Raw genomic sequence first — 1,141,262 nt, 5'->3', positions numbered from 1 at the left:
AACTGCGTTTTTTTAAAATAGGAACCCCCATTTTTTATTACATATTTGTGTAGTACATAAAGAAATATGAATGTTTTAGTTGGACCACTTTCTTCGCTTTGTGATAGATGACGCTGTAGTAGTCACAAACATATGGTTCACAATTTTAAACGAACAGTTGGTAACAGGTAGGTTTTTTAAATTAAAATACAGAATGTAGATACGTTGGACATTTTATTTCGGTTGTTCCAATGTGATGCATGTACCTTTGTGAATTTATCACTTCTGAGAACGCATGCTGTTACAGCGTGATTACCTGTAAATACCACATTAATGCAGTAAATGCTCAAAATGATGTCCATCAACTTCAATGCATTTGGCAATATGTGTAACGACATTCCTCTCAACAGTGAGTAGTTCGCCTTCTGTAATGTTCGCACATGCATTGACAATGCAGTGACGCATGTTATGTTGTCAGGTGTTGTTGGTGGATCACGGTAGCAAATATCCTTCAACTATTCCCACAGAAAGAAATCCGGGGATGTCAGATCCAGTGAACGTGCAGGCGATGGCATGGTGCTTCGACGACCAATCCATCTGTCATCAAATGTGATATTCAGTGCCGCTTCAACCGCACATGAGCTATGTGCCAGACGTTCATCATGTTGGAAGTACATTGCATTCTGTCATGCAGTGAAACAGCTTGTAGTAACATCGGTAGAACATTACGTAGGAAATCACATACATTGCACCATTTAGATTGCCATCAATAAAATGGGGGCTAATTATCCTTCCTCCCACAATGCCGCACCATACATTAACCCGCCAAGGTTGCTGATGTTCCACTTGTCGCAGCCATTGTGGATTTTCCGTTGCCCAATAGTGCATATTATGCTGGTTTACATTACCGCTGTTGGCGAATGACGCTTCGTCATTAAATAGAACGCATGCAAAAAATCTGTCATCGTCCTGTAATTTCTCTTGTGCCCAGTGGCAGAACTGTACACGACGTTCAAAGTCGTTGCCATGCAATTCCTGGTGCATAGAAATATGATATGGGTGAAATCGATGTTGATGTAGCATTTTCAACACCGACGTTTTTGAGATTCCTGATTCTCGCGCAATTTGTCTGATCTTTGAGTGGATTAGCCGCGACAGCAGCTAAAACACCTACTTGGGCATCATCATTTGTTGCAGGTCGTGGTCGATGTTTCACATGTGGCTGAACACTTCCTGTTTCCTTAAATAACACTTCCTGTTTCCTTAAATAACGCAACTATTCGGCGAACGGTCTGGACACTTGGATGATGTTGTCCAGGATACCGAGCAGCATACATAGCACAATAGCCATCCATCAACACAATATCATCCTTTTCCACAATTGGTAAACAGTCCATTTTAACACGGGTAATGTATCACAAAGTAAATACCGTCTGCACTGGCGGAATGTTACATTTGTGACTATTACAGCGCCATCTATCACAAAGCAAAAAAAAACATTCATATTTCTTTACATACTACATGAATATGTAATAAAAAATGAGGGTTCCTATTTTAAAAAATGCAGTTGATATCTGTTTGACCTATGGCAGCACCATCTAGTGGGCCAACCATAGCACCATCTAGTTTCCCCCTTAGAGCTAGATGAGTTTTATTCTTTGTAGTTTTTTCGTTTGATGCTTGTTTCATGAGATATTTGGCCCAGTCACTATCAGTGGACCACTCTGTATAAAGGGCCATGTAACCTACAGAACATTTTTGTTCTGCATAATAATCCCCCCCCCCCCCTCTGCTTGCCATTGTTGGGGTGGCTTGTGTGCCTCAGCAATACAGATAGCTATACTGTAGGTTTAATGACAGTGGAGATCTGTTGAGAAGCCAGTCAAATGTGTGGTTCCTGAAGAGGGGCAGTATCTCTTACAGTAGTTACAAGGACAGCAGTCTGAATGATTGACTGATCTGGTCTTGTAACCTCAACCAAAATGTCCTTGCTGTGCTGGTACTGCAAATGGCTGAAAGCAAGAGGAAACAACAATTTTTTCCTGAGGGCATGCAGCTCTACTGAATGGTTAAATGATGATGGCATCCACTTTGATGAAACATTCCAGAGACAAAATAGTCCCCCACTCAGATCTCCAGGCGGGGACTACTTAGGAGGATGTCATCATCAGGAGAAATAAAACTGGCGTTCTACAGATCGGAGCGTGGAATGTTAGATCCCTTAATCACTCAGGTAGATAAAAAATTAAAAAGGGGAATTGGATGGATTGATGTTACATACAATGGAAATTGGTGAAGTTCAGTGGCAGGAGGAACTGGGGTTCTGATTACGTGAATTACGGGGCCATAAATACAAAATGAAACACAGGGGTAATGCAGGAGTAGGTTAATTATGAAAAATAGGAATGCAGGTAAGCTGCTATGAACAGCAAGAGAAAGCATTATTGTAGTCAAGATAGACATGAAGCCCACATCCACTACAGTAGTGCAAGTTTATATGCCAACTAGCTTCGCAGATGATGAAGAGATTGAAGAAATGTATGATGAAATAGAAGAAATTATTCAGATTATTAAAGGAAATGAAAACTTAAAAGTGATGGAGGCACTGGAATTCGACAGCAAGAAAAGGAAAAGTCATAGGTGAACATGGACTGGGGGAAAGGAGTGAAAGAGGAAGCCGCCTGGTAAAATGCACGGAGCATAATTCATTCGTGGCAAACACTTGGTTTAAGAATCATGAAAGAAGCTTGTATGCATGGAAGACACCTGAGACACTGGAATGTTTCAGATTGATTATATAATGGTAAGACAGAGAATCAGAACCAGATTTTAAATTGTAAGACATTTCCAAGGGCAGATATGGACTCTGATCACAATGTACTGGTTATCAAATGTAGATTAAAGCTAAAGAAATTGCAAAAACGTAGGAAATTAAGGAGAAGGGACCTGGATAAGTTGAACCAAAGGTTGAAAGTTCCGGGGGTAGCTTTAGGCAATGGACTAATAGAACAGGGGAGAGGAACACAAGAGAACATGAATGGGTAGCTTTAAGAGATGAAACAGTGAAGGTAGCAGAGGATCAAATAGGTAAAAGGACCAAGTCTATTATAAATCCTTGGATAACACAGGAGGTACTGAACTCAGCTGATGAAATGAGAAAATTTAAAAGTGCAGCAATTGAAGCAGGTGACACGGAATACATATGTCTAAAAAATGAGATTGGCAGGAAGTGCAAAATGGTTAGAGGACAGATGTAATGATTTAGAAGCATATTTCACTACTGCAAAGAAAAATACCAACTACAGGAGAATTAAACAGGCCTTTCAAAAAAAGAGAAGCAGTTGTATGAATATCAAGAGCTCAGATGGAAAACCTGTCCTAATCAAAAAGGGAAGAGTAAAAGATGGAAGGAGTATACAGACAGTCTATACAATGGAGATGAACTTGAAAGACAAAATTATGGAAAGGAAAGAGACTGCAGATGAGGATGAGCTGGGAGGTACAATATTGCGAGAAGAATTTGGCAGAGTACTGAAAGACCTAAGTCGAAACAAAGCCCCAGGAGTAGGCAACATTCTGTCAGAACTACTGATAACCTTGGGAGAACCACTTATGACAATGTTATTCCATCTGGTGTGCAAGATGTATGAGACAGGTGAAATACCCTCAAACTTCAAGAAGAATGTAATAATAGCAATTCCAAGGAAAGCAGGTGCTGACAGGTGTGAAAATTACCAAACTGTTGTCATGGTTGCAAAGTGCTAACATAAATTCTTTACAGAAGAGTGGGAAAACTGCTAGAAGCTGACTTTGGAGAAAATCAATTTCGATTTCGGAGAAATACAGGAACATGGGAAGTGATACTGACTCTGACTCTATAACTTTGCTTAGAAGCTAGGTTAAGGAAAGGCAAACCTACACTTACGACTTTCGTAGACTTAGAGAAAGCTTTTGACAATGTTGACTGGAATACTCTCCTTGAAATTCTGAAGGTTGAAGGGGTAAAATGCAGGGAGAAAAGGCTATTTACAACCTGTACTGAGACCCGATGGCCATTATAAGAGCTGAGGGGCATGAAACACAGGCAGTGGTCGAAAAGGGAAAGAGAGAGGGTTGTAGACTGTCCCTGATGTTATTCAATATGTACACTGAACAAACTGTAAAGGAAACCAAAGAAAAATTTGGAATAGAAATTAAAGTTCAAGGAGAAGAAATACAAACCTTGAGGTTCACCAATGACATGGTAATTCTGTCGGAGACAGCAAAAGAATTGAAAGAGCAGTTCAGTGGAATGGACAGTGTCATGAAAGAAGGATGTAAGATGAACATCAACAAAAGCAAGACAAGGATAGTAGAATGTAGTTAATTCAGTCCGGTGATGCTGAGGGAATTATGTTAGGAAACAAGACATTAAAGTAGTAGATGAGTTTTGCTATTTGGGCAGCAAAATTACTGATGAGAGTAGAAAGGATATAAAATGTACACTGGCAATGGCAAGAAAAGTGTTTCTGAAGAAGAGATATTTGTTACCATCAAATATAGATTTAAGTGTTACAAAGTCTTTTCTAAATTTATTTGTCTAGAGTGTAGCCACATAGCGAAGTGAAATGTGGACAGTAAACAGTTTTGACAAGGAGAAAACAGAAGCTTTTGAAATGTCATGTTGCAAGATGCCGGGGCAAGCAGTGTATTTAACACTAAATTCTTCTAGTATGGAAAAGATACTTTAAGCCCTTTGCTGTTGCACATGGATTAAGAAGAAATGCGAACTGACTGTAATCGACCCTGCAAGTGAAGTAGAAAAGAGTTTGGCACCTGCAATAATTTAATTTGATAGAAATTAATTTGATAAAGGAAATTTTCATTACATAGTGAGAAATGAAAGGGTTGCTCTACCGATCAACAGAATGAAAGTTCTGTCCAAAATAACAATTTGATTTATTATGACTAAACTCAAAATAATAAACAAAACACATGAAACATTTACAATATGTCAAATTGGATACTCAAATAAATGATGTGAAGGTGAAGTTGTCCATAAACTAGATTGTGACATTTATGACCAAGTGGTATGTGGAACCAATTCCTTGCAACTCAAATCTTAAGAGAAACACCCAGCCAACCCAACATTAATTGCTGCTACTGTAGTGAGAACTCAGACAATGAACACCCAAGACAGAACCACATTAGAAAAGACGAGAACAGGTGCGCTCTGCTGAGCTCTGATTGTAAATAGCTAAATTCCCTAATCTGCCAGTGCTGCGGACATACATTACCGAGCTGTCTTCTTAAATGCAAGGACACAATCTGGTATACTGGAGGCGATGACTGGTTGCTTCGACTGCCCATCGTGGTGATGATAATGTCGCGAGTATAGCCCGAAACAAATTATCCTGGTCTGGTTGTTCCAGACTAAAGACTTCCTAGCAACACAAATGCACCTCTGAGGGAGATGAAGAAGGCTCGCTCACAATCACTGATGTTACAGTGATTGATTTTAACAAGCGAAGTCGCACAGTAACTCCGATACAGTCAACTTTAGCCAAAACTGTTCAAGACGGACAAAATAGGCCGCTTGTATGCAGAACGCTCAATTGCCAGCTGTACTCGGAAAGTTATGTTGAAGTCGAAACTTCAGCAACTTCGTCAAACAGTTACAATTAAATGAAAGTATATTAGACAGCCAACGGAAGGCAGGCTGTCCAGAGCAGTGAGAGCTCAGTCTTGTAACCTACCCCGACCAAAAACGCGAGAGCCGACCCTCTCAAGAGCACCCATACAAGCCGAACACAGAACATTCCTGCCCCCACAACACTGGCCATGGTTAAAACATGCCAATCAGCAACTCGAAAACTGGCGGAAAATTCCACTCTATTGGTGAAGCACTACTATTCCACCAATGGAGATACTTGGTGCCAATTTCTGCACCGATTTTGCTATGTCACGGAGCTATCCCCTGAGCAAGCCAATCACAGTTATGATTGCCAAGACTGCCTGAGAACACAAGTCATTGCCATACCTCCCTGGTAGCCCGTCAGAAAGTGTTTTCACTAAGTTTCTGCAAAGTACTGGAATCTCTAGCCGCAGCCTCTTCTTCTGGCCCCTGTGGGCATGTCGTCTCCATTCTTATGACAATGTTGGCGTCTGGACAGCATCCACTCGGCTCCCTCACACCCGTCGGCATAATCCTTTCAAGATCAGCAGAACCCGCCTGTCACCGGACCACCCGGGTGACGAGAGATGCTGCGTGGGAAGTCCACGTGTGAAGGAATAGCAACTTTTCACCACATGCAATTAGAGAGGAAAATATTCATAATATCTTCTGAGTTCTCAATACTAGCATTGTAATGACCATACTTGGCTATACTTCCCCAAATCGAATTACTCAGAGTAAGATAGAAATATGAGAGGGGCCTCATGCCACCTCTCATTGCCCCTACGCCATTTTAGATTGTAATTGGTGAGTGGTTGGCCATGGTTAAAACATGCCAATCAGCAACTCGAAAACTGGCAGAAAATTCCACTCTATTGGTGAAGCACTATGTGATCTTCTTCGTGTACTCATGACAATGTGGTCTGCCACAGGGAACAATCTTCCAAACTGACTCCACATGCCGCACTCCATAAAAAAATAAAAAAATCAAAAAAAATCACTGCAACAGAAAATGCAGCTGATAGAGGGAGGATTATTTACGATGTACCCAACTTCACCTTCTTCATATGGAAATCTAACACTCACATCACACATCTATACCCAGGGAGCCCCTTCCAAACACCGATTCACATTCACACTCTAAATATGGCCCGGGCATGTGAGCCAAATATGGAGCAGTTTCTTCTTTACAATCAGAGTTGGAGTGCTCCGCAATTAAATGCCAAAGATGTTACAATTTCAATCATTAAACTAACCTGAACACACTCACACATGATACTAATTAATTTAACAATCTCTTTGTGAGCTTTCAGAATCTAATTACAACCCTCGATTCATTCTGTCTCCCTGCAGCAAGAATAACCTTTACAAAATGTTCCCTGAACTGATGGTCCATTCACAATGACAGTGGTGGTATCTGCTTCCATTTATGGGGAATTCAGGCACACTGTTTACATACACACAACAATAAATACAGAATACTAAAAAAAAAAAAAAATGGCGTAGAGAACAATATAGTAATTTGTGTGCCCTACTCTATCACTTACATAAGAATTACAATGCAAAACACAGACACATACAAGGTATAACATACATTACAAAAACAACACTAGAGAAAGAAATTTAAGAAAAAAAAGGTTCATGAGTTGTCAAGTTGTGCTTGCACATTGCACATTGTTCACGACTGTTCTGAGAATAAGGCACTAAATCACATTGTTAGAAATATTCGAAGCACTTCACAATTTCGTTGGTTTCTCTGAGGGGGTTGGTCTATTGAGTCAGATGCATTGATGCACATAGTTCCATATTCTGAGCATTGGATGGGGCTTTTGGGATGGGGCCACTATACTGACATCACATAGTGCTAAATGTCGGGTGTTGTTGCTACGTTGTTGCCACAGCAATAGGGTGTGCTGGAACATCTGCAGTACACTGTTGAGACGGCAGCAAGACCCACGCGTCTGATCACGGCAGTACGGTAGGAAGACATAGTGATAGGCTCTCCTCACATCGATTAATTGTCTCTGAGGTCTACTAGTTGGGATGCATCACTAGTCCAGATCTCTTCTCTCCCTGGACAGTACTTTACGTTTCCCAATATTGCAGTTCAACGAGGGATGATGGCACATGGAGTGACTCCACAAGTGTGTGAGGTCATCCATACAGGATCGAACTAGGAGTGACGATTGCTACAACTGCTCTCTAAGTGAGAGGAGAAGTTAGAAATGAGACAATTCATTTGTTAGAGTTTGTGGCACAATACTGCTTTGTATATGCAGATAGACCAATGCTAGTCAATTGTAAAAACTCAAACAGGTGAATATATAGCGTCCCTTTCTGTCCTGAGGCTCATGAGGTGCAGGTTCCAACACAGTATGTGATCTTCTTCGTGTACTCATGACAACGTGGTCTGCCACAGGGAATCCCTCCAAACAGCTGCCGCATCCAGAGTGCTATCTGGCTGTTGCAGTGTCAACGGCCAGCCTCACTTTCACTTGTGGTCTGGCGAGAGTTGTCCCCTGCCTCAGTGTCAACTTGTAGGACCGGACGTTCCCACGCCCTTCCCGTCAGGTGGCACGCTGACACTCCCCTTCTTGCAGGTAGACGATGACCTCTTGTTTTTGCTCCGGCTGGCTTCTGCATTGCTACAATACCCGCCATCTGCACAATTCTGACAAAAATCTTATGCCTAACTTTTTCCCATGACCTTCTATGTTATAATAAATCTGCATAACGATACATTGATGGTCTGTCATTTCAGACACTCTTATTTTAATTTTATAGTTATTAATCTACGGCTATCATTATAACAAAATCTTGGTGTATCTAATCTAGACATGGAAATAATTTATCTTGATATTTGTGTAGAGACCGATCTCACTACTGTACATGGTGTGTGACGCTATGTTTTGGATGAACAACTAAATATGTGGGCCCACACTAATATTACTATTACTTATATAGATCAACAGTAGACATGCTCAAGAATTAACTACCATTTGACAACGATCTACATTCTATGTCTTTTGAATAAATTGTTATTATGCAGGTTGAAGTTTTACTGAGCTATAAAGCACATGCAATTATTCTACGTTCACTCGCCTGTCGTCCATCTCACGTCTGTAGTTTGGTGACCTGAAAAATAGCATCCCGACAGGCGTGCGCCAAACATTCCTACTTGTGGTAGAAAACCCCCCACAATATTAAGGATCTAGTTATTGCTTAATCCTAAAGTTTAACTTATCCTAGTATATGGTACTTTTTTTTACCTTATACAATACTCTTACATAATTCCTGTTACACTGAGATGTCTCGTTGCTCACCTCTATCGATGACGATAGTGATGTGCGTGCCATACAACACGACCTCCGAGTTCTCACTACGCCTCACTGAAACTCCAGAGACTGGGTTAGCCATGGCTATACAAGAGAATAAATTTATAGTTGCAACTTCCTTTTGTATGTGAAGCAATTTTAGTGATCAAAGCGCACCTTTCTAGAGACAATGTAATATGACCATGCCAGGACTGGTTCCTGTTGAGGATTCAGTCACTCACCACATGCCAGCTACACAGTATATCACGAATCTCCAAATACAATTCCTTGGTTATTCATCTGTGACAGTCACGAACAGCACGCTAAATCCCCAACCAGTACATCGGCATGGTAGGCTTTATGCCCGCATTTCTACTGTCTAGGGCACCATTGGCATCAAACGCTCACAGGTTCAAAAAAATGGCACTGAGCACTATGGGACTTAACATCTATGGTCATCAGTCCCCTATAACTTAGAACTACTTAAACCTAACTAACCTAAGGACATCACACAACACCCAGCCATCACGAGGCAGAGAAAATCCCTGACCCCGCCGGGAATCGAACCCGGGAACCCGGGCGTGGGAAGCGAGAACGCTACCGCACGACCACGAGCTGCGGGCCCTCACAGGTTCACCGTGACTTGCAAGACAACGATGCTGGTGCATCACTGTCAAAACAATACTGCCCATATTCATCCTCGAAATCATGCAATATACCACAATATTGCGGTGCACTGACGCGTGCCTGCAAGCATTGGTATGAACATCTCGCGAACTGGTTGTGGCCACTATGAAGCATATCACAACTTCCCAGAACGATTCTAGGAGCACGTTCTTGTATGCGCCTGTTTGTGCGACATCTTTTCACTCATCATTATCCCTCAACATGGACACCAGACAGGAAAGGACAGAAACATTGCTCATGGAATGGTAGTGCCTCCTACTCCATTGACATTGGAAGTCGCGAACATAAACAAAAAAAAAGGCTAGCAGCAGTAAATTCTCTTACAAGACAACGCAGCATGTTAATGCTTTAACAATCTTAATCTATTAATGCAAGTATCATTGCTACCTGTAGCAAGGTTCATGTATTTGCCCATTCTACTATGTACACCACTTACACTACTACTATAGCAAGATTCATGTATTTGCCCATTCTACTATGTACACCACTTACACTACTACCTGTAGCAAGGTTCATGTATTTGCCCATTCTACTATGTACACCACTTACACTACTACTATTCCACGAACTCCTTTATGTGAGAGATGTGGTGAAGTCCTATGGACTTCTTTCCTTTGAGCGTCTTCAATTCATAAGCATTGTGGTGAGCTGCTCTCCTTATATGGTACAGCCTGTTGTAAACAGAACAGAATTTTTGGCATTTCATTTTTTGTTTGTTCGAGAGTCGGAAAGACTTCACGAGCACCCTTTGTCCAATTTGGAAGTGTCGTACACAAGCTCCCCTGTCGGCACATCTCTTCCTGACCTCTACTGCAGCCCGTATCCTCTTGAGAGCCAAATCCACTACGGGTCGGTGCTGCGTCGGCGCCCTTGGTGGGAAGTTTACGACCTCGATTATCAAGTCCTTTGGAATACGGTTTTTCAATACTGTAATGGGTGCCAATTTTGTTATCCCATGGGGTGACTCATTGTTCACATCCTGGAAGTCTTTAAGGAAAACGTCCCGTGTCATGTGCTGTTTGTTACAGTACAAACGGCACAAGTTTCTGAGTTCCTTAATAACCCATTCTGCAGCATTCGAGCTCAGATGGTGTGATGATATAAAAATGGGATCAATTTTACATCGACGCAATGTCTCCTTCCATGTTTTTTACTTAAACTGTGGCCCGTTATCAGAAATAATTCTACTCACATGACCAACCTGTGGTAGGAAATCCCGGATTAGGGCTCGTGTTACAGTTCATCCTGCCACCCTCTTCAGTGCTGTAAAGGTAACATATTTCGACGTTAATCCAACAGAGACTAATATGTAAGTATATCCTCTTCTTGTTCTTGGCAAATGTCCCATCAAATCTGTTGCCGCTAACTGTCTTAATTTGATCAGTACAATTATGTATAATGGTGCCTGCATGCTGACAGTGGTGTGCTTAGCCTTTTGGCAGTCTTTACACGCCGATAATACCCTCTGAATTCGATGCTCCATGTTTCGAAAGTAACACATGGTCCTTAGCTTGAGATTGCACTTGCGTGGCCCGAAGTGTCCATAGCTGAGGTGAGTATGCCATATAACCTTGTTTCTTAGGTGTTCAGGGATGCATACCCCCCATTCAGTGTCATTGGCATAATTTCGGTGGAAGATTATGCCTTTCTGCAAGAGGTAGAACTGCCTGATGGTGGCGTGTCTTCTGTTTATCCATTTCTGTTTCAATAACACTAGGACAGGGTCCTTGTCTTGCTCCTTCTTGATGTCCTGCATACTACAGGTAATAAAATTTTCAAAGGCTACTTTCTGCATACAGAAAAGGCAGTAGTGATTTTCCTCCAGATCTTCTTCCATGTTGTGCTCAAATCCGATCGGCGACCGTGATAAGGTGTCTGCAATAATATTCTGACTGCTGGGGATATATTCTATCAAAAAATTGTACTGCTGCAGATATGATGCCCACATAATGAGCCGCCTGTGATTAAGCTTTGCAGTCATCAGGAACTCGAGTACCTTGTGGTCTGTGTAGGCCCTTATCTTGCGACCAAATAGAAGGCACCTGAATTTTTCAAACGCCCATACAATAGCCAGCACCTCTATCTCGGTTACCGAGTAATTCCTCTCACTCTTGGCTAGTACTCTGCTACCAAATGCAATTGTCTTCCACACCCTGTTTCCTTCACGTACATAGTCTTGGAACACCATGACACCCAGACGTGAGTATGAACTGTCCATTACTATGCAAAGCTCTTCTGCTAAATTAGGGTGTGAGAGGATTGGTGCTTGTAGTAATGCGAATTTTAATGCTTTCCATTCAGATTCGGCCGCCTCATCCCATTCCCAAGGAATCTTCTTTCCTCTAAGTTGGTGCAACCTAGGACTGCTCTGAGTTTTGACATGTATGAAGCGGTTGTAAAAATTTATGATCCCTAAGAACCCCCTTAACTGCTTCTTTGTCATAAGAATGGGAAACTTTTCAATCGCTTTGATGTTTTCGGGATTTGGCGCAATGCCCTCACCCGTAATTATATGTCCTAGAAACTTAACAGAGGACATCCCAAAATTCGATTTTTCGGTATCGATAGTCACTCCGTATTCCTTGAATGTCGCTTGGAGTTCACCGAGGACCACGTTGTGCTCTCCCCAAGATTTCTCCGTGATCAGAAATCGTCCACGTAGCTGGTGACATGATGTTTCAAATTATCGCTTAGTATTCCGTCCAGTCCCCGAATGAATGCGGCAGACGAAATGTTCAAACCAAATGGTAGACAATGAAACTGGTAACATCTTCCAAATGCTAAAAAGGCTGTGTACTGTCTGCAATTTGGGTGGAGCTCAATTTGCCAAAAACTCAGTTTTAGATCAACTGATGAGAAGATTGATATTCCATGGAAGTTTTGTAAGAGTTCGTCTAATCTTTTCGGTCTGTCTTTTTCGGGTTCTATTATGGTATTAATTTGTCACGAGTCCAAGACTAAATGAGTACTACCATCTGCCTTCTCGACGACTCTTAACGGGTTATTATAGGCTGAAGCCATAGGTTCTATCAATCCTTCACTCAGCATTCGCGTAATTTCAGGTGCTACTTTCTGTCGATATGCCAAGGGGATTGGGTAGGGTGGCACATGAAACTGGTTGTGCAGACGTACACAAAATTCATACTGGAAGTTCTTTATTGATCCTGACTTGGGAATGAAAACCTCCGCCTGTTCTACTAGTAATTTATGAAGTTCTTTGCGCTGGTCAGACCTTATATTCTTTATTGCTTCCACTTTTTCTCCTATTTTCCCCTTTATTTCTCCCTTTATTATGACTTCATTCTCATCCGTGTCCTCTCCCCTACCCGCAATGTTGACCTGTTCTTCCTTTCTGTCTTTCTGACATGCATAGTTTATCCGTACACAGTTAGACGATAGTTGAGCTGGGATCATCTGGTCGTCGAACTTAATGTGGACGGGATTCCCTTTCCTCAAAACCACTTCACCTCGTCTTAGATCAACTATCGCTTCATGCTCATTTAGGAAGTCCATTCCTATTATCATGTCAATCGCCAGATTTGGCACGATCCAGAAGTTAGACTCTATTTTGTGTCCTTGGCAGGAGAATTCCAGTCTTGTTTGTCGGGTGACCTCCATACATTTACCCGCTAATGCTCTTTTTATTTTGGTTTTCTTAACCGATAGGACAGGCCAGTCCACCTCCTGAGAGCACCTCTTGTATGCTGCCTCAGATATTGCCGTTATGTAGCTTCCACTATCTATTATCACATTCATACTCTTTTCAGCTATTGCTACTGTGATAAGAGGCTGCCGATCCTGTCAAGGAGTTGTTTTATGTTCTTCGAGCAGCATTTCTGATAAATCTTCATAATTTATCACCATAGTTGGCCAGGTCCGAGATTACATGTGAAATTCCAGCGGCCTGTGTTCCCACTAGTCTGGCGTCAGTCCCTTGTTAAGCTCCCCCTCCTCTGACATGCATTAGGATTTGCAGTTCCACTGTTGTCCTTGGATTCGCTCTCTCCAATTACGGTCGCTTTGCCGTTCGTTATTCCTCCTTCCCCAGATTCCTTGTCTAGCTTGACCCTGTTCCCTGACGTTTTGGTTTCCGTGTGTCTGGTTTCCATAACCTTGAATAGCGTAACCTTGATTTCCGTAACCCTGGTTTCCTAAGTGACCAGTGCGATTATGCGATCTGTTGTCATCTTCCCTTGCTGGCTCATGGTATTTGTTACTTTGCTCATTCTTCCTGTCCTTTGTGTCTTGTTTATCAAAGACTACTTCGAGTTCGCGCAATTGACTCTTGAATGATTCTATGTCAGATCCACACTTCCCGAAAAGTGTCTGTTGGTACCTAACTGGCAATTTGGAAAAGCAAAATTTAATGATTTTTCCATTGCTATATGGACTATCTAAAAATTGAATCTTCTTGAGTAAATCATCAAAAAATTTGGTTGCGCTCCTTTGCCCAGACACTTCCAGTTCAGGACAAAATATTATTTCCTCTTTAATCCTGCCTTGCGTTTCCTTTGACCAGTAGGTCTGCAGAAATGCACCAACTAATTCCTGATAAGTCCGACACGTTGCTGCCACATCCCACATCTTTTCCGCGGCTTGGCCTTCGATGTGTCCACACATGAATTCTAATTTTGCCTGTGTTGGCCATGATGAGGGTAATGAATTTGTAAACTGCATCACCCAGCTCTTCAGATGCATTGACCCTCCATTATCTTTGCACTTCTGGAATTTTGGTATCAACAGGAAGTGATTGTGATCAAAATCCTGTCCGATCCTTGCACTGGTGTTGTCACTCGTTTCTGATACTTGCACGTCTGCTGAGTGTCCTGATCTATCTTGCTGATAACTGTGATGTGCTACCTCTGTATCACAGTAGAAGTGGCACTCAGAATTCACTCTCCTAAGTGGGCTGCAATTATTGGAGCTATTACTCACTGTTTCTGCGTGTGCATTGTTAGTTCCGCACTCTGTCACTGGGCTAGAGCACGGCGGGCTTTTCCTCAGAGTCACAATTCTGTGTGCTCCATCATTGGTATCCAAACGTGCGGTGCTCATGTGCCCATTTTGCTCTAGTTTTGCTATCCGATTCTCTACTTCTTCCATTCGTTTCATGATATTACCTTGAGTTTTTAAGAACACTATGGATTTTGAGTAGGCTTGTGTTGTACGTCGCAAGCGCCCTGTGAGTTTAGAAGTTGCTTTCGTGACTTTCATTGCCCCTATTGCTGCGGTTTTGGCCAGGCCTGCAACTTTTTGTGCATCCATTAATATTTGTATTACTTCTCCACATTCTGTCTATATTGTTAGTAATTTCCCCTATATGCGAAATTATTGCCTGAGTGTCCTTCTTACGCTGTTCATCAGCTTCTTCCTTCTCCTTCTTACACTGTTTCTCATCTTCTTCCTTCTCCTTCTTATGTTGTTCATCAGCTTCTTCTTTCATTGATCGTAGGAAGCTCAGTATTGGGTTAATGTCATCTTTTTTATCCTCGTCACACACGGGCGATGTAACTCAGGACACCTGGGCGCTAGAGCTCTGACGTGACCGAGCTGGCCTCTGTCTGCTCTTGTTTGTTTGACTACAAACTTCTGCTACCATCTCAACCTGTGTGCCTGTCTCTGTTTCATCCTCTCCCTCACTATCATAATCATGGCCGCGATGTTGCATTAAGATCGCATCCAAATCACCTTCCTCATCAATGACCCTGTTTACCTGTCCTGCTAAAAATGTGCCCATCTCATCTCTGAACCTATCCCTGTCAGTAACCTGCCCATTATCCATTATGCTATCCTCTTTTGTTTCAGCTTTGCTCGCTAATAATTGTGCCTTACTTCTCGTGATCATTCATGAAAAACAAATTTATCTAAAATGCACAATAAAAATAATCTGCTCCCTATATTTTTACACATAGACATAAAATTACAACAATGCCATTCCAACGCTGTAATTACATGCACAATTTGTTGTGGTACAGAAACCGCACACAAACCCGACAAAGTGTGATGTGGTACGGACACCACATCAAAGAAACACAAAAAACAATGTACAACAAAAAATATTTACACTGAAAACAAAAACTGTAATCATGCGCCGCAGCTTAAAAACAAATTGTGGAACTACCAGAAAAAGAACTTGGGTATTAATCATTGAAAAAGTAGAGAAAAAAATTTGAATGTTCCTACTGAGAACACCATTTGCTTATCAGTGATTCACAGGAAAGATCCGAGGCTAAGGGTCACCATTTTATGCGAGGTGCCAGGGCTAGCAGTGTATTTAACACTAAATTCTTCTAGAATCTCCATATGGAAACGATGCTTTAAGCCCCCCCTTTTCTAACTCCGACTTTTGCTGTTGCATATGGATTAAGAAGAAACGCGAACTGACTGTAATCGACCCTGAAAGTGGAGTAGAAAAGAGTTTGGCACCTGCAATAATTTAATTTGATAGAAATTGATTTGATAAAGGAAAGTTTCATTAACGTAGTGAGAAATGAATGGGTTGCTCTAACGATCAACAGAATGAAAGTTCTGTCCAAAATAACAATTTGATTTATTATGACTAAACTCAAAATAATAAACAAAACACATGAAACATTTACAATACGTCAAATTGGATACTCAAACAAATGCTGTGAAGGTGAAGTTGTCCATAAACTAGATTGTGACATTTATGACCAAGTGGTATGTGGAGCCATTTCCTTGCAACTCAAATCTTAAGAGAAACACCCAGCCAACCCAACATTAATTGTTGCTACTGTAGTGAGAACTCAGACAATGAACACCAGAGACAGAACCACGTTAGAAGAGACGGGAACAGGCGTGCTTTGCTTAGCTCTGATTGTCACATAGCGAAATTCCCTAATCTGCCGGTGCTGCGGACATGCATTACCGAGCTGTCTTCTTAAATGCAAGGACACGATCTGGCATACTGGAGGCGATGGCTGGTTGCTCCTACATCCTGTTGTGGTGATGATAACATCGCGAGTATAGCCCGAAACAAATTATCCTGGTCTGGTTGTTCCAGACTAAAGACTTCCTAGCAACACAAATGCACCTCTGAGGGAGATGAAGAAGGCTCGCTCACAATCACTGATGGTACAGTGATTGATTTTAACAAGCAAAGTCACACAGTAACTCCGATACAGTCAACTTTAGCCAAAACTGTTCAAGACGGACAAAATAGGCCGCTTGTATGCAGAACGCTCAATTGCCAACTGTACTCGGAAAGTTATGTTGAAGTCGAAACTTCAGCAACTTCGTCAAACAGTTACAATTAAATGAAAGTATATTAGACAGCCAACGGAAGGCAGGCTGTCCAGAGCACCGAGAGCTCAGTCTTGTAACCTACCCCGACCAAAAAAGCGAGAGCCGACCCTCTCAAGAGCACCCATACAAACTGAACACAGAACATTCCTGCCCCCACGACACTGGCCGTGGTTACAACGTGCCAATCAGCAACTCGAAAACCGGTGGAAGATTCCACTCTATTGGCGAAGCACTACTATTCCACCAATGGAGATACTTGGTGCCAATTTCTGCGCCGACTTTGCTACGTCACGGAGCTATTCCCTGAGCCAGCCAATCACAGTTATGATTTTGCAGAAAACGTGGGAATTTGCCCTCCAAGACTGCCTGGGAACACAAGTCATTCCCTCGCCGCGGTGGTAGCCCATCAGAAAGTGCTTTCACTAAGTTTCTGCAAAGTACTGGAATCTCTAGTCGCAGCCTCTTCTTCTGGCCCCTGTAGGTGTGTCGCCCCCGCTCTTATGACAATGTCGGTGTCTGGACAGCATCCACTCAGCTCCCTCACACCCGTCGGCATAATCCTTTCGAGATCAGCAGAACCCGCTTGTCACACACCACCCGGGTGATGAGAGATGCTGCGTGGGAAGTCTGCGTGTGAAGGAGTAGCAACTTTTCACCACATGCAATTAGAGAGGAAAATATTCATATCTTCTGAGTTCTCAATACTAGCCTTGTAATGACCATACTCAGCTATACTTCCGCAAATCAAATTACTCAGAGTAAGATAGAAATATGAGAGGGGGCCCATGCCACCTCTCAGTGTCACAGAAAAATGCCTAAGATTAGGTGGATAAATCACATAACTAGTGAAGTACTGAATAGAATTTATGAGAAAAGAAATTTGTAGCAGAACCTGCCTAGAAGAAGGGATTGGTTTGTAGGACACATTCTAAGACATCAAGGGATCACAAGTTTAATACTGGAGGAAAGTGGGGGGAATCGAAGAGGGAGACCAAGTGAATACAGTATGCAGATTCAGAAGGATGTAGGTTGCAGTAGTTATTTGGAGATGAAGAGGCTCACACAGCATAGAGTAGCATGGAGAGCTGCATCAAACAAGTCTTTGGACTGAAGACCAAAATGTCAACAAACACCTCTTCCTTTACCTTAAAAAAAAAAAAAAAAAAAAAAGAACTTGTAACAAAATTGAAATTCAGGTTTTATTCGAAAATTGTTGATTTTTTAACATGAAACAGAGGGCTGTTGTAGCAAAAATAAAAAAAAGCAATACAGATGTTTCAGATAGTACTAGAAAACCCAATTTCCTGAAAAAAGGTAAAAAAAAAGGCAAAACAAAAATCTTGTATAACAGATGTTTCTATTACTCATAAACAAACTTGACACTTATTAATAATAACTGGAAAATCTTGCCTTCGATCATGACAATGAACATTCCACTGAGAAGGTACAAAATAATAATTATTATATATACTTGCATCAAACATAATTGCTTTGGTTACATAAAAGTGCAGAAGTTTTATGATGAAGTAGTTTTTATTACTTGTAAATGCAATTTATATTTTGTAAATTTTTACATTTTTACTGTATGCTTAAATGATGATGGCGTCCTCTTGGGTAAAATATTCCGGAGGTAAAATAATCCGCCATTTGGATATCCGGGCCGGGACTACTCAAGAGGACATCATTATCAGGAGAAAGAAAAATGCGTTCTACAGATTGGAGCATGCAATGGCTGATCCCTTAATCAGGCAGGTAGGATAGAAAATTTAAAAAGGGAAATGGATAGGTTAAAGTTAGATATAGTGGGATTTAGTGAAGTTCAGTGGCAGGAGGAACAAGACTTCTGGTCAGGTGAATACAGGGTTATAAATACAAAATCAAATAGGGGTAATGTAGGAGTAGGTTTAATAATGAATAAAAAATAGGAGTGCGGGTAAGCTGCTACAAGCAGCTTAGTGAATGCATTATTGTGGCCAAGATAGGCACGAAGCCCACGCCTACTACAGTAGTACAAGTTTATATGCCAACTAGCTGAGCAGATAACGAAGAAATTGATGAAATGTATGATGAGATAAAAGAACTTATTCAGGCAGTGAAGGGAGATGAAAATTTAATATTCATGGATGACTGGAATTCGATAGTAGGAAAAGGAAGAGAAGGAAATGTAGTAGGTGAATATGGATTGGGGGTAAGAAATGAAAGAGGAAGCCACCTGATAGAATTTTGCACAGAGCATAACTTAATCACAGAATATATTGGTTATGAACTGTAGATTAAAACTGAAGAAACTGACTGCAAAAAGGTGGGAATTTAAGGAGATGGGACCTGGATAAACTGACTAAACCAGAGAATGTACAGAGTTTCATGGAGGGCATAAGGGAACAATTGACTGTAGTGGGGGAAAGAAATACAGTAGAAGAAGAATGGGTAGCTTTGGGGGATGAAGTAGTGAAGGCAGCAGAGGATCAAGTAGGTAAAAAGACAAGGGCTAGTAGAAATCCTTGGGTAACAGAAGAAATATTGAATTTAACTGATGAAAGGAGAAACTATAAAAATGCAGTAAATGAAGCAGGCAAAAAGGAATACAAACGTCTCAAAAATGAGATTGACAGGAAGTGCAAAATGGCTAAGCAGGGATGGCTAGAGGACAAATGTAAGGATGTAGAGGCTTATCTCACTAGGGGTAAGATAGATACTGCCTACAGGAAAATTAAAGAGACCTTTGGAGAAAAAAGAACCACTTGTATGAATATCAAGAGCTCAGATGGAAACACAGTTCTAAGCAAAGAAGGGAAAGCAGAAAGGTGGAAGGGGTATATAGAGAGTCTATACAGGGGCGATGTTCTTGAGGACACTATTAAGGAAATGGAAGAGGAGGTAGATGAAGATGAAATGGAAGATACGATTCTGCGTTAAGAGTTTGACAGAGCACTGAAAGGCCTAAGTCGAAACAAGGCCCCGAGAGTAGACAACATTCCATTAGAACTACTGACAGCCTGACAAAACTCTACCATCTGGTGAGCAAAATGTATGAGACAGGCGAAATACCTTCAGACTTCAAGAAGAATATAATAATTCCAATCCCAAAGAAAGCAGGTGTTAACAGATCTGAAAATTACCGAACTATCAGTTTAATAAGTTACAGCTGCAAAATACTAATGTGAATTCTTAACAGACGAATGGAAAAACTGGTAGAAGCCGACCTCGGGGAAGATCAGTTTGGATTCCGTAGAAATGTTGGAACATGTGAGGCAATACTGACCCTACGACTTATCTTAGGAGAAAGATTAAGGAAAGGCAAACCTACGTTTCTAGCATTTGTAGACTTAGAGAAAGCTTTTGACAGTGTTGACTGGAATACTCTCTTTCAAATTCTAAAGGTGGCAGGGGTAAAATACATGGAGTGAAAGGCTATTTACAGTTTATATAGAAGCCAGATGGCAGTTATAAGAGTCGAGGGACATGAAAGGGAAGCAGTGGTTGGGAAAGGAGTGAGACAGGGTTGTAGCATCTCTCCAATGTCATTCAACTGTATATTGAGCAAGCAGAAAGGAAACAAAAGAAAAATTTTGAGTAGGTATTAAAATCCATGGAGAAGAAATAAAAACTTTGAGGTTCGCCGATGACATTGTAATTCTGTCAGAGACAGCAAAGGACTTGGAAGAGCAGTTGAACGGAATGGACAGTGTCTTGAAAGGAGGACATAAGATGATCATCAACAAAACAAAATGAGGATAATGGCATGTAGTCAAATTAAATCGGGTGATGCTGAGGGTATTAGATTAGCAAATGAGATGCTTAAAGTAGTAAATGAGTTTTGCTATTTGGGGAGAAAAATAACTAATGATGGTCGAAGTAGAGAGGATACGAAATGTAGACTGGCAATGGCAAGGAAAGTGTTTCTGAAGAAGAGAAATTTGTTAACATCAAGTATAGATTTAAGTGTCAGGAAGTCGTTTCTGAAAGTATTTGTATGGAGTGTAGCCATGTATGGAAGTGAAACATGGACGATAAATAGTTTGGACAAGAAGAGAATAGAAGCTTTCAAAATGTGGTGCTACAGAAGAATGCTGAAGATTAGATGGATAGATCACATAACTAATGAGGAGGTATTGAACAGAACTGGGGAGGAGTTTGTGGCACAACTTGACTAGAAGAAGGGATCGGTTGTTGGGACATGTTCTGAGGCATCAAGGGATCACCAATTTAGTATTGGAGGACAGCGTGGGGGATAAAAATCGAAGAGGGAGACCAAGAGATGAATACCCTAAGCAGATTCAGAAGGATGTAGGTAGCAGTAGGTACTGGGAGATGAAGAAGCTTGCACAGGATAGAGTAGCATGGAAAGCTGCATCAGACCAGTCTCAGAACTGAAGACCACAACAACAACAGCAACAACAACAGCAACAACAACAACATTTTGTAAAGATATAAAATACGCAGTGCACTAATACTGAGCAATGTGTGATTCTAATTATGTGAAAAACATATAAAAAACAAAGAAAGTTCATCAGCTCCCAGTTTCCCTTGCGTACTTTCATTTATGTCTCTTCCCTTATCAATGCTACCAATACAGCCAGTAATGCTAGCATTTACTATGCCATTTATTATGTACTGTACCAAAACTACCAAAGCATAGCTTTGGCAGAGTGCAACTGTATGATCTTAAGATTCGTTTGAAGCAGTTCTCCATTCTTGTCACTTGCCAACTACCCTCTTTATTTAAGCATAGCTCATATATCCTACAAAGTCAACATTCTGCTTATACATATGACCACTGACTTGATTCTGTGTAAACATCATCCCAGTTAGGAAAAGGTAACAAAACTGTACAAAATTAAGAGAAGTTATTATAGATACTTTGGTAGAAGTGCAGGTGGTCTGAATGAACACGACAACTGTTGAATGACTTTTCTCATAGTTAAAGGACATATTCAAAGTGTTGTCCTTTTACCTGAATGCGGGTCTGTACCCGTCACTGCTATGAGTTTCGAATCCTTTCAGGCATGCCTGGATCATTCTTGACAAGCACTGTCAAGTGTCTACTCCAATTCTTCAGCCATGTTAACCAGGGTGGCCCCAAACACAGAAAATTATGGTATTCTGATCAGGTGATCTTTGAGGCCCCAGTATGGGTCCTCCTCGCTCAGTCTACCTTTGGCATGTGAGATCTCATCTTAGGAGCAAAATGTGCCAGTGTTCCATCATACAAGACCCACATCCTGTGATCTTGTTCTAAGGGAACATCCTCAAGAAATCCTGCAGGATGATACTGCAGAAACCCTTTGAGTTTCATTTGGTAACATGTAGGGATCACTAAGACAATCACCTATTAACACTAACTACATTGATGCAGAGAATCATGCACAGCATGTGAGTTTGAGGCTACAGTCAGAATTATGATAATTAAACCCATTATGATGAGTGACCCCTGTTTAATCTGTAAAGGAAATGTTACTGTCAAACATAGTGGTTCCGTACAACCTGTTGCACCCCCTGACAGAATGTTAGTCTAGGACCAAGGTCTGCCTCATTAAGACACTGAAATTGGAGGTGGTATGGGTACACTGCATTGTGATGCATTAGTCTCCGAACACTACTGTGGCTAATTCCAGGAATTTGTGTAGCGAGTTTCCTTGTCAAAATTCCTGGTGAGTGTTTGACTTTTTCCAGTACCTCATCTTCACGCACATGTGTAATTCGGGCAGACCTACCCATTCCCGCAGCATGTGCAAAGCTCCCAGTTTCTCAGAGGCATTGATGTATCCTTGAAAATGTTGTTCTCCCAGGGTGCCTTCGAGTAGGGTATGCTTCTAGGTGTAAGCATGCAGCCTACCGCACATTGCTGTTATCCATGTCAAACATGAAATGCACATCCATATACTCCTCGTTATTGTAGTGTTCCATGTTATCATCAACATTTCTACCACACAAATGACACTTCGCAAATAACTGACACGAATGGCACTCTGGCTCTGTACCATACTATCATATTCATTCTGTTTACAATTCCACATATCGAAAATGTAACCAAAGACCGCACAATGGATCAGCATGCGGGGTTTACAGAGAATCTTGTCAGTAGTAGTTGGTAATCACAAAATCCCAACTATCTCACAAATGAATTGTTTGTGGACCTTTGTTTTCTGAGACTTTTTCCACTTCTAGTATAGCATACCTCCAACTGTGTGAATTTATGCCATTAATTATGATACATCCTGTATAAAGAAGACAATAAAAGTAAAGCAGAACAGTATGTCATAAAACATTAACTTTTTTGCAGGTGCATTTTTTGTAGTGACTTGGCGAAGCTAATTTTTTTGTGTCATATCAGAATGGCAATCAATTGTCTATATTTTCTGATAATTCCATTTTTGTGATTTAGGACCAAAAACTATCACGGCAAGCATATCTTCTATGGCCATTTTGTGGGTGTTAAAAGTATAATGATGACTGTATGTATTACCCATGAAAAAATAAGAAAAACAGTGTTTTGTGTTTTTATTGTATTTAACGCAATGTGAAAACAATTCTGAAAACTTCATTTACCACACAATAAAGAAATGTGCGGATACAAATTACAATTATATATACAGTAGAAATAGAACAATGTCTTCTGACTTTTACCAGTGACAACAGTAATGATATCACGACAAACAGAAAATGACTGATGCAGCAGTTTTTAAATACCTGGTATGTGATCAGGCACATCCAGAGGTGGTAAGAAATATTCGCAAAACCTTGTGTAAGAAGTATTCACAAAACCCTTGTCAAACTACTAAGCTGGTGGTAAGTATGCCTCCCAAAGCCCACAGAAGTAATATTAATTTTGTTGTACGTATACTTCGCAAGCCTCTTTGGTCATCTACTTTGGATGGTAAGCACACTTCCCACGGCCTGTAAAACAACATTGTTCGGTAAGATGTATACTTCCCCAAGGCCCTAAAAGCTATATTTCACAGCAAATAGAAACAACAGCTGGTACAGCAGACTACCACTAGTGACAAGAGCATACAGAAACAGTACAACACACTCCCGCAAATGCAAGAAACTGTTATTGGTAAGTATATCTGCCACAGCCTGCAGAAGCACTAAACTGGAGAGCGTAGACAAATATAGTAACACACAAATCAAAGATGGAAGTGGATTCCTGATAAGTCCTCTGTAATTTGAAATTTTTTCAGATAAATATTTCTTTGGAATTTCAGAGAAGTTTCAACAAAATCTTCCTGAAACAAACACATACAACACCTGCAATGAATATTTTTCCCCTAAGGTAAGTCTTTCCGCTCCCAGGATTGGAATGACTCCTTACCCTCTCCCTTAAAAGCCACATCCTTTCGTTCCTTTCGTCTTTCCCTCTCCTTCCCTCTTTCCTGATGAAGCAACCTTGGGTTGCGTGGGTTGAGAAAGCTTGAAATTTGTGTGTGTGTGTGTGTGTGTGTGTGTTTGTGTGTTTTTTATTGTCTCTATCAACATACCAACGCTTTCTCGTTTGGCAAGTTACAGCATCTTTGTTTTTATATGTATTTTTCCCACGTGGAATGTTTCCCTCTATTTTATAAATATAATGGAGTTTTCCATAACAGAACCTGAAATCAGGAAGACAATACAGAAATTAAAAAATAATAAGTCACAATAAATGTGTTGTTCATGTGAGGTATTTTTTCCAGAGTACCTAAAAAATATGTAAGTTCTACCCTTACTAAAGAAATGTAATGCAGAAAGTATAAAAAACTAGAAAACTATAGGTCAGTTTCATTATTGCCAGTATTCCCAAAAACAACTGAATCAATTGTGAGAGATACGAGTAATGAGTTACAGCCAACCCTTACTATACCTATCACCTGCAATCCACAAGGAACACATGGCACATGAGGAACTTTCATTCGTAAGCACCATCTACTGTGGCAATGATGCAGTTCTGGACACATGTGGTTTTTTCTCCATTTCTAGTCAGGAATCCCTCTGTCAGTTAATCCAAACTGAGAAGGCAAATGAAATGCTCAATGATGTTTACAAATGAGAAGTATGTAATAAATTAACTGAACATAAAAAAGCAATCAGCATGCACTTCTGCACAAAGAGGGAGTACAATCTCTCATACTGAACAACATGATGAACCTATACATTGTGTAAGAAACAAGAAGTCTTTTGTGATGAACACACAAAGGTACTTTAAAAAAAAAATGTCTTCAGCATGTTACACTCTTAGGGTTCTAGGAAAAGTTTGTAACAGCCAATGACTTGTGGTGACACACTATTACTTCATAAAATCAATTCTTAGCCATGGAACTCTTTTTCTGAGAAAAAAGGGAGGGGGAGGAGGAGGAGGAAAAAGAAGAAAACACAAGAAACAGTTTGAAACTGTGAAAAGGACCATAAGAATAATAACTTAAAGAATTAGTCAGACTCATCCTAAAGAACTATTTTAAAAACTGGGTAGTCTTATTGCACCAGCTGAGTACATCTATCCATCTGTTCTGTATACAAGAAAAAACACCAATTGTTATATAAATAATCATGGAATAAAATGAAACTATATAGTTCTAGATAACTTATCAAGTCTCAAACATCTATGATGTACATCTGGACTAAGGTAACAAATGGAACTTTGTACCAAGGCTGGGATTCGAACCTGGGTCTTCTTCTCACTATAGTCCATTTAAAATTATTTGTGACTTTTGATGTTTGGCTCAGCGGAGGGAATGTAATGCCATTGTCCAGGTAACACCAATGGCAAACAGGCTTTCCCCACCACACCAACAGCGCTGCTGTGGGTAAAGCACCTCTCTTGTCACATCGTGGATAAACATTACCACACTGTGTCGCGCAATAGAAGCATCTACATTCGCCATCTTTCATTGGAGCATGGTACTTTCTGGCACTGAAGTGTTACACCGTCATCAGGTATTGTGAACAAGTGTTTTGTGTTGGATTTGTATTAATTAAAACAGTGCACCAAGTCTGAAAACAAAAGATTCAGAATGAAATTGGACTTTCAGCAACATTCAATGGCTTTGAAAATAATGTTCTGCTGCAAAATATTCCTCTGAATTCAACAATAATAATGGACGTTGCACAATACCACTCTGTTGTGATGGATAAAGCTTCAACAATCAATCCAGTGGATGAAAGTGGATATTTCGCTCTGGGTACAAAGAAATGTTCCACCGGATAAAGTTGAGCATAGCATGTATAAGGCAAAGTTAATGGAACTTGAAGTGTTCTACAAGCCAAAAACCCTATGGTACCAGGTCGACAAACTGGCTGATGCTAAAGGACATAGTTTAATCAGGCTTCGTCTGTATCACACTTGTGTAAATCCAATTGATAATACACTCAGTGAGGCTAAAATGCTGAAACATGAAGCCATTTGAAATGCTGAACCACAGTACAGGTCTCAAGTTGTCAGCCACACCAAAAAGATAGTTGAGGGATGGATTCACGAAGACTGTGACGAGTTTTGAGTAACACATACCTTCACTTGTTGCCATGTAAAAAGTCTACTTTTTTCCTCAAAATAAAGCATAGTTTACAAATATTCATCTCACTAACATTCTAATGCAGTTTAAATTGCGACAGACTCATGAAATAGTGCGTTATTAAACTAGTAAATGAGGGTAAGCCAGGTCAGTAGTTTATGAAACAGCCCATTCTCAGAATAAAATAAATGCATAACTTCATTTATATTGTTACAAAACTCACAGCAGTTCTCATTTCACCAGCTATCGATGGTCCTTAAAAATTATGTTATTTCACTGAAAAGAATCTGTAGTTGCTCTATTATCACAGTGGATATGAAAGTTTCACATATTGATAATAAGGCAAAATAATCTGCTTTGTGTGTGCTACCATTTGCCAAAATTTTGTTTTGATACCTCGAACAGTTTATTTGATAAGTGGCTTTTTCGCTGGCATGTGCTTTCATGACAGAGTGGTTTATATACATTCAATTTTCTCGAGACTGCAAACAGATCCACCCCAGGTTTAAATAGTAATTCAGTATGTTTCTACACTTCATATGAGGCAACACACACAAAATGCAAATTCATAGCAACCTTTATTTTCCACAGCATACTTCATGAATTTCTTGCAGTAATACTGAAATATCACAATTAACTATGAGCATTAACGAAATGATATGCAATTCATCATGAAGCTGATGAATTAACCAATAATATGTGTGAGAATCAGATTTTTTATCTGATAGTTTCTTTACAGTCCACTGAGAAAGATCGCAGATCGGCCAGCTTGCGTGTCTTGCTGTTCACGCAGTCAGTTGCTGACGCACCCAGCTCATGCTGGCAACTACGCTTCTCTCCACTCGTTGTGTTATAATAAATTTAAATGGTAATACAACAGCATTATTAAAAATGTTCTGCTAGTATAAATTTAGGCTATTCATACTTCCTCTCTTATATTTCAATTGCAGATGAAAGCAGCTGACTTCAAGGACACCAGTGCACATCAAAAAATGAAGAAAATCCTCCTTAGAATAAATGATGACTAACTGACAACCTCAGCTGCAGACAGGTGTTGTTGATATACCTCGATGCGGACAGCTGAAAATGTGTTCCCCGACCGGGACTCGAACCCGGGATCTCCTGCTTACATGGCAGACGCTCTATCCATCTGAGCCACCGAGGACACAGATGAATAGCGCGACTGCAGGGACTATTCATCTGTGTCCTCGGTGGCTCAGATGGATAGAGCGTCTGCCATGTAAGCAGGAGATCCCGGGTTCGAGTCCCGGTCGGGGAACACATTTTCAGCTGTCCGCATCGAGGTATATCAACAACACCTGTCGGCAGCTGAGGTTGTCAGTTAGTCATCATTTATTCCAGGGAAAAGCTGCACGGTCATCAACAGTAACTGTTCTTTCGAGAACAAGTTACTGTCTTCGTATAAATCCTCCTTACTTGACTCCACTTCACTTCAATAAAAATACTTAATACTGCTGGTACGTATCCTCTTATCCATATACACAAATAATACATAACACTCTTAATACTTTAAGCAATACATCTTAACCATTCTTCCACATACAAAAGAGAAAAAGCAAAATCACGTACAAAGAAAAATGAATTTTTTTTTTTTTTGTCTGCACCTTACCGTGCATTCATAATTGATGTCTTTGCTGACACTTATGGTCGATTGCTGTTTCACTTTTTTTTTTAAATAAATTTTAACCTTAGCCAATACAGGGGGTCTTTCACCATGTACCTACACAATTGCCCCCACACTGTACACTGACATGGTATGGAGATGTACAGTGTATTTGCATGTACATATTTACATTTACATTTGCCAATAGGGGTTGATGCCCTTTATTTGTCGGCTTCTCTTTTATTTAGTAAAACTGATATGCCAGCTTATCCTCTGTATGTTAAAGTTCTACAAGAAATTGAAAGATTATTTACATAATATGATAGTTCATTACATATCTGAATTTAGCGCGCTGACAACAATGTTCAGTTTGCTTCGGCCTCACTGCTGGGTTTCGCACTTGCGCCCTATCAGGTTTGGCGGTTAAGCACTAGTCGTTAATGGCCAACATGCTAGTTGCTACCGTCACACGTGCGTGCACTGGTTTTCTTAGTGTCGATTTCACATTTTGTGTCACACTTTCACCTGAGTATTAAAGAATTGCTGTGGCATTTGTCTTCATTCTGGATGCAGTGGGAGTGTGCTTATTGTTCAAAATTGGATGCTGTGGCAGATCTCCATTTTTACGGCCCGGGCATCATTATTACCTATCATACTCGGGCATCATTATTACCCATCACACTCGCATTTTCAGCAGAGAGAACCCTGGCTAACAGCATCCGTCGACGAGGTAAGTATTGGCTCAAACAACTATAGTTCACTTACTAATGTATCACACGTTGTGAGGCACAATACTCAGAAATTATTTCGTTGCACACATATGTTAATGTCACCACTCTTGACCATCTACTTGTTGAAAGACACATATAGCCGACCAAAACATTGTATAAATTGCTTGTCTTTGAAGTTCATTCCTTCACATGGAGTTTGGTTTACAATGAAAATTCATACAAGTATTGAGTTATTCATAACATGACAGCTTATACCTACGGCTAACATTCCATCCATCACTTATGTTATGAACATGGATTTCCTAAGTTTTAAAACATCATTAATTTTACATTAACCGGGTTCTGTTACTACAGTTTGTTTGTTAGTTTTAACTTATCTTTGTTCACATCACATATACAAATTAATTACATAACACATTGTTATAGTACAATACAAGCATATGATATATTTATACTTCATTTTATAGATAGGCTTTTATGACATATGGGAGCTCATTTCTTCCTTAGGTACAGGAGGGAAAAAACATTCAAAATAGGACTAAAACATTATGTATTGCTAGCCTAACTAAGCTTGGCACTGCCTCCTTTGTTTGGGAGGGAAGAAAGAAAACACTCATCTACTGGTTCAAGGATTTATGAGGAAATGTTACTCATTCAATATAACTATTGGCCAAGGAAACTTTTATTTGATGGGAATAATGTGTACTGACTAATCATTCACATAGTATCATGTTGTTTCTTTATGCACTAGTGCTGTTTACTTCAATTCACAAGGAGCTTAGTGTGAAATGTGAAGTTTCAGCCATTGTGGACTTACCTTCCTTGAATGCATGGAAATGTCATTATTTAAGCTTTCATGTGACACGGTAAAAATTAATTGGTTTTTGTAAGATCACATGCTTAAATGTTTGTGTAGTCTGCAGCGAATAGATACTGGTAAATGTCACTGAGATATACTGCGGTGATGCATATTTTCATATTTCATTTGCCTTATGACCTTTGTATAAATATCCTTATAACTAAATTGTTTACTCAAGCTGCAGCCCGTTTCTTTACTTGGTGCTTGCTACTCTTGACATAATTCTCTTTATCTGCACCGTGACAGTGCATTGGTCGCTGAAAGACAAGAACTTAAAACAAACTTTAATTGCATTAGGTAGCTCGGTGGCCACTGATACATTTGGTCATTACATCCATCTGCAAAGATTTCCATACTTTGTTTAAATTCATAGATATTCATTTATTCTGTTACCCATTATGATCATTTACTCTGCAAAGAAATTATTTGACATTTCTAATGGTATTTTGTCATTTCTCCTTAGCTTACACGCCTCTTATATTTTTCCATAATGCTTCCTTTGGCTTGTAAATATGTTGTATATAGCTTGGCATTTAATTAAAGCTCTGTGTTCATATATCAATAAGTTCCTTAGTTCTTAGATAGTAGATGCAGTTCCTTAGTATTCCCGTTTACTTTGTATTTAAGGTTCAAATGGCTCTAAGCACTATGGGACTTAACATCTGAGGTCATCAGTCCCCTAGACTTAGAACTACTGAAACCTAACTAACCTAAGGACATCACACACATCCATGCCCGAGGCAGGATTCGAACCTGTGACCGTAGCAGCAGCACGGTTCCGGACTGAAACACCTAGAACCACTCGGCCACAGCGACCGGCTTATATTTAAGTTAGGTACATGTACATATCACTACAGCGGGGACTTCGTGTGCCCCAGGACCGCTACGGTAGCTGGGAAGGCCCTATGGGAACCCTGAAACATGACGGCTAACAGGGCTCTGGTGAAGCTGCGATAGGCCTAGCAAGCCAGTAGTGGATAAATCAACTGCTTTTAAAAAGGGAACATGCCTCGGATCACGGAACTGATTTAAAGGAAACTGACCAAGCAATGGAAAAGGATTACGAGATGGTTTACGACTGGGCACCTTAAACGTAAGGACTCTAACTGGGAAGTTAGAAGAAATTGTAGAAATGATGGAAAGGAGGAAACTGGACATCTTGGGACTTGCTGAGACTAGGTGGAGAGGAGTTGGTGAAAAATCACTAAGTAAAGGATGTAAACTGTACCGGATAGGGAATGAGAGGGGAAGAAATGGAGTGGCAATAGTGGTCAGAGAGGGTCTGCAGGAGGAGGTGGAAGGTATCAATGATCGAATGATAAAAGCCAGAGTACGAGTGAAAGGAAAAAGCATTGAAATGATCCAAGCATATGCCCCACAGGTGGGGTGTACAAAAAAGGAGAAGGAGGAATTTGAAGATGACATGCAAAAGCAGCTAAATGGAGGTAATCAGATTATAATAGGGGACCTCAATGCACATGTTGGCACAGACAGGAAAGGATTCGAGGAGATAATGGGACCAGAGGGCTGGGGGAACCGAAATAGAGAAGGAAAATTGTTGCTGGAATTCTGCAAGAGGAATGGGCTGGCAATCGCAAATTCCTGGTACAAGAAGAGAAGTAGCCACAAAATAACTTGGTACAGTGGAGACTGGTCCCCAACTTCAGTAGTAGACTATGTACTAGTGGATAGGCAGATGATGAGCAGCCTCACAGATGTTAAGGTCATTCCATCTGAGGCCTTAGACAGTGACCATCGGCTGTTGGTAGCCACCCTGAGAGAGAAAAAAGATAGGAGGGCAACAGATATACAGGAGAAAAGGTTGAAGACATGGATGCTGAAAGAGGATGAACGGAGGACCCAGTACCAGACACTGATCAGGAAGAAGCTGCCAAAGGAAGATCAGAGAACAGTGGAAGAAGAATGGGGAGATTTTAAGAGGGCTCTAGTTGAGGCAGCTGAGACTGTGTGCGGAAGAACTAGCACAAAGAGGAGAAGTAAGGAAACCCCATGGTGGAACAACATATGTAAAGAGGCAGTACTTCGAAAGAACAAAGCCTTCAGAGAATGGTTCCAGACCCGAACAGAGGAAGCTAGGGTAAAATATAAGGAAAGCAAGAAAGCGGCACAGACCATAGTAAGGGCGGAGAAGAAGAAGTGGATGGAAAAATGGACAAGAATGTTAGAAGAGGACAGTGAAGGGAACAAAAAAGTACTTTACACCATGGTAAGAAATAAGAGGAACGACAGAAGCGAGTGCCTGAGGATCATGGATAATAATGGAAGAGTTGTGGAGGAAATGCATGAGCTCAAAAAGATTTGGAAGGAGTACTTTGAAGATCTGTTGAATGCCGCCAAGCGGGTAACTAACAGCGATGGAGAGCCTAAGGCAGCAGACGATTATAATAGTGGGGAAATTGATGATCTAACTTGGAATGAAGTGGAAGAAGCCATAAAGAGGATGAAAGGGGGCAAGGCACCAGGTTGGGATGAAGTAACAGTGGATATGATACGAGCAGCAGGAGAAGTAGGAACCCAGTGGCTATACAGAGTGCTGAGGGTGGTGTGGAAGGAGAACAGAATTCCTGAGGATTGGAAGAAAGGAATTATAGTCCCGATCTTCAAGAAAGGGGATAAAAGATGTGAGAACTACAGAGGAATCACCCTACTATGCCACTGTGGAAAAATCTATGAAAAGATCCTGGAGAAGAGAATAAGAAGCAGTATTGAAAGTAGACTGCAAGAGGAGCAGTACGGTTTCAGACCGGGAAGATCAACAACGGACCTCATATTTGCGGTAAGGCAACTGCAGGAAAGGCACTATGAGTGCGGGAAGGACTTAATCATGGCCTTTTTAGATATTGAGAAGGCGTATGACAGTATCTGTAGGGACAAGCACTGGGATGTGCTGAACGCAAAAGGGATAGATGAAGAGATAACACGAAAAGTCAGAAAAATGTATGAGGGAAGTGAGAGTTGTGTGAAAGTGGGGAGGGAACGTACTGCATGGTTCAAGCTGGAAAATGGGCTGCGACAGGGAAGTGCACTTTCGCCTTTATTGTTTATTATTGTGATGGATGAAATCCTACAGCAAGTATCAGATGCAATTGGAGATCATAAAATGAAAGCAGTGCTTTTTGCCGATGACCTGGTGTTATGGGGAAATTGCGAGAAGGAGGTGCAAGAGCAGTTAGATGCATGGGAGGCAACGGCAGCACAATATGGAATGCATTTCTCTGCAAAGAAAAGTGAAATAATTGTCACAACAAGGAAGAAGAATAGGCCAAATGTGGATATAACTTGTGGAGGGGAAAAACTACAAGTGGTAGAGACCTTCAAGTACCTGGGAAGCATGATTGAAAATAAGGGGGGAAACACAATGGAAATAAATGAAAGGTGCAGAAAAGCAGGGCAGTTCCACAAATGCATTAGGGGGCTTATTTGGAGCAAGGAGGTGCCACATAAATCCAAGGGAATTATATACCGAACCTACTTTGTCCCCATATTGGCATACGGAAGTGAGACATGGGTAATGCACAAAAGCGACAAAAATAGAATACAGGCTAGTGAAATGAAGTTCCAGAGGAGCAGGTTGAGTGTAACAAGACGAGACAGATTGCGAAATGTGTATGTGAGGGAAAGACTAAAGGAGGAACCAGTACAGGACAAGATAGAAAAATCAAGACTGCAGTGGTATGGACACATGAAGAGAATGGATGAGGGAAGAATTCCAAAGAGGATGTTTGATCTGCAACTGGAGGGGAAGAGGCCCAGAGGAAGACCAAGAGATAGATGGGTGAAGGGAGTGAAGGAATGTGTGACGAGAAGAGGAGAGAACTGGACGAAGGTGGAAGAGGGGGAATGGTGGAAAGACAGAACACAATGGAGAGGCTTGTGTTCCCGACAGACCCAGCCAGTGGCTGGAAACTGTCCAAGATGATGATGATGATGACATGTACATATCACATTCCTATTTGGTTGCGCCTTCTGCCAGTCTGTTGCGCATGCGCACAGGTCAATGCCTCCTCTCTTGCTACTGACATTAGCGCATATTGTTGAGCGTGGACAGCTGAGCCATAAGCTAATTTTGTTTATACTTTCATGTTGCATGAAGCGGTGTACTACTTCTCATTGCTGTTGATTATATGCTTATGTGTACAAATCAAAAGAATTACTTATGCCTGTACACATTACTTTATCTTAAAGTACACTCCAGAAGAAGAATTACACTTAAGAGTTATATACACTATGTACAATTATCTTGTGACAGAAAAAAAATACTACCTACTTTCATCGTTCTATAAAAGCTTTTATATCTTTGTGAGGATGGAGATCCTTCTCTCCCCATGTTTTCTCATGGGTTAATCTGTACGTACGAGGGAATGGTATTTTGGAAATTATATATGGTTCTGAATAGAGTAAGTGCCACTTCATATTCAGTTTGTCAAATTTCATCGATTTGGGTGCGTCTGTACAAGGACTCATTGCCCTTCAAAAAACTGTCTAACACATTTTAGTTTCTTATTATAAATTTTCTTTCTATACTCACACCTGTTTTCTAGTGTAACCATGGCTTGTTTGATTGTCTTTTAGTGTCATTTCTGTAGTGGATACTTTTGGTATGGGCGACACCCACTCTTTCGTTTGTTTAGTCTGGAACATCAATTCATTGGGTATGAAACCTGTCGCAGAATGTGGAAGGTTATTTAAAACTTGCATGAAAGAAGTTACATATTCTACCCATCGGGTGTGTTTGTGTGGGGTGTATGTCCTAATAAACCAGTTAAATTCTTTAAAAACTCATTCTACTAGGCTTGCTTCTGGGTGAAAAAACTTACTAATACGTGTTTTATGCCAAGTGAGGTAATAAATTGTTTCCACTTTTGCGCAATGAAATATGAAGCATTATCAGTTAGTAGTACCTATGGTTTACCTACTCTTCTCAAATAGTCTCCCTCAATTCTTTTTCTGATATTTGTGGCTGTTGCATTTTTAATGGCATACATTTTGATATGTTTTAAGAAAATATCGTATGGTGCTACCACATACCCCACTCCTCCTCTATTTCTTGGATACAGACCAGCTACACTGAGTCATCAAAAGTATCCGGACACCTGGCTGAAAATGGCTTACAAGTTCGTGGTGCCCTCCATTGGTAATGCTGGAATTCAATATGGTGTTGGCCCGCCCTTAGCCTTGATGACAGCTTCCACTCTCGCAGGCATACGTTCAATAATGTGCTGGAAGGTTTCTTGATGAATGGTGGCCCATTCTTCACAGAGTGCTGCACTGAGAAGAGGTATCGATATTGGTCGGTCAGGCCTGGCTCGAAGTTGGCATTCCAAAACATCCCAAAGGTGTTCTATAGGATTCAGGTGAGGACTCTGTGCCAGCCAGTTCGTTAAAGGGATGTTACTGTCGTGTAATCACTCCATCACAGACCATGCATTATAAACAGGTGCTCGATTGTGTTGAAATATGCAATCGCCATACCCAAATTGTTCTTCAGCAGTGGGGAGCAAGAAGGTGCTTAAAACACCAATGTAGGCCTGTGCTAGGATAGTGCCACGCAAAACAACAAGGGGTGCAAAGCCCCTCCATGAAAAACACGACCACACCGTAACATCACTGTCTCCGAATTTTACTATTGACATTACACACGCTGGCAGATGATGTTCCCCAGGCATTCGCCATACCCACACCCTGCCATCAGATTGCCACATTGTGTACCGTGATTCGTCACTCCACACAATGTTTTTCCACTGTCCAATAGTCCAATGTTTACACTCCTTACACCAAGCGAGGTGTCGTTTGGCATTTACTGGCATGATATGTGGCTCATGAGCAGTCGCTCAACCATGAAATCTAAGTTTTCTCACCTCCCACCTATCAATCGTAGTACTTGCAGTGGATCCTGATGCAGTTAGGAATTCCTGTGTGATGGTCTGGATAGATGTCTGCCTATTACACATTACGACCCTCTTCAACTGCCGGCGGTCTCTGTCAGTGAATAGACGAGGTCAGTCTGTACGCTTTTGTGCTGTATGTGTCCCTTCACATGTGTCCCTATCACATCGGAAACAGTGGACCTAGGGATGTTTAGAAGTGTGGAAATCTCGCATACAGCTGTATGACACAAGTGACACCCAGTCACCTGACCACATTCGAAGTCCACGAGTTCCGCGGAGCTCTCTCACAATGTCTAAGGGCTACCGAGGTTGCTGATATGGAGTACCCGGCAGTAGGTGGCAGCACAATGCACCTAATATGAAAAATGTATGTTTTTGGTGGTGTCCGGATACTTTTAATCACATAGCGTATGTACAGGGATACTAAATCTAGAGGGTTTATTGTGACTATTGGGTGTATATTTTGATAAATTGGACTGTTTTGATTTTTGGCATATTGCACACTTTCCTAATACCTATAGGACTCACCTTCTCAAATAACAAAGTGTTGCAATTTTTTCAGTACATTTGCCTACTCCATAAAAATATATATATATATATATATATATATATATATATATATATATATATATATATAAAAATATGTCTGCTTGTGTCTGTATGTGTGGATGGATATGTGTGTGCGTGCGAGTGTATACCTGTCCTTTTTTCCCCCTAAGCTAAGTCTTTCCGCTCCCGGGATTGGAATGACTCCTTACCCTCTCGCTTAAAACCCACATCCTTTCGTCTTTCCCTCTCCTTCCCTCTTTCCTGATGAGGCAACAGTTTGTTGCGAAAGCTTGAATTTTGTGTGTATATTTGTGTTTGTTTGTGTGTCTATCGACCTGCCAGCGCTTTTGTTTGGTAAGTCTCATCATCTTTCTTTTTATATATATATATATATATATATATATATATATATATATATATATAATGATTGGTTATAATAGAGGGAAACATCCCACGTAGGAAAAATATTGGTAATGTTGGTAATGAGGTATGTTGGTAATGAGGATCACCCTGTGGCTAAACATGCCTTGGTGCACGGCCAGCACATCTTGGCACAGTGTATGTGCGGATGGATATGTGTGTGTGTGCGCGAGTGTATACCTGTCCTTTTTTCCCCCCAAGGTAAGTCTTTCCGCTCCCGGGATTGGAATGACTCCTTACCCTCTCCCTTAAAACCCATATCCTTTCATATTTCCCTCTCCTTTCCTCTTTCCCGATGAAGCAACAGTTTGTTGCGAAAGCTTGAATTTTGTGTGTGTGTTTGTGTTTGTTTGTGTGTCTATCGACCTGCCAGCGCTTTCGTTCGGTAAGTCACATCATCTTTGTTTTTAGATTATATATATATATATATATATATATATATATATATATATATATATATATATATATATATATTAAAAAAGAAAGATGATGAGACTTACCAAACAAAAGCGCTGGCAGGTCGATAGACACACAAACAAACACAAATATACACACAAAATTCAAGCTTTCGCAACAAACTGTTGCCTCATCAGGAAAGAGGGAAGGAGAGGGAAAGACGAAAGGATGTGGGTTTTAAGGGAGAGGGTAAGGAGTCATTCCAATCCCGGGAGCGGAAAGACTTACCTTAGGGGGAAAAAAGGACAGGTATACACTCGCACACACACACATATCCATCCACACATACAGACACAAGCAGACAAATATGTCTGCTTGTGTCTGTATGTGTGGATGGATATGTGTGTGTGTGCGAGTGTATACCTGTCCTTTTTTCCCCCTAAGGTAAGTCTTTCCGCTCCCGGGATTGGAATGACTCCTTATCCTCTCCCTTAAAACCCACATCCTTTCGTCTTTCCCTCTTTCCTGATGAGGCAACAGTTTGTTGCGAAAGCTTGAATTTTGTGTGTATATTTGTGTTTGTTTGTGTGTCTATCGACCTGCCAGCGCTTTTGTTTGGTAAGTCTCATCATCTTTCTTTTTAGATATATTTTTTCCACGTGGAATGTTTCCCTCTGTTATATATATATATATATATATATAAAAAGAAAGATGATGAGACTTACCAAACAAAAGCGCTGGCAGGTCGATAGACACACAAACAAACACAAATATACACTCTTATATATAAACTCTTTGTCTTTGAATATGTCTGCTTGTGTCTGTATGTGTGGATGGATATGTGTGTGTGTGCGAGTGTATACCTGTCCTTTTTTCCCCCTAAGGTAAGTCTTTCCGCTCCCGGGATTGGAATGACTCCTTACCCTCTCCCTTAAAACCCACATCCTTTCGTCTTTCCCTCTCCTTCCCTCTTTCCTGATGAGGCAACAGTTTGTTGCGAAAGCTTGAATTTTGTGTGTATATTTGTGTTTGTTTGTGTGTCTATCGACCTGCCAGCGCTTTTGTTTGGTAAGTCTCATCATCTTTCTTTTTAGATATATTTTTTCCACGTGGAATGTTTCCCTCTGTTATATTCATATATATATATATATATATATATATATATATATATATATATATATATATATATATATATATATATATATAAACAAAGATGATGTGACTTACCAAATGAAAGCGCTGGCAGGTTGATAGACACACAAACAAACATACACACAACATTCAAGCTTTCGCAACCAACGGTTGCTTCATCAGGAAAGAGGGAAGGAGAGGGAAAGACGAAAGGATGGGGGTTTTAAGGGAGAGGGTACGGAGTCATTCCAATCCCAGGAGCGGAAAGACTTACCTTAGGGGGAAAAAAGGACAGGTATAAACTCGCGCACACACACACACACATATCCATCCGCACATACACAGACACCAAAATCAGATTTTTCACGTTTCCTATGAAACAAAACACCCTTGACTAATGCCTGCTTAATGTTATTAAAGTCCTCCTGACACTTATCATCCCATAACTAAGGCCTATTTTTTTGTAATGCACTACTGTTCATCAATTGTGGTATGAATTTATGAAAAAAGGATGCTAGTACTAAAAAAGCTTTTAGTTGTTTTTTATTTCTTGGAGCTGGACAATTGTGTGTGGCATCCAGTTTTTTCAGATCAGGTAATATACCTTGTTCTGACTCAAAGGTCCCAAAAATTTGACTTAATCCTTACTAATACTCGACTTTTTTTTAAACTGGCTGTTACTTCGTAATCTGCAAATCGTTGAAGTACCTGTTCTATCAACCTGATATGTTCTAATCAAGTGGGTGTGGCTATTAGCATGTTGTCTACATAAACTGTAACTCCGATTGGTAATTACTCAAATGTTTTGAACTCTTAAAACTGTCACTGGTACCTGCTGTGGGACTCATGACAATTTGTGGATAAATACCAACAGGTTGCAGTTTGTTCACTGTAGCCTGTGTATTATTTACATGCATATTTTGAGATCCAGTAACACTTTCTTCTAAACGATTGCGGGGCCTATTTTCCGCAGCTTGTAGGTTAATGTTTACCTTGTTCACTATTTCATTTTCTTTTTTTTTTTTTTTTTTTTAATAGCCTTTTCTACTACATCTGTGTATAACATACAATCTGTTACTAACATCTCTGCAATGGTCTACCGTACCTGCTTCAGCTTGACTAATGATATCACTTAGATTTTCATTGACCTTATCTCTCCTCCTTATCACATGCTGAGTCAACTTCTAATGTTGCTACCCTTAAACTAAGCTCTTCTACAGCTTGGGTTACACCTTCATAGTCTTTATTTAGTTTGTTAACGACAGCGGTTACCTTTCTTACTATCAAACACAACTCGTTTTGTGTGGCTTCAATATTTGTGTTTGCATCTGTGATTTTCTTTACCTGTTGCTCTACTAGATCATGATGGTCATTAAAAGAATCTACCTTCTATTTGAACTCCGTAATATTATTGTTAACTTTGGAAAGTACTTCATGCTTTACTTGTTTCTTCACATCATTTAATTTTTCGTTGATTTCAGTGTGAAATTTTTTGGGTAAGTCATTGAATTTCTGTGAGACTGTGTCTTGCAAATTCTTGAATATTTGTTTTTGATCTTGTTTCATTATATTTAAATCTTGTATGACGGGGTTCAGATTGTGCGTCAAATTATCAATTTTGGTATTCATACATTGTTTCATATCACTGAAACTGGTGTTCATATTGTGTTTCATATCACTGAGAACGGTGTGCATATTATCAAATTTCATGTTTATGTTAGATAATAACTGCCACAGCAGTGCTTCAGTTGTACTACTGTGGTTGCTGCCAGCTGTACTTTCGAAATTAATGATTGTGTTGTGAACAACTGGTGTTTGTAATGTGTTGTCTAGATTCGTATTTGTATCTCTCTCCGATGTTTCATTCATGAGCGTTACGTCACTCTGGAAGATGTGTGACATTTGTCTTCTCAATTGTAAACATTGTGTCGTCAAGGTTATTATGCTGTGGAACGTCACTATCATTTGTTACACCTGCAACACTCATCTTTGACCGACTTAAACCTTCTGCAGCAGGCACTCATGGTGCCTGAACTTCAATTGTTCAACTGCGCAATTCTACGCCATCTTGGCTGATTGTTTTTTCGCTATTGCTATCAACAATGGAAATATATTTTTCTGCCATAATGTATGAATATGCAAAAATAAAAATTTCACAAAAAACGTTAAAATTTCATATGCTAATCATTACACTTAATACTGTAGTTTACGCAATGTCACAGCCTGTTTTACATTTATTATGATGCATGAATTATTGTGTCACAATTCTTTATATTTTACTGACAACGTGTATCATACTGAAAAATTCCTGTAAATTTTCCACCAAAACATTCAAGGAAAAGAATAATGAGGAAAAGGTTTCAATCTACATCAAAAGAGGTGCTACCAAGCGTAACCATGCAAGCAACTTTCGTAGTCGTCCTGCCTTTGCTGCACCAAACACAACAGCTTACTATGGAAAATTTTACGTAACCTGTGTCCAATTCTTATTCCTTTCCAAAATTTTCTCCTCAATTTTTGCTTTTATGTTTTACATGCTCCCCATTGTAATTCACGCAAACAGAAAATACAGACGATTAGTTTTTATGACTAATAACAATGTCATAGAAATTTCTTACTACATCAATAGTTAACAAACCCTACTTACAACCGGTGTCCTGAAGTCGTGGTACTCAGGTCGCCAGTCGTGTTTTAACAATGGGGAAAAAATATGTGTGAATGAAAGGAAACAAATTTAAATGATTGCATTATTAGAAATGTTCTGCTTGTACTAATTTAGGCTATTTGGACTTCCTCTCTTACATTTCAATTGTAGATGAGGGACACGAGTGCACATCGAAAAATGAAGAAAATCCTCCCTACTTCGCTCCACTTCACTTTAATAAAAATACTTAATACTGTTGTTAAGTATTCTCTTATTCATACACACATATAATACATAACACTCATAATATTTCATACTTTAAGCAATACATCTTAACCATGCTTCCACATACGAGAGAGATAAAACAAAATCATGTACAAAAAAAAATGAATGATGGTTTTTTCCTTCATTTGTCTGCACCGTACTGTGTATTCATAATTAATGTCTTTGCCAATGCTCAACACTTATGGTCGATCGCTTTTTCTATTTTTTTGTCTTTTTTGTAACCTTACCATATCTGGGTGTCTTTCACCATGGATCTACACATCATTCTGTGGTGAACTGCCAAAAGTTGAACTAATTTTAAATCCACTATAGGCAGGTGCTCTCACCACTACGCCACAAAAGCATAGTGACTTTGCACAGCTCCATGGACTACCCTAGCATGCTTCCCTCCTCAATCTAAATTCCCATTCACTTGTGTGAGCCCACTTGGCATTCCCACAAAACTAACAGTTTGCAGAAGCTCTCCAACTATTTTGGAAAGGATTTCAGCATCGAATGAATTCAGCTGGAAAGCCTCTGAAACGCTGTTCCAGTTTAAGGGGAATACCAGGTAGGCTGAGGCATGAATGGGAATTTGGATTGAGGAGGGAGGCATGCCAGGGTGGTCTGTGGAATTATAAAAAGCCACAGTGTCTGGGTGGAGTAGTGGTCGGCTAACCTGCCTAGTGAGCAGGAGATCCGTCCTAGAAATCCGGCCTTGGTATAAATTTTCATTCATTGCTTCAGTTTGCATATATACATCATGGAACAAAAGCCAGTTTACCTTGTATTTACCAAGTAAAAACAAGCAAAATCTCAAAACAGCATTTTCTACCACAGAAATAAATTTTCTTATAAATTTCCCCGGGACATGAAAAAGATTATTAAAATACATTTATTTTAAAAGGCAGATGAAACCTATTTCATAAGCAATGCATGCTATACTATTGAAGATCGCTTAAGAGGACTCAAGAGTAAGCGTTAATAATTAAAATGGGCAGCTACAACACCTTGTCACACTACAATAAATGAACAAAATGTAATGATTTTATAAGCAAGCTTTTGGAGCCAGTGGCTCCTTCTTCTGGCAGAAAAGTTCAAAGGCAAGGAAGAGGGGCGAAGGAAAATGACTGGAGAGGTTTACGGAAAGGGGTACAGTTCAGAAAAGCCACCCAGAGCCCCAGGCCACAGGAGACTTACCAGAAGGGACGAGAAGGAAAGACAGAGTCCGAGTAGAAAGTTAGGATAGGTTAAAGTGAACCCTTGGGTCATTCGTATAATATTTTTATAAAAAACACTCAATTTTTTAAATCACAGCACGTCACTGTAAACAGCAAAACATTAGGAAAGTTAAAGTCAGTTTAAATAGCTATTTGAATACGTAATAAACAAGTAAAATGCAGGCATGTGGTGAATTTGACCCCTTCCACCATTCCATAAAACTGCTGAAGAATCTTGACAGTATCCCTGAAAAGGAATTCCACATTTTGCCTAAATCGTCTAAATCTATTGTCACTAAACTCATGATAGATGGTTGGTTGGTTTTTTGGGGGAAGAGACCAAACAGCGAGGTCATCGGTCTCATCGGATTAGGGAAGGAAGTCGGCCGTGCCCTTTCAGAGGAACCATCCCGGCATTTGCCTGGAGCGATTTAGGGAAATCACGGAAAACCTAAATCAGGATGGCCGGACGCGGGATTGAACCGTCGTCCTCCTGAATGCGAGTCCAGTGTGCTAACCACTGCGCCACCTCGCTCGGTCTCTCATGATAGACAGAGCTCAAGTGCAGACAGACGAAAGATCAGTCACAGTCTTCTTGAAGGAACTCAACCAGATTACATATGGAGCCAGTAAGATCAAACTAAAAGAAAAACTAGAAACACAAACCCCAGCATTTTGAAGTGGGTAAAAGTAAAATAAAAGTAGTGTTGTAAGTGATGCATCACACTGGCTTATTGGTAAACATTTTCTTCATTGAAAACTTAGTTTTTATATAGGAAGTGTCATTGAAGAATCATTACAAATAATAATGTGACAGGCTTATTGTGAGAGTTTGATACTTCATTATTAACAACATTCTCACATACTACTATTACTGCAAGTATTTTCAATTATTTTGTACTCTGGTGTAAAGAGCAATTACTATTTGTTAAGTTTTACAAAATGGAGATGGAATAATTCACAAGAGAAAGCTAACAAAACTGATCAACTAAAAATAAAACTTGCCGGTGCAATTGTTTACTTATTCTTTACTACATCACCCAAATTACTAGTCCCTAATTGTATTATATAATATTTGCAAAGCATCAGCAGCCTTAGCTATTTTGTGCTTCATTACTTCAAACAAATTTCCAAATATTTTGATTCATCTTCATTAATGATTCCTTCTTCATCCTCAAAGTGTGGAAATTTCTTACTTTTTAACACTCATTTCACCTGCTCCCCTATCACGACAAGTTTCTTCAAAAGCTTCGGTCCTTCACTGGCATGAAAGCCCTGAAGCATTTGCTGTATGTTGGAAAATACTTAAGATTTAAGTCATAAATTTGTTAAATATTATCTCCAGAATTTTAGAAATAATTTTCTACCCCTTTCATTCTTAAGATTGGTATTTGACATACTAATTACAGTGACTGCTCCATACGGAAGGCCCGTCATTGCCGTTAATGCTTCCCAACATATGAACAGTATGCTTGATGATTAGCCAACTTCTGGAATATTAATGTGTGTGTTGAATCTCTCTTTAAAAAAATGGCTTTCAGTGCCTCAAAATTTAAATTACCAATATTAGTAGATGTCCCCATTAAAAAAGAATCCATCACCCACAACAGAAGATAATCATCACATAAAGTATTAAGAACATTAGAAAATTAGAGGAAACAATGATTCACACTGTCAGTGCAAAAAGGGCAATAGGTGTTGCAAACCTGACATCATAAGTTACGTTAGCAATGTATTTCCATTTTTTTCTTAACAAGGGATAGGTTTCATTATATTATATTTGATGTGGCACAGTCCACAGTTTTCTGCAGTGCTTTTAAAAGTGTGGAAAAGAATACCATTACACTGAAAGGACAATTAGATGTAAAACATGAATATCGATGAACTATAAAATTCAGGATTTCCAAATACACTCCTGGAAATGGAAAAAAGAACACATTGACACCGGTGTGTCAGACCCACCATACTTGCTCCGGACACTGCGAGAGGGCTGTACAAGCAATGATCACACGCACGGCACAGCGGACACACCAGGAACCGCGGTGTTGGCCGTCGAATGGCGCTAGCTGTGCAGCATTTGTGCACCGCCGCCGTCAGTGTCAGCCAGTTTGCCGTGGCATACAGAGCTCCATCGCAGTCTTTAACACTGGTAGCATGCCGCGACAGTGTGGACGTGAACCGTATGTGCAGTTGACGGACTTTGAGCGAGGGCGTATAGTGGGCATGCGGGAGGCCGGGTGGACGTACCGCCGAATTGCTCAACACGTGGGGCGTAAGGTCTCCACAGTACATCGATGTTGTCGCCAGTGGTCGGCGGAAGGTGCACGTGCCCGTCGACCTGGGACCGGACCGCAGCGACGCACGGATGCACGCCAAGACCGTAGGATCCTACGCAGTGCCGTAGGGGACCGCACCGCCACTGTTGCTCCTGGGGTATCGGCGAGGACCATTTGCAACCGTCTCCATGAAGCTGGGCTACGGTCCCGCACACCGTTAGGCCGTCTTCCGCTCACGCCCCAACATCGTGCAGCCCGCCTCCAGTGGTGTCGCGACAGGCATGAATGGAGGGACGAATGGAGACGTGTCGTCTTCAGCGATGAGAGTCGCTTCTGCCTTGGTGTCAATGATGGTCGTATGTGTGTTTGGCACCGTGCAGGTGAGCGCCACAATCCGGACTGCATACGACCGAGGCACACAGGGCCAACACCCGGCATCAAGGTGTGGGGAGCGATCTCCTACACTGGCCGTACACCACTGGTGATCGTCGAGGGGACACTGAATAGTGCACGGTACATCCAAACCGTCATCGAACCCATCGTTCTACCATTCCTAGACCGGCAAGGGCACTTGCTGTTCCAACAGGACAATGCACGTCCGCATGTATACCGTGCCACCCAACGTGCTCTAGAAGGTGTAAGTCAACTACCCTGGCCAGCAAGATCTCCGGATCTGTCCCCCATTGAGCATGTTTGGGACTGGATGAAGCGTCGTCTCACGCGGTCTGCACGTCCAGCACGAACGCTGGTCCAACTGAGGCGCCAGGTGGAAATGGCATGGCAAGCCGTTCCACAGGACTACATCCAGCATCTCTACGATCGTCTCCATGGGAGAATAGCAGCCTGCATTGCTGCGAAAGGTGGATATACACTGTACTAGTGCCGACATTGTGCATGCTCTGTTGCCTGTGTCTATGTGCCTGTGGTTCTGTCAGTGTGATCATGTGATGTATCTGACCCCAGGAATGTGTCAATAAAGTTTCCGCTTCCTGGGACAATGAATTCACGGTGTTCTTATTTCAATTTCCAGGAGTGTAGGTTGAAAAGCTGACTACAGAAATCAGCTTGAGATATGAGTCAATATGATGAACCATTAGTATAGACCTATACTAAAATGCTGAATAACTAGCAGTATAGTTGAGCAGGCTTAACCATGCATTCAAGTACAGAATACACTCTGGAAAGTGACAGGCATGCTTATCTATACTACAGTACATGGTGGGGAAGGTGGGGCAGTGGTAAGGGTGGCTACAGAATAACTGGACAGAAATTTTCTGTTTAGAAAATCATTTGACAAAGCATGTTTTCACAATGTATACTTTAGAAACTAAGAGGGCAAAGATTCTGAATATCATTTACAGAAATATCAGCAGAATGCAAAATTGTATATGGTGGAGAAAAGCAATACCACATAAATCCTACATGATGACACCACCCAAAAATATTTGTGAATAAAATGAGTATGCAGAATGCTGCTGGAATACGAGTAAAGGAGCTTTGTATGCTTTAACAGTAAACACATTTTGCTTCTATTTATTGATAGTAGCAATCACAAATTAAAATTACCAATCAAGCACCGGCAGGAGCAAACATGTACAAAAGTTAAGTAATTGTGCAAGCCTTTGGAATGAGTGGCTCCTTCTTCTGGCAGCAGGTTTGAAAGGGAAAGAAGAAGGATGAAGGAAGAGGACAGGCAAGGTTTAGGAAATGGGGAGAATATGGAAAAGTCACCCAGAACCCCAGGTCAGTGGTAACGTACTGCATGGGATGAGAAGAAAAGACTTCTCATCCCGTCAGGTAAGCCTGCCCAGACCCAGTGTTTGGGTAACTTTTCCATAATTCCCCCATTTCCTAGACCTTGCCAGTTCTCTTCTTTCATCCTTCTTCCTTTGCTTTCAGCCCTTCTGCCAGAAGAAGGGACCACTGGCTCTGAAAGCTTGCATTTCCTTAAGTTTTGTATGTGTTTGCTCCTGCTGCCGCTTGATGACTAAATTTTTGTCTATTCAATTATATTTTCAAATTTATTATTTTTGTTGATAGAAATTAAAATTAATACATTTAAATATTTTTTTTTACAGGTGAAGTACACAAGTTTGATAAATTAATATAAAAAAATTAAGAATAATGAGAATTGTGAAAACTGATTTGGCTTGTTTGTTGTCTTTTTGTTTGAAAATGTAATTTCCATACAAATGCAATGAACATTCCTCTAATGTTTCATAGCAGAAACATTGCTGTAACTCGACCTTTGAACATTTCTGGAAAAATGTTTTGATTTCTAACTAAAGAGAGAGAAAAATATTAGCTAGACACAGACACCATTTTACAGTGAGTTATATGTACTTTGGTATAAATAAATAAAAAATAAATAAGACAATAATTCACTGTTTCGTCACTGCGCACTACACCTTTCTTCAAATAAATGGTTTCTTTGTTGGACAGGAAAAACACAAAAAATGAATAATACAATTTGATTTGGTATATGTATTCTTTCTCTGGACATGAATTAAATATCAGATGAGTCACGCTGAAATTAATTCTGGTTTACAGAATGAAAAGGAACATAAAACCTTCACAAAATTATATTTCTAAAATCACAGTCCTTATGTTTATATCTATTTTAAAAGGCAATATTTACAATTTTGTATAGTCATTTCAAGTGGCAACAGCAGAGGGAATCACTTTACACATCTAAAAAACACCAACACTGTGAGAACAGTCTTTGTCGATAGGAACTAGTCAGGTAGCTGTTGGCCGAGGTTTTAGAATTAGTTTCCCCGTGTCATCACATGACATATTAAAATCTCCCAAAACTGCTCTAGTCCTTGCTGTTATAATGGATGGGGCAATCACTCGTTTATGGATGCCGAGGAAAAACAGAATCACTGAAATAGAAACAAAAACAAATGTAAGTATATCCCATAATTATGTGTGATTTAATAATGTTTAGCACAAAAATAATAAGGATGAACAACATTATTAACTGCACTGCCATAAAATTTATTTTATTTAGATTAAAATATAAAAAATTGCTTCCCTGCTAGATGAGTTAATTTGCACTTTTGTCTCATCCTTCATTTTTTATATTGCACATTTCACGAAACAGGTCATGATTTTCAGTAGGGCATTTAAACATAATTACACAGAGCTGATCACTTTTGAGACACCTACTGTCATTTTTAAAAATGATACTGATTGAGCTTTGATACACAGGCAAAAGAAATGTTTCACAAAGAATTTCAAAGGTATCTTTATCAGGTAAAACTACCCAGGTAAGAAACAAATTTTTGAAAGTGCTTCACATCTCTGTCATGCAAAGGTTAATTTGAGAAAGGAAATGTTAAATAATTACCCAACATATAGTGAGCTGACATGTCTGCTTGCTCAACTGTCAAACTTTTCATTCTTTGAGAAACAGTTTTCATCATATGATGATAATTTTTTCCTCCCAGTATGTTGTTCTACTTAACATTTTTTCACTAAAAGTAAAATTAAATTATAGTTCTGACGACTTACATTTCAAATTTATTTATACGTGATAATGCAAAGTCACTGATGGAATATGAACAATGAAAGTAATAATGGTAACAACTCATCATATACTTGAGGTGTTAGGTGGTCAATATTCACATAAAAGCTAAGCTTTCATATAAATCCTCCCTCAGAGATAACATAATACACATGTTGCTGTGAAACTTGGTTTCTCCTAGCATATCAAATATTCATATAACTTGAAGGAATTCAGATTGGGCACACACACATCAGCCTAACTGTATGCCAAAGACATTACCTGGCTGCATTCCCACAAGTTATTTGAATCCATATACACCCCCATGGCTGCATCATCCTGGTCAACTACATTGCACTGGCATTGTAGTTTGACTAGGGAGAGAGGTTACATTGGAAGGAGTAGGAGAGAGAACAAAAGATGGGTCGGGGAGAAGGGGGGAGGAGGGGGAGTCAGAGGGAGAGTTAGAGGCAAGGATGGCTGGGGTATGGGAATCTGTGATCTCGCATTGGTGGAGGCAAAGGAGTTTTGTGCGATGCACAGTAATGTGGAGGAGCGGATGAGGTGGGAGAGATGGAACAGAGGAATAAGGGGACCACAGAGAGAAGGGTGTATTGAATGATTGGACACAGAATGGAGGAAGAGAGAGATTATAGAGTGCAGGGGGAGGGTATAAAATGAGTGAAATGGGGGGCAAGATGGTAGTGATGAGAATGAGTGTGGGACACAGATTGCCAGAGTTTGAGGTCAGGAGGATTATCAGTTTCAAGGATTTATTATAAGGACACCTGTGTAATTCAGAGAAAATGGTATTTTGGGAGGAGGGAAAGGGAGGGGGATGAGATGAGAGATGGCTTGTGCAGGGTATGTCCTCTGGCAATGGTTTGGGAGTAGCTGTGGCGTACATATTGACCACAACATTTTTTAGTCTGTGTTAGCATGAAATACCACTTTTGGAGAGACGAGAAGGATTGTGGGTAAGACACTTGACATTTACAGACTCAGAGGTAACCCTGGACCAAACTTATCCCATACCCAATGACGATCACTTGCCGACTGTGGAAGATCCAGGTGCAAGAACTCTCCTATTCATCTGGTTACAGGCACATCCTATTCTATTAGAGGCAGGAACAGCTGTGAAGCTAGTCATATCATATATCAACTCTGCACAGCCTTTCCTGTGGGCATGACCACCAACCAACCATCCACATGAATGAATGGCCACCATCAAACGGTGGGTAACTGTTGAGCTGACTACTCAATAGGAGAAAATACTTCTGAGCACAACATCCCCATGGCCTGGATTTCCCACCCCTCTCTCCCAGTGCAAAATTCTCTGGAATGTGTAAATATACTTTTCAATCCTACAATCCTCTTGGCACCTATCTCCACTAGCCACTATCCCATGCCCACCTCCACCTGTCCCCATGCCTCCACACACTTCTTCACTCACTCTAACACATGCTCTTACTGCCCCTTCCTCTAAGCCATCAGTCACACTTGCCTCCAACTATCTCTCCCCCACTCCTTGCTTCGTTTCTCCCCTCACTCACTCCAGTCACTGATACCAACCCTCACTCTAGTGAAACTGCAGTCTCATTACATTGCCGTTGGTCAGTTAATAGTCTTTAGCTAGAAGTATATTTTGTTAGTTCAGAGGAATGATTCATATGAAAGCTTATCAATGATTCAACCAATTTATGTGCCTCTCAACCATTACAACCTTGGTTGCAGCAAGACAAATCCATAGTGTAGCCTGAGGTCTAGCTTAGCTCGAAAGATGAAAATTTGGTTGTAAGATGGCAAGAGCCACAGATTATGAATATGAAATGAAGGTTGTAATAAAAAATTGACCTATAGCATAGATGAGTGTCCATGTTCAAGACATATACAACATGCTTTCCATCATGAATGACTAAAATTACCAGGTAAATTCACAGAAGTTGTTTTACAAAAAATCTCTGTTGAGTATTTTGATGCATATAATGTACATACATACATACATCATAAATCCACTATGAAAAAGGCAAGGGGAAGGGTTAAACATGCAAGTCCAACTGGTAATTCTACCGGTGGCTGTGTGTGTAAAAGTTAGACCAAAAATACAGAAGTCAGATTCATTACTAAATTTTTTTCTTTTGCCTATCTCTTCTTTCACTTCTGGTAATGAATTATGTAAATGAAATACACCAAGTTACACTGTAGTTCGAAATCTACTTTACACTGCTGGTTAACCTGTAACTGGCTTGGTAAGTCATATTGTACATCAGACAAAGTCAAGGGCTTTGTACCTTTGCCTGTGACCCGTAGGTAACAGTAGACCTATTTTTTGTTCCATAGATCAATAATCGGGATGCATGTTCAAAATGTTATGACAAAAAAATTTACAAAAGAAGATATGTGTATGTCCCCTCTACAGATACTACGCAAAATGAGGGTCAATGAAGTACACATGTGGGGGAAAAAAAAATCTTTACAAAATTCATACCAACTTTATCACAGACATTCAAATGTACATACACTACAATCCGTAAGATAATTTTGCAACACTTACTGACCAGACCACATTGCTGCAATGAAGAGAGCAGAAGTCAGATGTATATATAATACATCCATACATATAATAAAAGTGGATTTGTGTGGTGTGTGTGTGTTTTTCACATCTCCTCCTATGTTTCACATCTCCTCCTAAACCACTGGACCAATTGCAAGCAATCTTGAAGAACTATACCTTACCGTCAGGCAACAATCGCTGTGGGGGTAAGAACTCTACTTATCAAAGAAGTGGAGGGCAGAAATGAAAATGAAGCATAGGCTGCATGCACGTATTTCCAGACTTTATTCGCCCAGTATTTGAGAATGAGAGCCCTTAGTGACTCGCAATAAACTTTACATACGATTTCAAACCTTTACAAAAATTTTTCTCACTGACAACTCCCACAAAATGATGAAAGAAAAAAAGTTTATCAATTACTTCTTTTACACTGTTCACGCAATAAATGTACTACACAAGACAAAACATTATAATTTATTACTTCTTCACTAAGTAATGTACTTACGACACATTTTGCACACAGTATGCACATACAGCACTGAATGTTATCTGCAAAATTATATTATTGTACAACATGTAATTCAGGAGGTATGATATCATTAACAATGAGATGCATCAAAAACTGGTGCATCATGAATGACGTTTTAATTTATTACTTCTTTGCAACTAACTCTATTTGCAATAAATTTCGCAGACACTATCCACATATGTTACTGAATATACCTTCAATATTACTTCATTGTAAGACACACAACTGAGGAGATGTGACATTATAAACATTGATATGCATAAAAACACCTGCACTGTGCATGAGATTAAAATCAGTTACTTCATTCTTACTAAATCTATTCGCAACATATTTTGCTAACACTATCCACATACGCTGCTGAACATACCACCAAAATTATACTACTGTACAACTCACAGTTCAGGAGATATGACATCATAAATATTAAGCATGAGGCCACACGCTGTGGGGTACGGGCGTGGACACATAGCTATAAATAAATATTTGGCCACCGCCATGGCTCTCTGCTGGTTATTTGATATTATTAAACAGATGGTTTTATTAATAAATTTGTCAATGTACGTTGTACCAATACTAGTCTCTCCCTTCCTATTCTACATTCAAATGGAACGAGTGAAAAATGACTGTCTGTATGTCCAAATTTCTCGTCTTGTCTTTGTAGTCTTCCCAGTAAATGTAAATTGGCAGCAGTAGAATCACTCTGCAGTCAGCTGCAAATGCCTGTTCTCTAAACTTTCTCTTCCATGTTTCATTAAAAGACCCAACAGGGGTCAACACACACATGTTGACTGAAGCTTCCATCAAATGGCACTTTGTCAGTACTTAAATTTTTATTATTTGCTGGCAACCCATTAACTGTGTTGTTGATATTATAAAATGATGTATTATTTATGACAAATTTGTGTACACAGAGGCATCAGCGGTCTGGAAGTGGACATCCAGGTCAGGATGGTCAAATGAGTGACAAAGATGTGAAATACCACACTATGAACCGCGAAAAAAGGGGTATACACTGGTGGCACATATGGAAGTGAGGAGATGGCCACTAAGGCCAAAACTTAATGGAAGGTTTGGGAGAGCCAGAGAGGAGCTTGTTAGCTGTTCAGGTGCTGCTGAGCAAGTGACATCTCTTCACTCTGCCCCTGCAGGTCTGCAACCAAGGCATCACTTGACCCTCTTACACTACCCCACTGGCCAAGGAGGTTGAATGAAGTTCACTGAAGGTATCCCTCATTCAGCACTCCTTACTGTCAGAACATATACAGGTCATCATCTATTGATGAAGGCATGAGAGACTGGGTGGTCAGTCAAGCATCCATGGTTGTAGCAAAGAATTATGAACTATCATTACAAAATTTTAAAAACTACTACCTCTACCCTCTCCATGCAGGTGGTTCCTGCACAATTCATTAATGAGTAAATTTATTGGGGAGACTATTAGAGTGAGAGAGTGAGTGAGTGAATGTGCGTGAGCTTTTCATGTCTGATGAAGGACTTAGTCTGTTAGCATATCGAGCATTACTGTATTTTTCATTGTGCTTGTGTATGACTGTCTCCTGTACGTGGTGAGTGGCAATATCATTTCCGTATTTTTGAAATGCCACTTCTACACATGCTCCCTGATGCTGCTCTATGCAAAATTTGTTAATGTCTATGTTAATATATGTATGGCAACTCCTGGTGAATGTGGCTACTCCTTCGTTCCCCACTTCTGCTATACATAAGTCATACGCTAAACTAATTCCTGTAACACTTAACACATTTATACTAATGGTCACATGATAAGGGAGACAGATTACACCAAATCAGTTCGATGATTCATCTACTCAGTACTCCAGTATAGTGATGCAGTACAGATAATTGACATTTTATACTGACAAAAATGTAGCAAAAAATAAACATAAGCAAATAGGGAGCATCATGCAGTATACAAGGGTTGGTGACAAGATCATTGTCACAATACCGAACACCATAACATCCAAATTCACCAAAAATAAACTATTTAAGAATGCAGAAAAAAATCTGATCAACGCCTTCCTGAGAGACAGTTCCACTACTCCTAAACTAACTATGTAAATGCAGACCCGATGCGGCTTAAATTCAAAGAAATGATATTGATGGCAGTTGAGAGATTTATATCAAAGAAATTAATGAGAGAGATTGTCTTTCCCATTCAGGTGGAGGACATACCTACTACGATCCCAAGTACTCGAAAGAATCAAAAGGAACTTTAAGAATGTATGATCCTTGTCCAGGTATAAGCAGCCCTTTCAACTCAGAATTAACTCTCCTGACATGAGAATTCAAATGAAGATAATAATGGCAGCTCAGAATAGGTACAAATGCAAAACTGAGAGCTTGATACCCTGTGTTCCAGCTCATACTCTTACAATGTACTCATGGCCTCTGAAAATCCTATTGCACAATTCTCCTACTATAACCACAGAGCCTTCCTTGACGAAATATTTACACAGTCATCTCATGTCTCTGTCACCTGGCCCTGGGTAGCACTAGGTTTAGAAATACTGTTGACCTGATATTCTGATCCTAGTAATGCACTGTGGTCTTCAAATTAAAATTTGACTGAGGACAGCTTTAAATTATACACACAAACCTTAAGTTTTATACTATAAGCCTAATAATTGGTTGGATTGGTTTGTGGGATTGAAGAGACCAGACTACTAGAGCCATTGGTCCCTTTTTCCATGAACTTGAAACCACCACAAGGAATAAAAACAAACAATGGAGATGACAAGAGACACGACAGAACAAGAAAGACAAAGACAGAGACCAGACAAAAGGAATTAAAATCACACCGAGTGTGACAGTGGTTGGCCGATCATAGGAACCAAAAAAAAGGAAAAGCCAACCACCAAGAAACACACTAAAAACCCCAGTCTAAAATCGTAGGCCAACTGCCAGAGTCAACACAAAAAAAGGACAAACACTTAGACCAAGCAATAAGAACCCCCTGCACGAATAAAACTCAAAACTAAATCTGCCATCGCAATGTCATCTGATAAAAGTGCAGGATGCGTATCAGGCAGTGCAAACGTCTGCCTGAGCAGAGTTAAAAGCGGGCAGTCCAACAAGATGTGGAACACAGTCAAAGCTGATTCGAAGCGACATAAAGTTGGGTCCTCGTGGCGCAATAAATAGCTGTGCATTATCCAGGTGTGGCCAATGTGCAGACGGCAAAGGACAACAGAGTCCTTGTGAGAGACCAGCAAGGAAGATCGCCACGCACCGGTAGCCTCCTTGTTGGCCCGAAGTTTGTTGGGTGAAGGAAGGGTGTGCCATTCTTTACCCCAGGTGCGAAGTACCTTCTGCCGCAAAACTGACGTGAGGTCAATCTCCAAGGCTGGGGCACCAATAGCCTGTTTGGCCAGTGTGTCAAAATGTTCATTTCCCGGGATGCTACTTGACCCGGGGTCCACACAAAGACCACGGAGCGGCCGCAACGGGCAAGAGTATGGAGGGACTCCTGGATAGCCATCACCAGACGAGATCGAGGGAAACACTGGTCGATAGCTCGTAAACCACTCAAGGAGTTACTACAGATAACGAAGGACTCACCTGAGCAGGAGCGGATATACTCTAGGGCACAAGAGATGGCGACCAGTTCGGCAGTGAAAACACTGCAGCCAGCTGGCAATGAGTGTTGTTCATAATGATGCCCTAGAGTAAGAGCACAACCGACACGACCAGCAACCATCGAACCGTCAGTATAGACAATGTCAGAGACTTGAAACACGGCAAGGATTGAAAGAAAGTGGCGGTTGAGGGCCTCAGGAGGGACTGAGTCCTTCAGGCCATGTGCCAAATCGAGCTGAAGGCATGGGCGGGGCACACACCATGGGTGGTATATGCAGAGGGGCCCAGAAAAGAGGTGGAAGAGGGAAAACCTCAAGCCCAGAGAGAAGAGCTTTGACACGAACTGTGGTCGTACACCCTGACCCGGGCCGCCGTTCCGGAAGATGGACGACTGCCTGAAGGAACAGGAGACGATAATTGGGATGCCCGGGCAAGCTACAAATGTGTGTCCATAGAAGGGTAGACCGATCAGCACCCCAGCTGGTGTGACTCAAACAACAAAAAGCATTAAGATGCCACCAGCACGTTTGTTTAAGCTGCCGAATATGAGGCAGGCAAGTCAACCGGGTATCGAAAACCAATCCCAAGAACCGATGCGTCTCCGCCACAGCAAGAGGTTCGCCGTGAAGATAAAGCCGTTGCTCAGGGTGAACAGTGCGTCGCCGGCAGAAATGCATAACGCAGGTCTTGGCAGCCGAAAACTGGAAGCCATGCGCTACAGCCCAAGACTGCGTCTTTCAGATAGCGCCCTGCAGCTGCCGTTCAGCAGCTGCAATGCCAGTGGAGCTATAGTATAGGCAGAAGTAGTCAGCATACAAGGAAGATGAGACAGCAGTGAGCCCATTCATTGCAATCAAAAAGAGGCAGACACTTAAGACAGATCCCTGCGGTACCCCATTCTCCTGAACTCAGGAGGAACTATGGGAGGCCGCAACTTGCACACGGAAGGAATGAAGCGATAGAAAATTTTGTATGAAAATCGGGAACGGACCCCGAAGACCCCAACCATGAAAAGTAGAGAGGATGTAATGTTGCCATGTTGTATCGTATGCCTTCCGCATGTCAAAAAAAGACGGCGACCAGACGCTGATGGTGGGCAAAAGGCCGCACAGATGTCTGACTCCAGGCACACCAGATTATCAGCGGCAGAGCAGCCCTTACGGAAACCACCCTGAGACGGAGCCAGAAGGCCCCGAGACTCAAGTAGCCAACTCAACCTCCGGTTCACCATGCGTTCGAGCAACTTGCAAAGAACGTTGGTGAGGCTAATGGGGCGGCAGTTGTCCACCTCCAGTGGGTTCTTGCCAGGTTTCAACACAGGGATTACGACGTTTTCCCGCCATTGTGATGGGAACTCACCCCCAACCCAGATACGATTGAAAAGGTCTAGGAGGCGTAACTGGCAGTCCATCAAAAGGTGTTTGAGCATCTGACAGTGGATGCGATCTGGCCCGGGAGCCGTATCAGGGCAAGCAGCTAGGGCACTTTGGAATTCCCACTCACTGAACGGAGCATTGTACGATTCAGGGTGGCGCGTGTGAAATAAAAAGCTCCGACGTTCTAACCACTCTTTCAGGGAGCGGAAGGCCAGTGGGTAATTCGCAGAAGCAGAACTCTGAGCAAAATGCTCCGTTAAGTGGTTTGCAATTGTGTCGGAGTCAGTACAGACTGCTCCATTCAGTGAAAGCGCAGGTACGCTGACGGGGGTCTGATAGCCATAGTGTCACGTAATCTTGGCCCAAACCTGTGATGGAGAGGTACAGAGGCCAATGGTGGAGACATACCTTTCCCAGCACTCCTGCTTGTGTTGGCGAATGAGGTGGTGGGCTCGTGCACGGAGCCGTTTAAAGGCAATGAGGTGTTCCAATGAGGGTTGCCGCTTATGACACTAGTGTGCCCGCCTGCGATCTTTAATTGCCTCAGCGATCTCGGGCAACCAGCAAGGCACAGTCCTCTGCCGAGGGGACCCAGAAGAACAGGGAATGGCAGATTCTGCGGCAGTAACGATGCTGGTGGTCGCCGAGTGAACCACCGCATCAATGGCGTCATTGGAAAGAAGCTCAATAGTGGCAATGGAGGTGAACAAGTCCCAGTCAGCCTTATTCATAGCCCATCTGCAGGGGCGCCCAGAAGAGTGACGCTGTGGCAGTGACAGAAAGATTGGAAAGTGGTCACTACCGCACAAGTCGTCATGCACACCCCATTGGACAGATGGTAATAGGATAGGACTGCAGATCGAAAGATCGATGGCTGCGTACGTGCCATGTGCCACACTGAAATGTGTGAGGGCACCATTATTTAAAAGAGAAAGGCCGAGCTGTGCCAATACTTGCTCAACGAAGCTGCCTTGGCCTGTAGCCACTGATCCACCCCACAGAAAGCGTTATGGGCGTTGAAGTCGTCCAGTAACAGAAAAGGTGGTGGCAATTGGGCTATCAGCCCAGCCAGGACATGCTGCGGGACATAACCATCCGGTGGAAGATAGAGACTGCAAACAGTAACAGCCTGAGGCATCCACACCCAAACAGCGACAGCCTCTAAAGGTGTTTGTAGAGGGACAGACTCACTGTAAAGGGAGTGAAGGACGTAGATGCAGACGCGACCAGATACCCTCTCATAAGCTGCCCAGTTCTTATAATAACCCCAATAGCCACGGAGGGTGGGGGTTCGCATCTCCGGAAACCACGTTTCCTGAAGAGCAATGCAGAGGAAAGGGTGAAGGCTGAAAAGTTGTCAGAGCTCAGCAAGATGGTGGAAAAAACCAATGCAGTTCCACTGGAGGATGACATTGTCCATGGCCGAGAAAGGCATGAAGGGACCGAGGAGACAGATTACGCCACTAGGTCACCTGCTGCCACTGACTGAGTACCTGTGCAAGTGACATCCATTGTGTCTGAGAGTCCGGTGAGATCTAGGTCCTCAGCGGACACCAGAATCTCTACCTCACCCTCAGACGCAGAGCTTGTAGGTTGCGGTGGGGTGGGTGCCACCACAAGTTCTTCTTGGACTTTTCTTGCTGCTCCTTGGGTTTCTCTGGCTGGGAGGGCTTCACTGATTCAGTCGTCGGGACGGAGGAGGATTGCGAAGCCCTACGACCAGCTGCTTGTGGTCACTTATGACATTGCCAGGCATCATCCTTCCCACTTGTTGATACCTGGGAAGGGAGGGACCCAAGGGACCCCTTACGAGTGAGAGGGGCCGAAGAAGTTGGACGCTTCTCCAGCTTAGAAGCGGGGACGGACGTCCTTGGTCCCTGATGGGTGAGGGGGGGGGTGTTGGTCCTGAGGTAGAGGGCGCAGGAGCAACAGGGTGGGTAGTGCCCCCCATTGGCAAAGGGCATGCGGAGTTGTATGGCTCAGTGAGCCGACTGGAATTCGCTGAACTGATGGGGCTATCATGGTTGTCGTGGTGGCGGCATATGAGGAAGTCATTCGCACAGGATGGAGTCATTCATGTTTCCTCTTAGCCTTAGTATAGGTCAGTCAGTCCAGGGTTTTATATTCCATGATTTTCCGCTCTTTCTGTAAGATCCTGCAGTCTGGCGAGCAAGGTGAATGACGCTCTCTGCAGTTGACACAGAAGGGAGGCGGGGCACATGGAGTATTGGGATGTGATGGGCGTCCGCAATCTTGACATGTGAGGCTGGAAGTACAGCGGGAAGACATATGGCCAAACTTCCAGCACTTAAAGCACCACATCGGGTGAGTGATATAGGGCTTGACATCACAGCAGTAGACCATCATCTTGACCTTCTGCAGTAATGTATCACCCTCGAAGGCCAAGATGAAGGCACCAGTAGCAATCTGATTATCTTTCGGACCCCGAAGAACGCACTGAAAAAAATGAACACCTCGACGCTCTAAATTGGCATGCAGCTCATCATCAGACTGCGAAAGAAGATCCCTATGGAAAATAATACCCTGGACCATATTTAAACTCTTATGGGGTGTGGTGGTAACTGAAACATCCCCTACTTGTCACAAGCAAGTAACCTTCGTGACTGGGCAGAGGATGCCGTTTTTATCAATACTGACCAAGAGCACATTTTGGAAAAGACCTTCACCTCCCCAAACTTGACCTCTAAATGCTCGACAAAGAATTGAGGCTTTGTTGACATGAAAGACTCCCCATCAGCTCTCATACAAACTAGGAACCGAGGCGAATAAGTGTCACACTGCCATCCTGAGACTTACGCTCCTCCCACAGTGTGGCCAGGGAGGGAAACAATTTGGGATCGTATTTTTGAGGGTTGAATTGAGCCCGAGAACACTTAGAGACTGCTGGCAGCTGGCCACCAGCAAGAGATGACGTACTACGCTTCATTGCGGGTCATCCGCCCTGATGCCACCCACTTCAACCAAGGGCCCTCCCCATGGGCACCACCCAGCCTCAGCAAGGGCCACCTGGCAGGGCAGCCATTGCCGGGAGTCCCGATGCCCCAGGGAGATAGGCATCTACTCCTTGGCATACGTGGGGAGTTAACAGCACAGGCATCAGGGGGCTACAACCAACAGGGTACATGGTGGCCCCACCACAATGGACTGGCTACCATGCTGGATATTAGGTGCAAGGAAGTCCATGGTCGTCGTCTCCGCAAAAAGCAACACTGCACAGCGCATGGTGGAAATCTCACCCAGGAATGTATCCTCGCCCAAGAGATGGAGAACAAGTGGGATGACAATGCGGCAACAAGAAAGCTGGCTAAAGGTCTCAATGCACAACAGACACAATGCACCATGTAAGGCGCCCTTCCCCAATTGGCTCACTCTTCAGAAGAATTCGGAAATATGGAGGTCAAACCCGAGAGGGGACCATCACGTACAGGCCGAAACATTTGAGACTCCTATTAGTCACCTCTTATGACTGGCAGGAATACCACGGGACTATTCTAACCCCCAAACCCGCAGGGGGGGAGGGGGGGGGGTAGTAATTCTTCCAAGCTGGCAGAGAAATGATGCAAACAGCAAAAGCGATAAATAAAAATACAGTAACCACAAACTGGATCAAAATTCAGTGAGATAATAGTGATGTTGTATGTTAGTTCAACAGGAATAATAATAAAAAGTCTGCCAGCTTCCAAGCCTTTTCAAAGTGGCTATCATTCCACAGATTAATAACAAAAACTTATTTATGGCACAATTGGTGCACGAATGATGATATTACTCACTTTTCTCAGCCAGTTACTAGTCTGGTATATGACTAATGCAGCTAATCAATATACTAGCATACACTTCCTTCAATTTATTTAATATGCAAAGATAAATATTTTGAAACTTGAAAATCAAAATTTTCATTAATTTGAAGTTTATTAACAAATTTCCCTTCCATAATTAAAACAGTTATAAAAGGAGAAAAAGTTATCAATAAGAAATCTGACTTTTCAGAGTAAAATGAAAACACACAATATAATGGTTTTGAAGTAAATTAAGAATGATTATGAGTGAGTTGAATCTCTTGATGCCTGAGAAAGAGGTTAAAACCCTGAAGAACACCATAAAATGCCAAGAAATGCACAGAAAAGTAAGGTTAGGTTATTTCATCAGAATATTAGAGTACTAAATAATAACCAGAAGAACTTTTTGTCTGTCTGGATAATTTTGAAGTCCTTAAAAGGTAAGACATCCTGTGCCTTTGCGAGCTCAACATAACAACAGTATTAAAGAAGTTAAATATAAAAGATTACACCACAGTAGCTTATTTGTGCAAAACTGATATGGAAAAAAAGAGGATCTGTTACATATATTAGGACAGAATACAAGTACATACCATACACAAGTAGATTTTATAGTGATCAGCACACACAAGTGTGTGGTGTGGTATTTTGTGATGGTGGTGTGGTGTGCGTGTGTGTGTGTGAATACTTAAAAATAATTCACTTTTCATTGTAACTGTAGACAGAGTGCCACTGGAAAATATTGAATTATTTATGTGGCACACAGAGTCCTTACCATACTATCTGTCCGACAGCAGTGAGCAGTAAATAGTCTTTGATGATTTCAGTGGAGATTTTGTAAATGATTATGAAATAAAAGAATGATTTAGAACCCTTATTTGGATTCTACAATTTGGTATAAGTAGTTGAATTTCCAACAAGGGTTGATAAAAGACAGTAGGACGAACTGACAATGTTTCCTTTGATGAAGCTCAAAGCAAACAGTAACTGTATACCCAATAAAAAATGCTCTCTTTGATTATGATGGACAATTAGATGGAGCCTTACGGAATGTAAATAGTTTTGGTTTGAAGGATACCACACACCAGATAGCAGAAGCAGTGAGTTGTCAACAAACAAAACTTTGCCACCTATCTACACATCAGCAACTGCTCCCCCCCCCCCCCACACACACACACACACTGTGTGTCCAGCTGGTGTACAGGGGTGTGCGTGGAGGGAGGCGAGCACTATAGCTGATTAAAGGATTTTTTTCCTGCAAGCCATCAAAGTCTTATCGGTTTCTTGTGTGCCTGTCAACAAATCGATGCCTCTGCTATTCAGTGAGTGGTCTCCTTTATTTATATTCTGCTAGAACTTCTCTTAGTTTATTTATAATGCTTTACTACAGATACTCCTCAGTGGAAATCAGAATAATTAACGACCCATGGAAAAATGTTTTTAAGAATCTTTTACAAGATACAGCCTGTGATGAAATTTATAAGGAACTAAATGCTGACATGAAATTTAATATATTCCATGATAAACTCATAGCATCTCAAATCAGTTTTCCATATAAGCTAATCAAAAGGGACATTAAAAGCAGTCATGAAAAAATCATGGATCATTAGATGCATCAAAGAATATTGTGAAAGGAAAAGGGAAATGCATCTGTTGTCATGATCACTTCAGTAATTGCACACTGGAAAAAAAAACTACTACTTATAATTACTAAGAAAAGTTAGTAAAAATCAAAGAAAAGCACACTATTTTAGAAATAAGTAATTTTGACAGCTATTTAAGTATCCACAGAATGTAGTGAAAGGAGAGATAGGACAACAAGTCACAGAAGATCAGATATTATCAATAATGATTTAAGTGGAAGGGCTATAAATGATCAGTCATAGGTGGCAGGTATGTTTAATAACCATTTCTTAAATATAGTAAAAAAATTCATAAACAATTTAAGAGAAAAATCACAGTAGTATGTTGAAAAACCAACTCTAAAAACTGAATCATATGGATGTCTCACCCATTTCTCCTTGTGCAATTGAGAAAATTATATATTCTGTCAAATATACAAGCTCATTTGGATTTGATAGTGTTCTCAACAGATTACTAAAGACTTGTTCCCTTATAACAACCACTGTGTTTTCTGAAATATGTAATGCAACAGCAACTCTGACCACTTTCCTAGAGAGAGTGCTATATGCCACTGTTGAGCCCCTCTAAAAGAAAAGTAATAGATGTCTGTAACTACCAGCCGGTTTCACTACTGACATCATTCTACAAAATTTCAGAGAAGGTGATGTATTCTAGAATATTACTCCACCTGAGCAACAATAGTATCTCCAAAAAAACAAAGTTTTGAGTTCAGAGGAGCTGCTTAACTGAGAATGCCATTGACACATTCATTCACCAAATTTTGGAAGCATTAAATGACAGAAGAGGACCAGTTGGTATTTTCTGTGCTCTATCTAAGGCATTTGTATGAATCAATTTTCTCTAGATGACGTGGTATTTTATGGAATTTATGGTATAGCTAACAAATGGATGTCATAACTAACCTAAAGAATGCTAAAAGCTGCCCTTAATAATTCAACCAATGTAAGCAGGGAAAACTCTTCTGACTGGAGATAAATCACTCATAGGGTTTCATAAGGCTCAATCAAGGTCCACTGTTGTTTCTCATATATGTAAACAATCTTCCATCTCATGTACGACAAGCAAAGTCATTCTTTTGAAGATGACATAGTCAAGCTGACCTAAGAGGATCCTTGACAGTTCCAGTGGGCTGAGCGCCATGACTTCATGTACCTATCTCAAGCAGTCATGTAACACAATTTTGGAAATGTCTCTATGGCAATGCCAACACCACAGCTACATATATTATCATTTAAACCTGCACCCAACATGGCTATGGAGCTGAAAGGTGGCAACAGAGCTTCTAGCTGTCAAGAATCTTCTTAGGCTGACTCGACTACAGTATTGTAATCAATCTAAACATCCATACAGCAAGAGAAGAAATGGTACATATCAATCTTAAGAGTATTATCGCATGGTTTTCTGCAAATAGCCTCACTCTCAATTTCAAAAAGACACAACATGTTCAGTTTTGTACATCTAGAGGTACTACACAAATGATTAGAGTAATGCATGATGAAGAAATAATAACTAAGATAAAAACGTCAAAATTTATACGTGTCCATACTGATGAGAATTTGAATGAAAAAAAAAAGAAAGAAAAGAAAAGAAAAAAAAAACTAGAAATCCTAAACAAATTAGTTCAGCCACATTTGCACTTCAAATCATTGTAAATTTTGCGAGAGACAAATCAGTACATCGACATATTTTTATTCACTACTGTCATACGGAATCTGGGGTAGCTCGTCTTTAAGAATGAAAGTCTGTGCTGCTCTAAAATGTGCTGTAAGAATAATATGTGGTGTTCACCCACAATCATATTGTAGGCATCTGTTAAGAAGTTAGGAATTTGGCCACTGCTTCACAGTATATTCTTTCAAAAGGTCTATCGTAAATGATCCGCAGCAGTTCAAAAGCAAAAAAGATGCACATGATCACAAAACAAAAAGAAAAAATTACATTCATTACTCCACATTAAGATTGTCTTAAGCATGAAAAGGTATGCACAATGCTGCCACCAACATTACTGACACATACCCAATGATACAAATTGTCTGACTAATGGCAAAGTTAAATTTCAAACAAAATGAATAAGTTTCTCCTTGACAATTCTCTCTCTCTCCTATTCCTCTGTATTTCCTTTTTTTTTTTTTCAAAAAAAGAGAAACAACAGGTTGTCAACAAGTAGCTGTATTTACATAGAAATGTGTACTAATGTGAATATAAAATGACTCAGTCCACATCACTAGAATTAATCGTTCAACTTGCGCATGGAATTAAGACATTACTTTTAGAGGTGACAATGATGTGGTGAGGTGTGATGTCATGCATGGGAACAAAAAGAGACTGAACAGAACTGTGACAATTATTTTCTTCTTTTATTTCCTTACAACAGGAGTCACAAAAACATTTGAAAATGCAATTATGAATTTTGACCAGCCCTTGGTTGTCAGCAGACTGTGACATGCTCCAAGTGGTAACAATACAATGGGAAACTTAACACCACCACTTGCAGAACATGCAAATGCTTTTGCGAGTGTTCTAACATGAAAATATAAGATAATTAATCAACTGTATAAGCTCCGGAGACAGTTTGCATTTTTTTTCAGGTAGTTATTTCACTTCTATATTACTGCTTCTGAGCATTTCAGTGACACACTAATCTGTAAAATAGACAGAGGTGTAGGTTAGATTGATAGCATGCAGTTCCATTGCAAACTGTATGTATATATATATATATATATGGATATCACGAGAACTGATACGGTGCACATTTTACATATATTAGAATTTGATTTTTGTCATGGGTCAAAGCAGATAGGTGGTATCAGTATCTTCAGTGTTTCCACTGAAGGTGCCATTCAATCTGAGCATAATATTCCCCATCAACAAAGCACGGTAAAAGTTAAATAGGACCTGACCCCTTTCATGTCTTATAGTTTATGTCTGTTATATGTAAAAAATAAAAGTTAAAATTCTCCAAGACGTGTCCACTTAGCACTTTTAGTTTCTATTATGGAAAGTGCATTTAAATATGGCATGAAGATAAAAAATAAGCTACACTGCAGGTCAGTCTGTCACCACAGAAAATTTAGCTTTCACGTTCATTGGATTTGCCAAGTCACAAGCACCTTGGGCTACTCTACAGATCTCTCTGTCACCTCAATCAGATTTCTGCAGAGAGGAAGAGGAGGGGTACTCTAGTACAGAGCAGTCAAAACTAAAAATAAATTTATCATTTTTTTCTTTAAAGAGAGAGATTTAATTAACGATATGAGAAATAAGATCCCATTTCATACCTGAAATTGTTATTTTTGATTTTTTGGCAAAAAAGATCTAATGATTTTAACCTCTAACATGTAACAAATTTATAAAAACCATATGCTTACAAGATATACCTTAGGATCACACGGATTAACAATATGCACCTTTTTTAGTATTGCCGGGGGAGAGTAAGTGGGGGAGGGAGACGGGGAGAGAAGGTGACAACATTGTCTGTTGGGAACATAAGAAGCCTCTACTTTTTAAGCTTGATCCACACTTTCTGAGTACGATTGATTTATCTGTAACCACGTCGAACTGAGACACACTGGTCGTAGAAATCACATACCTAATGAAATGCTAGCAAGCGTAAAGAACGGATGATTCCACAAAGACTGCATAAACGACACAGATGCTGTGACGGGGTCCGTTAGCCAGTGCCATGCACCCACTGCTGTGCAAACGGATATCACTGCCAGCAGGACTGAAATAAAAATCAGTTGCATACGCAAAAACGTTATGTGTAGTGCAAATCCATGGAATGCAAAATAGTGATAATTATACATACTTCTCCATCGTATGGTGGACGGCTGAAGGCAAGCAATAACCTCCGTCAATCGCCGCTCAAACGCTTTCAGGTCTATTAATAACACGATATGTTAATAAACACTTACAAAGTATAAACACACTGCAAATGTCACGCAAGCACGCTGAACACATTACTTGATAATAATGAGTATGGTGCTACTCTTTTCGTGGAAGAAAGCTTAGAAGTATTTGTAGCAGATGGAAAAAGTAAACGTAAGCTCTAAAGAAAATATCATATTTTTCTAACCTTCACAAGCTGTCTGTTCTAAGGACATCACTCACAAACTTCAAAAACACCACGGTACAGTAATAATAAACATCAAGACTTCACAGCGCATGATACTATGGTTTTAACATCTTTGGTTACTAGTCGCGAGCAGTGATACCGGCAGTATAGCAATCACTGAGATGCGGCAGTGAGTTCTCTCCTCGACGCGTAAACAAGATAATCAGAATGTGAATTGTAATGCGTAAAACATGAGAACAAGTACAAGCCACAAGTGCTCAAAAAACTTACGGCATGCTCTCACTGAAAGTAAACGGAAGCTATGGAATATACAGATATACTAGTCAACGAAACGAGAGGGACCGTTGTATTTTTCCCTTTCAGTAGAGTTACCGTTTTCTCTTAATAAAAGGTTACTTACCGAAAATTGCTTCATCAATTTAAATTCTTATTTATACATAGTGTAGGCATCAGCTATATTTAGTTATTGTAAATCCTAAACAATATTTCGCTTTCACATATCTGGCACATCTTGGAGAAGAACACTCAATCGAAAAAATATCTAAGCCGTCATGGAAAATTTGTAATTTTTAAAGAGAGTACAAAATCATTATGATATCATAAGCAAGCGTGGCGAAAAAAAGTTGACTTCTCGAAAAACCTTGTCGGCGGCATCCGGTTCCGTGCCGTAGACTGCCTGTGTGAATGCCACCATGTGAAATGCACTGTAGGATGTTTTGATGTTAAATTTTTATCCGTTCTGTCACGTCTGAATCGGCCTTAATTCTGTGCCGCAATTCAGAAGTTCTGATAACATCGTTGCTTTTCGGTCTATTCATACTGCGCTTCGGTGAATGGAATGAAATGACATAACATTTCACAATGCATTTCAAAAGGCAGCGTTGACACTCATCGTTTGGTACTGGGCTCAGCGACTGTGTTGAAATTCCATCCAGTGTAAACAAGCCTCCATTTGACAATGACATTTTCTTCCAATCCATTGATGTCCAGCGTGAAGCGACTTCAAATATCAAAGACTCGCAATGTGAAAGTTCCCTTTTTCATGTGGACAATATTCGTGGAATCTATACATGCATATTTTTATCGCCAAATGCGCATTTTCAGTTTGAATTACTAGATGGTGACAACTATGATAAAATTCACAATACCTTCTCTTTGTGCAAAAGACTGTAATTAATAACAAAAAGAAATCTCTGTTCAAAATCATCACCATTTATCGTATAACCTTGCATCCAGCCTTTTAGGTTTATCTTATATCCTTCCATGTATCTGTTCAAATTCGTTTGTGAACAGAATCCCACGTAAATGATCTCGTACTTCAGGGGCTCTGTTCAGGAAGCCAGTGTTTATTAGTAACTGAGAGCGATACCTAAAACGTAGCAAGAACTTTAAAAACCTACAACGAGTTAGATTCATTGTGAAACACTTCCATTGAAAAGCCTAGTTACGTATATTTTTTTCTTACTGGTGAAAAAGTTGGAAAATGGTACAAAGTGGAAAGAAAACTTACATGATACATACATTATACTCACGTAAGAAAATTATTTGACATATTGAAGTGGTCAATCAGCTTAGGATTTACTAAACTTTAAGCACTGTTAAGTGTTACGAGGGTTGATCAGAAACTAATACACCAATTTTTTCTTCAGCTGTTCTTTACTGATCATAATGAGAATTACAAAAACGAAAGAATGGTGTTTTCCCTACACACCGTATTTTTCCACGTAATCTGCATCCAGTTCTATGGCCTTCCTCCAGCGCGAAACAAGGGCGCATATGCCCTATTGGTACCAATCCTTGTCTGGTGGCAAAGGCAGTGCTTCAATGTGTGAATCACCTCCTCATCGTCCTCAAAATGTATTCCACGAATGGCATCCCTTAATGGTCCAAACAAAAGAAAGTCCGAGGGGGCTAGGTCAGGGCTGTCAGGTGCGACAGCCGTCCATGTCTCCCCAACCGCTGCAAATCCTGGAGCTCGGCCGAACTGCGCTCTGAAGACCTCTTCCTGCTGTACTTCTGTTGACAGCAGGTGCTCCTTAGACTTTGCAAAAGTGTTTGTGAATATTCCTCAGAGTTTCTTTCTCTGCAGTGAGAAATTCAAAGATGGCACTTTGCTTGTAACGTACATGACTTACAGACGCCATTTTGAAACTTCCTGCAGCTACACTATCTGTTGGAAGTGACAGAAACTTGGCGCACTCACTCAGGAGACTTCAAATAATACATAAGCAACGTTTCGCATTTGTAGCATTGTTTTCGGCAGAGAAAAAAATGCGGTGCATTACTTTCTGGTCAATGCTCATATCGTTTATGCCAGATGGGCTCACAAAGGATTGTGGACTTGTAACAAAATTATGTCACTGGCTTGAGTTCTGATCACCAGCTTCGCCCTCCGAAAAATTGGAAAAAATACGGTGATAAATTTGCTCACAGAATTTCAATGAATTTCGGTATCTCTGACATTAATGGTACATCTAATCTTGATTGGCTCATTTAAGCGAAATGGAAAACTCTAGTCAGATACTTGGTTGACTCCAAAGGCTTAGATTGTGCCATGCTCGAGATACACAGCAAGCAAGACAACGTTAAGTTCCTTGCAACTTCGAGAAAAGAGGCAAATGTGTCTACAATGACTGATTGCAGATTCCTCAATAAACCAAATTTTTATAGATGAAACTAATTCCAAAGAGTCTGGAGGAAAATGGCAACAAATGACTACCATATAGCCAGAATGAGATTTTCACTCTGCAGCGGAGTGTGCACTGATATGAAACTTCCTGGCAGATTAAAACTGTGTGCGCGACCGAGACTCGAACTCGAGACCTTTGCCTTTCGTGGGCAAGTGCTCTACCAACTGAGCCACCGAAGCACGACTCACGGCCGGTACTCACAGCTTCACTTCTGCCAGTACCTCGTCTCCTACCTTCCAAACTTTACAGAAGCTCTCCTGTGAACCTTGCAGAACTAGCACTCCTGAAAGAAAGGATATTGTGGAGGCATGGCTTAGCCACAGCCTGGGGAATGTTTCCAGAATGAGATTTTCACTCTGCTGTTTCATATCAGCGCACACTCCGCTGCAGAGTGAAAATCTCACTCTGGAAACATCCCCCAGGCTGTGGCTAAACCATGTCTCCACAATATCCTTTCTTTCAGGAGTGACTTACTATAAAATTCAGTCATTTTCAACTCTATAATGTTGAGAAAATTATAAATTCTTTACAAAATGTTGATATGGATATGATGGTATTCCACGAAATATTAAAGAGATATCATGATATAATAAGCACTATTCTTCATAAGATACCTAATACATCATTAACTCAGAGAAATTAGTCAGTAAGATTATATTATACACTTTTTAAGGGGACTGATGACCTTAGCTGTTTAGTCCCCCTTAAACATCCCAACAACCAACCAACCTACACTTTTTAATCCTTTTTTTCTAAACTCATTTTATAAGTCTTTTGAGAAAACTGTGCACTCCAGAATATAGTCTCATATTGTTTATAGTAACACAGTGAATTAGAATTTGATAAATCACAATTTCAATTTCAAGGAAATAATTCGAAATATGATGTTAATTACACATTCCCTCAAAAAATTTTGCAAGCATTGAGTAAGAAATGAGAGATATTTAAGGCATTTCTAAACACAGATAATAATCCAGGATGAGATTTTCACTCTGCAGCGGAGTGTGCGCTGATATGAAACTTCCTGGCAGATTAAAACTGTGTGCCCGACCGAGATACTGGCAGAATTAAAGCTGTGAGTACCGGGCGTGAGCCGTGCTTCGGTAGCTCAGTTGGTAGAGCACTTGCCCGCGAAAGGCAAAGGTCCCGAGTTCGAGTCTCGGTCGGGCACACAGTTTTAATCTGCCAGGAAGTTTCACAGATAATAATATTTGATAGGTGTTCTAGAAGAAATAATATTGATCAAAGAATGAATGATCACAACCAACAACCGGATTGCATCATATTCAATAAAAAGGAACTAATAGTATACTATTTGACTGATTAATAGTAGAAAGCGGATTTTTTCAAACTTTGTTTGAATTCATTGATAGTGTGCTAATGGGGATAATGTTTCTCACGGATGTAAATCAAAGACCATCCATTCAGTATACATATGCCATTAGGTCATTTAACATACAGTCTGATAATTTTTTCATCCAAATCGTAACAGACATATTGTAACTGATGACAAACTATATCTTTAAAATAATTGTTGGCTGCTTTTCTGCAGACAGTTATTTTAATTGTTAAGAAACGTTACAGAAAATTTACTTCTGCACATCAAAATACTGCCAGTGATTTTCTCGCCTGCACAAGAATTCATAAGTAAGTACGGATCTCGAAAATATTTAGGTCTACATTAAGATAAAAGATGAAAAGCTATTACAAATCTTCTGAAAGAACGTAGGTAAGCCATTTTGCAATTCATGTGATTGCAAGTCATAGATAAGTACAAACCACTGTGTTAACATACACTATTAATTTTCTTTTAATAATATCACACGGGAATCTGAGAGAACTCAAGTTCAACAAAGAAATGCTTTGTTACACAAAAGGTTGTAATAAGAATCTTATGGATAAGAAGTTAAGAGTTTGATATTTAAGCTATTATACATAGATTCCTCCATGAAACGTTTTCAGTAAATAATCCTCAACAGTTGAGAAGAAAAGTGTTCATGAAAGGGCTGGTGATGATATGAAGGTTAATAACACCTCTGCAAGGTATACATTCTTTATTTATTTATTTGTTTTCTCCTCTTACTCAGTAACTCACAGAATATCGAATCATAAGGAATAGTTGGACCAAATTATGCTATATTCTTGAAGAATGGCTGCTTGTAGACAGTTATATATCGTGTTAAATCTGTGTTAAGTAAAAATATAACAATAGATACATGTAATAAGTGACCTGGAGAAAAATACTGGTTACATGATTACACTTGATGCAAAAACATAAATTCGACTTAATCGAAAATCAAGCAGCTCTGAGATGTATCAATATTTCAAGACAAAATATTTCATGATGAACATTTATTGTACACCATAAGAATTTCTTTGCAAGCTACTGTTTCTTGGCTATCAGTACTGTTTGACCACCCCACCCGGTTAGCCATGTGGTCTAATGCACGGGTTTTCTGGATTGGGAAGGAGCGCCTGGTCCCCGGCACGAATCCTCACGGTGGACTATGTGTCGAGGTCCGATGAGCTGGCAAGTCTGTGGATTGTTTTTAGGCAGTTTTCCATCTGCCTCAGTGAATGTGGGCTGGTTACCCTTATTCCACCTCAGCTACACTATGATGCCAATTGCTGTGCAAACAAGTTCTCCATGTACATGTACACCACCATTACTCTACACATGAACATAGGGGTTATACTCGTCTGTTGTGAGAAATTCCCTGGGGGGGGGGTGTCCTCTGGGGGCTGAACCTCACTATAACCCTGAAAGAGTAGTTCGGTGTGGGACGACGGAGGGGTGAAGTGGACTGCGGTAGTCGTTGTGGGGTTGTGGACCACTGTGGCTGCGGCAGGGACGGAGCCTCTCCATCGTTTCTAGGCCTCCGGTTAACATACAATACAATACTGTTTGACCAAATGGTCTCTTATACATCTAAAATTTACTTTGGACACTATATGCTGTTCTTTTCATTTAGAGTATTGTTGATGAAGCAATGATATAGTGGGCATCTGAGTTGGTTGCGCATCATACAGCTGTGTGGGAAAAGCTCTTTAATAATTATCTTGTGTAGGAAAAGTTCCAAAAATGCGAATACATGTTGGCACATTCTATCTGAAAGATTTATTGATTTTGTTGTGTTGTTTTCTTCAGTGTGAAGTGTGATATGAAGTACCCCTTCATACTTAACTACCTTGTGATCTCTGCATAATCCCCTGAAATCTGATCCATTATAACCCTTTTAGGTACTGAAGCCTTGGTCTCACTCTATTATTTTTACTCCTACAATTCTCTCCACTACCAAATTGACTACTACTCTAAGCCTCAGGGTGGCTTCTTCTAGTATGATCATTCTTTTGTAAATAATTTGTGTCAGTATTTTGCATCCACGATTTCTTAAACTGATTTGATACCTATCAGTATATGTCTTCTTTGGGATTGAGATTATTACATTGTTCTTAAAATACTGATCTCATATATCTACCATACCAAGTGGAATAGTCTCCCAAGAATCTCAGCACCTCTGAGGGTGTGTTCTCTACTTTGTCTACTCCAAATCCCTAGTTTTAATTTAGGCCTTTCAGTGCTGTGTGACATTCTTCCCTCATAATTATGCCTCCCATCTTCATCTATTCCCTCTTCCCGTTATGTAATTCATCAAGTTAATTTCCTTTGTATAACCCATAATATGGTCCTTTCACTTTTCAACCATCCTGCCTTTGCTTAGTACCAGCTGCCCACTCCTTTATATTCCTACAGTTGCTTCTCAAATTCTCCAAATGTTCACTGAATTTCCCTGTAAGCAGCATCTATCTTTCATACTGCTTAGCATTTCTCCTCTGTCCATTACCATTGTCATCTAGCACATCCTTTCAGTTTCACTTTTTAGACATATGTATTCATTTTTATCTGCTTTACTTCCTGTATCTAAACAGGGTGTTCTGAAACTACATGTTCAAATTAATACAGGTGGTAGAGTACATCAAAAAGAAAATATTTTGATAAGGAACATAACGGTATCTGAAGTCAATTTGTAATGTTAGGGTCATATTGTCAGTGGTGCTGAAGTAAGCTGGTGTGTCGGTGTACAGATTGGGGTTGTTCACTGACATTCAAAACTACTCTGTTTATGGGCGATTGTCACCTTGTTACAACAACGGTGACTTCCTTGTAAACACAGTGATTTGGTCAAAATAATTACCAACGTGTGACAACAGTGAACATGGAACGGCTTATGTATGCTGTAACGGCTGACAATCTGCTAAACTGGTCTGTAAATGGAAATGGACGAGCTGCCGTGAGAGAGTATTGGCAGCACTTTCCCAACCAACAGGTTACACAACAGCAAACATTCGAATATCTGCATCGCCTGTTACGTGAAACAGGCACTTTCTGTGCAGATATTTACGATACAGGTCGAAATCAAATGGAGCGAACTCCCAAAATGGAAGATGAGATTCTGCAACTTGCTGAAGACACTCCATCTACAAGTATACAATGTATTGCACACATCCTTGATGTCAGACATAGCCTTGTGTGGGGTGTGTTACAGGACTAGCAGCTTCATTCTTTCCATCTTCAGCACATGGCAGCACTGGCACCTGAAGATTTTCTCCAATGCACGCAGTTCACACAATGGTTTTTACAAGAGACTGCCCTGCACCCCTTATTTCTGGCCAAGGTGGTGCACACTGACAAGGCTTTGTTTACTCCTGAAGTCTGTTTCAGTACACACAATTCGCATGTAAGGGGATATGTGAATCCATGAGGCACTCAACCTTATCCTCATCAACAGTGATTCGTTGCTGATGTATGGGCCAGCATTCTCAGTGATAGGTTGACTGGACTATATATTCGTCCATTCCGCCTCAACTGATAGAGATAACTCATCTTCGTGGAACATGTGTTGCCAGAACTGCTGGAATATGTATCTCTGAATGTAACACAAAGGATATACTTCCAGCATGATAGGCACCAGTCCATTTCAGCACTGCTGTGAGTAGTCATATGATAGCGGCCTTCAGGAATCGATGGGTCGGCCAAGGTGGCCCTATGGGTGATCACAAAGATCACCTGACCTCATGTGTCTGGATCTCTTCTTCTGGGAGCATATGAAGCAGCTGCTGTATGAAACTGTTGTGGATACAGGAGAAGACCTTGGCGCTAGAATTGCTGTCACTGCTGATAGAATAAGACTTGTTATGGAAAGAGTTATAGGAGGATAAGAGTAATGAATCAGAGCAATGTGAAAAATTCTTGATTCCTGTTGAAATGTATGGAACATAAACTCAATTTTTGGCAGACAATGGTAGTCAAATCAGTGTTCTATCTCAGACAGTTTACGAACACATGACGAAAGAATCAGATGCAACTGAATTTCCTGTTGTAATTGTGAGATTAATAGGTGCTACTGCTGTCTGTAATAAACTCATTGAGAGTCAAGTTCTCAATCAGGGGTGTTACATATGAACAAAACTTGTTGACAGAACTTCAGTTGAGTAGCGACATAATTTTAGATATGGACTTTTGAAAGAACCTCTAAATAAAAGTAGAGTGACTACCATGCTGGGAAGGCACATTTTATGTCAGTTGAAAAATGTGAAAGATGTAAAACAAAAAAGGGTGAAAAACTCACAAATAAACAATTTCCATGCATAAAGCCGCCACAAGGGCGTGGTGGCATGTATGCACACAAAATCACGAAATTACAACCCATTTACAAAGGAAATTTCCGAATTGAGAGATTTCCTCACCCTAATGCTTTCTGTCTGGTATAACCTTAGTCAGATACAATATCAGGTGTGCCTAACATTATAGACTTACAACAGTATCAGAATATTAATGATTAACTTATGCACTATGTGATATTATGTACATATTGCTGAATTGTCTGACACATGTTCATGATTATTTGCGTATAAATTCGTTTTATGACGTTTCAGACCAAGATACGAGGTGTACGTAAAGTCTGGGAACATTTTCAATTATTTATTGCACAAGAACCAAACATTGAACAGATATCATACATATGTCATTTTGAAGAGAAAACATGAAAGTTTTTTTTATCATGTATACCGCCACAGCTTAGTTTGGTAATTTGCCGATAGTCAGCGCTAGTCGCAAACATGGTGAGTTCACGTGCGGAGCGAGTTTTCTGGTGTCGGAGTTCAACAAAAAACAGTGTACTACATACAGCTGTCCAAATGATGTTTAGAACCAAGAAGCCATCAACAAGGAAGGCCATTTACCACTGGCACATCAAATTCGCTACAACTGGTTGCTTGTGTCTGGCAAAGAGAAATGGATGTCCCAGTTTGAGTGAAGTGAATGTGGAGTACATACGAGAGAAATTCATAAGTGTCCAAAGAAATCTGTGCATCGTGCATCCCATGAACTCGAAATGGCTCCAATGACAGATTATAAAGTCCTGCGACAGAAGCTGTCTATGAAACCATTCAAATTCGAGATAGTGCAGAAGCTCAATGACGATGACAAAGACAAGTGTTTTGAGTTTTGTTCGCAGTTGCAACATTTGAATGAGGATGGGGTTGGCATTGTTGATCACTTAATTTTTAGCGACATAGCCACTTTTCACGCTAATGGGAAAGTGAACAGGCATAGTTGTCGTATCTGGGGTACAAATCATCCAAACGAATACATTGAATTTGAGTGTGATTCCCCAAAGATAAATGTGTTTTGTCCTTGTCACATCGAAAACGGTACAAGCCATCCTTCTTCCCTGAGAGCACTGTCACTGGATATTCCTACTTGGACATGTTGCAGCAATGACTGATGCCTCAAATGCAATCGGATTCTCGGTTCATCTTTCAGCAGGATGGGGCTTCACCCCATTTTCATCATGAAGTTCGTGGTTACCTGAACATGGAGCTGCTGCATCGATGGATCGGCTGTGCAACAGGAGGGGACAGCTGTTTCATGAAATGGCCTCCCCAATCACCAGATCTGACTCCATATGACTTTTTTCTGGGGGGCACCTTAAAGATCTGGTGCATGTACCACTTCTACCATGTGATGTAGCAGAGCTCTACGAGAGAATACAGGAAGTGACTGCCACAATCATGATGCCATGCTGGGACTGGTATGGCAAGAATTCGATTTCCGTATTGATGTCTGCCGGGTCACTCATAGTTCACATATCGAATGTTTGTAAAAAAAAAAAAGAACTTTCAGAGTTTCTCTTCAAAATTCAGTATGCATGACATCTGTACAATGTGTAGTTCTTGTGCAGTAAATAATTGGAAGTTTTCCAGGACTTTATGTACACCCTGTAGTTTATAGCAGAGCAGACAGCTCCTGTCTGTGATGCAAGCCATGGTAGATACGAAACCTATATATTTTCTACATTTCATGTTATTTTATCTTATACAAAGACATTTAATTTGTATAGTAATTAGTAGTAAGAATTGTTTTAAAGGAATTACTAATGGATGTCAATCCCAAATTCAGATGTATTGGAATTTGTTTGTAAGCAGCAAGTTATGCAAAACGTTACCAATTTAAAGGTCACAAGCTAAACAATCTAGTGATGAAAGGACAAAATAAGTGAGGAAGGCAATTACAAGAAATATATGCCTCAAGACATGGCTAACATGCATCAGCAAATGGTGAAACATTAAGAGAAGTGAAAGAGTCTGTGCCAAAGTAATAACTTCCTCTTTCAGGAAATGCTAATTTTATGAAATGATTTGTGCAAATGTTCCAATGTTGTGTAGAAAAATATCTACATCTACATGTATAATCAGCGAACCACCACGAAATGCATGGCAGAGGCTACATCTCATTGTACCAGTTACTATGTAGCATTTCTTCCCATTCTATTCATGTACAGATTGTGGGAAGAATGACTGTCTGAATGCGTCTCTGCATGCTGCAATTATTCTAAACTTATTCTAATGATACCTATGTGACCGATATGTAGGATATTGTAGCATTTTCCTACAGCAATCGTTTAAAACCAGTTCTTGGGACTTTGTTGGTAGACTTTCTCAGGATAGTTTATGCCTGTCTTCAAGAGTCCACCAGTTCAGTTTCTTCAGCATCTCTGTGATACTTTCTTACAGATCAGACAAGCCTGTGACCATTCATGCTGTCCTTCTCTGTATATGTTCAGTATCTGCTGTTAGCCCTATTTGGTACAGATCTCACACACTTAAGCAATATTCTAGAAATGTTCGTATGAGCAATTTGTAAACAATCTCTTTTGTAGACTGAATGTAATTCCCCAGAATTCTACCAAAAAAGTCTATCATCTGCTTTACACACAACTTAGCTTATGTGATCATTCCATTTCATATCCTTACAAAGTGTTAAATCCAGGTATTTGTATGAGCTGGCCAATTCCAAAAGTACTCAGTGATATTATAGTTATACGATACTACGTTTTTCGTTTTGTGAAGTGCACATTTTACATTTATTAGCATTTAAAGCAAGTTGCCAATCTCTGCACCACTTTGCAAACTTATCAAGGCCTGACTGAATATTTATACAGCTTCTGTCTGATAGTATGTCATTATAGATAACTGCATCATCTGGAAAAAGTATGAGGTTACTATAAAATCATCTGCAAGGTCATTAACATACTACATTGACAGCAACATTCCCAACACACTTCCCTGGGAAACACCCACAGTTCCTTCTACATCTGACAATGAGTCACCATCCAAGATAATATGCTGCATCCTTCCTACCGAAAAGTTCCCAATCCAGTCACAAAATTCACTTGATTCCCTGTATGATCGGACTTTTCATAATAAGTGTGGGTATGACAATGAGTCAAATACCTTTTGTAAATCAAGAAATACGGCATCTACCGACTGCTTTGATTCGAAGCTTTCAGTACATCACATAGAAAAGTGTGAGTTGAATTTCACATGATCCAGGTGGTTGGACTCTATGACCAAAAGACTGCTTAACTCTTTGTAGAAGACAGAAACATTTTCTCTGTACAATATATATATATATATATATATATATATATATATATATATATATATATGTGTGTGTGTGTGTGTGTGTGTGTGTGTGTGTGTCACAGTATGTTTGCTTTTGTAGCAGAATGTTACACACTGGCTTTTGTGACATATTACAAAACTATTTCTTTTTTTCATGATACATTTACTTATTATGTTATGTGTACACTTTCCTTTTTGCAATATTATGTAATGATGTGTATGTTCATTGTTGGATTTATTAGAAACAAAGGTGTTACAGGAGACATACAGAGAGCTGTGTTGCATATTTTGAAGTTTCGTTGAGTCTATTCTTATCAGAACAGATCAATGGAATGTGGGGTATGCATAACACTAAACCACAATACTTCATACTTTTCACATTTTTGATAGCAATTTCAGATTATAAATGTATATATTTTGTCATTTTACTGTCAATACTAGTTGTATGCAATGTTGTTAAACAAATTTACGGCAGTTTAAAAATAGTGTTCTAAACAAACACAGTAGACACATAGGCAAAGTCAGGCTTTTTGCTATGTATAATAACAATCTCTAACCACAGATGATCTCGGTGTAGCACTAACATTGTTGTTGTGTGTGATTATAAACAAAAGAACTGCAAGTTGACAGTGAGGGAGACTGGATGTGAACAATGGTGAAAGTATGCAGAGAACTTAGCATGTGAAATTCGTGGTGACAAAACCTTAGGCAAGGCATTGTGAAGCTAATGAGCAATAGTATGAGCCACAGTAGGGCCTACAGCAATTATTTGGAAACAGTTTCAAGAGTATTAATGGACGAAGAGTGTTGAGTGGTCAAATACACTTAATTACACTCATAAATGGAAGGAGGAGCCTGTTACCTAACGACTGTTATAACCAAATCATCATAACACACTTGCAGAAAATCCATATCATAGTAAGACTTTGGAATAGTAAGAATTTGGAAGTGTAAAAGACTTACCAATGTATTAGAATTAGCTACTGAATATTGCAGATATTGTGTGAACTTCAAAATTTGTCAGTGTCAATAATTATCACAAATAATCTTAATAGTAGTGGGATCCTGTTCCTGTCATTAAAGTAACTGAGCATCACTTTAAAAAAATTGCATCTTAAATTTATGAAAGAACCAGTCATTGATATTAAATTTTGTTAGTTTAGTGAAAAGTGAAACATTACAATTTAACTGAGAGAGTTTATCAACTTTTGCAAATTTATGAGCTTTCATTATCTTCCTGAGAGTGAAAATTTTTTATTATGTAAATCAGTTTATCAGGCAAAACTATAATACATATTTTATTTCAACAGTGTTATATAAGTTGAAACGTTTATCTGTATTTTGTGTGATTATTGGCTTTCATACTTCTGGCATTTTTCTGTTGCTGCTGATTGTGATGTATTCAGTGTTCCTGTATCTGTCAGTGGGTTTCATTTATTAAAAAGAAATTGTTAGTAACAGTTGTAAACAGTGAGCACTACAGAGAAGTTACATTTCTCTATCATTAGTGTGTTATGTGTCATGATTAGTAAATGACTTTTGAGTTTGAAATTTTACGAGGTGTTTAGTGTGATATTAATTAATTTCTGGACATTTTATAACTTTTTATATTTTCAACTGATCTCTTACATATAAACTGACAGTTACAGTTACTGTTTACATGATTTCCAGTAATTATTAAGTAAAGTAATATTTTCGCTCAACACAATCCATTTCATAACTTTTCCCAAAAACGAGTTGGCGACCATATTATCTCATTAAATAACTTAAGTGTTGCTAAATCTCAGTTAAATGTTAATAATATTCTCCTTAAATACACGAAAGCCATTAACACATTATAATTTCTCTGGTTTCAATCGTTAGTAACTTTACTTATCGTCACTATCTTTATTTAAACCAGTCTGCCAGGCAAAATTGTAGAATAAACTTTCAGTTAAACACTAATTCACACTCTGCAGATACAAATTTCTCAGAACAGATGCCTTTCCTAAAAAAAATACAGGTCATTAGGTTACACTGTCATGTAGTTCTGGAGAGTGCTGATATAAACTGAACATAACATTAAATTTCTGGTTTTGTATTTTGTCTAGGGAGGGAACTGTTCACCCTGTCAGCAAAGATCGATTTGATCTCCTTACTGTAGCTCTGTTGTAATGTTGTTAAGAAATGGAATGTTATTCTTTCCTAGATATTTGTGACTGAAGCAGACGGATGTAGTATACAGGGTGTCTCAAAAATAATGACCCGATTTTAAATAGAATTATTTATTAGGAAGAAGGGCGTAATACCAACAAATTGCATACTAAATTACTCAGAAAAGACAGAAATTTATAAAAATCCAGCATAAATGTTGAATATGTCCTCCATTGGCTGCACGGACGACATCTAGCCGATAGCCGAATTCATCCCAAACTTAGTGTAAGGTGTTCTTTGTAACTGAAGCGACAGCAGCTGATATTCTGGTTTTTAGTTCATCAGTGTCATGAGGTAAGGGAGGAACATGAACACAATGTTTAACATATCCCCACAGGAGGAAATCACATGGTGTTAAGTCAGGGGGCCTAGGAAGCCAAGAGTGTAAAGCCTGGTCTCGTGGTCCTGTACGCCCTATCCAACATTGAGGCATGTTGACATTGAGAAATTGTGCACGTTGTTGTGCCAGTGTGGTGGTGCTCAATCTTGCTGACAGATGAATTTGTCACAGTCAAGTTGTGGGAATAACCAGTTCCATAGCACTGCAAGATATGATTGTCCTGTTATGGTTTCTTCCTAAAAAAAGTAGGGTCCATAAACCTTGCTTTGCGAAACAGCACAAAAACATTCACTTTTGGTAAACCACGTTCGTGTTCAATTGTTTCATGAGGATTTTCGAGCTCCCATATACGCATATTATGACAGTGAACCTCACCGCTAATATGAAAAGTTGCCTCATCACTGAATATCAACCGTAACATAAAAGTGTCATCTTCTATGTCCTCTAGAATAACATTGCTAAAGTCCACTCGCATCACCTCGTCAGTATCTCGAAGAGCTTGTACCAGTTGTAATAGATATGGTTTGAGGGCTAAACGACGCCCTAACACACGCCATGCTGTCATGCATGGTAACGCAAGTTCTCGGCTAGCACGACACTTAGACTTGCAGGTGCGCCGCTCAAATGCTCATCGGATTTGTTCCATTGTTTGTTCAGGAACACGTGGCTGGCCAGGACTTTCGCCTTTACAGAGGCACCCTGTTTCTTCAAACTGTTTATACCACCGCTGAGTGTTCTTTGGTGATGGTGGTTAGCACAAAATCGAATATGAAACGCCCGCTGAACAGCAGTCACTGATTGAGTACGACTAAGTTCAATAACACAATACGCCTTCTGTTGCGCGGACGCCATATTGCGTGAGACTGGCTGCACGCTCCAGGTCAGCTCTCGTAGCGACATCTAGCGGATTTTTTCTGAAACTCTAGGCCATGCCGATTACATCTAGCTATATTTCAGTTACCTAGTGACATTTGTATCAATATTATAACAAGTTAAAATCGGATCATTCTTTTTGAGACACCCTATATAACTCGCAACACTGAGTGAAAATGAGAGAAAAAGTTCTTTTATCACACATTGTAAAAACTTAAGTCCAAAATAAATGTGTAATATCGTTACTTCAGTTGAATATTATCTAAAATAGTAGAAATTCTGTTATGATTTTGCTGAGCTGGATTCACATTCATTTCAGTCAATATGGTTTGAGAGTCAGAGAATATTTTATAATCTTCTTCCTAATCCACACTGTCAATGTTTGATACAGTATAAACTGTCCTTAATTCCTTAACTGTGAAAATTTTGTTCAACTGTTGTTTTTAGCATTGTAAAACTATTTCTATTTGCTACCTGAGTGCCTGTGATTCGAGACAATGGAACAGTCTTCACACTTCTCATCAAGGTAAATACAGCAACAACAGAATTTTAATTTTTAGAGTTTTCATTATTGATATTAGGATTGTAGCAACAAAACACATGAAGTTGCTAATACCCCAGATCACATAATATGGGGTTATTCACAAGTACCTCCAGGACTTTAGAAAACATGTGCATGGAAACTACAAGACATACAGAAAAATGGCACACATCAGTGGCTAGAGCATAGAGTCAGTTTGAAATCAGCTAGTACACTGATGTGCAAAACACAAGTAAGAAAGTAACTTTCGCTTTTAATATCACTGCCAAGTAACATAGCTCGACAAAAACTGAACCATACATCGAAAGAACAGCTACAGTAGAGTACAGTAGAGCACAGTACAGAAGATAATTGAAAGTAACAAGCAATGAGACGATAATCTTCGACAGCACTGAACATACTCTTATAAGGCCAGGTGTGGGAACATATAATGCACCCAGGAACATTGTCAAACATGATAGTTTTGGTGGTCTGGGTGTTATGATGAGGGAAGGCACAATGTTGCATGGGCATACTGACCTCCAAAAAATTTGAACATGATACACTCACAAGTCAACATTATTGTGACACATTATGCCTTCCCCATGTGCATCTTTTCAGGTATGCATCTGTCCTTGACTTTATTTTTATAGATGGCAATAAATGACCTGATCAAACAATGCAGGTGGAGAAGCTCTCGGAATGAGAGGATATTCTGTGAATGGTCTGGCCTGCCTGTTTCCCCAATTTAAACTCCATTGGTCACATGTGGTGAGAGGTGGCACACCACACTCTCACATTAACAACAATATCAGTCAGATTAACATTCAAATATTAGGTCATAATCTTGGTGCTCCTCAGTACTTTATTTGGTATCCGTGGTAAACGCGTTTTTACATGGGGAAACTGTGGGCAGAATGTACTTATAATTGCAAGTGTAAAATGCAGAGAACTTGTACCTGGGGAGCCATAGTGGCGATGACAGAGAACAGGGAGAGAGATGAATTTGGGGCCATAAATTCTGAGTGCAGTGACCTGGCTGTCTGAGTGATTCTGGGAAGTAGCACTCAGTGGATTGTACCTACAGAGGGACTTCCGGCCGAAGCCTTCTCGTCCTTCATTTAGGACCAGACAGAAGGGCGCCAGTCTGGAAAACATTTTACCTGGGCCAGGAGGCAGTTCATCGCACTGATCGCCAGTTGGCAGAAAGTGGATGGAGGAAGCCCTTTAAGAGAGGCTGCTGTAAACCGAGATTTTATGTAAATGGTGGGAAGGTCATAAAACTCTGTGCATTCTCATATTAGAAGCTGGGACGATATGGACAGAGTGGCTGGTGTACGTATTTAGTGGAGGCAACACTGTAGCCCCCCTGACGCCAGGAAGTTACCATCTTCTTTTAGCGAGTGGAAAAAGTATATATTTCATGGGCACAACTGCCTGGGAAGCTTAACAGCATTCTTTCAGAAACTGGAAATGGTCGACCTGGAAAGATTAGATCTCTCCATAAACGAGGGACTGTGGTCCCATCTAGGTAGATATTTTTTGCCGAAATATAACCATACTTACCATTAAAAGGTATATAGAGAAGGGCAGCATGAATGGTCACAGGTTTGTTTAATCTGTGAGAGAATGTAATAGAGATGCTGAAGGAACTGAAATGGAAGACTTTTGAAGACAGACATAAACTATCCTGAGAAAATCTATCAACAATGTTTCAAGAACTGGGTTTAAATGATTGCTCTAGGAATATACTATAACCCCTACATATTGCTCACATAGGGATGGTGAGGATAAGATTAGATTAATTACTGCCTGGTGTAATGTGCCAAACCGTCTTCAGCCCGAAAAAAGCGCATCACTTGTTTGTATCCCCTCAACTTGTCGATTTTTATGTGCTAGTAGAAGGAAGAGATTAAGTTGTTTATATATAGTTTTCTTATCTATTTGTGTTAAAATGTAGATGTGTGACACCCGATGGTTTAGAAAAGCAGTGTCCTTTCAAGTCAGCGAGTTTGCAACACCCAGTCGACTGCTGAATCCCAGCATGCGGCAAAGGTAACAACTATGATGCAGCTGGCCACTACGAACGTTTGCCAGCGACTGCAAAGAAGAAACATTTATTGTTATAGAGAGAATTAGCATGATATGTTTGTTCACACAAAATGGTTCTTCGCTTGTCCTTTTAGAATTTCAGAAGTAGTCTCTGAGTATTGTTCGAGTAGTGAGATATCTCAAGATTGTGATGAGATTGGTTCACACGTATGATTCGTGAATTCGTCTGCAATGGGGATAGAACAACTATGTTCAAGGCAGTTCTAAGTCATTTAGCAAGATATCCCGATAGATTATCGGCATTGGGAAAGTGTAGGCTCGCCAGGCATAGGAAAAGCTCTGATTTATTGAAGTGTGAGATTAGTTTTTCCTACCTGTGATTAATCATGCTTTGTGCTGCTTAAAAGTCAAGCGTTTGTAGGCAAACAATGTTTCAATATTTTTTGTGAGAGATGTGTTGAAGCGAAGTCTTTTAGTTAGTTTGTAGTCAAGAATTAAAGCACACACTACGGGATAGTAGCGTCGCATTTTATTATTGTGGTTGTATCCTATACTAAGGAGTAGTGACTTAGCGATATTTGGGTTGGGATTTATTGTGTGATTTCAGCGTGAGCGTCGTAATATAGTAAATTCTGGAAATCTCGTTGGATACACTGACTGTGTAGTCTATATTAAAAAGAACGGTCGTTCTGCGTAATAGTTGTTTACTGAGGAATAATCAGAAGTTTATCGAAAATGTGATAGCTTTTCCCTTTGGCTCTAAACGACAAATCCAGAACAATTTAAAAGAGAAAACGCTAATTCTGTCTGAATGAGGTCATCGAGGGTTGTGTTTTGAGTTTTAAATATTAGTGGCCGCGGATGTCAACGCCTGAAGTGGTTGAGATTTGTCTGATTATTTGAAGTTCACATTGTTCAAAATTGCCGGTGACACTCAGGTTTCTTTGTTTTATTATTTTTTTTGTTACGTTTCCGCTTAGTAGGGTTATGAATAGATAACCAGCACCTGTAAATTAAAACGCTGACTTGTACCTAAGAGATTTAATTGTAGAAAATGAAGAAAACGATTTTAAACTGAAAAAGTCAGTATGTGACTTGTCCTTTATTCCCAAACTATTACAAGAAAAAATAATCAAAGGCTCATTTGAAAGCAGACTAATATCTGGAATATCACCTTTCGGAATAAAGTAAATCCAAAGGCCAATAAAGTTAAAGACTGGTATATTGGTAAAAGCAAAGTTCGAAGAAATTGAAGAGAAGGAATGGTATTTTTTTAGTGAATGGCTTGTAACAAAAAGAAAGATAATTAATCTGTAGACATGAAAAAGAAGTTTGCATGTTATGGAATACTTATAGAGGTTATCGTTGATTGACAACATAGACGTACTAAGGATGTAATAGTATAAAATTATATCTTTGCCTTGTGAACATATTCTCCGATTTACGTAAAAATTTATAATGTTTGCAGTGATTGAGTGTCGTTAAAAGAGTAGCAGCTACAGGAGGCAATGGATCTACATTACGTATTCATCAGTTATTACAAAAGATATGGTTTCTGGTACCTACGTTGCTGAGAAAGTGTTTAGTGGTGTTGTCAGAGTACACAGAGTAAGGTTCACTGTGGGTTCCTGTTACAGGAAAAATAAACACATTACTCCTATGCCCTTTAGACTCTCGCATTTAGTATTTTTGTGGTGATTGATACTAACTTCAGTGATACTTCATCTTTCTAACCTAGTGAAGCTTGATAGTCAGATGTGTTATTGTAATTAATATCCAGATATCTGTCACTGACACCATTATACCACGAAAGTATTATTTTGTCCATGCTTTCGTACATAGTGATGCAGAGGGCTGTAGTGTGATTTATAGTCAATATCAAATCTTACGTGATGTCGTCGTGTTAGTATAGACTTACCTCCAGTTACACAGATTAAGTTTCTGAGTGTAGGCAAGGTCTTGTCAGCACAAATTATAATAGTATTACAAGAGTGAGCTACATTTTTACCTACATATTGCAGTGCTGTTAGAGCCTGTTCATACTGTATATCTCCTATGAGTTAGTGGTATCTAAAGGGTGGCACAATACAACACACAGGGGCATTCAAACAATTATTATTCCTGCGCTCTGTATCTAAATGGAACAGGAAGAAACCTAACAACTCGTACAATGGGATGTTCCCTCTGTTATGCACATCATGGTGGTTTGCAGAGTATACATGCAGATGTAAAAGTTGATGAAGATGACGCCTCCCTAGCCTAAGATTTTTTTTTTTTTTTTCAAACAAGAGAGATTTTGAGTTGCTGACTGGCTTCTCTCAGGAGAGCCAGTGGCAGTTTCCAACTGTACCGACATTAGAACTACATATCTTCTTGGATATATCGTGTGCCCTGGGTCTCCTGTCTGACAATTCCAGTGCACACTCTCACACCTGTGAGTCAAATTAGTTCAGCCAGACCAGCGACTGGGTACACCTCTCACTGAAATCTACTGGGATTCCAGGGATCTGATAGGCAAGTTTCCCACGTTCTGACAATCGGAACGCCAGACCACATAGTTAGCAAATTTTCGTGGACACGTCAGAACATTACAGTTGCTGCAGTGCACTGGTCCAGGCCCACAGCGCACCGTTTCTGCTGCTGCCTGAATTAAGGTGAAAGGGTAAGACACCGCTGCACCAGCATAGGGCTGTTAAATGATATTCACAGCGTAGTTTGTAGTATATTTGGTCGTAGTTGATTCCTCTTGAATACGATTGGGCCTCACAATGGATACATGTAAACAAAGGCAGACAGTATTGTAAAAGGGATTAATTCAGTGGAGTATTTGTATAGCTCCCATCTCAATGTATGCTTCGCCAATCAGGCACCATTCCTTTTCTGATTTGTGTTTGTCTTTTTTGTGTAAGATTTATCAGTTAGTTGTAATCCCAAGGGAGTGTTATAGGATCATAACTGTTCACAAAATATAAAAATGACGTTGTGGATAAAGTCATAAGCTCGATTAGGCTTTTCCCGGATGATGCTGTTGCATACAGAGAAGTTGTAACGATTCAAAATTGTAACGAAATGCAGGAAGAGATGCAGAGAACGACACTTGGTGCAGAGTTTGGCGGTTGATCCTCAATATAAGCAACTGTATTGGATTGAACATATACAGGCGAAAAGACCCATTACGTATGATGACACAATTGCAAAACAATCACTGGCAGCAGTCACGTCCAGTAAATATCTGGGAACTTGCGTAGTGAGCGATGAGAAGTGGAACGGCCACACGAAGGTAGATACCAGTTGAGATTCGTTGGAAAAACCCTGAGGAAGCATATTCCATACTCAAAAGAGTTAGCTTACAAAACGCTTGATAGACCAGTACTTGAGTATTGAACGACGCTATGGGACTCCTACAAGATCGGATTGATCGTGGATACAGGATCCGAGGAAGAACAGCGCGTTTCGTTACAGGTTCATTTAGAAATATTTTAAGCATCACGGAGTTATACATCCAACTCCAGTTGATACATATCAAGTTTGTGTGCCTGGTATTGGTCAAAGCTCCCCTCACTAAGGTAGGGCCGCTGTTGAGGCATTGAATCACAGCCATGAACTCCAGATGCTCTCGGCTCAGATCGAAGCCCTGACACCTTATACGAGGGTGAGTCAAATGAAAACCTTAAATTGTAATAACAAATCGAAATTTCGCGCCGTTATCCTGCAAGTTAGTAAATGTGCTAGAAACAGCGTGCAGAATGGCCTGTAGGTGGCAGCATAGTGGAGATGCACACATACCGTCGTAGTATCAGTATAAAGATGACCGCCCCACTTGCGACTTGTCACAGCAGCAAATCTACGAATGGAGTAGGAAGTTCGCAAATGGTGTGACTTCAGTGGAAGATGCTCCTCGTCCAGATCAGGTACAACGAGTTGTGACTCCATAGAACATTGCAGCAGTTGAAGTCATAGTGAAGGAAAACCGCCCAGTGACACTGAATGACATTGCAGCATGTTTACAGATTAGTCATGGGTCAGCACACCACATTGTGCATGATGTGCTCCAGTTTCACAAAGTGTCTGCAAGATGGGTGCCACGGCAGCTGACTCCTGAAATGAGAGAACGACGTGTTGATGCTTGTGAAGAACTTCTTCGGCGCTGTGAATGAGAAGGTGATGGCTTCCTTGCAAGAATCGTTACTGGGGACGAAACCTGGGTTCACTTCCACCAAGCGGAAAGGAAGAGAGCGAGGAAGGAATGACGCCATTTCTCATCACCAAAACCAAAGAAGTTTCGAACAGAACCATCAGCAGGGAAGGTTATGCTGACACTCTTTTGGGACGAAAAAGGCGTCACTTTGGAGCATTACATGCCTGGAGGGACCACTGTCACCAGTGCATCATACACAGATCTCCTAAAAAATCATCTGCGGCCTGCAATCAAATCAAAGCGACGTGGAGTTCTGTCAACAGGTGTCCTTTTGCAACATAACAATTCAAGGCCCCACACTGCCCGTACAACAGTTGCAACAATCAAAGACCCGCATTTTGAGTGTCTTCCTCATCCACCATACTCACGAGACCTTGAACCAAGTGATTTCCATATCTTTGGACCACTCAAAGACGCAATGGGAGGAAAGGAGTTCCGTTCTGATGAGGAGGTATGCCACGTGGTGCATGAGTGGTTGCGCGGACTACTAAAAGAATTTTTTTCTAAAGGAATTTATGCACTTTGTAAGCGCTGGAGGACTTGCATTGAGCGTGGGGGAGATTATGTTGAAAAGTATACAGCTTTGTACCACTTCTGCGCAATAAATAATATTTAAAAAATGGTTTTCATTTGACTCACCCTCGCATGTTTGCACTTCGTGCGCAGCTAGCTGCTGTTCCTACACCACCACATCCTCAGCAGCATACTTGTGAATGTTGTGTCGTCGTGCCGAAGATCAATCCGCTATGTGTTGGTATCACCGCACATTCGGTGGACAAGCTTTCAACTGCCACCCTCCATGCAACCACCCGTACACCAGCGACATCTGCAATCGAGCATGCCTGGCTGCACACAGCCTCAAAGTGCTTGTTCACCTCAGACAGAATATCTGGTCAGCGTTTCCTTATAGGCAACGGTTCCAACCTGTGCATCCATTTACACTCACTGCTCCCTGGGCATCGACCACCATCATTTCGGCTAACAGCTGCCAACAACTCGTCCATCGCCATCTATAGTCTTCATCCAGTCACTCGCTGACCAATCTGGTTTGGCAGTAGAAGAGAGCAAAAGGAAGGCCGAAGTTTTAAATTCCAAGTTTAAGAAATCGTTCACTCAGGAGAATCGTACGTACATACCATCGTTTGACCATCGCACAGAGTCCCGTACGGATGACATACTAAATAAGCATCCCTAGAGTAGAGAAATAACTGAGAGTTGAAAACAAATAAGTCGCCACGTCCGGATGGAATTCCAATTCGGTTTTACGAAGAGCACTCTAGGTCACTTGCCCCTTTCTTAGTTTGCGTTTATCGCGAATCTCTCACCAGCGCAAAGTGCCAAGGGATTGGAAAAAAGTGCAGGTGACTCCTGTATATAAGAAGGGTAAAAGAACGGACCAGAAAAATTACTGACCAATATCCTGCACAATTCTAGAGAATATTCTGAATTCGAATATCATAAATTAATAAATTTCCTAGAGATCGAGAAGCTCATGTCCACAAATCAGCACGGCTTTAGAAAGCATCGCTCGTGCGAAACGCAGCTTTCTCTTTTCTCACATGATATGCTGGGAACTATGTATGAAGGCAAACAGGCAGATTCGATATTCCCAGATTTCCGAAAAGTATTCGACATTGTACCCCACTGCAGACTGTTAACGAAGGTATGTGCATACGGAATAGGCTCCCAGATATTTGACTGACTCGAAGACTTCGTAAGTGGTAGAACCCATTATGTTGCCTTCGAAGGCAAGTGTTCATCGGAGAGGGGTATCAGCAGGAGCACCCTACGGAAGTGTGATATGACCGTTGCTACTTTCTATATATATAAATGATCTGACAGACAGGGTGGGCAGCAGTCTACGATTGTTCGTTGATAATGTTGTGGTGTACAGGAAGGTGTCGAATGTAAGTGACTGTAGGTTGATACAAGATGACCTAGACCTAGACAAAATTTATAGTTGGTATGATGAATGGTAGCTAGTTCTAAATGCGGAAATACGTAAGTTAACGCAGATGAGTAGGAAAACCAAACCCATAACGTTCGGATACAGAATTAGTAGTGTCCTGCTGGACACAGTCATCTCGTTTAAATGCCTGGGCGTACCGTTGCGAAGCGATACAAAATGAAACGAGCGTATGAGGGTTGTGGTAGGGAAGGCGAATGGTCGACTTCAGTTTATTGGAAGAATTTTAGGAAAGTGTGGGTCATCTGTAAAGGAGGCCGCATATAGGACGCAAGTGCGACCTATTCTTGAGTAATGGTCGGGTATTTGGGATCCGCAACAGGTCGGATTGAAAGAAGACATTGTAGCAATTCAGAGGCGAGCTGCCAGATTTGTTACCGGTAGGTACAGATAAGCTTCGGGAGCTCAAGTGGGAATCCCTGGAGGAAAGAAAACTACTGAAAAAGTTATGAGAGCCGGCGTTTGAAGATGACTGCAGAACGATCTTACTCCCTCCATCATTCATTTCGCGTAGGGATCATGAAGAGTAGATATGAGAAATTAGGGCTCATATGGAGGCATATAGATAGTCGTTTTTCCCTCGTGCTATCTGCTAGTGGAAGAGGAAAGGAAACGGCTAGCTGCGGTAAAGGGTAGCCTCTTCCACTCGTAGTACGGTGGCTTGCTGAGTATGTACGTAGAAGTAGGTGTAGATGTACCCAATGCAACTGGACCTGGAATTGCATTGCAGTACAGCTGGTGTGACTCTTGTGTCATCAACAAGGACTCCAGTCACTCAGCCTTTGGATTCTGACATGTTACGCGAAACATCATGCTTAAGCCCGTCCATACTGTTGATGCTGGGCAGTACCAGGATGTCCTCGACCGCTTCCCAGCCATAGCACAACCACCTAGAGCACCAGAAGAGATACATCACAGCACAGTCCATCACTTCCATACCACGCCTGCCTCCAGGTCTCAACAGACCACATTGCCTTGCACTGGAGCGTCTCGCTGCTGTTAAAGCCGAATTGGAGGTCATCTTTCAGGATGGCATCATTTACCGTTTGGACAGCTCCCGGTCCTCTCCTCTCCAGCTTGTACCGAAGAACGACGCGTCCTAGCGACCTTGCGGTGACGAACGTGCTCTTAGTGAACGCAATATGCCAGACAGATATCAGGTCCCAAACCTCCACAACTTCAACCATGCTGTCAGTAGTGCTTCAGTGTTCAGTATCCTCGACTGCCCAAAGGCATTCACACAAACTTCAGTCGCCATAAAAAACATCCTGAAAGCAGTCAGCACCACAACTTTTCGCCTCTTCGAATTATTTTGCGTGACGTTTGGTCTCCGAAATGCTGCACAGCATCGAAAGTGTACTGTGTGACCTATCATTTTGCTTGGGCAATTCAACGACATGATGGTGTTTTTTCTTCACTACAGTAAGACTACTAACATCTGACAGCAGTGTTCCGATGTCTAGACGATTTTGGGATTATCATTAATCCCTCCAGATGGATCTTTGGTTCCTCCCAGGTGACGTTCCTGGGCCACCAGATTTTTTCTGACAGCTGTTCGAGAAACTCAGCTTCCACGAACTTTTCGAGAACTCTGTCTGTTCCTTCGAAATTTGAACTACTACCCGACACAGCCTCCATTCAAGAGTCGCTGACAGATTCTCTTGCTGGTCTAACACCAAGGGCAGCAATTTTGCTGACTGGACAGAGCAGATGGACGCTGCTTTCACTGCTGCCAAGATCAGCCTTGCCACTGCCGAACTTTTGGCTCAGCGAGGACATGATGCCTTGGCACTGGTGGTCGACGCCAGCCAGTACACCTTAGGGGCAGACGTAGAGCAACAAGTCAGTGGATCCTAGCAACCATTGGCCTTCCCTTCAAAGAAGCTCACGCCTATACAACGTCATTGGAGTGCCTGCGACAGGAAGTCGTTTGCCATCTACAAGGCTACGAACTTTATTGATATTTACGGACCACAAGCCCTTCCCGCACGCTTTCCATCAACCAACAATCACTATTCAGCACGCCAGATCCGGTAACTGGAATATATCTTTCATTTCAGAACAGACATTCGGCACATCCAGTTGTCTGTCAGAAGTTACCGAGATCACTTGTTGCCTCGATTCTGTAGCTCTCACTGCACCACAAGATTTCGATATGGAGCTGGACTCCTATTGCCAAGATCCAAACACTGGTCTCAGGATGGAGCATGTCTGTATCCTTGGCGCAGACACAGAAGTGTTCCACGATACCTCAACTGGCAATCCAGATCTTGAGGCATCTGTCCTCTGACTGGTTTAACGCAGCCCACCACAAATTTCTCTTCTGTGCGAATCTTTTCATCTCACAGTAGCACTTGTAACCTACACAATCAGTTATTTGCTGGATGCATGCCAATCTCTGTTTTCCTCTATAGTTTTTACCCTCTACAGCTCCCTCTAGTACAGTGGAAGTTATTCCGTGATGTCTTAACAGATGTCCTACTATACTGTCCCTTCTTTTTGTCAATGTTTCCTCGCCGATTCTCCGGAGAACCTCCTCATTCCTTATCTTATCAGTCCAACTAATTTTCAACATTCTTCTGTAATACCAAATCTCAAATGCACCGATTCTCTTCTTTTCTTGTTTTCCCACAGACCATGTTTCATTACCATGCTGTGCTACGAACGCACGTTCTCAGAACCTTCTTCCTCAAATTAAGGCCTACGTTTCATACCAGTTGACTTCTCTTGGCCAGGAATGAACTTTTTGCCAGTGCTAGTCTACTTTTTATGTCCTCCTTGCTCCGACCGACATGGTTTATTTTTCTGTTTAGGTAGCAGAATTCCGTAACTTCATCTATATCGTGATCACCAATCCTGATGTTTTCTCGCTATTATCATTTCTGTTACTTCTAATTACTTTAATCTTTCTTTGATTTACTCTCAGTCCATATTGTGTACTCATTAGACTTTTAATTCCATTCAGCAGATCCTGTTATTTTTCTTCACTTTCACTGAGGACAGCAATATCATTAGCGAATCTTATCATTGATATTGTTTCACACTGAATTTTAATTCCACTATTGAATCTTCCTTTTATTTCCGTTGTTGCAGCTTCGATGTATAGACTGAATAATAGGGGCGAAAGACTACATTCCTGTCTTGCACCGTTTTTAATCCAAGTCTTCGTACATGATCTTCCACTTTTATTATTTCGTCTTGGTTCTTGTCCATATTGTGAATTACCCATTTTTGCTTATTGCTTGCCACTTTTTCCTCATAATTTCGAACATCACCATTTTACATTGTCGAACACTTTTTCCTGTTCGACAGATTCTATGAACATGTCTTGATTTCTCTTCAGGCTTGCTTCCATTATTAATCGCAACCTCAGAACTGCCTCTCTGTGTGTTTACCTTTCCTAAAGCCAAACTGATCGTCATCTAATACTTCCTCAATTTTCTTTCCCATTATTCTGTATATTATTCTTGTCAGCAACTTGGCTGCATAAGCTGTTAAGCTGATTGTGCGATAATTCTCGCGCTTGTCGACTCTTTCAATCTTCGTAATTGTGTGGACGATGTTTTTCCGAAAGTCAGGTGGTAAATGGCCAGACTTATACATTTTACACACCATCGTGAATAACCGTTTTGTTGGCACTTCCCCTGTTGGTACAGAAATTCTAATGGAATGTTGTGTACTCTTCATTCCTTATTCGATCTTAAGTCTTCCAAACCTCTTTCAAACTCTGATTCTAATATTGGATCCCTTTTGTCTGCTATATCGACTCCTCTTTCTTCTATCACATCAAACAGGTCCTCCCCCTCGTAGAGGCCTTCAATGTGCTCTTTCGACCGATCCGCTCCCTCCTCTGCATTTAACAGTGGAATTGCCGTTGCGCTCTTAATGTTACCACCTTTGCTTTTAATTTTACCAAGAGCTGTTTTCGTTTTTCTGTATGCTGAACCAGTTCTTCCGGCAATCATTTCTTTTTCGATTTCTTCACATTTTTTCTGCAGACATTTCGCCACTTTCTGTTTATTTCATTAGTCGGCGACTTGTATTTCTGTATTCCTGAATTTGCATAAAGATTTTTTTACTTCCTTCTTTCATCGATCAACTGAAGTATTTCTTCTGTTAACCGTGGTTTCTTCGCAGTTACCTTCTTTGTACCTACATTTTTCTTTCCAACTTCCGTGATTGCCCTGTTTAAAGATGTCCAGTCCTCTTCAACTGAAATGACTACAGAGCTATTCCTTATCTCAGCACCTATAGCCTCAGAGTAATTCAAGCGTATCTCTCGATTCCTTAGTACTTCAGTATCCCAGTTCTTTGCTCACTGATTTTCCCTGACTATTCTCTTAAACTTCAACCTGCTCTTCATCAACCACTAAATTGTGATCTGAGTCTATATCTGTTCCTGGGTACACTCTTGCAACCCAGTATCTGATTTCGGAATCTCTGCGTGACTACGATGTAATCTAACTGAAATCTTTCCGTATTTCCCAGCCTTTCATAGGTATACCTCCTTCTCTTGTGCTTCTTGAACAGAGTATTCGCTATTAGTAACAAATTTATTACAGAACTCAATTAGTCTCTCTTTTTTTCATTCCTAGTACCAAGCCAGTATTCTCCCGTAACCCTTTCCTCTGCTCCTTTCCCCACAACTACATTCCATTAGATTTACACCTCCATTTACGTGCTGAATTACCCGTTCTGTCTCTCCATCTTTGGCTTGGGACGTTGGCATGTACATTTGAACTATTGTTGTCGGTATCGTTTTGCTGTCGATTCTGATGAGAATAACCTTACCACTGAACTGTTCTCAGTAACTCACTCTCTACCCTAACTTCCTGTTCATAACGAATCCTACTCCTGTTATTCAATTTGCTGCTGCTATTCATATTACTCTACACTCATCTGACCAGAAACCCTTGTCTTCTTTATGTTCCACTTCACTGACCTCCACTTTATCTAGACTGAGCCTTAGTATTTCCCGTTTCAGATTTTCTGGTTTTATAGCTTCCCTAAGACACTCGAAATTTTGACATTCCAAGCCCCAACTCTTAGAACGTTACCTTTTCGTTGGTTATTCAGTCCTTTACTTATGGCCAGCTCTCCCTTGACAGTCCCCTCATGGAGATCCGAATGGGGGACTAATACGGAATCTTTTGCCAGTGGTGAGATCATCATGACGTTTTTCAGTTACAGGCCACACATCCTGTAGTTACACATTATGTGTCTTTAATGCAGTGGTTTTTATTATCTTCTGGATGTTCATGCCGTTGATCATTACTGATCCTTTCATTTTTAGGGGCAATTTCCCATCACAAGGGCAAGAGAGTGCCCTGAACATCTGTCCACTCCTCTGTCCTCTTTGACAAGGCTGTTGTTAGATCGAGGATGATTTCTTATCCCCAAAGGCTCTGACCGCCATTATTGATCATTTTTATTCAGAATTTAAGCGGTGGTGTGATTCGAAACCGGGACTGAGAACATTTAGATTACTAATTAAAGATGCCACCCCTAGATCAACCATGGTTGCTTTCAACTGGTCTTTGACAGTCTCCACAACCTCTGCCACCCTGGTGATAAGGCCACTACCAGGGTGGTTCACATTGTTAAGTGTAACCTGGAATCCGCTCAGACTGCCTCAGCTGGGCCCATTGCTGTGTTGCTTGTCAGTGTAGTAAGACTGGTCGGCATGACCATGGTCCTGTTGATGATTTCCCCAAGGCTGCAGGAAGGATTACCATGTCCATACTAACATTGTCAGTCCGCTTTCCATCCCTGACATCCAGTGGTATCTTTTAACTATCATTCATCACTTTAAGCACTGACCAGAGGCGACACCAGTTCCTGCCATCTTGGCTGAAACCATGGCATAAGTATTCATAAATATGTGGATTGCTCGTGTCGGTTCCCTGCTCAGCATCACCATGGATTTCAGAAGGCAATCTGGATCCCAGATGTTTAACGAGCCTGCATGACTCTGTGGCATTCATTGTCGCTGCACCACTGCATGCTACCCCGCCAGCAGTGGTATGGTCGAGCAATGGCATCATACTCTGAAGGCTGCCCTACTTTGCCAAGACACTAAATGGTCTATTGCACTCGCCATCGTCCTTCTCGACCTCTACACCAGTCTCAAAATGGATCTCAACGCCTCAGCAGCAGAGTTATCTATGGTGAGCCCCTTCAGATACCTGGAGAATTTGTTAGATCCTCTGAAACGAATTTTTCCTCAGACATTCTTGACTTTCTGGATAGGTTGCACTTCCTTAATGCATGCATCTATCCTCAACCTGGCTCTTAGCTTGGTATTCCAACTTCATTCATTCATACACATTTGGCCACTGCCACAGATGTAATGATCCACATTGATGGCATCAGGCCTGGTCTCCAACCTCCATACTTCTGTCCTCATAAGACTGTTAGGCGAGGTCACTGTACCATGGGGGTTGTCATCAATGGGAACACCCACAGCAACACTGGGCTATATAAAGCTGGCCTAGACCTTTCCATCTGTGGCCAACTCTATTCTCTCCTCTGAGAAAGCCCCAGCATCACCAACACCACTTCCCCAGTCAGCAAGCACATTCACTTTGAGCGACAAGTACTCATGCCAACCTGTTCGCCTCCATGGCCTCCACTCTCTGCTTCTCCTGGGTGATGGAGGGGTGGGAGAGGGGAGTACGATCTGCTGCCTAATCGTGAGCATAAAGCACAGACCAAAAGGTGGCACTGCCAGCACAGTTAGTCAAGCTGAGGGCTTACAGCGTTGGCCACAGTCCAGTGTTGCTATTACGTGAAAGCATTAGCCCACTTAGAAATATAAAACAGGACCTTAACGGCAGAGTTTGTTTGTGTAGCGTCTGAAACCTACCAATTTAATGTCCGCTCACTGTAGGTCTAATTCTGGGAGCTTAACAGGATTATCTAGCAGAAAAATGTAATGTTGTCCCTCTGATGCAAATTTACTGGACCCATATATAACTAAACACATAGAAGCACGCTGGTTCCTTATGTGTGCTGTGATGGTGTCGTGATCTTTAGTGGTCACCTGTACGAAGGGATATGATAGGGTTTCAGTGGTCATTTGAGCAACAGATTGTGCAGTGTCGATAGTGAGTAGTCAGTTGTGCGAAGGAATTTACTGCAGTTTCAGCGGTCACTCGAGCGATGGGTTGTTTAGAGCACCAGTGATCCTCGTGCGACGCCTGAGTGACAGATTGCTTACGGTATTTTTCAGTTGCCTATCCTGCGACAGTCCCTGTATGGCGACTAAATGATCATCCCCGTGACAGACGTTTAAACGGATTGTGATCGTTTCTGTAACTAGTTTCTTGTACCAACGGTGCTATCAATAAATGTTAACTTAACGCGCCACTGTGTTTTTTATGTCCCGGAACACGCCTGTTGCACTCCATATATAAATTATCACAAAAGTTCTGAGTTTTGGTTGATGTTATCAGAATTTTGTTTTTGTTACGTTGGTACATTTTGTGCACTAATTAATCTAATTCAAGTGACAACTTGATTTATGACATATTTATGTTGATGCAGTTTTTTTAAAGTAATTGAGTTGTATAAAATGGTCAAATGGATAAACCGAAACGCTGTTCCATCACAAAATACGAGGGCCGTTCAGAAAGTAACCTCCGGTTGATTTAAAAAAATACACCAAGTTAAATAAAAATATTTTAATATACACATCTTACAACTACATCTTTGCACTATTTTTCTACATAGTCTCCATAGCGATTGAGGCACTTATCGTATCTCTTCACAAGCTTTGAAATTCCTTCTGCACAAAAATCACCCGCTTGTGCCTGGAGCCAGCCTGTGACCGCATCTTTGAGCTCTTCGTCGTCATCAAACCGCTGTGACCCGAGCCATTTCTTCAAATGCATGAAGAGGTGATAATCACTTGGCGCCAGGTCTGGGCTGTAAGGTGGATGGTTGATAACGTCCCACTTGAAGGACTCAAGAAGGGCCGTTGTTCTGCGAGCAGAGTGAGGACGGGCGTTATCGTGCAAAAAAACGATACCGGAAGTCAGCATACCACGGCGTTTGTTCTGTATAGCCCGTCGTAACTTTTTTTATTGTTTCACAGTACACGTATTGATTAATGGTCATACCACGTTCCATGAATTCAACCAACAACACCCCTTTGGCATCCCAAAACACCGTTGCCATCAGTTTTCTGGCAGAAAAATCTTGCGAGGCTTTTCTTGGTTTGGTAGGCGAATTTGAATGTGCCCACATCTTTGATTGTTCTTTTGTCTCATGGTTCACGTACTTAATCCAGGTTTCGTCACCGGTCACGATTCTGTTTAACAATGGTTCTCCTTCGTCCTCATAACGTGACAGAAAGTCTAATGCAGAGGCCATTCTTTGAGTTTTGTGGTGGTCGGTAAGAATTTTGGGCACCCATCGTGCACAGAACTTACGGTAACCCAATCTTGCTGTCACTATCTCGTACAAGAGAGTCTTAGAAATCTGTGGAAAACCAGTAGACAACTCCGACATTGAGAAACGTCGATTTTCACGAACTTTTGCATCAACTGTCTGAACGAGTTCGTCAGTCACCAATGATGGTCTACCACTCCTCTCTTCATCATGAACGTTTTCTCGTCCACTTTTAAATAAACGTACCCATTCACGGACAACTCCTTCACTCATAACTCTTGGTCCGTACACGGCACAAAGCTCACGATGAATAGCTGCTGCAGAATATCCTTTGGCTGTAAAAACCTTATGACAGCACGCACTTCACATTTGGCGGGGTTTTCTATTGCAGCACACATTTCAAACTGCCACAAAAACTAAACTAGCGCAGGTACGACGTTCACTCGACCACGGCTTGATGCCGACTGACCTGTTGAGTGCGTGAACGCACAGATGGCGTCGCTACTCCCCCCACAACCCGCACTGTTACCAATCGGAGGTTACTTTCTGAACCGCCCTCGTAGTACAGGTTCCAGAATGAATTTTCACTCTGGATTTGAAATTTTCTGGCAGATAAGAATTGTGTGCCTGACCAGAAGTTGAATCTGATCGGTGATCAACGATTTTGGACTGCTATCGACAAAATGGAGCTGATCTGTTTTCGCGTGTTGTTACGAGTGAAAACACGTGGTTGTCCTACAGAACCAAAACAAGAATCAGCGTAATGCCGAAATTATATTCGCCATAAACTATAAGAAAATTTATCAGAGCCCTTACTAGAGTCATAAAATTATGGCTATCGTTTCCTCGGACGATAAGGACGTTCTTTTCTTTGATTTCATGGAACAAGGATTTACAGCTAGACCGATCGTGTACTATTAAGCGCTCACCAGCGATTAGCTCGTCCTGAAATTGAAACAGTGCCTTGGTTACAACAGTGTGAATATGACAAGTACCCGTAGCCCACTGTTTCTACTGTTTCTATTCCCAGGGGGAGAACTAGTGTGCAGAGAAGTTGTTGAAGCCAGTGCAACGTTACGAAAAGTGCTTACAAGGAAACTCCCAATAGCACCCCTCTCAGATTTAGTGGTAAGACGGCCCAGTGAATAACCCGTCAAAAACTCAACACATATTAGTGATACAAACAGAAAGAAGGTGTATTGAACTGTGAAAAAAAGCAAAATAGAAACAGTAAACGATCCAAGCTGAAAAGTGCAATATTGAGGAAACAATAGCCACCGCGTCGTGGTAAAGTGATTACGTTATTGGACAGCGAACCAGGCGGATCGTATTCAAACCTCCCACCTGCCACTTACTTTTTTTTTCTCACGACAGTATGAACTGTCCGTCCGGTCATTTAAATGTTTGTTCTCTTTCTGTAGTCTTGGCAATTGTCATACTATACATTGGTTATAGAGTATGAGACATATGGTAAGAAGAAGCTACCGTCGCCAATAAACATGACGAATAGTGAGAGCAGGCGAGTTACCACATAGACGTCTGACAGAAATGAATTATGTTACAATAAAGGAATTCAAGAGTTAAAACTTCCAAAATGGAACACAACTTCAAAAACGTTAAAAACATATGTTTTGACAGAGCACAGACAGAGTGTGTGATTGAGAAAGTGTTGCGTTTATTTCTTGTAGCTTATGTGACAAACTATTACGTTTGGATAATTGCTTTGGGAGTGATCAGATTCACATTCATACTGACATCTAAATAGGGCACAGAGGCATATCTCACTCACTTACCAGGCGTATAAATTAGGTGCGTCTGTAAAAGATTCTTGTCATATCACACACGTATTATCACTAACACCCTGTATGACACACCAGACGTGTTTTCCACTGAAGGATTCGGTTGACTTGTCTCGTCATGAAAAGTTTGAGGTTCCCGTTCGAAAGCCACTTGCTTTCGGCTGGTAATATAGCAGTTATGCAGAATTAAGAATCATTATATGTCTCTTCCTTACACCTCGCTGTTGCAAACGGACGTTATGCCACAACACATACACAAATTTGAATACTGTGAAGGGAGGAGGGGGAAAAATTGGCCCGAGAGAGGTTTAAACCGAGTCCTCCCGCTTGGAAGGTCAATACCGTGACCAGTTAACCACAACTCCGTTGCCCTTTCAGGCAGCTCTATGTTGCAGATCTTGTTCTTGGACCGTTCACTGTTTCAATTTTGCTTTTTTTTCACAGTTCAGTATACCTTCTTCCTGTTTTCATGGTTGATCTGTGTTCAGTTTTTCTAACGGCCTGTCCACTGGGCAATCTTATCACTAAATCTGAGGGAGATGCAATGGCAAGTTTCCGTTGTCTGAAGTGAACTGTGATTACACAGAAAAGTAAAGCAGGTTTGTAGGAAACTGAAACCAGAGATAAAAGCTTTTCCTACCGAATGCGTTCTTTTTTATGAGCCAAAGGCCTTTACTTTTTGAATATGCCCCATACTTCGAGCTAATGTCGAAGTGTAACCCTCACTCGGTGCAAGATGATCGCATCAGCGCGTTGCCTTTGGCAGGCATCGTGGCAGCGCAGCAGCGGCCGGACTGAGCACAAAGTAGTCCACAAGAGAACTTAGCGACATGCTCGGCTTCTGGGAAGTGACGTCACAATGGCGTCTCGGTCGATGAAACATACACCATATTGATTTCGTCGTATTTTGCTGTTTTTGTCTCATATCTTGCAGTGTGTCGTTCAAGGCACCAGCATTTAAGCGATCTATCACAAGCATATTACGCTCGGTACGGTTTATTGTAATTAAATGCCAGTTAATGATGAGTCACCGGTAAAGGCCTGCAGGAGATACTAAGAGGAACAACACTGAAGTTGAAAGCTGCATGTCTTTGGCATAGCGTAATGGTGAAGGACTTTGATTATGGGATCGAAGGTTTGTGTTCTGTTACATGCTATTTTTTTCTGAGCGTTTTAATGCATTCTGGAACATTTTCATGAATATAATAAAACTATATTCTGCAACATTGATTGTTATTTACATATAACAGCATGCTCTCTCCAGAACGAGTTTCTTCAATTTCTTGACTTCCATCTGATTAGAAAACGAAGTACGAAATTGTTGTTCGTTTCGCTGTGAGTGAAATGAGCAATGCCATTTTATTTCTTGCTTGTCGCAAATACACTAAAAGACAAAAAAAAGAAAAAAAAAGATGGCGCACAGCGTAAGATTATCCGAATCGGACGGAAATCGGTAGGTGTGATATACGTGTACAGAAAAATTGGACGGTTTATTCAAGAGAAAGAGCTTCACAGTTTGAGCAAGCCAATAACACTTTGGTCCACCTCTGACACTTACGGAGCTAGTTATTCGACTTGGCATTGATTGATGGAGGCGTTGGACGCCCTCCTGACGGATATCATACCAACGTCTGTCCAATTGGCGCTTTAGATCGTCAAAATCCCGAAATGGTTGGAGAGCCCTGCCCATAATGCTCCAAATGTTCTCAATTGGGGAGAGCCAACGGCCTTTGAGGCCAAGGCAGGATTTGCTAAGCATGAAGACAAGCAGTAGAAACTCTCTCAGAGTGCAGGCAGCCATTATCTTGCTGAAATATAAGCCCAGGATGGCTTGCCATGAAGGGCAACAAAACAGGGCATTGAATATCGTCGGCGTACCACTTGAAACATCCCCTTAGAAAAAATTATAAATGACAATGCTGAAAAACCTCTACGTTATTTGATTTTCAAACAGCTGAGCAGAACTGAACGTACTCAGACATATCACTCTTTACTTATTCTGATCAACACTAAACTGACACACAATATTTTTAGCGCAACGCAATCTGACTTTCAATAATCCCTACAAAAGAATGGCCCTGACTAACAATAACCTATACCTTTCATGAATCACTTACCTCACAAAAATCTTCATTACTCGAATTACTGCAATACAGCGAGTGCCAATACTGCCAGCTAAATAAAAGATTCAAATGGCTCAGCACTATGGGACTCAACTGCTAAGGTCATTAGTCCCCTAGAACTTAGAACTAGTTAAACCTAACTAACCTAAGGACATCACAAACATCCATGCCCGAGGCAGGATTCGAACCTGCGACCGTAGCGGTCTTGCGGTTCCAGACTGCAGCGCCTTTAACCGCACGGCCACTTCGGCCGGCCTAAATAAAAGATTCTAACTACTGAAGGCACTAACTACTGATAGGCATAGTCAGCAAATGAAATATTTTGATAGAGAACAAACAATGTATTTACCATAATAATAATGTATCAAAAGTCATCACACACGGAGAGAGATGGCAGAATTCTGAGAGCGGACGATCTGGACGTGTGTCCATCAGAAAGAGTAAATTTGTAATACTGGATATCATGAACTGATATATATATATATATATATATATATATATATATATATATATATATATATATATATATATATATATATATCCATGATATCCAGTATTACAAATTTACTCTTTCTGATGGACACACGTCCAGATCGTCCGCTCTCAGAATTCTGCCATCTCTCTCCCCACATCCACCACTGCTGGCGGCTCACCTCCAACTGCACAACGCTACGTGCTGTTCACATCCAACTGCCCAACACTACAATAGCGAATATTCCAACAATGACAACCAGCCACAGACTGCACACAGCACAGCCAGTGATTTTCATACAGAGTGCTACGTGACGTTACCAACATAAAAACCTAAACCGCCTACTTACACACAATGCTGCAAGGGTGCCGCGAATGACATTCAAATCGGTCCTGCTATGAAAAGAAATGGCGCCGCAGACCTTCACTGCTAGTTGTCAGGTCATATGGCAGGCGACAGTCATGTTGGTATACCATCATTGTCCAGGGCGTCTCCCAACGCGTCTTCGGCTTGGTATCGCACTGACTAGAGTACAGTTGTCTTCGAAGTGAGCCCTGATGACCAGCGAAAACGTGTCTCGAGAGGCCCCAGACAGCGTGGGATACCACCCTGACTGTCGCCCGCAGTACAACCTGACAAACAGAAGTGATGGTCTCGGGTGCCATCCATTTTCGTAGTAGGACCTGTTTGGTCCTCGTCTGAGGCACCTTTACAGCACAGCGGTACATCGACGATACTCTACACTTCGTTTTTTTACCCTTCATTACAAGCCATCCTCGGCTTGCATTTCAGCAAGATAACGCCCTCTGGCACATGGCGATAATTTCTACGCCTTGTCTTCGTGCTTTCCAAACCCTGCCTTGGCCAGGAAGGTTGCTGGATCTCTCCCGAACTGAAAACATTTGGAGCATTGTGGGCAGGGCCCTCCAACCATCTCGGAATTTTGACGATCCAGTGCGCCAATTGGACAGAATCTGGCACGATGTCCCTCAGGAGGACATCCAAAAACTCTGTCAGTTAATGCTAAGACCAATAACAGCTTGCTTCAGGACCAGAGGTGGATCATCGCGTTATTGACATGCTCGGTTTCTGAAGTTCTTGCTCTCGGTACAGCACACAGTTTTAATCTGCCAGGAAGTTTCATATCAGCGCACACTCCGCTGCAGAGTGAAGATCTCATTCTGGAAACATCCCTCTAGGCTGTGGCTAAGCCATGTCTCCGCAATATCCTTTTCTTTCCATGAGTGCTAGTTCTGCAAGGTTGGCAGAGGAGCTTCTGTGAAGTTTGGAAGGTAGAAGACGAGGTACTGGCAGAACTGAAGCAGCGAGGAGGAGTCGTGAGTCGTGCTTGGGTAACTTAGATGGTCAGCCGGTACGGTACCTCAGCGTGTTCGGTCAGAGAGCTGGTTGGCCTCTGTAATACAAAAAAAACTGAGTGGAAGGATCAACTAACGAACTTGAACGGATGCCATGTGACGTCCGCAACGACCAAACACAACGATCAACAACGAACAAAATGAAAAAAAATGGTAAAGCACTTGCCCGCGGAAGGTAAAGGTCCTGAGTTCGAGTCTCGGTCCGGCACACAGTTTTAATCTGCCAGGAAGTTTCTTTCGCTTGAATAAATCATCCAGTTTTTTTAAATCTGTAATAATTGGTTTATCTGTACATGTATATCACCTTTACCGATTACCATCCGATTCAGATTTTTTTTTTTTTTTTGTCTTACAGTGCATTTGGATGTTTTTCTCAGACTAGTCGCGATTTCCGACGGTGTGGCACGCAGAAACCTTAGAGGACAGCTTAAATTGTTGCGAGTGAAATATTTTTCTGTTGTTTCTGCGATTTCCGAGGGTCCATTCACCCACAGGAGAAGTTGGTGTCAACGTCGCACTCGGCTTACTTGAAGTGTGCTGCAGGGCATGTACACGTCATTTTTATGTCACTTCTGAGTAAGCCAATCGTGCAAATAGGTTCTCCCGTATACGAGCAGAAACACTCTCCTCAGACATCGTCTATTGAAAGCAGCGCGCACTCAATGATAAAGAGCACTGTAGTGATTTAATTATTAATTTTTAAAAAATGTCTCATACGTGAAAAATAGGAGCAATAGCTCATACTGCACATAACTTTAGTACATGCTTTAGAGAATACCTTTGTTACATTTTAATACCACACAATACGAGGTGTTTAGCCACTTCTCCCCTCCCCAGCATCCCTGACTCATGAATATATACGATGCAGAAGGGGCTTAGTAATATATAGTCTTTCATAAGAAATAGTAAATATTGTAGGACGTACTAGTAGAGACTAATTCGAGTAGTTCATTGCGTGTAACATGTGCCCATTTTTTATTATGTACAGAGATACATATGTTAGAATGTAACCCAAACTAAAATTCACAGAAAGTGTTAAGCAACGGCAAATGATTAAATTCGCAGTTGATTTTCATAAATTCGACCTCCAGCTTCAACAATTTTTCGAATTCTCATGATAACGCCATCTTCTGGGAGCAACATTATTGATAGTCCTAACGATCAATTAGTTTCTTATGTTTACTTCTTCTTTCAAGGGCCGCCTTTCAAAGATCGCCATAGCCAAAAATCTAAAGGAGGAAACTATGGAGACTTTGGTGCCAAGGTCGGTTGCTAGCAGCATCTCGCATGATTACCATAACAGATGGATATCCATCCACACTGAAGATCTCCTGAACAGCTGTCGAGGCTTAGATATTAGTATTATATGTGTGGTGTCTGTTCTTAACACTAGAATTGGTCAAAAATTCACAAGTTCAAAAATTCAGTTATGTAAATTCAAGCACAGATTCGTAGCTTGAAGTTCGAAACAAAATCGACAATCGAGAAATAATCCCATAGCAACTGGATTAGACATTGTTTGAGGAGGGACTGTTTACTGAAGGAAGGAATTGAAGGAATGATGGAGGGAAAAAGGGGAAGAGGAAAAAGAAGATATCAAATGCTGGACAATATCAAAGGAGGCACATATTCAGAAATGAAAAGACTGGCTATGGACAGACAAAAGTGGAAGAGGCTTAACCAATGACAAGACCTGTCGTAAGGCAGAATACCATACATTCATACATAACTGGAGTACAAACACGCGAAATGAAAACTTATCTCTGTAACCAGTTGTATCTCTGTAATCAATGAAAATTGTTTTAATCGAATTACTCTACACAACCGTCTCCTAAAATATTTACCGTTCCTCTCGAAACGTCCTGTTTACTGCATACCGTTGAAAACTGATACAAGTGTGGTATAAAGCTATTCGTCTTATTTTACAGCTTATGACTGATTTTAAAAAAAATGCTTTTCACAAGTCCTGCTACATCAGATATTGTTTTAAGCATTTAGAAGTTTAAACATTTTTAGTCAGAGAGATCTGCTCAAAAAGATAATTGCTGTTGTTTAATTTTTAGGGTTCCGTACGTCCGTCTGTCTGTCTGTCCAACTGTTGAGACACCATTTTCTCAGAGTAGAGGTACTAAGCAGAAAGTTATGGCACATACTATGGCCTTCGGTCCCTTGGCGGTGTGAAAACTTAGCTTCTAAGTCAGTGCAGCCAAAATATTCGGCTATTTAAGTCACACATTTTGATACTCGCAAAATCACTCCTCAAAGGGTATCGTATTCTGCCAGTTGACCTAGACTCATAAAATTTGGCAAGATGCAAGGTTTCCCACTTAAAGTACAGGAAAAAATACGGAAATTATTAATTTGTAATCATATTAAATAAAATTGTTTGCCATTTGTTGTCTGCTGTTAAGTCCCCTTTTTCTCAGGAACGTATTGTGGGATTAAGTTGAAATTTATGTCAAATACTAAGTACTACGGTCACTCGGTGATGTGAAAAACTTAAGCTTCTAAGTCAATGCCATCAAAATATGCGTCGATATATGTCACTTATTTTGATACCCGTAGGCTCAATCATCAAAGTATAGATGCACTATCTGTATACATCCCGGGTCTGGTGGTCTGAAGCTAAAGCACATGCCTGGAAACCGAAAGATCATATCGTCGAATCTCGAATAGATAGCGGTGTTTTTAGTCTTCCTTTTAACCTACCATTCACCTTCCAGCGACGTGAGAAGTGGCCAGAAACGACACGTGGTTCTCGTTCCACATTAAACTGTAGCTTTCCCCGGTTGGGTACCAGGGTTAGGTTAGGGACATGCAAGTTGCATCCTATAGAAAGGCTTGCACCGGGCCACAGAGTCATAAGAAATTCTTATTATTATCAATTTATATAATTAAGTTAATACGGAATCCTCCTCGCTCTTGTCCGGTGTTTTCATTTATAGATCTGGTAATGGTCATTAACCGATCGACTACTAATCCTTTGTGGCAGTTTGCTACTGAGATAGTTAAAACAGATTTTTTAAATATACATTTCAGTTTGTTGCAAAATGTAATTCGTCTTTTGCAGTGCCAAAAGCAGTAAAACATCCTAAGATGTAAAATACTAATTAATAACTTTTCGTACTCAACGCCCATGCCTTTTCTAGTTTTTTCGTTCCGATACAAGAAGAGATCACTTGGTAGGTACAAAACGGTAAACAAAATTCTATAACTAACCGATCTGACACAATTTTTCTGTCTCTTCGATTTCTGTTCGTTAGTGCTCTGTGTCGGAATATCTCCGTACATCCGCAAGTAAAACATCTAATACTCTTATCTTATCGAGCGATACGCCCTGCAGGAATGCACCTGATATCATGTGAAGAGAGGAGCGAGTCATCATAACAATATTTTCATTCTAAAGATACAGTCTCATGCATACTCAGCTATTGTTAATAAGATATAAGCTAAGGTCATAGTACATCTGACTATCTTAGCAACGATACGTTTATTAAAGAGAATGTCTTGAATGTTGCTCTTAAAACATAGAGACATTACAATGCAATGGGATCTAACGATAGTTACCATATCACATATGTCTGATGTAATGCTTGCATGCAAGCATTACACTCAACGTGTGTACATCTTTAAAATAAAAGCTGGGTCTGCCTGTGTGTATTGGTTTCGTGGACCTCAGTTCTACCCACGTTACGTGTCTACTTTTACACGAAGTAGTTACGCTTTTGACTGGTGTTGGAAACTGGTGTCGTTCAGGGGAATTGGCACACTTGACTGAATTTACAGTCGACCACAACCTTAATACATTAACGAGGTGGTAAAGGCTCAAAGGTTGTCTACCAGCCGTCGGGTCATTCTTGGTCTTACAGCGTCATGCGGATGGAGTATGCAGGGCATGTGATCATTACACCGTTCTCCCGACTTTCCAGACCGTGGATCCGCTACAATACAGTCAAGTAGCTCCTCTATTAGCATCACGAGGCTGAGCGTATCCTGTACAAGTCCTCCCACCATAGAAAAATCCTTAGTAGCACTGGGAATTGAACCCAGATCCCCCACATGACAGTCATTCACGCTGACCACTCAGCTAAATAGGCATGTAACCAGTATTATCGTACTACACTGCCTGAAAAAAAGACCACTGAACAACAAATTTGAGGTGAATGTGTGCAAATTGCATGATCTTGAGTTATTTATGTGTATTTCTGTGTAATATGATGTAAAATCATCATCTTCATAAATATTTATCTCAAGTTTTTTAAAAAAAGTAATCTACATTTTTGTATATATAACTCACTAACTAAATACGCATTCATGTTCCAAGATTCAGCATAACAAATTTTAGGTGAATAATTATTTGAATTATGTTATATGTTATGCGTTGATAAATTTCAGTGCCATTCTGGAAATACAAAAGTAAAATATTAAGAAAAAATGAAGAAAATATTACATGAATGAAAATACTTTGTAAGTCTACTTTGTACCAGAACAAAAGAAAATATATAAATTAACTGGTCACAAATGTATATAAAGGATTACAAATGTTAAATGTCCATATGTAAAGTATACACAATTACGTATTTTATTCAGAGATAAATTCAGAAGATGACCGTTTTCACATGGCCTGACGTTTATACACATACGCGGGAACATCTCTTATGACAGTCCAGCAGTACTCTGCTAAAATAGTAGGGCTCCACTTTTCGGCATACTTCTTCTCAAATGCCGGCCGCCAAAGCCGTGCGGTTCTAGGCACTTCGGTCCAGAACCGCGTGACTGCTACGGTCACAGGTTCGAATCCTGCCTCGGGCATGGATGTGTGTGATGCCCTTATGTTAGTTAGGTTTAAGTAGTTCTAAGTTCTAGGGGACTGATGACCTCAGATATTGAGTTCCATAGTGCTTAGAGCCATTAGAACCATTTTTCTTCTCAAATGTGGCAATATCTTGATGAAATCGCTCCCCATGTTCATCACTTACTGCACTACAATCTTTGGAGAAGAAGTCAAGATGAGTAGGTAAGAAATGCGTTTTCAATGGCACGTTGAAACCAAGTTCTTCACAAGACGACAAAATGTTATCTACATTCTCCTTGTAATTTATTGCTCGTTTGTTCCCCAAGAACTGTAAACAGACTTCCTTAAAACATTCCCATGCATGCTTCTCATCACCTTGTATGATTCCATCAAAAGTATAGCCTGTAAAAAGCTCTCAAATCTGTGGGCCTACAAAGATGCCCTCCTTAACTTTGGAATCACTTCAGTAAGGGAATTTTGCCTTAAGTACACTCATGCTCATAAATTAAGGATAACTGCAGAATTTGGTGCCACACAACGTGGCACTACACGAAACTCGCGCTAATAGTATAGGCACATAGGGAAGACACATGACACAGATCTGTAAGTCCACGGTATTGGTGATAAGTTAACCGTTCCGAAACACATGTGCTACAAATCGCCACTGATTCCTGTGCATGTACCCCGACATCAATATGGGGCATGATCACCATGCACACGTACACAGGCCGTACAATAGGTTGGCATACTCTGGATCAGGTGGTCGAGTAGCTGCTAGGGCATAGCCTCCCATTCTTGCACCAGTGCCTGTCGGAGCTCCTAAAGTGTCCCAGGGGTTTGAAGACAAGCAGCGATACGTCGACCGAGAGCATCCTAGACGTGCTCGATATGGTTGAAGTCTGGAGAACAGGCAGGCCACTCCATCCGCCTGATATCTTCTGTTTCAAGGTACTCCTCCACGATGGCAGCTCTGTGGGGCCGTGCGTTACCATCTATCAGGAGGAAGGTGGGACCCATTGCACCCCTGAAAAGGCGGACATACTGCTGCAAAATGACGTCCCGATACACCTGACCTGTTACAGTTCGTCTGTCAAAGACGTGCAGAGGTAGATGCGCACCAATCATAATCCCACCCCACACCATTAAACCACGACATCCATTTCAGGTCCCTTTCAAGGTGATTAAGGGGTTGGTATCTGGTTCCTGGTTCACGCTAGATGAAAACCCGGCGAGAATCACCGTTCAGACTATACCTGGGATTGTCCGTGAACATAACCTGGGACCACTGTTCCAATGACCATGTATTGTGTTCTTGACACCAGGCTTTAGGGGCTCTCCCGTGACCAGGGGTCAGTGGAATGCACCTTGCAGGTCTCTGGGTGAATAAACCATGTCTGTTCAGTCGTCTGTAGTCTGAGACAACTGTTCTAGTGGCTGTGGGAAGCTCCCGAGCAAGGCTACCTGCAGTACTCCATTGCCGTCTGCGGGCACTGTTGGTGAGATATCGGTCTTATTGTGGTGTTGTTCGCTGTGGACGTCCCGTACTGTAGCGCCCGGACACGTTTCCTGTCTGCTGGAATCGTTGCCATAATCATGAGATCACACTTTGTGGCACACAGAGGGCCCATGCTACGAACTGCTGTGTTTGAGCAGCCTCCAGTTGCCCTAGTATTCTACCCCTCATAACGTCATCAATATGTGTTCATTGAGCCATTTTCAACACACAGTCACCATTAGCACGTCTGAAAACGTCTGAACACTTACTCGCTGCACCGTACTCTAACATGCACCAACACACCTCTGCGTATGTGGACTGCTGCCAGCGCCACCGTGCGACGACCGCAGGTCAAATGCACCGCATGGTCATACCCCGAGGTGATTTAAGTCCACAAACCGCCCACCAGAGCGTTGTTTCACCATGTATCAACATTATCTTTAATTTATGAGCATGAGTGTACTTAAACTCGTCACCATCTTTCTTCATTCCCTTAACAAAGTTTGTCCTTGTCATGAGACCCAACATGATGTGCAAGAGTGGGAGCAGAATCTTTTTAGGGTCTACTAGAGGCTCACTCTTAATTTTCTTTATACCTGGTTGAACAGATTTTCTGGTGGGCCATTCATGTTTACTGTATACGAGTTCGGTTATCCCATTCACAGAGAAAGCAGCAATATTTAGTATACCCTAACTGCATACCTAATAGCAATGCCACCACTTTCAAGTCAGTACCGATCTGCCATTGAGAGTCATTATATTTGATGGCTTCTCGTAAAATCTTCATGTTTTGGTATGACTCTTTCATATGCACACTATGCCCAACTGGAATAGAAGGAAGCTCATTACCAATATGAAAAAGAATTGCTTTTAAGCTCAACTTTGACGAATCAATAAAGAGTCTCCACTCATCAGGGTTGTAATTAATTCTGAGAGCCTTCATTAGATCATTTACGTCTACACATGCCACAAGACTATCTTGCATGTTAAAAAAAGGAGTGAATTGTTGCTCTCTTCTGCAGTAGAATGAAACATTTACATTGCTTTCTAGAAAATTGCGCTGTTGCAAACTTGATGCTAAAATCTCAGCCTTAGCTTTAGAGAGCTCTAAATCTTTAATGAGATCAGTTTACTCATTTTGAGACAATTTTTGTGGATCATCAGTTGATATATTTGGCAGAAACTCTGGATCTTGTGATGTACATGGTTCAGGAAATTCAGAATCCCCATCAGAAGTAATCTCGTACTCTGTCGGTGGTTCAGGTATAGGCAATTCTTCCCCATGTAGAAATGGACGTATGGCAGATGGAATGTTAGGATAGGTCACTGTCCGTTTCTTCTTCTTAGATATTCCCTTCATGATAGAGAAACCATACAAAAGTAGCTGTCACTGACATGGTGAGTTGGCTCACGCCAGATTATGTGCACTGCAAAGGGCATTGAACGTCCTTTCCCATGCATCCAATTCCTGAGGTTGCTGGCACAAGTGTTGCAGATCACATTTGGAGCCCAGGGTTTATCCTGAACACCTATTTTGCACCCAAAATAACAACTGTAAGCTTTTTTAATCAATGGAGTTATTTGCTGTTTTTGTGAAGCAAATGTCACTTCTCCACACACATAGCAAAATGTGTCAGCACTGTTATCAAAAAGTCGTGGCATTTTTGGTTCACTTCAATAGCAGTCAACTTGAACAACTGGTAGTTAATCTGGAAACAAATGTACAAAAATTATTACATGCATTAATAAAGTCACTGAAGTTGAAGAGGAGGGAGACAAAAAGATCACTAAAATTGGTATCAAAACGTTTATATCCAAAATATTGCACATAAGTAAGACCAGAGACAATAATATAATCCTTTGTTGCTAGTTATTATGACTTTGACAAGCCATTAGAATATTTGATTTTAAACTTAACACAAAATCCCTATATAATTATCTAACCATAATAAAACAGTGTAAAATGAAAACTAGAGCTAATTTTGAATTGTCTTTGTGATATTCGCGATCAGCACTTTAGAATTGATAGGAATTGGCTATTTTCATTCGCTTTACATTTTCATTGTTGTACAGTGAAATTAGGCACCAAGAAAGGGAGGAGGACACGTAATGAAACTGCACAGATTGACAGGGTATGTGATGTTATTTCAGTGATAACAAAATAGAGTCACATTTACAAAGAACGTGGCAATGTGAGCCCACTTATCGTACCGTCTCAGGACTGGAAGCATGTACTGATTCGGTTGGGATGGGTGTCGTGGAGCCGTTGTATCTTCTCCTGAGGCATGGCCCATAAGTGTGTAACTGGATCTTGATATCCTGGATACTGGCACTGGATGGAGTTGGCGTGCGAGCTGGTCCCACAAATGTTCTATTGGGGACAGATCTGGGGACCTTCTTGGCCACGGAAGAATCTGAACGTCATGCAGACAGTTCATAGAGGCACGCGCCACACGTGAACGAGCATTGCCCTGTTGAAAAATGGACCACGATACTGTCGCATGCGAGGTAAAAGATGAGAACGCAGGGTATCAGTGACGTACCATGTGCTGTCATAGTTCCCTCAATCGCTACCAGCCGCGACCGACAATTAGTCACACCATGACACGAGGGGTAGCACTGCTGTGCCTTTCCAAAACGTTATAGTAATGGACCCTCTTCCCAAGTCGACGCCATACTCACCAGTGATGACCATCCAGGGTGGTGGAGAGCCGTGATTCACAGCTGAACACAGCTCGATGACATTCGTCAACTGTCCATACTTTCTCGTCACGGCACCAATTCAAACGCAGCCGTTTGTTTTGTGGTGTTGATGGCTGATGGTTCAGATGGCTCTCAGCACTATGGAACTTAACTGCTGAGGTCATCAGTCCCCTAGAACTTAGAACTACTTAAACCTAACTAACCTAAGGACATCACACACATCCATGCCCGAGGCAGGATTCGAACCTGCGACCGTAGCGGTCACGCGGTTCCAGACTGAAGCGCCTGGAACCGCACGGCCACACCGGCTGGCTTTGTGGTGTTAATGGTAGCCTGTGGATGGGATGACAGTCCCCTACTCCAGCTGCTGCTAGTCTTTTATCAATGGCGCAAGATGACACAGAATGTGTCTACTACTTATTCGCAGATAGCAGGCGCAGATGTGAAGGAGCTATGATGCACTTGGTGCACAACACAGCGGTCCTCCGTTGTGGTATTGAGACGTGGTCAACCAGAAACTTGAAGGCGAGTGTGCTTACCATCACGTTCCCTCGCAGTCCAAAATCGGGCTACTATTGTGTCCGAATGCCTCACAAATCTGAATGTTGTACGACACGATCAGCTGGCCAAATGAAGATCCACAATGAGGTCCCTTTTAAACTCTGTCAGGCAGTGGTAACGCGTTCACGCCATCTCCTCGTCTTTCACAGTGATCACTCAACATCTGATGCTGTTCACGTCCCTTATTTACCCTACCAGGCCTGTTAACAACACTAAGCACAAACAACAATTACGCGCTCCGGTGGCCGCTATACCTGTCATGGACAGTTTCAAGTCTTATCATTTACATACTAGTCGATGATGTGTCCGTGTACGAAGTTACATTGATGTCCGATCATGTCTTCTGGGCGATTCAATTTTTTTGCCAGTTACTGCAATACTGTACTCAAATCTACGCCACTAAATAGGTTCCTGATAACTTTTCGAACAGGTGAAATCAAACTAATCTACACTACTGGCCATTAAAATTGCTACACCAAGAAGAAATGCAGATGATAAACGGGTATTCATTGGACAAATATATTATACTAGAACTGACATGTGATTACATTTTCACGCAATTTGGGTGCATAGATCCTGAGAAATCAGTACCCAGAACAACCACCTCTGGCCATAATAACGGCGTTGATAAGACTGGGCATTGAGTCAAACAGAGCTTGGATGGCGTGTACAGGTACAGCTGCCTATGCAGCTTCAACACGATACCACAGTTCATCAAGAGTAGTGACTGGCATATCGTGACGAGCCAGTTGCTCGGCCACCATTGACCAGACGTTTTCAGTTGGTGAGAGATCTGGAGAATGTGCTGGCCAGGGCAGCAGTCGAACATTTTCTGTATCCAGAAAGGCCCGTACAAGACCTGCAACATGCGTTCGGGCCTTATCCTGCTGAAATGTAGGGTTTCGCAGGGTTCGAATGAAGGGTAGAGCAACGGATCGTAACACATCTGAAATGTAACGTCCACTGCTCAAAGTGCCGTCATTGCGAACAGGAGGTGACCCAGACATGTAACCAATGGTACCCCATACCATCACGCTGGGTGATACGCCAGATGGCGATGACGAATACACGCTTCGAATGGGCGTTCACCGCGATGTTGCCAAACACGGATGCGACCATCATGATGCTGTAAACAGGACCTGGATTCATCCGAAAAAATGACGTTTTGCCATTCGTGCACTCAGGTTCATCGTTGAGTAGACCATTGCAGGCGCTCCTGTCTTTGATGCATCGTCAAGGGTAATCGCAGCCATGGTCTCTGAGCTGATAGTCCATGCTGCTGCAAACGTCGCCGAACTGTTCGTGCAGATGGTTGTTGTCTTGCAAACGTCCCCATCTGATGACTCAGGGATCGAGACGTGGCTGCACGATCCGTTACAGCCATGCGGATAAGATGCCTGTCATCTCGACTGGTAGTGATACGAGGCCGTTGCGATCCAGCACGGGGTTCCGTATTACCCTCCTGAATCCACCGATTCCATATTCTGCTAACAGTCAATGGATCTCGACCAACGCGAGCAGCAAAGTTGCGATACGATAAACCGCAATCGCGGGGTTTGCCCACCATTCGCTTTTATGACTGTCTGAACTCTGTGGGGACGCGTTCATTGAAGTGACAGAATATCTGTAAAGGAATGCCAGCCCCTTCTTCCTCAACAACCGAAACCAAAGAAGGTAGTGATGGTGGACACTGGGGTGTGGAGCGAAGCCGACGTTCTAAGTCATCGCAGAGGTGTTCCACTCTTTCAGGTCGGCACTCTGGACTGGCCATTCCACTATAAGGATGTTATTGTTCACACACCATTGTATCACTCTTTATGACAGTGTACTTTGTGATTCATAATCTCCTTTGTCGCTATATTGTACGGAGTACACAGTGCTGTAAAATGTTTTCATATCCTTCGGCATTTACCGCTTTCTTAACCGTAATAAGGGGAGTGCACACCAACCACGAAAAACACTCTCATGCACTAACATTTTTTCCTCCGTGCTTCACTGTTGGCACTACACATGATGGGAGGTACCTTTCTGCAGCCATAAGCCAAGCCTAAGCCCTTTCATCGGATTGCCACATGGTATCGCCTGGTTCATCTCTCCAAATCACTCGTTTCCAGTCATCCCAGTACCGTAGCTCTTTACACCGCCTCAAGCGTCGCAAAGTAGTCGGCAAAGACTGTTATGTTCCTTCAACCGTGTGTTCACACTCCTCTTTGTAGTTCCAAAGTAGACCCTACCACATGCACACGGAATCTTGTATACACCACTTGCAGACAGAGGGGGACGTTTATCCTTAACGGAACGAAGTGCTTGGCCTATTTTCTTAGTTGGTCTGAAAATCAGTCGAACGTCATGTTTCCTTAAAAACTTGCCGATTTGATCTGTTACTTTTTTCGCTACCCTTCATCAAAAAAGTTCAGTTGAAAGCTAAGCGGCACTGCCCTTCCTACTATGTCAGCAAACACAGTGTTTTAATCACTTGGCCCTCCCTATCAAAGCTGTGTAAATCTGTTGAAGTAGCGGTTCTCAGGGACAATCCTCAAGCTTGCTGCCTCTGCTAAGACCTTCCTTTTTGTGACGATCTCGCACTATGACGCCTTACAACAGCGTCTAGGCGGCGGATGAACTTACTAGTCAATTTCCTGAGAGACAATTGCCCAAAGCATCTGCCGTTCTCAGGGCTCTAGCGTTACCTAAACGCTGACACTTTGCTCTCTGCACTGTGTCTCTGATCTCCTGTCTTGGAGTCCCCTTGATGACTTCCCGCAGCCTTATGCTTAACGGTGTACAAGTCAATATGCCGTGAATATATGACAAGAACCCAAGTTAAACTGTAGATCCCCCCCCCTATATGGATTGGTAAATCAATCCAGAGGACGTAGGAAGACAAATGCATACGATTTCTAATTTATTTATTTATTTATACGTGTCCAGAACAGAACATATTATACATAATATATCATACATATATAAATATGTACAATGATTACAAGGTATATGTGCATATTTATATTCCATGTGCTGCCCAGAATTCCGCTGTGCGGACTGCCTTACCATTGGCAACAACCAGAGCGTCCATAGAAACAGGTTCTGATAGTTTCCTGCAGTTGATAGGGCGCTGGTGATCTTGAGGTTTACTGCACTCACACAGTTCGTCCCCAGAGATGTATCCCCATTTTCCATGTTCACCTTACACCGAGGGACTCCAGTTCAGTCTATTGAGGATCTTCCATGTCTCGTATGGGAGGTGATGACCTGCAGCAAGTTCTTCTTTGGAGTTGTCCCAATATTTCTCTAATGATGAGCTATGCCAGAGTTGTATCCTACGGTTTGCAGGTGTTGTCTGAACTGGTTGCGTTGTCAGGAAGAAACTTTTTCTCGATTTGAGTCTGGGTGTCTTTGGTCCGTCTCCCGCTTCTTTCTTATCATTTCAGCTGCTGTTCTCCTTCGGATGTCTGGAGATGCTACGCCCATGAGGTAGTAGATTTTGTTAACAGGGGTTGCCCGCAAGCAGCTGGTTACAATTCGTCATGTTTCATTTAGGGCAATATTTACCTGTTTGGCATGGTGCTGCATATTCAGCAGTGGAGAAGCACAAAGAAAGGGCAGATGTGTGGAGGACGTGTGGATGTGTTCCCCAATTGTTGCTGGTCAGTTTCCTAATAATGTTATTCCTAACACAGACTTTCATTTTTGTATCTGTGCAGTGGTCTTTGAAGTTGAGGGAACGGTCCAGCACTACTCTGAGGTATTTTGGGGTGTCACAATGGGTTATCTGTTGACCTCTCCATGTTATTCTCAGTTTCCTCCGAGCCTCTCTGTTCCCGAAGTGGAATGCACACACTTGTTTTTGAAGCGTCTGACTTCAGGTAGTTGCTATCATAATAGTCAGATAGTGCCTTAAGACCTGTTGTGAGTTTTCCTTCCACCTCCTCAAAAGTTGTACCTTGCACAGCAAGTGCTGTGTCATCTGCATAAATGAACGATCTTGTGACAGGACTAACTCGCTGGTCATTAGTGTAAATATTGTACAACAGGGCGGCTAGCAAACTTCCTTGGGAGATACCATTTCTCTGTGTCCTCTGTCGGCTCCTCTTGTTTTGTAGAGTAACGAATAAGTCTGTTTCGTAGCAGACATCTCATAAACTGTGTTAGATGGAGGTCTTTCGTTCAAATGGTTCAAATGACTCTGGGCACTATGGGACTTAAACATCTGAGGTCATCAGTCCCCTAGAACTTAGAACTACTTAAACCTAACTAACCTAAGGACATCACACACATCCTTGCACGAGACAAGATTCGAACCTGCGACCATAGCAGTCGCGCGCGCGGTTCCGGACTGAAGCGCCTAGAACCGCTCGGCAGATCTTTCGTGTTGGCATAGATCTTTGTTAACAGTTTCCTGTGATTGATGGTGTCATGTACAGCAGTAAGATCAACAAAAGCGACACCGGTGATGTCCCCCCGTTCGTATCCATCTTCTATACGTTGTGTCAACTTCAAGATCTGTCCACAAAACGACCTCCCGGGGCGGAAACCCGATTGTTCTCTGATCAGTGTTTGGTCAACTTGGTTCCAGATTCGACTGAGGATCATTCTCTCTAAAACTTTATATAGATAGCATAGGAGTGATATCGGTCGAAAATCTTTTGCATCTGTTGGCTGTTTCCCACGTTTCAGTAGGGCCACAACTTTGGTTTTCCTCCAGATCTTTGGTATTTGCAATCTTGAGACGCAGGTGTTCATCATATCTAGGATCCACTTCTTGGTTGCTGGTCCAAACATTTTTATTTGTTCCGTCCTCAAGTCATTTAATCCGGCTGCTTTATTGTTCTTCATTGAGCATATTGCGGTTTCTAATTCTACCAGTGAGAAAGGTGTGCCTGTATAGTTACTCTCCTCAGTAGTTCTCTGGATCTTTGGAGTTACAGGTTTTTTATTAGCTTTGCCATTAAATAGTAACGGCTACGCTATCTGGTTAGGTGTTATATCAGGAAAGGCCGAGGTAGTAGCTGTTGGCTCGTTTCCAAAGCTCTTCAGCAGTTGCTATGCCTTTCTACTGTTACGGTTGATACTCGTATCAAGCTGCAGCTTCTAATAGGTTCATGCCTAGTAAAGCATGGTAGTATTGAAAGCAGCCCCCCATACTGACGACAGTTTTACCTATTTAATCTAGTAAATGACCGTTGCTCACAGCAGTGCATAAAGCTGGAATGGACCAAACAACACCGAAACTAGCCAGTAGATGAAGGGTAGGCATTTATGCCCCACGACGACACACATTTTATTACATTTCAACATTTCAGCTTACAGTGTAGAAAGGCTTACGCTGTTTCATGCCAGCACGCATTTAACATTGGGAGCAAATAGCAATCTCCATCTCACAAAACGATATATGGCCACTCCAAATAGACTGTTGACAATATCGACACTGACAACTTCTTAGTCATGATTTCTGTAACTCTAAACACAAGCTCACAGAAATTTGTTCGACATTATCAATCGCTGTACGGTTAAACCGACCAATCAGATACGCGCCCTGTGAAGGCAGGCATGAAACACAGACGTTATCTTACTAGACAGTCATCGACTAGTATCCACGCTGACAATATGTACTCACTGCGCTGGAATATTTTATGTTGTTCAAATTAAGTTGAAGTATTAGTCAGCCGCGTGAAATGTTTACTGGGCAGTCTCGTACTAGTTTTTGGGGAAGCACCGTGCATGTGCATTGAACCGAACATGTTTTCGAGTAAAAGTGACTTACTGAGTTGAAAGTGCACAGGAAAAAGTTCATAAGCGAATACGCTTGTGTGCGACTTCGAGCTGCCACGTAATTCGTGTGGAGATAAATTTATAATCTTGAAATGGTGCTCGCTATGTGATGACAAGAATCCATCAACTTACATTCGATGTTTACCGTTAGACATACTGTAAATACTGTTATTTCCTTGATTTTTCTATTTAAGAACAAGGTGGCATCCCATTATTTCAAGACTTTCATTTAAGTAGCTTTGACATTCTCCCACTTGCCTTTCTGATATTTAAAACCTGTTGTATGCTTGTGTGGGGTCAGGAGTTTCGGGTTACAAAAATACCAACTGGAACATCGAGACAATTTTACAAGACCTCAGCTAAGCAAACCTCTTAATGCTGAATTAGGGAACTTACAGGTGTGTTGGACCGTCTCTTCACGAGTTGGTCAACGTAGCCCTCCACGTGCATTAGTCCACCAGGAACAACTTGCACTGTTAGCATATCCCACGCAGCAACGTGTCGTGGCAGAAACATTGCTTATCTCACCCTACTGAATTATTTATCTAGAAAGTGGTAGGAACAACTGTAACGGGACGCGTGTAGTGCGGTGCAGCGCGTCGCGATTTTGCATCTTTTCGAATGATGCAATGGCCGGTTAACCAGTACTGTATCGAGGTTCAGGTAATTTTGTGATGTTTCGAGGGCGTTGTTCAACCATTACTTGGACACACTCATTCACGTTGTCGTGCATATTAACCAGAAGTTTGTTCCATGATTCACGGTGACCATAAGGTACCCTTTCTTCTACGACTGCAGGATGGGTACGTTGTTGACACTCACCTTCCAAGATTACAGCCATATTCACAAGTCAGCATGCGTACACTCCTGGATTAAGGAATACTTATGCACCCTACGGCATTCGAACTGGCCCATTTAATCACCCTATCTTAAATCCACAGGGAATTGCTCGAAGAATTCATTGGAGTAAGCTGCATCTGGGCGTTGAAATGTAACGGGTGAAAATTTGTGCTGGACTGGGACTCGAACGCGGGTTTCTCGCTTAACGTGAGAGGTCGCTTTAATTGCCTCAGCCATCCGAGCATGCTTCCCGTCCGACCCAGACTGTTAGACACTACTGACGTAGCGTCAACTACCCATAAACCCCTTACTCGCAGATTCCTAATTCCCGGGCCTGGTGTACATCCACGATGACGACCAATTATCCTTTCTTTCAGTGCGAATAATACACCGAAGCGCCTAAAAAACTGGTAAAGGCATGCGTATTCAAATACAGAGATATGTAAACAGGCAGAATACGGCGTTGCGGTCGGCAATGCCTATGTGAGACAACCAGTGTCTGGCGGCGCTGTTAGATCGTTAGTGCCGCTACAATGGCAGGTTATCAAGCATTAAGTGAGTTTGAACTTTATGTTATGGTCAGCGCACGAGCGATCGGACACAGTATCTCCGAAGTAGCGATAAAGTGGGGATTTTCCCGTACGACCATTTTACGAGTGTACTGTGAATATCAGGAATCCGGTAAAACATCAAATCTCCGACATCGCTGCGGTTGGAAAAAGATCCTGCAAGAACGGGACCAACGACGACTGAAGAGAATCATTCAACTTGACAGAAGTGCAACCCTTCCGCAAATAGCTGCAGATTTCTATGTTGGGCCATCAACAAGTGTCAGCGTGCGAAACATTCAATCAAACATCATCGATATGGGCTTTCGGAGCCGAAAGCCCGCTCGTGTACCCATGATGACTGCACGACACAACGCTTTACGCCTCACCTGAGCCCGTCAACACGGACATTGGGCTGTTGATGACTGGAAACATGTTGCCTGGTCGGAAAAGTCTCGGTTCAAATTGTATAGAGCGGATGTACGTGTTCGGGTATGGAGACAAATTCATGAATCCAAGGAGCCTGTATGTCAGCAGGTGACTGTTCAAGCTGGTGGAGGCTCTGTAATGGTATGGGGCGTGTACAATTGGAGTGATACAGGATCCCTGATATTTCTAGATGCTACTCTGACGGGTGATACGTACACGTAAGCATCCTGTCTGGACACGTGCATCCATTCATGTCTATTGTGCATTCCGACGGACTTGGGCAATTCGAGGAGGACAGTGGGACACCCCACACACACAGAATTGCTGCAGATTGGCTCCAGGAATACTCTTCTGAGATTAAACACTTCCACTGGCCACCAAACACCCCAGACATGAACATTATTGAGCATATTTGGGATGCCTTGCAACGTGCTGCTCAGAAGAGATCTCCATCTCTTTGTATTCTTGCGGATTTATGGACAGCCCTGCAGGATTCATTGCGTCAGTTCCCTCCAGCACTACTTCAGACATTAGTCGAGTTTATGCCACGTGCTGTTGCGGCACTTCTGCGTGCTCGTGGAAGCCCTACACGATATTAGGCAGGTGTACCAGTTTCTTTGGCTCTTCAGTGTATAGAGGGTGTTCCATTGATAGTGACTGGGCCAAATGTCTAACGAAATAAGCATCAAACGAAAAAACTACAAAGGACGAAACTCGTCTAGCTTGAAGGGGGAAACCAGATGGTGCTATGGTTGGCCCGCTACATGGCGCTGCCATAGGTCAAACGGATATCAACTGCGTTTTTTAAAATAGGAACCCCCATTTTTATTACATATTCGTGTAGTACGTAAAGAAATATGAATGTTTTAGTTGGTCCACTTTTTTCGCTTTGTCATAGATGGCGCTGTAATAGTCACAAACGTATAAGTACGTGGTATTAATTAACATTCCGCCAGTGCGGACGGTATTTGCTTCGTGATACATTACCCGTATTAAAATGGACCGTTTACCAATTGCGGAAAAGGTCGCTATCGTGTTTATGTATGGCTATAGAGATCAAAAAGCCCAACGGGCGTGTGCTACGTATGCTGCTCGGTATCCTGGACGAGGTCATCCGAACCGTTCGCCGGATAGTTTCGTTATTTAAGGAAACGGGAAGTGTTCAGCCACATGTGAAACGATAACTACGACCGGCAACAAATGATGATGCGCAAGTAGGTGTTTTAGCTGCTGTCGCGGCTAATCCGCACATCAGTAGCAGACAAATTGCGCGAGAATCGGGAATCTCAAAAACGTCGGTGTTGAGAATGCTCCATCAACATCGATTGCACCCGTACGATATTTCTATGCACCAGGAATTGCATGGCGACGACTTTGAACGGCGTGTACAGTTCTGCCACCGGGCACAAGAGAAATTAATGGACGATGACAGATTTTATGCACGCGTTCTATTTATCGACGAAGCGTCATTCAGCAACAGTGCTAACGTAAACCGGCATAACATACACTATTGGGCAACGGAAAATCCACGATAGCTGCGACATGTGGAACATCAGCGGCCTTGGTGGGTTAATGTATGGTGCGGCATTATGGGAGGAAGGATAATTGTCCCCCATTTTATCGATGGCAATCTAAATGGTTCAATGTATGCTAATTTCCTACGAAATGTTCTACCGATGTTACTGCAAGATGTTTCACTGCATGACAGAATGGCGATGTACTTCCAACATGATGGATGACCGGCACATAGCTCGCCTGCTGTTGAAGCGGTATTGAATAGCATATTTCATGACAGGAAGGATATTTGCTATCGTGGTCCACCGCCAACGCCTGACAACATGCGTTAGCGCATTGTCGATGCTTGTGCGAACATTACGGAAGGCGAACTACTCGCTGTTGAAAGGAATGTCGTTACACGTATTGCCAAATACATTGAGGTTGACGGACATAATTTTGAGCATTTATTGCATTAATGTGGTATTTACAGGTAATCACGCTGTAACAGCATGCGTTCTCAGAAATGATAAGTTCACAAAGGTACATGTATCACATTGGAACAACCTCATTAAAATGTTCAAACGTACCTACGTTCTGTATTTTAATTTAAGAAACTGTTCATATAAAATAGTGAGCCATATGTTTGTGACTATTACAGCGCCATCTATGACAAAGCGAAAAAAGTGGTCCAACTAAAACATTCATATTTCTTTACGTACTACACGAATATGTAATAAAAAGTGGGGGTTCCTATTTTAAAAAACGCAGTTGATATCCGTTTGACCTATGGCAGCGCCATCTAGCGGGCCAACCATAGCGCCATCTGGTTTCCCCCTTCAAGGTAGACAAGTTTCGTCCTTTGTAGTTTTTTCGTTTGACGTTCATTTCGTGAGGTATTTGACCCGGTCACGATCAATGGACCAACACACACACACACACACACACACACATATATAATATATATATGCATGGTTTCATGCTAGAGACCATTTATTCAATCATACTTTGTTACAGAGACTGTGGTCCAATACGCGCTGTACCATACAGTTACAGTATGCATGGTTTTCTCCTAGAGGATGGTATTGTTCCTGATACGTGTTGCCCTAGCGCCCTCTCCTGCCATAGGAATTGGGAATGTTGTGTCCGATTCCCTTCTCTTGCTGACTCACTTTGCGTTGGATGTGATACAGCGGTGTACACAATGGTTCCGTATTTGAATTGAGAGCTTGCCGACAGGGTGTTTACTTACGGAAAGCCAAATGACAACGAGCAGCGGGCAGCAAGTTTGTATCAGGAGACCTATCCGCGCTGACAACAAGCACAGCGTTCAAAATTTGCAACAGTGTTTCGCCGTTTGTCTGAGACTGGGTCGTTTCAGGAGGCAGGAAATCATGAACGACGTACCTGAAACGTTCGGACACCAGACTTGGAGAAAAATGTGATTAACACTGTTCAAGGCGACCGCCGTGTCAAGTACCAGGCAGTTGGCCTGACAGTACTGGATAAGCCAGACGACCTTGTGGAATGTTCTCCACGACAGTTGTTACGACTCTTATCACTTACAGCGTGTTCAGGGCTCTCTAGCGACAGGTTTCCCACATCGGGAGCAGTTTTGCTACCGGTTTCGCCACAAGATAACCTCGATTCCGGGATTTGTGTCATCCATCCTATTCACAGATGAGGCCATCTTTACGCAGAGTGCTATCTTAAACTTTCATAACAGTCATCATCATCGTCATCATCATCATCTTCTTCTTCTTCTTCTTCTTCTTTTGCTACAGCCTTAGTCCCACATCGTGCATAGCGCCGGCAGGGTTAAGTACAGCTTTGGCATGGTTAATTTTAAGGGGTGGCCGGATTCTCTTCCTTCTGCCACCCCATACCCCCCGGGATGGTACTGGTGTACCCCAGCTGTCTGCATCTAGCGTAAATCATGAAATAGTGCGAATGTGTGGCAAATGTCTGTGAGTCGTGTAACTGAGGCTGAACGTGTGGACCAGCCCGGTATTCACCTAGTGGGATGTGGAAAACCGCCTAAAAACCACATCTAGGCTGGCCGGCACACCAGCCCCCGTCGTGAATCCACGGAGCATATTCGATCTGGGGCCAGCGCGCCTACCCGAGTCCAGGAAGCAGCGCGTTAGCACTCTCGGCTACCATAGTGGATCTTTCATAACTCATCTGTGGGATAGTATGCAGAACCCGCATGGTGCGGTGACAGCAGCGGATCATCAGCACCATGCAGCCAGAATATGTGGGCCAGGCTAATTGGCGACTGTATTTTGGGACCAGTCTTCCTTCCACATCGCCTAACAGGCCGGAACTATCGACGTTTCTTACAGGTGACTTTGTCTCCCTGCTGGAAAAAGTGCCATAATGATGCGAAGGGTTATGTATCTGCTACATGATGGTGTTCCAGCCCACTTCGCCATTAACTTCCGGGCGCTTCTCAAACGTGTCTTCCCTCTTCGACGGATCGGACAAGACAGACTAGTTGCATGGCCTGCTCGTTCACTGGATCTCAACCTGTGCTATTTCTAGTTATGGGGCCATCTGAAAAGTATTGTGTTTGCAGAGCCCATACCAGATGTGGAGACACTGGGGCAGCGTATTCATGCCGCCTTTGAAACTGTTCTGATGCAGCCTGTCCGATGTGAACATGTGAGGCAGAACGTGCTATGGCGCGTACACGCACGCATTGAGACACATGGAAACCATTTGCAACTCATACTGTAACTATGGTTGCATGGTGCAGCTCGTATTAGACCGCAGTATTTGTAACACTGTATGATTGAATAAATGGTCTCTAGCATGGAAACGATGTATATCCGGACACAAGTTCATTAGACCTTTTTTGTTCTGTATCCTCTCATCGATAAATCCCTAGAGTCTGTACACGGTGGAAAAAATCAGCCTGTATATATTTGTAAAGGTGATGACGACCAATGATCCTTTCTTTCGGTGAGGGTGCACATCAGGCATGATCTCTTACGGGAATAAGTAATCTGCGAGTAAGGGATTCGTGGGCAGGTGACGTTACGTCAGTAGTGTGTAACAGACAGGAAATTTGGGTCGGACGGGAACGGTGTTCAGACGGTCGAGGCGGTTAAGGCGACCGTCACGTTAAGCGGGAAACCTGTGTTCGAGTTCCAGTCTGGCACATATTTTCGCCTGTTACCACTGGTACATTTCAATTCTCCGGCGCATCTAACGTCAATGAAACCGTTGAACTGTTAGTAACATGGTCGCGGGATCAAACAAGATGTCTGTTCTTTAAAACATGTCTGAATCAATCTGGTAACCCTACGGGATCTAATTGCCAACGAGTGCATTCAAATGCATGTGACACACACATGAAGAAACGTGTGGAAATGTTGCCTCGCCGGACTGAGGCCTTTACCAAAGCTAGAGATGCTGTTACGCGGTATTGGCGTGGTGTCTCTCGAGGTGGCTACTTTTTGCTCAGTATGCTTATGATTTAATTTACTGTTCCGAATTTGCAAACGTTCTTTTCTTCTACAGTTATGTACCGCCCATCGTTCACAACGATACCTTTCAGCTCCGTCATTCACTGTCGCATCAAAAAATGTTACTCATCACTTACATTACCTGCTACTAGATACTTCATTATTTCGTTCAGCTCTGGTAGTATGCATCTAACGTTTCGTCTGAGACCATCCCATTTTTAACAGTAGATATATGTTTGTTTTCTTTTCTTGTGCTCCAAGATAAAGCTATGTCATGTGGTCCGAGCCGTTACCAATTTGGAAGCTCTTGTTAGAGTTTTTGTCTTCTTCCTATAAAGCTGCCAACAGCGACAATAAAGATTCACGTTGGCTCTGTGCCTCGGAATCTAAGCCAGCAACGTGAGAGTCGTCGGATACTTGCCAGGAAAGCAGGCAGATGAGTTCATACACGCCATTACCATGGTCACATTGCGGCAACAAATAACAGGTACATTGTTTCCAGCATATACACTGAAGAGCCAAAGAAACTGGTAAACCTGCGTAACATCGTGTAGGGCCCCCGCGAGGACGCAGAAGTGCCGCAACAAGAAGTAGCATGAAGCCGGCTAATGTCGGAAGTAGTGCTGGAGGGGAATGACCCCATGAATCCTGCAGGGATGTCCATAAATACAACGGGGGGCAGATCTGAACAGCACGTTCAAAGGCATCCCAGATATGCTCAATAATGTTCATGTCTGGGGAGTTTGGTGGACAGCGGAAGTATTTAAACTCAGAAGAGTATTCCTGGAGCCACTCTGTAGCAATACTGGACGTGTGGGGTGTTGCATTGTCCTCCTGGAATTATCCGTCGGAATCCACAATGGACATGTATAGATGCAGGTGATCAGACAGGATGCTTACGTACGTGTCACCTGTCAGGGTCGTGTCTAGGCGTATCAGGGGTCCCATATCACTCCAACTGCACACGCCCCACACCTTTACAGAGCCTCCACCAGCTTGAAGAGTCCCTTGCTGTCATGCAGGGTTCATGAATTCATGAGGATGTCGCCATACCCATGCACGTCCATCCGCTCGATACAATTTGAAACGAGGCTCGTCCGACCAGGCAACATGTTTCCAGTCGTCAACAGTCCAATGTCGGTGTTGACGGGCCCAGGCAAGGCGTAAAGGTTCTGTCGTGCAGTCGTCAAGGGTACACGATTGGGTCTTCTGCACAGAAAGCCCATATCGATGATGTTTCGTTGAATAGTCTGCACGCCCTGCGTTGAAATCTCCAGCTGTATGCGGAAGGGTTGCACTTCTGTCATGTTGAACGTCGTTGGTCCAGTTCTTGTAGGATCATTTTCCGGCTGCAGCGATGTCGGAGATTTGATGTTTTACCGGATTCCTGATATTCACGATACACTCGTGAAATAGCCGTACGGGAAAATCCTCACTTCATCGCTACGTCGCAGATGCTGTGTCCCATCGGTCGTGAGCCGACTATAACACCTTGTTCAAACTCACTTAAATCTGGATAAGTTGCCATTCCAGCAGCAGTAACCGATCTAACAACTGCGCCAGACACTTGTCTTATATAGGCGTTGCCGACCGCCGCGCCGTATTCTGCCTGTTTACATATGACTATAATTGAATACGCAGGCCTATACCAGTTTCTTTTGCGCTTCAGTGTAACATGTGCATTGGTTCCAGGATATACACTCCTGGAAATTGAAATAAGAACACCGTGAATTCATTGTCCCAGGAAGGGGAAACTTTATTGACACATTCCTGGGGTCAGATACATCACATGATCACACTGACAGAACCACAGGCACATAGACACAGGCAACAGAGCATGCACAATGTCAGCACTAGTACAGTGTATATCCACCTTTCGCAGCAATGCAGGCTGCTATTCTCCCATGGAGACGATCGTAGAGATGCTGGATGTAGTCCTGTGGAACGGCTTGCCATGCCATTTCCACCTGGCGCCTCAGTTGGACCAGCGTTCGTGCTGGACGTGCAGACCGCGTGAGACGACGCTTCATCCAGTCCCAAACATGCTCAATGGGGGACAGATCCGGAGATCTTGCTGGCCAGGGTAGTTCACTTACACCTTCTAGAGCACGTTGGGTGGCACGGGATACATGCGGACGTGCATTGTTCTGTTGGAACAGCAGGTTCCCTTGCCGGTCTAGGAATGGTAGAACGATGGGTTCGATGACGGTTTGGATGTACCGTGCACTATTCATTGTCCCCTCGACGATCACCAGTGGTGTACGGCCAGTGTAGGAGATCGCTCCCCGCACCATGATGCCGGGTGTTGGCCCTGTGTGCCTCGGTCGTATGCAGTCCTGATTGTGGCGCTCACCTGCACGGCGCCAAACACGCATACGACCATCATTGGCACCAAGGCAGAAGCGACTCTCATCGCTGAAGACGACACGTCTCCATTCGTCCCTCAATTCACGCCTGTCGCGACACCACTGGAGGCGGGCTGCACGATGTTGGGGCGTGAGCGGAAGACGGCCTAACGGTGTGCGGGACCGTAGCCCAGCTTCATGGAGACGGTTGCGAATGGTCCTCGCCGATACCCCAGGAGCAACAGTGTCCCTAATTTTCTGGGAAGCGGCGGTGCGGTCCCCTACGGCACTGCGTAGGATCCTACGGTCTTGGCGTGCATCCGTGCGTCGCTGCGGTCCGGTCCCAGGTCGACGGGCACGTGCACCTTCCGCCGACCACTGGCGACAACGTCGATGTACTGTGGAGACTTCACGCCCCACGTGTTGAGCAATTCGGCGGTACGTCCACCCGGCCTCCCGCATGCCCACTATACGCCCTCGCTCAAAGTCCGTCAACTGCACATACGGTTCACGTCCACGCTGTCGCGGCATGCTACCAGTGTTAAAGACTGCGATGGAGCTCCGTATGCCACGGCAAACTGGCTGACACTGACGGCGGCGGTGCACAAATGCTGCGCAGCTAGCGCCATTCGACGGCCAACACCGCGGTTCCTGGTGTGTCCGCTGTGCCGTGCGTGTGATCATTGCTTGTACAGCCCTCTCGCAGTGTCCGGAGCAAGTATGGTGGGTCTGACACACCGGTGTCAATGTGTTCTTTTTTCCATTTCCAGGAGTGTAAATTGACAGAGCTACATTAAGAAACGTTTTTCACCAACAGCTTGCCAATAGATAGTTTAAATTTTTTTTTTCCTTTTGGAGGTTTCTATGGACCATTGTGTAGTGGCATCTCTGTAGGAGATGACACGTGTGTGGTGATGACATTGGGGGTGAAGAACGAGTGGAAATGCTGTGGACAATTTAACAGTTGTACCTGAGGCAGGTAGGCCCCTCTTCGTGAGCTCTTGAAAGTACAGCTGGCGTCGGCTGCTAGGACGGCGGCGAAGGCAAGGCCACGGCCAGTTGCTGCAGCGGCGCTTCCCGGCAGGGCGAAACGCAAGGCGGCGGCCCCACTCCCCACTGCTCTTCGCCCCGCGGTGGCTGAGACAGCTGTGCGCGTGTCTCGACCCGCTCCCCTCACGCAGGTGGCGGACAGCGGCTGGCGTTTTGATGCCGACTCCCTTCCTGGGCTTCAGCGTTGCCAGCAGCAGGGACGGACAGTAGGCCGGCGGGGCTGTGGCACCAAGTCCTGTAAAGGACGCAGTGCAGCGGCAGACGCAGCCTAACCTCGAATGGAGGCTCCTGCTGTAGAGATGGGTCGAGCTCGTTCATTCCCGTGAACTACTTCATTCATTTCACTCTTTGCCGTGAAGCGTTCAAATGAAGTAGTTCATTCGTGAAGTACGGAAGGCTGGCGAAGTTGCCCAGTTCGCCGCTCAGCCGCGGCTACGCTCGCTTCGCCTCACTCGTACAATGAAGCTTCGTAATACTTCATAATTTTACCAACAGATGGCCGAACTATGCAGTAACGAGAACGCAACTTTTTACGCTCTTACAGAGTCTGAGAGTTAAATAGAGCATGGTCGAAGGGGACAAAGGAAAGATAAACAGAGAAACCTGTCACATATAAAGAAGGTATTACATTTAATCTTGCTCGACATTTTCTCATGAAGCGCCCAAAAAAGTCTTTATCTGCCAAGTGAAACCTAATTTGTTGTGTTCATGGACTGAAAACTAGGGCTACCAACGAAATGCAGTCCAATTTTGTTCCTTTTAAAGTTTAATCCAAAATAGAATGAGTATGTTTACCACTGTTTCAAAGTCTATATACCTACGTAAAGTAATTATTCAGAAGTTTTCCTGTAGATTTTATTTTTGTTGAGAATAATAACCCTCCAAATTCAAAACGTAAACTGTCACCTGTAGGCATTGGTACGATTTCAGGTAAAATCCCTCTTTATTTTCTTTGGAAAGCAGTTTTTGCGTCTGTTCACTCTTATACAATGGCTAGCAACTCGCGATCGCGTAGAAGTAGTGAGATTTGGGGTTTCTTCGCCGATTTAGGTGATGGTAAAGCAAAGTGCAATTATTGTTCTAAGTGTATTTCATATAAAGGAGGAAATACATTTAATCTAGCGCGTCATGTTCGAGTGCTGCATCCAACAGTGTCATTGTCAGTCAGGCGCTTAGCGCCCGCTGCTCCTGCATCTTCCCATATTTGTTGGATAAAAAACCCGGACAATCCGGAACCAACATCAGCAAATGCCAGAAGCGAACAGCAGTTGGTGCCAGAAAATAACAGTATCACTTCAGTATCAGAAAGCAGACCTCAATATCACGGAACATTACCCATGTATTTTCCGAAACCTCTTTCTAACAAAAGAAATCAGGAGATAGATTTCGCACTTCTGCAGACTGTTGTAAAGGATTATTTGCCCTTCAACATAGTGGAAAGCAAACATTTCCAAAGTTTTGTAGGCAAACTGAATGGTGCTTACAGAATGCCATCTCGGAAGACCATTTCCAATACGCTGCTACAACAGTACGCCATGATAAAAGAAATTGTGAGAGCCAAAATTAATTCTGCGGAAGCGGTTGTGCTGACAATGGATGGGTGGACCTCAACTACAAATGAGAGTTATTTGTCGGTGACAGCACACTACGTTAAAGACCTGGAGCTGGCGTCTTCCCTCCTAGAGTGCTTTAAATACGACGAAAGGCAAACGTCAGAAAAACTCTCGGAAGAACTGCTACGTGTCACAAGGGAATGGGGCATTCAAGAAAAAGTCGTGTGTGTCGTCAGCGACAATGCTGCTAATATTGTGGGAGCATCCCCTGCTTTGCGCACACACTCAATTTAATTGTTCAGAATGGGCTTCCGCACATTCAACCCATTCTGAATAAAGTAAAAAAAAAATTTTGAATTTTTTAAAAGTTCACAGGCCTGCACGAAACTGAAAAAGATGCAGGAACAGTTAAAAGAGCCAGTTCTGACACTAAAACAGGACACTGTTACAAGATGGAATTCAACTTATGATATGCTGCGAAGAATAATCGAGGTTAAGAATTCCCTAATGACAGTTATCACTCTGAATTATCCGGATCTTCCAAATCTGTTGAAAGTTTTCAAAGACTGCACTGAGGAAATGTCAAGTGAAAATGTTGTCACTGCTTCTAAAGTTATACTCCTTAGTCGCTCGTTGAAAAAATGGTGTTGCAGGTTTGTTAATAACACTGAAATTCATGTAGACGTGCAACAGATGGCCGAAAAGTTAGCTGAAGACCTAAAACGACGATTTAGAAATATAGAGGAAAATTCCACTTTCGCGGAAGCAACTGCATTGGATCCCCGGTTCAAATTACATGGTTTTTCTGATAAAAATTCTGCTGAGAAGGTGAAATTAAACCTGATCAGGCACTGTGAGAAATTTGTGACGAACACATCCACTGCTACTGCAACAATCTCAGTTCCAACCACTGAATCTACTTCCAGTCTCTGGCTCGAATTTGATGAAGAGTTTTCCAGGCTGCAGAGTAATCACACCCGAGAGCTGCTGCAATAGTGGAAGTGGACAAATACTTACAAGAGCCCCTGCTACAGAGACAAGGCAATCCACTTCAGTGGTGGTCTGAACGGCTGTCAGTATACCCCTCCCTCTTTGAACTTGCAAAAATACGACTCTGTATTGTCGCAACCTCCACGCCGTGTGAAAGAGTGTTCTCGAAGGCAGGACACCTTATAACTGACAGAAGAAATCGTCTGACAGGGAAAAAAGTGGAACAAATCATGTTTTTAAACGGAAATCTCTGAAGATTCACCAAATCCGTTGATGCTTATTCATAAATATATGTGTGTATTTTTTTAAAATTTAATTAGGACAATCCTCAAATTGACATTTAGTGTAATTATTACAATAATGTGTACGAGATAAACATTCCTACATGAACGATTATCTTTCAAGCGTGGATTCCACGCATGCTTCAGTTCCAGACTCGCAAGGTAAGCATTTTATTTTCATGTTGGCTGTGCGTACTCACACAGCCAGCCTCTTCGTTTGGATTTTAATATTCATTTGTCTGCAAGCACTGCCAACGGCCAACGGTAGCTTACCCGTAGAAGCGAAGTATAACTGCACAAATAGTCGCTGGTAATGATGTCAGCACTGCAGGGAGCAGCTGACGCTACCTTCCCATCGCCCCTCATCGCCTCAACCCCTCCTAACCCTATCGTTCCCCACAAACACCGCGCGATTCGTCGACAGGCAGTGGAGGGAGGACTGAAGTGAAGGGAGAATGAGTGACGTAGCGCCGATGTACTGCATGAGGGAGAGGGGAAGAGAGTGAGTGAACTAGAAAAAAGTGTGGAGTGTGCTATCTGTGAAGAGTTTGAAGTACCAGTTCTTTGAAATTGAGTGGTTAGTTCACACTTCACTGGAGTGAAGCGTTCATTTGAACGACTCATTCACGAGCTCCCCATCACTATCCTGCTGGCGCTGCCCAGTTGTCTCGCGGTCGGTCGGTTCTCCGGCATCATGGTGCACCTACTCAGCGATGACCGAGTTCCCGAAACGAATGAAGTCCTGTCCTCAAATTCAACCTCATTTATACTCCGTTACTGCCGATCTGTTTCTCTAAAACTTGGCGCCTAGTCACGTTGTTCGAGTGTGGGGGCAACAACCCACTTTTTGCATCATTCTTTGCCGCACGGGGAGGAAGGCTTCTCACAGCAATTTGAGAATCTATAATAATTCTCAGTCAAATAATAATGTAAATCCGAATACTTCCTCGATCTCAGAAAAATAAAGCACACCCAATGACACGATGTTGTTGTTGGTGTTGTGGTCTTCAGTCCTGAGACTGGTTTGATGCAGCTCTCCATGCTACTCTATCCTGTGCAAGCTTCTTCATCTCCCAGTACCTACTGCAACCTACATCCTTCTGAATCTGCTTAGTGTATTCCTCTACATCCACTATATCTAAATGCTATGACACGATAATATTTTCAATATCTTTAAAACTACAGAAGTTAGTATTTCGCAGTGGATAAACATTTTCACAATGAACCTCTGAATTAACAACTTTCGAACGCTTAATGCGATTTCAGCAAACGATATCTCATATGATAGCATTGCACAATAGCTATCATTCCAGAAAGGCATTCATCTGCATCTACTTCGTTTATTGACTTATTATGTTTTTTATATCTTTTGATTACGCAGATGTTTGTCAGAACACCGCATCCTTCACAGTTACACAGCAAATGAATACAGCATACATTTGTCATACTTATACATTCAGCCAGCCGGTGTGGCCGAGCCGTTCTAGGCACTTCAGTCTGGAATCGCGTGACCGCTACGGTCGCAGGTTCGAATCCTGCCTCGGGCATGGATGTGTGTGATGTCCTTAGGTTAGTTAGGTTTAAGTAGTTCTAAGTTCTAGGGGACTGATGACGTCAGATGTTAACTTCCATAGTGCTCAGAGCCATTTGAACTTATAAATTTATTTAATGAACAGTTTACTACTTTGCCAGTAACTTTATTTAAACGTTGGTCGCAAGAGCTATTATAGAACTGTGCTAATTTAAAAGTGGTCAGTCGCATGTGTTAGAGGGCACCACGAGTGAAAAGAGAACCAAAAGAAGTTACTATCATGAATGCATAAATATATATTCAAATAATATTTAACAACAATTCGTTGTCATTTAATATGAGTGCACTTGTACAGGAATACTAGCTTATTGATTAAATTTTATTTATATTTATACTGAGTGGTCTGAGTGCTACCCAATGTTTATAACATTCATTTAATTAACAATTGTTGAAATATATTAGTTTAGTCTGGGAACTGATCAAGTTAAATCAAATGATGTCTGTGGAACTTATAAACGATGTGTATTTTGGTGGGGATGGCTTTCAACCAATGCGAAAGCAGAGAGTAGTGGACGGCTATGGGTGTCAAGTGGAGAGTTCAACAGAGCGATTCTGGGCTGTTTTACTTTTGGCTTCAAGGAGACAGACGTGCCTGTGGTAGAGAGTGTTATTCGATCATATAGGTGATTGATTCTGGGCTGTGAACGGCCGCTACGATACATTAACTTCTGAAGGGACTCCATATTTCTAGAAATCTGAATGTGCTCCAGAGTAGGACTCCTATTTTTTACCACTTACACTGACGATAGACTGAGTATGAGTTATTGTTCTGTGTATCGCTAGTGTGTATTTGTGAATCATCATACTGAAGTCTGAACTATTTTGAGCTCGTGGATATCTCATCTATTTTGATCACGAAATGGTCTTAGTTTTCGCGTATCTTTGACTATCTGGTTTGCGGATTTTGCTGCCATTCTTGTAACGCTCTCAACATCATTTTACTGCATTTGATTAGGCTATTTTCTGTCTGTATTTTAACTGAATATCGTAGGACTATTTCCGGCTTGCTTGAGGTGTCCTTTGTTGAACAAACATCATTCAACATAATTCTCTGTCGCCTACATCAATTACACATGTTATTAAATTATTCACTTAACATTTATTTTGTATTTCTGTGTACCTTATTAACTCGCTATTCTAGCCAGTGGGCAGACCATTTCACTGCAGGATTACAGCTACAGGTTATTATTTGCAGCGAATTAGCTGCGGGGCATGAAAGCAGACGTGTGCAGCTCAACCCTACAATTACATCATCTATTCCTTTTAAGCAGAGCCGTGCATAGCCCAAGTACCTAAAATACGAGTAACCTCAGGTAAAGACGCAACTGGTTTGTTCATATGGGATACTGTAAAGAAGAGCAACTCAGCAGTAGGAAACCTTAGGCACCATCTCAACCCTCACTGCTATCTGACCATTGATGTCATTTCATCCTGAATTTGAATCCCCATTTTGAATCTTTCTTTTGTTTTCGTCACTAATTCTTAGACATATAGATTGAACAGTAGGGGTGAAAGGTTGCATCCCTGTCTTGTACCACTTTGATACGAGCACTTCGTTCTTGGTCTCCCAATCGTATTGTCCCCTCTTGGTTCTTGTACATATTGTATATTACCCGCCTTTTGCTGTAGCTTGCTCCTATTTTCCTCAGAACATCTTTCACCATTTTACATTGTCGAACGCTATTTCCAGGTCGACAAATCCCACCAACGTTTCTTGATTTTTGTTTAGTCTTGCTCCCATTATCAAAAGCAACGCCAGGACTACCTCTGTGGTGCCTTTACTTTTCCTAAAACTGAACTGATTGTCATGTAACAGATCCTCAGTTTTCTTTTTCCGTTCTTCTCTTTATTGTTCTTGTTAGCAGGCATCTTTGGTGCACGAGCTGTTACACTGATTGCGTCATAATCCTCACACTTACCTCCTCTTGCTATGTTCAGAATTGTGTGGATGATATTTTTCCGAAAGTCTGATGGTATGTCGCCAGTCTTACAGACTGCGCATCAACTTCAATAGTCGCTTGGTTGCCACTTCTCCCAAAGAAGTTGGAAAATCTCATGAAATGTTGTCTATCCCTTCTGCCTTATCTCATGTCGAGTCCTTCAAAGCTCTTTTAAATAATGACCCTAATACTGGATTCCCTATCTCTCACATATAGACTCCAATTTCTTCTTCTGTAAAATCAAACAAGTCTCCACCCCCCCCCCCCCCCCCATAGCGGCCTTCATTGTCCTCTTTCCACCTATCTGTTTTCCCCTCTGCGTTTAACAAGGGAATTCCCATTGGACTCTTAATGTTATCACCATTACTTTTAATTTCATCTAAGAATGATTTGACTTTTCAATAAGCTGAGACAGTTTTTCCGACGATCATTTCTTTTCGTATTTCTTCACGTCTTTCCTGCAGCCATTTCGCCTTGAATTTCCTGATCTTCCTACTTATTTTATTCCTAAGGGATTTATATTGCTGCGTTCCTTTCTTTCTCTGAACATTTTTTGTACTTCCTTTGCGAGGTGCTGGGAGGCGAAGAGTTTGTACCTCTTTAATTCGGACGAATTTTGCACTCGACCCCCTCCTTACCTACCAACTAATTAATTATACGCACAACGGTAACGCAAGGAAATGATGGTGGACCATGCTGGTTGGTAAAATAAGGAGTACACACTCACAATAATTTAATAAAAATCGTAATCTACTCAGAGAGAAAAAAAAAGAGAACTTTATCTTAAGAAACAACAGGAAATGGGATTCTGCATATACCTACGAAATGATATGCGGATTAAATATTACAATAAGATTTATTAACCGGACGGTGTGACCGAGCGGTTCTAGGCGCTTCAGTCTGGAACCCCGAGACCGCTACGGTCGCAGGTTCGAATCCTGCCACGGGCATGGATGTGTGTGATGTCCTTAGGTTAGTTAGGTTTAAGTAGTTCTAAGTTCTAGGGGACTGATGACCTCAGATGTTAAGTCCCATAGTGCTCCGAGCCATTTGAACCATTTTTGAATTCTCCAGCACATCATTATCCCTTTTCCTTTACTCACTGATTCTTCCATATGATTCTCTTAAACGCCAGTCTACTCTTCTGTCATTACTAAATCGTGACCTGAGTCTATATTTGCTCATGGGCATTCTTTACAATCCAACATCTGACTTCGAAATCTCTGTGTGACCATGATGTAATCCATCTGGAACCTTCCTGTGTCCGGGTCTTATATCTCCTCCTCTTGTGATTCTTGAACAGCGTATTCCTTATTACTAACTGAACTTTATCGCACAACTCAATTAGTCTTTCTCCTCTCTCATTTCCGCTACCAAGTCAATATCCTCCTGTAATTCTTTCTCGTATTTCTTTCTCTATAATCGCATTCCAATCCCCCATGATTATTAGATTTTATCTCCCTTTACATACTGAATTACACATTCAATATCCTCAAATATTTTCCCCATCTCTCCATCTTCCGCTTGCGATGTCGACGTGTATATCTGAACTATTGTTGTCGGCACTGGTTTGCTGTCGGTTCTGATGAGAAAAACACTATCAGTGAACTGTTCACAGTAACTCGCTATCTGCCCTATCTTCCCATTCATAACGAAACCTACTCCCATTATCCCAATCTCAGCTTCTGTTGATGTTACACTATATTCGTCTGACCAGCAAACCTTATCTTCTTTCCATTTCACTTCACTGACCTATACTATATTTGTATTGAACCTTAGCATTTTCTTTTTCAGATTTTACGGCTTCCGTAACACGTCCAAACTTACGACATTCCACGTCCCAACTCATAGGATGGTGCCCTTTCGTCGATTTATATTGTTTTATCCTGGTCACCTTCCCCTTTGTAGTTCCCTCCGAAAGATTCGAATGGGGGACTAAACCGAAATCTTTTGTCTATGGAGAGACAAGTTTTCAATTACAGGCGACAGGTCCTGTGGATACACTTTATGTGTCTTTAATGCAGTGGTTTCAATTGCCTCCTCATGTCGTTGATCATTCTTCCTCCTTTTGGGGCAGTTTCCCACCCTAAGGGCAAGAGAGTGCTCTGCACATCTATCCGCTCCTCCGCCCCCTTTGACAAACCATTGGCGCGGCTGCTACGGTCGCAGGTTCGAATCCTGCCTCGGGCATGGATGTGTGTGATGGCCTTAGGTTAGTTAGGTTTAAGTAGTTCTAAGTTCTAGGGGACTGATGACCACAGATGTTAAGTCCCATAGTGCTTAGAGCCATTTGAACCATTTGAACAAACCATTGGCAGAACAAGGTTGACTGCTTATGCCGGAAGTCTTCGACCGCCATTACTGATGATTTTTAGTCTAAATTTATGTAGTAGAAAGGTTTGAACCAGGGTCCCTGGACTTTTTAATCACTAATGTAAGAGCTACTCCTACACCTTGTTGCATAAGCAAATAAACAAATTTTCGTATCCCGATGAATCAGTTCCAAAATATGGTATAGGCTTTACTAGCAAAGGGAAGTTTCCATAGGACAATCGCTACACAGTCCGATAACCGCATGCAGCTACACAGTGCAGAAAAATGATCGTTCGAATGGAATAAAGTCTACCAATACACAATATTTTCCAAAAATTTGGGGAAGTTACCAGAACGATAAAACGTGGTTAGAACATAAACCAATTAACATGAAATTTTGGGATGTTGCTACCACAGTATTGCTGCTCAAAATATCGCAACACCGCAACGGCTGCGTAACTTGTTGCTTTATTTATCATAGTTGACAGCTGAATATTTGAGAGCATGTCGGCGTCTGGTGTTGTGGCAGAATAACAGCTAGTTGCTTGAATGGCATCGATGCACCATCTGCCGGAGGAACTAAGATGAAGCGCCGTTGACAGGTAAGAAGCAAGTCATACAGGACGGAGTGAGGACATAGTTAACGTACATTCCTCTGTTATTAATAGTTTGTGCCAACAATTTCTGATCACAATTTCAGAACAGGATGCCAAAAGCACTACGGGTAGTAATGATCGATATTTGCTGTTGCTCAAATTAGTATACTGAGTGAAGTTACTGATAACCTCGCCGTTGAGCGCCCGTGAGCACCAACCAAACATCTGAGTGAAGTCATGGCAATAAATTACAACCTTCGTTATTTTTATTTTCTGAGGCCCCATATCATCTATTCTAGCTACACTTTGTCTGCCTAATGTATGTTGATAACATACACTGAGGTGCCACTGATGTTAGTGTAAATAGAAATCCTATTTCCAATTTTATATGAGGCAAGCATATTTGTAAGCGCAGCTAATGACTTGACTACAATTCTGTTTTCAGTTACACACAAATCCTCCACTTGAAGAGATCTTTGCACACTGCACCTAGACTGTGACGGTCCTGGGATCACGTCCAGTCGGCGCACAATGCAGCCCTCCATCAGGCATAGGCACTGTCGAATAGCGGCGGATCCTCTTCGGACAAGTGAGCTGCGACGATGAAACTCTGGAACACACTCTCGCTGTCACACTGTAGGAACTGCCGGTGAAACCAAGAAACGCGACTTATGCAGGGTGTTTCACAATTCGCATTACACACTTCTAGAGGTTGTAGAGGGAACTTAATAAATCAACTTTTACATAAGAACCCATGTCCGGAAATGTCATCCAACGGCGCTACGGAGCGTCAAAGTTACAGGTGAAACGTCCCCTTAGAAAAATTAATGAATTACTGTGCTGATAAACCTCTTACATTATTTGATTTTCAAACAGCTGAGCAGAATTGAACGTACTCAGACATTTAGCTCTTTACCTATTCTGAACAACACTAAACTGACACACAATCCAACGGCGCTACGGAGCGTCAAAGTTACAGGTGAAACGTCCCCTTAGAAAAATTAATGAATTACTGTGCTGATAAACCTCTTACATTATTTGATTTTCAAACAGCTGAGCAGAACTGAACGTACTCAGACATTTAGCTCTTTACCTATTCTGAACAACACTAAACTGACACACAATATTTTTAGGGCAACGCTGTCTGACTTTCAATAATCCCTACAAAAGAATGGCCCTGAATAACATTAACCTATACCTTTCACAAATCACTTACCTCACAATAATCTTCGTTACTCGAACTACTGCAATACAGCGAGCGCCACTACTGCCAGCTAAAAAAAGGATTCAAACTACTGAAGGCACTAATTACTGATAGGCATAGTTAGCAAATGAAAGATTTTGATAGAGAACAAACAATGTATTTACCTTAATAGTGTTCAAAAGCCATAATATATATAGCAGTTCATGACATCCATTCTTACAAATGTACTGTCTCTGATGGACACACGTCCAGATCATTCGCTCTCAAAATTCCGCCGTCTGTCTCCCCACAACCACCACTGCTGGCGGCTCACCTCCAACTGCGCAACGCTACGCGCTGTTAACAGCCAACTGCCCAACACTACAATAGCAAACAACAATGAAAACCAGCCACAGACTGCACACAGCACAGCCAGTGATTTTCGTACGGAGCGCTACGTGGCGTTACCAATAAAAAAACCTATACAGCCTACTTTCACAGGCGCCGGCGCCTGCAAATGTTTGTATATAGAGAGTGATTTCATGACTATGTTACAGACTTTCAGCGATGATGGAGGAGGATAAGTGTATCAATTTGAGGCAAGGGTCCCTGTACAGGAAACGAACGAGTCGAAAGTTGTAAGCGAAAATCGTTCTGATACCTCTGAAGTGGAATACATGTACTGGTACTGCTGTTGCTAAAATTGTATGATAGGCAATTTTCAGAGATGGTGGTATGGGCAAAAATGTCCAGTAAACATGGGCTCTAAAATGCATACCTTAAGATCTATGAGCACCTGCTGAATAGAGGAGATGTGTTTCACAGTAGCGAAGATGAACAGGCACTCATAGCTCCTCAAGTATACACTTTAGATCCCATGTTTACTGCACATTTTTTCCTTGTTGTGGTCTATACTTCCACCTCTGAAAGTAGCGAACGTTGCCTGTACTACAGTCTTAGGAACAACAATACCAGTACATGTATTCCACTGTCAGAGGTATCAGAACGGTTTTCGCTTGTAACTGTCGACTCGTTCGTTTCCGGTACAGAGACACTTAGCTTAAAATGATACATTTATCCCTCTCCATCATCCTAGAGTTTGTAACATCGTCACGGAATCACCCGATATACACAAACATTTACAGGTGCCGATGTCTATAACTTTGACGCTCTGTAGCGTTGTTGGATGACGTTTCTGTTGGTGGTGGTTAGTGTTTAACGTCCCGTCGACAACGAGGTCATTAGAGACGGAGCGCAAGCTCGGTTTATGGAAGAATTGGGAAGGAAATCGGCCGTGCCCTTTCAAAGGAACCATCCCAGCATTTGCCTGAAACGATTTAGGGAAATCACGGAAAACCTAAATCAGGATGGCTGGAGACGGGATTGAACCGTCGTCCTCCCGAATGCGAGTCCAGTGTGCTAACCACTGCACCACCTCGCTCGGTGACGTTTCTGGACATGGGTTTCTATGTAAAACTTGATCTACTAGATCCCCTCTACAACCTCTGCAAGTGTGTAACATGAAATGTGAAACACCCTGTATACTGGTGTGCAGTGATTGTAAGATCCGCACTATTTGTTCCATGTGATGCGTGGCGTGAAACATAATTCCAATCTGCTAACGACCTCTGCAGGTGTCTGTTAGAATTTGCTGGCGGAGTGGCTTCGCCTGCGCTTTAGGCTCTCCCGTTCACCCTCCGTTGTTGGAGGGAAGTCTGTGTTGCTACGAGGTGCATTCAAGTTCAAAGCCCTCCGATTTTTTTTCTAATTAACTACTCACCCGAAATCGATGAAACTGGCGTTACTTCTCGACGTAATCGCCCTGCAGACGTACACATTTTTCACAACGCTGACGCCATGATTCCATGGCAGCGGCGAAGGCTTCTTTAGGAGTCTGTTTTGACCACTGGAAAATCGCTGAGGCAATAGCAGCACGTCTGGTGAATGTGCGGCCACGGAGAGTGTCTTTCATTGTTGGAAAAAGCCAAAAGTCACTAGGAGCCAGGTCAGGTGAGTAGGGAGCATGAGGAATCACTTCAGAGTTGTTATCACGAAGAAACTGTTGCGTAACGTTAGCTCGATGTGCGGGTGCGTTGTCTTGGTGAAACAGCACACGCGCAGCCCTTCCCGGACGTTTTTGTTGCAGTGCAGGAAGGAATTTGTTCTTCAAAACATTTTCGTAGGATGCACCTGTTACCGTAGTGCCCTTTGGAACGCAATGGGTAAGGATTACGCCCTCGCTGTCCCAGAACATGAACACCATCATTTTTTCAGCACTGGCGGTTACCCGAAATTTTTTTGGTGGTGGTGAATCTGTGTGCTTACATTGAGCTGACTGGCACTTTGTTTCTGGATTGAAAAATGGCATCCACGTCTCATCCATTGTCACAACCGACGAAAAGAAAGTCCCATCCGTGCTGTCGTTGCGCGTCAACATTGCTTGGCAACATGCCACACGGGCAGCCATGTGGTCGTCCGTCAGCATTCGTGGCACCCACCTGGATGACACTTTTCGCATTTTCAGGTCGTCATGCAGGATTGTGTGCACAGAACCCACAGAAATGCCAACTCTGGAGGCGATCTGTTCAACAGTCATTCGGCGATTCCCCAAAAGAATTCTCTCCACTTTCTCGATCATGTCATCAGACCGGGTTGTGCGAGCCCGAGGTTGTTTCGGTTTGTTGTCACACAATGTTCTGCCTTCATTAAACTGTCGCACCCACGAACGCACTTTCGACACATCCATAACTCCATCACCACATGTCTCCTTCAACTGTCGATGAATTTCAATTGGTTTCACACCACGCAAATTCAGGAAACGAATGATTGCACGCTGTTCAAGTAAAGAAAACGTCGCCATTTTAAGTATTTAAAACAGTTCTCATTCTCGCCGCTGGCGGTAAAATTCCATCTTCCGTACGGTGCTGCCATCTCTGGGACGTATTGACAATGAACGCGGCCTCATTTTAAAACAATGCGCATGTTTCTATCTCTTTCCTGTCCGGAGAAAAAAAAACCTGAGGCCTTAGAACTTGCATGCACCTCGTAATATTGCATCTTGGGCTCACAGCATAATGTATAAGGAACGGGAATGGTATTCGCAATTGCGAATATGGACAACCATCAAATGGCGGCAATGAAAACTTAAGCTGGACCAGGACTTGAACCCGGGTTTCCCGCTTATCGCGAGCGGTAGCTATTCGTGCACGACTCACGGCCAGTCCTAAACTTCCATATGTCGTCAACCATGCGTCTACAACCTGTACTCATACATCCATTGAGTATATTCCCGTACAGGTGAGACGTTTCACTTGAAAGTCGCTTACCCAGTATCGGCGGATAAATACGATATTGCAGTGCCTGTCTTATTCTGAATTACGAATGCATTGGTCATGCACGCATGTCCAAAGTATCTTTGTATCGTAATTCAGAATAACACAGGCACTGCAAAGGAACTTTGTATCGTAACAACAGTGAATATATACATCAAGGTACGGTTTTCGCGAAGTTATAGCGGACAATATGGCGAATTTCCAGACGTTCGAAAGTAATTTTTATCGAATTACGACACCTACTTTGTTTTTCTTCTGATGGAACTATATACTTTTTTCTGTGGCGTTTCAAAGAAGCTACTAAGAGAAACTCAGCGACATAACGTGTATGGGCCTTGGTCAAATACGAGGGGCGTTTGAAAAGTCGGTGCAAAAATTAAAACTACTTACCTGTTTGGGGTAAACCTTTTTTATTTTTCGACATAGTCTAATTTTAGACTTATACACTTAGTCCAACGCTGTTCTAATTTGTCTATCCATTCCAAATAATAGCAATTGTCCAAGTCTGCAAAATAGCTATTAGATGCTGTAATCAACTCCGCACTTGAATAAAATCTTTGTCCCGCCAGCCATTTCTTCATTTGCGACATTTGCATTCTCTATTAATGCCGGTAAAATGTTAGTTTCATTTCTTGCGATAGTTGCCTTTCTTTTTCCTTGGTGAGTTTTGTTCTCAATACTTCACTTTCTTGAACATTTTTAATAGTATTTGCAAAGATCGTAATGGCTTGGCGCGATGTGGATACTCTTTAGCACAGAACCGTACCGCTGCTGTAATAGGTTAGTGGCATTCGCCAAAAGCTATATACACTTTTTCGACTGCTGTATATACTCTGAATGTCTCAATAGCCTTACGAGCGAGTTATCTGACTGCTACAACCGCACAGATAAACACAAGCACCATGTCTGAGTTACGTTTTTGCTTACATTTTGTAAACAGAGCAGAAGTCTGTTGAACCTCTTCTCCTCCTTTGCGGAGCTGTTACCTTGATATTATTTGATCAAGTACCATACTTGTTATGTCGTTGAAGTTCTCTTTGAATCTTCTTTCAGGTGCCACAGAAAAAAGTGCGTAGTTCCATTAGAAAAAAAGAACAGAATCGCCTCTGTAATTCGGTGATTATAAACGACAACAATTACTTGCGAACTTCATGAAATTCGCCATATTGTCCGCTGTACTTGGTGAAAACTGCACCTCGATGTATTTATTCATTCTGGATGTATTTAGGAGGGGGGGGGGAGAAGAGGGGGAGGAGGGGTGACCTGTCTTAGCTACCTCACACTGTATAGTCAATTAACTACTTTTCGTGTTCTAATGCATACTGATCTTTGACCTCAATGCAGAAGATAAATGTTTCACATATCATTACGTCGTAATGATTTCCAAAACAGATTTTTTTATTAGTTTTCGGTAGGCTTCCCTTGACTCGTCCACTTTACTGCAGTTCCCTACACGCGCTGTGTAGGTATGCCCCTGTAATTATCGGAAGGTTGTTTTCCTAATCGCAAACGGCCTGGCCGTAGTGGTAACACCGGTTCCCGTCAGATCACCGAAGTTAAGCGCTGTCGGGCTGGGCTAGCACTTGGATGGGCGACCATCCGGTCTGATCAGCGCTGTTGGCAAGCGGCGTGCACTTAGCCCTTGTGAGGCAAGCTGAGGAGCTACTTGATTGAGAAGAAGCGGCTTCGGTCACGAAAACTGACAATGGCCGGGAGAACGGTGTGCTGACCACATACCCCTCCATATCCGCATCCAGTGATGCCTGTGGGCTGAGGATGACACGGCGGCTGGTCGGTACCGTTGCGCCTTCATGGCCTGTTCGGACGGAGTTTAGTTTTCCTAATCTTGCATGATTATTTTCCACGTATCCTCTTAGAGCAAACAACGTCTCGCAGCGTACCTCTGTTCTCAACAATAGAGGAGTCTCTGCAGTGCCCCACGCCGTTGCTTGGCATCAGTTCAAGACGAGGCGATTGGTGAGCAACATGAATTCCTCTTCCACCAGACAGCAAAATCGTAAGAAAACCGTGAAATGCAGTAAGAGCACGGTGCAGCGTAAGCAGTCAAAAAGCAATCCGTCAAAATGTATCTGAGTTCCACCATTCCGTTGCACTCAACATGTAGGAGAGTCTACTGCATCTTTCCGGTCTAGAGGAATGTCCGATACTAGCCGTCGGCTTTGACCTGCAGCGTAATGGCTGCTGTGTGTGGTGTGTCCCGTATTTTGAATTAAATTTCTCTGTAGCCTTACATTCTACCGATAGCAATCTCGTTAGCTGATACAGGAAGTAATCAGTTAATCTTTGCGTGGGATTTGAAATTGATTTTCAATTATTAGTAGCATCGCGAAATATGGAGGTAAGTGCGGGTCCAAGTTCTCCTCCTAATTTTGAAGATGTGGAAAAATAGTGGCATTGGGTAAGTACATATTCCTCACGTTCGTTTCACTATTGTGAAATTGACTGATGAAATTGACCATTGAATGTCATTAGATTTGTCAGACAGTACAATTTAACTGCTGGCTATCGTAAATGAAGAGTTTGTGGCAACGACATGACATTGTCCAAAGCTTCGAAGAAACGCACAAGCGATTTGTATATGAGGCGCTGCGCAAAAGATCGTCCGTGGCGGTCTATTCGTAGAGGAACGTGGTTTGAGAAATCTAGGCTTCCTATGAAAAGCATTTTCTTACTTTTTTAAAGATCTATTTGGCTTGCTGCTCATGAGACAGACACGTACCGTAAAACTGTTATAGGCTGGTATTTGTTTTTCCAGGAAGTTTGTTCAGATTATGCTATGAGAATGGGTAAAACTGGTGGACCCGCAGTTGTTTTAGAAATATCTTCTCCAGACATAATTTGGTAATTTCCAAGAATGATTGCCTATCGAAGTCGGTGAGGTCCAAACGATACATATCGAACGTGCGATAGTAAATCGATTATGGAAGCCTCGTGGCGGGCATTATGAGTATGTTTGAAGTTGTCACTATAGCAACGACAAAAGAAAAGCGTTAGAGAAGCACTTGCAAATTCAAAGGAGACGACTTACCTTAGTCGTCGTCGGTGTTATCGTCTTATGACAGTCCGTGTGATGTATAAGATACAGTGGATATTCCTTTTTTTCCCGTAGCCAGGGTAAACTCCGATAATATCGCTCAGGAATATCGGCAGAGTGTCGCATGCGTCGACTTTTCTCTGCAAACGCAAGTTGTGGAAGTACAGGTACTGTAACAAGTACAGTTCGTCTCTTTGTCCTGGACGCCCTTCTCTTTTTATGGTAGACTTGACAGACTTCCACAGCCGCTCAATATTCTGGGTGTGGACACTGGCGTCATCCTAAGAGACGAACTCCACAGAATGGTTCACGAATTCGTAGTCGAACCCTTCAGCTTTTAGAGTCTCGTACGACTGAAAGCCGTCTGTGATGACTATTGTTCCAAGCAGTATGAAGTGTTTTATGAGACCCACTAAAGTCACCTTGTCTCGGGACAGTACCCTCACAACGAAACACTAGCGGGACTCTCTTTCTATCCCACCGAATCCCCAAATATGATCTATTTCACTTTTAGAAGGTAGTCCTCTCTGGTTCTTTCGTCAAGCAATATGGGATTCGTCTACTTCTAAAATTTTATTCGCTCCACCAATTGGCACACTATCATTTGTCACTACCACGTAACAGACTTCTCGGAAAAACCCGAAATAGTCACACACGGTGTTTACGGATAACTCAGTCTCTGATGCTGTGGCTTGCAACGTGTAATCTCGAATCCAGCACGACACAAGAATTACGCTCGTCTGAACGGATAATTTGGAGGACTCGAACCACATTTTTCCTGATGCTAGTTCGCTTTCCGCGAAGTCCGCAATGAAATTCCAACGGTATCTCAATGTCGACACTCATCTTACGAAGTTATACAGATTTCACAGCACCACAGTCAACACAGTCCCTCCTTTCCCCGTCCGGCAGAAGTCCATATTTGCGGCAAAAATTCAAACATTTGTCTATGCTGGATATGCATGGAATTAGAGTTTTCCATGTCAGACAGTTGGCAGAAGAAACGTGAGAAACAGCATACATTACACTCGCTATCGACAGAAACCGTGTCGGTTTCCCAATCAAATCACAATAATTACGGCGGGAATGTAATGTACACGAACTAAAGGAACAACGGAAAACTGATAAAAATGACGATCACAAATAATTGTTCATAGCGCCCGCCACGAGACTTTAATAATCGATTTACTATCGCACGTTCGATATCTATCGTTTGGACTTCGATAGGCAATCATTCTTGGAAATTACCCATAATTGGGAGCGTGCGTTTGGCTGTAATTCATGCCGTTGAATTTAGGGTCAAAAGAAACGAGCCCGTACAAACACAACTGAAGGGTATTGGGGGACAATAAAAAGTATTATTGGGCGAAGGAAAAGGGGAATTTCCATACTACAAAGTCATTTAGATGAGTATGTCTGGAGGAAGAATGTTCCTCAAAATCAGTGCTTGTTTGACTTTTTTTGGAAGGTGTGGAGAGGATTTAAGTGCCAAAAAAATAAGAGTTATCTTTCTGTTATGGAATGGAAGTGCATTTTTCGTTCTTTTTGAATTTTTTCAATTACTTTTGTTTCGTTAATTTTGTTTCATGTTTAGTTTTCAAGTATTAGGATGTTTTTTTTTTTTTTCAATAGTTCATAGATAGCCCTGATTTCTTACACGTAAAATTATTTGGCATACTATTCTGCTATTGTCAAGTACTGGTGCGAACCATTTTACCGTAATTTTCATTTCTGTACTAGTTTTGTCTAAAAGTTACTTGCTGTATGGTGGTTCTTGGATTGTGTGCTGATTTTGGTAATTGTTTGACGTTGGCGTTAGCGAATTTGTAAGTAACAACTGAGCAATTTCGAAGAGGAGGTGGAGTGAAAAGAGAAACGTATTGTTTGGAATTATGGTTCCAAATATGCGAGAGAGTGGTTATCTCTTGAGTCAATAGAACAGCTTCATGTCACGATAATGGAAGGTCTAGGTTAGAATGGAATGTGACAATATGGATGTGAGTTTACTAAGCCAATGAATCTTGTAGTGGAAAAGCTGTCTGTGGTGACACACTGATCTGTAGCATAACCTGGGGTCTATGTTAGGTCGGAATGCAACAGACTGGTTGTGAGTTGACGAAGCTAACGAGTGTGACAGCGGAAAAAACTTTCTGTGGTGACAGATTGATCTGTAGCACAGCCCGAGGTCTAGGTTAGGTTGAAATGCAACAGTTTGATTGTGAGCTGCCAACGAATCTGACAGCGGAAAAGCTTTCTTGGTGACATATTGATAAGTAGCGTAGCGTGGGATTTAGGTTAGGCTATAATTTAACAGTTTTCTGGTTAAAGGAAAAAAAACTACATGTGTTAAGATGCTCACCTGTAGTGTAGCAAGAGATCTGTGTTGGGTGTAATGCACAAATTTCGCTGAGGTGTCGGAAGAAACGGATGCGAGCACGAATGTACGGTACCTGGTAGATGTGTATCGTATGTCGTTATATATGAAGCTCTTCGCAATATCCTACCTGTATTTACGACTCTGCCGAATATTTGGAGTATGTGGTTCAATTACGAGTTATTAGTAGAAAACTGCAGCTGATATTATCTATGAATGAATATTGTCATTGGGTGGCAACATACTAACGATTTAACGTTAACTGTTTGTCTGCTTGTGATGTTTGTTTGGCTTAGTTCGAATATGAGTATATTTACGATATATTGTTTATTAGAAATATTTCGCTGTTTCCGAGTATAATATAAGCTATGGTTATTCGCGAAGCAGATATTATTTCCAAGAATCATGGGAGCCATTATCAATAGTATCAAACTTTGGAAAAGCAACTGAGGCTGTAAGTGTATTTCTAGTTTACTTTTTTGTATGATTTTGATTCTTTTAGTAGCACGTTTCTTTCAGTTACATGCGCTGTATTTTGAGAAAACGAATGTTTATTTCTTACTTTCGTAATTTCTGGCGTTTTCAACAGATCCCGGTTGCTATAGTTCTCGGTTATGATTCCATTTAGTGTCCAACAGGTCATCCACAGTATTTGTAAACTCTTAATGAAATGAGAAGTGTATTTTCCAATAGTTTCCATTTTTACCCGACTCATTTCTTTCCACTTCGTATTTTACGTTCTAACGCCCAGTTTAGCGGTAGTGTCCGTTTTTACGATAGGGCACACTGGATTCCTTTTCCGTTCTAGAAACTATTTCTTTCATTACAATATTCGCAATCCGAAGTGTTTGTTTTGCGACGAATCAATTTTCTTTTACTCATTCTTTCTGTCTATTACTTTGAAGAAATCCACATTGATATGACGTCATGTTGAGCACAATATTTACGACGTTTGTCGCATACTTTATAGGTCACTCGCCAAACTCGTATCGAAGACTCCTCTTTATCCGCACTTTTTTGCGTACGCACAACATAAATTCTCACAGATGTGTATAGTTAATAAACTTGAAGATCTTCGACACTACAGTTATATTCAGAGTAATTTGATTTTGCAAACCATTTACGCATTCTGTTTATCAAGGTTTGTCGGAGGCAATTTAATTTGGAGGAACATAAATTTTATAATACTTGTAATTACAGGAAAATCGGAATGCTATAAATTATACATTCTCCTACGAAGTTTCCGAGCCAAATTATCTCTATATTCACTCCTAAAAATATTGTTCGACAAGTCAAGCGTATTACAATTTTTTCTTAAAATAAATATTTTTTATGTGCATATAAGAAATAATATATTTTTATAAGCATTCCTAACGATTATACACTAATTTTCACAATTATTGTATTTTCATTAGAATACTAATTTACCTAAAATAATAGGTTTCTTATAAACGGAATGAAATGCGATTTGAACTGTTGTTTCTGTTTAGGTACAATTAAATAAGGTGAGCCAGCTGTCTTTGTGCCAGTGCACTTCGTATCCTCAATACCAGTACAGTGGGTCAACATTCCCTTGGCTTCATGTCTCTCTAGTAGTGAGTCGGTAGACGTCGCTGAAATTCGAGTTGCTACTTTGTTGAATCTTCTCGATACCAGCTTTGGTGATAAAATGATACCGTCTGCCGTAGGGCTAACACTACAGACGTCATTGTTTAATGTTGTGTTACATTTCAGTGACAGTAATTTGTTGTAATGAATATCACTTATACATGATGTCTTATGCAGTTGAGAACCCCACGACCTGATACATCTAGTACTAAGTGTTCACTCTAAGAAAACTCTTGGAGCAGTGGCTGACAGGAGAAACTGTTTCGATAGAAGTTGACAGACTGCGTGTGGCCTAGGACTCATGTTAACTTGTCCTCGGTCACGAACAGTCTTACAAGGAGACGGCACGACCATGGGGTCGGGGATTTGTCCGAAATTTTGTGTGGTGAAAGAGGACCTCTAACACCTCACGTTGTTAAAGTATTAGGACGCACTACTCGGAAAATCCTGGGAAAAATCGATCCAAAGTTTCTTAGGTGCCATATGAGTATAAAATGTTAGTGAATTGCCGAGACGCCGTCTGTTCTAGATGTTTAGGGCTCGGACTATTACGCTAGAGGTCTCGGGTTCGATTCCTCCTCTGGCACTTTTTTTTCTTCTGTTTCATTTTCTTTTGTTATTCCACCAATTGCTACGGTCGCAGGTTCGAATCCTGCCTCAGGCATGGATGTGTGTGATGTCCTTAGGTTAGTTAGGTTTAAGTAGTTCTAAGTTCTAGGGGACTGATGACCATAGATGTTAAGTCCCATAGTGCTCAGAGCCATTTGAACCAAGCCATTCCACCAATTATTCAGAAAGTTTGCCAAACCTACATTATCTTTAACAAATTAGTTACATTATTGAATAAAAATTATTTTCTTTATGTCCAACAACACAATTCATGGCGGTGGGTTTTCCATTTTTCATTGTAAAGTATATGAGGAAAAAACATTGGGTTTTTAATCAGAATAACAAATTCGATTGGGAAACATTCAATTTTTATACATATAATAAATGTAAACAAGAACCGCAGTGGTAATTATCGTAAAAACAAACAAAGCAATAATTTTTGCGACATCTTGCGCAACATATAAAAGTGGATTTTTTACAATCACAGGGCGTTTGCAATAAATCTGTACAAAAACATGCCCCATTAATATTTACGAAAATGTTTTGAGTTTCTGATAATTTTGAGGCAAACCAGGAATATTGAATCATGTCTTGGAATATTGGTGACGATAATTGATGGTGAATTATAGAATGAATTTTTATACAATCTTCCCAGGAATTAATTTCACGATTCTCCTGTAACAACGCGCTGCAATTTTGCAAGCAACAGAAGAAAAAAAAGTGTGGGAGGAGGAATCGAACCCGAGACCTCTGGCGCAAGGGTCCGAGCGCTAACCATGTATTTTTTTTTAATTCCACAAAAACAGTAACAAAAATGGCTACAATGAAATGACATAAATAAGGTGACAGATAATTGCAATCATAAATTACAGCATTAAAAAAAATTAGTCTTTAGCAGTAGCACAATTTAGCACCTTCACTGTCACCTTCAACTGGTGGCAGGTCAGCATGCACATTTTCTTCTTCTGCAGCCGGTTCCTCATCATCAGGCCAAACGACGACTCGGGAATGAACTAACATTTTATTCTCATACGGCATCTAAGAAACTTTGGATCGATTTCTCTCGGGATTTTCCGGGTAGTGCGTCCTAATATTTTAACCATGTGAGGTGTTAGGGGTCCTCCTTCGCCACACAAAATTTCGGACAAATCCCCGACCCCACGGTCGTGCCGTCTCCTTGTTAGTTTTGAGTACTGACTGTAAAGAATATATTCACTGAACGTGTCAAGGAATTTACGCAATTTGAAATTCAGTTACATATATCATTTCTGTGATCTTTAACTACATGTGTTACGCCTGCTTTCGTTTATGAGTACTTACGCATACTAAACACAGCGTCTTCTGTTACTTAAAGTTTGCTAAATGATTCCCATTTCTTTCCAGCAGAATGATTTCCAAACCTACTTGGATTCTTTTAACAAAGGGTAAGATTTCACTTATTTCACCGGTTTTACTGGTGTTTCCCTTTTTAGTTATTCATTTTTTTCGTTTCTTTCTTTAGAGTTCCAGGCGCCCATCGGCCTCGGGGTTCCGCGTATTGCCCCGGTTCGTCCGCCCTAGTTGCGCCCCTGCGTAACGGAATCTTTTATTCCCAGAACAGACACCAAAGGAACACGTATTTATATGCTGAATCAGGTCAATAAAACAATAAAGTCATAATTAATGTGTGTAGGTTCAAAAAATGGTTCAAATGGCTCTGAGCACTATGGGACTCAACTGCTGAGGTTATTAGTCCCCTAGAACTTAGAACTAGTTAAACCTAACTAACCTAAGGACATCACACACATCCATGCCCGAGGCAGGATTCGAACCTGCGACCGTAGCGGTCTTGCGGTTCCAGACTGCAGCGCCTTTAACCGCACGGCCACTTCGGCCGGAAATGTGTGTAGGACACCAGCCAACACGATTAATTTATTGGCGCAATGCGCATCATAATATGGCGTATATAGGCGCTAATGGTACAGTACTTCTTCATCGTTTGAGACAAACTGGTGGTTTTTCTCAAATAAATTTACCTTTCATAATGGAGCGAGGAAGGAAAGAAGACTGGCAAAGATCCAAAACTCGCGAGCGAAGCATCTGTGAGCTTTACTGTTGTTTTGGCACAGATTATAAATGTCACAAGCATCAGAGATTCAACTCGAGTGACATTACAATCTGCACATCAGATGGCACCGCAATCACAGCCTGGCGTAGGTTCTTCATAATTGCTTGTATCTCTATGCAATGCGCCTCCCTTTTTGTCAGAAGAGACAAACGAGAGACCTAAAATCTCATTAACACTGTAGGTGCGAGGATTCAGGAACCACTAGCTAGCTATTCCAATCTCTCAAAAAGATAGTAAAGCATAGTACAAGCTCTTCCCAAGGCATCAAAAATATTTCGTAAATACGCAGAAGAAGGGGAAGAGAAATTTAATTTTAGGTAATATTTCTGGACAAGTTGTCAGGGCACTGTCACGTAATTCCCACATGACAGATATTCACAATGTCAGCGTCGTGATGAACAATATTGTCTGATACACTACATTTTCTATGCATTTGTCCACCTCCTTAGCTGAGTGGTCAACGCATCTGACTTCCATCCAGTGGGCTCGGGTTTGAATCCCAGCGGTGTCGGAGATTTTTCTCCTCTCAGGAACTGTGTTGTGTTGTCCTCATCATCGTTTCATAATTATCGACACGCAAGTCTCCCAATCCGACATCAAACTGAAAACACTTGCAACTCGACTGTTGAAGCTCCGCAGGTGGGGAGGTCGTCAATGCCATACGATTATTTCATTTAATTTTGCTCCTTTTTGTTTTTTTGAGATTTCCTTCTGGCAGAGTGTGGTTGATTTTGTTTTGCTTTGGCTGATTGTTTACGGGACTGTTAATTTTTCGGTACTCTAGTGAGAAACTATTGACTTTGAACATGTATATTTCCCGACTTGTTGGTCGTACTGGCATAATTTATTAATGCCGTCATCTGCAGCCTGCTAGCGATACCTGGCGAGTTAGCTGATACCGCACAATAGAATAATAAGTGAGTGGAGGAATAAAATTTCGTCACAAACTGACTGAGGCATGGCTTAGTAGGACGGATCTGCATGTTACGCAATAGTGTTGTGTTTCGCACTGTTGCGACACAAGATGGGGTCGTTTGATATTAGGAGGTCTAGCGAAGAGCGGAGGTGAGTGATGCTGTGGAGTGCTGGGGCACTAATGAAATATCTATCAATTAACAATCATTTATTGACGAGAGATTTACAATGACTCTGTCTCTCCCCGGCGCTGCCCAGCAGCGACCACGCATAGGCCACGCTGGTTGAAAGCGCGAGTTGGCGTGTCAGTGGCCGGCGAGGAACTTGCTGAGAACAAGCCCTGGCGTTGACTGTGGTCAGTGCAGAGCCCGTAGGAGGGTGCGGCGGCCGCACGCCTCCACAGCCTACTAGAGTGACTGTGGACTTCTGCTGGAACCTCAGCGCTCTCGATAAGTGCAGCTGCACTTAGGCTATTTCCCAGAATACTGCACGCCCCTCTAGTCGGTTGTCAAGAAGGTGCGAAGGCAGAATACTCACCAGCAACACGAAGAACAGCCCGAATGGCGGTCCCAGTATACAGCCGGTAAGGCGGTACTTGTACTGCCCCATTAGCGGAACATGGGCACCCTGGGCCCAAGCTGAGCAGCTTGCAGGTGGACAGGTCGGAGCGGCCCCCCGTCCTCACCAAACGCCGTTGTGACCATTTAGAAAGAGATGGGGCCCCTCCACGCCCGGACCAATGTGGTGACCAAACGAAAAGTTCTACTGTCACCTACGTCAACGTGTTAGTTATCTAATAGGTGGATCACAGGATGCTGGGCTGTGATGTTATCCGTGCGTCTGCGCAAGACTACGCATTAACACGGTCCATCAGGTGATAGATAGTGGACGAGACGCGAATGAGGGTAGCAATTTGAAGAGCAGAGGGAAAAAAGTGCCAAGGCTCGTGCCGTGGAAAAAAAATCTCTGCGACAGTGGGATGGGTAGTAAGAGCAGTAGTGGCTTACAAGCTGCGATAGTTCATGCAAGGTTGGGTTTCTTAGTATAGGTATCATGCATCATTACCGTGGTAGGCGATGGCGATGTATCAGAGTTTCCTGTAGCCGCTGCATTCCTGGAACAATCAGGATCGTTATATAGTAGTTGGGGGGGGGGGGGGGGGGTGGAGCTTGTCTGCATGTAGTGTACGGTACGGCTTCCCTGTGTGGTGCCATTTATTCGGCAAATGTGTTCCAACTGGATATCCAGTAATGGTGGGTGACTAACAGGGGCTCACCTGTACCATTCTGTTTGCGTTTACTTGGCCACATATGTTAGCTCCTTGCAAGTATGTCTTTTGGTTTTTTATGTTTCCATCTATGGTTGTGGTCGTAGTTCCCCAGATTCAGAATAAACGGGTTCTGCAAATGGCTCAAATGGTTCAAATGGCTTTGAGCACCATGGGACTTAACTTCTGAGGTCATCAGTCCCCTAGAACTTAGAACTACTTAAACCTAACTAACCTAAGGACATCACACACATCCATGCCCGAGGCAGGATTCGAACCTGCGACCGCAGCGGTCGCGCGGTTCCAGACTGTAGCGCCTAGAACCGCTCGGCCACTCTGGCCGGCTTCTGCGAATGTCTGGAGTTTCTGTATAGTCTTGCGGTGAGTTTGTGGATTACCTCCGTGAGAGTCTCAAGTCGGTATTCCCGGTGAAGGTCCGCGATGCGTGTGTATCGTGGAGCACTGCTTATCATTTTGAGTAATTTGTTTTGTATGATCTCCAGAAGGCGCAGGCGTGTGGTCGCAGCGTGTCCCCAGACAGGGGCTGCGTACATCAGGGGTCGAATAAGTGTCATGTACATGGACCTCTAAACGCTTCTGTTCAGTGTGCTACGCCTGTTGAGCATAGGGTAGAGCTGTTTGAGCCTCGCGCTTGCTCGGTTGGTCATGTGTTGTATGTGGTCCCCCCAGAGTAATTTCCGGTCCAGTCAGGCACCGAGGTATTTGACTTTCTCGCGGAAACGTATTGGGCGTGCATGTAGAGTTATTGGTCTGCAGTATCGGTGTTTGCGCAGTTGCTTCGGTCTTCTAGTGAACAGAACGGTGTGACCCAGCAGAGCTGCAGTTTGCCGATCAGACGCCGCGCCACGGCCGGACGGCTGTAGACCTGTGGCAGTGGACTCCAAGTTGGCGGCAGCTTGAAGACACTTGTTGAATTCACCAGAGCGCCCTGCAACTTAATACAGCTGGTCCTCTATCGGTTCCATGATGCAGATGAAATGGCCTCACTCTGAGAATGAGCTTGAGGACGGTGGAGGTGTTATAATAAGCGATGACCTTATCCCTCCCACACTGAAGACTGGATGTACTCTCGTTTCCTGAGTTTGTCAGCACTCTCGGCTGCTCTAGTGTTTAACTTCAGGGCTTCAAGGCTTGCCTTTCTGCCAAATTTGCATCCTGAAAGGCGTTCTTATGATATGTATATCATTTAGCCTCGTTAAATTAGAGAATTATGTCTGCTCATCACCGTTGTTAAAGTGCTGAATCAATTGTTCTTGGCTTCCCCCTAACATAGTCTGATGAAAAGAGCTCCCAGCTTGTTTTTACTTCGGGCCTCCCGTGTTGACATAGGGTTACAACACTATTGCGTAACATGCAGATCCGTCCTACTAAGCCATGCCTCAGTCAGTTGTAACGAAATTTTATTCCCCCACTCACCTACTATTCTACTGTGCGGTATCACCTAACTCGGAGGACATCTCTAGCAGGCTGCAGACGACGGCATTAATAAATTGTGCCAGTACGACCAACAAGTCGGGATATAAAGATGTTTAAAGTCAATAGTTTCTCACTAGAGTACCGAAAACTAAACAGTCGCATAAACAGCCAGCCAGAGCAAAACAAGATCAACCACACTCTGCCAGATGAAAGTCTCAAAAAACAAAAAGGAGTAAAATTAAATTAAATAATCGTATGGCATTGATGGCCTCCCCACCTGGGGAGCTTCAGCAGTAGAGCTGCATGGGAACTACCTTTCAGTTGACGCCGCATTGAGCGACTTGCGAATCGATGAAGACAAAACGATGATGAAGAGAACACGACACCCAGCTCCTGAGCGGAGAAAAATCTCAGACACCGCCGGGATTCAAACCCGAGCCCACTGGATGGAAGTCAGATGCGTTGACCACTCAGCTAAGGAGGTGGACAAATGCCTAGAGAACGCAGTGTATCAGACAATATTGTTCATTACGACGCTGACATTGTGAATATCTGTCATATGGGAACTACGTGACAGTGCCCTGTCAACTTGCCCAAAAATATTACCTAAAATTAAAATTCTCTTCCCCTTCTTCTGCGTATTTCCGAAATATTTTTGATGCCTTGGGGGAGAGCTTGTAGCTATGCTTTACTAACTTTTTGAGAGATTGGAATAGCTAGTGGTTCCTGAATCCTCGTACCAACAGTTTTAATTAGGCTTTTGCTCTCTCGTTTGCCTCTTCCGACAAAAACGTAGGGGGAACGCATACAAATACAAGCGATTATGAAGAACCCACGCAGTGCTGAGATTGCGGTGTCATCTGATGTAGTAAAGAGATACAAACAAGAACGCTCGAGGTGTGCAGGTTGTAATGTCACTCGAGCTAAATCTCGCGTGCTTGTGACATTTATAATCTGTGCCAAAACAACGGTTAAGCTCACGGATGCTTCGCGGGCGAGTTTTGAATCTTTGCCAGCCTTCTTTTCTTCCTCGCTCCATTATGAAAGATACAAAAGTAAATTTATTTGAGAAAAACCACCAGTTTGTCTCAAACGATGAAGAAGTACTGTAACATTAGCGCCCAAATACGCATTGCGCCAATAATTTAATCATCTTGCCTGGTGACCTACACACATTATGATTTACTGTTTTATTGACCTGATTCAGCATATAAATACGTGCTCCTTTAGAGTTTCTTCTGGGAATAAAAGATTCCGTTATGCAGGGGCGCAACTAGGGTGGACGAAACGGGGCAATACCCGGAACCCCGAGGTCGATGTGCGCCTGGTACCCTAAAGAAAGAAACGAAAAAAGGAAAAACTAAAAAAGGGAAAAATCAATAAAACCCGTGTTGCAATTGAAATCTTACCCTTTATTAAAAGAATCAAAATTGGTTTGGAAATCATTCTGCTGGAAAGAAATGGGAATCATTTATTAAACTTTAAGGAACAGAAGACGCTGTGTTTAGCATGTGTATGTACTCATAAACGAAAGCAGGTGTAACACATATAGTTAAAGATCACAGAAATGATATATGTAACTGAATTTCAGATGGCTGAAATTCCTTGACACCTTCTATGAATATTTTCTTTAGTCAGTATTGAAAACTAAGACTGTTAGTGACCGGAAACAAGCTAATATGAGTCCTAGGTCACATGCAGTCTTTCGGCTTATGTCGGAACAGCTACTCCTGTCAGCTACCACTCAAAGAGTTTTCTTAGAGGGAACAGTTACTACTATGTGTATCAAGTCATGGGGTTCACAACTGCGTAAGACGTCATGTATAAGTGATATTCATTACAAGTAATTACTGTCACTGCAATATCGCTTTTTTAACTGAATAATTTAATCCTATTTTTGCTGCTGCATTTAGAAAGTAATTGTTAAAAGTACTCACAAATTGTGAGTAATTAGTCATGACCTTGTCATTTAGTGTAATTGTTATGGTCTCTTGTACACTGACTGCCTATCCTGCCTACCATTTGACAATATCCCATATAGTTTTAATCTTATCATCAGCATTATTTATTTCTGTCAGGAAGAGGCTACTTCTAGTTATTTTAATAACTTTCTTTGAAATACTACAGTATTTTTTGTAACATGCAAGTAATGTCATGTCTTGATTTACTCTGGTCTTTATATAAATTTCCCTCATCCATTTTCATGGGATTTTAATTCCCTTAGTTACCCATTGCTTACTTGCTTTTTAACATATTCTGGATTATTCTTTAGGGAAGCAACTTTCAAATATTGATACAATTTTATTGTGGAAAAAGTTAACTTTAATATTAGCATCACTTTCTATATATACCATATTCCATACCACCCCTTTTAACTTACTCTTAAAACATTGTATTCTGTTCTTACTGATAAGTCTCACTGCTTTGTATGAATCTGCCTCAGGGTTGTAACGTGCCAGTTGTATATTTCCATAAATTGTGCATTATTCTCAGAGAGTCCATAACCAATTAGGTACACATTAATTGTTTCAGCTTGAACACTGTCTATAACAATGTTAGCAATCGGTGTCCTACTATCTTGCTGCAAACAAGTTGGGAAATTGACTTCTGCAGTTAGATTTAAACACTTAAAAAGTGATTCTAGTCCAGTTTTCCTTTCCATATCTTTTAAGAAGTCTGCATTGAAATCTTCTTAAACTACTGTTTCTTTTTGTCTGACAGATAGCTCAATAATGAATCTAAATTATTCATAAATAGCTGACAGTTCTGTAGACTGTTACAGTTATCAGAGAAATATTCTGCTACTAGATTACAATCAACAGTATAGATTTACATGTGGATTTTCTAAAGCTTCTCCCCAGTATGTAAAGCTGAACAAGGGAGCATTTTCAAAAGCTGTCCTGGCCAATTGCAGGACAGTCCCATACATTGCTGCCCTCAACAGTCATGCAAGTACTTCTACAATGTCTTTGTAAACCACGTCTCCATGAGGTAGAGACCTCACAGTTCTCTGCACGTTTAATGTGATGAAGTGAAAAGAATACATGAAGTCCATTCTAGAGAGAAAAAAAGCAAAGTCTCTTCTCTTTTGGAAGCATTCAAAGGAGGTTGCATACATGACTATGGTGCATGCATGCTATGCTTAGAACTGCTTGATTCTTTTGTGACTTCTCCAGATCCATATAAAAAATGATACTGAAAATGTACCTTATAGCGCTGGAACTTGCTAATTCAAGCAGTGTAGCAGTGCTCATTTGACTTACCAAAAAGTGGAAGAAAAGCTTTCTCCAACCAAACCAGGGTGATGTAACCTCAAAGAAGCAAAATTTGTGGGAGCCTATAAAGCTGTTTCATTTTCTCTGTCATAAGTTAACATAAAGGCTATAAGAACACAAGAGATTGGGACCTCTATTGTATTAACAAGTGGAACAAGAAAGAAAGTAGTTAATGATGGCATAAAATTTTTTTTGCCGGTCTCTGTACAGTGGTTGCGGACTGTATACAAACACTACAATGAAAAGGCAATGGGGTGGAGGATGGGAGACATAAACTTGAATAACTCATCTTCCAAAGAGATTAAATAAAGAATAAGATTACAATACTGAAAAGCTGTAAGCCATCTCGGCATGAAGGTAAGTCTAGCAAAATGCGGAAATCCTTTGCTAATATTAAATCTCCCTTTAGGCTGACTTTGTAATGAGTCCATTTCTCAAGACATATTTTCTGAAATATTATATCAATGATAAAATATATTTCTAAAAGTACAGGTAAGCTCATAACATTCTGTCACAGATATGTTCCACTCTTCTCTTAAGGTAGACCTACTTTTAAAACAAAATACATTGATGTTCACATTATTAGAACTCTACAAAGGCCATTCTATGGAGAATGTCATGTATGTTTGATCTCAGTTTTGACAGAGCTAAATAAGACAATTACCTGTTTTTTTTTCTCACTTGTTAGCACAGTTCTTGATTTTGTATATAGCATCACCTTGTCGATCACTCATGTTGTCCACTTCTGTAATGTATAAATTTTATCAGTTATTTTCAGGCTTATCAATAATTTTGAAGAAAAACATCGATGGAGATTTGTAGAGTATGGCTATGAGTTTAGATATCCACTTCAAAGTGATATATATCTCTCGCAGCAAAAATTGCAGAACTTACCTTCATAAGCAAGTTATTGATATTCAGAATAAATTTTCACTCTGTAGTGGAGTTCATGATGAACTGAAACTTCCTAGCAGATTAAAACTGTCCTCCAGATTAGAGTACCGGCCCAACACATGATTTTAATCTGTCAGAAATTTTTAACCTACTGATACGAAAATGCTATTATAATAACTGTTCATTTGGCTGCCTGATAGCTGTCGTACCTTTCATTGTTATTATAGCTTCTGTGGGCTTGTTGTGAGTCCTTTTTTTCAGTTGTGTGGATGCTTTTCTCAGTTTATTCTTGCCAATTTCTTTGTCAAGGAGTAATAATGTCCCTCATTGTTGTGACTTTTTCTATTTAGTTGTCCTCTTTTATTGTTTTCAAATTTACTTTCACTTCATTGTTTTATGCACGTGATTTTCCTTTTCTGTTTATAGCACATAATTTTTGGCACTCCCAACTTCATTGTTAGCAATTCTTATAAAGAGCATTTTAGTCCCTGCTTTCTGTTAGCCCTCAGCACTGGAACTATAATAATTTTTTTTTTCAAATTTGTTTTTATGTGGCACTGACATGTCTTCAAAAAATCATAGTAGCTTTCAAAGTGTCAGAGAAGCAACTTCATAAGTGATCTGAATGTCTGAGAAACTACGTTCATGATAAATTTTTATTGATGCTCCTGGTGCAAAATATCCTGACAATTTAGATCATAATGTATGTAAGAAACATGCTCAAAGTGAAACGTTTTTAATTCAGAGGGTTTGAAATTTATTGTCGTACAGTTTGCCGTCTTACTCTCATGATTAGCTGTAATTGAGTTTTTGCTCCAGTATGGCATGTAGGCTCCATAGACTGAATGGGATCTTCTTGTAGTAAACGTTATAACCAGCAATCAAATGCATATGTGTGGATTTCCTAAAGCTTCTCCCCAGTATGTGAGGCTGACCAAGGGAGCATTTTCAAAAGCTGTCCTGGCCAATTGCAGGACAGTCCCATACATTGTTGCCCTCAACAGTCATGCAAGTACTTCTACAATGTCTTTGTAAACCACATATCCATGAGGTACATGTATGTATATTAATGACATGTAGCTTTTGTAATTAACTGATAGAAACTAAATGTCCAAATCCTCTTACTTCTTGATTTTGCTGTTGTTCTTTTCCATTCATTCATTCATTCATCATGTTCCATAGAATTCACTGCACAACTCAATGTACATATTATGTGGTTGCATTTCTATTCAACTATTATTGAACTGTTACAAACTGTTTGTGCTAAAAATGTAGGGTTTAGCACAGCAAAACTAATAAGAAAATCACCATTTTCAAATCAAAGAAGATGCTGCTTCCTCAGTAATGTTAAAAGAACTGCTAGTTTTCTCTGTTACCAGCTTAGAAATCTACCTTAGCCATGTGATATTTTTTATAATAGAACAATGATTATCATCATGGTGAAAAACTCAAGACCTGTTTACAGTGAACATCGCTGCTTGTCATGCTGCTAACAAGAATCTTTAATAATAAAATAATAATAATAATAATAATAATAATACAATCAGATAATTTGTGGGCGTTACTAATAAGCTGTATTTTAGTTTTCTTTGAACATATAGGACTTCTCAACTTTTTGCTTTATGTGTGATGAAAGTTACTGCAAAATTTCATACCAGAATAGATTTCCCACTCTGAATGATTGGCAAGAATGAAAAGTCTGGACAGAATTATTTTCTGTCTTGCATTGTGGTGGTGTAAAACATACTTCAACTGAAACTAATTTTTACCACTAGTAACATAACTCATACTCATATACTCAGAAGTCAATGCAACATCTCTAAGATACCTGAAAATCCTTCTGCCATCTGTTTTACAAAGCCTATTTACTGCTTGTTTTTACCGAGTAAACATCTGGTTTAGTCTGTCCACAGCATTTCAGAAGATAATTGTGATGTATCTTAGGAGCCATCTGCCATCTCCTTTCCACAGTATTTTTTCTCCTTGCTTTTACCAGGTAAAGATCTTGTTTGCTTCAGGTGCAACAATTTCGAACACAGACAGTGAGAGACATTTCTATGTCCAAAATGTGCTGAATTGAGCTTCTTGGTTAGTTCTTTTAAAGTGCTGACTATTTTAGTTTTTTGTACAAGTGCACCATAGTGTCAGTTTGTCTACCATCAGGTCACTCATTGTTTGGCATTGCAGGGTTTAAGTTCTTACACGATGAAGAATTAAGCAATATCCTGTGAAATCAAGCAATGGAAAATCCAGGATGGAACGTAACAATATTATGAAAAGGGTAGTTGCTACTCACCATATAGCGGAGATGCTGAGTTCCAGATAAGCACAACAAAAGGGCTATCAGAAAGAGAGCTTTTGGCCAACAAAGCCTTCGTCGGAAATAGACAATACACACACACACAAGACCACAGTCTCTGGTTGCTGAGGGCATAGCCTTAGCAACCAGAGACTGTAGTCAAATGTGTGTGCGAGTTGCATGTGTGTGTGTATTGTCTATTTCTGATGAAGGACTTGTTTGCTGAAAGCTCACTTTCTCACAGTCTTTCTGTTGTGCCTGTCTGTGACTCAGCATCTCCACTATATGGTGAGCAGCAACTATTCTTTTCATAACATTGTTATACAATGTTGTGAGCCATTTGTATGCCAGACAGCAACTATCTTAACTGTTACAATTGAGTTTAGAGCCTTCATTATAATGCCTAGATATTAGATTTTCTCAATTACTTCTTAAAGCTGTTAGACTGTCATGCATGAAAATTTGAATGAAAGTGGACCCAATACTAAACCTTGTTGGGCTTCACATTTTATAATGTACCATTCTGAGTTTATTTTTATTCCTGTGATGCAGTTTATCAATGTGAATCACTGCCTTCTGTAACAAAGATAGTATTCTGGCCCTGGAAGGAGGATGCCATTAATACCATAACACTTTAACCAACAGCCCGACTGGTTTAAGCCGCAAGTGACAAAAGCACCGCATTGGGTGCCGATCTGGGAGAGAAGCCACAGAATGTACCACAATTAGTAGCAGTCACAGGGGATACCAAGTGCAAGATTTTTATGCACGTGTGTGGGAAAAGCATTCTTGAGCCAGCCCTGTTAAGCATGGAGAGGTTCACAGTCAACATGATCAAAGGTATTGCAAGTAATCTATTTGTTAAGGCGATTAATGCACTGTGTACCTAAAAATTATGTTAGAGTATCTTACTACTCATTTTTCCAAAGCATCATATCCTATGGCATTATTTATGGGGAAACTCCATTTGTGTGCATGATATACTATTGCTGCAAAAGAAAGCTATTAGGATAATTACAGGCTCACCATACAAGGCTCATTGTAAACCTTTGCTTACTCAACAAAAAATCATGACAGTAATAAACCTATATATTTATTATGTTTTAATCTACACAAAAAAGAACTTACGTAAAGTAAAACGCAGGGCAAATATACATTGTTACAGCACTAGGACAAACCGCTCTATCTATACGCCCTACCACAGACTGTCAAAATCAGTTAACAGTTATGAACTTATGGGCCACAAATTATTTAACGAACTTCCACAAGGTATACAAAATTTACCAGAGCAACAATACAAACTAACACTTTATGACTGGTTAGTTGTAAACCCATTCTACAATGTAAAGGATTTCATGACCTGTGATATTAAACTGTAAAGTTCTTAACAATTCTGTCCTTCTATAGCATGTACTGTACTGTATTGTATTATATGTATGACTTTGTCTCTTGCTGTAATGGCTTAAAGACAATAAAATTATTATTATTATTATTATTCACTTTCTCAGACGTTAAGTCTGGTTAAAAATGGAAAGTGACGTGGACCTTGATCAGGCGTCACTTCCTTTTAACTGTATGGTATGTGTTATATTGCATTTAGGAACATTCGGGTAATTGAACATGTATCAATAATTACCGATTTCTGTAGTTGTATATATGTGTTTGGATGTAGCTGTATTGCATTGATGTACTGGTGGATATTGTGTGGTATGACTCCTGTAGTTGATACTATAATTGGTATGATGTCAACTTTATCCTGATGCCACATGTCTTTGACTTCCTCAGCCAGTTGGATGTATTTTTCAATTTTTTCTCCTGTTTTCTTTTGTATATTTGTTGTATTGGGTATGGATATTTCGATTAGTTGTGTTAATTTCTTCTTTTTATTGGTGAGTATGATGTCAGGTTTGTTATGTGGCGTTGTTTTATCTGTTGTAATGGTTCTGTTCCAGTATAATTTGTATTCATCATTCTCCAGTACATTTTGTGGTGCATACTTGTATGTAGGAACTTGTTGTTTTAAAAGTTTATGTTGTAAGGCAAGCTGTTGATGTATTATTTTTGCGACATTGTCATGTCTTCTGGGGTATTCTGTATTTGCTAGTATTGTACATTCGCTTGTGATGTGATCTACTGTTTCTATTTGTTGTTTACAAAGTCTGCATTTATCTGTTGTGGTATTGGGATCTTTAATAATATGCTTGCTGTAATACCTGGTGTTTATTGTTTGATCCCGTATTGCAATCATGAATCCTTCCGTCACACTGTGTATATTGCCTTTTCTTAGCCATGTGTTGGATGCGTCTTGATCGATGTGTGGCTGTGTTAGATGATACGGGTGCTTGCCATGAAGTGTTTTCTTTTTCCAATTTACTTTCTTCGTATCTGTTGATGTTATGTGGTCTAAAGGGTTGTAGAGGTGGTTATGAAATTGTAGTGGTGTAGCCGATGTATTTATATGAGTGATTGCTTTGTGTATTTTGCTAGTTTCTGCTCGTTCTATAAAGAATTTTCTTAAATTGTCTACCTGTCCATAATGTAGGTTTTTTGAATCGATAAATCCCCTTCCTCCTTCCTTTCTGCTTAATGTGAATCTTTCTGTTGCTGAATGTATGTGATGTATTCTATATTTATGGCATTGTGATCGTGTAAGTGTATTGAGTGCTTCTAGGTCTGTGTTACTCCATTTCACTACTCCAAATGAGTAGGTCAATATTGGTATGGCATAAGTATTTATAGCTTTGGTCTTGTTTATTGCTGTCAATTCTGTTTTCAGTATTTTTGTTAGTCTTTGTCTATATTTTTCTTTTAGTTCTTCTTTAATATTTGTATTATCTATTCCTATTTTTTGTCTGTATCCTAGATATTTATAGGCATCCGTTTTTTCCATCGCTTCTATGCAGTCGCTGTGGTTATCCAATATGTAATCTTCATGTTTAGTGTGTTTTCCCTTGACTATGCTATTTTTCTTACATTTGTCTGTTCCAAAAGCCATACTTATATCATTGCTGAATACTTCTGTTATCTTTAGTAATTGGTTGAGTTGTTGATTTGTTGCTGCGAGTAGTTTTAGATCATCCATGTATAGCAAATGTGTGATTTTGTGTGGGTATGTTCCAGTAATATTGTATCCATAATTTGTATTATTTAGCATGTTGGATAGTGGGTTCAGAGCAAGGCAGAACCAGAAAGGACTTAATGAGTCTCCTTGGTATATTCCACGCTTAATCTGTATTGGCTGTGATGTGATATTATTTGAATTTGTTTGGATATTAAGTGTGGTTTTCCAATTTTTCATTACTATGTTTAGGAACTGTATCAATTTAGGATCTACTTTGTATATTTCCAATATTTGTAGTAACCATGAGTGGGGTACACTATCAAAAGCTTTTTGGTAATCAATGTATGCGTAGTGTAGAGACCTTTGTTTAGTTTTAGCTTGATATGTCACCTCTGCATCTATTATCAGTTGCTCTTTACATCCTCGTGCTCCTTTGCAACAGCCTTTTTGTTCTTCATTTATAATTTTGTTCTGTGTTGTATGTGTCATTAATTTCTGTTTAATGATTGAAGTTAATATTTTGTATATTATTGGTAGGCATGTTATGGGGCGATATTTAGCTGGGTTCGCTGTGTCTGCTTGATCTTTAGGTTTCAGATAAGTTATTCCATGTGTAAGTGTATCAGGGAATGTGTATGGGTCTGCAATGTAACTGTTAAATAATTTAGTTAGATGTGAATGTGTTGAGGTGAACTTCTTTAACCAGAAATTTGCTATTTTATCATTTCCAGCGGCTTTCCAATTGTGAGTAGAATTAATTGCTTGGGTGACTTCATGTTGCAAAATTATCACTTCAGGCATTTGTGGTATCATCTTGTATGTGTCTGTTTCTGCTTGTATCCACCGTGCATGCCTGTTATGTTGTACCGGGTTAGACCATATGTTGCTCCAGAAGTGTTCCATGTCTGTTATGTTTGGTGGATTGTTTATTTTAATGTGTGTGTTATCTATTGTCTGGTAAAATTTCTTTTGGTTTTTGTTGAATGTTTGGTTTTGTTTCCTTCTATTTTCACTTTTTTTGTATCTTCTGAGTCGTTTGGCTAATGCTTGTAATTTCTGCTTCTTTTCGTCTAATTGCTCTGTCGCTTCTTGTTGTGAGATTTTACCTAACCTTTTTCGTTTTTTTTCCGTGATTTCATTTCTTATAAATTGTGTTAGCTGTCCGATGTCTTTTCTCAGTTTTTCTATTCTGATCTGTAGCCTGTGTTGCCATGCTGGTTTTGTGGGTTTCTTCTGTGTGTTGGTTGGTTCTGATCTCTGTCTAGTGTGTATATTTAGTGTAGTGAGTGCTCCTACATAAACCAGTAGTTGTAACTCTTCCATAGTTGTGTTTTCATTTATTTTGTTGTGTATGATTGTGTTGATAGTTTTTATTGTTGTTTTGACTTGTGGGTTATTTGGTGGTCTATGCAAGAATGGTCTTATGTCTGTATTTGCGTCTTTGTATTCTATATATGTCAGCTGAAATTTTTCTTCTATATCTAACATGTGTGTCACTTCGTGTTCTATTTGTGCTTGTTCTGGTGGCTGTCTTAAGATTTCGTTTTCCTCTGATTGTTTAATTGGTGCGTGTTGTTCGTTCTTTGTTTGTTTGCTCTGGGATGTTTGAGTCCATTACTGTATTTTCTTCTTCTTCTGATTGCACATTATTTTGTTCCAGTATTTGTTGTACTTGTTGTTTGATGTTTTCTAATTCTGACTGGGGTATCCTGTTATTTTTTTATTATTACACGGATCTGATCAGCTAGTCGTTGTTCTGTTAAAAATTTTAATTCTGGGTATCTGGTAATAAATGTTGTGTATACTTGTGATCTGTATCCAGTTGTGTTGGTTCCTAGGTTTGTTGCTTGGTAATAACAGAACATGAGGTGTCGATTAACTTCATCTGACCATCTCATCCTCTGTCTTTGTTTTCCTTCTAGGGTGGTTGCAGGAAGCATATCCTGCAAAACACCTCTATTTGGATTTAAATCATTTTCCAGTTGGCTAGCAGTGTCGTTACCATTGTGGGCGGGCATAGGGTTCAAGCGTCGTCCCCGACCATGACGGCGCTTGTCCGAGGCTTCTTTAGTTCTGTCCTGAACCAACTAATCACACTAAAGGGGGGTTAGCCCTATTAGTGGTTTGTTCTTTTCGTCGCCTTTTACGACTGATAGAACATACCGGAGGCCTATTCTTCTTCTTATTATTATTAGTGCCATAGGTCACATCAAATGGGTAGCTTTTAATGTTTGCCTCTGTCAGATGTAATTTTTGAGCATATATCCTGGAAGCCAAACTAAGGTGCAGATACTGAAAAATGAATCAGTGTTCTACTGTAGTCAAATTTGTTTAACAAAACTGAAAAGACAGAGAGATGGAATGGGCTTGTAATATTATATGGTTTAATTATCTCCAGTTTTATAGACGGCCGTCATTACTGCATGCTTAGGTCACTTAGAGAATATCAATTGACTCAATGACTTGTTACAAACGTTGTTCATAGGGTGTTCTGTGAAATCAGCACAAGACTTAAATGATCCATTACAAACACTCCACTGGGCAGAATTACTACATCTTAGTGACATAATAACTTTTCTTAAATCTCTCTATTGGCTGACTTCCAGACTGGTGCCTTTTCACAGTGTCATCCAGGACAGACGTAACACATCTCTGGTTGTATTGTAATAAGTTCAGTGGTTACAACCACAATGAAGCATTTATTGAAATTAGTGTTCAATAAGTTCAGTTTGTTGTCAATTCTGGCACAGTTATCTGGGAAATCAGTTTCATTTGTCTCGCTGTTATATTCGTTATGCTATTTAATAATGCTCTAGTTTGCTTCGCTGTTTTTTACTGGAACACTGACTTATTGTTCGAAGCATTCAGGATCCCACTGTCGTTTCTTACCGTTCTACCACATTTGTACCAAACATTTACGGAAGCTTTGCTTGGTTTTGTTAGAAGCTCTTACAGACTATACATTTCACATTCCTTTTATTGGGGCATTAGAAATACTTTTCAAGTAGCATATACAGTAGTTACATTTATACACTACTCGAAAGCGCTCTTAAGCTATCATGTTCTGCAAGTATTTTGATTCACAACTCCTATACGGAATTGATGAATGTTTTTTAATAAAAAAAAACCAATTTCGTTTGTTTATTTTTGTGCACATCATTTAAGCGTTTGTGTAAGTAAAATGCCAACTAAAATTACAGCCTTTAAAAAAAAGATGCCGTAAATTCCTGTACAATTCATTACGCTAACAATATGTAACAGTTCTCAGGCACCGAACATCAGAATCGGCTGTTTCTTTCGTCGACCTAGTTCGTGAGTACACCAACAGATGTCGCAGTTACCTCACTTCCTGAATTCTGTAAGTCTCCAAACTAACCTGCAGAGGGCAGGGCAGTGCTACGAGCTGCGACGTAATTGGACGCTGGAAGGAGAGAAAGAACATATGATTCTGTCAGCTGATTGGAAGACGTCAAAGCAGTCAACAAAGCCATGCGCTCAATGTTTTGATGGTTTAGTTCTCCGACTGGTGCTCGTCTGGTGTGCGCGTTGGGTTGGTGTCTTGTCCCTTGACGATGCCGTTCATTTCTAAAGACTGGAGATCTCCTGGGGAGGAGTGGGTTAAAACAGAAGAGGGATGGGAGAAAAAGAAAATACTTGAATGTGGGCGGCAGATTAACGGCAGTGCGCAGGACAACATGGATACCAGGTTTGTTGTCGTATTTTGTTTTGATTCGTATGCTGGCTGTTTGTTTGTTTTGAATCAATTGTTTGATTTACACATAACACATCTTTGACTAGTATTTCCTGATGCCGTCGTTAATATCGGTTCGTTGCATAGTTAACGCAAAGTTTGTTTAACAAAGAAATATGGCATTTTCACATCTGTCACTGCCTTTCTTTTGTTTCTTTATGCTATTGATTCTAAAATAAATCAAATGACCGTTTTCAAGGACGGAAAAATACGTTTCGTCAGCTGGTAGTCCAGAATCTGCGTTTATTATTTTATTTTCCATAAATGGTGGCAAAGGTTTATTTAGAGTATTGCCAGAAACGTAAGTTTTGTGTCGTAACAATTTTCATGCCAGATTTAAATGAAGTAAATTGGAGTATATAATTAAGTCTTTGTTCTCTTCAAGCGCCATTTTCAAATGTCAGCCGAGTTGTTTCTTTGATGCGCGAAGCACTGTCGATACAGACTAAGTTCCACTGATATGCGTCTCGTTTCAAACGCTCTATAACTGTTCTCCACAGTTTCATAATGTGACACATTTTTATGTTAATTGGATTGTTAAGCCAATAATTCACAAAACAATGGGATTTGTGAGGCGTGTGTACCTACGATGATTTTGTGAAGAAATGTCTTGAAACGGTTAATTAACATTAGATTTATTTGCGTACAATCTGCGAACAGGCAGGCAACACAAATAGAAACAAGATTTTTCGGAAAAACAGTGGTTTCATTCTACTTTCTCACAGAAATTTATGTAAATGTGGAATTATCCGCAGAGATTGTTGCCAGTGAATTCACGAAACACAAGCCTACTTATTTCAAAGCGTGAAGTCAAAAATGATGCATTTTCAAAGAAAGATGTTTTATTTTACTTTCTAAGACTGAATGTTCTTGTCTTCCTTTCAGATAAACAAAAGAAAATAAACAATAACAGCAACTCGGCTAACATACTTCTTTGAAACATGTTGACGCAAGGAAACGAGGCACACACTACTAGACAAAGGAGCGCAATTAATTAAAATTCGTTATAGTAGTTTAATACATTTAAATTCGTCAAGTAGTTTTTTCCGTTATTGGGCCTTAATCTAAAGGTTGGTTTCGAGACTGCTACTCGGCTTTTGACAGAGATATTTTTATGCGGTTTAGTTTTAAATGTGTCGTAAACTCTGGTTCCAGTATGTTTAGCCAAGCAAATAAATGTCCTTCCATTGTACCATTCGAATTGTTGGCTGTTTTGTAACAAATGCACCCAGAAACGTTTTATTGTTCTAAAATTTGACATGTTCCTTAAACGCTTCCGTTCTTTTCCAGAAGTTAATACACGAAGAGCTAATCAAAGCAAATAAATTCGCGTTAGTCCCAAATAAAGACACGCAGAAGCTGAAAGGGGGTGATTAATAATCATATCAAAAATGTTGCAAAATTGGTCGACTGAGTTTTCTGCTTCGTGCTGGACACGTTCGGAAGATAAGATTGTCAATGCTGGTAAATTAATGCCAAGCGAAGAGCGAATGAACAGCTCCGCAACTGTTCTTTCTGAACCCCAAGGCCTTGGTAGCTGACCAGGAGAATACCTGCAGTCATCAAATTATCTTCCGTTAAGAAGGTGGAATGAGCTCCACGAATGTGATATAACTTTGAAAATTGTTAAGAGCAGCAATCAGTCGTCGTTTCCGTTCTAGCTGGAACTGCTATAATGGAGTTAGAACAGAAACGAGGACCGATTTGCTGCTCTTTACCATTTTGAAAGACATCTGCATTGTTCAACCATGTAATACCCTAGCTATTGCTTCATGTCCCGGACAGGGACGTATTTATTTCCTTTGAAACTGGCTTTTCATTTTTAGTTTGTATATTTGTATAGGATGTAATTTAGTCAAGTGACTTAATAATTGCATAGTTTTGATTTCATTTTGCCTATTTGCACACGCATTGTTGCGCAGCGCATTAGCTAAGCTTCGTGGCTTAAGTATGATGCCGTAATTCCCTTTCGCGCCAACGTTACTTCCGTTTGTATTCGGATGCGGTCATGTTTGTGGAGACGTATATTGTCCTCACGAGAAATGATTTACCCCCTTTCTAACCCTTGCATCGTTTTGCTTATAGTTCACCAAAGAAGAACGCCTAGTTTTCGGTGATTACTGAGTTTTCCTTTGCAGTGTAATAGTGAGAATCCCTCAGTGTCACACCATACAAAAACACTTGGCATAGCCGGTTTAGTTTCCCCATGGTGTAACTCACTGCAGGAAGAAGTCGAAGTTGTACAGGTATATCATTTTAGGCGAACAGTGGAAGCCTTCTTTAACCAGGTCACGCTGTTTCCTTAGATTACATTTACTTACCAAAGTTTACCCTGTCCAGTAACTTAACCGGCGAATGATCCATCAAACGGGCTGATGGTTCTTACAATGGAATCTTCTCACCGAACATTTGATTGCGAGATTTGTCTTAACATGAACTTGCTTAAAAGTAATAGTAATATCCATCCATTGTAACCAAGACAGATGAACGAGCTTAATCTTTCGAGCATTTCCTTGAACACGTTTATTTTCAGTCAGTTTCCACAGGAGTGGAAAACTTAATGCTACATGGCACGTTTTCAAGTCCAAGTTACATGTGTCACTCTTATATAGCGTAAAAACTATTTGTTCTCATATTACGTGATCTGTAATCAGTTATGTTTATTTTCTGCCTCTTTGCAACCGATTTCGAAACTCCAAGCCGTCGTCTCCGAGCTTATTAGCTTGATAATAGATATCGCATACCTCCGCAAGCAAGTCGGGTTATCGTCAGCCAGTGTATTCTGGTCCGCTTATTTCGCAACTTTTTGTGAAGTAGTTGACATACAGATCAATAAAAAAACTACGGCTAACAGGAGATAAAATAATAATACAATATACAGTTTTTATTCTACTTAATATATTTAGCAGCTAGTAATGCCGCAACTTTTCCAGTACTGTGAAAGCAACAATAAGGTTTTTCCCTTTCATCTAGTTCCTACAGCAAGACTTCATATCTACGTAATAATGTTATGAAAACTGTAAAACATTAAAATGAGTGGTGATGTAGGAAAACACTATTTATGTAAGGGGATACAGACTTGTTTACCTAGTCTAGTCATCCTTATTTGACTGATCTGTGATTTTCCAAATAATTGCAGGTGAACACTGGGTAGATTCCTATTGATGCTTCGCGGCAGGAACATTCTCCACCATTGAGCCTCGTTTAATGAAGCCAACCGTAACACTGAATGTTAATTAATGTTGTAACTGTCAGTACTGATGTTCATCATTGTATTTTTCATCGTTTCGATATTTCTGAGTCAGTCAACTTTAAAGAGAGCTGTTGATACACTCCAAGACAAAAAACCACGCACCACGGACTTATCCGAATGGGATGGAACTCGGTAGATTTGGGGTGTATGTGCAGGCAAACATATGATTGCCATTTCAGAAAAAATGATGAATTATTCAAGAGAAAGAGCTTCACAATTTGAGCACGTCAATACTGTGTTTGACCACCCCTGGTCGTTACGCATTCTGGATGTCGTTCTGAGGAATGTCGTGCCAAACTCTGTCCCATTGGGGCGTTAGAATGTCAGAATCCCGTGATGGTTAGAGGGCACTGCCCATAATGCTCCAGATATTCTCAACTGGGGAGAGATCTGGCGACCTCGCTGGCGAAGGAAGGGTTTGGCAAACACGAAGACAAGCAGTAGAAACTTTAACCACTTTCGGGCGGGCCTTATCTTGCTGAAATGAAAGCCCAAGATGGCTTTCCATGAAGGCCAATAAAACTGGGCGTAGAAAATCGTCGACGTACCGCCGTGCTGTAAGGGTTCCGCGGATGATAACCAAAGAAGTCCCGCTATGAAAAGAAATTACACCCCAGTTCATCATTCCTGGTTGCGGGGCCGCATGGGAGGGGACAGTCAGCTTGGTCCACAATGAGATTTTCACTCTGCAGCGGAGTGTGCGCTGATATGGAACTTCCTGGCAGATTAAAACTGTGTTCTGGTCCGAGACTCTAACTCGGCACCATTGCCTTTCGCGGGCAAGTGCTATAGCATCTGAGCTACCCAAGCACGACTCACGCCCCGTCCTCACAGCTTTACTTCTGCCAGTACCTCGTCTCCTACCTTCCAAACGTAACAGAAGCTCTTCTGCGAACCTTGCAGAACTAGCACTCTTAGTGATCGCAGGAGAGCTTCTGTGAAGTTTGGAAAGTAGGAGACGGAAGTAAAGATGTGAGGACGGGGCATGAGTCGTGCTTGGGTACCTCAGATGGTAGAGCACTTGCCCGCGAAAGGCAAAGGTCCCGAGTTCGAGTCTCGGTCCGGCACACAGTTTTAATCTGCCAGGAAGTTTCATATCAGTGCACACTTCGCTGCAGAGTGAATATCTCATTATGTCTCATGTGATCAGCCACAGACTTGTCCAGTGAAACAACTAATAATACTGTGATGGAGTACCTGATTTACCTTTGCGTGATTTTACAGTCTTCAGTAGTCAAAGTGTATCTTTAAAATCATTCTTCCACTATGGTCATTTCCTGTTTGTTATGAAATGCGGATTTCTGTACTAGGTACCCTCAAAGCCACTAGAGCTAGATATTCACAGTATTTGAAGCGAGAAGCGTGACGCCTGCTAATTAGGCAATGCCGCGGAAGCGGAGCCTTCGTAAGAGTTGGTTGATCCCGAAGCGAAACTGAAGCACTCTTCTGTGTCTTCTCGCTTTCACGAATGCTCCTCTTGATGCGCACCGTCACGCACTGCAGATCTGGAAAACTAGTTTCCTTGATTATCGGCCTTTTTTTAAAAATAGTTTCCTCTCTCCACGCACCTGCCTCTTCTCTACATGTGTACTCTGAAAACCATGCTGCAATTAACCTAATTTTGTTCTCCCGATTCCTATGGGTGCGATGTGTACGGGGTTGTAGCATATTCGTAGACTCATCATTTAAAGCCTATTATTAAATCTTTGTAAGTAGGCTTTCTCCGGATAATTAACGTGTCTTTAAGAGTCTGTCACTTCAGTTCTTTCAGCATCTCTGTGTTCGCCCCCAGTAGCTGAGTGGTCATCGCGACAGAATATCAATCCTAAGGGCCCGGGTTCGATTCCCGGGTGGGTCAGAGATTTTCTCCGCTCAGAGACTGGATGTTGTCCTAATCATTATCATTTCATCCTCATCGACACGCAAGTCACCGAAGAGGCGTCAAATCGAAGGACTTGCACCTGGCGAACGGTCTACCCTACGGGAGGCCCTAGTCACACGACATTTTTAGCATCTCTGTGACGCTCCCTCGGGTTAATCAAACCTGTGAAGTTCGTGCTACCCTTCTCTGTATACGTTCAATATCACCTATTTGGTACGGGTCTCACACACTTTAGCATTATTGCAGGATGGATAGCACGAGTGATTCGTAAGCAGTCTCCTTTATAGACTGACTGCACTTGTCTAGAATTCTACCTACCAATAAACCGAAGTCTCCCTCCTACTTTACCCACAATCGAGCGCAAGTGATCGTTCCATAGCAAATCCCTACAAAATATTAAACCCATACATTAATATCAGTTGACTGATTCCAACTGTGTGTCTCATTTGTTTTGTAGTAATAGGATATTACCTTTTCTTCTGTTTGTTAATCTCTTAAGTTTGGCTTCAGTACGCCAGAGGAGTAGGTGTAGGATTGGAAACTGAAGGGTTTCCGGTTCGGATTTTAAGGTTTGCGTAAGAGTGTTCACCAACAGTCAAATCCGCTTTGTGTACGCGTAGAAAACAGTGTCTTCCAAATTCCACCCTGAGCTGCAGCTCTTCCCAAACAATTTATATACCTTACATAGGAAATATATCACGGGATGTGGCACGAAAAGTTAACGCTTCGTTGTTGAGAAACGAAATCCTAAAATCACGCATTCGGTAGAACGACGGTTCAGTCCCGCGTCCGGCCATCCTGATTTAGGTTTTCCGTGATTTCTCGAAATCGCTTTAGCCAAATGCCGGGATGGTTCCTTTGAAAGGGCGCGGCCGAGCTGCTTCCCCATCCTTATCTAATCCGACGAGACCGATGACCTCGCTGTTTGGTCTCTCCCTCAGATCAACCCAACCCCAACATTCTCGAGTGTTCTCCGAAGAGCGCGCGCCTGAAATCATTTGTTAGAACAGTGTGATGTTGTAGATATTTGTAGGTTTATTGAACGATAAATTTGTGGTTACACAGCCATTATGTTGGTTGTTTCTAATACTATTTTTAGAAAACCGTGCAAGGCGCCTCTTGTGGCAGCGAGTGTTGATTAGAATAGCAACTACATGGGCTTGTTAGCTGGGATACCACGAGGGGTAGGTTCAAATGGCTCTGAGCGCTATGGGTCCCAACATTTGAGGTCAGCAGTCCCCTAGGACTTAGAACTACTTAACCCTAACTAACCTAAGGACATCACACACATCCATGCCCGAGGCAGGATTCGAACCTGCGACCGTAGCGGTCTCGGGGTTCCAGACTGAAGCGCCTAGAACCGCTCGGTCACACCGGCCGGCTGCACAGTAGTTGTTTCGGTAATGACATTTCTGGCTCTCATTAAACCAGAAAAGTAATGAATTGAAAACATATGCATAAATTACAACGTAACAGTTGCCCTGCGTTCTTCATAGGAAAAAGAGGGGAAACTTTCCAAAACGCGTAACAAAGAGCACGCCATGCTTTCAGGACTAACCACTTTGATAAATCCACAACAGCTGACTACGTATATTTACTTGAAGATATATACAAAATTATATCTATTACAGCCTTACTGCTCTCAAATGGCTCTGAGCACTATGGGACTTAACATCTGAGGTCATCAGTCCCCTAGAACTTAGAACTAATTAAACCAAACTAACCTAAGGACATCACACACATCCATGCCCTAGGCAGGATTCGAACCTGCGACCGTAGCGGTCGCGCGGTTCCAGGCCGAAGCGCCTAGAACCGCTCGGCCACAGCGGCCGGCCACGAGAGGTAGGTTCAGCAGTCTAATAGGAAAAGGTATTCGTTCTATGTGCACATTGACAACTTTCATTCCCGAAAGGAGATAGCGAAATTGAACTCTCTGGGCGACGTTGATGAGTGCGTATATCTAATAGTGTTTGTTGATATTGTGAAGGTGGTAGTGATGGCAGGGAGGCGTTGAAACCCAGTACTTTTAACACAGCATCCTCTCTGAGTGATTTCCCTAAATCGCTCCAGGCAAATGCCGGGATGGTTCCTTTGAAAGGGCACGGCCGACTTCCTTCCCCGTCCTTCCCTAATCCGATGAGACCGATGACCTCGATGTCTGGTCTCCTTCCCCAAAGAACCCCCCCCCCCCTCTTTGAATATCGTGAGCTAGCTAACTGTGCTGTGATGATGGATGATATCTGAGATTACTGTCAGAGTGTCCAGGAGAAAACTGCTTTGGATTCATCGAAAAATTGTGTTACAAATGTAAGCAATTCCGACAAAAGCAATGAACCAGAATTTGTCGAAAGTTTACAAGAAACGGTTACCCCTTCAGTTCCAAAGCTAAGATTTGCACAACTGAAATCAAATGAGGCCGTGCTGTTGTTGCAGGTCATGCGTACAATCCTGACGAGATGTGTATAGAGGTTTTTGTTCGTGGTTCTTATGATGGCTGGAGCAGAAACGAGTTAATTTGTATGGTATATGAAAATCAAAAGGATCAAGATGGGATATCATGAAGGATGTTTCAAACAAGTGTCATATCCTACAGGAGGCAGTATTGGTCAAAAACAGAAGAAAAGTTCCAATTATTATCTACGTCTACATCAGTATTCCGCAAGCCACTTCACGGTTTGTGGCGGAAGGTACTTCTGGTGCCACTAACTGATCCCATATTAGCTTCACTTTCTTGAATTTTCTCTTCGTGGTCATTTTGCGAGACGTACTATACGCACTCGAAATTTCAACAGTGACCCCCCCCCCCCCCGATACACAACATCTCTCTTGTAGCGTCTGCTACTGGATTTTATAGGGCATTTCCGTAACACTCTCGTCACGTCTAGACGATCCCGTGACGAAACGCACGCTCTTTGTTGGACTTCTCTCTCTTCTATCAGTCCTCAGTCCTACTGGTAAGGGTCCCAGATTGACAAACAGTACTGAAGAGTAGTAGGTCTGACAAGTGCCTTGTGAGTCACTTCTTTAGTAGATGAGTTACATTCTCTTAAGATTCTTCCTATGAATCTCAGTATGGCATCCTCCTTTCCTGCTCCACCAACGGAAAAAATCGCAACAAAAAAAGAAACAGAGTAATGAAATTTCGGAAATACATTTGTACATAACATTTTAGTGACTAAATTGCAAGATCACATGTTAATTAATGTAGTCAGGGGTAAACCATTACAAATGTGAAATTCTGGTACATCAGTAACCGATGTAACCGCCGGAATGTTGAATGCAGTTGTGCAAACGTGCATGCATTGTGTTATACAGGTGCCGGATGTCTGTTTATGAGATGGAATTCCATGCCTGTTGCACTTGGGCGATCACTATAGGGACGGTTAACGCTGTGTTTGGATAACGCTGGAGTTGTCGTCGATGATGTCCCGTTTGTGTGGATTGGAGACAGATGTGGTGATCCAGCAGACCAAGGCAACATGTCGACACACTGTTGAGCGTGTTGGGTTACAACAGCGGTATGTGGGCGAGCGTTATCCGGTTGGAATGCTGTTCATGAATGACAGCACAGCAGGTCGAACCACCGAATTGACACAAATTTGCAGTCAGAGTGCGTGGGATAAGCACGACAGTGCCCCTGCTGTCATACGAAATCTCACCCAAGACCGTTCATCTAGGTGTAGTCCAGCGTCTCTAGCATACAGACATTTTGGTTGCAGGCCCTCAGTTGGTCTCCTCCTTACCAATTGGCAGGACACTTAGAAAATGTAACAGACCTACTAAGGAGACTACCTACACTAAGCTTGTCCGTCCTGTTTGAGAATACTGCTGCGCGGTGTGGGGTCCTTACCAGATAAGACTGATGGAGTACATCGAAAAAGTTCAAAGAAAGGCAGCACTTGTGTATTATCGCGAAATATGGGAGAGGGTGTCTCAGAAATGATACAGGATTTGGGCTGGAAATCATTAAAAGAAAGGCGTTTTTCGTTGCGACGGAATCTTGTCACGAAACTTCAATAACCAACTTTCTCCTCCGAATGCGCAAATTTTTTGTTGACACCGACCTACATAGGGAGGAACGATCACCAAGATAAAATAAGGGAAATCAGAGCTCGTACCGAAAGATATAGGTGCTCATTCTTTCCGCGCGCTATACGAGATTGGAATAATAGAGAATTGTGAAGGTGGTTCGATGAACCCTCTGCCAGGCACTTAAATGTGATTTGCAGAGTATTCATGTAGATGTAGGTGTAGATTTAGAACACGCGGCCATCACTGGCACCAGGCCGGCAGCTGTAGCCGTGCGGTTCTAGGCGCTTCAGTACGGAACCACGCGACTGCTACGGTCGAAGATTCGAATCCTGCCTTGGATATGGATGTGTGTGGTGTCCTTAGGTTAGTTAGGTTTAAGTGCTTCTAAGTTCTAGGGGACTGATGATCTCAGATGTTAAGTCCCATAGTGCTCAGAGCCATTTGAACCATTTTTGAACTGGCACCGAAGCAGAAGCAACTTTCGTCAGAAAAAACAACAAACCTCTTCCCTGCCCTCCAGGACCTCTCGCTTGACACCACTGAAGTCGCAAATGGCGGTGGTTTGGAGTCAATGGAGTGCAAGCTACAAGGCGTCTGGCTCGGAGCTGTCCTTGAAGTAGCAGATTTGTAGCAGTTCGCTGCGTCACTGTGGCGCCAACTGCAGCTGAAACTGCTGCTACAGATGCAGTACGATTCGCCAGAGCCATACGCCGAAAACAGTGGTCTTCCCTCTCAGGAGTGCCACGTTGGCGGCCCGGAGCCCGGTCTTCTTGCGACCGTACATTCTCCTGACCACCGCTGCCAGCAGTCATGCACAGTGGTTACATTCCTGCCAAGTGTTTCTGCAATATCGCAGAAGGAACAAACAGCTTCTCGTTGCCCTATTCACGACCACGTTCAAACTCGGTGAGGTTTTGATAATGGCGTCTGTGTTGCCTTAAAGGCACTTTTGACTAACGTCAACTCACCACGTCCATTCTCATAGGTAATTAACGCTCACGACCGTTACAGCTTGTATGTAAAGGAGTCCTGATTTGCATCGTCATAGTGGCGCTACTAGAGCCACTCTTATGCGATTGGCGCAGAATCTGAATAGATGCCATCATTCAGATGTAGAAACACGCCTATCAACTTTCGTTTATGTCGCATAATTCCTTGGCGTTGCGATTTTTTTCTGTCGGTGTATTTTTATTATGTGGTCATCCCAGTTACGGCCGCTGTGGATAGTTACTCTTAGATACACTCCTGGAAATGGAAAAAAGAACACATTGACACCGGTGTGTCAGACCCACCATACTTGCTCCGGACACTGCGAGAGGGCTGTACAAGCAATGATCACACGCACGGCACAGCGGACACACCAGGAACCGGGGTGTTGGCCGTCGAATGGCGCTAGCTGCGCAGCATTTGTGCACCGCCGCCGTCAGTGTCAGCCAGTTTGCCGTGGCATACGGAGCTCCATCGCAGTCTTTAACACTGGTAGCATGCTGCGACGGCGTGGACGTGAACCGTATGTGCAGTTGACGGACTTTGAGCGAGGGCGTATAGCGGGCATGCGGGAGGCCGGGTGGACGTACCGCCGAATTGCTCAACACGTGGGGCGTGAGGTCTCCACAGTACATCGATGTTGTCGCCAGTGGTCGGCGGAAGGTGCACGTGCCCGTCGACCTGGGACCGGACCGCAGCGACGCACGGATGCACGCCAAGACCGTAGGAACCTACGCAGTGCCGTAGGGGACCGCACCGCCACTTCCCAGCAAATTAGGGACACTGTTGCTCCTGGGGTATCGGCGAGGACCATTCGCAACCGTCTCCATGAAGCTGGGCTACGGTCCCGCACAGCGTTAGGCCGTCTTCCGCTCACGCCCCAACATCGTGCAGCCCGCCTCCAGTGGTGTCGCGATAGGCGTGAATGGAGGGACGAATGGAGTCGTGTCGTCTTCAGCGATGAGAGTCGCTTCTGCCTTGGTGCCAATGATGGTCGTATGCGTGTTTGGCGCCGTGCAGGTGAGCGCCACAATCAGGACTGCATACGACCGAGGCACGCAGGGCCAACACCCGGCATCATGGTGTGGGGAGCGATCTCCTACACTGGCCGTACACTACTGGTGATCGTCGAGGGGACACTGAATAGTGCACGGTACATCCAAACCGTCATCGAACCCATCGTTCTACCATTCCTAGACCGGCAAGGGAACTTGCTGTTCCAACAGGACAATGCACGTCCGCATGTATCCCGTGCCACCCAACGTGCTCTAGAAGGTGTAAGTCAACTACCCTGGCCAGCAAGATCTCCGGATCTGTCCCCCATTGAGCATGTTTGGGACTGGATGAAGCGTCGTCTCACGTGGTCTGCACGTCCAGCACGAACGCTGGTCCAACTGAGGCGCCAGGTGGAAATGGCATGGCAAGCCGTTCCACAGGACTACATCCAGCATCTCTACGATCGTCTCCATGGGAGAATAGCAGCCTGCATTGCTGCGAAAGGTGGATATACACTGTACTAGTGCCGACATTGTGCATGCTCTGTTGCCTGTGTCTATGTGCCTGTGGTTCTGTCAGTGTGATCATGTGATGTATCTGACCCCAGGAATGTGTCAATAAAGTTTCCCCTTCCTGGGACAATGAATTCACGGTGTTCTTATTTCAATTTCCAGGAGTGTATTTTACGTTAGATACTGTTCCCAACGATTTGTGATCAATAGTGTAGTTCCACAGTTGTGGATTTCTTTTTCTCCGTATGCGCAATACGTTACATTTATTTACGTTCAGGGCAAACCTCTAGTCCCTGTACTTTCATCAGTCCTCTGTAGGTCCTTCTGAAAATCGTTCATGTCTTCTGGCGTTAGTTTTAGTTTAGTTTTTGTTATGTCATGTTTCGTAGATCATTTTCCCGATTATTTATCGATATGATGTGGAACAAGTCAGATTACAAGATACATATACACACACATGAATAGTGCTAATATTAATATTATTGAAATTTTTAGTTCTACACATGCAACTACATTTAGAGGTACAATTTTTTTTTCTACCACTTCTGAAACAGAAATTCGACCATGGAGTAGGAGTTGTCCGAAAGAAATGATTTTAAGCTAGATTTAAAACTTGATCTGCTACCTGCCAGACACTAAGTTGTTGGGCAAATGATCAAGGATTTTTGTTGCTGAATAATGTACTCCTTTTTGAGCAACTGACAGCTTCAATAACGGATAGGAAAGGTCTTTTTTCCCTCTAGTGTTGTACGTGTGAACATCACCGTTCTTCGCGAATTGAGATGGATTATTTGTAACGAATTTCATTAGCGAATAGATGTACTCTGAAGGTGCAGTTAAAATACCTAACTCCTTGATAAGGTGCCTACATGACGTCCTTGGGTGAACACCACTAATTATTCTCACTGCTCTGTTTTGTGCAATCAATACTTTATGTCTAAGTGGTGAGTTACCCCAGAAAACTATTCCATAACACATTATTGAGTGGAAATATGCAAAGTACGTTAGGAGGCTGATCTGTTTTTTTACCAGGACTAGCGATTACACGAAGAGTGAAAGAAGCTGAACTTAGTTGTTCGAGAAGCTCAGTAATATGCTTCTTCCAGTCCAAGTTGTCATCAATGTGAACACCCAAAAATTTGGAGAAATCTACCCTGTTAACTGAGCCCTGTTCATATGCTACATCAATTGTCGGTATGACTATTGGGTGTACAGAACTGGATATAGTGAGTTTTTTCAAAATTAAGGATTAAGGGAGAGTCCATTTTTCTGAGAACCACTTAATAATTCTTTGAAAGACATCCTTAACAGTATCTTCAGCTGCTTTTTCTGGAATGGGATTTGTTATAACACTCGTGTCATCTGCAAAAAGTACTAGTTCCGCCTGCTGAATGTTAAGTGAGACGTCATTCGCATGAATAAGGAACAGCATAGCACCTAAAATTGAACCCTGTGGGACTGTGATAACTCCCCATTCACTAGAATTTACCACCCTCTCAACATTATTTGTGCTATTCAGCACAACTTTTTGCTTTCTGTTCATTAATTATGATTCAAACCAGCGGTGTGTATAGCCATCAATTCCATAAAACCCGAGTTTTTCTAAGAGTATGACATGATCCACACAGTCAAATGCCTTCGAGAGATCGCAAAAAATACCAACTGGCGATAATCACTAGTTTCCTATAGACATACGCATATACCCTCATTATTCTCACAAAATATCCGTTGTTTTTGTGAAATTAGAACGTAAAAATCATTAAATATCGAAATCTGGTCACTTGATCGAAAGCGCTCTCTTATTGGCTGATGCTCTCGTGACGTCACAGACTAATAGTTAAGACGAAGCTATACTAATTACGTGTGTTACAGGAGCGTTAGCCAAAGTTACGAGGCTTTTTACACAATTTCTCTGCTAACGGTTTGGCTTTGAAGTGATGAAAAACGCAATTACAACTTCTAAGGACCAATGGAAAGCAGTTTTGAGAACCCTGATAGTAGCAGCCTTGCGAAAGTTGATGCGTGTATATATAGTCCACCCATTTAGAGCAGAGACATGTGCAATGACGGACAATCTTTTTCCCTGTTCCCGGCAACATAATTTAACTCGTTCAAAACGAAGGAACTGTTGAACTTCTGCAAATAGGTCCATATATTATAACTAGATTGTTCACTGTCAGTCATGAGCTACGACCCAAAGCACAATTAAATTAATTTTAGCAAAATTTAGTGCTGATTTCCTATATAGAGACACTCAGCGAGGCTACTGCGTCCAGCAGGCGTTCGGTGGCGCAACCGATAGCGCATCGACTTCAAGTAAAGAGGTCACATGTTCGAATCGTGAAAGGGGCATGTACTTTTAAAAGTTGTATACGAAATGTGAAAATAGCGTTAGCAAGAACTGATTATAGCAGTTGTTTCGATTGTGGGATGTGTTATATATAGCTTCACGTTAGTCTTAGTCTGAGAAATGGACAACAGAAGATAAATGCATTTACTTTGCGAACAAACAATTCACATTTTTGGAAAGCATTGCAAGTAGTGAAATACCACCAACGCCTGCTGTACAACGAGATGTAAGACAATGAGGTTATACAGAGAGATATACAGCGTGTCTACATTCAGGTGACACAAATGTAAGGGCTGTGATGTTTGTGAGTGCAAAGTAACGTTCGTGTTTGGAAGCAGTTTCCTTCATCTTTATGTAAGGTGATGAAACTGCAAAAGTTTATGGCCGTGGTCCATGGAACTCTTCTATCCCTTACGTTTCGGCCAAAGCTACGTCGGACACCTTCGGAGGTGCTCCTGGTTGTGCTGATTCTTGCCGACTGATTAGTTTGTCGTCGAAGAACGGCCTAAATAGCTTGGAAAGTGGCCGTTGTCTGGATTTCACGTGATAGCAGAGATAAACCTTGTCAAGGATAAAGTTTAACTATGGATCATACTACGTCAAAGATAGAAACTTCCAATCGATTCTCTAGCGCCACTGTCCATATATCGCTGAGTTTCATGGCTTCCTCTTTTCTGTTAAAATTATCTCCATGTTTATATATTTCGATGGCTTCTCTATATATCCGTGGATAATAGTCTGTCATAGTACATAAAACTTCAGTTTCCGAAAATTTCACTACGTGCTCACCCGACTGAAGAGCATGTTCCGCCACGGCTCAGTACAACCAGAAGTACCTCCGAAGATGTCCAACGTAGCTTTGGACGAAACGTCAGGGATAGAAGAGTTCCATGGACCACGTCCATACAACCCGGAAGAATGCCTCGGCAGCTGAAACATCCGGTCGTGAAAGCCTTCATTGTATGCAAAAGTTTAAACAATAATGATCCTAGCTGGACAGTACGAAGATAACAACATTGTTTCTACACTAATGGCCATTAAAATTGCTACACCAAGAAGAAATGCAGATGATAAACGGGCATTCGTTGGACAAATATATTATACTAGAACTGACATGTGATTACATTTTCACGCAGTTTGGGTGCATAGATCCTGTGAAATCAGTATCCATAACAACCACCTATAGCCATAATAACGGCCTTGATACGCCTGGGCATTGAGTCAAAGCAAGCTTGGATGGCGTGTACATGTACAGCGGCCTATGCAGCTTCAACACGATACCACAGTTCATCATGAGTAGTGACTGGCGTGTTATCACGAGCCAGTTGCTCGGCCACCATTGACCAGACGTTTTCAGTTGGTGAGAGATCTGGAGAATGTGCTGGCCAGGGCAGCAGTCGAACATTTTCTGTATCCAGAAAGGCCCGTACAGGACCTGCAACATGCAGTCGTGCATTATCCTGCTGAAATGTAGGGTTTCGCAGGGATCGAATGAAGGGTAGAGCCACGGGTCGTAACATATCTGAAATGTAACGTCCACTGTTCTTTCTGTCGTCAATGCGAACAAGAGGTGACAGAGACGCGTAACCAATGGCACCCCATACCATCACGCCGGGTGATACGCTGGTATGGCGATGACGAATACACGCTTCCAATGTGCGTTCACCGCGATGTCGCCAAACACTAATGCGACCATTATGATGCTGTAAACAGAACCTGGATTCTACCGAAAAAATGACGTTTTGCCATTCGTGCATCCAGGTTCGTCGTTGAGTACACCATCACAGGCGCTCCTGTCTGTGATCCAGCGTCAAGGGTAACCGCAGACATGGTCTCCGAGCTGATAGTCCATGCTGCTGCAAACGTAGTCGAACTGTTCGTGCAGATGGTTGTTGTATTGCAAACGTCCCCATCTGTTCCCCCAGGGATGGAGACCTGGCCGCACGATCCGTTACAGCCATGCGGATAAGATGACTGTCATCTCGACTGCTAGTGATAGGAGGCCGTTGGATCCAGCACGGCGTTCCGTATTGCCCTCCTGAACCCACTGATTCCATATTCTGCTAACAGCCGTTGGATCTCGACCAACGCGAGCAACAATGTCGCGATACGATAAACCGCAATCGCTATAGGCTACAATCCGACCTTTATCAAAGTCGGAAATGTGATGGTACGCATTTCTCCTCCTTACACGAGGCATCACAACAGCGTTTCACCAGGCAACGCCGGTCACCTACTTTTTGTGTATGAGAAATCGGTTGGAAACTTTCCTCGTGTCAGCACGTTGTAGGTGTCACCACCGGCGCTAACCTTGTGAGAGTGGTCTGAAAAGCTAATCATTTGCATATCACAGCATCTTCTTCGTGTCGGTTAAATTTCGCGTCTGTAGCACGTCATCCTCGTGGTGTAGCAATTTTGATGGCCAGTAGCGTAATAAAGTAAAAAGTATGGTCACATAACTAGAAAATATCTTCTTGAATATGACTTGTATGAACAGCGATTTTAAATGTAAGCGCATGTAAACAACAAGGAAAACACAATAATATTCTGTTTCTGATCGGTGTGATGATGTTCTGTAATTGTGATTTGGTGTTCATATGAGAGGTCTGTCGAGACGCTTTACAAATAAGTTAAAATGTTCTTTCGGGTTAGACTCGAACTAGCGAACTGTGGACGTCATCTTATCAAATTCGAGGGTCTACCGCCCTAACAATTGAGATACCGAATAATTGAGGTGCAGGTGGGTGAGACGATAATTTTCACTAGAGTTCAATTTCGTTGAACGATGCTATCCTTCGTTTTAACTGCGGGAGAGCATGTATCGGAGATAAGTTAATGTTAGCGTCACAGTGTAACACATGTTTAATTAATTTCGTGAACTCGTGCGTCGATGTGGTGGCAATTTGCGGTACAGTGCAACCACATTTTACGCATCTTCGTATTCTCTAGAAGACTCAAAAACAGCTTTTCAGGAGTTTTTATAGATGCATTTGTACAACATGGTACTATATAGCATTTGTAACCCATTTTCTGAAATTTCAAGTCGAAAACAAGACATCGATGTGAAGCAAAATTACGACAGTAGGAGCAGCGAGCTAGTCAGTGACGTCACACGCATCACATGACTCGAATGGAGCGTTTTAGCGGGCTTTCAAATTATTTTAATTTCATTTCCGTTTTTATAAGAGAATACAGAAATTCAAGGAAAAAAAGGCATGTCAGGAGCATAAAATGACATAATTAATCCTTTAAGACAATTTCCAGTAAACAGTCAAATACCCTATGGCGAGGTGAAATTACAGAGCCTAGCTCCCACACAGCTATGTATGTAACTGGAAGGGCCAGACAGTATGTGACGCAGTGGAAAGCAGCATCAGGCATGTTCTTGACAGTGACATGTAAGGAGTCGGCAGTGGACAGGTCCCCTGCTATGCGGCAGAGTGCGGTGCGGCGGCTCGGCGCCTGTCTGGCCCGGCGCCAGACCTGCCCCCCCCCTCCCCTGTTTCCCCCCCCTCCCCCCCGGACTAAAACAACCTAAACAACGCAGCCAGCGCAACAGCCGCCGCTCGCTGGGTGAATCACCGCCTCGCAGTAGCGGTAGCCCTCTCTTTCGGCACGCCACGCGTTGCGTGCGCAGCGGAACAGTAGTCGCGGCCAGCAGTTTCGCCGTCTGTCGTGATCTCTTTTACTTAGACTTTCGTTTCACTAGTAGCTAAGTCTCGCTATCAGCTGCCACAAAAACATGAAATTGAAGTTAAAAGTATTGATACAACGTTGTTCATGGTGAATAACTGTATTTATTGCAACTAAAGATGACAACCAGATATGTTTTATTTGGTAAACTAACAGTATGAGAGCCCGCCCGGTCAGCCGTGCGGTCTAACACACGGCTTTCCGAATTGGGAAGGAGCGCCTCGTCCCCGGCACGAACCCGCCCGGCGGACTTGTGTCGAGGTCCGGTGAGCCGGCCAGTCTGTGGATGGTTTTTAGGCGGTTTTCCATCTGCCTCGGCGAATGCGGGCTGGTTTCCTTTATTCCGCCTCAGCTACACTCCTATGTCGGCGATTGCTGCGCAAACACGTTCTCCACGTACGGGAACACCACCATTGCTCTACCACGCAAACGTAGGGGTTACACTCGTCTGATGTGAGACGTTCCCTAGGGGGGTTCACCGGGGGCCGAACCGCACAATAACACTGAAAGAGTGGTTCGGTGTGGGGCGGCGGAAGTGTGTAGTGGACTGCGGTAGTCGTCATGTGGTTGTGGATCACTGCGGCTGCGGCGGGGACGGAGCCTCGTTTCTGGGCCTCCGGTTAACACAAGTACTATACAATACAACAGTATAGGGTTTTCTTTCTAAACTGTAAAAATACACTGAAGAGCCGAAGAAACTGGGCACTCTTTTAATATCGTGTAGGGCCCCGCGAGCACGCAGAACTGCCGCAACACGACGTTGCATGGACTCGACTAATGTCTGAAATAGTGCTAGAGGAAATTGACACCATGAATCCCGTGAGGCTCTCCATAAATCCATAAGAGTACGAGGGGGTGGAGATCTCTTCTGAACAGTACGTTGTGAGGTATCCCAGATATGCTCAGTAATGTTAATGTCTGGGGAGTTTGGTGGCCAGCGGAAGTGTTTAAACTCAAAAGAGTGCTCCTGGAGCCACTCTGTAGCAATCCTGGACGTGTGGGGTGTCCCATTGTCCTCCTGGAATTGCCAAAGTCCGTCGGAATCCACAATGGACATGAATGGACGTAGGTGATCAGACAGGATGCTTATATACGTGTCACCTGTCGTCAGAGTCGTGTCTAGATGTATCAGGGGTTCCATATCACTCCAACTGCACACGCCCCACACCATTACAGAGCCTCCACCATCTTGAACAGTCCCTTGCTGTCATGCAGGGTTCATGGACTCATGAGGTTGTCTCCATAACCGTACGCGTCGATCCGCTCGATACAATTTGAAACGAGACTCGTTCGACCAGGCAGCATGTTTCCAGTCGTCAACAGTCAAATGTGGGTGTTGACGGGTCCAGGCAAGTCGTAAAGCTTTCTGTCGTGCAGTCATCAAGGGTACACGAGTGGGCCTTCTACTCCGCCCATATCAATGATGTTTCGTTGAATGGTCTGCACGCCCAGCGTTGAAATCTCCAGCTATTTGCGGAAGGCTTGCACTTCTGCCTTGTTGAACGACTCTCTTCAGTCGTTGTTGGCCCCGTTCTTGCAGGTTCTTTTTCCGGCCGCAGCGATGTCGGAGATTTGATGTTTTACCGGATTCCTGATATTCACGATACACTCGTGAAATGGCCGTACGGGAAAATCCCCACTTCATCGCTATCTCGCAGATGCTGTGTCCCATCGGTCTTGCGCCGACTATAACACCATGTTCAGACTCACTTAAATCTTGATAGCCTGTCATTATAGCAGCAGTAACTGATCTAACAACTGCACCAGATACTTGTTGTCTTATGTAGGCGTTCAGCCAGTTTACATATCTCTGTATTTGAATACGCATGCCTATACCAATTTCCTTGGCGATTCAGTATATTTATGTACACTTTAAATTTCTTTGTATTTATGAATAATTTTTCCCCGCTGCGTTAAATCATGTGGCGCAGAATTTTTATTTACATTTTCCAGAACGCTAATTTTCATTGTTTTATATAAACGTATTAAGACGGAAACCCCATACTGTTAGTTTACGAAGTTCTTATAAATGAAGCTATTCTACGTGAACAACGATGTACGAATATTTTTTTCCGTGACTATATGCACCTATCCCTGAACACCCACGTTTTCTGAGCACAAACGTGTTGTATCTGTAACCGAGTAATGAGCTACGTGCCAACCAACATGGATTCCGAAAAGTTGGCTGTGCGAAACCCAACTCACGCTCTTGGCACATGACACTCTGGAAGTCATAGATCAACGCAGCCGGGTAGACGTAGTATTTCTAGGCTGCCAGAAAGCATTTGACCAAGTACCAGACCAACGCTTATCTACAAACGTACGATCATATGTGGTAGCAAACGGAATTGGTGGCTCGACTGTGGACTTGTTGGTAGGGAGCACGCAACATGCTAGCTTGGTTTCGAGTCACCGACAGCCATATAAGTAACTTAAGGCGACGTCCAGGGAAGTGTGTTCGGGCCCTTGCTGTTCATACTGTATTTTAATAACCTGGAAAACGATACTAACAGGAACCTCAGCTATTTACAGCTGATGCAGTTATTCGTAATGAAGAACTCTCAGGAAAAAGCTGCAGAAAAATTCGTCAGTGATGGATCAGAGCCGGCCGCAGGTGGCCAAGCGGTTCTAGGCGCTTCAGTCTGGAACCGCGCGACCGCTACGGTCGCAGGTTCGAATCCTGCCTCGGGCATGGATGTGTGTGATGTCCTTAGGTTAGTTAGGTTTAAGTAGTTCTGAGTTCTAGGGCACTGATGACGTGAGATGTTAAGTCCCATAGTGCTCAGAGCCATTTGACCCATTTTTTAAATGTACGGAAATGTAAAATGGTTCAGTATAGACAGTACAGTATAACAGCATTCTAGGAGTGCCATATCAGTGAGTCACAGTTGGAATTTGTCAATTCATGTGCGGGTATATGAATCTGAATGATCCTTTAGACTCAGGTCACAGATAAAGATAGCGGTTTATCATGTGCTTTTTTGTTGTGACACAGTTACATTCTAAATTACACTGCTTTAATTTTTATTTTTATGTTTTCTAATATATTTAAGATAGACGTGTGTACTTCGGGTGTTAAACAGTAGAAGCAAAATATTTTATAGCAGATATTATGGTTTTGTTCGTGGAACTTCATAAAAACCAATTGTTTTTAAGTACACGTAAAGATATGTTACAGTTCTTGCACACTTGTGTTTCGTCTGAGTTTTGAGGGCTTTCCTGATACTCATCTTGTCGGGGTTGTCTTTTCAGTTATTGTGTGTGAATGCAAATTCATGCAAGGGCACTGATGACCTTGCGCTCATCCATAAATAATAATAATAATAATAATGGGGATTTATCAACATAAAAAACCTACATTATGGACAGGTAGACAATTTAAGAAAATTATTTATAGAACGAGCCGAAACTAACAAAATACACAAAGCAATCACTCATAGAAATACATCGGCTACACCACTGCAATTTCATAACCACTTCTACAACCCTTTACATCACATAACATCAACAGATACGAAGAAAGTAAATTGGAAAAAGAAAACACTACATGGCAAGCACCCGTATCATCTAACACAGCCACACATCGATCAAGACGCATCCAACACATGGCTAAGAAAAGGCAATATATACAGTGAGACGGAAGGATTCATGATTGCAATACAGGATCAAACAATAAACACCAGACATTACAGCAAGCATATTATTAAAGAACCCAATACCACAACAGATAAATGCAGACTTTGCAAACAACAAATAGAAACAGTAGATCAAATCACAAGCGGATGTACAATACTAGCAAATACAGAATACCCCAGAAGACATGACAATGTAGTAAAAATAATACATCAACAACTTGCCATACAACATAAACTAATAAAACAACGTTCCCACATACAAGTATGCACCACAAAATGTACTGGAGAATGATGAATACAAATTATACTGGAACAGAACCATTATAACAGATAAAACAACACCACATAACAAACCTGACATCATACTCACCAATAAAAAGAAGAAATTAACACAACTAATCGAAATATCCATACCCAATACAACAAATATACAAAAGAAAACAGGAGAAAAGATTGAAAAATACATCCAACTGGCTGAGGAAGTCAAGGACATGTGGCATCAGGATAAAGTTGACATTATACCAATTATACTATCAACTACAGGAGTCATACCACACAATATCCACCAGTACATCAACGCAATACAGTTACATCCAAATGTATATATACAGCTACAGAAATCTGTAATTATTGATACATGTTAAATTACCCGAAAGTTCCTAAATGCAATGTAACATATACCGTACAGTTAAAAGGAAGTCATGCTTGATCAAGGTCCGCGTCACTTTCCATTTTTAACCAGACCTAAGGTCTGAGAAAGGAAAGATAACAATAATAATCTCTCGGGTTTGTTATCAGATCCAGAACAGAGCTCTCCCATTCGTCCACAGATATTTCTCTGGCGAGCCGTGACGAACTTTTGACAAGAGAAGACAATCTAAAATTTATTAGGAACAACCTGTTACATTCTATTACTCCTTTCTTTGTACAAAATCTTTTGTTCATAATCCAGCAATTAACAATAGCTAGATAGGTAAAATAATTACAATCTACCTGGCCACTTCTTTGTTCATATCATCTCTTAGAAGTACGTTGCGACTCCCTTCTAACAAAGGAAGATAACAGAAAAATAGATTGAAATTAGTCTCCTCCAGCATGCTTAGTATTTCTTCGTTGTTGATAACTGAAAGTAACAACATAGATTAATCATCGATATTATAACAATCTGTTTCTTAACAATCAAGTTACAAAATTCTGAGGTTTCTTACTCAGAATAAAAAAGCTACAATTTACACTGCATAGGAAACACGGAAAAAGCTCAGAGGAAGTAGCATGGAGAACACGTCTACTGTAGTCAACATAAGAAATAATTTTAGTTAAAACATAATATATCAGTGAAATATGATTCTTTTCGTGAAATATAATTCTTTTCACGTATTAAAAGCAACAGACACAGTAAATCTAACCTATAGAATAGCGTGTTATTTCGGAAAGCCTTCAGAGCGCCCGGCGGGCAGCCTTTACACCGAGTCGTATCTTTAAGACATCGTAAGTGGCACTGTAAGACAAATGTAGTGCGATCTAGCAGCACAAACTGAAACCACGCAACTTACAGGAAGGCGTGATACAGGTCTTATATTGCTAAAAACAGTTTATAAATTATACGAAGTGAAAACTCGAACTACACACGTGTAGCCACGGCCTGAAGAAGTTACATGGGTATAATTTCGGAAGTCTGGACTTAGTGATGCTTCGTGATCAACAAGGTTCTTTTCCTATACGGAGATCCTACCAAGCATTCGAAAGTGCGTTCCTCTGTGTGGCCGTCGAATTCTGCTTTGTCACTTCACTGTTTTTCTTGGCGAGTGTTGAGAATTAGTAAGCGTGGACATGTTCTGTAAAAAGAGGTCTCAAAGTCGAGCGTTGGGCCATTAGGCTGCTGGAGAGGATGTTGGGTAAAAGTGATAGACTTAACTATGGCTAACTGATCCAATACATATCATTTTTTGCCATCCATTTCTGGATGTGATGTTTTTGTGTAAGCTTTTGTGTGTGTGAAATCTTATGGGACTTAACTGCTAAGGTCATCAGTCCCTAAGCTTACACACTACTTAACCTAAATTATCCTAAGGACAAACACACACACCCATTCCCGAGGGAGGACTCGAACCTCCGCCGGGACCAACCGCTCTGTCCAGGACTGCAGCGCCCTGGACCGCTCGGTTAATCCCGCGGGGCTGTAAGCTTTTCCCTGTTGACTTTGAACTGTAGTCCCGTTTTCAAAAATGGTTCAAATGGCTCTGAGCACTATGGGACTTGACTTCTGAGGTCATTAGTCCCCTGGAACTTAGAACTACTTAAACCTAACTAACCTAAGGACATCACAAACATCCATGCCCAAGGCAGGATTCGAACCTGCGACCGCAGCGGTCGCGCCGTTCCAGACTGTAGCGCCTTGAACCGCTCGGCCACTCCGGCCGGCTAGTCCCGTTTTGCTGTGGTGGTGGTTAAAGGCGGGAGTTGCTAGTAGTGGTGTCGGTGTACTGAGCTGTTAGCGGCGAACATATTCCAGTCCATGGTGGGATCTCTGAATATTTTCCGAGTATACTTGGATAGATGCAGGCCTCTTAATAATTGGCTTCGGAGTAGTGAGAAGCTCAGTGCTGTTTCGCGGGTCGTAGCGAGGTTGCCATCCCTTACTTACACTTATTTTACGTAAGTAGCAGTGCAGAGAATTAATCCGTATCCGCCAATAAACGTTTCCGATTACATACGTGTAAGCGTACGCCGCGCCGCACATTGCTAAGAGCGCGTGAATCCTGGACGCGGCCTCCAGTGTGTTTTCGTGCGACACGGAAGTTCAGAGGCGAGATGGAAAGGAACGTTTCATGATGTTTTAGTTGTAGGTCTGAACATAGCTATTCTTGCCAAGATGTACAGGGCTATTACAAATGATTGAAGCGATTTCATAAATTCACTGTAGCTCCATTCATTGACATATGGTCACGACACACTACAGATACGTAGACATACTCTCGAAGTTTTTTTCGGCTGAAGCCGCACTTCAGGTTTCTGCCGCTAGAGCGCTCGAGAGCGCAGTGAGACAAAACGGCGACAGGAGCCGAGAAAGCGTATGTCGTGCTTGAAATGCACTCACATCAGTCAGTCATAACAGTGCAACGACACTTCAGGACGAAGTTCAACAAAGATCCACCAACTGCTAACTCCATTCGGCGATGGTATGCGCAGTTTAAAGCTTCTGGATGCCTCTGTAAGGGGAAATCAACGGGTCGGCCTGCAGTGAGCGAAGAAACGGTTGAACGCGTGCAGGCAAGTTTCACGCGTAGCCCGCGGAAGTCGACGAATAAAGCAAGCAGGGAGCTAAACGTACCACAGCCGACGGTTTGGAAAATCTTACGGAAAAGGCTAAAGCAGAAGCCTTACCGTTTACAATTGCTACAAGCCCTGACACCCGATGACAAAGTCAAACGCTTTGAATTTTCGGCGCGGTTGCAACAGCTCATGGAAGAGGATGCGTTCAGTGCGAAACTTGTTTTCAGTGATGAAGCAACATTGTTTCTTAATGGTGAAGTGAACAGACACAATGTGCGAATCTGGGCGGTAGAGAATCCTCACGCATTCGTGCAGCAAATTCGCAATTCACCAAAAGTTAACGTGTTTTGTGCAATCTCACGGTTTAAAGTTTACGGCCCCTTTTTCTTCTGCGAAAAAAACGTTACAGGACACGTGTATCTGGACATGCTGGAAAATTGGCTCATGCCACAACTGGAGACCGACAGCGCCGACTTCATCTTTCGACAGGATGGTGTTCCACCGCACTTCCATCATGATGTTCGGCATTTCTTAAACAGGAGATTGGAAAACCGATGGATCGGTCGTGGTGGAGATCATGATCAGCAATTCATGTCATGACCTCCACGCTCTCCCGACTGAACCCCATGCGATTTCTTTCTGTGGGGTTATGTGAAAGATTCAGTGTTTAAACCTCCTGTACCAAGAAATATGCCAGAACTGCGAGCTCGCATCAACGATGCTTTCGAACTCATTGATGGGGACATGCTGCGCCGAGTGTGGGAGGAACTTGATTATCGGCTTGATGTCTGCCGAATCACTAAAGGGGCACATATCGAACATTTGTGAATGCCTAAAAAAACTTTTTGAGTTTTTGTATGTGCATGCAAAGCATTGTGAAAATATCTCAAATAATATAGTTATTGTAGAGCTGTGAAATCGCTTCAATCATTTGTAATAACCCTGTATATGTATATGGTGTAAATTATAAATTAACAAACCAGATTAACTCGAAAAATAAGCTTCACACGAAAAAATGTGTAGAATCCAAAGTTGGTTATTATCGAGGGCGACATCTGCTGGTTCTAAAAAGAGCCCGCCACCCCAGTCCCCTAGGGTGTTGACCCAAATATTAATGTTGACCCAAATATTAATTTTTTCCGCAGATTAAACATTTGTAAAATTTTAATTCCTCTCTCTCAAACCCCAACCGATGGGGAGAAAGGGAGAGTTTTAGTTTTAGCGAATCAAATTTACGAAGTAAATAAGTATTTTTTATTTATCCGTAACCATTTTCCACGCAAAAATGAGAACATGGATTTTCTTAAATTACAGCGACAACTACCAAGAATGAAAACAAATGTTTAAGACAAAATGTACGTAGTATTTTTATGTAGAATCTGATTCTGCAATTAAAAATGGGGGTTCCCATTTGAAATTTTGAAGTTACCTCCCGCCTTACCCCCAGGGGGCGGGGGTGGCGGGCTAATTTTAGCACCAGCAGATGTCCCCTTCGAAAATAGTCAACTTTGGATTCTACAGATTTTTTCGTGTGAAGCTTATTTTTCGAGTTCTTCTGGTTTGTCAACTTAAAATGTACACCCTGTATATAAGGGGCAATCAAATGAAGAAGAGGCAGATGGGAAAAAGTAAGCCGTTTATTATTTCGCCTGCAAAACCATGACTGTACCCAGGCATGGACTTCTTCGTCCGAAGCAAATCGACAGCCACGAATGCCTTTCTCTACGGCTCCAAAAATATGGAAATCGCATAGGACCAGGTACCAGAAAGTCATGATGCCCTTTTTCTTGTACTACAAGGGCCCGCTGCTCATTCACTTTCTGGAACTTGGCTCCACAATTAACACAGCGATACGTGTTCACTTTGCTAAAATTAAAGCGCGCCATCAGGTCCAAACGACAGAAATTTCAACGGACGGTATCATTCTATTGGAGGATAATGGCTGCCCACATGCTGCCAAGGTTGTTCAGACTACGCTGCAGAAGTTTCGCTAGGATTCCCCTTTCGCATCCTCCATACAGTCCCGATCTTTCCTCATGGGATTTCCGTATTTTTGGTGCCCTGAAAATAATAATATAAAAAAACGTTGTGGACTTCGATTTGCTACGAACTAAGAGGTGCACGCCCGAGCAAATAATTTTTCAGAAGGCATCCACAGATATTTCTCCATGAAGGCATTCACTGTCTTCTCTTCCTGTGTGATAAATGTATTAACAGTTATGACGATGACTTTTGGAATAATAAACAATTAATATACTTCTTCCATCTATCTTGTTTACATTTGACTCCTACTCATACACTGTTCAGTCATATTAATGTGATGCTCTGTCAAAAGCCTGAATAACCACCCTTTGCAGTGCAGACCGTTGCGAGACTGGCAGGAAGAGAGTCTGTGAGGTTCTGGAAGGTACTGACATGAATGTGGAACTACGTAGACTCCAACGCTGTGGCCAGCTCTCTCCGTTGAGGATCCGTGGCGCGAACAGCTCAATCGAGGTGATCCCGCAGATTCTCGGTTGGATGTGAATCCGGGCAGTTTGGTGGCAAGGACAGTACGGTAAACACATACTGGTGCTCTTCAAACCACGCATGTACCCAGCGAGATGTGTGACACGTTACATTGTCCTGCTGACAGATGCCATCATGGCGCGTAAAAACAAACTGGATGTGGTCCCCAAGCCCCCAGGGATATATGCATACTTGTGTTGATCCATTATGCCTTGAGATGACCCAAGGAATGGCACGAAAACAATACCCAAACCATAACGCTCACTACTGCGGCCTGGACCCTTCCTGCGATTGTTGCAGTGTGTTTACTTTAAGACGTGTCACGCCGATGGAGCATAAAACGTGATTCATCTGTAAAGGACATCCGTTGTCACTCAGTCGACGTCCAGTTGCGGCACTGGCGTGCAAATTCCAGCCTTCGTCGCCGATGGATAGTAGTCACCATGGGAGCATGAAGCAGACGCATGTTGCGGATGCTCATACGCACAACGTTCGCTGAACGGTCGTTAGGGAGACACTGTTGGTTGCTCCTTGGTTCATATGAGCTGTCACCTGCTCAATACTTGGACATCCATCGCGATACACATTTCCGCAGCCGTCATTCGCCGCCTATCAACCCTGGCCCGTGGGCACCAAAGATGTCTCGGCGATGGGTTGGCGTAGCGCTATTTTGCCTTGCAAGGTGTACTTTATCCATGACGGCACACCAACTGTTCACAAACTGGGACGTTTGGGTAATGTTTCCACCCTTTCCCCAAAAGCGAATGATCATGCCCTTGTGTACGTCAGACAAATCTCTCCGTTTCCGCATTACGACAACGACTATACTGTTTTCCGCGTCCCCCCGATACGCTTTATATATCCTCCAGTGCTAGTGCTGCCACCTGCCGTCTGAGAGTGGTTATTGCACTTTGACGTCAAACATAGGCGGTGGTGGTCACATCAATGTGACTGGACCGTGTATATTGTGAAGATGCAGTTAAAATGCCTAACTCTTTGATGAAGAAAGACCAGACCAATCGTTGGTTTCTTTCCTGAGTTTGTCTTCGACTCTTTGATAAATTATTACATTAAAAGACAGGGTAGTGAGTGTCACCACGGGAAAGTGTCCGGCTGCAGCTGGTGGTAAGCGCGGCTTTCCAGTGAGGAAAGCAGCAGCAGTAGGAAGTGAAAGGCCAAGCAACGACCTCCGACCGGCCGTGGCAGCAAGGCCAACCCAGCGGCCGGCGTTTCCCACGGCGCAGCCACCTTCCTGGCCGGGCAGTGATACAGAAAGCTGTGACCCCCCCGTGGCCGCCACTGCCGCCTTCTGCGAGACTGCATCAGCACCAGCCAACGACGGTGATTGACAAGATCGCGTCCCAGACTAACTGCCATGAGGGGCTTCCAAGTACGGACATGTGAATGGGAAAAGGCCAAGTGCTAATACTGAATTTCCTCATGCTGAGAAATGAGGAGGAGAGATCCGTTATACACTACTGGCCATTAACATTGCTACACCAAGAAGAAATGCAGATGATAAACGGGTATTCATTGAACAAATATATTATACTAGAACTGACTTGTGATTACATTTTCACGCAATTTGGGTGCATAGATCCTGAGAAATCAGTACCCAGAACAACCATCTCTGGCCGTAATAACGACCTTGATACGCCTGGGCATTGAGTCAAACAGCGCTTGGATGGCATGTACATGCAGCTTCAACACGATACCACAGTTCATCATGTGTAGTGACTGGCGTAATGTGACGAGCCAGTTGCTCGGCCACCATTGACCAGACGTTTTCAGTTGGTGAGAGATTTGGAGAAAGTTCACCTGAAAAAATGACGTTCTGCCATTCGTGCACCCAGGTTCGTCGTTGAGTACACCACCGCAGGCACTCCTGTCTGTGATAAAGCGTCAAGGGTAACCGCAAACATGGTCTCCGAGCTGATAGTCCATGCTGCTCCAAACGACGTCGAACTGTTCGCGCAGATGGTTGTCTTGCAAACGTTCCCATCTGTTGACTCAGGGATCGAGACGTGGCTGCACGATCCGTTGCAGCCATGCGGATAAGACGCCTGTCATCTCGACTGCTAGTGATACGAGGCCGTTGGGATCGAGCACGGCCTTCCGTATTACCCTCCTGAACCCACCGATTCCATATTCTACTCACAGTCATTGGATCTTGACCAACGCGAGCAGCATTGTTGCGATACGATAAACCGCAATCGCGATAGGCTACAATCCGACCTTTATCAAAGTCGGAAACGTGATGGTACGCTTTTCTGTTCCTTACACGAGGCATCACAACAACGTTTCACCAGACAACGCCGGTCAACTGCTGTTAGTGTATGAGAAATCGGTTGGAAACTTCCCTCATGTCAGCACGTTGTAGGTGTCGCCATCGGCGCCAACCTTGTATAAATGCTCTGAAAAGGTAATCATTTGCATGTCACAGCATCATCTTCCTGCCGGTTAAATTTCGCGTGTGTAGCACGTCATCTTCGTGGTGTAGCAATTTTAATGGCCAGTAGTGTACTTGGTAAAAAGCTTTCTATTAGAACTGTTAACATTTTTAAAAATTTCGGGAAGCTGATAATCGATATTTCTTAATATTTCAATATCGACACTCGATACCTCGAGAAAGTATCGGTTAATAGACATATCGATGGAAACAACATCGGAGTGCTGGCCTATAATGCACAGTGTAAGTGTGCTGCCGATTTCAGAGCTGTATATTTAAGTACTGTCGTATTATTAGATGTTTTCTGTACATCAACACGGTAGCAGCCTGCTTATCTCCCTTAGAGCATGAATTGAAAGGAAAACGATGCACATTCATACTTGGCAATAACCACTTTGCTAACAATGGTAACTGTTTGAAAGTGGCACTATAAAACGTGCCAGGTAGGTCCGTCGTTCGATTTCGTCACATATGGAATTTGCGCTGAACACTTCATGTTGTCTTGCCTATTTTTTTTTTTCTTCATTTTTGCAAACGCCAGCGACCTTGCAGCTGTAGGGCAAAATTGCGTGGTGAAGTTAAACATTGCACTTTGTATTGGTAACGCCAAGTGTCGATTACGTCGGATTTCCCCTCTCGCGTTTCCGCCTGCCGGAAAGACCAATCTTGTCATTTAGATTTTTGTTCATTATTTCCAGCAACTGTTTTTGAAGAATGCCGATGTGAAGAAACAGCACATTAGTTGCGTTAAAGATTTTTTTTTTTTTACGCATCTGGTATGTTATTTCTTCACATCTTGTTACTTGAGTCACACCGCCTCCCCTCTGTGTAATCGGACTTCTTTTTGCTTCCCATACTTGCTTCGTATATCAAAGAGAAAGACTGGACGTGATGAAAGCTCAAAAACTACTAAGACTCCTTCACACAGTGAATGTAAAGTTACATTGTACTACAATATCAAAAGACCAGTTTCAAATATTTAACGAAAATTGCGAAAACAATATAATAAGAAATTAAAATATCGGCACTCAATACTGCTATTCAGATATCGATATACCGGGTAGAAAAATATTGTCAAGTATATAGATACTGTTTGGAAAAATATCGATATATATACATTTTATCAAACAGCCCTACTTTCTATAGCTAAGATGGCATAAATACTTCTTTATTATTGACAACCGGTTTCGACACGCTTTGCTATCATTTTCTGGTCTTCAAAAAATTTCATTACAGAAGGTGTTCTTTGTGAGTTGGAGTCTCCTGCCAAGTTGCTACTTTCGTGGACGAAATGTAGTACATTATGCAAAGGCATTTCATAAATAAAACATTTACAATCAAAAAGTACCTTGCGCACATGGCTATGTCTGTATATGTAGCTCTTACAGACGATTGTTAAGTTTCAAAACTCACAACATACAGCAGAAGGCACATTAGCACATCTGTTTACGTTAGCTTGACATGTCCCATTCATTGATGATCCACCTCAGACGGCGTATATGGTACGACAGTTCTATCACGTACGCCGTCTAAGGTGGATCATTGTATAATGTGCCGCATTTCATCCTCTAATACGTGTGACAACTTGACAGGAGATTCAAAGTCACAATGTGAACACATTTAGTAACGAAAACTTTTGAAGACCGGAAGATGACAGCAAAGTAGTCGATACCGGCTGTCTATAATAAAGAAGTATTCGTATTTATGCGATCTTTTCTATAGAAACTTTTTTTTGCCGAGTGCTAATACTCTGTTAAGCGCCCTAAAAAGCCAACTCGCATCCAACCAAAAGGCCATATTTCTGCCATTACGGAACTTAAATCATCGTGATCTTCTTCCTTGCCTAATGTCGCTTTCTTTACGGCGTGGGCATTGTTAGTGTAAGGGTGGTATTGGACCTCCCGAGGCCACCACTCCCCCTAGGCAGGAATCTGTGTATCTCATCTCTCTGCTTTTAGAGCTAAGGCTCATGTTCAAGTGCGAGGACGTTTTCTAAATGTTTGCGTATCGGTATTCGCGCAGTTTGATGTGGGGAAACTGCCTAAAAACCACATTCAGGCTGGCTGGTTCACCAGCCCTTGTCAGTCTGCGAGGTGGATTCGATCCTGGGTAGGCTCGTCTCCCCGAATCCCGGAAGCGGTGTGTTAACGCGCTCGGCTGTCCGCGCGGGTTGTTGTTGTTGTTGTTGTTGTTGTGGGCTTCAGTCCCGAGACTGGTCTGCTGCAGCTCTCCATGCTACTCTATCCTGTGCAAGCTTCTTCATCTCCCAGTACTTACTGCAACCTACATCCTTCTGAATCTGCTTAGTGTATTCATCTCTTGGTCTCCCTCTACGATTTTTACCCTCCACGCTGCCCTCCAATACTAAATTGGTGATCTCTTGTTGCCTCAGAACATATCCTACCAACCGGTCCCTTCTTCTTGTCAAGTTGTGCTACAAACTTCTCTTCTCCCCAATTCTATTCAATACCTCCTCATTAGTTATGTGATCTACCCATCTAATCTTCAGCATTCTTCTATTGCACCACATTTCGAAAGCTTCTATTCTCTTCTTGTCTAAACTATTTATCGTCCACGTTTCACTTCCATACATGGCTACACTCCATACAAATACTTTCAGAAACGGTTTCTTAACGCTTACATCAATACTCGATGTTAACAAATTTCTCTTCTTCAGAAACGCTTTCCTTGCCGTTGACAGTCTACATTTTATATCCTCTCTACTTCGACCATCATCAGTCATTTTGCTCCCCAAATAGCAAAACTCTTTTACTACTTTAAGCGTCTCATTTCCTAACCTAATTCCCTCAGCATCACCCGACTTAATTCGACTAAATTCCATTATCCTCGTTTTGCTTTTGTTGATGTTCATCTTATATCCTCCTTTCATGACACTGTCCATTCCGTTCAGCTGCTCTTCCAAGTCCTTTGCTGTCTGTGACAGAATTACAATGTCATCGGCGAACCTCAAAGTTTTTATATCTTCTCCATGGATTTTAATACCTACACCGAACTTTTCTTTTGTTTCCTTTACTACTTGCTCAATATACAGATTGAATAAAATCGGGGAGAGGTCAAAACCGTTTCTCACTCCCTTCCTAACCACTGCTTCCCTTTCATGTCCCTCGACTCTTATAACTGCCATCTGGTTTCTGTGCTCGGCTGTCCGCGCGGGTAACGGAACATAAATAGACGTTCTTATCACCACACCATAGATGAATGCAAAAAATTTCAATAATGGCGTTTCAGTGCATAAAATCTTGTGAAAACCATGTACTTCCTTGATACCTATGTAAATAAAAATGTAAATGTTCATTTGTTCAAAATTGTTCAAGTCCGAAAGTTCTTGACCGATCGCTTAGAAATTTTGACAAAACGTTGCTTTCTAATACAAGTCTGTTTTTAGGTAATATATAAGAAGTTGATATTCTTGTAACAAAGTTTCCCTGTTATTAATTTATAAAAAATATATGTTACATAATTATATTAAAAATTGGTATACAAAAACACACACGTATTCCAGCTCCACGTAGTGAAAGCATCGTTACAAAAGTATCTGCCTTTCCGATTTACTTCAAATTTATACGTCACTGTAACAAACGTTTACACACACACACACACACACACACACACACACACACACACACACACACAGAGGAGAGAGAGAGAGAGAGAGAGAGATGTGAAACACTGTTTGCAGTAACAATAAACAAGGCTGATGGACAGAGGGACGGGAGAATACAGACATAGGAATTGGGAAGGAGGAACCGGAGAAAGTGGTTGACAGAGGGGGGGGGGGGGGTGAGATGGATAAAGATTGGGAGAGAGGGAGATTAGGATTATCCAATTTCTATACGTATGAGAGACGCGTGCTTTCTCTTTTCTTTCCTTTCCATTGAAGCAGACAGCCACAGCAGAGCGGGGCCTGTTACAAAAGGTTCAAATGGCTCTGAGCACTATGGGAGTTAACATCTGAGGTCATCAGTCCCCTAGGACTTAGAACTACTTAAACCTAACCTACGGAAATCACACACATCCATGCCCGAGGCAGGATTCGAACCTGCGACCGTAGCGGGGCCTGTAACAGCTTAGATTGAGTGTATACCCGCACTCGCAACTGCTCTTAACAGATGTGTTCTTCAATGCAGTCACTTTAGCCATGTGACGACATGGTCAATGCACTTGCATCATTACACAGTAAAATCCACATTCAAGGTTGCCAAATGAAATTTAGACACAATTAGAATTATGGTCAGTTGTCGCACCAACCCAGGGTAAAATATGCCTTTGAGCAGAAAGGTCTGTTCTTTATTTTCAGTTTTTAAAATTTTAACCACATAAATGTTCAGTAAAGCACGTGATAACGTTAAAGGAAAGTAGGAAAATATGCATAAACATAGGATGCTATTTATCATCATTTTTTCCTAAAAAATGTATCGTCAATTTTTGTCCGAGCTTGGAGGTTCTAAGGTTAAAGGAAATAAAGACACTAAACTTGGAGAGGTTGAAAGATTCAGTCAGCCAGTTGCTAACAAAGATTTATTTGAACCCTTGACCTAGGTTTCGACAGTCTTAAAATTATCTTCTTCAAAGGTATAATGAACCTTGTTATGTCACATGCTGGTTAAGTGCATTGAATAAAGCCATAGGGTACTTGTCATATGAGGCAGTCATTTTACGAACACACATAATCAGAAGCCTTGACTTAAAACTGCAGTAACGTAGCATTTCAGACGGGAAGATAAAGGTCGAGCATAGCGGCCATTAATATAAATCTCTTATTGATGTACAAGTAAACTTACGTACATTAAAATACAATGATGGCATCTGGATTATAACAGTATGCATTTGACAAAAAAAATTGTCTTGGCTTTATTCCGTGTACTTTATCAGCTTGTAATGCAACAAAGTTCATTATACCTTCTGAAGAAGAAAATTTTAAAATCGTCGAAACCTAGGTAAGAGTTACAGTCAGTCTTTATTTGCAATTGGTTGGCTGACTATTCTAGCCTCACTAAATTTACTGTCGTACAAGTTGCTAAATTTACGGCAATATTTGAGGTTTTAAAATAAGAGATTTCTGGCCTCGATGTTTAGATCCTTTCAACACAACCGCAAATACATTCGTTTCGCACTTGCACAGATTCGTGTGAAGCTTGGCGCATCTATAGACAGTTGCGTACCCCTGGTTGCGGTATTCGGTAAACAGGCTGCAGTCACGTCCGCATTGAGGCATTCGCGAGACGAGACGTGGCGCGGCGCCCTTGAGCGGACAGTGGGAGCTATTTGGTCGGAATTCGTCGTTTCCTGCGCTACTGACGCCATAGCTGTGCTGGGGGAACGCCCGGCACTGCCACAAAGGTAGGCGTGGGGCATGCGGCAGGGCGCAGCCGCCAGCTCTGGCTTTGCGATGGCTCACTGATGCCCGGCGCGGCGCAGACACATCGCAGCTGGGCAGTCATAGGCAGAACGTCTACATAGCGTCGTCTTCACGGCATTCCGCTTGCGGAAGTTTCACGTTTGTCCGGCTGCTGTTGTTCACGGCACTGAACGTTTGACCGTTGCTCCCGTGTTTCATTAGTTCTAAGAGTTTCAGCATAGTCGCAGCTGAATGGAACGTGAACAAATGCCAGCGTGACTTATTTCATAGTCGTTTAAAAAGCTGAAACTATACACTGTGGATTCGTTCTGTTGATTTTAGAAAGAACGAATGTGGCCATTTCCCGTTCCATTTCGATAGCCTTCAAAATGGCGTCTGTAACGGGGGTGCGTTCCAATCAGAAAGCTACCATTGAGTTTCTTTTGGCGGAAAACCAGAGCATCACAGATATTCATAGGCTCTTGCAGAATGTCTACGGAGACCTGGCATTGAACAACAGCACGATGAGTCGTTGGGCGAGGTGTCTTATCATCGCAATAAGGTCGTCCAAACTTGTCCAATCTCCAGCGTGCCGGCCGACCGCACATGCTGGCCGATCGCACACAGCTGTGATTCCTCCAGTGTTTGAACGTGCGGACACTCTCATTCGAGGTGCTCGACGGATCACAGTCAAACCACACCTCGCTGGCCGTTTCTGTTCGTAGCGCTGACACGCTTTTCCACCAGTTGGCGTACTCAAACATGTGTGTCCACTGGGTTTCTCGTAGCCTAACAGAAGACCATAAAAAGCAACGAAATGATCGTGCGGCATTGAGGGCCAGAAGTCCCCACCTGAGGAAGTTCGGCCGCAGAGTTGACGTAACATTGGGCGACCTGCGTGTTGACGATGATGATGAAATGATGATGAAATGATGATGTGGACAGCACAACACCCAGTCCCGAACCTGGGTCCGCTGCATGGCAGTCAGTTGTAATGACCCCTCAGCTAAGAGGGCGGACTGCGCGGAGTTGCTTGCGTGCTACTAAGCTGGTCGTGACAATTTTTTGTCGATCATCATCGCAGACGATGAAACATTGGTTTACCACTTCGAACCGGAAACAAAACGGCAATCCGTGGAGTGACACCACACCACCTCCCATCCGAAGACAAAGTTCAAAGCTGCATCCTCAGCTGTTGAAGTCATAGCTACGCTCTTCTGAGACTAGCAAGGTGTTATTCTGTTTGATGTCCTCCCTCGTGGTGCAACTATCAACTCTGAAGGGTATTGTGCTACCCTCAGGAAATTAAAGAAACGACTTCAGCGTGCTCGTAGCCACAAAAATGCAAACGAACTTCTCCTTCTGCAAGGCCCCACATAAGTCTGCGCAATCGAGAGGAGCTCACAGAACTTCGTTGGACTGTTCTTCCTCATCCACTCTACAGTCAGGATCTCTCACCTTCAGACTTCCATCTGTTTGGTCGAATGAAGGACGCGCTCTGCGGGAAGCAGTACGTTGATGATGGGTAAGTTACTGATGCAGCAAGTCGTTGGCTTCGATGTCGACCAGTAGAGTTGTACCATGCAGGGATATAGGCCTCCCAGCCTGGGGGCTAAGGCCGTCGCATTGAGCGGGGATTATGAGTATGTTGAAAAATAGGGTTTTGAAGCCAATAGAATGGGGAATAATATGGCTTATTGGAATTCTGAATAAAACCAACCAGCTTTCAGAAAATGAAGTGTTACATTATTTATTGAACCCCCTCGTAGGATATAGGCACACAGTGTCACGTCGGACGCGGTAAGAAATACTTGAGACCAGAACAGGAAAGGACACACAGTTATAACCGCGCGTGGTAGCCGCGTGGTCTGAGGCACCCTGTCACGGTCCGCGCGGCTCCCTCCGTCGGAGGTTCGAGTCCTCCCTCGGGCATGTGTGTGTGTGTGTTTTGTCCTTAGCGAAAGTTAGATTAAGTAGTGTGTAAGCTTAGGGACCGACGACCTCAGCAGTTTGGTCCCATAAGACCTTACCACATATTTCAGCTTCACAATTATAGGAAGTTTCACGTAAATAATTTGTAGCCTCCTCTGTTTAAAGCATAGTCTGCAAGTGTCATGCAGAATTGTAGGAAAAATTATCCACGGATATAGAGTACCTTTATTTATAGTATAAGATCACCGGATAAAATACTAGTTACCCCTTTATGGGAGGACGCAGGTAGCTTTGGAACGCCGTAGATTGCTTCGAAGTGGCACCAGTCGCTCATTTGGCCAAAAGTAAATCGTTGCAGTGACATGGTTTGTACGAGGGTCATTTCAAAAGTTCTCCACACTGTAAGACAGAATTGAAGAAAGTAATGTATTTTACAAAATACCTTTACAGGCATTCAATATAATCTCTATTCTACCTTCTGACAGCTTTCCAATGTTTTGGCAGCTTCCGTATTCCGGGCAGGGCATCTTAATTGTTGAGCTGTCTAATTATTCAGGCCACCTCGCTGGAAACTTCATCAGTTGTATCAGAACGTTTTCCACGGAGTTGTTCCTTCAATTTGAGAAACAAATCAAATCCAAGTGGGCTCATATCAGGGCTGTATGGTGGATGGGAAGTATTTTTAATCCATATTTGCCTAATGTTTCTCTCACTGGTAGGGCAATATGTGGGTTTTGTATTATCATGCAAAACGAGGACACCGGCTGCAAACATGTCAAGCCTTCCTTGACGGATTTCCGGGCGCAAAACTTTCTGCAGAAACAGCTTATACTATTCGCGTCTCCTTGGGCACTATTTGTAGCAATGACACCACTCATGCCATACGCAAAGATCATCATCGGTTTCACCTTTGATTTTTGGCAGCGGAAAGTTTTCGGGCGTAGAGAGTCGGAACCTTTCCATTGCGATGACTGAGGCTACACGTCTGGCTCAGAATCTCGTTTCCTGGTTTCATCAAGTGCGACAATTCCTTTCAGAAACTGTTCTCCTTCTTTTCGGTAACGTTGAAGCTATGCTTCAACGATTCTTTGCTCGACGCTCATATCATGCGGAGCCCATCTGGCACAAACTTTTCTCGTCTTTAACTTTTCAGTTATGATTCTATAAACTGAAGTGACCGACATTCTGGCCTGATATTCAATTTCCTCAAATGTTTTTGGTCGATCCTCTCTCCAAATGTCATTAACCTGTGTGATGTATTTTGTTGCACTTAATGGTCCTACACTTCTTTGCTTATCCTCAGTGCTTACCTGACCTTCACGGGAACGAACAGGCCACAGTGATACTCTGCTACGATCCACTACCCTATTCTCACATACATATCTCAAAGCGTTGTAAATTTCCGTTGGGTTCTTTCCATGTAGGGATTCAGATTTTGGTACAGTAACGCTGCTCACTCCGTGTAGTCTACCTGGATCTGTTACAGCTTCCATTTTAAAACTGGATTACTGAAGACATAGCCACGCAAACCAGCAAACACATCCACAACCGTCACGCCTGAAGTCTCGCTCACAACTGACGTGAATTTCAGCTTGATCGCACCACCGTAACGGTCGCGCATGCTCAGTGTGCAGAACTTTCGAAATTATCCTCGTATGTCTCAGTCTGCCGTATGGAGTCAGCGCAGAAAAACTGGTCGATAGAGCTTGGAAGAATGGCAGAAAAACTGGTCGATAGAGCTTGGAAGAATGGCAGAAAGAAGCTATGCTGTTTGAATGTACAGACGTGCCCATGATCACGCCGTGAATAAAGTTGCCCTGTTCGCTGGTGTGCCAACGCTGACTGTCCAACACGTCTACAAGGATTAGTGTACCACTTGAAGCCATGTAACACGGCGTAAGCACATTGCTCGTAAAAAGACCCCAACGGACAGGGACTGGAGACGAATGTTGGGCCTTGTCAACATAACCGGCTTTGAGTCCGACAGGAATTGCTATTGTCAGTGATCGCAGATCCCTCTCCCACAGTTTCTGAACGAAAATTGCGAAGGGACTGCGTGCAGTGCAATGGACATGTTGAGTCGGGTACCTCACAGAAGCACATAAAGCTTCGCATATTCAAATGGCCAAACATCATTTAGAACGGTGTCACGATTCGCGGCTCTGCCCGCTTCTCTGGTGGTGTAAGATATCGAGTGTAGCAACATCCCAGTGAGGCAGTGTGAGGGGTGTAGTTTAACCCGCAGGTGGTTCTTCAGATTATCGTAAAACTAACCTGGATGTTTGTTTCAGTATCCTCGTGGATCAAGAGTTCTCCTTTCGTCTGCGTCTTCACAATGAAAACGATCAGGACACACATGTCTTCCAAGATGACGACACCCGTATTCACAGGGTTGCACGTAGGCTTTCCTGGTTCGACGTAGCACTCAGGCCCCTTCCGCACTTCGAATGACCCGCTGAATCAGCCGCTCTTAATCCCGTAGGAAGTAAGTGGGACTATTTGGAACATGTGTGAAACGTAACAAAGAACTTCCTCCCAGTTTGGCAGCTCTAAGATATCTAATCATCAATAAGTGGTTTAACTGGAGAGCCAATGGAAGAAGCCTCAGACATTCAAGAAACTTACAAAACTCTCTTTCGACCGCTAATTCAGTATTACAAGGCAATCTGCAACTCGTACCAGATAGGAATGGTAGAGGGAATAGAAAAGATCCAAACAATGGAAACGCATTATGTCTAACTTCAGTTTAGTAGGCGCGAAAGCGTCACGGAGATGTTCATTCAACACCACTGGCAGACTCTGCAAACGATATAAGAAAGGCGTTATGCATCAGGTTGTGGTTTACTTTTAAATTCTGTGAGCTTACGTTCCTAGAAGAATCAACCAATGTATACTTTCCTCCTGCTTGTATTTGTCGGAAAGACCATGGAAGCAAGACCACGACATCAGAACTTCCAAGAGGCTGAACAACAATTTTTCTTCCTGTGCATCATTCGCGACTGGAACGGGGAAAAAAGGGGAGAGAGATGACAATGGTAGATGGCGTGTTGGTAGGTTGGTTGATGTGGCCGACGAAATACCTGTACATGATCTTCCCGTAGAACCCCATATCGTTTACTTGTCAGGATTCCAAAGTCATCCCCAGAGCGTTCCGATAAAAAGACTGACGGATGGTGCACACAGCTCCTGCAAGTGAGTGGTTACTGTGCAGTTTCTATGATCTGAAAACGTTTAGCTGTCTTTTTTTTTTAAATTTTTTATAGCGGTCAAGCTTTCCAAAAGCGTAGGAACGTAAGAAACTACACAGAGAATTTTAATGAGATATTTGGAAGAGAAGAAAAGAGAGCTGTCAGACGAAGCTAACAAGTTCAAACATGCTCTCTAGCTGGCCTTAACGAAGAAAGAAGAAGAATGAAATGCCAGAAATTCTGTGTTCATGTTTACAAAATGGTCAATAAATGATTCACCAAAAGACCAGTCACTGCTGTTAATTCAAAATAGGTGGTTAGAAGAAACATGGAAACATCTAACATCATGAACGTCACAGAGGAAAACATAGTGAGTCCTCTAGCTTTTGGTGCACTAGTAACGAAGCGCTGATTGACGCAGATGCTTAAAAAGAAGTCTCGAGAAGCGATGGTTGAAAGCAATTCATGAAGAGATTTTGGTACTTTTAGAAGCCATAAATTATCAAATCAAATACCAAGTTTCAGCGCACTTCGTAAGTGGGTAAAAATGAAGAAATAATAATAAGGCAAAATACGTAGAGAAAAGACTTGGTCATGGCTGTCCAACGGAACGCTAAAGAAGGAAACAGGAGGACTGATTGTGATGCACAGGAACAAGCCATCAGAACTACTGGCGTCAAAGCCATAATCGAGAACCAGCAGAAGACATAACGAATAGAATCTGCAAAAACGTCGCGGGACAATATCTTGAGTTACTGCGAAAAAGATTTCTAACACTGATTACAAGCAGAGGCACAGTAGTGTAGCACGAATGATCAACTGGAACTTACGCCTAAAATACCATCTGCCGGTGTCAAGGAACTGGGGGGACCACAAGCCAGCAAAATTTGTCGGAAACGAACACACCAAATTACTACGGGACTACCGGCTTCAGACAGATCGAATGCTGGAACACCATACACCAGATGTCAGAATTGTAAGGAAAAGGAAAGCATGGATCATTGACATTGTCATCCCACGTGATAGCAGAAGTGACGAAAAACAAATAAAAAAACATACCAGATACGAGGATCCCTTTTTAGGGATCTGCACGAACTATAGAAGCTTTGGAAGCGTCAAACTAGCAACAAAATAAGAAATCCATCCTAGTGATTTCATTAACACTGTTGTTTACGATAATAATAAATTTAAATCCTGATCTAAAACTCTTTTCTGTTTTCGAATTACTATTACAGAAGCAATGAAATGAAATAGGTTAGGTTAGGTTAGGTTAGGTGAGGTTAGGTTAGGTTAGGTTAGGTTAGGTTGATCGCCGAATGGCATAGGCCAGCAGACCCCGTCTGCGGATAGTTCGGCCGCCAAGTGCAAGTCCATCAGATCAAAAGTATCTAGACATCGCTAAGTAAAGTGAAATTGAACACTAGTTATCGCAGGAGGCGGACGGGCCAGTATAGAAGGCGGTGGAGAGTATTGTGTTATCAGTAGAGACGTAAGAACAGCACAATGGGTCGGACGGGCGAGGTCAGTGACTTCGAACGTGGCCAGTCTTTGTGTGTCACCTCAGTAACAAATCGATCAGGAGTATTTTAACGTTTCTAAATTTGCCCAAGTCAGCTGTTGTTGTTGACTGTGTAGTGGAAACGCGAAGGAACAACCACAGTTGTTAAACGAAGTCCAGGCAGACCTCGTGTACTAAATGTAAATGTCATGTGACTGTTTTTTGTAACGTAATAAACTTTTATTTACAAGATAACAATACATTGATACGTACAAAGGTACCTTTCAGTTTCTTCATTTTCTGTTAGTTTCCGACAGCCTTTTTCTTTTCTTTTGCTGACAATGATTTCTGATACACAAACTTGTTTCTTGAATTGTCTATTTGGTGATGTATTTTCACTTGCAAGCTGATTTACAATGTTGCTGTGATTTTATTTTACTTCTAGTCCTGTAGTTGTGTGCGTCAGAGGGACATTGAGATTTTCATTGTTTTACAGTTTTTGTTTGGGTCTTCTGATGATTTTATGGGTTGATAATTCTATCACTTCATGGTTTCTGACTTTGGGAGAGGTATCGATCTGGTGGCATAGTATGTCATCTCATAAAGGGTAGTTGTAGTATTATCTTATTGGCTATGGCTTACATCTACGAAAACAATGTTCAGTGACAGGTGTATACTATATATACAATATATATACTATATGTATACTATACATATAAAAGGAGGAAGGTACCATACTTGGAGCGGAGAAAATCTCCGACCCCGCCGGGAATCGAACCCGGGCCCTTAGGAGTGACATTCTGTCGCGCTGACCACTTCATTTTGTTCGTTATTGATCGTTGTGTTTTTGGTCGTTGCGGACGTCGCAAGACATCCTGTTCAAGTTCGGTGGTTGATCCTTCCACTCAGTTTTTTTATTACAGAGGCCAGCCGGCTCTCTGACTGAACACGCTGAGCTACCGCGCCGGCGTCCACTCAACTACCGGGGGCGGACACCTCGTGTACTGGAGTGCAGGGACCGTCGAGTTTTGCGGAGGTTGTTGTAACAAATGGCATGAAATCAGCCGAAGGAATCACTCGTGAGTTCCGGAATTCTCCCACCAGTCCAGCTAGCACACTGAACGTGCGAAGCGATTAAAAAAGAAAGGGGTACAATGGTCAGACAGCTTCTCGTAAGTCACACATTTCGGTAATCAGTGCTAAGTGACACTTGATGGCGTAAAGAGCGATTCCACTGGACAGTGGATGACTGGAAACAACTGTTAGGGAGCGATGAAACACGCATCCTGTGGCAATCCGACATAAGGGTTTGGATTTGCCGAATGCTATCATGTCTTGTGCCGACGGTAGGGGAGTGTCTTTCGTGGTTAGGATGTGGTCCCTTTATTGTTTTTAAGAGAATGCTAAATGCAGGAGGATACATATGCATTTGACAGGATTGTGTACTGTGTAGAGCAGGGGAACAGCTGGGAGACTTTGGTTGTTAGTAACAGCATGACAATGCACACTGTCAAAAAGCAGCATGTCCGAGGCAATGGTTTGTGGACAATAACGTTCCCGAAATATACTGGCATGGCTATATTCCCGATCTGAACCCTATGGAGCAATTCTGGGATAAGTTAGTGCTGTGTCGTCCGAAGAAGACATAGCCAGGGCGAAAGCACCACAGGCGCAAAGATGCGAGCTGGTGCCAATGTCATAGAGACTCGACACTTGCGCAAGCTCCACCTGCGCCACGGGCGGCACTGAGAGTGAAGATATCGACTTTGCCTCGGCCAATTTCCGGCCAAATACAATCCGTCAATGACCGGACGACAACGGACAGAAGCCTCTCGGAAGAGAGAAGAGCAGCTCTCCCCCACCTGGTCATAGATCATCGTCCAGGGCTGAGTTAGACAGGGAACGTCTTTTAGTGAACTCTTAGAAGTGAAGAGACAGTTGTTCTAAATTGCATTTACTATTTACTGTGAAGATTATCTCCGATTATTTGCACTTAGCCGTTGAGGGCCTGCTTTTGTTATATTACAAGCAGTGTTGCAGACTTCATGATTCAACAAGTCAGAAACATAAACTTTTTAACTCAGTTGTGTAACTTTGTTACTGATCTGTTGGAGTGTTGTAGAACCTTCGTTCTCCTATCCTGTTACCTGACTATGGGGCATAGCTGTGAAATAAAGGTAGGGAGAAATTGTCTTAGCGGTGAAGTGCACCACAAGCCATTTCACGAACTGATAAATTCGGCCTCCACAGCAGCAGCGACGAGGCCTTTACAAAACTGGCGACGAGGGTTTGCAAAAGTTAGAGCGTCAGATTCGCCCCAGACCCCAGCGTCCACTACCTCCTCTGATTTCGGTACTTGAGGAGGAGGAAGAAGAAGAAGAAGAAGAAGAAGAAGAAGAAGAAGAAGAAGAAGAAGAAGCTGCCATTCCTCCACAGACATATCATGGAAAGTGCCCCCAACAGAGTCCAAGCCCTCATAAAGGTGCAAACATTCAGTATTATTGTACACTAATGACTGTCCGGATACTTTTCATCAGATAGTGTACTGAGGCCAGTTCGGCGATGTGCGCATCGATGATGAGATGAATGACAACACGAATGCCCAATCCCTGAGCAGAGAAAATTTTCGACCAGGCTCGGAATCGAACCTGGGGTCTTAGGATCTAGAGGCAGCAACGCTAACCACGAACCACGAACTGCGGAATGGAGACAGATGAACACTGTTGACACAGTTGCGTGCTAACCGCGTCGTCGGACAGAAGAGAGATTCACATTCTGCAGTGTCGCAGGGAGACTGCATTCTCCGTCCTGTTAACGGCGATCTGACTGACGCACGGGCCTCTTAAAACAAGTGTACGTCAGTGTCTAAACTTGCCTCGCGGTTCGGAGTGACGTCAAAAATGTGACGGCCAGTGTACGGATTATGTTATCGAATGGATGTTTTTGAACTAGCAGTAGAACTTTGGTACCGGCAACTGTGGGCTTACTCAAAAAATGCTTTCTGTAAACGTACTGCGTGCATCAGAAGTTAACTTTTCCATTAGCACCTGCATGCATATCGCCTGACACTAGAGCAAAATTAGAACATTTTAAACTCTTCGTAAGACGCGTGAAAAGCCAAATTACAGCAAACTCTGTGTAGGTAGAACTGTACTCTGTCTGCCTGACACATCATTTTGTAAATCACCTTCATTCACGTCCTGCTAACCACTATGAAGTGTACGGCAGAAGGTACTACCCATAGTACTAGCTACTAGAACTTTTTCCCATTCCATTCACGTATAGAACTGAGGAAGAGTGATTGCTTAAACGCCTCTGTGCCCTCCGTAAATAGTCTGATCATGTCTTTAGAATCCTTACGAGAACGGTATATGGTGGGCTGTAGTGTATCTCTGGCTTCCTCACTTAAAGCTGACTCTTGGAAACTGCTCACAAATAGGCTTACAAGAGGTGAAAGATTTGGTACGTAAGACATCCGCAACTTGAGAGTACTTATTCAAACCACGACCGGTTTCAAGATTTTAAAATCAGATTCAGGTGTATGAAATTGCTGTATGGTTGGCGTTTCTACCGTGTGGCTGCCCGGTGGCGGACAGTATCCGCCAACATGCAATGACTGGAGTTCTTGTACTGACTGACCCGACCGCATGTTACGTGTTACGAGAAACAATAATTTCATACATTTGAAGATGAGATTTTAGAATCTCGAAACCGGTCGTGGTTTGAATAATGTTAGCACAAGTGAAGCGGATCTCTTCAAATTAATTATTGCACGAGGTAGTTTAAGTCCATCTTCAAACCCCCCCCCCCCCCCCCACACACACACACAGTCGATTGCTTAAAGAATCGAACTCTTTTTGTATAAATCAGCTTCAAATGTCTGATAACGTTACTGCACTAACGTTTAATAAACCATAAACTATTGTCTTTCCATAATTTTGTGGGGCTCTAAACGAGAATTATCTTACAGAAGGTTTGAAATTATCTTTAAAATTTGTTGAATATCGCTAAATGGTCACATTGTTAAACACCATATTAGTGTAATCTGGGTAATTTCCGCTCCCTTAAAACCTTGTTTTTCACGCATCTCAGTGTTTATGACGTCATACCTGCTGAACTATTGGAAAGATGTAATAAATTAAAACGTCATACCTGAGGCTGAAGTTTTACTGCACTAACAGCGAAAATTTTGTAAGCGATAATCTTGTTTTCTTTCATTATTTCGTGGGGACATCAGCTAGAAAGATTTCAAAAAGCTTTGAAATTATGTGTAAAGTTAGTTGGGAGCCGCTAAGTGTTGTGATTCTGAAATACTAGTTGATTATAGTCTGGGTAATTTGCACGCCGTGAGTTACATTGCCTCGAGACATATCCACTTTATACACGACTTATCGTATTAAACAGTTATTCTTCTTAATGATTAGATTATGATAACATTTCACACTTTTAGATTCTACGAATCACTGAAAATCAAATATTTGTTGCCTCTGGGAGCTGTTAGAAAACTGGATAAGGGTGATCGTTATAACCACTTAGCAATACAGATTCTACCAATGAACCGAAGTCTGCCGACGCTTTACCATAACGCGAGGCTAATCCCCGTATTGTTCTTCCGAAGGACTGCATTTCTCCCTCCCTGCCCCCTATCTGCTCTACCTCTCCCCTCCCTCCCCTTTCTTTGAGTCCCACTTCTCTCTAAATTGCTAACTGGTTTCCACATTGCACAGTGACGATTTGATTTTCTTTAGGGAAATATCACTACGAAACTTCCAAGATCAGCATAGCACCCAGCTAGGGCAATGAAGAACGAATTTCGATGTAAGTGATGTAGACACTTATTGGTAGTTAGTACAACCATTTTTTTCTTGAAGTCAACAATTTTGTATTATTCTTAAGGCAGTTTTAGGGTTTAACGTGTCGTCGACGAGTGGGTCATTAGAGACGGAGAGCAAGCGCCTGCTGGGGAAGGATGGGAACGATGTTGGGCGTGTCGTTTTAAAGGAACCATATCGGAGTACGCCTTATGATGCAAGGAAACAACTAGAAACCTAAATGTGGACAGGGGGATTGAACCGCATTCGTCCCGAGTGAGAATTCATTGCGTTATCGCTGCGCCACCTCATCTGGTTTTATATTTTTTATGAAGCCTATTGTTTGATCCCTATATCTGTACTCGGCGTGCCATTGTAGAGTGTGTACCAGTACCATTTCCTTCACCTTCCTCTTCCATTCGCGGACGGTGCGGCGTAAAAAAGAGCCATCGGTACGCCTCTTCGTCATCTCGAATTTCTCTTACGCAGTAGTACGAGTAGTAGTAGCAGTAATTTTATTCATTCGCGGATTAGTTTCACAAGGATACTGAACACGTCGTAATATTAAAATTTACGAACGACAAAAATAACATAATTCGTATATACAGGCATAAGTATACTTACAGGCCTTGTATTACAAGGATGGGACAGGTAGTCGGCCATGATCTTACAGTAGGAATCATCTCATCATTTTCCTCAAGTTATTTAGGAAAACCACGGCACCTAAATCAAGATGGCCAGATGAAAACTTGAGCCTCCACTGTCCCGAATACAAGGGTAGTCTGATTTGAACAGTACTGCCTCTTTCAGGTTATTCTTAGTTTACAATACTGTTCTGCACAGAAGTTATTAAATAATGTAAAAAGCCAGTTCTCCCTGTAAATTCATTTCTCACTCCCAATCACTGCACATACTATACACACATTATTTCATAATGTAACATCGCACGCACTATCAGCTGACGTCAGGACCATAGGGACCATGTTTGGCTTCCATTTCGTGTACCACAGCTTCCAACTGGGCGCCCACTGGCTGATGACAGGTGGGCTTTCCAGATGAATCACGTTTTATGCTCCGTAGGACAGCTGCCCGTAGGCGTGTACAGCGTGAAAAATCTGAAAGTGAACACACTGCAACAGTCGTGGGAAGAGTCCAGGCCGGAGGAGGGAGCGTTATGGATTAACGCAAGTATGCACTTTTGGGACCATATTCACCCTTAGATAAAATTTTTTGTTCCGTGGCAGGATGGCATCTACCTATAGGACAGTGCAACGTATCACACAAAAGGTCGCAGTGTACGTGCTTGGCTCGAGGAGTACCAGGCTTAATTTACCGTACTTCCCTGACACCAAACTCCCAGCATTTAAACCCAATCGAGACTCTGTGGGAACACTTCTATCGGGTAGCACGCACCATGGATCCTCAGCCGAGAAACCTAGCGCAGCTGACCACGGCCCAGGAGTCGACATGGCTCTACATCCCTGTCGGTACGTTAGAGAACCACGTGGACCCTCTTCCTACACGTCTCGTAGCGGCCCGTGCTACAAAAGTTGGTTATTCAGGCTTCAGGCTTGTGACAGGTGGTTACACTAATGTGTGACAGGTGGTTACACTAATGTGACAGGACAGTTTGAAATAGCGAATTTTTCCAGTCTTTACGTATGCTGTGTAATAGGAAGGACACTGCATTAAATTTGTAGATGATGTAGGTGCATACAGGCTCCGAAATTTAGTACACGGAGCTGCCACCTCTTGCATCACCGTCCGCAGCTCGTGGTCGTGCGGTAGCGTTCTCGCTTCCCACGCCCGGGTTCCCGGGTTCGATTCCCGGCGGGGTCAGAGATTTTCTCTGCCTCGTGATGACTGGGTGTTGTGTGCAGTCCTTAGGTTAGTTAGGTTTAAGTAATTATAAGTTCTAGGGTACTGATGACCATAGATGTTAAGTCCCATAGTGCTCAGAGCCATTTGAACCATTTCTTGCAGCACCAACGTTTGTAATAAGACTGCATGTCGAGTTGAAATTAAAATGAATGACAGGCAAAAGTACGCCATTCCATGCTGCTTCAACGTCTCTTGGCAGCGCATTAGCGGATTTTTTTTCAGCAGGTGAGAGATGTAGAAAATTTACTGGCCAGGGCAATAGTCGAACACCCGGTTTGTCAAGACACCACAGGCAGCATTCGCTCTTGCGTTATCTTGCCGGAAAACAACGTCCCGCAGACTTGGAAGATACATCGACAGATGTAACGGTAATCCTGGAGTACCCCAACGAAGTGTGGTCGGACCATTGCTGTTTACGATGTATATAACTGATGTATAGAAACCGTCGGAAGCTCTTTAAGACTGTTGGCAGATGACGCGCTAGCAACGCCAGAAGATAGTATCCATTTGCAGAGTGACCTGCATAGGACAGATGACTGGCGTAAGCTCTGGCAGTTGACTCAGAACGTAAATAAATTAACATATTACGCACACATGGGAAAAAATTCACTACTGCACAACTACACTGTTGGTGACAAATTGCTGGGAACAGTATTTACTGTAAAATATGTTGAAGTAACTATCCGGAGGGACTTTAAGTGGAATGATCACATAAAACAAATATTAGGATAAGCAGATGTCAAGCTGAGAGTCATAGGAAGATTCTCAAAGAAATGTAACACGTCCATGAAGGAAGTGGCTTACAAGGCGCTTCTTCGATAGTTTCTTGAGTATTGTTCATCAATCTGGGGCCCTTAACAGGTAGGACTAATAGAAGAGGTACAGAAGATTCAACAAAGACCGGACGTTTCGTCACGGGATCGTTTACTCGGCGCTAGAGCGTTACAGAGATGCTCAACAAACTACAGTGGCATACGTTACAAGAGAGGCGTTATGCATCACGGAGACGATTACTATTGAAACTTCGAGTGAGCAGTTTTCGGGAAGAGTCGGACAACGTGTTGCTTCCTCCCTTATGCATATCACGAAATGACTACAAGTAGAAAATTCGAGAAATTAGAGCTAATACAGAAGCTTTCCGACAATCATTCTTCCAACGCGCCATTCGCGAGTAGAAGAGGGACCTGTTCGTGGTAACAGAAGTACCTTCCGCCACACGGAGTTGATTGATTTTCGGAGTATGATGTAAATGTAGATGTCGATGCAGGGCACAGCACCTGCCTTAACATGCCAGAAATGTAACGGCTGCTTTCCACATTACCAGCTCCGCAAACTAGAGCTGATCATTTTGTGAACTCAGTGGCCACATCACACCATGTGCTCGCCACTTATGAGGATGACGAATGTATTCCAGTAACGTTAATTCTCACCAGAGACACAATAGCATCTCAGAAACCTCTGACCGGATGTTTTCAATGTGCGAGCGACCTGGAGAACCAACTGGCCAGGGCAACAGTCGAACACCCTCTGTATTACGATGATGAATGACATATGGCAACTCTCGTTCTCGTTTGAACCTCCACTCACGGATATGTCCATCGCAGAACCGGGACTCTCTGAAAAGACGACGTTTGCTAATCCTGTGAGCAATGTTGTAGCTGGGTACACCACTCTCGGCACCCCTCTCTCTGCTGCCAAGTCAAAGAAAGGCACAACAATTGTGGCAGTGCTGAGTATCCGTGCTGCTGCAGATGTTGTCATACTGTCCGTGTGGACGCTTGTCTTTCTGCAAACAAGCCCATTTCCTGAATAAAGGTACATGCCGTTACTGTAAGGCCGTACGAACAATGTTTGTCCTTTCGGGCGCTAGTCGCGTGGGTCTGTTGAGAACCTGTATGGCGTTCGGTATGGCCCACTTGAGATTATCGTTTCCATTTTCACACATTGCCGCTATCGGATCCTGACCAATACAAGCAGGAATATCGTGGAACGATAAAATTTGTCTCTATATCCTGCGAGACTGCTGCTGTCGAATTCCAGCACGTGCTGATACACGTTTCTCTTTCTTTCGGAAGACATACCACGATCTTCCCCCAAACAACCAACGTTCAAATACACTTTCTGAATGGGAAACCCTCTCAGTGATCATTCCGTACAAGTAGAATATAGATAGCGTTGCGCTTACCTACTTTGTGCAATTGGCTGAAAGGCTTTACATCTCCATGCTTCGCACATTCTGTACATTTTAGAACCAACTTCCGACTTCAAATCTAATTTCATCAGCCCATATGCCAGCCCATGCGTGAATCGACTGCCCAGTTCGATCTATTGAAGGAAAGAAGAGGGGGTGTCAAACAGATTCATTAGAAAATCTTCAAGAAGTGTAGAACGTTACGAAGGAGGTAACTCGCAAAACACTCATTCGACCGATACTTGTCAGCCTGGGATCCGTACCAGACAGGATTGATAGAGGAGCTAGAGGAGATCCAAAGAATAGCAGCGCTTTTCGTCACAGATTCGTTTAGTAGCGCTGAAGCGTCATGGAAATGCTCGTCAAACTCAAGTGACATACTGTAAGAGATGGTTATGCATCCCGGTGAGGATTACCGTTAAAATTCCTAGAAAAATCAAATTATGATTTGCTTCCTCATACATATCTCGCGAAAAAACCATGAAGGTAAAATCAAACATTAGAGTTCATATGGAACTTACCAATTGTCGTTGTGACGACGCACGGTTGGTGACTGATACGAGAAAATGGGGAAGTGACATTGGTACGTAAAGCACGGTAAAGTACCCTTCGCGACACACCATAAGGTGGCTTAGGGAGCATAGATGTAGATAATACTCAATATGAGCAAGTGCCGTCATTCCGCAGCAAATACTGTCAAGACTTCACTCACTTCAAAGAGTTCCCTGCTCTGGGATACTACACTTTGACTGGGGTATTCTCGGATCCATAGAAGGCTACACGGATGCTAAGTCTGTCCTGGATGTGCACATCAGTTGCGAGAACACTGACTAGTCACAAGGAGAAGGGCCCGTGGAGGAAGGTACAACACTTGCTGAGGCATTCGCCTGTGCTGCCGCACCAGACGACGTTCACCCGTAATCGAACGAGCCCTTAACGGTCGTTACACAAAAACCTACTTGTTAAAATTTTTTACTGGCGCGTATCGAGCTTGGCGCATCATCAGAACATTCGAAACAAACTTGTTTAACTTTATACTTCCTGGCTGTATAGATTGCCCCATGAAATTTCAGGCCAACTGCCGAATGTCAGTAACACGCTGCTACGATATTTCGGCGCAGTCTTCTGACCATCTTCAGGTGTATCCACCAGAAGATGGCCAGAGGACTCTCCACCGAGATATAGTGGCAGCAGGTTACTGACATCAAAGAGTTCGCCCGAAATTTCGTGGAACAGAAATAAACTTAAAGTAACATGTCAAGTGGTAACTATACTAATCATCGGTTGATTGGCTTACCACTTGATACGATACTTTTCATCAGATTTGTTTCTGATACACTGACGAGGGGCGATGCCCGAAACTCGTCAGTAAAGTTTTTGTAACTAGCTGGTTCTCGTTTGTCCGCTTCTGTAGCCGGTGGTCAGCATGGCTGTCATGCAGGGGCCTCTGGTGCGATTCCTGGTACTGCCAGGGTATTTCCTTGGTAGCACTTGAACGGGGTGCAATAAGCCTCATGATGCCGATTGAGGAGCTGCTTGACCGAGTGGTAGCCGTACCAGATCTAGTAAACCTACAACAGTCGGGAGGGGTGTCCTGAACCTTACACCTCCATACCGCATCCAAATGGTGCAACTGGCAGAGGATGACACGGCGATCGGTCGACCCCGACTGCCCGTCTGTGGCCAGAACGGCGGTGGATAGATAATTTAATAGTTGGGACCTCGTTATTTAGCGACCTGAAACAGTGTTGAAGGCGTGGCGAGTTAATCATATTGTGGTCGCTGGCCTCCTGCGTGACCTTACCGCAAGTTGCAAATGTCACAAAAAATTTCAGCAATGTAAGTCCTACAGTAGTTATGACTGTGTCTCTTCGGCTTGTTTCTTCCTCGGTACCTGGCACCGCGGAAGACTGTAACCGCAGTGCGGGCGCAGGCTGTGTGCAGGTCACGTCGTGCGCCGCCGCCGCCAGGGCGTGGTGTTCCCGCAGAATACGCGACCAGCAGCAGCCTGTCGAGGTGGCCGGCTCTCGTCTTGTTTTTTGGCCGCCGCCCGCCGCCCGCCGCCTTACCTTACATGGGGAGCCGCGGACGCTCTCGCAGATACTGACCTGCACGGCCGTACTACGTTCCGATCCGGCGGGCGGCCGCCTTATACGGAACTGCGCCCAGGTGTGCCACGAGGTACTGCACCGGCCAGCCGACGTATTGTCCCCGGCCGACGCCCTCGGAGGCGCGCGACCCTCGCGCCTTGCATTGCAATACGCATTTCGTGGCCAAGTACAAATTTAGCGTGATTGCTGGACAATGAACATATAACTACACTACTGGCCATTAAAATTGCTACACCAACAACAAATGCAGATGATAAACGGGTATTCATTGGAAAAATATATTATACTAGAACTGACATGTGATTACATTTTCACGCAATTTGGGTGCATAGATCCTGAGAAATCAGTACCCAGAACAGCCAACTCTGGCCGTAATAACGGCCTTGATACGCCTGGGCATTGAGTCAAACAGAGCTTGGATGGCGTGTACAGGTACATCTGCCCATGCAGCTTCAACACGATACCACAGTTCATCGAGAGTAGTGACTGGCGTATTGTGACGAGCCAGTTGCTCGGCCACCATTGACCAGACGTTTTCAATTGGTGAGAGATCTGGAGAATGTGCTGGCTAGGGCAGCAGTCGAACATTTTCTGTATCCAGAAAGGCCCGTACAGAACCTGCAACATGCGGTCGTGCATTATCCTGCTGAAATGTAGGGTTTCGCAGGGATCGAATGAAGGGCAGAGCCAAGGGCCGTAACACCTCTGAAATGTAACGTCCACTGTTCTTTGCGTCGTCAATGCGAGCAAGAGGTGACAGAGACGTGTAACCAATGGCACCCCATACCATCACGCCGGGTGATACGCCAGTATGACGATGACGAGTACACGCTTCCAATGTGTGTTCACCGCGATGTCGCCAAACACGGATGCGATCATCATGATGCTGTAAACAGAACCTGGATTCATCCGAAAAAATGACGTTTTGCCACTCGTGCACCCAAGTTCGTCGTTGAGTACACCATCGCGGGCGCTCCTGTCTGTGATGCAGCGTCAAGGGTAATCGCAGCCATGGTCTCAGAGCTGATAGTCCATGGTGCTACAATCGTCGTCGAACTGTTCGTGCAGAGGGTTGTTGTGTTGCAAACGTCCTCATCTGTTGACCCAGGGATCGAGACGTGGCTGCACGATCCGTTACAGCCATGCGGATAAGATGCCTGTCATGTCGACTGCTAGTGATACGAGGCCGTTGGTATCCAGCACTGCGTTCCGTATTACCCTCCTGAACCCACCGATTCCATATTCTGCTAACTGTCATTGGATCTCGACCAACGCGAGCAGCAATGTCGGGATACGATAAATCTAAATTGCGATGGACTACAATCCGACCTTTATCAAAGTCGGAAACGTGATGGTACGCATTTCTCCTCCTTACACGAGGCATCTCAACAACGTTTCACCAGGCAACGCCGGTCAACTGCTGTTTGTATATGAGAAATCGGTTGGAAACTTTCCTCACGTCAGCACGTTGTAGGTGCCGCCACCGACGTCAACCTTGTGTGAATGCTCTGAAAAGCTAATCATTTGCATATCACAGCATCTTCTTCCTGACGGTTAAATTTCGCGTCTGTAGCATGTCATCCTCGTGGTGTAGCAATTTTAATGGCTAGTAGTGTAGAAATAGGATTTACGCCTTTGGACTTTAGTGTGGGACACCATTGCGACGGATGAAGCGGACCAAAAAGTCACCAGTTACACTGTTGGTCGAAAATGCTTGAAGTTAGAATGTGGAGAAATAAAAGCTGCTCAACTCCTGTAGGCGGTCGTCATGAATTTTCCACAAACTCTGTAACACACTCTGAGAGAGAAGGAAAACGTGACGGAACACGGAGGAGTTACGCTAATTGATTACAGACTGATATTCATACAGGTCTCGAGGTAAAACGAAAAACTGTAAGCTTTGGCGGCCGATGGATGAACGTGTGACGCTGCAGCAAATTTCACCGCGCAGCTAGGGAGGATGGCAAACAGGGGACATGCCGGTACCAGAGCATAAAGTCTCTGCGAATTTCATTCCGTGTCCTTAGTTTCACCGTAACGATGCGTCGCAGACAGGCACTTGAACGGTATACGAAGATGTCAGCTTATCAGAGAGGAAGTGTTGTTCGGCTCAAAGAAGCCGGTTGGAGCAGCCGGCGAATCGCATGCTGGCAGGAATGGGTGTCCATGACCGAACACAGCGTCAAGAAGGAGGCGTTTGACAGAGAGACGGCAGTACGAGAGGACTGTGCAATCGTCAGACACTCTGAGCAGAGGCCCGGATGATATGTTATTGTCGATCCGCCTTGTAACTGGCGCTTCAATGACCACAAGGACCAATAATATGCGGTTCACTGAAAGGGGACGGAACTCTTGGCATCCCTTGCGCCGAATACCATTGACCTCTGTACACCACCAAGCCCGTTTGCAGTGGGGGCGGGCACATTTCGTTGCGAAAAATGTGTCTTTCCGTGAAGTTTAACATATACTGCTACAAAAAGACAATATACATTCCCGTCGTCGTTCGCGCCGAGTTAATGTACGAGTAATATAAAGCTCTTCAGTTTTCAGTCAGGTGAGTCCATTAACACACAAAAAAAAATGTTCAAATGTGTATGAAATCTTATGGGACTTAACTCCTAAGGTCATCAGTCCCTAATCTTACTACTTAACCTAAATTACACACACATCATGCTCGAGGGAGGACTCTAACCTCCGCCGGGATCAGCCGCACACTCCATGACTGCAGCGCTTTAGACCGCTTGGATTAACACACACTTCGTTAAAAGGTTACACTCATTCGAGAATGCAGGGTGTATCAAAAATATCATAACTCTTATGTTATGTGAGATATGTGTATGAACAACTTACTGTCGGAAAGAGCAAACTCTCAAGTTTTACAGGGTTTCCGCTAGGTAGCAGCATTGTGCGCCCGCTTCAGTTCTAGTAAAGCACGTGTCGGGACAACAGAAAGCGTTTTGTGTTCTAAGCTTTGCGCAGTGCGTGTCGGTGATAACTGTTCAGCGTGACTTTCATACTACGTGTGGTGTGGATCCTACTGCACCACAGAGCATTAGAACAAATCCGAGAAACAGGTTGTTTGTGTAAAGGCAAATCTCCGGGTCGTCAACGAGTGTCTGACACAGACGTCAAAAGCATCCGCCATAGTTTCACAAGGAGTCCGCAGAAATCCGTTCTCCTTTCAGCTCGACATCTCAACATGCCACCGATGTCCGTGTGGCGTGTGTTGCGTCGAGTTTACGCAAGAAACCATACAAAATTCAGCTGTGGAGTTTTGTAATTTCGTTCTAGGCAAGGTGAAGGATGACAGTTTTTTCCACGTTTAGTGTTTAGTGACGAAGCAACGTTCTATTTAAATGGAAAGGGAACCGTCATAATGTGAGAATATGGAGTCCGGAACAACCAAATGAAGCTGTACAACATGAGAAGGACTCTCCAAAATTTAATGTGTTTTGTACTGTTTCCAGGGAAAAGGTGTATGGTCCATTTTTCTTTGCCGAGAACACTGTTACAGGAAGCACATATCTCAATACGCTTGAGAACTTCCATTTCCCACAGTTGGAGACTGATTCAAACGACTTCGTTTACCAACATGATGGGGCAGCGCCACACTGGCATCTAGAAGTGCGGAAATTTTTAAATCAAAGTTACTACTGAGTGAGGGATAGGTCACACTGGACCAAACGATTCATAGTCCGCAGCTCGTGGTCTCGCATTCGCGTTGTCGCTTCCCGAGCACGGGGGCCCGGGTTCGATTCCCAGCAAGGTTAGGGATTTTCACCTGCCTCGAGATGAGTGGGTGTTTGTGTTGTCGTCATCATTCATGAAAGTGGCAAATTTGGACTGAGCAAAGGTTGGGAATTTGTACGGGCGCTGATAATCTCGCAGTTGAGCGCCCCACAAACCAATCATCATCATCATCATCATATGATTCAGCCTTACATTGCTAGCCTCCAAGGTCACCGGATCTGACTGTAAGTGATTATTTCTTGGGGGGGGGTTATAAAAGACACAAGTGCCTCCGTTACGAACAACAATGAATAAACTGAGACATCAGCAGCTGTGGAAAATGTAACTTAAGACATGCTTGCTGCAGTGTGGGAACAGTTTGAATACCACATAGATATATGCTGTGCATCTTAAGGGGGCCATGTGGAACACCTATGAAGAGGTATGAAAAAAAAAAAACTGAGTTTCCCGTTCATCAGAAATCAAAATTCATTGTATATGTTTATTAGTTTCAGAAATATAGACGTGCCAAACCGCATGATTCGTTTTGATACAGCCTGTGTTACTGTACACCGCGTTTTGCAAGGTAGATTCCTCAGCTACCTTGAAGTAGGTCAGACACATCCTGTAGGAGTGATTTTGCACCATCAGCCACACTGTAACATGTTCATTTCACACAATAACACGTTCTAGACTCAAACCTTTCATTAGGTTGCTGACGTATATCACATTAGTAAGTCACTACTGTGGCCAAATTGTGGCATATTTATTTATTTATACATTTATTGTTGAGCTAATTAAATCTATACAAGATGTAGCCTCTTTAAGTTATTAAATACATTTTTAAGAGGTGTTTCCATGCATCTCTGTCCTCTGCTGTCTTCCTGAGTTCCTTATCCCAGCGATCAGGTGGTCTCCCTGGTGGTCTTCGTTTTTCTCTGGGACTCCACTCTAAAACTCATTTTGTCCATCTTCCATCCTTCGTTCGTGCAATATGTCCTGCCACTGCCATTTTAGACTCTTAACCCGTTCTATAATATCTTTTACTCCTGTTATTGCTCGAATGTCTTCACTTTTCTGTCGATCTTTCTTAGTGAGACCTAACATTGACCTTTCCATAGCTCCCTGAACAGTTCTAAGTTTCCTTCTGAAAAATTCATTTAAAGTCCAAGTTCCACACCCGTACGTTAAAACCGGTAGTACACACTGATCAAAAACTGTCTTCTTTAAGTAGACTGTTGCATTCCTTCCGTAAGCCCTCCAACCCAGTTTAATTCGACGAAACATTTCAGGTTTCAATTCCCCTTTTGTGTCAATTAATTGCCCCAGATAAACGTATTCTTTAACATTGTTTAGGATGTTGCCGTTCAGTGTTACTTGTCCTGGGGCTACCCACTTATTATGCATAACCTTAGTTTTGGAGTGATGTATTTTAATTCCAACTTCCTGACAACGATCTGTTAAGTCTTTTATAGAGGACTGAATTTCCATCTTACTGTTAGCTGGGACCACTACATCGTCAGCAAATCTCAGGTTGGTGAGCCTTTTACTATTTCTCCTTATTTCACTGCTGTTCCAAATAATTTTGGACATATAATAATAATATACAGTATATGATCAAATTACTTTGACAGTACTATGTAATACGGAACTTACTACCAAATGTCAGGAGAGGCGGATCCACCAGTATAAAAGGAAGCGGGGAGTATTGTGTTGTCAGCATGAAAGCTGTAACAGCAGAATGTGTCGGTGAGGAGAGCTCAGTAACGTCGAACGCGGGCTAGTCATTGGTTGTTAGCTGAGTAGCAGATCCATCAGGAATGTTTCAACTCTTCTAAAGTTGCCCAATTCGACTGTTGGTGATGCGATTGCGAAGTGTAAACTCGAAGGAACAGCTATCGCTAAACCAATTCTAGGCAGGCCTCATGCACTGACGTACAGGGACTAGCGAGCATTGCGAAGTAGTTCCAAAGTGCTACCAGCAGTCCGACTAGCACAGTGACTGTGCCTAGGGAGTTGAAAAGAACAAAATCTCATCCCAAGCTGTACATTTCTGTAGTCAATGCTAAACGGCGCGTGAGGTGGAGCAAAGAGCGACATCATTGGACAATGATGGCTGTAAACGAGTGATCTAGAGTGACGAATCACGCTATAACCGGCGAACTCTTCACTGCCGGTCGCATCAGGAAATTCACGTGCTCTTAGCGATCTGCGGCACGCTTGTCAAATAACGTCAAGAGTTTCTCGATAAGGAAACAACTGTCGGCGGACCCGGATTAATTCTGTCCTCTCCTACACGTTTAAAACGGGCTTAACAAGACTCGCAAAACAAGGTTAAAATAGTCACTACCCATATACCATTAATAAAGGCCCTGTGGATCCGGCACAGAGGACGGCTCTATGCAGATCGCCGCTGTGTCGTCCTCTGCCCTATGGCGTCTTTCGGGTGCAGTATGGTGCGGCATGGAGTCAGCACACCACACTCCCCGCAGTTGTTGGCTTTCCAGACCTTGGAACAGCTAGATACTTTTCATGGAAGTAGCTCCTCAATAGCCGATTCTGAATGGACCACATTTCAGCCCTGTAATCAAGGAAAAATCTCTGGCACGACCGGAAATATCTATTACATTTAGTCTTACCGAAATAGTATCATTATAAAAAAGGCATCAGTAGAGATTATGATCTTTTTTATAACTAGTTGTCGCTAATTTTAACGTAAGACCTCTTGTGACTGAACACGAATTATTGTTTATTGAAGAGTATTAATAGGCGCAAGTTAAGACATTTTTAGCCAATCTCCCAAGCCTGTTTAGTCTGTTTCGATGACTGACTCTTCGCAAAACAACTCTGGCACACAGTGCAACAAACGGATATCTCATTCAAGAAAGCCTTCTAAGTTGTAACGCTTTGGAACATGTTGCCATAAATTCTTTCAACAGACTTGCGTTTCCATGAAGACCCTAACACCTGACTAGAATCTTGTAAATCGTGTCTTCTGATCTTCAAGTATGAAATGGATGGTGCCGCTTATCTCAACGAATAACTTGCACACATGTCTTTTACACTGTGACTGTACATCAGTAATAATCAAATACAAAATGTAAAGCTTGCCAAATCGGCTACAGAAGGTCAAATTAGATAATTTAATAAAAACTCCTACAGTATACTGTTTGTGCGATGATGAAGAAACGAGTAGTTATGAGGTTTTTATGATCGCTTGTCGTAACGGCCTGGAGCCCGTGGAATCGTCGCCCTATGCAACGAGAAAACAAAAAAGAGCTTAGTATTCGTAGCACGTACTGTGGCCACTGTGTTGTGAAGGACACAGATTTAAGGGATAACTGTTTAGTCACTGGCAAATGGAAAAGCAAGAATTGACTAGAATAGAAATTAGTTCAGAGGTGCTTCTGGCCAATCAGAACTATGAGGGTAATACCAACGGTTAAACTGTTCTTTTTCAGTTGCTGTACGTTAGTGATATCTAACGCTGGGATGCACTTTCTTTCGGATAGGGGTTCTCTCAGGGGTATTTCAGTTCCTTAGAAATACATGTAGGCACTTGGCATTATCTTAGTTCTTGTGTTGACGTCAAGTGAAGCTATAAGAACACTTAATGCAGTTTTCCAGTTGTGCAGTCTTACTACTTCTGATGTCAAGGTTTTATTTACCTCAGTGGTAGGAACTGTTTTTACGCAGGAAATTTTTTTGTGATCTTACAGTGGGTTTTAGTTGTTGACGAAATCTCCTCGGTTTCCCTTCCGGATAGCTGCGTTAAAATTCTGTGGTGTTTCGATGAGTGTCACTATCATCTTCTGGCACCGGGAAGGTCTATATTCAAACGTATTGTTGATGACGATGTCTTTAGTCCGAAGACTGGTGTGATGAAGCTTTCCACGCTACTCTATCATCTGCAAGCCTCTTTATCTCTGAACAGCTACTGCAACCTACATCTATTTGAACCTGTTTACTGTGTTCATACCCTGCTCTCCCTCCGGAATTTTTACTCCCCACCCCGCACACACACTTTCAACTCATTACCAAATTGGCAATTGTTTCATACGTCAAGGTGTGGTGTAACAACTGACACCTTTGTTTACTCCCGCCCGGAGTGTACAAGCGGTTCTAGGCGCTTCAGTCTGGAACCGCGCTACCGCTACGGTCGCAGGTTCGAATCCTGCCTTGGGCATGGATGTATGTGATGTACTTAGGTTAGTTAGGTTTAAGTAGTTCTAAGTTCTAGGAGACTGATGACCTCAGCTCTTAAGTCCCATAGTGATCAGAGCCATTTGAACCATTGTTTACTCAGGTTTTGCAATAAATTTCTGCGTTGCCCATATTCGATACCGTACTTCCTCATTAGTTATTCGATTTATTCATCTAATCTTTAAGATTCTTCTCTAGCACCACATCGCAAAAGCTTCTATTCTCTTTTCGTCTCAACTGTTTAGGAAGGAAGGAAGGAGGTTAGTGTTTAACGTCCCGTCGACAACGAGGTCATTAGAGACGGAGCGCAAGCTCGGGTTAGGGAAGGATGGGGAAGGAAATCGGCCGTGCCCTTTCAAAGGAACCATCCCGGCATTTGCCTGAAACGATTTAGGGAAATCACGGAAAACCTAAATCGGGATGGCTGGAGACGGAATTGAACCGTCGTCCTTCCGAATGCGAGGCCAGTGTGCTAACCACTGCGCCACCTCGCTCGGTCAACTGTTTATCTTAGCTTTTTCGCTTACGTACAAGGCCATATTCCAGACCTTCAGAAGAGACTTCAAAACATTTAAATTTATATTCATTGTTAAGAGATACGTCTTTCATTCCTTTCCCCAGTCCTCGGTCTCCTTCAAAATTTCTTTCCTTTCATTTTATTACTATCGAAATCCAGTTACCCATCACTATTTAAGTATCGTCTCCCTTAACTATTTGATTAATTTTCTTTTCCTCGTCATATAGTGCTTCAACCTCTTCATCGTCTGTGGTGGTCTCCTTTTTCCAATTTATTGCCTTTCGTGACGTGCCCATTCAGCCATCTCAATAGTGGAATGTCAGTTATGATGGTTCGAACCTAAGGGCAACACAGCACCCAGTCATCAAGAGGAGAAAATCTTCGTCCTGGCCAGGAATCAAAACTGCGCTCCTTGGCTTGTCAATCCGTCACGCTGACGGCGCAGCTACCGAATCGAACATGGTGGATATTGGCTTTCTGTTTGTCTTGGCTACGATAATGCGTTCACTATGCTGTTCACAGTAGCTTACCGGCAATCGTATTTTGTCATTCACTATTATATTTATTCCTGCATTGTGTTAATAAAGATGTACTGATCTGATCGCACTTCAATTTCACTTTCACTTATCGATTTTTGATTTTTATGTATTTTCTTCCTCTGAACGGCCAGAATTCCGACCCTTGCTTTCAGACGTTCGCAGTACTAGCACACCAAGGCCAGATCAACCAGACACCATGGCTGTTGACCTTGTAAGACTGCTGCCCCTCTTCAGGAACCACACGTTTGTCTCGCCTCTCAACAGATACCCCTCTGATGTGGTTGCACCTACGGTATGGCTACCTATGTCGTTGAGGCACGAAAGCCACCCAAATGTGGCTAAGGTCAGTAATTTCTTGCGCGGGGCGGCGGAGGGGAGGGGGGGGGAGGGGATGAAATTTATGACTCAATTTTATTTAAGGAAAGGGTCGCCTCATACGACACACCCTAAGACATCAAACCGTCCTTAATTTGGAAATGAAGGAGATGTGTTGGGTTTAAAATTGTAGGGGGGGGGGGGAGGGACCAAGGTTTGATTACAGGAAGCAGGTTCAAATTAATGTTGGTTGCAATTGGTAGGCAGAGGTGATGAGACCTGCTCGGTAGACTGCCGTAGAGAACTGCATCAGACCAGTCTTTGCACTGAAGACCACACATTAATATTATTTCAGAAGGATGTTTTGAGAACAATACACACCAGCTTTTTTGGGTATGCAAGAGAGATAATTTACAAACATTTCTAAACGGATTGGAAAAAAAATTGTTCGTACCCCGCAGTGCTTGGCTTTGCGATCGAATAATTTTGGAAACATTGTTCAGATTTGGCGTTTTCTATTCTCAGTGTCACCAAAAAAGGTTATGTATCATGAATTTGAATGAAAACACAAAAGGAAACCGATGCGTTTCGAAAGCAAAAGACGATGAACGTAGTTCGGACATACAGAAAGAATTCCGCATAAGCCACAAAGCAAATAAAACGTTTTCTGCCTGGAAATTGTGATGTCGAAAGGTGTACCTCAGTCCTCTTAACAAAGCGTTGGAAAAATCGAAGAAATCACGGACGAAATTGAGCAGCATCGCTGTCATATTGGAAGCCATGATATTTGTAGGGAACTTAACTTCAGTCGCGAAACAGTTTTGAAGCATTTGGATAAGGCTGTATAAGAATAGCCCGATTCCACATTATGTGACGGTAGGTCAAATTTACATCTGCGTAAAATAATGAAAGCGAAATTGATTATAAGAATTTTTGGAACTGCTCATTATCGGTGACGTAATTTGCCAATGCACGAGAATTCTGGTGAAAGAAAAGGTGGTCGTCAAAGTGAGGTACATCGAGGTTTGCAAGGATAATAATGCTGCGGAGTGAGAAGTTGTTTTCAGATGTATTTTCTTGCGCGAGAAAGACACAAAATAAAGTTCCGGGAAACACTACCGAAACAAGAACGTACCGAAAACGCGATGTTGAGTTTTGTGTCCTATTACAAAGGCATGGTACTGTAACACAGTGAACTTCACTAGATGCCGGTGACTGGGACACGTTAGAAGTTTTGCCCGTATCGCGGTTGGGAGCGGAAAGTGGGGCGAGAGTCTGTTCCGGAGCCCTTCTTGATTCTCAATCTGTCGCGGAGCCTCAGGTGTACGTGAGCTGCGGGCTGCGTAGCTGATGCTGGGTGCGAAGTGGAGCGCGAATGCATTGTGCTCTGCCTGCGGCGCCGTGTCCCCAGCTTTTGTTTCGTGTCGCACAGTGCCCTCTTTTACCGAAACGAAAAGATAAGTTTAATGTTGCTCCAGAAAGATTTTGGTACCGGCAAGTCTCCTTGACGTCTTGACAGTTTACCACAGTTGTCTTTCTCATACATTCGCCCAGAAAACTGTTCAACTGATGGGAAGTTTTACTGATCGACAAGGCCCCACAAGATGGTGTGAGAGTTGTAAACTTGGACTCGGAAAATCTAAAAAAAAATAAAATAAAATAAAATAATGTGGTTACATAACGCATGAAATGTATTCTCAAATTCCGAATACGATTATACATCGTCTGTACTATTTACTAGAAACACAAGAAAATTTGTGTCGGACCGGGACTGGAATCTGGATTTCCCGCTTATCGCGGTCATCTGAACAACTTCGGCTATTCGAGCACGTCTCTAGGATTGATTGAAACTTCCATATGTCCTACTGTCTCGTCCCATACTGCTCTCACATTATGTGATTACTGCGCAGGATGAGAGAATGTTTTGTTCGTCAGTTTGCCCTTGTTATTGCAGCGTCTGTATTTTACAGTATCTGTGTAGTTCGATGCAAATATCCTTCAGACTTGCAAGCGTGCTTCTAGTTGCCGGCCGAAGTGGCCGTGCGGTTAAAGGCGCTGCAGTCTGGAACCGCAAGACTGCTACGGTCGCAGGTTCGAATCCTGCCTCGGGCATGGATGTTTGTGATGTCCTTAGGTTAGTTAGGTTTAACTAGTTCTTAGTTCTAGGGGATTAATGACCTCAGAAGTTGAGTCCTATAGTGCTCAGAGCCATTTGAACCATTTTTTTTTTTTTTTCGTGCTTCTAGTTAACAGTACAGCTGACCTATAATGGTATTCACAATTTCCGAATACATTTCATGTATTTAATACTGATATAGACCTTCAGCAGTGTCAGTTCTTCAGACAGGTAGGAGTGTCTGAAGGACATTTGCATCGAACTACACAGATTTGTAAAATATAAACATTGCAATAACTGGATTACATTCTATTTATCTCAATCTATTATTACGACAGCGTCCCAAAATACTAATTTCACGACGCTGAAACGTTATTGACGAAGTATTGGCTGCACTGCTAGGAGGACGAAAGATAAAGGCTCACTTTCTCGTCGATGTCATTACATTCGGATCGCAGGCTCTAAGTACGGAAGACTGGGGAAGAAACTCAACGGCAACTATCTCGGCATTTATTTTAAGCGACCTACTCGTAAAATTTCATGATTAGAAGAGGAATGTGATGGACATGTTTCTCAGACACCTTCCAGTCACAGTCTTTTATTGACTTTATTATATTATTGAACATTGCAACATGTTTCGCGGTATTATCGCATTATCATGCGACAGTGGCAAAACAAAAATATTTAACAAATGTACGTGTAGAACTTATATTACTTTCGTTTTTCCCTGAAATGTGCTGTGGGCTTCCTATGGAAAACGAGAAATTTTCGTTGAGAACGTAATGCACGAAAAAGTCTTGAGCAGGGGCATCCAACCTTCTGGCTAGAAGTGTCTGTACGAAAAAAAAGGGTCAAGAAGGCATTTTCGAATTAATAGCCATTCTAACACATCCTAAAAGGAAAGCATCCTTCCGCGCACAGACATGCATGAGGTCTTCCACTCCATGCTGAAGCACTTGCTGTCTACATCACAAATCAAATCATATTTGGAAACTGAATTAAAATATTGATAGAATTTGCGTACAGCAAAGATTAAGTGCTACCCTAACTGATAACATACTTAGTAGGAAGTAGGGGCAGAAGATAACAGCGCTTTTGTATCCTCTTCAGAAGGCACTAAATCACACTGACAACAAACGGAGGCGATGCTTTTGTAGCCAGGAATTTACAGACACTCGCCAGCAAACTGAAATTCAGAAAATATATACCTTCTGTCTACACTATCAGTATTGTTCCTCAAATTCTGTTCAAAGAGAGAGACAGTGTTCGATCTCTAGAACAGAGTGGAATTTATGATATTTCCTACAATTTGTGTATCAAATTATATCTAAGTCAATCGGGCAGGACTGCATTTATTAGACTGGCTTAGTGAAAGGGTTGTGAGACTAAAAAAAAGATTCCACCAACACCCTGATTGAACACCATTCTTATATTATTAAATGTGATGTTCTCCATAGAGCAAATAAAAGCAGAGAATTAACATTACTTGTAATTCTGGTTACTAATAAACATCAATCACAGAATATGAGTTCAACCTTTAAGATCAAATACAGTTGCACCATTCGCCCATGCTAAAGTAGCAGCAACCTTGTATAATTTTTTTCACCGTTAGATAATACGCTGTTGTAAACAGTACAGCTGTTTTGTTATGAATTACGCCAGGAGGAGTTGGGGAATCACGTGCTTAAGAAAGTTTATCAGTTTGTCTATAGTTGAAAGATTTTAACCAATGTCTGTATTACTTGTACGACGAAAAAACCGGCCAGATTTGCAAATTTCATTTTTTTTGTTCACTGTATAACTAGTTTCGGGCTGTGACCCATTTTCAAATCATCGCAGCATAGTCAAAAACGATATTTCCGAAGATGCAAAAACTTCTGTAGTAAAATATGTTTACGCTAGTCAGTCGGTAAGTTTAGCGGGTTTATATTCTAATCTTTACAGATTAAAACATTCCGTATATCACTACATAAGATTTCTTACTTTATACACATGTGAGACTGAAACATTGCAGTTTGGTTTTTTTTTTTTTTTTTTTGGACTATGTAAAGTCATTGCTGTTCTTGCTGGTTTGATGCGGCCCACAACGAATTCCTCTCCTATCCCAACCTTTTCATCTCAGAGTAGCACTTGCAACATACATTCTCAATTATTTGTTGTATATATTCCAATATCTGCCTTCCTGTACTGTTTTTACCCTCTGCGGTTCGCCCTAGTATCATGGAAATTACTATATGATGTCTTAGTACTTGTCTCATCTTCCTGTCGCTTCTTCATGATAGCGTTTTCCATATATTCCTTTCCTTTCTGATTCTACGGAAAACTTCCTCTTTCCTTACGTTATCCGTCCACCTAATTTTCAACACAAGATCTCAAATGTCTCGATTTTCTTCTGTTCCAGTTTTCGAATAGCCCCTGTTTCACTACCACACAATGCCTTGCTACAAACTCACAGTCTCGGAAATTTCTTCCTCAAATTAAGGCCAATTTTGGGACTGGTAGACTTCTCTTATTTAGGAATGCCCTTTTTGCCAGTGCTAGTCCGCCTTTTTTGTCGTCCTTGCTTAGTCTATCATGCGTTATTTTGCTACCCACTTCTGATGTTTAGTTTCTCATTTATGCTACTTCTTATTGTTTTCGTCTTTCTTCGATTTACTCTCAATCCATATTCTGTACTTATTAGGCTGTTCGTTCGATTAAACACACTGTAATTATTCTTCTCCTGCGCTGTGGATAGCAATATCATCAGCGAATCTTGTTGGCATCCTTTCACCCTCAATTCTAACCCGACTCTTGAACCTTTTTTTAATTTCGGCCATTGCTTCATCGATGTATTGTTTGAACAGTGGGACGAAAGACTACATCCCTGTCTTACTCCCTTGTAATTGGCATTACTAGCCACTAAATATTATTATGGAGAATGAAAACTATATATTCTGTTAATATTTTACCTCCAATCAACTTGCCCTTTCTGTGTATTTGCCATCGATTTCACAACATATGTCTCGGTTGTCCCATAGTCCATATTTCATTACTCTACAATGCTTTTCTTCAAACGTGCATTCTCAGAAATTTCTTACTCACATAAGGCCTTTGTTTGACAGTAGTATACTTGCCTTGTCCAGGAATATCCTTTTTGCAAGTGCTAATCTGCTTTTTGTCCTCCTTGCTCCATCCGTCATGGGTTATTTTGCTGCCTAGGTAACAGAATTCCTTAACTTCATCTACATTGTGAACACCAATTATAAGTTTCTCGTTCTCATTTCCACTACTTCTCATTACTTTCGTCTTTCGTGGTTTTCCTCTCGAGTAATATTCTTTTCTCAATAGACTCTTCATTCCGTTCAACAGATCCTGTAATTCTTCTATTTCACTGAGAACAGTCCCACTCTGGAACCTTTCTTTTATTTCCGTCACTGCTGCTTCGATGTATGGATTGAACAATAGAGGCGAAAGTATATGCCTGTCGTACACTCCATTTAACGCGAGTACTTCGTTCTTGGTCTTCCATTCCACTATAAAGTCGTGAATGGCCTAATACCTTTGTAAATAATAATCTTCGTGCAGTTAGAATCTCTCGCTGATGACGTGTGGACTATAACGTATGGTCTTAAATTGTCTGATATCGATCGGGAACGCCGAAAGCCGCGCGAAAAGGCAAGTGAAAGAAATATTATTGCGTAATATTAACACTACGTTTTTCAGTTTTTAATTGAATCGTATCATTGTCGTTGCTTTGGCTCACTTGGTACTATGCAAGTGGCTCCATCTAACAGCCGGAAAGAAGACATAAGCGTGTCCTTACGGGGAAGATAGGTGTTATGAAACTGTTTCTCAGCACAGTCCAATATGAAAGTTCTCATATTTTCCGTTCATACGTCTCCGTCGCCTTCCCATTTTAGTGTATTCAAATCCATTTCTTCCCCTTCTTTCTCCTCCTCCTCCTCCTCCTCTTTCCTATGCCGGATTACTTCTTTTCTGTTATCGTCACGGAAATGGCTCTCAGGGCACAGATCCCAGCTGCTATAACAGTTACGTTACTGTGTCTTAAGCTGAAATATCTTAGTCTTTGGTCTGAGTGTAAGTTGTAAGATCGCAAAAAGGCCGGCTGATGCTGCTGCTGCATATGATGATGATGATGATGATGATGACAACGGCAAAGTTAAAATTTAGATGCGTAACAAAAATGTTTGTGCCACCGGAAAGCAACTCGGTATACGTGCTTGATTCTGTAGTCTGGCTGATGCATCAGACGGCAGGCGTATGCGACCTTGCAGGGCTGCAAAAGACAATGGCTCGCAGGTGCGGCGGCGGTCGTTGGAGTTGCGGCTTTGAATCTGCGGAGACAGCAACGGCCGCTGCTGGAACCGGTCTCGCGCGAGCGGGCAGCCACGTTCTCAAAGTTCTGGGGCGCGTCCCGCGGGGAACTGTTTCGCCGGAAAATCGTCAGGCGGCAACCAGAGCGTCCAGTCGGAGGTGTGCGCTGATGCGCTACCGAGGAAGGGAGGGACCCGCCAGAAAGCGACGCTTCACTGCCTTTCGGGGCTGGCATAACCTCCAAAGTTGCCAACAGAGGCGGCCTCCAACACCGGTACAAGCATCACATTCTAGTCGTGTCACCTGCGTCAAGGCGCTCTCTCTGGAACGTTTAGTACAAAGCTAAAACTGAAGGAACGGCCGCACACATGCGCTTTCGTGTTATGAAGAAATGTAAAAAGAAAATTTTTGTCCATCCAGTTGCCGCAGAAAAAAATTACAAACTGCATGCTTTTGCTGTGAAGCAATACTTGGAAATCGATGGCCACCTACACAACTGGAAGACATTTTCGCTGGTCCAGCACTGTAAATCAGTAAATGTATAGTTACAAAGTTTTGGTTCATGCAGTTGTAGCACGAAAAATAGAAAAATAGTTGGTATATAAAGGACAGTCAAATGAAAGTGAGACATATAGAAAAAAAAGGGGTTTATTTTTTCAAAAGTAATTGCCGCAACTTAACATTTGTCCCTCTTGAAGGAAAAATGTTTACGATTGCCTACCGATCCATTGTTGTATCCAGGCGTGCACCTCTTAGTCCGCAGCAAGTCGACGGCAGCGAATGCCATTCTTAAAGGCTCCAAAAAACGGAAATCGGATTGAGGGAGATTAGGACACTATTGAGGATGTGTAAGGGATTCCCAGCGAAACTTCTGCAGCGTTGTCAAAACAGCATTGGCAACGTTTGGGCGGTCCGACATCTTGCAAAGTTGTTTCGGCTACGCTGCAGAAGCGATCTCTCAGTTTCCCCAGTATGAGTGATTAATAGTGTGTGACGTCCATCAAATTGGAAAACGCTGAGAGAATTTGCGTTTCACGGAGTATCAGTGTGTGCTTTCTAAAATAAGGTAGCAACAAACGGCGCAGTGAACGTCGGGAATCGAACTCTGCTATGAATAGAGGCGGGAGACCAACAATAGCTCATAGACAGCGACTGCACATAGCAGCAAATCTCTCAGCACCTGAAGAAGGAGGTTCGGTCGGTCGTCAAATTGTTCGGAAAATGAAAACAGCTCGGCTGAATTCCCGGAAGCTCACTGTTAATTACACTGCAGAAGTTTCGAAGTTACCTTTCTGAGAGTAGTCAGGCGCATTTTCTCTGGTGTTTCAGCAGATATTTGCATTTTTGTTTTTGCGATGTGTAGCTGGAGTCAGCCCAAATAAATACTGATCGCCACGTTTAAACGCGACAGTCAGTGTCGGCGGAACGTCTCAGTTTGTTTCCCGTTACAAACGAAACGATTTTTACACTGGAATTTTTCGTGCCCATTCGATAGTCTATTACCAAACGTCTATCGATATGTATTGACAGGGACAGTAAAACTCAAAGAATCACCAGAGCTCCATCAGCCTCAGCACCGCCATGGCCGGCCGCCATGCAGCAGCGCTGCTCAATCGCTGCTGGATTACTGGTTATCCTTAGTGTTTTAATGTCCCCGTTAATGTATATCGATGAAACGAAAATCGCACTAGATTAATTTGTGACCGCTCCATCGAATGGGGACGTCCACTTTCAAAATAATTTTATTTGTAATGGGAAACGAACCGACGCTGGGGGTCGTATGAAAGCCGTGAAGAGTAGATTTTGTTTGGGCTGACTCCAGCTACTACACGAAAAAGTGCAGGTATCTGCTAGAATACCAGAGAAAATGTGCCTGAAGGCTCCTAGCACATCCGGTATGTGTACCACATATTTTTTTCTGCCACAACTGGATGTACCAAAACTTTGTAGCTACATATTTACCGAGTTTCAGTGACGATCCAGCGAAAACGGCTTCGATTTGTGTAGGTGCCCATCGATTTCGAAGTATTACTTCGCAGCAGAAGCATGCAGTCTGTAGGGCCAATCAGATTAGAGGGGCAGAACCAGGAGTGGGCGTTTTCTGAAATTCTTCCAACTCGCTTGGCGATAGAGCCGCGGCAGGTGCCGTAAGATGACGCAAATATTTCGGGTATACACATTTTCTTGAATGTGAAATGAGGACTCCACTTCTGTACAGTTGTCACGTATAACATTTTCTTCGCGCTGTACTTTCCAACATAATGCAATTTGTAATGTCTCCATCGCAGCTTCCCGTAAACATTTCTGTACCTCTAAGAAACGCTGTAGTCCGTAATACACAACATAAACCGGACTTAGGACCAATTTTCATACACAGGAACCAATAAAATAACGTGTCATAAATGTTCCATTTCCGACTTGTACGAAGATGTATTAAAAACACCTAAGTGTTTTACAAGTGAGACGTACAAGGTCGACAACTGCCACGTACACCCTACAGAAAATCAATCTGGGAAATGAGAAAAAACTTTTAAAGTACTCAACAGATTAAATGAAAGTGATAAAACCATTGTTAACATCTGTAAGGGAAAAGTGCACTGGTTGAAGCTATTTTAGTGTACTAAATAATCTAGATATTAAATCCCCAACATCTGAGCAAGTCATCAGAGTATAGGAAATTCAGAACGTAACATTTAGTTAGGCAAGTAGATCTCATATCGCCAGAATTGCTGTCAGCATACCTGGAGAAATTATCCAGATTATTAAACTGGAAGAACAACGAAGGAATACATGTTAGGTGAACAGTGTGTAACCCGTTCTCCAGTGTTGCTTGAGTGTTTGGCATCCACACCAGGTCAGATTAAAGGACGATATCGAAGCAAGGTGAAGATGAAGATGAAATGGGAGATACGATACTGCGTGAAGAGTTTGACAGAGCACTGAAAGACCTGAGTCGAAACAAGGCCCCCGGAGTAGACAACATTCCATTGGAACTACTGACGGCCTTGGGAGAGCCAGTCCTGACAAAACTCTACCATCTGGTGAGCAAGATGTATGAAACAGGCGAAATACCCACAGACTTCAAGAAGAATATAATAATTCCAATCCCAAAGAAAGCAGGTGTTGACAGATGTGAGAATTACCGAACTGTCAGTTTAATAAGCCACAGCTGCAAAATACTAACACGAATTCTTTACAGACGAATGGAAAAACTAGTAGAAGCCGACCTCGGGGAAGATCAGTTTGGATTCCGTAGAAATACTGGAGCACGTGAGGCAATACTGACCTTACGACTTATCTTAGAAGAAAGATTAAGGAAAGGCAAACCTACGTTTCTAGCTTTTGTAGACTTAAAGCTTTTGACAATGTTGACTGGAATACTCTCTTTCAAATTCTAAAGGTGGCAGGGGTAAAATACAGGGAGCGAAAGGCTATTTACAATTTGTACAGAAACCAGATGGCAGTTATAAGAGTCGAGGGACATGAAAGGAAAGCAGTGGTTGGGAAGGGAGTAAGACAGGGTTGTAGCCTCTCCCCGATGTTATTCAATCTGTATATTGAGCAAGCAGTAAAGGAAACAAAAGAAAAATTCGTAGTAGGTATTAAAATCCATGGAGAAGAAATAAAAACTTTGAGGTTCGCCGATGACATTGTAATTCTGTCAGACAGCAAAGGACTTGGAAGAGCAGTTGAACGGAATGGATGGTGTCTTGAAGGGAGGATATAAGATGAACATCAACAAAAGCAAAAGGAGGATAATGGAATGTAGTCGAGTTACGTCGGATGATGCAGAGGGAATTAGATTAGGAAATGAGACGCTTAAAGTAGTAAAGGAGTTTTGCTATTTGGGGAGCAAATAACTGATGGTCGAAGTAGAGAGGATATAAAATGTAGACTGGCAATGGCAAGGAAGGCGTTTCTGAAGAAGAGAAATTTGTTAACAGAGTATAGATTTAAGTGTCAGGAAGTCGTTTCTCAAAGTATTTGTAGGGAGTGGAGCCATGTATGGAAGTGAAACATGGACGACAAATAGTTTGGACAAGAAGAGAATAGAAGCTTTTGAAATGTGGTGTTGCAGAAGAATGCTGAAGATTAGATGGGTAGATCACATAACTAATGAGGAGGTACTGAATAGGATTGGGGAGAAGAGGAGTTTGTGGCACAACTTGACCAGAAGAAGGGATCGGTTGGTAGGACATGTTCTGAGGCATTAAGGGATCACCAATTTAGTATTGGAGGGAAGCGTGGAGGGTAAAAATCGTAGGGGGAGACCAAGAGATGCATACACTAAGCAGATTCAGAAGGATGTAGGTTGCAGTAGGTACTGGGAGATGAAGCTTGCACAGGATAGAGTAGCATGGAGAGCTGCATCAAACCAGTCTCAGGACTGAAGACCACAACAACAACAACAACAACAATCGAAGCAATCCTGAAGTGTCCTACTAGATTTGTTACCTGTAGGCTCGATCAGCACGCAAGTATTACGTAGATGCTTTGTGAACTCAAATGGGGAAACGCTGGAGGGAAAGCGACGTTCTTTTCGAGAAACACTGTTGAGAAAGTTTAGAGAAAAGGAATTTGCAGATGATTGCAGAACGTTTCTACAGCCGCCAACGAGCATTTTTAGTTAGGACCGTAAAGACGAAATAAATTAGGGCTCGTACGGAGGAACATAAATAGTGGTTTCTTCCTCGCTCTATTTTTGAGTGGTGCCCTCGCACTTGCCCGCGAAAGGCGAAGGTCCCGGGTTTGAGTCTCGGTCCGGCACACAGTTTTATCTGCCAGGAAGTTTCAGGAAGGAAAATGACTAGTAATGGTACAACGTACCCTCCACCGTACTCCATACGGTGGCTTGCGGAATATTTAAGTGGATGAAGATTTATCTGAATCATCTTCCTTTTGTTGATAACTTATTATTTGCCTCTAATGTGGATAACATGCAACACTAAATGGCATAACCCAATAAAATTCAAAATTGGACCTGAAAATCAGCTTCCGTAAGACTGATGTAATGTATAAAGAACGTGTGAAAGAGAAAAATAGTATAAATTAATAGTGATGGCGTTGGATCAGCTAACGTGATCTTATTTTTAATTGCCGGCCGAAGTGGCCGTGCGGTTAAAGGCGCTGCAGTCTGGAACCGCAAGACCGCTACGGTCGCAGGTTCGAATCCTGCCTCGGGCATGGATGTTTGTGATGTCCTTAGGTTAGTTAGGTTTAACTAGTTCTAAGTTCTAGGGGACTAATGACCTCAGCAGTTGAGTCCCATAGTGCTCAGAGCCATTTGAACCATTTTTTTATTTTTAATTAGGGCAGTTAGGTTATGGTAAAGAGGAGTAGTTCTTTTTGTAGCTGAACACTTTTTTGAAACTAAGCTCCCGATGTTCCTGAATCAAAAGTTTATGATCGGTATGCGGTGGTACTAACTTTGATTTTGGGCAATGAGACGTGGGCTGTGAATCCGAACACCATCCACAACTTAGAGTTCCTCAGCAAGCGATTAAATTATTGAGAGTGACAGAAAACAAATGGAACATGAAACAGACTGCAGTGGAAGAACCAATCATATCTTTATGTAAAAGAAACCCAGGTGACCAGAATATGGAGACAGACGACGGAGGGAGCTGAGTTGCAGAAGAAAAGATGACATGTTGGAAGGATGGGAAGATGATAAACACCAAGGAACAATATGGAGCTGTATGACAAACTATATTCCATGGAGGAATCTGGGAGAGCCCAGTACCCATCATTAGATACTGGCATTAGAAAAATACGACTACAAAACTGTGCAAAATTGTTATTTAATTTAGGGACGACTAGACACTTCAACAATAACAAACAACAGGATTAGCGTGGCCACAACTTAACAAATAGCCTGTAGTTCCCTAATGTCACATCCATGCCCGTTCCCAACTGGCCATGATTGAATAGCTAATGGAGATGGGTGCCTTCAATAACTGCTTACACAACCTTACCAATTTACGTAATTTATTAGTAATAGTTCACCAAAAACAACAAATCTTGAAACACTTCATAAAAGACTGATTAAATAACTGTTCCTTTGGGTAATAAATTCTCAACCAGTAACAGCAGCAAACAACATCACTTCCAAATAAAAACTTACAGAATCGTAATGGTAGAAAGGTACCATTCAAACTTCAAAATTAACTTTTATTTAACACGCAGATACGAAAACACATACAAAACTCGCAGTTAGCAGATCAGGTAAATTCCAGTATTTATAACACGCTGAAGTACAGCGCGGAACTGAATTCCAAATCTCTCCAATGAGTAATCCTGATAACAAAATTATGTTCACAAATAAGAAATGTAATAACTTTATGACAACGCCCATCCGGCATTGGCCATACTTTTACGTACTCGTCAGTTCCTTTGAAAAGTGACAGTTAGTGCTCAGTCTCCACACAGTTAAGCAAACTAACACCGCAGAAGTCACTGAAGGTTAATACACGTACCGTACTCCACTACTTTCTTCTCCAATATCGTGACAGCACAGCGTGTTCAAGTTGGGCCCACGCTGTCTTGTTTATCTGCCGTGGCAAAACACCCACAAACGACATCGGCCACAGCTCGCCATAATTGCGTCCATACAATTGCAGAGCCCACGGGTTATCGTTCCGCAGCAGCGTTGAATTCCCAAGCGTCTCTGTTTCAACATCAGTCCACAACCACAGAGTGCCAAAATTATTAAATGAACAATTCGGACCATTCGGACCCCAACACGCTGCCGTTCTGTCCTTCTCGCTCGGTACGGTCTAATCCTCCACTCCTCGTCGCCAGAGGGCCACTCGCCGCCAACTCGGCGCCCCAGCATCTCTGGCGAGGCCAATATCGACCTTAACACTCGCGGCCGGAACATAATCGTGCCGACAATCGTCACAAAATAATGAACGGAAACACCATAGAAGTGTTTAGTTATTTTGATAGTGTTTTTAAAAAACCTGATTGGTACAACATCTACAGTGCTGAAAAGCGCACTCTATCTGTAGAGAGTCGATTGTTGTAATAAATAAAACTGCATCTACGCATAGCATGTAACACTGATGTGGTATCTTATAGCATTAATATAAAACATTAATAAAAAATATTTAAATTTTTTATGATGATCTTGACTGGTACAAAGTTTTAGCGCACAAAAGTGGTGCCACCCCCTCCTTCCGCCCCCCCCCCCCGCCCCCCATGGACTGATAGAGTACATAAAAGATGTCCGTAAATGTTACATGTGAGACATAGATGAGATGAATATTATTAAAAACTTAAAAGGAGCTTTAGAACATTCCAAAAATATCTTCTCCTCATTCCAATCGATCTATTCTCTGTCCACAGTGGGCACTTTTGAACGCTAAAAACTTTGCACCAATTAGTGTACTCACAAAAATTTTTGTTTAATTTTTTGTAAATGTTGTGTAAAGTTCATTTAAAATATTTTATGTTATTAAATTGCACATCAGTGTTTGAAGCTATGCGTAGGAGCATTTTTTATGTATGACAGCAGTCGGCTCCCTACAGATAGAGGGCGCTTTTCAGCGCTGTGGGTGCTGTACCAATCTAGTTTTTTAAAACCTCTTTTATCAAGCGCCAGCAGGCTAGTGTATGACTAGCTATGGCAATGAAATTTCAGTTCCATATTCGACAAGTTACTCTGTAACTGTAACAAACGGCATGTTGCTCGACTGTAGTATTGTAACTAATTTCTTAAAAATTTTGAAGTTTTCGATACGTAAATCTTAAACCATTTGTAATTTGAACCAATTGTAATTTACAATTTTTTTTGTAATAGATCTGAAAATAGGCAGCCGTACAGAAACAAAGAAAAGCTGTCTGGAGACAGAATTTGAACAGTTTTGTATAAGTAACGATAGCGGGCAATCGCTAATGTCTGCTTTATTAATACAAAGATTGTCTCTCCCTTGTAGCTTTAATTCCATCATTTAGAAAATATTTTTCCAATGCCGCCCTAGCCTTATTACTTTTGAGGAGTAAGCAAAAAGGCTCATGTACGGCCGATATAGTCGGACGGTCACAGAAGGGACAGAATGATAGAGGTATGTGTTAAGGCATCAGTGAATAACGTCCTTGTGGCTAGGGCGAGCTGTAAAGGGTAAAAACTGTAGGCCAAGACAGATACTTGGATGTATGCAATAAATAATTACGTTGTTTGTAGGTGCTGCACTGAGATGAAGTAGTTGACACGGGGGGTGGTGAGTCGTGGCGGGGCCGCCTCAAACCACTCGGAAGACTGAAGACAAGAAATGGGAGCGACCGCCGTAAGACAGAGGAGTAAACTGCTTGTTTGAGCAGACATTCGCCGCACGTCTGCTGTAAGATGATCCTTGGAGCTCGCCGTGTTTTGCCCTGGAGGGCTGCTCTCCTCGCTGTCAGCTGACTTCTTGTAGCGTAGCCTTAGCCTGCTCCCCGCGTGGGCGCCAGGCTGTCAGAGTTGAGACACTAAAACAGAGGCCGCCCTCTGGAGCGCCCGCCGGCGGTGTCCCGCAAGCCGGCTAGCCGGTTGCTCCTAGTGTATGCCCGTCATTACAGCCAGCTTACGGCGAAAGCGTAGGAAGCCGCAGCTGGATCGTTCGTGTCCGCTCTAATGAATTCGGAATTAATGTGATTTGGCCGCGCGTAATGTATAGTCTCAGATGTGGCGCAAGTGGGAAAAACAAATCGAACACGTTCTCTAGACTCAAGATTCATCTCTCACTTAGCGTAATAATCTAGAATTGCTTGCGTGGGAATTGCGGAAATAGTGAGCATGCTCCGTAGACTGTCATTTTAAAACCTTAGCAAATAAATCTTTAAAACGTACAAGTGACTGAGAAAATGCAAACACAGTTCTTTGCGGCGACATTCTTGAATAAATACATAATGGATTTCTTGCCGCGTCAGGTTTGTCAGTCTGTAGCTTTCGACGATTGCCTCCGTCGTCATCACCAGGAGATATTTCAGGAGGCTGTTAGATACTTACGTTGGCCTAATTATGTCACGGAGATGTGGAACTTCCATATGCTACCAGAGATTACTTCGATGTCAGCGACTGAATGCGGTAGCAGTTACATTGGTCAGACAATGCGAACGATTTTAGAACGCTGCACAGAGGACCGACGCCACATTAAATCTACGAAGTCTCCAGCAGCATATCGAAGGTCTGTGATCCGTGACGTCTCCCTGATATTCGGCCAACTTGCCATGCACCTAACAATCAACTTTCTTGAAGCATTAAAACCACCAATTAATTTTTTAACGTAGTCTCGAAACTTGCGGGATTGACTAGGTAATTCCCGCGCCCGGGTTCCCGGGTTCGATTCCCGGCGGGGTCAGGGATTTTCTCTGCCTCGTGATGACTGGGTGTTGTGTGATGTCCTTAGGTTAGTTAGGTTTAAGTAGTTCTAAGTTCTAGGGGACTGATGACCTTAGATGTTAAGTCCCATAGTGCTCTGAGTCATTTGAACCATTTGACTAGGTAAGTTTGTTTCTAGTTGGAACTTTATAGGCTGGCTGAAGGGTTAGCGACTTCACCTTGCAACAGTTGTTTTCCTGAAAATAAAGATATGAGAAGCCATGACAGGAGCAGCAATTTTCAAAGGAGTGCTGTCAATTGGAACAGCAAATGTCCACTCGGAATGGCTGCATTCTTTTCTTGAGGCTGTTTGCACGAATGTTTAAATAATTTGGTGGAGTTTCATGGAGTTCGAGAAATACATCTACATCTACATTTATACTCCGCAAGCCACCCAACGGTGTGTGGCGGAGGGCACTTTACGTGCCACTGCATTACCTCCATTTCCTGTTCCAGTCGCGTATGGTTCGCGGGAAAAACGACTGCCGGAAGGCCTCCGTGCGCGCTCGAATCTCTCTAATTTTACATTCGTGATCTCCTCGGAAGACATAAGTAGGGGGAAGCAATATACTCGATACCTCATCCAAAAACGCACCCTCTCGAAACCTGGACAACAAGCTACACCGCGATGCAGAGCGCCTCTCTTTCAGAGTCTGCCACTTGAGTTTGCTAAACAATTCCGTAACGCTATCACGCTTACCAAATAACCCTGTGACGAAACGCGCCGCTCTTCTTTGGATCTCTATCTCCTCCGTCAACCCGATCTGGTACGGATCCCACACTGATGAGCAATACTGAAGTATAGGTCGAACGAGTGTTTTGTAAGCCACCTCCTTTTGTTGATAGACTACATTTTCTAAAGACTCTCCCAATGCATCTCAACCCGGTACCCGCCTTACCAACAATTACTTTTATATGATCGTTCCGCACGCATACTCCCAGATATTTTACAGAAGTAACTGCTACCAGTGTTTGTTCCGCTATCATATAATCATACAATAAAGGATCCTTCTTTCTATGTATTCGCAATACATTACATTTGTCTGTGTTAAGGGTCAGTTGCCACTCCCTGCACCAAGTGCCTATCCGCTGCAGATCTTCCTGCATTTCGCTACAATTTTCTAATGCTGCAACTTCTCTGTATACTACAGCATCATCCGCGAAAATCCGCATGGAACTTCCGACACTATCTACTAGGTCATTTATATATATATTGTGAAAAGCAATGGTCCCATAACACTCCCCTGTGGTACGCCAGAGGTTACTTTAGCGTCTGTAGACGTCTCTCCATTGATAACAACATGCTGTGTTCTGTTTGCTAAAAACTCTTCAATCCAGCCACACAGCTGGTCTGATATTCCGTAGGCTCTTACTTTGTTTATCAGGCGACAGTGCGGAACTGTATCGAACGCCTTCCGGAAGTCAAGAAAAATAGCATCTACCTGGGAGCCTGTATCTAATATTTTCTGGGTCTCATGAACAAATAAAGCGAGTTGGGTCTCACACGACCGCTGTTTCCGGAATCCATGTTGATTCCTACAGAGTAGATTCTGGGTTTCCAAAAACATGATACTCGAGCAAAAAACGTGTTCTAAAATTCTACAACAGATCGACGTCAGAGATATAGGTCTATAGTTTTGCGCATCTGCTGGACGACCCTTCTTGAAGACTGGGACTACCTGTGCTCTTTTCCAATCATTTGGAACCTTCCGTTCCTCTAGACACTTGCGGTACACGGCTGTCAGAAGGGGGGCAAGTTCTTTCGCGTACTCTGTGTAGAAACGAATTGGTATCCCGTCAGGTCCAGTGGACTTTCCGCTGTTGAGTGATTCCAGTTGCTTTTCTATTCCTTGGACACTTATTTCGATGTCAGCCATTTTTTCGTTTGTGCGAGGATTTAGAGAAGGAACTGCATTGCTGTCTTCCTCTGTGGAACAGCTTTGGAAAAAGGTGTTTAGTATTTCAGCTTTACGCGCGCCATCCTCTGTTTCAATCCCATCATCATCCCGGAGTGTCTGGATATGCTGTTTCGAGCCACTTACTGATTTAACGTAAGACCATAACGTCCTAGGATTTTCTGTCAAGTCGGTACATAGACTTTTGCTTTCGAATTCACTGAACGCTTCACGCATAGCCCTCCTTACGCTAACTTTGACCTCGTTTAGCTTCTGTTTGTCTGAGAGGTTTTGGCTGCGTTTAAACTTGGAGTGAAGCTCTCTTTGCTTTCGCAGTAGTTTCCTAACTTTGTTGTTGAACCACGGTGGGTTTTCCCCGTCCCTCACAATTTTACTCGGCACGTACCTGTCTAAAACGCATTTTACGATTTCCTTGAACTTTTTCCATAAACACTCAACATTGTCAGTGTCAGAACAGAAATTTTCGTTTTGATCTGTTAGGTAGTCTGAAATCTGCCTTCTATTACTCTTGCTAAACAGATAAACCTTCCTCCCTTTTTTTATATTCCTATTAACTTCCATATTCAGGGATGCTGCAACGGCCTTATGATCACTGATTCCCTGTTCTGCGCTTACAGAGTCGAAAAGTTTGGGTCTGTTTGTTATCGGTAGGTCCAAGATGTTATCTCCACGAGTCGGTTCTCTTTTTAATTGCTCGAGGTAATTTTCGGATAGTGCACTCAGTATAATGTCACTCGATGCTCTGTCCCTACCACCCGTCCTAAACATCTGAGTGTCCCAGTCTGTATCTGGTAAATTGAAATCTCCACCTAAGACTATAACATGCTGAGAAAATTTATGTGAAATGTATTCCAAATTTTCTTTCAGTTGTTCTGCCACTAATGCTGCTGAGTGAGGTCTGCCTGTATGCCACTTGTGGGCAGTACGCAAATATTGCCGGCCGCGGTGGTCTCGCGGTTCTATGCGCGCAGTCCGGAACCGTGCGACTGCTACGGTCGCAGGTTCGAATCCTGCCTCGGGCATGGATGTGTGTGATGTCCTTAGGTTAGTTAGGTTTAAGTAGTTCTAAGTTCTAGGGGACTAATGACCACAGCAGTTGAGTCCCATAGTGCTCAGAGCCATTTGAACCATTTGAACGCAAATATTAGGCTGAGCCTTCATATCTTACTGTGGTGCCATAAGTCAGCAGGAGGTGGTGGTTAGTGAAACACACAGGCCTGGCAAAGTCTAATTAAAACAAATAAACTACAGTTTGTTTCTGTGGAAACTTCAAGTGCGATGCTTTTGTGTGACTGTTGACTCTGAACTGTAATCTTGTTTTGTCCAATTCGAAATTATCGGAGCAAGTTGCTACAAACAAGCTCGAGGGGGGTCTATTGTCTTTTAATGGTGTCCATATTCCGATCCAGAGACCGGCCAGGTTAGCTGGGAGCGCTAATGCGCTGCTTCCTGGACTCAGGTAAGCGCGCCGACCACGGATCGAATCCTGCCGACGGATTACCGACAAGGGCCGTTATGCCGACCAGCCTGGATGTGATATTTAGGCGGTTTTCCACATCCCACTAGGTGACTACCGGGCTGATCCCCACGTCCCGCTCAGTTACACGTCTCGCAGACATCTGAAACACGTTCACACTATTTCATGGTTTACACTACACGCAGACAGCTGGGGTACACTCATTTCGTCCTGGGCGGGTATGGGGTAGTGACAGGAAGGGCATCTGGCCATCCCTTCAATTAACCATACCAAGTCCGGCAGTAACCATGCCGACTCTGCGGGACAAAGGCACAAACAAAAGAAGAAGATATTCCGATCCAGTGGTCGTTTCGATATAGCTGTTTAGATTCGCACTGATAATCATCACTGCATTTGGAAGCTCCTCATTCCGCTGTTCAGTATTAGTGAATCTTCTTTTTTTTACAAAACTCCACCTTCTGCAAAACAAAATGTTTTTCCTTTCTTATTCTTCATCCAAACCTGTTTCGATGGTTGTGTGTCATGCTCAATAGATCTCGTTTTATTTCTGCAAAATATTATACAATACTTTTGGTTGGTTTTCAGCTTAATGTCTTAAGACCATAAACTGTGCCTTTTGTTTTGTTATGATTGCTCATCTCGAACTGCGACTGTGTAATTTTACGTATTACCTTGCATATATTCGTTATATTGCTGTAAAGCACTTCATCTGCGAAAATCTGGGAACTCGGGATAGAGAAGTCAGTATCCTTATTTGTGCTTTTTGGGTCTTATCTAAACGTTTCTGGTGTTGGGGAAGTGGTTAAATCTTGAATTTATAAGACTTAGCGTGTGGTTAGATTAGTGGAATGAGAAAAGCAATTTGGATTGAAAACCGTAAAATAATGAACCTTCGTAGCGCTAATAGGGCTGCTCTATGGCCCCCTGCACATAGCAGTGACTGACACGCCACTAACATAGTGAAAGTAGATGTGCTTACCGTCACTCTCGCGCCCGCTTTCACTGTTCTGAATGCACAGGAAGCAAGCACTGCTTAACAAGGCGTGCACTTCCGACCTCATATTTCCTTCTGGTAGATATTCATACGCTGCGATCACGAAACTGTCTGCACCCACATGTGAACTGTTTCTGCGTGTTCGTGCAACAGCGATTTGAGAGAACATTGTTTTAAAGAATTGCTGACGGCAGAGATTCGAACTCATTTGGTGTGAACATGATCTACGTCGCATAAGCAGTGCCACCAGCCTACACTGCGATCAGGATTGACGATAGATCGCAGTCTCTTGGCTTCATCGCCAAATAAGCAGACGTCACGCCACTGAGTGAGTTAAAAACCTCGACTTGTTGGTCCAGCAGAACACTTTCCATGTCGCTAGCTGACGACTCGACATGCTCGTTGCCCTAGGCGAGAAATTCTCACTGATGAATCCTTGGGACATGCAGGAGACGCCCTTAGCATGTGATGGGCCTCGTACGTGTCGTACATGCAACTGCACGGTGCTTTCTCCTAAAGCATATTGGAGTGACCAGTGCTTGGTCAGTGATTCAACAGTGCAACACCGGTTGATTACTACCAGTTTCTGGAATTCTTTCAGACTTTTCTTCATTATATAATTTAGGCTTTCGGAGACCAGTATTTATATCTGTACAAGAAAAAATGGTTCAAATGGCTCTGAGCACTATGGGACTTAACATCTATGGTCATCAGTCCCCTAGAACTTAGAACTACTTAAACCTAACTAACCTAAGGACATCACACAACACCCAGCCATCACGAGGCAGAGAAAATCCCTGACCCCGCCGGGAATCGAACCCGGGCGTGGGAAGCGAGAACGCTACCGCACGACCACGAGATGCGGGCATCTGTACAAGAGATTGATTTCATGTGCATTAAGCTGTAGGCTGAGCCGTCTGACGTTTCGTCCTCTACCGTGGCAGATGTCCTCAGAGGTTATAAAGACGTAATTAGTTAATTTTCAGATGTAAACTTGTATAACCAGCGAACGCAGTCGTTTTGGCGAGCTACGTTTAAAGTTAACTAAGTCGTTACAACCACTTACGATGTCTACCGCGGTACGGAACAATGCAATACGAACAGCAACGGCCTAATATCCATTAAACTGTGGTCGCAGTGTATTCGCAGTTTTTCACAAACACAACTTTTATTTATGTAAGTTTACACGGTTGATGACTGAACAACAAAAGATAGGTAACAATAAGGATGCCAGTAAAAATCTCCTAATTGAGGCAAACAAAAGTTCACTTCTAATTTTCCACAAAGGTTCTTGGTAACACACACACACACACACACACACACACACACACACACACACACACACACTAGTAAAAGTCCAATTAGGAGACGAAGACATAATCTTCAGCGGTCGAAGTCCAACAGGTCGGCATCCGGAGTGAACTGAACCTCGGGGCTGGTTCTAGCCCCTAAATAGCTGTCCCCAGCGAATCAGGTATTGGCGTAGTGACACTTCCTGCTGGTCCGTAGCTCGAGCTCCCCTGCAGGAAGTAGTGCTCAGAATGTCTGTTTACATTATCTTGTATGTAAATAGCCGGTGTTTACCATGGTGCTTTTCGTACGCCTGTGACATAGACAACCCTGTCCTCTGTAGTGTAATATGGGTTGCCGGCCCTCAGGGGCTACCTTGGCTCCTTCGTAATATAAACCAACGTCAACAACGGTTTTTTTTTCATTCCTTCATACAATAAGTCCATTGCTCTAAACACTAGATAGGCACTCGCTCCTCGCTTAACAATAGCTGCATGGCGATTATAATTAAAGTTTCGCTACTTGAGTCAGTGTAGACGGAAAAATATTTACCGCACAGGTATAGAAATGATGTTCAGAGTGTACGCCGCAGGATTTGCGTTGTTAGTAGTGCTAGTTTCATTATCTGCCATTAGGGGCCGGTACTGGTACGGCGACTTAGGGTTGAACCACAAGCATCAGTGTGCATTAGAGTAGCTGACAGGAGTCTGGACAAGGTGAGCAGGGCTTTACTCGTACAGCTGTTTCATCAAAACAAAAGCAACAGTGCTGCTGCTCTTCGCGAGTGTCGACAACATTAGAGGAATACAGAGAGGCCTTCTTTCCGCACCGCACATTTGGAGAGAAACCGAGTCACTGGCCGATCGTTCCAAACCACATGGCCACCAAGGTTACCAAATTTGAACCCTTGTGATTTCTGGCTGTGGGGTACTTGCAGGGCAGGGTTTATCAACGAGACACTAACACACGTTGGCCGTCAAAGATAAGCATAGCGAGGAAGGTAGCCAACATCCCAGCTGAGAGGTTTCGGGTAGTGATAGAGCCATTCCTAGTGCTGTTCCAGGCTCTCGTGGATACAGATGGTTGTCACATTGAGCGACGTTTGTAGCCTGAGACCGAACGAGTTGGCGCAGTGATTAACACACGGGACTCGCATTCGGTAGGATGATGGTTCGAATCCACGTCCAGATTTCGGTTTTCCGTCATTTCCGAAAATCGCTCCAGGAAAATGCCGGGTGGTTCCTTTGAAAGAGCACGATCGGTTTCCTTCTCTACCCTAGAAACATTCCGAGCTTGTGTTCCGCCTCTAAAGACCTCTATGTTCAAGGGACGTTAAACCCTAGCTGCGGCTGAGCGGTTCTAGGGCTTTAGTCCGGGACCGCGCTGCTGCTACGGTCGCAGGTTCGAATCCTGCCTCGGGCATGGATGTGTGTGATGTTCTTACGTTAGTTAGGTTTAAGTAGTTCTAAGTCTAGGGAACTGATGACCTCAGATGTTAAGTCCCATAATGCTTAGAGCAATTCACACCTTACAACCCGTTTCATGACAGTGTCCTGTTTTGTTAAAATTGATTTCATTATATTCAGCTGCTCCGAAAAGCATCCTTCGTGCATTCTAAGATAATTACGAAGATGATATGGGCCCAGCTTCTTCAGCAAAAGATCATGGATGAGTTTCTTACTTTGCATGTCACTTCTCTGTTCACAATTTTCGCTCTGCTGTCCTTGGCGTTGTAACTTCCAATACAGCCATGGCAGTTCCAAGTTTTTGGTTCTGCATGAGAAAAGAGGGCATCTCGTCGAACATAACCTCAGTGAATGTTCTATAACAAATCAGCAAACAGCGATACGAACAGGCCGGCACTGCAATTGCTGAGTAAAGTTGGTCGGGACGAGTGTGCGCTGCACGTAATTTGGTCGGTCGGATGGTGCGTGTGTAGAGCGCTTTTGGTATAGCTATTGGTACAGGCGTGAAACCCAGCTCGCGCTATTCGTCCACGAGACTCAGAGGCCCATAGACACGGGTTGCCAGGTAGATGCCGTGTTTCTTGACTTCCGCAAGGCGTTCGATACAGTTCCCCACAGTCGTTTAATGAACAAAGTAAGAGCATATGGACTCTCAGACCAATTGTGTGAGTGGATTGAAGAGTTCCTAGATAACAGAACGCAGCATGTCATTCTCAATGGAGAGAAGTCTTCCGGAGTAAGAGTGATTTCAGGTGTGCCGCAGGGGAGTGTCGTAGGACCGTTGCTATTCACAATATACATAAATGACCTTGTGGATGACATCGGAAGTTCACTGAGGCTTTTTGCGGATGATGCTGTGGTATGTCGAGAGGTTGTAACAATGGAAAATTGTACTGAAATGCAGGAGGATCTGCAGCGAATTGACGCTTGGTGCATGGAATGGCAATTGAATCTCAATGTAGACAAGTGTAATGTGCTGCGAATACATACAAAGAAAGATCCCTTATCATTTAGCTACAATATAGCAGGTCAGCAACTGGAAGCAGTTAATTCCATAAATTATCTGGGAGTACGCATCAGGAGTGATTTAAAATGGAATGATCACATAAAGTTGATTGTCGGTACAGCAGATGCCAGACTGAGATTCATTGGAAGAATCCTAAGGCAATGCAATCCGAAAACAAAGGAAGTAGGTTACAGTACACTTGTTCGCCCACTGCTTGAATACTGCTCAGCAGTGTGGGATCCGTACCAGATAGGGTTGATAGGAGAGATAGAGAAGATCCAACGGAGAGCAGCGCGCTTCGTTACAGGATCATTTAGTAATCGCGAAAGCGTTACGGAGATGATAAACTCCAGTGGAAGACTCTGCAGGAGAGACGCTCAGTACCTCGGTACGGGCTTTTGTTGACGTTTCGAGAACATACCTTCACCGAGGAGTCAAGCAATATATTGCTCCCTCCTACGCATATCTCGCGAAGAGACCATGAGGATAAAATCAGAGAGATTAGAGCCCACACAGAGGCATACCGACAATCCTTCTTTCCACGAACAATACGAGAGTGGAATAGAAGGGAGAACCGATAGAGGTACTGAAGGTACCCTCCGCCACACACAGTCGGGTGGCTAGTGGAGTATGGATGTAGGTGTCGATGTAGATGTAGACAGCGGCGCCGACCACAGGTCTCTGGCTGCCGAGTGGCACCGGCGCCGCAGACAGGCCAGCAATTCCGGTGTCGCGACGGCCGCTCCCAGGCGTAATCGCCGGCTGGCGGCGGCAGTGGCAGCGGCGGCACGCGCCGGCCGCCCACGCGCGGCCAGCCTTCGGCTGTGCCTTCCGCCGCTGCGCTGACCGGTTTGCCGGAACCTTGAACCGCCGCGAGGCGCCGCCGCGGACGTTAACGCCAGGCCGTAGTATAAGAACGAGCCTGCTGGCTCCGCGATACGCTTGTCGTCACAACTCGAATCCTCCGCCGGAAGCATCTTCTTAATCAGGAGTAGCGACATTTTTTAAATGATCCGCTACTTTCTTTGAAATACCTTTTCTGGCAGGAAAAAATCAACAAAACAACTTATTATACCACGTCACAACTCGATAAGTACTGTGCTGCCATTTTACTAAATTTTGGTCGTGATCGAGGTATTAATGATTCGTTTAGGGAATCGAACACATTTTTTCGTCTCCGAAACACATCACAATCAGTACAAAAAATGTGGATTCTGAAACGATTCTGGTAAGTGTCATTTTATCGTATGAGGGTTGTTAGTGTATTAAGACCCAACCGGTCTCGGAATGGAAACAGTTAAAATCAGATGAAACTTTGCACAAGTGTGTTCGGCAGTGTCTCTAGTACGCCCGTAGATAGCGTCACGTCGCTCTTTTCATTTCTGAGCGCACAGTGAGCACCTAAACATGCCTAGAAAATAGTCTCTCTCGCCTGATTCTTGACTGAGTCTTTGCTTAGAAAACTAGCCATTATGTTTAACAGAGCGCTGACCTAAGTACACTGTATCTCTGAAATTTGCAGCTTCAGTCAGACAGAAATTAATGATTTCAATATTAACAGACTTCACGATTACTTTCTATAAATCAGAGTAAAATATCTTCCATTCGCATTTCGTCACTAGCTCACACTCTCCTTATGAACACCAAATATTGTTCTGGAAACGTATTATGACGAACTGTTTCAAGGCAAGAAATATTTCTTCCCACTTTCTGCTCACTAATTAATTCTTTCGACACATTCATTGAGTTAATCAAACTTTCATAAAAAACACACCACGACATAAATTTCTACACGTATGGCTCATAAAATAGGCATACGTTATTCACTTCGGCCTTTTGTTTTCTATCTTAAAAATCAGGCCAGTTTGGTGTTTGAAACAGCAAACATTACGTACCACTTATTTAAAACTTTAAATAAATTTAACATGCTTTGTGCTGTATTGCGACCAGAACATACCTGATTACAAACTGATATTCTAAAAGCAATAGCCGGCCGCTGTGGCCGAGCGGTTCTAGGAGCTTCAGCCCGGAACCGCGCTGCTGCTACGGTCGCAGGTTCGAATCCTGCCTCGGACAGATTAGTTAGGTTTGAGTAGTTCTAATTCTAGGGGACTGATGACCTCAGATATTAAGTCCCATAGTGCTTAGAGCCATTTGAACCATCAAAAATCAATACATAGTTCATTTCTGTTACAATGCATAATATGAGGGCGTGCTGAAAAGTAATTACTCCGAATTTTTTTCTGTAAAAACTCTTAAAGCCTTGTAAATAAAAGAAACTTTAATAACATTCCACACCTTATTCTTTATGTGCACGTATTTTCAGCCTTCTGCCGCTAGAGGGCTCCGAATTGTAGCGTGTAAGAGGACGGTATGTAACGTAACTATGTCGTAATCGAGTTTAGAATTCGAAGAGTTCCTCCACATGTGGGGCACATTCCCTTTCAGCATAACGATGCCAGACAGCGCACGATTGCTGCGATACCTGCAAAATCCGAGGCCATGGGTTCACTTTCATCGAGCAGTCCCGACTTGACCCATGTGATTTTCACCTTTTTTTCACAACTTAACGAACGACTTTCAGGACTTCACTTAAGATAGTGTTGAAGTGGTGCAAGTAGAGGTGAGGTCGTAGCTCGGTCATCAAAATCAAACATTCTGTATTGATGATATTGTAAAGTTCTTTTAAAAAAAAATTTAACTTTAGATTACGTTGAATGAATGTCTGATATGTGGAATGGGCATTAAACTCCAATTATCGTGTAGCGTGTTGTAAGTGCAAGTGGTGTGCTTACTCTGTGTCATTGTTAGCAAAAACTTTATACTAGCTGTTTGAGGAATGCAGCTCCCACTACCAATAAAGAAATAGTCACCGCAAAATACATTCAGCCCCTTAGGCACTTAATCCTCTGGCCCTGTTCAAAACTGATAACTTTGGTCCCTGTGCACATAACAAATAAATTAAATTGTCTTACCTCTAAAGCAGCAACGGTGAAATGCAATATATTCTGGTCTCTCATGAAAAAAATAAAATATATACCAGCTACAGGCTCAGAAGTGTGCAATTCTGGCCATAATACTTTGAAATGTACATGAAATCCTTTTGGCTGATACATGAAAACATTTATGAAAAATCCAACCTCTTTGAAAGACAAGTGACCTGGACAGGGAGGCGGTACTGATTATGGTGAATTACTAACACTGAGTTTTTTAGCAAAATTATATTGCAAGTTAAGTCTGTCTTTTTCAAAAAACATCTGCAGTTGAAGTTGCATTGGTTAGAATAATATATCATATTTACTGATTGATCCACAAGCAATGAGATTTATACAGCAAGTGTTATCCAACCTGCCTAAACCAGAATAAATGCAGATCATAAAATTACGTATAGCTCTGTTAACAAATCATAGAAGCATTACAAAAGTGGAATATCTAACTACCTTTTCTATCAAATCATTTTCGGGTTACTCAACAATTACAAATTATCAGCCAACCTATCTGTACTAACACGCTGGTAAAACAAAAATCATAATTATTTAATATGTTTACATTGCTTTTGAGAAAACTTCTGCTTACAAGTTCTCGTAATTCCTTCATTAATCTAACAGTTGGTGGTTTTACACAGCACACCACAAAAACGCTAAAGAATGATTTCCCCATAGTTCACCCTTCAAAGCCATAGCTTAGGAGCAACATAATCGTCAGTATTCTGCTCCGTATCTGTTTACGCACGCATGCATTTCAACCTCGTGAGTCAAAGCCGAAATCCAGTAAGCTCGACCCACCCAGTTCATCTGCGACTGTCATTTGTTCGTTGAATTGAGACTAGTTGTGTGTCCCTAAGGACTGTTTCTGTAATGGCTTTCTGTGGGGTGCGCAGAAGTTCCGAGACTCGACTGGGGAGGCCGCACGTGCCGCTGCGGCGGCTGCGACCTTGTGGCGAGGGACGCGTGTGGCTTCGCCCTGGGCAACTCCTCGGGCCCGGAGCCTCGTGCGGCGGCTGTGACCTGCCCGCGGCCCCTCTCTGACCCGGCGGCAGGCGCAGCAGGTGCCGCGGCTGCGGGAGTGACCCATTTTCCGCGTTCGTCCCTCACCCGGCGTTTCCATGGGAACATCGATCGGCCGCGGTCCAGGTCAGGTCGACCGCCCCCGGCCCGCCAAGGGCACGCTCCGCCCGGGGCCGCCACTTTCGCTGCGCCCTTACCGCTGTAAACACCTCAAACTCAGACATTCGTCTTCTCTGCGATTTTTCTGCGGACTCTCAGAGAACTGGAGCACATGTGCTGCGGAACTCTTTAACGCAGGATAACATAATTGATTTCACTGAGCATAGTGGATCAACCGGTAAACACTCTGGGTTTGCGAAACTTCCTGGCAGATTAAAACTGTGTGCTCGACCGAGACTCGAACTCGGGACCTTTGCCTTTCGCGGGCAAGAGGACTATGGCACTCAACTGCTGTGGTCATTAGTCCCCTAGAACTTAGAACTACTTCAACCTAACTAACCTAAGGACATCACACACATCCATGCCCGAGGCAGGATTCGAACCTGCGACCGTAGCAGTCGCACGGTTCCGGACTGCGCGCCTAGAACCGCGAGACCACCGCGGCCGGCGTTGCGGTCTTCAGTCCTGAGACTGGTTTGATGCAGCTCTCCATGCTACTCTATCGTGTGCAAGCTTCTTCATCTCTCAGTACCTACTGCAACCTACATCCTTTTGAATCTGCTTAGTGTATTCATCTCTTGGTCTCCCTCTACGATTTTTACCCTCCACGCTGCCCTCCAATACTAATTTGGTGATCCCTTGATGCCTCAGGACATGACCTACCAACCGATCAGTTCTTCTAGTCAAGTTGTGCCACTAACTTCTCTTCTCCCCAATTCTATTCAATACCTCCTCATTAGTTATGTGATCTACCCATCTAATCTTCAGCATTCTTCTATTGCACCACATTTCGAAAGCTTCTATTCTCTTTTTGTCCAAACTATTTGTCGTCCATGTTTCACTTCCATACATGGCTCCACTCCCTACAAATACTTTGAGAAACGACTTCCTGACACTTAAATCTATACTCTATGTTAACAAATTTCTCTTCTTCAGAAACGCTTTCCTTGCCATTGCCAGTCTACATTTTATTTCCTCTCTACTTCGACCATCATCAGTCATTTTGCTCCCCAAATAGCAAAACTCCTTTACTACTTTAAGCGTCTCATTTCCTAATCTAATTCCCTCAGCATCATCCGACGTAACTCGACTACATTCCATTATTCTCCTTTTGCTTTTGTTGATGTTCATCTTATACTCTCCTTTCAAGACACTGTTCATTCCGTTCAACTGCTCTTCCAACTCCTTTGCTGTCTCTGATAGAATTACAATGTCATCGGCAAACCTCAAAGTTTTTATTTCTTCTCCGTGGATTTTAATAGCTACTCCGAACTTTTCTTTTTTTTCCTTTGCTGCTTGCTCAATATACAGATTGAATAGCATCGGGGAGAGGCTACAACCCTGTCTCACTCCCTTCCCAACCACTGCTTCCCTTTCATGCCCATCGATTCTTATAACTGCCATCTGCTTTCTGTACAAATTGTAAATAGACTTTCGCTCCCTGTATTTTACCCCTGCCACCTTCAGAATTTGAAAGAGAGTATTCCTGTCAACATTGTCAAAAGCTTTTTCTAAGTCTACAAATGCTAGAAACGTAGGTTTGCCTTTCCTTAATCTTTCTTCTAAGATAAGTCGTAGGGTCAGTATCGCCTCACGTGTTCCAACATTTCTACGGAATCCAAACTGATCTTCCCCGAGGTCGGCTTCTACCAGTTTTTCCATTCGTCTGTGAAAAATTCGCGTTAGTATTTTGCAGCCATGGCTTATTAAACTGATAGTTCGGTAATTTTCACATCTGTCAACAGCTACTTTCTTTGGGATTGGAATTATTATATTCGTCTTGAAGTCAGACGGAATTTCGCCTGTCTCATACATCTTGCTCAATTTTGTACTTAAGGTGTAACAAAAACTAAGCGCAGCTAAATCGGATGTCTGGTGATATTTGCTAAACGTTTAACCATAAAATTCTTGTATCATTGTGATTATCAAAAAACATTGGAACGATCCGTGCTGTAGCATGTGTTAGTTTTTCATTGGCACTAGAGTAACAGTAAAATATCATACACATACCTAATGCCTGGGTTTGATGGTGTTACTACACCATACGCAGCGGATGACCATTGGCAGAGTATACGACGTTTCAAAGCAATTGAAGACATGTGTGAAATTTATTCGTAGGTGCGAACATGGACAATCATCAGCTGTATAATGGAATGACGAAAATGAAAATTTGTGCCAGACCAGGACTCGAATCGTGATTTCCCGCTTATCGCGTGCGGTCGCCTTCATTTTTTTCTATACTGAGTTGAATTTGTTCGTGGCGAACGTCCGATGACACCCGTTCAGGTTGTTCGTTGATCCGTTCACTCAGTTTTTTATTACAGAGGGTAGCTAGACCCTCCGACCGAACACGCTGAGCTACCGTGCCGGCTGCCATTCGGCTATCCGAGTACGACTGACGGCCAGGCGCAAACTTGCACATGTCATCAACCATGTGTCTACAATCTGAGCTCGTACATTCATTCTGTATATTCCCGTACAGGGAGATATTTTTATTGAAAATCGCTTGCCTGGTGTGTCTGAACGAACTTGCATCGTACCTCTGAACAACACAGGCTCTGCAGTATCGCATATAATTGAATAGAGTGTAGCTGTCTATAAGCACAACGCCTGACAGCTGTCATAAGCTACAGCACAAAGAATGTCACCCTCGCTCGCTCGCAAAGATGATTCGTTAAACCTTCACAGATCGTGCAACGATCTAGTCACGTGGACAACCGCTAGCCCTCTACCTTTGCGTGAACATACGGTATTAGACATTTATGACTGAAGCGGATATTGTACGTAAACATGGTAAATGTAAGGACGTCAAAGGTAGGCAAAGTGGGCAATCGTGTTTTGCCGTGCCCGCGGCCATACGGTATGTGAAGTTGTTGGATTTGTTGATGTTTCTCAGCGGACTGTCCAGTATGTTTACAGGTAGTGGTGTAACACACGTGGTCGCTAAACACGACGTCAGAATTGTGGTCGGATAAACATCCCGACCGTGAGGAACCGGAGATGCATTTCACGGCTTGTAAATCAAAATCGCTTGCAAACCCGACAGAAATCACTGTAGGCAGTGAATGTAGGTCCATCACAACGAGTTAGCGAGAGAACATGGCGACGGTAACTCCTTCCAATGATTAGTTGTAGTCGGTCACCTCGTGAGAGGTCATTGATCGCAAAGGGACATAGAGATAGCAACAGCGACGTTTTTCTTAACATTAACCCCTCCCCCCTCCTCTGTTACATCTCGATTGGCCAGCAAAGTCACCTGACTTGAGCCTCATAGAAAATCTATGGGACATGTTGAAACAGCGGGTAAAACGCCGATCGCAGCATCCCCTATTTCACAATTTAAAGAAACAGTACTAACCGAAGAATCACTCCGGCAATGGCCGCGAAGACAAGAATGGACTAATTACTGCGTGCACACAGGCGTTTTAAGCAGTCATTATTCCCACGCTCTGTACCCGAATGCAACGGGAGGAAACCCCAGTACTTGGTACAATGGGAAGTTTCTGCAGATTGGTTGTTAGATTTGCATAACTAGTGCAGAATGATATCACGGGAATGTTTTCACTGCTAATTTAATGATGACAATGAAAAACAAGCCTTTTTCACGTAGTGAAATTTTCGGAAACTGAAGTCTTATGTACTATGACGAACTATTATCCACGGCTATATAGAGAAGGCATCGAAATATATAAACATGGGGATAGTTTTAACAGAAAAGAAGAAGCTGTGAAACTCAGTGATATATGGACTGTGGCGCTACAGAATCGATTAGATGTTTTTATCTTTGACGTACTATGATCGATAGTTATATTTTATCCTTGGCGAGGTTTATCTATGCTATCAAGTGAAATCCAGACCACACCCACTTTCCACGGTATTTAGGCCGTTCTTAGACTTCCGACTCGTCAGTCGGTAAGACTCAGCACAACCAGGAGCACCTCTGAAGATGTCCAACGTAGCCTTGGACGAAACGTCAGGGATTGAAGAGTTCCATGGACCAGGCCATACAACCCGGAAGAATACTCGGCAGCTGAAACATCCGGTCTTGAAAGCCTTCATTGTATAATTAGTTTTCTGTTTGTTTGTGTGGTCTGGCAACCACACAGCTGCTTCGGCTCCTTTGTGAGAATGCTAATCCATATATCTTATATAAATGAAAAATGTTTGTACGTACGCGCCTATGTATGAACGTATGTGTGTTCCACATCTCCTAAACCACTGGACCGATTTCAGTCGAACTTGGTACACTGCCTGGAATGAATGGCTGTAGGGGTAAGAACCACCTCCCTATCAGAGAGGTTTGGGGCGGAAAAGAAGTGTAGCGCACGACGTGCGAATACCCAGACTTTATTTGTCCACTATTCGAGAATGAAAGTACTTAGTGACTTACGACAAACTTTAGTGATTTCAAACCTTTACGGAACTACCACTCACTGACAGCCCCTCAAAATGTTGGAAGCAAAAACGTTTATCGCTTACATTTTCGCTGTTCATACAGTAGAACTGCCGCGTAAGGAATGTCATTTTAATTTGTAACTTCTTTACTACTAAGCATATTCGCGACACATTTTGCATACGGTATTCACATACACCACTGAATGTACCTGCAAAATTATATGACTGTACGACACACAGTTCAGAAGATTCCACGTCATAAGCACTGAGCTGCGTGAAAACAATACTGCAGGTCGAAATTCGCTAGAGATACAGATGAAATATATGTACAATTAGGTACGAAATATGTTAAATATGTGTTAAGCATATGTGAAATGCGCAAACGAGGGCAAAACCTTGGATTGATTGCAACCAAATTTGGTATACACATATTACGTACCATATGGAAAGAACCATTGTGGAGGTAGAAACCAGCAACCTCCCATTAGGATGAGGGTGATAGCGTGCGCAGAGTCTGTATATCCCTTTGCGATCAATGGCCTCTCGCGAGGTGACAGACTACAAACGATCATTGCGTGCAGTTCCCGTCTCAATTTTCTCTCGCTAACAAGTTGGGATGAACCTTCATTCACTGCCTGCAGCAAGCGATTTTGATTTACAAGCGGTGAAACACGCCTCCGGTCTCTCACAGTCGGGATCTTCATCCGATCACAATTCTGAAGTCGTGTTTAGTGGCCATCCGTGTTACACCACTGCCTTCCGCGGGGTGATTGTTGTCTGTTTTCAGGTCCAGGTTTCTTATCATTCCAATGATACTCTCCAGTGGGTCGGACCCGCGCTAGTATGCTCTAACAGTCTCGGTGCTTACCGGGATCATATGGCGGTAAGCATGTCGGTCGAGTTCGCAGTTTTTTCCGTACGTGGTGCCACACACCAACAGTTCCCAGCCATCCCTAGACTGTGGCATTGTTAGTGTCAAAAGCTCATGTGCTTGTGTAGGCTGTGAATAGCGAATAGGCAATATATGATTTGTTGGAGTGGTTGTGTTTGAAGATTATGGTCTAACTGCAGTCATCTTTTAACGAATGTAAGCAATAAAGAAAGTATATAATGTTTAAAATATTATGGTATTTGCATTCGCGCTACAGTTGTGTGAGTTGCCGATAGTATTGAATATTTGCGCTAAAAGGACATTGATACTTCGTTACTACGATCTGTAATACTCTGAAATACGGTCTGTAATAGTCTGAAATACACTCATTATTCCTTACAGATGCCTTACTGCTGCGTGCCGTTCTGTAAGAATGAATAAGGGCCGGCCGCGGTGGTCTCGCGGTTCTAGGCGCGCAGTCCGGAACTGTGCGACTGCTACGGTCGCAGGTTCGAATCCTGCCTCGGGCATGGATGTGTGTGATGTCCTTAGGTTAGTTAGGTTTAAGTAGTTCTAAGTTCTAGGGGACTGATAACCACAGCAGTTGAGTCCCATAGTGCTCAGAGCCATTTGAACCAATGAATAAGGAAGAACTAGTGGCAGAAGTTACCACTAATTTTAGGTTGATAATGACCTACTAAATACGTGATTAAGAGTGATTTCTCGAGAAAACTTCACGCCAAATCCGCTGTCAAGTTCCTCAGTAGTTTTCAATCAATATTTTACTGAGGTAGCTTTGAAATCTAGTTCCAATAAAAAGATTTTGAAAACAGGTAGCACTCTCCTTAAAATCCTAGCAACAGCAGAGTCTAACAAGACAGAATAATCCACTGCATGCCGGCCGCGGTGGCCGTGCGGTTCTGGCGCTGCAGTCCGGAACCGCGGGACTGCTACGGTCGCAGGTTCGAATCCTGCCTCGGGCATGGGTGTGTGTGATGTCCTTAGGTTAGTTAGGTTTAAGTAGTTCTAAGTTCTAGGGGACTTATGACCTAAGATGTTGAGTCCCATAGTGCTCAGAGCCATTTGAACCAATCCACTGCATAGTAAACTCAAAAGAAGCGCAAGCTCTACGCAAGATAACAGCACGAATGTTCAATTAAGTGCATTCACGGAAGCGACAGGTTCGTATTTTTTTCCCTGATACAAAGCTTAATACTGTTAAGCTTTTGTCATTGGCCTATATTGGTGGATACGTCGTATTGGAAGTACTAAAGAAAATATCGTATTTAGCCTCCAGACAACTGATTTCAACCAATTAGCACAAACTTCCGTGAATAGATTTTATATGTTCTTGTAACATCACAGGAAACAGTATGTGTTGTCCGTCAGTACTATTTGTGAATTTGTTAATGTTCAAATGTGTGTGAAATCTTACAGGACTTAACTGCTAAGGTCATCAGTCCCTAAGTTTACACACTACTTAACCTAAATTATCCTAAGGACAAACATACACACACACATGCCCAAGGAAGGACTCGAACCTCCAACGGGACCATCCTCACAGTCCATGACTGCAGCGCCCGAGACCGCTCGGCTAACCCCGCGCGGCCGAATTTGTTAAATGAGTGTTGTATTTTGTGGCAAGCACTCTCTCGTACTTGCAAACCTATGATGTCAGAGAACAGCTGGAAACGGATATAGGGCCACAAGTAGAAAAAGCAGGACATTTTTCATTTTTTGTCGTAACTGTCGGAAAAACCACCCAGTACTTCTTAGTGTTCTTGTGTGTAAATATTTCTTACCAGTTGTGAAATTGCAGGTAGCTTCTTGTGCTACAGAAGCTTACGAAAAAACCGAAGTTTTTGACCTCTACAGCGCTGAATCGAAAGGTGCTGCGTGTTCAGCGAAATATACTCTCCACTCACAAGGGAACCTCCCCACCGCACCCCCCTCAGATTTAATTATAAGTTGGCACAGTGGATAGGCCTTGAAAAACTGAACACAGATCAGTCGAGAAAGCAGGAAGAAGTTGTGTGGAACTATGAAAAAAATAAGCAAAATATACTAACTGAGTAGTACATGCATAAGATAGGCAACATCAAGGATAGTGTGAGCTCAGGAGCGCCGTGGTCCCGTGGTTAGCGTGAGCAGCTGCGGAACGAGAGGTCCTTGGTTCGAGTCTTCCCTCGAGTGAAAAGTTTAATTTTTATTTTCGGACAATAATTATCTGTCCGTCCGACCGTCCGATGCGAGGTAACTGCGCCCTAGTATGGGGACGCTACACCTAAACTAACATCGAAAGGTAGAAGAATCTTTTTACCCATTCGCCAAGTGTACAAGTTAGGTGGGTCGACAACATATTCCTGTCGTGTGACGCACATGCCGTCACCAGTGTCGTATAGAATATATCAGACGTGTTTTTCTGTGAAGGAATCGGTTGACCTATGACCTTGCGATCAAATGTTTTCGGTTACCATTGGAGAGGCACGTCCTTTCGTCTACTAATCGCACGGTTTTGCGGTGCGGTCGCAAAACACAGACACTAAACTTATTACAGTGAACAGAGACGTCAATGAAAGAACGGACAGATCGTAACTTTGCGAAAATAAAGAAAGTAAACTTTTCACTCGAGGGAAGACTCGATCCAAGGACCTCTCGTTCCGCAGCTGCTCACGCTAACCACGGGACCACGGCGCTCCTGAGCTCACACTATCCTTGATGTTGCCTATCTTATGCATGGACTACTCAGTTTGTATATTTTACTTATTTTTTTCATAGTTCCACACAACTTCTTCCTGTTTTCTCGACTGATCTGTGTTCAGTTTTTCAAGGTCTATCCACTGTGCCGACTTATAACTAAATCTGAGGGGGGCACGATGGGGAGGTTCCCTTGTTAGTAGCAGCTGGTAACAGTCGGCGGTCAGCGCTTTTCGACCCCGGTTGAACTTCACCTCATAACAGGCTCAAGCAAGGACTGCGGGCTATGGCCAAACAATCCTGTGACATGCATACTGCCCGTGTTTGTACACGTACAGTATCTCTAGTTGGTCAGTTGTGATGTGGGGCTCACGCACTGTACCAGAATTCTAGGATGTCCTAGTGTTTTACGAATGAACCAAAATCTGCCAGCAGCTTTACGTACAATTGAGCCTATGTCACCATTCCATTCAGTATCCCCACAAAGTGTTAGTCAAGTATTTGCATGAGTTGATGATTCCAGTCGACTCCTTGACACTATAATCATGTACTACTTTCCTGCGTTCTATGAAGTGCACACTTCTGCTTTTCTAAACATTGAAAGTAAGTTGACAGTCTGTGCACCACTTTGAAACCTTATCAAAGTCTGACGCACTGTCGAGCTGATTATTTGACGGTATCAAACCAGCCATACCAGTGTGTTTACAGCTGTAACTCACCATTCCAAAAATAAGGGTGGAAAATAATAATTTATCGGCTAGTTGAGGACTAGCTGTTTAGAGAAGAAGAATGAAGAAGGAACTCTTTTCTTTACAAAGGATCCATCGTGGTAGCCTTCTTAATAAATCTAGGTAAACTGCAGAAGACCTTAACCCTTTCACTACCATTGGAAAATGTGTCCCACGATACGTTACCAGAGAACCAGTGGGAATTTGCTGAGTGTTCTCACTGGTCAAGGGTAACCTGTTAATGGTTTGCAGATTTCTTATAATTACAGCATGCACATGTACGCTGTGCGGTCTTCCAAGTTTCATTTTCAGCCCTCTGTCCCGCTCTGCTCTGATCCGTATTGTCGCATGGAATTAGTTCGCGCGGTAGAGATGGGCAGACCAGTGAACAGAGTTTCAAAGCGGGCTGCTGTCATGCCTTCCCGGACAATTCGTGTCAATAAGCTGCATGTACGTGTTGACATTTGAGGCGTCATAACTAACTCCGTCCGAACAGGCCTCGGAACGCTCAACGGTACCCACCGACCACTGTTTCATTCTCAGCCGATAGGCGTCACTGGATGCGGGCATGGAAGGGCATGTGGTCAGCACATCGCTCTCCCGGACGTTGTTAGTTTATAGCCGCACATCAAGGGCTTCAGAAGATGGTTGCATAAAAACTTAAAGACATACATTTTTAAATCACATTACAGTTGCTCAATATATGCACAGTTTATGAAGCATCAGGGTCTGCCAAATACTGTTGGCAAAGGGGGTCACTCAGTCCTGGAGTTGGAGGTTGGTTGTAGTAGTAGTAGTAGTAGTAGTAGTAGTAGTCACAGTCTAGAAACTGGTTTAGTGTAGGTTTCCATCATAGTCTATGCCATGCAAGCCTTTTCGTCTATGTGATCTCTTGTGTTAGTTTGTGCCATAAATTTCTTTTTTCCCGAATTCGGTTCATTACGTTCTCATTAGTTACTCGATCCACCCATCTAGTCTTCAGGATTCTCCTATAGCACCATTTTTCACAATATTCTATTCTCTTCTTGTCTGAATAGTTTTTCCGTTACATTTCACTTCCGTACAAGGCTACACCCAAGACAAATACCTCCGGAAATTATTTCCTAGTTCTAGCTCAGTACGCGGCGTTGCCCGGGTATACAGTATACTTATTCCAATCTGCTATTAGTCCAAGTCCTCCTTCCCCCTCTCCCTATCCATCTCCTCATCGTCCTCTCTTTATCCTTCTCCTCCTTCCCCTCCCCCCACTCTCCACCTCTCCCTCCCCTCCCTCCCTACGCCTCCCATTCCTTCTGTCCATCTCCTCCTTCCCCCTCTCGTCTCTCCACGTTCTCTCTTCACGTTATCACCTCTATGCCAAAAGGGAGTTGCTAGTTTTTACTCCCACATTATTTCTTTTCAGATAGCAAATAGAATGTGTACAAAGTTTGACTGAAACCGATCCAGAGTTCACCGGTATCTCTAGCAATTTTCGCCATGCAGGGTCGTTTATACGCAGTTCAGTGTTTTAGGACGTCATGTGTCCTGAACGGTGTGTCATACAGTGATATAATGTTGGAAGTACATTCAGCGACATATGTGAATACTGTCCGCGAAATATGTTGCGAAATGAGCTGTTAGTAGTAAGGAAGCAATAAATTATAACGTAATCCCGATGCGGCAGGTTTAGTGCATGAACAGCGAAAATGTAGCAAGCGATAATTTTCAAATACTGGATGGATATAATCTGGCTATTTGCGCGTCATGAGTTACGCTACGTTTTCAACCCCAACACCTCCCATTTCATAGACTGGCGGTTATTACCCGTACAGCTATTCTTCCCAGACAGTACGTGGTGTTTGTACCAACTTTGGCTGAAACCGGTCCAGTGGTTTATGGGGAGATATGGAACACACGAACATATGTACGTACATTCAGTTTTATAATATGTATGGATATCCACAAATCTATCCCTTCTAGGAGTGGTTTTCTTAATGCTGACAGTCTGCAGTTCACATCCTCTATACTTCGGCCATCGTTATTTTACTGACCAAAAATCAAGACTCTACATATAGTACCTCATCTAATTGGCTCAGTATCATCTAATTTAGTCAGAATACAATACATGACACCGGCCGGTGTGGCCGAGCGGTTCTAGGCGCTAGAGTCTGGAACCGCGCGACCGCTACGGTCGCAGGTTCGAATCCTCCCTCGGGCACGTATGTGTGTGATATCCTTAGGTTAGTTAGGTTGAAGTAGTTCTAAGTTCTAGGGGACTGATGACTTCAGAAGTTAATCCCCTAGTGCTCAGGGCCATTTGAACCATTTACAATACATGACACTTTGTTTTTACTTTTATTATGTATCTTACAAACTCTTTTCAAGACACAATCCATTTCGTTCAATTGCTTTCTCAAGTCCATTGCTGTTTCTGGCAGACTTACGAGGGTCGTTCAATAAGTAATGCCCCACATTTTTTTCTCAGAACATGCTTATTGTTAAGAGTCAGAATTTGGTGACAATATACATCAACATGTCTTCTCCATGTCCTATTTTTCTACGTAGTCTCCATCACCTTCTATGGCCGTACGCTAACGTTGTGGAAGGGCATGTATTCACTGCTGGTAAAAGCACAGTGGTGCACCCGGCGTTCGTCCACCGTAACGATCCGTGACAGAAAGGCCTCTCCGTCGGTCTCAAAACGCTCCAACAATTCAGACGAAATGGCCTTTCTTTGAACCTTACGGTCCGCTGTGAGCATTCGTGGAACCCATCGTGAGCACCTCTTTGAATATCCGAGAGTCTCGATCATTGCAGACTCACTTCCAATACTGACCGACAACTGCAGAGCCAAATGTCGAATTGTGATGCGCCGATCGGCACGAATAATGGTTTCCACACGATTCAGCATGTCTGGAGCAATGGCTGTGACAGGACATCCCAAGCGTGGCTGATCATGGAGCTCTGTTTCTGCATTTCCTGAGGCTGTATATTTCTTTACCCATCGCCCAACTGTACTCCTACCAGCTGCAGCATGACCATACACGCTGCTTGTACCGTGAGTCGTATGTAGACGCCATTTTGACACTGTACTACGGCTCTGCCATATGTCAGAACGGTTCGAAACTTCACCGGCACACAGAACAAACATCAAATGTGAAGCACCAACAAGGAAGTTTATGTATATTGATGACTCAAAAAAAAAAAAAAAAAGTGGGGCATTACTTATTGAACAAGCCTCGTACAATATCATAAGCAGACGCAAAATTTGTATTTTTAGTCCCTGAACTTTAAATCCCTTTCTACATTTCTGCTCGTTTTCTTCACAGCTTTCTCAATGCACAGACTGAAAAACACAAGGGGACAGGCGACAACCGTCTGTCACTCCCTTCTCAATTACTACTTCCCTTTCATATCCTCTGAGTATGTTACCGCAGGGGAATAAGGAGCCGTCTTTGCCACTAACAGCAGCGCCGCTTATAGCCGGACGCCACTGCTGTTGTTTTCTCATTCCCTGCGCCCCGACAATCGATGGCAGGCGAATTGGCGGCGGGACGTGGAGAAAGGCTTCTGAAATTTGTTGCCGTGCCACAGAGCACTTTACGAGATGACGCGGTCGCCCCAAATGGGATTGGAGCGATTACGGCGGAACCGTGGCGCCGACTATCGACCAGAGTCTGCTCTCAGGGACGCGCGGCACATTCCCTGCTGCCGTCTGACTCGCCGAATCATTGCTGTCCACTGCTCGCGTGCGGCATCGCCTCAGGGGGCAGCGTCAAGCCGTTCAAGCTTTCGAAGTCCCTCTGGACGGAGTCGCTGTTTCGGCTTCCAGTTTCTCATGAAACAACAGCTCACTAAGTTGGTGTATTTGCCGTCCGAGAAGTCCCCGCAACCCTCTTGAATTTATACAATGGGGAAATACGCAAAAAAAAAGAAAAAACTCTTTTAGGTATGCGCATTCAAATACGGAGATACGTAAACAGGCAGAATACGGCGCTGTGGTCGGCAACGCCTATACAACACAAGTGTCTGGCGCAGTTGGTATATCGTTTACTGCCGGTACAATGGCAGCTTATCAAGATTTGAGTTTTAACTTCGTGTTATAGTCGGTGCACGAGCGATGGGACACAGCATCGTCGAGGTAGCGATGAAGTGGGGATTTTCCCATACGACCATTTCACGAGTGTACCGAGAATATCAGGAATCCGATAAAACATCAAATCTCCGACATCGCTGCGGTCGGAAAAAGATCCTGCAAGAACGGGACCGACGACGACTGAAGAGAATCGTTGAACGTGAGAGAAGTCCAACCCTTCCGCAAATTGCTGCAGATTTCAGTGCTGGGCCATTAACAAGTGTCAGCGTGCGAACCATTCAACGAAACGTCATCGATATGGGCTTTCTGAGCTGAACGCCCACTCATATACCCTTGATGACTGCACGACACATAGCTTTATCACCTGGGCCCGTCAACACCGACATTGGACTGTTGATGACTGGAAACATGTTTCCTGATCGGACGAGTCTCGTTTCAAATTGTATCGAGCAGATGGACATGTACGGATATGGAGATAACCTCATGAGTCCACGGACCCTGCATGTCAGAAGGGGAATGTTCAAGCTGGTGGAGGCTCTGTAATGGTGTGGGGCGTGTGCAGTTGGTGTGATATGGGACCCCTTATACGTCTAGAGACGACTCTGACAGGTGACACGTACGTAAGCGTCCTCACTCATCACCCACATCCATTCATGTGAGTTGTGTATTCCGACGGACTTGGACAATTCCAGAACGACAATGCGACACCCCACACGTCCAGAATTGCTACAAAGGGGCTCCATGAACCTCCTCTGAGTTCAAACACTTCCGCTGGCCACCAAACTCTGCAGACATGAACATTATTGACCGTATCTGGGATGACTTGCAACGGGCTGTTCAGAAGAGATCTCCACCCCCTCGTATTCTTACGGATTTATGGACACCCTTGCAAGATTCATGCTGCCAATTCTTTCCAGCACTACTTCATACATTAGTCGGGTCCATGATACGTCGTGTTACGGCACATCTGTGTGCTCCCAGGGGCCCTACACGAAATTAGGCAGGTGTACCAGTTTCTTTGGCTCTTCAGTGTATTAGAGGTTCTTCCCGTTCATATCGCTTATGAAACGTGGGAAGAATGATAGGTTTAACGCCTCTATGCAGGCTGTAAGTAGTCGATTCTTGTCTTCGTAGTCCCTACGGGAGTGATTGGATGACAGTTGTTCTGTATTCTTACATCCCTCACTTACAGGTAGTTCTTGTAAGCAGCCTTTCACGGGATATCTTACGTCGCCAAGGGTGGAAACTCATTGTATTTTCCTGGTATCCTATTAATGAATCGGAAGTATTGTCCTTGCTTGACCTATGACTGAGCCTATAAGATGATTCCGTTTCATATCCCTGTTTGTAAATCAAGTTGTATCTACATCTACATCCACATCCATAATCCGCGAGCCACCTGACGGTGTGTGGCGGACGATACCTTGAGTACCTCTATCAGTTCTCCCTTCTATTCCAGTCTCGTGTTGTTCGTGGAAAGAAGGATTGTCGGTATGCCTCTGTGTGGGCTATAATCGCTCTGATTTTATCCTCATGGTCTCTTCGCGAGATATACGTAGGAGGAGCAATATACTGCTTGACTCTTCGGTGAACGTATATTCTCGACACTTCAACAAAAGCCCGTACCGAGCTACTGAGCGTCTCTCATGCAGAGTCTTCCACTAGAGTTTATCTATCATCTCCGTAACGCTTTCGCGATTACTAAATGATCCTGTAACGAAGCGCGCTGCTGTCCGTTGGATCCTCTCTATCTCTTCTATCAATCCTATCTGGTACGGATCCCACACTGCTGAGCACTATTCAAGCTGTGGGCGAACAAGCGTACTGTAACCTACTTCCTTTGTTTTCGGATTGCATTTCCTTAGGATTCTTCCAATGAATCTCAGTCTGGCATCTGCTTTACCAACGATCAACTTTATATGATCATTCCATTTTAAATCACTCTTAATGCGTACTCCCAGATAATTTATGGAATTAACTGCTTCCAGTTGCTGACCTGCTATATTGTAGCTAAATACACTCCTGGAAATTGAAATAAGAACACCGTGAATTCATTGTCCCAGGAAGGGGAAACTTTATTGACACATTCCTGGGGTCAGATACATCACATGATCACACTGACAGAACCACAGGCACATAGACACAGGCAACAGAGCATGCACAATGTCGGCACTAGTACAGTGTATATCCACCTTTCGCAGCAATGCAGGCTGCTATTCTCCCATGGAGACGATCGTAGAGATGCTGGATGTAGTCCTGTGGAACGGCTTGCCATGCCATTTCCACCTGGCGCCTCAGTTGGACCAGCGTTCGTGCTGGACGTGCAGACCGCGTGAGACGACGCTTCATCCAGTCCCAAACATGCTCAATGGGGGACAGATCCGGAGATCTTGCTGGCCAGGGTAGTTGACTTACACCTTCTAGAGCACGTTGGGTGGCACGGGATACATGCGGACGTGCATTGTCCTGTTGGAACAGCAAGTTCCCTTGCCGGTCTAGGAATGGTAGAACGATGGGTTCGATGACGGTTTGGATGTACCGTGCACTATTCAGTGTCCCCTCGACGATCACCAGTGGTGTACGGCCAGTGTAGGGGATCGCTCCCCACACCATGATGCCGGGTGTTGGCCCTGTGTGCCTCGGTCGTATGCAGTCCTGATTGTGGCGCTCACCTGCACGGCGCCAAACACGCATACGACCATCATTGGTACCAAGGCAGAAGCGACTCTCATCGCTGAAGACGACACGTCTCCATTCGTCCCTCCATTCACGCCTGTCGCGACACCACTGGAGGCGGGCTGCACGATGTTGGGGCGTGAGCGGAAGACGGCCTAACGGTGTGCGGGACCGTAGCCCATCTTCATGGAGACGGTTGCGAATGGTCCTCGCCGATACCCCAGGAGCAACAGTGTCCCTAATTTGCTGGGAAGTGGCGGTGCGGTCCCCTACGGCACTGCGTAGGATCCTGCGGTCTTGGCGTGCATCCGTGCGTCGTTGCGGTCCGGTCCCAGGTCGACGGGCACGTGCACCTTCCGCCGACCACTGGCGACAACATCGATGTACTGTGGAGACCTCACGCCCCACGTATTGAGCAATTCGGCGGTACGTCCACCCGGCCTCCCGCATGCCCACTATACGCCCTCGCTCAAAGTCCGTCAACTGCACATACGGTTCACGTCCACGCTGTCGCGGCATGCTACCAGTGTTAAAGACTGCGATGGAGCTCCGTATGCCACGGCAAACTGGCTGACACTGACGGCGGCGGTGCACAAATGCTGCGCAGCTAGCGCCATTCGACGGCCAACACCGCGGTTCCTGGTGTGTCCGCTGTGCCGTGCGTGTGATCATTGCTTGTACAGCCCTCTCGCAGTGTCCGGAGCAAGTATGGTGGGTCTGACACACCGGTGTCAATGTGTTCTTTTTTCCATTTCCAGGAGTGTAATAAGGGATCTATCTTTCTATGTATTCGCAGCACATTACACTTGTCTACATTGAGATTCAATTGCCATTCCCTGCACCATGCGTCAATTCGCTGCAGATCCTCCTGCATTTCAGTACAATTCTCCATTGTTACAACCTCTCGATATACCACAGCATCGTCTTCAAAAAGCCTCAGTGAACTTCCGATGTCATCCACAAGGTCATTTATGTATATTGTGAATAGCAACGGTCCTACGACACTCCCCTGCGGCACACCTGAAATCACTCTTACTTCGGAAGACTTCTCTCCATTGAGAATGACATGCTGCGTTCTGTTATCTAGGAACTCTTCAATCCAATCACACAATTGGTCTGATAGTCCATATGCTCTTACTTTGTTCATTAAACGACTGGGGGGAACTGTATCAAACGCCTTACGGAAGTCAAGAAACACTGCATCTACCTGTGAACCCGTGTCTATGGCCATCTGAGTCTCGTGGACGAATAGCGCGAGCTGGGTTTCACACGACCGTCTTTTTCGAAGCCCATGCTGATTCCTACAGAGTAGATTTCTAGTCTCCAGAAAAGCCATTATACTCTAACACAATACGTGTTCCAAAATTCTACAGCTGATCGACGTTAGAGATATAGGTCTATAGTTCTGCACATCTGTTCGACGTCCCTTCTTGAAAACGGGGATTACCTGTGCCCTTTTCCAATCCTTTGGAACGCTACGCTCTTCTAGAGACCTACGGTACACCGCTGCAAGAAGGGGGGCAAGTTCCTTCGCGTACTCTGTGTAAAATGGAACTGGTATCCCATCAGGTCCAGCAGCCTTTCCTCTTTTGAGCGATTTTAATTGTTTCTCTATCCCTCTGTCGTATATTTCGATATCTACCATTTTGTCATCTGTGCGACAATCTAGAGAAGGAACTACAGTGCAGTCTTCCTCTGTGAAACAGCTTTGGAAAAAGACATTTAGTATTTCGGCCTTTAGTCTGTCATCCTCTGTTTCAGTACCATTTTGGTCACAGTGTGTCTGGACATTTTGTTTTGATCCACCTACCGCTTTGACATAAGACCAAAATTTCTTAGGATTTTTTGCCAAGTCAGTACATAGAACCTTACTTTCGAATTCATTGAACGCCTCTCGCATAGCCCTCCTCACACTACATTTCGCTTCGCGTAATTTTTGTTTGTCTTCAAGGCTTTGGCTATGTTTATGTTTGCTGTGAAGTTCCCTTTGCTGCCGCAGCACTTTTCTAACTCGGTTGTTGTACCACGGTGGCTCTTTCCCATCTCTTACGATCTTGCTTGGCACATACTTATCTAACGCATATTGTACGATGATTTTGAACTTTGTCCACTGATCCTCAACACTACCTGTACTTGAGACAAAACTTTTGTGTTGAGACGTCAGGTACTCTGTAATCTGCTTTTTTTAATATTTCTGTTTACGGCTGAAATCATCGATGCAGTAACCGCTTTATGATCGCTGTTTCCCTGTTCTGCGTTAACTGTTTCAAATAGTTCGGGTCTGTTTGTCGCCAGAAGGTCTAATATGTTATCGCCACGAGTCGGTTCTCTGTTTAACTGATCAAGGTAGTTTTCAGATAAAGCACTTAAAAAATTTCACTGAATTTTTTGTCCCTGCTTCCCGTTATGAACGTTTGAACCTCCCAGTCTATATCCGGCAAATTAAAATCTCCACCCAGAACTGTAACATGGTGGGGAAATCTACTCGAAATATTTTTCAAATTATCCTTCAGGTGCTCAGCCACAACAGCTGCTGAGCGAGGGGGCCTATAGAGACATCCAATTACCATGTCTGAGCCTGCTTTAACCGCGACCTTCACCCAAATTATTTCACATTTCGGATCTCCGTCAATTTCCTTCGATAATATTGCACTTCTTATCGCTATAAACACGCCTCCCCCTTCACTGTCCATCCTGTCTCTGCGGTATACATTCCAATCTGAGTTTAGGATTTCATTACTGTTTACGTCTGGTTTCAGCCAACTTTCTGTCTCTAGTACTATATGGGCGTTGTGACCGTTTATTAATGAGAGCAGTTCTGGGACCTTTCTATAGACGCTTCTGCAGTTTACTATTAGCACATTAATACTGTTATTCCCTGTTGCATTTTGCCTACACTTACCTTGCCGCATCTCAGGAGGCGTCTTGTCGGGCCTAGGGAGGGAATTCTCTAACCTAAAAAACCCACATGTGCACTCCACACGTACTCCGCTACCCTTCTAGCCGCTTCCGGCGTGTAGTACACACCTGACCTATTCAGGGGAACCCTACATTTCTCCACCCGACAGTGGAGGTCGAGAAATTTGCACCCCAGACCTCCGCAGAATCGTCTGAGCCTCTGGTTTAAGCCTTCTACTCGGCTCCAAACCAGAGGACCGCGATCAGTTCTGGGAACGATACTACAAATAGTTAGCTCAGATTCCACCCCGCGAGCGAGGCTTTCCGCCTTCACCAACCGCCTGTACGAACTGAGGATGACCTCTGAACCCAGACGGCAGGAGTCATTGGTGCCGACATCAGCAACGATTAGGAGTCGGGTGAACCCAGTGCTCTCTATAGCCGCCTGCAGGGCCTCCTCCACATCTCGGATGAGACCCCCTGGCAAGCAGACAGAGTGAACACTGGCCTTCTTCCCCGACCTTTCCGCTATTTCCCTAAGGGGCTCCATCACCCGCCTAACGTTGGAGCTCCCAATAACTAATAAACCCCTCCCCCCGTGTGCCTGCTCGGACCTTGCTAAAGGAGCGGCCACATGTCCACTCACAGGCAGAGCGGGCGATGCCACACGGCCAGCCTCCACATTGACCCTCCGCCTCGTGCGCCGCGAACGCCGCTGAACCCGCCACTCCTCTTGGGGAGAGGGTGGCCCAACCGCGCCCGGTACCCGCGAAGATGTCTCGACAGCAGGGACAGTGGGTGAAGCGTGTGACACCTGGGGTGTACCATGCGACGCATCAGACTCCCCACTGCCGCTACACTACGAGGCAGCAGCCTGAAGACGGCTGACCGCGGCCATCAACACGTTCAGCTGTTCGCGAACAGTGGCCAGCTCCTCCTGCGTCCGTACACAGCAGTCTCACATCCTATCCATCCTAAGAAATCAATGTACTGTGGAGAGTTAATCAACTTTTAACTAGACTGGTAATTCACTAAAGGCGGCTGATAGTTGACTAAACTGTGGTTGCTAGATACTTCTTGTAGAAAACAATGAAAATAGTACTACCTATATCTGGACTGTATTGAAAACAAACACTAGCACTACTGGCACTAAGGTTGACTAAAGGGACTCTCTCTGACTGTATTCAAAACAAACACGAAAGCTATGGAACACTATTACTAGCACTCGACAATTAAAGCTTCCTAAAAGCAAAAACACACGGAAGAAGAAGTGAAAAGTAAGAAAAATGCAGTTAATACTTAAATTAACGTAGCTCGCTGCACAGCAGAAGTGAAGCAGACGGCGGTTACGACGACACTGACACTACTGGCACTGTACATGTAAACCCAGTCGTTAAACCTAACATTGTATGACTTACGATTCAAATTGTGACTCAGTGATATTGTTATCATAGGGTACTACGTTGTTTCTTTTTGTGAAACACACTATTTTACTTTTATGAATATTTAAACTAATTTGCCGGTATTAGCACCACTTTGAAATCTTATGACTGGATATTTGTGCAGCTTTGTGCAGAAAATACTTCATTGTAGATAACTACCATCTGCTAAATGTCTGAGGTTAATATAACATGGTTTGCAAGTTCGTTAACATACAACATGAACAGCAAGGATCACAACACATTTCCGTGAGGCACACCTCAAATTACTTCTACATCTTTCAATGCCTCTCCATCCAAGACAATATGCTGCGTTCTTTCTACCAAGAAATCGTCAATCCAATCACTAATTTCACTTGATATCGCGTACGGTCATACTTCCGACAATAAGCGTAGATGTGGTACTGAGATTAATGCTTCTCGAAGTCTAGGAGTACTGCGTCCAGCTGACTGCACTGGTCGATGACATTCAGAATGTCACGTCAGAAAAGCGCACGTTGGATTTGCATGACCGATGTTTTCGGCTAATAAGGAGGGGGTCATTTTATGTTAAAGACATCTCATTACGTTTGGCCGGAGAATGCGTTCTAAGTGTCTACGGCAGACTATTGTCAGGTTTATTTAATGGTAGTTTTGTGGATTACTTCTGCTACCCTTCTTTTAGGTGAGGGTGACCTGGGATTTCTTCCCGCTACAGGATACAATGTACTGTACATTGTGGTTCAAAGAGTGGCTAACTCAGTCGCAAAGTCGGTATTGAACATGATAGGGAGTCCATGAGCCCCCGTAGCTTTGTTGAGTTTTACTGATTTCAGCTTGTTTATGAACGCCACTGACACTAATATCTAGACCACCCATCTTTCCGATGGTGCGAGAATTAATTTGGAGAAATACTCGTGGATTTTTGTTTGTAATGGAAGATTTGAAAACGGAATTCAGCATTTTTACTTATGCTTTCCTATTCCCGGCTTCATTTTCTGTGCCATTCATGAGTGTCTGGACACTAACTTTTTTGCCGCCGAATAGTGTCTACATGTGACCAGATTTTCTTCTGGTTTTTAAAAGAGATGTTTCGATGATATTGTGCCATGGTAGTTGTTGAAGGCTTCACACATTGCCCTCTTGACAGACGAATGTGTTTGATCCAGCATCTGTCAATAGCTGTATGCTTTGTTTTGCGCCTTGCAATAGTCTGCTTTAGATATTTCTTTATAGTGACTGTGTACCATGGAGGGTCCATCCCATGATGAAATGTTCTAATAACTATATTTATATTAACAGCATGATCAACTATCTTTTGTACCTGAGCCCACAGGTATTCGACATTCTCCTCTCCACAACTAAATGTTTCGAGTTCCTTATTGATAAACAGCACTACTGCCTTTTTATCTAACTCGGTGAACATATTAATGCTTCCACTTCTTTGCCTTGCTCTTTGTACTTTGATAATGATTGTTGCTACAGCTTCCTCATGATCTGTTACGAGTTTGAGTGGACAACCTCAAAGAGGGCTGGTCTGTTTACTTGCCATTAAATTCAGTATATTTCCATTATGAGTGGGCTTAGAAACTTTCTGTTCTAGGTATTTGTCAGAGAAAGCATTTACCCTTGTTTCGTAGGATATCTTGTCACGCCTATCAGTCAATTGTTGGGTGGTTAAGGCGAAGACATTATGATTGGAGAACATACTTATTAGTGATCTGAGGTTTTGTGTAAAGTTTTTAGTTGTATCAGGGGTGAGTTTGATCCTCGACAGAACGATTCAGTTATAAATATATTCCCATCCTTGATACCGAGTCTTGTTCAAATTTGAATTTCTTGTGTACTGCTACAAATACACTATCTCCATTTCCCATCAGCATGCCCTTTCAATATACACACACTTTTTTCCCAAAAATCTCGCTACTATCTATTTCGGGTTTTAACCAGTTTCCTACACCTAATGTTTTGTGAGTTCCACTGATATTTAGGAGCTCTTGAATCTATTTTAATTTGTTGTGAATGCTTCGACAGTTGCTCACTGATTTTATATGCTCGTCTGTGTTGGAGGGGGATGGGAATATTTGTACGGATCTTACACTGATACTACAGCTAGTGTGATCTGGACTGGCTGGAGAGCCGCTTAATCTGAGAAATGCTAACTGAGGAGAGGTCACTGATGTGTGTTGCACACCTGAACCATTTAGGACGACTGTATGATTAGCAACATTGTACTCAAGACTGTGGGCTACCTTGAAACTCAGTGAGCAAGACTGGTCTTCTCAACAATCTCTCCCAATAGCTGGAATGATCCAAGTATAACCTCGGAGCCCAGACGACAAGCATCGTTTATTTGAACGTGCACCATAGTCCGCAGTCGATTGTACCCTGTCCTCTCAATGGCAGCTGGGCCAGCTTCTTCGAAATGTTGACTGAGGCCTCCAGGCAAACACATCCACTGCTGCCATTTTCCTAAGGGTTACCATAATTTGCTGTACACATGAACTGCCCACTTACCCTTCTGTGTTTGTCTCTCCTTGACACGGGGCACATCAGGTTTCCCAACAGGAGGAATGAGTATCACATCCTCAGTATCAATGGAACACAGCACACCGAGCAGGCATCTTACGGGGATGTGTGTAATAAGCTGTGTTCGCCCTGCTCCTTGTCATATTCTGCAAGGCCCCCTCGACCTGTTAGTGACACGCCACTCCTAGTCAAGTGGGCGAGTGATGACATGCCCCGTACTTTCTGTATAGAAGATAGTAGTCACAGGAAAGAATAGTACTTTGGGTCCCTCTGGTACTACTGGTACATGGCTCTTGTTAGCCCAATCAAAACACGAATAGGAAGCAGCTCCCTATCGCTTAGCAGTAGTCAACACGATCTCCAGCTACTTACAGACAGGAAGTGTCTCATCTCATCGACAATAACATCAGTGGGGCTGCATTGAGGCTGATGCAATATCTATTACGTCAAGAGAGTTCCTCTCTGTCGTAGAGGTCTTAAGTGGAGACTTTCCACGTATCCATACTCTACTCTTTACTTAATTGTCGAATTCCTTTTGCACTTTTAGTGTCTACGCCTGTGCTTTTAATTTCACTGAAGGTTGTTTGGACTTCTCTATATGCTGAAGCAGCCCTTCTAACAACGATTTCTTTTTCGTTTCCGTCACATTTTACCTGCAGCCATTTCATCGTAGCTTCCTTGCACTTTCCGTTGATTTCGTTCTTAAATATCTTACAAGAATGCCATCCTTTTATTTTCTGAATATTTCTGTACGTTCTTCTTAAGTCGACCGTTTGAAGTATTTCTTCCGACACTCGTGATTTCTTCGTAATTACCTTCGTTGTATCAACACCATTTGATCAAAACTTTCCAGACACCCCTATGAAATGCGCAATTGCCCACTAGATGTCAAGAGAGGCAGACACGCCGGTGTGAAAGGAGGCGGAAAGTACCGTGTTGTCCGTGAGAAGGCCGGCCGCTGTGGCCGAGCGGTTCTAGGCGCTTCAGTCCGGAACCGCGCTGCTGCTACGGTCGCTGGTTCGATTCCTGCCTCGGGTATGGATGTCTGTGGTGCTCTTAGGTTAGTTAGGTGTAAGTAGTTCTATGTCTAGGGGACTTATGACCTCAGATGTTAAGTCCCATAGTGCTCAGAGCTATTTGAACCATTTTGTCCGTGAGAAGCAGTAATGACAGAATGGGTCCGTCAGAAGAGCTCAGTGACTTCGAACAAAGACTCGGCTTTGGATGTCACATGAGTAGCAAATCTATTAAGGATATTTCGACTCTTCTATAGCTGTCAGGTGGACTGTTGGTGATGTAACTGTGAAGTGGAAACGCGAAGAAAACACCGCAGCTAAACCAAGACGAGGAATACTTCACTCATTGACGGACAGGGACTGTCTAGCATTGAAGAGGATGGTTGCATAGCTGTGCAAGGAATGCCTCGTGAGTTCCAAAGTGCTACCAGCAGTCCAGCTGCCGTAATGAAGTGCCTAGGGAGATTAATAGAATGGGACACAGTGGTCGAGCAGCTCCTCAAAAACCACACGTTTCTGTAGTCGATACTAAAAGACGCTTGGGGTGGTAGGGTGATGTAGAGAGCAACGCCACTGGACAGTGTATAACTGGAAACGAGTGATTTGGAGTTCGGAACCACGCATACCCCTGTGACAATCCGATGGATGGGTTTGGGTCTGATGAATCCTTGGAGAAAGTTACCCACCATGATCTGAAGTCTCAACGGTGAAAGACGGAGGAGGTGATGTTACGTTATTGGGATGTTTTCAGTGGTTAGTGGGTGGCTCCCTTATTGCGCTTAAGTAAACTCCAAAAGCGGAAACATTTTACAGCATTTTGTACTACATACAGTAGAGGAACAGTTTGGAGACGAAGCTTGTATCAGAATCACAATGCACTCTGTCATAAAGAATGAAATGGAGTGGCCAGCCCAGAGTCCCGACCTGAACCCAACGGAACCCCTTTCGGATGAGTTGAAACGTCGACTTCGCTCCAGATCCCAGGGTCCAATATCGCTAATTTCTCTGATTTTGGCTTTGCTGTTCCTAGACAGATATTCAGACCCCTTCAGTACATACCGTCGCAATGGCGAAGGTTGGACACACCCTCATATTAATATCAACTAATAGGTGTCCGGATGCAATTTTGATCAGGTAGTGTGTATTTGGCTGTCAAGCATACTTGAGTTGCCGTTTTACGAATGCCCATTACTCTTCGACTGAATTGCCAACTGCGGTATTTTCATTATCGCAATATGTACACCATTAGAGAACGTCAGATGCGAATCGTCATTCCTCAGTACTTCAGTACCAAACTTCTGTACACACTGATTTTTCGTGACAATTATCTCTTCATGTCCATTATAATTATCCGGGCTGTTATGCCGTGGTCGGTTGATGAATTCTGTGTCGATTCCCAACGTTTCGTCTCCGACTGCGGGAGACATCTTCAAGGGGGTCCGTAGGTCGATGGAAGGTCCAACACACGCACTGGCTCGCTACTGACTGCCGCTAAATTCCGTGTCCGCGCGCTCCCACGCCGCGGCGTCACGTCACGTGTTTTGAATACGTCAGTGCAATTGGCCGCTGTCCGTCGCCGTCGATCGCGGCAGTCAGTAGCGAGCCAGTGGGTGTGTTGGACCTTCCATCGACCTACGGACCCCCTTGAAGATGTCTCCCGCAGTCGGAGACGAAACGTTGGGAATCGACACAGAATTCATCAACCGACCACGGCATAACAGCCCGGATAATTATAATGGACATGATATTTCCGGCCGTGAAAGTCTACATTTTAGTAACTATCTCTTCGCCGTAATCTTCATCATTATTAAATTGTGGCTGCTCCTGAGTATGCCTTAACAATCCAATATCTGAAATCGGAATCTTTGCCTTATCGTCATATAATGCAACCGGTTTCTTTTTCGTGTCTCCAGGCCTTTCCCAAGTATCGACACAAGGACTCTGTGTTTACGGAACTGTGCACGCGGAGGTGACGCTTGGCTGCATAGTCTGAAATGCTGTGAAACCGCTCTGAGCCGGGGTTACGTAAGCAGGTCCGTGAAGCCATTGCACTACTAAGCATTACCTCTGTAGCTTCCTCGCGCTGAACCACATTTTTTCACGCCTGAGAAACATTCTTAGTGCAAACTGCATAGAGGACGCGTAAATTTGAAAAATGAGAAGCCCCGCACCGACACGTATGACGGAAATACCTATGCGATACCGAACTTGGTAAAACCATCTTAAAACTTCTGTGAGAGAGCCACATCTGTTTCAATATTTTAATTGAAACTGTACCTTGCTTGCAAATGATAGTGTAGAATCTAACTGCTCATAATTCTTATAATAAATTTAGTTAAACCTCAATCCAGCGAAGCTTCTCCGTCATCGTCAATGATTTTATGATTGGTGGTGATCGTCACGAGATGAACTGACCGAAGATATGTCTTGCATCCTCCTCTCCCTCCGTCTTGAGTTAGATTTTGTGTCATTGCCTCCACCACGCAATGATATCGTTTGGTTTCTTACGTATTGCTGCGATTGCTAACTTCTCCTTGGCACGTATGGGTTTGTCCTTCGTTCTGCTCACCAAGTCGCCTTAAAAAGTGTGTTTCTTCCAGATTTCGCTGAAAATCCGAAGAAAGGAATAAAGAAACGTACATATTGTGGCACTGAGCATTAAAAACGAAGATCAGAATGTATGCCTCGAGGCGGACCATAGTAAAATCTAACAGGAATGAAAGTGGTAACGTGCTCTGTTGCATCGCGTGGTAGTCAACTCACAGAAACTGGTGTTGCCTGAAGCAAAAGAAAGCATTGTCACGTAAGGATTTCTCGAAAATATATTTTTTCGACAAGATAAAGTAATTGTGTTTGTTTAAAAACTACATGTTTGCCAATGCAGTGACGTTAATTACTTTTACTACTATTATTAGATATTAGCTGCGCTATTATCCAATGTTTTATTTTACAAATAGTTCTTTAATGATATCCTACGCGTGTATGTGTAAAATAGTTCATGTTGGATTGACTTTTTTTACAAGAAGAAAAGCGTTTTCATTTCACGAATTTGAACAGGTGAAACGACAGATATTCTGGAAGATTACAGAACCAACTATAGGTAGAGCTACAGTTAAAAACTTCCTTTGCCATTCTGGAAACATAAACTCAACTTTACTTCACCGCATTTCCGTTGACAGAACTCACCCCGTGGGGCTACCTTATTCGAGGGTGACGAATCCGACACTTCGGCTCTGTATTTTGTACTCTGACAAATATCTTCCCTTGCTAAATAGAACGCACAAATCGGAGGCCAAATAACAAAAGTCATTTTCCTCACTCGTTCTGACAAGTGCGCGACAACTTCCCTGTTCCCGCCTCAGACACCCAGTTTGGAGACACAGATGTGATAGGAAAACACCGTCAACAGATATCAGACAAATTGCAGGCAAATTTTGTATTGGAGTTCACCATTCCCTTCTGCATCTACATTATTACTTTGCAACTCACACCTAAATACTAGGCGGAGGATTCATCAAATCATTTTCAGACTATTTGTCAGCTTTTCCACGCGAGAAAAACCCGAGAAAAACGAGCACTTAAATCTTTCCGTGTGAGCTCTGGTTTCTCTTATTTTATTACGACAGTTATTTGTCCCCACGTACGTGGGCACAAACAAAATATTTTCACATTCCGAGAAATAAGTTGTCGATTAAAAAAAGTGGCGGCGATTACAGTTGAATACAGGCTCCTACCCCCCTCCCACCTCTCCCCGCCCCTCCCTCCTTTTCAGATACAAACGCACACAAAAAAAGGCAGCCACTCTTTTCCCTATAAAAAGAGACATGGCAGTATGAAGGGGAAAAAAGATGCGGACCTGTGTACAGGCTGCTCATGAGTACCAGGACAAGAAACGGGGCGCCACGTATGCTGTTAGACAAGAGCTACCCTACTGTCAGGCTTATTAAAATAACCCCGTCACACGTCATATGCTGCTCACATCATTTGGAGAGAGCCAACACATTACCATCCAACAAAAAGCATTTCCATCACCTCAAAAACAAAAATATCTATATCCTTATTTTTCAACTGCTATAAAGTACAGCATAATGTAGAATTAACGGTATTAATGTCCGCCTCCGGTAGCTGAGTGGTCAGCGCGACAGAATGTCAATCCTAAGGGCCCGGGTTCGATTCCCGGCTGGGTTGGAGATTTTCTCCTCTCAGGGACTGAGTGTTGTGTTGTCCTAATCATCAACATTTCATCCCTATCGACGCGCAAGTCGCCGAAGTGGCGTCAAATCTAAAGACTTTCACCCGGCGAACGGTCTGCCCCAGAGGAGGCCCTAGTCACACGACATTTATATTTAACGGTATTAATGACTACCGTAGTTGAGCACAGAGAGAAACGCGCAGAAGATACAGGAGATACACTTGCCGACCAAACGCATCAAGTGACCACACTTTCTGGCTGTCACTTTATTATTTGTTACCGCAAGTGTTACGGGGATGCTCCGGGAACTCAAATGAGAATACCTGGAGGGAAATCGACGTTCTTTTCGAGGAACACTGTAGAGAAAAGTTAGAGAACCGGCGTCTGAAGCTGACTGCAGAACGATTCTACTGCCGCCAACATACATTTCGCCTAAGGACAACTAAGATGAAATACCTGAGATCAGGTATCATACGGAGGCATACACAAAGTAGATACACGTTTTTTCCTCGTTCTGTCTGTGAGTGGAACGGAAAAAGAAGTGGCTAGTGGTGGTGCGTGGTACGTTCTGCCACGCAGTATATGGTGGCTTACGGAGTATATGTAGTGTAGAAAAAAAATGCAGCACCAGGAAATGCGACATAAATGGAAGTTGGTAGGCGAGATGTCGATTCAAATTTCGCACTAGTCGCATAAGAGTGGCGCTAGTGGCACCACTAGGGGGATGCAAATCAGGTTTGCTTTAAATACACGCTGTAACATGAGTGTTAGTTACCTTTGAGATGGGATGTGGTGAGTTGATGATGTTTGTCAAAAATGCGTTTAAGGCAACAAAGACGCCTTTAACACCTCACTGAATTTGAACGAGGTCGTGTAATAGAGCTACGAGCAGCTGAATATTCCTTTTGCTATGTTGCAGAAAGATTTGTCAGGAATGTAGCCACTGTACACGATTGCTGGCAGCGGAGGTCACGAGAATGTAAGATCGCAAGAAGACCGGGCTCCGGACGGCCATGTGGCACCTGCGAGAGGAAGCTCATAGAGTTCAGCGTATGGCTATGGCGCATCGTACTGCATCTACAGCACCAATTTTGGTAGCAGTTGGCGCCGCAGTCCGCAACGAACTGTTATGTCTGTTACTTCAAGAACAGCTCAGAGCCAGAAACATGTAGCGTGCATTCCTCTGACCCCAAATCACCGCCATTTTCGACTGCAATGGTATCCAGCGAGGGCGCACTGGAGGGCAGGGTGGAGGTCTATCGTGTTGTCTGATAAAAGCTGGTTCTCCCCCGGTGTCACTGATGGGTGTGTGTTGCTTAGGAGGTGGCCAGTTGAGGGTCTGCAACCAACCTGTATGCTTGCTAGACACACTGCACCTAAATATGGAATTAAGGTCTGGGGTGCGATTTCGTATGACAGCAGGAGCACTCGTGGTTATCCCGCGTACGCTTACTGCAAATTTGTACGCCAGTCTGGTGCTTCGCTCTGTTGTTCTGGCATTCATGCACAGTATTTCAGGGGGTGTTTTACAATTCGATAACGTTCGCCCATATACCGCTGTTGTAACTGATCATACTCTATAGTGTGTGAACATGTTGCTTTGGCCTGCTTGATCACCAGATCTGTCTCCAATCGAGCACATACGAGACATAATCGGACGACAACTCCAGCGTCATCCACAAACAGCATGAATAGTCCCTGTGTGTACACCGACGAAGTGCAAGAGCCATAGAACCACACCCCAGAAACTGACATCCGCTACCTGTGCTACACAATACATGCACATTTGCATACTTGCGTCTCACATTCCGGCGGATACACCGGTTATTAATGTACCAGCATTTCACATTTGCAAACGGCTTATCTCGCGTTTACATGAACTTGTGATCTTGCAACATTAATCACTTGAATGTATTGCCGAAATTTCGTTACTGTAATTATTTTTTTGGTGTTCCGATTTTTTTTCGTCAGTGTATGCAGACGTAAATGCAAAATCTCGGTTATCTTGCTACAGAAACGCATGTTCATGCCTTAGGTTGATTATGGTGAGAGACTGTTTTAAATTCAGTTCATAATGACAAGGAATTATTTTAATTCGATTTAAAATCTCGTAAACCAGGTTTAAAAAAGAGTACGAATTACGGTAAATCGACAGCTCACACAAAAAAGAAAAAAAATTGCAACTGATATTACGATACCATTTCCAAGACTTAATGAAAATGAGTTAGAAATATTAGTTATCGAATCAATTAAAAAAAAATACTGACGACATAGAAGCTACTCAAAATTATCCACGACTATGAAATATCCATAGTACATAGTAGTAGCCTTGCAGTGTCCTGACATCATGTGGAGGTTTTGATACAGGATAGCAGGCCGCGGTGGCCGTGCGGTTCTAGGCGCTGCAGTCCGGAACCGCGGGACTGCTACGGTCGCAGGTTCGAATCCTGCCTCGGGCATGGATGTGTGTGATGTCCTTAGGTTAGTTAGGTTTAAGTAGTTCTAAGTTCTAGGGGACTGATGACCACAGTAGTTAAGTCCCATAGTGCTCAGAGCCATTTGAACCATTTGATACAGGATATTTCAAGAAGGTTTAAGCAGTTCCACAAGACCATATCTTCTAGACAAGTGAAGGTAGGAAAGAAAAATTGCACCTTACGTGTGGAATCTGAAGTTTTCCATGGGGCAGTTGTATGTTGCTGTCCACTCACTTGGCTGTAGGCGTTCCCGCTAGACCCTTCCTTCATTTCCCAGTGTACGTCCAGTCGAAATAGCGATAAAACAACAACAAAAACAGTTTTTCATTCTCCCCAACGGCAGTTCAGATGGAGACTTGGCTTTCCCCAGAATTGCGAGGACAGGACGAAAATACCATTTTTAACAAGACTGAGCGACACTGCACTGCCGGCTTCTGTTACCGAGCGGTTCTAGGCGGTTCAGTCCGGAACCGCGCTGCTGCTACGGTCGCAGGTTCGAATACATCCTCGGGCATGGATGTGTGTGATGTCCTTAGGTTAGTTAGGTGTAAGTAGCTCGAAGCTCTAGGAGACTGATGACCTCGTTCCGTAGTGGTCAGAGCCATTTGACACTGCACTTGCACTTGTATGCAGGATAATATTTCGGCCTTAAGCGGCTTATCTTGCATCTTACCTGGTGTCGAAAGTCGCCTGATCTGACCGTCTATTATCATATTTTGTGGTCGTTTGTGAAAGGCTCTTTCAGTGTGCGTCTCCTTGCAACAACTGTAGGTGAACTGCAATACTGTGCAGCAATAGAAATGAATGCAATAACACGAGTCATGCACGTGATAGTGTGGAACGTGTTTGGGTATCGTCTGGATCTATTAAAATCAGTAGAGAATATCTTGCCAATGCCTGTTCCATTCCACAACACCAGCAACACCCAGTGCTGTTGCGGGATGGAGCAAGAACTGACAAGATACTCTGTATTGATTTTAATGGTTCTTGTGACGGGGTTATCGGGAAACTCGTCGTGAGATAATACATAAAAGTTTTTTGGCGATCAAGATAAGTGTTTTACTGTTTATGCAAACATGTTCTTCTCAAAAGCTTTTTGTGTAAAGTGAAAAAATATCGTCTGGACATTTGTCACGTCACGGGTGGAGGAGACACTGAACAATTGTGAAAGATCAAGGAAAAAAAATCCAAACATGCACTGTGTGATCAAAAGTTTCCGGACACCTGTTAGCGCACATTCTGCTTTATGTCGACTCGACCTCAGTTGCGGACACTTTCAATGAGGCGTCTGAATGTCTCTGGAGGAATGGCAACCCATTCTTCCTCAAGGGCCGAAAACAGAGAAAGCAGTGATGTGGGACACTGGGATCTGGAGCGAAATCGACTTTCCGACTCATCCCAAGTGTGTTCCATTGGGTTTAGTTTGGAACTCTGGGCAGGCCACTCCATTTCAAGACTGGTTTGTTCACAAACCATTGCCTCACAGATGCTGCATTACGACAGTAGCACACTGGACTCGCATTCGGGAGAACGACGGTTCAATCCCGCGTCCAGCCATCCTGATTTAGGTTTTCCGTGATTTCCCTAAATCGCTCCAGGTAAATGCCGGGATGGTTTCTTTGAAAGGACACGGCCGACGACTTTCCCGTCCTTCCCTAATCCGATGAGACCGATGACCTCAGAGTTTGGACTCTTCCCCCCAAACAACCCAACCCCAACGACAGTATGTACTTTCATGCTGATAAATCATCGTCCCCAAACTGTTCTACTGAGCGCAGTACAGAATGCTGTACAGTGTCTTCATATTATTCCGCATTTATTGTTTTCATAAGCGCAACAAGTGGGCCACACAAAGATGAAAAGCACCCCCCATACCGCAACATCGCCTCCTCTGTCTTTCACAGTAGCCACTGCACGTGTTGACAAGTAACGATCTCCAGGCATTCGCCAAACCCCAAACCACCTCCTATCGGATTGTTACAGGGTACAGCGTGATTCATCACTCCAAACCACTTGTTTCCAATCATCCACTGTCAAGTGCCGTAGCTTTTTACATCAGCTCAAACGTCGCTTAGTATTGACTACAGAAATGTATGGCTTATGGGGAGGTGTTCGACTATTGTACCGCATTCTTTCCAAATCCCTACGCACAGTCAGTGTGGTAGCTAGACTGTGGGTAGCACTTCGGAATTAATGACTGATTCCATCTACTCATCAACCAACACATGGCACAGAACGCCAGCCAGGTACTAAACCATTAGACACAGTTTCCATTTTCTCCCTTGTGAAATTAAATTTTCGTTCCAAATACAAGATTCGAACTGAAAATTCATTTTATTTCTCATCATTTGTTATTTGTATCACCACATAAAATCTTTCTTTGTTTACGCCTCCCCTTTTATACTTAATGTAATTATTGTAATATTTTTCTTATGTATCCTATGTAAACGCTTTGTCACTTGTGTATTTTCTGTACAAGTAATACCTGTGTAAGTCGCACATCATTTTTATCTGTGTTTGCTACATTCAGTTGTCACCTGAAGATGGCCTGAGAAGCCGAAACCCGATTTGTGAGAAAATAAATACAATTGTTCAGAACGTTAAGAAGTGTTTTCCTCTTTGATATTATTCTGTTTTGTTTATATTTTGAAGTACGGTGTGATGTATCGTACGGAATAGCCCTCCTGTCATTGTAAAGACGTATGCAGATGCATGCTGCAGCCGTCCCTCCCCTCCGGCAGGTGAGGCGATGTCTCCAGACGGAGGCAACCGGCGGCGGCCGGTAGCTGTCGCGACCGTGGCCGCCTAACGACGGGAAGTAATCGATTCTTTTGTTCGCGCACGGCCACGCCTCCCCATTCGCCTCGCCCTGCGCCGCCTATTCCGCCCACGCGCCGCGCCGCTCCTTCGTTAGTCTCGTAATAACCCAGATTCCCTACCCCGCGCCCAAGTTTTTCCCTAATTCCTTTTTGACGTAGACGCTCCGTAGCGGATGCTGTGTTAAACTTTTTCATCTCAAGTTTCTTCCGGCTAATGGATGTTTCTTTCAAATAAATCACCGTCGAAAGACATTTACCAGCAAACTTACTACAAGACGCTTTAAACTACAGGCAACTACGATTAATAACGGCTTCTTTCCGAACTGACTATACTTCATTGTAAGCCTCGATCCCTTCACCTAACTAGTCCCATTTCACTCTTCTCTACTAGAGATAGTTTATTTTCAGTCAGTGACACGGAACATTTGTCGTATGCTACAACATATTACCTTACAGCAAGATTGCGGGGGTGTCCAACCCGCGGCCTGTGGGCCCATGGGACCCAGAGTGTGCATCATTGTGGCCCAAGAAGTGAGCGTCTATTACGCGATCGGAAAAAAAAATTCCGCTGTTGTAACGTTACGATAAAATGAATATTTTATCTGCCATGCCTCCGACCGTCCCTACAGTCGTCTTCGTCCCCCCCCCCCCGCCCCCCCTCTCTCGCTCTCTCTCTCTGGGTCAAATATATCACGAAATAAGCATCAAACGAAAAAACTACAAAGAACGAAACTTGCCTAGCTTGAAGGGGAAACCAGGTGGCGCTATGGTTAGCCCACTATATGACGCTGCCATAGGTCAAACGGATATCAATTGCGTTTTTTAAAATAGGAACCCCCAATTTTTTTTTACATATTCGTGTAGTGCGTAAAGAAATATGAATGTTTTAGTTGGACCACTTTTTTCGCTTTGTCATAAATGGCGCTGTAATAGTCACAAACGTATAAGTACGTGGCATCACGTAACATTCCGCCAGTGCGGACGGTATTTGCTCCGTGATACATTACCCGTGTTAAAATGGACCGTCTACCAATTGCGGAAAAGGTCGATATCGTGTTGATGTATGGCTATTGTGATCAAAATGCCCAACGGGCGTATGCTATGTATGCTGCTCGGTATCCTGGACGACATCATCCCCGTGTCCAGATCGTTCGCCGGATAGTTACGTTATTTAAGGAAACAGGAAGTGTTCAGTCACATGTGAAACGTCAACCACAACCTGCAACAAATGATGATGCCCAAGTACGTGTTTTAGCTGCTATCGCGGCTAATCCGCACATCAGTAGCAGACAAATTGCGCGAGAATCGGGAATCTCAAAAACGTCGGTGTTGAGAATGCTACATCAACATCGATTGCACCCGCGCCATATTTCTATGCACCAGGAATTGCATGGCGACGACTTTGAACGTCGTGTACAGTTCTGCCACTGGGCACAAGAGAAATTATTGGACGATGACAGATTTTTTGCACGCGTTCTATTTAGCGACGAAGCGTCATTCAGCAACAGCGGTAACGTAAACCGGCATAATATGCACTATTAGGCAACGAAAAATTCCACGATGGCTGCGACAAGTGGAACATCAGCGACCTTGGCGGGTTAATGTATGGTGCGGCATTATGGGAGGAAGAATAATTTGCCCCCATTTTATCGATGGCAATTTAAATGGTGCAATGTATATTGATTCCCTACGTAATGTTCTACCGATGTTACTACAAGATGTTTCACTGCATGGCAATTTGGCGGTGTACTTCCAGCATGATGGATGTCCGGCACATAGCACGCGTGCGGTTGAAATGGTATTGAATAGCATATTTCATGACAGGTGGATTGTTCTGACGTCCCCGGATTTCATTTTGTGGGGAAAGTTGAAGGATATTTGCTATCGTGATCCACCGACAACGCCTGACAACATGCGTCAGCGCATTGTCAATACATGTGCGAACATTACGGAAGGCGAACTACTCGCTGTTGAGAGGAATGTCGTTAAACGTATTGCCAAATGCATTGAGGTTGACGGACATCATTTTGAGCATTTATTGCATTAATGTGGTATTTACAGGTAATCACGCGGTAACAGCATGCGTTCTCAGAAATGATAAATTCACAAAGGTACATGTATGACATTGGAATAACCGAAATAAAATGTTCAAACGTACCTACGTTCTGTATTTTAATTTAGAAAACCTACCTGTTACCAACTGGTCGTCTAAAATTGTGAGTCATATGTTTGTGACTATTACAGCGCCATCTATCACAAAGCGAAAAAAGTGGTCCAACTAAAACATTCATATTTCTTTGCGTACTACATGAACATGTAATAAAAAATGGGGGTTCCTATTTAAAAAAACGCAGTTGATATCCGTTTCACCTACGGCAGCGCCATCTAGCGGGCCAACCATAGCGCCATCTGGTTTCCCCCTTCAAGCTAAAAAAGTTTCGTTCTTTGTAGTTTTTTCGTTTGTCGCTTATTTCGTGAGATATTTGGCCCGGTAACGATCAATGGACCACCCTGAATATATATATTTCCCTCCCTCCCCTCTCCAAGCAGCGTTTTAGTGTTAACTACACTCCTCTTCTTCGAATGTGACTCCAATATGGCCCAGGTAAGCTGAAAGGTCGGACATCTCTTCTTAACAGCATTTTGATGGACCGAATTGTTATTCCAATTTTGAGATGTCTGCTAGCCTGCGGATAAAACAATTCACTTGGAGCACTTTATTGACAGGAGTCGTCAAAAATACTGGTAACTATTGAGAAGACCCTGAGCCGCGACAGTTTCGAAGTTTATCAATTTTCCCTCATCATGCGATTGATTGATACGAAGCTTTATTGTGCTAATCTTACTGTCGCTGCTTACGCAGCATGACTCATGAAAGTCATAACGCAACTAATATTTCATAAGCTATTCAAGACACCGAAAGAAAGTTTCTGGCAACTGAGTTTTGCTTCTGTTCTTGACAACACGGTGATATTAAGTATCGAACAGTGCCTAGCGATATACAAAATTATATTTGGTGACGAACCGACTTTGCTATATTCAGCTGACAACTGAGTGTCACAAACACAGCTAAAATGATGTGCGTCTTACACAGATATGCGCAACGGCCTTGCCGCAGTGGATACACTGTTCCCGTGAGATCACCGAAGTTAAGCGCCGTCTGGCGTGGTCGGCACAGATGGCCGGCCGGTGTGACCGAGCGGTTCTAGGCGCTTCAGTCCGGAACCGTGCTGCTGCTACGGTCGCAGGTTCGAATCCTGCCTCGAACATGGATGTGTGTGAAGTCCTTAGGTTAGTTAGGTTTAAGTAGTTCTAAGTCTAGGGGACTGATGCTGACCTCAGATGTTAAGTCCCTTAGTGCTCAGAGCCATTTGAACCATTTTTTTTTTCGGCACTTGGATGGGTGGCCATCCGGGCCGCCATGCGCTGTTGCCATTTTTCGTGGTGCACGCAGCCTCGTGTTGCCAATTGAGGAGCTACTCGACCGGCTAGTAGCGGCTTCGGTCAAGAATGCCATCTTACGACTGGGAGAGCTGCGTGCTGACCCTCCCCTCCTATCCTCATCCTCCACCGAGGGTGACACGGCGGTCGGATGGTCCCGGTAGGCCACTCGTGGCCTGAAGACGGAGTCTTACAGATATTGTTTACTCTGAATATACCAAAAATGGCTGGTAGAGTGTATTTACAAAGGAAAATATTACTTTTTGGTCAAGCAGAAATGGTTGCATTAACTGAAAAATGAAACAGTCCTTATGGGTGAACCCCATTTAACAGCTTATGAAAAATACATAAAATTGAATTTACTATTTCAGTCTAACATACTAACTAAAACTTAATTTAACGAAGGAGAAGCCGGCCTGTGTGGCCGTGCGGTTCTAGGCGCTACAGTCTGGAACCGAGCGACCGCTACGGTCGCAGGTTCGAATCCTGCCTCGGGCATGGATGTGTGTGATGTCCTTAGGTTAGTTAGGTTTAATTAGTTCTAAGTTCTAGGCGACTGATGACCTCAGAAGTTAAGTCGCATAGTGCTCAGAGCCATTTGAACCATTTGAACGGAGGAGAAAAAGAAATTGAGTACGGTTATTTAACTCTAAAGTGGCATTCATATGTTCGTTGATTTCCTATGTTTCCAGTTGGGTCATCTTAGTGTTTTTCTTAACAGAGAGCAAAACTTCGCATTCGACATCATATGATTGGTGTTCTGGTAAGATGATTGGCAGAGGTTGAATCTTTCTTAAGTCCGGCTTATTTCATGTTCAGATAATTTAAGTGATCTTGTTTAAAATACTTGTCGCGCATTTTCACTGCTGATGGCCCAAGTGTTCAAAGTCACTTCGGCTCCTCTTGATCTATGGTACCGGAAGAATATTTCAGAAGTGCTAGTTTTCGTTAATTAACATGCCATATTCTGTGCAAAATTACGTGGAGCAGTAAAAACTCTTTGTTGGAAAGCCGTACAGTCCAAAATCAGTATGCCCATCAGGCAAAACAGCCTTAAGCATTGAGGTAATCATCCCACCGACGGACCAGGTTGAAGATGTACTACTGCGTGAAGTAGTCCGTAATTGCCTGCTGAACATCCTCGTCCGACAAGAAACGTTGCCCCTCAAAGTTTTTTTTTTTTTCAGAAAACTTGGTAATTGCATGAGGAAATGTCTCCGATTTGTAGGTAATAGATGAGGCTGCTGGCCTCCCAGATCGACCACCGCATTGGAGTTGCGCTATGTTGCATATACGCTGCACCAACGCCCACAGATGGAACCTTGTTCATTGTCCCTCATAATAGCCTATTGCAAATAAAAAAAATGTGTTTGAATGATGGAAGGTAAGTTCGAGTCTTTATGTCCCTTGGACATCGTAGTCATGACACACACACACACACACACACACACACACACACACACACACACACACACACACAAACCGAGCAAGGTGGCGCAGTGGTTAGCACATTTGACTTGTATTTGTGAGGACAATGGTTCAAATTCAGATGCCGGGATGGTTATTTTGAAAAAGTCACGGCGAGTTTCCTTCCCCATCCTTCCAGAACACGAGCTTGTGCTCCGTCTCTAATGACCTCGTCATCGACGGGATTCTGAACTTTAATCTTCCTTCCTTCCAGACTGACTTACACGTCTGATTTCTCATGGATGAAGAAATAAATCGACCGAGATCTTGTCGAGTGAAGAGAAAAAGACTGTAGCATTCGCCTGATGGGAAATCACAGAACATCTAAATCAGGATTTGCGAATGAATTTTTCCAAAAGTTATTCCCCCTCGCTCATGTGTTATCAGAGGTAAGAAACAGAAAATAGCCAAAGTTCATGTTGTCCCTTGGCATGGTGACATTTTTTCTTGATTAATGCACAATGCATTTCCTACTGAAACATCTTTTTCCGGTATTTCGACTTACTGATACGAAAGAGTGTGGTTGTTAAATTATTTACTAATTACTACAGAAATTCAGTGGAAAATGTAAAGAACGAAGCATGTGAATTACATACCAGCCTGAATTTCTAGTTCTCCGTTTCAGCTGATATGGACACTAATGGTAGTTCATATAATGTGTGATAAGGCTAAAGAAGTAATGGAGGTTATATTTACCGTCGCACATCCACAAATTCAGAAGCAATAAGCTGCTCCTAATAGCGCGCTATTTTCCTGGTTTACATATGTCACCTCAGCTTGCATCCAGCGTGCACGTACGAGGCTGAAATACGGATGGGACAAACCGACTGGTTAAAACCGATATCGGTGTTTTAGTTCTGAATAACCGGTATTTTTCGGTAATTGTTTGGTCTCTGTTATAACAGGTGTTTATTATATTTTCCAATAATCGAGTAAAAACAATTGGCCTTGGCAGCAGTGTTAAAATTTTTCATTTTTAAATAAACCTTTTTTAAGAACGGAGTAATTTCTATTCGTAAAATCTGCATTGGTTTGGAATATTGCGTTATCATATAGAACTGTAAAAGCGATCAGAGCTATTGTAATAACAATTCCGAGAGAAACGAGCAACAAACGCGTGGCATAAGAACTGGTGCATCATTGCTGAGACAATAATATCCCTGTTGCCGTGTGTTGTGGCTTAAGGTAAGCGTGAACGCGCAGTGTGCATGACTTGGCCCCCATCGGCTCTCTACGCAAGTTTCCCGTTGACGTCGCTGGACACCCATTGTATTGCACTCTGGAAATAATTTTACGAAGTGACGTAGCAATGAGGTGCAATGCTTCATTTGCTTTAAAAGGTTAAAGATTAATCTGCCAGTTCTGTGAAATATTAAAAGAGAGAAGAAATTATGGTAATGGTAACAACAAAACTTAACAATTCATTCATAGTATACAATAAAAATAGAAAATCTGAAAATGACTTACAAGTTCACGGCGCCCTCCATTGGTAATGCCGGAATTCAATATGGTGTTGGCCCACCCTTAGCCTTGTTGACAGCTGCCACTCTCGCAGGCATACGTTCAATCAGGTGCTGGAAGGTTTCTTGGGGAATGACAGCCCATTCTTCACAGAGCGCTGCACTGAAGACAAGTATCTATGACAGTCGGTGAGGCCTGGCACAAAGTCGGCGTTCCAAAACATCCCGAAGGTGTTCTATACGATTCAGGTCAGGACTCTGTGCAGGCCAGTCCATTACAGTGATATTATTGAGTAACCACTCCTCCACAGGCCGTCCATTATGAACAGGTGCTAGATCGTGGTGAAAGATGCAATCGCCATCCCCGAATTGCTCTTCAACAGCGGGAAGCAAGAATGTGCTTAAGACATCAATGTAAGAATGTGCTGTGATAGCACCACGCAAAACAAGGGATGATGAAAACCCTTTCCATGAAAAACATGACCACGCCATAACACCACCGCATCCGAATTTTACTGTTGGTACTACACGCGCTGGTAGATTACGTTCACCGGGCATTCGCCATACCCACACCCTGCCATCGGATCGCCACATTATGTACCGTGGTTCGTCACTCCACACTACGTTTTTCCACTGTTCAATCATCCAATGTTTACGCTCCTTACACCAAGCGAGGCGTCGTTTGGCATTTACCGGCGTGATGTGTGGCTTATGAGCAGCCGCTCGACCATGAAAAACACGTTTCCTCACCTCCCGCCTAACTGTCATAGTGCTTGCAGTGGATCCTGATGCAGTTTGGAATTCCTGTGTGATGGTCTGGATAGATGTCTGCCTATTAAACATTACGACCCGCTTCAACTGTCGGCGGTCTCTACCAATCAAAAGACGAGGTCGGCCTATACACTTTTGTGCTCTACGTGTCCCTTCACGTTTCCACTTCACTATCACATCGGAAACAGTGGACCTAGGGATGTTTACGAGTATGCAAATCTCGCGTACAGACGTATGACACAAGTGACACCGAATCACCTGACCACGTTCGAAATCCGTGAGTTCCGCAGAGCGCCCCATTCTGCTCTCTCACGATGTCTACTGAGGTCGCTGATGCGGAGTACCTGGCCGTAGGTGGCAGCACGATGCACCTAATATGAAAAACGTTTGTTTTTGTGGGGGTCCGGATACTTTTGATCACATAGTGTAGCTTTATCTGCTTGTAGCCCTTAAAAACGGACATATTAATATGAAAAATAAAGTTCTTCATCCTCAGTTTCGCCCTTTGCACTGACTATTCAGAATGCCCAAATAGTAGTATGATCCCCGATTACGACGTGATTTTGAGCAGTTTTCCAAAAAATTAGAATCAGTAGGAGTGTACAGGTGATTATCTTTTTTTGTACTCTTCAACCAATCACCTTTTGAGAAAACGGTGAACGGACAAGTTTTCTTTTATTTGTCTGTTGAATTTAATATTTAGAGTGAGTCAAGTTTTCTATCTCTGTTACATTTTTACGTTTATTGCGGGAAATAACAGGAATAAGAAACGGAAAATCGGTTATTTAAAAAACCGGGTATTTTCATAGGTTTTAACAGTTAGATTAAATTGGAGTGAAAGAAAACCTGTATAATAGAAAACCAGTTATTTCAGCGATAACTGCCGTCACTAGGCTGATACATGCGAGGCACGTAAAGTGAAATATTAAGTGACGACCGTTGTGCGGTAGACACCAGCTGTTTGCCGCGTCGTAAGCAGAGTGCGTGACAATCTGCAGCCCTGCGTGACGCGTCACGCAAGCTGATGCTTCACGCCAACCTCGTCCGCAAAGTTCTCGCTAATTAGCAATGTAACGTAGCATGTCTCACCGCAGTCGTCAGTGAAATTATGTCTCGCTTAAGTGTGTAGTTGAGATTTGCTATTAGCATACCTAGCGTAATTTTGTAACGAAATGTGTGTAAGGGCCAAGAATGAGAGACATTAATTACATCATTTCGTGATATTGCTTAATCGTTGCGAAGCAAATTTTCGATAATTTTTCACCTCACGGGAACCAAGAATGTCTTCGGTAAATTCACAGAGGCGAGTTCGACAAGGTATCTGTCATCGAATGAATGGGCCGGCCGGACTGGCCGAGCTGTTCTAGGCGCTACAGTTTGGAACCGCGCAACCGCTACGGTCGCAAGTTCGAATCCTGCCTCGGGTATGGATGTGTGTGATGTCTTTAGGTTATGAAACTTCCTGGCAGATTAAAACTGTGTGCCCGACCGAGACTCGAACTCGGGACCTTTGCCTTTCGCGGGCAAGTGCTCTACCATCTGAGCAACCGAAGCACGACTCACGCCCGGTCCTCACAGCTTTACTTCTGCCAGTATCTCGTCTCCTAGGAGAGCTTCTGTAAAATTTGGAAGGTAGGAGACGAGATACTGGCAGAAGTAAAGCTGTGAGGACCGGGCGTGAGTCGTGCTTCGGTAGCTCAGATGGTAGAGCACTTGCCCGCGAAAGGCAAAGGTCCCGAGTTCGAGTCTCGGTCGGGCACACAGTTTTAATCTGACAGGAAGTTTCATATCAGCGCACACTCCGCTGCAGAGTGAAAATCTCATTCTGGAAACGTCTTTAGGTTAGTTAGGTTTAAGCAGTTCTAAGTTCTAGGGGACTGATGACCTCTGAAGTTAAGTCCCATAGTGCTCAGAGCCTCGAATGAATGGTTGAAGTTACCGGTGATCAAACAGGCATTTTGAAGTATTGGTTACACAAGTTCGAAGCTTGACCTCAGTCGGCCCTAAGTTAAAGTGAGTTTTATCCCTGCCAATGTTTTTCACATCAGGAAAGAAACCAAGTTCAACTGTTAGTGGCATTTTTTACTTTAAACTGCATCCACTTCCCCACTGACAGGGTGAGCCGGTTCAGAGGTTGGAGCAGTTTTTCTCGTGAAACACAGTGGAAATATAGCTAAAGCTCTGTTTATTGGCTCTGATATGCCTTCGACATCGACCAGCCGCCGTGTCATCCTTGGCCCGTGGCGTCATTCGGATGCAGTACGGAGGAGCATGGGGTCAGCAAACCACACACCGGGCCTTTGTCAGGGTAGGTAATTTTTTAAAAGTAGCTCCGCAGTCCTCCCACTAAGGAAAAATCCCTTTATATACACCGTGTAGTCATATGATTTTGACCACCGACTTCGATCGACGTCAACGAGCAATAACCAATAACCGCGTACAGATGGCAGGTGGCAGCACTAGCAGTGGAGGGTACATAAAGCTTGTGGGGGGGGGGGGGGGGGACGCGGAAAACAGTGCAGTCGTTGTCGCAATGCGGAAACGGAGTGATTTATCTGACCTCCAACAGGGCATGATCATTGGCTTTCGAGCCAAGGGTGGAAGCATTTCCGAAGTGGCTAAGTTTGTAAACTGTCAGCATACAGTCATGTTTAAAGTATACCGTGCATAGCAAAACGGCGCTGTCCAAAACCGCCGCCGAGGCAACAGTGGCGCCCAACATGGCAGGAATGAATGACGGCTGCGGAGATGCGTACGGTCGAATAGAAGTGCAGCTGTTTATTAAATGACCGCCCAGATGGCGCAAATGGCTCTAAGCACTATGGGACTTAACATATGAGGTCATCAGTCCCCTAGAACTTAGAACTACTTAAACCTAACTAACCTAAGGACATCACACACATCCATGCCTAAGGCAGGATTGGAACCTGCGACCGTAGCAGCAGCGCGGTTCTGGACTGAAGCGTCTAGAACCGCTTGGCCACAGCAGTCGGTCCGCCTAGATGAACCAAGGAGCTACCAACAGTGTCTCCTCAACCACCGAACGTTGCTACGTGTGGGCCTCTGCAGCAGGCGTCTGCTTCATGCACCCTCGCTGACTGCTGTTCATCTATGATGAAGGCTGGAATTTGCACGCCAGTACCGCAACTGGGCGTCGTCTTGAGTTGCGACAGGTGTCCTTTTCAGATGAAACATGTGCTATGCCCCATTAGATAGAAGACTGTTGGCACGTAAGGCGTGAAGCGTCTGAAAACCAACAGCGTACAGGCAGGAGGGGGGAGCGCTACGGTCTGGGGAATATTTTCGTGGCATTCCCTGGGTGGTCTGGTTATTCTAGAAGGCACAGTCATACAAATATGCATCTATCCTTGGGAACCATCTCTACCCGTACATACAGTTTGTTTCTCCTCGAGACAACGGCACCTACCAGCAGGACAGTGCAATGTGTCACACGACTCCCAGTGTATGTGCATGGTTCGAAGAGCACCAATTTGAGTTTACCGTACTCCCTTCTCCACCAAACTCTCCAGATTTAAACTCAATCGAGAATCTGTGGAACCAGTTCGATCGGGCTGTTAGCGCCATGGATCCTCAACCGATAAACCTATCGCAGCTGACCAAGGGACTGGAATCGGCATGGCTCCACATCCCTGTCGGTACCTTCCAGAACCTCACTCACAGTCATCCTGTACATCTTGCAGTCGTCCATCATGCAGAAGGTGGTTATTCAGGCTTTTGACAGGCGCCCACATTAATGTGGCTGGGTAGTGTGTAACTAACCCTATCTGACTGATTCATTTTTTACTACTGTAACCGCCTCTGCTCTTGTATAGAGAGTGTGAGATGCACAAGTTCTTATATCTGATTTAATGCCCGTAGTAATATTTATGTAGGCTGACGTCCATGCACGAAGTCATTTTTCATGTGCAGTAATCAATCCAGAGAAAGTGGTCCAACATTTACTCTTACTGAAAACACTTGTTGCAGATTGCAACATTTTTTGGTAATATACATTTTTGGTAATATAAGCTACTCATTAACAGCAACAGGCATCTTGTGCAAAGCAATGTCATGTACCTTCCTTAATGTAATTTTTCTACACGGCGTGGTCTCCAGAAAATATAGGACATGGGCTCTAGTAACGTAAAACACATTCAGCTCGGTCAGTCTGAACTGTGAGCCACGATGTTGGTAGAAACGATCAAAATAGATTAACTATGCTGCAGACCTTCGGATAACTCGGGATTACATTGGAGGTAGGCGTCAAAATAGTGTCACCATGCCCTGACTCCTAAGTCTTGCATCTCTCTATCTAAAGCACAGCGTCGTTTTTCCAAACACACTTCTGTAGTTGGGAACTGTCTACGTTGTTTTGGTAGTGCAGCAGTGTTCTTTGTTCATCAGTGACAGGGAAAAATCTACAATACTACACATGAAAGGATTGCTGTCCACAAGAAATACTCTCAAGCCCTGAACCTTGGAGCAGGAATATTAGAACAAAGAACTGATTTTTTTGTCTGCTTTCCCTCCTCCCCCCGCCCCCGCCCCCGCCCCCCCCCCTTTGGTTTCAAAGCAATTTGTACCGATTAAAGGAAAGGAGGGGACGTACAATAACGTATCAAGAAATTAACCCAGTGGTCTACGGCTCCATCAGCAGACCAAAGCTCGGAACCGAACCTCATCTGGTAAAGCAACCTGAATGGGAACGAATCGTGATTCAGACTGAACATGAGGTCCTCCCACGTGTGAGCAAGGTGAACTGTTTTGTAGGTGGCAGCAGAAAAAAAAACGATCTTCATTAATTATATCCCTGATAAAGTACTGTGTTGTTAAATTCAACTTCGGTGTGATGTCTGCCTTTTCACATAAACGACTTCGCGTTCAGTTGTGCCAGAGTATCGGTGGGACAATATTGCCTTAATTTCTGCCAAAAGTCGTTCTGCCCATCTTTTGAGTATTTTCCCTTGTCTCTTACGACGCACATAGTAATTTCCATCCACTTTTCCGGTTTGCCGTCAGACTTGGTTTAATAGCAGACGACGCCAGATTTCCCCTTAATGTTGTAATTGATACTGGAGCCATCAAGAACAGCGGACGTAAAAGGGAGTGCTCCGTCTCATTTGGTGGGGCCTGGCTAATGTATGCATGTGATAGTCTAATAACGGCTTCTCAGAACGCCAGAGCACTCTGCTGCTGTCCCTGGCAGAACGGCAGTAGCCACCTGACAGCAGACGGTCGTTGCTGAATTTGTGAACCAGTTTCCGCAGTGCGCAAGTTGTAAAGTAGTCTTCAGATGTGGGCCTGAGCCCATACTGCACCTTTTGTGTTTCCTGTTGTGTGGTTATTAGTTCAGAGGCCTTATGTTAACATTTTGTATTCACAATGTCCTACAGCCTTCATGAAGCCGATGAACGACATTATATTTACTATTATGATCAAGACTATCCTGACATTAATCACTAGACAATGTGGTGTATGTCTGACCTTCGCCTTTATGACGGCTTGAACTGTGTTGGGGACACTTTCACTAAGGTGTCTGAACGCCTTTGAACAAAAGGCAGCCCATTCCTCCTAAAGAGCGAAATCCGAGAAGGAGATGACGTTGGACCCTAGGGTCTGGAGCGAAGTGGACATCGTAACTCGTCTCAAACTGGGTTCAGGTCACGACTTTATAAGGCCAGTCCATTTGTAGAATGATGTTATCCACAAACCAATCTCCCCAAATGCTGTTATGACAGTATACAGGGTGAGTCACTAACTATTGCACCAAGAATAACTCCGAAAGTATGATAGGCGCTGAAAAGTTTGAGACGAAAGTTGCATGGGACAACGGAGGCCATAATATGACGTTTTTTTGTTGCTGAGTGGGGTCGCTTCAGACATATGAAGGCCAACTTTGTGTTTTTTTTTATGTGATGCTATAGTTTGGTAGTTATTTTCTGACAGCGGCTATTGACACGAATCCAATAATGTGTAACAGTAAGGACTTTGAAGGTTAACGAAGATCATAGAGGAGCATGAACTTCCACTTACAGAAGGTGTTCGAAGTGACGACAATTGGTATCAATGCAGTGCTGCAATAGTCTTATCATGGATTGTTATTCCTTATCACATCGGCACTTACCGAAGCACATGTTCTAACAATGTAGAACACAAAAATCATTACAACCAATCTATTAACTTTTCTCTGTTTTCTATGAATCCAACCTTGAAACTTTTTGGGCTCACGGGGTTTATATATAACTGAAGTTCGTCAACATATGCTTACATTCAGCAAGTAATCAGAGTTCTCAGTGTCAGGGTAGCAATACTGAAGAAGAGCCCTTATTTTTCTGCTGATGTAGATTTTAAACAGAAGTAGTTAATAATTTAATTAGCATCTGACGAGACAATATTAGTCACCCGCATAGGAGAGTACGTTAGTGTGTTGTATATTTTGTAAAACTGGTTCTAGGCGGTCATGTGACTGCCCATCGCTGATGCAAGTCATTGCAGCGAAGTGCTCTACAATGATTAGCAAGATCATTATGACCACATACTTAAGAGCCGATGTGCTCACCTTTGGCACGGATAATAGCGGCAACGCGTCGTGGCGTTGAAGCAGTGAAGGCAGGTCGCTGGAGGGAGTGGGAGCGGTGAGATCTGACGCCACTTTCAGCCACGTTCCAGATTTGTTCGATTGGGTTCAGATCCGATGAGTTGGGGGGCCAGCACATCAATTGGAACTCGCTACTGTGTTCCTCTAACCACTCCACCATAGTCCTGGCCTTGTGACATGGCGTATTATCTTGTTGAAAGTGCCGTCGGAAAAATATGATCGTCAGGAAGGGGTGTATGTGGTCTGCAACCAGTGTACGATACTCCTAGGCTGTCACGGTGCAACACTTCGGCACTGCCCCAATTACCAGTGCCGATGTTCACGTGCCCATTTTAGTCGTAGTTTCCGCTGTCGCTGTGACAACATTGGAACATGCATCAGTCGTCGGCTGCGGAGGCCCATCGTTAGTAGTGTTCGGTGCACCGTATGTTCAGACGCACTTGTACTCTGCCCAGCATTAAAGTCTGATGTTAGTTCCACCACAGTTCGCCGCCTGTCCTGTTTTACCAGTCTGCCCAGCCTACAACGACAGACATCTGTAAAGAGGTTGTGACCGCCCAACCGGGCGACGTCTGGACGTTGTTTCACCTTGGCATGTTCTCAACATGCGTAACTGATATGCAGACTAGACTCACGAGCACTTGTGATTGTTCCTAACAATGCTGTTAGCTACTCGAAAGTAACATTGCGGGATTGCTATAAGGGACTATAGGATGATGAGTTATTTAGACTTGATGTATCGCGTGGCAGCTCTAGTTAAATACAGGTTAGATAATTTGTGTGTGTGTGTGTGTGTGTGTGTGTGTGTGTGTGTGTGTGTGTGTGTGTCTAGTAGCGTAAGTTTAGTCACATCCTGTATACATGATTATTTCTAAGTACCCCACATTTTTAAAAGACCGCGCAAAAACTTCAAGATACTGTATACAGAAAATAGACAACATCAGTGGGCAGTGTAGCTCTCAAAGTTTTTAATTCACGTTACAGATGCTAAATATAGGCACCGTTTGTGACTCGGCATACGTCAAACTACGCTTTTGCCGGGAAAGGCACAGGTGACAGCAGCCAGATTTGGAAATCTGCTCATTGGGTTGCCTATATGCAGCAGCGAACTAATTCGATGCGACAATACAGAGCAAATAGATGGTCTACGTGTTCTGACGCCGCTGCCCCTAGTGGTTCGCATTGCAACTACGCCACAGCGTGCATTGCGAATCTAAACTTTGCCAGAGGCTCCATCCTCTGATGTGAGTCGTTCTTCTGTATGTCTTGTAGTTTTTGCGCAGGCGTCTTTGGATCCCTGTGGTTGCTTGTGAATGACCCGGTATTTAGATGTAGAAAATGGTTCAAATGGCTCTGAGCACTATGGGACTTAACATCTATGGTCATCAGTCCCCTAGAACTTAGAACTACTTAAACCTAACTAACCTAAGGACACCACACAACACCCAGCCATCACGAGGCAGAGAAAATCCCTGACCCCGCCGGGAATCGAACCCGGGAACCCGGGCGTGGGAAGCGAGAACGCTACCGCACGACCACGAGATGCGGGCGTTTAGATGTGGATGCAGTTCGGATTTGTATTTGATTTATGGGTAGTCCTCTCGTATTTGCGACTGGTAGCAGATATTTTTCTTATCTCGCATCGTAACGGAGTGCCGCACTTGTTTTACGAGACAGGCTGCGCGAAGGGAGTCAGAAAGCACGGTGTGGCGGCACGGGGCACCGGACAGCGAGCGTTCACCGCTGGCGTCGATTTCCGGGGGGCGCGTCCGAGCAGCTCCCTCCCACGCTAATTGCCGCCATTTGCATAGCTGATTGTCGGCGACCGGAGCAGAGCCTGTCGGCCGGTTAGTCGGACCGCCGGCGGTACTGTGTGGGCGGCGGCGGTGAGCGTGGACCTGGCAGGTGAGGCGGCGTTCAGACGGCTCGCTACACCAGTCCTGTCCCCACACCAGTGGCGAGTGGCGGCTGCGAAACTAGGGTCAACTGCCGCCAAAACTCTTACGCCGTGTTTCCCCAAAACATCGCAATAGTTGTTTGCGTTTGGACGCTCACTATCTAGGTTATCAGCGTCCCAATATATTTTCCTTCGACGAGTGACCATTAAAAAACTTTCATCTATTCGTTTGGGCCCGCATCTCGTGGTCGTGTGGTAGCGTTCTCGCTTCCCACGCCCGGGTTCCCGGGTTCGATTCCCGGCGGGGTCAGGGATTTTCTCTGCCTCGTGATGGCTGGGTGTTGTGTGATGTCCTTAGGTTAGTTAGGTTTAAGTAGTTCTAAGTTCTAGGGGACTGATGACCATAGCTGTTAAGTCCCATCGTGCTCAGAGCCATTTGAACCATTCGTTTGGACAATACTGACACAGCATAAAATAATTTCCAATTGAAGATCCCTTAACTTAAAAGCGTAAAATTAGGCTGGCTGACCACTAATGGAAAAGGGAAGGAACGGCCTATCAGACAACTGTTAAAACCTGTAATACGCCGACCATGCAAGCTTAGGCTGCAGCCCAGATACAATAGCCGATGGCGCCGGAGCTGAAAACATCCACGCAGCTCCGAGCAGTGGTTCCCAATCTCTGTGAGACCACTGCCCTGAGTGCAGTCAGGTATTAGCAATTGTTCCCCTCAATCCCGCCAACATCAACACCATTAGCCGAACAAAATTTAAAAAGAAAGTAATTTCCTTGGAATGCTATTGTTTTTAACGAGACGAAAAATAAATATTAAATTTTTGTAGGTGTTTTGTTAAACTACGAACTAATGAGTCAATGGCACAATTGGCTCTGTTTATTTCTAACAGTCTTTTCATATAATGACCAAGGAATTCCCACTCCATTGCAAGTGCTCACTGCAACTCCGTCTCAGAAAAGCAAGCTAACAATCCACATTTAGGGTAGGCACTTCTTACAAAACTCGTTTCCCTTGCACAGCTCCTCTTCTTAGCGACACTTTCCTCACCCTCACCATTTCGCCCATTTCAAATGAAAATGCGGGTAGGTTACAGCGCGAACGCAATACTTACTGTAAATCACTATTTCTGGACTCTGTATTTCTCAATTGACCGAAATTGGAAAACATCAGGCTGCCAATGCATTGTTGCTGTAATGAAGCAATTTCTGGTCTATTGCGGGAACTACCCACAACTTGGAGAAGGCATTTTCAGGATATGTTTATGAGTATGTGATATATATGACTCAAATGTACTGTCATGTGTGCATGGTATAAAATATGTGCGTGATAGGTAAACCATCCGTGGAAGATACTATTCTTACATTTGTTTAACAGCCTGTAATCTCCACTACATCGTGTCACGCATCAAGGTCAGTATTCGGAAAAAAGTTAGTATCTCTTGTAACCATTACTGTAGTGTTACGAAGTAGTGATAGTAGTGATGATCTTTCAACCAGGAACGTCCACAGTGTTTCCTAGAAGCATATGCAGATAATGAGCAATTGCCATTTTACCGTACACAGCATGTGAAACGAACTGCGTGTGAGCTCATCCAACGCCAACATCTAGTCGGTTTACGGAGATACTCTTACAGCAGGCGCTTTTGGAGAAAACTTTCCGGACTTCCCAGCGTTATAGAAGGCGCAGAGTAATTCTCGGTTGTCAAGGTTGCAAAACTCCCCCCCCCCCCCCCCCAACCAGTGGCGTTCAAGAGTGGGGTGGAAGACAGATTGCAGGACGCACTTGGTTTTCACCGCATTTGCTTATTGTGTAGCAGTCTTCCACATAGCATTTAGGTGCCTTCAGCATTTATACAATATTTTGAAAATAGACAGAAATTTTGTCCCACTAGTGATTAATGTAATTCTGTTTGTAGTTCGATGCTTAGTAAGTTTTATTCTTGACATAGTGAATTGTCACCGTAGTTTACCTTTGTCTGTGAATCATTTTAAGGATCAATAAATTAAAGGTTAATTTTAACGAATATTACAATTTTTCTGTCCTGCGATTCTCTCATGAGGCGCCCCTTTTCTTCTTAACAGATGTCAGTCGTTCTATAACACTGCATTGTGGTCTTGCTGTATCGGCATTTCTGTGTAAAACACGTGCCATTACTAGGAACATTTTTGATAAACCAGGAAATGTAATTATTTTTTATGAATTTTTTGAGGTTTCTTTTTTTTTTGTAATGACGCTTCACCCGCATCTACACTAAGCAGCGTAAGTGGCTATCATTGCAAAAGACATTCTGTGGGGTTGAAAGCTACAAGGTCTAGAACAGCTTTAAAGCTAAGCGTTTTGAGTTCGCTAGTGTGGCAGACTGCTTGCCCTCACTGCCGCATAACCCTTGTCGACTCACGAAGCACAGCGAACAATACGCAGAAGCGTCACATTACAACACTTCACTTGGAGATACAAGACTGGGAACCATAACCCTCGCAATGCCAACCATTTTCAGTAACTTGTACTACCTAGGGGGATGGGGGGTGTTCTTTGTGTCCACCACAAAAAATTCAAAAAATAAATAAAATTCATCACTTGTTCTTCAATTACATTAATAACATACTTCTGAAACATCCGTTGATGCATAATCAGCATCCAGAACCTGAATATTTCTTTTAAAACTGTTTTCAAAAATGCATTTTATAACTTTCACTTACTTCGCCATTTAAGTTTACTAAGTATCATTACCTTAAGAAAAATTAGTAGTAAAAGTCGTTATATAACTCTTTGAGTTACTTTTGCACCGAAGTTCTGGTTGATTTTCCGTCCGAGAATACCTTCCATACTTGAAATTACAGGCTTTGGCAGTCCTGCAGTATTTGTAGCCTGTTCTTCAATGTATGGTTTCGTGAGCTGTAGTCCCAGTTCTTGAAGAAAAAGTCGTCGCTGATTAGGCTTTTTCTTATTCCAGTCCGGGAAGTCTTACAAAAATAGTGTACAACTATTGACCGCTGCTATGTCCACAAGAGTATAGAAAACAGACAGCGGCCACCTTCTTGTAGCCCTCATAGTTGAATGTTACCTTACCATTTGATCTATCATGCCAACGTCACCTTTAGTCTCATTATAATATAAATTTATAACTTTTCTTCTTAGTGTCAGTTGGTGAACCAATTGCAGCGTCATAGTGTTGAGATGATAGGAACAGTAGATTTCTTTTGGGTTTTTCGCGGGGGTATAACAAACAATTGTGATTGGAATACTTCCAGTATTAGTATCACTGAAAGCAAATTTACTAGACTATAATTCTCGTCTTGAGATATCTTTCAGTTCTTGAGGTATATGTTTCTTGTTAGTTCCCACGAAAATTAGTTTGTGACTCCTCCCTAGATCGTCGGCCACATCAATTGAAGTGTAATATCTGTCTGTGGTGACATTTCGCCCTGAATTATGTATAGGAACCACCAGGCGTTTGACCACAGTTGCAGCGGAATTTGATTGTTGTGTACCATCATTTCTTTCCCCAGCATAAGGCTCCATGCTGATACTATATCTGATCTTAGCGTCTGTGAGCATGTGTATACGTATAACGTATTTACCAGGTTTTTCTTTCATGAACACCTTGAAGGGACACCTGCCACAGAACAATGACAACATTTCATCAATAACAGTGCGCATATCAACAAAATAATATTTAGGCAGTAATTAATTCATTTTATCAAAAACTTCTCGTATTGTAGCAAACTTATCACGTTTCGTGCTATCGCTTCGCGACTATCTGGTCATCAAATCTTACTGTTTTACTAAGGTGCTGGAATGTAGTTCGGCTCATGGTAGCTGTATAAACAAACCTTCCTGAAGTGTAGGACCATAAATCTGTAACAGATGACTTACTGTCATTTTCCTTCCCCAGAATAAGAAGAAGCCCTATGTAGCCATTAATTCAAGTCTGTGTGCCTTGGGTATTTTCTGCCTCAATGCCTCTTCATTGGTATGCTTTATTATGACGTTGACTAATGCTGGAGACCGAAACTTTTTCAGATGATGCTCTTATTGTTCCTACTTTACGTTCGTCTCTTATGCCTTCTTTTCTGCCACTATGTTTTGTGCTACTCGTCTTCTAATGTGAGGAGGCTTGGAGTTATAAATTTTTTCCAGTGCTTGTAATGTACTTGTCACTAATCTCGCAAGCTGCGTCGTCATCAGTTTAAGACGCCCGGAGTTCATCTTCAACGTCTGTAGGGACTCTATCACTGTCCACATCCTCGCGCACAACATATTTCTCTTCACGTTCACTCACTACATCGTCAGTTTCATCAAATTCAATTTTAGAATCTGTAAATTCTTCCAAAATCTCTGATATTCCTCTGTCAGTAAATTGCTGTCAGTACATTTTCAATCACAGTTGTATCTAACACTGGACAAGTGCCACTGAACAGGAAACAATAAAGAACCAAAGGGAAAGGAATCATTGTTGAGACCATTGTTGCTGTCAACCCAGAGAAATATAATGTCCATGTGTTCTAAGGTCATGTAATACTATTATTTGTGGCGTAAGACGACAGTTGTGTCAATTCGCATCTACCACCAAGGAGGGGGGGGGGGGAGACTTTATGACCACCACCTCCCTTAAACTTAAAATTTCCGATTAAGCTTAAACGAAAAATGTAAAACAATCATAGAATATGGAAGAAGAGCCGGCCGCGGTGGCCGAGCGGTTCTAGGCGCTTCAGTCTGGAACCGCGCGACCGCTACGATCGCAGGTTCGATTCCTGTCTCGGGCACGGATGTGTGTGACGTCCTTAGGTTAGTTAGGTTTAAGTAGTTCTAAGTTCTAGGGGACTGATGACCTCAGACGTTAAGTCCCATAGTGCTCAGAGCCATCTGTTAACCACTTGTGTATCATTTGCTTCTCGATCGTGGTTGAGCGCCGACAGCAGCTTGGGGGCGGGGTTTCAGAGTTGTTAACAGTAAATGGCTCTAGCGAATCGTGTATGCTAATCCTACCGCATCACTGAACATTGGTAATGGAAATATAAGTTTCGGAAACCTATCTCTAAACAAAGTTCAAAGGAAAAAAAAATAGCTGTTCGGTGGATCTTCTCCTATAAAAAGATTATAAAGCTGCGGAACTGACAAGCATCTCACTGACGCACCAGATTGATGATAACCTTTTGGTAAAACACCGCATCGTGCTGCATGAAGAGGTCAGTAACTACCTGCTGCACATCCTCGTCCGACAGGAATCGTCAACCCGTCAAGGTCTGTGTAAGGGACCAAACGCTTAATAATCGTGTGAGGACTATAGGGCGGGTGCTGAGTTGGCGAAACTTCTCCGTTACGACATTTGCTATATGGGGACATGCGTCATGAAGCAGCAGCACGCCACTTGGCACACCATTCAATAATGGAGGTTTTCGACAGACATGCTGTCCCATACACATTCTTATTTCTCCGTTGGGTGTCAGCTGGTGTTTGTACTTCGGCAGCCAAGAAAGAATAACGACACGTTCGGATTGTTCGGGCGCATTTGGTAGTAACGGCGCTATAGTGCACGTTTCCGCATTTACCGCACGTTCGTCAGAAAGACACGAATGCCACAGTGATCCCTTGTCTACATGTCGGTCTTATGTACCACCATTTGTGTCGCTCTACGTTGCAGCAACACTATCAAACGGAAGCGTATTGATCGCCTCTTATACAGGGTGTTACAAAAAGGTACGGCCAAACTTTCAAGAAACATTCCTCACACACAAATAAAGAAAAGATGTTATGTGGACATGTGTTCGGAAACGCTTAATTTCCATGTTAGAGCTCATTTTAGTTTCGTCAGTATGTAGTGTACTTCCTCGATTCACCGCCATTTGGCCCAATTGAAGGAAGGTAATGTTGCAATTGTGCAATCACGTCATCAACACAGATTTTCTGTGAACGTTTGGGCAGGCATTGTTGGCCATGTCTTGATTGGGCCCCATGTTCTTCCACCTACGCTCAATGGAGCACGTTATCATGATTTCATACGGGATACTCTACCTGTGCTGCTAGAACATGTGCCTTTACAAGTACGACACAACATGTGGTTCATGCACGATGGAGCTCCTGCACATTTCAGTCGAAGTGTTCGTACGCTTCTCAACAACAGATTCGGTGACCGATGGATTGGTAGAGGCGGACCAATTCCATGGCCTCCACGCTCTCGTGACCTCAACCCTCTTGACTTTCATTTATGGGGGCATTTGAAATATCTTGTCTACGCAACCCCGGTACCAAATGTAGGGACTCTTCGTGCTCGTATTGTGGACGGCTGTGATACAATACGCCATTCTCCAGGGCTGCATCAGTGCATCAGGGATTCCATGCGACGGAGGGTGGATGCATGTATCCTCGCTAACGGAGGACATTTTGAACATTTCCTGTAACAAAGTGTTTGAAGTCACGCTGGTACGTTCTGTTGCTGTGTGTTTCCATTCCATGATTAATGTGACTTGAACAGAAGTAATAAAATGAGCTCTAACATGGAAGTAAGCGTTTCCGGACACATGTCCACATAACATATTTTCTTTCTTTGTGTGTGAGGAATGTTTCCTGAAAGTTTGGCCGTACCTTTCTGTAACACCCTGTATAAGAGATGGGAAAAGTTAAGGCTTTTCCCTATAGTATAAGGGGCGTTCGAAAAGAAAGGAGCCGGAGGCATAACTACACAAACCAGTACCTCTATGTTAGAAGTATTGACCCTGGCTGTTGAGACACTTGTCCCACTGTGACACAAGGCGGTGAATGGCTGTCTCATAAAGTTCACGGGGCTGCGATGTTAACCAGTTCCGCACGTACAGCTGGACGTTGTCGTTCGAGGTGAATCGTTTGCCCCTGGGAGTCTCTTTAAGGGACCCCCCCTTCTGATTCACTTCATGCAGCACGGGGCAACAGTGAATGCAGACTCACAGACCTTGACCACCCTTCGCCAAGCTATCAAATCAAAACGACCAGGCAGTCTCACCCGTGGGGTCATTCTGCTGCACGGCATTGCAAGGTCTCACATGTCCAACACAGTCTCGGCACTCCTGCAGAAATTCAAATGGGAGGGTTTCGGCCACCCTCCATACAGTCCGGACCTCTCGCCCTGTGATTACGCCATTTTGGTCCCCTTAAAAAGTCTCTGAGGGACAAACGATTCACCTCGGACGACGACGTGCAGCTGTACGTGCGGAATTGGTTAACATCGCAGCCACGGGAATTTTATGAGACAGCCATTCACCGTCTTTTCTCACAGTGGGACCAGCGTCTCAAAAGCGAGGGGTCAATACGTCTAGCATACAGGTACTGGTTTCTGTAATTATGCCTCCGGCTCGTTTCTTTTTGAACACCCCTTACATGTACCCAATGTGAAACCCATAAGACGTAACAAGCCCAATTCATGGAAAGTTTAAGACATAAAAACGAGACATTCGGCAAAAGACATTACGCAAAAGGAGCTCGTAATTTTGTTGTATGTTTAATCCTCTTACATTCTGAATCAGCAGAGATATTGAATCAAGTACAGTTTTTTAAAAATGGAGCAATGCCTTCAGAAACTCTTGAAGAAAGAGTGCAGAGATAAAATACTTGTTTAAAGGAGCATATTGATTGCTTTATTATTAAATAAACCGCACAAAAAAATAACCAGTTTTCTGTTGGACAACGTAACAGCACATTAGCTCCAAGTCAAAAGCGTACAATATCATACGTTCCTTTCGTTGATGCGCTCGTTATAGGTATTGCAAATGGAAAATCTTAGAATGTTTAGGGAACTGCTGTGCTTTGCCCACAACCCAGCGTTTGAACTTAACTGCGGGTATTGTCAGTAACATCGTTGCAATAAAACTTATGTCTCAGAGCGTGGTTTCATTTGTTCCAGATGCGGCACCACAGCCCTCGGAACGTTCAGCGCAGACCTGAGCTTCTCCAACAGGTGGTAAGTCAGCTTGCGAGCCACACCGTGTACCAGGAACCAGGGGAACGCTCTTGTCTCGGTTTAGATGTCACTTGAAACATTCTCAGGGATCAGATCGTGTTATAAACGTCTGGTGGTATGCACGTGTGGTTTTAAGAAGTTATCCGCCATCGCAACCGAGGTAGCTCACGCACACTTGGCCCTTGGTTTTGGCGTTCGACTCTGGTCCAAATCCTAGTGATGGAAGTAGTTTCCGCTGCCAATATTTGACGGGGAAGGGGAAGAGAAAAAATATTGTGGAGATTTCTGATCATAGACCTTGCACCAATGACCAGGGTTAAATTCCGAAACTCTCCACAGTGTGACGGAATACTGGCTTGTGAACATGTGACACTGCTGACGGGGATATTGAGCTTTGCGCCCCCTTCGCCCTATTAGTAAGGAGCAGCACGAGGTTTTAAACTATTTTCTTTGTATCACTACTACCACGACCATTACCAGCACGATCATCACGTATGTATTGAGTGTAGAGTCATGATGCATGTGGAATTGAATTTTGTTGTTTACGATTATCATGATTATCATAAACGACACTTATTAATAGCATACACTGACAGAAGTCAGTATGAACCAATAGTACCAAATGGCATTTACTTACACAGGGTGGTCTGAAGCAGACTGAAAAGCGTGTAAGGATGCTGAGGGAGGTAGAACTGAGAAATAATTGCTAAGAAAAAAAATTTAGATTCGTTGCGCCGAGTTATTTACCGTCGAAGTTAGCCAATCAGGTCGTCTTGCGCGCAAATTCAAACAGCCTGCCAGAGGAGGAGTCGCCAAATTTGTTCTCCTCAAGCCGATCCAACGTAGCTTTTGCTCATATCGTTTCAATTTATCACTTTCAAAAAAGACACATTGTAACTGTTAGTGAAGCAAGCTGTAATTCATGGACACTCAGGCGTCTGTGCATTATCGCATTTTAGCGCGTGCAAGTGCTTGAATTTGCGCGCGCAACGACCTGATTGGCTAATTTCAATGCTAAATAACTCGAAACGGCGCAACTTATCGGATTTTTTTCTTAATTATTATTTCTTAGCACTTCTTCCTCTGCAACAAACAAGTTTTTCAAACTGTTTCTGACCACTTTGTATACGCTTTAGCAAATTTTTCATTTTATTTTAAAGAGTTATCACACTGAGTTAATTGCAGAACGACGCGTTAATAGTGATGCCTGAACCATTTACTTCGATAACAACATTGCTGTAGCTACATGTGCTGACGTTTAAAAAATTTTTACAGTCCTAATTACATTAGTGAATGAGTACGAGGTGTGACGACATCAAAATGAGATGGTGCGCTATGCGTCAAAGACAACAGCGATACAGCGACGATAATGGATCCCTGCCTCGATTCCGGAAACCTTCGAGGTCACGTTCCAATTCCTTTACTTTCCCCCATTTAGTCTCCTGGTGTTTTAACGTTCAACAGACATTATTCTCAGAACACTTTATCTACACGACCCTTGACGGTCAATGGGCTTCCTTACTGCTGACGAAAACGGACGAGTCGCAGGGCAACAGTTGTTATCGTACTTCAGTCGCTGCCTCCAAATGAAAATCTTCGTTAGTAGCCTAGAACTCGTTATTGGGTAATTATCCGGTCGAGCCCTTGTAATTAGTTCCCCTAATGGGCCCTCTGAATCCTCCCTCAGCAATTAGTGCCACAGCGACCCTCCTCTAAACGCCGCTCGATAAACGTGACTCCCGAATACCAGCGAAAGCCTTCACAATGTGCTTTAGCCGATATTTATACAAGGTGTACGTCTTTGCCTCCGCGACAACGGTAAGTAGCGGTCGAATGAAACAGATCGCAGACGTCAGGCAGTTAGCTTGGGCCTTGGTTAACATAACCTCATTCAAACATTAGTCGATTTTTGTCTGCATCATAAAGTTGTTCTTGATTGAAAATGTCATTTTACGAGCCTAATTCTCGTCATTCGCAGGGGGTGTTACTATTTTGTTTTAATATGAACAAAACAGCGGCTGAGTCTCATAGAATGCTCTCAAGTACGCTTCGTAAGGACGCTGTTAATGAAAGGACGTGTCGTGAGTGGTTTCAACGCTTCAATAACGGTGATTTTAACGTCGTAGACCGACATAGTGGTGGAAGAGATGTTTTCGAATATACAGAATTGGAGACGTTGCTGAGTGAAGACTCGCGTCAAATTCAAGAAGAATTGGCACGGTTAGTGGGAGTGACACAGCAAGCCATTTCAAAACGTCTCAAGGCTATGGCCATGATTCAGAAAGAAGGAACTTGGGGTCCCGTGTGAGCTGAAACCAAGAGACGTTGAACGGCGTTTGTGTTTGTGAACAGTTGCTTCAGAGGCAAAAACAGAAGGTATTTCTGCATCGCATTGTGACCGGGGACGAAAAATGGGTTCATTACAATAACCCTAAACGCAAAAAATCATGGGGATATCCCGGCCATGCTTCCACGTCGACGGCCAAACCGAATATTCACGGCTCCACGATCATGCTCTGCATTTAGTGGGACTAGTTCGGAATCGTGTACTATGAGGTGTTAAAACCAAGCGAAACAATCACAGCCGCGCGGGATTAGCCGAACGGTCTTAGGCGCTGCAGTCGTGGACTGTGCAGCTGGTCCCGGCGGAGGTTCGAGTCCTCCCTCGGGCATGGGTGTTTGTGTTTGTCCTTATGATAATTTAGGTTAAGTTATGTGTAAGCTTAGGGACTGATGACTTTAGCAGTTAAGTCCCATAAGATTTCACATACATATGAACATTTTGAAACAATCACAGGTGCTCGTTATTGAAAGCAGTTAATGCGTTTTAACAGAGCATTAAAAGACAAACGGCCGCAATACAGCGAGAGGCACGATAAAGTGATTTTGCAGCACGACAGCGCTTGACCCCACGTTGCAAAAGAGGTCAAAACGTACTTGGAAACGTTGAAATAGGGAGTCCTACCCCACCCGCCATATTCTCCAGACATTGCTCCCTCTGACTATCACCTGTTTAGATCAATGGCGCACGGCTTGGCTGACCAACACTTCCGATCTCATGAAGAAGTCACAAATTGGATCGATTCGTGGATCGCTTCAAAAGATGAACAATTTTTTCGGCGCGGGATTCGTACACTGCCCGAAAGATGGGAGAAAGTAGTGACCAGCGATGGAAAATACTTTGGATGATAACATGTGTAACCAATTTGCTTCATTAAAGCCTCAAATGTTATAGATCACAGTAGCAACAGAAAAGCTATAGTTTGCACCTGCACTTGAAGGTGGACGCATACTGTCGCTAGGAAGTCTATTTAACAAGTTTCGAGAACGAGCTTTAAATGATGACTCTAGGAATATACTACAACCCCTGACAGATCGCTCTCGTAGAAATCGCGAGGGCAAGATTAGATTATTTACAGCGCGCACAGAAGCGTTTAAGCAGTTATTCTTCCCGCGCTCCATACGTAAATGGAACGGGAGGAAGCCCTAGTAACTGGTACATTGAGGAATGTCCACTGCTGTGCACTTCAGTGGTATGCAGAATATGGAGGTAGATACTCATAACCTGCAGTAGTATTAGGTAAATGACAGAATTTGGAATTCCAAAATTTTTGTTCTCTGAGGCTCAAGTTGTTTTCACAGAGAGCATGTCAGGAAAAAGTTCTTCTTCATCATAAATTTGCCGGCCGAAGTGGCCGTGCGGTTAAAGGCGCTGCAGTCTGGAACCGCAAGACCGCTACGGTCGCAGGTTCGAATCCTGCCTCGGGCATGGATGTTTGTGATGTCCTTAGGTTAGTTAGGTTTAACTAGTTCTAAGTTCTAGGGGACTAATGACCTCAGCAGTTAAGTCCCATAGTGCTCAGAGCCATTTGAACCATCATAAATTTATTTGTCCTCATCACAATACGAAAAAGCAGATGTTTCATTTGTTGAAATGAACAGTACGACTCTATTAACACAAACTTAAGAACTTAAAACTCTCGTAAGTAGATGTCAGGTAGCAAGCATTTGAACATCACACGTATACATTTTTAAAAAAGGGAAATAAAGCAAGATGAGTCGGAAGGACAATTTACATTCACGTTTAGAAGCTAACTGATCCCCGAAGGCCATAAGTTTTACAAACCGACATTTTATTAAATCTTTAAGATTTACAACAAATAATAAAAATATTCTACAATTCAAATCAGTATCAACATTAATCACAAGCGGGTACCATAAGCCCCGCAAACATGACGCCGGCAGAGGTCGCCCTTCGGGCAAATAACGTTGGAGCAACAGCACTCAGTCTAAAGCAGAAACAAGATACCGTTTACACTCATACACATACAAAAATTTTGCAGAAAATCAGTTAATCAAACGGGGTTAACGTTCGAGCGAACTTATGACTTTTATTCGATTTTGCCAAATGACCCAAAAGTTTAAAAAAAAATGGGAACTACCATATTAAACTAATAAAAGTACTTAAATAAAATTAAGTCCAAAAGCGACAACTGCACTACTAAACATGACCATACATTAAAATTTCGCTTGAAACCGTAAATACTGAATAATAGATCGGAAATTCATAGCTGAACATTGCAGTGCTTTAGTGTTAAGGCAGTTTACAACAAAAAAGACAACGCCTCCTGAAGAAATATACTCAAATTTCAAAACTCAGTTCCCTCGCTATTTAACCACCCGGCAGTACTGGCGCCACTAAAAGTTACTAATGCATAGGCATCATCCAATCCTTCCCGTGATATAACAAGAAAGGATGCTCACCATAAAATCCAAGTAACGTAAGAACTCCTTGGTGCTGGTTCCCATATAACTCTCGATCCACCGTGGAAGCAGGTGGAAGGTTCTAACAGAGGGTCAGCACCTCATTCCGTGCCGAGGCGGTCTTGTGGTTCCGACAGCACAGGTCAGCACTGTACCTGGTCACACCCACCTGTCTGGAATCTAGTGTTTAATTCCAGGCTCCTCCCGAGCTCTGATGCACACTTCCAGCCAAGGCACAATCCTGCTTTACTGCGAAGAGCCCAAAGATGAGTCGACTACCGACGCAATTCCCGCAACGTCACACATGCGAGCAGAAAGACAACTGCTACGAAACAGTCTCTTCTACCGTTCTTGAAGGCTTCGCGCAGCCCCTCGCGCCACCTAGCGGAGAGACGGAACACGTGCGACACCGTTAGCCTCTCTGAAATAAATAGAGATCTTCTCAGAACAACCGTCTTCAGATTATATCTCCTAATTCAACTTAGCCCTTTCAGACCCTCTGGTTGCAATTGTGTTCACTGACTTTTCCTGTGTTAGCTGCAACGGAAGTATTTTTTCCCGATGGAAATTCGAGGTACACATTTGTGAATGTTGAACCTTTTCATCATGCGCAAGTGCTGCCTACTGTTGGACATCACTATAAAAATATCAGGAAGTTAGTGTAGCGGTGCGCAGGAGTTCGTGACCACCAGAATACACAGATGTGATGGGTTCGCTATTCCACTGAATATTGTTATTGTTATTTTGCATGGTAATTATTGAATGATAATTTTACTATTTATTACAATAGATAATATTTCTTAATTAGTTACTTCAGTCCATAAAATGAAGCCAAGTGTACAAAGGAAGTTTTGGTCTAGCGGTTCTGGCGCTGCAGTCCGGAACCGCGGGACTGCTACGGTCGCAGGTTCGAATCCTGCCTCGGGCATGGGTGTATGTGATGTCCTTAGGTTAGTTAGGTTTAAGTAGTTCTAAGTTCTAGGGGACTTATGACCTAAGATGTTGAGTCCCATAGTGCTCAGAGCCATTTGAACCATTTTTTTTACAAAGGAAGTTTTGAAAACGAGTACATTTTTTGTATAGATCTTGTATCTAAAATCGTTATAAAATCACCTCAGAGCATTGCCGCATTAAGAAAAATTTCCTTCCTCCAGCAAAAATTCAGGTACTGCCAAACAGTTGTAATGTTGTTACTTTAATTTGTTCTGATTACGGTGCTGATAGACAATAAAAGCGGGTTAAAAGCTGTGAGCTGTCTGGGGAAGTTAACCTTGCATTACTGCGCAACTGTTTCACCAGGTATCCAGTCTAGCTTCCCAAATTCCCAACCAGACTAACATTAATTATAATCTTTTAATAGTCATACGATAACCGGTGATATACATATAAAAAAGAGAATTTAAATAAAAAGAAATAAATCAGTTTATATTTGGAAATTTATTTTACCATTGATCATTGAAATTTCAGCATATTAAACTTGATTCATAACTAAACTGGTGCCTTATTTAGGATTGTAAAAATGTGAGATTGTAATCTTACGGAACACATCAAATATGGAGCCAAGATTGGGAGACTGCATACAAGACTGCATTCATAAAATAACACATGAAGAACGTTGAAACATATGCAAGAGGAAATTAACCACAACCAACCGATTCAATTTTCACCCAAAGAAGTTACGTTCGTAGCACAATCCTGTCCGTGATGTAATTACCACACACTGGTATACTAAATTCATACTAATTGTCTGTGAAATCTTCCCGAAAAGAATAGCTGAGGGCTACTTTGATGATTACACCACATGCTTCACGTGGTCAACTTGGTTTACACAAAGAGTGTAACTCCGCAGGAATTTTGATAATTAAAATAAATTAGATCGAAAAGCAATTTACAAAAGAAAAACCTCGAACTGGTTACTATCGTCTTACTATTAACCTGATGGGTCAAACAGTTGTATAAGCACGTGGTACTGGTCTCACAAAGTACACCCCACGTGGTTTGAATATAAAGAAAAATTGCTATTACTGTCAAGACGAGACGTTATAATCACACGAGCATTCGCATTTAAGATTGATAATCTTAGTTAGAGTTACTGATCAACACGTGGTTCCACTTTACTCACAAAGTTGTGACAAAGCAACTACCGGAAGATATTCTGAACTTCACACGCGAATTACACTGCGTTGCAATTTAAGATAACATTAGATATTTTAGAGCTAAACCTGAAATAAAGGTGATTAAATTTTCAGTTAGGCTGAACTTAAGAAATCCATTGTCCTGCGGACTTAGCAGACACGCGCTTAGCCGGAGATCTTACCACTTCAGACGCTCGCCGCGGTCAGACTGCCGTGGTCCCTTCCTAAGTGTGGCTCACAAATACAAACGGAAGTGGCCAGAGAGGCAGCTTCCTATACCAACTTGACAAGGGACGGACAGGACCATACTAAGAATAGAAACCTCTGCTTTTAGAAAGCGTAGCTACCTGTTCCGACGTTGGTCCTACTGTTCTCTAGCAGACAGTATCTAAAAGAAAGCGGATGTAGGTTCCGTATGAGACTGTGTGACATGAATTACATATAAACTGTGTTTTAAAGTGTAGTAGTGTGACAGATCGTTCTTGTTTATGTGTAAAAGTAACACGTTCCACTACTCAGTCTCCTCCCAGATAGTCAGAAACGCCACAGTAAATTTAGAAGAGGAATTTATGCCGTAAATGACAACAGATTTCAGAAATGAACATGAAAGAAATCCAACAGAGACCTTTCACAATACACCACCAGCCAGAAGCAAGAGGGTTGCCATGCGCCACCGACTCCGCCAGATATTCATGGTCTGATAAAAAGATCGAAGCCGGTCACCATATTAAGTAAGTTATGCGATCAGGACTGTTTACAGTTTATTTATACTAGTGTTTAGCGTCCCGTCGACAACGAGCTCATTAGGGACGGAGCAAACGCTCAGATTAGAGAAGAATGGAGAAGGAAGTCGGTCGTACCCTTTCAGAGGAACCATTCCGGTACTTGCCTTAAACTGTTTAGAGGAATCAGGATGACGGGACACGGGTTTGAAACATCGTCCTCCTGAATGCGAGTTCAGTATGATAACCACTGCACCATCTCGCTCGGTGTTGGACCTCTACTTCAAGTAACTGTTCTTCTGCTTCCTGTTCAATAAACATGACGTGCACCACATCACAATATCCCCCCCCCCCCACCTCTCTCTCTCTCTGTCTCTGTCTCTCTCTCTCTCTCTCTCTCTCTCTCTCTCTCTCTCTCTCTCTCTCATGCATCCGCAGCTTCTCGTCTAGTGACTAGCGTTGCTGCCTCTGGATCTCGGGGTCCCGGTTTCGAGTCCCGCCCGAGTCCGTCTTCTTCTCCGCCCTGGGACTGTGTTGTCCTCATCATTTCATCATCTTTCGGGAAAAGTGGCGAGACTGCACAGAGAAAAGATTGGGACTTTGTACGGGAGCTGAAAACCACGCAGATGAGCGCCCCACAAACCAAACATCATCATCTCCCTCAAGTGATAGCATTAGTCAGCAACAAAGTCCAGCAGTTACATTTAAATACGGGAGCTTTCGATAGTAGAAAACTGGTAAGTAGTGCATTGGACCGCTGACGCGTTTGGTGACATTGCGTTGTCGGCTGCAACATTCTCTAGTTAATACCTGCGTCTACGGCAGTGGCCTCGCTCAGCCGCTTCGTGAACAAAGGCCAACGGTGGAGGAGGAGGAGACGAGTTCTGAACCGACGACCCTCAGCGGCGCGACTCTGCGATCCGGATATAACCGGTTGGGCTGCACGGCCGCAGACAGCGGCCAAGCGGTAGGCTGCGCGGGTGCCAACGGATCAGACATACCGCCTTCCGTAAATAATGCCGGCTGCCTCACCCACACGCCTCGTTTTCCTGCGGTTCTCTACGCGTCCTGTGTGGACAACTCACCTCCTCAAAATGATGATTTGTTGTTCGTGTTCCTAACGAGGGAAGAGGGGGAGCAGTGTGAGGTTCCAGGGGCTCGAACGTAGGCAACAGCGTTAGCTCAGGCGTAGTTCGTAGTTAAAGGCGCTAAGGGGAGCAGATCCAAAACATCAAACCTTTGAATAACGAGAAACAACGTTTTCGGTTTCTGAAAAGCTGATTGATATTCAACCAGGTGACATCCAAATGGTGCACTATTTCGACGACCTGACTTGCCATTTTAAGGTAGTCCTGATGATAATTCTTCTACCGCTGGGTGTCATCTTATGAAGGGTGTTTCAATGTCTTTGGATCAAACCTCTAATGGTGATGATCACGTTCACGTGACGTGTTTCTCATCGCAAAGTTTCCAACTGGCGTCCGTCGTGGTTGCTGCACGCCCTGAAACCACCTGCTACATCTCACAGAACCTAACATGCTCCTCATCGTGATTTGCGTCGTCACCGCTCTGCAGCGGCAGTGTGCGGCATCTGGCGTATAAATCACACTGTTTCTTCACGAAAATGGATGCGCGTAATCGTGTAAAATGGTTCCGTTAACTCTTAGCGACTGCTGAAGAAAGCGGAGGAATGGCGAAGAATATCGTGGAAGCCGAGAAGTCGATCTGTTTAGCGGTGTATAATACACTCGATTTCTTTCGATATTTTGCGAGTTATAAACAATCGTTTTCGAGTTTTGTTAGTTTTATCTCCTCCAGTCCCGTCAATGAAACACCGTCCAGAAACTGTGTAGTGTTGAAAGCAAGAACAAAGGAAAGTGATACACGGCATGAGTGTGAGAAATATCTAGTGAGGTTGCACATGCCTGTATTTCTTAGAGTGTACCACACCAACGAAAATTCCTACAATAGTATTATCTTCATTCCTCATCACGTCAATAAATAATACGGATACATTTATAAAGAATTCCTATCAAAAAATTGTAAAATTTTGAGAGGTGTGTGAAACGATGTATGTTGACTATGGAGAAAAATATTAGTAAGTCAAAATGGGTTAAACTGAATATAATTAAAGCACAGTATCTAATGTCAGTCTGCGTATCCATAATATCCATATTCTCGATGTTGCACTGACTACTATCACTCTGAAGGAACGTACTTTATCACACACATTTCAGTATCGAGATTCGTTTCGTAATTGCTTTTGAACGGAAGAGGAGATTTTTTGGAAGCTGTTCATCAGCACTGAAAAAGATACAAACATGACAAGATACAAACATGAAGCGCCCCGTTTCCTGTTTCTCTCTACGAGTGTGGTGTGGTGACTGAGGACGCACGCCATAAAAAGACGCCTCAGAGCAGACCGTGGAGCTAGTAACTACGTGGAGGTGAGTAAAGGCGACGGACGTAGCCAGGGTTAATTGATAACAAATAGATTTTTTCAGAGCAAATTAGAGAATGATGTTTTTGTGTGGCCGTTTCTTTATTGACTCAACTGTGCTGTTTGTTTGTTGTGTGAAAATTATTGACAGGAGTTGCTAGGAGTCAGTTGGAGACGGTGTATCATCTGTTAGCAGCGAACCTATTCCAGTCTAGTGGTTATAGCTCCCAATCTTTCCGAAAGTAGTCAGATAGCTATAGGGCGTTCAATTATTGACTTCAGAGTTTTGGACTTCTAACTATGTCTGGTGGGTGTACTTTCCATCGTGCTCCTCTCCTCGCCTAGAGTGCGTGGATTCATACCGCGGCATCGAGTGTGACGTATCGTGTGGCGGCGAAAACTCAGAACAACAGACTAAAAGGAACTTTTCGTGTGGACTTTCAACAGTAAGTTACTGCACCAAACATCGATGTTCTGCAGATGTCATTGCCTTTCGTCCATTAGCACCCCGAGACACTGCACCAAACATTGATGTTTTGCAGATGATATTGCCTTTCGTCCATTAGGATCCCTGGATACAGGAGCGAAGCAACCTGTGGAAACATGCGGATTCACTACCACTGAAAAAGCTTAAGACGCAACAATCATAGGTAAATTGATGCTGTTTTCTGGGCTACCGTGGTGTGTGGCTAACACATGTCGTTCATAAGGGAAAAAACCGTCTAACGAGTGTTCTAAGAGATCGCCTGACGAGACTAGTTTGCGGGTGGCTGTAAAGACAAAGCATCGCAAGAAGGTGTCCAAGCGAATGGTTTTGCCCCACGCCTACACTTCAGTTCATTCTGCACAGGGCACAGTGACATAGACTGCTTATTTAGGTTATCAGACTTTGCCTCACTCCTATTTTCTCCTGATGTGACACCCAGGGCACAGTGACATACGCTGCTTATTTAGGTTATCAGACTTTGCCTCACTCCTATATTCTCCTGACATGACACCCAGAAACTTCAAACTTTTACGTAGATGAAGCAACCATCCTGTGGCAACCAGTTCCAGAATGATAAGGGGATTTTGAGGTGGAACGTTAATTGTAGACTTCTGTAACCAACCTCTCATCCAAGTCATACAACGGTGAGAAAATACACTGTGCAACATAGATTGGATTTATTTGGTGGAAGTGACCAAACAGCGAGGTCATCGGTCTCATCGGATGAGGGAAGGATGGGGAAGGAAGTCAGCCGTGCCCTGCAAAGGAACCATCCCGGCATTTTCCTGAAGCGATTTCTAGGGAAATCACGGAAAACCTAAATCAGGATTGCCGGACGCGGGATTGAACCGTCGTCCTCCCGAATGCGAGTACAGTGTGCTAACCACTGCGCCACCTCGCCTGGTCGTGCAACACAGAGGGGTCACTTCTTAGAAACCCCGTAATCACCTCCCATTGCGACGCAGAAGTTTGAAATTTGACTCAAAGGTGCCTACAACGTCCCCCCGTAATGGCGCAAGCTCGGCGGCGCTTGAAACAGCAAAGTGTCGACACATGCGAAGAAAAGGCCAGAGCTTCGTGTGAGGTGTAATGTGGGTTAATGATGTCACATTGGCACCAGATTCCTCCAAAATTCTGCCCAACTCCACCGTGGACGGCTTACGCGGTGGGAAGGTCGTCACACCCTTTCTTCCACGATTCCCCCTTTCGTTTGACGTCTCTGCGACGGAGGTCGGACCTTGTTGAAATCACGAGGTTTTCCTACGAGTGGCAGAGAAAAACATTTCAGACATACCGCCACATTGTATAGACACGAAAAGGGCTCCGGGGGTGGCATAAATGACATAAGTGAAACCACCCATTCCATTGGGACTTTCAATCCCCTACCTTTAGCAGTCGAAAACAACAGCCGCAGTGCAGTGAGCAACAGTGTGACATTCTTCACAACTGTTTACTGTTGACATCCCCTGGACGATTCAATTCTTCTCTAAGGACATTGTGGACCTGCGACGCCATCGAACGTGATCGCACCCCTCTGGAGTGTAGCTGTACTGCAGTTTTTGCTCTGGTATACAGGATAAAGCCAAAAGCCACCAGTGACTACTCAAAACTATTCGACGAAATCTGAACGTGATCCGAAGCAGCAAAGGCTGGACACCTCTCCTCCCCCAGTTCGGCAACGTCTTCAGTGCTACCCGTAGACCGTCGTCTAGACCTTTGAAAACGTATCTGTACAGAGACAGTCAGTCACTGATTATTAGGCGCCGGTGTGACGGGCAACCATTTCGACACGTTTGAAGTGCGTGGCGCTACGTCGTGGAACTAGCGCCGGCTGGCAGCTTGCGAAATCTAAGGGGGTGTCGAAAGGGATGCCTATCCCAGTGCCTTGTAATCAGTCGCTGGCTGTCTCTGTACAGGTATATTTTTAACGTGCTCAGTAAAGATGCGCCGATGGCACCGAGTGTGTTGCTGAAGTTAGAGGGACCCTTTGCCATTTTATTCGCACATGTGTCAACGTCCCACCCTCTTTTGGTCACGTTACACGAGGGTCCGAAACAGGAGACCTCAAGAAGCATAAACTTTCTTTTTTGCTTTCGATCACATTCAGATTTCGTCAAATGTTCCTTAACTGTTCCTAGTGGTTGCACTCTGTATTCCTGAGCAAAAACTGCAGTCGCGCTAGACTCCAAAGGGATGCAATCACGCCCTGCAGTGTCCTTAGAGAAAGGTTGAAACGCTCGAGGGTGTCACCAGTTCGAAGGTTGTGAAGAAAGTCTTCCTGTTACTCATCGCACTGTGAACTGTCGTTTTCTTTCGCAAAACATTTGGGAATCAACGCCCGCGGGGAAAGGGGTGGTTTCATTTATGCCCTTTATGCCACCCCGTCAGGTTTTTTCGTGTCGATAATGAGCGGCGGTGTTTCTGAAATGTTTCCTCGACCACGCAAAGGAAATTAGCGTAATTTCAGCGCCAGGCATCTCGGCTCTAACTTCGCAGAGGCTTCAAAAGAAGTGTGTAAATGTAGGTAAGAGGGTGGGTGACAACCGTCCCATGGGGTTAAAGGTAGTGTTGGCCAGAATTGTGGCGAAATTTTGTGCCAATGTACCATCATTAACCCACTTCACACTTCACATGAACTTCCGAGCTCAGGCCTTCCTGTTCGCAGCATCGCCGAACTCGAGGGTGACGACGCAGGGCGGTACGCTTTTGCACCATTACAGAGGAATGTTGTGGGTGCCGTGGGTTTCACTGCGTACGATGGTGTGCAAAGCTAAAGGACGAATGTAACGTAAACATAATGTGTCACAGCTAAGCAAAATAGCTCCAAGAAACTTTGACCGTACATAGAACTGCTGGAGTTCTCTCGCCTGGGCAAATGGATTAGCTAAGCGTGTCACGTGGCTGGGTTGTCAGACCGCCTCCTGGGTATTGATGCGACAGTGTGTGCAAAGTCCGCGACATCAAGCGATTTGCTAGCGGCCAGGTCACGTGTGACCCACGCATGGTGTTTTTTTCACATGTGTCAACAGTATACAGTGAGCATCTCGTTTCGAGGAAACCACTTTCGGCACCATCAGAGGCAACTCTGGTGTCCTACAGCGTGATGATGACAAAGTATTGACAGGCAGCTGATACTATTTCCAGAGATAGTTCACTGTATTCATCCATTTAGTCAGTATCTCCAATTATTACGGTCCACAGTGAAAGACATGATACGCTTGGCACTACAGCTGTTACGGATGACGCACTGATCTTTACAAGGCCAGTTGTTATTCCATCATATGTTGGGCACTGATGGCCTGCCAGAAATAGTAGGAGGCACCATAAGACTGTATGTTGGTTAGAACAGATTTGATGATGAGGGTATCCCGCTACATGTAATGACATGTTAACAAAAATGTTATTGGTGACCAAAACAAGTATAATTCTATTCGCTACTGAAGATGTTCGCCGATCTCATAAGACTTACTGTGAAAAGTGATAGAATACTTGTATGCGTCACCACATAGATTCAACAGTAGATTCTGTCGCATTCCTCCTCATTTCTTTTATGTAGCTTCACATTATAATCTTAGAACTGCCATCGTATCCCAACAATTAAAAGTTGTACCTGTTATCCCACACCAATATAGTTTTTGCGCTGGTTGATGGGGACATAACCTTTAAATTATATTGTTACTGAGCCCACAAGCCAATTTCAAACTAATTTTCCACTTATCCCTGCACCAAGTGAAGCTGATTTGAAAGCATTTTATGGCTTGATTTTCTGGTAGTCAACCACAGTTGTCGAAATGAAATTCACCTGCAAATGTATCTTGTTGCTATACCACAGCATCGTCTAACCTAGTAGGCCAAATGTTTCCTTTATCAGTTCCGTTAGCTTTCTCCCCCATTCTGTTCTTACAGGTATTTCGTCTTTCGACATTGTTTCAGTCCATTTTAGTTTTAGCATTTTTCTCTGCAACTACATTTCAAAGCCATACAAGCACTTTTGCACTTTCCATTTCCTTGTCCACAATTCGCTAACATACAATAAACACTAGAGTCCAAGCAAAGGACTTAGCGAATTCCACTCTTAATTCCACTGAAATTCCTTTTCCTGTCAACTAATTTCAAATGAGAAATATCAATCAGAAGTCCACGTCTCTACGTGGAGATTAAGTTGTGAACTTTGAAACGTCCCCTTAGAAAAATTAATGAATTACTGTGCTGGTAAATCTCTTACATTATTTGATTTTCAAACAGCTGAGCAAAACTGAACGTACTCAGACATTTCGCTCTTTACCTATTCTGATCAACACTAAAATGACACACAATATTTTTAGCGCAACGCAATCTGACTTTCAATAATCCCTACAAAAGAATGGCCCTGACTAACATTAACCTATACCTTTCACAAATCACTTACCTCACAAAAATCTTCGTTACTCTAACTACTGCAATACAGCGAGCGCCACTACTGCCAGCTAAGTAAAAGATTCAAACTACTGAAGGCACTAACTACTGATAGGCATAGTTAGCAAATGAAAGATTTTGATAGAGAACAAACAATGTATTTACCTTAATAGTGTTCAAAAGTCATAACATATATAGCAGTTCATGGCGTCCATTGTTACAAATGTACTGTTTCTGATGGACACATGTCCAGATCATCCGCTCTCAAAAATCCGCCATCTCACTTCCCCACATCCACCACTGCTGGCAGCTCACATCCAACGGCGCAACGCCATGCGCTTTTAACAGCCAACTGCCCAACACTACAATGGCGAATATTGCAACAATGCCGACCAGCCTCAGACTGCACACAGCACAGTCAGTGATTTTCATACAGAGCGCTACGTACCAATATAAAAACCTAAACAGCCTACTTACATAGCCCCCATGCTTCCCACAAAAGATTTTACAAATCGTTTTGGGCAGTGGCCAATACAGATTTGAAAAAATTTTTCATAATTACAATAAGAAAGAAATCAAATGCACACTCTTATTGATACAATGTTGGTCAAAAGCTAAAATTTTCTCGAAATCCATAAAGACAGTCCTGATCATTCATCACAGTAAAATTGCAGTGTTTTTTTTTCTCAAAGTATGAGCAGTAAAAGATAATGGACACGGAAGTAGTGGATTTCCATGCAGTCTTCAAGAAGTAGTGTTGTCCTTCCAACGGAAAGATGGTGCTGACTCTTGACATGCAGACAGGTAATGGGCCACAACAGAGCAAACCCATAGCAGAGTCAGTCGAAGTTTTGAAGAATATTGGTAGGTAGTAGGTAGGTCATCACAGAGCAGACCCACTGTAGTCCTGGTAGAGATTACGGTATTGGTGGGCCACCAGAGGTGCAGACCCACTGCAGTCCTTGTAGAAATAATGATATTTGTGGGCCATCAAAGACGCAGACCCACTGTAGTCTTTGTAGAAATAATGGTATTGGTGGGCCATCAAAGATGCAGACCCACTGTATTCCTTGTAGAGACGGCCAGCAGCCATCTGTTGCGACTGTGCAGGTGCACAATCACCATCGAAGAGTCTTGCGGACAATATAGCAAGTCCATAAACCACCACTTGTGCAGTCACAAAGTTTTTGGAATTGTCGTTAGAACCAGCAATGCTGTTAACCAGTCCCTTGCTGAATTATCAACACACGTGCAAGCACTAACAGTCCCAACTTCTCACATACTGTGCATATATTCTGACCAAAAGAAACGTGTGCAGTGAAATGATACTTAATTTGAAGAACTGGTGTCTATACAATTATAAATTTACAACATAAGAATACAATTACAAAGGTACAAAATACATCATTAAAGAACATAACAATACAGATAACATTTGTAGTAAAACAGGCTTTACAAAAGAATAGAAATAAACATGTACATCCGTGTTACAAGAATTATGACATAAGTACATACATAAAAGATCAGGATAACTTTTGAAACATCAACTTTACACATGATCATTAAAACAAAACAGAATAAATAATGTCTAAACAGCTTTACATAGTAAATAACATATCAGAAAAATTCTACAACGTAAATCTTGTTAGCTAAACACATAAAGACAGGAAAAACACAAATACACAAGAGTACACGAACACATAGCAGAATAACACAGGAGGAAAGGACAGGGTTTGTTTTCAGTGTAACATTTGGTACTGCAGTCCAACCCAAAACTTCATTTCATAGATCTTTCGTCTTATTTCAACATTTGTTTCCACCAAAAAATTTCTATCCAAGCATGCTTTCTGTGTTTATATGTTCACATATTTCTTACCTCATTATTTATTTTCCATTATCTTACCTCATCATTTATTTCCAAGAAAATGCTACCTAAACCTGTTGTCCCTAAACCCTACTTTTTTGTTCATATCCTCTTTCAAAATACTTTTTTGGCCAAACCATTTTCTTATAGCTTCTCAATGCATTTCTTCAATTCATCACAACTCGTTCTCTTATATAGCCTACCCCATCTTAAGCTAAATAAAATCTACTGAGCTCAGATGCTAAAGTTTACTCAGCTAAACTAAAGGACGAGGCAATGCAGCAGCACAAAACAATTAACACAAACAGGAATGACAAAATTAACGCAAATTGGCAAAGCAAGCAGCAGTACAGGAATTAGCAAAGCAAATGCAACATTACAACTAATATGAAGCAATGAGCAGCAACAAGAAAAATAAATCAGTAGTAAAACTGGCTTAACAGAGTAATACAAAGAGCACTATGCCTGGTAAACAGCAGCAGCAAATGTAATAACTTATATCTGAACATGACAAACCCACAAGCAGAAAAAATAGTACACTAAAGACAACAATGCAGATAAGGGAAATGTATATTCACATCTTAATGTCTATGTCATTAAAGTGGTGCACCACAAGAAGTTATTCTACCAAAAAAATTACCAAGTAGTTGAAAAGAAAATTATGTATAAAGTAACTTATTAGTCCCTTCTTATTGTTCTTTCCTTTTCAAGTGCTCCTTTTTCGAAGAATGTGGATCATAAAATTCTTATTTAATAGATCTGTTGACAGAAAGTTTTCACATTAGCAAATGCATTTAATTTTATTTTATAAAACCACTGCTGTAACACAGCTGGAAACCAGATATCAAATGAAATAAGCAACTATCTAAAGCGAAGCCTAAAAATATCATTCAATGGTCATGTGGCATTTCATAAGTTAGTAGAAATTCTCTCAACTCTCGTAGAAAGACTTGTCATAATCAGGTGTGCAGATGTAAGAACATTTCCCATCAGTTCATAAGCTTTTCAGTAAGTAGCACAAAGTACGCGCTCCACAATATAATCATATGTTTCCAAGTAATGAGCGTGTCGTATTTGCGATGCTTTCTACAAAGGAATGTCAATAGCGAGGTTAATGGTCTCTTTTTTTCTCCACCTAATGGATTTTTCTCCAGACAGGTGGCACAGCTGGGCGTCCACGACGTATTACGTGAAGGTCACTTAACTTTCTTACCGCCATATTTACGACAGCAGTGACAGTCTCATGTAAAAAAAATTTCACAGGTCAACAATTTGCATTACGAATGTGTAGAAACAAAATCCTATAAATATAAGAGCGTCCAAAAAATTTTCGCCGGCGTTGTGATACATTCACGCATATACATACATTTCATAACTCTTAAAGTACGATTCTTGGTTTCCAACATCCTTTTTCACAAACCAGAGTCCCTAACCGCTAATCATTATTCCTTACCTTATTACACATATACATATTCGTCGACACTTCTTCAATATTTCATCATAATAAATACATATCATGTTTATCATAATAAACATTCCTCAACAGCATAATACACATCGTCGTCGTAATAATATCATAACACCTCAGTCAAATCTCAAATACGTCGTAGCTTTCTGCAATAATTTCAAAACCTAAGAAAAATTCTCTGCTCATTTCAATAGTGTCATCTACCTCAAACGTACTTTAAAAATCATGATCCCATACCAAATACATCATTCAAAGCTCTCATAGTATCACAATGGTTCCAAAAAGTATGAACAGTTCACAAAGTACAGACAAAATACATTTACATAAGTGTGAAGTTATCCAACTGTGTAATTGTGTAAACATGTGTCACTGACGTTGTTTGTTGTTGTGGTCTTCAGTCCTGAGACTGGTATGATGCAGCTCTCCATGCTACTCTATCCTGTGCAACCTTCTTCATCTCCCAGTACCTACTGCAGCCTACATCCTTCTGAATCTGCTTAGTGTATTCATCTCTTGGTCTACCTCTACGATTTTTACCCTCCACACCGCCCTCCAATGCTAAATTTGTGATCCCTTGATGCCTCAAAACATGTCCTACCAACCGATCCCTTCTTCTAGTCAAGTTGTGCCACAAACTTCTCTTCTCCCCAATCCTATTCAATACCTCCTCATTAGTTACGTGTGATGTAGTAAGAAAAATGTTTGTCTCTCTCAGTTAAATGATAAGATAGCTGTGTAATTTATGTGTTAGAGAAATACGGTACCGCTGTGTAAAGTTGTATAAGCAAATACCATATTAGCTAGGGCTCCTTGTGCTTGCCAGACACATGGTACACAAAGTAGGCGTGTACACCCTGAGGATTAATGTAATTATACCCTCAGGTGTTACAGATTACAGCAATGGAATGAAATGTATGACAGAAAACTTTCTTTGTAATTCAAAAATCTTTAAAAATAAATGTTTTAAGTACAAAATTAATCGCTCAAATGCGTGTCCTGTAGCGCTAAATGTGCGTCTTGCTGTAAGATAATTCTGTGGAAGTGTCGTAGTTATCGTCCTCTGTAAGCAAAGTTCTGCTGAAGTCAATGTACTTACCTCATGATGAACAAAAGTGAAATTCTATGTGTATAAATATCGTACTTATTACGTACATTAGCGTATCAAGAAAGTACTATACTGTAACATATTGTTGTGGTACGAAAAAGGCTGTCTCATTGTAGCTATACCACAAAAGTTACTACTAAAACATGCTTTACCTTCCAGAAGAATTCAGAAAAAACTGTGCAGATATAAAACAGATACACCGCAAAAGCAACAATGTAAATTGTGTCACACATTAGTAGCGTGGTGATATAATTGTGTAGCCGTCAAAGAAACCAAATGCTAAGTCATCTTTAATCTCACAGAAAGTACTTTAAATCTAGAATGTATTCTCAAGTAAACCAAAATGTTGCATTAAAATCTCGTCAGCAGTACTGGTATATGCTCTATGTATGTGAGCCTTATAGTCGTTACGTAATCATACAACTAACAAGCAAGAATGTACACACACAATAACACTGTGTCATCTGTTCACTATAACAATGCATTCGTAATTACTGTCTAAATATGTTCCCTAGGTTCTAGACTGGATAGTTAACTTTAAAACATAGTTGCATGTTAACAGTTTGTAAGTGTGACAAAGAGTACTAGTAACGTGAAGAGAAAAATTTTATAGCAAAGACTAAGTTAAAAAAGCAGATCATCTCTCAATAAACGGTTTTACATGTGAAATGTGGTACAATCCTTTACCCTTCCTAGTATGCAGAGTTTCAACTTCAAAGCAATTATGTTGTATACGTCGGTAAGGAATGCTAAAATGTTTCTCAAGGTTAGCGTCTATGTTATTTTTCTCCGAGGCAGCCGGCGCACGTGGCTGCTTGCGGTACGAGGTTGTCTGTCTCTTTGTTGGCGCGCGTCGTTATTGGGATTTGGAGACCTAACTTCTACAAATTCACCTTGTCGAGAGGGCCCTGCCCTGTTTGAATCCCGCCAGTTCTGATGAAATTCAAGTCTGTCGTTTTGTCGGTAGTTTCCATAGTTTCTTTCTTGTCGGTCACGTGGTGGAGAATTTCTCCCTGAATTGTAACTGCGCGCTGGACCATTGCGTCTGAAGTTATTCTGTCTCCCTTGATAGTAATTATTTTGGTTCCCATATTGTCTGTTTCTCTGATTGTCTCTCGGATAGTCATTACTGTGGAGAGGTGATATTTCCCTGTAATTATTACTACTCTGCCAACGGTTGTCATACAGGTGGTGTCTGTTTTGGTCACGATTTACGATGTAAGAATAGCCTTGTCGTGTCCATTTATTATTTCTGTCATCGCGGAATTGTGACGGGTGTGACCTGTAATTGTCGTGCTCCTGTTTTCGCGTTCTGCGATTGTCAGTGTCAATTTCCAATTCTTCTAACAGTCCCTGAAAAGCTTCAATGTCGTCTTTGCAACGTCCTGCCAAAATAATATGTCGTAAATGTTCATGCAATTTGATTAAGCAAATGCGGATGAGTTCTGAGGGGCTGTATGGATATGAAAGATATTGATTCTTATGTAACATATCTTCGAAATATTTGACAAGACTGGAAAATTCAGATTGTTCGAAATGTTTCATCATTACGATGCTATGTTTTACTCGGTCTTGTGTAGCTTGAGACCAATATGCTGAGAGGAAGTCATGATAAAATTCTTCTTCACTGTGACAATCGTGAATGACCGATCGCATTCTTACAGCTGGTTCATTCTCTAAGTAGCCACACATAAATTCTAATCTGTGCTCTAATGACCAGTTGGGGGGGGGGGGGAACAATGAGAGAATTGATGAAGCCACACTTGCGGATTCATGTCGTTGCCGGAATTCTTAAATGTTTTGAATTTACGTGTAGTAATAAACAGCTTATAGTCAAAATCATCATGTCGGCGAGTCGCATGTCGGTCATTATTACGTCGTTTCGGCGGTTCCATCTCAAAATTCGGTGTATCTTGCCAATTTCTTTCATAATTTCCGAAGTGCCCTGTGTTGTTGTTTTGTGGCTGTTCCGTATTTCTATGTCCTCTTCCCGTATTGGAGCGCGAGTGTCCTCTGAAATATGTAATTCTTGTATTACCTGTGTCAACTGATCTTGTACTTCCCGGATTTCTCTTTGGTGTTGAGTATTAATTTGATTCTGATTTTGTTTGAATTTCCTAATTTGTTCGTACTCTTCTGTGTCAGTGAAGGCTACAGGTCTTGTGTCATTCGAACAATAGTTTGCAGTTCTTTTATGGCTGCTTCGTGATTCTGTAATGTATTTTCATGCCGCGAAAAAATAGGTTGGAAATGCTCACAAATGTGTGTTTTTACGTCATTACAGACTTTTTGACATTTCGATTCGATTTTATGTAACTCAGAAGTTAAATCTTCACGTGTTTGTTCAAGCGTGGTGTCTAACCTTTGAAGATTTTGTTCCATTGTGTCTAACTTTTGAAGATTTTGCTGTTTGTCTCATTTGTTGTATTAATTGTAATAACAATGCACTGGTGTCTGAAGCATGTTCCTCAGTGCTTTTCGGCAGTGAATTTGCACCGGCAATATTCACATTTTGATAAGCAGAAAATGTGTCTTGACTTATTTGAGAAAACTGTGAGGACCCAAAACCTGAATCTACAGTATTTGCGAGATTGTGTCCTATCATTTCGGATTCCTGAGGCGAGCTGTTGCCGACCGATCCATCGATAATCCTACCCTGTTCACTAATTGTTCCACTGTCTACGCCATTATTTGCCCGCCCGCTCCATTTCCCTATGAACAATTACCAAATTACCACTTTGAATGTCTGTTATTTCATTACACAGTGGTGCTGATAAGCTACGCTCGTCGTCACTATTATTTCTCAGTTTACTTTGGAGCCTAGTGTTACATTTTTCACACGCCATTATTGTCACAGTATTTCACACGATAACACAGAAAAGCACAATTTGAAGAGCAAAATAAGAAAAAAAATTAACGTAGCACTGAAAATAATATCTAGTTAATTGCAAGCGCAGCTGCGAAATACTTGGTGCAAATCTACATGCATGCCACAACTGTTTTACTGTACAACAATGGAAAACTACAACTACAAAGGAAATTCTCTCTATGATTACGCGCTAGCAATAAACAATAGCTGCACTAATTACACAAACTACAAGGAAAAAATCAGAATATTCCAGTGAGGTATCCTCGGCTAAGGGTCGACATATGAAACGTCCCCTTAGAAAAAGTAGTGAATTACTGTGCTGGTAAATCTCTTACATTATTTGATTTTCAAACAGCTGAGCAAAACTGAACATACTCAGACATTTCGCTCTTTACTTATTCTGATGAACACTAAACTGACACACAATATTTTTAGCGCAACGCAATCTGACTTTCAAAAATCCCTACAAAAGAATGGCCCTGACTAACATTAACCTATACTTTTCTTGAATCACTGAACTCACAAAAATCTTTGTTACTCTAACTACTGCAATACAGCGAGCGCCACTATTGCCAGCTAAATAAAAGATTCAAACTACTACTACTGAAGGCACTAACTACTGATAGGCATAGTTAGCAAATGAAAGATTTTGATAGAGAACAAACAATGTATTTACCTTAATAGTGTTCAAAAGTCATAATATATATAGCAGTTCATGACATCCATTCTTACAAATGTACTGTTTGTGATGGACACACGTCCAGATCATCCGCTCTCAAAAATCCGCAATCTCACTTCCCCACATCCACCACTGCTGGCAGCTCACCTCAAACTGCGCAACGCTACGCGCTGTTAACAGCCAACAGCCCAACACTGCAATAGCGAATATTACAACAATGCCACCCAACCACAGACTGCACACAGCACAGCCAGTGATTTTCATACAGAGCGCTACGTGGCGTTACCAATATAAAAACCTAAACAGCCTACTTACAACTTTACAGCCTGAAAAAACGACTATGTCGATCACGAAAGATCACTTGGTACCGCCTTCCGAAATTTTCAACATATTTAATCACCGCCGCCGCTCAGGACACACGACTTTCCTCCTATACCTGCCACAGCCGCCAGCCAACTCCACGATTTTGCGAGCTGGAGGCAGCTCTATGAAATTCTGAAACATCCAAAACTTCCCGCAAATCAGGCACAGAAGCAGAACCCAGATATTTTCGTTAACCTTTTTTATATTCCCACTAATAGCATGCATGATTATTTGCAACAGGTGTTGGCAAACACCATGGCGAAAAAGCCAATAGCCCTTAAACCATCATTTGACCACAGATTACAGACGCATCATCTTGAGGTTAGACATAAGCTGCTTCCACTGGTGGCTATATATCGATCCTGGCGTCCTCAACAACCGAAGACATGTTTTCGAAACCTTATGATAATTTAGGCAAGCCCAAAGAGCTCTGGAAAGATTACTTCGGCTCCCAGTCTAGGTAAGATCATACCTAGCGTTAATGGGTACATCCCGATATGAACGTCCCTGCCAGCGCACTGACGGTTTCATCTAGTGTGGAAAATCTACTGGAACATTTTCCTCCGCATGACAAGAAAACTCACTTTCCTGCTACAGTGGCCTAATGTAATGCATTTATATGTAACTTGAAGGTGGAGAGGGGAAGAAAGGAAAGGAAAGTATAGGGAGAGGATCACTGCTGTTAGCTGCATTAGGACATTACGCGGAATCAGCGGCGGCGAGTGAAAATGTGTATCGGACCGGGATTCGAACGCGTGATCTCCTGCTTGCTAGGAAGGTGCGGTAATCACCGCGTCATTCGGGACACAGCGCTATCGCAACTGCACGGACTATCTCGGTACGCCTCACAGCTGATCCACACTCCCATCGAGTGCCACCTATCCTCAGTCCTTGTTCATTTCCTCCATGTTCGCTCTCTGAGATGCTTTTTTTTACTGTGTAGTTTGGGCTGAAGAGATCATCCTTGATGACTTATTCTTCTAGGATGGGATGTAAGGATAAAAGGAAAACACTTTATTTATTACACATTCAGTTAGGCTTTGGCACTCAATGGGTCCTTTAGCCTGCTGTCTTTGGTGATGTCTATCTGCTGTAGAGGGTGAGATGTGGCTAGGCTGTTATGTGTGACTGCTTCCTCGTGTTATGACAGATTGCCTATATGGAGTGAAACGTTATTGACTTCGGTACTCGATACTTGTGCCATCTTGCAGGGTTTACCGTTCCTACCGATTCTAATTGTCGAACTTTGTCCCTAAGGGCATCGATCTTGTCAAAAACTCGTAGAGCCTTGTCATGGACCTTCTCTTGTATAGTGGTCTCGTGGAGTGCGGTGCAGATGTCGACGTTTCTTGTCCACCATGGAGTTCCTGTGATCCATCGATAGCAAATGTTTTGCAGCGCTTGGAGTTTGTTGTAGTTGGAGACGCACGTAGTTCCCCACGAGGTGGAGCCATACAACATTGCGGGTTCCACCGTTGCCTTATACAATTGGAGTTTAGTCTTAGGATTGAGATCCTTACTCTTCAGGAACGGAATCAATGACCTGGCCATCTTCTGGGCTGCCGTCTTCTTGTCGTCAATATGCTGCGTAAAGAGTAATTTTTTGTCAAGGTAGACACCGAGATACTTCACTCCCAACGACCATGGGATAAATTGGTCAACTATTTGGTGTCTGTCGTTAAGAACTGGTTTCCTCCGTGTGAACAGAACGGCTGCTGTCTTCGTCGGGTTGATCGTTATCTTATTTTGCAGCGCCCAGCGTTCCATTACAGCAAGTTGCCGTTGCATCCTAGCGATTAGCTGGTCCAAGTGTCGTCCAGTTGTCAGAAAGGCCGTATCGTCCGCATAAAAACTCGCCGTAACAAGGGGGACTGTTGGGATGTCATTTATATATAAGTTGAAAAGTAGAGGCGAAATGACAGAGCCCTGCGGAGATCAGTTTCATTTCGGAGTGTTTATCGTCGACTCGGACATACAGTTTCCTGTCCTGCAGAAAGCTGTCTATGAGTCTAATGTAACAATCCGCAATAGGGGTAGTGCGATGCATTTTGACGATAAGGTTGGGCCGCCACACCTTATCGTAAGCTTTTTCGATGTCAAGGAAGACACCAATCGTGAAGTGCTGGTTGTTGTATCCTTCTTCTATCCGTTCGGTGATCCGTAGAAGTTGAAGTTCGGCAGATAACTTGTCCTTGAAACCGAATTGTTCGGGTCGTATAACATCATGCGCTGTAAGCGTGTCATGGAGCCTCTGCAACAGCACTCTCTCGAGCACCTTGCCTAGGGTCGGCAAGAGGCTAATTGGCCGGTAACTGTTGGGTTCTGCTGGGTCTTTACCTGGTTTGGGTATTGGAACTACTCGAGCCGTCTTCCATGCCGTAGGAAAATATCCCTGCAGAAGACAGCTGTTGAGAATTCGGGTAAGGAGCACAGTTGGCTTCCTGGGCAACTGTTTCAAATCGTTGTTGCTTATGGAGTCGTTGCCCGGCGCATTATTCCGAGTCTTCCGGATAATTTTACGGATCTCTGCTGGCGTGGTTAGTTGTGGGCGGCTCTGCACAGGCGCAGCACGAAAAGCAGTCCATTCTGCTGTAACGACGGCTTCCTGTTCTTGCAGGCGGACGTCGTTCACGGGGGTCGCTGGTGTAGACATCTGTTCTTGGTAAGTCGTAGCATACAGCTCCGCCTGGGCGAGTTCGTCATAGAGGAGGCCATCTGGTCCTCTGATGGCTCGTTTAGGTGGCCGCTGGTGTCGTATGTTCTTGAATACCTGCCATTCGTTCTTGGTTCGAAGTAAGAATTCATCCATCTTACCTTCCCAGACCTGCTGTCACCACTCGGCCACTCTCCTGTACAGTTCTCGTGTTAAGACGTGTGTTTCTCGTCGATCGATCGGGTTTCTATAGCGGAGCCAACGTCGCCTGCTCCTTTTTCTCTGTGTCTTCAGTTCTTGGAGTAGAGGCGGGATCTCGTCGAAAGCTACTACAGGGTAGACCGTGTGAGTAGTTGCTCTCCGTTTGGCTACCTTTATCTTCTGCGTCAAAGTTTGTACCGCGATGTCGATGGCTTCCGGTGTTGAAACGTCCTGTGTCGGGCAGATATTGTGGTCAAGATATGTCCGAAATTGACCCCAGTTCAGAGTTTGTGAGGTTGGGGCGGAAGGTTGGCCGTCGCGTTTTCCACTATGCTGATAACAGGTCGGTGGTCAGACGAAAGATCGTCGACGGTGCGGAGCTGGAGGTTCGTCTCAATATTTTTGATGACAGCAAGATCTACGACGTCTGCTTCTTGCCGATCGACGTAAGGAATCCGTGTGGGCTCTCGTGGGCCATGGACTGTGATGCCAAGTTCTTATTCCATGGCAATCAAAGTTCGTCCACGAGGGTTCGTACGCCGGGAATTCCACGCGACGTGCTTGCTGTTAAGGTCACCTCCTAGGAAGATTTTGTCAAAATTGGTGAAGATACTCCGTAGGTCGTCTGACACCAGGTTTTTACCGGGGCTGTTGTACGCCGCAATGAAAGTGATGTTGCCTGCCGCCGATCGAACCGTTACTGCTGTTGCCTCCAGATGTTGGAGGTGTGGTAGTGTTTCATGATGGTGCCGCAGTTCCCTTTTAAGCAGAACTGCTGTCCCTCCACCTCGTTGGCCTTGTCTGTCCGTTCTATAGACGTACATGTTACGAAATATGAGCTCAGTTGTTGGACGAAGGTGCGTCTCCGATACAAGTGCGATGTCGATTTTGTGACGTTGTAAAAATTCAGTGAATTCTGTTTTCTTGTGTTTCATTCCGTTGGCGTTCCATATACAGATTTTCAGGTTTCTCGTGGTCCCAGGGCGATCCATCGTAAGGTGTTCCAAAGGCCTTCAATACACTTTCGATTAAAGAAAGTATCCCCACTAGTTGTTGCTGCACGGCGGTGAGAAGTTTCGCGACATCAGAGAGCGCTGGAGCTATAGATTCCATCAAATGAGCTGGTGAGACGTAGGTTTCCGGTTCCGGTCGTCGTGGTGATGCTGCGTGGGCGTATGAATAATGCTGGCGGTGCTGTCGAGGTGGAAGTGCTTCAGGAGGAGGCTGTGTTACTGGCTGCCGTGTCGCCGCCGGCTGTTCTTGTGGCGTTTGCTGACGTTGGGGCGGAGGGTGTGGCGTCAGGTCGGAGTTCCGTATTACACGAGTCCTCCGTTGAGAGGGCTGCGGGGAAGACCGTTGTCTGTATTTCCTGAGAAGTTCCTGGTACTTCTGGCAGCCACGCCATGTAGCAGGATGGTCCTTTTCACAGTTAGCACATTTCGGCGGAGCCCCTCGGGGATGAGTACATGCTGAAGATCGGTGTTGCCCTCCACATCGAACGCAGCGAGCAGGCAAGCTGCATTAATTAGCCGTATGTTCGAAGCGCTGGCAGTGGCGACATTGAACAGGTCCTTCTTGTCTGTTGTAGGTTTCAATAACGACTGTAGTATATAGAAGATATTTGATGTCGTAAATCTTGTAGTTTTCCTTTTGGGCTGGCAACGTGACACAGTAAGCATCTTGAGGTCGTAATTCCTTCGTGTTGTCGTCTCGATTTTTAAACTGGTGGACGTTGATGACAGGGAAACCCTTCTCTATCAGTGCGTCTTTCAGTTCTTCCTCCGTAACTTCGGCAGGTAGACGTTTGACAACCACTTTGAGGTCCTTGTCCTCCGCGGCCTGATGTGTAAAAAAGCGGATGTCATTCGACACAAAGAAATTGATGGCCCGCCGTTGATCTTCATAGGAGTCAAAGTGATATTTGATCCTGTCTCGTTGGTAAATGGCCTTAAGACTGCCGTCAATATTCGCTTTCAGCGCTTTGTTGAGTTCCATGTAGTTCTTGGTATGGTAAATAGTAACGGGCGAGACTTTGCGTAGTTAGTTCCGGCCAGAGCCATCTGTCCCCTCTTAATCTGCTTCGAGATTGACATCACTCGTCTGGTCCATACGTGGCCGGCCGAAGTGGCCGCGCGGTTCTGGCGCTGCAGTCTGGAACCGCGAGACCGCTACGGTCGCAGGTTCGAATCCTGCCTCGGGCATGGATGTGTGTGATGTCCTTAGGTTAGTTAGGTTCAACTAGTTCTAAGTTCTAGGGGACTAATGACCTCAGTAGTTGAGTCCCATAGTGCTCAGAGCCATTTGAACCATTTGGTCCATACGTTCTGGAGCATCTGTAGTATCTTCCGTCGCAATAGCCGCATAACGGTTGGAAGTTTTCAGTTCTTCTGGCCGTTGTCGCTTCCGAGAGTTGTTCTGCTTAGGAGAAGCGTTGAGTCGTTTTCTTTGGCGAACTAGTGCAAAGGCACCCTCTCCGTCATGGGCTGCATGGTCCAAACTTCTTCAGAGGAGACTCCCTCCATTTCGTCGTCGTCTTCTGGTGGAGAAAATTGTTCCATGTCGTCTACTTGTTCTTCAGGCTGTGAAGGAGGAACTGTACTAGTGCGGTTGTCGTATACTTCCTGACTTTGCAGAATCATGTGTTGTATTTCACGTCTTAGTTCCCGTTGTTGCCGATCGTTCTGTGTTAGCTGATGCCTCTCGTCATAGGGGTTCGACGTACGTTGTCCTCCGCTCTGCATTCGCGTATTGCTCGTCGTGGTCCTGTCCTCATTATGTTGCCTGTCAGAATCCGTTGTCGTTGCAGTGGTCGTCGCCGTTGTATCCGTCCTGTGGGGAGCGGCGCAGGCGCCACCGACCGGCCAGCGGCCGGCCCCGGCCCGACCCAGCCGGCTGGCTCGGACGCGCGCGCTCCGTTGTCCGCACTCATCGGCATCGCGCGCTCAACTGTGCAGCGTTTGGAGTTTGTTGTAGTTGGAGACGCACGTAGTTCCCCACGAGGTGGAGCCATATAACATTGTGGGTTCCACCGTTGCCTTATACAATTGGAGTTTAGTCTTTGGATTGAGATCCTTACTCTTCAGGCACGGAATCAATGACCTGGCCATCTTCTGGGCTGCCGTCTTCTTGTCGTCAATATGCTGCGTAAAGAGTAATTTTTTGTCAAGGTAGAGACACCGAGGTACTTCACTCCCGGCGACCATGGGATAAATTGATCAGGTATTGGGAGTCTGTCGCTCAGAACCGGTTTCCTCCGTGTGAACAGAACGGCTGACGTCTTCTCTCTGAGATGCCCACAGGAGGTCGGACGTATTTGTGCATCCGAAATGAGGATGGTGGATGCATTGTCCATCTAGGCCTATCGTCCGCAGCTCGTGGTCTCGCGGTCGCGTACTCGCTTCCCGAGCACGGGGTCCCGGTTTCGATTCCCGGCGGGGTCAGGGATTTTCACCTGCCTCGAGATGACTGGGTATTTGTGTTGTCATCATTTGACCATCATTCATGCACGTGGCGAGATTGGAAAGGTTGGGAATTTGTACGAGCGCTGATAACCGCGCCGTTGAGCGCCCCACAAACCAAACAACAACAACTACAACAACAACAACATCATCATCTAGGCCTATCAAATTAGATGAATGCGTGGTGTCTGTTAATGCATTTAATATGTGCAGAACCATTACCCGTTTTAAATACCCAATAGGATAATTAAGTGGTATGACAGGCCACACCTAGTCTCGGAAATGGATCATTAAATTTCCATATCTATCGACAGGAAGTGGTTATTAAAGAGTCTGAATAACATCATGGATCGCTAATAGTATCTGTACCAAGCAAGAAATACACAGCAAATACCGTGAGAGACCGCACCACTCAGGAACAGTCACTCCCTTGTGTGTGTCAGTTCCGGGCAGCAGCCTCCTGATGGCACTCAGAAACCCAGACCTCTCTTCCTGCTTCCACGGGCCGTGTACATCTGCTGACAGTGTGGACAACAGCCCATAGGGAGCGCTTTCAACTGAAGACTATATCGCTTCCGGTTTGTACAGGAGAACAGGGGAATATTTCCACCAACAGGCACTGGAACATCTTGCACCGTGTACATTCAGTTACAAACCACAGGTAGACAGTTCAGTGCCTGCACCCTGCTCAGCATAGCACTCTGGAGACTACTTTCCGACTTAGCAGTCGCTATTTACGGAGAACTAGAATCAGTAACAGAGTGAGTGCGCAAATACATTGTCACAAGAAACACTATCAGACTGCCAAGAGACAACAAGGTTATTTAGATTTCATTGTATTAGTTTTAGGACATCAGGTTCTAACAACCCTACCACAACAAAGATCAAAATTTAATAACGATTGTGGTGTTGCTCACGCTGATAAATACTGCATTTTCGGGCAACAACTAAGTTATTATGTGGCCGGTGTCATTAGAGCACAGTTAATAAAGTCATTTCATGTAATAATGAATAAACTGGGCACTCATCTTTTCGTGTTTCCCACGCTGGCCTCGTTGTAAAATCATGGCTCAATCGTCGAAAATCTAGGTGGTGATGATTCCAAGCTCGGATGCAAAAAGGTCTAGGTTTTATTCTGCTATATTCAAAAGTTTTGTAGATGCGCTTCACAAACCATTCTTGAAGATTAAACCTTTCAAAGTTAGCACAATAGTGATGTAAAAAATAACCAGCACTCCGAATTTAAGTTACACTTCCTTTTTATTGCTTTTGTTGCAATGGCACGTAATACACAAACATCACTTCACCATACAAAACATACTTGAAAGCATCTTCCTCACAGTCACTGTTAAAGTTCACATTTTATAAGCTGACTACAATATACGTCTTTCCAACGTGACGTCCAAGACTTGACTTTCTCAAGGTCCGACTTCCTAACAGCTAACTATAATAATCGCTTACGCGCCCAAAAATCAGAGTTACAAGTACGTCAAAGATCATAGTGACAAAAGAAAGAATACACACAAGAATAATATCATTGCAATATAAACATATCGATGAATTCCACATTAATGAAATCAAATATGAATGTTGTCTCAAATATGTCAACTACTTTACAGAAACACAGTAGAATATTACTGGTATCGAGAGGTTCAGGTGAGCTGCCGTAATGGCTACGTAATTCAAGTACCATTACAAGGTACCACGCACGAAATTAAACGGTAGTCCAGTACCATTTTGTAACATATTCTTAACAAATGCTAATTGTTATTTCTTGTTTTGATTATAGTGCCAGCCTATTAAGCAGCTAAAGAGCGAGCGTGCAATGGATACCTTGAATGAACTACAGCAGTTTCCTGTTACTGTCGATGTTCGGGCTGATTTAATAAAATGGCTCTGAGCACTATGCGACCCAACTTCTGAGGTCATCAGTCGCCTAGAACTTATAACTAATTAAACCTAACTAACCTAAGGACATCACACACATCCATGCCCGGGGCAGGATTCGAACCTGCGACCGTAGCGGTCGCTCGGCTCCAGACTGTAGCGCCTAGAACCACACGGCCACTCCGGCCGGCGCTGATTTAATAGTAGCATTCAATTACTTAATTCACAACAGGGTCATTTCTCAAAGTAAAGTTGAAACTTGCTAAGTACTCATTTTCTGCTCTGGTTTTTTTTCCCCCACAGCAGACAGGATAGCTGTAATTTTGTTCTGGAGCATCCTCGTTTTCTTTGTGTAATGCGCGTTCTCATCTCGTCTGACGACACCCTGCAGCACTTTGCAGTACTGTCTGTGCGGGAAAAGTGGCGGTTGCCAGCACTCTGTACGGCCGCTAATTAGCTGACGTCATCGGCTAACGACTGCGCCGGGGTGAACGGTCGCAGGCCGGCCGCCACGCGCCTACGCGCCTGCCTCATTGTTCTGCAGTGGCGCGGCTTGTGCGCGCGTATTTATAAATCGGCACCGCCAGGCCAGCTGTTCCGCCGCTGCAGGCATGACTGCGCAAGCACAGGTGCGCTGGACTGCGAGCCGGCGCCTGCAGCGGCTAGCTGCGCCCTTGGCCCGCTGCCACCTGTGGCGGACTCCCAAGACAAAGGCCACCTGCCCGCTTTCCTGTCTCCGGGTCGCCTTGTGCGGGAACCGCCGACGTTTCCGACAATCTCATTACGTCACTTTGATCATTCTCTCTACAGATTCACAAATAGCTTTTTGCTATTTGTATCTATCGTAAAAAAGAAAAGACATCAAAGACATTCTCAGTACCTGCTTAACAGCGTCTCAAGACCTGAACCTTTGTAACGCAAAACACGTAATTCTGCGTGGTAGGTCCTTGGCAGACTTCTGGACGCTTGTGGCGCCAAATTGTATACGTATTTCACGTAAATTACGGGCCGGTGATTTGTGGACATGGAGGTGGCTCCTAACAGTGTACTACATGAGTTCCATTGTGTCCAGATCAGGCGAATTTGGTCGCCGAGGAATCAATATGAGTTTACTATAAGACCCTTCAAACCACTGTACCGTAACTGGCCTTGTGGAATTAACAGCTATCGTGCTGGAAGATATAGTCGCTGTCTAGGAGGAAATCAAGCATGAAGGGATGCACGTGGACAACAGTATTATTCATATAGTCCACAGCGCTCATTATGCCTTCGATTACTACTACAGGTTCGACTGGATGTCAGGTTAATGCCCTCATATAGGGTTGTCAAGTCCAAGACTAGAAAAAGCGGACTACTTATGGGGAATAGAAATAGTCAGTTGGATATTTTTAGTCATTAATTAATAACCAATTAGTCAGCTTTTAAGAGATTAGATTCAAAGGTGCTTAAACTAAAAAAACTGTCGACGAAAGTTCTTATAATTTGGCAGCTGTGACAGCAAATAAGTGCTCTTGTCTTCTTAATCCCTCAGTTTTCTTCCTTCAAAAATATGTCAGAATAAACTAAATAATTACCTATTCTTCTGGGACGTAAAACAAGATATTCAATAACTTTAATGAAATGAACAGACGTATAAAGAAATAATAATCTGTAGTTGTTTACTGAAAATGAAATGAAATGTTCGTATGGCATTGATGACCGCGACTCCCCACCTGCGGAATTTCGGCTGACGAGTTGCAAGTCTTTTCGGTTGACGCCACATTAGGCGACTTACGTCAGTGATGAAATGATGATGCGGACAAAAACATAAAGTCCCCCAGTTGAGAAAATCTTCGACCCAGTCGGGAAACGAACTCGTGCCTGTTTCATGGCAGTCTGTCGCGTTGGCCACTCAGCTAAGGGGGTGGACCGCTGCTTCTTTCAACCCACTTTATGAAGAACATTACAGTTCTTCGAAATCATTTCGGGGAATTCCTGACAATTTTAAATCGGACAACATCATCATGTTTTTGGTTGTGCCGGTTTGCAATTTATTGCATTCGTTGGTCCACTGGGCGTTTGTGAAAGAGAATACCCTTTCGACATTGGCATTGTGGTCTGGAACCACGAAATAAGATTCTGCCAATTTCAATCATTTCAAACAAAAGTCTTCATTATGCACTTGCGTGTCTCAAGACTGGTAGTAGCCATCTGTGAGCGCAGTGGTGCTGGGCGCGTTGTCGCGGTGCAGGACCTGTTTCTCGCCTGCATGACGGCGCATGCGGACACAGCCATCGAACACGTGCAACAAGAAACTTTGTTCATGCAACCAAGTGACACGTTCCCAATGCCCCATCGTCCAATTTGTGGCTACTGCGAAGTCCCGTGTTCCACACTGTGCGCTGAACGGTGTACTCCCAAGCACTTTAGCCGCACCAGCATTGTAGTCTGTCGTAAGCTCTGCCACAGATCACCGCCTGTACTGCCTTACAGTGCAGGGAGGCCTCTGAGATCAGCGTTCTGTGGTGTGTGGGCGCCCAACACCTCGTCGCCTATTCGCATTCCTTAAAACAACTTTCCATAGATGCTCATGAAAGTAGCACTCGTACAGGTGACCAGCTTTGCCGTTTCAAAGCTACTCGTCCCCGACCGTAGGGTCATAACAATGTGCCCTTTGTCAAAGTCGTTTATGTCAGTAGATTTCACTGTATACGCTGGTGCGGGAAACTTAAGAAGGGATATAACTTTCACATGACGTGTCACAGCGAAGTGAAATAGCTGTAAGAAATCTTGACCATACACAGATCTGCTGCAGTGTAGTACAAAAGGTAATGAAACGAAATGTGCAATAAGACGAACAGAAATGACACTTTCATTCAAAGACAGTAATTACTCTAAACTCATCGCGATTTCTGATGGTTCCGTGGACATAAAGAAGGCAGGAATTGGTTCATAATAGGGTGTGTGGTCACCTCGGACGACAATGATTGCTCTGCAAGGTACTCCCACACTGACCAAAAAGTTCGTAAGGTGTTCTTGTGGTAGGACACTTCATTCCTCCACCAGTACATGTGACAAAAGCTGGATGGTCGTTGGCAGTTGGGTATGTACTGCAATACGTCTCCCCATCGTGTACCACATGTGCTCGATGGGATTTATGTCGGAAAGAGCAGGTGAGTCCATCCGCTGGATATCCTCTTGTTCCAAGAGGTCCTCCGCCAGCGCTGTTCTACGAGGCCGCGTATTGCTATCCATAAAGATGAAGTCTGGGCTGAATGCACCTCGGAAAGGACCCCATGGGGAAGATGTACACTGTCCATAAACGTCAACCGGTGGGTGTAGCTTGTTAAAGGATTTGAAGGTCAGTACGGCCATATAACATTACGCCTACCCACACCATAACACCTGGACAATCAAACGGTCGTGATCGAGAATTCTGGACATACCCTCATATGGCGAGAGGTGGGAACATGTGAAGCACCCAGGAACTTTGTCAAACATTATCGTTTTGGTGGTCTATATGTTATTGTGTGAAGGGGCCTGATGTTGCATGGGCGTAATGACCTTTGAACACGGTACACGTACTGGTCAACATTTTTGTGACATGATCCTTCGCGATGTGGGTTTTTAGGGGCACATTCGACCCTGAATTTTTTTTATGGATGACAGTGAGTGGCCGCATCGAACAGCGCAGGTAAGTAGCTCTCGGAACGAGAGAATATTCGGCGAATGGACTGGCCTGCAATTACTCTTATAAACACCATCGAGCGCATTTGGAACGTTTTGAGGGATGTATTGCAGCCCGTTCACATGCACCAGCGACCATCCAGCAGTTATCAGCGGCGCTGGTGGAGGATGGAACGCCCAATCACAAGAACTTCTTACCAACCTTGTCGCCAGCATGGAGGCACGTTACAGGGCATGCACTGCGTCAGTGGTGATCGCACATCCTATTAAGAACCATGTCTAGGGGGCCGCCTTAATTCGCGGTAACTTCAGTGTTCAAATGGCTCTGAGCACTATGGTACTTAACATCTGAAGTCATCAGTCCCCTAGAACTTAGAACTACTTAAACCTAACTAACCGAAGGACATCACACACATCCATGCCCGATGCAGGATTCGAACCTGCGACCGTAGCGGTCTTGCGGTTCCAGACTGAAGCGCCTAGAACCGCTCGGCCACACCGGCCGGCGACTTCAGTGTAATTATTGTCTTTGAATAAAAGTGCCATTTCTGTTCGCCTCATTGCATATTTCTTACAGTTATCTTGTGCAGTATGCTGTAGCATGGTGCAAGTTTCATCTAGCTATGTTACCTGGCAATAACACATCTCGCGGAAGTTAATTTCGTCCTTTAGTTTTCAAATCAAATGTGTGTGAATTCCTAAGGGACTAAACTGCTGAGGTCGTCAGTCCCTAGACTTACACACTACTTAAACTAACCTATGCTAAGAACAACACACACACCCATGCCAGAGGGAGGATTCGAACCTCTGGCGGGAGGGGCCGCGCAGTCCGTGACATGGCGCCTCTAACCGCGCGAACACTCCGCGAAACCTATAGTTTCGCACACCAGTGTATACACACTGCGTAGCACTGTTAAAGTGTAACTTTTTCGAATTATTGTCTCCTATTTTGTCGCCGAAGTTTGAAATTTGGTTCAAAGGTACGTACAACCTTCCTCTATCTAGATCACCAGCTGTCTGTAAATGACTTTTTCGTGAGAGTAGGTACATCAGCCGTGCTTGACAACCGATGCGGACAACAGAAGACTTACTAGCCCCTTCTTTTCCGGACAGAGATCGCGTTTGGGTCTAGGGCACGTCTAGGCCTTTGGCCGCCCCTGTGGAGCCAGGCGAGTCTGAAGACTGTAGATCTATACAGTGGGGAGACGAACGCGCGGCCTGGAATACAGTGCCTCAAAAGGAACGATTAGACTCTAGGAAGTCGAAAAATGTGTTTTGAAATACGCTCCTGTTCTCTGGATATTTGGGCCGGCCGGTGTGGCCGAGCGGTTCTAGGCGCTTCAGTCTGGAACCGCGCGACCGCTACGGTCGCAGGTTCGAATGCTGCCTCGGGCATGGATGTGTGTGATGTTAGATTAGTTAGGTTTAAGTAGTTCTAAGTTCTAGGGGACTGATGACCTCAGATGTTAAGTCCCATAGTGCGCAAGAGTCATTTGAACCATTTTCTGGATATTTGGTCCAGAAGGTTTGAGTAACATTCGCCTGCTATTTTATGCTTTGCATCCCAGGAAACACAAGTCGTCTCTTGTGGCAGATGTGGTACGGTGGGGTTGGGCTTCTCGATTTAGATTTTCAGTGGTTTCCTCTGATCGCTTAAGGCGAATGCTGGAGTGATTCCCCTGAAAGGACCAAACCTATTTCCTTTGTCAGTCCAAGCTTGCGCTCTTGTCATTAATGATTGCATCGTCGGCGGAACATCAACCGCTAGTCATGTTTTTCTTTTACTACTTCGTCTTCTCGAAGGGAAATTGGCCTCGGCTCTTTTTATGCACGGCCAAATTTCTCACTTATCTCCTTTCCTACGGTTGCTGGTATGGAAGAGCCCAGCCTCATCGACAGTGACAAATCCCTGCAGAAAACAATTTTGTTTCTTTTCAGAAAAGCCACGGTTACTGGACACTCATCTCGGACGAATCTTTCTCAGTTGTTAATTCAACGTAAAATATACTTTGCTCTTTTCTCCTACATTCGTATGGTATTAGTTATTTGCCCAACTTTAATCACTAATTGCCCAATAACATCTTGTGCTCTTTTTTTAGTCGTCGTATTTGTGAATGAAGTTTCGGGACGTTCCTCACATGGATCAAGTTAAGACATTTTTGAATTCAGCAGCTCATATCTTTACAGTTTAGAACGGAAAAGAAGACTCATTATAAATACATTGTTTGCTCAGAAATATTAGGACACCGCTATGTAACGAAGAATTGACTAAGTGTCACGAGAGGCGGACGCGTCAGCATAAAATTAACAGCAGAATGGGTCGGTGGAGAGAGTCAGTGACTTCGAATGTGGACTAGTCGTTGGATGTAAGCTAAATAACAAATCCATCAGAGACATTTCAACCCCTCTAAATCTGCCCAGGTCGACTGTTGGCGATGTGATTGTGGAAACGCGAAGGAATAACCACAGCTTATCCAGGCGGACCTCATGTACTGACGAAAAAGGTTCAAAATGGTTCAAATGGCTCTGAGTACTATGCGACTTAACCTCTGAGGTCATTAATCGCCTAGAACTTAGAACTAATTAAACCTAACTAACCTAAGGACATCACACACATCCATGCCCGAGGCAGGATTCGAACCTGCGACCGTAGCGGTCGCTCGGTTCCAGACTGTAGCGCCTAGAACCGCACGACCACTCCGGCCGGCGACGAACAACGACCGTAGAGGATGGCGGAGGGTGGTTCTTAAAAGAAAAAAAAAATCACGTGAAATCAGCGGAGAGAATGACTCGTGATTTCCAGAGTGCACATTGAGTGTGCATAGGTAGCTAAAAAGAATGAGCGTACAATGTCTGTGCAGCTCCTCATAAGCCACATATTTCTATAGCCAATGCTAAGTGACGCTCGAGATGGCGTAAAGAGCGACGCCCCTGGACGAGTGTTTTGAAGTGATTAGTCACGCTGTACCCTGGGGCAAGCCGATAGAAATGCTTGCTTTTGGCAAATGCCTGGAGAACGTTGCCTGCTATCATGTGTAAAGGCAGCAGTGAATAAGGAAGGAGATGGCGTTAAGATAGGGGGTGTTTCTCGTGGTTAGGGTGTGGTCTCCTCAGTAGGCTTAAGGAAACGCTAAATACGGAAGGATATGAAGACATCTTACAGCACTGCGTACTGCGTACAGTAGATGCACAGTTCGGAGACAATGACTGATTGTATCAACATCTCAATCCACATCGTCATAAAGCAGTATCTATGAGGCAATAGTTTTAAGGATAGTAACTTTTGTATCCCGCCTGGATAGGCGGTGCGTGGGTCTGCTCCTGTAAACTGCTTTTCTAATATAGACCGAGAATGAAGGAAGCGAGTAGGAGCAGGAGAGGTGAAGCACTTCGGTACTGCATGTAACTTTAACACTTTTAATAGAGTCAAAAACACAAGTAAATATCAAATGCTTACATAACTTTGGCTAGGATGAGCACTTAGGAGTGAAGCCGTAGTCCATGTCTAATCCTGTGATGGTAGGATGACTGTTCTGTATAATCTCAGAACTAACAAATACTCGTTGCTGTCCAAACTTTAACAGAACGTAACTAATACAAAGTCTCAATAGCAAGCTAGCCCACTCTGTAGTAGAAGCGATATTTCCAGGCCGTCTGTTCTTGATGAAATGGACAGAAATCCAGACGACACTCCCTGAGCTCTACAGCGTCGGCCAGAGGGCGCTGTGGTCGGCGTAGTAAGTCTTCTTTCGTAGTACCAACTTACGAGAGTGTGCACCTACGTTGTGACATCGTAACTATCGACGCCACAATAACATTCCTAAAATGGACATGGTTCCTCAAAGCCCCGACGTAACCCAATGTAACAACTTTGGGATGAGTCAGAACGTAGACTTCGTTCCAGACACTAGCACGCAACAGCACTAGTTTCTATACTTCCCTCTCTAGAGGAAAAATGGGCTGCTATTCCTCAACAGACGTCACACTTATCATCGAAAGTTTCCCCAGAAGATTTCAAGCCGCCTTAAAGGCGTAGGGTGGACACACCCAATAATAATAATGTCCATTAATGTGTGTCCGAATACTTTGGATCAGATAAGGTAGATCATCTTTTTATCTATGCCCGTTCGTGATAAACGGTCCACGACTAAGGTTTTGGTGATGCCTCGGTATTACACTTTATTCTCTTACGCGAAACACACTACAGCTGTACACGTACTTTTAAAAACTTATGCAAACAAAACTCAAACAGATCCATTCCAAGTGACAAAGATACAGCTCAACATACGCGAACCTAACACAGAATTTCATTATCATCAATAGAATCTTTTGGCAAGCCGAGATATTTTATCATTTGCCTTTCTGAGAGTTTTTATGCGCCGATCAATGTGTCAGGACTCTTGGGCTGCACTCTTGACTAACATATATTGTGAGTGCTGTGGAAGGATGAAGTCATTATTTGACTGTCCTCTGAGACCAATGCATACTTTTCTCGGAGCAGAGTTCTTTTTAACAGCAGACTTTCGCCCGAGGACAAATGTGTTATGTAATGGTGAACAGCAAGGAGTTAATATGTTAAATCTCCTTGACACTGTAATGCAAGCCAGTCTAGTCATTGGATTTGTTTCATTGGAATGATTAACCGGAACACATTGCGACAGGCGAGACTTACGTGGCCTGCTTGCCTTACGCGTATGGGTGGTACGTGCTCAGCTTGTAGATTTGACTTTCTTAATACACCCTTCTGTTTTTTCTAGCCCAGCACCGCAACACTGGTCACGACTGCAACAACCACTACCATATCCCTCCGTATAAGTCACAGTATTTCTGTCGAAAGGAAGGGTATTCCCTGAAAAGTAAATACCAACAGAGATTCCGTTTTTCCACGGACTTCGTAGACTAGCTGGGAAGTACTGTGAGAACAGCGAGGCGCAGAGGGCAACGGTTGTATGTCGCCCCTCATTATCGTTCAGGAATCAATAGATTCATGTTTCATTGCGCATGTCGGTTGCTCACGTCTGCCGAAGATTGCTGAAGCGCGGGGCTACTGCATGTTTATACGGATCGCTCTCTGAATAATTGTTAGTAGATGGCAACTGCTTAGACGATTGACCTGTTTACAGTCACTGCTCGTGAGTGCTTAGACTAATGACACGCTCTAGAGTCACTTCCAGAGCTGCTACATGGAAATCACACTTTCACAGTTTTTTTTTATTCCATGATGATAAAATCAGTTGTGATTTTCAACACTTGTCAGTGTCAGGCTTCGGTGACAACCTTTAAATGAGTGAGAAACCGGGTACATCAGTCCGCTTGTGGCGTATCTATTTTAGTTTTTTTTAGTGCTTTGTTTCAATAATTCTAATTTCTCTCTAGTGTTGTGTGAGAAGTAGATGTTTCTCAGGAAAAGGTTGCTGCAGCTAGATGCCTTAGTTACATCCGAAGATTCCTTCTCCTAGAAACAAACTTTGTCACCAGTAAGTCTTTCAATGCGGTATTTTACCAAGTCTCCTTTGCAGTGTGGGCGTAAGTAATCACGGGTCAACACATGCGCTTTTTTTTTTTTTTTTTTTTTTTTTTAGCAAAAGAAAACCCTAGCGGGACACAAGAATCGGTAAACCTGCCTGTGAGCGCGCTTGGATGGCTTAGTAGGCAGAACTATATAACTCTGCACATTTTCTATAAATGAATGTTTAGGTGTGTGTGTGGGGGGGGGGGGGGGAGGGAGGAGGAGAGGAGGGGGGAGTCAGTTATATCGGTAGCATAGTGCGTGAATCTTTCTTCATGTGTATTATGACTTCATAGATAAGTAAAAATGAAACACGGTCAAGGAACCATGAACAGTGAATCATACCATTCGCTGGAATGCAGCCATACCATGCTCTCAGATTGAATAACGTATTATTTCATTAATAATACGCTTTTACATCAGTTTTTGTTACTGTAATGGTTACGAAACAGTTTTCCTTTACTTTGCTGCTTATTTTAGTTTTTCTCAGTTGGCTAAAGTAGAAAGCAGTTTAGTTTTCGTCACAACTGTTCTACTACTACCGTTGCTACTACAATTTCAGTTTTTTTTGCTTTATATTATTCACAGCATTTTAAAGCTCAGGGAAGAAGAAATATGGTAGTATTTCGCTTGTAGTCAGCAGTGAAAGGTTTCGCAAAAAAGAGTTGGAGAATGTGCTGCCTCAGCGTGGTTTCACCTGTTTGGCCTCCAACCTTTTGGTAGAAACAGAATTGACCCACGGGGTGCGATAGTTGAGGTTTGTTTACAGCAAATTAGCTATTTTCACAAGCTACAAGCGTTTTGATACTTTTCTGCTCAACAGTTCTTGGGTATCACGAAGGAAGTAGGTACTTCTATTACAAAAAGAGCATAACTCCGCCCATACCTTTATAGAAAAAGTCACATAGGGGGAAATCGTAGCGTTTGTGTACAATAAATTTTGAGGTGTATTCCAGTGTCTTTATTCGTCCCGCAAGTATTTGAGTTTGACTATGAGGACCACCTTGTATATAGGATGAGTCAAACTTGTACAAGGTTTAAGAGTCGGTTACTGTCCTCAAGACAAGTAAGAAATGTTAATAAAATCATCTCGTTTTTTCAAAGGCATCTACCCAAAGCCATCTGTATTATTCCGTGTTTTGATGAATAAGTTAGATATATTCGTGAATGCAGTGTCTCCCAGCTACAGTTAAATGTATTCACGTAACAAAATGCGTCAGTCAGCCTTATAATGACAACTAACTCGTTGGTCTACTCCATCCACTGTATGCCTATCGTTTTTAATTCAGCACTTCGTGTCCAAGCACAACAGTTCAGGATTAGTGAGTGTTACAGAGCCATAAGGTTTTGCCATGACGGTGTACCTCTACATACAGGAGCAGTCATCGGTTTTCCGATGATCGTGCTGTACTTCTGGCGCCCACCATTCCGGGTAGACTGCTGGCGGCGGGTCAATATATTGTTATATCTGGGGATATTGGTTGCCGTCTGTTAAATTGTTGCTTGGTTGATTTGAGGGAGGAGACTGAACGGCGAGGTCATCGATCCCATCGGATGAAGGAAGGATGGGGAAGGAAATCGGCCGTCTCCTCTCAAAGGAACCATCCCGGCATTTGCCTGAATCGATTTATGGAAATCACGGAAAACCTGACTCAGGATGTCCGGACGCGGGTTTGAACCACCGTCCTCCCGAATGTAAAATTGTATGGATCTATTTATATAATTCCCTTCAAAAATGAATAAGGTCCAAATTAACAAATTAGTCTGTTCAGACTTAACTGTTCTATAGGCATCCATAAGTACACAGCGCAACGAAATATTTTGTTTCATTTACTATCTCTTAGATTAGCAAGACAGACTCAAATTTATGCTTTCAAGTATAAAGTTGTTATATATTTCATCGAAGTAACCTCCAAACGCCACAAAACAAGTGAATAAAATGCCGAGTAGCTGCCGTCTCGAAGCTCTATAAGCGATTTACCTTACATAACCTGCCTTGTGGGCACTTACTACGAGGAGAAATTGGTTTTTGTTTGAAAAAACTGACTTGGGTTAGGTACGGAAATATTTAATTTAACTGCTTCCATGCACGCATTGGGCTACGTCTCACGCTTACTCTATTACTAACTGATGCTTCAATTAATTTAATTCAAATGAATATACGAGATGTATAAATATTGTATATCAAAATTTACAAAAACCTTACACAGTTAAACTGAATAATGTACAAACAGCTGCCGCTCTCAGCACAGTCATACAAAGATCAAGCCCTTAATACACGTTTGAAAACGGGATGAAAAGTGCAAGATCTGCTCAGTGAATGGAATACCGATTTACTATCCTCTATTACTAGTTAAATTCAGTTCATCAACAGGGCAACATTGTTCGCAGCCATTAGTGCCCGTCTGCTACGCATCCGATAAGAAGAGCTAAGGAACCACACTGCTCTAATGTATCACTTCAACTCTTAAAAAGTAGATATTACCTTGTCGCTGAGCAGACAAATATAGAGGAGCGGTATGTGCTGCTTATTCTCACGTCCTCTATCCAAATTTATTACTCCATTCATGCATAGCTCTTTTTCTCGCTCACATGACATCTTATTGTGGCGAGGCTCATTCCCACTTCAAACCAATGTCACGCCTGTTATCTACAACAGAGCCAAAGCAGAATGCATCTCACAACTGCCTTACCATCACATGCAACTTCCAGCGACCACTTCCTTGCCAGCACTGTCTGCCCGAGCGCAACCGCAACAACATGGACACTCCAACAGACTGCTTCACTCCGACTGGGACTTCCTCGTTTCAACAACTAGCCTCTTCCAGTAAGGCGGCCACGCCGTCGCTACTCATTGGCTGACAAGGGGACCTTACGAACTTCTCCCTCACTGATTTAACTCTTATGTATAGGGCGTGTAGGACACGACGAGCACTTCAAAATGCGTAAACACGAAGACGCAACTCTCCAATGTTTTCGAGAAAATAGAGTTTGAAAATTGTAGGCGTGCTTATATACCTTGTAGGGCGGCTCGTATTCAAGAGGCCACAGCCGAGCGACTAAACGCTTAGCTTCATAAGTGCAAGGTTTATGGATCGAATCTCGATGCCAATGTGTTTTTCTCATTCCCACGCAGTTCTAACAACAGATTCATGACTAAATTATCAATATTTAGTCAGTCATTTTTTTCTAGCTGATTTCCTGAAAAAGGAGAAAAAAGTATTTTTCTTAAAGATATTGGAAATTAAAAAAGATACACGATCGAAATGTGTATTCTTATAGGACAGCTATCCAAGAAGTTCCACCCAATAATATCCAAACAGCAGACTCTGTACACAATTTATTAAATTGCCAATACTAAACTCTTTTTTAAATAACAAATTCATATAACTTACAAAACATAACAAATGGTTAAAGAGTGAGCTTTAAAAACAATAACGGTGGCTTGCCACCATAAAATCAAGAACCTTTTACAATAGTGCTTTTAGAGTTTACCCAAAAGACAAAATCCAATAATAAGTTAACTTGGCATTACAATTTAAAATGATTTATATATAAAACTTTGAGGAAGATAATGGCGCTTGGCACCATAAAATGAAAGCAGCGCAACACACAACCAATAAATATAACAAAATAATAATTTTATACAACCAAAGGGCGAGGGCAACTCCCAACACAATCACAGACGAGCGAGCTCTTAACACTTCGGAGCCTTCCCACTAGAAACTGTTGAGAGCTCCCCGACATGCCTCCCACAACTGCCCATCACTTACGCACCTTGGTTATGTTCTGTAACACACGACAGATAATATCAACACAAGATAAAATTCTAAAATACAGTATAACATCCCGACAGCACATGATAACCACGGCGCCGTTAACTCGGGCGCTCTTAATAAGTGCCGGAAGCTAACACACAAATCTCAAATAATTCTCGCTTCTTAAAACTAAACAACAAAAGCCAAGCGCACATGAATAGTCAAACCACAGTCTTAGAAGTGCCTTAACGACACCAAGTTAATAATAACACAGTAAAAAAAAAAAAAAGTACAGAACATACCACTAAATCCTGTTACACAACCAAATTGACGAGATCGTGTTGTTCAGGTCCCAGAAGACCACATATACCAAGCAGCAGTAATTCACTATGTATATACTGTACAAAACCGCCCTTCTTAGGCAGACTTTACCTAACACATCGACAGCCAAATGTACCATACATGAATGCATCTCCGGGCAGGACTCAAGTTGAGCAAATAAATTAGTACCAACAAATATCGTAACGAACCACCCACCCACACACACACACACACACACACACACACACACACACACACACACACACAGCAAAAAGTTCCAACAACACCGTCCCACATCAAAAAAGTTCAAAAACCGCTGCTGAAGCTTCTAGGGGAAAATCTGAAGAGCCAACCGAGCCCACACCCTAACCTGGAAGACGACTCCAAAATTCAGCAACTAGTTGTCTCCGGGCCAGAGTATCACCCGACCTCCACATCAGACAGGCAGGAAGAACAAGTACGCCGACTCCAATCAATCACCACCGCATGGCCAGCACAGCGGCGAGTTATCTCCGCCCCAGACCACTCTGCTCATATTGCGAGGCACAACCACCTCAGCGCTAGTCACTAGAGCGAACTTCACGTTCCGGCCAATACCCGGAAAACCAAGTACCCTCTCGCTTTCCGCCGGCCACCGCAAACACACGCCAGCCACGTCATAGCAAATCGCCACCGGAGCGCCACCCGCACCAGGACAGCGAACTATAATCTATTACAGTGCGCCCTCCGAACAAGATCACAGGATAGCGGCGCGCACCATATCAACAATAACTTTGAATGAATCAGTATAGTCATTTGATTTATGTTATTGTATCTACAAGTACAATGTGTAACCTAGAGATCACTGCACGTATCCGGATGATAACTGATCTTAGAAACATGGAAAACAATAATTACTGCGGCTTACAGCAAATGTAACTAACGCAGGATTTTTGCATGTGCATGCTTTTTTTTCTCAATGTGTCTATTGCAAAACAAACTTCATTTACATTCATAAACGGTTCCCTGTCGTCAACCAAATTCGCGTCCTACCATACATATCGAAGCATACCACCGGATATTGATGCAAATAGCTCGTAAGAAAAGTAGTACCGACAGCAAGATTCGATCCCGAGATCTCGTCCTTATGAAACTAAAGACTTACTCGCTCAACTGCCGACTCCTTGCAGACGAGAGCGAGCATAGAAAGTACACTCCTGGAAATGGAAAAAAGAACACATTGACACCGGTGTGTCAGACCCACCATACTTGCTCCGGACACTGCGAGAGGGCTGTACAAGCAATGATCACACGCACGGCACAGCGGACACACCAGGAACCGCGGTGTTGGCCGTCGAATGGCGCTAGCTGCGCAGCATTTGTGCACCGCCGCCGTCAGTGTCAGCCAGTTTGCCGTGGCATACGGAGCTCCATCGCAGTCTTCAACACTGGTAGCATGCCGCGACAGCGTGGACGTGAACCGTATGTGCAGTTGACGGACTTTGAGCGAGGGCGTATAGTGGGCATGCGGGAGGCCGGGTGGACGTACCGCCGAATTGCTCAACACGTGGGGCGTGAGGTCTCCACAGTACATCGATGTTGTCGCCAGTGGTCGGCGGAAGGTGCACGTGCCCGTCGACCTGGGACCGGACCGCAGCGACGCACGGATGCACGCCAAGACCGTAGGATCCTACGCAGTGCCGTAGGGGACCGCACCGCCACTTCCCAGCAAATTAGGGACACTGTTGCTCCTGGGGTATCGGCGAGGACCATTCGCAACCGTCTCCGTGAAACTGGGCTACGGTCCCGCACACGGTTAGGCCGTCTTCCGCTCACGCCCCAACATCGTGCAGCCCGCCTCCAGTGGTGTCGCGACAGGCGTGAATGGAGGGACGAATGGAGACGTGTCGTCTTCAGCGATGAGAGTCGCTTCTGCCTTGGTGCCAATGATGGTCGTATGCGTGTTTGGCGCCGTGCAGGTGAGCGCCACAATCAGGACTGCATACGACCGAGGCACACAGGGCCAACACCCGGCATCATGGTGTGGGGAGCGATCTCCTACACTGGCCGTACACCACTGGTGATCGTCGAGGGGACACTGAATAGGGCACGGTACATCCAAACCGTCATCGAACCCATCGTTCTACCATTCCTAGACCGGCAAGGGAACTTGCTGTTCCAACAGGACAATGCACGTCCGCATGTATCCCGTGCCACCCAACGTGCTCTAGAAGGTGTAAGTCAACTACCCTGGCCAGCAAGATCTCCGGATCTGTCCCCCATTGAGCATGTTTGGGACTGGATGAAGCGTCGTCTCACGCGGTCTGCACGTCCAGCACGAACGCTGGTCCAACTGAGGCGCCAGGTGGAAATGGCATGGCAAGCCGTTCCACAGGACTACATCCAGCATCTCTACGATCGTCTCCATGGGAGAATAGCAGCGTGCATTGCTGCGAAAGGTGGATATACACTGTACTAGTGCCGACATTTTGCATGCTCTGTTGCCTGTGTCTATGTGCCTGTGGTTCTGTCAGTGTGATCATGTGATGTATCTGACCCCAGGAATGTGTCAATAAAGTTTCCCCTTCCTGGGACAATGAATTCACGGTGTTCTTATTTCAATTACCAGGAGTGTATATAAGGGCGCCTACAACTTTCAAGGTCGATTTTCTCGAAAACGGCTGAGAGTTGCGTCTTCCTTTTTGCATATGTTGAAGTCCCAGTCGTGCCCTACACACCCAGTCTGCTTGAATCAAGTCGGCCGCCCGGGGTGGCCGAGTGGTTCTAGGCGCTACAGTCTCGAGCCGAGCGACCGCTACGGTCGCAGGTTCGAATCCTGCCTCGGGCGTGGATGTGTATGATGTCCGTAGTAGTTCTACGTTCTAGGGGACTGATGACCTCAGAAGTTAAGTCCCATAGTGCTCAGAGCCAGTTCAAACATTTCAAATGGTTCAAATGGCTCTGAACACTATGGGACTTAACATCTATGGTCATCAGTCCCCTAGAACTTAGAACTACTTAAACCTAACTAACCTAAGGACATCGCACAACACCCTGTCATCACGAGGCAGAGAAAACCCCTGACCCCGCCGGGAATCGAACCCGGGAACCCGGGCGCCGGAAGCGAGATCGCTTCCGCACGACCACGAGCTGCGGACTTGAACCATTTCAATCTAGTCAGTGAGGGAAAGTTCGTACCCTCCCCCTAGTGATCCAAACTCGCTCGAAAGACGTAAGTGTAGCCGACGTAGCAGAGAAAACGCGGCAATAGATCTATGAACTATCGATACAAAAGATCAAGTCCATGCCAGTAATCGACAATGACGTAAATGGAACGTATGAAAGACGGTTGATTAAAGCAGATGCCTTGCAAAATTTACAGTTGATGGCGAATAGGAGTGACACTGAGGAGTTACTTGAGGAACACATCCTGAATACCTCTAGAATTAGTCGTAACTCGCTTGAGATTTGTGAAAGAATGTGGTAAACGCCAAAACGATTCATTAAAATAGGTGCAGGAAATGCAGATCAATTGTTGTGATTCATTGCTAGAACTTAACAGGAAGAGCAGTCCTCCCCGTTAGCCACCGCTTTTATCGTGTTTCCGGAAAGATACAATACCACTTTGCGAATTTTCGATGACGATGTACGAAAAGGACTTCGTCCGTATGAACCACACGACAGCAAACTAGTAGTTTTCTAACACAATTTGTGTCAAATATTTTGTGACATATTTTTCGTTGTCTCTTTTTTTTTTCTTTCATGCTCGCTTGCGTTGTTAGATACAGAAGACATCTCCGACAGAGTAATTGTTTCCGTAAAAAATATTTTTAGAACAACTGCAGCTCATTGCTGTAATAAATGGCTTCTATTACACACATTCTCTGGTCATTAAAATTCGTGCCTTTTTTTAAATCTCAGGCGTTTTACAAGAAACTTTTCAGATTCTACAAAATAAATTTCTCCACAAATAAGAAAAAGCTTAAAAATATTTTTATTTTAGATAATTTGCCTGTTACGACTGTTTATTCATCTTGTTATTACAGATAACTGTTGTCACCGACTAATCAACTTCAGTGCACTATATACGTGAAATATATCTTCCAGACAGAAAGACGAATATCATCATTTTTGATAATTAAATGGCCACCCTAGCTGCAAAGAAGCGTTGATGTACTTCATTGAGGACATGTTGAAAATATGTGCCCCGACCGGGACTCGCACCCGGGATCTCCTGCTTACATGGCAGACGCTCTATACATCTGAGCCACCGAGGGCACAAAGGATAGTGCGTCTGCAGGGACTTATCCCTTGCACTCTCCCTGTGAGACCCACATTCCCAACATGTCCACACCACTACATTCGTAGTGCGCCTAATAGATGTTTGCCCATAATACTCATTACTCGTGGCAGATTAATCTACCAAGTCCCGTACGAGTTGGGGCATAGCGTGTGCGTTCGCACAAGAAGGTCAATGGCCGGGAAGCCATATTTTAAATATATATGGCGGTAGTATCTGTTCCCGAAACGCACACGCTATGCCCGAACTCGTACGGGACTCGGTAGATTAATCTGCCACGAGTAATGAGTCTGATGGGCAAACATCTATTAGGCGCACTACGAATGTAGTGGTGTGGACATGTTGGGAATGTGGGTCTCACAGGGAGCGTGCAAGGGATAAGTCCCCGCAGACGCACTATCCTCTGTGCCCTCGGTGGCTCAGATGGATAGAGCGTCGTCTGCCATGTAAGCAGGAGATCCCGGGTTCGAGGCCCAGTCGAGGCACACACTTTCAACATGTCCCCAATGAAGTATATCAACGCCTCTTTGCAGCTAGGGTGTCCATTTAATTATCATTTCATTCTAGCAAAGCTGCATGGCCATTAACGGTAACTGTTCTTTCAGGAACAGATACTACCGTCATATATAATTATAATTTTTCTTTACACCCTATGAAGGAGTTAATTTACAAAGAACAGCTTTTTTTCTTTTAATTCGGATATACAATAAAGGATCAAGGGGATTTCTTGATAACGCGGCTGCCATGTTCTCGTATTTGCCGGCCGTTCGCAAATAGGTAGTGGTTGGAACTTGCGAAGATCGGTCTCAAGTGAAAAACATTCTAACACGTTGCCACAAGTGCCTTTAACACACTATAAATAAGTAAGAGACGTTTTGCAGGAAAATATTGACACAACTACTCTGGAGCATAATGGAAGAAAGAGGATGCTACCGGCATTTCGTCGTCGTGTTGAAAGACACACCAGTAATAAAAAGAAAACAACAATAAAAACTGGCTCGGAAATGTGTGAAAAAAGTGAGTCTATCTTTCACACTTACATTCAGGGTGAGTCACAGATCCACTCAAATTACATATGACGACAAAGTAAACTGCGTACCACTGTTCACAAGCAGAACTTTTGTACCAAGAATATATCAAGTTCTGTACTGAAAAGTCAAATGTAATAGCAAGATATCTGGCAACTCGTTTACAATCCTGTTTTGTGAGAACTGACTCATATATAAAAGATTGGCGTCGTTTTATTGCAAAACTTGAAGGGCTAGTTCTGGCTCCTGGAGATATTCTCGTAAGTTTTGACAAAGTGTCCTTATTCACTATGATTCCAGTTAACGAAGTTATGTTTTTTCTAGCGGATATTTTTCCATGAGATTTGACTGCTCTTTTCAGACATTGCCTTACTTCGAGTCAGTTCCAGTGGGACGATGAATTTATGAGCAACTTAACGGTGTAGCAGTGGGTAACCTATTAGGTCCTGCGATTGCTAGTTTCCACACGGAGAAATTTGAACAATCGGCTTTGGACAAAGCAAATAAGAAACTATCTCGCTGGTACCGTTTTGTAGATGACACATTTGTGGTTTGATCTCGTGGTAGGAAGCCTTTGGACGAATTCTTTGATCATCTAAATAAAATTAATCCAAAAATCCAGTTCACCATGGAAATGGAAAAAGGTAACATAATATCTTTCTTGGATGTTTTAGTTATGAGACAGTCCGATAGAAGTTTGGAATAAAGTTTTTCGGGAAGTGGCACATACGGGCAGATATTTGCATAAAAACTCCAATCACCATCCACAACGAAAGAGTGGCGTTATTAAAAGTCTTGTCGATGGAGCTGAAGGGACATGCACATCGGAACACCTGGACCCTGAAAAAAAGCATCTGAAGCAGGTCTTTGAGAAAAATGGCTACTCAGGGAAAGAGGTAAAGAGAATTTTGCGACCAAAAAACAGAAGATCGAAGGACAAGGATGAATCACAACAATGGAAAAATATAGTCTCTCTTCCTTTTACTATAAAAGTAACGGATCAGATCGGTAAGATTTTACAGAAACATGACATCAGACCGATCTTTAGACCAACAAAGAAAATAAGACAAGTACTCCGATCTATGAAGGATAAATATCCTCCTCTGTCGACATATGCTGTATACAGAATTCCGTGTACGTGTGCTAAATTTTACAGTGGAACTACCAAGAGGAGCGTCAATACACGGCTAAAGTACCACAAAAGTCTAGGAAAAATAGAGAAATCAGTTGTAGCCGAGCGTGATCTTCAGTCAGAGAACCACGAAATGAAGTTTTTTGAAACAGAAATTTTATTTACAACGTCAAATTATTTTCCACGACTATGTAGAGAAGCGACTGAAAGTTATAAGCATCCGGATAATTTTAATAGGAAAAAGTGGGCTATGAAACTTAGAGACATATGGACAGTAGCTCTGCAAATCGATAGACAGTTTTATCTTTGACAAGACAACAATCGATAGTTAAGTTTTATCTCTGACAAGGATTATCTCTGCTCATCACGTGTTACTTTGATCACGCCTCTTTTCCTACAGTACTTATGCAGTTCTCGGAAGTCCGACCGGTCAATCGGCAACACTCAACGGAGGAGCGCCTCTGAGGATGTCCGTGAGAGTCCTGGACGAAACGTCAGGAACACGACCTCACATCCCGAAAGGTTTACCAGCGGCTATGTTATCTGGTCGTGAAAGCCTTCATTCTATGAAATGTAATAGAAGAATCCAACATATTAGATCAAAATTTGTCATGTTTTGACGAGATAATTGAGCAAGTAAGAAGGTCTAACAATCGTTTAAATCGAATCAGTTGCCTAGAAGATGCAGATGTAGAGAACAAACTTGCATAATTCAGGTATGTTATTATTAAAAATGAGTAAGGAAACTAAAATTAAATTTTCTAGTATTTACTGCAGTTCCTCTTCTGCTTAATGGCAGAGAGATACGAACCAAGTGAATGAGAAATAAGATTCAGGCATATGAAATGAAATCTCTAAGAAATGTGAAAGATTGCACAAAATTTGATTTAATAAAAACAATTATATAGTAGAAAAGTAGGAAAAGTTAAACTAATAAATAGTGTAAGAGATGAATATAGAGTTAAATAGAAAAGGCGCCGAGCGGCAATTACCATCAAAGGCCATGCAATACACCGATGAGCCAAAACATAACTGCCCAGCGCTATAGGGAAAGTATATAAGCGAAGCACACACACATTGGGAATCATGCTGTCGACGATATGTGTTGCAAATGGGAAACTCGCGGACATACTAGATTTTGCAAGCGCACCTCCAGCGCAGATTGTCGCACACAGGGTTTCGCAGCGGATGACCCCTACGTCTTCCAATGTTGATAACGCTATATTCTTATTAACGATTGCAGTGGCACAGGATCATGGAGTTTGGACCATGGATCAATGCAGGTCGTCACCTGGTGGAATGGATCACATTTCGTGTAACATCAGGTCGATGGTTGTAACTGGATACTCTGTCATCCAGGTGTCTACTCGAAACGTACTGCGCTGATAACCTCACCGTTTTGCGCCCATAAGCACTGTTGTGACTGACAATTCGCAATTTTTCACAAACAACTTTTATTCTTGTAAGTTCACAAGGTTGATGACTGAACTTACAAACGAAAGGTAACAATAACGAAAAAAGTCTCCTAATTGAGGCAAACAAAAGTTCACTTCTTATTTTCCACAAAGGTTCGTGGTAACACACTCACACACTAGTAACAGTCCAATTCCGAGATGTAGACGTAATCTTAGACAGTCGCAATACACGAGGTCGGCATCCGGCGTGAACTGACTTTCGGGCCTGGTTCTAGCCCCTAAATAGCTGTCTCTAGCCAATCAGATTTCGGCGTAGTGATACTTCCTGCAGGCCGTGGCTCGAACTCCCCCTGCAGGAAGGGCCGGTGTTTACCATGGTGCTTTTGGGTACGCCTTGGGCATAGACAACCTCGTCCTCTGTCTGCATCTACATCTACATACATACTCCGCAATCCACCATACGGTGCGTGGCGGAGAGTACCTCATACCACAACTAGCATCTTCTCTCCCTGTTCCACTCCCAAACAGAACGAGGGAAAATTGACTGCTTATATGCCTCTGTACGAGCCCTAATCTCTCTTACCTTATCTTTGTGGTCTTTCCGCGAAATATAAGTAGACGGCAGTAAAATTGTACTGCAGTCAGCCTCAAATGCTGGTTCTCTAAATTTCCTCAGTAGCGATTCACGAAAAGAACGCCTCCTTTCCTCCAGAGACTCCCACCCTAGTTCCTAAAGCATTTCTGTAACACTCGCGTGATGATCAAACCTACCAGTAACAAATCTAGCAGCCCGCCACTGAATTGCTTGTATGTCCTCCCTCAATTCGACCTGATAGGGATCCCAAACGCTCGAGCAGTACTCAAGAATAGGTCGTATTAGTGTTTTATAAGCGGTCTCCTTTACAGATGAACCACATCTTCCCAAAATTCTACCAATGAACCGAAGACGACTATCCGCCTTCCCCACAACTGCCATTACATGCTTGTCCTACTTCATATCGCTCTGCAATGTTACACCCAAATATTTAATCGACGTGACTGTGTCAAGCGCTACAATACTAATGGAGTATTCAAACATTACGAGATTCTTTTTCCTATTCATCTGCATTAATTTACATTTATCTATATTTAGAGTTAGCTGCCATTCTTTACACCAATCACAAATCCTGTCGAAGTCAGATCTTGTATCCTCCTACAGTCACTGGTGTTATACGGGTTGCCGGCACTCAGGGGCTACCTTGGCTCTGGTATAACAAGCACCAAACACACTTTGAAACGAACACCGCACTACAGACGCATGTAAGTGGGGCCAGTGTTATGCTGTAGGAGACATAATCTTGTCTTCAGTGGCATCTGTGGCAGTAACCGAAGGTGCCATTACAGCTGCTCACACCGTAAAAATTATTGTGTAATACATGCAGCCCTTCATGCTTGAAATTTTCCCCGGCGGCGCTGGCAGAAGCGGCTCTCGCAAAATTTTCCAGTGTGCCAGAATGCGGTGCTTTTAGCCTTTTGACTTAGAGGGACAGTAATAATAAATAAATTGAATATATTAATTTTGAGTATGTAAATGGAATTGCTTAAATATATTTAAATTTTGTAACTAATCGTTTAACATTTCGAGGAATAACATAAAATCAAAAAATGATGGTAGTACTGGGAATCGAACCAGATTGGACGAAATGCCAGTCAGGGCACTTGACCACTTTTTGCATTTTGTTCGTTATTGTTCGTTGTGTTGGGTTGTAGCGGACGTCACACGACATCCGTTGAACTTCGTTGCTGATCCCTTATCACAAAGACCAGCCAGTTCTCTGACCGAACACGCTGAGCTACAGTGCCGGCATCACTCGGCGACAGAGCTGTTAGGTCAACTGCTGCTCAAAAATCCCTCATACTCTATGCTTTCACAATACGTTACACACACACACACACATTCGAAGAAAAATAATGACCTGGTGCTGTAAGCAATGTAGCACTCATGGTGTCGAGGGGGATGACATCACATGTGGGCATGCGCAGTCGAAAACAGACAGCTATGTCCCTTTTCTGAGTTGATCGTTGCGTGGCTCACCATCTTTACAGCACTCGACACTGGTTTTTAGTTATCGCGGAGAGAGCACTATAAAACATTTTTTCGTCAGTTTCATTTGCTTACCAGCATGCGGCCGAAAAGAAATGGCGTAATTTTAGTGCTACTTCCGGCTCGCGTTCGAATGTCATAATTTTAGTACGATATTTACAGTGTGCTGTAGCACATGATAAATGGACTCCACTGTGTGCTAGTATCTTCCAGCAGGATAACTGTCCGTGTCACAAGGCAAGACTCGTGCTACAGTGGTTTGAGAAGCATGATAGAAACTCACATTCATATCTTCACCACCAAATTCGTCTGATCTGAACCACATCGAACACATCTGATTCGCTATCGAGCGTCAGCTTCGCGCCCACAAACCGGCGGCCCATAACTTAGGGGATTTGTGTGACGTGTGCACAGACATAAGGAGCCACATACGTCCAGAAACTAAACAAGGACTTGTAGAATCTGTGCCTTGCAAAATCCATGTAGTATTGCGTCCCAAAAGTGGATCAATACGCTGTTAATCAGGTGGTCATGAAGTCTTGGGTCGTGGGAAAAGTACTGAGGCATCTACTCATTAGAAAAACTAAGGCCAACGAACGACAGCCAATTGCTTCGGTGGCAGAGATTTGCTTAGTGTGTAAAGGCGACAAATCTGAGCCAACGAAACGATTGGCCTTGCTTGCTGTTCGGTCTGTCGGCGATAAATCAGTGTTGTCTGTTGCTTGGCCTTCGGACGGCTGTCGTAATGAGGAAACCGAGTAAGACGTTCGGTGATTCCGTAGCGATTTGCTATGCTTGTCGAATGGGTATGTATGTATTGTATTTAAAAATACTGAAGTATGGAGTGGAATAAGGATACGGCATTAAAGCTGATAGAGCTTCATCATGAACGATAATGTTTGTGGGACTCCAAGGCCTGCAATAATAAAAAGAAGTAGAGAAGATTAAACGCTTGGAAGGAAATGACGGAGCCGTTAGAAAGGAATGTGCACGGTCAAAAAAGAAACTGAGTCTTTATAGACATCTTTTTGGCGTAAACAAAAAAAGAGGAAAAGAAACTGGGCGTTGTGCTGAGTGGTGCCTAAAAGAAGTGACATCTTTGGAAGTTTTAGGACCGACACAATTCAGTAACGATTCGAAATTTGTAACGTTCACTCGGGAAAAAATTATTAAACAGCCCATTTCCAATTTTGCTTTAAGGTCAGACATTAATTTTGTTCCACCATACTGCTCCCTGCTAACCTGCCTCCGCGAGCGAGGTCGGTAACGCACGCGTGTGCGGTGGCGCTCGACCCAGGCGTAAGCCGGTTCGAATCCTGGTGGTGAAAAAATTTTCACAGCCAATATTTGGTTGGCGAGGGGAGGAGCGATAGTGGCGTAAGGTTCCTGATCGCCAGACTAAGCGCCGATCTGCTGGTTTAAATACCAAACCTCCCCACAGGCTATGTGTGACACTGGGTTTCACCACCTACACTCCTCTCGTCGTCGTCGTCGTCGTCGTCGTCGTCGTCGTCATCATTATTATAAATATCATACAACACAAACATTACACTACACACACACATGTAGTATTACAAACATTGTAATGTAGTATGATACACATTAATAAACAAGAATTTCTCCCTACTTTTTAAAAGAGAGGTCGTGCACCATCGTTTTCTGATAATCATCATCTTACATTACGCTAAAGTATATGTTGGACTTGCGACAACTGCTGAATTCTCTTCTTCTGGTGAAACTGTAATTAAAACGCTACTTGATAACAATAACAAATCGGAATCAATATCGGCAAGTTATCAGAGCCAAAGCGATTCCACATCGCCAAAACCCTTATCCCCAGCCGCTCTGTTCGGTGAGAATGAGAGGCCAAACCAACGTTTGGCCGAATCCAGTGGCCGTTGTTCGTTGGCCTTGAGTGTATTCGTCTTTAGAAGAACCGAGAGGAGACGGCATCAATAAGGCTGACCCACGAAGATGATTAGTAGGCAATCGACAGCGAGGTGTCGGTGACATGAAACAGCTGTGGGGTAAGAACCTTTAACAACGCCAGCAGGATGCCAATGGCTTTCCTGAAGCGCGACGGAGGATGAGCGGGGAGGTGTGAAGCTCGCACGTGCAGGCGGCTTAATCAGTCCCGCGCGTGGGGGGCGCTAATGAGGAAGGAAAGGTGGCCGAGGTGGAGAGGGGAGGTAGCTGGGAGGGGAGGAGAGGAAAGAGAGGCGAGGCGCAGACCGCAGGAGCGGCTCATTAACGACGTCTCCGAGCGAGCGCCAAACGCCACGACTCGTTACAGGCGAGGACGCCAAACACACTATTCCTATCTGTGTAATGAGAGCTACAGCAACACGTAATGACAATACTGCAGTGCCAACTTTCTTACGTCACACGACTCGGACAGACGATGCTGAGTGAGTCATCTAGAGATGCACAAACCTAGTATCCGGGTTGCGTGAACTGACAAACAAGTAATGTTACGTGGACATACACCAAACGTGTAATCGACAGGTAAGCTTCACTTTCAGGTAACAGGTGTGAAGTCTGTTCCGTCTTCGTGGGTCAGTCTTATTCGTGCCGTCTGTTCGTGGATCTTATAATACACTACTGGCCATTAAAATTGCTACACCAGAAAAAATACAGATGATGAACGGGTATTCATTGGACAAATATAATATACTAGAACTGACATGTGATTACATTTTCACGCAATTTGGGTGCATAGATCCTGAGAAATCAGTACCCAGAACAACCACCTCTGGTCGTAATAACGGCCTCGATACGCTTGGGCATTGAGTCGAACAGAGCTTGGATGGCGTGTACGGGTACAGCTGCCCATGCAGCTTCAACACGATACCACAGTTCATCAAGAGTAGTGACTGGCGTATTGTGACGAGCCAGTTGCTTGTCAATTGGTGAGAGATCTGGAGAATGTGCTGGCCAGGGCAGTAGTCGAACATTTTCTGTATCCAGAAAGGCCCGTACAGGACCTGCAACAAGCGGTCGTGCATTATCCTTCTGAACTGTAGGGTTTCGCAGGGATCGAATGAAGGGTAGAGCCACGGGTCGTAACACATCTGAGATGTGACGTCCACTATTCAAAGTGCCGTCAGTGCGAAGAAGAGGTGACCGAGACGTGTAACCAATGGCACCTCATACCATCACGCCGGGTGATACGCCAGTATGGCGATGACGAACACACGCTTCCAATGTGCGTTCACCGCGATGTCGCCAAACACGGATGCGACCATCATGATGCTGTAAAGAGAACCTGGATTCATCCGAAAAAGTGACGTTTTGCCATTCGTGGATCCAGATTCGTCGTTGATTACACCATCGCAGGCGCTCCTGTCTGTGATGCAGCGTCAAGGGTAACCGCAGCCATGGTCTCAGAGTTGATAGTCCATGCTGCTGCAACTTGTTAAAATATCTTTTATAATAGACGTTTTATAAAATATTTGAAGGCGTACTGGAATAAATTTATCATTTTTTTATAAACGTTAAAGCTTCGACCTAGCTTTTATGAAATACTACCTGAGTAATCGGTGTTGTCCGGGTATGTATTTATTCCACTGTTCTATTGGTCCATCTCCTCCTTCCGCCTCTCTGCCCACCTCCTCCTGCCACCTTTCCCTGTATATCTCCTACGTTTCCTTTCTCTGTCAGTGGGGAAGATGTGGAAGGATTGGACAGAAATATGCAAGCATAGCGAGAACTGCAGGCTTATACAAAATGTAGATGCCAGTCAAGCCTGTAGGTTGCGATGTTGTATATGACCACGAACAGCACTTGTGCAGTGTCCTCAATACCTTGGTGCCAGTCGTTGTAGTGGTCTGAGTAGTTATGAGTGCATTATGTCGGAGCTAAGTGCATTCGAACGTGGGCAAGTTGTTGGTAGTAATACAGTGGGTCTTCCGTGACCACAGTAGCGGGAGTGTTTTATGTTTCAAGGGGCACCGTGCCGAAGATTTATACCGCATACGGGGAAAGCGGAAAAACCTCATCCGCTAAGTCATGACGCGCATGAAAGTGCGTGTTGGATGATAGTGATGGACGGTCACTGAAGAGGATTGTGGCAAGTCACTGTGGAACTGAGTGTGGCGCTCGTGAAGCATGTCAGCACAAAAACAACGCGAAGGAAGCTCCGTAAGCCGGTCGAGTTGGAATTCCAAACCCACTCGGCAGTGATGCAAATGCCCGTAACAGGAGATCGTGGTGCCGAAGACATAAAACCCGGATAACGGAGCTATGGAAGAGCGTCATTTGCTTGGATGAGTCTTGTTTCAAAATGTGTCCAACTTCTGGCCCAGTTTATGTTCCAAGAATGAAACATGGAGGCGGTTCGGTGACCATTTAGGCAGCCATAACGTGTGATATTCCATGCGCCCCATCGTTACTCTGAAAGGTTGCACTACTGCCAAGGATTGTGTGCCCATCCCATGGTACAGCGTTTGTCCTGCATCGGTGATCCTATGTTCCAAGACGACAGGGCCCCTTTTGAACACAGCTCTAATCGTCCAAGACTGGTTTTGTGAGCACGTGGATGAACTGTCGCATGTTCCCTGGCCGCCACAGTTACCAGATCACAACCTTATTGACCCTTTGTGGTCTACTCTGGAGAGAATAACTTAAATTGATCGATCACATAGTTAACGTTGTGGGGAAAGGAAACCGAAGAGTGCGATTTATTGGACGGACACTTAGAAAATATAACAGGTCTACTATGCTTGTCCGCCCTCTTCTGGAGTATTGCTGCGCAGTGTAGGATCCGCAACAGACAGGACCGACAGAGGGCATCAAGAAAGATCAAAGAAGGGCAGCTCGTTTTGTACTATCGCGAAATATTATACACGAAACGGGGTGGCAGTAATTAAAACACGGGCATTTTTCGCTGCGGCAGAACCATCTCATGAAATATAAATCACCAACATTTCCTCAGAGTCTAAAAAAATTTTTTTGGCGCCTACCTACATAGGGAGAAATTATAACAAAAGAAGAGAAATCAGAGCTAGTACGGTAAGATTTAAGCGTTTGTCCTTCACGCGCACTGTTCGAAAGTGGACGGTAGTGGAGTATCCTAAAGGCGGTTCGGTGAATCATCTGCCCGACATTCAATCGTGAATCATGTATACATAGGTGGTTTCGTGATCGCCATCCACCTTAGTCATCATTACCTAAAGCTGCAAGTATTTTGTAGGAAGAATGGCATAAGATTCCCTTCAAAACCACACAGGACCATTATTTATCCATTCCGACACGCCTGGAAGCTGTTTTGTACGTCAGCGGATTTCTTGCCATTTATTAGCACTGTAATGTGTCGTGCTTTTGGTGTTCCCATATTTCTGTCCACCCCTGTAGTTAGACAGCTGAAGCCTATGTACAAACTTATTCGTATATATTGTACAACAGAGAGGTGACTACTAACGATCGTGTTAACAGTTAATGTCACTATGATCAATAATTCGACATATATAGATGTTCAAAGCTAACTAGAGTACCGAAAAAGAAATAATCGCATAAACAAAGGCTCAGCCAAAGCAAAACAAGATCGACTACATGTTGACAAAAGAACAAGAAAGCGATAAAAATGTTGCGTAGTAGACAACGTCGCTTGCTAAGATGCTGACACTCTAAATAATACGTGTCAAGTGGAAATTTTTTGTCTGTCGCCTGACAACACGTTCGGTAATATTAGCTAACTATAAAAATTTCTTCTTCTTCCTCATATTTCCGAAGGATGAAGCCTTCTTTGTGCTCTTTATTGGGCCAGCAACCCTTTAAGCACAGCTTTTAATCAGGTTTTTGCCTCTTCGTTTGCCTCTTCCCCCAAAAATTTAATGGCATTGTACGGAATCGTACGCGCCTTGTTATGTAGAACTTTGCCTGCACCTATGGTGCTACGCACGAGGACGTGCTGAAACGTAACGCCTCCGAATGTTTATTCTGTTCTCAGTATCGGTTGAGGTATTAAATGTCACGCATATCAGGCGGTCGACTTTCCTGCTTCACTGACGCTCATTAACTCAAGTTGCACCCCTCTGCCGCTAGAAGGCTCCGAATTGTATCGTATAACGTGGCGGTGTGTAACGTAACTATGTCGGTGCGTGAGGAACAGCGTGCTACAACTGCGTTTCTAACTGTAGAAAACGTGCCTCCAATTGAATTCCATAGAAGAATTAATGCTGTGTGCGGGGATGATTGAATCGACATGCGACGTCGGGTTGTTCGTCCTCGTAATGAACCTCAACGTGTGTGACAGAGTTCGAAGTGGACGGATGCGAGACTCGTCGGAATCGAACTGATGAACTCGTCAGAGAAAATCTTCGGGTTACGTAGGCAGAACTCTCACGTAAGTGCGGTATATCACGGGAGAGCGAACAGGCCATTACTGCAGAACTGCGGTACAGAAAACTGTGTGCACGGTGGGTGCCTCGAATGCTCACTCCTGATATGAAACTGATGAGATTGAACATCTGTCAACAGCTTTTTTTACGTTTTGAGCGTAGGGTGATGAGTTGCTTATCAACATTGTGACAGGAGATGAAAGTTGCGTTCACCGTTTTGATTCCGAAAAGAAGAGATCATCAATGGAGTTTCGACACAAAGGATCACTGACGCAAAAAAAAGTTTCACCACACCATCAGCAGGTGTGGTGCATCTGGAATTCACGCCTAAAGGCACCATCATAAGCTCTGCAAGGTACTGCGAGCTCCTCACAAAACTGAAAGCACGAATTTCAGGTGTTCGTCCACACATGGAGCACCCTCTCCATCGACAATGCTACGCCACACACGAGCGCTGCAACGTCTGCAACAATCCGACGCCTTCGCTTCACCGTCACTGATCATCCTCGCTCGTCTCGACTTGTCCCCATCCAATTTTCATCTGTTTTCAAAACCTAAAGAGCACCTTCGGAATGAAGCGGTGCAAGCATAGATGACGTTGTGGCTCCGTCAGCGAAGTCAGACATTCTACAGTGACGATGTCAACAAACTGGTCTCCCGATGGGAAAAAATGTGTTCGTCGGCAGGGCAATTATGATGAGAAATAAATATGCAGACTTGAAAAATGGTTCAAATGGCTCTGAGCACTATGGGACTTAACAGCTATGGTCATCAGTCCCCTAGAACTTAGAACTAGTTAAACCTAACTAACCTAAGGACAGCACACAACACCCAGCCATCACGAGGCAGAGAAAATACCTGACCCCGCCGGGAATCGAACCCGGGAACCCGGGCGTGGGAAGCGAGAACGCTACCGCACGACCACGAGATGCGGGCAGACTTGAAGAATACAGATTTAGAATGTTAATAATGTTTGTTTTATTTAAAAACTAGTAACAGTTTTCACGTAAGAAATTCGGAGCAATTACAGTTTAGCACGCCCTAGTACACTACTGGGCATTAAAATTGCTACACCACGAAGATGACGTGCTACAGATGCGAAATTTAACCGGCGGGAATAAGATGATGTGATATGCAATGATTAGCTTTTCAGAGCATTCGCACAACGTTGGCGCCGGTGGCGACGCCTACAACGTGCTGACATGAGGAAAGTTTCCAACCGATTTCTCATACACAAAAAGCAGTTGACCGGCGTGCCTCAGAACGGATGATGAGTTAGCGCTCAGTTCATATCGCGCGATCCCTCCGCGTCTCGGGCATTGTTACTGCCCAGCTCTACATTTTGCCTTTTGTTTTTATTGTTTTAAAGGGTTTGAGAAATCTTAATCTCAAATAGTGTTTCGAAACTTGTCTTTTACTTTTTTATCTGGAGAAGAGGCTCGTTAGTTAATTTGAGATGCCGGTGGCCGAGAGATAGGATGGACTGCGTGCACTCCTCCCTTTGGCGCTTTTGCTCAGCGCACAACTTCGGGCGGCACCAAAGTGTCTCATACCCTGGCGACGATGAGGCAAGTTCCCAGTGTGCGTTGACGAGCGGCAAGGGAGAGGAACTTTATTTCGAACCGCGCCGTGTTGCTCCCGGGCGGCCTTAATATCGGCCTGGAGCCTTATTGGTCCGCCGGGCAAACATTTGCGGTGCTGATGGCGCGAGGGCGCGACGTGACCGGCCGGCAGAAGACGCGCGTACGGGGCGGCGGGCTGTGCTGTTCTGCGTGGGCGGTGGGCCGCACGTGCTCGCCGTGCGCCGTTAACTCGCAACGGCCCGGGCCTGCGCTCCTCCCTCGGGCTGCGGCCGCGCGCGCTACGGTAACTCACTCCCACGCCTTGCTCAATGGCTGTTTGATCCAGGCCTGTCTACTCCTCCAGAATAAGCGTGGAAGCGGGCCTTAACTCTGTAGGTGACAAAATGTTTTCTCCAACGTAACAATGAGACACATGTCGGTGTGGACGGTTGGGGAATAGTAATCAATAAAACTGCTCAGCTTAATATGTACAGGGTGTTCATAAATTAGTTGTACGGAAGCAACCTTTAATTGTGAGAAACGTAGATAGCTTAGAGAAATGTTTGATACAGAACTGAACGCAATATATCTTCAAGTTTTATTTACAAATGTTCATTGTGGCTACCTTTCGTAGTAGCACAACTGCCCAGTCTGTAATCAGTTTCAGCCGGCCGCAGTGGCCGTGCGGTTCTAGGCGCTACAGTGTGGAGCCGCGAGACCGCTACGGTCGCAGGTTCGAATCCTGCCTCGGGCATGGATGTGTGTGATGTCCTTAGGTTAGTTAGGTTTAAGTAGTTCTAAGTTCTAGGGGACTGATGACCTCAGATGTTAAGTCCCATAGTGCTCAGAGCCATTTGAACCATTTTTTGTCTCTGAACTGCAGTAACGGATTTGCATTCATGAAACTGTAAACAACACTGCGCACGCATTGCACCGTTATACGACAGTCCATTATAACTGTTGGAATAACTCATACGCACATGCCACGTTGCGGGAACAAGGGGAACTCAAAGTGTTAGGCGGGAATAAAACTTGAAGGTATACTGCATCAGTGCTGTATCAGACATTTCTGTAAGTTATTTAACATTATCTCAATTAAAGGTTACTTTTGTATAACTAATTTATAAACACTCTGTATTTCCAAGTCCACCACCAGTTATCCGGTGTTAAATATTGATACCGATCGATGAGAAGCACAAAATGTGTGCCGAATAGGTTTAAAAAATATATATATGCAGGAAACTGGCCATCTCAGCTTCTGTTAGTAAACGGAAGCCCTCAGGAGGAAGACTAGCGCTCAACAACCATCTTCAGACCATGCAAATAAATCCACATTCGCACTATGAGTGAGCTTCACGACTTGGTTCAAATGGTTCAAAGGGCTCTGAGCACTATGGGACTCAACTGCTGTGGTTATCAGTCCCCTAGAACTTAGAACTACTTAAACCTAACTAACCTAAGGACATCACACACATCCATGCCCGAGGCAGGATTCGAACCTGCGACCGTAGTTCACGACTTGAATTAAATGCTGCTTGTAGCACAGGTGAACAGTCTACCCTACCTGCTGCATCTGTGCCCAGCTACTGGTTCGCCCGACACAGCATTACCCACACTGCCAACAGTTACTGTTGCACTGTTTGAAACTTAGAGATAGAAGCTAAATCATGTGCATCGGAGTCTCCTCCAGATTCGTAATCTTCGCCAGCCTCTTCTGTAACCGCTTCCGAGCAGTTCATTTCTCGATCAGCCAGAACTTACATATGCCATGGAATGACGCTGCCTCTATGAAGTAAGCATTACAGATCTAAAAGAAATATTCACGAGTGTTATGATTCCGCTACCAGTAAAAACCAACAAAAACTGGGTAAATAATATGCCTATTACAACCATACGTGCACAAACTGTTTTCGTCACGTCGCGTATTTTCAGCAACCATTCTACACGCGCACTGTGAGCGCAAAAAATGTATATTATCTCAACGGCTAACGTTTTGTAAATCATTTACGAAACAACAGTACCTGCAATGTTCAGTGTTCATTAGAAGTATTTCACACCAATTAATGAGTCAAAGCCGGCCGTGGTGGGCGAGCGGTTCTAGGCGCTTCAGTCTGGAACCGCGCGACCGCTACTGTCGCAGGTTCGAATCCTGCCTCGGGCGTGGATGTGTGTGATGTCCTTAGGTTGGTTAGGTTTAAGTAGTTCTAAATTCTAGGGGACTGATGACCTCAGAAGTTAAGTGCCATAGTGCTCAGAGCCATTTGAACCATTTGAATGAGTCAAATTTCTTGTAACTAGGAGCCGAATTGACAACAATCTATTTGCTTACATGCACAGCACGGAAGAAAACTGGCTCTAAATTTGTTTACTCCTGTTTTGATTTTATACTTTATAATGTACGATATGTTACTGTAACCAGAACTTACCGTCGTTTATATCAGAAAAGGCGAATCCACAGTTGACGAGTAAGCACAAAACCAGCTCTGAAGACAAGCGTCTCAAAGGCCATCGGTAAATATTTATACCACTACTCACTTGTTCTCTGATATCTCAGCCTTACCATTAGAAAGATAAAAATACTTACCGGGGAAACACCTTGAGTCTCAGAATGTGTCCTATCAACCGATCCATTCTTCTAGTCACGTTGTACTACATTTTTTTACCTTCTCGGTTCTATTCAGCACCCAATCATTAGTTACGTGATCTACCCATCTAATGTTCAGCATTATTCTGTAGCACTACAGTTCAGAATCTTCTACGATCTTCTTCTCTAATAACAAATAAGTATCACATTCTGTACATGTACAGTTTCGTATTGTGAAAGTACGACCTGTCTTAGTAACAAGGTGGCAGTTCATTTGTAAATAACAGTAAATAAATAAATAATAGATAAATCTCTAGACTGTTTATCGTCCATGTATGACTTCCACACATAGCTACACTGGAGACAAACACCTTCAGGAAAGACTTTCTGACACCTTAATTAATGTGCGATGTAAGCAAATTTCTCTTCTTCAGACACGCTTTTTTTTACCATTGCCAGTTTACATGTTGTATAATCTCTACTTTGACTGTCATAAATTATTTTGCTGCTCAAATAGCAAAGCTCATCTACTACTTTAAGTGTCCCGTTTCCTGATCTTAATTCCCTCAGCATCTCCTGAATTAATTCGACTACATTCTATTACCATTGTTTTGCTTTTGTTGTTGTTCGTCTGATACCTTGCACGATACTGTCCATTCTGTTCAACTGCTCTTCCATGACCTTTGCTGTCTCTGACAGAATTACAAGTCCTCAGAAAACCTTGAAGTTTTTATGTCTTCTCCCTGAATTTTAACTTCTCCAAATTTTTCTTTGGTTTCCTTCACTATTTACTCAATGTACAGATTAAATACCATCAGCGAAAGGCTATATCCTCAACCACAGCTCCCCTTTCATGCTCCGCTACTTTTACAACTGCTGTCTGATTTCTGTACAAGGTGTACATAACCTTTCGCTCCCTGTATTTTACCTTTACTAAATTCAGAATTTCAAACAGTGGTTCCCTGTCAACGTTATCAAAAGCTTTCTCCAAGTCTCCAAGAACTATAAACGTAGCTTTTCCTTTCCTTAACTTAGCTTCTAAGAGAAGGCGTAAGGTCAGTATTGCCTCACGTGTTCCTACATTTCTCTGAAATCCAAAGTGATGTTTCCTGACATCGGTTTCTACCACTTTTTCCATTCTTCTTCTGTAAAAAATTCGTGTTAGAATTTTGCAACCACGACTTTTTCAACTGGTGGTTCGGTGGCATTCACACCTGTCAGCATCTGCTTTCTTTGGAGTTGAAATTTTACTTTCTTCTTTAAGTCTGAAGCCTGGTCCATCTAAGTACTGGTTTGGAAGTGATGCCCCGAGAGGGCGGCTTCCAATGTTGGAAAAGATGAAAGTCCGAGGGGCAAGATCGGGGGTGTATGCTGGGTTATCCATTCTCCCCAATCCGAAGCGACGAAGCTGATCCTGTGTGGTCCTTGCTATGTATGGTTTTGCGTTGTCGTCAGAGAGCACACGACCTTCACTCAGAACCCCCGGTCTCTTTCATCGAATGGCTGATCTGAGCTTGTGGGGATGCCGCAGTAGCGTGTTCCATTGATGGTCCCTTTCTGGAGGAAATAAAGCAGAATCACACCTTGCGCATCCCAGAACATTGTGACGATAACGTTTCCTGTGGAGGGCGGCACTTCTTTCTAATATTTTCCTTACTGGTGAACTGTGATAATTGCACGTCATTGAGGCGGCCTTGGATTCTGGGAGGAAGTGGTGCACCCATGTCTCATCGGCTGTGATGATTCTGAAGAGGAACTCATTTCCTTCTCACGCATACCGCATCGAGAGATCGAGGCTGATTCCCATTTCTGCACTCTTGTGAGCCGGGTCATGTTACTCGGCACCCATCTTGTACACCATGGAGCGATGAGTCTGAACAAAGCCAAACGCAATGTGGACGCCACGTCTGACACCGTTATGCGCCGGCCCGCTAACATTTTTCCTGGACTCTACAGTGTTGTTTTTCATTCGTGGATGTGGAGAGACGCCTATTTCGACCATCATCCTCCACACACTGCCTTCCTTCTCTGAACATGCAACACCAGCGGCCAACCGTTTGAAGAGACGTTAGCTTGTACAATACTTGGTCTGCACGCCTTCGTTGATGACAGACACACGAGTCCCACTTACCTATTCCTACCGGACTAAAGCACACACTTCCATTGGCACCTACGTCCGTCCGCCATCGTGATGTGTACTCGAATAGTCTCGGGCACGTCGGTCTGCTGCTACTGCCTCCTCTTCGGCGCTCTGCACATGCGTGATTCCTCTTCCGCTGACGCCCCTTCCGTCGTTGAACCAGCAACGGGTGTTGGAAGCCTATGGCATTCTTTTGTGCCAACTTGTGTACCATGTTCTTTTTTAAAAAAATGGCGAAACTTAATTTCAGAGCGTTCCTGGCATCAGACCAACGATTTAATCCGTGTCCGGCAGTAAACGTTTCCGATTAAATCAGCGGAGCATACGTCGCCTGATGTGTCTTGCGCGCCGCACAACACCAAGAGTTTGTCGATTCTGGCCGCGACCACTAATGGGATTTTGCGCGATGCCATGGAAGCGCCGAGACGCAGACGAAAGGAACGTTACAAAAGTAAATATCCATTCCCGACCATTAGTTCCTTATCTGAAAATACTCAGTTTAGGATATAGTCTACTGTACATATCATGTTGTCCCTAAATATTTTGAAAACCCTAATAAGCTTACTTTCTAGCACCGACAAGAGCCTCGCCTTTGTCTGTTCGTTCTGCGTTGCATCAGAATTCCAATTTTTCATGAGATCGTAAGACGTTAATATACTACCTAAAAATTCCCTTATTTGGCAAAATTAATTAATCGAGACAACGATTGAGGGCTACTAATTTAGTGGTTGTCACCGCTTCGCTCTTGCTGCACAAGAAGACCTCTATCATCACAGACTCCTGCGTCGCATCGTGACTTGGGAAATGTCTCATGATAAAAGAAGTTAGGAAATTTCGTGACGGTCGTATTTCAGTTTGCAGAATGCGGGCGGCGAGAAGTGAAACCTAACTTAACGAGTGCGACATTAGCCAGTCCGAATTTCGCAACGTGCGACCGCGAGATGTTGCGCGAGGCGCGCAGCATTTGGAAAGATGTGCGCTGGCTGCACCCTGCAGGAACGTGGCGGATGACCCGTGTCACCGATTGCGGGAGACGCGTTCGTATCTTCCCAGGTGCCCTGAAATCTGCTGCTACTGCAATCACGCCCGTCTCCTCGGCCGTGACCGCTCCACTCTGACGAAGCCAACTCTAATCCTGATGGTGGAAGAAATTTTCATCGCAAGTATTAGACCGGCATGGGGTGGAGAGGTTGTGGCTTACAGTTGATGATCACCAGGTTTAGTACCAATGTCCTGGTTGAATAGATCCTCGTAAATTTGCCTATCCTCCAGATAGGGTTGATAGAAGAGATAGAGAAGATCCAACGGAGAGCAGCGCGCTTCGTTACAGGATCATTTAGTAATCACGAAAGCGTTACGGAGATGATAGATAAACTCCAGTGGAAGACTCTGCAGGAGAGACGCTCAGTAGCTCGGTACGGGCTTTTGTTAAAGTTTCGAGAACATACCTTCACCGAAGAGTCCAGCAGTATATTGCTCCCTCCTACGTATATCTCGCGAAGAGACCATGAGGATAAAATCAGAGAGATTAGAGCCCACACAGAAGCATACCGACAATCCTTCTTTCCACGAAGAATACGAGACTGGAATGGAAGGGAGAACCGATAGAGGTACTCAGGGTACCCTCCGCCACACACCGTCAGGTGGCTTGCGGAGTATGGATGTAGATGTAGAAATGTCGCGTGCATTCCAGCCTTTCTATTTGAGGCCACTGCAGCAGGTTGTGAGTCAGTTTTGCTACATGTTTTATCAAAAATCTTCTCATTTGACATCAAGAGACCTTACTACGACAGAAAATTCTGAGGTGGTCACCAGAGATCGAATCCAAAATCTTCGTGTTGGTAGCCAGTGATGCCAATCACCAGATGACGGACGCTTGTGTCGTGGGTTAAATTTTAAACCTTTACACAATGTCCCCTGGAATGATGGCGTATGACACTATTGTTGATCTGTCCATCGTAGAGGGGACGTTGAACTCGGTGGTCGCCTTGATGCTGTTCGACAGGAGTGGGTTGTGTGCCGGACTTGGTTTCCCCTTCTCCCTTTCCTTCATCGGTAGCACAAACATAACACTGCACAGATCAAAGTAGCCACAAGTGCATTATATAGATACGTACCTGACACAACAGATCAGAGGAATTTCACAGGAAGCCCCTTCCACTAAGATCTTGACAGGACAGCAGTGACAGTCTGTAGCATTTGGCCATCAACGCCAGTTTGTGAGTAAGATATATGTCTCTGACAGCTGGTTGAACTACTGGCAGAGGGAGTAGTTACTATAAAGAATCAATTGTCTTCTGCATCCTTAGCCAGTCGTTACTGCAAATAGTTTCTTACCGCCAACCAGTCGGCGTCAAATCAACATCTTTGTTGTAATCTCTTTACATATGAAACAAAAAAGGGTAGCTATTAGTAGAAATACGATCAAACCTCGCGTGGATAACGTAGGCTGATGTTAAAATATTGCACTGAATACTGCTGGTCAGTCGGGGATCCATTCCAGATAGGACTGATAGAGGAATTACAGAAGATACAAAGAATAGCAGCGCACTTTCTTACAGGTTAATCTAGTAAGCGCGAAAGCGTAACAGAAGTGCTCAGCTATCGCCAGTGGCAGATGCTGCAAGAGATGCGTACTGCACCACAGTGTGGTTTACTATTGAAGTTCCAGGAGTACAGGTTTCTAGAAGAGTGAACCAATATAGTGTTTCCTCCTACATATATCTTGCAGGAAGACCATGAAGGAAAAATTAGAGAGGTACAGGCTCTCATAGACCCTTACTAACAATCATTCTTGGACCATTTGTGACAGGAATAATAAAGGGGGGAAGAGACAATGGTACACAAAGTACCCTCCGTCACACACCATAACGTGGCTTGTAGATTATAGATGTATTCGGGACCACATCATGTGCAAGCATTCATTCACGATTCAATCACTAGCGTCAACAGAGCATATATAAAATCATAATTTCCCATACTACAGTAAATTCTTAAACTAATAAAAGATCTGACACTGACACGTAGAGCTCTACACATGGTCTTACAAATTACAATGAGTGTGGTATCATGCATCGGTACCACCCCATGGGCGCCATAGCAATGCAATTGCAAGTTTCCGTCTGACGCCAATAGTGGTCACGCGGGATCTAACAGACCCAGTCGTGCACATCTGCTGTGCCACACCTCCAGCGCCCTCTGCCGCCGGAACATAGGAGGGACGGCGGCTGTGGCTCACCCCATTCACACTCGGAGCGACTTCATTACATGAAGCTATGCAGGCACCTCCTAGTCACGGCTCCATAACTGTTCTTGTTACTATTGTAATACTGGGTTCTGTTTCTTGCCACATCATCTGTAATGGGTCTTCACACACTTGGAGAAGTAAAAGTTACGTAAATCTTCTGTTTGCTGTATTACTTGTTCACTAATCATTTCTGCTCCTGTCCCACTTGCCTACGTTGCCAGTTATTGCACCATTCTGGAGCCTATCTCTGCTTACCATTGTGTACAAAATCGGAGGAAGCTCAACGCAACACAGACTTGTTGGTAAGGTCATATCTGAGCAACACCCATAAAGTTGTATTTATACTGCCCTTAGAAATTGCTTATTACCGACAAGATAACATGACCTGCCAATCTTGTCTAACAAGAATGTTTGTCACATGAATGACAGCTGCAGGTTCTGCAACTTTGCCAGCCATTATTGATCAGCAGCGACTGCGCCAATACATTTCCGGGCATCCAGGTACAGCAAGCGTGAGGGCTCGCACTTCATACCAAAACTGTTTGACTTTCAAAATGGTTCAAATGGCTCTGAGCACTACGGGACTTAACTGCTGAGGTCATTAGTCCCCTAGAACTTAGAACTAGTTAAACCTAACTAACCTAAGGACATCACAAACATCCATGCCCGAGGCAGGATTCGAACCTGCGACCGTAGCGGTCTTGCGGTTCCAGACTGCAGCGCCTTTAACCGCACGGCCACTTCGGCCGGCTTTGACTTTCAATCTTGGTTTTGCCTCCGCAATGTCAACATCGAGTCTGAGGATAAAAATATAAGAAACTGAAACACTATGAATGCATGTCATCCCTCCTGTGATGTAATCCAAGATGGTGGTCTGGGGTGGGGAAAAATGACTCAGCCTGCACTGTCCTGCTGGAGAGAGTAAGGAAGGAGCGTACTTTATTTATTTTGGAACAATTTTCTTAGGGATGGAGTATATTTATCACACTGATACAAAACACATGCTTGGGATCACACCACACAGCCCACAGACCTGTAAACTACACCTAAATAACGCTCTGCAGACACGCAAACTCCTCCTAAATTACCGAAATAATTTCAGTACAGACATGCAAACTGCTCCTAAATAATGCAGTACACAGATGTGCAGACACGAAATCAACTCGTAAACTGTCCAAATAGCGCATAGCACAGCCTACAGGCCCACTCACAAAATTATGCAACATACACGCAATCAACGTGTGCAAGCACCATCTGCCACCCCCTGTCCACTTGACCGCACGGGAGGTTACTTGCAGTCCCTGCGAAGTGACGTGGCCGTCAGCTGTCAAACCATGCACAGATGCCCACATGCATGAGGTGGCAACATCCCTTTCATACTTGACACCGGAGAACTTCCTCTCGAAATACGTGTTCACGTAGACACCGCTGCTGACGCGACCGCAGTTGCTCCAAGGCGCGCTCACACAGCTCCCATATGCAAGACGTCTCCAGGCAGCACGTGTGTTTACCATTGATGACAGAGTAGCACAGGGTACATTGTTCCTAATGCATCACGAGAGACGCATCTAATTGTACTTCACTGCCCAGCGTGACTGACGCAACACTGCGCGTAGCTACATACTGTCGCAAGTGCATCTAGCAACTTTCTCAATGTTATACTGAAGCCAAATGGCTATCTACAATAAGAACCGAGTCGACCTTGTGGAAATTGTATAGTGTCCCGGAAATAGTTAACGCTCCCTTTTGTAGGAGTTTTCGTGATGTCTCAGCTTGTATGCACGGAAATTCTTCCCCTAACAGAACCTGTTTACGAAAATAGCGCAGAGTAACGTCAAACCGCTTGTATGAATATCAAGAGCTCAGATGGCAACCCAGTTCTAAGCATAGAAGGGAAGGCAGAAAGGTGGAAGGAGTATATAGAGGGTTTATACAAGGGCGATGTACTTGAGGACAATATTATGGAAATGGAAGAGGATGTAGATGAAGATGAAATGGGAGATAAGATACTGCGTGAAGAGTTTGACAGATCACTGAAAGACCTGAGTCGAAACAAGGCCCCGGGAGTAGACAACATTCCATTAGAACTACTGATGGCCTTGGGCGAGCCGGTCATGACAAAACTCTACCATCTGGTGAGCAAGATGTATGAGACAGGCGAAATACCCACAGACTTCAAGAAGAATATAATAATTCCAATCCCAAAGAAAGCAGGTGTTGACAGATGTGAAAATTACCGAACTATCAGTTTAGTAAGTCACAGCTGCAAAATACTAACGCAAATTCTTTACAGACGAATGGAAAAACTGGTAGAAGCGGACCTCGGGGAAGATCAGTTTGGATTCCGTAGAAATGTTGGAACACGTGAGGCAATACTAACCTTACGACTTATCTTAGAAGAAAGATTAAGAAAAGGCAAACCTACGTTACTAGCATTTGTAGACTTAGAGAAAGCTTTTGACAATGTTAACTGGAATACTCTCTTTCAAATTCTGAAGGTGGCAGGGGTAAAATACAAGGAGCGAAAGGCTATTTACAATTTGTACAGAAACCAGATGGCAGTTATAAGAGTCGAGGGGCATGAAAGGGAAGCAGTGGTTGGGAAAGGAGTGAGACAGGGTTGTAGCCTCTCCCCGATGTTATTCAATCTGTATATTGAGCAAGCAGTAAAGGAAACAAAAGAAAAATTCGGAGTTGGTATTAAAATTCATGGAGAAGAAGTAAAAACTTTGAGGTTCGCCGATGACATTGTAATTCTGTCAGAGACAGCAAAGGACTTGGAAGAGCAGTTGAACGGAATGGACAGTGTCTTGAAAGGAGGATATAAGATTAACATCAACAAAAGCAAAACGAGGATAATGGAATGTAGTCAAATTAAATCGGATGATGCTGAGGGGATTAGATTAGGAAATGAAGACACTTAAAGTAGTAAAGGAGTTTTGCTATTTAGGGAGTAAAATAACTGATGATGGTCGAAGTAGAGAGGATATAAAATGTAGACTGACAATGGCAAGGAAATCGTTTCTGAAGAAGAGAAATTTGTTAACATCGAGTATAGATTTAAGTGTCAGGAAGTCGTTTCTGAAAGTCTTTGTATGGAGTGTAGCCATGTATGGAAGTGAAACATGGACGATAACTAGTTTGGACAAGAAGAGAATAGAAGCTTTCGAAATGTGGTGCTACAGAAGAATGCTGAAGATAAGGTGGGTAGATCACGTAACTAATGAGGAGGTATTGAATAGGATTGGGGAGAAGAGAAGTTTGTGGCACAACTTGACTAGAAGAAGGGGTCAGTTGGTAGGACATGTTTTGAGGCATCAAGGGATCACAAATTTAGCATTGGAGGGCAGCGTGGAGGGTAAAAATCGTAGAGGGAGACCAAGAGATGAATACACGAAGCAGATTCAGAAGGATGTAGGTTGCAGTAGGTACTGGGAGATGAAGAAGCTTGCACAGGATAGAGTAGCATGGAGAGCTGCATCAAACCAGTCTCAGGACTGGAGACCACAACAACAACAACAACGTCAAATGCAGTCTTCCTCGCACACCTTACATGCTACTCCGTCCATCACGTGTTACAGTTCCTGCTTTCAACACACACAAACGTTCCCCCGCTATGTAGAGCCTCCTGTATCCCAGGACAAAGGATGTGAATGAATCGAGCATTATGATTGGCTCTTACCGAATTTACTAGCCAAATTATTGATGCCGCCGGTATCGAAACACCATCCACCTTCTTTCCTTCTGCAGACAAGACTTTCAGCGGTTATTTTACACAGATCGCCATATTGCACTGGCAATTAAATCTTACAAACTAGACACTGCTCTCCCACCGAGTACATGAGCTTGATTATTAGAACGTGAAACTGACCTGTGACCCATCAATATATCACTGCGTACGCTACAATTTGTCAAATATGGAAAGACTCCTACTCAATTACACTGCTCTCCCACTGAAGACAGGAGCTTGAATATTAGTGCGCGAAACTGATCTCCAACCCAACAATATACCACTATGTACTGTGTTGATGTAGTACACCTACAGTTCGTATCCTGTGCCAAAGAAAATCATCCCTTTTACATCATTGGTACATATACCGCAAAGACCGACAGTACTGTATATACCACTCACAGCACTAGATATTTTCCTGCAATCGAAAATCACAAGTCCACCTCCAACACGTGACCAGAGCACCCTCAGTGGACCGAAGTCGCTCTCAGAACTGTTCTACAAATTCGGGCTCGTTTCCCCTCATCACAAACACGTTATTGTTTCTGGTCCAAACCTGAATCCTTGCTTGCTCGCTTTCCTACACACGTCTCCAGACTCGGGGGTTACAAGAACACAGGTATTTTCGCATGGTTCACCATAATATTATACCATTTTGGCGGTACTTCTCGATATCAAGCACTAGGCAGCACCCTATCGATCGCTAGTGCAACATAATTCCCAAGATATAGAGTGAAAATATTTCTCTACAAACACAAAACTTTAGTTAGGTGGGGTGTGCTGTTAACCACTGACTACCTAGAAACTTGTCACGTATGTGAAGACATTTACTCGGCAACTCGAAACAAATAGAGGAAACTGATATTTCCACTATCGAATACCGATGTTGGTGATGTAGTAGATTCCAAATCATCTCTATAATTTACAAGATCATCTGTTTCTCATGTCTAGAGAACGGGCAAATGTGTCTTCCATATGCTAGATGCACACACCACAACCGATCTTCTCTCAACTAAATAAAGGCGCAAAATGTGCAGAAGCAGTCAACCGAACAAATTACATGGGAGGGAATAATGATACAGCGCAAATGCACCTCCGTATTCAATGTTCTCAAACTTCCACGCTTTCACGAAAGCTATCAAACACATACAAAGTATTAGTTCGCTATTCGGTCGTATAGAGGCCAACACGGTTAATTCATCTACATTCCTACACTCCAACAGGCATCTCCAGTCTGACAGCTCCTACCGTTAACGGGAAACGTGAATTACCCCAGCACAGGTCACCGGTGCTTGAGGTCGAGCACACACAGGTAGAATATTTATCCTAAGAAATCGGTCACATATTTATTTTACTCCTGTACTTACAACTAAATGTTACGATCACAGTCTCAGTTGAACGACATTCGACAGTGAATGAAGTATGGGAAATACACTCTGTTGACGGCTGTGGTCCTGGAAATAGAAATATTGGTACCACTCCTATGACTTGACATACTCTTCCCATGCTATCACAATACTCCACGTCATATCCATACCTTCCTTACGACTGGACATAGTCATTTCCTTTGCACAAACACATACTTTATGCCTCTCTTGTAAGGATTTCTACTCGAGGTCAAAAATGTGTCGAACTTTCATGATTACTAAATGGTCCCGAGACAAAATGTGTTTCTCTTCGTAGGATCTCGTCTATCTCCTTTCTTAATCCTACATGATAAAGGTCCCAGAGTGATGAACAGTATTCCAGAATCGGGCGACCGAGTGTATTGTAAGTCACTTCTTTCATGGATCAGTTACATTGCCCTAAGATTCTTGCAATGAATCTCAGCTGGCATCTGCTTTTCCTTCAATCTATTTTGTCATTTCGCTTTGAGTCACAAATAGTGTTGTCGAACAATAATGGATCTCTTCGTTTCTTTATGCACGATACTAAAGTCCAGAGTCAGGCGCCAGTCCTTTCACCAGTCATCGACCATCAATGTGTATTTTGTACAGTCTTTTGGCATTGCATCCTTCCTATACACAACAGCTCCGCCTGCAAACAGCCTCGTAGAGCATATGAAATCTATTGTATGTATACGCAGAGTTAATGTGTGTGCGTGTATCTGCGATCTTCTCCCAAACCCCTAATCGATTTCAACTAAATTTGGCACAGAAAGAGCATTTCTCACAATCATGAGCACTGTGGAGCTTATAACTTCCTAGTTCATATAGGAATGGAGGTACAGGCAAAAACTTTTTTTTTTCCCAGCCCCAGATGTACAGGGTGCCCTGCATTACAGGCATGTTTTGTAGGAACAATATCGGCCAGCCAACTCAACCTGCTTTGCAGAGCTGCCTATACATTAGAGGTAAGAAACAGTTTTCCAGGCCCCAACATGTAGGTTGCAGCCCATGACACGCATCTTGTATTGTAGTAGTATCAGCCTGCCTTGTCGACCTGCTTCAGCTGGTGGCGTGTGTCAGAGGTAAGTAAATGATTTTCAAGCCTTTGTTGAAGTGCATTCTATGGGCTATGTTTGCTGCTGAGCATGGCTTGGGTCAGGTTGGAATGAATAGAGGAGAGACGGACAGAGTCCGGGGAAGCAGGAAATGGACAGAGAGAGGGGTGGAGGGAGAAGTGTATGAGGCAGGTGGGAGGTGTAGAGGGTTAGTGCAGAGGAGGAAAAGGAATTGGGGGAGGTCGAGACGGAAAGATAAAGTGGAAGGAGGATGTGGTCAGAGGAAGGGAGAAGGAAGATAGGGTAAGAGAGAGGGTGTTGAGGTAATGGACAAAAAGAGGGGGAGGAGGAGATGAAGAAGCAGAGTGTGGAGGAGGAGACAGTGAGATAGAAGTGGGAGGATAATGACAGACAGGGGGAGGAAGAGTGAACCGTGAATTTACTTTCAAAAACTTTTTTTAAGAATTTAATTTATTTACTAGCGATTCATCAAGAGCATTAACACATTTAATCACACTATGTGAGCGTGGAAGTAGTTGCCAGTGGGTAACTGATGAAAACAAATTTTTTTCAATAAATGGAAATTTTGTTCCTAAAAGCCCCCTTTTTTTTAAAACAGATTTAAAATTATAATCAGAAAGCACCCTCTAAATATCAAGTTACAATTTGTTCCGAGGCAGAAATAAGATTTTTTACAGTATGAGCTTTCGGGCTGAGAAGCTTGCTGCTCCCGTAGACCACGGTCGTAGTGACGACCGTTCACAACAACCTCTGAAAGATTACACTGGTGCAAATCTGTAACACACTAGATTACTTTAAACTAAAAATTTTAACAACCCACACAAACTATGCACCCCGTAAGAGGGATGGAAATGGTACAAAACCAACACATTTAAAAAAAATTACTTGCCACCGAAAGTGCAACTTGTTTTTAAAGGAACACACTTACGGTGGAAGGGTGGCAACTTTATATACTAAAATGACCATTTAAATAAAAACCCATGAAATGCAGTCTTACATAAAATGTACAAACATGCTTTACATTACACATATACCGCCTCTCATGATGATAGGCAAGATAAAAAATATTTCAGGAATTCGGCCTTTAAACCTTAAGCAATAAATTCGTTAACACCGAATCCGACAAGCATGACAGAGGCAGCTATTAACGTACGGCAGACCGACAGACAGACACTAACTGGCTAACAAATGCGGACGACAGACAGACGATCAAGCTGGGGACGAGAGACTGACCAAGAAAACAAGTATAATTTAACAAGTAAATGAACAGCATATCTCCAGTCACTTAAGTTCTAATAAACTGCGATTTCTGGCGAAGACCTGGCGCAGCACCCCCAAAACGCTCTCCCGAACCGTCCGCTGCCAGCCGCTTCCACGGACGCAGGAAGGCGCGCCGATCTCCGTCTCGCGGCGTCACAGTTCGCCCCGGCCAGCCCGATGTCGTGGGTTAACTCCTGTTGCTCTCGTGTCGGCCGCGAAGCCACAACCCCTCGCTATACGGCGCGGCCCGCTGGACTGACGTGGCGATCTCACATGCGCCGACGCTCAAGACGGACAAGTCATCTTGTGTCCCAGTGCGCGACCGACCAACCGATCGATCCCACCGCCAGTGACCATTGCCTGAAAAAACTCGAGCAAACTGGCGGCCTAACACATACTAGCACTCCGGACGACAGACAGACACTGACTGGCCCACACTGACCCGGCTGACCAACTGACCAGACTCGCCGAGACTGACAGACTGACCCTAGGCGAGCTCATAGCGCCCCTTAAATGCACGTGAACAGGCAATCTTTCCCCTTTCCCATCAGAGGGAGACACCAAAGCTGCGACTGCCACAGCGGCGCCACCGCCAGAAACGGAGGGCGACTGCTTTACACTACGCGCTGCGGCGCGCTTTTCAAAACAGCAGTTTTTTCCACGGCTCAAAGAGGTGGACGCGTAGAATGGAGGGAGGAGATGTGTTGAACGCATGGGTGGGTGAAGCCGCCTGGAAAAGGCTAGTGCATACGTATAATGTCATTTCAACTTCAACTCAGTTTCCACAAAAATGTTGGTTGCAACGGCGAACGATTCAGTTGTAGATGCAGGTCTAGTGTGAGGATCGCATCGCCCTTTGCAGCCACGGTTCACGATAATGACTGCCATTACGTCGCGAGGGAGGGGGGGGGGGAGTGGAGGGCGGAACGGCGCAAAGGTCAAGTGGCGGCACGTGCACGCAGCAGCCAGCAGCCAGCAGCCCAAATCCCGATACACGCCATGCGCCAGACCGCTCAGACAAGGCCGGCCTCGCGGAAGCGGCCTCCACGGCCGGCGGACAAAGAAACCGCTCTCCTGCCTCTCGACCCGCCTCACGTTTCGGCAGATCGCAGCGGACTGAAGCGACGCAGTCAGTTAGAAGGACTCGCGTTAATGCGTTATCACGTTTGACCTCTATATAGTACGAACACAAATCGTGGCCGTCGGCCGCCAGCGTTAACGGACGAGGAGGGAAGAGGCGACGTCACGCCCTACCTTCTTCTTGTTGTGCTGACATTTGATTCCCTAGATTTGTTCTTCCACGGCAGCAGAATTGAAATACCCCCATAAACATCGCCGATATTTTCCAGTGTCGCGGGAGTGACTGATCAGGATTGTTCTCTTCACTTGTGTATAGACGGGGTGTTCAAAAAGTCTCTCCGCAGTGCCGTATGATTGTTCGCCTGCTTATGTTACTTCCCTTCAACTGGACTCTCCCAACACTGTTTCGTTTATCTCAGCCAGCGTCAGTAGTATCGTTGGTGTGTGTCGTTACGTGTTGACGTGAGCGTTAAGTTTAGTTCCTTCGTTTGTTTCGTTTTTGTCACTGTTAAAATGCTTACCATTGAAGAACGTGTCTTTTTAGTCGAACAAGTGTTCAAAGCTGGCGGTAAATACACAGTTTCAGTTCGTCAAACATTTAATTCAGTTTTCCCCGGAGACAACACTCCCACATCGCGATACTGTGCGAGATTTGATTAACAAATTTCGAAGTACGGGTTCAATGACAGATGCACCGAGAAGTGGTTGTCCTAGCGTTTTGTCTGAGGATAAACTACTCGATATTTCCGATAAAATGTCCATGTGTCCTACCAAGTCAGCAGGAAAACTCGCCCAGGAAATCTATGTTAGTGTCGGAACGGCCCACACAGCTGTAAGGAAAAAATTAGAACTTTTCCCATACAAAGTGACAGTCGTGGAAGAATTGAAAAACACTGAAAATGGCAAGAGACTGCATTATTGTCAATGGTTCAGAAATTTCGTTCAACCAAATGGAAGGGATACGTATTCTTAATGAAACCTTTTCACTGATGAGGCGTAGTTTCATTTACCCGGGTACATGAACTTGCAAAATTCTCGTATGTGGAGTATTGCAAATCCATTGTGTATTCATGAGGAACCACTTCATTCTGTGAAAATAGGAGTTCGGATTGCAATTTCTAGACATCGGATTGTGGATCCCATATTTTTCAACGAAACAATAAATGTACAACGATACTGCAGTGATATTCTGTACCCATTCACAGGAGAACTTGTGTTAAGTGAAATACTGAACGGTTATTTTCAACGAGATGGTGCAACCGCGCATACAGCTCGCGTTTCAATGTCACTGCTTGCTGATGTTTTCGGTGATCGCCTAATTTCACAGGGACTTTGGCCTCCACGATCGCCTGACCTAACACCAACTGACTTTTTCTTCTGAGGTGAAGCGAAAGCAACTGTCTATAAAAACCGTCCAAAATCCATCGATGAATTGGAAACTGCAATATCCACTTTCACTGCTTCTGTTACAGGTGTTTGGAAACATGATTATACTAATTGACACTTTCAACATGTAATGTGAAAATTTGTAAGTAAAAATGAATATTCAATAAATTAGTAACTTGTATTTCACTGAGTTTCATTTCGGTATATTCACTGCGGCATACGGCACGCGCGGCTAACAATCATACGACACTGCGGAGAGACTTTTTGAACACTCCGTATCTACCAGGGGAAAAATGCTGCTATCAGAGCACAAAAAGTGCGAAAAAGTTCCTGATTATTTAAAACACTGAGAAGTGGTGTGCCAGCTGCCTCATTCTATCTTCCTCAGCACCTTTAAAAGTTTCCCAAAACTTTTGGCGTGCGAACATATTCCCGCTTTTTTTAACATACAACTCACTTCAAACTCCCACACGCCCTCCTCACTGTAACTCACTCACACACACTAGTCCATCGTTGTAAGTCGCTCATAACCATCCACTCCCAATTGTCCTCCCCCGCTCACTCGTTCAGTCCAGCTCACTGTCGTTGTCTCTTTGTGTCTCTCTCATCGTCTCCTGTCTTACAGCTATAGTCTCCTTCGTTCTGCCCTGCTAGTATAGTCTCCTCTCATTGTCACTTTCTCCCTATTTCTCTCTCTTACTGCTAATGTCTCATTCCTTCCTTCCTACTGCTGCTCTCTCTCTTCTCACTTTCACTATCTCTGTCTTCTGCATTGATTGTCATTGTCATATACTCTGTCTCTCTTTATCACTGGCTCTCACCCACTTCTACTTCCTCTTTATCCCCCCCCCCCCTTCCCAGCACTGTCCGCTTCACTCTTTTCCTAGCACTGTCCTGTCACTGTGTCAGCGGCCATGCCGCAGTGGTAACACCGGTTCCCGTCAGATCACCGAAGTTGAGCGCTGTCGGGCTGGGCTAGCACTTGGATGGATGACCATCCGGTCTGCCGAGCGCTGTGGGCAAGCGGGCTCCACTCAGCCCTTGTGACGCAAACTGAGAAGCTACTTGATTGAGGAGTAGCGGCTCCGGTCTCGGAATTGACATACGGCCTGGAGAGCGGTGTGCTGACCACATGCCCCTCCATATCCGCATACAGTGACGCCTGTGGGCAGAGGATGACACGGCGGCCTGTCGGTACCGTTGGGCCTTCATGGCCTGTTCGGGAGGAGTTTTAGTTCTGTCACTATCAACTGTGATCGACTGCCGTTGTGTTCCCCTCTTTCTCTCACACTGCCATTGTCTCCTTCGCTCTTTCTGTACCACCGCCATTTCTACTATCTTCCAGTATTTATTACTTTTACGTCTCTTTGCCTTTGCCTGTTTTCTTCTCTCCAAGCACAAAAAAGCCCGAGTACAGTATGTCCGAAAATCAACATTTCTGGCCCGTAACTTTAAAGGTGCTGAGAAAGGTAGAGGGAGGCAGCTGGTACGCACTATTCAGTCAGTCTTTTAAACAGGAGTGCATTCGCCGATAGGAGCATTTTTCCGCTGCAGCAGGACACGTAACTCATACGAAAGAAATGTGTTGATCAGTAAAATTTAGATAGTTAACTTGCGTCAAACTGAAACAATGCAAAACTAATTTTACACCTCAGACCGAAATTTTGCATGTGTTTCAGCACTAGAACATGGCGTTCCCGGATAACAGAGACAATTTAAAGAATACTTCTGCGTCCTACGTCACTTTATAAACCACGTTTCCTCTTTATACCGGACTTAAAGTGCATATTTTAAATGTACAAGTAAAGTAACTTTGAACCTGTGTATCTCGGAAACGAATAAAGATATGAAGAAAATTTTCAAGGTTGTTCGAGAACGGGATCTTGGAAATATATGTTAAAAATTACAGCCATTTGCTGTGCATTTCCGTCTTGGAATCCTCGGCTGGGTTTTTGTCCGCCGGTGAAGGCGAAAATACAGTAAAAAGTGCTTTTTGGGGTTTTCTCAGAAATCGCCCGGGAACTAAATGTTGCCTCCGTAAGCTGCTTAATGCGCACCGTGGATGACATCAAGTGCAAAATGAACCAACCGGTTTGTTCTATTTCCCTAAGCAGGAGGAAACGTGTAATATTCATACTTTGGTCCTCTACTGAATGTCTTTTTCCAAAGTTGTTTCACAGAGGAAGACTGCACTGTAGTTCCTTCTCTAGATTGTCGCACAGATGACAAAATGGTAGATATCGAAATAGACGACAGAGGGATAGAGAAACAATTAAAATCGCTCAAAAGAGGAAAGGCCTCTGGACCTGATGGGATATCAGTTCGATTTTACACAGAGTACGCAAAGGAACTTGCCCCCCTTCTTGCAGCAGTGTACCGTAGGTCTCTAGAAGAGCGTAGCGTTCCAAAGGATTGGAAAAGGGCACAGGTCATCCCCGTTTTCAAGAAGGGACGTCGAACAGATGTGCAGAACTATAGACCTATATCTCTAACGTCGATCAGTTGTAGGATTTTGGAACACGTATTGTGTTCGAGTATAATGACTTTTCTGGAGACTAGAAATCTACTCTGTAGGAATCAGCATGGGTTTCGAAAAAGACGGTCATGTGAAACCCAGCTCGCGCTATTCGTCCACGAGACTCAGAGGGCCATAGACACGGGTTCACAGGTAGATGCCGTGTTTCTTGACTTCCGCAAGGCGTTCGATACAGTTCCCCACAGTCGTTTAATGAACAAAGTAAGAGCATATGGACTATCAGACCAATTGTGTGACTGGATTGAGGAGTTCCTAGATAACAGGACGCAGCATGTCATTCTCAATGGAGAGAACTCTTCCGAAGTAAGAGTGATTTCAGGTGTGCCGCAGGGGAGTGTCATAGGACCGTTGCTATTCACAATATACATAAATGACCTGGTGGATGACATCGGAAGTTCACTGAGGCTTTTTGCAGATGATGCTGTGGTGTATCGAGAGGTTGTAACAATGGAAAATTGTACTGAAATTCAGGAGGATCTGCAGCGAATTGACGCATGGTGCAGGGAATGGCAATTGAATCTCAATGTAGACAAGTGTAATGTGCTGCGAATACACAGAAAGATAGATCCTTTATCATTTAGCTACAAAATAGCAGGTCAGCAACTGGAAGCAGTTAATACCATAAATTATCTGGGAGTACGCATTAGGAGTGATTTAAAATGGAATGATCATATAATGTTGATCGTCGGTAAAGCAGATGCCAGACTGAGATTCATTGGAAGAATCCTAAGGAAATGCAATTCGAAAACAAAGGAAGTAGGTTACAGTACGCTTGTTCGCCCACTGCTTGAATACTGCTCAGCAGTGTGGGATCCGTACCAGATAGGGTTGATAGAAGATATAGAAAAGATCCAACGGAGAGCAGCGCGCTTCGTTACAGGATCATTTAGTAATCGCGAAAGCGTTACGGAGATGATAGATAAACTCCAGTGGAAGACTCTGCAGGAGAGACGCTCAGTAGCTCGGTACGGGCTTTTGTCAAAGTTTCGAGAACATACCTTCACCGAAGAGTCAAGCAGTATATTGCTCCCTCCTACGTATATCTCGCGAAGAGACCATGAGGATAAAATCAGAGAGATTAGAGCCCACACAGAGGCATACCGACTATCCTTCTTTCCACGAACAATACGAGACTGGAATAGGAGAACCGATAGAGGTACTCAAGGTACCCTCCGTCACACACCGTCAGGTGGCTTGCGGAGTATGGATGTAGATGTAGATGTAGATAGTGACACTAACACGATCTTTCTGTTGGGTACACAAATGGTCCCTAGCCGGAGGGCTATCCAGAACACTTGACCATACCTTTGTAGAACCCGAGGTACGAGCAGCGAAAAATGCGTTTTTATGCGCTGCGTTTTGAAACATACTACGCAAGCCTGCTGTCGCATGCATACCGATAAAAATCATTGGATGTTTGTTTGTACATTCCACAACCCCGCCTAAATTTCAACCAAACTTAGTGCGTGTATCACTTAATGTCTGGAAAGAATCACAGTGGGGTAAGGCGTGGTGGTGGGGTTGCAAAGATGGTGACGTGGAAGCATAAGTCAGGAACGTATGGAGCCATTTAAACAAAATTTTGTATGCACATCATTCTTCATTTGTATTATTTGTACAAAAATACCTTGAGGAGGGGGTAATAGTCCTCCACGACTTCAAAAAATGTAAATCGATGTGAGAAGCCGGGCCAGGAAAAAATAATCAATAACGACTGATACTAGCATCGAATCCATAATTTTCGAGGTCTCTAGCCTCGTTCGTGACAGTCCCAGTGAAGTATAAACTTTAACGCTGGGATGGGGTTTCCAAAGAGTGTGGCGTATTAGCATTATGTGTAATGTCTGGAATAATTTATACCAGAGCTGGCACACCTCTCATTTGCTGTCTGGAAGAAAGAAAAAAAATACTGTGAGACAGCCCTAGCACCCCTGCTGCTGAGAGTGGAGGTGAAAATGTGTAAGATGCTCTGGAACCCCTGGAGCAATCTCAACTAAATTTGGTGTATATGTGACTTGTTATTTGTATAAAAATACTAGGGAGTAAGACATCATTACTACCGCTATTAGTGGGTTTGGAAATAAGAGGGGTTGACATCTAAAAATGTTCGAAAGCAGCCTGTTGCTACTTCGGTCCTGTATTTATTTGACCTGCAATACTTTGAAATTATGAAGCGCTGTGTGTGTCTTACGTTGTTCAGTACGTCAAACAGGTAGCTATAATGAGCACCCCAGCGGGCCAATTTTGTCAACACATTTCGGCGCCAAATATCATGCCAAGCGCCTGAATATCACAGATATATTTAACATCCTCTCTGGAGTCTCGTGAGGGGCAGCCAAATGAAAACGTGACAGATGGAAAAAAAATAAGTAAACTGATTATTGTTTAAGAAGGAATCGCCGTAACAATATATTTCTGCCACTGTGTCTTGCTGGAAAACTGTTTGCGGGCGCCTACGAAAACTTGATTGGACCCAGGCGTGCACCTCTTCGTGCGAAGCAAATCGACGGACACGAATGCCGTTCTTCAGAGCTACAAAAGTATGTAAATCGCATGGCGAGAGAGAGGGAGTGTATGGGGAATGTGTAAGGACTGCCCACGGAATTTCCACAGCGTAATCCAAACAAACGTGGCACCGTGTGGGCCCGCCCATTTGCTTCGAGCCAAGAGGTGCACGCCTGGATACAACCAACGTTTCGTAGGCCGAACACACTTGACAGTCTCGTCTCACAGTGGATAAGTGTATTAACAATTATGGCGATTACTTTTGAAATAACAGTTTACTTACGTTTTTCCACCTGTTGCGTTTTAATTTCGTTTACACACATCAAAAAACGTTTTTCAATCACCCCAGTCCTCAGAACTCCTGAAGATAGACGTTGGCTGTGGATGTTGTATCACAGACACAGTCCCCTTGACTGTTCAGAGATGTCACCAAACCCGCTCAGAGATGTAAACAACCATGCATGAGCAGCGCCTATTAGACGGAGGGGGCCCGACAGTCGATCAGTTCCAGTCATTCCACCAGGAAGGAGGTACACGGCTAGTGTTGTCTGTAGTTCAACCATGCCTAGACGGTCAATACCGCGGTTCTATCGCGTCTGAATTGTTACTTTGTGCCAGGAAGGGCTCTCAACAAGGGAAGTGTCCAGGCGTCTCGGAGCGAACCAAAGCGATGTTGTTCCGACATGGAGGAGATACAGAGAGACAGGAACTGTCGATGACATGCCTCGCTCAGGCCGCTCAAGGGCTACTACTGCAGTGGATGACCGCTACCTATGGATTATGGCTCTGAGGGATCTACGCCGAATCGCCGTTGAGGAGGGGGCCAATCTGAACCAACAGTGCCTTGATGAACTTGTGGATAGTATGCCACGAAGAATACAGGCATGCATCAGCGCTAGAGGACGTTCTACTGGCTATTAGAGGTACCGGTGTGTAGAGCAATCTGGACCACCACCTCTGAAGGTCTCGCTGTATGGTGGTACAACATGCAATGTGTGGTTTTCATGAGCAGCAAAAAGGGCGGAAATGATGTTTATGTTGATCTCTATTCCAGTTTCCTGTACAGGTTCGGGAACTCTCAGAACCAAGGCGATGCAATTTATTTTTTGTTTTAATGTGTGTATATACAGTGAGGTGACAAAAGTCATGGGATACCTCATTAACACTGTGTCGAACCTCCATTTGCCCCGGCGTAGCGCAGCAGTTTGACGTGGCGTGGACTCCACAAGTCTTTGGAAGTCCCCATGCTGCTTCTATAGCCGTACATAACTGCGAACAGGTGCAGGATTTTGTACACGAATTGACCTCTCGATTGTGTCCCATACATGTAAGATGGGATTCATGTTGGACAATCCGGGTGACCAAACCATTCGCTCGAATTATCCAGAATGTTCTTCAAACCAGTGACAAGCAACTGTGGCATGGTATCGTTGCTTGGAAATATGAAGTCCATGAATGGCTGCAGATGGTCTACAAGCAGACGAACATAACCAGAGGACCCAGTCCATTTCATTTAAACACAGCCCACACCATTATGAAGGCACTACCAGCTTGCGCAGTGGCTTGCTGACAACTTGAGTCCGTGGCTTCGTGGGGTCTGCGCCACACTCGAACCCTAGCCGGTCGTCTGCTGTCATAGCCCATTAACGCCCAATTTCAATGCAATGCCCAACGGATACGTTCTTTGTACGTCCCGCATTGATTGCTGCGGTTATTTCACTCAATGTTGTTTGTCTGTTAGCACTGACAATACGCAAACGCCGCTGCTCTCTGTCGTTAAATGAAGACCATCGACCACTGCGTTGTCCAGTTCAGAGACGAAGACGTAATCTTCAATGGTCGCAGTTGACGAGGTCGGCATTCGGCGTGAACTGAACTTCGGTGCTGGTTCTAGCCCCTAAATAGCTGTCTTCAGCCAGTCAGGTTTTGGCGTAGTGATACTTCCTGCAGGCCATGGCTCGAGCTCCCCCTGCAGGAAGTAGTGCTCGGAATGTCTGTTTCCATTAACTTGTATGTAAATAGCCGGTGTTTACCATGGTGCTTTTGGTACGCCTTGGGCATAGACAACCTTGTCCTCTGTGGTGTAATATGGGTTGCCGGCCCCCAGGAGCTACCTTGGCTCCGTTATAACAACCGCCATCTTGTATATGTGCATATCACTACGCCAAGGCTTTTGTCATTTCAGTGTATATGGATGAAATAACATATACTTCCCTATCATGACATTGAACTCCAGTAACTGCAGTTCGGTTTCTGCACAAGTTGTAAATAAACTTTCGCTCCTTGTATCTTATATCTGCTACCTTCAACATTTCAAAGTGTGTATCCTAGTTAGCCAGGTGACAATGATCGAAATAAATAATGTGCTTTTGAAAGGGCTTCTCTATACCCAAACAATGGTTCTTATTCAGCCGGTCATATTTGAGATCTGTTGTAACAGTTGGACCAGCATCCGGGCGGCAAGCCTCTATCTTGTTAATGGGAGTTCATCCCTCTTCCGATGAAGGCTTAGCACTGCCGGCTGCTGCTTCAGTAGTTCGATTTCGTGATTACGTTCTATCTGGCGTCGATCTGAAACACACGGGTCAACTAGCGCGGACGGCGCGCCGGCGACAGCGGAAGCGCCGTCGCCGTGTGGGGCGGAGAAGTGTGTGTGAAGGCTAACGGTGCCTGCCGAGTGTGAGTCAGCTGGCACACTTGGCGCGCCCCCTCCGCCCACGCGCGGTGACACTGACCGACTACTGTGCAGTCTGCTCGTGTTGTGGGTGCCCACCCGCCCGCCACACCTCTGCCAGCCGCTCCGTGCTTCCGGCACTCGAGGCAAAATCCGGAATCTTCTAGTCTTCTGACTGAGTGCGGAAAAGTTTTCCATGTCCGACGCAAAACGTACCGATGTGATCGTGCGCCTCCGGCAAAACTCCTAAAACTGCACCACTCCCCGCCTTCCCTCACACTGACGCCCGCCTCCTCCCCCCACCCCACATCCTCCGTAAATGTCTCTGCAATTTCTTCTACGCCGGATTAGCAAATTTCATAATTTTATGAGTAGGTACAATAAAAAAAAATGCTGTGTGCGAGTAGGACTCGCGCACTAGGGTTCCGTGCAAACTAGATTATGTATATATGTATAGTTCATCCGCACTGGGAATCGAGAATCTGGACGATTTTTGCTGTTTTCGATACAAATATTGGAACTGGCAATATATCGGTCCCGGAAATTCCAAGACCATATCAAAATCTCTACATTACTTCCTCAGATTAGCCCGGACATACAAAAAGAAGCGAGCATGGGACTGCAGTTTATATATGTAGATATAGAAGATTTAATAAAATACTTTTTTTACTTACTAAAACATGACTACAATTTATATTTTCTGTCTGCATGCAGCAATGCTCGTCTATTATGCTTTTGACGGACGATGAATGGTGTATATTTTGTAATGACGAAAATATATATTTTGCGTGGTTTAATTACAGTTTATCAATTTTGACTTTTTTTACTTTACTTGTACTGTGAAACCTTACTTCTTGCCAAATTTCATGATTCGCGTTCAACTCGAAGTACACTGTGGGTTTTGCCGAGTGAGTTTTCGAGCATCAAAATATGTGACAAACTGGCCAATTGTTTTGATTAAATTGACTTAGAAGCTTAAAATTTTTACACTGCTGAGGGACCATAGACCTTAATATGTAACATAAATTTGAACTTGATACGTGTAGCTGTTGATAAGAAAACAGGGTTCTTAACATTTTGATAGAGAAACACGCAAACGGAAGGACAATAAAGCGATCATATAACGACGCAGTTTTTATAGACTGAAGCACAGAACCCTAAGGAAGCACAGAGAAACCGACTGTCCAGGGAGATTTCGAACAAGACGTACATAGGATAAATGTGTTTATCAAAGTGATTAGTCCGCAGCTCGTGTTCGTGCGGTAGCGTTCTCGCTTCCCACGCCCGGGTTCCCGGGTTCGATTCCCGGCGGGGTCAGGGATTTTCTCTGCCTCGTGATGACTGGGTGTTGTGTGATGTCCTTAGGTTAGTTAGGTTTAAGTAGTTCTAGGTTGTAGAGGCTTGTCTCACTGGGGGTAAGATAGATACTGCCTACAGGAAAATTAAAGAGACCTTTGGAGAGAAGAGAACCACTTGTATGAATATCAAGAGCTCAGATGGCAACCCAGTTCTAAGCAAAGAAGGGAAGGCAGAAAGGTGGAAGGTGTATTTAGAGGGTTTATACAAGGGCGATGTGCTTGAGGACAATATTATGGAAATGGAAGAGGATGTAGATGAAGATGAAATGGGAGATACGATACTGCGTGAAGAGTTTGACAGAGCACTGAAAGACCTGAGTCGAAACAAGGCCCCGGGAGTAGACAACATTCCATTAGAACTACTGACGGCCTTGGGAGAGCCAGTCCTGACAAAACTCTACCATCTGGTGAGCAACATGTATGAAACAGGCGAAATACCCCCAGACTTCAAGAAGAATATAATAATTCCAATCCCAAAGAAAGCAGCTGTTGACAGATGTGAAAATTACCGAACAATCAGTTTAATAAGTCACAGCTGCAAAATACTAACGCGAATTCTTTACAGACGAATGGAAAAACTAGTAGAAGCGGACCTCGTGGAAGATCAGTTTGGATTCCGTAGAAATGTTGGAACACGTGAGGCAATACTAACCTTACGGCTTATCTTAGAAGAAAGATTAAGAAAAGGCAAACCTACGTTTCTAGCATTTGTAGACTTAGACAAAGCTTTTGACAATGTTGACTGGAATACTCTCTTTCACATTCTAAAGGTGGCAGGGGTAAAATACAGGGAGCGAAAGGCTATTTACAATTTGTACAGAAACCAGATGGCAGTTATAAGAATCGATGGGCATGAAAGGGAAGCAGTGGTTGGGAAGGGAGTGAGACAGGGTTGTAGCCTCTCCCCGATGTTATTCAATCTGTATATTGAGCAAGCAGTAAAGGAAACAAAAGAAAAATTCGGAGTAGGTATTAAAATTTATGGAGAAGAAGTAAAAACTTTGAGGTTCGCCGATGACATTGTAATTCTGCCAGAGACAGCAAAGGACTTGGAAGAGCAGTTGAACGGAATGGACAGTGCCTTGAAAGGAGGATATAAGATGAACATCAACAAAAGCAAAACGAGGATAATGGAATGTAGTCAAATTAAATCGGGTGATGCTGAGGGGATTAGATTAGGAAATGAGACACAGTAGTAAAGGAGTTTTGCTATTTAGGGAGTAAAATAACTGATGATGGTCGAAGTAGAGAGGATATAAAATGTAGACTGGCAATGGCAAGGAAATCGTTTCTGAAGAAGAGAAATTTGTTAACATCGAGTATAGATTTAAGTGTCAGGAAGTCGTTTCTGAAAGTCTTTGTATGGAGTGTAGCCATGTATGGAACTGAAACGTGGACGATAAATAGTTTGGACAAGAAGAGAACAGAAGCTTTCGAAATGTGGTGCTACAGAAGAATGCTGAAGATAAGGTGGGTAGATCACGTAACTAATGAGGAGGTATTGAATAGGATTGGGGAGAAGAGAAGTTTGTGGCACAACTTGACTAGAAGAAGGGATCGGTTGGTAGGACATGTTTTGAGGCATCAAGAGATCACAAATTTAGCATTGGAGGGCAGCGTGGAGGGTAAAAATGTAGAGGGAGACCAAGAGATGAATACACTAAGCAGATTCAGAAGGATGTAGGTTGCAGTAGGTACTGGGAGATGAAGAAGCTTGCACAGGATAGAGTAGCATGGAGAGCTGCATCAAACCAGTCTCAGGACTGGAGACCACAACAACAACAACAGGTTCTAGGGGACTGATGACCATAGCTGTCAAGTCCCATAGTGCTCAGAGCCATTTGAACCATTCAAAGTGATTAATAATGGAACGTATGATGTGCTTTAGATTGTTTCACGGATTCATTCGCACTAGAGTACCAACAAAATACCTAATACAGAAGTAAGACCTACTTCCAGTGGTCTTACCCTACCAGATGCTTGAACGACGCAGCTGATGTCACGTGGCAGACCATACATTTGTTTCCACGGGAGTTCAGCTTACATGAACAGGGTGTATCTGTCTGTAGAAGGCGTCCCCAAATTTTTCTTGTGACGAAGCACTTTGAGCATCCTGGTACTTTGATGGAACGCCTTGTTTATGTTGAAGGTAATAAGCTTTTTAATGAGAAAAACTTGTTTTATTGAATGATTGCTTGTATTTTAATCATTACTAATCATGCAGAAAACATAACAAAATGAAAAATTAATTAACATCTTCAAAATGTCGCGAAAATAACGCCATTTTATTAACGTTTTTCGCAGACCGCATAATTACTTCCGGCATAACACCACGTTCCACGGAACACAACTTAGGAAATTTGGAAATTTGTGATAAGATTTTATGGGACCAAACCACAGCTTGGGAAACCGTGTTTAGGCAAAGAACTGACATCTCCCGTAATTTTATTAACCATTCGCAGAACGCTTATTCTTAAATACTATTTTATTTATGCAGCACACTGTCCCAACTGACCGAGCGAAGCAGCGCAGTGGATGCGCATTTGGGAGTACAATAATTCAAATCCCCGCTTGGCCATCCAGATTTTGGTTTTCTGTGATTTCCGTAAATCGCTTATTGCAAATTCCGGGACGGTTCCTTTGAAATAGACAAGGCCCAGTTCCTTCCCCATCCTTTCGTAATCTGAGCTTGTAGTCTGTCACTAATGACAGCGCTGTCAACGGGACGTTAAAGCTCTGTTCAGCTGAAATTTCAGAACTGTGAAGTACTGGCTGGGGGGGGGGGGGGGGGGGGGGCAGTAAATTTTTCATCGTTTCCACGTTTTGTACTTTCTTCCTCCACTGTCGCGTCTCACTGCGGTCTTCTCTCGACAGAAATCAGCAAAAGTCGGAAACCTTCCGTCAAATAGCATGTTTTCTCCAGCATCCGCTCTCCGACCTTAGATCGTATAATACCGTGGCGAGGTAGCAGCAAGAGCTCCGTTGTTGGAAACGCTCGAGCTGAAAGGCCAGTTTAAAGCCCAAGCGACACAAGCCGCTGTTTGGGGCGCCATAGGCACCGTGAATAAGATTTCTCTACAGGACGTATGACTATGACAATCAGAGCGACCGCTTGGCGCGCCTCCAAGAAATAACACCGTGACCACTCGTGCGTTTACAGTCGCGGCCCAAGAGGAACACTTCGTTCTCGAAGCTTCCGTGACATCGCGTGATGTCCCACTCGCGGCCACGACTGGTATCCTCGCGTTCATGACGCGCGAGACAAACCAACTACAGGACAAGAAAAAAATAAGAATTATCTGAATGCGTCGGGAATCGGTGATGCACGTTTGCAGACAAACAAATGATTACAATTTCAGAAAAATTGGATGATTTTTTGAAGAGAAGAGCTTCATAGATTGATAAGGTCAGCAACGCGTTGGCCAACCTGTGGCCCTTACACAAGCAGTTACTCGGCTAGCATTGATTGATAGAGCTGCTGGATATTCTCCTGAAGTATACCATGCCAGATTCTCTCCAATTGGCGCGCTAGATCGTCAAAATCCCGAGCTGGTTGGAGGGTCCTTCCCATAACGATCCAAAAGTTCTCATTTGGAAAGAGATCCGTGCTAGGTAGGGTTTGGCAAGCACGAAGACGATCAATATGAATCTCGCCGTGAGCGGACTAGCGTTATTTTGCTGAAATGTAAGCCCACGATGATTTGCTATGAAGGGCAACAAAACGGAGCGTAGAATACCGTCGACGTACCGCTGTGCTGTAAGGTTGCCGTGGATGGAAGCAAAAATGGCCCTGCTATGAAAAGAAACGGCATCCTAGACCATCACTCCTAGTATGAATGAAATGATAATTAAATCAAGGCCCTATATAATATATCACTTCTAGTTGTCGGGAGGTATGGCAGGCGACAGTAAAGTTGGTATCCCACAGCTGTCCGGGCTGTCTCCAGACACGTCTTCGGCCTGGAATCTCATTGATTGGAGTATAATTATCTTCAGTGATGAGTCCTGCTTCGAAATGAGTCCCGATGTCCAGAAGACGTGTCTGGAGACGCCATAGGCAACATGACAGCCGCTCGCCATAAGACCCGACAACCAGAATGTGCCATTTCTTTTCTTTTCTTCTCTTTGGTTGTCAACCGCGGCACCCTTACATATTGTACACCCCGTTTAGTCGTCCTTATGGCAAACCATCATGGGCTTAAATTTCAGCAAGATAATGGCAGCCCGCGCACGGCGGGAGTTTCTAGTGTTTGTGTTCGGGCTTGCCAAACCCTACCTTGGCCAGCAAGGTCGCCAGTTCTCTCCCCAACTGAGACGTTTGGAGCATTATGGGCAGAGCCTCCCAACCAGCTCAGAATTCTGACAATCTAACGCGCCAATTGGACAGGCTTCGGCATGATATCCCTCAGGAGGACATCAAACAACTGTATCAATCAGTGACAAGCCGAATAATGCTCACATAAAGGGCAAGGGACGGACCAACGCGTTATTGACTTGCTCAATTTGTGATTCTCTTCCTCTAGACTAAATCATCCATTTTTTCTGAAATTTTAACCATTGATCGTCTGCACAGGTACGTCACATCTATCAACGTCCGTCCCATTCGAATAATTTCTTCGTGAAGCGCCTTTTTGCAGATTCATCACATGACGCACTCCTCCGGAAGTTCAGAAGGGAATGCTTATTGGCGGCCGGAATCAAGTCTCTGGAGTGCCTCATATACAAAATAGTCTTACAAGGGACCTTCAGGATTCGACCTCTTCGATTTTTCTCTCATCTATAAGATTTGAAGTTTAGTGCATGGACATTAATTTTCTAAAGCAGTATGACGCAATTCTCCCAAAAATCACCTTTGTATATCAGATGATTTCCGAGCACTGTTAAGCATAAAACGTTTCTAGGTTTATAACAATTTCGACTGCAGTGCATACACTAAAATTAGAACGATCCAGAGAAGCTTAGCGTGGCCCCTGCGCAAGGATGGCATGCAAAATCGTGAAGCGTTAGTACGTAAGGTAGGAACTTTGTAATCGTGAAGTCGCTGGCTTGAATGTCGCTAGTGGCACACTTTTTTTTTTTTTGCTTTTATATCAATTACATAGCAACAAATGGACCTGCAAATTAACTAATATTGAATTAACTTCCGACTGTAACAAAATTGTTATTTGGACGATCCGCGTATAGCTTTAACTTGAAGCAACTTCCGTGGTCACTGTAACATCGTGATTTTCCTTACAGATCTATTTTACAATATCGCAAGCAGTTCTCACGTTTAAATTACTGCTCCTAAAAATGTAGTAGACTCTTCCAAAACTACAAAAACCAAATACGATCGCATCTCGCAACATAAAAATAATATACAAAATGCAAGTGGATCTATGCAGCTTGAGAAAGGAAACATATTCTGAATCAGTGAAGTGCAGTTTCCTAAAGTCGAACGTCTGTGTTAGAAGAACTTTAGGAATGAAGTACTAAACAAAAAATAGTGAGTAGTAGTAGTAATTTAATACTATTTAATAGTAGTAATTTAAAACATGAGAATTGTTTGCCATATTGGGAACAAATTCGTAAGAAAAATCACGCTGTTGCAGTGACTACTGGAGATCCTTTAAAATAAAGCGACACGCGTGTCGTCTAAACAATACTTTCCATACATTTGCAAGTATGGTGTGTAACGTATATTACTTGTTTATCTGCAGGAAAGAGGCCTAAAACGATGAAGAAAATGCCTTTTTATTTTTAACTAATGGTTGTATGGAACAAATTGATGTAACATGAGAATGGCTTTTTGTCGAAGGAAAAGATTATGTACATCAATAATACTGTCCAGCCTGCAGAAATTAAATGAGTATTTTATTTTTTGTTTGATGTTCCATGTTCTTTACCAGTTTTTTTTTATAACTGTGAATGCATTTCCATGGGAAGTCATTAAAAATAAATAGTTATTTTTAATAAAAGAATTATGATTCAGATTTGCTAAGTAAAAGTGCCATTTGTTAATGAATATGGAATTGAAATAAAAGTCCAAAAAGTGTCTTAGTAGTGATTTCGACCATCACGAATTAATAATTACAATCCTATTACGCTACACATTCACCTAATGACGAATAAGCTAATTAACCAAATATGTTGTGTACTTAAAAGCGCTCGGAAAGCTCCTAAACTTCAAAGGCTATTTTCCTACTTTTTGGAGAATTGCATCGTATTGCGTTACGAAACAGACGACAGGGCCCTGTCCTCCAGACCTCCTAAGTATGAGGTATATCGAAGACGGCCAGTCCGTGTTTTTAGCGGTCGCCAGCCTTGCTTTGAGCTACGAGACATAATGTGTGATATGGTCAAATATTTGAGCAGACCGAAAACAAGGCTTCCTACAAATTACGCAATGAGTTTTTTCCGAATTTTCGTTGCCAAACGAAGAGTGGGGAACTGACAAATGGTATATCGAATTGACCAGCGGAGGTCTACGTTTTCACAAATACTTCAAAATAGTAAAAATTAAATAAAAAACTTGAAATGATTTCTTCAAAGCTAATAAATCAGATATGGGAAGTACACCTTTGAATGATGATCGAAATCATGTACAGCAAATGAGGTGCCAGTGGAGAATTTAAAAGACCATAGGACTAATATCCTCTAGTACGTTTTAAAATTCTAAGTTTAATGTTTAAATTCTAAATCGGCACTTCATTTTGTGTACGTGATTTCGAGCAGCATTCAAAGGAGTGTCAAATATATCTCTATTCTATTCTATTTCTTGCTTTTACACAAATCATTTCACAAAAGAATTGACCACTGAAGGTGTAAAGCGCACTCTGAATATGCGACTGTCATGAAGACTATTGTGAAATATTCGTGTACCAAAGTTGAATATGTGCGTGCTGCTTACATTTGATCACCTTGTGTTTCCTCGCAGAAATGCGTAAGGACAAAAGAAAAAAGGCAAAAGTTCGTTCACTAATACAAGTTACTGGCAGACTGCTGCTGACGAATCTGATACTGTTCGAAAACAATTGTAGCCATCTGAGGATGGATGTAATCTCCCGGAAATGGTCAAAGCAATAATATGCAGCTTCTTAAATGTCGCTGATTCTGACTACGGCCTCCATTAATAGTACCTAATCAATAATACCTATGGAATTCTACAACATTCAGCGCGGATAAAGTAGTATTAATTTCGGATGGATGACATCGTTAGACTTCCAGCTTCACACAGTTCCCTGCCACGTTTGAGAAGTTACCGCGCTCGATTATTATTGCTAGACACATATTTCTGTTGTTTCTTTCATAGCTGGCAGCAACTACTAGCAACGACGACTGAAGTCTTCGTTAAGAAAGTTCATTTGTGTCCCCGAGAGTAGTACAAACAAAAGAAAGTTCGAGTCAAACATGAGTCTCTTGTCACATTCCGATGTTCGTCGCTTTTGTATCTCATACCCTTTTTTTCTCTCTTTTATTTTTAAACGCCCTAAGAGGAGATGTAATTCTGCTGGTCGGGCCACTCAGAACATCTCGCGTGTTCGGGACGAGGCAAACAGCTGCAATCGCACGGTGCTCGCGTGCGCAACGCTTTGTGGATGATTCGCCGGTGGCTAGAAAGTCGGAGTAAACAGCAAGTCTCTCGTAGAAAGTGGGGCGACTGAGATTTTATAAGGGCTGTAAAGCCCCGTAGGCATGGATGACGTTACCACTTAGCCCGCGGGCTTCCCTGACTGGTCGGTCTGACCCCGTTTTCCCGTTAGGCACTGCGTCATACCAGCTGCATCTCACCAACTGCAGCCTCGTTACTATACGAAGGTTACTCCCGTGTGACGTTGATCAGGAGCTACTGACTAGGAGGATATGGGGCTTGATAAGTTATTGGCTGCTGCCATAACTCAATTGGTTCAAGTGTTAACGTACATAGTTAGGAAGCGATAGATGCAGCCAGACTGTGTTAAGTGAACTTGACTGGGTAACCTACAGAAGGACTATGAGGTAATCCTTAGCTGATAGCAGTCTTAGGACCACGATAAGCTTACAGCCATTATGAGAGTTGCTCACAGTTATTCGTTACGCCAGATATTTTTCGTCAGTGGACTGTGCCTAGCACGCCGTTCCTCTGAACATTTGGCGCCAGCATTTCATTTCTCATCTCAAAAACTCCCAAACGTCGTTACAGCTGTACTGAAGCTGTCTCAGATTTTCACACTTTCCAGCTGTACACCGATTTCCTCTAGATTTTTGTTGTGGTTGTCGAGTCATATACGTTGAAGATGTATTTTCCTTAAAATCCTTCATTCCTACGTAGCAATAAAACTGGGCTCTGTCTGCGCATTGTGATTTTTTTCTATTTGCGAATATATTGCTGTTTTCGAGCTTTTTATGTAGATCCCATTTTTATTGTATAGTTTTTGCGAAAATAAAAATTACAGCTGTGTGTAAAATAGATTGATAAGATATTTATATAAATTGTTTAGTTTATAGCTTAAATTAAAATGGTACAATCCGACATGTCGAAACCTACCCTGAAATTTTTCACGCAGGAAGAACACAACGAAAGAAATGCACTGTCAGAATTTTAGCTGATACGGCGCACTGCAAGTATTTTAAGAAAATGTTACAATTACTCATTTTTGCCGCACGAAGAATGGCTTACAACGGCGGTTTCTATAGCCTAGCGCGCGATGGGCGATAAGCAGAGGCATCCGTGACGTGAGAATGTAGCACCGCGTAGCACGGAGTCCAAAGTGCATACACGCGAATTTTAGACAATTAAACCGTACAAAAAATGTCTCAAATTAAAATTTTTTTAAATAACTTGCAGTTCATATCGAAAGCTAAGCTATCGCAGATGTATTTTCCACACAACTGACTAGCAGAAGAAAGAAAATCGGGGAAGTGTATGACGTTAAATTACAGATGACTTCCATCAATTGGGACTTGAATTTGTTGCCATTAAGTATTTTATAACAATTCCTGTAGCACAGTTCGTATAACAATTTTTGAAATATGCATATTTTACTAATAATCGAGGAGTTCTTTTCCCTGTAATCGTCACAAAAATGTAGAAAACAAACATTTCCCTCACTCCAGGCACACCCGACAAAACATTAATGCATTCAGGCACTTCACAGTAATTAGTAGTTTTATTTATGCAGTACTCGAATGGAGTAAAAAATGATCGTGGCCACTGTTCTGCATATTGTGCTGCGTAACAGGCATACTTCATCGAATACTTAAAATGTGGTGATGCAAATTAACAGTGCATAAATGACTGAAGTTAAACTATACGTATCGCTCATAAACCTGAAATGACAGAGGGCTAACGGAAATTATATTGTCCGATAATTTTGTGTAAAATATTTTACACTCTCTAAAATTTTGTTTTTCGAGAGGACAAATCACACTATTAGTTCCGGGTGGAACCCGAATTGTATTAAAGGCATTTCGTCATACTGCTAAAGACAGAGGTGTATTTATGTCCAGACCAACAGTCCAACAAAAGTAATGCATTATTTTCTGCAATTAGTAAGAAGACGTTTCTGATGTGACATTGGAAAATTATTCTCTCCCATTTTTCCAGATTTTGCTAGGTAGATTACAAAATATTTGCACGGAAGCGATTTTCTTTTCTTTTTGTCCTGATTTGCCTTGATGTTCCCGTAGACAGATATAAAGCAGCGGAAACAGTAATCCACTGATACTTACAACTGGCTTTGTTGTATACGAGTGTCTCATTGCATTCATCGGCTGTACAAACGACTCTTTTTTCTTTTTTCACGAAACCTGTCAGTTTTGCTTTATATGCAGTTTTTATGGGATAACAGGGAGTTTCATCTTTACCTTAGCTTCGAATTTCTCTATAGTATTTCCTATTAATGATATCTCCTCTGCACCTTTTCTTGGGGTAAACATCGTAATTTTGCTACTTCATTTTCGTATAACCTAGTGAAACTGTTTAATCACGTCGAGAACGTCTGGAAATCAATAACATTCAGTCTCACTTGTAATTCAGAGTGCCCTGTCTCATAGATATCAAAAAATCAAATCAGTGGCACTGTCGGACCTATCATCTGAGGTCATCAGTTCCCTAGATTAGAACTACTTATCCTAACTAATCTAAGGACAGCACACACATCCATGCCCGAGGCAGCATTCGAACCTGCGACCGTAGCAGCAGCGCGGTTCCGGACTGAAGCGCCTAGAACCACTCGGCCACAGCGGCCGGCTCATAGATATCCTTCGGTAACAGTGCGCTGACTCTCACGAGCAATTCTAAATTCTTCGAATAGTTTCTCTTTCATTCTTTTGTGAGTTTCATTTTGGGGAATATTTCCTACCTTGTGCAAATCTTTCTTCCATTTATACAATTCATGTTCAGATTTTAGGAAACGAAACCGGCTTTACACACTGTTTAAGCATTTTCTCCCCTCTTCGTTTAACCAAAAAATTTACAGCCTTTTCTTTGTAATTGAAAGCTATTAAAGCATTATTTTCTTTGGTCTATTTTTGTACTAGTCTTTAATTAGCACAACAATCGTCGTTCGAATTAAAATTCGCGATATCGTCCGAGTTGTCTGCTGTTTCTTGTAATACGCGTACTTCCATAATTTCTAACAAACGTTGACATGATTTGAATAAATGTCCAAGAAATTAATAGTTAAGTAACACCTACGTAGGGAGAAGTGGGTGATATAGATTTCACACCGCATTCTTCTTATTTCATCTTTGCAAGATTGAAACAAACAATAATTGTATTCCACATTACTGTGAAACTCTGGAACGTGCATAAAGACATGCTATTAGCAACCACTGCAAATTATTACAGGTATAAAATGAGTTGCAAGTTCGAGCGAATAGTAATTGTGAGCATTTTTATCAGTCAACTGTTATTGGATACTGAAATTCAGTTTACAATTTACGATCGTGTTTGCCATGTTACCTATTTACCCGTGTGCCGTCAAGCAAGGATATGAGCCCACCATGTTGCGCATGCGCTGTCTGCTACAGCTAAGACGGGGTTATACATTTCTCCAACTGCCTGGCAAGCTACGATTTTGGCGGTTTTCAGCATTTATATAAAATACTTGCAGTGTGTTCTAGCAACTAAAATTTGGACACTGTCTTTCTTTCGGTGTATTCTTCGTGTATAAATATGGTTCAAATGGCTCTGAGCACTATGGGACTTAATATCTGAGGTCCTCAGTCCCCTAGAACTTAGAACTACTTAAAGTAACTAACCTAAGGACATCACACACATCCATGCCCGAGGCAGGATTAGAACCTGCGACCGTAGTGGTCTCACGGTTCCAGACTGAAGCGCCTAGAACTGCTCGGCCGGTCATGTATCAAAATCTTAGGACACATGTCGACATGTCTGATTGGACCATTCCTTTATTAGTTTGAATTTACGAGTACAAGTTCTTCAGTTATGGGATCTATTGAGCGCCGGGGAATTGCCGCAACCACTGAGAATCTACCTGTTAAATCACTTGTCGTTCGCTCGTGTATGTTGGAAGTATTTTTAAAAAATTAATTTTTAAACTGTCAGTCAGTATTTTCTTTATTATCCTTCGTTGCTAATAATAACTACACTACTGGCCATTTAAATTGCTACACCACGAAGATGACGTGCTACAGACGCGAAATGTAACCGACAGGAAGAAGATGCTGTGATGTGCACATGATTAGCTTTTCAGAGCATTCACACAAGGTTGGCGCCGGTGGTGACACCTACAACGTGCTGACATGAGGAAAGTTTCCAACCGATTTCTCATACACAAACAGCAGTTGACCTGCATTGCCTGGTGAAACGTTGTTGTGATGCCTCTTGTAAGGAGGAGAACTGCGTACAATCACGTTTCCGACTTTGAGAAAGGTCGGATTGTAGCCTATCGCGATTGCGGTTTATAGTATCGCGACATTGCTGCTCGCGTTGGTCGAGATCCAATGACTTAGCAGAATATGGAATCTGTGGGTTCAGGAGGGTAATACGGAACGCCGTGCTGGATCCCAACGGCCTCGTATCACTAGCAGTCGAGATGACAGGCATCTTATCCGCATGGCTGTACGGATCGTGCAGCCACGTCTCGATCCCCGAGTCAACAGATGGGGATGTTTGCAAGGCAACAACCATCTGCACGAACAGTTCGACGACGTTTACAGGAGCATGGACTATCAGCTCGGAGACCATGACTGCGCTTACCCTTGACGCTGCATCACAGACAGGAGCGCCTGCGATGGTGTACTCAACGACGAACCTGGGTCCACGAATGGCAAAACGTCATTTTTTCGGATGAATCCAGGTTCTGTTTTCAGCATCATGATGGTCGCATCCGCGTTTGGCGACATCACGGTGAACCCACATTGGAAGCGTGTATTCGTCATCGCCATACTGGCGTATCACCCGGCGTGATGGTATGGGGTGCCATTGGTTACACGTCACGGTCACCTCTTGTTTGCATTGACGGCACTTTGAACAGTGGATGTTACATTTCAGATGTGTTACGATGCGTGGCTTTACCCTTCATTCGATCCCTGCGAAACCCTACATTTCAGCAGGATAATGCACGACCGTATGTTGCAGGTCTTGTACGGGCCTTTCTGGATACAGAAAATGTTCGACTGCTGCCCTGGCCAGCACATTCTCCAGACCTCTCACCAATTGAAAACGTCTGGTCAATGGTGGCCGAGCAACTGGCTCGTCACAATACGCCAGTCACTACTCTTGGTGACCTGTGGTATCCTGTTGAAGCTGCATGGGCAGCTGTACCTGTACACGCCATCCAAGCTCTGTTTGACTCAATGCCCAGGCGTATCATGGCCGTTATTACGGCCAGAGGTGGTTGTTCTGGGTACTGATTTGTCAGGATCTATGCACCCAAAGCGCGTGAAAATGTAATCACATGTCAGTTCTAGTATAATATATTTGTCCAATGAATACCCATTCATCATCTGCATTTCTTCTTGGTGTAACAATTTTAATGGTCAGTAGTGTACTACCAAAATTTCGATGAACGTCATGTAAAAACAGTCGAGGCATAAGAACAGAAATATAGTCGGAAATAAAAGTCAATATCCAAATGCCGGCCGAAGTGGCCGTGCGGTTAAAGGCGCTGCAGTCTGGAACAGCAAGACCGCTACGGTCGCAGGTTCGAATCCTGCCTCGGGCATGGATGTTTGTGATGTCCTTAGGTTAGTTAGGTTTAACTAGTTCTAAGTTCTAGGGGACTAATGACCTTAGCAGTTGAGTCCCATAGTGCTCAGAGCCATTTGAACCATTCAGTATCCAAATGATTTAAGTTCCCAATAAATATATTTTCCTTCATTGTTATTATAAGATTTTTTTGTCGTCAGATGTACGATTTACTCGTTCACTATTTTCGGGGGAAACTTTTGGGCATGTTTATGCATAGTGATTATTATGAAATGATTGAAAGAACAGAAAATGGACTGTGGAGTCATCCACAGCAATAAGTTTACCGTTAGCACTCTCCTTAAAGAAGATGAAATTCAATTACATGACAGCGCACTTCACTGAAATTAAGAATAATTAAAGTATAAAGTTTAAAATTACGTATCATTTTATTCCACTGTAGTTGGAATAGGATGGAACCACCCTACATACTGCTTTACTAGACATTATTACGATCATTTGAAAAACAGAAAAATGTATGTGAAGGGTTGGAGAATAGGTTACCAAAACGATATTCAATTATTCCAGCGGTTAAACTGTATCATCAACTGGCTGTATAATATAATACTACTTACTAATGATGTACGTCTAATGGTTTGTATTTTTCAGCATCGTTCGTTTACTCCAGTTTCCGAAGAAATTTGTCTTTGTGACCCAAACAAATTTTTTCTGTAAACCTACACACTTGCAGGGGTCATGCTACCTGAGCAATCTGATCAAAACGTGCGGGAGACACGCTCTAATCCTCTCTCTATTAGTCGTACTGCAGTATTTATTCCAGTCTCAAAGAGAGTCACATGTCATGTGTTCGGCCACAGTATTTAATTAACGGCTTTTGAGGTCTAAGTTAGGGTGAAGTGAGCATTTTTATGCTTGCTTATAACAGTATCATTTTTGTCTACCGAGACATGAACGCGAAACCAGTTTCTTCTTCTTCTTCTTCTTTATTTTTATTACGCTGTAATTTTTTGACGGCGTTTGAAACATTTGAAATTTAAGTACAGCTGTATGGCGCTGATGTTTACAATTGAAGATTTCTCCAAAAGAGGGGGGAAGTGCTTAAAGACAGTCATTTTGAGTAGTTGTACTTAGCTTTTTCATATTTTAGTGCAAACTTCAGCGTTCTTCGTTATTACACATAACCCTTTTTATGAAAAAAATGCTTTTTTTTCTTCTTGCACACGAAGACTGTGGTAATTTTTGTTACAAAAGTGCGTATAACAGTTTTTTGAAGGACGTTGATAGTACTGTGATGCGAGATACGTGTTGGAAGCATGCACACGTGAACTGCCTATCGAGATCATGGCATCATGCCATATAAAGAATGAAGCTTGCCAATCATTAGAGTTATAACCGTACAAAATGTGGGACAGAATACTCCCAGGCGATAACGCCCTCGTTTGTAATGTATTGCGTTAACGTTCTTTAGTGACACAACTATTATAAAGCGCCTTAGTTCATTGTCAAGTTGCCTGTGCCGAGAGAAGTTCATGCATAAAACAAACACAAGGTAGATGTTACCACTCAAAAAAATGCGACCATGACGCCTGTAAGAAATGTCCCATTGTCAAATGGTACGTAACCTCCGCTCAAGTACCCAGGAGTCAGCCAATAATTCGACAAATACTCGTAAAAAAAGTAGGAAGCGCACATACACGAAGCATATGGCCTGCGAGAGATTCGCTTTACAGTGCATGGCAACAATAGCTTTTGACGATACTCATGTGTCAAAAGGCGATTATCTTAGTAACAAATTTGTGACTGGTCACGCTTGAATGAAACTTTAAACTAGTTGTCTGCTTACAGAATGTTATAAACAATACCTGTATGTTGCCGTCGAGGAAGTCATCGTGTCCGCAGCTCGGGGTCGTGCGGTAGCGTTCTCGCTTCCCACGCCCGGGTTCCCGGGTTCGATTCCCGGCGGGGTCAGGGATTTTCTCTGCCTCGTGATGACTGGGTGTTGTGTGATGTCCTTAGGTTAGTTAGGTTTAAGTAGTTCTAAGTTCTAGGAGACTGATGACCATAGATGTTAAGTCCCGTAGTGCTCAGAGCCATTTGAACCATTGAAGTCATCGCTCCATAATTTTCTCTTTTAAAGAGGCTGTATGTAAGAACAATTACAGAAGAGCAGATGTACAAAGTAATACATTAGCATCAGTATTAACAGAAATTTTCAGTTCAACTGAAATGAACAACCTGACGATCGCACGCTGTGTTACCGCGACAGCAATTTTTTTAGCTGCCGCCGTTTCTACGTCTTCTCCCTTTTCCTGTTTAGATACGTACCGAGTGTTACGCCAGTCCAGTTGTTACGGGATTCTTTGAACACTCAATGGTTATCAGTCTTCGTTTTTCTTTGCGCAGTCTCACAACAACTGAGTGTCTTACCTGTAATTTCTGTATCAGCGGAAACGCAAGGTACATAATACTACGTACTATGACCAAAACATTTGTGAATTGAATTAATTATAAAGAAATCATGGTCTGTAATTACGCCGCACCTAAGCCCGTCAACCGCCTGAGCGGGAAGAAAAAGTAAGATCTCATTCCTTGCGACCAGTCAGATGCGAACTTGCAACTTTATAATGAGCTCTCCATAACGGAACTGGTATGATTACATGGTTACTTTTATGGATAGCGCAGTCGCCACTTTCTCAAAGCGTGATTCACCTTCATCCAGTACACGAAAGTAAGAAAGTAGAAAACCAGTACTGCGTATTGGATACATGTAATGAAACATTGTTGCACAGCCCTCATTTTTTGTCGCCCAGTTTGTGGCATTCAGTAAGAGACAAAATATTTTTTTCTGACGATCTCTCTCTCTCTCTCTCTCTCTCTCTCTCTCTCTCTCTCTCTCTCTCACACACACACACTTACTTTCATTGAGGTAGACAAATATACGATGTTTGATAAACAGACTACCAGGTATGTATTGGTGGCCAAAATAGTTGCGCGGCGGACGTTGGACATTGATGTCCGCTGACTGGAAAAAAGGGCATCATAGTATTCTCGCCTCACTAACAGGAGCATTACGGAAGGAGAGTTCCTTACATGGATTTCAACACGACGATCAAGAAAGTTGCTTATCACGACTGGAACTGTGAATGACACGTATCCCAGCGCTATAAGGGTGGCCACCTAGCGACCAAACAACTGAACAGATCTTCCCGGTTATGGTTCACCCGGTGAAGCTTAGTAGGCGCGAGGTGATCTCTCTCATCCGCATGAGGCTGGGACGAGGGTGTTACGCCGCCCATCTACACCGGTTGAAAATCGTCGCTTCTGGACACAGTGATCAGGACACAACGGCAGTGACGGATCTGGACCACGTCATAGTGGCGTGTGCCAAATACTGCCACGAAAGCAAGAGATACTTGTTACTTGGCAGAACGGCAATGCCCAACCTTTGCAATGTTTTAAGGAGTAGAGAAATAACTTTGACAACAAAGATTCGTATGGCGAGGACTATGGTCTTTCCAGCTGTGACATACGGACTTGAGGCCTGAACCATAAGAAAGGCTGTACGGCATAGAATAGATACCTTTGAGTTGAGATGTTTGTGGAAACTCCTTACATTTCCATGGACCGCAAAGAGAACGAATAGGCCAGTATTGCAGCAAGCATAATGAGATTTCTCCTTGAAAGGTTTGATATTGAAACAAAACCTGAGCCACTTTGCGCACATTATGAGAAAACATGATTCATTGGAAAAGACGTGTGAATGCTGGGGGATATCGAAGGCATAAGGGGAAGAGGGCGGCAAAGGATGAGATGGATAGATGGCATTGCAGAAATCATGGATTCCAACCTGTAAAGTCTGCAAGAGAAAGTGCAGGATAGAAGAAATTCGCTTACCTTAGTTCGTGGGGACACAGAGAGTTGGAGTCGACTAAACGGAGAGAGAGAGAGAGAGAGAGAGAGAGAGAGAGAGAGAGAGAGAGAGAGAGAGAGAGATTGTAAGAGAATTTGTAGGTAATTGAATGGGGAGAAAGTTTCTAGATTGATATTTAATATAATTTGTTCATTAGTTGCACTCAAAAACATAAATGCATAAAATCTTCAAAGTATTCAAATGTGCATGGAGTAATGGTTGGGGCATCTAATATACAATTTGACCTTAAATTAGAATTAATGACTCCTGATATGCAATCTAACATTGAAATTTAAAGATTCACCAAGTTCGATCTGACTTTTAAAAAATTCTAACTACCTAACTATAAAGTTAATTCGGGGCCTGTGATTGACTGTCAGAACAGTGACGCACAACTAATTCTATTGAATGCGCACCTCAGAGATGAAATTGTTGAAAATGCACCGAACAAACTGTAGTTGAAATCAGGTCATTGGGAAATGCAAATCTGAATCTTGATTCTAAACTGGAATAAGTGAAGCTTATTGTGCAATGCTCCTCCAGTAAAAGTCCCTACGCCCTAACTGCTGCTGATACAGTCTCACCATGGTATCTGTTGAGATGCCAAAGCGTGAGATGTCTTGCAAGTTGTGAAGTATTACGCCACCTGGTGTGAACTTGCAATCTTACGAGGGCTGCACTGGAATAGACAGCTCGGCAGAAACAGTAACGCTTCTCGGACGAGGTCAGCAAGAACAGTCTCACTCGACGACAGCAACAGGAGACTTTTCTGAAGTTACGAGATTTACCTTTTCGGTTCGGTTTATGAGCGTGAGATGCCTCTCAGGTTAAGTGAGGTGGACTTAAGCGTAACATTGTTGTCACTACTTTGATAAACTTCTCCGTCCTTTACCTTGGTTTATTATGATTAACCACTAGTCTTTCAGGGGAGGGAAATGTCCTCTAGAATCCCACTTCGCTGTCTCCAGCCAATGGTGGGGTTAGTTTCAATCTCTAGCATTTACTTTACTCCCTACCACCAATCATCTCGGTTACAACTATGTTTTGTCTTCCTCTGACTATCTCCATCGCTCTCTACTCGATAATGTGTTGCTGTTAACGAATGAGAAGCTTGCATTTCAAGCCAAAAAAATGCCACTGATTCTGGTTTCCATTTCACGTAGCTAAAAGTGAAAAAAATCCTGTGTTTTGGGGGCAGCCTGCTCTCTCAAGAGACGTTAGGTGTATACGTCTGACAGTTTTCCGCCTGGGCATTTCCGTCCAGTAACCTGGGAAAGCGAGCTTTACTTCGGACACAAGGTGATTCCTCTAATCTTTCCGGTCGCGCATTGCGTCTGAAGGCGCTGGGACGGCCCGGGCGGCCTCGTGCTTCCGACTTGAGTCCAGGGAATGTAACCGACCCCGGCCGCAGAACTTTCGCGACTTTCAAGATGGCGACAAGTGAAATGATTGGCATGGGAGTTGCGCAGCTTTTGGGCGAAGAGCTGATATTGACGTTGACGAAGAAAAAACGAACCCACAGATGTTGGATAATGAAAACGGACATCTCGTAGGAATCGTTTAAGTACAATAAATACGCTAATAAGAGAGTTCTCCAACGAGGACGACGTTTCGTTCGAAAATCATTTTCGGATGGGTAAATTCAATTTTGAAATCTTTATGAGTCATATCTCTGGCTCTGTAAAAAAATCAAGTGCAAGTATGAGAGATGGCGTGCCGGTTCTAATTAAATTACAAGTAAAATTGAAACGTCTGGCAAATGGAGTCACTGCAGTTACGCATTGCATTCCAAAGAGCACTATTTTTAAATGTTTATGTAATCTACAATACACTAAATTGTACAACGGAAAATAAGATTCTTGTCTCAACAGTCTAGCTTTATTTTTAGTTTTAGATTTAGTCAAGGCTCTGATAGGTCACCGTGGCTGTAAATTTTCGTTTGTCTTACCATTGTGGTATTTAATTTTGTAACCAAACATTGTACTGCCGTGCAGACCAGTCACTGTTCAATGATACCGCAAACAGGAAACTGTTAGATTTAAATAGTATTTTAACGAGAATCAAGACTGGTTTTAAATCTCTAATGCCACAAATAAATTTCCACTTCACGGTAATATTTACACTCAATGACTAAAGCAAAAAATTATCGTCATTATACTGATATAAAAAATACCTTTCCATTATCGATTGTTTCGCAGTAACACAAACCTCAGCTAAGTTCACACTCTCGGGTTTGACAGTCTTTAATCTGTTTCGTTCCTTCAAATGATGGTGTGTTACTCTGTTGCAAATAAGTGATTATAAAGAGTTGCTGTATGCTAGGATGATTTCTATCACACTGTTTAGGAATATTTTGCCACTTTAGAAAGCATTCATTTACTTGGTTGAAGACTAACTCCATTTTTTTGGCGTGACGCTAACTCCCCACGTACATGTTGTTGTTGTTGTCTTCAGTCCTGAGACTGGTTTGATGCAGCTCTCCATACTACTCTGACCTGTGCAAGCTTCTTCATCTCCCAGTACCTACTGCAACCTTCTGAATCTGCTTAGTGTATTCATCTCTTCGTCTCCCTCTACGATTTTTACCCTCCACGCTTCCCTCCAATGCTAAATTTGTGATCCCTTGAAGCCTCAGAACATGTCCTACCAACCGGTCCTTTCTTCTAGTCAAGTTGTGCCACAAACTCCTCTTCTCCCCAATTCTATTAAGTACCTCCTCATTAGTTACGTAATCTACCCATCTAATCTTCAGCATTCTTCTGTAGCACCACATTTTAAAAGCTTCTATTCTCTTCTTGTCCAAACTATTTATCGTCCACGTTTCAGTTCCATACATGGCTACGCTCCATACAAATACTTTCAGAAACGACTTCCTGACACTTAAATCTATACTCGATGTTAACAAATTTCTCTTCTTCAGAAACGCTTTCCTTGCCATTGCCAGTCTACATTTTATATCCTCTCTACTTCGACCATCATAAGTTACTTTGCCCCCCAAACAGCAAAACTCCTTTACTACTTTAAGTGTCTCATTTCCTAATCTAATTCCCTCTGCATCACCCGACTTAATTCGGCTACATTCCATTATCCTTGTTTTGCTTTTGTTGATGTTCATCTTATATCCTCCTTTCAAGACACTGTCCATTCCGTTCAACTGCTCTTCCAAGTCCTTTGCTGTCTCTGACAGAATTACGATGTCAACGGCGAACCTCAAAGTTTTTATTTCTTCTCCGTGGATTTTAATACCTACTCCGAATCTTTCTTTTGTTTCCCTTACTGCTTGCTCAATATACAGGTTGAATAACATCGGGGATAGGCTACAACCCTGTCTCACTCCCTTCCCAACCGCTGCTTCCCTTTCATGCCGCCGGCCGAAGTGGCCGCGCGGTTCTGGCGCTGCAGTCTGGAACCGCGAGACCGCTACGGTCGCAGGTTCGAATCCTGCCTCGGGCATGGATGTGTGTGATGTCCTTAGGTTAGTTAGGTTTAACTAGTTCTAAGTTCTAGGGGACTAATGACCTCAGCAGTTGAGTCCCATAGTGCTCAGAGCCAGCCTTTCATGCCCCTCGACTCTTATAACTGCCATCTGGTTTCTGTACAAATTGTAAATAGCCCTTCGCTCCCTGTATTTTACCCCTGCCATCTTTAGAATTTGAAATAGAGTATTCCAGTCAACATTGTCGAAAGCTTTCTCTAAGTCTACAAATGCTAGAAACGGAGTTTTGCCTTTCCTTAATCTATTTTCTAAGATAAGTCGTAGGGTCAGTATTGCCTCACGTGTTCCAACATTTCTGCGGAATCCAAACTGATCTTCCCCGAGGTCGGCTTCTACCAGTTTTTCCATTCGTCTGTAAAGAATTCGCGTTAGTATTTTGCAGCTGTGACTTATTAAACTGATTGTTCGGTAATTTTCACATCTGTCAACAGCTGCTTTCTTTGGGATTGGAATTATTATATTTTTCTTGAAGTCTGAGGGTATTTCGTCTTTCTCATACATCTTGCTTACCAGATGATAGATTTTTGTCAGGACTGGCTTTCCCAAGGCCGTCAGTAGTTCCAATGGAATGTTGTCTACTCCCGGGGCCTTGTTTCGACTCAGGTCTTTCAGTGCTCTGTCAAACTCTTCACGCAGTATCGATCTCCCATTTCATCTTCATCTCAATCCTCTTAAATTTCCATAATATTGTCCTCAAGTACATCGCCCTTGTATAGACCCTCTGTATACTCCTTCCACCTTTCTGCTTTCCCTTCTTTGCTTAGAACTGGGTTTCCATCTGAGCTCTTGATATTCATACAAGTGGCTCTCTTTTCTCCAGAGGTCTCTTTAATTTTCCTGTAGGCAGTATCTATCTTACCCCTCGTGAGACAAGCCTCTACATCCTTACATTTGTCCTCTAGCCATCCCTGCTTAGCCATTTTGCTCTTCCTGTCAATCTCATTTTTGAGACGTTTGTATTCCTTTTTGCCTTTCATCAATTAAATTCAATATTTCTTCCGTTAGCCAAGGATTTCTACTAGCCCTTGGCTTTTTACCTATTTGATCCTCTGCCGCCTTCACTACTTCATCCCTCAGAGCTAACCATTCTTCTTCTACTGTATTTCTTTCCCCCATTCCTGTCAATTGTTCCGTTATGCTCTCCCTGAAACTCTGTACAACCTCTGGTTCATTCAGTTTATCCAGGTCCCATCTCCTTAAATTCCCACCTTTTTGCAGTTTCTTCAGTTTTAATCTACAGTTCATAACCAATAGTTTGTGGTCAGAGTCCACATCTGCCCCACATACGTAAACAAACGATTGTAGATCTGTGCTGTCGAAGGAATCGCAGCAGAATGAGAGGAGATTCACCTATTGGCGGTTGCTGAAGCTCTTAGTCAATTGTAGGAGAAGCGACATTGTGCAAGAAAGTAGAATGTCTTTCAACTTTCGTCACTTACGCGTTACATTTTGTATTGTTGCTGTAGCTGGGATATTTTCTGGGAAGTCTCGCCTAAACACACTGTCTGCACATGGTGATGGTCCACCTTAAGAATCCTGAAGCCCCTCCACACCACCATGAGTCGCCAGCTGCTTACATATGGCTGGTATGAAGCGCACCAGAGATGTCTTTTTGGTTGGTTGTTTTTATGCAACCCAAATATTTACTACCGCTAAAAGAAATGAGGGAAAGAAAACCGTTTCCACCACTTCAATGTCTTCCGACTGAAAGGATAATAGTTAAATATACATACAGACCCCTATAAAAGTATCAAAGTAATTTGAGTCAATATTTGCTTTTTTTAGTAACATGTACAGGGTGTTTAAAAAAGAACTCCCTAGTTTTAAGTATAAATTAATGAAAAAATACATCAATGAGTGCATATCGTAAAAGAGAATTTCTTCAAATTTTGTTTAATCTTAGTAGTCGTCAACGTGGGATCCATTTATTGCCCTGCACACGTCGAGACGATATTCCACTTCTCGCCACATATTCAGCAACATTTCAGGTGTAACTGTCCCAACTGCCGCGATGATTCGTTCCCGTAAATGATCGATGTCTCTGATCTTTTCACTCGACACAACATTTTTGATGTGGGCCCAAAAGAAAAAGTCCAGTGGGGTTAAGTCTGGGCTTCGTGGTGGCCAAGTTATTGGGCCAATCTTGCCTGTCCACCTTCCTGGAAAGTGAGTGTCAAGAGCTGCACGCACATGGTTACTGTAATGAGGTGGGGCGCCATTTCGTTGGAAAAACACAAGCCCCTTTTCCGCCTCAACATCGTCCATTTTGGGAAAGATGTACTCTGTCAACATGTCACAGTAAACGTCCCCGTTTATTGATTTTTCTACAAAAATGAAAGGACCAATCACACGATTCTCCATCAAACCACACCAGACATTAACTTTGGGAGAGTCACGTTGATGCTGAATAACTTCATGTGGATGCGCTGCCCCCAAAATCTGCAGTTATGACGATTAACTGTTCACAAGCCAAATAACACACTGTGCTTTCTGTTGCGGAGTATACATCGTTTCTGAGTTACTCTGCACTGCACGCACTCCTGGAGTTAACTGAGGGAACAGAGGAAAACTCAGCAATGGCTCTCGCTCAAGGTTTAGCAGACCTGCCAACTGCAGCGTAGCCAAACTCGGAGATTTGATGAATCAAACACCACAAACTAGAGTAGTGTATGTCATTTTATACAGAATCTAGGACACGTTAAAACTGGGGAGTTCTTTTTCAAACACACTATATATTATTTCGTAACGATATTTTTCAATGTTATAAATCTGTACCTGAACTGCTGGAAGTTTCAGAAAATACGTCTGAAGGTTCGTAATCAATATCCACATCGGAGTTTTCCCCTGTGATCCGTAAGAACCATCAAAAACATCCATGATCCACACAACACAAACACGCCAAGTACAAAGGCCCTAAATAAGAAGTTAGGCGACTGTGCCCTTGAAACGGCCGGCCGCGGTGGTCTCGCGGTTCTAGGCGCGCAGTCCGGACTGCTACGGTCGCAGGTTCGAATCCTGCCTCGGGCATGGATGTGTGTGATGTCCTTAGGTTAGTTAGGTTTAAGTAGTTCTAAGTTCTAGGGGACTAATTACCACAGCAGTTGAGTCCCATAGTGCTCAGAGCCATTTTTTTGCCCTTGAAAACCAATCGTGTGTTACCTACGCTCAAGCTGCAGACTCACAGTGACCTCAGTCGGAAAGTAAATGAACTACTCTTGCCGCCAGTTCAATTGACGAACGGACAGCGTCCATTTATGCATTACAAACGCGCGGGAAACAAAGCAATGTACGGCATAAGGGCTCTGTCCAAAGAGGTGTATTTGCTTAGTGTGGAAAGTGTTAATGAAAGAGGACGATGAGTTGTGCGGGACTTTGAAGAACTGGCACAGCTACGTTACCGCAGTGAGCTTAATACTAAACTTGAGAGGCTACTCGAACAGTGACGGAGTGGTGTTCAGGCTTGTTAGTACTGTGTGTGCCCTCGACTTTCGAGCGATTCTTTCATTGCACTGCAAACTAAATCTAGACAGCGTGAGGTAGTATCAGTATACAGTAATTTAATTTCTGCTGTTTAGTAGGACGATTTGACAGATCGCCCCGACATATCGTGGTGGCTGTGGCACATTACGTCACAGCTTGGTTCCGTGGAATAGTCTCTACAGTTCAGTATTGAGCTCATTATGTTACAGTAACTTCCCGCCAGAAGATGCGCTTATTGCGGTATATCGCAAAGTCAGTCTGCGGGAGCTCTCTGCGGACTGGCAGTAAATTGTGGCCGGAAAGCAGCGTCCGAAAATAGCGTGGTGTGCGGACGGAGAGACACGGAAGTCAGACAGAGGAATTGGAGCGAGCGACGTGCCTGTGACGACGTTCTGAGAACACAGGTCCGTCTGAAGAGCGACCACAGACTACTAGGCCCCAAATAGCCCGACCGCGTTCCTTATCGTCTCGTTCTGTGCTTCCCCTGCCGCTTGGCTCGGCCATAGCGCTCAGCTGTTTCTCCAGTAAAGGTCGCCGCCCTTCGATGGCAGTGAGTATAGGCTGCCATCCTGCACCGTAACGTTCATTTTATTTCCCAAGAGCAGAGAATAATGTTGCGATATATTAACATAACATGACCGAATTGGTGACACTATTATTTAATTATTTGCGTTTCAACTTGTATCGTACATATCCCATCAGCCCAAAACGTTTTGAGACTAAGATGAAAAGTCAAGATGGAAGTTGTAATGCTTCCGTTGTTCTACCAGGTTGCTGTAATTAAAGTACAGCTAGTCACAGCGGTTCAGTGTGAGCTTTAATTATCGTACGGCAGCGAAACTTGGTAGATATGCTAGCTAATTAATGCGTTAACGCGGAACCGATTTACGCTACCCAAAAAAAAAAAAAAAAAAAAAAAAAAAGGTTCCAATTCTGGCGACCAGGTGCAAATCTGGCGCTGTTAATGCAAGATATATGCGTGGAAATATTTCGTTACGTAATGGATTAGGAACGGGACAAAGAAAGGTTAAACGAGCGAGAAAGCCATAATGTTGGTTTTATTATTAACTGCCGCTTATAGACTTGGTCCAATATGACCGCCGGAGAAAAAATGGTTCAAATGGCTCTGAGCACTATGGGACTTAACTGCTGAGGTCATCAGTTCCCTAGAACTTAGAACTACTTAAACCTAACTAACCTAAGGACATCACATACATCCATGCCCGAGGCAGGATTCGAACCTGCGACCGTAGCGGTCGCGCGGTTCCAGACTGTAGCGCCTAGAACCGCTCGGCCACCCCGGCCGGCACCACCGGAGACGTCGATGCGATTATGCATCCGTAAAAGTACACGATGAACAATTGCACGCAGCAGTTTCCGTGGAATCTGGGTAGCGTATCCCTGTATACTAGCCTCCACATCAGGTTTAGACCGAAGATGTCCCTGGTAATCACGTTCTTTTACATATCCCCAGAGCCAAAAGTCACATGAATTCAGACCAGGTGTACTTGCAGGCCATGTATTTGGATAACCTCTAGAAGTAACACGTTCGTAGAAGGTTGCATTAAGCAGATCTTTCACTGGGCGATCGAGATGAGGTGTTGTCCCATCTTGCATAAAAACCGGTTTTCGAACAGTCTCGCTCTTCCGAAGCAAGAATCACGTGCTGCACAAGATGGTCTCGATAACGTGCAGATGTCGTGATACACCTGACAGGCCCTCCGGGTGTATTCTCTTCAAAGAAGGAGGGACCGAGAATAGAGGTGCTTGTGAATCCATACCACACAGCCACAGACGGCGAGTACTATGGCTCTTGGTCCACAACATGCGGTTTGACAGTACTCCAAATGCTGCAATTCGTGTATTCGCTGCACCCTGTAGTGTAAAATGCATCTCGTCGCTCCTCAGACATGTCATTCACTTCGATCTGTGCCCGAAACCGAAGAGCAAATTCAGAACGTATGCGGATCATGAGCCTTCATTTGGTGAGCCGTCTGGATCTTGCACGTGTACCAGAGTAAAACAGACCGCAAAGCTAGCCGTACTATTGACCATGGGATGGAAAATTCCCATGGTACTGCACGAGCACTAGTACTACCTGGGGCACGTGGTAGTGGACGAGCGATGTGAGATCTTGCCCCCATCTTGCATGAAAACAGTGGTTTTCACAAAGTTGGGCTCTTTCAATGCAGGAATCACGTGCTGTTCAAGGAGGTATCGGTAACGTGCAGACATTACAGTACACCTGACAGGCCTTCTGTGGGTATTATCTTCAAAGAAGAACGAATCAAGAATAAAGGTGCTTTTGAATCCGCACTATAGAGTTACATACGACGAATGCAATTGCTGTTCGTGGGCAACACATTCAGCACATTCGACAGTTCTGCGTATTCACTACACCCTGTAGTGTAAAATGTGCCTCATCGCACCGTAGACTATTGCGCGGCCACAAATCATCAACTTAAACTGTGCCAGAAACCGATGAGCAAATTCTGAACCTTGATGTGGATCTTAAAGTTTCAGTTGTTAGACGGTCTGGATCTTGTGCGAGTATCAGTGTAAAGTAGATCCCAGAACTTTCCGTAGTCTTGGCCGTGGGATGGACAATTCTTGTGGCCACTGCACGAACACTAACACTACCCAGGCGCATGCTGCACGGTCAGTTGCAGCACCAGCAGCAACCTCGTCAATAACTTCCTCCGGGATAGGACGTCTTCCTCTTCCAGGTGCCACACTGAGCTCACCCGTGTGTTTGAATTTCATTATCATTTTGTTTGAACCATTTAATGACATCGTGCCTTCCCTCAGACCTTTCAGTCGGCGATACTATCAGCGTGCCGCGCGGAGTGGCCGCGCGGTTAGAGGCACCATGTCACGAATCGGGCGGCCACTCCCGTCGGATGTTCGAGTCCTCCCCGGGCATGGCTGTCTGTGTTGTCTTTAGCGTAAGTTAAGTTATTTTAAGTAGTGCATAAGTCTAGGGACCGATGACCTCAGCAGTTTGGTCCCATAGAAATTCACACACACATACTATCAGTGCAGCACTGTAATTGCTGGCGTGTACATAAAACAGTCACTCGCATTGTGGCATGTCAAATGACAACGTGAATGTCATGCTGTCACATAAACAGTGTACAGCAACAGACATGCACCTGACGGCCAGAATTTGAACTAATTTTTCCCGGCGTAAATATGTCCCGCATTAACGCGTTAGCGTATCTACCAAGTTATGCTGCCATAGGATAATTGCATCCCACACTGGACCTGCTTGAGTAGTTGCACCTTCATTATAACCACCTGATACATTGTCCCCCCACTTGAATATAACGCACTGAGCGTTTGCACAGTCATGTGAAACTCTCTGGAAAATCCCTCTTCGTAATGTTGTTCAACTTGCGCGTCACATTGGCATGAATGTCGGTTACGTCGTTTTGTGGTAGGTTTGTATTGATAACAAGCCTCGTCACCTGTGATGATTTTTTCTAGAAAAGAACTGTCCGCATTTCGCCGTTCAGTCAGGTCGCGGCAGGCGTCCATGGTCGATGTTGTTTTTGTTGTTGTTGTTGTTGCTGCTGCTGCTGTTGTTGTTGTTGTTGTTGTTCGGGAGTCAAGGTGTGCGGGACAAAATTTGCACACACTTTTCTTCAAAACATTTCGGAGAATATATTCAGCACGTGAGCTAGGGATGTTCAGTTCAGTGCTCCATTGTGGTTTGTGACACAAAGCACACTACGGGCACACTTCCACTACTTAAAACTGCCTGCTCACGTCGATTGCACATCTGTTGTTTGCAATTGTTAACTCAGTCTGCCACCGTAGTTACTGCGCTGATGTCACTTATTCGCCGGCCGTCCTGTGTGGCCGAGCGGTTCTAGGCGCTTCAGTCTGGAACCGCACGACCGCTACGGCGGCAGGTTGGAATCCTGCCTCGGGCATGGATGTGTGTGATGTCCTTAGGTTGGTTAGGTTTCAGTAGTTCTAAGTTCTAGGGGACTGGTGACCTCAGCTGTTAAGTCCCATAGTGCTCAGAGCCACTTATTCGCCAGGAATAAAATGAGTCTCGGAACTTTTTAGGACGGACGGTATATACAAGTTTCTTGGCATATTATTCCCTAGTAAGATAATCATCTTAAGTTTTTGTTTCTTTTTTATTCCTACTAGAGATAAATGCGACGCGGTCGCGCATTGTCATTCATAAATCCTGGGTTTATCCTGATATGGTGAGAGGTGGGAGCACGTAATAAACACAAGAACATTGTAGGACGTGATCGTTTTGGAGATATAAGCGTTACTGTGTGGTGAGACAAAATGTTGCATGGGTTACCGACCTCTAAATCTTTGAACACTGTACACTCACCCGTCAACTTTATTGTGACACTGTATTCCTTTCTCATATTTGGCCAGCCGCTGTGGACGAGCGGTTTCAGGCGCTTCAGTCCGGAACTGCACGACCGCTACGGTCGCAGGTTCAAATCTTGCCTCGGGCATGGTTGTGTGTGATGTCCTTAGTTTACTTAGGTTTAAGTAGTTCTAAATTCTAGGGGAGTGATGACCTCAGATCTTAAGTCCCATAGTGCTCAGAGCCATTTGAACCCCATGTTTTTCTTTTCAGGGGAGAATTGGGCCCTGACTTCATTTTTATGGATGACAGTGCGTGACCGCATCGAAAAGTGCAAGTGGAGGAACTTTTGGAAAGAGAGGATATTTGGTGAATAGACAATTCTGCCCGTTCCCCTAACATGTCCCATCGAGCATGTTTGGGTTGCGTTGAGGAGATGCAGTGCAGAGCGTCCACATGCACCAGCGACCATCCAGCATTCGTCAGCCGCGTTGATGGAGGAATGGAAGAGCCTACCATAGAACCCCTTACCAGCATTGTGGCCACCATGCCAGCACGTTGCAGAGCGTGCATTACCGTTTGTAGTGATCACATACCCTACTAAGACCCATGTCTCGCGCTTTGTTAAGTCCAGGGGACCAGCATGAATCGCGGTTACTTCAGTATAATTATTGTCCTTGAATAAAAGTGTCATTTCTATTCGTCTCATTCCTTATACAGGGTGATTCACCTAACGTTACCGCTGGATATATTTCGTAGACCACATCAAATACTGACGAACCGATTCCACAGACCGAACGTGAGTAGAGGGACTAGTGTAATTGTTTAATAAAAACCATACAAAAATGCACGGAAGTATGTTTTTTAACACAAACCTACGTTTTTTAAAATGGAACCACGTTAGTTTTCTTAGCACACCTGAACATATAACCAAATACGTAAACAGTGCCGTTTGTTGCATTGTAAAATGTTAATTACATCCGGAGATATTGTAACCTAAAGTTGACGCTTGAAACCTCCGACGTTCAGTTGCGTGTTGTAACAAACACGGGCCACGGTCGGCGAGCAGCATCTGCAGGGACATGTTTACGATGACGACCGCGTTTACGAGTGTGGCTGTAGTGCACTGTTGTTGTTTGGTCTAGCTGTCGCAGTGTCCGCATGTAGCGCTTGCTGCTATTGTTATTCTGCATTCGTCTCCGCACGCAGACCAACTGTAGTACACCGTGTTACCAGACGTCTGTGATAGTGTAGTGTTGTAGGAACTGTGACCATGGTGTATTCGAACTCTGAAAAGGCGGAGATGATACTCATCTATGGCGAGTGTCGACGAAATGCAGCTGAAGCCTGCAGGGTATATGCAGAACGGTACCCGGACAGAGAGCGTCCAACGTGCCGCACATTGCAAAACATCTACCGCCAACTGTATGCAACAGGTATGGTCGTAGCACGCAAACGGGTCCGTAACAGGCCCGTCACAGGAGAAGCGGGTGCAGTTGGTGTGTTAGCTGCTGTTGCCATGAACCCACACATAAGTACACGGGACATAGCGAGAGCCGGTGGACTGAGTCAAAGTAGTGTCATGCGCATACTGCATCGTCACCACTTTCACCCGTTTCATGTGTCGCTACATCAGCAATTACATGGTGATAACTTTAATCATCGACTGCAATTCTGTCAATGGGCATTAACAGAGAATGCGTTGCAGTTCTACCTGTTTACCGATGAAGCGGGTTTCACAAACCACGGGGCAGTGAATCTACGGAACATGCGTTACTGGTCCGTGGACAATCCTCGCTGGCTCAGACAGGTAGAGCGACAGCGACCGTGGACTGTAAATGTATGGTGCGGAATCATTGGCGACCACCTCATTGGTCCTCACTTCATTGCAGGGGCCCAAACAGCTGCAACATACATCGCGTTTCTACAGAATGATCTGCCAACGTTGCTCGAAAATGTCCCACTGGAAACTCGTCGACGTATGTTGTATCAGCATGATGGTGCACCTGCACATTCCGCAATTAACACTAGGCTGACCCTTGACAGGATGTTCGACGGGCGTTTCATAGGACGTGGAGGACGCATAAATTGGCCAGCCCGTTCTCCTGATCTTACACCTCTGGACTTCTTTCTGTGGGGTACGTTAAATGAGAATGTGTACCGTGATGTGCCTACAACCCCAGAGGATATGAAACAACGTATTGTGGCAGCCTGCGGCGACATTACACCGGATGTACTGCGGCGTGTACGACATTCATTACGCCAGACATTGCAATTGTGTGCAGCGAATTATGGCCACCACATTGAACATCTATTGGCCTGACATGTCGGGACACACTCTATTCCACTCCGTAATTGAAAACGGAAACCACGTGTGTACGTGTACCTCACCCCTCATGGTAATGTACATGTGCGTCAGTGAAAAAGACCAATAAAAAGGTGTTAGCATGTGGACGTAATGTGCTGTTCCAGTCTCTTCCGTACCTAAGGTCCATCACCGTTCCTTTTGGATCCCTACGTAATTCGGTGCTCTCCGATACACACGATCGAACAGCGGAGGAGTGGTACTCAAGCGTCAACTTTAGGTTACAATATCTCCGGATGTAATTAACATTTTACAATGGAACAAACGGCACTGATTACGTATTTGTTTATATGTTCAGATGTGTTAACGAAACTAACGGGGTTCCATTTAAAAAAACGTAGGTTTGTGTTAAAAAACATACTTACGTGCATTTTTTTACGGTTTGTATTAACCAATTACATTAGCCTCTCCTCACGTTCGGTCTGTGGAATCGATTCGTCAGTATTTGATGTGGTTTACGAAATATATCCAGCGGTAATGTTAGGTGACTCACCCTGTATTTTTAGTTACCTTCTGCATTGTGCTGTAGCAGTTCTTTCTATGTTTGGTCCAAGATTCATCGAGTTGTGTTACTTGGTAGTGGCACTTCATGGAAAGAGTTAAACAAATATTATTTGGTTTGATATTCCAGTGAAAATACCTTCACAACAGTGGATAACCAACGTAATATTCAATCAGTAAAACGTTAAAATACACAACACTGGTTAACGGCGCAACCCTCAGATGCGAAGGTGCCGTGTTGTGGTTGCCGTTGCTGTAGGAACAGCTGAGCGCAGTGTCGTGCCGTCCTTCCATTGCATTCACTGAACCTGTACACGAAGTGCATGTCGGCAAACTCTCCGACAGTAAATCTGTCCATACTACTGTGTATCACTGTTTGCGTATAAACACTCCCAGGAAAACAAATGCGAGCCATTCCCAAGCTGTGTTGAATGCCGCTTTGAGCAGGAAGCGTAAAGTGGACGTTATTGTCAGCATCAAGCGCCACGAATGAAACGAACAAGTGTGTTTCCAAACAAGACACACAGCCCATTGTGTCTAAATTTTTGCTCTTATGCGGATATTTCCAGTGAAATACAGATACAAAGATAAAAGGGGATAAGAAATCAATAAAAAATGCAACGAGCGACCAGAGACCATGGGTCACTTATACTAAAATATTCAGAAAAACTCCATAAAACTCGCCAAAATTTTGTCAGTGGAGTTTGGTTCACTGTGTATATGTAAACTGTAATCTTTTTGATTTCACGATAGATTTGTCATACCATCTTGTAATTTATTTGTTACACTCTAAGAAAAAGAAAAGACGCCCCACCAAAGAATTACCCGAGTGGGACACTAATCAAATGGTTCAAATGGCTCTGAGTACTATGGGACTCAACTGCTGTGGTCATAAGTCCCCTAGAACTTAGAACTACTTAAACCTAACTAACCTAAGGACAGCACACAACACCCAGCCATCACGAGGCAGAGAAAATCCCTGACCCCGCCGGGAATCGAACCCGGGAACCCGGGCGTGGGAAGCGAGAACGCTACCGCACGACCACGAGATGCGGGCGGACACTAATCGGTAGATGCGACATACACGTACAGGCAACAAACGATCACAGTTTCAGAAAAATTGGATGATTTGTTCAAGAGATAGAGCTTCAAAAATTGAGCAACTCATGTACTCGTTGGTCCTCCTCTGGCCCTTATGCAAACAGTTATTCGACAGGGCATTAATTAACAAAGTTGTTGGATGTCTCACCGGCTGCTGTGGCCGAGCGGTTCTAGGCGCTTCAGTCTGGAACCGCGCGACTGCTACGGTCGCAGGTTCGAATCCTGCCTCTGGCATGGATGTGTGTGATGTCCTTAGCTTAGTTAGGTTTAAGTAGTTCTAAGTTCTAGGGGACTGATGACCTCAGATAAGTCCCATAGTGCTCAGAGCCATTTGAACCATTTGTTGGATGTCTCATGAGGAATATCGTGACAAATTTTATCTAATTGGCTTGTTAGATCGTCAAAATCCCGAGCTGCTTGGAGGGCCCCGCCTGTAATTCTCTAAACGTCTCACCTGCGAGATGCGGCGACCTTGTTGACCAAGGTAGGGTTTGGTGAGCACGAAGATAAGCAGTAGAAACTCTTGTCATCGGGCGGGCCTTACCTTACTGACTTGTAAGCCCAGGATGGGTCGCCATGAAGGGCAATAAAACGGAGCGTACAATATCGTCGACGTACTGCTGTGCTGTAAGGGTGTGGCGGATGACAACCAAATGAGTCCTGTTATGAAAAAAAAAATGGCACAGCAGATCATCACTAGTGCTTGTTGGGCATTATGGGGGGCGACAGTTTGGTTGGTACCCTACCCCTGTCCAGAATGTCTCGCGACACGTTTCCAGATATGTCTTCGCTGCTCACAGGGGCTCAATTTGAAGCGGGGCTCATCACTGAAGACATTTTTACTCCATTCAATAAGATACCAGACCAAAGACGTGTCTTGAGGCTCTCCGGACCACTTGGAACCAGAAATTTAGGCACTGCAAAAAAAAAAGGAAGGTATGAACCACACGTAAAAGGGCTTTTTATGTAAATTCATGTTTTCACGTATTGTACAGGAAACTTTAATATTCAGTTTTGTATATCGTATCCGCTGCAGTACTGAGCTGCTCTGGGAGGGAGTTCCACCCAAATTTGTGGCTCAGAAAGCCGAGAGTTGCATAGATATAAAGAACCTTGAACCTAAAACTTAATTGTTTAGCTTGTATTGGTTTGTGCAGTATGTGATCACAGTTTCTTTGGGGGCTCAATTCTGAGGAGACATGTTAATATTTTTCCCTCTAAGTTCATACTACTCGATTAGAGTCTCTTTAAATGTCGCCATTAACAAAACAGGTTTCCGTTTCTATCCACTGTATCCAGAACTTTCGTCAGACTTGCACGAAAAGTTTGGCCTTTTGTTGCAGACGTGGTGTCAGCAGCAAACGGTGCTTCCCGTGGTTTCCACTGACGCCACCACTGCCAGAAATTACAAACTCACTGTTGCGCCAACAGTCTGCACTGCGCCACTGTCAACACTGCCTTGCTTAATAATTTCACAGCAGCGTGATGTCGGAACACTGCGGAAAAAGTCATTGGGCCGCAACCCTCAGATTACTAAACCCACCATCTTCAATGTACCGTTCTTGCGATTCACCAGACTGATCCTTCTTACACTGAGTAGCTCGGCATTCGTGATCTTTCGTTGCCACTGGCGACAGAAATTTTGTCGTACTGTGTAATTTAACGATAAATTACACGACACCACCTACGTTTCGAGTTAAGTTTTAAGCTCTTGTGGAAGAGTTTGTATGACAACATCACACTTTTAAAACGGATTCTAAATTGCTCGCCATTCTCAGGTTGCTCTAACAGAAGAAAGAGAGAGAGAGAGAGAGAGAGAGAGAGAGAAGGTCCTACGAAGATCGACATATTTCTTCACATGATTGTTTACTAAGCGGGGCAGCGTTGCAGAGATACCCAGAAAGAAAGATCCTTTGTCATTTCGCTACAATATAGCAGGTTAGCAACTGGAAGCAGTTAATTCCATAAATTATCTGGGAGTAGGCATTAGGAGTGATTTAAAATGGAATGACCATATAAAATTAATCGTCGGTAAAGCGGGTGCCAGACTGAGACTCATCGGAAGAATCCTAAGGAAATGCAGTCCGAAAATATAGGAAGTAGGTTACAGTACACTTGTTTGCTCACTGCTTGAATACTGCTCACCGGTGTGTGATCCGTACCAGATAGGGTTGATAGAAGAGATAGAGAAGATCCAACGGAGAGCAGCGCGCTTCGTTACGGGATCATTCAGTAATCGCGAAAGCGTTACGGGGATGATAGATTAGTGGAAGACTCTGCAAGAGAGACGGTCAGTAGCTAGGTACCGGCTTTTGTTGAAGCTTCGAGAACATACCTTCACCGAGGAGTCAAGCAGCATATTGCTCCCCCCTACGTATATCTCGCGAAGAGACCATGAGGATAAAATCAGAGAGAGATTAGAGTCCACACAGAGGCATACCGACAATCTTTCTTTCCACGAACAATACGAGAGTGGAATAGAAGGGAGAATCGATAGAGGTACTCAAGGTACCCTCCGCCACACACCGTCACGTGGCTTGCGGAGTGTGAATGTTGATGTGGATGCAGATTTACTAGAAAAGAGTATTGGCTGTCCCGGAGGGTTTACTGTTGAATTTCCCAGGGCATACATTCCTTGAAGAGTCGACCAACGTACTAGTTTCTTGCACGCAGCTCTAGCGAAAGTACCACGATGAAATGATATTTTTGCCTGTGGTTTACAAAGTATAGACATAGACGCAGACATGGGCACAATGGTGTCTTAAGTTCTTGACAGTGTGGTAAGGCACTAGATGTAGATTGGTTCAAATGGCTCTGAGCACTATGGGACTTAACATCTGTGGTCATCAGTCCCCTAGAACCTAGAACTACTTAAACCTAACCAACCTAAGGACATCACACATATCCATGCCCGAGGCAGGATTCGAACCTGCGACCGTAGCGGTCGCGCGGCTCCGCACTAGATGTAGACTCAACAGCACTACCTACAAGGTGGTTATAATTAAACTCACAGTTTGTTGTTGAATTTCATTTACATTCAGTTACATCACATGTGTCTTACCGTGTGACACTGTTGAAGTAAATCTGTGAAATATCAAGTAAGTGAGATATGTTGAGGAGGGTTTGCTTTGGTGCAGTCATTGAATGGCATACAAGAGGCAGGAAGCTTATCGCATTACTAAGGAACTACAGTAATGGAAGTGGAAATAGTTACACCACGAACACATTGTCCAAATGGTGCCAAACTGATACTCCAATATTCGATGCCTTTCGGATACTACCTTATTTTTATTTTTTCAGCACAGAAAGTAAGTCTTTCCTGCAGATGAAGAATAGCTTGAGCACATGATGACGCTCTATCAAGATTACTGCAACTTTTCACGTGGAGATCGCAACAAAGGATGTGTGCTAGCAGCTAACCGCCAACTTTCAGACAAATTCAAATCATTGTCACGAGGGACATGAGAGCATCATACTGATAGGTCACACATCAGTTGTCTGTAATGTAGTTACCGTACAACAAGCGGTGATGAGAGAAAATTAGGAAAATAGAGAGTTAAGAAGAGTAGGCACAGTTCCCTCCACAACTGCACAACGAGAAAATCATAGGGTAGTTTGACTGGCACTCACGAATAGGATGATGACAGCTGAAATCTGGGCTGAGGGTCACCACGAACCGTCGGGAACAGAGTAGTGGAAGCTGCGATCAGATATCGAATTGTCATTCGTCGTTCACCTCCGACACCGTAACACAGACAACAGACATTTGCATAGTGTAGAGGTAGAGTCGACTGTCACATGCAGTGTTATTTTGTAGTGTTTAGGTTGACTCTTACACCTGCCACTTTTTACAGTAATATTTATTTATTTAATCAGCACCGTTACCGATTTCAAACCGACAGGCTCCTCTTCAGACGGCTAGTTCACGTTTTACATTAGATTTCGCATTTTGTTTCCCCACCTAACGAAATTTCCTTGGGGTGGTGGTGGTGGTGCCGATGAAGAATCTGCGCCATTATGTTACAGTGCAGATTGCTCATCATCTTGCAGCAGCGAAAACTATATAATGTACGTTTTTATGTATATACAGGGTGTTTCAAAAATGACCGGTATATTTGAAACGGCAATAAAAACTAAACGAGCAGCGATAGAAATACACCGTTTGTTGCAATATGCTTGGGACAACAGTACATTTTCAGGCAGACAAACTTTCGAAATTACAGTAGTTACAATTTTCAACAACAGATGGCGCTGCAAGTGATGTGAAAGATATAGAAGACAACGCAGTCTGTGGGTGCGCCATTCTGTACGTCGTCTTTCTGCTGTAAGCGTGTGCTGTTCACAACGTGCAAGTGTGCTGTGGACAACATGGTTTATTCCTTAGAACAGAGGATTTTTCTGGTGTTGGAATTCCACCGCCTAGAACACAGTGTTGTTGCAACAAGACGAAGTTTTCAACGGAGGTTTAATGTAACCAAAGGACCGAAAAGCGATACAATAAAGGATCTGTTTGAAAAATTTCAACGAACTGGGAACGTGACGGATGTACGTGCTGGAAAGGTAGGGGGACCGCGTACGGCAAACACAGAGGGCAACGCGCAGCTAGTGCAGCAGGTGATCCAACAGCGGCCTCGGGTTTCCGTTCGCCGTGTTGCAGCTGCGGTCCAAATGACGCCAACGTCCACGTATCGTCTCATGCGCCAGAGTTTACACCTCTATCCATACAAAATTCAAACGCGGCAACCCCTCAGCGCCGCTACCATTGCTGCACGAGAGACATTCGCTAACGATATAGTGCACAGGATTGATGACGGCGATATGCATGTGGGCAGCATTTGGTTTACTGACGAAGCTTATTTTTACCTGGACGGCTTCGTCAATAAGCAGAACTGGCGCATATGGGGAACCGAAAAGCCCCATGTTGCAGTCCCATCGTCCCTGCATCCTCAAAAAGTACTGGTCTGGGCCGCCATTTCTTCCAAAGGAATCATTGGCCCATTTGTCAGATCCGAAACGATTACTGCATCACGCTATCTGGACATTCTTCGTGAATTTGTGGCGGTACAAACTGCCTTAGACGACACTGCGAACACCTCGTGGTTTATGCAAGATGGTGCCCGGCCACATCGCACGGCCGACGTCTTTAATTTCCTGAATGAATATTTCGATGATCGTGTGATTGCTTTGGGCTATCCGAAACATATAGGAGGCGGTGTAGATTGGCCTCCCTATTCGCCAGACATGAACCCCTGTGACTTCTTTCTGTGGGGACACGTGAAAGACCAGGTGTACCGCCAGAATCCAGAAACAATTGAACAGCTGAAGCAGTACATCTCATCTGCATGTGAAGCCATTCCGCCAGACACGTTGTCAAAGGTTTCGGGTAATTTCATTCAGAGACTACGCCATATTATTGCTACGCATGGTGGATATGTGGAAAATATCGTACTATAGAGTTTCCCAGACCGCAGCGCCATCTGTTGTTGAAAATTGTAACTACTGTAATTTCGAAAGTTTGTCTGCCTGAAAATGTACTGTTGTCCCAAGCATATTGCAACAAACGGTGTATTTCTATCGCTGCTCGTTTAGTTTGTATTGCCGTTTCAAATATACCGGTCATTTTTGAAACACCCTGTATATACACACAACGTAAAGTACCACTCACACAATAAAAAGTTTCATCACATGTGGTTACGAACAGTAACGTATAAAAATGTGTGGAAAGAGTAAGATAGCGGAAGATCGAAGAAGCACAGAAGATACAGAACAAATAATTAGGGGGGCAAGTAATGTTAATCGATAAAAGGAAAACGCTTTGCTCAGAAATATAAATACGTAAGTGAGGAAAGAACTGCTTATGAGCGGAACTGCTGCGGATGGAACATGAACCAACCGCAAAAGGAAATACAAGTAGATTAAAGCGTTTGAAGTGTTGTCGGAGAGGCGTCACAAATGAAATAGATGGGCATAACCGCCAACCAGGAAGTTTTCAAAGACCTGACGAGGAAAGAACGTTAAGGAAAACAATCGAACGCAGACGACATGCGTGAATATATCACATAAACCGCAAACGCTTCCTTGTAAACGTTGTAGCAAGTCAACATCAAGAAAGAAAGTGCGAGGTAGAACCTTTGGCACATTTTTCAAACGAACCACAATGCGAAAGTCAGTAAGTACGCCGAAATGAAGGAGTTAGCTTACAGTGGATCTAAAAGGAGAACTGCTACCCACTCAAAAAGACTGATGGTGGTTGTGATAGTGAACACGGAATCTGTACAGTTCGCGAGCAAGTGCTGTACCACTCACAACCCGCCCTCACAGCATCACATTCGCCAATACCTCTCTCCTACTTTCTAAATTTCGCAGGATGTTCTCCTTCATATTCTGTCAAACACTCCTGGAGGAACGAATATCTACAATGAAGAGCCAAAGAAATTGGTACTCCTGCCTAATATCGTGTAGGGTCCCTCCGACCACGCGGAAGTGCCGCAACACGACGTGGCATGGACTCAACTAATGTCTGAAGTAGTGCTCGAGGGAATTGACACCGTGAATCCTGCAGTGCTGTCCATAAATCCGTAAGATTACGAGGGGATGGAGATATCTCCTTAATAGCATGTTGCAAGGCATCCACATATGCTCAATCAAGTTCCTTTCTGGGGGGCTTGGTGACCTGCGGAAGTGTTTAAATTCAGAAGAGTGTTCCTGTAGCCACTCTCGATGTGTAGGATGTCGCATTGTCCAGCTGGAACTGCCCAAGTCCGTCGGAATGCACAATGGACATGAATGGATGCAGGTGATCAGACATGTTGCTTACGTACGTGTCACCTGTCAGAGTCCTACCTAACCATATCAGGGGTCTCATATCACTCCAGCTACACACGTCCCACACCATTACAGAGCCTCCACCAGCTTGAACACTCCCCCGCTGACATGCAGGGTCCATGGGTTCATGAGGTTGTCTCCATATCTGTATACATCCATCCGCTCCATACAATTTTAAACAAGACTCGTCCGACTAGGCAACATGTTTCCAGTCATCAACAGTCCAATGTCGGTGTTGACGGGTCCAGGCGAGGCGTAAAGCTGCTTATCGTGCACTCACCAAGGGTACACGAGTGAGCCTTGGGCTCCGAAAGCCCATAGCGATGATGTTTTGTTGAATGATTCGCACACTGGCGCTTTCTGATGGCTCTGCACTGAATTATGCACCAATTTGCGAAAGGTGCACTTCTGTCAGTTAAACGATTCTCTTCAGTCGTCGTTGGTCCCGTACTTGCAGGATTTTTTTCCGTCCGCAGCGATGTCGGAAATTTGATGTTTTACTGGATTCCTAATGTTCACGGTACTCTCGTGTAATAGTCGTACGGGAAAATCCCCACTTCATTGATACCTCGGAGATCCTGTATCCCATCGCTCGTACGCCGACTATAACATCACTTCAAACTCACTTAAATCGTGGTAACTTGCCTTTGTAGCAGCAGTAACCGATCTAATAACCGCGTCAGACACTTGTTGTCTTACGTAGGCGTTGCCGACCGCAGCACCGTATTCTGCCTGTTTACATATCTCTGCATTTGAATACGAATGCCTATACCAGTTTCTTTGGCGCTCTAGTGTATATTACTGAACGATAAACCCAGTGCACAGTCACACATTCCCAGTTGAAGGTTGCCTATCTAACATCTTCCAGGCGAAACAAAAATTTGATTTTCAGTATTTAATACAATTATTGACCGATGCTGTCATCTACACATTCACAGGCAATGTAAAGGGTTAACACAGTTACGGTAAGTATTACAGTTGGAAGCTGTGTATGTCTCTTGAGGCAGTGTAACTCACAGCGCGCAAACTACATTGACTATAATGTTCCACTATTTGCGAATGAGAGCACTTAACGACTTCCAGAAAACTTAACACATGATTTCAAACCGTTGCGAAACTTTTTCTCGCTGACATCCGTCACAAAATGATAAAAGAAAAAAAGATGACCGCTTACGGTACTGCATTTTCGCTGTTCATGCAGTAAAACTTCAGCATGGGATGTGAAGTTTTAATTTACTACATCTTTACTACTAATTCTGTTCGCAACACGTTTTCCATACAGTATCCATATACACCACTTATTGTACAAGCAAAATTATGTCGTTGTTCAGGAGATATGACGTTATAAACACTAAGACCTGTGAAAAACTAGCTTTTGTTTAAAACGGAGCACAAATTACCGAGTCTATACTCATCCAGTATTCGATAACGAGAGCGCTTAGTGACTACCAACAAACTTTAAACATGATTTCAAACCTTTCCTAAACGTTCTCTTGAGTACTCGCTTAACTTCGAATATCTAAGACATTAGTTCATTTGTATAGTAAACAGGCGTTTGAAGCTATTGTATATGGGGAGTTCGATTCTTTAACCCTAGTAGTACCGACGCACTTCCCATAACGTGCACTTTATGCCAACAACAAAATATTTTTAAAACGCAAATTTGGTTAATTTTAATTGACTTTTACTCACTACATGCTTTTTAAAAACCTATTAATGTGTAAGTAAGGTCCTGAATGTGAGAATATAGAACGAGACATTAACTGGGAAAAGTGACATCGGCTGCTGAGACTTAAATTTTTGGGTTAAGTTTAACTGAAACTTTTATGGAATCAGGTGGAAGAATTCCTTAAAAGCAATAACTACTTTTCAAAATTTTAAAATATGAAGTGACTGACTACATTACAATATTTTCAGATTGTGGGCATAGAGTCCACCTCTCCCTCCCCCACCCACCCCATTGGTGTCGCAAGGGTTAAGGATTCGGGGGTGCCGGCCGGAGTGGCCGTGCGGTTCTAGGCGATACAGTCTGGAGCCGAGCGACCGCTACGGTCGCAAGTTCGAATCCTGCCTCGGGCATGGATGTGTGTGATGTCCTTAGGTTAGTTAGGTTTAATTAGTTCTAAGTTCTAGGCGACTGATGACCTGAGAAGTTAAGTCGCATAGTGCCCAGATCCATTTTTGATTCGGGGGTTTACTGGTTGTGGAGAAATGGCTTAGCCACAGATTAGGGGATTGTTTTCAGTCACGTTCACGCTGCAGCGGAGTGTGCGCTAATTTGAAATTTTGTTGGAGACTAAAAGTGGGTGCTGGACCAGCACTCGAACCCGGAGCCTTTGCATTTCGTCTTGGTCAGTCGGTAGAGCACTCGCCCGTCAAAGACAAAGGTTCTGGGTTCAAGTTCCGATCCAGCACTCGGTTTTAATCTACCAAAAAGTATCAAATCAGCACACGCTAAACTAAAGAATGAAAACACGTTGCGCAGTTTCACAGTATTGAGAAACTCGTTTTTACTGCAAACGAAAACCCTAACAACGAAAATAAGTATTTTGATGAGGATTGGGTCCACAGCCTTAAAGTATTTGTTCACTGTAGTCATTGCACTTAGGGCTGTTACGCATAACTATGGGGATTGTAGTTCCGACGTTGTCTTTTTGAAGTATGGCGGGATGTTTAAGCCCACTCTTCAACGCTCAGTCATGACACGCTGGAACTTAGCTCCAAGCAGTCTGAATAATTTTTTACTTTATTGTTATTTCATCCCCCTCGCCCCATTTGGGCGCGGGTGGGCTGTCAGCGGCACGATTCTCCGCTTTTCACCGAAGCGAATTAAAAAAAAAAAATGATGAGAAATAGAAGCAAAATTTCGGACTGTTTCTATTTTTAGTTAAAAGTCAAAGATGGACAGTTAAAAACGCGAAAACGTAAACATTTTAAAAAGACATACGAGCAAGAGCCATGTCGCAAGCACAATACAGTGAGTCTGCATAAAGGTAAGAAACTACATACACAATATACACCGAAATGAATCGCTCTTGTATTGAAGATGGTGGTTACTTTACGGTTACATTATAATCAGTAGGTGATTCACGTCACTGAGCCACTCGCGACACTGTTGGCGGCTGATTTACACGCTGGAACGTGAGAAACAGGTTTTATCACACCGAGAAGGTCTAACTGTAATGGCAGTTTTAATTACCCAAGCACAATTTGCGCCTTATTTTAGTGCGTAAAAACGCTGTGTAACGGAAGTGTTGGTGGGCAGCTGTTGGAACCGCTCAGAGGCAGCAACTATACGACGCGGAGATACCGAGAAAGCGGAGCCTCTTTCTGGACCGTGACGGCGCAGGCGACATTGCAGGGACAGCGGCGCAGTGACGCAGCCGGAAAGCGGCGACACGTCCGTTGCGCAACGCGTCCCACGGCGCCTCGCTGCCTGCTAGGAGCGGACTCGTGCTTCCGAGCCAAAAGTGTCAGCTCTATCTAGGCGACAGTATTCCGCCACGCGCAGGATTCATCGGAGGAGCCGCTCCTATGTCTGCGAGAGAAAAGTTAACGTAGGAAAGTCATAACGAAATAGATTCGCATACAACGACTATTTACACTGACGTCAGCTGTTTGCCCCATGTGAAATTTTGTGCTAGCCGCTTGTAGCGAGCGGCCGCCTTAACCACTTCGGCTATCCGAGCACCTCTCTAGGATCGAGCCAAACTTCCGTATGTCACGGAGTCCAGAAGCCTTATGCTCGCACAATTCGTTAATCACATACAGGGAGACAAATATTATGCCGTAATTTTAACCCGCGAGGCATGGATACGTCATCAATGGCTGCGATGTTTGTGTTTATACAGTGTCTGCAATTTCACAATACAGTTTCGATCAGGCATGCGTGGAGACATCATTGCTTGTTAGTGTCTGTGGTTTTACAGTGTCCACAGCTTTTAAGTCCTTCGGGCATGCATACATGTTGTGAAGATATAGACACTGTAAATAAAAAAAAAGAACACAGACATTGTAACCATTAATCATATACACTGAAACGCCAAAGAAACTGGTTCAAAATGGCTCTGAGCACTATGGGACTTAACTTCTGAGGTCACCAGTCCCCTAGAACTTAGAACTACTTAAACCTAACTAACCAAAGGACACCACACACATCCATGCCCGAGGCAGGATTCGAACCTGCGACCGTAGCGGTCGCGCGGTTCCAGACTGTAGCGCCTAGAACCGCTCGGCCACTCCGGCCGGCCAAAGAAACTGGTCTAGGCATGCGTATGCAAATACAGAGATATGTAAACAGAATACGACTCTGGGGTCGGCAACGCTTATATAAAACAAGTGTTTGGTGCAGTTGTTAGATTGGTTACTGCTGGTACAATGGCAGATTATCAAGATTTACGTGAGTTTGAACGTTATGTTATAGTCGACCTACGAGCGATGGGACACAGCATCTCCGATGCAGCGATGAGCTCGTGGCACGAGCGCAATTTTGATATCAAATTGATATGCAAATTAATTAAACTGATCAATTAATCACCCTCGCCCCCGCCCCGGCCACCACTGCCCCGACCAAGCCTACGCCCACCCCCAGATGACGTCACGTGTTTTTCTCAGCCTGCACGTAGGCGCCAGCCGCCCTCTTCCTCACCCACCTCCCTCCAACAGCCTACCCTACTGGCGGCAATTTCTAATTTTCGCTGTACAAATCAGTTGTCAGTTCAGACTACGTGATATTAACCGAAATTGTTGATGGAAATTGTTTATGAAACGGGAATAGGGGGTAGAAACCGAAAAAAAAAGAAAATCAGAGGTCGGGAAATCAGAGAATTATGCTCTGAGAAGGACATAATTTGCATTTCATAGGACATGGATACTATTGTTTAACTTCTGATCGCTTCATATAGGTACGAAAAGGGGGTCACTGTACTTTCAACTACTTACTTTCAAGTTATTTTCAAGGTCATTCATCTTCCCACTTCCACATGCGAAATACATGCCCATAGCCCGTTGTATATAGGAAATGTTTTAGGATTTTCGGTAGATTAGCCAATAAGAGAAGCAAATATTCTATTACTGAATCTTTTATTAACTTTCGCATATACATTTACGCACAGAAAACAACTCTCTCCTTATTTTTTTAGGTGTAGTTTTAATAATGTCCAATTTAATTTTAACTTATAACTTAAATCAACATCTGAATCATCTATTTCTTTCTCCAGCCAGTAATATGACAAATACAGAGAGGGTATGTTTTCGAACTCCAGTATATATCTAATTTTTTTCCTGTAAACTAACGCTTTTATGGCTTTAACAATTAGTTCTGTTCCTTCCGGCAGTTCTTCTAGGCGAGAGCATTCGGGGATTTTAATTTTTTCTCTTACTTCCTGCTTGACACTGTTACTACAACACTCCACATCCTCCTTGGTCTAAGCTGCAAGTTCTTCTGCTGCACATTCTTGCGGAATTTTGGTATTGCGAGCTAACATCCCAAAGATGTTCGGGCTCACATGCGGTTCCTCTTCGTCGAAATGTCTTGGCTCAAACTCGTCTAGGGGTTGAACCGCACTTGTCGCATTACACGCCCTAAATTAGACACCTCTGACCCTTTGGTTAAATTGTCTGGCTAATGGAAAGTTTGCGAAATACAAAGTTAATATAACATATAATAACAGTAATAACAATATCGGGAACTAAGTTACCGGCCCACAAATGATGTAGGCTACACAGTTGCGATTAGGTTAGAATAATATTTATTCAGAAAGAAATCTAATAGCGAAAGTGTCGTATTTAGAGTTACTGTTACACTCGAGCGCATATCCATTTGACACAGTTCGATCATTCACAATCTCATCGCGAAATACAAGTTATCTATGGGAAAAGTTAGACTTCACACCAGGTTCACGGCTGCTCACCGCCCAGAGACACCACACAACGCGAAATTTTCAAAGTCGTTTCACTTCCTAGCTACCTAAGGACCGACCGTTCGCTTTCGCGTCTCCTCCGAACTGTACCCTTTGGTGTCTCCAGCCGAACTGTCCCCGTTCGTGTCTCGACCAGAACTGCCATCTGCCCGTCTCCGACCGCGTTTCCCGCGCGCCGAATATCGCTCAACTGACTAGGGCAGTTCCCTTTCCTGAAGCCGTCCATCTAATTGGCCACGGCTTATTCTACATTTTTCTACATTGTAACATATTTAAATAATCAAAGCTTGGCCACTTGCACGTTCTAAATAAAGTAACAATAATATCCATTACATAATAAACGTTAAATTCTTTTACATAAAACCAATAAAATTTCCTTCTTAACTTTGAATGTCACGGCCAGTAGCTTTGCATCAAAGTACTTTCTGATAAATAAATAAGGAACGAAAGTAAGTATTATGCACTAAACTTTACAACAAGTATTCTATTACCTGTTGTTGTTGTTGTTGTTGTGGTCGTCAGTCATGAGACTGGTTTGATGCAGCTCTCCATGCTACTCTGACCTGTGCAAGCTTCTTCATCTCACAGTACCTGCTGCAACGTACATCCTTTTGAATCTGCTTAGTGTATTCATCTCTTGGTCTCCCTCTACGATTTTTACCCTCCACGCTGCCTTCCAATACTAATTTGGTGATTCCTTGATGCCTCAGGACATGTCCTACCAACCGATCCCTTCTTCTAGTCAAGTTGTGCCACAAACTTCTCTTCTCCCCAGTCCTATTCAATACCTCCTCATTAGTTATGTGATGTACCCATCTAATCTTCAGCATTCTTCTGTATAACCACATTTCGAAAGCTTCTATTCTCTTCTTGTCTAAACTATTTATCGTTCATGTTTCACTTCCATACATGGCCACACTCCATGCAAATACTTTCAGAAATGACTTCCTGACACTTAAATCTATATTCGATTTTAACAAATTTCTCTTCTTCAGAAACGCTTTCCTTGCCATTGCCTGTCTACATTTTATATCCTCTCTACTTCGACCATCATCAGTTATTTTGCTCCCCAAATAGCAAAACTCCTTTACTACTTTAAGTGTCTCATTTCCTAATCTAATTCCCTCAGCATCGGCCGACTTAATTCGACTACATTCCATTATCCTCGTTTTGCTTCTGTTGATGTTCATCTTATGTCCTCCTTTCAAGACACTATCCGTTCCGTTCAACTGCTCTTCCAAGTCCTCTGCTGTCTCTGACGGAATTACAATGTCATCGGCAAACCTCAAAGTTTTTATTTCTTCTCCATGGATTTTAATACCAACTCCGAATTTTTCTTTTGTTTCCTTTACTGCTTGCTCAATATACAGATTGAATAACATCGGGGAGAGGCTACAACGCTGTCTCACTCCCTTCCCAACCACTGCTTCCTTTTCATGTTCCTCGACCCTTATAACTGAAATCTGGTTTCTGTAGAAATTGTAAATAGCCTTCCGGTCCCTGTATTTTACACCTGCCACCTTCAGAATTTGAAAGACAGTATTCCACTCAACATTGTCAAACGCTTTCTCTAAGTCTCCAAATGCTAGAAACGAAGGTTTGCCTTTCCTTAATCTAGCTTTTAAGATAAGTCGTAGGGTCAGTATTGCCTCACGTGTTCCAATATTTCTGCGGAATCCGAACTGATCTTCCCCGACGTCGGCTTCTACTAGTTTTTCCATTCGTCTGTAAAGAATTCGCTTTAGTATTTTGCAGCTATGGCTTATTAAACTGATTGTTCGGTAATTTTCACATCTGTCAACACCTGTTTTCTTTGGAACTGGAATTATTATATTCTTCTTGAAGTCTGAGGGTATTTCGCCTGTCTCATACATCTTGCTCACCAGATGGTAGAGTTTCGTCAGGACTGGCTCTCCCAAGGCCGTCATTAGTTCTAATGGAATGTTGTCTACTCCTGGGGCTTGTTTCGACTCAGATCTTTCAGCGCTCTGTCAAACTCTTCACGCAGTATCATATCTCCCATTTCATCTTCATGTACATCCTCTTCCATTTCCATAATATTGTCCTCAAGTACATCGCCCTTGTATAGACCCTCTATATACTCCTTCCACCTTTCTGCTTTCCCTTCTTTGCTTAGACCAGGGTTTCCATCTGAGCTCTTGATATTCATACAAGTGGTTCCCTTTTTTCCAAAGGTCTCTTTAATTTTCCTGTAGGCAGTATTTATCTTACTCCTAGTGAGATAAGCCTCTACATCCTTACATTTGTCCTCTAGCCATCCCTGCTTAGCCATTTTGCACTTCCTGTCAATCTCATTTTTGAGACGTTTGTATTCCTTTTTGCCTACTTCATTTACTGCAGTTTTATACTTTCTCCTTTCATTAATTAAATTCAATATTTCTTCTGTTTCCCAAGGAGTTCTACTAGCCCTCGTCGTTTTACCTGCTTGATCCTCTGCTGCCTTCACTACTTCATCCCTCAGAGCTACCCATTCTTCTTCTACTGTATTTCTTTCCCCCATTCCTGTCAATTGTTCCGTTATGCTCTCCCTGAAACACTGTACAACCTCTGGTTCTTTCAGTTTATCCAGGTCCCATCTCCTTAAATTCCCGCCTTTTTGCAGTTTCTTCAGTTTTAATCTACAGTTCATAACCAATAGATTGTGTTCAGAGTCCACATCTGCCCCTGGAAATGTCCTACAATTTAAAACCTGGTTCCTAAATCTCTGTCTTACCATTATATAATCTATCTGAAACCTGCCAGTATCTCCAGGGTTCTTCCATGTGTACAACCTTCTTTCATGATTCTTGAACCAAGTGTTAGCTATGAGTAAGTTGTGCTCTGTGCAAAATTCTACCAAGTGGCTTCCTCTTTCATTTCTTAGCCCCAATCCATATTCACCTACTACGTTTCCTTCTCTCCCTTTTCCTACTACCGAATTCCAGTCGCCCATCACTATTAAATTTTCGTCTCCCTTCACTATCTGAATAATTTCTTTTATTTCATCATACATTTCTTCAATTTCTTCGTCATCTGCAGAGCTAGTTGGCATATAAACTTGTGGTACTGTAGTAGGCGTGGGCTTCGTGTCTATCTTGGCCACAATAATGCGTTCACTATGCTGTTTGTAGTAGCTTACCCGTACTCCTATTTTCCTATTCATTATTAAAGCTACTCCTGCATTACCCCTATTTGATTTTGTATTTATGATCCTGTATTCGCCTGATCAAAAGTCTTGTTCCTCCTGCCACCGAACTTCACTAATTCCCACTATATCTAACTTTAACCTTTCCCCGTTGACGTATGTCAACGCCAGTAAGCAGCTAAAGGTTGTCATTTCATTGTAAGCTCTATTGAATTTACATTGTCCCAAGACAGAACCTGCTATGAATCAACGACAGTCCCAGTCATTACTCAGTGTGCTGTTCAGAGACGTACAGTACAATACGATGGAGCAGTACCGGCACAGTCTCGCAGAACTTACTAACATGCATCTTGTGTATGGGGAACTACGTTGCATTGTTCTCGCTGCTGAAAGGCTTTACAGGGAACGATTTCCCAACAGGCATCATCCGTCACGACGTGTGTTTTTCTCTCGATCGACGAATGCAGAAGACTGGCTCATTGGACAGAAGAGACGAGGGAGGAGCTTGGCAACACAAGGATCACTCGCACACCCGATTTTTAAGAGGAGGTGGTGGAACGTGTTGCAGTGGACCCCACTAAAAGTAATCGTCGTACTTCACTTGAAATGAACGCTGCACATAGTAGCGTGTGGTGAGTACTCGACGAGTAACAGTTACACCCTTATCACCCACAAAGAGTCCATGCAATGTTTGTGACAAACTTTGCATCAAGGTTCGCATTCTGTCAGAGGTTGCTCCAACAGTGAATTGATCGACCAGACTTCCTCCAAATCGTACTGCTTGCAGATGAGGCCTCATTTGATCGTGATCGTATTCCGAACAGCAGGCATAGCCATGTGTGGGATGAGGAAAACCCTCACGTTGTAGGCGACAGTCTGATCGGGCTACGCCTTCTACCTGGCAGTCTGAATGGCTACCTGTAATTGGGGTTCGTGCAAATGGTTGTATCCTTGGCTGTTCGTGAGAGAATGTGGATACAACATGACGGTGCACCGCCTCAATTCAGTGTGCATATCCGCAACTAACTCAATTGGAAACTTCCCCTTTGTATGTAAAGAATGACTGTGCTGATAAACTTCTACGTTATTTGATACAGAAACAGCTGACCTAAACTGAACGTACTCAGACAGTTTTCTCTTTACTTATTCTGATCATCACAAAAACTGACACACAATATTTTAGCGCAACGCATTCTGACTGCCAATAATCCTTACAAAAGAATAGGCCTGACTAACAATAACTCATACCTTTCATGAATCACTTACCTCACAAAAATCTTCGTTACTCAAACTACTGCAATACAGCGAGCGCCATCACTGCCAGGTAAATAAAAGATTCTAACTACTGATAGGCTAAGTCAGCAAATGAAAGATTTTGATAGAGAACAAATAATGTATTTACCTTAATAGTGCTCAAAAGTCATTATATATATGTATACAGGTGTTACAAAAAGGTACGGCCAAACTTTCAGGAAACATTCCTCACACACAAATAAAGAAAAGATGTTATGTGGACACGTGTCCGGAAACGCTTAATTTCCATGTTAGAGCTCATTTTAGTTTCGTCAGTATGTACTGTACTTCCTCGATTCACCGTGTGGACTGACGAGAATCCGCACGCAATTGTGCCATCACGTCATCAACACATATTTTCTGTGAACGTTTGGGCAGGTATTGTTGGTGATGTCTTGATTGGGACCCATGTTCTTCCGCCTACGCTCAGTGGAGCACGTTATCATAATTTCATACGGGATACTCTACCTGTGCTGCTAGAACATGTGCCTTTACAAGTACGACACAACATGTGGTTCATGCCCGATGGAGCTCCTGCACATTTCAGTCGAAGTGTTCATACGCTTCTCAACAACAGATTCGGTGACCGATGGATTGGTAGAGGCGGACCAATTCCATGGCCTCCACGCTCTCCTGACCTCAACCCTCTTGACTTTCATTTATGGGGAAGCATTTGAAAGCTCTTGTCTACCAACCCCGGTACCAAATGCAGAGACTCTTCGTGCTCGTATTGTGGACGGCTGTGATACAATACGTCATTCTGCAGGGCTGCATCAGCGCATCAGGGATTCCATGCGACGGAGGGTGGATGCATGTATCCTCGCTAACGGAGGACATTTTGAACATTTCCTGTAACAAAGTGTTTGAAGTCAGGCTGGTACGTTCTGTTGCTGTGTGTTTCAGTTCCATGATTAATGTGATTTGAAGAGAAGTAATAAAATGAGCTCTAACATGGAAAGTAAGCGTTTCCGGGCACATGTCCACATAACATATTTTCTTTCTTTGTGTGTCAGGAATGTTTCCCGAATGTTTGGCCGTATCTTTTTGTAACACCCTGTATATATACCAGTTCATGACATCCAATTTTACAAATTTCCTTTTTCTGACGGACAGACGTCCAGATCGTCCGCTTATAGTAACCTCTCAAAACTCTGGCATCTCTCACCCCACATCCACCACTGCTGGATGTTCACATCCAACTGCCCAACACTACACAAGTGAATATTCCAACATTGAGTCCAACCAGCCACAGACTGCGCGCAGCGCAGTCAGTGATTTTCATACAGAGCACTACGGGGCGTTACCAACATAAAAACCTAAACAGCCTACTTACAAATGCTGTATTTCCTGGTAGCTGGATTGGAAGGGGAGGTCCTATTCAATAGCCTTCTTGGTGACCTGACCTGTATCCCCTTTATTGTTTCCTGTTAGCTGGATTGGAAGGGGAGGTCCTATTCAATAGCCTTCTTGGTAACCTGACCTGTATCCCCTTTATTGTTTCTTATGGGGATATCTTAAGTCACTTACTTATGAGGCCCCAGGTGATACTGAGATGGAATTAGTTGGAAGAATTTTAGCTGCCTGTGATGTGATTCGAAACACACCAGCGATATTTATCAGCGTGCGTCAAAATCTTGTTCGCCGATGTCATGCTTTCATTGAGGCGGCTGGCCGTCAGTTTCTGAACATTTTGTAAGATGTAGTACAAGTCGTACGTTCATTGTGTCAGTGATGGTATTTGCAGTTAACTGTAACTAATGTAAGAAAAAAAAGTACACAGTAATGTGAGCTTAGTTCGCTTCTCCAACTCCAGGTTCCCTACCTCAAATTGTTCAGTGGAGCATCCTCTATGTCGTGTTAAATTTTTGCACGCTCTTAAAGAAACACAGGCCGGTCGTTTAACGTTGTTACCAAAAATCTCGAAAACTCCTTAACCGATGTACTCCAAATTTTTACACGATACTCCAACGAGCTGAAGGACAGACATAGGTTACATTTTTTTAATTGTTGTAATATATAAATATATGTAATACATAGGATGCTCTAAAATTCCACTTACAGACTTCTAAGACTTCTTGAGGGGACTGAGCAGATAATATTTTGAATAGAAACCCATGCCCGGAAACCTACCGTTCCCGTACTACAGCCGTTTGAAAACATGTTTGCTGGGTAGGTATGCAGCAGGGTAGTCTTGGTGAGCTGCTTGTAGCCTTTATCAAGATCGTTATGCACAACGTCCGACTCCATCGCAGACCCTTTTCGCCACAATTACGCAACGGCTTCGAGAAAAGAGTATCTTCGCAGTCAGCAGGCGTGAAGGTGGTGCTCCAAGGAGATGCCCCACACCTGAATTGGAAGAAGCAATACTGACGTGTTTCTGAATACTGACTAAGTTTCCTTTTTGTTTCTTTGGTTGTTAATGAGTGGAATTCTGAAACAGCTGATGTACTGGGTCACAGCTAATAAATTACTTGTAAAAGTGGTCGCGTTACCAACATGTTTTCAAATGGTTGTAGCACGGAGACGGTACGTTTCCGGACATGGGTTCCACTTCCAAATATTATCAACTCAGTCCCCTCTGCAACTCCTAGAAGTTCGTGAAGGGAATTTTAGAGCACCCTGTGTAAAGGGAAAACACTATCATCAAAACTCTCGAAAAGTTATCGACCGATTTACTTAAAGCTTTTGTATGTCCATCTTTTTAGCAGCACGTCTCTGGGACGACGGCCGTTTACTATCGTGAAAAAAATAAGAACACCTACAACCGTCGTTATGAAGCGTTGAAACTGGTAGCGACAAAAAATCATAAGGACGGCTGTAGGTATTTCTATTTTTTGTCACGATTTACTTAAAATTTTTACAAGACTGTGTAATAAACATTCGGACGGCCATGGGGTATATATATTTTAATATATAAATATACATGTAATACATAATTGGGAAAGGTTGTTACCAAAAATTTCGAAAAGTTCTTGATCGATTTACTTCAAATTTTTACACGATTCTCTAATGAACGTTCGAATGGACGTAGGCTACATATTTCTTAATTTATATAACATACAAATATATATTTAATATAGAAAGGAGAATCGTCGTTGGCGAAAATCTCGAAAAGTGCTTCACCGATTTACTTTCAATTTTTACACGATGCACTGATAAACATTCATACGGATGCAGGCTACATATCTTTTAAAAAAAGACAGTGTACAGGTTTTCTGTTGGAACCCCCAGCGAGACACAGAATAGTGTGTTGTGCTTTGGAAATGAGCTGTTTCGTTTTCTTTCTTGCAATCAGTTTCAACTACGACTGGAAGGCGTGTTAACCATTACACAAACTGTTTCTCACATACACTGACCAGACTGAACGATATGCTCACCGACCTACTATCGATATAAACCCGTCCAGGCTATAGCAGCGTCACCTGGCGAGGAATGACTGCTAGTCAGTCGCACGCACGGTGCATGTAGTATCAGCGAGCGTGCCGTCCGTCTGTAGAATTGGGAAGGCGCGCGATCTATCTGAATTTGACCGAAGGCAGATACTGAAGGCCCGCAGGCTCGGCACGACCATTACGCAAACTGCACCACTTGTCGACTGTTCGAGGAATGCTGTGGTTAGTGTCCACAACACTTGGCGAAACCAGGGTGAAAACGCGTCCAGATGTTTGGGAAATTGGCGGCCGCCCCTCATTACAGTCGTCGGACGTCGTAAGTTGGGCAGACTGGTTATTCAGTACAGGTGGCGAACTGAGGCGGAACTAGCATCAGATTTTAATGCTGGGCAGAGTGCAAATGTGTCTGAACAATGAGTGCACGGAAAACTCCTAACGATGGGCCTCCGCAGCCGACGACGTATGCATGTGCCAACACCACGACATCGACAGTCACTACTGAAATGGGCACGTGGCCATCGGCACTGGACGTTGGCGCAATGGCAGAGCGTTTCTTGGCCTGATGAATTCTCATACATTCTTCGTCATCCCGGTAGGAAGGCGCGCGAATCCGTCGTCTTCCAGGGGAACAGCTCATTGGCACGTGTAATACGGGGCACAGAGAAACTGGCGGCGGCTCCGTTAAGCTCTGGGGAAAAGTCAAGTAGGCATCTATGGCTCCGGAGGAACTCAAGCAAGGCACTATGTGGGCCAAGGAATATCGTACACTGGTTGAAGAACACGTACACCCCTACATTGACGATCATGTTTACCGACGGCGGTGGCATTTTTAACAAGACAATGCACCATGTCACAAGGCCAAGAGTGTGATGGAGTGGTTCGAGGAATACAGTGGCAAGGGCGCCAGATCTGAAACCGACAGAACAAATCTGGGCTCTGATTGAACGTGGCGTCTGAGCTCTTGGCACCCTTCCACGGACTATACGAGAATTAGCCTACCAAGGCCTCACTGTTTCCACGTCGCGACACGTCGCCGCTGATTTCCGTGCCAAAGGCGGACATACCGGATTTTAGGTTGGTGGTCATAATGTTTTAGCTGATCGGTGTATATATTGCTTCTCCTTATACACTGAAGAGCCAAATAAACTGGTACATCTGCCTAATACCGTGTAGGGCCTCTGCGAGCACGTAGAAGTGCCGAAACATGACCTGACATGGACTCAATTAATGTCTGAAGTAGTGTTGGAGGGAACTGACACCATGAATCCTCCACGCCTGTCCATAAATCCGTAAGAGTATGACGGGGTGGATATCACTTCTGAACAGTACGTTGCAAGACATCCTAGATATGCTCAATTATGTTCATGTCTGGAGAGTTTTGGGACCAGCTGGAGTGCTTAAACTCAGACAAGTGTTCCTGAAGCCACTCTGTGGCTATTCTGGACGTTTTTGATGTCGCATTGTCCTGCTGGAATTGTCTAAGTCCGTCGGATTGCACAATGGACATGAAAGGATGCAGCTGATCAGACAGGATGCTTACGTACGTGTCACCTGTCAAGAGTCGTACCTGACCGTATCAGGGGTCCCATATCACTTCAGCTGCATACGCTCCACACCATTACAGAGCCTCCACCAGCTTGAACACTCCCCTGCTAACATGCAGGGTCCATGCATTCATGAGGTTGTTTCCATACCCGTACACGTCCATCCGCTTGATGCAATTTGAAACGAGATTCGTCCGACCAGGCAACATGTTTCTAGTCATCAACAGTCCAATGTCGGTATTGACGGGCCCAGGCGACGCGTAAAGCTTTGTGACGTCCTGTTGTCAAGGGTACACCAGTGGGTCTGCGGCTCCGAAAGCCCATATCGATGATGTTATTGAGTGGTCCGCACGCTGACACTTGTTGATGGCCCAGAATTGAAATCTGCAACAATTTGCGGAAGGGTTGCATTTCTGTGACGCTGAACGACTCTCTTCAGTCGTCGTTGGTCCGGTTCTTCCAAGGTCTTTTTCTGGCCGCAGCGGTGTCGGAGATTTTATTTTCACCGGAATCCTGGAATTCACGGTACACTCGTGAAATGATGGTACGAAAAAATTCCCACTTCATCGCTGCCTCGGAGATGCTGTGTGCCATCGCTCGTGCGCGGAGTATAACACAAATTCAAACTCACTTAAATCTTGATACCTGCCATTGTAGCAGCAGCAACTGCGCCAGACACTTGTATTGTGTAGGCGTTGCCGACCGCAGCGTCGTATTGTGCCTGTTTGCATATCTCTGTATTTAAATAGGCATGCCTGTACCAGTTTCTTTGCCGCTTCCGTTGTATAGTTTCAAACAAAAACTGTATACACAACAGAGTACTGTTTTGTTTTCTTCCTTGCCGTCGGTTTTACAGAAAACAGGAAAAGTCTGTTTATGGCTTATCAGGTTATGATTAGAATGTTACTACAGTACATGACTCGTCCGAAATTTTGTAATCCTACCTATTAACATATTAAAATTACGCGAAATACTACCATTCAAGTTACGTTCCTCACTGATCCAGCAGCTGGAGAAGCATCTCTCATAAGCCGTATACCAATAATTCCAATAACCGCAGAAAAAGTAAAGGTCAGGAAGAGAGTTAAGAGGACTCAGGGGGGGGGAGGGAGGGGAGGAAATGGGTAGAGAAGAGGCGGGGAAACTTGGCGGGGGAGGAGATGGACAAAGGGATGGGTGGGGGGCGGAGACGGGCAGAGAGAGAGAGAGAGAGAGAGAGAGAGAGAGAGAGAGAGAGAGAGAGAGATTGTTCTGTAGATTTTTATGAATGAGTTTGCGATTGTCAAAATATATGATTTAAATGGCAGTACCTTTTGATTGCATTGACTTATAAGTTTACATTTTCATACCGCTAAGGTACCTTAGACCGTAGTATCTGACATAAATTTCAACTTGATAGCTCTATCCGTTCCTGAGAAAAAGGGATTTTAACAGTGGGACGGACGGACAGCAGAGCGACCCTATAAGGGTCCCGTTTTTTCCGATTGAGGTCGGAACCCTAACAAGGCACCTCATAGTGCTTGTGAACCTAAAAAATGCGTTCGACAATGAAAATGGTGCAAGATTTTAGAAATTATCTGAAAAATATAAAGGACGATTAAAAAGTTTCCGTTCGAAGGCCGCACAGTCTAGAAGTGGTACCCCAATCAGACAAAAGCCCGTAATGCATTGAAGCATCCGTCCCACCGACACACACGTGAGTTTCGTGTAGTATATCACAGTGCGATTAAGAATCGCGCGCGATAAAGCACGCTTAACCGCACTCGACTGTTCGCAACAGTGTGAAAGCAGCCTGTGTTTCGCAAGCTAGCGTTAGTCGGTCCTGGGCAGCTGGGAGGGCGGCGTGCTATATCCGCGCGGAATGTGGGGGCTCCCGGCTCTGAGTCGCGAGATCTGCGCAGAAAGCGGCGAGCGGCCGGTTGCACGCAGTGCGGCGAGTTCCAGGGCACGCTGCCAGCTCGTGTCCGGCCGAGACCATCTCTCGGCTGCGACAGCAGCAGCGCTCACAAGGGGAGGGGCCGGAAACCAGCTGATCGGTGGAGTAGGTCAAAGTGCTAAGGCCGTTCATCCACAGGGACCTTCCTCACGAAGCTGGTTGCGCGCCGGGCCTAGTCAAAGTGAAATTTCTCCGTTATCTTTGAAGTCCTAATAGGCTTACAGCTGTGGGCCCCACGCTGATGACAAGCCAGTATCAATAACTTGAGAAATTTTGTCAAGTTGCAAGTGCACTGGTAACATTTACTGCTAGCTTTACCTTCCTCACAAGTCCAAACATACCGGGAAAGCCGCGCGGTCTGTGACGTCTTGTCGCGGTTTGCACGCCCCCCCCCCCCCCCCCCCCGTCGGGGGTTCGAGACCTCCCTCAGGCATCGTTAGCGTAAGTTACTTTAAGTTAGTGTGTAGGCCTAGGGACGATGACCTCAGCAGTTTGGTCCCATAGAACCTTACCACAAATTTCCAAATACCGGGAAACTTACACTTGATAAAGTTTTCTCGGGGGTACCTATAACCGCTACCTTAGCCCGCCTGGCTAGCCGCGCCGTCTAATGTGCTGCTACCCGAGAAGGAAGGCGTGCCGGTCCCCGGTACGAATCCGCCTGGCGGATTAGTGTCGAGGTCCCGTGTGCCGCCCAGCGTGTGGATGGTTTTTAAGGCGGTTTTCCATCTACCTAGGCGAATGCGGGCTGGTTCCCCTTATTCCGTCTCAGTTACACTGTGTCGGCGATTGATGGGCAAACGCCGTTTGCACGTACGCGTACACCATAATTACCCTACTACGCAAACATTTGAGGTTACACTCGTCTGGTATGAGACGTTCCCGGAGGCCGAATCGCACAATAACCCTGGGTTCGGCGTGGGGCGGAGGTGGGGTAGGTGGACTGCTGTGACCTGTTGTGGGTTTGTGAACCACTGAGGGCTCCGGCGGGACGAAGCCTCTCCATCGTTCCTAGGTCCCCGGTTCAGTACATACGTACATACATACCACCACCTTCATTATTTTAAGCGGATGTGTTTTCAGTTCTTTTGTAGGTTGCAAATAATTTTTATTGGGATAGTTTCGAACAAATCTTCTAGAGAGAGTGTTGGATGGCATAGACAGGTGCGTGCTGCATGTACCGTGTAGTCATTTTGCACGTCTGAAGACTAAAAATCTCTAAATATTGAGCGTATTAAAAAAAAATATCCACTTTGTGTAGGGATTTTTGTGTAAAAGATGTGATACTGAGTTCTCTGGAAACTCCTGATGAACAGTTTTCTCTTACGAATTAACCAGGTTTATTAGGAAAGTAAGGTACGATTTCTTATAAAACATAAACCATCAAAGGTTTCCAGAATGAAATTTTCACTCTACAGCGGAGTGTGCGCTGATATGAAACTTCCTGGCAGATTAAAACTATGTGCCACGCCGAGACTCGAACTCGAGACCTTTGCCTTTCGCAGTAAAGTGCTCTACTGCGAAAGGCAAACGTCCCGAATTCGCGCGGTCCGGCACACAATTTTAATCTGCCAGAAAGTTTCGTCACAGATTTTTTTCAAAAAACTGTTGTTATATAATTTCTTACAATTTTCTGTGTTTTTTCTACATAGTTTTCATATTTGTTTAAACATTTGTAAGCTTTTGTATCCTCAACTCATAGACGTCTGTACGCTTTGAGGATAACCTCTCTGCCTTTAGGTAGCGGAATAAGTGAAAATTGAGCCAAGTCTTGACTTTTAAAATGGCGTATAACTTCTATAAAACTTGAAAATAACTGATTTATTTCGCCAGAATTGATAATATGTAACTTCTCTGAGGATCTAATAATAAGTATGAGTATACGTTGTAAATTAAAAAATTGTCAGGCATAAAATGGTTGAAAAATTGTCGTCATTGATTTTTATCCCCAAATTTTGATCACATGCATCAGAAAAAGGGTGACTGATTCAGAACTGAAATTTTAACAGAGTAAAGAGCAGAAAAGTTCTAGATCGTGTCCAGATATTTCTCTTCTTTACCATTAGTTTCAATATTAAGCTGTCTCAAATTTGTCCAAACATGTAATACAGGTCAAACGAAATTATCCAGCTCTCCAATTAAGGTCTGTGAAAAGCTTGAACTTTATTGCAGTGTGAGTTTAAATTTTGCAGAGCTCAGTTTGACTCTGTAGGAAACATCTGTGCAAAACATATTTGCTTTCTTATTACTATTGATTTCTTATTTTTCAGTTCTATATGGAACACACACACACACACACACACACAATACTACTGGGTGTTTCGAAATGAATATACGAGTTTTAAGGCTTGGTAGCATTTATTACATTCAACGTACAGTTATAAATAATACATCAAATGAAATACCAACTCAAACAGATTGGTTTGTATACCTGTGCACAAAGGGAAGAGTATGAAACGACCAAGAATGAATGAAAAACATCATGAACGAGTGAGAGTTTGTCACGCGTAGTCCAAGGAATCAGTTCGTCCTTGTCGTTCGCAGTTGTTACAAAATGGTTCAAATGGCTCTGAGCACTATGGGACTAAACTTCTGAGGTCATCAGTCCACTAGAACTTAGAACTAACTAACCTAAGGACATCACACACATCCATGCCCGAGGCAGGATTCGAACCTGCGACCGTAGCGGTCGCTCGGCTCCAGACTGTAGCGCCTAGAACCGCACGGCCACTCCGGCCGGCGGGGTCAGCAAATCCTCACGAGATGGTACAGTTGCAACGAGACTCCTCTCGACTATTTCAGTGAAACAACTGTAAGTGGTGTTTCTCATCTTGATGCTCTAGAACTATGACTCTTTCCTCAACTAGAACAATGACGCTTTCCTCAACTGCAAGAAGCTGAACCGCAGAATTTTATATGGCAGCAAAATGGTGCGCCATCTCACTGGCATAATTCAGCACGCGACTGGTTAAACGACGTTGTACCCGACCGCTGGATTGGCCGGATTGGCCGGAAGGCACTGGATGACAGAGCTAGTTTTATATGACTTTCATGTTCACGCACGTTCTGACCCAATGCCTTTGGGGGTTCATAAAGGATGATGTGTTTACAGGGTGGTCCATTGATCGTGACCGGGCCAAATATCTCACCAAATATCGTCAAACGATAAAATTACAAAGAACGAAACTTGTCTAGCTTGAAGGGGGAAACCAGATGGCGCTATTGTTGGCCCGCTAGATGGCGCTGCTATAGGTCAAACGGATATCAACTGCGTTCTTTTTAAATAGGAACCCCCTTTTTTTATTACATGTACGTGTAGTACGTAAAGAAATATGAATGTTTTAGTTGGACCACTTTTTTCGCTTTGTGATAGATGGCACTGTAATAGTCACAAACATATGGCTCACAATTTTAGACGAACAGTTGGTGACAGGTAGGTTTTTTAAATTAAAATATAGAACGTAGGTACGTTTGAACATTTAATTTCGATAGTTACAATGTGATACATGTACCTTTGTGAACTTATCGTTTCTGAGAACGCATGCTATTACAGTGTGATTACCTGTAAATACCACATTAATGCAATAAATGCTTAAAATGATGTCCGTCAACCTCAGTGCATTTAGCAATACGTGTAACGACATTCCTCTCAACAGCGAGTAGTTCGCCTTCCGTAATGTTCGCACATGCATTGACAATGCGCAGACGCATGTTGTCAGGCGTTGTCGGTGGATCACTATAGCAAATATCCTTCAACTTTCCCCACAGAAAGAAATCCGGGGACGTCAGATCCGGTGAACGTGCGGGTCATGGTATGGTGCTTCGACGACCAATCCACCTGTCATGAAATGTGCTATTCAATACCGCTTCAACCGCACGCGAGCTATGTGCCGCACATCAATGATGTTGGAAGTACATCGCCATTCTGTCATGCAGTGAAACATCTTGTAGTAACATCGGTAGAACATTACGTAGGAAATCAGCATACATTGCACCATTTAGATTGCCATCGATAACATGGGGCCCAATTATCCTTCCTCCCATAATGCCGCACCATACATTAACCCGCCAAGGTCGCTGATGTTCCACTTGTCGCAGCCATCGTGATTTTCCGTTCCCCAGTTGTGCATATTATGCCGGTTTACGTTACCGCTGTTGGTGAATGACGCTTCGTCGCTAAATAGAACGCGTGCAAAAAATCTGCCATCGTCCCGTAATTTCTCTTGTGCCCAGTGGCACTGTACACGACGTTCAAAGTCGTCGCCATGTAATTCCTGGTGCATCGAAATATGGTACGGGTGCAATCAATGTTGATGTAGCATTCTCAACACCGACGTTTTTGTGATTCCCGATTCTTGCGCAATTTGTCTGCTACTGATGTGCGGATTACCCGCGGCATCATCATTTGTTGCAGGTCGTGGTTGACCTTTCACATGTGGCTGAACACTTCCTGTTTCCTTAAATAACGTAACTATCCGGCGAACGGTCCGGACACTTGGATGATGTCCAGGATACCGAGCAGCATACAAAGCACACGCCCTTTGGGCATTTTGATCACAATAGCCATACATCAACACGATATCGACCTTTTCCTCAATTGGTAAACGATCCATTTTAATACGGGTAATGTACCACGAAACAAATACCGTCCGCACGGGGGGAATATTACGTGATACCACGTACTTATACGTTAGTGACTATTACAACGCCATCTATCACAAAGCGAAAAAAGTGGTCCAACTAAAACACTCATATTTCTTTACGTAATTTCTTTACGTACTACACGAATATGTAATAAAAGGTGGGGGTTCCTATTTTAAAAAACGCAACTGATATCCGTTTGACCTATGGCAGCGCCATCTAGAGGGCCAACCATAGCGCCATCTGGTTTCCCGCTTCAAGCTAGACGAGTTTCTTTCTTTGTAGTTTTTTCGTTTGATGCTTATTTCGTGAGCTATTTGGCCCTGTCACTATCAATGGACCACCCTGTATATCTCCGCTACCAGCTAATCTATCCGACTTCTGAAACAGCATGGTTGCAACAATTGCTATAGGCACAGAGCTCAAAGGTTTTGTAAGAACTCGCCTATCGACTCGATGTGTGACACTTTTAAGAAAAACTGTCATAGTCGCTCTTTCACGTGATGTGTTATTTGTAATTGTAAGTTAAATATAATAAATGTTACAAAGCCTTAAAATCCGTATGTTCATTTTGAAACACCCTGTACTACTCATTCAGAAATTCTTCTATGGAGCGGAAGGAGTTATTACGCAGATATTATTTCAGTTTGGTTGAGTTATGAATGATATAAATAATTTCTTTTTCTAGAATTATATTGCTCAACTAACTGCAGTGCTCGGCTTTGCCTGGGATGTTTAATATCTGTCACAAAAACTGATTGGCCCTGTGCCTTGTTGATAGAGTGAATGCAAGCCGCATGGGAAACTGCAGTCGCTTTTATTCGAACGACATATTTGAATCACTGGGTGTCAACGGTATGCGACGAGTAAGTACATCTTTTCCTGTATGAAAAGATAGTTGGTTGCGCCATATGTTGTTACATTTTGCGATGAGTACCTCATTACGTTTTTGGAGAATTCGTCTTCTGCTATTTGAGCTCAGTTTTCACTGTTTGAAGCAGGGCTGTGTTTGAGCACGACTCGAAAGTGTTCGAATAGTTTACGTCATTGTTCTGATGGATTTGTTGATCGGCCCACGGTCTAGTGACTTTTGTTGGTACTATATCCAAGACTTGCCTTAGTGTTTGTATGGCATGGGGGATTTTAATTATGAAAAAACTGGAAAATATGGACTAAAATATTTTCTTGGGTATATTTCATATGTAACGGCGGAAACTAATGAATAAATAAGAGTTTGCAATCATGTTTCCGGAAAATTCTCTAACTGTCGTGCGGTCTAATGACGTCTGATGGTATCATCTCCAAAACGGGCATTGCTGCTGTAATTTAGTCTCTCGACATGAATTAGTTTGCCTCGATATATTTCGTTCGTTAGGCATTTAATTTCTCATTAATTTTCTTCATTGTTTCATCTGCACGTACGAACTTGTAGTAAATCGGTCAATTATTTATCGAGATGTTTGGTAACAACCTTTCCCCTTTATACATGACAGTCAGATTACGAAATCTTATTTAGACAGTGATCCTCCTGTTGTCTTGAAGGCAAAGTGTGTGTCCTGCTGCGGCTGATAGCTATCATCCCCCTTCAATTTACATATAGTATTCCACAGCTGCGGGATCTGCGAGTTGTCTGTTCTTTCGAAGGAACAGGCACCACGCATTCATATAATTGAAACTATTTTGTTGGTGCCCACCTGCATAAGAAGAAAAGATCCTAATAATAATATAAGAGAAATCAGAACTCGCACGGAAAGATGTAAATGTTCGTTTTCCCCGCGCGCAGTGCGAGAGTGGAATGGTACAGAAATAGCTTGAAGGTGGTTCGATGAATGAATGCCCAGCCAGGAACTTAGTTGAGAATTGCAGAGTAATCATGTAGATATATTCTGTTCTGTGTAAGTCCAGTAACAACCCATTTGTAGAGAATCAGTTGTTAATATTCAAGTAAATTATATTTACTTTTGCAAGTGTTGATGTTTCTCTATTAGGTTTCATTATGATATTAACATCATCAGCAAAGAAAAGAAAACTATTTCTGCACATTTGATAAATTATGGCAGATCATGTATGTAATACAAGAACAAAGAGCGGACCTCCACAGTGATTATTCACAATTCTGAGGATGTTTCATTGTATGCACTCGCAGAATTTCTTAATACAACTCCCCGCATTGTTTCAGTTAGATGTGACGAGAACCAACTACCAGCGAACTGAGGCGAGACGCGAACGAAGTTTCAGGTTATTTTATTTTATTTTATTCTTAAAATAACGGCGGAAGAACGCACAGGTTCCGTATTCCGCGCTCAGTGCAGAGTGGAGCGCCCCTAAAGACGTGCTGTCAGACTACGGCGACGTACTGCTGACTGTGGAGCTCTTTATGTTCCTCTTGACGCCACCAGAGGCAGCACTTACTTCACACTAAGGGTGGCGGTTATAGCTGACATAACCTGTTTTCGGTTATATCTTTTTTTTTTTTTTCAATGCCAGTTTAACCAGTGTTTCGGGTTTATCCTATTATTTCCTGTAATAAAAGTAGAAATCGAACAAAGGTTCAAAAATTTTGACTCCTTTACTTTCAAGATACATAGATTCAAAACACTTAACTAAACAGGCAATAAAAAAAAAATTAGTCCGTCCACTGTACGCTGTTTTTCTCGAAAAATGGTAACTGGCTGAATGCTACAAAAAATCACCAGTATTCTCCTGTTATTTCAATTTTTTTTAAACTCTGCTCAAATATCATGTGATCGAGGATCATACCACTATTTAGGCATTACGAATAGTCAGCCCTAAAGGATGAAATTTGCTTTTATTTGTACTTTTTCAAGGACTACAAGGAGATAAAGGCAGATTCTGCAGACACAGGCACCAGATCAGGTACTTTCTATTCGTATTGTAGACTAAAATGAATTGTTGAGTTCTAAAATTTCTCCTTATATGATGTCTCAAGTTTGCTATGGCTTCCCCTGTTCTTAATATTTCAAAGGGAATGGAACATTGAACTTCATTGGTACCGCACTTCGTAAAATTCTTCCAGACTAGGGATGGTGCCATTCCGTACTAGAAGTAACATCCGACAACGACAGCATGAAACTACAATTTAGACGAGATGGGGCAAGTCCCGCACAAAGCATGTACTCGAGTACCATACACTAGGCCACGCTACATGGTAAAAGGTACATTATTGTCTCCGCAATGCTGTACCAGGTCTTATGCCGTGTGTTTGTTGCTAGTTTCTATCGGCATTGTTACTAAAATATCGCTGATCGCTTTTTCCCATTTCTATAATAACGCAATATTTCAAAACAATGAAAAATTGACGAATAAAAATTACTCGTTTTTTAAAGGTTTATTTAAGAGTAAAAAAATTAGCACTGCTGCTACGGCTAAATGATATTTCGGATTTTTACCCGGTCATTAGTAAAAATAAAAATAAAAACACTTGTTATAAACGAGACCAAACAAATACCGAAAAATTCCGGTTACTCAGAACCAAAATAATAGTATCGGTTTTAAGCGGTCGGTTTTTCCCATACCTATTTCAGAGCGATATTCTTCTAGGCCTCTGGAACTACGCAGCTGTCCTTCGCAGGTTGACCGCAAGTTGCAAGGTTAGATTAGGCGTATGCGCGATAAGCGGAACGATGTATAGGAGGACAATCGCATTGTGAATGGCAGCGGATGCTCAGCGAACTTGAATATTTTAAGACAATGGTACAAGCATGCGGTGAGTGTGAAGGCTAAGAGGGACAGGCTAACAACAGCTGTAAGGCAATGAGACTTCGGAGGCCCTCTCAGCTCTAGCGCGCCGACCGGTTGTTTTCGTCGCGCTTTAGAGCGCGTCATAGTGACATCGCTTTCCTCTTGCGTACTGGCTCACGCGCGCAGGCGTTCTCCGCCGAGAGCGAATCATTGCAGCCTAGCGGAAGAAGCCCTGTGTCATCGTCTCGGGCCACTTGACTCAATCTCTTAAACTCTGGCTGGTGTTGCCTAAATTGCTTGCGTTTTTATTGCACGAAAATATACAACATATTTTTTATACGTCTTTACTTATGACGGGTTTTAAACAATCTTGAATTGGCGTAATACATTTATATAATCATTATTAGTTTGACGTCGACTACACTGTGAACGCTGCGACTATCCTGAGCAAAATAACAATTTCCTCAGCTTCTACGTTTTACGAGTCGAATATTTGTCTAATTTTCGGTTTCGGTGAACCTAGTTTTATTCTGTCTCTTATAACTACTTCTTTTCGCATTTACACACACACACACACACACACACACACACACACACACACACACACACAGAGCAAATCGACTTTTACCTTACATGTTGTTAACGGTGGACATCAAGTGACGAGATCAAACAAATACCGAAAAATACCGGTTACTCAGAACCAAAATAGTAGTGCAGCCTGCTAATCTCGATGTGTCCAACATAGCAAGAAGTTTATCTACACGAAGGAATCTAAATTTACTCCAACAAGTGCACTTGCCGGCCGAAGTGGCCGTGCGGTTTAAAGGCGCTGCAGTCTGGAACCGCAAGACCGCTACGGTCGCAGGTTCGAATCCTGCCTCGGGCATGGATGTTTGTGATGTCCTTAGGTTAGTTAGGTTTAACTAGTTCTAAGTTCTAGGGGACTAATGACCTCAGCAGTTGAGTCCCATAGTGCTCAGAGCCAACAAGTGCACTTCCCCAAAAGACATCAAAAATGGTGAAACATAGCCAACAAAATATTGCTGAGAATTTTTATGAATTACTCATACAACCTATTAACTGAGTACAGTCTTGGCAGTAACATACGACAATAAAAACCATTTTTGTCTCCCTTCTCGATGTGATATTTCAGGAATTGTCTATAAAGTAGGTCTTTCACTTCTCGTTTAATCCATTCCAAAATAATATTCCAATATGTAAGTCTATTAATCGCACATGAAGTATGTGATATCACTTCTGAAATGTACTTGCCAATAGATTTGTGACCTTTCTGTGCTACTCAGATGTCTTTACTTGTGGCGCATATCAACGTAGAAAACAGGTGAAGTACACTAACTATATTGGTAAGGTGACACATACTCATGTTTTTGCTCTTGCTAGAGAAGTGTTTTAGTTTTATTTAACCCATCAGTGTCGGTATAGGCGTAGTTGGGAAAATAAAAATAAAATTCTGAATGTTCATTCGACTTCCTTTTATTATTGGAGAAACAAGCCGTTACACAAGATACACAGTTGGCAATGCAGATAACACAAACACTAAGCAGTTACTTATTACATGTGCTCGTAGTTCACTTTCCTTATAACGTGAATCAGAATCTAACCGTTATTATCATACATTGTTGCAACTCGTGCGCACACTGAAATAAGTTTTGTTTATCTTTATGATTAATGTTCTTCTTCCACCTATCAAGAATTTAATATCTCCTGTTGGTATAGGTATCGACGACGTATGGTACGTTTCAAATTCTAGAAGACACACAGTCGACATTAACAGATCTATGTAAAGCATTTTAATACATATGTCTCGTTCATCTGACATAGGCGACGATCACAACAGAATAAATATTAAGACTCGTTTTATCAAATACAGACTCGTTAACCGATAGAATACAGAATGAATGAACACGAGCAGTGTGTTGAGTCAGTTTTAAACAGCAGTTACGTACACTAGGCAGCTAACAACACAAGGTTTTGCAATTACATTTCAGATATTTGGTTAAGAAGTTTTAATGTTGTGCCCCGCTGCAAGGGCATGTAAATGTATAAAATACCTTTAACTAGATACAGGGAAACGTCGCATCGTCGCGTGCATACGAGTTACGAATCCAGTTCGCCGGAATCCTTTATGTCGGCGTTAGTTTCGGCCAGACGAGCGATACAGCCTCCCAGCACGTCGACCTGTGAATCCGCGACGGTTATGGTGTACCGCAGGCTCCGGCACACGTACTGCCCACCTCGCGCCGCGAAAGTCAGTCCCTCGACGCCATCGGCGCACCAGACTTCCAGCACCCGGAGTTCAGAGTTATAGGCGACCTGCGCTGGGCAGATCGTCTTGTCGCGAACGCTGCTCCAGTCCACGGAGTCGTCGAGGGAGGGCCTGGAGTTTGACTTCGCGGAGACGGATGATCCCGCGACAGAAGGAGCGGAGAGTACTGCCGGTATTGCTACGATAGCCACCAACAGCGAAGAGCAGACGCACCTGCACACCGAGCGTGCCATGACGGACACAGTTTCGAAGAGTGTCGGAGGGAACAGCGTGAGTCGGCGGGAGAGACGACGTGCGCCTGTGTTGTAACGGAGGGGCACTGGACGCCACTGAACCGAGCGACGGCGCTTCCTCGTCTTTAAAGCTCCGCCTCCCGCCACTGATGAGTCACACTCACAGGGTTTCGTCAGCTATCACGCAGGAAGATCCAGCGGCCGGCGGGAGAGGGGAAGAACGGCCACGTCGACAGGATGCGATCAGGAGCTCCGCAGACTTCTGTTACATGTTGTTGGACCTGATACCGCTTGCAATAGTAATGCAGTCCGCAGAATTCTCTCTCTCTCTCTCTCTCTCTCTCTCTCTCTCTCTCTACCTACCTACATCAAAAATGGCTCTGAGCACTATGGGTTTTAACTGCTGTGGTCATCAGTCCCCTAGAACTTAGAACTACTTAAACCTTACTAACCTAAGGACATTACACACATCCATGCCCGAGGCAGGATTCGAACCTGCGACCGTAGCGGTAGCGCGGTTCCAGACTGTAGCGCCTTTAACCGCTCAGCCACCTCGGCCGGCTACCTACATCATTACTGTGCATCGCACAATCAAGTGCCTGGCTGAGGGTTCATCGAACCACCATCAACCTATTTCTCTACCTACGATAATGCTGGAAGCTGCAGAATTGAATTAAAATTTGTGCCACGGCAGCTTCCAGCATTATCGTTGGTAGAGAAATAGGTTAATGGTGGTTCGATGAACCCTCTGCCAGGCGCCTGATTGTGCGATGCACAGTAATGATGTAGATGGAGCGGGAGAGGGAGAGACACAGACACAATTCTGCGGACTGCATTACTATTGAAAGCGGTATCAGGTCCAGTCTAGTTAGAAATGCTGACCATTACACCACCGCAGCACTATAGCCAACTTTGCTGCACGACCTGCCCAAGTCGAATGCCCTCCCCAACGCAAACTTCAGTTCATATATTCAGCTTATTTTCCCTCTAAATTGTCATTATTGCCAGGGTTCTTCGGCATTGGAATAGCACTTCAGCGTTGGACGTAATAGGGAAATCTTGTAATTTTGATTCATTTCTGCTGTTTCCAGTATTATCGTAGGTTAAATTTTAGACAACAGCGATTAATTTACTTATAATCAATTATTCAAAATTATAGTCACAATCGCATTATTTATTTTGCTGCCAACCGGTTTCAAGCCGCGATGGGGTCATCTTCATGGCAATTTACACCATTTGGTCGCTCGCTGGAGTCGTAACCCTGCCTATCACAATCGTGCACAGGCAGGGTGACGACTCCAGCGAGCGACCAAATGGTGTAAATTGCCCTGAAGATGACCCCATCGCGGCTTTAAACCGGTTGGCGGCAAAATAAATAATGCGATTGTGACTGTCAATTTGAATAATTGATCGTAGTGAAGATGAGACTTAAATGTCTCGGGAAGACTTTAATTATACTATTTCTCTACCTTTCCATTCTCGAATAGCGGCGGGAAAAAGAACACTTAATTCTTTCAGTGCGACATCTGATTTCTATTATTTTCTTATGTAGACTGTTCGGTCGTTACATTTGACTGAGTCTCTGGACAGTGCTGCCCTCTCCGGAGCTATTTGTATATGAGGGACAGTGGTCTTTGGGCCACCCCTCCAAGGGCACCTAACGGTACACTCGCCGCGGCGAGGGAGAGATTTGGTAGTGCAGTGATAAATGGGCTGTCGCTCGGGCGGCTGTCCTTAGCTCGTGGCCGCGCGCCTTGTAAACGGCCAAGATGTATATTTTGGTTGTTAACGTACCTATTTTATTTAATCGTATGGCGAGAGCCCCCCGTCGGGCAGACCGTTCGCCGAGTACCGGTCTTTCAATTCGACGCCACTTCGGCGACTTGCAGTCGATGAGGATGATAGTCTGATGATGAGGACAGCCCAACACCCAGTCCCTGGGCGGAGAAAGTTCCCCGGCCCAGCCGGGAATCGAACCCGGGCCCAGAGAATTGACAATCCGTCACGCTGATCATTCAGCTACCGGGGGCGCACATCGTATCTAGGAATAATAAGTGATTATCTCACCTCTCGTGTTTCGTTACAATCTGAACGGATTCGAACCATTATAACTCTTCAGTCCATGGTCCGCCGGTACATTTTACGTTTTCGTCTGCGGACGCTAACATTGACCATTTCCTCCTATGCAGGTGGGCAACGGTAAAATATTCTCTCATTCGGGAAGAAAGTTTTGAAACCTCTCCACTATATTTGTTTCTGTATGAAATTTAGTCCAAGTTTACCTCCGAGTCTGTAATATTCTACATATTACCAAAACTGGACTAAATAGAATCTAATTTGAAGTAGACTATAACTGGTCTGAATACAGCTTGTCTTTATTTTAAATGCTCAACTGAAGTAAAACAATTACCTGCCGCCGGCCGAAGTGGCCGTGCGGTTAAAGGCGCTGCAGTCTGGAACCGCAGGACCGCTACGGTCGCAGGTTCGAATCCTGCCTCGGGCATGGATGTTTGTGATGTCCTTAGGTTAGTTAGGTTTAACTAGTTCTAAGTTCTAGGGGACTAATGACCTCAGCAGTTGAGTCCCATAGTGCTCAGAGCCATTTGAACCATTTTTGAATTACCTGCCCCTACTCAAAATTTCCACTTACCTCGCGTCTTGACAACATTGTTGGACATTTCTCGAAAGCACAACAGCAAGCAGGCAGCGGCTAAGCTTGATTTCTGTTTCTAAATAAAATTTCCAAACTATATTAAAACTGTGAAATGTGATAATGCTCACTGACAAGCAGTGGGATGGGGAGAGTAATTATTCCTATGAAATAGTATTCCAAGACAACGATTTTTAGAATGAAGCATATATTAAAAAAGACAGAGTTTAAAATTCGTGTGATCTTCGCACGTAACATACGTTTGAACAATACTATGCTTAACAAAGTGAACAATGATTTAAAGAGTGTACAGTGTTACCAGAGAAATCTATAAAAATCAAAGAGCTTAATCTGTTAATTTTTTAATGCACGACTCAGGGAAGTGGTGTGGTCTTTCTCTCAGCTCTGAGCAAATGAACGAAGTTAACTAGCTGACAATCATCAGTCTGACAAACTAGCTGCGCAGTGCTCCAGTCTTACCTCAAGCTTCTTCTCTTAAAAAAATAAGAACGTTATTCAAAATTTGTATTCTCTTCGCTTTCTAATATAAAAATCTTATTCATCCTTGCTGTCCTTTATAATCCATCTTTCCTCATCTAACAACTACAATCACAAGTCAACACATCACTACAGAATACGTCCATCACGTACCACACTTCAACTAAGAATGTAACATACTGGGCAGAGGCAAAGACAAAGACCAAAGATTGTTTAACAGTAACGTAACTTGGTAACTTGCTCTCTCTCTTTCTCTCTCTCTCTCTCTCTCTCTCTCTCTCTCTCTCTGACGTGCACATCGATAACATACAAAAACCAAAATGACAGGACCAACTTACAGTTGGTGAATTTTATGAGAAGATCCTGCTGCAACGAAAAACGACCTTGTTTTAATAATTGCCATCCTAATTCATGTACTATATCAATGGCACTCTCTTCGCTATTTCACGATAATACTAAAAGAGCTGCCCTTATTTGAACTTCTCCCATGTCCTCCAGTCATCTGGTCAATTGTATCTAATGCGGATTCCATACCGCGGAGCAGTACTCCAGAAGAGGACGGAAAAGCGTAGTGTAGGCAGTCCCTTTAGTAGATCTGTTGCATTTTTGAAGTGTCCTGCCAATACAACGAACTATTTGATTTGCTTCCCGTACAACATTATTATCTATGTGATTGTTCCAATGTAAGTTCGTAATTATAATAGCCAAGTATTTAATTGAATTTGCAGCCTTTAGATTTGTTTGGTTTATTGTGTAACCGAAATTTAGCGATTTCCTTTCAGCACTCATGTGGACGACTTCACATTTTTTTATTATTTAAAATGGCTCTGAGCACTATGGGACTCAACTGCTGTGGTTATCAGTCCCCTAGAACTTAGAACTACTTAAACCTAACTAACCTAAGGACATCACACACATCCATGCCCGAGGCAGGATTCGAACATGCGACCGTAGCAGTCGCACGGCTCCGGACTGCGCGCCTAGAACCGCGAGACCACCGCGGCCGGCCTTTATTATTTAGAACCAATTGCCATTTTTCGCATCATACAGATATCTTGTTTACATCATTTCGTAATTGGCTTTGATCATCTGGTGATTTTCCAAGACGGTAAATAACAGCATCATCTCCAAACAATCCAAGAGGGCTTCTCAGATTGGGTCCAAAATCTTTTATTTAGATAAGGAACAATAGAGGGCCCATAAACACTACCTTGGGGAACGCCAGAAATCACTTCTGTTTTTCTTGATGAATTTCCGTCAATTACTACCAACTGTGACCTTTCTGACAACTCAGGAATCAAATCGCACAACTGAGACGATACTGTATAGGCATGCAGTTTGATTAGAAATCGCTTGTGAGGAACGACAGGAAAAGCCTTCTGGAAATTTAAAACTTTGGAGTCATTTCGATATTCCCTTTCATAGCACTCATTACTTCGTGAGAATAAAGAGCTAGTTGAGCTTCTCAAGAACAATATTTGCTGAATCCGTGTTGGCAGTTTGTCAATCAATCGTTTACTTTGAGATAATTCAGAATGTTCGAACACAGCACACGTTCCAAACTCCTACTGCAAACCGGCGTTAGTGATATGGGTCTGTAATTCAGCGGATTACTTCTATTTCCTTTCTTGAGTATTGGAGTCGCTTATAGAACGTTCCAGCCTTTAAGTACGGATGTTTCGACGAGCGAGCGTTTATATGTGATTGCTGATACAATACCTCCATACTATGCAAACTCTGAACTGGTATATAATTTGTACCGGGGGCCTTACCTTTATTAAGTTATTTAAGCTGGTTCACTACTCCGAGGATATCCACCTTACGTCACTCATGTTGGCAGTTGTTCCAGATTCGAATTCTAGACTGTTTACTTCGTCCTCTTTCGTGACGGAATTTCGGAAAACCGTGTTTAGTAATTCATCCTTCAGTGACGTGTCATCACTAATGTTAACATTGCTATCGAGCAGTGAAGGTATCGTTTGTGTCTTACCGCTAATGTACTCTTCACACGACCAGAATCTGTTTGGGTTTTGTGCCAAATTTCGAGCCGGAATTCCGTTGTGGAAATTGTTAAAAGCATCTCGCATTGACGATCGCACTAAATTTCGAACTTCTGTAAAACTTCGCCAATCTTGTGCATTCTGTATTCTTTTAAATTTGCCGATTTGTTATGACCTGTTTTGTGTACCATTGGGGATTAGTAACACCTGTTATTAATTTATTTGGTATATGTCTCTGAACTGCTGTCTGGTCTACGCTTACATAATCAGTCTGGAAGGAACTGAGACTTTCTCTTAAGAAGGTGACAAACGAATTTTTATCTGCCTTTTTAAATAGATACAATTTGCGTTTAGTGTTGGCGGGTTTGAATGTTACGGCGTTCAGTCTTGCTGCAGACCATGTAGTCACCAATTCCTGTATCCTTCATGACGCTTCCTATTTACTTAGTATTTGATAGTTAGAGGTCTCTTTCATGCGCTTTGCATCTACATACTCCTAAATGCATCACCACGCCGGGCATGGCTTGTCCACTGTTAGTCATTTCCTTTCCTGTTCCACTCGCAGATAGAGTGAAAGCTCAATTTATGGACAAAAATAATTAATATTGTAATATTCACTGCTGTAATAATTAGACAGATCATTCAATAATTACCGTGCAAAACAAAAATAACAACATTCAGTTATACTTGACTAACCACTTCATACAGTCTGGTAATTCGCATACTACATACATCGAAAAAAGAAAACTGATATAGTGAGTGATGGCCAAGTTTATAGAAAATAATACTATTAATTTTCACAGGCGGATAATATTTATTTTTGTCTACATCATAAATGTTGCTGCATTTACATTCTGATATTTTTACAGCGATGCGCGACAGAGGGAAACACTTCTGCATGATGAAATTTACAAATGTGTAAATGAGGTTTCCTTTGAGGAAGAATATTTCTGTTGCCACTACGACACATTAACAGTGTACACACCTGTAGCCAACGGGTCTGAAAGGGTTAACTAACGCATAACCTATACATTATGACTTCCTTTGAGTAAAATGTGGAGAAGTAAACTTTAGTGTTCTAGAGTTAATCGACGTGACTTTGCCCAACAGCACACCACTAATATTGTATTCGGACATTACAGGTTTCTTTTTCCTACTCACCTGCATTAAATTACATTTTTCTACGTTCAACGTCAACACTGTTACTCACCGTATAGCATCATCAGCAAACAATAGCAGATGGTTGCTCACCCTATCCATCAGACCGTTTGTATGTAGAGCGATCAAAGAGTGGTCCTATTACACATCCCTGGAGAACTCCTGACGATACCCTCTCGTCTTTCCTCCCTCCATCCTGTAATGATGAAATTTATTGAGACTGTTTTCACAAAGTCAAATCAAAATCCATATTTCCGCTTTGCGTTGCCCAATAATCGCCGAGTCCGCTGACGTACCTAACTGTCAAAACTGGAATTATATTAGAAATGAAACAGAGTGGAGGGTGAGAAAAGAAAATATTACAGATTTTGGGATAAGATTTAGCGAGAATACAAAGAACGGGAAACATGACTTCGTTATTGCTTCGTATTTTGCAACGCTACGCAACTGAGAAAAACACCAGAGTGCGTAGCCACAAAAATGCTATTAATTTCTGGATGAATTTTAGCAAGAATACTTGGGATAAAACAAACCAATGCGTTATTCGTTCACATACCCTAAAGATTATGCAACGCTGTGCAGCTAAAGAATAAATGAAAGGGTGTGAGGGGATAGTGAGTGGGGGAGGGGAGGGGCAACGCATGCGTTGCGCAACAGTTGAATGCTACACACCAGAATATTAAAAGATAATTCTTATTATAGCAGAGTAGTGGTGGCACCCATCGCATACTACATACATCGAAAAAATGAAACTGATGTAGCGAGTGATGGGCAAGTTGATAGAAAATAATACTATTAATTTTTACTGGCGGATAATATTTATTATTGTCTACATCATAACTATGATTATTCATATGGAGTCAAATGAAAAAGAGACAAATGAAAAAAAAAGTGAGTCATGGTTCCTTTGGCAATCGCAAACATTTTTCCATGAAGGCACTGACCGTCTTGTCTCATATTGGATAAATGCATTAACGGTTCTGGCGATTATTTTTGAAATAATAAAGTTTCCTTTCTTTCTTTCATCTACCGCGTATTTGTTTGAGCGCCCATTATGTTAAACAAAACAATGAAACAAATCACTAGTTAAGTCATGGGAAGTAAAATAAAAAACTTGCTATTTTGGAAACATTTAGTACGAAGTGCACCGCGCGGGGTGGCGGTGTGGTCGTAGGCGTTTTGTCACGGTCAGCGCGGCTCCCCCCGTCGGAGGTTCGAGTCCTCCCTCAGGCATGGGTGTGTGAGTCGTCCTTAGCATAAGTTAAAGTTAGATTAAGTAGTGTGCAAGCTTAAGAACCGATGACCTCAGCAGTTTGGTCCCATAAGACCTTAACACAAATTTCCAGTACGAAGGGAAAGTGGCGCAATACTCACAATTCTCCGGCACAGTCATTGAGTCACACGGTGGACGTAATATCTGCCTCAAAAAAGAAAGAAAAAAAAGGATCATTTGTGGTATTTTAGCTTTTCCGTACAGGTTACAAGAAAGTCCCACCTCTTTTCTTTTTCGTTAGTTGTCCAGCCCAATCATATTTCTGCATACCTCTGCCTTCACTGGTGGGTGCTTACTTCATTCAAGTGGTATTTACTGGATGGTTTGTATTTTTGAATGTTCATTAATAGGTTTGATAACTTATTTCGAGGACTTTATATATTTTTTCCTCCTGTGACGAAGGCATAACGACACGCTACGTGTCATTTTTAATGATACCACTCAAAGTTCGCTGAGTACTTCTTCAGATCAGATGGTACAGATGCGCTAAATGTGTTGGACAAGAAAACTAACGTAACAGGACATCGTGTTTCACAAAAACTGGTAGAACCCAGTTCTATAATTTAATCTGCAAACATCTATGATTGTCTCGGAATAAGTAATGGTCCAATCAAAATAGGATCTACTCTTTAAAAATGGCGGAGAAAAACCACGAGACTAGAGAAATCGAACTAAATCCATTTTCCACGGCGTGGAAATTTTGCAACGTCGTAGGCGTTTGAAATGACTTTAAAGGAGGGTGTGCTAAGTTGCCAGTGAAAGGCTGCGGATTGCAGTTAGAGCTCCTGTGCGGCAAACGGATTTGTCACATCCAGCATATCAAAGGATCATTTTTTTAAAATAAGAGATCGTTTGTCAGCTTCAAATTCCTTTGAAGAGACTGAAGTTCGCCATAGCCAAAAACTGACGGAAATGCAAGATGACCTGCAGAGGAAGGGCGATTGGTGCAAGAAGCGGCAGTTGATCCTGAATGTAAATGCACGTATCATGTTCTGTATAAATAAACGAAGAGATCCGTTGCTGTTCGATTACGCTATTGGCGTAAATCACTGAAAACAGCGTGTAGCATTAATCGTTCGGAGCTCACTAAAGCGGAGTGGCCACGTAAAAGTAACTGAAGAAAAAACAGATGCAAGAATCTTAACACCTTAGACACGGAACCCGAGAAGGAGTCGTGCAACGGCAGCTCGTGAGTGACGGTTGACACCGAAAAAGTACAAAGAAGGGCAGCTCGTTTTGTGTTATCGCGAAGTAGGGGAGATAGTGCCACAGACATGATACGTGCATTGGAGTGGCAATGATTAAAACAAAGGCATTTTTCGTTGCGACTGGCTCTTCTCATGAAATTTCAATCACCAGCTTTCTCCTCATATTGCGAAAACAATCTGTTTGCACCCACCTACATAGCAAGAAATGATCATCACGATAAAATAAGAGAAATCAGGGCTCGCAGAGAAAAATTTTTGTGCTCGTTTTTCCCGCGCGCCGTTCGAGAGTGGAACGGTAGAGAGACAGCTTGAAGGTGGTTCATTGGACCCTCTGCCAGGCACTTTATTATGAATAGCAGAGTAATCACGTATATGTACATGTAGTGAAGCAGTCGGCGTCCGAGTGTAGATCGTGAAGTGCGTAAAAATTAGTAGCTGCCATTGCACTTCCTTCCCTCTGTGGGAAACCACGTGGACTGCACGAGGAAGGGGCTCTGCATTGGGCTAGCACGTAGTGTTCGAATTCTGACCGATCTGAACGCGAAAACAGCGCTTCGTACGTTGCTGCTCTGAGCTGTGTGAATAAATCAGGTCAAATGATTGCTTATCATCGTTTCAACAGAAAGTAGTTCAAATGGTGGACGTGTTAGTCAAAAGTCTTTGAATAAAGTTGCCTGATTTGTTGACGTGTGAGCGTGCGTTCTTCAACGTGTTTACAACGCATGGTGTATCTCCCGCAGCCGTGCAAAACGGTGTAAGAACAGTGCACGTAAGAAAAATCTACCAATCCGCAAGAACCGGTGTGTAGTATCACATTTTGTCAATGACAGTCTGTTAAAAACGCGTCAGGAATTGCTGCTGTCAGTGAATGCCAACCTGTTTCGGAAGAGAACTGTGCATAATAGGCGTGTCGAGTCTGGCATCTCTCGAAAGGCCATTCCTCACAGCGAATGCAAGCGCGTATTGTTTTCCGATGAGTCACGATCGTGCAAGTGATGCAACGTGTCTAGTGCATCAACGGGCTGATGTGTCGTTTAGCACGCAGTGTGGTGGGGGCGTAACTCAGGCTGGAGGTCGTTTTTGATGTTTTGGGGGTGTCTTTCATATCATTATTTGGGGCCACTCGTTCAGACTATCGAGCACACGAACCATAATATTTTTTCGACGCTCTCTGTGACCAAGTGCAGCCCTTTCTCCTATGTCTACAAGACGAGTTTATGTTGGGAACACTCCAGTTTTCCAAGATGACAACAGCTGTGGTTACAAGGTCGAGCGCTTAACGCCCCAGGTTTGACGAACAATTAGGAGCTCTATCGCACCTCGAATGGTCTGCTGAATCGCCCGATCGGAATTGTCTGGGTACATTTGGACGGCGGTGAAACGTAGCAGCTAATATTCCCACAATTTGATATCTCCGTAGGACCTGATCATCACTGAGTAGCGTCAGCTGGATATGGCATAACTGAAGAACTTAGTGTACTCCCTTCCTCGCCGAACTGAGGCTATGGTTGAGGCTAAAGACGGCGTTATACAATAATATTAGCATTGTGTTTCTTGGGGCAGGCTAATATTTTTGTTTGATGCGCATTCTGTATGCACGTTTACTTCCTTTCATGACACATTTTTGCTATCACGTTCAAAATTCAGTTCGTGAGGTAGAGTTTGGTCTTCTTTCTGCATGTATTTCGTCTTATGGGGCTTACTGGGACACGTTCGTATCACAACATTCCTGGTAATCCATTACATTTTAAAGGTTTCATTCATTGTGCTTTTTATTTGTAGCACTTGATTACTGCTAGCAATACAAACTTAATAGCTGAGTACCCAGCAGTACCCGGGAATATATTTATTCCAGTTTTCTATCGGTCCGTCTCCTCCTTCCCTCCCTCTCTTTCCATCTTCTCCATCACCCCCTCTCCGTCGATCTCCTCCACGCTCTCTCTCTCCCTCCCTCCCACCGTCCCTGTCTCTCTCCCCCTCCCTCTCTCCCTCCCTCCCTCCGTCCCTCTCTTTCCGCCTCCCTCCCTCCCTCCCTCTCTCTCCCCCTCCCTCCCTCTCTCTCCCCCTCCCTCCCTCTCTCCCCCTCCCTCCCTCTCTCCCCCTCCCTCCCTCTCTCCCCCTCCCTCCCTCCCTCCCTCCGTCCCTCTCTCTCCCCCTCCCTCCCTCCCTCCCTCCCTCTCTCTCTCCCCTTCCCTCCCTCCCTCCCTCCCTCCTTCCCTCTCTCTCTCTCTCGAGGGAGGATATATATATATATATATATCCTCCCTCTTTGTTCATCTTCTTCATCTACTCCCCTCTTTGCCTATCTCTTCATCCCCATTTCTCTGTCGTCCTCGTCTTCTCCCCTCTCTCTGTCCATTTCCACAGCCCTTACCTCTGTCCATTTCTTCCTCGTCCTCCTCCTCCCTCGCTCTGTCATCTCATCGTCTTCCATTCTCTCTCTTCATGTAATCACACTCACCCCAATAGTAGGCTGGTGGTTATTACCCCTATAGTATTTATTTCCAGATTGTAGCTAATATGCGTACCAAATTTGGTTGAAATCGTTCCAGCGGTTTAAGATGAGCTATTTACCTGTGGCTTTGCTCGCATACGCACATGTCAAATATATTTCATGCGTACTTGTTCGCACATTTCACCTCTATATCTATCAAATTCCGCCCTGCAGTTTCATTTTCACGCAACTCTATGACTTCGTACCTCCTGAACTATATGGTGCACAGACATGATTTCTGCAGGTACATCCAGTGGTATATGTGGCTACTTTCTGCTGAATGTCCTGTAAATAAAGTTAGTAGTAAACAAGTAATAAATTAAAACGTTATGAATGATTTGGCAGTTTCTCACACAGCTCAGTGTTTATGACGTCATGTCTCCCGAACTGAGTGTCGTACAAGGCTATTGTTTTCTTTGTTCATTCAACGACATACGTTGTTACTGTCTGAGAAAAGTATTGCGAATAGAGTTATAGCAACCAAGTAATAAATTTAAACGGCTTGTATGATGCGACAGTTTTTCACGCATCTCAGTATTTACGGCGTTATATCTCCTAGACTATGCGTCTTACAAAGTTATAATTTTGCGTGTACATTCAGTGGTGTATGTGAATACTGTCTGGAAAATGTGTCGTGAATACAGTTAATAATAAAGAAATAATAATTCAAAACGTCATGCTTCATGAGGTAGTTTGACGGCATGAACAACGAAAAAGTAGAAAACGGTAAACTTTTTTCCTTTCATCATTTTGTGGATGTCGTCAGCGACAAAAAGTTTCGTAAGGGTTTGAAATTGTGTGCAAAGTTTGTGTAAGTCACTAAGTGCTCTCATACCCAGATCCTGAATGACTGAAGTATGGAAATTCCCTCCTTGTCGTCCACATTGCTTTTTCACCCCTCAAGCTTTTGAAAGGTGGGTGCTTCTTACCCCATAGCGATTCTCTTCGGACAGTAAGTGACATGTTTACCAAGGCTAGTTGGAATTGGTCCAGTGGTTTAGGAGTATATGTGGAACATATATATACATACATACATACAATTTTATAAAATCTATAGATTTTTGTTTTTATTCTCTTTATTCTTGTCTCAGTTCTTTCTGTTCACCCAACTGTACATCTTACATTCCAGATGGCAATACATGTAATTTGTTGCTCCGTTTTGTTGTTCATGCAACACAAAAAAAACGTGCTAGTCTCTGTTCGACTCTGCTCACTTTGTGTTGATTTCGTTATGATTTATTTGAAGTTGCCTACGTAGTGTCTATAGGCCACATTTGCAATCCACTTGTCAAACGTGTAATACGGACATTAAAATATAAACACGTTATTGTTGCCGTGTATCTCTGTTTATTTCGTGGCCTGGCCACCGTTCGTATTCTCTTCTAGTTTCGAACGGCAGCTATATTTATCCCTGCGCGCACTGTTTCTGATGTTTCTGTGTAAAATTAGTTTACTTCTTGATGATGAAATATTTTAACTGAGTTTTTCCTGTTGGCGTTGTTTAATGATCTGATTTATGTAAAAGACAGTAAATCCAAGACACAAATGAAACTAGTGCTCTGTGCGTATTTCTGTAACTTCATTTGGAAGTTGAACGTGGTTCATCGCAACATACTTACCTGCCTCCAGCGTTTCCGCAACCGCCTCCGTAGCGTACATAATGTTTGCAGTAACATCGGTACAACAGAGTAGTTCATTGTATTTCAGCACAATAAAAGAACTTTTAGGGGAAAAAAAGGTCGCTAACGGACGATTCTGCAGCGCCGCTCGACTCAGAAGTATCAGTTTAGAATTCTGGTCGTGGAAAAAAATTTTCGCCGCCAGTATTTGGCCAGTAGTGGGAGGAGAGACGGTGGTATAAAGTCTGTAGTCACTGGAATGTACGTCATTGTCATGGATTAAGTTCTGAACGTCCTCACATTGTTGTGCCTTGAAGACAGGACGTGTGACGTTGTTCATCTGTTCAGCATACGGGGCTGCGTTAGATCTGCGGTCCCCTTGGTAGCATTCGAAAACATTAGCATATATTCCCTCTCCTAGCCGTCATCATCATCAAGATCATGGCACTCCCCTGTTCACATTGCCATTACAGTGACGTACGGGAGACAGTTACATAAATCTCTCAAAGTAAAGGTGCCATTGAGCAGGAAAAAAGAAAATACTTTCTAGTTAAAATGTTGCACCTACCCCTTGTAATCGCTCAGCTAACCACGCCATATGATCTTTTCACTAGTGAACTTCAGCAGACAGTTACGTATATATTGGCTTATTCATTTAAGTTTACCTTTTACATTTCGTAGTCCCGTTTCTTATTGGTACTCCTCTTGATTGTTTGATGTAACCGTATCGGCGAATTTTTGTTTAATTATTTTAGTTTTTTGCAACTTAGTGTCTTGTTTTATTATATCTTCCACTAAGATTAATTAAGTGTTCTGTATGGGCTGCAACATTATATAATGACGAAATATGGACACTGTGGCCGAGAGAGAAGAATTGCTTAGAAGCTTTTGCGATGTGGATCTGGAGAAGATTGGAAGCTGTGGAGTGGACAGATAAAATAGTGAATTGGATTGTCTTGCAAAGAGCGAACGAGAAAAGACAAATACTGGAGACAACTGAGAGTAGGAAAGGAAACTGATTAGGACACTGGAAGAGAAAAGGCATAATAAAGGATGCACTAGCAGGAATGGTGACTGAGAAGAGGACCAGAGGTAGTAGAAGATACCAGCTAACAGACGACGTCAAGATTGAAAGTGCAGTCATGGACCCATCAAATTGGCCAGAACACATTACTAACCTTGTGGTTACGGGTGGTTCTGAATTTGTTCAGGGCTGCCACATACAGCATAATTTGTTTGTTTTTTGCTGGATTAAAGTATGGCTCTTTATTCCTTTCCACGCCCATTTTCACTTTAACTTTGTCTTTACAGGTATTTATGGTCTACGTTTTGTTCATAGTATAAAATTGTGTTGCTTGCTCCCTCCGATCAGAAATTTCATAGAGAATCGCTATTTACTTTTGTTCAGTAGATTCGTGTAACTTATCATCGATGACAGAGTATTAGGGCATAAACTCACATAATTGTCTTGAAACTGATCTTGCTATTCCTCCTGGCACTCCTGTGATGCTAATAATTCTGCGTTTAATATTCTTGTTTATAATAAAACCTGCTCGTGAATAATCAACTCTAGAAGTCCATTGTCGTTTCATTTGGTTTTATACTAGCAAACTTCCATGTGTAAAACAAGTAGAACCGTCTGATTACTTTAATAATGTGTTTCAAATATTTTATTTTAAGCAAGTGAAGCGAGAGGAAGTTTAGTAAAGGTTTGAAATTGTGTGTAACGTTTATTAGAAGTCGCTAAGTCCTTCCATTCTCAGTAACTGGGTGCGTATAAACCGCGTAATTTGCGCGCTGAGCGTTGCACTACCTCAGTACATACACACAGTTTCTAACTGCAATACTTGGCTTATTTTATTAAACCTTTAACATAAGATTATACATCTTTATGAGTAGATCGTGACAGTGATTTTAAATTATTGAATTGGGTCATTCATTATATGAACTGCTGAAAATTAAAATTTGTTGCTCTTCGAAGCAGTTAGATGGTGAACATGAAACAGGGACTGTATGTACCCTTGGAATCATAAACCGGGTTAGTTGTTTAGTAATTTAGATCGTACAGTTTCTAGATCTAGCAGTACGTCCCAGGTCTTAAATTATCAAACTTTATGGCCCCCACGTAAATATGGAAATTGAGCAGTCATGCTGTCTAATTCTTCATGTTTATTAAAATACAGCATAGCGCGTGTTATTTTTCGTTTTGTTACGTACTTGTTTCTGTTCAATATATGTTACCTCTCAGATTCGCATTTGGAATTCATAATGAAACACTGCACTAAGCAATGAAAAATCAGGCGGTGTAGATCCACGGGGATTGAAGCAATATATTACTCATTTTTAACCTTTCATTTCTTCTTATCAGAATAGGACTTGGTATACAGCTGAGACAAATGACAACATTTCAATAAAATGACATTTTATTATAAATAAAACATAACGTAAAATACATTTCGCACGCATAGGAACGCACAGAAAAAGAGAAATCATTACGCATGAACTATGCACATACAAATAACATTAAGCACATAATTATTCTCAGGTTGAATTTTTTTATTGTGAATAAGACATTGAAAGTTATTTGTGTCTAACTACCTTCTTAAATTAGGCAGTCGACTTTTCTGTCGCTCTTTTGGCTGCTAATACTGCTTATGGCATTATTTTAAAGCTGACAATACGATCGCAGTCAGCTCGCAAGAGCTGTGTCTCTTACAACTAATTACATCACTCATACAAGTACAGCGACACACGAATTTAAAAAGAAAACTGTACATGGGAATGACTTTTTCTGAATTGTAAACGAATAATGAAAATATACATGTATATTGACGAGAAAACGGGCAACTACGATTCTTCGCTGATAAAACAATAGCGAGTCTTGTTGCAATAGCATTTACAAAAATAAGGTACTAGAGAAGTAATATGATTATATAATTTACAGTTCACGTGAATAAATAAAGCACACATAAATCAATAAATTAATTACTTTCCAACGATAGGAAACTAGTCTTTTTATTCCAGTCTTTAACAACTGAAGTCGTAAATCTACGAAATCAATTGCAGTGTAATTAGGTAACACGGCACTTCGATAACTCGATGCTACCTCTGGACGATAAAGATCCATATTCTGGAATGTTATTCACAAATAAATACTTCTGGTAGGCGTAGCTCGATGCCTCTGGCAGCGAAACCATGAGATTATATCTCGCGTAAGATGTCAAGGGAAAACTACCTTCGTCTATAATAACATGCAGATGCAAAATCTTAATTGCAGTTAAACAGAATGTGCGAGATGTTGTTCTGTATGTGGTTCTCAAAAGTTACTTTTCATTCTGTTGTTTGGACGTGGCTGGAAGACTACAGTGACGAAGCGTTTTTTTCTGAAGTGAAACTATACGAGTTGAAGGTGGAATATCAACACTGAGAGGAAAATGAAATTGTCGATAAATCAAGAAGGGCCTGATATTTCGCCCTCATTAAGCTGTAAAGACGTCATCACGCGTCATTGTGAGAGTTCTTAGGCTTGTAATAGCTAGTGATAGGAACTGGTGGCATTACTGATAAATAGGAAGGAGAAGTAAGAGATGCGAAGCGGTGGTTTTCTTACGGGTTCGTGTCGATCGGCATCCACGTGTCTGGCTGTCTTCCCTCGCGAACGGCAACGCAGCCAGCAGCTACATCGAGGTCGGAGTCGTGGAAGGGCACGGAGAGCCGCACAGTCTTGCAGACGAAAAGCTCTCCGCTGGCGTCGAACACCCGGCCCTCGACGCCGTCGGCGCACCACACTTCGTGGAGTTGCAGGAGCTCGTTGAAGGCGACGTAGGCCCGGCAGATGCTCTTGTCGTGGATTTTGGACCACGGCTCGAGCTGTGACGCGCTGGGAACAGTCGACGGACGAGCGTCCAGCCGGGCGGTCATTAGCAGGATAAGTGCGGAGGGCACTAGCAGGCGAGTAAACGGCGACATACTGATCACGCTACGAACTGCAGGCAACCTAACGCGCGGGTAAGGCAGAGCAGGTACGGCGCGAGTCACGACGTTGACTGTTTGCGGGGCAGGACGCGACTCCGCCGGCTGCGGCGTTGAGCTGGATCCAGCTGGGAACGGCGTCACTTCCCGGTAGCCGCGCTTATATCTACGTCAGAGGCGCTAGCGCGTGGAAGATGCGGGAAAACCAGGCGCTCATGCAGGGAGTTCACAGCGCTCCGAAATGGGACTCGTTACTCCCGTGACGCACTTTTGGTCACGAGACGCTGTCACTGGCGGGGCATGCGGTCCTTCCTACAGAAAGAAGGCTGTCCCACTGTCGCCGTACCGCCGCAAAGATCTGCAGATACGTACCGGATGGAGCAAAACCACCTCATGGGGTGAGGACAGGGGATAGCGATTCGTGACAAATTTTAGAGATCACCGTAGGTCGCATATACATCTACATTTATACTCCGCAAGCCACCCAACGGTGTGTAGCGGAGGGCACTTTACGTGCCACTGCATTACCTCCATTTCCTGTTCCAGTCGCGTATGGTTCGCGGGAAACACGACTGCCGGAAAGCCTCCGTGCGCGCTCGAATCTCTCTAATTTTACATTCGTGATCTCCTCGGAAGACATGAGTAGGGGGAAGCAATATACTCGATGTTGTCGTTGTTGTTGTGGTCTTCAGTCCTGAGACTGCTTTGATGCAGCTCTCCATGCTACTCTATCCTGTGCAATCTTCTTCATCTCCCAGTACCTACTGCAGCCTACATCCTTCTGAATCTGCTTAGTGTATTCATCTCTTGGTCTACCTCTACGATTTTTACCCTCCACACTGCCCTCCAGTGCTAAATTTGTGATCCCTTGATGCCTCAAAACATGTCCTACCAACCGATCCCTTCTTCTAGTCAAGTTGTGCCACAAACTTCTCTTCTCCCCAATCCTATTCAATACCTCCTCATTAGTTACGTGATCTACCCACCTTATCTTCAGCATTCTTCTGTAGCACCACATATCGAAAGCTTCTATTCTCTTCTTGTCCAAACTAGTTATCGTCCATGTTTCACTTCCATACATGGCTACACTCCATACAAATACTTCCAGAAACGACTTCCTAACACTTAAATCTATACCCGATGTTAACAAATTTCTCTTCTTCAGAAACGATTTCCTTGCCATTGCCAGTCTACATTTTATATCCTCTCTACTTCGACCATCATCAGTTATTTTACTCCCTAAATAGCAAAACTCCTTTACTACTTTAAGTGTCTCATTTCCTAATCTAATTCCCTCAGCATCACCCGATTTAATTTGACTACATTCCATTATCCTCGTTTTGCTTTTGTTGATGTTCATCTTATATCCTTCTTTCAAGACACTGTCCATTCCGTTCAACTGCTCTTCCAAGTCCTTTGCTGTCTCTGACAGAATTACAATGTGATCGGCAAACCTCAAAGTTTTTACTTCTCCTCCATGAATTTTAATACCTACTCCGAATTTTTCTTTTGTTTCCTTTACTGCTTGTTCAATATACAGATTGAATAACATCGGGGAGAGGCTACAACCCTGTCTCACTCCTTTCCCAACCACTGCTTCCCTTTCATGCCCCTCGACTCTTATAACTGCCATCTGGTTTCTGTACAAACTGTAAATAGCCTTTCGCTCCCTGTATTTTACCCCTGCCACCTTCAGAATTTGAAAGAGAGTATTCCAGTTAACATTGTCAAAAGCTTTCTCTATAAGTCTACTAATGCTAGAAACATAGGTTTGCCTTTTCTTAATCTTTCTTCTAAGATAAGTCGTAAGGTTAGTATTGCCTCACGTGTTCCAACATTTCTACGGAATCCAAACTGATCATCCCCGAGGTCCGCTTCTACCAATTTTTCCATTCGTCTGTAAAGAATTCGCGTTAGTATTTTGCAGCTGTGACTTATTAAACTGATAGTTCGGTAATTTTCACATCTGTCAACAGCTGCTTTCTTTGGGATTGGAATTATTATTTTCTTCTTGAAGTCTGAGGGTATTTCGCCTGTCTCATACATCTTGCTCACCAGATGGTAGAGTTTTGTCATGACTGGCTCTCCCAAGGCCATCAGTAGTTCTAATGGAATGTTGTCTACTCCCGGGGCCTTGTTTCGACTCAGGTCTTTCAGTGCTCTGTCAAACTCTTCACGCAGTATCTTATCTCCCATTTCGTCTTCGTCTACATCCTCTTCCATTTCCATAATATTGTCCTCAAGTACATCGCCCGTGTATAAACCCTCTATATACTCCTTCCACCTTTCTGCCTTCCCTTCTTTGCTTAGAACTGGGTTGCCATCTGAGCTCTTGATATTCATACAAGTGGTTCTCTTCTCTCCAAAGGTCTCTTTAATTTTCCTGTAGGCAGTATCTATCTTACCCCTAGTGAGACAAGCCTCTATATCCTTACATTTGTCCTCTAGCCATCCCTACTTAGCCATTTTGCACTTCCTGTCGATCTCATTTTTGAGACGTTTGTATTCTTTTTTGCCTGTTTCATTCACTGCATTTTTATATTTTCTCCTTTCATCAATTAAATTCAGTATTTCTTCTGTTACCCAAGGATTTCTATTAGCCCTCGCCTTTTTACCTACTTGATCGTCTGCTGCCTTCACTATTTCATCCCTCAGAGCTACCCATTCTTGTTCTACTGTATTTCTTTCCCCCATTCCTGTCAATTGTTCCCTTATGCTCTCCCTGAAACACTCTACAACCTCTGGTTCTTTCAGTTTGTCCAGGTCCCATCTCCTTAAATTCCCACCTTTTTGCAGTTTCTTCAGTTTCAATCTGCAGTTCATAACCAATAGATTGTGGTCAGAATCCACATCTGCCCCTGGAAATGTCTTGCAATTTAAAACCTGGTTCCTAAATCTCTGTCTTACCATTATATAATGTATCTGATACCTTTTAGTATCTCCAGGATTCTTCCAGGTATACAACCTTACTCGATACCTCATCCAAAAACGCTCCCTCTCGAAACCTGGACAACAAGCTACACCGCGATGCAGAGCGCCTCTCTTTCAGAGTCTGCCACTTGAGTTTGCTAAACAATTCCGTAACGCTATCACGCTTACCAAATAACCCTGTGACGAAACGCGCCACTCTTCTTTGGATCTTCTCTATCTCCTCCGTCAGCCCGACCTGGTACGGATCCCACACCGATGAGTAATACTCAAGTATAGGTCGAACGAGTGGTTTGTAAGCCACCTCCTTTGTTGATGGACTACATTTTCTAAGGACTCTCCCAATGAATCTCAACCTGGCACCCGCCTTACCAACAATTAATTTTGTATGATCATTCCACTTCGAATCGTTCCGCACGCATACTCCCAGATATTTTACAGAAGTAACTGCTACCAGTATTTGTTCCGCTATCATATAATCATACAATAAACGATCCTTCTTTCTATGTATTCGCAATACATTACATTTGTCTATGTTAAGGGTCGTTGCCACTCCCTGCACCAAGTGCCTATCTGCTGCAAATCTTCCTGCATTTCGCTACAATTTTCTAATGCTGCAACTTCTCTGTATACTACAGCATCATCCGCTAAAAGCCGCGTGGAACTTCCGACACTATCTTCTAGGTCATTTATACAGTATATATTGTGGAAAGCAATGGTCCCATAACACTCCCCTGTGGCACGCCAGAGGTTACTTTAACGTCTGTAGACGTCTCTCCATTGAGAACAACATGCTGTGTTCTGTTTGCTAAAAACTCTTCAATGCAGCCACACAGATGGTCTGATATTCCGTAGGCTCTTACTTTATCAGGCGACAGTGCGGAACTCTATCGAACGCCTTCCGGAAGTCAAGGAAAATAGCATCTACCTAGGAGCCTGTATCTAATATTTTCTGGGTCTCATGAACAAATAAAGCGAGTTGGGTCTCAAACGATCGCTGTTTCCAGAATCCATGTTGATTCCTACAGAGTAGATTCTGGGTTTCCAAAAACTACATGATACTCGAGCAAAAAACATGTTCTAGAATTCTACAAAGCAAAAAACATGTTCTAGAATTCTACCATGAAACGACAAACTAATCATCTGCGAATGCTCAGTAGTTTGTTTACTAAACGAACTGTGTGTTCCGAGCGGTCTAAAGGCGCTCCAGTCATGGACTGTGCGGCTGATCTCGGCGGTGGTTCGAGTCCTCCCTCGGGCATGGGTGTGTGTGTTTGTCCTTAGGATAATTTAGGTTAAATAGTGTGTAAGCTTAGGGACTGATGACCTTAGCAGTTCAAATGGCTCTGAGCACTATGGGACTTAACAGCTATGGTCATCAGTCCCCTAGAACTTAGAACTACTTAAACCTAACTAACCTAAGGACATCACACAACACCCAGCCATCACGAGGCAGAGAAAATCCCTGACCCCGCCGGTTATCGAACCCGGGAACCCGGGCGTGGGAAGCGAGAACGCTACCGCACGACCACGAGATGCGGGCTGACCTTAGCAGTTAAGTCCCATAAGATTTCACACACATTAGAACATTTTTTGAACTGTGTGTTAAGGCAGGATAGGGAAACAGCAGTTATTCTTGCATATCTAGACGTCGGCTACACATAGCCATCTTCAGTGCTAAAATATAGAGAAATTACGGAAGCCGAACAGCTTTACATAAAACATCAACTAAAACACCGCGTTATCCAGTAACAGTGATCCATTCTACTCAACATAACATTTGAGTGAGTTCCCATCCAACAAACACGCAACGGTACGTGTCACCATGTGACTTTACTGGAGTATAGGCGGAGGGAAACTGAGGTGGTTGTTTAAAAGAAGTACAGCAGCCTCAGTTTGCGTCATGTAGTAAAGTAACAAATGGTTCAGATGGCTCAGAGTACTATGGGACTTAACATCGGAGGTCATCTGTACCCTAGAACTTAGAACTACTTCAACCTAACTAACCTAAGGACATCGCGCACATTCATGCCCGAGGCAGGATTCGAACCCGCGACCGTAGCAGTCGCGCCGTTCCGGACTGAAGCTCCTAGAACCGCTCGCCAACGCGTCCGGCACTAAATTAACGCCTTCTGTAATTCAAAATAACTAACCCAGTTTCATTCGAATGTAGTAGTTTAAAATCCTGTTTTCAATAAATAAAATCATCAAGTATATTCTCATATCAGCTTCAAAATACTGAAATACCGACTTACGGTATGCTCGCTAATATATTAGTGGTGAAGCGATCCACCAGATCTTATGTAAAAATCATTAATAGGTTCGTTCAGCTGTCCTATACAGAATTGCTACATCACATTAGAAGTAAAGAAAAAAATTTCTTTTGAGGATCCTCTTGATAAAATATAGCTCCATACCAATTTGAAATTAGTCAAAAGCGAAAATCTAACGCAGTCGCTCATATCATAGTGGTTAAAAATGGTTCAAATGGCTCTGAGCACTATGCGACTTATCTTCTGAGGTCATCAGTCGCCTAGAACTTAGAACTAATTAAACCTAACTAACCTAAGGACATCACACACATCCATGCCCGAGGCAGGATTCGAACCTGCGACCGTAGCGGTCACTCGGTTCCAGACTGTAGCGCCTAGAACCGCACGGCCACTCCGGCCGGCCATAGTGGTTACGTGATCCACTAAATAATTAATATAAAAGAATCAAAAAATTTCATCCAAATCCTGTTTATGAAGATCTGTTAACATCATAATAAAATACTGTAGACCAACATAACAACGCTAGTTAAAAGATCAACATGACAAGGCTAATTTAACCAGGTACTTCAAATAAAAACATACAAACGGCCCGTAGCGTAGAGTGTAGCTCCAATTGCGGTACGCCGTTTGCAAAGAACAATATAGCAATTGCCTTACATGGACCCACCAAAGTTAATAGTTGAATATTTTTCTTGTTTGATGGTAAAAACGATATAACATTTGCTAGTACCAACAAAACGGAAGACGAAACGATCCACTGATAATAAGTTACGTTCTCACGTGCTATCAAGCCCACTGTTGTCATATTAAAAGCAGGACAAAATTTCCATATTAGTTCCCTCCGTGCCTCGAAGCAGGAGACGTCGAGGAGCTGCCAAAACCGGCTGTTCTTCATGAACAGCTGCTCATTGAGCATGTGAACACCAGATGACCTCGGGTAACAGTATACCTACATCTTCTCCAGGAGGTTCATGAATCTGCGTGCGAACTGTGTATGGCTCGGAGTGCGGCTTTGACCGATTAAACTGCTGTAGCATTATGCTTTGGAGGCTATACACTCCTGCTTTTGTAGCTTTTCTGGTCTCTGTTCTTCTTCTTCTTTCACTGGTGCCATGTCTCGCGCCGACGCAGGGTCGGCATTGTTAGGAACAGATTTGGCAAGGTTAGTGGAAAGGGGTGGCTGGATGCCCTTCCTGCCGCCACCCCGTAACCCACGGGACGGAATTAGTGCACCCCAGCTGTCTGCGTCTAGTGTAATTCATGGAATAGTGCGAACGTGTTCAGATGTCTGCGAGCCGTGTAACTGAGGCGGAAGGTGGGGACCAGCCCGGTATTCACCTAGCGGGATGTGGAAAACCGCCTAAAAACCACATCCAGGCTGGCCGGCACACCGGCCCTCGTCGTTAATCCGCCGGGCGGATTCGATCCGGGGCCGGCGCGCCTACCCCTGTCGAGGAAGCAGCGCATTAGCGCTCTCGGCTACACTGGCGGGTCTTTCTGGTCTCTGTTCATTAGTAAAAATTAACCCCTTGCCGTAATTTGACGTTTCCCGCTCGTGGAATCAAGTGCAGACCAAACGTAAACATCACGAGTCACCCTCGTGGGGACGGAAGTCGGGCCAAACCTTGTGTGTGTGTGTGTGTGTGTGTGTGTGTGTGTGTGTGTGTGTGAGCAGAAAACTTGACTGTCAAGTTCGCTTTTGTGTAGCCACGATGTGTCGAACAAGCTCGTACACGCACTGTGGAAGCTTGGAAATTTAACGTTACTTTTGAAGCAGACTCTTTTCGTGCCTGCTGTATTTTGGCACTAGTGGGAATGGCACAAATGCAGATAAAGCATTTCTATCGTTGCCACTGGCAATGTTTTAGAGAAGAAGGAACAAGACGCTGGTCTGGGGAATGGTTTAAAATGAGATATTTGCAACTGGAAATCTGTTAATGTTATTTGACTCAGGACTTTATGATTACTACTTTCTGTGGATGGACAGTGAAACGTTTAATAACTTGTTTAGCGTTACACCACTCTCACATTGAAAAAGAATACACAAATCTGCGAAAGTTTATTCTGTTGTACTTCGTCCTCTAATGATACGTCATTAAAATACCGCATCTTGGAAACATATAGCCCACATCGTCCGTGGGAGAACCAGAGAACTTCGATTGCTTTTATTTCATTCCACCCCGTTTGTATGTCATTGCATGCGTAAAATATTCATTTTGTTCATACTTTCTTCAAGCGTAATATATCGCTGGGTAAGATGTGGTACCTCTACCATTTTGGTAATTGTCAGTGCTATTTTGTTTTTATACTTCCTGAAGAAGCTTGCACAGGATAGATTAGCATGGAGAGCTGCATCAAACCAGTCTCAAGACTGAAGACCACAACAACAACAACAACAACAACAACAACAACTTGATCGTAGTTTTCATAGTAGTGGAAACACGAAACAATGAGATAAATCATAATAAAACAGTTTTTCACTGATCGTATGTGGCGAAACGTCAACACACACAACGTCCGCCATCTTGGCAGACTCCCTGCCAATCAAAATTTCTCTCAAACACTTCAAACACGATCTATGCTTGACAAATATGTCACTCTGCACCGTACACGGTCAAATATTTGGCAAGCACAATTACGTTTGACAAAATGTTTCATGGTTTACGGGGACCGTATGGGTTGTCTGATCTCTGCAGAATTCTGCTGCACACCGCTGAAACCGGCCGGTGTGGCCGAGCTGTTCTAGGCGCTTCAGTCCGGAACCGCGCGACCGCTACGGTCGCAGGTTCGAATCCTGCCTCATGCATGGATGTGTGTGATGTTCTTAGGTTAGTTAGGTTTAAGTGATTCTAAGTTCTAGGGGACTGATGACCTCAGATTTTAAGTCCCATAGTGCTCAGAGCATTTGAACACCGCTGAACAACAGCGTCGCCTCGCGTTCTGCCCGCTGTCCGCCACGCAGCAGTCAGGCCGAAGCCTAAGAAACAGTGTGCTGTAACCGAGTTTCACGAATTTAGAGTGTTCGTCCACACGCGGATCACCCTCTGCTTCAGCATGACAATGCCAGACACACACGAGCGCTGCGACATTTGCAACAATCCGACGCATTGGGTTCCTTGTTATCGATCACGACTTTTTCCCATCCGATTTTCATCTGTTTCTAAAGCTTGAAGAACACCTTCGACGACTTGACTTTGATGAGGTGGTGCAAGCATAGGTGAGGCTGTGGCTCTAAAAGTCAAACATCCCATAGTGACGGTAACACGAAACTGGTTCGTTGGCAGAAATGTGTTCGTCGCCAGGGTGACTATGTTGAGAAATAGATATGTAGACACGAAGAATGAAGATTTAGAATTTAATAACGTTTGTTTTATTTAAACATTCATTTCGTAGATAAATTATTGTACTAATTAAACTTTCATAGAAATAAAAAAAAATTCTTATACTGCTTTACTTAATGTTATTCAGTGTTGGCATAATACCGCAGCATGCTATAAAAAAATGGCTCTGAGCACTATGGGACTTAACTTCTGAGGTCATCAGTCCCCTAGAACCTAGAACTACTTAAACCTAACTAACCTAAGGACATCACACACATCCATGCCCGAGGCAGGATTCGAACCTGCGACTGTAGCGGTCGCGCGTTTCTAGACTGTAGCGCCTAGAGCCCCTCGGCCACTCGGCCGGCAGCATGCTATATGCTATAGGTCAAGCGTAATGCACTCTAAAAGGAAAGAATGAAAATGCTTCCTGTTCATGTCAAGGTTCCTTTAACAAATCAATGGCATTACGGTACTTTAACGTAGTTGATCTCGTATTCAAGCTTTACCAGTAAACGTCACAGAAAATTCGCGTCTAACGAAACCAGTCTAGATAGGAATTTTAACTTTGCCTAGTTTTGAGTGTTGAACTGAAAACATTATCTTCAGCTAATTCAATTAGTTATGGCGCTCATTAACATGACCGGTTTTAGCTGGGACAAATTGGTTTAAGTGCCCACCCTTCTGCGATCGTCGCTGACTGCCTGTCGTTTTATGGCTTCATCTCCATAACGGTGCACTCCCGAACTATGGTTGTCCGGAAAATTTTGCTCTGTGCGACGCCACCTACCAAATTCTTACGTTACCCGGTTGTTTTCCTCCACTTTGTATAAACCCCGCAAGCCATTGTACATCGTACCAATATTGTTGCTTTTCTGTACTACAATAGAACCGCGCTCATCCGTTTCCTATGGAGCATGATAGGAACGCGAAAAATGTCGGATTAGCAGAGGAATACTTTTATTGACCCATAGCATCACAATATACTACAGCACAACTGTAATTTTCAACTGGAAATATCGTTTCATGTCAAAATAGTAATAAAACGAGGAGAAAACGTTGAAACACTAAAATATCTTACGCGAAACTGTAACGTACAGTAGTGCCCTGTATTGTAAAATACATCTGTGTCGTACAGTAAGATACTGTTACTGTGTGTGAAAGTTTAACAACTGCTCGTACCTTATTACACAACTGATTTGCACTTTACTGTTTAAAAAATGAGAAATAACAGGGTGAAAGGCGTTCTGCTCTTAACCATAACAGAAAAAGTCTGTAATGTTATTTTTCTTAGCAGACGACAACCTTGAGTATTCTGCGATCTTCCGCCATTTCCTAATGCCCAAAATGTCTATTAGGTTAGACGTAGAGCTTAGTTCTAATTATTGAAGGGGTATTTCAAATACATTTTTAGCATCTGCGTGAGATACTTGAGGCGTGGGTTCATTGTCTTCGTTGTCATCACCATCTTCCTCGTTTTCATTGATTGTTATAGTTACAGCGTCAATGTTTTCGTCGTCAGTCCAAATGCCGGTGCTGACGGGTCCAGGCGAGGCGTAAAGCTTTGTGTCGTGAAGTCATCAAGGGTACATGAATGGCCTTCGGCTCCGAAAGCCCATATCAGTGATCTTTTGTTGAATGGTTCGCACCCTCACACATGTCGATGGTTCACCACTGAAATCTGCGGAAGGGTTGCACTTCTGTCACGTTAAACGATTCTCCTCAGTCGTCGTTGTTCCCGTTCTCGTAGGATCTTTTTCCGGCCGCAGCGATGTTGGAGATTTGATGTTTTACCGGATTCCTGGTATTCATGGTACACTCGTGAAATGATCGTACAAGAAAAATCCCCACTTCATCGCTACCTCGGATGCTGTGTCCCATTGTTCGTACGCCGACTATAATGCCACATTCAAACCCACTTAACTCTTGATAACCTGCCATTGTAGCAGCAGTAACCGATCTTAAAACTGCGGCTGACACTTGTCTTCGCCGTATTCTGCCTGTTTACATATCTCTGTATTTGAATACGCGTGCCTATTCCAGTTTCTTTGGCGCTTCAGTGTATACAATCAACAATAAAATGTTCTTTTATATGTACTGCAAGTTTTATAGCTTCTGTGCTGCGAAAGTATACTGTTTCAGTACTACGGCACATTGACGATTTATCAAACGCGCGTCGTTTTGATACAATCTGTATGCATTGCATAGCATACACGGAGGCCTGTATGTCTTGTTGGAGCCGTAGTCTAGTTGATAGCGTCGGGAACTATTAAGAGAAAGTCTGAGTCTTTCTCATAAACTTAATAGAAGTATTACCTGCGGTAGTCGTTGCTATTAATTATAAATAATAATTTTGCTGAAATCGTTGTTGCAGAGGCCAACTACTAGAGCGTCTGCCCACTAACCATAAATCTTAACATAACTGTCAGTCTGCGTCAAAAAGTGAGCAAAAGTTACACACTCGAAGTTTTTACTGTTATGGAACTTTGTACACAAGATATATACCTTGGTTTTATGTGCTGTCTCTTGCTTGTATCTCGTAGGTAAATATCGTTTTTAATGACAATGAGCAGTTTCGAAGAAATCTTCTCTACCATTCTAATGAAATCACGAAACGAATCCGTGGGATGAACTACGTTACTTTAGATTGATGGTAGCCAATGCAGCTTCGAGAATATGGATATTATGCATGTGCGGTCTGACATTAGACATTATACTTTAACAACATTCAATTTAAAACCGAAAATGGTATGAAGATTCACCTGAGTTAATGAATATTTTCTACTAGTACTTATGTCAGAAGCGTGTACAGCATTATTTGCCGTACAAGCCATCCACGAGCCCAGATTCTTCTTCGCAATTTTCTTCTTTCTTCGACAATCCCCAATACATTGCTTCTTAGTATTGGCTCTAAATAGTTAAACTATGTGACGTGTTCAAGTTGTTCACAGCTCTTCTCTTAATGGAGCACTGTGAGAATCTTTCTTAGTCAGAGGCCTTACCTGACATTTCTCTGCATTCAAAGACAGCTGGCCGGCCGCTGTGGCCGAGCGAATCTAGGCGCTTCAGTCCGGAACCGCGCTGCTGCCACGGTCGCAGGTTCGAATCCTGCCTCGAGCGTCGATGTGTGTGATTTCCTTAGGTTAGTTAGGTTTACGTAGTTGTAAGTCTACGGGGTCCGCTGCTCGTGGTCTCGCGGGAGCGTTCTCGCTTCCCGAGCAAGGGGTCCCGGGTCTATACAGGGTGAGTCACCTAACGTTACCGTTGGATATATTTCGTAAACCACATCAAATACTGACGAACCGATTCCACAGACCGATCGTGAGGAAAGGGGCTAGTGTAATTGTTTAATACAAACCATACAAAAATGCACGGACGTATGTTTTTTAACACATACCTACGTTTTTTTAAATGGAACCACGTTAGTTTTGTTAGCACATCTGAACATATAAACAAATACGTAATCAGTGCCGTTTGTTGCATTGTAAAATGTTAATTACATCCGGAGATATTGAAACCTAATTTGACGCTTGAAACCTCCGACGTTCAGTTTCGTGTTGTACCAAACACGGGCCACGGTCGGCGAGCAGCATCTGCAGGGACACGTTTACGATGAAGACCGTGTTTACGAGTGTGGCTGTAGTGCACTGTTGTGGTTTGGTCTAGCTGTCGCAGTGTCCGCATGTAGCGCTTGCTGCCATTGTTATTCTGCATTCGTCTCCGCACGCAGACCAACTGTAGTACACCGTGTTACCAGACGTCTGTGATAGTGTAGTGTTGTAGGAACTGTGACCATGGTGTATTCGAACTCTGAAAAGGCGGAGATGATACTCATCTATGGCGAGTGTCGACGAAATGCAGCTGAAGCCTGCAGGATGTATGCAGAACGGTACCCGGACAGAGAGCATCCAACGTGCCGCACATTGCAAAACATCTACCGCCAACTGTATGCAACAGGTATGGTCGTAGCACGCAAACGGGTCCGTAACAGGCCCGACACAGGAGAAGCGGGTGCTGCTGTTGCCATGAACCCACACATGAGTACACGGGACATTGCGAGAGCCGGTGGACTGAGTCAAAGTAGTGTCATGCGCATACTGCATCGTCACCGCTTTCATCCGTTTCATGTGTCGCTACATCAGCAATTACATGGTGATAACTTTAATCATCGACTGCAATTCTGTCAATGGGCATTAACAGAGAATGCGTTGCAGTTCTACCTGTTTACCGATGAAGCGGGTTTCACAAACCACGGGGCAGTGAATCTACGGAACATGCGTTACTGGTCCGTGGACAATCCTCGCTGGCTCAGACAGGTAGAGCGACAGCGACCGTGGACTGTAAATGTATGGTGCGGAATCATTGGCGACCACCTCATTGGTCCTCACTTCATTGCGGGGGCCCAAACAGCTGCAACATACATCGCGTTTCTACAGAATGATCTGCCAACGTTGCTCGAAAATGTCCCACTGGAAACGCGTCGACGTATGTGGTATCAGCATGAAGGTGCACCTGCACATTCCGCAATTAACACTAGGCTGACCCTTGACAGGATGTTCGACGGGCGTTTCATAGGACGTGGAGGACGCATAAATTGGCCAGCCCGTTCTCCTGATCGTACACCTCTGGACTTCTTTCTGTGAGGTACGTTAAAGGAGAATGTGTACCGTGATGTGCCTACAACCCCAGAGGATATGAAACAACGTATTGTGGAATCCTGCGGCGACATTACACCAGATGTACTGCGGCGTGTACGACATTCATTACTCCAGAGATTGCAATTGTGTGCAGCAAATGATGGCCACCACATTGAACATCTATTGGCCTGACATGTCGGGACACACTCTATTCCACTCCGTAATTGAAAACGGAAACCACGTGTGTACGTGTACCTCACCCCTCATGGTAATGTACATGTGCGTCAGTGAAAAAGACCAATGCCGGCCGCGGTGGTCTAGCGGTTCTAGGCGCTCAGTCCGGAACCGCGCGACTGCTACGGTCGCAGGTTCGAATCCTGCCTCGGGCATGGATGTGTGTGATGTCCTTAGTTTAGTTAGGTTTAAGTGGTTCTAAGTTCTAGGGGACTAATGACCAGAGATGTTAAGTCCCATAGTGCTCAGAGCCATTTGAAGCATTTGAAAAAGACCAATAAAAAGGTGTTAGCATGTGGACGTAATGTGCTGTTCCAGTCTCTTCTGTACCTAAGGTCCATCACCGCTCCCTTTGGATCCCTACGTAATTCGGTGCTCTTTGATACACACGATCGAACAGCGGAGGAGTGGTACTCAAGCGTCAACTTTAGGTTACAATATCTCCGGATGTAATTAACATTTTACAATGCAACAAACGGCACTGATTACGTATTTGTTTATATATTCAGATGTGCTAACAAAACTAACGTGGTTCCATTTAGAAAAACGTAGGTTTGTGTTAAAAAACATACTTCCGTGCATTTTTGTATGGTTTGTATTAACCAATTACACTAGCCCCTCTCCTCATTTTCGGTCTGTGGAATCGATTCGTCAGTATTTGATGTGGTTTATGAAATATATCCAGCGGTAGTGTTAGGTGACTCACCCTGTATAAGTCAACAACTGTATGACGCAGTTGTTAGATCGGTTATTGCTGCTACAATGGCATCTCCGAGGTAGCAATGAAGTGGGGATTTTCCCGTACGACCTCTTTACGAGTGTACTGTGAATATGAAGAATCCAGTAAAACATCAAATCTCCGACATCTCTGCGGCCGGAAAAAGATCCCGCAAGAACGGGACCAACAACTGCTGAAGAGAATCGTTCAACGCGACAGAAGTGCAACACTTATGAAAACTGCTACCTATTTCAGTGCTGGGCCATCAACAAGAGTCAGCGTGCGAAGCATTCAACGAGACATTATTGATATAGGCTTTCGGAGCCGAAGGTCCACTCGTGTACCCTTGATGACTGCACGACTCAAAGTTTTACATCGTACCTGGTCGCATCAACACTTACATTGCACTGTTGATGACTGGAAATATGGTCCCTTGTGTAACGAGTCTCGTTTCGTATTGTATTGAGCGGATGGACGTGCCCTTCCAGAATTGCTACAGAGTAGCTCCGGAAACACTCTTCTGAATTTAAACACTTCCACCGGCCACCAGACAACCCAAATATGAAAATCGTTGAGCATATCTGGGATGCCTTGCAGCGTGTTGTTCAAAAGAGATCTACACCCCTTCCCACTCTTACGGATTTATGGACAGCCCTGCAGAATCCTGGTGTCAGTTCCCTCCAGCTCCAATTCAGACATTAGTCGAGTCCATGCCACGTCGTGTTGCTGCACTTCGGTGTGCTTGCAGGAGTCCTACAGGATAATAGGCAGGTGTACCAGTTTCTTTGGCTCTTCAGTGTATTAGTAAAATATTTCTTGAGACAGTAACAACTTCTTCTTTTTCTTTTGCCTGTGTCCCTTTCCTGCACGGGGTTGTCATGATTATAATCGGATTTGATATTGTTAATGTTAGAGTCAGAGCGAATGCCTTTCCTGTGCCCCCCCCCCCCTCCGTACACGTCCTGGCTCTTCACATCGCCCCCCCCCCCCCCTCAAATCGGTAACTTGAGGCAGTGAGGCAGGACGTGCGTACCAGCCTGGTATCACCTCGCGGGATGTGGGAAACCGAATAAAACCCACATCCAGGCTGGCCGGCGTACTGACCCTCGTCGCTTATCCGCCGTCTCGGAAGCGGCCCCTGTCCGAATCTCCGAATCCTGACACGCACAACTAGCCGGCAGGGAGGGGGGTGTGAGAGGGGGGGGGGTATCGAGCCATTCGCACATTTGCGGAGATACTCTATATGGGCTTATCGTGGCTAAAAGGCGACGATGTATGTAGTACGGTGTCGGAGGCATTCATCTCATCCAGGAAGCCGGATAGTTCTGCAGTCGCACCACGTGTCAGTAAAAGCGACGAGGAACCTTCTGTTACAGTACTATGCGTGCAATTGCATTAGTTTATTTTGAAATTGTGCTACATGACAACGACCTTCTGAATAGTCTACAATGTCTAATGTTCTGGAAATAATGCTTCGAGCCGGCCGGAGTGGCCGAGCGGTTCAAGGCGCGTCAGTCTGGAACCGCGCGACCGCTACGGTGTCCTCAGAAGATAAGTCCCATAGTGCTCAGAGCCAGCCCATAATGCTTCGATATTATGGCATCCATTTTCCGACGCGCCTTGCCGATAAATTTGCCCCAATAAACGGGCTTTTCAATGTACATTAATTTTATGTTCACCCGATCTTCAGATGTTTACATTTATGTATGCGTCATGAACGTTGATTCCTTACTTAGAATATCTCTCTTAAAAACTTCCGTTGTAAAATTCTGCATCGCCGTTAGTAAACAAACAACGTTCACTACATGTAAATAAATTTAAACAGCTGAAAATGGGATGACAGGCATCTTGAAATGTCATGAACGAAAAATAATCACCTAAAGAAACCAAGTGGTTGCAGCTAATTCATTATAGATCGGTCTGGAAACATGTTTCTCTTTATTGTATAAATCCAGCGGCTGCGAAATGGAACTGCACATACGCAGAGTAAGCAAAGCTCTCAATGGTCTATGACATGAGTTGCAAACCAGAGGCGAGTTGAGTGTCGGCGGAAATATCCGAAAAGTGCGTCCCAGGCGGAGTACAATACGGGCGCCTCACTCTCACCACGAATTGTTTCCGCGGGTCAGGCTGAACCCAATCCTGGGCCGGTACCGACCCGCGAGCCTTTCGTTGCCCACCAGTGGTCTACAAAGAGTCATATAAAACTCCACTGGCGTACATATAAAAGCATAAAATATAAGGTGTAAACAGAGTGAACTTTTCATTCCGCAGCAGACTGTGGGCTGTTTTCGGCTGGGTGCCGTATTGGGACTCGAACCCAGAACATGTCCTTTCGCGAGCATTGCCCTTACCAGCTATACTATCCAGGCACGACTAACGACCCGCCCTCTCAGCTTCGCTTCTATCAGTACCTCTCTCCTACCTCCCAAACTTCACATAAGCTCTTCGCGTCCCGATCAGGAACACAATTTTAAACTACCAGCATGTTTCAAGGTGTAAATAGACTTCGGTCTGCGCAAATGAAAGACGATCCATATTGGATGTCAGTGGAACGTCATGTCAATCCACGGACGTGTGGGGGCCACACTGGCGGCGACGTCAACGTTACATGACAATACCATCCACCCACACGATTTCCAAACAGTATTTAGAAACGTGTAAAAATAAGTCTGACAATTTTTTTATGTTTCGTTTAATATTAATCATAGTGCAGAACTACTGCTGCTCGGCCGTGAGTACTATTTTAAAACAAGATCAGTTATTTTTTGGCTTAGCAATGGAACTGCTTTACATTCAAGACTACATTTGCTAACCTTGTGCAACTTGCCGGCACTGCTTACAACATAAAATTTTCAGGGCGTAAAATCCCACACTGTTATTTTAAAGGAACCGTGACTTCACCTGAACATTTCACTTTATCTCGTTATTCGAAAAAGAAACTACAGCATGCTTGCGGATAATCGTGGTACAATAAGACTGGCTCTGAGCACTATGGGACTTAACTTCTGAGGTCATCAGTCGCCTAGAACTTACAACTAATTAAACCTAACTAACCTAAGGACATCACACCCATCCATGCCCAAAGCAGGTTTCGAACCTGCGACCGTAGCGGTCGCTCGGTTCCAGACCGCAGCGCCTAGAACCGCACGGCCACTCCGGCCGGCACAATAAGACTCTCGCTACTTACAGTGAGGTAACAAAAGTCGTGGCATACCTCCTAATATCGTGGCGGACCTCCTTTTGCCTGGCGCGGCAACTCTACGTGGCATAGACCCAACATTCTTTGGAAGTCCCATTCATGAAGATTGAGCCATACTACCTCCATAACCGTCCATAAGTGCGAAAGTGTTGGTGCTGCAGAATTTCGTGCACGAACTGACCTCCCGATTATGTCCCATGAATGATCATTGGGACTCGTGTCAGGTAGTCTGTATGGCAAAATCAGTATTTTCAACTGACCAAAATGTTCCGACACAGCGCATTGACGGTCTCCAAGTAACCGCACATAGCCAGTCAATGTCCGGCTCAGTTGGACCAGAGGGAATCCTGCCTCGGGCATGGATGTGTGTGATGTCCTTAGGGTAGTCAGGTTTAATTAGTTCTAAGTTCTAGGCGACTGATGACCTCGGAAGTTAAGTCGCATAGTGCTCAGAGCCATTTGAACCAATACGGAGCCACCGCCAGCTTGCACAGTGTCTTGTTGACAACTTGGGTGCATGGCTTCGTGGGATCTGCGCCACACTAACGCTACCATCAGCTCTTACCAGCTGAAATTGTGGTGTCACCGCCAGACACCACACTTGCTAGGTGGTAGCTTTAAATCGGCCGCGGTCCATTAGTACATGTCGGACCCGCGTGTCGCCACTGTCAGTGATCGCAGACCGAGCGCCACCACACGGCAGGTCTCGAGAGGCTTACGAGCACTCGCCCCAGTTGTACGGACGACGTAGCTAGCGATGCACACTGTCGAAGCCTCGCTCATCTGCAGAGCAGATAGTTAGAATAGCCTTCAGCTAAGTCCATGGCTACGACCTAGCAAGGCGCAATTAGCATGTATTTACAGAGTCTCACTTGTATTGTCAAGAGCGATGTACAACAAGGATGGATTAAAGTTAAGTATTCCAGAAGCTACGTACTTTTCTTTATAGCATTCATTACGTATCCTGTTTCAGACCTCTCTAGCCTGCGTGAGTTTAAGCGCGTGCCTTTCGGTTACGCGTCACTGTGGACTGGCTGTCTTGTCAGTTCACAACAGAAATCATGTAACGAGGCCACAGTTTTCCAGTCGTCTTAAGGTCCAACCGATATGGTCACGAGCCCAAGAGAGGCAATGCAGGGGATGTCCTGCTGATAACAAAGGCGCTGGCGTCCGTAGTCTACTGCTGTATAGAGAGGGTCGAACTCGTTCATTCCCGTGAACTACTTCATTCATTTCACTCTTTGCCGTGAAGCGTTCAAATGAAGTAGTTCATTGATGAAGTACGGGAGGCTGGCGAAGTTGCCCAGTTCGCCGCTCAGCCGCGGCTACGCTCGCTTCGCCTCGCTCGTACAATAAAGCTTCGTAATACTTCATAATTTTACCAACAGATGGCCGAACTATGCAGTAGCGTGCACGCAACGTTTTACGCTCTTACAGCGTCTGAGCTAACTTAAATAGAGCATGGTCGAAGGGGACAGAGGAAAGATAAACAGAGAAGCCTGTCACATATAAAGAAGGTAGGCCTGTTACATTTAATCTTGCTCGACATTTTCTCATGAAGCGCCCAAAAAAGTCTTATCTGCCAAGTGAAACCTTATTTGTTGTATTCGTGGACTGAGAAACTAGGGCTACCAACGAAATGCAGTTCAATTTTACGTTCCTTTTAAAATTTAATCCAAAATAGAATGTGTATGTTTACCACTGTCACAAAGTCTGTATATCTACGTTAAGTAATTATTCAGAAGTTTTCCTGTAGATTTTATTTTTGTTGAGAATAATAACCCTCCAGATTCAAAACGTTAACCGTCACCTGTAGTCATTGGTACGATTTCAGGTAAAATCCCTCTTTCAGTGTTATTAACAAACCTTTTATTTTCATGTTGGCTGTGCGTGCTCACACAGCCAGCCTCTTCGTTTGTATCTTTAATATTCATTTGTCCGCAAGCGCTGCCAACGGTAGGCTACCGGTAGACGCGAAGTATAACTGGACTGCACAAATAGTCACGGGTAATGATGTCAGCACTGCAGGAAGCAGCTGACGCTGCCTTCCCCTCGTCCCTCACCCCCACAACCCCACGCAAACCAATCGTTTCCCAGAAACGCCGCGCGATTTGTCAACAGGCAGTGGAGGGGGAACTGAAGTGAAGGGAGAATGAGTGACGTAGTGCCGATGTAATGTGATGAGGGAGAGGGGAAGAGAGTGAGTGAACTAGAAATAAAGTGTGGAGTGTGCTATGTGTGAATAGTTTGAAGCACCAGTTCATTGAAATTGAGTGGTTAGTTCACACTTCACTGGAGTGAAGCGTTCGTTTGAACGACTCATTCACGAGCTCCCCATCACTACTGCCGTAGCCCATTAACGCCATATTTCCCCGCATTGTCCTACCAGATACGTTCGTCGTACATCCCACAGTGATTTCTGGGATTATTTCACTCAGTGTTGCTTGTCTGTTAGCACTGACAACTCCACCGCTGCTCTCGGTGGTTAAGTAAAGGGTGTCGGCCACTGCGTTGTCCGTGGTGAAAGATAACCTCTGAAATTTTGTGTTCTCGGCACACTCTTGACACTGTGGATCTCAGAATATTGAATTCTCTAACGATTTTCGAAATGGAATTTCCCATGCGTCGAGCCCCAACTACCATCCCGCCTTTAGAGGCTGTTAATTCCCATCGTGCGGCCATAATGAGGTCGGAAAGCCTTTCACATGAATCACCTGAGCACAAATAACTACTATGCCACTGTGTTGCCGTTTTGTACCTTGTGTACACGATACTACAGCCATCTGCGTATGCGCACATCGCTATCCCATGACCTCTTTTCACCTCACTGTATACTCAACAGTAGTTACAGTGGCAGCTGCCGTATACAAGTACTGCATCAAGATTCGGAGTAATTCGAGGTGTAATGACAATTGAACAAATTATTTCTTACGAGAACGTACGTACTGTCTGATAAACTGTTCAATAGGCCGCACATATTCTTGAAAAAAAAAATGGTTCAAATGGCTCTGAGCACTATGGGACTCAACTGCTGAGGTCATTAGTCCCCTAGAACTTAGAACTAGTTAAACCTAACCAACCTAGGGACATCACAAACATCCATGCCCGAGGCAGGATTCGAACCTGCGACCGTAGCGGTCTCGCGGTTCCAGACTGCAGCGCCTTTAACCGTTCGGCCACTTCGGCCGGCCTTGAAAAAATAGTCTAATAGGAAAAGATGATTACTTTCAGTTATTTATGGTCAACATTTTGGTTAAAGAAAGAAAAACGAAATTAATAATTCTTCATATTAGAACTATTGATTAGAAACTTCGGTCTTGCTTATCACATGAACCTTCTACACAGACTTTAATGGTGGATGATAGCTCTGTTACTTATTTTACATAAAATGTCAGTTAAAAAGGTAACAAAATAAGGGATTAGTTGTTGTCATGTTTAACTAACTATGAATTCAACTTATTACAATGATAATAGTTTTATTGTCTGACAAAAAAATATTATCTTTCGAAGTTACGCGTCAAAACACTAATCAACGTAATTAATTCACATAAATATCCTGGGTAGAATAATAATGTCCTTTGCAAGAGAATGAATATAATTAAAGAGTATGAAACTAGTTACATGCAGATCAGTTCAGTTTTGGAGATACATGTTACCTTTTAGTTCCACTTATAAGACAAGAGAAAGGAATTGCTAGATAAAACTAATGTTCTTCAAAATTACATTCCTCAGCATTGTTACCGACAGTGTAGGATTTCGCCTAGTCGAGCGATGTCGTTATCCTGAAGGAAGTCATTCACACGACGAATTGTCATCCATGATGACGAATGCTTCACCAGTATGCGCCGATATGATTGCACTGTCGGTCGGAGGATGGCATTCACGTATCGTACAGCCATTACGGCGCCTTCCATGGTTCAAATGGCTCTGAGCACTATGGGACTTAACATCTGACGTCATCAGTCCCCTAGAACTTAGAACTACTTATACCTAACTAACCTAAGGACATCACACACATCCATGCCCGAGGCAGGATTCGAACCTGCGACCGTAGCGGTCGCGCGGTTCCAGATTGAAGCGCCTAGAACCGCTCGGCCACTCTAGCCGGCGGCGCCTTTCATACCCACCAGCGGCGTACGTCGGCCCCACATAATGCCACCCCAATACAGCAGGGAACCACCACCTTGCTGCAGTCGCTGGACAGTGTGTCTGAGGCAGTCAGCCTGACCGGGTTGCCTCCAAACACGTCTCCGACGATTGTCTGATTGAAGGCATATGCGACACTCATCGGTGAAGAGAACATGATGCCAATCCTGAGCGGTCCATTCAGCATGTTGTTGGGCCCATCTGTACCGCGCTGCATGGTGTCGTGGTTGCAAAGATGGTCCTCGCCACGGACCTCGGGAGTGAAGTTGTCCATCATGCAGCCTATTGCGCACAGTTTGAGTCGAAATACGACGTCGTGTGGTTGGACGAAAAGCATTATTCGACATAGTGGCGTTGCTGTCAGGGTTCATCCGAGCCATAATCCGTAAGTAGCGATCATTCACTGAAATAGTAGCCCATGGGCGGCCTGAGTGAGACATGCCATCGACAGTTCTTGTCTCTCTGTATCTCCTCCATGTCCGAACAACATCGCTTTGGTTCACTCCGAGACGGCTGGACATTTCGTATGTTGAGAGCCCTTCCTGTCACAAAGTAACAATGCGGACGTTATTATCGAACCGCGGTATTGACCGTCTAGGCATGGTTGAACTACAGGCAACACTAGCCGTGTACCTCTTTCTGGTGGAATGACTGGAACTGATCGGCTGTCGGACCCCCTCCGTCTAATAGGCGCTGCTCATGGATGGTTGTTTACATCTTTGGGTGGGTTTAATGACATCTGCGAAGAGGCAAAGGGACTGCGTCTGTGATTTAATATCCACAGTTGGAGTCTACCTTGAAGAGTTCTGGGAACTGGGGTGATGCAAACCTTTTTTTGATGAGTGTGTTAAGAGTACCTTCAAGGTCTCCAATGTAGAACATGAACAGTAACGATCCCAACCTTCCCCAGGGGCACACTGGGAGTTACCCCTACATCTGCTGATGAGTCTCCATCCAAAATAACAGGGTTGTGTCTCTTTGTTACCAAGAAATCCTTAAGCCGACCTTTTTGTATTATATTTTCGTACAAAGTGCTGAAAAGATTGCTATCATACGTAGAATTTTAAAACTGCAATGCCAAGGAAAATGCCATGAATTTCATTTTCGGAGAAGGAATGTAACTGTTATTAATACATGTGCTATAGTGGATATCACACAATGGTAGAATACTATTATACGCTGTGAGATAACCTCAAATTAAAGAAAGGACAATTTGGTAACAAGTTTATAGTAACATGAGTAAAGCAGGAAATAGGCGTATCTAAGAATAGCAAGGAGTTAACAGTGAGGTATCTCAAGAGACGAGAAGTGACCCTATTGCATCCATCAGCGACTGAATGGCTGCTCCTCGAAGCTTTCTGCGCGGCTGACCTGTCGTGCGTCTAGGGCTGCGTTGTTGCTGTCTTGGTAACGGCTGTTTGTGTCGTTAACGATAGGCCTAATCGAACCCTGGGTTAAACTACGTTTCCCTAGCCGCGGGAACTTCCCGCAACGTTCTGCGTAAAACGCGCGCGAGACCGCTCTCCCCGTTCGCACAGTACAAACAGACCAGACCGTTTTTCTAGGATGCGGGCAACTTAATGCCGCTGCGGGAAACGCTGGCGTCCCGCACGTCACAGCGATTGGCTTGGCTGGAGAAGTGGGGGAAGTCTGACCCAGCAGCGGCTACTAAGACAAATGCAGTATTCGTTTCGCGCGCACGGGCATTCTCAGAGAGGCTAATTCTTCCGATCCAGTTATTGAAACATTCACCAGAAATGTCGGCTGGCCGCTTCTCTGCCTCAGAGGATGAGCAGCTTATCGAGTTGGTATCCGAACAAATTTTGTGGAACGTGGGTGATGCCATGGTGAAAAACTAAATGCAAAGGGAGTTGCTTTGAACAGAAATCAGAAAAAAATTAATGAAACGTCTGAGAAGAGATGTCTTTGATTATATCTAATGTAAACATTTGTAAAGAAATTTTTACTGAGCCTTTAACCACAGTTCTAATGACTTGGATGTTGTTGTTGGTGGTGTGATCAGTACTGTGTACGACGATTAAAATTCTGCCCATTGAAGTGATTCGTGAATCCGCTCCTCACAATGAATCCCTCTGCTTTGGCGTAACGGCCGACACCTACCAAGGGTATCATGTTGTCCTTGGGCAGTTCATTAATTTCTGGCTACGTTTGCGTTATAATGCTGTCAGTGGGAACTGGCATTCCTCCGCATCGTCGATCAACTGTTTTGTTACTAAAATGTTATACGCTCGCTCTTCTCCACGATATAAAAACATTCACGTGGCTGCTTCGCGCTTCCTGAGTACTCTACAAAATAACATATTCTTCCTCCTCTTCCCTGACTTCCATTTACTTTCGGAGTGCCAAAAGTAACAGGTTTTTAGATCAATCACTACACTGCATGTTTCGCCTCTCCTGCCTCCGCTAGTACAGTCGCGACGCACTAGACGGCGCCTATAGTGAAATGTTCTTCGCAGCGCGCTAAAACTCGCGTCGCGCCAATGAACCACACACTAATGCTGTCATCTAGGGGACTCTGTAGCACCCAAACTGTAATAATAAATTCAAACATCTCCTAAACTTTTTGTAGCTTTGTCACCCCCCTCCCCCCCCCCTCCCGCACACACACACACACACACACACACACACACACACACACACACACACACACAAAGGTGCGAACGGAAAAAGTTTGTCGCTAACTACATTTCGGATATTGGTTTGCTAAAAATTCCGCGTCATACTGTTACTCACTCTATTGGTCAGAAAGTTTGCACACATTATCGTTTCCGTGATTTCCCTAAATCGTTTCAGGCAAATGCCGGGATGGTTCCTTTGAAAGGGCACGGCCGATTTCCTTCCCTAACCCGAACTTGCGCCCCGTCTCTAATGACCTCGTTGTCGACGGGACGTTAAACACTAACCACCACCACCACCACTAACCACCAACACACATTATCGACATGTACTACTGAAGCCAACTGTAAAATTATTTTGTTGTACGACACAGTTTAGGAGTATGGCGTAATGAATAATGACTAGTGCGAAAAACTGACTTTCCTTAGAAGCTTAAATATTCCTCTATTTTAATAGTACAAATTTGTCATTCAATAAAAAAAGTGTGTCAGGAGGAGTTGTCATATCACTCCATCATTACAGTTGTCAGATTATAAAAAACACCACTTTTATTTTTACGTTCTGATGCGCAACGGCCCCGCGCGTATGAAAACGTTTGACGCAGCTTCCTGCTGCCCGCATCGGACAGCGAAAGACGCGACCGCATTCCTCAGCACGCCTCGATAAATTTCCGCATCTAGGGAAACGTAGCTTTAGCGTTTGCTGGCGCCGTTCAGTGGGCATTGCGGTCGAGGAAAGTGCGCTTCAGCAAACGCTAACACCGAAAGGAACAGCAAGCAGAGCCAGAAGGCGAGCGAGACGTTGCGCTAGCCGGCGCTTATCAACGTTCGATGTTGAAATCACCGCAGAGGCAAGAAAGGAAGCGAGCTGCCTGGATCTCTGGGTCGCACTGATGACTAATGCTGTTGCCTCAAATTATTTAAAGCGCCAGTGCTTGCCAGTAATCTGCTGAGTGTGTGTGTCAAGGGGTCAGTGCCGAGGGGCATCGTTCGGGCGCATCGCAAGGTCGCGTCTATTTTTGCGGCTTTCACGAAAACGCTGTGTCGGGATATTCACATGCTGTGATAAGTGTATCGAAACAGCGATGATCAAAGTCAGGGTCGACGAGCACTAAGCCATGAATAATTTTTTCTGGTACCCTTTCGTGTGTATCACTGACTTGAATGCGAATATCGAATGAGTGTGTGTACTCCTTTCGTTGATTCCTTCGTTAAACTTCTTAAACTGTAAATGTCACGAAAGTGCAGGTGTCTACAGTTTTAAGTCAAGGTACTGTAAACCAGATCATTTATGGGATGTTAATTTACATAACATACTTCGCTTGTGACAACGTGCGAGAGTGTTTATTAACTGTCTACATAGGTTGTGTGTGTGTGTGTGTGTGTGTGTGTGTGTGTGTGTGTGAGAGAGAGAGAGAGAGAGAGAGGAAAAGGGGGGGGGGCTAGTGATCCTGGCTTTGCCTCCACACGCCTGCTGTGAAATTAGGAAGTAGGTGTGGCATAGTAGCAGTAGCCAAGCTGTGCGGACGCGTTGGGAGTCGTGCGTGGATAGCTCAGGTGGTAAGAGCACTGCTAGCGAAGATGTGTTCCGGGATCGAGTCTCGATAGGCACCCAGTACTATTCTGCCAAGTAGCTCCAAAAGTGACGCAGACTCCGCTGCAGAGCGAAAAGTTCATTCTGTTTAACCTCATATTTTATGGTTTTATACGTATGTCAGTAACGTGTTACATGGCTCGTTATAGCACGATTTCAAAATAGAATAATGCAGCTGCACGCACATGATGGTAACAAGCGTATTCGTCGCTTTTACTGACATCTGGTTCAATGGCAGAACTATCCGGCTGACTAGTTCAGAGAAATGCGCTCGACACTTTACCACTTTGTCACCTCTCAAACAAGATACGATCATACAGAGTGTCTTCGCAAATATACGATCTTCATTTTCACCAAGCCACATTGTACATTGTGGTGATACGTTACAACAAGCGCGATGTCGATGGTGCTGTCGATAATGTTTCCTTTCTTGCGATAGTTTCGCTATTTTTCCCTTTCTGTTGAATCAGACAGGTAAATTTCTTTTTTTATGCATATTGACAACATTAACAGATTGCCGTTTAGAGAAAAACACTGCCGCTGGCAACTGTCTGATTCACCGCTGTTTTACTTCGGTTTAACATCAGGCCATTCCAGACAGGATGTTAAATGTAACGTTCAAATATTATGTGAGCAGATTTGTCTGAAAGTAAGAAATAAAATAGATCAGAGAACATTTGATGCAGGTTTTAAAGATTTCGGCCGAGGTATTACATGTCACGCATATTGCTGGGTCGAGTTTCACGAATTCGAAGAGTTCGTCCACACATGGAACATTCGGTGTCCTTCAGCACGACAAATGCCAGACCATACACGAGCGCTGCGACATCTGCAACAGTCTAACGCCTTGTGTTCACGTTCATCGATGGACCTACATACAGTACCGTCTGGGCCTCATCCGATTGTTGTCTGTTTCAAAAACTTCGAGGACTTCGCTTTGACAGTGATGAAGCGGCGCAAGCAGAGGTGAGATCAAACATTCTACAGTGGCGGTACGAGCAAACTCGTCTCTTGTGTTCGTTACGAGGATGACTATGTTGAGAAATAAATAGGTAGATATGAAGAATAAAGATATACGAATGGCGCTCAGTAAGTAGTGGAACACTTTTTATCGGCCAGTTTCGGTTGAGAAAATGTGGAATTTGTTGTGGGACATAGTGGAATATTGCCGCTTCTGCCCCTAGAGTTTCATGAATTTCCTATATGTGTCGCTCCTATACGTAGCCTTCAAAATGGCGTCTGTGACGGAGATGCTTTCCAAGCAGAGAGCTGTCACTGAGATTATTTTGGCAGAAAACCAGAGCATCGCAGGCACTCATAGGCCTTTGCAGAATGCCTACGGAGACCTGGTAGTGGACAAAAACACGATGAGTTATTGGGCGAGGCTTCTGTTAACATCACAATAAGGTCGCACAAACATGTCCGATCTCCCGTGTACCGTCCAGTCGCACGCATCAGTGACACCAGCACTGTCGGAACGTGCGGACACTCTCATCCGAGGTGATCGACGGGTCACAGTCAAACACCTCGCTCCTCAGCTGGACGGCTCTCTTGGTAGTGCTGACACACTCGTGTGCCAGTTGGGATACTCAAAGGTGTGTGCTTGCTGAGTTCGTCGCCGCCTAACATAAGATCGTAAAGAGCAACAAAGGACCATCTGTGCGGAACTGCGTGGGCGCTACGAAGCTGACCGTGGCAATGTTTTATCGAACATCGGTTATTCATGCAACAAGACATTGGCTCCACCGTCGACCAGCACGGTGGTACCATGCGGGTATACAGGCCCTCCCAGTAAGATGGCATAATGCCGCCGCACTGAAAGGAGTTTATGTTGAAAAATAGGGTTTTATAGCAAGAAGAGTAGAAAAAATATGGTGTATTGGAATACTGAATAAAATCAACCTGCTTTCAGAAAAAAGTGTTGCATCATTTATTGAACACCGCCCCCCCCACCCCCCACCCCCCGTAAAATTTTAACGTTTGGGTCCGCCAGGCTCTCTATGTGTGGACCTGTACAAGTCGATCACTGGCAGGCCATGTTCTCCAGCTGAGTGCGCAGCGCACTTCACGATTCTGCTAGCTGGCTGGCTAGCGCACCGTGCCATCCTGTTGTTTGAACTGCGGTACGTCACGCGTCGTTTGCAACGTCCGCCTGCGTTGTAGCCAAGAACGTCAGTTCGGGAAATAGTGTAGAGAACGCCGCGCGAAATGTGGACACCTCTAGTATTCACTACAGCTAAATCCTCGCAACTTGGCTGTAAAGGGCGCAATAAAAGCCCTGCATTAGCCTGTCCTCCTTCATAGAGAAGAGAGATTTTTAGAGAGCTCTACAACACAGGATATTAATCCTACAGCCGTTGTTATTCTTTGGAGTATAAAGTTTTCGCAGAGGTAGTAGAAAGAATAGCAGTGAGGGCCAAGGCCAAGGATCTCGACAATTCTGGGCTCGTAATGTAGTTTAACGATGCTGGAATTACGCTGGATGGACGTAGCTTTACTTTTTACCACCTGTTCTAGCTAATTTTGCGAGAAATTTCTATGCAGGCATTAACAAGAGCCCTGTAAGCAATTTCTTCTTAAGAGCTTTCGAGATCTTAAATATAAAAATTCATCGTTGAGTTTTAAAAATCTGCCGTTAATTCCGTATATCGAATGAATAATGGAGTCAACAAGTTCTTCGTGTTCCGTTATCTTGAGCTGACTGTAAAATATTAAAAGTTGGGCACCACAAATACGATGCGAGTCTTTATTCTTGCGCTGTGTAATGTAGAATTATATTTCGACCAAAGCAAGGCTTTAGCTATAGTCAGTCGTGCGTTCGTTACGCAGTCTGACAAACGAAAGATTTTTGTGTGGTATATTGTGGGCAAACAGGAACACGAAACGTTTTTTCTCGTTCCTTCGATGCAATGATTTCCACCAGCTAGATAGTAGGCAATAAATTCAAGAAACCACATGAACTGGCCAACTCTTTGGTGATTACGGAGCGACGAGTAAACCATTGTGCAATAGGTCGGATGGTGTGGTGACCCACCAAAGAGAGAGGATACGTAGATGAGCTGTGGCACGTTGCTCAGCGCTCCATTATTAGACTATTAGACGGCATATTTTGTGTTGTCATTACGCAGCGGTTCTGAAAGCGAGAAGGTTGGTGTAAGGTTTTTTGAGCTACACAACTGTTGATTTATTTATTTTTCGGAACCTCCGAGTCTGCCGTGTGCTCAGGGTACCAACGTACGCACATATCTCTAAAAAAGATTGAAGATTGTTGTACATATTTTTACATACGTTCTGCAACTGCGCTATTTTTCTGTACAATGACTAACTTGTTTACTTGTTCATTAGAGCTTGTTTCATAAAAGTACTCCTTGCCATGTAGTTTAAATCATACGATATACAGAAAACAATATGACGATGGAGAATCTTGACGAAGCTTTGCATCATACTTAAGCATTTCCAAAACGTCACGAGCAATAGACCGTAAGGTTTTATTATTCTTCATGAACAGTAAATTACTTGTTTTAAATTATAGCTTGAAATTACACTCCTGGAAATGGAAAAAAGAACACATTGACACCGGTGTGTCAGGCCCACCATACTTGCTCCGGACACTGCGACAGGGCTGTACAAGCAATGATCACACGCACGGCACAGCGGACACACCAGGAACCGCGGTGTTGGCCGTCGAATGGCGCTAGCTGCGCAGCATTTGTGCACCGCCGCCGTCAGTGTCAGCCAGTTTGCCGTGGCGTACGGAGCTCCATCGCAGTCTTTAACACTGGTAGCATGCCGCGACAGCATGGACGTGAACCGTATGTGCAGTTGACGGACTTTGAGCGAGGGCGTATAGTGGGCATGCGGGAGGCCGGGTGGACGTACCGCCGAATTGCTCAACACGTGGGGCGTGAGGTCTCCACAGTACATCGATGTTGTCGCCAGTGGTCGGCGGAAGGTGCACGTGCCCGTCGACCTGGGACCGGACCGCAGCGACGCACGGATGCACGCCAAGACCGTAGGATCCTACGCAGTGCCGTAGGGGACCGCACCGCCACTTCCCAGCAAATTAGGGACACTGTTGCTCCTGGGGTATCGGCGAGGACCATTCGCAACCGTCTCCATGAAGCTGGGCTACGGTCCCGCACACCGTTAGGCCGTCTTCCGCTCACGCCCCAACATCGTGCAGCCCGCCTCCAGTGGTGTCGCGACAGGCGTGAATGGAGGGACGAATGGAGACGTGTCGTCTTCAGCGATGAGAGTCGCTTCTGCCTTGGTGCCAATGATGGTCGTATGCGTGTTTGGCGCCGTGCAGGTGAGCGCCACAATCAGGACTGCATACGACCGAGGCACACAGGGCCAACACCCGGCATCATGGTGTGGGGAGCGATCTCCTACACTGGCCGTACACCACTGGTGATCGTCGAGGGGACACTGAATAGTGCACGGTACATCCAAACCGTCATCGAACCCATCGTTCTACCATTCCTAGACCGGCAAGGGAACTTGCTGTTCCAACAGGACAATGCACGTCCGCATGTATCCCGTGCCACCCAACGTGCTCTAGAAGGTGTAAGTCAACTACCCTGGCCAGCAAGATCTCCGGATCTGTCCCCCATTGAGCATGTTTGGGACTGGATGAAGCGTCGTCTCACGCGGTCTGCACGTCCAGCACGAACGCTGGTCCAACTGAGGCGCCAGGTGGAAATGGCATGGCAAGCCGTTCCACAGGACTACATCCAGCATCTCTACGATCGTCTCCATGGGAGAATAGCAGCCTGCATTGCTGCGAAAGGTGGATATACACTGTACTAGTGCCGACATTGTGCATGCTCTGTTGCCTGTGTCTATGTGCCTGTGGTTCTGTCAGTGTGATCATGTGATGTATCTGACCCCAGGAATGTGTCAATAAAGTTTCCCCTTCCTGGGACAATGAATTCACGGTGTTCTTATTTCAATTTCCAGGAGTGTATAAATACGAGCTCTTTGTATGCAAAGTAAGAAGTGCAAATTACGCTGTCAAACCATCTTGGTATCCTTTTGTACATGGGAGTAGATGACAAACTAATACAGAAGAAAGCTAGTGTACATACTTAGTTTTCAAACTATTAATTTCATAAACTTACTCTCATCCAACAATTAATTTACATATTCAACTGGCTGGGTGGGTTAGGTCGTAATGTACCTGATCCCTGAGTCGGAGATTTCCTTTCGGTTCATGTCACACACAATTTATTTCAAATTCAGATGCATGCACGTCTGAAGGATATTACATAGTACACCGTAAAACACAGACACTGCAAAATAGTAATAGCACAATACACCGTATTAACATACTCAAGAATCCTTTGAGTTCGTCCGCAGCTCGTGGTCGTGCGGTAGCGTTCTCGCTTCCCACGTCCGGGTTCCCGGGTTCGATTCCCGGCGGGGTCAGGGATTTTCTCTGCCTCGTGATGACTGGGTGTTGTGTGCTGTCCTTAGGTTAGTTAGGTTTATGTAGTTCTAAGTTTTAGGGGACTGATGACCATAGATGTTAAGTCACATAGTGCCTGAGAGCCATTTGAACCAATCCTTTGAGTTCGATGTGCTACTTCCGCGGTTGCGATTGTCCTAGCAACCAGCTCCATGTCAGTATCGACTGGAGTCTAGTAAACTGGGCTCTTCAAATGCTTCCAGAAAAAGCATACTGCCGAAATTTGATCTGCTGTGGAGCTATATCTACATGACTACTCTGCAGTTCACAGTAAAGTATTTGTCAGACGGTTTACAGAACCACTTTTGGGCTGTTAAACCGTTCCACTCTCTAATAGCACGTGGGGGAAAAATGATCACGTAAATCTTTCTGTGCGAGTTCTGCACAGTTGCAGATATAAAAAAAGAGGAAAAGCATCAAATGTTTTGTGATAGATTCGTCTAAAAGTAAGAAATAAAACAGAAATATTTGACTCACCTTTGATGCTCGTAATCATGCACAGGAAATCAGATACCCATACGTTAGTGACATAAGGAAACCAACGAGTGAAATTCTGCCAAACAAATAATCTCTAGTAGCCTTTAAAAAGCTAAGATTCTAAGTTAAACAGTGAACTTTAAATCGGCAATCACCACCTCATTTGCTGTACATGATTTCAAGCATCATTAAAACGCGAGTCAGATGTTTCTCTAATCTATTTTATTTCTTAATTTTAGACAGATCATTTCATTCAACGTTTGACTGTTTCTTTTTTTTTAATTTTTTTTCAAGGTTTGTTCAGACAGCTTGAAATATGTTTAACTATCGATCGGTATTCGTAAGTTTGTAGATCTAGAGAAAGCAGAAAAGATCCAAATTATGCTGAGTTTGATGCTTTTCGGGACTTGATTTACATAGCGAGCAGCAACTATTCGTGAACTATTTTAATTTCCTCTCAAATCACAAATCAAGTTTTTCTTGACTACCCTGTCAACTTTCAAGCACTTAAGAGGTCTGTTTTTTTTTTTTTTTTTTTTTTTTTTTTTTTTTTTTTTTTGGCATTTCCCACTCTTCATTTGGCTATGAAAATTCCGGCAAAATCCATTGTGTAATTTGTAAGAAGTCTTGTTCAAAAATTTGACCAAAGATAAATGGAAGTACGAAATGTAATTACTCTTTAACGAGCTACAGGGGACTACGGATCCCTTATACCAAAATATTGCGTTCAGGAAATATGCCCCTACAATCTCAGAAATTTTATCGTTGGAGTTCGAGTTTCTCCTTTATATGTAGCTGACGGAATGAATTCTTTGTGTCTCCGAAACTATTACGGACACTGGGTGTGACGATTTGCTTGTTCCTACGGCGGATAGGTGACCGTGATCTTGTGACTAACCGTTATATATTAGCCCATGTGTAGCTCGAATACACACACACACACACACACACACACACACACACACACACGCCTGTTTGCTGGACGCTTCGTAAATAACTGATTTAATTCACGTGCTTTCGTCTTGCTGTTGTGATTGTCTTATTTTTGCAGCTCATTGCTTTGACTTGATGCCCGCCCTGTAACTTAACCCGAGCTCCCGGATGCGAGCTGCTTGACGCAGCACACGAGATCACTCTATCTTTGCCCCACGTCGTGCCGCTGTATCGGGCTCAATACTCCGTGACCTCTCCAACGAGGGTGGGGCCCCTGCCGTTACTGTTAACGCCTGTGCTGAACTTTAACCTTACCACGGGAGTCTCATTTGTTCGGCATGTTTAGCAGCCCAGTGGCGACAGCAGCAAATTAGATTAACCTAAAATTCCACGTTGTCGTAGTGGCAAGAAGTAGAGGTATTATTACATTACAGACCTGATTCCATTGATACACGAGCTATTTCAGTTTCAGATATCAAATGCAATACTGCTCCCAAATGAGTTCGATTTCGCCCATTTCGGCAACGTAAATGTATTTGCGATGACGTCATATATTTTTCTATTTTTCGTTAGCCTTTGCCTCTCGTTAGGTGCTTACGTATTCGCTGTTTGTTCTCCAATAGGTTTAGTGTGTCATCTCCATGTATTAAGAGCTTTAGAATTCATACTTCCACATTAAGTGCCGTAAATGTGCTGCCCCATTCGTTTAACATTGTTTGCATTCATCGTCTTATTATTATTATTATTATTATTATTATTATTATTATTACGCGTTTTATAATGCATTTGCATTTACATTTACCGGTAACCCAAGATTATAATCAAATTAAATTTTCGCTTTCCATTTTTGCCGATCTGTCCATAAATTTTCTTCAGTATTTATTCTTCTAATTAATGTCTGAATTCCGTGTGATCGGTCGTCTCCCACTTGCCTCCTCCTTTATGGTCCCCATGTCATAGTCCATCGTCGCAATCTCTCTCTCTTCTTTGCGTATGTCCGTACCATGTGAGTTGTCTTTCTAACACAAAACCAATAATCGAACTTGTGATATCCATTTCGTTCCTGATGACTCCGTTTTTAAACCTTCCCCGCCTGCATGTCGCTGCAGACTGTCTCATTGCCATCAATCTCTTGATTAATTGAGGTTTAACTGACCATATTTCTATCTTTTTGTCATAATACTTCAAATATCTGTTTGGGAGAGTTTTCGTTTCCTTTCTAATCTGTTGATCCCATAAAACACAGTTTGACCTTCCAATAGAGAACCTTCCAGCATTTATTCGTGAATTACTTCCTTTATTTTGTTTACCATCCTGCGTTTACTCTAAAATATTTGTACTCTTCGGTATGTGTAATCGTTCCATCCCTTCTTCCAGTGTCAAATTTTGATTTGTTACTCCTATTACCGTCTACGAGACGTGTTTTTTAAGTAAGTACCGTTTTGAAATAAAAAAAGACGTGCTAAGATATCTCAATTTTATTTTTACATGAAAGCCTGTACCTTGACTTTCCGTCAATATTGAGGCACTTGTCATAACGTTGTACCAGTTTTTGAAGAGGCTGACCGCCCAGGTGTTTCTTCAAGTGCAGGAAAATGTGGTAGTCACTGGGCGCAAGATCGGGGCTGTACGGAGGATGATCTAGAGTTTCCCATCGAAAAGATGTGATGAGATCTTTGGTCTGATTCGCCACATGCGGACGGGCATTGTCTTGCAGCAAAATGATGCCCTTGCTCAACTTCCATGGACTGTTGCTTTGATTCTGGTATGACGTAGGCCACCCATGTTTCATCGCCCGTAACAATTTGGCTTAAGAAATCTTCACCGTCGTTGTGGTACCGCTCAAGAAAAGTCAATGCACTGTGTAAACGTTTGGTTTTGTGCACATCTGTCGACATTTTCGGTACCCAACGTGCTCACAATTTTCGGTAATTCAAGTGCGCGGTCACAATGCCATACAAAACACTACGAGAAACATTTGGAAAGTCATCCCGCAAGTAGGAAATCGTAAAGCGTCTGTTTTCTCTCACGTTATTGTCCACTTCGTGCACCAAACTTTCATTAACGACCGAACGTCTAAGGTCCAACCGATACGTTCACGAACCCAGGAGAGGCAATTCAGGGAATGTCGTGCTGTGAGCAAAGACACTCGCGTCGGTCTTCCATTTTCACCAAATTTCGCCGCACTGTCCTAACGGATACGTTCGTCATAAGTCCCGCATTGATTTCTGGCGTTATTTCGCACAGTGTTGCCCGTCTGTTAGCACTGACAACTGTATGCAAACGTCGCTGCTCTTGGTCGGTAAGATAAAGTCGTCATGAACTGCGTTGTCCGTGGCGAGAGGTAATGCCGGAAGTTTTGTACTCCCGGCACTTTCTTGACATTGTGGGTCTCGGATCATTGAATTCCCTATTGCTTCCGAAATGGAATGTTCCTTGCATCTAGCTCCAACCACCATTCCGCGTTCGAGGTCTGTTAATTGTCTACACACGTGAACGACCAAGTCAGAATGAAAGTTGTACTATGAGATGAAATAAATCATAGGATACCGATACGCACATACACAAATGGCGGTAGTATCCCTTCCACGAGGTATAAAAGAGCAGAGCCTTGGCGGAGCCATCATTTATACTCCGGTGATTCATATGGGCATTTGTCCGACGTGATTATGGCGGCACGACAGGAATCAACTGACTTAGAAAGCGGAATGGGTGTTGGAGATAGACGCATGCGACATTCCATTTTAGAAATCGTTAGGGTTCAAATGGTTCAAATGGCTCTGAGCACTATGGTACTTAACATCTATGGTCATCAGTCCCCTAGAACTTAGAACTACTTAAACCTAACTAACCCAAGGACATCACACAACACCCAGCCATCACGAGGCAGAGAAAATCCCTGACCCCGCCGGGAATCGAACCCGGGAACCCGGGCGTGGGAAGCGAGAACGCTACCGCACGACCACGAGATGCGGGCAATCGTTAGGGAATTCAATATTCCGAGATCCATAGTGTCAAGACTGTGCCGAGAATATCAAATTTCAGGCAGTAATGCACGCGACGGATAACCCAGCGACCAACGGCCTTCACTTAATGGCCGAGAGCATCGGAGTTTGTGTAGAGTTGGCAGTGCCAACAGGCAAGCAACTCAGCGTGAAATGACCCCAGAAATTAATGTGGGACGTACTACGGTCGTATCCCTGGGGCGAAATTTGGCATTAATAGGTTGTGGCAACAGACGACCGACGCGAGTGCCTTTCGTAACAGCACATCACCCGAGGTCGTGAGCATTTTGGTTAGACCCTACACGACTGGAAAATCGTGGCCTGGTCCGACGAGTCTCGATTTCAGCTGGTAAGAGCTGATGGCAGGGTTCCAGTGTGGTGCAGACTCCACGAAGCCATGGGCACAAGTTGTCTGCAAGGTACTGGTGCAAGCTGGTGGTGGCTCCATAATTGTGTTTACATGCAATAGACTGGGTTCTCTGGTCCAGCTGAACCCCTCATTGACGGGAAATGGTTGTTGGGCTTCTTGCAACTATTCATGGACTTCATGTTCCCAGACAACGACGTATGGTTTACGAATGACAGTGCGCCATGTTGGTCAAGCCACGATTGTTTGCGACTCGTTTGAAGAACATTCGGGACAATTCGAGCGAATTATTCGGCCAGCCAGATCGCCCGACATGAATTCCATCGAACATTTATGGGAAGTAATCGAGATATCAGTTCGTGCACGAAATGCTGCAGCGGCAGCACTTTCGCAGTTACAGATGGCTATAGAGGCAGCGTGGCTCAGTATTTCTGCAGGGCTCCAACGAATTTTTTGAGTCCACGTGACGCTGAGTTGCTGCATTACGCCGTGCAAAATGAGGTGCGACATTATATTAGGCGATATCCCATTTCTTTTGTCACCTCCGTGTCCTTTTGATACATGTATCGAGTAGGTGCAAAACTATGTTTCCTCCTCATCCGATGTTACGTATTATTTGGGTTTCAAATAACGAACTTCCGCATAAGACAGCAGCCGGTTTCATATTAAAAACAGATAAATTGTAAGTATTAAATTGTGTAATTACTCCATAACTAGTAATCGGATTTTGAAGACTGAAGTTTCGTTGCACTATTGTCTTCTACAATCACAATACTGGCAGTAGAAATTACATTAGTTGCTCCTGAAAAAGCGAAGTTGACACCGATGTCTCTGTAATAAATGTAACTATGAAAAGAGGCTGTAAGTACTTTAGTGAAGACTTTCTCACGTTTCATTTCCCTGTAGCAGAATTACCATATCTTACAGTTTGGAAATATTTGAGGTGAACTGAACAGCTTATGTGAATCACCTTGTTTAGCGTAATATGACGTCACGTTAACAATAGGTAAATACGATGGCCACGTTTGAAAAAAGAAAAATGGCAAATTGGCATTGGTTTGATTTAAATCTCGCTAGTGATGTACCCCAAATTTATGACTACAGTTGAGTTGCGCAAGTTGGGGAAAGTTTTCCTGCAACATTTGTTAGCGATTGCTGAGTAAATTAACGTAGAAGGCCGTGTAATACTACTGGAGCACTGTATTTCAACATTGAGACAATAATACTGCGGCTCCTGGTTAAAGGGCTATGTAAGAGGAAACATCCAAAATGGAGTTAAGTGCAAGACTGAAATCGTGTCTTCAATCCTAGTGTGGTAGTTCATTTTCGCAAAATGATGTGCATTTGACTGTGGGGGAAAATCTGGGAAAATATTTTATGTAATTTGTACTCATTCGTCCAAAACTGACACACATCCATTTACCTTTGCACCACAGAATTTCCTGCTGATGATGTGGCCGCCTGCTTTGTATTTACCTACATGGACGCTAAATATTGAGAGAGAAACCGCTTTTAAAGTAACCCATAAGACCAATAACGAAATTTGTGTGTCTCAATGTAGCCCTTTAGTAAGGCAAATGTATCTAACCGATTTATATATCGGAGAGGTGATTTTTCTCCTGAATTATTTGGAGAACGGCATAGTTACTATAACAAAACCAACGCTTCGCCCCTTGACGAAATGGAAATCAACTTGTGTGCAATGGAAACTAAAACATTAGACTGTCTCAATGAAGTACTGCACAGCGGAAAGACCAAGACATTGGCTTTTTTACTTTCCGAAATGCCCTAACAAGATGTCAGTTACTAACTTCTCCGTAATTTGCGCCACTAAAAGGAACAGTCCAAATTATAGTTTTATTCTTAAAACCTGATGAACATTTCAGACTTATTTGCTCTTCTTGGGACACCTGATAATATTTTCGATATATTCGATGTATTGTGGTGCCTGCCTTATTCCGAATTATGACGCAATGTTCCTTTGGGCATGCATAATAACGCACACACTGCAATATCGTATTTATCCGTGGACACCGGACAAGTGACTTTCAATTAAAATATCTCAGCTGTACGAGAATATACATAATGGATGGGCGAGTACAAGTTGTAGACACTTGGTTGACGACATACGGAAGATTGGGAGCCGGCCGAAGTGGCCGTGCGGTTAAAGGCGCTGCAGTCTGGAACCGCAAGACCGCTACGGTCGCAGGTTCGAATCCTGCCTCGGGCATGGATGTTTGTGATGTCCTTAGGTTAGTTAGGTTTAACTAGTTCTAAGTTCTAGGGGACTAATGACCTCAGCAGTTGAGTCCCATAGTGCTCAGAGCCATTTGAACCATTTTTTGAAGATTGGGTTTGGACGTGTGTCGTGCTCGGGTGGCCAAATGGTAAGCGGGAAATCCGGGTTCGAGTGCCGGTCCGACACAAATTTTCATTGTCTTCGTTCCATTACACAGCTGACGGTTGTCCATATCCTGAAGCGAGAAACTCCACGATGTCCCACAAAAAATTCTGCAAAAAAGTAATGCATTACGCCCCTCGTGATTGAGTAGTAGTAAGTGCTACTCTGAGCTGAAGAGATTGGAACGGAAGAGTCGTGCCGTGTCGCATCAAATCAGTCAGGAGGCTGATGACTCTAGAACTCACAGAATGAATCAGACACTACTGACGCACTAAAGGGGAGTTACTGGCCAGGTTAAGGGCACGGTACACTATGGCTGTTAAACCGCTGTGGGTGTGTCCTCTTTCCTCCAGCTTCCGTCTGCGCTGCAACAGCTCCTTAACAGTGACCCTTGCTCGTGATGACTAGTTCAGCGTCCTTGGCCTTTCTACTATGTGCCCGGGAGAACCACCGCCTGTCTCTCTTGTTCTGTGTCGCGCGATATTTCCTGTTGGGTAAACCGAGCCCTCAATCTGTCCTCTTAAACAGCCATTCTAGGAAGTGGTTGCCAGTGACAGGCCTGAGACTGGCTTCAGGAACGGTGCGGCAGCTGCAGTTGATATGTGGACCGCCGTTGCTGCGTTGTTACTCTGTCGAAATATCCACCCCGGAAGGTCCGACTTCTTGGTGTGACACCCTTGCTTAATGCTGCTCGTAAGTTGGTTGCTTCAAACACGATGTTCTCATACTCTTTCTCGTGTGGTTAAAATCATGTGGTTTACTTGCAGTGCGAAATACCTAGCCTGTTCGCGTCACGCTTAGACACCTCGGACAGTAAGCTTTAAAGCAACGTCTTCATTGGATGCGCGTGTGGGACATTGTCACTAACAGGGGGAGGCCGCCAATTGTGAAATTCAGATTCGATTCATACTGCGCATAATAAAAGATCATGGCCAGAGGTGTAATGTGGCAAAGCACCAAGATGCACTTCTCAGCCGTTGTCGAGAAAATCTACAGTTAAAAGAAACCGTTGCGGTGAAATACTCTCTGCGATTATTAGTGTTCTACAGCGTCGTGGCGCAGGGGTAAGCGCTGGGGTTCGTAATCCGAAGGTCGCCGGATCGAATATCGCGCCATGCAATTTTTTTATTATTAGTTTTTTGTAATTCAAATATATATATATATGCATAATTGTTGCAACTGATTGCCGGGAATTATATATATAATATTAATGAATTGCTTATGCATGTTGGTGAAGGCGGATCGCTCTCCAATTGTACCGCCTCCATTTTTCCGTTTTTTTAACAGGGTGCACCAAAGCTCTCCCGTCCGCACTGATTTTCGCCGATGTTATAAGTTGCGCTAGGGACCGCATCTACCTTCTTTCGAAGTTAGCAGGCAACTACGCTGTTATGCGGCGGCTCGTTTCGGCCCATTCAACATCTGTCCTTCAAATGTAACGAACGAGTAACGGAGTTTATATTTCATACCTGCCACAGCGAATTTGTGTTCGTGGGGTCTCTGTTCTAATTCGAACGTTTGACTTACGCTATACGTATTCGTTTCAGAATACCGTTTCTAAGTCTTCCGTTAACTATACGTGGTTAACATTATGAAGACAATTAATAACATTTGTGAAATACAACTTTCTTTGCGGAAAACATAATAATGTTCGAAGTCGCCAGTTTTTCCATGACAAACGACTTTCAACAACTTATTATATGCATAATTGTTGCAACTGATTGCCGGGAATTATATATATATATATATATATATATATATATATATATATATATATGTGTGTGTGTGTATGTGTGTGTGTGTGTGTGTGTGTGTGTGTGTGTGTGTGTGTACACATTTGAATTACATAAAACAAATACTAAAAAAAAAAAAAGTTGCGTGGTGCGAGATTCGATCCGGCGACCTTCGGATTACAAACCCGAGCGCTTGCGCCACGACGCTGTGGAAAATTATTAATCGTAGAGAGTATTTCACGGCAACGGTTTCTTTTAACTGTCGATTTTCTCGACAACGGCTGAGAAGTGCATCTTGGTGCTTTGCCACATTACACCTCTGGCCATGAGCTTTTATTATGCGCAGCATGAATCGAATCTGAATTTCACAATTGCCGGCCTCCCCTTGTAAGATTAACTGGGAATAGGTTGAACATAAGCCACACGGAAAAATCGTAGTAAGACTTTCAAAAAAAAAAAAGGGATGGCACCGAGTGAGGCGTTGCTATCGTAATACACTGGATTCTTACTTGGCCGAACGAAGGTTTTCCATGTTTCCTCTAATTCGCCTAAAACGAATTTCGGGGTGCTTCCTTTGAAAGGGCACTGCCAATTTCTTTCCACAATCTGAACTTCTGCTCCATCTTTGATGACGTTAAAGATGGGACATTAAACCCTAACCTTGCTTTACGAACGTACTCCGGACGGCACTTACGCGTAGCAGAACTATATCAAAGTAGGACAGGACTTACCCAATTGAAACTTATGTTCTCTAAACTTCCACTCTGTAAACCAGTGCACCAGTCATTTACAGTGTGTACTGTGTGCTGCAAAGGCAAGGGGAAGTTGGAAGGGGAGAGGGCATTGACAGGTATTTAAGTTAGCAAGGAATCTAAATAAAATTCCAACTTGGCATTTTTAACTCTTAACGTAGTCGCAGAGTCCATTAAAAGACCTGTAAGAAATGACAGAACAGCATTCACACCTTAGTTACTCTGGCGAATTTATTTCATGATTAGATAAATGGTTGAATTGCAAAGAAGTTACAGAGAAGCTCAGTATTGTGATAGATTGACTACGCTACAATTCCGCAGGTTGTCAGACGAACAGGGAAGTGAGAAGCAGCTGGGGTTCTTAGTGAACCCAAATGGGTTAAAAGAAAAAAGGCAGCTCAATGAAACCAGCTGCGTATGGTTCGCAGACGCCAACTGTTCGTCACCAGGCGCATCGCAATGATTATTTCAGTTGCATGTAATTTTCTTAGTGGGTTTTTGATGATTAACAAATTATACTTTGTCTGGTTAACGTCCTTTTCTGTTCGTCTAGTACTTACGTGTGCTTAACAGTGTGGAAAGCCTCTCTTGCATAGTGGTTGCTACTCGCACTGCCCTCACTATGTACCGGGTAGAAAAAAAATTAAAGTGCTGCTCGAAACAGAGGTGCAGTGTAGGCTGTAATTATCGTATTTGAACGAAACATTCTTATGCGTTAATGCGGAACCGATTTACACTGGAAAAAATTAGTTTCAATTTTGGCCACTGGCATTGTGAATGCAACAAAGACGCATAGAAATGTTTCCATTTGCAATATATTAAGAACGGGTCTTGGTTAGAAAAGGTCAAACAAGTGAGAAAGGCATAATGTTGATTTTATTGGTTCAAATGGCTCTGAGCACTATGGGACTCAACTGCTGTGGTCATCAGGCCCCTAGAACTTAGAACTACTTAAACCTAACTAACCTAAGGACATCACACACATCCATGCTCGAGGCAGGATTCGAACATGCGACCGCTGCGGTCGCGCGGTTCCAGACTGAAGCGCCTAGAACGGCCGGCTGTTCCATATGTGCACCAGAGACTTGACGAGATGCTGCATCCGTAAAACGACGTGATCAACAGTTGCTCGCAGCAGTTCCAAGGCAATCTGAGCAGCGTGTTCCTGTGTAACGGCCTTCAGATCAGATACAGACAGAACGTGTCCCTGGTAAACACATTTTTTAGATGTCTCCAGAGCCAAAAGTCACGTGGATTCAGATCAGGTGATCTTGCAGGCCGTGCATCTGGAAAGCCTCTGGAGATAACACGTTCGTGGAAGATTGCATTAAGCAGATCGTTCACTGGGTGTTGGTCCCATCTTGCATGAAAACAATAGTTTCCACACAGTTGCGCTCTTCCAGAAGCAGGAATCACATGCTGTACAAGGTGGTCTTGATAGCGTATAGACGTCATTGTAAATATGACGTGTTCTCCGGGTATATTCTCTTCAAAGAAGGACGGACCGAGAACAGAGGTGCTTGAGAATCCAAACCACACAGCCACAGACGGCGATTGATATGGCTCTTCATTCGTAACATTCGATTTGACAGTAACCCAAAAGCCGCAGTTCTGTGTATTCGCTGCACCCTGTAGTGTAAAATGTGCCTCGCCGCTCCAGAGAATGTTTCCCGGCCACATGTCGTTCACTTCGATCCGTAGCAGAAACAGAAGAGCAAATTCAGACCGTTGCTGCGGATCAAGAGCCTTCAGTTGCTGAGCCGTCTGGGTCTTGTACGTGTACCAGAGTAGAATGGACCACAAAACTTACCGTCGACCACGGAATGGCCAAGTCTACTGGCAGTGCACGACCGCTACCCGGAACACACGCTACGTGGTCAGTCACAGCAATACAAAACTCATCAATAACTTCCTGCGGGATAACTTTCCAGGTGCGACACAAAGGTCACCCGTATGTTCAAATTTCATTATCGTCTACTGTAAATCATTTAATGGCATCGGGCCTCCCCTCAAACCTTTCAGTTGGCAATACTCTCTCAGTCCAACAGTAATTCATGCCGTCCGCATAAAACAGTTTCATTAACAACGAACAGTCTCCCTTCTCGATGGTCATAGTGTTCATTCACGTAATGGCGTGTCAAATGGCAGCATGGATGTCATACCGCCATACAAAAAGTGTACGGCGCCAGATACGCACCTGGTGGCCATTATTGGAACTAATTTGTTTACTAGCTCAAATCAGTTCCGCATTAACGCATTGACATTTCTACCAAGCTCAGCTGCCGTATGATAACTACAGGCCACGCTTGACCTCTGCCAGTAGCTGCACTTTAATTGTAGCCACCAGGTACAAGTTGGGATCGCGACTGTCGTCAGCTGGTACCTCACCTCATAACGCTTCATGGTCCTCCACTTCGCCACTCAACGATGTAAGTTGCTCGATTTCGTCCAATGCGGTAGCGTTTAGTACGTTTACGGTGGTCGCTGTGTGACAAGTGAAAACATGGTGAGCCCCAAAACACACTTCGCCCTCTCGGCACGCCAGGACCTCTTGACCTCAGTCTAGGTCTGTGTACTTCATGTCCGAACAGGGGATGCCTGGGGTCGGTTGCATGGGGGCTTAATTAATATAAAATGCAAATAATTTTAATTTTTCGATTTAGTAGCTGTCTGTCCGATTACGAAGTCTCGTAAACGGTAGGCCCTGGCTAGTATTATTACGCTATCTGACTGCATAGAACAACAACAAAGAATGAAATGGAAATTTTCATTAACACAATTAATTAAGTCCCCAGCAACTATAAAACCTACGAAACCAAAGCACAAGTGTAACTGTTCTGTGTGTGGAAGTATGACTCAACGTACGCATCTGGCACGGTTCTTCTTCAATAACACAGAAATTTTAAATATCATTTATACTGAATCAATTAAAGAAAATAGAAATACCATAATTACTCAAGAAAACCAGAATTACACTCTAATACAAGAACACAAGCCAGATGCTTTGTTGACTGAACCTGTAATGACGCATTATTTAAGACACTGAAATAATGAAAAACAACACGGAATATTTTACCTTCATATATATTGACGAAAAGCACTCTGATCATTACAGTATTTCCATTCGAACCATCTGCTGTCTATCCCATCAAACAACTGCATAAAACATGGAACAAGCACTCCTTACTACAACATCTCGACAAGCCTTGCCCACTAGCACATCTCAACACACACTGACTACTACGAGTCCTCGACAGGCACTGCCCACTACGACATCTCAATAATCACTGCCAGTGGAGGCGGCGGAACAATACTCTCTAGCGCGATCTGTGGCGCTGTGGCTCAGTGTAGCCACCTTTCATATGCCCTTCCTCCACGGGCTAGAATTTGATGGTATTTTTGCCAGCATTGGTGGTGAAAATACCACCAAATTCGTCAAAAAAATACAGACAAAAATAAAAGATAATATTAATGCGTAAATATCATATAACTAGATAAAATTTTGGCTTTGCACTGACCTTTCAATAACCTAATATATAAAATACAGTAAACAATACAAATTCTTTCATACATGTGACTTTACATAATAGTTTACACAAGTATTATGTGGTTAAACAATTCAATCAATAGCGTCAGCAATGACGAATATGTGCAGGTAAGAGTCTCATAACTTTTCACAAACAGTAATACACAAAAAATCAGTTTATACAAATATTCACATAAACGCTTTCCATAGCCCAAGAAACAAGTAGTTGACAGTTCCAGCAGTAGCACCCAGCAATGGTCAACAGGTGCAAAAACCAACAAGTGACATTTTTCAGTAGAAACAGTCGATCAGTGGCACCCAGTAATGTTGAATAGGTGCAGACACCAACAAGTAACACCATTTCAGTATAAGCAGTTCCATTAGTGGCACCAGCAATGTTGAGCAGGTGCACACAGCAACAGGTGACATCTTTTCAGTAGAAGCAGTCCATCAGTGGCACCCAGCAATGTTGAGCAGGTGCAGACACCAACAAGTGACATCATTTCAGTAGAAGCAGTCCATCAGTGGCACCCAGTAATGTTGAATAGGTGCAGACACCAACAAGTAACACCATTTCAGTATAAGCAGTTCCATTAGTGGCACCAGCAATGTTGAGCAGGTGCACGCAGCAACAGGTGACATCTTTTCAGTAGAAGCAGTCCATCAGTGGCACCCAGCAATGTTGAGCAGGTGCCGACACCAACAAGTGACATTTCAGTAGAAGCAGTCCATCAGTGGCACCCAGCAATGTTGAGCAGGTGCAGACATCAACAGGTGACATCTTTTCAGTAGAAGCAGTCCATTAGTGGCACCCAGCAATGTTGAGCAGGTGCAGACATCAACAAGTAACACCATTTCAGTATAAGCAGTTCCATTAGTGGCACCCAGCAATGTTGAGCAGGTGCAGACATCAACAGGTGACATCTTTTCAGTAGAAGCAGTCCATCAGTGGCACCCAGCAATGTTGAGCAGGTGCAGACACCAACAAGTGACATCATTTCAGTAGAAGCAGTCCATCAGTGGCACCCAGTAATGTTGAATAGGTGCAGACACCAACAAGTAACACCATTTCAGTATAAGCAGTTCCATTAGTGGCACCAGCAATGTTGAGCAGGTGCACACAGCAACAGGTGACATCTTTTCAGTAGAATCAGTCCATCAGTGGCACCCAGCAATGTTAAGCAGGTGCCGACACCAACAAGTGACATCATTTCGGTAGAAGCAGTCCATCAGTGGCACCCAGCAATGTTAAACATGTGCAGACACCAACAAGTGACATCATTTCAGTAGAAGCAGTCCATCAGTGGCACCCAGTAATGTTGACCAGGTGCTGACCGCAGTCCAGTCTATCACTAATCACACTGTTCATCAGCAGAAATTAAACATGTCCTAGTGGCACCAATCATGTAGAAAAAGTGCAAGTAACAAGCCATAATATTCACTATCACTAATTAGACAGTTCATCAGAGTTCATTAGCAGAAATTAAACATTTTCAAGTGGCACCAATCATGTAGAAAAAGTGCAAGTAACAGTCCATAATATTCACTATCACTAATTAGACAGTTCATCATACAAATAATAATAAACACACAAATGATATCAGATAATTGTCATATTAACTATTACAATACACAAATAGCAGTAAACCTATAATATTTATGGGTGTCAGTGCAAGCCACAACAAACAAGTAAATAATATTTAGGAGATAGGTTGGGATCACTTCTCTGGGATTATAAAAGGAAAACACACAAAACACACTCACTCATCTTTCATCCACATTTAGTGCTCCTGTGTAGTTGAATAGTGTTAACTGTGTAAATGCAATTCTGTCAAAATTTTATGTTCATCATGTGTATCAAGTAGTAGTGGCAGCAATGTATAACAGTCATTAATAGTTAGTCAACGTCATAGTCATCATGTCAAGACCAATGTTTGCCAAGCCAAATCAAATGTACGGTTGCTGAACAACTGTCAGTGAGCCAAGATATGCAATTACTTCCTCTCTCCAAAAAAAAAGTATATACTGCTTACTGATTTAACAAAGTGTGTGTAGACAATCTTCCTTCCACTTTAGTGTTCTAGTCTGCTATCTTCATCCTCCTTGTTCCATATAGACCAACAAAAAAAAAATATGCTCCTCACTTACTTTACCTCTTATCCACCAAAACTCCAATAATCATCATCATCACATCATCTCAATAATACCTCAATAATACCTCTTCAATACGTCGATACATATAAACCTCAGCACCAATATAATTTCACTTCCATAATAACTCTTTCCTCTAGTCAGTCTCCTCGAACAAGTACAGACAAAATCCTAGTGCAAACTTCAATTCATCATCTCATGCAATCCGAAGACACAATATCCACACACAACCTCTGTGTAATCCATCTGACCCATATATTCTACTCATTATGAATCATAAGATACATTTTGGTTCCTTGTCCATCATTAAATAAAAGAAATGCATACATGACCTCTAACAGACTTTAGTTTAAATAACTTTCAGTAAGTAAGTACGATTACGAAGTGTTAATGATCGTGATATTTCAGTGTGTACACCACTTCAAAAATTATGGCAAACAGAAGCAAACATGTGGAGTATTTCTTGTGTCAAGTGTCACTTCCTATTTCAATTACTCACGAAAAATGCAGAGTAATAACTGTCAATGGTCTAACCTAGTGTTGGTATGTCATGTCGTTAGCTTCCTTCCTATTAGCATAAATGTATACAGCTTCCATAAAAGCTCCAGCTCATGTGACTTCTATGAAGTTTCTTGTACTAATGTCGTACGTAGAATTATAGCAGTTCATTTTCTTATCTTAAAAATATAAGGCACTGAGCGTAAGCAAAACATGCAATAGCGAGTAAATATACCAGTAGAGAACAGAATGTCAACAAGTGGATGCAGCACAATCCCTACAACGAGGCTCTGCCAAGCAAACAATCTATAATTAATACCATAGTGTGACCTAAACTCCATGTTTGTAGACAGTATATCAGCATTTATATATACCAAATTAAAGAGTAGTTATGACAACAAAACAGAAATGTGTAAATATGCAATCCATACGCAAAGCAGCAAATATATATCTTACATAATAAACAGGCCATTATCATCATATCAGCATAAGCAAATAAATGTTCATACGTAATCTCAATAAGTAAACATGAAGGCGCAAGCAGATAAATCACAAAGTATAACTTACATACATAACCACAGTCAGCACAATTAATCAGTTGACAATTACAATTTAAATAAATAAGCACAGCAGGCACATAATAAAAAAATATGACATCAGTGAAAAGGCAGTGCAGCCAAGCGATGCATAATATACATAAGTAACAACCCTGTTCATTAATCAATAATTGTCAAAATCAGCAAATGTACGCAAACACGTCGCTTCACAAGTAAATTCATAGAACATAAAATTTAGCACAAAGTATAAATCACGTAATCGCGAGCAGCAAATTACGTCTAAAGTACGTACCTAGGTGGAATTATGTTACCCGAAAAATAAACTCAATTAACAGTTACCTTTTTCAGTTTATTACTTTTTTCTTCGAAATTACATTCTTCCTGAAATTTTCTCCATAGTAAGTCGTCTTAACGTCGGACATGCACAGAATTTACCTGAAGGTCTTAAATATTTTATACAACCGTATCCTGAAAAATACTGAACGTTAATAACATAATTTATAAAGTCACTATAGCTTTATACCGAATTTAATCCGAGAAATTAGACTGTGTATTTGTTTACGTCTGTCAGTGCATTCGCACGGAGCGCTCGATCAGCTGTAGACGCGTGACGTAGAAGGTGATTGTTTGCGGTCGACTGCCTTGTGCGGCGCGTAGACTGACTGTTGCTTTGAGTATGTGCCGCCGCCAAAACACAGCGCGGTATCCTTGTATTCTCTGCATGTTTACATGTAGCTGTTAGTTTCTCTAAAGTATGTCATTCCACAAAAATTTTAACGTTAGATATATGATGTATTCCTTTAGAGCGTCGTGATTTAAGAGTTTCTACTTCAACAGTGTTATCATGAATAATTTTGCGAATTCTATATGGACCGTTATAAAGCAGAAAAAATTTGCCACATAAGCCTTTTCCTTTATGAGACAAACGGTGAGACTTAATTAACACCTTTTGACCAACTGACAAGATTTTTAAACGACCAGCACGTTTAGCTGATTTCTCTCTTCTTGCAGCCGCAGACGCAATATTTCGTAGAGCCAGGTTGACAACTTCAGAATGCCGCAGTTTCCGTGAAGGCGGAAAAGGAACGATTTCAGAAATGCGATTTGTTGGTACTTTATTTTTTAATATCAATAGAGGCGGTAAAGAAGTTGAGTCATTAGGAAGTTCATTCAGAATGTTTTGAAAAATATGAAGATACTGATCCCAAGTTCTGTGATTCTGATGACAATAAAGACGGCACAATTTATTGATTTCCTTCATCCATCTCTCTGAAGCATTAGATTGAGGGTGAAAAAGTGAAATGAATATAGGTTTAATCTTCCGACGCCGTAGAGTACGAAGCCAAATTTTAGAGCGAAACTGTGATCCATTATCTGATATAACCTTATCAACATGACCAACTTCTTTAAGAAAATGTTTGATGAAAGCGTTAGATACTGAACGAGCTGTTGCCTTGCGTAAAGGTGTAAAACACACATATTTTGATGTCAATTCCACTGCTACTAAATGTACGCAAAACCATTAGTAGAACGAACCACTGGACCGAACAAATCGACTGCAGCCATGTCCTTTAATTTCGCTGGAATGATAGGAAACAACGGTGCTCTGTGAGAAATTGTTGGCGGCTTAGCCTTTTGACATAATTTGCATTTGGCAAGAACAGATCGAATACGTTTTTCCATATTACTGAAGTAGCAATTTTCTCGTAATTTATGAAAGCATTTTCTGGGACCAAAGTGCGCATAACTGAAATGTGTAAACGAGGTGTGGCCAAATCATCCAATCTAACAAAGCGTCTAAGAAAATTACAGACACTAAGGAAACTACGAACATCACGTTTTGTAGTAGGAACAGCATAATTACGAATAGCGTCTAGTTTCTCTGGATCAGGAAGAATACCTTCCGTAGAAATAATGTGACCGAGAAATTTCACCTGGGAACGACCAAATTCAGATTTTTCCAAGTTCACTGTAATGCCAACTCTTGCAAAAATACGTAATAATGAATCCAAAATTTTGTTATGCTCACTCCAAGAACGTTTAGCAATAAGAATATCGTCAACATATGAAGTAATTGTCACGAAGATAAACAGGTAAAATTTCATTTAAACTACGAATGAATGTCACTTTTGGGTAAAACAGTCAAATCCGGTTATTCTTTACCTACTGTCTAGATAGATGGATAGTAGAAGAATTGTTTTTTATAGATGCAAAGAATAGTGAAAGAGTAGGCAGCGGTGCAGAAAACTAAAAGGGAAATAGCACCACTACAGCTCGGGGCCCTGTGAACGCTACGGCACATATTCACTTAGTATAGTGAATCCCCTGAGGACATTAATAGGTGCACATAAATTTCAGTTTGTGACTTAGTGGCAAACTTGGCGGAAGTACGTACGTAAATTGATCTAGCCATGAACATGGATGTATGTCATTCTTAGAATTGCGGAAGATCTTAAATTTCCGAACAGTCAAAAAGTGTTTATAGTCAAAGTTTTCGCCTCGTGGCGACAAAGACCTACCGCGTCTGTCCCAGTTTGAATGTCGATTATTGTCAAGTTCGCGCGCCTGGCGCTCTCTTGTTGCATCCCGTAAATGAAACAAATTACTTTCTTCAAACCCTTCTGCTATCTGTGATTCTAAATTTCTTCTACTATCTTTTCCTATAATTTCGCCTTCGATTTGTTTGACTTGCTTTCGTAATGCCTCAACTTCCCTTTTAACGCGTTCATTAAATTTTCCTTCATTTTCAACATGCTTATTTATGTTCTGGTACTCTTCGGTTTCTGCAAATGGTAATGGAGCTGTATCATCCGAATCTCTGTCCCCATGTAAACTAAGACTTGTCAATTTATCTGAAATCTCCTCAACTCTTTCCGATAAGTCACCTATTTTTTCTTTCTGTTTGCTTACGTCTTCCATAAGTGTCGCGACTCGGGTTTTAGTATTGACACATTTGGTAGTTAACTGTTCATATTGTTGTGTTAGGTTATTTAATCTTTCATTTGGTACGGATTCCTCGATTTTCTCAAATATTTCTTCCTTATCATGTGCACGTTGTAAATTTAACTCTGAAAATTTTTGTACTATCACGCGATCTCTTTCTTCCTGTTCTCTATCCTGTTCCCTTTGTCTAATCTCTACTGCAATTAATCTATTATTGTGAGAATTCAAAATCGGTTGTACTTCTTCTCTGATTTCTTACTTTAACTCATCTTTCATATTTTTGAAACATGTCCCTATTCGTGAGTCTAACCGTGTTTCCAGTGTTCCCATATCAGTTTTTAATTCAGATCTCAAAGTTCCCATCTCTGTTTTAAATTTAGATCCCAACTGTGATTCCATTGTTCCCATATCAATTTTAATTTCGGATCGTAACTGTGATCCCAGTGAGCTTAACCGTGTTTCCATTTGTGAGTCTAACCGAGATCCCAAATTTAATATTGCACTCATCAACTGCTCCGTGTTAACTTGTTCGCAATTCTTTTCGCCCCTAACATTTCCCGCAAAATTAACTTCCTTCTGCATAGCCATAAACCTATCTGTGTTCGATACTATTTCAGAATCTTCTAACGTTACTCTCGTGTTCTGTGAATTTTCTGATTGAGAAAAATTTTGAAATGGTTCCGGACTATCTTCCCGACTTATTAAATTGTTTTCCACTTCATTATTCATGATACTGTTTTTCTCTGTTGGCGAGTTCGCCATGTTAACAATTTCGTCATTCTCACTACCCATCATTTTTGCCTTTTTCATCGATCGCGTAATCATTTACAAAATATACAAAACTCGTCACTACACGAAAGTTACACAGAATGACACTATATCTCCAACAATATCATTCACACGAAATGTTTCCCTCAAACACGATTAATCGAACAATTGAAATAATTGCACTAAATTGTCAAACGCGTATACAAGACAACAAAATTAAATTCTGAAAAAAAATACCATTAGAAGAATGACAATTACCAAATCTACACATGCAAAATAGACTACAATTACTAAACTACAAATTACTACAACAATCCTACTGTCTACTATTTCTACAATCAGAAGAATTCCAAGGGACGATCCGAAGCAGCGGTCGTCACGTGCATGGGGGCTTAGTTAATATAAAATGCAAATAATTTTAATTTTTCGATTTAGTAGCTGTCTGTCCGATTACGAAGTCTCGTAAACGGTAGGCCCTGACTAGTATTATTACGCTATCTGACTGCATAGAACAACAACAAAGAATGAAATGGAAATTTTCATTAACACAATTAATTAAGTCCCCAGCAACTATAAAACCTACGAAACCAAAGCACAAGTGTAACTGTTCTGTGTGTGGAAGTATGACTCAACGTACGCATCTGGCACGGTTCTTCTTCAATAACACAAGAAATTTTAAATATCATTTATACTGAATCAATTAAAGAAAATAGAAATACCATAATTACTCAAGAAAACCAGAATTACACTCTAATACAAGAACACAAGCCAGATGCTTTGTTGACTGAACCTGTAATGACGCATTATTTAAGACACTGAAATAATGAAAAACAACACGGAATATTTCACCTTCATATATATTGACGAAACGCACTCTGATCATTACAGTATTTCCATTCGAACCATCTGCTGTCTATCCCATCAAACAACTGCATAAAACATGGAACAAGCACTCCTTACTACAACATCTCGACAAGCCTTGCCCACTAGCACATCTCAACACACACTGACTACTACGAGTCCTCGACAGGCACTGCCCACTACGACATCTCAATAATCACTGCCAGTGGAGGCGGCGGAACAATACTCTCTAGCGCGATCTGTGGCGCTGTGGCTCAGTGTAGCCACCTTTCACGGTTTCCTGCTTCTTTTTCTCAATTTCTGCGGGTGGGAGAGACTCACAGAGGTCTTGTGAAATCAGAAATGGCAGACGCTTGGAGACTCAAAATATCCCCCAAATGTCCCTTGCAAAGTTTCAAAATCAGCTACAACTAACGACTCTAGGAAAATGCTACAGCTCCTAAGTACTATTCCCGTTGATCGTCGAAGACAATATACAGACTGTCCCGGCAGGAGTGGTCAATATTTAGGGATAGGATATTGGGAAGCGAAAAGTCTAGCAAACATGGGCTCTAAAATGCGTTCCTTAAGAGCTATGAGCACTTACTCAATAGCAGAGATGTCTCGCAGTAGCGATAATGAATAAGTGCTCGCATCTCTTAAAGTGTGCACTTCAGAGCCGGTGCTTATTGGACTTTTTTTTCTATTTTGGGCCCATACTGACACCACTCAAAATATGGAAAGCAGAGAGCACGCAAGTAGAAGAGATTTGTTTCTCAGTGTCGGAGATAAAGTAAGTGCTCGTAGCTGTTAAGGTATGCATTTTAGCGCCCACGTTTTCTAGACTCTTTCCTTTCGAATGGCCGCTCCTGTCATATCCCGGAATATTTACCATTCCTCCAGCGACAGAGCCAGCGTAGAGGCGTTTATGCTACAGTTCTTTCGGCACTTAATACGCGAATGGAATTGGATGAAGCCCCAATAACTGGTACAATGGGACATACTCTGTACCATGCACTTTACAGTATTTTCTTGAGTATAGATCTAGAAGATTTGCTGTATTCTGTGTGTAAACTAAGGAGAGAGTGATCATTTTGGTGGGGGAGGAGTGTCGCCCCGCGAGAACGCTACAACTGCCGATCAGAATTACTTTCTTTCCTGTCTTGGGAATTTCAGTGTATCTATCTCGTATTATTTTACGTTAGTTACTAGGGAAACATGGTGATAACATATTAATGTTTGGCCAATATTCACATAAAATCAGTCAAAATTTAAAAGCGTTTTAACCAAAGTCATTTTTTCGCTAAAGTGGTATGTTTTAATAGTGTTAGGCTTTTCTTGCGTATTAAATGCAGGACCGTTATTTTAAGTTGGAGAAAAAACAACAGGGTGGAACGATCGTCCTGAACCAATGCTGTAAGCAGATGTGTATCTCGGCTACCATCATCCATTTTGTAAAAATGCGATAGGAAACACTGTCACAAAATTGGTGCAATACAGAAATATGTAAGCTCAGGATGCTAGCGAAAAAATTATCGAACCGTTGTATCGCTTTTGGGAGCTTTCAGTTGGCGAAAAATCCTGCATCCCCGTATCTCATCATCAGTTTCCTTTAAGCATAAGCCTTAAATATTCTGGAATAAACGAATTTATATGGTATTGAAAACTATATTGAAATTCCTCCAGCGATTAAAGAGGAAACAGTTGTCATAACACGTGGCCTCAGAAGGACAGGCTTTCCGTTACTTGTTGTGGTTGTTGATAGAAATGCTCTAAAGTCTTATGATTTCCGTTCCTATTTAACTGACAGAATTTTTGTGTCTAATTTTAGAGTAGTGGCTTAGTGGATATATACCGGACTACAAATCCACATGTCCAGGGTATGATAACCAGTTGCTCCTGGGATTTTTTTCTGTAAGTTAACCCAATTTTCACTTCTGGCAGTTACTTGTTAATGTAAAATGATCGTTTAAATAAAAATGTTTTTCATATAATACATTTTTAAAACGGACTAAGAAATATAAAATGATTTCTCCTATCCTCATATAGACCTAAACCTCATACAGATAGTCCTGAAAAGTTTTGCTTATAAATTTTTAACAGCTACGAAAATACTTGTACAATTTAAAACGAGAGACGCGGAGCGCATGTGGTAGACCGTATTGCACGCACACCGCGTTTTGCGTTTTAAATTCAACAAGTATTTCCATAGCTGTTAAAACCTCACAAGCACAAATTTTCAGAATTATCTGTATGGGGGTTAGGAATCTGTATGGGGCTAGGAGAAATTATTTTATACTTTTCAGTCCGTTTTAAAAATGTATTGTATTAAAAAGTTGTTTATTCAAATAATTATTTTACGCTTTTTAGCTTCATGTATATCAAATTTTGCAATCGATTTCAAACATTACGATGAGATTACAACAGAGACATTTGGTAAATTTCAGGATTATTCCACTATCTCTTCACCTGAGGCAACTAATACTTTGTTCCCTCCAACGATTGTCTCACTAGAAGACCTGGAAGGTGAAAATTAGAGAGAATCGATCTACCAGCAACCGTTCTTACCACGAAACATTCGCAAGTGGAACAGGCAAAGGGGAAGTAGCAGTGGTGCACGAACTACTCCCCGCCACACACTAGACACGAAGGTGGGTTTCATATTGCACTGTCATCGACTTCTGAGCTGTGTTCAAAGTTTTAAGTCTCTAGCTCATCGGGAAATGATTGTGGTAAACAAAGTACCCTGCGCCACCACCAGACAAGAAAGCGAGCTAGTAAAAACGTGTTAAAATGCTGTTTTAAGAGCGTAATGGTCACTTTGTAGCGCTGTAGCTGGGATAGGACTGCTAGCAAGCGCTCATGTGGGGTTCTCCATTTCTAGCTGAAGTGGTTCAGCGTGGAGACCTGCAAAATCATGTTTGTATGTGGCCATGGCCACACTGAATGAAGTTGCCTGTTTTGTTGCTACATCAACGCGGCCTGCACAACACGTTTACAATGAAAGTGCAACCACTGAGAGCAGTTTAACAAGAACATGAACAACTTAGATGCAGATATCCTCGGTGTAGCGGGACAGCTTAAATCACTTAAAACTAAACTCCGTTCGAACGTGTCTCGGAAGGCCCAACGGTGTCGACTGACCGCCGTGTCTTCCCCAGCCTATTGGCTTCAGTGGATGCGGATAAGGAGGGGCATGTGGTCAGCACACTGCTATTCCCGCCTTATCAGTTTTCGTGACAGGTTAAATCACTTAATAAAGGCAGTGCTATCGGTTCAGATTTTATAGCAGTTACGTTCCTTTCAGAGTAAGCTGATACAATATCTCCAGGTTTAGCAGTCATGTACAACCGATTACTCGTTGAAATATCAGTGCTTAAAGACTGGAAAGTTGTACATGTCACACAAATTCCCGAGAGAGGAAATAGGAGTAATCTGATAAATTAGAGGCCCATATCGCTAACGTCGTTTTACAGTAGGATGTTGAAACGTCAGCTGCGTGTGAACATTATGAATTACCTCGGAGATATGGTTTGTCGTCAAATAGCCTACACTGATTCAGAAAGCATCGTTCTTGTCAAACGCAACTGGCTCTTTGTTCTTACGAAGTAATGAGTGCATTCGACAGGGAATGTCAAGCCGATTCCATATATTTAGGTTTCCAGAAGCCTTTGGACACCATTTCTCAAGAGCGACTTCTAATCAAACTGCGAGTCTATCGAGTATCGTCTCAGTTTTGCGACTATATTTGTAATTTCTTGTCAGAGAGGTCACAGTTTGTAGTAACTGACGGGAAGTCATCGAGTAGAACAGAAATAACATACGGCGTTTCCCAGGCAAGTGCTATAGGCCCTCTACTGTTCCTGTAGTGTCAACAGATGATCAAAACCAATGGCACAATGATTTAGGCAAGATATATGTTCAGTGTGAGAAGCAGCATGTGACTCTAAATAATGAAAAGTGTGAAGTCATCCACATGAGTACTAAAGGGAATCCGCTAAATTTCGGTTAGATGATAAATCATACAAATCTGAAGAATGTGAATTCAGCTAAATAGTTAGGGATTACAATTATGAACAACTTAAATTGGAACGAGCACATAGATAATGCTGTGGGGAAGGAAATCCAAAGACTGCGTTTTATTGGGAGAACACTTGTTAGAAGATGCTAAAGATCTACTAAAAAGAATGTGTACACTACGCTTGTCCGTCTTCTGCTAGAGTACTGCTGTGCAGTGTCGGGTCCTTAGCGCACAGTACTGACGGAGGACATAGAAAAAGTTCAAAGGAGGGCAGCTCGTTTTGTGTTATCAGGAAATAGGAGAGTGAGTGTGACGGATATGATACGCGAGTAGGGGTGGCAATCGTTAGAACAAAGGCGTTTTTCGATGCAGCTAAATCTTTTCGCAAAATTGCAATCAACTTCGTCCACTGAATGCCAAAATATTTTGCTGGAACCCGCTTACAAAGGGGGAAATGAACATCACAATAAAATAAGTCAGAGGTCTCACTGAAAGAATTAAGTATCGTTTTACCCGTTAGAGAGTGGAATGATAGAAAAGTAGTCTGAAGATATTCGATGAACCCTCTGCCAAGCACTTAATTGCGAATTGCAGAGTACTCATGCAGACGTAAATGTGGATGGTCGAAAAAAAGATCCTAACCGGCGGGGACCAGAGACGCGTGTTAGGCTTCTCGGTGACTGTGTATTCGAAACCCGACAGAAATTGCTGCTGACAGTAAAGACTAGGTCCGCCTCAACCAGTTTCCGTGCGAACGCAGGAAGGGAACTGTATGGAATGGACATATGGAGCAGGCCGTTGCTCACAGCAGCCCATGAAGCTGCACGTATATATTGGGACAAAAACTACAGGACCTGGACAGTAGCTCACTGAAAGCGTGTGGTGTCGTCCGTCTAGTCCCGATTTTTTCCTATTTTGAGCTGATGTTTCGAATGCACCGTAACCGCAGTGACACTTTTAACCCGTATTGTCGAGGTCGTAGTGCGTTCTGAAGGTGGTTCTGTGACGTGTTGAGAGTGTTTTTCGTTCTGTGACTAGGGCCCAAACGTTCAGGCTACCGTGAAACTTGAAGAACGTTCATTTCCATATTTTTAGTGACACAAATATTGCGGTTTCTATGTATTTTCATGATGAGAATACTATGAATACCCCTTCATCCAAGGTGATAACAGCTTTGTTCAAAGGGCTGCACGCACACGTTCTTGGTTTGACGAACGCTCAGGCACCTTACCACACCTGGACTGTATCACTAAATGATCCGATCTTGCTCGCATAGAAGATACAGGGATTGTACTAAAATACGGAAACACCGCTTGAACATAAATGCAGATGGGAGCCAAGTCTGCAGGTTGCATTTGACCACGAACTGCACCTCTGGGATATCCTCAATACGTGTCAAGTGTCAGTGGTCAGAAGAGTGTTCTGCGTAGTTGTGAACGCATTATGTCTGAGCTAAGTGAATTCGAAAGTAGGCAAATTGTAATCAAGATAACCTAAGAGTTTGATGTTACAAGAGGCACCATATTGAAGATGTATACCGCATACAGGAAAAGAGGCAAAACATCATCCACTAAGTCATGACGCGAACGAACTGTGTGTTGAGTGATCGTGACAGACGATTATTGAATAGGACTGTGGCGGAAAATAAGGGAACGACGGCTGCTAGCTCACTGTAGAACAAAGTAGCACTCGCGAACTCCGTCACCTCCAAAATAACACTAAGGGAACTGCATATGCAGGGAATTGCTCGGCGAGCGGGGATTCCAAAACCACACACGAGTGATTCAAATACCTGCAACAGGAAAACTTGGTGCCGAAGCTATAAAACCTGCACTGTGGAGCAACGGAAGAAAGTCATTTGAAAAAATGGTTCAAATGGCTCTGAGCACTATGGGACTCAACTGCTGAGGTCATTAGTCCCCTAGAACTTAGAACTAATTAAACCTAACTAACCTAAGGACATCACAAACATCCATGCCCGAGGCAGGATTCGAACCTGCGACCGTAGCGGTCTTGCGGTTCCAGACTGCAGCGCCTTTAACCGCACTGCCAAAGTCATTTAATCGGATGAGTCTTGTTTCATATTGTTTCCAACTTCTGGCAGAGTTTACGTCCCAGGAGTGAAACACTGGGGGTTCGGTAATGATTTAAGCATCTATATCGTGACAGTCCATGGGCCCAAAATCGTTCAAATGGCTCTAAGCACTATGGGACTTAACATCTGAGGTCATCAGACCCCTAGACTTAGAACTACTTAAACCTAGCAAACCTAAGTACATCACACATATCCATGCCCGAGGCAGGATTCGAACCTGCGACCGTAGCGACTGGAGCGCCTAGAACCGCTCGGCCACAACCCATGGGCCCAATGGGTGCTCTGCAAGTTCGCATTACTGTCAAGGACTATGTGACCGTTCTGGCTGATCAAGTCAATCTCATGGTACAGTGTTTGTTCCAATGGTGATACTGTGTTCCAAGACAACAGGGCCCTTTTTGACACAGCTCCCGTCGTCCAGGACCGGTTTTTTGAGCACGGCGATGAGTAGTCGCATAGCCCCTGGCCGCCACAGTCACCAGAGCTCAATATTATTCAGCCTATGTGGTCTACTTCGGAGAGAAGAGTGCGGGATCGGTGTCCATTTCCATAATCTTTACCTGAACTTGCCACTATTTTGCAGGAAAATGATGTAAGATTCCCTGGGAAACCATACAGGACTTTCCCATACAGGACCTGTATTTATCCGTTTTAAGACGACTGGAAGCCGTTTTGAATGCCCCGGTTTTCCTCCACTGTATTAGGCACGGTAATGTGATGCGTTTCTGGCGGTTCCACATTTTTGTCGTCGACGTCCTACTCCTTGGTGGTTGTTTGGGGGAGGAGACCAGACAGCGAGGTTATCGGTCTCATCGGATTAGGGAAGGAAGTCAGCCGTGCCCTTTCAAAGGAACCATCCCGTCATTTGCCTGGAGCGATTTAGGGAAATCACGGAAAACCTAAATCAGGATGGCCGGAAGTAGGATTGAACCATCATCCTCCCGAATGAGAGTCCAGTGTGCTAGCCACTGCGCCACCTCGCTCGGTTTCTTGAGTATTGCTCGAGTGTTTGGGATCCGTCCAGGTCCTATTGAAGGAAGACATCGAAGCAATTCAGAGGTGGGTTGCTATATTTGTTACCGGTAGGTTCTAAAAACACGTGTTACGGAGATGCTTCGGGAATTCAACTGGGAATCCCTGGAGGGTAGGCGACGTTCTTTTCGAGAAACACTGTTGAGAAAATTTAGAGCATTGGCATTTGAAGCTTACTGCCGAAAGGTTGTACTGCCGCCAACACACGTTATGCGTAAGGACCACGAGAAATTAGGGCTCATACGGAGGTATATAGATAGTCGTTTTTCCCTCGCTGTATTAGGCAAAATAGTATTTAGGTATTTAAGGAGATTTTCACTTACCGCCTATTTCCGGAGAGCTATTAACATCCATCCGTTCGTAAAAAAAAGATGCGGTTTGGGACGTTATCTGTTCTACACATCCTCGGAATAAGGACACTTTCGAACCGTTCTTTCTTAGTGTACCAAGTTTTCCATACTCTTTACTGCATTTAAAAAAGTGCTTTCGTAAGCTCTATTCACATTGAACGTCACGGACCGGAAAGTCAGAAAATTCCACAATGCATTTCAAATTGCGGGATTCACACAGGCCGTCACAGGAACGCAACGTCACCGTCAAGGTTTCCGGGGAAGGAAGTTATGACGTTGAAGTGTTCCTCTAAGATCGCGTGTGAACCAGTTCTCGCTAGGCGCTCTCATGCTATGGTACTGGATTTTGTGCTTTAAATGACTTTTCAATCTGTGTTTCATTATTTGATTTGTTTTCATGATATTTCGCGAAGGATGCATCAGGACTTCATATTTTTCCCGGGAGTGTGTTCTCGCAAAAACAACCCAAATATCTGAACACGATAAAAGTCAAAGCAACAGTTATGTTGTCCGTAAAAAAGAAGAGCAGTGGATAGTAAGTCTTTTAATGTTAAGTGTTAAAACTGTGAAAAATGTCAGTTTAATTTATGAATGATTATAAAGAAGTAGCAAAGAATAAAGTAAAAAGGCTCTTTGTGCTACCTTCTAAGTATTGCTTAATATGTTCGCAAATACTCGTACGTCAGGGGTAAATATATAGTGAGTGTAACGTAAATGTGTTCGCGAATGTGGACTACGGTCGGGCTGTAGAATGGAATGACGATAATGACAATTCGTGCCGTACCGGGACTCGAACCCGGATTTCTCGCTAATTGCGAGTAGTTACCTTACGGTATGGCTATCTGTGCACGACTCAGGGCGACACCCATTCTTACATATCTCGTCAGACACGCGTCTACAACCTATTCTCGTACATCCATTACGTAGTTTCTGTTCCCGTACAGGTGGTACAAAAAAATGGTTCAAATGGCTCTGAGCACTATGGGACTTAACATCTGAGGTCATCAGTCCCCTAGAACTTAGAACTACTGAAACCTAAGTAACCTAAGGACATCACACACATCCATGCCCGAGGCAGGATTCGAACCTGCGACCGTAGCGGTCGCGCGGTTCCAGACTGAAGTGCCTAGAACCGCTCGGGCACAACGGCCGGCACAGGTGGAACATTTTACATGAACGTCGCTTGCCGGTGCATACATGTTCAAAGGAACTTTGCATCGTATTTCAGAATAACACAGGACTGCAATATCGTATTATATAGTTCGTTTTGAAATGTCTGGACAACACTTCACCTATTCTTTCAGTTCCAAGTAGTTGTGTAAAATCTGCTGTATCAACCTTGTCAAAAACGCCCCTTACCTATCTTCTTTCTTGCTTTGGCCGTTACTACCGGTCCTAGTTCCTTAATGCTGATACTATTTTGCTGCCCCTCTGTCATCGTTGAATGCAGGAGTGAGTGACGCGACTTTACGCCGACGTTCCCTCTGGTGTGAACAGAACCACTGATTTATGTCGCTGTTCCATTGACCCTCAGTGCGATGTACATCTACACTCCACCAGTCACTTTACGGTGTGTGGTGGAGAGTAATTTCTGTATCGCTGTCACTTGCGATCTTTCCTTTTCCAATCACGAATGCCGGCCGTTGTGGCCGAGCGGTTCTAGACGCGTCAGTCCGGAACCGCGCTGCTGCTACGGTCCAGGTTCGAATCCTGCCTCGGGCATGGATGTGTGTGATGTTCTTAGGTTAGTCAGGTTGTAATGTTGATGCATTATGTTGTTCTGAAAGCGGTGCTGATATTCAAGACAATAAAAGCGGTTTAAAAGCTGTGAGCTATCTGCATTACTGAGCAACTGTTTCACCAGGTATCCAGTCTAGCTTACCAAATTCCCAACCAGTCTAACATTAATTATAATCTTTTAATAGTCATATTACGACAACCGGTGATATATATATAAAGAGAATTTAAATAAAAAGAAATAAATCAGTTTATATTTGGACACTTATTTTAACATTGATCATTGTTCCGTTAAAATTTCAGCATATTAAACTTGATTCATAACTAAACTGGTGCCTTATTTAGGATTGTGAAAATGTGGGTTTGTAATCTTACGGAACACATCAAATATGGAGTCAAGATTGGGAGACTGCATACAACACTGCATTCATAAAATAACACACGAAGAACGTTGAAACATATGCAAGAGGAAATTAGCCAACCGATTCAATTTTCAGCCAATGAAGTTACGGTCGCAGCGCAATCCTGTCCGTCATGAAATTACCACACATTGGCATACTAAATTCATACTAACTCTCTGTGAAATCTTCTCGAAAAGAATAGCTGAGGGCTACTTTGATGATTACACCACATGCTTCACGTGGTTCACTTGGTTTACACAAAGACTGTAACTCCACAATAATTTTGATAATTAAATTACATCGAAACGCAATTTACAAAAGAAAAACCTCGAACTGGTTACTATCGTCATACTATTAACCTGATGGGTCAAACAATTGTATAAGCATGTGGTACTGGTCTCACAAAGTACACCCCACGTGGGTGAAACATAAACAATAGTTGCTATATTGAAAAATATTGTCAAGACGAGTCGTTATAATCTCACGCACATTCGCATTTAAGATTGATGATCTTAGTTAGGGTTACGGATCATCAACATGTGGTTCCACTTTGTTCACAAAGTAGTGACAAAGCAGCTACTGGAAGATACTCTGAACTTCACACTCGAATTACACTGTGTTGCAATTTAAGATAACATGAGATATTTTAGATCTAAACCTGAAACAAAGGTGATTAAATTTTCAGCTAGGCTGAACTTAAGAAATCCATTGTCCTACAGACTTAGCAGAGACGCACTTAGCCGGAGATCTTACCACTTCAGACACTCGCTACGGACAGACTGACGTGGGCCCCTACCGAGGGTGCTTCACAGATACAAACCGTAGTGACCACAGAGGCAGCTTCCTATACCAACATGACAAGGGATGGACAGGACCATACTAAGAATAGAAACCTCTTTTCTTTTAAAAAGCGTAGCTACCTGTTCCGACGTTGGTCCTACTGTTCTCTAGCAGACAGGCTTGTCTGCTACCATCAAGCATCCAACTAGAAATACATTTGCTCATTCATCCTTTCACACAGAAGGGAAGGGGGAGACAGTATCTTATCATATACACTATATAAATAAAGCGCATGTAGGTTCCATATGAGACTGTGTGACATGAATTACATATAAACTGTGTTTTAAAGTGTAGCAGCGTGACAGATCGTTCTTGTTTATATGTAAAAGTAACACGTTCCGCTGCTCAGTCTCCTCCCAGATGGAGTCAGAAACACCACAGTAAACTCAGAAGTGGAATGTACGCCGTAAATGACAACAGATTTAAGAAATTAACATGAAAGGAATCCAACAGAGACCTTTCAAGGTTTAAGAAGTTCTAAGTCTAGTGGACTGATGACCTCAGATGTTAAGTCCCTTTGAACCAATCACGAATGATTCGCAGGGAGAACGTTTCTTAGGAAGTTTCGAGTGGGTTCCAATCCCTCTAATTTTACCTTTATGGTCTTTTCGCGAGATAAACGTTGGAGGAAGAAATATACTGGTTGATTCTTCTAGGAATGAACGCTGTCGGAACTTTAATAGTAAACGACACTGTTATGCAGGAATGAAAAGACGAAATGCGGTGCTCGTCTTTGGATCTTGTCTTAATTCCCCTACGAATGCTACCTGGTACTCGTCCCAGACTGACGAACAGTATTCAAGTATTGGTCGAACGACGAGGGTTTTGTAAGCTATCACCTGTATGGGTGGACTAGGCTTATTGGAGACTCTTCCAATGAATATCTCTCTGGCAGCTGTCATACCTGCGATTGGTTTCACTTGGTCGTTCGACTTTAAACGGTTGCCTATGCATCTACGCATACTCCTTGACATTGAATGGATGTGACTGCTTCCAGTGATGGTTCTGCAATCCTGTAATCATACACTAGCTGAATTTTGTGCCTATTTATGCTCAGGACGTTACATCTGTTTATGTTGATAGTCAACTGCCAGTCCCTGCACCAAGCGTCGAGCCTTCGCAAGTCGCTACAATTTACTAGCTTTGTTACTTCTATTTATATGACAGCATCATCCACTAAAAGCCTCGTGATATTTCCGACGTTACCCATTAGCTGAGCATATATTATTTCCCAAGTCAACATCCATTTTTCTCACACCCAGCGCATACTAACCATACAGGAACGAATGGGTTACCGTTAGAAACATTTTTTAAGCGGCGGCTGACATTCCATACCGATTTTGCACCAAAACTTACTATCTGCGGAACATTTTAACATAAAAGAGAGTTTTAACAGTCAGTAGGCAAAAGTGCATCATGACACCCAGCTTCATATCTATATGAAAGCTGACTACTAATCACGAGTGTAGTATTTCATTTAATCTTATTACAAATACCATTTTATTTGTTTTAAAGTACTTATTCACAGAATAATTTCATACAGCACTATCATAGATAATAAGCGTGACCACGGTGGTAGTCCATTATTTCTGCCACTGGCCCCTCCCGCCGGAGGTTCGAGTCCTCCCTCGGGCATGTGTGTGTGTGTGTGTGTGTGTGTGTGTGTGTGTGTGTGTGTGTGTGTGTGTGTGTGTGTTGTTCTTAGCATAGGTTAGTGTGTAAGTCTAGGGATGGATGACCTCAGCGGTTTGGTCCCTTAGGAATTCACACACATTTGAACATTTCTGCCTCTATTCCTTAAAGAAAATGAAAAACAAAAAGTACTCGAAGATTATATTCTTACGACAAACACCGTTTATACTGGGGTATTATAATGCCCTGTAAAAAATATTTGTTCGCAGTTTCGTCCATGGAAATATGTATACAAGGATGTTTTCGTGATTATTATTTCACGTCGTTTGGTTTATTTTTGAAGATATTTTACCTTCATTCCCACAACTACCTCATCGCAACAGTTGCACTCATTTCAAATACTGTCATTATCTAAAACTATAAAAGTGCGAAAATTCCTCACGAGTCACCCGATTTACATGCATTGTGAAAAGTAGTGGTCCTACAACACTCCATTTGGGTGCCCCGAAAATACGTTAACGTCTGAAGATTTCTCTCTGTAGAGAACGACTCGCCGCGTTCTCTTTGTTAAAACATCTGTTCTGTTTGCTACGAACACTTCAATCCAATTACACAGCTGCTCTGTCATTCCGTACTCTCGTATCTAACGCCTTCTAACAGTCAAAGCACGCGGCATCGATCTGACCTGGGCACCGGTGTCTGTTGCTTTCTGAGCGTCGTGGACGAACAGAGCGAGATGGGTTTCACACGATCGTTGATTCGACTTGCAGCCTACTAGTCTTTCCAGTTTGAACGCTTCGAAGTGGACACGTAAGTTGCATATTTCCTGTCTCCAAGCCCCCCACCACTTCCAGTACGTGTATTTAGTTTTTGTAGATCCGTCATATAGACGTGTATGCGGGACTGTGGCTGATCAGTAACTCATAGTAAAGGGATGCCAACAGCCGTAATTCTTCCTAAAAATTCCATTATTTAAGCAACGATTTTCGGAGCTACGTTAGCGTCATTTTTTCGTACAGGGGCCTTAAGATGATTAATGAAGCGTCGAAACTAGTTGATTAAATACACTACTGGCCATCAAAATTGCTGCACCACGAAGATGACGTGCTACAGACGCGAAATTTAACCGACAGGAAGAAGATGTTGTGATATGCAAATGATTAGTTTTTCAGAGCTTTCACACAAAGTTGGCGCCGTTGGCGACACCTACAACGTGCTGACATGAGGAAAGTTTCCAACCGATTTCTCGTACACAAACAGCAGTTGACCGGCGTTGCCTGGTGAAACGTTGTTGTGTTGCCTCGAGTAAGGAGGAGAAATGCGTACCATCACGTTTCCGACTTTGATAAAGGTCGGATTGTAGCCTATCGTGATTGCGGTTTATCGTATAGCGACATTGCTGCTCGCGTTGGTCGAGCTCCATTGACTGTCAGCAGAATATGGAATCGGTGGGTTCAGGAGGGTAATACGGAACGCCGTACTGGATCCCAACGGCCTCGTATCATTAGCAGTCGAGATGACAGGCATCTTATCCGCATGGCCGTAACGGATCGTGCAGCCACGTCTCGATCCCTGAGTCAACAGATGGGGACGTTTGCAAGACAACAACCATCTGCACGAACAGTTCGACGACGTTTGCAGCAACATGGACTATCAGCTCGGAGACCATGGCTGCGGTTACCCTTGACGCTGCATCACAGACAGGAGCGCCTGCGATGGTGTACTCAACGACGAACCTGGGTGCACGAATGGCAAAACGTCATTTTTTCGGATGAATCCAGGTTCTGTTTACAGCATCATGATGGTCGCATCCCTGTTTGGCAACATCGCGGTGAACGCACTTTGGAAGCGTGTATTCCTCATCGCTATACTGGCGTATCATCCGGCGTGATGATATGGGGTGCCATTGGTTACACGTGTCGGCCACCTCTTGTTCGTATTGACGGCACTTTGAACAGTGGACGTTACATTTCAGATATGTTACGACCCGTGGCTCTACCCTTCATTCGATCCCTGCGAAACCCTACACTTCAGCAGGATAATGCACGACCGCATTTGCAGGTCCTGTACGGGCCTTTCTGGATACAGAAAATGTTCGACTGTTGCCCTGGCCAGCACATTATCCAGATCTCTCACCAATTGAAAACGTCTGGTCAATGGTGGCCGAGCAACTGGCTCGTCACAATACGCCAGTCACTACTCTTGATGAACTGTGGTATCGTGTTGAAGCTGCATGGGCAGCTGTACCTGTACACGCCATCCAAGCTCTGTTTGACTTAATGCCCAGGCGTATCAAGGCCGTTTTTAAGGCCAGAGGTGGTTGTTGTGGGTACTGATTTCTCAGGGTCTATGCACCCAAATTGTGTGAAAATGTAATCACATGTCAGTTCTAGTATCATGAATTTGTCCAATGAATACCTGTTTATCATCTGCATTTCTTCTTGGTGTAGCAATTTTAATGGCCAGTAGCGTAATACAATTTTAAGAAGAATTATGTCTGTTAGTATCCTTTTTCTATAGACTTGCAATACGCTCCTAACAGGCAATAAACGCATTGCACACAGAAATTTCCAAATAACTTGCTTTCATCTGCAAGTATATTACTGCGTTAGTATGAAACTAGGTGTTGTATATGTTTGCTATACTGTACTCTAGTTTGCGGGCGTAATAAGTAGACATCAGAGTTTAACCTCTACTTTGAACGACGTTACCTACGCATTTCGTCTCTCGTTGTTTCCCACACAACCTACAAATGCAAACCTTTCTCCCAGTCATTGAACAGCGACAAATTTATTTATTGCGTCGCACGTAGCGCAGGCGAATGAACGGGGAAAGCAAGCCTAGAGTTTTGTCACTAATGAGCTATTGCGGCGCTCACAGAAGAGAGTGCTACGTTATAACGCAATGTAGAACACAGCAGAGCGGACAGTGGCGCCTGGGTGCCGGGCAGCGGTAGCAGAACCAGACGGGGACCCCCGTGCGTCACGCCTAATGAGCAATGCCGGCTAATAACGCCCCAGGGCCCGGCCGCGCCTGCCCCTTCACCTGCCGGAAGGCTTGCAGGCTTGCTTGTCGCTGCATCTGAGTCGCCAGGCTGCACAGGCGCGCGCGTATTTTTAACCACGTTTCCGTCTCCTCTGGCGGGGCAGTCCGCGTTTGCGGTCAGCGACTCTCCTCGCAACACTTCCGCGCTACACTGCGCACAGGCATCTCCACCAATGGCGAACGTCGCTTCCATAAATCTTCACATAATTCGGTATTCCACGGTTCGACGTTCGATAATTCCAAGGGATCTAACAATAACTGAGCGTTCGATTGAACGAAAGTTTTGATCTTCAAGGTGGAATCAGCAAAAAGTCGAAAAACAAGTAAAATAGTAATGTACTTTCAGTAACATAATGTATATATTTCTTTTTGTATTCACTATGTCCCGCAGTTGACGAACACGTTGTGTTGGGTCGATCTAGGGGTGGATGCCAAGGAATAGGTGGGTGCGGAAACAGAGGGCAAAACAATTAGCTCACGTAATATGTATGTAACTTTGTTTACTTAACATTGTTCTGCAAGTTCAAATAGTATTCCGCACTTGTCCATACACGTTCTTTATAAACAATTCCAGTAACAGAGAGATAAGATGGTAACACTGCGAAGGCTCCAAGTGAACACGATTAGCTGGCTGGCGTCGGTGCGGCGACTCCTTAAAGGGGCCCTCACACGTTCAATAATCTAAGACCGTCAGTGTACTGTAAGTCTCAGGGCGCGTACTGACTTATTGTCAATAGAAGAAACACTGACGAACGGTATTGATGGCACTCAAAATATTCTCAATATTGTCAATACATACTGAACGTGTAAGGCAAAGTGTTGACTCTTTGACAATATTCTGCATTTATATGTTGGCACAGCTTCATGAACCAGCCACGCGGAGTTATGTTCTCAATTCTCCTTGGCACATAACACATGCACTCCGTCTTCAGGCCACGAGTGTACCATCCGACCACCGTGTCATCCTCAGATGAGGATGCGGATAGGAGGGGCGTGGGAGCAGCACACTGCTCTCCCGGTCGTTATGATGGTATCCTTGACCGAAACCGCTACTATTCGGTCGAGTAGCTCCTCAATTGGCATCACGAGGCTGAGTGCACCCCGAAAAATGGCAACAGCGCATGGCAGCTGGATGGTCACCCATCCAAGTGCCGGACACGCACAACAGCACTTAACTTCGGTGATCTCGCGGGAACCGGTGTGTCAAAATCAATTTTGAACGTAGTCTTTTTAACACAAATTTTAATAAGCCTATGCAAGGGTAAACATAGTATTCAGCATTTTAGGATCGTCAACGTAGGACGTTTACTTTATTAATTTGAAAATATATTATAGGTTGGTGATTTACAAAGCAGTTAGGAAAAACGCTTCCACCTCGAAAAATTCATCATATATCTGCAAACATTAGTAAGAGGTCTGTGAAATGCATCTGAATTTTACCAAATTAACACAAAACGTAAAAACAGGTATTACGTCAATTTCCTTACTATATCCTTGCCATGCAGATACAATTGCTCCGTAGAATTGTTTCCATAGAATTTTACTAACTGTGGTTTCCGATGTCACAGAGCTAAACTTGGAGAATTCGGATGACCTGCCTATCGCCACAAATCTCGGTACCCTTAATATCTCTTCGACTGCGGTTGACTCTCTCTTTTATGTATTTTGCTATTCTATTTTATTTCATAACAGCATTAATAACTTCTATGATGCAGGGAGATAACTTATGAGATCTTTCGAGTACGTAATTCTGACTACAGTCAGTAAATTGTCAGGTGATCAGTCGCTTCTTTTTTTTTTTACCTCTCCCGGACTCATTTACTTCCGTTGTTTACTGTTGCTTGCAAAAAATGGCTCTGAGCACTATGGGACTCAACTGCTGTGGTCATAAGTCCCCTAGAACTTAGAACTACTTAAACCTAACTAACCTAAGGACAGCACACAACACCCAGCCATCACGAGGCAGAGAAAATCCCTGACCCCGCCGGGAATCGAACACTGTTGCTTGCAAGCAGTGGCTTATACTACTGCAGCACACGCTTTCTTCAGTTTATTCTCACACATTAATCTTGTAAAATCGCGTCTTCAGCTGACAGTTTTTGCCAATGTGATGGTCGCTTCCATATATTGAAGATTCGACAAATTAATATCGTCAATAAGTACTGAACGTGCGCTGACCCCATAAGCCGGTTGGGTGGTGGTGCTATTCGCGCTTGCATCAGAGGGTGTGCCTACGAGCCGGCTGCAGATTGATAGGATGTTACTACCAACCTGTGGACGTAGAATGCCTGGCGTGGTGTCGATAGTGTTCGTTAACACGTTTTATTTGTGTAGAAAAGGCTACTTGTTTGTTTTATTTCAGCCTGACCGGTATCGGGATACATGCCTATCTTCAGTGGTCCTATAGAAGACACATAGTAGTACAATACATAGTTCTAAATTATGAACGAAAACTCACGAAGTACCGCTGTAATATTCTACATAAATGTTTTCGTTCAAAAGCTATAAAATATTCTACGAAGAACCAACGTAACTGTCAGTCAGTGCATAGTACTGTCTGTTGTGGGATTTGTGAGTCTTACAATCTTGCGTTATTTTGTCCAGTGCTTACACGTAATTGATAATTTTTTGCCTCCATAGAATTTTTGCACATGTTTTCAAAGCATTTTTTAAAAATTTTTAGCTAGTTTTCAGCATGTCTTCATTGTATTTTGTATGAGGTATCGTGCTTTATAATACCAGCGACGTACTCTGTTTCAAAAATGGCTCTGAGCACTATGGGACTTAACATCTGTGGTCATAAGTCCCCCAGAACTTAGAACTACTTAAACCTAACGACATCACACACATCCATGCCCGAGGCAGGATTCGAACCTGCGACCGTGGCGGTCACGCGGTTCCAGACTGAAGCGCCTAGAACCGCTCGGCCACAGCGGCCGGCGTACTCTGTTTCATCGTCAAATATTCCGGTCATGTGCTTTATTCCTCCGAGCTATAGGTGGTGATCATAATCGTTTTATCTAATTACTTTGTTTCGTTTCTTAATAATAAATATATAAAATACAATTCATTTAAAATTAAACTTTATAAAATGCAATTAGAATAAAATACTGTTGTGTGTAGATTCAGAGGTAATTTTATCCTTGAACGAGGATATCTGCCAACTGATAGATAAAGTTCTTGTTTCTTAGGTATGTTTCCTCATTTGCAGTATTATGTGTACTTTTTTACAAGTGGGTAACGGTTTCTACTTCTTCGAATATGTTGAGATAATTGCGTTCATCTGTTGTGTGTAAAAATTGACAGGCACTGTGACATGTCTCTTACTTCATGATTTTATCCTCTAGATATTTTAGTTTATCAATTAACTTTTCTGTACATAGGGAAGCAAAAAGTAACAACTACAATTTGAATTAAAAGAAAGTTGATTTTTTGCCTACTTTTTAATTTTTGTTTATTATAATATTTAAAAGGAAGGCCCACAAATTTCCGGTAATTCATACGGAAACTCTTAATTTCATTCATTTTTTCTAAGCTGTGTGATCAGCGATCACATTTTCTCCGCTGATCTTCTTAAAAACGAAGTTATATCATTCTTATGAAGCTGATGCGCCACTGGCGGCAAACCTTTCAATGCCTAGATGGACAGCGAATGAATTAGACTTTTCGTTAAGCATATAACCAGTGGCAGCTCGATATAACCAACGACGGATATGTTTTGTTCTTTACATTAACTACGCTATTTCAGTAAGCATTCTTCAGGAAGTGGGAACTCACCTACCTGGATCCACTTCCTGTCTCGTTATGATAAGTTTCCAACAATCCTATCTTTCTGCTTCATTATTGCCGACATAGTGGATGACGAAATGCCGAAACTTTCCGCAATATCCTACTCTTTTTTCAGTACGCCTGTCATGGTCTCAACAACCCGTTTCTTTCCTTCTTTGAAGCTATTTTTACAACTAATTTATGCGTGTAGTTGTGCATTGTCGAGAAAACAAAGGGGTGTCGTGAAGAGCAGAGTGTTGAAACAATTCTCTGAACAACCGGCGAAACAATTCGAATTATTGAATGTTAGGTAGTTGCTGACTTCCAATTATAATGTTTGCGGGGTGATTTGTCATGACAATCGTGTCGATTTATCAAGTGCACCAAACCACACAACATTACTTCGTATTTTCGTGGTTTTTCAAGGGACTTACAAACAAGTTCGATTTATCGAGGTTCGTAGTAGCAAGAGTCGACAGTATTAATTTCTGTGTTTCATTTTACTGCAGGGATAGCCTTTCATCGAATTAAAACGTAACAATGAAGTCCTTTATTGTCTTAGCATTTTTATTTCGTCGATGTGCATTTCGAATCACAAAATGAAAGGGGCGTCGCTTGTCGATCATTGTTTGGTACTATATCTCACATTCTCTTTTTTCCTCCCTCCCTCCCCACCCTCCGTTATCCTCTGTCATATCCACTTTTAACATGCCTCAGATATCTAGGATTTACGTCATAACAAACATATAAAATGTTTTTAATATAATAATAATAATAATAATAATAATCCGTGTAATAATAAAAATAACAGGATACCCCAATCAGAATTAGAAAACATCAAACAACAAGTACAACAAATACTGGAACAAAATAATGTGCAATCAGAAGAAGAAGAAAATACAGTAATGGACTCAAACATCCCAGAGCAAACAAACAAAGAACAACACGCATCAATTAAACAATCAGAGGAAAACGAAATCTTAAGACAGCCACCAGAACAAGCACAAATAGAACACGAAGTGACACACATGTTGGCTATAGAAGAAAAATTTCAGCTGACATGTATAGAATACAAAGACACAAATACAGACATAAGACCATTCTTGCATAGAGCGCCAAATAACCCACAAGTCGAAACAACAATAAAAACAATTAACACAATCATACACAACAAAATAAATGAAAACACAACTATGGAACAGTTAAAACTACTGGTTTATATAGGAGCACTCACTACACTAAATATACACACTAGGCAGAGATCAGAACCAACAAAAACACAGAAGAAATCCACAAAACCAGCATGGCAACACAGGCTACAGATCAGAATAGAAAAACTGAGAAAAGACATCGGACAGCTAACACAATTTATAAGAAATGAAATGTCAGAAAAAAACGAAAAAGGTTAGGTAAAATCTCACAACAAGAAGCGATAGAGCAATTAGATGAAAAGAAGCAGAAATTACAAGCATTGGCCAAACAACTTAGAAGATAAAAAAAAGTGAAAATAGAAGGAAACAAATCCAAACATTCAACACAAACCAAAAGAAATTTTACCAGACAATAGATAACACACACATTAAAATAGACAATCCACCAAACATAACAGACATGGAACACTTCTCGAGCGACATATGGTCAAATCCGGTACAACATAACAGGCATGCACGGTGGATACAAGCAGAAACAGACACATACAAGATGATACCACAAATGCCTGAAGTGATAATTTTGCAACATGAAGTCACCCAAGCAATTAATTCTACTCACAATTGGAAAGCCCCTGGAAAAGATAAAATAGCAAATTTCTGGCTAAAGAAGTTTACCTCAACACATTCACATCTAACTAAATTATTTAACAGTTACATTGCAGACCCATACACATTCCCTGATACACTCACACAAGGAATAACTTATCTGAAACCTAAAGATAAAGCAGACACAGCAAACCCAGCTAAATATCGCCCCATAACATGCCTACCAACAATATACAAAATATTAACTTCAGTCGTTACACAGAAATTAATGACACATACAACACAGAACAAAATTATAAATGAAGAACAAAAAGGCTGTTGCAAAGGAGCACGATGATGTAAAGAGCAACTGATAATAGATGCAGAGGTGACATATCAAACTAAAACCAAACAAAGGTCGCTACACTACGCATACATTGATTACCAAAAAGCTTTTGATAGCGTACCCCACTCATGGTTACTACAAATATTGGAAATATACAAAGTAGATCCTAAATTGATACAGTTCCTAAACATAGTAATGAAAAATTGGAAAACCACACTTAATATCCAAACAAATTCAAATAATATCACATCATAGCCAATACAGATTAAGTGTGGAATATACCAAGGAGACTCATTAAGTCCTTTCTGGTTCTGCCTTGCTCTGAACCCACTATCCAACATGCTAAATAATACAAATTATGGATACAATATTACTGGAACATACCCACACAAAATCACACATTTGCTATACATGGATGATCTAAAACTACTGGCAGCAACAAATCAACAACTCAACCAATTACTAAAGATAACAGAAGTATTCAGCAATGATATAAATATGGCTTTTGGAACAGACAAATGCAAGAAAAATAGCATAGTTAAGGGAAAACACACTAAACAAGAAGATTACATATTGGATAACCACAGTGACTGCATAGAAGCGATGGAAAAAACAGATGCCTATAAATATCTAGGATACAAACAAAAAACAGGAATAGATAATTCAAATATTAAAGAAGAACTAAAAGAAAAATATAGACAAAGACTAACAAAAATACTGAAAACAGAATTGACAGCAAGAAACAAGACAAAAGCTATAAATACGTATGGTATACCAATATTGACCTACTCATTTGGAGTAGTGAAATGGAGTAACACAGACCTAGAAGCACTCAATACACTTACACGTTCACAATGCCACAAATATAGAATACATCACATACATTCAGCAACAGAAAGATTCACATTAAGCAGAAAGGAAGGAGGAAGGGGATTTATCGATATAAAAAACCTACGTTATGGGCAGGTAGACAATTTAAGAAAATTCTTTCTAGAACGAGCAGAAACTAGCAAAATACACAAAGCAATCACTTATATAAATACATCGGCTACACCACTGCAATTTCATAACCACTTCTACAACCCTTTCGATCACATAACATCAACAGATACGAAGAAAGTAAATTGGAAGGGGAAGGCACTACATGGCAAGCACCCGTATCACCTAACACAGCCACACATTGATCAAGACGCATCCAACACATGGCTAAGAAAAGGCAATATATACAGTGAGACGGAAGGATTCATGATTGCAATACAGGATCAAACAATAAACACCAGATATTACAGCAAGCATATTATTAAAGATCCCAATACCACAACAGATAAATGCAGACTTTGCAAACAACAAATAGAAACAGTAGATCACATCACACACGGATGTACAATACTAGCAAATACAGAATACCCCAGAAGACATGACAATGTAGCAAAAATAATACATCAATAGCTTGCCTTACAACATAAACTTATAAAACAACTCGTTCCCACATACAAGTATGCACTACAAAATGTACTGGAGAATGATGAATACAAATTATAGTGGAACAGAACCATTATAACAGATAAAACAACACCACATAACAAACCTGACATCATACTCACCAATAAAAAGAAGAAATTAACACAACTAATCGAAATATCCATACCCAATACAACAAATATACAAAAGAAAACAGGAGAAAAGATTGAAAAATACATCCAACTGGCTGAGGAAGTCAAGGACATGTGGCATCAGGATAAAGTTGACATTATACCAATTATACTATCACCTACAGGATTCATACCACACAATATCCACCAGTACATCAATGCAATACAGCTACATCCAAACTTATATATACAACTACAGAAATCTGTAATTATTGATACATGTTTCAATTACCCGAAAGTTCCTAAATGCAATATAACATATACCGTACGGTTAAAAGGAAGTCACGCTTGATCAAGGTCCGCGTCACTTTCCATTTTTGACCAGACATAACGTCTGAGAAAAGAAAGAAATAATAATAATAATTTATTCACACTTGTGTTAAGTAGTACTTCTTTTTCTTTCTCGTGTACCTTAGTCCCGCATCTACACGGTGTCTGCATGGTTTCTATTGGATTTGGCGTGGTTAATTTAAGAGGTGGTTGTATGCCCTTTCTGTCGCCACAACATTAAGCCGGGATGGAAAATCTGTCTCCATTTACTGTAATTCATGCGACAGAGTGAGGTACAAGCCTGGTATTTGCTCCTTCGAAAGTGGAAAATTGCCTACAAACCACAATCAGGCTGGCCGACACACAAGCCAGACGGATTCTATTCGGGGCCTTCGCACCTGCTGAAAGTGGCTTGCTAACGTGGGCAGCTGTCTAGGCGGGTTCAGTGTGTAGCACTTTAGCATAACTACGAATTGCAATTCAGAGAGATACGCCATTTGAGAACATTCGTCCCAAAATTTGAGAAGTACTTACGCCATGCAACTGATTTATCAGCACTGTCACCTTCGACAAAATTAAAATTTACACAGAACATTATAGATGTGTGCACTCACCATCCTCAGTCTGTCACTTAACACTCAGGTCAGAACTCTGATCAGCAGACTGTGGATACGTGAGTATGTAAATGGGGGCAGTGTTGTTTCTTTCAGTCACTTCTGCCTATTTTCGGGAAAAAATATTATTATTTTCTCCCCCCCCCCTCTCTCTCTCTCTCTCTCTCTCTCATTGGAGTGTGTTTCCTCGTCCGTCTTGCCTTACTAACATCGTGTGGTTTGCAAGTTTTACATGTGGACTAACGAACCCTGCAAGATTTATAGTCGACAGCCTGTGAATCTGTGCCTTTTCCGGGCTGGAATGTTTTCTGTAAACCCATTCTTGCAAGAAACTGAAAAGTATCGTTGTAATTTTCTAGAATTCCTTCTATTTCTGATTCTTAGTTTCCAAAAGTGACTGAGAAATTTGAAAATTTTTATATATATGAAATATAAACGCCCACCCCGCCAGACTTGGAGTTGTTAACAAAGTGACCATTTTTGTGTGTGCACGCGCGCCTGTCCTGAACGCCTGCCTGTTGTTTCAGGATGGACGAAGAGGACAAGGAGAACATGGTGACGGAGGAGTCGCAGCCTACAGACACGCTGGCCATCGCGCAGAGCATCAGCAGGGGCGCCTCTGGTACGTGCCCATTCTGACTCTTTTGCATTACTACCCACCTGCACCTAACCTAGCCCTAGTCCAAACGTTCATGTGTTTACTTATTTGTATGTCCTGTATGTGTGGTGCTCTGAATCTTTCATATATTGACAGTGTTGACATTTTGTCGGTGTTTCATTTTTATCACATATTTGTAAAAATGAAGTACTGACAAAATGTCAGTTTTGTTTCCAGAAAGGCTTTTCAACAGGAAATGCTGTGTACGCTTTCACTGATCAAATATTAATGCTCTGAGTAACCGAACATCACCCATTGCGTGATTTTGTGATCTCTAAAGGCTTTGACTGTATGGAACTCTTTTAGATAAGTTTAAGTATCGTGGTATGAGTGGGACAGTGCACAAACGGTTTAATTCATGTTTATCTGGGAGAATGCAGAAGGTTGAAATTAACAGTACAGATATTCTACAAAAATCAGCAGCGTTACCTAGCTGGGGAGGTATCAAGAATGGTGTCCCACAGGGTTCAGTCTTGGGTCCCTTATTGTTCTTAATATATATTAACGACTTACCACTCTCTATTCATGAAGATGCAAAACTAGTTCTTTTTGCTGATGATACAGGCATGGTAATCACTCCCAACAAGCAAGAGTCAGCTGAGAAAATTGTAAATAATGTCTTCCAGAAAATTATTAAGTGGTTCTCTGCAAATGGACTCTCACTCTATTTTGAGGAAGCACAGTATATACAATTCTGTACAGGATATGACATAACGCCATTGATAAAAATAGACTTTGGACAGAAGTCTTTTGCTAAGGCAGAATATTAAAAATTTCTGGGTGTGTGCACTGATGAGAAATTGAATTGGAAGAAATACATCGATGATCTGTTGGAACGGTTAGGTTCAGCTACTTTTGATATTAGGGCTTTTGCAAATTTTGGTGACAAACGTATCAGTAAATTAGCCTACTATGCCTATTTTCATTCACTGCTATCATATGGGATCATATTTTGGGGCAATTCGTCATTATGAGAAAACATATTCATTGCACAAAAGAGTGTAATGAGAATAATAGCTGGAGCCCACTTAAGATAACCTTGCAGACATTTATTTAAGGAACTCGGGATATTCACAGTACCATCGCAATACATATATTAACTTATGAAATTTGTTATTAATAATCCATCCCAATTCAAAAATAATAGCGAAGTGCATAGCTACAACACAATAAGAAAGGATAATATTCACTATTCTGGGTTAAATCTGACTTTGGCACACAAAAGGGTGAATTATGCTGCCACAAAAATCTTTGCCATTTGCTAAATAGCGTTAAAAGTCTGACAGACAGCCAACTGTCATTTAAAAAGAAATTAAAAGAGTTTTTGAATGACAACTCATTCTATTCAATAGATGAATTTTTAGATGTGAAGTAGTAACTGTAAAAAATTAATTATTTTGTGTAAAGAAAACTTATGTTATACTGACACGTTCCACATCATTAAGAAATGTTGTATTCATGATCTATGGTACAAGTATTAATGTAATCTAATGTAACTCAAAATGTATCATATTGTTATGTACAGGGTGTTTCAAAAATGACCGGTATATTTGAAACGGCAATAAAAACTAAACGAGCAGCGATAGAAATACACTGTTTGTTGCAATATGCTTAGGACAACAGTACATTTTCAGGCAGACAAACTTTCGAAATTACAGTAGTTACAATTTTCAACAACAGATGGCGCTGCGGTCTGGGAAACTCTATAGTACGATATTTTCCACATATCCACCATGCGTAGCAATAATATGGCGTAGTCTCTGAATGAAATTACCCGAAACCTTTGACAACGTGTCTGGCGGAATGGCTTCACATGCAGATGAGATGTACTGCTTCAGCTGTTCAATTGTTCCTGGATTCTGGCGGTACACCTGGTCTTTCAAGTGTCCCCACAGAAAGAAGTCACAGGGGTTCATGTCTGGCGAATAGGGAGGCCAATCCACGCCGCCTCCTGTATGTTTCGGATAGCCCAAAGCAATCACACGATCATCGAAATATTCATTCAGGAAATTAAAGACGTTGGCCGTGCGATGTGGCCGGGCACCATCTTGCATAAACCACGAGGTGTTCGCAGTGTCGTCTAAGGCAGTTTGTACCGCCACAAATTCACGAAGAATGTCCAGATAGCGTGATGCAGTAATCGTTTCGGATCTGAAAAATGGGCCAATGATTCCTTTGGAAGAAATGGCGGCCCAGACCAGTACTTTTTGAGGATGCAGGGACGATGGGACTGCAACATGGGGCTTTTCGGTTCCCCATATGCGCCAGTTCTGTTTATTGACGAAGCCGTCCAGGTAAAAATAAGCTGCGTCAGTAAACCAAATGCTGCCCACATGCATATCGTCGTCATCAATCCTGTGCACTATACCGTTAGCGAATGTCTCTCGTGCAGCAATGGTAGCGGCGCTGAGGGGTTGCCGCGTTTGAATTTTGTATGGATAGAGGTGTAAATTCTGGCGCATGAGACGATACGTGGACGTTGGCGTCATTTGGACCGCAGCTGCAACACGGCGAACGGAAACCCGAGGCCGCTGTTGGATCACCTGCTGCACTAGCTGCGCGTTGCCCTCTGTGGTTGCCGTACGCGGTCGCCCTACCTTTCCAGCACGTTCATCCGTCACGTTCCCAGTCCATTGAAATTTTTCAAACAGATCCTTTATTTTATCGCTTTTCGGTCCTTTGGTTACATTAAACCTCCGTTGAAAACTTCGTCGTGTTGCAACAACACTGTGTTCTAGGCGGTGGAATCCCAACACCAGAAAAATCCTCTGTTCTAAGGAATAAACCATGTTGTCTACAGCACACTTGCACGTTGTGAACAGCACACGCTTACAGCAGAAAGACGACGTACAGAATGGCGCACCCACAGACTGCGTTGTCTTCTATACCTTTCACATCACTTGCAGCGCCATCTGTTGTTGAAAATTGTAACTACTGTAATTTCGAAAGTTTGTCCGCCTGAAAATGTACTGTTGTCCCAAGCATATTGCAACAAACGGTGTATTTCTATCGCTGCTCGTTTAGTTTTTATTGCCGTTTCAAATATACCGGTCATTTTTGAAACACCCTGTATATACTGACGCAAGTTGCCCAATATGCTGCAGATTTTACTTACTTTTTGTCGGAATACTTCAGGCCAACATATCCCTTCAACAGCAGAATTTTATATATTCTGGTTTCTTAGTACACGTCTCAATTTGTTTGCTTGTAACATTCATACAATTATCACACTGTGTGCCAATAGTAAAATGAATGAAACTTCCTGGCAGATTAAAACTGATTGCTGGACCGAGACTCGTACTCTGGACCTTTGCCTTCCACGGACAAGTACTCTTCGGTCCGGCACAAAGGTTTAATCTGCCGGGAAGTTTCATATGAGCTCACACTTCGCTGCAGAGTGAAATTGATTCTGGAAATACGATGTTATTAGCCAACATTTGTGGTATGTGCTAAGAAAACTATATGTGGTGTTGCACAATTACTGTTACAGGCTCCTTGGGGCTGTAGAGGTGACTTGGGAAGATAAAATTTCCCATGTCCGAAGATTTGAAAGTGATCCGAACCTCAAACTTATTTTATATCCAAACTGTACATTTCCGTACATGGTTTCCATATCAAAACTTTATTTACTAAGTCCCCTCTACAGCCGCTAGAATCCTGTAATAAGAATTGTGTAGCTATGTTGGTCTATTTGTATGGCTCTATAATCATCTTGTTAGGTCTGAGACCCTGTATACAAACTCTGCTAAAGCATTTCTAAATCCACCTAAAACGTGCTGCTGCTATATTAGTACAATGTTTACAGGTCTCAGCCATTCACTTGTATACAGAATAATCTAAATCAGATACATTTATTAATCCTTATTATTGCGCGTTTCCATATAACACTTTTTTTTTGTCTAACTGGCCTTATGCAATCCGCCAGTCATTACTCTCATATGCTAATCTCTTCTTCTCAGAATGGGACTTGCATCCTAAGTTCTCAATTTTTTGTTGGATACATTCCAATCGCTCTCTCCCTACAGTTTTTACTCTCAACAGCTCCCTGCAGTAGCATGGAAGTTATTCCGTGTGTCCAGTCCCTTCTTCTTGTCAGTGTTCCCCGTATGTGCCTTTCTTCGCCGATAACGCGAAAGCCCTTCCTGTTTATCTTATCAGTCCACCCAATTTTCAGTGTCCTTCCAGGGTACCAAATTTCAAACGCTTCAATTCATTTCTTTTTCAGATTTCTCACAGTTGGTGATTCAGTTCCATACAATGCTACGCTCACTTTCTCGAAAATTCTTCCTCAAATTGAGTTCGATGTTTGATGCTAATAGAAAATTTTCGGCCAGGAATGCGCTCTTTGCCTGTGCTAGTCTGCTGTTTATGCTAGAGATGGGAGATCCGCTCTTGAACTAATTCATAGAGTTGAATCTTTCAAAGGAGTGAACAATCAGTGATTCAGAAAAAAAGAACGGTAGCTCCAAACGTTTCCCACGGCAGTGAGAGAGAGAGAGAGAGAGAGAGAGAGAGAGAGAGAGAGAGAGACGGAGCATATCAGCAGCGCCTCTGCTGGTCAGAGCACAGTGCACGCCACACAACACAGCCAGCGCCGGCCTCTGCCCTGCTTCTACCTTGGCTGCCTGCATTGTGCAGTGCCCCATTGGATTTTGTGTTTCACATATGCCGTGCCGTCTCTGTGCGTCGTCTGCCGTGTGCAGTGTCTGGCGCAGCTTAACTTCGCATCGCACTCTGTCGGCGATCGTTTCAGTCGCACGTCCTGCCCTCTGGGCAGTTGATGCGAGCAACAGGACAGAGAGCCACCTAGCGGATAACATAGGAACTACTTGCAAAAACCTGCTCGCAAGGGAACCGACGATTTGGCTCGGAGCGGGTGAGCTCCCCCCGCCCTCGGAACTCGCCCGCTCAACGCTCACCCCACCGTCTCGACTCTAGCCAGAGCGTTGAGCAAAGCGACTCAGGTGTCACTCTGGTCTCTGCGGTCTCAACTCATGCAGTAATTCAGCTCGCGGCTCGACCTGCTCGACTCAGCGCCTCTGCATCGGAGTTCCTCTCTACTGGATATTGTTCTTCGTAGTAATACCGCTATGTATATTACATTATTATGTTATGGATACATCAATCGTTTTTATTTTATTTTTATTTGTTTAAACTGATTAGATTAGGTTCCTGATGACTCCTCTTACCATAGGATTTTTATTATGGATACTCGAATTTACGCCTTAATTACGAGCGAACCGATAAACGTATCGCAAAATGTGATACACCAATATTTTCCTTGTTTTATTCTGCGTAAGGCTATATGCAGCACTTTCGTTTTACAGTCAAATTTATATTTTTTTTTCTTATTCTGGTACGGATTTTGCGATTTTAGGCGTCTTCAGAAGGAAACGTTCACTTTAAAAATATATGGCTTGCGATGTATTTGTATGAGGTTAATGAAATTTTAATACATTATAGCCAAATATATTGTTAATGTAAATCTCAAGTTACAACATTTTCCGATCACCCAAAAAACCACGATAGTGCAAAATAAATCAATAATCAAAAACTTTGTTATATCGTGGAAATTTCAATAAACAATACAAAATTCTTACTCATTATCTGTGTTACTTCAAAATAGGATCAAATAAGATCAAAATACAGGTATAGTACTGGAATAAACCAAGTTTAAAGGGCAATGTGCCTTCCATTTCTTTTCTATTGTAAGTGAGTGGTGAGTCATGAAAAAGAGCTAATTCATTTCAGGGAGCGAACAGTTCTGATCCAATCTCTGAAAAGAACAGTTTTGCCCATCTCTAGTTTATGCCCTCCGTGCTGAGTCCGTCGCGTATATTTTGCTTCCAAGGGAGTGAAACTCCTTCACTTCATCTACTTCCTGATCACCAATTTTGATGTTAAGTTTATCACTAACCATATTTCTTTATTACTTTGCCTAGCATAGTTTACTCTCAATCCATATTCTGTCCTCATTAGTCTGTTTATTCCATCCAATAATTATTGCAAATCATCGTCACTTTCGTTGAGAATAGCAATGTCGTCATTGATATCCTTTCACCCTGAATTTTAATGCCGCTCTTGAGCCTTCCTTTTATTTCCGTCATTGCTTCTTCGACATAAGGATTGAAGAGTAGGGACGAGAGACTGCATCCCTATTTTACATCCTTTACAATCCGAGCACTTCGTTCTTGGTCTTTCATTCTTACTGTTCTCTCTTTGTTCCGTACTTACTGTATATTACCCATCGTTCCTTATAGCTTATACCTATTTTTTCCGAGAACTTTAAACATCTTGCCCTAATTTCCATTATGGAACGCTTTGTCTAGGTTTGCAAACCATGTGAATGTGTTTTGATAGTTCTTTAGTATTGCGTCCATCGTCGAGGACAATGCCAGAAAGGCCTCTGTAGAGCATTTACATTTCCTAAAGAAAAACTGATATTATTCAATTGGTCCTCAGTTTTTTGTTCCATTTTTCTGTTTTCGTGGGTCACTTGAATGCATGAGTTGTTAAGCTGATTATGCTACGGTTTTCGCATTTATAGTGGGGATTGTGGAGATGATATTTTTCCGAACGTCTAATGGAATGTTTCCAGTATCATAGATCTACGTACCACCATAAACAGTCGTTTGGTTGCCACTTTACCCAATGATTTTAGAAATTCTAAAGCAATGTTATCTATGCCTTCTGCCGTACTTCATCGCTAGACTTCCACAGCTCTTTTCCACTCTTATTCTAATATTGCAGTTCCTATATCTTCGATATAGACTCCCATTTCTTCTTCCATCACCTCATGCACCAAGTTCTCGCCCTCATATAGAGACTTTCATTGTATTCTTCCCACCTATCCGCCCTCTCTTCTTCGTTTAACATCGGAATTCCCATTGCATTTTAATTTTGACGCTCTTGCTTTTAATTTTTCCGATATGTAAGGAGCAATATATAAGCTGATGTGCAAGCAGGTTATCAGTAAACTTCTTACAACGTATCAAATACAACACTCAATGTACAGTAGTTTATTGCTCAAGCTGAACTGTAAGACAGGCGATTGAGGCACTGTTCCATTTAGGTCACATCCCATAACCTGAATATTACAGACACCTGGCTTTGAAAATGGCCTCTGTCTAATTCCAATGTAAAGTCGTACATTTGACGGTCAATTGAAAGCTGTTTTACAGTGTGATTTCAGGTGAAGATGCTTTAATGCCATCAGACGTTCTCCACACATGAGCTGTGAAGAAACAGTACAAGCATAATTAAAAGTAGTTGGTTAGTACCAAAGTGACAGTGAGACTGCAAAACCAGAGGTTCAAGTTTTGGTCACTTGTCACTCCTTTCATCTTTAGCGACTATTGTTAACGTGAAACATGCCAGCTTGTAACGTGGTTCTGAATCCACTTTAAATTGTAAGTCAGTTTGAAGTCGGAGGAAGGCAAGGACTATGCCTAGTCGAGCATGACAACCTTCGGACTGAGGACAGCTTCATCTCCTTATTTACGTGATTGCTATTTTATATAAGTAACTTCCTACAGCTCTTAAGTATTTGACGAAAAGCGTTCTTTTAGCCATCAGATGTACACATTCAGCTTTATTATGTTTCAATCTTAATTAAATTATATTTTCAATTCTAAATCACAACTACACATTGATCTTGCCAAAAGCCGAGAAGCGATTATTCTTAGTGTTGTAGGTCGGTGTGTTACTCTGGGATGCTCTCTGGGGTTCTCTGGGTACTCTGTGATCTCTTCTGTGAATCTATGTCTGTATTCTGTTCGCTGTCAGTAGTTTCTCTCAATTTATTTTAGATCAATTTTTCATTAAATTCTGATCAGTTCGTTCTATCTCGTGAGATTTTTTTTTTTAAACTAAAACACTAATTCAGCTACTGAAGCATCTTTATCTTCTATGGGTTGCAGGGGTTACGACCCCTGGGGAGGTGGGTGGGTGTTCACGCATGGCTGTCTTCACTTAGCCGCCTGCAGCTACAAAAGGCGGGTGACCTTGAACGAGCTTCGCCTGGCTGCCGCTAACTATCATCACTGTAAGAAAAGCAGTACATCAAATGGATCAAAGATACATACTGCCCGTAAATGACTAAAATACCAAATACGACCATGTTCAGCAGTGGTATGTACCATACACATCAGCTGGCTACAGTCATAAAACACACGAGTGACCAATAAAAAAAAAAAAAACAGATACGATAAATGTGAAGAGAATCAAGGGAAAGATAACGTGAACGATAGCAGAAACAGTGAAATATGTGTGCTCTGCAATCATTACAATAAATCATATAAAGTGTTAGCGCAATTCATACGTGCTCTGTATAGACGACATTAGATGTTAACACTGCCAGTGTAAGCGACATGTACGTTATTTGAACGAAAAAGTCCAGTTTTGTTCAGTAAGAGAAGAGTTAAATTCTCTACAGCCATGTTCCTGCAAGGACAGTTAACTCTCGATAATTCGATGTTCAAGAGACTTAACAAATAGTTCCAATAATTGAAAGTTCGATTTAATGAAAGACTGACTGATCTCGGTAGGAAAAAGTCGAAATAAGAGTATAGGTTAAAAACTGACACTGTAGTTCCAATGTCATGCGTATTTCTTTACCAAAGGAATCAGAAAGTAATAAGTCGAACTCAAATGAAAAGAAATTTGATTTTGTGCCTACTTAATTATTGTGCATTCATTGTTAACATTTCAAACGAAATGCACATACTTATTTCCCTAGCGCCAAACCTGTCAATGTCTAACAGTGAATGACGTAGCCTGTTTTTAAACATATAATCTCTGAACCGTATGCTTCGTTCTCTGCATTGATGAAGCCATTTCAGTAAGCATTCTTCAAGACGCGGGAACTCATATCCTGTGTCCTTATTATATGTTCAAATGTGTGTGATATCTTATGGGACTTAACTGCTAAGGTCATCGGTCCCTAAGCTTACACACTAGAGTTGTGGCGATTCGTGAATGAGTCGTTCATTTGAACGACTCTAAATAAAGAATCGTAAGAATCGAATCGTGATACGGACGAATCGTCGTTCAAAGGAATCGTAAGAACGATTGCGTGTTTCCGAGTCGTGACGATTCCAAGTTCCAACGATTCATCGATTCTTAGTACGCTATTTTTCGAAGGCAACTTCTGAATCATGCCGAGTCGTGCCGAATGATTATGACCGCCAGATGGCAGTCAAGTGGAGCATGCGTGTGAACAAAGGAAGCTCGGAACGAACAAAGGCAGTTCGTGAGCCGTAATATTACTCGTGAAAACCAAGCGGACACTTGGGCCGTAATATTACTCGTGAAAACCAAGCTGACAGTTGGCGGTGGCTGACGGGAACGAGCGTAAAGGCATTTCCCATTTACTATCGCTACCATCAGCCACCTCGCCGGCGTCAGCTTAGTTTGCGCGAGTAATACACGAACTAGTGATGACAGAAACGATATACAGCGAGTACACAGCTCCCAAGACAGACGATTAAAATCAAGAAATCCAAGTATGATGAATAAATACGTACCTCTTATTTGTTGCAGATGCAATGCAAAACACACACACCTTCTATACACACGATTATGTATTATATTTCGCGTATCTCGAAAACGGCCCTAACGATTTGCATGAAATTTTGTATTTAGACTGGTTTTTGCTTTTTAAGTTCACCTACATAGTTGCATTCGTAAAAACGCAATTTTATATTATAAAAACGCTATTTCACATGTTTTTATAACGCCATTTCGTAAAACTTTGTTAGTACGTATTGAATGTAGTTAAGGTTTTGGTTTTTATGATTATCTGTCTTTATGTGTCTTTCCTTACAGCACGCGATTTTACACAAAAGAATTTTTTAAATAAAAACGCGAATTTCGTGTTTCTTGGGAACGGCTTTAAAAGTTCGGATAAAATTTTATATTTAGATACGGATTTTGATTTTTAAGTTTATCTTTAAACAAAAGCTTTTTAATTAGCAATTTCAAGTTCGAGTTTTCGAATGTTATCGTGTTCAGATTCATATTAAATTTTAGTAAAGTAATGTCGCTGTATACGATTGAATCCTACTGTTTAGAAGTATGTCGTCTTCTCACGTAAACAGTAGTGACAGTGGCAAGTTCTCAGACACATTAAAAGCAAAATACCTATGCTTTGTATTTAGAAGAAATGAAAGTTAAGCTAAATTTGCTGTGTGGGGGGGCTATCAGCTGCGTTATGAATTACAAGGATGATGTGGACTTGGAAAGACATCTTAGCACAGAAAAACAGGATGATATGAGCCAAACCACGTCTGCCTCACTGCTAGATTTTGTTACTACAAAACAGACATCTGTAGTTAGATACGTTCAAGCCACACAACCAAACTGGCATACCACGTAATTTTGCACCACCTTTCGCACAAATCGACTCCTCTTTCCTGTCATACTGAAATAAAACAATAGATGCAATCAAATGAAACGTGACCTTTCATCAATTAAGGCATTACACGTATAAATCGAGAATCACACTTGTAACGTCATGTGCATGTTTACTCATAAATAAACCACTTCTGGCTTATCTTATGACACAGTTCGATTCTAACCCCATCGACAATTTCAGACATGTCCTGTCATCTATGAGTAAGATGTAGAACTTTTTGCATTCCGTAAGAATCGTGCCATCGCAGACTAGATGAATCGTGAACGAATCGTAGGAATCGATTCGCAATGTGAGATTGAATCGTAGGAATCGAATTGGGAAAAAGAATCATGTTGCCCAACTCTATTACACACTACTTAACTTAAATTATCTTAAGGACAAACACACACACCCATGCCCGAGGCAGGACTCGAACCTCCGCCCGGTCCAGCCGCACAGTCCATGACTGCAGCGCCAGAGACCGCTCGGCTAATACCGCGCGGCTCCTTATTATAAGTTTTCAACAATCCCATCTTTCTGCTTCATTATTGTCGGTTGCGTGGATGACGGACTGTCGAAGGTTTTCGTTTCATGCTCTTTTTTTTCACTCAACAGTCCACAGCGTTTAAAGCTACTTGTTTCCTGCAACAACCAAACACTTGTACTTCTTTGAAGTCAATTCTACAACTGAGGTGTGTACTGTAGAAAGCTATGCATCGCTGAGAAAACGCAGGAGTATGGCGAATAGTAGAGTGACGAAATAAATATCTCAACAGTTCACGAAAGAAATCGAATCGAGTGTTACATATCTGCTGACTTACAGTACGTTTGCGCGGCGGTCTGTCGCGACATTCGCTTCGATCCATCGAGTGTACCAAAACACGTAGTGTTTCTTCGATTTATCGAGATACGAAATAACGAGATTCGACTGTTTTGCTTTTCTGATGGTTGCGTTATACACTCCTGGAAATTGAAATAAGAACACCGTGAATTCATTGTCCCAGGAAGGGGAAACTTTATTGACACATTCCTGGGGTCAGATACATCACATGATCACACTGACAGAACCACAGGCACATAGACACAGGCAACAGAGCATGCACAATGTCTGCACTAGTACAGTGTATATCCACCTTTCGCAGCAATGCAGGCTGCTATTCTCCCATGGAGACGATCGTAGAGATGCTGGATGTAGTCCTGTCGAACGGCTTGCCATGCCATTTCCACCTGGCGCCTCAGTTGGACCAGCGTTCGTGCTGGACGTGCAGACCGCGTGAGACGACGCTTCATCCAGTCCCAAACATGCTCAATGGGGACAGATCCGGAGATCTTGCTGGCCAGGGTAGTTGACTTACACCTTCTAGAGCACGTTGGGTGGCACGGGATACATGCGGACGTGCATTGTCCTGTTGGAACAGCAAGTTCCCTTGCCGGTCTAGGAATGGTAGAACGATGGGTTCGATGACGGTTTGGATGTACCGTGCACTATTCAGTGTCCCCTCGACGATCACCAGTGGTGTACGGCCAGTGTAGGAGATCGCTCCCCACACCATGATGCCAGGTGTTGGCCCTGTGTGCCTCGGTCGTATGCAGTCCTGATTGTGGCGCTCACCTGCACGGCGCCAAACACGCATACGACCATCATTGGCACCAAGGCAGAAGCGACTCTCATCGCTGAAGACGACACGTCTCCATTCGTCCCTCCATTCACGCCTGTCGCGACACCACTGGAGGCGGGCTGCACGATGTTGGGGCGTGAGCGGAAGACGGCCTAAGGGTGTGCGGGACCGTAGCCCAGCTTCATGGAGACGGTTGCGAATGGTCCTCGCCGATACCCCAGGAGCAACAGTGTCCCTAATTTGCTGGGAAGTGGCGGTGCGGTCCCCTACGGCACTGCGTAGGATCCTACGGTCTTGGCGTGCATCCGTGCGTCGCTGCGGTCCGGTCCCAGGTCGACGGGCACGTGCACCTTCCGCCGACCACTGGCGACAACATCGATGTACTGTGGAGACCTCACGCCCCACGTGTTGAGCAATTCGGCGGTACGTCCACCCGGCCTCCCGCATGCCCACTATACGCCCTCGCTCAAAGTCCGTCAACTGCACATACGGTTCACGTCCACGCTGTCGCGGCATGCTACCAGTGTTAAAGACTGCGATGGAGCTCCGTATGCCACGGCAAACTGGCTGACACTGACGGCGGCGGTGCACAAATGCTGCGCAGCTAGCGCTATTCGACGGCCAACACCGCGGTTCCTGGTGTGTCCGCTGTGCCGTGCGTGTGATCATTGCTTGTACAGCCCTTTCGCAGTGTCCGGAGCAAGTATGGTGGGTCTGACACACCGATGTCAATGTGTTCTTTTTTCCATTTCCAGGAGTGTATTTTCATTTGGAGGTAAAAGTAAATCTGCATTCTCACAGCAGTTGACTAGAGAGCTCTGTGTGTTCGTAAATGAGAATATACGGTTTTTCCGCTGTCTAGTCTATCAGCATTTCTCGAAATGTGAGACATTGCGCGTATTATCACGTCACGACTAGAAGGGTTGTCAGATACAGAAAATGTCCGTCGAAATGGCGTACACCACGTTCAAGTGCTATTGTGAGGCCAAAACGTTGAGGAACTACGTCGTAGAGGTCGGCCACAATTAACAACACTAGCTTATCACCAAAACGTGGAACTTGTGGCGAATAGGTGCACAGTGTTAGTTACTTGAGGGGCCGCTCTGAGACGGCGTAAGTAACTACAGCAGTATCGCTCGAGGCTGGCAACGTTAAATTTGGGCTGCGAACATCCTGTTGAAAATAAGGATTTGCGTTTATTCAAACTGCGAACGTGCAGCTCTGCGCCCGTTGTTGCGCAAGGTAAAGCTGTCGGCGCACCAGCTGTTTGGCCGATAAGGAACCTGACGCGTGCGGAGATAAGCGGAACAGTTCTTTGTCAGGCGCTACAGCCTTGGCAGCACCGTTACGCCGGGGCAGAGACCGCCGGTCGTGCATATCCGCGACCCTGGGCTCTAGTCGTGACACCGTCCTTAACAGCTCCCCGTTTCACTACGGCACCTGCTGTTTGCTTCTCAAACTCTGCCTCGTCCACGACTGCACTTCCTCTGCAACCATGTCGCTAAGTTTCGTTGCTCCGAGTGATCATGGTTTTATTGCTCAGATGGGTCATTTGCATGAAAAAGAGCTCGACTGCGAATCATTTTCAGTTACATTGTCAGTTCGAAACCACGGTCAAGTCGAAATCCGAAATCAGAGTCAGTGGCAACACTTAGCAATGCAAGCAGTTTAGTACGAACATCATTGTACAAACCGAACAGCACTGAAATGATCGATAGAGAGTGCTGCTACACGCCAGGTGGCCCACGCAAGCCGTCCTTTGTGGTTGTATGTTTCCCGCATACTTTAGTGCAACAAGGGTTGCCTCGTCACTGCTGTCCAAAGGGGAAATGCACGTGCAAGCTAACCTCCAGCGAGCTTTGCCGCCATCTGCTTGCGTTTTCCTCCTGATTTCGCTCTGATAAGGTCGCATAGCCGTCTGTTTATAGTTAGGTCTTACAGTCAAAAAGGTAATAACTGCAATGTACTCCCGCGAAGACTACGCCGATATGGTCCTGATCTATGAGGAGACGCACCGCATGCAGCTGAGTCCCGAAGGCTGTATTCACATTTTCCAACGCGACGTCTACCTACTGAAGATGTTTTTAGACGTACAGAGATGCGTTTAAGAATCGAGGGAGCTTTCCAGGTACAACTTGTCGTGGAAACACCACTTCGCGACGAACCCCATGTTGCCTGGAACGTTATCGAGTGTTTTGGAGCACATCTCACGCACTGCAAGGATGGCTTAAATGAAAATAACGCGTACGTACACTGTACTATAAACGAAAGTGTTATCTTGTTATTGCATTTACTTTGCAGTATTATTTGTACCTATAAGAACAACAATAATAATAATAATGTCGTTAATATTATGAAAGTCGTTAGTCGTAGATATCGCCCATTAATTTATCATCTTATTTCGGACAAAGAAGAGCTGCAGCGGATCTGGGGATATCGAAGTCTACGGTACAAAGGGGCAACGGCCTTGCCGCAGTGGATACACCGGTTCCCGTGAGATCACCGGAGTTAAGCGCTGTTGGGCGTGGCCGGTGCTTGGATGGGTGACCAGCCAGCCATCATGCGCTGTTGCCATTTTTCGGGGTGCACTCAGCCTCGTAATGCCAATTGAGGAGCTACTCGACCGAATAGTAGCGGCTTCGGTCAAGAATACCATCATAACGACCGGGAGAGCGGTGTGCTGACCCCACATCCCTCCTATCCCCATCCTCCTCGGAGGATGACACGGCGGTCGGATGGTTCCGGTAGGCCACTCGTGGCCTGAAGACGTAGTGCTTTCACGGTACAAATGATTCTGGAGGAACGAAAATGGCATCCATTTAAGTTGCACCTGCACCTACATCAACTGCTATATGGAAACGATTTCCAAAGTCGTCTCGAAAATAAAGTAGCCGTAAATACGGATTTCATCAGGCAGATGTTATGGGTAGATGAATGCTGTTTCACCAATGACGCCACACACAATCTACTTTACTGGCACACGCAAAGCCTCACTGGTTACAACCACATCCCGTTCAAGCGCACTGGACTGTTGACGAATGGTGCGGCATTCTTGGAGACCACATCATTTGACGAGTTTGGTTGGCTACCGAATTAACTGGTCGGCTGTATTCACAATTCCTACAGAATGAGTGAATCTCGAGTGTGTCGTAGAAGACATCCCACTTCAGTTAGTTGTAAGACACTGTTTTCGACACGATAGTGCACCACCCCATTATTGTAGAAGAGTTAGGGAATATTTCAACAGTGTGCACCCCGAACGGTGGATAGGTCGTGCTGGTTGCATCCTGTGTCCCTCAAAGTCGTCTTATTAAATGCCCTTGGATTTTTTCTAATGGGGTTGTATCAAAGCCAGTGTTTACGAAACGGACCCGTAAAATCCGGATGTGTTAAAAGAACGAATACGTCTTTCTTGAGATTCAATATCTACAGAAATATTAAGAGGTGTCCATGGTAATACCGATAGGTACATCAATCTATCCAACAAGGCTGTCATGTCTTTGAGCATTTTTATTACGAATAATGCAATTATTAAGATCTGTAAGTCTGTAACATAGATTTAAAGGAACATCGTTAATGATATTCATTATATTCATTGTTCTTTATTTTAATCAAAGATATGAGCATTTATGTAATACTGCCAATTGTGAAGCACGAACTGGTGCATCATGTGTTGTTAATAAAATAGTTGTTACATGTTGATACGTTTTGAAACAGATAATTAATATGTTCTGGCCCTTGTGCGTGTTGTTTTGCTGAGGCACAATCATTCTTCTACACAGATGCCTTCCTCGAGCCCAGGAATCTAACCCGGCAGCCCTCCTACAAGCACGGAATTTTCCTAGCGACGAGCTATAGGACTAATTATAGATGTAAAGTCATTGTTTTCTTGCGCTGGTCTTACGTTTAGCAGGGTCTCCTCTCTGTGTTGTGGAGTACACTTTCTGTTCTACAAACCCTTCAATGTATGTGGTGTCCGGGATTAACTAACGCCAGTGGAGAACGGCGTGCGTGGGCCACCTGGTATACAAACATCGAATTTTCCAGAGTGCTGCTATTTATATAGACATCCAATATTCCAGAATATACAAGCATTACAGTTATCAGGTACTAGCTTATGGCCCACTCCTTTGCTCATGTAGACTTTTTGGTCTGCACAGAGTTTTTGTTTTCCGTAAATCGAATTTGTGCGTTGTTAACCTATGTTCATGTGTATATCTACACTCTATAAAATTGTTAGCGACCATTTAGATGGATGCTTGTCTTTGCGTAATTAAAGTGTTACAGTGGGTTCAATTTAATTTCATACAGCGAATTAAAAAAAGAGAGAAACAGGATAAGTGGTTCTGTAGTTATTAGCGCGAGTCTTACATTCAGTGCTGAATTCAGGTGAGTAGTTCTGTAGTTATGAGCGCCAGTCTTATGCTTGGTACTGAATTCTCTAATCTCAAATGGCTATTCCTCCGATTCCGCATTCTAACAAGCAGACACAAGAGCAGCGGTGTAGCCTGCCAGCAGGCGCTTAGGCTCTAAGCACTATGGGACTTAACATCTCAGGTCATCAGTCCCCTAGAACTTAGAACTACTGAAACCTAAATAACCTAAGGACATCACACACATCCATGCCCGAGGCAGGATTCGAACCTGCGACCATAGCGGTCGCGCGGTTCCAGACTGAAGGGCCTAGAACCGCTCGGCTACTCCGGCCGGCTAGGCGCTTAGGACTCAGTTTGTTGGGTGGCCGAGCGGTTCTAGACGCTACAGTCTGGAACCGCGCGACCGCTGCGGTCGCAGGTTCGAATTCTGCCTCGGGCATGGATGTGTGTCATGTTCTTAGGTTAGTTAGGTTTAAGTAGTTCTACGTTCTAGGGGACTGATGACCTCAGAAGTTAAGTCCCATAGTGCTCAGAGCCATTTGAACCAACCAGAGCAAAACCTGCCACCACACTGAACTCCAAAGGGGCGCTTTCACTTTCGATGGTGTCGCACAATGTTCTTAGAGAAGGGTTGAATTATCTGGAGCGCGAGGGGGGGGGGGGGGGGGGTGCACGCCGTAAGGTCTCCTCGTATCGATTCTGAACGGTGACGTATCTGAAACGTTTTCCTAGGCCACCCATAAGAAAAGTGCTATATTTCAAGGCTGGGTGTCGCAGTTCCGACCTCCATTGCAGAGGCGTCAGGAGGAGGAATGAAATGTGGGTAAGAGGGAGTGTGGCGACCTTCCCATGGCGTGACACGTCCACGGTGGAGTTCGACAGCATTGTGGTGAACTTTTGTGCCGCTGTGACATCATTAACCCACGTTACGTCTCACATGAACTACTGAGATCTGGGCTTTCTTTCGCATGTGTCGACGCCTTGCTGTTTGAAGTGTCGCCGAGCCCGAGGGTGACGTCGCAGGGTACCATGCTGTTGTATCATTACAGACGAAGGTCGTAGGCACCTTTGAACTAAATTTCAAAGTTACCAGTCGCATTTGGATACAGTTACGGCATTTCGAAGAAGTGATCCTGTAATTGTGTTGCGCGATGTACCTTATTAAAACTTGTGATTCTGTTTCAGTCAGTTTTGCGAAAATTTTAACCCAAAATGTTTTGCACTATCGCCATAAATAAAGCATCTAAGCGTAAGCGTTTGAATCTTCATAAAGATTCAGAGTCAAAAGCTACAGTATTGTGTCTACGCTGTCTGTTTGGTAACCCGTGAGCTTCTCGAACGTCCCACGTACTGAGAAGCAAAATCGAATATGAACTTCTTGCCGTGTGATCGGAACAAAATTGAAAACTTTGGCCAGGATAAAGAGATACTTTTCTGTAACAGTTATCTCGATGAAGATATCAACATTCTGTGCCAGTGAGAAATCTGTACTGATTTAATCATGTCAATCGTTCGCTATTTCCCTAACAGTCGTATCATCCACTCCGTGGTATCGTCCGTATATATCTAGTTTGTTTTAATCCCTCCATTCCTCTCTATACCTGCTTTCCCATTCTAAGAATAAAAAACATTATTATATTTAAATCAGGTTTGACTGGTGTTGATCTGAAATTTTCGTCAGATCTGTTTGCTCGAGTGTTTATCTCATAGCGAAACTAAATAGCTTATTGAACTAACTTGACTATCGTTTGCTCGTCGGTAAAAATATATCTCATTGGTTTGTAGCAGCTTTCCGCCGTCGTGACTGAAACTGACCAATATTTCTGTATTGCTACAAGCGCCTTCTTTCGGGAGTACCTGAAGAGCTATTATGTGTAAATGGTATTATAAATGATCGGTCCGTGAAGGTGATCACAGACGATGCTGTTATGCAGAGGATTCATTACTGGTGCAGGGACTGGCAATTGACCCTGAACGTTATTAAACGTAACTTATCAACTACTGTTAGAATAGCATATTTCCATGTTGCGTTAGCAGGGGAAGGAGGGCGAGACGAAGACCGTCACGTTTCTTCACGGGATCGTTTAGTAAGCACGAGAGCATTATTTATTTGCGTATTTATTTAATCTACCAAGATTAGGGCCATCACGCCCTCTCTTACACCTAACCAGGCGTTCTACATATTTTACATAGCGCATATTACAGTAAGCCAGTTGTACTGGGTGTCCCACATAAAACCGGTACGCCTCACGCCCGAGATTCAAGTAACAGTGAACTAACTAAAAAAATGTAGATAATAGTAACGTTAAAAACATGTAGGTACCTGTTTATATGAGATGTCGTGTAGCCAACTTTTGTGACAGTGTTGCCACTTCACAAGCAATTCGACTAGAGATGATTAATCACTACGTGAAACGTACCGCTTTTATGTGGGACAATTTTGTACTAAATTAAGAAAAGTTACAGTAATACACATAAAAAGAAACAGTTTATGTTCGTACATGGTAAATACGTCAATAATTAGACAACACAGTACGGTAAGTTTTTAATTATGAGTGCCACCAACAGTAAGGCGCTTTGCTGCTTGACAGAGGGAATGTTATTTATAATCCTTCTTGATTGCAAAAATATTGCTTCACATGACAGGTTTCGGTTCCTCTAGAACCATCTTCAGATCTGAAATGACAAGGATACAGATTTACTATTTCACAACTGCAAACGTATTTCGTCCTATCCGATCAACATCTAATGTACCAGAACGTACCTGCAATTTCAGTTACAGGAGTAACTCGTCCACACAAAGCAACCTTCACATGCTGCGTCACATTAAATTCGTTGGCAGAATGCACGTCATTTATATTAATTATAAAACTCTTACCGACAGGTGGCGTCTGGTACATTTGTTACATTACGTATACACATATCTATTAAATAGATTTTTCTAGTTTGCCTTAATTTCTAAAAATACTTAGTTGAGATCTGTAGTGCAGATTTTAACCTTCACAACTACAGATCTTCACTAAGAATTTTTAGAGTTTAAAGCAAATTAGAAAAATCTACTTAATACAGTATGTGCATATGTAATGTAATAAACGTACCAGATGCCACCTGTCGGTAAGAGTTTTATAATTAATATAAATGGCATGCATTCTGCCAACCAATTTAATGCGACGCAGCATGTGAAGGTTGCTGTGTGTGGACGGGTTACTCCTGTAACTGAAATTGCATGTACGTTCTGGTACATTTGATGTTTATCGGATAGGACGAAATAGGTTTGCAATTGTGAAATAGTAAATTAGTATCTTCGTCATTTCAGATCTGAAGATGGTTCTAGAGGAACCGAAACCGGTCACGTGAATAAACATTTTTGCAATCAAGACGGATTATAAGTAACATTGTGTAACCAGTGATTGCGGTATCCCTCTAAACATTATGCCTGTTTTTGCAAAATGACAGAGGGAAGTTAGCCATATACGTTAATACTGGGTTGGCGCTATGACGACGAAAGGAGGAATTTCTTCGACTTTTTCTTAAAAGTAGTAGACGCTCAAAAAACTCCAGAGGCAGATCTACAGGGTGTTAAAAAAAGGTACGGCCAATCTTTCTGGAAACATTCCTCACACACAAAGAAAGAAAATATGTTATGTGAATATGTGGCCGGAAACGCTTACTTTCCATGTTAGAGCTCATTTTATTTCTTCTCTTCAAATCACATTAATCATGGAATGGAAACACACAGCAACAAAACGTACCAGCTTGACTTCAAACACTTTGTTACAGGAAATGTTCAAAATGTCCTCCGTTAGCGAATATACATGCATCCACCCTCCGACGCATGGAATCCCTGATGCGCTGATGCAGCCCTGCAGAATGGCGTATTGTATCACAGCCGTCCACAATACGAGCACAAAGAGTCTCTACATTTGGTACCGGGGTTGCGTAGACAAGAGCTTTCAAATGCCCCAATAAATGAAATTCAAGAGGGTTGACGTCAGGAGAGCGTGGAGGCCATGGAAATGGTCCGCCTCTACCAATCCATCGGTCACCGAATCTGTTGTTGAGAAGCGTACGAACACTTCGACTGAAATGTGCAGGAGCTCCATCGCGCATGAACCACATGCTGTGTCGTACTTGTAAAGGCACATGTTCTAGCAGGACAGGTAGAGTATCCCGTATGAAATCATGATGACGTGCTCCATTGAGCGTAAGTGGAAGAACATGGGGCCCAATCAAGACATCACCAACAATGCCTGCCCAAACGTTAACAGAAAATCTGTGTTGATGACGTAATTGCACAATTGTCATCGGATTCTCATCAGCCCACACATGTTGATTGTGAAAATTTACAATTTGATCACGTTGGAATGAAGCCTCATCCGTAAAGAGAACATTTGCACTGAAATGAGGATTGACACATTGTTGGATGAACCAATCGCAGAAGTGTACCCATGGAGGCCAATGACCTGCTGATAGTGCCTGCACACGCTGTACATGGTACGGAAACAACAGGTTCTACCGTAGCACTCTCCATACAGTGACGTGGTCAACGTTACGTTGTACAGCAGGAAATTCTCTGACGCTGACATTAGGGTTATCGTCAACTGCACGAAGAATTGCCTCGTCCATTGCAGGTGTCCTCGTCGTTCTAGGTTTTCCCCAGTCACGAGTCATAGGCTGGAATGTTCCGTGCTCCCTAAGACGCCGATCAATTGCTTCGAACATCTTCCTGTCGGTACACCTTCGTTCTGGAAATCTGTCTCGATACAAACGTACCGTGCCACGGCTATTGCCCCGTGCTGATCCATACATCAAATGGGCATCTGCCAAGTCCGCATTTGTAAACATTGCACTGACTGCAAAACCACGTTCGTGATTAAGACTAACCTGTTGATGCTACGTACTGATGTGCTTGACGCTAGTACTGTAGAGCAATGAGTCGCATGTCAACACAAGTACCGAAGTCAACATTACCTTCCTTCAATTGGGCCAACTAGCGGTGAATCGTGGAAGTACAGTACATACTGACGAAACTAAAATGAGCTCTAACATGGAAATTAAGCGTTTCCGGACACATGTCCACATAACATCTTTTCTTTGTGTGTGAGGAATGTTTCCTGAAAGTTTGGCCGTACCTTTTTGTAACACCCTGTATAAGAGAGGTGCTATCACACAGGTGCTCACTGAGTGCTTACATTCCGAGAATAGTCGGGCAATATACTACTTCCTCGCGAAATGACGACAATGAAAACATCATAGTGGAGTTCATACTGAAGTTTCAGACAGTCTTTTTTTTTTTCACACACCATTCGCGAACAGGACCGAGTAGAAGGTAAATATTACTGGTACCAGAAGTACCCTCCATCATACACAGTAAGGTTGCATACGGAGGATCACAGAGGTACTGGGTGGCTATAATTAACTCTCTGTCCACAAGATGGGGTGAAAAACCACCCGCCCGCCCTTTTTGCCTTAGTGCGCATGCGGAATGTAGCACAGGTCTTACTCCAGCTCGTGTATCCTCCTAGCCTGTCACTCTTACAGTACTCCAGGGGTCGCCTGTACCGTGGTACGTACTACCCGGGTGGGATTAACCCGACGTTGTCCTTCCAAGCCACCTTCTGGGCAGAAGGTTAAAGTGCAGCTGCTCACGGAGGTCCAGTGTGGGCTGTGAGCCTATCATATGACAGCGAAACTCAGTAGCTATACTAATGCTTTACTGCGGAACCGATTTACACCATAAAAAAATTAGTCCCAATTTTGGCCACGAGTTGCAAATCTGGCGCTGTACAGCATCTCATCGACGTCTTCGGTCTTCATATTGAACAAATCCTGTAAGCGGTAGTTGATTTTAATATTAACACTATGCCTTTATCATTTGTTTGACCTTCTCTCCTCACGTCCAGTTCCTGATCCATTACACATGGAAGCTTTTCTGTACGCTTTTTCTTGCATTCACAGCACCACATTTGCACCTGGCAGCCAAAATTGGAACTAATTTTTTCCATCGGAAATTGGTTCCCCTTTAACACATTAGAATCCTACCAGGTTACGGTGCCACTCGACGGTTACATTCCACACTGGACCTCTGTGAGTAGCGGAATTATACCCACCCGATAGATGTAGATAAATGGTTCAAATGGCTCTGAGCACTATGGGACTTAACTTCTGAGGTCTTCAGTCCCCTAGAACTTAGAACTACTTAAACCTAACTAACCTAAGGACATCACACACATCCACGCCCGAGGCAGGATTCGAACCTGCGACCGTAGCGGTCTCGCGGTTCCAGACTGTAGCGCCTAGAACCGCTCGGCCACTCTGGCCGGCCATGTAGATAAATAATTGTCTTCTTCGCACTATACAGGAGACTATTACTGAAGAATGCACCACCAACGACGCCGTATGTTCGTGATGGTTTCGACGCAGGTGACACACTGCCGAACGTTTAGGGTCGGTGGCGACTGCTCTGCAGCTGAGCGGAGCCTTTGGACGCGGCCGCCAGCCTGTGGCTGCTTCCTGGAGGCCGACAGCAGACCGCTGACCGTCACGGCGCCGCCAAGGCCGGCGGGTCCGGTCCCGGCTCTTCCCTATTTGGCATCTGGTCGGCTATTTTCCCGATATGGCCCTGCCGGCTGCCGGTTGGACCCAATGCTGCTCCGCAGATAGCGCCTCCGCTTACGCACGCGCAGATAACGACGGACGACCTGCGACCCTACGCTGCCGGGGCCACGACACCTCACCAGTGGCCGCCCGGACTGGGTGGCATGCACCTCTGGAATCACCGAAATGACACGCGTGACTCTCGTAAAATGTTGCTGGAGCCTTCAGGATCACTGCAGCCTGAAGTATTCTCGCCACTCTATGGACTCTATGGGTGCTGTGCCGTCGGAATATTCAGTCGTGTAGTGCATGGGTCCCCAACATTTCTGAGACCTAGACCCCTAAAAGACATGCCATGCAATATCCTAAACCAGTGGTCGTCAAACTGCGGTCCGAATTAAGGATTCTTGCGGCCCGCTGTTCTTAGCCGTATTTTATAGTAATAGACACTGAAGCGCCAAAGAAACTGGTATGGGCATGCGTATTCAAATACAGAGATACGTCAACAGGCAGAATATGGCGCTGCGTTCGGCAACACGTATATAAGACAACAATTGTCTGGCGCAGTTGTTGATCGGTTACTGCTGCTGCAACGGCAGGTTATCCAGATTCAAGTGAGTTTGAACGTGGTGCTATAGGCGGTGCACGAGCGATGGGACACAGCATCTCCGAGGTAGCGAAGAAGTGGGGATTTTTCTGTACGAGCGTTTTATGACTTACTGTCAATATCAGGAATCCGGTAAAACATCAAATCTCCGACATCGCTGCGGCTGGAAAAAGGATCCTGCAAGAACGGGAATAATGGCAACTGAAGAGAATGGTTCAATGTGACAGAAATGCAACCTTTCCGCGAATTTCTGAAGATTTCAGTGCTGGGCCATCGACAAGTGTCAGCGTGCGAACCGTTCAACGAAACATCATCGATATGGGCTTTCGGAGCCGAAGGTCCACTCATGTACGCCAGACACGACTCTGACAGGTGACACCACGTAAGCATCCTGTCTGATCACGGTGTCCACACTGGTGCTTTCCGTATAGTAATATGCATGTGTCGACTAATCATGTTAGCAGTGACAATTCTTTATCGCCAATCTGGCCTCTTTTTAAAAATAATTTAGCGTTCGCTCACTAGAAAATATTCTCTTTTTTTTCTTCTTTTTAAATGCAGGCAAATTCTAAAGAATGGAGCACGTCTTCTTTACCTTTCGCTCGCCACAGTATTGATGATATTCTCTGAATAGTAAATTTTGACTAGAAGCGATGGGTATGCTACAATCTTTTAACGTTGTGAGTATGCTTTAGAAATTCCTCTGTTAATTTTAATATCCACAAAATGTGGTGACACAGTACTTTGGTTTTTATCGTGTAGGTTCACTTGATGATGCGGCTTAACAATTGTACCACAAGTAAGCGGAGTTCTTCCTAGCATCATGCCTTTCAACAGCTGCGTTTTCCCGGAATATAAAATTGTGTGTGCTAACCATAAAATTTCCATTCATAAAATTTCGAAGTGAATAACTTCTCTACATTAAGTTCTATACCGTCGCAGATGACAAACAGTGAAACAATAGAAAGTATAACGCAAGACATAAAAAACCACACAGCATGTGGTAACAAAGTACATACGCACAAAACTTCGTCCGTTTTTCAAATTTGTAAATACTTTCTTAAAAACTCAAATTTATATCTGCATAAATAGTACAGAGCACTTATTGTGTCAGCGAAACATGCATGGGTAAGAAAGGAAAAGGAAAAAAACTGCGTTTTGTTCAAGGCAGTACTCCTGAAAAAAACAAATTTATTTATAAGCAAATACGGCCAGAAGAACTTCAGCCTCAAGATGAAAATTTAATGTGCTCATCTTTCATATCCAGAACTTCCAATTACGGCTCTCGTAATAGGTATCGGTTGGTTTGAAGTTTGTAATTTTTATTTTTTAATAAATGTTGTCGTGAGTGTAGTTCGAGGAACACTTTCCTATATTAGAGTTCACTAACATATCATAGAAAAGAAACAACTAATGAAGTTATGATTTTCAGAAGATACTTTTAAGAAGTCTTCTTACGTTTATTCGTTTGCGTCCCGCCACCAAGAGACGCCTGTGTACCGTTCCACTGTGTAAAAGCACGTGGGAAAAAAATGAACACTTATCTCGTTCTGTACAAGCTCCGATTTCTCTTATTTTGCTACGATATCATTCTGCCCCACGTAGCTTGGCAACAATAAAATATTTTCACATTGAGATGAGAATGTTGGTGATTGAAATTCCGTGCAAAAATCTCGCCGTAACGCACAACGTCTTTCGTGCTAAATTTACTACACTCACTGTAACATAAATCAGCAAAACAATATACTGGTCAACTGTAAATGATTATCGCTTTTAAATGGATAGCGATACACTGAGAAGAATTACAGAGCATGTAAAATAAAGTCCAAAATTTTGATCGTTGCGCAAGCACAGGCATGCTACGGTAATGCTGGAAACCTTTGAGGAAGAAATATTTCTTCATTTTTAGCGATGAGGCAAGCCTCCGCGTAATTGGCAAGGTTATTCAGCACAACATTCGAATTTGGGAATCAGAAAAGCCTTCACGTGCAATTGAACACAACCGTTAATACGTTCTGTGCGATGTCAGCATAAAAATTGTAGGGTCCATTTCTTTTCATTGAACTGAGTGTTTCAACAAATTTTTGCCTGAACATGCTTGAGCAATGGTTGATGCCACACCTTAATATGAATTCCACGGATTACATCTTTCAGCAATACTGAGCACCCGCGCCTAAGGTTATGGAAGTTCGTACACTCTTAAATCAGCATCTTCCTAGTTGTTGGATCGGTCGCTTCACATGAAGACGCTGTGTTCTTCTCTTGACTAGTTAAATATCCAAACTGACACCCACGAATTTTTTTGTGTGTTTATATGAAAGCCATTATGAATGTGCCAATTCTGCCGGAAACAATTTCTGAATTCAGAATGCACGTTTCTACTGCTCCCCACGTATGCTTCAAATGTATGGTGTAGAATTGTCGTTTAGATATTGTCTGTGAGACCGGGGGGAATCATGTAGAACACCTATGAAGCATGTAAAAATTGAACTTTCTATTATATTCTCTGCAATTACGAGTGCACGCTGAAGAGTAATGCCTCCGAAATTTTAATGTGAAAACTTTTAAAGCTCTTTAAATAAAACAAACATTATTAACATTATACATGTTTATTCTTCATGTCTACATATGCAGCGCTCTGGCGCTAGAGTCTCCGAAATGTAGCGTGTAACGGGCGCTGTGTGTCGTAACTACACTGAAGCGCCAAAGAAACTGGTATAGGCATGCTTATTCAAATACAGAGACATGTGAAGAGGCAGAATACGGCGCTGCGGACGGCAACGCATAGACAAGTGTCTGGCGCAAATGTTAGATTGGTTACTGCTGCTACAATGGCAGGTAATCAAGATTTAAATGAGTTTGAATGTGGTATTATAGTCGGCGCACGAGCGATGGGACACAGCATCCCCGAGGTAGCGATGAAGTAAAACATCAAATCTCCGACATTCCTGCGGCTGGAAAAAGATCGTCCAATAACAGGACCAAAGACGACTGAAGAGAATCGTTCAACGTGACAGAAGTGCAACCCCTCCGCAAAGTGCTGCAGATTTCAAGCCGGGCCATCAGGAAGTATCAGCGTGAGAACCATTCAGTGAAACGTCATCGATATGGGCTTTCGGATCCGAAGGCCCACTCGTTTGCCCTTGATGACTGCACGAAAAAAAGCTTTACGCCTCGTCTGGGCCCGTCAATACAGTCATTGGACTGTTGATGACTGGAAACATGTTGCCTGGTCGGGCGAGTCTCGTTTCAGATTGTATCGATCGGATGGATGTGTACGGGTATAGAGACAACCTCATGATTCCATGGACCTTGCATGTCAGCAGGGGACTTTCCACGCTGGTGGACGCTCTGTAATGGTGTGGGGCGTGTGCCGTTGGAGTGATGTGGGACCCCTTATACGTCTAGACACAACTCTGACAAGTGACATGTACGTAAGCATCCGGTCTGATCACCTGCATCCATTCGTATCTTTTGTGCACTGCGACGGACCTGGGGCAATTCTAGCACTTCTGAGTTTAAACACTTCCGCTGGCCACCCAACTCCCCAGACATGAACATTATTGAGCGCCATCTGGGTTACCTCCCAACGTGCTGTTCAGAAGAGATCTCCACTCCCTCGTATTTTTACTGATTTATGGACAGCCCTGCGGGATTCATGGTATACGTTCCCTCCAGCATTACTTCAGACATCGGTCGAGTCCGTGCCACGTCGTGTTGCGGCACTTATGCGTGCTCACGGTAGTCCCACACGATATTAGGCATGTGTACCAGTTTCTTTGGCTCTTCAGCGTATACTGCGTGAGGAACAACATGCCGTAATCGAGTTTCGAATTCGAAGTATTCGTCCACACATGGAGCACCCTCTCCTTCAGCATGATAATGCCAGACCACACACGAGCGCTGCGACATCTGCAACAATCCGACGCCTTGCGTTCACTGTCATTGATCATCCTCCATACATTTCCGACTTGGCCCCATCCGATTTTCATCTGTTTAAAAAAATTAAAGAACACCTCGGAGGATTTGAATCTGATAGTGATGAAGCGATGCAAGTAAAGGTGAAGATGTGGCTTCGACGTCGTCGTCGTCGTCGAAGGGAAACATTCTACAGTGATGAAATCAAAAAACTGGTCTCTGGGACATTGTGTAATAGCTCCCTGTACTAAACGACATAACGTTGTAAGTAATCATCTTCTTGTATGAAACTTAGAAGTCTTATTTATTTTGAGACTAGGTCTGTTCTTCACGGACCGTAAATGATCTACACCTACACTACTGGCCATTAAAATTGCTACACCATGAACATGACGTGCTACAGACGCGAAATTTAACCGACAGGAAGAAGATGCTGTGATATGCAAATGATTATCTTTTCAGAGCATTCACACATGGTTGGCGCCGGTGGCGACACCTACAACTTGCTGACACGAGGAAAGTTTCCAACCGATTTCTCATACACAAACAGCAGTTGACCGGCGTTGCGTGGTGAAACGTTGTTATGATGCCTCGTGTAAGGAGGAGAAATGCGTACCATCACGTTTCCGACTTTGATAAAGGTCGGATTGTAGCCTATCGCGATTGCGAGATGGCAGGCATCTTATCCACATGGCTGTAACGGATCGTGCAGCCACGTCTCGATCCCGGAGTCAACAGATGGGGAAGTTTGCAAGACAACAACCATCTGCACGAACAGTTCGACGATGTTTGCAGCAGAATGGACTATCAGCTCGGAGACCGTGGCTGCGGTTACCCTTGACGCTGCATCACAGACAGGAGCGCCTGCGATGGTGTACTCAACGACGAACCTGGGTGCACGAATGGCAAAACGTCATTTTTTCGGATGAATCCAGGTTCTGGTTACAGCATCATGATGGTCGCATCCGTGTTTGGCGACATCGCGGTGAACGCACATTGGAAGCCTGTATTCGTCATCGCCATACTGGCTTATCACCCCGCGTGATGGTATGGGGTGCCATTGGTTACACGTCTCGGTCACCTCTTGTTCGCATTGACGGCACTTTGAACAGTGGACGTTACATTTCAGATGTGTTACGACCCGTGGCTCTACCCTTCATTTGGTCCCTGCGAAACCCTACATTTCAGCAGGATAATGCACGACCGTATGTTGCAGATCCTGTACGGGCCTTTCAGGATACAGAAAATGTTCGACTGCTTCCCTGACCAGCACATTCTCCAGATCTCTCACCAATTGAAAACGTCTGGTCAATGGTGGTCGAGCAACTGGCTCGTCACAATTCGCCAGTCACTATTCTTGATGAACTGTTGTATCGTGTTGAATCTGCATGGACAGCTGTACCTGTACACGTCATCCACGCTCTGTTTGACTCAATGCCCAGGCGTATCAAGGCCGTTATTACGGCCAGAGGTGGTTGTTCTGGGTACTGATTTCTCAGGATCTATGCACCCAAACTGCATGAAAATGTAACCACATGTCAGTTCTAGTATAATATATTTGTCCAATGAATAATCGTTTGTCATCTGCATTTCTTCTTAGTGTAGCAATTTTAATGGCCAGTAGTGTAGTTTCCTAACTAGATAAACAATAGTTTCTTCCATCTATATAGCCGGCCGGAGTGGCCGTGCGGTTCTAGGCGCTACAGTCTGGAACCGAGCGACTGCTACGGTCTCAGGTTCGAATCCTGCCTCGGGCATGGATGTGTGTGATAGGTTAGTTATGTGTAATTACTTCTAAGTTCTAGGCGACTGATGACCTCAGAAGTTAAGTCGCATAGTGCTCAGAGCCATTTGAACCATTTGAACTTCCATCTATATATCTGTTGACTATTACTCTAAAATATCTCATAAATTCATTTCCCAGTCATCAAAATATTAATTTATAAAAAGAAATTCCTGTACAGGTGTACACTAGAAGGTGCAACTTAAACATTGCGTAACCAATTGTGTGAGTCACTGATCGACTTCAATAAATACAGCTACTGCAGACTATTTGACTTTTCACTTAGTTTTATATTAGTTGCAGCACCTCTATGTGGCCACCTGCGTTATATTGTATGAATGGCCAATCAGTTAGTCATAATCTATGTTTTAACAGGTATAATCTTATGTTAAATGGTTCTGAGCACTATTGGACTTAACATCTGTGGTCATCAGTCCCCTAGAACTTAGAACTACTTAAACCTAACTAACCTAAGGACATCACACACATCCATGCCCGAGGCAGGATTCGAACCTGCGACCGTAGCAGTCGCGCGGTTCCGGACTGCGTGCCTAGAACCGATAGACTACCGCGGCCGGCCTCTTATGTTAAAATTTAAATCGATAAGACAAATATTACAGTTATAAACTGTGCCCACATCTTGAGATAGCGTAAATCCAGGCGCGCAAATGCCACGACTTTTATTCATCCAGTATTTGAGAATGAAAGCACATAGCAACTTCCAACATACAAAACATAAGTTTAAATCCTTACGAAACTTTTTCTCACTGACACTGCCCCACGTAATGATGAAAGGGAAAAAATTTTATCACTTACAACATCTTCGCCGTTCGTGCGCTCAAACTTCATCATTCGGCATAATGTTTTAATTTATTATTTCCTTACTACCAACTCTATTTGCAACACATTTTTTCCGCCAGTTTCCACGTATGCCACTTCATGTTCCTGCAGTGACGTCATAAACAATGAAGCGCGTAAACTCGGGTTTTGTTTAAAACGAAGCGCAAGTTATCCACACTATACTCACCCAGTGTTTGATATTGAGAGCACTTAGCGACTTCCAACGAATTTTCAATTTAATTTCAGACCTTTTATAAACATTTTATCGCTCTGGCTACAATTGTTTTCATTAATGTTTGCTGTGTATCAGCTGCAAGTAAAATATTTTACCTCAGTGGAACCTCATTTGTGAACGTTCAATCTTTACACCATGCGCAAGTGCTACCACCTGTTGGGCTTCACTGTAAAAATATCAAGTACGCAGCAGATTGTCGCCGCCAGAATACTCAGAAGAAGTTGGTTAGTTATATTCCACTGAGTAACTGAATATTATTGTTATTTTTCATGGTAGTTATGTAATGATTAGCTTATTTATTACACCAGAGAATATTTCAGAATTAATTATTTTAATCCGTAAAAAGAACCGAAGTGTACAAAGCATCTTTTTAAAACTTCTACATAAATGTGTATTGCATCCAAATTTTTAAAAAATACCTAAGAGCATTAGAGGATAAAGAAAAAGTTTCCTGCCTCCATAAAAAAAAATCAAGTCTGAAAGGTTGACGTCAAAATTTAACACATTAACTCTTTGTAATCAGAAATTTGTAGTGCGTAAATGTACTAGTTCCACGGCCCTGAACAATGTACTTTACGGTGGGATGTATGGAACACGCTATGTAAATACACGCCATTGCTAACTGTTCTTGCCAGACACACATTAAGAGAGGTAGAAAATTTCAAACCCTAGCAGAGGGATGTACATGCCACACAATAAATGGTCGTCTTGGTTACATGAAGAGCGTTTGTTCGAGCAATCGGGTTGCGTGCTTTTAGTTACGATGGATTAATATTGGAATAACATTCCATCAAAAAGGTTTATTTTATTTATTTATTCTTTTATTTATTTATTTTCATTTAGAAAATGAAACAGGTCTGCTAAAGAGGTCTGGAACCGCGCGACCGCTACGGTCGCAGGTTCGAATCCTGCCTCGGGCATGGATGTGTGTGATGTCCTTAGGTTAGTTAGGTTTAAGTAGTTCTGAGTTCTAGGGGACTGATGACCTCAGAAGTTAAGTGCCATAGTGCTCAGAGCCATTTGAACCATTTTTGAATGAGAATAATCTTCCTAAGGATTTAGAGTTACTTGCTTTTGTTCAGAAAGTGGTCCCTTACTCAGAAAAACACATTTTTCAACAACTTCCCCACAGCCATAAAAAACTTAACTGGTTATAAAATTCAGTTGGAGAGGAGACGGGAGTGGCTACAGTAGCTTTAAACACTTTCTTACGCATTTCAATGTATTGTACATTTGCAAGTATTGTGACAAGTTTGTTAATATCCCGTAAATGAAATATATGTAAGTTTTTTTAGGATTTATTCCGCGTCCTTGATGACTATTTCACTGAGGACCTGTGGCAGGGCATTAGCGTCTCTCTTGTCTCTTTTATAAATATCTATTATGTAGTTTTGTTTTGTGACGTGTTCTGCATCCTCGAGGACATCTTCGTTATAGATCTGTGGAAGGAAAAGCGTATGTAAATACTCTGATATTATTCTGTCACTTGGTTGAAACTCCATAATAATGAAATCAGTTTTCATTGTTTGTAAGAATATTATTAAAGTAACATAAGGTGAGCTAAATCCCTTACGATATTTACCGGAATAGTCCTTTTGAAAAGAACTCAATTGATCTCCATCCTACTCCACGCTTGTACCCCGACTCGAATTATTTAGTTGTCGACAGTAAGTTGAACTTTCACTTTGTTTTCTTCTTCCTTTCGAAAGTCTTAAACATGTCGTTGTATCTTGATGAACGATGTGCCAAACGTTATAAAACAGAGTAGTTGATCTTCGTTCTGTATGCCGTGTGCATTTGTTGGTGGCTACGTACGATGAGAACACTAGGGCGTTGACTGATGATGCAAGCTGCGCGAGCAGATTGTGATGAGGAAATAATCCTTGGAATGAAGCCTCGGCTGGATTACGTCCCTAACGCTTCTAATTGATGACATCCCTGCGTACGCCTGAAACAATGAATACTAATGCTGATCGATTGAAATAAATGATTTATGAATTGGATTATCACCAGCAGCGGCCCTCCAATGTTGACTCACTTTTATGCGTCTCATTTATCGTTGCACCGTCTATACAGTGCGATGAATTAATGTGAAAGCAACTGTATTTCACTACTAGCATCATTTTTGTTTGCTCCTACATCTCACTTACGTTACAGATCATACAGGTTTCCTAACGGTATAACACAACACGGTCGTACGAATGCCACCCTGTTTCATAAGAAGAAATTCGTATAACGTCACTTCTGTTGCCATCCGGAAACGCGGAATGTAAACAAATCAATCAAGTGGTTTGGTCGAGACACGTCTACAAGCAGCTTTCATATATAATTGCTACCATCTCCCACGGAAAAACTCTTTGGTGAAGTGAAAGTGTGGGACGTCTTTCATAGTCCTATTACTAAGGAGTTAGGACTTCCAAATTATACAATTAATAATGTTAAAAAAATTGAGGATTACAAATAGTATAAGCAGACTGGTGTGAAGGGCTTAAACATCCGTTCCTTTTGGTTTGAAACTATCGGTCAGAGCCAAATGTGAGAGACAACTGCATTTTTGAGTATTCCACTCAGTAATATCCGGAGGAAAGTAAGAATGGATTCGCTGAAGAACACAGATCCTAGACCAACAAATGGACTCGATCAGTGGCGAGAAGATTAAGTGGATATCAGTATTATCGACACGACCTCCACCGACAGGACCGAGATCGGATGTGTAGACATTATGTCGGTGTAGGTATCAAGCTCTGGACATGATTCTGCAGGCTAGAGAAACTAAATTTGGCCTTAGTGCGCATAAGGATAGTCTTTCATACATGCCTAGAGATGTCTGAGTTGATTCGAATGTATGATGAGATGGTTGATAGCCTAATTAAAAAAAGAAACAAAAAAACGCTGCCATTCGCACGGAAATCAAATCAAATGCATTAAATCACTTGCACAGAAACGAACCCTGATTCCGAGTCCCGACTTCGTATTTGGACTTAAATGTCACAAATCGAGGGTAGGAACCCGTGTCCGGTAACGTCATCGAACGACGCTACAGAGCGTAGAAGTTACGGGCACCGACGCCTGTCACAAGGCAACCCCTTCGGCAGCAAACGTGACCTGGTACGCTGACGGATCGTAGGCGGAACGCCTCGCAGTATTGTTTGCTATTCAGTTATCACAGCTGATTGCCATGAGCGCCAATGGAGAAGGTGGAGCTAGCTGCTGCCTAGGAGCTGTTTATTTTTCTCCTGTGTACAGAAAAACAGATTTTAGAGGATTCCAGGAGAAAAATAAAATGTGGATGGAAACCCGTGTCCGAAACAGTCATCCACCGAGGCGACAGAGCACTACAGTCATAGCAGACAACGCCTTTCTACGCTCCATCATCTCCACTGGCGATCGTGGCAGTCAGTTGTGATCACTGAAGAACAGACAGCATTGTGAGACGTTCCGTCTAAAGCCCGTCAGCGTGCTAAGTCACATTTGCTGATGAAGGGGTGGCCTACAGGCAGGCGCCAGCACCTACAACTTCGACGCCGTGTAGTGTCGTTGGGTGATGTTTCTGGACCGGGTTCCCATCCTCGGTTCCTATCTCAAGACACCCTCTCGGCGTTTGTCACAATATATATGTATATAATCTCCTTGTTAAATTCACCGGCCGTCGGACAAAGAGATTTCACCAAACTAGCAGAGTCGACAAACCAGGTGTGCTGCATCTGCATGCTAAATGTCCCAGTAAACTGGTAGTGATTTTCAACAAGAAAACCAAGTGTGTCTATGTGGAGAAAGATATTCTAGAAGCGAATCAGAAATTTTAGTTTTGCTCGGCCTAACCCCTTTCATGCAGAGCAGATAACTGGATTAGGGACAACACACACTGCGTACATACACTGCAGAGTGCCTGCGCCCTGCCACGTCTCAGGGGCATAACTAATAATAAAACACCAAGCATCGCTGGGAAGCGTCTGTGAATATTTTGTCCCTAACAAAAGCTGTTCCGTTAAACGTTTGTTAGAAAGACTCTGAAACTCCCTGTATCTATAAAATTGAGATTTTAGTTTAAGACCACACAGCCAACTCGTACATCTTAAGGCAACCATAGATTTTTTAAAAATATGTCAGATTGATTGGCAAACACTGCACACATGTTCATTTCATGTATTTATATAGCATAATATGGTAACATTATTAAAACCTGCACCCAAGGCTGAATTTCAAGCTTCACCTTTACTTCCCTATGCAAAGATGGTACCCAGAGGCCACAGATGATTTGGTTTTCGTCGCTAAACCAGACTTCATCTGGACCATTGTGAGTGTTGTTTGGTACGATGTTACATATTTTCTTCTAGGAAAAAATGTTGAGTTGGAGCATCCCATTACAAAGAGAACGTCCCAAGTTTTGCCAAAAGCATTCCCTCAGTTCTTCAGAATATTAGTCCGAACATATGATGTCATTAGCAACAGAAAAGCACCTAGCCACTATGAGAATACTACGGAAATGTGATTGATGTACTATTACTGTTCTCATATTGCGTTCCTGAACATACACTAATGCACTTACAATGAATTTCAAGTTAATGCTTAAATCTGATAACCAGTCCAAAGCTTTCGATGTCACTTCATCAAAGTCTTTCAGGCCACCTTCAAAAGCAGGGAGTGAGCAGGTCTGCACAATATGCCCTACTCCCTATTCCTACACACCACAGTTACACGCAACACTTTCTCAATAACTCCACTTCTCAAGATCTTTTTTTCCGTTTGGATGGACTGAGTCTCAATCATTTGCGATGGAGTAGATGAGACCAACCGACCTCCATCGTTGGGTTTTGAATAAGATGGGCTTTCTAGTATGGATATTCATTCCAGCGTTCTTTCCACTTCTCGTCGATATCGAAAACGTGTGTGACCCGAAGATCCAACCGAGGTGGCTAGTGTGACTTCAGGGTTATAGCTGGTGGATTTAGTACTGAGTTCTTGTGGACTCTATCTCCTCCAGAATGTGCACCTTAGCAGCTTTTCTTCTTAGATCAGTAGGAGCAATATTAGATTGAAAAGCCAAGCACTGAATGGTAAGGCGTAGAGGAAGCATCCACAAAGATTGTGGAAACTGCAATTGAACTTCCCTCGGGCAGCGATGTAATGACGGGTAGGTCTTCCAAAAAGGCACTGCAACGCAGCAACCAAGGTTGTCTACAGGGGATGGACAGAAATGTGGAAACATCACAAACACAACACATTAGCATGCCTAATACAGTGTAGGAAAAGCACTGGCATTCGAAACACCTTCCAGTCATCTCGGAATGGATAAATACAGATCCTGTGTAGTTTTCAAGGAAATTATGTACCATTCTTCCTGCAAAATAGTGGCAAGTCTATTTGGACCTGGATGGTAATCACGCATTCTCCTCTCCAAAATAGATCCCAAATATTATTGAGATCTGGTGACTGTGACGTACAGAGGAGATACGACTGTTCATCTTCGTGGTGACAAAACCAGTGCTGGAACATGCCAGCTGTGTCGATAAGGACCATGTCGTCTTGGAACACAGCATCAGCATGATACTTACTTACAATCTGTCCCAGTGCACAGAACCCTGCGGTTCGTCGTAAATATACATTTCTGACTAATTTTTCTCACAGAACACCAACCAATAAAAAAAACCAAAGATTTTAACCATGTAAAAATATAGTGGGGCAAGGCGATATATCTTTACAATGTTAAGATTTATGGTTTGTTTACGTTATTGGTCCGTGTTCTTTGAGAAAAATTAAGTTAAAAACGTATATTTACGACGAACCGCAGGGTTCTGTGCACTGGGACAGATTGTAAGTAAATATTATCGTTTAAAATTTATAAGCTTAATGCCATATTACTCTAACAAGTACCTGTTATACGTTTTTGTAGCAAAATGAAATCGCAGTAAACAACTGGCTGCATCCAGCTAGCAAATATGTACCATAATATCATAGTTCCCATGAAAATAAGAGTGTGAACGCTCGAAACGCGTCGTGACCTGCAATAAAAAGAGCGAATGAAGCAGATAATTTTTATTTGAAGTTTTATAGTCATGAACGACGCAGTTCCTTACAACAGTCCAACATGGACGACGAAGTACAGTCCTCATAACTGTGAAGGTAAACCACTTAATGAAAATAGAGGGCATAAACTACAGATAACAACGATGATAATAGCAATACTTGCGGATTTAGTAATTGAACGAAAAAATAATGCGTAGTTGATAGCATTAGAGCTACTTTAGCGCGAATATGTACAGTATACTGCTATACGCAGAAACATTTTGCGTCTCTGAAGATGAAGCGTGATACGGCTGATAAGATGCGTGACGTTCTAGGCCTTTCCTTTGTACAGCCATAGTCTTATCTACGGCCGTGCTGTTGGTTTCTTTTGTGAACTTTGCGTATCTGCGAGCTATCTGTAGGGCATCGTTCTAAATTCAACAGCAATGTACTTGTTTAACAACAGCAGAGCCATATCCGTATCCACGATGTACACTGGAGAGCCAAAGAAACTGGTACACCAGTCTAATATCGTGTAGGGCCCCCGCGAGCACGTAGAATTGCCGCAACACGACGTGGCATGGACCCGACTAGTGTCTGAAGTAGTACTGGAGGGAACTGACACCATGAATACTGTAGGGTTGTCCACAAATCGTAAGAGTACGAGGGGATGGAGATCTCTTCTCAACAGCACTTTGCAAGGCATCCCAATTATGCTCAATAATGTTCATGTCTGGGGAGTTTGGCGGCCAGCGAAAGTGTTCAAACTCAGAAGAGTGTTACTGGAGCCACTCTGTAGCAATTATGGACGTGAGCGCTGTTGCATTGTCTTGCTGGAATTGCCCACGTCCGTCGGAATGTACAATGGACATGAATGGATGCAGGTGATCAGAAAGGATGCTTGCGTACGTGTCACCTGTCAGAGTCGTATCTAGACGTACCAGGGGTCCCTTATCACTCCAACTGCACACGCCCCACACCATTGCAGGGCCTCCACCAGCTGGAACAGTCCCCTGCTGACGTGCACGGTCCATGGATTCATGCGGTTGTCTCCATACCTCTACGTCCCCTGCTGACATGCCGGGTCTATTGATTCATGCGGTTATCTCCATACCTGTACACGTCCATCCGCACGATACAATTTCTAACGAGACTCGTCCGACCAGGCAACATGTTTCCAGTCATCAACAGTCGAATGTCGATGTTGACGGCCCGGGCGAGGCGTAAAGCTTTGTGTCTTGCAGTCATCAAGGTTACACGAGTGGGCTTTCGGCTCCGAAAGCCTATGTCGATGATGTTTCGTTGAATGGTTCGCACGCTGACACATGTCGATGGCCCAGCACTGAATTCCGCAGCAATTTGCGGAAGGGTTGCACTTCTGTCACGTTGAATGATTCTCTTCAGTCATCGTTGGTACCGTTCTTGCAGGATCTTTTTCCGGCCGCAGCGATGTCAGAGATTTGACGTTTTACCAGATTACTGATATTCACGGTAGACTCGTAAAATAGTCGTAAGAGAAAATCCCCACTTCATCGTTACCTCGGAGATCTGTGTCCCATCGCCTATGCGCAAACTATACCACCACATTCAAACTCACTTATATCTTAATAACTGCCATTGTAGCAACAGTAACCGATCTAACAACTGCGCCAGACACTTCTTGTCTTATATAGGCGTAGCCGACCGCAGCGCCGTATTCTGCCTGCTCACATATCTCTGTATTTGAATACTCATGCCTGTACCAGTTTCTTTGGCTCTTCAGTGTATCACCAATTTCATCTAATGTTAAGGCATTAATATGACGTCATTGATAATATAATACCTGGACGAGGACATGGGAATCACGTTAACAAACACAATGTCAGTATACAAGCATCGAACAACTGAATGCCTCGCATAATTACGATCGAAATCCTAGAGATTTTTGACAGATACAAGATGAGCTAATTGCAACGAGCGGACTTGTGGAAGGTCATCATAAACGAACAATAAATATATAGTAGTTATACGAAACTCCTGGACAATAAGGAAATAACATGCCGGTAAAACATATATCGACAAAAGGAATTTAGATTGTGAGTATTGTGAAGGAACTTTCGGTCGTAGCGCCGTAGTGTAAGACTCTTAATCGACGATGAACATTGTCCTTGCACTGTGACAAGTTTCTCCAAAATCGATCATGCAAGTAGTAGTGGAGCAAGATTTGTTGCAGACGTGCTCTTGTGCTCCGCAGGAGGGCCTGTCTCGCGAAAAAGATACGTGGACTCAAATGGATACCATCTCGAAGGTAACCACCAACTATTACACACATTTGGCAAGTCCACAAATTTTCAACTTACGAATGTAGAACTCATACATAATGTCTGAAAAAGCGACATCAGCTCGCCAAAATAATTCACTAGAACAGCTAAGACATCTGTGCGAGGAAAAGGAACATTTTAAATTGCAGCTTGAAATACTTAATTGCTTCACTAAAGAGGATCGTAACAGAGTTCCTATCTTGGACCATCACATGAACAGAGAAACGACAGATACAAAAAAGAAGTTTGCGCTCAATTTAAAAATAAATATAGGCACTAAAAATGCAGAAATGCACGTGATCCTGAGTAGAGAGTCTGTTGTTGATCTGAACCTGTCAGATTCGTTGTAGATATGATGTTTAAAACAAAGGTAAGCTATTGCAGCGTGCCATACGAGTTTTTCCGTCGAACGTATTTCCGAAATATTGGTCAACGTTCATCGGAATACAGATATAACCCAACTGTAGAGAGAGAACGTGGTTAATTACTTATTGTTCTGTACATCCTGCACAGTAGTTGTTTCGGTAATGACATTCCTGACGCCCATTAAACCAGAAAAGTAATGAATTGAAAACATATGCATAAATTGCAAGGTAACAGTTGCCCTGCGTTCTTCTTAGGAAAGAGAAGAGAAACTTTCCAAAACGCATAACAAAGAGCACGCCATGCTTTCAGGACCAACCACTTTGATAAATATACAATAGCTTGAAGATATATACGAAATGATATCTATTACAGCCTTACTGCTCTCCACACAGAAGCTAATGAAAGGAAACTTGATCCTTTACTGTATAACAACTAGAAATACTCGATAACGAAGTCTCACTCTGCAGTGTAGTGTGCGCTGGTATGTTAAATGAACGATCTAGCCTCAACAGCCACCGCTTTTTAAACAATTACACAAGTTTATCTGACCCCTAAAGAAACCAGAATTCATAAGGTGTAATAGCTTTACAACATACAGTCACATCTGATATATGCGGAGAAAAAATCCATTTTGCAAGTAACATCTGTGTGTAGATAAAAATGTAACACATTTATATCACCTTAACAACTCCTATTTATGTATCTAAATGTACTATCTTTACATTCAGGTCTTCTTTGCCTTGTTAAAGTTTTGTGCAGATATATCTGTGCAAGTAAAAGTGTTTGTGTGCATGGAAATACATGTGATTAAAAGTATCCGGACACCCTCAAAAACATACTTTCTCATATTAGGTGCATTGTGCTGCCACCTACTGCCAGGTACTCCATATCAGCGACTTCAGTAGTCATTAGAAATCGTGAGATAGCAGAATGGGGCGCTCCGCGGAACTCACGGACTTCGAACGTGATCAGGTGATTGGGTGTCACTTGTGCACGAGATTTCCACACTCCTAAACATCCCTAGGTCCACTGTTTCCGATGTGATAGTGAAGTGGAAACGTGAAGGGACACGTACAGCACAAAAATGTACAGGCCAACCTCGTCAGCCGGCCACGGTGGCCGAGCGGTTCTAGGCGCTTCACTCCGAAACCGCGCGACTGATACGGTTGCAGGTTCGAATCCTGCCTGGGGCATGGATGTGTGTGATGTCCTTAGGTTAGTTAGGTTTAAGTAGTTCTAAGTCTAGGGGATTGATGAGCTCAGATGTTAAGTCTCATAGTGCTCGTAGCCATTTGACCCAACCTCGTCTGTTGACTGACAGAACCCGCTGACAGTTGGTCGTAATGTGTAATAGGCAGACATCTAACCAGACCAACACACAAGAATTCCAAACCTCAGCGGGTTCCACTGCAACTACTTTGACAGTTACGCGAGAGGTGAGAAAACTTGGATTTCATGGTCGAGCGGCTGCTCATAATCCACACATCACGCCGGTAAATGCTAAACGACGCCTCGCTTGGTGTAAGGAGCGTAAACATTTGGACGATTGAACAGCGGAAAAACGTTGTATGGAGTAGCGAATCACGGTACACAATGTGGCGATCCGGTGGCAGGATGTGGGTATGGCGAATGCCCGGTGAACGTCATCTGCCAGTTTGTGTAGTGCCAACAGTAATATTCGGAGGTGGTGGTGTTATGGTGTGGTCGCGTTATTCATGGGTGGGGCTTGCACCCGTTTTTGTTTCGAGTAGCTTTATTACAGCACAGGCCTACATTGACGTTTTAAGCACCTTTTTGCTTTCCACTGTTGAAGAGCAATACGGGGATGGCGATTGCACCTTTAACACGATCGAGCACCTGTTCATAACGCACGGCCTGTGGCGGAGTGGTTACTCGACGATAACATCCCTGTAATGGACTGGCCTGCACAGAGTCCTGACCTGAATCCTATAGAACACCTTTGGAATGTTTTGGAACGCCGACTTCGTGCAAGCCCCACCGACCGGCATCGATGTCTCTCCCCAGTGCAGCATTCCATGAAGAATGGGCTGCCATTCCCCAATAAACCTTCCAGCAACTGATTGAACGTATGCCTGTTAGAGTGGAAGCTGTCATCAAGGCTATGGGTGGGCCAACACCACCATATTGAATTCCAGCATTACCGATGGAGGTCGCCATGAACTTTTAAGTCATTTTCAGTCAGGTCTCCGGATACTTTTGAGCATATAGTGTATGTTTGCACATGCTAAGCATAAAGACTATGTAACTACTAAAGGCAACAATAAATAATTCACTTTTTTTATTTAGTTCAGTAAAAAATTGTAGACGCATTACAGCATGGTGAGTTACCTCTTAATATGATTTTATACACTGAACGGGAACAGTAGCGACCAGTGAAACTGATGTCAAGCGGCTGAAAATGAGCTCCCAGGGTTCAAAATGAATCGTGCGTTGTAATAAAATAACGAGTCGTGACCGAATGTGGTTTAGTTTCTTACCATTTAGGCGAAAGTAACACAGTCACAATGAATACACTATCAACAATTGACAAAAAAAATCACCTGCAGTAAGTTTAAGGCCCTGTGTTATTTAGAAATAGGTCTGTAGTCACTGTAGAACCAAACAGGAACGAATTATGTATATGTAGCCTTTAAAGTGACTTTTTGTAATTCATTCTGGTAGAAGTCATGCTCATTTGGTATCTCCTCATCAGTGTACAGCTAGTGCTCTAGCGTCACGTAAGCAACGCTTGGGGAAAGCTTCTGGCAAGAGAAGCGCAAGGAGGATGCGGCGATAGTGAATGAAACTTTATCATGCTAAAGCTGCTTAAAATGTTAAAATTAGTATTAATATTATGACGTTAAAAACTAGGTCATATTTAGCTGTGTACGTATAAAAAAAATCTGAAAAAAGGACATTATGGTAAAAACAAATTACGTAAAACTGTGAATAATTGAAAAGAAACAACAGCAAAAACAACTAAGGCGGAGAAGAGTTGGAAGAGGGGAAAAGTGGAGAGGAATGGGCGTAGAGGAAGGGAAAAAAGGGGGGATGCAGAGACTTGTTGTTGTTGGTGGTGGTGGTGGTCGTCGTCGTCGTCGTCGTGGGGGGGGGGGGGGGAGGAATGTTAAAAAGGGTTTAACTGTCAGATATAGCTTACCTGAAAAACTGTGTACATCAAATCTCCAGAAATATATTTACATCGTAACTAAGGTACCACTAGCATTAATGGGAAAATGATATAGCCTACAGTCATACGAGCGATTTCTCTGTTACTTTAAGGAAAGTAGGGATTTGAAACTATCTAAGAAATTTCTGTTTTTGAGTTCCACCTCTTCATTTAAAATGGATCTATCTTTGTGAGTAGAACGTTTAAAAATCTCTAATTCTCGTAGGAGGCCAAACCTCCGGTGGAGGTTAGAGTCCTCCATGGATGTATGTGTTGTCCTCAGCGTACGTTAGTGAGATTAAGTAGGGTGTAAGCCTAGGGATCGATAACCTCAGCACTTTGGTCCTACAGGAACTTACTTGGAATTTCCATATGTTCTTATTTTCCTTATGCAAAAGTTCTAATTCTTCTTGTCACCGTGATGTGTGGATTTGGTACAAAAACTTCAAAGAAGCCACTTTCTGAGAAGAGTGGAGGGACATCATAATACTTTGCCACCAAATTAGAATAATTTGGACTGTCACACTGTTGTGCAGGCAGTCAGTTTTTCTGAACGTCATTCGGCAGTGGAAGAAGCGCGGTAAAACGGTGCGTTTACACCTGTGCGCTGTGCGGCTGTAGCTTGTCCCATACGGAAATATATGCGCCCAGTAAACACATTTCGCGCGTCGGCTTACGGATGCCAAATGTGGTTGTAGGGAACCGAATAGCATATAAAGACATGAATTAAAAAACTTCTGCTGGGATTTTCATTGGTAAATCCAACGTTTACTGTACAGCACCCTGTAAGTTGTTTGGTAGCAGGTAGCGTCAGCTGGTCGACAGGCGAGAGCTGCGGTGGGGACGCGTGGCGTGCAGTCAGCAATGAGGAAGAGTGGGGCGATGGCGGCGGGGGGGGGGGAGCAGCTGTGTCTGTTTCTCCTCGGCGGCCCTGCTGGCTGCCGCTGACTCAGCCGAGGTCATTGCCGCCAGACGGCGCTGAGCCGCAAGCATGCGGAACGCTTTCCTCCGCGCTCACCTTCCTCATTACCCGGCGCTGGCTTGCGTTATCGCTCTCTCTCGCTAGCTGGACAACGTGTTCACCATGTGCTACATCCGCCCTTACTGTGACATTCGAGCAATCGTTTGATGCGACGTGATTAAGTACAACATCAAGTGTAATCCGCTAGCATGTCAGATGTAAGGCGGAAGGTAATTATTCCGCTAGTACCACTTCCCCTGAGTGAATTCTCCCTCCCTTCCCTCCGCTCCCCTCCTTCAGCTGTTGCGGAAGGCACGCTGGAAGAAAGGCTGTCTACGCTAAGGCCCCGTACAATCATAGGCTGAGCGTCCACTGGAACCGTATTTATCCGACTAGTTGGACGGCCGCACTCGGCAGTATGCGGCTACCTGACGGGCGAATTCCAATCTACATCTACATCCATACTCCGCAAGCCACCTGACGGTGTGTGGCGGAGGTTACCCTGAGTGCCTCTATCGGTTCTCCCTTCTATTCCAGTCTCGTATTGTTCGTGGAAAGAAGGATTGTCGGTATGCTTCTGTGTGGGCTCTAATCTCTCTGATTTTATCCTCATGGTCTCTTCGCGAGATATACGTAGGAGGGAGCAATATACTGCTTGACTCCTCGGTGAAGGTATGTTCTCTAAACTTTAACAAAAGCCCGTACCGAGCTACTGAGCGTCTCTCCTGCAGAGTCTTCCACTGGAGTTTATTTATCATCTCCGAAACGCTTTCGCGATTACTAAATGATCCTGTAACGAAGCGCGCTGCTCTCCGTTGGATCTTCTCTGTCTCTTCTATCAACCCTATCTGGTACGGATCCCACACTGGTGAGCAGTATTCAAGCAGTGGGCGAACAAGTGTACTGTAACCTACTTCCTTTGTTTTCGGATTGCATTTCCTTGGGATTCTTCCAATGAGTCCCAGTCTGGCATCCGCTTTACCGACGATCAACTTTATATGATCATTCCATTTTAAATCACTCCTAATGCCTACTCCCAGATAATTTATGGAATTAACTGCTTCCAGTTGCTGATTTGCTATATTGTAACTAAATGATAAAGGATCTTTCTTTCTATGTATTCGTAGCGCATTACACTTGTCTACATTGAGATTCAATTTGCCATTACCTGCACCATGCGTCAATTCGTTTCAGATCCTCCTGCATTTCAGTACAATTTTCCATTGTTACAACCTCTTTATATACCACAGCATCATCTGCAAAAAGCCTCAGTGAACTTCTGATGTTATCCACAAGGTCATTTATGTATATTGTGAATAGCAACGTTCCTTCGACACTTCCCTGCGGCACACCTGAAATCACTTACTTCGGAAGACTTCTCTCCATTAAGAATGACATGCTGCGTTCTGTTATCTAGGAACTCTTCAATCCAATCACACAATTGGTCTGATAGTCCATATGCTCTTACTTTGTTCATTGAACGACTGTGGGGAACTGTATCGAACGCCTTGCGGAAGTCAAGAAACACGGCATCTACCTGGGAACCCGTGTCTATGGCCCGCTGAGCCTCGATGAATTTCAAAGAAGCCACACGATCGTCTTTTTCGAAACCCATGCTGATCAGAGTAGATTTCTAGTCTCCAGTAAAGTTATTATACTCGAACATAATTCGTGTTCCAAAATTCTACAACCAACGGGATTTATCCGACGTACTAGCTGCAAGCGAGCACCTGTCGTTGCTTGTGTCTGAGTGCTTGTCGTACTTAATTTCCAACTATGGACGTCGAGGTTACAAGTCACGCGAATGAGAACAGGACACTGCGCTTATATGCAAGACAAGAGTTTTCACCACCGCAACTTGCTGAGGAAACTATGGTTGAAAATTGCAAAGGATGTGAGTGTGGAAGTGGAAACGCTAATCACAATGAAGAATAAAAAGCATAACAGTGTGCAATCAGATGTAGTCAATATGTGATATGTGACGTACAGTGTACACTCAGTAGCACTGTTTAAAAAGTTCTAGAAACTGTATTTAAAAACGAAATTTAGAAGACCACCTTCAGCGGTACGTTCACCCTTTGTACTAGAATTCTGCGTTCATTTGTGCTCTTCCCCTGAGTAAATGAGGTCGTACTTATATCTCGGATGGAATATGTTGCACTGAGAACACGGCTCTCACCGACAGAAGCGTATATTTTTGTCGATTGTGTTCGTTGGCAAGCGATTACAGCTGCTGGTTCTTCCCCTCCTTGCCAATTACATATACATTTGACTATAATGCCAGCATTAGCAGGTTTATCAATTTCAATACTACTTTGCACGAATCTTCATCATTTACTAGTCATTATTCCAAACGCACATTCCATCACTTGTAAAGCCTCAGAAAGAGATTTGTTGAAAGTAGTTTGCACTGGCCCAAGTTTTGACACCGGCAATGGCCTCATCAGGTAAGTCTTCAGTTGCCGTAAGTTATTCGGCTGCAGTAGGCGAGTTTCGTCGGTCGGCCGTAGTCGTACGACCTGTTAGTCGGATGTCCAGGCTAATACCTTTTATTGAGGCTCAAGGTTATTACGCTAAACACGTGTGCGGAGTAATAAGTTTCTTGATCGCGTAACTAATGAGCAGTACTGGATCGGATTGGGGACAAATGAAGTTTATGGCTCGGGGCTCGGCTTGACTAATAGAAGGGATCGGTTGATAGGTTTCTGAGACGTCAAGACATTATCCACTTGGTACTGGAGGGGAGTTCCTGCGTGTGGGAGTGGGGGGGGGGGGAGGTGGTAAACACTGTAGGGGGAGACCAAGGCTTCAATACTGTAAGCAGGTTGAGCGGATGTAAGTTGCGGTAGTTATCCAGAGCTGAAAAGTCTTATACAGGATAGACTAGCATGGAGAGCTGCATCAAACCAGTCTTTGGGCTTAAGACTAAAACAACTACGACGTCATCATCATATTGGAAAACCCGACTGATGAATTTTATGAGTAAACCTTTCCAAGATGTACAGAGTTTTTCTTACAGCGTCATCAGCTGTGACGCACTCTTGCTCAGAACTCAAACCCTGATGAATCAGTTCTCTTCTCTGAAAGTTTATTTCTCTCTCTCTCTCTCTCTCTCTCTCTCTCTCTCTCTCTCTAGGTCGATAGTCAATTTGAATTTGAATTTGACTTTGTAAATACTCCAGACTAGCAAGTGAGACTGGTCGCCGGTACGTTCTAGTACCAGTCCAACAAGTAATCGAGTTACCTGATCACTCTCGCATGTTTTTGACTAGGACACACAAGTCCCATTTTGTTCCAATCGATTGCTGTCCAGAGTTTCCCCCGGTTGTAAGATAAATGCCTGACTGAAATATCTTCGTGACGCTTCTAGCTTACTGGGATCGATCTAGTTCAAAAGATGCGAGCTCTTCAGTAGAACATGCACAGCAGCCTGCCCTACCCATCCGAGTGTGGAACATGAGAAAGAAAAAAACAACGAAGGGTACTCGAGAGTCACTACTACTTCATTCTACAGGCGGAAGACGAAAAAATTCTGTGTCTCTCGCCTGTTACGGTAGTACCGTCCTGTTCAGAAATGAAAATTTCATCCTGTTTTCGCAATTGCGTAATGTACGGGCGAGCGAACCTCACCATATGAACCACCAACTTGCAAATGGTGCCAAGTAAACTTTCACTTTCGATACGAAAGTTAGAATGAATTTAAGTTTCTGTGTTCATATATAAGGTGGCCAGAAACAGCCTGAAAAGCTTGTAAGGGTGCTGGAGTGTAGGTTGCGCTAAGGAATAAAAAAAGAATTCGTTAAGTTGTGACGTTTACGATTTCATTATCATTAAACCTACCACTCTGTATGCTGTATAGCCTTGACAAATTAGATGAGTGTATTTGAAGCACCCTGTACGACTTCCTACGATTACTTAGCACTGACGGGATTCCCTTGTCTTGAAGTCACCTGTCTCATGACTCCTCAATGTATTTTATTTTTAACATCGCGGTCGTGTGTCCTTTCCGACGATTGCATCATTTAACGGAGAAAAGTGATATGTACCATTTGTCTGCGAATTGTGTAAGCCTTGCTCAGTGTACTGTCTTTCGATAATGTGGCGCACCGAGCGAAGTGGCGCAGTGGTAAGACACAGGGAGGTATTCGGGAGGGCGGCGGTTCGAGTCCCTGTTCTACCATCCAGAATTACTTTTTCTGTGATCTCCCTAAACAACTTAAGATATATATCTGGTTGGTTCATATTAAAGGGTCAGACCAACATCCTTCATCAATATGAGTTTGCGTCGACGGGACGTTAAACAATAATCTTCTATCTTTATCCAATTCCAGTGTTGGCAAAGATAAACAAGAGAGAATTTACATCTTATACAAGAGGCAATTATTTAGATTTCTTTTACCCATACTTGTTCTGTATTTCATGTGTCAACTTCAAACATGTGTAGGTGAAAGAAATAAAAGTAATTTGGAAGTATCGAATGAAAAATATTTAATGATGGCGGAAAGTGTATTATTTAATTTGGAAATTTCTAACGAAAGTAACTTCGAACATTGACAGTATTAAATGAAACTTTACGTGTAGAGAATGTGTCTATGTTTAATTTATTTCACTGGACGCAACAAGGAAATTTCCCTCCAAATGAGTTCTGTAATTAGCCCGTGATAATCTCTTACCTGCAACGAACGCTTGGTTCTGTTTTGTATCGGCGTGGCTGTCACTGACAATGCTGTTGCGGCATAATAAGCTGAAAGAGAAAAGCGCTGTGCTGTGTGCTATAATTCACCGCTTTTCAGGAAAGACAACACCCTATCCTCACGTCGTTCTGTTCATTTGCTAACAAAATTCTTAGTACTCATTGCATTCAAAATGTGGGAGACGATTATAAATGAAAAATAATATGATATCAGAACTTATTTAATTTTCTCAGAATAGTATATCTAACATTTAAACTCCTTTTGGTGAAATTACTCATTCTTCTAACCCTCTCACAGACACCAAGCATTACTGTTGTACAAAACTGGTACCAGTTTTACTTTTAAATTATTAAATCAATTGCTAGCACCTTGGATATAAATCGTCACCTTTACATAACACTCGAAATCACAGAACAGTGAAAATTAACTAACTACAGTAATCGATAAAAGCACGCAAAAGCAATGCGACAAATACCTTTCGGTTGCTGAGTCATTTTAATGTCAAAATCAAATTCCAAAAATCATTCCTCCAATAATATTCAACTCTTAGCTATTTCCCCTTCTCAAATTTTCTCATCTCCAAACGCGAACCACTTGCTCTGACCCCGTGCTCCTCAGCTAGAACTGGCCGGGGTGGCCGAGCGGCTCTAGGCGCTACAGTATGTAACCGCGCGACCGCTACGGTCGCAGGTTCGAATCCTGCCTCGGGCATGGATGTGTGTGATATCCTTAGGTTAGTTAGGTTTAAGTAGTTCTAAGTTGTAGGGGACTGATGACCTCAGAAGTTAAGTCCCATAGTCCTGAGACCCATTTTTTCCTCAGCTAGACCAACCGATCACGGTCGCATCTCGCCCAACGACCAAGACTCGACTACGACACTCTCTCCCCGGCTGCTGCTGTTCTGGCTACCGCGCGCTATTTTACCCAACAATGCTCGTCTTAATACACAAAGACAATGTATCCTCTGATGAATCCATGGACTTTAAAGTATTGCAGTCTATCTGTTACGCAAATGACTGATAGATTCGTACTGTAGCAAATTATGTGTCAGTAAATAGATACATTACAAATACAGTCGACAAACTGTTTTTCATAAATTAAATTTCTTCTTGGTGTAAGTGGTAGACAGTCTGTTTCTCTAAAATTCTTCTATAATACAAGTCAAATTGATCTGTAAAACGTTTCTATATCATGCAAGTAGGTTACTTTCTCCCTTCACCAATCTTTCAAATTGCTCTTACTTAAGGCGAAAGTTCTCTCAAATCTTGCTTTGCAAACAGATGACTAAGTCTACACCAAACCAAGTATATACCTCGTAGCTCGTAAACAAATTCCAGATTACAACCAACGAACTTCGAAAGGTGTCACCATGTAACGAAAACTCTTCATGTTCTGCAATAAAACATCAGTGAAAACCACAAAGTGCTCCAACTTGTTTGAATGAAAGAAATCCACTCGTGAGCTAAACACTAAAACCACTGACCACCGCGAAATCCACTGACATAAGTGATTTTGACAAAGGACAGAGTGTTACAGCCTGGTGCCTTCGAACGAGCATCTCGGAAACGGCGAAGCTGGTCGACAGTTTGTGTCTTGAAGGACCTTGAAACCACGATTAGGTGACAAGGAGTTGGATGATCACATCTCATCACAGAACGTATTAGAAGCTCGCTCGCTCTGTAAGACGGAATAGGCAGCGATCTATGTCAGATCTGACGACAGAGCACCATCCAGGCACGTTTTAGAGTACACTGTTAAGTCCACATTTCTAAGCAGGGGGTTTCGCAGCGGACGACCCGTACTAGTCCCATGTTGATCAAAAGACACAATCAAATACGATTGGTCAGTGGATCAATGGAACCGTGTCGCCTCGTAGGGTGTATTGTACATTAAACCGGGGACCTAGAAACGACAGAGAGGCTTCGTCCCGCCGTAGCCCTCAATAATGTTTTGCGCCAACAGTGTATAAATAAATAGTATCTTGTATATGGCGGAAACTCTCAGTGTGTGTGTGTGTGTGTGTGTGTGTGTGTGTGTGTGTGTGTGTGTGTGTGTGTGTGTGTGTGTGTGTTTTGTGGTATGAATTCGGAATAAATGCAGCATTTGCCTAAGCGAGCGAGGTTAACCAAATAAAAAACACACTGAGGCTCGTAAATATAACAGACCAGCGGTCGTTAGCCGGGGGCACTAATTCGATTCTTGTCTGTCTTACGTACTTGTCTCGTAGGCTAGTTTGAGGTCTGTGCGTAAAGTTGGGCGAGTTTGTCTGTGGGCCTCTAAAGTGCCGGCGTATAAACGAGCTAACAGCCACGCATAATGTTGTTTGAATGTTGACATCTATTTGTCAGTTTATAGTCCAGTTATACTACATAGCTGCGAACTAGATGATAATTCACTCCTTCGTGCGTCGTGAAACATTAGTACAAAGTCTAACCAACTTAGACTATGTTTTTTCATCAATAACAAAATCCGCTACAAATTGCAAAAATTATTATTTGTGAAAAGGAAAGCACGACCCGGTTTCAGGACATATGTTTCCTCTTCAGTTGCATATGCAAAATTGTAAATGAATAATAATACCTATTCACATGCTTAAGACAATGAAAGCTGTACAAAATCAACAGAATTTCTTAGCCCGCCCCCCCTCCAACACCCCTATACGTGCATAAAATGCGAGTCCTCAAAGGATGCATAAATGAGGTTAAAATAATTAAAATGTGTTAAAATAGTGCATCCTTGAAGGTGGGACATATGTCCTGAAACCAAGTTGTGCTTTCCTTGTTAGAAATAAATAATTTTTACGGCTGTAGCGGATTTTATCATTAATAATGAATGACAGTTATGGATGTCCCATCGAGAGGAAAACTTTTTCAATGAATGTTATCTTTTGTCAGGAAGTTACCAAAATCCGAAAAAGTAGGATTATTCTGTTCCCGAAAGGCATTTGGTAGGTTAACTGATTCGGCATAAAGCAACTGGTGCAAAAGTTAATGACTATCCCGATTTGTCGAAGTTACTGTGGAAAGTACTAAAAGTAGTTTGGTTGGAACATTCATCACAGGATGTGCCAAATAGCCTGATGCTCGTGTCTGACTAATTCCCACAGTTCGCAGGCAATTGGTGCAAAATAGTAGTACCGCTGTGAAGCAAATGCCTTTCGGACGTTGTGTAAGTAAAAGCGTCAGCCATTTACGATAAATTTGGCTACTTGTTTTGTTTGTGCTATTAAGTTGATTAAAATTGCTTTTGTATGGAAACTATAAGCCATTTCTGCACTGGATTGAAACTGTGGCGAAGGCAGCATTCTCTACCAACTTCAACACGTGCGTCTATTTTCCGTAGTACCTTTGCCACTACAGCGATATATTGTGATGGAAAAACGGTGTAAAATTTGCTTAGCGTTTTCTCTTCTGCTCGATTAATTGAACAATGACACGTTTGAAAGCAAAGTGAAAGGAGCACAAGCATCGTTATCGTTGCTGAAACGAAAAGTATATATATATATATATATATATATATATATATATATATATATATATATATAGAGAGAGAGAGAGAGAGAGAGAGAGAGAGAGAGAGAGAGAGAGAGAGTCGGGTATTAACATGCGCGAAGTTTTCATCAATTGTGTTAAGAAACAAAGGCGCTGATCTGCATTAGACGATAAGGCCCAGCTGCTATTGTTCGTTCGCTATCACACTACGTATCAGCAAGTAAGAACGCGTCGCCCACTCAGTTTTTGACTTGTTGCGCCTTCCTTTGTTCCGTCTTACCTTTACGATGCTGATGAAGAGTAGGCTAGAGAAAGAGAGAATCGCCAGGCGGAGTCAACGTACAAGAAAGTGGGCTACAGAAGTAGCAGAAGTTCGACAGACGAATATACATATAGAAAGAAAACTGCGAAGAAATTATGGTTAAAAGAAGAAATGCTTGAGTTGGTCGGCTGAAGAAGAAACAAGCTCACGGGATAGATGGACTACAGCAGTATAAAACATTTACAGATTAAATCAGTTGGAAATTCAAGGAAGCTAAAGCGAAATGGCTGCAGGAAAAAAATTATTGAGGGCATCAAACAGAGAACTGTGCATAGCTGTCGGAGAAGTTTAAAACAAAGACGTAAGCATTGAGAGTGCGTAAAGAATTCCGCTGTTGAACGCAGAGAAGAGATCGCATGGATGGAAAGAGGACAGTGAGGACCTCTACGAGGAAGAGGATCGGCTCATAGCGTGCTAGAAGAAGAAATGGCTTACGATTTGTAGAATATACGGGAGTTACTTAGACTGAGCTCTGGGCACATTACGCGTGCCTTATGGGAAAGAAGGTATAGATATCATACACACGGAATTTCTAAAATCATCGGAGGAAATGTCAACCAAATGATTATTCAAAACTTGTCTAAAATCTCTGAGACTGGAGACATATCACCAGACTTTGACAAGGGTCAGACAGAAGGTCTCTAAACGTAATGAAAATCATCTTATTAAAATTATCTTTTTGTAAAATTCTTTTCGTAACACAACAAGCAGAATTGCGTAATGGGAGTGTAGTCCGTTTTTCTACGTGGATAAAGGGGATAGTGTGTCAACAAATGCCTCCATATATCAGTTTGTTGAATAGTTTTTGAGACAGGTAAATTTACAAGTGTTGGGTTTACTCAACATATAGTATATAGTGATGTGCCTTCTGAGCATCGTGACCGTTTACGGTCCACCATGTGGGAAAGGCGTTATAGGATTTTACTTTGACATGTATAGGCGCCACCACACCCAATATTCATACGTATCGTGAATTAGTATGAAGTGAAAAGTCTTAAATCACAAATTATGAAATTTCTTTGTTGTTATGGCACAGTATGTTTCTAAAACGGCATCAGAGACGTGGCTGTGTTGCTGCTGCCACTGAGTATACGGAAGCCGGCCGCGGTGGTCATGCGGTTATAGGCGCTTCAGTTCGGAATCGCGCGACTGCTACGGTCGCAGGTTCGAATCCTGCCTCGGGCATGGATGTGAGTGATGTCTTTAGGTTAGTTAGGTTTAAGTAGTTCTAAGTTCTAGGGGACTGATGACCACAGATGTTAAGTCCCATAGTGCTCAGAGCCATTTGAGTATACGGAAGAACAAACTGGTGTTGGGGAGACGTCGAGTCTCAGAGTTATTTTAAGGCCTGGAAATAAAGCCTCTTATCACTTAAGAGCTCTGGAGAGCCACGTTATACTCAGTCACTGGCGCGGAAGATCTTATTTACGTGTTACCCGCTCTTCGTGCTCTGTGGATCTCCTGTGGCCTAATAATTTAATGCTTACTATAAATCTCCCTCAAATATGCAAAGACTACTACCAGTCTATAGCTCTAGAAGAAGCCGCTAAACAAATAATTTTCTAGCATATTTTAGAGCCCTTCATGTAATACCTGCAATATCTTCTTTTTCTTTTCTCTCAGGTTCGAGTTCCTTTTATGTCGCCTAACAGACTCAAATTCCGCTCCTTGTAAATGCAACCCAGTTTCCTACCTCACGAAAGCATCATAGTTTAGTCATCAGACAGGGCACTTATCTTTTATCGGTTCGTAATGCGCTTAAAGCTTCTCCCGCCTTAAATAAAACAAACAATTTATTCTGCGAAAATTAAGTTAAAATAACTTTAATTCCATGGAATACGCCCGGAAACATTTCGTGCTCGAACCTGTCTAGTACAGTGTTAAAAGCTTGAACAGACACATCTAAAAAGAATGTTTTTGGCCTGTTAATTTTTTCTGAAAAATGTTCAGTTTTGCTACAGTAGACCTGTGTGCACTTGTAAATGAAAACACGAATTGTTAATATCCTCCAGTGATTTATTTATCCCGCGAGCCAGCTTCAAATTACAATGCTTTGATCAGACGTAACCAGATACAGTCCACGACGACGATAACATATTAGTGAACAGTTTCGGCGAAAATATTTTCACCGAAATGTGGGCTGCATTAACACTTAGAGTAAAGCATCACTTTCGTCATAATTTTCGGATAATATTCTTTACCATTTCTACACTCTACACTAAGCGAAGTGGTGCAATGGTAACAAGTTAATACAGAACATTCACAGTTTTTATCCATTTCATGTGATGGCTGTCCGTTGACAGAGCATGCAGAAAAAAAGCAATGGGTGCATGTTCTATTACATTACTCAGCTGACACCCGGTATGAGGCACCGATGTGCGGTACTTGTAGTCAGCCGGTCTCTGTGGCCGAGCGGTTCTAGGTGCTTCAGTCCGGAACTGCGCTGCTGCTGCGGTCGCAGGTTCGAATCCTGCCTCGGGCATGGATGTGTGTGATGTCCTTAGGTTAGTTAGGTTTAAGTAGTTCTAAGTCTAGGGGACTGATGACCTCAGATGTTAAGTCCCGCCCGCATCTCGTGGTCATGCGGTAGCGTTCTCGCTTCCCACGCCCGGGTTCCCGGGTTCGATTCCCGGCGGGGTCAGGGATTTTCTCTGCCTCGTGATGGCTGGGTGTTGTGTGCTGTCCTTAGGTTAGTTAGGTTTAAGTAGTTCTAAGTTCTAGGGGACTTATGACCACAGCAGTTGAGTCCCATAGTGCTCAGAGCCATTTGAACCATTTTGTAAGTCCCATAGTACTTAGAGCCATTTGAACTTGTAGTCAACTCGAATGAGCACGCCAACGCCTTTAGAGCCCAAATTTTTGGCAGACGCTATCAACCCTTGGGTTAATTAGCGACTTGTTCTGTATTTTTAATGGCTACATCATAATTATCACATGTCTTCTACACTTTTGTGCGACGTGACAACTAACACTTAATACGTCAAAGAGCAACATATAGCTTCTTCATCAGGCTGTAAGTAGTCACCCAATAACCATGTACTTCCAATTTCGAGCCGCTTCATATGTTTTCATACTGCTCTTTAGCGCAGTATGCCATTTCTATACCTATTTTTTTGTTTTTGAAGTTGTTCTGCTAATTTTATTAATATTATTGCTTGATGTATACGTTGTACCTCCACATACACACTGCCCCCGCGAGACTAAATGCTACCTTAAATGTAATCGCAATTGTGAATGTGGGCAACCATCAGATGTAGAATGTAACGACGACAATGAAAATTTGTGCCGGACTGGGACTCGAACCCGAACTTTTTTTTGCGTTTTGTTCGTTGTATTTGGTCGAAGCGGACGTCACAGGACATCCATTGAAGTTCGTTGTTGATCTTTTCACTCAGTTTTTTCATTACAGAGACTCGCCAAGTCTCTGACCGAACACGCTGAGCTGCTGTGCCGGCGTGTTCGGCTATCCGTGCACGATTCACGGTCAGACCCAAGCTTCCGTATGTCGTCAACCATACGTCTACAACCTGTACCGGAATATCCATTATGTATATTCCCGTACATGTGAGACGTTTTACTTGAATGTCGCTTGCCCGGTATCGGCGGATAAATACGATATTGCAGTGGCTGAGTTATTCTGAGTTACGATGCAAAGTTCCTTTGGGCATGCATGCATCCGGGTTCGAGTCTCAGTCTGGCACCAATTTTCATGGAACTTTGCACCGTAATTCAGAATAACACACGCAATGCAATATCGTAGTTGTTCGCCGACACCGGGCAAGCGACTTTCAAATCAAACGTCTCACCTGTACGGGAATATACATAACGTATAAACGAGTACAGGTTGTAGACACATGGTTGACGTATGGAAGATATGGGTCTGCCCGTGAGTCGTGCACGGATAGCCAAATGGTAAAGTGACCGCTCGCTGTAAACGGAAAATCCGGGCTCGAGTCCCGGCCCGGCAAAAATTTTCACTGTCGTCATCCCATTCTGCAGCTGGTTGTTGTCCATATTTGCAAATGCGATTACATTTGATGTATTTCATAACGGCTGTAGTCGACACAGTACCTGGTCCTATGGACATTCATGCAAGTTCAAAGGAACTTTGCATCGTAGTTTCAGAATAACACAGGCAGGGCAATATCATATGAATGCTGTGTTGCGGTTGCGAAAGAACATCATCTGACCAGAAGTATCCTGACACTTATTAGTGGACATTAATATGGAGTATGTCCACACTTCTCCTTTATGACGGCTGGAATTCTGTTGGCGACGCTTTCACTGTGGCATCTGAATTGGGCTCCTGAGGATGTATGGGCTGCCAGTCCTTCAGAGAAGACAGTAACGCAGGATGCTGGACTCTGGAGCAAAGCTGACGTTCTAACTCATCGCAAAGGTGTTCCACTGAATTCAGGTCTGGAGTGTGGGCAGGCCAGTCCTTTTGGGGAATGTTATTGCCCACAAATATTGCCTCACAGGCGCTGCTTTATGAAAAGGTGTATTGTCACGCTGATGCAACCAATAATCGTCTCCGAGCTGTTCCTCTGCTGTACGGAATATACAGTGCTGCAAAATGTGTTCACATTCTTCGCATTTAGCGTTTTCTCAAGCGCAGTTAGGCGTCCACGCTACAAAAAAATGGTTCAAATGGCTGTGAGCACTATGGGACTTAACATCGGAGGTCATCAGTCCCCTAGAACTTAGAACTACTTAAACCTAACTAACCTAAGGATATCACACACATCCATGCCCGAGGCAGGATTCGAACCTGCGACCGTAGCGGTAGCGCGGTTCCAGACTGAAGCGCCTAGAACGGCTCGGCCACTCCGGCCGGTCCACGCTACAACCACGAAAGACACCCCCATACCGTAACACCAATTCCTCCACACTTCACTGTTCCCACTATGGAGGACTGCAGCTAACACACTCTGGGCGTTAGCGAAATCTTAACCCACTCATCGAATTATCACAGGAAATATCGCGACTTATCACTCCAAATTACACGTTTCCAGTCGTCCACTGTCCAGTGACGGCACTACCTCAAGTGTGGTCACTACTGACTGCAGAAATGTGTAGCTTACAGTATGAAGAGGTACTCTATTCTTTTTTAACTCCGTATACAGTCTGTAGCACTACGAAACTCAAGAGTGATTCCTTCTGCTGATTTCAGTTTTTCTTTTTATATGTATATTTATACAGAAAAGTGGAAAAGCTTGTGCAGGCGCAAGTGTTTCGGAGCACACCGTTCGCTGCACACTGTTCAACCGCACCGCAGCAGACGAACTGTAACTATTTACATATTGACCCAACGACTTCGTCAGTTACGATTGTAATGGGCACGGTATCGTAGAGATTAGATCATGGATCAATGGAAATTGTCGCTCGATCACACGAATTAGGTAACTTGTTATACCAAGACGATGGTCGTGACCAATACGCCATTATGCGGTGGAACGGCTGGTCGAAACATGCGCCGCGCTACAGACGCCGTCCTGTAGTGGCGCTATTGTGGAGGGACGTTCATCTGTGTGTACATTGGACCTTTAATACTAATCGAAGGCACCATGACAGCGGTGGATTATGTGAATATTATTGCAGACCACCTGTATCTTTTCGTGCTTGATATTGTCCTCGTGGATGGCATCTTCCAGCAGGATAACTATCCGTGTTACAGGATCAGAATCGCGCTAATTGTTTGAGGAAAATTACTGTGAACTCATGTAGGTATATAGACCACTAAATTCGCCTGATCTGAACCATCTGTAACACATCTGGGAAGCTATCGGGCACCTTATTCGCACACGTGAACCACCTGTCCATCCTTCTCGGAATTGCGTGAGTTGTGCGAACGATATCTGGTGCTACATACCTCCAGAATCCTACCAGACTTGTTGAGTCCATGCCACGCAGAATACCTGCTGTTTTGCTCCAGAAAGATGGACCAACAACCTGTTAAGTAGGTGCTCATAGTGTTTTGGCTCTTTAGTTTACACTGAGGCGACAGAAGTCATGGAATACCTACTAATATCGCGTCGGACCTCCTTTTGCCCGGCTTAGTATAGCAACTCGACGAGGCATGTACTCAACAAATTCTTGTTAAGTCCCCTGCAGAAATATTGAGCCATGCTGCCTCTGTAGCCGTTCATAATCGCGAAAGTGTTGGCGGTGCAGGATGGTGCACGAACTGACGTCTCGATTATATCCCAGAAACGATCGATGGGATTTATGTCGGACGATCTGGGTGGCCAAATCATTCGTTTGAATTGTCCAGAATGTTCTTCAAACCAATCGCGAACAATTGTGGCCCAGTGCATTACATTGTTGTTTGGGAATATCAAGTCCATGAATGGGGCTGTGCATTGTCTCCAGGTAGTCGAACAGACCCATTTCCAGTCAATGATCAGTTCTGTTGGACCAGAGGACCCAGTCCATTCTATGTCAACACTATTATGGAGCCACCATTCCAGTGCCTTGTTGACTACCTGGGGTTCTTGGCTTCGTGGGGTGTGCGCAACACTCGAGCCATACCACTAGCACTTACCATCTGAAATCGAGGCTCATCTGACCAGGTCACAGTTTTCCAGTCGTCTAGGGTTCAACCGATACGGCCACGAGCCCAGGAGAGGTGCTGCAGGCGATGACATACTGTCAGCAAAGGCACTGGCGTCGGTCGTCTTCTGCCACAGTCCATTAACACGAGATTTCGCCGCACTGTCTTAAAGGTTAGGTTCGCCGTACGTCCCGTATTGATTTCTGCGATTCTTTCACGCAGTTTCGCTTGTCTGTTAGCTGTGACAACTCTACGCAAGCGCCGCTGCTTTCGGTCGTTAAGAGAAGGGCGTCGGCCACTGCGTTGTCCGTGGTGAGGGGTAATGCCTGAAATTTAGTATTCTCGGCACACCCTTGACACTGTGGCTCTCAGAATATTGAATTACCGAACGATTTCCGAAACAGAATGACCTAAGCGTCTGGATCCAACTACAGTTCCGCGTTCAGTCTGTTGATTCCCGCCGTGCTGCCATAATCACGCCGGACACATTTTAACTCGAATCACCTCAGTACAAACGACTACTTCGCCACTGCACTGCCCTTTCATACATTATGTACGTGGCATCTATGCATGTTCATATCGCTATTCCGTGACTTTTTGTCACCCCAGTGTACATTCCCGTTAGGAACTAACGACTATGTTCTGGTGTGCTCTGTTTCAGAAATAACTTAGCAGAACAACGAATTTCCAGATTATTACATTACGGGAAAGTTGGAACATTTTGCTTATAGCCGGCCGTTGTGACCGAGCGGTTCTAGGCGCTTCAGTCCCGAACCGCACTGCTGCTACGGTCGCAGGTTCGAATCCTGCCTCGGGCATGGATGTGTGTGATGTCCTAAGGTTAGTTGGGTTTAAGTAGTTCAAAGTCTAGGGGACTGATGATCTCAGATATTAACTCCCATAGTGCTTAGACCCATTTTTTTTTTTTTTTTTTGCTTATAATCGTAAAGTTTTTGTAATAAACTATTTACTGTAAGAAGGAAAGGAGAGGGAGGGTGGTTTAACATTTCGATGACGTAATCGTTAGAGCACGTGCTCATAGTGGGAAAGCGTGGGGTAGTAGATGGGCTGTATTCTTTTCAAAAGAAAGATATCGTCATTTCCCTTAAGCGAATTATGCTCGTCTCGGAAATTCTATAGTCTGTTTAAAATTACTTGGTAGTTGATGCCTGTCACTTGGCGCTCCAAGGTTGCCCCATCGGCTACCGCTCGGTTAAAGGCGACACTCAAACACGCTGGATCACTTCACAAGTGCTGAAATGCTGTTCACATGACGGGACGCGATGTTGGAAGTTGGTGTCATCAGGTATGGCGGGAATGCGAGATGCTCTGTCCACAGCTGATTTTAAGTGACCAACGACTGAACTGCGGCGGACAACGCATTTTGTAGCCGTGAATTTCAACTCGTGTGCTAATCACAGTAACTACTTGAAGTGCAATGTACCCGAGGAAACGGCGACCAGCAGTCTTCGGCAAAACAATTAATCACGCTCGCTTTGCTCATGGCGATTAAAGCTGGCAGAAGAAAAAAAAATCAATTTCAGGTTTTACTGGTCGAGCTGACGCGATACCGACCGACGAGCAGTCATGGAACTCATTTACAGGCTATAGGCAACACAGGCATTTTCGAAACGAAAAAAGAATGACAGGAAGAAAATAAGAGCAAATAAGAAAAATCAATACGATGATGAAAATAATGTGACAAGAGATTAAAAATAAAACATTACACCGAAATCAGTTAACTGAAAATAATAGGCCCATCTTTGGTCGAATTTGCAGGTGGCGTACTGAGTTCATTCAAACAGACGGTGTACGCTTTGAGTATGGTAAAATGGCTACTATTGAGAAGCATGATGAGAAAGTCAAGAATTTTGGAACATTGCAGCATTATGATATTACAGATGAATTTAAGTTTTTTTTGTAACAAATATGGCTCTATTATTATTAATAAAATTGTAACATATGTGTATAGTGTTAATCTTAGGACTGAAAGGCTAACTCTTGATAATAAAGCTAACAAGAAGATTTTTGAAGATCAGGGTGCATTGGAGAAAGTACGTATAGCATGTAGCAATAAAATGGGAGCTTTTGATTTGAATCCCCAGAAGGTATCCGGTGTACCTTGGCGTAAATATACTAGAAGGAATGGGTTTAAGTTTGTAACGTATTCTAAGCCAGAACAAAGTGCAGATATAACGAAAGTTAAGTCTTGGACTGATCTTGAGAAGGAGTGTAAAGTTAAAAATAGGTTGTTTCAAGGGACAAATCCTTTTTATATTGGTCTACAGATTGCTGGTGATCAACCCGAAAAGAATGATAATGTTCAGGGTAAAGTTAAATATGTCACATTTATTGTAAGAAATAGAGTGTAAGAGGAAAGGTAATGTAACGTTCTGAATAAAAGTATTTGTTTACAGCTAATGTCTACGTTTGTTAAGCGCTGTTGGGCGTGGCCGGCACTTGGATGGGGGACCATCCAGCCGCCATGCGCTGTTGCCATTTTTCGGGGTGCACTCAGCCTCGTGATGCCAATTGAGGAGCTACTCGACCGAATAGTAGCGGCTTCGGTCAAGAATACCATCATAACGACCGGGAGAGCGGTGTGCTGACCCCACGCCCCTCCTATCTGCATCCTCCCCTGAGGACAACGCGGCAGTCGGATGGTACCGGTAGGCCACCCGTGGCCTGGAGACGAAGTTCTTTTTTTTTTTTTAATATCTGCGTTGGAGTTTTTTTATGCCAACTGGGACCATATTCGTAATTATGCGGACGACCCACGTCTCGCCTTCCTTGTTCCTAATAGTCAATAGAGGATTGATGAGCTTGCTATTACCTTTTATGGCAACAAGATTAATTACTCTGCAGCTGTTTTAGTGTTGGAAGAACTGTGGTATTATAAGCCTAATTTGGAACAATTGGTGCGCCAGTTTAGGGAAGCTTATAGAGAATATGTACTTATGCCAAACGGTATAAGGTGTGCAAATAGGTACTTTGATTTTAGGCAAGGCCGTTATAGCCTGTGTGGTACAATTATTAGAACCTCAATAAAAACAACCTCAAAACTCATATCTCAGACGCACAGCCGAAGGCCATCCTAGAAAATGGCCTCACGGGTAGTTAGCTCTCCTTGTCAGGGTAGAAAAAAATATAGACTTGTACATAAGTTATCAGAAGAGAAGCGACATTGGCATTGTAAATGTTCTAATGAATTTTGTTTGCATTTGAGGTGTCTATTATTACCACGCTTGTATTATTTGTTGGACATTTCAGGACGGCGTACAACCTTCGTTCCGCTCTGGGATTCAGAAGAGCAGACTATGAAACCCTTACCAATTGTGACCAATCAACCCAACATTCTCAACATAACATTACTAATTCTGCAACGGATTTGCAGATTAAAGAAAATACTGCCACTCGACTGGATTGGAACCGATGATCTTCTACATCCCATACTGTAACTTTACCACTGCACTATGGAAGACCTACGAATTACAGAGTTTAATTTACGAGGGTTGCACTGAAAGTATTGTACCGCATTTTTTTCTCAGCCGAAAACAATTCTGCGAATGCGAAACGTTATGTATGTATTATTTGAAGTCTCCCGAGTGAGTGCACGAACTTTCCGTCACTTCCGACGGATGGTGTACATGCAGAGCAGTTTCAAAATGGCGTCAGTAGGTGATGTACGTTACAAGCAACGTGCCGTCATTGAATTTCTCACTGCAGAGAAAGAAACTATGGGGAATATTCACAAACGTTTGTGCAAAGTCTATGGAGCATCTGCTGTCGACAGAAGTACAGTTAGTCTCTGGGCACGAAGGATGAGGTAACCAGAGGGCGGTCCGACGGAGCTCCGCGATTTGCAGCGATCGGGGAGACCATCCATGGCTGTCACACCTGACGTGTTGCAGCGAGCTGATGTCATTCGCGAGGACAGACGCATTACGACTCGGCAGTTGGCGCAGCATCTGTCAAAGCAAGTGTGGATGCAGTTATCCGCACTCTTGGATATTCAAAAGTGTGTGCAACATGAGTCCCGCGGTGTCTAACGGTGGATCACAAATCACGTTGCAACGTTTTGAAGCTGAGGGGGAGGCCTTCTTGTCCCGGATTGTGACAGGTGATGAAACCTGTCTTCACCATTTTGCGCCCGAAACAAAACGACAGTCGATGGAATGGCGCCATTCCCGACCCCCACAGAAGAAAACATTCAAAGCAACTGTTTCCGCCGGTAAGGTCACGATCACCGTGTTCTGGGACTGTGAAGGTGTGATTCTCATTGATGTGATGCCAAGAGGCGGTACCATCGATTCAGAAGCACATGTCAACGCATTAACAAATCTCGAGACGCGCTTCCGGCAATTTCGGAGCCACAGCAACCCAGAAGATGTTTTGTTGCAATACGATAACACTCGGTCCCACACAAGTCCGTGGACTGCTTAACACATTGCAAAACAGGGTTGAACAGCGTTACCCCATCCACCCTACAGCCCTGACCTAGCCCCCGCGGACTTCCACTTGTTTGGGCCATTAAAGGATGCCATTCGTGGAAGACATTTTGAGGACAATGAGGTAGTGATTCACACAGTGAAGCACTGGCTCCGCCACCAGACAAGGATTGCTCCGACAGGGCATACACGCCCTTGTTTCGCGCTGGAGGAAGGTCATAGAACGGGATAGAGACTACGAGGAAAGGCCGGCCGAAGTGGCCGTGCGGTTAAAGGCGCTGCAGTCTGGAACCGCAAGACCGCTACAGTCACAGGTTCGAATCCTGCCTCGGGCATGGATGTTTGTGATGTCCGTAGATTTGTTAGGTTTAACTAGTTCTAAGTTCTAGGGGACTAATGACCTCAGCAGTTGAGTCCCATAGTGCTCAGAGCCATTTAAACCAACTACGAGGAAAAATAGCGTGTGTAAATAAAACACCATTCTTTCGAGTGTGTAATTCTCATATGTTCATATAAAGAATTGTCGAAGAAAAAAATGTGGAGCATTACTTTCTGGGAAACCTTTCGTATTTATCTATAGTACCAATTGCAACGATCATTTGTGCCTTTAAAAAGTTCGGTTTCACGCCATGTCGTATGAATTTAACCCACTGCGAGCCGATCTCTGTGATGATAATAATTGAATATGTGAAGCCGAATCGCGTCTTTTGCGAAAGAATCCGGTAGTCTTTGGCAAGTGAAGTGTACGAAATGTGCGTTATTTACTTGCTAGCGTCTCGTGTGTTTTGTTTAGGGTGTGCTTATGTTATGTCATGAAATGCACAAAAAAAAGGACGAACACAGGATTCAGGACCAAGTACAAGAGAAAAAGCCAAATCTACATCTACATGATTACTCTGCAATTCACATTTAACTGCTTTGCAGAGGGTTCATCGAACCACAATCATACTATCTCTCTACCATTCCACTCCCGAACAGCGCGCGGGAAAAACGAACACCTAAACCTTTCTGTTCGAGCTCTGATTTCTCTTATTTTATTTAGATGATCATTCCTGCCTATGTAGGTTGGGCTCAACAAAATATTTTCGCATTCGGAAGAGAAAGTTGGTGACTGAAATTTCGTAAATAGATCTCGCCGCGACGAAAAAGTCTTTGCTTTAATGACTTCCATCCCAACTCGCGTATCATATCTGCCACACTCTCTCCCCTATTACGTGATAATACAAACTGAGCTGCCCTTTTCTGCACCCTTTCGATGTCCTCCGTCAATCCCACCTGGTAAGGCTCCCATACCGCGCAGCAATATTCTAACAGAGGACGAACGAGTGTAGTGTAAGCTGTCTCTTTAGTGGACTTGTTGCATCTTCTAAGTGTCCTGCCAATTAAACGCAACCTTTGCCTCGCCTTCCCCAGAATATTGTCTATGTGGTCTTTCCAACTGAAGTTGTTCGTAATTTTAATACCCAGGTACTTAGTTGAATTGACAGCCTTGAGAATTGTACTATTTATCGAGTAATCGAATTCCAACGGATTTCTTTTGGAACTCATGTGGATCACCTCACACTTTTCGTTATTTAGCGTCAACTGCCACCTGCCACACCATACAGCAATCTTTTCTAAATCGCTTTGCAACTGATACTGGTCTTCGGATGACCTTACTAGACGGTAAATTACAGCATCATCTGCGGACAACCTAAGAGAACTGCTCAGATTGTCACCCAGGTCATTTATATAGATCAGGAACAGCAGAGGTCCCAGGACGCTTCCCTGGGGAACACCTGATATCACTTCAATTTTACTCGATGATTTTCCACCTATTACTACGAACTGCGACCTTCCTGACAGGAAATCACGAATCCTGTCGCACAACTGAGACGAGACCCCGTAGGCCCGCAGCTTGATTAGAAGTCGCTTTTGAGGAACGGTGTCAAAAGCTTTCCGGAAATCTATAAATACGGAATCAACTTGAGCTTCCCTGTCGATAGCGGCCATTACTTCGTGCGAATAAAGAGCTAGCTGCGTTGCACAAGAACGATGTTTTCTGAAACCATGCTGATTACGTATCAATAGATCGTTCCGTTCGAGGTGATTCATAATGTTTGAATACAGTATATACTCCAAAACCCTACTGCAAACCGACGACAATGATATAGGTCTGTAGTTCGATGGATTACTCCTACTACCCTTCTTAAACACTGGTACGACCTGCGCAATTTTCCAATCTGTAGGTACAGATCTATCGGTGAGCGAGCGGTTGTATATGATTGCTAAGTAGGGAGCTATTGTATCAGCGCAATCTGAAAGGAACCTCATCGGTATACAGTCTGGACCTGAAGACTTGTCCGTATCAAGCGATTTGAGTTGCTTCGCAACCCCTAAGGTATCCACTTCTAAGAAACTCATACTAGCAGCTGTTCGTGTTTCAAATTCTGGAATATTCCATTCGTCTTCCCTGGTGAAGGAATTTCGGAAAACTGCGTTCAATAACTCCGCTTTAGCGGCACAGTCGTCGGTAACAGTACCATCGGCACTGCGCAACGAAGGTATTGACTGCGTCTTGCCGCTTGTGTACTTTACATACGACCAGAATTTCTTCGGATTTCTACCAAATTTCGAGACAATGTTTCGTTGTGGAACCTATTAAAGGCGCCTCGCATTGTAGTCCGTGCCAAATTTCACGCGTCTGTAAATTTTAGCCAATCTTCAGGATTTCGCGTTCTTCTGAACTTTGCATGCTTTTTCCGTTGCCTCTGCAACAGCGTTCGGACCTGTTTTATGTACCATGGGGGATCAGTTCCATCTCTTACCAGTTTGAGGTATGAATCTCTCAATTGAATTAGAAGTGAACTGACCGTTTGTTGCGGCAGTTTGGCGACGGCTACTTAATTGGCCAATTTTTACGGTTTGTACTTAATGGACTCCATAAACTTGGATGCCACCGTTCAGTAAGTAATACCTTAACACTCGTCGCAAGCTGGGTATCCCGTAGGTTTACAGGTAAACGCCTGTGGGTTTGTGCGTTGGTAAAGCCAGCGCCCACGCGCAAATCTGATATTGAGCAGACGCGGTTAATGACGTTACATGGTTCCAGTACACCATTTCGTCCTGCCCCACTGCTTCCCCAGCGTCGCTGTGATGTGGATTGGCGTGGGCGGGCCGGAAGGCTGGAAATAGCCAATACCAGCCGCCGCTGCCGCCCACACAGTTTCGCCCTGCCCTCGACTCTCCTAGTCCACCTTCGTCTTCCTCTTCCTGATTTCTGTACAGTTCTTACCTTCAATTCTATATCGGGGAAAATTTTGCGTAACGCTTTCTGCTTGGCAGTGAGTCGGCGTAGTTTCCACAAAACACACCTGCTGAGGAGTAAAACTACACACATACACCGCCTGATAAAAAAGTAGAAGCACCCAGAATAGTTGGTCGGATGTCAATTAAACTACATACACGTACACACCATCGATCGGTGTGTAAATGCTGCAATTGTCTGCGACAGGTAGAATGGCCGACAAAGTGCATTAATCTGTTCCTGTTTAGTTTTACCAGAACTGGCGGAGTGTCTTTAAGGGGAGTGAACAGTATCAGACGTCGAGTGATCACTGTGAAGAACACGGAAATACCGCGTTCTCATATGAGACACAGTTATCAGCGCGTGGCGGAATTTGAAAGGAACGTCATTGTGCATGTCCATTTGACCTGCTGGTCAAGTCGTGCAGTATCCAGATTTGCGGGACATTCGGCTGTGACAGCAGCCCGTTGTTGGACTGCCTGGGAACTTGAGGGCAGACTTTGAAAGTTACGGTTGACCGTATCTGACCTCCAAAATGGCGAATCGCTCTGTTGTGCACCAAGCGCATCGTAACCGCTTTTCACCAGCGCCTGCCATCCCAGAACAAGTCATGGGCACTCTGCAACATTCTGTAGCATTCCGCACCACTGGTTACATTTTCCTACTTTTAAAGCAAGCTGTCATTCACCACACCAATTAGAAATACTAGTCAGTACCCTCCCCTCTCCCTCCCCCACACACCTTTATGAACATCAGTGTCTAACTAACCTGTAAAATTAGAAAGAATTCTCTTTAAATATTTTAATTTTCAAACTGATGAAAGCTAAATGACATTTTGTTTTTTAGGCGTTTTAAACTATGAAGTAATGAGTCTGAGACAACTGATACTGTCTATTTCTAATAACCTTTATTTATAAATGATGAAGCAATTATCCGTGCATCATGAGTGCTATCTACAGCTCCTTCTTAGAAAATAATGCTAACTATCCACACTGAGGGTAGACACTTGTTACACATCACTCTGCCTAGCAACACTTGCTTCACCCATACCCTGCACACCTATTTAAAATTCGCCAAACTAAAATGTGTGCACTATACTTTAGGCCTACGCCTGATTAGGCAGTAACTGGAAGGCTTCTGGGTGCCATGCTTTGTCTAAAGCCACAGCCGCTATTAATAATAATAATAATAATGCAGATGAAAATAACTCAAGCAGCAGAGAAAACTTTAGGATTAGCCAAGAATAAAAAGAAGACATGGTGGAATGAGGAGTGTGAATAAGCACTAATACAAAGAGCTCAAAAGTGGAGAAAATGAAGATGTTCGGAAAAAGAGGAAGACCTTGAACAATTCAGACAACAAAGAAAAGAAACATCAAAAACAATCCGGAAAATCAAAAAGAACTTTGAAAATTGTCAGCTTATTGAAATAGAGGAAATATCACCAAAAATAATTCTAGAAATTATTACCAAACCTTTAAACATATACTTAAAGGATATCAGGCACCAAGTATTTGTTTCAAAGATGAAAATGGCAACATAGGATTAAATAATAAAGAAAATTGTGAAATTTTAACAAATTTTTTTAAAAAGTTGTTAAACTGTCCCGTTCCAACAGATAAATTAGAATTTCCAGTGACACCTCAAAATCTAGAGGAAGATTTCCCGCCAACAGAGCTAGAAATTCATGAAGCCATCAAAACACTCAAAAACAATAAAGCAAGTGGTAAAGACTCCATTACAGCAGAATTATTGAAGTGGTCAGAACCAAAAAATCATAAAGGATCTACAGCTGCTTTTTGAGAACATTTGGAAAACTGAAATGATTCCAGTTGAATGGAAAACAGCATTAATCCACCCGCTACATAAAAAGGGAGACAAACAAAATGTCAGTAATTACAGAGGAGTGTCACTTCTGCCAGTGGCATACAAAATATTATCAAAAATTCTCCTCAACAGAGTGGTAGATACTTTAGACAAACAACTAGGAGAATATGAGGGTGGTTTTCGAAAGGGAAGATACTGTGCCGAACAAATTTTTAACTTAAAGTCAATAATTCGCCATAGAATGTTAACCAGCAAACCAATACTAGTGTCATTTATAGATTTCAAGAAAGCATTTGACTATATAGACAGAGAAACGATAGATAAGGTCATTAGAGAATTTGGTGTTAAATCAAAACTAGCAAACATAATTTGTGAAACACTAACAGGTACAGTATCTAAAGTCAAATTTATGGGAGAAGTATCTCAGCCTTTTGAAATAAAAACTGGTGTTAGACAAGGTGACGGTTTATCACCTTTACTGTTTAACTGTGTTCTAGAAAAAATTGTAAGGATCTGGAATTCGGAGCTAAAAAATCACAAAATTGAACCAATAACTCTGGGAAGGAAAACAAATGGAATTAAGGTAAACTGCTTGGCTTTTGCGGATGATTTCGCAATACTTTCAGAAAATCTGACAGAAGCAGTTACTCAAATAAACATTCTGGAAAAATTAGCAAACAGAACTGGTCTCAAAATTTCAAAAAAATGGTTCAAATGGCTCTGAGCACTATGGGACTTAACATCTGAGGTCATCAGTCCCCTAGAACTTAGAACTACTTAAAAATAACTAACCTAACGACATCACACACTTTCATTCCCGAGGCAGGATTCGAACCTGCGACCGTAGCGGTCGCGCGTTTCCAGACTGTAGCGCCTAGAACCGCTCGGTCACTCCGACCGGCTCTCAAAATTTCAGCTGAAAAAACAAAATTCATGACAAATATAAAAAATGCACCAAAATACATAGAAACACAAATAGGTAAAATAGAGCGAGTAAATAAATTCAAATATCTTGGAGAAACTATACAACAGAATGGACTAGAAAAATCTGCAATAGATGTAAGAATTAACAAAATGGAAAGAGCATATGGTTTGACTAAAAATATTTACAACAGGAAATGTATATCTAGAAAAACAAAACTAAAACACTACACCACAGTGGTACGACCAGAATGTTTAATTGGATCTGAATGCCTAACGATGAACAATAAGATGAACAAACTAGAGGTACTGGAAAGAAGGATTATTAGAAAAATAATGGGTGCAATGAAAACTGCAGATGGTTGGAAAATAAGAAGTAATGAGGAGATCTACAAAAATATAGAGAAAATATCTGAAGTAATGGCCAAACGAAGATTAACCTTTTTTGGACATATCTACCGAATGGATGGAAATAGACTAACAAAACAAATACTCCTATATTTCTGGAAGAAGAAATCGACAATAGCATGGATTACAGAAGTAAGAAAAGATCTTGAAAGAAACAACATCAAAGAATCAGAAGTAGCAGAAAGAAACCGTTTTAAAAACAAAATACTAAATTTGGAAGGCTTTCAAAGCAGAAGAAATAAAAAATCGGGAACAACATGGACAGAAGAAAGGAAGAGACTTCATGGGGAGAAAATGAGGGAATACTGGAAAAATAGGAAACAACAACAAAGGCAGAAGAGGAACTGAAGTTGTTAACGTGATCCTAGTTGGTCAATACGATGGTAAAAAAAAATTTTAAAAAAAATACAGTGTGGGCCCTGCTGCAGCGTTGTAGCCATTACACAGTTCCAATTATGTTCTGCTGTCAATTAGTTCATTTAGTGTCACGAAACGAATAATTAAGCAATTTCTAGTCTATTTAGAGAACTACCTACAGCTCAGAGAAGGCATTTCCATGATATATTTAATCATATGCGATGTAAATGGCAAAGCCTTACTCTCATAAATGCATGGTACAATGCATGTGGGTGGCGGGTAGACTATGTGAGGAAGATAAAAAAAGGTGAAAGATTTATTCATCTTGAAGGGAAACATAATGATCATACACTCATTTCACTAGATGTAACCTCCACCTCATTGCGTCAGCCTTAATTCTCGTATTTGAAAATATGTCATTAATGGCAACATATGTAATCATTATTACAGTCTTACGAAATGGTAATAATATCAAAGACCTTTTAAAAATAGTTTAGGTTCGTGACCGAAGCACAATTTAATCGTTTTATTTTTAGACCCCAGAAAATTACATTTATCCTTCAGGATGTAATTACCCCCAGGTCGGGAACCACTGCCCCACAGTAACTCAAGGACGACACCCTCCCACACACGTCAGCGTTGTCAGCAAACAACCTTAAATAGCTGGTCACGCTGTCCAGCAGATTATATATATTTTGGGAAATACGTACACATTTCGGTTGTTGTTACGGATTTATAATCCTTTCCATGTTCCAGTGTAGTAAATGATCTACGCACTTCCTTCACTCCTAGATTTCATTCTGTAGGCGCAGCTAGTTCGTTCACTGAATATAATGTGGAGGCGCACGATGGGTTCACTCAGCTAATATAAGTTGAGACACAAGGGAATTTTCACTTCATTGGGGGCGTCAGGTAGACTGTAGTAGGTTTTCATGTACAAATTCAGAACACTATACAAGATGTAAACAGTTACTGTTTACAACATACCACAATGGTGTACGTGAAATCGAGACGAACAAATTGATGCAGGACACTTGTATATCAAGCCGGGAAACAACCTCAAATTGACCTACAAAAACCATCACTACAGCTCATACGTAATGAACACATCGAAAAGAAAATATTTCAAATTGCAATGAAGTCATAAAATCAGTTGCCCATCTCTTTTATGTAAGGCAGTTAACGACCACTGGATCGTTTTGACCGTTTAATAATACAGACTCATCCAGTTGCCTATCTAATAGCATCTAAGGGCAACAGATATTTGTCGTCCACTTTTGGGTATTTCCCGGCATTTTATATTAAATTACTTGTCTCAGCTTCATCATCGTCTCTTCGGGGTTTTTTAAAGTTTAAAGGAACCGCAGCTTTCAGTGTCACTAAAACGGTTTCGTACTCTCAAGCAGTATTTGGAAGGCTATCCACCCGTCCACAGCTCGTGGTCTCGCGGTAGCGTTCTCGCTTCCCGAGCACGGGGTCCCGGGTTCGATTCCCGGCTGGGTCAGGGATTTTCACCTGACCCGAGATGTTGTCATCATCATCATCATTATTCATCCCCATTACGGTCGGAGCAAGGCAATGGCAAACCACCCACCTCCGCAAGGATCTTCCACCCGTCGCCGTTGACCGAGACTAGAAAGAGGGCTTCGCCTGCAATCTCGCCGAGCTACCAACGGAGTTTTATATATGAAGTTAAGGGAGAATCTTTCGACAATCGGCTTAGTATCTTCGCGCTACAGATACATTTGTGCAACGACTGCACACATGCGTCTAACTTATCTTTACTACCAAGCGAACGAGTGGCGCAGTGGTAAACACGGACTGAAGACGTTTGAAAAATCCTCCTCCAGCCATCATTATTTAGGTGTTCTATTTTGCCCCCATATCGCTCAAGGCAAATGCAAATGCCGTGATGCTTCCTTTGAAAAGAACACGGCTTCCTTTCCAATCGGAAGAGTGCCCCAGGAAAATTGTTGGTAAAACTGAGCCATTCAATTCGGAACATGTTTCCAAATCCTGTACATTCTTCAGAAGATCTAGCTCAATTTTTTGTATACTGGTTGCTGCAGACTGCTTAGGGAGCAACACGTCCCACGTGGTTGCAAAAAGATTCTGTAGCGTAAATGAATGTGAAAGAAATGAAGTTTCCATGCCAATTTGTACGAACGTACCTTTCCTCGCCTGGCCTGAAGATAGCGGCAATTGAGGATCTGGAACGTGCCTACTTTTGACTAGCTGGGGAACATGCAAGCATTTTTAAAATTCAAGTATTGCTTGGAATGGTCGAACAGAATAATTAATAACTATTTATTTCAATGAATTTCATGTTTAATTATTATATTTATTCGTGATTTTATTCTTATCCACTTTCTTTTTATTATTATTTGAAACTACACAAGTAATTCGCTTCATAAGTAGAAATAATGTTTAGTTTTGTAGTAATAGTAAAATTTTATACTAACTTTTAGCAGCAATAAGTACCTGTCTTAAGGGTGGAAGGACTTGAAGCAGGAGAGGCACCTCAGGACATTTTAATTTCCACTGTCTATACTTTTACAAGTAAATTCATAAAACTTTGTTAGCATGACCAGGAAGGATTCAGGATTCACACTCGTAGCAGCGAAAGTTCAAAAACATAACAAAATAAATTTTTTTACATGTGAAATTTCATCATTTTTTCACTTACTATTGGTTGCATTTGTTGCTATAGGTACACTTTTCGTCATAAGTAAGAGAGACTGTTCGATGAATTTCACACAGCATACAAACCATACTTACAGGTGTCTGAAACTCTAGAATCTATTTCATTTATGAAAAAATGAATGAGCTGTTACGTTGTAAACTTTATGTTTCGAAAAAAAATTTGTAGTTAATTACTCAATTTTTACCACAATTTTTAATAGATTTGGAAAATTCTAGAGTTTCATACACCTGTAAGTATGGTTTGTATGCTGTGCAAAATTCATCAAATAATCTCTCTTACTTGTGAAGAAAAATGTACCTATAGCAACAAATGCAGCCAATAGTAAGCGAGAAAATGATGAAATTTCACATGTAAAAAAATTTATTTTGTTATGTTTTTGAACTTCCGCTGCTATGAGTGTGAATCCCAAATCCTTCCTGGTCATGCTGACAAAGTTTTATGAATTTATTTGTAAAAGTATAGACAGCGGAAATTAAAATGTCCTGTGGTGCCTCTTCTGCTCCAAGTCGGCCCGTTTGACGTCCTACCCCTCCTTAATGACAGGTTTCTTTTTTTTTTTAAAAAAAAAAGGTCAGAGTGAAAGTCTACAGACAACAGTGTTAGCAGTGATTGGCCACGAAGATGCATCTAGACAGTCAGTGCTGAATGAAGCACCACACACGTGCACCTAAGAGCGGACGAAAGAGAGCACAGTGGCGAAGAAGGAAACAACATCAGGAAAGGAGGCACTAACAAGCTGTCGGACGAAGGAAGTTCAGCTTGAATTAGCTATTTCCAAGAGAGGATTATGAAAACTTTTTGCTAGCAAAACATTGTGTAACATGGTGAATGCAGCTGTGTTGCCTGGAGTTTACGACGCGTTGGTTGCAGTGTTCTTAGTAACGGACCGTGGGATGTGTAAGCAGTCACTGAATTTCAACACCACGCTTCAGACGCGCATGCAACTCTACTCCAACTGATAGTGAAAAACCGGCGACGCACGGCTTTTTTAATAGTAAAACAGAAAAGGAGGACAAGCAACGGGGAAAAACTTCAGAACTAGCCAGACAGTAACTCAGAATACAATACGGTCGCTAGCCGAATTCGGCAACCAGCAGAGTAACACAGCGAAAGGCTACTGTTCAACTTACTCGTAATAACAGCGAAGCCAGATTGATTTACTCCAAAACTGAAAAATTTTAACTGAGATCTACGTTCTGATTAAAACGCGACTAAATGAATCTAAGTCACAGATTTTATGCCTGCTGCTTCATTTGACGTATTTGCGATCCAGGACAGATGCTACAGTTAATTGGTAAACATTACAGAGCGTAAATGCAAAATAACTTTCAGTTGTGCTCTTCTACCAAAATCTGACTCAATCTAGCCGTCAACCTATTACTTTTTCGTGATATTAGGTAACACTTAATGCACAGGTCAGAAACATCCAACACAGCAAGATAGTAAAGCTGATTATTTTTATAGCGCTACAGACAAACCAAAACGCAGATTATACGCAACCAGACAACCTACGCAATAATCTATTAGGATCAGTGCATTTCATCTGTCGAGATTCTTATTTTTTTCCAACTAAACGTAATTTTCATTTACGATATATGTTAGCCAAAGTCAATTGTGGTGAACAGTATGGGTGCGGTATGATTTTGGACCCTAGTTCGAGCAATATGTCATCGTAACGGCCGTTAATTCAGGTAGTGCATTGACATTGCTGAAGGGCACTTTTTTGCGTGTTAATCTGGGTCGCTTCTGCTCCAACTCACTATGCTAACAGCTAGATAACGTAGAAAGATAAGAACCGGTAACCGGTTAGCTTTCTTTCAAAATACCCAATGAGCCACAGAATACAGGTGCAGTGGGCAAAGGAGTTTTTTCTTCAATCCTGTCACCAACGTAAGACCACTGTTCGACTGCACTTTTGTCTTTCTCGTTATAATTAACCGTCGATACACATTTAACTTACAGTCACATAACAAGGTCAGTTGCCTCTGAATTAAGTTTCAACTTATCTTAATACGAATTTGAAACGTCCTTCCTCAAACGTTTTTGGCGTGGAGGTGGATATTCATCGCACATTCATCTTTCCCACAGTGGGAACTCCGTTCACATGTAGTGCCTACCACCAACGTTAGTGCCGCGATTATTGACAGAACGATCTACTGCATGAAAGCACGAATTTTATACGTCTGTCTAGACTGTTGGTTCGCACGAATTTCCCACATCTAAGTTTGTAAATGGCCTGGAGACCCCTTTCTAAATAGCTTTATCATGGCACTCCTGTACTCTGTATGCGTTTATCTATATAGCGAGACATTGATACTCGAGGAAGCTGTCGACAAACAACTGCGTATTACATTTGTTTGAAAATAAAACCATACAGCCAAGTTGGACGTCTACATTTGATCCACAACACATTCAAATGCATAAGGAGGATGGGAAAACGCCAACTGCAAGTATCGTAGGAGGCACGAAAAATACACTGGTATGTTAAACTTAAGGGTGATAGTAACTTTTGTATTATGTATCACTGCCAAGATAGCGCGATGAAACTTGGACCACTCATTAAACGGAAATGGTATAGTATAATACAGAAGATAACTGAAAGAAATAAGAGTTAGGACGAACAAAAATGACACATTTATTCAGAGACAATAATTATACTGAAGTCACCTCCATTCATGATAGTCCAGTGGACATCGTAAAAGATGGGACATAGTTCATAGTAGGGTGTGACCACCACCGACGGCAATGCATCCTCTGCAACGTGCTCCTATACTGGACATCACAGCTGACTATTGATGGATGGTCGTTGGTGCATCTGGACGTGCTGGAATGCGACTCCCTAGAGCATCCCACACGTGATGGATGGGATTCAAGTGCGGTGAACGGACAGGCCAGTCTATTCGCTGAATATCCTGTCGTTCCACGACAAGGGTGTCGATAGGAGTGCCCCAGGAGAGTGTGATAGGACCGCTCTTTTCCCTGAAGGGTGATATTTACAAACGTTTAAAAAAACAACGAAACAACGTAGATGGCACTGAAACAATTAATTTAACGTGGGAAGGGAGTGAGACAGGGTTGTAGCCTCTCCCCGATGTTATTTAATCTGTATACTGAGCAAGCAGTAAAGGAAACTAAAGAAAAATTCGGAGTAGGTATTAAAATCCATGGAGAAGAAATAAAAACTTTAAGCTTCGCCGATGACATTGTAATTCTGTCAGAGACAGCAAAGGACTTGGAAGAGCAGTTGAACGGAATGGACAGTGTCTTGAAAGGAGGATATAAGATGAACATCAACAAAAGCAAAACGAGGATAACGGAATGTGGTCGGGTTAACTGGGGTGATGCTGAGGGAATTAGATTAGTAAATGAGACACTTAAAGTAGTAAAGGAGTTTTGCTATTTGGGGAGCAAAATAACTGATGATAGTCGAAGTAGAGAGGATATAAAATGTAGACTGGCAATGGCGAGTAAAGCGTTTCAGAAGAAGAGAAATTTGTTAACATCGAGTATAGATTTAAGTGTCACGAAGTAAGTTCTGTAAGTGTCCGCAGCTCGTGGTCGTGCGGTAGCGTTCTCGCTTCCCGCGCCCGGGTTCCCGGGTTCGATTCCCGGCGGGGTCAGGGATTTTCTCTCCCTCGTGATGACTGGGTGTTGTGTGATGTCCTTAGGTTAGTTAGGTTTAAGTAGTTCTAAGTTCTAGGGGACTGATGACCATAGATGTTAAGTCCCATAGTGCTCAGAGCCATTTGAACCATTTTTTAAGTTCTGTGAGTATTTGTATGGAGTGTAGCCATGTATGGAAGTGGAATATGGACGATAAATAGTTTGGACAAGAAGAGAATAGAAGCTTTCGAAATCTGGTGTTATAGAAGAATGCTGAAGATTAGATGGGTAGATCACATAACTAATGAGGAGGTATTGAACAGATATGGGAAGGAGTTTGTGGCACAACTTGACTAGAAGAAGGGATCGGTTGGTAGGACATGTTCTGAGGCATCAATGGATCACCAATTTAGTATTGAAGGGCAGCGTGGAGGGTAAAAATCGTAGAGGGAGAGCAAGAGATGAATACACTAAGCAGATTCAGAAGGATGTAGGCTGCAGTACGTACTGGGGGATGAAGCAGCTTGCACAGTATAGAGCAGCATGGAGAGCTGCATCAAACCAGTCTCGGGACTGAAGACCACAACAACGACAAGGCACATGGGGCCGCAAATGTCGGGAAATACCCTCAAAGTGGAAGACAAATGTTGAACATGTGACGTCACCAGACGACGTACCTTGCCGCACGTGCAGCGGTGTAGCCTATCGGTCTGTCGCACCTGATCATCCCAAACCAAGTCGAGGAAGTATTTACGTCGGTGTGGCTCCGGCCTACGTGCCCGATTTCAGCGCGTGGGGCTCAGGGCTCGAGTCTTTAGTCTGGCCTGCAGTTGTTTTTTGCATGGCAGGCAGTTATTTTTTGCACTGCGTTATAATATTGTATGTTGACATTGAGGTAAAATTTATAATTTTATTTACCGGTTTCGTGGTCTCCGCTGATTAACTGCAAAGTACAACAAAAACCTAGCGTAATTTGTAAACAAAAAAAAAAGAAGAGACAAAAGGAAAGAAATACAAAATTAGAACAAATTTTGCTCGGTTACATGGAGAACAATGATTTTGTAACTTACGTGTTTCCAACAGATGACATTTACAAAAGTTGCTCGAAAACAGAGTCGACCCAGAAGCTATTAAGTAGGTGGTCAAACTGCTTGTGATCGTCAGGGTAACACTGACACCGAGCCAAATTTTGCGTAGTAAACACAAGAATACAGTTGCAACAAATTCAAACCCGTACAGAGGGGTTCAGACTAACTCTTCCTCGCGCATCATCCATTTGGAACAGAAAGATAGCTAAATGTTTGGTTGCATATGTAACCACTACCGCACATGGAGCCGTATCTGCTTACGTAAAAAACATAGATTGGTAAATATTTGTAATTTCGGATAATTATTAGGTTAATGCAGGTCATAGCAGATTTTTTTCGTGTTGGTTAGCCGGTTGCTATGGATTTATTTATCCATTTTCATTTTTTATTTGTAGTTTACTGTTGCTATTTGATTTTACATATTGTTATTTTGTCATCTGGACATAGCGAGTGGAGTTGTGAACGCTAGAAAATGGAGAGCCAAGTGGAGACATCGGAACATTTCCGGCATATTCTTCTGTTTGAGTTCAGTAGAGGGGTGACAGCTGTGGGGGGCAGCTAGAAACATTTGCGCCGTGCATGAGGATAATACCATTGGACATAGCACGGCAAGAAAATGGTTTTCCCATTTTCAGGAGGAATTTCTTGCCATTAGTGACTGTGTTCAGGAACACCGTCGAGATTTGATGGAGATCATTTAAACGTATTAATTCACAATTATTCACGTCAGTTTGCTCGAGACCTGGAAAATGTGATGACCTGCGATCATTCCATCATCGAGCGACATTTGCGTGCAACTGAGAAGCCAAAATCACAAAAATCGGCGGGTGGCCATATGTGCATCTCTCTTGGTCGTCATCAATTGGCTCATGAACAAAACCGACTATTCCTATCGTGTATCGTTACTGCTGACGAGAAATGGTGTCTTTATGCTAACATAGCGAAAATAAACGAATGGTTGAGCCCAAATAAAGCAACAGCTCTCCGTACAAAGACCTGCGCGCATCCGCAGAAGATAACATTATGGATCTAGTGGAGCAGCGATAGTGTGATCCACTAAGAATTACTTCCCCGAGGTGTACCCATAGCTGCTTACATTTTTTTGCCAACAACTGAGAACAACAACCAGGAAGTCTGAGTGATGCGATGCTACTCCACGATAACGCCTGCCCGCATTCTGCTAGACTGACAAAAACACTACATGAGAGTTGGGTTGGGAAGTCATTCCGCACCCACTTTATTACCTGATCTTGCGGCCTCAGACCTTCACCTTTTCCGCTCTGTATCGAACAACCTTCAAGGAAATTCCTCTAAATGGTTCAAATGGCTCTGAGCACTATGGGACTTAACATCTGTGGTCATCAGTCCGCTAGAACTTAGAACCACTTAAACCTAACTAATCTAAGGACATCACACACATCCATGCCCGAGGTAGGATTCGAACCTGCGACCGTAGCGGTCACGCGGTTCCAGACTGAAGCGCCTAGAACCGCACGGCCACACCGGCCGGCGGAAATTCCTCTCCGGATGAAAATTCGCACCGAACATGGCTCGGGGAATTCTTCGCCTCAAAACCACTTGATTTCTACAGTCGCGCACTTGATTTCTACAGTCGCGGAGTCGTTGACAGACTGTTGTAAATAGTGAAGGAGAATGAATTATTGGTGCATCTGCTGTGTTTATAAAACGTGTGGATAAAAGCTACGAACTTATGCACTAACGCAATTATGCGCTGACAGAAATGGAATGTGTTACACCAGAAAACGACAGTGCGATGTAACTACAACTCTGCGAAGATGTTCATCATATAACTGGTATTACGCGATAATATTTTTATTTCATTCCGAACTAACGTTCGTCATACGCACGAGTAAGAAGTGTGCCCCCAACGGTATTGAATACACTCTCGTATTCGTTGTGTCATTGTAATAAACAGCCTCGTAATATCATGTTGAGGACAATCTCGCCATGTTTGAAACACAAGATGTGTCAGTTCATTAAGATCACTGGCTGGATACTGATAGTAAAGATACGGTTCGTATACTCAAAACTGAATTCGGTCGTCCGAAACAGTTTCACCGCGGAAGATCGTAACACGATCCCTACCTTCAGTCATCGAACGAACTTGGAAGTGGCAGATATTGAGGTAACTGATAGTTATGCGAAAGAACTTGCTCCTCTTCTAGCAGCAGTTTATCGTAGGCGGCTGGAAAAATAACGGTCCCAAGTGACTGGAAAAAGCGCAGGTAATTCCCGTTTTCAAGAGGGGTCGGAGGACAGATGCACATAATTATAGACCTATATCGTTGACGTCAGTCTGTTGTAGAACTATGGAACATATTTCGTGCTCTTGTATTATGACGTTTTTGGCGAACGAAAACCACGCTGTAAACATCAATAAGTATTCCGCAAACTGAGAGCTCGCGTAACACGGCTCGCTTTGTTCCTCCGTGAGATCCACAGCGCCGTAGACATCGGCGCTCAGGTTGACGTTGTGTTTCCCGATCTGACATCGTCTCGTACTGGCTTTTAGTGAAAAAAGTTCTAGCTTACTGAGTATCGTACCAGATTTGTGACTGCATTCAATGCTTCCTTTTAGATAGAACTCAACACGTCGCTCTTAACGGAACAAAATCGACAGATGTAAATGTAATTTCTGGAGTACCCCAAGGAAATATGATAGGACCGTTACTGTTTACAATGCACATAAATCATCTAGTAGAATACGTTGGTACCTCTCTAACACTGTTCGCAGATGATGCAGTTGCCTATAAGAAATTAGTAACACCAGAAGAAAGTAACTATTTGCAGAATGACCTCCAGAGAATTGATGAATGGTGCAGGCTCTGGTACTTGTCCCTGAACGTGAATAAATTTAACATACTGCGCATCCATAGGCAAAGAAATCCTCTACTGTACAGTTATATTATTGATGACAAACTGCTGGAAACAGTAACCAGCATACAATATCTAATCTATCCGGAGTCACCTTAAGTGGAATGACCATACAAAACAAGTAGAGAGAAAAGCAGATGCCAGACTGAGATTCATAGGAAGAATCATGAGGAAATGTAACTCATCCACTAAAGAAGTGGCTTACAAGGCGATTCTTGAGTATTGTTCATCAGTCTGAGACCCTTACCAGGTATGACTGAGAGAAAGAGAGAGAGAGAGAGAGAGAGAGAGAGAGAGAGAGAGAGAGAGAGGAGATCCAACGAAGAGTGGCACGTTTCGTAACGGGATCGTTTAGTCTAAGCGAGAGCCTTCCGGACACGTTCAATAAACTCCAGCGTCAGACATTGCAAGAGAGTCTTCACTTTGTGCATTATGCAGAGGTTTGCTATTGAAACTTTGAGAGAGCACTTTCGGGAAGTGTCAGACAGCATATCAACAATCATTCTCCCCCCTCCCACGCGCCATTCGCGAATGAAACAGGGAAGAGTTATCAGTTTGTGGTACCAGAAGTACCCTCCGCTACACATTGTCACGTGGCTTGTGGGTGTCGTGCCTTGTGGGCGACAAATCAGCCCAGTCAATGATGTGTACATTGCTTACGGCATTTTTGGTACGAAATGCAGTTTACGATTTTACATTATCCTGGTAGATTATGCCATTTGGTATCTTCGACTTAAAAGTTGAGACAGCAGCGTTTATCACTGTTAACACACACTGGCGTTCTCGTAAAAAATTGCCAAATGAGTCCTGCTGACATATCCAGTGGTTTCCCTCACCATCATTCCAGGAGTTCTAGACGTATAGGTTTTGAAATCACTTCTTTTTGTGACCCTCGACAGGGTCATCTAAAGACAGAATATGCTGAAAAAATAAGTTCCACTTTCTGCCACCAGATGACAATATGGCGCTGTAAGCAGTTAGAATGTGAAATGTTTTGTCGGTTGGCGATGTGTGTTTGTTGGTGTAAAGGGTTAAAACGGTTAAGTTTTCCATACAAAACGCAATGGCTATTGAAAAGAAAGACCCTGCATTGCTGGTAAAGTTATCAGAACGGCAGTAATAGCAACGCTGCATTGCGGGAATATCGTCGACAGAAACAGCTGTGAAGAGGCCCCATGTCAATAAATAGGCTATATATATGATCGAGAAATTTGAAAAAATAGGTGAATTACGTGGCGCAGCAGGTAGAAGCAAGCGCCCCATTCCCATGGCAGTAGTTAATGAACTTGTAGCTATAGCCGACCATGCAACGCATGCCTCAAATTCTACAGCCAGTGCTCGAACTATGTCACGGGAGCTGGCTCTCCCAAGGTCAACAGTTCAAAAGATTTTGCGGCGCATTTTACTTGGTGTCCCTACAAGATTCAGAATGTGCACAAAATGAAGCCCCAAGATAGGCTACAACTCCTTGACTTTGGACTTGGTTTTTTTGTCACGTATAGAAATAGGTGACGTGTGGCTGGGAAATATTTTGAGGTTCTGTTCCGCTCCACGTTGTGCATGAATATACACTGCTCTGAGCGTGTATGACTGTATGGTGTGGTTTCACAAGCTCCTTCATTCTCGGTCCGTTGCTCTTGAGGAAACGACACCTCGCGGGCTGTTAGGGGTACAGTGACATCTGTACGTTATAAGGGTCTCCTTGTGCCACACGTGTTTCCAACTTTGCTAGAACGCAATTATACCATGAAAGATGGGGCGGCACCACATGTCACTTGCCAGTTGAAAGATTTGCTTCGAGAAATTTTCAGTAACGACTGCATCATCTCTAGGCAGTTTCAAGATGTTTAGCTCACCAGATCCCCCGACCTAAATCCATGTGACTTCTGCTTGTTGGAATGTCTTGTCTGTTATAGCAATGTATCCGGACTCTTCCTGATCTGAAGGATTGCATATGACGACATATCGTTCTGATTCCATCGGATATCCTGCGAGCAACTGTCGAACGTGGTGTGTTACTGATCAGCAAGTTGCTATGTCGGGAGAAAATGGGGAACGTATTTTATAATTTGTTGCCAGATCCTAGTAGACGTGCCAGAACCACTGTTATCATTTGTTTGGTCGTTCCACCCCTTTTCCTGCATCCACACCTCACGCTTACTGCTTACAGCGCCATATTTTTAACTGGTGGCAGAAAGTGGAAGCAAAACTTTTATTTTTTCCTCTTACTCCGCGAGTTCATGGATTAATGAACATAGTTACAGTGTTTCAGCGTCGTGAGATGGGTACAGCCCACACTTCAGCACTCGGAACACTGTCAGTTTAATGTAACCATCTGGTATCTCATATTATTGTTTTTTTTTTCATCTTAAACCTACTTCACGACTTCTGATTTTTCCTTCGTTGTTAGCCGAGGTTGAAGCCAGAAAAAAAGTGGTTGCACATTCACTATTTGCGATTTTTCGGGTTTGTTTGCTGCAAATGCGTCTTTTTCCGCTGACTTTTCTAAAACTTTGTAAACAGGGCGGAAACACTGTGCTGTTTGCGGAAGAGATCAAACTACACCGACATCTCTATGAAGACAACTTATATGAAGTTTCACAAAAGTGAAGTTAACTGCGAAAAACTGAAATGCAGCAAAATGAAAAAGGATTCGTGAAAGCGGAACTACTGCGAAAGGTGAAAGTGCAACCAAGTTTTTTTTCGACTTTGCCTCCGTTAACGAGAAGATAAAATTGTGTCGACTTCAGAACACGTAAAAAAAAGAGGAATAACAGCAGTTACCAATCAAGTCGCGTTGTCAATAAAAAATAAACGCGTCTCGTGCAAACAGTACTAAACTGTACTGCCGAGGGGAACACGGCGAGTGCCTTAACCCGCTTTTCCAATTGGAAAAGGAGTCAACATAAGTGAACACCTGCCTCGGCTTATCCATAGATACTCGACCGTTTCTGAGAAAACGATTGTCAGCGTTGGCGACGTAGTTTAGATGCCTTTAGCGCACAATAAGCTTAGGCCAACGGGTGGCATGGTGGCTAGCGTCACAGATTCACGCTTTCTGTGTTCGAAACACACTTATTCTTTTTATTTATTTTATTTTTTTCATGTATCTACTCATCTCCTGAGAAGATTACAGCACGAAAGTTTGTTATCAAGTTACGGGTGCAGGAGCGTTATGTTAATTGTAAAATTACAACTGGCTCTCAGAACTTGACAGACAGTTATTATATATTACTTGTGTCAGTGGTAATTTCAGGGGTTACAACCTTCTTAATTTCTCACATTCTTATATTTCATTGGGTGTAGAAAAATTTCCGCTACCAGTTACAATAAAAGGTTATTTATTTGTCACACGACGGGTATATTTTCGACTGATGCTGCCTTGCCACTTACAATTGTCCCACTTGTATCTGTTTAGTCACCAGCAAATAATTTTTTTGTATTTATACAGCGATCTCCAGCATATAAACATGTACATGAAAGTATAAACACGTGAAGATGGGCGCATGCACGAAACCGGTCGTGTGACAAATAAATAACCTTTTATTGTGACTGGTAGCGGAAATTTTTCTACACCCTATAAAGGAACAATCACGGAGTTCAACAGCATGCACTATGGATAAAATTCATATGTTTCATTGTTGTATCAGTTGTTATATTTTATTCATATTTTTATTCTTCGGGAAGAGTTGGTGCATTCATTTGAACGATACCGATCGTAGAAACATTGGAAACATACAAATTCCGAGCAACGGGAGCATCGTGACATTTATTTCTATGAATACCCCTCGGGAAAGAAACGTCGTAAAACATTGTTGAAGATTTCACGATTTGTCAATAGTTTCGCGTGAAACGACGCGTAATGGGTAACTTTTCCGAAAACTGGCACTTGCAATTGATTATGAATCATCGAAAACAATTTCAAATAATTTTTCCGTTGATTTATTGTTTTTCCTTTTTTTCTTCTTTTTCTTATTTTGATTCGTTTACCAGACATGCTATTAGTAGACGAAAAAGGACAACGTTATTTCATTTTGCAGTGGAAAACACTCGTGTAGTTATCTTCCACGGAACGTAGGCATATAACTGAAATAGAAAAGTAACAATCGGATTTCGATCACGGGACGCAAAAGTGTGAAACCGCGCCACCACATCGGTTGCACGGTTGCCTCCTTTATAGACACACAAATTACCTCGAAAAAGTTGAGCGTCGTTTTCTCAGAAACGGATATGCTGAGACACGCGTTCGCTTATTTTGAGCCCTCTTCCACTGAGCAAAGTTTCTGGAAAATTGGGTTATTGCACTTGCCGTGCTCTCCTCGTAATATTAAGATGGGAAAAAACAACAGTAATTTGATACATTTCCAGTATCGTCCGTCACACCCATTAGCTATCACGTTCTCACACCATTCATCATTTGTATGAATGGCTTCTACATGTCCCGAAAATGAGCCCGTATAAGGGTGAAATTGTAATCAACGTGTCCCACAGGTGTGGAAACAATGGTGTATCAATGTGGTACGTTCGTAATTGTGTAACACTTTCCATTTCCGCCAGCGTGTAGTAATTGCAAGGGCTGGTCTGCTGGGCTGCTGGGACGATGGTAATAGGGAGCGCGTTGCGCACCGCGGCAGACTTTCCCTCATCTCTTTGCCGGAAAAGTGCCTGCCGCAGCTGCCAGCCGTGGACAAAGACCTGCAGGGCGCGCCGGAGCCAGCCGAGGCGAGGCTGAGGAGCTGCGGTGAAAGCCACGGTTCCCTCTCCCTGTCCGGCCAGCTTAGCCACTGCCTGCGCGGCTGGCGCTCGGCCGGAGCAGGCAGGCTCCCATTTCAAACGCAGCGAAACAGTTTGGAAGCTTTTGAGTCCCGTGGACGGTGCACTGGTACAGCCAACGACAAATATTACTGTAGAACACGATACCCAAAACTAGTGCACAACCCGATACATACGTATTTCTCTTACGTTTCTACTTTATCCGTAGTCTTTGCACTACTTTTTCTTTTAATTTTACTTAAAGATTTCTCAATTTTGATTATTCAAGAGAATTTGTCGTCTTTCAAGACTTGAAAGTAGTAAATGGCTAAAATAATAATGCCCAATAAAAATACTAATGTATGAGGGCAATCAGTTGTTTATGTCAAGCAATTTTCAAATTTAACTGTAACAATGATGTAAAACACAAAATCAATTTCGTATTCCAGTCACTGAAAAATAACTGTAATCATGTGACCGACTGTTGAAGCCCAGTACTAGCAAAATAAAACACTGACGGAAAAAAATCGCAGCACCAAAATATGATAGATGTAGAGTAATGAAATTTCGGGAATGCATTAGTGTAGGTAACATAAGTAAGTGATTAACATTACAAGATCACAGATTAATGTAAGCATGAGATAAGCCATCTTCAACTTTTGTACTCGTATCTTCCTCAATTGCGTGTAATGTTATGGTATATTGATAATTTTTACTTTTTGGACAGTCTGACTACATATGAATGAAACACCATTTTCGTTCCATATGCGTTTCGCCTTTATTCTCTGCAAGGCATCTTCAGTGGTCTGGAATATGTACATATTTTTGCTATTTAGTTTACATTTTGGGGCAATGAATTCTGTTCTTATAATTGCCAAAAGCCCCATGTGCCAATGATAAGAGGAGGAACAGCACCAAAAATGGAACAGAACCGTGGTATGTAGAAAATTGTCTACGCAACCTGTAAGTAGAATTTAAAATATTACTACGTCCTAGCAAAAAAACAACCACCAGAACTGTTTATAACCTGTAGGTACATTGCTCCAAAATGTAAACTAAATCGTAAAATATGTACATATTCCAGGCCACTGAAGATGCCTTGCAGTGAATAAAGGCGAAACGCGTATGGCACGAAAATTGTTTCATTCAGTTGTAGTCAGATGGTCCAACAATTAAAAATTAACAATGTACCGTTATGAGATAAGCCATTTCAAATGTGAAATTCCTCATACATTAATAACCGATGTAACTGCCAGAATGTTGAATGCAAGCATGCAAATCTGCATTCATTGTGTTGTACAGGTGCCGGATGTCAGTTTGTGCGATGGAGTTTCATGCCTGTTGGACTTCGTTCGTCAATACAGGGACGATTAATATTCTTTGTGGATGACGCTGGAGTTGTCCGATGATGTTCCATATGTGCTCGATTGGCGACAGATCTGGTGATCGAGCAGCCTAAGACAACATGTCGGCACTCAGAAGAGCGTGTTGGGTTACAATAGCGGTATGTGGGCGAGTGTTATCCTGTTAGAAAACACCCCCTGAAATATTGTTCATGAACAGATCGAATCAGCAGATTGACGTACAAATTTGCAGCCAGGGTGCGTGTTATAACCACGAGAGTCCTTCTGCTGTCGTACGAAATCGCACCCCAGACCATAACTCCAGGTGTAGGTCCAGTGTGTCTAGCATGACGACAGGTTGCTTGCAGGACCTCAACTGGCCGCCTCCTAACCAGTTCGTGACCAGTGTCCTCCTAAACTCACGGCCATCACTGGCACCGAGGCAGAACCAGCTCTCATCAGAAAATATAGGAGGGTTCCACCCTGCCCTCCAGTGACCTCTCACTTAACACCACTGAAGCCGCAAATTGCGGTGATTTGGGACCAGTGGAATACATACTAAAGGGCGTCTGTCTCGGAGCTGTCCTTGAAGTAACCGATTCGTAACAGATCGTTGTTTCAATGTGGTGCGAACTGCTGCTCAGACTGCTGCTGCAGATGCAGTACGATGTGCCAGAGCCATACGCCGAACACGATGGTCGTTCCTCTCCGTAGTGCCACGTGCCAGGCCGAAGCCAGTCTTCTTGCAACTGTAAATTCTAGTGACCACCGCTGCCAGCAGTCATGCGCGGTGGTTACATTCCTGCAAGTCTTTCTGCTTCTCGTAGCCCTATTACAGGACCTCATTCAAAGTCAGTGAGGTGTTCATAATCACGTGTTGGTCTTTTTAATGCATTCTTGACTAACATCAACTCACCGCGTTCGACCTCAAACGTAACTAACGTTCACGCCAATTACACCTTGCATTTAAAGCAAACCTGATTTGCATACTCGTAGTGGCACTATTGACACTCCTAGGCGACTGGCGCGAAATTTGAAGGAACATCACCTTTCAGATGCAGAAACACGCCTACCAACTTTCATTTCTGTCGCACAACTCCTTGGTGTTAGGGGGTTTTCCCGTCAGTGTACATCACAGTAGAGGAAATAAAAATTGATGTAATAAATTTAAAATTCAGTAATATGTATACGTTATTGATATTAGAAAACATTAACTGTTAAGAAAAATCATAAAACTGAACATCTTACGATATAATAAATAATATTAAGTTGGTACAAAATAGCTGCAGCAATTGTAAGTAATCGATGTACCAATAAGCCATGATAAACTGATTTATAGGTTTATGTATAGGTGAACAGCGAAGGCCATTGGACACTTGTTCTAGCCCGTACATGACTCAAAGTACGTGTCTTGGTTACCACTGTATCATTAGCTGTGACGATACATGTAATTCTGTCTTGCAACTGCAAAAACTTAACAGATAATGGCAAGAAAAGTGTGTGCGTTATCCACACATTTTATAAAAGTGTATGTATGTATATTCCACATCTCCTCCCATTTTCTCTATTACCTTCTCCTTCTCTCTCTGTCCACCTTCTCCGTCCTAGACTCTCTGTCCATGTCTTCTACCCCCTCTCTACGTCCATCTGTGGATCGATTTTTTAAGTTTATTACTTCTTAGTTACTACTAACTAGTCGCAACACATTTCGCAGACAGTCTCCACGTATACCATTGGATATACCTACAAAATTATATCATTGTATGACACATAGTTGAGGAGATATGACGTCATAAACATTGAGTTGCGTGAAAAAGAAACGGCAGGGCAAAGTTCACTATACATGCAGGTGAAATATCTGTATAGATACACATGAAATACGTGAAACAAATTTGCATACATGGACAAAGCTGCAGGTAAAAAGCTGCTCCTAAATCCCTGGATTGGTATCAACCAAATGTGGCACACATGTTACTTACTATCTGGAAAGAAATACTGTAGGGTAAGAACTAGCAACCTCCTGGTTGTGTGGGGGTGATAACGTAGAGAGAGGAGGGGAGAAGAGGTGGTGGACAGAGAAGGGGATGTTGTAAGAGGAGATTGGAGAGAGAGAGAGAGAGAGAGAGAGAGAGAGAGAGAGAGAGAGAGAGAGACGGGGGTGGGAGGGAGAGAGAGGGGGGGAGGAGGAGATGGACAGAGAGAGGGGGAGGTGGACAAACAGGGGGAGCGGAGGAGGTGGACATAGGAATATAGGAAGAGTGGAGGAGGAGAGGGGCTTAAAAAGAGGGGATAAAGCGATGGACAGAGAGAGGGGAAATAGTTTGAGAAAAGGTTGAGCAGGAGGTGGACAGATAGAGGGGGGAAGAGGAGGATATGAACTAAGAGAAGATTTGAATAAATACACTACTAGTCATGAAAATTGCTACACCAAAAATAAATGCAGATGATAAACGGGTATTCATTGGACAAATATATTATACTAGAACTGGCATGTGATTACATTTTCACGCCATTTGGGGGCGTAGAGCCTGAGAAATCAGTACCCAGAACAATAACGGCCTTGATACGCCTGGGCATTGAGTCAAACAGAGTTAAGATGTCGTGTACAGGTACAGCTGCCCATGCAGCTTCAAAACGATACCACAATTCATAAAGAGTAGTGACTGGCGTATTGTGACGAGACAGTTGCTCGGTCACCATTGACCAGACGTTTTCAATTGGTGAGAGATCTGGAGAATGTGCTGGCCAGGGCAGCAGTCGAACGTTTTCTGTGTCCAGAAAGGCCCGTACAGGATCTGTAACATACGGTCGTGCATTATCCTGCTGAAATGTAGGGTTTCGCAGGGATCGAATGAAGGGTAGAGCCACGGGTCGTAACACATTTGAAATGTAACGTCCACTGTTCAAAGTGCCGTCAATGCGAACAAGAGGTGACCGAGACGTGTAACCAATGGCACCCCATACCATCACGCCGGTTGATACGCCAGTATGGCGATGACGAATACATGCTTCCAATGTGCGTTCACCGCGGTGTCACCAAACACAGATGCCACCATCATGATGCTGTAAACAGAACCTGGATTCATACGAAAAATTGACTTTTTGCCATTCGTGCACCCAGGTTCGTCGTTGAGTACACCATAGCAGACGCTCCTGTCTGTGATGCAGCGTCAAGGGTAACCGCAGCCATTGTCTCCGAGCTGATAGTCCATGGTGCTGCAAACATTGTCGAACTGTTCGTGCAGATGGTTGTTGTCTTGCAAACGTCCCCATCTGTTAACTCCGGGATCGAGACGTGGCTGCACGATCCGTTACAGCCACGCGGATAAGATGCCTGTCATCTCGACTGCTAGTGATAAGAGGCCGTTGGGATCCAGCACGGCGTTCCGTATTACCGTCCTGAACCCACCGATTCCATATTATGCTAACAGTCACTGGATCTCGACAACGCGAGCAGCAATTTCGCGATACGACAAACCGCAATCACGATAGGCTACAATCGGACCTTTAGCAAAGTCGGAAACGTGATGGTACGCATTTCACCTCCTTACACGAGGCATCACAACAACATTTCACCAGGCAACTCCGGTCAATTGCTGTTTGTGTGAAATCTGTTGGAAACTTTCCTCATGTCAGCACGTTGTAGGTGTCCACCGGCGCCAACTTTGTGTGAATGCTCAGAAAAGCTTATCATTTGCATATCACAGCATCTTGTTCCTGTCGGTTAAATTTCGCGTCTGTAGCAAAAAGGTGGGGATTTGAGGAGATGGGACCTGGATAAACTGTAAGAACCAGAGGTTGTAGAGAGTTTCAGGAAGAGCATAAAGGAACAATTGACAAGAATGAGGGAAAAAATACAGTAGAAGAAGAATCGATAGCTTTGAGGAATGAAGTGGTGAAGGCAGCAGAGTATAAAGTAGGTAAAAAGACGAGGGCTAGTAGAAATCCTTCGATGACAGAAGAAATACTGAATTTAATTGATGAAAGGAGAAAATATAAAAATGCAGTAAATGAAGCAGGCAAAAAGGAATACAAACGTCTCAAAAATGAGATCGACAGGAAGTGCAAAATGGCTAAGCAGGCATGGCTAGAGGACAAATGTAAGGATGTAGAGGCTTACCTCACTAGGAGTAAGATAGATACTGCCTACAGGAAAATTAAAGAGACCTTTGGAGAAAAGAGAACCACTTGTATGAATACCAAGGGCTCAGATGGAAACCCAGTTCTAAGCAAAGAAGGGAAAGCAGGAAGTTGGAAGGAGTATATAGAGGGTCTGTACAGGGGCGATGTTCGTGAGGACAATATTATGGAAATGGAAGAGGATGTAGATGAAGATGAAATGGAAGATTGATACTGCATGAAGAGTTTGACAGAGCACTTAAAAATCTAAGTCGAAACAAGGCCCCGGGAGTAGACAACATTCCATTAGAACTACTGACAGCCTTGGGAGAGCCAGTCCTGACAAAACTCTACCATCTGGTGAGCAGAATGTATGAGACAGGCGAAATACCCTCAGACTTCAAGAAGAATATAATAATTCCAATCCCAAAGAAAGCAGGCGTTGACAGATGTGAAAATTACCGAACTGTCAGTTTAATATGCCACGGCTGCAAAATACTAACGCGAATTCTGTACAGACGAATGGAAAAACTGGTAGAAGCCGACCTCGGGGAAGATCAGTTTGGATTCCGTAGAAATATGGGAACACGTGAGGCAATACTGACCCTACGACTTATCTTAGAAGCTAGTTTAAGAAAAGGCAAACCTACGTTTCTAGCATTTGTAGACTTGGAGAAAGCTTTTGACAATGTTGACTGGAATAATCTCTTTCAAATTCTGATTAGGCAGGGGTAAAATACAGGGAGCGAAAGGCTATTTACAATTTGTACAGAAACCAGATGGCAGTTATAAGAGTCGAGGGACATGAAAGGGAAGCAGTGGTTGGGAAGGGAGTGAGACAGGGTTGTAGCCTCTCCCCGATATTATTCAATCTGTATATTGAGCAAGCACTAAAGGAAACTAAAGAAAAATTCGGAGTAGGTATTAAAATCCATGGAGAAGAAATAAAAACTTTGAGGTTCGCCGATGACATTGTAATTCTGTCACAGACAGCAAAGGACTTGGAAGAGCAGTTGAACAGAATGGACAATGTCTTGAAGGGAGGATCTAAGATGAACATCAACAAAAGCAAAACGAGGATAATGGAATGTAGTCGAATTAAGTCGGCCGATGCTGAGAGAATTAGATTAGAAAATGAGACACTTAAAGTAGTAAAGGAGTTTTGCTATTTGGGGAGCAAAGTAACTGATGATGGTCGAAATAGAGAGGATATAAAATGTAGACTGGCAATGGCAATAAAAACGTTTTTGAAGAAGAGAAAATTGTTAACATCGAGTATAGATTTAAATGTCAGGAAGTCGTTTCTGAAAGTATTTGTATGGAGTGTAGCCATGTATGGAAGTGAAACATGGACGATAAATAGTTTGGACAAGAAGAGAATAGAAGCCTTTGAAATGTGGTGCTACAGAAGAATGCTGAAGATTAGATGGGTAGATCACGTAACTAATGAGGAAGTATTGAATAGGATTGGGGAGAAGAGGAGTTTGTGGCACAACTTGACAAGAAGAAGGGACCGGTTAGTAGGACATGTTCTGAGGCATCAAGGGATCACCAATTTAGTATTGGAGGGCAGCGTGGAGGGTAAAAATCGTAGAGGGAGACCAAGAGATGAATACACTAAACAGATTCAGAAGGATGTAGGCTGCAGTACATATTGGGAGATGAAGAAGCTTGCACAGGATAGAGTAGCATCAAACCAGTCTCAGGACTGAAGACCACAACAACAACAACAGCACGGCATCTCCGTGGTGTAGCAATTTTAATGGCCAGTAGTGTACATACCCGGACAATGCTGGGTACTTAGCTAGCTACGAAATACGAGTAAGAACCGAAGATCTATTAAAAATGAAACCAAGTGAAGTATAAATTATCATTACAAGAAATTTTTTGTTATCAGTGCATAAAGGTCCACTCATCGCTAGCCTGTGGTGATGTGTTTTGGGTTATCTGACGATGTCAATCAAACGCTGAATTCATTATTTATGAAAATATCAAATTTTTATAATCTTTTTGTGAAGTTGGATACGCGAGAATGGCGAAGACCTACAGTGCTGTGTCTTTAGTTTAGCGGCGTATTTCTCTGTTCATTACCTTCCGGCAATGCCGCCCTACCCAATTCTTCTCCTCTGATGTACTGGGAGCGAAACGTCCAACCATCGTATGAGCGAGTCCCAAGACTTTATTAACTGTAAACACCTGCATGTAAGGAGGGAGGGGTGATATTACAACAGGGGTGTAGTTCGTAGTACTCTCTTCTTTGTTTACATTTTGACAACTCCATTAGAAATTAGAAACTAAACTGGAAGATATTGTTAATAGAGGAAGTGCTGACATAACTTCATTTTCATTATTATGTCTGCAGGTGCTACATTTAGGACGAGCAAACGGTCTTACAACGAGAACTTAAGCATTACGAATGATTGTGTAAATATACGAGCCGCCCGGCGGTTTAGTGTCGAGGTCCGGTGAGCCGGCCAGTCTCTGGATGGTTTTTAGGCGGTTTTCCATCTGCCTCGGCGAATGCGGGCTGGTTCCCCATATTCCGCCTCAGCTACACTATGTCGGCGATTGCTGCGCAAACAAGTTCTCCACGTACGCGTACACCACCATTACTCTACCACGCAAACATAGGGGTTACACTCGTCTGGTGTGAGACGTTCCCTGGGGGTCCACCGGGGGACGAACCGCACAATAACCATGGGTTCGGTGTGGGGTGGCGGAGGGGTGAAGTGGACTGCGATAGTCGTCGTGGGGTTGCGGACCACTGCGGCTGCGACGGGGACGGAGCCTCTCCGTCGTTTCTAGGTCCCCGGTTAACATAACATAACATAACATAACATAATATAATATAATATAATATAATGGTCTCCCTAGCATCCTTATCATTACTTTTGAATACATTATGGGCACAACAGTGATCAATGTCTTATAAATAATTACTATTAAAAACAGTCTTGATCACAATTTATTTAACAAGGTGACCGGTTTCAACCACTACTGTGGTCATCTTCAGACCATTGAGTAGGAACCTCTTTCCTTGAAGAATCACTAGTGATTCTTCAAGGAAAGAGGTTCCTACTCAATGGTCTGAAGATGACCACAGTAGTGGTTGAAACCGGTCACCTTGTTAAATAAATTGTGATCAAGACTGTTTTTAATAGTAATTATCCTTATCATTATCTCTAGGCTGATCGTCGGAACCAGTACCATTTAAAATATAGACCCTGAAAACCACCTTATCTGTGGTACGATTACAATTTCCCTCTTCCCTCGTTCATTCGCGAGTGATAAGTGGAAGAATGACTTTTGGTAAGGCTCCACGTGAACACTAATTTCTCTGATTTTTCGACGTGATCATTTCGCGAGACATATGTGGAGGAAGTAATACGTCGTCCGATTCGTCGTTGAGCTTACTTTATGAAAATTTCAACAGTAAACTTCTCTGTGCTATAGACGCATCTCTTGTAGCGTCTGCCACTGCAGTTTGGTGAGCATCTTCGTACCTCTCTCTCACTTTCTAAACGAACTCGTGAAGCTACTTGACGCACTTCTTTGGATCTTCGTTATCTCCTGCATTAGTCCTACTTGGTGATCGTCCCAGACTGACACGCAGTAATCGAGAAACGGTCGGACGTGCGATTTTGTTTTTTGTTTAGTTTTTTTTTCCCTTCACGGATGATTCACATTTCCTTAGCATGCTTTCAATGCATCTCTAGCTGCTTTTCCTATAATTTTCATTAGGTGGTTACTCCATTGTGGGGCGTTTTGGACAGTTACTCCCAGATATTGTATGGCTGTTACAGTTTCCATCAGTTTATCGCCAATACTATAATCGAGCATTAAATGATCTCTTCGCCTATTTATTGGTTCAGATGGTTCAAATGGCTCTGAGCACTATGGGACTTAACATCTATGGACATCAGTCCCCTAGAACTTAGAACTACTTAAACCTAACTAACCTAAGGACGGCACACAACACCCAGCCATCACGAGGCAGAGAAAATCCCTGACCCCGCCGGGAATCGAACCCGGGAACCCGGGCGTGGGAAGCGAGAACGCTACCGCACGACCACGAGATGCGGGCGCCTATTTATTCACAGTACGTTACGTTTACTTACGTTGAGGGTCAACTGCTAGTCCTGCAGCAACTGTCGATCCTCTGTCGGTCTTCCTGCATTTCGCTGCAGCCTTCTGGCGTCAAAAACATCCTATAGACAACAGCACTGTATGCAAAGAAGTTAACCAATTCAAGTTCCCAGAGAAGGTATGCTGATTGTTAGGTGGAAATTTAAATGTATCTTAGAAGAACAAAAGGAAAAAAGAATTAGCAAGTATAAATACTGGGTCGTTATAATTAAAGCGCAGTACTCACAGAGGTCCAGTCGGGGCTGTAATAATCATATGCGAGCGAAGTTTGGTAGATATTCTCATGCGTTAATGAGGAATCGATTTACGCTGGAAAACAAATTAGTTCCAATTGTGGCCATCGGTGCATATCTGGCGGTGTGAATACAAAAAAGACAAATAGAAATGTTTCCATAGGTAATGGATTACGAACGGGACGTGGACATAAAAGGACAAGTAAGTGAGAGAGGCATTTCTTATTAACCGCCGCTTACACAATTTGTTAAATATGAGTACTGGAAACGTCGACGAGATGCTGCATCCGTAAAACGACGTGACGAACAGTTGCTCGCGGCAATTCCGGTGGAATCTCAGCAACGTGTTCTCGTGTACTGGGGGAACAGGTAGAGATCGAACGTGTTCCTTTAGATATTCCCAGAGCCAAAAGGCATATGGAATCAGATCAGGTGATCTTGTTAGTCACCTATCTGGAAAACCACGGGCGATGACACGTTCGTGGACGGTTGCAGTTAGCAGATCTTTCACTGGGCGAGCGACATTAGTATCTCATCTTGTATGAAAACATAAAACATTGGTTTCCACTGAGTTGCGCTCTTCCAAAGCAGGAATCACTTGTACAGATCTCCATAACGTGCATCTGACAGGCCTGCACCCCCCCCCCCCTCTCCCCTCCCACCACAACCTGTCTGTCCGGACCTGGAACTGCTTTATTTTCAAAATGATGTGGAATTGCTTTATTTTCAAAACAAGTGCTACACTATGGACTACGTCGGCTTCACTCGATACATTCACAAAGTTTTGCAAAGTATTTCCCTGTGATGCGAAACTTAAAGTTGTGCAAGCACTCTTTCTACCGAATCTCCACTATTGCGATGTAAATCAGCAGAGCGCAAGTAGCGAGGACTCTAGACGTTATAAATTATCGCGAATGCTTGCGTGTGTTATGTCTGTAACACGCGTGTAATCGACCATGGCGGTGCTTCAAACGCCCAGTTAGGTTAGCTGCGGCCAGACAAGTTGTATGACTATCACACGTTATTTCTGCTTCATCGGCTACTCAGTGCGCATCCACTACAGTACCTCACATCAGAGACTGTCATCTCTTCATCATCAAAATACTACATCTCAGTTACTTAATATCTTAGCTCTTCACGCAATAACACTATGTCAGCAACATGTGCGAATCCATGTCACGTCTAAGTAACCACACCTCACTTTAATTCTGTAGTTTTCTTTGTGAAAAAAGTAACGTATTGTGCCCTATTTTAATTTTTTTAGGTATTATTATTTGTCTAATTTGATAGCACAGATTTCTCTGGTGGCTCCTTCGCTAATCCCGACGTATAGTACTGCACAACATAGACAATAAAGTTTAATCAGTGGAATACTTCTTGTGAACACTTCCTTCTTTGGAGTTGATGATCGAATTCGTCTCCCCTTGACACTCTCTCTCTTTCCGTAATGTACACTGCATGGATGTAGTGAGCTTTAACATTCTGCAAGCACGAACTGCCATCTCCCCCATTGACACAGCCGCCCTTTTTCCCTGCTTATTGTCAGTAAAACTAGATGACGTTAACAGCGAGCAGTCGCGCCCATCTGCGAAGAACCTTTCTGCTTTCACTTTCCTTCTAGCACTGAGCGATGGCAGTGGTCGCTACTTGGGTGTCGCTGATTGGAAGATGACTGAGGCTAGCCACATCACCATATCTGATCCCACTGCTGCTGGACCTATCGTTTGCTCTTTTCGAATGATATTTTCCTACAAAATAATAATAATAATAATAATAATATATCGGAAATCACTGGTGACAGAAGCACATTCGTCAAATGCCATAGTGTTATTCATTCTTTCCCGTTATACGTCGTCTTATTCTCAAAAGTTGCAACACCAAAAAATACTTAACTTAGAGTAATGAAATTTCGGGAATAGCCGGCCGCTGTGGCCGAGCGGTTCTAGGCGCTTCAGTCCGGAACCTGGCTGCTGCTACAGTCGCAGGTTCGAATCCTGCCTCGGGCATGGATGTCTGTGATGTTCTTAGGTTAGTTAAGTTTAAGTACTTCTAAGTATAGGGTACTGATGACCTCAGGTGTCCCAAAGTGCTTAGAGCCACTTGAACCATTTTTTCGAGAATACATTTGTCTAGGTAACATATTTCGGAGATTAACACTGCAAGATCACAGGTTAATGTAGCGCGACATAAGCCATTGCAAGTGTGAAATGCGGGTACAGTAATAAGTGGTGTAACCGCCGGAATGTTGAGTAAAAGCATGCCAACTTGCATGTAGTGTATTGTACAGATTCCAGATGTCAGATTGTGGGACGGAATACCATGCCTTGGTTGGTCAATAAAGGGATTGTTAATGCTGTTTCCAGATGACGCTGGGGTTGTTGTCCGATGATGTCCCATATGTGCTCGACTGGAGACGAATCTGATGATCCGGCAGGCCATGGCAACAGTAGACACTCTGTAGACCACGTTGGGTTACAACAGCAGTAAGTGAGCGAGCGTTATCCAGTTGGAAAACAATCCCTTACAATACTGTTCTTGAATGGCAGCACAACAAGTCGAAACACCAGATCGACGTACAAATTTTCAGTCAGGGTGCGTGTGATAACCGCGAGAGTGCACGTGCTGTGATACAAAATCACACACCAGACCATAATTCCAGGTGTAGGTCTAGCTTGGGTAGCACGTAGACAGGTTAGTTGCAGGCCCTCCACTGACGCCGAAGCAGAACCAGCTTTCATAAGAAAACACAATAGATCTCCACCCAGCCCTCCAATGAGCTCTCCTTTGACACCACTGAAGTCGCAAATGGCGGTGGTTTGGGGTCGGTGGAATGCAGTGCGTTGTCTTACTGTGGTGCCAACTTCTGCTCAAATTGCTGCTGCAGGTGGAGTACTACGCGCCACAGCCATACGCCGAACACGATGGTCTTCCCTCTCGGTAGTGCCACGTAGCCGTCCGGAGGCTGGTTTTCTTGCGACCGTACATTCTCTTGATCGCCGCTGCCAGTAATCATGTACAGTGGTTGCATTCCTGCCAAGTCTTTCTGCAGTATCGCAGAAGAAACATCCAGCTTCTGTAGACCTATTACATGCCATCGTTCAAAGACTGTGAGGTGTTGATATTCTCGTCTTTGTCACCTTAAAGGCATTCTTAATTAAGATCGACTCATCATGTCTAATTTCAAAGGTAACTAACGTTCACGACCGTTATAGCGTGTATTTAAAGCAAACCTGATTTGCATCCTCATAGTGGCGCTACTGTTGCCACCCTTATGCGCCTGGCGCGAAATTTGAATAGAAATATCTTTTCAGATGTAGAAACACGCCTACAAACTTTATTTTCTGTCACACACATCTTTGGTCTTGCGATTTTTCTGTGTCATCGTACATATCCCCTAGAATCTACCTGGTCGTATGGCGTCTGCAGTTTTCATAATTTAGCATCTTTTTTTTTTTTTTTTTAATTTAAACTTTGTGGCCTGATCCCCATCCTCTGTCACAGTCGCCAGTCCATCTGTCTGTAAATAGTGTAAACTTTCGTTCTGTGTTTTATCCTATTCCAGAGTCTGGCGTATCGTATTTTGAGAGGCAGAGATTTAGGTGTGTCCAGAATTTGCCTAAAAGAGCACAGAAGACCGTCTGGCAGGCACACTCAGGCTGGCCTGTGTATTACAACTTTTTAAAATGAAGTAGCTTACGTTGTTATCTTACGTATTTTACCTAGTCAATTCAACTTTTTTTCAATTTGTGCAATGCTAATATTAATACACAGTAACGGCTCGTAAGGAATATTGAGAGAGATTACAAAAAACAAATATATAGATCAGTATTTCACGAAACGTAGTAGTCATAATTCTGACCCATTGGTGATATTTGCAGTTGGAGGTTCGTTTTATGACTGGATGTTCCTAAGAAGGCGGATCCGTGTAGAGAGGTGCCTCGGTCGTCTGGCGGGTACAGTTTTCTTCCCGAACTTGTCGCACTGGGTTGCTGCGTCGTCAGAGTTGTTGGTGACAGCGATTACGGATTTTTGAAGCCCGTATCTAACGCCACGATTAGAAAGTTCGTGGAGTATCCTTTATATCTGTTTTATCCTTTTTTTCATGTCGGCGTCGGTCCCATAAATAGCTGATAAATTTTAATTTCTCGGTGTATTGCAGGTTGACGATACCGTGCACGGCGTGGGCTAGTGGCCGTGTGATGGCTGATGCCTTGCACACAGGGAATGGTTCAAATGGCTCTGAGCACTATGGGACCTAACTTCTGTGGTCATCAGTCCCCTAGAACTACTTAAACCTAACCAAGCTAAGGACATCACACACATCCATGCCCGAGGCAGGATTCGAACCTGCGACCGTAGTGGTAGCAGGTTCCAGACTGTAGCGCCTAGAACCGCTCGGCCACTCCGGCCGGCGCATACAGGGAATGACGTAAGGTCTGGTGCCGTGATTGTTGGTACGTCAGAATGATTCGACGCGGTTCTTTTGATCAGGCTGCGACCGCTCGACGCAATATTATGTCCTCCAGTGTGTCTAGTTCACTGCACGTTGCGCGGGCGTATCAGGTGTATGCCTTCTAGTTCTACATGTTCTGAAGATAATCTTCGGCAACAGTGTCACGTTCAAAATGGTTCAAATGGCTCTGAGCACTATGGGACTTAACTTCTCAGGTCATCAGTCCCCTAGAACTTAGAACTACTTAAACCTAACTAACCTAAAGACATAACACACATCCATGCCCGAGGCAGGATTCGAACCTGCGACCGTAGCAGTCGCGCTGTTCCAGACTGAAGCGCCTAGAACCGCTCGACCACTCTGGCCGGCAGTGTCACGTGCAAATGCGGCTGTTTCACGTATCGGTCGGCCCCAACTCGACGCTTGTTGCGGCACAAAGGGTTTGAAAGGTTATGCAGAGCGCTCTGCGCACCGCTGCTGCATGGTGCGCGGTTTATTCTTAGTTGAGAGCCGGCAAAAATACGTCCCTCTACAGCGGTGAGATAGGTCGGTTAGAGTATCGACATTTTCGCGAGGATCGCGGACAAACGAAGGCCAGATGATACACGGCCGATATAATCCGTGAACGCGTTCACATATAGCTGCGGCGCGCTCCGGCGCTCCACTTCAAACGCAGCCAATTAGCCGCGCGGACAGCCAATGGCTGAGTTGAGCAGAGCGCGGGGCCCTGGTGATTAGGGCGTGTGCACGCTCCGCTCTCTGTCAGCTTACTCGCTAGGTGAGACTCAGTCGCACATCATTTTGTGGTTCGAATCATCTGTGTTACCAAGTCAGCCGAAGATCCGACCATGATGACAGCACTGTCATGTTGACGGTAGAGAGATATAGTCAACAGCCTCAACAAGTGGACTGCCATCATAAGCTGTACCTCATTGAATAAAATGCCTATCTGGAACTAGAAAAGGATTAGGACGTACGTCTATCTAACTTCTAAGTGCTCATGATGCTCAGCAAGCAGTGACCGTGGGACTACTTTCACTGGCGTTGTCACAGCTGTTTTTGCTTCCGTCGTCCAATGTGGTCTATAATGATGGCTCCTCACTTGAATTCACGTCCGTATGTTTTCAGTTTTCTATTACATTAAACCACCGCTGGTCTAAGTAGCCGTTTTTTTAAAAGCGAGACGTCGCATTTTTTTTTCCTAATACCCCCACAGCAACAGCATCATTCTTTATTAGTTGATGGTTCGACATCGAGGCCCTTGACAGGCTACGAATACGGATCTTATTCTGTGCAAATTTCAAGATCCCTTCCGTGCGCTTTGGAGCTGCGACCGGAAGAAGACACATCCATCTTGCTCCGAAACTTTATCAGCTTAATCAACGTGAGAAAGTTGTGATTACATCATTTAAGTGAAGGATTTAGCATTCCATATATCTGGCTGATAACATAGAATAACTGGCCAGGCAGATCAGTATTTTATCTTTTCACAAACCACAGGAAGGTTAGTTTGCTACCTGCTTGTTATAGTTTAGAGAATTACCAGAACCGCTTATTTCTTGTGGATTATAATGTAATAAGATCTTTCTTTCCTGCTGATTTCTACATGATAGTCCTGTAATTTGCTTAATGGATCATATCACTTTGTTACCCGACTTCAGTAATCCATACATTTTTTTTCTTTTTTCAAATGTTTTAGTTTCAAAAGGCAGAACATTTGTAAGGAATCATTAGATTTCCAATTTATTTTTGAAACTTGGTACTTACCAGTACCATGAGCCCCAGCGCGACGTACGCTTCAGCTTATTAGTATATTGTATATATTAAAAAAGTGGTCTTTGAGCGTTTCCTTGTTCAGATCGAGTGAAATATACTATATGAAAATAATAAACTAACATTTAATGCCATTTCACACAAAAATGGTCTCAGTTAAGACAAACATCTATCATGTGTAATATAAAATTCGATGTGGCTGTCCATTTCTACTCTTCAGTCAATAGAAATACCATGATACTCGGCCTATTCGTTTTTCATTTCATTCCATTCCAATAAAGAAGTATACGAGGCGCGTTCAATAAGTAATGCAACACCTTTTCTCGGCCGGTGTCGGTTGAAAATGTGCAGAATTTGTTGTAGAACATCGTGGACTATTCCCGCTTCAGCCACTGTAGTTTCACGAAGTTCCGATAGGTGGCGGTGCTGTAGGCTATGAAACCTTCAAAATGGCGTCTGTAACGGAGTTGCGTTCCAAGGAGAGAGTTGTCATTGAGTTCCTTTTGGCGGAAAACCAGAGCATCGCAGATTTTCATAGGCGCTTGCAATACTCATAGGCGCTTGCAGAATGTCTGCAGAGATCTGGCATTGAACAGAAGCACGGTGAGTCGTTGCGTGAGGCGTCTGTCATCGTCGCAGCAAGGTCGCGCAAACCTGTCAGATCTCTCACCTAACGGCCGGCCGCGCACAGCTGTGAGTCCTGCAATGTTGGAACGTGCAGACACTCTCGTTCGAGGTGATCGACGGGACACAAACACCTCGCTGCACAACTGAAAGTCTCTGTTGGTGGTGCTGATGCATTTGTCCACTATTTGGGGAATTCAAAGGTGTGCCTTCTGGTTCCGCGCCGCCTAGAAAGAAGGCCATAAATGCAACGAAGGTCGATCTGTGCGGAATAGCTTGTGTGTTACTAGGCCGCTCCTGACAATTTTTTGTCGAACATCGTGACAGGCAATGAAACATGGGTTTGTCACTTCGAACAGGAAACAAAACGGCACACCACTTCTCCGAAGAAGTAGTTCAAAGCCGCATCCTCGGCCGGTAAAGTCATGGCGACGGTCTTCTGGAACTCCGAAGGAGTTATTCTGTTTGATGTCCTCCCTCATGGTGCAACTTCGAAGTGTTTGTGCTGCTGTTATAAACTGAAGAAACGTCTTCAGCTGTTCGTCGCCACAAAAATGCAAACGAACTTCTCTTTCTCCACGACAACACTAGGTCTCACGCTAGTCTGCCCACACGAGAGGAGCTCATAAAACTTCAGTGGACTATTCTTCTTTATCCACCCTAAAGCCCGGACCTCGCACCTTCCGATTTCAAAATGGTTCAAATGGCTCTGAGCACTATGCGACTTAACATCTGAGGTCATCAGTCCGCTAGAACTTAGAACTACTTAAACCTAACTAACCTAAGGACATCACACACATCCATGCTCGAGGCAGGATTCGAACCTGCGACCGGAGCGGTCGCGTGGTTCCAGACTGTAGCGCCTAGAACCGCACGGTCACTCCGGCCGGCCTTCCGATTTCCATCTGTCTGGGCGAACGAAGGATGCACTCCGCGGGAAGCAGGGCGCGGAGGTTACTGATGCAACAAGACATCGGCTCCGACGCCGACCAGTATAATGGCATACTGGCCCTCACGATAAGGTGGCGCAATGTCGTTGTGTTGAACGGAGATGATGTTGAAAAATAGGGTTTCGTAGACAAAGGATGGAGAATAGTATGGTGTATTGGAATCCTAAATAAAATCAACCAGCTTTCGAAAAAAATGTTGCGTTACTTACCGAACGCCCCTCGTATCGCATGCACTCCATTTTGAGTAGGACCTCGGCTGCAAATTTATATGCCACATCGCAGCTACACTATGTGATCAAAAGTATCCGGACATCCCCAAAAACATACGTTCTTCATATTAGGTGCATTGTGCTGCCACGTAATCCATATCAGCGACCTTAGTAGTCATTAGACATCATGTGAGAGCAGAATGGGGCGCTCCGCGGAAATCACGGACTTCGAACGTCGTCAGGTGATAGGGTGCCACTTACGTCATACGTGTGTGCGCGAGATTTCCACACTCGTACATCCTTAAATCCACTGTTTCCGATGTGATAGTGAAGTGGAATCGTGAAGGGACGCGTACAGCAAAAAAGCATACAGGCCGACCTCGTCTGTTGACTGATAGAGGCCGTCGACATTTGAAAAGGGTCGTAATGTGTAATAGGCAGACATCTATCCAGACAATCACACAGGAATTCCAGACTGCATCAGGATCCACTGCAAGTACTATGACAGTTTAGGCGGGAGGTGAGAAAACTTGGATTTCATGGTCGAGCGGTTGTTCACAAACCACGCATCACGCCGGTAAATGCCAAACGACGCCTCGCTTGGTGTAAGGAGCGTAAACATTGGACGATTGCACAGTGGAAAAACGTTGTATGGAGTGACGAATCACCTTACACAATGTGGCGAATGTGCGGGTATGGCGAATGCCCAGTGAATACCATATGCCAGCGTGTGTAGTGCCAACAGTAAAATGAGGAGGCGGTGGTGTTACGGTGTGGTCGGGTTTTTTATGGAGGGGCCTTGCACTCCTCGTTCTTTTGGGTAGCACTATCACAGCACAGGCCTACATTGATGTTTTAAGCACCTTCTTGCTTCCCATTGTTGAAGAGCAGTTCGGGGATGGCGATTGCATCTTTCAACACGATCAGAATACCTTTGGGATGTTTTGGAAGGCCGACTTCGTGCCAGGCCTCACCGACCGACATCGATACCCCTCCTCAGCGCAGCACTCCGTGAAGGTAGGGCTGCCATACCCCAAGAAACCTTCTAGCACCTGATTGAACGTATGCCTGCGAGAGTGGAAGCTATCATCAAGGCCAAGGGTGGGCCACGACCATACTGAATTCCGGCATTACCGATGGGGGGCGCCATGAACTTGTGAGTCATTTTCAGCCAGGTGTCCGGATACTATTGATCACATAGTGTACCTTGGTTTCCTACGAATTTGACAGTGTGGCTACAAAATGATTTCAATACTAAAACATTTTGACGTGGAATAATATGATGTGCATCTCTTGACAACATTTCTTTGTACGAGACTGTTCCTGTTTTTGATGGTTATGTTGCTGGTTTCCACAACCTCGTCCATGTATTCACCACACCAAGTGACATTTCGCCTGAAATCCGGCGTTAAGACTTTTTTTAATAACTCACAGTATATGACATGGGTTAACGGAAGTTACTTCCAACATTCCCCTAAAAATTCGTTGTTACCAATCTGCACTCAGGTCCGTGTATGGGAAGCAGGCGATCATCATGCATCATCCCATGCATGTACTGTAATCTTGAGTAACGATTGGGGCAAGTAAAAGCCAATTTGGCCATTCTCCTATATTTTGACACTGTTGTTTCCTCAGCAGCATGAAAATTAGAGGCAAGTAATACAACTTTGCTGTCCTTCCATTGAAAAACTAACTCAGTAGAAGATATTCTGTGATCATAGCCACTCCTTGCCACAGATCTGGGTTTTAAAAAGTTTCGTATCATTATTTTGCGATCTAACATTCTGCGTGGTGTCTGTCGTTCTATGTCGTGTCTCCCTACCACTTTCGCGCAACGACGCTCTCAGCGTGTTTTTTAGGGAATTGACTAGTTTGAACCTGGGACCTGTTGCTGGTAAGGAGATGCCAGACCACACATGACATGTAGAGTTCAGAAGAGTTCAGTGAGACTAGCGATGATATAACCAAATACTTAATGATTTCAGGGTCAGCTCCACTGCACTCCCTGTAAAAGAATCTTAATACTAACTAAATTTAGTGGAAGGGGTTCAAGGCTTTCCTATTTTTAGTTAGCTGGTAAAATAACGTCGAAAAAACAGTTAAGTTTACCATTGGAAATTTTATTCTACTCACAAAACATTGTTTATAAATTGCACTATTGATAAAAGGAAATGTTTTAATACAGGATGATAAAAACCAACTGTGTTCAACAAAAATGTGAACGAATATTCCCTGAATGGGTTTCCAAGTTCTACAATGGATCGAAGAATGACCTATGCCATATCACATCTATAATCTAGGTTTAAATTAAGTTTCACAAAAGAGAAAACTATCAAAATGGTCTACAGTGACTCTCAATTATCTTTAATTACTTATCTAACTTGTCGTAAATTACAGTGGCTGAAGTGGCTTCTCAATAATTATATAACAGAAAAATCATTGCGTTTCAGATTTTAACTTACGTAGCAAATGTGAATACCATGAATTGAATTGACGATCGACACTAGTATTATGTAAAAAGGGGCTGTAACAGATGAGACTTCTGCAGTTCCGAGTGAAGCCTTATGCGCTCAAAAATGCGGCATCGTGTGCGTTCATTACCTTGTCGGTGTTCGTCAGGGGGCGGCGGCCGGCGCAGCTCCATGCATCTCGCCGTCTCAGAAGCAACTCTCCCCTAACTTCTCATTACTACAATTTACCGATGTTGGTTTAAAAAAAAAACTATCTGGCTGTGTTTTCATCTGACCAATCAGGGTCTCAACGTTAACCTTAAGCTCCGCCTACAAAAATTCTGTCTATCCAATGAGAAACGTCATACTTTTCGTGGTGGGGCAATGTTTTTAACGTTTGCAACGTAACAGAGACGCGAAAAAGTCTCACGCTAAAACTTGCAGCTGGTGTGGCCCTTTTAGTGTTATCGTAAGATCTATACTGTTCTTCTGGAGGGCTCTGTCTTTTATCATGGGCTGGGGGGTGGTCCTGTCGGTTACTTTTCGTGGTGGGGCAATGTTTTTAACGTTTGCAATGTAACAGAGACGCGAAAAAGTCTCACGCTAAAACTTGCGGCTGGTGTGGCCCTTTTAGTGTTATCGTAAGATCTATACTGTTCTTCTGGAGGGCTCTAGCTTTTAACATGGGCTGGGGGGGGGGTGGTCCTGTCGGTTAGCTGGCGACGTGGATGTCCGTCCCTTATCGTAGGGCCTTCTAGCTTAACACGGTTCTGCTCTCGGCTTCTGTTCTCGTTTCTCCCTCGGAACTGCGTCTGTCTCACGGTGGGAAGGTATGACATGCATTTAGGCATTCTTGTGTTAGTCTGTAGTATTCCATTTGCTCACTCGTTACTCGTATTACTTTGGTTAATTTAATGTCACGGTTTATTCGGAGCTATGTGACATACTACTGGATTTGCTTATCATGTCAGGGTTTTCATGGAAGGTGTTGGATTTGCCTGACACCTTACAGCGATTACCACTACTTACTCCTCTAACCAAAACGTTTTACCGTTACATTCTATTTGAAAATGGCCGGGATATAAATAAAGTGTCAAAAAATATTTCTATGGATGTACTAGAAGTCTCCGATCATTTGGGGACAACTATCTCTCTGGTCCATACATGGCAAATACTTCTTCAATCTTTTCGTTCCTTCTTGATAAACATCATATTCCATTGTGTGTATCCTTTCATATCTGTTGTACACCACAATTTGTATATACATTTGATAAGCTTCATTTAGTTACACAGTTACAAGCTGCTTTTACCTTGAGAAGTATCATATAAATTTTTGGAAATCAAAATTTTGAAGTCTCTGAGCGCTTTTTCAAACTCAAGATATTTACACAGCTCTGCCAACTGGAGTTCCTTGAACTTTACTGTGTCTCCAGTTGTGACACCCTGAAGGTGACTTATAGTAGCCCACGGCAAAATTGATACCAATAAGTGGAATCAGCTCTGGTGCCTTGATATGCGCTGTTTTATTTTTTGTACAGCATAAAGATTGATCTGAAGAAAACATTACGATTTCTACAACAGAAGACAATATTTCTGATAAAACATCTGTTGCTGTGTTACAGTGTCCAAACTACTCTTCAGTGACACTACAATGGTAAGTGTATTTCGAAACTGAGGTCTCCATACCTCTTTTCTTCAATTTTATTTAGTTCAAAAATGTCCCCTGTATTATATTCCGTTTATCATTGAAATGGTCGGCCAGTTATCGATTCAACATATCACTTGCGCACTTTCAAAAATATCGTCAAAATTATTTACAACTGTACACAAGTCTGTATCTTCTATCTGATCATTTTTAGTGTTAGTAGCCGTACCATTGTCGAAAGGGACGTCTTCAGTCAGTATTTTAAATATTTCTGTTTCCGTTAGGCCTTTGGCATACTTTAAAAAGGTATGTGACATTTTGAAAACCTAACGCAAGTCCACTAATATGAGTTTCATGGATAAAAAAGGAACAACTGTTCATACATTATTTTATGCTACACACAGCAATTTCAACTCACATGTCCTGCTGGTACATAAAGAGTTTCAGCGTATTCAGGACACAAAAATATAGATACTATAACAGTGTTGATGTAAATAACATTAGACAACATAAATACATTGAAACAACAGTTACCTGTTTGATGACTAGAGTCCTCCAGTTTGAATGAAAAAGTAAAGACAAATCACGATCACTTCTCTAAACACAGTATACGCTACATGTGACAAAATATACATAAGTCAGTAGTGCCAACATAAAAATTATAACTGATCTGTGAACATAATACTATGCTTTGCAGTGTTGTCTCATAGATAGATAGTAAAGTATAATGTGTATTACTACGGCTCTAAAACGAGAGGTACCTACGAGTACCGTCAGGGCAATAGATGAATATGCGAGCAGAGAACACGGAATGTGGACAATCTTACACCCTGCATGCACAAACGTTAAATGCTGACTGAAGCAATTGTGTGTCTTCAAGATAGTTCGCATACTGTGACCTCGCCAGCATTTATTCACTGAAGAATGAGCATGAATCCGCATTTCATGTAAATCGGTCACTGGCCGTTGAATTTTGATGGTTCATTTCTTTTTCATTAGCGCTAAACGCTTATGTGCCGTCTGAAGGTATGTGACTTATCGTCATAGCTGGGCAACGTTAATCAAAAAGTTAACTTCGCTAATCGTTAATCCGTAACTAAACAAGTTACTTCTTTAAACGTTCAAGCGTTGCTTTACAGACGTTTTATAAGAAATTAACTATTAACTCTTAATAATAAACTTCATGTTGTGGTTGTAGTGAAATTAACAAGTGAATCAAAAGTATAAGTGGAATAAATCAGACATTATACTTTATAAACAGCACAACTATCGCAAAAAAATCCAAAATTATTTAATTTTACGCCTTCAATGTAATTACGCAATAATCGTAATATCTATACTGTCAAAATTATGTCTGTTCGTACATTAGGTTTTAAAAACCCTGTTCAAGGAGGACTACATCAACATTCACAAAAAGTAGAAATGATATTATCTTTGTTACAAAAATGAATTTTTTAAAAGTAATAACGCCTGCTAGTCAAATAGTAGGTTAGTTCGAATTTCAAAGAAAAAGTATCTACTTACTTTACAAGGTGTTGCTTTATTGAATGTATTCATCGACCACTTTTAACAAGGTGTTGCTTTATTGAATGTATTCATCAACCACGCAACTGCCCAATGTTCCCCTCGAAATTGAACTTTTGCTGGGGATTAGAGTTTTTATCAGCTTCTCAAACGACATCCATACAAGTCAAGGAACATTAGTCGTAATAGAAAAGTTTGCTATGCATTGATCCACACTAGCCTGAGATACACCGCTGGCAATTACTGCAACGTCAAAAGACGTATTCTCTTAACCTCCGCTGTCGATGTCTGAATGCCCAAAATTTTTCTGTGTCTCTCCTCGACCAGACCCTGCCTTTACTGTTTTTTTCAAACTGTACATACCGCGATTCACGTGCTCTCTTTATTTGTTGTTTCAAACTGGGAAGGCTCGAAGTGTGAGCACTATTGTTGGTTTTATAGGCGGTGCAGTTTAAAATCGAAAAATATTTGTTCTCCAGATATGGATACAAAATTAACGTGGTCACTTACATGCAACCACGGATTATCATCAGTTGTAGAGCCAGCCCCGGATATACGATATTTCCGGACCGGTGCAAAAACTTGATAGTGGCGCCCCCTCCCCACTCCCTCGAGCGTCAAAAATTAAAAAAAAAAAATCTTCAAAAATATGTTCATTTTGTAGCGAACGTCTTTCTGAAAAGCCTGATGTATAAAACATATATGTTCGAAGAAATGTAACGCATGTTATTTGGTCTTAAGTTCAAATGGTTCAAATGGCTCTGAGCAGTATGCGTCTTAACATCTGAGGTCATCGGTCCCCTAGAACTTAGAACTACTTAAACCTAACTAACCTAAGGACATCACACACATCCATGCCCGAGGCAGGATATGAACATGCGACCGTAGCGGTCGCGCGGTCCCAGACTGAAGCGCCTAGAACGGCTCGGCCACAACGACCGGCTGGTCTTACGTGTGCCAAAGCGCAGTATAACGCCTCTTCGCACAGCATTTTTCTATCGCACGTCACTGTCTTTCGCTCTGTGGAATTCAAACGTGTATATTTTATAATGGAAGCCATCAAACCTATTTTCAGGACATTGTAAATTAAAATGTTCTTTGTAGCCTCCCCTGTCGCAGTCGGCCCTTTTGACAGCTTACCCCCCTTCAGAAAACTCAAAATCAATACTTTATTGCCTATTAGCTAATAAATTTCTCTGTTGTACGACATAAAATTAAATATAGGAAACATAAAACCGATAAAGAAAAGAGACAAGCAAGACAGTATACATTTCTTCAATTCTTGGGTCCCGGCATTATTGTCTCTCTAATCTTGCACAGCTTTACACGGCGTGGTATCCTTTCTATGAAAGGATCTATTACCTCATCAGAGTTTGTCAAACGTTTTGCTACATGAAAAATCAAAATGTCGTTGTCTAATACTGTAAAAGCTATTAATACGAATAGTAACCAAGACTGGTGTGGTTTTTTTTATGTGATTAAGGCTATTTTGTCACTGTCTGCTAGATAAAACGAAATAGGCCTTTCTAATATTGCAGCAGTAGCACACGCCAAATAAGCGAGACTGTTTTGGCACAAATGGTCATTTTTATCTATCTCATTTGCAGAAATAACACTACAGAATTTAATTTACGAAGTACCAATATCAAACGCCTATTAAGTCTACTACAAGAAAAAAGTCTTATGCTAGGAAATATTTTTACATTTGATTTATACGCTCCAGTTTCTCAAGCATGAGATCGAAAAGTAGTAGTACGAAATTTTTGTACAAATTTAGAATCGTCATATTCTTCCTTGTAACTTGTATGATGGCCCGGTTTCTTCTCCTTCCTCGTTGTAACAACCAATCTTGTCATCACTAAAAACTTATTCTCCAGTTAACTTCACTAAACTTGCCAGAATCACCAGTTTAGTTAGCCCACGTTTAATCTCCGGTTAGGCGTAATTACGTGTTCATACAACGCGTTCTCCACGTTATTCCGAGAACAGAACTTCAGCGGCTGCTAACCGGGGATTGTACAGCTGGCCCTTTGTTCTACCGATGTGGCAAAAATTTTCTTTCAAAATTTCATTTTCTTGGATACGTAATATTTCTTACTTGTTATTCCTGTTAGTCGTTTATTTCCACTCTGGTACCGGTAGTCTGAATCTAAATCAACCACATAATCAGTGACTGATATTCACCCGTTCGGGATAATTCAACTCAGCTCGTATAACCCCATTCCCTTTTATCTGCGGGAAAGTCTTTTGTGTCTAGATGCGATGGGAATTCCGCTGGCAGAGACGTCACGTACACTATGCACGCATTCAAAAGTCAACTTACGACTCGTTCAGAAATCAGGTTAGAATATGTTCAAAAATGATCCTAAACCAACAGGGATGTGTTTCAAAATCATATGAATAATCGATAGACCAACGTGCGCTGGATACTAGGCGCTTTGTGAAACAATGTTTTCTTTCTTCAAGAATATGAATTTGGCGCTCCCCTGAAATTTCCGCCCAGCGATCTGAGGTCATCAGTCCCCTAGAACTTAGAACTACTTAAACCTAACTAACCTAAGGACATTACACACATCCATGCCCTAGGCAGGATTCGAACCTGCGACCGTAGTGGTCGCGCGGTTCCAGATTGAAGCGCCTAGAACCGCTCGGCCACAACGGCAGGCTGATTGTTTGCACCCCGGCGTAGTGAAACACCTACATGACCCAAACTTTGTCAGAACATGATCCCCGCGGGCCGTGCGGCATCATTTTTGTCATAAATAATAGGTACTTAATTAGCGATTAGCGGGCTAAATGACGTTTCTCAAAGCAAACTGAAAAATTACCACGTTTCTTGGAAAGTTAACTTCGTTAACTAACCATTAACGGAGTAACAGTCTTGTACCAAGCTGTGTGCTCATAGTTCACACATGATCACGCACTCATTTGTGTTCTTTTTAAAACCGTATCTCCAAAAAATAACAATTTCTCTCAGAGTTTCTTTGCTGTCCCGTAATTCCACTTTCGCGTGACGCAGAATATGAAGTTTGCGGAAAAATGGTATGTTATATCCGTGAATGGTTCATGACGCGCATGAAAATTTCACTGGCAGCGCTTTCTTAAAATGTTTTTGTTTTGGCGACAGCATATCAAAAACTCTGCATCCCGCTGTGTTTCTCCAGTCGCCCTCTGGGGTACGTGTATTCGCCGGTTTTCTGTTTCACCTTCGATTGTCACTGATCACGTTGCGTGCAGCATTTCCCGGGATTACGGCCACCACCACTTGGGTGATCCCGCCGCGCGGGGGCGAGCAGCTACAGTGTGTGGGAGTCGCAGTCGGGTCAACGCCCTCCTCGCCGTTGTTCAGCCTCTACAGATCGAGCGAGATATCTCTAGCGTGGCGGTGCGCTGGATTGCTGTCTAGTGCATTGCACAATTGCCAATACCATCCGCCAGGCGCGATGTTATGTGGCAGGACACTAGTTACACATGGCTATCATACGTGATAAATTTGTAGATTTTATAAAGGCATATTACTCAGTTGACAGGAATATACTAATCGACATTTTACAGGAATCTGGACTCGACAATAAAACAACAAAAATAATTAAAGTGACTTTAACACAACATGAAAAGAAATAAAATCAGGAGTAAGATAGGAAGACAGCTTATCGCCCCTTCTTTTTAACTTTACTATAGAGAATGTAGTGAGAGAATGGAGAAAAATCCACAGTATTTAGGCTGTTGAACTAGGAAGAAACCCAAATAAAATCATCTAGACCACAGATGACATGGCATTCATTACTGACTCACTGGATAGCGCCAAAGAAAAAATCACAGACCTCCAGAAACAAGCAGATAAAATAATATTAAAATTATCGTTTGAGAAAACAAGTTTCATGACAAATATCAATAAGCCCCCCCCCCCCACCCACAAGTCTTAAAAATTCATAACAACACAATATCTAAAACAAACTGTTGGAGGCCGGCCGGAGTGGCCATGCGGTTCTAGTCGCTACAGTCTGGAGCCGAGCGACCGCTACGGTCGCAGGTTCGAATCCTGCCTCGGGCATGGATGTGTGTGATGTCCTTAGGTTGGTTAGGTTTAATTAGTTCTAAGTTCTAGGCGACTGATGACCTCAGAAGTTAAGTCGCATAGTGCTCAGAGCCATTTGAACCAAACTGTTGGAAGTAGCAGAAGAATGGATAACAAGCAACACAAAGGAAAAGACGGTCACAGAAAACGCAGTACATAAAATGGAGAGGGCATTCCAAATGACAAAAAACATGTAAACAAAAAACTTCGTCCTGGAGCACAAAGCTAAAACAGGAAAAAGTTGAAAGAAGAATTCTAAGGAAAATACTGAGACCTAGAAGTAATAGTAATGTTGAACACAAATTAAGATCAAACAAAGAGCTCTGTTTGATAATGGAAAAGCTAACTGATGTGATGAGGAAACGAAGACTACAGTTCTATGGCCACATACCGTATGAATAACAACAGACTAACCGAGCATCTTACTAAACAGCTGCAAATCCACATTGAGCATCGAAATTGACAAACACATGAAAAACGCAGGAATTATAATGGACATAATAGATTACAGAATACATTTTCGAGAAGCAACACAAAAGACAGGATTTCGGCAAAGAAAGAGGTCTGCTAAAGGAAAAAAGTGGACCCAGGAAGAAGAGGGATGACGCTCTCGAAGGATGAAGTAAGTCTGGGAGGAACGAAAATTAAACACAAAGGAGCAAAACCAAAGTTGCTTTTATGGTACCCTCCAAAAGGAATAAATGAATAAACAAATAAATAAGGGCCTCAGCGATATCGCCTGCCGTTGGTCGCTCTCTTCGACCTCGTCACACTCGAGCGATTTACCAAGCAATTTCATTTAGTCTATTGAACGGCACAGTTTGTTCACTAAAGGCTATGTTGTACAATACATTAAAATTTTTCATCGATGCCAAGTGTGTTACGTACATCTTTCCTGCCCGTATTTCTCGAATTGTTCTGAAAGTCATCAATTCTTGTTTTATTTATTGGTACTTTAGTTCAACTGTGCGACAGATTCTAAGGTTATAAAATCAAATGGCTCTGAGCACTATGGGACTCAACTGCTGAGGTCATTAGTCCCCTAGAACTTAGAACTAGTTAAACCTAACTAACCTAAGGACATCACAAACATCCATGCCCGAGGCAGGATTCGAACCTGCGACCGTAGCGGTCTTGCGGTTCCAGACTGCAGCGCCTTTAACCGCACGGCCACTTCGGCCGGCTCTAAGGTTATAGCTTGATAATTGTTTCCTCTTAAGGAATGATTATTTGACTCCAGTTATTGTCAATTTAAATAAAAATAACAGTAATAAAGTTGTCACTCATGTACCAATCAAATTTAAAATAACGTTACGTTGATACTAAGTGCAGCAAAACTAAATAATATACCGCGACTACAGACTGATAAGTTTATCAAATAAAGGTTATTGTTCTTAATATCAAACAAAATTTCGTATGCTGTTGGTAAAATTCTACGTAATGAAGCGAATTGAAATGTAGCTCGAGCCCTCAATATAGTGATTGGCTAACATTATACAACGTGAACGTTAATAAAACCGACAAACTGCAGGGACGGATTCTGGACTTGAAATGAAGGAAAAAAGGTCCTGTGAACGAGTGTCCGGAAATGCATCGTTGCCACGGTAAATGACGCTGAGAAATGGCAGTTCCTCTGACCACGTGTCGTGTGTTCCTTTTGTGTTGCAGGCTGTGTGATTGTACTGTAAGCAGCAGAATGGTCTGGTATTCATGTCGGGGACAAGCCGAGATGGTGTCTGTTTACGGCTAAGCAAATGGAAACGTCGAGAGGCAACACGGTTATACCAAAACTAGTACCCTCAAAGACACCAACCACATCACACAACATTTAAAGCACTTGTTTGATCACATTCCTTTCAGGCGAACGTACAGGGAGGCAGTGGACTGTGCATACATCATATCTGGAGGACCAGGTTGTACAGGATATTGAGACGAACCCTAGTACAAGCTCCAGGGAGGTGACCCGCCAACTTGGTGTAAGCCAAGGTACGATTATGTGGGCCGGCCGAAGTGGCCGTGCGGTTCTAGGCGCTGCAGTCTGGAACCGCGAGACCGCTACGGTCGCAGGTTCGAATCCTGCCTCGGGCATGGATGTGTGTGATGTCCTTAGGTTATTTAGGTTTAACTAGTTCTAAGTTCTAGGGGACTAATGACCTCAGCAGTTGAGTCCCATAGGGCTCAGAGCCATTTGAACCATTTTTGAACGATTATGTGCATCCTGCATGATATTGCATCCTTTGGAGTCCACTTTGAATGTCTATTGTGAGGTGGATGCGATGCAGCTCCGTACCGAATCCCGGGACAATTTGTTGTCATTGCACTCACACGGTCCATTTCCGGAAGCATGTTCATAGGACTTTTTTTCCGTCATTTCTAGTCAGGAATTCATCTCTGCAGTTTGTCGGTTTTATTAATGTTCATCCTGTGTAAATAAAATAGCTGCAAAACACGGGCAGTGATCGTAGTGAAAACAATCGAAATCAAGCTCCACACGAACACAAATAAATAGTAGTCTAATCGACACGCGAAACAATAATCTTAAGTACCGATTAGCGATGAAAATAATCACAGACCCCACTGGCAACCTGAGTTAAAAATCAGACTCACTGCAAATAACTCAGTCCACATGGGCTTCACTTGAAAAAATTCAAGTTCTGCGGGGCAACAGGCAGAAAGGAAACAAACAGTCCTAACCACTGCAGAATATCTCTTAAGTACTCACCGAAGTGACATGAAACACACTCCGAGAAGGAAAAAAAAATACCATTTCAGAAAAATTGGATGATTTGTTCAAGGGAAAGAGCTTCACAAATTGACCAGTCAATACCGCGTTGGTCCAACTCCGACCCTTATGCATGCAGTTATTCCGCTTGGCATGGATTGATAGAGTTGAATGTCCTTCTGGGAAATACCGTTCCAAATTCTGTCCGATTAGGGCATTAGATCGCTATATCCCGAGATGGTTGGAAGGTCCTGCCCATAATGCTCCATACATTCTCAATTGGGGAGAGCCAGCGACGGTGGGGTTTGGCAAGCACGAAGACAAGCGGCAGAAACTATCGCCGCTTACGGACGGTAATTATCTTGCTGCACTGTAAGCCCAGAATGGCTTGCCATGAAGAAAAAAAAATCGGGGGCGTGGGGGGGTAAAATATTGTCGACGTATGCCGCGGATGGCAACAAAAGGGGCCCTGATACGAAACTAAGTGGCACCCCCAGACCATCACTCTTGGCTGCCAGGCCGTATGGCGGACGACAGTCAGGTTGGTATCCCACCGCTGTCCAGGCTGCATCTACAGACATGTCTTTGGCAAGCAGTTTCATTGACTGGTGTAGAATTGTCTTCAACGATAGCCTTGCTTCGAACTGAGTCTCGATGACCAGCGAAGACTTGGGGGAGGCGGCCAATGATCGTTTCCTTGCAGGGGAATCAGCGATCTCCGAGTAGTGAGGATAATGGCAGGACGACTACGTCAGTTGTGTGTGTATCAGTTGGAAATTTGGGTCGGTCAGGGACCATGCCCGGACAGAATTTACAACTTTCCCCATTGATTCATTTCAGTGCTCACTAGCAGCTAATTTCGTTATTCCTATGATTGTCATATAAGGCCGCAGGCTCAACGATTGTGACTGAAAATTAGCCCGTTCCTACCATGAGGGTGTTCATTTTAACTGAGGACATTGAAATATCTCGAAAACTATACACCCGAACAAAAAAAGTTAGAATTCTAGTTTGTTTGTCTCCGAAGGGGACATTCAATGCTACCACACTCGACCCCTGATCCAACCCCGTGTGTGGCTTAAGGGGAGCAACTTTGAAATCTTCAATGGCAACCACCATTTTTCATTGTAGATTACGGTTCTACGGTAAAATCTACATACGTCTTGTCTGAAGCATTTTCTTCTTTTCGCCATAGATGGCGTTGTAATCGGAGGAATAAAAATGGGTACGCAATTTTAATTTACGACATGCTACTCAATGGCCCTTCAATATCCAATGGCACGTGGGACCCCCACCTCCATGCTGCGAGGGTAGGACAAACCAGTATTTCGTAACTTTTCTAATTGGAAACACGATTCGCAAAGTTCTATTTCTCCGACATATCGAACAGAGGCGACTACTCGACGCGCCACGTGTTGCGAACTACAAGTATCATAACAGGCGGTACACTGTGATCGAAGCCCACGAATCGTGCAGACGTAGAACTGATAACAGCTCTAAACGTTACAATTGTTGCGCAGTATTTATTGCCTGCACACCTACCTATCATTTGGAGATCAGACACTTTGCAAGTGGACAGTGAATATTGCAACCATAGGAGAAAAAAAATTGAAATTATTCTGATTTACAGAGAATGTAGGAGAAATGTTGAGGCTGCTGCTGCTGCTGCTGCCTTGTATGCCGAGCGCTTCCAGAGACAGCTCGTTCGTTCTTTTACAAAGTTGTGAACGCCTTTATGTCTGACGGCAGCGTACAGATCGGCAAAAAGAAACGAAACAAACGTTGACTGTAATGGCGTCAGTGCACTACAATCCAAGGATATAAGCGCCCGCCAATCACACCGCGATTCCGATATGTCTGTCTGTAGTATTGTCACAATACTTCATCGTCATAAGTATCATCTATACCACGCATCAGGAACTTCATGGCGCCGATTTCCACAACCGGCTAGCGTTTTGTGAATGGTCACTTCAACAAATGCAAATGATCCACACGTTCTTTGCCGAGGTACCACTTTCCGATGAGTCTACATTTACTGGAGTGTCCTCCCCCCCCCCCCCCGTTCGATATGTCGGAGGAATACAACGTTGCGAATGGGGTTTCTAATTAAAAGTTATGAAATACTGACTTTTGCTACTCTCGCTGCATGGAAGTGGGGTCCCACGTGCCACTGGATATTCAAGGGTATTGAGTAGCATGTCGTAAATTACGATTGTCTACACGTTTCTATTCCTCCGATACGTTTTCTTATGTTCCTTGCTGCTAGCACAACAGCTTGACATACACACGAATGTGATTAAGTTACTGTAAATCTGTGTGTACAATAATCACAGAGAACATGAACATATACGTCTTATAAATTTATAGCCAAGGTCTAAAAATTTATAATATCCCTAATTCTGTAGGCTTCTCACGATGACACATTAATTTGTAGAACCTTGTAAAGAGCAATAAAAATATATTTGCAGCTGATGACTGAATTTTATACCGAAAAATAGATACTGCAGTTGCTGAAAAATTACAGCCATCAATAAATTAATATCGTGAAAAAATTGAAGTGAGACGATGAAGAACTTTTCAATATTTCTGCTAAGGGTCTTTCCCACTTGTTTAGTATACTCGTATATATACTTATACAACATATATATTTAAAAATGTGTAGCTTACGTCGTCCGAACGTTTATTAGAGCGTCTGTACAAATTTGAAGTAAATCGGTCTAGAACTTTTCGAGATTTTTGGTAACGACCTTAAACTACAACTTCTCTTCATTTATAAGTAATATCTAATTATATAACGTACATTTTAAAGAAATTGTAGACACTATCCGTCTGAAGGTTTATTAAAATATCGTGCTTTTGGTAGCAACGCTAAACTACCCCTTATCTTTATATAGTGGTATAGATAATTTGAGTCTCAAGAACTGTTAAGACAGTTTTTTTTATTGGAACTCAGACTGTCTGTGAATCCCAGAAATGTGATAATTCATACTCCCTACCCCATTCAACAATTTTTTTTCACTGTTTCACCTGTCAGGACCCATTTATTACGTCGCAAATTCAGAAGTTCTGAATGAATTTCACTTATGTAATTTCTTGTCTTTACATTTCATCGAATTCAGTTGCCCATAAAACTTGCCTTTCATAACTGTGTTACTGCCTAGACCCTAACCAAAAAATGAGTGCACAAGGCCATAATCTTTTATAAAGTGAGTCCGCAGCTCGTGGTCTCGTGGTCTTGCGGTAGCGTTCTCGCTTCCCGCGCCCGGGTTCGATTCCCGGCGGGGTCAGGGATTTTCTCTGCCTCGTGATGACTGGGTGTTGTGTGATGTCCTTAGGTTAGTTAGGTTTAAATAGTTGTAAGTTCTAGGGGACTGATGACCATAGATGTTAAGTCGCATAGTGCTCAGAGCCATTTTTATAAAGTGATATGTTGTGGCTCAGTGGTGAAGTGCCAAACCCTGAACCCAAAGGACGTGGGTTTGATCTCCACTCCGTCACTTATCACTTCTTTCACTTCTAGCAGTGTTTGTTGATGTGACAAATGCTGGGTTGAACCGCCGTTCTGAGCCCACGTTAGACTGTAGGCCTCACTGTAACTGGCTGGGTAAGTCCGTTCAAAGAAGGATTTTTGAAGGGCGCCGGTGTTCAGACCAGACTTCAGATTGATGACAGCTTTACCTTCTTTTGTGTTGTGTTTCTCAGATGGGCTTCTGTGGGCCTGATGGGTGAAGTGCAGATGGTATTAATCCTCGTGCAGAGTATTAACAATGAAGTTCAGTGTAGCGGAAGCATTTGGCGTGGAATTATTTTTTCTGGTTTGGTCTAAGGCAAAATGAGCGCAGGTTATCGTATTTCTTCCTCTGCTGCTGCTGCCGTCCCGTTCCACAATTTCGCCTGAAGCAGTTACTAATTATTATGACGTCCTGGATATTGCATTGGTAACATAATAAGTGTTCATTTGCCAGTATGGGCAGTTTGATAGATTCATTCTCAACGCTGGCTTAAGTTGACAGTGCGTTTTAGAAACAGCTACATTGTTAGCTTCCTTGTTCATCAGTAGCAGTGGTTTGTATTGTTGTCGAGCGTCCAGCCGGGTGCAGACCTTTACGTAACGCGATACTTCGACAGCGTACCTTGCCATTATCTTAAGATAATACCTGTAAAATTCGCGTCTTCGCTCTTGGACTCGGCATACAATATCGGGTGTTGTTTTCCTTGCCTTCGTGACTTTGCATTCGTGACAGGGAGGTATGTTAAGATACATAAGTAAGTAACCCTGAACAAAAATTCCCTAAACACTTAACGCAAACCCGAAATAAACAACCCAAGAACAAGAGCCCATATCGACCAAAACATTACATACTAGGATCGCCATACAGCAACAGCGTGTGTTGTCTGTCTTGCACCTGTGGCTTCACAGTCGTGACACGGAGATGTGAAAAAGCTGCATATATAGAAGACACAGGATTTAAAACACACACTTGGCAAATACAAGGCAGGACAATTTAAAACAACGTAGTAACAAGAACCCACACTCACCAAAATATTACAGACAAGAATCGCCAAAAATAGCGGCGTGAGTTTTCTCCCCTGCCCTTGTAGCTTTATAGTCGTAACATGAGGGTAGGACCCCAAAAATATTTATAAATAAAGTGTGCACAGATCAGGCCATCTCGTCGTATGCAGCCAGTGTGGTCGTACGCCTAGCCGTCTGATATTTCATTCCTTGATGGCGTGTCCTCCGACAGAACTTGGCTGCATGCTCGAAGAGCTCTCGTAGATAGGGAACACCAGCGAGCTTGTGCAGCGCCATTTTGCTGTACAGTGCTCGAGGTCATCACACGCTGCTTGTAGGTGTCGCTGCAGCGTCATGGCATTTATACTGCAGGTATACAGCACTGTATTGCCTGCATATAGTGCCATGATCTCCGGTTATCCTGGGAAGGTCAGACGTGTACAGCACGTATAACTTTGGTCCGAGGAGTGAACCCTGTGGCACTTCCACTGTGATGTCCCTCTTGGCGTAACTGCCATCCTGGGCGCAGATGCGAAAGGTTTTTCTCTGAAGGTGCGACTCGAAGAGATGCACTTGTGACACAGGGAACCCAAGTACTAGTATACATTAGAGGAATCCCTCGAACCACACAAAGCCAAAGGCGCAGGAGATGTCCAGAAAGATGGCTCCAAAATACTCTCTATGTTCAAATGGCTCTAGGCACTATGGGACTAAACATCTGAGGTCATCAGTCCCGAGGCCGGATTCGAACCCGCGGCCGTAGCAGTCGCGCGGTTCCGGACTAAAGTGCCTAGAACCGCTCGGCCACAGCGGCCGGCTAGCTATTTTACGATCTGATTCATTACAAGATAGGGCTTTTTCGCTTTACTGCTGTGTACGTTGCGTAGTAGTTGTGCTACCTCTTCCCCAGATGCCGGATCGACGGCACCTTCGTTATCCCATATTTGAATATACCGTGGCAGGCGAGTGGCTACCTCTTGGATGTGTGCCAAGTCTGCCACTGGTCGAATATTCTCGGCGAAGACATCACGAGAGCTTCTTCTGCCTTGGTGTTTGTCCATGAGATGATGTTTGGCCCTATTGCTAGAGGTAGTATTGTGATTTCCACAACATAGATTTCACCAGGCGCTGTGCTGATCCGTCGTCCAGCCCTTGAATGACACAAGACCTGCAGCATTCCGTTTTTCTGTGGTTTTCCACTGCAGGCTGCTCTTAGCACATCTTGTTGAGGATGCATTTTGTGGCTGGTGAGGTGCCACTCACGTGGCTCTTCATGGTGGTGATGGCAGCCAAGATATCTGGGGAGGGGGAGCGGCCCAAGTCGACGCTTTGCTTGACTGTCGACATCAGGTGGTGTGGATGCTACGACAGCCTTCAAGGCACTGTTGATGAAGTGACACAATGTCTCGTGTGACTATGCCTCATGTCATATATTATGTTCTTTATATTATTATTTGAAAAAGTATTAACAACTATATACCACAATAAGATTGAAATAATAATAATAAGTATAAGTCTTTGCTGTTAGATCTAGAAGCATCCAACTCACATTTCAAGGTGGTGGGTTACTCTGTACTGTTACTGAAATGAAATAAAATAAAGTGCCTCGTATCTGCTGCCACTGTTGGCGTGAATTCCTGCTGGAAGTCATCTCAATTTGTTTTACTCATTTTGAGATATCTCTCTGAGTTCAGTGTGCAGCATCCCCGACAGACTTGAAGATCAGTGGGATGTGGTCTGATGGTTGGACAATTCCAGTTGAAGCTGTCATGAGCTGCAGGATACCGCTCTCAATTGCGATGTTGAGGACATCAGTGTGGTATTCTCATGTGAGGATGGTGTAGTCGTTTGACACCACAATTATTGTTCCATGGTCTTCTGTAGCTCACAATAGGCGACACTCACTAGTGTTCATGAATTTCGAGTTTCAGGTGGCATGTTTGGCTTTTAAGTCCCCCGTGGCAAAGATTTTTCTGTGGAGAGACAATAGCTCCCCATTGTCTGCTGGCTCGAGAATGCCACGTGATGATCGGTATGCTGACAGCTATTGTGACAGCAGCTGCCTCTGATGCCTTGAGCATTGGTACCACGAGCATGTGGCGTCACAAGATGTTGCTACATCATGCCTCCTTTATACTTCTACCACTCCCCATTCCTTCCCTTACTACCTGGTCACATGCACCATCGGGTTGTGTGTGTGTGTGTGGGGGGGGGGGGGGGGGGGGGCGAGGGCGAATCGCCAACTGCTGGGTACGAACTCTGGTGTCTCAGTGCTTCAACCATCCCCATAAGTCACACTCAGTTGACATTGTGACTTAAGATGGCTGAGTGCTGGGTCCCACACTTTGCTGGGAGTGAAGCTCATTAGCTCTGTTGATCAGCTTCCTTTAGAACACAGACCCGAAATAATGTTCATATATCATTGAGTTCCCTGTAGCCAAGCAATGTTCTGCAACTGCAGATTTTGTTGATTGCCTAAGATCAGTGTGTCTCCTAAGCCGGTTCCACCTTTCTTCAACTGTCTGCACAGTCTGCTTTACCACATTTGCTTTAAACACAGTTGACACCCAGTTTACAGAGCCCCAAGTCATCCTTCAGCGTAATTTATTGGGCTTGTTTTCGGAGGTGGACATAAAGTGCTTTTAATGCTATGCTGAGGTAAGAGTCTTCCGAGTTTGTTCGATACATTGCCATTGTCTTATCCTCTTCATCTTGCTCTAGTTTCTTGGGCTCTTTATTCTGCTTGAAAGCATGTACAGTTGTTTCCCACAAATCCATTCATCTTCAATACGTCCTTTAGATGGTAAAGCTCCCTTGGTTGCCTGTCTTTGTCTGATACTGCAGTGGCCCTGTGGCATGGCACACCGCCACAGTGTAAAGAATAATAGCAGCTGGAGGTGTGGAGACACAAATGGCTTTCCTATAAACACTGTGTCCAACAATGCTGTCCAGTTTGCACTTCAATAGGACGTTCAAAAAGAGTTTGCCATTGTCTTCCACCTCCATAGTGAATCTAGGGGTGCAGGGAGTTCAGTTGGAGAAATTAGTGATCAACATATCTTGTAAAGCATGTTCGGATTCCAACACCTCCAGATGCCATTCTCCTTCAAAATGAGGTGTGCCACATGCACTGGTCCACATGGCCCATGCAGTATTGTACAAAGGAAGCCTGCCAAGGGAGTTCAACCACATTAAGGACATATTCAAGTAGAGTGGATGCTGTGGGAGAAAAATTCCGTATGCTTTTAAGCAGAATCTACAATCAAATGAGTAGAACAAGATGATGAGGATAAGAAATGGGATATCTGCTGTTTACCGCCAAAATATTGAACAAAATCGTCAGAATCTTGGCTCGACGTAACATTAAATGCATTTTCTGTCCATCTACAAAAATGTTTGCGCTATGAAGTTTGGTGTGCACTAAGACACCTTCATACACTACAGCCTCTGTCTTATCATATGATTTCCATCCTCACTCTCAACACTCAAATGAATATCCTCCCAAAAAAGCTACTGTTTTGAGTGTAAAATCGACTAATTTCCTTACCACAAGACATGCTGACAACACTGTCAGGTGGCACTCAGTCTCACGGTGGCATGGTCATGATGTCTTTGCTCATCAGCTTATGTCAGTAATGGTCTTGTAAAAAAATTCACTACCATTGACATTAGAAATTACTATGTTGAAAATATAACTCTCAGATTTCAAATTGATTGCATTACCCATATAGTGTTACCTTAAGGCAGCATTAATGTGCTTTTAGAGCTCTTAGAAAATGCAACTTCCTTCTTGGAAAAATATAACAGCCATAAGAGTTTAATATTTTGAAATACTGACATTAATTTTAGCATAAAGTAGGTGCACCTGCCAAATTTCCTCAGATCACAAAATATGTTTTTTAACTAGCGTACAGATAAATTTGCATAAAACAGAGTTCATCAATGCTTTATGTCTATCAGATAATGAAGAAAAACAGCTAAAATTACAGACAAAATAAAAAATGGCAACCTAGATATGTAGGGATTGTTAATCAGATGGGTATTAATGGTTGTAGATCACAGTGGAGTACAATGAAGTGGCCTAACTTACGATTTTACTGATTATGCTTCTGAGAGAATTGCCTTTTTTCTTTGCGATATATTTAACAAGAGTTGCCCAACACAGTAGAAAGAAACATAGAAACACCAAAGAAAAGTAGTTGTAGAAGTATTCACCAGTGATTTGCACCTGCCCTGAAAAGATAATGAGTTATGTAAACGAACTTTGGCAGATCAAAAACAGTTAAAGAGGGAGATTTAATTATCTTAAACTAAAAAATAGATACAAATCAGAATTAATAAAATAAAAACAAATGGAAAATGATACTTTATGCAATTGCACAACATTCTGGCAACATAGGTTATTCACCGTAAAAAATGAAGATTTCAAATCTATTGTTCAAAAAAATCTAGATTCTTGAAGGTACTAAGTTTTTCACCCAACACATTGAAAATGAGACAGAAGTTGCTTTCACTGAGTTACGCAGCTTTGCATTGACTACTTCAATGTCAGAAACAGAAGTCTTGTATAGCCCTTCGCATTCTGTTATTAAAAATTAACTGACATACCACAGCTACTTTGTATAGCAGTACATTTGATTTTTATGAACTGTTGTTTTCCACCCTGCTTCAAGATTACAATAGATGTTTTCCAATATGACAAACTATAACTACCATCCAATTCCTCTTGTGCCAATTTTATAAAAAATGGTAGGGCATTCTATGTATCAATAATCACTTTGGATAAACTTCCAGTATGGTTTGGGGACAATCTCATAAGTGCTAAAAGATGTTAAAAAGTTGTCTCAACAATACTTGGAGCCTCTGAAACAGAATCATCTGTTGAGTGGCCTGAACAAAGGATAATGCTGTCTTTGTCATTAATATTTTACTGTAATTAGAAATTGTTTATACAGTCTTTTCACCATTTTAATCTTCATTTGTGGTTTTGTACAATAGTATTCATTATGTCTTACATCAATGATTGTGTAATATGGCACTTTTATTGTTCTTGTTTCAGATGGGACAGTGAAGCCACATTGCCACATCACAATCAAGTGTACACGAGAGGTAAATTTCACCAAATGTTATATATTAGTCATGACTTCAGAAGTCATTGGGTGGAAAGGAGCTCAAGCAGAGGACAAAGTTGGCTATTCCCTACCCCCTTGAGCTAGTTAATTCTACTATTGCGTTGTTACTTTTTTTCAGTTGTATCACTCCACAGAAAAGGTTCCATGCGGTGTTAGAGAATGCCTTAATTTCACAAAAATATTTTCATGGATGGAAGTTTCTTGATGTTCACATGCTATTTGTATGCATTTTAAAACAGATGGTACATCTTCCACATGTTTAGTGCCACACTATTAGTGATGGATTTTTTACTGCCAGGCCAGGCCAGGCCAAGCACATGGAGGTATGCTGAAAGATCTTATCCTGTGGCCACTGCTGGCTACATGATGTCAGACTTGCAGTTCTGCTGTGCCTATTGGCAGCCACACGACAGTCAACACATTAAATTACACCTATATTAGCATAAACTGCAGATCCATGAACAAATGATCAGAACTGCAAACTTGGTAGATCAGCTAAGTTGCTGTGAATACCCATGTCTGGACTTATTGCGAACATTTAAGACATGTTAAAATGGTGTGTCATTCCACTTGAGCACAAATCCTTGCCTTTTGTAAGCAGTGTGCTACCATTTGCTTGGAATGGGTGATGTGTTGGAACTTTGAGGCAGTTTCTGATGCATACACATTAAAGTAAAGAATTACAGTGGTGGTCACAAACATTCGTTGTATCTTCTACTCTAATAAAGAATAGCGAGAATTAACTGATAGCCAAAAAGCCATCCATAAATATCAAAATCAGATGAGCTCATATGTTGAAAGATATTCTCTGAGTGATGTTGCAGTCTTATGATTCTTCTTAGTATTTCTGGAAGTATGACATCACTTCCACAATCTAATGAGTGTGTAAGAATGTCTACTCCCATAAATATGTGCATGGCTTTATTTGTGGCATGCTCCTTGTAGCTCAGGCTTTGAGCCATCAGACTGGACACATTTTTATTTTATTTATTTTTTATACATACACCTGTGTGTGAGAAACTAGGACGTGGAATGAGTTGAAGAACAAACAATTGTATTTTTATAGAACATAGTAGTCACTTTACAAAAACAGATATAGGACATAACAGTTATTTTAATGGAACAGTTGCAGGAAAAGTACATAATGTAAAACTATAACAGAAAAAATAAAAAAAATTATAAAGACAAGGAGTAACACATGTTGTTTAAAACCTGAGAAACATGCAGTGCATATATATATATATATATATATATATATCCAAATTTTATGCTTCTCTTTCAAAAACTTCATTTAATGAAAAAAATGCTTTTTCAAGTAAATGTATCTTTAATTTATTTTCAAATAATACTTTGTTACTTCTGGGGCATTTGATGGAGTTTGGCAATGAATAAAAAATTTTAACACTGGAGTGTTGTACACCTTTCTGCACCCAAGTTAGCTCTTTTATTTCACGATGGATGTCAGCCTTCCTCCTTGTGTTGTGATCATGGAACATTTCGTAAGTTTAATAGTGGTCAGGATTGTCTACCATCAAATTCATAATTGAGTAAATATATTGGGACATTGCAGTAAGTATCTCGAGCTTCTTGAACAGATTATGGCAGGAAATTCTCGGGTGTAATCTGCACATTATTTGGACCACCTTTTTCTGCTGCAGGAAGAGTTTCTTTGATGAAGGTGAATTGCCCCAGAAGATAATTCCATAGCACATTATGGAGTGGAAGTACCAAAAATAAGTAGATTTTGTGACACTGATGCCTCCAATTTGTGAGGTTGTTCTAATGGCAAAAGTAGCGCGAAGGGCAAACGTTTTATGGTTTGGAGGATATGCTGATTCCAGCTAAGAATTTGCTGCAACATACTCTTTGTATTTGTTGACTGTCAGGTAAAATAGGAATCTCTTGTGGGACTTGGTTATCTAAGCTGAAATGGATGTAATTGGTTTTGCTTAGGTTTACTGTTACTGAGTTTACTCTGAACTAGCTTAGAGAGTCCTGAAAGCGATTTGTTGGCTTCAGCTTCTATGTCTGTGGACTGTTTGTTATTGATTACAATGTTAGTATCATCAGCAAACATAGCAAACGTGGATGTTTTGTATGACAAAGGTAGGTCGTTTATTTAAATCAGAAACAGCAGTGGGTTGAGGACCGATCCCTGAGGGGCCCTATGAAGTTCAGTACCCCAGTCGGACTCCACATCCTCCCTTGCTATGCTGCTCTAATCAAGAACTACGTTCTGCTTCCTATCAATTAGGTAAGATTGTAGCCAGTTTTCCACTGCCCCTGTGAAGCCATATTGGCTTGCTTTGTTGACAAGGATTTTGTGATCCACACAGTTGTAAGTCTTACAGAGATCACAGAAGATACAGAGTGGCTTCATTTTATTATTTTTTTTTAAGGGCTCTTCAGTAGTGAACACATCTTTTTGGAAACAGAACTGTCTGACACTGAGAGTATAAAATTTTTTTCTAGGTGCATCACAATTCTGGAATGAATAATTTTTCTGGGACTTTTGCAAAAATGGTCAAAAGTTATATGGGATGATAGATAGTGACGTGTTGTGTCTCCCTTTTTGTGGAGTGGCTTCATTCCATCTGGGAAGACACCCTGATAGATAGAGGTGTTAAATAATGTGAGCTAAAACTTTGGATAGTTGATCAGAGCAGGCTTTTACCAGTTTATTGGACGTATTATCTACACCAGATGATCCTTTGTTCTTTAAGGATGCAATGGTTTTCTTTACCTCATTTCTGGTTATGGGAGATACACTTAATTACTTACTGGATTGGGAAAATGATGTCGCAGTATGTCCATGGAACTTTCTAAAGAGACATCACAGCTTATTTGCGCAGCAGCACTTATGAAGTGGTCATTGAAAGTTTTTGCAACTATCTCTTGATTCCAGAATGAGATTTTCACTCTGCAGTGGAGTGTGCACTGATATGAAACTTCCTGGCAGATTAAAACTGTGTGCCCGACCGGGACTCGAACTCAGGACCTTTGCCTTTCGCTGGCAAGTGCTCTACCAACTGAGCTACCGAAGCACGACTCACGCCCGGTACTCACAGCTTTACTTCTGCCAGCACCTCGTCTCCTACCTTCCAAACTTTACAGAAGCTCTCCTGCGAATCATGCAGAACTAGCACTACTGAAAGAAAGGATATTGCGGAGACATGGCTTAGCCACAGCCTGGGGGATGTTTCCAGAATGAGATTTTCGCTCTGCAGCGGAGTGTGCGCTGATATGAAACTTCCTGGCAGATCAAAACTGTGTGCCCGACCGGGACTCGAACTCGGGACCTTTGCCTTTCCCGAGTTCGATTCCCGGTCGGGCACACAGTTTTAATCTGGCAGGAAGTTTCATATCAGCGCACACTCCGCTGCAGAGTGAAAATCTCATTCTGGAAACATCCCCCAGGCTGTGGCTAAGCCATGTCTCCGCAATATCCTTTCTTTCAGGAGTGCTAGTTCTGCATGGTTCGCAGGAGAGCTTCTGTAAAGTTTGGAAGGTAGGAGACGAGGTGCTGGCAGAAGTAAAGCTGTGAGTACCGGGCGTGAGTCGTGCTTCGGTAGCTCAGTTGGTAGAGCACTTGCCAGCGAAAGGCAAAGGTCCCGAGTTCGAGTCCCGGTCGGGCACACAGTTTTAATCTGCCAGGAAGTATCTCTTGATTGCTTATGTGTTTATCATCAATATTTAAAACAAAGTATATACGTTTATTAGCACTACTGACACCTTTCTCACTCCTGATTATATTTCATATTGTTTTGATTTCATTACAAGATTGGTTGAGTTTGGTATTTAATTACTTTGCTTGGTATTTTGCAGTATTTTTATGATCTGTTTGGGCAGGATTTCCTAAAGTTTTGGTGTGAAATACAGTTCACACTTGTGTTTGTAGGATCCATGATTTTCTTGTGATTTCTTTGGATTAATTCATATAAACCTTTTTTGGGAAGGAAACTTCAAATAACTAATGTTGATACAGTTCAGATTCCATTGGTTTATAAATGTTGTCAATTAGGGTGCTTGAATTAGAAATTATTCTGGTGGAAAAATTGAACACTGGGACAAGATTGCAAAAGTGCATAAAATTTTCCAGATATGACTTCCAACTACTGTGTGTTAGGAAGTTGCTACTGAAATCTGCAAGTACAGTGACACTTCTTTTAGAATTAAATAGATGAAGTAAGAGCAAGTCGAGCTGCTTCAAAAGGAGGTCAAGATTGTCTGAGGCACTAGTGTGTTGAATAAAAGCACATAGTAGTTGAAATATAGTAGTAGCTGCTCAGGCAACACTGCAACAATCACCAGATCATAATTTGCACTGTGTAACATCATATTACATGAAAGAATGGTCTGGAAGTTTTCAATTAGTGATATTGTTATCACTACATGATTAATGTTGCAGAATCTTGGTGTTATATTCTGACAAGGCAATATTCATGCTACTGCTTCTGCCCATTTGTGGGTGTCCTATGCCCATTTGTGGGTGTCCAAGGGATATTGTCTTACAGCACTTGGGCTATCAGTCTCCATAGTAATTAGGCCTTTACATATGTCTGCTTGTGTCTGTATATGTGCGGATGGATATATATGTGTGTGTGTGTGTGTGTGTGTGTGTGTGTGTGTGTGTGTGTGTTTTTTTTCCTCTTTCCTGATGAAGCAACTGTGGGTTGCGAAAGCTTGAAATTTGTGTGTGTTTGTGTGTTTTTTATTGTATCTGTCTACCAGCGCTTTATCGTTTGGTAAGTCACAGCATTTTTTAAAATATATTTTTCCATAGTAATTAGTATAGAGATATGAAAGTGGATGGGCTGCTATCCATTATGTGATTTTACTGATCTAGTGCTTTTATCATTTACTGGTTACCAGAACGTTTAGCCAGATAAGGCATAAAGTTCATTCTTTTGAGCATTATCTCACGATCCATAATGAGATTTTCACTCTGCAGCGGAGTGTGCGCTGATATGAAACTTCCTGGCAGGTTAAAACCGTGTGCCCGACCGAGACTCGAACTCGGGACCTTTGCCTTTCGCGGGCAAGTGCTCTACCATCTGAACTACCGAAGCACGACTCACGCCCGGTGCTGGTTCTGCAAGGTTCGCAGGAGAGCTTCTGTAAAGTTTGGAAGGTAGGAGACGAGATACTGGCAGAAGTAAAGCTGTGAGTACCGGGCGTGAGTCATGCTTCGGTAGCTCAGATGGTAGAGCACTTGCCCGCGAAAGGCAAAGGTCCCGAGTTCGAGTCTCGGTCGGGCACACGGTTTTAATCTGCCAGGAAGTTTCATTATCTCACAATGTTTCAAAATTGCTAAATGTGAATTTATCCTTTGAATTTTTACATTAAGAGGGGCAATTGACAAAGAAAAACATTTCACAGAAACCACCAGAAAAGATTTTGGTAATGTACTCTAACCAGACTCACATCTGTTTTTCAGATAGCTGGATTCAATGGACTGAGTGATGCTTTTAAGCGTCTTGACTTTAGGAATGCAGTTCATGATGTTAGACGTTTCAACTATATCTGTAAACTTCTTGATCTCTTGATCTCACAAAAGCTTACCATGCTCTCTGGTTGTGCACAGAAGGTACTGTTCAACATGCTGGAAGAAGTTGCTTATCAAGGTAAGCAAAATTACTTTAAAAAAATGTTTTCTTAAGGATGCCAATCTCATTTATTCAAACCATCTTTCTCAAAACCTAAATTATTTGTGTGGCCACATAAAATAGCAATTAATTAATTACAGTGTCTCCAAAAATCACTAAGACTGTGATCTTGTGTTGCAAAGTACTTGCACTGTAACTGTACAATTAGTAAAGATGAAACAGACATAGGACTGAAAAACAAAAAATCTTAAACCAGTGCTATTCTGAGTCCTGGGTTGTTTGAACTCTGCACCTAAACTTTCTTTTTATATTTAGGCAACATAATTTCAGACATAGGTCTGTTAGACAATTTAATTTATAAATCATTTTAATTTTTTTGTAGTAAGCACATACGCTGAAGAGCCAAAGAAACTGGTACACCTGCCTAATATCATGTAGGATCCCCGCAAGCGTGCAGAAGTGCCACAACATAATGTAGCATGTACTCAACTTATGTCTGAAATTGTGCTGGAGGGAACTGACACCATGGATGCTGTGGGGCTTCCATAAATCTGTGAAAGTACAAGGGGGTGGAGATCTCTTCTGAACAGCACATTGCAAGGCATCCCAGATATGCTCAATGATGTTCATGTCTGGGGAGTTTGGTGGCCAGTGGAAAAGTTTAAACTCGGAAGGGTGTTCTTGATGCCACTCTGCAGCAATTGTGGATGAGTGGGGTGTCAGTTGTTTGCTGGAATTGCCCAAGTCCGCCAGAATGCAGAATGGACATGAAAGGATGCATGTGGTCAGACAGAATGCTTACATTCATGTCACCTGTCAGAGTAATATCTAGACGTATCAGGTGTCCCATATCACTCCAACTGCACACACCCCACACCATTACAGAGTCTCTATCAGCTTGAATGATTCCGTATTGGCATGCAGGGTCCATGGATTCATTAGGTTTTCTCTATACCCGTACACGTCCATCCACTTGATACAATTTGAAACGAGACTCAAACGACCAGGCAACATGTTTCCAGTCATCAACAGTCCAATGTCTGTGTTTACGGGCCCAGGCGAGGCGTAAAGCTTTGTGTTGTGCAGTCATCAAGGGTACACGAATGGGTATTCGGCTCTGAAAGCTCATATCGATGCTGTTTCATTGAATGGTTTGCACGCTGACACTTGTTGACATCCCAGCATTGAAATCTGCAGCAATTTGTGGAATGGTTGCACATCTATCATGTTGAACAATATTCTTCAGGTGTCATTGGTCCCATTCTTGCAGGATCTTTTTCTGGCCGCAGCGATGTCGGAGTTTTGATGCTTTCCAGATTCCTGATATTCATGGTACAATTGTGAAATGTTCGTATGGGAAAATCCCCATTTCATCACTACCTTGGGAGATGCTGTGTCCCATCGATTGTGCGCCGACTATAACACCACGTTCAAACTCACTTAAATCTTGATAACCTGTCATTGTAGCACCAGTAACCTATCTAGCAACTGTGCCAGACACTGCTTGTCTTACATAGGTGTTGCCGACTGCAACACTGTAGTCTGCCTATTTACATATCTCTGTATTTACATGCCTGTACCATTTCTTTGGCGCTTCAGTGTATTAGATAAGATATTTTGCTGTGCTGGGCTCTAAGTACTATGAGACTTATATTGCTGTGCTTGTACTGACAGAATTTTAAACATTGTAGGAAACAAGGCAGGGTATTCGCAGATTAAGGTTGAAAGGTGTCTGTAATGCAATGTGTAAGCTGATAAATTTTGAGGAGGAGGAGGAAATTAGTGTTTAACGTCCCGTCGACAACGAGGTCATTAGAGACGGAGCGCAAGCTCGGGTGAGGGAAGGATGGGGAAGGAAATCGGCCGTGCCCTTTCAAAGGAACCATCCCGGCATTTGCCTGAAGCGATTTAGGGAAATCACGGAAAACCTAAATCAGGATGGCCGGAGACGGGATTGAACCGTCGTCCTCCCGAATGCGAGTACAGTGTGCTAACCACTGCGCCACCTCGCTCGGTGATAAATTTTGAAGGAAACCAATTTGAATTGTGTGGGAAGGTGACACTGAAACTTGAATATCCCAGCTAAGCAATTTTACAGAATAGAGCTTTACTCCACGACCTAGTTTGCTCATGTTATTGGCAAGGTCACTCATTTTATGATTTCCTTGTAAAATTAGATGATGTCTAGTAACTGGAGAAATAAATAAACATATTCTTTGCCAGTTTAAGATACCACACATTTCTTACTCAGAATGTCCGGCAGATAACGAGTCCGTTTCTGTTCTTTGTGTTATCTGTGTCTGATGCTGATATTTGTCCCAAATGGCAGTTCTCATCTGCCAACAATATGTTGCGTGGCTCTCATCATTTGAATGCTATACTTATTCTTAAATTTACATGACGTGTTTTGTTCTCTGATGAGATAATTATCATGAATTATCACACCAAGATATCACTCACATTTAACTTAATACACTGACACACATCTCGAAGTACACGGCAAAATTTCATTAAATATTTCATAAGATACTGAAGCTTGCGCAAAAACCAGAAAGTACAGAAGCACAACATACTTATAAGAGCTTTTCTAATTGATAATTAGCTCTTGCAGTAAAAAAATTCTTAGAAAAGTAACTAATTAAGAGGAATTGTATGGTTATTAGAAGTTACGTTAAACTTCTCCTACAATAAATAACTATATTCTGACTAAACCAGTTCTTAGTTCAGTACAAATTTAAATGACAACTGCAGTGAAAATAATCAAATCAATTAAAAATCATCATGCAAGAGAGATAAAGATGTTATCAGATTATTTAGCTGTGGTCTAGAGGCTCTGTGACTGGCTGCTGGTCCATATATGCAGTTTTCGCCGAGCAGTGAAGTCTTGAGTAGAGCTAACATAGAAGCAGCTTGAACAACATAGCTGCATCAGAATTAATACACTGGTTTTTATGACTCATTCTGACAGGAAAAGTAATGAAAGATTGGAAAACACTTCTGCATGCAATCTATTGTAATTTATTGTCAAGTACATCCTAAAAGGTGATTTTCCAACCTTCACAATTCACTTTCTCAATAAATGCTTACATTTCTTCTAAACTAGAACTAAATAGATTGTAAACATATTTGACTGACTCTCTCTCTCTCTCTCTCTCTCTCTCTCTCTCTCTCTCTCTCTCTCTCTCTCTCACTCACTTTTAAAAACAAATACTTGAGATATGGGTCATTTTGTTTGTCACAAATGGTGAAGGCTGCCTTCCTGTTAGTATCTGTACTTAGTCATCTGCCTGGACCCGATATGGAGAAGCCATTATTGCGATGAGAACATTGAAGATAATAAAATTAGCGTGTTTGGAATTGGAGCTACTCAATGCCTAACCTGCACTCAGTGTTACCAGTTCTGCATGACAGTTTAGATTATTCATGTTGCTTACAGCATGTACCAGGTTCAAGCCAGAAGACCACCATGCAAGATTCTAAGATAAGCACTAAAGGTCCAAAGATCACTGCTTGCATTTTTATTTATGTATGAGCTGGGATTCGTAAAGTGGAATGGTAAATTACCACACTAATTACATATAAGAGACAATCAGATCCTTACACAACTGTGGAAGGAAAGCATCAGTTTTTTTTAGTATCAACAAGTAAATGCCTGATTATTTAATGAAACTACCTCTCGGGTATAAAATGGCTTCAAACATTTCATTAATTTACAAATGAGTTGATGTGTTAAATATCTGATCTTAAGCATGCAAGCAGGAAAAATTTTAGGAAGGATTTGAAATTATGCTTGAGGTTTGTTGGAAGACACAAAGAGCTCTCAGTCTGAAATTCTGGATGAATGAAGTCCAGGTATTTGCACACCATCAGTTATGCTGCCTCAAGCCACACAATTTCTATCTGTACTCCTTGTCTTTTTGTGTTCAACTTTTAACATAGGATTCTACCTTTTTTTTTAATATTAGATTATGACAGCATTTAAAATTTGGTCAGTAATTATGTGAAATGTTGAAATAAATAAATGTTTTTTTGCTTGTGGAAGCTGTTAAATAGAAAACCTGCAACTGGTACTAGGTTCCGGGGTAATCGCTTAGTAATATTGACGTGTGGGCAGGAATTGTGGGTGACAGGTTCCTAAGGCAACACACTTTACTGAACACATTAACAGGTACTGTTTGTCAGCATTTTATCATGACAAGTTACCTGTGCTATTGGTGGTTTGTGCACGATGGGAATCCGTGCAATTTTCTATGTCGTATGACTATCAATAATACAAAAGTTTAATGATTATGGATTCGTCAATGACATTCAGTAGCATGTCATCCTCATTCAAAAGACCTTAATCTCTTAGTTCTGCCTAAGGACACATTTAAGAGCTTTGGTACATTTCAAACTTGTTGATATTTGCACACATTACAGGAATGTGTGTCCATGTGTGCGACAAAAGTCGGGTGTATTCACATGAGTTCATGATTATCTGAAAAGGAATGCTGAAGAATGAGTGATAATGACATTGAGCACCTCTCATTATTGACACACAAACGACAGAATAATGCATATCTAGAAAAGTATTTGTTTCTGGTCCTATGTTTTACCCACTACTGTCTGCTGTAACAACACCCTCGTCACCCTGACAGTGAAATGAGTCTTTATCTTTTTATTTATAGTGTCTGCAAGCCAACAGAACATCCATATGCTTAACAAACTGCTGCAACAGCTGAGGATGATGATTGACTGCGCATGTTGGGGTCGACCTCTGGGCAGCACACTTTTGTGGGAGCAGCACTTACGAACAATAAATCGTATACTCTCTATAGCCAACTGTATAGAAATCCGTGAGGTTTGTGATCTATTTGCAGTTCTTCCTATTTTTTTTTTAATGTTAGCTTGAATATCTGATCTTTTTGTATCTGATTTATTGTGTTCTTGTGATAAATTGAAGTCACTTTTTATGCTTTTAATACATCTATTTTATATGACAATTTGTTTAATTGAAGGCTTGCTTTAAAGAAATTCAATCTACTGTACTTAAAAAAATATATATTTTGTTTCTCCAGCAGATTTGTTCACATTTGTTCAAAACCATTTCTTTCATGTCTAGTTAGCATTAAGTTTGGAAAGCTGTACTTATTATGATTCTTGGTGACACCCAGATCATTACTGTTGTTGTGTGTGCAGTCCCATAATGCTTACTGCATATGCTACTAAACCACATCAACTCAGACGACATTTGAAAGTGGGATGTGGCCAACATCCAGTCACAATATAGGGGAAGTACTGAGCATAGCACAAGTGGTGGTGGTGTGCAATAACTAAACTCACATTATATACATGGTAGTCAGACACTCTGGAAAGCTTGTAAGGGTGTTGCAGGTAAGATTGTGCTGAGAAATAATTGTTGAGAGAAACATTCTGTAAGTTGCACTGTTTCTGATTTAATTCTCATCAAAGTTTGCCAGTCAGGTCATTGTATGTGCAAATTCAAGCAGCCTGCCAAAGTTAGTGTTGCTATATGTGTTTTTCATTAGGTTTCCTAAAACCAGACAAGAGAGTGATACAAAAACTGGACATTGGACAGTAGTAAGGACTGAATCAAAGCCCAAGTCTTGTGTGCTATCATCTACGCTGTGAGCACAAATGACAGTAATTGTATCTTGCAGGCTGCTTGAATTTTTGCTCGCAATGACCTGATTGGATGGTTTTAATGACAATTACATTGGAAACAGTGCAACATATCGAATTTTTTCTTAACAACTATCTCTCATCCCACCTTACTTGCACCCTTTCATGCTGTTTTCTCAAGTTTCTGATCACCCTGTATATTGCAAGCTTTCCACTCCAGTGATGCAATCTGGCTGGAGCCAGCAAGAACAGAAAGTTCTCAATATAAAGCCAAATTGGAGTGGGAGGTTTTGTAACGTATATAAAAATTAATTTTACAGTAGCATTTGACAGTAAATTAAAATAATTCCTTTGCAGCCACTATATATGGAACTATGCTCTGAGAGCCTTATACACTGAGAGCTCATGTCTTGTTAAATTCTATCACTTGCACTCCCACTCATAAGCATGAAGTATTTATGCACATAAAAAGAACTACTAGGAAGCTGATAATATTTGTATTAGGTTAAAGAGTATGTGTAAACATGTTCTGTGGAAGTATTGTTACTTCAATAACAGAAATTTCATTGGTACTCGAGTTCAGTCATCCTCTGCATAATACAGTATGAACAAAATATCTTTGCAGCCAGGTGATGATGTCTTCCCAAAGCTACAGAACTTGCCTGAAGAATGTGTCCGTGAAGTTTTACTCCGTCTTGCTGACCATAAGGATTTAGAGAGCAGTGGACGTGCCTACAGTGTCATGCGACGGCTTGTTGATGAGCAGCGCATCTGGCGAGAATTATGTCAGTTCCATTTTACACAACAACAGATTTCTCATGTCCAAGGAGGACAGTCTCCTCCTCATGACTGGCAGAGCACATACCACAAACTTCGAAAGTATGTATTTTTGTTCACATATTTAATAAACACATTTGCACTTACTGTCCTTTTTAATCCTTTGTCTCTTATGAACATACTTGGAACACGTAATCACCAATCAAAACTACAAAGCTAAACAATTTATGCAGAAGACTTTGTAGTCAGGGCAGCCACAGCCTGGATACATAATTTCAGAGTTACAGCAACTTTATCCTGACTAGACACAGCAATCTCCAGGGTCATGGAAAGTGTCAGTACATGAACATAAAAGTAATAACAGATAAAAATAAAATGTTTATGAACCCAAAAATGTCAAGCCATACGTTTAAGTAAACACAATCAACAATATAACATAAGAATCATCTTAATTTTTTAAGGAACTCATCAATGGAGTATGAGTGACTCATGAGGAAACTTCTGTTTTGATTTGAAAGCTTGTGGATTACTGCAAAGATTTTTGAATTCTTGTGGTAGCTTATTGAAAATGGACGCAGCAAGTCCGATACAAATGCAGGTTGGATTTCTGCATAGTGAAAGTTGCTTATTCTTGGGAATAAGCTGATACTATTAACAAGAAACTACCATAAAGAAAATTATATTGTGACTTACCGAACAAAAGTGCTGGCAGGTCGATAGACACACAAACATACACACGAGATTCAAGCTTTCGCAATAAACAGTTGCCTCATCAGGAAGGAGAGGGAAAGACGAAAGGATGTGGGTTTTAAGGGAGAGGGTAAGGAGTCATTCCAATCCCGGGAGGAGAAAGACTTACCTTAGGGGGAAAAAAGGACAGGTATACACTCGCACACACACCCATATCCAACCACACATACACAGACACAAGCAGATATTTGTAAAGGCAAAGAGATTCGGCAGAGATGTCAGTCGAGGGAGAAGTACAGAGTCAAAGATGTTGTTGAAAGACAGGTGAGGTATGAGCAGCGGCAACTTGAAATTAGCGGAGGTTGAGGCCTGGCGGATAACGAGAAGAGAGGATATACTGAAGGGCAAGTTCCCGTCTCCGGAGTTCTGACAGGTTGGTGTTAGTGGGAAGTATCCAGATAACCCGGACGGTGTAACACTGCGCCATGTGCTGGCCGTGCACCAAGGCATGTTTCGCCACAGGGTGATCCTCATTACCAACAAACACTGTCCGCCTGTGTCCATTCATGCGAATGGACAGTTTGTTGCTGGTCATTCCCACATAGAAAACTTCACAGTGTAGGCAGGTCAGTTGGCAAATCACGTGGGTGCTTTCACACGTGGCTCTGCCTTTGATCTTGTACACCTTCCGGGTTACAGGATTGGAGTAGGTGGTGGTGGGAGGGTGCACGGGACAGGTTTTACACCGGGGGCGGTTACAAGGGTAGGAGCAAGAGGGTACGGAAGGTGGTTTGGGGATTTCATAGGGATGAACTAAGAGGTTACGAAGGTTAGGTGGACGGCGGAAAGACACTCTTGGTGGAGTGGGGAGGATTTCATGAAGGATGGATCTCATTTCAGGGTAGAATTTGAGGAAGTCGTATCCCTGCTGGAGAGCCACATTCAGAGTCTGATCCAGTCCCGGAAAGTATCCTGTTATAAGTGGGGCACTTTTGTGGTTCTTCTGTGGGAGGTTCTGGGTTTGAGGGGATGAGGAAGTGGCTCTGGTTATTTGCTTCTGTACCAGGTCGGGAGGGTAGTTGCGGTCATGCGAAAGCTGTTTTCAGGTTGTTGGTGTAATGGTTCAGGGATTCCGGACTGGAGCAGATTCGTTTGCCACGAAGACCTAGGCTGTAGGGAAGGGATCGTTTGATGTGGAATGGGTGGCAGCTGTCATAATGGAGGTACTGTTGCTTGTTGGTGGGTTTGATGTGGACGGACGTGTGAAGCTGGCCATTGGACAGATGGAGGTCAACGTCAAGGAAAGTGGCATGGGATTTGGAGTAGGACCAGGTGAATCTGATGGAACCAAAGGAGTTGAGGTTGGAGAGGAAATTCTGGAGTTCTTCTTCACTGTGAGTTCAGATCATGAAGATGTCATCAATAAATCTGTACCAAACTTTGGGTTGGCAGACCTGGGTAACCAAGAAGGCTTCCTCTAAGCGACCCATGAATAGGTTGGCGTACGAGGGGGCCATCCTGGTACCCATGGCTGTTCCCTTTAATTGTTGGTATGTCTCGCCTTCAAAAGTGAAGAAGTTGTGGGTCAGGATGAAGCTGGCTAAGGTAATGAGGAAAGAGGTTTTAGGTAGGGTGGCAGGTGATCGGCATGAAAGGAAGTGCTCCATCGCAGCGAGGCCCTGGATGCGCGGAATATTTGTGCATAAGGAAGTGGCATCAACGGTTACAAGGATGGTTTCCGGGGGTAACAGATTGGGGAAGGATTCCAGGTGTTCGAGAACGTGGTTGGTGTCTTTGATGAAGGATGGGAGACTGCATGTAATGGGTTGAAGGTGTTGATCTATGTATGCAGAGATACGTTCTGTGGGGGCTTGGTAACCAGCTACAATGGGACGGCCGGGATGATTGGGTTTGTGAATTTTAGGAAGAAGGTAGAAGGTAGGGGTGCGGGGTGTTGGTGGGGTCAGGAGGTTGATGGAGTCAGGTGAAAGGTTTTGTAGGGGGCCTAAGGTTCTGAGGATTCCTTGAAGCTCTGCCTGGACATCAGGAATGGTATTACCTTGGGAAACTTTGTATGTGGAGTTGTCTGAAAGCTGTCACAGTCCCTCAGCCACATACTCCCGACGATCAAGTACCACGGTCGCGGAACCCTTGTCCGCCGGAAGAATGACGATGGATCGGTCAGCCTTCAGATCACGGATAGCTTGGGCTTCAGCAGTGGTGATGTTGGGAGTAGGATTAAGGTTTTTAAATAAGGATTCAGAAGCAAGGCTGGAAGTCAGAAATTCCTGGAAGGTTTGGAGAGGGTGATTTTGAGGAAGAGGAGGTGGGTCCCGCTGTGACGGAGGACGGAACTGTTCCAGGCAGGGTTCAATTTGGATAGTGTCTTGGGGAGTTGGATCATTAGGAGTAGGATTAGGATCATTTTTCTCCGTGGCAAAGTGATATTTCCAGCAGAGAGTACGAGTGTAGGACAGTAAATATTTGAAGAGGGCTGTTTGGTTGAATCGGGGAGTGGGGCTGAAGGTGAGGCCACCACCACCACCTACTCCAGTCCTGTAACCCGGAAGGTGTACACGATCAAAGGCAGAGCCACGTGTGAAAGCACCCACGTGATTTACCAACTGACCTGCCTACACTGTGAAGCTTTCTATATGGGAATGACCAGCAACAAACTGTCCATTCGCATGAATGGACACAGGCAGACAGTGTTTGTTGGTAATGAGGATCACCCTGTGGCTCAACATGCCTTGGTGCATGGCCAGCACATCTTGGCACAGTGTTACACCGTCCGGGTTATCTGGATACTTCCCACTAACACCAACCTGTCAGAACTCCGGAGATGGGAACTTGCCCTTCAGTATATCCTCTCTTCTCGTTATGTGCCAGGCCTCAACCTCTGCTAATTTCAAGTTGCCGCCGCTCATACCTCACCTGTCTTTCAACAACATCTTTGCCTCTGTACTTCTGCCTCTATTGACATCTCTGCCGAATCTCTTTGCCTTTACAAATATCTGCTTGTGTCTGTGTATGTGTGGTTGGATATGGGTGTGTGTGCGAGTGTATACCTGTCCTTTTTCCCCCTAAGGTAAGTCTTCCTCCTCCCGGGATTGGAATGACTCCTTACCCTCTCCCTTAAAACCCACATCATTTCATCTTTCCCTCTCCTTCCCTCTTTCCTGATGAGGCAACCATTGGTTGCAAAAGCTAGAATTTTGTGTGTATGTTTGTGTGTCTATCGACCTGCCAGCGCTTTCGTTTGTAAGTCACATCATCTTTATATATATATATATAATGTGACTTACCGAACGAAAGTGCTGGCAGGTCGACAGTTTTTGAAGGATTACAGCCAGAGATGGGAACTTTAAGTGTGAGGCCTTTGGGGGTAATGCCAAATGTCAGATAAGCCTGAGAAAATAGAATATGGGAGTGTAATCTGGCTAGGGCGAAGGCATGTTTGCGGAGGGAATGTAAATAAAACTTAATGGGGTCGTTGTGGGGATGTTGTGAGGGTGACATGGTACTAGAAGGTGGAAAGTGTAACATCAGGCTGAAATGAAAATGAAAATAAAAATATATGGCGAGAGATAAGGTGAACTAGAAAGCAACTGGAGATCTGGTGTGAAAAAAGGCGAAAAAGTGTTGGTTATAGCTGGTCTATGTTGATCCTGTGTTGAACTTGGGTTGGTAGACAACGATGTGCACAAAGGGTATGTGGTTGTGTTGCCGCCAAAACGCGTTAAAGGTTGGAACAATTCGGGAAAAATTTCGAAAAAACTGTGTGTAAATGTATTAAAAGGAGTGGTTTAGTGGTGGCAGATTGTGAAAATGAGGCTAACAATTGTCTGACGAAGAAATAATGACGTTAAAACCTGTGGGAAGCGGCTAAAAAAGATCAGTGATGTGGGAAAAACGGAAATGGAAAAAAAAGCGAAAAAACGAAAGTTATTAGAACTAGCCGAAAAGGCTGTTTAATAGCTGAAAGGAACTGTTTGTGAACTGGAAACGGTGGATTTTGTAGCAGCGGTATTGTTGAAAGCGGAAAAAAAAATTTTTTTTAGTTATGGTATGGAAGTGGATTACGTATTATTGAGTATATATAGGCAGGATAAAATTGTATGGTAGATTTGGTAAAGAGGAGAAGGTGAATATAAAGTTTAACTACTTGCAAAAACAGAAAGAGAATATAAGATGACAGGAAAGATTTCGAAATGCAAAAGTGACAATAACAAACGTAATTGTTGGGTTCAAATTAATGATACGAATATAATAGAGGGAAACATTCCACGTGGGAAAAATATATCTAAAAACAAAGATGATGTGACTTACCAAACGAAAGCGCTGGCACGTCGATAGACACACAAACAACCACACAAAATTAAAGCTTTCGCAACAAACCTCTTAGTTCATCCCTATGAAATCCCCAAACCACCTTCCGTACCCTCTGGCTCCTACCCTTGTAACCGCCCCCGGTGTAAAACCTGTCCCATGCACCCTCCCACCACCACCTACTCCAGTCCTGTAACCCGGAAGGTGTACACGATCAAAGGCAGAGCCACGTGTGAAAGCACCCACGTGATCTACCAACTGACCTGCCTACACTGTGAAGCTTTCTATGTGGGAATGACCAGCAACAAACTGTCCATTCGCATGAATGGACACAGGCAGACAGTGTTTGTTGGTAATGAGGATCACCCTGTGGCTAAACATGCCTTGGTGCACAGCCAGCACATCTTGGCGCGGTGTTGCACCGTCCGGGTTATCTGGATACTTCCCACTAACACCAACCTATCCGAACTCCGGAGATGGGAACTTGCTCTTCAATATATCCTCTCTTCCCGTTATCCACCAGGCCTCAATCTCCGCTAATTTCAAGTTGCCGCCACTCATACCTCACCTGTCATTCAACAACATCTTTGCCTCTGCACTTCTGCCTCGACTGACATCTCTGCCCAAACTCTTTGTCTTTAAATATGTCTGCTTGTGTCTGTATATGTGTGGATGGATATGTGTGTGTGTGCGCGAGTGTATACCCGTCCTTTTTTCCCCCTAAGGTAAGTCTTTCCGCTCCCGGGATTGGAATGACTCCTTACCCTCTCCCTTAAAACCCACATCCTTTCGTCTTTCCCTCTCCTTCCCTCTTTCCTGATGAGGCAACAGTTTGTTGCGAAAGCTTGAATTTTGTGTGTATGTTTGTGTGTCTATCGACGTGCCAGCGCTTTCGTTTGGTAAGTCACATCATCTTTGTTTTTTTATATATATAGCATTTTAGATATATTTTTCCCACGTGGAATGAGGGAAACATTCCACGTGGGAAAAATATATCTAAAAACAAAGATGATGTAACTTACCAAACGAAAGTGTTGGCATATTGATTGACACACAAAATTCAAGCTTTCGTCAGGAAAGAGGGAAAGAGAAAGGATGTGGGTTTTAAGGGAGAGGGTAAGGAGTCATTCCAATCTCGAGTGCGGAAAGACTTACCTTAGGGGGGAAAAAAAGGAACACACACACACACACACACACACACACACACACACACACACACACACACACACACACACACACTATATTGAGAGGCCAACGTCGGAATACCCAAAGTAATGAACAGAGGTCGACAAGAGGTTCGTGAACTTAACACAACTTATTGCCCATACTGCCTGTTTCTGAGCCAAAAATATTCTTTGAGAATGGGAAGAGTTACCCCAAAATATAATACCATATGACATAAGTGACTGAAAATAAGCAAAGTAGACTAATTTTTGTGTTGAACGATCACTTACTTCAGATACCATTTGAGTAGCAAAAATGGCAGCATTAAGTCTTTGAAAAAGATCCTGAACATGGGCTTTGCTTTCTATCTAAACACCTAGAAATCTGAACTGTTCAGTTTCACTAATCAAATGCCCATTATGTGAAATTAAAAGGTAGGGTTTTGTTGAATTGTGTGTCAGAAACTGTAAAAACTGAGTCTTACTGTGATTTAGCATTAGTTTATTTTCTACAAGCCATGAACTTATGTCATGAACTGCACTATTTGAAACTGAGCTAATGTTGCACACAACATCCTTTACTAACAAGTTAGTGTCATCAGCAAACAGAAATATTTTAGAGTTACCTGTAATACTAGAGGGCATATCATTTATATAAATAAGGAACAGAAGTGCCTCCAACACTGATCCCTGGGGCACTCCACATTTGACTGTAACCCACTCAGACCCAACAACACAGCCATTCTCAACACTGTGAATAATGACCTTTTGCTGTCAGTTGTTAAAGTAAGAGGTGAACCAATTGTGAGCTACTCCCTGTATTCCATAATTGTCCAACGTCTGGAGCAATATTTTTGATCAACACACTCAAACGCCTTAGTTAAATCAAAAAAATATGCCTAGCGTTTGACACCGTTTGTTTAATCCATCCAGTACCTAACAGGGAAAAGAGAATATAGCATTTTCAGTTGTTAAACGACTTCTAAAGCCGAACTGTATGTGTGATAGCAAATTATGTGATATAAAATGATCACTTATCCTTACATACACAGCTTTTTCAATAACTTTGGCAAGCACTGATGGCATGGAAATAGGTCTAAAGTTGTATACATTAGCACTTTCTACCTTTTTTATAAAGCAACTTTATTACTGAGTACTTTAACTGTTCAGAAAACTGACCATTCTTAAAGGAAAAGTTATAAATGTGGTTATGTACAGGGCTAACATGTGCAGCACAGTACTTTAATATCCTGCTAGGCACTCCTTCATATCTATGAGAGTCCTTAGTCTTCAGTGATTTAATTATTTACTCAATCTCCCCCTTGTCTGTATCACAGAGGAGTATTTCAGACCTCAATCTCGGAAAGGCATTTTCCAAGAGAGTTATATGATTCCATGTCAAAACTAAATTTTTATTTAATGCATTAGCAGTGCTCGGAAAATGATTGTTAAATACTGTACATAAATTTGACTTATCAGTAACAGAAATATTTTTACTATGAACTGACTTTATATTGTCGACCTTGTGCTGCTGACCAGACCTTCAGAACTTACCATATGGTTTTAATTTTATCTTGTGAATTAGCTATTCTATTTGAGCATCACATACTCTTTGTCTTCCTAATAATATTTTTAAGCACCTTACAGTACTGTTTGTAATGGGCTACTGTAGCTTGAGTGTGGCTACTTCCAACATTTTGATATAATTCCTGCATATTACCCTTACCCCACTAATCAGCCACCCAGGCTGCCTTTTACTGCTAGTACCACATTTAGAACATTCTAATGGAAAGCATCTCTCAAAAGCATGATAAGTGTGTTAAGGACAGCATTATATTTGTCATCTATGTTATTGGCACTATAAACGTCCTGCCACTCTTGTTCCTTGACGAGGTTTAAAAAACTCTCTATTGCTGCTGGATTAACATTCCTACATAGTGACATTTTGTTTGAGTACAAAAGCCTTTTAGTGTTAAAATTTGTGCATCATGATCTGAAAAACCATTCACCCTTTTACTAACAGAATGCCCATCCAGTAATGAAGAATGAATAAAAATGTTGTCTATGGCTGCACTACTGCTCCCCTGCATCCTAGTTGGAAAAAACACAGTCTGCATCAGATGCTATGAATTTAGAAGATCTACTTTTTCTTGTACAATCATACACAAAATTAATACTGAAGCCACCACATATAACTAATTTCTGGTACTTCCTATAAAGTGAATCAAGAACCCTCTCTAGCTTGAGCAGAAATGCTCTGAAGTGAGAGTGGGTGGACATGTAAACAACAAAAATTAGATGTTTAGTTTCACTAAATTCAACTGCTCCTGCACAACATTCAAATATCCGTTCTGTTCAGTGCAGTGATATGTCTATTGACTCAAATGGAATACTGTTGTTGTTGTTTTTTGCATATGTGGCCACTTCCCCACGCCACAAGGAACTCCTTGAAAAACAGTCAGGTAATCTGTATCCTGGTAAAGGAAGCCTCTGAATTGTCAAATTATTTAAGTGGTGCTCATGTATACCAATAATTTCAGCTCAACATCTATAATACCTCTTATATTTTGATGAAATATATTAATTCCTTCTCTACTTGGAAACATGACATACCCTGAAGGTGATTCCTTTGCTAGAGGGACTTCCTTTAAAGAGGTATACCTTCCTTTAATCTCAAAAAGGCGCAGCTCTAACACCTATTACTACAGAAATTTTTCCATGAGTGATCCTGCCACCACCAACTACACTGTTACCTATAAGCTTTGCTAGTCTCCCCTTCCCACACCTATTGAGGTGCAGGTCATGCCTAGTGAAACCTGATCTACTGATACACTCAACCAGTACCACTGTAATGTGACCCATGCCCTCTGCCATCAGTGCCTTCTCCAGCATCATGTTATCGCACCTAACAGCCGCATTAAGATGAGGCTGATCACGATGCTCAAACAGTTTCAGGAAATGCACATTCGTGCCACAAGTTTGAGTAGCTGTCTTCACTAGATCACCACCTGCATCATATTCCCCGTCCCTATCAAGACTAGTCCCTGCTCCACCTACTATCGCTACCTGATCCTCCTTCGTACAATTCCTACATAACTCCCCTATGCTGTCAGTCAACTGAGCCAACCCTGCACTAGGCTTCACAGTGCTGGTGACCTGGTACTCACTCCCCATGACACTGGAAATAATGTCAATATAATATTTTAAGTATGTCATCTTTTTCTGTAATATTACTATTTATTACATATCCAGTGAGCAACTGAATTAGACACCAACCTAGTAGCATGTAGCAGCCCCTTTCAGGTTAATGATAATGAGAAAATTTCAGAAGACACTGAAAGCATTACAGAACCATCCTGATCCACAACCATGGAACAACCAGCCCCAACTCACTGTGATTGGTCAGAGCTGGGCCCATGATGTGCCTATGTTGTTTGTGGTGTCCAAGATAGACAGTACAGGACAAGTAACAATGTATGCCATACAACCACTATCATGACTGTGGAGTGTTTCTCATACTATTCTGTCACAATTCAGGAGGGATGGAATGGAGCACTATCTTGCTGAAGGTAGGGTGTTGTTGACGAACAGCTGGATGCACATACTGACAGAGGGTTCCTACGTAGCTCGCGGGTGAGTTAGCTTTGGTTCATGTATCTGGATCCCCAATTTGTTCTGCGTACATATCCTGACACATAAAAATCTCTTTTCAACTGCCTTAGCTGTGCCCAGTTGGCAAGTGAGATGCGCTTATTTGTTTCATGTGTCCACCATGGCATTTCTGCAATTTTTTTTGATCTCTGTGCACTGTGGCAAGTCTGATCAGACAGTCTCCCATGGCCTTTGCACCCGTAGGGAGGAAATTGAGTTCTGTATCTTGTCACTACTTGCTGATGTTTTCTGGCAATGAATTGGTGGGTGGTACACTGCAGTATGCTCCCTGAATAAAGTTACCTACAATCATTCTTGATATGATGGCATGGAAAAGTCCATACTGCTTATATAACAACAGCTGCAGTTCCTCACAGATCAAGCATTCGTGACCTAATGCACTGACACTGTACATTTTGACCAATCCTGAGCTTAGGCTACTACACTGTCACCCAAGTCAAGGCTTGAGGATTCAAAGTTACACAATGTGTGAACTATTCCAATTGACGTGACAATGGCAGTAGGCTCTCTCCAACAGAACAGAAATCTCAATTTCAGTTGTGTTCATGAAGTTATAGCACTTATTACATATATATGAGGCATGTCCAGAAAGTATTGTTCTGGAAAAAACCTCCAAAACATTTTTTTCAAACCAAAATGTATTTTTACAGATAAGAGCTTTTCCTAAACTATTCTTCTACATAGTTGCCACTATTGCTCAGACATTTGTCACAACAGGAAACCAAGTTTTCTATTCCCTCTTCATAGAAAAATGCTGCCAGTGGAAACATCCACTGCTTAACACTTATTTTTTGCGTCATTTTCTGCTTGCTCAATTCCTTTCCAAAGGTGAAACTGTCAGTGGGGTACAATACTGTGAAACAATGAGGAAACTTTGGTGCACAATTCAAAATAAAAGACATGGACTGCTCAGTCAAGGCACTGTCTTGCTTCATGACAACAAATGTCTCCATTTTGCTGGTGTCACTCAAAATCTTATTCAACAATGTGGTTGAGAGTAGTTCAACCACCTGTCGTACAGCCCCAGTCCCCACCTGCCAACTACCACTTGTTCTTGAACTTGGGTCATGATCATGGAGGAAGGTACTTTGACAACAATGATGACTCAAAATGCAGTGTTAAGAAGAGGCTGTCTCCACTGGTGGCATCTTTCTATGAAGAGGGCAAAAAAAAAGTTTGTTTCCCCACTATGACAAATACCTGAACAATAGTGGCAACTACGTAACAAAATAATTTAAGAAATGCTCTTTCTTATAAAAATAAATTTTAATTTGAAAAATTGTTTTTATGAGTTTTTTTCCCCAAACAGTACTTACTTTCTGGGCATGCCCCATATTTTCAATGAGTAACCCTAGCTGCATAGTGAAAGAACAATGTTGCGACTGTTCTAGAACACTGCTCAAGTGTGTGGGACCTGTACCAAATAGGACTAACGCGGTATATTTAATGTATACAGAGAAGGGCAGCACGAATGGCCACTGGTTTGTTCACGCAAGAAATTTAATATCTTTAAAACTCATTTTACATCCATCTTCCAGGCTGTATCTGGACTAAAGATCAAAATATCTGCCTTGTACAGTGAGAACAAACAGTTTTAAAGTATCAGTAGTAAGGTTCCATTTCTTGTGCAAACACACAAAATCAGGATGGTAACAAATATCTTACCAAGGGCAAAATAATATGATGACTCTATGCTTGTCACAAGAAAATGAAGACATAGTTGTTTTATATCCCTTTGGAGAAACAGCACTATCTTCATTAAATTTGTAACATCCCCCTGTCATCCATTGTCTCCAGGGAAGACTTCCTCCAGCTTATTGGTCAACTTACTCACCCATTTTTACTGCTCGGTGGCTTTAATGCCACCATCCCCATGGGGCTCTTACATAGGTGCCCTTCCAAGACGTGTCCTCTTGGCTGACCTCAATCAAATCAATTTCATCTGTCTGAACACGAGTACCCACATTCCCTTCAGACTCCACGCTCACGTATTCCCATTTGGGCCTCTCGTTCTGCATTGCTCAGCTTGCCTGTCATCTCGAGTCACCTGTTCTCTCTGACATGTACTCGAGTGACCACTTCGCCATGTGTTATCTGTTTGCAGCCTCTTACCCCACCTAAGTGTAAATCCAACTGGCAGCTTTCTAAGGCTGACTGGAGGCTTTACTTCTCCCTAGCGACAAACATCATTGCCCCAGAATGAAATTTTCACTCTGCAGCAGTGTGTGCGCTGCTGATATGAAACTTCTTGGCAGATTAAAACTGTGTGCCAGACTGAGACTCGAACTCAGGATCTTTGCCTTTCGCAGCCAAGTTTCATCATCTCTCCATTTGTGATAATCAGGTAGAATACCTTACCAATGTTGCCCTTACCACTGCAGAATGTTCCATTCCTCGCACTTCACCTTTACTGCACTGTGTCCTAGTCCCTTGGTGACAGAGATGTGTCACAGCGCAATTCACTCACAGAGACTTGCTTTCTGTGTTTTCAACTGTCATCCTACGATGGCGAACTGTATTTGTTACAAACAGGTGCATGCACAGTGTCATCACATTCTTTGCAATAACAAAAAAGCTAACTGGATTTCATTTACTACCTAGTCCTTTTTAACAGTTCCATACCTGTTCTGTTGTGTGGGCCAACCTCCGACAACTCTCTGGGGCCAAGGTCCATTCCCAATTTCCAGCCTGACTGTAGAAGATGATGTCATTGCAGACCACTTTGCTATCTCCAACACCTTAGGCCGCTATTTTGTGGAGAGTTCGAGCTCTACCTACTATCACCCCGCCTTCCTCCACTGGAGGAGGCTCAGGTGATACCTTTCTCCCCTCAGGACGTGAATGCTACAATGCCACCTTCACCATGAGGGAGTTAAATCATGCTCTCACAACATCCCAATCCTCCAGCCCAGGCCCGGACGATGCTCACATTCAGATGTTGCAGCACCTTTCACTTGCATGCAGGCAAGTACTTTCTCCTTCATATGTACAATTGCATCTGGGCAGAAGGCATGTTTCGCAGATGCCTACCTAAGCCCGTTAAGGACAAACACCTTGCTTCTAGCTACCACACCATTTCTCTCACTAGTTGTGTTTGCAAGGTGATGGAAAATGCGATTCATGCCTGGCTGGTATGGTGACTAGTGCCTCGCAATTTACTAACCACTGCACAGCACAATGTGGATTTTGAGTGCATCATTCTGTAGTTCACTATCTCACTTTGTCACAATTGATTTTTTGCAGAAATACCAGACTGTGGCTACGTTTTTTGATTTGTAAAGAAGCCTATGACATCTGCTGGAGGACTGGTATCGTCCCTACTCTATAAACATGGAGCTTCCGAAGCCACCTGCCCCATTTCCTTCATGAATTTTTAAAAGACAAAGTTTTCAAGATTCGTGTGGGATCTACCTTGTTGGACACCTTTATCCAGGAAAACGGGAAGCCTCATGGTTCCATCCTGAGTGTCGTCCTCTTTGCTATAGCCATTAACCCTTTTATGGCTGTCTCCCATCAGACATATCTGGCTCCCTTTTTGTCGATGATTTTGCAATTCTCCGTGGACTTGTCCCCTTGATCAGTGCCTTCAGTGATGTCTTAATCATCTTTACTCTTGGAGCATCGACAATTACTTGCCCTTTTCCACTGACAAAACCGTTTGTAGGAATTTCTGGTGGCACAATGAGTTTCTTCCACTGTCTTTACATCTTGCTCTTCCGTTTGCTGAAACTACTAAGTTCCTCGGGCTCATGCTTGAGAGGAAACATTCTTGATCCTCCCATGTTTTCCCTGGCTGCCTGTGGTCCCTCAGTGTCCTAAGTGGTACTTTTTGGAGAGCAGTCGGACCACCCTTCTCTGTTTATACTGATCCCTTCTCTGTTCGAAACTAAACTATGGGTGTTTCATTTATGCATACGCACATCCAGCAATCATACACTATCTAAATACTATCCACTGTCATGGAATCCGTTTGAGAGCATGTGTGCAGAAGCTGTCAAACTACCGTTGTCATACCAGCGTGATGATCTACTCAGTAGATAGGCATGCCATTTGTCTGCTATACCTGGGCACCCACCCTATGCCTCCTCCTCCAATGTCACCTTTGACCGCCAGTATGGGGCATGTCCCTCTTCTATGTTACCTCCTAGAGTTTTCGTTCAGCTATTGCTACAGCAGCTTACTTCACGCTACCTGCCACTTTCCTGATGGGTCTAAACCCTTCACCACCTTGTCTTTGTGCGCCACCCATGTTACCTTTGACTTCACTCACTTCCTAAGGAAACTACCCCAGATTCGATCTCTTGCTGCAAGTTTCTTGACCTTCACACACTGAACTTAGTGATAGCACTTTTGTGAACACTGGTGGCTCTCAGACTGATCATGGTGTCGGCTGTGCCTTCATCATTTGCACCAACGATTTTTAGTATTGGCTTTCAGAACACTGCTTAGTATGTACAGCAGAGCTCTTTGTCCTCTATTAGGACACACAGTACATCCAGCGACACAGGCTTTTCAATTTTGTCATCTGGTCTGATTCTCCCGGTGCCCTTCAGAGCCTCTGTGTGCTGTACATAGTCCATCCGTTAGTGCAACAGGTCCAAGAAAGCTTCCACCTGCTCGCTCTTGAGGGAGTCACTGTGATGTTTATGTGGGTTTCTGGTCACATCTGTCTGATGGGAAACGAGGCTGCGGACACTGCTGCCGAGGCTGTAGTCCTCAGCTCACTAGTTCTTCCATTCCTGTCGATGATCTCTGTGTTGCCATCTGTCAGCAGGTGGTGTCACTTTTGGATCACTACTGGTCTCCCAACGGCTTGGCCAACCATCTCTCAGCCCGCTCACCAAAAGATCATTTTAGCAAGGTTAGGTATTGGGCACTGTTGTTTTAGCCATCGCCATTTGTTAAATGGTGAACCCTCACCACTTTCTGCTTATTGTCATCAATCATTGATGGTACACCATGTCCTGAAGGGATGCCCATTTTTTTAAGCCACTTACATTCTAATGTATGTTTGCCGTCTGAGTTAGAGGCCTTTTTAGCAAATGACACGTGAGCTGTCGCCTGCATTTTACTTTTTATCTGCCTTAGCAATACAGCAAAGGACATTTAATCTTTAGTTCAGAACCTGCATTGTCTCTGTGGCGTATTTTGGGAATCTGTCTCCAAGACGAAGTCCTTTTTTAGCTTTCTTTCCAACCCATCAATTGGGCTTAACGTGTAGTAGCTTTTAACACCTTTTTTTTTTTTTAAATAAAATGTGACGATAGTGTCCATCCACCTACAGACAAAGCACACAAGAAAATCGTTGGTACAATGCCTAATTTGTAGAGACCATTAAGAATGACAGTACACTTGAATGCTGTCATGGTAAGCTTCATTGCAGTTTCTCCATGCATGGAGATCCCATTAGATAAAGCTTTGATGCTTTCCAGTAGAAACATGCCATAACTTCGTGGAAAGTTTGCTGGAGCAAGTTGAGACGACTCCCTGTGGAAGATAAGCTCATGAGGGTTTATATAGTAACAAAATGCCAACAACAAGGCATGATAGTTGATGAAAATATATCCCTTACCACTGCAATAGCCAAAGAGTGAGGAATATTGTCATGAAGAATCACACGTCCAATTGACACAACTGACATCACAGATTGTATTTTGACAAACAAGCCATGCAATAAAAGTCTCCACAATGATGTACCAGGGATGTAACCTGTGGGTAAAAGTAAATGAAGTCTGGGGTGCAAGCCTATCTGGGATTGAACCTGGGGCCTTCAGGAGTGCAGTACAGTGCTCCAGCTGCTAGACCACCAGGGCCAAGCTGTAGATAATGTGTTAAGAAACAAATTTTCAAATTGGAGATGGACAAGTGCTTTTTGTTAGAGACTCCTACCAAAAAAATAAACAAGTAAAGCAAAAATGCACAGTGTTACAATGGTAGCAGTAAAGAAGCATGCAATAAGATTGTCTTTCTGATTCTATAATGAAATAGTTTGGGTGGGCTGATAAAGAAAGAAAAATCTAAGACTTTTCAGTAACTAAAGTGTAGAAATTACACACACAGATGATAGACTGACAAGTATTTACTGTCAAGTGGCGAAGTTTAATGTAAAGTCAACAGAAACATTTAAAAGTAGAGAAAACTAGCCCAGCTTTTGGTACTATTGGTTCCCCTCCCCCCCTCAGTAAGGAGGAGGAGGACGAGATGGTCAATACTCTTGGCTGCTAAGGACCCACCAATTGTCAGGATGAGGGGAGACAAAGATGAAGAGGGAATATATCTTTGACCTGCTTCATTTTTGTCTTCCTACAATTGGGTTCCTCTCAGACTGGTGTTGGACTTCTCTGCCTCTTCCTTTTAATCTCAGTCGCATTCTGCACTGACAAAGGAACTAACAGTCCCAAAAGATAGAAACACACTTAAGTAGAAAAAGTAATCCTATTAGTAGTTCTTTTAATTTTACTGACAAAAGCCAGGTTCTGGCCCGACATTGTGTCTGCAATTTTCCTTCCCATATTAGCAGTAAATATCCTAAAATAAATATCTTTAAGCTTTAGATAATAAGTACTATGTAGAGAAATGTTATTAGTCACTTTATCTATATGCATTAAAATGTAAGAGCCACTTCCAGAGAGAAGTCAACAGAGGCTGTTTTGTATGGAGAGAAAAAAATTTATACAGAAAATGCTGGTATCTAAAATTGTCTTTTGGAAAGTAAAAGGATATTCACACATTGGCCCTGCAAAACTTGTGTGTAGAAGCTATGATAAATGCATAACTGCATGTCATACAGTGCATGCATTGCTATATTATGGTTTGCTTCTACATCTGTGGCACCCAGTGCAACAGTACTATGAACTCAAAATTGAAGTGGAACAAAGACCTCATTGTTTAAGGATACTATGTGGATAATTAGACAACAGAATCTGACAAACTGCATGTATTCTGTCTTGTAGTATTGCTGACAAATACTTTTGCAATGTGAAATGGTTTTTTAAGTTCCAGATTATGTATACTTTTAGAATAATATTCTACAACTGAAAGTATTCCTGATATTTTGCTCATTTATCATTGACATATTCCTAAATGTGTAAAACTGATAGCAGGTTTTAAATGATATAATGCCATGTGAACGAGGAAATTTGAGAGACTGCTTTTATTTTACAGAGCCTTTGGTTTGCGAGAAGAATATGCAGAAATGATACAATTGTGTAGAAGTTGCCGCTGTTTGTTTTGGAAATCTATTGGACATCCTTGCATTGTGGACCAAGATCCAGAATTCCAGGAGAAGTTGGAAAATGTTGACAAGAACACACTTTATGTACCCATACCACCTCAAGCCTTCCTGAAATTCTTCTCTCTGTGATATGGGAAATTCTACAGAAGAATTTATTCTGCAAGAAGGTCAGCCTGTTTTCATTGCGTGTATTGTATAACTGTTTAACAGCCACAACAAACATCTTTGTTTAAACCATTTGGTCAAAATGTCCATTATTTTTAATAGTATGGAGACTGGTCTAGTGATTGAATGATATGCATTTTGCAGTGAATGAGTCTACAACTGCACAAAATAAATCTTAAGTGATTCGCATAGAGAATATCAAAATGTTCTCTAGCTTAGACTGATCAGTGTAGTACTGGTAATCACATGGAACGTAGCTCTGTCCTTTCCGTTTTATCCTCATCAATCACTTATGTGTGTCTATTTATTATTGCCTTAATTCATAAAACTACTTTCACTATTAAATCTTCTTTCTTATATCTCATAACTGCATATACTGCATTTATGATTATTTTCACTTCAAAGTATCCAAGAGCGCTATTGAACTGCTGTACTACTGCCTTACCAAATTTTCCATGTTTTAATGAGACTCCTCTCTTCTCATTGTGTCTCACTATTATTATATTTTAAGAGGCACTTTTTTTAGCATCCTGCCCCAGTGACGTGATTAACCCTTTAACATCGGTGACATGATATCGAAACTTCCACATAAGTAAGCTCTGCTATACACAGAAATATTATGTCAGCAAAAAGATGCATAGCACTGGACTAAATACGATAATATGATGTACATTTTCTTCATTCTTCTTTTGCATCTGCACTGTGTAAGTTGGAAGAAATTACTTGTAGTGGCTGTTACGTTTGAACTTTCAAATTATTGGATATTATTACTTCTCGTATGAAATATACAGTTATCAATGGAAAATCCAGGATGGAAGTAACAGTATTATGAAATGAATAGTTGCTGGGTCACAGGTACAACATAAAGACTGACATTTCAGTGACTGCTTCACAGCCTGTACCATATGGATCCTCCTCACCAACATCAGCTGTCCAGAATTGCATAGGTGGGATCTCTCCCTGTAGTACACCCTATGTTCCCGTAACCCTCCTGGCCTCAACCTTCGTTAGTCATTGTCCAACACCTATCTATCACCTTCCCTGTTCACGCTCTGGCACTACACAACCCTCGGTTCCACATATGCGCCCACACTCTCTTTACTTCTTTGCTTTCCTGCTCTTCTCCTGCCCTCTGTCAAACCTCCTGACTGCATCTAGCTGCCCTATTCTCTCCCCACCTTGTCCCTCCCCACCAACTGGTTGCCTCTCCCATCATGCGCTGCTGCTCACAGTCTGACCTAAGCAGCCAGAAACTTTGGTTGTGTGTGTGTGTGTGTGTGTGTGTGTAAAGAAACATTCCACATGGGAAAAATATATTAAAAACAAAGATTCTGTGACTTACCAAACGGGAAAGTGCTGGCGGTTGCGAAAGCTTGAAATTTTGTGTGTGTTCTTTTTATTGGGTCTATCTGCCAGCGCTTTCCCGTTATATATATATAATTTCCGATGAATTCCTTGTGACTCAAAGCTCACTTTCTGACAGTCTTTTTGTTGTGGCTCTGCAATTCAGCATCTCTGCTATATGGTGAGTAGCAACTAACCTTTTCATAACATTGAAATGTACAATTAATTGTAGATAACGCTTGTCCCTACACCTTAATTTTTAAAAGGGACATCATCTATGCTTAACAATATAAGAAATTCTTTACCATATTACATGATATGTGGACAGGTCATTTTCCTTTCTGTTATCATCAGTGTTCAGTTTTACTCTACATAATATATTTCATATAAGCAGGGCTAATTTAAGGCTGAAGTGGGGTCCAATTTAACGCCAAAGTGCTATAAGCAACCGCTTGGTTTGCCCGAGACCAAAATTTGCTTACAGGGTGTACTATCATTAGTACTGAAAACAACAGATTTCCACAACCACTAAATGTGAGATTTATTTTTAAAGGTGTTATCAAGAAAATCCAACAGTCTGAGGTGGGATAGGGGTGTAAAATAATATATTGTGTGTTTGGAAAAATGTTTCAAACTAGACCTGCACTGAATTACCAGTTGACAAGTCTAGAAACAAAATAAAAATTAACAGAAATGTGAGCACAACTGATAATTTGAATAAAAGCATTGTTATATATTACTACAATTAATGAGAATATATTTTGAGCTGAGAAACAAAAGGAAGATGTTAAAGCTCTGCTTATCTGCTTTACATTTTATAATTGTAATATATACTAAATAGGTCACAAAATGTTTTGTCTCGATCAAGGACAATGTTTCTTCTACTTTGAAGGGTAAAAGTAGCGTAAGGGATGATGATCTTTGAGGAGTGATTTATTAAGTACTCTTATTTGTAAATGAAATTTTATTAATGGTCATTGTGACGAGTATACTTCCCTACATATATAACTGATATGGATATTACTATGCTTTTGACACAAGTAACACTTAGATCTTTAACTGAAACAAAGTCTGAAGTGCAAAACAATGCTTTATCCATTTCGTTGGCTAGGGCACACCATGAAAAGATATTTACTTCATAGACATAAACCTCAGTTGGCCAAGGCTTGGAAAAGAAATAGGCTGTGGACTTCAAGAAACAATGTTATCATTGCCAGACGGTGATTTTAACATTGTTATTCCTCTTTGTCGATCCAGAATGATAACTATTGCAGAACCTCATTCCGAAGCAAACACTGAACCATGAGGTATTTATTTGTATCACTCCCTCCTTGCCCCACAATCATGAACACAGAAATAAATACATCTGATTATTTGTCAAGCTTTCATTTTCATGTTTCTTTAGCTGGCAAAAAAATCATTTTTTCCCCAATTCTCAACCAACCAACAAAATTTCAGGGTACAGAAAAAGTAACCATCCACCTGTAGCTTATTAATATGTAGCATGTTGGCATGTGTAACAGCATACACACTTCTGACTTGAAGGAGTGCTAAGTAGTGAAGTACAGAGACTCCCAAATACACTGATCTACAGCCACAGCTACAATTATTGAAGAAAATAAATAATGGTCAACCAAATCACAGCACTAATTGCTTAAAGCAACAGTTGCTCCATTTGCCCCTCTTCCTCCCCTCCATAGATAGATTCTCAAGAACTTTTTGCGTATTTCCCATTTAATGTATGATTTCCTTAAGAGGTAGACAGTGTTTTATAAACAGTAAAGGTACATCAATGGAGTTCTAATGAATTTTTAGTAATTTTTAAAATAGTTGATTGTAATACATTTTTAAATTTGTACTGGTTCTTTGTATTGTTTCTCCTAATGTTCACAAGTTGGGACACATAACATTGTTCTTATATGTAGCTATTTTATGAATGTACTTCATTTTGTGCACTGAAGACGATACTACAAATTGTGATTCTTACACATAAAATTCATATTGTACTTACAGTTTTCTGTGCTTCTGTTACAGAGAAAAAAATTGGAAGGCTAATGTTGCAGTCAAGATCTGAAGCAGCCTTTGTTCATAGACTCTACATAAACTTGGTGCAACATTGTTAAAAATAGTCCAGCTCTGACGTTAAAACTGCATTAAAATAAACATATAAAAAGTGAATCATATGAACCTTTAAAAAGTGACTTATTTTTGTGTGGTTTTTGGAAATGTTGGGGTTAAGCTTAAAATGTATTTCTATTGAGAATGAAATAAGTTTTGATTAAATTCGTAACAGTTTTAGAGAGATCAGTGTTCTTGTGATTACATAAGAAACAGTCATTGTTTGTAAATACAAATGTACCATTTACTTAATTTCTGGAGATGTGTATGATAATTACCTTGTAATCAGTAGTTGTGCTATTCACTAGTCAAGACACAATATGTGCCGTAGCTGGCAGCTAAACTGATTAGATTGAAAGTAAGCCAATGTATGTGTCTCAATCTTGACAAGTTCAGTATTTTCTTACGTACACTGGAATTATATTGCAACTCACAGCACTTAAATATGGGAAGCTCATGAACAATTCCACTCATTTCAGTAGTATCATTACAGTGTTTATATGAGTGTAAAAAAACTTTGAGAAAGCTCTATGAATTCTGATGGTTAAAGAAGTGTCATTTTATTTTGTGCTGTTGTCATTTGCAGTGTTCCTTTGTTTCATTTTGTGATATTAGAATGTGGTGAAAGTTCAGCTCATTTCAAAAAATTTGTTTAGTTGGGTTATACACATGACATCTTTCAAAATGTATTAATTTGATGAAAGGACAATATAAACTGTACAATAATCTTTTGTCTTCCAATGTATGGTAATTTAGATCTCAATTATAATTTTACACTATGATCTAATATTGGTTGAGCTGTTTGAATAATTATTATTAGAGTTCATGAGTGGCTCTTGCTTATTTGAGCTGTGTTGTGATGTTCACACAATTCTTATTGTATAAGTACATTCAACTCTTAGCTTTGAACCAAACTATTATGACAAAGAATTTTTCTGCTATGTACTGGATAGCATTTTATATTTTGAAAATTCTGTTGTTTCTACAGTGACTTATCAGTTCAGAAAGCAAGGTTCAGAAGTACATTAAATGTGTTCTGTGAACATTTTTATATCATTTATTTGACATTGACTTAGATGAATAAAGTTTTGAAATGAAGTGGTTTACCACCTTAAATGATGCTGTAATGCATTCCAACTTTCATTGCTGCAACCACTAAATATCCTCCTCCTTTCCCACCTTGTGATATAAGAAAGAGGTTAATTATTAATCCATTAGTTCTTGACCTCCTTCAGTTCAGTCATTTCTTTCTAATTCAAGCAAAAGTAAAAAAGGTAAGTGTGAAGAAGAAACAATAAAGAGAATAAAAAGTTTTTTCATAATAGTCTCACGACAACCACAAATGCCTTAATGATTTGAATAATTTGACTTTCCTTAGTTTACCTGGCCAGGTAGCTATGCCCTGGGATGGGATAAGGAGGTGAACTGACCCCGGATCAAACCTGCCTGGTAGTTTCATGACAAGATCCAGTGTGTAGGCCAGCCTAGACGTGGTGTTAAGGCAGTTTCCCACATGTCCCTACGTGATACTGAGCTGGTAGCCAAGTCCAGTCTTAGTTACACGAGACATAAACATATAGAAAACTTTGCTCATTTTTACATAAACAACACCACAAGCAGACGGTGTACGCACATTCCGTCCTGGGGTGACGGAGTGGTGAAAAAGGCATCTAACCACCCCTCAACTTAACCATGTCAAATCTGTGGATAACCATGCTGATCCTGTGCTGATCTGGCACAAAGGCACATGAAGACAATCTTTCCCTGGTGTACATATCTCTTCCTCTACTCCTACAAGTGTAGAATTTGCAAAAACTAATTTGGTTGCTGCTTTACTGCTGCATAATAGTTTAGAGAATACTGCAAATTCATTTTTAAATGATGACAGCTAAATGATATATACTTTAGTTACACATACAACTAACTTGTTCATGACAAACAGCTCTTATGAACTTAATGCATTGCCACAATGGAAAAGTTGACCTCAATATGACTCGCTTATTATTTGGACACTAACCTATAAATGAGCAGAGGCACCTGTTTAGGATGGAGGGGGCAGAAAAGGCTGCTGAATCAATTAAGCGGCAGTACTGTCAATATCAAAGTTTTCAGGTTACCCTTAAAACACTTGGAGGAATAACTGGATGATAGTGATTGGGGAGGGAAAGGGAGAAGGGCTACAAACTAACCGGCAAACACACCAGTATCAGCTCCTTGACTGTGCATGTGAATGCTTTTTCTGACAGGCTATTAATTTTTTTGCAAATGCTTTATGCCTATAGGTTACAGTCTTATTTGCTCCGAACAACAATGGTCTGTTGTGATTCCCCACCCACTCCCCCCTACCACCATCCCCTCCTGGATTATTTTCTTTTTCCAATCCCCATCTACCACTTTTTAGTCACTGAAGAGGTAATTACTGCTGCTTGTGCCTGTGAAAACTTTTTGTGACCTATGTTTGGACATTGGTTTTTGTGATGAAATAACAACAACTGAAAATACCAAGTATTTTGGTAGCAATATTATGAGAAGTAAAGTTGCTACTCACCATATAGCGGAGATGCTGAGTCGCAGATAGGCACAACAGAAAGACTCACATTTAAAGCTTTCGGTCAATGGACTTCGTCAACAACAGACACACACATACGCTCACACAAACTACTGCACTCTCTGGCAACTGGAACCACACTGCCAGTGTGACTGCAGGTGTGTGTGTGTGTGTGTGTGTGTGTGTGTGTGTGTGTGTGTGTTGGCGCACGCGCGCATGTGTGTCTATTGTTGACGAAAGCTTCCAGTGTCAAAATCTTTTTGCTGTGCCTATCTGCGACTCAACATCTCCACTATATCTTAACAACTTTCCTTCTCATAATATTGTTACATTCCATCCTGGATTTTCCATTGTTTGAGTATTTTTAAATCAATGGCTCTGTAATAGCTTTATGTTCTATAAATAATCTGAAACATTGATTAGTTAAAAAACCTGCAACCTTAAATTACAATATATTTTGAGTAGTCGAGGAAATTTACCATTTAATTTTCAGACATTCTGCACTCTGCATCTATGTCCACAAACATTCCACGTGATGACAAGGCAGTTACACAAAGCACTTTATGGTCTATTTTGAGGTGGGAGTGAATGTCAATGATATTATTAAATAATATATTTATTTAAAAAAATAGAAATCCCTAGTCTGCAAAAAAGGAAATGTGGCTGTATCAAATACAAGCTAAAACAAACAAGAAGTATCATCACATTAGCAACTAAAATAGCTGATGTAGTCAAAATAATTAAACTGGAATGACAACATCAGTTTCAAAACAGTTTTATCACTTAAAATAGGATTCTTACAATTATTTGTGTTACATTTTCATGCAATTAAAGTATGCTTCTGAATATAGCAAGTAAACATTACTTGTAAAAATAATAATGCAACTTTGGTCTTGGATGACTACTCACTTTGGCAACAATAATAGAAGGTTCCCCTGAATAGCTCCAAACCAAAAATAAGAATACAGAGTAGAAAAGATCATTGCTCTAAATACATACTGAGCTTTGGTTGTGATCACGAGACACTACATTTATGACTTACGGGGAACAAGTGATGATGATAATATTTGCACCTAAAAGGTGTTTTGTCCTCCAAGTTACAAATAAAATACAAGAAACCATCAGATAAGATAAATTTAAAAGACAGTACTATTGTGAAGCTAGTCAGAGATGTCATAGGCATAAACACATTTTAAGGAATGAATTATGCCATCTGCCTTACAATACACCAACAAGCAGTCACAAATTCACTAACAACAAAGGAACTAACATGCCTCCAATTTCTTAATACTTTTTTTAAAAGTAGCTCTGAAAATTATGTACAGCTGAAATTGGAATTTCATGCCACTTACAAAGATGGTTTATAACCTTTCTCATTTTTTCAAAGCTTCGGAGAGTTCTCATGATTTGTCGTATAGTTGAGTACTCAACATGAGTAGAAGATGCTTGCACTGCACCACACTGCGCTTGCCCAAATTGACTTCTTACAAGTGGCACATGATATGTGGCCATGTGACTGCAGACAAGAGGTAAAAGCAGAGGATGCAGGTGAGTCCATATTTCGACTGATAATGATACTCCCAAATGTCTTTCTATGATATTTTCATATTTCAGTTTTGCTGTCTTTAGCAGTGATTGTATTTCTTCAGGTATGTGCTCCTTTAGTTGTGGTTTTATATCATTACCTTCCAGAACATCTTCAAGTAGCACAATGCCTGCAACAACATGCCCAACACAAATTAGCAATATATTCATCAGCATGAAGAATGATTCAAAAAGATAGTGTGATGTCTGCATTGACACACTGTACTCCACAGACTGCATCATGTGGAATTAGGTACTAAATTATTACATACAGATCTTATAAATAAACAGCAATAGTATGGTTGACAAACAACAATCAATCAGTGTCAGACTTTATATAATACATTTGCTGCACTACAGTTAGTCAATTAGTTATTCATATGTTGCACAGATCGTAAGTGTAATCTCTTTGCTATTAAGTGAAATGAGAATGAGGTGCAGTGGTGGATTGCAATAGTCACTGCCTCTTCCAGTATAGTGTTTATGAATGAATGTTACAGTTACTTTCCAACTGCTGTATGGTTATTATGAACAAAATTCATAAAAGAGTAAACATTTTCTTCCAGGCTGATCATGTGCCACCAAAATAATGCAATGAGGCACTGGTGAAATGAAAATAAGAGAAGTAAATCATCTTTTTGACATTTTCGTTTCCAAAATTTGCTGTTATCCATGGTGACATAGTTGCAGAATTCACATGTGTAAGAAAGTGTGTAACATTTGGCTTCCAGACCACATTATTATCAATATAAACACGTCAGAATTTAAAATATTTTGTTCCATTTATTGATTTATCCTGAGGCATTATTTAAGATGATTTGATCAGGCACAGCGCAGCATACACTGAGGTGACAACAGTCATGGAATACGTGATATGCACATATACAAATGGTGGTAGTATCGCATACACAAAGTGTAAAATGGCAGTGCTTCAGCTGAGCAGTTATTTGTACTCAGGCGATCCACGTGAAAAGGTTTCTGACATTATTATGGTCCCACGACGAGAATTAACACACTCTGAACGCACAACAGTAGTTGGAGGTAGGCGCTTGGGACATTACATTTCAGAAATCATTACGGAATTCAATATACTGAGACCCACAGTGACAAGAGTGTGCCGAGAATACAAAATTTCAGGCACTACCTTTCACCATGGACAACACAGTGGCCAATGGTCTTCAATTAATGACCGAGAGCAGCGACATTTGTGTAGAATTGTCAGTGTCAACAGAAAAGCAAAACTACATGAAATAACAGCAAAATTCAAAGTGGGGCATACAATGAATGTATCTATTACAACAGTGCAGTGAAATATGGCATTAATGGGCTATGGCAGCACATGACCGACTAGAGCGTCTTTGCTAACAGCACAAAATCACCTGCAGTGCCTCTGCTGGGCTTGTGGCCATATCAGTTGGACCCTAAATGACTAGAAAACTGTGCCTGGTCAGTAATTACCAATTTTAATTAAGAGCTGATGGTAGGGTTTGAGTGTGGTGACACCCCAAGAAGCCATGGATTCAAGTTGTCAACAAGGCACTGTGCAAGCTTGTGATGGCTCCATAATGGTGTGGGCTGTATTTACTTGGAATAAACTGGGTTCTCTGGTCCATCTGGACAGATCATTATCTGGGAACGGTTATGTTCAGCTACTTGGCGACCATTTGCAGCCATTCATGGACTTGACGTTCCCAAACAACAATGTCATGTCACTTGGCCACAACTGTCCGTAATTGGTTTGAAGAACATTCTGGACAACTCAAGCAAATGATTTGACCACCCAGATCACCTGATATGAATCCCATCAAACATTTATGGGACATAATCAAGAGATCAGTTCATGCACAACATCCTGCACTGGCAACACCTTCGCAATTATACATGGCTATAGAGGCAGCTTGGCTCAATATTTCTGCAGGGGGCTTCCAATGACTTGTTGAGTCCTTGCCGCATTGAGCTGCTGCACTAGGCCAGGCAAAAGATGGTCTGACACAATACTGGGAGATATCACATGACTTTTGTCACCTCAGTGTATAACTAACTACATGCAGTGTCTTTCATCCAACTTCAGTGACAGTCCATCTGCAGAAAACTAGTTGTTAATTTTCAAGAAAACTTTACTTTTACAAGTGTTGAAGTTTCTCAATTAGGTTTGATTATAATACTTTCACTGTCAGCAGAGGTAACTGTTTCAGCAGTTTTCAGGAGTTCAACTGAGATATTGTTTCCATTTTATGCACAATATTTTGATGACCAACCTAGTCGGCTTCTTCAAGTGGTGCAAGTTGTGCTGCTATGTGTATTCACTGTCTGGTCAGAGTATAAGTAACAGCACACAACAACAACAACAATAATAATAGCACTCAGTGAATCATGCTGAGAAAACCTGAGAGATAATAACAATTTCAGCACCTTGAATATACAGAGGGGTTAACAAATGATTTATTGGGTTTTGACATCTTATAGCCTCAAATACTTAATGCCTCCCATTTGTACTAATATCCATTCGAAAGAGTACACTTTGAAGTTTTGTTTATATCATTCCTTTTTGATTCATCAGGTGGCAGAGTGGTAACAGTTCGCAAAATGGCGACTAATAAACAGAAAGCATTTTGCATGTTGCAATATGAGAAGACAGAATCCGTCACTAGTGTGTAGCATGGATTCCGAACACAGTACAACATACAGCCACCAACTCACCAATACATTCTGTGATATTATCAATAGTTCAAAGATACTGGCTGCCTCTGTAAGGAAAAGCTCTGAGTGACCACCTGTCACGGAGGAAACAGTTGAGAGCATCCAATATGCATTTCTTCCTAGCCCAAAGAAATCCACGTAATGCAAGGCAGCCAACTGTGTGCAAGATTCTGCAGAAACTGTATCACATACAGCTGTTGCAACACTTATAGCCAAATGACTGCACCGTCAAATGTGAATTTTGTGAAAGTTTCCAGGAGTTCGGGGTGATATTGCTTAATGGAGGAGGTGTGTTGTAGCTGGTTCGTGATGGTGATTGGAGGACTAATATGTGTAGATATGACATGGGCAATTTGTTTGTGGACTGTGTCTGCCTGTGAAGAACTTAGTATGACCTTCAGCATACTGGGCTAAGAATATGTGCTGTGCATGGGTGACCAGACTGCTGCAAAAGCCGTTTTACTGTAGAGGATATGGTAGCTTTCAAACCAGTGGTGCTGCCAATGGTTGGTGGACTTGATGTGGACAGAGGTTTTTGATGGACATATCAGAGTGACATAGGTCAGTATACAAGATGGCCGCGAATTGGATTGAGGAGGACTAAGTTAAGTTGACAGGAGTTGGTGGAAAAATGAGGGGTGTGGGTGTCTTCCTGTGAGTCCATATCATGAAAGTATCTCTGAGTACTCTGACCCAGACAAGGGGTTTCGGACCTTGGCTGGCTAGGAAGGTTTCCTCATTACGACTCATCATGAACAACGTGGCATAGGAGAGTGCCAAGTGGATATCCAATGTTTAAGGATAGAAGTGGTTGATAGGCAATGAAATAAATAGTTTGTGTGTTTTATATGGGAAGCTAGGACGGAGCCAATGGATAGAAGCTGTTAGTCATCATCAACTGAGATTCTTTATCATGTGAGCTTAGTAACCAGCAACAATATGGCACCCAGGATGCTTAGGTTTATGGGTTTAAGAAGCATGTGCATGTGCAAGATGTAACTGGGGTAAGATGCGAGATGGATTTGGGGGAGACAGTCTGAGATGGAACAAAGGGTTTGAGTAATGACTGGAGGTTATGCTGGACTTTGTCTGTCCCCCACAGTCTTGGCACCAGTGGACAGAACATCTGTAATAATGAGCACGTCCTTACCCATGATGCTGAGGTATTGTAGCTGAAAGAGGCAAGCAACTGATGGATACCTTCTGTCAGATAATCACAGTGGTTCATCATGACAGTGTGTAATGGATCTGGGAAATGTTATTTTTTTTTACCATATTTTTCGATACCGAAGTGTAAATGTTTTCTTATATTTTTGTCAGAATTTATTATAATTTGTCTTATTATATGTTAATTTACCTCTGTTTTTGAGAGTGAAAGCATATTGTTTACTATTAGGAAATGTATCGAAGAACAGCAAAGAGACTGATTACAAATGGAAACTTGTGGATTGTGTAAAGTATCTTTGACGTTGGAGTCGTCTTTAACTATAGTCAGTCGGCAGCTAACTTTTTGTGTGTGTGTGTTGATGGAAGAACAATGTGAAGGTCGAAGTCATGAATAATTTTGAATTATGTTACTATTATTTTTGTATTGACTAAAAAGAAGAAACTACATTTGAAGAAACTGTATTTGAAACACCAAAATGAGAGAAACACTTTGAACCACGTCTTTTCAGCAGCCGACAACGATGCATTGTGGAATCATACTTAGACAACTGAAGCCAAGACTTATATCGCCTTGCAAACATCTAATGGTAAAGGTACTGTCACGAAATATGGCAAATTTAAGTTTATAAAAAAACAGTGACCATATTTCAAGTGCTGGAGCTTTTGCAGGAAGGATGATCAAATCACAGGCTATCTTAGAGATGTGGGTGAATGTTCTTTCCTCCATTGTGAGGTTTGTCTTATTGGTAAAGGACACACAAAAAGAGGACAAGGCGGGATTGGATATAAGAAATTGCAGAAAGGTGGCCAGGAGTTAACAGGGTAGGAGATAGGGAGGGTTACAGTTGGACAGAGGTACGATATGGGTGAGGAACATTGAATTTTGGTCAGAGAAGTTGGTGGCAAGAAGGGCTTTCACTGTAGGGTTCAGGAAAAGAAGAGTAGGTCCCTAACAAATTTAGCAAGACTAGAAGCTCTGTCCCATACAGTCTAGCCACCAGTGGACAGCACATTTATAATAATGAGCAAATCCTTGCCCAGTAAGCTGAACTCAGGCCTTCACAGATAAGCATTACTCTCCAGATCTACATTCTGTATGCTGCTGTTACCAGCTTTCAAGTGTGAGGGCAAAAGGCTGCCAGCTATACTGCCTGAACGTCACATTTGCCTACAACTGCAAGAACAGTAAGGCACTGCCACAGAAAAAAATAAAAGTACACATGTGATTGGTTGTGTTACACACGTGAAATGTTAAGAAAACCATGAAAATATCATAGCAATGTACAGGCTTCTGTGAAATTCAAGGTTTTATTAATGCCCATTAAAGATGTCACTGATGGCATAGGAAAGATCTTGCCAAATGGAACATTGCTGTAATCTACAAAACAGTCTAAAAAATACAGGAATACAATGTTGGCCACAGGCATATGTAAACCACTGGAAAACACTAGAATTTGTAAGATTCTGTGTAGCTGTGGGGATGTGTACATAGGTGCTACCAAGAATGGCCATAAAACAAGAAGAAGAACACAAGGAAAACTGTACAAGGAGAGAACCAGATGGATTAGCTGCTGCAGAACATGCACTGCAGCATGGGGTTCAGTTTTCATAAAACTGAGGTACTGGCAAGCAGAAGTGAATACGCTGGGCAACTATACAGGTAGCCCGCAGAAATTGCTAAACAACCCAATAATTTTAATTGGAAGGGAGAGGGTGTAGACCTGAATAATACCTAGATTCCAGTGCTGAAGATGATGTATACCAATCTTCCACTATGGGTTACAGCAACTGACAATGGCCAATTGTGTTGAGTATTCAAAATATGTGACACACGCCTTATGCAGGAGCATGCAGAACTGGAATTTCACTTCAGTTGGTAGCAAGTCAGGATGTGCATTGGATCTTCAAAGATATACGAACTTCATTCGACCATGGCACAATGGCCCAGAATATTTTAGTAAGCATCACTGTGACATAACTTTTTACATCGTCGACATCAGTAAAATTCTTTGCTTTCCAGTCCCTTTTCATCCTATGTAAAAGGAAGAAGTCCAAGGGAGCTAAATCTGGTGAACACACAGCTGTGTGCGTAGGAGCATTGTCACAGTGCAGCAACCACTTGTCGAAAGTCCACAATGTCAGACATTTCTGCGACAAACTTCTGTGCAGTCTCTTTTCTTAATCTCCAAATAGAATGGCTTGTTTAGTGTCTGCTGCTGAGAACTATTCTAAGTCTTTACATTAGATTTTACCTGAAAAGGTCTCATGGAAGCCTAGGTGGATGTTCCTCATGGCATTGTACTGCTTCCAATGGCATGCATCCATGGCATGGTACAAGTTTAGTATAGCTCTTTGCCTCAATGGCAGTGTATCCAGAAATGACCATCAATTTGGTGTAACAAAGAATGTGATTCATCCAACCAGGCAACATGTTTTCATTGACCCATAGTCTAATACTGATTATCCTGTGCCTACTGCAATCGAAATTGATGATGATGTTCAGCCAACATGGGACTGGGAACATTTGGGGTTGCCTACTGTAGAGCCCCATATTCAATAATGTGCACTAAATAGTGTGTTGCTCAACATTTCTGCCTGCACCAGCATTGTACTCTGTCATCAGAGCTGCCATTTATCACCACCTACGCTGCTTTAGAGAGTGAGCAAGCATCTGACCACCTCATTCTGTGATGAGGTGTGGATCTTCAACACCTTGTTGCATACTCATGGTTCCACAGTACTTTAACTGCCTTCTATAGATGCTTACGACAGTAGCAGCAGAACAGTTTTGCCATTTCCGAGACGGTTTTCATGGGCCATAATAATCTATCCTTACTCAAGCCACTGATATCGGTGTATTCCCCCCCCCCCCCCCCCCAATTTGTGACCTGTAATTATTGCTAGAAAGAGTCCCCATTCATCTCTGTACAACTTACATCTTTGTGCAATGCACCCAGAATGCCACCAGGCGGCATTCAATTTCACTGTGGACATAAAATAAATACTAATTGATTACTTATACTTTAATTTGAAAAATGTCTAACACAAGCCTAAATTTAATAATCCAGATTTATCAAGGACGGAATATTAATCTTTTGTAATGCTCGTAATAGGCTGAAGAAAACTGACATTCTACTTCCCTGACACAACAACTACACTTCATTTAAACAGTCCTGTTCTCTTTGTTAGTAAACAGCCAAAGCACATTTTTTTGTAAAGTAGGAAGTAGAAGTAGAAGTAGCAGAAGCTATAGCACTGATATTAGATTATATATGTACCTTACACAGACTGAACAATAAGTTGTAGCAAATAAAACTTGCCTCAAGCAAACACTTTCTACAAGTGGATTGATTGGGGAATCTTCAAGAAGACCTTTAATTTCTTTCAAATGGCCTCCTAGGAGTCATACCCAGAAAAATTGGTTATTCAGACCAATTTGCTCCACTGAAATACTGGGTGGTTCAAAAGCATAAGAGAAATCTAGAATCAATGAGTCAAAATGTTACCAGCATCAAAGTATTGTTCACAGGAATGCACAAAATGCTATGGTTATTTTTTTTAAATATATAAAAGAAAAGGGACTGCCTCTATATGGTCAGACTTTCAGTGATAATGAATAAGTTATAGTGATACACCACACCTTTACAAGATGATAAAGTTTTTCCAGAAGATATTTATCAGCCCTTAAATATACAACTGCGGATGTGTTCTCTTGTCATACAGAATCAGATATTATATAAAAGGAGGGAAAGGCAAACACTTACCTGTAGAGGAGTGGTGCTTGCCACACAGAAACATGTAATGGAAACAGTTAGCGCTAGCTTCTGAGCTATTGTTCTTTCTTTAGTAAGAGTACACACCTGTGGGATTACTCTCATCAGAAAGAGCTCAAAAGGTAGTGCTAACTATTTTCTAGTAAGTGTTTCTGTGTGCCACACGCCATTCCTGTTTAGGTAGGTGGTTGGTTGCCTCTTGCTTCTTTATGTAATTTTCCATCCAGGAGTTTCCATTTGTATCAGACGATATATGCGGAAAGAAGCTACTACTTATTCTTACTGAAAACAATGATGAAAATATTTAAGATGGCACACTGTTTGAAAGCACTTGAAAGAACTGGAAGACCAAAGCAACCCACTGAAGATGTGCAAAAATATAATATGACGCTGACGCAAGATTAGCAGCATCTGCACACACTGAACACAACGTGTACAAAAATCTGAAGATTAATTCACATTACAAATAACACTGTTTTACGATCACTTAAGATGATCCTCAAAAATTACCCTTACAAGATTCAACATGTACAGGAACTGAAACTTATGCAAGACCTCAAAGAATTTCCATATTTGGTTTTCAACAGATAGAAAAATAACAGGGACTGCCTACTAAACATCATGTGGTCAGGCAAGACATAGTTTTCACTTAGTGGCAGATACAAAAGACTCACTTTTAAATATGATGATCCAGTTCCAACAAGCAATAGGCAAACCTTTGAATCAACCTGCCCCAACAGTATAGTACATATTTCCCACAACACTGTTTATGGTCCATTTTCTTTTAACTGTACTACTGTGAATTTCTGCAAACTTATGTGCTCTGATATTATGCAATGTCTTTAAGAAAGATGGCAAAACTTCATCTCCGCAGGACAGGCAAGTGCCTGTACACAACACATCATCTCCAACAACTATCATAATGGCTGTGGCAGTAACTGTGTCAGTAATACTCTCTCCCATAGTAATGGCCTTAACAATATCCAATCTCGCAGCTTTTGATTATGGGGGCATTTAAAATCAAGTGTACAGATATAAGTTAATGTTATTGGTGCTGTATAACAGAGCTATTTGCAGTCATCTACATTGTAATGAAGAAAATGGCCAGATTAAAACAGTGGGCTGGACTAGGAATCACATATGGATCTTAGCAAAGAAGGATTCAATTCAGGACATAGTATAATCCAAAAAACTTTCACTCCCACAAGGGTATTTTTTCTTTCTTTCTTGTAAAAAAAATCCCATATTATGCACTATAGTGAAAACTGGATCATATTATTTGCAATGCCTTCCAAATTACTGCTTTTTTCTCTCTTCTCACTTCTGGATTGACATCAGCTAATACATACAAAACTGTTGGCAAGCTCTTGACAAACAAAGGGTACTTCTTGATGAGGGGGTGATTTTAAAAGAGGAGAACTAGGTGGTTACAGTCAAGCTGTAAATGTCTACTTAAGAATCTCCTGTTATACAAAACTTTACCATTATGGAGCAGAACTAGAGCAATGGTTTAGTGCCATTTATTTATTAGTGATGCATGAAGAATAAGGCTCTACAACATGTTACTGCATATTCTTTGCACTGTGTTCGCGCCATTTCAGGCATGTAACATTCTGGATTATTGGTATCCAAATCATAACATTTGTACACTACTGGCCTCTGAATCAATATACTGCCTGATATCTCCTCACCCTTTCCCATGCACACCTATGCAGCTACACTGCACTGTCTGAACACACAATGTCAGACTGGAGTGGGGTGAGGTGTTGTGTGAGGTGGGGTAGGTAGAGGGCAAAAGAGGCGGGGTTGGGGAGGGATAGCTTACAGTCCAGAAGGTGGCAGCACTTGGATGGGCAATGAATGTGACAGGGTACTAGCGCCAGTTAATTCATGTGACCACCCTTGAACTCATCAGCTCTGGTGCCCTTGTGCCACTTTCCTAGTGCAAGCACCTGCTGCCCCCCCCCCCCCCCACCCCTCCCCGAGCTACCAACTAACCCTCTATTCCTTAAACTACCCCTCCCTAAACCCTCCTCCTCCTTCCCACCTCTTTTCCTTCTATCCCTCCCACTTGACAACCCCTACCCCCATCCACCTGCCAAACTGATTCCAGTGTGTGTTGTGAGGATTAAGGGTGAGTGATAATATGGTGTGGGAAATCTATTCACAGACTGGGTTTTGGGGATGATGCCCATCTGTGAATTCTGTTGTGCAATCATCAGCATATTGGGGAATGGAATTCTTGTCACTGCAGGTATGTCATCCATAGGTGGCCAGTCTAAATGGGAGCATTTTCTTTCTTTTTTAATATTTTTTGATGGGGTGCAGCTTCATATGGACACACATGTATAGAGCCATTAGAGAGATGGTGGTCAACGTCCAGGAAAATGGCACATTTGGCTACAGAGGACCAGGTGAAAGGGATTGGAGAGAAGGTCTCAAGATTGTGGAGGAATGAGGATAGGGTGTCTTGGCCTAGCATCCAGATCATGAAGATCATATGAATGAACCTGAACCACAGTCAGAGATCGTCACATGACATGTATAGAGCCATTAAAGAGATGGTGGTCAACGTCCAGGAAAATGGCACATTTGGCTACAGAGGACCAGGTGAAAGGGATTGGAGAGAAGGTCTCAAGATTGTGGAGGAATGAGGATAGGGTGTCTTGGCCTAGCATCCAGATCATGAAGATCATATGAATGAACCTGAACCACAATCAGAGATCATCACATGGTGTACTCCATGTTTCAAAATGGAGTCTTCTACAAAGAACAATTTCCGGATCTTTAGCAGTTGGCACAGGTTTGGCGACAGCATAATGGGTGAGGTAGTCAGTGTAGACTGTTATCCATCACTTGTCGACTTTGGGAACCTCCCAAGGGTAGATTCAAAATCAGTTGCATGGTGGTGCTGCATGTACCAGACACCCAGAAGGTAATTGTGGCAGTGTCAGTTCTGTCACTGGCATTCCTTACAGTGGCTCACATAGTGTCTAATGGATTGGTAGAAACCTGGCCAGTGATACCTGTCTCACACTATGCCTAGTCTCTTCAGAAATCCCAGGTGACAAGATGTAGGAGTGTCGTAGAAATACTTCATGATAGCTAGCCATAGATGAGCTGGGATGACAAGCAACCACTTCCAGCCCAATGGATAATAGTTCCTTTTATACAATGTTCAGTTTACTGGTTGGAATTCTCCTTTAATCAGATCCTCCTCCTTCAGGTCTTCTATGTTTTTCACCAATGCAATGTCATTTAACGCAGTGACAACTATGTTTCATTCAAAGGATTGTGGCCAAAGGATTCGCTGAAAGTCAATCAGCACCCTCACATTTGTATACCACTGTGACTTCATACTTCTCAAAACATTAGTGCACAACTCGCCAGTCAACCCAACAAATCCTTCATTCTAGTCAGCCAGCATAAACAATGTGGTCTGGCACAATGATGAAAGGTTTGCCAAATAAATACATCTGGAACTTTTTTATGACCCATACAACAGCAAGATACCCTTTGGACTTAAAGAGTACTCTGGAAGCATGAGCCCATCATCTTCCTCAATGCGCACTAGAACTGCACCTATGCTGTAACTGCTAACATAGGTGCGAAGTTATGTCTCTGTGTACTTGTCATACTACACTAGGACCATAGATGCTGTTAACACCTCCCCAAGGACCTCATTCCAGGAAAAACTGGCCTCTTCCTATAGAAGTCATTGCAAGGGGCATGTCTTGGTCTGAAAGTCCATTATTAATCACTGATAATACAATCGCGTTCTGATAAAATTTCCAAATAACGAATATGCCAGGAAGGCATACAATGTGTGACTGCTCTTATTGTCTCTGGATCGAGATGGACTCCATTTTCATTCAGCAGGTGCCCAAAGATTTTTATTTCTTGGATGGCAAACAGGCATTTTTTTGGGTTCAGGTGGAGGCCTGCAGTCAGAACATACTTTAACACGGTTGTCAGGCAGCTCGGATGTCCTTCAAATGTCTTTTAAAAAATGACAGTGTCACCCAGATAGCAAAGACATGTCTTTCATTTGAGGTATTGAAGCAGTGTGTCCATCATACATTCAAAGGTAGCTGGAGTGCTCTGAACCCATAGAGAAATTACAAAGGCAGTCTTTTGTTTTTGAGCATAGTCAACCTTGATTTGCCAGAAGCCAGTTTGGATGTCCGTAGTTGAGAAATTCTTTATTCCTTTCAAGCAGTCTATGTTAGCATCAATGGGTAGCTCTGGTAGACACCTGTTTTCATGCCTTTGTTCAGTCATTGGTAGTCAACAAAGATACGTTATGCCATGTTCCATATTTCTTCTTCACTAGGACCACAGGTAAGGTTCAATGTCGTCATCCTGCACTTCCATCCAGATTATCTGTCATTCAGCCGGTGACACCCTATATGAACACTGGCTAATTGGTGGATGATTCCTAGTGTAGATACAGTGTTTTACCATGGTCCTCATGGTCTGTCTTTCTCAGCTCTGGATTTGTAAGCATCCGAAAACAGGGCAGAACAGCTAAATCTTGCTGACAGTGTTTCTCAGTCACGTGCACATCCAATTGGCAGTTCAATACTAGCTTCCTCCCTGCATTGTCTGTAGCGGACGATATTTTGATGGCATGACTCACTGTATTCTTCAGGTGCTCCCTGAGACTGATCCTTGAGTGGGTCGAATGCAGTATTTATGCCTGGAGCAGAAATGCCATGTTCTTTGTCCGTCCACACTGTGTCAGGGGCAGTTCTGGTTGTCCTCTCTTGCCGCTGGTGCTCCTGACAGCTTCCCACAGCCAGCTTGGCTGTCCTCTGGTATTGTGCCCATCGTCTGATGCTCTGTTTCATGTCTCTGCACCATGCCAGGCGTTCTAAATGCTGACTGCTGCCATGTTGTGACAGGTACAATTTTGGTGCCATCAAATGACCAAGTTCTATACAGTGCTCCGCTATTGTTGATTTGGTTGCATTAAGTCTGGTATGCCTCTGGAGTTCTTTACAGCTGATGTTCACCATCCTGGTGGTCTGGCCAATGTATGACGTACTACACTGGCATGTTTTGTTGTAAATATACGCCATCCACAGCCCCAGATTATCCAGTACACTCCCAATCAGTGCCCAAATTTTAGTGAGTTGGCAGAATATGCTTTTGATATGTTTCAAGAAGATTCTGCTGATTCTGGCAGAGATCGGTCCAGCATATGGCAGAAATGCCATGTTCTTTGTCTCTTCTTGTTCATCTTCTGAACCCTCTGGCAGACTGGCCAGACAAAACGCCTTCTGAATAGCTCTGGACGAGTATCCATTTTTTGCAGAACACTGATTGTACATGTTCTATTTTTGCCGCCAGACTGTTGGGATCTGAAAGGGTCTATGCAACATGAACTAAAGTTCTGAGCACTCTGTTCTTCTTGCCGGATGGTCACAACTATTGCCTTGTCAGAATGTCAGCATGAGTTGGTTTGCGGTACACAATATGCCCAATGGTGCTATCTGCCTCCCTCTCGACTAGTACATCCATGAATGGTATTAGAGCATCTTTCTCCAGTTCTATGGTCTGCCAAAGAGGCAAATTTGATCACCTCAACAAGAAGTTGCATTAGAATGGGGATACTCGCATGGTGGTCAACCTGAGTTGCAATCAGTTCAACAAGACCAACTTAAAAGTACTCAACAGGAGTCTAAACTTTGCAGTGACCCCCAGAAACATGCTTTCCTTCATTAGTGCAGTCAAGCAAGTAGCCAACATATTTCCTTCTAGAGTGGCCGAAGAAGTCCGATGAGAGACCTAGAGAGCACTCACTAGGACCAATATCCCAAATGCAACATCTTGGGCAATGAAAGGCTGGTACTCACGCAACTCCAGCAGGATGACAGCACTGTAGAAGGGGAACTCTACAGTCATCCTACAGGAGGCAGACTATGACAGACCGGTGTGACAACTTCTGGAAGATCCAGCATTTAGACCAGTAGGGAGCGACCCCACGGGCAAAGTGGACAAAAAAGATCAGAGATCTTCTGATGGAGATGGGCCTTCCTGAAAAGATTGTAAAGGAGCTGCAGTCAAAAGCACCAGTGTCACCCAGACTTTATAGGCTGCTCAAAGTTCAGAAGGACAGGATACCTCTGGGACCGATTGTTAGCAACAATGGTACAGCTACCTATCCCACAGTTACCTACCTGATGAAGACGCTTTCATCCCAAGTGCGTAAATGAGTACACCACATTCAGAACTCTGAAGACTTCTTATAATGTTTTAGGCAGCTACACATCACATACTCTGACATTATGGTCAGTTTGGCATCTTTGGGCATAGTACGTACCACAAACCTACTCACACTGACGTATTTACAAGCCAACAGTTGCCACCATCCGGCACAGAAGAACTGAGCACTTGGAACTCTATTCCATTCAGCACATACCCTTTCAGGTCCTGACAGTTTGGCAGCAGAAGCAGAAAACTTACAATTGGTGTTCTGCAAAAATGGATACTCTTCCCAAGATATTTAGAAGGCATTTGCCCTGCCACTCCACTGAACGGTTCAGAAGATTAAAACCGGAAGAGATGAAGGAAGTTGCATATCTGCCATATGCTGGGCCGATCTGTGCCAAAATCAGATGAGTTCTCTTTAAACACAACATCAAAAGCACATTTTTGTGCAGTCACAAGAATTTGGGCACTGCTGTGGAATGTAAAGGATGACCTGGAGCTGCAGAAGCCATGCCAGTGTGGGACGTCATCCACCAGCTGGAGAACCAGATGGTGAACATCAGTGTAAAGAAAACTGCTCAGAACTCCGTCACTCGATGACCTATGATGACACCAAGATTGTGACACAGACTCGTGACATAATGGGAGAGTGCCATAAAAGGATATATTGATCTCAAAGTCAGTCACAGAGAATCTCATCAACCATGACACTGGATACCAGGTGAGCACCACCTGAAATCCAACACTTGATTTTCTGTAAACACAACTTAGGTAACATCGAGATTCCATGAGAAATAGAAATGTGAGTGGAGACTGTGGAAACATCACTTGGACAAAACATCAGCATTACAGACTGGAAATGCACAGTTCGCCTTACAGGCCCAACAGGAGCAGATATCGGACTAAACACCTGACTGTTCCCACAGAGAAGACAGAACACCTGGAGTGCCTGATGAGAAGTACAACACCAAATGCCTGCCCCAATAGGCATATACTTCACACACAACACCCAAGACAACCGAACAACAGCCGAGGCGGCAGCATTCAGCAGGCAGAACATCTGGCATGGACCTGAAGCAGGGCATCGGACAATGGGCATGATATCTAAGCGTGGTCAAGCGGGTGCAGAAGGCGTACTGAACACCAGTGGCAAGGGAGGACAAATAGACCCGTCCTGATAGGTACAAACCACGAACGGAATGCCTCGTGTGGTGCGGCTCGAAAAGGGAACATCAGATGATGGGCGTGACACCAGAGGATGGACAAGCTGCGTGCAGATGGCAGTCAGAACACCAGCAACAAGAGACAACAACCAGATCCACCTCTGGACGGCAGATGGAGTGCCCAGCACTATCCTGAACCCAATACACCCAAGGACCTGTCTCAGGGAGCACCTAACAAGACAGCAAGTCATATCATCGAAATACCATGCAAGAACGATGCTAACAACCAGCAAAAGACCTGATTACTCAACTAGTCAGGAATATAATAGTTTGCTGCCCAGGGTCAGTTCATGAGAGTTTTACTTTTCACAACTCAGAAATTAGAATGTTATTTGAAACAGAAGGAGTTCAAGCAGGATATTTATTGATGAAAATGGATAAAGGCTTCCACCACTCCTTCTAACGTTATTCTTAAATCCAAGAAATCAAGGAGAAGAAAATTACAACAGAGCTCACATTAATACCAGAAATGCTAAGAAATAATGGTATGGAGTTTGAAAAAGGAGAGTCTTGGCTCTATAATTGGGATTAAATACATCAGTAACAACACTGTTGATTATTAGAGTGGCTACTATTATGGCCTTGGAATACAGAAATTCACTTTTTATATGTATAATTCAAAAGCTTTGGTTGCAGCATGGATGTCTTCAGTTTTTGATTTTCTTGCTTCATTCTTTTTGTTTCCTTTTGCATCTGTAGCAGTTCACATTCTTCTTTCTGCTTTACAAAAAGTAAATATAGTTCTTGACTAAACAGATTTCTTCTCACTTCTGACAGTTCCTGTATTTACTCACGGGCTCTTGGAGCTTCTGCTTTATTTTTTTCAAGGAAGGTCTATTTCTTGCTGTCGATAGCCTCTTGTTGACAATGGATGTTCGGAAGTGGTGGTCAGTAGTTGTTTTTGTTCTGGATGTACTGGTATATCTATTTCTGTCTGCATATCTAGGACAGATTCCTCTAAAATTAAGATTGAGCCATCCCGAGTGCGGAAAAACTCACTGAGTGATTTCTGATGATTATCAGTTGCACTTGTTGCATAGGAAGCATCACAATCAACACTGCTGGGAAGTGGATCCAACTGAGCTCTGATTATCTGCAGCAGTTCCAAAGATGTCTTGTTCTGTTTTGGAGATGTAGCAATGCCACCTCCTGTCTTAAACATGTTCGCCTCATCTTGGCTCCTTTTTTGTTTTGTCATTCGTTTGAAATTCTCATAAAGCATTTTTAGTTGCTTCACCATTCTTTTCTTTACAAATTAATTTTAATTGAAACAGTTTGCAAGCACTTCCTATGCTTTGTCTTTTACACACAATGTTGTGCTGTCCGTTTTCTTGTTTTCAGTTACTTCTCTCATTTTGGAAATGGGCCCTATAAATGAACTTTTCTCACCACCAGAAAATTGGGATCCCCTCTTCTTTGTTGCAATAGTATTTTCCATTTTATTTGTGTTATTATGATGAATTTTTAAAAGTAAATACAAAATAGTACTAGAAGAGACTGAACATCTTTACCAAACTTCCACTATGTACATAGTGATCATCATTTGTTCACTGGGGGGGAGGGGGTGGGGGGCTCAATAGTACCAGTTAGTACATGATACAGGACTTTCACGACCTACTGTGCGACTATTTCGAACAGAGTTTGTCAAAATAAATGCATTGTCAATTAATTCTGACTAGTGATGATGAAATGCTATAGATTTTGATGATATGTCAGAAATAAACAAGCCACCGAGTTTGACATTTGTCTAGCTCATTTAGATGAAGCTTGGTGATGCCTGCAAGATGTCCCATCCAAGAATAACATGATATTATTATTATTATTATTATTATTATTATTATTTTTTTTTTTTTTTTTAAATCAGTCTACTGCCGGTTTGATGCGGCCCACCACGAATTCCTTTCCTGTGCTAACCTCTTCATCTCAGAGCAGCACTTGCAACCCACGTCCTCAATTATTTGCTTGACGTATTCCAATCTCTGTTTTCCTCTACAGTTTTTGCCCTCTACAGCTCCCTCTAGTACCATGGAAGTCATTCCCTCATGTCTTAACAGATGTCCTATCATCCTGACCCTTCTCCTTATCAGTGTTTTCCACATATTGCTTTCCTCTCCGATTCTGCGTAGAACCTCCTCATTCCTTACCTTATCAGTCCACCTAATTTTCAACATTCGTCTATAGCACCACATCTCAAATGCTTCGATTCTCTTCTGTTCTGGTTTTCCCACAGTCCATGTTTCACTACCATACAATGCTGTACTCCAGACGTACATCCTCAGAAATTTCTTCCTCAAATTAAGGCCGGTATTTGATATTAGTAGACTTCTCTTGGCCAGAAATGCCTTTTTTGCCATAGCGAGTCTGCTTTTGATGTCTTCCTTGCTCCGGCCGTCATTGGTTATTTTACTGCCTAGGTAGCAGAATTCCTTAACTTCATTAACTTCGTGACCATCAATCCAGATGTTAAGTTTCTCGCTGTTCTCATTGCTACTACTTCTCATTACCTTCGTCTTTCTCCGATTTACTCTCAAACCATACTGTGTACTCATTAGACTGTTCATTCCATTCAGCAGATCATTTAATTCTTCTTCACTTTCACTCAGGACAGCAATGTCATCAGCGAATCGTGTCATTGATATCCTTTCACCTTGTATTTTAATTCCACTCCTGAACCTTTCTTTTATTTCCATCATTGCTTCCTCGATGTACAGACTGAAGAGTAGGGGCGAAAGGCTACAGCCTTGTCTTACACCCTTCTTAATACGAGCACTTCGTTCTTGATCGTCCACTCTTATTATTCCCTCTTGGTTGTTGTACATATTGTATATGACCCGTCTCTCCCTATAGCTTACCCCTACTTTTTTCAGAATCTCGAACAGCTTGCACCATTTTATATTGTCGAACGCTTTTTCCAGCTCGACAAATCCTATGAAAGTGTCTTGATTTTTCTTTAGCCTTGCTTCCATTATTAGCCGTAACGTCAGAATTGCCTCTCTCGTCCCTTTACTTTTCCTAAAGCCAAACTGATCGTCACTTAGCGCAGTCTCAATTTTCTTTTCCATTCTTCTGTATATTATTCTTGTAAGCAGCTTCGATGTATGAGCTGTTAAGCTGATTGTGCGATAATTCTCGCACTTGTCAGCTCTTGCCGTCTTCGGAATTGTGTGGATGATGCTTTTCCGAAAGTCAGATGGTATGTCGCCAGACTCATATATTCTACACACCAACGTGAATAGTCGTTTTGTTGCCACTTCCCCCAATGATTTTAGAAATTCTGATGGAATGTTATCTATCCCTTCTGCCTTATTTGACCGTAAGTCCTCCAAAGCTCTTTTAAATTCCGATTCTAATACTGGATCCCCTATCTCTTCTAAATCGACTCCTGTTTCTTCTTCTATCACATCAGACAAATCTTCACCCTCATAGAGGCTTTCAATGTATTCTTTCCACTTATCTGCTCTCTCCTCTGCATTTAACAGTGGAATTCCGGTTGCACTCTTAATGTTACCACTGTTGCTTTTAATGTCACCAAAGGTTGTTTTGACTTTCCTGTATGCTGAGTCTGTCCTTCCGACAATCATATCTTTTTCGATGTCTTCACATTTTTCCTGCAGCCATTTCGTCTTAGCTTCTCTGCATTTCCTATTTATTTCATTCCTCAGCGACTTGTATTTCTGTATTCCTGATTTTCCCGGAACATGTTTGTACTTCCTCCTTTCATCAATCAACTGAAGTATTTCTTCTGTTACCCATGGTTTCTTCGCAGCTACCTTCTTTGTACCTATGTTTTCCTTCCCAACTTCTGTGATGGCCCTTTTTAGAGATGTTCATTCCCCTTCAACTGTACTGCCTACTGCGCTATTCCTTATTGCTGTATGTATAGCGTTAGAGAACTTCAAACGTATCTCATCACTCCTTAGTACTTCCGTATCCCATTTCTTTGCGTATTGATTCTTTCTGACTAATGTCTTGAACTTCAGCCTACTCTTCATCACTACTATATTGTGATCTGAGTCTATATCTGCTCCAGGGTATGCCTTACAATCCAGTATCTGATTTCGGAATCTCTGTCTGACCATGATGTAATCTAATTGAAATCTTCCCGTATCTCCTGGCCTTTTCCAAGTATACCTCCTCCTCTTGTGATTCTTGAACAGGGTATTCGCTATTACTAGCTGAAACTTGTTACAGAACTCAATTAGTCTTTCTCCTCTTTCATTCCTCGTCCCAAGCCCATATTCTCCTGTAACCTTTTCTTCTACTCCTTCCCCTACAACTGCATTCCAGTCGCCCATGACTATTAGATTTTCGTCCCCCTTTACATACTGCATTACCCTTTCAATATCCTCATACACTTTCTCTATCTGTTCATCTTCAGCTTGCGACGTCGGCATGTATACCTGAACTATCGTTGTTGGTGTTGGTCTGCTGTCTATTCTGATTAGAACAACCCGGTCACTGAACTGTTCACAGTAACACACCCTCTGCCCTACCTTCCTATTCATAATGAATCCTACACCTGTTATACCATTTTCTGCTGCTGTTGATATTACCCGATACTCATCTGACCAGAAATCCTTGTCTTCCTTCCACTTCACTTCACTGGCCCCTACTATATCTAGATTGAGCCTTTGCATTTCCCTTTTCAGATTTTCTAGTTTCCCTACCACGTTCAAGCTTCTGACATTCCACGCCCCGACTCTTAGAACATTATCCGTTTGTTGATTGTTCAATCTTTTTCTTCAATCTTTTTCTCATGGTAAGTTCCCCCTTGGCTGTCCCCTCCCAGAGATCCGAATGGGGGACTATTCTGGAATCTTTTGCCAATGGAGAGATCATCATGATACTTCTTCAATTACAGGCCACATGTCCTGTGGATACACGTTACGTGTCTTTAATGCAGTGGTTTCCATTGCCTTCTGCATCCTCATGTCGTTGATCACTGCTGATTCTTCCGCCTTTAGGGGCAATTTCCCATCCCTAGGACAAGAGAGTGCCCTGAACTTCTATCCGCTCCTCCGCCCTCTTTGACAAGGCCGTTGGCAGAATGAGGTTGACTTCTTATGCCGGAAGTCTTCGGCCGCCAATGCTGATTATTTATCAAAATTTAGGAAGTGGTGAGGATCGAACCCGGGACCGAAAACGTTTTGATTATGAATCAAAGACGCTACCCCTAGACCACGGGTGCGATCATAACATGATTACAGTCTGATAAAATGATCAATTTGAACAGCTGCATTCTGCTGTAGATAGTTATTCTTGCAATACATGTTGCTGTTGGCTGGAAGTATTTCCCATTTGGGAATTTCAGCACATTCACTTTCATATCAAGAAACATTGTCATTTCTTAGCTGAAGATGCTAAGCATTCAACATTATTGCAAAGAAGACCGTAGTCAACTATTGTCTGAACTGATTGGCCATCAATAATGACATCAAGAGGATTTCTTTACATCCTGGTAACTGTTGTCCATACAGGATTTCCTTCTATGGCAGCTTCACCTCCACAGAAGGTCATCTCACTTAGTTTTCTTAACTCAGTGGCTAGGCAAGCAGCTGGTACCTCTTTGACAAGGAATGGTTACAGCACGTTGGGGAGCAACCTCGTCCAGGGCACGGAGATGGGCTTCGTCCCATAAATCAACTATAATCACCTCTACTTGACTGCCGTGAGCAGAGCCATTATAATGTTGACACCGGGCAGTGTAGTAGTAGTCGTCGTCGTCGTCGTCAGAAACTCATCATCTTTCTCATCATTAGCATACAATGTGCCCCAGTGCGTCCACAGCGGAAACACACCGGTGTGTTGTCCTCTGTCTTCGAAATTTATAAATGTCTGTTATTCTGTCATGCATTGCTCTTGGCAGAGGATATGGTTGTACCTGCATTGGTTGCATTCTGGGTTCTCGTTTGGCATTTACCAAACACATCATGTCATCCGACCTATTTCATTTGGAGACACTGTTGAATACTTTCAGCTATTTTGTCAAATTCTGACCAGTATCTCTGGAAAACACTGATGTGCAGCTGACTTCTTCTTGTTATGGAATCAATTGGTATACTCAATACACGGACCTTGAAATGATGAACTACTTATGTTCTAGTTCCCGTCAGTGTAGACGACGGCTCTTACATTGCCTAACTGGGGTCAAGGTGATGTATACGTTTTAAAGTATATCTAAGCTAAAACAGATTGAAAATCCTTAAAGGGGAATGCAATTATCATCACAGTAATTATGAAATTGACTTTGAAAATGCTGTAAGGCCCCTCAAAAATATTCACAGGTTTTCTTTTGTAAATTTCTTTACTGTTTATTGTCAATGAAGAAACAATAAAGAAATTCATAATATACATTGAATATTTTTTTAGCAACTTAACAGTATTTTAAAGTCTATTTCATAGTCACAGTCTTTAATTACCCAACATCTCCACCATGTTACGAGCACCAACATACAGCCAGAACAGAACTGCACTCCTGTACGGAGGGTGCTGCTATTTATACAAACATTACAAACAAAAGAAATTTTGAGAACTTTCCAGAAATGATAAATACTAAAAACAAGTAATTTCTGATGATCATGTTTGAACTAGCAATGCCAGTCAGTGACACTAACCACTATGTCACAATTCATGAGCGACAGCTTAAGGCAATACTCACTATACTGCCAGTTCAGCATTTTTGAATAGTTTTCACTGATATGTCATTTTATTGCATCTTCATCTATTTCATTCCCATTGACTCTTTTCATTTCATTTCTCTGAATTTCATATAGCTCTATCATAGAGAAGCCACAGTACTCAATCAGATCTATTGTTATAGTGGTGCTGTTCCGCATACCCTGAGGGAGACCATGTGATTGACAAACTTTTGTATCAGATATGGAGACATGCTCTGATGATGGTGATTAAGGTGACTGCTCACCATATGCAGGAAATCTAGATTCAATTCAAGGCCTGGAAAAACTTCATTTACCCTGACTTATTCATAGGATGAAAAGTACACTCTTATTAGTCTTGCAATATACAACATTTCTACCAAAAATTAACAATATGTTTCAAAACTTAGGAGATAATGTTTTTCACCAACCTGTGTGCTGTAACAGCAGATGACACATGTCCGCATCTCCAGCAATTGCTGCACTAATCAACGGTGTTGTTCCACAAGCTGCTCGTGCTGCTGTATAAACGTATGGGCTCCCAGGAGATGGCATAAAATTTAATAGTGCTTGCACACAAGCTGTGTGGCTGTAGTGAACTGCTTCATGTAGTGGTGTCCAACCCGCATTATCACAAATATTGACATCTACACCTGGCACTTCTAAAATTCTGTGCACAGCATTTACGTTTCCACGTCTACATGATCTATGCAGCTGCACTTCACCTGTAAAAGTTTATTACCTTGTAATATTTTATGTTTCTTATTAACTAAATAACATGACCTGTCTATGGAAACAAACAAGTGAACAAAAATTTTGCCTTTAATCTTTTTTACAACACTGGGTTAGGCTCAGAAAGATCCACGTTTTTATTTTGACCTGCAACATGAATAACTTGAGTAAATTTATATGCAAATGCAGATACAGCACAACTCCACTTTTGTGTTCCCAGAATTAACGTTTTTTCGACATTATTTTTTATGGCTCCTGCCAAATTGTTTGTTTTGTTAACATATCTATAACATACTGTTACTTATGCTTTATGAAACATCATTTGTGCAGAAAAACTGAAGTAATGGGTATAAAATGATGCTGACAGTGTGTTTGTCTGCAACCAGTGTTTACAAATGTTACATGATTTACTTTCTTAAGTCCCGGGTGCTCTACTCAGCAGATCTGAATCTGCACATGTTTGAACAATTTGTGATGCTAGTGCTTCGTCTCCTGCTCCTGCTCAGCTCTACTCAGCTTGGTGGCTGAGAGGAGTAACTGTTTTGATAGAAGTCAGAAGAAAGTGTGACTTCTGGTGAAGATTCACTTGTTTCTTGTCACTATCAACCTTCACTTTCAATATCGTGTGCAATACAAAAAGTATTATGATGACTTTAGTGTAGCCATATTGTTTCAGTGTTAACTCTGCCTTGTGATTATGATTGTATGGAGAGGACATCAGTGGCGGATACAGAGAAACCTCAAGGAGGGGGCACTAAAGATATCTTAAGCTACCTTTACTTTTACCATAATAAAAAATAAGCAAGTCACATGCAAAGTTTAAGAAAATTTTATTTAAACTGATTATACACATATACAAGACAATGCCATCTTATCATATAAAAAAGTTACAACTGTGGTTCTCTTTTTAAATGATGAATTCTATGTAAGCCATTAAGTTGATCCTCCTTCACTGTCAACCTCAGCCATATCTTTGTACATTGCAATGTTGAAAATCATCTGTTGAAAATCATCTGTTGAAAATCATCTTTCTACTGTAGCAAAATATGCAGGTAGACAAGCAAATATTTTGTAAAGCATGTGCAAAGTAGGATAGTCAGCTCTAGGACAAACAGACAACGCTTGCATAACAGAATCATGATCATTAAGGGCATGCATAGTCGTTTGCTTGTATTGAATAATCTCTCCCATCAGTCTCTTTTTAATCACAAAGAGTGATTCTTCAAAGAATGGTAGTTCAGTTAAGCATGGATTCAATTTATGTGCCAGATCATTACAGTCATGTTTCAGTAGTTGTGAGGGCAAAAGTATATTGAATTTTAAATGATAAATATTTTCTTCAGCAAAACATTCACTCATGTCAGTCATAACATGGTCCAGTGTTGGGATAAATAGTGCTTTTCCAATATGTCATAGCAGCATCGTTACGATCGCAGTTTTCCCTGTGCCTTTGTCTGCCTATTAGACAAGGAACACTCATCTCCACATCTTCTTCAACAATACGAGCAAAGTGGCTATCAGCATTAGCTCTCATGTCATTGTACACCTTGAGCGTCGAATCTAATTTTGATTTTGCCATCGTGATGTCCAACTAGGGTGTTGTAAGATTTTTCTGACTGGTTATGTTATGCTCATAATGTCAGTCAGTGTGAACAGAGTGATGATAAACCCACAATTAGAGAGAGCTCGAAGGAGAATATTGGCTTTGGCAGCTGTTGTTCTATCCGTACAACACTGTATTTCTTTAAGAACTTTGCAAACTGTTCTGAGATCAGCTGCAAATTGAATAACAGCATCATGTCACTCAAACCATCTCGTTTGACAATGTGACTGCAGCAAGTGTTTTGGGTGACTCTTCACTGTTGCGAACTGCTTACTACACTCCTGGAAATGGAAAAAAGAACACATTGACACCGGTGTGTCAGACCCACCATACTTGCTCCAGACACTGCGAGAGGGCTGTACAAGCAATGATCACACGCACGGCACAGCGGACACACCAGGAACCGCGGTGTTGGCCGTCGAATGGCGCTAGCTGCGCAGCATTTGTGCACCGCCGCCATCAGTGTCAGCCAGTTTGCCGTGGCATACGGAGCTCCATCGCAGTCTTTAACACTGGTAGCATGCCGCGACAGCGTGGACGTGAACCGTATGTGCAGTTGACGGACTTTGAGCGAGGGCGTATAGTGGGCATGCGGGAGGCCGGGTGGACGTACCGCCGAATTGCTCAACACGTGGGGCGTGAGGTCTCCACAGTACATCGATGTTGTCGCCAGTGGTCGGCGGAAGGTGCACGTGCCCGTCGACCTGGGACCGGACCGCAGCGACGCACGGATGCACGCCAAGACCGTAGGATCCTACGCAGTGCCGTAGGGGACCGCACCGCCACTTCCCAGCAAATTAGGGACACTGTTGCTCCTGGGGTATCGGCGAGGACCATTCGCAACCGTCTCCATGAAGCTGGGCTACGGTCCCGCACACCGTTAGGCCGTCTTCCGCTCACGCCCCAACATCGTGCAGCCCGCCTCCAGTGGTGTCGTGACAGGCGTGAATGGAGGGACGAATGGAGACGTGTCGTCTTCAGCGATGAGAGTCGCTTCTGCCTTGGTGCCAATGATGGTCGTATGCGTGTTTGGCGCCGTGCAGGTGAGCGCTACAATCAGGACTGCATACGACCGAGGCACACAGGGCCAACACCCGGCATCATGGTGTGGGGAGCGATCTCCCACACTGGCCATACACCACTGGTGATCGTCGAGGGGACACTGAATAGTGCACGGTACATCCAAACCGTCATCGAACCCATCGTTCTACCATTCCTAGACCGGCAAGGGAACTTGCTGTTCCAACAGGACAATGCACGTCCGCATGTATCCCGTGCCACCCAACGTGCTCTAGAAGGTGTAAGTCAACTACCCTGGCCAGCAAGATCTCCGGATCTGTCCCCCATTGAGCATGTTTGGGACTGGATGAAGCGTCGTCTCACGCGGTATGCACGTCCAGCACGAACGCTGGTCCAACTGAGGCGCCAGGTGGAAATGGCATGGCAAGCCGTTCCACAGGACTACATCCAGCATCTCTACGATCGTCTCCATGGGAGAATAGCAGCCTGCATTGCTGCGAAAGGTGGATATACACTGTACTAGTGCCGACATTGTGCATGCTCTGTTGCCTGTGTATGTGCCTGTGGTTCTGTCAGTGTGATCATGTGATGTATCTGACCCCAGGAATGTGTCAATAAAGTTTCCCCTTCCTGGGACAATGAATTCACGGTGTTCTTATTTCAATTTCCAGGAGTGTAGATGCTGTAAAGAACAATACTACTACTTCAATAGTACCAAGTAAGTTTCTCACACTTAACTTCGCAACTGTGCGATACAACGAGGTTGAGCTGATAACTTTGACACGGTGCTACTTGCGCGTTGATAGCTTTATTTTTTATTGTAGCCACACCTCCTTTCGATTATGACATATTAATTGCGCAACCATCACAGCGAATACCCACCCAGTTCTCCAGTGACAGAGAAAATCGTAGTACCTAATACTTCAACAGTAACACTACGCTCTTCATCTTGACTCACGAGGTTCATCGTCAATGTTTCCACTACAATCATTGTCTTTATTAATGTCAATGAAACCCAAAAATCTTGAGTACAATTTGCCATCACCATCAACATATCTTGCAGCTAAACTCAGTTGCGCGAAGTGCACCATGTCCATAGTCTCATTGAAGATTATGCTGTAATAACAAGAATCTCTGATTTCCTCCAGAATTCTCGATAACATCACTGTTCCACAGCATGAAATAAGTTTGTTAGATGTTATTTTACTTATGTAAGTGACATTCACTTTAGTGGTCTCAAGGTGATGTTTTAGTTGCAAGTCTCCAGCATCAATTCTAGATCTTAGAAGAGCTCTAAAGTTTTCCTCGTTACTCGCTATACTTTCACGATCATTTTCATTTTTTAATAGATTCCCATCATCTCCACGCCCCCACAGAGGAATATTTTGCTTTTCATGAAATATGATTACAGGTACAATATGGTCTCTGTTTTCCCTAATGCTTAACATTCTCTGTCTTGACAATTGATTTATGACCTCAAGTTTGCGGTTGTCTCATGTCGCCAAAAATAATTTTGCATCTCTTGACGCTTCAAAGTGGTACTTAAGCTGAGAGTGGGTCTCAAGGTCACCATCTTCACCAGTAAGTTTGGCAATATATGGTTCAGTCACAAGCTTCTTGGCGATAATGGATTTCTTTCCTCCAACCGTTATTTCACAAAATTGGAACAGTTAATGCAAAGAACTCCCTTTTTAACTTGTGAGCACAGCAGACATGGATACTGTTCAAAGCGATTATCGTGCACTTGTCTGCGTTCTACCCGTCCCCTCTTTTTGTGCTCGAAAGTAGGAAAGATATAACCTTTTCCAGGTTTCCTTGGAGAAGCTTGTGTTTCATATCATCACAAATATTTCCTGACGTTGATATATCCAAATAATTGCAAATGTCTGTGAGATTAAAGGAATCAGTCGAAGAACTCTGTTGTGGAAGTTTCGACAAAGTGCTGGGCTCTGCCTGTAAATCTGGTGGTGTTTTTGTGGCTGAATGGTGACCGGAATCTTCAGATGTTTCTACTTTTCTTCTCCTTATTACACAACCAACCATTTTATTATATTGTTACAACATAGGTAAATTAGATGCCAATTATTCTTGAGTAAATACTTTATTTGCAGTGAAAAATGCAACATTAGCACACTTAGCACTAAGACACACACGGTCACACTTTGCGTATTTCTAATCTCACTAAGCACAACACTGACTGAAGTCTGTGGTAATAGCCAATAATCGCAGTAGTTCGCTTTTTATCACTTCCAAGTTATTGTGGCTTTCAAACTGACTATCTGGCAGCGACTTTGCTTCCCTTATATATGTGGCTCGGTTGTTTTGAGGACATTCGCTGCCAGAATGTTCGCTTCCAGACTTTTATGGAGTGTCAACAAATACTTACTATGAAAGCGACAAACCAATATGTACCTTACAACGTATAATATATAATATAAGGGCAAGTTTCCAATGATGACGTCATCCAGCAATTTATGTGTATGGAACTTTTTACTTATGCATTCTTCAGTCTTAATATTTCTGCTTCTGAATGTAAACTAGCTTACTATTCGGTGAACACTATGTACTGAAGGTTCTCTGTATAAGAAAACAGTAGAATATTTGCGACTTTTCTCGAACAAATGCCAGACAGAATAACGTATCGAGATCACTAGAATGACCACAACATTTCTCATAGGTATGTGTTAGCTATCTGTGTGCCAGACAAACGTATAAAATACGATGATGTGGACATGCGTGCTACTTAGATAAGTAGATAAGTAAAACTCCTCAATAACTCGACTCACTCGAGTTGACTGAAAAAAGAAATGAATGAATAGCGTGCGGGCTGACTGGAGGGGGTGGCGCGGGTGGCAATGTGGGCCAACCTGCAAGGTGGTGGTGGTGGTGGTGGTGGTGGTGGTGGTGGTGGTGGGTGGGTGGGTGGGGATGAGGGGGTAAGGGGGGGGGGCGACAACATGCGCCCCCCATATGTATCCGCCAATGGAGGACATCCATTTCCCAGTATTTGTAACTAATGGTATGGAGTCAAAAGGCAATGGATGTAGTTGTAACATGATGAGTAATAAAAAACAGAGATAACCCTAGCAAAATCTTGCACAAGAGGGTCTAAAGGCAAAACAAGGCGAAGGGGGAAGAAAGTAACCTGCACTCCCATTGGGGATATATGCCCTGGAAACCTCACTCATGCAGCAGTTGATCATTTGTTTGAATAGCTTACACAGCCCATTCATCAGAGAGATTGGCTGGTAGTTAGTTAAAATATGCGAGTTCTTTCCCAGTTTCAGGACAGGAATAATAATACCTTCCCGCTAAATGCAATAAAAGAGCCTGAGGATATGTTTCATGCTGTCGCCACAAAGATGCTTGAGCACTTGGTTGTGGATTTTGTCGGGTCCAGGGGCCGTATCTCGACCCTCTGCCAAAGTGCTGCGAAGCTCCCATTCACTAAAGGGGACATTATATGATAGAGAGCAGTGTGCGTGGAAAAACAGTGGGCGGCACTCAGTGGGGTGTTTCAGGGTCAGGAAATGAGGATGGTAATTACTTCAAGTGGAAACTTCAGTGAAGTGTGCTGCAAAACATTCGGCAAGTACCACAGAATCAGTGCAGATGTTACCACCAACAAGGATGCCAGGAACCACCTTGGGTGGTGGATGGCCACAAATGTGCTGGAGTTTAGTAACTACTTGGGACGATGGGGTGTGGGATTGCATAGTTGAGACATATTACTTCCAACACTCCTGCTTTACTTTCTTTATTAAAAACCGTGCTTTTGCCTAGAGTTTCTTGAATGTTACTAAATTATCCAAAGAGGTGTGGCCCTTGTGCCATTGAAGTACCCTGCAGCGTTCCTTAATAGCTGTGGCTATGTCTTTAGACCACCATGAAATTGGTGGTCATCAGGATGAGCCAGAGGAGGAGGGTATCATTGCTGCTGCAGCATGAGTAATAGTATCAATAATAACCTGTGCCAATTTGTCGATACCCATCACATGACTGGTTGCAAAAGTGACTGTAGAGCAGAAAACCACCCAACCGGCTTTCCGAATCTAACAACATGGAGCATGTTCCAGAAGTCAGAGAGAGGAGAGGGGGAGAATGAGAGGAAAATGGTGGCTGTCACAAAGATCGCCATGGTTGTGCCACTGTATAAGATACTCGGGCTCCAAATTGAGAGATCAATAGCTGAAAACGTTCCGTGAGCCACACTGAAATGGGTTGCAGATCCAGTGTTGAGTAGGCAGATGTCTACTTCTGGAAAGGTGTTCTAGTACTCAGACACTGTGAGATATAGTGCCGCCACCCCACCGAGGATTATTGGCAATGGAGGCCCCCAATAAAAGGAAGGGGGGCAGGGAGCTGTGCCACTAACTCCAACAGCTCATGATAATGGAAAGGTTCATTTGATGGTAGGTAAACATTACATATTGTCATCTGAACTGACAGGTAGACACTAATGGCCATGGCCTCTAGTGTGGTGGTAAGGGGCACCTGCTCACTGAAAATGTCTGAGCATATTAGGGTACAGACCCCACTGGATGCTCTCTCAACATTAATGTGATTGGTACAGTAGGGTTTATAGTTTTTCAGAGCAGGGAGGTGTGTTGCTGTAAACTGTGTTTCCTGAAGTGCTATGCCAATTATGAAGCAAGTAGCCATTAAATGACAGATTTCAGTCAAATGGCGATAGCAGTCATTACAGTTCCATTGAAGGAACATTGGAGTCAGGTCTGAGAAAGTGCCGAATGGGAAAGATAGGTGTGATTACTTCACTGCCAGGTTGTGGCCATCTGATTGTGTGGTCTGTCATCTGTATGCATAGGCTCACCCACTGCAGGGGCTGGGGAGTGGAACATCTGAAGCCTCGGAAAGTAGTTACCTTTCTGCTTATGCTTTTTATCCTACTGAGACTTTGATTTTGGTGAAGATTTCCCCATTTTATCTTCCGGAACCAAAGAGGACCATACTTTTCTACAGCTTGCAGCTTGTGGTTGCTAGTCTTTGCCCTGAGAGGGGGTACGTTGACAGGTGTCCACATCCCTGACACAAGAGGATGACTAGGCATCTCTAGCCGCACTGTTGGTGTGGGAAACACCAGTGCTACCAGTGTAGAGGATGAAAGAGTTGTGTTCCCCCCTCCAACTGTAGGGCAGGCCCCGGAATACGACCAGGGCTAGGAGGTGGTGTGTGAGACCTTGTCGTTGCTTGAAGTGTGGACTGTGACAAGACAGTTGCAGAGTTGGAGACCATATTTGTCAAATGAAGTCTTTCAAACTTTTTTACTTGCATCTTGGTAAGGCAGGCGGTCAAGCATTTTGTACTCTTGAATTTTATTCTCCCTCTTGAACAATGGGCAATGTGGTGAATGAGGAGGATGTTGTTCTGGACAGTTGACACATTGAGGGGGTTGGTCACAAGGGCTTCCCCATGGGACAGCCATCCACATGTCCTATAGATAGCCTCATTAGTACAGTGGGAGGACACGTGTCTGAACCTTTGGCACTTAAAACATCTCATCAGACCAAGAAAGCCTGACATCACTCCTATAAACCATGACCTTAACCTTCTCAAGTAAAACTTTACCAGGTAAAATGTTGCCGTCGAAGGCTAGGATAAAAGCTCCAGTGTCCACTCTATTATCCTTGGGTCCCTTCTGGATGCGGCAAACAAAATGGACTCCACACCGTGCCAAATTAGTGCTCTTCATCAGTTTGTAGTGTAAAGTTCCAATGGAAGGTAAAACCTTGAATTCTGTTGAGCTTGGAATGAGGAGAAATGGTAACTGGTCTATCTCGTAACTTGACACAGGCCTGAAGTGCCCAAGATTGGTTGGTGTACGATGGTTTGGTCAGCTAAGATTCATTTCTCATCATCTCTATCACCGCAACCTCCCCAAACTGATCTTCAATATTTTCAATGGAAAACAATGGCTTTGTTGTAGCAAAAGAACTGCCAATAGTCCAGGAACAAACCAAGAACTCAGCAAACTGTCCACTTCCATTTCTCCTCATCTGGCTCTAGTCTTGAGGCATGGTCAATGACAGAAATACAATAGGATGTAAACTTCTGCATTAAAATCACTGTTCCTGACTGATGAGACGGCCATGTTGGCAGGCAACTATCAAGTTTGATCAATTTCACTGTGGATCATCCACCCATATGCCACTCACTCCAATTGGAAGCTCTCTCCGTTGGTGCCACCCTGCCAAGGCAACGGCCACTTGGCACAGTAGCCGTTGCCTGGAGTAAAGGTACTGCGAAGTGGACATGCACCTACTCCTTGGCTGACATGGGGAGGTTACAGCTCAGGCATTGGCAGTGCTATCTCTATGTTGTCAGGGGGCTACCACCGAAAGGGTGCATGACAACCCCCCCCCCCCCCCCTCCCCCTCAACGGACTGGCTACCGCACTGGATTTCGGGTGCAGATGTAGGTCCACCTGACTGGTAGCTGCAAAAGATAACAGTGCACAGTTAATGCACCACAGTAAGGCATCCTTCCTCAAATGGCCCACACTTTGGCAAAATTTGGAAAATGGGGGTCAAACCCAAAAAGGAGATCAGAATTTAAAAAGCCAAAAGAAGGCAAAGCAAAAAGTGTTAAAAAAGTGAACAGAGTGAAAACCTCCAGAAGTCTGAAGAACAGTCACAAAATCAAGTTAATAAACTTGACCCAATAAAAAAAGACTGCTTTTAGTCGCCTCTTATGATAGGCGAGGAAGAGCTGCGGGTCTATTCTAGGCCCCTTTGCTGCCCAAAGAAATTTTTGACGTGAATTTCCAAGGGAGCCACCAGACATTATGACAATTACAGCTTGGTATGACAAGTTTGTAGCTCCTAGGATGTAAACAGAGAGACAAGTTCTGTCAGAAAAAGCACACCTGACAAAATGATACAGGAGATCAGACCTTTCAAATAAGCCCATCAAAGTCAGTTCACTGAGCATCTCTTACTCAACAGTTCACAAGATGCTACATAGAAATGTTGTTTTCCCTGACTAAGCAAACTTCCACACACACGTGGGAAGATTGAATAAAACAACATTCACATGTGGTTTGTGCTCATGAAAGACAGCACAGTTAGAATATTTTTCTGCATTGTGCATACAGTAACAGGAACCATTGATCTGGCCTTGCTTGAGCAATTTTTGTCCCTCAGCTTCTTTCCCGTCACCAAAATGTGATCTTCCTGCAGGACGGTGCTCCACCGCAATGGAGCTTATACATTCTTGTCTTCCTGGACAGAACATTTCTACAGTGCAGATGCAATGTGATGCGGCAGCCAAGTGGTCATGGAGATCACTGGACATAACTCTCTGGATTTCTTCCTAAGGCTTTATGTAAAACACATTGTCTATGCCTTGTCTTTATCTGACTTTGGCAATCACCACAGAAAAACTGTGGATGCAAGAGGTTGCATCACCAAAGAGATGTTCGTGTGTGCATGGGTTGCGACAGAGTTTAAGCTCAACATTTTACGAATTACAAAAAGAGTCTGCATAGAACCGCATCAATTTTTTTGTACAAAAATCTGTAAGTTACTTTACATGATAATGCAAATCAGAAGTATCTATGTCCCACAGTATTTTTTAAATTGCATTTGGAAATTAGAAATGCTTCATGTGGGCAATATTTACAGTTTTGTTTATGGTTTGTATATACACTTAATACCGTCTGGCACGGCGGCAGCTGTTGCTGGGACTTCTGATGCTCCAGGATGACAAGTAACCACTCCTTGTCATACCAGGGGAGAGAAGAGCTCTGCCAAGTGGGTACGTAACAGGCCCGCTACACATGCTGGTGACCTAGCAGGGCAGAGGGGGGCTACAGCAGGGAAGGAAGAAGGTAAGGTTGGTTGGTTGGTTTGGGGAAGGAGATCAGACAGCGTGGTCATCGGTCTCATCTGATTAGGGAAGAATGGGGAAGGAAGTCGGCCGTGTCCTTTCAGAGGAACCATCCCGGCATTTGCCTGGAGTGATTTAGGGAAATCACGGAAAACCTAAATCAGGATGGCCGGACGCGGGATTGAACCGTCGTCCTCCCGAATGAGAGTCCAGTGTCTAACCACTGCGCCACCTCGCTCGGTGGTGAAGAAGGTAAGGAAGGGGGGGGGGGGGGGGGGGGGAGAGGAATCCACGCCATAGGTGCTTGGTTCTTCCCCAAATGACTCACACTAAAGACAGAACATTTAAAAGTGGAGGTCAAAGTCTGGAGGGGGGGGGGGGCAAAAATGCCAGAAAAGATGAAAGAGAACACACAAGATGAACAAAAATTACAAGTAATACAGGGAACCGGGTGGATAGCAAAGTTAACATAAATAATAACACCAAGAGATGGGAAGGAGGGAGCAGCAGGGAAAGAGCCAGAATGGAGAGGGAGCACTACAGTGGAGGAAATGCTGCCCAGGAAGGAAGACTGGGCTGTAATAGCTCAGGACCATGGGTGTGCCACACATGAACTCACAAAAGAACCAGGAGCCCCCTGGGAGTTGACTGAGACCTGATAATGTCATACTGAAGAAGAGTGAAAAGGGAGGCAGTGATGGCACTTCATCCTCAATTTACACTACTATTTTATGAAACATTTCATAATTTTGATCAAAGATGTGTACCAAAAAGATCTATTAATAATGCAGCGGTACTTAAATTTACCTTTGCAGTCTCTCTTGTTTACTTTCTTTGCATTTGTATCCTTGGTGCTGACCTGAGAAAGAAAGAAAATCTTTGAACTCTTATGTCTGACAATGAAAGCCATATCCTAAAATTCTCCTTTTAAAATTTATTCACTAACCTTATGTTTTCCATGCTGTTCATCACATGTGACTTCTCTTTTCAGAAAATCTTTGTACTCCAATATGTAACTGGTCTGTATAAACAAAAGTTTTAGTGTTAATAAAAATAATTTGAAAATTATTATAAAATACTACTAAAACAAAGAAGAGATACTTTGCAAAATCATGAGAAAAATGGGAAAATTTTCCTAAAGGAAATCCCTGCAATATTTAGATTTTGTTTCAGGGATAAGAGCAGGGAAAAAGTATTGCCATGTTTGGAATTTTAACTCTTCAGTAGCTGACGGATGAATGTGACTGAAGTGTAATGATGATGATGATTGTTATAGAATCATCATCAACATTATATGTAAGAGAAACGAGTGTACTTAAAAACAAAACAACAACAAACTCTAAAACCACACAGGGACACCACAAAATTACAATACGGTAAAAATATAATATTGAAATCACAAAAAACTAACATGAAACACAAATAAAAACAATGCAGGCCAACATTAAATAAAATCCATTATAAAATAGCATTACAATCCTTTTGAAAAGAGACCTTATTATTTTGATCATGCGACCACTTAATAAAAGTGGACGACTCAGCTACTCTGCACACACTAAAAATTTCCCACCAAATATTTTAGGAAGGTGGTCAGATAGCACACAAAACATTAAAACCCATACCACAATCATCTCATTATCACTGACAGTAGTGGGTTTATCCCGTACAACAAACAGATCTGCTCAGAGGCCAGCAAATAGAACACAATCAAAGTATGGTGTATTGACACCTATGTTCCACACATTTCACACACTGGTCACTTTTCCAGTCTCAGGACAAACCGTGTTGGAGGACAACATCCCACTCTTAGGTGTATAAGAGCAACTTCTTCTTCTTGTTATTGTTCTTCTTTTTCTTCTTCTTCTACTACCCCTGAATACCACATACTATGTTCTGCTGGAAATATCAGTCCAGTGGCAAGAAAGGCACTTTGGGAATCTACAAAGATAAGGAAAACTTGCCACGATGTTGTTTAAACTATTTAAATTCTCTCATGATAACAAGTAATTCTTTGTAGTACATTGAAAACCGCTCTGGGAGCCATAGCCTGAGGACACACCTAGGAAACATGAGTGAGCAGCCGATGTCCCCTTGTGTAGATCTCTCTCTATAAACACCAACAAATTCCTGTTACTGATTTAAAACCTCATGAAATTTATGTAAGAACAATGTAATCTGGGGTTTACAGACCCTCCTGTAACCCATCAAACCTAAAGTTAACCTTGGTCTCATTAGTAGCCAAGGAGATCTTCCAGGGGTGTAAGAACAGCCGTGGGGACCTCCGAGCAGTTACACAAAATGAGCCTCCTCTGCTTCCTGTACATCTACCTCCCATCCACCCCATTCCCAACTGAATAAAATGTTGCCCTCACATCATCTCTCATAGCCAGCACCCCTCACACCCGCACTACGCACACCACCCTCTCCATTGCCCAACTGCTCTCCTCCCACTTGAGACAAAAAATGAAATAACATCATCATCCTCACCAACCTTCTCATCATCACCATCATCATCCTCACCATCCTCCTCTTGTCTTGTCATTTTTCCTGCCTTATGCAGGGTCAATGTTTCTATCAAGTTTCTTCCACCTTTCCTAGTCCTGCATGTCATCCTCTGTCAGTTGCTTTTCCCTCTGGCCCTCTCAAATGCAGTCCAACCATCTCTTTTTAAGCCTCCTCCTTTTCGTAATCCCTTCCACTGCCATCTCCACTAGTTTCCCTGCAACATGACTCTGGCCTCTTCTTGTATGTCCATATCACTGGAGTATTCTCTCCTGCACTTTTCTGGATACCTCAACTTTTACGATTCCTCAGATTTTCTCATCTGGCAACTGGACCATTCTGATGACTTCACACATCCACCTCGGCATCTTCATGTTACATACCTCTAGTCTGTTGCACTGGTTCTTAGTTGTTGCCCATGTGTCTGCTCCATAGAATAATTCTTGCCTTACAACTGCCTTAAATGTCTTCGCCCTGACTTGGTCATTTATATTCTTGTCAGAGGATTCTAACATCCTTTCCCAAATTCTCCATCCAGCTTGCATTCTGTGCTCTATCTCAGAATCCAGATTTCCATAACTTGCCACTGTTGTTCTGAAGCACTCTACCCTCTTTAGGCTTTCGCCGTTCATTGTGACTGTCTCCTGTGAGAGATAAACTTTTAAAAAAACTCTATTTTATTTTAAATACTTTGGTGAAGTGAAATATAATCTTAACTAATTTTCCCTAATCTATGCACACATGAAACAGCTTTTCATCCTTGCATCATTGCACTTTTTTATTAAATACAAAATCAAACTGCACTTCATGAGAATCTGCATTTATCAGCAAGACAATATTTTTATGTTCATAATAAAAGAATATTAAAATTAATTAATTAATTAATTAATTACAACACTGAACAATTCACAAAAAGTGAAATAATATCTAACACTGTGCTGAACAACAAAATAAGAATGAACAGATGATTTGAATAGATGGTTTCAAAGCAAGTAAGTTTGATTATCAGTGTAAAAATGAAAATTGCTAATGAAATGCACTTACTGATTTAAATTCTAGCCTTACTTAAATGATCATACAATGTGGGCTTTCACAGCCAGCATTTGTGTTCTTGGCAACTTCTGTTTTATGGGCTTTAGGCCATCGTCCAAGGCATGTTTTTGGACCCAACATTTCATTTCCTAATGCTGGAGGTAACATAAGAGGCTACAGAGATTCAGGTAGCAGTTTCAGATTAAAACAAGCTAAGCACAAATTCTAAAGTCAGTCATGTCGCAGCATCATCAGACCACTGTACTAAGATTGGGAGTCATGTCGATGTGTATTATGGAGCTTGTAGTGAGTGAGAGCTGGCACTGTTTGCTTTATTTATCACTAAGGCCCATAGCTTGTCTCATTTCAATCCTTCATTTTCTGTTAAACTTGTTCTGTACTTCTAAAGGATTCTTGTGTGTTCAAAATATTTTTATGCTTTTAAAGATTGATATGAAACAAGTTGTGAGCCTTAGTGCCTTAAAGAAAACGGTGCCAACTATTCGCCACTACAGCTCCATAACACTTCAGCTTGCTGAGCTTGTTAAAGTTTGTACCTGTACTTGACTCTTTATAACCTCTGATGTCTCCAACATGGTCTATCACTCATAAAACAAAAATTACTTAAATGAATTTTTCCTCGTTCTTGTGTTTTCAAAATGGTTCAATTATTGTAGGAAAAAAAAAAGATCAGTATTTCTTGTCTCTCATTTTCTATACAAATTTACACACCTCCATCTTTACTCTGTGAATCACTACAAAACTGAGTAGCAGTGTATACCTGTGTGTGTGTGTGTGTGTGTGTGTGTGTGTGTGTGTGTGTGTGTGGCAGTGGATACCTGTGTGTGTGTGTGTGTGTGTGTGTGTGTGTGTGTGTGTGTGTGTGTGTGTGTGCACGCGCGTGTAACGAACATCAGTCCTTAAAACCACATATGAAGTTGTGAATAAATGTTGTCACTGGACAAAAACAGAGTTGCTTTAAGAAGTTATATGCAGCTGCAATGTCCACACTCTCAGACTGCAAGGCCTTAGGTGCTATATTAATTTTCTCTTGTCTGTACTGAATCTAGAAAGGGTAAGATTATGTTTTTAAGACCTACTCCTACACTTTTCTCATTTCATTTCTTACTCCTATGAGTTATGTTTATAAGAGCCTTAAAACATTTATGAATTTCTAAGCATATAGGTAGTTTCTTATCTATCAGCCCAACATGTTGAATCTGATGCCCTCAGTGTTACCTTGGAAGTACCTGTGGAACAAGTTTTTAAATCCTACCACTGTAGCATGTAGTGACCATAATATCTGTAGACATTGTCAGCTGTTTCGAAATACAGAGATATTCATGGCTTAGCCTTTTAGACTCTACAGCAGCTTTAAGTATTACATTTAAAAGGTGATATGGTCACTTTTTGCAAACCATTGCATACACCACTCACTCCAGATTCTCCATCATAGTCTTGACTGAAATGCTTGTTCACATCTGGTACCTCTCATTCTATATATTCAATTAACTGGTGTTCATATCCTAAAACAGAATGATCTCTGACCTGGGTAAAACTGGTAAACAATTTGCATATTTGGCACATCAGGGGCACTGACCCAGTCGTCCTGGCTTAGTTGCAAGGTTACTATTATCGCAATAGCTTCCTTAATCGGGTGATTACTATTTTTCACACATACTCTTACAATAAATGATATACTGCAATTTGACATAGTTCCCAACAATACAGGGGTCTCTGTAGCAGCTCACGCCACTGCTTAGCATTAGTCTGAGAAGTGGCGAAAGGCAAGAAATGTGTGTGCAAGAACAGAGCAACAATAGTGATCAGAAGGTGAGCCATCGAAGTTCTCCTAATTCATGGAACCCAAAACACAGGCGTCATCTTTCTGCAATTAGGACTGTAACACTGGGTTATTTGTGAGACTGACCTATGTTCCACTGAAGATATTCATGCTGGCAAAAGATGATAGTGTCTTTTATAAACATTTTATGTAGTATCTGCGTCGATTTGCGACCTGTACAGATGGTACATATGCAGTGATGTAACACAGCTGGAGCAAGGCACAGAGTGGTGAGCACGACAGCACCTGCTGGACATAGACATAGACATCTACATCTACATCCATACTCTCCAATCCACCATACGGCGCGTGGCGGAGGGTACCTCATACCACAACTAGCATCTTCTCTCCCTGTTCCACTCCCAAACAGAACGAGGGAAAAATGACTGCCTATATGCCTCCGTACGAGCCCTAATCTCTCTGATCTTATCTTTGTGGTCTTTCCGCGAAATGTAACTTGGCAGCAGTAAGATTGTACTGCAGTCAGCCTCAAATGCTGGTTCTCTAAATTTCCTCAGTAGCGATTCACGAAAAGAATGCCTCCTTTCCTCTACAGACTCCCACCTGAGTTCCTGAAGCATTTCCATAACACTCGCGTGATGATCAAACCTACCAGTAACAAATCTAGCAGCCCACCTCTGAATTGTTTCTATGTCCTCCCTCAATCCGACCTGATAGGGATCCCAAACGCTCAAGCAGTGTTGTAATTAATTAATTAATTTTAATATTCTTTTATTCTGAACATAAAAATATTGTCTTGCAGATAAATGCAGATTCTCATAAAGTGCAGTTTGATTTTGTATTTAATAAAAAAGTGCAATGATGCAAGCATGAAAAGCTATTTCATGTGTGCATAGATTAGGGAAAATCAAGAATAGGTCGTATTAGTGTTTTATAAGCGGTCTCCTTAACAGATGAACCACATCTTCCCAAAATTCTACCAATGAATCGAAGACTACTACCTGCCTTGCCCATAACTGCCATTACATGCTTGTCCCACTTCATATCGCTCTGCAATGTTACACCTAAATATTTAATCGATGTGACTGTGTCAAGCGCTACACTACTAATCGAGTATTCAAACATTACAGGATTCTTTTTCCTATTCATCTGCATTAATTTACATTTATCTATATTTAGAGTTAGCTGCCATTCTTTACACCAATTACAAATCCTGTCCAAGTCATCTTGTATCCTCCTACAGTCACTCAACAACGACACCTTCCCATACACCACAGCATCATCAGCAAACAGCCGCTCTTGCTATCCACCCTATCCAAAAGATCATTTATGTAGATAGAAAACAACAGCAGACCTACCACACTTCCCTGGGGCACTCCAGATGATACCCTCACCTCCGATGAACACTCACCATCAAGGACAACGTACTGGGTTCTATTATTTAAGAAGTCTTCGAGCCACTCACATACTTGGAAACCAATCCCATATGCTCGTACCTTAGTTAGGAGTCTGCAGTGGGGCACCGAGTCAAACACTTTCCTGAAGTCAAGGAATATGGCATCTGTCTGATACCCTTCATCCATGGTTCACAAGATATCATGTGAAGAAAGGGCGAGTTGCGTTTCGCAGGAGCGATGCTTTATAAAGCCGTGCTGATGCATGGACAGCAACTTCTCTGTCTCAAGGAAATTCATTATATTTGAACTGAGAATACATTCGAGAATCCTGCAACAAACCAACATTAAGGATATTGGTCTGTAATTTTGAGGATCCGTCCTTCTACCCTTCTTATATATAGGCATCAATTGTGCTTTTTTCCAGTTGCTCGGGACTTTACGTTGGGCAAGAGATACGCGATAAATGCAAGCTAAGTAAGGAGCAAATGCAGTAGAGTACTCTCTGTAAAACCGAATTGGAATCCCATCAGGACCTGGCGATTTATTTATTTTCAACCCATTCAGCTGCTTCACAACCCCAGGGATGTCTATCACTATGTCCTCCATACGGGAATCTGTGCGAGACTCAAACGGCGGTATGTTTGTACGATCCTCCTGCATGGAAGATTTCTCAAATGCTAAATTTAAAATATCAGCTTTCGTTTTGCTGTCTTCCGTTGCCAGATCAGACTGATCAGTGAGTGACTGGACGGAAGCCTTCGACCCGCTTACCGATTTTACGTAAGACCAGAATTTCCTTAGGTTTTCAGCAAGATCTTTTGCTAAGGTATGATGGTGGTAGTGGTTGAATGCTTCGCGCATCGCTCTTTTTGCAGCGGCATGAATCTCTACTAACTTTTGCCTGTCCTCATTCTCCCGATCTTTCTTTTACTGCTTCCTGGGCATTCTCCGAATTGCGCTGTTAAACCACGGTGGGTCTTTTCCGTCCGTAACCCACTTTTTTGGCACATACTTGTCCAATGCATGATTTACAATGTGTTTAAAATTTGCCCGTAATTCTTCCACGTCCATCGTACCGGAAGTAAATGAAGTCGATTCATTTAATAAGTGGGATGCTAACAACTGCTCATCTGCTCTTTCTAGTAAGAATACTCTCCTAGCCTTCTTGACCGACTTTTTAACTTTCGTAACCATAGTCGTAATGACAAAATCATGATCACTAATCCCTGTCTCAACACCAACACCGTCGATGAAGTTTGCCCTGTTCGTCGCTACCAGATCTAAAATATTTCCATTACGCGTTGGCTGTCGATTTAGCTGCTCAAGACAGTTTTCGGATAATGTATTCAAAAGTAATTCACACGACGGCTTGTCTGTACCACCTATAATGAATCCATAGACATCCCAGTCTATACTAGGTAGGTTGGAGTCGCCTCCGACTAATATAGCATGATCCGGGTACTTCTGCGATACAGAATGTAGACTCCCTCTGAATGATGCTAGAACTGTCACGGTGGAACCTGGTGGCCATAAATAACACCCCACAATTAACTTTATTTCCCCTAGCCCTGTTAAACGTGTCCAGATAACTTCACAATCACACTCTACTTCTACCTCAGTAGACACAATATTTTTGTCAACTGCAATAAAGACACCACCTCCTACGGTGTCTAATCTGTCTTTCCGATACACGTTCCAACCCTCACTAAATATTTCAGAACTTCCTATCTCACGGTTCAGCCAGGTCTCAGTCCCGAGAATAATTTGCGCGCCACGTGCTTCCCGGAACTTTATTCCGAACACTCTGAAAATTTACTGCTAATATCTTGATAGCTGAAGTGTCTTTACACTGAGCGCGTCCTGATTTCCCTGCCTGCACGTCGACTGGTGAGTGTTCATCAGGACACCTCGCACTCCTGCCTAGCCTAAAAAACCCCCATGTGCACGCCGCAAGTACTCTGCTACCCGAGTAGCCGCTTCCTTTGTGTAGTGCACCCCTGACCTATCTAGGGGCGTCCTACAATTCCCCACCCAATAGCGCAAGTCTAGAAATCTGCAGCCAAGACCGTCACTGAGTCGACGAAGCCTCTGGTTGAGACCCTCCACTCGGCTCTAAACCAAAGGACCACGATCCACTCTGGGAACGATGCCGCAAATAGAGAGCTGTGCTTGCACCCCGCGTGCGAGGCCAGTGGTCTTCACCAAATCCGCCAGCTGCCTGTACGAACTGAGGATCGCCTCAGAATCCAAGCGACAGGCATCACTGGTGCCGTGAGCAACTACTTGCAGACGACTGCACCCCGTACGCTCGATAGCCGCAGGCAAGGCCACCTCCACATCTTGGATGAGGCCCCCCGGCAGACAAACTGAGTGCACGTTGGATTTCTTTCCAGCCCTGTACACTATTTCCCTAAGGGGCTCCATCATCCGCCTAATGTTGGAGCTACCAATAACCAGCAAGCCTTTGCCCCCGTGTGCCTGCTCGGGCCCTGCTGAAGGAGCGGCCACCTGCCACTGACAGGATGAACAGGCGAGGCCAGCCAGCCAGCCTCCACATTGGCCCTCCGCCTCAAGCAACGCAAACGCGTTGCATTCCGCCACTCACCTTGAGGTGAGGGCGGCCCCAATGCGCCGGGTACAATAGAAGGTGCCTTGGCGGCCGAGTCTGCGGACGCAGGAAGCGACACCTGGGGTGTCTCAAGCGACGCACCAGACCCTCCGCCGTCGCTGCACCTCGAGGCAGCAGCCTGAAGGCGGCTGACCGTGGCCAACAGCACGCTCAGCTGCTTGCGAACCGCGGCCAGTTCTTCCTGCGCTCGCACACAGCACACACACACCCTATCCATCCTACTGCTAATATCTAACGACTCCGTGAATTTATACTCTACAGCTATCAATAAGAAATATTACACCTCTCAAATACGAGAATACGCAAGGATTTTATGTAATTAAATATGCAAGCGCACAAACACTAGGAAAGAAATTAAGAATCAAACATCTACGTCTTGGTGATGCTCCTTGAAGGTCAAGACATACTACAAGCTAAACACTCAAGAAAAATGAAGACTGTAAATTGTAGATCTTAAGTCGAGTTTGGTGTGGCCAGTCACGTTGAATAATGTGTCTGAAGTTATGAGTTATTGATAATTGGATCTGGCTTCACAACTGATGTAAATAGTTGAAAGAATACAGCAGATTATCACTGAAGACATGTTTGTCATTCAGAAGATGGAAATAGTGAGACACACACTTATAGCACACGGTCGTGTACGGAGTAACTGGACCACAAGAACAAAACAAAATGGTGAACATATTTAGACAAGGTAACTGTCTGGTGTGAAAAGTGTAAATTGACTCAAAATAATGAAAAGTGTGAAGTAATTGATATGAGTGTTAAAAGGAATCTGTTAAACTTCATTTACATGATAAATCAGTCAAATCTAAAGGCCATAAATCCAACTAATACCTGGGAATTACAATTACGAACAACTTAAATCGGAAAGAACATACAGAAAATGTTGTGGGTAGGTGAACCAAAACTGCGTTTTATGGCACAACCCTTAGAAGATGCAACAGATCTACTAAAGAGATTGCCTACACCATGCTTTTCCCTCCTCTTTTGGAGTAGTGCTGCACAGTGTTGGATCCTCACCAGAGAGAGTTAACAGAGTACATCAAGAAACTTCAAAGAAGGGCAGCATGTTTTGTATTAGCGAGAAACAGAGGAGAGAGAAAAGCATGGGCACGATACAGGATTTGGGGTGGACATAATTAAAACAAAGGCGTTTCTCGTTGCAGCGGAATCTTCTAATGAAATTGAAATCACCAACTTTCTCCTCTGAATGCGAAAACATTTTGCTGATGCCAACCTACATAGGGAGAAATGATCATTGTAATAAAATAAGGCAAATCAGAGCTTGCATGGAAAGATATAGGTGTTTGTTTTTTCCTCCACTGTTTGAGAGTGGAATAATAAAGTACTGTGAAGATGGTTCGATGAACCCTCTGCCAGGCACTTGAGCGTGATTTGCAGAGTATCCACGCAGATACAGATGTAGATCTAGAATTGGCCTCTTATTGCCAGCCTCCTTTTGGGATCTGCTCTATCTGTCAGACGGATCCTGACTGGGAAGTGGTTGCTTCTGTGGCAGTTGTGATCCACTCCCAATGAGCATTGTCTGCAAGGGCAGGTGATCAGAATGAGATGTTTGTGGCTGCAGACTGTGCTGTAGCACTGCTTTCATGAGTAGCCTGACTCACGTTCTTCAATATGATAACTATAGTCTGTGAGATCCCTTCAATACTTGAACCCTGGGCAGGTGGAGATACAGTCTCACAGTGCAACAAGTTCAGCAGTAAGTAGCCTAAGGGATCTTCACCTTCCAAGGGCTTATGTTGTGGAAGGTAAATAGAGCACACAGTGACATTGACAGGGCCATGAACTATGTCTGCCATGGCTTCCAGTGTTTTGGTCCGTCACAGAAAGGAGTGGTATGTGGTCTTGACAAAGACTGGTATCCCAGCATCACCCTGTCACCAGAAAGGCCTTTTTCATGGGGCTATAGTCTCCAAGTAAAAAAAGTATCAGTATCTTTAAAATATGTCTCTTGTAGACATAGGAAGAGAAGTTTTTCCTGTATGAGAAGCCTCAATTTCTTCAAGTGCGTTCTGAACTCAATGATGATGCACTGAAATATAGTGGGAAGGTCCTTCTCTGCCTTTCCCATTTCTCTTTACAGGGCTGGGGAATTTCTGATATTAAGTGGTGTGGGTGAGAGACTTTTTGGTTTCAATGCCCATATCTTCTGAATTTATGTAATCTGGTTCATCGCATACAACTAACTAAGGTGGTTTGATTGTTTTAGCTCTTTCCTCTTTTGTTGTTGCTTTTGAACTGAATGTTTTTATTTCTATGGTAGACTGTCCACTAATGGTAACTCCAGGTAGGCTTGACTGTCTGGAGGACATTACCTGCTTTGATATTGGTGTGCTTTTAGAATTACACTTGCATGTACATGCACTCTAGTTTGCATCAATTATCTGTACTCACATTACTACATTTATTATTGCTGGATGATTCTTTACCATTATGATAAACAATGTTGCAAAGACAGGTGGCTGTTGTGCCTTGATTATCATCTTAGCATCACTGTGAGGTACTTATTTGGTGTTCTTTATATTTTTGAGTTTTCTTTCATCCCCATTCCAATTCCAGATGACATGACAGCTAAGACAGGGCAGCAGAGTGGGCATAGGGTTCTTTGAATATCAGCTGCTTCACAATTTCTGCAGTTTGCCTGTCCCTTACATGTAACGTCCACATTCCTGATGCTTAAAGCACTTTTAACAGCCTGGGTATGCAGGGTCGCACTTTAGGCATAAGAACCTTGCTTTCATGTAAGCTGGGAGCTCGGGCGTCAAAGTTCAGGTAAAAGTTGCTGTTTTCAAGAGCACACCATTAATTCTCTTGATAATATTTCCCTACATCTATGACACTTTCACTTACCCATTCTTCTTTCAGTTCATATATTTACATCGTAATGATACCCTTGCGTAACAAACTCCTTTACTGTAATTAAAAGAGTATTGTGCAGCCTGTCACAATTTTCCACTCCCCAAGACATCTGGCATTTAATGTTGTCAGTTACAAGGTAGAGGACTCTGCTAGCAAAGTTTGATTTTTGAACTTTTTCACTGATTTCAGGTTTCCAGCCATTCCAGACATTGTTTTCTGGATAGAAAAGGATGACAGATTTCAAAACTTTCATCGTATCACATCAGAATTAAAATCAATTTCTGGAATTTGAACTGTGTTGCATTACTGTATTCCTGTCTCTCTTTTTCTGGGACTGTTGTGCTCACCAAGTCATCCACCCTATTTACTAGGAGCGGTTTTTTCTATCAATCTTAACCTCTGTAGAAGTCTCTTGAGCAGCTATGAAAGTAAGAGTCCACCCAAACAGACTCCTACTTGTCTTGGTAACCCTTACACATTTGAAGTGCCTTACGATCAGGACAGTTAAGCAAAGATCTTCACTCCCTTCGACACGCAAGGTTCCACTGCTGCACAGTGGTTGCCCATTCATGAGCAAAACACAGTTACGGTTCACACTTGCTGCCACCAGCTTAGTGAAGCCATGTTTGCTGAACCCAAACACAGCCAATGAGGACTGATCTTCGTGAGGTGCTCACCAAATCTGCGCCATATCAGAAACCTCTACCATTAATATCCCTCCTTCCTGCCCCCATTTGAAATTCGGCATGATGATCTTAGATGTTCCAACTATCAAATTAATTTAACTTAAAAATAGCTCAAACAGATGGGTATCTGTTGAGAAGCCAAAGAAATGTGTGGTTCACTTTCAGTAGTTGCAGACTGTAATAGCTGCAATTCCAAGGAAAGCAGGTGCTTATAGGTGTGAACATCACAGAACTATCAGTTTAATAAGTCATGGCTGCAAAATACTAACACAAATTGTTTACCAAAGGGGGGGGGGGGGAGTAAGTTGTAGAGGAAGACCAAGAGATGAATAAAGAAGCAGATTCAAGAGGATGTAGGTGGCAGTAGTTATTCAGAGATGAAGAGGCCTGCATAGGATAGAGTAGCATGGAGAGCTGCATCAAATCAGTCTTTGGACTGAAGACACCACCACCACCACGAAATAAACAACGAGGAAGAGGGGATATGGTGGTTTTTTTTTGTTTTTTTTTTTTTTACTTCACGTATTTCTTTTCTTTTCCACCTTCTTGTTGGAAAGAAGAGTCCACTTGTCACCGTTGTTGCTCGGTTGGCCAACATTTTTTTTTTTATCTGCATTAGCCTCAAAGGTTTTCATTAATATGTCTGACACTCATATAATGCACAAGAGATTGTTGTGATACAAAAAACAATTCTACTGCAGTGTGGTCCATGTACTGTTCATTAATGGCAGAGAACGTCTGTTGTCTTTAGTAGTGTTCATGTGTGTTTTGACCTGAGCTCGCACACATTCTGAAAAAGTGTTACCCATTATGTCTGACAGACTGTTTCAGCATGTTTTTGGTGATAGGAATTTCAAATGTTTTTACATATATAAAATCTTTTCAAAATGTTCTTGGGTATTCAAAGATTTGGTGTCATCCACATCTGTCTTGTTTTATGTACACAATGTTATATATCTATCTGCCTACACATTCCACACACTGTGTGCAGAAATTAGGTTGTCATCTGAAAGTTTTCTGTTATTCAGCATACATCCAGTTTGCCATGTACATTATCCCACTCTGAACACATACAAACTTGGTGTCCTCTGTCTTGGTATTCATACTAAACTTCTACTAAAAAAAATCTATCAAACAGTCTCTGTTGCAGAACTCACCACTGTGTCTATCACTGATCCACGCAGTGGTCCTTGAAGTTTCTCCAATAACTTCTGACCAACAAGCATCGACAACCAATTAGGCTTCAAAACACAAAGAAACTGGCCTATGCTTTCACTTTTCATACCTGTAACACAATTACAAAATAATCACAGAAACATTCATTTCAAAAATCTTGGTACCAAATTACTAAGTGTGGTAATCCTGTCAGAACAGCCTATATCAATGAAAATAATCAATATTCAAAAATACAATTGGATAGTTTAGAAAATTCATTCACCATGTGGGAGCAGGAGAAAACGCACATAAAAGACAGGCTTTCAGAGGCAGTGGCTACTTCTCCTAGCAGAAAGGGGGGGATGAAGAGTGATGAAGGAAAAGCACTGGTGAGGTCTAGGAAATGGGGTCTGTTACAGAGAAGTTGCCCAGAACCCCATATCAGGGAAGACTTACTGGATGGGATCACAAGTAAAGACTCACTGTTGGTGCTGGTACCAAATTAACGGCAGAAGCTACAGTAATAAGCAAGAACGGGGTTATTGAAAAAACATCGTATAAGCATCAATAAAAACAGACAACTAAGGCAGACAGGAGGGAGGGGGGGTGTAAATAGCTAGGTTCTAAATAAAAAGAAATAGAAAAACAAAAGGGCAGAAATAAAAGTAATAGTTACTGAAAAGAAATGCTGTCACCACAAAAAAATTAATGTAAATTTGGGCCAGATTGCTGTCAGGAATCAAGCATATGTAACGCCCATTCCCACCTGCAGAATTCTGAGAAACCCTTGTCAGAGGGGGAATCCAGATGGCACCTGTGGTGGAACAAGCACCAAGCTCATGACTATCATGTTGTAGAGCACGCTCTGCAACTGAATATTGGGTGTTGCCAGTATACATCCTCTGTCTACGTGGGCAACAAGTGAGGCAGACTGGATCTTATTTAAGGGCATGACTGTAGGAAATCATAGCCTTGTTGATTAATACATTGATTACCAGAATACTATCGAGTAACAAGAGGTGTACTCCTAAATTTTCTTTGGGGGGGGGGGGGGGGCAGCAGTATCAGGATTGGGTGTGATGACACACCTGTACAGTGAAGAACAAGGTGAAAATCATGGTGTACTGTTGTAAAGAGTCTGCTTCTAAACAAATATGTTTGCTTTGAATGCCAAGACTGTACAGTAGGGAATGTTTGACACGAAATGGATGGCAGCTGTCAAAATGTAAGTACTGTTGCTTGTTAATAGTTTTAACATAAACAGAAGTGTGTCGCTGACCCTCAGAAAAGATGAGGTCAACATCAAGGAAAGCGGCACGATATTTGGAATCAGACAACATGAAACATAATTGGGAGCACGTATGTAGAGATCCCAAAAATTTCAATAGGTCAGCCTCACGAGTTTGTATGACAATGATGTTGTCAACATACCTAAAACGAACCATGGGCTGATGACTTATGGATCCCAGGGAAGCCCGTCCAAGTGATCCATGAAAATGTTGGCATAGATAGGAGCCATCCTGGTTCCAACAGCCATACGCTTGATTTGTTTGTATGCCTGCCTCTCATAAGTAAAGTAGGTGTTCGAAAGTATAAAGGTGATCAAAGTGAGCAGAAAAGAAGTCATAGGTTTGTAATCACATTGGCACTGTTAGCAGCAGACAGACCATGTACACAGGGAATGTTCGTGTATAGGGAGGTGGCATCAATGTTGACAAGTAGGGTGTGTGGTGGGAGTGGGCCATTCTCACCTCAGCCTTCACTGGATGTAATTACCCCACCAGCCTGGTTCAAAAGCAGATTTCCTGGGCCATCAATCCAGTCCTGGTACTGCTGGTCCCTCCAATAAACAACTCTGGACCATGCCACTTGTCATTCAGTGTCATCCTGGTCTGGAGTGTATTAGTCAGCTACTTTGACAAGGCCATGACTTCCTAAAATCATGCCCTCAAATGAGATCCATTCTGTCCGAGATTTTGCCCACCACAACTAGCATAGCTTTTCTTTGCTTTCCCACCCTCTGCAATACTCTTGTCAGGCCCTATGTTCCTTCTGCACCCATCTCTCTACACTATGGCTCCTACTGCTGAGACCGTCCTCGATGCAAGTCTTGCCCTATGCTTACTCTCATTTCTGACCGCAAGCCACTGGTAGCACTCTTCAGGCCACACTTTTGGCTTCCAATGTGGAAGGCTCAAAGGCTCCACCATCGAGCTCTTTTCCTCAGTTCCTACAATTACACCATTAAGCACAAGCCTACTGAGCAAACACAGATGCGCTATTGTCTACTCTCAAACCCCCACCCATTATTTGACCAGTAGATCTCTTGTTTCCACAATGATACAGAATGACAAAACACCTTGGGTGGGTTGCACATTACTGTTAGTCACATCGCTGCAGACATGGGCCCTGACCCTATCTTACAACGTGTCACACACTCTGTACTACAAGGGCGGCCTATTTATTTTTCAAAATCTGCTGGAACCAGGCCTGAGCTCATCTCACTCGTCTTTTGTCTGTTGTCTCTGATTTTGTCTGTTGTCTCTGATCTGCCTCCGCATCCTGCTGGATGCAGAAGCAATACCCACCCTGTTATCATCCCGACTACCTTATGCCCCCACGTCTTGAAACTCCTACATCATGGACATTGGGGTACGTCACAGATGACAGCCCTTGCCAGGCAACATGCCTACTGGCCAGGACTGAACAAAACATGGAGGTCATGGTGCACAGCTGTCCTGCATATGTTCAATATCATGCTGCTCCATCTCAGACTTCCATTCCCAGGCCTGCTCCCTGTTGCTCTGGAACTGCATTCATCTGGACTTTGCTGGTCTCTTTGCGGGCTCTACGTGGCTCATTGTGGACATTTCTTCCAACTACCCAAAGGTGGTTAGCATGGTGTCCACCCATACAGCTGCCACCCTCAAAGTACTTATCCAGATTCTCTCCATCGAAGGGAGACACACTTGTGTCAGACAACAGGTTTTAATTCATGGCGGCAGTCTTTGAACAGTTCTGCAATGGCAATGGATCAAACACCTGTTTAGCCCAACTTTTTACCCACCATCCAATGGCAAAGTGGAATGGATGGTACAATGGTTTAAACAACAAATAACGAAAGCAGTGGGCGCATCTACCACTACATTGGCACTCACCATGTTCCAAAGCACCTACAGGGCCACCGCTGTCCTGCAGCTCCTCTGTGGACACATACCCTCTTCCATCTCTTGATGCCACAGCCCTCGGAACCCTGAATCTGACATGCTGGATGATACCTCCCAGTTTCAGTGGTCTGAGCACGTTCATAAGAAGCAAACTCTTCGTGGATGCCAGCTATGGTGGTGGCCACCCATGGGCAGCATCTTACGACAGTCAATACTCCAAGAGTCAACACACCAACCAGCTCTGTCATACTGAGTGCACATCAATCAGTGGGTTACTCAGTGTTGGAGTTACCATGCTTGCAAATCCATCAATCACACTAGTACACTCTGCACTCTAGAGCACCATCTGTGATTCCTGTGGATGCAGGTAAGGAGACAGAAACCTCACCACAGCATCCATCCACTCAACAGTCTTCTCCCAGACCATCGTTTCCTATTGCACTGCCCCATGACTCATGTTCCTTCTCTCAGCTGGTGACTCATCTGCTGGAACACCAACTACATGGAACTAGACAACAGCCACTGGCCGTTGCCCCTAAAATTTGCAAATGCTATGCAGGGGCCACACAATTATGCCAAACTATTGGTGCTCATGGCCACACTATATAGCTAGCTTTGCAGAGGCCCGGATCTCAGTTGTGTTCCAACTGTGACCTCATATTGTTTGTTGCACTCATCATTGTTTGGTTCCTGATATTGCTACGTACAGGGTCTCAATTTGATTCACTCTCTAGACTTGACATTCTGCCTTGTTTTCTTTGCTGTCTGTCCAGCACTGTTTTGTCTTTCCATAGTTTTCAGCAAATCACTGTTGACGTCTTCGGCTGGTTGGCCAGTGTCTTCTGGTCGTGTCCGAATCTGGTTACCATAGCAACATTGAGAATATGGATATTGTGCATGAGTAAACTGACATTATACACTGTACTTTAACTATATTCAATTTAAAACCAAAAATGGGATGTAGATTCAACTGAGTTAATGAATAATTTCTACTAGTATGTGTGTCAGCTGGTTGTCAGCATTATTCGCAGTTCAAGTCATTGACACAGCCATCTTCATTGCAATTTCCTCCACTTTTCTTCGGCAATTGCATACAGAGTTAATGCAGCATTTTATGCATGTCTATTTTTGTAAGGCAACTATGTGATTTATGTGCCAGGTGCTGCCACAGACTGCCACTGGAGAGCACTGAGGGCACAAATCATGATGAGGAGTACATTCCTTGAGATGTAGCAGGTTATTTCAGAATGTGCAGCAAGTATAACAGACACCACGTCTTCTGTGCTTCTCAATGAGAAACATGGCCCATTCACCCATGTGAGGAAGGCTTTAAGGGAATCAGCCTCCCCAACAATGCTATACTACTGTGTATTGTATTACTGTTGAGACCAATGTGAGACAATATCAAGTCTCATGTCAACAGTTACCAAATGTACTGTGCTCCTGAACTCTGGCACATTAATTTAGAACCATTTCTGGATAGAACACAAAGCAGTTATGAATTGTTGGCGGCTGTACAGTTCGTGCACACCACCAGTTGAAATTTGCTAGGACATATTTGTGGCAAATTCCTTGGAATCGTGCACGAATTGGTGCTTGCAGGTGTGAATCAAGGCAGCACCACAAAAATCAACACACTGATTACAATTACAGTCCCAGTTTCAAAACACTGTAAAAAAATAGCTACTGCTCAAAATGACGTCACATTTGAATAGAATATTATTGAAGAATGGAGAAACGTGTTGGGGGGGGGGGGGGGGGTTAAGCAAAATTTCGCCATTAGATGGCACTGTAAGCAGCAGAATATAGAATATCGAAATAAAAGACTTGGTGTACACAGCCATTCCTCAGTTGTGTCCGAGATGCTCAGCACAACTGTCTCAACGCTCTGCATAAATTCTGAATACTCAAGGGTATGAAAAAAAGACATTAGTCTGATGTCTGCTAAGGGTCTGGAGAAAATGATGTGGGAGAAAGACAGGTTCTTTTGAAGTGCAATACGACAGAGGGAGGAAAACAACTGATCCAACATCAGTAGAAGTAGTGTCTACAGCACTGCATGAGGAGTTGAATAATGGTGTGAAAGCATACAGTGCACAGGAAAGTGCCTCAATTTTAGACATGCCTGTGAGGACAGTCTACGGAACATCCTGTGTTGGTAGCCATACAAAATTACCCTTGTTCAGGAATTTCCTCATGCTGACCTGCCAATAAGACAAACATTTGCTATAGACTTTCTTCCTCACATGGAATTGGACAATGAACGGCCATGGAGCATTCTATGGACAGACATAGCCCACTTCCATCTCAAAAGAAATGCCAATACACAGAATTGCAGAATACGAGCAACGGAAAATCAGCTACATCAACTGATACTGCTTCATTCTGCAAAGGTAACTGTGTGGTGCGGTTATCAGTTATTGCAAGACCATATTTTTTGTTTTTCAAGGAGATGGGCCCTGCAGGTCCCGTTACCTGTACCATCACTGGTAAGCAAGTGTTTTGTGTATTAACATCAGTCTGACCCATCAACAGAAAGGATGTGGGGGCAGCATCATTTTTATGCAAGACTGTGCTCCTCTGCACATTGCAGAGCCAGTGAAGTAACTGCTGCATAAACGTTTTGGAAATACTAGAAGTATCAGCTGTCATTTTCCTACAGCCTGACCAGCCAGATCGCCTGATGTTAATCTGCATGACTTCTGGCTGTGGGATTATCTGAAAGACACTGTGATCAGTGTTCTGATACAAACATAACTGAATCAAAGGTATGCATTGTGACATTCTGAATATGATTCCTGGGGCACTCCTGTTGGTCATGTAACATGGTGTTTCTAGATTTCAACTCATGGCAGAAAATGATGGACAGCACACTGAATGTGTCTCAAGCCAGACACAAAAAAATTAAAAACCAACTTCATTGCTGCTTTTTATGCGGTTTCAAGCTCAGGACAGTTGAACCCAATGTCACTGCTGCTTTTTATGCAGTTTTTGGCCTCAAGACAATTAAAACCCAATGTTGGTTATGATGGTACTGGGCACTATACATTGAAGTACTTGTTACACTCAGCTTAATTGAGTGGCCCAGACATGTGGCTGATCTCAATGTTTGGCTACATTTTTCGTCATAGGATGGTGCCAGCTCTCACCTGTCATAAACTCAATTTTTAAGCTGGCAAAAAATATAACAAAACGCAGGCAGGTATTGCAGTGAAATTTAAAATATTGAGTCACTCACACTGACTTATAATTTGAATAAGTAGTTTATTTTTCTTCAATATATTCACTACACACTAAAAATGTAGTCTGAGGGGCTCTTAAGTAAGGGCAGCCATTAATAATTGATGCTATAAGACTTCACTATAAGATTCACATGTTGCGATCACGGCACTCGACAGTCTGTTCACAATTCACAAAATACACTCTTGTTTGCTGTCCTAAACCACTATATTGCGATCCACTTTATTGCTTTCGAACGTCGCTATATACATACTTGTCCTTGGATGTGTCTACCCCAGATGGGCGGCACATCCGGCTCTTAGTGCCGCTCAGAACAAACTCCCCCCCATCAGAGATGGCCACCCTATGCACCCTCGAAACGACTGCCTAACTCAAAACAATGTTTGACAAAAAAATTATGAATATTCTAAAACTAGACACAAAAAGACATATGATACACTGAAAAATATGGATATTTTCTGGGCAATAACAATTTAAAGTCCAATTTTTCATACCTGCCACTGGTTTTCACAAATAATGTTCTTATGGCATGATTTTGCTTTTCCCAGATTTTTTGGATACTAAACAAAATAAACAATTGAAAATACTTACTTATATCTTATGCTCCTTATACTTACTTAACTACTTATACTTACTTAACTACTCATCTACCTCTTTCAACTTTAAAACCCTGCCACTAGTTTTGTCTCTTTAAATTTATTTATTACCCAAAACAGATTCTCTCAGGCGAATCCTATATTCCAACCTCTCGTTCAAAAATGGTACTTATTCAGCTAAATCGGCTATGAATGCACAATGCAGCTCTACTAGCTGCATCCGTAAACACTTTGTTCATATTAATCGGCCAAAGTATTGCCAAGATATTAGCTTTTGAACTTTCACAAATTTACAATTTTTATGACGACTATAACTTTTAAACTATTATATATATTTGTTGTGCATCTAGATAATTTAGTTTCACATATTTTTCCGTCCATGAGTGCCAACTCGCATCTCTGTGTCACTCTTAGTTTTGTTTATATCAATTTTTATCTGGCATACAAATTTCACCTAGCACGCAAACTCAGCCATAGGTGCCCCTGCCAACTCCCACTCGGGTTTTTTCAAGGCTGCGTAAATACTAGCCGCTCGCCATGGCCCCGTAGGAACCGCCAGCCATGTGCTCTGCAGTGGGAAACTGCCGCTCTAAACTCCCACCACAGCTTGTATGCTCACAAATTTTGCTTTTTATGTGGTTTTTGGCCTTAGGACAGTGAAAACTGATTTTTTCCATTCAAAGTGGTATGACTTGGCCGTGGTGGATGGGCTTATCGAACTAGCAGGACTACAATAGTTGAACGTCAAACTTGATCCGTCATGCATATTGCACAGTACGGTTGGTTTAACGTGCAACTCACACCATAGCTGTCACACTGGAATGCAGCTGTCATTTGTAGCCGAATCCATTTATGTTATGACGCTTGCAGCACCATCTACTGCAGGGATTAACATCTCACTTATTCTGAGTGTGAGAACTCATGTCCGCTCACATTCTAAGTCACATGCAGAGCAGTTGCAGTGAGGTGGGGAGCACAGGAAATGTGCACACATTATGTGGTTGCAACAACATGAGAGAAGTGCCAACTGTGGAACTGGTGTGAGGAATCTTAGCATTTTACACGAAAGTTAGCTTTGCAGAATGTTCAAGTGTTCCATAAGAAGATTATTACTTTCAGGAAGGCACTACACAACTTATCATGTGAAACAAGGAAGCGGAAAACAAAGTACGCTCTCTGAGGAGGAGGAAACATTAAGTGAGTGTGCTGGTCTGATGAGCTTCAAAACAGCATTAATTTTAACGAAGTCTTTGTGCTCTTTCACAAATGTTGATTTCATGAATAAATACTTGGTAGTTGCTGCTGAATATTTATGTCCACTTGAAGTAGAAAATTCTCGCATTGCGCTGTTATCAAAGGTGAGAATCGCTGGTCCCGCGCAGGTTATGGCAGACAACATTCACAGCCCTGCTTGCAAAATATTTTGTGTGTGTTGCATGTTCTTTAGCACTCTATAAAAGTGTAGATATCACAGGCACAGAGCTGTGATATTCCTAGCAGCCTTGAAGAAAGTGTGGAAATACACATTTGTCACTGAATTTATTAGTTCGTGTGTCTACACATGGAGTGAGAGTCATGCTGGTGGGAAACAAGATCGGGATTCATAGCACAATTTAATGGGAAAATGAAAAAGCTTTGAGTACTCAATTTGCACTGAACTGCAGTTTTACATATCTGATCTGTAAATCAATAAGGAATATAAATACAGTCTAAATTTCTTCTAGTGTTTCCCTGAGGACCAATTTCTCCAATTTCCTCATTAACACAAGTCTCTACACTCTCCCCACCCACCCACCAATTTTTTGTGACGATGGAAGGGGGTACAGTACGCCCTGCTTGCAGGCCTGCTTTCACCATCTGCTCATGCAGCACAAAGCTCTAATGTGTTGGTAAAATTTTCATTGAATTTTTTTTTTTTTTTGGTAACTTTTCGCCCTTCTTTGATAATATTCCATTCAAATTTTACTTCATTCTGTGAATTTTTTTTAATACAGTGTTTTGAAACAGGAGCTATTTATAATCACCCTGTACTTAAAGGAAGATTTATTAGGGATCCATAGTTTAATATAAATCAGGTTATAATCTGAAGGCATACCTTCAACAGGTATTTAGATGTGCACCTAGATGAACAATGAACATTCAACCCCCACACGTGGAAAGGGAGTTGTATGGTGGAGAAAATTACTAACATGGCACAAAGGTTTCATTTGCCCAAACTTTACTATACCATGAGTCTATATAAATTGTAATTGTGGGCTATGGTGCCAGTACTTAGCCACACAGGTAGTAACTGGTGAGATCTGTCACTGTGGTCAGGAAAGTTCAGCGAGGAACACTGGCACAATTATGTGGGGTCTTTGGCTTCACTTCTATGGATAAATTGGTAAAAAATAGTCTCGATTGCACAGTTGTTCGAGTGTCATCGAGACTAATTTTACTTAACTGACAGATTGCTGTTTGCCAATAATGTTATCTAGAACTTCTATGGGTGTCCTAACAATATTAATGAGCATTTGTCCCCTGAACCTACACATAAGAAAAAAGGCTGCCATCTATTGGCTGGAAAAAAAGGTGCAAAAAGAGACGTGAAATTCTTGGGGAAATGGCAACAAATTCATTAGCAATAAATAATGTAAAATTTCAGAATGCCAGCAGAAAAAGTCACCAGACACAGGAAGAAGAACATTTCAATTCCTTCCTGATGTAAATGAAAGGCATCAGGTAACATTCTGACCCAAGTAGGGGAGTGGTCAATTATCTTTCTGGACATAGGCCATTTCCTACATATCTGTACAGAATCAGTGAGAGGGGAATAAGCAGTTGTGACTGTGGCAAACTTGGCATTCCAGATCAGGGCCTATGAAAATCTTCCTTAGTTGAAGATCCAGCAAATGACTTCTAGCACGTGTTAAGAAGTAAAACTGTGTATGACATAAATAGGGCAAAAGAGGAACTCCACCATTGCAGTCCTAAGTCTGGGGCCTCATCTCACAAGTGATGGGGAAGGAGGAAGGGGGGGGGGGGGGGGAGTAACACCTTGTAAATAAAGCTGGGTCCATTTGGCTCCGGATGGTAGCACCTGGTGAGGGCCCTTGTCTAGGTTTACTGGGTGAAACCTGGTCAACAGTCTCTCAAAGGTGGAAGGGAAACTCAGATTGCCAACATCAGAGAGAGTGGAAGAACCACATTCAGGTCTCACAACCTTGGTTGTATTTTCTTGTGGGCCGTGGGCTACTCCCAAAATAACTTTCATCACTCATGGAAGTGTGTGATGTAAACTATTTTATGCTAGGTGGATAGTCCACCGTACGCCAGTACATCAACAGACATTTTTATTCTGAGGAGCCTGCAACATCACACAGACAAGTCATAGCGTCTTGGAACCTCACCCAAATTTCAATAACAACAATCAACATACTTAGCAACTTTTAATGTAAACTCATTGTTGAAGATGGAAAAAGTATTACAACATACTCGTAGCAGCCACTCAAAGAAATGCTATACATGGATACATATACCTTCAACACCAAAGGTTTTAGGATGTGCAAAGGCAAAGTAGGACCGTGTGTGATGAAAAAAGTGCCACATCTTGGGACAGCCTCTATAATAGAGAAAAATATCTTAAACCCAATAGTTGACTTTGATTCCCCATTGGAAAGATACTCATTTCTTACATTCACAATCACAAACAAAATCTACACACTCATCAGTGCCCATGTCCCTATAAATGAAGATAACAAGAAAAACAAAGAAAATGTGGAAACCTTTTGGAACCCACTAGATGACATTATTCAGAAAATTACTGATAAAAACTTCATCATTCTTCTTGGAGACTGTAATACACAGATTGGTAAAGAAAAAATGTAAGAAAATTGTTGGAGATTATCCTGCCCATAAAAGTCCAAACAGAACTTTGCCAAGCACACCACCTAATTCTTAAATTTATAGTTTTCAAAACACTATCATGAAAACAAATGATATGGACATCTCCAATTCTAAACCCAGGATAATTTCAATTTGATCATGTGACAATCAAGGCAATTTATCGCAAAGAAATCATGATGATAGGGTACTCGGGGAAGCAAACTTGGATGTGGACCACCACCTCTCTAAAATTAAGTTCAAAGTCATCCCGAACAGGAAATGCAGCATGAAACAAAACAAGGGTCAAAAATACAGCACCAAAAAAATATTAAAATCAGATGAATTCATAAAAGCAACAGAAACAGTTCAGACTCAAAGTTAGGAGGATATCAAGGAAAATCTCTTTACTATGGCCGAATGAATAGCACCCAATATAAAAAGCAAAAAGCATGCCTGGTGGTTGCTAGAATATGATGCCCTCCGTGAAACAAGAAAACAGGCATTGTAAAATTGGTAATCACAGAAAACAGAAGAAAGCAATTAACTATCATTAGATCATTAGGGTTAGAAAAGTGGTAGATAGAAGTATAAAGTGGATTAATGAAAGTCATGAAAACAGATCTCTTTCCCAAATTGATGAAGAATTTACTAAAAAAACACACAAAAAGCTTTCACAGAATGTTCAAACAAAGGTTATCAAGATAGGAAGCTCCCACCCTCCAAATTCGAGCTGTAAATGGGACCATTGCTCACAAAGACACACAAAATTGCAAGATACTAGCATGTACTTTGAGAAGCTCCTGAATTGTGAACCCATCCTTGAAAAATTTGAATCTATCCCAAATAACAGTCAGAAGCTGGATTCAGAACCACCAGCGTCTGAAGAACGACAAAAGATAATTTCAGAACTGAAAAATAACAAAGCATACAGAGGAAACCAAACAGTAACCGAAATATGGAAAAAATCTGACAAAAATGCAATTACATCCCTTTAATGTGTTTTAGATAAAATCTGGAAAGAAGAAGAGATCCCTGCAGAATGGATAACAGCTCTCATTCACTTGATCCACAAGGAAAGCTTAAAGACAAGCCCCAACAATTATAGAGGAATATCACTACTGGATGTAACATAACAAGATTCTTTCTGAAGTCCTTTTGAACTGGGCAGAGCCAGAATTGGAACCACAAGTCGGAGAATGCCATGATGATTATAGAAAGGGCAGATCATGCTCAGAACAAATACTAGAACTCAAAAACGTTATGATATACCACAAATCACGAGCACAGACATATGTACTCTCCTCTGTTGATTTCAAAAAAGCGTATAATTCAACTCACAGAGAATCTCTTTTAGCAGTCCTGAAAGAAATGAATTTGGATAAGAAAACAACTAATACCATAAAAACAATGCTTAAAAATACATTTTTGAAAGTTAAATTAATAGGTGAACTATCAGAACCCTTCGAAATAAAAATGGGTGTGCAACAGGGGGATGGGCTCTCACCATTGCTGTTCAATTGTGTGCTTGAGACAGTAATCGGAGAATGGAACATATATATATATGAGTGGTACAACATTGGGTTGCAAAAAGAAGAACCTTAAAGTAAATTGCATTGTCTTTGTAGATGATATGGCCCTGTTTGCTGAAACAGTGAAAGAAGCACAGGGATAAATCCTTGAACTCAAGAAACAAGCAGTTAAAATAGATCTTCACACCGCCTTTGGAAAAAACTAAAATTATGACAAACATTAAGAACTAACAAACACCTCAAAGTCCAAGAATAAAAGACTGAAATAGTAAAGGAATTTAAATATCTCTGAGAATAGATTAGATGGAATGCTGGAGAAAGCAAAGCAATGGAATCCACAGAAAAACTTGAACTGGCCTTCCAACTAACAAAAGATACCTTAAAAAAGGGGACCCAAAACCATATATCACAAGACAGTGATTAAGCCAGTAGTTCTGTGTGCAGCAAAAAACACTAAACATTAACTTCAGAGGCCAAATGGAGAAACTTGAGATAAAGGGGAGAAAAATTTTAAGGAAAATCATACAACCGAAAGTCCAAGGTAATAAGACAGTACACATAAAAAATGAAACTCCCTACAAGCAAATCTAAAAACTTTCAGATACAATGCCAAAAAGAAGGATAAATTTTTATGGGCATTTTCTCAGAATGAACTCTTAACAGATTAACCAAACAAATCTTCGAGTTGTTCCATAAAATTTCGGGCATGCAGCTCCATAAATTTCACTTCTAACATTTTGGCTGCATCTTCGGAGTGTGCCAAGGTGACTGATGCTCCAGCACTTGCTCCTTCCTTTTAAACTTGTGGATTGCACCACTGTGCATGCGGCCACAGTACACAAGGTCCAGAGACGCTGATTGGTATAATAGAGCACACATGAAATTAGATCTATGACAGTTGCCACAAGGTGATATACTCGTAGATGAATCACTGCGAGCTGCACCATCATGACGTCTTTGTGAGTTTATCACAGAAAGTGCCGGATTCCATGATTTGCCTAAGCTGAAGCTGCTACCTCTATTAATCAAATTCATCGCCAACCGAATTTCGATTGCTTATTTCTCTAGTAACTCCCAGAAAGATGAATTTCGACGTTATCGTGTGTCATAGAGTGCCCAGTGTCAATATAGTGCTCTGCCACTAGTGATTTATTAGGTTGTAAGACTTGAGTGTACCTGCGGTGCTCTGTGCGTCTCCCATGGATTGTACGTATTGTCTGTCTGATGTATGAAAAACCACACTCACAGGAGATCTTGTGAACCCTAGGTTTCCAAAGCACTAAATCATCTTCAACCAAACCCAGGAGTGCTGCTGTCTTTGGTGAAGGGCGGAAAATCACTTCCACTTTGTGTTTACTGAGGATCCATCCTATTTTTGCCAATAGGCTTCCCACATATGGAAGAAAAGCCATGGATTTAAAACTTTCTGTGTCTTCTTCTGCATCCCTTATACCCGCTGCTGGTTTCGTTTGTAGTGCCTTATGTGGGACGCCTATCATCAAAAATAGGACGGATCCTCAGCAAACACAAAGTGAAAGTTATTTCCTGCCCTCCACCAGAGACAGCAGCACTCCTGGGTTCCATTAAAGATGATTTGGTGCTTCGGAAGCCTGGGGTTTACAAGATCTCCTGTAAGTGTGGCCATTCACAAATCATTTAGGCAACATGTACAGTCCTTGAGAGATGCAAGAGATACACAAAACACTGCAAGTACACTCAGCTCTTACAATGTAATAAACTGGCAGTGGCAAAGCACTGCGTTGATAATGGGCACTCTACGGCATACAATAACATAAAAATTTTAGCATCGACTTCATCTTTCTGGGACTCAACAGTGAAAGAAGCAATCGAAAATCAGTTGGCAGTGAATTTAATAGAGATGGTGGCTTCAGCTTCGGACAAATCATGGAATCTGACACTTTCTATGATAAACTCACAAAGACGTCGCTACAGCGCAGCTCACAGTGATAAATCGATATCACCATGTTGATCAACCGCTCAGCCATAAATTTAATTTCATGCTTGTGTTATATGTCTTTGCCACCAATCAACATCTCTGGCACCTTGTGTATCTGTGGCCACATGCGCAGTGGCGCGGTCCGCAGTTTTAAAACGACACAGCAAGTGCCGGAGTGTCAGTCACCTCAGCTCACTCTGAAGATGGCTGGATGGTATACATCCGAAATTTTATGGAACATCAGCTCACTCTGAAGATGGCTGGATAGTATACATCCGAAATTTTATGGAACAATCATTACGCCATGGAAATATGAAGATGCAAATCTTTGAGTTTTTCCATAACCGCAAAACAAAACTCAACTGGTTTAAAGAAACTCAAAAAGACCTACTAGAACTAAAGATTTCAGCAAAAATCACTAATCAATCAAACAGCTAAATTAATTACTAAAGGTGAAAATATAAGGTTCCAAGACAAATCTACACAAAAATCCAAACACATCATCTCAGAAGAAGGGAAGAAGAGAAGATCAGAAAGAATGAAGAAATACTGGGCATAGACAAAAGAACAATACACACAAAAAAAATGATTGATCCAATGCACCCCGAAGATGGTGAAGCGAAAGAAGAGGAAGGAGAAGAAGAACAACAAAATAGAACTTTGATACATTACATGCTTTAGCTGATACTTCCCAGAAAAAGCAAGATGTTATAACTGGACACAGACACCACAGCAGAGACAAGTAAGACCAGTGTATGGCCCTAAGGATTGCAAATTAATTCCGATAGCTCCATGATCGCTTTGCACAGCAACAGAAGAGTGAAGGGACGGAACCTCAAGTATACCTAAGAAGACTGAGAAGACTCAGTGAAATATGTCTTGAGGCAGCAAAATATTGCTGGACCTGATAAGAGTGGCATATCTGGTACGGAATGTCGAGAGAAGCTACATATATTCTGATAGTAGTAAATTGTGTGTGTGTGTGTGTGTGTGTGTGAGTGTGCGCGCATGTGTGTGTGAGTGTGCGTGCGCGCGCGCGCGCGCACGCGCGCATGTGCCTCTCCATCTCAGACTACAGTAAAGAGAAATATAGTGTAGTTGCATAAGACAATGTAATATTTAACTGTTCTCCAAGGGTCAGTGACCCTGACATTATAATATATTACTGTAGTAGAAGTATTAGTATAGAAGATCAATTTGAATTCTGGAGAATGTACAAACATGGAAGGCAATCTGACCCTATAACTTTTCTTAGAACAAAGGTTAAGGAATGGCAAACCTAAGTTTACAGCTTTTATAGATCTGGCGAAAGCTTTTGACAATGTCAATTGGAATACACTCTTTGAAATTCTGAATGTAAAATGGGTAAAATACAGGGATCAAATGTTATATTCAACTTGTACAGAAACCATTCTGCATTTGTAAGAATTTAAAAATGTGAAAGGGAAGCAGTGTAGTTGACAAGGGTTTGTGACAGGCTTGTAGCCTATCCCTAATGTTATTCAATCTGCACACTGAGCAAGCAATAATGGTGAAGGAATCAAAGTTAAGGGAGAAGAAATAAAAACATTATTATCGGCCAATGACACTGTAATTGTATCAGAGAGCAAATGACTTAGAAGAGCTGTTGAACAGCATGGGCAGTGCCTTGAAAGGAGGACATAAGATGAATACTAACAAAAGCAAAACACGGGTAATGGAATGTACTTTCATTAAATCAGTTGGTGATGAGGAAATTAGATTACAAAACAAGATACCAAGAGTAGCAGATGAGCTTCGCTGGGCAGTAAAATAAAACACGACAGGCGAAGCAGAGAGGACATAAAATGTAGACTGTCAATGGCAAGAAAAGCATTTCTGAAGAAGCGAAATTTGTTAAAACCAAATATGGATTTAAGTGTAAGGAAGTTTTTACTGAAGGCATTTGCAGAAGTGTCCATGGAAATGAAACATGGATGATAAACAGTTTAGACAAAAAGGGAGCAGAAGCGTTTGAAATGTGGGCTACAGAAGAATGCTGAAGATTAGATGGGTAGGTAATGTAATCAATGAGGTGGTACAGAACAGAACTGAAGAGTAAAGAAATCTGAAATTGGTTGCCATCAGAAAGACATTATGGGATCACCAGTTTAGTATTGGAGAGTGGGGCCACAGGAAAACTACATGCAGAGAGCGTACCATCTGAATATTAGAGCAATAATAGTAGAAAGAAATAAAGATAAGAAAAACATAAACAGCATAAATTTAATTCAATGTTTAGAATAATTTTTAAAAAATTCATGGAAAGGAAAATGGATTATCATGAAAATTAATTTACAAGCAATTCTTTACATAATGGTGCACTGTTGTCATCAAGAAAGTGGACTATGATAAACAAGTCAAAGTAACATAAAATGTAGGAAGACTTATTTCCAAAGATGTGACAATTTGAAGCTTATGCACCTACACAAAAAGACAAAAGTGTAATGCTTCAATTTTAAATGAGTACAAAACAAATGCCCAAATTCACATATTTGGAGTCTACAACATTCAGTGTATCATTACATAACATTTCTTAATTTGTGCCCATGTCAGACTGAAGCAATGCAATTTTAAGCTTTTCATATAGAGGCGCACTCTTTAAATCGTCACAAACCACAGGAGATATCAATCTTTGTACAGCTACAAGCTCTTGCTGATATTGTGTGGACTGTTGGTTCAGTCTTAAGTTGTCTGATGGTGCACTGGAAAATAAAGCCAGTTTGCAACAAAATATAAAATAAGTATTATAGTGGAACATTGGTACTTCATGTTTCATTTTTAACATGTCTATGTTCTGATGGAATATTCTGCAAATAACAACTTCATTGCTATATTATTAAGTCTAGAATAACATAGCTCTTAACGCTGTCTTCATTGGGAACAAGATCATACGTATAGCATTTTTTATGTGAAAATGAATAAAGAGAGATTGTTTAATGCAGAGGGATACTCACCACAGTGTTCCATTTGAGAAACTATCTCACTGGCAAGCAAATGACAGTTTGTTCCTAAGCCTGGATATTCTTTAAGTGGAACTGCGTAGCGTATTCTATACACTTCTGCAATGAGGTGTAGAAGATCCTGTGCAAAACAAATAAATGAATAAAAAAGTGGCACTTACGACTCATTACACAAAAAGTACATGTTTTACAAGAGTGATATTAAATATGACAACACTTCTGGCATCCTTAATAGTTTTGGTGCCCAAATAGCAATATTCATCTAATGTTTTTAGTCTCTCATTTCTTTTATTGATATTTATGTTACAGATACTTTATTTCTGAGATACCATCCATTCTGTTAAACTTATTTAACAAGCTTTTTGTTGCTTCTGACAGAATTACAAATCACTGACAAACTAAAAATTTTCATTTCCTCTCCCTGAACTTTAGTTTCCTTTCTGAATTTCTACTTGGTTTAAGATGTAAAATAAGGCGAAGGCAACCACTACATTATAGTGGATCAATGCGTGGAGCACAGAAACACACGAAACAAAACAGCATTCACAATAGCCTTCAAGCAATATCTCTTTTTCTATAGCTTGAAAGCTAGTGCAAATGCTATCTCCTGTTGCATGTTTCTGTGCTCCATACATCGATCCACTGTAAGTCAGGGGTTGGGTTTCCCTTATTTTACGTATGGGTCCACCCAGCAAATTTCCATTATTGTTTCTCACTGGTTTTTTGAATTCTATAAATTTCCTACACTATCTGGTATATGTGGGATTAAACAAACTTTAAGTGTTATTATACTGTTAACTATTACATGGTTTCGCCTATGTGGCCATTCTGAAGTGTAAAATAGAATGCATTAAATGCATATACCTGACTTACAGTCAATGTATCTGTCTACGTCAAACAAAATATATTCTTAACAAAAACACATGGAAGGGGCTACAACCCTATCTCACTCCCTTCTCAATGACCGGTTCCTTTTCTTGTCCTTAAACTCATAGATATTTGCAGTCTGATTTCTGTAAAGTTTCAGACAGCCTTCAGCTGCCTGTACTTTATCCATCTTCCCTTCACACTTCCAAAGAGTGTATTCCCCCCATTATAAAAAGCTTTCTCTAGAATCGTAATATGCTACAAATATGGATTTGCCTCTCACCACTCTATCATTTAAGATACACTTAGTGCTTAATGTTCCCACACACAGTAGTTCCATTGCGGAGCTTGTCATTCACAGATGCAGTACACAAGGTAATTCCTGAAACTCGTGACTGATCTAATTGATTTGGGTGGTTAGCGACGTAATGTGGGCACTGCACGATTTCTTTGTGCTAGTTCCTGTTTCCGAGTTGTTCTGTAATCTACAGGAACTGATATTTGCCATGATCATACAATGTAAGCTTTCACGGCCAGTATTGTCTTCACTTAAAACTTCCAGACTGATAGGCCATGGTCGAAGTATAAAACTCGACCCTGACATTTCGTCTCCAACTGCGGGAGACATCCTCGGAGGCCGCTGTACCTCCGAGGATGTCTCCTGCAGTCTGAGACGAAACGTCAGGGGAGAGTTTTATACTTCGACCACAGCCTATCAGCCTGGGAGTTTAAAGTGATGGTATTTGCCATGGTATCTTATTACTGCGTATAAAGGTCATTGTCTTCCTGAGACAACAGGCAGACTTAGGCAGCACTATCTATTGCTTCCCCCCCTGAACCATAGACCTTGCCCTTGGTGGGGAGGCTTGCATGCCTCAGCGATACAGATAGCCGTACCGTAGGTGCAACCACAACGGAGGCGTATCTGTTGAGAGGCCAGACAAACGTATGGTTCCTGAAGAGGGGCAGCAGCCTTTTCAGTAGTTGCAGGGGGCAACAGTCTGGATGATTGACTGATCTGGCCTTGTAACAATAACCAAAACGGCCTTGCTGTGCTGGTACTGCGAACGGCTGAAAGTAAAGGGGAAACTACGGCCGTAATTTTTCCCGAGTGCATGCAGCTCTACTGTATGGATAAATGATGATGGCGTACTCTTGGGTAAAATATTCCGGAGGTAAAATAGTCCCCCATTCAGATCTCCGGGTGGGGACTACTCAGGAGGACGTCGTTATCAGGAGAAAGAAAACTGGCATTCTACGGATCAGAGCGTGAAATGTCAGATCCCTTAATCGGGCAGGTAGGTTAGAAAATTTAAAAAGGTAAATGGATAGGCTAAAGTTGGATATAGTAGGAATTAGTGAAGTTTGGTGGCAGGAGGAACAAGACTTTTGGTAAGGTGAATACAGGGTTATAAATACAAAATCAAATAGGGGTACTGCAGGAGTAGGTTTAATAATGAATAAAACAATAGGAATGCGGGTAAGCTACTACAAACAGCATAGTGAATGCATTGTTGTGGCCAAGATAGACACGAAGCCCACGCCTACGACAGTAGTACAAGTCTATATGCCAACTAGCTCTGCAGATGACGAAGAAATTGAAGAAATGTATGACGAAATAAAAGAAATTATTTAGATAGTGAAGGGAGACGAAAATTTAATAGTCATGGGTGACTGGAATTCGGTAGTAGGAAAAGAGAGAGAAGGAAACGTAGTAGGTGAATATGGATTGGGGGGAAGAAATGAAAGAGGAAGCCGCCTGGTGGAATTTTGCACAGAGCACAACTTAATCACAGATAACACTTGATTCAAGAATCATAAAAGAAGGTTGTATACATGGAAGAACCCTGGAGATACTAAAAGGTATCAGATAGATTATATAATGGTAAGACAGAGATTTAGGAACCAGGTTTTAAATTGTAAGACATTTCCAGGGGCAGATGTGGACTCTGACCACAATCTATTGGTTATGACCTGTAGATTAAAATTGAAGAAACTGCAAAAAGGTGGGAATTTAAGGAAATGAGACCTGGATAAACTGAAACAACCAGAGGTTGTACAGAGTCTCAGGGAGAGCATAAGAGAACAATTGACAGAAATGGGGGAAAGAAATACAGTAGAAGAAGAATGGGTAGCTTTGAGGGATGAAGTAGTGAAGGCAGCAGAGGATCAAGTAGGTAAAAAGACGAGGGCTAGTAGAAATCCTTGGGTAACAGAAGAAATATTGAATTTAATTGATGAAAGGAGAAAATATAAAAATACAGTAAATGAAGCAGGCAAAAAGGAATACAAACGTCTCAAAAATGAGATCAACAGGAAGTGCAAAATGGCTAAGCAGGGATGGCTAGAGGACAAATGTAAGGATGTAGAGGCTTATCTCACTAGGGGTAAGATAGATACTGCCTATAGGAAAATTAAAGAGACCTTTGGAGATAAGAGAAACACTTGTATGGACATCAAGAGCTCAGATGGAAACCCAGTTCTAAGCAAAGAAGGGAAAGCAGAAAGGTGGAAGGAGTATATAGAGGGTCTATACAAGGGCGATGTACTTGACGACAATATTATGGAAATGGAAGAGGATGTAGATGAAGATGAAATGGGAGATATGATACTGCATGAAGATTTTCATAGAGCACTGAAAGACCTAAGTCGAAACAAGGCCCCGGGAGTAGACAACATTCCATCAGAACTACTGACAGCCTCGGGAGAGCCAGTCCTGACAAAACTCTACCATCTGGTGAGCAAAATGTATGAGACAGGCGAAATACCCACAGACTTCAAGAAGAATATAATAATTCCAATACCAAAGAAAGCAGGCGTTGACAGACGTGAAAATTACCGAACTATCAGTTTAATAAGTCACGGCTGCAAAATACTAAAGCCAATTCTTTACAGACGAATGGAAAAACTGGTAGAAGCCAACCTTGGGGAAGATCAGTTTGGATTCCGTAGATATATGGGAACACGTGAGGCAATACTGACCCTACGACTTATCTTAGAAGCTAGATTAAGAAAAGGCAAACCTACGTTTCTAGCATATGTAGACTTAGAGAAAGCTTTTGACAATGTTGACTGGAATACTCTCTTTCAAATTCTGAAGGTGGCAGGGGTAAAATACAAGGAGCGAAAGCCTATTTACAATTTGTACAGAAACCAGATGGCAGTTATAAGAGTCAAGGGACATGAAAGGGAAGCAGTGGTTGGGAAGGGAGTGAGACAGGGTTGTAGCCCCTCCCCGATGTTGTTCAATCTGTATATTGAGCAAGCAGTAAAGGAAACAAAAGAAAAATTCAGAGTAGGTATTAAAACCCATGGAGAAGAAATAAAAACTTTGAGGTTCGCCGATGACATTGTAATTCTGTCAGAGACAGCAAAGGACTTGGAAGAGCAGCTTAACGGAATGGACAGTGTCTTGAAAGGAGGATATAAGATGAACATCAACAAACCAAAATGAGGATAATGGAATGTACTCGAATTAAGTCGGGTGATGCTGAGGGAATTAGATTATAAAATGAGACACTTAGAGTAGTAAAGGAGTTTTGCTATTTGGGGAGCAAAATAACTGATGATGGTCGAAGTAGAGAGGATATAAAATGTAGACTGGCAATGGCAAGGAAAGCGTTTCTGAAGAAGAGAAATTGGTAACATCGAGTATAGATTTACCTGTCAGGAAGTCGTTTCTGAAAGTATATGTATGGAGTGTAGCCATGTATGGAAGTGAAACATGGACGATAACTAGTTTGGACAAGAAGAGAATAGAAGCTTTCGAAATGTGGTGCTACAGAAGAATGTTGAAGATTAGATGGGTAGATTACATAACTAATGAGGAGGTACTGAATAGGATTGGGGAGAAGAGGAGTTTGTGGCACAACTTGACTGGAAGAAAAGATCGGTTGGTAGGACATGTTCTGAGGCATCAAGGGGTCACCAATTTAGTATTGGAGGGCAGCGTGGAGGGTAAAAATCACAGAGGGAGACCAAGAGATGGATACACTAAGCAGATTCAGAGGGATGTAGGCTGCAGTACGTACTGGGAGATGAAGAAGCTTGCACAGGATAGAGTAGCGTGGAGAGCTGCATCAAACCAGTCCCAGGACTGAAGACCACAACAACAACAACATCTATTGCTTTTTTCAGATGTAATTTATGTTGTTTCTATTTTACTGGTTTTATTAATTGAGTTATCTTTGTCTTTCCAAGTGTGTCAGTAGTTACTGATTGTGTATACGAACATATGGATGAACGTTTACTTCTTTATGTTGTTCTGTAATTATTACCACCTAATATATAGTGCATGAAAATCACTGTGTTGCTAATATGTGCAATTAACCCTAGAAATAATGCGTGCACACGCCAGACACGGTAACACAGTTACCAACAGATCAGCGAACACCTAAACAGAACATGGCCATGCAGAATGTCTTGTGGAATGGAGCACTCACTCCACAACAACTAGCACGGACAGACAGCAAGGCGAAATATATCCTCTCTAGAAGAATGATACTTATGTTCTCATGAATTAAACTATGGCACACTACTCAAAAATGTAATGCACATGCTGAATGGCTGTGTGTGATTACTTACCATAAAAACATTATGATGCAGTGTTGTTCTCCGATCACAGATGCACAGTTTCACAATGATCTTTACGTCAGAGAATTGTATTTGTGCATCTCCTGTTTGCCCTAGGGCTATCTGAGCGAGAGGTACCTCATATTCTGTTTTTGTGCTTTTCTATATAAAGAAGATGAAAAGAAAAATTAATGGTATGAAAATTAATTTGTTAAATAGAACAATTAACCAAGAAAAAGTTTTTGTGAGAATCAATACGTAATTAAAATATAAACCACAAATTATAAGGCATGTATTTGTTAGAAAATGTTGAGTGCTACAGTTAAAAATTCCAGGCTGCAAGGCTGTATTCGAAGTATAAAACTATTCACTGATGTTTCATCCCCGTCTGTGGGAGACACATACAGAGAAAAGACGATGCCCTTTTTGCAAGACACTATTGAGGAAATTTAGAGAACTGGTACAAGAGTCCACCTGCAGATCAGTTCCACTGTCACCAATGTACGTTTCACATAAGGATCACAAAGATAAGATGAGAGAAACTAGGGCTTGTGGAATACATATGTAGATGAACCTACAGGAACAAACATTATCTCTTGATGGCTTCCAGTTCTCCTTGTTCTGGCTCTAATGGAACAAAATCTCATCAGTGCTAGTATGTCAGTGCTTAGTATCCCCATTATTTAATGTCAACTGTGTAGTCACTTACCTGGCTGAGTGCTCAGCTAGCTTATATCCCAGAAATTCCACGTGACTTGGGATCCAAGGAAAACAACCGAGTAAGCAGTACAGTCAATATCATAAAGGTTGCAAATAGTGGACAATACAAGTGGTGAGCTTTCTTCCTGATGACAAGAGAGGTTTCTCTAATAAAGAGTGTTGATCCTGGCCTTCAGCATGTACAAAGCATATACCGGGTTTTCTGCATCTATTAGAGGCACCATGTTAAATGATTTCAGCATCTTGAAATTCTCTAATGGTTAAGAGGAAGCTATGTTGGGAAACAATACAGGTAACATAAGTTTTTGGCCTTGGACCTTGTACATACCTGTGGAGGATCACATGAGGTCAATTCTTGAGAAGAATCCAGTAATTGAGATGGCTAGAGAAATGGTGGATGGTAGTTGCATAACTGAGTAGTAGTTGGCAGCATCACAAGAACATACCCAGGATCTTAGCAAAGAAAGGAGGGAGGGTAGGACACAGTCATATTAGATTAACGATGAATGGCAAAACAGTTCTGAGATTTTATGACAAACTGTTCTAAGTACACTTACTGGAAGGTAACAAGATAAACAGAAAAGAGAAAAATCACTCACACATAATCAGCATTTAACAGGATCTCTTAATGTGCACAATGCACAACAAATAGCAGTTGCACTTCTTTGAAAGATACTATCATCATCTTCTTGAAATGTGTACCAACACACAATGAACTCCAAACTTAAAGAAAAATAATACAGAGAATGAGGACCATACAAAGTCATGCCCACAAGCCACAACAATAAAAATTTACAGTGATGATTGTCTCCATAAAGAATCATGAGCTATTTCAAGACAAACAATTTCCATTATTTCATGTCTGCATGGTAAAAGTTTGTTGTGTAGCTAATTGAAGCCATACTGGTAGTATTCAAAAACTGTGCCACTGTGTAATTATTTTGAAAAATGCTATTTCATACATCAGTTACGGATCACACTTACTGTTTTACCTATTTATTTATGACTATAAATTCAATTTTCAAAGAGCTTATCATAAAGACCCTGCATTCCTTAAATTTCAAAGATTTTCCATTAACCCTGTTGTTATAATCACATTTTTGCCTGAATAATGTTAAGCAGCATGTGATACTGTCACTGTTACACACGCACAAAACAACATACCTTACAGCCGTCTCCAACTGGTGCAAGTTGTTAATGGAGTACTTCTCTGAAATTCAAGCAAAGCTGCAAATGCGCATTCTCTTTTAAGCCTCCCCCCCCCCCCCTGCAGATAAAAACAATACTAAAATAATTCCAAGCATTTTACGAGTGGGGATTAAAATTCTCTTTCAACAAGATAAAAAATTGCCCTGTAAGCCAAATGTGTCTAAAATTTGGCTTACAGCCTGATAAATTTTACAAGGGGAGGCCGCCAATTGTGAAATTCAGATTCGATTCATACTGCGCATAATAAAAGCTCATGGCCAGAGGTGTAGAATGACTCCTTACCCTCTCCCTTAAAACCCACATCCTTTCGTCTTTCCCTCTCCTTCCCTCTTTCCTGATGAGGCAACAGTTTGTTGCGAAAGCTTGAATTTTGTGTGTATGTTTGTGTGTCTGTCGACCTGCCAGCACTTTCATTTGATAAGTCACATCATCTTTGTTTTTAGATACATTTTTCCTACGTGGAAAGAGTCTTTGTCTTTAAATATGTCTGCTTGTGTCTTTATATGTGTGGATGGATATGTGTGTGTGTACGAGCGTATACCCGTCCTTTTTTCCCCCCTAAGGTAAGTCTTTCCGCTCCCGGGATTGGAATGACTCCTTACCCTCTCCCTTAAAACCCACATCCTTTCGTCTTTCCCTCTCCTTCCCTCTTTCCTGATGAGGCAACAGTTTGTTGCGAAAGCTTGAATTTTGTGTGTATGTTTGTGTGTGTATCGACGTGCCAGCGCTTTCGTTTGGTAAGTCACATCATCTTTGATTTTTATATATATATATATATATATATATATATATATATATATATATATATATATATATATATATATGTGTGTGTGTGTGTGTGTGTGTGTGTACACATTTGAATTACAAAAAGAGGATGCATGGCGCGAGATTCGATCCGGTGACCTTCGGATTACGATCCCGAGCGCTTACCGCTGCGCCACGACGCTGTAGAAAATTATTAATCGTAGAGAGTATTTCACCGCAGCGGTTTCTTTTAACTGTCGATTTTCTCGACAATGGCTGAGAAGTGCGTCTTGGTGCTTTGCCACATTACACCTCTGGCCATGAGCATTTATTATGCGCAGTATGAATCGAATCTGAATTTCACAATTGGCGGCCTCCCCTTGTTAGCCTAATCTCATGCTGTGCTGCGAGCCACAGATACATCAGAATACAGCTCGCCACTTACAAAATGGCACTTTTAAGATGCAGAGTACTGGTAAGCCAGGATTGGCCATGCAGTAAGTCTCGACAGGACCTTTGACTCTGCCTCGAAAATTACTCCATCTCTTAGTTCTTTAAAACCTGGGAATGGACTTATGAAATAACATTTCAGACAAAAAGGCTCTGTTTCATTACATAATTTGGTATGACATTTAAGTATAACAACAGACACACAGCAAAACAATTCAACAAAATAATGTGAAAGAAACATCAATTCAAACACAATAAAAACCCATGCACCATAATCAAAGCCCTGAGTTACTCTTTGTCACTAGTTTAGAACACACAAGATGGTCTTCTTACCCTAAACTGAACTCTCTTAATTACACTCACTTCTTTTGACATTCGTATTTCTAAAAAAATGTTTAATAGGAGTAAAATAAAGGAAAGGAAATCACTTGCCTACAGTGGATTGATGCATGGAGCACAGAAACACTAGCTTTCAAGCACTAGCTTTTTTCTAACCTAAGTGCACACATTCACACTACAAATTATGATTTGTAGGTACCCAGGAGATAGTGAGACAGAAGTATGCACTGCCTTTTTGGAGGTAACTGGGAAGACTGTGCCGACTTTGGCAGTAGACAATATACAACTATTTCCACACAATTATTTTTCCCATAGGTGCCCATTATGAGCAGCACAAAACCTCAACAATGTGATGGCCTCACGTTAGCGAGAGAACATCTGAAATGGAACCTGGCTCACTGGCATGGGATACTCTTTGCAAACAAGTGAACGCTTTGTCTGATGTCTAATGACTGTCATAGAAGAGGACAGGATGGAAATAGAGAAGATTCAAAGAGCAGCAGCAAATTCCATTATAGATTAATTTAGTAAGTGCAAAAGTGTCATGGAAACACTGTCAACTCCAGTTTCGGCTGCTGCAAGACAGGTGTTCTGCTTCACAGTACGGTCTACTGACAAAATTCTGAGAGTATACACTCCTTGAAGAGTCAACCATTATACTGCTCCTTCCTATGTATATCTCGCAAAAAGGCTGTGAAGATAAAATTATAGAGATTACAGCCCACACAGAGGCTTACCAGCAATCTTTCTTCCCACAAATGACATGCGACTGGAAGAGGAAAGAGGGGGAGTGACTGTTACACAAAGTACACTCCGTCTGGCCGCTAGGCTTGCAGAGTACAGTTATAGAAGAGAGTGGAATGAGCCAATACCAATGAATGCGTCTGGCTTGATGTCCCAGCAGTTCCAAATGTATGTGAGTCAGTTATGTTTTCTGCCAATATCTTTCATTAATGGAAAATGCCTCTCGTCACTACCACGAACTGCAGTGTCAGGATAGAATCCTCCAGTCTAAAGTGTAGCCTTATGATCAATATTCGGTGATGAGATCATTACACACAGCCACATCACTACCACCTCCAGAACATCTCCCTATACGAGGGAGGAGTCAACCAAATGAGATTGCTGTATCTGCTAACATGTACCCAAGTGACTATGCTTCAAATCACTTGCAATTTAAATTATGCCATCACAGGAAACCACCTTCCACGCTGGAAACCCTGGGGCTGTAGGTTACAGGCCCTTTTGGTAAGTAATATCTCTACCATCTTGTGAACACTCCACGCTAACGAAGTGTGGGCTGGAGCAACACAGTACTGAATGTTATCTCGGAGCAGGTTTTGATATCACAGATTTGAAACAATACCTATACATTGGTTATTGTTTTGTTGCTATTTTACAGTAAAGTAATAGTTTCTATAGAGCTTATTCTTTCACCACCTGCTCCCTGGGAACCTACACCCACATTGTTCACAGATATGCAAGTGGCGCAAAACTTATTTGGGACAATGTTTGTGTGCTACGGGACGCAGAGTAATGCTACAATCAGGAAAACTGAGTGATGATTTGGAAGGTACAGGATTTATTGAAAGTCCAGCATTAGAAATCAACCTGCAGAAATGGAAGGTTGTAGATTCTTCAACTGTTGTAATGTGTGTTGTAGAATCAGCCATATGAACCTATTTTTCATTACAGTAATGAAAGATAAAGGAAACACTGATATTTCCAGGGCTGACAGATATTTCTGTTTCTTTTGAAATTATATTTTGACTGTATTAGACATTAACTACTTTGAAACCAGTGCTTCTGACTACTTACAATAAATGACATTTTTGCGTTATGTACAGCTCTACATTACTTTTGACAAGATTTATAATACGGTGGTATTTCCACAGTTCTAAAACTTGAAAAAAATCATCAAGACGGGGACTGAATGCAGCTTCTACAAGTTAGGGGCAACAATATTGAACATGACGACAATATAATGAAGTTCACAATTTTATTATTTAGCAACCAGCCCAGTTCCTAAACTTGTTTCATTTAAGGTTTTATTCATATTTATTGAGCTTAAGAATTGGGGAAAACGCAATGTGATTCTTTGTGATTTTATAAAAAAGAAAATCAAAATCCAAAAATGGTTACAGCACAAAGAGACAGAATGGCAGGCAAAACAGAAAGCAGTGCTCCAAGCTTTCCCCTTCCCTCCATAACAAATGGGTCCCTCTTAGCTTAGTGTCTGAATGACCTGCCCCTCCCCTCCCTCCCAACCAATTCATTTTTCCTCCCTAAAGAAGCCACCTTTGCACCAGAAGCTAGGAGTATTTTTTTATGATTTGGAAGTTGAGAAACATGTTTCAGATGACGTACAGCACTTGTAAGCAAAGTTCCACACAATAACAACATGTCACTTTTGGCTGCTTATTCTTATTGCATGATACAAATATTTTCTTAATAACTATGTGTATCAGCACATCATCATCTTGCAGTAGCAGGATGTTGGCATGTACTGCCATACAGAGTTACTGAAAGCTGAATCAAATGTCATGGTGTTTCCTACTAAAGTCCTTGTCCAATCCCATGTTTTACACCTTCTTAAATGACTTCTACAATGACAGGACATTCAAGTTAATACTGTTCCATTTTTTCAACATTTCACTCTACCTTACACTGCCAAAATGCCACAATTGATTTCCTGCCTGAATTGCTTCTCTGGTATTTTCTGAAGACAGTAATTTTTTTTATTACAGTAAGATCTTGGTAACTGAGTCCTAGAAATTTGAGAGGGAGTGATCAGTGGCTGAGATGGGTGTGCATACACTGTTTACAATCATGCCCACTTTAGCAGATATTGTTGTTTCAATTGTCGACAGTCAGCCAGTGTCTGCTCAGGGTCACTGCGGTGTGCATGTGTACTCAGGTCATGTTATCTATTTATTATTGTTCCTGACATTGTTTCCCCAGTGAGTGCTAACTCTTCAATACAAAACAGGAAACTTCTCTCTTTGGAGACAAAAGTTTTAGCACTGAAAAGATTGGAAGAGGGGAGACTACAAAAAAGATAGCAGCAGAGTTGGACATAGATGAAATAGCAGTTGGTGACTGGCTACAAAACATTTGTGCCAGGGGGAGAGAGGAAAAAAAACTTGAGAAGCAAAAACTTTTCATTCGAGGCAATTCTTACTCTTAGACAATGCAGGATGTCACCCCGATACCGAAGAACTTCATAGTCTAGACATTTAGGCAATTTTTTTACCTCCAATATTATTAGCCTTGTCCAAGCAATGTCTCGAGGAATGCTGGCATTTTTTAAAAAATATATTGGCTTAAGTTGTTGCAATCACTTCTGCACTCTACAGAAAATGAGCCCCAATCAATAGAATCTGCCCAGAAAATATAATTTTTAGGATATTGAATATTGGTTTGCAGAAGCTTGGGATCGTTTACAACCAGAAACACTAAAGAGATATTGGGAAATTCCCTCAGATCAACACAATGAAAACTAAAAAAAAATAATGAAAGCAATAGTGACACAGCATCAGAATAAAATGAAAAGAAATATTTATCATATCTTGTGGGACATTTTTCTAGGTTTGAAAATGCAGACAGCAATTAAGTACAAATGTGGTTGAACAAAGGTGATCAGTATGAAATGACTGACAGTGCTATTGCAAAAATGGCAAATGAAGGGAACAGACATTCTCGTGATGAAGAGGATGATGTTGATGCCAACAAAGTGAGTCACAGCAATGGAATGGCACAATTAGAATTACACTGCACTACATGGAGCAACAGAATGTGGCGACACCAGCTGATGTTAGGCTTCTACAACAGTAGTAATAGTTGTACAGTAGTTCATGTAATATGTATGGGTTCAAAGTGAATGTCTGAGTTTCTACAATTGAACATTATTTCTAAAACAAACTTTAAGTAATATGCTAACTGATGAAATAACTGTTTACTGTAAAAATGCTGCAAACATCAAGTTCCGAATCTGTTATTAAATAAAATTTTTATGTAATTCAAGTTTTCTCAACTACAAGCTCTATTTGGTCCCAATTACCTTTGATTACCAAAATTGTACTGTAACTTCTCAAAGTCTTTTCTGGGTATTATTCAAGTGATTCATTTACAAATTTGTGATATCTGTGTGCTACTCAATTTTCTCCAAATCATCACTTCAGTAGCATGATATTGGTTCTCCTGATGTAGGTCAAGTGGTTTCTTTTCACATCCGAAATCCTTCACTCATTTCAAGAATATCTCTTAAAACTGGGTCTTTAAACTCTGCCTTCTGCAAAACGCAACATTTTTCTAATTACCTGGACATGTTTCAACACCTACATGTCATCCCCTGCACGTCTATTTATTTCAAACCCAAATTTAACTTGCGAACACAGGGAAAAAAAAAAAAAAAAAAAAAAAAAAAAAGTGAATGTGAGCTTTCAATCTCAAACAAGATGATTAAATTGAAATCATATCTCCTTGACAACTCCTTCTATACCATAGAATTCTTGAATAGGAATAAATAAATCTATAAATATAGTGTATATATTATGTGCCATTTAAGGGAATGGGGTAAATAATAGAAATATTAATCTTTAACTCTATATATATATATATATATATATATATATATATATATATATATATATATATATATATATATATATATATATATATATATATATATGAAAGTGCTGGCAGGTCGACAGACACACAAACAAACACAAACATACACACAAAATTCAAGCTTTCGCAACAAACTGTTGCCTCATCGGAAAGAGGGAAGGAGAGGGAAAGACGAAAGGATGTGGGTTTTAAGGGAGAGGGTAAGGAGTCATTCCAATCCCGGGAGCGGAAAGACTTACCTTAGGGGGAAAAAAGGACGGGTATACACTCGCGCACACACACACATATCCATCCACACATATACAGACACCTTTTTTTAGCCTGAGAAAATAAAATATGCAAGCGTAATCTGGCTAGGGTGAAGGTATGTTTGCAGAGGGAATGTAAATAAAACTTAATGGGGTCGTTGTGGGGGTGTTGTGAGGGTGACATGGTATTAGAAGGTGGAAAGTGTAACATGAGGTTGAAATGAAAATGAAAGATAAAAATATATGGGGAGAGATAAGGGTGAACTAGAAAGTAACTGGAGATCTGGTATGAAAAAAGGCGAAAAAGTGTATATGTGTGGATGGATATGTGTGTGTGTGCGCGAGTGTATACTGTAACGACAACTGTACATATAATAATTTTTTTCTTTATGAATTTCTCTAAATTAGTGTGAAAATGGTTGATTTAATTTCTTGTTCTTTTTGTGATGTTAAAGAAACTGTGAGTAACTTTTGAAATGAATATTATTAATTATGTTAGATTTCAAATGATGTGATAATCAAAAGAAAGTGTACTTAATGTTAAAACTATTGTAAAATGTGGAAATTGTAATTTAAACACTTGGTCCATACGTAGGTAATGCATTAGGATATGTGTAGTAGAAAACCTGTGGTGAATACCCTACCTGTAGGGGAGCGGGAAAAGGTGGAGGCAGGCGAGCGCGGGAAAACGCACACTGGCGCGGTTCGGCACAACGGGCTCAGTAACAGAGTCGGAGGCGAGCATCAGTAAGAGTCGGAGTGGTGAATTGGTTAGAGGAACACGTACTGTACCGAGGCGGCTACCTAGGAAAAGTGGATTCCATTGAGCCTCGGGTACACCGATTCCGACGACTACTTGGCATGGCTATTTTCTGAGGCACAAAATTGGAAAGATTACGACGCTAAGGAGATGGAAAGTGCCTGTGTAGCGTGAGCCTTAGCCATGCTTGTATGTGTGCCGTGCTGCCCGCTATCTCGCTGCCCGCCAACCGCCGCACCGACTTGCACAGGTCAAATATTTATTTCATCTTTAGAAGTGTATTTGTGTGGACCAGTGTCGAAAATGTTTCTAACCGTTCAATAATAACGTGACTTTTACCAGAATTGCATTAGCCATGACTTATCCTGATCACTGACCTAGACAGGATCCTTACCTCGTATTGTGCAACCCGAGTATCCTGAACTGAAAGTTTATAATTAGTGTAAATGAGAATTATCAGCAGTCAAACTTTTGCTATAAAGAAATTTAAAAGTTCTGTGAATTATTGCAAATGTTGGTAAAGGACAAAAGTATGACTAAACGGAAAGAGAGTTTTTTGAATTGAGTTAGCGATGCTATTTAATTAACTTGAGACAGAACTAATGACAGTTAAATTATTCAGAAGTAAGACAAAAGAGTAGTTATCCATTGATTGATAAATTTGAGTGTTAATTTGCCTTTTAGTACTTAACAGTTTCAGTATAACGACCATAACAGTTTCAGGCCACCCCCCCCCCCCCCCTCCTCTTGTTCATTCTTTCAAACCTTGAAATGTGCTGATCATATTTGACCAGTAAATTTAAGTCCTTTATTGAACCTAAGTGTATTAGTGTTGTTTTCCTAATTTCAATAGTGACATTGTATGTGTGTTTTCAAAACTGTGCACTCTAGGAAAATCTATGCCCGATTTCAGTCTAATCAATATACGAAATACAGTTCGTAATAATCATTGCTGTGTGGTGTTGTGTGAATTTAGCTCGTCCAAATTAGTACAAAAAGAGAAAGCTTTAGTTCAGTGGATTTTTCCGGGTCCAAACTTTGCCATATAACGCATCATTACTACGTGTTACTATGCTTGTACATGCACCCACTTGTACAAGGAAAAGCTCACTCATTGCCTAAGTAGGCTGGCGACCGAATCATTAATTATAGGTAGCATCTACTGTGTATACTTCTTGTCCATGCGAACGAGCAATTATGCTTTACATTTGCTTGATGCATCACTGTAGTTATTGACTGATTACAAGTCCGATCTTGCTTCTATTAGGTACACGCGGTCAATTTATGTACTAAAATCCTTGGTTATAAGGTGAAGCCCGTGAACTTATTACAGTACAGGCTTTATACAGTTAACGCACGTCCGTTTAAGGGCGGTAGCGTTACACGTGGCTTCCCGGTGACAGGACTTCCAGTTGTTGTCGGTTACAAATTAACGTAAAGATCGATCAGTGGATGTCCAGTGGCACGAATAGCAATAAAAGTCAGTAAAGTAAACTGCAGTGAACGTCAAGTACGACAGTGTGTTGTAGTTGGCATTCGATATGGACGGGAATGTAGGCAGGGTAGATGCGCCGAGCGAAATGGAGAATGCGGCTGGCAGTAGCCGGAGTTTACGCGGCCAGATAACAGATGGCATTAGCAGAAGACAATTGGCGTACATACAATACCACGAACACGTTAACAAACAGACTGAAATGGCGAGATCGCCTCGAACGCAGCAAGGAATGAAACAGGAAGTAGAGGGTGACTTTGTAGATGATAGTGGGTATGTGAATGAATCCACTGACATGTTTGAGTCACCACAGATAAAGAAAGAACCGATAGAAACTTTTGAAGTAGGATCGGAACACACCGATTCCGTAGAACAAAACAGTGTGAACATTTTAAGCATGAACGATTTATTTGAACAATTAACTAAACAAATTGCAGGACAGAGCGAGCAGATCAAAACACAGAATGATCAGCTTCAAAAACAAGTCGTCAATCAGGTTAATCAGCTTAAAACACACGTTGAGGAGCAGCTCAAAACACAGAACAAACAGCTTAAAACACAGAATGATCAGCTTCAAAAACAAGTCGGCAATCAGGTTAATCAGCTTATAACACACGTTGACGAGCAGCTCAAAACACAGAACGAAGAGATTAAAATACACGTTGACGAGCAACTCAAAAAACAGGTGGATCGGATTAAAGTACAGGTTGAAGGACAGGGAATTAAAATTAGTAAACAAATAGAACAGGTAGAACAAAAGGTGGGTAATTTAAGTTCTGTGGTAAATACTATGAAATTTGAAATTGACACCATTAACAAAAATATGGACACTATGCAGGGGGAAATTGTTAACATTAACAGTAGATTTGATGTTGAAATTCTCAACATTCAAGAGAAAGTAGAACCTCTGGTTGAAACTAAGGTAGACGAAAAAGTTTTCGGTCTTAAAACTGAGATCGTAAACGAATGTCAACACGGAATATCACGGATGGAAAAGGTAGTTTTAGAAACTGAAAAGGATTTAGATAAAAAAGTAACCGGATGTGTTCAAAACTGTGAACAAAATACTACGAAAATTCAAGGCAGAATTTTCGATCTGGAGAGCAAAATTAAAGATAGGCCTGGTGTTGTCTGTAATGGCACACCAATTACGAAGCTGTTAGAAGGCGAGGAACGCTTCGATCCAGCCAAGAAACATAACGGGTGGCATCCGTTAGATTTTATCAAAAATTGCGAGAGAGTATTTCCTGAGCACTTGCCTGATCAGGAAAAGATAAACGTAGTAATTAGCGCCTTAGCAGGTGATGCTAAGCGCTGGGGAATAAATTTAAATTCCGAACGAATGACGTTCGAAGAATTTAGGCAAAGATTTATGGAAGAATATTGGTCTGAACAAAAGCAGGATCATTTATGGCGGGAGTTCATCATGGCCAAACAGCATGATAACAGGGGCAGGAATTCTTTGAAAGATTTCTGCGAGCATTGGTACCGGAAATTGACGCATTTAAGAGGCCGAAGATCAGATTCAGAAATTATCTGGGAGTTATATAAAAAGCTCCCAGAAGATTCAAAGAGGTATGTAGGAAGCAATCATCGTAGCTTCCAAGCATTTCTAGAAAGGGTCGAAGACGAAGACCATTGGCGCGCAAGTCGTGCCAATTATCGAAATTTTGGTAACCGTAATAACCAAAACAATGACGAAAGAAATGACGGCGATGGATTTCGCGTCAATATAATACAGAGAGGAAGAGGCAGAGGAAGAGGCAGAGGCAGAGGAAATAATTCAGGTCGTGGTAGAGGGTATACCGCGCAAAATAATAACGACGCGGGAAACTAATTTCCGCGAACGTTGCGGGCCAAACGGAAGCGGACAATACATACCGGCCCCGATTTAAGAAAAGATACTGGACCGACCGTAATGTAATGAGACAGGCTAGGGACAGGAATGGAACGCCGCGGCGTGTGGTGGCGAAACAAGCGTCAGCTGCGAGCCAGAATGAGTCATTTCTGCCGCACAGAACGGTACAGGTTAACAGGCGAGTGGAGCATCAGAGGGCAACGGCCCAGCCTAGCAGAACATCTGTTAAGAAAGAAGCCGCTAGAAATACGGCAGCAGTAGATACGAATATAGCCGTCAGAGCTAATGAAAACTTTACGAGTAATAATTCCGTGGCAAAGGAAACGATAAAGGAAACTGAATACACAGAGAGATGCGGTTAGCAGTGTTTGCAATGAAATTAAAGGCGAGGATGAATTAGCAGAAGTAACTGATTGGCGTGTGCAGATCGATAATCTGTACAAGGGCCTAAAGCAATGTGAGTGGGAGGATTTTAAGGAGTATGAGGCGAAGAAGGTAGCTAATAGGAAAGGAAATGATAGGGACGTCGATGTGACGTGGCCCGAACTGGAAGAGGAGAGAATAAATAGCGCCGCGCAAAGTACGCGTGCCGCCAATAGGATGCAGATTAAGGATAGGAAGGATTTGGAGGATGAAATCCTCAGCATTGACGAAGAAATAACTTCTGCTAACAGTCCGCCAATGGTACAAGCTGCTACCGAGAGGCACCGTGGAGAAGGGGCAGATGATTACCTGAAAGTAATCAAAGTCCACGAGGATTACACCGAATATGAAGTCACAGTGGAAGTGAATAAAGCTGAGGATGAGGCCGTATTGCCAAAAGAGGAGATTGAATTGAAATCCAAGCCTGACGACAATACAGAGGAGGAACTTAGTGCCTGTCTCAGAAAAGCTTTTATGTTAGAACCTGAAAGCGATCCGGAATGGTCGGATTCCGACGATAGTTCGGATGATGAAAGGTACGCAAATACGGACGAAAATGAATGTACTAACTCTCCCTATTGTGCAAAAGTAGCGTACTTAAGTGAATCTGATGTTGAGGGAGAAAGTAGTGGTGATTCTAGTGAAGATGAACTTTTAGGTGTAGACGAAAGTAAATATACTTTTACTGAAAGAGGGTATGAGAAAATCAGTGAAAGTAAAGGGGATGCAATTAATGTCGATATTGTACCTAACGATGACAACGTATCAAAACAAAATCCGGACGTTGAAACAGAACAGAGAAAGAAAGAACCACCAGACGACTCAGGGTTTATTTCGCAGAGAGTTCAGGTTATTAATAACTTTGAACTTCCGGAACCCAAGAAACCGCCAGATATATGCAAGGTGAATGTGAAAAGCATATCTTGGGACGATGTTATCGTCGACCCGGATTTGCTCAAGGAAGGCCACGATAATGAAAAACATGCGACGGTTAGACAAACTATAATACCAGTTGAAATTTATAACGTGAAATTGCAAGTACTTCTTGATACTGGGTCTCAGATAAGTGCAATTTCTCAGTCATTTTTCGAACACATTTGTGATAAGCCTGGGCTAGTAATTATGTCAGTGACAGGTGTAAAAATTGTTGGTGCAACTGGTAAGGCTAGTAAGCCGGTAAAGAACCAGATTTTGGTTGAATTTAGTATAAAAGGACAGAACTTTGAACACGATTTTTTGGTTGTGCCAGAATTGAGTACTGAAATGATTTTGGGGATAGATTGGTTGGATAAAGAAAAGGTTATTATTGATTGTAGCCAGGGAGTGATCAAAATTAATAGTACATTTAGGAATGTGGAATTAAATTTTGAGGAAAGTGGGAAAGTGTTTGATTCAGAAATCGATTCTTTGTTGTTGGAGATCGATCAAGGGAATGATGGGTTGACAAACAAGTATGAGGTGTACCATGTCCAGAGAATATTAAATGAGAGTGACGAGCAGGGGCATGAATTTAAGGGAATGGTGGAAAATTTAGAGGGAATATCTCCCGAACAGAAAGCAGAATTGCTTGAAATTTTAGATAGTAACAGCCCCGTATTTTCGGACAAACCTGGCCTAGTTAAGAATTTTGAATACCAGATTGAGACCGTAGAGCATAAACCTTTCTTCGTAAGACCGTTTTCGATACCCATATCAAAGAGGCAGGCTGTTCAAGTGGAAATAGATAAAATGATAGAGTGGGGGGTAATCGAACGAAGTAGCAGCGAGTATAATAGTCCCCTTATCATAGTGAACAAAAGGGATGGGGGAGTGAGAGTAGTTATCGACGCCAGGACTTTGAACAAAATTGTAAAGAAGGAAATTGACAGACCTGAAAATCTGGACGAAATGCTCCAAACATTTTATAACGTGAAATATTTAACCAGTCTGGACATGACCGCCGGATACTGGCAAATCCCATTGAGTAAAGAATCCCGTAAATATACCGCTTTTCTATTCGCCGGGAAATGCTATCAGTATAAAGTAGTGCCATTTGGGCTTAGCACATCTGTGGCAGTATTTATTAGGGCCCTGGACTTTGTGTTGGGGAGAAAACTAAGTTCCCGGCTAACCATTTATGTAGACGATTTACTAATTGCTACAGAAACATGGCAAGAGCATTGCGAGTTATTGCGGAAAGTTTTTGTTGCTCTACAAGCAGGGGGCATGACACTTAAGTGGAAGAAATGTGAATTTGTGAAATCGGAAATAAAGTTTCTGGGGCACATTATTACTACAAACGGCATTGGCAAGGATCCGGAAAAGTTAAGTGCAATATCAGGATGTCCAGCTCCTAGAAATAGAAAACAGTTGAAAGCCTTTTTAGGTTTATGTGGATTCTATAGAAAATTCGTCAAGGGACAAGTTTTTAATAGTCCTCATTTGAATAATCTACTTAAGAAAAATAGTGCTTTTGTGTGGACTGAAGGGTGTTTGAGGGATTTCGAAAAATTAAAAAACGAACTTTTGAATGACAGTATTTTGCATCACCCCATACTCTCAGAACCTTTCCATATGAGTACTGACAGCAGTGCTTATGGAATTGGTATAGAAATTTTCCAAGAAATCTGTAATGACGAAGAAATCGAACACAGGACTATCGCATTTGCAAGTAGAACTCTAACGAAATATGAGAGAAACTACACTATTTCGGAAAAGGAAGCTTTAGCCATTATATGGGGGCTAAAGAAATTTAGAAATTATCTGTGGGGCCATAAGCTCATCATACATACTGACCACAAAGCTTTAACTTTTCTTAAAGATTGCCGTTTACTAAATGGTAGGCTAACTCGTTGGGCTTTATACCTACAACAATTTGATTACGAAATTTATTATGTCAAAGGTACTGAGAATTATGTGGCAGATGCTTTATCTCGATTGCCTAATGGTATGAGTGAAGTGCCAAATGAAAATGGGGAAGAGGGTACTTTTCAGATAAGGTATATGAATGAGGTTTCAGGAAAGAGGAAAATTGAGCAGATATGTAAAAATATGAGATACCATCAGAATGAGGATTCAACCTGGAAATCAGTGAAGGTAAAATTTGACAGTGTGCAGTATCCTCAAATTAAGAAGTATTACAAAATTTATAAGGGCATTTTATATAGGAAGAAAGATTTAGTTACTGAGGAATGGAGGGTATGTTGGCCAACCCAGTTTGACACCGATGTCATAGATTATTTTCATTTAGCATTGGGGCATAGTGGGCCAAAGAAGTGTTCAGATAAATTGAATAATGTAATAGTGATTACTGGTAATATGAGTAAGAAGGTAAAGGAACGAATTAAGTCATGTGATGTCTGCCAAAAGGCCAAAGTGCCGAACAAAACTAGTAGGGGACAAATGCAATGTACGTTGCCTGAAGACACCCTAGACTTATTATCGGTGGATTTATATGGTCCCCTCCCAAAGACTTCGGGAAATTGTGCATATATTTTGGTGAATTTGGAAGTATTTTCAAAATTTGTGAAATTATACCCCTTGAAAAAAGCGACAGCAAAAGCTGTATTTAGTAGGATGGTCGAATACTTCAGGACCATCGGGAAACCCAAAGCAGTACTATCTGACAATGGACCCCAGTTCATATCCAAAATTTGGAAGGAGGGAATGGAGAAAGTTGGTGTGGAGGTTAAATATATTGCCGCCTACCATCCTGCAAGCAACCCGGTTGAAAGGTACATGCGAGAAATCGGGAGATTGTGTAGAACATACTGCAGTCACAATCATAGAGCCTGGGGCAGATTTATATCGGATTTTGAGAATGTCATGAACACATTACATCATGAAACTACAGGATTTCCACCGGAAGAAATTTTGTTAGACAGAAGTAGTAAAAGTTTAATTGAAGGAAAACTAGAGTTTCCACTTTGTACAAGTTTGGGATTGGATCAAAAGAAAGAATTGGTGATAAAAAGGGCAAAGCAAAAAGCTGAATCTAGATCTAAAAGACACAATAAAAATTTAAAAGTTTCGAAATTTAAAATTGGAGATTATGTTCTTTTAAAAACCCACGAAAAGTCTAGTGAACTAAACCATGAAATTTCAAAATTTAAATATATTTATAATGGACCATATATAATACAGAATATTCCACACGACAATGCTTACTACCTGATCTACCCAAAATCCAAAAGACCTTTACGTGTAAGAAATATTGTGGACCTGAAACTGTATGTTCCTAGAAATGAGTGAGATAAGAATAATCAGAAAGCGACTGGCAATAAATGTGCAGTATCTTATGCTGAACCCAAGTTATTCTAAATGTAACTAATCTTTGTAAATGTCTGTATACCCTTGAAAGTGTGCTAATGTAGTTATGTAAGTTTCAGATTACCAATTGTACTGTAACTGAAAAAATATATGGAGAAAGGGATTGAAATGAAAGGATAAATGCTATCAGCCAGATAAAAGATGGGACTGTCAAAAATGAAAATGGGCAGTGTATGAACCATGATATGAAGGACTGCCAAATACCAATGAGCGCAGATAAATAGTCGATGGAAAATTGTAAATATGATCCAGGAGATGTGATAATATGAAGTGAAAAGGACTGCCCAAATCCGCACAATATGCAGCAAATATGTGTAGTTAATTTTTTTGAATATATGTGTGTGTATTTTGTTTAGTAAGTAAGGAAATGGACTGCTATTCAAACCAAGCAGCGACAAATTATCTTATAGTGTGTACAAAATATGCAATTGTTTTTGTAGTTAAATGTTTGTATTCCAAAATTTAAATTATTTCTTTGAGAAAATTAGAAGCATTAATTAAATTACTATTTTAGTAATGTTATGATGAGAAATTGGACTGTGCAAAAGGCACTAGAGTAAATGATAAATAATCATTCTTGAAGTGTTAAAAGAATGTAAACTTATATACAGGGAGTAGAAGGACATATGTAGTGTAAACCTTTTGGACATTTAAGTAAAGATTCAGAACCACTGTATAATTGTAGGATTAAGTGTTCCCATAAAATTTGGACTTAAGCAAAATTTTCTGGAAACAGGGGCATGTGTAACGACAACTGTACATATAATAATTTTTTTCTTTATGAATTTCTCTAAATTAGTGTGAAAAATGGTTGATTTAATTTCTTGTTCTTTTTGTGATGTTAAAGAAACTGTGAGTAACTTTTGAAATGAATATTATTAATTATGTTAGATTTCAAATGATGTGATAATCAAAAGAAAGTGTACTTAATGTTAAAACTATTGTAAAATGTGGAAATTGTAATTTAAACACTTGGTCCATACGTAGGTAATGCATTAGGATATGTGTAGTAGAAAACCTGTGGTGAATACCCTACCTGTAGGGGAGCGGGAAAAGGTGGAGGCAGGCGAGCGCGGGAAAACGCACACTGGCGCGGTTCGGCACAACGGGCTCAGTAACAGAGTCGGAGGCGAGCATCAGTAAGAGTCGGAGTGGTGAATTGGTTAGAGGAACACGTACTGTACCGAGGCGGCTACCTAGGAAAAGTGGATTCCATTGAGCCTCGGGTACACCGATTCCGACGACTACTTGGCATGGCTATTTTCTGAGGCACAAAATTGGAAAGATTACGACGCTAAGGAGATGGAAAGTGCCTGTGTAGCGTGAGCCTTAGCCATGCTTGTATGTGTGCCGTGCTGCCCGCTATCTCGCTGCCCGCCAACCGCCGCACCGACTTGCACAGGTCAAATATTTATTTCATCTTTAGAAGTGTATTTGTGTGGACCAGTGTCGAAAATGTTTCTAACCGTTCAATAATAACGTGACTTTTACCAGAATTGCATTAGCCATGACTTATCCTGATCACTGACCTAGACAGGATCCTTACCTCGTATTGTGCAACCCGAGTATCCTGAACTGAAAGTTTATAATTAGTGTAAATGAGAATTATCAGCAGTCAAACTTTTGCTATAAAGAAATTTAAAAGTTCTGTGAATTATTGCAAATGTTGGTAAAGGACAAAAGTATGACTAAACGGAAAGAGAGTTTTTTGAATTGAGTTAGCGATGCTATTTAATTAACTTGAGACAGAACTAATGACAGTTAAATTATTCAGAAGTAAGACAATTGAGTAGTTATCCATTGATTGATAAATTTGAGTGTTAATTTGCCTTTTAGTACTTAACAGTTTCAGTATAACGACCATAACAGTTTCAGGCCCCCCCCCCCTTCTCTTGTTCATTTTTTCAAACCTTGAAATGTGCTGATCATATTTGACCAGTAAATTTAAGTCCTTTATTGAACCTAAGTGTATTAGTGTTGTTTTCCTAATTTCAATAGTGACATTGTATGTGTGTTTTCAAAACTGTGCACTCTAGGAAAATCTATGCCCGATTTCAGTCTAATCAATATACGAAATACAGTTCGTAATAATCATTGCTGTGTGGTGTTGTGTGAATTTAGCTCGTCCAAATTAGTACAAAAAGAGAAAGCTTTAGTTCAGTGGATTTTTCCGGGTCCAAACTTTGCCATATAACGCATCATTACTACGTGTTACTATGCTTGTACATGCACCCACTTGTACAAGGAAAAGCTCACTCATTGCCTAAGTAGGCTGGCGACCGAATCATTAATTATAGGTAGCATCTACTGTGTATACTTCTTGTCCATGCGAACGAGCAATTATGCTTTACATTTGCTTGATGCATCACTGTAGTTATTGACTGATTACAAGTCCGATCTTGCTTCTATTAGGTACATGCGGTCAATTTATGTACTAAAATCCTTGGTTATAAGGTGAAGCCCGTGAACTTATTACAGTACAGGCTTTATACAGTTAACGCACGTCCGTTTAAGGGCGGTAGCGTTACAATACCCGTCCTTTTTTTCCCCCTAAGGTAAGTCTTTCCGCTCCCGGAATTGGAATGACTCCTTCACATGTGCATTTCTTGTGCACTTGACATGTTCCACATCATAGCGGCTACTGTACCGTCCGACTGATCAATGGAACACACAACCAACAAACTAACTAACTAACTTTGTGGATTTCTAGAAGCCTTCTTTCTCAACTGTTCCCAGTAGTTTGTATTCTCTAATAGCTCTGCCTTCCTTCCTTCCTTAAATCCCCAACTAGAGCATTCCGGTCATCTAACGTAATAAGATTCTCATCCTCTTTCCCGTATGTTGTTGTTATCTCAATTTCTGACCACATTATCTCTATTTTATCAGCAGTAACTTGTTATGACATTATGTAAACCAATAAAACTAAAGTTGGTATTGGCTTGATTAAGTTCTTAGTAGAATAATTGGATCACTACTCTGCTCACATCATCTCACTCTGCTACCCATCTCCTCTTCAAAACAGCGGTAATATCAGTTCCATCTTTCACTGGTGCTATTCTTACTATCATAAACTCAACTGCTCAGAAGTTTGACTTTTCACCTACTGCAGCATGGAGTAGTTAGGACATTACTTGCAGTTTGGAGGGCAGGGGTTCAAATTTGCACCCAATCATCCAGATTTATGGTTTTCCAGGCTGCATGAATCATTTCATTTCTTTGAATTCCTTTGAAAAGCCACAATTGATTTCCTGCCTGAATCACGTGTGATAAAAACTTTGTGTCAAGCTCTAGTGAACTCCCTGTTGGCAGGACATTCAGATAATGACTACCATTCCTCTGGCTTCTTTCCACACAATTAATAAGGCATTGTGAGCCAAACTGTCAGTTTGTCTGATATGAGTTGCAAAGCTTTAAAGCCCTAAAAGCACTCGTGTTACAACTGGCTTAATTTACAGTTTAATATGAACCTGCAAACCTCTTTTCCATATGGACATTGATACCTGAACACTTCACTTCATACATGAAGAGATGTGGGCACTAAAAAATATATGAAGACTGTGTTCTCCTCTGATATCTAGCCTATTAAACTTTTAACAAACTTTAATGATGTAACATAACAAATTAAAATTTTTATTTGATTTTACAAGTGCCAATAGTTACACCTTTTTCAAGGAGTTTCAATTTCACCAAGTGTCACAAATGTACTATGTAGATGACAACACCTGTTGCTAAACTCTGTAATACAGATATATCTACGTAATATTGTATTAAATATTTCATGAAGGATTGTTTAGTTTGCCCAAGTAGACTGTGAGCAGTGTGGAGAGGTCGATACCTCGTATCCAGTGAACTTGACCACCATCTATGGGTCTCTGGGAGCCAGTGCTCTCTGGTGAAGGAATGGTGAAGTGGGCAGTTGGGCAAAGGCTCGTATGGAGTCTTGGAGAAGATGGCACACGAAGTAGGGCTTACTGGTTTTTGGGTCAGTGTGATCAGCTTTCCTGCCATGTACATGTTCTAACAGCAGGCCCTATGTGTTGGCACTGTTGGTATAGAGCTCTGTGGAAGTTATTGCAGTATGCCAGCCATTTGATGAGTGGTTTGAGCACATGTTTGCTTAGCTCGCTTGTCTTGCTTGGTCGCAGATAGAGCTTGGGCTCTGCCACTACCTTTTTAATAACGAGCGTTCGTTGACATTTCTGTGACACTCATTCTGGCGATGGCTCTGGTATGTGCTGCACCATTTTAGTGATTATTGCCTGCTTGATGCCCAACTCTCTGCTGTCTATTTTGCAGCCCTGCTTTGGTAGTGTCTATTTCTGAATGTTTGTCATGTGTGCTCAAGACTCTCCCTCACAGGCAAACTCCTGGATCTATTGTGGCTAATTCCTCAAACTAAGAAGGCAAACCCTGCAGGGAAATCTGTTTAAGTCAAGTCCTTTAGTGTTATTCATGATTAATTCTTTTAAAGGGTCTTGTGACCTGTATGTGTTACTTTATTTTAAATGTTCAGCTTTTGTTTATCAAGAAAGGTGTCCCATTGGCAGTAGTAACAACCATTGTGCAAAGCGTTCATGATTTATAATTCTTGTCAAGTTTCAGTTAATAACTGCCAGAGTAATCCTTCACACATACTGAAGTGCTGGCATGTTTAAATCAAATTCCCTAGGCGAGCATTTGTTCACAATTGAGGTAACTGGTAGTTGCACCCTGAAAAGAGACCTTGCATTATTCGGTTGTTTGGCATACATGATTAACTTTAATACAAATTTTTTTGGAGATTAATGTTTGCATTTTAACACTGTTACATTTCTCTTGCCAGCTTATGCTCTAGCCTTGAGTACAGTCTTTTGACATGGGCCAATGAACAATTGTTTTATCCCTATTTTATTTAAGAGAGGTTTTATATATGTGGTAGTTGAGCCAATGTTAACTTCACGTCATGTTGCTGTGGATCAGGAGCCAGAGGTCTATTTCTGAGTTTAATGTGCAGTCTGCAGACTTGCACCCTGATCTCACACCAGGGCACCGGGTCGGTTTCTCCTAAAATATTGTGGTCTAAGGAAACTCTTTGAGTAAATTGTTTTGTTTGAAATTTTGGAAGCATAGACAGAGAGAGAGAGAGAGAGAGAGAGAGAGAGAGAGAGAGAGAGAGAGAGAGAGAGTGAGCGCGCGCGCAATTTTGCTTATTGTAACGCTTTTGGAACATAATGTTGCACTGTTTTAACAGGAAAAGAAAAAAATTAATTTTTGCAGGGGCATCAAAGTTACTGTTTATTTAAGACCAAGATTTACTTGATTGGTGCCAATGTTGCATGACTTATATTGGACAAAAGATGTGCACCATCAAATATGGTCGCCAGTGATGTCCAAAGCTCATATGATGGGATACAAATGGACCATGGTTTTAGCATAAATGTCCAAATACTGGGACATCGTCGTTACAGAGGCTAGTGAAATATATGCACCAGGGGCAATTTTATCAACCAGGACTGTGGCTATAATCTTGGCAAGGATTAGGAAACAGCACTGGGTATAATTAAGAAGACACTCAGCAAATACAATTAGCTGGTGGCCAGGATGAACGTAGTGCTTAAATCCATGCTACCGAAGCCAGGATGCCATGGTGGGCATACCCGCCACTGATGTATCCCCTCTTCTCCCACCAATGCATGCCCTTTGACTGCAACAGAAGCAGCCTGCAACAGGAGAGGATATAAATCTGCCATATACTCCAGGAGCCAATTCATCAGTGCACTTGACGATGATGACGTGTATGATCACCGAAATACTGTGCCCGTTGAACACTATGACCAGGTAGTACATCCATAGACTGTTTGATCAAGTAATAGGCTGAAGGAAATGAAAAAATCTGTTAATAGTTACACACATACCATTTTTTACACTCCCAAAAGGTAGATACAAATTTGGCACAGTGGGGTCCTACAGCAATTGTCAAGTATAGTACAACAGAACTGGACTGGAGGAATGAAGCTTCAATGGGTGTAAAAACTATACTCACTGGCCTGCTCTGCATGATGTGACTTGCCCAAATTGTATCTGTATCAAGTGAATGAGTGAGTGTGTTCAGTTGACAATGATGATAGCCTCACCAACTCAGTCATGTTTTGATTAACAAAATATGATCCAACTTGATTAAGGTTTGCGTTTCAAGCTTTACTGATCCAGATTAGTGTTCTGCTCCTATGTGCTGAATCAATGCAAACACTAATGATTATGCTCTCATTTCCTCATTAACGTACACAGCAGTAGTCTTCATAGAAGGTATTTCTGAATTTCAGCTGCATTTGCTGCAGTCCTCTCAGCTACATTGTCCCAGTCAATGACACTGTATCTGTACTGAAGTTCTATTGGCTAAATAGAATGAAGTTGGCCAGGACAATGCAGCCACACAGATTTGTATGCAAGTGGTTCATATGTCTATCAATTACTCAATCTCTGTAATATTGCTGGAGTAGAGAAATTATTTTTGACAAGGTTAAAACTTGGGGAGATTTAATGGGATTATTGCAGTGTTCTACTGCAGAGTATAACTGGCTAATTATGCTAATATTCATCTCAATCACCTCAGACCGAGTGCCATTTCATTTCTTAGGCCTGCACTCCCAGCACCACCAATAGCTGAACTGCAGTTTCTGTCTAGTGATAACAGTAGTTCACTGTAGGCCCAACATATTATGAGGTGCACGGAGAAGAAAATATTTCAACACTCTGTATCTAAGTTGAAAGATGCTATGTTACAAACTTAACTTTCTCTAATGTACAGCGAGAAAAGAATGATTCATGAGAAAGAAAGGAAAATGATGAAGCTGCATCCAAAATTCACCAAAATCTACACTGTGCATGAACTAATAATGACTGCTTCTTCTTGAAAATCATGTTTGAGTACAAGTTTTTGGGCAATATAAACAAATTGTTTTGTGGCCATTCATTCAGTAAAACTACAAGCCAATGCATGTAATCCTTTCACCTTGAATTTTTTTTCGAACTCTGATGATAATGGATTTTTCTTTTACTTTACAGTACTGTTACAAAGGGTTCAGTTGATAACACTGTTTCACATAGTTTTTAACTGCCGCTGCTGCTCAAACCATCTCTAGCCCCTTGTATGAATAAAAGATACCATCAGTTAATAACATCCACATAAAATGTTCTCAGTCTTCTTACTTCACCACCTTTGTCAAAAGCAACTGACTGCCTTAACACCTATTGTGGCAACTTTTTTGAGGAATACCGAATCTACAACTAGATGATTGACAATATAATGATGCCATGCTGCCACAGACCATACTGATATCAACAAATTAGAAACATTAATGGTGATCCAATTCCCACTGATATATAAGCATTTCTGTATTCTCTTAATGTCAAAGGTCATTTCAATGCACTGCAAGGATTAGCCACTGTCTCAGTTAAAAATTATTGCTGCACAATCCATCTCTATAACTTCTCTGCTCTAGGATGACTTAGTCCCAGTAGGTAGACCAAACAAAATTTTATATTTATTTATGAGGCTGTGCTCAAGTGCCTGATCATTTTTCTGCATCTTCATTTTTTATGTTCTGTCTTTATCTGCACAACATTAAGAAATTACATGGACTGAATGAGTGATACAGTTGCTTAATCACTGACGAGAGATGTGAATTCTATGGATCTTGAGGCCAGGACTGACCTTAACCAAGTGCAATATCTATTTGATTTCGTTACACAGTCAAAGAAATACCTCATATGTCTTGTTTCTCAAGATACTAGCTATTTTAAGAGATGATTTTTACAAGCAAGGAGTGTAGCAGGTATATTATTGCTTGACCGTTAAGCATTTTTGTAGTTTTGTTTCTTGGAGAGTGCTACCTGTCATCATGAGGCCTATAGTCATTATTTTTAATATGTTCCCTGATGTTTAATATCAGTATAAAAATGATCCTAGTCAGAAACTGTCATAACTGTTCTGCACTGGATCGTGGAAGCTCTTTCCACTAACGAGAAAAGATCCCCTGTGGTGTGACTGACTTTTTGAATCCATCTATACGGTGATTTAGGTCAGTCACAGTCACAGGTATCACATACTGCAGCCATTTATTCAGGGGCGCTCTCGCTTACAAGTAATTGATGACAAAAAATTTCGGAAATTTGCTCGATGTTTTACAGCTTTAAACAAGTAATGTTTCACAGACTGGACGGGTAGTGTGATGATAAAGATCCAGTCCTCACATGCAAGAAGTTGTGGGTTCAAACATCACCCGGTGCTTTGAAATTTTTATAGTTTTAAATCTTAGTCAAAAAGACTATTATTTTTATTCAGTTGATTTGTTTAGATTTAACTTTCTTATTTCTATTCCTTAGTCACATTTTAATCACTTTATTAACTCTTTCAATTCCTCTCAATTTTTCTTCCTATCATTCTTTTCCAATTGGAGACTTTGTGCATATGAATTTCATGATTAATATTATGAAAAGAAAGTTGTTACACACCATATAGAGAAGATGCTGAGTCACAGATAGGCACAACAAAAAGACTGTCACAAATAAAGCTTTCGGCCATTAAGGCAACAGAAAAAACACACACACACACACACACACACACACACACACAGAGAGAGAGAGAGAGAGAGAGAGAGAGAGAGAGAGAGAGAGAGAGACTCAGGCAACAAACTACACTGTAAGCAGCAGTGCTAGTGTGTGATGGGAGTGGCGAATGCGTGGGCGTAAGGAGGAAGCTGGGGCAGGGAGGGGGAGAGATACTGTGGTGTGGTGGAGCTGCTGGACAGTGGATTGCTGCATCTTAGATGGAGGGCAGGAGAGAGGTGGGGAGGGGGAAGTAGCGGAAAAGGAGAGAACTAAAAAGACTGGGCATGATGGTGGAATGATGGCTGTGTAGTGCTGGAATGGGAACAGGGAAGGGGCTGGATGGTTGAGGACAGTGACTAATGAAGGTTGAGGCCAGGAGGGTTACGGGAACGTACATTGTATTGCAGGGAAAGTTCCCACCTGCGCAATGCAGAAAAGCTGGTGTTGGTGGGAAGAATCCATATAGACAGGGTGTGAAGCAGTCATTGAAATGAAGGATGTCATGTTTGGCAGTGTGTTCAGTAACAAAGTGGTCCACTTGTTTCTCGGCCACAGTTTGTCAGTGGCCATTCATGTGGACAGACAGTCCACAGTGGTTGCAGCTCAGCTTGTAGATAACATGATTGGTTTCACAGATATCCCTACCTTTGATGGCAGAGGTGATGTTAGTGACTGGACTGGTGTAGGTCGTGGTGGGAGGATGTATGGGATAGACCTTGCATCTATGTCTATTAAGGGATATAAGCCATGAGGTAAGGAGTTGGGAGAAGGGGTTCTGTAAGAATGGATGACCGTATTGTGTAGATTTAGTGGACGGCGGAATGTCACTGTGGATGGGGTGAGGAGGATAGTGGGCAGGACATTTCTCATTTCAGGGCACAACGAGAGGTAGTCAAAACCCTAGTGTAGAATGTAATTCAGTTGCTTCAGATCTGGGAGGTACTGAGTTACGAGGGGAATGCTCCTCTGTAGCTGGATGGTGCCGCTTTGGGAGGTGGTGGGAGACTGGAAAGACATAGAACGGGAGATTTCTTTTTGTACAAGGTTGGGAGGATAATTACAGTCTGTGAAGGCTTCAGTGAGACTCTCGGTATATTTCGAGAGGGACTGCTCGTCACTGCAGATGCAACAACCATAGACGGCTAGGCTGTATGGAAGGGACTTCTTGGTATGAAATGGGTGGCAGCTGTCGAAGTGGAGGTATTGCTGGTGGTTAGTAGGTATAGTATGCACAGAGGTACTGATGTAGCTATCTTTGAGGTGGAGGTCAACATATAGGAAGGTGACTTCTTGGGCTGCGTAGGACCAGGTGAAGCAAATGATCCCAGTCCCACACACTGTTCCTGCATCGTTGCTCGGATCATGGAATCCCCCAATTCCCTTACCATCAAATTACCCATCTCTGGCTGCCACCCCTCCTACAATGACCTCCACCTGTTCAGATTCCGCCAATCCTTAGCCCTCACAAATATTGTCCTGCAAAACCTTATCAATCAAGTCCAAACTTCCTTGCAGTGCCTACTCTCCATCCGCAAAATTCTCCTGCTGTGCAATCTCAAATTCCTGGAACCCGTAACACACACTGAAATTCTTGTCCTGCAGGAACTTGAGCAACATGCAAAATGCCACCTCAAAAAGCTCTCCATCCTGCTCACTTCCTACTCCCACCTTGGAGTACCACCGTCCACCACCTCTACAACAACCTCCAAACCTCTCCCACGTCCCCTTATAGCTGACAAACCCTGTCTCGCAGACCACCTACACTTACCCCACCCTCCAAAACTTCCACCACCACACAGAATCCAGAACCTAAACAGACCCACAATACAGTCATGAACCTTTCCTCTAGAAGCCTTGGCCCCACAGAAATGTCAGTCCACAGAAATGTCAGTCCTTTACAAGGGCTTCACCTTTTGCCCCACTCCAAAATTCAGTCATGCAGGACTTGTTAGAGACCACCTCTCCTTCTCCTGGTCCCTACAGTGGAAACACTTTTTCACTACCAGCCCTACCAATCAGACTCAACCAAAGACCAATATTGAACCCTCACTAACTCAGTTCACTCCTCCATCCAACTGTGATTCACTACCACTGCCCCCAAATCATCCGCTGTTAAATTTCCAGACTTTCTTAACCCCAAACCTTGCCTCACCATCATTCCCCAAATCCCTCAACATGCAAACTAACCTTACACCTGCAGAAAGAACTGCAGTTCACCACCTAAAAACTGATCCCAACCTTATAATCCTACCTGCAGACAAAGGTTCCACCACTGTTGTTTTGAACTGTAAGAGTTACCTGGAAGAAGGACTCTGCCAGCTGTCAGACACTTCCAACTACAAACCTTGCCACAGTGATCCCAGCCACAGTGACCCAATTCCAAAAATCCAGCAGGATCTCCAGTCACTACTCAAATCCTTAGGCCCATCCCAGAACCTCTCCCCAGAGTCCATCTCTCTACTCACCCCAACCACTCCTACCTTCTACATGCTTCCTGAAGTCCATGAACCTAACCACCCAGGACACCCCTTTGAGGCCAGTTACTGTGCCCCCACTGAGAGAATCTGTGGTCTCGTAGACCAACGCCTTCAAACTATTACCCGGAACCTACCCTCCTATATAAAAGATACCAACCATTTTCTCTAAAGACCCTTCACAGTTCCTATCCCTTTACCATACAGTGCCCTGCTCATTACTATTAATGCCACCTCCATTTACACTAACATTCCTAATACCCATGGCCTTACCGCTATTGAACACTACCTTTCCCAACACCTAATAGATTCCAAACCAACCACCTCCTTCCTAGTCACCGTGACCACCTACATCCTCACCAACACTTACTTCTCCTTCGAAGGCATTAGCTAAAAAAAAAAAAAAAAAAAAAAAAAAAAAAAAAAAAAAAAAAAAATATTCCAGGGTATGGCTGTGGGCACCCGCATGGCACCATCCTATGCAAACCTATTCATGGGTCATCTAGAGGAATCCTTCCTAATAACCCAGAATCCTAAACCCCTCACCTGGTTCAGATTCATTGATGAAATCTTTGCGATCTGGATTGAGAATGCGGACACCTTATCCACATTCCTCCAGAACCTCAACAACTTCTCCCCCATATGCTTCACCTGGTCCTAACGCAGCCCGAGAAGTCACCTTCCTAGGTGTTGACCTCCACCTCAAAGATAGCTACATCAGTACCTCCATGCATATCACACCTACTAACCACCAGCAATACCTCCACTTCGACAGCTGCCACCCATTCCATACCAAGAAGTCCCTTCCACACAGGCTAGCCGCCCATGGTCGTTGCATCTGCAGTGACGAGCAGTCCCTCTTGAAATATACAGAGAGTCTCACTGAAGCCTTCCTAGACCATAATTATCCTCCCAACCTTGTACAAAAAGAAATCTCCTGTTCTGTATCTTTCCAGTCTCCCACCACCACCCAAAGTCGAACCATCCGGCCATAGATGAGCACTCCCCTTGTAACTCAGTACCATCCAGGACTGAAGCAACTGAATTACATTCTTTACCAGGGTTTTGACTACCTCTCATTGTGCCCTGAAATGAGAAATGTCCTGCTCACTATCCTTCCCACCCTTCCATAGTGGTATTCCGCCGTCCACTGAACGTACACAATATACTCGTCCATCCTTACACAACCCCTGCTCCCATGGGTCATATTCCTGTAATAGACCTAGATGCAAGACCTGTCTTATACATCCTCCCACAACCAGCTACTCCAGTCCAGTCACTAACATCACCTATCCCATCAAAGGCAGGGCTACCTGTGAAACCAGTCATGTTATCTATAAGCCGAGCTGCAACCACTGTGCTGCATTCTATGTGGACATGACAACCAACAAGCTGCTGTCCGCATGAATGACCACCGAGGGACTGTGGCCAAGAAACAAATGAACCACCCTGCTGCTGAACATCCATCATTTCAATGACTGCTTCACAGCCTGTACCATATGGATCCTTCCCACCAACACCAGCTTTTCTGAATTGCTCAGGTGGGAACTTTTACTGCAATACACCCTACGTTCCTGTAACCCTCCTCGCCTCAACCTTCGTTAGTCACTGTCCTCAACCATCCAGCCTCTTCCCTGTTCCCACTCCAGTACTACACAGCCATCATCCCACCATCACATCCAGTGTTTTTTACATCCTTCCTTTTCCACTAATACCCCCGCCCCACCTCCCCTCCCCACCTCTACCCTGCCCTCCATCTAAATTGAAGCACTTCACTGTCCACCTCCCCCATCATACTATCCCTCCCCCTCCCTGCCTCAGCCTCCTCCATACCCCCATACGGTCGCCACTCCCATCATGCACTGGTGCTACTGCTTGCAGTGCGATTTCAGTTGCCCTAGACTGCAGTTGTGTGTGTGTGTGTGTGTGTGTGTGTGTGTGTGTGTGTGTGTGTGTGTGTGTGTGTGAGCGTGCGCGCGCGCGTGTGTGTGTGTGTGTGTTGTTGACAAAGGACTTAATGGCCGAAAGTTTTATTTGTGACAGTTTTTTTGTTGTGTCTATCTGTGACTCAGCATCTCCACTATATGGTGAGTAGTAACTTTCCTTTTTCTAATATTGTTACATTCCCTCATGGATTTTCCATTGTTTGACTTTAATTATTTTTATTTATCAATCATCACATTTAAACATCTGAAAATGCTGATCTATTGGTTAAAAACAAAAGACAAATTAATCTATTTAAACTGATTGTACAATAGGTCAAATAATACGCTTTTTGTTACAAGATATACCATTTTTTGGATGATAATCGTCAAACGGACATTTCAAACAACATTTCTTATTGCACTATGGACAAATAATGCAGATGAAGATTAAACAAAACAAAAGATTGTCAGTAAAACGAAATCCAAGCAAATGAGGAAAAGAAATAATGAATGTGATAACATGGACAAAAATATACGTTGATAAAATGGAAAAAATGATATTGAAGTCAATACAAAAAAAATGGTTCAAATGGCTCTGAGCACTATGGGACTCAACTGCTGAGGTTATTAGTCCCCTAGAACTTAGAACTAGTTAAACCGAACCAACCTAAGGACATCACAAACATCCATGCCCGAGGCAGGATTCGAACCTGCGACCGTAGCGGTCTTGCGGTTCCAGACTGCAGCGCCTTTAACCGCACGGCCACTTCGGCCGGCTGAAGTCAATACATACAATTAATTTAAATTACGTGGATAAACATTCCTAGTGGAAAAAGAGTGAGAGAAAGAAAAATGAGAGCAACTGAAAAAGTTAATATTATGATTAAAATGATGTGACACAGGAATATAAACAAAAAATTACATTTCAACACACAAACTGAATAAACGTAATAATCAGTCTCACTCTGATATAAAAAAAATTTCCTCAACATCAGATGAGATTTGAACCTAAAACCTTTCGCATGTGAGGAGTGGACATCAACCATTATGCTACACAATCCACCTATGTACAGTTCCTTGTTTAAAGCTGTAGTGCATCATGTGAAATTCCGAAATTCTTTTTTCTCAACTACTTGCAAGTGAAGGCCCAACAGAGTGAATGACCGCGGGGTGTGATACTTGGGACCTTAACCTAAATCACCATACAAATAGCTTCATACAGTTGATCCCACCACTAGGCAACCTCTCCTTATAAGATATTAATCAGTTTGTCTTGACTTGCAGAACACAGAATATTCAAGCAACAAATGTTATTTATGTTCTACTAAAACTGCAATACTTTATGAATCAGGGGTAGATGAAAACACCAGAAGACTTGTTGAACAAACGCTCACAGATACAACATCAAGAATTAAGTTTCAAGGCGAAATTTCTGAACCATTAAAAATCAAAACAGGAGTTCGACAAGGTGACGGACTGTCCCCAATTCTCTTTAACTTGGTTTTAGATAAAGTAGTAAAAACATGGGAAAACACATTAAAAAACAGAGGCACAAAGGGTATAAGCATGGGCCAAGGAAAGAACAAATTTGAAGTAAAATGTTTAGCCTTTGCGGATGATATGGCATTGATAACTGAAAACCGAACAGACGCAACAGTTATGCTTGATATGTTACGCGAGATTGCTGAAAAGACTGGGCTAAAAATATCCTACGAAAAAACCGAGTATATAGAACACAAACATAACACAGAAAAGTTTATGAAAACAAAGTATGGAAAAATGAAAAGAGTTGATAGATTCAAATACCTGGGGGAGTGGATCCAAGCCAATGGACTGGATAACACAACAAATAAAGAAAGAATAAAAAAGTTGGAATTTGCATGTAAATTAACACAAAACTACTACAATAAGAAATCAATATCCATACAAGCAAAGATTAAACATTATAATTCAGTTATTAGGACACAAGCAACATATGGATCAGAGTACCTAACACTGAATAAGAAAGGCGAATTAAGAGAACTAGAAAAAAAAGAGAGAGAAAAATATTAAGAAAAATTCTAGGTCCTGAGAAAAACAAGGAAAATAGGTGGATTAAAAGGAGAAATGAAGACCTATACAAAAATACAGAAAAGATCACAGATACAATGAGAAAGAGACGGCTAAAATTTTATGGACATTTAAAAAGAATGGAAGAAACACGTATTACATGAAAATTTTTAATTACGTTAGTAAGCTGAAAAACACTGTAGGATGGATAGAAGCAGTAAAGAAAGATGCCAACAAAATAGGTGTTACAGAAGAAATAATACGTGACAGGAATAACTTTAGGCTACTTATAGAAAACGCAAACTATGAAGAAGATGCGCCAAAACCTCGACCCAAGAGAGTGTGGACAGATGAGCAGAGACTAGCAGTTGGCGAGAAAATGAAGAAGTACTGGGAAGAACGGAAGAAAACGAAACACCATAAGTCTTAAGTTGTATGCGGTCCATAGCTGGCCAAATTCATAATAAAAAAAAACTGCAACTTTCTTGTTTTTGTTATCTTTCCTCTCTTCTTCACCTTTCCCCTCCTCCCCTCTCTCCACCTCCACAGTGAACTGCATGTTGATGTGTATGCTATTCATATGACAGAGAAACTTCAGCATAGCAACTGAGTTATGGTTGGTTGATTTGGAGAGAAAAGAGACTAAACTGCAGGGTCATCAGTCCCTTTTTTTTCATTCAAACAGGTCTTGGATTAAAATCACTCCCCAAGAGTGGGAAAGTAAAAATTGCATAAAACTAACTGGGAACCACAATGAAAGAGAAAACGAAAGAAGCAAGCCAAAAAGGGAAAATGTGCACTAATAAGGGGGAAAAAGCAGGAGAAGGCACTAAAAAAATATAGCAGATTGCCCAGACTGGCTGATCGCAAGGATAAAAACGGATGATCCAGCACTCTGCAACATACTAAAGTCTCCAGTCTAAAAACACAATGCTAGAGAAAAACAGGAAGGGAAAAGATGAACATCAAGGTGAACAAATAGCAGAGGCAGAGAGAGAGAGAGAGAGAGAGAGAGAGAGAGAGAGAGAGAGAGTTAAAATGGAGGCAGCGTGAAGGCCTGAGAGAGAAAGCCACACACCCACCCTTATTTGAGTGATAACTCCCCCCTCACCCCCCCTTACCCTTCTCAAAAGAAACGTGAAAAGAGATCAGCCGTATGGGCGTTGTCATCTAACACCATAGGCAGTGAGTTGGGAATGTTATAAAACAGCTCCAGGATGGCTAGATTGGGGCAGTCCAACAAAATGTGAACTACCATCAATCGAGAGGTGCAGTGACACTGGGATGGGTCCTCACAATGGAGGTCGTAACTGTGAGTCAGCCAATTATGGCCCATATGAAGCCAGCGAAGGACAACAGAGTCCCTGTGGGTGGCATGCATGGATGACCTCCACACATTTGTCGTCTCTTTTACAGCATGTGATTTATTTAGCGTACTTAGGGTGTGCCATTCATTATCCCAAGTCCAATGAACTTTACAGCATAAAATCGATCGGAGATCGGTCTCCAGTGTTCTGATCTCCAGACTCGATTTACCGATAGCCTGTTTGGCCCACCTGTCGGCTAGTTCATTTCCTGGGATTCCAACATGACCTGGGGTCCAGATGAAGGCCACTGAATGCCCACGGTTTTCGAGGGCATAAACAGACTCCTGGATAGTCGGCACCAGAGGATGGCAGAGGAAGCAGAGGTTGAGAGGTAGTAGGCTACGTAAGGAGTCACTACAGATAACAAAGGATTCACCTGTTCAGGAGCGGTTATGCTTAAGAGATGGCTACCAACTATGCAGTGAAAACAATGCTGCCAACCAGCAAGAAGCACTGTTTAGTATGTCTAGCGTAAGCATAAGCGAAGCCAACACGACCATTGAGCCATCAGTCTAGACCATTTCTGTGCCCTGAAACTTGCCAAAAATAAAGAAAAAGTGGCGGTGGAGGGCCTCAGGACGAACTGAATCTTTTGGGTCTTGCAATAGGTCCAGATGAAGCTTTGGACCATGGACGTGTACATGAGTGGACCTGCAAGAAAGGTGATAGAGGGGGAAAGACTCGAGATCAGTGAGAAGGGACCCGACACGGACTGTAATTGTAGTCCTTGATCTGGGCCGCCACTGTGGGAGATAGGCTGACGTCTTAGTGAAAAACAGATGGTAATTGGGATATTTAGGCAAGCTGTGAATGTGTGTAGTATAATCTGCAAGCACTTGGTGTCATCTGATCCAGAATGGTGGAAACCCCAGCTTCCATGAGTAGGCTGTTCACTCGGCTTGGTTGGAAAGCTCTCGTCACGAGTTGAACCCCACAATGGTGTACAGAGTCCAGCATCTACAACGCTCAGGGCGATTCTGTGCCATACACCGGGTTCCCATAGCCAAGACAGGGTCGTATCAGGATTTTGTACAGCTGTAACAGCATAGGGCGATCTGCACCCCACTCAGTGTGACTCGGGCATTGAAGTGTGTATGTTTGGATCTGATGGGCACTCAATGGCGAGGTCATCAGTGCCCTTACACTTATGAAAACACAAATTTGGAGACGAACTTAAAGTGTTGTACACACAGGCACTCGAAATGACCACACAGTCAATCTGTATCACATGCACTAAAACCAATTAGGAGGGAAGAGAGCTAATCAAGAAATAACACACACAGAAAACAACACACAGAAGAACTACAAGAAAAGCACAGGGAAATGTGACTGGCTGACCACTTACAAAAAACTAGGGTGAGCCAGCCACCCTCTGACACATTAAGAACATCTCCCTAAATTCTTGTTAAAAGCACTGGACAATTCACAAAACTTTAAAACCCTAACCACATTTGTTTGATCATTACATAAAATAGACAGCAGATCCGCCGGAAAATCTGCCGCAGTCCGCTGGTCAGCAAATAAAATGCAGTCCAATAAAATATGGCACACATTGGAAGGTCCTCTCGCCGTAGTAAGAATCCATGCGTCAGGGCTGTGGCCTATGCAAAGACGAGTAAGAAGGACCTCGTCCTGCTGATGTTGCTGAAAGGAAGTACTCCACAGCTGAGTTGTGGGCTTGATGACAAGGAGCTTGTTATCCGTCACTGCCAGCCACTCGTCTCCCAATCGACACATGACTTTGTAACTCAACAGTGAGATGATAGCATGCAGGGGCATAACACACCGAAATACCAGAGGATCATGACATGCCTCATTGGCTGCTCGATCTGCCCTTTCATTACCCGCAATTCCAATGTGCCCAGGTACACAGCAGAAAGACACCTCCTTCCCCAGTTGTCATAGTTGTAGGAGAGCATTCTGGATTACTGTATCTGCTGGGTACAAACATTGGAGAGAGTCAAGGACACCCAGATGGCACCATGGCTCATGGCTCATGGAGGGTTGGCAAAAAGGGGTTCCAGAGGTGGACTAGCAACAGTATGGTGTGCAGGTGAAGTTGGAGCTGCAAGCAACTTACATGCCTGACGCACCATGAGAAGCTGGTGCTGGATGGTAAGTGGCAGCTCCCCCACCTCATCACAGATGCTAGGTATAGGGCTGGTCCGATAAGCGCCCTTGGCTAGCCGAATCCCCTCATGATGGACAACTTCAATGATCCGCAAGTAAGAGGACCTTGCTGATCCATACGTTGTGCAACCATAGTCCAGCCACGAACACACAAAAGCCCCATAAAACTGAAGGAAACGCACCCTGTCCGCTCCCCACGACCTGTGGCCAAGGCACTTGATGATGTTAGTGCCTTCAGCGTTCCGGCTTTCAGGTCTCGCAGGTGTGATAACCATGACAATCAGGAATCAAAAATGAGGCCCAGAAACCGCACTGTGTCTCTAAAATGTAGGATGGTGTCCCCCATATTCAAGGCAGGCAAATTAAAAAGACGATGAGAACAATTAAAATGAAGACACACACATTAATCTGCAGAAAACTGGAAACCCATCTCTGCAGCCCACTCCTCTCACCTCTGCAATGTGTAAGTTGCAACTGACAGCTCGCTATTGTAACATTGGAGGAGGAACAGATCACAGAACGGCAAGGTACTGGTCACCTCCTAAGACAACCTGAGGACTGTGGGATGGAGAGGTCAGCAGCACGATGGATCACTCTTACGATGTGGTCCACCCATCCTCGGATGCTGCTGCTGTGTTCGAACACAGCCAGCTGGCTGAAATGTGTCCAGTTAGCCCTGCTGACCATCCATTTTGGGTGCTCAACTTCAGGTGGTGTGTCATTTAGTAGGTGACGGCAGATTGGGAAGTGGTCACTGGAACAAAGGTCATCAATGACCTCCCACTGAACAGAGTCAGCAAGGCCGGTAGATCCAAAAGAGAGGTTGATGGCTGAGAATGACCAGTAGCAGTAGAGAAATGTGTGTGAGTAACCCGTGTTAAGGATGCACAGCTCGTGAGACATCATGAGGCCCTCCAAGACCCGACCCCAAGGGCAATTATTGGTCGAGCCCCACAGGACATGATGGGCATTGAAGTCTCCCAGGAGGAGAAATGGTCATGGGAGTTGTGCGATATGATCCATGGGAGCCTCAGAGTCTAGTGCATCTTGCGGAGATAAATACAGTGAGCAAACAGTGATCCTTTGACACACACAAATTTGAACTGCAACTGCTTGCAGGTCAGTAGCCAAGGGGAGAGCAGAGAAGTGGTGCACATTAGTGACAAACACTGCGACACAGCCCTTGTCCCTTTCCACCGATAGGTGATCCTTGTGGTATAGTGTATATCCCTGTAGCACAGGGACATCTGTATCTTTAACATGCATTTCTTATAAACAAAAGCACATGTGTGATAGAACTTCTAGTTCCTTCACATGAGTCCTGAACCCATTCATGTTCCACTACAGCATGGAAGCCATGTCATAGGTGCAGTTTTCATTTACCCCTATCTTTGCACCAGGATGGTGAAACACTTGAAGAGTGAGGGGGAGTGGAGTGGCTGCTTGGATCCAAGGCATCTAATTCCACGATATCCTCTTCATCAGTCACGTGGGAAAGAATGACATCTGACAGTGCTCAGGACAGCTTGAGACCCGAACGTCATGAGCCTTTCCCTGCACCCTGTCCCTTCCAGGATGGGGGGGAAAGTAGGTGCTAATTCCACGATATCCTCTTCATCAGTCACGTGGGAAAGAATGACATCTGACAGTGCTCAGGACAGCTTGAGACCCGAACGTCATGAGCCTTTCCCTGCACCCTGTCCCTTCCAGGATGGGGGGGAAAGTAGGTGCTGAGGGGCACTCACTTTTCTTGTGCCTTCTGGATGCTCGCAGCGGAACTGTTGTTGGTCTTTCCTGGTGCAACTGCCCAGACTGTTTTGTCCTTACTCTTTTTCCCCTGACATGTACACGTACAGGTGCTTGGTGCTTGTGGTGGGTATATGCACACAAGGCACCATGTGTATCGAAGCGTCCGCCTTGGGAATAGGTTTCGTCGCCTCATATTCTTTTTTGGTTTTGGCATAAGGGATCCGCTTGGTCACTTTTATCTCCTGTCTTTTGTGTTCTTCAGCAAAACCAGGGCAGTCTCGGCTCCAGACTGGATGGTTCCCAGAACAGTTGATGCAGATCGCCGGAGACGGGCAGACAGTCCCAATGTCATTAGCGGCTTTCTGCAGTTCCCACTGATTGCTTCGTCTCCATAGCTCATGGTTGTATGACTGAAATGCTGGCATTTATAGCACTGCATAGGGTTTGGAATATAAGGCCAAACATTCAGGCAGTGTCGGAGAATTGAATGTGACGATGAAAGTGGCAGTCTTTTCAGTTGCTCCATGATTCCTGTGCATTCGTTGCTCCACGACTATTCCCTGGGATGACCATTCTTGCTTCAGTTCTGCTATGTCCATATCCATGATATCTTGGTATGTGACAACGCCCTTACCAGAGTTGAGAGAGGTGTGCATCTCAACAATGATATCATAGTCACCCAGTTTCTGCGATTTCTCAAGAACGTCTGCCTGCTTTGACCTGTTAGTTTTGACCAACAATGAGCCATTACGCAATCATTTTACAGATTTTAATGTTCCAAGCAAGGCCTTACAAACCTTTATGGGAATAAAATGCGGACACTTTTTCAAATGTCCCCTCCTTCCTCTTTATCACCAGAAACATATTTTCATTCAGAACTCCATAAGACATGTTACTGCAGTCCAAAGTATTATTACTATCAGGAGGACTAGCCTCTCTCATTGTTTTGGATGAATGAGGGTGAATACTCCCAGGCAGTACACCCTTCCCGCTGGGAGGAAAAGAAGATGATTTCAAGGGTTCTATCTCGGCGCCACGAGCACAATAAGGATCCACTCAGACAGAGCCCTGGGTGCCTGAGTAAGCCTTATACAACTGTTGTGTGGCAGGTTTCCCAGAGGTTGCCCATAAACAACTGTTCCACCTCAACAGTGATGCATCCCATCAGCGCGCAGCACACCTTGAGACTGAGGGTTTTTTATAGAGGTTTATCCCGTCCTCGCAATTCGGGCAATCAAGCCGAGATCTCCATTCCCTGGGACACACAACGTTCCACCGCCACACTGCGTGATGGTCACTGAAGCACACCCAGAGCTTATGGTGATGGGGGATTGGCGGCGTTTACCAATCCCCAGCTCAGGAACACCAGGGTCGCCTAGCCCGTACACAGCAAATCAATGCTCAGCCCCTGACGGCTCAGGCATTGAAGAATGTTAAGATGCCGCCACCATTTTTGTTCAAGCTGACAAAGATGGTGAACCCAAGTTAAGCGGGCATCGAAAACCAGTCCTAAAAAGCGATAAGCCTCCACTACGTTGAGTAGTTGGTCATCGAGGTACAGATCTGGATGTGGGCGGACAGTGTGATGACAACAAAAGTTCATGACGAAAATCCTGGTGTCTGAAAACAAAGTCATGACCGAGGGCCCCTGCAGTCGACATTCAGACACAACAGTAGATGAGCAAAAGGAAATACAAAAGTCGTTGGTTTATGGGAAGGGTTATACTGAGGACCCAACTGCTGCTGCAGGACCATTAATGGCCACCAAATAGAGTGGTACAGTACAGAGCCTTAAACCTGCTTTGTTATTTGATGGAAGCACCACTCTACCAAAAGTGAGAAAAGTAGTGTGTGTGGGCACGAAGGATGCATCTACCTTTTTCACCACCCGATGGACTGCAATGACACCCTGATCAGAGGGGTACATTTGGATTTCTGCCTCGGTCACACCATTGAGCAGCCTAGTGCAAATAACACCATGTGAAGAATTCAGCATTCAATGGGCCTCGACACGAACACAATAAGCATGGAGGAGCGAAGCTGCAAGCAGTTGTTATGCTTGAGAATCAGAAGTAGTCTCCAAAAGCAAAGTGCCAATGCATAAACAAGAGCAGGATTTTACAGGGGGTGCAACGGCATTAACACCTTTCTCAATAATAAACAGATTTACTGTAGCAGAGGACTGATCATCTTCAGTATGTGAAACCAACCACAAGAATAGTGGTGCAGCTGGAAGGGTTTTTGAATCATTACCCTCATTCAGTTTACGTTTGGAAGATGGTGACTGTGAAGAAGATTACTGGCTCATTGTGAGAAAATCCCCCATGACTGCCAGAATCTCCGATGGCACACTCCTTCCAACTAGAGAGGCCCCTCAGAGAAGAGAGAGCACCAGCCTTAAGTGACTGTTCACACTTAAGGTCACACCTCCCGAACACCTTTTAGAGGGACCAACTGGCAATTTGGGAAGGTGGCAGAGCTCAGGCAATCACCCTACCCTGGGTCTGGACTGTACCAGTGGGTAAGTGCAAACCCTACCTGTCAACCTGGGGCTGGGAATTAAGTGTTACCCGCTCACCTGTTACGTGTCAGGCACTTGGGTTGGCCTTCAGAAGCATACAGGGAGCAAGAAGTAGAAGAAGAAGAAGAAGAAAAAGAGGAACCTCAAACACTGAAGTGAAGGAAGAAAGGAGAAGGGGAATGAAGAAAGAAAAAATGAATGGAAAACAGTGGACAGATTGTTCTGATATCGCTACTGAAAATGCACAAAACTTTTCCAAAAACATTCCAGATTGTGACAAAATAAATCTCGGGTGAACAGCCTGGTATGAGAATGCATAGGACACAATATTTCAGCAATCGAACATGTTGCCATCGCCAGGTGCGCTGATGTACTGACCGGCAGTGGGCCAGCGCCATGTATATATAGGACAATCCTCCTCTCACTCCTTCCTCAAGTGTGTCCTATGAACCGGTGTGGTCGGTGCCCCGCGCATGGTCCAGGTACAGTGTCCGTTTCCCCGCTGTCTGGGCGCTGCGTCCTATGTCTTCTCGTTCAGCAGGGTCTGCCGGCAACGCTCTCGTTATTCTTCCCTCCTCCCCCGAAGTCGGTACACTCTGGGAAATATCCTTTTTCTTCTTAAACCTGGTGATCGCGGGTTCCCGTGCCTTGCTAAGGATGTAACTGCTGTCGGGATTTAGTTTTGGCTCCCTTACTCAGATCTCTATGGCTTCTTTGATGACACAGTCCCAGTATTTGAAAGTCTGTGTCTGGACTTCGGTTTGGTCATAATCCATGCTGTGGAGTTCCAACAGGCAATGCTCAGCAATTGCCGACTTGCTGGGCTGTTGGAGTCTAGTGTGCCGTTGATGTTCTTGGCATTGGTCCTCAATGGTACAAATGGTCTGCCTATGTATACACTAGCGCATTGGCAATGTATTTGTTAAACCCCTGGTTTACGTAGACCAAGGTTGTCCTTGACACTACCAAGGCGGCTCTTGGTTTTGCTTGGAGGACGGAAGAAGGTTTTCACTTGGTGTTTACGTAAAATGCGTCCAATTTTTCCGGATAAGGCCCCACAAAATGGAATAATAGCCAAGGCTGCCTCCTCCTGAGGTTCATCCTCAATTTCCGCCAGTGCTGCAAGTGTGGGATGTAGAGCCTTGTGAATTTGTCCTTCCTTGTAACCGTTCCTCCGAAACACGGTCTTCAGGTGGTCCAATTCTTGTTGGAGACTGTCCCTGTCGGAGATGGTGTGAGCTCTGTGTACAAGAGTTTTGAGCATGCCATTCTTTTGTGGCGGGTGGTGGCAGCTATTCGCATGTAGGTACAAATTGGTGTGCGTCTTCTTCCTATACAGGCTGTGGCCCAAAGTGCAGTCAGCTCGTCTTATAATCAAAACATCTAGGAAAGGGAGCATCCCATCCGTTTCGATCTCCATGGTAAACTTAATAACGAAGGTATCATCCATATATCTAAAGAAACTGGTGGGTTTTACATGTGCTGATTCAAGAGATTCCTCCTCCATGTACATATTTGTGACAATGGGTTGAGTGTGGACTCCCCATGGCTACTCCTTCTGTCTGCTCGTAGTATTCACCGTCAAATAAGAAGTAAGTTGATGTCAGAACATGTCTGAAAAGATTGGTGGTCTCTTCCTCAAATTTCTGGCCGATGAGTTCCAAGGATTCTTGTAGCGGAACTTTAGTGAATAGAGATACCACGTCGAAGCTCACCAGCATGTCAGATTCCTTAAGCACAAGGTTGTTGATACATCCCAGGAAATCCACAGACTTACGGATATGGTGTGTACATCTCCCAACGTAAGGGCTAAGCAGTTGTTTGAGGTTCTTGGCGAGAAGGTACGTTGGGGCACCAATATTGCCGACAATGGGACGTAATGGAATCTATTCCTTGTGCACCTTCGGCAGTCCATAAAGTCGGAGTAACAGCAGCCCTTTGGCATAGCTTCTTGGTAATCTCATCAGGGAAACCGGAATCCTTGAGAAGCACCAGAGTCTTCCTCTCGACCCTCTTGGTAGGATCGGTGTCAATCTTGCAGTATGCGCTGTCACCAAGTAGGCCCCGCATCTGGTCAGTATAATCCTGTCGGGATAGGATCACTGTTGTGTTGCCCTTGCCTGCAGGTAATATTGCTATGTCTGGATCTTCTTGTAGCTCCCGTATGGCGGCCTTCTCCCTGTAGGAGATGTTCGGTTTCATCAGCTTTGTTATGGTTAGAGCTCTGCAGGTTTCGCGACAAACAACTTCATCAGCTTCAGGCAGAAGTCGAGCAGCTGTTTGTTCCACTGTGCTAATGATGTTAGCAATGGGTACATCTATAGGAGTTGGAGTGAAATTCAATCTTTTCTGAAAAATCGAAATAGCATCATCATCCAGTTCCTTGTTAGTGAGATTGATGATGGTTTTTCCGCTGCCATCAGAAGGTTGTTTCTCCGATATATGTTCAAACTTTGATGCTTGTCGTTCGGATGACTTCCTCTGGGTTGAGTCCGCTGTGGCACATGTGACACCATCAATCCAATCCCATGTCCAGGGGTTGAACCGGTTGGCCAGTTGTAGATGTAACTGTAGAAGTTCTTTGTTGGTTGTGTCTAAGCGCCACCGTGTGAAGCGAACTCTCTCTAATACCAAATCTAGGCTGGCACGTTTCTTAATACATCTGGCCACCACAGCGTCAATGTGACGCATGCCCTTAGCAAAATTCGGTACCACACATTCTTCTTGGCACACCATAAGAAAAACAAAAGGACTCAGTAGACGACTTCTACAATGACGCAGCTTGTCGATCCTTTTCATGCTGCGATACATCTCCTCTCCGTAGAGCTATGTGATGTGATTCTTCAATTTCTCCAGCCGTATTTTATGACGAATCTCACTAACAAGGAAGTGGATGATGACGCTATTTCGGTCCTTAAGAAAGGATTGAATTTCGCTCTGACTCCTAAAGATGTACCCATCGCTGACATCATTAGCACAGTGGAACAAACAGCTGCTCGACTTCCACCTGAAGCTGCTGAAGAAGTTCGTCGTGAAACCTGCAGAACTCAAACCATAACAAAGCTGATGAAACCGAACATCTCCTACAGGGAGAGGGCCGCCATATGGGAGCTAAGAGAAAATCCAGACATAATAATATTACCTGCAGGCAAGGGCAATGCAACAGTCTACATCTACATCTACATCCATACTCCACAAGCCACCTGACGGTGTGTGGCGGAGGGTACCTTGAGTATCTCTATCGGTTCTCCCTTCTATTCCAGTCTCGTATTGTTCGTAGAAAAAAGGATTGTCGGTATGCTTCTGTGAGGGCTCTAATCTCTCTGATTTTATCCTCATGGTCTATTCGCGAGATATACGTAGGAGGGAGCAATATACTGCTTGACTCTTCGGTGAAGGTATGTTCTCGAAACTTTAACAAAAGTCCGTACCGAGCTACTGAGCGTCTCTCCTGCAGAGTCTTCCACTGGAGTTTATCTATCATCTCCGTAACGCTTTCGCAATTACTAAATGATCCTGTAACGAAGCGCGCTGCTCTCCGTTGGATCTTTTCTATCTCTTCTATCAACCCTATCTGGTACGGATCCCACACTGCCGAGCAGTATTCAAGCAGTGGGTGAGCAAGCGTACTGTAACCTACTTCCTTTGCTTTCGGATTGCATTTCCTTAGGATTCTTCCAATGAATCTCAGTCTGGCATCTGCTTTACCAACGATCAACTTTATACGATCTTTCCATTTTAAATCACTCCTAATGCGTACTCCCAGATAATTTATGGAATTAACTGCTTCCAGTTGCTGACCTGCTATTTTGTAGCTAAATGATAAGGGATCTATCTTTCTATGTATCCGCAGCACATTACACTTGTCCACATTGAGATTCAATTGCCATTCCCTGCACCATTCGTCAATTCGCTGCAGATCCTCCTGCATTTCAGTACAATTTTCCATTGTTACAACCTCTCGATATACCACAGCATCATCCGCAAAAAGCCTCAGTGAACTTCCGATGTCATCCACAAGGTCATTTATATACACTGTGAATAGCAACGGTCCTACGACACTCCCCTGCGGCACACCTGAAATCACTCTTACTTCGGAAGACTTCTCTCCATTGAGAATGACATGCTGCATTCTGTTATCTAGGAACTCTTCAATACAATCACACAATTGGTCTGATCGTCCATATGCTCTTACTTTGTTCATTAAACGACTGTGGGGAACTGTATCGAACGCCTTGCGGAAGTGAAGAAACACGGCATCTACCTGTGAACCCGTGTCTATGGCTCTCTGAGTCTCGAGGACGAATAGCGCGAGCTGGGTTTCACATGACCGTCTTTTTCGAAACCCATGCTGATTCCTACAGAGTAGATTTCTAGTCTCCAGAAAAGTCATTATACTCAAACATAATACGTGTTCCAAAATTCTACAACTGATCGACGTTAGAGATATTGGTCTATAGTTCTGCACATCTGTTCGACGTCCCTTCTAGAAAACGGGGATGACCTGTGCCCTTGTCCAATCCTTTGGAACGCTACGCTCTTCTAGAGACCTATGGTACACCGCTGCAGGAAGGGGGGCAAGTTCCTTTGTGTACTCTGTGTAAAATCGAACTGGTATCCCATCAGGTCCAGCGGCCTTTCCACTCTTGAGCGATTTTAATTGTTTCTCTATCCCTCTGTCGTCTATTTCGATATCTACCATTTTGTCATCTGTGCGACAATCTAGAGAAGGAACTACAGTGCAGTCTTCCTCTGTGAAACAGCTTTGGAAAACGACATTTAGTATTTCGGCCTTTAGTCTGTCATCCTCTGTTTCAGCACCATTTTGGTCACAGAGTGTCTGGACATTTTGTTTTGATCCACCTACCGCTTTGACATAGGACCAAAATTTCTTAGGATTTTCTGCCAAGTCAGTACACAGAACTTTACTTTCGAATTCATTGAACGCCTCTCGCATAGCCCTCCTCACACTACATTTCGCTTTGCGTAATTTTTGTTTGTCTGCAAGATTTTGGCTACGATTATGTTTGCTGTGAAGTTCCCTTTGCTTCCGCAGCAGTTTTCTAACTCGGTTGTTGTACCACGGTGACTCTTTTCCATCTCTTATGATCTTGCTTGGCACATACACATCTAACGCATATTGTACGATGGTTTTGAACTTTGTCCACTGATCCTCAACACTATCTGTACTTGAGACAAAACTTTTGTGTTGAGCCGTCAGGTACTCTGTAATATGCTTTTTGTCACTTTTGCTAATCAGAAAAATCTTCCTACTTTTTTTAATATTTCTATTTACGGATGAAATCATCAATGCAGTAACCGCTTTATGATCACTGATTCCCTGTCCTGTGTTAACTGTTTCAAATAGTTCGAGTTTGTTTGTCGCCAGAAGGTCTAATATGTTATCGCCACGAGTCGGTTCTCTGTTTAACTGCTCAAGGTAGTTTTCAGATAAAGCACTTAAAAAAATTTCACTGGATTCTTTGTCCCTGCCACCCATTATGAACGTTTGAGTCTCCCAGTCTATATCCGGCAAATTAAAATCTCCACCCAGAAATATAACATGGTGGGGAAATCTACTCAAAATATTTTCCAAATTATCCTTCAGGTGGTCAGCCACAACAGCTGCTGAGCCAGGGGGCCCATAGAGACATCCAATTACCATGTCTGAGCCTGCTTTAACCGTGACCTTCACCCAAATTATTTCACATTTAGGATCTCCGTCAATTTCCTTCGATACTATTGCACTTCTTAACGCTGTAAACACGCCTCCCCCTTCACTGTCCAGCCTGTCTCTGCGGTATACATTCCAATCTGAGTTTAGGATTTCATTGCTGTTTATGTCTGGTTTCAGCCAACTTTCTGTCCCTAGTACTATATTGGCATTGTGACCGTTTATTAATGAGTGCAGTTCTGGGACCTTTCTATAGACGCTCCTGCAGTTTACTATTAGCACATTAATATTGTTATTCCCTGTTGCATTTTGCATACTCCTACCTTGCCATGTCTCAGGAGGCACCTTGTTGGGCCTAGGGATGGAATTTTCTAACCTAAAAAATCCACATGTGCACTCCACACATAAAAATCAAATGGTTCAAATGGCTCTGAGCACTATGGGACTTAACATCTATGGTCATCAGTACCCTAGAACTTAGAACTACTTAAACCTAACTAACCTAAGGACATCACACAACACCCAGTCATCACAAGGCAGAGAAAATCCCTGACCCCGCCGGGAATCGAACCCAGGAACCCGGGTGTGGGAAGCGAGAACGCTACCGTATGACCACGAGCTGCGGACATTCCACACATACTCCGCTACCCTTGTAGCTGCTTCCGGCGTGTAGTGCACGCCTGACCTATTCAGGGGGACCCTACATTTCTCCACCCGATAGCGGAGGTCGAGAAATTTGCAGCCCAGATCTCCGCAGAATCGTCTGAGCCTCTGATTTAAGCCTTCTACTCGGCTCCAAACCAGAGGACCGCGATCGGTTCTGGGAACGATACTACAAATAGTTAGCTCAGATGCCACCCCGCGAGCGAGGCTTTCTGCCTTCACCGATTCCGCCAACCGCCTGTACGAACCGAGGATGACCTCTGAACGCAGACGGCAGGAGTCATTGGTGCCGACATGAGCAACAATTTGCAGCCGGGTGCACCCAGTGCTCTCTATCACCGGCAACAGGGCCTCCTCCACATCTCGGATGAGACCCCCGGCAAGCAGACAGAGTGAACACTGGCCTTCTTCCCCGACCTTTCCGCTATTTCCCTAAGGAGCTCCATCACCCGCCTAACGTTGGAGCTCCCAATAACTAATAAACCCCTCCCCCCGTGTGCCTGCTTGGACCTTGCTGAAGGAGCGGCCACATGTCCACTCACAGGCAGAGCGGGCAATGCCACACGGCCAGCTTCCACACTGACCCTCCGCCTCGTGTGCCGCTGAACCCGCCACTCCCCTTGGGGAGAGGGTGGCCCAACCGCGTCCGGTACCCGCGAAGATGTCTCGACAGCAGGGACAGTGGGTGAAGCATGTAACACCTGGGGTGTACCATGCGACGCACTAGACTCCCCACTGCCGCTACACTCCGAGGCAGCAGCCTGAAGACGGCTGACCGCAGCCATCAACAAGTTCAGCTGTTCGCGAACAGTGGCCAGCTCCTGCTGCGCCTGTACACAGCAGTCACACATCCTATCCATCCTAAGAAATCAATTTACTGTAGAGAGTTAATCAACTTTTAACTAGACTGCTAATTCACTAAAGGCGGCTGATAGTTGACTAAACTGTGGTTGCTAGACACTTCTTGTAGAAAACAATGAAAATAGCACTTCCTGTCTCTGGACTGTATTGAAAACAAACACTAGCACTACTGGCACTATGGTTGACTAAAGGGACTCACTCTGACTGTATTGAAAACAAACATGAAATCTATGGAACACTATTACTAGCACTCGACAATTAAAGCTTCCTAAAAGCAAAAACACACAGAAGAACAAGTGACAAGTAAGAAAAATACAGTTAATACTTAAATTAACGTAGCTCGCTGCACAGCAGACGTGAGGCAGACGACAGTTACGACGACACTGATCCTATGATCCTATCCCAACAGGATTATAATGAGAATATGCGGGGCCTACTTGGTGACAGCACATACTGCAAGATTGACACCGATCCTACCAAGAGGGTCGAGAGGAAGACTCTGGCGCTTCTCAAGGATTCCAGTTTCCCTGATGAGATTACCAAGAAGCTATGCCCGAGGGCTGCTGTTACTCCTAGACTTTATGGACTGCCGAAGGTGCACAAGGAATAGATTCCATTACGTCCCATTGTCGGCAATATTGGTGCCCCAACGTACCTTCTCGCCAAGCACCTCAAACAACTGCTTAGCCCTTATGTTGGGAGATGTACACACCATATCCGTAACTCTGTGGATTTCCTGGGATGCATCAACAACCTTGTGCTTAAGGAATCTGACATACTGGTGAGCTTCGACGTGGTATCTCTATTCACTAAAGTTCCGCTACAAGAATCCTTGGAACTCATCGGCCAGAAATTTGAGGAAGAGACCACCAATCTTTTCAGACATGTTCTGACATCAACTTACTTCTTATTTGACGGTGAATACTACGAGCAGACAGAAGGAGTAGCCATGGGGAGTCCACGCTCACCCATTGTCACAAATATGTACATGGAACATTTCGAGGAGGAAGCTCTTGAATCAGCACATCTAAAACCCACCAGTTTCTTTACATATGTGGGTAATACCTTCGATATCTGGCCACATGAAAGAGATAAACTGGCAGACTTCCTCACACATCTCAACTCCAGACACGAGAATATTAAGTTTACCACGGAGATCGAAATGGGTGGGATGCTCCCTTTCCTAGATGTTTTGATTATAAGACAAGCTGACTGCACTTTGGGCCACAGCCTGTATAGGAAGAAGACGCACACCAATTTGTACCTACATGCGGATAGCTGCCACCACCCGCCACAAAAGAATGGCATGCTCAAAACTCTTGTACACAGAGCTCACACCATCTCCGACAGGGACAGTCTCCAACAAGAATTGGACCACCTGAAGACCGTGTTTCGGAGGAACGGTTACAAGGAAGGACACATTCACAAGGCTCTACATCCCACACTTGCAGCACTGGCGGAAATTGAGGATGAACCTCAGGAGGAGGCAGCCTTGGCTATTATTCCATTTTGTGGGGCCTTATCCGGAAAAATTGGACGCATTTTACGTAAACACCAAGTGAAAACCTTCTTCCGTCCTCCAAGCAAAACCAAGAGCCGCCTTGGTAGTGTCAAGGACAACCTTGGTCTACGTAAATCAGGGGTTTATCAGATACCTTGCCAATGCAGTAGTGTATACATAGGGCAGACCATTTGTACCATTGAGGACCAATGCCAAGAACATCAACGGCACACTAGACTGCAACAGTCCAGTAAGTTGGCAATCGCTGATCATTGCCTGTTGGAACTCCACAGCATGGAGTATGACCAAACCGAAGTCCTGACACAGACTTCCTAATACTGGGACTGTGTCATCAAAGAAGCCATAGAGATCAGAGTAAGGGATCCAAAACTAAATCCTGGCAGTGGTTACATCCTTAGCAATGCACGGGAACCCGCGATCACCAGGATTAAGAAGAAAAAGGATATTTCCCAGAGTGGACCAACTTCGGGGGAGGAGGGAAGAATAACGAGAGCGGTGCCGGCAGACCCTCCTGCACGAGAAGACCTAGGACGCAGCGCCCAGATGGTGGGAGAACGGACACTGTACCTGGACCGCGTGCGGGGTACGGACCGCACCCGACTCATAGGACGTGCCTGAGGGAGGAGCGGGAGGGGGATTGTCCTATATATATACATGGGGTGCCAATTTGGCTGGAAACAAGGTTTCCTGAAGGGCAATGCAAAAAGCAGGTGAAACGCATAAGAGTCGTCATAACGCAGCCAGGCGGTGGAAAAACCACCACAATTCCACTGGTGGATGACGCTTTCTGTAGTCTGGGAAAGCATCAATCACACCAAGGAAGCAGTTTATGCCTCAGGATCACCTGCTGCCTCACGTTGAGTACTTGTATCCATATCCATTGCGGATGAGGCGTTGGTGAGGTCCTTGGGGGATTCTAAAATCTCCACCTCATCCTCAGATGCAGAACTGGTAGGGAGTGCTGGTGTTGGTTCACCAGAGTTTGTTTCTTAGCAGTCTTATTCTTCATCTACTTGCCCTCTTGCTTCTCTTAAGAGGCCTGCTGGGAGGGTTTCTCTGAAGTAGCTTTACTCACTGATGAAGCCCGCGAAATCCTTTGACCAGAAGCTTGTGGCTCCGTGGCTCCTTCAGCCACTCGCTGATGTCTATTTTTGTACGGGAGGGGGGACCTAGGAAGACAGAGTCCCAAGAGACCCCTTCCAAGTAAAAGGAGCTGGAGGAGACACAAAGTAGGTGCTTCGGCAGCAACAGAAGAAGAGGTGCTCCCAACCACCAAGGGGAAGGGGATGGTGAGGTGCAGGTAGGCAGCCCTCAGGGCCCACCATAGGAGGCTTAATCGAGGAGACTACCATTGTCAGTGAGGGAGACATCGTTGTAGTTGCAGCATATGAACATGTTAAGCAAACAGGGTGCAAGCAGTCATACTTCTTTGTAACCTCCTGATAAAGTCAACCTGTCCAGGGTCTTATATCAATAATTGTTCTCCTTTTTTTGGAGAACCGCGCAGTCTGGTGAGCAGGGAAAGTGGTGCCACCCACAGTTGACACAGTTGGGAGGAGGGGCACATGGAGTACTTGGATGCAGTGGACATTTACAATCTCAACATGTGGCACTAGAATTGCACCGGGAGGACATGTGTCTGAATTTCCAGCACTTAAAGCACCACATTGGTGGGTGGGAGCAAGGGGGACATACGGTTTTATGTCACATCTGTATACCAGCACCTTGACCATTCCAGTTAACAAATCACCCTCAAAGACCAAGATGAAGGCACCAGTAGCAACCCTATTATCTTTACGTACCCTATACACGTGCCAGACGAAGTGAATGCCCCGTTGTTCTAAATTGATATTGATGCGTAGCTCATCATCGGACTACAATAGGGGGTTGTGATGAAAAATAATCCCCTGAAACATGTTGAGGTTTTTATGGGGAGTGAGCGAAATGAGAATATCAAGCAATGCCTGTGACTGGGCTGAGGATGCTGTCTGAATCAGGACAATGCCTGTGACTGGGCTGAGGATGCTGTCTGAATCAGGACTGACCCATTCCGTATTTTGGATTATGCTGCTACTTCCTCAAACTTATCTGCAAGGTGTTCGACAAAAAGTAGAGACGCCATAGCCAGAAAAGAGTCCCCATCGGTTTTGCCACCCAGTTTCAGCAAAGGCCACCTGGCAGGATGGCCATTGCTGGGAGCCCTGATGCTCCAAGACGACAGGTGTCTACCTCTTGGCACATGTGGCAAGGCGAATATGGCTCTTTTTTCAGTAGTCCTACATTCCTCAGTCATTATAGTGAGGGAGGGCTACAATTGTGGGTCACACTTCTTGGCACAGAAGTCCACCTTGCCTTTGTTAGAGACTGCTGGGGCCAGACAGCCTCAGTAAACACCACCTGGCAGGATGGCCATTGCCAGGAGCTCTGATGCCCCAAAACGATGGGCATCTATTCCTTGGCATACGTGGGGATATTGTAGCTCAGGTATCAGCAGTGCAATTCCTGTGTAGTGCCAGGGAGATATGACCAAGAGGATCCTTCCACAATGGACTAGCTACCGCACTGGGTACTAGGTGCGAAGATATCCATCATGATCATGGATGCAGGAGACGACATCGGACAATGGATGTAGATAATGCACCCCGGAAGGTGTCCTCACCCAAATAGCTGGATTATGGGTAGATTTGCAGAGCCATGACAGTAATAGATGAAGAATATCTTAACACACGATGGATATATGATGCACCAAGTAAGGCACCATTCACCAATTTCGGAAAAATTTGGAAAGTGTGGAAGTCAAACCCTAAAGGGAACCATAAAACTGAAGGCTGAAAAGTAAGGAAATTCCTTTTACTCACATCTTACGACAGGCAGGAATACCTCAGACCTATTCTAACCCCCAAACTCACAGGGGGACATAACAACTGAACGAAGCTATTTTCATACAATTAATACATGGCTTTGGGGAACCGAGTACTGAACTAACTGCAAAGTCATCAGTCCCTTCATCTGTAAGTGGCAAACCAGAAGTAGTTGTAAAAGGAAGCGGGATGAAAGGCAAATCCTGGAAAGTCTAAGTGTAATTAACACAATAAAAAACAGAGATAAAAGCCTAGAAAAAAAGACAGCACAGACAAGACATGAAAAGATCAGTCAAGGCAAGGCATAAAAATCAAGAAATTACAAAATAAAATAAAATAAAGAGAATAAAAAGGTAGGAAGGGTAGAGGACAAGCTGGCCAACAGAGCAAGGAGTCAAGGGACCCCTGCGAAGGGAGGGGGGGGGGGGGGGGGGGGGGGGAAGTGGCGTGCCCCGACAACTCCTCAGGCAGTCAATGAGGCAAAAACCACCTTGGTGGGCAAAACGTAAAACGTTGACACCTGCTCAGACACTTTGGCATCATCTGCTAGCACCAGAGGTATCATGTCAGGAAGATTAAGATGCTGCCTCAAAGCAGCCAAATTAGGGCAGTCTACGTCAGCAGTGAGGGGATCATCATGTTGAAGACTGTGGCCATGGGTCAGTCAAGTATGGCCAATGCGGAGTCGACAGAGGACGGTGGATTCCGTGCAACAAGCACATAGGGAAGACTGCCATGTGGTCTTGGTCTCCTTAGTTGTCCTCAATTTGTTTGGGGAGATCAGAGCAGACCATTCTGAGTTCTAGACTTCCAGCAATCGATGGCGTACAAGCAACCAAAGGTCCAGTTCTGGGAACCCCATTTCCAGAATCAGCACCCTGGTGGCCGGCTTGGACAACTGGTCAATGCTTTCATTTCCCAAAATCCCAACACGATTGGGGTCCAAACAAAAATGAGTGGTCATCCAGCTTGATGGAGGTCAGAGACAAGATCCTGGATAGCAGTAACCAGTGGGTGAGGAAAGCGACACTAGTCTGTAGCCTGAAGGCTGCCGAGTGAGTCACCACATATTAGGATATGCTTGCCAGAGCAAGAGCGAACATGGCTAAGGGCTATTTTGACGGCCATCAACTCCGCAGTGAAGAAACTGTAGCTTTTTGGCAGAGAGGGCACTGTGCATGTGTGTATGCAAAGCCTGTTCATCCATCGACTTCTGAGCCATCGGTGAATACCACTTCCAAATCTAGATATGCCTCAAGGTCAGCCAAGAGCAGATGGAGTCAATGGAATCCTTCTGAGCAAAACTGACTTCAAGAGAAATCCCAGGTTGGTGCATAAACCATTTGGGCAGATGCAATGACTCCCTCACCAGAAGCGACAGTGGAGGAAATTTCAGTTCCAAATGGAGACACTTGAGGCATGCAGCAATTTTAAACCCAGCTCTGGGCTGCTGTTGTGTAAGGTGGAGCTCCCTTCATGAGAAAAGGACACGGCAGTTGAGATGTTCGGAGAAGCTACGAACATGTATAGTGTAATTCAACACCTGTTGCTGGTGCCCAATAGGTAAATGAGGGATCCAGCCTTGACTAGTAGGCTGTTCACAGGGCTAATTGGGAAGGCTCCTGTCGCAAGTCGAACCCCACAATGATGAATAGGGGTCCAATATCTGCGATGCTGAGGGTGATGCTGAACCATATGAAGACTCCAATAATCAAGGAGGGACAGAATCAGGGCTTTGTAGAGCCTCAAAAGGGTAAAGTCATCTGCACCCCATCTACTATTACTGAGGCAGCAAAGTGTATTAAGATATAATCAGCACTTTCACTTAAGTTGGCGAAGGTGGGGAAGCCATGTCAGCCAGAAATTGAAGATCAGCCCCAAAAAGCAGGGCATGTAAACTACAAGAAGTAAGTGATCAGCTAAGTAAAGCTCTGAGCGTTGGTGGGCAGTACGACGGCAACAGAAGTGCATGACACGAGTCTTGGCAGAAAACCAAAAGCCATGGGTGAGAGCCCGCGACTTCAGCTTTCTTATGCTGCCCTGTAGGTGACGCTCAGAAACACCGATATTAGAAGAGCAATAACAAAAGCAAAAATCATCGGCATATAAGGAGGACGATACCATAGACCCCATAGGCTGCCACTAGACCATTGATGGCAACCAGAAAAAGGGAGACGTCCAGTGCAGAGTCCTGCTGGACCCCGTTCTCTTGGATATGGGGACTACTGAGTTAAGTGCCCATTTGAATCCAGAATGTACAGTGCAACAAGAAGTTCTTGACAAAAATCAGGAGTGGACCCTGGAGACCCCACGCATGTAACATAGTAAGGATGTGATGACATCATGTCATGTCATAAGCCTTCTCTTGGCCAAAAAAGACAGCGATGAGGTGCTGACAACATGCAAAGGCCATCTGGATCATGGACTTCAGGTGAATCAAATAATCATCAGTGGAGCGGTCTTTGCTAAAACCGCCCTAAGATGCAGCCAAAATGCCCCAAGACTCAAGGAGTCAACACAGCTACTTGCTCACCATGCCTTCGATCAACTTAAGGAGAACACTGACAAGGCTAACTGGGTGATAACAGTCCATCTCTAAGGGATTACTACCCGGTTTCAGTATGGGGACTATTGTGCCTTCTCACCACTGAGATGGGAACTCAGATTCCACTAAAGAGGGCAAAGATGTTATGATGACAATTCACTGAGAGATGTTTCAGAATTTGGCTGTCGATATGGTCAGATCCCTTAATCGGGCAGGTAGGTTAGAAAATTTAAAAAGGCAAATGGATAGGTTAAAGTTAGATATAGCGGGAATTAGTGAAGTCCAGTGGCAGGAGGAACAAGACTTCTGGTCAGGTGACTACAGGGTTATAAACACAAAGTCAAATAGGGGTAATGCAGGAGTAGGTTTAATAATGAATAGGAAAATAGGAATGCGGGTAAGCTACTACAAACAGCATAGTGAACGCATTATTGTGGCCAAGATAGATACGAAGCCCACACCTACTACAGTAGTACAAGTTTATATGCCAACTAGCTCTGCAGATGACGAAGAAATTGAAGAAATGTATGATGAAATAAAAAATTATTCAGATAGTGAAGGGAGACGAAAATTTAATAGTCATGGGTGACTGGAATTCGAGAGTAGGAAAAGGGAGAGAAGGAAACGTAGTAGGTGAATATGGATTGGGGCTAAGAAATGAAAGAGGAAGCCGCCTGGCAGAATTTTGCACAGAGCATAACTCAATCAAAGCTAACACTTGGTTTAAGAATCATGATAGAAGGTTGTATACATGGAAGAACCCTGGAGATACTAAAAGGTATCAGATAGATTATGTAATGGTAAGACAGAGATTTAGGAACCAGGTTTTAAATTGTAAGACATTTCCAGGGGCAGATGTGGACTCTGACCACAATCTATTGGTTATGACCTGTAGATTAAAACTGAAGAAACTGCAAAAAGGTGGGAATTTAAGGAAATGAGACCTGGATAAACTGAAACAACCAGAGGTTGTACAGAGTCTCAGGGAGAGCATAAGAGAACAATTGACAGAAATGGGGGAAAGAAATACAGTAGAAGAAGAATGGGTAGCTTTGAGGGATGAAGTAGTGAAGGCAGCAGAGGATCAAGTAGGTAAAAAGACGAGGGCTAGTAGAAATCCTTGGGTAACAGAAGAAATATTGAATTTAATTGATGAAAGGAGAAAATATAAAAATACAGTAAATGAAGCAGGCAAAAAGGAATACAAATGTCTCAAAAATGAGATCAACAGGAAGTGCAAAATGACTAAGCAGGGATGATTAGAGGACAAATGTAAGGATGTAGAGGCTTATCTCACTAGGGGTAAGATAGATACTGCCTACAGGAAAATTAAAGAGACCTTTGGAGATAAGAGAAACACTTGTATGGACATCAAGAGCTCAGATGGAAACCCAGTTCTAAGCAAAGAAGGGAAAGCAGAAAGGTGGAAGGAGTATATAGAGGGTCTATACAAGGGCGATGTACTTGACGACAATATTATGGAAATGGAAGAGGATGTAGATGAAGATGAAATGGGAGATACGATACTGCATGAAGAGTTTGACAGAGCACTGAAAGACCTGAGTCGAAACAAGTCCCCCGGAGTAGACAACATTCCATTGGAACTACTGACGGCCTTGGGAGAGCCAGTCCTGACAAAACTCTACCATCTGGTGAGCAAGATGTATGAAACAGGCGAAATACCCTCAGACTTCAAGAAGAATATAATAATTCAAATCCCAAAGAAAGCAGGTGTTGACAGATGTGAAAATTACCGAACAATCAGTTTAATAAGTCACAGCTGCAAAATACTAACACGAATTCTTTACAGACGAATTGAAAAACTAGTAGAAGCCGACCTCGGGGACGATCAGTTTGGATTCCATAGAAATACTGAAACACGCGAGGCAATACTGACCTTACGACTTATCTTAGAAGAAAGATTAAGGAAAGGCAAACCTACGTTTCTAGCATTTGTAGACTAAGAGAAAGCTTTTGACAACGTTGACTGGAATACTCTCTTTCAAATTCTGAAGGTGGCAGGGGTAAAATACAGGGAGCGAAAGGCTATTTACAATTTGTACAGAAACCAAATGGCAGTTATAAGAGTCGAGGGACATGAAAGGGAAGCAGTGGTTGCGAAGGGAGTAAGACAGGGTTGTAGCCTCTCCCCGATGTTATTCAATCTGTATATTGAGCAAGCAGTAAAGGAAACAAAAGAAAAATTCGGAGTAGGTATTAAAATCCATGGAGAAGAAATAAAAACTTTGAGGATCGCCGATGACATTGTGATTCTGTCAGCGACAGCAAAGGACTTGGAAGAGCAGTTGAATGGAGTGGATGGGGTCTTGAAGGGAGGATATAAGATGAACATCAACAAAAGCAAAATGAGGATAATGGAATGTAGTCGAATTAAGTCAGGTGATGTTGAGGGTATTAGATTAGGAAATGAGACACTTAAAGTAGTAAAGGAGTTTTGCTATTTGGGGAGCAAAATAACTGATGATGGTCGAAGTAGAGAGGATATAAAATGTAGACTGGCAATGGCAAGGAAAGCGTTTCTCAAGAAGAGAAATTTGTTAACATCGAGTATAGATTTAAGTGTCAGGAAGTCTTTTCTGAAATTATTTGTATGGAGTGTAGCCATGTATGGAAGTGAAACATGGACGGTTAATAGTTTGGACAAGAAGAGAATAGAAGCTTTCGAAATGTGGTGCTACAGAAGAATGCTGAAGATTAGATGGGTAGATCACATAACTAATGAGGAAGTATTGAATAGGATTGGGGAGAAGAGAAGTTTGTGGCACAACTTGACCAGAAGAAGGGATCGGTTGGTAGGACATGTTCTGAGGCATCAAGGGATCACCAATTTAGTATTGGAGGGCAGCGTGGAGTGTAAAAATCGTAGGGGGAGACCAAGAGATGAATACACTAAGCAGATTCAAAAGGATGTAGGTTGCAGTAGGTATTGGGAGATGAAGAAGCTTGCACAGGATAGAGTAGCATGGAGAGCTGCATCAAACTAGTCTCGGGACTGAAGACCACAACAACAACATGGTCTGGTCCTGGAGCAGTATTGTGGCAGTGGGCTAGGGCACTGGAAAGTTCCCATTCACTGAATTGAGCATTATATGTCTCCAGGTAGTGAGCAGTAAAAGGTAACTGCATTTGCTCCACCTACTGTTTTATGAGCCAAAAGATGAGGTGGCAGTTCTCAGATACAGGTGCACAAGCATAATGCTCAGCAAAATGTTTGGCAACAGCATCTGAAAAAATGACACAATTCAAGGAAATGGTATACCTAAAGGAGACTGGAAGCTGTACGGGTGCCTGATCTTTGCTTATACCTGTGATGGAGAGAGATGTGAACAATGGCGGAAATGTACTGTTCGAAGGATTCCTGCTTTCATTTTTTAAGAGGTAGAGGACGTGGGCACAAAGCCATTTATAAAGGCAATGAGATGCTCTAGTGAAGGGTGTTGCTTATGGCATTGGAGAGCTCACCTACAATCTCTAATGGCCACAGCAATCTCTGGGGTCCATCAGGGTACCATCTTCAACGGGGGGATCTCGAGGAAGAGGGGATGGTTTGGTTGGGTGCCAAAAGAATGGCTGCTGTTGTATGTAGCTAAGGACGACCAGTCAGCATTACAGAGAACCCATATGGGCAGGCGTCAAGGCTAGCAATGCTGAGGGAGGGACAGGTAGGCTAGAAAGTAGTGACTGCCACACAGATCATTGTAGACTCAAGTGGATAGATGGTAGAAGACCAGGGCTGCAAAAGGAGAGATCAATGGCCAAAATAAGTTCCTTGTACCATACTGAAGTGTGTGTGGGGGCACCAGAGGTCAAGAGGTAAGGATCGAGCTGTGCCAGTAAAGTTTTGACGTCTTTACAATGGCTGTGATCATTGCCCCATTCCACAAAGGGATATAGGCATTTAAGTCACCCAAGACTAGGAAAGGTGGGGAGAGCTGAGAGAGTAATGCAGACACTACATCATGGGACACGACATCTTCAGGAGTCAGATAAACATCACAGCTGTTAAAATCCTAATGTGCCCTTAACCGAACAGTCACAGGCTACAAAGGTGTATCAAGGGGCAAGAGATCACTATACGTAGACTCCAGCCTAAACATACAAACTTCACCTGATACTCTCTCACAGTCAGTTGTTTTTGTTGTTGTCGTCATCTTCTTCAGTCCAGAGACTGGTTTGATGCAGCTCTCCGTGCTACTCTATCCTGTGCAAGCTTCTTCACCTCCGAGTAACTGCTGAAACATACAGCCTTCTGCATCTGCTTGTGTATTCATCTCTTGGTCTCCCTATACGATTTTTACTCTCCACGCTTCCCTCCAATACTAAATTCGTGATCCCTTGAAGCCTTAGAACATGTCCTACCAACTGATTCCTTCTTCTAGTGAAGTGATGCCACAAATTCCTTTTCTCCCCAATTCTATTCAGTACCTCCTCATTAGTTACATAAGCTACCCATCTAATCTTCAGCATACATTCCATACAAATACTTTCAGGAAAGACTTCCTGACACTTAAATCTACACTCTATGTTAACAGATTTCTCTTCTTCAGAAACACTTTCCTTGCCATTGACAGTCTACATTTTATATCCTCTCTGCTTCGACCATCATCAGCTATTTTGCTCCCCAAATAGCAACACTCATCTACTACTTTAAGTGTCTCATTCCCTAATCTAATTCCTCAGCATAACCTGATTTAATTCGACTACATTCCATCATCCTCGTTTTGCTTTTCTTGATGTTCATCTTATATCCTCCTTTCAAGACACTGTCCGTTCCGTTCAACTGCTCTTCCAGGTCTTTGCAGTCTCTGCCAGAAATATGATATCATTGGCAAACCTCAAAGATTTTATTCCTTCTCCGTGGGTTTTAATTCCTACTGCAAATTTTTCTTTTGTTTCCTTTACTGCTTGCTCAATATACAGATTGAATAACACCGAGGATAGGTACAGGCCTGTTTCACCCCCTTCCCAACCACTGCTTCCCTTTCATACCCCTGGATTCTAATAGCTGCCATCTGATATCTGTACAAATTGTAAATAGCCTTCTGCTCCCTGTATTTGATCCCTGCCACCTTCAGAATCTGAAAGAAAGTATTCCAGCCAATACTGTCAAAAGCTTTCTCTAAGTCTACAAATGCTAGAAATTTAGGTTTGCCTTTCCTTAATGTATGTTCTAAAATAAGTTGTAGGGTCAGTATCGACACGCGTGTTCCAACATTTCTACAGAACCCACACTGATCTTCCCCAAGCTCGGCTGCAATAAGTTTTTCCACTCATCTGTAAAGAATTCGTGTTAGTATTTTGCAGCCGTGACTTATTAAACAGATAGTGCGATAATTTTCACACCTGTGAATGCCTGCTTTCTTTGGGATTGGAATTATTACATTCTTCTTGAAGTGTGAAGGTATTTCACCTGTCTCATGTATCTTGCTCACCAGATGGAAGAGTTCTGTCATGGCTGGCTCTCCCAAGGCTATCAGTAGTTCTGATGAAATGTTGTCTACTCCCAGGGCCTTCTTTCGACTTGGGTCTTTCAGTGCCCTATCAAATTCCTCACGCAGTGTCATTTCTCCCATTTCATCTTCATCTACGTCCTCTTCCATTTCCATAATATTGTCCTCAAGTACATCGCCCTTGTGTAGACCGTCTATGTACTCCTTCCACCTTTCTACTTTCCCTTTTTTGCTTAGAACTGGTTTTCCATCTAAGGTCTTGATATTCATACAAGTCGTTCTCTTTTCTCCAAAGGTCTCTCTAATTTTCCGTTAGGCAGTATCTGTCTTACCCCTAGTGATGAATGCCTCTACATACTTACGTTCATCATCTAGCAATCCCTGATTAGCTGTTTTGCATTTCCTGTCAATCTCATTTTTGAGACATTTATATTCCTTTTTGCCTGCTTCATTTACTGCATTTTTATATTTTCTCTTTTCATCAATTAAATTCAGTATCTCTTCTGTTATCCAAGGATTTCTACTAGCCCTTGTCTTTTTACCTACTTGATCCTCTGCTGCGATCCTCTGCTGCCTTCACTATTTCATCTCTCAAAGCTACCCATTCTTCTTCTACTGTATTTCTTTCCCCCCATTCTTGTCAATCGTTCTCTAATGCTCTCACTGAAACTCTCTACAACCTCTGTTTCTTTCAGTTTATCCAGGTCCCATTTCCTTAAATTCCTGACTTTTTCAGTTTCTTCAGTTTTAATCTACAGTTCATAACCAATAAATTGTGGTCAGAGTCTGCATTTGTCCCTGGAAATTTCTTACAATTTAAAACCTGGGTCCTACATCTCTGTCTCACCATTATATAATCTATCTGAAACCTTCCAGTGTCTCCGAGCCTCCTCCATGTGTACAATCTTCTTTCAAGATTCTTAAACCAAGTGTTGGCTGTGATTAATTTATGCTCTGTGCAAAATTCTACCTGGCAACTTCCTCTTTCTTTCCTTACCCCCATTCCATATTCTCCTACTACTATTCCTTCTCTTCCTTTTTCTGCTATCGAATTCCAGTCCCCCATGACTATTAAATTTTCGTCTCCCTTCACTATCTGAATAATTTCTTTTATCTCATCATACATTTCTTCAGTCTTTTCATCATCTGCAGAGGTAGTTGGCATATGAACTTGTACTACTGTGGTAGGCTTGGACTATGCGTGTATCTTGGCTACAATAATGCGTTCACTATGCTGCTCATAGTAGCTTTCTTGCACTCCTATTTTTTAATTCATTATTACACCTAATCCTGCATTACCCCTATTTGATTTTGTATGTTAGTATGACTCTTAAAATGACAGCAGTAGCCACCAAGGGCAGAGGCCCGAGTTGCTGGGAACCACGTTTCCTGGATGGCAATACAGATGCAGGGTAAGTGCTGAAAAGCTGTCGTAGCTCAGCCAGGTGGTGGAAAAATCCATTGCAAAAGCATTGGAGGATCAGACTGACTGAATACAGTGAATGCATGAAGTGACCGGAGAAATGGGGTGGGGCAGGTCATGACCCTGGGTCATGTGCTGCTACTGGTTGAGACATCAGGGGATCCACTGACACTGGTTCTGCAGCACACTGCTTGGGGAGATCTGGTGCCCCAGGGGCATCGGGAACCCTACCATGGGCACAGAGGAAGTACATGCAGAGTTCGGTGATGTGCGGGCCACCAGAGCTTCGTTCATCTTAGAAGACTTCCTTGAATTGGTTTCAGGGACAGAGGAAGAACAAGAAGTCTGATGGTCCCCTATGGTTGCTTCAGAAGCCAGAGGAGGCTGAGGCACCTCTGGCTGGGGGACAGGGACCGGTGTACTCGGCAGGTGGGGTGCCAATGCTTCTGAAGTGGAAGCACCAGAAGTGCCGCCACCTCCCCCGGGGAGGGGAGGCAGGTATTAGTGGGCAGTTTTGAGGGCCCACTGTACGAGGCGCAACAGAGGAAAGCACCACTGACAGAAAAGGCAATGTTATAGTGCAAGACTGTGTCATTTGTATGAGATTAAAATGTTCATACTTTATTCTGGCTTCCTGATACGTGAGCTTGTCCAGGGTCTTATATTCCTGGCTTTTCTTCTCACACTTAAAAATGCAGCAATCCAGTGAGTAGGGAGGGTGGAACTCGCTGCAGTTTACACAGGTGCGGGGAGAGGAACATTGTTGAGTAACGGACGTCCACAGTCCCTGCAGACAGTGGTGGTGCAATGGGAAGACATATGTCTGAACTTCAGACGCATGAAGCATCTCACAGGAGGAGAAACATTGGGTTTCACGTCACAACAATAGACCATCATCTGTACCTTCTCAGGTAATATATCACCCTCAAATGCCAAGATGGAGGCCCTGATAGCAACTGTTCCCCCAGTCCCATAAGGAAACGACAGATAAAGCGCAAACCCCATCGCACTAAGTTGGCCAGCAGCTTATTGTCAGATTACAAAAGAAGATCACAGTGATGCCCTGGAACATATCGAGACACTTGTGGGGAATGACGGTCACAGGAGAGTCACCGAACTTTTCACATGAGAGCAGCACTTGTGACTGCGCAGAAGATGATATTTCAATCAGGAGGGAATTGCTCTTCATCTTACAATGGCTGCAAGTTCCTAATATTTGTCCTCAATGTGTTTGACAAAAAATAAAGGCTTTTTGGTTGAAAAGGTGTCTTCGTTGGTCCTAGCACAGACCACATATTGGGGTGCAGGACTTTTCTACTTGTCATCTAGTCCTGTGTTCCTCCCAGGGCACGGCCAGGGAAAGGAATGCATTGGGACTGTACATCATTGCATCGTGTTAGGCCTTTCCATTTGAAGGGACTGCTGGGGCTGTGTGACCACAGTGGGAGAAAGTTTAACTCGTTTCATGTGTGAACTATCCGCCATGGTGCCACCCATTCTAAAAGGGGATTCTTTCCATAGGTGTCACCCAGCCACAGCAATAGCTACCTTCCCAGTAATTCGTTGGTGGGGGACTTTAACACCTCATCCAATAAATCTGCTGAGGTACATTTTTATCAGGATGCCACTACACAGAAATGTGAAAGTTAGCTGGAGCACCATCATGTAATAGCTGTCAGGGTGCTACCACTGTGCATGTACTTGATGACCCCCCCCCCCACCTCCCCCTCTCAAATTCCCAATGGGATGGCTACCGTGCTGGCGTTTGGGCATATTACAACAAGAAGGAAGGATGCCAGGGTAGAAGGACACAGAGGCAAAACACACACCACAGTTCCCTGCACAACACTTCTGTAAACTTTGGAAAAAATGACAGGTCAAACCCAATAATGGGGACCACATAATTGTTAATGGAAACTGAAGACATTGCTGAGAGTAATACTGGAAATCAAGACCAAAATTGTGAACCAAGTCCAGGCAGCGTCTGCACCAAAAGGTACCATCTGACAGGATGTCAGAGAGGTAAGAGATAGTCGAAGTGTAGGTTTGCACCACAGAAAGAGGAAGTAGTGTGGCAAAGATTGGGGTGCTGTGGTAGCCAAGCAAGTACTCAGAGAATGGTGAGCGCCCTGAATTGCAGGGGATCTTGCCTTCAGATATCTTAGATGTGGTAAACCTGAGTGCTCAGAGACAAATTTGAGACCTGGAAATATTGGTTAATCTTGAAAATTTCCCTAAGGTTGGGCATAGCTTGAAACAACACTGTGCCACATGATTTACATTTGTCACTCCACTAAGAGCCAAGCAGCCACATATTGAGACTTGAAGACTTTAGAATGGACGAGTCAGTGGTATACTGGATAACATCCATAATGTGAAACTCACAGTCCTGGACACTTTCTTGTTCTTGAAAAACAGCCAATCATCTGAAAAATGTTTTGCTGTTGTAACACTCAGAATACTTCTTTTAAGGAACTGCTCTATCTGGAAAAGAGATCTGAAGTGGGGGATAGTTAATGGAATGTACATCATCAGTAACATCAATAACTGCTAAATGAACAACGACTGTGAAAGATGCAAATCTCTACAGATGATAATGACTGGAGGATTTTGTAGCAGTTCTGAAGTGTTTATCTGTCAATGTTGAGGATAAACAGCTCCTAAACATCACAATTCCTTAGAAACATACCCGTGCGGCAAATTAAACAATGGGCCCCGTAACACCCCTATGTTAAAGTCTTCCAGAACAGGCAGAAGATTTGTGGTGTGAGATCAACACTTATCTTAATTGAGACTCAATAACTCAAATGGCAAGCCTTTACAAAGCAAAAAAAGGGGAAGGTGAAAGGAATATAAAGGCTGATTTTTCCTAAATGGGGACAGACTGAAGGAAATTATTCCTGAGAGGACAAGGAGCAAAAACAGTCATACAGACATGGGTTGCATGGAATGTATATCTACTTGGAGGTGGAGACAAAGAAACTTTGAGAATGTAGTGCTCAGTGATTGAAAGTGCCCATTAGAATGCACCAGGAAAGTGGAAATGTTCTGTCTGTACTCATGTATCAGCTCTACACTCAAGAGGGCAGTAATGTTGTTCCCTACAGTGATGTACTTACACGCTGGTATTAGGGGGCAACCACTTCGTTGCTGTTGCTGACAGATTATGATGTGGACACAGGTTGGGTAGTGGCTGACATCGAAATAATTTTCCAAGGAATAGAAAAGCAACTGGAATCACTCAACAGAGGAAAGTCCACTGGACCTGATGGGATGCCAATTCGATTCTACACAGAGTACACGAAAGAACTTGGCCCCCCTTCTAACAGCCGTGTACCGCAAGTCTCTAGAGGAATGGAAGGTTCCAAATGATTGGAAAAGAGCACAGGTAGTCCCAGTCTTCAAGAAGGGCCGTCGAGCAGATGCGCAAAACTATAGACCTATATCTCTGACGTCGATCTGTTGTAGAATTTTAGAACATATTTTTTGCTCGCGTATCATGTCGTTTCTGGAAACTCAGAATCTACTCTGTAGGAATCAACATGGGTTCCGGAAACAGCGATCGTGCGAGAACCAACTCGCTTTATTTGTTCATGAGACCCTGAAAATATTAGATAAAGGCTCCCAGGTAGATGCTATTCTCCTTCACTTCCAGAAGGCGTTCGATACAGTTCTGCACTGTCACCTGATAAACAAGGTAAGAGCCTACAGAATATCAGACCAGCTGTGTGGCTGGATTGAAGAGTTTTTAGCAAACAGAACACAGCATGTTGTTCTCAATGGAGAGACGTCTACAGATGTTAAAGTAACCTCTGGCGTGCCACTGGGGAGTGTTATGGGACCATTGCTTTTCACAATGTATATAAATGACATAGTAGATAGTGTCGGAAGTTCCACGCGGCTTTTCGCGGATGATGCTATAGTATACAGAGAAGTTGCAGCATTAGAAAACTGCAGCGAAATGCAGGAAGATCTGCAGCGGATAGGCACTTGGTGCAGGGAGTGGCAACTGACCCTTGACAAAGACAAATGTAACGTATTGCGAATACATAGAAAGAAGGATCCTTTATTGTATGATTATATGATAGCAGAACAAACACTGGTAGCAGTTACTTCTGTAAAATATCTGGGAGTATGCGTGCGGAACGATTTGAAGTGGAATGATCATATAAAATTAATTGTTGGCAAGGCAGGTACCAGGTTGCGATTCATTGGGAGAGTTCTTAGAAAATGTAGTCCATCAACAAAGGTGGTGGCTTACAAAACACTCGTTCGACCTATACTTGAGTATTGCTCATCAGTGTGGGATCCATACCAGATCAGGTTGACAGAGGAGATAGAGAAGATCCAAAGAAGAGCGGCACGTGTCGTCACAGGGTTATTTGGTAAGCGTGATAGCGTTACGGAGATGTTTAGCAAACTCCAGTGGCAGACTCTGCAAGAGAGGCGCTCTGCATCACAGTGTAGCTTGCTATCCAGGTTTCGAGAGGGTGCGTTTCTGGATGATGTATCAAATATATTGCTTCCCTCTACTTATACCTCCCGAGGAGATCACAAATGTAAAATTAGAGAGATTCGAACGCGCAAGTAGGCTTTCCGGCAGTCGTTCTTCCCGCGAACCATATGCAACTGGAACAGGAAAGGGAGGTAATGACAGTGGCACGTAAAGTGCCCTCCACCACACACCGTTGGGTGGCTTGCGGAGTATAAACGTAGATGTAGGTGTAGTTTGTCGTGCGAACTGTTATGATATTCCATCTCCCAAAGGCAGAAAACCCTGTGGCGTAAGCCAGAACGCAAGTCAGCTTCGGAGAGGCCCATCTCCAGAAGCTGTTTCCGCGTCACCTGTTTGGCCAGACTATCGTCAAGTTCGTTGCCTGGGATTCCGACATGTTCTGGGGTCCACACAAACACCACTGAACGACGGGACCATTCCAGGGCATAGATGGACTCCTGGATGATCGCTTCCAGAGGATTGAGAGAGTAGCACTGGTCAATAGCTTGTAGGCTGCTCAATGAGTCAGTACACAGGAGAAATGATGCACCAGGGCATGAGCAGATGTGCTCAAGATCACGAAATATGGCCGCCAGCTCTGCAGTGAAAACACTGCAGCCATCTGGCAAAGAGTGCTGTTCAATATGTCCTCCATGAACATACGCAAAGCCTACGTGACCATCAGTCATCAAGCCATCAGTGTAAACCACATCAGAGCCCCGCAACATGTCAAGAATTGAAAGGAAGTGACAACGGAGAGCAGCAGGGTTAACGGAGTCATTAGGCCCATGCAAAAGGTCCACACAAAGCTGCAGCCGATGTGTACGCCTTGGAGGCATACGTGAATGGACCTCAAGTAGAGGTGGTAAAGGGAAGGATTCCAGTTCGGAGAGAAGGGACCGCAAGTGGGAGATGGAGTGCCGCGGACAGGAAAAGGAGACGGTAATTCGGATGCTCAGGAGAACTACGAATTTGTGCAGTGTAACTGGCGATAAGTTGTGAAAGTCTGATCTGCAATGGAGGGACCCCAGCCACCACCAGTACGCTGGTCACCAGACTCATCCTGTAAGCTCCTGTCGCTAGTCTAACCCCGCAGTGGTGCACAGGGTTGAGTAAATGCAACACTGAGGGCCCTGCCGAACCATAAACCACACCCCCTTAGTCAATTCAGGATTGGACAAAGGCTCTGTAGAGCTGCAGCAGCGTAGAGAGATCTGCACCCCAATTGGTGTTGCTCAGGCAACGTAGGGCATTTAGGTGCTGTCAGCACTTCCGCTTAAGCTGATGAAGATGATGAAGCCAAGTCAATGGAGCACTGAAAACTAGTCCTAAGAATTGATATGTCTCCTCTACAATAAGTGGATCATCATGAAGGTAAAGTTCTGGGTCCGGATGAATGGTACGACACTGACAGAAGTGCATGACACACGACTTTGCGGCTGAAACCTGGAAGCCGTGGACTACAGCCCACGACTGCGTCTTGTGGATGGCTCCCTGTAGGCGCCGCTCAGCAACACCAGTACTGGAGCAGCAGTACGAAATGCAGAAATCGTCTGCATACGGAGATGGTGAGACTGAAGGCCCTACAGCTGCTGCTAGACCGTTAATGGCCACTAGGAAGAGATAGACACTCAATACAGAGCCCTGCGGGATGCCATTCTCCTGGATATGGGGGGAGGGGGTGGGGAGGGACTATGGGAGGCACCAACTTGGACACGGAAAGTACAAAGCGACAGGAAGTTTTGGAGACCCTACTCATACAATGTGGCAAGGATATGATGTTGCCAAGTCGAGTCAAATACTTTATCTAAGTCAAAAAAGACGGCAACCAGGTGTTGGTGCCTGGAAAAGGCTGTTCAGATGGCAGACTCAAGGGATACCAGATTATCAGTGGTAGAGCAAACCTGGTGGAAGCCACCCTGACATGGGGCCAGGAGGCTACATGACTCCAGGACCCAACTCAACAGCCGACACATGATACGTTCCAGCAGCTTACAAAGAACGTTTGTGAGGCTAATGAGCCAATAGCTATCCACATCAAACGGGTTCTTACCGGGTTTAAGTACCGGAATGACTGTGCTCTCACGCCATTGCGATGGAAAAACACCATCGCACCAGATCCGGTTGAAGATGACGAGGAGATGCCACTTGTAGTCAGTCGAGAGATGTGTAATCATCTGGCTGTGGATCTTATCTAGCCCAGGAGCTGAGTCGGGGCAACAAGCAAGGGCGCTGAGGAGCTCACACTCTGTAAATGGGGCATTATAGGGTTCACTGTGGCATGTAGTGAACAAGAGAACCCACTCTTCCATCCACTGTTTGAGGACGTGAAAGGCTGGGGGATAATTCTCCAACGCAGAGGCGTGAGCTTATTGATCAGCAAAGTGCTCGGTAATTGCATTTGTGTCGGTAGACAACACGCCATTGATGTGAACACCAGGTACACCCATTGGGGTCTGGTATCAGAGAAAACGTTTGATCTTTGTCCAGACTTGGGAAGGTGACATATGGCACCCAATGGTCAAGACATACCTCTCCCAACACTCCTGTTTCCGTCTCTGCATAAGCTGGCGAATGACGGCTCAGAGCCATTTAAAGACTATGAGGTGCTCTAGGGAAGGATGCGCTTATGTCTCTGTAGAGCTCGCCGACACTCTTTAATAGCCTCAGCGACTTCCAGTGACCAGCACAGGACTGTCTTTCGCCGGGGGCACCCTAGAGAAAGAAGGATTGCATTTTCCGCCGCAGAAATAATCGTTGTGGTGACCTGGTCAACCGCAACATCGATGGCACCATGTGGGTGAGATTCAACGATGACAGCAGAGGTGAAGGCTTCCCAGTGTGCCTTGTCTAAAGCCCATCCATCTGGGTAGGCATCCTTGGCCATGATGCCAGGGGAGTGACAGGAAGATGGGGAATCGGCCACTACCACACAGGTCGTCATGTGCTCTCCAGTGGATAGATGGGAGGAGCCCTGGGCTTAAAATTGATAAATCAATGGCTGAGTAACTACCATGAGCCTCACTGAAATGTGTGGCGGCCCCAGTATTTAAGAGGCAGAGGTCAAGTTGGGACAGTAAACTTTCGACTCCTCTGCCTCTGCCAGTAAGCATGGTACTACCCGACAAGGGGTTATGGGCGTTAAAATCTCCCAGATATAGTAAAGGTTTAGGGAGTTGATCAATCAGGGCAGCCAGGACATTCAGGGGTACTGCACCATCTGCAGAAATATATACACTGCAGACAGTTATTTCCTAAGCCGTCCTTATCCTGCAAGGTGTATACACGGACAAGGAAAAAAAATTCCCAGATTTTCCGGTTAAAAATACACTTTCTCCAGGGTGAAAACGTACTTTTTCCCTGTTAACTGACAGTACATTTTCTCTCGGAACTGTATAACTTATCAGTCCTATGAATGATTATGGTTTTATACACAGGCGTAAAATTTCCCGGCGCTATCGAAATCTAAACACAGGGAAAAAACACGTTTTGGAAAGATCTTTGATGTGCAGCAACATGTACGCTGCATATTTTTGTATTACAAAAGTATAAATTCCAATTCCACCAAACACAACATGTTACCTTCCGAAGAATTGAAATTGAGATTGCATGCGCTTTTGTAAGCCAGTCATAGCTCATGTCACGTGATCTCGCCAGCCGATGACAGCGGTTATTCAGAGCCTAGGACACGTGATGTAGTAAGCCAATAGCAACATCACTGTTAAGTAGCACAAACAGAAAAAGTTAATGGTTTAAATTAATATACATAGTGTTGCCACACAAAACGCAAAGCTTTCACATATAATGTTGGTCTTTTGTGCGCGTATTACAATTTAAGATATATTACACAAATGTGCCAGTAAAATTTTTAATAACGACATAAATTTCTGATCTTCCGGGCTCAAAATTCATCTAAATGGCTCGTCATTGAAGAGTTGATTTTTAAATGAGAGGGAAACGCTCTGTGATTTAAGAAATCCATTGTACATTCTCGCACATAGTTCCGGTGTAACTGCCAGAATAGTACTTTGATGGTAACACTTTTCAAACCATCATTCATAATATTTTCTTGCGACCTGTTAGAAATAGGTTCGTTTCTGCAGTTGCCAGAGAGCACCAGATGACAGGCGTCACCACGCTTGCGCAGCTACGATGACTCAGGGAGCCCATATGCTCGTACGTGTAAAACATTAAAAGATCTTACATTACGTCACAAAAGAAACAAGACATCAGAGGATACTCCAAGAGCATCGGAATTTCATGGCCCATACTAAAATGTGCACATTTAAAGTGGTCACGAAGTAGGTGGTGCAAGAGCAACAGGAAGGGAAGTGTCCCCTGCCATCAAGGGGGCAGGTGGAGTCTGGCGATGGCTCTGAGAGCCAATCGTACCCAGCAAAATGGGAGATGGTAGAACCCTTGTCATAGCAGCGGCATAGGTTGATGTCATATGCACAGGATGGAGCTTCTCGTATTTTCGCTTAGTCTCAGTGTAAGTCAGGCAGTCCAGGGTCTTGTATCCATTATCTTCTGTTCTTTCTGTAGAATCCTACAGTCCAGCGAGCAAGGGGAATGGTGCTCTCCGCAGTTGACACAGATGGGAGGCGGAGCACATGGAGTGTTGGGATGGAAAGGACATCCATAATCTCGACAGGTGGCACTGGAAGTACAGCGGGAAGAGACATGACAGAAATTCCAGCACTTAAAGCACCACATCGGGGGAGGGATATATGGCTTGACATCACAGAGGTAGACCATCATCTTGACCTTCTCAGGTAATATGTCACCCTCGAAGGCCAAGATGAAGGCACTGGTGGCAACCTGATTATCCCTTGGACTCCGATGGACGCAATGGACAAAGTGAACACCTTGCTGGTCTAAATTGGCACACAACTCATCGTCAGACTGTAAAAGAAGGCCACTATGGAATATAATACCGTGGATCATATTTAAGCACAGAAGCACCCCCAGCTTGTCACAGGCGAGTAATGCCCGTGACTGGGCACAGGATGCTTTTTTTTTTATTAAGACTGACCCAGAGCACATTTTGGACAAGAGCCCCATCTCCCCAAACTTGTCCTCTAAATGCTGCACAAAAAACTGATGATTCGTTGACATGAATGATTCCCCAACAACTTTCTGTTGTGTACATAGTTCCGCGTAGTCAGCGCGTACACAACTTTCCCAATAGAGCGCACCCCGCTAAGCACAACAGCGCAGGCGTAGCGCTCGTCCGTCTCCGCACTACGAGATGGCCCTGTCTTAGAGACGGACCAAATTCTGCTTCCGCCGATCCGCGTATTAATATGTAACACAGCCAATGAGATTGCTGCTAACGTAGAACCTTTTCTCCTCGCGGATCACACTCGCACAGTGATACCTGAATGCGCGAGGTATTATAACGAGTGTACAGACCTCCGATTAGTCAGTCTGCATTAGTCTATAGTCAAGTTTCAGTCTGCACCTAATAAGATTACCATATTCCTGTACACAGCCATGAAGATAAATGTATAGACACTTTGTCAAATATCAGAGATATGTGAGAATAAGATTAACGTACCAAGACCAAAGGAACTTCAGATTGTCAATTGTAAACAGCATCCAGAATCAAGTTACGCAATATCTATGTTTTTTATTATTTTAATAAATATGTGCAAAAATTAATCAAGTTCTGTTTAAAGTTGGTCACCGTCAATCTGCTACTCTAAGCGTGCATGTGGCATTTCTATCGTCTGACCTAACGGCAGAAGATAAACACGCCACGATAAGACCAAGAGACATATTGCTGACACTCGCCTACTTCGTTGGAGCGACATGTCAAATAATCTGATAGTGTGTGTACCGAAGGTCTTACAGTACGCACACCATACTTTCGTACAGATGAGGTACCGGGATGAATAAGCTTCGCTGCCATCCTTAGCCATGCGTTCCTCCCATGGTGTGGCCAAGGAGGGAAACGATTTGGGGCCATACTTCTAGGCATTGAATTGAGCCCTGGAACACTTAGGGACTGCTGGTGGGTTGCCACCAGCAAGAGATGGCGTACCATGCTTCATTGCGTGTCATCTGCTCTGAGGACACCCACTCCGACCAAGGACCCTCCACACGGGCACCATCCAGCCTCAGCAAGAGCCACCTGGCAGGATGGCCATTGCCAGTAGTCCCAATGCCAAAGGGAGATAGGCATCTACACCTTGGCATATGTGGGGAGTTAATGGTGCAGGCATCAGAAGAGCGATCTCTGTGTTGCCAGGGGGCTACAACCAACAGGGTACATGGCGGCCCCAGCACAACAGACTGGCTACCATGCTGGATATCAGGTGCAAAGAAGTCCATGGCCATCATCGGCGCAGGAAGCGGCACTGCATAGTGCATGGTGGGAAAAAACACCGAGGAAAGTGTCCTCACCCAAAAGACAGAGAATGAGCGGGACTGCAATACAATGATGAGAAAGTGGGCGAAAGATCTCAATGCACGATGGACATGATGCACCATGTAAGGCATCCTTCCCCAATTGGCTCGCTCTTCAGAAAAATTTTGAAGAATGGAGGTCAAACCCTAAAGGTGATCATCACATAAAGTCCGAAACATGTGAGACTCCTTTTAGTCGCCTCTTAAAACAGGCAGGAATACCTCGAGCCTATTCTTACCCCTGGGCCCACACTGTCCCATCTTCCCTATGCATTCCTAGAGTCCTTACCCAATTCCTTTTCCCAACCCACGGTGTGATGTGATCGGTGCCAAGGGGTTCATGGCACATGCGAAGATGTGTCGCAAATGGAGCCTCAGATACATCGGGCGACCTCCCTGAGTAAGTAGCCTTACACCACGCAGGGTATTCATGGTGCGGACCGTGTAGATCCCCAGATCTTGTGGGACCAATATGGACACGACTAAAGAAAATAAATTAAAATTAACTGAGAGACAAACTGAGACCTCAGACACCCAAACATCAGGGTCAGGACATATGGAAGGCATTCTCACTACTGAATCAGGATCTAGACCTGAGCCAGAAGTGGGGACTGTAACCGAGAAGTTGGACCCGATCAAGTTTAAAGCCTTGTCTGGGGCCCAGAACAGGAAACTACTCAGGGAACAGAGAAACAAGGAAGGGAAGGAATGGCTTCCTAAAGGCAAGTGGAGGGAATTAAAGAGACTTGAACCTAAGACCCTCAAGAAAAAACTGTCCCAGGTTGAAGGGAATACGTAGACCACCACAATGTCAAAGACAGGCAGCAAGAGGATAAGGGAGGAATCTAAGACTCTCTTCTCCCTGGATAAGCGAGCCCAGAAAAGAAATGAGGCAAGAAATAGGGAAACAGACCTATAGTACTGTAGTCTCAGTTCCTAAGATGGCAGTTATCCAGGAAGGCTATCCACTGGTGGCCATCACCTCGCAGCAGGAGGAACTTGTAAAGATGGCCATCTTTGAAAAGATTGGGGGGGGGGGGGGGGGGGGGTGCTGGTCCAGGACCCAACTTCAGGAAGGTCTATCTAGATCGTGGTGCCCTCATTTTTGTCTGTGAGGGGGTGCACACGGTGGAATGGCTTAAGGACAAGGTGCCCATAATATCCCCGTGGGAAGATGTGAAGCTGCAGGTCAAGACGGCAGTGGAGCTTCGTAAGACCACAAAGGTATCAATACAGGTACCAAAGATCCTTATGGATGTCTCTCCTAGAACTCTGTTCAAGAAAATAGAGGCCCAGAACCCAAAAGTTTCGACAGAAGACTGGAGAGTGATCAACCATAAGGCTGTACTGAAAGGACGAACCCTGGTGGTGGTGGTCGGAGAGAAGAACCTGAAGACGAAGTGAGAGCAAGACCTGAAATTGTTTATAGGGTTCTCACAAGTCACCATCAGGGTTATCAAAGACCTCAAATGCAATGATGGCAGCAGGATGGAGACTGGAGGTGCTGCAGATTAATCTGCAGCAAAGTAAAGGGGCCTCTGCTGCCCTGAGCTGCTGCCTGGGAAGGCAGGAAGTGGACATGGCCCTTATACAAAAAACACTATTTATATAAACGGGGAGTACTGGGCCTCGGAGGCAATTGAGCTAAGCTGATTTATGCTAGAAATCTAAGAAACTCCAGAACATGCATCTCTATACGAAATAGAATTTCTTTCATGCCAGTGATGGATTTCTGCTCCGGGGACCTAGTGACCATTAGACTGCAGCAACATGAGGAAGGTATCACGAGAGAAACTGTATTGGCCTCAGCATACCTTCCTTATGAAGACAGCTCTCCTCCTCCTCCTCCTTTGGAAGTGAGGAGACTGTAGTGGTTTGCCATCGGCAAGGTGTCCAGTTGTTGGTGGGATGTGATGCCAATGCCCACAACTTAGTGTGGGGCAGCAAGGACACTATCAGTAGAGGTGAGTACCTTCTTGAATTTCTTTTAGCTAATAATTTGGAGGTCTTGAATAGGGGCAATGAACCTACATTCAGGAATAGCAGAAGGGAAGAAATAATTGGCATAACCTTTGGTTCCATGATGAAGGGCAGCTATGTCAAACAAAGGCATGTGGTATTAGAGTCATCCTCATCAGACCACACGTACATTAAATTCAAGGTTGAAATGGGAATCAGACAGACCATGACCTATAGGAATCCCAGGAAAACAGACTGGTAGACATATAGGAGGGACCTTTACTTAGGCTTATTTGAAGTTAAAACCTCAATAAGGAGTAAAGTAGAGTTTGACGAAGTAGCAGCGGCTGTTACCTCTGTCATAGTGACCTCGTATCAGGACAACTGCACAATCACCAAGAAGTGCACAAATAGGAGTGTGCCTTAGTGGAATAATAACGTGGAAATGCAAAGAAAACAGGTACAAAGAAACAGGTACTAAGACTGTTTAACCTTGCAAGACTTAAAGGACAATGGGTAAAATATTGTGAGACCCTTGTCAACTACAACCTTGCAATCAGACAAACAAACAAGGCATCCTGGAAGGCATTCTGTGAGGAATTTGAGAGCATGGCTGCTCAAGCCAGACCTCATAGAATCCTCACTAGAGTACCAACCAAGCCAATAGGTATGTTGAGGAAGGAGGATGGGGAATATACAAAGACAGCACATGAAATGCTGGAACTGCACCTCAAAATTCACTTTCCTCAATATGCTCTGCCAGACAACACAGAACAGAACGTGATCCTGGACAGACAATGGTTCTCAGGCACTCAGAGAGAGGACTGGGAATCGGCCAAGGAGGGCATGGACTTCAATAAAATAAAATGGGCAATGGGAACATTCCAACCATTGAAGTCTCCTGGCCCAGATTGAATCTTTCCAGCTCTCCTGCAACAGGCAGGAGAGAATCTCATAAGAGTCCTATGCAGTTTATTCAGGGTTAGCTTAGCAGTAGGAATCATTCCCAATGCTTAGTGGGCAGTGAAGGTTGTCTTCATTCCAAAGCCAGGGAGAGTTTATCATACCAAGGCCAAGGATATGAGACCGATCAGTCTATCCTCCTCCATTCTCTAAACATTAGAAAAACTGGTTAATGTATACATTGGGGAGAGGAGGCTAATTACAGCCCCTCTACATTCACACCAACATGCATATCAACCAGGTAAATCATGCAAGACAGCTCTCCATCAACTCATTGGGAGGGTGGAGAAAGCACTTCACTTCCAAGAAATAGGCCTCTGCATCTTCATAGATATCGAGGGGGCCTTCAGTAACATGACCTTCGATTCCATGGTAAAGGCAGCAGAGGTGCATGACCTAGGAACCACTATATGTAGGTGGACCAGGGCTATGCTTAAAAGAAGGAAGGTAGAAGCTACTATGATGAACGAAAATATGGTAATTAACACCACTAGAGGTTGCCCACAAGGAGGAGCTCTGTCCCTTTATTGTGGAACTAAATTCCAGACAATGCCTCTGCCCAGGATACACAGATGACCTTGTCATAGTAATAATTGGCAAATTTACTGACACAGTTAGAAACACGGCACGAGGAGGATCGGACATTGTGCAAGACTGGTGCATTAAACAGGATCTGAGGGTTAATGCTAAGAAGACTATTGTGGTGCCATTTATGAAGAGGCATATCCAACACTCAAGTTGGAATCTAAAGCTCTTCGATGAAAATCTACCTGTGAAGGGGATAGTGAAATATCTAGGGGTAACCTTTGATGAGAAACTAACATGGACCCCTCACATTAAGAGCATCTGCTCCAAGGCGAAAAGTACTGTAGTGAGTACCAGAAGGGCTTGTGGTAAAAACTGGGGCCTAATCCCCAGAGGTATGCACTGGATATACACCACGGTGGTTAGACCTAAGGAGCTTGCTAAGGTGCAGAGACTGGCCTGCCTAGCCATAACAGGCATAATTAGTAGCATGCCAACCGCTGGAATGGAAGCCATGCTGAACATGCCTCCACTACACCTTTCGGTAAAGATGAAGGTAGCAGCTGGTGCTCAAAGACTTAAAACTGGCAAAAACTGGATCTCACTGGGATATCCAGAATCACACACTAACATAGTGAGTGAGGTAAATATAGGAATGGCTGGGGAAATGCCTGCTGACTATATAATAACTCCCAACTGCTCCAACAAGCCTTGCAACATAATAATTGGAAGCAGGGAGCAGTGGAAAAAAACAGTTCGACACCGTACAGGGGACATGGTTTGGTTCACTGATGGATCGAAATCAGACCAAGGCGTTGCGGCAGGGGAGTATGGGGTTCAGCCAAGACTGGCGGGCATCATCTCTCTAAGAAAACTGGTCACTGTATTCCAAGCTGAAATTAAAGCAATCAGGGCATGTGTGGAGGAGAATATGCGTAAGTGCTACAAGGACTGTAGCGTCTACATCTATTCAGACAGCCAGGCAGCCCTAAAATTACTGGCAGCTCTTGCAACAAGATCTAAGATTGCTGAAGAACATCACAGGGTGAACCTAGTGTGGGTCCCTGGCCACTTAGGGATCTGTGGCAATGAACAAGCCAACAGATTGGCTAGGATGGGGACGACGACTCCATTTATTGGACCGGAACCTGTCCTGACAATCATCAAGGTTATGATCAAACTAGAACTATGGAACTGGCTTAGGAAACATCACGTATAATATTGGATCAAGCTCCATAAACAAAAACATGGTAAGGTAATGATGCCCAATCCATGTTTTAAAAGAAGCTCTGTAATCATGGGACTGAACAGGAAAGAGATCAAACTCATGACTAGACTGATGACCGGCCATGGGAATTTCATAAAACACCAACACACAATGGGTATAATGGAAGAAGACCCTAATGTAGGATCTGCGATGAGGGGATGAGAGTGAAGAAACTGCATGACACCTTATCTTTGAATGCATGGCGTTGGACAGCGTAAGATACAGAATATTTGGGGACAACTGGCACTGAAGAAATTGTGTCAAACAAAAAACTGGTAAAGGGACTCCGTGTGTGTGTGTGTGTGTGTGTGTGTGTAAGGGGTGGGAGGGGGGCAGGGCAATGGAGGAGTTTTTTTTTTCTTTTTTTTTTTGGGGGGGGGGGGGGGGGGGGTTAGAGGAAGACTTTAGAGTAAGCAGATTCAAATGCATGTAAGCTGCAGCACTGGTTAAGAGATGATTAGGATTGCACAGGAGATGACAGCATGAAGGGCTACATCAAACCGGTCTTTGAACTGAAGACCACAACAGCTTAATCGGATGTATAGTATCTCATGTGGTCCATAACTGTTTTGAGTCATGTGTAACTGGATAGAAAACATTTTGACATGAAGAGTGCTAAGTTTCACATGGATTCTCTGAACAGAATTGAGAATTATTAATTATTTGCTCTGAAGTTCACTGTGACATGGAAATACATTGATATAGAGGTAAATCTGTAACTATTGATATGAACTAGTGGTGTGTGTCCAGTGTAATTTACAGTGAAAAGACCAAAAAAATCTAGCTGAAGAAAATGCAGTGCATCTAACAAGGAGGTTGCTTATATAACCCTTCTACCACCGCCAAGAGATTATTGTTTATCAGTATAGGAGCCTTACTAAGGTTTGATCAAAGGCAAAGGAAGAAAATGATACTTTACTCCCAAAATTCCCAAATGACACATTCAAACAAACATATTACATCCTACTATTACATGGATCTCACATAATGATCATGACAGCAAAATTAGAGAGATTTATCTTACATAATAGATATCTACAATCTACTGTTAGCAAATGATCTTAGGAAGGGGGACAGATTCTGCTTCATATATGCCTTACAGCACACACCAAATGATAGTTTGGAGGGTACACATTCACAGGTAGTTAATACATCTTAGCATATGTAGCATGTAATCTCTTCTTTAGTCACTGAAAAACTAACAAAAGCTATGGCTTTCAATGTTTTTAATTAAAGTGTTTCACAACAACCCCACTTATTTTATTTTATTTATTACCTTCGTCTGATGACGGGAAAGCCAACTTGCCACATCAGCTGCCAATGCACTGACAACAACTTTAATGACTAAAGCTGAATAAGTGACCGAGTCAGATGCCATCTCAACCTTACAACTCAACTGGGAATGGAGGACTGCAACCATTGATAAGAGCAATCCATTAGATTCCTGGCACCCAACCTACAAACAAATTTTACAGAATATCATTTTAATTGCGTTAAAACACAAAACAGTGAACTGGCACATAAAAAAGTCAACTACTTATTTACAACACACCCAAGACAGAAACCTGAGCCAGCTCCAAAACAAGTTGGTAATCTATCTAAAGACACATTTGCATTCATGCATATTTACTGTCAGTTATCACCTTAGAGTGTAGATGTGGTGTGTATGAGCAGAAAATGTTCATCCTTTCAGCTATAGCGGCTACACTGTGGGTGGCAAAAAGAATTGTTCAAAAAATAGTGCTGACTTCTTTAAAAGATAACAGAAATTTTTGCAGAAGTGCTTCATATGGTAAATATGGTAGATGTGTACAGGATAACCTGCAAACTTCTTCAATATCACTCATCAGTAGCATTAGTGGAGAGAAAAAAAAAAAAACTGCAAGTAAAATTTTTTCTTGGTACTGCAACAGATTTTCTTCTCTGTAAGATCAGTTTGAATAGGAACTTTTCATCTATTATCCATGACTGTAACGCTGGTTTGATGTACTGGCAATGTGTGTTTTATTGTCTTTAAATAGAAATCCTAAGATGAAGCTTAGAATTAAAGGAATATTATGTTATCGCCAAATATACATTCTGTTGTGTTTTATGCAACATCATTGTAAATTTTGTAATTTATGTAAGAAGATGAAAGAAAGAAAAATGAGATGAAATGTCAATACAAAAGATTATCAGCTAAGGAATGAAGACACTGGAAGAACCAGAATTGCTGGGACTCTTTTGAAAGAAGTATGGGTCGACAGAGTAATATGAGAGACTGCCAGAAAAGTTAATAGTTATTTATTCATCAGTGAGAAGAAAGGAGGAAGGTGGACTGTAGCAGATGAGAGAACAGTTTCTACAGAAAAGCAACTGTTACATGGACATTCATGCTCAGCAGATGAATTCAGAACTGTGAAAACACATTTGAACTACAATTTGTAGATGACATAGCAAAAATTAATGTCATGAAACTGAAAGCTTTGAATCAATTGTTCCCTGCCAGCTACAATAAATAATTATGTGGGTGTACATTGTTGGTAATGACAATTGTGTGTTTTACGAAACATCTCACTGGATCCCATCCATATATTCCACAAAGTATTTGAGCCATTTCTTGTTGCCAGGCAGTATGATGTTGCTGTGTTCTGAGTTAATTAATTTTCAGTACAGTTATTGCTCCAGAGACCTTCTGATTAGTGGCTGGAGACTGCAGAACTGCAACAATGCAAAGTATGGAACATCATCGGTTTGATATCAAAAACAAGACAGCTGATCATTGTAAATGATCCTATATGTTTGTAAATAGCTATTTTCAACTCTCTTAATTAAAATATTGTGAGACGTTACATTCCAAAAGTAGTTAACAATTTGTCAGTTGTGATGTTTGGATGCCACAGTAAAAACCAGGTTATCACTCACAATTAGTTATGTTATATTTGTGCACAAAAGCAAGCAGCTAAATTCAAATTACCTGAGAGAGAAGCACTAAAATGATTCATACATCAACTCAGTTTCTTTCATAATGTATATTTGTTTATGGGTTACTTTACAGTTATACTAATCAGTGACAGTGCCAGAAATACACAAGGTAAGCCACAATTTATTCACAATAGAAGATGTATCTGGAAATTCACCACAGTCTCGTATAACATATATACAGCCAAATGGGCACTCGGTTATTATTCTTATTACAACTGTAATTCTTAACTGCTTATTTTATGTTTTGTTTGTATTGTAAAGCAGTGCAATTTCATGGAAGATCATTCATTACTTTATACTATGGTCAACTACTTTACAAAAGTAGTATCGGTTGACAGCAGTTCTAGTACACAACAGTCACCGAATTAGCATAGGTGGGGAAGCACAGAGGAAGATAACAGTCAACAGTTACGAAGTGTGACAGTACTATGGTATAGAAACAAGATTAGTACAGAGAGAGAGTACCTGAGTGACTGATGTGAGTGGCAAGATAATTACATCCTACAGAGAAAACACATTTTCGGTAGAACAAATAAGTCAATGTTTTAGTATGATGGGCTTTACACTTTAAGGTTGTTTTTTTCTTCCAGGGAGTGTAATCTCAATAAAATTGTTGCAAAAGAAACCAGATGGTGAGCTACATCAACCCTCAGTATTTTCATCTTGGATGGAAAAAGTAAGGAGATGGGAGGAAGGATAACACCAGTTACATAAGGAGAAGAAAGTGCCATAGGATGGATAGGAAATAGTGTCCGAAAACAGTTGAAGGCCTCCCATCATTAATCATGGGATGAGAGCAGTATCTACTACACACTGAATTGGAAGCATTCGCTTCATCATAAAAGTTAGCAGGGTCAACAAAATGATAAGAGGAAGTCAGGTGACACCCTGGGATTAGATTTGTGAGGAATGTAAAGCATAAATGAATCAAAAGTTTATCCTGTTAGCCATGGATAGCTGGAAGTCCTCCGGGGCTGAAACAGAAGTGGGATACGACCAGCCACACCCACCTCTGTCTGGAGATGGGCAAGATTATATTATCCACCTTAAGATAAGATAATATAAGCTGCACTGTTGGACAAAATGTAAAACTAGGATTTTTGCGTGGACTTCATCAGCTAAAACTGAAGGTAATGAGCTGGCTGCCTTTGAAGTTCACCTTACCATGGTAAAAGTGAGGCAATCTATTAAAATTTAGTCCACTATAGTGGTGCACACATAAGGAGAAGGCTGGTCACACAATGTACAATGGCAAGGAGCTGTGTACTATGTGACACACCAACCAATAATATCATCTGTGCACCAGCCTTTAGCATACGCTTTGGGCTGCGTGTATAATATTTACTGTTGATAGTTTAGGTGTGGTGAGGTTACTTAGGCACTGTAGTGTTCATTATGGGTGGGATACGGCAAACAAGAATTACATTAAGGGCACTACCAACACAAGAAGATGGGAGTGGAATGTTTAAGAATGCATTCGTGTGTCATTCAGATGTGGTACAAAAGAGGGTGAGAGTAAAGTTCTACCTTCTAGTCATAGATAGGCCAATACCTATGTCATCCTCTGTCAATTTCATCACTGAACACAGTATGGAGGGGCAGGGGGTCAGAAAACAGCTCTCCCGGTCACTGTCATGTTTCTTGACCTGCAAACCACTGCTAATCAGTCAAGTAGCTCCTCAGTAGTTAGCCTCACATGGCTGAGTACAGCCCATACCAGTCCCCCCCCCCCCCACCCCACCCCAAAAAAAAAAAAAAAAAGACAAACACCTGCAGTATTGAGAGTCGAACCTAGGTCCCTTGCACAGCAGCCAGCCATGCTAATGATTCAGCAACAGAGGTGGACATTCAAGTGTTGAGTTGGCACTGAATTACAGATCCTCAGCAGGACGCAAATTCTGCAAGACAACTCACATGCCGTTCTAGACTCATATGGTACACAGCTTGTTCATGGCAGTAATGGCATACTACTCTATTCCAAGATATGAAGAGTAATTGAACAGGGTCATCCACAAATCAGGACAAGGGTGTCCTTTTCAGTAACTAATTTTGCAGTAAAGATACTACATTCCCATGGCAAAGACTGTTTTTCATGGTCACGTGTGTGTGTGGGGGGGGGGGGGGGGGGATGCATAGCCTGCACAGTAATCAAGATCCTTCAGTGTAGCTTATTTCTGAACTCAGCATCACATGAAACAATCATTGTAGAATAGGTATGGCTGTCATGTCTTTAGGATTGAAGGATAGATATATAAAAAGTTATGGGCAAGAGACTTTATCAGGGGTGTTTGTGAAGACAATTGTGAAAAGATTCAAAAAATGTCACATGTAGTTTGGAGAGTTTGGATTGTACACTGGCTGGTATCAGGACATTGCACAGAAGTGTATTTGTGGGCGTCATACCCTTTGGCAAGGAAGAAAATATCGTGGTTCGGTTTTTTTTTTTTTTTTTTTTTAAAGATGAAGTACATGGGCAGGATAGTTAAGTAATAGTTCAAGCCATCGAATTCGAAAGGGGGTATGCCCGTCTCTCAGGATGATACCTACATGGCTCATCTGATACGCGCTAATTTCAAGTCCGAAACTACAGTGATGAACTGCATCTTAAAAGTATAGCAATGAGGGGATAGGACAAGAAATTTATATAGTCACCAAACAGTGGCACAATCACAGCACAGAAGATTAAGTTTTGTTTGGCACTTGTTTAAGATAGTGTATATGAAGTCGCTATGCTTTCTTAGCATCAAAAACTAGACCTAGCAAGCAGTATACCTCCACTACATTCCGTAACTCGTTTTATAGAGGACCGATTCTGGGAGAACTCTTCACTGACCGCATTACATGCATTTCTCAAATAGTGAACTGAATGCCATGGGTGAGTGGTCACAACTGGACGTTTCTTACAGCACCCTGTAGGAACATGTACAATACTCCCATTTGAAAACATGTGATAGGTGCGAAAAACATCAACATATAGGGAAGGTGAGACTGCAAGTCACACAGCCTCTAAAAGTCTTAAGTGCAATTAGATCGCACCTGGTGGCCTAGTGGTAAAGAACATGCTTGGAAACTGAGAGATTGTGGGAGTGCATTCCAATTGAACCACAGGTACTTTTTCAGGACTCCTTTAACCTAGCCCTCAACCTCCAATAATGTAAAAAAATGACACATAGTTAGGATTTCACATTAAAGAATGAAGTCCACTTTCCCCATGGGATTATTGGATAAGTCCTCAAAGTGGTGTCCAATTGAAAGGCTTGCACCACGCCATTGAGCCATTCAAAATAATAATAATAATAATAATAATAATAATAATGGGTGATGTCATTCTAATGGCAGATTCAGAGTTAATTATGTGGTTGTTTCTTGACTGTCCTTTCCAAACCCCACACAGAAATATGATAGAGGTCTTTCAGTCACAAGAGTTCCAGTCACCAGTTCATCATTTAGTCTAACAGTAGCATAAAGCATTTATAAAAAAAAGAAAGTTGGTGTGATGCTGTTCACCTCATGAGGGTTCTTTCTTGGTTCAAAAATCAGAAACTATATTTTGTTTATTCCAGTGGGATAAGAACTAATCCTAATGCCAAACATGATTAAAAATGCAAGAATATGTTTGTAATTTAGGGATAAATTGTGTCTCATCTTCTCATGTATGTGATCAGTGCCTGGTGCCTCTTTTCACTGTACTAAGATGCTGAACAGTTCACATTTATGTTATTGGTCATTGTATGCTTGCAGAAGCTGAGAACTGAAGGCTGGATAAATACTATACACTCAGATTCGCAGGCGTCAGGGGCAGGAGGGTAACTTTGTGATGCCAATGCTCAGGCAAACTGCACTGCTAGTTGCTCATCAAAAATGATAGGGAGTCAGAATGAGTGGTGCCACAGAATGCTGCAGGATGAGTGGTACTCGCAGCGTTGTTTTTTCCACTAATGAGCGAGTACTAATCTTTCCCAATACTCTTCCTGGAGTTTTCTTTAATTAGATAGCAGGTCTGGACTGCGTCTTCTGAAAGTGTTAAGTACATTCCTTGACAAACATTATGTCACTATATTGCCTTTCGGTAATTTTCATTCATTGTCCCGTCATGTTATCTGAGTTTTATGGCAGTGGGAAACTGACAAGGGAAACTCCCCATTGCATTCGCCTCAGATTTAGTCATAAGATTGCCTGGTGTATACGCCGTCAAAAACTGGAAACAGATCAAGAATGGAAAGAGGAAGAAGGTGTACTGAAAAGCATAGTTGTGTACCTACATCATTGTGGTTATGTTATCACGTTATTGGACTGCGAAGGAGGAGATTGGTGTTCAAATATCGCTCATGCCCCAATTTTTTTTTTTTTTTTTCACGAAATTATTAACTTTCCATCTAGTCACTTATCTTTTCTCCTTCTGAAGTCTTGGCAACTGTCATATTATACAATGGTTACAGAACATATCGTATGGTAAGAGTATATTACCGTTGGAAGTAAATGTGATGAATAGTGAGAGCAGGCTAGATGCTGCATTGATCTCTCTCTCTCTCTCTCTCTCTCTCTCTCTCTCTCTCTCTCACACACACACACACACACACACACACAAAGAGGAAAAGAAGGAAAAAACCACACACACACACACACACACACAAGCGGGTAAGAACTATGTTACAAAAAAACAATTCAAGCATCAAAACTTCCAAAACAGAATGCAAGAGTCATAACATGTGGCGCTTGGGTAGAACAAATAGGAGGTATGTGTGCCTGGCTCTTCCTTTCTCACACCACCTTGCAAACGGACGTTACACCACTACACAAACAAAAATGTGAATACCGTGAACAGACACATCAATAACTGGATGGACAGTTCATAATTTTGTGGAAAATAATAATAATAATAATAATAATAATTGGGGCATGAGCGAGATTTGAACATGGATATCCCCCTTCCCAGTCCAACATCGTACCCACATAATCATGATGCCATGGCTATGCAAGTATGCTCGATGCTACACATCTTGAGATTGGACCATTCACTGTTTCTGTTTTGCTTTTTTTTCCACAGTTCAGTACACCTTCTTCCTGTTTTCATGCTTAATACACATTCAGTTCTTGATGGGTTTTCCACTGGGCCTTCTTAAGACTAAATCTGAGGGGAGTGCAATGGGGAGTTTCCCTTGTGAGGCAAGAGGAATCACTGCATCTGATGCATGTAATATCACAGTTGTCATATGTCTGAGGATAAATTCACTTCTATCTTGAGAGGGGATAGCAGGGTTTAAAGAAATCAATCAGCATTTCTAAACCTCCAGTGTGAAGAGTATCCTGATGGGTATCACTGCGGCAGAGAATGGGCAGTCAAAGTGGTCACTATCACATAAAACATCGTGCATGTTAAAATGAGTCCACAAGAGAAAGCTGAGACTACAGACTAATAGTCTGACAACTGACAAAGCATCATATGCTGCGCTAAAATTAGTGGGAGACAGAATGTAAAACACAAAAACTGAAATTAGAAAATGGGGGTTATAGTAGATTGCTTGGTCAGACATTTCGATAATCCTTTGGATCTAGAAAGTATTGCAATGCTTAAAATCTATGTGTATATGTAGGGCTACCGCTTCCAATGAAGTATTAAATTGTATCTCTTCACTAGTCTCATGGACTAACTAGTTGTTTGACCACATGGAGCATTCTCATGTAATGCTCTGCCACAATCTACATAGAATGGGTTGTTCCCACAATGTAATAATATGTAACCAAAGTGCATGCATTTGAAACATCGATCAGCCAACAGTTCATGTGATCTGATATCACAATGATACGATCACTGTTTTCACCTTTTGCAGAAGCGAGTCAACTTTGAAAGCTCAAATGAATGCCCCAGCATCTATCCTGCTATCCTCCAAGTTTCACTGTATGAAGTGAATTTGAAAATGGCCCTAAATCTCCATCAAGAAGGAAAATCATCCTTACAGAATCTTGGAGGCTCTCAGGAGTAACTGATCAGTAAATCACCAAGTTTGTAAGAAAAGCCCAAATTTGTTGCTTGGGGGTTAAGAAACTAGACAGCGATGTCATCAGTCCTTCGGTCAAGACATACTTCACCTACAGTTAGTGACATTTGAAAGAAATTGACTGGATTATGAAAGTACTTGAATTAAATGCAATATTGATGCCAGAGCTGAGAAATAATTTAAGGAGAAGTAAAAGCATATGGGTAGGGCCAGTCCACACATTAGAGAAGATGTGGGATCTCTCAGTCTCATTTGTGGTGAGAGAGACTCTGCCCACAACGGATCCCCTGCCATCCTGACATGAAGGGCAAAGACAGTTACAGAGTAAAGAATGCCTTCTAGCTGGGTGAGTTGTAATAGTAAAAATCAGAAGACTAAAAATGTAATGGTCATCAGTTGGACCATCAATAATAAAACAAGGCGACAAAAATAATCAGGTTAGCAAGTGGGTGGGGCCAGGGGATATAGGCTGTACCTCCCACGGGAGTCCCATCCCTGATCCATTGTAGTCCAAGTATTAAAGAGGGACAGCAGCCACTATTCATTAGAGTGTTACCCATAAAATGGAAAATAGGTTGCTGCAGAAAAGGGGTTATCTGAACCCAAAAGCAATTAGAATAGAGTAAAAAGGAATGAATGAGGCACCTGGCAAAGAAGGTAAGCAAGAGAGTTGTTCTTTGCACCTGCAAATTTGCACGTAAGATTTTCAAAGTGAATATTGGGTGAGTAATTGTTTCTCAAGCCAATAATAGGCCAGTTCAATCCTTGGGATACGCATGATGATTGCATAAAAGAGCAAGAGTAAGTACTGTGGGGCCGACTTCAGCAAGGAGACTGTCTATTGGACTAGAATGGAAAGTGCCAGAGGCAACTCTCAACACAATGACGGACTGGGCACAAGAATTTCAAAGCAGACGGTTCTGCCAAGTCATAAACCTGGGAACCATAGTCATATTGGTACGGGGCTAGGACAAAGTAAATATGAAGGAGAGTACTGTGATCTGCACCCCAAGAGGCATGGGCAAGGAAGCAGAGTCAAGTTTCACATGCTGCTAGTATGAAGCTGATGAATGTGGGGCAGCAATGTCAGCTTTTTATTAAAGAAGAGTCCCAAAAATCAGGACTGTGCAACAAAGTCCATGACTTGGTACCCAAGTAGACCTCTGGATAAGGACGGACTGTGGTGTGATGACAGAAATGCAAGACCTGTGTCTTCGCAAGAGAGAATTGGAAGTTATGGGACAGGGTCCAAGCAGAGGCCCTTCGGATGGCACCTGGGTGCTGGCATTCAGCAAAGGCTACAGACTGAGAGCTATACCAAAAACAAGTAGTCAACATGCAGTGAAGGGGTGACAGGTTTTCCAGTAGTGGTCCTAGTCCATAGGTCGTGATGAATGTAATACTTAGTATGGAGCCCTGCATAATCCCATTCTCTTGTACCCATGGGGGGAGATGAGCGATGTACCAACTAACAAAAAACAACCAAAGGGATAAAAACTGATGAGTAAAAATTGATAGGGGGATTTTGAATCCCAGTCATGGAGGTATAGCAATAGATGCTCAAGCCAGAAACCAATGCTGAAATCCAGGCACTTGCCGATACCCACTGGCTCAGAATTTTTGCCGAGCCAGCATCTCAGCAACTATGACGTAAGTGCCGAGGCAATAACCAGTGTTTTCAGATGTTTCTGTGCCATTGTGTTGCTGTCCTCCAGTCTTTCTGAAATCCCACCACCTGCTGCGTACAGTGCTGCTGTCAAAGAGATGATCTTTGGCAGCTGTTTTCGCAACCTGAGGTCCCCAGCAGCCTTCTCTCAAGTGACATGGAGTAGGGCAAAACTAGCTAGAAGTATTGGCTGCCTCTTGCAGTTGTGGTGATAGCTTGTTCTCTTAGTGTCACCGAGATGTGGAGTCATGTATTTAGAGGTGGTTGTGATATGCTTTTCATTGTGCCATCATGGGCAATACAGTGAAGATGCATACTCTTTAGTATTCTTCTGTATAGCTGAAGTGCTTCAAGTATTTTGTTCTGTTATTTGACCATAATTACTCATTCATTAAATGTTGGAAGGATCGGATAGTATTCTTACTTTCTGCCATCTTCAGTAAAAGTTGTTTCTCATAAGGACCAGCAAGTTGATGTCCCTATGGTTTGTGGTGAATGTAGTGTGTGTGTGTGTGTGTGTGTGTGTGTGTGTGTGTGTGTGTGTGTGTGTTTTGTGTGTTGCTAAACGACTTCCAGAGGAACCAACATATTTCAGAACACCTAATTCATGATGATAGATTAGGAACACGCACACACACACACACACACACACAATCACAATCACTGCAAAGCACGGGGACGGCAGCTTGCTGGTCCCTACAAAAAACAACTTTTACTGCAGATGGCATAAAGTAAGAATACTATCCAATCCTTCCAAAATTCGATGAATGAGTAATCATGATCAAATACCAGAACAAAATACTTGAAGCATTTCAGCTATACAGAAGAAAACTACACAGTATGCATCTATTGCCCATGTTGGCACGACGAAAAGCATATCACAAACACCTCTGATAAATGACTCCACTTCTCGGTGACACGAAGAAAACAAGCTATCACCACAACTGCAAGAGGCAGCCAATATTTCTGGCTAGTTCTGCCCTACTCCATGTCACCTGAGAGAAGGCTAAGTCTCTGGATGCTGGGGTTAGGAACACATGTTGTGTGTGTTTGTTGTATGCAGTACTACTCCTACTCATTAAATGAATTTTTGGATATAGTAAGTGGGGAATCCCCCCCTCCAAAAAAAAAGAATTAAGTGTCATGTAATATTTTATGTAATGTAATATCTTGTATAGACACCTTTTATTAACCTGACACGTTCCACATCATTACGAAGTGTCACATTCATGATCTATGGAACAAGTACTAATCTAATCTGATGTGTAAGAACAGTTTTAATTTTGTATTGGTCTCATGTTTTGCACCAGTGAGCATGTGTTTTCAGCACAATTCAACACCACGTTATCGACATTGTTTTGCTCACTTGGTGAGATTTCCAGCATTTTTAATGGAATCTGAGTTGGAAAAATTAAATAATTAATGGAAAAATGTGTGTGTGTCAGCCCAACCCCCCCCCCCCCCTCAGTCACGAAAATCCAGTGCTCCCACTCCCCAGCAACAGCTCGAGGCGCAGGCGTCGGCTCGTAGTGGCGTTGGGGCAACTGTGGTGAGACCTATGACTACTTCGGTGGCCTTGGAATCACATGGAACCCCTGATGTCGCTGCGTCTTCCGGCAGTGAGCATCTTACCGGTCAGCCATCACTCCAGGGTGAATGGCGGACAGTGGTGGGCTCGCGCGTGCCTGGCCGAAAGGCGAAGGTGGGATCTGGCCGCGTGGCGGCTGCCTTAGCCCTTTCCAACAGGTACGGGGTGCTTCCTAGTGGTGATGACATCGTTTCCGAGCCACCACAGGATGCCTCGCCTGTTGGGCCAGTGGCCGATTCTCCGGCAAGTTCCCGACAGTCACAGAGGGCGGGCCTATTAGTTATAGGGAGCTCCAACGTTAGGCGGGTTATGGAGCCCCTCAGGAAAATAGCGGGTAGGTCGGGGAAGAATGCCAGTGTGCACTCGGTGTGCTTGCCGGGGGGTCTCGTCCGTAATGTGGAGGAGGCCCTTCCGGCAGCTATTGAACGCACTGGGTGTGACCGGCTGCAGATAGTAGCACATGTCGGAACGAATGACGCCTGCCGCTTGGGTTCTGAGGCCATCCTTGGTTCCTTCCGGCGGCTGGCTGATTTGGTGAAGACAACCAGCATCGCACGCGGAGTGCAAGCTGAGCTTAATATCTGCAGCATAGTGCCCAGAGTCGATCGCGGTCCTCTGGTTTGGAGCCGTGTGGAGGGTCTAAACCAGAGGCTCAGACGACTCTGCGACTATAATGGTTGCAAATTCATCGACCTCCGTTATTGGGTGGAGAACTGTAGGGCCCCCCTAGACAGGTCAGGCGTGCACTACACACCGGAAGCAGCTACTAGGGTAGCAGAGTACGTGTGGCGTGCACACGGGGGTTTTTTAGGTTAGAGGGACCCCCCCTTGGGCGAAACGATAAAATACCTGACGGCTTACCAGAGAGAACATTATCATCGTTGATAAAGAACGTCCGTCCTCAGAGACCAAAAACAGGAAAAGTTAACGTAATATTGGTAAACTGCAGGAGTATCCAGGGCAAGGTTCCTGAATTAGTATCTCTTATTGAAGGAAATAGTGCGCATATAGTATTAGGAACGGAAAGTTGGTTAAAACCGGAAGTGAACAGTAACGAAATCCTAGACACAGAATGGAATATATACCGCAAGGATAGGATAAACGCCAATGGTGGAGGAGTATTTATAGCAGTAAAGAATTCAATAATATCCAGTGAAGTTATTAGCGAATGCGAATGTGAAATAATCTGGGTTAAGTTAAGTATCAAAGGTGGGTCAGATATGATAGTCGGATGCTTCTATAGGCCACCTGCATCAGCAACCGTAGTAGTTGAGCGCCTCAGAGAGAACCTGCAGAACGTCGTGAAGAAGTTTCGTGATCATACTATTGTAATAGGGGGAGACTTCAATCTACCAGGTATAGAATGGGATAGTCACACAATCAGAACTGGAGCCAGGGACAGAGACTCTTGTGACATTATCCTGACTGCCTTGTCCGAGAATTACTTCGAGCAGATAGTTAGAGAACCAACTCGTGAAGCTAACGTTTTAGACCTCATAGCAACAAATAGACCGGAACTTTTCGACTCCGTGAATGTAGAAGAGGGTATCAGTGATCATAAGTCAGTGGTTGCATCAATGACTACAAGTGTAATAAGAAATGCCAAGAAAGGAAGGAAAATCTATTTGCTTAACAAGAGTGATAGGGCACAAATCGCAGAATATCTGAGTGACCACCATCAAACGTTCATTTCTGAGGAAGAGGATGTGGAACAAAAATGGAAAAAATTCAGAAACATCGTCCAGTACGCCTTAGATAAGTTCGTACCGACTAAGGTCCAAAGCGAGGGGAAAGATCCACCGTGGTATAACAATCATGTACGAAAGGTACTACGGAAACAAAGAAAGCTTCACCATAGGTTTAAGAGTAGTCGAATCATAGCTGATAAGGAAAAGCTGAACGAAGCGAAAAAGAGCGTAAAGAGAGCAATGAGAGAAGCATTCAACGAATTCGAACATAAAACATTGGCAAACAATCTAAACAAGAACCCTAAAAAGTTTTGGTCATATGTAAAATCGGTAAGCGGATCTAAATCCCCTATTCAGTCACTCGTTGACCACGATGGCACCGAAACAAAGGACGACCGAAGAAAGGCGGAAATACTGAATTCAGTGTTCCGAAACTGTTTCACTGCGGAAAATCGTAACACGGTCCCTGACTTCAGCCGTCGCACGGACGCCAAAATGGAAAATATTGAAATAAACGATATCGGAATTGAAAAACAACTGCTATCACTTAGTAGCGGAAAAGCATCCGGACCAGACGAGATACCCTTAAGATTCTACAGTGATTATGCTAAAGAACTTGCCCCCTTTCTATCAGCAATTTATCGTAGATCTCTGGAAGAACGTAAAGTACCTAGCGACTGGAAGAAAGCACAGGTCGTTCCCATTTTCAAGAAGGGTCATAAATCAGATGCGAATAATTATAGGCCTATTTCACTTACGTCAATCTGTTGTAGAATAATGGAACATGTTTTGTGTTCTCGTATTATGACGTTCTTAGATAATACAAATCTCCTTCATCATAACCAACATGGATTCCGCAAACAGAGATCATGTGAAACCCAGCTCGCCCTATTTGCCCAAGAAATTCACAGTGCCGTAGACACTGGCGAGCAGATTGATGCCGTATTCCTGGACTTCAGGAAGGCATTTGATACGGTTCCGCACTTACGTTTAGTGAAAAAAATATGTGCTTACGGAATATCGGACCAGGTTTGTGATTGGATTCAGGATTTCCTAGAAGAAAGAACACAACATGTCATTCTTAACGGTTCAAAATCTGCAGATGTAGAGGTAATTTCGGGAGTACCGCAAGGAAGCGTGATAGGACCCTTATTGTTTACAATATACATAAATGACTTAGTTGACAACATCGGTAGCTCCGTGAGGCTATTTGCAGATGACACGGTTGTCTACAAGAAAGTAGCAACATCAGAAGACTCGTACGTACTCCAGGAAGACCTGCAGAGGATTAATGAATGGTGCGACAGCTGGCAGCTTTCCCTAAACGTAGATAAATGTAATATAATGCGCATACATAGGGGCAGAAATCCATTCCAGTACGATTATGCCATAGGTGGTAAATCATTGGAAGCGGTAACGACCGTAAAATACTTAGGAGTTACTATCCGGAGCGATCTGAAGTGGAATGATCACATAAAACAAATAGTGGGAAAAGCAGGCGCCAGGTTGAGATTCATAGGAAGAATTCTAAGAAAATGTGACTCATCGACGAAAGAAGTAGCTTACAAAACGCTTGTTCGTCCGATTCTTGAGTATTGCTCATCAGTATGGGACCCTTACCAGGTTGGATTAATAGAAGAGATAGACATGATCCAGCGAAAAGCAGCGCGATTCGTCATGGGGACATTTAGTCAGCGCGAGAGCGTTACGGAGATGCTGAACAAGCTCCAGTGGCGGACACTTCAAGAAAGGCGTTACGCAATACGGAGAGGTTTATTATCGAAGTTACGAGAGAGCACATTCCGGGAAGAGATGGGCAACATATTACTACCGCCCACATATATCTCGCGTAATGATCACAACGAAAAGATCCGAGAAATTAGAGCAAATACGGAGACTTACAAGCAGTCGTTCTTCCCACGCACAATTCGTGAATGGAACAGGGAAGGGGGGATCAGATAGTGGTACAATAAGTACCCTCCGCCACACACCGTAAGGTGGCTCGCGGAGTATAGATGTAGATGTAGATGTACTGCTGTTTCAGTTTCAGCAGCGTTTGGCAGGCCATGTATCTGACCTCAGTCACAACAAGACCTGACCCATTGTATATAAAGACTGGCAATCTGGACAGGCTGGGCAGGTTTCGACAGCTGGGCTTCAAATCAGCGTCTGCCATGTGTCAGCTGCCTCTGCAAGCCTGCCAACATTTTTCCACTATACCAATGGAACCGCCAGCCAGGGGGTCCGGCCACAACCTACATGGGCTGAGGGTTGAGGTAATGTCCTGTTGGCTCCGAATCACCTTGGCCTGACAGCACCAACCACTGCTGTCCAAGCACCAGCCCTGGGTTTGGCACAGGGCCGCCACTGACTACCGCTGGGACCATATGTTGGCTCATTCCCATCGCAGTTACGAGAGGAAGGGCGCTTTTGTGTGATGCAGCAGTGAAGCAGTCCAATGCACTGCTAGCCAAAGCTGCTGCCAAGCCATATTGATGAAAAGAGCTGACTCCAGTGCACCATCGCCAACAAATTCCAATAGTGTTTCACTCCCTGTTGCCGCCGCCACCGCCCGCCTCCAGTGGGCACTGTACCGATGCCTGTCCAACTTAAGACATCAATAAATAATTTGTCACCACTGGGTATCTTCACCTTCTGCACCGACTCCCACCTCCACCATAGAACTGATCACCCACATTGATCCCACAGCCTTCAAAAGTGGTGTCAGAAAAGCTGTTTGAGATTGAAATTATTATTATTTCTTTACTTTCTCAGACGTTAAGTCTGGTTAAAAATGGAAAGTGACGCGGACCTTGATCAAGCGTCACTTCCTTTTAACTGTACGGTATATGTTATATTGCATTTAGGAACTTTCGGGTAATTGAACATGTATCAATAATTACAGATTTCTGTAGTTGTATATATAAGTTTGGATGTAGCTGTATTGCATTGATGTACTGGTGGATATTGTGTGGTATGACTCCTGTCATTGATAGTACAATTGGTATAATGTCAACTTTATCCTGATGCCACATGTCCTTGACTTCCTCAGCCAGTTGGATATATTTTTCAATTTTTTCTCCTGTTTTCTTTTGTATATTTGTTGTATTGGGTATGGATATTTCGATTAGTTGTGTTAATTTCTTCTATTTATTGGTGAGTATGATGTCAGGTTTGTTATGTGGTGTAGTTTTATCTGTTATAATGGTTCTGTTCCAGTATAATTTGTATTCATCATTCTCCAGTACATTTTGTGGTGCATACTTGTATGTGGGAACGTGTTGTTTTATAAGTTTATGTTGTAAGGCAAGCTGTTGATGTATTATTTTTGTACATTGTCATGTCTTCTGGGGTATTCTGTATTTGCTAGTATTGTACATCCGCTTGTGATGTGATCTACTGTTTCTATTTGTTGTTTGCAAAGTCTGCATTTATCTGTTGTGGTATTGGGATCTTTAATAATATGCTTGCTGTAGTATCTGGTGTTTATTGTTTGATCCTGTATTGCAATCATGAATCCTTCTGTCTCACTGTATATATTGCCTTTTCTTAGCCATGTGTTGGATGCGTCTTGATCGATGTGTGGCTGTGTTAGGTGATACGGGTGCTTGCCATGTAGTGCCTTCCCCTTCCAATTTACTTTCTTCGTATCTGTTGATGTTATGTGATCTAAAGGGTTGTAGAAGTGGTTATGAAATTGCAGTGGTGTAGCCGATGTATTTATATGAGTGATTGCTTTGTGTATTTTGCTAGTTTCTGCTCGTTCTATAAAGAATTTTCTTAAGTTGTCTACCTGTCCATAATGTAAGTTTTTTATGTCGATGAATCCCCTTCCTCCTTCCTTTCTGCTTAATGTGAATCTTTCTGTTGCTGAATGTATGTGATGTATTCTATATTTGTGGCATTGTGATCGTGTAAGTGTATTGAGTGCTTCTAGGTCTGTGTTACTCCATTTCACTACTCCAAATGAGTAGGTCAATATTGGTATAGCATAAGTATTTATAGCTTTTGTCTTGTTTCTTGCTGTCAATTCTGTTTTCAGTATTTTTGTTAGTCTTTGTCTATATTTTTCTTTTAGTTCTTCTTTAATATTTGTATTATCTATTCCTATTTTTTGTCGGTATCCTAGGTATTTACAGGCATCTGTTTTTTCCATCGCTTCTATGGAGTCACTGTGGTTATTCAATATGTAATCATCTTGTTTAGTGTGTTTTTCCTTGACTATGCTATTTTTCTTACATTTGTCTGTTCCAAAAGCCATATTTATATCATTGCTGAATACTTCTGTTATCTTTAATAATTGGTTGAGTTGTTGATTGGTTGCTGCCAGTAGTTTTAGATCATCCATGTATAGCAAATGTGTGATTTTGTGTGGGTATGTTCCAGTAATATTATATCCATAATTTGTATTATTTAGCATGTTGGATAGTGGGTTCAGAGCAAGACAGAACCAGAAAGGACTTAATGAGTCTCCTTGGTATATTCCACGCTTAATCTGTATTGGCTGTGATGTGATATTATCTGAATTTGTTTGGATATTAAGTGTGGTTTTCCAGTTTTTCATTACTATGTTTAGAAACTGTATCAATTTAGGATCTACTTTGTATATTTCCAATATCTGTAGTAACCATGAGTGGGGTACACTATCAAAAGCTTTTTGGTAATCTATGTATGCGTAGTGTAGCGACCTTTGTTTAGTTTTAGCTTGATATGTCACCTCTGCATCTATTATCAGTTGCTCTTTACATCCTCGTGCTCCTTTGCAGCAGCCTTTTTGTTCTTCATTTATAATTTTGTTCTGTGTTGTATGTGTCATTAATTTCTGTGTAATGACTGAAGTTAATATTTTGTAGATTGTTGGTAGGCATGTTATGGGGCGATATTTAGCTGGGTTTGCTGTGTCTGCTTGATCTTTAGGTTTCAGATAAGTTATTCCATGTGTAAGTGTATCAGGGAATATGTATGGGTCTGCAATGTAACTGTTAAATAATTTAGTTAGATGTGAATGTGTTGAGGTGAACTTCTTTAGCCAGAAATTTGCTATTTTATCATTTCCAGGGGCTTTCCAATTGTGCGTAGACTTAATTGCTCGGGTGACTTCATGTTGCAAAATTATCACTTCAGGCATTTGTGGTATCATCTTGTATGAGTCTGTTTCTGCTTGTATCCACCGTGCATGCCTGTTATGTTGTACCGGGTTTGACCATATGTTGCTCCAGAAGTGTTCCATGTCTGTTATGTTTGGTGGATTGTCTATTTTTATGTGTGTGTTATCTATTGTTTGGTAAAATTTCTTTAGGTTTGTGTTGAATGTTTGGTTTTGTTTCCTTCTATTTTCACTTTTTTTGTATCTTCTAAGTCGTTTGGCCAATGCTTGTAATTTCTGCTTCTTTTCATCTAATTGCTCTATCGCTTCTTGTTGTGAGATTTTACCTAACCTTTTTCGTTTTTTGTCTGATATTTCATTTCTTATAAATTGTGTTAGCTGTCCGATGTCTTTTCTCAGTTTTTCTATTCTGATCTGTAGCCTGTGTTGCCATGCTGGTTTTGTGGGTTTCTTCTGTGTGTTGGTTGGTTCTGATCTCTGCCTAGTGTGTATATTTAGTGTAGTGAGTGCTCCTAAATAAACCAGTAGTTGTAGCTCTTCCATAGTTGTGTATTCATTTATTTTGTTGTGTATGATTGTGCTGATAGTTTTTATTGTTGTTTCAACTTGTGGGTTATTTGGTGGTCTATGCAAGAATGGTCTAATGTCTGAATTTGTGTCTTTGTATTCTATATATGTCAACTGAAATTTTTCTTCTATATCTAACATGTGTGTCACTTCATGTTCTATTTGTGCTTGTGCTGGTGGCTGTCTTAAGATTTCGTTTTCCTCTGATTGTTTAATTGATGCGTGTTGTTCTTTGTTTGTTTGCTCTGGGATGTTTGAGTCCATTACTCTATTTTCTTCTTCTTCTGTTTGCACATTATTTTGTTCCAGTATTTGTTGTACTTGTTGTTTGATGTTTTCTAATTCTGACTGGGGTATCCTGTTATTTTTTATTATTACACGGATCTGATCAGCTAGTCGTCGTTCTGTTAAAAATTTTAATTCCGGGTATCTGGTAATAAATGTTGTGTATACTTGTGATCTGTATCCAGTTGTGTTGGTTCCTAGGTTTGTTGCTTGGTAATAACAGAACAAGAGGTGTCGATTAACTTCATCTGACCATCTCATCCTCTGTCTTTGTTTTCCTTCTAGGGTGGTTGCAGGAAGCATATCCTGCAAAACACCTCTATTTGAATTTAAATCATTTTCCAGTTGGCTAGCAGTGTCATTACCATTGTGGGCGGGCATAGGGTTCAAGCGTCGTCCCCGACCATGATGGCGCTTGTCCGAGGCTTCTTTAGTTCTGTCCTGAACCAAGTAATCACACTAAAAGGGGGGTTAGCCCTATTAGTGGTTTGTTCTTTTCGTCGCCTTTTACGACTGGCAGAACATACTGGAGGCCTATTCTTTTCCTGGGCCTCCACAGTTATTATTATTATTATCTTTACTTTCTCAGACGTTAAGTCTGGTTAAGAATGGAGTGACACGGACCTTTATCAAGCGTCACTTCCTTTTTGCTGTACGGTACATGTTATATTGCATTTAGGAACTTTCGGGTAATTGAACATGTATCAATAATTACAGATTTCTGTAGTTGTATATATATGTTTGGATGCAGCTGTATTGCATTGATGTATTGGTGGATATTGTGTGGTATGACTCCTGTAGTTGATAGTATAATTGGTATGATGTCAACTTTATCCTGATGCCACATGTCTTTGACTTCCTCAGCCAGTTGGATGTATTTTTCAATTTTTTCTCCTGTTTTCTTTTGTATATTTGTTGTATTGGGTATGGATATTTCGATTAGTTGTGTTAATTTCTTCTTTTTATTGGTGAGTATGATGTCAGGTTTGTTATGTGGCGTTGTTTTATCTGTTATAATGGTTCTGTTCCAGTATAATTTGTATTCATCATTCTCCAGTACATTTTGTGGTGCATACTTGTATGTGGGAACGTGTTGTTTTATAAGTTTATGTTGTAAGGCAAGTTGTTGATGTATTATTTTTGCTACATTGTCATGTCTTCTGGGGTATTCTGTATTTGCTAGTATTGTACATCCGCTTGTGATGTGATCTACTGTTTCTATTTGTTGTTTACAAAGTCTGCATTTATCTGTTGTGGTATTGGGATCTTTAATAATATGCTTGCTGTAATACCTGGTGTTTATTGTTTGATCCTGTATTGCAATCATGAATCCTTCTGTCTCACTGTATATATTGCCTTTTCTTAGCCATGTGTTGGATGCGTCTTTATCGATGTGTGGCTGTGTTAGATGATACGGGTGCTTGCCATGAAGTGTTTTCTTTTTCCAATTTACTTTCTTCGTATCTGTTGATGTTATGTGATCTAAAGGGTTGTAGAAGTGGTTATGAAATTGCAGTGGTGTAGCCGATGTATTTATATGAGTGATTGCCTTGTGTATTTTGCTAGTTTCTGCTCGTTCTAGAAAGAATTTTCTTAAATTGTCTACCTGTCCATAATGTAGGTTTTTTATGTCGATAAATCCCCTCCCTCCTTCCTTTCTGCTTAATGTGAATCTTTCTGTTGCTGAATGTATGTGATGTATTCTATATTTGTGGCACTGTGATCGTGTAAGTGTATTGAGTGCTTCTAGGTCTGTGTTACTCCATTTCACTACTCCAAATGAGTAGGTCAATATTGGTATGGCATAAGTATTTATAGCTTTTGTCTTGTTTCTTGCTGTCAATTCTGTTTTCAGTATTTTTGTTAATCTTTGTCTATATTTTTCTTTTAGTTCTTCTTTAATATTTGTATTATCTATTCCTATTTTTTGTCTGTATCCTAGATATTTATAGACATCTGTTTTTTCCATTGCTTCTATGCAGTCGCTGTGGTTATCCAATATGAAATCTTCTTGTTTAGTGTGTTTTCCCTTGACTATGCTATTTTTCTTACATTTGTCTGTTCCAAAAGCCATACTTATATCATTGCTGAATACTTCTGTTATCTTTAGTAATTGGTTGAGTTGTTGATTTGTTGCTGCCAGTAGTTTTAGATCATCCATGTATAGCAAATGTGTGATTTTGTGTGGGTATGTTCCAGTAATATTGTATCCATAATTTGTATTATTTAGCATGTTGGATAGTGGGTTCAGAGCAAGGCAGAACCAGAAAGGACTTAATGAGTCTCCTTGGTATATTCCACGCTTAATCTGTATTGGCTGTGATGCGACACTATTAGAGTTTGTTTGGATATTAAGTGTGGTTTTCCAGTTTTTCATAACTATGTTTAGGAACTGTATCAATTTAGTATCTACTTTGTATATTTCCAATATCTGTAGTAACCATGAGTGGGGTACACTATCAAAAGCTTTTTGGTAATCAATGTATGCGTAGTGTAGTGACCTTTGTTTAGTTTTAGCTTGATATGTCACCTCTGCATCTATTATCAGTTGCTCTTTACATCCTCGTGCTCCTTTGCAACAGCCTTTTTGTTCTTCATTTATGATTTTGTTCTGTGTTGTATGTGTCATTAATTTCTGTGTAATGACTGAAGTTAATATTTTATATATTGTTGGTAGGCATGTTATGGGACGATATTTAGCTGGGTTTGCTGTATCTGCTTGATCTTTAGGTTTCAGATAGGTTATTCCATGTGTAAGTGTATCAGGGAATGTGTATGGGTCTGCAATGTAACTGTTAAATAATTTAGTTAGATGTGAATGTGTTGAGGTGAACTTCTTTAGCCAGAAATTTGCTATTTTATCATTTCCAGGGGCTTTCCAATTGTGCGTAGAATTAATTGCTCGGGTGACTTCATGTTGCAAAATTATCACTTCAGGCATTTGTGGTATCATCTTGTATGAGTCTGTTTCTGCTTGTATCCACCGTGCATGCCTGTTATGTTGTACCGGGTTTGACCATATGTTGCTCCAGAAGTGTTCCATGTCTGTTATGTTTGGTGGATTGCCTATTTTAATGTGTGTGTTATCTATTGTCTGGTAAAATTTCTTTTGGTTTGTGTTGAATGTTTGGTTTTGTTTCCTTCTATTTTCACTTTTTTTGTATCTTCTAAGTCGTTTGGCCAATGCTTGTAACTTCTGCTTCTTTTCATCTAATTGCTCTATTGCTTCTTGTTGTGAGATTTTACCTAACCTTTTTCGTTTTTTGTCTGATATTTCATTTCTTATAAATTGTGTTAGCTGTCCAATGTCTTTTCTCAGTTTTTCTATTCTGATCTGTAGCCTGTGTTGCCATGCTGGTTTTGTGGGTTTCTTCTGTGTGTTGGTTGGTTCTGATCTCTGCCTAGTGTGTATATTTAGTGTAGTGAGTGCTCCTACATAAACCAGTAGTTGTAACTCTTCCATTGTTGTATTTTCATTTATTTTGTTGCGTATGATTGTGTTGATAGTTGTTATTGTTGTTTCGACTTGTGGGTTATTTGGTGGTCTATGCAAGAATGGTCTAATGTCTGTATTTGTGTCTTTGTATTCTATATATGCCAGCTGAAATTTCTCTTCTATATCTAACATGTGTGTCACTTCGTGTTCTATTTGTGCTTGTTCTGGTGGCTGTCTTAAGATGTCGTTTTCCTCTGATTGTTTAATTGATGTGTGTTGTTCTTTGTTTGTTTGCTCTGGGATGTTTGAGTCCATTACTGTATTTTCTTCTTCTTCTGATTGCACATTATTTTGTTCTAGTATTTGTTGTACTTGTTTTCTAATTCTGACTGGGGTATCCTGTTATTTTTGATTATTACACGGATCTGATCAGCTAGTCGTTGTTCTGTTAAAAATTTTAATTCTGGGTATCTGGTAATAAATGTTGTGTATACTTGTGATCTGTATCCAGTTGTGTTGGTTCCTAGGTTTGTTGCTTGGTAATAACAGAACATGAGGTGTCGATTAACTTCATCTGACCATCTCATCCTCTGTCTTTGTTTTCCTTCTAGGGTGGTTGCAGGAAGCATATCCTGCAAAACACCTCTATTTGGATTTAAATCATTTTCCAGTTGGCTAGCAGTGTCGTTACCATTGTGGGCGGGCATAGGGTTCAAGCGTCGTCCCCGACCATGATGGCGCTTGTCCGAGGCTTCTTTAGTTCTGTCCTGAACCAAGTAATCACACTAAAAGGGGGGTTAGCCCTATTAGTGGTTTGTTCTTTTCGTCGCCTTTTACGACTGGCAGAACATACCGGAGGCCTATTCTTTTCCCGGGCCTCCACGGGGGTTATTATTACTATTATTATTATTATTATTATTATTATTATTACTGTGGCAGTGCAGCAGCAGAGTTCAATGAAAACATACAAGTAAGTGTCAACTAAGTTTCTTTTCTATATGGGTCTGTCTGGCTGTTTCCTGCATTTCCTTTTCTCTTTTCTGGGATATATTGTTCACTTCTGGCACTAACAGATGAACAAAGTGGCAGTAAGTGAAAAAGCATCAACTTGGGAAACAATTCAGCACCTGCTGGATCAGTTAGCTCAAGTGCAGGTTGCTAATGTGGATTTACATAGGGAGGGAGACAAGCTAATGGAGTAAAAAGGGAACAGTCCATTCTTAACATTTGTATAGGTGTACGTACCACCTCATCATTGACTGATCAGTAGCAAGACAGAGCATGCTATTCATCAAAGGTAAGGTCAAGAAAAATGCAGAGGAAATACAGATGGATCTCACAGAGCTAACTGACCTGAAAAAAGACCAAAATCGAGGGAATGAAGACAGGAAATGATGTACCAATAACTGAAACAGAAACATAAGGGGAAAGCAACATGCTAACACAAAATTCAGAGCTAAATAAAGAAACGTTACGCATTATGAAACGATGTCACCAGTCACTACGCCAAAGTGAATCGAGTCAATAAATAAACAGAACTTGGAGGGAACTACAGAGAGGAAGCAAGGCTTTAAAAAAATTTAAGAGAAGTTCATGAGGGAGACTGACAGTAAATTATATGCTGGAGGTATATTCAAAAGTCAGAGCACAGTTAGTCACACATAAGTGATTTTACACTGGATTTCATCAACCAGTGTTGTTTGTTTGTTTTGTTATGCTTTAGGACACAAAAACACTGGGGCCATACGCGCTCAAGCCAAAACTATAGAACGCAAAGACAGAGAGTAGTTAAAAATGATTCTATGTCAGTCCCAATTGACATAATAGAAGACAGATAGAAACAGGCACGTGGAAAAAGGGCTAAAAGAGACACCATAAAGGAACAGAGGTCCAAAACTAAAAATTAAATGGCTGTCACCAGATTGTTTTGGCGGATAAAAAGTAAAACGTAGTCAACATCCCGCGCATCATTTGCTACAACAGCCGATAACTCAGACGGCAAACCCAAACGGGAACATAAAAGGTTAAAAAATGGACATTCCGTCAGGAAATGGCGGACAGTTAAAACTTGGGTGCAATGTATATAAAGTGGTGGAGTAGCACCACTTAGCAAATGATGATGGCTAAAAAGGCAGTGCCCAACATGCAGCTGAGTTGAACTAACCTCCTCCCAGCAGGAGGGCCGAGAGGAGGTCATCCAAACTGCTGGGAGAGGCTTAATAATCCAGAGATTATTCCCGTGGAGTGAGAACCATTGGCGATGCCAAAGGGACAACACATCCTGACAGACGGCAACAAAGAGATCATCGGAGGGAACACAGGTACTCACGGGCTGAGGTACTAGGATTGCAGCTTTGGCAGCAGCGTCAGCAGCCTCGTTTCCCGGCAGACCGACAGGACCAGGAACCCACAGAAACATCACACTGGCTCCACCAAGACTGAGCAGCTGACAGTTTTCCTGGACCCACTGCACTAAGGGAGGGGCTGTGTACAGCGCACATAGACTTTGAAGACTGCTGAGTGAGTCTGAGCAGAGGACACAATTTAAACAGCTATGTCACCGGATGTACTCTGTGGCCTGATACAAGGTGAAGATCTCAGCTATAAATACTGATGAGTGTGCCAGAAGCTGATATCTAAAGACATGGGTGCAGACAGCCATCAGTGTACACAAAGGTAATATCGCAAAGTTCCATGTGAATGTCGTGAAACTGAAGGTGATAGACTGAGGCTGGAGTAGTGTCCTTAGGAAGCAAATAAAGACCAAAGTTACTATGTGCCGCTTCACAAAGCCAAGGTGGTGAAGGGTTCACACCCACAGGGAAAGGTGCAGGTCATGCGAAGTTAAGCCGCTGTAGTAAGTGCCGAAAGTGAACTCCAGGAGGCAACAGAGAAGAAGGACGAGCCCCATACTGCCGATCAAAGGAATCAGCATCAAGGAGGCAGCATAGGATGGGTGACCACACATGGCAGACCAACGGCACGCATACCTGCTGAGGAGAAAGTTACGGCAGTTGGACAGGGGTAGTTCAGCAGCTTCAGCATACAGACTCTCAACCCGGCTGGTGTAAAAGGCGCCCGTAGCCAAACGGATGCCACAATGGTGGCTAGTCTTCGTTGATCCATTTTGGATCGTGAGACGACGGCTGGCATGAACTTCTTGATTCAATAATTTACCAACAGTCATATGTATTGTAGAAATTTATTTTCTTTTATGAACTTCTATGTGCTACCAGTTTCAGCATTACATTGATGCCATCTTCAGGTCCCACCCATCATAGTCGTAAAATCGCTATACACAGAAGGAGCCATATAACTGGATCCGTGAATCAAATCGTCTTGCCACAGCTCTTGGTGGCCAGGCAACACAGTCTATGAAAATTTTCACACATCTTAGTTTCTCATACCACATTATGAGCACCCACGCAACCTGTTAGTTTTAGCTATGCCATACTCTGCATTTACCCACCATTACTGCAGTCCTCAAATTGTTCAAAAAATCTTTCTACTTGTCCATTGCTGGGGAAAAGGCCTGGTTTGTGAAGTGGTTTCCACCATTATATATATTCTTGAATCATTCAGTTTCTCCGTCAAACTGCTTATCCACAAGCAGCTCAGCAACATGTTAAGGTAAGTTGAACTGCCCTACATGAGTCAACTTTCTCACCCAGTGACAGCTCATAAATACTGGATACTAAGGATAGAGAGAGACCAAGCATAAACACGTTGCAAATGCCGGTAACATTCCCTATTTATCTGTGTTGACCTGCACCACTAACACTGATTGGGCAGATACCTGCACCTGCTGAAATTTACACAACAATCACACCTCTAACATCAGATGTTCTGTGTTGTATGGTAAGCAATGTGAGAGCATGGCTAACCTAGTGTATATCCAGTGAGCCATGTGTGTTTCGCACATCTGCAGGTTCTGGGCCATTGCAGGTAGTGGTGGTGGTGGTGGTGGTGGTGGTGGTGGTGGTGACTGCTTCAACTTGGTTGCCCAGTTTTGCTAAGCTGGCTGGGATCTCAGGTTCAATAGACTGAGTCCAACAAATACTGAAGACCACAACAATTTCAGTACATTTATTCAGTACTGCATACAAGACCAGACTGGCAGGACTTTGCCATATACAGAATGATATTTGAGGGTTCAGTTCTACAGACCACTGCCATCCAAGAATGATCAGCAACTTATGGTGTAGTTATGAGGGTCCTGCCATTAGTATCAGCTATTTTTATATGGTTGACTGACAGCACAGCTGCAAGAGCGATGGGTGATGATGTAATACTGAAATGACAAGTGCCATCATCCCTTCCTGGTTTGGTGTGCTTGGAAGAAGCAAGTTACAGGTTGATAAAGGTTTCTCGAGTCTCCAGCCGGGTGGTAGCATTGATATCTCGCGACGTTTCGGGAAGTGTCATACTACCCATCTTCTGGCGAAGTGTCGAGACTCTGTCTGCCAGACAGAAGCCGAAGCACTTCTTCCGCTATGTTGACTACACTTTTGTCATGTGGGGACATGGCAAACAGGCACTAGATGAGTTTCTTGAACACCTCAACAGCATCCATCCAAACATAAAATTTACAATGGAAATGGTAGAAAATGGATGCCTCCCCTTCCTTGATATTTTAATTAAGGGGAAGGCAGATGGATCACTAGGCCATGCAGTACATAGAAAGAAGAAACATACGGATCTATACCTTCATGCAACAAGCTGCCACCATCCAGCACAAAGACAAACAGTACTGACCACCCTGGTATATAGAGCGCGCGCCATCTGCGACAAAGAGAGCCTACCATCCGAGCTGCAACACCTGAGAGAAGTCTTCCAACAAAATGGCTACAGTAGAACGCACATTAACAGGGCGCTTAAAAGGAAGAAAGAAGCAGTGAAAACCCCAGAAGAAAATAATGAAGGAGAAGAAGAAGATAAACGACTCGCTTTCCTTCCGTACGTGGGTCCGCTCTTGGCCAAAATTGCACGACTTCTGGGAAAATACAAGATCAAAACCGTTCTCCGACCACCACCAAAGACGAGGAAGCTCCTAGGTTCTGCCAAAGACGCGCTGAACCTTACCACATCAGGAGTATACAGTATACCATGCGAATGCGGAAAGCAGTACATTGAGCAAACACCGCGCTGCATATCTAAATGCTGCAAAGAACATATCAGATGTGTGTGACTAGGCCACACAGAAAAATCAGCCATAGCAGAACACAGCATCAATGAAGAACACACCCTCAACTTCGAAAACACGGAGGTGCTGTGCCGAGCATCTGGCTTTTGGGAAAGCGTGATCAAAGAATCCATAGAAATAAGGATTCACGACAATCTGGTCAACAGAGACGAGGGATACCAACTCAGCGCAGCATGGAACCCGGCGATAGCGGCAATCTGTCGGGAGCGCGCCCGTCAATGTCCTCCGCCGCTGACGCAAACAGAATGCTTACACCGAGAACCGAACGCGGCAGCCGGGGGCAACCGCCATCCCCACCACCGCGCGCATGCCGCTGGTCCACCGCAGCCACCTGAGGTCTAGTGGAGGGGGGTGACCGCGCATATAAATAGCCCGCTCTCCGCGAATCTCGACACTTCGCCAGAAGATGGGTAGTATGACACTTCCCGAAACGTCGCGAGATATCAACGGTACCACCCAGCTGGAGACCCGAGAAACCTTCATCAATGGTTTAAACCGGGAAAGCCTACAGTCACATATAAGTTACAGGTTGTTACACAGTCATACTGATTTTTTTCATTCCTCTTTTTCCAAGCTGTTAGCTGTAATGGCTTTGCAACTATCTCTCATATGCCTACATTCCTTATCATCTATCAATAAGACCACATGGCAATCCGTTTTTTGTAATTTTTTGTATTATGGAACTGAAATTCACAGCTCTAATATCAATCTGCAAAGTAGTCCAGTGCAAGTCTAAAAAATTCTCAATAAAATCGACTTTGAAGTTTTCTGTGCAGCTATAATTCACTAAAGTAACGAAAATGGTCTGCATTGCTCAGTTGTTGAATCCTTGCCTCTCATGCGGGCAGCCTGGGTTCGATTCTCACATGTGCAAGCTTTGACACAAAGGCACACATTTTACAAGCATTTCTGTGAAACAAAAAATTCCTAAAGGTGAATAAAGAAAACAAACAGTAGCTTCCGAGACTGGTAATCACTGGTTTGAACGTGTCTCAGTTTTTTTTTTTTTTTTTTTTTTCATTCCATTAGAATACCTACATCATCAAAGTGCAAAATTCATCAAATATATGCCAATAACCCCCCCCCCCCCCCATGAACCATGGACCTTGCCGTTGGTGGGGAGGCTCGTGTGCTTCAGCGATACAGATAGCCGTACCATAGGTGCAACCACAACGGAAGGGTATCTGTTGAGAGGCCAGACAAACGTGTGGTTCCTGCAGAGGGGCAGCAGCCTTTTCAGTAGTTGCAGGGGGCAACAGTCTGGATGATTGACTGATCTGGCCTTGTAACACTAACCAAAATGGCCTTGCTGTGCTGGTACTGCGAACGGCTGAAAGCAAGGGGAAACTACAGCCGTAATTTTTCCCGAGGGCATGCAGCTTTACAGTATGGTTAAATGATGATGGCTTCCTCTTGGGTAAAATATTCCGGAGGTAAAATAGTACCCCATTTGGATCTCCGGGCGGGGACTACTAAAGAAGACGTTATCAGGAGAAAGAAAACTGGCATTCTACAGATACGAGAGTGGAATGTCAGATCCATTAATAGGGCAGGTAGGTTGGAAAATTTAAAAAGGGAAATGGATAGGTTAAAGTTAGATATAGTGGGAATTAGTGAAGTTTGGTGGCATGAGGAACAAGACTTTTGGTCAGGTGAATACAGGGTTATAAATACAATATCAAATAGGGGTAATGCAGGAGTAAGTTTAATAATGAATAAAAAAAATAGGAGTGCAGGTAAGCTACTTCAAACAGCATAGTGAACGCATTATTGTGGCCGAGATAGACACGAAGCCCATGCCTACTACAGTAGTACAAGTTTATATGCCAACTAGCTCTGCAGATGAAGAAGAAATTGATGAAATGCATGATGAGATAAAAGAAATTATTCAGGTAGTAAAGGGAGACAAAAATTTAATAGTCATGGGTGACTAGAATTCGACAGTAGGAAAAGGAAGAGAAGGAAACATAGTAGGTGAATATGAATTGAGGATAAGAAATGCAAGAAGAAGCCGCCTGGTAGAATTTTGCACAGAATAACTTAATCATAGCTAACACATGGTTCAAGAATCATAAAAGAAGGTTGTATACATGGAAGAATCCTGGAGACACTAGAAGGTATCAGATAGATTATGTAATGGTAAGGCAGATATTTAGGAACCAGGTTTTAAATTGTAAGACATTTCCAGGGGCAGATGTGGACTCTGGCCACAATCTATTGGTTATGAACTGTAGATTAAAACTGAAGAAACTGCAAAAAGATGGGAATTTAAGGAGATGGGACCTGGATAAACTGAAAGAACCAGAGGTTGTAGAGAGTTTCAGGGAGAGCATAAGGGAACAATTGACAGGAATGGGGGAAAGAAATACAGTAGAAGAAGAATGGGTAGCTCTGAGCGATGAAGTAGTGAAGGCAGCAGAGGATCAAGTAGGTAAAAAGACAAGGGCTAGTAGAAATCCTTGGATAGCAGAAGAGATAATGAATGTCATTTATGAAAGGAGAAAATACAAAAATGCAGTAAATGAAGCAGGCAAAAAGGAATACAAACGTCTCAAAATTGAGATCGACAGGAAGTGCAAAATGGCTAAGCAGGGATGGCTAGAGGACAAATGTAAGGATGTAGAGGCTTATCTCACTAGGGGCACGAAAGATACTGCCAACAGGAAAATTAAAGAGACCTTTCGAGAAAAGAGAGCCACCTGTATGAATATCAAGAGCTCCGATGGAAACCCAGTTCTAAGCAAAGAAAGGAAAGCTGAAAGGTGGAAGGAGTATATAGAGGGGCTATACAAGGGCGATGTACTTGACGACAATATTATGGAAACGGAAAAGGATGTAGATACGATACTGCGTGAAGAGTTTGACAGAGCACTGAAAGACCTGAGTCGAAATAAGGCCTCGGGAGTAAACCACATTCCATTAGAACTACTGACGGCCTTGGGAGAGCCAGTCCTGACAAAACTCCACCATTTGGTGAGCAAGATGTATGAGACAGGTGAAATACCCTCAGACTTCAAGAAGAATATAATAATTCCAATCCCAAAGAAAGCAGGTGTTGACAGATGTGAAAATTACTGAACTATCAGTTTAATAAGCCATGGCTGCAAAATACTAACACAAATTCTTTACAGACGAATGGAAAAACTGGTAGAAGCTGACCTCGGGGAAGATCAGTTTGGATTCTGTAGAAATGTTGGAACACGTGAGGCAATACTGACCTTACCGCTTATCTTAGAATAGAGATTAAGGAAAGGCAAACCTACGTTTCTAGCATTTGTAGACTTAGAGAAAGCTTTTGACAATGTTGACTGGAATACTCTCTTTCAAATTCTAAAGGTGGCAGGGGTAAAATACAGCGAGCAAAAGGCTATTTACAATTTGTACAGTAACCAGATGGCAGTTATAAGAGTCGGTGGGCACAAAAGGGAAGCAGTGGTTGGGAAGGGAGTGAGACAGAGTTGTAGCCTCTCCCCGATGTTATTCAATGTGTATATTGAGCAAGCAGTAAAGGAAACAAAAGAAAAATTTGGAGTAGGTATTAAAATCCATGGAGAAGAAATAAAAACTTTGAGGTTCGCCGATGACATTGTAATTCTGTCAGAGACAGCAAAGGACTTGGAAGAGCAGTTGAACCGAATGGACAGTGTCTTGAAAGGAGGATATAAGATGAACATCAAGAAAAGCAAAACGAGGATAATGGAATGTAGTCGAATTAAGTCGAGTGATGCAGAGGGAATTAGGTTAGGAAATGAGACACTTAAAGTAGTAAAGGAGTTTTGCTATTTGGGGAGCAAAGTAACTGATGACGGTCGAAGTAGAGAGGATATAAAATGGAGACTGGTAATGGCAATAAAAACGTTTTTGAAGAAGAGAAATTTGTTAACATCGAGTATAGATTTAAGTGTCAGGAAGTCGTTTCTGAAATTATTTGTATGGAGTGTAGCCTTGTACGGAAGTGAAACATGGACGATAAATAGTTTAGACAAGAAGAGAATAGAAGCTTTCGAAATGTGGTGCTACAGAAGAATGCTGAAGATTAGATGGGTAGATCACGTAACTAATGCGGAGTTATTGAATAGAACTGGGGAGAAGAGGAGTTTGTGGCACAACTTGACAAGAAGAAGGGACCGGTTGGTAGGACATGTTCTGAGGCATCAGGGGATCACAAATTTAGCACTGGAGGGCAGCGTGGAGAGTAAAAATTGTAGAGGGAGAGCAAGAGATGAATACACTAAGCAGATTCAGAAGGATGTAGGCTGCAGTAAGTACTGGGAGATGATGAAATGAAATGAAATGAAATGAAATGAAATGAAATGTCGTGTGGCTAGGGCTTCCCGTCGGGTAGACCGTTCGCCTGGTGCAGGTCTTTCAAGTTGACGCCACTTCGGCGGCCTGCGCGTCAATGGGGATGAAATGATGATGATGATTAGGACAACACAACACGCAGTCCCTGGGCGGAGAAAATCTCTGACCCAGCCGGGAATCGAACCCGGGTCCTTAGGATTGACAGTCTGTCACGCTGACCACTCAGCTACCGGGGCGGACCTGGGAGATGATGAAGCTTGCACACGATAGAGTAGCATGGAGAGCTGCATCAAACCAGTCTCAGGACTGAAGATGACAACAACAACAACAACAACAACAACAACATGTAATTAGAAATAAGATGTGCATTTTTCATATAAATGATTAGATGTGTTAATTAGCAAATTTTTACAAATTATATAATTAAATGACATAAGCATTCTAACTGAAAGGGGGAGAAATTCATAATAATAATGACCATAATAAGAGTCAAACCACCGATTATCAGTCTCCAACACTAATGATTTTTTCCTTGTTAATGCATTTTATTCTTTACGGAAATGATTATAGAACATGTAACTTTGCTAAAAAAATTTACATCAGCTGGGAATCTAAACCAGGCCCCACATACAACTGGTACACATTCCACCACAGAACTATGCAGCCCATCAAAAAAGCCATTTAATTTTAGAGAGTTAAAGATGCTTGGAGAACTTCAAAATTGCTTTTCTTGAGAATTTTTGAGAGAGTTACCAAACTGTTTTGGGAAGAAGGAAGGAGGGAAGACTGGGTTTAGCGTACCACCACCATCAAGTCATTAGAGACACAGCACAAGTTTCGATCGTGTCAAGGATCAGGAAGAAAATCAGCTGTGCTCTTTCAAAGGAACCATTCCAGCATTTGCCTAAGTGGTTTAGGGAAATAAGAGGAAACCTAAATCTGGATGACAGGATGTGGGTTCAAACAGTCATCCTCCCAAATGAGAGTCCAGTGTGCTAACACTGCGCCACTTTGTTCAGTACACTGATTTGGGAAATTTGTATCCGACTTCTGTACTTCATGTACCATAAATATAAAAAAATAACATAAATTCAACTGCCATGTGGCCCCCTTGTAAACTTGTAAACATTTCCTAGTTTGCTCAACTTACTTTCATCTAATCCAACTCATTTACAAACTGGAATGAGAGATATTTCTTTCTGTTCTGTATTTATTAGAAATTACATTCTCTTATCATTTAGAATATCACAACTGTTATGGTTCCTCAACAGTTATAATTCTTAAAATCCCATTATCAGCTTAATGAATTTAAAGAGCATTACTAAATGATGCCAAATCAACTGGCTCACAAAACCTGTTGTATTCCTAAATACTTTAGATATGTTTCAGTATTGTTTATGTGCCTATTTATTCCACAATGCCTTCATTATATTGTGAGTTGCCATACTTTATTTGCTCACCTTGTGCGACTTTCTGAAGACAGAACGGTAATAAGAGCCCGTATGGAGACAGCATGGAGGCCATACATCAAATAACATCTGTATTATTGTTAATGCATTTTCTTTTACTGTCTGGTCTTCTGATGTCTGAAAAACAAAGGTCAAACAACAGAATTTAACAGTGTGACTCAGATGGAAGGCATAATCACAACCATCTACTTATTTCACAATGAAGAAGATTCAGTCTGTCAGTCAGTCACTCACTCACAATGAAATGGAACAAAAACATTACAGTACTAAAAAGAAGACATACAGGTCAATTGGAGTACAGTGAACATATTCAATAAAAATATTTGAAAATAGCATTAATAATTGTCCAAAAAACAAACAATACATAGATGCTGATCAGTTGCACATACTAACTATATGAAAACCTTCCACAATGTAACTTAACAAATGTGGAACCAAATTAAGAATGTACTACAGGGCATTATTTCAGTACAAGAAAGAAATGCAACAGATACGAATAATAAATGTGGATAGTGTCTCTTTGTAGCTTTAATGTTACTAAATGGGGAAAAATTATATCTGAATCACAAAAGATACTGTCCAATAGGGAAGTTGGCTAGCATAATATTAATATGGACCACTAGGGCCAAATAACTTCACCCACTTCCCCTACGGCAAACATGAACACACACACCATTAAATAAAGATATTGACTAACAACAAAAATATGTTGACTGTGGACTTCAACTGTACTGTGAGGCAACAACAGTTGCTCCATTTTTGACAGGCATATTCTATACCCAGTTATATGAATGGAGATCTGTACTGTGTGTGTTTTGTCTGTGCTGAGCAATCTAACTTTAATTGCTTCACAAACTGAGTGACAGATTCCACATTTTACACAAAGTCTCTGCGTCTATTTTTAAGTTGTTTTTCCAAATTCCAGCAGCCTTTTAAGATTACTGAGCCAGATATTTGGCTTCTCCACCACAATGCAGGTCTTCTTACATCACCATTAGGACCACTGCCCATTGCGGACACTGGATGTTGCCTGATGGCATTGAGGCCGTGTGACATGGTAACAAATGGATGTAAGCATAGCAGACACGGATGGCGGATCACCCTAGTAAAGATAAGGGCTGCAAATCAGGAAATCCATTGAGATAAGCGACTTAGACAAAGGGCAGAGTATTACTACACAGAGAATGCGAACAAGTATCTTGAAAATGGTGAAGCTGGTCGAACATTTACATGCTACTGTCTTACAGAAAGAGATAGGACAGCGATACTACTATTAGACACTAAATGGTTGGATGTCCCTCACTCTACACAGAACATGGGGTTCAGAGGCTTGTCTGCTCTGTAAAGTAAGATAGATGGTGATCTGTGGCATCTCTGTCGAAAGAGCACAATGCTGGTGCCTGCACAGTTGTTTCAGACCACACCATTCATCGTACATTGTTGAACGTGGAGCTCCATGGCAGACCACCCCTACGTGTTCACATATTGACCTAATGGCATAGTCAATAACAACCACAGTGGGCATAGGACTATTAAGATTCGACCATCAATCAATGTAAACGTTTCGGCTCTTCAGGTGAATCACATTTTTGCTACACTAGGTGGATGGTCATCTCCACAAAAGCTATTATCGAGGTGAATGGTGGCTCAAAATGTGCAGCGGCCATGGATGCAGACTGGAGGAAGCGGTATTACGATATGGGAGACATTTTTCTGCACTTGCATGGGACCTATTGTAATAATCAACAACACACCAACAGCTGCGATCCACCTGCATCCCTTCATGCTTGAAGCCTTTCCCAACGTTGATATCATCTTCCAGCAGTGTAACTGTCTGTGTCTCTGAGCCAGAACTGTACAACAGTGGTATGAGGAGTATTATAGTTATCGGCAACCAAATTCGCCTATGGAACCCATCTGCATCACTATCGGGTGTCATCACTACATACGCAAATTAGCAGTCTGTTATTCCCATAAATTACATGAACTGTGCATAGACACATCTCCACAACCTTACCAACAAACTGTTGCATCCCTGATACGAATAATCTGTGATGTATTTCACTCCAAAGATGGACAAACACGCTATTAAGCAGGTAGTAGTAATATTTTGGGCCATCAGCGTATTGTTACAGCAGGACAGAAATAAGATTGCATATCATGTGAGATTAACAAATTTCAGATTCACCTTGGTCTGTGAATCTTCCTAAAACCTTTTGGAAGGGCGGCCTGTGATAGAATACAGATACTTTTGTCAGATAATAACTTTTTAACAATGTAACTGTTCACCTCTCTAAAAGTTACAATAGGAAGCTAAACTTTAGTCTACTACAAGTCTTGGCAGAGTCGAAGAACAAGATAACTGGGCACCTTCTGTTATCTTGCAAAACTCTATGATTGTGTAAATTATCAATTTTCATGTGGCAACTGAACTACTATGGTCTCTCTTTTTTTTTTTTTTTTTTTTTTTTTTTTTTTTTTTTTTTTGTAAGGCATTAAAACAAGTAGGGTCATACGCACCCATGTCAAAACTGTATAACATGAAGACCAAGACGAGTTAAAAACGACTTCACATCAATCCCAATCAACGAAAGAGAAGACAACTTAAAACAGGGATGTGGAGAAAGGTCGATAAAATACACCATAGCGAAACGTAGGTCCTGAACTGAAAATTAAATGGCGTTCGCCATATTGCTACAACAGATAAAAAGTAAACTGTGGGTGACAGTCTGTATATTGTTCGCTAAAATGACCAGACAGCAAACACAAACAACAACGTAAGGGGTTAAAAAAAAGGCATTCCGTCAGGAAGTAGCTGACCATCAAAAGTTGAGCACAATGTGCACACAGTGGTGGGGAGCACCCCAAAAAGATAGTGCCCAATATGCAACCTAGCTAAAAAGGTCACCACATGGCAAGAGGGCCGAGAGGTGGTCATCCAAGCCGCTGGGAGATGCTTAATAACCCAGAGCTTGTTCCCATGAAGGGAGGACCAGTGGTGATGCCAAAATGACACCACTTGCTGACAGACAGCAACACAGAGATCATCAGAGGGAATGTAAGAACTATGCGGGCTGAGGTACGAGGACTGCAGCCTTGGCAGCTGCATCAGCAGCCTCGTTTCCTGTCAGACCGATGTGACCCAGAAACCACACGAACATCACAGTGGCTCCATCAAGAATGAGCAACTGACAGCTTTCCTGGACACGATGCACTAAGGGATGGACGGTGTGAAGCACACACAAGCTTTGTAAATACTGAGCAGTGTTCCGAAGCTGATACCGAAAAATGACGGTGCCAATGACAAAGGCACACCCAACTCCATGCTCAATCTGAAGCCATCGGTGTACACAAAGGTACTTTCACGAAGTTTCATGCGAAGGTCATGAAACTGAAGGCAACAGAGATAGGCTGGAGTAGTGTCCTTGGGAAGCAAATGAAGGCTGAGCTGAACATGGGCCACCACACAAAGCCAAGGTGGTGAAGGGTTTACACCAACCGGGAAAGTTGCAGGTAGCGTGAAGTTTAAGCTGGCAGAGCAAGAGCTAAATGTGAACTCCAGAAGGTAGCAGATAAGAGGGGCGCGCCCCATACTGGCAATCAAAGGAGGAGTCACCGATGAAGGTGGCATAAGATGGGTGGCCACGCATGGCACACAAACAGCACGCATCTCTACTGAGGAGAAAGTCACGGCAGTAGGACAGTGGTAGTGGCAGCTTCTGCATGCCGACTCTCAACCGGGCTAGTGTAAAAGGCACCAGTGGCCAAACAGATGCCATGATGGTGGATAGTATTGAGACAGCATAAGAGAGGCAGACATGCATATGCATATACGAAACATCCATAATCTAGTTTCGAACGGACAGGGGACTGGTACAACTAGAGGATGGTCGTTCGATCTGCTCCCCACAAAGTACCACTGAGGACATGTAGGACTTTGAGGGAACGCGTACAGCGGGCTGTCAGGTCGAACACTTGGGAGGACCAAGAAAGTCTCCTATCGAGCATGAGTCTCCTATCGTAGTTTCAAAAACAAAAGAGCAACATGACCAATATATAAATACGGTGGAAGAAACCAACTGGGCTGCCAGAAATTCATACAAACAGTTTTGTCAGTGGAAAAACAAAATCCATTGTCAATGTTCCCTGAGTTAGGATGATCAAGACAACACTGAAGACTACGCTCAATGAGGCAGGTCTGTGGAGAATTGCAATAGATGGGAAAATTGTCAACGAAAAAGAAGCCGGAGATGTCCAGTGGGAGACAGGCCATTATAGGGTTAATGGCGGATACAGGTGTCAGACAAGGTAGAAACCACACATAGATTGAAAACACAGTCTTTTAAAAATTCCTGAAGGAAATGGGGCATTTGGCCACATAATCCCCATGTGGAGAGAGTACAGAGGATACCAGTCCTCCAGCATGTGTCATAGGCTTACTCCAAACCAAAGAACACGGCCACAGTCTGCGATTTCTGCAGAAATCCATTCATGACATGGATGGACAAAGTGACGGGATGGCCAACTGCAGAATGGTGTGCTTCAAATCCACACTGTGCAGTGGTGAGTAAATTGTGAGACACAAGCCGCCATACCAGCTGAGCATGAATCATATGTTCCATCACCTTGTAAAAACCGCTGGTGAGAGAAATGGGGTGGTAGCTAGAAGGAAGGTCTTTATCAGGCATAGGTATGGGTATGACAGTGGTTACATGCCAGTGTCTGGGAAACATGCCCTCTGCCCAGATGCAGTTGTACCTACGAAGCAGAAAGTTCTTGCCCCCAAGAGAAATGTGCTCCAATATCTGAATGAACAGCATCTGGCCCTGAGGCAGAGAATCATGATGAAGTGAGAGCATGATCTAGCTCCCTAGTAAGAGTGGCATTGTAACACTCACAATTCCAATACATGAAGGGTATCATCCAAGCCACCTCTACTCATTTCTGATGGAGGAAGGCAGGATGATAGTGGGAGGAGCTCAAAATCTCTAAAATTGCAGACCAAGGTGTTGGAGATAGCAATTGGGTCCACGATGACATTGTCTGCTACTGGCAGACCGTAAATCGGGGAATGGATCTTGATCCCAGATTGGCCCACACTTCGGAAGAGGGAGTGCAACTGTTAACAGAACTAGTAAATTAAATCTACCTAGGTTTTTTGCTATCCTGACGAACGCAACGACGCTGTGCATGCAACTGTTTATAATGAATAGTTTGCCATTGTAGGAAGACGGTTAAAAATGCGGAGATCATGTCTCCGCATGCAAATTGTGTCGCGGCACACCTCAGTCCATCAATGGACTGGGACACAGGGCAGTAAAGAGGAAGTGCAAGGAATGGGACATTCTGTGGTGGTAAGGATAATGTTTGTAAGATATTCCATCTGGTCATGAAAAATAGGGAAATGTTGTTCGTAGAAGGTAGCAAGGGAGAAGTAAAGCCTCCAGTTGGCCTTAGTAAGCTGCCATTTGTATAGGAGTCAGCAAACAGATAGCATATGGGAAATGGTCACTTGAGTAAGTGTCAGAGAGAACAGATCATTCAAGACATTGGGCAAGCTGGGCAGTGCAGAAGGAGAGGTCCAAATGGGAATGTGTGTGTGTGTGTGTGTGTGTGTGTGTGTGTGTGTGTGTGTGTGTGTGTGTGTGTGTGTGTGAGTGTGTGTGAAGTCCGAAAGGAATGTGGTTGCTCCCATGTTAAGGCAGATGAGGTGAAGTTGATTGAGAAGGTCAGCCAAGAGGACACACCTTGGACAGGTTCTGGGAGGACCCCAAAGGGGATGGTGTGCACTAAAGCAACCCAGCAGCAGAAAGGGGTGAGGTATCTGCCCAATAAGCTGGAGGAAGTCTTCCCTGGTGACATCGAATGATGGAGGGACGTAAATACTACACAGTTAAAAGGTCAAGTGAGGAAGGAAAAAGTGAACTGCAACAGTTTGAAGGCGGGTAGTTAGCACATTGGGTTGACTATGAATGTCATCCCATACGAGCAGCATGACTCCCGCCCGAGATGGGCTCAAAGCAGTCGTGAGGATGCAATTTTGCTTCTTGAAGGCAGAGAACAAATGGATGGTGCAATTCTAAGAGCAGCCATAAATCCTCTTTGTTGGATCGAAGACCACAAACACTCCATTCGAGGAGAGCCATGATAACAAAAAAATGAAGAGGTGTCACCTCGGTGGCTGCCAAGTGCCAGCCTTCAAATACTCACTGCTACAGGACACACAGGCAGGAGGATCCTGCTCCAAGAGGTCTGCAGAAGCATCGGCATTCCTGACATTCTTGCCCTGCGGAGTCCAGGGCAGAAAAACAGTTGGTGGTGTGCATCAGCAATAAGGAAATCAGTCGGGCGAGGGTACCACATGACATCATCGAAGAGGATCTTCAAGGCAGTGAAGGAGGTGACCTTTTGCATTTGTTTGAATTATTTGAGACTTTATGGTTGGCAGAAGAAGACTCAGATGTTGGTTGGCGGGAGGGACATAGGAAGTCTTCAAAGGAGTATTCCTTCTGTCCTTTCCAACCTGCTGGTTGTGTAGCTTGTGTCTTCACCCAGTGAAGCGAAAGTTTGGTGACATGCTGCACAGCTGGAGGAAGAACGGGGACACTACCATGAAACTGGCAGATTTCACAACCGCGGTGCTGAAAGTGAGGTCCCATGTCAGCATGGCCATGTCCTTCGTGGAGCGAGATGTAGCAAGAACAGTACTGTAGAGGTCAGATGGTAGAACGCAGGGTTTCCAACTACCCAACAACTTGCGAGCAACCGGATAAGGCACTTTTTCCTTCACTCAGATCTCCTGGACATCTCACTCATCAAGATACACGAGACAATCATGAGAGGCAGTGGCACAGTCGCCACTGCATTTGATGCAATGGAGAGAAGGAGGCAGGCAATTGTCCTTGTGAGCATCCCTGCCACAGGTTACAGATTTGGCTGGGTGTCAACAGGACTCTCGAGTGTGGTTGTAACGATAAAACTGGTAGCAGCCCATCAGATTCAGAATATATAGTCTGACTGTGATAACTTCATAACCTGCTATGATCTTTCACTCTACCAAAAGTGAGAAAGAGAGTGCATATGGGCACTAAGGAGGCATCTCCTCCTTTCATCACTTGATGCACAGCAATGAAACCCTGATCTCAGAAGTACACTTGGATTTCTGCATCAGTCAGACCATTGAGCAGCCTAGTGTAAATAATTATAATTCTAAAAGCATCCACAACATCATTTTCAGAAGAAATATCAGCAGTCCAATTAAAAAGCTCCACTGTAGGTGTAAACCACATACAATATACAGGGTGAACATTAATAACACCAACAAACTGCAGGAATGGAGATAAAGAAGTCCTATGAACATAGGTCCAGAAATGCATCATTGCGCTGGTAGATGGTGTTGTCAAATGGCAGCTCCTCTGACCACATGCCATGTGTTCCTTGTATGTTGCAGGCTGTGTGATTGATGCAGCAGTGAACCGTAAGCAGTGGAATGGCCTGGTATTCATGTCAGGGACAAGCTGAGATGATGTTTGTGTGTAGTCAAGGGGCAGCACGGCTATACCAAAACAAGTACCATCACAAACTGGAGGACGGGGTTCTACAAGACGTCGAGACGAACCCTAGTACACAAGCTCCAGGCTGGATCACCAACATGCTTTAAGCCAAAGTACGTTCTCACATATACACATAAGTGAATCCCACATGACACTGCGTCCCATGGAGGCCAGTTTGAACATCTGTTGTGACATGGATGTGATGCAGTTCTGTACTGTGTTCCGAGAAGATTTGTTGGCACTGCATACAAATCATCCATTTCTGGACACATGTTCAAAGGACCTTTTTTTCCTTCATTTCCAGTCAGGAGTCTGGTCCATCAGTTTATTAGTTTTATTAATATTCACCCTGTATATTCTGCAAACCACTGTGAAGTGTGTGGTAGAAGGTACAGCCCACTGTACCAGTTGTTAGGATTTTCACCTGTTCCATTCAGGTAAGGAGCGCAGCATGAACGATTTTAAACAATGGCTGCATGTGATCTGTAATTAATATAACCTTTGCCTCAATTCCTACGAGTGAAATACATAGAACATTGCAGTACATTCCTACAGCCATCATTGAAAGCCAATTCCTAAAAATTTTTAAATAGGATTTCTTGGGATACTTGATGCCATTAGCAAATTGATTGCATTTCCTCGTATTATACCAATAAATTGGAATACCACCTGCCTTATCCACAAGTGAGCCAATATGATGGTTCCATTTCATTTCTCTGCAAATTGTTACATCCAGATATTTGTACGAGTTTACAGATTCCAACCCTGACTCTCAGATAGTATAGTCATAGGATACTACTATTTTTTTTCTTTTCTAAGTTTTGTGACAAGACACAATTTTACATTTCCGAACATTTAAATCAAGTTTCCAATCTTTGCATCACTTTGAAATCTTTGAGATCCAACTGAATATTTATGCAACTTCTTTCAGACAATACTTCATTTAGATAACTGCATCATCTGCAAAGAGTCTGAGGTTACTATTGACATTGTCCACAATATCATTAATACACAGCATGAACAGCAAGGGTTCCAACACACTTCCCTGGTGCACGTGCACGGTTACTTCACTGTCAATGATTCCCCATCCAAGTTAACTTGTTATGGTCTCTCTACCAACAAATCCTCAATCCAGTCACAAATTTCTTTGATACCTCATACAATTGAACCTTTAATAATAAGCGTAGACATGGTCCTGAGTCAAATGCTTTTCAGAAATCAAGAAATATTGCTTCTACCTGACCATGGATCCAAAGCTTTTAAGAAGACACTTCAGGAAATTGTGAGGTGGGTTTGACATGTTTTTGGAATCAATGCTGGTTGGCATGGAGACGGTCGTTCTGTTTGAGATGTTGTTGTTGTTGTCTACATTAATTTTGAGCTCAGAATATATTCTAAGGCTCTACAACATTTCAATGTGGAAGATATTGGGTTACGTCTACTACCCTTCTTGTAAACAGGTGTTTTATTCCAACTACGTTAGATTATAGTTAAAAGAGGGGACTAACTCAGCCACAAATTCACTATAGAATCTGATAAGGATTCCATCATGTCCTGGAGCTATGTTCAATTTTATTACTTTCAGTTGTTCCTCAGTACAAGTGACAAATTTACTTCTCTTTTCTTCGCAGTAGTGCAAGAATTAAATTGAGGCAAATCTCCTGGGTTTCCCTTTGTAAAGGAATATTTGAAAATGAAGTTAAGCATTTCTGCTTTTGTTCTGCTATCTTCAATTTCAGTTCCTGTCAGACTTTATGTTCAAGAAATGTGGTGACTTTTCCACTTGGCATCTGCATTCCAGCTGTTCCTGACAAAAATGTTCATTGATTTTTCTTTTCTCCCAAAACTTAATGGTTGCCAGTTGCACTAACATATTGAACGAGGACATAGACTAATAGTTCTAACTTTCTGAGCGCATGTGCAACGGAACAACAGAGAATTCATACTGTAAGGAAGATGAAAATCATGACACAGACGGCAACGAAATGTAAAACTCAAACACACAATAAAATTTTTCTGGGTTTGTGACCACATTGTCAATATGTAAAACTACCGACGTTTCAGTCACTGTTGCAAATGACTGTCAGTGTGTTTTTGTTTACTGCCGAATGAGAAAACTTTATTCCTTATATACCTGCAGATGTGGCTGTTATCTAATTCTGATAGGCTGTTGAGGATGAAGGACAGGGATGTTAGAAGTTCTTTGTTGGTATTCTTATTATTTCTTTTGATTGATGGAAACCCAACGTTCTGACTGGCATTTGCGTTACTGCATGTGATTGCTGGAAATTGGCAAATGGAAAACCAGGCAGCAGTTGTGACATGGCGTCATTTTCCTGCTTTCTAGCACCGGCAGAGACGCGACAGTACTCTATGTGCCTGCAGCCGTTGTGGTCTCCCACGTGCCTGTGCATATTGCTTCACGTGAGCTGTCATAGCTTAATGGTGTTATTACTAGCAGCTAGTTATTGCTGCTCCGCCGAGCAGGCATCAAGCCAATTTTCCAAAGCAGCAACAGAATAAAAGATGTTCTTCGCACAACGAAAGAGGCAATGGAGAAACTACATGCTGCTGAAGTTTATGAAATCAGTTGCGAATGTTGATTAGTGTATGTAGGCAAGACGGGACGACCCATCAGCACGTGTGTATCTGAACACAAAAGATATATCCGACTAAGACAACACACCAAGTCAGCGGTAGCAGAACACCAGGATGTGTGTGGAAAGCAGATTGATTTTGGTGAAGCTCGTTTACTGGTAAAACAGCCTCTTACTTTCAGGAGGAAGATTAGAGAGGCAATAGAAATAGACAAGCGACCTGCCAAGATGAAGAGAGAAGAATGGTATCGACTTCCAACATCTTGGCTGCCAGCAATAACACCAGTACGCTATGACAGCTCATGTGAAACAATACGCACAGGCATGCTGGAGACCACAATGGCCGCAGGCACAGAGAGTACTGTCGCGTCTCTGCCACTGCTAGAAAGCAGGAAAATGACGCCATGTCACAACTGCCACCTGGTTTTCCATTCGTCAATTTCCAGCAATAACATGCAGTAACGCAAACACCAATCAGAACCTTGAGTTTCCATCACTCAAAAGAAATAAGAATACCAACAAAGAACTTCTACCATCCCTCTCCTTCATCCTTAACAGCCTATCAGAATTAGGCAACAGCCACATCTGCAGGTATATAAGGAATAAAATTTTCTCATTCAGCAGTAAACGAAAACACCCTGAAGGTCATATGCAACAGTGACCAAAACGTCGGTAGTTTTACATATTGACAATGTTGTCACAAACCAGAAAAATTTTATTGATTGTGACAATGGCCTATCTTTATAAGTGTAAAATTGGATAAAATAATGCAAGACACAAGTCTGAAAAATGTAGTATTTATGTATGCTTATTTTTGCTAGTGGATAACTGATTTCCACTACCAGTCACCTTCAAATTACATGGTATTGACTATCTTATGTTAATGGACAGTAGTAAAACTCATGATGAGAGTTAAGCAACAATAATGTATTTTACAGTGAAGGCCAAAATTGCCCCAATATTTAAGTTTCTCTAACTATGAAATTCTAATACTCACCTACTTAAAATGAACACATTGTGTCAAATGGTTTATTAGAAACCCAAGCTTTTAAGAAACTGACTGGACACCTGCTACTATTACATTTTACCTATACAGAAAGTATTTCATATGGAAATTCATTAGTGAAATATAAATATTTTAAACAGTGAAGGTAACAACTCTAGACACACACACACACACACACACACACACACACACACACACACACACACACACACACACACACACACACAAAGAAACAAAATGTTTACTGAAATACATACCATGACAAACAGCAGAATGTTTTGCACATCCTCAGGCTGAGGAATTGCCCCAGCAGAAATAATCATGTGAAGTAAAGATGGGAGCCATACACCTTGTGACAGAGCATTTCTGAATAAATCAGACATACTTATATCTGGCTTCATCCAATGCAATACCATCCTATGATGTTGAGATTCACAGCATTCTGGAGGACCAGACACATCCAGCTGTAACCATGGCTCAGTCAGTGCCAAATGCATTGCATACTTTACAGCGTTTATAAGTTCCACGGGCGACACCCTGCGCAATCTCGATAATTCTTTATTATGGATATTTTGCTTACCATGAACAGTATGCTTTCTTTCTTTAGCAGGAATGTAAGACGTATCTGAGGAATCCATTTCGTTTTCACTGAATTCTCTCTCTGTTAACACAAAAGGGGAAAATGTTTTCACTGATTCAAGTCCTCTACATTTTTTGGATAAATGGTTCTGTTGAGCTGTCTCATTATCATCTGAACAAAATATGCAATTGAAATGCCACTTTCTCTGTCTTTTTCTCTTAACTACCACATTCAAATTTTCATAAGAACTTTCATTCTCATGTAAAATGCTCAGTTTCTTACTTGATTCTAACCGAGTTGAACTCTTATTGACTGCCGCTCGGTTGGGTGAATTTTCTTGATTAATGCTGTTGTGAACAGTAATGATGTGGCAATCTTTGCATCTCTGATAAATGTTTTCTATCTGAGACCAATTATATGAATGTAAATTACTTGACAATTTGTGTAAAGATACATGCAGTTTCTTGACTAAAAATTCTGGATGCTCTGTTTTAAACTTAGACAAAAACAAAATCAGCTCAGCATCCTGTACTGCTGAGGAATCAGTGATTCCTTTGTGAAGCACTGCATCTAGAGTTGATGATGAATCGGAACTATCTGTAACTTGTGCTTTGGTGCAATTGCTTTTGTTGACATCAGAACAAGAATTTGGTTTAACTGCTATGTTTCTGGAAGTATATTTATTTTGATTTGATAGTTTATTGATTCTGCCAACAGTGAACTGATTTTTTCTTAACCACAGTTCAGGCAATCTTTTCAGAACAACACGTAGTTCCTTAAGTTTATGAATGGTTTGTACTCTGCTCTTCCCCAAAGATAAACTTTTGCTTTTATTGGCCCTATTGGTAACATTTCCTTCCTCATTGCGAAAAACATGCAAAGATTCAATTTGTTTTTGAGAGGGTGATATTCTGCCCGTTGTGGCATCTGAACTGCTATACTGCAACACTTCATCACAATTTATTTTGTTGTATGCTAATTCTGAACACGTTACATTATCCCTCTCTTGTAGTACAGATTTAATCTTCTTACTGTTTGTGGCATATGAAAATTTGTTAGCAAAAATTTTCATATCAAAACTCACACTTTTAATTTAATGACGACTTTAATATTAAAGTTCACCGATGTTCATACAAAACAGAAGTTCTTTTTATTTTATTTTATAAATAATAATCATTTCCTTCTAAATGTAAATCAGCTAAAACTTCAATACACAATTTCTTGGTCTCATACACTATCTGAATTTTTAGAACGTGGTATATATTCACAATAGACTGCACACAGTTTTGGTACAGCAAAAGAAAATGATGTTTGGAACATTGTTTTTATACACAAGTTCTTTTTGGAACTGTCATTTTTCACTTTACTGTTGTTGAGACTTGCTTCAGAAAAAGCTAGGTTTGTGGTCTACAGGACATACTCATTACTCATAATTCAGTGCTAACACAAGAAAAACACACAACTACAGCATAAAATGTTTTCTTTAAAAGCTATGATAAAACCATTACAGTACTTTCTCTGAACTTCAAATTATCAGGACAAAGTCTCACAAAATTAAAATTGTTATAGTTCGTTCACAGCATACAAACAGCTGCAAAAATGATGTAGCTCTGTTCTTCAACTGTCATTAGTTCCATTAACGCATATCTACAATGACATGATTATCTCGAACTGTACATGTTGCAGCATGCTTCTCGGACTCAGAGTAGTTCTCTATTAGTTCAAGAGAAATTGCTGTACTGCAATCACTTAGTCACAGTGGAGAATTTGGAAGCACATCTGGCAATGTGCTGATCGGCTTGTGGTTTAAACTGCGGGGAGAAAAGAGAAACCATCATCACTACCACAAGAGACAAATACATCTCACAAAGTTCAGTAACTGAAAGCTTAGAATTAACCCTTCTATTTACCTGAAAATCACACAAAAAATGGAAATAAAAATAGGTATGCATGGTGACACACTCTTCACTGGTTATCTGTGTTTTCTTTATTGATAATTGTTTTCCTGCATGTAATGAAACGAAGTTAGTGAAGAGAGTAAATCACTGTCACAAATATAAGGTAAATGAAATGAGAAAATAAATCTTTCTTTCCTTAAAATACGTGCTGTGACAAAAAAAAGATAAACAGTTGTTTGATGTGGCATGTTAGTGTGTGACCCTCCCCTCTCCACCATTCCTTTTAACTGCATCCTTAAACTGTCACAAATTCAAACAACTCAATGGCAGTGGATTAGCAGTTTACTACAGGTATGTTGTTTTACACTGCCATTAAATGCTGTATATAAGGTCAGACAAAAAAGAAACCATGGCAGCTAATTTGCATACTTATCAGTTTGTTCGGTTAGTGGTGGTGGGTCTCGTCTGACTCTGCACATTTGTAATTGTGCCAGCCACTGCTCAAAATACTTTTGCAGTTTTGTTTTCTGTGGAGCTAAGCATGAAACCATTTTTGCCTTCCAGAAGAGTGCTAGAACATTAGAACATGCCTGTAATAAACTGCTTATTCACTGTAACTGAGCTGACTGCTTTTGATGAAACTGCTTGCCGCGTGAAAACACAGTTCAGTATAGTATAATAGTTGTGTAACATCCAGTTTGTTGATAACAGAAAGTTTAATTCTTTTTTGACAGATCTTGTACTTTATGTTTTTGGCATTTTTTGCAACAAACATTACTACACACAGGAGAAGAGGAGAGAAAAGAGGGAGTAGCTGAGGAAATGGGATTATTCAGGGACTAAATATGCTTATTTCTTCAATTTTCTAGATGTAAAATACCAGAACTCTTGTCAGTGAATGAGGCTGTTTTGATTTGTATTCCCTTTTTCACAATAGTTCACAGTTTAGAAAAAAATGGCCACACTTAACAGCACAAACTGAACTATTTGAAATTATTGCAGATCACAAGTTCATTTTACATTGTGATCGATTATAAAAGTTAATATGACTTTAAGTAACTTTTCTACAACTGAAACACGTCATCACTATTTAACTATGCGCTGCAGAGTAATGGAATAAGTGAAAGGAAGGATTTGAAGAGAGTTAGGGTCATTTGTTTTGGATGAATTCATTGAAGCAACATACCATTCCCAACACTCCCATTTCTGCTGTTTGATTAAATAACATGTTTTTCATTTATATAACTAAGATTATTCACAGAAGGGTGTCCCCTTACTCCTTGCAAATACCTGTGCGTTAAAGGTGACTACTCGCCGAAAAGCAGAGTTCAGTCATCAATAGACACAGACAACAGGAAAGAAGACTTGCTATCTTCCTGAGTAAATCTTTTATTAGCTAGAGCAAATTCTCTCTCTCTCTCTCTCTCTCTCTCTCTCTCTCTCTCTCTCTCTCTCTCTCTCTCCCCCCCCCCCCCCCCCCACACACACACACACACACACACACACACACACACACACACACACACACACACACCACGCCAGTGCTTCATTTTGGCCTCATTGTGGTAAGGCCATGAGAGATGCTGCTATGTAGGGAGGTGACATCAATAGTGACGAGTAGGGATCCAGGAGGTAAAGGCGTGGGAATGTTTGAGAGTCAGTGAATGAAGTACACCATCCAACTGTGAACATCCACTTCCCCCTCCTGTCTAACCAACTAAGAACACCAATCTCTCAGCAGAGGAAATGACAGCCATCCACTACCTCAAAATATAATCTAAAATGATCATCCTCCCTCCATTCAAAGGCTGCACCACTGGCATGATGAATCGCAGCAACTACCTGAAGAAAGTCTCCGTCAACTATCTTAACTCGACAGCTACAAACTCTGCCATAGTGATCCCATCCCAGGTGGCCGACATGACTACAATCTCTACTAAAATCCATAGACCCTTCCCAGAACTTCTCGCCTGAATTAATCTACCTCCTCCCAGCCACAACACCCTGCAACTTACCGTCCATGTGATCCCAAACATCCACAAAAACAACAAACATTTATGCTCCATAGTAGCTGGCTACTGAGCTTCCACTGAAAGAATTTCTGCTCTTCTTGATCAACGCCTCTAATCAATTGCCCGAGACCTAGTCTCTCACATCAAAGACATTAACTTCATCCTTCACTGCCTCTCCACCATTCCAATCTCTTTACCGCCTGGATACCCACTCATCACTGTTGATGCCACCTCCCTACACACCAACATTCCTCATGCCCATGACCATGACCATGACCTTGCCACTATCAAATAGTACCTTTCCCAACATCCTTCAGACTCCAAACCACCATCGCATTTTTTATACACCTTACCACATATATCCTAATCCACATCCACTTTTCCTTTGAAGGAAAGGTATACAAACAAATTCATGGCACAGCCATGGGCAGCCAAAGGGCACCCTTCTATACCTACCTGTTTATCGTCCAACAGGAAACATTCTTAGCCTCCAAAACCTCCCAAAACCTAGCCTGGTTCAGGTTCATTAATGATACCTTCATGACTGGATTCCAAGCCAAGACTTTCTATCCTTATTCCTTCACAACCACAACGCCACCTCTCCCATCCACTCCACATGAACCTTCTCTACCTAACAACTTCAAAAATTGCCTCAAAAATTCAGGGGCATCTTATACTCAAAAGTAATATTAAAATGTCCCGTGTTTGACTTTAAATTCCCACCAGTTTTGAAAATGACAATATATTCAATGCTGTGGGAAACCTAATACTGTCTCCCTCCAGTCCCACCAACACAAATGTAGGACACTGTCTAGCAAGCATAGTCCATATCAATTCAGGCAGGCTAGGAAAAACTCTTACTTTCATTGTCTCTGATGTTATTGAATTTAACACATGTTAAAATGAAGGACTAAGTAAGGAACACATATTGTTTTTGTTTTATCAAAAAAAAAAAAAAACTGCTCCGAGATACAGCCCACCAAAGATGACACTGCACATACCATTTTGAAGATGTGAATTTTGGAAAAAAATATTAAAATGCTGTATCTCTGAAGCAGTTTTAGATATTTTGTTTTTGTTTTTTTATTTGAAGGATAATTGCTTTATGATTACAAAGAAATCCTCCATTTGGACTCATTTGTCAAAGTTCTTTTACTGTATAATTCTGAATTTTTTTATAATTTATGGAAAAAAGTTAAAAAATGCCAATCCATAAAATTTTGATTTTTTTTCTGTTGATTAGTACCATATAGTTCGACATTCCCTGAAAAGGAAAGCTTCCACTTTTAGGTTGAACAGGTTTTATAAACAATTGAAATTTTTGCCATACATAAAAACTGCTTTATTGCCACATTATCACATAACGGGATCAAAAAATTCAAAACTTAGCCTTATTTAACATAATTTTAGTTTTGAAAGATGAGTAAGAGATTCATTTTTCAAGCATTTTAAATGGTTCCAAAATGTATGTGAAAGGTCGAAAGACTTAAAGGTTTCAATTTATACAGCTTCTGTGCACTGTTTTGTACTGAAATTAGCCAGTCAATGAACTAAAAATGTGTTCCAATGGTCCAGTATCTTCCTTTGATATAGAGTGATGCCTTCCTGTTGAACCAATAGGAACTGGAGCACTTACAACCTTCAAAACATTGTGAACAGGAAGTGAACACTGATGGCATTGTTGCTGTCCTTCAGCTGGAATTTCGTTTAACTCATAACTGGTGTCTATAATCTCTGCAATCTACCAATCTCTCTCTCTCTCTCTCTCTCTCTCTCTCTCTCTCTCTCTACCCCTCCCCCCCCCCCTACACACACACACACACACACACACACACACACACACACACACACACACACACACACACACACCTTCTCTGGTTGTGAATCTGTTTCTGAGATGCTGGCCGAACGAACAATATTTCTTCTTTCTTGTTCTTTACAGTGCTTGCAAGATGAGTTCGTCCATCACTTTGAGTCCAAAAATCTGTCTTCTGAATTCCTTACACTATAATAGTTTGTTTGGACCATTCTTTTTTTTCTGCTCAAGGAATTCTTCGATTTCCTCTTTGGACAAAAGAATGAGAGCTGTGGATGTATGAGATTTAATGACTCTCATAAAATTCTCAGCATTCTGAATCGCAGCTGTATTTGGTCTTTAAAGATTATGTTTTGAAACATGGTGCTTCAGCAGGCCTCCTACTCCATGACAAGGCCCCTTCCCGTGACCAGTAGCACTGTATGCCCAGTCAACTGGCACGATTGACTTACACAATTCAAACAGCTGGTAACAATTTTTAAAATGACTAGGAGCACCATCAGTAATAATGACGATCTTCTCTGCCCCCGTTTGCAGCTGAAGAATTTTGCGCACTGCTAGCAAAGCATGTGCAGAGTCATGTTCTGTGTCATCACTTATAACTGCAACACTTGTGGTCTTGTTTTGAAAATATGTCACTCCTGTAAAAACTGAAACCTGGTCATTATGCCAATGATACCCTTGTAATTCTTGTGGAAGTATTACAGACCAATTCTCAGCAAAATCACAGTGAAGCACTAAACATAGTTCTTCAGTCTGTACACACCCTTTCACTTCTGCAATGTGTTGTTATTGCAACTTATTTAGATGCTGGTGTGTTACTGCTTTCACTGAACATTTACTAAGGTCATCAATGAAACTGTCAAAGGCAATGGTTTCCTTAATTCATTTATTTTCCTCCCATGTCACACATGTAATTTCTGCTTCATGGTCCAGGCTAAATGTCTGTAAAGAAAGTCTTCCCTTTACAGGACAGTCACTACATTCTTGAAACAAACAAGTCTCTCGCTTTACTTCACAGACTAATGACTTCACATGCCCAACCAAGGTGTCATATGACACATACTCCAGCAAGTTCTTCAAAGTTACCACACAAAGATCAAAATTCTCACAGTATACACATAAACAGACATATCTAGGTGGGTGTGGAACCACCCACTTAGTCGTAGTGCATAAAATTTTGATCTTCCAATATGTGAAGTTGTATAGTTGCTCTTATAAATAGCAAAAGTTTCTTTGATACCGCGAGTCATGTATGTCTTCACTTTCACAACTTTTTCCACCTTCAACTATTAGAGTCATACTGACTTTTTTGTTTGCACTCTGGTGTGAACAGTCCCATTTATCTTCCAGATAAAATGGCTGCACTATTTGAACTTTAGCTAATTCTGCAGGATGACCATAATAGGGATCTGGTCTTCCAAAGACTCCTTTCACAGACCTCACATTTCTTTATTTGTCTACCATCTACTTTGATACTGATGGAATTTGGTTCAAAACTGTTTTCTTCGAAAATGTCTCTGGAATAATAGTTAAAACTTGCACGTTTTCACTGTACGATGCACAATATTCAACAGTTGAATTGATATTTGTGAAAAATTCCTGGTGCAAGAGTGCTTTGGTTCATTTTTTTCTGAAGACGGAATTTCTACCTTGGAGAGTGTGGTCAGTTTTGCTGTAATGTATTCATCCATAGCTTTAGTAATTTCTCTACACTTTCTCGATGAATAGAGCTTATGACTCTACTTCACTGACCATGATTTCTCAACAGGACTAACACCTACCTCTGTAGTTGATTGATTCAGGATATTTAATTCTCCCTCTATTGATGCAAAATCTGCATCATCTGCACCATGGTAGACTTCACCTTGTTCAGACACTGTCATTGTTGTTATTCTGTCAAAACACTTAGAACACAAAAAGTCGTCACTGGAAACATCTTCACTTTGAAACAGTCTTCAAATGAGAATGCTGATTCTCAACCTGAAAGAAGTCTGTTTTTTTTTGTTTGTCTTTTATATCACTATTTTATGGATACGCAAATAGTCAGCACACTTCACTCTCCTGTGGCCCTAGTAGCAAGACATTTCAAACAGTCCTTTTCACAAAAGAACTGCAACTGTGTCAACTGGCAAATCCTTCACAAAAACACAGAACTCGCTGGATGGTCTCAGATTTCTTAGACGCCTCTTCAGTAAACAAATTAGCACTGATCAATTACAATACAGAAACATGCAATGAACGACCACAACAAAGAAACTAACAAGAAACTACAACAAAGTTTAAAAAGTAACCGCAACAAAGAAAGTTTAAGAAGTAACCGCAACAAAGAAAGTGAAAAGAAGTAACTGTAACAAAGACAATAGAAATAAACAATGTAACAAAGAAATTAGTACAAAACAACTTCAGTAAATACATACAATACTCTTGAAAGTTACAAAAAAAATGTTTTTTAAAAAATGAAATCTGTCCAACTTAAAAGTGGAAGCTCTCCTTTACAGAGAATATAGCACTACATGGTATTAATCGACAGAAAACAAAAAATCTAAATTTTCTGGATTGGCATTGTTAAAAAAAAAATCTGTAAATTATTAAAAATTTCAAAATAAAAGAACTTTGACAGATAAGTTCAAACTAAGGATACCAATGTAATCATAAAGCAATTATCTTTTAAATAAAAAAAAACTAACAAAATATCTAGAACTATTACAGAGATACAGCATTTTAATAATTTTTCCAAGTTCACATCTTCAAAATGGTGTTCGCAGTGTCATCTTTGGAGGCTTGTATTCAGGGCAGGAATTTTTTTGGAGAAAACAAAATACCTGTTTCTGACTTACTCCTGAATTTTAACATATGCTAAATTCAATAACATCCGAGACTAAGAAGTGATACAGATTACCCGAGTATGTGATGCATCATTGCAGTCTACGAGGCTGGTGAACTCTAATTGAAAGTGATTTGTATTGTCAGTAACAGTAGAATATTTTTATTAGTAGCTAGTTTTGTAATGGAAAAAATTAAAGGTATTCATATGATGCGGGCTATACACTGAAAGTAATAGCATATGCAGAAGAATATGTAAACAGACCAGCTGAGAAGCATTTCATCCCTCCACCACTAGAAAAACCGCTCGCAACTGGTGGGCTAGTAAAGAAAAACTGAAAAAAAAATGAGTAAGACTTAATGTGCAAATAAAGAACTGAATGCATAATGGCCAAAACTAGATTATGTACTGAAATGGATTGAATGACATTGTCAAGACGGCATTTAAATTAATACAAAAATGATTCAAATACATGCTCTCAAGCTAGCTCTACAGTGGAGCTTAACAGACTAAGGGTGGAGTTGGTTGTGCTACAAGTTTGTGAAGCCTCATAGACTTGGCGTGTGAATCAAAATCAAAATACCTCACAAAATGCTACAAGAGTATGAAGAGAAAATATCTTTCCATCACTTTATTATTCAACATCAAAATAAAATCAATGTGGAACTAAGCCAAGTGGCGAATATGGACAAAACTCCTCAGACATTTGATGTGCTGAGTAACAGAGCTCTTGCCATCAAAGGAGCTAAAACTGTAAATACAAAAACAAGTGGACATAAAAAAGTACTACCCTGTTGTTCTTTCATGCTGTGCTGATGGCACTAAACTTAAGCCAATGATCATATTCAAGTGCAAAACAATGTCAAAACCTTCTGAAATACCGCCAAGCGATTGTGTTCACATACATGACAAGAGCTGGATGGACGAGACTGGTATGAAATTAAGGATTAACAGAGTATGGGAGAGAAAGAAAGGTGCTTTATTGAAGAAGAGATGTCTTCTTGTGCTAGATTAGTTTAGTAGGCAGTCATTTGAAAAATTCTGTGAATGATGAATTGAGGCAGGGAAATACAGAGCTTGCTGTTATTCCAGGAGGACTTTCTTCACAACTGTAATCTCTTGATGTATCAATAAATAAACCATTTGAAGTGTGTATGAGAGAGGTTTTGCACAAATGGATTCATACTAAAGGGAGCTTTCAAACAACCTACAGTCAAACGTGTGTCAGTGAATAAAAGAGTCGTGGTCTAAGAGTGACAGAAGAAATTGTCATTAAATCTTTCATGTCATAAGCAGCACTCTCAATGGCAGTAAAGAAGAAGAAGAAGAAGAAGAAGAAGGAGTAGTAGTAGTAGTAGTAGTAGTAGTAGTAGTACAATTTTCAGGGATTTTAAAGGTCAGTTCAAAAATATTTTTTAATCTCACTTTGCAGTCTAAAAAGTAGTTTTTTTTTTCCTGCTTAAATATTACGGTGTGTCTCTACGGTGTATGCATTGACGAGGACTCCTTTGCTGAGGTCTTAAAAAGGCCTTCACAGGCAGGCAACCCCCCTCCACCCCCAACCTCCTCTGAAACCTAGTATGCAAACAGGTATCCCATGTCATATCTCCCCCCCCCCCCCCAATCCTCCCACCACCCCCAGGAAGTAACTACAAAGAAGCATCCCCCCACCCCTTATTTCTCATTATCACTCTGAACTGGAGGAACTGAACAATATCCTAGGTCAAAACTTTGATTCTCTCTCAGCATGCCCAGAAATGAGGCACATTCTACCAAAGATCATTCCCACCCCTCCTAAAGTGGTGGGCCATCACCCACCCAACACCCTAGCCCATCCCTATGCCACTTCCAATACCAACCCCTTGCCACAGGAATCTACCCACCCTGTAGTTCTTACTCCAGCTCTGTCACAAGCTTATCCTACCCTATCAGTGGCTGGGCCACCTGTGAAAGCAGCCATGTCATATAACAACTCTGTTGCAAACACTGCACTGCTTTTTATGCATGAATGCTGACCAGTTGTCCATCAGGATGACTAGTGACTGCCAAACTCTCACCAAGAACAACGTTGAACACCTGGTGACATAACATGCCAAGTTTCACTGGCTGCTTCACAACCTGGTCCATCTGGATTCTTCCCTCCAACATCTTCTCTGAACTACGCAGATAAGAGTTCTTCTCACAACACATCCTTCACTCCCGTAATTGTTCTGGCCTCAGTCTCTGGTAATCCGTTGTCTCCAAACTGTCTCCTGAAAGTTTAGCCTCCCTCCATCCTGTCACTGCCTCACAATTCATGTCCTCACATCATCTTCAGTGTGTGCCTCTTCCCACCAGCTCTGACAATCAGCACATCATTATACATACTGATGCACTTGCTCCTTTCCTTCAATGATAATTATTTGTGTGTGGGATCAGTTAAAATCCAGGACGACATTGTTCTGCAGAGCATCCATCTCTCCAGCAACTCCAGAGATGGAGGGCCACCACCTAAATCAGCTAAGGGGTACCCAATCATGCAGTATGGGTAGTGTTTAAGGGAGTTGGTAACTTCTTCCTCTAACGGTTTCATGATTTATAAAATAGTCATGACTTAACAGAGAACTGATACCATATCCACTGCATAAGCCGTTCATATGGCCTTCGTAGTTTGACAAGCTGTTAAAGCAGAGGTCTTTTATTCCCATATTTCCTTCTCCTAAATATAAAATAAAAATTTGGGCAAACCTGTGTTCTGGAAGGTGATGGCTCTGGACAGCTTGGTACAAAAGAGATTGTTTACAAGGGCAATGACTGTGAGGAGTTTTGCTACAATTTACACACACAGTTTATGAAGTATAGTGGGATGATGTGTAATAAGTGCTGCGAAATCTGCCACAATCTGACAACTTGAGATTACTGTCATCAATCACCGTCCACACAGTCCTGACTCGGTACTATCCTATTTTCAACTGTCTCCAACACAAATAATTTCGAGGTCTTCTCTTTGATAAGGATGAAGCAGTGCAAGCAAAGTTGAGGTTGCGGCTCCATCAATAAAGGCAGTCATTCTGCAGTGACAGTGTCAAGAAACTGGACTCTCATTAAGGGAAATGTATTTTTCACCATACTAACTTAAGTTGAGAAATAAATATGCAGACATGAAGAATAAAGATGTAGAACATTAACAACACTTACTTTATTTAAAAAGCGTTAAGAGTTTTCACATAAAAAACTTGAAGGCCTTACTTTTCAGTATGCCCTAATTTTTAACTAGGCATGGAATGTATACAAAATAGACAGGTTAGATGTCATAAGGAGGGAAGTGTTGATTACACTTAAAAAAAAAAAAGTATTCCTATCGAGGTCAAACACCCCCCCCCCACACCCACACACACACACACACACACACACACACACACACACACACACACACACACACACACAGTGAAATTGTGGACTTTGTAGCTACAAACAGGCTTGACCCTACTGTCTGTGTCAATATAGTGACAAGGACTAGTGGTCATGATGATTTTGTAGCAGTGATTACTCAAGTTAATAAATGCACCGCGAAAGCTACGAGAGTCTTTATGCTGGAAATTGTGGATAAGCAATTGTTAGCATTCTCCTTAGGCAGTAAAGAGATTAGTTGCCAAGGGCTTAAATCACAAAAGGTCTGAGTTCCGGCCTGGGAAATGGTATTAAACGAACAACATACAATACCCTGGTGAGTAAAATATTCATTCATTAATTAGATGTGTTCAAAAAGGGTCACACTGTAGATTGAGGAGAAGAAACTGAAAAGTTATTTCACCATATTGTCTAATAAATTGAGTGTCTATTAAATTGGTAGCTGAAGGTGACATGGATAAGGGAAGGGGAAATAAGGAAGTGTCCGGTTCAACCCCTCTGCTTTGACCTATGACGTCACCAATATGACGGAAATGGCTATTTTAAGCATCTCCAATATGGCGTCTATGATACACATACACATGCCAACAAACACGGAAATATGTATAAATAAAACTGTTGTTATTGAACTTGAAATAAACACGTGGTTACCATTTGAAAGTGAACATAAATGCTTTTATTAACACCTACAGAATGAATGTAACACAAGGATAGGCAAAACACAACCATGTAATAGGAATGTCTATAAAAGCAATCTGTAGCAACTGCGGCAGAGATAAATATGTAGCAGAGGCATCGATTCTAAATTCCAACAGCCCCACAAGAAGTGATGTCTCTCAGTACTTCATTCTCTGAGTCCAGATTCTTGTGTTAGTTACTGATGTCTGGTTCTTGGCAGTGGCTTTGTCATCATATCTGCAAGCATTGCATTTGTGGAAATTTGCTCCACTGCGATTTCTCCTGTATCTATCTTTACCCTGATGAAATGATGCCTGGTGTCAATGTGTTTAGTGCAACCTTTGTATCCACTTGTCTTTGACAGATCAGCTGCACCTTTGTTGTCGCAAAACAATCTTATCGGGCCCTCTTTTTGGAAAAGGGATATCTCTCTTTGCAGACGTTGCAGCCAAAGTGCTTCCTGACATGCAGAAGTTAAAGCCATATATTCTGCTTCTGTCGTCGAGAGAGCTACTGTTGGTTGTTTCTTACTATGCCATGATATTGCTGCACCTTGTGACAAATAAAAAACCAGTGGTTGATTTTCTGTCTCCTATGTCCCAGCACCCAGTCAGCATCATTGTAACCTGTGATGTCATGACCTTCCTTGGAAAATTGTAGCTTGAAGTCTTTATTTCCCTTTATATACCTTAGGATTCGCTTTACAGCTTGCCAGTTGGATATTCCAGGGTTATTATTAAACCGACTCGCAACTCCAATTGTGTACGCTAGATCTGGTCTAGTACCTAGTTGTGCATGCATTAAGCTACCTATGGCTTCTTTATATGGGACTTTATTGCATCTTTTTCTCTCTCTGTTTTTGGGCTCATTTCATGAGTTAATACTTGGTTATTGTCAAGCGGAGTGGATACTGGATTACTGTATTCCATTTATACTTCCATAAAATCTGCTTTATATAATGAGTCTGATCCCACCATAAAAGTCCAAGCTTATGATCTCGTCACTCGGATCCTTACACAATTGGATACTTCTCCAAGGTCCTTTAAGTTGTTCCTTTAGTTGTTCTTTAAATGCAATTTTCTGTTGCATATTGTTACAAAATATCAGCATGCCATCTACATAAATAACTACAATTAATATATCGATTCCTTGGTTTCTGTGATAAACAGATGGATCAGCGTTGGACCTGCTGAAATTTAGACTTAGTAGAAATTTGTCCAGTTTGATATTACAACATCGACTTCCCTGTTTAAGTCCGTACACTGCTTTCTCGAGTCTTAGTACCTTCATGTTTGACAGTTTTTGTCACATAGTCAACTGTGGGAATTCTTTTAAATCACCTTGCAAAAAAGCTGTCACCACATCACAATGATCAATGTCCAAGTCATATTTATCAGCTAGACTAAAATATCTGAGTGAATTGTATCATATCACTGGTGAGTATGTTTCTCCATAGTCTAAACCTTTAACTTGTGAACATCCCTTAACTGAAAGTCAAGCTTTATGGCTAATTATCTGTCCTTGTAAGTCTCATTTTATCTTAAAGACCCACCTAGCATCAATCACTTTTTTGCCTTGAGGCAGGATAGCTGATTCCCAAATTTTATTTTCCGCATGCGACTTCAATTCTTCTATTGCTTGAAACCATTTCTCTGAATCCTTGGATTGCAAAGCTTCTTCCAAAGTTAATGGCTCTGATTCTTGTGAATCTTTAGTACAATAGGTCACATAATCATCCACCTGCTTTGGTATGGGTATTCTGGAAGATCTTCTGACAAACCCCTCAGATTTAGTTATAAGTTAGCACAGTGGATAGGCCTTGAGAAACTGAACACAGATCAATCGAGAAAACAGGAAGAAGTTGTGTGGAACAATGAAAAAAATAAGCAAAATATACAAACTGAGTAGTCCATGCGCAAGATAGGCAACATCAAGGATAGTCTGAGCTCAGGAGCTCCATGGTCCCGTGGTTAGCGTGAGCAGCTGCCGAACGAGAGGTCCTTGGTTCAAGTCTTCCCTCGAGTGAAAAGTTTACTTCCTTTATTTTCGCAAAGTTATGGTCTGTTCGTTCGTTCATTGGCATCTCTGTTCACTGTAATAAGTTTAGTGTATGTGTTCTGCGACTGCACCGCAAAACCGTGCGATTAGTAGACGAAAGGACATGCCTCTCCAATGGGAACCAAAAACATTTGATCGCAAGGTCATAGGTCAACCGATTCCTCCCCAGGAAAATACGTCTGATATATTCTATACGACACTGGTGACAGCATGTGCGTAACATGACAGGAATATGTTGTCGACCCACCAAACTTTTACACTTGGCGAATGGGTAAAAAGATTCTTCTACCTTGCCCAGTTTAGGTTTTCTTGTGGATGTGATAATCACTCCAAAAAAGTGATCGCATCGGACAGACGGACAGATAATAATTGTCTGAAAATTAAAAAAAACTTTTCACTTGAGGGAAGACTAACCAAGGACCTCTCGTTCCGCAGCTGCTCACGCTAACCACGGGACCACGGTGATCCTGAGCTCACGCTCTCCTTGATGTTGCCTATCTTGTGCATGGACTACTCAGTTTGTATATTTTGCTTATTTTTTCCATAGTTCCACACAAATTCTTCCGTTTTTCTCAATTGATCCGTGTTCAGTTTTTCAAGCCCTATCCACTGTGCCTACTTATAACTAAATCTGAGGGGGCGGGGGGAGGGGGGGGTTCCCTAGTGAGCACTTGTTGAGGTAGTTCAGATTCTTCTATTTCGACAGCCTGTTTATTCTGAAATGCTGTTATCTGATCTGTTGTCCCTTGAGCCATCTTGAATCACAATGTTCTCCTTATTTGTGAACAGAATAGATATCCGACGATCACCTGTTCCTGGCTTGTTATTATTCTTTTTAATTATTTCTTCTTTAAATATCATATCTCTGGATTTAATGATTCTTTGTTGAACCGGATGGAACAATCGATATGCCTTGTTTTCTTCACAGTATCCGACGAGTATGCACTGAACACATTTCTTGTCCCACTGGCGCCTAATGGTTTTTGGTATGTGTACAAATGCCTTACTGCCGAATAATCTTAGATGTCTGAGGTCATGTTTCTTTCCTGAGAAAGTTTCCTCTTGCATTATCTTGTTCAAAGCTTTTGTCGGTTATCTGTTAATGAGATACACTGCGGTGGAGGCTGCTTCCTCCAAAAACTCATAGGTAATTTCGCTTCAAATAACATATCTTGCCTTTTCTACGATTGTTCTATTGTACCTTTCTGCAACACCCTTTCGTTCTGGAGTGTAGGGAACAGTAGTTAAATGTTCAACTACTTCTTCCCTTAAAAACTTCGTCAGTCTTTCATTTACATATTCTTTTCTATTATCAGTTCGCATGATACAAAGCCTTTCACCTGTGATTCTCTATGAACTTTTTAAGATTGTGTATAATGTCAGGTACTTTGTATTTATTGCTGACAGATATAAAAAAATCTTTCTGCACAAATCATCAATCAGAGTTAGAAAATATTTAGCTCCACCAATCGATGTGGTTTGCATGGGTCCCCACAAATTTGAATGCACTAACTCCAAAATTCTTTTAGGTCTACAAGTGGAGTGTGGAAAGGAAAATCTAGTTTGCATACCTTCTACACATGTAACGCATGGAGTGTCGACGGCTCCTTTATATTTGATGCCATTAGCCAAACCGATTCGTAATTTTTCCATCGCATCTGAGTGCAGGTGGCCTAATCTTCTGTGCCATAGATTCGCATCAACAATAGACATGGATGCATATTTTGTTTCTGCACTGCGATCACTGGGTTGGTCCAGCCTATACATTCTGTTGATTAACAATGCTGTAGCTATCAATTTCTTCTCTGTATCTCGAATGCGACAGCCTCTACCGTCAAAAATGACTGAGTGACCCTGTTGCACTATTTTGCTTGCGGAAAGTGAATTTGTACTCAGCTGAGAAACAAAGTACATCCGTCACATTAATATTTATTTTCTCTCGGCCTGCCACAGCTTTAATATGCATGCAACCTGTCCCTTTAAGAGTTAAATTTTCATTGATGGCTACAACCACTTGTGAACTGGGAACTGACGCTACAAAATTTAAATCATATGGATGGTTTGACATGTGAGCTGATGCACCAGAAGCCACAAACCACTCTCTGTGTACAGCTTTAGTTGACAGTGGCATCATGAAGAATTTCTTGTAACTGGTTTCTTTAATTACTGATTTTTCGCTTGCCTTGTTTCTACTGCGACAATTTTTCGCTGTGTGTCCATACTTGTTGCAGATGTACCATCTCTGACCTTTGGGATTGTGGTGTGAGCTGATTCGCTTGTATTTATTTTTTTATTCGCCTGGAGAGTAGCCACACGCTTCATCTTTTACTTCCTGTAGCAATTTGTTTTTAATGGAATCACCCATTAGTGGCATGTTTGAGTTCTCTAAACCCATTATCATTAGTTTGTACTCATTAGGCAGCCCAGCTAACAAGATACATCCTACCCACTCGTCTTTCACTTCAAAGTTAAGATCATTAAATTTATTTGATGTTGAAATTATTCTTGACACATTCTTCCACAGACACACAGTTCTCGAATCGTGTCATTAAAAGCGTTCTCAACAGGCATATTCTTCAATGAAGTCCTGAATCCTCGTAAGTTTGTTTTAATTTATCCTACAATTCTTTTGCAGATAACTTGCTCTGCAGATGCACATAAATAACGGGATCAATTGATAAGATTATTTTGGCCATTGCGGTACATATATTAACTTCATCTTTGATCTCTCCCATTATATACTGCCACAATTGTTGGTTCTGTAAATAAGTGTTCATTGCAAATTGCCATGTATTGTAATTTTCTCTTCCTTTCAGTTTTTCAGTTAACGGCAACGAATTAACACTGACTAAACTCATGATATCGGCATTCTGTATCTGCGACGAAAAAAATGTTTTTATTCACTTCAAATAAACTGCTGGGTGACTGTGCCTGGGCCCATAACCTGTTGTTATTGAACTTTAAATAAACACACAGTTAAGGTTTGAAAGTGAACATAAATGCCTTTATTAACACGCACAGAATGAATGTAACACAAGGATAGGCAAAACACAACCATGTTAATGGGAACGTCTATAAAAGGATCCGTAGCAACTGCGGCAAAGATAAATATGTAGCAGAGGCATCGATTCTAAATCCCAAGAAAGACAATAACATCTCCCCCCAAAAATACAATCAAACTAACGAGAGAACTGCGGAAAATTTGGGGTTTTAGGGAGAGAACAAGCTAAATATAACAGTACAAAAAAAAAACACACCCTATGATACCAAAACACAGACGACGACGGAAAAAAAAAATTACAAAAATCTACAAGAATCTGACTTCCGTTGACCTATATAGGTCAATGGCAGCTGACGATACCAAAACACCAATGCCTACAGCAAAAAACTAACAAAATTGGAATCAGACATTTCCCTTGACCACAACTTAGGGTACCAACAGATATATACCCACAAATAAAAATACGAAAATTGGAATCGGTCACATACCTTAACCTACATACGTCAGCTATAATTACTGATACGAAAAAACCAACACCTACAACTATGAAAAACAAAAACCCCAACACCTCAAAAATTAAAAACTCAAACATCCCTACATAAATAAAAACACATTCAATACACAAAGTATTACAACTCAAGAAAAATAGACCTCTCCCAAAAAATTACTTACCACCAAAAAATTTCGGCCGGCCATCTCTCTCTCTCTCTCTCTCTCTCGTTGCACTATCAAACACAAGACGACATCTTCAATCACAATCAACTCAAACTCCACACCGTAATGACGCCACACACCACAACACCCTTACGTCATGGGTCAAAGCAGACAGGTGGAATTAGAAGCTTCCATTGACTGGTGGGGGCGCGCGCGTGTGTGTGTGTGTGTGTGTGTGTGTGTGTGTGTGTGTGTGTGTGTGTGTGTGTGTGTGTGTGTGTGTGTGTGTGTTTTTCCTAATTGCAAACATTTTTTTAAAACATCAAACATCAAAACTGTACTCTGAACAGCTTGAATAGCTTATAGTTCTATTGCAACTAAAGATACAAATTAGTTTGAAATGTTATAACAGCATAAAGAGAATATAAACCTGAAAACAATAGCAACAGTAGTAATCTTCGTGCATCACAGTGCACATAACTGAATATGAATGAAAATTTGTGAATGAAATCTTAAAACATATTTATACAAACTACATAAGAAATGATAAGCTTCAGATGTTTCTGTAATAATCATAAAAAGAAAAAAGCTATTAACAAGGTGGTCTCTGAGTTTAGACCACTATGTTCACACCATAAACTCAGTTAACAATCCAACATATGCATTCCACCATTGATGCAATAAGGAAGCCAATAACAAATCTATACTACATTGGAGTAAACTGAATTTGGAAAATAGCATCCATTCACATTATTCTGTCATCATCTCCTGACAAAATAAATTGTGGATACAGGTGCACAATTCCTGCTGACCACCACCCATCAGGTCCAACAGATACTTTGTATATTTATGTTAATCACTACAGCTTCTTCAGAAATTTGTATATGAGGGTCAAGTCATACCAAATGTAAACAGAATACTTTTAAGAGTCAACACGACATAAAACAATTAGGAATCACATTCAATTGCAACAAAATTCCTACAGAATTTAATTATTATGCTTTCACAACACACACACACACACACACACACACACACACACACACACACACACACACACACACACGATTTTTGTGTGACTCTGGTGGCGGGTGGGAGCTCACGATGGGTAAAAAGTTATATTGTGGACCCCATTGCATTTTTTGTACTTTATATGCAATATATGTGCATAATGTGTGAACCAATACTTCATTATATAACGTGTTCTCTGGGTGACACAGCATACACAGCCTATCTGTCACTCAGGTTATTTGACAATGGTTCTCTAGCCAGCTGAGCAATGCTCTCCAGTGTGATTCACCTGCCCTACTGCCTCAAGACTTTTGGGCACACAGCTGAATCACGCAACAAGGTCTTGTTGAGCAATTAGTTCTACATCTATTTTCTGCCAATCATCTTGATGGCGTGTGGAAATAATCACGAAACTAGTAACCTTCCTCGTCTGAATTAACATGAAGCCTTCATAGATTCTTAAATACAAAGAGATCCTCAAAAGTTTTAGGAGACATTATACGAACTCATGCAAAAGAACAGCTTCCAGTAACTACAGGAATATGTCACACTGATTACACCTTTTAAACGCAAACACATATGAACTCATAGCAATTAGGAATATTATAATAAGTTACGCCAGGACAAAGATGTCAATAACAAGTCGAAGTTGGTCTAGATTCAGAAATGCACTACGGCGCCGGCCACGTTAAAGCCTACACTGTATTACTGGGTCGTATTCAACTAGATTCGTCAGAATCCCAATTGCGTGGTAATACGTTAAGTACTTTGACAGGTGCAAGTCAACACATGTGTTTTCGAATTACCTTCACATTTTCTCACGATACACTATTGCGATGACCCGTAAATACAAGGACATAAAAAATGGACACGGCGCTCAGACACTTTGAAATGGCACAAAATGTGTAAAAAATACTTACTTTCATACAACAAATCAGAGAGTGTCAACACTAAACGCGGAACATTAAATAAGAGGCAATTCATAATCCACCGCCATCGCCATGTCAACTTGGAGTTTGTTGGTCGATATGTAGCAAATTCAATGGATGACACTTCGCAAATGTAAGAATATTTCTTTTTGAAACACTTTCTTGTGAATTTGATAATATAATAACAATAATTTTGTAATAGATCTCTGAATAACCGTGTGTGAATTTAAAATTTATACATACACGTCATGCAATTCGATTGTTGGAAGTACGTTGTTTTCCTACAAATGACATTCAGAGTATTTGCTAGTTTCAGTATACTGATTTTAAGAGGCTCATCTAATATAATATGAATTTTTGATTTGATTTTTTGAGACTTTCTCTTCTACCTAAACGATGATAGAGACCTGAAACTAAACGATACTTGCGACATATTTGGAATTAATATCTTTGGTTTAGTCAAGTGAATAACGTCTGTCTGTAATCTGTTCACTGTTGAAGACAGTGTATGACTGTATGTTTTGGAGAAAAGTGGAACGAAAACGGTGAAAACTATTAATGCGTGTTACATTATTTACAACACAATAAAAATTATGTATCGTGGATGGAGCGAATAGTAGTATTTACTCACACCTAATTACTACTTAAGTTGGTAAGATGCAGGATTGTAAGTTCTATATAAGAAGCACAAATACTGACTTTGTAGAAAAGCAGCGAAACATATTAGACTTAATAAACGCATTTGACAAGGAGAAACATGAAAAGGAAAAGGAAGATCCTGACAGAAGTTGTACGGAGTCTATGGAAGTCGACAGCACATGTGAAAGAGTGTCACTGAAGAGGAAAAGATCAGAAACGAAACATTTCAGAGGTAAAGAGAGTATTTTTAAGAAACCAATCGACTTCCCTCCTCGTTTTCGTGTTAGAGATATACCAGATCATCAAAGAAATCCGCACAAATGGGTGAAGTATACTCTAGGGGATGTGTCGCCAGACGATATGACAAATCAGGCTAATACAGCTGCTGCTCTGTCATTTCTTCGAGAGTTGGAAGAAAGGAAACAGAAACAAACTCCAGAAGGTAACAAGGAAGAAGTCAGACGAATCATTTTCAAACCTTCACATCAGGTCGCAAAGAAAGCAAGTGACCAACTGGTAGAAGAAACTTCGAATGCAAGTAGAACAGAGAGTTTAAAGACTTCAGTTTTCAGGAGCTCCAAACTCGTGATGCCAGAATACGTTGTTGGGATGGAAAAGAAAACTAGGCCAAAAAAGATCAAAAAAGACAATTCTCAATCCACTCTAAGAAAAGTGTCACTTAATCACTTGTATGAAAATGAAGATGAATGAAAAGAACGTGTAATTCCTTGTGCGTGAATTACGCATTCAGATTGTGTGTGTGTGTGTGACATGGATATAGTCAATATATGAGTGGTCCTGAAGTAGTAGTGATTAACAGATAAATACAGTGAAATATGTTAAAGAAATGCTTGTTAATGCAGAAGTAAACCAGTATGTAGCATGTTCAGTCACATATTTTATTTTACCCGACAAGTTGACAGTTTTGATGCTTGTCTGTATTTTACTTTCCTGTTTGCCTTTGTGTAAAACTTCCTAAAATACTGGTATAGTAGTTTATCCTACAGAGTCGCACTACATGTATTGTTTTATAAAAGGCAGTTAATCACTTTAAGTGGCACAGGTAGCTTGTAAGTGTTTGCGAGTCAAAATAGTACCGAAATAATGTTGACTGGTTTCTGTTCTTTACCATCAAAACAAGGAATTTTTGCAAAAATGGAGTTAAATATTGCTATAACACCGCCATTTTTTTCAGTTTATACGTCAATTCAAATGAAAGGTAGCCTAATAACTGATAGTTTGTACCTGGATTTTAAGCAGACATATAGGATAACGTTGTTTCTCTTGTGTAATGTTACACAACATATCACTTAAAAGATAAAATTTGCAACTGCAAACTCGTGTGATAAGAGTCTGCAGAAATGTGTTAATATGGTTATAAGGCTGTAACTGATTCAGTAGACTCTTTCATCAGTTGACAGCCTATCACATTATAATTCAATGTGTGACAAATTAGTTTAAGTTTGTGCTACGTAAATCTTACAATATAAACTTTGCGTTGGTAGCATTTGGTACATGACCTTTTATCTCAATGGTGCTAAATGGTTTGACGTAAGGGAATGAAGACCTCCTTTAAAATTGTTTCAGCAATAACGAATGAGATAAGTGGGAGAATAAGGTGAAAATTTGTTTTTCAATGAAACGCATAATCCTTTTTAACTGGGGGACAGTAGAGCAATTTCAAGAATTTTTACATGGCCTTCATAATATCTTATTCATGGTTTGGAGCAACATTAGTTTTTCCTTAGCCACCTGCACTTTTTCTTTTTTGATGTCCCTCTTATGGTGAAGAAATGTGTATATGTGGGAAAGCTAGGGATTAAAACTTGTTTTAATTATAGGTACGTAAACTCGGGTCCAGTTTTATGAACTGGTTATTGATATCAGTAAGCTACTTTTTTTTTGGGAGGTATTACTGTTAGTATCATTTTACTACACCTGTTTTTATAGTATTGTGTGAGTATTTAATTACACTTTTATGGTCTTTACTTGAAACTTCACACAAAATCTCAAGCTTACAATTACAAGCATTCCATTTAAATTAAATGTAAGGTGGAAAAGGCTTTGCCATTACTAATACATACCTTGTTGTCATTGTGATGGACACTTCCTAGTGGGATGCCTCGGAGCATATTATAAATACTTCAGTGCCTAGTGTAAAACCTAAATTTGGAGAGATTTTTGGGCCAATCCTTTTGGCAGTCCTGTCATTTACACTGTGACAATTGAAACTTTCAGAGATTGAGCAGTCATTTGACATGTTTCATATTATGATTCACTTCATAACACTACTGTTAATTTTGCTGTAAAGTACCAGAAATGTTAGCAAAACTTTACATCTATATTGAGTTTGCATCGTTTCGTACACATCGTGTTAGGTAGTCCCGACATATTTTTGGTCAGTGGTTAAGACAGCTGATAGGTGGCGTACGCCATTACATTATCTTTAGAAGTAGTGTGTGTGTGTGTGTGTGTGTGTGTGTGTGTGTGTGTGTGTGTGTGTGTGTGTGTGTGTGTGTGCGCGCGCACATGAAGAAACTTCCTCACTTTTGAAAGCAATTTCTCATGATTTGTTAGTGTGTGATGCAACATGTTTACATACTAATTAATTCTGTAACTCAGTTGCTGAACTTGTCAGTAAGAGCATACAGAAAGAATGAAAACTGTACTGAACTGCATACTTGTAACTTTGATATTTTTTGATTGGTTCGATAACACTTTCATCAAGAGTATAATATTTGTATGTGTATGACGAATTGAATGGTGTTTTATTCGAATAATTAATTAATCTGTTAGCTGTAAACTAGGTCCTGATACCTCGACTCCCCCCCCCCCCCACACCAGCCCCCTCCCCGTGCATTGAACTACTGAGAAGTATAATTGTAATATTGACAGAGACAGCTTCACTTGATTTATCATTTATGTGTATGATGAGATACATTGTTAAGAACCTCATAATAATCAGTTGAGTACTTTGTTTTATGTTGCATTTTTATTGAGACGACTTGCTATGTTTATTTTTATGCAAAAGAAATTAATTTCTAGACACTGATGTATGAAATGAAATGTATCAGATGTGTATAAATGTTTGTAATAAACTCATATGTGCTGTAGTATATTCAGAAATAATCAGACTTGAAACACTGAGAGGTTTGTGTATCTGCTTGTTGTAACAGCTCCTTTATCCATCAGAAACTAACGATGGTCACTCTCTGTATCTTTTCATATACAGTTGTTTTCAGGATACTTTATATATCTCTTATATTTTCCCATTAATGTGCTGTGCAGCCTGATTAGGGGACCAATTTCATCATCTTTATCTTTATTCAGCCTCGGATCGTCTCACAACGATATAGGTATTGTCAAGTATAATACGGAACAAATCAGTGACTCAAAATGTACAACACGCAGCATACATAATATGCTTTGTGAGGATAGGACAGGTTATTAGCCGTGGCGTTGATTGAGGAAGCAGCTAGGCACTTGCCTTAGTGGTTTAGAAAAACACAAATGAGGCTAGCCAGGCAGAGCAACTTCATCCTCCCGAATATAAGCTCAGTTTATTGATGGCTTAACTGTCCTGTTTGGTTGGTCCTTATTGTGCAGTATTACTTGATTTACACACAGATGGTTTCAGGTAACTCATTGTGTAAAAAAACAGTCCCATTCTTCATTGCTGCATGCACTAAAGATATCTGCTATAAACTCATGGTGCTGCCTGTCCCTTGCACCAATTCCAATCTGTTCAGAAAGCAGATTTGATGCCTCATATATTAAACTCCTTAGTCCACCTGAAAAAACTGAGTTGGCATCCCACCATGTTGAGCGAGAGGTTGAACTCCAGGAAAACGACAAGACATTACTATTTTGCACCTTAACGCATGATTTCCTTGTGAAAGAAGTGAATCATGACCACATATTGAAATGTGACAGGGATTGTAGTTACCTCCTTTCATTACTTCCCTCTACTCCGAGACCACCTCTTATTCCTTGTGTCATATGCCTTACTTAAGAATAATGTGTTAACACTGCTTTTAAGTGGATGTCATGTAGTAATCTTTTTCATTTTATTTTGCAGTTTATTATACAATTTTATTCCCTAGTATAAAATGCTGTTTTGGGTGTTTGTTTTTCCTAACTAAATGTAAGTCCTAACTGGTTCTTGTTCCATATTATGTATAGAAATATGAGTGAAATAAATGGTAATGTTTTCCCAGATATGCTCCACAGATTGTAAATGAACACACGTGGATGCACTTGTGTATGACTATGGGGCTTGAAGAATAGTACAATTTTGTAAGCTGTGTCACTACGTTACTCTTCTTGTGTGTGTGTGTGTGACCATACAGCACTCTTCATCTCCATTATATGACTTTTCCATTACTTAAAAATGTTTTGTTTAGGCTACTTTGCATACGCAGGGTTGCCACAGGTTCTGGAAATAAGAGAATTCCAAACATATCAGGGACATTTGGAAAAAAACACTGGAAAAATCTCGTTTTTGTCTCAGTAGATGAAATGGTTTGTTTACTGAGATGTCGTGCATCGTCACTGGTTGGGTGCAGCTGAGCACGTGCGCCACTTCTCTACTCCATCATTACTACTGCTGCTCCCCTTCCTATCACTCGCCCCAGCTTGCACTCAGTGCTGCCACCACTTTTCACTGCTAGCCTTGCAGCTGCAAGAGATAAGTGCGGACGTGAAGTGTGGTTTGTTTGGATCTGATTCCCAGAGACTGTAGATGCAGCAGCCAGAGGTGGCGGATGTGTGTGCATGAGTTATGTCTGGATGAGTGTGTGAATGTTATGTGTGCCCTCACTTTCTGACAAAGGCTATGGCCAAAAATTTAGTTGTGAGAGTGGAGTGTCTTTGCTATGCGTCTGTCTGTATCTCAGTGATCATCTTTATGGTGAGTTGCTACCTATCATCATTATTATTAATTCCCAGAGTATTTGCACAAGTTATCATTTGCATGGATTGATCACTGCGGTACCATTTCATCAACATACTGTCTGTGACTCCTGAATAGCTGGCCACACCAGTGAATTTTCATGGCCGGGTCTGTGTGTGTGTGTGGCATAATGCCATGGATTTATGTGGTTTATCCATGGTCAGGTGAATACAGGGTGATAAGTGCAAAATCAAATAGGGGTAATGCAGGAGTAGGTTTACTAATGAATAAAAAAAAGAAAATAGGAGTACAGATAAGCCACTAAGAATAGCATAGTGATTGCATTATTATAACCAAGATAGACATGAAGCTCACACCTTCTCTTTTGGTGTGGTTCCCCATTCTTTTACCCCATTTTACCTCCACAAATTAAATTTGGGTGTTGTTTTACCTTGAGCCTCGTTTGCATCAGGAAGAAGGGACAGATGACCCTGTAGTTTGGTCCCTTTATATCCCAAACCAGCATACCACAGTGGTATGAGTTTATATGCCAACTAGCTCAGCAGATGAGGAAGAGGTTGAAGAAATGTTTGATAAGATAAAAGAAATTATTCAGATAGTGAAGGGAGACAAAAATTTAATAGTCATTGGGGGACTGGAATTCAGTAGTAGGAAAAGTAGTTGGAGAATATGGAATGGGGGTAAGGAATGATAGAGGAAGCCGCCTGGTAGAATTTTGTGCACAGCATAAATTAATCATAACTAACACGTGGTTTAAGAATCATGAAAGAAGGTTGTATACGAGGAAGAGGCCTGGAGACACTGGAAGATTTCAGATAGATTATATAATGGTAATACAGAGATTTAGGAACCAGATTTTAAATTGTAAGAAATTTCCAGGGACAAATGCAGACTCTGGCTACAATTTATTATGAACTGCAGATTAAAACTGAAGAAACTGCAAAAAGTCAGGAATTTAAGGAGACAGGACCTGTATAAAATAACTCAGGCTGTAGAGTGTTTCAGAGAGAGCATTAGGGAACAATTGATAAATACAGGAGAAAGAAATATAGTAGAAGAATAGGTAACTTTGAGAGATGAAATAGTGAAGGCAGCAGAGGATCAAGTAGGTAAAAAGACAAGGGCTAGTAGAAATCTATGGCCACCAATTGTGGCACGTAACACAAGAGCCAATGGACAACAGAGGTCACGTTCTCCCTCCACCGCAATAACCTATCAAAATAAAGTTTCCTCTCCTTCTTCCTTAAGTGACCAATAAACTAACTACCTTTTTAAAATTATGACGTAATGGCATGCGCAGTGAACACTAACAACAAAATATAAAGGACACTGCATAGCTAGAACGCACCATTAGACCCAGAAGAAGGCCGTTGCAATTGTGGCCGAAACGTTGGCTTTTCTATAGCAGCAGTAGTTTTTACATTATGACGCGGTACCAAACTTTTATGTCAACTGACTCTGGCCGCGGAAGCCTACGCAATTATAAGAGATATTGAATTTAATTGATGAAAGGAGAAAATATAAAAATGCAGTAAATGAAGCAGGCAAAAGGGAATACAAACATCCAAAAAATGAGATTGACAGGAAGTGTAAAAAGGCTGAGCAGGAATGGCTAGAGGACAAATATAAGGATGTGGAGGCATATGTCACTAGGGGTAAGATAGGTACTGCCTATAGGGAAATTAAAGAGACCTTTGGAGAAGAGAGAACCACATGTATGAATATGAAGAGCTCGGAGGAAAAACCAGTCGTAAGCAAAGAAGGGAAAGCAGAAAAGTGGAAGGTGTGTATGGAGGGTCTTTACAAGGGTGACATACTTGAGGGCAATATTATGGAAATGGAAGAGGACAAAGATGAAGATGAAATGGGAGAAATGACACCGTGTGAAGAATTTGACAGAGCACAGAAAGACTCAAGTCGGAACAAGGCCCTGGGAGTAGACAACATTCCATTAGAATTACTGATAGTGTTGGGAGAGATAGCCATGACAAAACTCTTCCAACTGGTGAGCAAGATGTATGAGACAGGCGAAATACCCTCAGACTTCAAGAAGAATGTAATAATTCCAATCCCAAAGAAAGCAGGCATTGACAGTTGTGAAAATTATTGCATTATCAGTTTAATAAGTCATGGCTGCAAAATACTGACACAAATTCTTCACAGATGAATGGAAAAAAGTGCTAGAAGCTGACCCCAGAGAAGATCAGTATGGGTTCTTTAGAAATGTTGGAACAGCCATGGCAATACTCAACTTACGATTTATCTTAGAAGATAGATTAAGGAAAGGCAAACCTACGTTTGTAGCATTTCTAGACAGAGAAAGCTTTTGACAATGTTGACTGGAATACTCTGTCAAATTCTGAAGGTGGCAGGGATAAAATACTGTGAGCGAAAGGCTATTTACAATTTGTACAGAAACCGGATGGCAGTTTTAAGAGTTGAGGGGCATGAAAGGAAAGCAGTGGTTGAGAAGGGAGTAAGACAGGATTGTAACCTATCCCTGATGTATACTGAGCAAGCAGTAAAGGAAACAAAAGAAAAATTTGGGCTAGGAATTAAAATCCATGGAGAAGAAATAAAAACTTTTCAGTTCGCCGATGACATTGTAATTGTGTCAGACACAGCAAAGGATCTGGAAGAGCAATTGAATGGAATGGACAGTGTCTTGAAAGGAGGCTATAAGATAAAAATCAACAAATGCAAAACGAGTATAATGGAATATAGTCAAAATAGACGTGGTAATGCTGAGGGAATTAGATCAGGAAACAAGACATTTTAGTAGATGGGTTTTGCTATTTGGGGATCAAAATAACTGATGATGGTCAAAGTAGAAAGAATATAAAATGTAGACTGGCTATGGCAAAGAAAGCGTTTGTGAAGAAGAGAAATTTGTTAACATAGAGTATAGATTTAAGTGTCAGGAAGTCGTTTCTGAAAGTATTTGTATGGAGTGTAACCATGTTTGGAAGTGAAACATGGACAATAAATAGTTTAGACAAGAAGAAAATAGCTCTCAAAATGTGGTGCCACAGAAGAGTGCTGAAGATTAGATGGATAGATCACTTAACTAATGAGGAGGTACTGAATAGAATTGGGTAGAAGAGGAATTTGTAGCACAATTTGATTAGAACAACGGTTCGGTTGGTAGGACACTTTCTGAGACATCAAGGGATACCAAGTTAGTATTAGAGGGAAGCATGGAGGGCAAAAATCGTAGAGGGAGACCAAGAAATGAATGCACTAAGCAGATTCAGGATAAAGGTTGCAGTAGTTACTTGGAGGAAGAAGCTTGCACAGGATAAAGTAGCATGGAGAGCTGCATCAAACCATCGTCTAGACTGAAGACCACAACAACAGGACTGCAGTATTCCTCAGCAGGTCAGAGGCCACAGGTGATGGATTTCAGAAATTGCGACTGTCTCACTGCCAGTATATTGCAATGTGTGGGGTTTTATAGACATTTTATTTGTTTTTGTACATTCCAGCACTTCGAAAATAGTTTATATATTAGAAAGTATGGTCGATAAGAAGAAAATTTTGGCAGTCGCTGACGGTTTGTACCCATTGTGTGCAAATATTTCTTGAAAGAAAAATCAAGTAATACCTGTAAAATAATACATGTAACCCAGTGGGTAATATCCAACAGTAATGAACATAGTATAACCATTTTATTGGCGGGCACTTTTACATAACTCTTTTCCCCACCTTATACAAGTCTTTCAAGAGACCTATTTTTTCCAAGATTATTTCCGAAATCAGTGAAGTTATTTTAAATCTGTCTTGCAACTCCAAGGAAATGCATATTTTTGTCACCAAATGAGTTTTGTTTTATTGAAATAAAATAACATCAGTGGTCTAAATGAAATACACATGTCATTTTGCTTGCTTTCTCCATCTAAAAACAGTTCATTACAAAGATGTTGATGTTAGCTCTTAAGATTTTTGCTCACATTAGGAAATGCTGCCTGCTTGCAAGTTTTATTTAGATATTTCCTTCTTTGGCACAATTATTTCTTGTTCTGTGGCTGCAAAGTCAGATTGTCAACTTACATCTTTACTCATCTTTGTAATCTCAAAATTTGTCAGGATAAATGCTAAAACTTGTCTGGAAATCAGGGAATTTCACTTGAGGACACTTGTGGCAACCATGATACAACTTACAACCCTAGATGGGACTCTTTTACTTTATGATGTGCAGGTTTGGAGTGTATCTTGTTTTGCTTAATGTTCCTTAAAAAAGGAAATTAGAAAACATTGTCAAGATCTGACTGGATATTTGTGCAGCATTTTTTTCAGATAGTACATCGTTATAAGTAACTGCAGTCTTTGCAAAAGTCTGAGGTTCTTGTAAATATTGTCTGCCAGTTCATTAATGTGCAAAATAACTAGGAAGGACCCCAGCACACTTTCCTGGGGGGTACTTACTTCTCCTTCCATCAACGATTCTGCATCCAAGATAACAATCTGTGTCCTCCCTATCAAGAAACCCTCAGTTCAGCCATCTATTTCATTTGGTACTCCATATGGCCATACTGTCATAGGGTGCTTAGTCAAATCCTTTCTAGAGGTCACAAAACACTGCATCCACGAGATTTTCTTGATCTATTGCTTTCAGAAAGTCATATAAGAAATATGCGAGATGAATTTTGCACGACCTGTGTTTTCAAAATCTATTCTGGTTGTCATGGAAGAGATCATTTTGTCTGAGATATGTCATTATGTTTAAGCTCAGAATATATTCTAGGATTCCTAAACAGCTGGTTGTCAACAAGGTTGTGCATCAGTTTTGTGAATCTCTTCTGCTGCCCTTCTTGTAGCCGCGTATGACCTGCGCTGTCTTCCAGTCACTGATCCCCAGTTACTGATCCCCCCCCCCCCCAAAAGTATCTGCAGTATATTACAATTAAAACAGAAGCTAACTCAACTACACATTCTTTATACAGGGTGTTCCCGGAGGAATGGTCAGTATTCAGGAATATCATTTGAAGTGAAAAACATTACATGGACAAATGCCGTGTTCTGAATGGTTATCTTGGTAGAATATATTTAATATAACATTGTTGTTTATTTTCTGTATTCAGTGTATTGTTAGACATACACATGCACAATAGTTTTACAGAGTATCAAATGAAAAATACATTGCACTCCAGCAAGAATAGTGACACAACTAAAAAATTCAATGCTTGTGAAAAATTAACTACATGTCCATATTACTGTTGTATAAAAAAATGGAATTTACTGCCAAAAATACTTACCTGAAATTAAAAGGAAGTTTATATTACTCCATTACAAGTCGTGTAGAATTCTTTAAATCAATTTTTCTCAGGTATTGTGTTTTTTTTAGCTGTGTCAGTATTCTTACCGAGTTTTGAATTTTTTTTTAACACATTCATCTCTGAGCATTATCGTACACATCGCATTACAGCTATTGTAAAGTTCACAATAAACGTTTGAAAAACCCAGTGTCAACTAGAATGTATTTGTGCACGCATGGGAGAAAATGTTTGTTGCTCATCTGAGTGCATCTGCATGTTTCCTAATGAGGGCATAGCATCTGCAATATTCCCAAGGAGTTAATCTCGTGTAGTCACCTTTCCTTTGTACTACTCAGACTCATCCAATCCCGTCAACAAAAATATAATGGCATAATGTCTGACAATTTTGGTGGGCAGCTAATTGTACTGCCATGACCATCCAGAATTAGGGTAAGTTTGGTTGAGATGGTCCCTCACCTATCTGGTAGAATGTGAAGAGCTCCATCGTACTGGAAGCACGTACACTGAAGCGCCAAAGAAACTGGTATAGGCATGTGTATTCAAATACATAGATACGTAAACAGGCAGAATACAGTGCTGTGGTCAGCAACGCCCATATACGACAACAAGTGTGGTGCAGTTGTTAGATCAGTTACTACTGCTACAATGGCAGGTTATCAAGATTTAAGTGGGTTTGAACGTGGCATTATAGTCGGCGCATGAGCAATGGGACACAGCATCTGCGAGGTAGCGTGCCAGTACGACCATTTCGCGAGTGTACCGTGAATATCATGAATCCAGTAAAACATCAAATCTCTGGCAGAAGTGCAACCCTTCTGCAAATTGCTGCAGATTTCGATGCTGGGCCATCAACAAGTGTCAGCGTGTGAGCCATTCAACGAAACATCATCGATATGGTCTTTCAGAGCTGAAGGCCAACTCGTGTACCCTTGATGACTGCATGATACAAAGCTTTACGCCTTGCCTGGGCTGTGAACACTGACATTAGACTGTTGATGACTGGAGACATGTTGCCTGATCGGACAAGTCTCATTTCAAATTGTATCAAGTGGATGGACATGTACGGGTATGGAGACAAACTCATAAATCCATGGACCCTGCATGTCAGCAGGAGACTGTTCTATCTGGTGGAGGCTCTGTAATGGCGTGGGGCGTGTGCAGTTGCGGTGATATGAGATCCCTGATACATCTAGATATCACTCTTGACAGGTGACATGTATGTAAGCATCCAATCTGATCATCTGCATCCATTCATGTCCATTTTGCAGTCCAACAGACTTGGGCAATTCCAGCAGGGCAGTGCGACACCCTACATGTCCAGAATTGCTACAGAGTGGCTCCAAGAACACTCTTCTGATTTAAACATTTCTGCTGGCCACCAAACTCTCCAGATATGAACATTGTTGAGCATATCTGGGATGTCTTGCAGTGTGCTGTTCAGAAGAAATCTCCAGCCACTTGTACTCTTACAGATTTATAGACATCCCTGCAGGACTCATGGTGTCAGTTCCCTCCAGCACAACTTCAGACATTAGTCAAGTCCATGCCACATTGTGTTGTAGCACTTCTGCGTCCTCGCAGGGTCCCTTCACGATATTAGGCAGGTGTACCAGTGTCTTTGGCTCTTCAGTGTTGCTATCTACATGGCAAAGGAACATCCTCAGGGTGTTCAACAAATGAATTTCCCAGAAAATGCAAGTAATTCTGTCCAGTGATTTGCTCTTCTAAAATTTTACAGGAAACCTCAGATCACATGTACATAAGTCCCCCAATCATAATCTAATCATTGGTGGAGACTTTAAACATCCAACTGTTAATTTGGAAAATTATAGTTTTGTTAGTGGTGGATGTGACAAGACTTCACGTGAAACTTTACTAAAGCTACCTATAAGAACCCAACTCATGATGGAAATATATTGGATCTAATGGCAATAAGTAGACCTGACCTCTTTGAGGATGTCCACATCGAAACTGGTATCAGAGAACATGATGCGGTTGTGGCAACAATGATTACCAAAGGACAACTAAACCAATCAAAAAGATATATACGTTTGGTAAACTAGATAAGAAATCAGTAGTATCATATATCAATGAGGAATGTGAAACTTTCAGCACAGGGCAGGAGCATGTAGAGGAACACTGGCTCAAGTTTAAGAAAATGGTTGACCATGCACTGGATAGATATGTACCCAGTAGAACAGTGCATAATGGGAGGGAACATCCATGGTTTACGGTCACAGTAAAGAAACAGAGATTACTGCGTAATAGGCGTAAAACAAAGAGTGATGCTGAATGATTGTCAAGTGATTTTTCACAGAGCCTAAAGAAATTCTGGCTATATCTGAAGGCCGTAAGTGGCACTAAAGTTAGTGTCCAGTCCCTAGTGAATGAGACAGGAAATGAAATTGCGGATAGCAAAGCAACAGCTGAAATGCTAAACTACATTTTCAAATGTAGCTTTACGGCGGAAAACCCATGAGAATTGCTCTAGTTTAATCCTTGTACCACCGAAAAGATGAATGAAATAAGTATTAGCGTCAGTGGTGTTGAGAAACAGCTGGTCATTAACATTGAACAAAGCTCCAGGATTCGATGGAATCTCTGTCGGATTGTATACTGAATTTGCGGGTGAGTTATCCCCTCTTCTAACTATGACCTATCATAGATCCCTCAAACAGAAAACCGTGCCCAGTTCTTGGAAAAAGGCAAAAGGTCACACCCATCTACAAGCAGACTAATAGAAGTGATCCACAAAACTACTGTCCAATACCCTTGACAGCACTTTGTTGTAGAATCTTAGAACATATTCTGAGCTCAAACATAATGAGGTATCTTGAACAGGATGATCTCAATGCTGACCAGCATAGATTTCAAAAACATTGATCATGTGAAACCCAAGTCACACTTTCATCACTCGATGTTCTGAAACCTTTAGATCGAGGCGTTCAGATAGGTGCATATTCTTGATTTCCAAAACGCAATTGACTCAGTACCATACCTACGCTTATTGTCAGAAGTATGATCATATGGGGTATCAAGTGCAATTTGTGATTGGATTGGGGAATTTTTGGTAGGGAGAACACAGTATGTTATCTTGGATGAAGAGTCGTCTTCAGATGTTGAAGTAACTTCAGGTGTGCTCCAGGGAAGTGTATTGGCACTCTTGCTGTTGATATTGTGTTTTAATGTCATTGCAGACAATATTAATAGTAAAATCGGGATTTTGCAGATGATGCAGTTATCTGCAGTGAAAGACTATCTGAAAGAAGCTGCATAAATATTCAATCAGATCTTGATAAGATTTCAAAGTGGTGCAGAGATTTGCAACTCGCTTTAAATGTTCAGAAATGTAAAATTTTGCACTTCACAAGATGAAAAACTGTAGTATCCTATGACTATAATTTAATTAGTTGCCGTTGGAATTGGCCAACTCCTGCAAATACCTGGTGTGTATCACTTTGTAGGGGATTTCAATATTGATTTTTCCAAAGACAGCAGCATCAGAGATGCTTTGATAAATATGACCAACACATTCAATATGATACCCACAATACACTGCCCAACAAGAATAACAGAATGCACAAATTCCATTATTGACCAAATATTCATCTCAGAAACAAATTACAGATTCACAAGCAGAGTACTGAGCATGGGTTATAGTGATCATGAGGCACAGCTACTGTGTATAGAAATGCCAACAAGTAGTAGCAGTTCTGAAAAAGTAGTTGAAAAATTTTTGATCTCTTACTGGCGATGGAAAACTGGGAATGCATCGCCACTCAGAACAATGTTGATAGCATGTACCTGAGTTTTCAGAGCACCTTACTTCACTATTTTAATGTTCCAAAAGTAGTAAAAACAGTAAAATGTAACAATAATAAGCAATGGGTAACTAAAGGCATAAAAATTTCCAGTGAGAGAAACAGATTTGTGCAGTACTGTTATAAGAAATATAGAGTAACCCAAGAATTCGCAGATTATTCAAAAGCCTACAAAAGAAACTATGGTAGAGTAGTCAAAGAGGCAAAAATTATGTGAAATAACAATTTCATAAGAAACTCACCTAACAAAATAAGATCCACCTGGAGAGTTATAAGGAAAGAAACATGTAGTTCAGTGCCAAAGAAAATGAATGTATCATTAACACTAGAAGGCTCAAAAGTCACAGACCCAAATTCAATTGTGGAAAAATTCAATGAATACTTTACTTCACTAGCTGAAGACCTCATTCAAGTACACTGTCAAGGACCAGTGCCAAGTTACTCCAGCAAGTCAGTGATCTCGACTGCTTCTATGTATGTTTATGAAAAAAACCACAATGAAATTATAAGTAAAATTAAATCATTACGCAATAAAATGTCAAGTGGTCTTGATGAAGTACATGATTTCATATTAAAATCATTTGCTCACCACATAGCAAACCACTTGGCAAAAATTTTCAACCTCTCTTTAAAAACTGGTGTATTTCCAGATATTTTTAAAATAGCAAAAGTTTCACCACTGCTAAAAAAAGGTTCTTCTGAAAAAATATCAAACTACCAACCCTTGTCACAGTTAAGTTTCTTCTCAAAAATTCTAGAAAAACTCTTCTACGACAGGCTTTTAAGTATCATAAATAAATATGCACCTCTTACAGTACAACAACATGGTTTTAGAAAGTAAATCTACACAGACAGCTATTTTCGAATTCTTAGACTGCATTTTAAAATCCCTTGATCAACATAAATTAGCTGCAGGTATTTTTCTATATCTATCAAAAGCCTTTGATGTCCTGGGCCATAACATTCTGCTCGAAAAATTAGAAAGACGAGGAGTAAGAGGTGTAGCACATAGCTGGTTGTGTTCATACCTAAAAAAACTGCAGGCAGAAAGTATCACTTCAGTATGAATTCAACAAAATGAATAAAACAAGAAACAACTCCTTTCTTTCTAGCGAATTACCAATAAAATATGACGTACCACAGGGCTCAATCTTAGGTCCAATACTCTTCTTAACTTACGTGGACGACTTAGTTGAATATGAGTCCCACAAAAACTATCATGTTTGCCCATGACACCAGCATATTGCTCACTGTATCCAGTCCAGAAACTCTGGAGTCCAGAGCAAAAAGTTCTATGAAAAGACTTTCTGAGTGGTTCACAAAAAAAAAACAATCTCATTATAAAAACTGAAAAAACTGCGTGTGTCGATTTTCATTTAATTCCCCCAACTAATCAAATGTCTATTCACGCACAATGAAAAAGTGATCCCCTAGAAAATGTGTCACAAAATTTTTGGGTCTATGGGTTCAGCAAGACTTAAAAGTGGGACATACATATAAATAACTTGTCTATAAAACTATCATCTGTGTGCTATGGCCTAAGAATTTTAAAGGCTACAACAAGCAAAACAACAGTACTAAAGGCATACTCTGCACAGTTCCACTCACTAGTCCAATATGGGATCATTTTCTGGGGATACTCAACTCACAGTGTAAAGGTTTTTAGAATGCAAAAAAGAGCTCTAAGAATAATTTGTGACCTTAAAAAGATGGAGTCCTGTAAATCCCATTTTACTGGGCTTGGTGTTCTAAATAATCCAAGTTTATTCATTTATGAAACTATCTTGTTCACTAGGGACTACCTCCTGAAAACAAGCAAACTGCTACAGAACAAAAATGTACACAACTATAGTACCAGAGGGAAATCAAATGTACATCAAAAATATCACAGAAGCACCACCTATCAGAGGAGCATAATTAACATTGGTGTGACACTACACAATAAGATACCAGAGGAAATAAAAAATGCTGCTCGTCCAATATTTAAAGTTAAACTAAAAGCATTTCTAATGAAGCACTGTTTCTATTCTGTCAGAGAATTTCTGAATACGTAACAAAATTAATTGTAATAGGTACCTATTTTTAATTTGCCTACTATTTTGCTAATACTATGTATTATTGTAACTTATCTTTGACCTGTCCAATATCAATTGTACAATTTGTGCTGTATGATAAAACTGGACCAATAAAAAATCAAATCAAATATGAAATGGAATGATCACATAGGTTCAGTCATGGGTAAAGCAGGTGGTAAACTTTGGTTTATTGGTAGAATACTGGGGAAGTGCAACCAGTCTATAAAGGAGATTGGTTACAAATCACTTGTGCAGCCTATTCTAGAATATTCTCAAGTGAGTGGGATATGTACCAGATAGGATTAATAGGATATTGAATGTATACAAAGAAGGGTAGCACGAATGATCACAGGTTTGTTTAATCCATGGAAAAGTGTTACTGAAGGAACTGAACTGGACGACTCTTGAAAACAGTCATAAATTATCCCAAGAAAGTCTCTTAACAAAGTTTCAAGAACTGCCTAATATACTCCAACCCCCTATGTATCATTCACATAGGGATCGTGGAGATAAGATTATAATAATTACTGCACACATGGAGGCATTCAGACAGTCATTCTTGTCGTGCTCCATATGTTAATGGAACAGGATAAACCCTAATAAGTGGTACAGTGGGATGTACCCTCTGCCAGGCACCTCTTGGTGGTTTGCAGAGTATGGATGTACCTGTAGATGTAGGTCATTGATACATGCATAAAGTTGCTCTACACGGAAAGCTGCTACTTCAACAGTGTGTTGCTATTCCTGCACAGGTTGTTGAATTACATGTTCAGAAGAAAGTAGGAACTTTGAAGAATATATGTCTCATTCAGTGTTCTGAAAACTTAAGTAAATACTCGTATCTGAAGTGTCAGAACGCACTGACAGGATTCTTCGACAGCAGCAGGAACACTACCTATGAAGAAGCTGTAAACATTGACTACTGAATGGTATGTGAAGGTTTTGGAAGATGATATCATTCCCATTACCCAAAGTGACCCTGATTTTGACACGATGTGGTTCATGCAAGATGGACCTCGACCCCATAGAAGTAGGAGTGTATTTGATGACCTGGAGGAGAACTTTAGGGACTGTATTCTGGCCCTGGGGTACTCTGAGGCCACTGACATGGACCTCAATTGGCTGCCATATTCTCTGGATCTGAACACATGTGACTCCTTTTTGTGGGGCTGTATTAAAGACAAAGTGTAAAGCAATAACCCCAAAAACCATTGCTGAGCTGAAAACAGCCATTCAGAAGGTCATCAATAGCATCGATGTTCTGGCACTTGAGTGGGTCATGCAGAATTTTGTTTTCGTCTGCACCACACCATTGCCAAGGATGGCAGGCATATGTAACATGTCATAACCTGGATCCAAATATCTATAGTGATGTTTACATGTTGAATAAAGTGTGTGCATTTCATATATGCAGCAGCAACACCCTCAAATGGAAACTTTTTGTTCTTCCTTTATACATATGACCAGAATTTATTTGGATATTGTGAGAGACCTTTTGATAAGTTTCAGCTACAAAAGGCATTGAATTCTTCTTGCATTGCTCTTTTGACAGGAAAATGTGTTTAATTCAGAATATGTCTATCTACAGGCCTATGCTTTGTTTTATATCTATTATAGAGTAGTTGCTGTCTTTACAGTGGTTGAATACCATGGAAGGTCACTCCCATCGTGAACTTTTCTACTAAGTAGATGTGTGCTTAGTCAAGTATTCTTTTAAGCTTGAGCCACAGTTCCTCTACAGGCTCCTGTCAGTGATAAATGTTTAAGTTTCCTTGTTGAGATATGACACAACTGTAGCTTTATTAGTTTATCTACATCTACATCTACATCCATACTCCGCAAGCCACCTGATGGTGTGTGGCGGAGGGTACCGTGAGTACCTCTATCGGTTCTCCCTTCTATTCCAGTCTCGTATTGTTTGTGGAAAGAAGGATTGTCGGTATGCTTCTGTGAGGGCTCTAATCTCTCTGATTTTATCCTCATGGTCTCTTCGCGAGATATACGTAGGAGGGAGCAATTTACTGCTTGACTCTTCGGTGAAGGTATGTTCTTGAAACTGTAACAAAAGCCCGTACTGAGCTACTAAGCGTCTCTCCTGCAGAGTCTTCCACTGGAGTTTATCTATCATCTCTGTAACGTTTTCGCGATTACTAAACGATCCTGTAACGAAGCGCGCTGCTCTCCGTTGGATCTTCTCTATCTCCTCTATCAACCCTATCTGGTATGGATCCCACTCTGCTGAGAGTATTCAAGCAGTGGGCGAACAAACGTACTGTAACCTACTTCCTTTGTTTTCGGATTGCATTTCCTTAGGATTCTTCCAATGAATCTCAGTCTGGCATCTGCTTTACCGACAATCAACTTTATATGATCATTCCATTTTAAATCACTCCTAATGCGTACTCCCAGATAATTTATGGAATTAACTGCTTCCAGTTGCTGACCTGCTACTTTGTAGCTAAATGATAAGGGAACTATCTTTCTATGTATTCACAGCACATTACACTTGTCTACATAGAGATTCAATTGCCATTCCCTGCACCATGCGTCAATTCGCTGCAGATCCTCTTGCATTTCAGTACAATTTTCCATTGTTACAACCTCTCGATACACCACATCATCATCTGCAAAAAGCCTCAGTGAACTTCCGATGTCATCCACAAGGTCATTTATGTATATTGTGAATAGCAACAGTCCTATGACACTCCCCTGCGGCACATCTGAAATCACTCTTATTTCGGAAGACTTCTTTCCATTGAGAATGACATGCTGCGTTCTGTTATGTAGGAACTCTTCAATCCAATCACTCAATTGGTCTGATAGTCCATATGCTCTTACTTTGTTCATTAAACGACTGTGGGGAACTGAATCAAACACCTTGCGGAAGTCAAGAAACATGGCATCTACCTGTGAACCCGTGTCTATGGCTCTCTGAGTCTCGTGGACGAATAGTGCGAGCTGGGTTTCACACGACCGTCTTTTTTGAAACCCATGCTGATTCCTACAGAGTAGATTTCTAGTCTCCAGAAAAGTGATTATACTCAAACATAATACGTGTTCCAAAATTCTACAACTGATCGACGTTAGAGATATAGGTCTATAGTTCTGCACATCTGTTCGACGTCCCTTCTTGAAAACTGGGATGACCTGTGCCCTTTTCCAATCCTTTGGAACGCTACGCTCTTCTAGAGACCTACGGTACACTGCTGCAAGAAGGGGGGCAAGTTCCTTCGCGTACTCTGTGTAAAATCGAACTGGTATCTCATCAGGTCCAGCGGCTTTTCCTCTTTTGAGCGATTTTAATTGTTTCTCTATCCCTCTGTTGTCTATTTCAATATCTACCATTTTGTCATCTGTGCGACAATCTAGAGAAGGAACTACAGTGCAGTCTTCCAGTCTTCCTCTGTGAAACAGCTTTGGAAAACGACATTTAGTATTTCGGCCTTTAGTCTGTCATCCTCTGTTTCAGTACCATTTTGGTCACAGAGTGTCTGGACATTTATTTATCGTACACACAAACCCTTCCCCTTACTGTAGTTGTTCTTTATGCTTTAGTAATCATTGTTGCTGTAACTGCCTGATGGTCACTAATCACCAGTGTCAACATGAATTTCCTCAAACAGGCCAGGTCAGGTCTATTTGCTTGCATTAGAACCAATATATTTCAGTCATAATGACCTCATTGTTGAAGAGACATTAAACACTAATCTCCTCTCTTATTTCTATCATGAGTGAGTTTCCGAACTACATGTTCTAGTTAATTTCCAGAGAAGGCATTTAGCATTGTTTCGCAGGATGTCCTGTCACCTCCACCACTTACAAAGGTGTAACTATTATGTTTGTTGGATGATTTAAAGCACCCTCCAATGATGACACTACGATCAGGGAACATACATAGTAGTGAACTGAAGTTCCCCCTAATGTTTCTGGTTATATATGAGAGTGAATTTTTTGGTTCAAAATGGTTCAAATGGCTCTGAGCACTATGGGACTTAACATCTGTGGTCATCAGTCCCCTAGAACTTAGAACTACTTAAACCTAACTAACCTAAGGACATCATCACACACATCCATGCCCGAGGCAGGATTCGAACCTGCGACCGTAGCAGTCGCGCGGGAATTTTTTGGTCAATAGAAAGTTTCAGTTATACGTTTCTGCCCACCCACATGTGACTGTCTCATTTTGGCAATTTCTCCAGCTCTACAGCTACAGGTTCCACAAATAGTTGATTCAAAGTTTATCATAACACTGAATGAGAGACACAATCTTCAGCCTAATGTGAGCAACATTCTCAGCAATATTCCTGATATCATCCATAATTGTATAATTAAGGCAATGGTCCATATTGTTGCTGGATGCCTTACAATTATTACACAATCATCTTTTTGAAGACCCTTCCCAAAGAGCCTGAGTAACAGGTGACAAGGATGTAGGCAAAGGGGGTAGAGGGTGGGGTGTGGGGAGGCATCCAGACCCCCCCTCCCCCCTCCCCCCCAAAAAAACACCTATATGAAATTACACATTACCTATGTAATGGGACCGGACCGCAGCGACGCACGGATGCACGCCAAGACCGTAGGATCCTACGCAGTGCCGTAGGGGACCGCAACGCCACTTCCCAGCAAATTAGGGACACTGTTGCTCCTGGGGTATCGGCGAGGACCATTCGCAACCGTCTCCATGAAGCTGGGCTACAGTCCCGCACACCGTTAGGCCGTCTTCCGCTCACGCCCCAACATCGTGCAGCCCGCCTCCAGTGGTGTCGCGACAGGCGTGAATGGAGGGACGAATGGAGACGTGTCATCTTCAGCGATGAGAGTCGCTTCTGCCTTGGTGCCAATGATGGTCGTATGCGTGTTTGGCGCCGTGCAGGTGAGCGCCACAATCAGGACTGCATACGACCGAGGCACACAGGGCCAACACCCGGCATCATGGTGTGGGGAGCGATCTCCTACACTGGCCGTACACCACTGGTGATCGTCGAGGGGACACTGAATAGTGCACGGTACATCCAAACCGTCATCGAACCCATCGTTCTACCATTCCTAGACTGGCAAGGGAACTTGCTGTTCCAACAGGACAATGCACGTCCGCATGTATCCCGTGCCACCCAACGTGCTCTAGAAGGTGTAAGTCAACTACCCTGGCCAGCAAGATCTCCGGATCTGTCCCCCATTGAGCATGTTTGGGACTGGATGAAGCGTCGTCTCACGCGGTCTGCACGGCCAGCACGAACGCTGGTCCAACTGAGGCGCCAGGTGGAAATGGCATGGCAAGCCGTTCCACAGGACTACATCCAGCATCTCTACGATCGTCTCCATGGGAGAATAGCAGCCTGCATTGCTGCGAAAGGTGGATATACACTGTACTAGTGCCGACATTGTGCATGCTCTGTTGCCTGTGTCTATGTGCCTGTGGTTCTGTCAGTGTGATCATGTGATGTATCTGACCCCAGGAATGTGTCAATAAAGTTTCCCCTTCCTGGGACAATGAATTCACGGTGTTCTTATTTCAATTTCCAGGAGTGTAAATTAGAGACATCTGTGCAAAACTTTTTGAATGCCCTTTGTATACATCCATAGCACTATCAGTTATCACCCATTCCTGTTTTAGCCAACACCAGTTTGTTAGCCTTGCTTGAGCTCAGTTGTTGTTTTGTTAATCAGTTCAATTCTTACTTGCAGTTGAATTTAATGCAAGTGCTACCATTTATTTATTTATTTATTTATTTGCTGTGTGCTTTGTATTATTTCTAATTATGGGTAAGATTGTATCAAGAATGAAGAGGAAAACTAATTTTTATTCATTTAATAGCATTATAGTACGCTAAAAATATACATGCACTACTATAGTAGCCTAGTTACCTATCCATAGCAGTTTAATATTAGCACTGGAGACGTTATTTGGAGGCTGGTGAAACTTTGGGGTTGCAATATTTCAGTATTTCGTAAGGCAGCAGAGTGATAAATAACATTAAATTATAACTGGTGCATAAAAGTACACATTCCTTTGTCTTTGTTACCCAGAAATTACGTTGGTCAACAAAATTATCTCCCAAATGGTAATTGTTGTATTTATTTTAAAAAATTGCTGAATATTCTATCATTAGTAGCCCAAATGACAAAATACTGCTGAATCTGGTCAGCTGGGTGGTACTCAGTTATGAAAACCAGTTCTGATACGAAACAATGGTGAGGGGTTTCTGGAGAGCAGAAGGGGTATCTGATGACAGCACATTCTACAGTTCTTTCATTTCTAAAAGATTTTTTCAGTGGGCTGCTTGAATTCATCTGAACTGACAGTGCCCTGTATCCTTCCCTCTCCCTTTCCTCCAAAATCTATTTACGCTCTTGTAATACTACAATAACTGAAGCCAGCAATTCCATGCACAATTAAATCTTAAAATATGCATTCATTCATGCACTATCAAATTACTAAACACACACAATTGAAGGAAAAACATGCACTGTCAGACTTCAGTCTTTTGATCTGATGTATTTTATTTTCTTTTAAAACAATGTACAACTAGTTTTTCCAAGTTCTCTACTGACTTGCAGTGGCTGTGCATGTTTAGCTGTTGAACTAGCAGTCCCTGGATTCGGGAGGCGAGGTGATTTGAATCTACCTGTCAGCAACATTGAAAATGGTTTTCTGTGGTTTCCCATTTTCAGTCTGGGCAAATTCTAGGGCTGGTCTCTTACCTATAGGCCACAGCTAATTCTTTCCGAATACCTTTCTTTCATAACAGATTCCAATTTCCTTAAAGATGCAGCACCTTTGCTTCAATGAAAAGAGCTGCTTATAAGGTCTCTTTGGAGACTCCTGGCACGAAAAACCATGTGATAAATAAATAATAATCCAAATTCTCATTGTTTAGACTCATGCATTTGTCTTTAATGCAGAAAATGACGTTTCTTACTCTGCAAGAAGTGATAGATGCATACTTAAATAAGGAAATTTGGGGAAGTGTATCATCATCATCATCATCATCATCATTTAAGACTGATTGTGCCTTTCAGTGTTCAGTCTGGAGCATAGCCCCCCTTATAAAATTCCTCCATGATCCCCTATTCAGTGCTAACATTGGTGCCTCTTCTGATGTTAAACCTATTACTTCAAAATCATTCTTAACCGAATCCAGGTACCTTCTCCTTGGTCTGCCCCGACTCCTCCTACCCTCTACTGCTGAACCCATGAGTCTCTTGGGTAACCTTGCTTCTCCCATGCGTGTAACATGACCCCACCATCTAAGCCTGTTCGCCTTGACTGCTACATCCATAGAGTTCATTCCCAGTTTTTCTTTGATTTCCTCATTGTGGACACCCTCCTGCCATTGTTCCCATCTACTAGTACCTGCAATCATCCTAGCTACTTTCATATCCGTAACCTCAACCTCATTGATAAGGTAACCTGAATCCACCCAGCTTTCGCTCCCATACAACAAAGTTGGTCGAAAGATTGAACGGTGCACAGATAACTTAGTCTTGGTACTGACTTCCTTCTTGCAGAAGAGAGTAGATCGTAGCTGAGCGCTCACTGCATTAGCCTTGCTACACCTCGCTTCCAGTTCTTTCACTATGTTGCCATCCTGTGAGAATATGCATCCTAAGTACTTGAAACCGTCCACCTGTTCTAACTTTGTTCCTCCTATTTGGCACTCAATCCGTTTATATTTCTTTCCCACTGACATTACTTTCGTTTTGGAGATGCTAATCTTCATACCATAGTCCTTACATTTCTGATCTAGCTCTGAAATATTACTCTGCAAACTTTCAATCGAATCTGCCATCACAACTAAGTCATCCGCATATGCAAGACTGCTTATTTTGTGTTCACATATCTTAATCTCACCCAGCCAGTCTATTGTTTTCAAAATATGATCCATAAATAATATGAACAACAGTGGTGACAGGTTGCAGCCTTGTCTTACCCCTGAAACTACTCTGAACCATGAACTCAGTTTACCGTCAACTCTAACTGCTGCCTGACTATCCATGTGAAGACCTTTAATTGCTTGCAAAAGTTTGCCTCCTATTCCATAATCTCGTAGAACAGACAATAACTTCCTCCTAGGAACCCGGTCATATGCCTTTTCTAGATCTATAAAGCATAGATACAATTCCCTGTTCCACTCATAACACTTCTCTATTATTTGTCTTAAGCTAAAGATCTGGTCCTGACAACCTCTAAGAGGCCTAAACCCACACTGATTTTCATCCAATTGCTCCTCAACCAATACTCGCACTTTCCTTTCAACAATACCTGAGAAGATTTTACCCACAACGCTGATTAAAGAGATACCTCTGTAGTTGTTACAATCTTATCTGTTTCCATGTTTAAAGATTGGTGTGATTACTGCTTTTGTCCAGTCTGATGGAACCTGTCCCGACTCCCAGGCCATTTCAATTATCCTGTGTAGCCATTTAAGACTTGACATTCCACTGTATTTGATGAGTTCCAACTTAATTTCATCCACCCCAGCTGCTTTATTGCACTGCAATCTATTGACCATTTTCTCCACTTCCTCAAATGTGATCCTATTTCCATCATCATTCCTATCCCATTCTACCTCAAAATCTGAAACATTACTGATCGTATTTTCACCTACATTGAGCAACTCTTCAAAATATTCCCTCCATCTGCCCAAGGCATCCACAGGGTTCACCAGCAGTTTTCCTGACCTGTCCAAAATACTTGTCATTTCCTTCTTACCTCCCTTTCGAAGACTGCTAATTACACTCCAGAATGGTTTTCCAGCAGCTTGACCCAATGTCTCCAACCTGTTTCCAAAGTCTTCCCAAGATTTCTTCTTGGATGCTGCAATTATCTGTTTGGCTTTGTTTCTTTCTTCAACATAACTTTCTCTGTCTACCTGAGTTCTAGTATGTAGCCATTTTTTATACGCCTTCTTTTTCCTTTTACAGGCTGCCTTGACTGTGTCATTCCACCAAGCTGTTTGCTTCCTCCTACTTTTACACACTACTGTTCCAAGACATTCTTTAGCCACTTCTAGTACTGTGTCCCTGTACCTTGTCCATTCCTTTTCCAATGACTGTAATTGACTACATTCAACTAACTGGTACGTTTCTGAGATCGCTGTTATGTACTTGTGCCTGATTTCCTTATCCTGAAGTTTCTCCACTCTTATCCTCCTACATATGGACCTGACCTCCTGCACTTTCGGCCTCACAATCCCAATTTCACTACAGATTAAATAATGATCAGTGTCATCAAAGAATCCCCTGAATACACGTGTGTCCCTCACAGCCTTCCTGAGTTCCTGATCTGTTATTATATAGTCAATGACAGATCTGGTTCCCCTGCTTTCCCAAGTATACCGGTGAATGTTCTTATGTTTAAAAAAGGAGTTTGTGATTACTAAGCCCATACTGGCACAGAAATCCAAAAGTTGCTTCCCGTTCCTGTTGGCCTCCATATCCTCTCCAAATTTACCCATAACCTTTTCATACCCTTCTGTTCGATTTCCAATCCTGGCGTTAAAATCACCCATGAGCAGAACACTGTCCTTGTCCTTTACTCTAACAACTACATCACTGAGTGCCTCATAAAAACTATCCATCTTAACTTGATCAGTCCCTTCACAATGCGAATATACTGACACAATCCTAATTTTCTTGCTAGACACTGTCAAATCTATCCACATCAGTCGTTCGTTTACATACCTTATTGCAACTACGCTGGGTTCCATTTCTTTCCTGATGTAAAGCCCTACACCCCATTGTGCTATTCCTGCTTTGACTCCTGACAAGTAGACCTTGTATTCTCCCACTTCCTCTTCTTTCTCACCCCTTATCCGAATGTCACTAACAGCTAAAACGTCCAGCCCCATCTTACTTGCAGCCTCTGCCAGCTCTGCCTTCTTCCCAGAGTAGCTCCCATTGATATTAATAGCTCCCCATCTCATTACCATTTGTTTGCCAAGTCGTATCTTAGGAGTCCCTGGTTTGTCAGTTAGAGGTGGGACTCCGTCACCTCCAAAGGTCCGAGGCATTTTGCTCTGATTGTTGCCAGCATCATATTTAAAGTACCAGGGAAGCAGGTTGCTAGCCTTACTTGCCCCGAGTCCCATTGGGTTTTACCCCTAACGGCTGAGGGACTAACCGGTGGATTTGGTAGTCTTTGCCGTATGAGCACAAAGGTGACCACGACTCAGAATATGTCCGAGATGCCCAGCCTTATTCCAAAGTAACTGGTATCCCGACTGTCGGGACCACTTACTTGGCCACTCATACGTTGCCCGTGGTTCATGAACTAGGACATGACTACAGGAACCCACACCATGAACCACTGGGGAAGTGTAAGGTTGACTAATTTCAGATCCTTTGCATTTTCACCACCAAAAATTGTTCTAGCTTTCCCGTTGTACAGAGATCTCTCCATTCCAAAAACCCTGTTGGTAATAATTATGGTGTCCCAAAACATTGTGCTCATCCATTTCTGAGCACTTCCTCAGCTCAAATCCAGACTGAAAGAAGAAGAGTGTAAAATGATCTTGGAGCATGAAGAGGGATTGGAGCCTGACTGCTTCTTAGTGGATAGCCAATATACAGCACTCCTAAGTACAAGATTATATCTCTGCTTAGTGAAAATTTCGAGATCATTGTCAAGTAAAATGGTTTAGCATTCTTTATAGAAATTTTCAGAATAAATAAAAAACATGAGTCCTCTTTAACAAATTGGAACCCCCCACCCATTTGAGAAAATCTTGGCTACATCCTTGAAGGTGACATGCTGAACTATACACTTGGTTGTAAAATACTAGGTACCTGGTAATCACTTCTCAGACAGTTCTGACATTCTGCTCCTGTGACTAATTATGCAGGGATAAGACCTCTTTGGTCTTCTTAAAGCTCTTCTTCCTTACATTTGTCTTGAATGCAGTCTTATATGAAAATACACACAAGAAGCTTCTGAAATATGGAATTTAGAAAAATGCTGAACATTTGAGTCAGCAAGTTCAAATGGATGCAAGTTAATGCTATGAGCAGATACAGACACATACACAGTAAAAAAAAGGAGAGAGAGAGAGAGTCCCAAGCCCAGGGCCTCATCTCGCAAGCAGTGAGGAAGGAGGAGGGGGAGGAGGAACACCTTGTAAAAAAAAAAAAAACTGGGTCCATCTGGCTCCAGATGGTGGCACCTTGTGAGGGCCCCTGCCTAGGGCTACAGGTGAAGCCTGGTCAATGGTCTCAAAGGTGGAAGAGGAATCCTAACTGCCAATGGCAGAGAGAGCGGAAGAACCTAATGGAGAAAACCCTGAAAAATAATCATTTTGGACTAACAATCCGATCTTACCTTGGAATTTATTTCCTACCATGTACAATGTACAATTTCAATTGCAGAATGGAAAGTCCACTAGAAGAAAGCACTACCCCAGGTGGTAACTCGAAAGAAGAATCCACCATTGCTTTGCAATGCATCGGGACCTATGGTTCTGGGGAGTCCCAACATCTGCATTAAGGATGAGTCGGAGCATCCTTGGTATCCTTCCAAAGTCTTCAAAAGGAAATTCTTTGCAGGTGCCTTGAATGTAAACTCATTACTAAAAATTGGTAAACAAAAAGAACTTGAAATTCTCTTAGATAAGCATGAAATACAAATTTTAGCAGTTCAAGAAACAAGATTTTTGAATGAAAATGTTACAGAAATCAAAATCCTTACAATTTTTAAGGGTAAACCAGCAATGAAAATCATGAAAGGCATGCCAATACTTGGTTCCGCTTTCTATGTTCATAAAAATTTAATAGATAACATTACAGAATTCAAATCCAGTTCAGAAAGACTATCTCGTCTCACAGTTAGATGCAAAAATAAACAGTGTACCTTTGTTAATTGTCATGCTCCAATCAATGATGACAATAAGAAAAATCCAAGTAAAGCAGAAGCATTCTGGGAACTTCTAGAAGAAGAAATATCAAAAAGTCCAAAATCAAATGTTATACAAAGGGGGGATTTTAATGCACAAATAGGGAGGGAAAAATCGTTTCGAAAAATAGTAGGATATTATCCAGCTCATAAAAACAACAAAAATGGCACAAGACTAATCAGTCTTTGTAGAACATTTCAATTGAGGGTAATGTCAGCTTTCTTCAAAAAATTATCAAAAACAGGCAAAAACATGGATCTCTCTGAATCCAATGCTAGGGGAGTTCCAGTTAGATCACATGACTATTTCTACGTGCAATTTTGAAGAAATCATGAATGTAAAATTAGCAAGAAACAGGGAATTTGATTCTGATCATAACCTGACTAAAATTAAACTGAAACTTCTCCCCAATAAAAATGGAGAGAGACAGCAAAAATTAATTAAATATAGTACAGACAGGTTCAACATCACCAAAGAGGTAATAAAAAAAATTCTGGAAGAAACTAAAGGAACTAAATCAGGGAAATGGGAAGAAATATCGAAAGAAATCAACAGGGCAGCGAAAAATGTATTTGGAACAACAAAAAATGAAGAAGAAAGTCTGGTGGAATGAAATCTGTGAGGAAGCAGTGGAAGAACAAAGCAGTGGAAGAAATGGAAATGTTCTGGGAAGCCTGAACACCTTGATGCATTTAGAATGTAAAAGAAAAAAACAGCAAGAATAATACAGAGTGCCAAAAGATCTTTTGAAAAATCACAACTTGTTGACATACAAAACAACTTTGTAAAAAATAACTCCCAGAATTTCTCTCAGATGTTTAAAAGTCATGTAAAGGGCTACCAAGCTCCAAGTATTTGCTTCACAGAAAAAAATGGTAAAATAGGCCTAAGCAACAGCCAGAATTGTGAAATACTAAGAAAGTACTTTGAAAAGTAATTGAACTGTGAAGAACCAAACTGTAAGCTAGAATTCCCAGATCTTCATGAAAATACAGAAGCAGATCCACCACCTACAGCTCAATAAATTAAAAAAGCAATAAGTACCCTGAAAAACAACAAAGCCAGTGGAGAAGACTCAATTACAGCCGAACTTATTAAATGGTCTCAACCAAAAATTATAACAACCTTCAGCTCATGTTTGAAGAAATATTGGAAACTGAAAAGATACCACAAGACTGGAAAGTGGCTATCATCCATCCCTTGTGCAAGAAAGGTGATAAGCAAAATGCAAATAACTACAGAGGTATATCTTTGTTGCCAGTGGGTTATAAAATATTTTCAACAATACTACTAAAGAAGGTAGAAGCAACACTTGATAGCCAATTGGGAGAGTAACAGAGTGGATTTAGAAAGGGCAGATCTTGTTCAGTACAGATTTTCAATCTAAAGTCCATAATTTGTCATAGACTTACAAACTCCAAAGATGTACTTGTAACATTTTTATAGATTTTAAAAAGGCATTTGACTCAGTTGATAGGGAAACACTAGATAAAGTGATCAGAGAATTTGGCATCAAATCTAAATTAGCAAACCTTATTTGTGAAACGCTCACAGACACCATATCAAAAGTAAAGTTCTAGTGTGAAATATCAAAGGCATTCAACATAAAAACAGGTGTAAGGCAAGGTGATGGCATGTCTCCTCCTCTTTAAGTATGTACTAGAGAAAATAGTAAGGGAATGGAAACAAAAACTAAAAGAAGAGAAGCTACCACCAATCAAACTGGGAACTAAAATCAAAGGCACTGAAATTCACTGTTTAGCATTTGCAGATGATTTTGCCATTCTTTCTGAAAACCTAACAAATGCTGGAATACAAATCAATCTCTTAGAAGAAATAGCCAACAAAGCAGGTTTAAGAATATCTGTAGAAAAAAGAAAATTTATGACAGATATAAAAAATGCTCCAGAATCCCTAGCAACAGATATTGGTCAGATAACGAGGGTAAATAAAGTTAAATATTTGGGAGAAATTATCCAAGAAAATGGCTTAGAAAAATTCGCTATAGAAGAAAGAGTACATAAAATGGAGAGAGCTTATGGAATAACTAGGAATGTTTACAACAAAAGGTGCCTGTCTAAAAATTTGAAGATACAGAACACAGTAGTAAAACCAGAATGTCTTTATGCTAGTGAATGTTTAGTACTGAACTACAAATAACACAAACTTGAAGGCCTAGAAAGAAAAATTTGCTATAGAAGAAAGAGTACATAAAATGGAGAGAGCTTATTGGAATAACTAGGAATGTTTACAACAAAAAGTGCCTGTCTAAAAATGTGAAGATACAGAACACAGTAATAAAACCAGAATGTCTTTATGCAAGTGAATGTTTAGTACTGAACTACAAATTACACAAACTTGAAGGCTTAGAAACAAAAATCATTAAAAAAATACTTGGACAATCAAAAAATACAGAATTATGGAAATTAAGAAGCAATGAAGAAGTTTATCGCAACATAGAAAACATAAATGAAACACTACGAAAGAGGCGACTGCTATTTTTTTGGACACTTATACATAAAGAACAGCAACAGGTTAACCAAACAGATTTTTAAATAACTTTGGGACAAGGAGTCAACAATAGCCTGGATACAAGAAGTTAGGAAAGATTTGGAAAGAAAAACATAAGTGAAAAAAGCAACAGAAAGAGAGAGTTTCAAGAGGAAACTGTTAAAAATGGAAGGATTCCAAGGCAAGAGGGAGAAGAAGACAGGGTCAAAATGGTCCGAGGAGACAAAAAGGATACATAATGAAAAGATGAAAGAATACTGAAGGAAGCATTGAAATTGGTGTGTGGTCCTTAGATGACCCAAACGAAGAAAGAGGACATCATCAGCATGTTTAAGAGGAATTGTTTGTTAGACCATTGATTCAGTTCATTTGTGCCGTAATTGGTTTTGTCATATTTTCAGTATTCTTCATATAAAGTAGTTGGATGGATAAAAAAATCTACTCACCAAGCGGTGACAGGAGAACACATACATAAAGGTATAGAAATTTGAAAGCTTTCGGTACCAGTGGCTCCTTCTTTTGGCAGAAGGGTTAAGAGGAAGAAAGAGGGGCGAAGTCCTTTTCCTTCACCTCTCTGCCTTCCGCTTCAACCCTTCTGCCAGAAGGAGGAGTCACTGGCTCCAAAGTTTGTAAATTTCTATACCCTGATACATGCGTTCATCTGCCACCACTTGGCGAGTAAATTTTTTTTATATATCCAATTACATTATATTTTCAAAAATTGATTATTTCTGTTGATATATCAACCCATGTTGCCAGCATTCTTTCTTGTGTAACTCCCTTGTCAGTCTTTGTTGTTATGTATTTCGTTCAAACTGTTGTCTGTTTTTGACCTTATGTGCTAGGTCGCTAATTTGTTAACCTATACCACCTGTATTAACCAGCATCTTGTCTCTACATATTTGCTAGCACTGTTTTCCATGTTATTAGATGGGTCCACTGTTATTTACTAATTTGTGTGTAACACTTTGTTTATGATTTACTACACTGTAGAGCCTTCTCCTGATCATTTTTTACTGATTTACTTGGGAATTTGGTAGAAATTTCCTTTCCCACTCTCCACTTACCTTGCTTCTATGCAGTTCTTTCACATTTTTGTGCATTTGTTTTTCACCAGACCACAATGATTGACTTTTACAGCCATCTTCTGCATTATTTTATTTCTCAAACACAGAAGATTATGTCTCTATAATGACTCCCTCTTTCTGTTTGCCTTGTTTCTAAAATTTTGCTTGTTTTGATGGCTTTCCCAATAGCATTTCTTCTCTCTCTCTTTGTTTCCAATCATAGTTTTTTCGTATCATATATTCCAAAAAGTAGAACACAAAACTGGCAAGTACCAAGCGGGTTTAAAATAAATATATTGTGCCCAGAGCAAATTTGTAACTTGAAAACCATCCTTAGAATCAGAACAGTTGTTACATGATATTCCTAACATGGAAGAAGAAGAAGAAGAAAAGAAGAAGAAGAAGGTATTAACAAAACCACTAGACAGTTAGTTGAATCACACTCACAGAGACAATTTCAAAAATTAAATTTCTAGGGGAAGTTTCTGAACCCATCAGAATTAACACAGGTGTTTGGCAGGGTGACTGGCTCTCACCGATTCTCTGCAAGCTGGTCTTAGACATGGTCATGAGAGAGTGGGATAAAGAATTACTAGAAAAAAAATTGAAGGAATCCATATAGGACAAGTTAGAGGAAGATCTGAGGGGAATGCCTTGCTTTCGACAAAACAAATGCAAAATTAATGATAGAAACACTTGACAAAATTGCACCTAAAACTGGTTTGCAAATATCATATGAGAAAATAGAATACATTGAACATAAACACAATTGAGAAAAATATGTACAAACACAACACAGGAACATCAAGTGCAATGATAATGTTAAGTATTTGGGAGAATGGGTACACGATATAATAAGAGAACAGTATCATTCCAGGCAAAAATTTGCAGAACAGTAATTAAACTGGAAGCACTTTACAGATCTGAATGCCTAACACTGAATAAAAGAGGTGAACAAGAAGAACTGGGGAAGAAAAAAGGAAAACACCCAGAAAAAATTTAGTACCACAAAAGAACAAAGATAACAGATGGACCAAGAGGAGAAATAAAGATCAGTACAGAAACATAGAAACAATCACAGATACAATAAGACAGAAGAGATTAAAATTTTATGGTCAATTTACAAAATAAATAACAAAAGGCTAACAAAGAAAATTTGTAATTTCATTTCAGAATTAAAAAATATCATGGGATGGCTGGAAGAGATGGGAAGGGACTTTTTAACATCGTGGAAGACAGCATAGAAAATGGGGAAAGTTTCAGGCTACTGATCAATACAGCAAAATTTGAAATTCACAATCTAGGAGTTTGTGTCAAATGAAAACAAGAAACACACAAAGTACGATAGTTCTGGGAAGATAAGAAGGAAAATATTGTAATTCTGTCTTAGGTGCTAAGTGATCTATAACTGACCAAATTCTGCATTTTATTTAAGGAAAAGGTCCAACTTTACTTTCCAAAGAGAAATTCTCACCCACTCACCCCATGTCTTTCCCCACGATTTTTTTATATTTTTCCTTTCTTTTGCTTGGTTTTTGCCACTCTCACAAGCTCTATCACTCAAACCCTCTTCTAAAGTCATTTTCTATTAACTCTCTTCCTTCCCCTTCAACCCTTCTGCCAGGAAGAGTCACTGGCTCAGAAAGATTCCAGTTTCCTATACCTTAACATGTGTGTTCTCCTGCTGCCACTAGGTGAGCAGATTTTTTTATCTATCCAATTACATTATATTTTTTTAAAAAATTGACAGTTTCAGTGCTCTTCTTCTTTGGTTCTCAAAACACTCCAATTTTGTATTGTGTGTCCAAGGTGCTTCACCTCAAATATACTTCTTGGGATTACAAGAGTATTGATCCTGTTCCTATTTTGGCTTGGATGGTGATTCAGGAGCTTACTAGGTCTGTCCAGAAAATTCCGTAACTTTGTCCCAAAATTTTTGTGCACTTACCTTTTATTTACTGTTCATGGTCTCCTTCCAAATACACTCCTCCCATATCAATACATCACTCCCAACGCCGTTTCCACTTCCGGAAGCAGTCTTGGTAAGACTCTTGCTGGATCGCATGAATTTTCTTTTATCTCATCTGTTGTTACAAATCTTCATCCTTTCAATGGAGTTTTCAAGTTCGGAAATAAAAAAAATCTGCAGAGGTCAGGTCTGGAGAGTACAGAGGATGAGGCAGCACAGCGATTTCATTTTTTGTGCAACAGTGACACACCAACAGGGATTAATGTGTGTGCGTTATCGTGATCCAATAGCCGTGAATTGTCTCGCCATGTTTCAGGTAATTTCCTTCTCGCACTTTCTCGCAGGCGTCGTAACCCGTCCGATAGTACCATTGGTTAACAGTTTGTCCCTGTGGCACGAATTCATGATGAACTAATCCTTCAAAGTAAAAAAAAAAAAAAAAACTATCAGCACAACTTTGACCTGACCTGACGAGCTTTTTTTGGTCGTACAGAGCCTTTCCCAACCCACTTTGAAGATTGACTCTTAATCTCTACATCATAACCGTAGACCCATGTCTCATTTCTAGTTGTGATTGTCTTAAGGAACATCTCATTCTCATTTGTACGATCCAAAAGCTTTTCCCAGAGGACGAGGCCAAGGTCTCTCTGGTCTAGACTCATGAGCAATGGGACGAACCTGGCGGCAATGCATTCCAAGGTGCTTTTTCAGGATTTCATGACATGATCCAACTGAAATGTTACATTCTTCTGCATTCTCTCAGGCAGTCTGTCTTACATTGGCATGCACAATTTCGTTGACGTTCCTGACATGAGTGCAGTCAGTAGATGCCATAGTGTGTCCTGAATGAGGGTCATCTTTAACTTATGTCCAGCCATTTTTAAAACATGGAACTATTGGTAACACCAATTACTGCTGAAGTACTCTTCACCTTAGGCTTCCTGCATCATTTGGTATATCTTTGTAAAGGTTTTCTCAAGTTTCATGCAAAATGTAATGCAGATGTGTTGCACCTCTAACTCTGCCATCTTGAAATTCACAAACTGTGATGCAATGTTCTACCCAATACAGCACTGAACAAAAACAGATACACAACAATGAAATTTCCAGCAGTTACCCTAAACACAGGTGTGTGCAGGGATGCTAACTGCATTTTGCTCAAACACACTATTGGGGCAGAACTACGAATGTTCTGGAATTTTTTGAACAGGCCTTGTATGTAAATACTGAATCCTTTGAAGTGGTTTGACTATTCACTGTAGCTCAGACTGCATTTGTCTTTGTGACTAGCATGTCAAGGATGGATAGACTTCCATAGCAAATTGAAAGCTGTCATAGAGACTGTTTAGGGAAGTCACAAAGCTATTCCTCATGATGACTCCATGTAACAGTGCTGCACAGTTTGCTTCCAAGCTGCCGAATCCAGTGCATGGATTTTATTCCCTGAAGAAACTGGTATCAACCAGATTTTATACTCTTCTCATTGCAACTACTTCCTACTGTTCATTGAAACTGACATTCCACTTGACATTGAATAGCTTGGATATGGCCTCTGAAAAAGGAACCAGTGGTCTCTAGTGCATCCTTTAGTGGTACCTATTTAAACAATGAAACATTATCAAAACTGAAGAGACTGTTGTTTGGTCCAAGTTTTAATTTCTTGACTATTACAGTGTAGTGTATCAAGTCCATGATGAATGCATCAGCCTTTCTCACATGTGGCTGTAGCAGCAGCCAAGCTACTTATTTTGCCAATTTGTGTGTAAGCAATGCTTATAATCAGTTGCAGTGGTACATGTTTATAATGTACTTTTGCTAACCCTAGTGTCAAGGTTTCCAATATGCACAAATTATTCAGGTAGAGAAGACAAGTTAACAAATAAATTATCACCCATATAATTTGCTATATTGCTTTTCTGTTTTAAGGCTCTGGACAACTTGTATCTTCTATCCTTTCAGACTGTAGGCCAGCGGCTTTGCCCAGTCCTGCCAATTTCATCGTGTATTCAGTGGAGGGTCTAAGTGGCAACCTGTGTTGGTAATATCTTTCATACTCACAGTTCTGAGGATGGTGTTGAAATTTTCTCCTTCCTGAAATATGGAAATTCTTGCAAGGTCATCTTTCTTTCACCTGTTTACCAATTTATTTGGTGATCTAACTGCGTATCTCTAACTACTACAGTTACTCTCACAATCTTCATTTTTCATGGCAAGTTGCATTCTATTTGCCAGTGGACAGCTGCAGAGTCAAGCAGACATGCCAGTAGCAGCAGCAATTTCTGTTTTATACACAGGAAATAGTTTAGTTTTTGTTTTCACTTGCTTCTGCAAAGAAGTGAATTGTATCTGTGTATTTTACTTTGTTGGCTAGTGATTACTAACTCATTCTAAGCTGTTGCATAAATGTTATTGCATTTTCATTGCGCGAGTTGATTTTGGGAGCATATCAGCAGAATTTGTGATATAGATGAATCGATTAAAGATGTAAAGGGACTGCGTCTGTTGTTTACGGAAAGTAGGAATTGACCACTGTTCTTAAACAGCTGGAAGCTGTGTTATGTATGATCAACAAGTTTCAGGCTACTACCTTGGGCTGTGGTGGCACTGCGACACACGAAAAGAGAGATTTGGAACCTCTGGAACCTATAATGTTGCCTGGAATTTCTGGTCCTGCAGCAAATTCTGACTTTCATGTCCCAACTGGTCAACAAATAACTGGCAGTGACTGGCAAACAGTGGCGGGTTCACCAGTCTCTGGACAGAAGGCGAAAATGGGTATAGGCTTCATAGCTGTTCAACTACACTTTAAAAACAGGTTTACGGTACTGCCCACAACTGAAAACATATCTGACTCAGGAGACTTCACCTGTTGGGACAGTCTTCCTGAAAGGTCCGAATAAGTCTAGAGACTAGGATTGTCTGTCACGGGGGGCTCCAATGTTGGCAGATAATGGAATGCCTTAGGGAATTAGTGGGTGGATTGGAAAAGAAGGTTAGTGTCCAAGCTGTTTGCTTGCCAGGGATCAAGTCCGAGTTGTGAAAGAGGCTTTGAGCACAATGGGTGCACCTGGCTGCAAATTGTGGCTCATCTCAGCAAAAATGACACCTGCCACCTGGTTTCACATGCCATCCTCAGTTCTTACCTACAGGTGGCTTGCTGCTCTGGTGAAGACAGCTAGCCTTACTTGCAGGGTAGAAGCAGAGCTAATGTTTTGGAGCATTGTTCCTAGCATCAATAGTGGTCCTCTGGCTTTGAGCTGAATGGAAGGTTTCAATCAGAGGCTCAGACAATTGTGTGACAATCTTGGATGCGGATTTCTCGATCTCCACTAATGGATGGAGAATTGTAGGAACCCCCTTAATAGGTCTAGTGTGCACTATATGCAGAAAGAAAGCATTACTAGCACAGCAGAGTATGTGTGGTTTGCTATCGGATTTTTAGGACTGAGAATACCCTCAATGAGTCCGATAAGATGTGTCTCGATTTCAGAAAGGGAAGAATATTGCCACAATTAAAGAAATTAGCATTTTTCATGGCAAATCGGAGGAAGAAAATGTTAATACAGTAGTAGTTAACTGCAGGAGCATCTATTCACAGGTCCTGTAACCAGCCTTGCTTATTAATAGTAGAAATACTCACATAGTACAAGTGACAGGAAGATGGCTGAAACAGATGTTAATAACCATGAAATTCCAAACACCGACTGGACAGGTTGAACACTGGTGGTGGAGTCATGTTTGTAGCCATAAAAAATGCGATATCTCATGAGGTTAGTACAGATTCTGAACGCGAAATGTAGCTTTTATACACTCCCTACTACAGTAGCAGTAGTGGTGGAACATTTGTGGGGAAAGTCTGAGAATATTTCACGTAAATTTCCTGGTCATGTTACAGTATAAGGTGGAGATTGTGAGACTCAAGAAATTATGTTGGGTAGTAGGGACAGGAAATAGTTTTAAATACCATACCAAAAATTACACTGAGCAGTTCATCAGAGAACTGACTTGTGAAGGTAACATTGTAGATCTGTTAGTGACAGACTGACTGAACTTTTCAACTCATTAACGATAAAGCAGGGAATTGGTGATCATACAGCTGTCACAGCATCACTGAATAGTAAGTACATAGGAATGCAAAGAAAGGTAGTATGATATTTCTACTTAACAAGTGAGACAAGAAACAGATTTCGGATTACCTAGGTAGTCAATACGAAAATTTCAGCTCCAGCACTAATAACGTCGAGTTTCAGTGGATGAAGATAAAATATTCAACAATATTCTTTAGATGAAGTATCTGCTGAGCAATGTTGTGAGGAATGGGAAAGATCTACCGTGCAACAGCCAAGTTAGAAAGCTGCTATGAAGGCAAAGAGAGGCTCGCCGCAAATTTAAATTTTTCCAAAACCTCACAGATAATCAACGACTGCATGGAGCCAAACGTAGCCTAAAGAGAGCCATGTATGAAGTGTTCACCAAATTCAGAAGTAATATTCTATCTACAGACGTGACGGAAGACACTAACTATGAGATGAATGCTTCCAGCCCGAAATGCTATAATTTGCAGTCATGTGTACACAAGGTGTGCTTGATTGTGTGTATGAATGACGTGTGTGTGGTTTACTGATGAAAGCTGTCACCAAAAGCTTTTTCTAATTGCGCATGTCTGCAATTTTATGTAACTTAACACTGTCAGCTCTGTATACACTGGCAAACCCAATTGTGTTTAGCACAAAAATTGGGATTTACATCCCAGGGCCCCACTCCACTCTGATGTAAAGTACACGCTGTCTGCACGACAGCACACTTCATTATAAGCTTAACCCCCAACCAGTTGGCTGCAAGACTGTCACGACTCAGCCATCTAGCTGGGCTGAAGCATATACTCACAACATAAACACTTTGACACGTGTATGTCTTCCTGTAAAAACACATTAATTTAGAAACAGACCTGCATCTGAAAAAAGTAGAAACAAATTCAACCATTTCCATGGGAATTTTCAAAAGGAAGTTCCTCAGATCTCAATTTTTCTGGAAGACTCACTGGTGAATGTACATTAAATCAGTCATTTTCATTGTGGTACAGATAAACAACAGAATGGTATAATTGGTCCTGTCTCTCACCCTTGTACTCAGATAGCTGCTTTCATCTAACTGCTGGTATTCATTCTGTGATATTACTTTTGGTTTCCTTTTTTCTTCAAAAATGGCCAAGCAAAGCAGGGAAAAAGAGGTGGAAGATGGTTGTTGCAAGAACCACATTGCTTTAAAAAAATGAAATGCCAATCGGATTTGAACACTGCCTCCTCACAGATGTGATTTGAGGACTTTAGCCGGCATACCATGTCTTCGTCATTATCTTTACAGAGGATGACAATGCGAAGCGGCAAGTAACAATTCAGTTATACATGAATAAATGTAGAAAGCCTTTTGACCATTATAAAATTTAATAACAATGAAATGCGAATTTATGTGTATGGGTATGTGAAATGAGGTGGATATAAGATGGAACAACACGAATATTTATTCTGAAATGTTCAAGATTTTCACAAGTCTCAAATTTTACAGAATCCAACAGAAAATAAACTTGTTCCTGGGATACAATACTTTTTCACTGATTTCATTATATTTGTTTTCCAATTTGCCAAGTGCCTGCCTTTAAGTGCCTTTTTAAAGATACAATTTTAATAATACAAAATAACAATGTATTTTGTGTGTCAAATATATGAAAAGTCAGACCTTTTTTCCAGAAAGGTAAAATTATACAAGCTTATTAAGTTAACAAAACAAATCAATAAATATAAGATGAACTCAAATAAGATTTTATAAAAAGTATGTACATATGTGCATACAAAACTAACAACATACTATCAGGTATCATATTGTAATTGTACTTCACATTATCAACAGGAACTGCTCTAGTTATTGTTCTGAGAGTTTTAAAACAAAACGATTCTTAACAGAAGTATTAAGTACCAAAATCAGAGCAGGACATCCATATTGACAGATACCAAAATGACCTAAAGGAAGGCTTACACAGCCCAAGATTGTCCTCAATGGCCTTTAGGCATCGAAAATACTAACCAAAACAAAATTATAGTTCATTTACTGGCACTTATGATTTGTACACTGTTTGGTATTTTCTTTTTTTAAATTATTACCTGTTTACTTCTCTGACAGGATGGGAGGTGACAACTGTATACACATTATGAGCTGTGTACACAAGAAAATGTCCTCATGTTTCTTAAGTAAACAGTAACATGACAGCAATGTTATTTTACATTCAACTGAAATGATAAACTATTGCAAATGTTAAGCTAAAACTTACTCCAGAACTAGTCTAATTACAGGTAATCAATTGTACTGTATGAAAGAATTATTACAGGTAGTTGTCTCGATATTCTCTTCCACACTCTTCTCAATTCCTATCGTAACATACATACAGGCAACAGCATATACATTAAGACGACACAGAAAAAGTGAATGTTGCTGTGATTGATAGTTTCACACCACAAGTGCACTGCACAATATAAAAGCACAAATTCCACTTAAAGAAGTTTTCTTCTGTATAAAAATCTTTTTATTTTATTTTAGTTACACAGCACTGCATTCCCTAACAACATATGAATTTACACAAGCCTAGTAGTTACGAAGAGTGTGTCTGCGTCTCAATGAGGTACTTTCGCGTTGATTCCGAATCACGTGCTAGCCAAGCAGCATTCAGCCGTATTGTCTCGCAGCTCTGTTGGACAGTGCGTTCTGTACCCGGAGAATGATGTTCACGAAAGAAATTTTCCACTTCTGTAGCCTGTTCTTCACTGGCAAAGTTCTCCGTTGTATATTTTACTAGACGAGCTAGCAGAAAACCTCCCTATATGCAACAGAGACAAGACTTTGTATCAATAAGCGAAAATTTTTATACATTAAAAAAAAAAAAAAAATCCCTACAGCAGAACAAAACTGAAATATAATGTGAGTGACAAGGGGTTTCGCAAAATTGTACCTAAAAAATATCTGAGATGCAGAACACTACGAGATTCTGTTTAATAAATAATCACTAAATCCAGCTCCTGGAGCTAAAGGGACTATGAGTTTTGGTGTGCTAGTATAAACAAACAAAAAATTGTTAACATAAAATACAACTGAACATCACTTCCGCAAGTCCTATGCCATCTTTCCCTTTGTTTGCACTACTTTACATCAACTAAAACTGCTACCAGTTATAACAATTAATATAAGGGAAAGGCATTCACTCACCTATAGCAGATCGATTCATGGAGCACAGCAACACACAACAGGATATAGCACACACTAAGTTTTGAGCACCAGTTCTTTCTCTAGCAGTAGCACACATATTCACACACAAACCATGCTGATACCCAAACACACACACTCCTGTGGTCACAGCAAGACCAATTATTGATACTCTGTTATGGAAAGCAGTTGCCTGAGCAGATGCAGGTGAATTTGGGATAGGGAAGGACCCAAGGAGGGGGTAGTGGGAAAGAGGTAAGTCTTTGATCAGATGGCTTCGTAGCTGCGCAACAAGATGAAAAGCATACAGAGGATACAACAAAAACAGATGCAGGCAGAGGGAGAGGGGAAAAATGGAGGGTTGGAGAGAAATGTTTTTGAGCTTTTGATGACCAGGGCGAAACTTTGTGATCACGGGAGGGCTGTTCAGTGGCTGGTTAACAGGTTTATTGGTGTCTGAGGAGCAGATGGCACGGGAGCCTTGTTTGTGGATGAGCTGGATAGGATACTGTCTGCCAGTAAAGGCTCTGGTAAGGCAACTCCTGCTTTCCACCACAGATGTGGCTCCATGAATGGCAAAGCCATAAGACCTTTTTATGTAAAATGGGTGACATCTATCTGGTGCTGAATAGATAGGTGGGATACCTCCAGATGGCCCATTAACAAGCTGAAACTGGATGGTGCTGTGACAGTACCACAGATCGAGGGGGGAGGGGAGCGAGGGGGGAGGGGAGTGAGGGGAGAGGGCAGCGTGGGGGAGGCGAGCGGGGGGGAGGGGAGCGGGGGGGAGGGGAGCGGGGGGGAGGGGAGCGGGGGGGAGGGGAGCGGGGGGGAGGGGAGCGGGGGGGAGGGGAGCGGGGGGGAGAGGAGCGAGAGGGGAGAGAGAGAAGGAGGGACAGAAGGAGGGAGGGAGGTGGGATACCTCCAGATGGCCCATTAACAAGTTGAAATTGGATGGTGCTGTGACAGTACCACAGATTTGTTCTTAGATTTGACCTTTGAAAGAAGGAGGAGGAGGAGGAGGAGGAGGAGGAGGAGGAGGGAGGGAGGGAGGGAGGGAGGGAGGGAGGGACGGGAGGGAGGGAGGGAGGGACGGGAGGGAGGGAGGGAGGGAGGGACGGGAGGGAGGGAGGGACGGGAGGGAGGGAGGGACGGGAGGGAGGGAGGGACGGGAGGGAGGGAGGGACAGGAGGGAGGGAGGGACAGGAGGGAGGGAGGGAGGGAGGGAGGGAGGGAGGGACAGGAGGGAGGGAGGGAGGGAGGGACAGGAGGGAGGGAGGGAGGGAGGGACAGGAGGGAGGGAGGGAGGGAGGGAGGGACAGGAGGGAGGGAGGGAGGGAGGGAGGGAGGGAGGGACAGGAGGGAGGGAGGGAGGGAGGGAGGGACAGGAGGGAGGGAGGGAGGGAGGGAGGGAGGGAGGGAGGGAGGGAGGGAGGGAGGGACAGGAGGGAGGGAGGGAGGGACAGGAGGGAGGGAGGGAGGGAGGGAGGGAGGGAGGGAGGGAGGGAGGGACAGGAGGGAGGGAGGGACAGGAGGGAGGGAGGGACAGGAGGGAGGGAGGGAGGGAGGGACAGGAGGGAGGGAGGGAGGGACAGGAGGGAGGGAGGGAGGGACAGGAGGGAGGGAGGGAGGGAGGGAGGGACAGGAGGGAGGGAGGGACAGGAGGGAGGGAGGGAGGGACAGGAGGGAGGGAGGGAGGGAGGGAGGGACAGGAGGGAGGGAGGGAGGGACAGGAGGGAGGGAGGGAGGGAGGGACAGGAGGGAGGGAGGGAGGGAGGGAGAGAAGGAGGGACAGGAGGGAGGGAGAGGAGGGAGGGAGGGAGAGGAGGGAGGGAGGGAGAGGAGGGAGGGAGGGAGAGGAGGGAGGGAGGGAGAGGAGGGAGAGGAGGGACAGGAGGGAGGGAGGGAGGGAGGGAGGGTGAGAGAGAATGAGGGTGGGAGGGAGAGAAGTAAGGAAGGAGGGGGAAAGAGAGAGGGGGGGGGGGGTTGGGAGGGAGAAAGAGCAGATAAAAGAGATACAATGTAAATGCACACGATTTAAAAACACAACATTCATTGATTAAGTTGCGCAGGAAGAGGATTGTACACAATACTCAATCTCAATCGATTAGGGAGGTACTCTGTAATTTCCACTATTCTAGAAATACTGAACAATATTTTGAATGTGCACTGTAGTGTTACTTAGCTCATACCTATCAAGAATAAAAATTAAGAGTTACTCAGAAAATGAATCACAAAATGCCATGTCAATGAAGCAATGTACCTGCAGAACAAGAGTCATGTTTTTGTGGGACACACTCACCACCTGTGCTACACTATATAATGACAGTGTATGCAATTCATACATATTTCACACAGACCTAAACTAGCAAGAGAGTAATTTATTATTTTTGCTTTTTAGCATACAATGCTTAGGTACTTCTGAGTAATTTATCACACAACTGAACAATGGAAAATTTCACTATATGATGAGCAGCAGTCTATTCTTTTCATAACATTGTCATTATTGCAGGAGTGGCTCCATATGTATAAGTTATTAAAGAACACCATGAATCAGTAAAAACGGTCGTTATTTCCAAACAACAAAACATAACCTATCATCATCTTATTGCAGAGCATATAATAAAGTTGGTGGCATTGCCATTTACTTGACAAAGTATACTTATAATATCACAGAAAAGGTGTTGTGTGTGAAAAAGTTTTTTATTGATGTAAGAGTTCAATATTGCAATCTCAAATTTGTATTTTATGCTATTTCTCTTTGTTGTATAATTATAATGAGCCCTCTATGGAAATTTTGATCCCCATCTGTATAACTTGAAGGTGCTTTGAGTAAATTGATGTCAGGCCATAGAAGAGCAAATCTTATGATGCTCTGAGAAAAATAAATTTGGAATCAATAGAATAGTCTGCAAAATGGATCTTGCGATTTGGAACCTTCATCTAGAGCTGCCTGTAATATTTCTGGTGATACGGAATCTCCTTGCCCGACTACTTTCCTAAGGTTATAGAAGATGGAAAACTACACAAATTTTTTGGAAGAGTGACCGACCATGTTAGTGGTGAATGGCAAATTGCAAAAAATGTACAATTATCTGAGCTGTCAAAAAAACTGATATTGTTTGCAAAGATAAAAGTTACTACGTTGCAAGTTAAAAGATACAAGAGCACAAGATGACTGACTGACTGAGATTGTGGTAGAACAATCCCATTAAGAAGCAGACCACCAGAACAACCAGGAAAGAGATAATCGAACATAAAATTATTTTTGGTTGAACAAAACTTGTCCCAAGCATAAATCTGCTGGGACTCTTGTCATCAAAGAGACTGTAGATTAGAATGTGCAACAATAATTTTGACACTAGGAGGACCAGAATTAGCAAACTGCTCGGAAGGACTGCTACCTGTCTTTTCACCGATGATGTTGACCTCTCTTTTCTTTTTCCTTTTTTTTTTTCTTTACTAGTAATATCAATTCAGTACAGTGACTTTAAATGTCACTAGTGTATTACGCATACACTACCAGTGTGAAATAATTAAACTTTCCACAGAAACTATATTCACTGAAACTGAACTTGGATACTAAAGTTACAAATGCAAATAAGCATGTAATTATAAGGTAACATTGTTTATCTCTGTGACTTGTTCTCAGTTAATGCCCAAACAGACCATAAACATATATTTATTAGGAAATACAAATGGAAATTGACATAAACTGCTGTCGCAATTATAGAATATGACACTTTTTCGATCAAAGCCACCATCTTTATCAAAAAAGTTTGCACGCATGTACTGAACATTTAATGCACATGGACCACATATGAATTTCTTGTACTGCAAACACAGATTTTTAGTTTTGTTTGAACTTTTGCATGCTCCTACCTGGCAGGTCTTCTGTAATAGTACCTTACATATGAGGATTGGAACTTTAATAGTGGTAACTATTTATTTACAGCTTGTACAAACTGGATAAGTGTTTCAAAGTTTCACTTACCTTCAAAGTAGTTACCAGCATTGTGTAGACAGTTAGAGCGGCGTCGTTTATTGCCCAAGGAATTTGTAGCAGTTCTGAAGCAAATGCTGTGAAGTGTTTCCTTCAGTTTAGAAATCAAGTTGAACTTATGAGGGCTTAAGTCAGGGGTGTGCAGTAAGTGGTATAGCACTTAGCAGCCCCATCAGTCAAATAAATCAGTAACAGCTTGCACTGCACGTGCTTGAGCATTGTTCTGCAAAATGATGGTCAGATCCTGCAGAAAGTGTCATCACTTCTGTCTCTATGCTGTTCATTTTTGGAACACAACCTATGACCAGCTTAGAGACAGAAGTGATGACATTTTCTGCAGGACCTGGCTGTTACTGATTTGTTTGACTGATGGGGCTGCTAAGTGCTATACCATCTACTGCACTCCCCTGAGTTAAGCCCACACGAGTTCAACTCAATTTCTAAACTGAAGGAAACACTTCACTTCATAGCATTCACTTCAGAACTGCTACAAATCAGTCAGGCAATAGACCACGCCGCTCGAACTGTCAACACAACTGGCACTGCTAAGAATATCCTACGACTTCCACATCGCTGGCAATGGGTTATACACAATGCTGGTGACTACTCTGAAGGTCAGTAAAACTTTGAAACACACATCTATTTTGTAAGAGCTGTAAATAAATAGTTGCCACTATTAAAGTTCCAACCCTCGTACTTCAGTGGTTGCAATGTATGTATGAACAAGTCCTTTCCTTGATTGTAAATACACAGAGGGGAGTTGTTCTGCTAATATGAAAAGAAACTTTCGCCGATAAATTTTGCTCCTGTTGTCTCTCTGTAGATGATCCAGGTGTTTGATTCGGCAATGTCTATCTCTGGTAGCCAAGCTTGACAGTGTACCGACAAGGCATCTGGCCCAAAATATTGCATACAAATTTTGTGGACTTGCAGAAGCTCGTCTCAATGAAAACAATGGCGCATCATCATAATGAGGACCGCTAAATTTCTGCAGAGTACAACAATGCATGGACAGAGAACGCATCTCCAGTATGGCCACTGTTCCACTAAATAAAGTAAAATGGAAAGAAGAGGGAATGAGATCACAACAATGAAATAAAATGAGGTAAGCGGATGCAAAAATCCGCTGTTGCATCTTTAAAGACATCAAAAGTAAGAAATATTAGACTGGTCAAAATAACTGGCTGTGGTCCTCCAAGGTAAAACTGTTTATAATTTGTTCAGTTCTGTCATAGATATTTGTCTTTTGCAGAAATTAGACCACCAAAATACATTAAAAGTATTGAAATATAAGCCCCTTAAAAGTATGCTACTTAATTAATGTAAAAATAATGCTCACAAGTCAGATTGGACTTTTGAGAGACTACTGTGAAATAAGAATAATTTCCTTTCAAACTGGCCCTACCAACATCGAACACAATGATGCCATCTGTATTAGCATGACAACTGTCAGCTGTTCCCCATGAAGGTGAAGGAGGTTAGCAAAGAAAGCTCAAGTTTTTAGTCTAATGTGATACAGCTAGAAAACTAATGTTTTACATAATAATGCTGTCATGAGGAACTTAATCTCTACATGTGCAATTTCATTTGACTGGACTTCTTGTGGTTAAGCAAATTCCCAGTGTAAAGGGTTGGCTCTGTCTTTGCAAACAAGGAGAAATTCACTCAGAACAAACCTGCTGGCACAAATGTGATAACCCAAAATTTTATTACATACTGGCATTTTGCAAGGAAATGGGAGGAACACTTAACATACCTCATAACGATTCATCAGTTCCTGCCAATTTTCCTTGAAAAAGTTCCAGGCAAGCTCTCTCCCAACTTTTGTCATTGCCACAGAAATAATGACAAATACTGTATCTTGAGAACGTACTTCTTCCTGGAAATAAATTGCAGATTTTAATTAGACAGTCTTGCTTATAGAAAAAAATATATAATTTATAACTAGGGCTCAAATCCAGATGCAGCATTACAACAAGCAGAGTGAAGAGGCTATAAACCACCTCACACTTACAGCAATGAGCAATGCAAGACCTAGGATATCACAGTTAATTTATCTGAGCTTTATAATTGGCAGATTCAATAGTTAAGGTTGCACAGATTCTCCTTCAACTATACTAAATTTAAACTTGCTTTGTACGTCCGTCTGCTACTAAATATCTTGATGCACAATGTGGAACAGCCAATGATGGAGTTTTACTATCTAATAATAAATATTTGGATCATCTACAGTGTTTCATAACAAACCTTTTGATTTTGTAATAATATATGTTATTGTGGTGACTTCATTCCAAATACTTCAAAAATACCTGTTGCGGCATTGCACTAAATGAATATGATATTACTCAAATGTACTATTATTTTCTAATATTTGCAGTGGGTACTACACACATCCATTATATCGCTTCAGTGCTGGAAGTACAACAAAATCAAGTACATTTTCAACTCTCTCATTTCTGTAACCAAATACGACATGCCTTACAGGCAGGAGCAACAGTACTTGGATCATGTAACACTGATTGCCAAATGTAGTGATTCTTGCAGTTTTCTTTGGACGGTAATTAAATTTTTTTAACTGCCTAAAGCAGTAACTCCCTTGGCATTGATATTCAGGTGACTGAATTGTAAAAAATTCGAAACCGATAGGTAAAACAGCATTTTCATATGAACATCTATAAGAAAGTGCTGTTTTAGCAAAATTGAAAAAGCAGTGAGATAACAGCAGAGATATTGCAAAATTTTCAGTGTCATTTAACCAACAATAATGTTTAATGATTAATCTTAGTAAAATAATGATCAATCTCTTTTCTTACATACATACATACATACATACACCAAATCTAACCTGATCTTTTATCTAAATGAATCTGGTAGTTTTAGTATATTAAAAATAAACAACTACTAAAAGAAAATACAATGGATAGTTTCTTATCAGTACTAGTGTTACCCTTTGGTTTATAGTCTCTTTGGAAAAGAAGCACAGTGTAATTTCTATCAGAAAAGAACTGCAATATTTTAATACACATACACTCATCCCTGTTGATGCCAGACCAAATTGAACAATAAGTTTTCAATAAATTCAGTGGAGATACATTGTGGATTATATGCATAAAGCAACTTCATAACAACATTTAATATTATAATCTCTGAATAACAATACAACAAATGTACTGCACTTTATTTATTATACAACTACAAGTATCATGACACTTGAAAAGGGCCAATACTTCAATGGGACACTGAAATTAACACATTACAACCAAAATAAGATCCCGAAAAGAAGTACGTAATACTGCAAAAAGCTTTTTCAAGTATTTGGTAGGAAATCATCTATCCCCTTTTCAGTGAAATCATACTGACACTTTTAGCAGCTTAACAAAACCACAGAACTCTGCAGTTTGGAAAGTTCTGTGTTGAAATCAATAAAAATGTAAATGATAACTAAACTTCATTCAGAAATGAAAATCATTTAACTGTATCATATGATTATTTCTTTTGTCAATACTTGGTCATGGCAACTATCTTTTTTCATTTCTGTGCAGGATTTTCTATTCTCAATTTAGATGAATCAATAAGCACAGAAAAGAACAGAGTGAAAGGAGTAATGTAAAATTAAGACTTTTACTCTGATATGATTTCTTTAAAACAGACAGTTGTAATTAACTGCAAGTGCAAGCTAGTGGTACGAAGGCTTTATGTAACCGCTTTCATGGTGTAAATCTTAAAAGAAACTGTTCATTAATTTATAAAATTTGTTGAACTACATTTTTTTAGAGTTCATTATAAAAAATATTTTATTCTACTATAGTGTAATCAACGTATTTTAAAGAAGCTTCAGTCTCAGTTCACAATGAAAAACACAGCTCAAATGCAACATGCTATGACTGCATCACAGGTTGTTTGCTACTAGGCGGGAAGGAGCATGGTAAGAGGAATTATAGACTGGTAGACAATTTAAGAAAATTCTTTCTAGAACGTGCAGAAACTAGCAAAATACACAAAGCAATCACTCATATAAATACATCGGCTACACCACTGCAATTTCATAACCACTTCTACAACCCTTTAGATCACATAACATCAACAGATACGAAGAAAGTAAATTGGAAAAAGAAAACACTACATGGCAAGCACCTGTATCATCTAACACAGCCACACATCGATCAAGACGCATCCAACACATGGCTAAGAAAAGGCAATATACACAGTGTGACGGAAGGATTCATGATTGCAATACAGGATCAAACAATAAACACCAGATATTACAGTAAGCATATTATCAAAGATCCCAATACCACAACAGATAAATGCAGACTTTGCAAACAACAAATAGAAACAGTAGATCACATCACAAGCAGATGTACAATACTAGCAAATACAGAATACCCCAGAAGACATGACAATGTAGCAAAAACAATACATCAACAGCTTGCCTTACAACATAAACTTACAAAACAACATGTTCCCACATACAAGTATGCACCACAAAAAGTACTGGAGAATGATGAATACAAATTATACTGGAACAGAACCATTATAACAGATAAAACAACACCACATAACAAACCTGGCATCATACTCACCAATAACAAGAAGAAATTAACACAACTAATCGAAATATCCATACCCAATACAACAAATATACAAAAGAAAACAGGAGAAAAGATTGAAAAATACATCCAACTGGCTGAGGAAGTCAAGGACATGTGGCATCAGGATAAAGTTGACATTATACCAATTATACTATCAACTACAGGAGTCATACCACACAATATCCACCAGTACATCAATGCAATACAGCTACATCCAAATTTATATATACAACTACAGAAATCCGTAATTATTGATACATGTTCAATTACCCGGAAGTTCCTAAATGCAATATAACACATACCGTACAGTTAAAAGGAAGTGACGCTTCATCAAGGTCCGCGTCACTTTCCATTTTTAACCAGACTTAACGTCTGAGAAAGTAAAGAAATAATGATGACTATGATGGTGATGCAGAGTAAGTTTGGGGTATCACAACTACCCTCCACCATGCACAGCATGGGTACACTGTTAGATGATTGCCAAACTGGGATCTAACAATTATGGAAAAAGGAGGGCTGTACTTCCATGAGGTATTTAAGCATATGTGATGTATATGGGTCAGTTTTACTGTTGTATAAGGGTTGCCCAGAAAGTAGTGCACTTCATTTTTTCTTCAACAATTCTTTATTGAACATAATGAGAAATACACACAAAAAATATGGTGTTTTATCTACACACCCTATTTTTTCATATAATCACTATCCCATTCTATATCCTTCCTACAGTGCAAAACAAGGGTTTGTATGCCCTGTCGGTACCAATCCTTGTCCTGATGGTGGAGCCAATGATTCACTGTGTGAATCTTCTCCTCATTTTCCTCAAAATGTCTTCCACAAATGGCATCCTTTAATGGCCCAAACAAATGGAAGTCTGAGGGGGATAGGTCAGATGTGTCAGTTGTGGATGGCCTCCCCAACTGCTGCAAATCGTGGAGCTCTACCGAACCGCCTTCTGATGACCAGTGACTAACTACACTTCTGTAAACAGCAGATGCTCCGTAGACTTCGCAGAAATGGTTATGAATATTCCCCACAGCTTCTTCTCTGCAGTGAGAAATTCAATGATGACACACGGGTTGTATCGTGCATCACATACAGGTGCCATTTTGAAACTGTCCTGCAGCTATGCTATCTGTCAGAAGTGACGGAAAATTGGTGTACTCACTCAGGAGACTTCAAATAATACATATCTAACGTTTCACATTTGTAGCATTGTTTTTGGCTGACAAAAAAATGTATGGTGCATTACTTTCTGGGCAACCCTCGTAGATACATGGTAAAAACTGTGTGTACAAGGGGGTTGGGGGTGGACTATGCGAGCAAGGTGGTGTTCGTACATTTGTTTCACTAAGTGTACCCTTCATCACATTGTGAACACATTAATGACAGTATTTCAAAAAACAAAATGTAATGATTGGTGAATTTCGTAGTTATTACAGTTTTACAAAACGGTGATAATAGAATTGATCTTTTAAAAATAATTTGGTTTCATGACTGAAATACCATGTTTGCAAGAATATAGGCTTCATGCAAATACAGGCCACACCTAAACTTCTCACACGAATTACAGTAAAAAGTCTATCTCTAATATTGATCACACTACTAAAGTTGTAAAAATTCAATTCAACATTACTTTGTGTTGCATCTCTCTCCTCCTCCGTTTTCAACTCCCTCATAACTACAGTTCTACTATTAAGTTGGCAGAATAGAATGGATATGCTAAAATCTTAGTTTCACCCACTCTGCCCCTAGATGGCAGACTATCTACAACTGACTTGTACATGTCTGTTGTCGCTGCTATGAAAATACTATATTGGGAGGTCTGGTGATGTGACTAATTCAAAGGACAGTGTAAGGAAGCTGAGAGTGAGAGAAAATATGAGCTTTTGGTTTGTGAGTGACAATGGGAAAGGGCTGTACTAGCTACATACATTTAAACTCAAATGAACAGCAATACAAAGGACACGAAAAGCGGGAATCTGGACACAGATTTGAAGTTGTTGAAAAAGACGTTCGTCAATTGTGTGCAAAAAAGAAAAAAACTCCTAAATAGTACAGAAAGTCCATGCGCATTTCAAGGGCAAAAGTGCAAATATTCATATGTGGAAAGACTTTCTTGACTTTGTAATTTAAAATAGGAAATGTGGAAGTGCCATTATGATAGAAATGATTCGAACTGAAAGCTGCAAAATAGCACGTAAAAGAAACAGTTTGCTGGTAGAATTTAAAGTTTCATAATCGTAGGTTTGGCAATTTATGCAACAAAACAATCAATCTGTTCGGTGCAGAACTACAACTGCACAAAAACTGCCACAAACTTATGAAAAGTTTGATATCTTTTCAGCTTTACATAATCCAACTTCAACACAAAAATTGTTGTTCACTTTGCCACATAGGGAATGCAGACCAAACACTGATCTATTTTGATACACTCGGCAGCACTACGGTAAATAATGTAGGCAAACTTAGTGTGCAAATATGTACCTGTGGTGCTGAAAAGTAGTGGTGCACAATGATGTTATTATGGCTGATGGACAAAAAGTGCCTGTGTGGTTTTTAACTTTAACTCCCCCCCACCAAAAAGGGTGGAAGTCCCACCTGGTATCATTCTGAGAGGTTGAGATGGTGGGTGGATGACGGAGGAACTGGTCCTAGATAATTTTGTGGGGACGCTGGTGATTGATTGAAACTGTCAAGTAGTTATTATTCCCGGCAGCATGACAAGTGTGATGGAACCTTTGGATGTGTATCAATCATCCATTCAAAACTAGTATGTCAATTCTAGCGAGTGAGATTACATAAAGAGCAAGCCAACTTTGATGCCAGGAGGCTGTTTGCAGCATGCTTCTTTGCCAGAAGTGTTCCATCTGATTTTTGGCTGCTTGGTGGTCAATATTGGAAGAACTTCACGAAATGTGTGTGTGTGTGTGGGGGGGGGGGGGGGGGGGGAGAATGGAATTTCCAATCATCTTGATAAGACTGAAGATGACCTCCTTTGTGGTAGTGACTGAGCAACATTCTCGATCATCTAGCAAGGGTGAAGAACCAGACATTGGTGATGCTGAGAAGTGTTGTGCTCGAAAGACAACATGTTTACGCCAGTGACTGTTAAACTTTTATTTCCACTATTGCAATTTCGGCCTTAGGCCATTATCAAGTGCAGCTGCAGAAAAATTGTATATTTTGACTTTCTGCCGATTACACAATTTGAAAAATGCAGATATATAACCATGTTTACTTACATGTTTTGGCTTTAAGCCATGTCAACTTTACACACATTGACACATTTAAATGTCGTCATTTGTTTGTTATATACATTCGTAACACTGCTAAGTAGTGTGTGCACACATGTTCATATATCTTAAAACAGCACAGTCTGTACATACACTTGTTTGTTCCACCATCACTAGTGATTTTTGCACTAAACCACAGCATCGAACAACTGTTTACAGGCTACTTGTAGCCATTTTGGCGCATAAACGGATTACAGATATAATTCTTGTTCTGAATACAGCGCCATTGCAGTCCAGTAACTGTATATAACAGCTAATGACATATAAATGTGTCAGCGTATGTAAAGTTGACATGGCTTAAAGCCAAAACATGTAAGTAAACATGGTGATATAACTCCATTTTTCAAATTGTGTAATAGGCCAAATGTCAAAATACACAATGAGTTTTGTAAAATATTTTATAAATATTTTGTATTTCAGCTGCACTTGATAATGGCCTAAAGCTGAAATTGCAATAGAGGAAATAAAAAATTTGACAGTAACTGTCTTAAACATGATGTCTTTCAAAAAATTTTACGCGACTGTGAATCCCAGTTATGAAAAGTTAAATGATTGTGCTTGATTTGGATAAAACCGATAGTCTGGAGTACATCAGTCACACTGTGTAATGTTGCTGTGCGTTCATATTCTTAGTAATGTATTTGCAGCAAAAACAGTAAAAATGTATTGTTGTCAATCTATTTTATGTTGTGTCTGTCTAATCTAGATTTGATAACAATTCATTTTTGTGTGGCCCAGTGTTTGTAAATGCTTTACGCTTGTTGAAGGTATCTAATATCCGTATTTGCAACTACTAGACATGTAGAAGCGGATGATATTTCCAGATGTATGAAGAAATCAGACAAAAATGCTCCAACTGATAATGTTTCCAAAAGATAAAATAAAATGCGTAAAGTAAAATATATGCATTAGAAGTGGCAACATTGATTTCAAATTCCTTTAATAGTAAGTTTGATTTATCCAGTAGCTGCTACATATTTTGTAGCAACGAGTAGCTTCATCGAACATATCATGAAATTAAAACCCTATCAAATTCAAACACACACAACAATTCTGCAATTTGGAATTCCACGTGTTACGTACGTCTGCTTCTGTTTACAAGCAAGTAGATGCGCTTAACACACTGTTGTCTATTAACTATGGATGGCTATGTTGGCTGTGTTGAAACAGCCATCAGTCGCCCCACCATGCCGCCTTAGAAAGTGAACCATCTGTTGCAGTTCCACGAAACAAAGTTGCTTTAATTTTTTTTAAGAACAGAACAGCAACTGTATTAAGTTACTTCAATCACTGGCCGTGTCACGATTTTTGAAGTCAAAATTTAGGGAAAAAGTGTGGCCAATATTTGCACAAATATGGTACAATGAACCCTTTTATTTTCACCAATCAGATAATTACATTTTACCCTTTGGGTTAATTACCTCCAGGTTGGGAACCCCTGCCTTAAGAACTATGAGCTCTTGTTCATCTTTCCTACCATGGAACACATCTCTCCTACTGAAGAATTGCTCAATATATCTTAAGAGTAATAAGCACTTGTTCATATTCACTACCATGAAATTCGTCTCTCCTACAGAATAACTGCTCACAGCTCTTAAGGTGTGATTGTAAAGTCCATGTTTACTGGACCTTTTTTGTTTGTAAAGACTGTTCCTGTCATATCCCTGAATACTGACTAGTCCTCCGGGGACATCTTGCATGTGTTCTTAGCACAACTGAGGTAGTTTGGCAGCAACTTGCTGTGACTAATAAAGATCACTGAGGGGTTACACAGTTTTAACTAACACAACACCTCCATTATAACAATAAAACAATCAATTATTGACAATATAATGTAGGATACACACACACACACACACACACACACACACACACACACACACACAGGTTTCTTACAAGCTGAGCCAGTGGCTCCTCCCCCTGGCAGAAGAGTGGAAGGAAGAGGGGTAAAGGAAAAGTACTGGAGAGGTTTAGAGGGAAAGAGGTAAAGTTCAGAAAAGTCACTCAGAACCCTAGATCAGGGGAGACATACTGGATGGGATGAGGACAGACAGACTGTTGGGGATTGGACCGGATGAGATTTGAAAACCTGAGAGCTTAAAGGTGGAAGGCAGAGTAAGATGCAAGACAGAGATTACTACTAAAACATCATGCACTGGTTAATAAGAGTGAAAAGCTAAGTACATTGTATGTAACAGAGGTGGGGGGACGGCGAAAAATAGACAGGTCAGAAAATGAAAGATGTACAAAACTAAATGGAGTGAAGAAAGGAGTAGTTACTGTGAAGAAATGCCGAGACGGAAGGAATTAACATAAATTAAGGCCAGATGGGTAGCAATAGTTCCCACCTGCAGAGTTCTGAGAAACTGATGTCTGGGGGAAGAATCCAGATGGCACATTTGGTGAAACAGGCACTGAGCTCATGACTTTCATGTTGTGGAGCGTGCTCTGTCACATGATATTGTGTGTTGCTGGTATACACACTCTGCCTACAGCCATATATCCTAACTGATAACTGGGTGGTAGTCATGCCAATGTAAAAGTCCAAACAGTGTTTACGTAACAGCTGGTATATGATGTGTCATTTCACATGTGGCTCTCCCTTTGATAGTAAATGTTTTGTCAGTTACAGGGCTGGAATAGGTGGTGGTAGGAGGGTGCACAGGGCAAGTTTTGCAGTGGGGACAGTGACAGTGGTAGGAGCCATAGGGTATGGAGATGGGTGCAGAAGGAGTGTAGTGACTGACAAGGATATAGCAGAGATTGGGAGGGTGATGAAAAGCTATGCTAGGTGTGGTGGGCAAAATCTCAAGACACAATGGATCTCAGGGCACGGTTTTAGGAAGACATGGCCTTGTCAAGGAAGCTGATTAATACATAAAAGACCAGGATAATACTGGGTGACAAGTGGTTTGCTCCAATGTGGTTTTTTGGAGGGATCAGCAGTACCAGGATTGAATAAGACAGCCTGGGAAATCTGCTTTTGAACTAGGCTGTTGGAAGGATCACGTCCAGTGAAGGCTGAGGTCAGAGTGGTTATTCTGAAATGTTATTAAGATCCTTATGCAAAGACTGAGAAACAATACAGTGAAATGTGATTACCACATTTGTCATTAAAATATCATCTCTGTAGTTTGATTTTTATGAAATTCTAAGTTTCCCTGTTTCAGTATTGTCGTAAAAATTCTGATTAATGTATGGCAAGTAAGCAGAAATACAAGAAATCAGAACCAACAAAAAAATTAATACATGAATATGCAGCCATAATACTATTATTAACGAAACTACTTACAGACATTGCAAAATCCAGCACCTTCTTCAGAATGGCCTCATTACCAATAGCTCCAAGGGCTCTTGATATCCTGTCTTTTTCTTCATGTAGATCAGCTTCTCTGTATAACTATACAAGTAATTTCAGTTAGCAGCAATAATATTAATTAAATGTTACATAACATAATACAAAACACATTAGATACGTTAAGAAGAACTTTTACGAAGGTAATGATCAAACGGTATTTGAAACACAGATGTAAAAACTTACTTACAACAAATATGTTACGAAAATATAAGTTGTTGTTGTAATAAAGCAAAATTTAAAGATGTACTCATTTTATAAACCTAATATAAAGAAATAATACTGAATAGAACAGTCAAGAAATGTTTACTATGTAGACCATAGACAATGGTATTATTCAGTGCACTCACAAATAAAAAACCACAAAAATACCGAGCTGTGTTTTCTTTTATTCTTCTCACACTGTCTGTCCCATTGCCTTCATCTATTTTGTCTTGTATTTAAGTTATTGTGATTCTTATCAATGTATTTCAAATTCTCATATATTCTGCTGTTTTGTCACATGAACATCTCTGCTGCAGTAAAATGTAATTCTTCATACTTACTGATGTGTAGCTGAACTTGTGTATTTGTATGTTAAAATTTCCAAAGATACCTCTTACTCGGTTTCTGCATCATCTCCTATAATTAATACCTTTTCAAGTTTTTCTCCAATACTGTACAGCACATGCCTTGTATTTTTTCTTTTAGGACTGTCTGTATAATTTAAATGGTTATATATTTAGTTGTTCTACCATTCATACATAAACTCTTCTATTGAGCATAATTCTTCACACTTACATATATAAACCTATCATTCGTTTAATATTTATAACAGTAACAAATTTATGTTCAGATGTAGCAATCTTTTTTTGTATCCTTGTGTACACCAGCTTTTTCTCCATGTTTAGTCTTAATGATTTCTGGCTTGTTCTACTCACATCTATTTACCACTGATGATACTTATGCTGCTTCTGTACCTCAATCTCCATATACGAGGGTCGTCTGAAGAGTTTTCAGAATCACCATGAAATATCAACGCTAGCTGTAAACACGTACCACGTACTCTTGGAAGAGAGCAGTGGCGGTGACATGGCTCTGTTCTTGTTCCCGCGTAATGATTTGCAAAGATGAAGGAAGAGGGGACGGGGGAATGAATCAAGATTTGAGCAGTGATTAAGTACTTCGTAAAGAAGGGTATGAAAGCAAAGGACATTTATGCCGATTTCCAGAATATACTGGGGGACAATGCTCCTTCACATTCATCTGTTGCCAAGTGGACAAATGGATTTAAATTTGGTCAGGAGAGCTCAGATGATGATCCGCACAGTGGTCGGCCAAAATATGTCAAAACTCCAGAAATCATTGCAAAAGTGGTCATGGAGCATCACCGACTGAAAGTACATTAAATTGCTCATGCTTGCCAGATGTCATCTGAAAGGATGTATCACATTTTAACTGAAGAATTAGAAATGAAAAAAATATCTGCAAGACGGGTGCCATGACACTTGATGCTGGATCAAAAACATGTGCCATCGCTATGGCAAAATTACACGAACTAAGGTATGAATTGTTGCCACACCTGCCTCATTCACCTGATAAGGCTCCGTCAGACTTCCATCTCTTCCCAAAATGAAAATTTTTCTTGGTGGACCAAGATTCATTTCAAACGGAGAACTGATAGCCGGAGTTGACAACTATTTTGCAGGCCTGGAGGAAACTCCTTTTCGAGATGGGATCAAGGAACTGGAACATCTTTGGACCAAGTGCATTGATATAGAAGGAGACTACACTGAAAAATATAGTTTCGGTGATGTAAGTACCTTTTTTCTATTCCATTCCGAGAACTTTTCAAACCACCCTCCTTCAATATCTTTTATCAAAGTTGTTGGTCAGTAAAGCATCCTCTTTGATGACGGTAGTTACTGTCTGATAATGGTATTGTAAACTTAAAACCATTTCACTGTGTAGATTAATACTGAAGGACATTCAGAATTTTGTGTTTTCCATTCTCAAATATGTAGTAGTTCTGGCAAATAGTGTCGGAAGAATCAATTAATGGGAAATGGGAATGGAGATTAACCAACCTCCACCGTGGTATCACTCGTCACTACAGGTGTTTTGGGCTACTGCCTTTGTAATATCACTGTCACAAAAGTTCTACACAATATTGCACTTAGAAAGGAAAGTGACACAAGTAAACAAAACAGCAATTTATATCACTGGAAAATACGTGTGAAGTGCCCCAACGTATACGAAAAACATCACACTGCTATCTCGCAATCAGTCCACTTCAGAACAGTTGTGTCAGTTTTGTTGTAGGCTATTTCATGTTTTGCCATGGCACCGGAGCATTGCTACTGGCAGGTATGCATAGTCAGGTAGTGCCACAAATTTCTTTTCTCACCAGTACCACCTCATTAGTTATGTGATCTCCCCACAGCAATCTTCTGTAGCACCACACTTAAAAACTTCAATTCTCTTCTTGGCTTAACTATTTATTGTGCACATTTCACTTCCAAACATATCCAGACAGATACCTTCAGAAAATACTTTTAACACTTAAATCAATACTCAATGTTAAATTTCCGATCTTCAGAAAGGCTTTTCTTGCCATTGCTGGTCTGTATTTTACATCCTCTCTAGTTTGGTCATCATGAGTTATTTTGCTGCCCAGATAGCAGAACTAATTTGAACAGCTCAATTCCTAACCTACTTCCCACAGCATCACCTGATTTACTTCAACTACATTCCTTTATACTTGTCTTGCTTTTGTTTACGTTCATCTTATATCATCCTTTCAAGACACTATCCATTCTTTTTAACTGCTCTTCCAAGCCCTTTGCTGTCTCATGCAGAATTAAAATGTTATCAGCAAACTTCAAAAATTTTTATTTCTTTTCCTTCAACTTTAATTCCTACTCCAAATTTTTCTTTTGTTTCCATTATTGCTTGCTCAATGTGCAAATCATCAGGAATAGGCTACACATGCATCATTCCCTTCTCAACCACTGCTTTCCTTTCATGCCCTTGATTCTTATAACTGCCATCTGGTTTCTGTACAAGTTGTAAATAGCCTTTCACTCCCTGTATTTTATCCCTGCTACCTTCAGAATTTCAAAGAGAGTACTCCAGCCAATATTGTCAAAAGCTTTCTCTAAGTCTATAAATGCTATAAATGTAGGTTTGCCTTTCCTTATCTATACTCTAAAGTACAGGTTCAATACCACTTCATGGGTTTCTACCCTTCCCCAAAATTCCCTTCTAACAGCTTTTCCATTCTTCTGTAAAGAATTCGCATTAGAATTTTGCAGCCATGACCTCTTAAACTGATAGTTCAATAATTTTCATACCTGTCAGCAACTGCTTCCTTTTGAATTCCAATAAACATTTGAAAGTATCCATCAACTTGGAGCAACCAGTATATGTAACAGTAAAATTACATTATCCAAGCAACAGCTTATTTGCATAATATAAACATTAAACTTGGTATAAACAGATTGGAAACTACCACAGAAGTTAAGATGGAGGGAAAAGGAAAAACCAAACACACACACACACAAAATATTTTACATGTAGAACAATTATATACTTTTTCTGGAGAAATGACTGTATTAATTAACAACCTTACCTTAAGCATTGTGTTGTATGTATCTTCATCACCGACTGACAAAACTGCTTTGTAGACGGGGCTGCGGAGATCAGCAGGCAAATGACATTTCCCATTACAGTGGTGATCAAATCTCTTTTTTGCCTCTTCAATAACAGATTTTTCACCAAACCAGCCCAGTCTCCCAATAACTAGTGACCGCAACAAGGTATCAAGATGACCTAGATCCAAAAAATGTATCAATTGCTATTGGAAATAAATTCTTTAAACAAATGTATGCCATTAATAAGTAATGCCACACATTCTTTTCTGAAAGCAGGTTGGTTTTATTTTGGATTCCTATACACCATATTATTTCCCACTCTTTTGGCTACAAGACCTTATTTTTTAACAAAGTTGGTACACAATGAAAAACTCTTAACTCCATTTGCTTTTACAGAAGTGGCAAAAGTGCGTGCGTGTGTGTGTGTGTGTGTGTGTGTGTGTGTGTGTGTGTGTGTGTGTAAGGCTCTAATTCCTATGAGAATCTGCAAAATGCCATGAGTAAGGACGATAATTGACATGGGGTACTGCTAGGGTAGCACATCCAGTTGCAATGATCACAGCATCCAGATGGCTCAGTGGTCAGAGCATCTGCCTAGTAAGCAGGAGACCCAGGTTCGAATCCTGGTCGAGCACAAATTTTCAATGTTGCCCACCAATTTCAATCAATGCCCGCTCGCAGCCAATGTCTGAATTCTTTTATATAGTGGAAGCCTAGTTATTGACAAATTAGAGAACTCTTTCTTAGACATTGGAGTTACTGGTTACTTGAATTACAAGGTTTTCACAGACAGATGGAGTTACAAGGTTTTCACTGCCTACCATCAACACTCTCCACTCAATGCGACGGCCGTACGCCACCTTACTGGGAGGGCCTGTATGCTTGTTGGAACCGTTACCGGTTGACACCAGAACCAACGTCTTGCTGTATTAATAACCTTATCATCATCTACATACTGCTTCCCACAGAGTACATCCTTCTTTGAGCCAAACAGATGGATGTCAGCAGGTGTGAGATCTGGGTTGTAGGTGTCTTTTTTTTTTTTTTTTTTTTTGGGGGGGGGGGGTGGGTTTAAGGGCGCTCAACTACTGAGGTCATTAGCGCCCAGTCACTGTTGTTAGAGCACAGGGAATCTAGTAAAACTCAAGGGGAGGGGGGGACACCAGAAAGACCTAACAAAGATGTAGATAAAATAAGTAAAAAGGTTAGATGTCTTTGGACAAGCCAGTCAAAGTTATAAAACGCAGAACACGAGCAGCTGCTCGAGCGTCATCAGCTAAAATATCCGGTAAAGTAGATGGCAGGGACAGGACAACACGAGATTGACTAAAGCGGGGACACGACAATAAAACATGGCGCACTGTTAATGCCTGACCACAAGGGCACTGCGGGGCTGGGTCACCGGAGAGCAGGTAGCGGTGGCTAAACCGGCAATGCCCAATCCGCAACCTGGTCAGAAGGACCTCCTCTCGCCGAGATGGTCGGGAGGAGGTTGTCCAAGCAGTTGGGAGCGGTTTTACTGCCCGGAGCTTGTTTCCTTGGAGGGATGACCAAGCATCCCACCACGACGACACAAGCCTCTTACAAACATCCCCACGAACGTCAGATGACGGGACACAATGGGAGGCTGGCCGAGGCAGGAGGACTGCAACCTTGGCTGCAGCATCCGCAGCCTCATTCCCAGGCACTCCTACATGTCCGGGAACCCACAGAAAGCTGACAGGAGAACCAATATCAACGAAAGAAAGGAGGGACTGCTGTATCCGTTGAGCCAAGGGATGGACCGGATAGGGAGCTCCAAGGCTCTGAAGAGCACTGAGTGAGTCAGAGCAGAGTACATACGATGAATGGCGGTGGCGTCGGGCATACTGAACGGCCTGATGGAGAGCAAAAAGCTCGGCCGTAAAGCTGGAACATTGGTCGAGGAGCCGGTATTTAAAGGTGGCGGCCCCGACGACAAAGGCACAGCCGACACCATCGTCAGTTTTGGAGCCATCGGTGTAAATAAAGGTGTGACCGGCAAGTCAAGCATGAAGTTCGACAAACCGTGAGCAATACACTGCAGCCGGAGTACCCTCCTTCGGGAGTGAGCTGAGGTTGAGATAAATATGAACCGCCGGCCGAAGTGGCCGTGCGGTTAAAGGCGCTGCAGTCTGGAACCGCAAGACCGCTACGGTCGCAGGTTCGAATCCTGCCTCGGGCATGGATGTTTGTGATGTCCTTAGGTTAGTTAGGTTTAACTAGTTCTAAGTTCTAGGGGACTAATGACCTCAGCAGTTGAGTCCCATAGTGCTCAGAGCCATTTGAACCATTAAATATGAACCGGAGCCTGGAGCCAAGGTGGTGTCGGGCTCTCACCCTCTCTGAAGGTGGTAGGGAGGGTAAAATCCAATTCTCGAAGCAAGCGACGGAAGCGGACTCCGGGGGGCAGCAGGGCAGACACTACAACCCGCACTGACAGTCGAGAGAATCGGCGAAGAAGGACTCGTAAGAAGGGTGGTCGGGCATAGACAACAGCCGGCAGGCATACCGACACAGCAGTACGTCGCGCCGGTAGGTCAATGGTAATTCGGCAGCTTCAGCATAAAGACTCTCGACAGGGCTAGTGTAGAAGGCTCCGGTCGCAAGACGTAACCCTGATGGTGGATGGAGTTGAGACGGCGTAAGAGGGATGGCCGAGCAGACGAGTAGACGAAGCTCCCATAATCCAGCTTCGATCGGACTATGGACCGATACAAGCGAAGCAGGACAGTGCGATCCCCTCCCCAAGATGAACCACTAAGAACTTTGAGGACATTAAGGGAACGTGTACAACGGGCTGCCAAATAAGACACATGCTGAGACCAACACAGTTTCCTGTCCAACGTGAGCCCTAGAAACTTAGTTGTTTTCACGAATGGGAGAACAACGGGACCGAGATGTAAGGATGGCGGAAGGAACGCTTTATATCGCCAAAAGTTGATACAAACCGTCTTCTCTTCAGAGAACCGGAAGCCATTTGCCACGCTCCATGAGTATAGGCTGTCTAGACAACGCTGAAGGCAGCGCTCCAGGAGGCATGTTCTCTGGGCACTGCAGTAGATCGCGAAGTCATCGACAAAGAGAGAGCCGGAGACATTAGGTGGAATGCAATCCATAATTGGATTGATCGCGATGGCAAAAAGGGCTACGCTCAAGATGGAGCCCTGAGGCACTCCGTTCTCCTGGAGGAAGACGTCGGACAATACGGAACCCACACGTACCCTAAACTTTCGATCCGTTAAAAAGGAATCAATAAAAAGGGGCAGGCGACCGCGTAGGCCCCACCTGTGCATAGTGCGGAGGATACCTCCTCTCCAACAGGTATCATAAGCCTTCTCCAAATCGAAGAACACGGCTACCGTTTGGCGCCTTCACAAAAAGTTGTTCATGATGAATGTCGACAAGGTCACAAGGTGGTCAACAGCGGAGCGGCGGCGACGAAAACCACATTGGACATTGGTAAGTAGCCGTCGAGATTCAAGAATCCAAACTAACCGAGCATTAACCATGCGCTCCATCACCTTACAGACACAGCTTGTAAGAGAAATGGGGCGGTAACTAGAAGGAAGGTGTCTATCCTTCCCGGGTTTGGGTATAGGAACAACGACAGCGTCACGCCAACGCATGGGGACCTGACCTTCGGTCCAGACGCAATTGTAGGTACGAAGAAGGAAGCTTTTGCCCGCCGGAGAAAGGTGTGCCAGCATCTGAACGTGAATGGCATCTGGCCCCGGAGCAGAGGACCGGGACAGTGCAAGCGCACGTTCAAGTTCCCGCTTAGTAAAGGGGGCATTATAAGTTTCCAGATTCAGCGAGTGGAAGGAAGGTCGCCGAGCCTCTTCTGCCTCTTTTCTGGGAAGGAAGGCAGGGTGGTAATGAGCGGAGCTGGAAACCTCCGCGAAAAACCGGCCGAAGGCGTTGGAGACAGCCACAGGATCAACGAGGACCTCATTACCTGAGGTCAGGCCAGGTACCGAGGAGTGGGCCTTAATGCCCGACAGCCGGCGCAGGCCACCCCATACGACAGAAGAGGGAGTAAAACTGTTAAAGGAGCTGGTGAAAGAGGCCCAACAAGCTTTTTTGCTGTCTTTGATGACTATGGCATTGCGCTCGGAGTCGTTTGTGGCTCTGAGCACTATGGGACTCAACTGCTGTGGTCATAAGTCCCCTAGAACTTAGAACTACTTAAACCTAACTAACCTAAGGACAGCACACAACACCCAGCCATCACGAGGCAGAGAAAATCCCTGACCCCGCCGGGAATCGAACCCGGGAACCCGGGCGTGGGAAGCGAGAACGCTACCGCACGACCACGAGATGCGGGCCCGGAGTCGTTTGTATCCAATACAATTCGCCAACTTAGGATGGCGGCGAAAGGTGCGTAAGGCACGTCGTCGAGCATGGATAGCGTCTCTACAAGCCTCATTCCACCAGGGGACGGAAATGCGACGTGAAGAAGAGGTAGTATGAGGAATGGAACTGAGAAATCGTGGTCCGGAAAGGTCGCCAGGGAGGAGTAAAGCCCCCAGTCAGCTTTCAGTATGTTCCAGCTCGAAGGCCGTGGGGATGGTGTGTGGTGCAGGAGACGAACGACACAGGGGAAGTGGTCGCTCGAATAGGTGTCAGAAAGGACATACCACTCGAACCGACGGGCAAGAGTGGTAGAACAGATCGAAAGGTCCAAGTGAGAGTAGGTATGAGTAGAGTCCGAGAGGAAAGTCGGGGCGCCAGTATTGAGGCAGACAAGATTGAGATGGTTGAAGACATCCGCCAAGAGTGAGCCTCTTTGACAGGATGCAGGAGAGCCCCAAAGGGGATGATGGGCATTGAAGTCGCCAAACAATAAAAACGGCGGGGGAAGCTGAACGATCACGTGCATCATGTCAGCCCGACTAACAGCAGATGAAGATGGAGTGGTGATGGTACTAACTGAAAAAGTAAAAGCAGAAAGAGTAATACGGACAGCTATTGCTTGGAGTGGGGTGGTCAATGGGATGGGATGGTAATAGACATCGTCCCGAACGAGCAACATGACCCCACCATGAGCTGGGATACCGTCCACAGGGGTGAGGTCATACCGCTCCGAGGTATAGTGGGTAAAGGCAATACGGTCAGTCGGGTGCAACTTGGTTTCCTGGAGACCAAGGACGAGCGGACAATGCAGGCAGAGGAGCAGTTGTAATTCCTCCCGATTAGATCGAATACCTCTTATGTTCCAATGTAACAAGGCCATCGCTAGTCAAAAAAGAGGGGGAACGAGACGGGGGAAGAGCTGGTCACCTCGACGGCCGCGGAGGGCCAGGTTTCGAGGGAACAACGCTACAACCGGCGGGAGGCGGATCCTGGTCCATCGAGTCGTCGCCAGCTGAGGCCTCTGTCCCTGGTTGTGTAGGAGGGGCAGCATCATTTGCCGACGAGAGGCCAGCTGAGCGCCTGGCAGCAGAGCGTCCCGGCGAAACTGAGGACGGCCAGGAGCAGCGACTCACGGATGGAGCGTCAGACGAAACGCGCCGGGGTGGAGAGGGAGATAGAGACTTCTTCTTGGAGGCCTTCTTGGAAGTCCAAGAAGGCGCAGGGATGGTGGGCTGAACTCTAAGAAGGTCCTCACGCGCGGGGTCCGTTTTGGAACGCCGGACCTCGGAAGCTGGGGTCCGGAACGTTTCCCCGATGGACGCCTGAGAAGAGGATCGCTTCTCAGGTGGCGGGGGGGAGGGGGGGGGGGGAAGGTGGCCCCTGGGGCAGAGGGGGCGGGGGCCATGGGGGAGGATGATTTGGAAGGGAGGGATTTGGGAGGCGGAGGCAGAGACCCCGGATGGGGGGAGGAGGCGGAGGGGGGACAGGATAGGGGTGAGGATACCGCGGAAGGAGTGGACACAACTGAGGCAAACGAAGTGGTCAATGGCACGGGATGGAGGCGGTCATACTTCTTCCTGGCCTCAGAATAAGAGAGCCGATCCAAAGTTTTGAGTTCTTGTATCTTCTTCTCCTTCTGATATGCGGGGCAGTCTGAGGATCTAGGCGAGTGGATGCCAGGACAATTAACACACCGAGGTGGTGGGGTGCATGTATGTTCCTCACGAAGAGGACGCCCACAATCGCCACAAAGGGGCTCAGCCTCACACCGTGACGACATGTGCCCAAAGCGCAAACACCGAAAACAGCGCGGGACGTAAGGTCGCACGTCGCACCGGTAGCACATCACCTTTACCTTCTCCGGGAGAACGTCCCCTCGAAGGCGAGGATAAAGGCCCCGGTGTCGATGCGACGGTCTTTGGGGCCGCACTGGAATCGCCGGACGAAATGCACGCCTCGGCGCTCCAGGTTGGCCCTGAGCTCCTCATCATATTGCAGCAGGAGGTCCCGATGAAAAATAACCCCCTGCGTCCTATTTAGTGCCAGATGCGGGACAATGGACACTGGGATGTCCCCTAGGCGGTCGCACGCCTGGAGTGCCGCCGACTGCGTGGCGGAGGTGGTCTTTATAAGAACGGACCCCGAACGCATCTTACTGAGAGCCTCGATATCCCCGAAGATGTCCTCAATGTGCTGAACAAAGAACATGGGCTTGGAGGTGGCGAACGTCCCCCCATCGGTTTGAGAACAGACCAAATAGCGGGGGAAGTACTTCGCCCCAAGCCGGCGGGCCTGTCCCTCCTCCCAGGGAGTGGCCAAGGGGGAAAGGGCAGGAGAACCAGAACTAGAAACAGTACCTTTCCTTTTGAAAGACTCGGCCGCAGAGCGACCTGATACGTGTTGACGTTTCATCTGCGAAACATCCGCCCCGATACCACCCACTCCGACCAGGGGCTCTCCCCACAGGTGCCACCCAGCCTCAGCAAGGGCCACCTGGCAGGATGACAGTTGCCGGGAGTCCTGATGCCCCAAGGAGACGGACATCTACTCCTTGGCCGACGTGGGGAGGGTGCAGCTCAGGTATCGGCAGTACGATCCCTGTGTGGTCAGGGGGCTACAACCTAGAGGGTACATGACGACCCCACCACAACAGGCTGGCTACCGTGCTGGATTCCTGGTGCCATGGAAAGTCCATCATGATCGTAGGTGCAGATGGGGACGCACTATGGGCGTAACGTGTACAACCCATCAGGCGATGAGGCCTAATTTGAGGAATAATGGGTACGGTTACAACGCCGGTACAATGCTGAGTGCCAAGGTCTTAGTGCACTGAGGACCAGTGGTACACCACGTAAGGCATCCTTCCCCAAAAGGCTCGTACTTCTGTAGAATTTTGAAAAATGGAGGTCAAACCCCAAGGGGGACCATCACATGGAAGGCCGAAACGGTGGAAACCCCTTGTAGTCGCCTCTTACGACAGGCAGGAATACCGCGGGCCTATTCTAACCCCCGAACCCACAGGGGAGGGGGGGTGGGGGGTGGGGTGGGGGGTTGTAGGGTGATCAAGAAGAATAGTCCAATTAAGTTTTGTGAGCTTCTCTTGGGAATGAAGATTTGTGTGAGGCCTTGCACTGTCATGGAGCAGAAGCTTGTTAGCATTTTTGGGGCAACAAACAGAAGATGTCGTTTCTTCAGTTTTCTGGAGGTAGCACAACACACTTCCAAGTAGACCATTGCACCATGTGGGAGGGCATCAAACACAATAACCCCTGCAGAATCCCAGAAGACCATCGCCATGATTTTGTAGCTGAGGGTGTGGATTGGAGCATTTCCTTAAGAAGAGAGGCACTGTGACACCACTCCATGGGTTGGTGTTTTGTTTACAGTTCGAAGTGTGAATCCATGTTTCATCATCTATGACAGTGTTCAAAAAATTTTTTCGCATTTATCTCTTAATGCGCAAGAAATTCCACACAGATGGTACTTAGTTGCTCTTTATCGTTTTCTGTTAGGTGGTGAGAGAACGCAGCAAGTACATATCTTTGATTACCCAAACTGGTGGGTGAATATGTCGGCACTACCAACAGAGACGTCAAATGGCTCTGAGCACAATGGGACTTAACAGCTGTGGTCATCAGTCCCCTAGAACTTAGAACTACTTAAACCTAACTAACCTAACGACATCACACACATCCATGCCCGAGGCAGGATTCGAACCTGCGACCGTAGCAGTCCCGCAGTTCTGAACTGCGCGCCTAGAACCGCGAGACCACCGCGGCCGGCAACAGAGATGTCCAGTGGTGCAGCAAGGTGTTTGTTTTTGATCCGATTATCACCTCGAATGGGTGTGTCCGCACATTCCAATAGTGCAGGATTCACAGTTGTGTGGAACTGTCCGGCATGTGCGCGATCAGACATGTTTGCCAGACCTTGATGCATTATGACTGATGCCTTGCTCAACAACTCACTATTCTTCTTCAGGTCTCTATAGAAGTTCTGCAAGCACCTATGAATATTTGCGATGCTCTGGTGTTCCAACAAAAGAAACTCAATGACAGCTCTATGCTTGGAACGCACCTCTGTTACAGATGCCTTTTTGAATGCTACATATAGTGCCACCACCAATCTGAATTCATGGAACTAACGGGCTGAAACAGAAATATTCCCAAGATGTCCCACAACAAATTCCATATTTTTTTCAACTCAAATTGTCCAAGGAAAAAAGTGTGTTGCATTACTTAATGAATGCTCCTTGTATTTTCCTTCATGTGACATTCTCCCTCACTATTATCATAATTTTGTCTCCAAATGCTTTTATAATGCTTTCTGCCCCTCTTTTCATTTACATTCAGTGTGTGTTGTTTTTTCTACAATGGCTAATTTTATTCAGTAACGGTTCTTTCTTGCTCCAAATGTAGTAGTACTCTTGTTCTGTCACTTCATTTTTTCAGTCATGATACTATTATTGATATTATGAATTGATGTACCATCACAAAAGGAGCATTTGTATTTCTTCTACGCATCTGTATTATATTTACAAACTATTAAGTACTTGTTACTTTGTTAGCAGTTTTTCCATTTATCTTGAGATAGGAAGACAGAGCTTTCATCTGATGCAGAGTACCAGGAAAATAAGACTTAAAGGTGAACTGTGAGCAATACTACAAATTCTTCCCAGTCATAAAAAACAGTAAAAATCACACATTGCATACTAAAAATACAAAATTCCAATAATGGGGCAAAGAAAATTTTGGGCATTACTATGCATGAGAAAATTCAGCAATAGTTTTTCTGCTCCCCTATGACAGGAACTGAGAGAGCCGAAGTTAGATTATATTTGTCTGAAGCAGATAATGTCATCAAAAAATCTGTCAACTGAGACCAAACTTAAAGTCTATAGCACAGAGGTAGTACCATTATTATTATATGGGACAGCAACACAAGAACAACATGTTGAACTTTCAACAGAAAATCATAATAAAGATCTTTTGGAGCAATCTGCAAAAGAGAACACCTGGAGATGTAGAAACAGGAACTGTACACCTGATGAAACAACTGAACATTATGCAGAAAATGAAAATGTGGAGAATAAGTCTGGCACAGCACGTTACCAGGAGGCCAGAGGCTTGCCAGTCCAGAACTGCACTTAATGGGAAAACATGATGGAAATCGTCCAATTGGGGGGGGGGGGGGGGGGGCAAGGAATGTATGGGGTAGGGGGGACTGCAGAAGGACCTCCGGCAGTTGGGTGTCAATGAGAACTGGATCCAAAGTGCACAAGATCACCACCTATGGAGGAACATTATAAGGCCTGTGCATGATCTTTAGGGTCCGTGATCGCCAATGTGTGTGTGTGTGTGTGTGTGTGTGTGTGTGTGTGTGTGTGTGTGTGCGTGTGTGCGTGTGTGCGTGTGCGTGTGCGCGCGCATGCATGTACTGCATGCTCCACCATTAGGAATCAGTTTTCCCAAATCATCTGTTAAAGAGAATAATAGTTTCAAGTCAACTGTGTTTCTACCTTCCATTGGTGATCTCGCTTCAAAGATAGTCTGGATCCTCAAGGAACACTGTCAAAGTGGTCTCCCACCCTCCTATGAAGGCTACAACCCCACTTATTTCTCTTGAAGATGACCTGTTGCTTCAAAATTGACAGCATAGGCCACCTGGGGGATAGTAGATGTACTGATAATGGTTCCAACATCATCCACCAATAGATAGCATAATGGCATAGCTACCATAACATCATCTGTGTCTACACTTTAACAGGCAATGCTTACATTGCAGAAGACTTACTAAGTTGCAAATGTGTGGAGCAAACAGGAAACCATGCCACAGAGATGCATTTGTGCTTCCTGCAGTAACCTGAGTGAGTTTGAAAGGGGTCAAATTGCAGCTTTCCAAGTGGCGATACTTAACAGACACACTAATTTGTGATGGGATAGTATCCTAGCATGTAATGATAACATTACAAGTAACTGGTAATGTTGGTAGCACCATTTAAATCCTTAAGTGAGAGAATGGCTATAAATTTAATATTGGGGTTTATGCCCATCAACAGCACAACCATTATAGATGAAGCATACTAAGTTTTGGGGAAGGATGGAGAAGGAAATCAGTTTGACCTTTCAGAGGAAACATTTTCTGTACACAGTTTGGGGAAATCATGAAAAATCTGAATCTAGATGGCCAGATGGTGATGTGAACTGCTGTCTTCCCCAAGTCCAGTGTCTTATCATTTGGCTCAGTAGAGAAAATTCCTACGATTTAATACATTGGACAACTAACATGTAAGATATTGCAAATGGATTTACAGTAATCCCACTATTCCTGCAGTCTAAACATTATTTGTGGGTTATGTGCTATCGATAGCTACGATGCCACGGCGTAGGTGCAAGTTCATAGGTTGGCACTATGACACCGACAACAGGGCCCTCTAGCAGGTGCTTTCAGCTCTATGAGTGCCGCTGCAGATTCTACCCATTTTGATCAAGAGGAGACGGCCAGGGCACTACGCTTCATATAGAGACTTTGCACTACTTACGACGGGTCTAAGACTTCGCACCTACATGCTCATCATTGCAAAGTTATGTAACCATTTATTAACTTGGTTTTTGCCTATAATAAACATCTATAATTTTACATGCAGTACCAAAGTGTTTTACCCCTCCTGCTCCTACTCGCTTTAGTCATTTGGCCAACCTTTCAGTTTTCAGGAGCAGACCCAAGCGCCGCCTTCCAGGTGCGATACAAAAGGTTGTACTCTTACTGCAGCCTTTTTCACGTACAGAATGGAAGTCAGAGTTCTTTTATAACTGCTCAAAGAGAAAACAATCAGCTTCAGTCATAGTTTACTAATTGAATGCAAATTAGATTGACTTGTTCTGTTGTGAAGTCATCAAATGACTGCATTTAACACTATATTATGTTGTTATGTTCAATCAGTCTTCAACTGATGCACTTCACAATTTTCTTAAGAACATTATCTGCACTACTTATGTTTCCAAATACAATGACCAGACAGATTCAACCCTGCACTACACATATGTGGGTTGGTGCAAAACTCATAAAACAAACTGTTTAATTTATGGTAGCAATTAGACAGTGACAGTTCTTTGCTAAATTCAGCTGTATTAGTGTATAATTTGTTCTGTTTCTGGCACCTACAGCTAGAGAGCTCTCTCTTCTTGTATAAACACACAGTCAAGTCTCCAGAGGTAAAGCCAAATTAGTACTACTGGTGTATAATCTATAAGCCAAACAAACTGAGAGCGACTCAAACAATCTTCCTATGAATGGGACAGGAAATGTCAAAATAAAAAAGACATCTTTGCCTGATGTGGCAGTTAGGATTATTGTAACTGCAATAATTGTCATAAAGGTGTCCAAAATGGCATTTCTTGTAGCACATATTATTTTTATGCTGCGTTTCTTCTAACGGTTGTCAAATAATTATATTCAGCTTTCTTCACACCATTTCCCCTCTTTTGTTTACTATCTAGTTTCAGAAATATAATGTGTATTTGAGCACAATGCATCTCACAATTGACACTTCAGAAGTCCTATTAATAAAATTTTGCTAATATCCAGGAGTACCATTCAAAACACTCATTTTTGTATCAAAGCTCAATTTCATTAATGTTTCCCTACTTCTTATGTAATACATACTAGTTGTAAGCGTTTGTTATATACATACTGCATCCTTCAAAAATTACTACAGAAAAAATAAAGCTATCTGCATTGTTAAGTATGAATGTATGATTACACACATGTGAAAAGCCTGGCGTAATAAAACAGGAGAAACTTACAGGTTTGCATTTTAAAAAAGTCTTTAATAGATGACTCTTTCCTCCATTAGCCATCTTTCATGCCGCAATATCACTCCACTTACTCAAACAGATGATATCAGCTGGCATTCATTCCTCCTGATCACTACTGTACTGTAGTGCTGCCTCGATCATCTTGAACCCTTCTAAATGTAGGTTGAGATATCTCCTGTCATTTAAATTTGCCTCCAACTCTTGTGTTACTTCCCTCTTCTTCACCATTTCCACAACACCACTGTCAGTTAGTTCATCAACTTCATTATTTGCCATTCATTCTGTGCATCCTCTTCATCAACATCCTCACAACCCAGTGCATTTGTCAGCAATTAAATAATATCATCATTTCTGTCTTTGACTCCAGTTTCACATGTGGGTTCAAAGATAAAACGTCACCTTCATGGTCCAAGAATTTTCCACAACCTTACATTATTACAAGTGATATGTTCAGGGTCTGTTCCAGACTTCAGCTAACCACCTTCTGACATCCACCAAATCAGTTCTCTTCAGAATGGTTACACAGTCTTCATTATTATCGACTGCTAATACCAACAAACTGAGGAAATGGCAGCAATACTACTACTTTCACATTTCGAGGATGCTCTGGTCCACTGGCTGACAAAGAGCAGTCTCATTTGCTGGTGAAAACAATGCCTTGATATCAACATTTGTGAGTTAGTTATTGGTAGGACGCTAAGGCACATTATCAATAAGCAGCAGAGCATTCCTCAGTAAACTGTCATCTTTCAAATATTTATCTACAGCTGGTACAAATTCATTTTGGAACCAAGTTTCTAAAGATTTCTGAGTCCATCCACGTTTTCTTTTGATGAGTGTAAGGTAGAGACAATGATTCCAAATTTTTCAGATTTTTGAAAGCTCTAGGTTTCTGTTATCTCCCTATTAATGAAAGCCTAAGCTTGTGGTTGCCAGCTGCATTACTGCAAACCAATATAAGAACTCATTCCTAACTTTTCTTGTATCCACATGCCACAAGCTCCCATTTTTGAAGCAAACATTTTCGTAAGGAGCATTTTGTAATTCAAACCACTCTCATCAAAACTGTACAACTCTCCATGAGAAATTCCCTCCTCATCAATTAACTTCTAAAGATAGTCTTTAAACAATGGCAGAATTTTTTAGCAGATAAAGATTTGTCTACTAATGGTAATCTGGTGAATACTAATTTTTTTCCCCATCGATCTAACCATTGGTCACTGGCAGTAAATTCCGAATCTTCCCTTCTTATATGCTGCTGAAATTGCAATGGTATTTCCCACATATTGGCTCAGTAATGGGCACACATTTCCCTCTCGCACATTCATGCCACAGAAATAAATCTTCCTCAGTTTTTTCATGCTTACCTTTCAATATAGTATTCCTTACTATTATTCCACTTCTGCTAGCTGGGGAAGCACACCACTTTTCAACTTCATCTACATCTACTTTTACATGATTAATACGTAAGTCGCAATTTAGTGCCTTGCAGGTGGTTTATCGAGTCACCTACAAGCTATTTCTCTACTGTTCCATGCTCTAACAGCGTGCATGAGAAATGAACACTTAAATCTTCTGTGCCAGCTCAGATTTCTCTTATTTCATTATGATTCTTTTTCCATATGTAGGTGAGTGCCAATAAAACAGTTTTGCATTCAGAAAAGAAATTTGGTGACTGAAATTTCATGAAAATGACCCTGTCACAGTGAAAAACACCTTTGTTTTAATGATGGTCACCCCCAATTCATCGATCATATCTATGGCACTCTCCCCTCTTTTCCAGTGATAAAACAAAATGAGCTACTCTTCTTTGAACTTTTTTTTATGTCCTCTGTCAATCATATCTGATGCACATCCCACACCCCACAGCAATGCTCTAGAAGAGAATGGGCAAGTGCAGTGTAGGCTGTCTATTAGTAGTTGCATGCCAATAAATCACAATCTCATCTCTGGTTTGCTTTCCTCACAACATTATCTATGCGACTATTCCAATTTAAGTTATTCATAATTATAATCCGTAAGTATTTAGCTGAATTCAAAACCTTTAGATTTGTGCGATTTATCAAGTAACCGAAATTGAGCAGATTTCTTTTGGTACTCATGTGTATGACTTGCACTTTCTATTATTCAGAGCCAATTGCCACTTTTCAGACCACACAGATACCTTGTCTAAATCATTTTGCATTTGGTTTTAACCATCTGATGACAAGGTGGTAAATCACAGCACCCCCTACAAGAGGGCTGCTCAAATTTTAACACTTCACTGGGGAATGCCAGATAATACTTCTGTTTTACTCGATGACTTTCTGTCAATTACTACAAAACATGATCTTTCTGATAGGAAATTACGAATCCAGTCACGGAACTGTGACTATGGTCCACAGACATGCAACGTGATTAGAAGTCACTTGTGAGAAACAATGTCAAAAGCCTTCTGGAAACCTAAAAATATGGAATCAATTTGATATTCCTGGTCGACAGCACTTATTACTTTGTGTTTCTAAATCACTGTTGGCTATCTGTCAATAACTTTTTTTCTTCAAGTTGATTCATAATGTTCCAACACAGTATTTGTTCCAAAATCTCACTGCAAATCGACATTTGTGATATAGGTCTGTAAGTCAGCAGATTACTCCTATTTTTCTTCTTCTGGAGTATTGGTGCAACCTGTGCAACTCTCCAGTCTTTAAAGTACATACCTTTTGAGGGAGGGAGCAATCATATGTGATTGCTCAGTATGCAGCAATTGTTTCAACATATTCTGAAAGGAATGTAACTGGTATACAATCTGAACTGGAGGCCTTGCCTTTATTAAGTGATTTAAGCTACTGCATGGCACCGACAGTACCTACATCTAAGCTATTCATTTCTCGATTGTAACTTTGGAATACTTATTTCGTGTTTTCTGGTGGAGGAATTTTGAAAAACTGTGTTTTGAACCTCTGCTTTAATGGCACTGGCATCAGTAACATTACCGTTACTATCACACAGACAACATATTGATTGCATCTTGCTGATGGTGTATTTTACATACGATCAGAATCTCTCTGGATTTTGAGACAGAGCATAGTTGTAGAAACTATTAAAAGCACCTCATATTTAAGATAGCACTAAGTTTTGAGCCTCCATATAACTTCACCAATCTAGGGGATTTTGCACTCCTTTATATTTGGCACACTTTCTTCATTGCTTCTGCAACAATGTTTTGACCTTTTTTTTGTGTACCATGAGGAATCAGAACCATCTCTAATTAATTTATTTATTTGAAATATCTCTCTCAATTGCATCGATACTATTCTTTGAATTTAAAAACCACATCTGGTCTATGCTTACATAGTCAAAGTGGAAGAATCACAGCACCGCCTACAAGAGGGCTGCTCAAATTTTAACACTTCACTGGGGAATGACAGATAATACTTCTGTTTTACTCGATGACTAGGATGGCGTCAAGACAATTTTTATCCGTGGTCGCTTATCCCTGTATCCATCATGATGTTCCATATTTGGTCAAGATCATTTGTTGCCAACAGGTCAAGTATGTTTTCACAACTATTTACACTTCAAGTGCACTCTAAACTAACTGGGCAAAATAATTTTCTGAGAATGCCTTCAGTACGATTTCAAATAGTGGAAAATCCAGGATGGTATGTAACAATATTTTGGGAAGGAAAGTCACTACTCACCATATAGCGGAGTTGCTGAGTTGCAGATAAGCACAACAAAAAGACTCTCACAATTAAAGCTTTCGGCCATTGGCCTTATTTGAAATGGGACTGATTTCTTCTTTGAACGGTTCAGCAACTGTACCATCTGAGTCCAGGGTCAATAAAAGGAACCAATTCTTAATTTAATTTATTCCAGTTCTGCTGGATTCGTCTTCCACTCTCCAACAGTGCATTTTCCCACCCCAACTACGAAGCAATAGCTTTGGCTGCAGCCCCAAAATCCAGTCACATTACAGCATGTAATCTGATGAGCCACAACATTATGACCACCTAGTTAATAGCTTATTTGCCCATTTTTGCAATGATGTACATCACTGATTATTTATATCTGGGACCCGACAGTTTGCTGATAGGTTTGTGGAGGCATGTGGCATCAGATTTCAATGCACGGGTCTTTTAATTTGCGTAAATAATGGGTCGTTGATTTGTGTACATGATGATAGCGCCTGATAGTGACCCAGATGGGTTTCATAGGATTTACATCACGTGAATTTTGTCGCTGATACGTCAATATGTGTTCACTATAATACCCCTCAAACCACTGAAGCATGCTTCTGGCTCAAAGACACAGATAACTATACTGCTGAAAGATGACATCACCAATGGGGAAGACATCCAACATGAAGGGAGGCAGATGGTTCGTAGATGTCACTGTGTCATTGGTTACATCTACATCGATACTCTGCAAATTACATTTAAGCGCCTGGCAGAGGGTTCATCAAACCACTTTCACAATTCTCTATTATTCCAATCTCGTATAGCACGTGGAAAAAACGAACACTTATATCTTTTCGTATGAGCCCTGATTTCCCTTATTTTATTATGATGATCATTTCCCCCTATGTAGGTCAGTGTCAATAAAATATTTTCACATTTGGAGCAGAAAGTTGGTGATTGAAATTTCATGAGAAGATTCCACCGCAGCAAAAAATGCCTTTGTTTTAATGATGGGTGTTTGGTTTAAAGGGGGGGGGGGGGGGGAGATACGGACTAAACTGCGAAGTCATTGGTCCCTTGTTCCCAATAGAACAATTACCAAAGAGAAAGAAGAAAAAAAGAAGATGTACGATACAATAACAGGAGAAAGGAAGAACCAGAAGAATGACAGAAGGACAACAAATATTACAATGGACAAAACAGGACAAGAAAACCACAGAGACGCAAGAAACAGCGAGAAGAGATCAAAAACAAGAAATCAGATTCCCATGGCTGGCTAACCAAGTGAATAAAAAAGGAAAGCCAGCCACTCTACAACACATTAAAACCTCCACCCTAAAAGTCCTAGGGTGGAGGACACAGAGGGGGCAAAGGACATGCGCTAAAACTCAAATCAAATGATAAAACTCACCCTCACAACTAAAATGTAAAAATAAAGCTGCTGTTAGCCATTGTCGCCCAACACTGAGGGTAGGGTGCTGGGAAAGTTAAAAGTCCACCGCCATGGCCAGTCCAGCAAGAGGTGGACAACTATTATTTGGGAGCCACAGCGACACTGAGGTGGGTCTTCCCGATGGAGGAGGTAATCATGTGTGAGCCACATATGGCCAATGCGGAGCCGACAAAGGACAACTGATTTCCCTGCAAGAAGCCTGCAGGGAAGACTTCCACACATTCGCAGTCTCCTTAATAACACGCAGTTTGTTGTGCACACTCTTATGCCACTACGTCTCAAAAACCTTGCGGTGCAAGACAGAACGCAGGTCAGTTTCAGATGCCCATCTCCAGGAGTGGTTTCTGCGTAGCCTGTTTGGCCAATCTGTCAGCAAGTTCGTTGCCTGGGATTCTGACGTGTCCTGGGGTCCACACAAACACCACTGAGTGACTGGACCGTTCCAGGGCAGATATGGACTCCTGGATGTTCGCAACCGAAGGATGGCAAGGGTAGCACTGATCAACAGCTCGTAAGCTGCTCAGGGAGTCAGAACGGAGAAGAAACGACTCACCAGAACAGAAATGGATGTACTGAAATGCACGAGATATGGCCACAGCTCTGCAGTGAGTACACTGCAGCCAGCAGGGAAGGAATGCTGTTCAATATGGTCTATGTGGACATAGGCAAAGCCAACATTACCACCAGCCATTGGGCTGTCGGTGTAAACAACTTCAGAGCCCTGGAAAACTTCAAGAATCGAGAGGAAGTGACAGCGGAGAGTGGCAGGGTTAATGGAGTTCTTAGGACCATGCAAAATGTCCAGACAAAGCTTCGGATGAGGTGTACACCATCGAGGTGTACTTGAATGGACCTCAAGTAGAGGTGGTAAAGAGAATGACTCCAGTTCGAAGAGAAGGGATTGCACACGAACTGCAATTGTGAGCCCTGACCTGGGCCACTGATGTGGGAGATGAACTGCTGCGGGTGGGAAAAGGAGACTGTAATTCGGATCTCAGGAGAACTACGAATGTATGCATACATGGCGAGCAGTTGTGCATGCTTAACCTTCAATGGAGGGACTCTGGCCTCCACCAGGACACTGGTCACTGAACTCATTCTAAAAGCTCCCGTCACTAGGCAAATGCCACAGTGTTGCACTGGGTCGAGTAAACGCGATGCTGAGGGCACCACTTAACCGTAAACTAGACTCCCTTGGTTTGGGGGGGGTCTTCTTTCTGGATTTCTCTCGCTGCTCCTTGGGTTGCTGTGGCTGGGAGGGCATCACTGATTCCATCTTGGGGATGGAGGATGATCGTGAAGCTCTACGATCATCTTGGGGATGGAGGATGATCGTGAAGCTCTACGATCAACTGCTTTTGGGCACTTCAGCCACTGGCGGGTGTCATCTTTACCACTAGCAGAAACCTGGGAAGGGAGCGACCTGTTCTCTTCCTAGTGAGAGGAGCCGAAGAAGACTTGTGTGTCTCCAGCTGAGAAGTGGAGACTGGCATCCCTGATGGTTGGGAGGACAGTGCTCCCGAGGTAAGTGGTGCAGGAGCAGCAGGGAGGGAAGTGCTCCCCCAACATTAAGGGGGCAGGTGTAATATTGGCGTGACCTGTGCAACTTTCCAGGCTTTTGGTATGTATCTTTTGTTGAGCAAATGGTTGTATATGATCATTAAGTATGGAGCTATTGCATCAGCATACTCTCAAAGTAACCTAGATGGTATACAGTCTGGACCAGAAGACTTGCTTTTATTAAGTGATTTAAGTTGCTTCACTACTCTGAGGATATTTACTTCGACATTACTCACGTTGGAATATTTATTTCATCTCTTTTTTTGAAGGCATTTCGGAACCCTGTGTTTAGTAACTCTGCTCTGGCAGCACTGTGATATGTACTATGTGGTCTTCGATAGTATCTCCATTGCTATTGCACAGAGAAGGCCGCTAGCATACTTCACATATGATCAGAATCTCTCTAAATTTTCTGCCAGGTTTTGAGACAAAGTTTCACTGTGGAAACTACTGTAAGCATCTCACACTGAAGTCTACGTTAAATTTCGAGCTTCTGTAAAAGATCGCCAATCTTGGGGATTTTAAATTTGGCATATTTGTTTCGTTGTTTTTGCAAACAGTGTTCTTACCAGTTTTGTGTACCAAGGAGGATAAGTTCTGTCGTTTGTTAATTTATTTGGTATAAATCTCTCAATTACTGTCGATATTATTTCTTTTAATTCAAGCTACATTTGGTCTACGCTTATATCGTTAATTTTGAAAGAGTGGAAATTGTCTCTCAGGAAGGCTTCATGTGAATTTTTATCTGCTTTTTTGAATAATTATATTTTTCATATATTTTTGGAAGATTTGGGGGGTTACAATATTCAATCTCGCTACGACAACCCTGTGTTCACTAATCCCTGTATCTGTTTTGATGCTCATTAACTCAGGATTACTTGTTGTTAAGAGATCAAGTGTGTTTTCAAAACCATTTACTATTAAAGTGGAGTAATGAACAAACAGCTCAAAATAATTTTCAGAGAATGTGTTTAACACAATTTCGGATGATGTTTTATGCGTACCTCTGGAATTAAACATCTATTTTGCGAAGATATTGAGGATAAATTAAAGTGGCCACCAACTATAACCGTATGAGTTGGCTATGTGTTTGAAATCAAACTCTAGTTTTCTTTGATCCTTTCAGCAATTCTATTGTCTGAATTGGGAGGTCGGTAAAAGGATCCAATTATTACTTTATTCCAGATGCCAAGAATGATCTTTGCCCATACTCATACTAACTCACAGGAACTATCTACTTCAATTTTACGACAAGATAAACTACTTGTAACAATAACAAACATGCCATTGCCAACCACGTTCAGCCTATCCTTTTGGAACACCGTTAGGTTCTTTGCAAAAATTTTGGCTGAGCTTATCTCCGGTTTTAGCCAGCTTTCAGTGCCTGTAATGATTTGAGCACCAGTGCTTCCTACTAGCGCCTGGAGCTCTGGAAGTTTCCCAACACAGCTATAACAATTTACAACAGTTATACCGATGGTTCCTGATCTACATTCTTCCTGTGTTTGGCCTTCACCCTTTGTGACTGAAGCCCTTTGTGTGTTCTCCCATGAACCTCTAACCTAAAAAACTGCCCAGTGCACAGCACACAGCCCCTGTTACCCGTGTAGCTGCTTCCTGTGTATAGTGGTCTCCTGACCTGGTCAGCGGCAACCACAGTTTGGCGCAAGTCAAGGAATCTGCAGCCTACATGGTCGCAGAACTGCCCGAGCCTCTGTTTCAGACCGTCCACTTGCCTCTGTACCAGAGGTCTGCATTCAGTCCTGTCGACTATGCTGTAAATGGTCAGCACTACTTTCATCTTGCAAGCAAGACTGACAGCCTTTACCACTTCTGTTAGCTGCTTGAAACCAGATATAATCTCTTCTGATTCAAAGTGACACACAGCATTGGTACTGACGTGAGCCACCACCTGCAGCTGGCTGCCCCTGTGCTCTTCATGGCATCTGGGAGGACCCGTTCCATGTCTGGAATGACTCCACCCAGTATGCACACGGAGTGCACATTGGCTTTGTAACTACCACACATCCCACGCAAATGCAGGAGAATGTCTCCCATACCGTAACACTGCTTCCACCAGCCAGCATCCATGGCCCACTCCACATTTCGTGCCACCGTTCACCTCAATGACAGTGTCTGTGGAGATGACCATTGACCTAGTGTATCAAAAATGTGATGCACCTTAAGAGCCAACATGTTTCCATTTATTGAAGATCGAATCCCAATGGTCCCATGCCTAATGTTATTTTAACTGATGATGTCATTGGGTCAACAAAAGAACACATAAGAGTGGTATGCTGCAGAGCTCCATGTTCAACAATGTACAATAATCGGTGTGCTCTGAAACACTGGTGCATGCACCAACACTGTGATCTTTTGGCAGAGGTGCTACAGACCATCATCTATCCTACTTTACAGAACAGACAAATCTCCGAACGACATGTTCTTTGTGCCTAGTGGTAATTTCACTGTCCTCCTCCCTCTATCCGTAGATGCTCAGGACAGTAGCACATTAACATTTGACCACTTTCACCATTTTCAAGATACTCGTTCACAAGCTCTGCGTAATAAAAATCTGCCCTTTGTCAAAGCCACTTTGGATTTTCCCCATTTGCAGCCCATATCTTCACTAAGATGAACCCCATCCACGTCTACTCCACTTTAATACTTTGTTACCATGTCACATGGTTGCAAAGCCACCAGGCGGCATCCGTTGCGGTGAGCAGTGGCCCTAATGTTTTGGATTATCAGTGTGGTTATAACGCAAAGGACTGCACAAAATAACACTTATACTTTAAATGTCTGATGTGGAACTGAAGTAACAAAGACACAGAGCTGCTCTCTACATATGTCGATTATAGTTTCTGGTTTGTGGTCCTGTTAATTTACTCAATATTAACAATGCAGTACGTATTGTAGAATTGTGCCTCCAGATATGCTACAAGCACAAAATATGCATAAAACATATTGAAAGGCCGTACAGCATTGTAGCCTGCAGCTGCCTGCTAAAGCTTTGGAAAGGGCTGCTATGTTCAATAAATTAATCCTTATTTTATCATGGAGAAGTATTATTATGGTCTTAATGAAGTAGGCTGGATTAAGTAGGCCAAATGATATGGAAGTCGGATAGTCACAAGCTGGATAGTTGAGTGTGTGCTGTGCAATGAAGAAATGTAATCCCATACAATGATTTTTCTGATGCCCTTTCCACAGCTCTCTTATGATTACTTCATTTGCAAAGAATTAGGTGAACTACCTACAACATACTCATCATGTAATTACTTTGCAACTGTCTGGTTCGACCCATAACCATTTGGCTAATCGTGATGCACACAACTGCTTTGAGTTGGGGAAATGAATAACTATATTTTAGTTTGACAGCCCCTATAATTAGACTGGTCACACCATATGAGGCAGTAATGTTTCAATATGCAGTGGATGTCATGCAAAACATTCATTGTGCAACCATGGAAACCTAACTTGGGAAACAAAACCACTTAAAGTGATCAGGAAGCCAAAGGTTAGTTTGACCACCATAGTGGGTTTACTGGACATGGTCCTATTGGATGTTTTACACTGACTTTTGAACTAGCTGAAACAACCACTTATAGACGGAGCAACAGTTTAATATCGACTCCAAACCACAGTGCAATTTAACATTTCACATATTAACAAGTCACTATCAGAGGTTGAGAAAGTGTTAAAGTGGCAAAAAATCCTTTAACTGACTGGAATCAAACCCAGAAGCTTTGGATTTGTAGCCTGGCACTTGCCCCCTAAGCCATTTGTTTCACATAAGAACATGATTTTAAGTAGAATGAGATCAGAATCTTATCTCTATGATGATAACATTGTTTAGAAAAGCAACTATAACGTATCCTAAGTCTCTTATGTTTTGATTGTCGATACGGTCATACTGTGAACGAACAAACAATATAAAAATAACAACACTTAGCAATATTTCTCAGAATTTCTGTACTGAATATAAATGAGGCATAGCATCTAGTTAAGCACCCTCACAAAGTGAATAACAGCAATATAAGCCAATAATAAAATTATTATTTTTTTACTTACTTTCATTTTCTTTAGGATCCCAACCAAGCCTCTGACCAACCCTGGCCATTAACTTGCGTCCATATGCCTTGAAAAGATCTTCATAATCTGTGTGAGAAAGTAGGATTGACAATTTGCTTAAGCAATTGCTGATGCTAGACCATACAGTGTAATTGTCTTCATCACTGAATGCTTCCATTAGCTTCAAAACTTCTATTGTTGGAGTCTGTCCAGCTTGAACCTGTTGAGAAGCAAAGTATTGAACTCAATAAAAGTAGCTGATGGTCCATTTGTTTTAATGTATGCACTTCTGGACTAAAGAATGTAATGAAAAACATATATTCACTGTCACAACTGTAAGAACAAATATAAATTAATGATGTCAAACCCAATTACTCTGTTCACAAAACAAATTTCAAAATTACTGATTATTAAGACTACTTAATTATAGCCTGATTACAATTGTTAACTGAAAGTTCACAACTTGGAACAAATTTCTCTCAATCACAGCAAACTGTCCACATTCCACCAAAACATATCACTTTGTGGGGATGTAAAACCACTGGCTCTAACCCTCCACCCTACCACAGCAAGAACAGCTCTATCTTTGCCAGATCAGTTCTCTGTAGTACATGCTCTATGTTACATGTTTTGTATATACGGTGCGAGAATAAAAGTATTCACAGTAAGTGACGGGAGTGCAAGTGATTATTTATCATTGTAATTACCATGTCCACTCCCCACTACCTATAACTTCATTTGCTGTGTTAGAATAGTGTTTAACAGCTATAATGCTGAACTGTACCCACTGCTATTTGACTGTGAGCAATAATGTATGCTGTACATGTAGGCAGTCTGCTGCCTGTCGGAGTCTTAACCAATGGGGAAGTGACAGCCACTGTGGGAATGCTGTATTAGCATGTGCCAGATGCCATCCAACAGATTGTTGTCAGACTACAGTTCATTACTCGCTTGTTCAAGTGTACACAATCAAATGTTTTATAAAGATGGTATGTAATATTAACCAATGGGGAATCCAAAATGGGAAACAATACGCAATTGTCTCTAAGGAAAAACTGTAAAATCTACATTAAAAAAGAGTGCAAGTGGTAGCAATAATCCAAGTTAGTGAACTTATTGTAAACCTTGTGCTGCATGTTCACTAGGTGCAACATACAAATGCACAAAAACCAGCACAGCAACGAAGTAAAGATAGCTGCCCACTAGCAACTTGCACCTGGCACAAATAACTTTCTCTTATTACGTTTTTGCATAATGAATGTACAGGGTGTTTCAAAAATGACCGGTATATTTGAAACGGCAATAAAAACTAAACGAGCAGCGATAGAAATACACTGTTTGTTGCAATATGCTTGGGACAACAGTACATTCTCAGGCCGACAAACTTTCGAAATTACAGTAGTTACAATTTTCAACAACAGATGGCGCTGCAAGTGATGCGAAAGATATAGAAGACAACGCAGTCTGTGGGTGCGCCATTCTGTACGTCGTCTTTCTGCTGTAAGCGTGTGCTGTTCACAACGTGCAAGTGTGCTGTAGACAACATGGTTTATTCCTTAGAACAGAGGATTTTTCTGGTGTTGGAATTCCACCGCCTAGAACACAGTGTTGTTGCAACAAGACGAAGTTTTCAACGGAGGTTTAATGTAACCAAAGGACCGAAAAGCGATACAATAAAGGATCTGTTTAAAAAATTTCAACGGACTGGGAACGTGACGGATGAACGTGCTGGAAAGGTAGGGCGACCGCGTACGGCAACCACAGAGGGCAACGCGCAGCTAGTGCAGCAGGTGATCCAACAGCGGCCTCGGGTTTCCGTTAGCCGTGTTGCAGCTGCGGTCCAAATGACGCCAATGTCCACGTATCGTCTCATGCGCCAGAGTTTACACCTCTATCCATACAAAATTCAAACGCGGCAATCCCTCAGCGCCGCTACCATTGCTGCACGAGAGACATTCGCTAACGATATAGTGCACAGGATTGATGACGGCGATATGCATGTTGGCAGCATTTGGTTTACTGACGAAGCTTATTTTTACCTGGACGGCGTCGTCAATAAACAGAACTGGCGCATATGGGGAACCGAAAAGCCCCATGTTGCAGTCCCATTGTCCCTGCATCCTCAAAAAGTACTGGTCTGGGCCGCCATTTCTTCCAAAGGAATCATTGGCCCATTTTTCAGATCCGAAACGATTACTGCATCACGCTATCTGGACATTCTTCGTGAATTTGTGGCGGTACAAACTGCCTTAGACGACACTGCGAACACCTCGTGGTTTATGCAAGATGGTGCCTGGCCACATCGCACGGCCGACGTCTTTAATTTCCTGAATGAATATTTCGATGATCGTGTGATTGCTTTGGGCTATCCGAAACATACAGCAGGCGGCGTGGATTGGCCTCCCTATTCGCCAGACATGAACCCCTGTGACTTCTTTCTGTGGGGACACTTGAAAGACCAGGTGTACCGCCAGAATCCAGAAACAATTGAACAGCTGAAGCAGTACATCTCATCTGCATGTGAAGCCATTCCGCCAGACACGTTGTCAAAGGTTTCGGGTAATTTCATTCAGAGACTACGCCATATTATTGCTACGCATGGTGGATATGTGGAAAATATCGTACTATAGAGTTTCCCAGACCGCAGCACCATCTGTTGTTGAAAATTGTAACTACTGTAATTTCGACAGTTTGTCTGCCTGAAAATGTACTGTTGTCCCAAGCATATTGCAACAAACAGTGTATTTCTATCGCTGCTCGTTTAGTTTTTATTGCCGTTTCAAATATACCGGTCATTTTTGAAACACCCTGTATTAAATCTACAGAATTTCATCACAGAAGGTGAGTCCAATATGGTAGTGCACTTCTGTCACAGTAACGAGTCTTTGAATAGAGTTGGAAGTTTACTAGTTGTTTGGCACACAGCTAATGTCCGGTTTCACACCAGGCAAATCTTGTGACTCCAGGCAGCACTACAGCCATTCTGATGGAAAAACTTGCAAATGACACTGGATGACAGTGGGTAACTATAACCACTGGCTACAGTTTGGGGAAAGAGGAGGGAGAGAGGAGGAGGGTGAAAGGGGGAGGAAGAGGGTGAACGAGGGGGTGAAAGGGGGAGGAAGAGGGTGAACGAGGGGGTGAAAGGGGGAGGAAGAGGGTGAACGAGGGGGTGAAAGGGGGAGGAAGAGGGTGAACGAGGGGGTGAAAGGGGGAGGAAGAGGGTGAACGAGGGGGTGAAAGGGGGAGGAAGAGGGTGAACGAGGGGGTGAAAGGGGGAGGAAGAGGGTGAACGAGGGGGTGAAGAGGGGATGAGGAGGAGGAGGAGGAAGAGGAGGAGGAGGAGGAAGGGGCAGTAAAATAAGTAGTAACCTACCACTCATATGAAGTGGCCCTCAGCACATCTCACAGCTTGTGCAGTAACCAGTAATGGCCTGCTGAGATTTCCTTAATGTGAAACACGCAAAAAAATGTTTCCCCGAGCAAACTAATATATTTCACTTCTTCTTGAAATAAGATACATTATTTTTCTCTCATAAAAGTTGGCAACCCCAGTCACGGTTCATGTACAATGAAAAGGCTGAAAAAGACTGTAGGTGAAACTACTCTAACCTGGAGAGTGAGTGAATAGCACTAACATAGTTGACGTGGCTGCAGACGGTAATTTCATCTGGTTAGTGTTGGTGGGAAGAATCCAGATGGCATAGGCAGAGAAACAGCAACCAGTATGACACATGTTGGGCAACATACGCCGCAAGTAGATAGTCCAAGTGTCTCACGGCTACAGTTTGTTAGATGTTATGCCCATGTAGAAAGCAGCACATTTGTTGTAGCTTAGTTTGTAGAATCACATGTTTGCTTTCACAGGTAGCCCTGCCTTTGACAGGGTAGGAGGTGCTTGTTGCAGGACTGGTGTAGCTGGTAGTATGTATGTGACAGGTCTGGCATCTACATCTATTGCAGGAATATGAGTGAGGAGCAAAGGGGTAGAGCATGGATAGACAACGATACTGCATACACTGGATGGAGAGCAGAATACCATTGTGGGACATGTGGGGAGCATAATGAGGAGGATATTTCTCATTTCAGGGCACAGCAAGAGGTAGTTGAAACTCTGGCAGAGAATGTGATTCAGTTTCTCCAGTCCTGGGTGGCACTGAGACAAGACAAAGGTGCTCCCCTTTGTGGCTGGATAGTGGGTATGTGAGTGGATGATGTGAGACTGGAGTGACAAGGCACAGGGTATCTGGTTCCAGAAAAGGTTGCAAGGGTAATTTGGGTCTGTAAAGGTATCAGTGAGACCTCTCTGCATATTTGAAGATGGACAGCTTGTCACTAAAGATGCAATGACCATGGATGGCTAGGCTGTGTGAAAAGGACTTCTCAGTGTGGAATGAGTGGCAGCTGTCTAAGTGGAGGTATTGATGGTGGTTGGTAGATTTGATGCAGATGGAGGCACTGATGTATCCATTGCCGAGGTGGAAACTTGTTGGGCTGTGGAGGACCAGATGAAGTGAATGAGGAGAAGGTCCTGAGGTTCTGGAAGAATGCGGATTAGGGTGCCCCCACCCTTGGTACAAAGCATAGAGGTGTCATCAATGAATCTGAAGCAGAAGAGGGGTTTGGGGTTCCAGGTTGTTACAAAGGATTCCTCTAGATTGCCCACAGCCATGAACCTGTCCTCTAAAACTTTATTTATTGTGCAGCAATGAACCCAACAAGTTAGTTGATTTTTAGTGCAGTTTTATTCCAATCTGCAAGAGTTTGACATTTGTACTTTTGAATTTATTAAAGTGAAGTGCTATAATCCACAAAAAATATTGTGTTCGTCATTTGGTGGAGAGCATGGAGGAGTTCTTATAAGCAAAAAGTTTCAGGCACTGTAACTACAGCAAACAAATTATTGTCACCCCATTGCCAGCTTAGCAATCAAAACTCAAGTAACAGCTACAGAAGTTTCTTCACAATTCCACTGAAGTTTGTAACATCTTCCTTAATTTGTCTCATCAAGTAAAATGCTAAATAGCTGATTTTAGTTGCATTCGTAGGACCATTTGTATGTGACCATTACAACACGCACAATAAAACAGGATTTTTGGTGCCTAGGAAAGATTCCTCAAGACTTTTTATCAACAGATTGTTGTAGAACAGTGCCCTTGAAGTACCCCTGGCTGTGCTGCAGACTGTTTTTGCAGGTGATACCAGTGCCACATAACATGAATCATTGAGCTGCCAATTCAAGCAGGGCAAATTGACGCTGATGATGTGGAAACAAGACAGTTAGGTTTTTAACACCCATACTAGAATTTCTGATGAAACAAGTGTGATTAAAAATGTACCATAGTTGTTAATCTCTCTCTCTCTCTCTCTCTCTCTCTCTCTCTCTCTCTCTCTCTCTCACACTCACTCACTCACTCACTCACTCACACACAACTGAAATCATTTTTAATGTCAGTCCTAAAACTTACAATATTCCATGACATGATATAATACAGTTTGACAGAAAAATGTGGCCAATTTGACACAAAAATGTGGCTGAGTGATCACTGGAGTAAAGGTCAGCCATTCTGCAACACATTAACACCTTCATAAAAGCATAGGGTGGATTCTTGACACTAAGCAAAATTTTACCACACTAGCCAGAACCTAAAATAAAGAGAATGCCCTCACTTAAATTGAACAGGTCACAGCAGAAACGGGATAATTCAAGAAAATTGGCAAAATTAATCAAGAGCATCATAGCTTTCTTTCACAATATGTGCACATTTCTAAGCAGGAATGGAACAAATCTGTTTATCTGAAATGTAGAGCAGACTACTGCAGGAAACCCGGTGATTTCACAAATGGTATAAGTCAGCGACTGGCCTCTTTTCTGCATTAAAGTAACCAAAGGGCGTGCACACAATGGTCAATAAAGTGAGTTCCAGGAAAATGGAGGATAAATTGGATGTAATACAAAATTTACAGGAAAAGATTGTTTCATTAGCAGTAAATTATAAGCGTAATGAAAGTGATTATTGCAGAAACATTATCAAGAACAATAAATTAAAGATATACACCATGTCAACTAGGTTGGAAAGACTGTACCAAGCCATAAGATAGGATAATCATTCGGGCTAGTACTAAACTCGCTGTTAAGAAAGGATTGCACCCTACACTGGCATACAATTCATCAGTGGTTACGACCATCATTTTTTTTTATATACTAAAATGGTGTAAGGGAATACTAACACACATTTGAGACACTAAATTATTCACTTACAAAGACTAACAGATCTCGAACAAATAAAATTAAGATGATCAAGGTCAGAGAGTGAAATCTTAAGGAAATGTCATTAACAGTGACAATACAAAGGCAGAAATTAGTAAGACAGCATTTGTTTGTCTGTATGGTCTAGGTAAGAACCAAGTTAAGCAGTTGTATAATTTGCTCTATCACGGAGAATCCCTGAAAGACTAAGGGGATTGAATGCAAACTGGAATGCCGTACCATGAGAAAAAATACATCTGATGCAGGAGGTTCACTTTGTAATATTTACTTTAAGACTTAAAATAGCTCTCTATTAACCAATAATACTGGGTACGCAAAGCAAATATGTCTTGTTTCTTCAATGTTAAGCTATTTCATCTTACCCTAACTTTGGTTAAACTTGATTCTGCTGTTAATTGGTTTACATAGATACTTTATATCATGTTCCATTTTATTGTAATGTATGATTTTATTATACTGGAAATTAGCAACACAGATTCTATTACGCAGTGCCTTACATTTCTTTCTATGGGAAAAACAAGATTTACGGGCTACAAAGTAGTGCGAAATTTAGGGTATGTCATTTGCAGACTTTATATCATTCTAATTCAGACTTTTTCCAACAATACCTGCTGAAAATACATGTGTTTCGATACATTCTTATAGCAGGACAGATACTCCATTGCAGATAGGAGATAGGTCGAGATTCGATTAAAGAATATTCTGGAAACATGTTTGATACATAAGGCTTGAAACATGCGCAATTGAACTTTTTGTCTGGCATGGTCAAATTTGGAGATAAGTGATCTGTTGTGTTAAAGCTGTGGATTTAGAAAAACCCCAGTAGTCAAGATTGCAAATTTGATTTTATTGATTACTAGTTTTGGCTTACCTACAAGCCATCTTCAGATCTGTAACATAGAAAATTATATCTAAGAAGTACAAAACTTGAATTGTTAATATGCAAGTTCTATCACAAAATACATACCTTAACAAAATACACTGGTTAGTGTACAACTGCCAAATAGTAGGAAAGTTGATCACAATTTGTGAGAACATGTACAATCTAATGTGACAATGATGTAAATTACCCTAAAAACATATTTAAATCATGAAAATAATAATATAGCACAGTGTAATGTCTCTTGCAGCGGTCTCTCCGCGATATTTTCAGAAATTTTATAAATTATATAACTCAGTACATATCTCGAAATATCTGTTCTTATCTTACCGATTACCAATGCAAAGTAGTTTCAAGCCCAATTATTCCTTGGAGCGTCCATTTACTCCATGGAATAGCTTCTCTGCTATCTATGTTTTCTCTTATGAAAAGAAAGGGGACTTCTTGCCGATTAGTCGTGAAAGAAGGATGTATATGTATGTATTGTTGAGCTAGTCGCCATCTTGATGAGATTCTGTATGAGAAGGAATTTGATACATGAACTAAAACTAAAGTAAGTGTGTTCGCCTATTATTTAACGGATTATTATTTTTGACAGTGTCTGCTTACTACGCTGTGTTGCACGGGATCAGGGGGGAACGTCTGATTTACACTGGACGAACCTGCCGTTTTGTATGCTCAAGATATCCAGTTACTTCAAATTACAAATGTTTCCAGGAGATCGACTGACAATTTTCGTTGCACCGAGACTTCGAAATTGCTTCACTGCCTTATGGAATTTAAGTTAAGCTTAATTTAATCAGGATAGAACAGTATTGAACTGTGTGAATGTGATAAGCCTGCTTTGTCAATGAAAATTCCCTTAATATACGCATGTTTTTACTATCCTGATCAGTGAAGCTAAATCAGGCCGGTGTGAGAGAGGTTTTTAAATTTTAGATCCCACACAAAAAGATATTAAAACTCCTTACCCTCTCCCTTAAAACCCACATCCTTTCGTCTTTCCCTCTCCTTCCCTCTTTCCTGATGAGGCAACAGTTTGTTGCGAAAGCTTGAATTTTGTGTGTATGTTTGTGTTTGTTTGTTTGTTTGTCTATCGACCTGCCAGCACTTTCGTTCGGTAAGTCACATCATCTGTGTTTTTAGATATATTTTTCCCACGTGGAATGTTTCCCTCTATTATGTCTATAATGTAGGTTTTTTATATCGATAAATCCCCTTCCTCCTTCCTTTCTGCTTAATGTGAATCTTTCTGTTGCTGAATGTATGTGATGTATTCTATATTTGTGGCATTGTGAACGTGTAAGTGTATTGAGTGCTTCTAGGTCTGTGTTACTCCATTTCACTACTCCAAATGAGTGGGTCAATATTGGTATAGCATAAGTATTTATAGCTTTTGTCTTGTTTCTTGCTGTCAATTCTGTTTTCAGTATTTTTGTTAGTCTTTGTCTATATTTTTCTTTTAGTTCTTTAATATTTGTATTATCTATTCCTATTTTTTGTCGGTATCCTAGGTATTTATAGGCATCTGTTTTTTCCATCGCTTCTATGGAGTCACTGTGGTTATCCAATATGTAATCTTCTTGTTTAGTGTGTTTTCCCTTGACTATGCTATTTTTCTTACATTTGTCTGTTCCAAAAGCCATATTTATATCATTGCTGAATACTTCTGTTATCTTTTGTAATTGGTTGAGTTGTTGATTTGTTGCTGCCAGTAGTTTTAGATCATCCATGTATAGCAAATGTGTGATTTTGTGTGGGTATGTTCCAGTAATATTGTATCCATAATTTGTATTATTTAGCATGTTGGATAGTGGGTTCAGAGCAAGGCAGAACCAGAAAGGACTTAATGAGTCTCCTTGGTATATTCCACGCTTAATCTGTATTGGTTGGGATGTGATATTATTTGAATTTGTTTGGATATTAAGTGTGGTTTTCCAATTTTTCATTACTATATTTAGGAACTGTATCAATTTAGGATCTACTTTGTATATTTCCAATATCTATAGTAACCATGAGTGGGGTACGCTATCAAAAGCTTTTTGGTAATCAATGTATGCGTAGTGTAGCGATCTTTGTTTAGTTTTAGCTTGATATGTCACCTCTGCATCTATTATCAGTTGCTCTTTACATCCTCGTGCTCCTTTGCAACAGCATTTTTGTTCTTCATTTATAATTTTGTTCTGTGTTGTATGTGTCATTAATTTCTGTGTAATGACTGAAGTTAATATTTTGTATATTGTTGGTAGGCATGTTATGGGGCGATATTTAGCTGGGTTTGCTGTGTCTGCTTGATCTTTAGGTTTCAGATAAGTTATTCCATGTGTAAGTGTATCAGGGAATATGTATGGGTCTGCAATGTAACTGTTAAATAATTTAATGATATGAATATAATAGAGGGAAACATTCCACGTGGGAAAAATATATCTAAAAACGAAGATGATGTGACTTACCGAATGAAAGTGCTGGCAGGTCGATAGACACACAAACAAACACAAACATACACACAAAATTCAAGCTTTCGCAACAAACTGTTGCCTCATCAGGAAAGAGGGAAGGAGAGGGAAAGACGAAAGGATGTGGGTTTTAAGGGAGAGGGTAAGGAGTCATTCCAATCCCGGGAGCGGAAAGACTTACCTTAGGGGGAAAAAAGGACGGGTATACACTCGCGCACACACACACACACACACACACACACACACACACACACGTATCCATCCACACATACGGATGGATATGTGTGTGTGTGCGCGAGTGTATACCTGTCCTTTTTTCCCCCTAAGGTAAGTCTTTCCGCTCCCGGGATTGGAATGACTCCTTACCCTCTCCCTTAAAACCCACATCCTTTCGTCTTTCCCTCTCCTTCCCTCTTTCCTGATGAGGCAACAGTTTGTTGCGAAAGCTTGAATTTTGTGTGTATGTTTGTGTTTGTTTGTGTGTCTATCGACCTGCCAGCACTTTCGTTCGGTAAGTCACATCATCTTTGTTTTTAGATATGTTAATTAAATAATTTAGTTAGATGTGAATGTGTTGAGGTGAACTACTTTAGCCATAAATTTGCTATTTTATCTTTTCCAGGGGCATTCCAATTATGAGTAGAATTAATTGCTTGGGTGACTTCATGTTGCAAAATTATCACTTCAGGCATTTGTGGTATCATCTTGTATGTGTCTGTTTCTGCTTGTATCCACCGTGCATGCCTGTTATGTTGTACCGGGTTTGACCATATGTTGCTCCAGAAGTGTTCCATGTCTGTTATGTCTGGTGGATTGTCTATTTTAATGTGTGTGTTATCTATTGTCTGGTAAAATTTATTTTGGTTTGTGTTGAATGTTTGGTTTTGTTTCCTTCTATTTTCACTTTTTTTGTATCTTGTAAGTCGTTTGGCCAATGCTTGTAATTTCTGCTTCTTTTCATCTAATCGCTCCATCGCTTCTTGTTGTGAGATTTTACCTAACCTTTTTCGTTTTTTTTCTGACATTTCATTTCTTATAAATTGTGTTAGCTGTCCGATGTCCTTCCTCAGTTTTTCTATTCTGATCTGTAGCCTGTGTTGCCATGCTGGTTTTGTGGGTTTCTTCTGTGTGTTGGTTGGTTCTGATCTCTGCCTAGTGTGTATATTTAGTGTAGTGAGTGCTCCTATATAAACCAGTAGTTGTAACTCTTCCATAGTTGTGTTTTCATTAATTTTGTTGTGTATGAATGTGTTGACAGTTTTTATTGTTGTTTCAACTTGTGGGTTATTTGGTGGTCTATGCAAGAATGGTCTAATGTCTGCATTTGTGTCTTTGTATTCTATATATGTCAGCTGAAATTTTTCTTCTATATCTAACATGTGTGTCACTTCGTGTTCTATTTGTGCTTGTTCTGGTGGCTGTCTTAAGATTTCGTTTTCCTCTGATTGTTTAATTGATGCGTGTTGTTCTTTGTTTGTTTGCTCTGGGATGTTTGAGTCCATTACTGTATTTTCTTCTTCTTCTGATTGCACATTATTTTGTTCCAGTATTTGTTGTACTTGTTGTTTGATGTTTTCTAATTCTGATTGGGGTATCCTGTTATTTTTGATTATTACACGGATCTGATCAGCTAGTCATCGTTGTGTTAAAAATTTTAATTCTGGGTATCTGGTAATAAATGTTGTGTATACTTGTGATCTGTATCCAGTTGTGTTGGTTCCTAGGTTTGTTGCTTGGTAATAACAGAACATGAGGTGTCGATTAACTTCATCTGACCATCTCATCCTCTGTCTTTGTTTTCCTTCTAGGGTGGTTGCAGGAAGCATATCCTGCAAAACACCTCTATTTGAATTTAAATCATTTTCCAGTTGGCTAGCAGTGTCTTTACCATTGTGGGGGGGCATAGGGTTCAAGTGTCGTCCCCGACCATGACAGCACTTGTCCGAGGCTTCTTTAGTTCTGTCCTGAACCAACTAATCATACTAAAAGGGGGGTTAGCCCTATTAGTGGTTTGTTCTTTTCGTCGCCTTTTACGACTGGCATAACATACCGGAGGCCTATTCTTTTCCTGGGTCTCCACGGGGTTATTGTTGTTGTTGTTGTTGTTATTATTATTATAAATACTTATCAAGCAGCGGCAGGAGAACACACATATAAAAAAAGGTTTTACTTATGTAAGCTTTCGAAGCCAGTAGCTCCTCCTCCTGGCAGAAGGGTTGAAGGGGAAGAAAGAGGGATGAAGGAAAAGGACTGGGGATGTTTAGGAAAAGGGGTAGAGTTTGGAAAAGTCACCCAGAACCCTGATTCAGGGCAGACTTACCAGCTGAGATGAAAATGAAGACTGAATGTTGGGGACAGTACCGGATGAGATTTGAAAACCTAAGAGCTTAAAGGTGGAATACAGGGTAATATGCAAGACAGAGATTACTGCTAAAACATAGTGCACAAGTTAATAAGAGTGAAAAGGAAACTGCACTGTATGTAATAGAGGCGGGAGGGGGACAGCGAAAAACAGACAGGTCAGAAAATGAAAGATGTAGAAAACAAACGTAGTTAAGGAAGGAGTAGTTACTGTGAAGATATGCTGAGACAGAAGAAATTAACATAAATTAAGGCCAGGGGGGTGGCAACAACCAAGGACATGCTGTTGTGCTAGTTCCCACCTGTGGAGTTCTGAGAAACTGGTGTGAGGGGGAAGAATCCAGATGGTGCATGTGGTGAAACAGGCACCAAGGTTATGACTGTCATGTTGCAGAGCATGCTGTGCAACAGGATATTGTCTGTTGCCAGTGTACACTCTCTGCCTATGCCCATTCATCCTAACAGATAACTTGGCGTTAATCATGCCGATGTAACTGGCTGGACACATTTTACGAAACAGCTGGTATATGACATGTCATTTCACAGGTGGCTCTCCCTTTGATAGTATATGTTTTGTCAGTTACAGGGCTGCTATAGGTTGTGGTAGGAGGGTGCATGGGCAGGGGCAGTGACACAAGGGTAGGAGCCATAGAGTAGGGAGACAGGTGCAGAAGAAGCACAGTGTCTGACAAGGATACTGCAGGGATTGGGAGACTGAAGTAAGGCTGTTCCAAGTGTGGTAAGCAAAATGTCTGACAAAACAGCTCTCATTTCAGGGCACGATTTTAGGAAGACATGGCCTTGTCGAAGTAGCTGATCAATACATTAAAGACCGTGGTAACACTAATTGACAAGTGGTGTACTCTGAGGTTGTTTTTTGGAGGGTCAGCAGTACCAGGATCAGATATGACGGCCCAGTAAATCTGCTTTTGAACTAGGCTGGTGGGGTAATTATGTTCAGTGAAGGTTAAAGTGAGAATGGTAACGTATTGCTCGTAAGTGTCTGCATCCGAACAAATATGTTTTCCTGAATGCCAAAGATTAGATTAGATTAATACTTGTTCTATAGATCATGAATACGACACTTCATAATGATGTGGAACATGTCAGGTTAATAAAATATGTCTGTACAAGATATTACATTACACAAAATATTGCATGACACTAATGTTTAAGTTGTTTTTTTCCCCCTCCCTTAATTTATATCTAAAAATTCAGCCAATGAGTAGAAGGAGTTGTCATCTAGAAATTCTTTTAATTTATTTTTAAATGTTGGTTGGCTATCTGTCAGGCTTTTTATGCTGTTTGGTAGGTGACCAAAGACTTTTGTGGCAGCATAATTTACCCCTTTCTGTGCCAAAGTCAGATTTAACCCTGCATAGTGAAGATCATCCTTTCTCCTGGTGTTATAGCTATGCATACTGCTATTACTTTTGAACTGGGTTGGATTATTAACAACAAATTTCATAAGTGAATATATATACTGGGAGGATCCCCAGATCCTTAAATAGATGTCTGCAGGATGACCGTGGGTGGGCACCAGCAATTGTTCTGATTACATGTTTTTGAGCAATGAATACTTTTCTACTCAACGATGAATTACCCCAGAATATGATGCCATACGAAAGCAGTGAATGAAAGTAGGCATAGTAAGCTAATTTACTGAGACACTTATCACTAAAATTTGCAATAACCCTAATAGCATACGTAGCTGAACTCAGACGTTTCAGCAGACCATCAATGTGTTGCTTCCAGTTTAACCTCTCATCAATGGACACATCTAAAAATTTTGAAAATTCTACCTTAGCTACAGACTTCTGTTGAAAGTCTATATTTATTACTCGAGTTGTGCCATTTACTGTACGGAACTATATATACTGTGTTTTATCAAAATTTAAAGAGAGTCCGTTTGCTGAAAACCACTTAATAATTTTGTGAAAAACATCATTTACAATTACATCACTTAGTTCTTGGTTTTTGGATGTTATTACTATACTTGTATCATCAGCAAAAAGAACTAACTTTGCATCTTCATCAATGTGGAATGGTAAGTCATTAATGTATATCAAGAACAGTAAAGGACCTAAGACCGAACCCTGTGGGACCCCGTACCTGATAGCCCCCCAGTTTGAGGAATCTGGCTGTTGTTTTAACATTACATGAACCACTTATTTCAACTTTCTGCATTCTTCCAGTTAAGTAAGAATTAAACCATTTGTGCACTGCCCCCCTCAAATCATAATGATTTAGCTTATCTAAAAGAATTCCATGATTTACCCAATCAAAGGCCTTTGAGAGATCACAAAAAATACCAATGGGTGATGTCCGGTTATTCAGAGCATTTAATATTTGATCAGTGAAAGCGTATATAGCATTTTCTGTTGAAAAGCCTTTCTGAAAACCAAACTGACATTTTGTTAGTACTTTATTTTTACAAATATGGGAGGCTACTCTTGAATACATTACTTTCTCAAAAATGTTTGATAGAGCTGTCAGAAGAGAGATTGAGCGGTACTTGTTGACATCCGAAGTATCCCCATTTTTATGCAATGGTTTTACAATGGCATATTTCAGTCTATCGGGGAAAACACCCTGCTCCAAAGAGCTATTACATACGTGGCTGAGAATCCTACTTATCTGTGGGGAACAAGCTTTAAGTACCTTGCTGGAAATGCCATCAATTCCGTAAGAGCTTTTACTTTTCAGTGAGTTTATTATTTTACTGATTTCAGAGGGAGAGGTTGGTGGAAATACAGTTTTTTCAAACTGCACAGGTATGGCCTCTTCTATTAGTAGCCTTGCCTCTTCTAGTGAAGATCTAGATCCTATTTTCTCCACAACATTTAAAAAATGATTATTGAAAATATTTTCAATTTCTGATTGTTTGTTAGTACACTTGTCATTCAGTTTTATGGCACTAAAGTCTTCCTGTGCTCATGGTTGCCCTTTCAATAATATTCCAAATTGCTTTAATTTTATTATCGGAGTTACTGATCTCAGACATGATACACATGCTTCTGGACTTTTTAATAACTTTTCTTAGTACCGCACAATAGTTTTTATAATATTGAACAATTTCGGGTCAGTACTCCCTCTCGCTGTTAAATACAGTTCTCTTTTACGGTTGCAAGATATTCTTATTCCTTTAGTTAGCCAATGTTTTTTATATGTTTTCTTGGAATTATGTTTAACTATTTTCTTGGGAAAACAATTTTCAAATACCCTTAAAAATGTATCGTGAAATAAGTTATATTTCAAGTTTGCATCGGGTTCCTTATACACTTCATCCCAGTCTAGCTGCTGTAGGCTTTCCCTAAAGTTTGCAATATTTATATTGTTAATTGAACGCACTGCTTTGAAATTCTGATTTGATACATTGCATGGAGCTATGTCATGTACTGTAACTAGCTGTGCACCATGATCTGAAAGACCATTCTCAACAGGATAAGCATTTATGTCATTAAACTTATCTTGGTCTATAAAAAAGTTATCTATCAATGTCCTGCTGTTCTTTGTTAACCGAGTAGGAAAATCAATGACGGAGCTCAAATTGAAAGAACTGAGTAATACTACAAGGTCATTCTTCCTATTACACTGTTTCAGGGAATCACCTTTGAAATCCCCACAAATGATAATTTGCTTCCCCTTGTCTGACAGATAGCACAACAAAGCATCCAAGTTTTCTAGAAATAGGTGGAAATTCCCTGAGGGGGACCTATACACTGTTACAATTATGAAAGTGCCATCATTTAGTTTTAGTTCAGTGGCACATGCTTCCATATGTTGCTCTACACAAATTTTTTTAGTTTCTAAATTTTTTACACTGTGGAAGGCTGTATGGGAGGGAATGTTTGACATGAAATGGGTGGCAACTGTCAACATGTGAATACTGTTGTTGATTAGTAGGTTTAATGTGGATAGAAGTGTGTAACTGGCCTTTGGTGAGGATGAGCTCAACATCAAGGAAAGTGGCATGGGATTCGAAATAGGATAATGTGAAATTTAAATGGGAAAATGAATTCAGAGATTCCAGGAGTTTTAAAAGGTCAGTATCACCATGAATACATATGGCAAAGACATCATCACATCTAAAGCAAACCAGGGGTTGAAAGCTTATGGATCCCAGGAAAGCCCCCTCCAAGTGACCCATGAAAAGGTTGGCATAGGAAGGAGTCATCCTGGTTCCCATGGCCATATCCCTCACCTGTTTGTATGTTTGCCCCTCAAAGGTGAAGCAGTTGTTGATAAGTATAAAGTTGATTAAGGTGAGCAGCAAGGATGCCTTAGGCTTTGGATCAGGTGGGCACTGACTGAGGATATGTTCAGCAGACAGACAACATACATGGGGAATAGTGATGTAGAGGTGGCATCAATGGTGACAAGGAAGATGTGGGGTGGGAGTGGAATGGGCATGGATTTCAGATGATCTAGGGAAATGGTAATTGAGAGACCTTATGTGACCTGACAAGAGCAACACAAGCAGAATGGGAGGCAATTTCACTGCAAGAACTACAAACCACAACAAAATCAATGCCGAAGAGAATTTTGAGGTAATTAGGAAGAACAGAGGTTAGACGGAGTACTAACAATGCAGTAACTCAACAGGACAGTTCGTGCCTTTACAACAATTTCCATCGAGGAAATTCACATGCCTTGTTATGTTACTCTTGTTATGAAAGAAACTATGTAATTCCGTCATGATTATGTCTTTTATGTATCTACTACTTTCACAGTAAATATGATACATGCATGCTTCAGACATTGTATTATTATTTTCGTGAAACCCTGCCTTTATATTTATTTCCAATTCTATATGTGTTATACCAAAGGAAGAATTAAACAACTTTTCTTGGACTTTTCAAAACCTGGGGAAGAGTTCTACAAAGATATGTATTGATAATAGGTGTTTTAAGATTTTCTGAAGGAAGGTTACTTTTATGCTAAGCAGTATTTTAACTCCTATCAAACTGTGTTTTTAATTCAAGTTTATTTACATGGCATTAAAATATGTTCTTCCTCTGATTCCGGAAAATTGCTTCAGCACTCTTAAGCAAAGAACTCCTTTAAGGAACATAAAATGTATCAAATTCAGATTTGCATTAAACATGTCACTGTAGATTAAACTCTACCAGCTGATTTGTCAAAGCTGTGTGAATAATCAAAACAGACATCTAACGGAAATGGTCAGCAAACATTAACTGAATAACATTTAGGGCCACCACACATGTAGACGCTAGCTCATGAATTATAGGAGATGTTTCATCACACATACGGTGTACATAATCTTCTATTAAAAACTAAAATCCTAGCTACACCAAACAAGTTTTAGTTCACTGATGCAAAACTGCACAAGCACATAGAAAGTTTTTATTGGCAACACAGGTATAAAAAGTCAATTTTCATTCAAATTGATACAAAAATATAAAGATATAATAACACAAATAAGAGGGACCTGAAAAATTTACATCATTCGTGATAAATGCAAATTCTGCCACAAAATGCAAATTTATGTAATGAATGCTATTTCAAAGCACATTGTATCCAGATTAATTGCATCAACAGAGATAGTTTGAAATATCTTTATTTTCTGCACATAAATATGAAAAAAGTAAACTATTTCTGGTTATGGCACATCATTTGTGTGGCAGCCGTTACCAAATGCTCAGTGTACATCATTTTGCTTTGCAGTGTGCATAGATTGTTATTTCAAAATGAGCAAAGATAGTAATCCTGACCCATCATGAGGCTCAAGTACAACTTTCGTGACACCACAAACAATCTGAGATCCCTATGTCAATTCTGTTTTCACAAGAACACAGATATGGGCGGCTGATCTGTAAGTGAAAAGTGGGGCTTGTTCCCCCCACACACTGTTCCTTACCTGTTGGGATTTTTGAGGTTTTCTTTTGTTTACTCACAGCAGCCACTTGCTATGTTGTTGTGCCTGACCTATAACACCATGCTAAGAGTCTTCACCAAGAGTCTTCTTGTAAAGCATTAATAGTGTCATTTTTATTTCTACTTCCACTCTTAAGAACCTTGTCGATTCTATTTGTACTGTTGTCAAGTATGGAAAGTGCTGGACAAAATAACAAGAATATTATGAAAAGGGCAGATCACTACTCACCATATAGAGGAGACGTTCTAGTCGCAGACAGGCATAACAAAAATAATTTTCTGAATTGCGTACATAGGAACTCTCCCTGCAACATATCCTATGTTCCCGTAACACTTCTCGCATCATCTTTTGTCAGTCCCCATCCTTCATCTATCTGTCCCCTTCTCTGCTCCAACTCCAGCACCTTCTCTGCTCCAACTCCAGCACTATACAACCTCATATTTCACCAACACACCCACTTGTCCTTCCCCTCCTCTCCCATACTCAACCCTTCCCACGGCATCTAGCAAGCCTACTGTATCCCATCCACACTCCCACTAATAGAACTATACCTTTCCCACCTCTACTGGCTATGCCTCCCCCTCTCCATCTCAGCCTCTTGCTTACCCCACTACCTGGACCTGATTGCTTCTCCCATCAGGCACTGTTGCTGTCCACATTCTGGCCTTATCGGCCAGAGACAGTGGTCAGAATGAAATGAAATGCGTGTGTGTGTGTGTGTGTGTGTGTGTGTGTGTGGTTTTTCTACTTCAGAAGGCCTTCTGGCTGAAAGCTTAATGTGCAGCAGTCTTTCATTGTGCCTGTCTGCACTCAGTGTCTTCCCCATAAAGTGAGTGACAATCTATTCTTTTCATAATACTGTTGTCAAGTATGGATTGCACGCCTCACAAAAAGGCTCTGCAATACGCTATTCAGGGAAACTCTACAGATTCAAAACTAGTGTGCTACAGATTTTGCAATTATCAAACTGAGTGGGGAAAGATAGTTTCAAGAAACACCTTAAATCAGAACATTTTCTTCACTGATGAGAAAATGCTGCTGCTTCTGAACAGAACCGATCATTTGATGAAAGCTTACACAGAGGGGGGGGGGGGGGGGGGGGAGAACCAGTTGAATTATTTGCAGAAGCAAATATTCCACTCACTCAGAAAGCTGTTATTGTAGGAATGAAAACTTTTATTTTCTTTAATTATTACTCTATCTCTAATAATTATTTTTCTATAAATTTTGTGTTAAGGCACATAGAGCAGAAAACTTTAAAATAAATAAATACATAAATAAACGGAACTTGTTTTGCCAGAAACAGATACTTATTATGCCCAAAAAATATATGCCAATTCCACTCAAAACAGATGCTAATTTCACCAAGTAATAGATGGCACATTTTCAAGTCGCTATTAATTACTTATTGTCATTATCAGTTAAATTTGCACACTTGGCTGTTGAACACTCGAACTATTATATCTGGATGTTTATTTTTTAGCAGACTTTGTAAACTAAAGACTATGCCAAGAAACATAACCAATTTTTTGGATAAAAAGAGACCTATAAATGTAAATAGTTCTGTGACACAGCCACACCCACCGAATTCCATATGTTTTTATTAGCAGCTGCCTAAGTCAACAGTATAAAACTACAAAAGTTGAAGACTGACGAAACTTACTAACTTACGTCCCTAAAAACAATGCTATTACAATAAAATAAACATAATACTATTGTTAAGCAATTCATTTAAATACCATTTCCTTCGGCAACACATAAACAAACTAGTTACGCAAATCTGCAAAACAAGAACAACAAATTTTTTCCCATTTTTTTTTTTTTCAGGTAACTGTCAACAGCATCAATATACTTGGAGAAATTCATGACACACACACACACACACACACACACACACACACACACACACACACACACACACACACACAGTGCTGTCTTACAAAACATTTATGCACTATTATTTTCTTATGTTTTCAAGTCAGCAATCGTGTATACTTTTCTGGTTAAATAGCATGTATGCCATATAAAGTTGTCACAATACATTTTTCCACTGTGAAGAAGTACATGACTGAAACCGGTACTGAATAAATGTATTGTAAGACAGCACAGTGTGTATCATGCATTTCTCAAAGTAATTTTTTCCTAATTATTACCAGTGAATACCATTTATAACAAAGTCTATGCCTTAACACCATGCTATATTATGTAGTATTAACAAAAAGAAAATTGCACAAACCATTGCAAAGAGGTCATCTAGTAATCCAAGTCTATCCAGAGGTGGCAGAGATTTGTTCTGGATAGCAGGTACAAACAGTTCCAGCATATCTGGTGGGTATTGTGTACGGTAGTACCCAACAGTACCAGGGTTAACTTTAACCCAGTCTGAAGCAGACACATTTTGAAGAGTGATGTTAGCTGAGCGTGTGTCTAATACAGTGCTGAAAGCAACGTCATGTGGATTCCGAGACGTACTCAGCATTATGGGAACCATCCATAGACAACCATTACCTGCCACATACAATTAAATTCTAAGCTTCTAGTAAAATAGTATATTGTGATACTATTACATGCATGAACAGACCAAAATGTAAGGACTTAATTGGTTACTTTAGTACATTTCCCTTTTCTAAAAATAAATCACTGGGCAACAGCATAAAATGGAAGGCATATGTAAGAATCTCATTGGATATCAATGACACAAACAAGATTATGTGGAAGAAAAATCAGTGAAGCTGATTTACGAGATTTTTATCATCACATTCATCAACACTCCTACCTAGCCTACAATTATTTTCTTACACAAGAAGTAGAACTTTATAAAAATTGTAGCTTTACTTAATTTGTGTAACCATAGCTTTAACAGGAGCACCATACTGTGATACAAAAATGACACTTCTGCTTGCCTGTTGGGTAACTATAGAATACTAGCCTGTCTGTCTGCACCCAGCCAACATCCAGCTTTTAACTCACATGGAACTGTGTGCCCCTCCATTCAAAACCTACCTGCCTGACATGGCTGTACACATACCCACAATAAAGATGACACAGTAACTGTTATTTTAATCTAAGTACAGTTTCAATATTATCTTTGATGTGTTTACTGCCGCAGCTAGTAACTAGAACATTGCAATATCTTTTGTGAAAGTCAAACCTAGAGTCTAGAAAACGGGCACCCTCCTTAAAGCTTTCCTTTCCCTATTTTTTCTTTCTTGTACACAGATTATTTGTATCTGATATCATTCAAAAACTAATTCTGACGTTTCTATTTATATTTCTTACTATTTGCACTTGAAACTGCAATTCTCCACACTTTAATTAGCCTTTAAAAATCTTCTAACACAGGGCTCACAAACTGTTATTTATGTAAGCAACACAGATGCAATACATTCAAATTACCAAGTTAAACCACAACTTCCCTGAAGCAAAATCTACTGAATCATGTATTTTTTTTTTATCAGCAGGAGTTCTAGTATCTGTATTACACTCTGTAAAAGTTGCATCTATATCACACGATATGACTTACTACCCCCCATGAACCATGGACCTTGCCGTCGGTGGGGAGGCTTGCGTGCCTCAGCGATACAGATGGCCGTACCGTAGGTGCAACCACAACGGAGGGGTATCTGTTGAGAGGACAGACAAACATGTGGTTCCTGAAGAGGGGCAGCAGCCTTTTCAGTAGTTGCAGGGGCAACAGTCTGGATGATTGACTGATCTGGCCTTGTAACATTAACCAAAACGGCCTTGCTGTGCTGGTACTGCGAATGGCTGAAAGCGAGGGGAAACTACAGCCATAATTTTTCCCGAGGACATGCAGCTTTACTGTATGATTAAATGATGATGGTGTCCTCTTGGGTAAAATATTCCGGAGGTAAAATAGTCCCCCATTCGGATCTCCGGGCGGGGACTACTCAAGGGGACGTCATTATCAGGAGAAAGAAAACTGGCGTTCTACGGATCGGAGCGTGGAATGTCAGATCCCTTAATCGGGCAGGTAGGTTAGAAAATTTAAAAAGGGAAATGGATAGGTTAAAGTTAGATATAGTGGGAATTAGTGAAGTTCGGTGGCAGGAGGAACAAGACTTTTGGTCAAGTGAATACAGGGTTATAAATACAAAATCAAATAGGGGTAATGCAGGAGTAGCTTTCACAATGAATAAAAAAATAGGAGTGCGGGTTACCTACTACAAGCAGCATAGTGAACGCATTATTGTGGCCAAGATAGACACAAAGCCCATGCCTACTACAGTAGTACAAGTTTATATGCCAACTAGCTCTGCAGATGATGAAGAAATTGAAGAAATGTATGACGAGATAAAAGAAATTATTCAGGTGGTGAAGGGAGACGAAAATTTAATAGTCATGGATGACTGGAATTCGTCAGTAGGAAAAGGGAGAGAAGGAAACATAGTAGGTGAATATGGATTGGGGGGAAGAAATGAAAGAGGAAGCCGCCTTGTAGAATTTTGCACAGAGCATAACTTAATCATAGCTAACACTTGGTTCAAGAATCATAAAAGAAGGTTGTATACCTGGAAGAATCCTGGAGATACTAAAAGGTATCAGATAGATTATATAATGGTAAGACAGAGATTTAGGAACCAGGTTTTAAATTGTAAGACATTTACAGGGGCAGATGTGGATTCTGACCAGAATCCATTGGTTATGAACTGCAGATTGAAACTGAAGAAACTGCAAAAAGGTGGGAATTTAAGGAGATGGGACCTGGATAAACTGAAAGAACCAGAGGTTGTAGAGAGTTTCAGGGAGAGCATAAGGGAACAATTGACAGGAATGGGGGAAAGAAATACAGTAGAAGAAGAATGGGTAGCTCTGAGGGATGAAGTAGTGAAGGCAGCAGACGATCAAGTAGGTAAAAAGGCGAGGGCTAATAGAAATCCTTGGGTAACAGAAGAAATATTGAATTTAATTGATGAAATGAGAAAATATAAAAATGCAGTGAATGAAGCAGGCAAAAAGGAATACAAAAGTCTCAAAAATGAGATCGACAGGAAGTGCAAAATGGCTAAGCAGGGATGGCTAGAGGACAAATGTAAGGATATAGAGGCTTGTCTCACTAGGGGTAAGATAGATACTGCCTACAGGAAAATTAAAGAGACCTTTGGAGAGAAGAGAACCACTTGTATGAATATCAAGAGCTCAGATGGCAACCCAGTTCTAAGCAAAGAAGGGAAGGCAGAAAGGTGGAAAGAGTATAGAGGGTTTATACAAGGGCGATGTACTTGAGGACAATATTATGGAAATGGAAGAGGATGTAGACGAAGACGAAATGGGAGATAAGATACTGCGTGAAGAGTTTGACAGAGCACTGAAAGACCTGAGTCGAAACAAGGCCCCGGGAGTAGACAACATTCCATTAGAACTACTGATGGCCTTGGGAGAGCCAGTCATGACAAAACTCTACCATCTGGTGAGCAAGATGTATGAGACAGGCGAAATACCCTCAGACTTCAAGAAGAATATAATAATTCCAATCCCAAAGAAAGCAGGTGTTGACAGATGTGAAAATTACCAAACTATCAGTTTAATAAGTCACAGCTGCAAAATACTAACGCGAATTCTTTACAGACGAATGGAAAAATTGGTAGAAGCGGACCTCGGGGAAGATCAGTTTGGATTCTGTAGAAATGTTGGAACACGTGAGGCAATACTAACCTTACGACTTATCTTAGAAGAAAGATTAAGAAAAGGCAAACCTACGTTTCTAGCATTTGTAGACTTAGAGAAAGCTTTTGACAATGTTAACTGGAATACTCTCTTTCAAATTCTGAAGGTGGCAGGGGTAAAATACAGGGAGCGAAAGGCTATTTACAATTTGTACAGAAACCAGATGGCAGTTATAAGAGTCGAGGGGCATGAAAGGGAAGCAGTGGTTGGGAAAGGAGTGAGACAGGGTTGTAGCCCCTCCCCGATGTTATTCAATCTGTATATTGAACAAGCAGTAAAGGAAACAAAAGAAAAACTCGGAGTAGGTATTAAAATTCATGGAGAAGAAGTAAAAACTTTGAGGTTTGCCGATGACATTGTAATTCTGTCAGAGACAGCAAAGGACTTGGAAGAGCAGTTTAACGGAATGGACAGTGTCTTGAAAGAAGGATATAAGATGAACATCAACAAAAGCAAAACGAGGATAATGGAATGTAGTCAAATTAAATCGGGTGATGCTGATGGAATTAGATTAGGAAATGAGACACTTAAAGTAGTAAAGGAGTTTTGCTATTTAGGGAGTAAAATAACTGATGATGGTCGAAGTAGAGAGGATATAAAATGTAGACTGGCAATGGCAAGGAAATCGTTTCTGAAGAAGAGAAATTTGTTAACATCGGGTATAGATTTAAGTGCCAGGAAGTCGTTTCTGGAAGTATTTTTATGGAGTGTAGCCATGTATGGAAGTGAAATGTGGATGATAAATAATTTAGACAAGAAGAGAATAGAAGCTTCCGAAATGTGGTGCTACAGAAGAATGCTGAAGATTAGATGGGTAGATCACATAACTAATGAGGAGGTATTGAACAGAATTGGGGAGAAGAGGAGCTTGTGGCACAACTTGACTAGAAGAAGGGATCGGTTGGTAGGCCATGTTCTGAGACATCGAGGGATCACCAATTTAGTATTGTATGGCAGCGTGGAGGGTAAAAATTGTAGAGGGAGACCAAGAGATGAATACACTAAGATTCAGAAGGATGTAGACTGCAGTAGGTACTGGGAGATGATGAAGCTTGCACAGGATAGAGTAGCATGGAGAGCTGCATCAAACCAGTCTCAGGACTGAAGACCACCACCACCACCACCACCACCACCACCACCACCACCACCAACAACAACAACAACCATTTGGGGCCAATATATGGACACACAAAACAATGCAGGCAGATCCAGTGAAGCTTCTGAGAAAAATGTGAAGGGAAAGCCTTACAACTGACACATGCAGGTCTAGTCCCTACATGTAATCTGGGGGTCATACATTACAGATCTGCAGATGGAACGAGTCAAACCCTGGACTAGCCCTGAAGACAAAATACAGAGAAAGTGCAGGCAGTAACTAGAGTGTTATAGGATAGTGCAGACACAGTACAGTGTTCAGTGGAGAAGAAATGGCAACAAATATGATCAAATACTTATGGCTGGTATCAAGGAGTTTATGAGGAATGGTCTATTTCTCTCTTATCATTGCTCCTATCCTTCACATTTATACAAAATTCATGCAAAAATAGCTAAGAGGTGTGTGGGTTCAGAATGGAACCTGGAACATATACTTTTTCATTGTAAGAATACAGATCTTGATTCTGAACTCTGCAGGAGTGCTGCCAGAAAACTATTCTGCTAAGAAATGTTGCATGTGAAGCACTGTGGGTCTTTGAAGTATATATGGAAAACATTGCAAGTATATAAGGTGCAATCATAAATATTTATCATCATTATCTCAAAACATTAAAGTTACATAATTAGTCTTTCGTTTGTTTACATGGTACATGTCTGCTGTCCTGGTACACACTGAAACCCCTGCACCACACCACGCCACCAGAGGGGAGACAACAGAATAGTACAGCGTACTGATGAAGTGGAGTATTGTGTTGTAATTCACTTTCTGCACAGTAGGGGAAAAACATCCATGTTTTGAAGTATATGGCAATAAAAAATCATATGACATAGTAGTTAGCTGGTACGGACATTACCATTTTGGTCACACAACTCGGAATGACAAAGAACAAAGCGGGAGAACTTCTCTTTGTGAAGAAACAGGAATCACATGAAAATGAGGGCTATGGAGCTCAAAGGTCAATGTAGTACAAAAATATAAATCAGCCATTGTTTAGTTTTCCACATCTTGTATGGTATTCTAAACATAACAACAGCGGCCACACTTACGTTCAACAATGCACACAACTATTCATAAAGCCTGCCAACCGAGGCTGCAGCAGATATGTTGGGTGCGACTATGAACTACAAAGGAGAAAAGTAAGTAACATGGATTCACCACTGCTGACAAAGGCGAAAAACCAACAATCATCAGGCAATGTAATACTGAGTGCCTTCTGGGGTGCTAACATATTATGCATGTGAGAGACAAAATGTCACAGGAGCATACTATTGAAATCTTTTCAATGCGTATACAGGAGGTTGTCACATTGAAGCACTGCAGGAAGCTACCTGAGGGTTTGTTTCTGCTATACACTGTCACCCCAGCTCATTCTGCACAGGTAACACACACTGCTTCTTTGGGCGATTAAACTTCGACTCACCTCTGACATGGCATCCAGTAACTCCTTCATCTTTCCTCAGATGAAGAAACTAGTGTATGGCAGGCATTTTCAAGAAAGAAGACAAGTTAAATTTCAATTTGGAACTGTCTGAACAGTCACAATGCAAACTTCTACAACGAAGACCTCCACCAAGTCAGTCATTGGGAAAAATATGTCGTACTGAACGTGCAGCGAGGGAAAAGTGCAAAGAGTTATGGTCACAGCTATTTTTTTGAGGTAATACTTTAAACACTATGACTATTACTTGTGCATCACCACAAAGACGTGCCATACAATACTCAGAGAAAAAAAATAAACCACGATAGCAGGTAAATGTAAATCACGGCCACTGCAAGGATGCCGCGAGGTCAACAAGAACATTCTGTGAGACCTAGACTATATAGCGCTTGAGTCAATCCATACCAAGTGGTCCAAGAAAAAATAATTGGTTGCTTGAATATCTGAGAAAAATTTTATATTTGGTCAGTGAATTCCCAATGTTTAGTAGTCGCAAAAATATTTTTTAAGAAATTATTGTTTATTATTTTGAAATGTTGGCCATATTTGTTACACGCTGCATGTGTTTTTTGGTATTTGCAAGCATCTACATTTTTTACAATTATTCAGTAGTGGATTGTCCTAAGTCTTTCAGATAAAATGCATTTATTTCAACACACACTGGGCTACAATTTAACATCATTATCACTTAGCTGGATGTATTCTTTAATATATTTTTAATAGTTCAGAGTTTTCAGCCACAAATTAAAAAACTCAATTTTTGAACAGTAGTTTTCCAAAGAAAGATTAATTTCTCAGCTTTAATATTTTTTCTGCTATTACACTGTATAGTATAGTTACTTTTTATAGCGTATCACTGATGAGCAACTTACACTTAAAAATAAACGCTATTTTAAAAAATGGATTTGTTTTTAATTTTTCCTTTTTTTGGCCTGTAATATCTTTGTTGGGGGACCAGATAAAAATCTGAAAATTTCACAGTTAATACACCTTTACAACATCAAACTTCAGTATAATTTTCAGCTTTGAGATTCAATTGGAAGGTATGGGAAGTAATTACAAACACGAGTCAAAAATACATCAGTTACAGTATATAATTTAAACATCTCTATGATTACTTACTTTTTTTAAATTGAAAATAAGCCTACTAATTAAATCATATTGTTTTCTTGTTATTTGTTTTTAGTACATCGCTCATTGAACGTTTGAGAAATTTGTTCACTCCATTTGGGTGTTAGATTATAAGTTCGCCCAGTCACAGATGTAAATTCCATGGGAGACAGCTTCCCTAGTACATTTTTAAGTGGCATCCAAACTTGATCCTTCTCAATTTTTTTAAAAGATGTCCTTAGTCCTGGGGCGTGATAAAATACAACATGTACATCTTGGTTTTGACGGTCAATATTATCAACTTCGGCAATCCACCACTGTTCATCGTAAACACAAGCCACTATGTCTTTATTTTGAAGAACCAGTTGTACAAGTTTTCCACACTGATGAAGTTCACTATCAGGCGAAGTTGATGTGATCTTACACTTCAGTAAGTTGTGTGAATGGGGTACATAACAATGAAAAGATCGAGTGCCTTTAATCTTCTGACAAGTGTTGTACCTTTCCTTCAAGACATTGTCATACACTTCTTGTATTTCCTCACATTGTACAAAAACATAGGTAATTCCTTTGATATGTTTTTTTACAGAATTCAAACATTTCTTGAGGTGTTATGATATGATTGTCATCGGTCCGCTGCATACTTGCTTTTGTGACAGCTCGCTTTGTTGTACCCTCGACACCACCACAAGCTTTCTTCCCAAGCACGAAGCGAAACAGTGCCATTCTACATCAAACCCAAAATCTTCTTTATGAAAGGAGTTGTTAATAAAGATGTTTTTTGTTTTTATATTGACTTGCTGTCCCATTCGAAAAGTAAATCAGTTTTTTTTATGGAAGGCTGGTGCTGTTTAATGTAGTTTGTTAATTTTAGTTGAAAAATGTACACTCCTGTAGTGTTGTGTTCAAGGTAGTCACTTATGACACAAAAGCTTTGGCTCATTAGTTTATCTTCATCTTTATAATAGAATGCAAATGGATGAACTGTGGCCTATTTAATTACCCAGTGGTGCCCTTGTACTTCATCTTTAACAACAAAGGAATAATTTTCCGAAAAGTCAGCAAGAACTTAAGCATTCATCAGCTGCCAAGGTTTGCTTTTTGTCTTTCAAAAATTTACTTTCAACTTTTGCAATAAAATGATGCATTTTCAGATTTTCAAGGTTAGCCACCAACACTTCAAAAAACCCTTCTCGTGATTTTATTATGACTGTCACCATTTCACTTTGTCTTGTGTCACCCATTGTTTGTATTTTATATTGTCTGGCATCAAATCGTCATCTTTGGATTCTTCAAACGTCTCAAGTAAAGCTTGTTTGTCTGGACAATCTTCACATTTTCCCTTGATCATACAATTGTAACTGTCAATATTGCATACCATAACTTCCAAAAGGTCTTTATAGTCAACTCTAAGATTGGCCCCATCTATCACCAACTTTAGATTCTGATGAAATAAACATTATGCGTGCCAGATGCTCCTGAGACAATACACCATCTTGGTCTCAACTCGCAAAACTTTGATCTTCCATTTTTAATTTCAGGATTTTCTTTTTTCAATTCAGTGAATAGTTCATTTAAATTACACAATATTAACCTTTTTGGTCTTTGAATACTAGAACTATTTTCTTTCACAGAAACAGTCTTTTTTGCCAGACAGCAAATGGGTGTTGTCATCATCATCATAATACTTAATAACTTTATTGATTGTGTTTTCATCTACCAAATTAGATGCACTTTTCTTTTGTAATGCTGGTCAAATTCCCTGTTCTTTTATTAATTGCCTTGTTAACATAAGAAGATGTTCTGAACATTAAATTCATCACTAACTTTTGCTTGACTGCAAGAATTCAGCAGTAAACTGATAAACTTAATTTTATCCTCTTTGTTTGAAGTACTGCAGTTAGTTTTTAGTTTTTCTATCAAATCATCGTATTCGGTTGGTGAAGTTTTAGAACTTCCATCTGTTTTAGTACAAATTGTATTTTGAAATGAAACTTCCAAATTTTGACTGTAGCTGCCACGTTCTCAATTTTTGTATTCAAGGCACTTGGTCTTTTATCTTGACTTAGTTTTCTAATTTTACTGACAAGCGACATACCCAGGATTTCACAAGCTGTATCTACTTTTTTAATGGTTGCTGATAAGTCACAAATTTCTGTATCTGAGGTTTCACTATCCTTTCCCTAGTGAGTTACAAATATCTTACAATAACATGTTGGACACAATGATTTTCTTGGTATGAGATTGCCAAAAGGGCTTTAATTTTTAGAATAATGATCAAATGATATTTCTCTCAGACCTTTTGGTATAGGTTTCTTATGTTTCTCAAAAAGGTACATGCAAGACTGACCAAAAAGGTGATGAAATTTTTTTAAGTACTTCATTTCATGGTGTTTGCATGTTGATTTGATCTATGGGCCGCCTCGTAAGTAAAACAACACTTTTTCTTCTTCACTGAAATCTTCGATTAAAGTAATGTCTTTAGGATACACTCCATACACACTTTTATGACATGCTTCATTAATAATAACACCGACAGAACACTGAGACACCATTTTTCAACTGCACACTTCAAGAACAGCTAGCTAAATAAGTGTGAGTAGACAATTGCTGGTGTAAGGGGGAAGACAACAATCAGACTTGTACAGGCTTGCAGATGCAATTGTTAGTCTGCTGAAACAATTACCACAGCATTGTTTCGACAAATAATCATTAGCTAGTGTAATGTGGTGTGTTACATTATGCAATTGGTATATTTTTTCTGACTAGCCTACCAGATATCGCAGATGTTAAAAAGCATATTTTTGACTCACCTTTGTAATCTTTTTTCCATAACTTCCAATTGAATCTCAAAGTTGAAATTTATACTGAAGTTTGATATCATAAAGGTCTATTAACTGTAAAATTTTCAGATTTTTATCTGGTCCCCTGACAAAGATATTGCAGGCCACAAAATGAAAAAATTAAAAACAATCAATTTTTTAAAAATAGTGTAATACGATACAGTGTAATAACAGAAAAAACATTAAAGCTGAGAAATTAATCTTTCTTTGGAAAACTACTGTTCAAAACTTGAGTTTTTTAATTTGTGGCTGATAACTTTGAACTATTAAAAATATATTAAAGAATACATTCAGCTAAGTGATAATGATGTTAAATTGTAGCCCGGAGTGAAATGTATTTTATCTGAAAGGCTTAGGACAATCCACTACTGAATAATTGCAAAAAATGTAGATGCTTACAAATACGAAAAAACGCATGCGACCTGGAACAAATATGGCCACCACTTCAAAATAATACACAAAAAATTTTTAAAAAAATATTTTTGTGACTACTAAACATTGAGGAATTCACCCACCAAATATAAAATGTTTCTCAGACGCTCAAGCAACCAGTGCTAGACCACTTGGTATGGATTGACCCACTTACGAAAACAGCACCACAGGACCATGAGCAAAATATTCCCTTCTGAATCAACACACGGGTGTCAGCAAGATCAGCAAAAGCCTAATAACACAAGGTTGTTCCTGAGGTCCAACAAGACCATAACAATGACCATACGGGATGGCGGCCTGGAACAAATTGGAATGGACTGAGGTGCTATGAGGACAAGAAATGTGATTGGAGATGCCTAACTTTGTTACTCTGGTTGCCTGCAACTCACCGCCTCGTGGTTTAGCACAGGCAAACAACAATAAATTCGGACAGAAACAGTCACACTTGGATTGTGTGTATTTACTCCAAGGAAGAACATTGTCTGAAATCTTTGTACGATTTCAATATTCTTTAGCTCCGTTTCAACAACTTACCTTCACTCCTACCATTTTTGTGGTTTACCCAGGACTTTCCAGTATTGTACTATTAAATACATAGAAACCAACAGAATAGAGCATTAGGAATATACTAAAATGGGTTACAGCTTACAACATAATTCTAACTTATGTCACATTCAAACTTACAAGGCATATTCTGAACACATGTGTACTAGATTTTTATATTTTTTAAGAAAAAGTGTCCTTGCAACACAAAGTTACAGGATATTGTCGATACACTTGTTGACTATTTCTCCAAATATCACCATCCCACTCAGTGCATGTGGTGGTTTGTTGGTTTTGGGGTTTGATGGGGGCTAAACATCGAGGTCATCACTCCCCTGTTCCAGACAGACATACTTGTAAAAGGCCTGTACAGTAAAAGCGTAACCTCTGCACCCAGAGGGAGGGAACACCAAAGGGTACAGAGCTAAAACGAACACCGCAATAACACAAAATAGAGGACACTTAAAAGGAGCAGAGCAAATAGCTGACTAGAGTAAAACAGACTATAGTGGTTGATGGATCAGGTAAAAGGTCAACCACTCGACTACAAACAAAGAACCTCCAGATGGAAAGCGTTGATAGAGGTACCAACACAACTTGTAACCATAAAAAGACACTATTTTGGTATCCACGTCACAATTAAAAGTCGCTGGAGTGGGTGTAGACTGAGAAATCATGCGAGAGTGCCCACACTAGAGTGAGTGATAAAACCCAGCTGCACGGATAAAACGTAAAACTGAGTCAGCTATAGAGGCATCGTCACCTAGAATTGAAGGAAGTGCAGCTGGTAAATTAAAGGACTGCCGCAAGGTGGCTAATAGGGGGCAGTCCATCAGAAGATGGACCACTGTCAGCCCTGCAACACAGCAACACTTGGGAGGGTTCTCACGGCGAAGGACGTAGCTGTGGGTCAACCGCATATGTCTAATTCGGAGACGGCAGAAAACAGCGGAGTCCCTACGCGTGCTCCTCAAGGATGAGTTCCATACGGCCGTGGACGACTTTACCATGCAGAGCTTATTTGGCGTGTTCAAGGCAGATCATTCAGAGCTCCAGACATCACGGACCTTGCAATGTAAGGCTGACCGGAGGTCTCTTTCCATGAGACCAAGCTCCAGGGGTGGCGAAGTGGTGGCCTGCTTGGCCAACCGATCGACACATTCGTTTCCTGGAATGCCGATGTGGCCCGTGGTCCACACAAACGTCACTGAACGACCAAACTCGAAGAGAGCAAAAACGGCATCTCTAATACCGCGCACCGAAGGGTCCCAAGAAAAACACTGGTCGAGTGCTTGCAATCCACTCAGGGAGTCACTGCATATGACAAATGACTCCCCAGGGCAGGAACGAGTGCACGATAAAGAGCAACCAGCTCCGCAGTGAAAACACTGCTCCCACAAGGCAGGGAATGCTGCTCAACGTAGTTGTCGTGGATGAAAGCAAACCCAGTGTGTCCATCGACCACAGAACCATCGCTGTAGATTACATCTGCATCGCGAAATGAGGCAAGAAGAGCCATGAATTGTTGACTAAGACTGGCAGGTGGAAAGGAGAACTTGGAGTCGCAGGACAAAATCCAAGCAAAGCCGCAAGCGAGGGAGGGACCAAGGAGGGGTAGGGGAAGAGGGCCGGAAGGATGGCGGAAGGGGAAAGGACTCGAGTGACAAGAGAAGGGAACGAACGCGGACCGCGATCGGGAGACCCGACCTAGGCCGCCGTCGTGGGGAGGGGAGTGCAGAAGATGGAAAAAGGAGCCTGCAGTTTGGGTGGTCGGTCGTGGCATGGACGCGAGCGATGTATGACGCAAGCAACAGTTGTTGGCGGAATTGTAGGGGAGGGATTCCAGCTTCTACCAGAAGGCTAGTCACTGGACTAGTGCGGAAGGCACCTGTCGCCAGTCTCACGCCACAATGTTGAATTGGGTCGAGGATCTGCAACATTGAAGGTGCTGCTGAGTCGTACACCACGCTCCCGTAGTCGAGATGGGACTGGACTAAGGCCTTATAGAGCTGTAGGAGGGTTGTTCGTGCAGCCCCCCAAACGGTGTGGCTGAGGCAGCGAAGGATGTTGAGGTGCAGCCAGCACTGTTGTTTAAGCTCGCGAAGATGAGGTGTCCAAGTGAGCTGAGCATCAAACAGCATGCCAACAAAGCGATGCGTCTCCTCAATGAGAAGGAGTTCATTTGCAAGGTAGAGCTCTGGATGGAGGTGGACCGTTTGACGACGACAGAAATGCATCACTCGGGTCTTAGAGGCTGAGAACTGAAAACCACGGTTGGATGCCCAAAAATGTGCCTTACGGATAGCTCCCTGCAGCCGCCGTTCAGCGACACTGATGCTTGGGGAACTGTAATAAAGACAAAAGACATCGGCATATAGAGAGGAACAGACCGATGAGCCCACTGCAGCCGCAAGACCATTTATCGCCACCAAAAAGAGGGGAACACAGAGACGAGCTCTGCAGGACACCGTTCTCCTGAATGTGAGCAGAGCTAAAATAAAAGTGCCAACTCTAACCCGAAAGGAGCGATTAGAGAGAAAATTCTGTAGAAAAATCGGAAGTGGACCCCGTAAGCCCCATTCATGCAGCGTAGCAAGGATATGATGGTGCCAGGTGGTATCGTACGCCTTCTGAAGATCAACGAAAACAGCAACTAGATGTTCTCGCCAAGTAAAATCTGTATGAATAGCCGACTCTAGCGAGACTAAATTGTCGATCGCTGAGTGGCCCTGACGGAAGCCCCCCTGTTGTTGCGCCTGGAGGCCCCGAGCTTCGAGAATCCACATAACATTGGTAAGGCTGATAGGGCGATAGCTATAAACCACCAGTGGATCTGCACCAGGTTTCAGCACCGGGATGGTAACGCTATCCTGCCAACAAGTTGGGAAAACGCCCTCCGACCAGATGCTGTTAAACAGGGCGAGTAATTCAGCCTGACAGTGCACCGAGAGATGGCAAAGAAACTGGTTGTGAATTCGGTCTGGACCTGGAGAGGTGTCGGAGCAAGCTGTAAGGGCACTTTGGAACTCCCAAAGGACTGACTTATGCCTTAGGGTACTTGAAGAACAGGGGACAGTTGCCTCGGTAGCAGAAACAATGGCCATAGTGACCTCGTCCACTGCCAAAGCAATGTCACCAGGAAGTGGAGCAATGGCCATAGTAGCTGAGGTGTAGGCTGCCCAATCAGCTCCACGAAGAGACCATCGTGGCAGCTGGTCAGGGGGTTGGGATTGAAGAAGAGTAACCAGGATAGGAAAGTGGTCGCTACCACAGAGGTCGTTGTAGACCCTCCAACTGAGGTATGGAAGAAGACCTGGGCTACTAAGAGAGATGTCAATGGCCAAGTATGTGCCATGAGTCAAGCTAAAATATGTGGGAGCACCTGTGTTAAGGAGGCAAACGTCCTGATGTGCCAAGAGAGCCTCAATGTTCCTACCCTGGCCCGAGATCTGGGCCCCACTCCATAAAGGGTGGTGGGCATTAAAGTCCCCCAAAAGGAGGAACGACAGGGGGAGCTGGGCGAACAAGGCAGCTAGGTCAGCAAGAGGGACAACCTCATCCGGGAGAAGGTAGAGGGAACAGATGGTGAGCTCCATTCCTGCCCGCATTCTAACAGCCACAGCCTTGAGAGCCATGTGAAGTGGCACTGGGGCACTAGGAACAGTGGCAAGAACACAAATACAGACACCCTGTCGTATTCTACGCGGTTCTTATAGTAACCCCGGTAGCCACGGAGGAGGGAGGGGGTCCGCCGAACATGAAACCAGGTTTCCTGTAGGGCCAGGCAAGTGGCAGGGAAGCGGCACAAAAGCTGTTTCAACTCAGCAAGGTGGTGGAAAAAACCACGGCAATTCCATAGAAGGATAATGGTATCCGACTGTGAAGACATGAAAGAACCTGGGGGGGGGGATAGGTCATGCCTTAGAAGTGCTCTCCGCCACCAATTGCGAAGTAGCCTGATCAACTTCCATAGGAGCTGCGGGTCAAGCAACATCTAGCTCCTGAGTGGACGCTAGATGCTCCACATCATCTTCAGGTGCAGTGGTGAACTCCTTTTCTGTCTCTATATCCTTCTCCTTTTGCTTTTTCTTCTTTTTGGTAGGGTCCAGTTTGTCAGGCTTGGTGGGCTTTTCCGACCCAGTCTCATGGACCGAGGAAGACCTGGAAGCCCTACGGCCCTCAGGTTGTGGCTTTTTCAGCCACTGGCTGACATCGGGAGGGGCAGTAACCGTGGGAGGGAGGGAGGGAGGGAGGGAGGGAGGGAGGGAGGGAGGGAGGGAGGGAGGGAGGGAGGGCACCAAGCGATCCCTTCCGCGCGAGGGGATCCGGAGGAGGCGGGCACTTCTCCGGCTCCGAGGTGGGGACTGAAGTCTCCAAAGAATGAGGGGTTGTTACTCCCGATGTTGAAAACAGGGGAGCAACAGAAGAGAGTTTCCCCCTACTACCAGGGGGGCAGGAATAGACGGCCGGGCTGGAGGGGCCACAAAAAGCGGCTGAGCTTGGGGGCTCATCGCCAGGGATGGCGACATCAAAGCTGCTACATCAAACGTCGATGAAATGCACACAGGGTGAAGTCAGTCGTACTTGCGTTTAGCCTCTGTGTAAGTGAGCCTGTCCAAGGTCTTGTACTCCATAATCTTCCGTTCTTTTTGATAAACCGCGCAGTCTGACGAGCAAGGTGAATGTTTCTGTCCACAGTTGACACAAACGGGGCGGTGAACATAGGACGGTAGTGTGGGAGGCACGTCCACAATCCCAACAGGTAGGGTTGGCGTCACATCTCTATGACATATGCCCTAACCTCCAGCACTTAAAGCAGCCCACGGGAGGAGGGGCGTAAGGCTTAACATCACATCGATATATCATCACCTTGACCTTCTCGGGCAGGGTGTCACCCTCTAAAGCCAAGATGAAGGCGCCAGTGGCGACCCTACTACCTTTAGGTCGCCTGAAGACACGTTGTACAAAGTGGACACCACAGCGTTCCAGATTTGCACGGATCTCGTCGTCAGACTGCAACAACAGGTCACAATGAAAAATAAGTCTCTGAACCATTTTGAGGCTCTTATGAGGCGTAATGGAGACTGCAACATCACCGAGCTTGTCACAAGCAAGCAATGCCCGTGACTGTGCTGGAGATGCTGTCTGTATGAAGACTGCTCCAGACCTCATTTTAGACAGGCCCTCAACTTCTCCAAACTTGTCCTCTAAATTTTCCACAAAAAACTGAGGCTTTGTGGTCAGAAACGAGTCCCCCATCTGTTCGGCTGCAAACCAGAAATCGAGGAGAATACATCTCACCAGGTAATTTAGACCGCCATTCCTCCCCTGGTGTGGGCAGGGAAGGGAACGATTGGGGGTCTAACTGTAAAGCATTGAACTTTCCTTTCTTAGAGACTCGTGCTTGCGCACTATTCGTATTTCTTTTCATGGTGGTCCCACTAGCAGCTAGGGAAAGGAATGTCCACTGAGACAGAGCCCCACTTGCCTGGGTAAGCCTAATACTACCGGGGGGGCGGCAGGTTCCCCAGAGGTCGCCCGCTAGCAACTGTTCTACCTCAACAGCCATGCAGCTCCTCAGCACACAGCACACCTTGAGATTGAGGTTTTTTTTTATAGAGGTTTATACCATCCTCGCGACCCAGGCAGTTAAGCCAAGATCCCTTGGCTCTGTACCGTACAACGTTCCACCGTCGCGCCCTACGGTGGTCGTTGAAGCACGCTCAGGGCTTACGGTATTGAGGACTGGTGGCACTTTCAAGTCCCCAGCTCAGGGACCCCGGGGTCGCCAAGCCCATACCCAGCAACTAAATGCTGAGGCCCCTGAAGGGGCATGTGGTGAGCCTTTGCACGAGCCTCTTCATGCCTTCCACAAGAAACTCTCCCACCAGCTCCTTCCCCCACTTCAGAACTTTGTTCTGCACCTGCTCATCTGTTGAAAATTTAATTTCACTCTTGTGTGCCTACAGGGAGGTGAAAAAATTACAATCAGAAAGTGCCAAGTCAGGGGACTATGGGGGTTGGTTCAAAACATTCCATCCAAGTACGTCCAAGAGTGTCTTGGGAGCTAAGGCTGAGAGAGAATGGGTGGTGTTGTGCAACAAGCACACTCCTCTTGCAAGCATTCTCCTCCTCTTGTTTTGAATGCTCCTTTTAATTTTCTTCTGGGTCTCACAATATTGCTGAGCATTGATGGTCTCCCCTTGAGGCAAAAATTTGACCAAACTGATGGCTTTTCGGCCCCAAAAACACTGAGGTCTTGTTTTTTTTTTTAAACCCGAAATTGGGGTTTTGAATTTTTTGGCAGATGAGGAATTGATGTGATGCAACTGTGATGCCTGCCTTTTTGTCTCAGACTTGTAATTAGCCACACGTTTCATCTCCAGTGACAATAGAACTCAGAAAATCCTCGCCTTCTAATACAAGTCATTCAAGAAACTCTCACGCACTTTTGACTCAATTTTTCTTGTGCTGCTATGTCAACTGTTTTGGGACCCATCTTGCAAACAGTTTCCCATACCCCAGCATTTCTGCAAGTGTCTTGTATAAGAAAGATTAGAAGAGTTGTGGAAACATCGTAGAAATTTCATCCACTGCAAATCGACAGTCTTCACGAAGGTTCCTAAATTTATTGCCCCAACTGATCAATCAAATTGAAGGTCTTCCACTCCTCTGTTCATCAGGAACATTTGTTCTGGGTCTACTAAACTCCCTACACCACTTACACTATTTCCGTTCATAACATCTCTGTCATCAACTGTTTTGGTGCGTGAAAAAGTTTCGGTAGGTGTTATTCCTTCTGTGAGTAGGAAGTGGATCACAGTAGGTAGCTTTCACCTGGCTGGATTTCTTATTGACATCTTTCACATAATTGGACACTGCAACATGACTTTATGTACTACCATGTTCCTGCAATGATCGCTCTGGTCAGGGGATACTCCTCTACAACTCTGTGTTGCCAACCCTCAAAAAACAAAAAACTACAGCCCATTATGGTCACGGTGCACTTACTTTCTGAAAAAGCCTCATATTATTATAAGGTATACTTGTAGCACTCTAATAAATTAACAGAACACCATTTGAGCCTAGTATTTAACTGCCATTTTTTGTAAAGGTATCAGTAGCATTCTGAAGAACACACGTTTTACAGTATAATATATAAAAATAAGTGCATAATGTTGAAATTTATTTTTTAACAACCAAAAGGAGCCCCAAGCAAGACTAATCTAATCAGACATTACTCACACTCACTTGTGCTACCATCAGCACAGAATTTTTCTTGAGTCAGTGTAAGGGTCCGTGTCGTGGGTCCTGACTGTTTACTTAAAACCTTCACCACTGGGAACCCCATTTGTTTTGTCCACGTTGACATAACAGCAGCCACTGGTTTATTGCTTGCTTCTTCCAGTGCTGCCCATAGATCTTCAGTGAAAGTATTTTTATACTGATGTCGAGTAAGATATATATTCATACCTTTGCGGAAGTCCTGCAAATTTAAAACACACAAAAAATTATATTACTTATCATGCATGTCCAGTGGGCCTAAACTAAATAAAGAGGTAGCAGTGTCATATCTCAAGGAGGAATACAAGACAATTCCATTTGGGCAGGAGCTTGTAGAATAACTATGGCTCAAATTTAGAAGAATAGTTGACCAAGTGCTGGATATACATACGAGGGTAGCAGATATGCTGTACTCCATTTTGAAATGTTTATCTATAAAGGAAGGCAAAGGAGAACAGCAAAAGTTTAATTCTCAATCACTGCAAAGATGAGTGATATTGTCACATTGTAATTACAATCAAATCCAGGGTTGTGAATGAAGTACAACACTTAGCACTGAAAGTACGTTTATTACAGACACCAATGTACCAAACAGGACAGAACTTCTATTTATACAGACATCACATTACAGAATATGCACGCATTACAAAACATAAGAAGTTACGAGCACCTTCCAGAAATGATAAATAGTAAATAACAAATAACTGCGGGTGACACAATTTGAGCCTGTGACCTGCAGCACACGAGCCAGCGACAATAACTGCCACTGCACATTGCATGCAATACAGTTCGCAGCACTGCTCACTCTCCTGAAGAAACAGCAACCTGCTGTTTCAGAGGTTCTCATTGGTGCATCTCTGAACTAGATCTTGTAGGGTTCTCTTTTTGGCAGAACTGGAGGATCCTTGCATTGTGGTTGCATTGCCACATCTTTCTCACAAAGGTAACCTCTCCCATCGAAGCTTTGAGATCATCAAGCAGGCCTTCAGTTCCCCTGACCAAGAAGCCCCATCGTCAATCTACACCTCAGGATGGTAGTAGAGCTCATATGGAGGACATGTATGCCCCTGTGCTTTTGTCTTCTTGGTGCAGGATCATAACCCTCAACTTTGTATGTGATGTCCAGTATCTGGTGAAGAATATGATACAGCTCAGAGTAGTGCTTTAGTAACTTTTCCCATGGTCCTCCTTTCCACATAGCCCAAAATAACCATACCAAGTCTCCCAGGCTTTATCTCATTGGCCAGTTCTGGTTTAAATGAGAAGAGTGTATCCATTGTTGTTTTAGCCTTGTGACCATGCAAGAGAAAGAATGTGAAGTCTTTGTGTCTTCCTTTGCTGTGTTATTTGGTAATGTCATCAACAGCAGTACGGTATCCTAATCTCTCTGTTCGACATCAACGTATATCAAGAGCTTATGTGCCAGAGTCTTACTGAAGGATTCTGAGAGATCGTTCATCTGCGGGGGATAGGCAGTTGTCATATTGATGGGTGATGTCACACCCTGAAAGTACAAGGGTCATTTGGAAAGTAAAGAGTGTTTTGTTTTGACATGTGACCGCATCCCCCCTCCATCACTGCCAACTGACCACTGACCTTGGTACTCATCTGCTACAGTTTGGTAGCAGCTGCAATCCCATACGGTTACTTACTGCTTCGCTGTGTGTTAAAATGTGTAACAAAACTGACAATCCCACCAAGTGTGTGGTGAGTTCTGTCATCCGTTTTTTAAATGCGCAAAAAGTCCAACCCATCGAAATAGCTGAAGTTTACATTGTATGGTAATGTGATGAACAAAGCGAAAGTTCAGAAGTGGTGTATTGTGTTTAACAGTGGACGGAAGAATGTTCACGACGAAGATCACTTGGATCAGCCCTTCATTGGTGACTGGTGAACTCAAACCAAAAGCTGAAACAAAACATCAAAGAACATGGGCATTTCACTGTTAGTGGACTGTACTCATTCTTTCCAGATATTTCAAGAACTGTGTTGTGTGAGATTGGTAGTGGAGATGTGGACTATAAAAAAAGTGTGTGCCAGGCGGGTTCCTCTAATTTTGTCAGACAAACACAAAACCAAACGAATGGCAGTTGCACGGACATCTTTCAGTCACTATGAAAAGTGATGGTGAGGAATTTTTGAATCATGTTATCAAAGGTTATGAGACTTGGATATCACATCTCACATCAGAAGCAAAGTGCCAAATAATGGAATGCCATCATTCGCATTCCTCAATGAAAAAAGTAAAACAAATTTTGAGAACCAGAAAGATATGGCTACATTGTTTTGGGATCGTAAGGGTGTCCTACTGATTGACTACATGCCTAGAAATGAGACCATAAATGCTGTGGCCTACTGTCAGACACTTCAATGATTTCATCATGCCATTAAAAGCAAGTGCCATGAAATGCTAACCAGTGGAGTCATCCTCCTCAACAATAAACCACGTCCACATGCAGCAGGAGTGACACAGGGCTTGCTTCAGTGGTTTCGGTGGGAAACGTTTCAACATTTGCCATACAGTTCAGACTTAGCCCAAAGTGATTATCACTTATTCCCCAAATTGAAAGTTTTTTTTTTGAGTTGACAATGCTACAGAAGTGGTGATGAACTTAAAGAAGCCATTAATCAGTGGTTCAACAATTTGGCGGCAACTGATTATGCACAAGGCACAGAAAAGTTGGTAAAACAGTATGCAAAGTCCATAAATTTGAACAGTGACTACATAGAAAAGTAGCTGGGTAGCAAATTGTAAGTAAAATAGTTTATTTTCATTGTATCAAGTAAAAATTTCTGCAGAAACAAAAGTTCTTGACTTTCAGAATGACCCTCATACCTATGAAACTGATTTCCACTGGAAAACTTTTCCAAGATCAAAGATAATAAGACAGGCTGCTCTGTTCTTCAAAATAATGTCTTCTACAAGGAAATTTTGCAGTTTTCAGAGCTTCGGCAGCTGGCACAGCTTTGGTGATGTAGCAGTGGGTGAGGTAGTCAGTGCAGACTATTATCCATCAATTCCCATTGGTTGGCTTAGGGAACCTGTCAAAGAGATGAAATGGTGCTGCTGTGAGCTGAACTGGTATCAGATGCCTTGGAAGTGATTGTGGAATGTGCTGCATTCGCTGGCATTCCTTACAGTGATTCATGTAGCATTCAAAGGATCGGCAGAGACATGGCCAGTGATACTTGTGTACAATTCTGTTTAGTCTTCATGAATCGCAGGTGACCAGATGATGTAGCATTATGGAAAGCTGGGGTGACGAGTAACCACTTACATAATGTTCCGTTTATTCATTGAAATTCTTCTTTGGACACCACCTCCTTCAAGGCTTCTATAGTTTTCAGCAATGCTGTGTCTTTCCTCTTTTCAGCACCAATGTCATTTGATGCAGTGATGACAGTTTTCATCTATGTTGCTGTGTTTAGCCAACAAAAGGCAGTCACTGTGCTTGTGTCTGTGTGTATCATATGACATCGTACACCTGAAGCTTCAGTGCCCTTATCGCCAGTCATCCTGATTGCTCCTTCAGGCTAGTCAGCCACAGAAAAGAACAGTGATTGGTTTTCCAAAAAAAAAAAAAAAAAAAAAAAAAAAAAAAAAAAAAAAAAAAAAAAAAAAAAAATTATGGCCAGAACCTGCTGATGGCCCAAAGAATTACAAGGCAGTTTTTCTCAACTGTGGAGCGAATCACCTCAGACTGGGTAGAACACTTCACTAAACTGAATTTGCACAACTGCACCTATCCCATAACTGTTTGCAATGGTGTGATGTTCTGCCTCGGCATTCTCATCATACATTGCTAGGACTGAAGAAGACTAGTGCCTCCTTAATGCAAAATAAAAAAAAACTTCTTCACAGCTAGTTAATGCACTCTGATGTAGCTGGACATTACATAGGGCAAATGATATAAATTTAATCTCCTACAGGCTGTCAAGTATTATAAAGACAGTCTTTTCCCAGTCATCTTTGACAACCTAAATTTGCCAGTAGCCTGGCTCCTTGTCCACAGCTGAGAAATACTTTGCGCCTTGCAAGCAGTCTAGGACCAAGGACACACTGACAGTTCAATGTCATCATTACCACTTCCTACCAAATTAACATTCTTCAGCTGGCTACACCCTGCATGAGTGCTGGCTAATTGGTGGATTATCCCCAGTGTTGATATGGTGCGTTGCAGTGGGCCACTTGGTCTGTCTTCCTTCTAATTCAGATACAAAAGTAACCAAGGCACAGAACAGATAATACTCGTTAATGTTGATTGATTGATTAATTGAGACGGATTATGGGACCAAACAGCGAGGTCATCAGACCTGCGATTCCGAAGTGAGTTACTGAAAAAAGAGGGTCTGCTAAAAGTGGATGGATCCTGTCAGGGGAGTCAAATTATAAAATAATGAACATTAAACACACACAGTAAAGGCATAAAAGGTGAGACCAAACCTAAAAACTGGAAAAAGGGAGGGCGGTTATGGGGTCACTGACTGAGAAGACTATAATAAGTCCCAACCACAACCAACCTGCCCCTGCTCCAAGACTAAAGGAGAACCTCATATTTCGAAATAAAAACCACTTTCACAGAGGAAACCAAGGACCAGTTCAACCACCCGGGGATCGTCTGCTAATATTAAATTTAAGGAATCGGGAAGACTATACTTAACACGAAGGGCCTAAAGAAGGAGACATTCCACCAATATGTGAGAGAGAGTCAGTCTGGCTCCACAACTACATTGTGGGGGTGGGTCATTACTTACGGGAAAACAATGGTGAGCCGGGTATGACCAATGTGTAAACAGGATAAACAGTGGACTCCTTCTGAGAAGAGTGGAAGGAAGAGTGCCAAACTGCAGTAGACTCCTTGATTGTGCGGAGTTTATTACTATGAGCAGTAGCACTCCAGGTGGCATTCCGCTGTTGGGCAAAGAGACATTTCATGTAGATCCGTATATCCGCAGCTGGAATCCTGAAAGGAAATGGGTGGTAAGTATCTGCTTCTCCAGTGAAACGGTGAGCCAATTCATTCCCTGGGATGCCCACATGACCTGGGACCCAGAGAAAGAGGACTGAATAGGCGGCACACTCAAGGGCAGAGAGAAGGTCATGGATAGCAGAGACCAAAGGGTGACGAGAGTAGCATCGGTCAGTAGCCTGCAGGCTGCTCAAGGAGTCTGAACAAATTAAAACACTGTAGAGAGAGGCCTGAGAAACAAAGGTGCTTGAAGCCAGTAGGAGACCACCTTATCAATCGTCTTAGAACCATCAGTGTATAAGATGGTGGCACCCTGGAACTCTGCAAGGATGGCACAGACAAGGCGCCGAAAAACCATAGGAGCGACAAAGACCTTAGGACCCTGGAATAGATCAGTCCTAATCCACGGTCTAGGCACCATCAAGGGGGGGGGGGGGGGTGGTTATGGGAGGAAAGACACGGGGTGCAGTCCAATGAGTGGAGATGGAGATCCCGAACAGGGGGAAACGAGATGCATGCCAACCAGCAATCCCAACCATTGGCAGGTGTTAGCGAGACATCCCTCACTGGCGAAGAGCACAGGGTACACAGGATATTCAGGGAATTGCCGAATGGCGATTGCGTAAGAAACAAGGAGTTGGTTCTGTTGGATGTGTAGAGGGGGAATCCCTGCTTCTGTGAGGAGATTATCAACAGGACTAGTGCGAAAGGCACCAACAGCGAGATGCACCCCACAATGATGGACAGGGTCAAGGAGTTTCAAAGTGGAAGGAGCTGCTGAGACATAAAACTGACTACTATAATCTAGTCTGGACAAGACCAGAGCACGGTAAAGATGGAGAAGAGTTGAGTGTTCTGCATCCCAAGATGTGTTGGCGAGAAGGCAGAGAGCATTAAGCTTCCACAGACATGTAGTCTTTAGGTGGCAAATGTAGTGCAGCCATGTCAGCTTGTTATCAAAAATAAGGCCCAAGAAACAGGACTGTACTACAACATCGAGAAGCTGGTTGCCTAAATAAAGTTCTCGATCAGGGTGTACTGTTGGTTGACAACAAAAATGCATAACCCACATTTTGGAGGGAGAAAACTGGAAGCCATGGGTGGTGGGCCACACAGAGGCACGTCGGATGGTGCCTTGGAGCTGGCACTCAGCACATGCTACCGAGTGGGAGCTGCACCAGATGCAAAAACCGTCGACGTGTAATGCCTACGTAACCAGAGGCCCAACATAGGTTCCAAGCCCACTGATGGCAATGAGGAAGAGTGTGAACACACAGAACCCTGTGGGATACCATTCTCCTGAATCTGAGGGGAACTGAGAAGTGCCAACTCTAATCTGGAAGAGCCAGTAAGGTAAGATAAAAACTCACAGATAAAAATCTGAAGGGGACCCAAAATCCCCAGTTATGGAGGGTAACTAAAATGTGATGCACTAAGCCATCTCATATGCCTTATGTAGGTCAGAGAAGACCGTGACAAGGTGCCACCAATGAGTAAAAGACTGTCGGATGGCTGATACCAATCAGAGTAAGTGGTCAGTTGGAGATCGCCCTGCCCAGAAGCCACAATGATACAGGGACAAAAGGCCCCGAGACTCGAGAACCCAACATAATCTGAAGTTTACCATCCTTTTGAGCAGTTTACAAAGTGCATTTGTAAAGCGAAATGGGAGCTAGCTGTCGAGGACGGGGTTTTCCTGGGCTTAAGGATGATGATAACTATACTGCCTAACCACTGTGATGGAAAAGCACCCGTAAGAGGGAGGAGGCGGGGCGGGGGAGAGGGAGGGACGGACGGTGGGGAGAGGGAGGGAGGGACAGACGGGGGGGAGAGGGAGGGAGGGACCGACGGGGGGGGGAGAGGCGAGAGGAACGGACGGGGGGGGGAGAGAGGAGAGGAACGGACGGGGGGGGGGAGAGAGGAGAGGGACGGGCGGGGGGGAGAGAGGAGAGGGACGGGCGGGGGGGAGAGGGACGGGCGGGGGGGAGAGGGACGGGCGGGGGGGAGAGGGACGGGCGGGGGGGAGAGGGACGGGTAGAGGGGAGGGGGGCGGGGGGGAGAGGGACGGGCGGGGGGGGGAGAGGGACGGGCGGGGGGGGAGAGGGACGGGCGGGGGGGGGAGAGGGACGGACGGGGGGAGAGGGGAGAGGGACGGACGGGGGGGAGAGGGGAGAGGGACGGACGGGGGGGAGAGGGGAGAGGGACGGACGGGGGGGAGAGGGGAGAGGGACGGACGGGGGGGAGAGGGGAGAGGGACGGACGGGGGGGAGAGGGGAGAGGGACGGACGGGGGGGAGAGGGGAGAGGGACGGACGGGGGGGAGAGGAGAGAGGGACGGACGGGGGGGAGAGGAGAGAGGGACGGGCGGGGGGGTGGAGAGAGGGACGGGCGGGGGGGGTGGAGAGAGGGGGGGGTGGAGAGAGGGACGGGCGGGGGGGTGGAGAGAGGGACGGGCGGGGGGTGGAGAGAGGGACGGGCGGGGGGGTGGAGAGAGGGACGGGCGGGGGGGTGGAGAGGGACGTGGGGGTGGAGAGGGACGGGGGGTGGAGAGGGACGGGGGGTGGAGAGGGACGGGGGGGGTGGAGAGGGACGTGGAGAGGGACGTGGGGGGGAGGGATGTGGGGGGGGGTGGAGGGACGAAGGGGTGGGACGAAGGGGGGAGAGGGACGTGGGGGGGGAGAGGGACGTAGGGGGGGAGAGGGACGTAGGGGGGGAGAGGGACGTGGGGGGGGGGGGAGAGGGACGTAGGGGGGAGAGGGACGTAAGGGGGGGGAGAGGGACGTAGGGGGGAGAGGGACGTAAGGGGGGGGAGAGGGACGTAGGGGGGAGAGGGACGGGCGGGGGGGAGAGGGACGGACGGGGGGGAGAGGGGAGAGGGACGGACGGAGGGGGGGAGAGGGGAGGGACGGACGGGGGGGAGAGGGACGTAGGGGGGAGAGGGACGAAGGGGGGGGGGGAGAGGGACGAAGGGGGGAGGGGAGAGGGACGAAGGGGGGGAGAGGGACGAAGGGGGGGGAGAGGGACGAAGGGGGGGGAGAGGGACGAAGGGGGGGAGAGGGACGTAGGGGGGAGAGGGACGAAGGGGGGGGAGAGGGACGAAGGGGGGAGGGGAGAGGGACGAAGGGGGGAGGGGAGAGGGACGAAGGGGGGGAGAGGGACGAAGGGGGGGGAGAGGGACGAAGGGGGGGAGAGGGACGAAGGGGGGGAGAGGGACGAAGGGGGGAGAGGGACGAAGGGGGGGAGAGGGACGAAGGGGGGGAGAGGGACGAAGGGGGGGAGAGGGACGAAGGGGGGGAGAGGGACGAAGGGGGGGAGAGGGACGAAGGGGGGAGAGGGACGAGGGGGGGTGAGGGACGAGGGGGGGGAGAGGGACGAAGGGGGTGGGGAGAAGGACGAAGGGGGGGGAGAGGGACGAAGGGGGGGGAGAGGGACGAAGGGGGGGGAGAGGGACGAAGGGGGGGGAGAGGGACGAAGGGGGGGGAGAGGGACGAAGGGGGGGGAGAGGGACGAAGGGGGGGAGAGGGACGAAGGGGGGGAGGGGGACGAAGGGGGGGAGGGGGACGAAGGGGGGGAGGGGGACGAAGGGGGGGAGGGGGACGAAGGGGTGAGGGGGAGGGGGAGGGGGAGAGGGAGGGGGAGAGGGAGGGGGAGAGGGAGGGGGAGAGGGAGTGGGAGAGGGAGGGGGAGAGGTAGGGGGAGAGGTAGGGGGAGAGGTAGGGGGAGAGGGAGGGGATGGGGAGGGGATGGGGGACAGGGAGGGGATGGGGGACAGGGAGGGGGAGAGGGAGGGGGAGAGGGAGGGGAAGAGGCAGGGGGAGAGGGAGGGGGAGAGGGAGGGGATGGGGGACAGGGAGGGGATGGGGGACAGGGAGGGGATGGGGGACAGGGAGGGGATGGGGGACAGGGAGGGGATGGGGGGCAGGGAGGGGATGGGGGAGAGGGGAGGGAGGGGGAGGGAGGGGGGAGGGGACAGGGAGGGGGTGGGGGAGAGGGAGGGGGAGAGGGAGGGGGAGAGGGAGGGGGAGAGGGAGGGGGAGAGGGAGGGGGAGAGGGAGGGGGAGAGGGAGGGGGAGAGGGAGGGGGAGAGGGAGGGGGAGAGGGAGGGGGAGAGGGAGGGGGAGAGGGAGGGGGAGAGGGAGGGGGAGGGGGAGGGGGAGGGGGAGAGGGAGGGGGAGAGGGAGGGGGAGAGGGAGGGGGAGAGGGAGGGGGAGAGGGAGGGGGAATGAGCGTAATTGAAGCAAAAGTAGAGGTCATAGACACAGGATGAAGCCGGTAATGTTTTTGACGAGCCTCAGTGCAGCTGAGCCGATCTTGAATCCTTCTTTCTTTCACAAATACCGAGCATGTAGGCGAGCGTGGAGAATGCTGTCCATTACAATTTACACGCATCGGCGGGGGAGCACAGGCAGTTCCCTCATGGAGGGGGTGCCCACAGTCACCACAGATGAGATCAGTGGTGCAGCGGCAAGACGTGTGTCCAAATCTTAAGCATTTAAAACATCTCATCGGTGGTGGAATATAAGGTTTTACATCACACTGATACACCATTACCTTGACGTTCTCTGGGAGGACACCTCCCTCTAAGGCTAGGATAAAGGTGCCAATAGCGATGCGATTGTTTGGAGGGCCTCGCTGCATACGGCGGATAAAATGAGTCACTCGCCGCTCAAGGTTAGCACGGAGCTCCTCGTCAGTTTGCAGAAGATCTCTCTGGAAAATAATGCCCTGTACTGAGTTCAAAGATTGGTGGGACGTGCCGGAGACTGGGACTTCATCGAGACAGTCACAAGAATGCAGGGCGTCAGATTGGGCAGCAGAAGATGTCTTGATGAGCAAAACACTGGGCAGCATTTTACTCATCGATTCAACTTTGCCATACTTATCTTCAATCGTCTCCATGAAAAACAAAGGTTTGGTCGTGGCAAAACTTCCGCCATCCATCCTGGTACAAACCAGGACTGAGGGAAAGGTTTCAACCCAAGCCGACGAGCTTGACCCTCCCCCATGGGTGGCCAGGGAAGGGAAGGCCGAAGGATCAGGAGGAGGAGGAGTGTCCCGTCTGCTACTACTCGACGTCCACAGAATGGCCAGGATGGTGAAGCTTTTGTCGCTTCATGCGCAAGGCACAAAAACGGGCAAAAATTTTCAAAACTTATATATAAACACTGAAGTACCGCACAAATCTGGCATTCATAAACTAAACTGTTCTGTGTGCCCCAAATTTTATATTGACCTAACTGGCAGGAGTTTCAATGCACAATACAATGAAAAATGTAGGCTTTCAGGCTCAGCAACCTAAATAAGTCAACTTTTGTTACTCATGTGGTTCAACATGGAAAAACAGATAAGCATTGAAGAAAATTTCGAGAGATTACATTTTGGTGGGATGGTGGGAGGGAGGGAGGGGGGGGAGAGAGGGGGGACGGGGGGAGAGAGGGGGGGAGGGGGGAGAGAGGGGGAGGGGGGACGGGGGGAGAGAGAGGGGGAGGGGGGACGGGGGGAGAGAGGGGGGGAGGGGGGACGGGGGGAGAGAGGGGGGGAGGGGGGACGGGGGGAGAGAGAGGGGGAGGGGGGACGGGGGGAGAGAGAGGGGGAGGGGGGACGGGGGGAGAGAGAGGGGGAGGGGGGAGAGAGGGGGGGAGGGGGGAGAGAGAGGGGGAGGGGGAGAGGGGGGAGGGAGAGGGAGAGGGGAGAGAGAGAGAGAGAGAGAGAGAGAGAGTGTACAGACGCATTTGTTAGAGCAATTGGAAATATACAACCACATTCACAAACATGACTGCCTACTGAATGTCCGACTAGAAGTAAAAACCAAATGTACCTCCAAAATTTCGTATAATTCCTACAATTTGAAATGACAGAAACAATAATTAATTAATTAATTAATTGAGAGGGAGAGAAAATTCTTCATGGGTCTTAACAAGCATCTTTCATAACTAAATAATGGAATGAGAAACTGTATAAAATTATTTGAGGTATGACGCATTATCTTCGACATAAGTCCAGAAGTGTGCCATATCTGTACACATATCACATTCTTTGGCACATCAGATCAGCGGCCGATGTAAAAACATGTATCCGCCATCTTGTTTTTAGTTTAGTTTATTGATCAGTAGGGATTGTAAAAGAAAATCAAATCTCTTCCTTATAATATGTAAAGGACGGCTTTTCAGGAAGTAAATACAAAGCATAGAGCATATATAAGTAAAACTATGCATCACAAAAACTTTGTTATATTTTAGGACACAAAACTGGTTGCAGTATTTTCTACAGTGTAATTTATGAAAACAGCTGTGGTGTTCTCTAGCCAAAACATATAAAATAATTCCAGAGGGTGTCTTCCAACAGGATACCACAACCTACATAGCACTGTTTTAATTCAACCTGCTCTACAGAATGTCGACAAGTTGCCTTGGCCTGCTTGATCACCAGATCTACATCTACATTTATACTTCGCAAGCCACCCAACGGTGTGAAGCGGATCATTGTCCAATCGAACACACATGGGACATCATCACACGACAGACTCCAGCATCATCCACAACAAACGTTAACCGCCCCTGTGTTGACCAACCAAGTGCAACAGGCATGGAACTCCATCACACAAACTGACAGCTGGCACCTGTACAACACAATGCATGCACGTTTGCATGCAACACTCTGGCAGCTATACCGGTTATTAATGAACCAACATCTCACATTTTCAATGGCTTATCTCAAGTTTACATTAATCTGGTATCCTGCAATGTTAATGACTTAAATATATTACCTAGACGAATGTATTCCTAAAATTTCATTATTGTACATTAATTATTTTTGATGTTGCCTTTTTTCCAACAGTATATTTAGATTACCATTGTTGCATAGGGCTAGAACATTCTGTATGAACAGATGTGTTGTTTACTCCATGATGTTGGGCCCTATTTTTCAACTGTTCCTCCGCAGACTTTCTGCAGACTGTCAACAATTTTTTTTTTTTTTTTTCCTCTCAGCTTAGCCTGGAATTTGTCCCAACTATTGAGCTTCTCTTCGTTGTTTGCAAATCATTGTTGGGTGTGTAGTCCAAGTAAAAATAACATTTGCCGAACACTTCCTAACATCCAACCTGTTCTATCTGGTGACTCAATCGAATCTTTTCAGCCATTGGGTCATGCCTCGATCAGTGACTCCAGAGAAGACTGAGGAACACCCGATCAATGTATACAGCACAGTTCGCAGCCGTATCAATGTCAGTGGCATTGAAAAATGGCTGAAATCGTTAAATTTTAACAAGACTTCAGGGCCAAGTGGTATCCCTGTCAGATTCTACAGTGAATTTGCAGCAGATTTTGCCACCAGATTAATGAGGGCTGGATAAAAGAGGTTCTTATGTAAAAAATTTCCTTGAGACAAAAAGCTTCTGTCCACAACACAGCATGGCTTCAGAAAGCATCGCTCGTGCAAAACTCAGTTTGCCGTTTATTCACTTGATATCCTGCAAACCGTGGATGAAGGACAACAGGTATATTCCTTATTCCCAGATTTCTGGAAAGCATTTGTCACAGAGCCCCATTGCAGACTGTTAATGAAGGTAAGAGCATATGGAATAGGTTTTCAGATACCGAAGTGTCTCGAACACTTCTTAAGTAATAGAAGCCAGTGTGTTGTCCCTGATGGTCAATTTTCAGAGATAAGGGTATCATAGAAGTACCTCAGGGAAGCATGATAGGACCACTATCATTCTCTGAACACATAAATTATCTGGCAGACAGGCTAAGCAGAAATCTGCGGCTGTTTGCAGATGATGATGTGAGTAGGAGAATATGATCATTGAGTGACTGGAGGAGGATACAAGATGACTTTGACAATATTTCAAGTTGATGTGGTGAATGGCACCTTGCTTTAAATATAGAAAAATGTACATTTAGGAAGATGAGTAGGAAAAAATAATCCTGCAATGTTTGAACACATCATTAGTGGTGTGCAGCTTGACAGTCAAGTTGATTAAATATCTAAGCATAATGTTGCAAAGCATTATGAAATGGAGCTAGCACGGAGGACAGTAGTTACGAAGGTGAATGGCAGACTTCAGTTTATTGGGACACTTTAGGAAAGTGTTGTTCCTCTGTAAAGGACACCACACATAGAACACTTATGTGACCCATTATAGAGTACTGATCGAATGTCTGAGATCCCCACCAGGTTGGGATAATGAAAGACATCAAAGCAATTGAGAGGCAAGCTGCCAGATTTGTTATTGGTAAGTTAAATCAACACACAAGTATTATGGAGATGCTTTGTGAACTCAAATGGAGATTCCTGGAGGGAAGACAATGTTCTTTTTGAGAAATGTTATTGAGAAGATTTAGGGAACTAGCATTTGAAGTTGACTGGACAACTATTCTGCTGGTACTAAAGTACATTCTACGAAAGTGCCACGAAGGTAACAGAAATTTGATCTTGTACAAAGGCATATAGACAGTCATTATTCCCCCCAACTGGAATAGGAATGGAAATAATTATTAGTGGTACAAGGTACCCCCACCATGGCTTGCAGAGTACATACGTAGATGCAGAAGAGCCACTTACCACAAATGGTTCAAAGTTAAGCACATAGGAATTACCACAATTAATGCTACATCATTTCAGAGTCTGCCAAACTAGCAGGTGCTAAAATTCACAACTTCTGGCATTATGTGATTTTCTAAATATAAAATCTGATATCTAAAGTGCTGGTGATGCTTGGCTCAATTTCTGATCTTTATTATTTCAGATATACACAGTTCAGATAAGTGAACGAGTTCTGAATAACTGAAGTGGGAGACGGCGAAACAAATCTTACGTCGCTCAGCAATTCTGACATGAAGTAACACATTAAATGAAATTTTATTCGCAATCAGAGCCAAAACAATGTTTTCCATTGACAAGTCATTCTGCAAAACAATCCATATGCCATCTCTGACTGGGAATTCCAGGATATAAATTATGGCCATGGCTGAGTTCCACATATAAATTTAAGATCCTTTCTGGAGTCATATTATGTAAACCAGCAGAAAATAAGACATATTTTTTGTAAACATATGCATACGCTTAACATCTCCTATCCCCTTGATTGATTTCAACTGAACATATTACTTACGACCTGGAAAGAAAAACTGTGGGGTTAAAAAACACCCACCTCCCATTGCGGTAGGGATGACAGGCGGGCAGAGAGGTGGGAGGGGGGGACGACGAGACGGGCAGAGAGAGGGGGAGGGGGGATGACAAGACGGGCAGAGAGAGGGGGAGGGGGATGACGAGACGGGCAGAGAGAGGGGGAGGGGGAGGGGGAGGGGGAGGGGGGATGACGAGACGGGCAGAGAGAGGGGGAGGGGGAGGGGGAGGGGGGATGACGAGACGGGCAGAGAGAGGGGGAGGGGGAGGGGGGATGACGAGACGGGCAGAGAGAGGGGGAGGGGGAGGGGGGATGACGAGACGGGCAGAGAGAGGGGGAGGGGGAGGGGGGATGACGAGACGGGCAGAGAGAGGGGGAGGGGGATGACGAGACGGGCAGAGAGAGGGGGAGGGGGATGACGAGATGGGCAGAGAGAGGGGGAGGGGGATGACGAGATGGGCAGAGAGAGGGGGTGGGGCAACGAGACGGGCAGAGAGAGGGGGAAAGTGAAGTGAGGTGAGGTGAGTTGAGGTGGGGTGAGGTGGGGTGAGGTGAGGTGAGGTGAGGTGAGGTGAGTGTGAAGAGACTGGCAGAGAGAGGGGGAGGTGAGGTGAGGTGAGGTGAGGTGAGTGTGAAGGGACTGGCAGTGAGAGGGTCAGGGTGAGGGTGAAGAAACAGGCAGGTGGAGGAGACAGGCAGAAAGATGTGGACGGGAGGAGACAGGCCTATCACTGTTTCCCGTACATCAATACCATAAAATGACATCTGAGTATCCAATTTAGATTTCAAAACACAGTGTAACCAGTGTGCACTATTCTTGAAAAATATCATAAACTTAGAAAGGTGCTGAATCTTTGCAGACAAATAGTTTCAGTAAAATAAAATTAATAAAAAAAAATCAACGGGGCAAACTACACGAAAAATAAAAGTGCGTAAAAAGCATTTTGTATATCAATTGGTAAATGCTGATAATTATGTCAGCATACCGTAAGCTGTTACTGTGATGTGTATCCCTCCGAAAAGTTGGGTTATCTGCAGCAGATGGCTGGTGCAACCCAGGCCCATTCAGGAAATGTTACACTTGCATATTTGTCAAATTCATTAAACAAAACTATGTAACAAATGTAATTACCTCATCTCCTATATACTTGTGCAGCATTCTAATCACAGAGGCACCTTTGTTATATGAAATGTCATCAAATATTTCATCAATTTCTGAAGGATGACCAACAGGAACCTGGAATCAAATTATTTTGTGTAGTTATACTTAAATAAAATTCACAAGAAGAGTTACACTGCAACTACCAACACAATAAACTAATCAGGGGGTATAATTTTCAAATTTAAGAATGTGTTTGAGTTTGTGTATAATCATTATTAGTTGCTCTATTCAGATTTCATTCATCATACATCTGAGTATCAACAGACTACCCCTGAAAAAACACAACAGACTTTTACACTGTAGTCTGAAAAAGCAAAATACTTGGTTCCTTTAAAATCAGAAAAATAAGCAAATCATTACACATACAGGAGGTCAATCAACACATTCAAATTCATAAGATTTAACACCAGACTATACCATGACAGGATATCTTTCATCCATACCGACATAATAAAGAAAACTATATCAAAATCAAACTTTGTGACAAATTTATTTGCAGTCTTAATCTCAACAATATAGTTTTATATTTAAAGGTCAGTTCATGCTATTTAATCATTTCCAGTTACGTCTACATAAACCTGCCTCTGCTAAGGTATGCCTTCATACACTCAGAAAAATTTTACAAGTTATTCATTAACAGCCCTGTTTCAAGTATGCATAAATTTTACACTTTATTTCAAGGAAGGAGATTGACTAAAGAACTCTAATTTCAATTTTTAAAATGTATATTGCCTGTCAAATGAGAGAATTTTACTGTTACCAGTAAGTGTTTATTTACTTGCACAGTATGTTTCAAAGTTTTAAGTCTCCATCATCAGAAGGATTTGTGCGCATTAATATGGCATCTATGTGTTGTGTTATAACTTTGGAATAATCTGCAACACTGTCCAGTGACTTTTTTTTTTTTTTTTTCACCAGACAGTGTCACAGGTTACTACGACATCATAATGTAATACACACATGCCATATTAATCCACATAAATCCACTGGACGATGGAGGTTTGAAGCTTCACAAAGCATTGTGGAATTAAAGAAGACTTTTAACAGTAAACCTCTTATTTCACACGATACCAGTAATATTCACAGTAAAGCCTAACCAAATACAATCAAATTTAAAGTATACTGATTGCATTTTAAAAATTATTGTAACAATAGGTCTTTCTTCCATTCCAAAATACAATTTGTTCCAAGAGAAACAGTCAATATTCAGGTATATGACAGGAATGCTCATCTGGAGCAAAAGAACATACACACCTAATCCCAATTCTGAGTGGTTTCCAAGATACAACACATTTAATGTACATTATTATTTATATTCTTTGTCATTCAATTCCAGAAATACTGATAATTGAAACTCAATCTTTTCTCGTATGTCATACTGAAAGCTTTGGATCAAGGCATTCATTCAAGTAGACCCACTGTTTCTTAATTTCTGAAAAGCTTTTGACTCTGTACCACATCTACACTTATTACGGAAAGTAAGATAATATGGGTTATCAAGCGAAATTTGTGATTAGATTGAGGATGTCTTGGTAGAGAGGGCACAATAAGTTAACTTGGACCAAGAGTCGTCAACAGATGTAGAAGTAACTCCCAGTGTGGCCCATGGAAGTATGTTGGGACCCTTGCTGTTCACATTTTACATTAATGACCTTGCGAACAATATTAATAGTAACCCCACAGTTTTTGCAGATGATGCAGTCATCTATAATGAAATACTGTTGAAAGATGCTGCATAAATATTCAGTCAGGTCTTGATAAGATTTCAAAGTGGTCCAAAGGCTGGCAACTTGCTTTAAATGCTCAGAAATGTAAAATTGTGCTCATTAAAAAACAAAAATACCTATTCTATGACTACAGGAAGACTGAGTCGCAGTTGAAATCTGTCAACTCATATACGTACCTTGATGGAACACTTTGCAGGGATTTGAAATGGCATGATCACATAGGTTCAGTTGTGGGTAAAGCTGGTGGTAGACTTCAGTTTATTGGTAAAACATTGGGTAAATCAGTCTACAAAGAAGGTTACTTACAAATCACTTTTGCAACCCATCTTAGAATATCGCTCAAGCGTGTGGGACCCGTACCGAATAGGATTAAGAGGGGATGCTGAATGTGTACTAAGAGGGGCAGCACAAATGGCCACAGGTTTGTTTGATCCATGGGATAATGTCAGGGATGCTGAAGAAAGTGATCTGCTGACTCTCCTTAGAAAGTCTACTAATGAAATTTCAAGAACCGGCTTTAAATTATGGCTCTAGGAATATACTTCAATCCCCTATGTATCACTACTGGAGGAATCTTGAGGACAAGACTAGATTAACTACAGTACACACAGAGGCATCAGACAATCCTTCTTCCCGTGTTCCATACATGAATAGAACGAGCAGTAGGTCATTCTTCTATTGCGCCTTATATGAATCGAATGAAGAAAAGCCCTAGTAACTGGTAAAATGGGGCGTACCCTCTGCCATGCACTTCACAGTGGTTTGAGGAGAGTATGTGTAGATGCATATACATTTTGTCAGGTTAACACGTGTACACCAATTCGCAAACATTACAAAATGTGATTTACTAAGTACAAATTGAAAAATATGTATTTTTAACAAACTGATCTCTAAGCATTGATCTACACACAATAATGTTCTATTAGTTTTCTGTAAAATACCTTCCACTGACTGAAAACTTGTCTATAAAATGGTTGAATTACATTTGTCATGCCATGTGGAATCTGAAGCAGCTCTACTTCCTTGTCAGGATGAACTTGAAATATAGCTTTTAAAACTTTTATGATCTGACCATGAACCTAGAAGGAGAAGAGATTTTTTTTTCTCGCAGAATGGAAGAAAAGCGTGATGCACGAAAGATTTAACATTTTCATTTCCCATTATTCCCCTGACTTCGATGCGTCTACCACAAGATTACCTGAGTAGAACACTGTTCTTTTGACACATTGTCCACAGTGTCTGCTTGATTCTTGAAGAAATACATACAGTTTAGACAGAAATGAATCATCCAGACTAATTACAGGCATTATACTGTATGAATGTGTGAGTGTAGTCATGGACTGTGCAGTTGCCTCTGTACGTTTTTCCCCTTTAAATGACAATGTGTTTTCAGCATGCATTTTTTTAAGACCGGACTGATCTGAATTGTAAACTTAAAGAGTCACTAAAAATTGCGATCTTATGTTTTGCATATGCAATAAGAATTTCAATCATTTTGGTTCAAATCACTTCACCCGAATCAAAATTTGTTATTTTTCTTGCCACAAGTTTATGTGATCTTTTGAAGTGATTAATCCAACTTTCAAAAGCTGTAAAATTCTTTAACGCCCATCGCATTGGCAATACCTAATGCCCAGTCGTGTAAAGTTGTAATGCTGGCTTCGGTAAATAGCTCAAAAAGTTGCGCATTTAACTCCATTGCAATTTCCAGCTGACTCTTATGTCATCCAGTGACTTCATTTTTCCATCCATACAATTCACGTTCAGAACATACAAAGTGATGATTATTTTGAACAGTAATGACACACAGGCATTTCTTAACACTTTCGTTCAACCAATTATCACCGCATTTATTTTGTTGCCCGATACGGTAATTTTAGTTTCTGGTGTTGCTTTTGGAGATAACTTTATACAAGGCACTATCGCTCATACAATCTTCATGACTACAACTTTCTTCAGTTTCTTCGCTGTCTGTGGATTTACAATCTACAATAACAAATGTTTCTGTTGTTTCTAGCCATATGTCTGCACTATTTACATGCACGGCCAGAAATTCAACTACCATTTCGCTCGTCACAGTCTTCATAGCAAGCAGCAAAACATTTACATGATTCACCATCACCTGCGAGGGGAGATTGAATGTTCAGCATAAAGTGGCTTGTGCAGTATAGATGTAGATCTACATAATATCTTTCCCAACTAACTAGTATCAGGATGATACTTTTTCAAAATACGTACCAGAAATTAAAATAAAGTACATCCCAAAGAATCAAACATTAATTTTCCTTTTTCCCCAAAACCTTGCAGCAATATTCCTCTTTAGTGAATGCTGTGGTACGATGGCCGCATTTTCCAACCATGTGTGCAACATTCACCATACCAACAGCTAGCGACTCACGTTTTCCAGAGGTGGCCAGTCTTCACTGCAAGCACTAAGCAAGAGAAACAGCTGATTTTGTTGTTATGTTTGGGTTACTTCCAGCTCATGTAAGCAGCTACAATTTTGTGTGTGGGCCTTATTCAGAGTTAACTAACAACAGTAAGAAAAACAATGGTAAAAAATTAATACATGTTTTGGTGTGACAAATCTGACCATTTCCTGGTGACTGCCCCTGCACATACCCTAACAAGGGCAGCAGCATCCACGATGTGACCGACCAAGGCATCTCGCATATTCACTTTTTTGTGCACTTCAGTCTTCATACAACCCAATATGCAAAAATCTAATGGTGTAAGGTCTGCCAATATGGGTGGCCAATTAACTGTACAACCACAACCAATCCAGCGATTAGGGTGCTTTTGAGATGCTTCCTGGCATGTCTGGTAAACGTGGAGGGGCTCCATCATGCTAGAAGTACATGGCAGCTCAGCTCATGTGGTAAGAAGATTGTCCTCTAGTTGTTCAACAATGAATTTTCCATAGAATGTAAGTAATTCTGTCCCATCATTCGCTCTTCAGAAATGATTGCCTATTTGTATGTTACCGATCATGTCGCACCAAATATTAATTAAAAAATGAACTTCATAGTTGGTTTATACTGAAGCGTGCGGATTTTCCTGCAAGCATTGGTGATTACTATCTGTGTCATTAATTCCATTCTGTATAAACATGGCTTTGTCAGTGAATAGTATTAATGAAAGCAACTGATGATTGTCATTTAAACAGTGACAAAATTCCAGCACTGTGGATTGTCGCCAATGTTAAGATTGTGACATGCTGCACATTAAATAGGTACAAGTTTTTCACATGTAATGTTCAGAAAGTGTTAAGATTGTGACATGCTGCACATGAATTAGGTACAAGTTTTTCACATGTAATGTTCAGAAAGTCACCATGTACTGTATAATGTAAATGCACTTAACTGCACTAAAATGCCACTGGTAACTGGCCTCCATTGCATCTGGCTGAAAACTGGTTGTCAAAAGTCGGCTATTGTCAATGATGCAGTCTACATTGACATTACAGTTCAAACACTTTGCACTCAGATGTTTAATAACCTATGGTTTATGGCCGTATCGTGTCTCATTATCTTACATTATGCACAGACTATCTCTTAGCCAAATACTACACTCATTTGATGTTCTATAATATATTAACGATTGTTCAAGTGCAATAGGCTGTTCTGACTAGGCCAACACAGCAAATCAGCAATAGCCAAACATCACCAGGTCTGTGGCCGATATATAAATTTTCAGGAAACTCTTGTGCTTGCCTGACAGCCACAGATCCATCGATGATAAATAAGAGAAGCCACTTAAATAATTAAATGCTCCCACAGCATCAATGGGGAAGATTGTAACAGGTTACCAGAGCCTGGCTGCCAGTGTATCATATACGTTCGACAGCCAAGAGCCCCCAAAACTCGGGCTTAATGGTAAATACAAGTGACCACAAGAGAACTAGCATGCAGTATCAATTCTTGCTGCAAAGGCTGCTCCAGTTACAAACTAAAGAGTCACTGCTGCCTACCATTCACTACCTGAAATAGCACAAGGAATATCCTACTGATCAACTGCTCCTTAAGAAATCAAACACTGAATTAAAGTTTACCCTAAATTATATACCTAAGAGAACTTAATTACTGTTGTCCTTTATGGTTATGCAGACTTTGTGAAGTTTCTAAAGTAGTCAATGTAATATTTAAAAGTGTTTTTATCTTTTGATTGCTACCAAGCTAATCTGGAAAAGAAAGCTGGATGGATTCAAAGAAAGAAAATATTAACTGACACACTTAGAAAGGAGGTTACAAATGATTTCTCAAAGACATGACCCGACTTTTCTCATATATATATGGAAAGGATAGAGTGCTACTCACCATACAGAGGATGCATTAAGTCCCAGACAGGCACAATGAAAACAGACTGCTAAAATTTTGAGCTTTCGGCCAAGGACTTTCTTACCACACTTATTCACACACACACACACACACACACACACACACACACACACACACACAGAGGCCATTGTCTACATGTGTATATATGGTATATACTCTCACATGAACAGGAAATAGAATTACACCTTTTGCAACACACATTTCTCATACCAACTACTCACAGCCTGCCACTTAATTCTGCTTTACGAAATACAGCTTTACATACAGACCTACACTTCCTGAGCATTTTTCACAAAGTCTGTTGACTGTATCAGTGAATCCAGATCAGCAGTTGGGCAAGCTTAGCACTTATTGAGCAGCTTTGTTCAAGTACAGTTTAAATGCAAACTAGAGGCACTGGTTTCGAAATCTTACCTCAATCGGGTGGCTGTTCTTAAGACAATCCAGTTCCAATGCTCTGATGTAAGTATCTGTTACAAACTGCGTCCATATGTCATACTCAGGAAATAAATGTGCAACACAGAGAAATTCAACAAACGATGCATATCCTTCATTCAGCCACAGATGTGTCCACCATTCCTAGAAAGGAAATATTCAAGAAGTAGAAATAATCAGTGAGAAATGAAAGGAGATTAGTAAAAACATAATTAAATCTTCAAATGAATGTGGAAGAAACAATGATTCGTTGCTTGAATTATTTCAAAATATTTTATTACAATAAAATGGAAAAACTAAATGTATGACAGTTCAATATAGAAGTACTATTTAATAGCTGCAAGAGACAATTACGGAAAAAAACAATCTTGGGAAGTTTTCAGGAGGTAGGACACTAACTGATAATATTTTAATCGAATCCATCATACATAATTACCATTGTCACAAGATTTCCAAACCACTGGTGCGCAAGTTCATGACCCACAACTAAAGCAATCCACTGTTTTCTTACAGCTGATGTATTCTCGGGATCAACAAGCAAACATGTCTCTCTATATGTCACTAATCCCCAATTCTCCATAGCTCCTGAAATAAAAAATTGTATTTAGCTTACAAATTTTGTGAATAATATATCTTTAATTGTATTGTAGTAAACCCTGCACTACATTTAATTCAGTTAATAATGTGGAAGCTCTGCAGCATTCAACACACATTAAAATCTTAAGAGGATACAAAAATGAAGCTTCAGTCAAATTCAATAAGTGCTTACTATTCTCAGATATGAAAGGCAGCAGTTATAGATCTAAAACAACCAGAGGAAAATTTCATTCAGAATCACAGATCAGAATTGACACTATTAGAACAAATGAAAACAAAGTTGACAGTGACATACACCAGACAATTTCTGTCTGCATTACACCATAGTTTTTTTTTCTTCATTTTTCTTAGATTTTTATCCTCATTTCTCATGAGATTAACAAATCTCTTACGTATGTTAGGGCTAGTGTAATCACCTTTCATGCCAACATGTCAACACCAGACTTTCTTTTCCAGATCAAACCTATCTACACAACCAGCACGGTTTCAGAAAGTATTGTTTCTGTGCACTGCAACAAAATCTTCATTCTCACGAAGTAACGAATGCTATTGACACGGGATCTGATATTGTTTCTATATTTCTAGATTTCCAAAAGACTTTTGATACTGTTCCTCACAAGCAGCTTCTAATCAAATTGCTTGCATAAAATCTAAGACTGGATTCATGGTTTATTGTCAGGAACGCCACAGTTTGAAGTAACTGATGGAAAGTCGTCAAGTAAAAGAAAAGTGATACTTCTCCATGGAAGTGATGTAGACCTTCTGCCATTTCTAATCTATGTAAGTGATATGGAAGACAATCTGAGTAGCCATCTTAGACTGTTTACACTCAATTCTGTCATTTACCATCTTGTAAAGCCATCAGAAAATCAAAACCAATTGCAAAATGATTTAGGCAAGATATCTGTATGGTGTAAAAAGGGGCAACTGTCCACAAATAATCAGAAGTGTTAAGTCATTCACATGAGTACTAAAAGGAATCCATTAAATTTCAGCTAGTTGATAAACATAAAAATATAAAGGCTGTTCCATAAAAACACGGGAGAACTGCCGGATATCAGTAACTTCCTGCCACGACATTTCGGCGCAGAGTCTTCTGCCCATCTTCAGGTGAATGCCACTGTAGTAATACTGGCGAGTACGCGCTGAGCTCCGCTATTTAAAGCCTTCTGAGGTGACATTGCGCATGCGCTGCTCAGCATGCGCGTTCATAAAGGCTCCGTGCGCTGCGCCTCACGCCCTCCACTGTGAAAGCCTGGCGTATCGGTGTCAGGTCGATTTCCATCTTTATGCAGATAACTACGTCGACTACGAAGTTTCTCTATAACAGGATTCCAAGCAGAGTTCAGCTGATGACCGCTGTCTCGATTGATGAGAGTCTCGTTGTCAGACAATCTTATTTCCACAGAGTCATTGATAATCGAGCTCCAAAAGTTTGATGTATGGGCCAAAATTTTTGTGTCGTCGTAATTCATGGAATGGTCTGTGGAAATACAATGTTCGGCGATTGCGGACTTGGTGGGTTGGAGAAGGCGAGTATGCCGTTGGTGTTCCACAATGCGTTCCTGCACAGTTCGTGTTGTTTGCCCTATATATGATTTGCCGCATTCACACGGAATTTTGTAAACACCTGGTTTACGCAGGCCCAGGTTGTCTTTAACGGATCCCACCAGTGATGAAATTTTGGAAGGAGGGCGAAAGATGACTCTCACTTGATACTTTCTCAATATTCTGCCTATCTGTGAAGAAATATTCCCAATAAATGGTAGATAAACAGTCGACCTGAAGGCCTCTTCCTCTTCCTTGTTCCGTCGTTTGTATGTCTTCATCACTCTGCTCACTTGCCTAGGTGAAAAGCCATTCTTCAAAAATACTTTTTGCAGGTGTTCCAGTTCCGCTTGAAGACTGTCGGCGTCAGAGATAGTATGGGCACGGTGGACCAAGGTTTTGAGAATGCCCATTGTTTGTGCTGGATGGTGGCAACTAGTAGCTTGTAGATACAGGTCTGTATGAGTGGGCTTTCTGTACACCGAGTGACCAAGTGTGCCGTCACTCTTCAGTCGCACCAAGCCGTCTAAAAATGGCAGACAACCATCTCTCTCTATATCCATGGTAAACTTTTTATGTTTTCAGGTATGGAGTTCATGTGACGTACAAACGACAGAACAAGGAAGAGGAAGAGGCCTTCAGGTCGACTTTATCTACCATTTACTGGGAATATTTCTTCACAGATAGACAGAATATTGAGAAAGTATCAAGTGAGAGTCATCTTTCGCCCTCCTTCCAAAATTTCATCACTGGTGGGATCCGTTAAAGACGACCTGGGCCTGCGTAAACCAGGTGTTTACAAAATTCCGTGTGAATGCGGCAAATAGGGCAAACAACACGAACTGTGCAGGAACGCATCGTGGAACACCAACGGCATACTCGCCTTCTCCAACCCACCAAGTCCACAATCGCCGAACATTGTATTTCCACAGACCATTCCATGAATTACGACGACACAAAAATTTTGGCCCATACATCAAACTTTTGGAGCTCGATTATCAATGAATCTGTGGAAATAAGATTGTATGACAACGAGACTCTCATCAATCGAGATAGCGGTTATCAGCTGGACTCTGCTTGGAATCCTGTTATAGAGAAACTTCGTAGTCGATGTAGTTATCTGCATAAAGATGGAAATCGACCTGACACCGATACGCCAGGCTTTCACAGTGGAGGGCGCGAGGTGCAGCGCACGGAGCCGTTATGAAAGCGCACGCTGAGCAGCGCATGCGCAATGTCACCTCAGAAGGCTTTAAATAGCGGAGCCCAGCGCGTACTCGCCAGTATTACTGCAGTGGCATTCACTTGAAGATGGCCAGAAGACTCTGCGCCGAAATATCGTGGCAGGAAGTTACTGATATCCGGCAGTTCTCCCGTGTTTTTATGGAACAATCAGTACGCAGAGAAAGCTTTAAACATTACAATATAAAGGCTGTCAATTCAGCTAAATACGTGGGGATTACAATTACAAATAGCAAACTGGCACCATCACATACATAATATTATGTGGAAACCAAACCAAAGACTGTGAAAAAGAGAAATCAAGAGCTAGTACAGAAAGATTTAAGGTTTATTTTTGCTGCATGCCATTTGAGGTAATGTTGATGAAAATGGATGGTGATTGCATACACTTCTCTTCAAAGTAGACCACAATGGCTTACTAATAATGAGATCTGGTGACTTGTGAAGAGGTTCTTCTGTTTACCCTCGTGCTCACAAAACCAATCCTGGATGTTGTGTGCTATGTGAACAGGGGAGGTGTTGTCTTGGAACATACCACCACCACTGATGAACAAACACTGTATCACTGGATGGACCTAATCGGGCAAAATGATCATGTAATCCTTCCTCGGCAGTAATGTGACCTTGCAGAGTAACCATGAAGCTATGTAATACCATAATATGGCTACCTAAATCCTCACTGAATCCCCGCCATGTTTCACTCTTCAGACTTAAACTGAAGTTTTTGGGGTGTACGGGCACTGAATGGCAAGGTTGTCAGTGCCTGGACAGAATTTCTGCCAGAAGTTGGAAACTCATTCGACCAAATGACTTTCTTCCATTGGTCCACAGTCTAGGTTTTATGGCTTCAGCACCACATTTTTCAATTATGGGCATTTGCATAACTGACTAGAGGTTCTGGAATTCCAGCTCACCCTGAAATTCTCCGCTTATGGAGCTTCCTTAATGCCATTTTCGTGCTGCCAGGGTTCACAAGTATGATGTTCAGTTCTACAATGACTTTAGCACCTGTCGTCTCTTTTTTCATTAATCACTCCACAGACACTTTTGTCCGCACTGTGGCTTAGCGGATGATGTTCTTCCACTTCCACTTCCACTTCACGCATTACAAATCTTTGATACGGAACCTCTTAAAATACCAAACATTTTGGCTACTTTCTTCACAGAAGCATCCACCATACGAGCACCAACAATTTGTCCACATTTGAATTATCTTAGCTCCAACATAATGCAACCACAACTACACATAATACAATTACGACCACGACTGACACTTGCAATGTGTTGAGGGCACTGCATGGGGGCCATTTATGGTCAAATTCAACAGTGCAACCCACAAGCTTAGCTTGCATATGACATAGGTTTTCAATTAACTTTGAATTATTTCAATTTTTTTTAAGTATTAGAGGTGTGTAATATTAAAGTTACAGAGCCATCTTCTGTAACGAGATTCAGTTTATCATAAAAATATATGATAGAAGTTTCCACGAAAATATCCTGTCTACTTTTTGAATTATTAAAGAAAAACCCAGTTTTGTATCTAAATTTTGCAAAATGAATTATATTAAAAATTTTGTTATTAAGCTACAAAGCCAAGATGATAGCACTATATGCATTGTAAGTAATAATGAAGCTGCACCACGTTTCAAGATAATATTGCAAATTCTGGTTCAAATGGCTCTGAGCACTATGCGACTTAACTTCTGAGGTCATCAGTCTTGCAAATTCTGAAAGTACAGAATTAAAACAGACAGCCCAGAAGCGACCACCTACCGTCAGTTCCGTTAGGAAAATTCTGGAGTTAAAAATTTAAGAACTATCAGGCTAAGGATTGTACATAAAGCACAGAGAAACTTATGGAAAAACTGAGATCACTGCTAGTCTTCATCAACAACTTAAAAAATTTTGTAATCATAAAGGATGCTGACTGGCAACTGCTGCCAACACTAGAAGCAGTTTTGGAGCAAGTATTCCATTCGCCATCCGCACCAAGCATGTACACTGACGAAAAAGAAACCACAACATCGAAAAATAATTTCGGGAATACATTTGTCTAGGTAACATATTTAAGTGATTAACACTGCAAGATTCCAGGTTAGTGGTAAGTGTGAGACAAGCCATTGCAAATGTGAAATGCTGTACATTAATAATGATGTAACTGCCAGAATGTTAAATGCAAGGGTGCAAACATGCATGTATTGTGTTGTACAGGTGCCAGATGTCAGTTTGTGGGATGGGGTTACATGACTGTTGTACTTGGTTGGTCAATACATGGATGGTTAATGCTGGCTGTGGATGCCACTAGAGTTGTCTTTCAACCGTGTCGCACATATGTTTGCCTGGAGACAGATCTGGTGATCAAGCAGGCCAAGGCAACATGTCGACACTCTCTAGAGCATGACGAGTTACAACAGTGGTATGGGGATGAGGATTATCCTGTTGGCAACACCCCTTGGAATGCTATTTATGAGTGAGCAATTCAACAGGTCGAATCAACAGACTGACATACAAATTTGCAGTCAGAGTACATAGGATAACTATGAGAGTGTTTCTACTGCCATAAAAAAATCGCACGCTCCTCAACTGGTGAATGGTAGTGGTTTGGGGTCAGTGGAATGCACACTACAAGGCTTCTGGCTCGGAGCTGTCCTCGGTAACCGATTTTTAACTGTGCTGTGTCACTGTGACATCAACTGCTGCTCAAATTCCTGCTGCAGGTGCAGTACAATGCGCCACAGTTACACACCGAACGTGATGGTCTCTCCTCACAGGAGTGTCACACATGGCCATCCAGAGTCCGGTCTTCTCGCAACTTTACATTCTGGTGACCATTACTGCCAGTAATTGTGTACAGTGACTACATTCCTGACAAGTCTTTCTGCACTACAGCAGAAGGAAAATCCAGCTTCTCATAGCCCTATTAGTCAACTTCATTCAAACTCAGTGGGGTATTGATAATGGTGTCTTTGTCACCTAAAAGGTATTCTTGATTAACATCAACTCACCACATCCCATTAGCGTGTATTTCAAGCAAATTTGATCTGCATCCTCGTAGTGGCACTATTTGCGCCACTCTTATGGGGCTGGTGCGAAATTGGAAAAGACATCTTTAAGAGTAGAAACGTGCAATCCAACTTTCGTTTATCTCGCAGAATTCCTTCTCGGTGTAGCGATTTTTTTTTTTCTGTCAGTATATAGGTAACAATGTGTCTGCACCTGAGAAGTCATTTGGTTGTTGCCTGTCAAATGGGAATGTACTATGCTCCACTGTGAATCTGATCGTGTCCGCTTAAGCCTTGTACGGTGTTAATAATGGCAGACATTATTGTGTTTCAGTCCAAACGTATATTTTACATGTAACTGGTGAAACTGTGTAAAAGTGAACTTATTTGGATTAAGATTTTATCTGGAAAACCCATGCTTCATTCTTTGTGTTCTGTTTCGTGACCAGCCTGCTATATTAAGGAAAACTGCATGTCAAGTGTCCGAAATTATTCTTCACTTTTAAGGCAAGCAACTACTTTTTGTAAATGGAAACAAACAGTAATATCATCTCTGAACTTTTTCAAGTGCTGATTATGATAGACAAGCTTTAATGATTTTCATACTTGTGCATGTGAACATTAATCATAATACACCGTTTCTTTAAACAACAGTAGACTTCTGTTGATCATCATGGTTCCTGACTCCTTTGCATTATTCTTAGAGTGTTAGAACATTTTATTTCAGTTTAGATAAGGTGAGAAGCTGCCCTGTGGAATGAAGATTATGGGCAGTATGTTCTCCATGACTTACTGGTTGTCCACCCAAACAGTTTTCTGACCACTGAAAAGGATGGAGTATCTAAAAATTACACATGACTACCAAACATTTCAAGTAACAAAATAGAACAAACATCCTTATTAATTATTACCCACCATTCCACATACAGTGAAGGCTATCACAAAAAGTAAGAGAAAGGCAACCACTCGCCTACAGTAGGTTTATGCACTGAGCACAGAAACGCGTAACAGAAAACAAGCATTCACACTAGCTTTGGAGCACTAGCTCATCAAGAACACACATTCAAACACACAACTATGCACACGTGCAAATTCACACTCCCATGCTCACAGCAAGGCTTGATTACTGAAAGCAGCTGCCTGAGCTGATGAGAGGTGAGGAGGGGACATGTAAGGATGCAAAAAGGGCACAGCAAGAAAGAGCCACAGGTTTTCAAACAGATGACTCAGCAGCTGCACAAAACGATAAAGAGTACAGAGGGTAGAGCAAAAAGAGATGCAGGGAGATATGCCTGTTTGGGAGGGAGGTGCGAGAAGTCAGTGCATTATCACAGAGGACAAGTGGTGTGGACAGGAGAGAGAATGAAAAAGGTAAGATGAGGCATTGGGAATAGATCAGCAGAGGTTTAGGCCAGGGGGATTGCAAGAGTGCAGGATGGGCTGGAAAGACAATTTCCATGTGGGTGCTTTGGAGAAATTTGTTCTGGAAGGGACTATCAAAATGTCCCGCACAGTGAAGCAGCCGTTGAAGTCATTTGTCGCAGTGTGCTGCGAGTTTGGTAACTGGATGGTCAAATTTGCGGTTTGCCACAGCTTGGCAGTGGCCATCCACGCAAGTAGATAGTTGGTTACTAGTCATGCTCACCTAGAATGCTGTACAGTAATTGCAGCATAGCCATTATACAACATGGCTGCTTTCACGTATGGTCTTGCCTTTTATTGGGTAAGAAATGTCTGTGACAACTGCAGTAGGAGATGGTGACTGGGTGTATGGAACAGGTCTTGCACCTCAGCTGATCACAAGGGAAAGACCAATGTGGTGCAAGACTGGAAGCATGAGAGCAAGACTAGAATACGGATTGAACCCAGATGAAGAATAGTCTAAAGATGAAGAACAATGCTTTGCCTTTCTACCGTATGCAGGCGACATGACAACAAAAATTGGGAGACTGCTAAAACAACACAAAATTGACACAGTCTACCGACCACTATCCAACATACGTGCCTTACTGGGGACAGTGAGAGACAGATTTGGCCTCAAGAATGTGGGCGTATATAATATTCCATGTGGTTGCAGCAAATCCTACATCGGTCACACAATTCGAACAGTCAAAGACCACTGCAAAGAACAACAATGTCACACGTGCCTAGGCCAGCCCAACAAATCGCACTGGCAGAACACTGCTTGGAAACAGGACACACCACAAAATACAAAGAGACCAAGATTCTGGCCCCTACTAGCTTTAGTGGGACAGAATCTTCAAAGGAGGCCATTTAAATTCATGTAACAGACAATCTCATAAACCGATACACAGGTTTCCAACTGAGCAAGGCATGGAAACCCTTACTTAGCTCCATCAAGGAGTTACGCTTCAAGTGAACACAAGACCCTTCCATGACGGCCGCTGCGGACACTCCACAGGCTTTTGCATCTTCCACCACCCGGCGCGACGCAATCAGAGGTCGGCGCAGGGAATCAAAGCCCGACTGACGGACATAAATAATGCTGATAATGAGCACACAAACCACTCCATTAGAACCACATGATGATGGCGGAAAGGTTATTTGCCGAAATATCGTGGGACTTCAACGATCGCATCCGGCTGAACACCCAAGAGCCCTGGAAACATACCCTTAGCTGGCATCAATTCATATTTCCGACGCCTCAACCTATAGATAATGCCATAAGTGAGGCACTCTAAATGGTGAACAAAATGCTTGAAACACACAACAGTAATTATAACTGACATCAGAGGCATCTCTACACAGGTAGATCTATCACAGCATTCATGATTACTGTGAGGGGCACGTGACTGAGTGACCTGCGGGAAACCAGAAAGTGATTAAACCTATCATGAAAGATTGGTCACAGAGGTCCAGTTGTGGACAAGTGATAGACTGCCTGCACAGTTTGATGGATGGGGACACTGACAGGATTGTAGTGCACACTGGCACTCTTCTAGCAGTAGTTTCTGCAATCTCAAGAGCCTATCTTGAGAATAGTGCCCTGTAGTGTGCTGAAACATATGAACAAACAATGCGAAAGAAACAAGCTCATGAATGAAGCAGCACACCAAACTGCCTACGTTCTGTTTAAAGATAGATTTTCAGTAACTAGAAATGCTATATCTAATCCATGGAACATAATCACAGCTATAAAAACGACCTGCAGACACCTTGGACTACAAATAATTGAGAAACTTAGTTACAGTGATCACTTACCATTAGTAATGGATATGGGTAATAAAACAATGCACAAGATAATGGGCACAGGAACCATACTCTCAAGCTACCACCAACTGCCATAAGTCATAATAACAGTCATAATTGATTTTGGAGCCAGCATGTGAAAACACAAACTCTGCTTCCAGTGACAGCACAGCAGCATGTGGAGCACAAAGACGTGTGATAGCAAACTTATCAGGCATGTTTCAAACTACTCCAGTCAAGTCATTATATGGTTCTTGGAATATACTGGACAAATCTAGCATTAGCTACAATGCTGCTGTATACTAGCAAAGGGCATTAACTATAAGAGAAGCCCAGAAGATAACTGGTATTAGGACCACCAACAAATTCCAGTTAAAAACTTGGGAGGGTTGATGGCTGGCAGAGTCAATGGAACAACACTGATAAGGACCAACAAATTTACACTCTCTTCCCAAACTTCAGAAGAGCTTGAAAATACGCCATGTCAATTCCGCACATGGCACGATACATCTTTTGACACGCTCCTTATGCCACTCATTGTACATCACTCAAGCTCAGGCGAGAGACATCTGTGAATGTGACGAATCTCCAGACCACACTGTCTTCCACTGTGCGTTACTTAACACCCCTAGACAGATCAATATTCCACACACACCTGATTTGTGTGCAGCTGTAAGATAACTAAAAAATAGTGGAAAATCACTGACCTTGTAAACAAAGTCTCAGACAAAATTGTTATTAAATACGAAGATGTGAAATAAGGAGTGTAGGATCTTCCGGTAGTAACTGCAAGTGAAACTGGATTGTTCTGTGATGATCATATTCATGTGGTGCTCATATCCCAACAGTTAGGTGTCAACACCTTACCAACACACACAATTACAACACTACCTAAATGACAAGAAAACAAAATTATGTTCCCTCCTTTGCCCAAAGACCAAATACTCAGGTTTAGATAACAATAGACTAAAGTGGTAGTTAAAATAACACAGCTATAGCATATTTTATTGCAAAATTACTTTTTAACTTTTATAATGTAGCGTAATGTTTCTTAGTGTAAAAGGGGAGAAAGGTTCTAGAGCTTCACAGCCTGTGCCACATCAGCTGCATCTCAGAAATGTAACAGTAATGGAATGTAAGCAACTAGCTGAGGGCTGTAGACTATATATATTCCAAGGCCGCAACCACCAGCAACACACACACACACACACACACACACACACACACACACACACACACACACACACATTGTGTGTTTGGCCACTGACACCAGACTGTGCACAGCAACTGCTGCACCTGATGGGAGAAGGAATCCAAGGGTGACGGGATGAGGAGGAGATGGGGTGGGGAGAGTTAGCAGGGTAGAGGTGTGGGAAGGTGTGGTGCTGCTTGTGGGAACTTGCAGGGATGTTGTGGGGCAGGGTAAGGCTGTTAGATGCAGTCAGGAGGTTTGAGGGAAGAGGAGTGGAAAAGGAGATACTTAGAGAGGAAAAAAAGTGGACGCGTTGGAGGACTAGAAAGTTGTGTAATGCTGGAGTGGGATCAGGAAAGGGGACAGGTGGGTGAAGGACTGGGACTAACCAAGGCTGAGGACAGGAAGGTTACGGGAATGTAGGATATACCCATGGTCTAGGGGTAGCGTCTTTGATTCGTAATCAAAACATCCTCGATCTTGGGTTTGAAACCTGCCACTGCTTAAATTTTGATTAATAATCAGCAATGAAGGCCTACGGCTTCCGGCATAAGGAATCACCCTCACTCTGCCATCGGTCTTGTCAAAGAGGGCGGAGAGGCAGACAGAGGTACATGCCCCTAAAGGCATAAGAATCAGCAATGATTAATGGCATGAGGATGCAGAAGGCAATGGAAACCACTGCATTAAAGACACAACTTGTATGCACAGGACATGTGGCCTGTGACTGAGAAAGTGTCGTGATGATCTCACGATTGGCAAAAGATTCCAGAATAGTACCCCATTCAGACCTTTGGGAGGGCACTGCCAAAGGGGAGGTGACCGCAATAAAGAGATTCAATAACCAACAAAAGGATAACATTCTACGAATTGTGGCGCAGAATGTCGAAAGATAGAAAATGTGAAAAGGCAAAAGCAAAGGTTCAATTTAGAGACAGTATGGGTCAGAGAAGAGAAATGGGAAGAAGACAAGGATTTCTGGTCAGATGAGTAACAGGTAGAGTGAGACTTTTACTCTGCAGCGGAGTGTGCACTGATATGAAACTTCCTGGCAGATTAAAACTGTGTGCCGGACCAAGACTTGAACTTGGAACCTTTGCCTTTCGTGGGTAAGTGCACTACCATCTGAGCTACTCAAGCACGACTCACGTCCCACCCTCGTAGCTTTACTTCTGCCAGTACCTCGTCTCCTACCTTCCAAATTTCACAGAAGCTCTCCTGCGAACCTAGAAGAACTAGCACTCCTGGAAGAAAGGATACTGCGGAGACATGGCTTAGCCACAGCCTGGGGGATGTTTCCAGAGTGAGCTTTTCACTCTACAGTGGCAGATTCAAACTGTGTACTGGACCAAGACTAACTCGGGACCTTTGCCTTAGTTCTGCAAGATTTGCTGGAGAGCTTCTGTGAAGTCTGGAAGGTAGGAGACGAGGTACTGGCAGAAGTAAAGCTGCGAGGGCAGGGCGGGAGCTGTGCTTGGGTAGCTCGGATGGTAGAGCAGTTCCCCGTGAAAGGCAAAGGTCCCGAATTTGTGTGTCTGTTGAGTATAGGCTAGTATCAACAGCTGCAGAAAATGGTATAATGGGAGTAGGATTCGTTATGAATAGGAAGGTAGGACAGAGAGTGTGTAACTGTGTAAGGTTCAGTGATTGGGTTGTTCTTATCACAACTGACAGCAAACCAATACCAGTAACGATAGTTCAGGTAGACATACTGACATCGCAAGCTGAAGATTGTGTGTGAGAGAGAGAGAGAGAGAGAATATGAAGATATTGAGAGGGTAATATAGTACATACAGGGAGATGCAAATCTAATAGTCAAGGGGACTGGACTGCTAATTTAGGGGAAGGAGCAGAAGAAATGGTTAAAGGGGAATGTGGGCTTGGAACAAGGAATGAGAGAGGAGAAAGATTAATTGAGTTCTGTAATACATTTCAGCTAGTAATAGCAAATAATCTGCTCAAGAACCGAAAGAGGGGAGGGATACATGGAAAAGGCTGGGTGACACGGGAAGATTTCAATTACATTACATCATGATCAGACAGAGATTCCTAAACCACATACTGGATTGTAAAACATACCCAGGAGCAAATATAGACTCAGATCACAATGTGATGAAGAGTAGGCTGAAGTTTAAGAGATTAGTCAGGAAGAATCAATACACAATGAAGTGGGATACTGAAATAATAAGGAATGATGAGATAAGCCTGAAGTTTTCTAAGGCTATAGATACAGCGAAAAGGAATAGCTCAGTAGGCAGTACAGTTGAAGAGGAGCGGACACCTCTAAAAAGGGCAATCACAAAAGTTTGAAAGAAAAACATAGGTACAAAGAAGGTAACTGTGAAGAAACCATAGATAACAGAAGTAGTATTTCAGTTGATCAATGAAAGAAGGAAGTACAAAATTTTTCATTGAAATTCAGGAATACAGAAATAAAAGTCACTGAGGAATGAAGTAAATAGGAAGTGCAGGGAAGCTAAGACAAAATGGCTGCATGAAAAATGTGAAGAACTCGAAAAAGAAATGACTGTCAGAAGGACTGACTCAGCATATAGGAAAGTAAAAACAACATTCAGTGAAATTAAAAGCAAGGGTAGTAATATTAAAAGTGGAAAGGGAATTTCGGGGCTGTTAAATGCTGAGGAGAGAGAGAGCACAGGTGGAATGAGTACAGGAAACGCCTCTATGAGGGAGAAGATTTGGCTGATGTGATAGATGACGAAACAGGAGATAGTTGTGGGATCTAATATTAGAATCAGAATTTAAAAGAGCTTTGGAGGATTACATAAGGCAGCGGGGATAGATAACATTCCATAAGAATTTTTAAAATCATGGGGGGAAGTGGCTACAAAACAATTATTCATGTTGGTGTGTAGAATGTATGAGCCTGGAAGCAAACTGTGTGACTATCAGAAAAATATCATCCAAACAATTCCGAAGACTGCAGGAGCTGACAAGTACGAGAATTACCGCACAATCAGCTTAAGAGTTGGTACATCCAAGTTGCTGACAAGAATAATATACAGAAGAATGGAAAAGAAAATTGAGGATGTGTTAGATGACAATCAGTTTGACTTTAAAAAAGGTAAAGGCACCAGAGAGGAAATTCTGAGGTTGCGGTGTTCATAGGATTTGTCAACCTGAAAAAAAGCGTTCGACAATGTAAAATGTTGCAAGATGATCGGACTTCTGAGAAAAATAGGAGTAAGCTATAGAGAGAGATGGATAATATTCAATATGTACAAGAGCCAAGAGGGAACAGTAAGTGTGGATGGCCAAGAACAAAGTGCTCAAGTTAAGAAGGGTGTAAGACACGGATGTAGTCTTTCACCCCTACTGTTCAATCCATATATTGAAGAAGCAATGATGGAAATGAAAGAACGGTTCAGGAGTGGGGTTACAATTCGAAATGAAAGGATATCAGTGATATGATTCACTGATGACATTGCTACCCTTTACTCAAATGAGTAAAGAATACCGACATAGTAAATCAAAGAAAGATGAAAGTAATGAGAAGTAGCGAAATGAGAACATCGAGAATCTAAACATCAAGACTGATTGTCATGAAGCAGAAGTTAAAGGATTCTGCTATCTAGGCAGCAAAATAACCAATGACAAACAGAGCAAGGACATCAAAAGCAGACTAGCACTGACAAAAAGGCTTTCCTGGCCAAAATAAGTCCACTAGTATCCATCACAGGCCTTAATTCGAGGACATACACTGCAAGTGCTACTCTGAGATGAAGAGGTTGACACAAGAAAGGAATTCGTGGTGGGCCACATCAAACCAGTCAGAAGACTGATATCTCTAAATAAATAAATAAAAATAAATTTACTGCAGTGAGAGTTCCAACCTACGCAATTCAGAAAAGCTAGTATTGGTAGGAATGATCCAAATGGTGTAGGCTGCGAAGCAGTCACCTCTTCTTATCCCTATCATCTCCCTGCACTCCAACCTACTAAATGCTTCTTAAAACTCTGTAAACCCAACCATCCAGTACACTCCATTATGGCCAATTTCTGTGCCTTCTCAGAGAGAATCTCTGTTCTCACCGACCAAGACCTTCAGCAGATTACCTGTAACCTAGCCTCCTCCTTATAGACATCAACCATATCCTCCACCCTGCTCATCACTAATGATGCCACCTCCTACACAAACATCCCTAATTCCAAGGCCTTGCCGCTATTGAATAGCAACTTTTCTATCCAGATGCAAATTATTGCAGTTCCTAGTTTCGTAACCATGTACAGAACCATTGCTAACATAGCGTCCATTATTTTTTTTAAATGTACATAACGTTCTGAAAAATATATTCACATGGGACAGTTAAGATTTGCAGCATTTTAAAAAGTTCAAGGTAGTGAGCCATGCTGCCACTCTTGGTCATTATACGTAGTGCTCTTTTCTGCACTTTGAATATAGCTTCAATATTTTTCCTGTTCACTCCCCAGAATATTATCCCAAACTAATAACAGAATGGATATACGCAAAGTATACTGATCTAATACATGAAATATCACATGCTGAAGTAAGAACTCTGAGGGCATAGCATGCTGTAGAGATTCTGTTACAAAGTATTTTTTACACAGTCTTCCCACCGAGCGAGGTGGCGCAGTGGCTAGCACACTGGACTCGCATTCGAGAGGACGACGGTTCAGTCCCGCGTCCGGCCATCCTGATGTGGGTTTCTTGTGATATCCCTAAATCGCTCTAGGAAAATGCCAGGATGGTTCCTTTGAAAGGGCACGGCCGACTTCCTTCCCCGTCCTTCCCTAATCCGATGAGACCGATGACCTCGGTGTCTGGTCTTCTCCCCGAAACAACCCAACCCGTGGTCTTCCCATGTCAACTGACTATCAACTTATGCCAAGAAATTGTGTGCTTTCCACCCATTGTACGGTTTCGTTACCTAACTTCAGGTTATTATAATATGGTTTTTTGTTAATGTAAAAGTTCATAGCACTTGTTTTCTTAATATTAAGCACGACTTTGTTGTTAGCTGCCCACTCATATACACTTTTTAGTGTTTCTTCAGCTTTCTATCTTAGATCTACATGTCATGTCTCAATGATTAGCACATTAGAGTCATCTGCAAACAATATTGTATGCCCATTCTTTATACTTTGTGGAGTTTGCAAACTACTTTGTAGACTTCTTCCTTTGTTGTGGGCAGTAATACCATTGAATGTGGTACACTTTTGTTTAGCTTTGTGATCTGAGGTACTTTTAGCAATTTTTGCTGTAATTTTATACCTATACTGCTGAAATAATTATTTACATAGTTTGCCAAATATTTTGGATCTTTTATTAGAATCCCTTCTTTTTTATTTTTATGTTTGACACATTCATCTTTCTGTTGCCGGTTTCCTGTTTTACAATCTTCCAGACTTCTTTGTTTTTGTTTTCAGTACTCGGCACCAGTTTGGAGTTGTGAGCCCTCTTAGCAGCACACAACACTTTCATGTATGTTTTCCTATACCTTTTATAAAAGAGTAAGAAAGATGGATTTGTTTGACTGTGTTTGATAGAGCTGAGATGATTTTTTTTTATACCTTTTGTCACCCATTTGTTTTGTTCAGCTGTTGAGAATGGACGTAACACTTTAAGAAAGATCTCTTCAAATTTTAGTTTGAATTTTGTCATGAAGTTCTTGAATTTATCATTTGCATCTACCTCATGTTGCATTTGTTTAGCAAACTCCTGCCTTTTTGGTTTGGAAAAATTTTGCCTATATACTTGTATTTTCTTTGTTCTTTCTGTAGGCGTTTTTGATTTTATAATTTGACCAGCATGGTCAGATAATCCTAGCTCACAAACATCTACACTAAAGTTTTCTTTATCTAAATCTGTTGAAACCTGATCAATAGCTGTCTTTGAATGGTTTGTTATTCTTGTTGCACTGTTAACCCTTGGCACTAAATTGAAACTTTGGGTGACACTTGTTAATGATTCCCAGGTAGGATCTGGATTCAGTTTATCTATATTTAGGTCTCCACATATGAGAATGTTGCTCTTTGGAGTGGATATCATGTCAAGTACTTGATTTAGTTTAGACAAAAACTTACTTATGTCTCCACCAGGAGACCCGTATAAACACAAAATAGTTAATTTTCTACGTCTGTTCTGGTCTCTAAATTCTATTGCTGCCAACTCAAAATGTTTGTCTTCACTGATTGCACATAAATGGATTATGGATAATTTTGTTTGACATAAATACAACAACCTCCACACTTCATAGAACTTCTACTGTATGCAAATGCTGAATTGTAAGATTTTAAGACTACTTGATTGATTACCACTTCATTGCACCAATGCTCTGTGATACAAACAACTGAGCTGTGTATAGTCTCCATCTCGACTTCTAGCTGTTGTACTTTATTTCTTAAACTTTCGATACTTTGGTGAACAATTGTGAAATTATTATTACTGTATTTAGCATTGTCACTTCTCACTGTCTTTTTGTCCTTGTCAATTACTTCAAGTACCTCATTATTTCATTTACATTCACGTTTTTTTTTTATTTTCAAACGGTATCCTTGGAACACCACCCCTTTCAGAACATACCAGTTTCCCTTATTTTTAATAATTTTACATATGTCCATGAGCGTTTTACTAAAGGTCACTGTGCCTAGTCTATTCAAATGCAAGCCATCCCCCCCCCCCCCCCCCAGACATTTGTCACTCTAATTTTTTAGGGCCAACGAAAATTGCACCAAGTTCGTCACACTGTTCCCTGACGGCGCAGTTTATATTGTTTATATAAGTGTTACTCACCGATCTTCTATGTAAGATTCCACTGATTACGATTCTAGAGCTTGTAAAAATTTTTTTCGCCAAATGAATTACATTTCTTGTATAGTTTATGATTTCTTCTTCGCTGCTGCTTCAAATAGAGTTCGTCCCAACATGGACTATCACACCTCTGAAGTTTGTCATCATATCGCTACTGTTCCAGTTAGTCTGTTTCGTGTACATAATATTTTTAAAATGCTTATTAATTTGTTGTGGTCGAATGCCAGGGCGAACATCGATGTCACAGTTCGGAATTACTACATTTTTCAATATGGAGTCACCAATTACGAGAAATTCATTTTTGTCTTCCTGTTTAGACGAATCACTTTCACGTTTCTTGTTCTTCTTATATGTCACTGTCTTCCAGCTATATTTGTTTACAGCTTCACCACACGATTTATTATCTGTGTCCTTTTTTCCGAAGTTTGCACACAACAATTGTCAAAGTTTATACTTTTGTTTGACAAAGGATTTCCACATACACAGTATCACGATTCACTTACTAGTTTAGCGTTTGCATCTTTTAGCTATTTAATTTCTTTTTTGAGAGCGCTAATATCAGTTAGTAACAATTTTATTATTTCATCTTTTGACTTAATTGTACTTAAAAGATAAGTTGTTTCACACTTCAGACAGTCAAAGCAAGTCCAGGGAGAGTCGTCACTTATGTATTTTAGGTTCACTTTTGCGCACTTTTCATGTAGCCAATATTTGCACTTAGCACATAAAATGCCTCTTATAACACATTTTTTGCACTGCTTGTACGATGAACTGATGGTTTTTTTTTTTTTTTTTTTTCCTTTTTGTAAGAGAACGGTTTGTCACTGCACTGTTCAGTTTGGCGCCTTCACTAAAGGTGGCCTCAAACCGGGAAAATTGATTATATTAATGGATTTCGCAGAAAATTGCTCCTTTATTGTACAAGACACAGTGCAGGGATTCCATTGAGAAAACAGTCAAGCTACAATACACCCATTTGTCATTTACTACAAAGGTAATGAAGACCTAAAGAGTGTCAGCTACTGCATAATCAGTGATTGCCTCCGACATGACAGTTGCAGTGCATGTGTTTTTAACGTACTTTATCAAATCCCGTAACTGCATTTTTAAAGAAATTAAGCATATTCATTATTTTAGCGATGGTTCTGCAACACAGTACAAAAATTTTAAGAGCTTCCTAAATCTTTGCCATCATCAAAAAGATTTTGGCATTACTGGAGAATGGATTTTTTTCGGAACAAGCCGTGGGAAATTACCATGTGACGGAACTGGGACCACAGTTAAGCGTTTAGCAACAAGACCAATTGACAACCAAATCTTAACACCGAACTAATATGTTTCAACATTGCAACGTTTTGAGGATGGATGCCTTTTCAGGCACTGTATGTCATTAAATGGCATGGGGAATCAATATTTCCAAAACTGCGTACATTAACTTGATCTTAGCTTTCCATTTCAGCAACAACTTGATATGCTTCAGACACTAAAATCAAGTTGCAGAGTCCCAAATAAAGAAAAAGAAATAAAATTAATAAGCATTCAGCTTCCCAAAAATTATGTAGCAGTCTCTAGTACCGTTAAATGGTTAAATTTAGCAATAGAATTGTCACAAACAGGTTTAAAATCACCGAATAAACAGCAAAATGAATATTTAAACAATGAAGACATAATCAACAAAATTCCAAATTTTAGGAGACATTTTTGCACCTTACCCAAAGAGACACCAAAATGAAAATAAGTGTTTCTAATAGAATGAAATGTGCTCTGTTGAATGGTCTTAATGAATGTAATGTGGTAGGTGTCCATTTTGAGATACATGACTTTGAACACAGGTATATTTTGATACATTCATGTTTTTTAACAAATTTACAGGATGGTAGCACAGTAATTAAACACACAAGCCAGGCCAAAATTTGTGATATACTAAACACCCAGACAGACAGTAGTTTGGCAAAAGACCAGGTCCATAGTGCACTTTCTCCACTACTTCTGTCTCGTTAAACTATGGGGCAAATTTCTCGCAACATAATTTGTTGCCCACTTTGAACTGAGATTATGCCAAATGCATTGCTTTCTGAACTCTACTTGCAACATTTGTGTTTAGAGCACACAAAGTTGTGCCACTATACCCAGAAGCAAGAGTCACTCTTTTACATTAGGAACAGTGGAATACCAAACTTGACGATTTCTTAACGACTTTTCGGTCTTGGTAAAAGTGGTCTTCATGAAAATGGCTCTAGCACCTCAACCAAGTTATAGGCGAGCCTGAAACTTTGCATAAGTTCATGTAGAGCACTCAGGTACATTCTGTACAAATTTCATAAAAATTGAAGATGATCGAGCTGGGAGCCCTAGGACACTTCACATGGAATGACCCATATACCAGTTATGCTAACTGCAAGAATGAGACCAAAGCATTAAATAGCTTATTCTACCAATCGAACTTTTCACGATTTGTTTTTGTAGGCACGAAATTACTGCTTGGGCTTGTTAGTTAGCCTATCCTTCTAACAACGTAAAGTAAAGAAAAATCCCTCATTTGAGCACACATTGTGATTCTTTAGCTGCAGGGTTTTATCAGAGTAAAGCAGATCATCTCCACCAAATTCCTTTGAGAATGGAGTGCCTGTTAAAGATTGAAAGTCAAAACTCTGAAAACACGAATCTCAGAAGTAGATTTCTTTGCTAGTCTGTCAACTCTGCTGGTTTATAATAAATCTTTAGTTTTTGCAGCAGTACCTGCTTGTCTGTGAACCATAACAGTGTGACTTCAGTTACTTTTGCAGCCAATCACTTTAGTTGTTTTGATTTCACTTAATCTAGTTTTCCCGCCTCATCAAATACTTCTCATACACTATGTATAATTCTTTAAATCAACTTCCATTTTTAGTCTCACTGAAGCTCTCAATAGTTTCGATATAAGGAAAGTGTATTATTTGCTCCACATGAATGTGAAGGGGTGTGTAAGTCTTATACTACACAAATACACATTACACATTTCAGAATTTGTCTATGGAAGCAAAAATAGTTGTACAGCTTTATAAAACACTCAAAATACCATCCAGTTAGAGCCCATTTGTTATTAATTTCCTCCACCACGAGCCACGGAACACATGCAACAACAGGACACGAATGCCACAAAATTATTTCTAAATCAAATATTTAAAATATTAGTCACATGAAATTTATTAGTGTAAAGAGTATCTACTGCGAGCATACCTGCAGAGAAATCTGCGATTGCTATCAAATCAATTTTTGGAAGTGGATATGCAATCTGGAAGTAGTCTTTGTAATATGGCAATACTTTTGTAGCAACCTCAAGAGCAAAGCGACCTTGCTCCTTCTTGCCAACTGGTGTGTATACTCGCACCAGTACTCCATCATTTGACTTGTCCTCTACAAAGTCATACTCTCCAACTACTACAGCTACTAAATATGTTGACATGATGGGAGTGGTATCGAATTTCACTACACGTAGGGCAGGGTTTGATGGGTCATTCGTTTCCGACACCACAGGCTGCAACAAAAACATTAATCTCAAACTTACCACCCAACAAAATAATCAATATTTACTAAAACCTAACGAGTTGGATTGTCTTTGTTGAATATACAGGATGTCTTAAAATATGTTCACACAATTTGAATTATTACATTTTTTTTTCCTACCTACATGGTTAAATTTCTTAAAAAGGTCATTTTACTTTTTCTTGACAGACACCGGATGACTCATCGATCTAGCTGTGAAACCCAGTCAGTGCCATGAGAATAAAGTCAAGATGTTAAATGCACATTTGTACAGCAGAGAGTGAAAACATTTTATCAAGCAGTAGTCAAAGTTTGATAATGTTGCTGGAGTTCAGATACAGTGGAAACTTTAGTATGGGATTGATTCATCTACAAAGTTAAGAATCACATGTCTCGGAGACAAAATTCAAGGTGCATAGAAGAGTGCACAATGCACAGAAACACTGATCGAGGTGACCTCACAAAGCTAAAAGTGATTAATCCTCACATGAAATACTGGAACTGTTAAGACTGTTCACAGCTGCAAGATTCATAGCAAAAGTCACAGGAGAGTCATGTCAGTGTGATATTGATGTGCAATATCAGGGTGGGTGATAGAGCAATGCACAGTGGCAAGGGGTAGTGATTGTACATTTGATGCTCCAGCTAACAGTGTCATCCTCCCACATCTGCTTGTAGGATGCGCTTTGGAATGCGTGTTTATTTCCATGTTTGTTTTGGTTTGCTGATGATACTCAGTCCATGTAGTGTTCATTATGGTTGAAAAAGCAAACACGACAAATATTACATCCCGAATTGACAGTGTTGAGTGTTATTAGAATACATATTTTTATGGGGAAAATCAGAAGCAGAAACTGTCTCTCAATTTGGCATTTACCCAGTATTATCAGCTCCCACTGTAGAAAATGGCTGGAGAGTGTGCTGGGAGACAGAGAGCACATTGGTGACACTGACACTGCAAAGTGTTCTCCATTCCCCTGTGCTCAGACCACATCACACTTACTTGCACACCACTGTAGTACTGAGCAAAGCATTCTCAAGAGAGTAAGGTTGCATTGCTTCATTCCAAGGCTAGTGCTACAAGTAATGGATCATGGCACAAATCAGAAGGTGCAATTTTGTGAATGTGTTCATGAGGTGAATCCAGGTGAACTATGCTTTGTGGGTTGTGTTTTTTCACTGAATAAAGCACAAATTTATGTAATGGGTCAATCGGCGTAATTGTGTGTACTAAGCTGAAGATAATTCCTGCACGACTGTTGCACAGCCGTAAATGTGCCTGGTGTGAATGTGTGATGCAGTTTGTTTCCTCCTACGGAATTTGGCCACTTCATTTTCAGAACCCTGTAAGTGGAGAAAAGCCTGCAACAATGCTTGCCAGTTACATTTTCTCTTCTATTCACCTTATGTGTGGTAATGGCAGATTTTATTTCCAAGCTAAACTGTCATAGGGATGTACGAGCAAACCAAGAATAAAATGTAGGAGGCCAGTGGATAGGATGCAAGAAACTAATCTAGTTTCCTGTACACTCTCCAGAGCTGAAATCACTCAACTTTTTCTACCACGGAACACAGTAAAAGGTGATGTGTAGGGTTATTACAATGCAGTCTGGATACATTTGGGATGAGACTCAATGGACTGCATAAAATCCCATTACACACTTTGGTTCAAGGGAATCTGTCCTGACTCTTACTCAGAAATAAAGTCTACGATGAGTGCCAACAGTTTTAACATTTTCTTCAACCACTATTTCGAATATCTATCTAAACTAGGAATTACCCTTATGATTATAAAATAAAATGTCTAAGAGTTCAAAGTGTGTGTATACATGTCTTGGTGCGACCTGTATATCAGAAGACATTTGCAAGAAATGCTGTAACACAGCAGAACGAAGTAAGGATTAATGTAATTAGGCATCAGCAGCACAAAGCTTTGCTAAATATGAGTATCAGATACACATTCTGTGTTTGTTATCATTTATAAATACACAGTAAATCAACAGTTCAAAATTTAACCTTCCTGAATTGCAATTTATTGCAGTCTTTTTTTTGTCCAAAAACATCTTTTTAACATTGATGTCTGGTTGTAGATTTTTAAAGATACTTTAAAATGAACAACATTAGAAAAACAAACACTTTTGCTCACTAAATAACGCAGAAAATGAGTGACATGTTCCTCTCAACTCAAGGTTTTGATGCTTGATTAGGGTGGTCTCCAAATGGTTTGCTATGATCACCATCTCCAGTGGGTAATCGTAGAGTAATTTGTATGGTTCATTACCACAATTATCTTTGTACAACTGACATTTTTGAAAAGCACATGGCTTTCAAAAGCTCACAAAACAAAAATCTGAAAACTGATTTATTTTCTGCACATAAAAAATGTTGCTGAAACATCTGTACAGAAATACCTTTAGTAAGTAGTTGTGAGCCATTATGGATTAACTTTTAGAGAACCACAACAAATATACAAGCATCAATATCCTTCTCCCTTTTATATTTCACTATCTGTTCAATAAATTTAACTTCTTTGGTACAGATTATAACAATTCATACAAATTATAAGCACATTTTTCAAAAAGTGTAGTATTTTTTATATAATAAAAACAATTACAAATGTTTTTCAGCTCAACTACAACTTTTAATTTTTGATAACATGGGTCATATGTGAAGCTAAGTTCAAACCAGCATCATGTGAGAGAAAAATTTTAATACAACATGTAAAATAGTAAATTAATAAGGTTTTTTCTAAAAGCACGCATAAAGAGCATACATGATCCATAAAAGAACAATAAACGAGTCCTTTCATTCAGGTATTGTACCTAAAGCAAACACGAGTTGTGCGCTTAGTAAAGAAAGGTAATGTCGAGAGTTTAAAAAACTACAGGTCATTTTTGCTATTGTCTATATTACCAAAAATAATTGAATTAATCATGAAATAAAGACTAATGATTTACAGGAATAGTACAACCTTTTCAATGAAGCACAGTTTCATTTCCAAAGTGGGAGAAGTACAACATCGGTCACTTTAAAAAAGTGGTACTTATTAAAGTCTTGACAACGATGACTGTGTTATGGGTTTATTCTTAAACCTGTCCAAGGCTTTTGACACTGCTGGCCATAAAATAAGCACTAAGTGTAAGAACAATGGGAAATGAGTCTTTCCAGTCTCACTTGGAAAACTTGCTGTAAATACGGGGTGGTCAGAAACAGTCAGAAAAGCTTGTAAGAAAGAGCACTTGCATGCTTTAAAATGCTGTAATGCAGAGACCTCCGTGGGTCCGTTAGTTACCACGTGTTTAAATGCTCTTTGCCAGTTAAAATGTGTCATGTTTCGAAAGATAAATTTAAGCTAAGCGAGCAAACATTAAGTTTGTTCAGTCTGAGAAAACCAAATGATAAACACTTATGGCGACACAGCCTTTGGTAGGCTGCTTGAATTTGTGCATGTGATGACCTGATTGGCTAACTTCAATCGTAAATTACTTGGAAATGGCGCAATGCATCAAATTTTCTTCTTAAAAATTATTTCTCAGCACAACTTCCCTTGCATCACCCTTACAAGCTTTTCAGAGTCTTTCTGACCATCCTGTACGTACACAACACACTGTTTGACAATACCTAAGGAAGAACTGCCAACTGCTACAGAACAACCGACAATTGCCACAGAAAGACCAATGATGACAATAGGCAATGTAGAGGGTGGGAGGTGTTACCTGCAGCAAAGCCTGTGCACTAACACACTGTATGCTTTCGACAGTTCATGCAGCAAGGTGTTTGACAAAGACTGTTGGGGAACATATTAGTGTGACATTCTGTGTCGTCATATTGTACAGTAAAAAGTCTCCAAGACATCATCTGAGTGTTTGCGATCGTGGACATGCGGGTGAATGGCTTGATGCTGAGCAAAGTGCCACTACTGTGGCCCCAATAATGGATGTGACCAAAAGTGTCATCTCACTATTTAAAAAAAAAAGCCATTGAAAGCGGAAATACTATGCAAGAGCATGCCACTGGTCATAAATGGACCACTACATCACAAGAAGATCAACACGTAGGCCTGGCAGGAAGACACCTCACTCCTAGGCAGATCTCTTCAGACTTTGCAACCGCTACCGGTACACATGTCTGCCAGAATCATTTTGTGGTGACTAAATCAGGCAGGTATTTATGCCTGGGAGTCAGTTAAATACATCCCACTTAAATCATACCATCGCTGAGAAAGAGTTCGTTGGATTAGGGTGCATGTTGACGTCAGCAACAGTGGTCCAGAGTGATATTCTCCAATGAATAGCACTGCATTGTGGCAAGTGATTCTGGCCATCAATAATGGTGGGGAAAGAGGGGAACACATTACATACAACATAATGTTCATGAACATCATCTGTATGGCCTAAGCATTATAGTGTGGGCAGGCATCATGCATAATGGCCGAACCCTGCTGCATGTATCTGTTGCGAGGTACTGTGACAGCACAGGAGTATTGCAGGGACATGAGTTTGGATTATGTCTGTCTGTTTAGGAGTAAGGTAAATCCCAACTTTCTATTTATGGATGACAATGCCCACTCACACAGAACCACTGAGTTGTCTGGCACACTGCAAAGTGAAGATACTGAACAAATGGAATGGCCTGCATACTCCCTGGACCTAAACCCTGTGGAGCCTGCCTGGGATGTTCTTGGCAGGCATGTTTCTCAATGAACACCCCCTCTCCAACCTGTGCAAGAACTGAAAACCTCCTTGAGAGAAGAGAGGGACAGTATCGTCCAAAGACTCCTGAACAGTTTGGTAACCAGCAATGAATACCTGGTCCAAAGTGTGCATTTGCGCATTAGTGCCCGAGAGTCCGATATCGACCTTTATATTGGGAGTCTCACCTTCGTCAAACGTAAGCATTACATGTGTCTGCTATCCTGCTGTCCCACATAGTAAACCATACCTTTTTCCATTATCAACTTGCCACTCTACCTCTTTTATGTATGTAATGTGTTTCATGTTGTGCATCATTAGCTATGATAATTCCTATCCAGCAATGTTTCTGTTCCTTAGCAACTGTCAAGCAGTGTATAATGACATGGAGAAAAAGAAAAGTTCTCTTTGCTGGTGACTGCAATATTACTGTCACTGATAAAACACTAGAATTCCTAGTAGAGAAACAAATGAAATGATTGTGCAGTATGCAATAAACTAACTTTGATTGATTGGTTGGTTGGTTTGTTTAAAGGAGGGAAAGAGGGGGGGGGGGGAGGCCAAAACTGCGAGGTCATCGGTCCCTTGTTCCCAGTAAAATAATTACACAAGGGAAAGAAGAAAAGAAAGGAGACATACAGCACAATAGCAGGAGAATGGAAGAACCGAAGAACGACAGAAGGACAACCAACACTACTACGGACAAAAAAAGGAAAAGAAAACTACGGAGAGAAGCAAGAAACAGATAGAAGGGATAAAAACAAGAGAGCAGATGACCACGGCTGGCTGACCACGAGAATAAAAAGGAAATGCCAGCCACTCTGCGACACATTAAAACATCCAGCCTAAAAGCATTAGAGTGGAGAACACAAGGGGACAAAGGACATGTGCGAAAACTTGTATGGAATGATGTAACCCACCGTCACTTATAAAACTTAAAACTAAACAAGCTGATGAGGCATTGTCAGCTAAAATTAATGGCAATGAGTACAGTAACTCAAGAGCCCATCGCAGGCAGATGAAGGACGGCTCACCAAGATATGGGCCACTGCCAGGTGCCACGCCGACAATGAGGTGGGTCATCATGGCACAGGAGGTAGCGGTGTGTCACCCAAGTGTGCCCAATGTGGAGCCGACAGAGAACCACAGAGTCCCTGCGAGAGGCCGGCGTGGAGGTCTTCCACACTTTCATAGTCTCCTTAATGGCACGCAGTTTGTTGTGCATACTGAGGTTATGCCATTCCGTCTCCCAAAGCCACAAACGTTGTGGTGTAGTACTGAACGCAGGTCAGTTGCAGAGAAGCCAATCTCCATAAGCGGTTTCTGCATAGCCTGTTTGGCCAGCCTGTCGGCAAGTTCGTTGCCTGGGATTCCAACGTGACCTGGGGTCCAGACAAACACCACTGAAGGACTGGACCGTTCCAGGGAACAGATGGATTCCTGGATGGTCGCTACCAAAGGATGATGAGGGTAGTACTGGTCGACAGCTTGTAGGCTGCTCAAGGAGTCAGCACGCAGAAGAAATTACTCCCCAGGGTATGGACAGATGTGCTCAAGAGCACGAGATAGCCACCAGCTCGGCAGTGAAAACACTGAAGCCATCAGGCAAGGAATGCTGTTCAATATGGCCTCCATGGACATACGCGAAGCTGGCATGATTATCAGCCATCAAGCCATCGGTGTAAACAACTTCATGGCCTTGGTACATGTCAAGAATCTAAAGAAAATGGCAGCGGAGAGCCGTGGGGTTAACTGGGTCCTTAGGGCCATGTGAAAGATCCAGGTGAAGCTGCAGCCTAGGTGTACACCATAGAGTTGTATGTGAATGGACCTCAAGTAGAGGTCGTAAAGGCAAGGACGCCACTTCGGAAAGAAGGGATAGGACACAAACTGCAAATGGCAGCCTGACCTGGGCTGCTGATGCGGGAGATGAACTGCTGTGGGTGAGAAAAGGAGACGGTAATTCAGATGCGCAGGAAAACTATGAATGTGTGCAACATAACTGCCCAGCAGTTCTACACGCCTAACCTGCAATGGAGGAACTCCGGCCTCCACTGGGACGCTGGTCACCGGACTCGTCCTAAAAGCTCCTGTCGCTAGGCGAATGCCAGAGTGGTGCACTGGGTCGAGTAAACGCAACGCTGAGGTCACCACCGAACCATAAACCACACTCCCATAATCAAGGCGGGATTGAACAAAAGCTCTATAGAGCAGCAGCAGCAGCATAGAGCAATCTGCATCCCAGTTGGTGTTGCTCAGGCAGCAGAGGGCACTGAGGTGCTGCCAATACTTCCGCTTAAGCTGACAAAGGTGAGGGAGCAAAGTGAATCGGGCATCGAAAACCCGTCCTAAGAATCCACTACAGTGAGTGAATCGTCATTAAGGTAAAGTTCTTGTTCCGGATGAACGGTACAATTCCGACAGAAGTGCGTAACACACGACTGCGGTTGAAAACTGGAAACTGTGGGCTAGAGCCCATGACTGTGCCTTTTGGATAACTCCCAGTAGGCGCCGCTCAGCAACTCCAGCACTATTGGAGCAGTACGAAATGCAGAAGTCCCCTGCCTATAGCCAAGGTGAGACGGACGGCCCTACAGCTGCTGCTAGACCATTAATGGCCACTAAAAATAGAGATACACTCAATACAGAGCCCTGCGGGACCCCAATCACCTGGATATAGGAACTATGGGAGGCACCAACTTGAACACAGAATGTACAAAGTAACAGGAAGTTTTGGATAAAAATCAGGCCTCCGAGACCCCACTCGTGTAATGTGGCAAGGATATGATGTCACCAGGTCGTGTCATGTGCTTTCTGTAAATCAAAAAAGACAGCAACCAGGTGGTGGTGTCTGGAAAAGGCTGTTCGGATGGCAGATTCTAGGGACACAAGATTATCAGTGATACAGTGGCCTTGGCAGAAGCCACCCTGACATGGAGCCAGTAGGCCACGTGACTCCAGGACCCAACCCAACTGCCAACACACCATACATTTCCGCAGCTTACAAAGAATGTTGGTGAGGCTGATGGGCTGACAGCTATCCACATCAAGCGGGTTTTTACTGGGTTTGAGCACCGGAATAATGGTGCTCTCCCGCCATTGCGATGGAAAGATGCCACCACACCAGATCCGGTTCAAGATGACGAGGAGATGCCGCTTGGAGTCAGACGAGAGATGTTTAATCATCTGACTGTGGATCTGATCTGGCCCAGGAGCAGTGTCGGGGCAATGTCCACGGGCACTGAGGAGCTTCCACTCTGTAAATGGGGCTTTATAGGATTCACTGTGGTGTGTAGTGAACTATAGGACTTTCCCTTCCAGCCACTATCTGAGAGTGCGAAAGGCTGCAGGGTAATTCTCCAACCTAGAGGCTCGAGCATAGAGCTCAGCACAGTGCTCGGCAATCGCAATTGCGTCGGTAGATAACAAGCCACTCATGTTAACACCAGGAACATCTGTTGGGGTCTGGTACCTGAAAACACATTTGATCCTTGTCCAGACTTGGGAAGGTGATGTATGGCACCCAACGGTCAAGATTTCTCTCTCCCTACACTCCTGCTTCTGTTTGATAAGTTGGAGAACGTGGGCACAGAGCCGTTTAAAGGCTATGAGGTGCACCAGTGATGGGTGCCACTTATGTCGCTGTACAGCTTGCCGACACTCCTTAATTGCTTCAGCGACTTCCAGCGACCACCAACGGACTGCTCTTCGCCGGGGCTACCCTAAAAAGCGAGTAATCGTGTTTTCTGCTGCAGAAAGGATTGTTGTAGTCACCTGCTCAACCATCCCATCGAAGTCCCCGTGTGGGGGGAGATTGAATGGTGACAGCAAAGGTCAAAGTTTTCCAGTCCACTTTGTTTAAAGCTTATCTGGGCAGGCGTCCGTGAGCTTGACACTGGGGCAGTGACAGGAAACTGGGGAAGTGGTCACTACCACACAGGTCGTCACATGCTCTCCAGTGGATTGATGGAAGGAGTCCTGGGCTGCAAATTGATAAATCAATGGCCGAGTAACTACCATGAGCCACACTGAAATGTGTGGCGGCCCCAATATTTAAGAGGCAGAGGTCGAACTGAGACAGTTAAGTTTTGACATCTCTGCCTCGGCCAGTAAGCACGGTGCCACCCCACAAGGGGTTATGGGTGTTAAAATCCCCCAAAAGTGGGAAAGGTTGGGGAGTTGATGAATCAGTGTAGCTAATACATACAGGGGTACTGCATCATCTGGAGGAAGATATACATTGCAGACATGTATTTCCTGCGTTGTCCTCATTCTGACAGCCACAGCTTCAAGAAGAGTTTGAAGGGGCACAGTTTCACTTCAGATTGAGTTTAGGACATAAATGCAAACTCCACCTGGCACTCAATTATAGTCGCTATGGTTCCTCTAATATCCCTTACAGAGGGCACGGGTCCGCATTGCCAGGAACTAGGTTTCCTGGAGAGCAATGCAGATAGCAACCGTAAAACTTAACAGGTGCCTTAGCTCAGCCAGGCGGTGGAAAAAACTGCCGCAATTCCACTGGAGGATGACGTCATCCTGAGACTGGGAAGGCATGGAACATTCAATGAAGCAGTTTACACCTCAGGGTCATCTGCTGCCACCGACTTATTGCCTGAGCAGTCTACATCCATTGTCTGAGGGTCCGGTGAGATCTAAGTCCTCAGCGTACACCAGAATCTCCACGTGATCTGCAGATGCAGGCAGGCAACGATGGTGGGGGTGACGCCGTAATTCCCTTGGTCTTGGGTGTCTTGTTTTTGGATTTCTCTCACTGCTCCATGGGTTTCCCTAGATGGGAGGACTTCACTGATCCAGTCTCCAGGACTGAGGACGAGTGTGAATCCCTATGACCAGCTGCTTTCGGGCTCTTCAGCCACTAGCGAATGTCTTCTTTCCCGCTAGCAGAAACCTGGAAAGGGAGTGACCCAAGGGGCCCCTTCCTAGCCGAAGAAGACTCATGCTTCTCCAGTGCAGAAGTGTTTCAATGCTGTTGCAGATATAGCTCACAGTGGAATGATTCCGCTGGTCTGCATTGGCCGCTTTTATACTGAGCGCGTGCCCTTGATTACATAAGAGTGCTGATAACGGACTTAGCCGCTGCGAGGGCCGGCGCGGGAACATTATCCCGTACGCTTGCTGTAGTCATACTAGCAGCACGAGTACCTGCTGGCAAGCCGGCCCAAGCGGGTTGCATCATGCAGCCACGTAGACGCTCAGCAGCCAATGCGGCACTATGTCTTCGATTTTTTTCAAATTGTTGCATCCTTGAGCCCTGTTCACCAGATGTACATCTAGCGATTGGCGGCTGACGCTACAGATCAGACTTTATTAATGATTATAGTAGAGGGTTACATCACCAGTTACATTCTCAGCAAGTACACCAAGTCCTTTCATCCATAAATGTATTTTTTCATCATTACTAACTTTACGAGAGGAACGGGTATACAATGCAAAAGGCATATTACTATATACATTCCACAATGCCAGGTCTAGTAAGCAATGACATCTCGGTCAGCAAATGATTCCAATCCAGGTAGAGAGGCATTCTCACATCGGACGATAGCGAGAGTAAACCATCCAGATCCAGGTTGGGGGGAGGGGGGGGGGGCAGGGGTGCTGCTCTCGAAGTAGGTGGTGCAGGAGCAACAGGAAGGGAAGTGCCCCTCACCATCATGGGGGCAGGTGTAGTCTTCCGGATCTGAGAGGTGACTGGGGTTGGCGGAGCTGATGGGGGCTAGAACTGTTGTAGCAGCGGCGCAAGACGATGTCACATGTACAGGATGTAGGTGCTCAAATTTCATCTTAGCCTCAGTGTAGGTCAGTCGGTCCAGGGTCTTGTACTCCATGATTTTCCTTTCTTTCTGGAGAATCTTGCAGTCAGGTGAACAAGGCCAATGGTACTCTCCACAGTTGACACAGATGGGAGGCAGGGCACATGGAGTATTGGGATGTGATTGGCGTCCACAATCTCAACATGTGACGCTGGAAATTCAGCGGGAAGATATATGGCCGAACTTCCAGAATTTAAAGCACCGCATTGGAGGAGGGATATAGCACTTTACATCACAGTGGTAGACCATCACCTTGACCTTCTCAGGTAATGTATCACCCTTAAAGGCCAAGATGAAGGTACCAGTGGCAACCTGATTATCCCTCAGACCCCGGTGGACACGCCAAATGAAATGTACACCTCGCCGCTCTAAATTGGCTTGCAGCTCATTGTCAGACTGCACAAAATGGTCTCTGTGAAATATGATACCTTGGGCCATATTTAAGCCCTTATGGGACGTGATGGTTACAGAAACATCCCCCAGCTAGTCACAAGTGAGTAACGCCCGTGACTGGACAGAGGATGCTGTTTTGATCAAAACTGACCCAGATCTCATTTTGGACAAGCATACCACCCTCAAACTTGTCCTTTAAACGCTCAACAAAAAATTGAGGCTTCATCTTCATGAAAGAATCCCCGTCAGCTCTCGAACATTTAAGGTACCAGGGCAAATAAGAACCGCTGCCATCCTTAGCCTGACATTCTTTCCATGGTGTGGCCAGGGAGGGGAATGATTTGGGGCCATACTTCAGTGAGTTGAACTGAGCCCGTGATCGCTTAGAGACTGCTGGTGTTTGACCATCAGCAAGAGATTATGTACTACGCTTCATCATGTGTCATCCGCCCTGATGCCGCCCACTCCGACCAGAGAATGAGCATGGGTGCCACCCAGCCGCAGCAAAGGCCACATGGCAGGATGATCACTGCCGGGAGTCCCGATGCCCCAGGGTGACGGCATCTACTCCTTGGCATATGTGGGGAGTTAACGGCACAGGTATCAGCAGAGGGATCCCTGTGTGGTCAGGGGGCTACAACCAACAGGCCCCACCACAACGGACTGGCTACCATGCAGGATATCAGGTGCAACCAAGCAAACAAGTCCATTATCATTGTCAGCATAGAAAACAATACTGCACAGTTGATGGAAAAATATGCACCCAGGAGGGTGACCTCGCCCAACAGTTGGAGAGTGAACAAAAGTCCAGATCCACGGCGATGAAGGATGCGATAGGTCTCAGCGCATGATGGCCATGATGCAGCATGTAAGGCGCCCTTCCCGAATTGGCTCGCTCTTCGGGAAAATTTTGAAAAATGGAGGTCGAATCCTACAGGGGACCATCACATAAAGGCCGAAACACGTGAGACTCCTTTTAGTCGCCTCTGATGACAGGCAGGGGTACCTCGGGCCTATTCTAACCCCCAGACCCACACGGGGCAAACTAATTTTAAATTTACAGAAAACAAACAATACGCATTTCAGCATAAAGAGGGAAAATGAATTTGCCACATTAAGCATAGATGATAAACATGTAGGTCGTGTAGCAAACACAATGTTCTTAGGTGTGAATATTGATTGTCAAATAACACAGAATGAACACACAAAGAAACTGCCAAAAAGAATCTTATCAGCATGTTATGCTCTTAGGGTTTTGTGATCTCTTAACACAAAATGACTTTGGTGATGTACTATCTCACTTTTCACTCCATTCTTAGCTGTAGGACTTTTTCTTGGAATCAAAGAAACAAAATATTTACAATTTTTAAACTGAGGAAAAGTGGGAAAAATAACTTTATATACTTAATGCACCAAGTGAGTGCATTATTAATCTCTAGTGCGTGTCAGGGAAAACATTATTAAGTATTTCACTAACAGTTCTATACATAATCATGGAACAATGGCCAGTCTGGAATTTTACTAAGGACAAACAAACAAAAAACCTAATACAGTATCTTCTACCAGGGAATAAAACTGTATAATAAATTTCCCAAGGAAATGAAAAATATTACTAAAATACATCTATTTAAAAAGGCACCAAAACATATTTTACACATAATGCATACTACACAATTAAAGACTACTTAGAGCACTTGAGATTAGAGATCAATAATGAAAGGAGAGAACTACAACACCTTGCCACATTACAATACATGATAGCAAAATAATGTTGTTACAAAAAAATAATTTATCAAGATCTGAAGTGCAGGATAGTTCTGTCTTGATATTCTCAAGAGTTCACCGAGTTCAATACCTCACTCATCATGGGGGCAGACTCCGAAGGGGTGGGGTCATGTGGACTGAGGACAAAGATATGCATTATACCTGATGCTTCCTCAAAAACTAAAATGATTGAGTAAAGCTGCAACCAGCAAGGTCAAGTTATCACCTCAATGTACATTGTACAACTATTGAACAATTTAATCTTGCTAGATTTAAGAAAGGTGTGATAGAAGCAGACCTTATTTTTTCACTACTGAGAAAAATCCTAAGAACTTCATTTCATAAATCCCCAAGACCTCTAAGCACGCAGTGCTCTATGGCCAAATGAGCAATGTCCAAGTCCTTGGACAACTTCTGCCAACGATTACTGGAATACTGCATACAAGTAACCAACAGTTACACTAAGGAGTACGATTGTGTGCTTTGGAAGAGACTTCAGAAATGAAGAGTTTATACCCGAATTCATTTGGGCATTGGAGAATATGGAATAAAAATTTAAAATGAGAACTGTAGTGAAACAGTTGCCAAAAGCCTTGAAATATTTTAACATTGGACTCATCTAAAGGGCATGAAGAGCTTGTATGGGAAAATATTTGGGAGGGTTGTATAGTAGTGAACAAAGAAGAGATGGAATGTACCGAGTAAGGAATCAGTTCTGATGACATAAAAAACAAAGGTGTACAACAGAGAACCTGAATCCCAAGGAGTATGAAAATACTGAAATCGGCCAATGCAAAAAACATTACAGAAATGTAAATAGAGAAAAAGTGGAAAATGAGAAAAATGAAAACTCCATTAGCATTTCTACACATAGGGAACAAAACTGCAATCATTAGTACATCGAATTATAGTATATGGCAAAATTATCAATTTCTTAAAACTCTTTTCAAAACCAAAGTTTGTTTTGGAGGAAAAAACAGTGAAATTTGTGGACAGCTTAAAGCTCGGGATCCACGGTCAAGAAAATAATAGTTTTTTTTACAGTGGCCTTTGAACAATTTCACCTCTTCTCTCTATTTGCAAATTTCTGATGTACTAAATACACTATTGGATTGAAGTTGAAATACTGTTGAGTTTTTATACTGCTTAATTCTTCTGAAAAATCTCTGTTACTGGAAAAAATAAAATAAATTCTGCTGCTACAATCACTGATCCCCAACAGTAAAATGCAAATGCAGGTCAGAATTACTTAAAGTAATTATGCTGGTTACATACAATTATCATCAACATTAAGCATAAGAAACATCTCCAATTTGTCTGGGAAACTAAAGCATAACAAAACATGAATGCAACACCCAAGCACCGTGGAGAGACTCTAGCAATTTCACTAACTGTCTGTGGTACCATCTCTCACACAGTTTTACTATTCTAGATCAAAAGCAAGAAAATGAAATTTTATTTGCCAACTGAAAAACAGAGAAACTTACCATATTGGAAAGAGCAACCTTACTCTCTGGAACAACCAAGGTGATGTTGAAAGTAGCCTTTATCGCAGGTTCATCCCAACATGGGAAGCATCGCCGAGCATCTGTGGCCTCAAACTGCGTGACACCTGCATAGCGCTCTTCGCCATCTGGGCTGCAAGCAGATATATAGGACCTTCACACTGAGTTTTGAGGCTTACCATATTTGAAAGCGCCACCAGCCCATCATCTTTTGGTATTGAAACAGCAACTGAGAAGCAGGCTTTCACTGCAGGCTCATCCCAGCAAGGGAACAAACGGCGAGCATCAGTTGGGCACAGCTGCGTCACCGCGGAGAATGCAGGTTCACCACATCTGAAGTTGTTTAGCTTTTAGAGCTAGTACTAAAAGACTACATTCTGAAAATTCTATGTCTCCTGGAACTTTTAGCTGTTCTGGCCAGATGCAAGAAACAATATTGATGGCTTAATGTTTACAGGCAAAAGGCTTTCAGATTAATTAATAATAGAAAAAGAACTTATAATAACTGAATTTGTGCAAGAGAATCAATATTTACAAGAAAACCTTTGGTATGAATAAACTGATAACACACCATCATAAAACGTTTTCCACCTCTGACCAGTTACGTTTACAACTGAATCATCTTTGCCTATGTCTTCTCATCATCCCTTTTGTTCACTGTAGTGTACACCTTTCAACTCTGCAAGCTGTTTCTAGCCCTACACAGCACTTATACGTATCATTCTCAACACACGTAGAATGGTTAAATTTAAGAACAATACACTAATCTGACACACAGCGCAGTAACAGTAACAAAAACTGGGAAAAAGAGATGGAACCAAACTTGGACCATTACATGTAGGCTATTGTGGCAAGTTCATTTAATTTTATGAAGATCACTCGCCCCCCTATTCTGTTACACACTGAGACTGACAAGAATTGGAAATGTGTCCATCTAAAATCTAGGGCTAAATCAATAAATTTACTCATACAGTATGTTACATATGAAGAGTTGTTGATTATATTCCATTGAAACACAAGATGCCCCAAATATTTATCAAGTTCTCCACAAAATTAGTTATTAGGCCTGTTTCAGAAGGAACAAAACTCTTAATTCATCAATTTTTGTTTATAATTCTTGACACATTTACTCCGAACATTTCTCCATACACTCAAGAGCCATAAAAATAGGTAGCCTAATTATTGTTACCACCCAACTGAGTGATGTGCTAAAGACATGCTTGATGTTAGACTGCTTGTAATACAGAATGTTTTCTTTTTATTGGCAAAGTCAGTACCCACCCCCTCCTCTTTTTAGAAAATAAACAAGGGCATTGGGAAAAAACTCAGAATGTAACTTAGAAACAAATCTAACAGCAGGCTACAATCTATATAGTCAAGTAGGGCCTACAGTAAATTCATAAACTGCACACTGTAAGACAATATGAATCCATCAAAATTAAGGCTTCATAATACATCTTCCTTGGGCAACTGACAGTTTTCTGCTTAGCCTACAACTTGACAGTACTCACAAAATTTCACATTACCAGCAAAATGTCTCACCTGCACATATCTAAAATTAAAGAAAAGTGCAAAATGAAGGAAGAAAAGAAAATGGAAGCTTAAGACTAACAGGCCATATGTCGGATACTACCCTGCGCACACTGTTACTGGTATACAAAGGAATACTTAATGGAACACAAATCTTCCAATTTAAATATATAGGCCTAACTAAGAGTAGGGCCATAGTATTACGTTTAATAACTTTTTCCATAAGATAAGATAAAAAAATAAATTCAAGAACCATAATGAACTACTATACATTCTCTTGCCCAACATATTACTCTAATTGAAATGACATTGAACAGTACAGATGCATCTCAAGGAAGTATCTGTGGTGAGATTTCATTGGCAATGATCACAAAAACACCTGTCGTTAAAATTACAATTATATACATCCAAACTAAAAGAGATAAAAGCATGGAAACACTGATAACCCACTATATAATAAATATACAACATAATTTTTCTTTGAAATAAGAAAGTCACGTTACCTTACATATTTGCTCCTGTAAAATCCTTTCATTTTGTCGTTGATTTCCCCAGTAAAATCGAAAGCTAGTAATCCATTCCCCGCATGAAGGGGCTCAGGAAATGTCAATGTCAAAGTTTCATCCTCCACCGACAATGAGACGTCTGTAGGAACAATACTGTTACCAGTCGAAGTTGTGTATTCGACACTTTTAATTGTTAAATCTAAGGAATTCAGGACGATTTTATCCGTCACTGTTTTTACCTGAAGTAACAGAAAAAAATATCAAAAGCACTATTATCCGAAACGATCCAATTTCATGTTTAATTATGTTACAAAACCACTTTTCGTTGACATACCTCAACTTCTATTGTTTCTTTCCCTTCAAACACTAATGTTTTCAGGTCAGGCTTCAGTATCAGATCGTAATGTTTTGGTACGACACACTTTGGTAGTCTCTCGAATGGTTTTGATTCGGGCATGTTTGTCGTGCTTATAAAACGCTTTCCAGTTGCTACAAAAAATGTTTCACTCACTATACTACAGCTATTTCGCGAATAACCTGCTAAATGACGACCGAAACTGCTTACGAAATCTTCACTTAAATAATATGCTCTCTTCAAGCGGTGACCGCAATTACCCCACCAAGCCCCAACCCACGGGAGTGAAGTTATACCACTGACACGTATATCAGTAGGTCTAAGCCAGTTTTCCTGCCCCGACAGAAGATAACGGTAACAGCACAGTCCGTGCCCAACTAAAACCGGTTCTCTGGTCCGTCGTATACAACGACAAAGTGTTCTTCCAGTCCAGAACATAAATCGAGCAACGAATAAGTAAACTGAAATTCGCGAATAAGAGTTTTAATGGCCTCTAATCAAATAAAGATGAAAGTGTTCGAAAAACAATACATTCACTTTTCTATACGCTTTTCAACCAAGAAAATACGCCGGTGAACAGTTAACAGACAAGAATATGTAAATAAATACTAGTATGTGTTATGTGCCACTGGCGCTAAACTCTGAGATGTGTATGATGATTCTGCATGTTTTCGGCAACTTACGAAACAAAACACGCTCGCTTAGCGTTTTCGTTTATATAGCTACCGCTCCCCATTGAGATATTAATATATCGGTACTTATGTAATTCACAACAAAAACGGTTATCACAACTAAAAGAAATATGTCTTGCGAACAATTCCTCTGTCTCGCTATTACTCAGTTTGACTGGAAACAAGTTAGCATCAACGCGAATGTGTGCTACACTGTTGTAAACATGGGCGATTTGAACCGTGAATTGTGGGGTTGTTAACCAGTAGCTGTACTGTAGCTTATACTGTTAAGCACAGCCTTGAGCTACAAATCCAGTGGCGTGTATATGGAGTCACGATTCTAATACCAGGTGCTCTAATCTTTCGTAAATAAAATTGTCGTATTTTTTCCAACAAAATCTTGTTTTTCAAGCTTAGAGATATTTTGACACGAAAACAGACCATATGATGAGAGAAGAAGTAAGCAGATTTTATTTCTGGTAATAGTTGTCCTCTTCTATATTACTGCGCGAACAGCTGTTATGTCAACGACTTGTCGTCAGTACTGCACGTGCTGCGCGCTGTGTTGCTTCGTCCTTGAGCGGTATACCGTTAGATCAACGAACCTGAGAAGAATGAACGAAGTGAAACAGGATAAGATAGTCATCGGTCTTCCAGAAATTACAGTACAGCCGTTGCCTTCACGTTTCAGGCTGATTCATGAACACAGTTACGAAAACTTGTCATTTATCCAAAGCACAAGGCACGACCATAGGGAAATCGTTTAGTTTTGTATTCCCTTCAAAAGTACACAAAATCTCCACCTGACAGTTGTAATTAGTGCTAGAATTCGTTAGCGTCGGTACTAAACAAGCAGAGAAATGCGTGCTTTAGTCGATACAGCACTGGTGTGGATAAACGCATGTATTGATTGTGCCACCGCCACTTTCGCGTCTATAAGAATATAGGCCAACGGGCAGCGAAGCCATTAAGGACAATTACTAGTTCATTCAGTAAACTGTGGAAAAATTTGATAGGGATACTCATTCGGCCAATCTGATTTAGACTTCACGCGCTTTCCCTACATTCCTTCTGTAAAACGCCGGGATAGGTCTTACTGTATGGCTACAGCCGATTACCTATCCTTGTCACTCTAGATTTTGAGTGTATATCTGTGAATAGTGTTTCTTGTTCTTGTAATACTACAGCATGTTCAAAATCCTTGTAAATGTGATCCGTGGATGACTACCCTACTCTACTACTAACACATCCCATCTCGTTTACAAGGCCTAGCACCAATGGGCGTTCGCTAGGGTGTGAAAGGGGGGGGGGGGGAAGGGGAGTTGGTGGAAGAGAGAAGTAAAGGACAAATTTGCCCCCCCCCCCCTAGAATATAGGGTAACGACGTTTTATTGATTACAGGATCTTACGCATTTCTATAAATCATTATGATTCTACTAACTTACTAAACATTTTTGCACTGCCGAGCGCGATGGTCAATAACTGCCTTTAGCAATCGCTAATTAACTATAGTTTTTTCGGTTCGTCAGGCTGCTCATAAGAAATTATGTTTTTCCTCAGCATGAAGGTGGTTTCCGCTCCGTGCCGTAGTCACGGCAGCTGCGAATCTCTGCGGAACATTGCTAAAATAGAAACCCCAATATTTTCTCTTTGGCTTCCTGCAAAAGCCGTTAATGGGCTAAAGAAAGGGATCCTTCCAACAACTTGACGCAAGAATTTTGATGCCAGCTCACAGCATGAAAAAACATGACTGCAGTTACACCGACATTCGTCCTAAATTCTCCTACTGCACAACTTAATCATAGAAGTAGTCCTGAAGTGAGGGAAAAAAGTGTGACATTTCAAGGTCAAAAAATGTGTACACAGGGGGTCCTCGATGGTAAAACTACGTTAACTTAGTGCACGAAAAAAAAAAAAAACAGTGAACTGTACTTGCTTAGCTAGCCGTCCAAAATAGCGTGAAAACAGTCAGCCCCGATACTACGTGACAGTTTTCCCATTTATAAATTATGGGATAGAATTGTAGAGTTGTGCTGCCGATGTGCGCTTGAACAGAATACTAGAACTACAAAAGCGAGCTGTTAGGCTCCTACATAGGCTGGTGTATAGGGAGACATGTCGAGATGCTCTTTCAAAAACTAGGGTAGGTAGGGTAGCCCCATGTGGGGTAAAAACCCGTACCGAATTTCTGCATCGCCCGCCATCGATTCAGGAGCTGACTACACGCGGCAGGTTTGTCTTATTGTAACTTCTGTACCGTTACAGTTCATCCTGACAAGTCGCTCCAGAGATGAGAAAATGAGGTAAGTCTGTTTTCCTATTACTATATGAAATTTTTCTCATGTTTTACTTGAACCTTGTACAACGTAGGATTTGAAAAGAAGAATCAACGAATTACTGGAAGTTGCGCATTTAATTTTTACTTTCACATTAAATAATCATTCTGGTTAGTACCCAAAATCAAAATGGTGCATTTGTCAGAAAATGGCGAAATAGGACAAGTCTCAGCGGCATTTTGGGGTAAAAGTCTTCAGATCCAACTATGTGAAGACAATTATTCAGTGCCACGCAAAAAATGACATTCAGCCCACGCTGCGTGAGATTATCTCACCTGGAGATATAATTCCGACGTCTAAAATAAAAATTAAGAGGAAACGTTCTGGCGAATATTGAAATCTGTGCTTCTAACGTCGACACCCATTAAAAAACGAATGGTAGAAGAATTCATGAGAAAAAAGCTTGTTATTGAGAAGGAAAAACGTGCTAAGGAAAGAAAAAAGCGTGCTAAAGAAACAGAACAATATAAGCTGGATTTCACATCAACGCAAAAAAGGGAAGAAAGCAGATGAAAAAGCCAGCTGATTATTCTGCAGTCAGTTTCAGACTTCACAGTTCATGAGAGCAATTCATATGTAGATATGTACTTGCTACTAGGTGAGGAAGTATCTGAAGAAGAGAAAAAAGAGCCTGGGACTTCAAGGAAGAGTCAGATTAGCCCCTCCCTCAAGAAGGTGTGTTTTACAAAAGGCCCAAAAATTTATTAAGACAAAGGAAGAGTCATTCGTTGGCACTGACAATGTCATGATGAAACTGTAGACACCTACAAGAATTAACATAGTATGGTTCCATAAACTAATAACTTTTTAAGAGGACCTAACGAAGTACACTGTTTATGAGATACCTAGACAGCTTAGCCTCACTCAATGAGCTCTTACAAGTTACACTACTAAAGTTCCTTTCGTGGAGAACAAAGTATTATTTTTGTACAAGTACTTTTAAGCACTAAGTTCATAATCATATTTAAGTTAAATATTGTGTTGGGCAACTTGGCTATAATAAAAGAATGTTACAAAGAGTTATTTCAAACTATTTGATTGTGCAGTCATCCTTTTTTATTCACATTTATCTCAAATGTAGCAAAGACCTTCACTGCGAGCTTTACCCCATTTTGGGGGTAAAACACTGCAACTTTTTTTAGCTAAATTGTAAATTTTTATGTCATTATTAATCGGAAAGAGGTGGAATTTGGATGGATCCAATCTATGACTTTATTTTCAAATCACAGCAAACTCCACTCCTCGTTGACCACAGTGTAAGAAAAACTGAAAATTATGGGATGTTACCTCCTCGTACCATAAGTATCTCATTGTGTACTCCATATATATACAGACTTGCAACTTTTCTTGTAAAACCCATTTACAGGGTGTTTCAAAAATGACCGGTATATTTGAAACGGCAATAAAAACTAAACGAGCAGCGATAGAAATACACCGTTTGTTGCAATATGCTTGGGACAACGGTACATTTTCAGGCGGACAAACTTTCGAAATTACAGTAGTTACAATTTTCAACAACAGATGGCGCTGCAAGTGATGTGAAAGATATAGAAGACAACGCAGTCTGTGGGTGCGCCATTCTGTACGTCGTCTTTCTGCTGTAAGCATGTGCTGTTCACAACGTGCAAGTGTGCTGTAGACAACATGGTTTATTCCTTAGAACAGAGGATTTTTCTGGTGTTGGAATTCCACCGCCTAGAACACAGTGTTGTTGCAACAAGACGAAGTTTTCAACGGAGGTTTAATGTAACCAAAGGACCGAAAAGCGATACAATAAAGGATCTGTTTGAAAACTTTCAACGGACTGGGAACGTGACGGATGAACGTGCTGGAAAGGTAGGGCGACCGCGTACGGCAACCACAGAGGGCAACGTGCAGCTAGTGCAGCAGGTGATCCGTTCACCATGTTGCAGCTGCGGTCCAAATGACGCCAACGTCCACGTATCGTCTCATGCGCCAGAGTTGACAACTCTATCCATACAAAATTCAAACGCGGCAACCCCTCAGCGCCGCTACCATTGCTGCACGAGAGACATTCGCTAACGATATAGTGCACAGGATTGATGACGGCGATATGCATGTGGGCAGCATTTGGTTTACTGACGAAGCTTATTTTTACCTGGACGGCTTCGTCAATAAACAGAACTGGCGCATATGGGGAACCGAAAAGCCCCATGTTGCAGTCCCATCGTCCCTGCATCCTCAAAAAGTACTGGTCTGGGCCGCCATTTCTTCCAAAGGAATCATTGGCCCATTTTTCAGATCCGAAACGATTACTGCATCACGCTATCTGGACATTCTTCGTGAATTTGTGGCGGTACAAACTGCCTTAGACGACACTGCGAACACCTCGTGGTTTATGCAAGATGGTGCCCGGCCACATCGCACGGCCGACGTCTTTAATTTCCTGAATGAATATTTCGATGATCGTGTGATTGCTTTGGGCTATCCGAAACATACAGGAGGCGGCGTGGATTGGCCTCCCTATTCGCCAGACATGAACCCCTGTGACTTCTTTCTGTGGGGACACTTGAAAGACCAGGTGTACCGCCAGAATCCAGAAACAATTGAACAGCTGAAGCAGTACATCTCATTTGCATGTGAAGCCATTCCACCAGACACGTTGTCAAAGGTTTCGGGTAATTTCATTCAGAGACTACGCCATATTATTGTTACGCATGGTGGATATGTGGAAAATATCGTACTATAGAGTTTCCCAGACCGCAGCGCCATCTGTTGTTGAAAATTGTAACTACTGTAATTTCGAAAGTTTGTCTGCCTGAAAATGTACTGTTGTCCCAAGCTTATTGCAACAAACGGTGTATTTCTATGGTTGCTCGTTTAGTTTTTATTGCCGTTTCAAATATACCGGTCATTTTTGAAACACCCTGTATTAGTGGCTCAGTGAGGTACCACAATTGCCAGTATCCATATGGGGACATTCTGGGGATGCATTTAATCAAAATTAAAATCTTTCCTTGTATATAAATGTCCGTATTCACTGGAAAAATTCTGAACAGTATGTCTTAGGCTGGTATTACACTGTCAAATTTCTTTGTCAAAGATTTTCTCAAAGACGTGATCAAATATTCCGTCAAATATATTTGACAAAGATCTTTGACATAGCACTAGAAGGGGTATTACACTGTCGTCATATTTTTCGTCAAAGTTCAAGATGGCTGACAACAACAACTTGTTATTAACTGCAGCAGTTGCATGTACCACAATTGAACTGTGTGCACATGCGGAAGAAAAGCGGGGGAAAAAAAAAGAAAACACACCTGGGTGAAGCCGTGGGTTTTACGACGACACAATAAAAGCATTCAACAAAACTTGTTACATGAGCTTATAGTAGAGGACGTCAAGTCGTACATCAATTACTTAAGAATGGATGAACATACATTTCTGTATGTGCTCAATGAAGTGTATCCTCATATCACAAAGCACAATATTCACTTAAGAACTGCTACATCTGCAGAAGACAGGCTCACTTTAACACACTGATTCCTTGCTACAGGAGAGGGTTAGGTTAGGTTAGGTTAGGTCAGGTCAGGTCTGGTCTCCAATCTTCGTAATCTATTTTTGTATTCAATGTGCCTCATGTTGTAAAGCGCCTCATCAGCTTCATACATCTCTATTAATTTTGTAGTTGTCGGCACACACCACTTGTATTTACCGGCAGTGTTTATAAAAACACTACAGACGACAGAATGCAGCGATGTGGTAACATGTCACATTGTAGTGAACAGAAGACAAGCGACTTCTTTGATCAAATCTACAGCGAGGCCCTAGATTTGATCAAATATTGGACGACATTTGACAAAGTTCCCTATTACACCATCAAATATCTTTGACAAAGATAGTGTAATACCGGCCTTAGAGACAGGTCATTTGCTGTCTCTGTTCAGGAAAACTAAGATGTGCTATACTAAAGCCTAACAAAGGTCCCTAAAATGAAAACATCTGGTCTGTATTGTTGTGTCCAAGCTCCTGGAGTGGCTCATTCATACTGTAATCTGCTTGACCTCAACAAACGTGTCCCCACATTGCAATCTGGGTTTAGACCAGGAAGAGGATGTGAGGAACAGATGCTAACATTAGCAACTCATATCAAAAACGGCTTTGAGAGGAAGATAAATATGTGTGTGTGTGTGGGGGGGGGGGGGGTATTCTTAGATCTAACTGCAACCTGTGATATCGCCTGGTGTGACAACTCCTGCTCAAGTTCATCAGTGTCATTCAATGTCAGAAACTAAGAACTTTAATTGGCAACACGCTGAACCATAGGTACTTCCAGGTTTTCTCAGAAAACTCTAAAGGTAGAGTTCATAAAATAAGTGATCATACTGCTGTTTTTTTCCGAGCTGCGTTAAGACTAGTAGGGCTTGCCATTTTACACTGGTACACAAAATTGAACTTTCTAAAATTTCAAGCACCAAAATAGGTTATCCCCATGTTTTTAGACCTGCTGAACATGCATCTAGCACTGATTTTCCCACAGCAGCCACAGTTTTTGTGTAAATTGTGCTAGTCACTATCTAATTGTATTCAGTTTTTGTGTTGCTGTGGTCAGAAGAGTCATTATAACAGAAGGACAAATGGAACCTGGTTGGAAGACTGTAGCAACGTTCCACCACTTCACATAAAATTTTGCCTAATGAAATCGTTTGTTGTTGTAATGGACAATCGTGGACCGGATCTTATGTACTTACTTCAGAAATACCCTGTGTCGAGTGAAGCCAAAGTGAATGCAGGTGTGTTTGTAGGCCCTCAAATTAGCTTATTCACGATTCTGATTTTATCAATACAAAGAGCATGAAATGCTAATGAAATATGTTTTCATACATACCTAAATTATTTTTGGACGTTTGATGCGCCTCTTATATGCGGCGCTACTATACTGAGAGAATTCCAGCAGTCCAGTTCAAGAGGGCTCAAAGCTTTGATAAAATCAGAATCGTGAATAAGCTGTCTAATGTGAGGGCCAAAAAACACACCTGTATTCACTTTGGCTTCACTTGACACAGGGAATTTCTGATGTAAGTACGTAAAACCAGGTCCACGATTGTCCATTACAACAACAAACGATTTCATAAGTCAAAATTTTATGTGAAGTGGTGGAACGTTGCTACATTCTTCAAACCAGGTTCAATTTATCCTTCTGTTATAATGCCTCTTCCGATCACAGCCATCCCATTAGCAAAGAAAACAGCACTGCTCTGTATACCCAGACTTTAATCCTGTAAGTATCCCAATTAGGAATTACTCTGAAGTCAGCACAGTTTTGCCACTTGTGGATGTTATATCGAATTTTATACAACAAAAGTTCCACACGGCTGTATGTTTCCTTCAAAATAGTGGCATAAGCTACAGGAATAAGAGGATATACACTACTACTGTGAAGGAACACCGATATGAGGCTAGTTTTGGAGCCATCAACTAATTGTCGCCATTCTGCTGATATGTGTTTCATTCCCATAGCACTAAACAGACCGCTGACGCCATTGCAGCAACAGGATGAGTCTCCCACATCAAAGAATGTTGCGAAGGCATCCTGATGATGTTGAAAGAAACAAACCATAGCATCTTTGTCTAGTAAATTCTACTGTTTCAGACGCGAACCGAAAAATTCAGCTTTTGCCTTAGAACGATTCAGGTCCCTAACAAATGATCGAGATCATTTTGTGTCAGGGGATCTGGCATCATTTCTTCGTAATCAAAATTGAAGTTTGCAATCTCCACATCTGTAAGTAGTAGGGCAAAGCTCATTCTATCCCACTCTGCATTGTTGCCAAATTTATTCAAGATGGTGGATACAAAATGGCGGCCAAAGATGTGGCAGGTCATTTGGGCTAACTCCACTAACCTAACCCCCTCATCCCCCCTCGTCCCTCTCCACCCCATCCCCCTCACGAAAATGGTAGGGAAAGGTCACTTGAGCTACTTCCACTAACCTAAGAAAATGGTGGAAAAATATGGTGGGAAAAATGGCGGGGAAATAGGTCAATTGGGCTACCTAAGCCATCCAACCACCACCTCTTCCTTGGAATTGGCAGGAAAAGGGTTCACTCTTTGCTGGGCTGCTGGATAGGTTGGACGTAAGTCTTTATTTTGTGTGCATTGTTTATTTAAACAGTTTGAGTTGTCATAGGCAGTAGCTCCATCCAGTGTGTTCACCATGAGGTCCATAGTGCCACTGACCTAGTTCACAGTACCATCACCAGAGGGCGCTGTCGTCCCTCCCCCTCTCCCCTCCTATGATGTAATCAAAGATGGCAGTCTGGGGAAAAATAGCGGGAAAATGACTCAGTCTGTGTCTAGCTGCCAGAGAGAAAGGAGAGTACTTTATTTATTTTCAGTGGGAATCTGGAACAGTTTATTTAGGGGGTGGATTTCATGTAGTTTATTTATTATGCTGATAGAAAACACTTGCCCTGACGTGCTTGGATTCACAGTACTTAGCCTACAGACCTGCAGACTACTCCTAAGTTACTTAAATAATGCAGTACACTGATGTACAGGCACATTCACTATTTGTAAAATTTTCAAAATAATACACATATAATGCTCTGCAAACACGATCACAAAGCTTAAACAGCCGAAATAATGCAGTGCACAAACACGTATTGCATGTAAAAAGGCCGTCAAACTATCGTTAAGAAATTCGACTGCGGCATATCAGCGATCTGTCCCCTACGGAGATCCAAGTCGCACACGCCAGGGCGGCGCGCGCACGTCTGGAAATGGTAGTAAGGTGTGTACCTGGTCACCATGGCTGGTGCATTGATTCACCACCTTTGTATCTGTGGGTCCAGCACCAGCCTAACTACTGAGCAAGATGATTTCCTAGCGACCCACACTCACAGGCATGGCTGAAAGGTTGTCAGTGTTATTTATACTGACGTCTCATGTCTATGTAAATGTCAGCGAAGTCTCCCTCTGGACATGATATAGAAATCTTTTGCACTGCTTTCAGAAACTGCTTACGAAAATACCCCATAATAACACAGGATGCATTCTTCTTAGTGACCATAACATTGCATATCAGCCCCTTCCCGGAAATCGTAAAGTGCCACAGAAACAGTTAACAATCACTTTTGTTGGAGGAGCTTTCGTGATGTCTCAGCTTATCTGCGTGGAAATTCTTGTCCTAACAAGACTGCCTGTTCAAAACATGGGTCAGCACACGTTACTAACGTCTGTGTCGACCTGCCTTCGAGGCACAGTTGAAAGGTTGTCGGTGTTATGCAGACATCTCATGTCAATGTAGCTGACAGCCAAATCTCCCTCTGGACAGACACATGCTATAGAAATGTTTTGCACTGCTTTCAGAAACTGTTTCTGAAAGTATCTCGAAATACATTGAATGCATTCTTCCTGATGGTCCTAACAAGGCACCCTGTCAATCACGTATTACCCTTCCCAGAAATCGTGCCATCCTGCTTTCAACAAACATCTCAGAAATTGTTCTCGCCGCTAAAAGCCTTCAACATGTCTGTGCTTGCTTGCGAAAACACTGTTAATCATAAAGGCATTCTTGTTATTTGGAGGGACAGCATCCAATCAGAGATGGTTGGTCTGCTTCAGCTTGCCTCTGAATGCTCGAATAAAGAAGACATCACATTATTCTCAGAACTTTCCTTAGATCCCTTTCCCCATCTTCTTTGAACCAGTCTGTAGAGGCTCCTATGTCATGCACAAAAGATGTCTTATGAACGAATGGAGCATTCTGATTGGGTCTTACTGAAATTACCTGGTGTGAGAGCACTGTCCACCATTCTTTCCTGCAGACAGACCAATTACGAGATTTTCAGCAGCAAAACTATTTTCTACAGATCGAAAAAAAAAAACGTACAGCAGCCATATTGCACTGACAGTTAAACCTGCAAAAGTGGCCTACAGATCGTGAAGTATTGAAAGACAGTTCCTCAATTACAGCGCTCTGCTAAGCAAAGCTTGAATTTTTTTTTCGTTCTGGAGCCCACCACATTAGTAATGCTGCCGGTGTGGGAGCACTGTCCGCCATTTACTGCAGACGAAATTTTCAGCACAAAACAATTTTGTACAGATCGCCATAAACTGACAGTTAAACCCAGCAAAAGTGATCTATATATCATGAAATACAGGAAGACGCTTCCTCAATTACTCTGTTCTGCCAATGATGACAAAAGCTTGAATATTTAAGCGCGAAACCGATCTCCAACCCAACTGTATATCATCACATATCGTATCAATGTAGTAAACACACAATTCGTATCCTGCACAATACAAAAACATCAGTTTTGTATCCTGCATATAGTTATCGACCATCAGACACTCATACAGGCAGCATAAGCACATGCATCGTATATAGTCCTCACAGGACTAGATATTTCCTGTGAGCTCGGTAGGTCATTCACCGCAGCCGACGGTCACAAGTCATCTGCCCCCCGAACACAGACTGGCCCGACGCATGACCAGAGTGACCTCAGTGGACCAAATTCACTCTCTGAACTGTTGTACAAAGGCTGGGTCGGTTCCACTTAGCACAAAGGCGTTATTGTTTCTGGCCCTAACCTGCTTGCTTGCTTGCTTTCTACTTCCATCTCCAGATTCTGGGATTACAAGAACATATGTATTGTCACATGGTTTACCAGAATATCTTACCATTTACGTGACACTTCTTGATATCAAGCACATAGCAATATCGCTTGCGTAGCAGTGTCGCTTGCACAGTATAATTCTGAAGATATTATTTCTCTAGAAACCCGAAACTTTAGCGAGGTGCAGCGAGGTTGAAGATGATATAAACTACTGAGAACTAGAAACTTATCTCGTCTACGAAGATCTGTACGTGAAAACTGGAAAAAAATAGAGGATACTGATAATTCCACTCACGAATACTGATGCTGGTGATATAACAGATTCCAAATCATCCTTATAATTTTCAAAGCCAAGTAAGGTATTTCTCAAGACTATAGACACAAAAAACGTGTCTTCCATCCGTCTTTCACCTACTAGTTGCACACAACACACACCACAATCGATATTTTCTCAACCAAATAAAGACGGGAAATGTGCAAAAGCAGTCAGCTGGACAGTTTACATGGGAGGGCATAATGGTCCAGCGCAAACACACGTCCATATTGAATCATTTCAAATTTCCACGGAGAACACACGCGTTCACGAAGGCTGTCCTGCACACACTGAGCATTAGTTCACTATACAGCCATCTAGAGGGCGACACGGTCATGTCAGCCACATTCCTGTACCCCAGCCAGCCTTTCCATTCGCACAGCTCCCACCGTAAGTTGGAAGTGTCAATCGTCCCCACCACAGGCCACAGGCACCACATACTCCTCGCACAGCAGGCAGAATCGTCCTAGGAAATTGGCCACATATATGTTATCACTGTACTTACAATTAAATATTACGACTGCAGTCTCAGTTGGACATTCGACAATGAGTGAAGTATCAGAAATACACCCTGCTGATGGCTGTGGCTCTGGAAATATAAATGTATGTACCATTCTTATGACTGGACATAATTTTCCAAATAAAAAAAATCTTTCATTCCCCTTACGGCTATCGCAGTTTTCCGTGTCAAATCCATACCTTCCCTTATGACAGAACATAATAATTTTCTTTGCAAATACTTTGTAAGCCTGCTGCTCAAGGCGAATGTATCATGCATCTACTATGATTAAGTATAATACTTCACCAATAACTGAATGCTGGCGATACAAAACAATATTGAGCGAAAATCAGTGATGGGTGGACGTCTCATAAGTTTTTCTTGCGAGTGGTACCACTGTGTCTTAGAAAGAGAGGAGTAATCGTCTTACAAGCCGCCAGCTGTTAAAAACACGATCGCATCAGCCATGTTACTGTCGCAAGCGGTCTTGGTTCTACAGGTGCTCACAAGTCTCGCTAACGATATCCATGTTAAAAACCATACAAGCCTTATAAGTCGAGGTATGGCATTAACTGCGAATGAAGTGGTTTTTCCACACAAATACCATGTCACTGAATACAGACGGTGATCGCTGGATTGTGTATTAACAGACAGACAGTGCGGTTACACGTCGCCGACGGTGTAAGCTCGTAATAAAATCACCAATTTAGAAAGTGATTCAGCTAAGGAACGCCGTATAAAGCTGGTATTTGCAACTCCCTCATATCGCCGCTAGATATTTCCCCAGTATTTGTAACGCATTCTGTCTTGATACCAAGTCAGAGGTTCTGTGATATATCCACTGGCTTATAGGCGATGGTCGGTTCAGAGTGATCACATACAGTAGACGGGGTGCTGATTGAGGTCGTAAGAAATGTGCACTAGCTTTTCAGATCTCTGGTGTTTCCGGTAGAAATGCTGTCTGTGGGTTTGGAATCAAGTCTTTCCATTCAACCACATACCTACGTTGGATCCTGCGGCAAAGTCCTTTAATGATTACAACCACAAGTGAGTCATAAATCTCGCACTCTCATATCTCGAAATGACTCACCTTTTTCGAACCTATCTGTGACAGTAAAATTCCAACGTGACTTTAGATAGTCCCTATGCATCCTGTAACTGCTGAACAGACTCTGCCCTGCCATCCCTACAGCTTTGCACATGTGTGTAAGTCGGAACTGAGCAGAAGTCGGAGAGAGCTATATCTACCTCATTCTGCAACCCGTGTAGAAACAGCGTGAGCTGAATTAATGTGACAGGACCATGTTTTGACCACTTGGTGGAAATGAGAACACGTTGTCGTAGCTCTACCATCCATGTGCGGTGTGTAAGATCAGTGCCAAATGAAGCCTGCTCCTGCAACACGGGGTAGTATAAAAGATAGTACGGACAGTTGAGGTTGTGTTTCTTATAGGGAAAATTAGGAAGACTCAGTATCACACAGGTACTGCAATCTGAAGCAGATCCGTATCCCTCAGGGTCCATTCACAACTATCACCCCAACATTTTATCATCGTTCTACCATGCAACAGAGACAAATTACGAACCATAAAAGCTCCGCTAACTTCATCGTATTGAGAACTTGATAAGATTTTTACCGCAGCGCTCTCTTCCGCTATATCGAAAACAAATACCATCTGCATGTCAGCATTGAGTATATGTGGCGATCCTAATAAATATAGAGGTATTGATCCATTGGAGCACGTGGCCAGCGGTTGAGGTCGCTTGCACAGACCAGTGTAAAATTTCATCGCCTCTACTGTAGGAGGACCATATCCCACAAACTATCAATCACAAGAGAGGACCCCTGTTTTGTTGTTTGATACGTTATTTTTTTCTGCTGTAACACGCTTTGTACACCGCCATAAATTTTGTTTTTTGCCACGACTTCGCTTTCTGTGTCAGGTCCTAAACTGACATTAACACATTTTGATCCATTGCCTCTCACAAAAAACTAGACGTCGCACAGTGTAAATCATGTTGTTACTGCTGCTACCACAACACACACACACACACACACACACACGCACTGGATGATTTTAAACAAAAGACAGTCACAACATATGGAAACTAGAAGAGTTTTGCGGCGTTGTGCAGCGTTTCCAGACTGTTGTCCGAAGGTGATGGACGACTTCTACATTTACTCGTATATTAATCTTTCACAGTGATGGAATTGCTGATGGCTCAGTGTTCTGTTTTGATTGATTCATGATATTGTAGTCATGCACGCGATTACTGTTTAGGTGCTAGCCATTACCGGAAGGTGTTGCCCTTCCGCCAGCCGGAGTGGCCGTGCGGTTCTAGGCGCTAGGGTCTGGAACCGCGTGACCACTACGGTCGCAGGTTCGAATCCTGCCTCGGGCATGGAGGTATGTGATGTCCTTAGGTTAGTTAGGTTTAAGTAGTTCTAAGCTCTAGGGGACTGATGACCACAGCAGTTAAGTCCCATAGTGCTCAGAGCCATTTGAACCATTTGTTGCCCTTCCACCAAGACTCTTTCTCCTTCTCAAACAAGCAACCTCAATCAACACCGTACCAGTGAACTGATGGGATGGGAAAGACACCACTAATGTACTGTAATAATAAGCATCACAGTTGATAGTAAGAACAATTTTAGCAATTTTACAGTAAATTCAGCGCTGACCAATGACGCAGCAGTACGCTTCCCAATTTCAGTATCAGCGCAAAATCGCGCCTCCTCTACTTTGCGAGTACCACTGCGAATGTAGATAGATGACTGTGAAGTACGTCCATTCTTTGCTAATTCTCGAACAAATAAATCAAAGTACAGCAGACAGAAATCTACATATTTCTAGCACTACGAGCAGAGTGCGTAATTTACGACCTTTTTCTATGTGGATGGAAGTCACAGGACATTCTCGCATTCTTAGGATAAAGTTAGAGACTGAAAGATCCCCTCGCACTGTCTTTGACCACCCCGCCCTGCAGCACTGTCACCAATTTAACCTGCAGCTGACCAGAAACATACCGCTACATTCCATGTCTCGTGAAGGAATGGATTGTGCCGAATCCGTAACTGCTCTTCTGCACCCATCCAAGTATACAAGATTTCTGCAGAAGCACGCATGGGCTCTGAGCACTATGGCCCTGAGCACTATGGGACTTAACATCTGAGGTCATCAGTCCCCTAGAACTTAGAACTACTTAAACCTAACTAAACTAAGGACATCACACACATCCATGCCCGAGGCAGGATTCGAACCTGCGACCGTAGCAGTCGCTCGGTTCCAGACTGAAGCGCCTAGAACCGCTCGGCCACCGCGGCCGGCAGAAGCACGCATGTTAAGAACGTTAAGACCCCTTATTGGTGTATAGTAGTAGATATGAAAGTGTTGTGATGTAGTAGTGTACGGTTCAGAAGAACAAGAAATGGGTGATTTTTATGCATGATGGAGCTCCAGGCAGACGGAGTTCGAAGCACTTTACCTAAATCAACTACGCTATCAATTCTAAAGTATTCTTCTAGTGTCTGGTATCAGTACCAGGAAGGTATTGGTAAGAGAGAACATAAACACATGCACTCCTAAAGCTACATGGTTCTGCACTTAAAACAGGCAATAATGTTAGATCGTTGCAGTTTCTGAGTTATTGGCCACGTGGAATGCGACTCTGTTAATATTCTAGTGTAAGAAATATATCTCCAGCGCATGATACACATCCTTCTTGCAGGTTTCTCTACAATTAACTACGATGACAAACTGTAAAATGAAAAAACTATTTCCTTAAAACATCGACTCTGTGTGATAAATGCACAATATAGCTTTCCAAAAGTGTATAGCGTCCACTGTTCACATCCGATCACGATTCAGAAATTGTACTATGCTCGCATCAATCCTATATAAAACGATCGTCAGTAACGGAGAATACTTCTTACAAGGAAACAGACAAACGCATAGCAACGGCGTTTGACGTGCGAAATTACACGTCATGCCACCACTAACTCTGTAAATAGGACATCTGTCGCTAAATTAGAATCACCGTAGTTATGAAACTGAAGACTCAATTTTATGCCGTTTAGAGGAATGTCTCGAAACAGGATGGTCACGTTTCATCACACATGAGGTGGAAGTCCTCTGATGAGTGAGAAGTCTGCTGTTAACGATCGCAAGTAGACAGTACTCTAAGTCACACACAGAACACGCGGTTGTATACGAATCGAATGCATACCGTCACAAAGCTGATGCATTTGACAGAACAGCAGAAAAAAATGGTCAGCTGACCTGCAGCAACATCTCCCTCTCTCCCTCTAGAATGCATGAACATTCTGCCATTAAATCGTACCTTGTTACAACTCCACCTCAACCGATCACTTCATCCACTCTGTCATTCTTTAAGGCAGATGCAAGTAAGTTTAGATGCTATGGTTCTCTTTCTTCCTGGAAAGCGTCGAATTCAGTAGTAATCAACTCGCTTGTATCACTATTTTCTCAATAGACATACAGTAGAATGATGTCTCGATGAAAAAAAAAATGTACTGTTTCCCCGGTTCCTTGCACTTCCATGTCAACGTTTTCTCGTATCCCTCTTGCTGTCGCATACTCGTTCCCATGTACAAGAATTGTTCTGCGCCAACCAGAAGACACGCAAGTACTTCCTCAATTTCCCCACATTTTGGTGTATTTTCTCTCAACTCATACATATTTTCCGTCATTTTACCGATTTTATGTCACTTCTATCTGTGCTATCACGACCTCACTTCCCGTTCTGTGTTCTAAAATTTCTTGTAAATGTAGTACAGCTGCCAACATCTAGGGCAAATACTCTATTTTTCTGGTCAGGCGGTATAATATAACACTGTTCTCAAATGCATCCAGTCACCTCCACCCACATATTCTACAGCTGCAGTGTGTTTGCTCTGTTTTCTGTATGGATACACGTAAGGAAGAACTGTGCAGTACACTTTGAACAGCTGATTTGATGGAGGGATACTTGATTGTCTTTCTATCCTTGTCCTTAATCCCTGCTGTTTTAATCAGGCAGAAATACCAATAATGTACGTGATTGATCGGTTCCCTCGATATAGCAAAACTTTACTTTTTTCTTCACCCAAATATTAAGACGAGATGAACAGTTCATACAAACAATATGTGGTGCCCATTTTCGGTCCTGATCACCTAGCTTAAATTTGAAATGAAGACCATTACAGGTGTCAGAGGTCGTCTGTAGGATTTATTAGTGTACTCAATATTAGGAGAAGTAAAGTTGCTACTCACCATATAGCAGAGATGCTGAGTCGCAGATAGACACAACAAAAAGATTCTCGCAGTTTTAGCTTTCGGCCATTACGGTCTTCGTCAACAATAGACACACATACGCACACGCACATACACTCACACAAACGCAACTCACACACACCACTGCAGTCTCAGGCAACTGAAACCACACTGTGAGTAGCACCACCAGTGCATGATGGGAATGGCGACTGGGTGGGGGTATGGAGAGGCTAGGGCGGGGAGGGGGAGTGATAGTATGGTGTGGGTGGTGGAGAGTGAAGTGCTGCAGGTTAGACAGAGGGCAGGGAAGAGGTTGGGAGGGACGGGGAAGTAGCGGAAAAGGAGAGAAATAAAAAGACTGGATGAGGTGATGAAATGACAGCTGTGTAGTGCTGGAATAGGAACAGAGAAGGGGCTGGATGGGTGATGCCAGGAGGGTTACAGGACTGTAGCATGTATTGAAGGGAAGTTCCCACCTGTGCAATTTAGTAAAGCTGCTGTTTTTGGGAAAGATCCTTGTGGCACAGGCTGTGGAGCAGTCATTGAAATGGAGGATATCATGTATGGCAGTGTGTTCAGCAACAGAGTGGTCCACTTGTTTCTTGGTCACCGTTTGTCAGTGGCCGTTTATGCAGACAGACAGCTTGTTGGTTGTCATGCCTTCATAGAACGCAGCACAATGGTTGCAACTTCGCTTGTAGACCACATGACTGACTTCACAGGTAGCCCTGCCTCTAATGGGATAGGTGACGTTAGTGACCGGACTGGAGTATGTGGTAGTGGGAGGATGTACGGACAGGTCTTGCATCTAGGTTTATTACAGGGGTATGAGCTATGAGGTAAGGGATTGGTAGCAGGGGTTGTGCAAGGATATACAAGTACATTGTGTAGGTTTGACACACGGTGGAATACCACTGTGGGAGGGGTGGGAAGGATAGTGGGCAGGACTTTTCACATTTCAGGGCACGACGAAAGGTAATCAAAACCCTGGTTGAGAATGTAATTCAGTTCCTCCAGTCCTGGGTGGTACTGAGTTATGAGGGGAATGCTCCTCTGTGGACGGAAGGTAGGACTTTGGGAGGTAGTGGGAGACTGGAAAGACAAGGTACGGGAGATTTGCTTTTGTACAAGATTATGAGGATGATTATGGCCAGTGAAGGCTTCAGTGAGACCATCAGTATATTTCGAGAGGGACTGCTCATTACTGGAGATGGGACGACCACAGTCGGCTAGGCTGTACGGAAGGGACTTCTTGGTATGGAAGGTATGTCGGAGTGGAGGTATTGCTGGTGGTTAGTAGGTTTGATATGGACGGAGGTACTGTTGTAGCAATCTCTGAGGTGGAGGTCAACATCTAGGAAGGTGGGTTTAGTAGGACCAGGTGAAGTAAATGGGGGAGAAGTTGTTAAGGTTCTGGAGGCATGGGGATAGGTTGTCCTCACCTTCGATCCAGATAGCAAAGATGTCATCAATGACTCTGTATCAGGTGAAAAGTTACTAGTGTACTCTGCACATATGTAGCAAAAGTTTATTTGGTTCATTTGAACATACTCGTGACATTGCACGAACACGAACACAAATGCAACACAAAACAAAATGAAACACTCAGCACAAGATATATGCAGATCGCACTACTCTCATGTGAATGTACAGCCAACCAAAGGAACCATTTTCTCATGACTGATAAGAACATGGTGTTTGGGAGCAACAGATAATGAGCCACACATACTGTTGCCATGCTGTAAAAGGTCAGTTATAAGAAAACTTTCCAATAGTTAAGGCATGAGGGCGGTCTTAATACGTTATTCTTAAGAACTCTACCTCTTTGCTTTTCATAACAGTTCTTATCTAATGAAGTGTTTTTTAAAACTCAGGATGCTACAAAAAAAAAAAAAAAAAAACGTATTCGTGCTTGAGGGGTCAAAATACATAAGAAACACCCATTTCCATTCTTGAAAATTTTTCGTTTTTGGTCACTGCTATTACTTTAAGCAGGCCATAGTGCTCCACACAGACCTCTTAGCCTGTATCCGTGGCCACCACTGGACAGTAAAATTATGCTACACAGTTGAGACCACAGGCACTATTGCCCATGCAGCACCAAGGTGGAAGTGGTGCTGCATGGAGTTTTTTTGTCTGCTCTTTGGTATTATTTTTATTTACTTACAACAATTACATTTATTTTTAAAGATAAATGCATGAAATCAGAAGTAGGAAATTATAAATATACGGAGTATTTTAAGAAGAGAATAAAAAGAATGGTTCAAATGGCTCTGAGCACTATGGGACTTTACATCTGTGATCATCAGTCCCCTAGAACTTAGAACTAGTTAAACCTAACTAACCTAAGGACATCACACACATCCATGCCCGAGGCAGGATTCGAACCAGCGACCGTAGCGGTCACACGGTTCCAGACTGAAGCACCTAGAACCACACGACCACACCGGAAAGAGTAGATATAGATGATGTTCCTTCACCAGTTCCACCCGGAGAAGGGGACATGGTATTAAACTCCAAGTACAGTGTCCCTTTGTGGTGCTACCTACGTTAATACTGTCTGCATGAACATCACTTCTGGGGAAAACTCGATTTGTTCAGTCCATGGGAATCTAATCTAATGTATGTTGGTGTTGTTTGTTAGTGTGCTGTGTGAGTTAAAGTTTGTTAGGTTACGTAGTCACAACTACTACTAAGTTATTTAGTAAACAAATTTTGTGTGGCTTTGGAACAATATACTGTCTCAATGTAATCTAATTAAGTTATGTACAGATTTTATGTTCTTCTAGAAAGAAATAATAAGCCACAACTAATCTAGTTATTAATTGTGTAAAAACATATTTGTATAATACAACCATTGTACTTGTTTATTTTGTCTATATTGCATAA

General features: G+C 42.4%; 5 protein-coding genes, 5 non-coding genes and 1 pseudogene across 18 annotated transcripts; 6 read left to right on the top strand and 5 right to left on the bottom strand.

The window, feature by feature from the left end:
- Positions 1-27,475: 27,475 nt before the first annotated feature.
- Trnat-ugu (transfer RNA threonine (anticodon UGU)) lies at positions 27,476-27,549 on the bottom strand. Its single transcript has one exon. It is a non-coding gene; the product is annotated as a tRNA-Thr (tRNA).
- A 40-nt stretch (positions 27,550-27,589) lies between these two features.
- Positions 27,590-27,663, top strand: Trnat-ugu (transfer RNA threonine (anticodon UGU)). Its single transcript has one exon. It is a non-coding gene; the product is annotated as a tRNA-Thr (tRNA).
- Positions 27,664-46,973: 19,310 nt separating this feature from the next.
- LOC126251634 (nuclear envelope phosphatase-regulatory subunit 1) lies at positions 46,974-65,622 on the bottom strand. The gene is made up of 4 exons (XM_049952178.1): positions 65,485-65,622; positions 65,218-65,289; positions 64,999-65,133; positions 46,974-47,292 (listed from the first exon to the last, which is right to left on the bottom strand). Exons 1-4 carry the CDS (start codon positions 65,510-65,512, stop codon positions 47,147-47,149), a joined length of 381 nt encoding a protein of 126 aa, XP_049808135.1. The 5' UTR covers positions 65,513-65,622; the 3' UTR covers positions 46,974-47,146.
- Positions 65,623-140,761: 75,139 nt separating this feature from the next.
- Trnaa-cgc (transfer RNA alanine (anticodon CGC)) lies at positions 140,762-140,834 on the bottom strand. Its single transcript has one exon. It is a non-coding gene; the product is annotated as a tRNA-Ala (tRNA).
- A 28,239-nt stretch (positions 140,835-169,073) lies between these two features.
- LOC126251632 (F-box only protein 32) lies at positions 169,074-723,926 on the top strand. Its single transcript, XM_049952177.1, has 9 exons — positions 169,074-169,332; positions 315,648-315,704; positions 565,543-565,637; positions 690,036-690,085; positions 695,546-695,732; positions 700,382-700,554; positions 701,962-702,215; positions 719,132-719,368; positions 722,745-723,926. Exons 1-8 carry the CDS (start codon positions 169,199-169,201, stop codon positions 719,328-719,330), a joined length of 1,149 nt encoding a protein of 382 aa, XP_049808134.1. The 5' UTR covers positions 169,074-169,198; the 3' UTR covers positions 719,331-719,368; positions 722,745-723,926.
- On the top strand, positions 397,081-397,198 carry LOC126254868 (5S ribosomal RNA; annotated as a pseudogene).
- Positions 410,158-410,264, top strand: LOC126254807 (U6 spliceosomal RNA). Its single transcript, XR_007546441.1, has one exon. It is a non-coding gene; the product is annotated as a U6 spliceosomal RNA (small nuclear RNA).
- Positions 723,927-726,018: 2,092 nt separating the features above from the next.
- On the bottom strand, positions 726,019-940,034 carry LOC126251314 (uncharacterized). Of its 6 annotated transcripts, XM_049951640.1 has the most exons (13): positions 939,911-939,975; positions 939,659-939,790; positions 928,211-928,280; positions 919,071-921,204; positions 907,649-907,774; positions 874,657-874,836; positions 796,769-796,918; positions 791,312-791,438; positions 773,986-774,113; positions 760,839-760,913; positions 760,700-760,751; positions 749,124-749,417; positions 726,019-727,091 (listed from the first exon to the last, which is right to left on the bottom strand). In XM_049951640.1, exons 4-13 carry the CDS (start codon positions 920,463-920,465, stop codon positions 726,673-726,675), a joined length of 2,946 nt encoding a protein of 981 aa, XP_049807597.1. In that variant the 5' UTR covers positions 920,466-921,204; positions 928,211-928,280; positions 939,659-939,790; positions 939,911-939,975; the 3' UTR covers positions 726,019-726,672. The 6 variants fall into 6 exon arrangements, with proteins under 6 accessions (XP_049807597.1, XP_049807596.1, XP_049807598.1 ...); XM_049951639.1 differs by lacking the exon at positions 928,211-928,280; XM_049951641.1 differs by lacking the exons at positions 928,211-928,280; positions 939,659-939,790 and having other exon boundaries at positions 939,911-940,034.
- A 98-nt stretch (positions 940,035-940,132) lies between these two features.
- Positions 940,133-943,468, top strand: LOC126251313 (uncharacterized). Its single transcript, XM_049951638.1, has one exon. The coding sequence runs from the start codon at positions 940,325-940,327 to the stop codon at positions 941,015-941,017; it is 693 nt and encodes a 230-aa protein (XP_049807595.1). The 5' UTR covers positions 940,133-940,324; the 3' UTR covers positions 941,018-943,468.
- A 35,861-nt stretch (positions 943,469-979,329) lies between these two features.
- LOC126251358 (puromycin-sensitive aminopeptidase) lies at positions 979,330-1,121,465 on the bottom strand. Of its 4 annotated transcripts, none has more exons than XM_049951736.1 (14): positions 1,120,679-1,121,465; positions 1,120,342-1,120,583; positions 1,118,488-1,118,641; positions 1,103,816-1,104,113; positions 1,083,449-1,083,597; positions 1,082,992-1,083,156; positions 1,076,484-1,076,588; positions 1,061,220-1,061,454; positions 1,042,995-1,043,266; positions 1,022,892-1,023,111; positions 999,930-1,000,129; positions 996,257-996,364; positions 986,836-986,958; positions 979,330-980,693 (listed from the first exon to the last, which is right to left on the bottom strand). In XM_049951736.1, the coding sequence occupies exons 1-14, from the start codon at positions 1,121,135-1,121,137 to the stop codon at positions 980,469-980,471; spliced, it is 2,955 nt and encodes a 984-aa protein (XP_049807693.1). In that variant the 5' UTR covers positions 1,121,138-1,121,465; the 3' UTR covers positions 979,330-980,468. The 4 variants fall into 4 exon arrangements, with proteins under 4 accessions (XP_049807693.1, XP_049807691.1, XP_049807694.1 ...); XM_049951734.1 differs by having other exon boundaries at positions 979,331-980,693; positions 1,061,214-1,061,454; positions 1,120,679-1,121,462; XM_049951737.1 differs by lacking the exon at positions 1,118,488-1,118,641 and adding an exon at positions 1,118,291-1,118,441 and having other exon boundaries at positions 979,332-980,693; positions 1,120,679-1,121,460.
- Positions 1,000,513-1,000,585, top strand: Trnat-agu (transfer RNA threonine (anticodon AGU)). Its single transcript has one exon. It is a non-coding gene; the product is annotated as a tRNA-Thr (tRNA).
- Positions 1,121,466-1,141,262: the final 19,797 nt, after the last annotated feature.

This window comes from Schistocerca nitens, chromosome 4 (assembly GCF_023898315.1).
Source record: "Schistocerca nitens isolate TAMUIC-IGC-003100 chromosome 4, iqSchNite1.1, whole genome shotgun sequence".
Classification (NCBI taxonomy): Eukaryota; Metazoa; Arthropoda; class Insecta; order Orthoptera; family Acrididae; genus Schistocerca; species Schistocerca nitens.
The sequence above is the reverse complement of the archived record's forward strand: the minus strand, read 5'-3'. Positions and strand labels throughout refer to the sequence as shown.

Bases quoted from the DNA above. Each gene is read 5' to 3' on its own strand.
- LOC126251632 (XM_049952177.1), top strand. From the start codon at position 169,199: ATGCCGTTCATTTCTAAAGACTGGAGATCTCCTGGGGAGGAGTGGGTT. The intron at 169,333-315,647 runs GTTTGTTGTCGT...CATTTGTTCCAG, and splicing joins CAGGACAACATGGATACCAG to ATGCGGCACCACAGCCCTCG. The intron at 702,216-719,131 runs GTATGTATTTTT...TTTATTTTACAG, and splicing joins ACATACCACAAACTTCGAAA to AGCCTTTGGTTTGCGAGAAG.
- LOC126251314 (XM_049951641.1), bottom strand. From the start codon at position 920,465: ATGAAAATTTTTGCTAACAAATTTTCATATGCCACAAACAGTAAGAAG. The intron at 874,837-907,648 runs GTGAGCAAATAA...ATTTGTTTGTAG, and splicing joins TCTTCAGAAAGTCGCACAAG to GTTGGGTGCCAGGAATCTAA. The intron at 791,439-796,768 runs GTAAGTAATCAC...TGTTTTGCACAG, and splicing joins TGCATCATAATGTTTTTATG to GATCTTCTACACCTCATTGC.
- LOC126251634 (XM_049952178.1), bottom strand. From the start codon at position 65,512: ATGTCCTTAGAACAGACAGCTTGTGAAG. The intron at 65,290-65,484 runs GTTAGAAAAATA...TGTTATTAATAG, and splicing joins AGAACAGACAGCTTGTGAAG to ACCTGAAAGCGTTTGAGCGG. The intron at 47,293-64,998 runs GTATGTGATTTC...TTTCTATTTCAG, and splicing joins GCTTGCTAGCATTTCATTAG to TGATTCTGTTTTTCCTCGGC.
- LOC126251313 (XM_049951638.1), top strand. From the start codon at position 940,325: ATGCAGGATTGTAAGTTCTATATAAGAAGCACAAATACTGACTTTGTA.
- LOC126251358 (XM_049951734.1), bottom strand. From the start codon at position 1,121,137: ATGTTCTGGACTGGAAGAACACTTTGTCGTTGTATACGACGGACCAGA. The intron at 1,076,589-1,082,991 runs GTAAGATTTCGA...ATTTGATTCCAG, and splicing joins AGAACAGCCACCCGATTGAG to GTTCCTGTTGGTCATCCTTC. The intron at 996,365-999,929 runs GTAAGGTTGTTA...TTACTTGTATAG, and splicing joins CATACAACACAATGCTTAAG to TTATACAGAGAAGCTGATCT.